The sequence below is a fragment of the Ranitomeya variabilis genome, chromosome 6, assembly GCF_051348905.1.
Source record: "Ranitomeya variabilis isolate aRanVar5 chromosome 6, aRanVar5.hap1, whole genome shotgun sequence".
NCBI classification, from domain to species: Eukaryota; Metazoa; Chordata; class Amphibia; order Anura; family Dendrobatidae; genus Ranitomeya; species Ranitomeya variabilis.
In genome coordinates, this window is record NC_135237.1 from 274174056 (window position 1) to 275327488 (window position 1153433).

General features: G+C 44.0%; 5 protein-coding genes and 1 long non-coding RNA gene across 6 annotated transcripts in view; 3 read left to right on the forward strand and 3 right to left on the reverse strand.

The window, feature by feature from the left end:
* Positions 1–1741: 1741 nt before the first annotated feature.
* Positions 1742–104623, reverse strand: NFX1 (nuclear transcription factor, X-box binding 1). Its single transcript, XM_077269679.1, has 24 exons — positions 104453–104623; positions 92624–93691; positions 79032–79193; positions 56824–56901; positions 56627–56732; positions 53286–53357; positions 50892–51031; positions 44368–44467; positions 40693–40910; positions 36353–36450; positions 34928–34958; positions 26731–26813; positions 25420–25528; positions 20261–20380; positions 19262–19341; positions 18630–18860; positions 15487–15560; positions 14589–14690; positions 12665–12706; positions 12238–12333; positions 11193–11259; positions 7962–8107; positions 2182–2286; positions 1742–1996 (listed from the first exon to the last, which is right to left on the reverse strand). The coding sequence occupies exons 1-24, from the start codon at positions 104472–104474 to the stop codon at positions 1921–1923; spliced, it is 3426 nt and encodes a 1141-aa protein (XP_077125794.1). The 5' UTR covers positions 104475–104623; the 3' UTR covers positions 1742–1920.
* A 19760-nt stretch (positions 104624–124383) lies between these two features.
* On the forward strand, positions 124384–734646 carry LOC143782325 (dynein axonemal heavy chain 5-like). Its single transcript, XM_077269680.1, has 77 exons — positions 124384–124488; positions 144806–144963; positions 151018–151118; positions 151225–151413; positions 152325–152399; positions 152500–152601; positions 170907–170978; positions 171193–171294; positions 179913–180099; positions 192441–192606; positions 193498–193591; positions 198424–198522; positions 198790–198971; positions 200782–200901; positions 206817–207018; positions 218338–218433; positions 226523–226696; positions 229390–229479; positions 232967–233122; positions 233774–233913; positions 257994–258145; positions 265402–265609; positions 271541–271628; positions 283470–283593; positions 284150–284316; positions 336059–336151; positions 338369–338566; positions 340862–340942; positions 342901–343305; positions 343399–343517; positions 343803–343939; positions 345221–345383; positions 347327–347438; positions 349185–349313; positions 362515–362714; positions 388941–389094; positions 393814–394080; positions 394788–394916; positions 396971–397186; positions 402611–402757; positions 404410–404582; positions 408652–408830; positions 416720–416907; positions 418402–418596; positions 419290–419424; positions 422319–422508; positions 430655–430872; positions 431464–431775; positions 441981–442070; positions 442256–442492; positions 444441–444608; positions 446580–446786; positions 449258–449587; positions 450267–450473; positions 451175–451417; positions 473505–473659; positions 546330–546994; positions 551289–551569; positions 553059–553274; positions 560495–560662; positions 571091–571309; positions 572714–572890; positions 614746–614940; positions 629969–630124; positions 630496–630678; positions 642938–643108; positions 644623–645001; positions 649827–650098; positions 651017–651181; positions 651483–651750; positions 659494–659615; positions 659859–660206; positions 660489–660677; positions 667814–667946; positions 702387–702595; positions 703248–703469; positions 733911–734646. Exons 2-77 carry the CDS (start codon positions 144816–144818, stop codon positions 734127–734129), a joined length of 13968 nt encoding a protein of 4655 aa, XP_077125795.1. The 5' UTR covers positions 124384–124488; positions 144806–144815; the 3' UTR covers positions 734130–734646.
* Positions 734647–829165: 94519 nt separating this feature from the next.
* On the reverse strand, positions 829166–854457 carry CAVIN4 (caveolae associated protein 4). Its single transcript, XM_077269681.1, has 2 exons — positions 853955–854457; positions 829166–832587 (listed from the first exon to the last, which is right to left on the reverse strand). The coding sequence occupies exons 1-2, from the start codon at positions 854357–854359 to the stop codon at positions 831934–831936; spliced, it is 1059 nt and encodes a 352-aa protein (XP_077125796.1). The 5' UTR covers positions 854360–854457; the 3' UTR covers positions 829166–831933.
* On the forward strand, positions 836245–839569 carry LOC143782327 (uncharacterized). Its single transcript, XR_013216932.1, has 3 exons — positions 836245–836389; positions 836771–837075; positions 837909–839569. It is a non-coding gene; the product is annotated as an uncharacterized LOC143782327 (long non-coding RNA).
* Positions 854458–854868: 411 nt separating the features above from the next.
* On the reverse strand, positions 854869–1130211 carry TMEFF1 (transmembrane protein with EGF like and two follistatin like domains 1). Its single transcript, XM_077269682.1, has 10 exons — positions 1129702–1130211; positions 1024617–1024729; positions 998835–998964; positions 968692–968718; positions 931087–931183; positions 880162–880310; positions 879640–879705; positions 876434–876557; positions 872243–872401; positions 854869–856248 (listed from the first exon to the last, which is right to left on the reverse strand). The coding sequence occupies exons 1-10, from the start codon at positions 1129856–1129858 to the stop codon at positions 856164–856166; spliced, it is 1107 nt and encodes a 368-aa protein (XP_077125797.1). The 5' UTR covers positions 1129859–1130211; the 3' UTR covers positions 854869–856163.
* Positions 1130212–1152817: 22606 nt separating this feature from the next.
* The window catches only part of LOC143782329 (uncharacterized), a 3240-nt gene continuing 2624 nt past the window's right edge, over positions 1152818–1153433 (forward strand). Inside the window, exon 1 of the mRNA XM_077269683.1 lies at positions 1152818–1153433. This exon is cut by the window's right edge and continues 6 nt beyond it. Within this exon, the coding sequence (XP_077125798.1) occupies positions 1153368–1153433 (66 nt within the window). The 5' untranslated portion in view covers positions 1152818–1153367.

A 1153433-nucleotide genomic window follows, 5' to 3' on the forward strand; every position in this document is an offset into this window, starting at 1 on the left:
AGTACTTGGCACCTAATGAGCCAACACCCACCTGGCCTTAAAAGTTATCAGTTTTCACTGGGGGCGTGCACTTCTTCCACCTGTATGATAATGACCAATGAAGCAGGAGAAAGAAGGACACGCCCCCTCAGTGACTGAGATGCATGCACACTTGTGCCTGCTCAACCGAAACAACTTGTAATAATCCTGCAGTGAGAGCGTATAAGGCTAGGTTCCCATTGCGTTAGTGGCATCCGTTTAACAGATCAGTTAAACGGATGCGCTAACGCTGATGCCCAAATTCCCTTTTTTTCTACGATTGGGCCAACGCATAGTAGCATTGCGTTGGCATGCATTAGTAATAGGTCTACGCACAGCGAACGCGTCCGTTCGCTGTGCGTTAGACCTAATGTACACGAAAGCGCGGTAGACCGCGTTCGAGGGTGCATCACAAAATAGCGCATCATCGCTGAGGCATGCCGATTTTGACATGCATCAGGATGCGTTACTTATGGATGGCAATGGGTGCATTAACAGATCTGTTACATTGCATTAATGCCGCTTAGTAACGGATCCGTTAAAAGGATGGCACTAACGCGATGTGAACCTAGCCTTAGGCTGTCATTACTTCTCACACAGGAGCAGTCTGTTCTGGGCTATTTCGGAGCAGTCTGTTCTGGGCTATTTCTGTTTGAGATGTGATGCTCCCTGCTCTGATCTCACTGCAGACTAAGAACAAATAGAGCACAGCAGACAAGCGTTATTTACTGACATACTTGGAAAGGGTGTTGGAGAGGGCCCGTACAGGAGAGGTGACCATGCTATGAGAGGAGAGCTGAAGAGTTTGTAATGAGACACAGCTAAACCTAGCTGTGCTGGCCCTCCCCCCACACTGACTCATGCAGGAGGTTAGGTCTCTACTAGAGAGGAGCGAATTTTGTCCCCAAATCTGATTTTGACATATTTGTGCCATATTCAAACACTATTCATGAGGAATGTTTGTCTTATGGTCGGTAATTTCTACCCTCATTGACTAATGACATTCGGCTGTGTTTGACGAATATTGCAAAAAGAAAATTCGATTCCGATCGTATTCGGAACTGAATCCGAACAAATTCGCTCATCTGTAGTCTCTACCATTACCTCACACACACACTGAGAAACCTGTTCTAACCCATGGTGAGGGTGTGTTCTTTTTCTACTGTGTAGCTGCTGGCTTGTGATTGGTCAGAATCATTCAGAGGGAAGTAATACATGTCCTCAGTGAAAACTCATAACTTTTGTTAAGTCCAAGTGGGAACTAACTTATTAGGTGCCAAATACTTTGATTGCCAAAATCTCTGCAATTAGCAAAACTTTATATTCTGCTCTGCCCACACTATATGATTGTGTGTCCAGTTCAACATGAATGGTCCTCTAATACAATGCAAGTACAACATCCATCCGGAAATGATGGCTCAGCCGGCATAGAGATTTCCATTTTTGTTCTGTCTTTATAAACAACATTATTGGAAATGTATGACTAAAGGCATAGAAAGAAACCAATCTGGGGATACAGAAAAGCTGCATGCTCACATAATGCATGTATTACTTTCCTATTATGTGATGGAAAATCAATTATGAAGTAATTACAAGGTTTGTCAGGTAGTTCTGGCAAGTGGAAAACTGGGGCAAAAGGCTACATTTTAATCTTACTGGAAAAAAAAAAATCAGGTTTCAAGCTCATAAATATGGCATTGTTGGAATATCCAATGCAAGGTAATTCAGAAGATAATCTATAATTTTATTGTGACAGTTTATTTTGGACCAGAAATCGATGTTTTGCGCAGGTATCCCAGCAGTGTTTAATGAATGTGTATTATACCGATGACTACTTGGTGTGACTGATGATTTCACTACTTAGTGGCCACATAAGTCCACAAAACCCTTCCAATATGCTCACTAGTCTTGCACATCAAAGTAATCTATTACAGGTTCTTCTCGCATGGTCTTCTGTGGGCCACTGCTTCCACCATTCCTGAAATAAAGATTAGCAAGCACAATGGTCAAGTCACATCCCACTGTAAGCAACACAGATCTATTTCTAACACATCATTTGCTACAGTCATTCTGCACAAAAGTTTATGTGAAGTGTAGTTTTTTTTCCTTCTGGTTTTAAAGAACTTTAAAATAATTAGGGGTAAATAACCAACACTGTCTCACCTGTCACCTGGATGTCTGTAGTGGGCAATGGGAGGAGGGGGTCTTGCCTGGATTTCTCTTTCAATTACAGACATAAGGGAAACACTTGGGCACATGGATTTGCCTCTGCAAAACATCGATGCATACATAGTCAAGAATGACAGGCTACACATCAATATCTGGCTGTGAAAGAACAGACTTTCCTTAAATGAGTTATGCTTTATTTTCAAACATTTTTAAAAATGTTTAAAAAAAAAAAACAAAACAAACAAAAAAAAAAAAAAACAACCCCAACAAATAACTGTCCTCTCTCCTGCAGGTCTAGTGCTGAAGCTTATTTTAAGCGACCTGCCTGTGGCTTTACAGTCAGTGGTCACCACTCCGTCATGGAAGCCATGATGCCAATAGTACCACACATGACCGACGAGCCACATTCTGGCCCTTGTAAAGATCAGGAGATCCGCTTCTGTGCTAGATCTGCAGGAGAAAGGATGAGTAATGTTTCCTTTTTTTTTTATTTCTAACTTTTGAAGCATTTTTAAACATTTTTATAAAGTTTGGTATGTCTATGCTTGCACATGTTCACATTTGATAGTGATTGTTTTACTTGTTTAGAAATGTTAGTGAGCATCAATATGAGCATACATACAAATGAATGAGAGGTTGGCAAACAGCAAATTTACTATGTGTTGTAAATTCTGCATACACAACACTCCTTTTATAAAGGGTCTAGGAAAAACGTGATGACCGACAGTCATAATATATATTCAATTTATTATACAGTAGATCACAAAAGTGAGTACACCCCTCACATTTTTGTAAATATTTTCTTATATCTTTTAATGGGACAACACTGAAGATATGATATTGACACAGTGTAAAGCAATCAGTGTACAGCTTGTATAACAGTACACCCCTAAGTGAAAATGGCAACATTGTGCCTAATTAGCCATTTTCCCTCCCCAGTGTCATGTGACTCATTAGTGCTATGTCTCAGGTGTGAATGGGGAGCAGGCGCCTACAATTTGGTGTTATCCCTCTCACACTCTCTCTTACTGGTCACTGGAAGTTCAACATGGCACCTCATGGCAAAGAACACTGAGGATCGGAAAAAAAAAAAAAAAAAGAATTGTTGCTCTACATAATGATGGCCCAGATATAAGAAGATTGCCAACACACTGTAACTGAAATGCAGCACGGTGGCCAAGACCATACAGCGGTTTAACAAGACAGGTTCCACATGGACTTGGCCTCGGCATAGTCAACCAAAGGAGTTGAGTGCACCTCCTCAACGTCATATCCGGAGGTTGTCTGTTCAAAATAGACTTAGGAGTGCTGCCAGCATTGCTGCAAAGGTTAAAGGGGTTGGGGGTGTGTGGGTGTCAACCTGTAAGTGCTCAGACCATACACCGCACACTGCCTCAAATTGGCCTGCATGGCTGTAATCCGAGATGGAAGCCCTTCTAAAAGATGATGCACAAGAAAGCCCACAAACACTTTGCTGAAGAAAAGCGGGCTAAGGACATGGATTACTGGAACCATGTCCTGTGGTCTGATGAGATCAAGATGAACTTATTTTGTTCAGATGGTGTCAAGTATGTGTGGTGGCAACCTGGTAAGGAGTACAAAGACAAGTGTGTCTCGCCTACAGTCAAGCATGATGGAGGGAGTGTCATGGTTTGAGGCTGCATGAGTGCTGGTGGCTGTGGGGAGCAGCAGTTCATTGAGGGAACCATGAATACCAACATGTACTGTGAATGCCAACATGTACTGTGACATACTGAAGCAGAGCATGATCCCCTCCCTATGAAAACTGGGTTGCAGGGCAGCATTTCAAAATGATAACAACCCCAAACAGACCTCCAAGGGCTGCGAAGTCGGAGAGTCCGAGTCCATTTTGGTGAAGTCCGAGTCGGTATAAAATTGAGACGCACAGACTCCTAAAATATATAATAAATTGTACAGTAGTACAATGCAGTATGTGCTGTAAAGTTTTTCATAAGAATTTGGAGAAGTTATGAAATGTCCTATAAATGTCTGTTCTGTTCCTGATCTAAGGCTCTGGGCTTTTAGATGAGCTGAATCTGTGCTGCACTTTATGTACACGCCGAGTAGTCAGAAGTCAGAGAAATTGAGGAGTCAGGAGATTTGGCTTACCAACTCCACAGCACAGTCCAAGACGACCACTGCCTTGCTAAAGAAACTGAGGGTAAAGGTGCTGGACTGGCAAAGCATGTCTTCAGACCTAAACCCTATTGAGCATCAGTAGACAGGATTGCCTCCAGGTTTTTAACACATACTATGTCCAGATATGGCAGAGAAATATAGATATAGTAAAATTACCAAATGTTTCACTTCTTACATTATATGGGCGATATCTATTGTAAATTATACAATAGCTCACAAACTGGTGAATCCTCTCAGCGCATGCCCTGGTGGTATTCAAAAGTTTTCATTTTAGACCGGACAGTATAGTCTTCCACACAGAGAACAATGGTCCCCGCCTAATGCTCCAGAGAGAACAATGGTCCCCGCCTAATGCTCCAGAGAGAACAATGGTCCCCGCCTAATGCTCCAGAGAGAACAATGGTCCCCGCCTAATGCTCCAGAGAGAACAATGGTCCCTGCCTAATGCTCCATAGAGAACAATGGTCCCCGCCTAATGCTCCATAGAGAACAATGGTTCCCGCCTAATGCTCCATAGAGAACAATGGTCCCCGCCTAATGCTCCATAGAGAATAATGGTCCCCACTTAATGCTCCATAGAGAATAATGGGCCCCACATAATGCTCCATACAGTATAATTGGCCCCATATATTGCTCCATACAGAATGGGCCCCATATAATGCTCCGTACAGTATGGACCCCATATATTGCTCCAATACAGTATGGGCTCCATATAATACTGCATAAAGAATGGGCCCCATATATTGCTTTATACATGAAAACAAACATACTTCTCCACTCTGGCCGCAGGTCCGGACTGCTCAGAATCGCAGTCTTCTGGTTCTCTGCATTGTGACTGCTCAGAGCAGAGGGTGCACAGTAGGTACATAATCACGCACTCTGCCCTGAGAGTCAGAAAACCCGGAAGACACCGAAGCTGCGGAGGAACAGGGAAAGGCAAGTATTGCAAGTGCCGGGGCCCTGAGCAAACGGGGGGAACCACTCGCAGGCACTGGAACCAGGCTCCCCCGACTCATGTGCCCCATAACGTGCCGGTACACCAGATGGCAAGTGGGCCCTCCCCACTTGCTCAGGGCCCCGACACTTGCCTGGGTGTGCTGGGCCTGTCTGTGGAGCATCCTAAAATGGAAAGTGGAGGAGAACAAGGTCTCTAACATCCACCAGCTCTGGGATGCTGTCATGGAGTAGTGGAATAGGATCCCGGTGACACCCTGTGAACCTCTAGTGAACTCCATGCCCAAGAGTTAAAGCAGTGCTTGAAAATAATGGTGGCCATACAAAATATTGACATTTTGGGCACAATTTGGCCACTAAGGGGTGTAGTCACTTTTCTTGCCAGTGGTTTAGAAATTAGTGGCTATGTGTTGAGCTATTTAAAGGGCACACCAAACAAACTGTACACGGACTACTTTATATTGTATCAAAGTGTCATATAGCCAGTGTCATTCCATGAAAATATATAATGAAAAGTGAATGAACATAAGAAATTAAATCAAATCAATATTTGGTGTGGCCACCCTTTGCCTTCAGAGTAGCATCAGACCATTAATTGTTCTAGGTACATTTGCAAAGTTTTTTTGAAGGTACTGAGCAACTAGGTTGTTCCAAACATCTTGGAGAACTAACCTTACTAACTAGATCTTCTGTGAATGTATGCTTGCACAAATCCTTCCATCTCTTCATGTGAACCCAGAAACACTCCATGTTGAGATCAGGTCATGTTGGGTCAGATCAACACTCCAGGATTCCTTGTTCTTTTTTAGGCTTAGCATAGTTCTGACATTTGCTCTGTGTTTGGAGTCATGTCCTGCTGCAGAAAAATGTGGATACTTTGTAATAGAAAACAGAAATTTGCAGCCTTTACCAAAGAGTTAAAGCATAACAAACTTTGGAATAAAGGCATAAAGACAAACAAAAAAAAGAGTGAGGAGAGGGGTAGTGGAATCCGAAACAGAAAACAGCAGTTTTACACCTAGCACATGCTTCATTCTGTACCAGGAAGAAGCGCTTACTAGGTGCGAAACGTTTGGGTCAAGAAGAAGCATGTGCTAGGCATGAAACCGCTGTTGTCTGTATGGAATTCTACTACCCCTCTCGTCTCCACTCTGTCTTTAGGACTGTGGAATAAAGTTTGATACAATTTCACACTTTGGTGAGAGATGCAAATTTCTTTCTTCTATTTACAAAGTATTTATGGACTATAATCACCTTTTTCAATATCCAAGCACTATTGCAGTGTATGAAAAATCTTGTCAATGTTGGGGTGCCGGTGTCATTTGTTAAATATTGGACAGAATAAATTTAGAGCCGATCAGCCGGCTCCATGATGGTGGTGCAAAATAGATAAGCATTTGTCTGTATTTCTCACAACTGAACTCCATTCATCTTTCTCTACTCCATTTACTGAAAGGCAACCCCAAGCTTGCACAGAACCTACACCAGGATTCTCTGCTGCTTGCACACACTCATTACTGTACTGCTCTCCATTCTTTGGCGAAGAAACAGACTTATGTATCAGGAAAATATTTCGCAGCATGACTCATGAGAAGAGATGAGTGAATATTGATAGCTCCCTCTTTATTCGGCAAGCTATAGCACTTACCGAATAGCTGCAGCGGAGGAGCGCTCCCGATAATCAGGTGTCCGGCGCTGCAGCTGCATGTGTCCACGGCTGTGTGACAGTCACAACACACCGGCTCTCCATGCAAGAGTTGTGAGTGTCACACAGCGGTGAACACATGCAGCTGCAGCGCCGGACACCTGATTATCGGGAGCGCTCCTCCGCTGCAGCTATTCGGTAAGTGCTATAGCTTGCCGAATAAGGAGGGAGCCATCAATATTCACTCATCTCTTCTCATGAGTCTTTGCAAAAGTCCCTGGCAGGGGGAGGTGGAGCTGCTGGGTCAGAAGTTTAAGAGGGGAATGTTTTTGGTAGGAAACAGACAGTTTCTGCATAGAGCAGAGAAAAGACAAGAATTTACTGGGTAGAAAAGCAAAATGAGCAATTGTAAGTAAGGTACACAGTGCCAAATATGATGACTGCAATATATTAAGAGGATAACTGTGATGCGAGTGCTTCTTTAAACAGCACATCTTAAAACCCCAGTCCACTGTGAAATCTTTTCCTTGGAGTGACCTTGTTGATGCAGTATACAATTCCTTGAGGTGTTGCTAATGCTCAGTTTTGCTATAGTGCATGACCTGTGACATAAATGTGTCTTCACCAACTTCACCTTTGTAGCAGAGTTTGGTAGCTTCGCACCCAGTTTTTAGCCTCCTACACTGCTGTTTCCGTTACAGTTAATGATCATAGGTTGAACCAGTCTCACCTGTTTCATATAATTGATTACTCTTACAAAATCCCAGAATTTCTGGAAGTGTACCTAGAATATTTTGAAGTAATAGGGTGGTCACACCAAATATTAATGCAATTTACATTTTTCTTTTGTTCACTTTGCATTTTGTTAATTGATAAAAACAAAACAATTAACACTTTTTTCTCAGCATTATTTGCAGAAAATGTTGCCACACCTGCCTAAATAACTTTTGCACAGTATTGCATGCATTAGTACTAATCATTTAAAAAATTTAACAAGATGAAAATGTGCGCTCACTTGATGGCAGTGATAACAACATTCCGTTTGGGCTCGTTGTCGTAGCTCACACTCTCTACGCAGTACACTTCAGCAAGGTCATGAATAACTTTTCGATGGTCTCGATTCATTGGCGGGAAGCAATGACTTTTTTTTGTTTGCTTTCCCTGAAAAAACCATTACAAAATAGAAGTGAGTACACAAGCTGCACACACGCTTTAGCAGCTTACTGAACACAACAATACAAAGACAGCATAGTGTTACTTTATTACTGCATGTATAAAAATGCCCTGTAAATCTGTAAGCAACATGGCCAGAATTTTTGAAATCACAAGTGATTCTTGGAACACCTCCACCATAAAGGATTCAGCCTTCACAAGAGACCACCAAAAATATATCGATAGGTGCCTAGCCCCTTAGTAACGAGCCAATTTTGACCTTAATGACCAGGCCAAAATTTTACAATTCTGACCAGTGTCACTTTATGAGGCAGTAACTCTGCAATGCTTCAATGGATCCCGGTGATTCTGAGATTGTTTTTTCATTTGCTGACCCCAAAGGTGCCAGAAAACCCCCAAAGTGACCCCCATTGTAGAAACAGCATATCTCATTGAATTCATCTACAGTGACCATTTTGTAATATCCACGTAAGGCTTATTCTTTCTGGAGAATTGCAAATTTGCCAGTCTAGTACCCATGCATTGGTATAACCATACAGTGTAGAGCTCCCATACATTGTCCCAGCTTGTGCTTCTGGTGATATGGACCCGTAAATTAAGAGCCGTCTCTCCATTACAATAATGGAAAACATGTGTACTGTGGTTTAGGCACAGAGGGGCTCAGGAGGAGGGGGTATTTGGGAGTGCAGAATTCACTGGATTTTGTTTAAAGGGGTGGGAGCCATGTCACTTTTCCAGTGTCTTTGTTCTACCAGTAACGTAAGAAGCCTCTATAGTTGCAGTGACAGATGGCGGACATGAGTGGGGGCTGTTTTTTTGCGGGATAAATTAGGTTTTTTTTTATTGGTATCATTTTGGGGTACATAACATTTTTTGATCACTTTCAGTATAAGGCTGGGATAACATTCTTGTGTTCTACACTGAGCACTTACGTCTGAGTTTCTGTATAAATCCCACAAAAATGCGATTCAGATTAAACCCCCAACAACCGCCCACCATGAGGCAGATGGAGACACTTTGGAGTCCGTTTGGCATCTGCTCCAGTGACCTCCATTGTTTTAGGAGTGCACAGATCTGTGGTCGTCCACACTTGTGCGCTAAAAAGACACCTAAACTGATGGGACACCACTCGAACACAGACCAGTCCAAAGTGACTCCATCTGCCTCATAGGTGAGGGATTCCGTCTGGGGTTTTTGGGAATTTACACAGAAACCCGACGTAAGCACTCAGCGGAGAGCGCAGGATAAATTTGAGCAGAGCCTTATTCCGATTTTTGGGAGGTAGAATGAACAGACAGCAATACAAGAATAGTTCTTTTTATTTTTGCACGGTTCGCCATGCGGTTTAAAGGGAATCGGTCACCCCAAAAATCGTATATGAGCTAAGGCCACCAGCATCAGGGGTTTATCTACAGCATTCTGTAATGCTGTAAATAAGCCCCCGATGTAACCTGAAAGGTAAGAAAAATAGGTTATATTATACTCACCCAGGGGCGGTCCCGGTCAGTTTCGGGTCTGATGGGCGTCAAAGTCCGGGTCCGACGCCTCCTAGCTTCATGGGATAACGTCCTCTTCTGGTCTTCCTGCCGCGGCTCCGGCGCAGGCGTACTTTTTCTGCCCTGTTGAGGGCAGAGCACAGTACTGCAGTGCACAGGTGCTGGGCGTCTCTGACCTTTCCCGGCGCCTGCGCACTGCACTACTTTGCTCTGCCCTCACTCAACAGGGCAGACAAAGTACGCCTGCGCCGGAGCCATGGCAGGAAGCAAAGAAGAGGACGTCATCGCATGAAGATGGGAGGCGCCGGACCCGGACCGCAACGCCCATCGGATTGGACCACACCGGGCCCGCATTTGGGTGAGTATAACCTGTTTTTCTTACCTTTCAGGTTACATCGGGGGCTTAACTACAGCATTACAGAAAGCTGTAGCTAAGTCCCTGATGCCGGTGGCCTTAGCTCATATACGATTTTTGGGGTGACAGATTCCCTTTAAGTGATAAGGCGGTATGAGACTGTCGGTGACTCACTGCCTGCCTGTGTGTGAGCCAGCTTATAGCTGGATCTTACAGGCTACCGTGCCCTGGGGTCAGCACATAACCTAAGGATACCATGGTAACCATTGTGCCCTGCGATTCTCATCGCGGGGGTCCGATGGTTACTAAGGGGGTCACAAAACCCTTTTGTAACAACTTAAATTCCGCTATCACGATTGACAACGGTATTTAAGGGGTTAATCAACTCTGATCGGTCGCAAAAATGGCGGTCAGGGCCGATACAGCATGGTGTCAGCTGTAATTTACAACCGACACCAGCAGGAATTGCCACCGCTCAGCGGCGCTATTCCCAATTTGAGGAAATAAGTACCCTTAACGACTGTAAGTACCCTTAACGACTGCCGTTTTAATGCGCAACGGCGGTCATTAAGGGGCTAGAACTCTAGAATGTTTTTCTTTTTTAACCAACTACTAAAGTAATAAATAGTGATGAGTGAGTATACACGTTGCTCGGGTGACCTCCGCGTAATTTTAACTGCTTGGAGATTTAGTTTTTGTTGATGCAGCTGCATGATTTAAGGCTGCCAGGCAGCCTGAGTACATGTGGGGGTTGCCTGGTTGCTAAGGAATCCCCACATGTAATCAAGCTGTCTATCAGCTGTAAATCATTCAGCTGAGGCAACGAAAACAATCTCCGAGCAGTTACAAATACTCGGAGGTCACCCAAGCGTGCTCAGGAATACACGATCAACAAGTACACTCGCTCATCACTATTCATAAACAAGTAAAAGTCAAGAGAATCGCAATGTAAATTGATAAAATAAAACATGGTGCGAAAAACAAAACAGACAACAAAAAGGAACAGGTAATGGTGGTAAAGTGCAGGTGGTAAAGTGTACGAGTTAATAAATTGCAGTAAACACTATGAAGGTCCAGAACAAGACTACTATATGAATAGCTGCTTTACACTATATGAAAATTGGTACATATTCCATGCGTCCTTCTAAGTTGCAGGTAATATGAATTGAACATATATGGAATTGCTTATGTAAAGGCTTGCTGAATGTAAAAACCAGCCTACCTTATTGACTGCATCCACTAGCGCTTTCACTTCCTTCTCAATTTCAGAGACAAACTTTAAGTCTTTTCTGCAGTTCAAGCGGAAAAAAAACATGAATATGCAGCATCATTCAATGGCTACTTACAATTTTTCTCAATTATTGACAGTTTTATTTAGGTCATATAATAGTAGTTTTTGTAACACAGGGTCACTCACCATGACAAATCCACAGACTGGCTACTTTAACATACTTGTCAAAATCACAGTGGTTCCTGAATACCTTTAGCATGTCTCATTTAAACAGGAAAATCCATAAAACAAACCCAAAACACTATCCCAGCAATGTGACCCTCCCACCTTGCTGTCCTCCAAGACAACTGGATGCTGCAGAAGCGTCCCTGCTGGCCCATGTGGATTTAAGCCCTGCCTCTACGCCAACATGGTAGGAGTGTAACCAGCCAGCGATGGAGCTGCTAAGCTGGAGACTATCCACATTGTTCTCAGCAGGATTTCTATAAGGGTGACTATCGGGAACATGGAGAAAATGCTGCAGATTAAAAACACCACATCATATGATGTGCCATCTGGATGCTGATCACCGAGATGAGTAGCGGGTATAGAGGTGTGGCCCCAGGCTGAGACATTAGCGGCTAGAGAGGAGTGGCCCCAGGCTGGGACATTAGCGGCTAGAGAGGAGTGGCCCCAGGCTGCGACATTAGCGGCTAGAGAGGAGTAGCCCCAGGCTGCGACATTAGCGGCTAGAGAGGAGTGGCCCCAGGCTGGGACATTAGCGGCTAGAGAGGAGTGGCCCCAGGCTGGGACATTAGCGGCTAGAGAGGAGTGGCCCCAGGCTGGGACATGAGTATAGCATTTTATAGCTAATTAATGCAAGTTCAAAGTTACTTCTAAAGAAGAGGAAACCACCTTTAAATATATGAATATTTGTAACATGCTGTAATAAATGACACTTTTTTTACAGACTGTTCTGTGCAAGTCTTTAAATACTGCTGCTTTATAATGCTAATTAATGTGAAGTCAACGAGTGCCATGTGAAAGAAGCACAAACCTTGCATCATCTTTCAAGCTGTCACTGAACTTGAATCCAGAACGAGTATTAAAAGGATCTGAGTTCTCAGTAATGTTCAAAGCCTCTGCCAGACGTCTGTGAAGGATTTATAAAATTAGCAAACAAGAAAATCTGGTCATATTAACCTACAATTTGCCTCATCCTTTGTCACCCGTCCCTGCTCCAGAACCAACACTTCTCAAATGTCTGCCCCTGCCATATTCTTCCGTCAGTGTCCAGTTTATAACTCTCCCAACCCCAAGGATTATTCCCACATGCAGGTAAACCTAGGAATATTTACCAGCACCGTGTGCCTCATCTCGTTGTCTGTATCGCTGCTGCGTCGCTTAGTGTGACGGTACCTTTAGAACATGTTAAGCCCACATAAAGCTCTTTCCTCAGAGATGTGGACCATGTGCCGACTTACCGGTTTCTTTCCAAAGCCAAGCATTCTTCATCACACTGCAGTCTGTAATCAGAGCCAAACAAAGGCACGTCAGTGGGGAGCTAGCCGCAGGAAGGAGAGTGCTCATTCACAAGCCCGGTAGCCAGCCTCTCTCTACACTGCTCATTGTATGCAGCTCGCCTACTTGTTCTGACCTTTCACAATTAGCCTAAACCCGTGCTTGCAGAATACCTTCTAGCGGTTCGCTGTGACAATCACATAAAATTGCTACGTTAGGAGTTGAAAGTAAAATTAAAGTGGCAGTCACCCACGCGCATTGTTTTTGCAGAAAGCATAGGCAAATATGGCATGGGAACTAGAACCTATCTGTGCTGACCCATTTGTGTAATGAGGAGGCTTGTAGCACTTACAAGGATAATCGCTCTTAACAAGCATCGCATAAGCAGCACAACAAATGCTTGTCAAGACGTATTCTACAGGGCAAAACCTCGAAGTCACACAGCCTCGGTTAATAAGACTCCTTCGTACAAAGCTGTGTGGCTACCACCTAATGCTTTGCAGTAAAAAACAATTAGGAGTGACTATGACGCTGCTTACCAGCCATTTCCTAGTAATACAGTGCAAAAGAGTACAATAAAGCAGGGTATAATAAAAAGAGCAACAAAGTACAGAAAGGACTACTGTGGACTATAAAAGGACTAACTGTTAAGGTGCATTTACACTAAAAGAGGATCATGAATGAGTGTTTCCCTCTAATCTTTCCATGTATAAAGGCTGCCGCTCACTGGGTGATCGGATCTGTTGCACTGTGCAAACGATCATTGTTCTCAGTGGTGCATCATCTTGTTTAACAGGTCTACACTGCTGAAAACAATGCGAGGTTAGCCATGTATTACAGATTGCTCAGTGCGCATTGTATACTGCGGTCTACCTGTGTTTACAGGCTAGTAAATGGGTGCCAAGTGGTTAATGTTTACTGAACTGTGTTTTTTCTCTCCTCCTTTTGGGGTCCGTTTACCCCGACCAACCTGTGGCACTAAACACCTTGATACCACCCAGATAATACCTGACAGAAAGGCAAAAATGCCAAATGAACTGTGGCTACAGTGATTACCCGCTTCCATAAAATGGCCAAATGCACAGTCTGTTTGTAGGGCAACTGGAAACTAATCCCACACATTTAGATGGCAAATGAACATGTGTTACGCAACTGCTCGAAAGAAACAAAACAGTCAAAGGCTTATGCCTTACTTACTGAACAAATGCCAGCTACCAAACCTAAAAAGGGAATCTACAGGTCATGTCCAGAAACACTATTTACCTGCAGATATACAGGGAATCTGCAGATAGCGTTGAGATCGTGTTTGGCTTATGTATTGGAGCAGAAGCTACAGCGAAAAAAAATGAACTTATATCTTCCCTGCAGCCGCTCTCTGCCAGTCCTTTTGTAACTGCAGAGAATGGTTAGTCACCACTTACTACACAATGAGAGCGTCTAATCACACCGGCACTTTGATTGACAGCACACTCTGCAGCATATGTGAAAGGCATGCTGTCAAGAGTGATGGTAAGTGATTACAGCTGCTATAACTGTGTAGTGAGCAGTGACTGCTCCCTGCAGTGCCATGAGGACTGGAAGCGAGCAGCAACAGGAATGATACAAGTTTATTTTCTCATTATAGCCACGCTTCCAATATGGCAGGCAAATTCCCTTTAAGCAATAGCACTGGCATATGTCATGTAAAAAAAAAAATCTTTATAGGCTCCGAAGGTTTGTGAGAGCCACAATGATGTGAGAGCAGAGACTGAGCTTCTACCTTCTCCTCACCCCCCACTAAAAGTCTAGGACTAGACGGTAAACAGCGGATAAAAGACATAATACCGTGTAATTGTAGAGGAGAATTCCATTCTCATGCTCTCAGCCCACTAAAGTCCATTGGTTTACCTGGTCTGCTTTATTTCTTTTTTGGTGACGAGTTTTCCAATATCCACTGAATCACCTAGTTGCATTTCTGTCAGCTTCGTGGCCATAGATATAGCAGATATTCTAGAAACAGCAGTGCAAAATATTGGCATTATTAAAGGGAAGCGGCAGCTAATACATGCTGCATGTATCAGACACTGGCTGTGTGGCTTCAGGACAGAGCTGTCAGTCACTGGAGGCAGGAGGGTAGAAGTCACTGGGGACTCGCCTGTCTGACTATTCAACTAGGTCTCTCTCAGCATTTTAGAGTTAAACATACATGGATGAAGTCATGCACCCAATGGCTGATACATGCTGTCAATCCAAGGGCAGCAATTCATTGTGAAAGTGTCCAAGGTTCAGCAGGAACACTCTGCCCCACATAAACGGGCAACTAGACAATCCCTACAGCTACAGGCTGCTGCAGAAAATAAAGTGCATACCTACCTCTCGGACCGGCACTCCACCACACTGTCTCCTGGCGGTCACATGACATTACCGTATGCGGAAAGTGTGCTTTAACACAATAGGGTGGCTGCAGCCGATCAGCGGATGCCGACTGGCTGCAGGAGTCATGGGAAGGGAGTATGCCTTATTTTTATTTTATGCAGCAGGCCGAAGCTATGAAGAAGGCTTTGTCAATTTTACACATGGCTCAGAGGCAGAATAAAGGAGTGAAAATGTTGAGAAACACTGGCCAAGACTGTTGGGTCTATATAACTAAATCAGCACCTGAACGTCTCATATTCAAGGGCGATTCACAGACCCATGCAAATTAGATTCATTTTCTGCCATTTGTATCCCCTAAGATGACTATATGCAATCATTAAGTAGCCCTCCATCTTCTAAGAACCATCAGGGAACAGTTTCATATACTAACCTTTGATAAGCAGAGGAAGCTGTGGCGCACACTACGCTCTCTTTCCTTCGCCCACAATCACACTGGAGATCTACCTGAAGATTACAGAAGAAATATTAGTTAGAAGCACTGATGTCTTCCTCCAGATACAGACAGGAATAAGGCTGGTGTCCAATCTTTGCGCCATGTAAACTGAAGGATAGGACATTCACAGCTTTTGTTTAAAGGCCTCAATATTTTCCAAGATGTCTGCTTACTGTCAGTGAATGGAAACAATATGATGAGAAAGATGTGGATTTATTACAATTCAACTGTACTAGAGTTCAACAAACAAAAAAAAAATAAAAACAGGACCCTGGTCCAGTGACCACACTGGTAGCCAAATGCCGCCAGCCCAGAGCCCTGCAAAGCTCCTGCCATAGTTGCCTGACCAGAGTGCTCAGAATCTTTTTGCTTCATTGCATCATTAAACTGTAATGTGATAGGCTACAGTAAACAATGTAAAAAATATAGTATTTCATGTTTACGAATCCATTTATCCAAAAACAAGTAATAACTGGAGTTAAAGGGAAGGTGCCGCGTTTTATTTTTTTGTATTTAAAATGGTTGTTTATATAAACAATTATTTTTAATACAAATTTAAATTTTTTAACTTTAACATTTTTTTTTTTTATTATTAATTTTTTTTTCAGCCACTGGGCACTGCTATTTTGCTTTGCAGGAGTGTAAGTGTAAGTGTAGCTGCACAACACTTACACTCTGCAAATACGGCAGGCCTGGGCATAGACTGCGGTCAGCATCCGACCCTATACTGTGCATTGAGCTGCTCCCTGCTGTGATCTGGCCACGCCCCCTGGGCTGTCCACATCACAGCAGAGGGAGGAGATCGGAGCCATCTTTCTGGAGCTCACAGTGCATCTGTGAGCTCCAGTTTCCCAGTATAATAGCAGGAGCCCTGCGGTTATAGGAGGAGGAGACCAAGGACGGCACAGGAGGGAGAAAGAAGCAGCGCTGGCAGCAGTAAAGTAATATCGGCGGGGGAGGGGGAGAGGTAATCTAATCCTATCCTTTGTGATGCTGACTGAGCAGTGTATCTCCTCCCATGTGTGTTACTGTGCTGAGCCATGTATCTAATCCTATCCTGTGCATCCAATCCTACCCTGTGTGATACTGTGCTGAGACGTGTATCTAATCCTCTCCTGTGGTATACCGACTGAGCTGTGTATCTAATCCTATTCTGTGTTACTGTATGCTGAGACGTGTATCTAATCCTCCCATGTTATCCTCACTGCTGAGCCGTGTATCTAATCCTATCCTGTGATACTGACTGAGCTGTGTATCTAATACTGTCCTGTGTGATACTGACTGCTGGGCCGTGTATCTAATCCTCTCCAATGCACTTCTTCCCCCCCCCCCCCGTTATGTGTGATTTATATGGCGGTATTATGTGAGAAGTATATGGAGGTATTATGTGAGATCTATATGGCGTCGTTATATGAGAAGTATATGGCGGTATTATGTGTGAAGTATATGGCGGTATTATGTGTGAAGTATATGGCGGTATTATGTGTGAAGTATATGGCGGTATTATGTGTGAAGTATATGGCGGTATTATGTGTGAAGTATATGGCGGTATTATGTGTGAAGTATATGGCGTTATTATGTGTGAATTATATGGCGGTATTATGTGTGAAGTATATGGCGGTATTATGTGTGAAGTATATGGCGGTATTATGTAAGATCTATATGGCGGTATTATGTGAGATCTATATGGCGTCGTTATGTGTGAAGTATATGGCGATATATGTGAAGTATATGGCGGTATTGTAGTCGTTATGTGTGAAGTATATGGCGATATATGTGAAGTATATGGCGGTATTATGTGAGATCTATATGGCGGTATTATGTGAGATCTATATGGCGGTATTATGTGAGATCTATATGTCGGTATTATGTGAGAACACTATGGCGTCGTTATTTGCAATCTATATGATGGTATTATGTGAGAATTATAGTACAGTATTATGTGTGATCTGTATGGCGGTATTATGTGAGAACACAATGGCAGTATTATCTTCAGAAAGGGGACCCATTCTAGGGTGGTTCTGGTTGAGCAGCTGCACGGGTCTGGGGTAATAGAGGGGGGCAGCATGACCTACATTTAGGTGCAGGCAGGGGAAGGCTGGTGAGGCAGCTGAAGAGAGGGGTCTCATTTTTATCATTACTATATGGCTACATTTCCTTCCCAGCGTCACCCCGTACTTCGCCTGTCACCTCGTTTTCACACATCGCCAGGACAGGATGGAGAAGACAGGAGCTGAGGAGGGGAATGGGGTCTGCATGCAAAGTCTGGATCAGAACAGGCCATCAATCTGCAGAAATGTTTCCTGGATATCGGTGGAGCAGACGGTCCATCCATGTGTATAAAAGACAGCGTCCATGTACAATCCCTGGCTGCTCCGTGCACCGAACATGGTACCATAGAGCTGTGCACTGCTCTCCTGAAATACTCTGTGCTGCTGTCACCCTGCTCCCTCCACCTTATACCTCCCATAATCCTTGCTGCCTGCCATCCTCGGTGACTGTCTACTTGTCAGTATAACTTTGCAGTCACCAACAAAATGGCTTCTCACTGTGTTCCTGAATATCATCCCCTCTTATCCCTTAGCAAACACCCAGGAGGGGAGGAGAGGAGTGACATCACACACGTCAGCAGACTCCGCCCATAATTACTGCAGTGCAGTCATGTGAGCTAGTTGTACACTAGGTTTTTGTCAAGTTTCAGTAGCTGCTCCCCCTAGTGTTTAAAAGTGGAAATGCCAAACTTTTTACAATTATTTTTGATATTTTACTAAATTATTAACAAATGATAATATTTAAGAAAATGTAAACATTAATTCTTTACATTTTTTCAATTGCTGGAAAAAAATTTTTGGGGATGGCACATTCCCTTTAAGATGATCTCTCTTCAGGTTTGTTTTCTTGTGATACAAAAAAAAAAAAAAAAAAGGTGGTGTATCGGGAGCAGCTGAAAAAACATTAGTCGGCGATCATAAAGGGGTTAATACAGATCTAGCCACTTGAGAATGTAAGAAAAATCTCCAGCATACGTATGATCCTATCAGAAACAATCATTATTCCTATAGTAGTAAACATACAATTACCATGGCACTGCAAATTGAAGGCGGGCAGGGTTGTGGAGGGTGGCAAGCAGCCAGGCATGGATGAGCACAGTCCGGCCGTGGAACGATGCACGGCTGTTTACAGTCTTCATCTATGAGGCATTCGCCTTTGTGGCAGATCCTTTTGCATTTGTGAATTGCACATTTTAACAGCTGGTTGCATCTCAGGCCACAAGAAATATCAGTAAGATGGCAGGGAATATTGTTCCTAAGCTGTAAGGAAAATAGGAGAATTGTGTGTAGCTCGGGTTAGAATACTCCATGTCATTATCTCCGCAAAGAACAATGGTGTCCCAATGGTATGGTGGTGATCAGCTAATGGCTATGGTCCTGCTTCACACCGTGGCACCCTCATCGGCTCTACACAGCTCTGCATTTACCACGCACAATGGCACCATGCACATGCGTTATTTCAGGATCCTCAGGGGCCTATAGCACAAAAAAAAAGCACCCCAAAAATCCAAAACCGTACAGTTCAGCAGTGCCTGACACAGTGGGCATGAATTATTTTTTTAACAATTAAATGCAGAAAAAAAAAACCCGTAGGGGAACTCCCTGTAGGATCACAATTTATTTTAGCAAAAAAAATAAAAAATAAAGTCAATAGCCCTTACCTCATGTTTTCCCATACACCACTTCTGAGTGAGATATGTACATGGGGGACATTTGTCCTCGCTGTGACATGAATGAAAAACTACAAAAGTAAAGAAAAAAAAAAGATATTAGCATTTAGACAGAATAATCATTCAGGTAACTGTAAATGTATTGATAAGATTTGTTGCTAAAGTGTCAAAATTGGCTGAAGACTGCTGGGAATAAGTAGATTATTGTCACTCCCCGATAAGTGCAGCTTTCTCCCGCGAGAACCCTGTAAAGGTTATGTACGCCAGTTACATCCACAGACAGGAACATTCATAGGGGAAAGGTCAACTCTCCCATTCACACAGCTGATATTTTACATACATTTTATTTTAGTGTGTTTTTTTTATGCTTTGAGCAAATAAACAAAAATATAAAATAAAAAAAGCTAAAACAAAACTGAAATCGTAAAATTAAAAAAGAAACAACTCCGGTAAAGTAAATAAAATATACCGTAGGATGCCGAACGTAACACTCCCACCTGCTTTGACTTTTTTTTAATCCTTTCTCATACGAATGCATTTTGAAAACTGAAACTAGAAATTAACAATTTTCCTTATGGCGCTGTCAAGGAATCTTTAACTCACAGTTGTTAATTACAGAGCTGGACAATTTCCAACGTTCCTACCAATTGTATACATCAAGCCTTCACATCTAGAAGATAATTACCACCATCACAGATCCAATTATGCATTTTCTATTTCTTTATGGCAACCAGGAGTAATAATATACCTTGCAATAAAAATGCATTGCAGCGTGGGAATTAGTAACCAGGGTATTGGCTCTGATGCCTTAGTGATGGTCTGGATGCGCTGCTATCTACATGACGCCAGAAACCAAATGTATGAAGACAAATAAAATAAATACATCTATATATCGAATGTGGTGCCTTTGTATATATTAGTGCATTACATAGAATTCTTAGATACATGTTCCATTACCATTATAAGGGTAAAATGTCATTGACGGTATACCTGGATGGTCACACTCGTGCTGTCTTGTACAAGAGTTTTTACACTCCGGGGGCCTGGTGCCACACGGCACAGGCGGGTAAATAATGGACTCTCCACAGTAGCAGGTAAGCTCGTCAAAACCTTCAATGAGAGAAGCATAGTCATGGATAAAACAGTGGCTAGTCTCTGACGCACTATCAAACCTTTCATCCTGGAACATAGACCACATTGGGCCATGTTCACACAAGACTAGGATGACATTTCTGAGCGCACGCCATAAAAACTACGCAGATAGCAAAACAGAGCTATAAAATCCAATCTCACACATCTTCATTCTACTAAAACCTCACCATCTATCCTATAGAATTAACCACTTGTTTCCAGTAGACTAATCTCTCCATCCAACCAAGAGTAGTGCCACTACTGACTGTTGCCCGACAGGCCCTCTCCCGACTCCTCCATATACATGCCGAGTGCTCCTAAGCTCTCTACTACGCTCCTCCTCTAGTGTCCCGACAACTTACGTGGAGCAGTAAGGAGGTATTGCTGGGTTTGACAACATTAATCTAATGTGTATGAGGACCTTAGGAGAACTTGTGCTCAGTAGTTGGTGAAATATGATGAATGGCAGATGAAAAGAGCAAAATGTAACTAAAAAAGTGTAACCGTCTTTTATTCTCCATAAAATGTTACTTTATCAACAACTTTTCGCACCAATTTTGCTGTTCATCACATTCATCTGCATAAATATGTCAGAATTCTGGCACAAATTGCGCCTGTGTAAAGTTACATTAGACAGTTTAAAGATGCAATAACCATCAACCAGCACGAGTCTCGGATAAATTTGATTTCAGCAGTCTAGTCTAAGTGCACACTCTCCAGAGATTAGACAGTTTTAGTATGTACATAAATTGAATATTTATTCAGCGTGTGTGAATTACTCATCCAATAACAATGCAGCTAATTAACATTCATCCAACTACGCATAATAAATGAGAAAACATCGTTTTCCACAGCGCTAAAGACATCACGAATCAATTACAACTTTGTAAGTAAAAGGGTTATCACATTATCTCTCCTGCCTCCCGGCTTTCTATAGGAGTAGGAGGCGGTGAGCGCCCAAAGACTGACAGTTCGGGCCAGCGGCATGGCTTCATAGCTGCACTTGCCAATTCTGTAGCAAGGAACTTGTAAGGACACTCCAACCGCCTAGGACACCGGCCACCGCTGATATACTGCAGTGGTGGCCAGTAGCCTAGTCAATGAGCAATAAACAAAAGAATTACTAAACATTTCAAGCTATTGTACTCATATATGGTGTGAAAACTGCATTAAAGGTGTACAAAATGCAGGAATGCCTGTGCCAACTCCACAGCAGTGTTCATTATTTAGAGAGTGCTACCAAACAGCATGCGTCACAGCGATTTATTCAATTTAAAGGGGTTGTCCACGACTAGGAAAACGCCTTCTTAAACTAAATGTTCAGTCCCGATAAATAGAGCCTATACTCCCCTCCCATGTTGGCGCTGTTCCCGTGGTATCGGACCTCGCTCTCCCTTGGGCTGTGACGCGATGTTGTGACACATGACGCCAGCAGCCAATCACTGCTGGTGGCACGGTCTCCATCGGACAAACTGAACATGATGAGGAAGCCAAGGCTGCAGCTCATTCCAAACTTCATGTTCAGTTTGCCTGAAGGCGGAGACAGTGAAGCCAGTGCTGATTGGGCGACGTTACGCGTCAACACCGGGGAGAGCCAGTGCCAACACTGTGGGAATGGTGTCGGCACAGGAAGGGTGTATAGGCTTTATTTTATCGGGGCTGAACATTTAGTTCAAGAAGTGGTTGTCCTAGTAGTGGACAACGCCTTTAAGGCTGGTTCAAGTTTATACTATCTAGAAATTAGCCAGTTTTAATACATTTGCCTCATTTTATGCAAACAAATTGAATATTTACCTAGCAAGTGTGAAATCACAGGCCAATAGTAATGCAGATATTAAAACTCAACCAACTAAACAAACTAGAATTCATTTTCCAGAGTGCTAAAGACATGAAGACTCAATTAAGCTTTACGGTATAATTAAGGTGCATATCATCGTACAACATGAAGGAATACCTCACAGTAATGCTCATCAAAATTTAAAAGGGAGTTATTAAATCTTCAAAAATTAATAGCCTATTCTTAGGACAGGCTATCAATACTATCATACTGGGAATTTGCACCTTAACACCCCTTCCAACCAACAGTTTGAAGAGAGTTATTCCCAGAACGGTTTGCTCAACCCCATCTCTGGAGGTCAGGAGCTAGAACCAACCATAGACATTTTGACCATGAAAGGAAAAAAAAGGAAGCAAAATGAATGACTCAAGGGGTCATTGGCCATTACTTTTTTATTTCATCATTATCTGTTCAGTTGGGGGGGTGACACCCGGCACCACCGCCGATCAGCTATTAATGGTTCCTGTGGAGGCTGTAAGATCCTGGATGCTGGTGGAACACGGCAGCTTTGTCATTTCCATAGTGGCTGCAGTCGGATAATGCGGATCATCCTCCTAGTGAAATGAATAGCGTTGGTTCTGCAGCACTCGGCTGCAGCCACCATAATTTTGATGGAGCTGCTTTGTTCTGGCACTATCGAGAACTTCTGGCTGCCACTGGTAACATATTATCGGCACCTGGTAACCCCACCTATCAAATATTGATGGCCTATCCCAGGGACAGGCCATCAATACAGTAGTGGACAACCTCTTTAAATTTGAGCAATGCTCCCAATACATATGGTGCAATGCTGGGATGTCCATATACCAGAAAATTAACTGCAAGTCAGTTTCTTGGTGTACACTATAGCAAAGGTTTGCATAGCGGAGAGCCAAGATGCTTTGTGCCAAACCCAACCTAAGCTTTAGAAAAATTGAGGCGACCGGAACAGTAGGGCACAAAGTTAAAATTTTTTGTAGGAATCATGGGTTGTACTAAATATAACACTTATTTGATGCCAGACTAAGGCTTCTTTCACACTTCAGTTGTTTGGCGTCAGTCTGCTCCGATATAGTGACAAAATTGTTGAGAAAACGGTTCAAACGGATCTGTTTTTTTGACGGATCCGTTACAAGGATGCGTAAAAAAAAAACAAAAACGGATCCGTTAGAACCGTTGCGACCGTTTTTTTACATCCGTTGGAACCATTTTTTGACAGATCCGTTTTTTAAAAACCGAGGATCTCAATGTGATTGGCTAATACAAAGTACTTGGAAATGTGACGGGCTACTGGAAACTGCTGGGAAACTATATATACAGTGTATTTACACCACATCTTTGAAAGGTTGTAGAGAAAGTGGCAGAGATGGAAGGAGTACTGGCGAATATTGTGAAGATATGTGCGGATTTCACTTTTGAGGCTAATCGGTTGGCAGTCATCGTTCGGGACAAGGAGGAATAAAGACTCTGCATCCTGCGGCAGCGGCGGAAGAGAAGGCTGTGGATCCATCCTATCACAGCTCAACGCATGACCCGTGGTGTTTATTCCACACTGTATATTGAATTGAGAGAAAATCCTGAAAAATTGCTGGCAGGATCTGTCTTGCTGGCTGGCACTGTGTTCTCTCTCTGCTTCTTCTCTGCTTGATGGCACATTAAAGAATGAAGCCCACCTGTCTTGTTTATATAGTTTTGGGGTTGTCTGGGAAAAGTATCTACTTTTTGGAGCATGCTCAATTGAAAAAGCGGATTGGGGCGACGGATCCGCCAAATGACGGATCGCGACGGATCCGTCGCCCATTCTAGGGAATGGCGGACGCGACGGATCCATTTCGGCGCAGACAAAAAACATTATAATGTCCGTCAATGTCTAGATGAAGTCTCGACGGAACCGTCACATGGCGGATGGAACGGACGACCATCCACCACAATCCGTCGCTAATGCAAGTCTATGGGAAAAATAGCGGATCCGTAAAAAAAAAATGGCGAATCCGCTATTTGACGAAAACGGCGGATTCAAACTGACGCTAAAAGACTGAAGTGTGAAAGAGGCCTAAGTAAAAGAGAAAGAAATTCTCCCCATGTGCCTAGTTTCGCTTCACCGAGTTTGTCGGTAGCAAAGTAGTTTTTGGTGATCACATATACTTCGTTTACAGTTTTAGTTGTAAATTATAGCTTGTTTTGCTCCAGAGTTTTTGTTATTGCAACATTTATAAGGAAATATATTACATTTGTGCCACTGAATTACCAAAGTAACTTCGCTATTAGCCTACAGCACTCTACTCCCAATAACAGCCCTGAAGCATGCCAATATCTGAGTATGATTGCTAATCCCAAGAGCAAAAGAGAAGCCCTCAAACATATCTCTAAGGACAAGGCTGACATGTGAATTTTTTTTTTTTTTTACAGCAGTAGCTAAAAGTTAAAGGGAATCTGTCATCTCATTTTTCGCATATAAGCTGCAGCCACCGCCATTAGGGGCTTATCTACAGCATTCTGGAATGCTGTAGCTAAGCCCCCAATGTAACCTGAAAGATGAGAAAAAGAGGTTAGATTATACTCACCCAGGGGCGGTCCGGGTCCGGCACTTCCCATTTTCATGCGATCACGTCCTCTTCTTGTCTTCACGCTGCGGCTCCGGGATACTTTGTCTGCTCTGTTGAGGGCAGAGCAAAGTACTGCAGTGCTCAGGCGCCGGGAAAGGTCAGAGAGGCCCGGCGCCTGCACACTGCAGTACTTTACGCTGCCCTCAACAGGGCAAATCAGTACGCCTGCGCAGGAGCCGCGACAGAAGCAAGGAAGAGGACGTGATCGTATGAAAATGGGAAGTGCTGGACCCGGACCGCACTAATGGCAGATAAGCCCTTAATGGTGGTGGCCGCAGCTTATATGCGAAAAATGAGGTGACCGATTCCCTTTAATTATTTCCAAGACCATTTACAGTTTCCCATGTTAAAGAGTTGCAATGTAAAAATACAGTGGCCCTGTATGGCATCTGATTTTTTTCTGTGCACCCATCAACTTGGATGAGCGAGTGTCATACGATTTAGAGAAGAAACTAGTGCATGCTGCCATTTCTTGCACACAGATTACATCAGTGAAAAAAATAAATTTGTGTGAACATGTTTGATACGAATCCATATCTCCCAATAATCTTTACCCACGTGTTACAATTATGATTTCAGAAATGAGAACAGCTTACTTGTTTGCCAACAGTTCTGACAGTTCCCCCGATGGCATGGTTGATCACATCTGTGAAGGCCACAGTTGAGTTTATGACCACAAATTAAGGAGCACTTATGTTCTTTGTCCTGTGAAGAAATACAGAACAGTGTGTTACAATCAGAATACAATGTCATTTCTATTCCTTCATAAACAGAAATAAAAGCACTTCGGACATTACTCTAACATTAAATCAGGTTATTTTCAACTACTGAAAACCATTGCTACATAAGCGTGCAACACCATTAGCCTAACCCTGCACTGTGGGACCAAGAACCGGTAGCCATCTTCCTCCGTGCAGTCTGTGGTGGCACTTCCCTTCACTGTGCCACCAGCCCTTCTGCTTATACTCGTCTACCAGACTCCGCTGTCTCTACAAGGGCTAGGAACAGCTGTAGGGATTATTGCTGGACAACCATCTACTGTCACTGTCCTCCAACCCACCAGTTACTCATATCTGCCCTAACAAAATGGCATTTATAAGCTTTGTAAAGAAACAGATTGGATTTCTAGGAGACTATTGAGGACATCTCCTTTGGTGTCCAAGTTGTCAACACGGCCATGGAGTTTCAATGCTCTTCATAAAGGCCCATTCGGAATATAATACTATGTCCTATCAGTATTTGGTAATCCATTGTTATTAGTGCTTAAAAGGGATATTCCCATTTTAGTAAGTGATGGCATAACATCTGTCTGTGTCATCACCTAGGATCGCATGCTTGAATAGGCTTGTTACCTGAAACATCATATGGATGATTAAACCGGTCACGTTTCTTATTGATTACATGCGAGTATCCCACAGATCACATCTCTTAGGGGCCTGAACCTTTGGCTTTTAATCCATTTTATCTTGCTTTATGAATGATCACTAGGTGGTCAAACCACTGGTTCCAAGCTGATTTGGATAAAGGATTTGCAGGTCTGATTCAACTTTTTCAGTTTTCCCTCTTCAAAGAGTGCTCTTCCCACTATACAGGGAACTACAGCAAAACTCAGTGAACAGGGACAGCTGCAGTTCCCTGCACATCTGCACCGCTGTGCAGAAAAAGCTGAAGTGGGCGCACGATGTGACAACCTAACTCCAAGAATTGGTTGGGTTTCCAGAAATTGGGGCACCGAGTGATCATTAATGGCAAAACCTAGTGATTTACCATTACTTACAGTGATAGGAATACCCCTTTAAACTAAAAAATGTTAATAGACATTATTACAGAAATGATTGAGAAGTTGACCCACTGTAGGTGCTGCACAGAACAGGCAGCAGACAGCTCCATGAAATACATCAACTCACCACACAGCAAATATCACTGCATTTATGTCGCCCGCACTGACGTTTCTTGTTACAGCGCTTATCACAAATGAACGTGATATCTTCTACAGTTTGAGAAGCAGGAAAAAGAAAAAGAAAACAAATGAAGGTTTTTAAAACATTTGATGCTAATGAAATCTGTTGAATTCCTGCTGCTCCTTGTTTCTGACAGGTATACGTTTAGTTTCTTGCATTGGGGACAGGGATTGTACAATAAAGTATCAGGTGAGTAATTATTTTTTTCTTTTCAACCACATTTCCCTTTTAAAACTTCAGTTTATGAAATCCAGGACAAAGTTTAAAGGGAACCTGTCAGCAGATTTTGCCGCTATAAAATGCGGGAAAGGTCAGAGGCCCAGCGCCTGCACACTGCAGTACTTTACTCTGCCCTCAATAGAGCAGAGAAGTACGCCTGTGCAGGAGCGATGAAGAAGCAGGAGGGCAGCATCGCAAGAAGATGGGAGTGCTGGACCCGGACCTGCGACACCCATTGGACAGGACCGCCCCCCAGAGTGAGTATAATCCATATATTATTTCTAAACACTCTTTTTAAGTGATTACTTTGTATCTCCATTCATACTGCGCCCACACACACAAATGATACACCATTTGAAAAGTAAACCTGCCCCCTTCAGCAAGAAAATAGCCAAACAAACCACTCATCCACGATGTGATCTTAAACATTAAATTTTCAGAAAACTGCAGTAAGCAAAAATGACCTGCAGGTGGCACCACACTACCCCAAAGCATACTACCGTGTTTCCCCGATAGTAAGACAGCGTCCTACATTCTTTTACCACTCAAAAGTCCCACTATGTCTTTCGGGGGGGTGTCTTACATTGGAAAAAAAACCTGTGTGGTCGCTGGAGAGCTGTCACACAGACAGCGTTCCAGCGACCAACTATGCGAAGTCCCCTGGTAACCAGGGCAAACATGGGGTTACTAAGCGCAGGGCCGCGCTTAGTAACCCGATGTTTACCCTGGTTACCAGTGTAAATGTAAAAAAAAAAAAAAGAAATAAAAGTGAGGTGTCATATCTTGTTTTTTCCAGAGGTGATTTTGGAGTTTTTGGGCTGTCGGGACAGAATACAGTGGCTCTTCCTTTGCCTTTTGGTGTTTTTAATCCTTCAGAAAGATACTGTTGACTTCCATCTCCAAGTTCTAATCGTCGCTTCGCCGGAGGGCGCCCCAGTGCAGGCTGCAGTAGGCCGGCTTTGGCGGCGGGTCCATGCGGGGTGGAGTAGATGAAGCTGGCCGCTGCTTGCTGCTCCGGAGCGCACAGTCCGTGCGGGGGATGATGCACCGGGCCGGGGGAGGACAGGATGTGCAGGTATCCGCCGCCTCCTGCGCCGCCCCCGGCCACAAACCTCCCGGAGAAGCTGGAGCATTTGTCGGGGAGCAGCAGCTGGTCGTGCCCGAGGTGGCTTCCCTTTCTCATGGTACGGAGCCGCTGCCTTCTCCACTCTCCTCCTTGTGAGGCGGATTGTACGGCTGTGTGTGCTCGGGGCCCCAGCTCCGACCTTCGCGCGTAAACCGCATCCCTTCATTCATTGTCAGCTTCCTGGAGCCATTTTTCAGCCGCGGCGGTGGCAGGGAGGTCGGAGCTGGGGCCCGAGCACACACAGCCGTACAATCCGCCTCCCCCGGTGCTCGATAGCCCTCCGACGAGCTCACCTCAGCACCGAGGGGACCTGCTCTAACTGCAGCCCCGGCTATTTGTAGGGTGCAGGCCGGGCAGTGCGGATTACTGGGGTCACAAGGAGGAGAGCGGAGAAGGCGGCGGCTCCGTACCATGAGAAAGGGAAGCCACCTCGGGCACGACCAGCTGCTGCTCCCTGACAAATGCTCCAGCTTCTCCGGGGGGTTCGTGGCCGGGGGCGGCGCTGTGGTTGGCGCAGGAGGCGGCGGCGGATACCTGCACGTCCTGTCCTCCCCCGGCCCGGTGCATCATCCCCCGCACGGACTGTGCGCTCCGGAGCAGCAAGCAGCGGCCAGCTTCATCTACTCTACCCCGCATGGACCCGCCGCCAGAGCCGGCCTACTGCAGCTTGCACTGGGGCACCCTCCGGCGAAGCGACCATTAGAACTTGGAGATGGAAGTCAACAGTATCTTTCTGAAGGATTAAAAACACCAAAAGGCAAAGGAAGAGCCACTGTATTCTGTCCCGACAGCCCAAAAACTCCAAAATCACCTCTGGAAAAAACAAGATATGACACCTCACTTTTTTTTCTTTTTTTTTTTACATTTACACTGGTAACCAGGGTAAACATCGGGTTACTAAGCGCGGCCCTGCGCTTAGTAACCCGATGTTTACCCTGGTTACCAGTGAAGCCTTCGCTGAATCGTCCGCATCCCGCAGTTAATGCAGCAAAAGGTACCGGTACGGCTTATATTTTTCCAACGTACAGTACTATATCTTACTTTCGGGGGTGCGTCTTACATTAGCCGACCCCGCTAAAACCCCCACTACGTCTTACTATCGGGGGTGTCTTACTATCGGGGAAACACGGTACTAGTGATGAGCGAATATACACGTTACTCGAGATTTCTCGAGCATGCTCGGGGGTCATCCGAGTATTTTTTAGTGCTCGGAGAATTCGTTTTTCTTGCCGCAGCTGAATAATTTACATCTGTTACCCAGTATAAGTACATGTGGGGGTTGCCTGGTTGCTAGGGAATCTCCACATGTAATCAAGCTGGCTAAGAGATGTAAATCATTCAGCTGCGGCAAGAAAATCTAAAATCTCCGAGCACTAAAAAATAAATACTCGGAGGACCCTTGAGCATGCTCGAGAAATCTCGAGTAACGAGTATATTTGCTCATTACTACATACTACCACAAAGCTGCTTACAGACATCACAAACAAATCCTAACATTTGCCTTGGGGGCTTTCCAGCTTGCCGAACTCCTTGCCCAGCCGATTTCAGGCAAATTTGAGGATTGCACACTTCACTGCAGGTGAGTCGCACAGGCAAACATATTTGTAAACATGCACTGCTTTTTCGGTTATTACTTCGCCCCACACACACAAATACACCATTTGAAAGGTAAACTTGTCCCCTTCAGCAAGAAAAGACACAAACAAACCGCACATTCACGATTTGATCAATAAATACAGTTTAAACATTCATTTTCAGAAACCTGCAGAAAAAAAGAAAACCTGCAGGTGGCACCACAACCTTAAGACATTTTTTTAGCCTCTACTTATCAAACCAATTTATTGTATTACCAATCTACATACATAAATACCTCTCTGTGTTCATCAGCTCATTAAATACATTAACATTTGACCAGCTTGATTTTCCTGAAATTGCCTGCGTCCCCGACAACCAATGTGCGAAAATTTTGCACGGGCCAACTAGTGTAACTTATTTTTCTTCACTTGCAGGTCAGACTGGGGGCTTATCTACAGCATTATAGAATGCTGTAGATAAGCCCTGAAAGGAAGTGGCCACACCTTATAGCGGCAAAATCTGCCGACAGGTTCCCTTTAAAGCTCTGCATAGTTAACCTGCTCTGTTTCCAACTGATAGCCATACAGAGACAATCCTAAAGTCACACACTAAAAATAACTACTTTTTGGCCCAAATCACTGCAGAAAGTTTGCCTCAAGCTAATTTCCTGCAAGCCATCTGTAAAACTGACCTACACAGACAAAAACTAAGCCAGGTCATTTTATTACCACAGCAGGGGAATCCAGTGAAAATTCAGCCAATTTCCAATCCCAGATCCACCTGCTCATCTTGAACCGAATGCTGCCGTATTTGGGGTGAAAGAAATTAGCTAATGTTTAAAGGTACATAACAGTTATTCAAAAGGAGCATTTCCGCCTACTATTAAAGAATCAGTGTTAAATCCATTCTCTTTGATAAAGTCCAACCATTCTATATGGTCATGTATTCCTTACAAGTTTCTGATTAGGATTAAAAGGTGCATCAATATGCCAAAACAGCATTCTTGGCCCTTTCCTAGACTATAGAGCAAAACATATTCAAGAAACAGTTATATAATCAATATTGGCTTAAAATACAGACTCTCCACTTTTTGGGTATTCACATACTAATTGGAGTAAGAGTTTAGGAATTACAGCTCTTTAATATGTAGCTGCCTCTTTTTAAATGGACTGAAAAGTAATTTGACAATTATCTCAAAAGCTCTTTAATGGGTTACATGGGCTAGACCCTCGTTAATTAAGGTCTGCAGCCGATTCAAGGTGTGTTATTTGAATTTGGAAGCTGTTGCTGTGAACCCACAACATACAGTCAAAGGAGGTCTCAATGGAAGAGAAAATAGACCATCATTAGGCTAAAAGAAATACATCAAGAGATAGAGATGTTAGGAGTGGCCAAATTACATTTTTGTACATTCTGCAAAAAAATCCAAAACCATCTTGATCATGGTTTCATTTGTCCATAGAATGCTTTTCCAGAACTGGGCTGGCATCTTTACGTGTTTTTTTTTGACAAAGTCTAATCTGACCTTTCTATTTTTAAGACAGATTAATGGGTTGCACCTTTTGGTAAATCCTCTGTATTGCTCCTCATGAAGTCTTCACTTTATGGTACACTTAGATACTGCAGATGCTCTAATTTGATGCGTGCCCGTCCACACTTCCAAATCAGATCCCTAAATAGTGTATTAATTCTAAACATTTGCTCTGTGCCAACCATACTGGAGCATTATGCAGTATATAGAGGAGCTGAGGCATTTTGATCAGATTGATTCTACCTGCCACAGACAGAAATAGCTTCTTCCAGGCCCCAATCTTCTGCTGAAATTTCCCAAGCAAAGGAGTCAGGTTGAGCCACACACAGTCCTCTATTTTGTCCGAAACCACGATACCCAAATATTTAAACTCATGTATCACCCTTAAGGGGATCCCAGGGTCAAGTGTCAGAGGAGCCGCCACGTCCAAGGGCAACAACACAGACTTGTCCCAGTTAGTAGATCGTCCCGAAGAGCCCCAAATTTAGTAATGCTAGGTATAGCCACCAGCAAAGACTCCTGCGCATCTTCCAGAAATAATAATACATCGTCCGCATACAGGGCTATCTTCTCTTCATGACTTCCATATCTATAACCCTTTATATACCCATCCCTCCATATCACCGCTGCCAGAGGCTCTACAGCAATCGCAAACAGCAGAGGAGACAAGGGGCACCCCTGCCGCGTTCCCCTATACAAGGGAAAATCCCCAGACAGAAGGCCATTCACCCGTACCCTAGCTCTCTGAGACACGTATAACAGCTGCACCCAACTTATAAATTTCTCGCCAAAACCCATAGACCTCAGGACCACCCACAAATTCCGCCACTCCACACTATCAAACACCTTAGCAGCGTCTAATGACACCACAACCCTCCGACCCATATTATCCGTCTTTACCTGAATATTAAGAAACAATCGCCTGAGGTTATGTGCTGTAGAACTATTGGGCATAGACCCGGATTGATCCCTATGTATTGTCGTTATTACTTTATTTAGGTTAGCCAACATCTTAGCCAAGACTTTAACATCTGTCGTTAACAGCGAGGCCAAGACTTTAACATCGGTGAGCGAGATTGGACGATAAGAGGCTGGATCTATCGGATCCTTACTCTACTTCGGCAGTACAACAATTATTGCCTCTCGCTTGGACCTTGACAGCTCCCCCTCCACCAAACCGGCACCGTACATCTCCAGAAAAGCAGGAAGAAGCGTCTCTCTCTCTTTTTTTTTTTTTATACACCTCCCCCGAGATCCCATCCACCCCTGGGGCTTTATCATTAGGCATAGAGGCCAGTGTGGCACCAAGCTCCTCCAAATTAAATGGCTCCTGAAGAAGCCCCTGGTCATCCACCGAGAGTCTGGGGAGCTGTATTTCTGCCAAATAACCATCCATCTCCTCCTTCGTTGGCCACACCTGTGATTTGTAAAGATCCAAATAATACTCCGTCATCACCTCCAAAACTGCCCTGCTACCAGTATGTTCACCCCCATCCCTCCCCCTCAGAGCAGCTATATGTGTGGAATCCCTCTGAGCTGCCACTATCCTACAAAGGAGATGGCCCGCCCTGTCCTCTTCCTAAAAATATTTAATGTTCTGAAACATTCTCTTACGTTCTGCCGCTTTCATTGCCATCTGACATACTCTATTCTGCACTTCTTTCAACCTTCCCTGTGCCTCCGGGGACTGATCATTGATTAATGGCTCCTCTGCTTCCTCCAATTCTCTAATCAACATCTGATCCTTCCTGCCAGTTTCTGCCTTGACTCGGGATATCTCCTTAATGCAGAGCCCTCTAAAATAAGCCTTCATAGCTTCCCAAACCATCAGAACCGATGCTGTCCCAGCATTAATTCTAAAGTACTCTGTAATATCGCCCCCTATACGTCCGTCCAGGTCAATAAGTTGTAACCAGAATGGGTTCAGCCTCCACATGCACCCTCTAGCAGGTAGAGATCCCACTCCCTCAAGTGTCACACTCATGGGGGAATGATCTGATATCGTTCTAGCCATGTATGTTACTTCCCCAAAAAGGCCCAGCATCTGAGTATTGCCCAGTGCCAGGTCAATCCTCGAAAAATATGCAAAGGAGGACGAGAAACAGGAATACCTATACACACCAGGATGTGAAATCCTCCAGACATCATGCAGAGCAGTTTCCTTCAGGAGTGCTCCAAATGGTGTCTCAACGGCTCCCACCTGTCCCTGTCTCAATGTGTGTCTTGAATGTTGTTAAAATCGCCCATCATCAGAAATGGTACCCCCAGGGTTTCATCCATTATCTCTAGAACTCTGTAGAGAAGCCTCCCACAATATGGCGGTGGAATAGTATTGAGACCAGCCACATCAAGGATCCATACAATTAACAAAGTAGGCATACATATCTACCCGTGTGGTCAATAATCACTTTGTGATACTCAAAAGGTACCCCAGCACAAATGAGAATACTGACCCCCTAGAATATGTTGAATGTGTGGCATGATATCCCGCCTGTACCCATCTCTTAGCAAGAAAATGTGTTCTCTCTTTAACCATGTGAGTTTCCTGCAAGCAAATCACTGGAACAACTGAGATACAATTGAAGCGTAGACTTTCATTTTAAATACCGTATTTTCCGGCATATAAGACGACTGGGCGTATAAGACGACCCCCCAAGTTTTCCAGTTAAAATATAAAATCTTCTTAAAAGTCAAGGGTCTTCTTATACGCCGTATGTCGTCTTATAGGGCCGGTGACTAATGTGCCTTTTGGGGGGAGTGGTCCTGATGACGAAGAGGGGGCATCTCACAGGAAAGTGTGAGTGGAGTATCCCCCATTACCTCATTGTAGCTGCAGTGTGGGGTGCTGGGGAGCAGTGCCGGCCACCGCCCCACAGCACAGCACCCATGCGGCACAAAGAGGAGCAGCAGCTGCCGCCTCTCCCCAGCACAGAGACCCCATGCTGCAGCTACAATGAGGTAATAGGGGATACTCCACTCACACTTTCCTGTGAGATGCCCCCTCTTCGTCATCGGGACCACTCCCCCCCACCCACCATATACACATTGGTGTCTGCACTCGGCGTACAAGACGGCACCCGGCGTATAAGACGACCCCCGACTTTTAAGAAGATTTTCAGGGGTTAAAAAGTAGTCTTATACGCCAGAAAATACAGTATTTAAAAAAATAATGGCATGCACATTTCTAGACATAAAAGTATATAACTTTAACATCCCACAACTAAAAAAAGGAATTTGAATGAGCAGCATTTGTATTATTATACCCCATGATGGGTCATGTGTTTGGTAGTTTTCAACAGCCTCACCAACTAGAAAATTGTGGGAAGTGTGGGATGAGCCGTTCAGTAGGTGCATCTTTACATTAGCAGGGCAGATGTGTGACGTTAGGAGGCTAACTTTGTAATTCTGAAATTCAAGTACTACATTGTACCCACTGAAATCAAACAGCCTGTCCATGCATTGTAGTCCAAAGCCTGAACCAGGTTCTCCAGAGAGATCCACTATCTGTAGTTGCTATCTGCTCCAGCTAATTCATAGATAGGGGACTCGGCACTATTAACTTAAAATGATGCAACCAGTTCAAATAACCCATTTCAGAATACCACAACCTCTTTAAATAGCAAAAAATAATGTATCTAAAATCCCGCTATATTGTTACATTCAGATACAGTGACAGCGTGGAACTGGCTTACCTTCACTTTGTATTATAGCACAGGGAACTTCCTATAGAAAATAAAAGAATGGAGAATGATTAGGTGATTAAAATAGAGAATACACAAGCAAAAATGAATCAATTGCTATATTAAAACATAAAAAAGCACTTTAAAAGGGTAAAATGTGAAAAATGTTGTAAACAATGATCAATACATAGAATGCGTATTCTATTCTAAAGTCTATCTTAGCTACATCTGATAGGTAGTTAAATGGAATCTATTTGCCTTGTAAGAGCCCACTTTAAGACACGGGGGGGTTACTGGGATTAGAAACTAGAAGTATACATTTATTGATCCTAAACATCACCAGTTCTTAAAATAACTCCATACTCATGATACAACTAAGAGCTTTACACTATTCGTTTCACTTCCGCTCTATAGTGCTGGGGAGAATGGTGCTAATTTTGTGTTCATACATTATCTTAAAAATATGTTTAAGAAGCACTCTGGGGAAAAGCTGGCTCTGTTCTTCTGTAATGCAGCTCCTGCGCACATTTAGGGTATGTTTCCATGTGGCGTATTTGCTGCAGATTGGACGCTGTGTACACCTGCAGCATCCAGATGTTACAGCAGATATTTTATGAAATCCCATCTCCACTATGCGTACAAAGAGGAAGGTGGCAGACCTAAGTATACGCACATGCGGCGCGTCTTTATAGACCGCAGCATGTCTATTTATCTTGCGGAGACGCTCAGTCTCCGCAAGATAAATAGCACCGTCCTATGTATAGGATGCGGTGATTCCGCATGTGTTCAATGAACACATGCTGAATCACCACGCTCACAAAAGCCAGCAGCGCTTTGGACGGGGCAGGTGTCCACTGTGTCCAAAGCGCTCGGAGTATGCCATGTGGAAACATACCCTTATGCTGTTTGTCCACTCAACAATCGCTACATTCGGCTCTTGTCCGGTAATCCGCTGTACCACTTGACCTTCACTGTGACTCTTTGGATCATAGCATGGAATGGAAGACACTTTATATATCAAGCCTATGAGAACCTTGTTAGGAGTCTTATGGAAATGTAACAATAAAAAGTGATCCATATAATGAAGTATTTCATATTTTCCATGGTGTGGTTCATAAAACATGATGCAAGCTACACCTGAGCAATCACCATGGTGCTGTCGCTAACCCAACGAGTCACACATCTCAGCCCATTTCTGACTTGAGTGACATTCCCCTAGCTGAGAAGTCATCACAAGTTGGCTCCAGTGGCATCTGGCACATGAGCAGTGAAGAGAGATGTCCTGGCCTCAACTTCATCTCAGAATACACTAGATGCGGCTGGGAGGCTGGTAATGGTCCACAAGAAAGCTACTACTGGTGAGGAGCTCTGTTGTATGGTTCCACAGTATGCACATAGCTATCCAACATCATTACAGCAAGTCTACAAACAGAATACCTTTGTTTTAAAGCCACATCGGCAGGATACGTTGGACGTACGAGAGCAAGGACCACATTCTCCTTCATGACAGAGATTCTCACAGGTATGAATGAAGTCTGAATGATACAGAAAATAGCTATTGTTTTACTACAATATTGTATTCAAACAAATAATTGATTTTATTAATGGACATTAAATATTAACCACTGTGTACAGTGCCGCATAGGTTCTGCTGTAATGACAGAACACAATGAACTTTGCCTCAATTGTAACTACTCCTTTTCTCATGAATAAACCATTTAAGTGAAGATAAACTTGCAGTATATCTTAAAAAATAAACATTTTCAGTCACTTTGTCCTCTGCTCTTATTATTCTCGCTGAAAACCTTCTCAAATCTGTCTATAAATGTGTCTGCGGTGAAGGATCAGAATACTAGTGCTGCCTATAAAACTGTATAGGAGACGGGATGGAGAAACTAGAGGGAGAGAAAAGCAGAAAGGCATCTAGTGCAGAGGAAATAACTTAAAAATGCAGGATGCGAGTCATTAGTGGTCAGAAATCGTGTTATTTCTCATGTACACACACACACACGGCAGCTTATTCTGGAGTTATCTGAAGGTGCAGTTATAAACTAAAGGGATTGTTCAGTACCAGGACGATCCCTTCTCAATTGCTATATTCCCACTTCTAAAATAACTACAGCCCGTATTCACCCAAGATGACGGTGCAAGGTCTCAAGGGTCGTTGAGTCACGTGAGCTCTGCATCCAATCAACCGCCGCCAATAGTCTGCTTCACTCAATTCTTTTGGATGAAACAAACATCCAAAGGAAGCAAGCACCGTTGCTGCTCTATGACTTCCTCCGAATGTCAGTTACGTCCGAAGGAAGTGAAAGGGAGGAAGCTCATCAGTGACTGCTGGGCTCACGTGACAATGTCATGTGAGCCCCGGGACATCAGGCACTGATCCTTCCCAAATGGCCGCGGCACCAGAGGCGAGTACAGGTTGTCATTTTAGAAGGTGGAATATAGCAATTGAGAAGGGGTTGTCAGAGTAGTGGACAACCCTTTTCACCTATACCTGCATAATTAGATGACTGCAGAATAAGCTGTCAAGCGTATGCACATGAGAAGTAACACCATTTATGTCCATTAAGGACCCCCGTATCCTATATTTTTTTGCAGTTTTTCCCCTGCACTAAACATTTTCGGATTAACAGAGAATATCTCCACAATTGGACAGCACAGTGGCTTACCAGTAAGCACAGAGACTTGCAGGGTGGGATCCTGGATTAAAATCCCACCAAGAACCACATCTGTAAGGAGTTTATTTTACATGGGTTCCACGCACAAGCCAAAGACATACTAGTAGGGAATTTAGATTGTAAGCCCAATGGGGACACTGAGGTTGAGGTCTGTAAAGTGCTATGGAATAGAATGGCACTATATAAAAGTGACTAAAATAAATACAGCATTTGCGGACTATAAGATGCACCCCAAATTTTGGGGTGGAAAATGGGAAAAACATTATTATTATTTTTTTTAAATGAAATGGTGGTGCGTCTTACATTCCCTTTTAATGGTTGCTCATCTGCGGTGCAGCTGTGGTGGAGTGGGGTCACAGGAGGCAAGGTTGCTGCTTCAGGAGGATGGCGAAGGAAGGAGTGGGGTGATGCTGCGGGCCCTCGTAAGATGTTGAGCAGAGTCCCCTTTCCTGTAATGATTTTCTTGTGGTGAGCCGCTGTTTCCCGAGACCTCAAAACGGCGCATGTGCATTTTCCCAAAGCACGTTGCAGAGAAATCTACAAGACAGGGGACTCTGCTCATCGATATCAACATCTTATGAGAGCCCAAGGCCTGGAGAATCGTCCCACTCCTGCCTCCTGTGACCCCCTCAGAACCACAGTAAGCTACCTTCAGATCATAAGACGCACCCCCATTTTCCTCCCAAATTTTGGGGAAAAAAATGCATCTTCTAATCCAAAAAATATGGTACATTTCTCAAAATGAAAATGGTTCAAAATGCTCTGTGTTAACAAAAGATCAATTATTTTACAATACATTTTGCACTGAGGGTTATTTTTCCAGTAACTTTCCTCAATGTCTTTTATGCATCTTAGTTTTTTCATTGATGCACAAATATCAGAACCTTCCCTCAGCACCTGTGCTGCATTGCAGAAAGAAGTAGATTACATCCTGACTTTCTTGTATATCCCTAACAAAAACCTTTTGAAGTGCCCCAGCGAGGTATGAAAATTTGAGCGGGGTGGTCCAATGGGCATCATTGCAGCGGTACTTGCCCCTCCTCTCCCCTGCTAAACGCCGCTCCTCTCGCTGCGATTGATGTGGATGACTAATCCTGCTTCACCCACATATCCAAACTAAATCTCACGCCTGCACAGGGACATTGCTGGCTCGCGCAGGAGCTCTTCGCTTGGCCCTACTGCGGGCAGAACCCAAAAGCGCATGAGCTACCACATCTTTTCAACTCCTGCCTACAGGAACCATTACGCCCATATTATTTTGTTCCCTGCTGCCAGAATAAAGTATATCCCCAAAAATAAAACACAGGGAAGTTAGGACATAATATACAAACTTTCTGGAATGCAGCACAGGCACTGAGGAAGGTGGAGGTATTGTTTCGTACATGAAAAAAAACTGGTGACAGGTTCCCTTTAATCATAGAATTTACCAGCTTGCTCCAACTGTCGAATCAGCCGTAAGTTGGCCTCATCTACACTACTAAAGATCAGTAAAGGCGATTGGCCAAAATGCTTACTAAATTACCATACCCATTTGTCTCGGTAAAGTTTATAAATATATGTTCAGACACTAAAAATGAGACGATTTTATCACATCCTCCCTAAGAGGATGTACTGTAAATCACTTTTTATATACACAGTGTCAATGCCAACCTATGGTAGAAAGAAGGGGCCAATGGCCAAGTATGAACTGTTAACTTATGAGAAACTAGAAGGTATATCCTAACATTTAGATAAAATGTGTGAGACAAGTGCTGAATACACTGCATTGCACATTATTATGCAAACTTGATTTAAGTGTCATAAAAATGTAATTTTTTTGTTTTTCAAACAAACTCCTGAATGGTATGGTGTCTCAGGGCTCTCCGGATCACCGAAATCAATCTCAAATACCTGTGATAATTAGTTTGCCAGGTGGGCCAATTAGAGGAAAATTTACTTTAGCAGGATGTTCTACATTATTAAGCAGGCCACAGGTTTCAGAAATATGGAAATGAAAAACAATAGATATTTCACGAAAACATAAGGTTTCTACTACACAAATTCATCAAAATTAAGAGAGCAGCTGCTAAAACCACAAACCTCAGGATGTAGGATCTTCCAGATGCTTGGAATTGTGCATAAACCTACTATTTGGCCACCCCTAATCAGTGATCATAAGCAAACTGTTGCAGTGGGTCCAGACACACATGAAGACTCATTTAGAAACCAGTCTTGTTTACTGTTGAGTGCAGTACAACCATGGATGGTCCTGATGGATGGAGAATTGACTGGTTGGTGGATGGCCCCATGTTCCTACAAGGCTGCAAAGTCAGAAAGTAGGTGGTGGAGTCATGTTTTGGGCTGGAATCATGGGGAGAGAACTGGTATGTATGCCCCTTTAGGGTCCCTGAAGGTGTGGAAATTACCTTGGCAAAGTATATAGAGTTTCTAACTGACCACTTTCTTCAATAGTGCAAAAAGATAAACTGTGCCATCCGTAATAAAATTATTCTCATGCGTGACAATGCACCATCTCATGCTGCAAAGAATACCTCTGAGTCATTGACTGCTATGGGCATAAAAGGAGATAAACTAATGGGTGGACAGTGGACACCATCTTCCCCTGACCTCAACCCTATGGAGAACCCTTCACGTATCCTCAAGTAAAAGATCTATGAGGGTGGGAGGCAGTTCACATCAAAAGAGCAGCTACGGGAGGCTATCCTGATATTCTGCAAAGAAATACAAGAGGAAAGTATCTAAAACCCACTAGTTCAATGTTAACATGTAACTTTGCCTTTTTAAGATGTTTTTGATTGAAAAAGCTTTAGATTTCAGTAAATGTGACCTATTCATGCTGCAAATTCAAAAACAGAGCATTTTGAGATCTCAGTTTTTTTTTTTTTAAATACTTATCATTAGGAGGTTTGTCCAATAAAATTTGATTCATACACTAATGGTTGATGATTAGAACCTTATTCATTGAATTCATTTGCATCGACCATTTAGGAAAATCAGAGAAAACTATCATTTGCATAATAATTTGGAACGAGTGTAAATGATATCTGTATGCTCCATTTGCCAGAGAACATACATAAAAGTGGGTTAGATTACCATGAGAACCACAAGGCAGAGGTTTTCCACAGGTCTTCCCACAGGATGGTATCGGATCAGTGCAGGTTTTTCTGTCGACACAACCCAACTCCAGTAATTTACTTAATGGAGTCTGTCCACAGGGGCAGAAACGCACAATCTGGGGAAGTCGCGGGCAAGGCTGGCAAGGCTGTGGATGGCAGACCTCCGTACAACCATGTTTTCCACAATTTAATTTCCTAGAAATAAAACACGTTATGAATTTTTTATCCTGTACAATCATTAAAACTCACACTATTTTATGCCCCTACATTTTAAAATGTGGCGAATAGCTTATAAATTCCCCACCCTACTATCTAATTTCAAATTATCGCCCCTTCTTAAATTTACATATTGTACCCTGTACATGAAATTCTACGAACGGATTCAATGAGAGATTCGTTATGAAAAATCTACTACTACATGGATATAGAACATTTGGCACTTGCTAGAGATGAAAGCGGTTAAGAGTTATCTAGAGAAAGCCCATATACTTTGTTTTTTCGATAGGAGTGCATTGCTCCTCTACCTCCCTTATTACTCCTTGCCGGGGTCGGTGCGCTCCGGAAGATTGACAGTTTGATGTTTGAGCCGGGTTTACCTGTATGTTCTCCCAGGCTACAAGCAGAGGCAGCTTTTCCTCTACAGCAGGGATGTCAAACTCTAATCCAGAGGGCCAAAATTAAAAGCTTGGACAAACTCGCGGGCCAACCTTGATATTTACCGTATTTAAAAAAAAAAGTCTACAATTGAGGATGTTTTTCCCTTATCAAATATGACTGAAACTTAAAGGTGTTGTCCCACGAATAAACTACATTTGAATAGGTTTTAGAATAAAATCTTGAAAAATAATATATATTATACAAGAAACAGTAAAAAGCATATGGCCCAATGGCCTACCGTATATACTCGTGTATAAGCCGAGTACTTCAGCACATTTTTTGTGCTGAAAACGCCCTCCTCTGCTTATACACGAGTCAATTGTCCCAGAGGGCCGGGCGGGGGAGCAGCGGAGCAGCGGGTCACAGTGGCAGGAGCCGGCGGCTGTGGCTAAAGCCTGTGCTGCTGCTGTAATAGCACAGTGCCAGCTGCGGCCACCGGCTTCCAGCACATATCCTACTCGGCTTCCGGCGCGCCCTCGGTGGCACTGCATCTCCTTTGTTCTGGTGCCAGCAGCTCTTCCTGTGCCGAGCGATCACATGGCCTCGCTCATTAAGGTAATGCATATGCACGTCTCTCCACTCCCAAAAGCGTGGAGTACATATTCATTACCTTAATGAGCGGGGTCACGTGATCGCTCAGCCAGACGACAGAGCTGATGGCGTCGGAACCAACAAGATGCAGTGCCACCGACGGCACAGGAATCATGCATACAATGACAGGGACGAGAGAGCCAAGCATACAATGACAGGGACGGGGGAGCCAAGCATACAATGACAGGGACGGGAGAGCCATGCATACAATGACAGGGACGGGAGAGCCATGCATACAATGACAGGGACGGGAGAGCCAAGCATACAATGACAGGGACGGGAGAGCCATGCATACAATGACAGGGACGGGAGAGCTAAGCATACAATGACAGGGACGAGAGAGCCAAGCATACGATGACAGGGACGGGAGAGCCATGCATACAATGACAGGGCGAGAGAGCCATGCATACAATAACAGGGACGGGAGAGCCATGCATACCATGACCGGGACAGGAGAGCAAGCATACAATGACAAGACGGGGGAGCCATGCATACCAGGATGGGGATGACGGGACAGTGCATACCCGGTTTATACTCAAGTCAATAAGCTTACCCAGTATTTCGTTGCAAAATTATGTGCCTCGGCTTATGCTCGAGTATATATGGTAATTTAAATATGTAATAACAAAGGCTAAAAAAACTTAAATAATACAGATAAAGTATGATGGCAACAATAGTGCCACCAAACTCAGTATGCTGCCATTACAATGAATTCTTAAACACGGACTGTATGATGACCCTACTGTAGCCCCCTCCCTCAATCCCTTCAAGAATGGTGACCTCACAGTATGATTCTCCAAATATAATCCCAACACAGCCCTCCATCCAGTATAATGGGCCCCACATAGTGCTCCATACAGTATAATGGGCCCCACATAGTGCTCCATACAGAATAATGGGCCCCACATAGTGCTCCATACAGAATAATGGGCCCCACATAGTGTTCCAAACAGAATAATGGGCCCCACATAGTGCTCCATACAGTATAATTGGCCCCACATAATGCTCTATACAGTATAATAGGGCCCTGCATTGCCTTCCACACAATATAATGGCAACACAGTGGTCCATGAAGCATAATGGCCCCATATAGCGCTCCATACAGTATAATGGGCACAAAAATTGCTTCATACAGTGTAAAGGGCCCACACAGTGCACCATACAGTATGACATGCCTCATATTACAAAACAAAATTCACCTCCGCCCGTTCCAACTGCTCCAGTCTCTTCATATCGTCTGCAAATCTCGGTACAGCAGGCACGTTGTAAGGACGTCATTACGCCCGCTGCGCTGAGATGTAAGACGCAGAGTGGGAATTATGGGAGATAGAACGTCAGATGACGCTCCATCATTGCTTTCAAATGTATCGGCATCCAGGATTCAGATATAGTTGAAAGTGCTATACCAGGTGAAAGTGTGATCACGGGCAGGGGGGACATATACTTACCCTGAGGGCCAGATTTGAGTTTGACGTGTACTCTACAGTATTGGAGGAGCAAACGGGGACTGAGACTGGCCAGATCCAGCAATCTAGCTAGCAAATAGCTTGCAAGCGTATGCTCCTTGCCTAGGAAACCAGTCATTGCAGAGGTTGGCGGTCACCTAGCTCACAAGCTGTAAGTTATAAAATGTAAAAAAAAACAAAAACAAATAACCCCTCAGTTTTTGAGATACTCTTTAAAGAGTGCAGGTTTGTCAGAAACAAAACTATTACAGATACAATGCCTAATTATGTGCAAAAAATAAAAAAAAAGAAAATACATGCATTAGAGCAAATCCGACCAAATCGGACAATTTCAGGAAGCCCCGCAGACTGTTGTATATGGGTGTGTTCAACCGATCAGATAAAAGTTGTCTGAACCTGCAAATTTAAGCAGCAGCAGGCAACTATATAATGTGTATGGGGGCTTCTAGACTTCTCTGCCCCCACCCAGACTGTGGGGGACATAAGGATCAGCAGCTGAAATTCAATTGCCTGCTCCTTTTGTTTAGCACAATATAATGTGTTTAAATAAAATGTTCCTGTGCTGAGATAATCTTATAAATGTGACACGGCCATTACACAGTACACAGCAAGGATATATTGATAAGATTATCTCAGCACAGGAATATTTGATTTAACACATCCAATTGTGGAAATTATTATTCCAAGACCTATTAAAATGTACTTTGTTCGTGGGAAAACTCCTTTAAGTATACTATCATATAGATCCAATAGTAAAATAAGGTTTGTAGGAACTAAAATAAGTGGACTGCAAATATACAGTAAGTTCGTGTTTTCAACTGTGGTGAAAAGCAATAAAAGTGATAACTAGACAGCGGTGATAGGTGTGATACATCATAACTAGTCTGTTAGTATTTTTAACATTAAGAACGATCAGTCCCATAAGCGATGACACTTACTTGCCACAGAGCTTCTGGCAGGAGAAGTTCCCAAAGCCATCATAGTTATCTTTGTCTGTTCCACATAACACATCACGAGAGTTGCCACCACAATAGCACGCTGAGCGGGAGCAAACAAAGAATGCATATCAGTGCCAGAAATCAATTACACATTTCATACAACACAACTTACATTAAAGAGAACCTGTCACCAGGCTTTTGCCACCTAAGAGACCCTGATTCCAGCGATGTATGAAATGACTGTCTTAACCAGCAGGAGAGCACCAATGGTAAATCTGTTGCCATTTAGTTCTAGATATTTATGAACTCTGAGTACACTGTGCATAGGCAGAAAGCTGTGAATCAGTGGTGTGGGGGGTTATACTGAGCTCACCATTTAGAGAACTGGTAGATCTTCAGGAGATGAAGCAGATTTTATCAAATTTGCAGCAAACAGCCTAGTACATTGCTGGAAGAAGTGTCTGTCCCTATATAATGCTGCTCTCAGATGGGGGTAGCAAAAGCCTGGTAAAGGATTCCTTATAAAATCTGCGGTTTTCAGAATTGCAAAATTATGTTAAAACATGATAAATTATAATTGCTGTCTTTCATATAGTTAAAATGCTGTATACTACATTTAACGCATCTGCAGAATGCTCAGATTAAGATAAAATTACCCCACATCTACTGTAGTTAGCTCAACCCCTTCGTTTGCATTGATAAAATTAATAAAAACAAAGGAAGCAGAAACTTTTTTGTCCTTTTATCACTGAGAGATGAATACTGCAGTCTGGAACCTGAGAAAGGCCCGCATGATTACCTTTATTTGTTAAATAAATATTGTATATCTAGCCTAGGGTGAAAAACTACACACAGACACTATACAGTTTGGTATACTGTTCTGTTATTTGCACACAATTGTAGCAAAAGGTTCAAGAGCTCCGTCACACACAAACATGAAGAAGATGGCAGAACTCCAGAAGAGAAAAAAATCATTTTATCCAGCTGAAAAACCTCAAGGCAATAACTGAATGTCACATACATATAGGCATGTTAATTTATTTTTCATCAATTAACAAAATGTGAAGTGAATGAACATAAGAGAAATCTAAATTGGACCATTCTCTGGTGTGACCACCCTTTGCCTTCAAAACAGCATCAATTCCCATGCACCCTTGGCTGAAGGAACTCAACAGTGAGGTTGCTCCAAACATTTTGGAGAAGGAACCACAGATCTTCTGTGAATGTAGGCTTACGTAAATCCTGTTTCTTCATGTAATCCCACACAGACTCGATGAGGAGATTAGGACTCTTTAGGGGCCATATTACTTCCAGAACGCTTTGTTCTTCTTCACACAATAGGTCATAATAAAATGGTCTGTGTTTCGGGTCATAGTCCTGCTGAAAAACACATTTCAGAATCTCCAAGATGGCATTGTCTGATGGCTTGTTGGTTGGTATTTCTCAAAATTGAGGGCACAAATAATATTCACTAAATACCCAACACTATTTGCTGAAGTGCAGCCAAAAACTCGCAAGGAACTTGCAACATGTTCCACTGCGGCCTAAAGCTGAACTGTTCCCTTGGTGAACAAGCTCTCTTCTGTTACAGCCAAATATATCACATTTTTCAGCTCAGAGCATCTACTCACAATTTTCGACAACCCAGTTCCTATGTTTTCATTCACAGTTGAATTGATTGGCCTCGTTTCCATGTCAAAAGTATGGCTTTTTGGCAGTAATCCTATGAAAACCACTACAGGCCTTACTTATCTGAACAGTAGATGGGTCTAGCTGGGTCCAACTGGTTGTGGGTAGTTGTGAGCTGATGGCACTGCTAGACATCTTTCGATTTCAAAGGCAAGTAAACATGACGTGCATCACATCTGCTGTAAAAAGCTTCGTTGGCCAACCACAGTGTTTGCAGTCATCAACATTGCCCATTTCTTGGTCCTTATTCCAATGCTCTTGGACAGCACATCTTTGCCTGGGATAGATTGCTGATGCAGTACAACTACCTTTTGCTTTGCCATGCTGTATGACATGTGGCATGAAACAGCCTTCCAAAACCAGATGATTATCACCTATTTTACTGACACACCTGACTATATATATCTATATATATATCTATATATATATCTATATATCTATATATATATATATCTATCTATATATATATATCTATCTATATCTATATATCTATATATCTATCTATCTATCTATATCTCTATCTATCTATATCTCTATCTATCTATATCTATCTATCTATAGATATCTATATATATATCTCTCTATATCTCTATATATATATATATATATATATCTCTCTATATCTCTCTATATCTCTCTATATATATATCTCTCTATATCTCTCTCTCTATATATATATATATATATATATCTCTCTATATCTCTCTCTCTATATATATATATATATATATATATATATATATATATATATATCTCATATATATATATATATCTCATATATATATATATATATATATATATATATATATATATATATATATACATATACATATACATATATATATATACATATACATATACATATATACACACACATACACACACACACACACGATGGAACAGCGCAAATCTTTTACTTATCTTCGGGTGCAGAGCCCCCAGACATCCTGTCCACTCATTGCTGACAGTCCATATACTTCACAAAAAAAGGCAGCACTCCATTTTCTTTGAGATAATGTGCAGGAATTTATTAAACCCACATCTCCGTGCGACATTTCGGCTCCGAATGAGCCTTTCTCAAGCCTTGAGAAAGGCTCATTCAGAGCCGAAACGTCGCACGGAGATGTGGGTTTAATAAATTCCTGCACATTATCTCAAAGAAAATGGAGTGCTGCCTTTTTTTGTGAAGTATATATGTATTATATATATATATACATATATATACACACACACACGTCTAAGAAATTGTCTATATCTCTATACAGGGAGAGGTAAATATGACTGCATAGCAAGAAATGTATGTAGTAAGATGCTATGTACTGTAGACACATCTTGTCCATATCCTGTCAGAGCAAATGATCAGCATCAATAGAGGTCCCCCATAAAGGCCCCCATCAATAAGCTACAATAGAGTCGCTTCGTTAGGCATGAGAAAAGTCCATTCAAAGTCAACTTTCCCCAATGACTGCAGTTGATCATAAGTTGCTAGAAGAGAAGCTAGACATGCAGTGGGCAGCTGATTGATGTACCAGCTTTTATCCAAAAAACAAAAATAAGGGCTACATCAAGCCAACCCTTTTTAAAGAGAATCAATCATAAGGTTATTTCTACGTCAGCTGAGAGCAGCATAACATGGGGCAAGACAGCCTGATTGCAGAGATGCATCACTTACTGGGCTGCTCGGTGTAGTTTTTATAGAATCCCTGTTTTGACTAATATAGATGTAGCAGTGCTGAGGCGTCTACTTTGGTTATACCCCCGCCCACACATCTGACTGGCAGCTGACTGAACACTGCACTGTGAGTAAGCTGCTAATCAGTGGCGATGGCGGGATACACAAATTAGCTGGTCTGCTCTCTGAATGCAAAAAAGACTGACAGGAAATCTGTCCATCTATCTCAACTGATGCCAACCCATCTGAGCGAAGCTTGATGTGTGGGCAAAGACCCTGATTCCAGTTATGAATCACTTAGTGTGATTGCATGCTGTCATTTTGAAAAAATCACTGGTTTATCTGCTGCAGATCTCCCAGTTCTCTGAATGCCAAGCTCTTTATACACTGCTCAAAAAATAAAAGGAGCACTTAAATGCAATGTAACTTCAAGTCAGTCACACTTCTGTGAAATCAACCTGACCAGTTACGAAGCAACATTGAATGTGAATCAATTTCTCCTGCTGTTGTGAAAATGGAACACACAACAGGTAGAAATGATAGGCAAATAGCATGACAACTACTATAAAGGAGTGGTTCTACAGGGGGGTGACCACAGACCATTTCTCTGTTCTCATCCTTTTTGGCTATGGTTTTAGTCCCTTTTGCATTTTGTCATTGCTCTCACCCCTAGAGGTACTGTACAGTAGCATGAGGTGGTGTCTACAACCCACAGATGTTGCTCAGGTAGTGCAGCTCATCCAGGATGGCACATCAATGCGAGCTGTGGGAAGAAGAGTAGCTGTGTCTGTCAGCACAGGTCTCCAGAGCATGTAGCAGATACCAGGAGACAGGCCAGTACACCAGGAGACATCGATGAGACCGTATGAGCGCAATAACCCAGAAGCTGGACCGCTACTTCTTCCTTCATGTAAAAAGGACCAGGAGGAGCAGTGACAGAGCCCTGCCAAATGACCTCCAGCAGGCCACTAACATCCCTGTGTCTGCTGAAACTGTCAGAAACAGACTCCATGAGGATGGTATGAGGGCTCGGCGTCCACAAATGGGTGTTGTGCTTACAGTCCAACACTGTGCAGCATGATTGACATTTGCCAGAAAACACCAAGATTCGTAAATTCGACATTGGCGCCTGTGCTCTTCACAGATGAGAGCAGGTTCACACTGAACACGTGACAGATGTGAGTCTTGAAACGCCGTGGAGAGCGATCTGCAGCCTGCAACATCCTCGGGCATGACTGGATTGGCAGTGGGTCAGTAATGATGTGGAGAGGCATTCCTTTGGAGGGCTGACAGCCCTCCATGTGCTCGCCAGAGGTAGCCTGACTGCCATTAAGTACAGAGATGAGATCCTCAGACCCCTTGTGATATCATATGCAGGTGCACTGGGCCTTGGGGTTCTTCTGATGCATGACAATACTAGGCCTCATGTGGCTGGAGTGTGTCAGAAGGTTCCTGCAAGATGAAGGAATTGATGCAATGGACTGGCCCGCCTGTTCCACAGACCTGAATTAATTCAAACACATCTGGGACATCATGTCACGCACCATACACCAATGCCATGTTGCACCACAGAATGTCCAGGAGTTGACTGATCCTTTTATCCAGGCCTGGGAGAAGATCCCTCAGGAGAACATGTGCCGCCTCATCAGGAGCATGCCCAGGGGCTGTAGGGAGTTCATACAGGCACGTGGAGGCCACACACACTACTGAGCATCATTTCCTTGTCTTCAGACATTTCCACTGAACTTAAATCAGCATGTAATTTGATATTCCACTTTGATTTTGAGTATCATTTCAAATAAAGACCTCCATGGGATATTCATTTTGATTTACATTGATTATTTTTATTGGGTAAAGTCTAAGATTCAGAATAGAGCGGCACCAGGTAAGGAATCTTCATTTGTCGTGCGATAGGGAAGCATATGAAACTCACAGCTGGACCAGTAGCAGTTAATGCATATAGGGAGGTGCTCAGCGTTTGTAAACGAGAGTAGAACTTTCAAATTGTAACCAAAATGTAACAGATGCGGCACTCACCCAAGAAATGCTGAGGTCAATGTCCTTTATTCTCTGTGTGCAGCTTTAGACATACATGGAGAGGCGGCAGGAAAGTGTGAGGGGTGCGGGGAGACAGAAGCGGACCCCTCACACTTTCCTGCCGCCTCTCCATGTATGTCTAAAGCTGCACAGAGCGAATAAAGGACATTGACCTCAGCATTTCTTGGGTGAGTGCCGCATCTGTTACATTTTGGTTACAATTTGATTATTTTTATGTTTAACTGTTCTCAATGCATTCCACTATGTAATGAATAAAGATTTGTAACTGGAATTTTTCAGTGATATCTAGGATGTGGTAGTTTAGTGTTCCCTTTATTTTATTTTTCTTTGAGTAGTGTAACCCCGCCCACATCACTGATTGACAGCTTTCCGTGTACACTCTGCATGGGCAGAAAGCTGTCAGTGGTGGGGATATACAGAGCTCATGAATATATTTGACTACCTGGCAGCAGGTTTAACTAGTCCTCTATTAGTTATCTCCTGCTGTTAAAACATTGATTTGTATCAAACCTACACCAAGTAGCCCAGTAAGTGACACATCGCAGGAATCAAGGTCTCGGTGTCTAAATGATGCTGCTCTCAGATTAGGAGGCAAACCTAGAATCTCCTGCTGATAAAACACTTTTTGTATTGAAACTGCAACACAGCCTAATACATTGTGCTACTCTCAGATTAAAAAGCAAAAATCTGCTGACGAATTCCCTTTAATAAGTAAATGTCTCTTAAGCAATGTAATATTCTCCATAGTGACTAAATGCTTTGAGAGCATGTGACATGATAAAGCCCAACAACAGATTCCACAGTCAATAGAGCTGCAATGAAGACCATCAAATGCTACTTTACGGATTAAATTTCCTTATTATAAATCAGATACAATAAGCCATGGAAAAAGGATTACACACAAAAACAAATGTTCTGCTACCGTAGTAACGCTTTTATAAAAATATAAAAATGGTTTCACTATCCAGAGGCGTTAAAACAATTACGTTTTATTTAATAGCACTTTCGATATTACATAAGATGAGACGGCATTTTCGATATAATGAATAAGTCTGGATATTACTGACGTGTATTTGTGATCGGTCACTATTTATACGGTTCCTACCTTGATGTATGACTTGCTGGCACGGCTGGCACTTCCCAGCATGGCACACCTGATTACAGTTGTGTTCCCCACAGTTCAATGGATTTCCACAAACATTTGCACAGTGCATAGTAGAGGACTGCCCACAGCGCACAGTCTGACTGCAAGAAGAGCCGGAGTCTTAGGAAATGACAAGTATAACCGAAAACTGCAAGACATTCATCGTGTTGGCAAGAATAAATACATTCCTGAAAAGATGTGTATCTCGGTACAGGTCAAAGAAAATGATGAGTCCACGGTGCACGTCTGCTCTGAACAGGATTACTACATTTCTCTGTAATCTGCGTTTCACTCACGACTTTCAGTAAAACAAGGCAAGGACATCTGATGTAATAAGAATACAATTCACAACCCGAACCAGTTCAATCATTGTATTAGCATTTTAGTTATTTTTACTAGTCCTTGTCACCAGGTCAGTTTTTGCTTCTGTTGTATTCCTGATGCTCTGGAGTATTCTTTTTTTTTTTTGCTTTTCAAAAACCCACCGCACAGTTCTAGAGATGGGAGCTTTTTTACTTTGTGTGCAAGTTTTATGGTCTTTACATGGGGGACATTGCTCACAGTAGTCTTCAGACCGCTTTGCATAATTACCGTGAGCCAAACCCCTTTGTTAAAGACCATAAAATATACCATATAGGGAGCACTTAATAAAAAGTCCTAGCATTATGTGCCTGCATGGCATATATAAAAAAAAAAAAAAGCGGATTAATTAGGCGAGCAGCAGGAAATAAGAGGAAAAATCTGGCCACTTTTGCTCTAGTGACTAGTGAGGGAGGGGGAGGGGGAGAGGGAGACACACACACCGGAATGGAAAAATGCAAAAATCAGTGCATGCTCTTAAAAAACGGAATCCACTGACGGATTCCATCATATGACGGATCTGGCGCCATAGGCTTCCATTCTAGCAAAAGACAGATGGTGCCGGATCCGTCGCTGTCCGTTTTTTGACCGACACAAAAAACATTACTGTGTCCATTTTCTCCGGCCGCTGGAAAGCAAATTTTCGACAGATCCGGCGAAAAACTGATGAAACGTGGGCCATCCCTCGCTAACACAAGTGTATGAGAAAAAACGGATCCGGCGGCAACTTTTGCCGGATCCGTTTTTTTTCAAAATTCGCTGGATTGTTCCTGACGGCAAAAAACTGATCTGAGAAAGCAGCCTAAGAAGTTCCTTACAAGCTCCATGTTTCTGATCTAGGTTCTTGTCTAATTGAAGGCACCTCAAACATTTTGGAGATTTAAATGTACAGAGCTTGCTAAGGGGGTGATTAGGAGAATAACGAGACATTTCACATAAAAAAAACACTTCTGTTCTAAGGATCAGCAACATAATGCTAATTACATTCCCATATTACTCATCGTGCTGTCATATGTCACTGCTCCGATGCCAAGGAAAACAAATGCACACAATCTCCATACGGTCATTATGGTGAACGCGCGGTTACCATAAACTGTTAACATTTCCAGGCTTCTACTGATGGCCGCTCCTTAGTGTGGGACAACCAATATCAGATCGGTGGGGCACAACACCCAGTCAGTGGATTCCAACAGAATGTAAAAGTGATCGGAGATGAACAGCACTGAGCTGCAGACCCCAGGAATGACCACTACAAGGTGAATGGAGACATTCTGTTTGGAACTGTTCACTGTTAACATTCTGCAACAGATGAAAATATAAAAAATAAACTAAAATGGAGTGGGTGCCAGGTGGGACCCCCAGTGATTTAATTTTGATGACCAATTCTAAAGCTGCATGTACACTACAAGATAATCTTGTGTTTTTCAAAATGCTTGTTTCATAATTATCTTGCTAAGGAAATAGGATGCCAATCACCCAATGAACGAGCAACATGCGCATTTGGGTGAAATGATGTTTTGGGCAGTGCAAAAGATTATTGTTCTTGGAGGTGCACCATCCTGTGTAAACAGGACTCTGATGAGAACAATGGTACCTATGCGTTCTCAGCGATCCATTACCGATCTCTTCATGTGCATCACTTACTTTCGTCGGCCTATGTAGACCGGCATTTAGCTTACCAATTGGTTTACCAGCCAATGATCATATTGTGCTGCCAGTCGGTGTAAGTAAACTGACCCTAAAGATTTGTTCGGAAATCCCAATAAACGCACCTTCAAAGCAACTGTGCAGTAGTTGTAAAGAATCTAAAACCGTAAAGCGTTCTGCACTTGTACGTACGGGGGTTGCAGGAGCGTGTAATGTTTTATATATGTGAATAAGGCATGGAGAAATCTAGGACCTCTTACCCAGTATTTAGGTGTGATACTGCCTTACAAAATTACTGCTTACAAGAACAAAATAATCCCCAACTAGAAACACAGTTTACAAAGTTACCTGGTTCTCCCACATTCACAGGTTTTTGTCACAAAGGCAGGACATGACGGGCAAGGTCCAGGGTGACACAGGCTAGGTGAAAAAGAAAAATCCAAGTTATAAAACAAACGTAGTACTGACGATATAACATAATAATAATAATAATAGTAAACTTTACAGGACTCCCACAGTCCGTCATAAGGCCCTTGTGTAATGTCAAGGTACTTCTGAGAACCCACTAGGCAGCGTTTTACAGCAGGGTCTGCATGTAGCACAGATTTACTACACTGATAATGTGTCTTAGGGTATGTGCACACGTCAGGATTTCTTGCAGAAATTTCCTGAAGAAAAACGGAAATTTTCTGCAAGAAATCCGCATGTTTCTTTTTGCGTTTTTTTCCCGTTTTTTTTCCGCTTTTTTTTAGCATTTTGCAAGCGTAATTAGCTTGCAGAATGCTAAAGTTTTCCAAGCGATCTGTAGCATCGCTTGGAAAACTGATTGACAGGTTGGTCACACTTGTCAAACATAGTGTTTGACAAGTGTGACCAACTTTTTACTATAGATGCAGCCTATGCAGCATCAATAGTAAAAGATAGAATGTTAAAAATAATAATAATAAAAAAAAATTAAAAAAATGGTTATACTCACCTGCAGACAGCCGATCTCCTCAGCGGCGTCCGTTCCTATAGCTGGTGTGTGTGCAGGACCTTCGATGACGTCGCGGTCACGTGACCGCAACGTCATCGCAGGTCCTTCACACACACCAGCTATAGGAACGGAAGCGGCAGCGTGCACCTGAGAGGCGGGAAGACTGCGGGGGCCATCGAAGGTGAGTATATGACTATTTTTTATTTTAATTCTTTCTTTTTTTTACCAATTATACGGTGCCCAGTCCGTGGAGGAGAGTCTCTCCTCCACGGACTGGGTACCAACCGCACATGATCTGCTTACTTCCCGCATGGTGGGCATAGCCACATGCGGAAAGTAAGCAGATCAATGCATTCCTAGGTGTGAGGAATCCCCGCAATTCCGCAAATTTAATGAACATGTTGCTTTTTTTTCCCGCGATGCGATTTTTTCGCGGAAAAAAAATGCAACATTTGCACAAGATTTGCGGAATACACTGAAAATAATGGGAGGCATATGTAAGCGTTTTTTTCGCGTTTTTATAGCGAAAAGACGCGAAAAAAAGGCGAAAAATACTGAACGTGTGCACATGGCCTCAGACAAAATCTGTCTGGCTTGACTGGGGAGGTGGCTTCGTAGAAAAAGGGCACGATTGTGTCTAAGGCCATGTGCACACGTTCAGTATTTTTCGCGTTTTTTCGCTATAAAAACGCAAAAAAAAAAAAACGCTTACATATGCCTCCCATTATTTTCAGTGTATTCCGCATATCTTGTGCAAATGGTGCATTTTTTTCCTCGAAAAAAATCGCATCGCGGAAAAAAAAGCAACATGTTCATTAAATTTGCGGAATTGCGTGGATTCCGCACACCTAGGAATGCACTGATCTGCTTACTTTCCGCATGCCCACCATGCGGGAAGTGAGCCGATCACGTGCGGTTGGGTACCCAGTCCATGGAGGAGAGACTCTCCTCCACGGACTGGGCACCGTATAATTGGTAAAAAAAAAAGAAGAAAGAATTAAAATAAAAAATAGTCTCATACTCACCTTCGATGGCCCCCGCAGTCTTCCCGCCTCTCAGGTGCACGCTGCCGCTTCCGTTCCTATAGCTGGTGTGTGTGAAGGACCTGCGATGACGTCACGTGACCGCGACGTCATCGAAGGTCCTGCATACACCTTCTATAGGAACGGAAGCCGATGAGGAGATCGGCTGTCTGCAGAAGGCGAGTATAACCATTTTTTTTTTATTATTTTTAACATTCTATCTTTTACTATTGATGCTGCAGATCTGTCTGTCCCGGATATTCATTGGTCGCGGCCTGTGTGTCATGGAATCCAAGTCGCTGATTGGTCGCCGCAAAACAGTCACGACCAACCAGCGATCACGTCACGTGGCCGTCGTAGCTACGCCATTTGCGCTGATCGTCATCGTGAATAGAGCACTTACGTTAGCAGCTATGTATCCGGCCAGCGCCGCTGCGCAACTTTCGTGACACCGGTTCTCCTCGGCGGGCCCTGTGTCGGACGGGTTGGAAAGCGGCCACCGGTGGCGCACCCTCGGCGTGAGGATGATGGCTTCTCCTCACCGAGGAGCTCCCCTGCTGCTCACATGTGAGCCGGACACTTAATAGGTACCGAGTACGGAGAGAAATACCGGGGGCCTGGAGAGCAGCCCCGAACCGGCGCCATTTTCTGGCAAAGGCGGCCCGGGGGGTGGGCCTATGTGTGGGTGAGATTACATGGAGAGATGGCACAGCGTGTGCACGGCGGTGTAAATAATGTGCGGACACTGCAGGGAGGAGGCGGTGTATACCGGCCATTATCTGTACTGTATAGGGGAGGGGTGTATATATGTATACATAGTGTGTGCATATAATATATTCCCGGTGTAATGTATAGCAGCCACATGGTATATACCACAGGCCACATAGTACTCCTATATACTACGTGGCCTGTGCTATATACTATGTGGCTGCTATATACATACATACATATTCTAGAATACCCAATGCGTTAGAATCGGGCCACCATCTAGTATATACATATATCTCTTTAGGACAGTGGTGCACTTTTCTTTTCCCTTAATTTGAGGGCCACAATGTCAGAAAGAAACCATTACCAAGTCTTTGAAGGGATAAACCTTGAAGGGATACCTCCATCTGAGACATTAATAGCGTGCAAAAGGTGTAAATATCTCATAAGTAGTCATCAGTGGAAACTATCAGTAAGATGGGGTTCCGTTTCTTTCCAGTTTAGCATTTCAGAAAGAAAGACCATGCATGTGGATCCCACAACGTAAAATAATGGTAGTTGCAAAAAGATTGCATTGTAAACTGCACTGGGGAGAGCTCCATGCACAGAGACCACCATATTAACTCCTTCTTAAAGTGCAAAATAAGGATCAAAAGAACTTTGTTCTCTTAATATGGTCTCCCAGTGGACCATTAGTAGCGATATTGTGAGCTACTTGATCTGGCATGGAAAAGGACAAAGGAGAGGACGCTTTTGAGAAGAACCCTGTAAGCTGTCCTTGATAAAAGAATCTACTCTAAACGTAAATGTGTACGGCAAAACTAATAAAAAAAAATAATTTCTGAAATAAGAACTGAGGGCTTAATGTAACATGTAAATGTTGCAATATACAGTAATAAAGGTGCATTTTAGTTGCATCTAATATCACAGGAAAGAATAGTGTGCCCATTATACAGAAACTGGAGGTCTTCAGCTGGCCTTACATGTTGCAGCTATGAGGACAATCGAGGCCGGAGCGCTTCTTTCCACAAAGTTCACCGCAGCTATGGGGAATCTCATTTCTATTCCATTCAGGGTTGTTGACTTTACCTTAAAAGATGTCAGAGACATAAAATGTCATTTTGGTATTCATTATTTAAAACCAACTCTTCATTTTCATGAGCATCCCAGACATTCATACCACAGAAGCAGGTGTAGATGTTCGGGGCCCGAGAGGAGACATTTTGACAAGCGGGGCATCTCCAACCGCTATTTCCATCTGAAAGAAAATATATTTACATTATAATGGGCTACATGTAATGACGTGTTCCAGACCCAACACCGCATTGTCCCAGGTGTACATAATACAGTACGATACCAACCGTATTCACAAATAAAATAGGTCTTCCTTAAAGGCAATCAGTCCATAGGATCAACAGTCCTAAGCCACAGAGGCAGATTCTCATGCCGATCAGCGTCCTTCCTGCGTATAGATCGTACCAGCTCATTTACATACAAGAAAAACATGGATACCTCTGGAAAAAGACATCAGATCACAGATATCAAGGTACCATTTTATTCAGCTTCCCGTGACCTACATGTTCACATATAACAGTAAACTCGGCACACACCAAAGCGTAAATGTAGTGAAAGGGGGGGATTTATTGATGAGGTAAAGTACATACAGTGACGTTTCGGTCTAATCACTAGACCTTCATCAATGTACTGAAAAATATAACAAAATATAATATAAACATAACTGAGATATTTACAAAGTGGGTCATTATACAATCGCTTACATAGAAATACTGACGATGTACATATGCAGTGAAACATCAGACTTTATAGCACTTATCAGTACGAGGAACAAGGCTATGAGGATCCATAGCGAACAATTAATCCCAGATGGAGATCATTAAACTGTTAAATATGTGGGTACATAAACAATAATTGTATTGTAATTGTATAACAAATATGAAGGAAGCGCACCTACCCTCACAATAACAGTGAAACGGGTACCCCCGAGTTACAGTATAGACAGTCTGTCCTAAAGGGGGGGGGTGTGGAAAAAGGCCATATGTTACTAAGTGTAACGGAGTGAGGCTGCAAACAGAGGGGTGAGTGCTCACATACCCTGTTGTTATAAATGGCTCCCGTGAGGTAAGAAGGAGCAGACCGCTGGAAGGAAAAAAGAGGCGGTATAATACGTCAGTTGGCTGGAGTGGTGAGATGCCGGTGTGGCCACGCAGAGATATAAGGAGGCTTACCGCAGTGCAGGTGGGCTGACGTGTGGACCATGGACGCGGTTCCACCGCTTGTCCAGTGTGTCCGTGTGCCCTGATAGTGTGTCCTTTATGCCTGTTGGCAGTGCGCGACCGGAAGTCATATTCCCGGAAGTGACGTCCGCGGTGCTGTAAGAGTTTGTGCGTTCCACTGTGGATAAAGGGGGTGGGACTAGGTCCGGGTGTGCGTTCCACCTGGTGGTCATGCGCTCTAGGAGGATGTGTTCGTGTATATCCTCAGAGCGCTGGTGCAAATTAGCGGTGAAGAAGTGGTCCTATAGACAGTTGGTGCACTTGCTTAGTAGAGGCGGTTCTGTGGAAGAAGACATACACACATTAGTAATTCTGCAAGCATCTCTATATTATAGTAGCCTATAATGCATTAAATATATAGGTGGTCCCGGTCCTTCTTGATGCAGGGCAAAAGAAGTTCCTGATTATGGTAGAAACGACTGGATATCGTATTCCTTGTTTAAGCCTTGTGGGGCTAAAGTCTGGAGTTCGTGAATCCAGTAGGCTTCTCGCCTCTTCAGAAGTCGAATCCTGTCCCCGCCCCTACGTGGTTGCGCCACTGAGTCGATCACTTGAAATTTAAGTTGTGCTATAGTGTGACCATGACTAATGAAGTGGTTAGGAATAGGTAGCAGAAGGTTTTTGCACCTAATAGTAGATTTATGTTTTGATATGCGGTCTCGTACCGGCTGTGTGGTTTCACCCACATAGCCGAGACCGCATGGACATTTTATCAAGTAGACCACAAAGGCCGAGTCACATGTATAATACCCCTTGACTGAGTATTCTTTGCCTGTGAGTGGGTGGTGAAATGTACCGCCCCGTTGTACATTATTACATTGTGTGCATCTCAGGCAGGGGAAGGTGCCAAATTTTGGATTCATTAAGAACCGTTGTTTCGGTATCTGTGAAGGACCTATGTCGGCCTTGACCAGTCTGTCTTTGATGTTCCGTGGTCTCCTGAAGCAGGGGAGGAAGGGGCTGTTGAATTCTTTTATATGTGGATGTGCTGTCCCTAGGAGATGCCAATGTCGCCTTATAGATTTGTGTAACAAGTACGCCATAGGGTGGTAATTATGGACGAAAGGGATGCGGTTTCCTGACTTAGGCTTTGGTTGAATGGCAGTGGTGGTTTCAATGGGGTCTAAGACATGGGGGGGATAACCCCTCTCTGCGAATTTAGAGCGCATCTCTTGTAGCCGTTGTATGCGTAGGTCTTGTTTGGAAACAATCCTTTCTACTCTCTTATATTGTGATTTGGGTATGGAGTCTTTCATCCTGGTTGGATGGAAGCTTTGGTAGTGTAACAGACTATTCCTGTCCGTAGGTTTAGAATAAATGTCTGTATACAATCTTCCTTTGTCATCCTTCACCACCAGAGTATCCAGAAAGTTAACCTGTTCTAGGCTGTGCGTCATTGTGAAGTCTAGACCCGGCCATGAAATTTTCAGAAGATTAAAGAATGTTCCTAGGGTATCAAATGGGCCGTCCCAGATACAGAAAATATCATCAATGTACCTCTTCCACAGTTTGACATGTTTGCGGAAGAGGTCATTGGTGTATATAATGCTGTCCTCATAGTCCGCCATATAGCTATTAGCGTACGGGGGCGCAGCGTTGGACCCCATCGCTGTGCCCCGTATCTGCATGTAGTATTTGTCCTCAAAAAGAAAGAAGTTCTGTGTGAGTATTATAGTGAGTAGGTCACACACTAAATCCACCTGTTCGGGGGTCCTGTTGGAAGTTACAAGTAGTTTCCTGACTGATGCTATCCCTTCTGTGTGAGGTATGGAAGTATATAGGTCTTTGACATCAAATGTCACTAGATACGCTTCCTTTGGAATTGTATTAATGGAATCTATATGGCATAGGAAGGCTCCTGTATCTAGTAAAAATGAAGTAGTTTGTTTAATGAGAGGTGTTAAAATTTTCTCTACATACATTGAAATGGGTGACAGGATGGATTGTGTGGAGGCGACAATGGGTCTCCCAGGTGGGTGATCCAAACGTTTGTGGACTTTGGGGAGTACATAAAAAACAGGAGTGATTGGATATTGTTTAGTTAGGTACTCACTCGTTTTTTGATCCAAGACCCCCAGGTTGATGTATTTGTTGAGTGTACTCTGGATTATCCCCTTCACCGTGTTGGTGGGGTCCCTCTGTAGAGGTGTGTATATGGAAGTATCACCTAATTGGCGAAGAACTTCGCTCCTATAGGATGTGCTATCCATTACGACAATGGATCCCCCCTTATCCGCTGGCTTTATGATAAGATCTTTTTCTGTCTCCAGTGATTTTAAAGCCTGTTGGTCTAGGGTGGTGAGGTTAGAGGGGACATGTAGTCTACCCCTATCCAAATCGTCCCTGAGCTTTTGAAATGAGCTATGAACAAATGAGATGAATGTCTCCAGTGCGTGTGACCCTGTGGGAGGTCTGTAGTTACTGGGAGACCATTTCAGAAGGGAACCTTATTACATCTAAAAGTCTGGGTTTGAGAACTCCCAGTAACTACAGACCTCCCACAGGGTCACACGCACTGGAGACATTCATCTCATTTGTTCATAGCTCATTTCAAAAGCTCAGGGACGATTTGGATAGGGGTAGACTACATGTCCCCTCTAACCTCACCACCCTAGACCAACAGGCTTTAAAATCACTGGAGACAGAAAAAGATCTTATCATAAAGCCAGCGGATAAGGGGGGATCCATTGTCGTAATGGATAGCACATCCTATAGGAGCGAAGTTCTTCGCCAATTAGGTGATACTTCCATATACACACCTCTACAGAGGGACCCCACCAACACGGTGAAGGGGATAATCCAGAGTACACTCAACAAATACATCAACCTGGGGGTCTTGGATCAAAAAACGAGTGAGTACCTAACTAAACAATATCCAATCACTCCTGTTTTTTATGTACTCCCCAAAGTCCACAAACGTTTGGATCACCCACCTGGGAGACCCATTGTCGCCTCCACACAATCCATCCTGTCACCCATTTCAATGTATGTAGAGAAAATTTTAACACCTCTCATTAAACAAACTACTTCATTTTTACTAGATACAGGAGCCTTCCTATGCCATATAGATTCCATTAATACAATTCCAAAGGAAGCGTATCTAGTGACATTTGATGTCAAAGACCTATATACTTCCATACCTCACACAGAAGGGATAGCATCAGTCAGGAAACTACTTGTAACTTCCAACAGGACCCCCGAACAGGTGGATTTAGTGTGTGACCTACTCACTATAATACTCACACAGAACTTCTTTCTTTTTGAGGACAAATACTACATGCAGATACGGGGCACAGCGATGGGGTCCAACGCTGCGCCCCCGTACGCTAATAGCTATATGGCGGACTATGAGGACAGCATTATATACACCAATGACCTCTTCCGCAAACATGTCAAACTGTGGAAGAGGTACATTGATGATATTTTCTGTATCTGGGACGGCCCATTTGATACCCTAGGAACATTCTTTAATCTTCTGAAAATTTCATGGCCGGGTCTAGACTTCACAATGACGCACAGCCTAGAACAGGTTAACTTTCTGGATACTCTGGTGGTGAAGGATGACAAAGGAAGATTGTATACAGACATTTATTCTAAACCTACGGACAGGAATAGTCTGTTACACTACCAAAGCTTCCATCCAACCAGGATGAAAGACTCCATACCCAAATCACAATATAAGAGAGTAGAAAGGATTGTTTCCAAACAAGACCTACGCATACAACGGCTACAAGAGATGCGCTCTAAATTCGCAGAGAGGGGTTATCCCCCCCATGTCTTAGACCCCATTGAAACCACCACTGCCATTCAACCAAAGCCTAAGTCAGGAAACCGCATCCCTTTCGTCCATAATTACCACCCTATGGCGTACTTGTTACACAAATCTATAAGGCGACATTGGCATCTCCTAGGGACAGCACATCCACATATAAAAGAATTCAACAGCCCCTTCCTCCCCTGCTTCAGGAGACCACGGAACATCAAAGACAGACTGGTCAAGGCCGACATAGGTCCTTCACAGATACCGAAACAACGGTTCTTAATGAATCCAAAATTTGGCACCTTCCCCTGCCTGAGATGCACACAATGTAATAATGTACAACGGGGCGGTACATTTCACCACCCACTCACAGGCAAAGAATACTCAGTCAAGGGGTATTATACATGTGACTCGGCCTTTGTGGTCTACTTGATAAAATGTCCATGCGGTCTCGGCTATGTGGGTGAAACCACACAGCCGGTACGAGACCGCATATCAAAACATAAATCTACTATTAGGTGCAAAAACCTTCTGCTACCTATTCCTAACCACTTCATTAGTCATGGTCACACTATAGCACAACTTAAATTTCAAGTGATCGACTCAGTGGCGCAACCACGTAGGGGCGGGGACAGGATTCGACTTCTGAAGAGGCGAGAAGCCTACTGGATTCACGAACTCCAGACTTTAGCCCCACAAGGCTTAAACAAGGAATACGATATCCAGTCGTTTCTACCATAATCAGGAACTTCTTTTGCCCTGCATCAAGAAGGACCGGGACCACCTATATATTTAATGCATTATAGGCTACTATAATATAGAGATGCTTGCAGAATTACTAATGTGTGTATGTCTTCTTCCACAGAACCGCCTCTACTAAGCAAGTGCACCAACTGTCTATAGGACCACTTCTTCACCGCTAATTTGCACCAGCGCTCTGAGGATATACACGAACACATCCTCCTAGAGCGCATGACCACCAGGTGGAACGCACACCCGGACCTAGTCCCACCCCCTTTATCCACAGTGGAACGCACAAACTCTTACAGCACCGCGGACGTCACTTCCGGGAATATGACTTCCGGTCGCGCACTGCCAACAGGCATAAAGGACACACTATCAGGGCACACGGACACACTGGACAAGCGGTGGAACCGCGTCCATGGTCCACACGTCAGCCCACCTGCACTGCGGTAAGCCTCCTTATATCTCTGCGTGGCCACACCGGCATCTCACCACTCCAGCCAACTGACGTATTATACCGCCTCTTTTTTCCTTCCAGCGGTCTGCTCCTTCTTACCTCACGGGAGCCATTTATAACAACAGGGTATGTGAGCACTCACCCCTCTGTTTGCAGCCTCACTCCGTTACACTTAGTAACATATGGCCTTTTTCCACACCCCCCCCCTTTAGGACAGACTGTCTATACTGTAACTCGGGGGTACCCGTTTCACTGTTATTGTGAGGGTAGGTGCGCTTCCTTCATATTTGTTATACAATTACAATACAATTATTGTTTATGTACCCACATATTTAACAGTTTAATGATCTCCATCTGGGATTAATTGTTCGCTATGGATCCTCATAGCCTTGTTCCTCGTACTGATAAGTGCTATAAAGTCTGATGTTTCACTGCATATGTACATCGTCAGTATTTCTATGTAAGCGATTGTATAATGACCCACTTTGTAAATATCTCAGTTATGTTTATATTATATTTTGTTATATTTTTCAGTACATTGATGAAGGTCTAGTGATTAGACCGAAACGTCACTGTATGTACTTTACCTCATCAATAAATCCCCCCCTTTCACTACATTTACGCTTTGGTGTGTGCCGAGTTTACTGTTATATACATTACGGCTTGGGTCCCTACTTGAGCACCACCTCCTTCTAGTAGTGCCTACGTCTATACCTTACTACATGTTCACATAGACGGCTTAGGAGGGTTGATCCTATTGACAGATTCCCTTTAAATCAAAGCTGATCTTTTATACTTCGGATAAGGGATGATATAAAAGCTAGGCTAGCAAACTTTGTTAAGTGTTTTGTTATTTTAACTAAAGGGGTTATCTGGATAAAACAAGTCATCATAGCTAATCAACAAGTGCTCTACTACTAGGACCTGCACAAATCGGCACGTCAGAAATTCCACAGAGGAGAACTTTTATCCCCAGGTACAAAATGGAGGCAGGTGTTCAGAAGCCCAACTATCGCTCCATTCATTCTCTATAGGGTCGGGAAGAAGAAGAAGAAGAAAAAAAAAAAAAAGCAGAGAGCAGCGCCCAGAAGCCTAATGAATGAAAGGCAGGTTGAGCACTCACTGCGCTACATTCTAATGGGGATAAAGGTTCCCTGTACTGATCCAGCAGTCGGACCCCCACCGATCAACAAGTTATCACCAACCCCTTTAAGTGTAAAATGTCCAGTAAATACTGATGTAAACCCTGAGCGAGTCGAGTACCCATTATATAAACATTACATCATACACTACTTTATTGCAGTCCAGCCAGCAGCAATCATCTGACCAGGGATACACCGAATTCTGGGGTTTGCACAAGTCAAAAATGTGGATCTTTCTTCTACAGATATTAGTTTCTTCATTTATTTTAGCTACCGGGTGTGTATGTCTAGTGGAATATTGCTTGAATCCAACAGGCGGACAAAAAGAAGAGGCGCCTGTGCAAGAACAGTATGTGAGCCCTTTTCAGTCCAATAGCTCATTATGAGGCACTCAACTATATGTCAGTGACAGAAGTTACTTGCTGCCTTGGAGGTGGAAGTGGGCTCCCTTACTTCTTTGGCTCCTGCGTAGTTGCACAGGTAATATGTACGCCCCTGCTTGAATCGCAACACTGCGCATTTTTTGTTATCATGATACTTAAGTGCTTTGACATAAAAAAAATGTGTGTGTATGTGTGTATATATATATATATATATATCTCACTGGCATAGTTTAAGAGATTCTTGCTCCACGGATTAAAGACGAAAATTAGCAGTGAAAACCGTTTTGAAGTCTATTCTAAAAACAAACAGATGAGATGCTACCCTGATGGCACAGATTATTTCTGTATTGTTGTCAAAATCATCCTTAAATGTTACCCATGCACAGGATGAAACCCATAAATGCCTCCCGTCCTATAATTACCAATGTACAAATGACATTTCACAGCAAGCCACAATAAATCATGTGTAAATGTAAAAGCCTTTATCCCGGTGTTCATCATGCTGAGAGCTGCTCCTCAGCCATGTTCTCCTAAGAATTCAGCAGATCCCCCGTGGTGTAAAGCGGAAGACAACAGCAGGTTTTTAAAGAAGAAAGACAGTGCTACTAAGAGAAGAGAAGTAACGACACAGGGAGGTTAGTGTCCTGCAATATCAACCACTAATCTACTATCTGGCTCCAGGAACAGTAGATGGTCCTTAACCACTACTCCAGCAGAACCGGTCCTCATTTCTGCCATTTTATCATGTCTTATATAAGTTACGCTGCAGTGTTCGAAGAACCATCTTTTAATCTCTATAGTTGCATATGCTAATGAGTCACGCCACGGCTCCTCTAATAACTCCTTCCTGAGCAGGACTGACAGCCAACATAAGTGTCCACCATTCCATGGATTGTCCCCAGGCTGTCAATAACATCCAGGACAGCGTGGACTAGAAGAGCTGAAAGAAAATACTTTCAGCTCCTGATTAAATGGAAAAGTTTATTGGAAGAGTTAAAGATAAAAATCCAAATTACTCACCAAAAACCAGCGGCGTATTTCTATATTTCTAACGCACTGATGCCCTTCGTCAGGTTGGATATCAGGGAGGGGGAGGGGGAGAGGGGGAGGGGGACTGACTTTCGAGAAAGTCGGGTTTCACGAGACCCGACTCGATCCTAAAAAAGCAAAAGTCGCTCAACCCTACTCCACATGTCCAGTAATCATCCAATTGAATTAGATCCAGCAGCAGCAAACTTAACAAGACAAAAAGAAAGCGGAGGACGACTGGACGCGCGAACTTAGCGGAGGACGACTGGACGCGCAAACTTAGCGGAGGACGACTGGACGTGTGAACATAGCGGATGACGACTGGACGTGTAAACTTAGCGGATGGTGACTCGACTTGTGAACTTAGCTTTCGGAAGTTACATAAAAGATATATTCAGGTTAGTGAACTCTGCACCCGTACTGCTATACTGGCTCAAGGGTATAGTCAGGGGACCTTACAAGTTCTCTTTAAGTTTTATGCTAGCTTTTATAGATTTCTTATTCCCTTCCATGTAAAACAATGAACATTTACACCGTTCCCCCAGCATTAAAGTCACCGTCATGCGCTGCAGTGCACTGTACTATTCGGTAGAAGATGGATTTGTGCAATACAGCAGTGCAGATGTCAAATAATGCATTGAATCTAAGGAAATCTTAGGGGAACTTTTTATAATGCATACAGCACAGCTAATCACTCTTCTCCATATCACAACCTGTCTTTTTCCATTGCCGACAATGGCTCAGCATGACAGTTCTACGCCAAGTTGCTATAACAACACTATAAAAGAGTAATAAAAACAGGAAGAAAATGCTTGCGCTTGGGCTAAGTAGTACATTACATTCCGAGGAAACAACATTTCATTTGTAGTACTTTACAGAGGTATACATTGCGCTTATTGTATGCGACGACCAGTGTGTTAAAAGACAGATCAATAAGGGTTATCGAGCGAGTGACTGCAGACAGCTTTGGGATTTTCTAGGTCTCCATTGTGAGAACAGCCCCAATCAGTTACCGTATATAGTCAATATGCTTGATGGATGGGTCTTTTATTCTCCCAAGTTCAACCAAGGGTTGGAAAAAGTTAGAAAAGCTTCTAGTGTAGCATAGGCACCATGGCCACAAGTTTTTGCTCAGGCATGCATCCAACGACCCCAACAGTTTGGGTAATTAGACCCGAGGTTGGGTCGGGACTAGAGGCAGTAAGGCTACGTTCCCATGAGGAGTATTTACCTATTACGTAAATTACATAGTGGGTTTTTGTTCAGTGTGTTTTTAATGCGTTGATTTTTTGTCTTTCTGACATATCAAGTTTTTAATACATTTTCTTAGTTTTTTCTACTCGCTGATATTTGGGTTATACAAAACTTCATTGATACATCCATGTGCAAACTAGGTGTTTTTAAGCTGGTTGGATTGTTCGTGTTGATACCATGGTACCAAAGGGACTAAATGAGCACCTAAGTTTCTCCTCTTTCCTCTAAGGATTCTTTTATCCATATGGGTGCATCTTGGCGGTGCCGTCTAGTTTTGTGCAAGTGTCCACCCCTTATTTTTTGACCCCTCCAAAAATAGATTGTAAATACATTATGGGTCTTCTGTTTTTGTTCACTCCTTTCCCTCCATGTTTTACACCTCCCCCGTTGAGTGGGTACCCATTTGGGATCCTTTTGTAATTATTGTTTTTATTGTATTTTAATTATCTCTTTTGTATGTTTTTTAGTCACACCATCATGTACTGAGGTATTGACGTCCCTTATTTTGTACAATTCGGTTTGCCGGAGTTGATCTTACTACTGACAACGATACTACCTTCTCCACAACAAACATCCGATGGACCAGTCTGTTATTTTTAATCTACGCCTAACTGCTCAGATTGTTACTGTGTTATTAGGACTTGGTTCATTTATATGTGATGATTGTGGTTTTTTTCTTATGATATATTACATATGACATAGTGCACATTAGTGGTTTTAACTTAACCTTCACCGCTCCCATCCTTTTACCTTTACATCCAGGGTTTAGGAGTGGGCGGTTGCCTTACTTGGGTAGGTTTTTCGCGGTGGAGCGCATGCGCTGCACGCCCTGTCCTGCCATCCGCTTCAGCGGCGTCTCCAGTGTCTTGCGCGTGCGCTCTGGGTCTTCTCCCCGGGCGCCCCCGCGATGCATGACGCGTGCTGTGGCGTCTGGCTCGGCTCGTGGTGCGCGCATGCGCTCATCCATTTCCGAGAATATTGGCTGATACCCACTTGGTACGCGGTAGTGCGCTTGCGCTGTGCGCTGTGCGCTTCGCCTTGTCTGCCGTCTCGGCGGCGTCTCTGCCTCGCGCGTGCGCTCTGGATCTGGTTTTCCCAGGCGCGCCCGCGATGTGTGATGCGGCTCGTGACGCCTGGCACAGCGTGGTGCGCGCGCATGCGCCGAATAATCCGCGACCATTGGCTTACATACATCAGATGACTAGCCACATGTGCATTTACCGGCTGCATTTAAGGGGCGTCATATACACTCTGTGCCATCTCCCCTTGAAAAAGCCATCTTTCTGCGGGCGAAACGCGCGTCGGGGGTTGCGTCTTGTGGACCCCATCCGGTGTGCCCTGTCTCGGTGCCTTTTTACTGGTAAGCGCTGCTTTTCAAATTTGTCACCTTATGCTACATGGCGTTCTTCTGCTATTACAGTTAGATTTGCATTTATAGCAGCAGACCTCGTATACTGAAGATATCCATGGTGGTCTCTTTGACAGCGCACACCGGGAGGTTTTTCCACTCTCTTTTAAACATCCTTGAGCACTGAATTTATCTATGTACGTTATTTTGTATTTTGCTACCAAGCATGTAAATTGAATGTTATTTAATAAAGTAATTCTTACTGTTCAATTACCTATACGCTCCTAGTTTTCTCCTTTTCTCTATGATTCTTATGGAGTTGGTTTTTCTTTTTGGTGGGGGGTTGCTTTGCACTACTTAGTGCTCTTACCCCCTCCTTGTATCCAATATGTTGCCTGATTTTGTTATTATCATGGTTTCTGTGTCTTTCACAGTTGTCTACAGGCCCACTATGGACTTCAGGGCACGAAACTCTACATGGCGTGCCCAAATTAATGATACATTCAAGGATGGTTTTAATGGGGGTTTGGAGGGATCAAATAGTGACTTACAGGAGACCATTGGCCATTTTAAAGATCTCTTGAAAAAAAGAACAAGGGTGTGGTGGAATCACGCCTTCCTTGAAAAGTACCTGGAAGGGGGGCTCATCCCTCGGGGATTGAGAATCCAGGTTTTTCCATCATTTCCTACCTTAGATGAGGACTTCAAAAATAGATGGGAGGAACTTTCAAACACCTGTTCGTTTGGCTTTATGTCATTACTTAAAGGCCTGGATTTATCTAAACTGGGCGAGATTGAGGCTGAGATTGAGACTGTTCAAACAAAGTTTAAGAAAGATATGTCGGGGGAAGCTATTAAAAAATTGAATGATGATATGGACATAGAATTACAGAAATGGGTTAATGAGATCCAAGGCCTGAAAGCAAAAAAATTTAAGCGTGATGTGCAGGATAAGCAAACCTCCAATGTGTATAGATGGCGGAGTTTGGGGGATCGGTCACGGTCCCGCTTTAGAAACTTTTCAAGTTCTAGATCACGATCCAGATCAACTAGATCCAATGCTTTTTCTGAGGATACAAATCCCTCACGTACTGAAGCGAAGGGAGAGCAGCCTGGACCTAGCACACACATCAAAAAGATCATCACACGACAGGCCTCTAAGACCATGACTGCGGCTGGCAAACAACTGGGGACAAACACTAATGGTGGTCTCCAGGTACTAAAGTTATCCACGCGGTCTTTCTCTGATGTTCAGATTGAGGTCTTGAGTAAGAGGTTAAATTTTTCACGAACTAATTCTTTCGATTATTTTTCAGCTATGAAGGACCTCCATCTTTTTTCTCGAAAACTTATTCTTAAAAAACTTCATCATAGGAGTCACCCAGCCCAGGGGCCTCTATCCGAGACGGAAAGGGAGGCTTTACAGGCCTTAGAGGATCTTCTGGATGCGCAATCAAGTAACCCTCAAGGTAGGTTTCCACCTGCTTGCATGCCCAGATCAACGAGGTTCCCCCCCTTATCTCTATGTCCTGCTGTAGATATTTTTACTCAGATGGTGCTAGAAGATTTTAAACAATTATCTTCAAGACGTAAATTTGACAACCTTACGTCGAGACAGAGAATGGCCATCAAGGAGTTACAGTCCTTTAAGGATATCGTGATCAAACCGGCAGACAAGGGGGGGGAACATCGTGATCTGGCCATGTGTTAAATATGAGAAAGAGGCGTTTTGTCAGCTGAGGGATGTAACTACATACATCAAGTTAACCTATAACCCTCTGCCCTCCTTTTCGTCTCAGCTACAAGCCATCCTGGGTGGGGCCTTTGAGAAAGGGATCATTGATAAGAAGGTTTTGGAGGGTCTGACGGTTAGGTCCCCAAAAATACCAACCTTCCACTTGCTTCCGAAGGTCCACAAGGACCCCGTCAACCCACCGGGACGTCCGATCGTGTCAGGCATTGATGGCCTTTGTGAGCCGATATGCAAATTTATTGATTTTTACCTAAAACCTCTGGTTGAAGTATTACCATCGTATGTTAAAGACACGACGGACGTCCTTACACGGGTGGACGGCGTCCTTGTGGATCCTGGTGTCCTCTTGGTCACCGCCGATGTGCAAACATTATATACGTGCATTGACCATGAGGATGGTCTTGCTGCAGTCCGCCTCTTCTTGGGGACCTCCGACCTGGGCAGCCTCATGTGTGATCTAATCCTCGAGCTGCTGCGCTTTATTCTTACCCATAATTTCTTTACCTTTAAGGACAAGTTCTTTTTGCAAAGACGCGGCACGGCCATGGGAGCGGCCTGTGCCCCCTCGTACGCCAATCTCTTCCTTGGCTCATGGGAGAGACATTTTTGGCGACGGGGGGGGTGCAGGGGGCGGACCATGTGCTGTGCTGGCTAAGATATATAGACGATGTTCTTTTTCTGTGGGAGGGTACCGCGCAGCAGCTCGGGGATTTTATGGGCCAACTTAATGACAATTCTCTTAATATCAAATTGACATACGATTGTGATTCGGAGCGTATTGACTTTCTGGACGTCAGGCTGGAGATTGACAGTACGCGTCGGGTCCAGACTGACGTTTTTAGAAAGTCTACGGCAGTTAATGCTTTATTGCATGCTGACTCCGCTCACAATCCAACTACCATTGGGGCCGTCCCGGTCGGACAGTTCCTAAGAGTGAGGCGGATATGCTCTACAGATGAAAAATTTTTTGCACAGGCGGTTGATCTCGAAGGGCGCTTCAGGGATCGTGGATACAGTGGTAGAAGTATTAGGCGGGGTTTCGATAGAGCGAGGAGGACACCTCGTAGGGACCTTTTTCACACCGGTAATAATGATCGGAGTAGGAGGACAGATGGAGGGAAAATTAGGTTTATTACAACTTTTAATCACGAATGATCCAACATGAGGGGTATATTGAAAAAGCACTGGCCGGTCCTGATGACTGAACCTTCGTTGGCTCAGGCTTTGGGTAAATTTCCGCTTATGACGGCCAAAAGATCCCCCAATTTGAGTAGTTTGCTCGTTCGCAGCCATTATATCCCATCTATAGTCAATCCGTTTAGCACCAGGGGTCCACTGCTTGGCTCTTACCAGTGCGGTCATTGTATGGCATGTAACAACATTATACGGGCTACCACCTTTAAATCTTCTGATGGTAGAAAAGAATTTTCCATCAGACAGCGCATCACATGTGGCACATCTAACGTTGTGTACTACGCCACATGCGGATGCTCTCTGATTTATATTGGATTGACATCCAGGGAGTTGCGCGTACATGTCCGTGAACATGTGAGGGACATATGTGCTGCTAAAACTATAGACGATCCCTCTGACCTGAAGACAATTCCACGCCATTTTAAACAATTTCATGGATGTGATGCGGGGACTCTTCAGGTCAGAGGCATCGAGAGTATCCATCTTGGGGTGCGAGGCGGCAATTATAAAAAAGTTCTTGCCCAGCGTGAAGCTGGTTGGATTGTTCGTGTTGATACTATGGTACCAAAGGGACTAAATGAGCACCTAAGTTTCTCCTCTTTCCTCTAAGGATTCTTTTATCCATATGGGTGCATCTTGGCGGTGCCGTCTAGTTTTGTGCAAGTGTCCCCCCTTATTTTTTGACCCCTCCAAAAATAGATTGTAAATACATTATGGGTCTTCTGTTTTTGTTCACTCCTTTCCCTCCATGTTTTACACCTCCCCCGTTGAGTGGGTACCCATTTGGGATCCTTTTGTAATTATTGTATTTTAATTATCTCTTTTGTATGTTTTTTAGTCACACCATCATGTACTGAGGTATTGACGTCCCTTATTTTGTACAATTCTGTTTGCCGGAGTTGATCTTACTACTGACAACGATACTACCTTCTCCACAACCAACATCCGATGGACCAGTCTGTTATTTTTAATCTACGCCTAACTGCTCAGATTGTTACTGTGTTATTAGGACTTGGTTCATTTATATGTGATGATTGTGGTTTTTTTCTTATGATATATTACATATGACATAAAACCACTAATGTGCACTAACTTAACCTTCACCGCTCCCATCCTTTTACCTTTACATCCAGGGTTTAGGAGTGGGCGGTTGCCTTACTTGGGTAGGTTTTTCGCGGTGGAGCGCATGCGCTGCACGCCCTGTCCTGCCATCCGCTTCAGCGGCGTCTCCAGTGTCTTGCGCGTGCGCTCTGGGTCTTCTCCCCGGGCGCCCCCGCGATGCATGACGCGTGCTGTGGCGTCTGGCTCGGCTCGTGGTGCGCGCATGCGCTCATCCATTTCCGCGACTATTGGCCGATACCCACTTGGTACGCGGTAGTGCGCTTGCACTGTGCGCTTCGCCTTGTCTGCCGTCTCGGCGGCGTCTCTTTGCCTCGCGCGTGCGCTCTGGGTCTGGTTTTCCCAGGCGCGCCCGCGATGTGTGACGCGGCACGTGACGCCTGGCACGGCGTGGTGCGCGCGCATGCGCCGAACAATCCGCGACCATTGGCTTACATACATCAGATGACTAGCCACATGTGCATTTACCGGCTGCATTTAAGGAGCGTCATATACACTCTGTGCCATCTCCTCTTGAAAAAGCCATCTTTCTGTGGGCGAAACGCGCGTCGGGGGTTGCGTCTTGTGGACCCCATCCGGTGTGCCCTGTCTCGGTGCCTTTTTACTGGTAAGCGCTGCTTTTCAAATTTGTCACCTTATGCCACATGGCGTTCCTCTGCTATTACAGTTAGATTTGCATTTATAGCAGCAGACCTCGTATACTGAAGGTATACATGGTGGTCTCTTTGACAGCGCACACCAGGGGGTTTTTAAACTCTCTTTTAAACATCCTTGAGCACTGAATTTATCTATGTACGTTATTTTGTATTTTGCTACCAAGCATGTAAATTGAATGTTATTTAATAAAGCATTTCTTACTGTTCAATTACCTATACGCTCCTAGTTTTCTCCTTTTCTTTATGATTCTTATGGAGTTGGTTTTTCTTTTTGGTGGGGGGTTGCTTTGCACTACTTAGTGCTCTTACCCCCTCCTTGTATCCAATATGTTGCCTGATTTTGTTATTATTATGCGTTTTTAAGTGCATATCCTGCAGCACAAATGCACTAAACACACATTTTTTTAGCCACAGATTTTCCACACAATGCAATTCTATGGGAGAAATCCGCACATAAAACTTCATGTACTCACAAAGGACATGGACATTAACGCCTTTCAAACACACATCAGTTTACGATGCTTGGAAAAAACAAACAAACAAACAAAAAACCAAGTACGCATGAGATTTCACTTTTCTGGAACTGTAAGATGCTGCGTTTTTTGTACATCGCAGATATGTAGCATCAAAAAGTAAAAGAAAAAAAAAAAAAAATCATAGTGAGAACTTAACCTAACATAATTAAAAGAAACTAGGACTGAAGACTCCATAGCTAGCTCCACATATTTATTTAGAAAGAACAGGACACCAAAGGGATCATTAAAATATTATTAAAACTACTACTTCTTACTATACCCCTAGGTCACTACCCTAAAGGCATTTCTGAGACATTTGAAAAGGCACACAAAGCTTAATGAAAGTGTGTCAAAGTGTATTCATTATGGTGAATGTATGAATGGTGGTCCTTCCCTTGACCCATGTATGGAGCCCAAACAGTTTATGTCCACATACCGTATTTTTCGGACTATAAGACGCACGTTTTTCCTGCAAAAATGTGGAAGAAAATGGGGGGTGTGACTTATAGTCCGGATGTACCTGCTCTAGCTGTGGATGGGGACGTGGGGAGCAGCAGCGGCGAAGCAGAGGGTCCAGGAGGCAGGAGCCAGCTACAGCGGCTAACTCCTGTGCCCGCTGCTAAAGTGAAATGAATATTCACTGCTCTCCACAACCATGGGCGTGGAGAGCAGAGAATATTCATTTATCTTTAATAGCGGACACGCTGTTAGCCGCAGGCTTCCTGCAGCTACCAGGTTGTCACATGTGCCCACTACTTAAGGGAATAAGTATTCACTGCTCTCCACTCCCATAGGTGTGGAGAGTAGTGATTATTCATTGATCTTTAAAGGGAACCTGTCACCCCCAAAATGGAAGGTGAGCTAAGCCCACCGGCATCAGGGGCTTATCTACAGCATTCTAGAATGCTGTAGATAAGCCCCCGATGTATCCTAAAAGATGAGAAAAAGGTTAGATTATACTCACCCAGGGGCGGTCCCGGTCTGGTCCGATGGGTGTCGCGGTCCGGCGCCTCCCATCTTCATCAGAGGACGTCCTCTTCTAGTCTTCATGCTGCAGCTCTGGCGTACTTTGTCTGCCCTGTTGAGGGGAAAGCAAAGTACTGTAGTGCGCAGGCGCTGGGCCTCTCAGACCCTTCCTGGCGCCTGCGCACTGCAGTACTTTGCTCTGCCCTCAACAGGGAAGATAAAGTACATAAAGTACACCGGAGCCGAAGCGTGAAGACAAGAAGAGGACGTCATCCTATGAAGATGGGAGGCCCCGGACCGGACCGCCCGTGGGTGAGTATAAGCTAACCTCTTTCTCTCATCTTTCAGGATACATCGGGGGCTTATCTACAGCATTCCAGAATGCTGTAGATAAGCCCCTGATGGCGGTGGGCTTAGCTCACCTTCCATTTTGGGGATGACAGGTTCCCTTTCATAGGGGGCACAGGAGTAGCAGCTGCCGACTCCTGCAGCTGCTGGGAGATAATGCGTGCTCGCTATTAAAGAGAATGAATATTCACTGCTCTCAGAGAATATTTCATTCTCTTTTGTAGTGGGCACACGTGAATGCCCAGCAGCTGCAGGAAGCTGGCGACTGTGGCTAACACTGTGCACCCTATTAAAGATCAATGAATATTCACAGGAATGGAGATATGATCACATATGGAATCTTGCCCAATTCTCCCATTACCCATTGAAATGGCCCTAAAGGGAACTGTTCATCAGTTTAATGCTAACCGAACCATGAGCAAGATGAGTTAGCGCCTGCATGATTACATAGTGAAAGGCTGGTCTGAGGCTGGGAGAAGCAGGACAGTAACGTAATTGGACTAGCGAGATCCCTCACTAAAGTCCCCGACCGACTTTTCAAATTGCACATTCTCTGAAATACTGCAGAGTTTCAGGGTAAAACATGGTAGCATTTGTGCAACCAGCGCAGATTGCTGCTGCCTGTGGTTCACAATTAAAAGCAAAAAAAGAGGAATAAAAATCCTGCAAAAATTCAAGAATTAACAGCAAAAAAGGGGCAGCGGTATTACCTGCCCAGGTCTCGTATAGGGCGCTAGTCACACACAGGTAATGCACAGTGTTTGGCTTACAGCCTACTAATTTGAGCTAAAGTTATATTTTACAGAAAAAATATTTTTTTATGATCGAAAGCTAATAAATTCTGCATATAGGGAAGAAATGGATACAGCTCATCAATCTAGCAGCTGTTTCTGTCTCAGTTCCTGGAAAGTCTCATCTCATTTTCCATGATACACAAGCCTTTGACCAGGGAGGGGTGATCATGAACCCATATGGTGAAAGTGTATGGGGTTACAACTAGACATGAGCGAACATCGTCGGCTCCCTCCTGATTCGGCAAGCTATAGCTCTTACCGAAGAAGCTGCAGAGGGAACCCAGATACCTGGAGCGCTCCTGATAATCAGCTGTCCAGCGCCACAGCTGCATGTGTCACGGCTGTGTGACAGTCACAACACATGCATGGAGAGCCAGTGTGTTGTGACAGACACAGCCGCGACACATGCAGCGACAGCTCCGGGTGCCTGATTATCGGGAGCGCTCCTCGCATCCGGGTTCCCTCTGCAGCTTGTTCGGTAAGAGCTGTCGATGTTCGCTCATGTCTACTCATCTCTAGTTACAACCTTACCCTTGATTCAGTCAGGGGCGAGTCAGCAAATACAGCTATGAACGCTGACTGTCGCACGTGGATAGGGACATTTTTAACCGTGACTTAATAAAAGATTAACTGTAAAGATAAAATACTTGTCAAACCCTTTGATGAATTTTCTGAGGTATTTCGTGTCCAGAATTGGGTCTTTTTAGCCATCTAAAATCCTGATACGGTGCCTTATGCAAAATCAGCACCTTCATTTCTGATGCCCATAGCGCACATTAGAGTAACAAATGGGATATAACAAAAAACTACAAGATGTGGGTAATACGTCATTTTATAAGCACTAGCTGGGTTATAGAAAAAACAAGAATTACAGCAGAGTCACCTGGTTAGGGTAGTTTATTACTAAATAGGCCCCTTAACGGGTGGTTCCTTAAAGGGAACCTGTCACCATGTTTTTGGAAGATGGGATAAAAATAGCGTTAAATAGGGGCAGAGGTGGGCGTTACATTAGTGTGTTTGTTATGCGTTTATTACCCACCTAAGTTGCCGAAATACCTTTGCAAAGTCTCCGTTTTCGCCTGTCAATCAGGCTGGTCTGGTCAGATGGGCGTTGTCTTCCCCCAGATTTTGCGTAGTTTTCCGTTGGTGGCGTAGTGGTGTGCGCATGCCCAAGGTCCCGAATCCTCTGCCAGGGGATTTCAAAGAGCGCGGTGTCCGTTATTGCATTGGTGATCGGTGGGCGCGGCCATCTTCCTTTGGCCGCGCGTGCGCAGAAGCGGCGCTCTGCTGGCCGCGGCATCAGGAAAATGGCCGCGGGATGCCGCGCGTGCGCAGATGGATATCGCGGCGGCCATTTTCCTGATGCCGCGGCAAGCAGAGCGCCGCTTCTGCGCACGCGCGGCCAAAGGAAGATGGCCGTGCCCACCGATCACCAATGCAATAACGGACACCGCGCTCTTTGAAATCCCCTGGCAGAGGTTTCGGGACCTTGGGCATGCGCACACCACTACGCCACCAACGGAAAACTAAACAAGATCTGGGGGAAGACACCACGCCCATCTGACCAGACCAGCCTGATTGACAGGCGAAAACGGAGACTTTGCAAAGGTATTTCGGCAACTTAGGTGGGTAATAAACGCATAACAAACACTCTAATGTAACGCCCACCTCTGCCCCTATTTAACGCTATTTTTATCCCATCTTCCAAAAACGTGGTGACAGGTTCCCTTTAAAGAAAAAAAAATGAAGAAAAAAGAAAATTACTTAACCGCTATCCTTAGAATAAGGCCATGCTCATACAATCAGTTTTGGAAGCCTAGAGGAAAAGTATAAGACTGTGTGCACACGTTCCAGATTGTTCGCGTTTTTTCGCTATAAAACTGAGATGAAACCGCGAAAAAAACGTTAAGCATCCTTTTAAAAGAATGCAATCTGCATTTTGTATGCACATGCTGAGTTTTTTTCCTGAGCGGAAACGCATTCTGGAAAAAAACGCAGCATGTCCATTAATTTTCGGAATCGCAGGGATGCCGCACACATAGGAATGCACATGATCCGCTTAATTCCCGCATGGGGCTATGCGTGTACCGCTGAGATCGGGGGACGCCGGAAGGTGAGAATAACCATCTTTTTTACTTTTTTTTAATTATTTTTAACATTAGATATTTTTACTATTGATGCTGCATAGGCAGTATCAATAGTAAAAAGTTGGTCACACTTGTCAAACACTATGTTTGGCAAGTGTGACCAACCTGTCACTCAGTTTTCCAAGCGATGCTACAGATCGCTTGGAAAACGCTAGCATTCTGCAAGCTAATTACACTTGCAAAACGCTAGTGTTTAGCGGGAATATGCATGCCAATGCGGCAGGAGTTGCGGAATTGCCGTGGAAATTCTGCAACGTGTGCACTTAGCCTTACTGAAACCTGTCACCACTTCTGTATTTATCACCCACTCCTGGTTTTGGCTTACACATACTGAGGGAAAAACCTCACCAAATACTGAAGGTGGCCACAGAGTAAAACTTGCTGATCGCCGGAGGTTCGACTACTGAGGGTCTGGAGCCCTGAGAACGGGGCTAGGCCACCCTCATCCTGAATGGAGCAGATGTCTGCATGCTCAGCATCTGATCTATTCATTGGCTATGGAGCATCAGAGTTTGGGCCATCCATCTAACCATGAAGCTGGTCCGAGTAGTCAAACATGTAAGAGCTCACTGTATCAAGCAGAACGTTAAGAGGCTGGGGAGTGCAGACAACTCCTATAATAGTTAACTATTTCATGGTGTAACTACATATTTTCCAAGCAAAAAAAATTTGGATTCTCGAAATGAATTTTTTTTTATCCAGAGATCACACAAAATGCATTACTTCAAACTTACATAACATACTAACATAAAAGTACAATTTACAGCCCACCCCCAAAAAACTCTGCATGGTGTGGATTCTCCGATGCTGATGGTCACGTGACCACAAGGATGCAATATGCATACTCCCGGCCACAATCTGACTAGATAGGCACGGCCTCACTCAATGCAACTGTGTGGGGCCGGAAACAGTGTAGCTGGATTGTGGACGGGTGTGTGCATAGCACATACTTGTGGTCACGTGACCACCATTCCCAGCGCTGACACCAGGGAATCTTCACAGCGCACGTGATGTGACAGTCACAGAATGACTGCAGACTTGTAGTTTTACACTGGGCAACCCCTTTAAGAAATATATAAAAAAATGTACATGTCAGATTTGAAAATCAGATCTGCGGTCATGTGCTGTAAAAGGTGTGGGCGAGCCTGCACCAAATAGGGGAGGCACCTTATGATGGACACTGCACGTCATTGGGTGTTAAGGGGTTAATGATCGCTTTCTGTGTACAGAAGAGATGGCTATTGTGATCGGTGGAAGAACCATTTGGCCAAGAATCATTTAATGTAATAAAGTATACGGCACAACATATCTCCTGTATGTACATATAAAGTGTCACCTTTCTATGCAAAATGATACACGCCAACAGTTTCCTGCCACAGTAATCTGTGTGAACAGAGCCTTACTGGTGCGTCTGCCTAAAAACCTGCAAACACAAACATACCCCACAGAAAATAAAACAAAAAGAAACTTCAACACACTACTGACCTTCAGCTTGTGAGGCAGGAGACCGGGCCCATTTTTTGATGCAATTAAGGTGGAAAACATGGTAGCAGCTCTGACAGCTCCACACTGGAGCCATAACGCGGACCACCTCACAGCAGACCATGCACTCGTATTTCTCTGCAGTAAGATGCTCAATCAGAGACCCTGGAAAGAGAAACACGCAGTATTACAGAAGAATGCTATAGATAATCAAGCAACATAAAGAGGACTTTTAAATACACTGCTCAAAAAAATAAAGGGAGCACTTAAACAACAGAATATAACTCCAAGTAAATCAAACTTCTGTGAAATCAAACTGTCCACTTAGGAAGCAACACTGACAATTAATTTCACATGCTGTTGTGCAAATGGAATAGACAACAGATGTAAATTATTGGTAATTATCAAGACACACTCAGTAAAGGAGTGGTTCTGCAGGTGGGGACCACAGACCACATCTCTGTACCAATGCTTTCTGGCTGATGTTTTGGTCACTTTTGAATGTTGGTTGTGCTTTCACACTCGTAGTAGCACGAGACGGACTCTACAACCCACACAAGTGGCTCAGGTAGTGCAGCACATCCAGGACGGCACATCAATGCAAGCTGTGGCAAGAATGTTTCCTGTGTCTGTCAGCGTAGTGTCCAGAGGCTGGAGGCGCTACCAGGAGACAGGCCAGTACACCAGGAGAGGTGGAGGGGGTAGTAGGAGGGCAACAACCCAGCAGCAGGACCGCTACCTCAGCCTTTATGGAAGGAGGAGCACTGCTAGAGCCCTGCAAAATGACCTCCAGCAGGCCACAAATGTGCATGTGTCTGCACAAACAGTTAGAAACCGACTCCATGAGGATGGTCTGAGTGCCCGACGTCCACAGATGGGGGTTGTGCTCACAGCCTAACACCGTGCAGGATGCTTGGCATTTGCCACAGAACATCAGGATTGGCAAATTTGCCACTGGCACCCTGTGCTCTTTACAGATGAAAGCAGGTTCACACTGAGCACATTGACAGTCTGGAGACGCCGTGGAGAGCGATCGGCTGCCTGCAACATCCTTCAGCATGACCGGTTTGGCAGTGGGTCAGTAATGGTATGGGGTGGCATTTCTTTGGAGGGCCGCACAGCCCTCCATGTGCTCACCAGAGGTAGCCTGACTGCCATTAGGTACCGAGATGAGATTCTCAGACCCCCTGTGAGCCATATGTTGCTGCGGTTGGCCCTGGGCTCCTCCTATTGCAGGACAATGCCAGACCTCATGTGGCTGGAGTGAATCATCAGTTCCTGCAAGAAATTGAAGCTATGGACTGGCCCACCCGTTCCCCAGACCTGAATAAGCTTGAACACATCTGGGACATCATGTCTCGCACCATCCACCAACGGCACGTTACATCACAGACTATCCAAGAGTTGGTGGATGCTTTAGTCCAGGTCTGGGAGGAGATTCCTCAGGAGACCATCCACCGCCTCATCAGGAGCATGCCCAGGCATTGTAGGGAGATCATACAGGCACGTGGAGGCCACACACACTACTGAGGATCATTTCCCTGTCTTGAGGCATTTCCACTGAAGTTGGATCAGCCTGTAACTTAATTTTCCACTGTGATTTTGAGCATCATTCCAACTCCAGATCTTAGTGGGATATTAGTTGTGATTTACGTTGATAATGTTTAGGTTTTATTGTTCTCAACACATTCCACTATGTAATGAATAAAGATTTACCAACTGGAATATTTCATTCAGTGATCTATCTAGGATGTGGGATTTTAGTGTTCCCTTTATTTTTTTGAGCAGTGTAGTAAAGAAGAAAATATCACAAAAAAGCCTATTTCATCACATTAGAACATCCTTAGTTTTACAGAGGCATGGTCTTCTGTCATGGAAAATATCAGATGGTCTTAGATTATTACAATTTCTGCATGATCAGTTTTAGGATTAATGGACTTCCTAATTCTTCCAACATGTTGTGAGACAGATGCCTACCAACCCAATTTCCACCCGTGGGTACATACACCCCTCAAATTCATCTATTGTGACAACCCTTCTTACCTTAGAAATATTACTCCAGTTAATGACTGGTGTAACATTTGTCAAGGCGTACGCCACTTATAAGATGCACCTAATTTAATTTAGTGTGTACCTCAATCAATTGAGTGCATTTTATTCCTGCATGCCCCTCATTAAGACTGGAGCATGAAACATCAGTCCTAATGAATCAAGGCCCTAATCTTATCAGAAATACCTTTTCGAACATTAGATGTATATAAGGACCTTTATCATAAAGCGCTATTGATAGTCTTATTACATGTAGAGATGCCTGTGATAAATGCCATGAAGTGGCAACTGACACCTATAAACTCCCATATAAAATGTATGCAGCGCAGTACACACTTGTTTAACCCCTGCATGACCGTGGGATTTTCAGTTTTTCCGTATTCGTTTTTCATTCCCCTCCTTCCCAGAGCCATAACTTTTTTATTTTTCCGTCAATATGGCCATGTGAGGGCTTGTTTTTTGCGGTACAAGTTGTACTTTTGAATGACACCATTGGTTTTAACATATCATGTCCTGGAATATCGGGAAAAAGATTCAAAGTGCGGTAAAATTGCAAAAACAAGCGCAATCCCACAGTTTTTTGTTTGGATTTTTTACTAGGTTCACGAAATGCTAAAACTGACCTGCCGTTATGATTTTCCAGGTCATTACGAATTCATAGACACCAAACATGTCTAGGTTCTTTTTTATCTAAGTGGTGAAAAAAAAGTTCCAAACTTTGCTAAAAAAAAATAAAAAATAATAAAATTGCACAATTTTCTGATACCCGTAAGGTTTCTATTTTTCGTGATCTCGGGTTGAGTGAGGGCTTATTTTTTGCATGCCGAGCTGACATTTTTAACGATACCATTTTGGTGCGCAGATACAATCTTTTGATCGCCCGTTATTGCATTTTAATACAATGTCGTGGTGACCAAAAAAACTAATTCTGGCATTTTGCCTCTTTTTTTTATAGATCGATTGGGCGATTTTGAACGAGGCGATACCATATATGTCTATGTTTATTGTTTTATTCTGAATGAGGCAAAAGGGGGGATGATTTGAACTTTTATTTATTTATTTTTTTCACTTTTGGTATGTTTCAATAGTCTCCATGGGAGACTAGAAGTTTCCATAACCCGATCGGCTTTGCTACATGCAGGCGATGATCAGATCACCTGCATGTATGAGAATACCTCACTTTTATGAGCCCCAGCCACCAGGTGGCGCTCATAGCTATCCAGCAGTGACGACCATAGAGGTCTCCAGATCTCTGGTTGTCATGCCAACCCATCAATTACCCACGATCACGTGACGGGGGTCACTGATGGGCGGAATTCCGGCGCAACTGCCGGAAATGCATGTTAAATGCCGCAGTCAGCATTTGACAGCGTCATTTAATGGGTTAATAGCCAAGGGTGCATCACTATTCCACCAGCGACTGCTCTGAACACGTCACATGTGCTGGGAAAGTTGTGGGCTTTCCGCCGGAGCCCACATCAAAAGGAGGGAGTCCGACATGGGTGTACTATGACGCCCAATGTCGGAAAGGGGTTAACATATACATTTTTGTTTTTGCAGAATTTCCTTTGTAATTGGGACTGGTATATTAGCCCCACCCAAAAGAATTTAACCTGCATATCAGAGCCCTCTATGTTTCCTAGGACACAGCCGCTTCTGTTTCTCCCCTACACTCAATCATCAAATGTTCACTGGGTCCTGAGGAGAAAGCAGGGTAAGGCTGTGTGCACACATTGCTGATTTTTCGCGATAAAAACCGCAAAAAAACCATACAATATGCATTCCATCTTGTGCACATGATGCGTTTTTTTCCGCAAAAAAAAAAACGCATCGCGGTAAAAAACGCAGCATGTTCATTAATTTTGCGGATTTCCCACTATTAAATGCATTGGGAAATGTCCAGGAAAAAAAAAAGCACAAAAAACGCTGCAAAAACGCATGCAGATTTTTTGCAGAAAATTTCAGGTTTTTCTCAGGAATTTTCTGCAAGAAATCCTGAATGTGTGCACATAGCCTTAGAGTTTCACAATCTTGCGAAAGCTGCTTAAAATGCACTGGCGTTTTAGAATATAAGTGCAAGAATAACAGAGGCTGCCTGTATGTTTAAAGGTTATGCGGAGTCCAGAAGTGGATAATGAAAAGATCTATCAAAGTCTGATCATCAAAAACACATTTATAGAAGTGTATCATGGCACAAACATGGGAGATTTCAGATGGCCTCGGAAGAAGAGTTGGTGATGTACATCGGGCTGGAAAAGGATACAAGACCATCTCTAATCAATCCACTGTCAAACAGATTGTGATAAACAGAGGAAATTAAAAACCATCATTACCCTACAGAGGAGTGGTTGACCAACAAAAATTACTCAAAGAGCAAAAAGTAGACTGACTGCAAGGTCACAAAGGAAATAAAGGTAACCTCGAAGCAACTAAAGAGCTCTCTCACATTAATGTTCACGAGTCCACAATCGGGACATTGAAGAACAATGGTAAGCATGGCAGGATAGTAATGAGAATGCCACTGCTCTTCTAACAGAACATTGCTGAGAACTGCAGTTACTATAGATCACCTGGACAAGCCAGAAGGCTACTGGAACAAGGTTATGTGGACAGATGAGACAAAATAAATAAAGCTTTATGGATTAAATAAGAAGTGTTTTAGAGAAAGAAAAAAAAAAGGAAAAGAGAAAGAAAGGAAAAAAAGAGTATAAAAAGTACTAGAGTACAAAAAGCCATCATCTGTGAAACAAGGCGGTATCATCGATTGAGCCTTCTTTGCAGCATCTGGGGCAGGACGTCTTGCCTGCCATCATTGATAGCACAATGAATTCTGAATTATAAATAGCAGACTTCAAAGGAAAATGTCAAGCCAGCTATCCAGGAGCTCAATCTCAGAGGACGCGGGTCATGCAGCAAGACAACGACCCAAAACACACAAGTTGTTCTATTAAACAATGGTTGAAGGGAATCGGCCATTGGATTCATGCAGCCCAAGGACAGCAGGAATCAGCCTGGCTGCACGTTGGCGGCCAGGAACATTTTCTCTGAAAAGCTCCAGAGTTTCAGAGAAAACAGTTTGAAGAGCCAGGTTGTTCAAGGTGATTGACATTTATGTACTTAGCTACAACCAAACTAACACGTAAAGCTCTGCTGCATGTCAGCGAGGAAAAAGAATTGGATGTATTAAAATGTTAGTACATATTACATCAATACACACTTTGACCCGCAAGTTCAAAACACATTTAAATAGAACCTGGTCATCAGTGCTAGGCATATTAAACTAAAAAGGTACAATGGCGCTGGTATATGGATTTAACGCATACATTCAGGCTGCGGATTTCTTCACTGAATGTACGCATGTATTAAATCAGTATACCAGCACCATTATGACAATACCTTTAGTTTAACTTTAGCTTAATATACATAACACTGAGGACAAGATCTCTTTAAAATATTTCATATCAAATAGACAATGCATGGAAATATAAGATGGTGAGTTGATCGGAGTACAAGCTTCCAAATATACTGCAAATTGTCTCTTCAGAGAGGAAGAGAGCTAGAACTCTAGTGCCACCTATTGGAAGTAGCAATCCTAACAGTCCATGTCGACCCCTTAACGAGCCTTGTCACATGACTTAGCATAATAGCCAAACCAGAATCTCAATTTGCAGACACTGTTTCGGGTAACTGCCCCTCGTCAGTGCAAAGTGGAGATCTGGTTTGGCTGTGTGAGAGGCGTCTGAGCGGGATCCAAGAAGTATCGTTTCTCCTTGCAGAGATTGACATGTTACGTTTCGGGGTACAGCAAAACCAGATCTCCACTTTGCACTGACGAGGGGCAGTTACCCGAAACAGACCTGCAAATTGAGATTCTGGTTTGGCTTTTATCCTAAGTCATGTGACAAGGCTCATTAAGGGGTCGACATTGACTGTTAGGATTGCTACTTCCAATAGGTGGCACTAGAGTTCTAGTCCTCTTCCTCTCTGAAGAGACAATTTGCATATTTCCCAGAGGAGCATTGCGGCTTTAAGTCTCCTCACCTCGACATGCTTAACATGTCAGAAACCATACTTCTTGGATTCCGAATATACTATAATTTGAATTAAAAGTACAGGTAGACATACATATGTCATTGTCCACTTACTGGACCTAATAACTAGTTTGCACCACATTGAGAAGAGCAGTATTTTACCATGGTTTGGCTCAAAGTAAACTTAAAAAGATTAAAGGCTAAGACAGTGGACAGTGAAAGACACTGAAGAGGAGACCTTTTTTGGAGCCAAATGATGGGAAAAGAAAAACAAGGAAGAGATAAAAGCAAGTAGAGCAGAACAGCTGAGTCAGGAGTTTAAGAGGAGGGGCGCTGGCTAGGGACTATGCAGCGACATAGGATTGCAGTTCTAATAATGACTCATGCAAAGAGAGACTCCTTGTTTCTACATAGAGCTTTGAAGGATTCGGCTAGCCTGTTTTTATTCACATGATGTTATAGACCTAATGGGTAACAGAAGAATTAGCTGGGTACAAAGGCAAAATGAACAATTGTGAGTATACAGTGCTATATAATATGATGACTACACTATATTAAGAGGAGAAAAACTGTGATGGGAGTGCTTCCAAGCCAAAGTCTGGACCTTAAATTCCCCCCCCCCCCCCCCTCAAGGACCACAATATTAACTGCAATATTTAAAAGGTTCAGTGACCTGTAATTTAAGTCCCAATGATGAAGAGGAGGCCAGAGCACCACATGAAGAGGAGGCCAGAGCACCACATGAAGACCCCCCACAGCACGAGAATCTCATTAAAGGGAACCTGTCACCCCCTCCAGCCGTTAGAGCCACCTTGTGCAGCAGTAATGCTGCATTCTGACAAGGTGGCTCTTTTAGTTATTGGTGCAGTCAAAGCAGAAATAAAGCGTTCTATAATTTTGCAAAAATACCTGTCTTTAGCCCTGGAGGCAGGTCTGAACCCCCCTGCTGCACACGCCACACTGCCGTCAATCAAGGCTTCTTCGGTGCCGGGCGCCGCCCCCTCCGTGCCATTTTCAAATCAAATTCGAGCCTGTGCTATTTTGTTCTGCCTGGGGCAGGCGCAGTGAGTGCTGCCCGTCTGACCTCCGATGCAGTCTCGCAGACTGCGCCTGTGCGGCAACCCAGCTTGTGAATCCCAGCCCCGCAGTGTGTTATGCATTATGCACAGTGCGGGGCTGGGATTCCTGGGCATGCGCACTGCGTGTGTCAGCCACTCACCCAAGTCCCCCACCTTACAGCATGTGTATCTTCAGCTGATCGACACTGCATCGGAGGTCAGACGGGCAGTGCTCACTGCGCCTGCCCCAGGCAGAACAAAACAGCGCAGGCGCTGGATTTGATTTGAAAACAGCACGGAGGGGGCGGCGCCCGGCGCCGAAGAAGCCTTGAGTGACGGCAGTGTGGCGTGTGCAGCAGGGGGGTTAAGACCTGCCTCCAGGGCTAAAGACAGGTATTTTTGCGAAATTATAAAACGCTTTATTTCTGCTTTGACTGCACCAATAACTAAAAGAGCCACCTTGTCAGAATGCAGCATTACTGCTGCACAAGGTGGCTCTTTTAGTTTCTAAAGGCTGGAGGGGGGTGACAGAGTCCCTTTAACTAAACATTTCTTCACCAAGGGTATCATTGTAAATCAGTGTATCAGAGCCAACCTGACAATGCCTGTAGTTTACAATCCTGATGACAGGTTCACTTTAAGCTCAGATGCCTGGGATACAACGCTCCAGCTCTTCAATAGCATGAAGGGACACGGTGAATGCAGGGTTCTCAGCTTGTTTAGGTCACACAAAACCTCTCAGGAGAGCACGCTGAGCCAGGCAGTAGCTGCAGCCTTCTCTGTGGAAGTTTACCTTTTTTTGGAGTGCTAATTGCTGGAGGTATTCAGTTTAAATAAGAAATACAGTGAAAGATTCGCTGTAAAAAGGGATTATCCAAGTAGCGATCAACCACTTTAAAAAGTATGGGCATCTACACTGCAGTGGAGACATTACCACAAGGAATAATCGGTCACCATCTAGAGCTATACAAATGTGGGGCACTGTATGGGTTCATTATACGGTGGGGCATTATATGGGTTCATTATACGGTGGGGCACTAACTGGGTTCACGATACAGCAGATCACTATATGGGTTCACGATACAGCGGGGCACTGTATGGGTTCATGATACAGAGGGGCACTATATGGGTTCATTAAACAGTGGGGCACTACAGTTGTGCTCAAAAGTTTACATACACCGGCAGAATTTTTGCTTTCTTGGCCTTTTTCAGAGAATATGAATGATAATACCAAAACTTTTTCTCCACTCATGGCTAGTGGTTGGGTGAAGCCATTTATTGTCAAACTACTGTTTTCTCTTTTTAAATCATAATGACAACACAAAACATCCAAATGACCCTGATCAAATTCACATACCCCATTTCTTAATACCATGTATTGCCCCCTCTAACATCAATGACAGCTTGAAGTCTTTTGAAGTATTTTCTCAGATGGTAAAGTCGCCCACTCTTCTTCGCAAAAAGCCCCCAGTTCCTGTAAATTCCTGGACTGTCTAGAATTGAAATGCACGCTTGAGATCTCCCCAGAGTGGCTCAAGTGGGAAGAGTGAGGCTAAGTGCCAGAATTGGCGCATCTTAGAGATGCACCTTTTCTGGGGCGGCTTAGAGATTATGTTTTTAGCCTGGGGAGGCCAGTATCCATGGCCCCTTCCTAGGCTATTAATATCAGAATCATCCAGGTGTTCTTTGGCAAACTTCAGACAGGCCTGCACATGTTCCTTCTTGAGCAGGGGGACCTTACAGGCACTGCAGGATTTTAAACCTTTATCTTGGTGACTGTGGTCCCAGCTGCCTTTGAGATCATTATCAAGTTCCCCCCCGTGTTGTTTTAGGCTGATATCTCACCTTTCTCATGATCAGGGATACCCCACGAGGTGAGATTTTGCATGGTGCCCCAGATCAATGTTGATTGACAATCATTTTGTATTTCTTCCATTTTCTTACTATTGCACCAACAGTTATCTCCTTCACACCCAGCTTCTTACTTATGGTTTTGGAGCCCATTCCAGCTTTGTGCAGGTCTAGGATCTTGTCCCTGACATCCTTATAAAGCTCTTTGGTCTTGCCCATGTTGTAGAGGTTAGAGTCTGTGGACAGGAGTTTTTTATAAGGTGACTATGTAAGACAGCTGCCTTTAATGCAGGTAGCGAGTTGATTATATAATTTATACAATGTGATTTTCTGGATTTTATTTTTGATATTCTCTCTGTCAATGTTAAAATTAGCCTATCCTTAAAATTATAGACTGTTCAGGTCTTTGTCAGTGGGCAAACTTACAAAATCAGCAAGGGATCAAATACTTCCCCCACTGTATGTGACACTGACATCTATATATCTATGTATTCTATGTGTATATATCTATTCTATCCTGTCACTGTGATTTTACTGTATGCGGTACATGAATTACGGCTTTTCAAAGGACACCGATGCGTAAATCGGACAGCACTCGCATGGTCCGGGTGCTGTGCAATTCTTTTCTCATACCCATATGCTTGCATTGGCGAGTCTCGGTGACAATAGCAGTATGCTGCGATTTTACAAGCACGCTGAATATGCCTGAGAAAATAAACAGTGATGTGAGCTGCCCCATAGACTAACACTGGTCCGAGTGCTATGCAATGTTTTCTCGTATAGCACTCGCCCATATTCTACAGTAGTGTGACCCCGGCCTTACAGTGACATACTGGCTCTGGCATTCCAATCTGCAGAAGGAGAAACATTAGCCCCTACATCTACACCTAGAAACACACGCACAGTGCAGGGGTAGGGAATAAAGGTCATAACCACAAGCACTTGCGATGACGACTGCACACTGTGTGTAATATAATGACGCGCCCTGGCACCTCTTCAATGTGCCGCTGATTGGGCAGATTTCTATAATTGTCTACCCTCCCTGTGTAAAACACACATACTTACCATGCAGGTCTTGGAAAACCTTAGTAAGAAGAAGTGTAATTACAAGTCAGATGTCACTACTTGTTGGCAATGAATCACTGGTTGCCACATCCGGCTCACTAACAGTAGTCCCATTCCTACAAAAGGCCTAAAAACTAGTGGTCAAGAGCTCAACCACCTATGGTGGGAAAAGGGGCAGGAAATGCATATAAATAGTAAATTTATTAGGACACAAAAAGCAGGGAATGTGGCAAATCACACTGACTACAATAAAATCTGGCACAACTTAGTACTGTATGACCAGATGTCTATCAATGAAAGTAAAAAGCATTCCGACTGCCAAATCCAACAATCTTCTCGCCCCAAATATCACACACAGGCTACCCCACCACCACCACCACCAGTGGGTTATAAACTAGGAGATCTAGCACATCTCCTAAAGGGGAGCCTAAAGGGAATAGGTCACCAGGCTTTATCTGACAGAAGCATAACATAAGAGACCCCTATTCCAGCAGTGTGTCACTTACTGGGTTGCTTGTGGTAGTTTTGATAAAATGGACTTTCATCTTCTGGGAATCACTGGCGGACTAGTAAACCTGCTACCATATAGCCCTCCATATACATATGCTCTGCATAACCTCATCCCCACCACTGATTGCCAGCTTTCCGTGTACACGGTGCATAGGCAGAAATCTGCCAATCAGTGGTGTGGGCAGAGTTCTAAAGAGCTCAGCATTAGAGAACTGGTAGATCTGCGGCACATATAACAGTGATTTTCTCTCAACTGCAGCAAGCAGCCCAGTAAGTGACATCACTGGAATCAGGGTCTCTGCCCCTACATCATGCTGTTCTCAGATGGGGTAGCACAAACCTGATGACTGATTCCCTTTTAAAATGTGACTGGCATGAGGTTCACATCAGAAGGCCATTTACTAATTCATTAACCGTGAAGTAAAGCGGCAATTATTCAGTAGAGCAAAGCTTGCAAGTCATTTCTCTTAGTGCCTTCAGGAGAAGGATTAGTATAACTAACACAGAGAGTCTTGGGACCTCACACATTTCCATAAGTCGTAACTGAACTGAATACTCTGCGTGCTGCGGCCTCAGAGCGTTTACCTGCTCACCTCGACAATGATGTGATAGAGACGGACAGCTGCAGATTCTGCTTTTACATCTAGAATTCTCTCTATTATACATATATACGGTAATTATAAATTCTATATATTTATGCAATAGGCATCACTGACATCCAGTTGTCAAGAAAATATTATATCCCTAAACTGATTGAAAGTGGATTCATTTTTTATTTAAAAGGCCATTTATAGACTTTGATACATTGTTACACCTCTATGCTAGCTTGTATTTTTCAGCCTAGTTTGATCTGCACGCATTACAGAAGATGAGAACGAATGAGGAATTGCAGGATTTACACACTAACATTATACAGATCTTGTAAAATTCCTCCGCTCAAATCGAGAGAAGTCACTCATGATGAAAGAGAAAGGCGCTGGGGTAACCATCTGGAAAAATGGCTGTCCTGAGGCAGTCGGTAGGAAAGTTGGCATAGTGAGGCTCGCACTCGCTGGCATTCTAGGTTTCGCTCTCTATTAAATAAACTTATTTCAATCTTTCCACTTGTTTGGAAGCTATAACTAGTACAGCAAAAGCAGCCTGCAAGATGAAGCAGTGCTCAATTTGCTATTGAAATTTTTTTTTTAATTAAAACTTCCAAAATTAGATTTTATTCCACAGTGCGGTCTCATCTAATTAGGTGGGTAAATTGCATGCAAAAAGACAACAAAACATCTTATTACAAATTCTCTGCTTTCTCAAGAATATGAAGCATGCTCTTTGCTTAGGTAACTGGCCACTCAGACTGCAAGGTGGCTGGTAACCTTGGCAACGAAATGTACATACTAGAATTAAAAATCCCTCTGTTCTTTGGAATGGAGAGGATTTTTAATAAGAGGTACTTTGCAAAGCTGCTTCCTTTTACAAGCACTCTGCAATATTCCCCACTTAAGAAGCCGACACATCCCCTTTAATTTATGCTGAAAAGTAAATGGCATTTAAAAAACAAACAAATGCCTCAAAAGTGGGAAAAAGTATGAAATAAGCCTGCAAAACTGCAGCGTAAATAACTAAAAAGCATCACTGTGTGGTTAACCTTTCATGAACAACAGAACTAATCTAGAACTGGGCAGCTGCAGGTTTCCAGTAGCAACCAAGCTTTTTCTCCTTTCTTGTAACTGCTTTATTCCCGCTGTAAGAGACCACTTTTAGAGGTCTGCTGACCACCTACAATCAGGAAATTGCTGCCGCCGTAGCATTGGAGTTAAATGGTAGCGCAAGGCGAGTGCGATCCAAGAAATGCATTGTGTAGGCTTAATAACGGCTTACTGAAAGCCAGGAGCGCATAATGGTGTGAATACGGGCAAAGTAAAGCTTAACACAATGCTATCCATCCATGTACAAAAGCTAAGTAAAAAGAAATAAGACTAATAAAAAAAATTATAGAATTCAAGATCGATGGAAAACATGTACGGTAAATATATACAACGCTCAAACTGACCAAGGGCAGATTTCGGGATATAGTTCCTTGCCTATCAAACCAGAAAATACACTCAGCTCATCAGCTACATTAGACATGGTCTCATTTCTTACCATATTATTATAGTTGTTTCCTGCCACGCCATCCTGGTAGTGAAATACCTGGGAAACCTAGGAAGTCGTGTTATTACTTACTATGGGTACGTGGGCAGTTATGCCTTACACACTAATCTAAGACCCCAACAGGCAGCAAGGAACGGTTACTACTTACTTACGTTACATTTTCAGCACTTACCCAACCTGAGGTGCCTTCTCCACCTACTCATTGTATATTGCCAAGAATTAAAGCAGCGGACAAATACTATGAAGTGAACCCTGCAGGTGGAAAAAACTAAAACCTTTACAGGTATTGCTGATAAGGCAACTGCCAAATATATTATTAGCTAGTTCAGGATCAAGCCATTTTCTCCCCATTCCTGACCAGGGGTTTTTCATACATGCGATTTTAACAGCTTTAAGTACAAGTCTCTCTCTTGCTTGTGCAGTGCGGTGCGGTGCGATCAGGAAGGCAGAGGTGGTAATAAACATCGCTGCCTTCTTTATGGAAACTCCAACTGGCAGCTTACTCTGCATTGACGTTAGAACATCAGAGCAGAGTAAAGTGAGGACCATCTGGATGCTTTTAGTCTATGGGCAGTCCACAACTAGTTAATAGGAGGTGACTTTTTGCCAGGGCTCACTCTGGATTCTAGTAAAAGGCTATTACAATAATTTTTAGGAGCAGTCTGGTTAGACACACAAGTCCAGAATGGCTGATAAAGCATCTCATTAAATGTCACTACATACACACACGTACTGACACAAGATCCCATTTAACACTCTGCATGCATAAGTTCAGCCAGTTTGTTTCTACACAGCAGGGAATATTACGAAAACATTTCTTACTAAAATTTTCACTTTTACAAAGAAAACTAAGCCACCAGGCATTTAACTGATATATTGGACTTTTTACCTGTATGTGTTTCCTTGCTCTTTGGTATATCATGTTGTTTCTTCCACTGTCTGCTAAACCCAGGCTGCACAGAGGACTTAGAAGCACGCTCTTGAGATGAATGCTTCCTTCCTGCCGCTTTGTCACCATCAGACACCCAGTGATGTCCCCGAGACTTTGGCTCCTGGTATGTATTAGAAGGATGAGGTTCTTTTCCCCGGTCAGTCTTCTTTTCCTTTGCTGGAAATGTTGCTGGTTGGCTTTTGTCATGTCGTGACAACTTGTTGCTTTGCGCTTCGTTCCGCTTAAACGTCTGCACATCATCCTGAGGCTTTTTCCAATCCAGCGGCTCTCGTGAAGGTCTATTACCGGACAATGAAAGCTTCGGCTTGTCTTCAGTTCCTCTATCACATCGATCAAGTCTAGTTTTAAAACGGTCCTCCTTAGGTGTCCCTGATTTCCCAAAATCTCGAGGTGGAATGTTTTCAAACAACTCGTCAGTTTTTTGCTTTGGAGTTACCCGTTTCTCCTTGTCATATGAATATTTCGCTCTGTCGCGAGGTCCTCTGAGAGAACCCCCAGACACATGTGTTAGTCTCTTTGGCTTGGCACCTCGACTGTCAGCACTGCCAACCTCTTTCTCACTTTCTGACGAGCCTTGATCAGCGGGATCTCTTGTCCTTACACGCCAGTCACCAAGTGGTGTGATCCCAACAAATGATGACCTTGCTGATGTATCAGAAAGCGGCTGCCTGGAACTCCTATTGTGAGATCTCTCACTTCTAGATCTTTGCCACCTTTGATTCTGAAAGCTGTGATTCTTCACGGGTTTGTTGGTGACTTCAGGTGATCCCTGCTGGCCTCTCACATTGTTACTTGTGGCAGAGGTGTTGTAGGAGTGCACTTTCTGAGTGGGGCTCTCATGATTGCTCTCCCTCTGTGAAGGATGCTGATGGGACGCGGGCAAGTTACAATTTCTGGACCAATTTCTATTACTTTCTGTTCTCCCATGATTTCGCCAGCTTGTGTGATGACTTAAGTGCTCTCTTGGGACAAAGTCAGCAGCCTCAGGGTTATACTTTGTTAGCCCTAAAACAAAGGACAAGCATGTGAGTACAATGGTGATACATTACAAAAAGCTAGGCATTCACTAGAGAACAGCATTTGCCTCTAAACAAATCATTTGCTTGCTGAAACGCGACTACTCATATGGCTCTTCATTTGCAATCCTAATTCAGAATGTGATTCAATAAGACGCAGGTGCTTCTCAAAAACTAGAATTTCATCAAAAAGTTTTTTTTTTCAGTTCTTCAATAAAAAAAAAAAAGTGAAACTCATTATGTAGAGTCATCACAAACAGAGTGATGTATTTCATGTGTTTATTTCTGTTAATGTTGATGATTATGGATTACAGCCAATGAAAACCTGAAAGTCATTACCTCAGTAAATTGAATACTTTATAACACCAGCTTCAAGAAAAATACTTTTATTCTGAAACAATTGATCCATGGTGTTACAGAAACAGCAATACATTTTAAATGCACACCACATTCTGTCAAATGTGTGTGTTCAAAACGCGTTGCTGTTTCTGTAACACCATTGATGCATTTTTTTTTAGTATAAAAATACTTTTTGAAGAAACTTGGAATTTTATGAAGCTGGATTTTCTTACTCCAGTGGACCAGATGTACACATTGAACAGAACCGCTGCCATCCCAAAAATAGATCATCAATATTAGTTGTGTGAACCACCACCCTTCACCCTTTTATAATATCTTGGCAGTATACTATTCTGGAAACCACACACATTTTACAGCCAATAGTGGCGGTGTTTTTACAGGACACTTATTGTGATTTTAATGCTTTAAAAACCCACACACATTTTTACAGCAAATTACCAACATTGTGTGTTGCAGTTCTGGCAATGTGGTTCTTACAGAAAAAAAACAAAAAACTATTATGTCCATGTTCACAAGTTGCGTTATCACTGCGTTTTTTTCTGCAACCAAAACCTCTTTTGGCAAAAAAAAAAAAAAACTGCACCCAAAACCGGTTTTGCTGTGTTTTCGTGTTTTCAGGGTCAGCCTTGCTTCCACCTTGCAAGCACAAAGAATACAATGCAAGACGTATGAGAAACCATGAAAAACACAGTTTGATCAAATTATTTAGGGAAAAAATGTTTTATATTTATTAGGGGCAGTTTACTTTTAAAAACATTCATTTCATTATCACTAATTCAAGTAAACTTTTGAGTGGGGAGAAAATAGGACAAAAAAAAAGTTTTTTATGTCTAAAAAAAACTAGTCTGTCTGAAAAACCTAAAAAAACAAAATTTCTGAACAAAAACACTGGATTCTTGTTTGAAGGGCAGCCATGAACTAAGGTTATATATGAATTCATGGAGAAAAAAAAAATACACAATTGCAAACATATATAGTGAGGGAAGTAGAATTGGTCAGCCATTGTTTACTTTACACATAGCAAAAAGGTAGAGGTTTTTCAATTCAGTCAGGAAAAAAGACAAGTGTGTGAATGAGATTTCCGAAATGTCATCGCTTTTGCTGGTACTGTAAAAATGACGGATTTTGATGCGGACTTGCCGTGTATGCTATGAAAAATTCACAGTGGAAAATGTGGACATGTGACTGCACACTTAATGCTTAGTAAACATATCCTTTTCGCTTTGAACGCCCTGTCTATATTTCTTTTCTGGCTCTCGGCTTTCCACTTTTATTTTCAGCTCAAACCAGCTGTATGAAACTCTGCATCAGGTTTTACTATTATTAGGAGCCATTATAGGATAGCTCAGTGATACAGCTCTGGTACCCAAAAATGAAAACAGTTTTGCTGAAGTTGGTATAGGCAGATCTAATATGTTTTGGATATAATCACAAAACTGGACTTGGTTTTTTTCTTATTGCCATAAGCTTAAGGATCCTGGCAGCGGATACATTACCCATTCTTATTTCAGTTTCCTACATGTTCAAGATTTCTGGTAGCAATTGGTAAATGAAATACCGCTTATGTTCATTCCTGCTGATTTATTCCTAGGGGCTTGCTACAATATTTCAGTGTAGGCAATGGCAACTATCCAGAAGTGTAGAATGGAGATTGATATGGCTGCAGTGTTTAATGGGAACCTGGCAGGAGTTTCATGCTATCTGAACCAGGGGACCTTTTTTCTTTTGTGGCATTAGTTGTTTTTTGCATTAAATTCTTCAAAATGGCATACATAGTTCTTGAATTTGGTGCAAAATAAAAATATTGTCTATTTTGGCCTTTAACTGTTTCATTTTTGCAACTTCAGCTCAAAAAGTTGCAAAATAATTTAAAAAGTCACAACTACACCAAAATGAACAATCCATCAGAAACCCTACTGTAGGCAGTGACTGGACTGAGACGTACCCAAATAGTAAGACATCTGAAAAAGTCACATTTCATGAATCTGTTTAAACATCTGGATAATCAAAACGGTATAAAACAAATCAATAAAAGAAAAGACAACTTTAAAATGTTACAAAAACACTGAAACAACTAATGTTGAGCAAATGATAGGCATCTTGGCTTACAAGGCTGTGTATACGGATAGACTCAGCGGGAACCTGCAACGGATTAGTGCCCCAAGACACAATCAACGTCCATCTTCTAAAAATGTGTTTTTTTTCTGAAAATCTGCAGCCTTAGGGTGTGTGTCCACGTTCAGGATTACATCCGGATTAGCTGCGGATTGAACGCTGCATACAGCTACAGCGTCCAGATGTTACAGCATTGTGGAGGGGATTTTATGAAATCCCGTCTCCACTATGCGTGCAGACATGCATCCGGCGGCCCTGTGTTTACGGACAGGCGGCGCGTCTTTTTAGAACGCAGCATGGTGAAGCTCCGTCGCCGCAAGGTAAATCACAAGGCCCTATGCATAGGGTGCGGAGATTCCGGATGTGTGCAATGAACACATCCGGAATCACCGCGTGTTCAGAAGGGGGCGGCCCTTTGGGCGGAGCGGGTTTTCCACTCCGTCATTACGGACCGTGGACACACACCCTTAGGCTTCTTTTACACTTACCGTGATTTTAGCGGCTCATTTTTGCGGGCCATAATTTTCCCAGTCTGCCACAAAAAGGGGCCGCAAAAATCTTGCAGATCGCCGTTTTTCTGTATTAGAATAGTAGGGAAAAAGTAGGCACCATAAAAAAAAAAAAAAGGCTATCCGCAAAAATAGAATTCACGGTGCACCGCAAAAACAAGCTTCCGTTGTTTTTTGTGGCCCCATTGATTGTCAATGGGGCTCGTGTCCGTAAGCCGTGAAATATATCGAGCAAGCTCAATATTTTTTTCAGGGCCATAAATACGGCCCTCAAGGTGTACAGCGCTCCTATGAATTTTTGCTGCCTGTCTTTGTGGCCCCATAGAAATGCATTGGGGCTGCAAAAACGGGCCAAAAAAACACGGCAAGTGTAAAACCAGCCTTAGAGTAAACCACGCATGGCTGGAATAACAGCACGTATCTGATTCATGCTGCCCGTGGTTCTGGCGGCATCAATCATGTCCGGTTCCTTTTAAGTGACAGAGCATTGCTTCTACCAAGGTTGAATAAAGGTCCCCATACATATTACCACAGGCCAGAGCAGAGATTTGTAGCGTTTATTGGGGGCCACCCAACTCTAAATGTAGTAGGAGAAACCTAGCTCAAAGGTATGACATCTTCAGCTATATTTATAGGATACAAACATCTCCATACACATTATTAGTCCAGAGATAAAAAACATCAAAGTGTTTCTGGTGCATACTGCACCCTTACTAGATGATGCTAGGAAATGGGGTCTGCAGAAATTGAGGTGTCTGGATGGATCCGGTCAATCGTGTATGCATCTGGTTGCTATGTGTAGATGCAACATCATTGGACAATCCCTTTAAGGCTATGTGCACACGTCTGGAATTGCCGCAGAGATTTCAGCGGCAATTCCCGAACTACCTGCCGTGGGAAATACGCATACGGAATGTGTTTGAAATAGTATTTGACAAGTGTGACCAACTTTTTACTATTGATGCCTATGCAGCATCAATAGTAAAAATATCTAATGTTAAAAATAATTTAACAAAAAAAAAAAAAAATGGTTATTCTCACCTTCCGACGGGAATTCTACATGGCAATGGTGGGTACAATTTATTAGCCTGACTTGGGGACTGCCCTTGTCAGGGCGGGAGCACTACAGGGTCACGACTGGGGTAGCATAGAAACTCTTTTCTCCCCTCCCCCCTCAACATACACAGATGCTCCTGTGAAGGAAACTACGTATTTGGTGAGATAAAACAATTTTTTTTTATTGAGCACTGGTTTACATGAGCACATTTTTGCACTTTATCACCTTTGTCTTCTTGAGTATTATCCATTGGTCTTTTAGATATTTACTGTTAAAATTTATGTTTTATCCTATGTAAGGTGTTTCTCTTGGCTATTTTGGATATTCACCTTCCGACAGCCCCCGATCTCCTCACCGGTGCTCCCGGTACGTTCCGTTCCCAGGGATGCTTTGAGCGAAGGACCTTTGTGACGTCACGGTCGCGTGACTGCGACGTCATCCCAGGTCCTTCACACAATGCATCCCTGGGAACAGAAGACACCACGTGCACCGCTGAGAGGTGTGAGAACTCCGGGGGCCATCAGAAGGTAAGTATATCCCTATTTTTTATTTTAATTTGTAGGTTTTTTTTGTTTTGTTTTTTTAACAGGTATATGGTTCCCAGGGGCAGGAGGAGAGTCTCCTCTCCTCCACCCTGGGTACCAACCGCACATGATCTGCTTACTTCCCGCATGGTGGGCATAGCCCCATGTGGAAAGTAAGTGGATCAATGCATTCTTATGTGTGCGGAATCGCCGCAATTCCGCAGAATGAGTTTCCATTCTGGAAAAAAAAAATGCAGCATGTGCACAAAAAATGCGGAATGCATTCTAATAATAGGATGCGTAATGTATGCGTTTTTTTAGTGGTTTTATCACGATTGTATAGCGGAAAACCACCGAAAAAAACTTGAAAAATCCTGAACGTGTGCACATAGCCTAAGGGTATGTTTCCACGTTCAGGAAACGCTGCTTGTTTGACGCTGCGCAGCGCTGCAGCGTCAAACAAGCAGCGTCCAGATGTTCCAGCATAGTGGAGGGGATTTTATGAAATCCCGTCTCCACTATGCGTGGAAACCCGCACGCGGCGGCCCTGCGACTACGGACATGCTGCGCGTCTTTTCAGATCGCAGCATGCCCGTACACCTTGCGGGGACGCAGCGTCCCCGCAAGGCATATCACAGGGCCCTATGGGAGCGAGCGATCATCCCGGATGTGAAGAGTTAACACATCCGGCATGATCGCGTCCCATTAAGGGGGCGGGGCTTAGCGCCGAGCGGCTTCGCCGCTGCGGCGATACCGCCGGCCATCCTGACAGTGGAGTCATACCCTTAGGCTATGTGCACACATTCAGGATTATTTGTGGTTGTTTTAGCCTTTTTCCGCGGAAAAAAAAAAACAAAAAAAAAAAAAACACCACGCAATAAAAACTAATGCTGATTTCCTGCGGAAAAAGTCCGGATTTGCTCACTTTGCTATAAAGTATCAGTGCAGGCTGAAGGAAACCCCCTTGTTAGCAGAACCTGCGTTACATCCAGCAGACTACAATGGGAAGAGGAGGATGCTCCAGAGGAGGAAGGAGGAGAAGGGCAGCAGGCAGTAAATCCATGTCACATATTGCTCATATCCCCTATAATAATGAACTACATTTATGACCCTGTGAGCCACACTAACTTGGAAAAACCACTAAATAACAGGGGCATCTCTCTACAAGTGAAGGTGGAGTACTCAGGAGCAGCAGGAAGAAAATAAGAGCCACAAATAGCCACCTTTGACCTGGGGACAGGTCCTCTATAAATGGAAATGTTCCAGGATTTCACAGAACACAGTTGAATGACTGGAGATTTTATACTGGCCGAGATTAGAGCAAACTAGCTGTACTGCCGGCGAGCCTGTACATGTAAGGGAGCAGCAGGCTAGGAGGGACCTGCCATTACCATAGTGGAGTCGCTGAGACAAGGTTCTGAGCGTATACTTATGAGATATAAAAAAGTCTATCAAAAAAAGTTACATCACAACTTCAGCATTTATAGGGCGAGACATAGTAAGGATGTAGGGCAGACTCCGCACAACCCTCCGCTAGGGAAACTGACAGTAAGAACCTTCCAGCAGACCTGTCCCTGAGCCCAGACACCCGCACAGCTCCGCCTGACACCAGGGGGGCAGGAACAAGGGATGGCAATACTGGGAAATAACCAGTAATGTCTGCACTTCTCATACATGGAAGCTTCACACTCACCGGTTACACAGGACTCCTGCAAGATCGGATCCCCACCCACATCACAGACACATGGTGGGGGGCCGTCTGTGGGGTCTGCACAGGTTATATACTATTCCCCACATCACAGACACATGGTGGTGGGCCGTCTGTGGGGTCTGCACAGGCTATATACTATTCCCCCACATCACAGACGCATGGTGGTGGGCCATCTGTGGGGTCTGCACAGGCTATATACTATTCCCCCACATCACAGACGAATGGTGGTGGGCCGTCTGTGGGGTCTGCACAGGCTATATACTATTCCCCACATCACAGACGAATGGTGGTGGGCCGTCTGTGGGGTCTGCACAGGCTATATACTATTCCCCACATCACAGACACATGGTGGGGGGCCGTCTGTGGGGTCTGCACAGGCTATATACTATTCCCCACATCACAGACGAATGGTGGTGGGCAGTCTGTGGGGTCCGCACAGGCTATATACTATTCCCCACATCACAGACGAATGGTGGTGGGCCGTCTGTGGGGTCTGCACAGGTTATATACTATTCCCCACATCACAGACACATGGTGGTGGGCCATCTGTGGGGTCTGCACAGGTTATATACTATTCCCCACATCACAGACGCATGGTGGTGGGCCGTCTGTGGGGTCCGCACAAGCTATATACTATTCCCCACATCACAGACACATGGTGGGGGGCCATCTGTGGGGTCCGCACAGGTTATATACTATTCCCCACATCACAGACACATGGTGGGGGGCCGTCTGTGGGGTCTGCACAGGCTATATACTATTCCCCACATCACAGACACATGGTGGGGGGCCGTCTGTGGGGTCTGCACAGGTTATATACTATTCCCCACATCACAGACACATGGTGGGGGGCCTATATAGTATACAGATTGGCCGACAGCACTCACTGTTTTTGAGGGGCGCTCGTTCCAGATCCAGGGAACCCACCAGGAAAAGCGTATATCAAAAAGTAGAAAGAACAGCGCTCCAACCGGGTGTAATTATCCAAGTAAGGCTACTTTCACACTAGCGTCGGGAACAACCCGTCGCTGTGCGTCGGGCCGACGTTCCCGACGCTAGCGTGGTCTCCGCCGCACAACGGGGGCAGCGGATGCATTTTTCCCACGCATCCACTGCCCCATTGTGAGGTGTGGGGAAGTGCGGGGAGGTGGGGGCGGAGTTCCGGCCGCGCATGCGCGGTCGGAAAAAGCGGACCGTCGGGAGCAAAAAACGTTACATGTAACGTTTTTTTCTCCCGACGGTCCGCTACCACACGCCCAAGCGTCGCAAAACGGACGCACCGTTTGGCAATGCGTCGCTAATGTTAGTCTATGACGAAAAAACGTATCCAGCAAGAACTTTTGCTGGATGCGTAGTTTCGGCAAAACGACGCATTCGCGACGTATTGCAGTTAACGCTAGTGTGAAAGTAGCCTAACAGAATCTTTATTCCAGCCATGGTAAAACAGCGACGTTTCGGCCGAACATCCGGCCTTTTTCAAGCATGGTGGGGGGCCGTCTGTGCCCAAGTTATATAGTATTCCAATGGCAGGTGGGCTGTCTGTGCCCAGGTTATATAGTATTCTGATGGCAGGCGGGCTGTGTGGGGTCTGTACACAGGTTATATAGTATTCTGATGGCAGTTGGGCTGTCTGTGGGGTCTGTACACAGGTTACATAGTATTCTGACGGCAGGTGGGCTGTCTGTGGGGTCTGTACACAGGTTACATAGTATTCTGATGGCAGGTGGGCTGTCTGTGGGGTCTGTACACAGGTTACATAGTATTCTGATGGCAGGTGGGCTGTCTGTGGGGTCTGTGCCCAGGTTATATAGTACTCTGACGGCAGGTGGGCTGTCTGTGCGGTCTGTACACAGGTTACATAGTATTCTGATGGCAGGTGGGCTGTCTGTGGGGTCTGTGCCCAGGTTATATAGTACTCTGACGGCAGGTGGGCTGTCTGTGGGGTCTGTACACAGGTTACATAGTATTCTGATGGCAGGTGGGCTGTCTGTGGGGTCTGTGCCCAGGTTATATAGTACTCTGACGGCAGGTGGGCTGTCTGTGGGGTCTGTGCCCAGGTTATATAGTACTCTGACGGCAGGTGGGCTGTCTGTGGGGTCTGTGCCCAGGTTATATAGTACTCTGACGGCAGGTGGGCTGTCTGTGCGGTCTGTACACAGGTTACATAGTATTCTGATGGCAGGTGGGCTGTCTGTGGGGTCTGTGCCCAGGTTATATAGTACTCTGACGGCAGGTGGGCTGTCTGTGGGGTCTGTACACAGGTTACATAGTATTCTGATGGCAGGGTGGCAGTGGGGTCTGTACACAGGTTATACAGTACTCTGATGGCAGTGGGGTCTGTGCCCAAGTTACCGTATATAGTATTCTGATGGCAGTGGGGTCTGTACACAGGTTATATAGTATTCTGATGGCAGGTGGGCTGTCTGTGGGGTCTGTGCCCAGGTTATATAGTATTCTGACGGCAGGGTGGCAGTGGGGTCTGTACACAGGTTATATAGTATTCTGACGGCAGGTGGGCTGTCTGTGGGGTCTGTGCCCAGGTTATATAGTATTCTGACGGCAGGGTGGCAGTGGGGTCTGTACACAGGTTATATAGTACTCTGATGGCAGGCAGGGTGGCAGTGGGGTCTGTACACAGGTTATATAGTACTCTGATGGCAGGCAGGATGGCAGTAGGGTCTGTAAACAGGTTATATAGTATTCTGACGGCAGGGTGGCAGTGGGGTCTGTACACAGGTTACATAGTATTCTGATGGCAGGTGGGCTGTCTGTGGGGTCTGTGCCCAGGTTATATAGTACTCTGACGGCAGGTGGGCTGTCTGTGGGGTCTGTACACAGGTTACATAGTATTCTGATGGCAGGTGGGCTGTCTGTGGGGTCTGTGCCCAGGTTATATAGTACTCTGACGGCAGGTGGGCTGTCTGTGGGGTCTGTACACAGGTTACATAGTATTCTGATGGCAGGTGGGCTGTCTGTGGGGTCTCTGCCCAGGTTATATAGTACTCTGACGGCAGGTGGGCTGTCTGTGGGGTCTGTACACAGGTTACATTGTATTCTGATGGCAGGTGGGCTGTCTGTGGGGTCTGTGCCCAGGTTATATAGTACTCTGACGGCAGGTGGGCTGTCTGTGGGGTCTGTACACAGGTTACATAGTATTCTGACGGCAGGGTGGTCTGTACACAGGTTATACAGTACTCTGATGGCAGTGGGGTCTGTGCCCAAGTTATATAGTATTCTGATGGCAGGATGGCAGTGGGGTCTGTACACAGGTTATATAGTATTCTGATGGCAGGTGGGCTGTCTGTGGGGTCTGTGCCCAGGTTATATAGTATTCTGACGGCAGGGTGGCAGTGGGGTCTCTACACAGGTTATATAGTACTCTGATGGCAGGCAGGGTGGCAGTGGGGTCTGTACACAGGTTATATAGGATTCTGACGGCAGGTGGGCTGTCTGTGGGGTCTGTGCCCAGGTTATATAGTATTCTGACGGCAGGGTGGCAGTGGGGTCTGTGCCCAGGTTATATAGTACTCTGATGGCAGGCAGGGTGGCAGTGGGGTCTGTACACAGGTTATATAGGATTCTGACGGCAGGTGGGCTGTCTGTGGGGTCTGTGCCCAGGTTATATAGTATTCTGACGGCAGGGTGGCAGTGGGGTCTGTGCCCAGGTTATATAGTACTCTGATGGCAGGCAGGGTGGCAGTGGGGTCTGTACACAGGTTATATAGTACTCTGATGGCAGGCAGGGTGGCAGTAGGGTCTGTAAACAGGTTATATAGTATTCTGACGGCAGGGTGGCAGTGGGGTCTGTACACAGGTTATATAGTATTCTGACGGCAGGGTGGCAGTGGGGTCTGTGCCCAGGTTATATAGTACTCTGATGGCAGGCAGGGTGGCAGTAGGGTCTGTAAACAGGTTATATAGTATTCTGACGGCAGGGTGGCAGTGGGGTCTGTACACAGGTTATATAGTATTCTGACGGCAGGGTGGCAGTGGGGTCTGTACACAGGTTATATAGTATTCTGACGGCAGGGTGGCAGTGGGGTCTGTACACAGGTTATATAGTATTCTGACGGCAGGGTGGCAGTGGGGTCTGTGCCCAGGTTATATAGTACTCTGATGGCAGGCAGGGTGGCAGTAGGGTCTGTGCCCAGGTCCCCCCTAATCAGACAGCCAGAGGGCGCCAGCACTTCTGCCCTGTGGCACAGCGCCCAGCAGAGGTGGTATCAAAGGGCGCCGTCCTAGAGGTCGTGGTCACCTGGCCCTCAGCACAGAGGTGACAGTGCAAGGTGTCTACAGCCCACCACACTATCACCCCCATCATCCATAGGGAGCGCGCCCCCCACGAGAAGTGTTCCCCGGTGGACACCAGTCCATGACTCCTGCAGCACAGCTGACATCTGCTCCACACGCACAACCCCACACACAGCCCGCCTGTCACATTCTACACAACTCATTCCCGGAAAGTGAACAGTACCTGAGGGCTGCGCCTCCGCCATTCCAGCCACGCAACCGGCGGACAGATCACGTGACGTTTTGTCCCCGGTGATTCTCCCGACCTGCAGCTCCACCGACACGGATCCGTGCTCGTGCCTCCTGCCGACGTCACGTTACCAGCCACCGCGCAAGCCCCGATAGGCTACGCCCCTTGGCATCGACCGAGTCTGTTATTTCTTTCTTTCTTTCTTTTTTTTTTCAATCAACTTTATTTTGATAACAGGCAGTTTCATGAACGCGCCTCACTTGCGCATGTCAAGTTGCCACTAACTAGTAGGCTGCTCCATGTCGGGGTGCATGGGGTGGCTGGCTGCCGCAGTGTGTGTGAGGGGATTGCGCGTCCCCGACGCCATGCTGACGGTCATTACTGCTCCTTTTCCTTCCCTGGTGAACGCTACACCCTCTGAGCACAAGTCCTCGGCTGCTGGCTGTGGAGGGGCTCTGTCTGTGGAGGGGCTCTGTCTGTGGAGGGGCTCTGGCTGTGGAGGGATGCTGTGGAGGGACTCTTGCTGTGGAGGGACCCTGGCTGTGGAGGGACTCTGGCTGTGGAGGGGCTCTGTCTGTGGAGGGGCTCTGTCTGTGGAGGGGCTCTGTCTGTGGAGGGGCTCTGTCTGTGGAGGGACTCGCTGTGGAGGGGCTCTGGCTGTGGAGGGGCTCTGGCTGTGGAGGGGCTCTGGCTGTGGAGGGGCTCTGGCTATGGAGGGGCTCTGGCTGTGGAGGGACTCTGGCTGTGGAGGGGCTCTGGCTGTGGAGAGACTCTGGAGGGGCTCTGGCTGTGGAGGGACTCTGGCTGTGGAGAGACTCTATGGAGGGACTCTGGCTGTGGAGAGACTCTGTGGAGGGACTCTGTCTGTGGAGGGACTCTGGCTGTGGAGAGCTGGGACCCCACAGCCTGGGCTTTGTAGGACACCCGTCACTTTACCAAACACTGCTGGAAACAGTGTAAATTCCGCCATTGCCTTGTTTTGGGGCTTTGTTTTCACAGGCGGGTCAGTACGCAGATTACTGCAGGTTTTTTTTTTTAATTGATTAAAAAATTAAACTTTAAAAAAAAAAATTTGGCGCATGTCACCATTTTCCCAGGGCTGTAATATGTTTATTATTAATGGCGCTGTTTGGGGGCTTATTCTGTGTCCTGAGCGGACGTTATTAATGCCATTTCAGGGAGACTAGATGTGATCAATTTGTATTGTACTTTTTATGGCAGGTGGGGGTCAATAAATAATGCAATTCTGGTGTTTTCATTTCAAATATGTATTTTTTCCCTTTAGTTCCTTTATTTTCAAAGGGGCAGACAGAGGCCATTTGTTTAATTTGAAAACCTGATTTTTTTACTTAATTTCTTCGTTTCCTTAGGGTACTTTATCATGCAATCATCCAGACGCTTATACTACTGTATATACTGTGCTGCAGTATGTAGTGTAAATCCCATCTATGAAGCTCAGCATATGGCTTTATGGTCGTGTGACACAAGCACTAGTTATCAAAATGAGACCATGCGCTAGCAAAAACCACCGAAAGCCAAGCGCAGAGCACGTATAGAGAAATATAGATCAAGAGGCATAATACCTTTAAGGCCCAAACTGTGAGTGTGGCATCCACCCCGATGCGCGTTTCCGTATATACCTTCATCAGCCAATGGGATTAAACCAGATGTATCATGAATCATCTGCCACCAGGTAAACCTGGAAGTCAGCCAGCACTATGTCCTTGGTGTAGAGACTGTCCTGTGGCTGCAGTCTTAACTACGGTATTTATTTTACTGATGTTATAGTTTCCCTTACAGTCACAACATTAAAACCACTGACCGGTAGAATTTATTAGTGGAAAATGATGAGATATACTGGGTAGAAAGTGAACAGTCAGTTTTGAAATTGATGTGTTAGGAGCAGAGAAATGGGCAAGCATAAAGATCTCAGATGGTTTGATAAGGGACAAATTCTGAAGTGTCAATAACTGGGTCACGGCATCTAAATGGCATGCTTATTGGGTGTTTGTACAGTAGTATGTAGGGATGAGTACTTGCTACTAGTAGCAGAATTTGTTGGGTGTTCCTACTATGCAGTTGTACCTACTAGAGGTGGACCAAGAAAAGACAACCATTCTGGTGAAAGGCTATTAGTCACCTAAGATTCATTGATGCATGTGGGAAGTGAAGCTAGACTATCTTGTCCAATCTCACAAAAGAGCCACTGCTGAGTATGATAAGAGGGTATTAGACTGCATGACACATAGCAGTTTGCTCATAATCAGTGTGTGTAAATTAACTGCACTGCAGATTGGAGAGTGGCATGTTGATCAATATTGCCATCAATGGTCATTTGGGCATTGGAAGTGGACAAAGGAGCAATAGAAGAAGGTGGCTTCATCTGTTGATTCACAATTTCTTGTTCAAGTGGGCAGCTACCAATGATACATGTGTGTCATTTATACTGAAAAAATGGAAAGGTGGCAACAGGATGTATTTGGTAAAAGGCAAAATGATGCTCAGGGCAATTTTCTTCAAGATCATTGATCCTTGCATTTGTGTAGGTATTTTGACACATACCACCAACCTAAACATGCTGGTGTACCTTATAATTCACGTTCCCGAGTTTTTCCATGATCTCTTTCGGGCCTTGCCACTCTGCCAAGAATTTGCTCTCCACCGTAGGGTAAGGCTTCTTGTATGGCTCGTCTTACCGTTTTCCGGATGTGCGCATCATCACCTGGAGATGGAGAGGAGACCGCCAGCCTTACACGAACCACCTCTGTGAGGAGCTCCATTTGCAGTGTTAGCGCCTCCTGCTGCTGAAGCAGTTGTTGAAGCTGCTGTGCTAACAGCCTATTCATCTCCTGTTGCGCAAAATTCTGTTGTTGACTGGCGAGTTGGTGTTGCTGCTGTACCCTGGATGAGATGTTTCACAAGCTCATCCATGCTGCCGGATGTATCGCTCTGAATGCTGGATTTCACACAAGCAGTTGTCCTTCGCCTCTATGAATGTTCCTGGAACGCTGTCCGCATTCTCCACCACATGTGAGGGGTTGACACGCTTAACTGCTGCTTCAGGTAGACACAGGAACACTTTGATAGCAAAATACCTGCTGGTTTATTAAAGTCAGCATAGACCAAGGCTTGGTTCAGGAAAACAAGCAGAGCCTTCCTGGCTTAAAGAAAAACAAAGGAAAGTGCAACAGAGTCCTTTTCCACCTGCAGACACCTGGCAATGTCCCCTGCTCCCCCTGGAGCCACGTGGGAGTGTTTCCTCTCCCAACACACCACACAGACTGTTTCTCATGTCCAAGTATTTAACCAGGATCATGTGATCACATGATCGTGACATCACCGGGCAGCACGGTGGCGCAGTGGATAGCACTGCAGCCTTGCAGCGCTGGAGTCCTGGGTTCAAATCCCACCAAGGACAACATCTGTAAAGAGTTTGTATGTTCTCCCCGTGTTTGCGTGGGTTTCCTCCAGGTACTCCGGTTTCCTCCCACATTCCAAAGACATACTGATAGGGAATTTAGATTATGAGCCCCATCGGGGACAGCGATGATAATGTGTGCAAACTGTAAAGCGCTATATAAAAATAAAGATTATTATTATCACCGCAGGTCCTGCTAGTACACATGCAGTGTTGGCTCTCGCAAGAGGGGATACGGTGAGCACCCTCCCACTGACTCTTAGGATGCTCACATAAAACCAGCCCATTGTAACTTTAACATTAACCCGCTCAGCACTTAGCGTGCTGGAGGCAAAAACAATCTGGTTGTACATCACTGACTGTAGTATATGCAGTGACACGTATCTCCCTTCATACACTGTGCCAGTGACTCTGTCAATACTGTATGGAGGACTATACTGTCCGGTCTAAAATGAAAAGTCTTTTGAATCCTCCCAGGGCACGCACTGTGCACAGCGAGGATTCGCCGGTTTCTGAGCTATTGTAGAATTTCCAATAGATAACACTCACGTATTGTAAGTAAGTGAAATCTTTGACATTGTACTATGCCTATATTTCTTATCTGTGCATCATGAATTGTGGTATGTGTTAAAGGGGCCCACTGAGACTCTTTCACCCATGACCCACAAAAACCTGGGGCTGGCACTGAGTTTGCACAATGTGAGGATTCACAGGTCTACAGTCATATGAGCAACTTGTAGTTTTGGGCCAGACAACCCCTTTAATAATTTCATAATAAGATACTAATTAATTGTGTAAAGTTCTTAAAGGAAACCTTTCACCAGATTTTCCCCTTATAAAGTACAGCCAGCATCTTTCCACCCTTCCAGAGACAGCATGGTCACAGTACAAGGGGATTAAGAGAAGCCGAAAGAGTGTAGTTGACACATGACCACAAGTTGCATACCTGTAGTTGCATGACCAGCTGCTCACATAACCGATGCTGGAGACTCATGGGCCATTATATTTGTACAGGTGGGGACTCAAAGGACATTATTAAATGTTAAGTGGACATTTAAGAAGCATTATTGGGGCACTCAGAGTAGTGTGACCGTCAAAGGTGCACAGGGGGTATTATCAATTTATGGACACTGTTTTCTAGGGCACTGGCACAGGGTATTAATAGATTCTAGGGGTCAATTTTACCATCTAGAGGGCACAAAGGAGACATTACTACTATCTAAGGGGCACAATGGTGGCATTACTGTGTGAAGCAATAAGAGGAGACTTGTTCTACACAGTTGGTGCTGTAATGGGGACACATACGGCAGCAACAGATCAGCATTGGGGTATCAGTAGGATAGGATTTTGTGCAGGTTGGGGAAGGGGCTGGAAATGTTTGACGTCAGATGTGTTTTTGTTGTAATCTCTGCAGACAAGTCGTAGCAGGAGAAGTTGTCATGTTGGTCTGGGCCAGATGGAAAAGAAAGGAGAAGTGAGTGACTCCATCAGAAAGAACATTATCTGTAAGTCGCCATCTAAAACTGTAATCACTTATATGGACTGATACCAGCACTATATGTCACCATATGGTGGTAATATCGGTGTTGGTCGTTGTGTAGAGATTTGTTTTTAGTAACAGCATGGTCATCTCCTGAAATTCCCATATACCTATTATTAAGGTCCGTCACCATAATTGGAAGCGGGGTTACCGGATAGGGGTCCACGCAGATGTTTCCGCCCCCCACCTGAGCTGAACCCCTAGCTACGCCTCTGATTCTGTACATTTATCTTTTACAATAGCACTATGCAAGTATTGCAAGTCTGGCAATGTTTTTCTATTAGTAATCATTTAGAAAGGTTACATTTTATTATTCTATCACTCTCTCTTATTATATTTTGTTTTTGTCTGTCTGCCATAATGAAAAAAGGCCTCCCACACAAAGTTTTTAAAATTGCATATTACAGCAATTCAATGTCACAGTGAGAAGGCTGTAATTATCAAAGGTTGGTGGCCTCCAAATGTAATGTATCATTTCCTGTAGTTACTGTATGTCTTTTTTTCTCCCAGAAGATTATTACATACTGTAATTTTGTTAGGGCCATTTTTTCTGTATAGATTAGTTTTTGTGTCCACCCAAAGTAGCATACAAAAGCAGTGATATACCACTTAAAGGAATCAGATTACATAGCAGGTTTTTGCTATGTGTAGTCTGAGATCAGCATGATGTAGCGTCTGAGAGCCCGATTCCAGTGATGTGTCACTTATGATGCTATGTGATGCTGTTTCAATAAAATCAGTGTTTAATCAGTAAGAGATTATCACTACAGGACTAGTTGTTCCATGCCATGTAGTTCTCCTCCCCTATATAACCCTGCCCCCACCAATGGTTAGAAGCTTTCTATCAATGCACAGTGTATACAGAACGCTGACAGTCAGTGGTGTGGGCATGGTTATACAGAACTCAGCATTCAGAGAACTGCTAGATCTGCAGTAGGAAAATCAGTGATTGTATCAAAATGACAGTATGCAGCCCAGCAAGTGACATATCACTTGTACCAGAGTCTTAGCCTCTACATCATGCTGCTCTCAGCTTACATAACAAAAACTTGGTGACAGATTGCCATTTATAAATGTGTGACTCATTTATGCCCAGTGATATACAGTTGTGCTCAAAAGTTTACATACCCTGGCAGAATTTTCGCTTTCTTGGCCTCTTTTTCAGAGACTATGAATGATAACACCAAAACTTTTTCTCCACCCATTTTTAAAACATAATGACAACCCAAAACATCCAAATAACCCTGATCAAAAGTTCACATACCCTGGTGATTTTGGCCTGATAACATGCAGAGAAGTTGACACAAATGGGTTTGAATGGCTACTAAAGGTAACATCCTCACCTGTGACCTGTTTGCTTTTAATCAGTGTGTGTACATAAAAGCTGAGTAAGTTTCTGGGATCCAGACAGACTCTTGCATCTTTCATCTAGCCACTGACGTTTCTGGATTGTGAGTCATGGGGAAAGCAAAAGAATTGTCAGCAGATCTATGGGAAAAAGTAGTTGAACTGTATAAAACAGGAAAGGATACTAAAAGATATCCAAGTGATTGATAATGCCAGTCAGCAGTGTTCAAACTGTTATTAACAAATGGAAAATCTGGGGCTCTGTGAAAACAAAACCACGATCAGGTAGACCAACAAAAATGTCGTCCATAACTGACAGGAAAATTGTTCAGGATGCAAAGAAAAACCCACAAATAACATCAGCTGAAATACAGGACTCTCTGAAAACTAGCAGTGTGGCTGCTTCAAGATGCACAATAGGGAGGCACTTGAAGAAAAATGGGCTGCATGGTTGAAAGCCAGAAGAAAGCCATTACTGCGCAAATGCCACAAAGTATCTCACCTACAATACGCAAAACAGCACAGAGACAAGCTTCAAAACTTCTGGAACAAGGTAATTTGGAGTGATGAGAACCAAAATTGAACTTTTTGGCCACAACCATAAACGTTACATTTGGAGAGAGGTCAACAAGGCCTATGATAAAAGGAACACCATTCCTACTATAAAGCATGGAGGGGGATCACTGATGTTTTGGGGATGTGTGAGCTACAAAGGCACAGGAAACTTTTTCAATGTTGAAGGAAAGATGAATGCAGCATGTTATCAGCAAATACTGAAGTAAAATTTGCACTCATCAGCCCGGTAGCTGCGCATGGGACGTACTTGGACGTTCCAACATGACAACGATCCAAAACACAAGGCCATGTTGACCTGTCATTGGTTACAGCAGAACAAAGTGAAGGTTCTGGAGTGGCCATCTCAGTCTCCTGACCTCAATATCATTGAGCCACTCTTGGGAGATCTCAAGCGCGCTGTTCATGCTAGACAGCCCTGGAATTTACAGGAACTGGAGGCTTTTTGCCAAAAAGAGTGGGCAGCTTTACCATCTGAGAAAATAAAGAACCTCATCCACAACTGCCACAAAAGACTTCAAGCTGTCATTGATGTTAGAGGGGGCAATACATGGTATTAAGAAATGGGGTATGTGAACTTTTGATCAGGGTTATTTGGATGTTTTGGGTTGTGATTATGGTTTAAAAAGAGAAAACACAGTAGTTTGACAACAAATGGCATCACCCAACCACTAACCATGAGTGGAGAAAAAGTTTTGGTGTTTATTCATATTCTCTGAAAAAAGGCCAAAAAAGCTAAAATTCTGCTGGGATATGTAAACTTTTGAGCACAACTGTACATGATATGCATACTCACTGACACATTCCAGCTTGACAATTTCCAGCCTCAATACACGTTGTGAGATAGCATTTACTGCATGTGTTGCGGGACACTCGCTTAGCACGGGATTCAGTCACACAGGCACAGGTTTCCACTGAAACAGTCTGTCCGGTTTATTTTATGCAGCATAAACCGGGTCATGCACAGTTCATTATATACATTTTATACAGCTTCAACTCATAGTCACTAAACACGCCGGACTTCTCACTTCGTCCAGTTACCATGGGTGACCATACGCCGAACAGTTCATCAATGTCCATGGAACACAACAAGCACCAACAGTCTGTTCCACTGGCAGATACTTCTCTGACATTATAATAGCCCCCTTGCCGGGTGTTACCGTTCTGGAGCTCCTCCACACGATGACCTCCTATCAGTCCTCTCTCCTGGGGAAGCTGCCGAACTGGGATCACCATCCTGGACAATGCCTTGCTCAACCAGGCCACCTGACAGTCCAGATCCTTAGACGGGCTGTAGCTCCCCCAATGCAGTGTCGTCACTGACTCTGCTCACACATGGCCTCTCCGTGTGCCCTTCAGGACGTCTGTCCCCAGCTGGGACCGTCCAACACACAGGCCACTCAGTGTGCTATTCAGGGATCTGATCCTACTCCCAGGATCTCCCAACACATAAGTCTTCAGGTCCATGACCTCTCAGCCCGCTATTCAGGGATCCGATCCTACTCCCAGGATCTCCCAACACACAAGCCACTCAGTGCCAAAGCCCCATCACGTGCTATTCAGGGAGATATCACTCCCAACACATAGGCTTCCAGGACCTTGCACATGGACCAAACAGATCCAAACACTCTCCAACTACAGAGACCATGTGACCACACCACGGTCACATTATGTACCTGTAACCACTCCCTCAGGTGGGAGGTGTGTGTGGTTAGCCAGACCCGCCCAACTCTCCGACTAACCCTGCAAGCCTCCCTTTTAAGTAAACAAACACAAATATTTGTGGGACTACAGGTCCCAGAGCAACCTTACTTCAGGCTTATAGCGCAGACTCCCTCTGAGACACATTCCAGCCATTTACAATTCTGCCGGTCACTGTTTCACCATCATAATCACAGATACGACTCCATGTGCATCCCGAGGAGCACTTACAGCACCCCCTAGCTGTAACAGGGGCCACTGCATCACAACATGCATTGATCAAGGATGTACCCACTCTGTCAATACATGACTAGGAGTATGTATAGTACATACTTGTAGTGCCCGCTCCCAGCAATGGCAAATCCTCATAGCATGAAGTACATGCGATGTGATGATTCACAAGTCTGCAGTTACATAGAACGACTTGTAGTTTTAGAGAGAAAAGCACCTTTAAATAAATTGCAACTCATGCCATAGTTATTGTATGGCAGCTTGTTATACTAACAGGCTGGGGATTATAATAAAACCTAAATTGTAAATATGTCTTCTCCTTTCTTCCCTGGAAGGGGGAAGAGTACAGACTGAGGGCGGATTCAGGAGCTAAGGCAAGGTACGTGGCCTTTGTGTCTTCACCATCAGAAGTAATCTGGGGAACAGGGCGAGCTAGGAGGCCCCTAGAGTTAGGGACAGGGAAGGAGCCTCTGGTACCGGGACACCCAACAACAGAGTCGTGATACACAGCCTCTGCCTGCTCCATGAAATGAAGTGTCGTTAGTGGAGCTGTGCCCCTGTGTGCTGTCACTGTGTGATGTGCACAATCACGATGCGCTCTGTAGTACCGGATCAGATGAGTAGTAATGAGACGGCAACACAGATGACAGTGCTATATCAGGGTACACTACTGCTCAGGGTACATTACTACTTATGTGGGCCTGCAATACAGAGCGTGCTGTGATTGTGCACATCGCACAATGACAGCGCATAGGGACTAGCCCCACCTCTGAAACGATCGCCACTGATTACACTTCAAAAATAATAAAGTAACAGTTAGATAGTGTAAATAGAGAACACTAGGGATTTTTTAATGCAAGTATATTAGAAAATAATTTAGATTACAGCACTAAATACCGTATTTTGCGGTTTATAAGACGCACCGGATTATAAGATGCACCCCAAATTTTGAGAAGAAAAATAGTAAAAAAATATTTTTGTAATAAAATTCGGATGCTCCTTACAATCTATGTGTCTTTTGGCTTACCGGGGGTGGTGGCTGCGGTGAAGTGGAGTCCCAGGGTCGCTGCTGGCAGAGGCAGGAGTGAAGCGATGCTGCAGACCTCAGACTGGGAGAAAGGGGTGTTCGGATGTGCGACACTGCAGGTGTTTGGTGGTACGGGGGCTTCGTCGACATTTTGTGAAAGCCCGGAGCCCTCGTTCTTCCATGGTTTACTTTGTGGTGGACTCTAGGAAAATGGCTGCCGGGGCTGCGCATCTGCAGATGGAGATATTTGCGCTGAGATCTCATCTACCGAGATCTTGGTGCTGAGATCTCCATCTGTGCATGCGCTGCCATTTTCCCGCTGCCACTCTTGCCTCCTCCAGCAGCGACCCTGGACCCTGCTCCACCGCGGCCAGTAAGGTATATTTGAATTATAAGACGGACCCCATTTTCCCCCCAAATTTGGGGGTGTGAGACAGTGACTGGTATTGATGTAAATGGCCAGTATGTGTTGCAGAGGGGCAGGTCCTTTGCGCTGTAAGCCGGAAATGTTGCTCTGGGACCTGTAGTTCTACGAGCTTTGTTCTTGTTTATAAAGGGGGGCTTACAGGGTTAGTCGGAGAGCTGGGTGGGACTGGCTAACCACACACACCTCCCACCTATAGGGATGGTTTCAGCTACACAATGTGACCTTGGTTTGGATCACATGTTAGAGGTTGTAAGGTCTTGTATGAAGTCAGGCCTGTGTGTTGGAAGGTCCTATGAGTGGATGGACTTCCTGAAGAGCACATGGTGAGGCTGTGTACCTGGAAGGTCTCTGTTTGGAAGGTCATGTGAGTGGACCAGATTCCTGAATAGCACATGGAGAGACCATGGACCTGGATGGTCGCTGTCTTGGAAGGTCCTGCGGGTGGACTGGATTCCTGAATAGCACAGGGTGAGACCATGTACTCACAGAGTCTCTGATGGCACTGTGTTGGGGAAGCTACGGACCTTCTGAGGGTCTGGACTGTCTGGAGTTCCCTTGTCCCAAGGCATCGGATGAAATGATGATCCCTTTAAGGCAGCTTCCCTAGAGGCCAGGACTGATGAGGAGTCATCATGCGGAGTAGGAGCTCCCGTAGGGTAACTCCAATCCATTGGAACAGACTGTTGTTGCTTGTTATGTTCCGTGGATATTAATGAACTGTGCGGTCACCCACACTAACTGGACGAAGTGAGGTCCAGCGTGTTTAGAGACTGCAAACTAATGTTCTATGTCATGGAGTAAAACTGTGAAAGAGACATTGGCACGACATGCAGTCGCCCATGGTAACTGGACAAAGAGAAGTCCGGCGTGTTTAGGGACTGCGAGTTAAAGCTGTGTACTATGAAGAGCTATGGACTATGTGACGTCTGTGATGTGTAACATAGCCTACAGTGTTTTTTTTTTAGTTGCATAATAAACCGCATAGACTGTTTAAGTGGAAAAACGTTCCTGTGTGCCTTAAATCCCGCTGCCAAGTGAGTGTTCCCCAATACATTCAGTAAGTGCTGCCTTACAGGGAAAAAAAAGGATGTCTTATAATCCGAAAAATACAGTAGATAGGGATTTAGATTCAAATTTCTTTTCTTTAACATCTTCATGACATGTGCCGTACATGTACGGTGCTGTGATCTTGGGGGTCACGTTGAGCGCCGCCACAATCGAGTGCGGGTGTCAGCTCTATCTGAGAGCTGACACCCTGCAGCAACGTCCATGATCGATACTAGCACCGATTGTGGCATGGAGGAGATCACATAGGGAAGCTTTCATCAGCACAAAAGGTAAAAAAAAAAAATATTTAACACTGTAAAATATATAAAGTTGCCAAATAACGAACAAAAAGAGAAAAACATATTATTCCAATAAATACATTTATTTATGTAAAAAAAATAAAAAAAAGTCCACATATTTGGTATTGTTGCATCCGGAACGACCCGCTCTATAAAACTGTCCCATTAGTTAACCCCTTCAGTGAACAGTGTTAACAAAAAAGGCAAAAAATAATGCTTTCTCATACCACAGAACAGAAAATGCAATAAAATGTGATAAAAAGGCAAATGTAAATTAAAAAGGAACCGCTGATAATCTTGTCCCACAAAAAACAAGCCATCACACAGCTCTATCAGTGGAAAAATAAAAAAGTTATAGCTCTCAGAATAAAACAATGCAAAAATAACTATTTTTTCTATAAAATAGTTTTTATTGTGTAAAAGTGGCAAAACATATAAAAAATATAAATGGGGTATTGCTGTAATTGTACTGACCTGAAGAATAAAGCTTCCTTATCAATTTTACCACATGCGTTACTGAATAAAAAAAAAGCTCCCAAAAAACAATTACTGAATTGTTTTTTTTGTTTATTCTGCATCCCAAAAATCGGAATAGAAAGCAATCAAAAAATGTCATGTACCTAAAAATGGTACCAATAAAAAAAGTCAACTCATCCTGCAAAAAAACAAGCCATCACATGACTTTTGTCAGATGAAATATGGAAAAATTATAGCTGTCTAAATATGGTGATGCAGAAACTAATTTTTGCAATAAAAAGCATCTTAGTGTGTGACAGAAGCCAAGCATGAAATCTGATATTGCTGTAATCGCACCAACCCGAACAATAAAGTCGCATTCTGACTCCAAGGATTGCAGTACGGCTCAACTCATATTTATCCTCCACTCTACGCTGAGCGTTTACACTGGGGTTTCCATGTACATCTCTGAAATACGTGATTCAGATGGAGCCCCCTGTGGAGGACTCCTTATAATGAGTCAGATGAAGGCACTGTGGACTTCGTCTGACTAGTGATCCAGCACTTCTGAAAAGGACAACGCTGAACAGAGGCCAGATGGAGTCCACTGTAATTGTGCTGCCTCACTATAGTGAATGGATCCCTTCAGGGGTGGATTAAGGGTAGCCAGGGCCCTGGGCTGTTCAGACACTGTGCCCCCCCCCCCGGTCATGTGACGGGGGTCATGTGACGGGGGTCATGTGACGGGGGTCATGTGACACCTGAACCAGATTATTCCAGAAAAATGGCCGGGCCCTACTCTACTGTAACCTATTAAATATTTGTTAAAATATGCAATACAATTTAGGTATATTTTGATTTATTTTTCAATTTTTAAAAGGATCAATATCACATACAAGGAACAAATACCACCGCACCATGACCAGACCACAAATTACAACCACAGTGATCGAATAATATCACATACAAGGAACAAATACAACCGCACCATGTCAAGACCACATATTACCACCACTTGGTGACCAAATAGCACATACAAGGGACAAATACCGCAACACCATTTCCAGACCACATATTACCACCACATAGTGACTGAATAATAAATAATAATAATCTTTATTTTTATATAGCGCTAACATATTCCGCAGCGCTTTACAGTTTGCACACATTATCATCGCTGTCCCCGTTGGGGCTCACAATCTAAATTCCCTATCAGTATGTCTTTGGAATGTGGGAGGAAACCGGAGTACCCGGAGGAAACCCACGCAAACACGGAGAGAACATACAAACTCTTCAATACTGATCAGTAATAAAAACAAAACAAAACAATACTATCACCATAAGTGCCAGTATTCACAGGAGATCTGTACTTAGTATGCAGTGTCTGTGTAGAGGTAATACAGAGATCACTGGTGGTATTATACACAGGAGCTCTGTATATAATGTATAGGTAATACAGTGATCACTGGTGACATTGTACACATGACCTCTGTATATAGTATACAGTGTATAGTGTCAGTGTATAGGCAACACTGACTCACCAGTGACGTCTCTAGGTGAAGTCCTTCATCTTTCATCCAGCACAGACCGCCATCATTTCATCCAGCCAGGACTCGTTTCTGCAGGAAATAACACAGTTGTCTGGAGCTCCGCTTGCAGAACACATTACTTAATTTTTCACAACTTCTACATTACGCCACATGAAGAAAACAAGCGACATAGTGTCACTCTGCACAATAACATGACCGCCCCCATTTAGAACAGTATACTCAAAAAATAAAATAAATACATCACTGCAGTAATAATATCCCTTAATTAGCCCCTATGGTGGTAATATTCCCAATCCTGGCCCCGTGTATCTCATTCCTAGCTCCTGCCATATGTTCTCGCATCCTGCCCTCATGAGTATCCATTCTACCCCATATGATTTCCCCATCCTGCCCCATGTCTTTCATTCTGCCCCGTGTCTCCAATCATGCCCCGTATCTACATTCTGCCCATGCCTCCAGTCCCGCCCCCAGTGTGTCCAGCAATCTGCCCCAGTGTGTCCAGCATATTACCCCCAGTGTGTTCAACAATCTGCCCCAGTATGTCCAGCATATTGCCCCAGAGTGTCCAGAATTGCCCCCAGACAGTGTGTCCAGCAATCTGCCCAGCAATCTGCCCCAGTGTGTCCAGCATATTACCCCCAGTGTGTCCAGCATATTACCCCCAGGTTGTCCAGCAATCTACCCCTGTGTGTCCAGCATATTAACCCCAGTGTGTCCTACATTGCCCCCAGACAGTGTGTTCAACAATCTGCCCCAGTATGTCCAGCTTATTGCCCCAGAGTGTCCAGCATTGCCCCCAGACAGTGTGTCCAGCATATTACCCCCAGTGTGTCCAGCATATTTCCCCCGGTGTGTCCAGCATATTACCCCCAGTGTGTCCAGCAATCTGCCCCAGTATGTCCAGCATATTGCCCCAGTGTGTCCAGCAATCTGCCCCAGTATGTCCAGCATTGCCCCAGACAGTGTGTTCAGCAATCTGCCCCAGTGTGTCCAGCATATTACCACCAGTGTGTCCAGCAATCTGCCCCAGTATGTCCAGCATTGCCCCAGTGTGTCCAGCAATCTGCCCCAGTATGTCCAATTGTCCAGCATTGCCCCCAGTGTGTCCAGCAATCTACCCCAGTGTGTCCAGCATATTACCCCCAGTGTGTTCAGCATTGCCCCCAGACAGTGTGTTCAACAATCTGCCCCAGTATGTCCAGCTTATTGCCCCAGAGTGTCCAGCATTGCCCCCAGACAGTGTGTCCAGCATATTACCCCCAGTGTGTCCAGCAATCTGCCCCAGTATGTCCAGCATATTGCCCCAGTGTGTCCAGCAATCTGCCCCAGTATGTCCAGCATTGCCCCAGACAGTATGTCCAGCAATCTGCCCCAGTGTGTCCAGCATATTACCACCAGTGTGTCCAGCAATCTGCCCCAGTATGTCCAGCATTGCCCCAGTGTGTCCAGCAATCTGCCCCAGTATGTCCAATTGTCCAGCATTGCCCCCAGTGTGTCCAGCAATCTGCCCCAGTATGTCCAATTGTCCAGCATTGCCCCCAGTGTGTCCAGCAATCTGCCCCAGTGTCTCCAGCAATCTGCCCCAGTGTCTCCAGCATTGCCCCAGTGTCTCCAGCATTGCCCCAGTGTCTCCAGCAATCATCTGCCCCAGTGTGTCCTCCAGCATTGCCCCAGTGTGTCCAGCAATCTGCCCCAGTGTCTCTCCAGCATTGCCCCAGTGTCTCCAGCATTGCCCCCAGTGTCCTCCAGCATTGCCCCAGTGTGTCCAGCAATCTGCCCCAGTGTCTCCAGCATTGCCCCAGTGTGTCCAGCAATCTGCCCCAGTGTCTCTCCAGCATTGCCCCAGTGTGTCCAGCAATCTGCCCCAGTGTCTCTCCAGCATTGCCCCAGTGTCTCCAGCATTGCCCCCAGTGTCCTCCAGCATTGCCCCAGTGTGTCCAGCAATCTGCCCCAGTGTCCTCCAGCATTGCCCCAGTGTGTCCAGCAATCTGCCCCAGTGTCTCTCCAGCATTGCCCCAGTGTCTCCAGCAATCTGCCCCAGTGTCTCCAGCAATCTGCCCCAGTGTCTCCAGCATTGCCCCAGTGTCTCCAGCATTGCCCCAGTGTCTCCAGCATTGCCCCAGTGTCTCCAGCAATCATCTGCCCCAGTGTGTCCTCCAGCATTGCCCCAGTGTGTCCAGCAATCTGCCCCAGTGTCTCTCCAGCATTGCCCCAGTGTCTCCAGCATTGCCCCCTGTGTCCTCCAGCATTGCCCCAGTGTGTCCAGCAATCTGCCCCAGTGTCTCCAGCATTGCCCCAGTGTGTCCAGCAATCTGCCCCAGTGTGTCCAGCAATCTGCCCCATTGTGTCCAGCTTATTGCCCCGGGCCCCCCGGATTGCCGTTCGCAAAACAAAAAAAAACAAAAAAACGAGTTCTCCTCACCTGACCGGCCCTCCAGCGGTGAGCTCCCTCTAGCAGCACACACTCGCCGGCGACTGACAATGAAGTCAGACGCCAGCGACGTGTGCACTGCGCCTGCGGCCGACTTCAGCTGCCAGCCTCCAATTGGCTGGCGGCTGTTAACTATTGACTTGCGGGCACGCGCCCGCACGTCAATAGGAAACCGCCGCAGCGCCGGTATGGGCCCGGTGAGCAGATGAGACGGGGCCCGATGCGGGCCCCCTCTCTCTGCCCACCGGGCCCATAAATGATACGCCAGTCAGGGCACAGGGGCACTCGGGCAGTAATGTCCTGAATGGCGGCGGGTAATCTGTGCGGTAGCCCAGGGCTCCCCCACACCACTGGGCCCTGGGCTACCGCCCAGATTGACCCTCTTATAATCCGCCCCTGGATCCATTGAGGGTTTTATCTGTCATGTCACTCAGAGATTTAGATGGAAACCCCAAAGTCAGTGGTCAGCATAGAGTGCTGGATAAATGTGATCCTAAATGTTATGTAAAATGTTCTCAGCTTCAACTGAATCCACAAAAAAGCAAGTTCTCACTCACGTTCATCATCTGTTAATGGAAATATAGCAGGCTTCCACTTTACTGGTAGCACAAAGGCTCTGGAAAAGCAAAATGGCTCCTTGCCCCCCAAAAGAAATTCAGCAAGTTCTGCACTCCCAAATCCAAATGCCCCCTCCTTCCTGAGCCCCAGTACACACATTTAGTGCCCACATGTTTGGCATTTCTGTAGTAATGAGAGCCCACCTAATTTACAGGTGCATGTCTCCAGAAGCATGAGCTGGGGATAATGTACTGGTCACTACAACGTACTGGTCACTATAGCGTACTGGTCACTACAACGGCAGTTTGCAATTTTCATTCAGCAAAATCCACTACTGCTTGTTTCTGGAAAACACCCATGGAGGAGTCACTAAACCTGTAGATAAATTCCCAAAGGGGTATAATTTCCAAAATGGGGTCACTTGAGGGGGAATTCTGCTTTTCTAGCACATAGGGGCTCTTTATATGGAGTCCGCAAACTATTCTAGGAGGCAAATAGCGCTCCGCCCCTCCCGAGTCTCCTCGTTTGGCTAAGCAGTACTGTACATTCACAAATGGTATATTTTTACATTCAGCAGAAATTGTGGGACAAATTTTGGTGCCATTTTTACCCATTTACAAGTGTGAAAATGTAAAACTTTGGGCTAACACACAATCTTGGTGGTAAAAAGGTAAATTATTTTTTCTTCCCTGCCTAGTTTGTTCACCACACTGTAACGAATGAAAGTGGAGGCACAGGTGTTGCAGTGCACATTCGTTTATTTCAATTTTGTGGAACCAAGGGACCACGTACCGAGATAACTGCAGGGGGCGTTACTATGCGAGCCCCAGACACCCGTAGTAAAACCCTCAAACAGGGTCAGAATGGAATGCCCAGGGAACGCAGGTGCTACTGGAGCGCCTGCCAGGGCCGTGGGGCACTCGCCACCAGGTCCTGTCTCTCTTAAAGGGGATGTCATGGTGGCAGCGACCCGGTCCGTGGCCCTGGGCGTCCAATAAAAGGGGAACGGACTTTAAAAGGATGTTGTAAATAAGTCTGTCGTGACGCCACCTGTGGTGTTCGGTCAATAGTGGGACCGATGCTGCTTTAAAGGGGTCCTCTGGGGGATGTTGTTGCAGCAAAGATGGTATCGCTTCCCACAGGTGAAGCAGGGTCCCCAGGGGTCCTATATTGTATGGCGATGATGGTGTACGCCGGGCAATGAGTAAAGGACACAAGTTATACAGTCTTTACCTGGTTTACTGTAGTTGGCCGGCCACAGTACAGGGTACCAGGCACGGATGGTAATGTGGCCCGGCCGGCTCAGAGACAATGGGAGAATCCCTTTTCCAGTAGAGGTCCGTGAGTCTTTCCAACTAGCGCCGTTCTATGTGAGGTCCCTGCTGCCTAAAGCTTACTGGCAAAGTCCTCTTTTCCCCTGTCCTGGGACATGTACCTGTATGACGGGCAGCTTGAGCCGTTTTACAGGGACTCTATCATGCCCTGGGCTCCTCAGGTGCTGCTGCGTCTCAGGTGTGGTGCGGGTTGTTCACTTAAAGTTCTGAACCCTCTGGTTTTGCCAAGTGTCCTACAGTTGCACTATAGCCTCAGGCTCCCGGTACCCGGTACTGCGCTTTGGCTCTGAGTGTGCCCGGTCACAGTTCCCCTCTGAGCTCTGTTCCTCTCCTCTGCTCCTTTCCTCTGAAGCTCCACCACATACAACCCTTTAGGTCTTTCTCCTTCCAGAGGCTGCAGCTCCCACATGGCTGCTGGGCCTCTCTGTCTGCTCTCTCAGACTTCCTTCTCCTTCTCTGTCTCTCCTAGACTGGCTAACTCCTCCCCCAGACCAGGACATATATCCATATTTGAGGGAAGCTCCCCTGAATCCGGGTCCTGAGCTCCCCCTCCTGGTCTGGATTTGGAATATGTTGCATGTGAGTGCCTTACCTGATAAAGGGAATTCCGTTGCCTCTGAGAATGATATCACCCTCCCCGAAAGGAAGGTAACATCACTGCAACAACCGGTTACCTGGGGTATTGCACTACCAACAGACAGAGCCCAGTCATGTGGAAGCTGGCCCAGCGGTGCAGATATTCAGGCAGGGATAACAGAGTGGTAGTAGTCAGATTACTGGTAGTGTAAGCAAGGGACGGAGCTGGCTCAAGCAATACTGTCGTGGTCCTGGGTCCGGGTTAGTAGAACGCCTGGACCGAGTAGCAGTAGTAGAGGCAGTGCAGGTATCATTCCAGGTTCCGAGAAAGGAGTCACCAGTAGTCTGAGGAGACAAACAGTATTAACCGTATGGAAGAAGGACTCAGGCAAGGCACAGCAGGGCTCAGCGCAAACGGAACACTAAACCGGAAATTAGCAACAGGAATCACTTGTCGCTGCGGCGCCCTCCCAATGGCAGACGGGCCAAAAATAACACACAGCATAACATGATTGGCTAATAGCATATTTTTAAAAATGTGCGCTGTCTCTTTAAGAGAACGGGAGCGCGTGTGCCCTCAGCACCATACCCGGGGAAGTGCTGGCCACGCACCAGAAAGAGACCGCGGCAGGGCACTGTGGAGCACAGAGAGAGCGGGAGCACCTACGGGGACCCCGCGGAGTTAGAATAAATAAGAAATAATAAAAAAGTTATTTCAAACCAGAGTTTGTTGCTCTCCGCTATATATTCTATAGACAAAAATAATTATAACAGACAAGGGAACACAAATTAAAATATCTGTGCTGCTAAAAAAAGTTATATAAAAATTCACAAATAAAAGACAAAAAATCTAATATGTGTATAAAATAAAAATACTTGAATAAGCAAACAAGAAAAAATCATCTGCATGTACAAGAAAACATCCAAAATTTGCCTGCTCTGAACATATAAAAATAGGCCTGTGATGAACTAGTAGGAAAGGAAAACATAAACATCAGCTAAGTGAGTATAATGAAACTATGGTAAATGTGCTACAAGTGGGTGTGTAAACTTATACAATAGCTGCAGAGGGTAGAGGTGTGCGCGGCCTGGAGCCATGTACTGGCATTGCTGGGATACAGGTCAGTAGCCATGCCCAGCCCCAGTGTGTACAGTTAGCCTTGCTCATGGCAACCAACGCTGCCTTGTGCATGCCTGGAGAATTACATACTGTCATCTGTAGCTAGCAATGTATCCATGAATTAGCACAGGTTCACACTGAATAATACATAATAACCAGTACACCAGGCTGGGACCCCAGAAGCCATTCATTGCTAATGCCTGCAAATAAAGCAGACTGCCAGTTGTAACCAATGAGGGAGATCAGATTACAGCGGTTGCTACGGCAGCAACTAACAATACTAACGAGAAAAGGAAACCAGGGGATACAAAGTAATAACATACAGCAAGTGTGAGAGTCGCAGTGGCCACGAACAAGACCTCTGCGTCCCACCACACAGAAGCCGTCAGAGAAAGGTATGTGTGATGGAAGGATCTTTGTATTAACATTTAATAATAATTCTATATAAAGATATGTGTGCTCATGTTAGTAGGACTGTGGTACCGCACGATTACCTGTCCCCAAATCAAGGCCAGTAATAGTAACCGGTTATGTAATAATATGATTATTTTACACAGCTTTTGACTTTTGAGCCATGACCCCTTAATAATTGTGGTGGCCTTTGTACATATACCATTCAGCCACCATGCAAATTTTTTTTCCATGTTTGAAGTTTTCTGCCATATTTGCATAGATGAATATTTGCCTGATTCATCTCTGCATGCCAGTGTTGGGCATACTGGAGGCACACGCCACTTAAAAAGAACCTGTTATGGGAACAAACACCATTAACCTGTTGATGAGGGATTAATATGCAGGTAATAGCGTCCTGAAGTCGTGCAGCCGATACACTGAAAGCCCGGCTACTGAATGCTGTAGATAAGCCCCCGATGTATCCTAAAAGGTGAGAAAAATAAGTTACATTATACTCACCTGGGGAGCGGTCCAGTGCAATCTGGTCCGACGGGCGTCACAGGTCCGGGTCTGGCGCCTCCCATCTTCATACGATGTCGTCTTCTTCCTTGCTTCTGTTGCGGCTCCTGCGTAGGCGTACTGATTTGCCCTGTTGAAGGCAGCGTAAAGTACTGCAGTGCACAAGCGCCGGGAAAGGTCAGAGGGGCCCAGTGCACTGCAGTACTTTACGCTGCCCTCAACAGGGCAAATCAGTACGTCTACGCAGGAGCCGCAACAGAAGCAAGGAAGAGGACAACATCGTATGAAGATGGGAGGCGCCGGACCCGGAGCTGCGACACCCATTGGACCGGACCGCCCCCCCCCAGGTGAGTATACTCTAACTTGTTTTTCTTAACTTTCAGGTTACATCGGGGGCCTATCTACAGCATTACAGAATGCTGTAGATAAGCCCCTGATGGCGGTGGCCAAAGCTTATAGGGCCAAAATTTCACATGGACACATGGTCCGTGTGAAAAACCTGACATGTTGTACACCACCTTTGAATATAAAGGGTGTGCATGTGTCCGTATTTGTGGTCCTTATAAAAACGACCGCGTACGGACATAAAAAATGGATGGCCTTAACCTAGTCGTTTTTTGATTCTGACATTGTTTTCTCATGACATATTTTACTTCATGATAGAGGTAAAATTTCTTTGATATTACCTGCGTTTATTTGTGAAAAAAACTGAAATTTGGCGAAAATTTAGAAAATTTCACAATTTTCCAACATTGAATTTTTATGCCCTTAAATCACAGACATATGTCACACAAAATACTTAATAAGTAACATTTCCCACATGTCTACTTTACATCAAAACAATTTTGGAACCAAAATTTTTTTTTGTTAGGGAGTTATAAGGGCTCGTTCACACTTTGCGGATTCTTCTGCGGATTTTTCCGCTGCGGAATTGGAAAATCCGCAGTGCAAAACCGCTGCGGTTTTCACTGCGGATTTTCCTGCGGTTTCTTCTGCGGATTCCTCTGCTGGTTTTTAACAGCACTTTCCTATTGGTGCATGTTGAAAACCGCTGCGGAATCCGCAGAATGAAGTGACATGCTCCTTTTTTTCCGCAGCAATTCCGCGCGTTTTTTTCCGGGATTTTCCGCAATGTGGGCACAGCGGTTTTTGTTTTCCATAGGGTAACATTGTACTGTACCCTGCATGGAAAACTGCTGCGGATCCGCAGCGTCAAATCCGCTGCGGATCCGCAGCAAAAACCGCAAAGTGTGAACATAGCCTAAGGGTTAAAAGTTGACCAGCAATTTCTCATTTTTATAACACCATTTTTTTTAGGGACCACATCACATTTGAAGTCACTTTGAGGGGTCTATATGATAGAAAATACCCAAGTGTGACACCATTCTGAAAACTGCACCCCTCAAGGTGCTCGAAACCACATTCAAGAAGTTTATTAACCCTTCAGGTGTTTCACAGGAATTTTTGGAATCTTTAAAAAAAAATGTTTAGAATTGAGAGTCCTCAGTGGTTGATACCTTTTAATGGCTAACTGAAAAGATGGTAACAAATTGCAAGCTTTCAAGACTACTCAGGCCTCTTCATCAGGCAAAGACTAAAACAAATTCTGGAGAATCACATATTTATGCACAAAACATCACAGAAAAAAAAAATGGATAAGACAGGTGACATGAAGCAGAATTACCATGGGTGATAAACAGTTATGTCCATAAACATTTTCTGTGATGTTTTGTGCATAAATATGTGATTCTCCAGAATTTCTTTTAGTCTATACCTGATGAAGAGGCCTGAGTAGTCTCGAAAGCTTGCAATTTGTTACCATCTTTTCAGTTAGGGCTCATTTCCACTTGTGAGGAAAACGGACGAGTGCAATCTGATATTATTCAATAGGTGTCTTTTCATTTGCGATTTTTTTTCTCAGCCGAAATCGGACTGAGAAAAAAATCGCAGCATGCTGCGTATTGCTGCGATTCTCGGACGAGACTCGCCAATGCAAGTCAATGGGTGCGAGAAAAAAATCGCACAGCACTCGCACCATGCGAGTTCTGTCCGATTTTTACGCACCGGTGTCCTTTGAAAAGCCGGTAATTCAGCGCGGTGTACAGTAAAATCACACTGACAGGTTAGAATAGAGTAGATATATACACATAGAATGTGTATATATACATATATATGTCAGTGAGACACCTATATATGTATATTTATATTTAATGCAGCACTAGATAGCATAAAAGCCGCTAATTCAATTGCCTGCTTTTGCTCTCTCCTTCCCAAACCCGACAGGATATGAGACATGGTTTACATACAGTAAACCATCTCATATCCCTTCTTTTATTACATATTCCTCTTCATTAATGTAAGAAGTGTCTGTGTGTCAAATTTGGGGGCTCTAACTATTAAATTAAAGGGTTAAATCACGGAAAAAATTGGCGTGGGCTCCCGCGCAATTTTCTCCGCCAGAGTGGTAAAGCCAGTGACAGAGCAGATATTAACCCCTTCATGACCCAGCCTATTTTGGCCTTAATGACCTTGCAGTTTTTTGCAATTCTGACCAGTGTCCCTTTATGAGGTAATAACTCAGGAACGCTTCAACGGATCCTAGCGTTTCTGAGATTGTTTTTTCGTGACATATTGGGCTTCATGTTAGTGGTAAATTTAGGTCGATAATTTCTGCGTTTATTTGTGAAAAAAACGGAAATTTGGCGAAAATTTTGAAAATTTCGCAATTTTCACATTTTGAATTTTTATTCTGTTAAACCAGAGAGTTATGTGACACAAAATAGTTAATAAATAACATTTCCCACATGTCTACTTTACATCAGCACAATTTTGGAAACAAATTTTTTTTTTTGCTAGGAAGTTATAAGGGTTAAAATTTGACCAGTGATTTCTCATTTTTACAACAAAATTTACAAAACCATTTTTTTTAGGGACCACCTCACATTTGAAGTCATTTTGAGGGTTCTATATGGCTGAAAATACCCAAAAGTGACACCATTCTAAAAACTGCACCCCTCAAGGTGCTCAAAACCACATTCAAGAAGTTTATTAACCCTTCAGGTGTTTCACAGCAGCAGAAGCAACATGGAAGTAAAAAATGAACATTTAACTTTTTAGTCACAAAAATGATCTTTTAGCAACAATTTTTTTATTTTCCCAAGGGTAAAAGGAGAAACTGGACCACGAAAGTTGTTGTCCAATTTGTTCTGAGTACGCTGATACCTCATATGTGGGGGTAAACCACTGTTTGGGCGCACGGCAGAACTCGGAAGGGAAGGAGCGCCATTTGACTTTTTGAATGAAAAATTGGCTCCAATCTTTAGCAGACACCATGTCATGTTTGGAGAGCCCCCGTGTGCCTAAACATTGGAGCTCCCCCACAAGTGACCCCATTTTGGAAACTAGACCCCCCAAGGAACTTATCTAGAAGCATAGTGAGCACTTTAAACCCCCAGGTGCTTCACAAATTGATCCGTAAAAATGAAAAAGTACTTTTTTTTTCACAAAAAAATTATTTTAGCCTCAATTTTTTAATTTTCACATGGGCAACAGGATAAAATGGATCCTAAAATTTGTTGGACAATTTCTCCTGAGTACACCGATACCTCATATGTGGGGGTAAACCACTGTTTGGGCACATGGTAAGGCTCGGAAGGGAAGGAGCGCCATTTGACTTTTTGAATGAAAAATTATCTCCATCGCTAGCGGACACCATGTCACGTTTGGAGAGCCCCTGTGTGCCTAAACATTGGAGCTCCCACACAAGTGACCCCATTTTGGAAACTAGACCCCCCAAGGAACTTATCTAGATGCATAGTGAGCACTTAAAACCCCCAGGTGCTTCACAGAAGTTTATAACGCAGAGCCGTGAAAATAAAAAAATAATTTTTCTTTCCTCAAAAATGATTTTTAGCCCAGAATTTTTTATTTTCCCAAGGGTAATAGGAGAAATTGGACCCCAAATGTTGTTGTCCAGTTTGTCCTGAGTACGATGATACCCCATATGTGGGGGTAAACCACTGTTTGGGCGCACGGCAGGGCTCGGAAGGGAAGGCACGCCATTTGGCTTTTTGAATGGAAAATTAGCTCCAATCATTAGCGGACACCATGTCGCGTTTGGAGAGCCCCTGTGTGCCTAAACATTGGAGCTCCCCCACAAGTGACCCCATTTTGGAAACTAGACGTCCCAAGGAACTAATCTAGATGTGTGGTGAGCACTTTGAACCCCCAAGTGCTTCACAGAAGTTTATAACGCAGAGCCGTGAAAATAAAAAATAATTGTTCTTTCCTCAAAAATTATGTTTTAGCAAGTAATTTTTTATTTTTGCAAGGGTAACAGGAGAAATTGGACCCCAATATTTGTTGTCCAGTTTGTCCTGAGTACGATGATACCCCATATGTGGGGGTAAACCACTGTTTGGGCGCACGGCAGGGCTCGGAAGGGAAGGCACGCCATTTGGCTTTTTGAATGGAAAATTAGCTCCAATCATTAGCGGACACCATGTCGCGTTTGGAGAGCCCCTGTGTGCCTAAACATTGGAGCTCCCCCACAAGTGACCCCATTTTGGAAACTAGACGTCCCAAGGAACTAATCTAGATGTGTGGTGAGCACTTTGAACCCCCAAGTGCTTCACAGAAGTTTATAACGCAGAGCCATGAAAATAAAAAATAATTTTTCTTTTCTCAAAAATGATTTTTTAGCCTACAAATTTTTATTTTCCCAAGGGTAACAGGAGAAATTGGACCCCAAAAGTTGTTGTCCAGTTTCTCCTGAGTATGCTGATACCCCATATGTGGGGGTAAACCACTGTTTTAGCACACGTCGGGGTTCGGAAAGGAAGTAGTGACATTTTGAAATGCAGACTTTGATGGAATGCTCTGCAGCCGTCAGGTTGCGGTTGCAGAGCCCCTGATGTGCCTAAACAGTAGGAACTCCCCACAAGTGACCCCATTTTGGAAACTAGACCCCCAAGGGAACTTATCTAGATATGTGGTGAGCACTTTGAACCCCCAAGTGCTTCAAAGAAGTTTACAACGCAGAGCCGTGAAAATACAAAATCATTTTTCTTTCCTCAAAAAGATGTTTTAGCAAGCAATTTTTTATTTTCACAAGGGTAACAGGAGAAATTGGACCCCAATATTTGTTGCCCAGTTTGTTGTGAGTACGCTGATACCCCATATGTGGGGATAAACCACTGTTTGGGCGCACATCAGGGCTCGGAAGGGAAGTAGTGACATTTGAAATGCAGACTTTGATGGAATGGTCTGCGGGCGTCACATTGCATTTGCAGAGCCCCTGATGTGCCTAAACAGTAGAAACACCCCACAAGTTACCCCATTTTGGAAACTAGACCCCCCCAAGGAACTTATCTAGATGTGTGGTGAGCACTTTCAACCCCCAAGTGCTTCACAGAACTTTATAACGCAGAGCCGTGAAAATAAAAAATAATTGTTCTTTCCTCAAAAATTATGTTTTAGCAAGTAATTTTTTATTTTTGCAAGGGTAACAGGAGAAATTGGACCCCAATATTTGTTGCCCAGTTTGTCCTGAGTACGCTGGTACCCCATATGTGGGGATAAACCACTGTTTGGGCGCACGTCGGGGCTTGGAAGGGAGGGAGCACCATTTGACTTTTTGAACGCAAGATTGGCTGGAATCAATGGTGGCGCCATGTTGCGTTTGGAGACCCCTGATGTGCCTAAACAGTGGAAACCCCTCAATTCTAACTTCATCACTAACCCCAACACACCCCTAACCCTAATCCCAACTGTAGCCATAACCCTAATCACAACCCTAACCCCAACACACCCCTAACCACAACCCTAACCCCAACACACCCGTATTCCTAATCCTAACCCTAATCCCAACCTTAACCCTAATCCCAACCCTAACCACAACTGTAACCCCAACACACCCCTAACTCTATCCGTAACCCTAACCACAAGCCTAATCTTAACCCTATTTCCAACCCTAGCCCTAATTCCAACCCTAAATCTAATTCCAACCCTAACCCTAAGGCTATGTGCCCACGTTGCGGATTCGTGTGAGATTTTTCTGCACGATTTTTGAAAAATCTGCAGGTAAAAGGCACTGCGTTTTACCTGCGGACTTACAGCGGATTTCCAGTGTTTTTTTGTGCGGATTTCACCTGCGGATTCCTATTGAGGAACAGGTGTAAAACGCTGCGGAATCCGCACAAAGAAATGACATGCAGTGTTTCCGCACGGAATTTTCCGCACCATGGGCACAGCGGATTTGGTTTTCCATAGGTTTACATGGTACTGTAAACCTGATGGAAAACTGCTACGAATTCGCAGCGGCCAATCTGCTGCGGATCCGTGGCCTATCCGCTGCGCATCCGCGGCCAATCCGCTGCGGATCCGCGGCCAAATCTGCACTGTGTGCACATGCCATAACCCTAACCCTACCCCTAACCCTAACCCTACCCCTAGTTTTAACCCTAGTTCTAACCCTAACCCTAGTGAAAAAAGAAAAAAAAATATTTTCTTTATTTTATTATTGTCCCTACCTATGGGGGTGATAAAGGGGGGGGGGTCATTTACTATTTTTTTTATTTTGATCACTGTGATAGGTTATATTACAGTGATCAAAATATACCTGGAACTCATCTGCCGGCCGGCAGATTCGGCGGGCGTACTGCGCATGCGCCCGCCATTTTGGAAGGTGGCGGCGCCCATGAAGAAGACAGACGGGCATCGGGAGGCCCGGTAAGTATGGGGGGGGAGATCTGAGTATGGGGGGTGGATCGGAGGACGGGGGGAGCCATCGAAGTACGGGGGGAGCGGGCAGGAGGAAGGGGGAGCCGACAGAAGGACGGAGGGGAGCGGAGAGGAGGACGGGGCAGAAAGGACAACTGGGGGGGCGATCGGTGGCAGTGGGGGGGTCAGATCGGGGTCTCCAGCCATGGCAGATGCTATTGCAGCATCGGCCATGGCTGGATTGTAATATTTCACCATTTTTATAGGTGAAATATTACAAATCGCTCTGATTGGCAGTTTCACTTTCAACAGCCAATCAGAGCGATCGTAGCCATGGGGGGTGAAGCCCCCCCCCCCTGGGCTGAAGTACCACTCCCCCTGTCCCTGCAGATCGGGTGAAATCGGAGTTAACCCTTTCACCCGCTCGGCAGGGACGCGATCATTCCATGACGCCACATAGGCGTCATGGGTCGGATTGGCACGGGTTTTCATGACGCCTACGTGGCGTCAAAGGTCGGGAAGGGGTTAATAGCCTAGAGAGGGTCCATGGTTATTGGCCCCCCCTGGCTACAAACATCTGCTCCCAGCCACCCGAGAAAAGGGAAATCTGGAAGATGCGCCTATTCTGGCACTTGGCCACTCTCTTCCCACTCCCGTGTATCGGTGGGATATGGGGTAATGAAGGGTTAATGTCACCTTGCTATTGTAAGGTGACATTAAGCCAGGTTAATAATGGAGAGACATCAATTATGACACCTATCCATTATTAATCCAAAAGTAGGAAATGGTTAATAAAACACACACACATTATTACAAAGTACTTTAATGAAATAAAGACACAGGGTGTTGTAATATTTTATTATTCTCTTAATCCAGCTGAAGACCCTCATTCTGTAAAAAAGTAAAAATAAAAAATCAACAATATCCCATACCTTCCGATGATCAGTCACGTCCCACGATGTAAATCCATCTGAAGGGGTTAAATCATTTTACAGCCAGGAGCTGTGCTAATGCAGTGCTCATAGATGTAAAACCCCAGGGAATGAATGGAGTGCAGGGGAATGTCCTGTAGTTACCTTGAGTTGCGGTGATGCGCCCCCTGCTGGATGTCCTCATATGAACTCGAGCGTGGGAACTTTTCCCAGGTTCGAGTTCATATGAGGACATCCAGCAGGGGGCGCATCAACGCGACTCAAGGTAACTACAGGACATTCCCCTGCACTCCATTCATTCCCCGGGGTTTTACAGCCATGAGCACTGCATTAGCACAGCTCCTGGCTGTAAAACGATTTAACCCCTTCAGATGGATTTACATCGTGAGACGTGACTGACCATCGGAAGGTATGGGATATTGTTGATTTTTTATTTTTACTTTTTTACAGAACGATGGTCTTCAGCTGGATTAAGAGAATAATAAAATATTACAACACCCTGTGTCTTTATTTCATTAAAGTACTTTGTAATAATGTGTGTGTTTTATTAACCATATCCTACTTTTGGATTAATAATGGATAGGTGTCATAATTGACGCCTCTCCATTATTAATCTGGTTTAATGTCATCTTACAATAGCAAGGTGACATTAACCCTTCATTACCCCATATCCCACCGCTACTCGGGAGTGGGAAGAGAGTGGCCAAGTGCCAGAATAGGCGCATCTTCCAGATGTGCCTTTTCTGGGGTGGCTGGGGGCAGATGTTTGTAGCCAGTGGGGGGCCAATAACCATGGACCCTCTCTAGGCTATTAATATCTGCTCTCAGTCACTGGCTTTACCACTCTGGCAGAGAAAATTGCACGGGAGCCCACGCCAATTTTTTCCGCGATTTAACCCTTTAATTTAATAGCTAGAGCCCCCAAATTTGACACACAGACACTTCTTACATTAATGAAGAGGAATATGTAATAAAAGAAGAGATATGAGATGGTTTACTGTATGTAAACCATGTCTCATATCCTGTCGGGTTTGTGAAAGAGAGAGCAAAAGCCGGCAATTGAATTAGCGGCTTTTATGCTATCTAGCGCTGCATTAAATATAAATCTACATATATAGGTGTCTCACTGACATATATATATATGTATATATACACATTCTATGTGTATATATCTATTCTATTCTAACCTGTCAGTGTGATTTTACTGTACACAGCACTGATTTGCCGGCTTTTCAAAGGACACCGGTGCGTAAAAATCGGACAGCAATACGGATGTCATACGGATGTCATACGGATGTTGCGATAAAAAATCGCATGACACTCGCATGACAATCGCATGATTTTCCTCCGTTTTTTCAGTCCGTAAATCGGACCGTTTTGTCTCTCGCATGTGGAAATGAGCCCTTAGCCATTAAAAGGTATCAACCAGTGAAGACTCTCAATTCTAAATATTTTTCTATCTACTGGCTAACACGGTACCAAGATATAAATAAATGATAAATGAACATTTAACTTTTTTTCACAAAAAATTTACTTCAGCTCCAATTTGTTTTATTTTACCAAGGGTAACAGGAGAAATTAGACCCCAAAAGTTGTTGTAAAATTTGTCCTGAGTACACTGATACCCCATATGTGGGGGTAAACCACTGTTTGGGCGCATGGCAGAGCTCAGAAGGGAAGGAGCGCCATTTGACTTGGCAAAATTGACTGGAATTGAGATGGGACGCCATGTCGTGTTTGGAGAGCCCCTGATGTGCCTAAACAGTGAAACCCCCCACAAGTGACACCATCTTGGAAAGTAGACCCCCTAAGGAACTTATCTAGATGTGTGGTGAGCACTTTGACCCACCAAGTGCTTCACAGAAGTTTATAATGCAGAGCCGTAAAAATAAAAAATCATATTTTTTCACAAAAATAATCTTTTTGCCCCCAATTTTTTATTTTCCCAAGGGTAACAGAAGAAATTGAGCCCCAAAAGTTGTAAAATTTGTCCTGAGTACGCTGATAACCCCATATGTGGGGGTAAACCACTGTTTGGGCGCATAGCAGAGCTCGGAAGGGAAGCAGCACCGTTTGACTTTTCAATGCAAAATTGACTGGACTTGAGATAGAATACCATGTTGCGTTTGGAGAGTCCCTGATGTGCCTACACATTGAAACCCCCCACAAGTGACACCATTTTGGAAAGAAGACTCCCTAAGGAACTTATCTAGATATGTTGTGAAAACTTTGAACCTCCAAGTGTTTCACTACAGTTTATAACGCAGAGCCGTGAAAATAAAAAATATTTTTTTTCTACAAAAATCATTTTTTAGCACCCAGTTTTGTATTTTCCCAAGGGTAACAGGAGAAATTGGACCCCAAAAGTTGGTGTCCAATTTGTCCTGAGTACGCTGATACCCCATATGTGGGGGGGGAAACCACCGTTTGGGCGCATGGCAGAGCTCGGATGGGAAGGAGCTCCATTTGGAATGCAGACTTAGATGGAATGGTCTGCAGGCGTCACATTGCGTTTGCATAGCACCTGATGTACCTAAACAGTAGAAACCCCCCACAGGTGACCCCATCTTGGAAACTAGACCCCCCCAAGGAACTTATCTAGATGTGTTGTGAGAACTTTGAACCCCCAAGTGTTTCACTACAGTTTATAATGCAGAGCCGTGAAAATAAAAAATCATTTTTTTTCCACGCAAATTATTTTTTAGCCCCCAGTTTTGTATTTTCCCAAGGGAAATAGGAGAAATTGGACCCCAAAAGTTGTTGTCCAATTTGTCCCGAGTACGCTGATACCCCATATGTGGGGAGAACCACCGTTTGGGCGCATGGCAGAGCTCGGAAGGGAAGGAGTGCTGTTTGGAATGCAGACTAAGATGGATTGGTCTGCACAGGCATCACGTTGCTTTTGCAGAGCCCCTGATGTACCTAAATAGTAGAAACCCCCCCACAAGTGACCCCATATTGGAAACTAGACACCCCAAGAAACTTATCTAGATGTGTTGTGAGAACTTTGAACCCCCAAGTGTTTCACTACAGTTTATAACACAGAGCCGTGAAAATAAAAAATATTTTTTTCTCCACAAAAATTATTTTTTAGCCCCTGGTTTTGTATTTTCCCAAGGGTAACAGGAGAAATTGGACCCCAAAAGTTGTTGTCCAATTTGTCCTGAGTACGCTGATACCCCATATGTTTGGGCAAACTCCTGTTTGGGCACACGGGAGAGCTCGGAAGGGAAGGAGCACTGTTTTACTTTTTCAACGCAGAATTGGCTGGAATTGAGATTGGACGCCATGTCGCGTTTAGAGATGTGCCTAAACAGTGGAAACCTCCCCAATTCTAACTGAAACCCTAACCCAAACACACCCCTAACCCTAATCCCAACCATAGCCCTAACCACACCCCTACCCTAATCCCAACCCCTAATCCCAACCGTAAATGTAATCCAAACCCTAACTTTAGCCCCAACCCTAACGCTAACTTTAGCCCCAACCCTAACTTTATTCCTAACCCTAACCCCAACCCTAACTTTAGCCCTAACCCTAACCCTAACTTTAGCCCCAACCCTAACCCTAACCCTAACGGGAAAATGGAAATAAATACATTTTTTTAAATTTAATTATTTTTCCCTAACAAAGGGGGTGATGAAAGGGGGGGTTTGATTTACTTTTATAGCGGGTTTTTTAGCGGATTTTTATGATTGGCAGCCGTCACACACTAAAAGACGCTTTTTATTGCAAAAAATAGTTTTTGCGTCTCCACATTTTGAGAGCTATAATTTTTCCATATTTTGGTCCTCAGAGTCATGTGAGGTCTTGTTTTTTGCGGGACGATTTGACGTTTTTATTTGGTACCATTTTCGGGCACGTGACATTTTTTGATCGCTTTTTATTCCGGTTTTTGTGAGGTAGAATGAACAAAAACCAGCTATTAATGAATTTCTTTTGGGGGGGCGCTTATACCGTTCCATGTTTGGTAAAATTGATAAAGCAGTTTTATTCTTTGGGTCAGAACGATTACAGCGATACCACATTTATATCATTTTTCATGTTTTGTCGCTTTTATACGATAAAACCTATATTATATAAAAATAATTACTTTTGCATCGGTTTATTCTGAGGACTATAACTTTTTTATTTTTTCGTTGATGACGCTGTATGGCAGCTCGTTTTTTTGTGGGACAAGATGACGTTTTCAGCGGTACCATGGTTATTTATATCCGTCTTTTTGATTGTGTGTTATTCCACTTTTTGTTTGGAGGTACGGTGTTCACTGAAGGGGTTAACTAGTGGGACAGTTTTATAGGTCGGGTCGTTATGGACGCGGCGATACTAAATGTGTGTACTTTTATTGTTTTTTTTATTTAGATAAAGAAATGTATTTATTGGAACAATATTTTTTTTTCTTTATTTAGGATTTTTTTTTTTTTTTTTTTACACATGTAAATATGTTTTTATTTTTTACTTGTTTACATTGCCTCGGGGAGGAGGACATCACATAGTAACAGATCGCTGATCTGACACTTTGCAGTGCACTGTGTCAGATCAGCGATCTGACAGGTACTGCAGGGAGGCTTCCCGGCGCCTGCTCTGAGCCGGCGCTTGAAAGCCACCTTCCTGCAGGACCCGGAAGGCCCCCTGTGGCCATTTTGGATCCAGGCCTGCAGGGAGAAGGAGGTAGAAGACCCTCTGAGCAACGCGATCACATTGCGTTGCTCCGAGCGTCTCAGGGAAGCACGCAGGGAGCCCCCTCCCTGCGCGATGCTTCCCTGTGCTGCCGGAACGCTGCGATCATGTTTGATCGCAGTGTTCCGGAGGTTAATGTGCCGGGAGTGGTCCGTGACTGCCAGACCAGATGTCAGCTGTAATAATCAGCTGACACCCGGCGGCGATTGGCCGTGCTCCCCCCCGTGAGCGCGGCCGATCACCTATGACGTACTATCCCGTCACTGGGAATTAAGTCCCAAGTCACCTCGACGGGATAGTACGTCATATGGGATAAAAGGGTTATAAAACGGACATGTCTCTGTGTGGTTTACATGGGTGGTTTACACGGACATGTGAGCAGCTCCACAGTTATAATGGGTGCGTGTGGTATCCGTGAACATAATGTACGCCACACTTGGTTTGTTTGACCTCTGTTTTTGGACGGAATAACAATTAGGTGACGTTACTGCAAATAACCAACTCTGCTATTCACTGGCCTTTCTTGCACTTTTTTTTTTGTTCTGCTGCTTCCTTTTCCTGGCAACTGGTAACTCTTCAGATTAACTTAGAACACTCACCCTTCCAGTCCTTCAAAAACAGCCAGTTATTTTTAACAAAGATTTGTTAGTCATGCAGGGTTTTTATAAGGCCGTATGAGCTCTTGCGTATTGTATATCTCATTCATGTAAACCAGGTTGGGAATGTTTTTTCTGCCAGGGGCCCACTGGCGTAGCTAGAGCTTTTGCCGCCCGGGGCTGTTTCCGAGTTTGGCGCCCCCCCCCATTGCCGTCACTCAACGCCGGGCACCGTCCCCTCAGCACTGTTTACCCATGAAATCCGGTGCCTGCGCTGTGTATCGCTGTTTGGTGCAGGCGCAGAGAGCTCTGGCCGTCTGACGTCACAGCCAGGCTTGCAGACTGCGCCTGTGCGGCCACCCACCTTGGTAATCCCAGCCCTGCAGTGTGTTATGCATTATGCAGAGTTCGGGGCTGGGATTCACAAGCAGGGCGGCCGCACAGGCGCAGTGTCCAGCATTGCCCCAGTGTGTCCAGCATTGCCCCCAGTGTGTCCAGCAATCTGCCCCAGTGTCCAGCATTGCCCCCAGTGTGTCCAGCAATCTGCCCCAGTGTCCAGCAATCTGCCCCAGTGTCCAGCATTGCCCCCAGTGTGTCCAGCAATCTGCCCCAGTGTCCAGCATTGCCCCCAGTGTGTCCAGCAATCTGCCCCAGTGTCCAGCATTGCCCCCAGTGTGTCCAGCAATCTGCCCCAGTGTCCAGCATTGCCCCCAGTGTGTCCAGCAATCTGCCCCAGTGTCCAGCATTGCCCCCAGTGTGTCCAGCAATCTCCCCCAGTGTCCAGCATTGCCCCCAGTGTGTTCAGCAATCTGCCCCAGTGTCCAGCATTGCCCCCGGTGTGTCCAGCAATCTGCCCCAGTGTCCAGCATTGCCCCCAGTGTGTCCAGCATTGCCCCCAGTGTGTCCAGCAATCTCCCCCAGTGTCCAGCATTGCCCCCAGTGTGTCCAGCAATCTCCCCCAGTGTCCAGCATTGCCCCCAGTGTGTCCAGCAATCTCCCCCAGTGTCCAGCATTGCCCCCAGTGTGTCCAGCAATCTGCCCCAGTGTCCAGCATTGCCCCCAGTGTGTCCAGCAATCTGCCCCAGTGTCCAGCATTGCCCCCAGTGTGTCCAGCAATCTGCCCCAGTGTCCAGCATTGCCCCCAGTGTGTCCAGCAATCTCCCCCAGTGTCCAGCAATCTCCCCCAGTGTCCAGCATTGCCCCCAGTGTGTCCAGCAATCTGCCCCAGTGTCCAGCATTGCCCCCAGTGTGTCCAGCAATCTGCCCCAGTGTCCAGCATTGCCCCCAGTGTGTCCAGCATTGCCCCCAGTGTGCCCAGCAATCTGCCCCAGTGTGCCCAGCAATCTGCCCCCAGTGTGTCTCCGGCAATCTGCCCCCAGTGTGTCTCCGGCAATCTGCCCCCAGTGTGTCTCCGGCAATCTGCCCCCAGTGTGTCTCCGGCAATCTGCCCCCAGTGTGTCTCCGGCAATCTGCCCCCAGTGTGTCTCCGGCAATCTGCCCCCAGTGTGTCTCAAGCAATCTGCCCCCAGTGTGTCTCCAGCAATCTGCCCCCAGTGTGTCTCAAGCAATCTGCCCCCAGTGTGTCTCCAGCAATCTGCCCCCAGTCTGTCTCCAGCAATCTGCCCCCAGTGTGTCTCCAGCAATCTGCCCCCAGTGTGTCTCCAGCAATCTGCCCCCAGTGTGTCTCCAGCAATCTGCCCCCAGTGTGTCTCCAGCAATCTGCCCCCAGTCTGTCTCCAGCAATCTGCCCCCAGTCTGTCTCCAGCAATCTGCCCCCAGTCTGTCTCCAGCAATCTGTCTGTCTGAGTCAGACATAAAGAAAAAAAAAAAAAGTAAAATCCTCACCTCTCCCGTTCCCAGCGCAGGTCCCGTGCACTCAGCGTCTCTCCGGCTCTGCAACGCTCAGGACAGAGAGGCTGAGCGCGCAGTGATGACGTCATCGCACCCTCTGCCCTGAGACGTCGCAGAGTCAGAGAGCGGTGAAGAAGCTGCAGCTGCCGCAGGAACCAGGAGAGGTGAGGATTAGAACGGGGGGCCCAATGCCAGCTGGTATGGCGGCCCTGGTTGTGGCGGTGGCGTCGGCGCCGCCCGAAGATTTAAAGGGCCCGCGTCTCAATTTTTTTTCTTTCTTCCTCCTCCTCCCTGGGTCGGAGCCGCCCCCGGCATTGTGCCGCCCGGGGCGGCCCGCCCCCCCCGCACCCCCCTTCCTACGCCACTGCAGGGGCCATTGGGATATTTACAGTGCCTTGCAAAAGTATTTGGCTCCCTGGAACTTTTCAACCTTTTCCCACATATCATGCTTCAAACATAAAGATACCAAATGTAAATTTTTGGTGAAGAATCAACAAGTGGAACACAATTGTGAAGTTGAACGAAATTTATTGGTTATTTAAAATTTTTGTGGAAATTAAAAAACTGAAGTGGGGCGTGCAATATTATTCGGCCCCTTTAACTTAATACTTTGTTGCACCACCTTTTGCTGCGATTACAGCTGCAAGTCGCTTAGGGTATGTCTATCAGTTTTGAACATCGAGAGACTGAAATCTTGCCCATTCTTTCTTCGCAAACAGTTCGATCTCAGTGAGGTTTGATGGAGATCGTTTGTGAACAGCAGTTTTCAGCTCTTTCCACAGATTATCGATTGGATTGAGGTCTGGACTTTGACTTGGCCATTCTAACACCTGGATTTGTTTATTTGTGAACCATTCCATTGTAGATTTTGCTTTATGTTTGGGATCATTGTCTTGTTGGAAGACAAATCTCCATCCCAGTCTCAGATCTTTTGCAGACTCCAACAGGTTTTCTTCAAGAATGGTCCTGTATTTGGCTCCATCCATCTTCCCATCAATTTTAACCATCTTCTAACATATCGTTTGGCTTTGTTGCCAAAAAGTTCGATTTTGGTTTCATCTGACCAGACCACCTTCTTCCACATGTTTGGTGTGTCTCCCAGGTGGCTTGTTGCAAACTTTAAACAACACCTTTTATGGATATCTTTGAGAAATGGCTTTCTTCTTGCCACTCTTCCATAAAGGTCAGATTTGTGCAGTGTACGACTGATTGTTGTCCTATGGACAGACTGTCCCACCTCAGCTGTAGATCTCTGCAGTTCATCCAGAGTGATCATGAGCCTCTTGGCTGCATCTCTGATCAGTCTTCTCCTTGTTTGAGATGAAAGTTTAGAGGGACGGCCGGATCTTGGTAGATTTGCAGTGGTATGATACTCCTTCCATTTCAATATGATCGCTTGCACAGTGCTCCTTGGGATGTTTAAAGTTTTGGAAATCATTTGGTATCCAATTCCGGCTTTAAACTTCTCCACAACAGTATCACGGACCTGCCTGTTGTGTTCCTTGGTCTTCATGATGCTCTCTGTGCTTCAAACAGAACCCTGAGACTATCACAGAGCAGTTGTTTTTATACGGAGACTTGATTGCACATAGGTGGATTATATTTATCATCATTAGGCATTTAGGACAATATTGGATCATTCAGAGATCCACAATGAACTTCTGGAGTGAGTTTGCTGCACTGAACGTAAAGGGGCAGAATAATATTGCACGCCCAAATTTCAGTTTTTGAATTTCCCAAAATTTTTAAAATAACCAATAAATTTCATTCAACTTCACAATTGTGTCCCACTTGTTGTTGGTTCTTCACCAAAATTTTACATATGGTATCTTTATGTTTGAAGCATGATATGTGGGAAAAGGTTGAAAAGTTCCAGGTTGCCAAATACTTTCGCAAGTCACTGTCTACCATCATTCGAGGGCAGTAAAAAATGATCAATTTGAAAATTATTCTGCTATGTTTAGTCAAACAATTATTTAACTCCTAACTCTCTAACCTGATAGCTGAAGCTGTTTCTCTTTGATGAGACGTATCATGTTAATTGGTATTGATGATGTTACTATTGCTTTTCCTGGTTTGCGTTGGTCTAAAGTCAACTCTTTGTGTGAATTTTGAAAAGAACTCGCAGCAGTAAGTTCTGAACACAGGAGACGCTGGGGACATATAAGCATCACTGGATGGGCTGGGGGCATATATACATCACAGAAGGGGCTGGGGGCATATACAGTACGCATCAGAGGATTGGACAACGCTGAACAGAGGCCAGATGGATTCCACTGTAACTCTGCTGTCTCATTATAGTGAATGGATCCCTCGGGGGTTTCATCTGAATCACGTCACTCAGAGATTTAGATGTAAACCCCAAAGTAAGTGGTCAGTGTAGAGCACCGGATAAATGTGATCCCAAACGTTATGTAAAATGTTCCCAATAAAAGCTTCAACTCAATCCACAAAAAAAGAAAGTCCCCACTCAGGTCTGCCATCTGTTAACGAAAATATGAGGGGCTTCCACGTTACTGGTAGTACAAGGCTCTAGAAAAGTGAAATGGCTCCTAGTCCCCAAAAGAAATTCAGCAAATTCTGCACTCCCAAATCCAAATGCCCCCTAATTTACAGGTGCGTGTCTCCAGAAGCATGAACTGGGCATAATGTACAGGTCACTACAATGGCAGTTTGCAATTTTCACTCGGCAACATCCTACTGCTTGTTTCTGGAAAACACCCATGGAGTCAAAATCGTCACTACATCTGTAGATAAATTCCCAAAGGGTTATAATTTCCAAAATGGGATCACTTGCGTGGGGGATTCTGCTTTTCTATCACTTAAGGGCTCTTTATATGGAATCCGCAAACTCTTCTCGGAAAATCTGCGCTCCAGGAGGCAAATAGCGCTCTGTCCCTCCCGAGTATCTTTGTGTGGCTAAGTAGTACTGTACAGCCACATAGGGTGTATTGCACGTTCAGTAGAAATTGTGGGACAAATTTTGGTGCCATTTTTACCCATTTCCCAGTATGAAAATGTAAAATTTGGGGCTCACACACAATCTTGGTGGTAAAAATGTAAATTATTTTATCTTTACTGCCCAATGGTATAAAAGTCTGTGACACACCTGTGGGGTCAATATAATCACTGCACCCCTAGATGAATTAATTTAGAGATTTAGTTTGTAAAATGGGGTCACTTATGGGGGGTTCTGCTGTTCTGGCACCTCAGGGGCTCTGCCAATATAACATGGCACCCTCAAACAAGTGCAGCAAAATCTGCACTATAATATGGCATTCCCTTCTTAGCTTTGCACTGTGTCTCAAAAGTAGCTTTTGATGACATATGGGGTATCGGTGAACCTTCCCTTCCCTTCGAAGCCCTGCTGTGTGCCCAAACAGTAGATTTCCCCCACATATGGGGTATCGCATGCTCAGGAGAAATTGCACAACAAATTGTATGGTCAATTTTCTCCTGTTACCCTTGCGAAAGTAAAAAAAATTAGGTCTAAAGGAAATTTTTTTGTGAAAGAAAAGTAAATGTTAATTTTTTTCCTTCCACATTCCAAAAATCACTGTGAAGCACCTGAAGTGTTAATAAACTGAATGTGGTTTTGAACACCTTGAGGGGTGCAATTTTTCAAATGGTGTCACTTTTGGGTATTTTCTGTCATATAAGCCCCTCAAAATCACTTCAAATGTGAGGTGATCCCTTAAAAAAAATGGTTTTGCAAATGTTGTTGTAAAAATTAGAAATTGCTCTTCAACTTTTAACCCTTATAACTTCCTAACAAAAATAAATTATGTTTCAAAAATTGTGTTGATGTAAAGTAGACATGTGGGAAATGTTATTTATGAACTATTTTGTACGATATGACTCTGACTTAAGGGCATAAAAATTAAAAGTTTGAAAATTTCGAAATGTTAACATTTTTTGCCAAATTTCCATTTTTTTCCACAAATAAAGGCACAGCAAAGAAATGTTACCACTATCATGAAGTACAATATGTCATGAGAAAACTTTTTCAGAATCAGTGGGATATGTTCAAGTGTTCCAGAGTTATGGTCCCATAAAGTGACAGTTTTCAGAATTGTAAAAATTGGCCTGGTCAGGAAGGTGACAACAGGCTTAGGGGTGAAGGGGTTAAAAGAAACCTCTCAAATCCACAATTGTTATTTACATGCAAATTTGTTGTAAATTTGCAGGTATATAGTGTTGAAATCATGTTAGGCTGTTTGAAACAGCAGCTATAGAGAGAGAATTAACTTTACCTCCCTGAAAATACAGGAAGCAGTTCCAGTCACTAAACAGTGAGTGCAATGTAATCACTCAACGGCACAATGATTGATAGGCCGCTCTGCACACACATGCTGCAGAGCAAGATGTCAATCAAAGTGGCTGGGCGTGTTATAGCCACTCTGAGTAGCGGAACGGCCACAGGGAAGATATAACTTACTTTTCTCCCTGTAGTCACTGGTCCAAAAAAGCACCCTAGGCTGATTTTACTGATATTTAGCTGCAGATTAACCCCTCATCTGCAGGTAAATAGCGTTTCTGGACACAACATGTTCTCTTTAAATTCTATGTTAATGTACGTGTGTTTTATGGTAAAAATATGTTACATCCCACAGGTTTTAAAATTAGGTCCTAATTAGTGATGAGCAAGTGTACTCGTTGCTCGGGTGGTCTCCGAGTATTTATGACTGCTCGGAGATTTAGTTTTCATCATGGCAGCTGAATGATTTCCAGCTACTAGCGAGATTGATTACATGTGGGGATTCCCTAGCAACCAGGCAACCCCCACATGTACTCAGCCTGGCTAATAGCTGTAAATCATTCAGCTGCCATGATGAAAACTAAATCTCCGAACACTAACAAATACTCGGAGGTCACCCGAGCGTGCTCAGGAAAACCCGAGCAACGAGTATACTCGCTCATCGCTAGTCCTAATGTTTATTTTCAACAATATTCTTTTGATTTGTTGGGATTTTTTAACAATTTCTAGGAAGGAGATCTAATGTTTATTTTCTAACCCGAAGGGTATACAGTATGGATGAAAGCATCAGAACTGATGTGGATGAAGACGATCCCATTCCTCCTATTGTAGAAGAGGAAACTGAAGTGGACCTTCCCAGCAGTGCATCGAAAGGAGACATAGACCACCCTTTAAATCCTCCTTTGATATCAGTTAACAAAGGTGAAATCCTTTATTTTCCACCTGTGGGATAGGAGAGATGAGCCGTAGAGGTATATGTGGATTATAATTGTTATGACTGCAAAAGCACATTAATACGGGTAGTGTACAAACCAGGGAGACAAATACCTGAACTGAACCTGATGGATCCCTGTTCAGACTATGAAAAGCCTTCCTCTGACCATGGTCTGTCTCTGCCTGATCGCCTTAGGCAATTTTGGTAGAGGGACCGAGTGAACCACTTTGATAAAACGGTCCTTCAGCACCCATACCACAGTGTTACATCCAGAATTAGACAACTCTGTGACAAAATCCATAGACAAATGGGTCCAAGGTCAACTCGGAAACTCATTAGGCAAAAGAACCCCATTGGGCCTTGGCGAGAGGTTTTAGGAGGTTGGTACCTTAAGATAATGCAGTGGCATCCCCACTCCATGGCAGCTTATCCTGAATGTCCTTAGCAGTTCCTAGTATCGCTAGACTAGGAATTCCCAAAAGAATAAAGGAATCACACACGAAACAGCTGCAACCAACATAAACTACAGCAAAGTGAATGAATTCAACAAAGACAATCACCAGCAGGTAACACCAGCAAGAGAAGGTATATAAAGCTGCACCCGAAAGGTGATAGAGCAGACAAACAGAGTGAATGAAAAACACCTGTTACCTAAAACAGACAGGAAAAAAGATGACAGAACTAAAACACCCAAAGAAAATGTATACAGTATCTGCTGTAGCTCAGCGGAAAGAGACACAAGACACATAATCAAGTGTTCAAATCCAGAAACATGACAATAATTTCTTACTCATACGTTGATAAAATTAATTAAAATGAAAATAAAACAACAAAAACAAATATATCAAAGGGTGCTCTCTGCTTATGCTCCTCTTTTTAGCCCCTTAATGACCACTGATATGCATTAAAATGGCAGCTGTTAAGGTGCCTTATTCCCTCATTGCCGTTTTAAAACAGCAATCAGGAATAAGCCTATAGTGCCCTCCAGAGTCTGAAAAGCTCCAGGGCCTCAGCTACCGGGGGTGCCTGAGACCCTGGAGAACATGATCAGAGCCACTCTTTCTGGTACCTGATCACGTGATAACTGTTATTCAATAAATAATCGTGATCACGCACAAAAAAAGATTTTCCGCTATTAAAATAATTTTTCTCTCCTCTGATATGATATACCATGTCAGATGAGAGAGAAATTATATCCCCAAGCTTACCTCAGTACTTCCGTCATTCCCTGGGCCCTCCTGCTCTGTTCCTTGACCCTCTGCCCTTCTTCATAAGGAAAAATGGTGGATGCACGCTCATTGTGCCTGGTGACATCTGCCGGCCAGCAGGGAATTTTCCTAATGGTTCCTGACTTTTGATCACTGCAATAAGGTCTATCACAGTGGTCAAAAGCCCAGTTAGTAAATCATCCCCCTCTGTGTCATCCCCTTAGTCAGATTAATTATTTTTATTTTTATATATTTTTTTATTTTTTGCCATTAGACTTAGGGTTAGGATTGGGCCCAGGGTTGGGCTTTTAGGGTTGGGGATGCGCTTAGGGTTGGGGTTAGGGTTTTTAAAAAGTAAAAAACCCCACAGATGACAATATGACGACTAGTGTTGAGCACAAGTGCTCGCTACTCGAGTTTGCATTGGGTACTCGGGTATGCAATGATTATTGCGGGTGCTCGGGTGACATGCTCGAGTCACCGCTCCGCATGTTTTGCTGCTTTTGGGCAACCCAAAAAATTGTGGGGAGTGCCTGGTATGGTGTTAAAAAATTAGAAATTGCTAACCCCTCTAACATCCTAACAAAATGAAATTATGTTTGAAAAATGATGCAGAAGTAAAGTAGACGTATGGGAAATGTTACTTATGAATTATTTTGTACAGCATGACTAACTGGTTTAAGGATATAAAGATTGAAAGTTTAAAATTACAATTCCCCCCCCCCCCCTGAAAATTTTCTCCAGAGTTGTGATATTTTCACAAATAAACGCAAATCATATCAAACAAATTTTGTTACTATCATGAAGTACAATATGTCAGAATTGTTCCAGAGCTGTAAATTCATAAAGTGACCGTGGTCAGAATTGTAAAAATTAGCCTGGTCATGAAGGTAAAAATTAGCTTGGTCACTAAGGGGCTGGAGCTCAATATTTTATTTTCTTTGCCAACCTACACAACCCTGGTTCCACAGGATTTAGGTCATTGGCTGGGTAGATTATGCTCTACTTGATGTACAATAGATATAAAAAGATGAGCTTACAGATGGCATCACACTGTCACACACATCGAGTCTCTGCTTTCTAGTGATGGCTCATAGTTACAGACCAAGCTGTAAATTATACTGAAGGTGGTCACGGTATTGTCAGCTTTGCAATTGTGACTGACTAAGGCACTGACTGTACCAGTCAACTCAAATGGCTTTTCTTCTCAAATAGTGGCAATGTCTCAGTTTCACAATATGTATTCTTTATAGGATCTCTCTCGTGACAGTGATTTAACATATTAACCCCTATAAAGCATTTATCTGTCATTGGTCGGATGCTTGTTAACCCTTCATGCCTGACATACCCTTCATTATATAATACACAGCCAGGTTCCAATTACAACTGCTGCAATTGGAGATCCTTCTGATAAATCCCAGTGACCTCCCTTTAATGCCATCATGGGGTTCAGATGGGTTACCATGGCCCAAGGTCTGGGTATCTGGTATGCATTTGGAATCTGTTTATCAGCCCATGCCAGAGGTTGCCGTTCAGAATATTGCTGGTTTAGAACCTAAGTGGGCAAAGGAGTAAAACAATATTCAATGGCCCTGATTCAACAAAACCGTCATTTTTTTTCGCTGATCTTGATGAGGGACTTGTTGGAGTCAGACACTCCTGATTCATTAGGAGATACGTGGCACCTCCATACATCACAACAGAGATCTTACTCCAGACACTGACTAGAGTAAGATTTCCCATGTATGGAATGCCAAAGCTTGTCATGAATTAGACAAAATGTGGTTCAAGCCCCTGCCGTGCCCCTTTCTCACCCAAGCCCTAACCATTTTGGGTGGAGCTGGAAGAAACTGGGGTGAAAATGCCAAAAGTTGCTAAAATTTTGCACAACTGTTAGTTATGCAGTTTTCACAGCAATTTACCCCATAATTCTGGTGAAATTGCTTTGATGAATCTCCTAACACATTAGTCTTCATTATCCAAATAACTTCTCTTTTCAGAAGTAAGTCATGGCGATTGCCTGCTGACTTAGGTACACAAAGTCGAGTCGCCAAAACACAGTATCTTACGATCACCTTAATGCTTCTCATATGTGCTCTAAGTCATGAAGAAACGTATCCAAAGAATATAGAGGTGAAATGTTCTCTGCATTTAACAAAAATGCAAAGTAATTGGCCCAGACCACATAGAATTCAAATTCAGACCTGCATGAGATGAATTGACCAACATTATGCATTCTTTATCCAATCTGGAGGAACCGCCAATTGAGTAGAAAACTGCACAAAAATTGCGCTGGTCACATTTCAAATCCCCTCTTGGGGTTAATATCTCAAGCTAGCTGTGGGTCTGAGAATCTCCTGACCAAAATGTCATTAAGATTTTCACTGGGTCTGAAGGTAATTAAAGGTTATTATGACCTCCAATGGTTGAGCTCTCTCAAGCATGTGCCAGGGTTTACTAATCCTGGCTCTTATAGGAGACGCCAACAAATTGCATTGCATTGTAATGAAAATGGAAAATCTTCTCTCCCTAGTCTTGCTTCTCTTTTAGCCCAGCAAATCAAAATGATTAAATGGAAACTATCAGAAATGTAACCTCCCTAAATTATTATTATGACTGTGTAGCCCTTTAAATGGAAAGCCAGTCATTCATTTTGTGATCACAGAGTCATGCTCCAGCCGTGAGAAATTGCGTTTTGAAGTTGAGACTGGAAGTGCATTGGGACAAGACATTGCACTTCTAGTTTCTCAACCTCACGCTATATTTCCTATCTAATAGCACCGTCCTGTGGCTGATTGACAGGTCAGTGACTGTGTACCACAGAAGATAACCTGTCACTCACTCAGGGGAGGGTAGGAAATTCAGCGTGGAGCTGAGAAGCTAGAAGTGCATCATCCCGCCCCAGTGCACTTTCAGTCACCACTTCAAACTGCTACACACCTAACAGGGCTGCACATTATTACCATGTAAGGCTGCCGTCACACTAGCAGTATTTGGTCAGTATTTTACCTCAGTATTTGTAAGCCAAAACCAGGAGTGGGTGATAAATACAGAAGTGGTGCATATGTTTCTATTATACTTTTCCTCTAATTGTTCCACTCCTGGTTTTGGCTCACAGATACTGATGTAAAATACTGACCAAATACTGCTAGACTGGCTTGAGAATCATTCCTAGGTAAGAGCAGACATGGTACTGCGATAAAAAAATAAAGAAATAAAGAAATAAATATATATAGACCACCCTGCGAACAACACATGGTCCTAAGAGAGGTATGTATATCAAACCAGTTGATGCAATGTCCAAAGTGGTCCGGATAAGTCCAGAAAAGAAACAACCTTAAGATAGAATCCAGGTGAATATGGCCGTCAGAGTAAAAATGAGATGTAGCTCCTCTCCATAGTAAGTGAGTATAATTCCATCACGGAACATCAGATACCAATGCCTGCTTGTCCAGAATGACCGGAAGGTAGCTCCATGATGATTTAACAAACATTGATGTCCAATGGTAAACAAATACCAAGGGTCAAAAACCTGAGAAAAGAAAATGAAATATAAATAGATAAATTGCCAAGGAAAAAAGCAAAAAAGAAATAGCAAAAAAATTTAGTGTGTGAAAAATCAATAAAAAAATTAAGTAATTAACAAGTAATTAACCATAGAACCCAGAGAACGAGAACTCCTCATCAGACCCCCAGGTGACATACTTTTTAGATTGAAGATCCAACGGGACTCCCGGAGAAGAAGTTCCTTGGTTGGATTCCCACCCCGAAAGCTGCCAACAACCTGATCCACCACCATTACACGTATTTTTTGATGTCTACTGCCATGATGTTCCAGGAAATGAGATGCAACTGAGGAGATGGGCTTACCATCCTTGTCAATCTTAGCCTTGCCGATATTCGAGATATGTGGCTGTATTCTGCGTCTAACTTCTTGACTGTATATAACGGTAATTTATTTAGTGCAATTCCCCCTCATTCTGGGCTGAACAGTCATGTGGGCGGTCCTAATAAGTGATTGACAGCTTTCCCTATATATGTGTGCATACAGAAATACAGATGGCGGATTAAGACGACTACTAATCTACAGTAGAAACCTATTAGCTGGCATCACAAGGAACATTTCATCATGACACGTTTCTTGCAAACCGATCTATTAGATTGCAGAATTAGCAAGGAACGTCATTTCCTATTGTTATATGTAAAGGTTTGTATACAAACTAATCGGAAGGAGCGAGCGGTAATTTCTTCCGTGACTTAAATCTTGAATATTAAACTGCGTAAATTCTAGTTTGAATCCAGTTGTTCATTATTGAACTAAATAAACCTCCTTGTTACCATGACAACTAAAAACATGCGAAAATCTCAGCAACACGGATTCAGTTAAGAGAAAACAAGTAATCCCTGTGATAATCAGATGAGTATTGCTATGTACAGGTGGGGGATATAATTATCTAACAAGAGATTTTACCTACAGACACAAAGACCCCCTCCTCAGGCCACGTTCACACTATCCGTATTTGATGAGGTTTTTACCTCAGTATTTATAAGCCAAAACCAGGAGTGGGTGATAAATACAGAAGTGGTGACGGGTTTCTATTATACTTCTCCTTTATTGTTCCTCTCCATATTTTTCTTTTCAAATGCTGAGGTAAAATACTGACCGAATACTGAACGTGGGACCGTGGCCTAAGCCTCATTGCCTTATTTGTGTGACGTCGTTGTCTCAGGTGCAGCAAATCTAAAGCAGACACCTTTAGTACATTTATTAGCCTCACATGTCCAATACTTTTTGATTTACTGCATTTTATCCATTTTACATGTGATTGACAGATGCAGACACCAAAGGTCAGAGACGTCGAGGGGCAGCAAAGAGAACGAGCTTGGCACCAGGATCCGCCAATACCGTGTCCTCTCCAACTGCACAGATTCCAGTAAGTAGCCGTTTATATTTTTACCTACTGTACAAAGAGTAACTACAGATCCCCCAAAAAATAATAGGTATAAAAAAAAGATTTTTTTTACGTTTTTATTTTACAGCCAACAGGGAAAAAGAACAATGTACTTTCTAATGAAGCCAGAAAAGAAATGGCAAAGCTAGCAAAAGTTACAAAGGATGAGAGAAGAGCTCAGTTGGATGCAAGACATAAATATTTGGTCTCCAAACTAGCTGATGGATTGGGGATAGGGGAAAATGAAGTGGAAGACTTTCTCATTTCTGATGACAAGGTAAACTCTTGGCCAATACTGACACCTGGTGGCGATGTGTAGTCTTACAGGTTACATCCAATACACATAATACAATTCATAATTATTATCTTTATAGAAGGCCAATAGTGCTTTTGGGAAAGTAACAAAATCACAAGTTACAATAAGACAAAAGAGGAGCAGAAAAAATATAAAGTAGGAATTAGTTAATCCATTTGCTTACTACCAAAACTTATGGAGGGTTCGGAGCTGAATGTATCTGTAAGATGTAAAAGATACCTGGGAAAAACAAGAGCAGTTATGGATATAAATCATGTACAAATGTAAGGCTCTGTCCACAGTTCTACTAAGAAACACTTAGATCTCTGTTTATCTGGTTTCTGTAGTTTATGCCCAGCAAAATAGTGAAAAAATAGACTTCATAGAGACTACGCAAATTGTTATGCCATAAATGCGTTTAGAAAACTCCCCCCAAAAATGAGAGAACAAAACCCATGCAGAAGCCCATATATTCACCTATATAATGCAAAATGTGTCATGCATGGATCTTATGCCCCCCGGTTTGGACTGCACTGCCCAGTCTATTGACTCTGGCTTTGGAATATGTCTGATGTCCTGACTTATAGCTCGCACTCAGTGCCATACTGTATGTCACCCATAGGCACAAGTGCTAAAAAGAATGTATACTATGCGAGACTATACACCACATTACTCAGATGGAGGCCACGCACTCATTGGCCTTCTTGTGGTGAATGCCGCCCTAAAGACACAGTTGAGTACAATGGGAGCCTTCCTGGTGCATATGGCAAAGATAAACTTATCTCCCCCCCCAAAAGTATCCGTATGCTAGGAACACCATTTATGGCATAGACTCATTTGTTATGCTAACTGAAATGATAACCCCGTGCTCAGGTGTGTCTTCTTCTTTACAGTTCAGCTTGATAGCTGATTTTTTTGCTGCTAATGGATCAAAAAAGCTTATCTTCTTTTACCAAGAAGTTTCTCAGGTATGTTCACTAATGTAATGTCTGCATATGTTCATGCTTTAGTACTAAGTTATCCTCACATTTCGTATCATAACCATATCCGCCTCATTCTGTTTTATAGCCAGGTAAGACAAATATTCCGATGTGGACGGACGGAGCAAATCTGAATGCCTCTTATACAAACGTACAGAAGAAGCTTTTTATCACCATGGGCTCCAGTGAGGTACATGTCCTTCTTATCAATATGGTGGAAATGTGTTATTGGATGGTGCAGAAGTTGGTATTCTCATCTCTACCAATTGTGGGAAAACCTGTCTACACTAAAGGTGGACAGCATCACCGAAAGAGCCGAACGTGCTGGGTTATACTGTTTTTGTAACTCACATAGAGGTGAATGGGAGATATGGAAGCTCAGGCTAACAGAACAGAAGTATAAGTTAATAATTTACCGGGACAATTGTTTTTAGCCATTTCTTCACATAGTTAACATTAGTCACCATTAGGGTTGAGCGACTTTCATTTTTTTAAGGTCGAGTCGGGTTTTGTGAAACCCGACTTTGTCCAGAGTCAAGTCGAGTGCAGTCGGCCGATTATCGCTAAAAGTCGGGGATCGACCGAAACACGAAACCCAATGCAAGTCAATGGGGAAGCATAGTCGGCAGTGAGTGGAGGCCAGGAAAACACCTACAGTGCCCATTTTAATGCCAAAAACATCCACTCTTGTTTCTGAAGCTTGTCAATCTTAATTAACTTTATAATAATAGTTGGGCATTGGAACTTGGGGGTCATTTTGCAAAAGTTGTGGAGGGTAGGGGTGGTTCAAGCTTTTAGTGGGCCCAGGAAACGTGGACTACGTCACGGCGGTGGAGCAGTGAGAGGTAAGTATGTCAAGTTTGCAAGTGCTGTGATCCTAAGCAAGCAGGGAGGCCCCCTCGTTGGCATTGGCACTGGCACAGGGCCCCTCAAAGTACAGCGGTGTGTTTGCACGGCGGGGGCGCCTCCCACCAGCAGCGACACTTTTGCGTACTCTAAGGGGCCATGTGCCAACGAGTATGCCCCCCCCACCTGATGAAGGAACCTGCACTTTCATCTGCACCTTCCTCTTTGTCCCTGTGTAAGGTGGTATAACATGCGGGAAGGGGAACCTTACTTTCAGCAGGGTCAGATTCTGGCTGTGTAGAGTGCAAGGGGAATGTAGTGGTCTAGGTCAATGTACCAGCAGACTCATCTAGCAGTGGCTGGGGAATGGGCAGGATGAGGAGGAAACAGATATAGGGCCAAAGAATAAAGTAGGCTAAATGCAGTTCAAAATTGGTAACAGGACTAAACAGGCGGCATTGCTTTGTTGAGTGGAGTAGCAAACCCAGGAGCAGCAGACACTGTTTTAAGTGCCCAAACACACTAATAGGCCAAATGCAGTTTAATATTTGCTACTGTAGGCCAAAAGCCAGAAGGTAGAAGCTCAGCTTTATTCAGTTGAGGACAACACCAGGCAGGGGCAGACACCGTTAGTAGGCCCATAACCACCTATTTTTAAAAACACAGCACTTAAAGAGAGCCAGAAGGTGGAAGCTCAGCTTTGTTCAGTTGAGGACAACACCAGGGAGGGGCAGACACCGTTAGTAGGGCCGGAACCACCAATTTTTTTAAAAACAGCACTTAATGAGAGCCAGAAGGTAGAAGCTCAGCTTTATTCAGTTGAGGACAACACCAGGCAGGGGCAGACACCGTTAGTAGGCCGGAACCACCAATCTTTTAAAAAACAGCACTTAAAGAGAGCCAGAAGGTGGAAGCTCAGCTTTGTTCAGTTGAGGACAACACCAGGGAGGGGCAGACACCGTTAGTAGGGCCGGAACCACCAATTTTTTAAAAAACAGCACTTAATGAGAGCCAGAAGGTAGAAGCTCAGCTTTATTCAGTTGAGGACAAACACCAGGGAGCAGCAAACAGAGGTATTAGGCCCCATCCAGCAATTAAAAAAAAAAAAAAAAAAAATTAATCAGAGCCAGAAGGTAGCTCAGCTTTATTCAGTTGAGGACAACACCAGGCAGGGGCAGACACCGTTAGTAGGCCGGAACCACCAATCTTTTAAAAAACAGCACTTAATGAGAGCCAGAAGGTGGAAGCTCAGATTTATTCATTTGAGGACAACTTGAATTAAGGACTGCAGACAGACTTACCAGGCTGTCCCCTGTGTGGACCATGCATCCAATACATTAACCCATTGCGCCACAAAGGACACGTAACCTTCCGTGGCCATGCCTACTGCTCCATGTGTCTGTTGTCAGGTGTACCTTTGGACTCACAGATTGACAGAATGAAAGGACAATGTGGTCTTTAACATGCTGGTGGAGGGGTGGGATGGCTTTTCTCGCAAAAGAATTGTCAACTGGGTAGCTCATAGCTTGGTACAGCGTAGTCCATCATGGCTTTATTAATATTAAATAAAATAAAAAAATAGGCTCTATGCACTGTAAAATAGGTTCAAGGGGTACACGGGCAGCAGTGGTCAGGTCAGTGGAGGCCTAGTGGAAGGAGGGACCGCAGACAGGCTTCGAAGGCCTAACATAATAAAATGAGCTGGCTGTAGGCACTGTAAAATAGGTTCCAGGGGTACACGGGCAGCAGTGGTCTGGTCAGTGGAGGCCTAGTGGAAGGAGGGACCGCAGACAGGCTTCCAAGGCCTAACATAACAAAATGGGCTGGCTGTAGGCACTGTAAAATAGGTTCCAGGGGTACACGGGCAGCAGTGGTCAGGTCAGTGGAGGCCTAGTGGAAGGAGGGACCGCAGACAGGCTTCCAAGGCCTAACATAATAAAATGGGCTGGCTGTAGGCACTTTATAATTGGTTCCAGGGGTACACGGGCAGCAGTGGTCTGGTCAGTGGAGGCCTAGTGGAAGGAGGGACCGCAGACAGGCTTCGAAGGCCTAACATAATAAAATGGGCTGGCTGTAGGCACTTTATAATTGGTTCCAGGGGTACACGGGCAGCAGTGGTCAGGTCAGTGGAGGCCTAGTGGAAGGAGGGACCGCAGACAGGCTTCGAAGGCCTAACATAATAAAATGGGCTGGCTGTAGGCACTGTAAAATAGGTTCCAGGGGTACACGGGCAGCAGTGGTCTGGTCAGTGGAGGCCTAGTGGAAGGAGGGACCGCAGACAGGCTTCCAAGGCCTAACATAACAAAATGGGCTGGCTGTAGGCACTGTAAAATAGGTTCCAGGGGTACACGGGCAGCAGTGGTCAGGTCAGTGGAGGCCTAGTGGAAGGAGGGACCGCAGACAGGCTTCCAAGGCCTAACATAATAAAATGGGCTGGCTGTAGGCACTTTATAATTGGTTCCAGGGGTACACGGGCAGCAGTGGTCTGGTCAGTGGAGGCCTAGTGGAAGGAGGGACCGCAGACAGGCTTCGAAGGCCTAACATAATAAAATGGGCTGGCTGTAGGCACTTTATAATTGGTTCCAGGGGTACACGGGCAGCAGTGGTCAGGTCAGTGGAGGCCTAGTGGAAGGAGGGACCGCAGACAGGCTTCGAAGGCCTAACATAATAAAATGGGCTGGCTGTAGGCACTGTAAAATAGGTTCCAGGGGTACACGGGCAGCAGTGGTCTGGTCAGTGGAGGCCTAGTGGAAGGAGGGACCGCAGACAGGCTTCCAAGGCCTAACATAATAAAATGGGCTGGCTGTAGGCACTTTATAATTGGTTCCAGGGGTACACGGGCAGCAGTGGTCTGGTCAACGGAGGCCGATTGTAATGAGTGTCTGCCAGTTAGTAGTCAAAAACAACAAATAAATGTGACTATGTTAAGTACCATCATACATGTCAACACAATGGTATTGTCAGTGGCAGGTATGGAAGGATGTCAGCGCATAGACTAAACATTGGTGGAAGTGTGAGAGATAACTGTGGAAGTGGTAGAGCAATGTTTGACCTGGGGGTGGGTGAACTCTCTTGTGGCCGGCGGTACAGGCCCAGGGTCCCTCATGTTACAACAGTGTGTCTGACGTTGGGTGCGCACCACCACCGCCAGAGACACTTTATTGTACTATGAGGGACCCAATAGCAATGCCGTCGACCAAAAGCGAGCACACCCACCTCTTCAGACAAACAGCAGTCTCACGGGTGCTTGCGCCAAGTCGCGATACCACGGCCCCGTGTGGGGAGTTTGGCCATTTAGGGAGGTGTAAACATGTCGTATGCTGGACAATCAGCTGCAGCAAATTAGACATTAGAAAAGTAATTCACAGTAGTCTACAGGCAAGAGCTTTTCATAGGAAAGCTAGGTGTCGGCCGGGCAAGGTGGGGCAAAAGATTTCGAAATCCAGTTGTGGTTCATTTTAATGAATGTTAGATCATCAACATTTTGGGTAGCCAGACGAGTCCTTTTTTCGGTTAATATTGAACCTGCAGCACTGAATACTCTTTCTGATAGGACACTTGCTGCCGGGCAAGCAAGCTCCTGCAATGCATATTCTGCCAATTCTGGCCAGGTGTCTAATTTTGATGCCCAGTAATCAAATGGGAATGACGGTTGAGGGAGAACATCGATAAGGGATGAAAAATAGTTAGTAACCATACTGGACAAATGTTGTCTCCTGTCACTTTCAATTGATGCAGCAGTACCTGTCCTGTCTGCGGTCATAGCAAAATCACTCCACAACCTGGTCAGAAAACCCCTCTGTCCAACACCACTTCTGATGTGTGCACCCCTAACACTCCTAGTCTGCTGCCCCCTGGAGCTCGTGTGAGAACGATCACGTGCGCTGTGTGCTGGGAATGCCTGAAGCAAACGGTCAACAAGAGTTGATTGTTTGGTTGCTAATATTAGTTCCAAGTTCTCATGTGGCATAATATTTTGCAATTTGCCTTTATAGCGTGGATCAAGGAGGCAGGCCAACCAGTAATCGTCATCGTTCATCATTTTCGTAATGCGTGTGTCCCTTTTTAGGATACGTAAGGCATAATCCGCCATGTGGGCCAAAGTTCCAGTTGTCAAATCTCCGGTTGTGATTGCTTGAGGGGCAGTTTCAGGCAAATCTACGTCACTTGTGTCCCTCAAAAAACCAGAACCCGGCCTTGCCACGCAACCAATTTCCAGTGCCCCCGGGAAAGCTTCCGCATTCAAAATATACTCATCCCCATCATCCTCCTCGTCCTCCACCTCCTCTTCGCCCGCTACCTCGTCCTGTACACTGCCCTGACCAGACAATGGCTGACTGTCATCAAGGCTTTCCTCTTCCTCTGGTGCAGACGCCTGATCCTTTATGTGCGTCAAACTTTGCATCAGCAGACACATTAGGGGGATGCTCATGCTTATTATGGCGTTGTCTGCACTAACCAGCCGTGTGCATTCCTCAAAACACTGAAGGACTTGACACATGTCTTGTATCTTCGACCACTGCACACCTGACAACTCCATGTCTGCCATCCTACTGCCTGCCCGTGTATGTGTATCCTCCCACAAAAACATAACAGCCCGCCTCTGTTGGCACAGTCTCTGAAGCATGTGCAGTGTTGAGTTCCACCTTGTTGCAACGTCTATGATTAGGCGATGCTGGGGAAGGTTCAAAGACCGCTGATAGGTCTGCATACGGCTGGAGTGTACAGGCGAACGTCGGATATGTGAGCAAAGTCCACGCACTTTGAGGAGCAGGTCGGAGAACCCAGGATAAGTTTTCAATAAGCACTGCACCACCAGGTTTAAGGTGTGAGCCAGGCAAGGAATGTGTTTCAGTTGGGAAAGGGAGATGGCAGCCATGAAATTCCTTCCGTTATCACTCACTACCTTGCCTGCCTCAAGATCTACTGTGCCCAGCCACGACTGCGTTTCTTGTTGCAAGAACTCGGACAGAACTTCCGCGGTGTGTCTGTTGTCGCCCAAACACTTCATAGCCAATACAGCCTGCTGACGCTTGCCAGTAGCTGGCCCATAATGGGACAACTGGTGTGCAACAGTGTCATCTGCCGATGGAGTGGTTGGCCGACTGCGGTCTGTGGAAGAGCTGTAGCTTCTGCAGGAGGACGAGGAGGAGGAGGAGGGGGTGCGAACGCCTACAGCCAACTGTTTCCTAGACCGTGGGCTAGGCACAACTGTCCCGAAATTGATGTCCCCTGTGGACCCTGCATCCACCACATTCACCCAGTGTGCCGTGATGGACACATAACGTCCCTGGCCATGCCTACTGGTCCATGCATCTGTAGTCAGGTGCACCTTTGTACTCACAGATTGCCTGAGTGCATGGACGATGCGCTGTTTAACATGTTGGTGCAGGGCTGGGATGGCTTTTCTGGAAAAAAAGTGTCGACTGGGTAGCTCGTATCATGGTTCAGCGTACTCCATCAGGGCTTTGAAAGCTTCGCTTTCAACTAACCGGTAAGGCATCATCTCTAACGAGATTAGTCTAGCTATGTGGGCATTAAAACCCTGTGTACGCGGATGCGAGGATAAGTACTTCCTTTTTCTAACCAGAGTCTCATGTAGTGTGAGCTGGACTGGAGAGCTGGAGATCGTGGAACTTTCGGGTGTGCCGGTGGACATGGCAGACTGAGAGACGGTTGGAGACGGTATTGTTTCCGCCGGTGCCCTATATGCAATATTTCCTCCTACAAAACTGGTGATTCCCTGACCCTGACTGCTTTTGGCTGGCAAAGAAACCTGCACAGATACTGCCGGTGGTGCGGAAAATGGTGGCCTTACAGTGACGGAAGGGATGTTGCGTTGCTGACTAGCTTCATTGGCCGAGGGTGCTACAACCTTAAGGGACGTTTGGTAGTTAGTCCAGGCTTGAAAATGCATGGTGGTTAAGTGTCTATGCATGCAACTAGTATTGAGACTTTTCAGATTCTGACCTCTGCTTAAGCTAGTTGAACATTTTTGACAGATGACTTTGCGCTGATCAATTGGATGTTGTTTTAAAAAATGCCAGACTGCACTCTTCCTAGCATCGGATCCCTTTTCAGGGATTGCAGACTGAGCTTTAACCGGATGGCCACGCTGTCCTCCAACAGGTTTTGGCTTTGACACGCGTTTTGGGCCAGATACGGGCCCGGCAGATGGAACCTGTTGCGATGTTGATGACTGCTGCGGCCCCTCCTCCACCTCCGCTTCTGAACTACTGCCGCCTGCACCCTGTTCCCCCAATGGCTGCCAATCGGGGTCAACAACTGGGTCATCTATTACCTCCTCTTCGAGCTCGTGTGCAACTTCGTCTGTGTCACCGTGTCGGTCGGTGGTATAGCGTTCGTGGCGGGGCAACATAGTCTCATCAGGGTCTGATTGTGGATCAGTACCCTGAGAGGGCAATGTTGTGGTCTGAGTCAAAGGAGCAGCATAGTACTCTGGCTGTGGCTGTGCATCAGTGCACTCCATGTCAAAATCTACTTGTAATGGGCATGGCCTGTTAAGTGTTTCACTTTCTAAGCCAGGGACGGTATGTGTAAAGAGCTCCATGGAGTAACCCGTTGTGTCGCCTGCTGCATCCTTCTCTTTTGTTGTAGTTTTTGCTGAAGAGGACAAGGAAGCGACTTGTCCCTGACCGTGAACATCCACAAGCGACGCGCTGCTTTTACATTTACCAGTTTCAGAAGAGGAGGCAAAAGAGCTAGAGGCTGAGTCTGCAATGTAAGCCAAAACTTGCTGTTGCTGCTCCGGCTTTAAAAGCGGTTTTCCTACTCCCAGAAAAGAGAGCGTTCGAGGCCTTGTGTAGCCAGAAGACGAAACTGGCTCCACAGCTCCAGACTTAGGTGGAATATTTTTATCCCCACGACCACCTGATGCTCCACTACCACTACCATCATTACCAGCTGACAATGAACGCCCACGGCCACGACCTCTTGCACCAGACTTCCTCATTGTTTTAAAAACTTAACCAAAGTAACTTTATTTGTTGCTGTCAAACAACTTACACGGTGAGCTATAACTTCAGTATGATTTCAATATCCCTTAACAGGTTGGTGAGACCACAAGGAAAATCAGGCACAATGTTACACACTCTGTTTTCTGTGGCACCAAATCACAGAGATGCCACACACGCAGGACTGTCACTCAAGCACAAATGTCAATAATAATCTCCCACCTACTTTTTTTTTTTTTTCTCAGGGAGACTTTAGAAACCGAATAAGATAAAATGATTTTTTCAGGGACAATTTAGAAACCAAATAATAAAAAAAAAAGAAGCCTTTTTATGGCCCACTGAGTGAGAGATGGCACACACAGGAGTCAGGAGTGGCACACAAGCCCTGAGGCCAATATTTTTCTCCCACTGATTGATGTAGTGATTTTTTTTCAGGTAGATTTTAGAACCCAAATCAAGCAAAAAAATAAATAGGCTTTCTATGGCCCACTGAGTGAGAGATGGCACACACAGGAGTCAGGAGTGGCACACAAGCCCTGAGGCCAATATTTTTCTCCCACTGATTGATGTAGTGATTTTTTTCAGGTAGATTTTAGAACCCAAATCAAGCAACAAAATACCTAGGCTTTCTATGGCCCACAATTTGAGAGAGAGAGATGGCACACCCAGGAGTCAAGACTGGCACACAAGCAGAAAGGGCAATATTAATCTCCCACTGTTTTCTTTTTTTTTTCTTTTTCAGGGAGACTTTAGAAACCAAATAATAAAAAAAAGGCTTTCTATGGCCCACTGAGTGAGAGATGGCACACACAGGAGTCAGGAGTGGCACACAAGCCCTGAGGCCAATATTTTTCTCCCACTGATTGATGTAGTGATTTTTTTTCAGGTAGATTTTAGAACCCAAATCAAGCAAAAAAATAAATAGGCTTTCTATGGCCCACTGAGTGAGATATGGCACACACAGGGATGGCACTCTAGCAGAAATGCCAATCTTAATCTCCCACAAAAAAAAAAAAAAAAAAACAGGGACTGTCCTACAATTACTATCTCCCTGCAGTAATCTCAGCCAGGTATGGCAGGCAGCAATAAGGAGTGGACTGATGCACAAATTAAATAAAAAGTGTGGACAAACAAAAAAGATAGCTGTGCAGAAAGGAAGGAACAAGAGGATTTGTGCTTTGAAAAAAGCAGTTGGTTTGCACAGTGGCGTACACACAGCAACGCAGCTATCAGGGAGCCTTCTAGGGCAGCCCAATGAGCTACAGCGCTGAGGAAAAAAAAAAAAAAGTAGCTTCCACTGTCCCTGCACACCGAAGGTGGTGTTGGACAGTGGAAATCGCTACAGCACAAGCGGTTTGGTGGTTAATGGACCCTGCCTAACGCTATCCCTGCTTCTGATGAAGCGGCAGCAACCTCTCCCTAAGCTCAGATCAGCAGCAGTGAGATGGCGGTCGGCGGGAACGCCCCTTTATAGCCCCTGTGACGCCGCAGACAGCAAGCCAATCACTGCAATGCCCTTCTCTAAGATGGTGGGGACCAGGACCTATGTCATCACGCTGCCCACACTCTGCGTTCACCTTCATTGGCTGAGAAATGGCGCTTTTCGCGTCATTGAAACGCGACTTTGGCGCGAAAGTCGCGTACCGCATGGCCGACCCCGCACAGGGGTCGGATCGGGTTTCATGAAACCCGATTTTGCCAAAAGTCGGCGACTTTTGAAAATGAACGACCCGTTTCGCTCAACCCTAGTCACCATATCTACTTATTCTTAATGAACAACTATTGCAACTAGCTGTATTATTCTTGTAAAAGTTATTTGTAATATTTCTCATACTAGTAATTAGAGATGAGTCAATCTTTGATATACAAATTTGCAAGATTCTCTGAATTTTCCTGGAAAATTTGATTAGTATGTTCATCACAAATCAAAAATATTTCAAAGCCCTGAAAAAAGTTTGACACTATTGTTGTTTTCTCACACAGTAATTTTCTTTACTGTTGTGCTGTCACACACTATCAGTACTGTTTCTTCAGTGTTTTATGACATTCTATTACTATTTTTATGGTTAAGATGTGAACTGTTACGTCCTCTCACTATCCTGATTCACTACAAAATGGCTGCTGCATTCCCTGCCTTTTCATTATATACAGACTATGTTAGTCCCTCTTAAACCCTTCACGACCATTGATGCAAGTTTACATCATGGTTGGATAGGGTTTCACGACCTATGACGTAAACTTAGGTCATGGCGATAGAGACACTGAAGGAGAAGGAAGTCTGAGAGAGCAGACAGAGAGGCCTGGCAGCAACGAGGGAGCTGCAGCCTCCGAAAGGACAGATAAGCCAAGGGGTTGTATGTGGTGGAGCTTCAGAGGAAAGAAGCAAAGGAGAGGAACAGGGCTCAGAGGGGAACTGTGACAGGGCACCCTCAGAGCCGAAGCGCAGCACCGGGTACCGGGAGCCCGAGTCCTTAGTGGAACTGTAGGACACTTGGCAGAACCGGTGGGCTGAGAACTTTATGGGATTGGCCCACACCACACCTGAGACGCAGCAGCACCTGAGGAGCCCGGGGCATGATAGAGTCCCTATAAAAAGGCTCAAGCTGCCCGTCATACAGGTACCTGTCTCAGGACAGGGGAATAGAGGACTCTGCAGAAAGCTTCAGGCAGCAGAGACCTCATATACTGCAAGCGCTAGTTGGAAAGGCTCACGGACCTTGACTGGAAAGAGGGAATCTTCCATTGCCTCTGAGCCGGCCGGGCCATACCATCACCCATGCCTGGTACCCTGGACTGTGGCCTGCTAACTACAGTAAACCAGGTAAAGACTTACAACTTGTGTCCTTTACTCATTTTACAGGCCTACACCATCATCGCCATACACTTCAGGACCACTGGGGACCCCGCTTCACCTGTGGGAAGCGTTTCCATCATTGCTGCGACAACATCCCCCAGAGGACTTCTTTAAAGCAGCGTCGGTCCCACTATTGACCGAACACCACAGTGGTGTCACGACAGACTTATTTACAATACCCCTTTAAAGTCTGTACCCCTTTTATTGGACGCCCAGGGCCACGGACCAGGTCGTAGCCGCCGTGACATCCCCTTTAAGAGAGACAGGACTCGGTGCCGAGTACCCCACCGGTACCTCCGGTACCTCCGCTTCTGACAGCTTAACACTAACAGGTATAATGTATTGCAATGCTAGTGCATTGCAATGCATTATACCAGCAATCAGAGTAATGAAAGTTAAAGTCCCATAGAGGGACTATGTAAAAAAAAAAAAAGTAAAAAAAATGTAAAAATGTAAAAAAAGAGCAAAAAAACCTTGAACATATATTTACATAAAAACAAAAATAAACAAAAAGTTTCATATTTCCTATCGCCTCATACGTAACGACCCAAATTATAAAACTGTCACACTAGCTAAACTCTTCAGTGAACACCTGCAAAATACAATGCTTTTTCATCATGCTGCCAAACAAAATGTCTAATAATATACAATCAAAAAGTAAAACAATTAATAAAAATAGTATAGCTGAAAACGTCATCTTGTCCAGAAAAAAATAAGCCATGATACAACTGCATCAGCAGAGAACTAACATTTTTATAGCTCTCAGAACATAGCAATTCAAAAACAATTCTTTTTTTCTAAAAAAATAGTTTTTATTATGTAAAAGAGCCAAAACGTAAAAAATAATATAAATGTGCTATCGCTTTAATCGCACTGACCCAAAGAATATAATTTGTACCACAAGGAAAACGGCATAAAAAAATAATTCAAAAAGCAATCCTTGAATGGCTGGATTTTGTTCATTCCGTCTCCCAAAAATTGGAACAAAAAGTGATAAAAAATGTTATATGCCTGAAAATGGTACCAATTCAAATGTCAACTTGTCCCACCAAAAAAAAGCCCTCATGTGACTCAGAAATATAGAAAAATTATAGCTCTCAAGATATGGCAATGCAAAAACATGTTTTTTGTAAAAGAAAAAAAAGTCTTTTAGTGTATGATAACAGCCAAACATAAAAACGATATAAATCTGGTATCGCTGTAATCACATCAACCTGAAGAATAAAGTCATCTACTCAATTATACCACACATGGAACGGTTTAAAGAAGAAATAAAGCCAATTCTTCAGCTACTGTTGATTTGTTCATTCTGCCTCCCAAAGATCACAGTAAGGCCGGGATCACACATATGCGAGATACGGCCGAGTCTCGCAGGTGAAAACCCAGCTCTGGCACCAGCACTCCAGAGCGGAGCGTGCAGCCGCACAGCAATACATGGAGCAGCACTCTCCGCTCTGGATTGCCGGCGCCAGAGCTGGGTTTTCACCTGTGAGACTCAGCCGTATCTTGCGTATGTGTGATCCCAGCCTAATGCTCGGCTCACATTTATCCTGTGCTCTACGCTGAGTGCTTACACCTGGGTTGCCGTGTAAATCCCAGAAATATGGGATTCAGACAGAACGTCCAGTAGAAGATTGCCTATAATGGGGTATATGGAGGCACTGTGGACACTGTCTGGTCTGTGATTCAGTGGTGTCTGTTTTTTTTAAAGCGTGGCCGACCACAGTTTTGTGCACCTGTGAAATGGACCTTGGTGAACAGACGCCAGACGGGGTTCAGAGTAACTCTGCTGCCTCATTATAGTGAATGGACCCATAAGGGGTTTAATCTGAATCACATCATTTGTGTAATAATTATAGGGGATAACTCAGGAGACTCTTTGCGTGGAACAAGACAACTACAGGACACAGTTTTATAAGTGGTAAAGTCTATATTATCACACGGTGATTCAAACAGGTGCAGAGAGAAACTCAAGTTCACAAAACTTGGAGTAAATATTAAATGCAGCTTAACAGTCTATAGGAAACTTCAGAGGAAAATGCAATCACGCAGAAAGTCTACGAAGCACAGTTATTCTTGAGGATACTTGACACGAATAAATCCTTGTCTTAGTCCAAACACAGATAGATAAGCTTATAAGGCAGTTCAAATAATATCTTAGCTCAACCAGGGAGGCCTGGTTAATAGTCTCAGGTTTTTGCAGAGCAGCAACAGCTTACATGTCCAGCAAATGCAGATGGAAGTAAATACGAGCAGCAGATGAAGGAGGATTACTGGAACTGGTGTATGCAGCAGGAACTCAGAGTAGAGTAGCAGGAAAACCCCACAGGTTCACAGGAGCAGGTATATGGCCAGGGAGTAATCAGAGGTCAGGAGCCGGATGCAAGGCAGAATACTCTAGCACAGACTGAAGGCTGGGATGGAGTTTTATAGCAGGAAGACACAGTGCACATGAGACCAAAGACGCCATCTTGGAAAAGGGCAGTAATGCACAAAAGGTAAAAAATGTTCAGAGTCCTGACAATTTGGAGATTTCGATGGAAACCCTCATGTAAATGTTCAGCGTAGAGTGCAGGATAAATGTTATCCAAAATATTATGTAAATGTTCCCAATGAAACCTTCAACTCAATCCACAAAAAGAAAAGCAAGTCCCCACTCAGGTCACTGGAACTAAATGGGCTTCTACCTTACTGGTAACACCAAGGCTCTTGAAAAGCAAAATGGCTCCTCACCCCTCAAAAGAAACCCAGTGAATTCTGCACTCCCAAATATTAATGCCCCCTTCCCCCTTTGTGAGCTCCACAGTGTGGCTAAAACCTCAGTTAGCATTCACGTCTGGCAGTCCTGTAGCGATAAGAGCCCGCCTAACTTATGGGATCCACGCCTCCAGAAGCACAAGCTGGACACAATGCATGGGTACTACAATGTATTGACACTACAATGTACTGGACACTACAATATACTGGACACTACAACTTATTGGCATTGCAGTGGCAGATTTGCAATTTTTACTCAGCAACATCCATTGCTGCTTGTTTCTGGAAAACACCCACGGAGTCAAAATTGTCAATACTACTGGAGATAAATTCCCAGAGCGGTGTAATTTCCAAAATGTAGTCACTTGAGGGGGGGGGGGGGATTCTGCTTGTGGCACTTAGGGGCTCTGTATAATGAGTTTACATAACCTATATCATTTTTTAAAGGGTCCCCCATTTTAATAGCCAGTAAAGGTTAAATGTGAGCTGTTATTAATAGCCTGGGAAGCTCCATGGGTATTACCCCCTTCCCAGGCTATAAACATCAGCCCCCATCCCCAATTTTTTTCAGAAAAATAATCTTTTATTAGTTAAATGCATGTACAGTAAGCTGCACACACACTGTACTAATTGTATTTGTCACAGACATCTGTATATGTATCTATTATATATGTATTTACTCTTCTATCCTGTCTGCTCCTGATGTGATTTTACAGTACATGGCAGATGAATTGCTGGCTTTTCTTCTATCTATCTATGTAATATATAAAAATATATATGTGTGTGCCACTGACATCTATATATCTATATATTCTATGTGTATATATCTATTCTATCAATTCTATTCTAACCTATCACTGTGATTTTACTGTATGCGGCACATGAATTGCCGGCTTTACAAAGGAAATCTGTGCGTAAAAATCGGACAGCACTCGCATGGTCCTAGCCCTGTGCGATTTTTATTTTATTTTTTTTGTCGCACCCTTAGGCTTGCATTGGCGAGTCTCGGATGATATACCAGTACAATCGCAGCATGCTGCGATTTTACACGCACATCAAATACGCCTGAGAAAATAATCTATGGGGCAACTCACATCATCGTTTAACACTGGTCTGAGTGTTTTCTCATGGAACTCCTGCCTAGGCCGTGGGGCACTCTGTACCAGGCGTCCATGTAATAGGAATATTAATTAAAGTTTATGTACGTGACGCCACCTGTGGTATTCGGTCAGTAGGGACCGATGCTGCTTAAATAGGTCCTCTGGAGTGATGGTATGGCAGCTAGATGGTATAACTTCCCACAGGTGAAGTATGTCCCCAGGGCTCCCGATGAGTAAGTGAAGATGGTGAGAAATGCAGAACGACGACACAGGTTTGCAGTCTCTTTACCTAGTTTACTAGGTAAACTAAGTAAACTAAGCTTCAGGCAACCGCAGTCCAGGGTACCAGACAGGGCCGGACTGGCCATCGGGCAGTTCTGGCAAATGCCAGAAGGGCCGGTGGCAGTAGTGGGCCGCTCGAGTGTGCCGCTGTCGGCACACTCTCCCCGCTGTCGGCGCACTCCCGGCCCTGCATTCAACTATACCGGCGTCATAGACGCCGGTACAGTTGAATGCAATGATGGAGGAGAGAGCGTCTGCTGACGCTTCCTCTCCCATCATTCCCCGCTCTGCCTGCCGCTGACACTGCGGGTGCGCGATGACGTCATATCATCGCGCACCTGCTGTGTGACCGGGCGGGCAGACTGCGACTTCTGAGACCAGAGCCAGAGCAGCGCGGGGCAGGAGGAAAGGTGAGTAGAGTGTTTTTTTGTTTTTTTTTTATCAATGAGTGATGACTGGATTGTGGAGCTATTGGGGGGGGGGGGCTGCCTGCCTGCATTCCATTCTATGGGCCTCTGCTGCATTATATTCTATGGGGCTGTGCTGCATTCCATTCTATGGGCCTCTGCTGCATTATATTCTATGGGGCTGGCTGCACTCCATTCTATGGGCCTCTGCTGCATTATATTCTATGGGGCTGGCTGCATTCCATTCTATGGGCCTCTGCTGCATTATATTCTATGGGGCTGTGCTGCATTCCATTCTATGGGCCTGTGCTGCATTATATTCTATGGGCCTGTGCTGCATTATATTCTATGGGCCTGTGCTGCATTTTATTCTATGGGGCTGTGCTGCATTATATTCTATGGGGCTGTGCTGCATTCCATTCTATGGGCCTGTGCTGCATTATATTCTATGGGCCTGTGCTGCATTGTATTCTATGGGCCTGTGCTGCATTCCATTCTATGGGCCTGTGCTGCATTCCATTCTATGTGCCTGTGCTGCATTATATTCTATGGGCCTGTGCTGCATTGTATTCTATGGGCCTGTGCTGCATTCCATTCTATGGGCCTGTGCTGCATTATATTCTATGGGCCTGTGCTGCATTATCTTCTATGGGGCTGTGCTGCATTCCATTCTATGGGCCTCTGCTGCATTATATTCTATGGGGCTGGCTGCATTCCATTCTTTGGGCCTCTGCTGCATTATATTCTATGGGGCTGGCTGCATTCCATTCTATGGGCCTCTGCTGCATTATATTCTATGGGGCTGTGCTGCATTCCATTCTATGGGCCTGTGCTGCATTATATTCTATGGGCCTGTGCTGCATTATATTCTATGGGCCTGTGCTGCATTATATTCTATGGGGCTGTGCTGCATTATATTCTATGGGGCTGTGCTGCATTCCATTCTATGGGCCTGTGCTGCATTATATTCTATGGGCCTGTGCTGCATTGTATTCTATGGGCCTGTGCTGCATTCCATTCTATGGGCCTGTGCTGCATTCCATTCTATGGGCCTGTGCTGCATTCCATTCTATGGGCCTGTGCTGCATTATATTCTATGGGGCTGGCTGCACTCCATTCTATGGGCCTCTGCTGCATTATATTCTATGGGGCTGGCTGCATTCCATTCTATGGGCCTCTGCTGCATTATATTCTATGGGGCTGTGCTGCATTCCATTCTATGGGCCTGTGCTGCATTATATTCTATGGGCCTGTGCTGCATTATATTCTATGGGCCTGTGCTGCATTTTATTCTATGGGGCTGTGCTGCATTATATTCTATGGGGCTGTGCTGCATTATATTCTATGGGGCTGTGCTGCATTCCATTCTATGGGCCTGTGCTGCATTATATTCTATGGGCCTGTGCTGCATTATATTCTATGGGGCTGTGCTGCATTATATTCTATGGGGCTGTGCTGCATTATATTCTATGGGGCTGTGCTGCATTCCATTCTATGGGCCTGTGCTGCATTATATTCTATGGGCCTGTGCTGCATTATATTCTATGGGCCTGTGCTGCATTATATTCTATGGGCCTGTGCTGCATTATATTCTATGGGCCTGTGCTGCATTATATTCTATGGGGCTGTGCTGCATTCCATTCTATGGGCCTGTGCTGCATTATATTGTATGGGGCTATGCTGCATTACATTCTATGGGGCTGTGCTGCATTACATTCTGTGGGGCTGTGCTGCATTATATTGTATGGGGGCTGTGCTGCATTACATTCTATGGGGCTGTGCTGCATTATATTGTATGGTGGCTGGCTGCATTACATCCTATGGTGGCTGGCTGCATTACATTCTATGGGGGCTGTGCTGCATTACATTCTATGGGGGCTGTGCTGCATTACATTCTATGGGGGCTGGCTGTATTACATTCTATGGGGGCTGGCTGTATTACATTCTATGGGGCTGTGCTGCATTACATTCTATGGGGGCTGTGCTGCATTACATTCTATGGGGGCTGTGCAGCATTACATTCTATGGGGCTGTGCTGTATTATAGTCTATGGGGGCTGGCTGTATTACATTCTATGGGGGCTGTGCTGTATTACATTCTATGGGGGCTGTGCAGCATTACATTCTATGGGGCTGTGCTGTATTATAGTCTATGGGGGCTGGCTGTATTACATTCTATGGGGGCTGGCTGCATTACATTCTATGGGGGCTGTGCTGCATTACATTCTATGGGGGCTGTGCTGCATTACATTCTATGGGGGCTGGCTGTATTACATTCTATGGGGGCTGGCTGTATTACATTCTATGGGGCTGTGCTGCATTACATTCTATGGGGGCTGTGCTGCATTACATTCTATGGGGGCTGTGCTGCATTACATTCTATGGGGGCTGTGCAGCATTACATTCTATGGGGCTGTGCTGTATTATAGTCTATGGGGGCTGGCTGTATTACATTCTATGGGGGCTGTGCTGTATTACATTCTATGGGGGCTGAGCTGTAATGCTGGATACAGCTGTAATTATATGTTATATAGTCGTGTTACACTACCCTCACTTCTTGTAGCCTACAAGTGTACAAAGATATTATACAGTCACCATGTGACAAGTGGGCCTGTGTGACTTCAAATGCCAGGGCTGAATTTTAGTCCCAGTCCGGCCCTGGTACCAGATCACAGGACAGGCAGGGTCCAACCGGCTTGGAAGCGAATCCAGAGTCCCCTTCACCAGGTGGAGATGAAAGCCTTCCTCAAAGCACGGTGGTTTTGTAGTCCCTTACTGCCTACGGCTTCTGATAAGCTCCTCACAGTTCCTCTCTGTCCCCCATAAAGGTTAGAACACAACCCACATGACAGGTGAAGCAGGCCTTTTTATAGGGTCTCTATCACGACCCGGCCCTATAAGTATCACTGTGTCTCCTGGGTGTAAAGGCAGACAGGAAAGAATGTATTTATAGGGGAGTTCACCCTAAACCAGGTTTAGAGCTCCCCCTTTTGGCCTGGAGTATGAACGTGTTGTGTGTATGTGATTACCTGGTGAAAGATACCCTTCATCGCCTCCAAGCGTGACATCACTCTCCCCATGAGGAGAGCAATGCCCCTGTGACGACCAGGACCCTGGGGCATCACACTCGCATAGCACTCGGCCGTATTCTATGGTAATGTAACGCCGAGGGTCTTGTGACCCTTCTCTAACTGATACAATGTGCTGCAATGTTTTCATTCCGAAACATAAGGGAAATAGGATGCAAATATAAAAGGTAATTGTCTTTAATTTCAGGGGTTAACCGGGACGTGCCTCTTCTTTTTGCGCACAACAGATAAAGCAATCACTACAGCCAATATTATCCAGGTGAGATATTATGCTATGACTTATTATAGTATTGATCAAGAAGACACATGGCTCCTCGTGCAATCTACAAGGACCCATATCTGCTACTAGGTGCAAAGTAACTCACATTAACATTCAGAAATAATAACTGAATATTTGGCATTTCTGAATAAATATGATACAGTGGTGACTGATATAAAAGTCAGAACTATAACGTCTATCACTTATATTTCAGGAGGTGAACTTCAGTATGTTTGAGTGTACAAATGGCAACATACTCCAAGGCCTGGAAATTTTACTTGCTCAGGTTTTGGTGCCAGCACTTAAATGTCAGGAGGTAAGATAATGTATTGGTCTGTCGGATCACACAGTTCAAGAACTGCATATTTTGTGTTAGTTTTAATGAAAAATTTGCCATTTTCTGAAGTGATATTCAGTGCAAGGCCGTGGAAACACTTGTGAGTGTGATGCGAGAAACTCGCATCAATACCTGGCACTGCCGCCGGCACTCGGGATTGGAGCGTGCAGCTGCATGTATTTCTATGCCACTACTCTGTTACACTGATTGCAGCTTTTTTTCTCTGGGGCTCAGTGAGACCCATGCTCACACTCTTACTACTTCAGTGGTCTCGTGAACTCTGGGCTTCTAACTCCAGTGGCATCTCTACTGGGTTTTTATCCACATGTTATTTGGGCTCAGAGCAGTCCTCTCATGGGTTCCTGTCCCCTACGAGCCTAAACTAAACTATTTAGTTCTCCTCTTCAAGGCTACCACTGCCCATCTCCTAGCTTACACTTGACTTTGCTTTTACTCCAGTCCAGGAGTCCCTGGTTTGGAACTAAAACACCTTTCACTATGGGGCGTTTGGCCCACTTCTCTGTACTGGCTTTATCTCAATATCCCTTTCGCCTGTGGGTGCAGCAGAGACTGACTTATCTACTTATTCTCATAAACAGACGCTTGTCCTACTACTATGGGTAAGGGTGCAATATTTAAATTATGCAGCTATGCACAAGCACTTTGGTTACAATGGTTTAGCAATTGGGTGATCATGACAATTTATATTTGTAATCGCAGAGCTGTAGGAGAGATCAGCGCAACATAGGGTCTTATCCGAGGAGTATGGCAGGTGATAAGATCAAATTTACACTCACCTTTTATGAGTATCTATAAAGCATGTAATGAAGCACATCAGCTGCAGCTGATCCACAAGTCATTTAGTGACCAAAAGATATCCAGGAAAGAAAGGAGAGGTTTGTGGATGATTTCCGCGCTTGCTGATCAATTGATGAGACATATATCCCAGATTGTCAAACGAAAGATATACGTCTCATCATTGATCAGCAAGCGTGGAAACCATCCACAAACCTCTCTTTTCGTTCCTGGATAATTTATATTTGTGGGATAGTCTTCCAGACACTCCAGACTAGCGTTACCATATCCGTGCCCAGCATCCCTGACTATTAATGTAGGATATAGTATTCATATTGTGCTATGCTCGATTATTGATTAAGGGACACCAGGGTACATAGTATGTGGTTACTGTTATACTTGTTTGTGTCTTGTCATTTATGTGTCATTTTACGATACCTTTTTTCAATATAATAAAATTATTGATGTTTTTGTCATAAGCTCCTAGTTTCTGATTGCATTATATTAGTAGCCTGTAGTCCACAATTGAGTGTTGGGGCAGGAAGAGTATGAAATAAAACAGAGTACTATAAAGTGCTAGTGCTTAGACAAATAAAAGCCTATACTAGTAGAGGCTGAATGCAGGTATACTGATTTAACAGGTAACAGTCTGTATATGACAGTCATAAGTACATGCCACTATTGACGAATAATAACAGTGCTTAGTGCACAACTGCATATGCATAGGGGCTGCTGGGGAGGTACTCCACATGGAGAAATATGGGTTAGGCCGGGTTCACATTAGCGCATGTGTGCGCAGCGTATACCTGCATACCGATCCGCATGCGTCTTGCATATACATATTTAACATTGTATACGCAGTGACAAGCGTTTGAATCAGTGCGCATGCTTTTGCATACACATGCGTCGTTTCGCGGTGTGCGGCAAACGCAACATGTTGCATTTTTTGAGGCGTCAAATATGCACAGGCTTGCGGATGAGTGCGTTAAAACAACGTATTACTGTCTATGGGAACGCATTGGTACGCATGGCCATGCATACGCATGCGTACTTCAGACTGCGCATGTCCAGGAAATGATTTAACCACCTCCACCATGCGCATAAACAACACAAACGCATGCCAAACGCATTTAAACGCATGCAAACGCAGCTTTTTCTTTTTGGCGTCATGCGTAAGATGATGCGAAGTAAAAACGCAGCGTAAGCATGCGTCTGCATGCGTTTTGACGTGCGTTTGTGCATGCAGATGATACGCTGCGCACAGAGACGCTAATGTGAACTTAGCCGTAGGGATGATTGTGTATTTTTTGTTAGATGCAGTTTTTACCTGTACATATGCAGTCCTGCACTTAGTACTGTTATTATTGTTTTTCCTATCGATATTGATGGACTATTGACTCAATGTTTTCAGTAGTCATGTTGGAAGTGTCCATGTCACGACCACAAGGGTCGGTCCAGCAGACGGCGCAACTACCAACACCAATGGGATGGGAAAAGAGGAAGGAAGGCCCTAATGGGTAGGGAATGAGGGATGGGGGCACCTCCTAACTCAGCCTGTGCCTATCCCTGAGCTCCCCTAATGCCCTATGTGGGTCCCCCCCCCCGCCATCATCATGAACCTGGTCCCTATCTGTCACCTCACTTAACCCTGGCTTGTGCACTGGCCAGCAAGGACATTAGCCTCACCACTACAGATAGTACAAACACAGGGGATTGTGACAAGCGTGAGACAGACAAGAAAATTACACAAGTAACTTAGCTCCAGACACCGGTGCCAAGCTCCACACCCCAGAGGACACGAAAACAGGACCCCGAACTCCACAGAAGTAGCAGATTCAGCACTAGAGAGCTGCAACTGCCAGGCTGGTCTACATAGAATAACTCTATCACCAACAGTCAGCTGATGTATCATGTGACTATTTAAAAGATGGTAGGAGTGGACATCAGCTAGCCTAGCAACTCGGCAGCTTGCACCAAAGAAAACTGACATTAACCCTTGCTGGCATGAAAGCAAAAAAACCAAAAACATTTAAATTAAAGTAGAGCCAGAGCTGTCACGAATCCAAAAATGGATTGTGACAGTCCACATTACTTTCTTCTATAGACCCCCTTATTTGAGGCATAGGACCCTACAGACATTTTGATTCTAATATGCTTTCTCTTCTGATGATACTGTTTCAATGTCTACCTTATTGTAGTTATTAGAGATGAGTAACACTTTAGAAATTCAAATTCGTCAGCTTCTCAGAATTTTCCCAGAAAATTCAATTTGCGATGAATCAATTCACCTCAAATGGAAAGTACTTCAATGCCTCCAATAACTCTGAAAAAACTGTATGGCACTATTATCTTTTCCTCACACATTGATATCGTTCACTGCTGTACTGTCACACACTATCTGGGCAGATGCCAGAAGTTTCAATAGCCCCAGTGTTTATTTTACTCATTTATATAGCGCCATTAATTCCGCAGCGCTTTACATACATTATCATCGTTGTCCCCATAGGGGATCACAATCTAAATTCCTTATCAATATGTCTTTGGAGTTTCATGCAAATGGATTGTCTGGTTTGGTTTCATAAGTCCTGTGCCAAGACTCATTAAAGGATCGATATTGATTTTTAGGATTGCTACCTGCAATAGGTGGCACTAGAGTTCCTGTCATCTTCCTTGCTGAAGAGGATATTTGCATAATTAAATTCCCAGAGGAGCACTGAATGACCTATAAGTCTCCCCATGCTGACTTGGCTCACTCAAGTAGAAACTTTGCCCATTAGAACCTCGGTCAGAAGCCTCTCACCCAAACAATCCAGTACTCTTAGAATAACTATAAATCACAATAGCGCTGAACACGTGTGCCTAAAAAGAACAGCAGCAGGCAAACCAACCAGTGTGGTGTGTATAACTGTCAGCAGATAAATAGAGTATATAAAAAAGGTTGCCGCGCTGAAAGGCACTCACAGAGTGAAGTGTAGTCCTGTGCAAGCGGATATTGCTTGCACAGGACTACACTTCACTCTTTGAGTGCCTTTCAGCGCGGCAACCTTTTTTATATACTCTATTAATCCAGTACTCTTGCTTTACACTGATGAAAGGCAACCACCCCCAAACACGTTTCTGCAAATTAAGTTTCTGGTTAGCCTTCTTATAATAAGTCATGTGACAAAATCCTTTAAATGGGTAAATATTGACTGTTAGTATTGCTACCTACCATAGGTGGCACTAGTGTTTCTGTCCTCTTCCTCTCTGAAGAGACTATTTGCTTGCTACACTCAACTTCAGTTGGTCCCATAGTTAACACCTTGTTACCACACAGTGAAGATCTGGCACCATTTTGCGAATATACAGTGCCTTGCTAAAGTATTCGGCCCCCTATAACTTTTCAACCTTTTCCCATATATCATGCTTCAAACATAAAGATACCAAATGTAAATTTTTGGCGAAGAATCAACAAGTTGAACACAATTGTGGAGTTGAACGAAATTTATTGGTTATTTTAAATTTTTGGGGAAATTCAAAAACTGAAAAGTGGGGCGTGCAATATTATTCGGCCCCTTTACTTTCAGTGCAGCAAACTCACTCCAGAAGTTCATTGTGAATCTCTGAATGATTCAATGTTGTCCTAAATGTCTAATGATGATAAATATAATCCTCCTGTGTGTAATCAAGTCTCCGTATAAATGTACCTGCTCTGTGATAGTCTCAGGGTTCTGTTTGAAGCACAGAGAGCATCATGAAGACTAAGGAACACAACAGGCAGGTCTGTGATACTTTTGTGGAGAAGTTTAAAGTTGGATTTGGATACCAAATGATTTCCAAAACTTTAAACATCCCAAGGAGCACTGTGCAAGCGATCATATTGAAATGTAAGGAGTATCATATCACTGCAAATCTACCAAGACCTGGCCATCCCTCTAAACTTTCATCTCAAACAAGGAGAAAACTGATCAGAGATGCAGCCAAGAGGCCCATGATCACTCTGGATGAACTGCAGAGATCTACAGCTGAGGTGGGACAGTCTGTCCATAGGACAACAATCAGTCGTACACTGCAGAAATCTGGCCTTTATGGAAGAGTGGCAAGAAGAAAGCCATTTCTCAAAGATATCCATAAAAAGTGTTGTTTAAAGTTTGCAACAAGCCACCTGGGAGACACACCAAACATGTGGAAGAAGGTGCTCTGGTCAGATGAAACAAAAATCACACTTTTTGGCAACAATGTCAAACGATATGTTTGGCGTAAAGGCAACAGAGCTCATCACCCTGAACACACCATCCCCACTGTCAAACATGGTGGTGGCAGCATCATGGTTTGGGCCTGCTTTTCTTCAGCAGGGACAGGGAAGATGGTTAAAATTGATGGGAAGATGGATGGAGCCAAATATAGGATTATTCCTGAAGAAAACCTGTTGAAGTCTGCAAAAGACCTGAGACTGGGACAGAGATTTGTCTTCCAACAAGACAATGATCCAAACATAAAGCAAAATCTACAATGATATGGTTCCCAAATAAACGTATCCAGGTGCTAGAATGGCCAAGTCAAAGTCCAGACCTCAATCCAATCGAGAATCTGTGGAAAGAGCTGAAAACTGCTGTTCACAAATGATCTCCATCAAACCTCACTGAGCTTGAGCTGTTTGCCAAGGAAGAATGGGCAAGAATTTCAGTCTCTCAATGTACAAAACTGATAGAGACATACCCCAATTGACTTACAGCTGTAATCGCAGCAAAAGGTGGCACAACAAAGTATTAAGTTACAGGGGCCGAATAATATTGCACGCCTCACTTTTCAGTTTTTGAATTTCCGCAAAAATTTTAAATAACCAATAAATTTTGTTCAACTTCACAATTGTGTTCCACTTGTTGTTGGTTCTTCACCAAAAATGTACATTTGGTATCTTTATGTTTGAAGCATGATATGTGGTAAAAGGTTGAAAAGTTACAGGGGGCCGAATACTTTTGCAAGGCACTGTATAACACATTTTACGCTCAACTTTCATTCGCTGTGCCAACATAGCAGATCAGGCTAAATTTTGGATAGATTTGGCTTGGTAAGACTTAAAAAACAGCGGTTTTTCATAAAGATTTGCATACAGTATGATTCCAACTCCCAACATTAGCAACTCGGCATAAAAGAAAGAGCTACACATCCCTTCCATACTCTTACTGGTAGTCTTAACCCCTGACTAGCATGCACCGTACTAGTACTGCTCTGCGGGAACTGAGTTCCCGCAAACCGCAGTACTAGTATGGCAGCATGATTGCGCGGTCTCACAATGAGCACCGTGGCGATCGCGTGCGGCTGTCAGCTGTAGGTGACAGCTGACACCCCGCAGCATTGGGCATTTAACCCCTCTGATGCCGCTGTCAGTAGTGACAGCGACATAGAGGGGCATCGCGCAGGGACGGGGGCTCCCTGCGCTCTCCCACCGGAACAACGCCATGCGATTGCGTTGTTCCTGTGTTCTGGAAGGAGTCCCCAGATCCAAAATGGCCGTGTGGCTCCTTCCGGGTCCTTCGCTGAGGTGGCATGCAGGAAAGCCTCCTGCACTCCCTGTTAGATCGCTGATCTGACACAGTGCTATGCAAAGTGTCAGATCAGCAATCTGATAAAATATAGTGATGTCCCACCCTGGTGACAATGTTATAAAGTGTAATAAAAAATAATAGAATGTATAAAAAAATAAAAAAAAATTCCCCAAATAAAGATAAAAATAAATTAATATTTTCCAATAAATCCATTTATTTATGTAAACAAAAAACCCCAATAAAAGTACACATATTTGGTGTCGCTGCGTCCCTAACGACCCAGTCTATAAAACTATCCCACTAGTCAACCCCTTCAGTGAACACCGCAAAAAAAAATAAATAAAAAACAAGGCAAAAAACGCTTTATTATCATACTGCCGAACAAAAAGTGCAATAAAATGTGATCAAAAAGACGGATATAAATAACCATGGTACCGCTGAAAACAACATACAGCATAATCAGCAGAAAAATAAAAAAGTTATAGCTCTCTGAATAAAGCGATGCAAAAACAATTATTTTTTATGTAAAATAGGTTTATTGTGTAAAAGCACCAAAACATAAAAAAGATATAAATGAGGTATCGCTGTTAATCGTACTAACCACGTACAATAAAGCTCCTTTATCAATTTTACCACACGCGGAATAGTATAAACGCCCCCCTAAAAGAAATTCAGGAATTGCTGGTTTTTGTTCATTCTGTCTCCCAAAAATCGGAATACTCACCACACGTCTAGATAAGTTCCTTAGGGGGTCTTCTTTCCAAAATGGGGTCACTTGTGGGGGTTTACACTGTTTAGGCACATCAGGGGCTCTCCAAACGTGACATGGATTCCGATCGCAATTCCAGCCAATTTTGCATTGAAAAGTCAAATGGCGCTCCTTCCCTTCCGAGCTCTGCCATGCGCCGAAACAGTGGTTTACCCCCTTATATGGTGAATCAGCGTACTCAGGGCAAATTGCACAACAACTTTTGTGGTTCAATTTGTCCTGTTACCCTTGGGAAAATAAAAAATTGGGGGCGAAAAAATCATTTTTGTGAAAAAAATATGATTTTTTTTTTGGCTCTACATTATAAACTTCTGTGAAGCACTTGGGGTTCAAAGTGCTCACCACACATCTAGATTAGTTCCTTAGAGGGTCTGCTTTCCAAAATGGTGTCACTTGTGGTGGTTTCCACTGTTTAGGCACATCAGGGGCTCTGCAAACGCGACATGGTGTCTGATCTCAATTCCAGCCAATTTTGCATTGAAAAGTCAAATGGCGCTCCTTCCCTTCCGAGCTCTGCCATGTGCCCAAACAGTGGTTTACCCCCACATATGGGGTATCGGCCTACTCAGGACAAATTATACAACAACTTTTGTGGTCCAATTTCTCCTGTTACCCTTGGTAAAATAAAACAATTTGGATCTGAAGTAAAAATTTTGTGAAAAAAAGATAAATGTTCAATTTTTTTAAAACATTCCTGTGAAGCACCTGAAGGGTTAATAAACTTTTTGAATGTGGTTTTGAGTACCTTGAGTGTTGCAGTTTTTAGAATGGTGTCACATTGGGGCATTTTCTGTCATATAGACCCCTCAAAGTGACTTCAAGTGTGAGGTGGTCCCTAAAAAAAGGTTTTGCAAATTTTGTTGTAAAAATGAGAAATCGCTGGTCAACTATTAACCCTTATAACTTCCTAACAAAAAAAATTATGTTTCCAAAATTGTGCTAATGTAAAGCAGACATGTGGGTAATGTTATTTAATAATTATTTTGTATGATATGACTCTCTAATTTAAGGGCATAAAAACTAAAAGTTTAAAAATTGCAAAATTTTCAAAATTTTCACCAACTTTCCGTTTTTTTTCACAAATAAACACAAGTCAAATCGAAGAAATGTTACCACTATCATAACATACAATATGTCACGAGAAATCAGTCTCAGAATCACGAGGATCAGTTGAAGCGTTTCAGAGTTATGACCTCATAAATTGACAGTGGTCAGAATTGAAAAAAATGGCCTGGTCAGGAAGTTGAAATCAGGCTTCGGGTGAAGGGGTTAAAAATGTATGAAGTAATTACACCTAAATGGATCCTCTTCGCTTTGAAGTAGAGGGAGTTCTGAGTTTCTTGACTGTCTATCCGAGATTGAAATGTCTTTCCTGTGGTTGTCATGCTTCAGAACGCTTCACAAGATCAGGTTACATACATATAAGCCTATAAGTGCTATGCACATAACTTTGTGTTGTTTTGTTCTTCTTTTAAATGGCTCTCATTTCTTATATATTTTTTTAGAACTGGGGGGCTGTGAAGGATGGACTCCAAAACTCCCAGATTCAAGAATTCTTAGACTCTTTGGACAAGTTTGTTGCTACACTGTCATCAGCAAAAAATAATCTTGATGGAAAAATTGAACTTAAAAAGGTGGACAGCAGCAATCTTCTGGAAAACCTACAAAGTCCATCGGACTTTATAGCTGCAGGTACATTTCTGTTTTATTTTGGATTTCAAGTATATGATAAGCTATATGAAGCAAAATCAAAAGGGGTCACATAATACATTTACCTGCAGGCACGACAATGATAAGAACCCGTATACTTTATATGGCTATAGACATGAGGTCTTGTTGGCATCATCCCTATTCAATGGGATCTGCCAAGAATGTAATAGCTATAAGACCTCATGTCTTGATCACATTGCTTGAGGACTGAAGGGGTTATAGAAGCAACCCCTATGTCTACCATACTTCTTAAATGTTGTGGCCAATAGTGACTGCAGTGTCTAAAGGAGTAAATTGCTTAGATCCAAGTTGCCTCCAATCCTGGTATCTACAGCTGCTACCCATCTGTATGTTACACCCATATGTTGCTCTGTATGGAGAAGGTTCGGCTCTTTTCATCACCTACAGGACATGTACAGCACTGTATACTGGACTGGATGTAGTTATGGAGCGCCCCCACGTTAAGGGCAATGGGGTACTCGGTGCCGGGTCTCTCTCTCGGTTCTGGGGATGTCACGGTGGCCCGACCCGGTCCGTGGCCCTTCTGAGGGGCACCCAATTAAAGGTGTAGTCTGTACGGTGTTCGTGACGCCACCTGTGGTATTCGGTCAGGGTGACCGACGCTGCTTAGGGGTCCGCTGGGGTGATGGAATGGCAGCTAGATGGTGTACCTTCCCACAGGTGAAGTATGTCCCCAGGGCTTCCCAGATGTGTAGGGTGGTGATGATGGACGATGTAAGGCGCAATGAATAACGAGGACTCAAAGGTTGCAGTCTCTTTACCTTTTACTGAAGACTTCAGTGTCCACAGTCCAGAGTACCGTTCACAGGGCAGGCAGAGTCCGGCTGGTCCGAAGGCATATCCAGAGTTCTCTTAACCAGGTGGAAATCCGTAGCCTTCCTACTAGCGCCTGTGTGTTGTAGTACCTCCCTGCTGAGCACCACGGGATAGTCCTCACAACTTTCGTAGATGTTTCTGATGTTCTCTCTCTCTCTGTCCCCCAGATGGTATGGATAGGACAACCAGTATGAATGGGATAGCCTGGGGCTTGTTTGTAGGGAACCTAGAGACGCCCCGACCCCACAATTTGCCACCGTGTCTTCTTAGGTATTAAGGTCGGGCAGCCAACTTGGAATTGACTGTCCTGCCGGTCTCTGAAGTAATGCGTAGAGTCAATTACTCCCTCGGTGTTCCGGCCACCGGCTACGCGCCTCAGAAGGAGGCTGCCGATCTTGGGGCAGAACTCCTCCCGGTATTGTCTCCTTGTGCTGTGACTTCGTTTCTCACTCTCCACAATACAATTCCTTTTTTGTCCTTTCTTAGGATGCTGCTGCACGTAGGGGCAGGCGCAGCTCCGTAGCTTTCTATCTCGTGCTAGGCCTCTGTCAGGATCCCACCCCTGACAGGGACCCTCTGTCTGCAGCTCAGATGTTCCTCCTTTTCCCCCTGTCTGCCTGACAGGTTCTCTCTGGGTCAAACCCAGGCAGCTTCTGACTAACTTTCTATCCAACCCACCAGTTTTACCCGTGTGTGAGGAGTGCCCTAATAGATAGAAGCAAGGCTCCCCCTGGTGGACTGGAGTGTGAAGTGTAGTGTGTGACTTGTGATACCTGGAAAGATGAACTCCTTTAGTACCATCAGACGTAATATCACTCCCCCAGGTGGAAGAGCGACATTGCTGCAACGACCAGGACTCTGGGGCGCTGCAGTTAACACTAAAGAGATTGTCCACTTTGGAAGACAAGAAGTGCCACTTGATAATAAGTTAGTCACAAGTTGTCTCCCTGCAGGGAACCTTAGCAATCAGCTGTCAGTAAGGGGAGAATTTATCCAAGCTTATTCAGCAATTTTTTGGTTTCTAAATATTGCATGTTTTTTGGCATGCCATTTTTGCTTTAAAAAAAGAGTGACTGTAACAATTCGAGGGTGTCTGCACATGTCGCGTTTTGCTGCTTTTTCCCACGACAAACGCAGCATTTTACTGTCCCACGATAGTGAATCAGATTTCTGAAATTGCTTAATTTTTGCTTGCATACTTGAAGCAGTTTCAAATCTTCAGCACGTCAGATCTCTCAGTGTTTTTACAGCATTTTTCACCCATTATTATAAATTGGAAAAAACAAACAAATAAACATAAAATTGCATAAAAAATGCCCGTTTTTATGCAGTGTGTTTCTTCCAAGAGAGTTTTTTAATGCAGAAATATTTGCAGCAAATGCTTAACATGTGCACATACCCTTATGCTGTTCTCACCACTTTTAAAATTTAGTCATGGTCAGCTGTTGAGCAAAAAATAAAAAAATTGCTACAGTAGGGATGTTGCTTAAAATGTCATTTCCAGACAGAAATGACATATTTTAAGATGCACCAAATTTATGATACATTGTGCAATACTTTGATAACTGTATCTGATTACTACATCCTGTAGCTGCACAGATTACCATCACAGGGAATGGTGCAATGGCGTTACCTCTCAACACTGTGTACAAATAGAATCAGCCCTCTCTCCTATCAACAACCTCATACCTCTACTTGTGCCTTTCCTGATTTGCCCCTCTTTACCTCATGGTTGCCTGCTATGCTTCTCCAACTTCTTATCTAAATGCATGTTTTTCTACTCTAATAAGGCCAGAATTCATCAAAGGGATTAAGACAGAAATCTGGCCACAAACTTCTTATCACTTTTGGCGTTTTTACTCCACTTTTAGCTAGCTTTGCCAAAATGGGTGGAGCTGGCGTGGAACGATGGCAGGACAAAGGAAGGTGACACGTGATTTCATTCATGATGAGCTGTGGCGAATACAGTCATGGTCAAAAGTGTTGGCACACTTGAAATTGTTCCAGAAAATGAAGTAGTTCTCCCAAAAAATTATTGCAGTTACATGTTTTGTTATACACATGTTTATTTTCTTTGTGTGTATTTGAACAACACAAAAAATAAACAGAGAAAAAAAGGCAAATTGGACATAATTTCACATAAAACCCCCAAAATGGGCTGGACAAAATTGTTGGCACCCTCAATTTAAAGGGAACCTGTCACCCCCAAAATCGAAGGTGAGCTAAGCCCACCAGCATCAGGGACTTAGCTACAGCAGGGGTGTCAAACTGCATTCCTCAAGGGCTGCAAACAGGTCATGTTTTCAGGATTTCCTTGTATTGCACAGGTGATCATTTAATCACCTGCACAGAATGATTCCAGCACCTTGTGCAATGAGAAGGAAATCTTGAAAACACGCATGGTTTGAGGCCCTCGAGGAATGCAGTTTGACACCCCTGATCTACAGCATTCTGGAATGCTGTAGATAAGCCCCTGATGTGTCCTGAAAGATGAGAAAAAGAGGTTAGATTATACTCACCCAGGGGCGGTCCCGGTCCGGTTCTGGTCTGATGGGTGTCATGGTCCGGTCCCGCGCCTCCCATCTTCTTACGATGACGTCCTCTTCTTGTCTTCACGCTGCAGCTCTGGCGCAGGCGTACTTTGTCTGCTCTGTTGAGGGCAGAGCAAAGTACTGCAGTGCGCAGGTACCGGGAAAGGTCAGAGAGGCCCGACGCCTGCGCACTGTAGTACTTTGCTCTGCCCTCAACAAATAGTCTGTATGTGGCGTGTTCACACAGGAATGCAAAGTATATGGCTCAAAGCCTATTAATGGTGCCATGTAGCGGGCTCACCATAATGCATCCTGTGTGAACAGAGGCCACAGTGTACAGAGCCATCTAGGGCCCAGCCGCACCCTTTTATTTATATTTATATTTTTCCAGGGTCTGGCTGGGCCCTAGATGGCTCTGTACACTGTGGCCTCTGTTCACACAGGATGCATTATGGTGAGCCCGCTACATGGCGCCATTAATAGGCTTTGAGCCATATACTTTGCATTCCTGTGTGAACACGCCACATACAGACTATTTGTTTGCACAGGTGCACCAAGTGGCCAATCCCTGATTGTAGGGTGGCTGCATTATCGGTATTATTGCACCTGTGTATTTGCCATCTTAACTTGGGTCCGCTGCACCTTAGTTAGTGCAATTGTTGGAGGCCTTGAACAGGTAAGCATCTCTGCCTGTATACCGGTGTTTTTTGTCTAGAATAGTGGAGGTCTTTCCTCATAGAGTATAATCTAACCTCTTTTTCTCATCTTTCAGGTTACATCGGGGGCTTATCTACAGCATTACAGAATGCTGTAGATAAGCCCCCGATGCCGGTGGGCTTAGCTAATCTTCGATTTTGGGGGTGACAGGTTCCCTTTAATAGTTGGTTGCACACCCTTTGAAATAAATAACTGCAATCAATCGCTTCATATAACCATTGTGGTATGGCAACTGGTCATGTGGTTTAAGGGCAGTATGTATCACAGAGGTGGGTGGCCCTGTGATGGAAGCCTGAGCTTGTTTTCTCAGCAGATCTACTGCTGAGGGTTTACTATACATTGGGAAGGCTTCTAGGTGACTTGGAGAGATTGGTGGGTCCAGTCACCTACATACCCCACCCAAGGGGGTGTGTCTAGAGACCCAAGATGGAGTCTGTGTGTTTGTGCTGGCAAGTGTGAGCCAGAGTGAGACGTATTGGAAGAATGCCTCTGAGAGTAAGAAGTATCCGGGCACCTGTGCGGACATCGCTGACAGTTAACGGACACTAATCCGTATCAGGCATACTAGGGCTCAGAGAGGACTGTGGGTTCTATGAAGCCGAATGGCTGCCGGATGGTGCACAGGTTGCTGTGTGTTACCAAGTTCCTGAAGAGAAGTTTATGCTGTGCACTAATAAACCGAATGGACTTTTTAACCCTGAGTGTTCCGGTACATTGCTCAACGACCAGCCAAGTGAGTACTCCCCGTCCACAGATAGCGGAGAAATACTACACCATCAACAAGCTTCTTACTCCTCTCAACTGGAATTTTGGACCACTCTTCTTTTGCAAACTGCTCCAGGTCTCTCATATTTGAAGGGTGCCTGCTCCCAACAACAATTTTAAAATCTCTCCATAGGTGTTCAATGGGATATAGATCCAGACTCATTGCTGCCCGCTTCAGAACTCTCCAGCACATTATTTCCATCCATTTTTGGGTGCTTGTTGAATATGTTTGGGGTCATTGTTCTGCTAGAAGTTCCATGACCTAGGACACAAATCCAGCATTCTGACACTAGGCACTACATTGCGATCCAAAATCCTTTAGTGATCTTCAAATTTCATGGTGGTTTGAACACAGTAAAGGCACCCAGTGCAAAACAGCCCCAAAACATCTTTGAACCACCACCACATTTAACTGTAGGTGCTGTGTTCTTTTATTTGTAGGCCTCATTTCGTTTTTGGTAATCAGTAAAATGATGTGCTTAGCCAAAAAGCTGTATCTTGGTCTCATCTGTCCACAAGATGCTTTCCCAGAAGGATTTTGGCTTACTCATGTACATTTTGACAAACTGCTGTATAACTTTTCTCTGTGTCAGAAGTGGGGTCCTCCTGGGTCTCCTGCCATAGTGTTTCATTTAATTCAAATGTCAACGGATAGTTCGCACTGACACTGATGCACCTTGAGACTGCAGGACAGTTTGAATTTCTGTGGAACTTAATTCAGGCTCCTTATCCACCATCCAGACTATCCTGTGCTCCAACATTTCAACAATTTTTCTTTGTCGTCTACATCCAGGGAGATTAGCTATAGTGCCATGGGTTGTAAACTTCTTGATTATGTTGCGCACAAAGGACAAAGGAACATCAAGCTCTCTGGAGATGATCTCTAACCTTGAGATTGTTGATATTTTTCAACAATTTTGGTTCTCATTTCTCTTCTCTATCTGTTCTCCATACTTAGTGTGGCACACATGGACACACAATGCAAAGATTGAGTCAACTTCTCCCTTTTTATCTGGCTTCAGGTGTGATTTTCCTATTGCCCACACCTGTTACTTGGCAGAGGTGAGTTTGAACGAGCATCACATGCTTGAAACAAAGTTGTTTGCTCACAATTTTGGAAAGGGGCCAACAATTTTGTCTGGCCCATTTTTGGGGTGTTGTGTGAATTTATGTCCAATTTGCCTTTTTTCTTAGTATTTTTGTATTGTTCCAATAAACACAAAGGAAATAAACGTGTGTAATTACAATCATTTTCTGGAAGAAATACTTCATTTTCTGGAACAATTTCAAGGGTGCCAACACTTTTCGCCATGACTGTATTGTCCATTGCAATAATTACATTTTAAACCCAAGAACTCCTGCTTCCAGATATTCTGCAGTTATGGAAGGAAAAGGGTTTGGTTCGAGTAAGTACACTGATGGAAAGGGCGATCTACAACAATTTGCTTATCTTCTTTAACCCCTTTCCCACATGCCCTGTACTAGTACGGCGCATGTTGGGTCCCCTGCGTTGATGTGGGCTCTGGCGGTGAACCCACATCAAAGCCAGGACACGTCAGCTGTTTTGTACAGTTGACATGTGCGCGCAATAGCGGCGGGTGAAATCGCGATTCACCCGCCGCTATTAACCTGTTAAATGCCGCTGTCAAACGCAGACAGTTCCGACTCCAGTCACATGATCGGAGGTCGGATATGCATCAGGATGGTAACCATAGAGGTCCTTGAGCCTGCATTTCAGCTACATAGCAGCGATCTGATGATCCCTGCTATGTAGCAGAGCCGATCAGGCTATGCCAGCTTCTAGCCTCCCATGGAGGCTATTGAAGCATGGCAAAAGTAAAAATAAATGTTTTTAAAAATTTGAAAAAAATAAAAAATATATAAAAGTTTAAATCACCCTCTTTTCGCCCCATCCAAAATAAAACATTAAAAAAAAATCAAACCTACACATATTTGGTATCGCTGCGTTCAGAATCGCCCTATCTATCAATAAAAAAAGCATTAACCTGATTGCTAAACCGCGTAGCCAGAAAAAAATTTGAAGCGCCAGAATTACGTTTTTTTTGGTCGCCGTGACATTGCATTAAAATGCAATAACGGGCGATCAAAAGAACATATCTGCACAAAAGTTGTATCAGTAAAAACGTCAGCTCGGCACACAAAAAATAAGCCCTCACCCGACCCCAGATCACGAAAAATGGAGACGCTACGGGTATCGGAAAATCGCGCATTTTTTATTTTTTTTTTAGCAAAGTTTTGAATTTTTTTCACCACTTAGATAAAAAATAACCTAGACATGTTATCAGGTCAGTTTTATCATTTAGTGAAGCTAGCAAAAAAAGCCAATAAAAAAATAAGTGTGGGACTGCACTTTTTTGCAATTTCACCGCACTTGGAATTTTTTTCCCGTTTTCTAGTACAAGACATGGTAAAACCAATGGTGTTGTTCAAAAGTACAACTCGTCCCACAAAAACTAAGCCCTCACTTGACCATATTGACGGAAAAATAAAAAAGTTATAGCTCTGGGAAGGAGGGGAGCGAAAAACGAAGAAGGGCCGCGGCAGGAAGGGGTTAAAGGGACTCTTTTGCCATGAAAATGCAGTCCAATCGGCACACCTCATGTTATAGAGCAGGGGGAGCGGAGTAGATTAATTTTATAGTTTTGTGAGAAAAACTTTCATATATCCTGTGTTTCATCATTTAATCCTCTGCACTTTCTGGGATTTTTGCACCTGTGGTCGGTCTTATCAGTGACTGACAGCTTTCTTTGTACATACTCTCATAGAAAGAAAGCAATTAGTCACTGAAAAGACCACCCACTGGACTGAAAATTCCAGAAAGAACATAGGTTTAAATAAAAAAAAACCCACGTTATACTGATTTTTTTTCATAAAACTGTACTGTATATCAATCTGCTTAGCTCCCCGTGCTCTATAGCATGATACATGCAACATGTATTGCATATTCATGGTGACAGGCTTCCTTTAAAGGGAATCTGTCAGTAGGATCAGCCCTCCTCAGCTGTCTATGACATGTAGGGCACAGGAAGCTGAATAAAATAATTCCTTCATATCTGCGATCCAATGTCTTTTTCCAGAGAAATCCATAAATTTGTTAATATCTAAATGAGTTGGTAAGATCTATGGGCCAGGCACTGATCTGTATGAGAATCTGCGTACAGAGCTCATTTTAAATGAAAGGTGGCGTTACCGCTGTAAAAAACAAAAGCACAGAAACATCAGCTCACCGGCTAGGGAAATATTTCAAAGTAGGGTGCAGTGCACGGCAGCCTCAGGCCGGTTCCTGAGTGTGTGAGACATGAAAAGGGAGAAGAGATGCCAGTGTCCACAAAAATGAATAGAGTAAAACATCACAATTTTATTGTAATACATAAAAATCCAAAAAGAAGTTTACAAATTCGTACAAAAGATGAGCACCGGGTCCACGCGTTTCGAGATGACATGTAATGACTGAGAGCCTGCTGTCCTGATCTTGCTGCAGAGCTGTGAGTGATTATAACTAACGCATTATTGCACAGCTGAACGTTGTCTCATTACAAACACATCTGCAGCTCTCCTCTCATAGTGCTTACCCCACACTGACTACTTGTGATTTGGAAGCTGAAAAGTTGTTAATCAGGCGCAGCTCTGCAGCATAGCTGACAGTATTGGATAGGTACCAAGATGGCAGTGATAGGGATCTTCAGCAGGGTAATGCATCGCTGCCCTAAAATCACGTCACGTAAGGGAGCTGCTGTATGTGAGCACCAACAATCGAGACATTTACAGATTTATAGCTGCATTTAAATGGTTAACAGCTCAGCTCTGGACGCTGCTGTTAGACACAGATGCCAGGTATGTAATATAGCATGCTCAGCTCCTGATCCAGCTCCACATACTGTCACCACATTGACATATCTGACTGTATAATCACTGTGTAAATGTGATAATAACATTTCCACGTTGCTTCTATTTTACTTGAGTTCCATATGGTTCTCTACAGTTTCATGTATAGTTTTCCTTTATTTGTACATACCTTCCTACCTACAGGTGCTTTCGGTACTGCAGGAAACCTTTGCTGGACAGGTCTCTTCTCACCATATATGAATACTTTTGTGTCTATAGCTTTGAGAAGTGTATATTGTTCTGTATGTAATTGTACTTTGAAAAATTTAAATAAAAATACATTTATTTAAGAAAAATAAAGAAAATCCAGCTCTAACACCGGAGAAATAAGTACGGTAATTGCATAATGCTTGTGCAAACAAAGGACTGATCGTGTGAATTAGAATAGGACAGTTCTTTCAGACTTAAAGGGAACCTATCATGTCCAGAAATGTTATTTACCTTCAAATACTGCATTCATCTGGAGGTAAAATCATGTTTGCCTGCCTTACCGCAACAGGACAGTGGCTCGGTGGCTCAGCATTGCAGCCTTGCAGCGCTGGGTTCCTGGGTTCAAATCCCGCAAAGGAGAACATCTGCATGGGTTTCCTCAGGGTACTTGGGTTTCCTCCGAAATTCCCTTTCAGTATGTCTTTGGAATGTAAGTTGTGAACCCCATTGGTGACAGGGATGACAATGTACAGTATGTATAGGATGCAGAATAAGATAGCACTATATAAGCAAAGCATAATAAATAGCAGCAGCTACAGCATATATCCTCCCGGCAGCTGCTCGTTTCCAGTCATGGGGACAGTGTAGTGAACAGTCATAGTCATTGCTCAGTGAGCGCAGCTGTTTTCGCTCCCCAACACTTTGATTGACAGCGTGCTCTGTGTAATGTATGTGCAGAGCCTTCCTCAGGAATAACATAAGTTAATTTTCTCCCTGTAGCCACTGCTCCAGTAAAGCAAGCAGGCATTATTTTTAGATTCTGAACAGAGAACTTACTCTATAAGCTCAAAGGGTTATTCTCTCAAAGCACAGTACATGCATACGTATTGTTAATATACAGGCTAAGACCAACATAACATTTCTTTCTTGTACCTTCACATAGCTGAATGAGCATTCTTATTCTGTCACTGTTAAAACTCCAATTCCCAGAAGCCCTTGCTTCTCCTCAGTCTTGCAGCCCCTCCCCCTCTCCTTTGTGCTCCGGACAAGCCCCACCTTTCTGACATATCATCAAACTAAACTAAGTGTAGAATTCACTTATGCCTATGCGCACTCTCTGTTCCTCTACAGTATTTCACCTGACCGATTTTCTTTCACTTTATACAGTACATCATAATAGTTGCCTGTGTAGATTTACATAATTTTTGGCCGCTTTATCTCTCAACTCAACTCTCCTGCACTCCTCCTAGTGGAGCTTGCTAGGCAGTACAGACTTGTGCTTGTTGCCTGCTGCTGGCAGATCAGTAATGTCAGTAATGTGAAACTGCAAATGTTGCTCTTTTTATGCATATAGCAGAAGATTATTTTTAGTCATATGCATCAACAGAGTACCATTTGGAGCCTCACATCACTTCTCTTTCAGCACCATACAACAAACACAGATTGACTCCTCTTAGCACCTAGAAATGGCCCCAATTTACAGTACATCACTCCTCTCTGCTCATTATAAACAGATATATCCTGCAGTATATTTCTTATCTTGGCCACTTATATACTGCACCATCCTGCAGTATATCAGTCCCCTCAGCTCCGTTATATACAGTACCATCCAAAAGTATATCCCTCCATTCAGCCCCATCTTGCAGTACATTACTTTTCTTAGCCCTTCTATATATAACCCCATGCTGCAGTACATCACTCCACTCAGCCCCGTCTATACAAAGCTCCATTTTACAGATTATCACTCCTCTTCACCCCTCTATAAACAGCTCCATCATACAGTACATCACTCTTCTCAACCCCTCTTTGTACAGCCACATCCTACAGTATATCACTCTTCTTAGTTACCAGCACACAGGTACACTGCTGCTTTCTGTTAAGAGCTATGTGTTGTAACGAATGAGACCTTGTCCCTTCTAATGATATAATCCCACATTGGTCCTTTTATATAGGCCAAATAAACTTTTGGGGCTCCCTAAGCTCCAGGGCAACCCTCGCACCTACTGTAGTTACGCCCCTGATCACTTGATCATGTTACCGCAAGTATGCGATTTGCATACATGTGGACACCTGCTAACTAGACGTGCACAGCCTCACACAGCACAAGTGAAATTAGTAAAGCTGAGTTCAATCAGTCAGAATGTACTGGACGTGTGGAAGTCACATACTTACAGTCACATGACGGCAGCTCCCAGCGCAGTCACCGGAGAATCCTCACAGTGCGCGTTATGAGGATTCAGAAGTCTGAAGTTACATAGACTTTAACCTCATCTCCTTTAGCAATAAGTATGGTGGTATTATCAATACTGTATATGCTGGTAATATTCGGTTATGCTTTGTTGGTGCTTGTCTGTAATATTGCAATTTTATTATTTCGATATTATAATTATTTAATCTTATATAACAATATTATTGGTATTATTAGAAATGTTGGTCTTTTAGTACATCTTGTTTTCTTCCAGGTAGGGTAATATTAGGAATATATCACCATCGGGTGCTCGGCTGTGCGGACAGCATGGGCCTGTGTGATTTCAAATGTCAGGGCTGAATTTCAGTCCCCGTCCGTCCCTGGTCAATACTGACTATGCCATATTACAGCGGATGCACACTGTTTCACAGTGTAATTGTATCAGCCATATGTAGATCGGACATGGCCGTTCACATATTGAGCACCTAGGTGCTGCTTGTCTCTCCTGTGGTTCGCTAGGAGTTGCATGGTGTCGGCATCTATTACAGCGGAGATGCATTATCCTATAGCTGCAGCATAGTTCATACTAGTGATGTGCAGATCTGATATTAATGGCCCAAGATATTACTCAGTCAATAATGTAATAATTGTTTACCTGTCTGGCAATGAATATCACCGAACAACTGATATATAATCAATGATTATTATATACTTGGAATTAATAAAAGCACAAGTCACTTCATATTATAAATAGCTATGCAACTAATCTTGTGGTTTAATATATTGAATTTGATATTATTTTACCTGGTCTTTAGTTTATTAGGGACACTGGCCAAGGACTTAATGAATAACGATAATTATAACTAACTGATCTAACTGGGAATTTAATGAGTTATAGCTTTAATGGAAACGCAATATATAATTAAGCAGTGACTCAATATACATCCCTATTTGGGTGTATGTGAATTGTTTTAATAATTTTTCTATCATTTTATACAATTATTAATACAAGTTATATTCACTTACTACCTTTCCATATTCCCTTTCCCAATTATCTACAGTTTGTTGGCGGTGCGCACTTAAGTGAATAATGTCTTATGAGATCTGACCATACTGTTATTCATATAAATAGTTACTTGTATAAAAGAGTTAAATGAATGTGATGCTTGGCTTTATACTGTGGAATGATGGCTTGAATGATATTTACATTGAATTGTGATCTTTTGCAGGAGGTAACAGTGAGGTAATAGAGAAGCTTGAAGGAATGCTTTCTGTTTGGATTAAGCAGATTGAGCAGGTTCTCGCAGAAAGTGAGCAGATGAGGAAAGAAGCTGATGACATTGGACCCTCTGCTGAGCTGGAACATTGGAAGTCACGGATGTCATCCTTCAACAGGTTTAAAACATTTTTAATAGAAATCTTTTAGGGGCAATTCATCAATCGTCACTTTTCTTTACTTGCCTTGTAATTTTCGTTGACAAATTCTTCAAAGTGGCACACGTGGTTCATGAATTTTTCTGCAGAATCAAAAAATATTGTTTATTTTTGCCTTCAACCTCTTTTGCACCTTTTTAGCATAAACAGTCACATGTTCTGCTAAAATGTTAAAAAATGTGCACAAAAATTCCTTGCGTACATAAAGTCACTCCAGGGGGAACTGGAATATATTTGTGCCAAAATTTGGCGACTTTTAAAAAGTAGCAATTGATGAATGAGCCAAAAACATCTGGAAATCCCAAACCCCACTCACAATGAAGAACATATAAAAAAACAGGCGAAAGCATAAAAAACATAATATAGACAAAAAAGGTGCAAATTTAAAGAAGATTAAAATGCAAATGAAAAACACCAAAAGCCAGACAAAATAAAGCACAAGTGTAATAAAAAATCGAGTCCTTCATGTTTTGAAAATTGTGACACATAACATGAGTAGTTTGGTATTACAAATCTAAAATAGGGTTTAATAGAATGTTTATGTAAGGTGCAATATTGTAAAGAATATTTATCCTTGTGTGTCTCCAAAATCACCTGTAAATGTAGACACTTCTGAGATGACTTGCCGTATTATGGACTTTGATAAAGACCTTTACATATTCGAGCATTCTTAGATGTTTTTAAATGTGTGTATCTAATTTGTTTTGCTTATTATAGAATATTGTTTTTTTATGTGTATTTAACTACATTTGAGGCTATATTGAAATTCACCAACAGGCACTTTTTTCTTATAACTGTGTGGTGTCCTGGGTAATTGCTTTTAACTGCTGACATATATTATTATTTCTCAAGTCTTTTAGATGAGATTAAAAGTCCTAAGGTCAAGAAGGTTCTCAGCATCCTACAAGCAGCTAAGTCCAGGATGTTAAAGCAATGGAAAGAACTGGTACTTCTTTTTTCTTTTACATTCTGTTTACATAATGGGCATTCATTTTACTCTAGAATTCTATCTTACTTTGTTTTCTCACTGTGCACGTAGATTGAATAATTTCTCTGGTTTAAAGAAAAATCATTTGAAAATTGCAAAATGGGAAATAGAAAGAGGTCCCCTATTCAGTAACTATTAGCCAGAGCAGTGGACAGTTACAAAGATTGTCTCCTATTGTACACTGGAGGGTTTAGCACATCCATGCAACTGAATAACTGGCCCCATGCAATTCCTCGTTTCCTCTGTGGCAGCACTGTAGGTAAATTGAATACTTGATGCTGGGTTGAGCAGATGTCTGAAAGTTCTGTCTGCAAGGCATTCTTTAATCAGCTCATTCTTTTAACCTATTGCTGACATATGACATACCAGTGCGTCATATGCTGGCTCCCTGTCTTGGATGATGGCTTGCACCTGGAGCCCACACCTTTCCCTGCATTTGATGGCTGATTTAATCAGCCATCATGTGCCTCTAACAGCCATGGGTGGAGCGAAGCTCTGCCCATGGCTGTTGACTTATTAAATCCCACTGTCAATCTCTCCGTGAGGTGATGGCGTGGCGCCAACGGGTTGCTATGACAGCCGGGGGTCTGTGTGGTGAGCCGATCCTCCTGTAAAAGCCAGTCCTTGGCCTGCGTTGTTGATTTTCACTGTACACAGTAGTACTGATGCATTGCTATGTATAGTACAAGAGATCAGATGATTGCAGCTTCAAGGCCCATAAGGGGAATAACAAGTGTGTATTTACAAGTGTGAATACAGTACAAATAAAATCAAAATGTTTTAAAAATATGAAAATGGAGTGCCCCCAGACGCAGGGCTGCGGGGTACTCGGTACCGGGCCTCTCTGTCTCGGTCCTGGGGTTGTCACGGTGGCTAGACCCGGTCTGTAACCCTGCTAAGGGGCGTCCAATGAGAGGTGTGATGATGGTGCATGGTGCAGGTCGCGATGAATAACGAGGACACAGGGTTGCAGTCTCTTTACCTCTTTACTGAAGGCTTCAGGATCCTCAATCCAGAGTACTGCTAACAGGGCTGGCTGAGACCGGCTGGTCCGAAGGCACATCCAGAGTTTCCTTTGCAGGTGGAAATCAGTGCCTACCTTCTAGCGCCTGTGTGTTGTAGTACCTCCCTGCTGAGCACCACGGGATAGTCCTCACAACTGTTGTGTCTGTTTTTGATGTTCTTCTTTCTCACAACTCGTATCTATTCTGATGTTCTTCTCCGTCCCCCAGATGATATGGATAGGACGCACCCGTATGACGGGTAGGCCTGGAGTTCTTCCGGGACCCTAGCGTCGCCCCTCTCTCACAATTGCCCCCTATGTCTGCTTAGGTGATTTAGGTGAGACAGCCAACCTAAAATTAACTGTCTTGCCGCTGTTTGAAGTATTGCTTGGAGCCTAATACTTCCTCGGCGTTCCGGCCACCGCCTACGCGCCTCAGTAGGATGTTGCCTCGATCTTACGGCACGACTCCTACTGGCTTTATCTCCTTTTTGCTGCGATCTTGTTTCTCACTTCTCCACAATAAACCTCGCTTCTTTTCCTTTCTTAGGATGCTGCCGCATTCGAGTGCAGGCGTGGCTCCGTAACGTTCTGTTCTGTTCGCTAGGACACAGTCAGGATCCCACCCCTGACAGAGACCCCCCTGAATCTTTCTCCTGCAACACCCTCTGCCACAGGATGTTGCCTGGTTCCAACCCAGTCAGCTTCTGACTAACTTCCTATCCAGCCCCCAGTTTTACCAGATTGTGAGGAGTGGCCTAATGCATAGAACCCTTTGCTCCCCCTGGTGGCCAGAATATGAAGTGTAAAGTGTGACTGTGATACCTGGTCAGGTGAACTTAAGTGCCATCAGACGTACGATCACTCCCCTTAGCGGCGGAGCGTCAGTACTGCAACGACCAGGACTCTGGGGCGCTGCAAAAAACCCCCATAAAAGTTCAAATCACCCACTTTTTTCCCCATTAAAAATAGAGCTAAATATAAAATAAATTTATCCAATCGTTAAATAATGTAGTGAGAAAAAATTAAAACATCAGAATTGCGTATTTTTCAGACTATATGACGCACCGGACTATAAGACGCACCTAGGTTTTAGAGGAGGAAATATGAGAAAAAATTGAAGCAAAAAATGTGGTCAATTCTGTACTTAATATTCCCTATCCTGGTATGTACGGTCCCCTCATCTCCATCCTTGTATACATGGCCCCCTCATCCCTATCCTGGTATACATGGGCCCCTCCTCCCCATCCTGGTGTGCATGGCCCCATAATCTCCATCCTGGTGTGCATGGCCCCCTCATCCCTATCCTGGTATGCTTAACCCCCTCATCCCCATCCTGGTATGCATGGCTCCCTCAACTCCATCCTAGTATGCATGGCCCCCTCATCCCTATCCTGGTAAGCATGCCCTCCTCATCCCTACTCTGGTATGCATGGCCCCTCATCCCTAGCCTGGCAGGCATGGTTCCGCTCATTCCCTATCCAGGTATGCATGGCCCCTCTCATCCCTATCCTGGTATTCAAGGCCCCCATCTCCGTCCTGGTATGCATGGCCCCATCCTTATGCTGGTATGATTGGCCTCCATTCTGGTATGCACTGCCTCCTCATCCCTATCCTGATATGCAGGGCCCCCATTCCTATCCTGGTATGCTTAGCCTCCTCATCCCCATGCCGGTATGCATGGCCCCCTCATCCCTATCCTGGTACGCAGGGACCCCGATCTCCATCTGTTGCATAGTTTGGTCGCAGAAGAAACTTGGGAGAGTAGAGTATACGGGGTAATTCAACTTTTATCTTCACAGAACATGAGGTACATGCATCAGCTTCTTAATACAGCATAACAGGAAGTCTGAAAGGACCTTTTACCAAAGAGAAAAATGGATCCAAAGTACAAGTATATACATTACATTCAGCTAAGCATATAACAGTAACAACATCGCCATCTACTGTCAGGAAAGTGTAAACTCCTCCTGCACACAAATAAATTTGTATCTGTTGCATATCCGCCAACACCATACTGGTATGAATGGCCCCATCCTTATCCTGGTATGCAGGGACCACCTCTCCGACCTGGTATGCATGGCCCCATCCTTATGATGGTATGATTGGCCCCCTTACCTATCCTGGTATGCATGGCCCCCATCAAAAATACATAGAAAACAAATAAACCATAAACCATTATACTTACCTTCCTAAACTCCCTCACAGCATCTTGCTCTGATCCCAGCAGCTGATTTATGCTTGTAAGCAGCGCATGGCAGGGACGAGGACAGCTGCTGGAAAACTCACTGCTCTCCACGCTGGGACTATGTGCATGGAGAGCAGTGAATATTCATTGCTCTTTAATAGCGAGCACAGTGTTAGTCGTGTCGGCCGGCTTCCTGCAGCTGCCGGGCTTTCACGTGTGCCGCTACTAAAGGAATGAATATTCACTGCATTCCACACCTATGGGAGCAGTGAATATTCATTGCCTTAAGTAGCGAGCACACGTGAACGTCTGGCAGCTGCAGGAAGCCGGCTACTGTAGCTAACGGCATATCTGCTATTCAAGAGAAATTAATATTCACTGCCCTCCACGCACATGGGCATGGAATGCAGTGAATTTCTATTAGCCACAGCCCCGGGTTCCTACCTCCTGTGACATGTTGCTCCGCTGCTACTGCTCCTCCACCTCCCCACCACAGCCAGAGAAGGTACATCTGGATTATAAGACACACCCCTCATTTTCCTACACATTTTAAGAAGAATAAATTGTGTCTTGTAGTCTGCAACATTGCAATAAAATGCTATAAGAGGCAATCAAAACATCATCTGTACCCCAAAATGATATCAGTAAAATGTCAGTTCGAGGAGCACAAAATAAGCTGTCACACAGGTCCATATCCTGAAAAGTGAAAACGTACGGGTCTCAAAAAATGGCGATTGCATGTAGAAAAGCCGCGGAGACACCATCACGTGTTTCAAAAATGGCGACACACAGTTTTTTTTTTACAAAATTCAGATTTTTTTTCACCACTTAAATAAAGAAAGTATGCATTTTTGATATCTGCGTAATCCTATTGCCAGGTCAGTTTTACTGTTAAGTGAGCATGGTAAATAAAAAAATACAAACAAAAAAAATAGTAGACTGCTTTTTTTTTTTTTTTTGCAATTTCAGCGCAATTGGAATTTTCTTCCCCTCCTTCCAGAACGCCATGCATTGCTGCTCTTCCCATTTAATCTATTTATTGATATTATTGCAGGTTGTACTATACGTATTGCCATAGTAAAAGGAAAGCTAACAATATATTAGAGTTGTGCAGTGATAGTAAAGTAGAGCACTTACTAAGGCTTTCCCTTACATCAGTTCATGAATACTTATCAAGTAGAAGAGCTTTTATTTTAGCTAAAACTAATATAAGTGTATGTACAGATGCCAATCAGGACTGAGAGACTAAAGAAAGTGGCGGGTTAGATGTCTGGTTATACAGCACAATTCTCAATAAAACCTTCCTAAGTTTATGGGACTTGAACCACTGCCAGTCTATAAAAGTGCAGTAGCCGGTGTCACGGATGAAATATGTTGTGAGCAAAGTCATTTATATCCCAGAGCTAAACTCAGACCAATTTATTCTTCTTGACGGGTAACTTTCGGCATTGCAGTGTCACACTTCTACGACTTTTCTAGAAAGTAAAGTTGTATATCACTAGGCATGAAAACCACAGTAATTCCTGTAATAATTATAATTTATTCCCCATTTGTCAATATGATTAACTTAATGTTGTTGTTCTTGTTACTTTTGGATAGGACTGCAATGTAACAAATGCAGCCAATGAAGCAAAGGACAATGTGAAATATTTGTACACCCTAGACAGATTCTTTGGACCTTTGGGCAAAGCCTCTCCTGTAAGTCTTTCTGGCTAAATTAGTATTAATTGCTGAAGTGTTTTTTTTTAGGTTTATGATATTATCTCATTGCGTTTGTAGTTTCTAAGTGAATGCACCTTCTTGTTACAAATTTGATCCTTTTATTGTTTTAATATTTTTTTAATAATCAGTATTTTTTTTAGTATGTTAGATTTTGTCTGGCCCGGTGATGGGTAAAGCTTTTGATAAATGAAGGACCCATTTGTCAGCGTACCTGTAATCTGATATATGCTATTATATGTGCAGGCTACAATGGTAGAACACATTCCAAGCTTAATGAACAGCATCCGAATGATCTATAGTACTTCCCAGTATTATAACACTTCAGAGCATATGACATCTCTCTTCTTAAAAGTCACCAATCAAATTGTGACCACATGCAAGAGTTACCTGCACCAGGGAGTTGTGAAGATCTGGGACCTGGAAAGGTACAGTATGGACAATTTTAATTAGCATTATATAGCAAATATGTTTTATGATTACTAATATTTTGTTAGTTCTTTTAATTTTAATTGTACCCATATATTTGCTATTCAGCAGAGGTGTAAAAATAGTTTTTCCCTACAAAATGGCTTGTGGTTTAGTAATTTTACATAGAAGTGCCTATATGCAATGGCGTATATAAAAATAGAGGCCTCGTAGAAAAGCGAAAACTAGATACACAGTGACATTTTTGGAATGCAGTTGTTCAGATGACGAGATGATTATATTTTTGTACATTCATTCATGGTTGTAACAGCCATACCTTTTTTATTTTATGTAAGCTTCACTTTATGAGGTCTTATTTTTTGCAAGATAAGCTGTAGTTTTTATATGCCAAATATGTCTGTATTATGTTAACTTTTTTTATGGAAGTAATGCAGAATAACAAGCAACCATGTTTTAAGCCATTTATCGATCACTGTAAATAAACTGTTCAATGCATTAGATGAGCTGTTACAAACTCATGGATGCCAAAAATGGTTTGTTACATTTATTTCTAAAAATTGTATAAATAATTTGATTAATGTAATTGATTGCTTTTCATTATTTCTTAGAATTTTGTACAGAAAAAAAAATCTGACTTGTAATTTAACCCTACATATAGAGATGTACTGGTATGCAAAGAATATCTCTATGTACCAGTACAATATGCCTGTAACAAAGAAGAATATCATTTAGAACTTTAGACTCAGACAATACTTCTATACTTAGCAGCGTAATCTGTGGCCCATTGCTCCTGTCTGGTATACTAGATGTTCTAAGTTTGAATCCCACGACAGACCACAAAACAGAAAAAGCAAATAATTTCAATCAACTATATTTGAAGGCATCTGTTGAGCACAGAAAAACGCAATGGGCCCTTCCTCCCAATATCCTGAGTCTGAGATAAGGAAAGAAAAGCGTGAATGATCACCATAGTATCTGAGATACATAGTGTTCACTGGGCTCCACCATGGGCCTTTGTGCAGCTGAACTAGCTGCATATGTCGTTTGTGTCTAGAAGTGTCTAGACAGCTTGGTTTGCTGTATTAACTACTGTTTAAGGATTTAGTTATCAAACCCCTGGAGTTAAAATGAGGAAATTGGTCACAATATATTGACATTCTATAGTTAAAATAATTTAACTCTTTACTGACATGACGTACAGTTGACGTCATATGGCGGCTGCCTGACTTTGATGTGAATTCAGGAACTGTGATACTCAGCAGAGCATCACTCACACTTGTTAACCTGTGAAATGCCGCTGTCAATCTACAACAGCGGCATTTGCAGCACACTGGCAGGGGGGATGTCATTCCATGCTCCCGTCCCACTCACACAGCTCCATTGACCAAAAATGGAAAATGTTACAAGTCTCAGAAAATAGCATCAAAGGCTAATTTTTTATTATTATTATTATTTTTTTTTTTACAAATTTCTAATTTTGCTTTTGCTACTTAAATGAAAAAAAAATGCAGGTTTGATATTTCCATAATAGTACAGACCTGGAGAATCATATTGCCAGGTCAATTGTGGAATTGCACTTTTCCTGCAATTTTGCAGCACTTGTGATTTTTATCCTGCTTCCATCGCATTATGTGATAAAAATGAGTGGGGACATTCAAAAGTTCAACTCGCCCCACAATCCTTGATATGCTTATGTCAGCAGAGAGATAAAAAGTTATGGCTCTTGGAAGAAAAAGAGGAAAAAAACACAACACAAAACACGGAAAATACTCATGTCAGGGGTTAAAGTATATATTGTTATTTTTTAAGGGAAGAGCTTCTGAAGAGAATCCGGGAATGTGTGTACCTAAACGAACAGTACCAATCTTCTTTCCACAAAGTTAAAGAGAGACTAAAGGAAACTCCAAATGAGAGGCAGTTTGAATTCAGGTAAATATTAATTTTATGTAATATTTTCTTGAAAGATTTATGCAATTATACTAAAAATATTAATCTGTTATGTCCATAGAACATCAAATTGTCCCAAATTTAATGTAATTTAACTGCCACAAGCTTGTAGCCTGACACTACTTGTATATGTTAACTGCTTGACTAGGATTAACTATGCCTAGTCTTTGCTCAATGCTTTTATTAATGATTTTAGTAGAGCAAAGTTTGCTTTGTGCTGATCCCTCTGCACATTGACATTCACATTAGAATTTAATTCCTTATCCCAAAAACAATATTTATCACCTCTCCAATGGATATGTGACAAACATTTGATTTGAGGGATATTACTGCTAGAACCCTTACCATTACCAGTCTTTACAACATGATTGGTGTAAGAGTGTACATACGTTACTTGGCTCTATTGACTTCTATAGGAAGAGTAATGCATTTGTCACCTTGACTCCCATTATCAGTGAATGAAGCTGTAGTGACACATTTTTACTGCTGATCTATTCACATGTGAGTTGACTTTCTCCTGTCTAAATCATGATTCAACCTGTAGAGGGCGCTGCCTGTTCTTTAAAAGTGTACAACCCCTGGCAAATATTATGGAATTACCGGCCTTGGAGGATGTTCATTCAGTTGTTTAATTTTGTAGAAAAAAAGCAGATCACAGACATGGCACAAAACTAAAGTAATTTCAAATGGCAACTTTCTGGCTTTAATAAACACTAAAAGAAATCAAGAACAAAAAATGTGGTAGTCGGTAATGGTTACTTTTTTTATCCAAGCATAGGGGAAAAATTATGGAATCACTCAATTCTGAGGAAAAAAGGAATCATGAAAAACAAACAAACAAAAACACTCCAAAACATCGCTAGTATTTTGTTGCACCACCTCTGGCTTTTATAACAGCTTGCAGTCTCTGAGGCATGGACTTATTGAGTACTCTTCATCAATCTGGCTCCAACTTTCTCTGATTGCTGTTGCCAGAGCAGCTTTGCAGGTTGGAGCCTTGCCATGGACCATTTTCTTCAACTTCCACCAAAGATTTTCAATTGGATTGAGATCCGGACTATTTGCAGGCCATGACATTGACCTTATGTGTCTTTTTTCAAGGAATGTTTGCACAGTTTTTGCTCTATGGCAGGATGCATTATCATTTTGAAAAATGATTTCATCATCCCCAAACATCCTTTCAATTGATGGGATAAGAAAAGTATCCAAAATATCAACATAAACTTGTGCATTTATTGAAGACTAGATGGTGGCTCGATTCTAACACATCGGGTATTCTATAATATGTATGCATAGTGTATAGCACAGCCCACGTAGTATATTGCGCAGCCCACGCAGTACATTGTGCAGTACATTGCGCAGCCCACGGAGTACATTGCGCAGCCCACGCAGTACATTGTGCAGCCAACGCAGTACATTGCACAGCCAACGCAGTACATTGCGCAGCCAAGACCGCTAAGTCTTCTGGGTAATTTCGCAATGCATCGCCGTGAACGGAAGATGGCGGCGCGCGAGCGGCTCGGCGGACTACGGAGTGTGAGTATAGCAGGTTTTTTGTTTTTTTATTATTTTTAACATTACATTTTTTTTTACTATTGATGCCGCATAGGCAGCATGAATAGTAAAAAATTGGGGACACACAGGGTTAATAGCAGCAGTTACAGAGTGCGTTACCCAAGGCATAACGCGGTCTGTTACCGCCGGCATTAACCCTGTGTGAGCGGTGACCGGAGGGGAGTATGCGGGCGCCGGGCACTGAGTGCAGGGAGTAGGGAGCGGCCATTATCTTCCGGACTGTGCACGTCGCTGATTGGTCGCGGCAATGGTCGTGGGCATTTTGCCACGACCAATCAGTGACTTAGATTCCATGACAGACAGAGGCCGCGACCAATGAATATCTGTGACAGAAAGAAAGACAGAAAGACAGAAGGACAGACAGATGGAAGTGACCCTTAGACAATTATATAGTAGATGTAATGACAGCCATCTCCCCAGTGCCTTTACCTGACATGCAGCCCCATATCATCAATGACTGTGGAAATTTGCATGTTCTCTTCAGGCAGTCATCTTTATAAATCTCATTGGAACGGCACCAAACAAAAGTTCCAGCATCCTTACCTTGCCCAATGCAGATTCGCGATTCATCACTGAATATGACTTTCATCCAGTCATCCACAGTCCACGATTGCTTTTCCTTAGCCCATTGTAACCTTGTTTTTTTCTGTTTAGGTGTTAATGGTGGCTTTTGTTTAGCTTTTCTGTATGTAAATCCCATTTCCTTTAGGCGGTTTCTTACAGTTCGGTCACAGATGTTGACTCCAGTTTCCACCCATTCGTTCCTCATTTATTTTGTTGTGCATTTCCTGTTTTAGAGACATATTGCTTTAAGTTTCTGGCCTTGATGCTTTGATGTCTTCTTTGGTCTACCAGTATGTTTGCCTTTAACAGCCTTCCCATGTTGTTTGTATTTAGTCCAGATTTTAGACGCAGCTGACTGTGTACAACCAACATCTTTTGCAATATAGCGTGATGATTTACCCTCTTTTTAGAGTTTAATAATCCTCTCCTTTGTTTCAATTGACATCTCTCATGTTGGAGCCATGATTCATGTCAGTCCACTTGGTGCAACAGTTCTCCAAGGTGTGATCACTTCTTTTTAGATGCAGACTAACGAGCAGATCTAATTTGATACAGGTGTTAGTTTTGGATATGAAAATTTACAGGGTGATTCCATAATTTTTTCCTCAGAATTGAGTGATTTCATAATTTTTTCCATATGCTTGTTTAACCCCTTCCCGACATGTGACGGTATAGTACGTCACATGTCGGGACCCCCGCTTTGATGTGCGCTCCGGCGGTGAGCGCACATCAAAGTCGCGACATGTCAGCTGTTTTTTACAGCTGACATGTGCGCGCAATAGCGGCGGGTGAAATCGCGATCACCCGCCGCTATTAACTAGTTAAATGCCGCTGTCAAACGCAGACAGCGGCATTTAACTACCGCATCCGGCCGTGCGGCCGGATATGAGCGCATCACCGACCCCCGTCACATGATCGGGGGTCGGCGATGCTCCTCCATTGTAACCATAGAGGTCCTTGAGACCTCTATGGTTACTGATTGCCGGTGGCTGTGAGCGCCCCCCTGTGGTCGGCGCTCACAGCACACCTGCAAATCTGCTGTGTAGCAGCGATCTTATGATCACTGCTGCATAGCAGAGCCGATCGGGCTGTGCCTGCTTCTAGCCTCCCATGGAGGCTATAGAAGCATGGCAAAAGTAAAAAAAAAAAGTTTTTAAAAATGTGAAAAAAATAAAAAAAATATAAAAGTTTAAATCACCCCCCTTTCGCCCCAATCAAAATAAATCAATAAAAAAAAACCCAACCTACACATATTTGGTATCGCCGCGTTCAGAATCGCCCGATCTATAAATAAAAAAAAAGCATTAACCTGATCGCTAAATGGCGTAATGAGAAAAAAAATTCGAAATGCCAGATTTACGTTTTTTTGGTCGCCACGACATTGCATTAAAATGCAATAACGGGCGATCAAAAGAATGTATCTACACCAAAATGCTATCATTAAAAACGCCAGCTCGGCATGCAAAAAATAAGGCCTCACCTGACCCCAGATCACGAAAAATGGAGACGCTACGAGTATCGGAAAATGGCGCAATTTTGTTTTGTTTTGTTTTTTGCAAAGTTTGGAATTTTTTTTCACCACTTAGGTGAAAAATAACCTAGTCATGTTAGGTGTCTATGAACTCGTAGTGACCTGGAGAATCATAATGGCAGGTCAGTTTTAGCATTTAGTGAACCTAGCAAAATAGGCAAGCAAAAAACAAGTGTGGGATTGCACTTTTTTTGCAATTTCACTGCACTTGGATTTTTTTTCCCGTTTTCTAGTACACGACATGCTAAAACCAATGATGTCGTTCAAAAGTACAACTCGTCCCGCAAAAAATAAGCCCTCACATGGCCAAATTGACGGAAAAATAAAAAAGTTATGGCTCTGGGAAGGAGGGTAGCGAAAAACGAAAACGGAAAAACGGAAAAAGCTCCGGGGGTGAAGGGGTTAAAAAAAGTAACCATTACCGATTACTACATTTTTTGTTCTTGATTTCTTTTAGTGTTTCTTAAAGCCAGAAAGTTGCCATTTGAAATTACTTTAGTTTTGTGCCATGTCTGTGATCTGCCTTTTTTTCTACAAAATTAAACAACTGAATGAACTTCCTCCAAGGCCGGTGATTCCTTAATTTTTGCCAGGGGTTGTACACTTTTTAAGAACAGGCAGCGCCCTCTACAGGTTGAAAAATGATTTAGACAGGAGAAAGTCAACTCACATGTGAATAGATCAGCAGTAAAAATGTGTCACTACAGCTTCATTCACTGATAATGGGAGTCAAGGTGACAAATGCATTACTCTTCCTATAGAAGTCAATAGAGCCAAGTAACGTATGTACACTCTTACACCAATCATGCTGTAAGGACTGATAAGGGTTCTAGCAGTAATATCCCTCCAATCAAATGTTTGTCACATATCCATTAGAGAGGTGATAAATATCAAATGAAGCAAAACTCTTGATTTACGCATTTGCATCTCTTCATCCTTTTTCTGTGTGGCACCCAAGATACATTCAGCTTTTTTCTGGTTTCCGCTGTCTGATTGTGTGATTTCTTGAGTTAACGAAAATTAGTGCAATCTTCTGTAAAAAAAAAAAAAAGATTCAGAATTGCTCTTAATCATCACTATGTTGTGCCCAATAACTGTTCATAATGTTGTGCCTACTTGCACAGCAAATTAGGGTTAGCATGTTTCGTGAAGTGCACTGTTGGAATAAGGGAGGATGAACCAGCTGTTTCACTGTAGTAGGATTGGAAAATATGGTCAAAACTAGTGATGAGCGAATGTGCTCATTACTTGAGTTTTCCAAGCATGCTCTGGTGTTCTCTGAGTATCTTGGGTGTGCTCGTAGATTATGTTTGAGTTGCCGCAGCTGCATGATTTGCGGCTGCTAGATAACCTGAACACATGCAGGGATTTCCTAACAAACAGGCAATCTCCACATGTATTCAGGCTGTCTAGCAGCCACAAATCATGCAGCTGTGGCGACTAAAACATAATCTACAAGCACGCCCAAGAAACTCTGAGAATAATAATTACAATCCAAACCCTTATTTAAAGTGAATCTTTCAACAGGTATTTTCCTAACTGATGGTGAAAAAATTATGAACATAGACCCCTGATTCCAACTCTGTCACTTATGGTGCTTCTTGTAGTAGTTTTGATTAAAACATGGTTTGTCTGCTGCAGCTCCAATAGTTCTCTCAATGATGAGGTGAATCTAAGCCTGCCTGCAGCATTGATTGACAGCTTCCTGCCTGCACGGTACATAGGAAGAAGGTTGCAATCCATGGTAGGGGAGGGGTTAAGCAGATCTCATGAATATTGATGACTACATTGGAGAAGCTGATCATTGAGAGCACTAGCAGAGCTGCAGCATATAATATTGCAGCAGGACACCCAATATGTGACCCAGAAAGAGAATCAGGAACTCTTCATCTATTTGATATCATTCTTAGATGGGACAGCATAAACTTGGTGTCAGATTCTCTTTGAGCAGTGTTTTCCACTAATTTATTGTATTACTTCAATTAGCGGAAATATAACTTTGTCCTTATATTGCTCAGAATTAAAAAGCAAATAAGAAAGATAAATGTAATTCTATAATTTCTTAAATTGCAGTCCAAATGACTAATCTAGGCTATCAAAGGAAAAAAGTATTAAATGAATTGCATTTCAATAATGCAGTTTCAGAACTGTAAAAGCGATTAAATTCCTCATTGTTCTGAATTATATTTTAATGTGCCTATAAATCGTCACTCTTCTGTAATTCCAGTGAAAATTATATATTTGGGAAATTGGACACATTCTGTAAGCGTCTTGAAAAGATATCGGACATGAGCAATGTCTTGGAAAGTTTGGCTGATCTTCAGAATATTAGAATTGAAGGAATTGAAAAGATCAATATTCGATATCAGACAATTGTTACTAACACTAAGTCTAAGACCTATGACGTTCTTGATCATCGGAAACAAGAAGTAAGTAAAACCATGATAAATTAAGTGCTGGATAGAATAAATGTTACTGCCTTATTAGGGTATGTTTCCACGTTCAGGATTGCATCAGTTTTTTATCAGGATTTGACGCAGGTAAAATCTGCACCTGAGGTCACCTGCGTTTTTCATGCATTTTTTGATGTGTTTTTCATGCGGATTTGTGTGTGTTTTTGTAAGCTCAGTAAAGATATACCAAAAAAAAAGGGTGATGTCATTTCTTGTCCAACCTCTTCATTTACATACTCCATTGAAGAATAATGTTTACACACACAGACAGATAGATGATAGATAACAGATAGATCGATAGATAGATGATAGATATGGGATAGTTAGATAGATAATAGATACGATAGATAGATCCGATAGATCCGATAGATAGATATGATAGATATGATAGAAGTATCTATTATCTATCTATCTATCTATCTATCTATCGTATCTATCGTATCTATCATATCTATCGTATCTATCGTATCTATTATCTATCTATAAATATATCTATCGATAGATATAGCTATAGATGGCTAGATAGATATATCGATAGATAGATAGATAGACAGATGATAGATAATAGATAGATACGATAGATAGATAGATAATACCAAGCCCGATGTTTAGTATATCTATGTATCTATCTATTATTTACTATATAATTGTCTAAGGGTCACTTCCGTCTGTCTGTCTGTCTGTCTGTCTGTCACTGAAATCCCGCGTCGCTGATTGGTTGCGGCCCGAGGCACAGTCCGGCCGTGAATTGGCCTCTCCCTCCTCCCCTGCAGTCAGTGCCCCCCTCCCTGCTCCCCCCTCCAGTCAGCGCCCACATAGCGTTAACTGGACTGCCTAACACCACGGCATAACGCGGTGTAAGGCAGTCCATTAACGCTGCCATTAACCCTCTGTGTAACCAACTTTTTACTATTGATGCTGCCTATGCAGCATCAATAGTAAAAACATATAATGTTAAAAATAATTAAAAAAATAGAGAAATCATTATATACTCACCCTCCGACGGCCCCCCGGATCCAGCCCAGGCCTTTCCCGCTCCTCGCGCGCCGCACTGGTCCCCAGAATGCATTGCGGCAATGACCGGAGATGACGTAGCGGTCTTGCGAGACCGCTACATCATCACGTGTTATTGCCGCTTGGGACCGGAGCGGCGCGCGAGGAGTGGGAAAGGCCTGGGTTGGATCCGGGGGCCGTCAGAGGGTGAGTATATAACTTTTTTATTTTAATTCTTTTTCAACAGGGATATGGTGCTCCCATTGCTATATACTGTGTGGGCAGTGTTATATACTGCGTGGGCTGTGTTAAATACTACATCGGCTGTGCAATATAATACGTGGCTGTGCTATATACTACGTGGGCTGTGTAATATAGTACGTGGCTGTGTAATGTACTACGTGGGCTGTGCTATATACTGCGTCGGCTGTGCAATATACCACGTGGCTGTGCTATATACTACGTGGCTGTGCTATATACTACGTGGGCTGTGCAATATACTACGTGGCTGTGCAATATACTACGTGGCTGTGCAATATATTACGTGGGCTGTGCAATATACTATGTGGGCTGTGCAATATACTAAGTGGGCTGTGCAATACTACGTGGCTGTGCACTATACTACGTGGGCTGTGTTATATACTACATGGCTGTGTTATACACTACGTGGGCTGTGTTATACACTACGTGGGCTGTGTTATACACTACGTGGACTGTGTTATACACTGCGTGGGCTGTTATATACTACGTGAGCTGTGTTATATACTACGTGGCTGTGTTATATGCTATGTGGGCTGCTATATACTACATGGCTGTGCTATATACTACATGGCTGTGCTATATACTACGTGGCCGGCCGCAAACAATCAGCGACAGGCGCACTCCGACCGCGATTTGAGCCCTGCAGCCACGTAGTATATTGCACAGTCCATGTAGTATATAGCACAGCCCACGTAGTATATAGCACAGCCACGTAGTATATTGCACAGCCGATGCAGTATATAACACAGCCACGTACTATATAGCACAGCCACATATTATATTGCACAGCCGACGTAGTATATAACACAGCCCACGCGGTATATAACACACCACATGCATTAATTACACAGCCACGTACTATATTACACAGCCCACGTAGTATATAGCACAGCCACGTATTATATTGCACAGCCAACTTAGCATATAACACTGCCCACGCAGTGTATAGCAATGTGGGCACCATATCCCTGTTAAAAAAAATTAAAATAAAAAATAGTTATATACTCACCCTCCGACGGCCCCCCGGATCCAGCCCAGGCCTTTTCCGCTCCTCGCATGCCGCTGCAGTCCCCAGAATGCATTGCGGCAATGACCGGAGATGACATAGCGGTCTCGCGAGACCACTACATCATCACGTGTTATTGCCGCTTGGGACTACGTGGGCTGTTTAATTTTTTTTATTATTTTTAACATTATATTTTTTTACTATTGATGTTGGTCACACAGAGGGTTAATGGCAGCGTTAACGGACTGCCTTACACCGCGTTATGCCGCAGTGTAAGGCAGTCCGATTATCGCTATGTGGGCGCTGACTGGGGGGGGAGTAGGGAGGGGGCACTGATTGCAGAGGAGGAGGGAGGGGCCAATTCGCGGCCGAACTGTGCCCGTTGCTGATTGCGACGCGGGATTTCTGTGACAGGCAAACAGACAGAAGTGACCCTTAGATAATTATATAGTAGATTTTTTATTTTAATTCTTTTTTTCACAGGGATATGTGTTGTGAACTATACTTCTTGGCTCCCTCTTGTGGTCACTAGTGGTTTGGCACTTGGATTGTCTTTTCCCAGGTTGGTTCTCACCTGGTTCGTTAGGCCTGGGGTGTTGCTATTTAAACTTCCTGGATTCTCAGTCCAGTGCCTGGCATCGTTGTAATCAGTTCATTTCTGTTTGCTCCTGTCTTCAGGTCCTGGTTCTTTGCAAGTTAAGCTAAGTCCTGCTTTCTTATTTTTGTTTATTTGCATTGTTCATATTTTTGTCCAGCTTGTACAAAATGTGATTCCTGATATCGCTGGAAGCTCTAGGGGGCTGATATTCTCCCCCCTCACCGTTAGTCGGTTCGGGGGTTCTTGGATATTCAGCGTGGATATTTTGCAGGGTTTTTTGCTGACCATATAAGTCATCTTACTATCTTCTGCTATTAGTCAGTGGGCCTCTCTTTGCTAAAATCTAGTTCATTCTTACGTTTGTCTTTTCTTCTTACCTCACCGTTATTATTTGTTGGGGGCTTATACTTTAACTTTGGGGTCTTTCTTCTTGAGGCAAGAGAGGTCTTATTTTCCCTGATAGGGTTAGTTAGTTCTCCGGCTGGCGCGAGACGTCTAGGATCAACGTAGGTACGTTCCCCGGCTACTGTTAGTTGGTTGTGCTAGGATCAGGTATATGGTCAGCCTAGTTACCACTTCCCTATGAGCTGGTATTTATGTTTGCAGACTTTGCTGTAATCTCTGAGATCCTCTGCCATTGGGATCATAACAGTATGCCAGGCCGAGTGAATAGTTAATGCATTGCAGAAGCGGGATTAAAAGAAAAGAAGTTCTGAGTTTGTTTTTTTTCTTTCTTCCTTCCCCTTTTTTCTCTGAGTGGCTTGAAGCTTTGCTGCAGACATGAATGTTCAGACCTTGATTACTAGTGTGGATCAGCTTGCTGCACTAGTGCAGGGCATTCAGGATTTTGTTGTTAGCAGTCCTATGTCAGAGCCTAAGATACCTATTCCTGAGCTGTTCTCTGGAGATCGATTTAAATTTAGGAATTTTAGGAATAATTGTAAATTGTTTCTATCTTTGAAACCTCGTTCGTCTGGAGATTCAGCTCAGCAAGTTAAAATTGTTATCTCCTTCTTGCGTGGCGACCCTCAGGATTGGGCTTTCTCGTTGGCGCCAGGAGATCCGGCATTGGCGGATGTTGATGCGTTTTTCTGGCGCTCGGATTGCTTTATGAGGAGCCTAATCTTGAAATTCAGGCAGAAAAAGCCCTACTGGCTATCTCTCAGGGCCAGGATGAAGCTGAAGTGTATTGCCAAAAATTTCGGAAATGGTCCGTGCTTACTCAATGGAATGAATGTGCTCTGGCCGCAAATTTCAGAAATGGCCTTTCTGAAGCCATTAAGAATGTGATGGTGGGTTTCACAATTCCTACAAGTCTGAATGATTCTATGGCGCTGGCTATTCAGATTGATTGGCGGTTGCGGGAGCGCAAATCCGCTAATCCTCTGGCAGTGTTGTCTGAACGGACACCTGTCTCAATGCAATGTGATAGAATCCTGACTAGAACCGAACGACAAAATCATAGACGTCAGAATGGGCTGTGTTTTTACTGTGGTGATTCTACACATGTTATATCAGCATGCTCTAAACGCCTAACCAAGGTTGTCAGTCCTGTCACCATTGGTAATTTGCAGCCTAAATTTATTTTGTCTGTGACTTTAATTTGCTCATTGTCTTCCTACCCTGTTATGGCGTTTGTGGATTCAGGTGCTGCCCTGAGTCTTATGGACTTGTCGTTTGCCAAGCGCTGTGGTTTTGTCCTGGAGCCTTTAAAAGTTCCTAGTCCTCTCAGAGGAATTGATGCTACGCCACTGGCGGAAAATAAACTGCAGTATTGGACACAAGTGACCATGTGCATGACTCCTGAACATCGGGAGGTGATTCGTTTTCTTGTTCTGCATAAAATGAATGATTTGGTCGTTTTGGGTCTGCCATGGTTACAGACCCATAATCCAGTTTTGGATTGGAAGGCTATGTCTGTGTCGAGTTGGGGTTGTCAGGGAATTCATTGCGATTCTCCGCCAGTGTCTATTGCTTCTTCTACTCCTTCAGAAGTTCCTGAGTATTTGTGTGATTATCAGGATGTATTCAGTGAGTCCAGGTCCAGTGCTCTTCCTCCTCATAGGGACTGTGACTGCGCTATAGATTTGATTCCTGGCAGTAAATTTCCTAAGGGATGATTATTTAATTTGTCTGTACCCGAGCATGCCGCGATGCGTTCTTATGTCAAGGAGTCTTTGGAGAAGGGGCATATTCGTCCATCCTCTTCCCCTCTTGGTGCGGGATTTTTTTTTGTGGCCAAGAAAGACGGGTCTTTGAGACCTTGTATAGACTATCGGCTTCTGAATAAAATCACTGTTAAGTTTCAGTATCCTTTGCCACTATTGTCAGACTTGTTTGCTCGGATTAAGGGTGCCAAGTGGTTCACCAAGATAGATCTTCGTGGTGCGTACAACCTTGTGCGCATTAGGCAGGGAGATGAATGGAAAACTGCATTTAATACGCCCGAAGGTCATTTTGAGTACTTGGTGATGCCCTTTGGGCTCTCTAATGCTCCTTCAGTGTTTCATTCCTTTATGCATGATATCTTCCGGAAGTATCTAGATAAATTTATGATTGTTTATCTGGATGATATTCTGTTTTTTTCTGATGATTGGGATTCTCATGTAAAGCAGGTCAGGATGGTGTTTCAGGTTTTGCGTGATAATGCTTTGTTTGTGAAGGGCTCAAAGTGTCTCTTTGGAGTGCAGAAGGTTTCCTTTTTGGGTTTTATTTTCTCCCCTTCTGCTGTGGAGATGGACCCAGTCAAGGTCCGAGCTATTCATGATTGGACTCAACCCACGTCTGTTAAGAGTCTTCAGAAGTTCTTGGGGTTTGCTAATTTCTACCGTCGTTTTATCGCTAACTTTTCTAGCGTTGTTAAACCTTTGACGGATATGACCAAGAAAGGTTCTGATGTGGCTAATTGGGCTCCTGCAGCCGTGGAGGCCTTCCAGGAGCTGAAGCGCCGGTTTACTTCGGCGCCTGTTTTGTGCCAGCCTGATGTCGCACTTCCCTTTCAGGTTGAAGTGGATGCTTCTGAGATCGGTGCTGGGGCTGTTTTGTCGCAGAGAGGCTCTGGTTGCTCTGTGATGAGACCATGTGCTTTTTTCTCTAGGAAGTTTTCGCCTGCTGAGCGGAACTATGATGTTGGTAATCGGGAGTTGTTGGCCATGAAGTGGGCATTTGAGGAGTGGCGTCATTGGCTCGAGGGTGCTAAGCATCGTGTGGTGGTCTTGACTGATCACAAAAATCTGATGTATCTCGAGTCTGCTAAGCGGCGCCTGAATCCTAGACAGGCTCGTTGGTCATTGTTTTTCTCTCGTTTTGACTTTGTGGACTCGTACCTGCCTGGTTCGAAGAATGTTAAGGCTGATGCTCTTTCTAGGAGCTTTGTGCCTGACTCTCCTGGAGTCTCGGAGCCAGCTGGTATTCTTAAAGAGGGAGTAATCGTGTCGCTATATCTCCTGATTTGCGACGTGTGTTGCAGAGATTTCAGGCTGGTAGACCTGACTCTTGTCCACCCGACAGACTGTTTGTTCCTGATAAGTGGACCAGCAGAGTTATTTCCGAGGTTCATTCCTCGGTGTTGGCAGGGCATCCGGGAATTTTTGGTACCCGAGATTTGGTGGCTAGGTCCTTTTGGTGGCCTTCCTTGTCACGGGATGTGCGGTCATTTGTGCAGTCCTGTGGGACTTGTGCTTGGGCTAAGCCTTGTTGTTCTCGTGCTAGCGGGTTGCTTTTGCCCTTGCCCATCCCGAAGAGACCTTGGACACACATTTCCATGGATTTCATTTCTGATCTTCCGGTGTCTCAAGGAATGTCTGTCATCTGGGTGGTGTGTGATCGTTTTTCCAAGATGGTCCATTTGGTGCCCTTGCCTAAGTTGCCTTCCTCTTCCGATCTGGTTCCTTTGTTTTTTCAGAATGTGGTTCGTTTACACGGCATTCCTGAGAATATCGTGTCCGACAGAGGATCCCAGTTTGTGTCCAGATTCTGGCGATCTTTTTGTGCTAAAATGGGCATTGATTTGTCGTTTTCATCTGCCTTTCATCCTCAGACTAATGGCCAAACGGAGCGAACTAATCAGACACTGGAGGCTTATTTGAGATGTTTTGTTTCTGCGGACCAGGATGATTGGGTGACCTTCTTGCCATTGGCTGAGTTTGCCCTTAATAATCGGGCTAGTTCCGCTACTTTGGTTTCGCTATTCTTCTGCAACTCTGGTTTTCATCCTCGTTTCTCCTCGGGTCATGTTGAGTCTTCTGACTGTCCTGGGGTGGATTCCGTGGTGGATAGGTTGCAGCGGATTTGGAATCATGTGGTGGACAACTTGAAGTTGTCACAGGAGAAGGCTCAGCGTTTTGCCAACCGCCGCCGCGGTGTGGGTCCCCGACTTCGTGTTGGGGAATTGGTTTGGTTGTCTTCTCGGTATGTCCCTCTGAAAGTTTCCTCTCCTAAGTTTAAGCCTCGCTTTATTGGTCCTTATAAAATTTTGGAAGTTCTTAACCCGGTTTCTTTTCGTTTGGATCTTCCGGTGTCGTTTGCCATTCACAACGTGTTCCATAGGTCTTTGTTGCGGCGATATGTTGTGCCTGTGGTTCCTGCTGTTGAGCCTCCTGCTCCGGTGTTGGTTGAGGGCGAGTTGGAGTACGTGGTGGAGAAGATCTTGGATTCTCGTCTCTCTAGACGGAGGCTTCAGTATTTGGTCAAATGGAAGGGCTATGGTCAGGAGGATAATTCCTGGGTGGTCGCCTCTGATGTTCATGCGGCCGATTTGGTTCGTGCCTTCCACGCTGCTCATCCTGATCGCCCTGTTGGTCTTGGTGAGGGTTCGGTGACCCCTCCTTAAAGGGAGGGTACTGTTGTGAACTATACTTCTTTGCTCCCTCTTGTGGTCACTAGTGGTTTGGCACTTGGATTGTCTTTTCCCAGGTTGGTTCTCACCTGGTTCGTTAGGCCTGGGGTGTTGCTATTTAAACTTCCTGGATTCTCAGTCCAGTGCCTGGCATCGTTGTAATCAGTTCATTTCTGTTTGCTCCTGTCTTCAGGTCCTGGTTCTTTGCAAGTTAAGCTAAGTCCTGCTTTCTTATTTTTGTTTATTTGCATTGTTCATATTTTTGTCCAGCTTGTACAAAATGTGATTCCTGATATCGCTGGAAGCTCTAGGGGGCTGATATTCTCCCCCCTCACCGTTAGTCGGTTCGGGGGTTCTTGGATATTCAGCGTGGATATTTTGCAGGGTTTTTTGCTGACCATATAAGTCATCTTACTATCTTCTGCTATTAGTCAGTGGGCCTCTCTTTGCTAAAATCTAGTTCATTCTTACGTTTGTCTTTTCTTCTTACCTCACCGTTATTATTTGTTGGGGGCTTATACTTTAACTTTGGGGTCTTTCTTCTTGAGGCAAGAGAGGTCTTATTTTCCCTGATAGGGTTAGTTAGTTCTCCGGCTGGCGCGAGACGTCTAGGATCAACGTAGGTACGTTCCCCGGCTACTGTTAGTTGGTTGTGCTAGGATCAGGTATATGGTCAGCCTAGTTACCACTTCCCTATGAGCTGGTATTTATGTTTGCAGACTTTGCTGTAATCTCTGAGATCCTCTGCCATTGGGATCATAACAGATATGGTGCCTACACTGCTGTATACTATGTGGGCTGTGCTATATACTATGTGGGCTGTGCTATATACTATGTGGCCTGTGCTATATACTACGTGGCCTGTGTTATATACTACGTGGGCTATGTTATATACTGCATGGCTGCTATATACTACGTTGCTGCTATATATTACGTGGCTGCTATATACTACGTGGCTGTGCTATCTACTGCATGGGCTGTGCTATCTACTGCGTGGGCTGTGCTATATACTACGTGGCTGTGTTATATACTATGTGGGCTGTGCTATATACTACATACATCACCGTGCTATATACTACGTGGCTGCTATATACTACGTGGCTTTGCTATCTACTGCATGGGCTCTGCTATATACTACGTGGCTGTGTTATATACTACGTGGGCTGTGCTATATACTACATCACTGTGCTATATACTATGTGGCTGTGCTATATACTACGTGGCTGCTATATACTATGTGGCTGCTATATAATACGTGGCTGTGCTACCTACTGCGTGGGCTGTGCTATATACTACGTGGCTGTGTTATATACTATGTGGGCTGTGCTATATACTACATCTCTGCTATATACTACGTGGATGTGCTATATACTACGTGGCTGCTATATACTACATGGCCAGCCGCGACCAATCAGCGATATTGGCGTGGAATTTAACCCCCACTCACAGCGCGACGTACATACATACGTACATACATATTCTAGAATACCGAATGCGTTAGAATCGAGCCACCATCTAGTACATATATAATCGTCTAAGGGTCTGTCTGTAACGGAAATCCCACGTCACTAATTGGTCGCGGGCGGCTGGCGCGACCAATCAGTGACAGGTGCAGTCCGGCCGTGAATTGGTGCAGGATTTAAACCACGCTTCTCTGACCAATCAGGGATATTGCAGCGGGATTTAAACACCACTTCATAAATAAACTACATACTGTACATATTAAATAACAACTTATACGGCTAGCGCACATGGTAATGGTATATTCATCAGAAATCTGTACCATTGATCTAAGGGACTTAAGGACCCATCATCAAATAGACATCGTAACACGAAGAAAGATGATTAAAGGTCAAGCAAATATCGTATCAAAAAACACTTTATTAACAATTATTAAAAACACAGACAGCAAGTGTAAGAAAGATAATGCACAAGGGCGACAAAAAATGTGGGCATTGTAAGGATCGCAGGAGGCACGTGCACAGGAGATGCAAGTCTAGTAAGAAATTCACAAACTACCTACAATTAGTAGCTAATTATTCCAAAAAGTTATACAGCATTAATTCAGAAAAATTGGTACTACAATATATTGGAAAGAATTACATCCGCAGGTGGAGGCAAGAAGGATTTATAGAATGCACATAATAACAATCCCACTCAGCACCGCCACAAGCAATATTGCCATAATATACAGCTGGTGGTACTGACTGGGGAAACCATAGTATATTAATGGTGACCGCCGAAAAAATTACCCACCGCAGATCAGACTGCCAATCCTGGGGACGCGCCTCCGCCCCTGTTTTTAATAATTGTTAATAAAGTGTTTTTTGATACGATATTTGCTTGACCTTTAATCATCTTTCTTCGTGTTACTATACTGCACATATTCTAGAATACCCGATGCGCTAAAATCAGGCCACCATCTAGTAGATCTGTAATAGCAATGCCGATGTTTATGAATGAACGTTTCATTTAAAAAAAAAACGGGAAAAATCGGGAAAGCCGACAGCCAGGGGCCAATATTTGTAGCCTGGGAAGGAGGTAATACCCATGGCCCCCTCCCAGGCTATGAATATCAGCCCGCAGCTGTCTGCGTAGCCTTTACTGGCTATAAAGATATGGGGACCCCCAAAAAAATGATGTGGGGTCTCCCTATATTTTATAGCAAGAAAGGCAACGAAGACAGCTGTGGGCTGATATTCATAGCCTAAAGAGGGGCCATGGTTATTGCCCCCCAGCTACAAATACCAGCCCCCAGCCACCCCAGAAATGGCGCATCTGTAAGATGCGCCAATTCCGGCACTTAGCCCCTCTATTCCCACTCCCCTTTAGCAGTGGGATATGGGGTAATAAGGGGTTAATGTCACCTTGCTATTGTAAGGTGACATTAAGCCTGGTTAATAATGGAGAGGCGTCAATAAGATGCCTATTCATTATTAATCCTAGAGTAGTGAAAAAAAAAAAAGACCCAGCCTGAAAAAAGTATTTTAATATTCTTAATTTAACCATACTTCAGGGTATCACTTTATGGCAAAAGCTGCGTGGGAATTTTCCCACGGGACAGGTGAGCCTGCAGACATGTGTAGTAAGCTGCATTTACGTCCGTTTACGCGGGTCTGCCGCCTGCGTGTTTTACCGCATAGTGGAGACGGGATTTCATGAAATCCCCTCCACTATGCTGTAACATCTGGACGCTGCGTGTTTGACACTGCGGCTCTGAACGTGGAAACATACCCTTATTCTTAATATTTTTATTACTAATGAAGCTTTTATTTGGGTCACACCATGTCATGTAAGATTTGCTGCCAAAGTGATCATACCATCATTACCACTATAATGCATTGTCCTAAAGATCATTTCTAAAAAAAAAATACATGGTATATTTTTTAATTTGAGTTTAATTTTCTGCTCCTTATAAGGGACATGTGAAGCAATACTGTTCGTCAAGAAATTACATAAAATTGATTTGAATGACTTGCTAACAAAGAATTAAAATAATTAGTTCCACTATGTATAGGAATCTCCTTTTTATGTGTGTTCACTAACAATACAATGTGCACTACCGTTTTCTGCTTGACTCTTATCTTTCTTTATTTTCAGTTTGATAAGGATTATGTGGAATTCAAGAACCAAATAGAAGGTCTTTACCAATCTCTTCAGGGATTTGTGGATTCCTGGTTTGAAAAGCCATTGACTGTAAGTGTACTGTGTTCTAAAACACAGAAATTGCAAGTCATAATCACTATACTTATAATATATAGTGAGGTACTTGGCACACAGTTTGGTCAAATTCTCCAGTGATTAACAGCCACTTTGAATACATATAGGTCAGCATATTATGGGAACTGATCCACTCTAAACAGGAAACTGCCTGTTTTTACACAGCTTTGTATGTAATCATCAACTTTGACTTATTGTACTTGGAAGCATGACACAAGTGAAGACATCACTTAAAGAGAAGTGGTTATCAGGTTTTTGCAATCCTGAGAGCAGCATGATGTAGGAGCAGGGCCGGACTGGGACTAAAATTCAGCCCTGGCATTTGAAGTTACACAGGCCCACTTGTCACATGGTGACTGTATAATATCTTTGTACACTTGTAGGCAGGGCCGGTTTTAGGCAAAGTGGGGCCCTAGGCAAAGTTTAAAATGGGTCCCCAAATGCTAACATATTGCACATCACACAGAAGCCTTTCTGTTGTATTTACGTGCGCTGAGTTCAGGCCGCTAAACGAGTTTGATCGACAATACTGAAGTTGTTCAACGCTTGTTTCCCGGCCTCTTTCCACCAGCTGAGGAATAATGATGAGACAGAACGATCACTAATAGATCACCATACAGTATCATGTTTTCAGCAGCACATCTACAGTTTACACTGGCAATGTGCTGCTGACAACAAGGCTTTTTGTTCCAGCAAAAACAATCCGAATATGCAGCATTTTACTTGTTTAGTAAAATACACCCCATAGTCCTCCATATATTATAATGTGCTCCATAGTCCTCCATATAGTATAATACACTCCCTATAGTCCTCCATATATTAAAATACACTGCTCAGTCCTCCACATAGTATAATACACTCCTCATAGTCCTCCATATAGCATAATACAATCCTCATAGTCCTCCATATAGCATAATACAATCCTCATAGTGCTCCATATAGTATAATGCACCGCCACAGTCATCCATGTAGTACAATTCACTTCCCATAGTATAATGCACCCCATAGTTCTTCATATAGTTTAACGTATTCCCCATAGTCCTCGATACAGTATAATGCAGCCCACATATAGTATAATGCAGCCACCCCAGAGTATAATGCAGCCACCCCAGAGTATAATGCAGCCACCCCAGAGTATAATGCAGCCACCCCACAGAGTATAATGCAGCCACCCCAGAGTATGTAACCCCCATAGAATATAATACAGCCCACCTCCCCATAATATATAATGTAGCCCCCCATAGAATATAATGCAGCCCCCCATAGTATATAACGCAGCCTCCCCCATAGAATATAATATACCCCCACAATAGTATATAACACAGCCACATAGTACATAACATGGCCTCCCCCATAGAATATAATATACTCCCCATAGTATATAGCAAAGCCCGCATATTATATAGCACAAACCGCATAGTATACAGCACAGCCTGCATACTATAGCACAGCTCGCGTAGTAGATAACACAGCCCACACAGCAGTATTCAGCACAGACCACACAGTAGTATACAGCACAGACCACACAGTAGTATACAGCACAGCCCACGTAGAAGTATACAGCACAGTCCACACAGTAGTATACAGCACAGCCCACAGAGTAATATATACAGCACAGCCCACAAAGTAATATATACAGCACAGCCCACAAAGTAATATATACAGCACAGCCCACAGAGAACTATATACAGCACAGCCCACAGAGAACTATATACAGCACAGCCCACAGAGAACTATATAAAGCACAGCCCAGAGTACTATATACAGCACAGCCCAGAGTACTATATAAAGCACAGCCCAGAGAGTACTATATACAGCACAGCCCAGAGAGTACTATATACAGCACAGCCCAGAGAGTACTATATACAGCACAGCCCACAGAGTACTATATACAGCACAGCCCACAGAGTACTATATACAGCACAGCCCACAGAGTACTATATACAGCACAGCCCACAGAGTACTATATACAGCACAGCCCACAGAGTACTATATACAGCACAGCCCACAGAGAACTATATACAGCACACAGTAGTATACAGCACAGAGCACAGCCCACAGAGAACTATATACAGCACACAGTAGTATACAGCACAGAGCACAGCCCACAGAGTACTATATACAGCACAGCCCACAGAGAACTATATACAGCACACAGTAGTATACAGCACAGAGCACAGCCCACAGATAACTATATACAGCCCACAGTAGTATACAGCACAGAGCACAGCCCACAGAGAACTATATGCAGCACAGAGCACAGCCCACAGAGAACTATATACAGCCCACAGTAGCATACAGCACAGAGCACAGCCCACAGATAACTATATACAGCCCACAGTAGTATACAGCACAGAGCACAGCCCACAGAGAACTATATACAGCACACAGTAGTATACAGCACAGAGCACAGCCCACAGAGTACTATATACAGCACAGCCCACAGAGAACTATATACAGCACACAGTAGTATACAGCACAGAGCACAGCCCACAGATAACTATATACAGCCCACAGTAGTATACAGCACAGAGCACAGCCCACAGAGAACTATATGCAGCACAGAGCACAGCCCACAGAGAACTATATACAGCCCACAGTAGCATACAGCACAGAGCACAGCCCACAGATAACTATATACAGCCCACAGCAGTATACAGCACAGAGCACAGCCCACAGAGAACTATATACAGCACACAGTAGTATACAGCACAGAGCACAGCCCACAGAGTACTATATACAGCACAGCCCACAGAGAACTATATACAGCACACAGTAGTATACAGCACAGAGCACAGCCCACAGATAACTATATACAGCCCACAGTAGTATACAGCACAGAGCACAGCCCACAGAGAACTATATGCAGCACAGAGCACAGCCCACAGAGAACTATATACAGCCCACAGTAGCATACAGCACAGAGCACAGCCCACAGATAACTATATACAGCCCACAGCAGTATACAGCACAGAGCACAGCCCACAGAGAACTATATACAGCCCACAGCAGTATACAGCACAGAGCACAGCCCACAGAGAACTATATATAGCACAGAGCACACAGTAGTATACAGCACAGAGCACAGCCCACAGAGAGCTATATACAGCCCACAGCAGTATACAGCACAGAGCACAGCCCACAGAGAACTATATATAGCACAGAGCACACAGTAGTATACAGCACAGAGCACAGCCCACAGAGAGCTATATACAGCCCACAGCAGTATACAGCACAGAGCACAGCCCACAGATAACTATATACAGCCCACAGTAGCATACAGCACAGAGCACAGCCCACAGATAACTATATACAGCCCACAGTAGTATACAGCACAGAGCACAGCCCACAGAGAACTATATACAGCACAGAGCACAGCCCACAGAGAACTATATACAGCCCACAGTAGTATACAGCACAGAGCACAGCCCACAGAGAACTATATACAGCACAGAGCACAGCCCACAGATAACTATATACAGCCCACAGTAGCATACAGCAGAGCACAGCCCACAGATAACTATATACAGCCCACAGTAGTATACAGCACAGAGCACAGCCCAGAGAGCTATATGCAGCCCACAGTAGTATACAGCACAGAGCACAGCCCACAGAGAACTATATACAGCCCACAGCAGTATACAGCACAGAGCACAGCCCACAGAGAACTATATACAGCCCACAGCAGTATACAGCACAGAGCACAGCCCACAGAGAACTATATACAGCCCACAGCAGTATACAGCACAGAGCACAGCCCACAGAGAACTATATACAGCCCACAGCAGTATACAGCACAGAGCACAGCCCACAGAGAACTATATACAGCCCACAGCAGTATACAGCACAGAGCACAGCCCACAGAGAACTATATACAGCCCACAGCAGTATACAGCACAGAGCACAGCCCACAGAGAACTATATATAGCACAGAGCACACAGTAGTATACAGCACAGAGCACAGCTCACAGAGAGCTATATACAGCCCACAGCAGTATACAGCACAGAGCACAGCCCACAGAGAACTATATACAGCCCACAGCAGTATACAGCACAGAGCACAGCCCACAGAGAACTATATATAGCACAGAGCACACAGTAGTATACAGCACAGAGCACAGCCCACAGAGAGCTATATATAGCCCACAGCAGTATACAGCACAGAGCACAGCCCACAGAGAACTATATACAGCCCACAGTAGTATACAGCACAGAGCACAGCCCACAGAGAGCTATATACAGCCCACAGTAGTATACAGCACAGAGCACAGCCCACAGAGAACTATATACAGCCCACAGCAGTATACAGCACAGAGCACAGCCCACAGAGAACTATATACAGCCCACAGCAGTATACAGCACAGAGCACAGCCCACAGAGAACTATATATAGCACAGAGCACACAGTAGTATACAGCACAGAGCACAGCCCACAGAGAGCTATATACAGCCCACAGCAGTATACAGCACAGAGCACAGCCCACAGAGAACTATATACAGCCCACAGCAGTATACAGCACAGAGCACAGCCCACAGAGAGCTATATACAGCCCACAGCAGTATACAGCACAGAGCACAGCCCACAGAGAACTATATACAGCCCACAGTAGTATACAGCACAGAGCACAGCCCACAGAGAACTATATACAGCACAGAGCACAGCCCACAGAGAACTATATACAGCCCACAGCAGTATACAGCACAGAGCACAGCCCACAGAGAGCTATATACAGCCCACAGCAGTATACAGCACAGAGCACAGCCCACAGAGAACTATATACAGCCCACAGCAGTATACAGCACAGAGCACAGCCCACAGAGAACTATATACAGCCCACAGCAGTATACAGCACAGAGCACAGCCCACAGAGAGCTATATACAGCCCACAGCAGTATACAGCACAGAGCACAGCCCACAGAGAACTATATACAGCCCACAGCAGTATACAGCACAGAGCACAGCCCACAGAGAACTATATACAGCCCACAGTAGTATACAGCACAGAGCAAAGCCCACAGAGTACTATATACAGCCCACAGCAGTATACAGCACAGAGCACAGCCCACAGAGAGCTATATACAGCCCACAGTAGTATACAGCACAGAGCACAGCCCACAGAGAACTATATACAGCCCACAGTAGTATACAGCACAGAGCACAGCCCACAGAGAACTATATACAGCCCACAGCAGTATACAGCACAGAGCACAGCCCACAGAGAACTATATACAGCCCACAGCAGTATACAGCACAGAGCACAGCCCACAGAGAACTATATATAGCACAGAGCACACAGTAGTATACAGCACAGAGCACAGCCCACAGAGAGCTATATACAGCCCACAGCAGTATACAGCACAGAGCACAGCCCACAGAGAACTATATACAGCCCACAGCAGTATACAGCACAGAGCACAGCCCACAGAGAACTATATACAGCCCACAGCAGTATACAGCACAGAGCACAGCCCACAGAGAACTATATACAGCCCACAGCAGTATACAGCACAGAGCACAGCCCACAGAGAACTATATACAGCCCACAGCAGTATACAGCACAGAGCACAGCCCACAGAGAACTATATACAGCCCACAGCAGTATACAGCACAGAGCACAGCCCACAGAGAACTATATACAGCCCACATCTCTTCTCTTCCTCCCCTCACCTCCTCCGAGAATGGCCCCACAGTCCAGAAAAAAAAAAAAACTCTCCTCACCTCTCCTCGTGCCCAGCGTTGCTTCCTGGTTCCTGCTCCTGTCTCAGCAGCTGCAGTCTGCCCGGGACACAGCAGGTGCGCGATGATATGACATCATCGCGCACCCGCAGTGTCAGAGGCAGAGCGGGGAATGATGGGAGAGGAGCGTCTGTAGACGCTCTCTCCTCCATCATTGCATTCAACTGTACCGGCGTCTATACGCCGGTATAGTTGAATGCGACGGCGGGGGCGGCGGATTGAGCGGCCCACCACTGGCACCGGCCCTTCTGGCATTTGCCAGAAGTGCCCTATGGCCAGTCCGGCCCTGTGTAGGAGTAGAAATCCTGATTTTAGAAATGTGTCACTTACTTTGCTGGTTTTTGTAGTTCTCATTAATAACTATGTTGTTTGCAGCAGATCTTGCAGTTCTCTGAATGCTGAGCTCTGTATAACTCCTCCCACATTACTGTGTACACTGTGCATAGGCATAGGCAGAAAGCTACCAATCGGTGGCAGATCTCATGACTATGAAAGACTACATAGCAGTAGGCCAACAAGTCCTCTAGTTATAATCTCCAGCTGATAAAACAGTGATTTTATCACAATTACAGAAAGTATTTGAGTAAGTGATACATCATAGGATTCAGGGTCTCTACACTATGCTGCTCTAAACTTAAGTGGCAAAAACATGGTAACAGACTTCCTTTAAAGAGGACCTGTCACCAGGTCAAAAGTTGGCAGTTTAGGTGCTAACTTTATTCCCCATACTTTCTTGAATATTCCGCTTTTTTTTTTCTTCAATCTGCTGTACGGTTCCAGAGATATATACCTTTTTATTTAGTGCTAATTATTGTGGTCCTTATCAAAGATGCATTGCTCACAGGGTAATGGAGACTGGACACTTTTGACCTGGTGACATTTTCTCATTAACTCCTTCACGACATAAACTTATGCCATATGATGACTCTCTGACTGAGCCGAGCCCACATTTTTACCCACACATGATGGCTGATTTAATCAGATGTCATGTACCTTTACAGCCGCGGGTGGAGTGGAGCTCCACCTGTGGCTGTTAACCTTTCAAATCCTGCTGTCAATCTCTGACAGCAGCATTTAACAAGCACCGACAGAGGCGTATGTTGTTCCATGCTCCCATCGCCGATGGGTTGTCTTAACAACTGAGGGTCTGCTGGAGACCCTTGTGTCTGTTATTATGATCTTCCTGTGAAAGCCAGCTCATGGCCGCCACTCATGCACTGTTATGTATAGCACAAGCGATTGGATGATTGCAGTTTTAAGTCCCCAAAAGGAATTATTAAATCCAGTAAAAAGTGAAGAAAAGTTTTTAAAAAATATACGGTAAATAAAAAAAAAAAGTTCAAATCACCCCTCATGTTTGGTATCACTGCGTTAGTAAAAATCTGATCTATCTAAATATAAAATAAATTAATCAGAACGCTAAATGGCATAATGAAAAAAAATAAAACTGCCAGAATTACAGCTTTTTGTCTGCCACAACATTGCAATAAAATGCAAAAAGAGGAGATCAGAACATCATATATACCTCCCCAAATGGTGTAAGTAAAAACGTCAGCTTAGGGCTCAAGAAATAAGCCCTCACAGAGCCCAATGTCCTGAAAAATTAAAACATTACTGGTCTCGGAAAATGGTGACAAAAGCTAATTTTTTTTTTTTACAAATTTCCAAATCAAATTAAAAAAACTATACATGTTTGGTATCTGGCTTCTCGTGCAGACCTGGAGAATCTTATTTCCAGGTCAGTTTTACCATATAGTGAACATGGTAGATAAAATCCCCCCCCCTAAAAAAAAAAAAAAAAAAAAAACATATTTTTTTTACAATTTCAACACAGATGGAATTTATTCACATTTTCCAGTATGATATTTGGTAAAATTAATGGTGTCATTCAAAAATACAACTACAAATATAAATACAAGCCCTCATGCGGCAATGTGGATAGAAAATTGTTATGGTTCTTGGAAGAAGGGGAGGAAAAAAACAAAATGAAAAGGCAGAAAATGGCCATTGTGTGAAGGGGTAAAAGGAGTATTCTCATCTTGGTAATTTATAAAATAATCAGCTCGCTGGGATTTGAGACCTATATGCCAATATTCTTTACGTTTTAGCCAGTGCACCATTTATTCATTATAGGACTGCCAGAGATAGCTGAATGCAGTCCGATAGAGAACGAATGAAGTGGTGGTGCATATGATTGCCAGAACACTGTTCTGACAGGGCCTATGCCTTTTGGATATATGATAACTCTAATATTGGGAATAACAATGTAATATAGATTTGTTTGCTTGGTATTCACGCTGCATTATTTTATTCTTCTTTGATACTTGAGACCGAGCAAATGGTGAATCTGTTGGTGAAATTTGAAAGAATTGGAAAGGATCATCTTGACTTTGGGGAAAAATATATGGTAGTTCTGCAGCGATACAGCCGCGATTTGGATATGGTCCGGAAACTGTACCAGAAGCATAAAGATAGTCCTCCAACACCTCGAAATGTTCCCCCGGTGAGTATACACATTCCTTATTTTCCAGTTTTCTAGTTTTTAAAAAATGAGCTACAAGCAGTATTCACATGTTATTAAATTGCTTTTGCTAGTTAGACATCATGAACATAAGCAAGTTTGTAATTTACTGCCTTTTTCATTCTCTTGCTGTGAGAGCATTTATCTTACATGGTGTACAGCTTGTTTTCCAGGAGCTCAGCCACTACAATAGCTCAATTCCAGGAGAGGTTTTAACTCCTAAGATCCCAGTCAACTCTCTCCAGCACATTGATTTTTGTACAACAGTTAGCTGCTCGCCTCTCCAATCCTAATCTCCCAGACCAAGCTTCTCTTATCACTCCAGTATAGTCATAATCCCCCCATCCTTTCCCCCAGGTCAACAGTTTCCACAGCAGCAGATCTAATCACAATCTCACTTTTCTGATCTCTGTGTTTGTTGAAATGCGCTGTTATCTCCAAATTATGGTGGAAAATAAGTATTTGGTCACCTAAAAGCATGCAAGATTTCTGGTTCTCACAGACCTGTAACTTCTTCTTTAAGGGTATGTGCACACGTCAGGATTTCTTGCAGAAATTTTCCTGACAAAAAACGGACATTTCTGCCAGAAATCCGCATGCATTTTTTTCCCGCGTTTTTTTTTCCGCATTTTTGACGCGTTTTGTGTGCATTTTTTTTTTGTGGTTTTTCCCAATGCATAGAATTGCGGGAAAAACTCGGAAAATCCGCAAAATTAATGAACATGCTGCTTTTTTTTACCGCGATGCGTTTTTTTTGCGGAAAAAAACGCATCATGTGCACAAAACATGCAGAATGCATTCTAAATGATAGGATGCATAATGTATTCTTTTTTAATGAGTTTTTATAGAGTTTTTATCACGAAAAACCATGAAAAAAACGCGAAAAAACCTGAACGTGTGCACATAGCCTAAGAGGCTCCTCTGTCCGCCACTCATTACCTGTAGTAATGGCATAATGGCACTTGTTTGAACTTGTTATCAGTACAAAAGACACCTATCCACAACCTCAAAACAGTCACGCTCCAAACTCCACAATGGTGAAGACCAAAGAGCTGTCGAAGGACACCAGAAACAAAAATATAGCCCTGCTCCAGCCTGGGAAGACAGAATCTGCAATAGGCAAGCAGCTTGGTGTGATTAAATCAACTGTGGGAGCAATAATAAGAAAATGGAAGACATACAAGACCACTGATAATCTCCCTTGATCTGGGGCTCCATGCAAGATCTCACCCTGTGGGGTCAAAATGATCACAAGAACAGTGATCAAAAATCCCAGAACCACAAGGAGGAACCTAGTGAATGACCTGCATAGAGCTGGAACCACCGTAACAAAGGCTACCATCAGTAACACACTACACCGCCAGGGACTCAGATCCTGCAGTGCCAGATGTGTCCCCCTGCTTAAGCCAGTACATGTCCGAGCCTGTCTGAAGTTTGCTAGAGACAATTTGGATTATCCAGAAGAGTATTGGGAGAATGTCATATGGTCTGATGAAACCAAAGCAGAACTGTTTGGTAGAAACAAAACTCGTCATGTTTGGAGGAGACAGAATGCTGAGTTGCATCCAAAGAACACCATACCTACTGTGAAGCATGGGGTGGCAACATCATGCTTTGGGGCTGTTTCTTCGCACAGGAACCCCGACAACTGATCCGTGTATATGAAAGAATGAATGGGGCCATGTATCTTGAGATTTTGAGTGCAACCTTCTTTCATCAGCAAGGACATTGAAGATGAAATGTGGATGGGTCTTTCAGCATAATAATGATCCCAAGCACACCGCCAGGGCAATGAAGGAGTGGCTTCGTAAGAGGTATATGAAGGTCCTGGAGTGGCCTAGCCAGTCTCCAGATCTCAACCCCATAGAAAACCTTTGTCGGGAGTTGAAAGTCCATCTTGTCCAGCGACAGGCCCAAAACATTACTTCTCTAGAGGAGATCTGCATGGAGGAATGGTCTAACATACCAACAACAGTGTGTGCCCACCTTGTGAAGACTTACAGACAACGTATGACCTCTGTCATTGCCAACAAAGGATATATAACAAAATATTGAGATGAACTTTTGTTAATGACCAAATACTTATTTTCCACCATAATTTGCAAAATAAATCTTGCCAAATCAGAGAAGGTGATTTTCTGGATTTGTTTTCTCATTTTGACTCTCATAATTGTGGTCTACCTATGACGTCAATTACAGGCGTCTCTCATCTTTTTAAGTGGGAGAACTTGCACAATTGGTGGCTGACTAAATACTTTTTTTCCCCACTGTATAGCAAACATAGTGTTAATAGTTTAATAGTGGAAACTTCAGAACAATGACAGACTGTTAATATGTTGTAGCAGGACAATGCTACTCACAGAACTGTCACTCAAGGAGGAGTAACCACGCCCCCAAGCATTTAGGAAGTAAGGAGACTGCAGAGCTCTGAGGTACTCAAGAGACAACTTGAGAATACCCCTTTAACCATGGCTTAACCAGGCTCCCAGATTGTGCATACACTTTATTGGGAGAATATGACAGTACTGAGACTTTGCCTATGTTTCACTGGTTGTTTTACATAAAAAAAACCCCAAATAGATGTGTTATTTGGTCTTATTTTACCTCCGGTAAATGTAGGTTTTGCTATATAGTATTTGCAAATTGGTTTAGATTTATCTTTATTGTTACTGCAGATAACAGGGAAAATTATGTGGTCCCGGCAGCTCTACAGAAAAATTGACCAGCCAATGAGATTTCTCAAATTGAAAATGGAGCTTTTACAGGTTAGTTGTCCATTATTTCCATCATTTTAAAGCTAACAATATAAAAACTATCTTTTCCATTTCTCCTACCATTCTAGATAAATACCTAATAAGGAAAAAGTGTCCATGTACAGTAAATAGAAGATATAAAATAGTCTATTTTTTACAAATGGTGTATAAATATTGTATTATAGATTTGTTTCATTGTACCATTTGCTTATAAACCTTTACTTAATTTTATTTCCTTTTTAATTTGAACAGACTAACAATTTATCTCTTGTATTTAAGTTATTTCAATATTAGCTTTTTTTGGTCGCTGAATATATTTACAAGGATTTTAAGATTAATGTCGTATCTTTAAGAGAGGTCCTCAAAATCAGATCGGTGGGGGTCTGGCTCATGGTTGCCCCACTAATCAGTTGTTTGCTGTTCCCAAGATGGCTGGATGTGCGAAGTGTTCATAGCTGGGACAACACAGCTCTGTACGGGGTATGGTGGTCTTTCCTGAGTACTTCTATTTGTTTGAGTGTTTGAGTAGGAGCTGAGCTATGGCACCTGAAAATGTCCACCACACAGTGTGCAAAAACATGCTGTTCTGTTTGCCAGAGATAAAAATGGCTGATTGATTGGGTGCCGCGGACTGGATTCCCCACTAATATGATATTGAGGATCAGTCCTATAGGCCCCAGGGCAAAATTTGGACCTTCTCCCATCCCCAACCATGTTTCTAAGATACATGGGCCCAATAGTGTGGCTAGATCTTATAAATCCAAAAGTGTTTGTAAATGAAAAAAAAATACAGATAAAGTATATAAATCTCAAAGAAAACGCAACAATATAATTTTCAAAGTAAGACTTCTAAATAATACGGTCATAAAGTTAGCAAATCACAGATATTATCACCATATTGTTACTGAACAAAGTCTACCAAACAATGACCAATGTAACAAATATTACCACAAGGGTAAAACAATGTGCCATGCCATTTTTGTTTATTTATTTATTTATTTTACTTGTTTATATATTGCCATTAATAAATGGTGAAAAAACACAAATAACACTTGTACGATAAAAACTGGCATGTGAATGAAGCCTTACCTGCAGACACTCAGACAGACATCAATGGCTTATCACTCCTAGAGCAGCCTGCTTACATTTTCCCCACAATTCTAGACTATGCTGGATAAAGAAAAAAGTGCCATAGTGTCACCCTGATGCCCTACAACAGTAATAGTACCTCCCTTTTGTTCCATTACAGTAACAATATACCCAAAATAAAAAAAAACTATTTTAGTGGTGATGTTCCCCTTTGTGACCTCTATACAGTAGAAATGTTCCCCTCTCTGCTACCCAAATAGCACAAGTGCTTATGTCCCCTATTGTGCCCAAATACAGCAGTAATGCACCATCCAGAATGACATCAGTACAGTAGTAACACACACTTTTTCTGCCCCCATACTGTAGTAGCGTCCAACTTTTGTGCTTTGATACAGTTGGGACCTCCAAAATTGTGGCTCCATAAATTAAAGGGTTTGTCCACTACCCGGACAACTCCTTCTCAATCATTTGTCCCAATCACTTTTGTCAATCATCATTTCCTTCTGGCAAAATAATAAAAGCTATACTCACCACTGACGTGTGCACTATTCCAATGTAAGCAACTGCTCTCCCAATGCTCACGTGCCATTGCTATTTCACGAGAGCCCTGCAGTAAGTCAGTAGACACATATTCTTTAGACAAAACTAACACTCGGAATAAGAGAGCATGGTGTTGCTCTCGGACTTCCCCCAAATCTGTTACGTCCAAAGGAGGCGAGAGTAAAGTGACTGCTTATTGGCTACAGGGCCTGCATGACTTAGCAATGTCACGCGAGCAACAGGAGAGCAGGTGCCAACATCGCTGGAAGGCCACCTGCTCCGGAGGTGCGTATCGCTGTTCTTATTTTACATGAGGGAAATACAGTGATTGAGAAGCGATTAACTGAGTAGTGAACAACCCCTTTAATTATTAATATTGTATGGGGCCAGAAGGGAGGGACATTACAGGTGTACGTGTCACAATGAGGGATATCGTTATTGTCCCTCACTTTCACCCCATACATAAATAATATTCCCATTTTGGCCCCTTACACAAATAATATTTCCCATTTTACTCCATACATCAATAGTATCTATAACTGTGGATCCTATACACTAGTAACATCCCCAGTTGTGGCACTAATAATGTCACTCATTGTGGCCCCCACAGTGGTCCTCTGAAAAAAAAAACCCCACACAAATAAACCAACAACGCTTGTCACGACTCCCACAATGGCCAGGTGCTTCTTCTTTCTCCATTGCTCTACGCGGGTGGCGCAACATCAGTGAGTGATGTTATTGTGCCGCCTGGTACTTGTCTCTGACTGGCCTGTGAATAGTATAGGTATTGTGGGGCAGGCAGCCAATGGCTCTCTGCTCTGAAGTTTTCTGAAGTCTGCTCTGAAGCTCTCTGCTCTGTAGTTTTCAACTACAATCTTTACTCCTCTGTTGATGACCTACCCTAAAAATCCATCATGAATATCATAAGCTTGGACATCCCCATTTATAGGCAGGTGGAAAGTAATTTTTGTAGAGTTGGAATTGCCCAGAATGTATGCTTTAGTGTACATTCCCATATATCTGAATGGGGTTATTTTTCAATCATGGACATGTAATTTTGCACACCCCATTCAGTTCAATTGGACAGTCATAAATTTCTGCAATAAATCTGCCGCATGGGAATCAACAGAAAGAGACGCTGCACCATTGAGTCTTAGGCTATGTGCACACTATGTCTTTTCCAGATGACCAAACCCACAGAGTTTTCAAGAGGAAGACATTTCAGGAAAAGTGTTTTTTTTTTCCTACCTGTTTTTTTTTTTATTTTTTGTCGTTTTGTGAATATTTTTCCATCTTTCCAGGATTTGTTTAGCGCCTTTCCAACATTTTTTTGTGGAGTCTTTCTTGCTGAAATTTTTCAGATTTTTTTTAACTCCATTTAATATTGAAAGAGCTGCTGAAGCTATCTTCCTATGATGAGTTTTTGATGTTGCAGATTTTCTGCACCCATCAAGTAAAATAGATAACTTGTATTTTTTCGAAAATACGCAGCGTCAAAAACTCGCAAAAAGCTCATCATGGGAATGTAGCCGAAATGCTGACAAAAATGCTGACAAAATGTTCAAAATAATGCCTGAGCATCTTTTGAGCCTTCCCACTTATTCTGTTATAAAGTGTAGAGCGTCTTCAGATCGGAGATCACCTGAAGTATGGTCAGGTCAGTTCTTTTAGCCTCTTGGCATCTTTGGAATCCTGAAGCTGTTAATAGGCACTAAAAATACTAAACATCTGAATAACTAGTTGCTTTCACATAGAAATGCATATATTCATTCTTGGGAGTCTGTAGGTAGCACTTTTTCAGTCAATTTTCAGAGTGGAGTCATGGCAAGTAAATTTTAAAAATAGAAACAAAACTGCTTACTTTTTTTAGGGCATTGAAATGAAAAAAATTATCCGGAGCTACAACAAAATGGCTGCCGTCCTAATGGAGTTTGAGCTGCTTTATTACAGAGGATGGTGTAGATGTGTGGAAATAGCTAAAACTGGCCTGCATGCTTCACTGCTGGTCCGACATCCAGACACAAAGGTATTTAGTGAAACACAATTTAATCTGTTTGCCTTTCAATATCAATGGAGCCGGGGTCAGACATTTTTTTTCTTTCAATGCGTTTTATTATTTGAATACTCTTGATAAAGAAGTAAAACTGTTCATTATCTAATCAAATATGAGGGCCATTATGCATGGAGGTATACGGAACCTGCTGGAGAGCATTGTAAGTACAGCCACGACTGTGGTTACAATGCAAAAGAAAAGTGAGTGAGGATTTGGTCAAACTACTTTTGGCCTTTATTTTTGGAGAGATCTCTAGGATGGTAGTGGGATGGATCTCTGCCTCCACTCCAGGTCTTGGGAGTCGCCCATGTCCACGAAACCCATTTAAACTTTCCGTTGAGGTATGGGTGTCAGTGTGTTTGCAAGCAGCAGAGCAGGAGGCTCTGTGCAGAACAAGTCTGTGTGAGTCTGAACACAGGCCAGAGAAAGCAAAGCTTCTGACTTATCCATGAGCGATACGGTGACTGATATGAATGTTCCAGCTGCGAACCAAAGGATAAAGTTCTGGATATTGTTTGTAACTTTGAAAATAAAGACGTTTATGTTGATCTTTTTTGGGTCACTGCCTTAATTACTGCACGAATGAGAAAGCCACTATCTAATACTTATTTTGCTCATATGTAGGAACTATATGTTAACCTGGATCCTTTAGTTTTGGAAGTTCTATATGAAACAAAATACCTTCATAAGATGGGTTTTGAAGTTCCCGATGTCATACATAGCATTGCCACTAGAGAGCAGCAGATTAAAATGCAACAAATCAAGTAAGTACTTGTTCTAAAAAAGAGTATTTATTACACTCTGATATACAGCAATTGTAAAAATGTTTCATAATATTCAATACATACCTGCAGTTTAGGAATGCATCTATTAAGCAATTACAAATTATCGAGAACTATACATGACCACATCCAGTCTTATTAGTCCTTTTGCTAGGTGGGACAGAATGTAATATATCAGGAGCAATTATTAAATAATGTCTGTGTGTGTGTGCGTGCGTGCGTGCGTGCGTGTGTGTGTGTGTGTGTGTGCGGCACATTTTAAGATGGGCTCAAAGCTTTGCCATAATGGAATTTCTCTTGTCTTGCTTTTATGCAGTCATCTAATGTGGCTTTATCACAAAATAACAAGCAAAACAAATAAAATAAAAAAAATCTAATATCGGATTTTGTGCTTATGCCGAAGTTATTAAAAACTGCAGACCATTTCAGAGTGTGGGGAATTGCAGTAAGCAGAGCAAAGATTGAAATGTGGTTGTCAGCAAAAACCCAGAGCTTCCAGTATGTGACTGCTAAGTGGTTAGGAACAGATACATTTACTGAATAAGAAACTTACAGAATGAATGTAATTAAATTATAACGGGAAATGTCATGAATATGTATAGGTTTTGTGAACGCTGCATATTCCACCTTTACATTTTACTCAGTAGTAAAAGATGTGCTGAAGTGACTGTTGACCGTTTTATATTGCCATGAGTTAAGTCATGCCGAATTTGCCTTTAAGTCCTGTGGACCTGGATTCTGAGAGCAATTGCTTCAAGGAAACTTTGCTTTGGGCCAAAGAAGTATGTAAAATATGTTGCCCTAATTTTGTGACATAAAGGGAACATGAGAAAGGAAACTACAGTAGTATATAACAGAATGCAACACACTATTTTGTTTTAAAAGGCTTTGGAATTACAAAACAAAGGATAACCTGTCGACATGGTGACTAAAGCAAATCTAAATATTATACACTCATCAACACTGAAATTGCAACACCGTCATGGAATTATGAAAAATCACAGGATGGATAGACATGGTAATAATATGCAAATGATGAAATGATGGAGAGGAAGTTTTCAAAACAACGTGATTTATTAAGCATCAAGTATGAGCTTCATGTTTAGAAATACTCGCACTTGCATGTCTCGGCATACCATCAATTAGATCATTTATGATTGTCTGAACAATGTTCTGCCACTCTGAATGCACATTTGGTACACAAATCATCAAGATCTTCTACTGGCAGCTCCCCTTATAATCGCTGTCCAAAGAAGTCCCAGATGTGCTCAATAGTAGGCAAGTCTGGAGACACTACAGGCCACAGTCGCACATGTAGAGCACACTGGCTGCTCACAGTAGCATGAGCAGCATATGGCCTGGTTTTGACATGTTGAAAAACGGCTTCTGGGACACTTTGGAAAATTGGCCATACCATTAGTTCCACGCTTGAACCTTTCTATACTGCAAGTGAAATAGAAATTCACTTATCACATTTAAGACGTTAAACAGTGTCTTCACAAACCATCAGGAGGCGTTTGCATAATTTTGGGCAACAAGTCAGATGTCCACCTACATCTGATTCATTAACCTCACACCAGCAAGACAGTAATGGAAATGGAGGTCTATCCTCTTCAGTGATGAATCCAGCTTTTGTCTTGAACGTAACCATAGCTGAAGATTGCTCTGGAGACCACATGAGCAAAGCCTTAGGCCTTCAAAAGGGAAAGTCACATTGGTCCTACTCCGAGGATAATGGTGTTGGATGGAATAATATAGGGAAATCAGACCTCTCTAGTCTTCATTCCACATATTCTAACAGCACAATGTTACTTTGCTTTGAATCTCTGACTTTGCTCTCTGACTCTATTCTACCACTGGCATCCATATCCTCACTCCACGACAGACTGTGCCACTGCTTTCTACAATGTCACTCTCGCATCAGATATTGACACGGTCACCCCTCCCGTTCATGGCAGAGTACGACGTATCAATAGACAACCCTGGCATAATAACATCTCTAAAAAGGTCCGGCAAGTGTCCAGGGTTGCAGAGCAACATTGGAAGAAAACAAATTTGCAAGATGATTTCACTACACTCAAACAAGCAACACTCGATTTTCAAATCTGCCCTCACCTCTGCTAAACAGGCCTACTTCACAACCCTCATATCTTCCTTATCCTTCAACCCCAAACAGTTATTCAAAACTTTTAACTCCCTCCTCCGCCCACCACTGCTCCCTCCAAACTCCCTCATCTCTGCTGAGGACTTTGCCACACACTTCAAAAATAAGATTGACCAAACAAGGCAAGTCTTTATTGTTCAACCACCACAAACCCTTTGTATATCTGTGAGCAGGTAGCGGGATGCAGTGACAGGCAGGAAACAGAGCAAGGGTTAATTGAGTTTTAATCAACAGTGGGATACTCCACGCAGGGAGGTAACTGGTTAAACGGAATAGAACAGTTCAATGGTGAAATTGTGGGTATGATTAAACAACAGCAAAAACAGTAAGGACAGTTCTTGTGGGGTTAGCTTATCCTATCTGCTGGTCCTAGGGCTGTGGGTGTAGTGCAGAGGTGATGGCGCCAACAACAGCTGGCGCGATACTTGTCCACATAGGTCCTGGGCTCTCTCAAGTGGCACCCGCGCTGTATTCACGGACCCGGAGCGCTCAGCTCCTTGCTTAGTCACGGTCAGCGGGCACACTACACATCTCTTCTCACAAGTTTCTCTGGCAGCAACAGGGAAGTTCCGGCGCTGGCCTGCATAGAACCGGTGCTTGCGGGGAGGAGCGCTCACTCCTGTATGCTGCGTGCTGTCTCTTCCTGCCAAGTCTGCTCCCTTTTGTGCACGCTCTGCTCTCCCTGAGCTATCCATGCCCCCTGCTGCTGAGTGCAAAGATCGGTCCGGTTGCTTAGGCTTTCCCCGGACAACAGAGGAGACAGCCCCAACAGTTCCAGACCCAGCGCAAGATAGGCACCCCAGCCTGGTCCCTCTGCTTACATATCAGACCAATGCCCTTCCTGGAGCGCCCGCTAGGACCTTGGGGTACTCGGGCCAGGGCCGGTGGTCGTTAGAGGGGTGGTCATGGTGGCAGTGACCTGGTCTGTGGCCTTGGATGTCCAAGTTAAAGGGAAGGTTTTTAAAGGGGTTGTTTTAAATAAGCAATGTTCGTGATGCCACCTGTGGTATTCTGTCAGGGATGACCGACTCTTCTTAAAGGGGTCCACTAGGGATGATGGTATTGCAGCAGGGATAGTATGTATGGCTTCCCACAAGTGAAGCTTGATCCCCAGGGCTCTCAGTGTAGTGGGTAAAAATGACAGACGGTGTAGTGCTGGGAAGAATTGGAGGGCACAAGGTTGCAGTCTTTTTACCTTTTACTGGAGGTATACAGCCACAGTCCAGGGTACGGATTACAGGTGATGGAGAGGTCCGGGCAGCCTGGAAGTGATTTGGAGCCCCTTTAACCAGGTGGGGTTGGAAGGCTTCCTTACTGCGCTGTAGTGTGCATCCCTTGTTGCTTGAGGCTTCTCATAAGGTCCCCTCTCTCTGTCCTAGGACAGTACCCGCATGGCAGACAACACGAGCCTTTTTACAGGTATCCCTAGTTGAGGCGATTCCAGGCTCTATATGCTGCTGTGCCTTCAGGTGTAGTTGTGGATAGGCAGCTTTAAATCTCCTGCCCTCGGGTATCTGCTGTGGGGCATACAGAACCACACAGCCTCGGACTCCCTGTGTCCAGTTCCTGCTTCAGCGTGGAGGGAGCTCAGTCACTGCTCCCCTCCAGCTCCTCACTTCTCCTGTGCTCCTCCCTCACACTCTCCACAGACTGATATAACTCCTCCCCCAAGCCAGAACCTATATAGGCAAGTTCCCCTCAAAATGGGTCTAGAGATCCCCCTTCTGGCCTGGAGTCAGAAAGTGTTGAATGTACAGGTTACCTGTTAAAGGGATCCTCCTCGCTTCCAGGCATGGCATCACCCTCCCCGAGAGGAAGGCGACACCACTGTGGTACCCAGACTCCTGGGGTGCCACATTCCCCCATAATCTCCCTCTCCAACATCACTGAAGGGGAGCTTAATTGTCTCCTCTCAAAATCACACCTCAGCACTTGTGCACTAGACCCCATCCCATCCCACCTCCTCCCAAACCTCATCACCATACTTATCCCATCTTTAACCCACCTCTTTAACCTATCACTAACTATTGGTACCTTCCCTTCTGCTTTCAAACATGCCACAATCACGCCTATCCTTAAAAAGCCAACCCTTGACCCAAACGCTATGTCCAGCTATCGCCCAATATCGCTGATCCCATTCACTTCCAAACTTCTGGAGCAGCACGTCCACGCTGAACTTTCCTCCCACCTCTCATCTTACTTGCTCTTTGACAATCTGCAATCTAGTTTCCATCCTCATAATTCCACCGAGACTGCTCTGACCAAAATTACTAATGACCTACTTGCAGCCAAAGCTAATGGACAATACGCTATACTCCTTCTAGACCTGTCCTGTTTTCGACACAGTTGACCACTGCCTCCTACTACAGATCCTCTTTTCCTTTGGCATGAAAGACCTCGCCCTATCCTGGATCTTCTCATACCTTTCCAACTGCACATTCAGTGTCTCCCACTCCCACACTACCTCCTCATCCCACCCTCTCTCTGTTAGAGTCCCCCAAGCCTCTGTTCTAGGACCCCTACTCTTCTCAATCTATACACTTGGCCTGGGACAACTCATAAAGTCCCATGGACTCCAGTACCACCTTTACGCTGATGACACTCAGATCTACCTCTCGGGCCCAGACGTCACCTCGTTGCTAAAAAAGCAATGAAGGACAGCATCCAATCCAGGTGAAATGTACAAAAGCGATTCCTTTATTTGCCAAATGTAACGTTTCAACCACAAGGGTCTTTTTCAAGCATGCTTGAAAAAGACCCTTGTGGTTGAAACGTTGCATTTGGCAAATAAAGGAATCGCTTTTGTACATTTCACCTGGATTGGATGCTGTCCTTTATTGCTTTTTTGGTATGTACAATTTCCATGGGGTCCAGTGGAATTAGGACTTGCATCTACGTGTCAGATGTGCTGTCGACTACTTGCTATTTTTGTCACCTCTTTGCTGTCCAGAATCCCGGAGTGTGGATCAGCCATTTTCTCCTTCTTCTCCTCTTGCTTCCTCAAACTCAGTGTGGACAAATTTGAACTCATCATCTTTCCCCCATCTCACAGATCTTCCTTACCTGATCTATCTATCACAATAAATGACATCATGCTTTTCCCCATACCGCAAGTCCGCTGCCTCCAGTAACCCTTGACTCTGCACTGTCCTTCAAATCCGTTCTTTCCTCAACCCTCAATCTACTAAAATGCTTGTGCATGCCCTCATCATCTCCCACCTCAACTACTGCAACATCCTTTTCTGTGGCCTCCCTGCTAACACTCTCTCACCTCTCCAGTCCATCCTTAAGTCTGCTGCCTGACTAATTCATCTCTTTCCTCGCTACTCCTCTGCTTCTCTCCTCTGCAAATCTCTTCACTGGCTCCCATTCCCTCAGCGTATCCAGTTTAAATTACTAATACTGACCTTCAAAGCCATCCATAACCTGTCTCCTCCATATATCTCTGAACTAATCTCCCGATATCTTCCCTCACGTAATCTCCGGTCCTCCCAAGACCTCCTTCTCTCCTCCACATTTATTGGCTCCTCACCTTATTGCCTCCAAGACTTCTCCTGAATATCCCCCATCCTCTGGAATTCTGTGCCCCAACACGTCCGACTATCAACCACATTTGGATCCTTCAGATGGAACCTGAAAATGCACCTCTTCAAGAAAGCTTACAGCCTGCAATGACCCTGCTGCCTCCTCGTCACTACCGGAGCTACCGCCTCACCAACACCAGAGCTGCTGCAACCCCCGACCTACTGTCTCCTACCCCACCATCCTGTAGAATGTAAGCCCGCAAGGGCTGGGTCCTCTCCCCTCTGTATTAGTCTGTCATTGTTAGTTTGTTTACCGTAAGCGATATCTGTAATTTGTATGTAACCCCTTCTCATGTACAGCACCATGGAATCAATGGTGCTATATAAATAAATAATAACAATAATAATGTAGAACCAATGATATGGTAATTTCTGCAAAGTGTCCAAAGAGAAGTTTTTCAACACGGCAACGCCAAGCCACTTGATGATTATGCTACTGTGAGCAACCTGTATGTCCTAAATGTTCTACTACAGTTTGCAGCCTCAAAACCTGTCTCCCACTGTACACATCTGAGAGATAATTGGTCCGTAATTGCAAAGGGAGCAGCCAGCAGTGGATCTTGATGATTACTCACAGAACCTTTAATAAACTCATTCATTGCATACCAAGGCATACGTATGTGTATGTACGTATGTGTATTTCTGCATATGGAGCTCATAGTTGATCATGAATAAATCAGCATGTTTTGAAAATTATTCTTTTAAAAATGTAATCATTTGCATATCATTATTATATCTATCTATCCTGATATTTCTATAATTCTATGACTTTTCCTTCTTGGTGTTGCAGGATCATTGTTGAGGAGTGTGTTCTGAAGCTATGATTTATAACGCTGCTTAGCCATTGTGCTTACATGATGCTGATTTTCCTCTCTCAGCTTGGAGATCTGACAAGGAGGTCACTGGACAATTTATATGCCCAATGAATAGAATAGTGACTCTCTTGGGGATGGTGACATTTTGATCAGCATATTTTTTTGTAATTATTAGGAACACTGAGCTTATAGTGCTCTTGATTGTATGAGGTTGGATCTACTTATCTACACTTATCTGACAGATTGCCTTTTGCAACCATTATAGGCACAGTTGTATATTGCAATGTCTCCTCACCATTATGTTACTAATATGCTTGAGATTTCTTCTCTTTATTCTTACAAAATAATGTTAATGAAGATGTAAGAATCAGCCATTTTATGCAGAATTTCTGCCCCCTATACCATTCCTCTTCATGTGGTCATATTTGGGATTTTGTTTTAACACAATGATAGTAACTCAAACTGTGCAGTTAAAACTGTCAGGCAGGAGAGCTACAAAATACTAACATTTCTTTTATCCTTGGGGCGTCATTAAATATTTACAGAATAGACTATGTTTCCTCTTGGTTGGAAACCTGCGTCATGCAATGGAAATTCATTTGTCGCCTCTATAAAAATCGAATACCAAAAATGACACTACATATTCGATCAAACTCATTTGTTTTCTTTTTTATTATCTTCTAGTTTATTTTTATAGCATTTTATCCAGTGGTTTTATATTCTTGTTAGAAAACAGATCAGTTTGCACATCAAACCAATACATTGGGAAGAGATTAAATCCATTTGAACTATGGGATTATCATGGCCTGGTTTGGGGACATTGTTTTACTTTGTTATGTTGGTTTTACAGCAGTGAGAGCTACAATGTGTCCCACTGATCCTTTTAGAGGATTGCAAGTGACCTGTTAATATAGCAAATAATCTATGATGAAAGTATTTACTCCCTCGTTTATGTCTCAAACTATCAATAATAAATGACATTTTAAATAAAATTCCTCCAAATTATTAGCATCAGCCAATAGCTGAAGAGCAGGAAGTCTTTGTTTGGAATCTTCAGCCAATAGCTGAAAAGCAGGAAGTCTATGTTTGGAAGCTTCATCCAATAGTTGAAGAGCAGGAAGTCTATGTTTGGAAGGTTTAACCAATTGCTGCAGAGTGTTGAGTAAGGTCAAAAGATGTTGTTTTGGTAACTTTTCCTGTATAGCCTAGTAACATGCATCCATTTTTGTTATTTTACTGTAGTGTTAAAGGGAATCCTATCAGCAGGATTTTTGCTTTGTAATCTTATAGCTGCATAATGGAGGGAAAAAGACCCTGATTCCCAACAATGTATCACGTAGTTTACTGGGTGCAGCAGTTTTCTCTGCTGCAGTTCTAGCAGAGCTTAGTTGTTGAGCTTTTTATAACCTGCACCAACATCACCGCTTTCTATGAACATTGTATAGTGACAGAAAACTGCTGATCAGTGTTGGGGGCGTAGTTGGACTAGGATGCACGAGGCAGCTGTCCTGTAGTGATAATATCCTGCTGATAAGACACTGATTTACTTTTTCAATACAAACACCTCCCAGGAAGTGACATATCAATGTAATCTGAGTATTTGCCCTTACATTATGGTGCTCTAGGATACATAGCATTATCCTGCTGAAAGATTCCATTTAAAGAGAGCCAGGGTGCTCCAGTTCATTGACAGGTCCCTCCCCGAGCACACACATTGGAGTGACCTGTCATTCAACTGGGGTGATGTGGTGAGAAGCTGGCCAGAGCTGGGGCCAGACGTGTCTCTTCTCTCCCTATAGTCCTGATCTGGCTTTTGAAAAAATGTGTTCTCTGAAACACTGTGGCACTCAGCGCCTTCACCATGCAAAACATTTTAAAGGGACAATGGGCAGCACAAATCAGAACCTGACTGCATGTCACCATACACATACTGTATGTGGAGTTCACATAGATGAATGTGTCATCTGCACAACATGATTAGCATACTGTATGTGTCACATCTCCAACAGAACCTGCTCCTGCGATGTCTGCTTCTCTCCCAATGTGCTGCCGTATTCACTCTGTGGGCGGCGCAGTTGATAGAAAAAAATGTCTTATTCAGAAGCTCTGGATGGTGCAGGAGCTACTAAGTTTAAGGTGGCTGGTATCTGCAGTGCTGTCCAGTCTGACAGTAAGAGTGTGTGCTGTCCAGCTGATATTATCAGCTCCTTACTTTGGCCCATTGGAAAGCACCACATGCTACTAAAGCTTTCAGCTTCCGGATATAGCTTTACGCTTTCCTGGTTAAGGTCTGTGTGTTTTGCTCCAGTTTCTTTTTTGTGTTTTCCAGTTTTGACCTTGGCTTGTTTATTGACGTTTCTTCTACCTGATGATTTTGTACCTTTGCGGCCCTCTTGGTTTTGACCCAGCTACCTGACTATCCTTCCTGCAAGCTTGCGCCACTAAACGGCAGGAGACTTGGTGGCCTTTGGCCAGGGACCTTTGTGTAAATCCAGAATCCTGTATATGGGTAAAAGGTTGAAGGACAGGGCATCCCCAGGACTCTTGGAAACGGAGTAGCTTGCTCCAAGTCTGTTCGGTATAGTCATTTTAGAGCTGCCAGGCGATCACTGACCCAGCCTCATTCCAATATGTGACCTGGCATTAAATGGCTTTGTTGAATGGAGCATCTTACATAAGTGAAAATCACAGAAATCAATATTTTTACACCGTCGTTATAAGCAGTGATGTTGTCCTCTTATGATTATTATAAACTTATTATAAGCCTGTAACAAAACTTGGTATGTCATCCAGCTTTTTTGAAAACTGAACTTTCCTATCTCAGCCTGTAGCAATACTTGGTATGCTTTTCAACTGAACACTGCAATATCCCTAATGTTATTTATGACTTTGTTTACTCTGCCTTGATCGTATACATCTGGCTCTCTTAATTATCTGACCCAAAAGGAGCACAGACCACTCCCCTCTGCTTCACACCTGAATGCACTTTATTGCACATATATTGTATAGTATAAGTCTGCCAAGACGTCAGTCTGCCCAGTGTATCACATAAGTGTATCATAGAAGTGTAATGCTCAGAATTAAGTGTATCATAGAACACTGTAAACAATGTATTTGTTTGTTTTCACTCTTACCCCTATAATCCTTCACTTTCTACTAACCCCCTAAGCCCTACACCTAGTAAGGAACTGGTCATCTCTTCTTCAGTCCTCCCCATCCATCTCACCTCCTCCTCTGAACTGTTCCTTAACATACAATCCTCTGTCTCTAAACACAGACAGTCCCCTCATGCTCTCTCCTGCTCCCACCTGCTAACACTTTCCCTGCTCCTCCTCACTGCCGGTGATATTGCTTCAAATCCTGGTCCTCCTCACCTCATTCCCACAGTCATTTCTACCTCCCATCCATGCTCTATCACAACTTACCGTAACCTCTCTTACCTTATACCCATTTGTCCAGCCCCCGCTTCCCCAGTCCCACTAACAGGAGCACTATGGAACGTTCGCTCTGCCTGATACAAACTTTCCTACATCCATGATCTTTTCATTACTCACACACTTTCCTTGCTCGCCATCACGGAAACCTGCCTCACCCTCTCTGACACAGCCTCTCCTGCTGTACTCTCGTATGGTGGATTCTACCTTTCCCACAACCCCCGCCCCAGCAGCAAGCATGGTGGAGGAGTTGGTTTTCTCCTGTCAGATAACTGCTCCTTCACCCCAATCCCACTGCCACCCTCTGTTACCCTCCCTTCCTTTGAGGTGCACTCTGTGCGCATCTATTCCCCCTCCAACCTCCAACTGGCTGTCATTTACCACCCCCCAGGGCCAGCCACCACCTTCTTTGACCACTTTACCACCTGGCTACTTCATTTCCTTTCCGCTGACATCCCCACTATCATCATGGGCAACTTCAACATTCCCATTGACACTTCCCTCTCAACTGCCACTAAGCTTCTACCTCTCACTTACTCCTTCAGCCCCGATAAATGGTCTTCTGCAGCCACTCACAAAGATGGCCACACATTGGACCTCATCTTCACCTGCCTTTGCTGCCTATCTAACCTCTCAACCTCTTTCGGACCTCAACCTACTCACATTCTCTTCCCTCTCCACTCCTTGTCCAAAATCCCAACCCCACAAACTTGCACACCCTCGCAGAAATCTTAAACACCTCAATCTACTCTCACTATCTGAATCCCTTCTCCCTCTTACAGGCATAAGTTCGCTACACAATGCTGCTGCCGCTTTGTATAACACCACAATAGCTGTAGCTCTAGAATCAGTTGCCCCTCTCACACATACCAAAGCTCACAAAATCAACAGACAGCCCTGGCACACCAGCCTGACCAAAGAACTGAGGCGAGCTTCCAGGGCTGCTGAGTGGAGATGGAAAAGATCCCACTCCAATGAGCACTTCATCGCATACAAACTGTCCCTCACTACTTTCAAGGCCTCACTCGCTGCAGCAAAACAAACCTACTTCTCATATCTCATTTCCACCCTGTCTCACAACACTAAACAATTATTCAACACTTTCAATTCTCTCCTCCATCCCCCAGCACCCCCTCCCTCTTCACTCATCTCAGCTGAAGACTTTGCCTAATTTTTCAAGCAGAAGATTGATAACATCAGAGACAGTTTTGGTCAACAACCCCCAGAGCCCTTTCTCCTAACTGCCCAGCCCACCTCCTCCAAAATCAACTTCTCCACCATTACAGAAGATCAACTCTCCACTCTGCTCTCAAGATCGCATCTCGCCACCTTTCCACTTGACCCAATTCCATCCCACTTCATCCCAAACCTCACCACAGTCTTCATCCCAACCCATCTCTTCAACCTATCACTAACAACTGGTGGCTTCCTCTCAAGCTTTAAACATGCCTCAATCACACCTATCCTCAAAAAGCCTTCTCTTGACCCATCCTCTGTATCTAGCTATTGCCCAATATCACTTCTCCCCTATGCCTCAAAACTACTGGAACAACACGTCCATCTTGAACTGTCCTCCCACCTCTCTTCTTGCTCCCTCTTCAACCGCTTACAATCTTTGCTTCCGGTCACACCACTCCACTGAAACTGCCCTAACTAAGGTTGCCAATGACCTATTAACCGCCAAGGCCAAGCGACACTACTCTGTCCTCCTCCTCCTGGACCTGTTCTCTGCCTTTGACACAGTGGACCATTCCCTATTATTATAGACCCTCTCATCCCTTGGCATCACAGACTTGGCCTTATTCTGGATCTTGTCATATCTAACAGACCAGACATTCAGCATCTCCTACTCACACACCACCTCCTCACATCGTCCCCTATCTGTCGGAGTCCCGAAGGGTTCAGTCCTAGGTCCCTGGTCTTCTCTATTTACACCTTCGGTCTGGGACAGCTCATAGAATCTCACAGCTTTCAGTATCATCTCTATGCCGATGACACACAGATCTACATCTCTGGACCAGATATCACCACCCTACTAACCAGAATCCCACAATTTCTTTCTGCTGTTTCATCCTTCTTCTCTGCTAGATTTCTAAAACTTAATATGGGCAAAACAGAATTCATCATCTTCCCCCATCTCACTTGACTCCCCCAACAGACATATCTGTTGTGTATTTGGATTCTGGGCTCCCCCGGTGGCCGCTTGTGGAATTGGACTTGTCATCCTCTTTCCTGTTTCACCTGATTCCATCAGTAGTGGGTGTCGCTATTTAAGCTCATTTCTCTGGTGGTTTCTTGCCGGTCAACAATGTTATCTGATGCCTCTCAGTGCTTGTTCCTGCTTCTAGACAACTACTGATAAGTTGGACTTTTGTCCATGTTTTGTTTTGCCTATTTGTTCCAGTTCGCAGCTGAAGTTTTGTTACTGTGTCTGGAAAGCTCTCGTCGATCAGGGATTGCTACTCTGGCGTTATGAGTTAATGCCAGAGTTTAAGGTAATCTCTGGATGGTGTTTTGTTAGTATTTTTCTGCTGACAGTGAAAGTATACTATCTGTCTTCTGCTATCTAGTAAGCGGACCTCAAATTTGCTAAGACTATTTTCCTGCTGCGTTTGTTGTTTCATCTGAACTCACCGTCATTATATGTGGGGGGCTACTGTCTTCTTTGGAATATTTCTCTAGAGGTGAGCCAGGTCTTATATTTCCCTCTGCTAGCTATTTAGGTCTTAGGCCAGAGCTGGGCATCTAGCTATAAATAGGAAATGCTACCTGGCTATTTCTAGTTGCGCGGCAGGCTTAGTTCATGGTCAGTATAGTTCCATCTTCCGAGAGCTTGTCCCTCTATAGGCTTGCTATGATCTCTGCCTGCAGAGATCATGACAGTTTGACCGGCCAGTTAAAGTGTTAAAGACCCAGGTTGTGAAAGGAGAGTTATAAGAAGTCTGCTGGAATTTTTTTTTTTTTTTTTTTTTTCCTCCAGTCTGCCTTGCTGCAGTCTTTTTTCTCTCTCTCCTCCTAATCTCTGTATGCTCTGTGTGCACCTGACAATAATGGATCTCCAGAGTGTAACTGCGGGTTTGAATAATCTCATCACGAAAGTACAAAATTTACAAGATTTTGTAGTACATGCTCCGGTATCTGAGCCGAGAATTCCTTTGCCGGAGTTCTTCACAGGGAATAGAGCTAGCTTCCAGAATTTCCGAAATAATTGTAAGCTTTATTTGTCCCTGAAGTCTCGTTCAGCTGGAGACCCTGCTCAGCAGGTTAGGATTGTGATTTCCTTGCTCAGGGGTGACCCTCAAGATTGGGCCTTCTCATTGCCAGCAGGGGATCCTGCGTTACGCGATGTGGATGCGTTTTTTCTGGCCTTGGGCTTGCTTTATGAGGAACCTCATTTGGAACTTCAGGCAGAAAAAACTTTGATGGCACTATCTCAGGGGCAAGACGAAGCTGAAGTTTTCTGCCAAAAATTCCGTAAATGGTCTGTGCTTACTCAGTGGAATGAGTGCGCCTTGGCGGCAACTTTCAGAGAAGGTCTCTCTGATGCCGTTAAGGATGTTATGGTGGGGTTCCCTTTGCCTGCAGGTCTGAATGAGTCCATGACAATGGCTATTCAGATTGATAGGCGTCTGCGGGAGCGCAAACCGATGCACCATCTGGCGGTGTCTATGGAAAAGACGCCAGAAAGTATGCAGTGTGATAGAATTCTGTCCAGGAGTGAGCGACAGAATTTTAGACGGAAGAATGGATTGTGTTTCTATTGTGGGGATTCTACTCATGTTATATCGGCATGCTCTAGGCGTACAAAGAAGCTTGATAAGTCTGTTTCCATTGGCACCATTCAGTCTAAGTTTATTTTGTCTGTAACCCTGATTTGCTCTTTGTCATCCATTGCCACGGACGCCTATATTGACTCTGGCGCCGCTCTGAGTCTTATGGATTGGTCCTTTGCCAATCGTTGTGGTTTTGATTTAGAGCCTTTGGAGACTCTTATTCCTCTGAAGGGGATTGACTCCACCCCATTGGCTAATAATAAACCACAATACTGGACACAAGTAACCATGCGTATCAATCCGGATCACCAGGAGATTATTCGTTTCCTGGTGCTGTATAATTTACATGACGATTTGGTACTGGGATTGCCATGGTTGCAGTCTCACAACCCAGTCTTGGACTGGAGAGCTATGTCTGTGTTGAGCTGGGGATGTAAGGGTATTCATGGGGACGTACCTTTGGTTTCTATTTCGTCGTCCATTCCCTCTGAAGTCCCTGAGTTCCTCTCTGATTATCAAGACGTCTTTGACGAACCCAAGCTTGGGTCGTTACCTCTGCACCGTGAGTGCGATTGTGCCATAGATTTGATACCGGGTTGTAAATATCCAAAGGGTCGTTTGTTTAATTTGTCTGTGCCGGAACATGCTGCTATGCGGGAATATATAAAGGAGTCTTTGGAAAAGGGACATATTCGTCCATCTTCTTCTCCCTTGGGAGCTGGGTTTTTCTTTGTCTCAAAAAAAGACGGCTCTTTGAGACCATGTATTGATTATCGGCTTCTGAATAAGATCACTGTTAAGTATCAATACCCATTGCCATTGCTTACTGATTTGTTTGCTCGTATAGAGGGTGCTAAGTGGTTCTCTAAAATTGATCTTCGTGGGGCGTATAATTTGGTGCGGATCAGGCAGGGGGATGAGTGGAAGACCGCATTTAATACGCCCGAGGGCCACTTTGAGTATTTGGTCATGCCTTTTGGTCTTTCTAATGCCCCTTCAGTTTTCCAGTCTTTTATGCATGATATTTTCCGCGATTTTCTGGATAAATTTATGATAATATATCTGGATGATATTCTGATTTTTTCTGATGACTGGGACTCTCATGTCCAGCAGGTCAGGAGAGTTTTTCAGGTTCTGCGGTCTAATTCTTTATGTGTGAAGGGGTCTAAGTGCGTTTTTGGGGTCCAGAAAATTTCCTTTTTGGGGTATATTTTTTCTCCCTCTTCCATTGAGATGGATCCCGTCAAGGTGCAAGCTATTTGTGACTGGACTCAGCCCTCCTCTCTTAAGGGTCTTCAGAGATTTTTGGGCTTTGCCAACTTTTACCGCCGATTTATTGCTGGTTTTTCGGATGTCGTTAAACCACTGACTGATTTGACCAGACAAGGCGCTGATGTTGCTAATTGGTCCCCTCATGCTGTAGAGGCCTTTCAGGAGCTTAAGCGCCGTTTTGCCTCTGCCCCTGTGTTGCGTCAGCCTGATGTGAATCTGCCTTTTCAGGTTGAGGTTGACGCTTCGGAGATCGGAGCTGGGGCAGTGTTGTCGCAGAAAGGTTCCGACTGCTCCGTCATTAGGCCTTGTGCCTTCTTTTCTCGCAAATTTTCGCCCGCAGAGCGGAATTATGATGTTGGGAATCGGGAGCTTTTGGCCATGAAGTGGGCGTTTGAGGAGTGGCGCCATTGGCTCGAGGGGGCTAGGCATCAGGTGGTGGTATTGACTGACCACAAAAATTTGATTTATCTTGAGACTGCCAGACGCCTGAATCCTAGACAGGCGCGCTGGTCTTTATTTTTTTCTCGCTTTAATTTTGTGGTGTCATACCTACCGGGTTCTAAGAATGTTAAGGCAGATGCCCTTTCTAGGAGTTTTGACCCGGACTCTCCTGGTAATTCTGAACCCACAGGTATCCTTAGGGAGGGAGTAATTTTGTCGGCCGTTTCTCCTGATCTGCGGCGGTCCTTGCAAGAGTTTCAGGCGGATAGACCGGATCGTTGTCCGCCTGATAGACTGTTTGTTCCGGATGATTGGACCAGCAGAGTCATCTCTGAGGTACATTCTTCTGCATTGGCAGGTCATCCCGGAATTTTTGGTACCAGGGATTTGGTGGCAAGATCCTTCTGGTGGCCTTCTCTGTCACGAGATGTGCGAGTCTTTGTGCAGTCATGTGACGTTTGTGCTCGGGCCAAGTCTTGTAGTTCTCGGGCTAGCGGACTGCTGTTGCCCTTGCCTATTCCTAAGAGGCCTTGGACACACATCTCGATGGATTTTATTTCAGATCTGCCTGTTTCCCAGAAGATGTCTGTCATCTGGGTGGTCTGTGACCGTTTCTCTAAAATGGTCCATTTGGTTCCTCTGCCCAAGTTGCCTTCTTCTTCTGAGTTGGTTCCTCTGTTTTTTCAGAATGTTGTCCGATTGCACGGTATTCCTGAGAATATTGTTTCTGACAGAGGTACCCAATTTGTGTCTAGATTTTGGCGGGCATTCTGTGCTAGGATGGGCATAGATTTGTCTTTTTCATCTGCTTTTCACCCTCAGACTAATGGCCAGACCGAGCGGACTAATCAGACCCTTGAGACATATCTGAGGTGTTTTGTCTCTGCTGACCAGGATGATTGGGTTGCTTTTTTGCCATTGGCAGAGTTCGCCCTCAATAATCGGGCCAGTTCTTCCACCTTGGTGTCCCCGTTTTTCTGTAATTCGGGGTTTCACCCTCGATTTTCCTCCGGTCAGGTGGAATCCTCGGATTGTCCTGGAGTGGATGCGGTGGTGGAGAGATTGCATCACATCTGGGGGCAGGTTATGGACAATTTGAAGTTGTCACAGGAGAAGACTCAGCGTTTTGCCAACCGTCATCGTCGTGTTGGTTCTCGGCTTTGTGTTGGAGATTTAGTGTGGTTGTCTTCTCGTTTTGTCCCTATGAGGGTCTCTTCTCCTAAGTTTAAACCTCGGTTCATCGGCCCTTATAGAATATTGGAGATTCTTAATCCTGTTTCTTTCCGTTTGGACCTCCCTGCGTCCTTTTCCATTCATAACGTTTTTCATCGGTCGTTATTGCGCAGGTATGAGGTACCTGTTGTACCTTCTCTTGAGCCTCCTGCTCCGGTGTTGGTTGAGGGTGAGTTGGAGTACGTTGTGGAGAAAATTTTGGACTCTCGTGTTTCCAGACGGAAACTCCAGTATCTGGTCAACTGGAAGGGTTACGGCCAGGAGGATAATTCTTGGGTCAATGCATCTGATGTTCATGCTTCTGATCTTGTTCGTGCCTTCCATAGGGCTCATCCTGGTCGCCCTAGTGGATCTGGTGAGGGTTCGGTGCCCCCTCCTTGAGGGGGGGGTACTGTTGTGTATTTGGATTCTGGGCTCCCCCGGTGGCCGCTTGTGGAATTGGACTTGTCATCCTCTTTCCTGTTTCACCTGATTCCATCAGTAGTGGGTGTCGCTATTTAAGCTCATTTCTCTGGTGGTTTCTTGCCGGTCAACAATGTTATCTGATGCCTCTCAGTGCTTGTTCCTGCTTCTAGACAACTACTGATAAGTTGGACTTTTGTCCATGTTTTGTTTTGCCTATTTGTTCCAGTTCGCAGCTGAAGTTTTGTTACTGTGTCTGGAAAGCTCTCGTCGATCAGGGATTGCTACTCTGGCGTTATGAGTTAATGCCAGAGTTTAAGGTAATCTCTGGATGGTGTTTTGTTAGTATTTTTCTGCTGACCATGAAAGTATACTATCTGTCTTCTGCTATCTAGTAAGCGGACCTCAAATTTGCTAAGACTATTTTCCTGCTGCGTTTGTTGTTTCATCTGAACTCACCGTCATTATATGTGGGGGGCTACTGTCTTCTTTGGAATATTTCTCTAGAGGTGAGCCAGGTCTTATATTTCCCTCTGCTAGCTATTTAGGTCTTAGGCCAGAGCTGGGCATCTAGCTATAAATAGGAAATGCTACCTGGCTATTTCTAGTTGCGCGGCAGGCTTAGTTCATGGTCAGTATAGTTCCATCTTCCGAGAGCTTGTCCCTCTATAGGCTTGCTATGATCTCTGCCTGCAGAGATCATGACACATATCCATTAAAGTAAATGGCTGCCCACTCTCCCCAGTCCCTCAAGCTCGCTGCCTCGGTGTAATCCTTGACTCTGATCTCTTCTTCAAACTACATATCCAAGCCCTTTCCACTTCCTGCCAACTTCAACTCAAAAGTATTTCCCGGATCAGTACATTCCTCAACCAAGAATCTGCAAACACACTAGTCCATGCCCTCATCATCTCCCGCCTTGACTACTGCAACCTCCTGCTCTGTGGCCTCCCCTCTAACACTCTCACATCCCTCCAATCTATTCTAAACTCTGCTGCCCAACTAATCCACCTGTCCCCCCGCTATTCCCCAGCCTCTCCCCTCTGTCAATCCCTGCACTGGCTCCCCATTACCCAAAGACTCCAGTTTAAAACCCTAACCATGGCATGCAAAGCCATCCACAACTATCTCCTCCATACATCTGTGACCTCGTCTCCCGGTACTTATCTGCACGCAACCTCCGATCCTCACAAGATCTTCTATATTCCCCTCTTATCTTGTCTTCCCACAATCACATACAAGATTTATCCCGCGCATCCCCCATACTCTGGAACGTTCTACACCAACATATCAGACTCTCACCTACCGTGGAAACCTTCAAAAAGAACCTGAAGACCTACCTCTTCCGACAAGCCTACAACCTGCAGTAACCACCGATAGACCAAACCGCTGCACAACTAGCTCTACCCTCGCCTACTGTATTCTCACCTATCCCTTGTAGATTGTGAGCTCTCGTGGGCAGGATCGTCTCTCCTCATGTACCAGTCGTGACTTGTACGATTAAGATTATTGTACTTGTTCGTATTATGTATACCCCTTCTCACATGTAAAGCGCTATGGATTAATTGGTGCTATAATAATAAATAATAATAATTAACTTTGAAAAAAGCTATATTGACTTTTTTCAGTGGATAGGTGTGGACATATCATATGTGTGACCCATCCATCTATACCTGAGTGATTTGAGATTACTGCCATCTTACATGCAGCTTACTGCTGTCTATTACATTGCAAGTAAAGGACTAATCTAATAGCTCACATATACTGGTGGATTGTAAAATGAGACACAAGTGAAGGCTTTGAGATGAGGTGTTTTAGAGCTAGGGGCCTGTGTACTGCTCTGGACAGATCTTTACTGTACGTTTGTGCCCCTGGCACTGAGGTACAGTGCAAATATGTCTGCTGGTTTCAGTGATGCAGACACCAGTTGAAGGAGATTACTGTTGACATGAGCAACCAAGTATAAGGAATCTGCGGATCTTCAGTGGTAACTGTGACCTGTGCTTACCAAACTTGCAAATAATAATGAAAAACAACCTATCTATATGTTGCATTTAATTGTAGGTCACTAGTCTGAACAGCTCCCTCATCATCTGTGTCCTCTACTGGGACTGAGCACACCGCTATCTTATCTGGGTAACTCTATTATTTGACAAGGCAGGCACGCAGCATCGTCTGTGAATCCGTCACATCCAATTGTAACTTTGGAAATTCTTGTCCGAGGAAGGTACAGGGAAAGCTACAAGTTCTTGCTCGGTTTTTCAAGTAGTACCTGTATTCTTAGCTGTGCTTAGGGCAATCATCACGAGAATCTGCTGAATGAATGCAAAACTAAGGTCAGCGCTTATAGGAACGTTGGCTAAAACTGACCTAGTTCCATTAGGCAAACCTATATGCAAAGCTGAATGTTGAGTGTGTGTGTGTGTGTATGTACAGTGCCTTGCGAAAGTATTCGGCTCCCTGGAACTTTTCAACCTTTTTCCACATATCATGCTTCAAGCATAAAGATACCAAATGTAAATTTTTGTTGAAGAATCAACAACAAGTGGAACACAATTGTGAAGTTGAACGAAATTTATTGGTTATTTAAAATTTTTGGGGAAATTCAAAAACTGAAAAGTGGGGTGTGCAATATTATTCTGCCTCTTTACTTTCAGTGCAGCAAACTCACTCCATAAGTTCATTGTGGATCTCTGAATGATCCAATGTTGTCCTAAATGCCTAATGATGATAAATATAATCCACCTGTGTGTAATCAAGTCTCCGTATAAATGCACCTGCTCTGTGATAGTCTCAGGGTTCAGTTTCATTCAGTATCATTCCACTGCAAATCTACCAAGACCCGGCTGTCCCTCTAAACTTTTATCTCAAACAAGGAGAAGACTGATCACAGATGCAGCCAAGAGGCCCATGATCACTCTGGAAGAACTGCAGAGATCTACAGCTGAGCTGGGACAGTCTGTCCATAGGACAACAATCAGTCGTACACTGCACAAATCTGACCTTTATGGAAGAGTGGCAAAAAGAAAACGATTTCTCAAAGATATCCATAAAAAGTGTTGTTTAAAGTTTGCAACAAGCCACCTGGGAGACACACCAAACATGTGGAAGAAGGTGCTCTGGTCAGATGAAACCAAAATCGAACTTTTTGGCAACAATGCCAAAAGATACAGTATGTTTGGCGTAAAGGCAACACAGCTCATCACCTTGAACACACCATCCCCACTGTCAAACATGGTGGTGGAAGCATCATAGTTTGGGCCTGCTTTTCTTCAGCAGGGACAGGGAAGATGGATAAATTGATGGGAAGATGGATGGTGCCAAATACAGGACCATTCTTGAAGAAAACCTGTTTGAGTCTGCAAAAGTCTTGAGATTGGGACGGAGATTTGTCTTCCATCAAGACAATGATCCCAAACATAAAGCAAAATCTACAATGGAATGGTTTACAAATAAACGTATCCAGGTGTTAGAATGGCCAAGTCAAAGTCCAGACCTCAATCCAATTGAGAATCTGTGGAAAGAGCTGAAAACTGCTGTTCACAAACGATCTCCATCAAACCTCACTGAGCTCGAGCTGTTTGCCAAGGAAGAATAGCCAAGAATTTCAGTCTCTCGATGTACAAAACTGATAGAGACATACCCCAAGCAAATTGCAGCTGTATTCGCAGCAAAAAATGGTGCAACAAAGTATTAAGTTGAAGGGGTCGAATAATATTGCACGCCCCTACTTTTCAGTTTTTGAATTTCCACAAAAATTTTAAATAACCAATAAATTTCGTTCAACTTCACAATTGTGTTCCACTTGTTGTTGATTCTTCACCAAAAATTTACATTTGGTATCTTTATGTTTGAAGCATGATATGTGAGAAAAGGTTGAAAAGTTCCAGGGGGCCGAATACTTTCGCAAGGCACTGTATATAGTGCCCGGCATAAGTGGGTACACCCACTTTGAAAAATGAAATTTCAATCACAATCTCACCAAAGACATGAAAGTTTTACAACATTTTGCTAAGACTGGGAGTCATAGGATATTTTTTTAACTCATAACATGAAAGTAAGGTTAATAATATAAATTTAATTGCAAAATCTTCAGTTTTACTCATGCACCCCACATAAGGAAACTGCCATCACCATGTTTCCTGTAGGCACCATGCATTTAGAAAAATGTACTTCTATTAAGGTGGAATTATGGGAGCATCCTCTCTTTCAATTTTTAATTCATGATACCATCAATGAAACTTAGCTCCCTAACATCAGCAGCACTCAGACATCCCCACATAGGGACATTGTCACCACCATGTTTCACTTTTGATATCATGCATTTTTGACATTCATTTTTCTAAATGCATGGTGTCTACAAGTCAGCTTGAATAATTGAATCACACATCATTTAATACTGTATTATCTGGCGTATAAGACTACTTTTTAACCCCTGAAAATCTTCTTAAAAGTCAGGGGTCGTCTTATACGCCGGGTGCCGTCTTGTACGCCGAGTGCAAACACCAATGTGTATATGGTGGGTGGGGGGGAGTGGTCCCGATGATGAAGAGGGGGCGTCTCACAGGAAAGTGTGAGTGGAGTATCCCCCATTACTTCATTGTAGCTGCAGCATGGGGTCTCTGTGCTGGGGAGAGGCGGCAGCAGCTGCTGCTCCTCTTTGTGCCGCATGGGTGCTGTGCTGTGGGGCGGTGGCCGCCGCCGCTCCCCAGCACCCCACAGTGCAGCTACAATGAGGTAATGGGGGATACTCCACTCACACTTTCCTGTGAGATGCCCCCTCTTCGTCATCAGGACCACTCCCCCCCAAAAGGCACATTAGTCACCGGCCCTATAAGACGACATACAGCGTATAAGAAGACCCCCGACTTTTAAGAAGATTTTATATTTTAACTGGAAAAGTTGGGGGGTCGTCTTATACGCCCAGTCGTCTTATATGCCGGAAAATACGGTAATTTTATGCTATTGCTGCTTAGGAAATCAGAGTGTTTTAGGGTGCAACATTTTGGGGACCAATAAGGATCAATATAATTTTTTGACTCTAAACCAAAATGTAAAACATTTCAAATGGAAATGTAAAGTAAAGCTTTACAAATGTAAATTTGAGATCTTTAATGTTTTCCCCATTGTCTGAAGCCATATTTTCTACAACAATGCAATATTGAAGCTCAGATTACACTTACAGCTAAGGTGTCTGTTTATTTGTGCAGCCGAAAGGCTTTTGAAAGCAGTTAGGGCTCACTCATATGAGCGTATAACATGGTCGAGTGCCATCCAATGTTTTAACGGATAGCACTCGGACCAATGTTATACTATGGGACAGCGCAGATCTGCTATTTTTTTCTCATACCCTCTCACAGCACCCTGCAAGTGGCTTCAAAATTCGGATTGCGAGCACCCATGCAAGTCTATGGTTGTGTGTTTAACATCAAACCGCATCCGGATGAGAGAATCTACGGCCGTCTGACTGCAGCCTTAGGCAGAGTGAAACCTCTTTGGGATTACTTCTATTTATTGCGTTAAAAACTAGTCTGCCAAAAAGGTGGACAGTGAAGCAATTACACCCAAAAGAGTGGTCCCATAAGCTTCATGTATCACCAGTTCATGAGATTGATGATAAATGTTTGGACATCCATCTGCTGAGATCTCCACCAATACCAAGAATGAGGTGGAGGTGGGGGTGAGCAAAATCCCCTGTGTAACTGGAGCCAGTGTGAGCACTTGTTTACTACTGCACTATTCATACAGAAAACTTTGTGACCCCTGTTCTCATAATCGGCTTTGGATCTCCAACAATCATATCACTAATCCATTGGTTGTCCCATAAATGTTGTTTATGGGACAACCAAATTAAAGAGGTTGGTCACTTTATCTTTATATTAACAAATGTGTTGGGAACATACATTAAAGGTTCTACTGCTTTTGCAAAGTGTCTAGTCTTGTTCATGCAGGAGGATTTGACCAGAACAGCCCATCAGCCTCTATGAATTGCAGAACTCTCTTCATGGAAAAACTGTTTTTCAATTGGAAGAGGATGGTCACATTTTCTCCCATCAACTGACTCTTTAAGAACAGAGGAACGATACAGTCTGTAAAGAAGGCTGCACTAACAAGCTGACTGCACTTCACAAAGTGATGTCCAGTAGTGATGGAATACTTGCATCAGTGCCATTACTTGCATACATAGTATTGGTCTTTTCATTTGGGCCATAGTTAGCTTTTGGGATCCTGGGCCCATGATCGAAGGCAACCCATGTACCCTGACATATTAAATGCAATAAAACTGTCTTCGTAACACGTCTTAAAATAATATTGCATAAAATGGCCAAACTCTCTAAGGAAAGATGAGCAGAGGGACAAATTGAATCTATCACTTATTTCTGAGAAATAAAATTAATAGTGCCCTTCTACAGTTCTTAAAGGGGTTGTCTACTACTAAGACAACCCTTTCTTGAACTAAACGTGCGGCCTGGATAAAATAATAAAGCCTGTACTCACCTCCCATGACGGGTTATCCTAGTAGTAGACAAAGAGCATCACGGGTCATTGGGTGCAGGGCATCATGTGTCATTCCACTGCATCACAACCACAGGACCACAGAAAGTCCTAATTTAATGTCGGATAGAGAAATATTTATTCATTTCTTCTTGTACTGAAGACAGGTGTTTTTCGTCATTTGTGGCGCCTACAGCATTCTCAGCTGCTTGGACTTGGCATTCAATGAGTTGTATAAATATATTTTTATGGCGGATTTTTTGGGGTTTGTAGTCTACAATAGTCCTATGGTGCCCCAAGCAGCAGCTTGTTCCTTGACTTAGGCAAGACAAAAATGAAGTGCATGAGTGCAGATAATAATTTTTTACTCTTTACATGAATTGTTTGTTCTACTTGATTACATTTTTCAGTACAAACTTATAACTCCGCTTTGTTTCTTTATATTTAAGGCTTCAAGATATGCTGATGGACTATCAGTCATTTACTAATAGAATTCCAGCTCTGCTCAAACCTCTTATGACTCCTTTCATCAGTCAGATTGAAGACGTCCTATCACCAGGCCTTACTCAGCTTTCGTGGACTTCCCTGAATATTGACAAATGTAAGTATATGATAAATGTATATACAGTGGTCCCTCAAGTTACAAAATAAATTTATTTCAAAGCTACGTTTGTGACTTGAAAAATTATAATTTACAATAATTAACAAATGGAAAACAATTGATTTGTTCTGAAATGCCCAACATGACATTTTGAAAATAAAAAAATTAACATTAAAGGTTTATTTATGCAACATATTTTTTCATAGACAACATCTGCAAGGAGTTTGTATGTTCTCCCTGTGTTTGTGTGCGTTTCCTTCGGGTTCTCCGGTTTCCTCCCACAATCCAAAGACATACTGTTAGGGAATCTAGATTGTGAGCCCCAGGGCCGGACTTAGCCCAAAAGGCGCCCTGTGCGAGACTGCAGGACGGCGCCCCCCCCCCCTCCAAACTTTGAAAGAAAACAATAACTCTTTAATATTCACAACAACACGTTTACTTAGAAAACTTGTGTTTCCCTGCAAAACACTTGAAGAAACACTAATATTGCAATAACGGGAATTATAAAGTGCTTTAAAGCGGACCAAAAGGAAAAAATGACGCTTGGTCCAAAGCCATATGGGCTGACAGCCAATCAGAGTGCAGAGCGGCGGCCTGCAAGGCCAAACACCGCCACACCATGACCAGATGACATATTACCACCACAGTGATCGAATAATATCAAATACAAGGAACGAATACCACAACATCATGACCAGACCACATATTACCACCACATAGTGACTGAATACTACAATACTGATCAATAATAAAAAAAAAACACAATACTATCACCATAAGTGCCATTATACACAGGAGATCTGTACTTAGTATGCAGCGTCTGTGTATAGGTAATACAGTGATCACCGGTGACATACACAGGACCTCAGTATATAGTATACAGTGTATAGTGTCAGTGTATAGGTAACACACTGACTCACCAGTGACATCTCTAGGTGAAGTCCTTCATCTTTCATCCCGCACAGACCGCCATCACTTCATCCAGCCAGGACTCGTCTCTGCAGGAAATAACACAGTTATCTCGAGTTCCACTTGCAGAACACATTACTTAATTTTCCCAACTTCTACATTACACCACATGAAGAAGGCGACATAGTGTCACTCTACACAGTAATAGGACTGCCCCTCCATTTAAAACAGTATACTCAAAAAATAAAATAAATACATCACTGCAGTAATAATATCCCTTAATTAGCCCCTATGGTAATAATATTCGCCATCCTGGCCCCCGTGTGTCTCATTCCTGGCGTCAGCCATATATTCTCCCATCCTGCCCTAATGAGTATCTATCCTGCCCCATATGATCTTCCCATCCTGCCCCATCTGTCTCCATCGTATCCATCCTGCCCCATCTGTCTCCAATCCTGCCTCCAGTGTCTCCAGTCATGACGCCATGTCTGTCATCCTGCCCCGTGTCTCCATTCTGCCCCTGTGTCAAGCATTCTGCCCGTGTCCAGCATTCTGCACCAGTGTCCAGCATTCTGCACCAGTGTCCAGCATTCTGCACCAGTGTCCAGCATTCTGCCCCTGTGTCCAGCTTTCTGCCCCCTGTGTCCAGCTTTCTGCCCCCTGTGTCCAGCTTTCTGCCCCAGTGTCCAGCTTTCTGCCCCAGTGTCCAGCTTTCTGCCCCAGTGTCCAGCTTTCTGCCCCAGTGTCCAGCTTTCTGCCCCAGTGTCCAGCTTTCTGCCCCAGTGTCCAGCTTTCTGCCCCAGTGTCCAGCTTTCTGCCCCCGTGTCCAGCGTTCTGCCCCCGTGTCCAGCGTTCTGCCCCCGTGTCCAGCGTTCTGCCCCCGTGTCCAGCGTTCTGCCCCCGTGTCCAGCGTTCTGCCCCAGTGTCCAGCGTTCTGCATCAGTGTCCAGCGTTCTGCCCCAGTGTCCAGCGTTCTGCCCCAGTGTCCAGCGTTCTGCCCCAGTGTCCAGCGTTCTGCCCCAGTGTCCAGCGTTCTGCCCCAGTGTCCAGCGTTCTGCCCCAGTGTCCAGCGTTCTGCCCCAGTGTCCAGCGTTCTGCCCCAGTGTCCAGCGTTCTGCCCCCGTGTCCAGCGTTCTGCCCCAGTGTCCAGCGTTCTGCCCGTGTCCAGCGTTCTGCCCTCGTGTGCAGCGTTCTGCCCCAATGTCCTTTCTGCCCCCCTGTGTCCAGCTTTCTGCCCCCCCCTGTGTCCAGCTTTCTGCCCCCCCTGTGTCCAGCGTTCTGCCCCAGTGTCCAGCTTTCTGCCGCCCAGTGTCCAGCTTTCTGCCCCCCCCTGTGTCCAGCGTTCTGCCCCAGTGTCCAGCTTTCTGCCCCCCTGTGTCCAGCTTTCTGCCCCCCTGTGTCCAGCTTTCTGCCCCCCAGTGTCCAGCTTTCTGCCCCCCAGTGTCCAGCTTTCTGCCCCCCAGTGTCCAGCTTTCTGCCCCAGTGTCCAGCTTTCTGCCCCAGTGTCCAGCTTTCTGCCCCAGTGTCCAGCGTTCTGCCCCAGTGTCCAGCGTTCTGCCCCAGTGTCCAGCGTTCTGCCCCAGTGTCCAGCGTTCTGCCCCCGTGTCCAGCGTTCTGCCCCAGTGTCCAGCGTTCTGCCCCAGTGTCCAGCGTTCTGCCCCCCGTGTCCAGCGTTCTGCCCTCGTGTGCAGCGTTCTGCCCCAATGTCCTTTCTGCCCCCCTGTGTCCAGCTTTCTGCCCCCCAGTGTCCAGCTTTCTGCCCCCCCCTGTGTCCAGCGTTCTGCCCCAGTGTCCAGCTTTCTGCCCCCGTGTCCAGCTTTCTGCCCCCGTGTCCAGCTTTCTGCCCCCCAGTGTCCAGCTTTCTGCCCCCCAGTGTCCAGCTTTCTGCCCCCCAGTGTCCAGCTTTCTGCCCCCCCCTGTGTCCAGCGTTCTGCCCCAGTGTCCAGCTTTCTGCCCCCCTGTGTCCAGCTTTCTGCCCCCCTGTGTCCAGCTTTCTGCCCCCCTGTGTCCAGCTTTCTGCCCCCCAGTGTCCAGCTTTCTGCCCCCCAGTGTCCAGCTTTCTGCCCCCCCAGTGTCCAGCTTTCTGCCCCCCCAGTGTCCAGCTTTCTGCCCCCCCAGTGTCCAGCTTTCTGCCCCAGTGTCCAGCTTTCTGCCCCAGTGTCCAGCTTTCTGCCCCAGTGTCCAGCTTTCTGCCCCAGTGTCCAGCTTTCTGCCCCAGTGTCCAGCTTTCTGCCCCAGTGTCCAGCGTTCTGCCCCAGTGTCCAGCGTTCTGCCCCAGTGTCCAGCGTTCTGCCCCCGTGTCCAGCGTTCTGCCCCCCGTGTCCAGCGTTCTGCCCTCGTGTGCAGCGTTCTGCCCCAATGTCCTTTCTGCCCCCCTGTGTCCAGCTTTCTGCCCCCCAGTGTCCAGCTTTCTGCCCCCCCCCTGTGTCCAGCGTTCTGCCCCCCTGTGTCCAGCTTTCTGCCCCCCAGTGTCCAGCTTTCTGCCCCCCAGTGTCCAGCTTTCTGCCCCCCAGTGTCCAGCGTTCTGCCCCCCAGTGTCCAGCGTTCTGCCCCAGTGTCCAGCTTTCTGCCCCAGTGTCCAGCGTTCTGCCCCAGTGTCCAGCGTTCTGCCCCAGTGTCCAGCGTTCTGCCCCAGTGTCCAGCGTTCTGCCCCAATGTCCTTTCTGCCCCCCTGTGTCCAGCTTTCTGCCCCAGTGTCCAGCGTTCTGCCCCAGTGTCCAGCGTTCTGCCCCCCGTGTGCAGCGTTCTGCCCCAATGTCCTTTCTGCCCCCCTGTGTCCAGCTTTCTGCCCCCCAGTGTCCAGCTTTCTGCCCCCCCCCTGTGTCCAGCGTTCTGCCCCAGTGTCCAGCTTTCTGCCCCCCTGTGTCCAGCTTTCTGCCCCCCTGTGTCCAGCTTTCTGCCCCCCAGTGTCCAGCTTTCTGCCCCCCAGTGTCCAGCTTTCTGCCCCCCAGTGTCCAGCTTTCTGCCCCCCAGTGTCCAGCTTTCTGCCCCCCTGTGTCCAGCTTTCTGCCCTGGGCCCCCCCCGATCGCCGCTCTCAATAAAAAAAAAAACAAAACAAGTTCTGCTTACCTGACCGCGATCCTGCTCTGTCTGGTTATCGGTGGGGGCGGCCATCTTCCTGAGGCCGCGCGTGCGCAGGTGGAGTGCTCTGCTGCCTGGGGCTTCAGGAAAATGGCCGCGGGATGCCGCGCATGCGCAGATGGAGATCGCGGCGGCCATTTTTCTGAAGCCGACATGCGAACAGGTAAATTCTGCGCCGCCGGCGACCCGCCCCCCGCATTGTGCCGCCCCCCGCATTGTGCCGCCCCCCGCATTGCGCCCCCCTTCCTACGCCACTGCTTGGCGCCCTGTGCGGCCGCACAGGTCGCACAGGGCAAAGGCCGGCCCTGGTGAGCCCCATTGGGGACCGTGATGATAATATCTATAAAGTGCTACAGAATATGATAGCACTATATAAGCAAAGCATAATAATTAATAATGTGAAAATATCTGCTGACAATTTGTGGCTTGAACTGCTGGGGGTCTGAATGAACATAAACTATGAAAAGTAAGCCGATAAAGCAAGTCCTACCATATAAAAGACAGGACGTACTGGAAACTGTAAGCAACTTTCTATATTGAAGACAAGAACACATATTGTACTAGAAAAATAAAATGTGTCTGAGCAGCTCTCACATGTCCAAAGAAGCAGCTTATCTAGGCACAGCTCAGAGCAGTACAGAATGGATACTATAGAGCAGTGTTCCCCAACTCCGGTCCTCAAGAGCCACCAACAGGTCATGTTTTCAGGATTTCTTTAGTATTGCACAGGTGATGGAATTCTTGCCTTTTATCACCTGGGCAATACTAAGGAAATCCTGAAAACATGACATGTTGGTGGCTCTTGAGGAACACTGCTATAGAGAGACACTACTAAGGCTGTGTTCACATGTCCAGTAATGATCTATTAGAACAGATCCAACAGCAATCCATTGGCAAAAAAGTTGTGCAGACACACCTTTTAAGGCCATTTTTTAAAAAAATGCTTTTTTAACATTAAAGTCTGTGGAAAACGATCTGTTTAATAGTCATCCGTTTTTCTTTCATTTGTAACGGATCTTCTTACTGGATCTGTTACAAATGGAAAAAAAAGAGGGCTAATTAACAAATCTGATTATATAGACTTCAATGTTAAAAAACCGGATCCAGCAGAGATCAGTTTTTTACAAATGGACTAAAAAGTTGTGTCTGCACAACTTTTTTGCAAACTGATTCTTGCTGGATCCATTTTAAAGGATCACTTCTGGACATATGAACATAGCCTAAGCAGTCAAAATACATTGTTGCATGTTAAAGGGTTATCCACAAGTTGTCTATTGAGCAGTTCTCCTCCTTTTGCTATCTCCTTACTGCCTGGTTGCTTGGGAGGAGGTCAGGTACTCTTCCTTGAGTGACTGTTCTGGTCCGTTCACTTCTGCTACTGTCATTGTTCTGAAGTCTATATTTTTATCACTAAATTTATAGATAGGGATAACAGTGCATTTGGGCAAGCACATGACTCGGGAAAGTGAACGCTGTGATTAAGAGAACTGCTCTTGAAACTGCAGATGCTGTGGGTCAGGGAATATGATTATGAAAGAATGATAAGAGCAGCTTGATTGGGATCTGAGGGAGCGGAGGGGAGAGGAAGGTGAACAGCTTACTGTTTAGAAATCAATGGGTTGGAGAGAGTTGACTGGTATCTTAAAAATTAACTCCTCAATCTGCAGTGTAATTACCGCTTACACTTGGCCAGATTCTGGTGGCTGATCTGCTTGGAAACAAGCTGTTCACTATGTAAGATAAAAGTTCTCATTGAATGAATGAATTCTTGTCGTTCGTTAAGTGCATGTGTAAAGAGAATGAGGGTGGTAGCTGTGGACAAGCTGCTGCTCCATAAAATCCTGGCACTTTACAGGAAAATCCTGTCTCAGTCCCAATGTACTACCAGGTGTGGGTTGCATCACACTCACTTGTAGGCTACATGCCTCCACATTCTCCAGGGCTCCATCTTTAGGAGCTGCCTCACATAGCTCTGGGGAAACAAAGTTAATTTTAATAAGCAAAAGTTTACTGGACAGTTCAAGTTCATTAGATTGGAACATGCAGTATTGGGCGCAACACTTCTTAGTTCCTGTTTCGTTATTAAAGTGCATATTCTGCATTACTCTCCGTTCTTCCTGGACTATCCCTATAGTTAATGTTCCTGTCAGCCCCAGGGATTTCCCGTCCAGTCCTGCAGTGCACCTGGTATCCGTTACCTTCACTTCATGAGGTTCCACGTTCATCATCCCCTGTACACCAAGGGTTAAGGCACTCTTCATAGTACCTGTACCGAGCCTTGAGCTCCGGATGTTGCAGGAATGTCCGCAACGGATTCCTGTAAGACTTCCCACTGGCTCGAATGATAGATGCTTGCCCACTGCCAATTGAACTTAACCTTGGTTTCCGTACTTCCCTATTTCATTAACTATAAGGAAACAGTCCCTTTTTACTGAGGTTTGCCACTTACACTATGTCCTAAATTTTAACCTATACCTGTTCCACACTATACATGAAAAATATATCTAAAACTGTATGACACTATTCCATTACAATATGCAGAGAATTGGTGTCTTCAGGGGTAGGAACACAATAGTACAGTCCACCACTCTTACACATGTTCAGCAATTGTTCTAAAGTGGATCCTTTTCTTGTTGCTCTTAGAGCCAGGATTCTCGCACGTCAGGGTGTCAAATGTTTTACTCTCCATATTCATGTACATGTGTTATTATAATCCAGGGGTATTCTCTGCAATGACAAAATCATATTCACTTCGCTTTTCTCTCTTAATTTACAATGCCTCCCAGGATTGTGATCATTGAACTCTGCATGCTGTTAATATAGAAGCAGCTGTTTGATCTTAACTCCATCGCTAAACTATTCCTATGGTAATTCACCCTGTACATCTACATGTGTTTCTCAAGTCAAGCACCCCATCGCAATAAAAAGGAAGGCAAGAGACAACTTTATTTCTACCTCTAAAACATTTATAGGTGCCAATATTTTCTTTCATTTATTTTTTAATGGATTTTCTTATGAGTACATAACTGTAAAAAGGAATGATCATAAAAAAAAGTATGAACACCAAAAATACAAAATGTTTAGTTGTTTTAGAGGGTGAAAGTATTGGGGATACAAGGATTTTGGTCACACCTGGGCTCTGGTGCTTGAAGTTATCTCTTTTGGTTGCCCTGCAATAAAACTTGTGTTTATCTGTTAAATATAATATGTGAAATATTTTATAATTTCACAAGAAATTAAATTATCCATTTTTCTAATATTTCAGATATAGCCAGTGTCTACAGCTCCTTAAGAGAGGTGGAACAGATTTGTAAGGAAGCCTCTGACATCCTGGAGTGCCGAATTGAGAAGTTACTTCTGGACATTTCTGACACACTGTTGGTGGATTTACCTGAAGAAGATACCATCACCGTTCCAGTTTTCTTGGAAAGAACAGAGAAGGTCATTGCTGCTGCTGCAGAGACTTTGTCCATGTAAGTTTTCTTTTAGTAGACAGATAAACTACTATGAGATCCGTTTAGTGAATGTTGTGAACTTATTATGACGTATTCGTTAAATGTCACCTGTGGGTGAGAGATGATAGTTAGAGATTCATTACAAGCATTCATCACCCATTGGTTATATTGGCATCCATTAAACAGATGAGACATGAAAAGATCATACTCACAGGCATTGGGGGGGGGGGGGGCAGGGGGTTGGTTCAAGGTGCTCACCACACATCTAAATAAATTCCTTGAGGGGTTTAGTTTCCAAAATGGGCTCACTTGTGGGGGGTTTCACTGTTTAGGCACATCAGGGGCTCTCCAAAAGTAACATGGTGTCCGCTATCAATTACAGCCACTTTTGCATTCTGAAAGCCAAACGGCGCTCCTTCCCTTCCGATCCGTGCCAGGTGCCCAAACAGTGGTTTTCCCCCACATATGGGGTATCTGCGTACTCAGGAGAAATTGCACAACAAATTTTATGATTTTGTCCTGTTACCCTTGTAAAAATGCAAAATTTAGGGCTAACGTAACATTTTTGTAATTTGCATGTTGTTTTGAGCTGTTTGAGGGGTGCATTTTTTAGAATGGTGTCACTTTTGGGTATTTTCTGTCATATAGGCCCCTGAAAGTCACTTCAAATGTGATGTAGTTCCTAAAAAAAAAAAAATGGTTTTGTAAACGTTGGAAAAATTAGATTACTGATCAACTTTTAACCCTTCTAACAAAAAAGGAATTATGTTTAAAAAATTGTCCTATCGAACAAATTTTAACACTATCATGAAGTACAATATGTCACAAAAAACAGTCTCAGAATTACTGGGTTCCTGAGTTATTACAACATAAAGTGATACTGCTCAGAATGATAAAAATTGGCCTGGTCACGAAGGCGAAAACAGGCACTGATGTGGGAAAGTTAAACAAGCCCAACTTTCCAACCTTTCATCATATGAGAGGCTTTCCATCCCTTGTAATAATCTAGTTGTCCTCCATTGAGCAAACTCTTAAGTTCCAAATATCCTTTAGGGGCCCAAAGCTGGATCCATATTGTAGATATGGCCTTACCAGTGATTTATAGAGGGGTAACAATTCATTGGTTTCACAGGAGTTTATCTCTCTTTTTATACACCCTAAAATCGTGTTTGCTTTTGCAGCTACTGCTGACTAATAGACCATACTTTTGCTGCTTCTGCTGATTTATAGACCCTATTGAGATTTTTGCATGTACAGTATGTAAAGAGTTTTTCATGCTATATATAGGAAAAACAAACTGTGAATTCAGCCTAAGCCCCGGCATGCCAACCGTATATCGTACTAATGTTATATGTCAGAGGACAAGCTTGATGAAGATTCAAATGCTTGTCTTAGTGGATTGTTCTAATGTTCTATCTTATGGAGCACAGTGCTTCCAGATTGCAGATTGACAGTGCGGACTATCGATATAGTTGTGATACTGATCTGAACTAAGCGCATTATTGAGTTGTTGGTAGAGACCCCTTTGCCGCTGCAACAATGGAGAAGCATAGAGGCACAGGAGACGATGGCTTCAATGGAATGGGCGTTAGGCAAGTATAACTGTGTTTCCTATTTTTAAATAAAAAAAAATGTTTTTTTATTTCAAATAAATAACTTTATACTTGCTGTGTGTTTATTTACAATACAACTATAGGATTAGTAATGGATAGTTGTTTTATAGACGCCTCTCTATTACTAAGCTGTGGGCTTGATGTCACCTGATAATACAAAGGTGACTCAACCCCACAAATATTAACCTCACTTGCCACTGCTACAGGGTAAGTGGGAAGAGTCGGGTAAAGTGCCAGAATTGGCTCATCTAATAGATGCACCTTCTCTGGAGCGGCAGCAAGCTGCTACTTTTAGGCTGGGGGCCTAATATCCATGACCCCTTACCAGTTTGAGAATACCAGCCCCCAGCTCTCGGAGATCGCAAACATCTGCTATTTCGCATGCGCGGGCAGCACCATCTTATTGAAGGACATTTTTTTCTTCTCCAGCAAGATGGCGTCTCTGGCGCCTGTGCAACAGCAGCTATCGGATCTCTATATAAACCGATAGCTGCTACTGTGCAGACACAGCGGGCGCCATTTTCAAAATTACTTTTTATTTTTTCCTCGCTCAAGGTATTAAGTGCACCACATACCCCAACCCCGCCTTAGGGCACGAGAATCTCATTAACACAAAACTGAAAATAAAGATTAAGAAACAGCCACAAGACGGATTTCATCAACTAAGGTATTTTATTCAGTATAACGGCGCCGACATGACACTGTGTGTAGGTTACTATGCACAATCCTGCTGACAGGTTCCCTTTAAGAATGAAGAGGATTTTTCATGGTTAAAATTTGCTTGTTTTAAAAAGCACTTTCTAATTCTACTTAGCCAATTTTGTACTTAATGACCAGGCCAATTTTTACAATTCTGACCACTGTCACTTGTCATGAGCTTATAGCTCTGGAACGCTTAAACGTATCCCACTGATTCTGAGTTTGTTTTTCGTGACATATTGTACTTCATGTTAATGGTAAAATTTATTCGATATAACTTACGTGTATTCATGAAAAAAATGGAAATTTTGCAAAAATTTAGAAAATTTAGCAATTTTCAAAATTTAGTTTTTGAACCCTTAAATCAGAGAGAGGTGTCACACAAAATAGTAAATTATTTATTTACTATTTTGTGTGACACCTCTCTCTGATTTAAGGGTTCAAAAATTTAATTCCCACATGTCAACTTTATATCAGCACAATTTTGGAAACTTTTTTTTGTTAGGATGTTATAAGGGTTAAAAGTTGACCAGCAATTTATCATTTTTCCAACAAAATTTACAAAACTTTTATTAACCCTTCAGGTGCTTCACGAGAACTAAAGCAATGAGGAAGGAAAAAATGAACAATTTTACTTTTTTCCAAAAAATGTACTTTGGAACCAATTTTTTTATTTTCACAAAGGTATCAGGAGAAAATGAACCACAAAATTTGTTGTGCAATTTCTCCTGAGTACAACGATACCCCGTATGTGGGGGAAAGTCACTGTTTGGGCACATGGCAGAGCTCAAAAGGGAGGGAGCACCGTTTGACTTTTTGAATGCAAATTGTCTGGAATCAATGGTGGGCGCCATGTTACCTTTGAAGACCCCCTTTATGTACCTAAACAGTGGAACCCTTCAATTCTAACTCCAACCCTAACATCAACACACCCCTAACCCTAATCCCAACCATAACCATAACCTTAACCACAACTCAACCCTAACCCTAATGGAAAAATGGAAATAAATGCATTTTTTTATTTTATTATTTTTTACCTAACTAAGGGGTTGATAAAGGGGGGGGGGGTTGATTTACTTTTCTTTTTAATTTTGATCACTGTGATAGGGTCTATTCAATTTCCTATTGTTGCCGGGTGCCGGCCAGCAGATCTCGGTGCACTACACATGCGCCATTTTCTTCTTGGAAGAAGACGCCAGCAGCTGGTTGACAGGACCGAGGTATGCGGAGGGTCCAGGGATGCTAGATCACATCAGAGGAGAGAGAAAATCAATGGGAAATCAGCCTTTTTTTTGCTGTCCCCTCTATTCCGTGAATAACGGTGATTGCAACACTGGGGTTGGTAAAAAACAACCCGAATCATGTTCTCTGGGGTCTCAGCTACCAGACGCCTGAGAATTTCCAAAGCTGGGGGGCGCTATACACTTATTTCTCAGCGCAATTAAAAAGTGGCGCTGAGGAATAAGTACCCTTAACTGCTGCCGTTAAAAGGTGTATCGGGAGTCGTTAAGGAATTAAAGATACACACTGAAAAATCTGTGATAGATTATTCAGTGCACATAAACTTTCATTGTTTACACAGGACGATGCACTATGGAGAATGACAATCAACACAAAAGGTCATTTCACCCGACAAACAAGCATTTTGCTTGTTCATCGGATGATTGGCTTTTTCTACTTACCTTCCCTGCACGCCCTCGCTACATCTTGTTCTGGTGCCAGCAGCTCCAGTGGCTGAGTGATCACGTGTCCCCGCTCATTAAGGTAATGAATATTTACTCCACTCCACGCCTATGAGAGTGGACAGAGGTGAATATTCATAACTTTTAAGTAGCACGCACCCATGACAGTCCAGCAGCTGCTGGATGCCGGCAGCTGACACTATGTGTGCTATAAGACAAATGAATATTCACTGCCAGCGCAGTGAGTATTCATTTCTTTTTAGCAGCGGGCACAGGACTTAGCCACAGCCACCGGCTCTTGCCTCCTGTGTCCCGCTGCTACACTGCTCCCCCTCCCCCACCATCTTCTGGGACAATGACTGGAGTATAAGCCGAGGGGGTATTTTCAGCACAAAAAAAGTGCTGAAAAATTCTGCTTAAACTCGAATATGTACGGTAGCCTATTTTGCTAAAGTATGGAGTAGTTTCATCACTGAAAATGCCTGAAGAATGGTCGGTTCACTTTAACCACTTGCTAAAAAGCTTAAACGTATGAAGAACAAAATCTTTCAAGTATTTTCTTAGCACTTTTCCAGGCATTCTTCAGCACAGGCCAGCTAACAGAAAGACATGAAAAAAAGTAATGTGAACTTACCATTTATAGAAGTAGAAACATGGAATTCATGTAGGAGAAGAATCCGTCACATGATGGACACAAATGGTATTAAGCAGAACCCATAGACCAGGGGTGGGAAATCTTTTTTTCTGTCAAGGGCCATTTGGATATTTATACCATCCTTTGGAGGCCGTACAAACTCCGCCCACAAAGTACATCCTGATGCAGGCACTGGTTCCAGGACTTAATCATTCATTGCATGCCCTTCAGTGTTCAGTAGTGAACACTGCATGTATTTGCTGACAGAGCAAGAAGAAATTAATGAGCTGGTTGTAATCAAAATACACCTCCCTGCCCAAGAATGCGGTCCCAGAGAATCTGCTCAGGGGCCTGATAAAAGGTCATCGAGGGCCATAAAAGGTCCTGGGGCCTGAGGTTCCCCACACCTGCCATAGACTATACTTGTGTTCTTTACGTCACTTTACTGAAAACAAAAATTGTGAGATCTTATGGTTTCTGTGGGTGTCTTTATTAGGTTCAATGGAGTTAAAGTGAACCTGACATCTCATAAATGCTGACCAATCCACAGGCAGCATGTATCAGGCACTAGATGCATGATGTCAGCCATCTGTGTTTGACTCTGAAATGCTGAGGTGCTTCAGAGAAAAACATACTGTAATAGCCACTAGGGACAGGGCTGCGCTGTAGAGTAACTGGACAGGCGGGTCCCTGACGAATTCTCCCTGTCCGCTGCCCTGGATAGACAGGTCTCTGACTATATCCACTTGAAGGAAGAGACCTGTCACTCCAGGTGGGGAGAAGCTGCCGGCACAGTGTTTCAAAGGCAAACATACCTTGCTGAGATCATACAGCCAATGCCTGATACCTGCTGCCCACAGACGAGACAGTATCAGCTGTCAAGTTCTCTTTCAATAATGGTGTGTTTTCGGAATGGTACATCTGATTTGCTGGCAATATTTGATAAAGCTGAAATAAATGCCGAGAATGAATTGATGTCAAAACAATTTTTCCCCTTTTATTATGACTATTAATCTATATTGCCAAGCCACACCAGACATTAAAGAGTCCTTTATATTCTTTGATATGTCTTTGTATGAATATGAGGTCTTCAATTTATGATGCTGCAAATAAGTTAAGTGCAACTGTAAGTTCATGTGTAATACTGTATATTGTATTAAACTAAGATCAAATGCATTCTTTAAAAGACTTTTTTACCAAAATGAAATTGTAAATCTGTAGCGCACAAACACTTTATTTTAGTCACTACACTACCAAACTCCAAGATGCACTTAAAAGATAATTTTTTGTACTTAAATAATCTTCTAATTTTATTCTCTAGGCAAAGCAAACAAGTGGAGCTTTGCTTGTATGAGATGATCGATGCCCTTAAAAGCAAATTGAAACCATCCGATAGGGACAATCTAAAGGTAATGAATTATTCTTTTTTTCTTTCTACCACATAAGATAAGTATTTTCTGAAAATACTTGAAATTCGCATTTCTTTGAATTTTTAGTGAAATTTTAATTTCATAAAGGTATCCCTATGGAGAGCAGAATTATCTTCTGTTTCCAACATACTGTAGTCCTACATAATCTGGGCTGGCCTTAGGCTCAATGGTGCCCTGTACAAAATTGCCCTTTGGTGCCCACACCCAATTATTTTTTTGTACTCATTTTTCCCCAATCACACACAATGATTTTATAATAATGTACACATATTAAAATCTGGCCCGTTTTGCCAGATCCTGAAGTAGCTCCATTGCTCCTGGTTGATCATTCACAGTCTAGTCTCTCTCAGCTGGCATCCTAACATCATAGCTTGACTCTGGGATAGGGCTAGAACAGACTTTCTAATGTAAGAGATGATGTCATAAAAAGCAAAGGACTCTCCCACATTACATTGCAGAGAGAGGTCATACTAGAAAGCAGTGATGTGCCAGTGTACTGGTAACTAAGAGGAGCAATGTTCTACAAGATGGAGCTATGTATAGGGGGCCAAGAGGTGTGATATACTGCAGGATGGGTCTGTACATAGAGGGGATAAGAAAAGTGATATACTACAGAAGGGGCTTTATACTAAGGACACAAAAGAGAGATATACTGCAGGATGGAGCTTTGTATAGAGGGGCTAAGAGGATATACTGCAGGATGGAGCTATATAAAGTAATTGATATTACTTGAGCTGTCTTTGTTGCCTGCTAACGAGAGACCAGTGATGTGAAACTGCAAATGTTGCTTTAATAGTGTCTATGGCAGAGGATTATCTTTTGTCCTATGGATCAGTAGTAGAATGGCATTTTCACAAAACTGATTTGTCAGCAGCAGGAAACAAACACAATTCTGCACTGCCTTGTTAGCGAGGAGCATCGCTAAACGCTTGGGCTGGATCCGAGGTCCATCGGAAGGTGAGTATATATCTATTTTTAATTTTAATTATTTTTTTAACAGGGATATGGTGCCCACATTGCTATATACTATGTGGGCTGTGTTATATACTGCATGGGCTGTGTTATATACTGCGTGGCCTGTGTTATATACTACGTCTCTGTGCTATATACTATGTGGGCTGTGCTATATACTATATGGCTGTGCAATATACTACGTGGCTGTGTTATATACTGCATGGGCTGTGTGATATACTGCGTGGCCTGTGTTATATACTACGTCTCTGTGTTACATACTACGTGGGCTGTGCTATATACTACATGAGCTGTGTTATATACTACGTGGGCTGTGTCATATACTACGTGGCTGTGCTATATAGTACATGGCTATGCAATATACTAAGTGGCTATGCAATATACTACGTGGCTGGGCAATATACTACGTGGCTGTGCTATATACTTCGTGGCCTGTGTTATATAGTACGTGGCCTGTGTTATATACAACATGGGCTGTGTTATATACTACATGGGCTGTGTTATATACTGCGTGGGCTGTGCTATATACTACTATACATATTCTAGAATACCCGATGCGTTAGAATCAAGCAACCCTCTAGAATGCCATAAATGTACAAGGTGGTAATATTTCTCTAGGTGAAGGTCTCATAATGAGTTTTTGGTGCTGTGCATTATCGACGTGCAGATAACAGTGTCCTACAGTATTCTAGCAAAGTGGATGGGATTTAAATCATGCCCACTATGTTTTTTGTTTACACAGTGTAAACTGTTTTGCGTTTAAAATCTGCAACATGCCAATTTCTCTTGTGAGTATACTGAGTTTTATATTTTACATTTTTTTCCCATAAAAAATTGGAAATGTAATAAAAACACATGTAATCTGCATAAGAACAGCTAGGGAGCCCTGATATTGGGAGGACAGACACCATGACAAGATGGAGGGTGGGAGTGAGCAGGTTAACATAAAGGTCAACAGGGGCACAGAAGTGTATTGTCTCCAGTGGGGTAGGGCCAAGGGATGTGATTGGTTAGGGGGTTGGGGAATGTGAGGATGGGTCAAAGGACCTTTTATAAGGTGTGGGGGGAGCAATTTACCTCCTCTTTGTTCTGGTCAACGAAACACACAGGACAGGACACGACATAGGAAGCTGTTGCAGCATCTGGAGTAATGGCAGATCTAGCAGAGCTGATGGAGCTAGTGCTGGTGGCGTTGGTGGTCCATGGATCAAACTTTGTGCAGAAGCTGCTACATGTGGCCTGCAGGGACCCTCCTGGAGCTGCGGTAACTTCTGGAGCACGCGTTCGTCGGTCAGGGCCACCAGTGGGCTATGCACCTGAGGGATCCCGGAGTAGCAGGAAAAGATCTAGGAGTCCCCTTGGGGACCCTCTGGGGATGGAGGAGATGGCCACATGCTCTGCCTCTCTCCCGGTCACCAGGAGGAATCCTCGCTGGAGACACGGCATTCCTGAAGTAGGCATGACCCAGATGCGGACTACATCTGGTTTGCGGACTACAGGGATCCGGAGCAGAGGCACGTTGGCCCCCAGTGATGGACAGGCAGGGGGGCACAGTCACGGTGAAAAAGTGGAGAAGAGCAGGGGATTATTGAGGTCAGCGTGCGTGCTGGAGATGGGCACGGTGACATGTGCGGCAGCAGGCTCAGTCCGGCCATGCAGAGCTCCATCTACAGGTGGGTCCTCCGATCAGAATGCAGCTATGGAAATTAAAGCTTGGGAGAGCGTGGATCAGGATGCAGCAGCATCAGCGGACGAGGAGCTGGAAGCAACCAGCATGGTGGGTGATCCAATCATTCCACTGAGTGAGCCTGATGAGCATGTTAATAATGTATTCAATTTGCCTTTTGTAGCGAATGTTGCTAGTGGTAGTGGTGTTTGTAATGTGGAAGGGGTGGTACATGGTAGGCAAGATCATAATGTTTGTTCATCTGATTTGTGGGGTCAATTGTTTGGTGTTTTGCAGGGATTAGTAGCAGAGCGCATAGGGTTGGGTAATATGCAGTCCCTGGTGGATGCTTGGGGCCTCCGCCGCAGACAGGGGTGGTGGCAGAGATGTCTGCAATGGTGAAAAAGGGGGTTCCAGGTGGGCAACAGCAGGCTGGTACATCAGGGACAGGTTTGGAAAAGATCTCAGAACAGAAAGAAATGGAGGATGAGGGTGCGTTTAGATGATTGTGCAAGAAGTGAGGTCTATGTATGTTTTGAAGACCCTTTGGGAGCGCATCTGAGGCAGGAGGTAAAGGATGAAATTTAGGGAGGGGAGTATGTAGAAATATTTTCACTGCTTCCTTTGGAAAAATTTAACTTGGATAAAGTAAAGCCTAGCGATACTAAGAAGGAAAGAGATGAGGAGGAAAAAAGGAGGTATCGGCTGATACCGAGGACGTTTGCAAACTGGTTACAGGCATTTGCTATTCTAGCAAGTGTGATAGGGGAGAAGGAGTCAGAGCATTGTTCGGCTCTTTTCGGATATATGGATGTGATAGGGGAGGCGTGCAGGGTATATGGGGGAGTAGCCTGGAGCTGAACAGCTCAGGAGCACCTGAATGCCCTGACAGTCCAGATGGGCTTAATGCCCAGGACAACACAGTGGCCACGCAACGTTGACAAGAACAAGGCCCAGCGGTGCACCACATACAGTGATGAGGCTGTGACCCAGCAAAGTTCAAAGCAAAATGTCTCTTTAATATTCAACTCAAAAAAACACAGCACACAATATCCTCTGGATTATAGTCACTAAACACGCTAGTCCACCTCTGACCAGTTACCGTGGGCGACTGCACCGCTGTGCACACTGTCGGTGCCAGGCGTCTCAGCTCCCCTGGCTGCTTGGCTCTGCTTGACTGTGTTGGCTCACACTTGGAGCTCTGCAGAGCTGACTGCTCTGCCCTCTAGCCAACACCAGACTGACTCTGACTGTGACCCTGACACACCCAAATCCTATACTGCAGGGTTTTTATCTAGCAACATGTGGCCTTCAACCACATGGAAAACCTGGCCAGGAATGAAATGGACGCACCACTACTGTCTTGTAGTCCGTTTCAAAACCCAAAAGCCCAGAGCAGGTTTTTCCTAAATCTGCCTTGGACAACCAGCATGTCCAAGACCAACACTCACTTTAGTCTGCATTGCAACCTCAGCTATGCCTGTGACTGCAATGCACTCTCATGTCCTCATTACGCCTCCGTGCGCATCCTGAGGAAAGCATACAGTGACCCTCACATGTAACGTCAGTCACTGCCTCACAGGTGGTGGAGCTTGATTCTGTAAACAGGTTGCAGTGATGCAAGGGAGGCAGAGCAAGGGTTAACAAATTAATTTAAATTTAATTGGAACAATAGAGTATCTCCTCCCAATGAGAAAACAGTTAAATTGAAAAGGAGAAATTGCAATGTAACAACGGTCCAGTAATGAAACTTATCGTGTCTTTAAGGTCTTTAGCCGCAGGTGATCCGTTGGGGGTTGTAGTACCGGCAATGGCCAGTGCAGTATCCTGAGATGGGGTTCCACAGATTACGGTCCAACTTCTGGCAGCAGCGGGCAGTCACCGGTTTTACCCGCTGAGCCCCTAGTCCATAAACCTGTGCAGCTAAAGCAAAGAGAGCTGCCGAAATCTCAGTGTCATGCAGGGGCTGCTGTGCTCTGGCCGGCAGATGGGAGTGCAATTTAATGTCCTGCAGCCATCTCTCGTTTCACTGCGCGAGCGCAGTCTCTTTCGGCCAAGTGCATAGTGCTCTCCAATCTCACCATCCCACCCAAGTGTCCAGGAGAAGTCGGTCGCAGCATGTCGCGGCACTGATGCTTGTGGTGCGGAGTGAGCGACGCACCCTACTGCACTCTCCCTGACAGCGGGAAACTAACTTTCGCTTTGTGTGCTTTTGGCTCTACTTCCAGTTTAAACATGCCCCCTTGTCCCAGGTCATGGGGCCTGTCCGGTCCCCTATTACTTCCCCCGGGCAACATGTGACGCAGCCTCAACAATTCCGGACCCGACTCAATGCAGGTACCCGCAGTCTGGTCCGCGTCCTTACACTTCTTCCATGTCTTCAGACAGGCACTGACACTGTGCCAGAGATAGAATCCGAGGCTGCTGGATGAAAGGGGGATCTATGGAAACGACTGGGCTAGCATGAGACGAAGCAACAAATCTTCTTCATGCCCCTACCTTCCCAGCGCAAATGAGGCTAAACACCTCCTAACACCTAACACCCTCTATCAAGCGCTGCCACTATGTGATTTATAAGAACTGTAAGTCATGTCAAGGTAAAAAAAACATTTCAGAATGCCGCTCAAGGTGCTTGCGACCTATGACACAGCCTATGACTAAAAAGGCATGAAGTCAATTATTCATGGTTCTGGCAACTTTTGCTTTTCGTTCAAATGGTTTGTAGGTGACACACCACTCTTGGTCAACCATATGTTCATCAGTGGACACTATGGACCAAATATTGTTATAGTCTTCTGCCAAAATCTTGTTAACTGTGTCATCATCAAAATGGGAATCAAGCGAGCTGATTTCACAGAAAAAGGCATTTTTTTTGTGCTAGAATGTTGAGGGGGGTCCTTAGAACCCATTAGAAGTGACTTAGCTGTAATCTTTTTACTGGGAATCGTAGCAGAAAGTTGACCCAAAAGTGTTTCAAGAGCATAAACTACACCCGCACCATCTCCTGACCCCAATCGTCAGAAAACTGGTACTCATATATACCTTGTGGAACAGATGGAACTGGAACTATGTGGGTCTGACCATGCTTTGAGTGACAATGAACTGGAGTGTTTCTGTAAGATCTGGTATGTCATCCAGTCCCACAACATGAATGCCTGTGGGACCTCACGATGCATCTGATAATTTTTCTGTGGATGAAGGAGAGCACCAACTTGAGGATCTAGAGCCATGGCTTCACCTGTAGTATCTGGAGCTGTGAGATTGATGTCCTGCTATGTCTTCTAGCAGATCGATGACGTTGATCAGGAAGTTGTGGAGAGGGAAGGGGTGGTGGCATAGATGTAATGTCATTTAGTAATTGAGAGGGGACATCATGTTGTGTTCATGGCAGTAAGAGACTCCTCTATAGAAGACCTACTACCCTGAGATCACATTAATAACACTGTGGCACTGTGGGGCAGGAGAGAGGGAATTTTAATTTTTATAAATCATGCTGCATTACCACTGGGGCACGGAAGGCTGGCAGCTGCTGCAGGAAAAATATGAAGGTGAGGGAGAATGGCTGTCAGGAATGCACCTGACATTGGCACGCTCACTCTGTGACATGATGAGTCCTGGTCTCCAGTAATCCAGCGGGCGGACATGTGTGGACCACTAGCCACCGGGGTAAAGTGTTTGACTTTCAAAAGGAGGAGCATCCTGCTCACTCATTATATGATTGAGCCAGGACTCTCCCTTCCTCCTGATACTGTATCTCACAGCCATGCTGTTGGCCATAGCATGCTACTCTTACCAGACCACAAACAACCTCCGGGACCCACAATGTGAGAGGAGACAGAAAAGGAGCCGGGATCACCTTTTAAGGGTTGCATAGAAGGGAAGGAGAAAAGGGCTTACTGGTCTCAAAAATAAGAGGAGGATGGGACAAAAGCAATTATTAACACTTTACCAGAGCAGAGCAGTTGTAACATCCCTGCCGGCATCTCTGTATGGCTTCCCATCTCCCATCTTACTCACCACTCCGGGCCATGCTGTGAGTTCTGTCCTCTGCCGGCTCCTTGCTGTGGGCCCCATGTCCTTGATTGCTGCATACTTCCTGGCTGTATGCTTAGGGCGGTGGCCCCGACACCTACTGATTCTTATAGAGACTTTGTGCACACTCCTAATATGTCTCCAGCCTATTGCTGAGAAGCATCAGATACTTAAGGCATCTCCACTCACTGGGAGATTCCTGATCAATGAACTTTCTCTGTTAGTGTCTTGCTGCTGAGTTACCAGGTCCTGTCCTGTCTCTGCCTCCCTGGGGGCTGCATTCCCAGGCACTTATCTGTGTTCTTGTGTCTCGTTTCTGCCACCCTGGGGGCTGTATACCCAGGCCTGAATACTTGTCCTGTACTTGTTCCCGTGTTTGTCCCTGTCTGAACTCTGGTATATACCTGTACCTGTTTATATCCTTGCCTGATGCCTTTCCCACTCAGCTGTGCGTATCCTTGTGTCCATTCCCTCTGATCGCCGCAACCTGCGGTTCCGCTCTGCTCCGCGCATTCTGCGGCTCTGCTCTACTCCCATTTTGTTTCCTGCGGCTCTGCCCTGCTCTCCACATCCTGCCTCTTTGCTCTGCTCCCGCTCTGTGCCCTGTGAGTCCTTGTCCTTCTAGTCTGAACTGGTCCCTTACAGTTCCTGTCCCTCCAGTCTGTACTGGTTCCTACCTGCTCAGTTATCCTACTTATACCTGCCTGTGTTCCTGTCCTACCCATTACTGTCCCTATTCCTCCAGAGTGCCAGCCGTGACTGCCTGCTTGCCAGAGTGCCAACCATGCCTGCCTGCCAGAGTGCCAGCCGTGCTTGCCTGCCTGCCAGAGTGCCAGCCGTGCCCGCCTGCCTGCCAGAGTGCCAGCCATGCCCACCTGCCTGCCAGAGTGCCAGCTGTGCCTGGCTGCTAGAGTGCCAGCCATGCCTGCTAGTGTACCAGTCATGCCCGTATGTACTTGCCCGAACCTGTCAATAGACTTCCGTTACCCAATGGGATCAGCTGCTACAGCCAGACACCGCCCTTGAGTGGTACCTGGCAGCTACCTGCTGCACAAGCCTGACCTCACCACTAGAGGCTCCAGTGAACACTAAGGTAGCTGCTTAGTCAAGGCCCTCCAGGGTTGTCTGGTTTGTGGCACAGTGGGGTGTGAGTGTTACAGCAGTCAGGGGCACTTTCTCTAACTACTGTGCCCTATATCCTATCCTTTGCAATGTCAACCACAGACAGAACACGGATTTCACACTAATATCATCTGTGTGCTGTCACTGATATAGACGGACCCGTATGTATGAAAGAGGCCTAATGCAATGCTGAGCATAATAGCCACGTAAATTGCTATAAATTAAATGATGAGTTTGCTGTAGTAAGATGTGCCCAACTCATTGACCCCTTCACGACATATGACGTACAGTTGCATAATATGTTGTGTCCCTGCCCTTGATGTGGGCTTGCATTTATTCAGCCATCATCTGCCTCTAACGGGTGGAACAGATCTCTGCCGGTGGCTGTTAACATGTTAAATGCTGCTGTCAATCTGTAACCGCAGCATTTACCAAGCGCCAATAGGGGGACATATCATTACATGTGCCTTTCTCTGTGCCCATGATGTAATTGCGGGATGCCGATGAGTTGCCATGACAGCCTGGGGCTGCTGAGGAACCCCATGCCTGTCATTGCGGTCCTCCTGTGAAAGCCATCGTTTAGCTGGCATTCATAGAAGATCATGAATCTGATATTAGCGATATGTATAGTACTAGCGATCAGATGACTGCAACTTCAAATCCCCTAAGGAAAATAGCAAATACAGTAAAAAGTGAGAAAGAAAATGTTTTTAAAAATATAAAAAAACAACAAAAAAATAAAATTCTAATCACCCACCTTTTTTTTCCCTATTGAAAAATAAATAGAATAGAAACACATATTTTGTATCGCCACGTTCAAAAAAGTCCCATATCCTGAAAATTGAAAGCATTATGGGGAAATGGTGAGAAAAGCAAAATTTACAGGTTGTAAATTATGCGTAAGATAAGTAGCGTGAAGGTAAATTACTTGTTTGGTGTACATAGAATTGTACATGTGATATATGTAGGCTCTTATATGCGTTCATACAATAGTGCATTTAGGGTTAAATGTTTGTGACCACTTCTGGTACTAGGTTAAACCCAAGCACGTGAATGAAGTTGTAGCATATAAATAGATAAATCACTGTACACCTGTGAAATGCTATTCACAATGTTTGTACTGATAACAGAAATGCAGTTGTCCATTAAGAGGACACAATGTCTATGAACACTCACTGCAGCTATAAAGATCCCGTAGGAGGAACGGTGCAGGGGTCCGTAAGCACTCACTGTGCTTGCGATGATCCCATGGAAGAGCGGTGCAGAGGTGTAACACTGAGGCATGAGATCTTGTGAAAGCTCCCAGGGAGTCCCGTCCCTTCTGCTGGACTGTATATGGAAGCAAGCAGCGTGTGACCCTACGCTTCTGGGTACGGTAATCTCAAGGGGTGGTACTTCCCTTATGCATTTCGGACATAGAGTAGTCTCCTTCGTCAGAGGGCATTCAGGATAGGCAGCTCCTTGCTAGTTAAATTAACTTTTTTCTTCTTTTTTATGTGTCTAATGCTATACAGTATATCCATCTAGCACTGTGTAAAAAGTACTACTTGTCTTGCAAAAAACATGCTCTCATATGCCTATGTGAACAGAAAAATAAAAAAGTTATGGCTCTTGCAAAAAGGGAGGAAGAAAACAAAAATGAAAAAATGGAAAATAGCCCGGTCATGGAGGGATTAAGAGCCATTTTCTTCTTAAAATGAATTTGGCACATTATGGAGCTGCAGTGTATTACCACAATAAATGCACACCAGTAATTACAAATGTGCGGAAAAATAAGATTGCGATCTTACAAGTAGTTTTAAGTCTGAAAACTGGCAAAAACTGCATAATGAATAGGAGTATAATAATGTAGAAAGTTGTTTATATCCTAACTAGATGGTGGCCCGATTCTAACGCATCGGGTATTCTAGAATATGTATGCGTAGTGTATAGCACAGCCCACGTAGTATATTGCACAGCCACGCAGTACATTGTGCAGCCCACGTTATACATTGCGTAGCCCACATTGTACATTGCGTAGCCCACGTTATACATTGCGCAGCCCACATTGTACATTGTGCAGCCCACGTTGTATATTGCGCAGCCCACGTAGTATATTGCCCAGCCACGTAGTATATAGCACAGCCCATGTAGTATATTGCCCAGCCACGTAGTATATTGCGCAGCCCACGTTGTATAGTCACGTAGTATATTGCCCAGCCACGTAGTATATAGCACAGCCCATGTAGTATATTGCCCAGCCACATAGTATATTGCCCAGCCACGTAGTATATAGCACAGCTCATGTAGTATATTGCCCAGCCCACGTAGTATATTGCCCAGCCCACGTAGTATATAGGAATGTGGGCATCATATCCCTGTTAAAAAAAAAGAAATAAAATAAAAAATAGTTATATACTCACCTTCCGGAGCCCCCGGATCCAAGCGAAGTGGTTCCCGACGCTGCTCGTGCGCTCCGGTCTCAAGAGTGTATTGCAGTCTCGCGAGATGATGACTTAGTGGTCTTGCGAGACCGCTACGTCATCATCTTGCGAGATCGCAGCATGGACCGGTTACTGTAGCGTCGCGAGCGGGAAAGGCCTGTTGTCGATCCGGGGGCCGACGGACGGTGAGTATATAACGATTTTTTATTTTATTTATTATTTTTAACATTAGATTTAACATAGGCAGCATGAATAGTAAAAAGTTGGTCACACAGGGTTAATAGCGGTGGTAACGGAGTACATTACACCGCGGCATAACGCGGTCCATTACCGCTGCCATTAACCCTGTGTGAGGGCAGACTGGAGGGGAGTACGGAGCGGGTACTGACTGCGGGGAGGAAGGAGCGGCCATTTTTCCACCAGACTGTGCCCGTCGCTGATTGGTCGTGGCTGTTTTGCCACGACCAATCAGCGACTTGGGTTCCATGACAGACAGAGGCCACGACCAATTAATATCCATGACAGAAAGAAAGACAGACAGACAGACAGAAGTACAGACAGAAAGACGAAAGTGACCCTTAGACAATTATATAGTAGATAACTTATTTTTTAATAAAAGTTTTGATACATCAAAAAAATTTAACTTTTTTGTGCTGAATATGGGAAAATATTCTTACCTCTACAGCATTCACTTAAGGTCATGTTCCCATGGAAGCACTAGTCTTTCTGTAAATTTTCTGCAAGTGTATGCAGCAACATAAGAAATGAAATCTGCTCTGTTTAGTGCATTTTTGTTGCTTTTTTATGTGATTCCCTTTTTTTGTGTAGATTTGATGTCATACTGTAATGCATTTTTTAGTGTAGAAATGCTGCAATTCCGCACTTTAAAAAAAAAAAAAAAAACGCAGTTGCATTTTTCTATTCATTGTTTAGTCTTCCCATAATAGTTTTTTGGGAAAATCACACCACATCATGGTTGCGCAGCATTTTTAAACTTACAGAGGCATGAGGTTTCATAAAATCATATCCACTTTGCTGGAACTAACAAATACAAGAGATTTTCCGCACAAAAACCGCAGCAAAAATACCAACTGCATTTACGCTATGTTGGAATGTGACCTAATTCTGTCAATCAGAGTTATAAGGGTTATGAACAAGCAGTGTCCCTGAAGGTGCACCATAAATGTAATGGGATCACTTGCCTTGACAAAGTTGCACATGTTCACTAGGAAAAAGTAACATTTTTCAAACTGCAAATGGTCTTGTACAGTGACTGGAAGACTTCACAGGCAAACATTTCATTTATCAGGGCATTAATTCTTGGACCAATCTTTCACGCAAGCCTGCATACAAGGACTTCTAGATTGAAGGTCAATCAATCAAACTAGACAACCATTATTAACTGACCAGTCTCCAACATTGGACAGTCATAATTCTTGGACTCTTCAAGGTCTACAGAGAATACGATTATTGATATCTGACGGCTAACACATTAGTTGGATGTAACAGGAATTTAGCTATTTTTTTCTTTTATGCTGTTTAGTTAGTATCATATGCTATGCCTTCTAATCCACTGATTTTGTTTTTACTTTTTTCTTCTTTTAGCCTTCTTTTGCCTGTTTGCACCTAGATGCTAAGCAGAAAACTCGCTGCCAAGAATGTCTGTCTTGTAGTTACTATAATGTGATGGGTCATTTGTGTCAGAAAAATACGGATTCTCTTGTCAAATGTAAGTTGTTGTTCTTTTTCTAATTACTTTTGATACTGTTTGACCATAATCTAAATTTTTATATGCATATTTTTTTCAATAGTTTTTGCCTCCCAGTGCTGTTTTATATTTTACCAGGCATAATTGCTTAAAAATTTGGCAATCGAATTAGTTCAGGGACACTAAAAACATGATATGGTGATCTTTTAATAGTTGTAGCTTGGATAAATGATAGTTCCTGGCCATTTGAAGTATGTTCATACAATCCATAAATGGTTATAAAAATTGCAAAAGAAGTGAAATAATATTAATTGAAAATGTAGCAGAATGTAGAGCCAAAAAATTATCCATCCATAGAATGTATGGTTTCTTATACAGTATAATTGATGTAAGTAAAAAAGAAAAGAAAAGGAAAGGAAATGGACAGTTAAGAGAGATTCCTGTGAGATGGATCTTAAAATCTCAAAGAATGTAAGATCCAAAGAAAGAATGTTAATAAAATTGTCTTATTTTCACACACCTGCAGAGCGTCCTCTGTTTTATTTTCCTACTAACTTTTTCCTTTTGAATGCTTTAGGTACAAAAGTGTCTTTAGATATCTTGAAACGACGATTACATACTGTCAGTTCCAAATACCAGACATCAAAGTTTGTGAAGGACCAAACCACAAATCCATTATTCAAGGCTGAGATTCACCTTGCTATCCCAAACGTTGTCATGCGACCTAGCCTGGAGGATATACAAGTAAGAAAAATTATTTTCTCCCCTGCTGTCTATTACAGGAATCTTGCAAGTCAACAAGGAGTGCTGTGAGCATACAAAAGCACAGGGCTTTGGCCAAGTGCATTTATATGGGTCATTGAATTTTCTTTCTAAGTCTTTTCTTATGTTACACTTACTAACTGCTACAAAACTTCTTGTTCAAAAGTTCACCTTAGACTAATGTCAGTCAAACCCGCCGATATCGTAATTCTAGTATGTATGGGGGGGATTCCGACTCTATCCAGACATCAACTGTTGGGAAACAGAGATATCTGGAACATCGGATTTTGAACAGCTGATTCTTTTGTTCTTTGGGTGATAATCTTCTACCACAGGAGTTTAGCAGCGGTTCTCACACTGAGCCAAGCGTTCTTGTTTATGGTGGGCTTGGGAGACTTGGCTGTCGGCCAAATGATCGGTTGGCAAGCAGCAATCTACTGTGTATGGGGGGTGTAAAATGTGGGGTGTGATTTATCCCAGGTGTGTATTGAGATATTTGTAATGTCTGAGTTATGTATTACGATTTATTATTATAGTGTGTATTATGATGCAAATCAGACTGCACACTAAACTATTACACTCAATGACCTTATTTACCGTAATCCCTTTCGAACATTAGTCATATTGGTAGACCCTATTTGCAAATGAGTTTTCACAAATGGCTTACCTTAGCTGACAGCCAAACTCTTGCACCAATCCTGGTTGTTTAAAGGGAATCTGTCACCCCAAAATTGGCCTATAAGCTAAGGCCGCCGGCATCAGGGCAGGGGCTTATCTACAGCATTCTGTAATGCTGTAGATAAGCCCCCAATGTAACCTGCAAGTGAAGAAAAATAAGTTATATTATACTCACCCAGGGGCGGTCCCGGTGTGGTCCGATCCGATGGGCGATGACGTCGTCTTCTTTGCTGCCCGCCGCGGCTCCTGCGCAGGCGTACTTTGTCTGCCCTGTTTAGGGCAGAGCAAACTACTGCAGTGCGCAGGTGCCGGGAAAGGTCAGAGAGGCATGGGCGGACACACCGAATGTGCTGCCTGTGCACAGGGGCCCAGGAGGACAGGGGGCCCGATCAGCTGCTCAAATATCTTACTCTCTCATAGAGCCAGTGGCTGCATCTACACTAAGAGGAGAGGAAGGGGCTGTACCTGAGTCTTTTGCTGTCAGAGAGGGGCCTCTTCCTCTCCTCTGAGTTGATGCTGCCGCTGGCTCTTTGATATAATGAAGAAGCCCGGGATCCCTGGACATGCCACCAGGAATCATTGGACACACCCCCAGCTTCTCTTCCTGGTGTAGGCAGGATCAGGCCTGGTAAGTATGGCTGATCTCAGCCAGTCCTGTCTCCTGCCTCCTCCTCTGACTGCTGATGGGAACAGCCTCAGAGCAGTCAGTACATCTGTCACCTCTCCTGCCTCCTGAGCAGTTCTGATAACTGAACTGCCTGATCAATGTTCACATGAGCTATCACATCAATCCTCCCTGCCCCCTGTAGCTACCTGCACCACCTGTACTGAGAGGGCATTATTGAAAAGCTGCGGCACTGGCCCATTCAGATGCAGGAGCTACAGTCTGAATGCTGCCTGAGTGGCCAGTGCAGCCATTCCTCAGTAAAGACCCCTCAGTACAGGGGTGGTAAGTGACTACGGGTGGGGGAGGGCAGGTTGATGTGGTGGTCGATGTTCACATGGGTCAGACACCTGACAGAACTTCTCAGGAGGAAGAAGTGTCAGATCCATTGACTGCGGGGAGTACACTCTGCAGCTATCAGAGGTAGTAAAGAGGCAGGAGGACTGGCGAGAGCTGGAGATCTGGCCAGTAAGTGCTGATGGAGGACTGAAGACCCCCAGGATGGAGCTGCTGGAGATGGAAGAATGCACCTGACAGAGGGACGACACGAGTAAGTAACAAAATGTGTACAGACTTACTATCACCTACTGTATGTGTATTATACTACTGTATACTTCTGTGCGCCTGTTTGTAAAAGTCTATATATAAATATCTATGTAATTGCCTAAGGGGTACTTCTGTCTGTTTGTCTGTAACTTCCGTAACGGAAATCCTGGGTCGCTGATTGGTCGCGGCCGGCCGGCGGGAGTTATTAAACACCGCTTCACTTTTTACTATTGATGCTGCCTATGCCGAATCAATAGTAAGAACAGATAATGTTAAAAATAATAATAATAATAACTTTATTTATATAGCACCAACATATTCCGCAGCGCTTAACAAATTATAGAGGGGACTTGTACAGACAATAGACATTACAACATAACAGAAATCACAGTTCAAAATAGATACCAGGAGGAATGAGGGCCCTGCTCGCAAGCTTACAAACTATGAGGAAAAGGGGAGACACGAGAGGTGGATGGTAACAATTGCTTTAGTTATTTGGACCAGCCATAGTGTAAGGCTCGGGTGTTCATGTAAAGCTGCATGAACCAGTTAACTGCCTAAGTATGTAACAGTACAGACACAGAGGGCTATTAACTGCATAAAGTGTATGAGAACATGATACGAGGAACCTGATTATGGGTTTTTTTTTATTTATTTTTTTTATGATAGGCCACACAGGGATCGTTAGGTTAATGCGTTGAGGCGGTAGGCCAATCTGAACAAATGAGTTTTTAGGGCACGCTTAAAACTGTGGGGATTGGGGATTAATCGTATTAACCTAGGTAGTGCATTCCAAAGAATCGGCGCAGCACGTGTAAAGTCTTGGAGACGGGAGTGGGAGGTTCTGATTATTGAGGATGCTAACCTGAGGTCATTAGCGGAGCGGAGGGCACTGGTAGGGTGGTAGACTGAGACCAGAGAGGAGATGTAGGGTGGTGCTGAGCCATGGAGTGCTTTGTGGATGAGGGTAGTAGTTTTGTACTGGATTCTGGAGTGGATGGGTAGCCAGTGTAATGACTGGCACAAGGTAGAGGCATCGGTGTAACGGTTGGTGAGGAATTTAATCCTGGCTGCAGCATTCAGGACAGATTAGAGTGGGGAGAGTTTGGTAAGAGGGAGGCCAATTAGTAGAGAGTTACAATAGTCCAGATGGGAATGAATAAGTGAAACAGTAAGAGTTTTTGCAGAGTCAAAAGTAAGAAAAGGGCGAGTTCTAGAAATGTTTTTGAGATGCAGATAAGAAGAGCGAGCCAGTGATCGGATGTGGGGGGTGAATGAAAGCTCGGAATCAAGGATGACCCCAAGGCAGCGGGCATGTTGCTTTGGAGTAATGGTGGAACCGCACACAGAGATGGCAATGTCAGGCAAAGGTAGGTTAGTAGAGGGAGAGAACACGAGGAGTACAGTTTTTGACAGGTTCAGTTTCAGATAGAGGGAGGACATGATGTTAGAGACAGCGGTAAGACAATCACTGGTGTTTTCTAAAAAGGTTGGCGTGATAACAGGAGAAGAGGTGTATAATTGGGTGTCGTCAGCATAGAGATGGTACTGGAAACCAAATCTACTGATTGTTGGTCCAATAGGGGCAGTATACAAAGAGAAGAGGAGGGGGCCTAGGACTGATCCTTGAGGAACCCCAACAGCATGGAGTAGTGACCATTAGATTTAGCTGTTAGTAGGTCATTAGAGACTTTAGTGAGGGCAGTTTCAGTAGAGTGTAAAGAGTGGAAGCCAGATTGAAGAGGGTCGAGAAGAGAGTTATCTGAGAGATAGTGGGTAAGACGGGAGTGGACCAGGCATTAGAGGAGTTTAGAGATGAAGGGAAGATTAGAGACAGGTCTATAATTAGCGGCACAGTTTTGGTCGAGGGATGGTTTTTTAAGTAATGGATGTCTGATGGCATGCTTAAATGAGGAGGGAAAAATACCGGAAGTGAGAGAAAGGTTGAATATTTTTATTAGGTGAGAGGTGACAGCCGGGGAAAGGGACTGGAGGAGATGTGATGGAATGGGGTCACTGGTGCAAGTGGTCGGGCGAGAAGATGCAAGGAGCCCGACTACTTCTTCTTCTGTAACTGGCTCAAAGTCAGAGAGTGAACTAGATGCAGTGGGGGAGGGAGGACAGTGCATGGTATGAAGAGATTGGGAGATGATTTCCTGTCGAATGTGGTCAATTTTTTCTTTGAAGTAATTGGCCAGATCGTCAGCGCGGAGATCCGTGGTTGGGGCCTGCTCTGTTGGGTTGAGTAGGGACTGGAAAGTGTCAAAGAGACATTTAGGGTTATTTGACAGTGAGGTGATCAGGGTGTTGAAATAGGTTTGTTTGGAGAGGTGAAGGGCAGAGTTGTATGTTTTTAGCATGAACTTATAATGGATGAAATCTTCGGGTAGATTAGATTTTCTCCACAGACGTTCGCTGCACCTGGAGCACCGCTGCAGGAAACGTGTTTGCAGCGTATGCCACGGTTGTCACCGTCTGTGCTGAGTTGTTCTATGTATAGGAGGTGCAGCTTTATCCAGGGCACTTTGCAGGGTTTCATTGTAATGCTTCAGAGCAGAATTAGGACATGAGATGGAGGAGATTGGGGCCAATGAGGACTGCAAGTTCTTCAGAAGTTTCTGGGTGTTAATGGCCTGTATGTTTCTATAAGTGTGGAAAGTGGGGGTGACCTGAGCGGGATTGCAGTTCTTGATAGAGAATGAAAGAAGGTTGTGGTCAGAGAGCGGGAGAGGGGAGTTTGTGAAATCGTCCACTGAAAAAAGCTGGGAGAAGACCAAGTCAAGGGAGTTTCCATCTTCATGTGTTGGAGAGTTAGTATGCTGCGAGAGCCCGAAAGAGGAGGTTAGAGATAAAAGGTGAGAAGCAGATGGGGAGTGGGGAGAAGCAATGGGGATGTTGAAATCACCCATGATAAGGGTGGGGGTGTCACAGGAGAGAAAGTGTGGAAGCCAGGTGGCAAAGTGATCCAGGAACTGATGAGAGGGGCCGGGAGGACGATACACCACCGCCACTCACATGGAGAAGGGGACGTAGAGTCTGACAGCATGGAACTCAAAGGAAGGGAATACAAGTGAGGGTACTTGGTGGATAATTTGGAAGGTACATTTGGGTGAAAGGAGCAGTAAAAAACCCCCAAAACATTATACTCTCACCTTCCGCCTTCTGCGCCAGCCTTTCCCGCTCCTCGCGCTCCGGTCCCAAGAATGCATTGCGGCAATGAGCAGAGATCACGTGGTGGTCTCGCGAGACTGCTACATGATCACGGGTTATTGCCGCAAGGCATTACTGGGAACGGAGTGTCGTGAGAAGCATCGCTAAAGCCCTGCGCTGGATCCGGTAGCCGCCAGAGGGTGAGTATATAACTATTTTTTATTTTAATAGTTTTTTTTAACAGGGATATGGTGCACACATTGCTATGTACTACATGGGCTGTGTTATATACTGCGTGGGCTGTGTTATATACTGCGTGGGCTGTGTTATATACTACATGGATGTGTTATATACTACATGGGCTGTTATATACTGCGTAGCTGTGCAATATACTACGTTGGCTGTGTTATATACTGTGTAGCTGTGCAATATACTACGTGGGCTGCTTTATATACTGTGGTACTGTGCTAATATACTGCATGGGCTGTGTTATATACTACATGGGCTGTGCTATATACTACGTCGCTGTGTTATATACTACGTGGGCTGTATTATATACTGCGTGGCTGTGCAATATACTGCGTCGGCTGTGTTATATACTGCGTAGGCTATGTTATTTACTGCATCGCTGTGCTAATATACTGCATGGGCTGTGTTATATACTACGTGGGCTGTGTTATATACTGCGTCGCTGTGCTAATATACTGCGTGGGCTGTGTTATATACTTTGTGGGCTGTGCTATATACTACGTTGCTGTGTTATATACTACGTGGGCTGTATTATATACTGCGTGGCTGTGCAATATACTACATGGGCTGTGTTATATACTGAGTGGGCTATGTTATATACTGCGTGGGCTGTGTTATATACTATGTCGCTGTGCTAATATACTGCGTAGGCTGTGTTATATAGTACATGGCTGTGCTATATACTACGTGGCTGTGCTATATACTGCATGGCCTGTGTTATATACTACGTCATACTACATACATATTCTAGAATACCCAATGCGTTAGAATCAGGCCACCATCTAGTGTATGTGTATGTACCTATGCACAGTGCTCATATGTATCTGTGGGACACACAAAGATAATCACAGTACACTATATATATATGTATATATATATACTGTATATGTATGTGTGTGTATTAGAACCTGAGTGTACAGTAGTTATCTGTGTGTGTGTATAATTATATATATACAGTATACTGTATATGCTACATATAATACACACACACATACACACAGTCATGGCCAAAAGTATTTTCATGTATCGATGTGTACTTTGGTTATCTATGCATGTATGTACAATATATATATACTAGCTGAAGAGCCCTGCATTGCCTGGGCATAGTAAATATCTGTGGTTAGTTATAGCACCTCACTTCTCTTATTTTCCCATCACACCTCTCATTTAGCACCTCACTTCTCTCATTTTCCCATCACGCCTCTCATTTTCCCCCTCACAGCTCTCATTTTCTCCCTCACACCTCTCATTTCCCCCCCCACTCTTCTTATTTTCCCCCTCCTCTCATTCCCCCCTCACTCCTCTCATTCCCCCCTCACTCCTCTCATTCCCCCCTAACACTTGTCATTTCGACCTCACATCTTTCATTTTCCAATCACTCCACTATTTTCCCTCATTCCTCTCATTTTGCACTCACACCTTTTCATTTTCACCTCACAACTCTCATTTCACCTCACACCTCTTATTTTCACCTCACACCTCTCATTTTCATAGTTACATAGTTACATAGTTATTAAGGTTGAAGGAAGACTTTAAGTCCATCTAGTTCAACCCATAGCCTAACATGCCCTAACATGTTGATCCAGGGGAAGGCAAAAAAACCCCATGTGGTAAGAGTAAGCTCCACCATGGGGAAAAAAATTCCTTCCCGACCCGATTTTCACCTCACACCTCTCATTTTCCCCTCGGTATATACACTCACTGGCCACTTTATTAGGTACACCTGTCCAACTTCTTGTTAACACTTAATTTCTAATCAGCCAATCACATGGCGGCAACTCAGTGCATTTAGGCATGTAGACATGGTCAAGACAATCTCCTGCAGTTCAAACCGAGCATCAGTATGGGGAAGAAAGGGGATTTGAGTGCCTTTGAACGTGGCATGGTTGTTGGTGCCAGAAGGGCTGGTCTGAGTATTTCAGAAACTGCTGATCTACTGGGATTTTCACACACAACCATCTCTAGGGTTTACAGAGAATGGTCCGAAAAAGAAAAAAAATCCAGTGAGCGGCAGTTCTGTGGGCGGAAATGCCTTGTTGATGCCAGAGGTCAGAGGAGAATGGGCAGACTGGTTCGAGCTGATAGAAAGGCAACAGTGACTCAAATCGCCACCCGTTACAACCAAGGTAGGCCTAAGAGCATCTCTGAACGCACAGTGCGATGAACTTTGAGGCAGATGGGCTACAGCAGCAGAAGACCACACCGGGTACCACTCCTTTCAGCTAAGAACAGGAAACTGAGGCTACAATTTGTACAAGCTCATCGAAATTGGACAGTAGAAGATTGGAAAAACGTTGCTTGGTCTGATGAGTCTCGATTTCTGCTGCGACATTCGGATGGTAGGGTCAGAATTTGGCGTAAACAACATGAAAGCATGGATCCATCCTGCCTTGTATGGAGCATCTTTGGGATGTGCAGCCGACAAATCTGCGGCAACTGTGTGATGCCATCATGTCAATATGGACCAAAATCTCTGAGGAATGCTTCCAGCACCTTGTTGAATCTATGCCACGAAGAATTGAGGCAGTTCTGAAGGCAAAAGGGGGTCCAACCCATTACTAGCATGGTGTACCTAATAAAGTGGCCGGTGAGTGTACATGTTTGTCATCTCCCTTATATATAGTCTACACCTGTATGTCATCTCCTGTATATAGCATATACCTGTATTTCATCTCCCCTTTATATAGTATATACCTGTATGTCATCTCCCCTGTAAATAGTATATACCTGCTGTATGTCATCTCCTCCTGTATATTGTATATACCTATGTGTCAACTCCTCCTGTATATAGTGTATACCTGTATGTCATCTCTTCTGTATATAGTATATACCTGTATGTCTTCTCCTCCTATATATAGTATATACCTGTATGTCATCTTCTGTATATAGTATATACCTGTATGTCATCTCCCCTGTATATAGTATGTACCTGCTGTATGTAATCTCCTCCTTTATATACCTATGTGTCATCTCCTCTTTTATATAGTATATACCTGTATGTCATCTCCTCCTGTATATAGTATATATCTGTATGTCATCTCCTCTTATATATAGTATATACCTGTATGTCATCTCCTTCTGCATATAGTATATACCTGTAAGTCATCTTCTCCTGTATATAGTATATACCTGTATGTCATCTCCTCTTATATATAGTATATACCTGTATGTCATCTCCTCCTGTATATAGTATATACCTGTAAGTCATCTCCTCCTGTATATAGTATATGCCTGTGTGTCATCTGCTCCTGTATATAATATATACCTGTGTGTCATCTCCCCTGTATATAGTATGTACCTGTATGTCATCTCCTCCTGTATATAGTATGTATGTGTGTGTCATCTCCTCCTGTATTAGACCTCGTTCACACGTTATTTGGTCAGTATTTTTACCTCAGTATTTGTGAGCTAAATTGGCAGCCTGGTAAATCCCCAGCCAACGGGAAGCTCTCCCCCCGGCAGTTTATATTAGCTCACACTTACACATAATAGACCGGCCATGTGACTGACAGCTGCCGTATTTCCTACTGTATATGGTACATTTGTTGCTCTTGTAGTTCATCTGCTTATTAATCAGATTTTTATTTTTGAAGGATAATACCAGACTTGTGTGTGTTTTAGGGCGAGTTTCATGTGTCAAGTTGTGTGTGTTGAGTTGCGTGTGGTGACATGCATGTAGCGACTTTTGTGAGATGAGTTTTGTGTGGCGACATGCGTGTAGCAACTTTTTGTGTGTCGAGTTGCATGTGACAGGTTAGTGTAGCAAGTTGTGCGCATGGTGAGTTTTGCGCATGGCGAGTTTTATGTGTGGTGCATTTTGAGTAGGTGCAAGTTTTGTGTGAGGCAACTTTTGCATGTGTTGCAACTTTTGTGCATGTGGCAATTTTTCCCCGTGTGCAAGTTTTGCTTGTGGCGAGTTTTCCATGTGGTGAATTTTGTGCATGGTGAGTTTTGAGTGGCGACTTTTGTGTTTCGACTTTTATGTGGTGAGGTTGGTGTATATGTGGTGAAATGTGTGGTGAGGGTAGTATATGTGTTCAAGCACGTGGTAGTGTGTGGTGCATTTTGTGTGTGTGTTCATATCCCCGTGTGTGGTGAGTATCCCATGTCGGGGCCCCACCTTAGTACGGTATATACTCTTTGGCGCCATCGCTCTCAATCTTTAAGTCCCCCTTGTTCACATCTGGCAGCTGTCAATTTGCCTCCAACACTTTTCCTTTCACTTCTTTCCAAATTATGTAGATAGTGGCAAAATTGTTTGGTGAATTGGAATGTGCGGGGTTAAAATTTCGCCTCACAACATAGCCTATGACACTCTCGGGGTCCAGACGTGTGACTGTGCAAAATTTTGTGGCTGTAGCTGCGTCGGTGCAGATGCCAATCCCGGATATACACACATACACACACACACACACACACACACACACACACACACACACACACACACACACACACACACACACACACACACACACACACACACACATTCAGCTTTATATATTAGATTAGTACCTGAGACACAGTAGGTAGTAAGTGTAAAGGTAAATATCACTTAAAGGGAACATGTCAGCAGTTTTGGCCGCTATAAGATACAGCCACCACCTTTCAGGGCTTATCTACAGAATTATGTAATGCTGTAGATAAGCCCCCGATCCAACCTGAAAGATAAGAAAAATAATTTTATTATACTCACCCAGGGGCAGTCCGTTCCGATGGGTGTCGCAGGTCAGGGTCCGGCGCCTCCCATCTTCTTGCGATGCCGTCCTCCCGTTGCTTCATGGCTCCCCGGCATCGCGCTCCTGCACAGGAGTACTTATCTGTCCTGTTGAGGGCAGGGCAAAGTCCTGCAGTGCACAGGCGCTGGGCCTCTCTGACCTTTCGTGGCATCTGCGCACTGCAGTACTATGCGCAAATAAGTACGACTGCGCAATGCCGAGGAGCCATCATGCAAGCAGGACGGCGGCGATCATAAGAAGATGGGAAGCGCCGGAGAAAGGTGGTGGCTGTATCTTATTTCTGCCAAACCTGGTGACAGGGTTCCCTTTAACGGGGCATTCCTGGGGCCAGACAAATCGCCAATGCAGCTGCATTGGGCCCAGAAGTGGAGTGCGGCCACTGACACCAGCGAATATTTCAGCTCGATCTGCTTCCTTGGACGCACATTCAGCTGAAATATATTGCAGCGCCGGTGATCCTCCCGTTCCGCTGCAGTACACGCCGCTGTCCAATTTGCATCCAGCATCTGACCTTGGTGTGTCCATGACTGGGGGGCATATGGCAGTGACGACAAGTCAGCTGGCGGCTCTTTAGCCGGTTGCAGAAGAGGACGCCGTGTGGCATGGGAGAGGAGAAAGGTGAGTAGAATCGTTTTTTTTTCATGTGTTGCAGAAGAACAAGACAAATTATCAGAGAAAGGGGCATGTAGCGCTATGCCTGACATGGTGTCCCCTCCTCCCTCCATGTAGGGACACCAGCTTACTCACCGGCCCATGTCACTGTCTCCAGCATGCTCCTGCCTTCTACCTCCACTATGCACGCTGCACTGTGTCCCAATAACGTGCCTAGGGTGCATGTGTGCGCACTTCCCTGTTCTAAAAGGGGCAGCATGTGCACTTGGTAAATGCTCAGCTGGGAGGCATTTAGTTAAATGTGTGTTCACTTGCAACGTGTCTCCCAGCCAAAAGCGTGGAGACATCCTGTATAAAAAGCATCCTCCCCAGTAGGGAGGTGCCTGAGCAATCCCTATGGTTACAGTATGTTAGGTGGTTGGTGTGAATGCAACTGTATGTTGCAAGGTCCCCCATCCCTAGTCTGATATAGTATCCCATATCCCATATCCTGTGTACTGTTATTAGTGCTCGCTTCCTGTGACTGCTTTGGCGGTGTCCGTATCCTGTATTTGCATCTACCCCCCCGTCCCTAATTACATAACATCCTCTCTATTTATGTATGGTGCCGTCCTTTATTATATAGCGTCTAGTGATGAGCGAATATACTCGTTACTCGAGATTTCTCGAGCATGCTCGGGGGTCCTCCAAGTATTTTTTAGTACTCTGAGTTTTAGTTTTTCTTGCCGCAGCTGAATGTTTTACATCTGTTAGCCAGCATAAGTACATGTGGGTTGCCTGGTTGCTAGGGAATCCCCACATGTACTTATGCTGGCTAAGGTCTCTTTCATACTTCCGTCTTTTTCTTCCCGTCGAAATCCGTCAAGTTTTGAAAAAACAGGATCTTTTCTGCAGGATCCTGTTTTTTCCCATAGACTTGAATTAGCTACGGATTGTGACGGATGGCCATCCAACGAGTATATTCACTCATCACTAATAGCATCCTGTTATGTGGAGCACCATCCATTATTACACAGTATCATCTCTTGTCATCTACAGCACCGTCCCTTACATTGAGTATTCTCATTATTTTTGTTATTCACAGCGTCTTCTCTTTATTGCATGGTGTCCTCTCCTGTAAAATGACTGCTGAGGGAGCAGCATCTGACCAGAAGACCAGTCCATCAGCCGCATCTATCACAAAAGAAGCTTTCCCATGCTCCATCAGCCATCATTTCAGTTGATATCTAACAGGAGTGGATGATATGTAATAAAGAACAGGGAGGTATAAATAACAAAAATAATGAGAATCTGATATGTAAGGGATGGTGCTGTACATAACAAGAGGGAACTATATGATAAGGGACGGTGCTATACATAAAGAGAGAGCACTGTGTAATAAGGGGCGGCAATATATATGAGAGGAGACTAAAAAAAATATGTATATCTGCAGCTTGGTCGCGATGAATGGAGGGGGGGCCCAGATACATTTCTTGCACAGGGGCCCTAAGCTGTCCGCCCCTGCAGAGAGGCATTAACTTCTATATCTTTCTGGGATACATGTATGTATATGGGTGTTTTTGTATATATTACCACCACTTGGTTTAAATATTTCTCATGAATTTTTTATACTTTTACAACTTGTTACTATTGCACCTGAGCTCTGTTTTAATGTATGTTTTCCCTGCGAGTGTCACTTCTGATTGATAATCCCCAGAATGGTTTTTCTGCATTACTAGATCATGAAACTATATATATATATATATATATATATATATATATATATATATATATATATATATATATATATACACATATACCGTATATATACAGTGGGGCAAAAAAGTATTTAGTCAGTCAGCAATAGTGCAAGTTCCACCACTTAAAAAGATGAAAGGCGTCTGTAATTTACATCATAGGTAGACCTCAACTATGCGAGACAAACTGAGAAAAAAAAATACAGAAAATCACATTGTCTGTTTTTTTATCATTTTATTTGCATATTCTGGTGGAAAATAAGTATTTGGTCAGAAACAAACAATCAAGATTTCTGGCTCTCACAGACCTGTAACTTCTTCTTTAAGAGTCTCCTCTTTCCTCCACTCATTACCTGTAGTAATGGCACCTGTTTAAACTTGTTATCAGTATAAAAAGACACCTGTGCACACCCTCAAACAGTCTGACTCCAAACTCCACTATGGTGAAGACCAAAGAGCTGTCAAAGGACACCAGAAACAAAATTGTAGCCCTGCACCAGGCTGGGAAGACTGAATCTGCAATAGCCAACCAGCTTGGAGTGAAGAAATCAACAGTGGGAGCAATAATTAGAAAATGGAAGACATTCAAGACCACTGATAATCTCCCTCGATCTGGGGCTCCACGCAAAATCCCACCCCGTGGGGTCAGAATGATCACAAGAACGGTGAGCAAAAATCCCAGAACCACGCGGGGGGACCTAGTGAATGAACTGCAGAGAGCTGGGACCAATGTAACAAGGCCTACCATAAGTAACACACTACGCCACCATGGACTCAGATCCTGCAGTGCCAGACGTGTCCCACTGCTTAAGCCAGTACATGTCCGGGCCCGTCTGAAGTTTGCTAGAGAGCATTTGGATGATCCAGAGGAGTTTTGGGAGAATGTCCTATGGTCTGATGAAACCAAACTGGAACTGTTTGGTAGAAACACAACTTGTCGTGTTTGGAGGAAAAAGAATACTGAGTTGCATCCATCAAACACCATACCTACTGTAAAGCATGGTGGTGGAAACATCATGCTTTGGGGCTGTTTCTCTGCAAAGGGGCCAGGACGACTGATCCGGGTACATGAAAGAATGAATGGGGCCATGTATCATGAGATTTTGAGTGCAAACCTCCTTCCATCAGCAAGGGCATTGAAGATGAAACGTGGCTGGGTCTTTCAACATGACAATGATCCAAAGCACACTGCCAGGGCAATGAAGGAGTGGCTTCGTCCTTGAAGCATTTCAAGGTCCTGGAGTGGCCTAGCCAGTCTCCAGATCTCAACCCTATAGAAAACCTTTGGAGGGAGTTGAAAGTCCGTGTTGCCAAGCGAAAAGCCAAAAACATCACTGCTCTAGAGGAGATCTGCATGGAGGAATGGGCCAACATACCAACAACAGTGTGTGGCAACCTTGTGAAGACTTACAGAAAACGTTTGACCTCTGTCATTGCCAACAAAGGATGTATTACAAAGTATTGAGATGAAATTTTGTTTCTGACCAAATACTTATTTTCCACCAGAATATGCAAATAAAATGATAAAAAAACAGACAATGTGATTTTCTGTATTTTTTTTTCTCAGTTTGTCTCCCATAGTTGAGGTCTACCTATGATGTAAATTACAGACGCCTCTCATCTTTTTAAGTGGTGGAACTTGCACTATTGCTGACTGACTAAATACTTTTTTGCCCCACTGTATATATATATATATATATTGTAATTTTTTTAATATTGACCTAATAAAAACTGTTTTAATATTCCTTGGTGGTTTGTAGCTACTGCAACAGTAGTCTTTTGTTCAAATTGTAGACTTCATCTAGCCTTCTTTCTGACTGTGTCCAACATTTATCCGACATTTCCGCAGCATTTCTGCAATGTGGGCACGTAGCCTGACAACTGTTTCTTTTTCTTGCTGGTTAAAAGACCCAGCTGTGCCAAAGGGCAGTCACATTTGACTTGCACTTTTTTGATCGATATATTGTTGGTCAACTAATAAATTAAATATGATGATCATTGGTGCTGTGAACACTTTATTACTACTGAAAGTAATGTCTACAGTATGTAGTGACACTCCTATCTATATAAATTTTAATCTGACATCATAATATAATATTTATACAAATGTTATGTATAGACATGTAAGTAATACATTTCTTCTTCCTTTCATTCTTCCTTGTTCTCATTCTTCTTCTGATTCTTCTTCTCCCTAATTGCTCTTTTCATTCTTATTAATTCTTCTTTTTCTTCTCATTCTTTTTCTTATTCTTATTTTTCTTCTCATTATTTTTCATCTTTCTTCTTACGCTCATTCTTCTCATTCTTCTCTTAATTCTTGTATCTTTTTTCTCATTTTTTTTATCCACTCATTCTTCAGTTTTGTTCTCATTCTTGTTTTCATTTGTCTTCTTCTCCTTCTTCTCCTTCCTCTTGTCCTCATTCCTCTGTCTCACCTCCTCCTCATTCTTCTACATGTTACATGTGAGGGCCAAAAGTCACAAAAATTTGCACCAAAATATTGGTATGCTTAAAGATACAATAGGGGGAGACTGGAGTGAAGATGCATCAAAATGTGCAACTTTTCAAAATATTGCAATTGATGAATTGACTGAAAATGTCTGAAATTGCTAAACCCCGTTCACAAAGCGGAAAACAACAAAAAACAAATAAACAGGTGAACACATATAAAACAGACTTTAAAAAACGTAAATATAATAATGAATTGGGTGCAAACAATGGGAGGAGCCAAGAGCAGTACATCATGATTCCTTCAAGCGTATACATCACTACTCCTCACGGCTTCTTCCAAAGTTAGACAACCCGGGAGAGCAGTGCGCACATCACTGATAACACTGAAGACACGCTCGCTTGCTGCAGACTGCGGCTCACTAGCTGTAAATAACTGTCACGGTGGATGAAGGATAAGTAAGTGCACAACAACGGGGAGAGGGGAGCCCAAACATTAGAGAAGTGGGGAGTGGAGGCCCCCTAGACAGATCTAAAATCACCATGTCTGCCCTAACCGTCCCTATATAGTTTCTGCACCTATCGCCGAGCAGGAACCTAATCCCTGCCTAGCCCTAGCGAAAGGCCCTGGTTAGAGAGGCATGGAGTGAAAAACTAGTCAGTCCCCACTACAACTAAAGACAGAGAGGGTACACGAATGAGGGGAATCCTTAGCTTGAGAAGACAACCAAGATGTCATGCCAGCAATCCTCCAAGAGTCCTCTGAGAAGGAACTAACTGACTGTTAGTACATCCAAATAGACAGAGACAAGTAAAAGCTAACACAACACCATACTGCCGCAATTGATTGTATTTAAACCTACAGCACAGGTGTGCAGTTAGCAGCAGAAGGTGAAGGTAACTGTTGGGTCCTAGAGGGAGAAGGATATCGCTCCATAACAGAGATGCAAAAATCAAGAAGATGCTTGATCTAATCGCAAAGACCTTCTACAGCCGGATCCAGGATGACTATCTGTCACACCTAACACACCTGTGACAGTACCAGAGCGCGGTTGCTCCATGATGACTTTTTATACATTGAACAAGCAGGGAGAGCTGTGCAGGTCTTGATAAGGCTAACACTGATTTGCCGCAGCACAGCCAATCTGTGTTAGCTGATGCACCCCCTTTACACTGTCATCCTTTACTGATCCCCATCCTCCTTTATCACCCCTAACTGCACACCCTCCGTGTTTCACCCCTGAGTGAGCCCTTCCCTCTATATCACCTGACCTCACCCTCTCCCTTGATCAACCCTGACTACACCACTCCCCCGTATCACCCCTGACTGAGCCTCATCCCCTATATCACCACTTACTGAACCTCCTCTCCTTGTATCACCATTGACTGACTGAGCATCTTCTCACTGTATCACCACTGACTGACTGAACACCCTTTCCTCCTGTATCACCCCTGACTGCACCTCTTCCCCATATCACCCCTGACTGCACTCCCTCCCCATATCCTTTCCCATATCACCCCTGACTGAGCAACTTCTGACTCTTAGACCCAGTGGCAACCTCCCCCCAGCTCTAATTGACACACCTGGACTGGGTGTTTATAGACTTTCTGTCTGCTTCTGGGAATTGCCGGTGATATTTCCATTTTCCCTTGTTGAGGCTTGGAGCTATAGCAGTCGGCTATCTTCCTCTTTGGTGCTGTTGGAAGACATATGTGTTAGGCTGGTTTCACATTTGCGTTTCAAAACGCAGCGTTTAAAAAAAAAAAACGCATGTGGTGAAAAAACGCATGTAAACGCGTGCAAACGCTGCGTTTTTTAGACGCATGCGTTTTTGCATGCAGAAAAAAAAGCAGCGTTTTGCCGCGTTTACATGCGTTTTTTCCTGCGTTTGCGTTTTTTAAACGCATGCTGAGAAGTGTGTGACAGCTGCCAATCATCAAAATCAACTAGAAAACCCACTATAAACAGAAATAGCTAGGGTTAGGGTTAGGGTTAGGGTTAGGATTCCTAGTAACCCTAGGGATAATAACCCTAACCCTAACCCTAGGGATCCTAATCCTAACCCTAACCCTAGGGATCCTAACCCTAACCCTAAGGGTTAGGATCCTAACCCTAACCCTAAGGGTTAGGGTTAGGATCCCTAGGGTTAGGGTTAGGATCCCTAGGGTTACTAGGGATCCTAACCCTAACCGTAACCCTAAGGATCCTAACCCTAACCCTAACTGTAACCCTAGGGATCCTAACCCTAACCCTAACCCTAAGGGTTAGGATCCTAAACCTAACCCTAAGGGTTAGGGTTAGGGTTAGGATCCCTAGGGTTAGGGTTAGGATCCCTAGGGTTACTAGGGATCCTAACCCTAACCGTAACCCTAGGGATCCTAACCCTAACCCTAAGGGTTAGGATCCTAACCCTAACCCTAAGGGTTAGGGTTAGGATCCCTAGGGTTAGGGTTAGGATCCCTAGGGTTACTAGGGATCCTAACCCTAACCGTAGCCCTAGGGATCCTAACTCTAACCCTAAGGGTTAGGATCCTAACCCTAACACTAAGGGTTAGGGTTAGGATCCCTAGGGTTAGGGTTAGGATCCCTAGGGTTACTAGGGATTCTAACCTTAGGGTTAGGGTTAGGATCCCTAGTAACCCTAGGGTTAGGGTTTTCTTGTTTTTTCTTGTTTTTTCTTGTGTTTTTCTCTAAAAGCGCATGCGTTTTTAACGCAAGCAAACGCATGTGCTTAAAAACGCATGCGTTTACATAGACAGCAATACATTTTTTTGCCGCAAAAAAACATGCGTTTTTTTCCGGCAAAAAAATGCAGCTAGAAATTACTACAGGTTGCATTTCTGCAACAAAACGCAAGCATAAAAAAACGCATGCGTTGCCAAAAACGCGTCAAAACGCATGCAAAAAAACGCATGCGTTTTTAATGTTAAGTATAGAAAAAAACGCATGCGTTTTTTAGCGCTAAAACGCAGCGGCAAAAAACGCAAGTGTGAAACCAGCCTTACCTCTCTGAGTCTACTCAAGATAACTGTTGCCCTTGTTTGTCTATCCCAGCTGTCTTTAGTTGTAGTGGAAATTGACTATGCACACCCCATCCTTCCCTAAGCAGGGCTTATTGGCAGGGTCAGGAAGGGATTAGGTTCCTGCTTGGCGATTGGTGCATCACCTATATAGGGATGTTTATGGCAGACAGGGTGACTTTAGATCTGCCTAGGGGTCCCCACTCCCCCTTCCCTAGTGTTGGCTTCCCTTCCCCTCATCCCTGACTAACTGAGCTCCCTCCCCTTATATCAACCCTGACTGAGTTTGAGCCCCATGTATTGCCCCTAACTGACTATGTGAAGAAGAGATAGAAGGTTTAGGGATGTAATCCAAATGTGGTTGTGTTCCTGAGAAAGAAGTCACTTGAACTTCAAAACTGACAACCACATGTATTGAACACAACCACATGTGGTTGTGTTCCTGAGGAAAAAGTGACTTGAAGTTTGAAATTCGTTGAAATGAAAACCACTTTCCTTCATTTGGATATATTTGGTCCTGCATTTTAATCGGCAGCGCTGATTACATCCACAAACCTTCTACCTCTTCACATCTGATACAGTTGCCTAGGGACCCATGGATCTGCTGCAGCTGATATTCTCAAAGAGATCTTTATGTCATTACATTCAATCTATCAGGTTAGTGCAATTTGAGTAGATTATTATTATTATTTATTATTATAGCGCCATTTATTCCATGACGCTTTACATGTGAAGAGGGGTATACATAATAAAACAAGTACAGTACAATACAAGTCACAATGGTACAGGAGGAGAGAAGATCCTGCTCAGGAGGGCTCACAATCTACAAAGCTTGGGTGAGGATAAAATAGGTGAGGGTAGAGCTGGTCGTGCAGTGGCTTGGTCAATCAGTGGTTACTGCAGGTTGTAGGCTTGTCTGAAGAGGTGGGTCTTCAAGTTCTTTTTGAAGATTTCGATGGTAGGCGAGAGTCTAATATGTTGTGGTAGAGAGTTCCAGAGTAGGGGATGCACGGGAGAAATCTAGTATGCGATTGTGGGAAGAAGAGATTAGAGGGGAGTAGAGAAGGAGATCTTGTGAGGATCAGAGGTTGCATGCAGGTAAGTACTGGGAGACGAGGTCACAGATGCATGGAGGGCACAGGTTGTGGATGGCTTTGTTTGTCATGGTTAGGGTCTTGAACTGGAGTCTTTGGGTGGTGGGGAGCCAGTGGAGGGATTGACAGAGGGGAGAGGCCGGGGAATAGCGGGGGGACAGGTGGATTAGTCAGGCAGAAGAGTTTAGAATAGATTGGATGGGGTGTGAGAGTGTTAGAGGGGAGGCCACAGAGCAGGAGGTTGCAGTAGTCAAGGCGGGAGATGATGAGGGCATGGACTAGCGTTTTTGCAGATTCTTGGTTGAGGAATGTACGGATCCATTAAATATTTTTGAGTTGAAGTCAGCAGGAAGTGGAAAGGGCTTGTATATGTGGTTTGAAAGAAAGGTTTGAAAGAAGGATAACCCTGAGGCAGCAAGCTTGTGGGACAGGGGAGAGTGGGCAGCCATTTACTTTAATGGATAGGTCCGTTGGGGGGATTGAGTGAGAGGGGGGAAAGATGATGAGTTCTGTTTTATCCATATTAAGTTTTAGAAATCTAGCGGAGAAGAAGGATAAAATAGTGGACAGACATTGTGGAATTCTGGTTAGTAGGGTGGTGATTAGTGTTGAGCGATACCGTCCGATACTTGAAAGTATCGGTATCGGAAAGTATCGGCCGATACCGGCAAAGTATCGGATCCAATCCGATACCGATACCCGATACCAATACAAGTCAATGGGACTCAAGTATCGGACGGTATTCCTGATGGTTCTCAGGGTCTGAAGGAGAGGAAACTCTCCTTCAGGCCCTGGGATCCATATTAATGTGTAAAAGAAAGAATTAAAATAAAAAATATTGCTATACTCACCTCTCCGACGCAGCCTGCACCTTACTGAGGGAAGTGGCAGCGTTCTTTGTTTAAAATTCGCGCTTTTCTTTCCTTACGTGAAGTCCCGGCTTGTGATTGGTCGCATGCCGCCCATGTGGCGGCGACGCAACCAATCACAACCCTAACCCTAGGGATCCTAACCCTAACCCTACGTCCCGGCTTTGTGATTGGTTGCGTCGCAGTCACATGGGCGCCGCAACCAATCACAAGCCGTGACGTCACGGGAGGCTGGACACGCGCGCATTTTAAAATGGGCGCGTGTCCAGCCTCCCGTGACGTCATGGCTTGTGATTGGTTGCGGCGCCCATGTGACTGCGACGCAACCAATCACAAAGCCGGGACATAAGTTTAAAATCCTTAAGGACCTGAAATTACGTCACGGCTTGCTGTGATTGGTTGCGTCGCCCATGTGACTGCGACGCAACCAATCACAAAGCCGGAGCGTAATTTTAAAATACTGAATGACCTGAAATTACGTCACGGCTTGCTGTGATTGGTTGCGTCGCCGCCACATGGGCGGCATGCGACCAATCACAAGCCGGGACTTCACGTAAGGAAAGAAAAGCGCAAATTTTAAACAAAGAACGCTGCCGCTTCCCTCGGTAAGGTGCAGGCTGCGTCGGAGAGGTGAGTATAGCAATATTTTTTATTTTAATTCTCTCTTTTACACATTTTTACATTAATGTTGTTTCGATACCGATACCCGATACCACAAAAGTATCGGATCTCGGTATCGGAATTCCGATACCCGCAAGTATCGGCCGATACCCGATACTTGCGGTATCGGAATGCTCAACACTAGTGGTGATATCTGGTCCAGATATGTAGATCTGTGTGTCATCAGCATAGAGGTGATACTGAAAGCCGTGAGATTCTATGAGCTGTCCCAGGCCAAAGGTATAGATGGAGAAGAGCAGGGGCCCTAGGACTGAACCTTGCGGGACTCCGACAGTCACCCTAGACACCTCGACACAGCTGGAGGACTAAATACCCCTATAGATGGAAATAGGAATACTACCTTGCCTCAGAGCAGAACCCCAAAGGAAAGGCAGCCCCCCACGAATATTGACTGCGAGTAGGAGAGGAAAGACACACGCAGGCAGAAAACAGGATTCAGCAAAAGAGGCCACTCTAGCTAAATAGGGAAAGATAGGACAGAATACTAAGCGGTCAGTATTAAAACCCTTCCAAAAATATCCACAGCAGATAATACAAAAAGTTCCACAATCTAAGTAAAGACATGGAATGTATATCTGCCACTCCAGAGAATCCAACAAGACTGAGAAAATACTGACAATCTAAGCTGGACAAAAAAACACTGAATAGCACAGAATTATTAAGCACACAGCATGTGTGCCACAGAAACAAAACCAGACACTTATCTTTGCTGATTTGGCAGAAGGCAGATGGAACCAAACCAGGACCGAAACCTCCCAACAACCATGGACAACTGTCAAGGACTAATGAATCCTGCACGCCTAAATACCCCAGTCAGAATTGCAATCAGCAGATACACCTGACCAGGACTGCAACTCAGGGACAACTGCATTACCACCTACAACCACCGGAGGGAGCCCAAAAGCAGAATTCACAACAGTACCCCCCCTTGAGGAGGGGTCACCGAACCCTCACCAGAGCCCCCAGGCCGATCAGGACGAGCCAGATGAAAAGCATGAACCAAATCAGCAGCATGGACATCAGAGGCAAAAACCCAAGAATTATCCTCCTGGCCATAACCCTTCCATTTGACAAGATACTGAAGCCTCCGCCTCGAAAAATGAGAATCCATAATCTTCTCAACCACATACTCCAATACCCCATCAACCAACACAGGGGCCGGAGGATCAACAGAGGGAACAACGGGTACCACATATTTCCGCAATAAAGATCTATGGAAGACATTATGGATAGCAAAAGAGTCCGGAAGCGCCAATCGAAAAGACACCGGATTAATAATCCCAGAAATCCTATAAGGACCAATAAACCGAGGCTTAAACTTAGGAGAAGAAACCTTCATAGGAACATGACGGGAAGACAACCACACCAGATCCCCAACCTGAAGCCGGGAACCAACACACCGACGACGGTTAGCAAAACGTTGAGCCTCCTCCTGAGACAACACCAATTTGTCCACCACATGAGCCCAAATCTGCTGCAACCTGTCGACCACCGAATCCACACCAGGACAGTCAGAAGGCTCAACCTGCCCAGAAGAAAAATGAGGATGAAAACCAAAATTACAAAAAAAAGGCGAAACCAAAGTAGCCGAACTAACCCGATTATTAAGGGCAAACTCGGCCAATGGCAAAAAGGCCACCCAATCATCCTGATCAGCAGACACAAAGCATCTCAAATAAGTCTCCAAGGTCTGATTAGTTCGCTCGGTTTGGCCATTTGACTGAGGATGAAATGCCGAGGAAAAAGATAAATCAATGCCCAGCCTAGCACAAAAGGCCCGCCAAAACCTAGAAACAAACTGGGAACCTCTGTCAGACACAATATTCTCCGGAATACCATGCAAACGAACCACATGCTGAAAAAACAACGAAACTAAATCTGAAGAGGAAGGCAATTTAGGCAAAGGCACCAAATGAACCATCTTAGAAAACCGGTCACAAACAACCCAGATAACCGACATCCTCTGGGAAACCGGAAGATCAGAAATAAAATCCATAGAAATATGCGTCCAGGGCCTCTCAGGGACCGGCAATGGCAAAAGCAACCCACTAGCATGGGAACAACAAGGCTTGGCCCGTGCACAAGTCCCACAGGACTGCACAAAAGAACGCACATCACGTGATAAAGAAGGCCACCAAAAAGACCTACCAACCAAGTCTCTGGTACCAAAAATACCAGGATGACCAGCCAACACAGAACAGTGAACCTCAGAAATCAGTCTACTAGTCCATCTGTCAGGAACAAACAGTTTCCCCACTGGACAACGATCAGGTCTGTCAGCCTGAAATTACTGAAGAACCCATCGTAAATCAGGGGAAATAGCAGAAAGAACCACCCCTTCTTTCAGAATGCCGACCGGTTCAAGGACCTCAGGAGAATCAGGCAAAAAACTCCTAGAAAGGGCATCAGCCTTAATATTCTTGGAACCCGGAAGATACGAGACCACAAAATCAAAACGGGAAAAAAACAAGGACCATCGAGCCTGTCTAGGATTCAGCCGCTTGGCAGACTCGAGGTAAATCAAATTCTTATGATCGGTCAAGACCACAATACGGTGCTTAGCTCCCTCAAGCCAATGTCGCCACTCCTCAAATGCCCACTTCATAGCCAACAACTCCCGATTGCCGACATCATAATTGCGTTCAGCAGGCGAAAATTTTATGGGAAAAGAATCCACACGGTTTCATCAAGGAACCAACATGATCCCTCTGGGACAAAACGGCCCCTGCGCCAATCTCAGAAGCGTCAATCTCAACCTGAAACAGAAGGGAAACATCCGGTTGGCGCAAGACCGGAGCAGAAGTAAATCGACGTTTAAGCTCCAGAAAGGCAGAAACAGCCGCAGAGGACCAATTCGCCACATCAGCGCCTTTCTTCGTCAAATCGGTCAAGGGTTTAACCGCGCTGGAAAAGTTAGCAATGAAACGGCGATAAAAATTTGCAAAACCCAAAAATTTCTGAAGGCTCTTTATGGACGTGGGTTGAATCCAATCATGAATGGCCTGAACCTTAACCGGATCCATTTCAATAGATGAAGGAGAAAAAATAAAACCCAAAAAAGAAACCTTCTGCACCCCAAAGAGACATTTAGACCCCTTCACAAACAAAGCATTGTCATGAAGGATCTGAAATACCATCCTGACCTGTTCCACATGAGACTCCCAATCATCAGAAAAAATCAAAATATCATCCAAATATACAATCAAGAATTTATCAATATAAGTCCGGAAGATATCATGCATGAAAGATTGAAAAACAGATGGAGCATTAGTGAGCCCGAACGGCATCACAAGGTATTCAAAATGGCTTTCGGGCGTATTGAACGCAGTTTTCCATTCATCACCCTGCTTAATACGAACAAGATTATACGCCCCCCGAAGGTCAATCTTCGTAAACCAACTAGCCCCTTTAATCCTAGCAAACAAATCGGAAAGCAAAGGTAAAGGGTATTGAAACTTGACCGTGATCTTATTCAAGAGGCGATAATCAATACAGGGTCTCAAGGAGCCATCCTTATTAGCAACAAAAAAAAATCCCGCTCCCATCGGTGAAGAAGATGGCCGAATATGCCCTTTCTCCAAAGACTCCTTAACATAACTCCGCATAGCGGTATGTTCAGGCACAGACAGGTTGAAGAGTCGGCCCTTAGGAAACTTACAGCCTGGAATCAAATCAATAGCACAATCACAGTCCCTGTGCGGTGGAAGAGAACTGGACTTGGGCTCATCGAATACATCCTGAAAATCAGACAAAAACTCTGGAATTTCGGAAGGGGAAGAAGAGGAGATGGACATTAAAGGAACATCATTATGAACCCCCTGACAACCCCAACTAGTCACAGACATAGACTTCCAATCCAACACAGGATTATGTACCTGTAACCACGGAAAACCCAACACGATAGCATCATGTAAATTATGCAATACCAGAAATCGACAATCTTCCTGATGGGCTGGCGCCATGCGCATGGTCACCTGTGTCCAAAACTGGGGATTATTTTTAGCCAAAGGTGTAGCATCAATGCCCCTTAAAGGAATAAGGTTCTGCAAAGGCTGCAAGGGGAAACCACAATGCCTGGCAAACTCAAGGTCCATTAAGTTCAAAGCGGCGCCTGAATCCACAAACGCCAAGACAGAAAATGATGACAATGAGCAGATCAAGGACACCGATAACAGAAATTTAGGTTGTACAGTACTGATGGTAAATGAACTAGTGATCCTCTTTGTCCGTTTAGGGCAGACTGAAATGACATGAGAAGCGTCGCCACAATAATAACACAACCTATTCTGACGCCTGAGTCCTTGTCGTTCTGTCCTAGACAGAATCCTATCACTCTGCATTGGCTCAGGACTCTGCTCTGAGGACAACGCCACAGCACGCACAGTTCTGCGCTCCCGCAAGCGCCGATCAATCTGAATGGCCAAAGACATAGAATCACTCAGACTGACAGGCGTGGGAAACCCCACCATAACATCTTTAACGGATTCAGAAAGACCCTTTCTGAAAATTGCAGCCAAAGCATCATCATTCCATTTAGTCAACACAGACCATTTTCTAAATTTCTGACAATACAATTCTGCCGCCTCTTGACCCTGAGATAGGGCCAACAAGATCTTCTCCGCTTGCTCCACAGAATTAGGTTCATCATATAATAGTCCTAAAGCCTGAAAAAAGGAATCTACATTAAGCAAAGCCGGGTTCCCAGATTCCAGGGAAAATGCCCAATCCTGTGGATCACAATTCAGCAGGGAAATGACGATTTTAACCTGCTGAATAGAATCCCCAGAGGATCGAGGTCTCAAAGCAAAAAACAGTTTACAGTTGTTTTTAAAACTCAAAAATTTGGACCTGTCACCAAAAAACAAATCAGGAGTAGGAATCTTCGGCTCTAAAACAGGAGTCTGAACAATATAATCAGAAATTCCCTGTACCCTAGCAGCAAGCTGGTCTACACGAGAAGCTAATTCCTGAACATCCATGCTAACACAAAACTCATTAGCCACCCAGAGAAAAAGAGGGAAGAAAAGGCAAAGCAAACTACAGAGAAAAAAAAATGGACTCAACACCTTTCTTCCCTTCTTCTGAGATGCATTTAACTCATAGTGGGCCAGTTGTACTGTTATGATCCGGTGACTTTGGAGCCGCATGAACTTTCTCTGGAGTAGGTGGAAACTGTACTGACCGCAAAACCTAAACTAACACCGCAACTAGAAGTAGCCGTGGGGTGTGCCTAACAAACCCTAGACACCTCGACACAGCCGGAGGACTAAATACCCCTATAGATGGAAATAGGAATACTACCTTGCCTCAGAGCAGAACCCCAAAGGATAGGCAGCCCCCCACGAATATTGACTGTGAGTAGGAGAGGAAAGACACACGCAGGCAGAAAACAGGATTCAGCAAAAGAGGCCACTCTAGCTAAATAGGGAAAGATAGGACAGAATACTAAGTGGTCAGTATTAAAACCCTTCCAAAAATATCCACAGCAGATAATACAAAAAGTTCCACAATCTAACTAAAGACATGGAATGTATATCTGCCAATCCAGAGAATCCAACAAGACTGAGAAAATACTGACAATCTAAGCTGGACAAAAAAACACTGAATAGCACAGAATTATTAAGCACACAGCATGTGTGCCACAGAAACAAAACCAGACACTTATCTTTGCTGATTTGGCAGAAGGCAGATGGAACCAAACCAGGACCAAAACCTCCCAACAACCATGGACAACTGGCAAGGACTAATGAATCCTGCACGCCTAAATACCCCAGTCAGAACTGCAATCAGCAGATACACCTGACCAGGACTGCAACTCAGGGACAACTGCATTACCAACTACAACCACCGGAGGGAGCCCAAAAGCAGAATTCACAACAGGGGGCATGGTGAGGAGGTGGTGTGCAAGTGGGAGACGCTGAATGTCCGGTCTGTTAGGTATGACATGATCCAAGATAGGGCCAAGTCTGTGATGCCAAGAGATGAGAGGGTCTGTAGTAATAGGGAATGGTCCACTGTGTCAAAGGCAGAGGGGAGGTCCAGGAGGAAGAGGACAGAGTAGTGTCACTTGACCTTGGCGATTAATAGGTCATTGGTGACCTTAGTTAGGGCAGTTTCAGTGGAGTGGTGTGACCAGAAGCCAGATTGTAAGCGGTCGAAGAGGGAGCAAGAAAAGAGGTGAGCGGACAGTTCAATATGGACGTATTGTTCCAGTAGTTTTGAGGCATAGGGGAGAAGTGATATGGGGCGATAGCTAGATGCAGAGGATGAGTCAAGACAGGGCTTTTTGAGGATAGGTGTGATTGAGGCATGTTTAAAGCTTGAGGAGAAAACACCAGTTTTTAGTGATAGGTTGAAGAGATGGGTTAGGATTGGTATGAAGAATGTGGTTAGGTTTGGGATGAAGTGGGATGGGATCGGGTCAAGTGTACACGTGGTTAGATGTGATCTTGACAGTAGAGTGGAGAATTGATCTTCTGTAATGGTGGAGAAGTTTGTTTTGGAGGTGGAGGGCTGGGCAGTTAGGAGGAAGGGCTCTGGGGGTTGTCAACCAAAACTGTCTCTGATGTTATCAATCTTCTGCTTGAAAAATGAGGCAAAGTCTTCAGCTGAGATGAGTAGAGAGGGAGGAGGTGCTGGGGGACTGAGGAGAGAATTGAAGGTGTTGAATAGCTATTTAGGGTTGTAAGACAGGGAGAATATGAGAGATGAGAAATAGGTTTGTTTAGCTGTGGCAAGTGTGGCCTTGAAAGTAGTGAGGGACTGTTTGAATGCGATGAAGTCCTTGTTGGAGTGGGATCTTTTCCATCTCCGCTCAGCAACCCTGGAATCCCGTATCAGTTCTTTGGTCAGGCTGGTGTGCCAGGGCTGTCTATTGATTTTGCGAGCTTTGGTATGTGTGATAGGGGCAACCAATTACAGAGCTGTAGCTATTGTGGTGTTATATAGAATGGCAGCGGCATCCGCATTGTGTAAAGAACTTATGTCTGTAAGAGGGAGAAATGAGGCCTTTCATTAAATGTTACAGCCTTAGATGTGGCAGAGAGATTTTGGTAAAAAGTGTATGGGGGGGATGTGAGTGAAAGCTCTTTCGATATCACTCCAGTGTCATACATAAGTCATTTAGGGCCCCCATCACTATTAGAGGGGACATTCGCATAATATATTTGCTGCAGAATTTTGACAATGGAAATCTCACAGCAAATTAACAGTGGTAATATCCACACAGATATTGCTGCGTTTACTACTACACAATGTTGCACCTTTACCAATGACTTGATCCTTGGAATTGCAAAGGATGAGATCGGAGGTGAATATCCGCAGCGTAAATTGACAAATTGTTCATGCCAAATCTGCAGCATGGGTCATTTCCTGCCATGGATTTTCTCAGCATATGGATGAGATGTCACAAAGATCTCATCTACTACACTGGTGCTTTAACACATTGGCTTAGTGGTTAATTATTATTATTATTGCTAGATGGTGGCCCGACTCTAACGCATCTGGTATTCTAGAATATGTATGTATATATATATAGCAGCCACATAGTATATAGCACAGCCCACGTAACACAGACAGCCACGTAGTATATAGCACAGCCACGTAGTATATAGGAGCCACATAGTATATAGCAGCCAAGTAGTATATAACACAGCCCACGTAGTATATAGCACAGCCACATAGTATATAACACAGCCCATGTAGTATATCACACAGCCACGTAGTATATAGCACAGCCACGTAGTATATAGCACAGCCACATAGTAAACAGCACAGCCATGTAGTATATATCAGCAATGTAGTATATAGCAACCTCGTAGTATATAACACAGCCACGTAGTATGTAACACAGCCACGTAGTATATAACACAGCACACGTAATATATAGCAGCCACGTAGTATATAACACAGCCATGTAGTATATAGGAGCCACATAGTATATAGCACAGCCACGTAGTATATAACACGGCCCACGCAGTATATAGCACAGCCCACGCAGTATATAACACAGCCCACGTAACACAGACAGCCACGTAGCATATAGCATAGCCACATAGTATATAGCAGCCACTTAGTATATAACACTGTCCATGTAGTATATAGCACAGCCGTGTAGTATATAACACAGCCCACGTAATATATAGCACAGCCCATGAAATATATAACACATCCCACGTAGTATATAACACTGCCCACGCAGTATATAACACTGCCCACATAGTATATGGCAGCCACACAGTATATAACACAGCCCAAGTACTATATAGCAGTGTGGGCACCATATCCCTGTTAAAAAGAAAAAAATAAAAATAAAAAATAGTTATATACTCACCCTCTGGTGGCCCTCGGATCCAGGCAAGGCGTTTAGCGATACTCCTCGCAACACTCTGGTCCCAAGAATGCATTGCGGTCTCCCGAGATGATGACATAGCGGTCTCGCGAGAGCGCTACGTCATCATCTCGCGAGACCGCAATGCATCGCCTGGAGCGTTGCAAGGAACGGGAAAGGAGCCGGAAGGTGTGAATAGCACGATTTAAAAAATATATATTTTTAACATTAGATCTTTTTACTGCATAGGCAGCATCAATAGTTAAAAGTTTGTCACATAGGGTTAATAGCAGCGTTAACAGACTGCATTACACCGTGTTATGCTGCGGTGTAACGCAGTCGGTTTAACGGTCTGCTACAACGCTATGTGGGTGGCGGGCGCTGACTGGGGGGGAGTAAGGAGGGGGCACTGACTTCAGGGGAGTAGGGAGCGGCCATTTCACGGCCTGACTGTGCTCGTCACTAATTGGTCGCGGCCAGCTGGCCGCGACCAATCAGCGACTTGGGATTTCTGTGACAGACAGAAAGACAGACAGAAAGACGGAAGTGACCCTTAGACAAGTATATAGTAGATTATTTATTTATATAGCACCATTGATTCCATGGTGCTGTACATGAGAAGGGGTTACATAGAAATTACAGATATCACTTACAGTAAACAAACAAGCAATGACAGACTGATACAGAGGGGAGAAGACCCTGCACTTGCGGGCTTACATTCTACTGGATGGTGGGGAAGGAGAAAGTAGGTTGGGTGTTGCAGCAGCTCCGGTGTTGGTGAAGTGGTAGCTCCGGTAGTGGTGAGGAGGCAGCGGGGTCATTGCAGGCTGTAAGCTTTCTTGAAGAGGTGGGTTTTCAGGTTCCATCTGAAGGATCCGAATGTGGTTGATAGTCGGGGCACAGAATTCTAGAGGATGGGGGATATTTGGGAGAAGTCTTGGAGGCGAATGGTAAGGAGCAAACAAGTGTGGAGCAGAGAAGGAGGTCTTGGGAAGACCGGAGATTACGTGAGGGAAGATATCGGGAGATTAGTTCAGAGATATATGGAGGAGACAGGTTATGGATGGTTTTGTAGGTCAGTATTAGTAATTTGAACTGGATAAATTGAGAGAATGGGAGTCAGTGAAGAGATTTGCAGAGGGGAGAAGCGGAGGAGTAGCGAGGGGAGAGATGAATTATTCGGGCAGCAGAGTTAAGGATGGACCGGAGTGGTTCGAGAGTGTTAGTAGGGAGGCCACAGAAAAATATGTTGCAGTAGTCGAGGTGGGAGATGATGTGGGCATGCACAAGCATTTTAGTAGATTGAGGGTTGAGGAAAAGATGGATTCTGGAGGTATTTTTGAGCTGGAGGCGACAGGAGGTGGAAAGAGCTTGGATGTGCGGTTTGAAGGACAGGGCGGAGGGGGAAAGCGTGATGTAATTTATTGTTAATAAACACCAGGGGGCATTTATCATTGAATTCGCACCAAAATGTGGGTGCCAACCCTTGCTATATCATTAAGATGTGTACTACCTTATAGTATACCCTGATATTAGTGTGCTTTACCCCACAATTGGTGGTCTTGTATTTATCTCTATGAAGCTACATAGTGGGCCCCAAGAATGATTTTCCCTGGTGGGCCCAAGAAACTCCAGTTCGACACTGATTGCAGGTGAATTTCCAGTGACACTACTATTTATTTCACTTCCCAGGGATACTGGCATTGCAATAAGCACATCAGTATATATATATATATATATATATATATATATATATATATATATATATATATATATATATGTACTAGCTGCACTACCCGGCTTCGCCCGGGTTAATGACTGCTGTTAGCAAAATAGAATGTGTTAACAAAAATTTATTCTGCACACAAAAACCACAAAACAAATAGATAGAAGTGTAATTATTAAAAGGCAAAAACTAAGCTAATAGAAGAATTTCACAACATATATTAGCTTTGTTATACTGAGAATGTCTTTGTTGCCTATATTAAACAATCAGAGCTCAGGTTAATTAACTGTAGCAAAATAGAAGCTGAGCTGTGATTGGTTGCTATTGGCAGCCTGATAAATCCCCAGCCAACAGGAAGCCCTCCCCCCTGGCAGTATATATTAGCTCACACATACACATAATAGACAGGTCATGTGACTGACAGCTGCCGTATTTCCTATATGGTACATTTGTTGCTCTTGTAGTTTGTCTGCTTATTAATCAGATTTTTATTTTTGAAGGACAATACCAGACTTGTGTGTGTTTTAGGGCGAGTTTCATGTGTCAAGTTGTGTGTGTTGAATTGCTTGTGGCGACATGCATGTAGCGACTTTTGTGAGATGAGTTTTGTGTGGTGACATGCGTGTAGCAACATTTTGTGTGTCGAGTTGCATGTGACAGGTTAGTGTAGCAAGTTGTGTGCAGCAAGATTTGTGCATGGCGAGTTTTGCGCGTGGCGAGTTTTATGTGTGGTGCGTTTTGAGTATGTACAAGTTTTGTGTGAGGCAACTTTTGCATGTGGTGCAACTTTTGTACATGTGGCAATTTTTCTGTGTGTGCAAGTTTTGCATGAGGTGAGTTTTCCATGAGGTGAGTTTTGCACGTGTGGCGAGTTTTGCGTGAGCCTAGTTTTGCATATGGCGAGTTTTGCATGTAGCGAGTTTTGCGCGTTGCGAGTTTTGAGTGGTGACTTTTGTGTTTCGACTTTTATGTGGCGAGGTTGGTGTGTGTGTGGTGAAATGTGTGCTGAGGGTCGTATATGTGTTCAAGCACGTGGTAGTGTGTGGCGCATTTTGTGTTTGTGTTCATATCCCCGTGTGTGGTGAGTATCCCATGTCGGGGCCCCACCTTAGCAACTGTACGGTATATACTCTTTGGCGCCATCGCTCTCATTCTTTAAGTCCTCATTGTTCACATCTGGCAGCTGTCAATTTTCCTCTAACACTTTTCCCTTCACTTTTTCCCCATTATGTAGATAGGGGCAAAATTGTTTGGTGAATTGGAACGCGCGGGGTTAAAATTTCACCTCACAACATAGCCTATGACACTCTCGGGGGCCAGACGTGTGACTGTGCAAAATTTTGTGGCTGTAGCTGCGACGGTGCAGATGCCAATCCCGGACATACACACATACATACATACACACATTCAGCTTTATATATTAGATATACCTCTATGTAATCTCCTGTATATAGTATATATCTGTGTGTCATCTCACCTATATATAGTATATATCTGTGTGTCATCTCCTCCTGTATATAGTATATACCTGTATGTCATCTCCTCCTATACATAGCATATACCTGTATGTCATCTCCTCCTGTATATACTATATACCTGTAGGTAATCTGCTCCTGTATATAGTATATACCTGTGTGTCATCTCCTCCTGTATATAGTATATACCTGTATGTCATCTCCTCCTGTATGTAGCATGTACCTGTGTTGTGAAATTGGATTTTGGGCTCCCCCGGTGGCCACTGGTGGAATTGAACTGGTGTGCATCATCCTCTCTGTTCACCTGTTTCCATCAGGATGTGGGAGTCGCTATTTAGCCTTGCTCCTCTGTCACTTCCATGCCGGTCAACATTGTAATCAGAAGCCTTTCTGTGCATGTTCCTGCTGCTAGACAACTCCCAGCTAAGTTGGACTTAGTCCTTGTTTGTTTTTGCATTTTGTTCCAGTTCACAGCTGTAGTTTCGTTTCTGTGTCTGGAAAGCTCTTGTGATCTGAAATTGCCACTCTGATGTTATGAGTTAATACTAGAGTCTTAAAGTAATTTCAGGATGGTATTTTGATAGGGTTTTCAGCTGACCATGAAAGTGCCCTTTCTGTCTTCCTGCTATCTAGTAAGCAGACCTCAATTTTGCTAAACCTATTTTCATACTACGTTTGTCATTTCATCTAAAATCACCGCCAATATTTGTGGGGGCCTCTGTCTGCCTTTCGGGGAAATTTCTCTAGAGGTGAGCCAGGACTATATTTTCCTCTGCCAGGATTAGTTAGTCCTCCGGCCGGCGCTGGGCGTCTAGGGATAAAACGCAGGCTACGCTACCCGGCTACTGTTAGTTGTGCAGCAGGTTTAGTTCATGGTCAGTTTAGTTTCCATCCTTCCAAGAGCTAGTTCGTATGTTTGCTGGGCTATGTTCTCTTGCCATTGAGAACCATAACAGTTTGACCGGCCAAAAAGGGTTAAATTAATTGACAGAGAAAGGAGAGAAAAGAGAAGTCTGCTGAAGATTTTTTTTTTTTTTTTTTTTTCTCAGTTCTGAGTGTGCTTGTAATTGAATCTCTTGCAAGTCTGCCTATATTGCAGCCTTTCTCTCTCTCTCTCCTTCTAATCCTGGAATGGCTCTGTGTTCACCTGTTTAAAATGGATATTCAGAGTTTAGCTGCAGGTTTGAATAATCTCACCACGAAAGTTCAAAACTTACAAGATTTTGTTGTTCATGTTCCTATATCTGAACCTAGAATTCCTTTGCCTGAATTTTTCTCAGGGAATAGATCTTGCTTTCAAAATTTCAAAAATAATTGCAAGTTGTTTTTGTCCCTGAAATCTCGCTCTGCTGGAGATCCTGCTCAGCAGGTCAGGATTGTGATTTCTTTGCTCCGGGGCGACCCTCAGGATTGGGCTTTTGCATTGGCTCCAGGGGATCCTGCGTTGCTCAATGTGGATGCGTTTTTTCTGGCCTTGGGGTTGCTTTATGAGGAACCTCAGTTAGAACTTCAGGCGGAAAAGGCCTTGATGTCCCTATCTCAGGGGCAAGACGAAGCTGAAATATACTGCCAGAAATTCCGTAAATGGGCTGTGCTTACTCAGTGGAATGAGTGCGCCCTGGCGGCGAATTTCAGAGAGGGTCTCTCTGATGCCATTAAGGATGTTATGGTGGGGTTCCCTGTGCCTGCGGGTCTGAATGAGTCCATGACAATGGCTATCCAGATCGATAGGCGTCTGCGGGAGCGCAAACCTGTGCACCATTTGGCGGTGTCTACTGAGAAGACGCCAGAGAATATGCAATGTGATAGAATTCTGTCCAGAAGTGAACGGCAGAATTTTAGACGAAAAAATGGGTTGTGCTTCTATTGCGGTGATTCAACTCATGTTATATCAGCATGCTCTAAGCGTACTAAGAAGCTTGATAAGTCTGTTTCAATTGGCACTTTACAGTCTAAGTTTATTCTATCTGTGACCCTGATTTGTTCTTTATCATCTATTCCCGCGGATGCCTATGTCGACTCTGGCGCCGCTTTGAGTCTTATGGATTGGTCCTTTGCCAAACGCTGTGGGTATGATTTGGAGCCTCTTGAAACTCCTATACCCCTGAAGGGGATTGACTCCACCCCATTGGCTAGCAATAAACCACAATACTGGACACAAGTAACTATGCGGATTAATCCGGATCACCAGGAGATTATTCGCTTTCTTGTGCTGTATAACCTACATGATGTGTTGGTGCTTGGATTGCCATGGCTGCAATCTCATAACCCAGTCCTTGACTGGAAAGCTATGTCTGTGTTAAGCTGGGGATGTAAGGGGACGCATGGGGACGTACCTGTGGTTTCCATTTCATCATCTATTCCCTCTGAGATTCCTGAATTCTTGACTGAATATCGTGACGTTTTTGAAGAACCTAAGCTTGGTTCATTACCTCCGCACCGGGAGTGCGATTGTGCCATAGATTTGATTCCGGGTAGTAAATACCCTAAGGGTCGTTTATTTAATCTGTCTGTGCCTGAACATGCTGCTATGCGAGAATATATAAAGGAGTCCTTGGAAAAGGGACATATTCGTCCTTCGTCATCTCCCTTAGGAGCCGTTTTTTTCTTTGTGGCTAAGAAAGATGGCTCTTTGAGGCCGTGCATTGATTATCGGTTTTTGAATAAAATCACGGTTAAATATCAATATCCGTTGCCACTGCTGACTGATTTGTTTGCTCGCATAAAGGGGGCCAAGTGGTTCTCTAAGATAGATCTTCGTGGGGCGTATAATTTGGTGAGAATTAAGCAGGGGGATGAGTGGAAAACCGCATTTAATACGCCCGAGGGCCACTTTGAGTATTTGGTGATGCCTTTTGGTCTTTCAAATGCCCCTTCAGTCTTTCAGTCCTTTATGCATGACATTTTCCGTGATTATTTGGATAAATTTATGATTGTGTATCTGGATGATATTTTGATTTTTTCGGATGACTGGGACTCTCATGTCCAGCAGGTCAGGAGGGTTTTTCAGGTTTTGCGGTCTAATTCCTTGTGTGTGAAGGGTTCTAAGTGCGTTTTTGGGGTTCAAAAGATTTCCTTTTTGGGATATATTTTTTCCCCCTCTTCCATCGAGATGGATCCTGTCAAGGTTCAGGCTATTTGTGATTGGACGCAACCCTCTTCTCTTAAGAGTCTTCAGAAATTTTTGGGCTTTGCTAACTTTTATCGTCGATTTATTGCTGGTTTTTCTGATGTTGTTAAACCATTGACTGATTTGACTAAGAAGGGTGCTGATGTTGCTGATTGGTCCCCTGCTGCTGTGGAGGCCTTTCGGGAGCTTAAGCGCCGCTTTTCTTCCGCCCCTGTGTTGCGTCAGCCTGATGTTGCTCTTCCTTTTCAGGTTGAGGTCGACGCTTCTGAAATCGGAGCTGGGGCGGTTTTGTCGCAGAGAAGTTCCGATTGCTCCGTGATGAGACCTTGTGCTTTTTTCTCGCGTAAATTTTCGCCCGCCGAGCGGAATTATGATGTTGGGAATCGGGAGCTTTTGGCCATGAAGTGGGCTTTTGAGGAGTGGCGTCATTGGCTTGAGGGGGCTAGACATCAGGTGGTGGTATTGACTGACCACAAAAATCTAATTTATCTTGAGTCCGCCAGACGCCTGAATCCTAGACAGGCGCGCTGGTCGTTGTTTTTCTCTCGGTTTAATTTTGTGGTGTCCTACCTGCCGGGTTCTAAGAATGTTAAGGCGGATGCCCTTTCTAGGAGTTTTGAGCCTGACTCCCCTGGTAATTCTGAACCTACAGGTATCCTTAAGGATGGAGTGATATTGTCTGCCGTTTCTCCAGACCTGCGGCGGGCCTTGCAGGAGTTTCAGGCGGATAGACCTGATCGTTGCCCACCTGGTAGACTGTTTGTTCCTGATGATTGGACCAGTAAAGTCATTTCTGAGGTTCATTCTTCTGCGTTGGCAGGTCATCCTGGAATCTTTGGTACCAGGGATTTGGTGGCAAGGTCCTTCTGGTGGCCTTCCCTGTCTCGAGATGTGCGAGGCTTCGTGCAGTCTTGTGACGTTTGTGCTCGGGCCAAGCCTTGTTGTTCTCGGGCTAGTGGATTGTTGTTGCCCTTGCCTATCCCGAAGAGGCCCTGGACGCACATCTCGATGGATTTTATTTCGGATCTTCCTGTTTCTCAGAAGATGTCTGTCATCTGGGTGGTGTGTGATCGTTTCTCTAAGATGGTCCATTTGGTTCCCCTGCCTAAGTTGCCTTCTTCTTCCGAGTTGGTTCCTCTGTTTTTTCAAAATGTGGTCCGTTTGCATGGTATTCCGGAGAATATCGTTTCTGACAGAGGTACCCAATTCGTGTCTAGATTTTGGCGAGCATTCTGTGCTAGGATGGGCATAGATTTGTCTTTCTCGTCTGCTTTCCATCCTCAGACTAATGGCCAGACCGAGCGGACGAATCAGACCTTGGAGACATATTTGAGGTGTTTTGTGTCTGCAGATCAGGATGATTGGGTTGCTTTTTTGCCTTTAGCGGAGTTTGCCCTCAATAATCGGGCCAGTTCTGCCACCTTGGTGTCTCCCTTTTTCTGTAATTCGGGGTTTCATCCTCGATTTTCTTCTGGTCAGGTGGAATCTTCGGATTGTCCTGGAGTGGATGCTGTGGTGGAGAGGTTGCATCAGATTTGGGGGCAGGTAGTGGACAATTTGAAGTTGTCCCAGGAGAAGACTCAGCTTTTTGCCAACCGCCGGCGTCGGGTTGGTCCTCGGCTTTGTGTTGGGGACTTGGTGTGGTTGTCTTCTCGTTTTGTCCCTATGAGGGTTTCTTCTCCCAAGTTTAAGCCTCGGTTCATCGGCCCGTACAAGATATTGGAGATTCTTAACCCTGTGTCCTTCCGTTTGGACCTCCCTGCATCTTTTTCTATTCATAATGTTTTTCATCGGTCATTATTGCGCAGGTATGAGGTACCGGTTGTGCCTTCCGTTGAGCCTCCTGCTCCGGTGTTGGTTGAGGGCGAGTTGGAGTACGTTGTGGAAAAAATCTTGGACTCCCGTGTTTCCAGACGGAAACTCCAGTATCTGGTCAAATGGAAGGGATACGGTCAGGAGGATAATTCTTGGGTGACTGCCTCTGATGTTCATGCCTCCGATTTGGTCCGTGCCTTTCATAGGGCTCATCCTGATCGCCCTGGTGGTTCTGGTGAGGGTTCGGTGCCCCCTCCTTGAGGGGGGGGTACTGTTGTGAAATTGGATTTTGGGCTCCCCCGGTGGCCACTGGTGGAATTGAACTGGTGTGCATCATCCTCTCTGTTCACCTGTTTCCATCAGGATGTGGGAGTCGCTATTTAGCCTTGCTCCTCTGTCACTTCCATGCCGGTCAACATTGTAATCAGAAGCCTTTCTGTGCATGTTCCTGCTGCTAGACAACTCCCAGCTAAGTTGGACTTAGTCCTTGTTTGTTTTTGCATTTTGTTCCAGTTCACAGCTGTAGTTTCGTTTCTGTGTCTGGAAAGCTCTTGTGATCTGAAATTGCCACTCTGATGTTATGAGTTAATACTAGAGTCTTAAAGTAATTTCAGGATGGTATTTTGATAGGGTTTTCAGCTGACCATGAAAGTGCCCTTTCTGTCTTCCTGCTATCTAGTAAGCGGACCTCAATTTTGCTAAACCTATTTTCATACTACGTTTGTCATTTCATCTAAAATCACCGCCAATATTTGTGGGGGCCTCTGTCTGCCTTTCGGGGAAATTTCTCTAGAGGTGAGCCAGGACTATATTTTCCTCTGCCAGGATTAGTTAGTCCTCCGGCCGGCGCTGGGCGTCTAGGGATAAAACGCAGGCTACGCTACCCGGCTACTGTTAGTTGTGCGGCAGGTTTAGTTCATGGTCAGTTTAGTTTCCATCCTTCCAAGAGCTAGTTTGTATGTTTGCTGGGCTATGTTCTCTTGCCATTGAGAACCATAACATACCTGTATGTCATCTCCTCCTCTATATAGTATATACCTGTGTGTCATCTCCCCTGTAAATAGTATATAGCTGTGTGTCATCTCCTCCTGTATATAGTATATATCTGTATGTCATCTTCTCCTGTATTAGCCCTCGTTCACACGTTATTTGGTCAGTATTTTTACCTCAGTATTTGTAAGCTAAAATGGCAGCCTGATAAATCCCCAGCCAACAGTAAGCCCACCCCCTGGCAGTATATATTAGCTCACACATACGCATAATAGACTGGTCATGTGACTGACAGCTGCCGGATTCCTATATGGTACATTTGTTGCTCTTGTAGTTTGTCTGCTTATTAATCAGATTTTTATTTTTGAAGGATAATACCAGACTTGTGTGTGTTTTAGGGCGAGTTTCGTGTGTCAAGTTGTATGTGTTGAGTTGCGTGTGGCGACATGCATGTAGCGACTTTTGTGAGATGAGTTTTGTGTGGCGACATGCGTGTAGCAACTTTTTGTGTGTCGAGTTGCATGTGACAGGTTAGTGTAGCTAGTTGTGTGCAGCAAGTTTTGCGCATGGCGAGTTTTGCGCGTGGCGAGTTTTATGTGTGGTGCCTTTTGAGTATGTGCAAGTTTTGTGTGAGGCAACTTTTGCATGTGTTGCAACTTTTGTGCATGTGGCAATAATTCTGCGTGTGGCAATTTTTCTGCGTGTGCAAGTTTTGCGTGTGGCGAGTTTTCCATGAGGTGAGTTTTGCACGTGTGGCGAGTTTTGCATGTGGAGAGTTTTGCGCGTGGTGAGTTTTGAGCGGCGACTTTTGTGTTTCTACTTTTATGTGGCGAGGTTGGTGTATGTGTGGTGAAATGTGCGCTGAGGGTGGTATATGTGTTCGAGCACGTGGTAGTATGTGGCGCATTTTGTGTGTGTGTTCATATCCCCGTGGTGGTGTGGTGATTATCCCATGTTGGGGCCCCACCTTAGCAACTGTACAGTATATACTCTTTGGCGCCATCGCTGTCATTCTTTAAGTCCCCCTTGTTCACATCTGGCAGCTGTTAATTTGGCTCCAACACTTTTCCTTTCATTTTTTCCCCATTATGTAGATAGGGGCAAAATTGCTTGGTGAATTGGAAAGCGCGGGGTTAAAATTTCACCTCACAACATAGCTTTGACGCTCTCGGGGTCCAGATGTGACTGTGCAAAATTTTGTGCCTGTAGCTGCGACGCCTCCAACACTTTTCCTTTCACTTTTTCCCCATTATGTAGATAGGGGCAAAATTGTTTGGTGAATTGGAAAGCGCGGGGTTAAAATTTCACCTCACAACATAGCCTATGACGCTCTCGGGGTCAAGACGTGTGACTGTGCAAAATTTTGTGCCTGTAGCTGCGATGCCTCCAACACTTTTCCTTTCACTTTTTCCCCATTATGCAGATAGGGGCAAAATTGTTTGGTGAATTGGAAAGCGCGGGGTTAAAATTTCACCTCACAACATAGCCTATGACGCTCTCGGGGTCCAGACGTGTGACTGTGCAAAATTTTGTGGCTGTAGTTGCGACGGTTCAGATGCCAATCCCGGACATACATACATACATACATACACACATACACACATTCAGCTTTATATATTAGATATAGTGTAAGTGAAACTCACGGGTACACTTTTTAATATGGGTTTGGGACAGTTTTGGAACAAAATCATAAAGGTGAATTTATTTGGTAAGAAATTCTTTTCAGAGTTTCTGTCGTAGAAATGTCATTCTCTTTCTATGTGAACTGTTTTAACCCCTTAATCCCATCTGACGTACTATCCCGTCGAGGTGGGGTGGGCCTTAATTCCCACCGACGGGATAGTACGTCATAGCGATCGGCCGCACTCACGGGGGGAGCGCGGCCGATCGCGGCCGGGTGTCAGCTGCCTATCGCAGCTGACATCCGGCACTATGTGCCAGGAGCGGTCACGGACCGCCCCTGGCACATTAACCCCCGGCACACCGCGATCAAACATGATCGCAGTGTACCGGCGGTATAGGGAAGCATCGCGCAGGGAGGGGGCTCCCTGCGGGCTTCCCTGAGACCCCCGGAGCAACGCGATGTGATCGCGTTGCTCCGAGGGTCTCCTACCTTCTTCCTCCCTGCAGGTCCCGGATCCAAGATGGCCGCGGCATCCGGGTCCTGCAGGGAGAAAGGTGGCTTACCGAGCGCCTGCTCAGAGCAGACGCTTGGTAAGCCTGCAGCCCTGCACAGCAGATCGCAGATCTGACAGAGTGCTGTGCACACTATCAGATCATCGATCTGTAATGTCCCCCCCTGGGACAAAGTAAAAAAGTAAAAAAAAAAATTTTCCACATGTGTAAAAAAAAAAAGAAAAAATCCTAAATAAATAATAATAAAAAAAATATATATTATTCCCATAAATTCATTTCTTTATCTAAATAAAAAAAACAAAACAATAAAAGTACACATATTTAGTATCGCCGCGTCCGTAACGACCCAACCTATAAAACTGCCCCACTAGTTAACCCCTTCAGTAAACACCGTAAGAGAAAAAAAAAAAAAACGAGGCAAAAAACAACACTTTATTACCATACCGCCGAACAAAAAGAGGAATAACACGCGATCAAAAAGACTGATATAAATAATCATGGTACCGTTGAAAACGTCATCTTGTCCCGCAAAAAACGAGCCGCCATATAGCATCATCAGCAAAAAAATAAAAAAGTTATAGTCCTGAGAATAAAGCGATACCAAAATAATTATTTTTTCTATAAAATAGTTTTTATCGTATAAAAGCGCCAAAACATAAAAAAATGATATAAATGAGGTATCGCTGTAATCGTACTGACCCGAAGAATAAATCTGCTTTATCAATTTTACCAAACGCGGAACAGTATAAACGCCTCTCCCAAAAGAAATTCATGAATAGCAGGTTTTTGGTCATTCTGCCTCACAAAAATCGGAATAAAAAGTGATCAAAAATGGTCACGTGTCCGAAAATGTTACCAATAAAAACGTCAACTCGTCCCGCAAAAAACAAGACCTCACATGACTCTGTGGAGCAAAATGTGGAAAAATTATAGGTCTCAAAATGTGGAGACGCAAAAACTTTTTTGCTATAAAAAGCGTTGCTGGTTTCACACTTGCGTTTTTATCTGCAGCGTTTTTTGCACAAAAAAACACATGCGTTTTTCCCTATATTTAACATTGAAAACGCATGCGTTTTTTTGTACGCGTTTGGTCGCGTTTTCAAACGCATGCGTTTTTTTTCTGCATGTGTTCATTTTCAGAAATACAGCCTGCAGTATTTTCTTGCGTTTTTAAGCACATGCGTTTGCGTTAAAAATGCATGCGTTTTTATCGAAAAAAAAACAGAAAACACACTGAAAAGCCACCCACCACCATCAAGGTGATAAAGGGATCCAAACCCTAACCCTAACTCTACCCCTAACCTCACCCCTAACCATTTAATGAACATTTTCTGACAGTCATAGTGCCACGTATTTCAGTGCCACGTATTTCAGTGCCACGTATTTCAGTGCCACGTATCACGTATTTCAGTGCCACGTGTTTCAGTGCCACGTATTTAAGTGTCACGTATTTCAGTGCCACGTATCACATATTTCAGTGCCACATATTTTAGTGCCACGTATTTAAGTACCACGTATTTCAGTGCCACGTATTTCAGTGCCACGTATTTCAGTGCCACGTATTTCAGTGCCACGTATCATGTATTTCAGTGCCACGTATTTCAGTGCCACGTATCATGTATTTCAGTGCCACGTATTTCAGTGCCACGTATTTCAGTGCCACGTATCACGTATTTCAGTGCCACGTATTTCAGTGCCACGTATTTCAGTGCCACGTATTTCAGTCACGTTTAGGGTTAGGGGTAGGGTTAGGGTTAGGGCTAGGGTTGGAGGTAAAGTTAGGGTTAAGGTTGGGGCTAAAGTTAGGGTTGGGGCTAAAGTTAGGTGTCATGGTTCCCAATGGCAAGGGAACGTCAGAGAACTTAAATAACAGACTAGCTCTTGGGTGATGGAATCTCGAGCTGACCATGAGCTAAACCTACCACACAACTAACAGTGGCCGGGTGACGTACCTACGTTTTATCCCTAGACGCCCAGCGCCAGCCGGAGAACTAACTAACCCTAATAGAGGAAAAAACAGACCTGGCTTACCTCTAGGGAAATTCCCCCAAAAAGGAGACAGAAGCCCCCCACATATATTGACGGTGAGTTCAGAGGAAAAGACATACGCAGTATGAACGTAGGTTCAGCAAAGCGAGGTCCGCTTACTAGATAGTAAGAAGATACAATAGGGAACTTCACGGTCAGCTGAAAACCCTATTAAAATACCATCCAGAAATTACTTTAAGACTCATGTGTCAACTCATGACACCGGAGTGGTAATTTCGGCCCACAAGAGCTTCCAGCTACAGAAACATAACATAACTGTGAACTGGAACAAAAATGCAAACAAACTTAGGACTAAGAGTCCAACTTAGCTGATAGTAGTCTAGAAGCAGGAACATGCAACAGAAAGGCTCTGGTTACATTGATGGCCGGCACTAGAATAACTGAGCAGCAAGGCTAAATAGGATACTCCCATATCCTGATGGAAACAGGTGAACAGAGAAAGTGAAGCACACAAGTCCAGTACCACCAGTGACCACCGGGGGAGCCCAAAAACCAAATTCACAACAGTACCCCCCCCTCAAGGAGGGGGCACCGAACCCTCACAAGAACCACCAGGGCGATCAGGATGAGCCCTATGAAAGGCACGGACCAAATCAGAGGCATGAACATCAGAGGCTGTCACCCAAGAATTATCCTCCTGACCGTAGCCCTTCCACTTGACCAGATACTGAAGTTTCCGTCTGGAAACACGGGAGTCCAAGATCTTCTCCACAACGTACTCCAATTCACCCTCAACCAACACCGGAGCGGGAGGCTCAACGGAAGGCACAACCGGTACCTCATACCTGCGCAATAATGACCGATGGAAGACATTATGGATAGAAAAAGATGCCGGGAGGTCCAATCGAAAGGACACAGGGTTAAGAATCTCCAAAATCTTATACGGGCCGATGAACCGAGGCTTAAACTTAGGAGAAGAAACCCTCATAGGGACAAAACGAGAAGACAACCACACCAAGTCCCCAACACGAAGACGAGGACCAACACGACGACGGCGGTTAGCAAAATGCCGAGTCTTCTCCTGGGACAACTCCAAATTGTCCACCACCTGTCCCCAAATCCGATGCAACCTATCCACCACAGTATCCACTCCAGGACAATCCGAAGACTCCACCTGACCAGAAGAAAAGCGAGGATGAAACCCCGAATTGCAAAAGAAAGGAGAAACCAAAGTGGCAGAACTAGCCCGATTATTGAGGGCAAACTCCGCCAACGGCAAAAAGGCAACCCAGTCATCCTGATCCGCAGACACAAAACACCTCAAATAAGTCTCCAAGGTCTGATTAGTTCGCTCAGTCTGGCCATTAGTCTGAGGATGGAACGCAGACGAAAAAGACAAATCAATGCCCATCCTAGCACAGAACGCCCGCCAAAATCTAGACACGAACTGGGTCCCCCTGTCAGAAACGATATTCTCCGGAATACCATGCAAGCGAACCACATTTTGAAAAAACAGAGGAACCAACTCGGAAGAGGACGGCAACTTAGGCAAGGGCACCAAATGAACCATCTTTGAAAAACGGTCACACACCACCCAGATGACAGACATTTTCTGAGAAACAGGGAGATCAGAAATAAAATCCATAGAGATGTGAGTCCAAGGCCTCTTTGGAATAGGCAAAGATAACAACAATCCGCTAGCCCGAGAACAACAAGGTTTGGCCCGAGCACAAACATCACAAGACTGCACAAAAACTCATACATCTCGAGACAGAGAAGGCCACCAGAAGGACCTAGCCACCAAATCCCTGGTACCAAAGATCCCGGGATGACCTGCCAACGCAGAAGAATGAACCTCCGAGATGACTCTACTGGTCCAATCATCAGGAACAAACAGTCTACCAGGCGGGCAACGATCAGGTCTATCCGCCTGAAACTCCTGCAAAGCCTGTCGCAGGTCTGGGGAAACAGCAGATAATATCACCCCATCCTTAAGGATACCTGTAGGTTCAGAATCACCAGGGAAATCAGGCTCAAAACTCCTAGAAAGGGCATCCGCCTTCACATTTTTAGAACCTGGTAAGTATGAGACCACAAAATTAAACCGAGAGAAAAACAACGACCAGCGCGCCTGTCTAGGATTCAGGCGCCTGGCAGACTCAAGATAAATCAAATTCTTGTGATCGGTCAATACCACCACCTGATGTCTAGCCCCCTCAAGCCAATGACGCCACTCCTCAAAAGCCCACTTCATAGCCAAAAGCTCCCGATTACCAATATCATAATTTCGCTCGGCGGGCGAAAATTTTCGAGAAAAGAACGCACAAGGTCTCATCACGGAGCAATCGGAACTTTTCTGCGACAAGACCGCCCCAGCTCCGATCTCGGAAGCATCGACCTCAACCTGAAAAGGAAGAGTAACATCAGGCTGACGCAACACAGGGGCGGAAGAAAAGCGGCGCTTAAGCTCCCGAAAGGCCTCCACAGCAGCAGGGGACCAATCAGCAACATCAGCACCCTTTTTGGTCAAATCAGTCAAAGGTTTAGCAACATCAGAAAAACCAGTTATAAATCGACGATAAAAATTAGCAAAGCCCAAAAATTTCTGAAGGCTCTTAAGCGAAGAAGGTTGCGTCCAATCACAAATAGCCCGAACCTTGACAGGATCCATCTCAATGGAAGAGGGGGAAAAAATGTACCCCAAAAAAGAAATCTTTTGAACCCCAAAAATACACTTAGAACCCTTCACACACAAGGAATTAACCCGCAAAACCTGAAAGACCCTCCTGACCTGTTGGACATGAGAATCCCAGTCATCCGAAAAAATCAAAATATCATCCAGATACACGATCATGAATTTATCCAAATATTCCCGGAAAATGTCATGCATAAAGGACTGAAAGACTGAAGGGGCATTTGAAAGACCAAAAGGCATTACTAAATACTCAAAATGGCCCTCGGGCGTATTAAATGCGGTTTTCCACTCATCCCCCTGCTTAATTCGCACCAAATTATACGCCCCACGGAGATCAATCTTAGAGAACCACTTAGCCCCTTTTATTCGAGCAAACAAATCAGTCAGCAGTGGCAGAGGATACTGATATCTGACTGTAATTTTATTCAAGAGTCGATAATCAATACACGGCCTCAAAGAGCCATCTTTTTTAGATACAAAGAAAAAACCGGCTCCTAAGGGAGATGAAGAAGGACGAATATGTCCCTTTTCCAGGGACTCCTTAATATATTCTCGCATAGCAGCATGTTCAGGTACAGATAGATTAAATAAACGACCCTTTGGAAATTTACTGCCCGGAATCAGATCTATGGTACAATCGCAATCTCTGTGAGGAGGTAGTGAACCAAGCTTAGGCTCCTCAAAAACATCACGATAATCAGATAAAAATTCCGGAATCTCAGAGGGAATAGATGACGAAATGGAAACCAAAGGTACGTCCCCATGAGCCCCCTGACATCCCCAGCTTAACACAGACATTGCTTTCCAGTCAAGAACTGGGTTATGAGATTGTAACCATGGCAATCCGAGCACCAAAACATCATGTAGATTGTACAACACAAGGAAGCGAATCGTCTCCTGATGGTCTGGATTCATACGCATAGTCACTTGTGTCCAGTATTGTGGTTTATTACTAGCCAATGGTGTAGAGTCAATACCCTTCAGAGGTATAGGAACTTCCAGAGGCTCTAGATCAAACCCACAGCGCCTGGCAAAGGACCAATCCATGAGACTCAAAGCGGCGCCAGAGTCGACATAGGCATCCGCGGTAATTGACGATAATGAACAAATCAAGGTCACAGACAAAATAAACTTAGACTGTAAAGTGCCAATTGAAATAGACTTATCAACCTTTTTTGTACGTTTAGAGCATGCTGATATAACATGAGTTGAATCACCACAATAGAAGCACAACCCATTTTTTCGCCTAAAATTGTGCCGTTCGCTTCTGGACAGAATTCTATCACATTGCATATTTTCTGGAGCCTTCTCAGAAGACACCGCCAAATGGTGCACAGGTTTGCGCTCCCGCAAACGCCGATCAATCTGAATAGCCATTGTCATGGACTCATTCAGACCTGTAGGTGCAGGGAACCCCACCATAACATCTTTAATGGCATCAGAGAGACCCTCTCTGAAATTCGCCGCCAGGGCGCACTCATTCCACTGAGTAAGCACAGACCATTTACGAAATTTTTGGCAGTATATTTCAGCTTCATCTTGCCCTTGAGATAGGGCCATCAAGGTTTTTTCAGCCTGAATCTCTAAATTAGGTTCCTCATAAAGCAACCCCAAAGCCAGAAAAAACGCATCCACATTGAGCAACGCAGGATCCCCGGGTACCAACGCAAATGCCCAATCCTGAGGGTCACCCCGCAGCAAGGAAATTACTATCCTAACCTGCTGTGCGGGATCTCCAGCGGAGCGAGATCTCAGGGAAAGAAATAATTTACAATTATATTTGAAATTCAGGAAACGAGATCTATCCCCGGAGAAAAATTCTGGTATAGGAATTCTAGGTTCAGATATAGGAGCATGAATAACAAAATCCTGTAAATTTTGAACCTTCGTAGCAAGATTATTCAAACCTGTAGCCAAACTCTGAGGATCCATTTTAATCAGGTGAGATCAGAGCCATTCAAGGATTAGAAGGAGAGAGAGAGGCAAAGGCTGCAATTAGAGCAGAAATGCAACTGAGTCAACTATAGAGCAAGCTCAGAAGAAAAAAAAAAAAATCTGCAGACTTCTTTTTCTCTCCTTTCTTCTGCCAACGGTTTTAACCCTTGGCCGGCCATACTGTCATGGTTCCCAATGGCAAGGGAACGTCAGAGAACTTGAATAACAGACTAGCTCTTGGGTGATGGAATCTCGAGCTGACCGTGAGCTAAACCTACCACACAACTAACAGTGGCCGGGTGACGTACCTACGTTTTATCCCTAGACGCCCAGCGCCAGCCGGAGAACTAACTAACCCTAATAGAGGAAAAAACAGACCTGGCTTACCTCTAGGGAAATTCCCCCAAAAAGGAGACAGAAGCCCCCCACATATATTGACGGTGAGTTCAGAGGAAAAGACATACGCAGTATGAACGTAGGTTCAGCAAAGCGAGGTCCGCTTACTAGATAGTAAGAAGATACAATAGGGAACTTCACGGTCAGCTGAAAACCCTATTAAAATACCATCCAGAAATTACTTTAAGACTCATGTGTCAACTCATGACACCGGAGTGGTAATTTCGGCCCACAAGAGCTTCCAGCTACAGAAACATAACATAACTGTGAACTGGAACAAAAATGCAAACAAACTTAGTTAGGACTAAGAGTCCAACTTAGCTGATAGTAGTCTAGAAGCAGGAACATGCAACAGAAAGGCTCTGGTTACATTGATGGCCGGCACTAGAATAACTGAGCAGCAAGGCTAAATAGGATACTCCCATATCCTGATGGAAACAGGTGAACAGAGAAAGTGAAGCACACAAGTCCAGTACCACCAGTGACCACCGGGGGAGCCCAAAAACCAAATTCACAACAGTTAGGGTTAGGGTTTGGATTACATTTACGGTTTGGATTAGGGTTGGGATTAGAATTATGGGTGTGTCAGGGCTAGGGGTGTGGTTAGGGTTACCGTTGGGATTAGGGTTAGGGGTGTGTTTGGGTTAGGGTTTCAGGTAGAATTGGGAAGTTTCCACTGTTCAGGCACATCAGGGGCTCTCCAAACGGGACATGGCGTCCAATCTCAATTCCAGCCAATTCTGCGTTGAAAACGTAAAACAGTGCTCCTTCCCTTCCGAGCTCTCCCGTGCGCCCAAAAAGGGGTTTACCCCAACATATGGGTTATCAGCGTACTCGGGACAAATTGAACAACAACTTCTGGGGTCCAAGTTCTCTTGTTATCCTTGGGAAAATAAAAATTTGGGGGGCTAAAAATCATTTTTGTGGGAAAAAAAAGATGTTTTATTTTCACGGCTCTGCGTTATAAACTATAGTGAAACACTTGGGGGTTCAAAGTTCTCACAACACATCTATATAAGTTCCTTGGGAGGTCTAGTTTCCAATATGGGGTCACTTGTGGGGGGTTTGTACTGTTTGGGTACATCAGGGGCTCTGCAAATACAACGTGACGCCTGCAGACCAATCCATTTAAGGCTGCATTCCAAATGGCGCTCCTTCCCTTCCGAGCTCTGTCATGCGCCCAAACAGTGGTTCCCCCCCACATATGGGGTATCAGCGTACTCAGGACAAATTGGACAACAACTTTTGGGGTCTAATTTATCCTGATACCCTTGTGAAAATACAAAACTGGGGGCTAAAAAATCATTTTTGTGAAAAAAAAAAGAATTTTTATTTTCACGGCTTTGCGCTATACACTTTAGTGAAACACTTAGGGGTTCAAAGTTCTCAAATCACATCTAGATAAGTTCCTTGGGAAGTCTAGTTTCCAATATGGGGTCACTTGTGGGGGGTTTGTACTGTTTGGGTACATCAGGGGCTCTGCAAATGCAACGTGACGGCTGCTGACCAATCCATTTAAGTCTGCATTCCAAATGGCGCTCCTTCCCTTTCGAGCTCTGTCATGCGCCCAAACAGTGGTTCCCCCCCACATATGGGGTATCAGCGTACTCAGGACAAATTGGAAAACAAATTTTGGGGTCCAATTTATTCTGTTACCCTTGTAAAAATACAAAGCTGGGGGCTAGAAAATAATTTTTGAGAAAAAAAAAATATATATTTTCACGGCTCTGCGTTATAATCTGTAGTGAAACACTTGGGGGTTCAAAGCTCTCAAAACACATCTAGATAAGTTCCTTAAGGGGTCTACTTTCCAAAATGGTGTCACTTGTGGGGGGTTTCAATGTTTAGGCACATCAGGGGCTCTCCAAACGCAACATGGCGTCCCATCTCAATTCCAGTCAATTTTGCATTGAAAAGTCAAATGGTGCTCCTTCCCTTCCAAGCTCTGCCATGCGCCCAAACAATGGTTTACACCCACATATGGGGTATCAGCGTACTCAGGACAAATTGCACAACATTTTTTGGGGTCCAATTTCTTCTCTTACCCTTGGGAAAATAAAAAATTGGGGGCAAAAAGATCATTTTTGTGAAAAAATATGATTTTTTATTTTTACGGCTCTGCATTATAAACTTCTGTGAAGCACTTGGTGGGTCAAAGTGCTCACCACACATCTAGATAAGTTCCTTAGGGGGTCTACTTTCCAAAATGGTGTCACTTGTAGGGAGTTTCAATGTTTAGCCACATCAGGGGCTCTCCAAACGCAACATGGCGTCCCATCTCAATTCCAGTCAATTTTGCATTGAAAAGTCAAATGGCGCTCCTTCCCTTCCAAGCTCTGCCATGCGCCCAAACAATGGTTTACACCCACATATGGGGTATCAGCGTATGCAGGACAAATTGCACAACATTTTTTGGGGTCCAATTTCTTCTCTTATCCTTGGGAAAATAAAAAATTGGGGGCGAAAAGATCATTTTTGTGAAAAAATATGATTTTTTATTTTTACGGCTCTGCATTATAAACTTCTGTGAAGCACTTGGTGGGTCAAAGTGCTCACCACACATCTAGATAAGTTCCTTAGGGGGTCTACTTTCCAAAATGGTGTCACTTGTAGGGAGTTTCAATGTTTAGGCACATCAGGGGCTCTCCAAACGCAACATGGCGTCCCATCTCAATTCCAGTCAATTTTGCATTGAAAAGTCAAATGGCGCTCCTTCCCTTCCAAGCTCTGCCATGTGCCCAAACAATGGTTTACACCCACATATGGGGTATCAGCGTACGCAGGACAAATTGCACAACATTTTTTGGGGTCCAATTTCTTCTCTTACCCTTGGGAAAATAAAAAATTGGGGGCGAAAAGATCATTTTTGTGAAAAAATATGATTTTTTATTTTTACGGCTCTGCATTATAAACTTCTGTGAAGCACTTGGTGGGTCAAAGTGCTCACCACACATCTAGATAAGTTCCTTAGGGGGTCTACTTTCCAAAATGGTGTCACTTGTAGGGAGTTTCAATGTTTAGGCACATCAGGGGCTCTCCAAACGCAACATGGCGTCCCATCTCAATTCCAGTCAATTTTGCATTGAAAAGTCAAATGGCGCTCCTTCCCTTCCAAGCTCTGCTATGCGCCCAAACAATGGTTTACACCCACATATGGGGTATCAGCGTACTCAGGACAAACTGCACAACATTTTTTGGGGTCCAATTTCTTCTCTTACCCTTGGGAAAATAAAAAATTGGGGGCGAAAAGATCATTTTTGTGAAAAAATATGATTTTTTATTTTTATGACTCTGCATTATAAACTTCTGTGAAGCACTTGGTGGGTCAAAGTGCTCACCACACATCTAGATAAGTTCCTTAGGGGGTCTACTTTCCAAAATGGTGTCACTTGTAGGGGGTTTCAATGTTTAGGCACATCAGGGGCTCTCCAAACGCAACATGGCGTCCCATCTCAATTCCAGTCAATTTTGCATTGAAAAGTCAAATGGCGCTCCTTTCCTTCCGAGCTCTGCCATGCGCCCAAACAGTGGTTTACCCCCACATATGGGGTATCAGCGTACTCAGGACAAATTGTACAACAACTTTGGGGGTCCATGTTCTCCTGTTACCCTTGGTAAAATAAAACAAATTGGAGCTGAAATAAATTTTGTGTGAAAAAAAGTTAAATGTTCATTTTTATTTAAACATTCCAAAAATTCCTGTGAAACACCTGAAGGGTTAATAAACTTCTTGAATGTGGTTTTGAGCACCTTGAGGGGTGCAGTTTTTAGAATGGTGTCACACTTGGGTATTTTCTATCATATAGACCCCTCAAAATGACTTCAAATGAGATGTGGTCCCTAAAAAAAAATGGTGTTGTAAAAATGAGAAATTGCTGGTCAACTTTTAACCCTTATAACTCCGTCACAAAAAAAAATTTTGGTTCCAAAATTGTACTGATGTAAAGTAGACGTGTGGGTAATGTTACTTATTAAGTATTTTGTGTGACATATGTCTGTGATTTAAGGGCATAAAAATTCAAAGTTGGAAAATTGCGAAATTTTCAACATTTTCGCCAAATTTCCATTTTTTTCACAAATAAACGCAAGTTATATCGAATAAATTTTACCACTAACATGAAGTACAATATGTCACGAGAAAACAATGTCAGAATTGCCAAGATCCGTCAAAGCGTTCCAGAGTTATAGCCTCATAAAGGGACAGTGGTCAGAATTGTAAAAATTGGCCCGGTCATTAACGTGCAAACCACCCTCGGGGCTTAAGGGGTTAATGTATTATATATAACTTTGATACAATGTAGTCAGCTTCTTTCCTTTTCAAAGAGCAGTTCAGAGCATAGCTTCAATCGTAGCATTCTTCTCGAGGGAAGTTGTTGGATCCGCTCATTTCAACTTCAATGGGTCATAAACTACTTATTAGTTGGGAAAAATATATATATATATTATCGCACGTATATGGATGAATGTTACTGCTTAGCAAATATGCAAAGGCATCTGCCGCCACTGCCTGCCTGAAGCCGATGGTTATGGAAAACTACAGTTTAAATGGCCGTTTCCTGTAATAGGGCAATCCACATCTAAACTCTATGTTCAGCTTTACCAATGCTATTTCATTCTGTTTCAGAGTGCTGTGAACAAAGCCATAAATATTGTATTGTCAGCAGCCAAGGACATTCCTCTGTGGAATTTTGCGGATCTACATCACAAACAGCAACAGGTAGTGTAGAGTGTATTTGAGCCATTGTGGATGTGTATTCAGGCTGATTGACTCTGACAGGCCGGCTGTTATGATTCGGGTTTTCTTATGCTCATGAGAGGTAAAATTAAATACAACAGAGCCCACAACGATGAGAACTTCCATGTAGTGATTTAACAAATTACCTATTAGACTTTGATGTTCTCTTATTTAAATCACTACGGACTGCCACTATCTGCCTTATCAAAAAATGTGGGGTGCTGTGTAAGAGGAGTAGAGCTAATGACAAATTTACTAGAATTTACACCAGAAATTAAGGGCATGATTTCAGCTTGTGACTCAAGGTCAACCAAAATATGTCTTAAAGTGACACTGTCAGCAGGTTTTTTGCACCTCATCTAAGAGCAGAGTAATTTTGGGTTAGAGGCCATGATACTTCTTTTGTGTCATTGGGTTGCTTGCCGTAGTTTTGATAAAAGTGTTTTTATTAACAGTAGATTATCACTAAGAGGATTATTATACCTGCAACAATGTAATTTTTGATATTTATGAGCTCTGTATATCCCCATCCCCACAACTGATTGGCAGATTTCTGCCTACGCACAGTGTACACAAAAAGCTGCCAATCAGTGATGTGGACTGGGTAATACAGGGCTCAGCATCCAGAGTACTACTAGATCGCAGCACATTTAACAGTGATTTTATCCAAACTACATCATGCAGTCCAGTAGGTGATACATCTCGGGAATCAGGGTCTCTGCCCCTATATTATGCTGCTCTCAGATAGGACAGAAAAACCTGGTGACAGATTCCCTTTGATAAATTCTGTTGGTGTTTGTTTTTTGTTATAAATTTGGTGTCTGCAGGCTTCCTAAGATTAGCATATGAAATGTCAGTTTTAGTACATTCCTCCCAATATATATTTTTAGATACATCTACCTTCAAAGGTTCCTGCACTAAACATAAGTTATCAATCTAGCTTTTTACAGTCCTGACCTTTTCACTATATAGTATGTACAACTATGCAATAAGTGGAGCAAATAATGGGACAGCAATTACTAGTGTACAGAGCTGCTGGAATGAGTGTTTCCCACTTTGGTGGACCTGACACAATAATCCAACACATAGTTGCCCATTGATCTAAATGGATGCCATGCTACATTACATTAATGTATTCGATAATATATAATATATAATGTATTTTTCGGACTATAAGATGCATCGGACCATAAGACGCACCTAGGTTTTAGAGGAGGAAAATAGAAAAAAAAAATAGAAGTAAGAAATGTAGTCAATTCTGTTCTAATATCCCCCATCCTGGTGTATATATATGTCCCCAATCCAGGTATAGATAGCCCCCTCATCCCTATCCTGGTATGACCCCCTCATCAATAATACTTCCCATGAAAAAGAAAAGAGTTGATTTTGTGCATTTGTAGATTTTTTTATTTTTACCACCTTGTTGTGTTTGTACCAATCAAACTTCATTCGAGTTTTTGCTATAGACTTTTTAGTATATTCTCAGTATTCCCAATCATGCGGCAATGAAGAGGCGCCCTGGTTTGGTCTTCTCAATCATATGCGTCCACGGAGCTTTTCTAGTTTGCCATTGTTAACACTTGTCCTGTCATGCTCACAGGTAAAGTAGGGGCCATTTCTTTCCTAGCAAGGACCTACTGCGTCTTTCCATTCTCATTACATCACGCTGCAGAGGATTCTGACTTGAAATACAAATTCTATTTTAATTGGTAAAGTAAAGAGAATGCTAAATATGTGAAAAAACAGAACTTAAATGACTATTCCATTAAGTCTACTTTACAAGAATTAATCTAAAATAATATTCAAAGGAATTACGCCACATGGTGATGGCTTTGCATAATCTATGGCAATTATTTCATTTTCTGTGCGGAAAAGAATTTATTCAGTCCGTAATTTAGCATTTTTCAATTAGTCATTTTGTTCAGCAAACTGTGTACTTCCCAATTAAGTTCTGATTTATTTCCTATCACGTTAATTTTCACTAGAAGGGCATTGACACAGCGTCGAGTATGTGTGCTGGTATTCCTATGATGAGCTGCACTTTATATGAAGAAAAAAGTAATTTCTGAATAATTTCAAGGAAAAGAGCAAAGAAAGGACATTTTTAGTATATTGGAGAATCAAATGCCTTGTTGATTTATTAGGATAGTGATTCCATGGATTGGGATGAACTGTTTTACTGTTTCACTCACTTTCTAGTTGGAGCAAAATGCTGCTAGAGAAATGGGCGATGAACTTACCAAGATGGTGGTGCTGAAACCATTGGATAAGCAAATCACTGAACATAAGGATGTGAGCAAAGTTGTAGCCAACCTCAGTTCTATTGTCCTGCTGCTTAAAACGGATGCTACTGATGTTCTGAACAGTTTTACTACATTTTCTGGGATCTGGAATCAGGTAAGACACTTCTACGTGAGGATATCTCGCCCCTTAAGAGTAACATCCACCTAAATCACATTATTTGCCTAGAAACTAGGATGTCATAAAGCAATTATACTGCTTGGTACTGACCTGTTGTCCAGTACAGTATTTTTCCAAGAAGTTGAACAAATTGCATTTACTTAAGTCCATTCCACAATATATTACTCAACACAATAATTTATTGTCAATTTACAATTCTGTTTTTACAATGTAGGCAAAAAACACATAGCCAAAAATAGTGATACCTAGATGAATAGTTCCTTAATACTGCACTCATAACAATCTAAGGGCTGATACATAGCTCATGAGGGAAAAATCATGGCTTTTTGGCCCCTTTTCATTTTTCATAGGCTTAGAGTCATTGTTTTCAAGGAACTATGGTTATGCAAGGTGGCACCATATGGCTGCAAGGTGGGGCCATATGGCTGCATGCAATGTGGGGTCATATGGCTGCATGCACGGTGGGGTCATATGGCTGCATGCACGGTGGGGCCATATGGCTGCATGCAAGGTGGCGCCATATGGCTGCATGCAAGGTGGGGCCATATGGCTGCATGCAAGGTGGGGCCATATGGCTGCATGCAATGTGGGGTCATATGGCTGCATGCACGGTGGGGCCATATGGCTGCATGCAAGGTGGGGCCATATGGCTGCATGCAAGGTGGGGCCATATGGCTGCATGCAAGGTGGGGCCATATGGCTGCATGCAAGGTGGGGCCATATGGCTGCATGCAAGGTGGGGCCATATGGCTGCATGCAAGGTGGCGCCATATGGCTGCATGCAAGGTGGGGCCATATGGCTGCATGCAAGGTGGCGCCATATGGCTGCATGCAAGGTGGCGCCATATGGCTGCATGCACGGTGGGGTCATATGGCTGCATGCACGGTGGGGCCATATGGTTGCATGCAAGGTGGCGCCATATGGCTGCATGCAATGTGGGGCCATATGGCTGCATGCAAGGTGGGGCCATATGGCTGCATGCAAGGTGGGGCCATATGGCTGCATGCAAGGTGGCGCCATATGGCTGCATGCAAGGTGGCGCCATATGGCTGCATGCAAGGTGGGGCCATATGGCTGCATGCAAGGTGGCGCCATATGGCTGCATGCAAGGTGGCGCCATATGGCTGCATGCAATGTGGGGTCATATGGCTGCATGCAAGGTGGGGCCATATGACTGCATGCAAGGTGGCTACAGGTCTGCTGTCTCTTGTCCTGTAGGTTCAATAACCATATGGATAATGAATCCTCTTTTTTTGTGAGGGTCTTCTCAATAGCGTATTGTCCTTTGGTTTTCATCACTTTCCCCTCTTCCTTAATGCTCAGACAGTTCACTCTGCTTTTTTTAACTGGAAACCGCTGTCATTCTTTATAATATTCTAGTAATTTGATTCTTGCTGAAGAGAACATCAAAAAGCATTAGCACTTTGGCTCTTTTTAAAGGGATTTCATCCCCCAAACTATTTATATGCACATGTAGTTCTTTTAAAGACAAGTCCAGTAATACCTTTACATGGCCAGTCCGTTCCTCCATTATTAAGAAATGAGTGTTTGATATGCAAATGACTTTGGTAATTCTGAAACCTCCGCCACTCCAGCTCTATTCCTCGCCCGATGCTGCCTCCTCCTGCTTTACTGGCAGCCTATATGCTGTGTGACTACAGGAACGGGACCATTACTCAAACAGTAGGTAAGTGTGGCACTGGACGGGGAATAGCACTGAAGTGATAGAGGCTTTAGATCTATAGCCAAATTTGTATATCAGTTCAAAGTCTGATTTCTCTGTAATGGAGAAACAGATTGGCTATGTAAAGATATTGCTGGACTTTGTCTTTGAACTTACTACATGCACATATAAATAGGCTGTGGTGTGAAATCCCGCTGACAGGTTCCCTTTAAAAACCACAATTACTTTTGATGATTTTAAAAGAAAAATACAGTGCCAGCTATAAGTGCCTCTTCTTGTATTGTACCATAACATGCCCAAATAATGTAATCATGGTGTCTAAATAATGCAAATACCATTGTCAAATTGATAAAATAAGAAATATTATTTGCATAAATCATGTGTTATACCAACTCAAGGTGCCAAGGCCATTAGCGCCAATGCCACTCCTTTCTGTAGATGCTTCCTATATGAACACACAAGTTGCACACCTCTAAGGATGTCCCGGGGACCTATATCTTCATTCATAGACGTTGTGATCACTGATCTACTACTAGTTTTTGTAAATCTCTCTGAGTGTCATAATAAATCCTTTTTCTTTTCGTAGGATGTTGATGAAAAAGTGAAGGAATTCCTAGACACCAATCCAGTAATGTCTGAATTTAGAAGTCAACTGAATTATTATTCGGTAAGCAAAATATGAGTTACTAGATGGAGGCCCGATGCTATCGCATTGGGAGGGCGGTAATGTCGCGATGGGGGCAGGCTTTGCAGCGTTGAGAATCTCTCCCCCCCCATGTGCTCACCCACCTATCCACTCTCTCTTTCCCCATGTGCTGACTTCTCCCATCTGTGCTCTCTTCTTTGACCTGTCTACCCCATGTGCTATCCCCCCTGTCTCTCTCCCATCCTGTGCTGTGTTCTCCCTTCAAAGACAATACTGACATTACAGCAGGAGATCGCAGAGGATACATTTTGTGAGGTAAAATATTTTTTAAAAACAGTCAGTAAAATATTTTACCTCACAAAATGAATCCACTGTGATCTCCTGCTGTAATGTCAGTATTGTCTTTTGCTTCCTCCCCTGCCCAGGAGATGTGGTATGCTCCGTACATGGTCAGACACAGCCAATTTTTAAAATGAACTTTCGTTCGTGGGAAAACCCCTTTAATGTGACCGGCTTCCTCTGCTTGTAGACACGTCGCGCATCTGCCACCGGGACCAGCCAAATGATTCACTGAACCTGTGCGTAATTTGCGCAGGGGCAGTAAATCAGACCGCCGCCTGTTATAATCTGTGGCCTAGGAGTAGCATTGGACGTACTCTGGAGAAGGTGGTATCTGTACTGACCGTGGACCCTGTACTTAACACCGCAACTAGAAGTAGCCGTGGGATGTACCTACTGATCCTAGACACCTCAACACAGCCGGAGGACTAATTAACCCTATAGATAGAAAAGGGAAAACTATCTCGCCTCAGAGAAAATTCCCAAAGGATAGGCAGCCCCCCACAAATATTGACTGTGAGAGGAGAGGAAAAAACATACACAGGCAGAAAACAGGATTTAGCAAAGGAGGCCAATCTAGCTAAATAGGAAAGATAGGACAGAGAACTATGCAGTCAGTATTAAAATACTAGGAAATATCCACCACAGAAAATACAAAAAACTCCACATCTAACTAAAGACATGGAGGGTATATCTGCCTCTCCAGAGATTCCAGCTTGACTGCATAAATCCTTACACAGATTAAGCTGGACAAGAAAAAACATGAAATGCACTGAACAATGAGGCCCACAAAATGTGGGCTGCAAAACAAGCAGAACTTATCTTGGTGAAAAGACCAGGAAGCAGGAGAAACCATGAAGGGATGTGAATCCTCCAGAAACAATGGACAACTGGCACTGACTAAAGGGTGAAGCCAGACTAAATAGCCCAGTCCAGAGTGGACACACCTGATAACTGCTGTGAAGGACAGACAGCAGCACTACCACTTATAACCACCGGAGGGAGCCCAAGAACAGATTTCACAACAGCCGCCATCTTTGTGCAGACAGATAGCAGCACTCCTCCTGTACAAAGATGGCGGCAGTCAGTGAATCATTCGGCTGATCCCGGCGGCGGCGTGTTCACGACGGTGTTCCGCTGCGTGAGTGTGAGTGTTTGCGTGTGGTGCGTACGGCGTATAGAGTGTGTGTGTTGTGATGGTGTTCCACTGGTGGTCCCGCGCAATAGGTTGGTACCAGCAGCAGTTTCCATATTGAGACACCCATCACTTGGGTGTCCCAATATGGTGGTCGGTGAACTTCCTCCGCTTGGAATTCTTGGATACGGTGACATCTGGACAGAACAGGAAATGAAAACATTACGAGGCAATTATATAAATAGATGTAGTCCATCTAGTGTAGGAATAAGCTAATATGAAGCATTGGAGTGAATCTAATTACATATTCCAGTGATCTGTGGCCACTGCATGGGAGCGGGAGTACCGCTTCTTACCCGTTGTTGTGGTATGATGCTTATGTGACACTGCGACAAGCCGGGTAATCAAAAGATGAACCACTGATGCTGTCAGGTAAAGGTGATCCTCCCGATCTCGTGCAGTGGCTTGGCTAGTGGAATTTTATATTTTATATTTTTTTTTACAGCAATTGGAAACCCAAATTAATGAACTCCCAGGGCACTGCATTGTAGGATCTGTTGACTTTTTCACTGATTGTCTGAAAATGGCATTAGTCCAAGAGTGCCGCAGGTGGAAGAGAGCTATCGGTTCAGCTCTAAATAAAAAAGCTGCCATGGACATGGATGAGATCTATTCATTTATTGATAATCTCAGTAAAAGACTGAACAGACCAATCAATGATCTTGATGATGTTCGTGGAGCAATGGATGCCTTAAAAGAAATCAGAGAGTCAGAAATTAAAATTGACATGATGATTGGACCAATTGAAGAGTCGCATAGCCTTCTGGTAAAATATGATCTCCTGTTTCAAGACGGTAATTCTGAGCGTGTAGACGGATTAGCATATGCTTGGAAGAACTTGAACACACAGGTCTGTACACCATGCTTTCTAAATGTGAGATAAAGTATAAAGCCAAGATTCCTTCTATTGGTCTTTTTAATTATTTAATGCCCTTTTTGTCAGGTTGTGCAAACCCAGAATTTACTTATTAAAGTGCAACCAGAGATGAAAACAGATTTACTGGACGGTGTCAAGAAATTCCAAGTTGATGCTGCAGAGTTTTACAAAGACTATGATTTTTCGTAAGTAAAGATGTAGATCATTGCCTCTTGGTTTGTTGAGCGTTACTGAAGCGCTGGTGGCCCGTTTTAAAACATATTTTGTCATTACATATGGCATCAGATTATTTGCTAGGTCTTCATTTAAACAACATGGTGTCTTTAAATTTTTAAATTCTCTGAAATTGAATGAGCTCTGCGGCTCTTTTATTGCTTTGGTAGAAATAGCTGTTCAAACAATGTTGGATGTATTTAATCCATAACTCATAGACTATTTTATTAATGTACTTGTACATTTTTTCTTCATAGCGGTCCCGGAGTAGAAGGGATTCCTCCTCGAGAAGCGAGTGACAGATTACAAGTATTTCAGGCCAAATTTGATGAATTATGGAGAAAATATATTACTTTTTCTGGAGGAGAAGAACTTTTTGGTCTCCCAGTAACAGGTAAACCGCACATTTAAAATAACATCATGTTTAGGTTTTAAAGAACTGCTAACCTTGAAGCTATAAGAAATCTGATAAATATTCCTGATCCTACATAGCACGATATATACAGTGGTTAATAGGTTCATAACCAAGATGCTCATAGGAACCAAGGGCCACATAAGCAACCTGGAATGGCTCTGAAAGTGGGTTGTCCTGCATTAATGTTTGCAGCAGCATAAGTAAAATTCAATTGACATGAGAAACAAGCAAAGGTTGAATAGAAGTGAATTGTAGTTAATTGATGCTCCAAAAATTGATTAAAAACACTTTACAAGTCCATGTAATCTTTAATGCTTCTAAAAATAATTGTTGTTGGCAGCATATCTCACCATGTTAATATGAGGTAGCATTCCAAAAATATAAAAACTGTCAGAAAATGACCTATTGTTTAAGTTTTTGTGTTACATGTATTTTAAAAAATGCCTAATTTTAAAATCATGATCTTTATAAAAAAAATAAAATTAGTAATCTTACAGCTTTCTTTGGCCACTGGGAATTTATTAGGCTCATACTTCCTGTCCTTTCAGGAAGAGTTTACAGTTTTCTGATCCGTAGAGGCAGGATTATAATAACTGGGTAGGTAATACCTCTTTACTGAGATAATAACACAGGATCCACCAGTCACAATAGGTGATTTCACAGCTGACCTCCCTTCACAAGGACCTTTCCATAGGCTCATTAGTTACTTTAATATAAACACAATAATTCTAATAACAATAATACATATATATTACGCATACACAATAATATATATTTAATACAAAATATAAAAACATATGATTGGGATCTGTTAACTGTGGCAATTTACATGTGTTGTTTCCTGAAAAACTCCAAAAAATTGTTGGGAACTGTTCATTGTGGCAATTTACATGTGTTGTTTCCTGAAACAACTTTAATAAATCCCTAGCGTTCAGTGTTAAAATGACAAGATTTCTGTTAATTATTTTAATACACCTTGCACTATGTATAAAAAAAAGCCCCCAAACCATTGCCAAAATAAAAAAAAAATACATTTGGCACAGAAAAACTGATTTGTTCAACAGGTTATTTTCTGATGATAGCGTCTTTAAGTCCCTATGCATCTTTTATGCACATTAGATTGTACACTCCATCGATGCATGAATCCATGTGGATAAATATATTATCCTTTCAGACTGTGGAGTATTTGCTGTTAGCGTTTTTTAAATTGTTTTAATAATTCTCAATACATGTTTTTTCCTGTTGCTTACTACTTTTTAGAATACTCCGAGCTGCAAAGAATTAAACGGGAGCTATCTTTGCTGCAGAAGCTGTATGGTCTTTACAATGCAGTTATAGAAAATATCAATGGATATTATGAGATCTTGTGGAGTGATTTGGATATTGAAAAAATCAACAGTGAACTTTTGGACTTCCAAAATCGGTGTGTGTTTTTGGTCACCGCTAGCGGCTTCTATTGATCTGAATTATTTTCAAAGTGGAAAAGTGAGGAATAAGTTCTAATGACAAAGCAGGCTATGGCGTGTCTGTTAGCATCATTGCCTTGGCGCCTGTGTTTTTGCCTAGTTTTGTGTGCTTTGTGCCTTTTCTTTGTTTGCAACCAAATTATTATTTTATCTGCGCCTTTTCTGAAGTCTATTTTATATGTGCTTGCCTGTGTTTTCTTTTTTTCTGCTTTGTGGGTGGAGTCTGGCAATTCCATAGGTTTTAGGGCTTATGCAGACAACCATATTTTCAGTCTGCGTGCAATGCGATGAAAATCTCGGACCAATGTTATTCTATGGGGCCGTGCACCTGTCCAATTGCAGCATGACCATGTTTGATTAGATTTGGCCATGCAAGTCAATGAGGCCATTGAAAAACATCGGATTGCACTGGGATGATATCTGAGTGCAGTCCGATATGCACGGAATGACAGAATGGAGAAGATGGAGACATTTTTTTTCCCCACCTTCTCCTCATCCGTGAAAATCTGATCACATTATGATCACTCTCTGACCGAACTCTGATTAGAGTTTTATGAAAGTGTGATAATCATATTCACCCTGGTTCTATTCAGTGGGAGAAATTACGATGGTGTGGCCCTAGCCGTAGCCTGATTAATCAATTGCGACATTTTAAAAAGCTGCAAAATTTGGCACAATTTTACCCCAATCTGCCCTGGTGTATTTTCAAGTATGTCAGTATTTTGACCCAATTTTGGAAACTTGTGGCTCCAAAGTGAGGAAGAACAGTTCAAGACCGGAAAAAAGCCCATTTATGACTTCGTCCCAAATTCATGAATTGAATGTGTCATTTTGACTAATTTGGTGCCAAAAATGGAAACTAATACAACAATATAAAACAGAAAGTGACTTAAAAAAAGCTGCAAATTTTGAAACGGGACTAGACGGTTTTACTACAGCCTTTGTCTGTTGGTCCATATACAGAATGCAGTGGAGGATTTACAGAGCACCTATGAGGAAACTGAATTCTCTGCATCATACCAAGTTTAGTGGAATACTGCTTCTAGTAGAAAAAAAAATTACTAAATTATTTTTTGAAACTTTATTTGGAGTAAATAGCTGATTCCACCCTAAGGGTTCATGAGCGTATAACTCGGACGAGTGCTATCCAAAGTTTCATCGGATATCACTTGCTCTCATTCTATTCTATGGAGCAGTGCCAAATAGCGTTTTTTTTTCTCATGCTGAGTTGGCATTAGAAAAAGATCACTGCATGCTGCGATTGGCAGCATTTATCGGATGGCGCTCACACATTCGAGTCTGTGGGAGCGTGCAAAATATTGGACTGCACTCTGATGTCATTTGAGTGCAGTCCAATATACAATGGCGAGGATGGAAAAATTATGCTTTCTATCTTCTCCACATCTGTGATCCTATTCTCGCATTAAAGAGAATCAGATCACAGTAAAACGACACTCAGCCCACCCTCACAGCAGAGTTTGAGCCGAGGGTCATTTGTATATAGCACCCGATACTATATGCTAGTGTGAGCGAACTCCAAGTCAGATGTACTTGTGCACTATTTCATTCTGTACAAACAACTCAGGATGTCTCAGGTTTTGTTAGAAAAATATCTTAAGTAATGTTGAATAATATGACATTGCCTTTGATCAGGTTATTAATTTTTTATTCTTGCCTCCAACTGTACAAGAACAAAGGATGTTTCCTTCATCATTTTCTTCTCCAAATAAAAAGCTTTTGTTGGAGGCGCTCTTTTATTTTAGCGCTCTTGTATTTTGTTGTTTTTAACAACTCCGTCTTTTACATGATTTTGCAAATAAACATGTTAACGCTGTGCTTGCTATAATTTACAGTTTTTGGTAAGCACAGTCATACATAATATTTTCCTCCTATATTTCAGAATTCGGAAGCTGCCAAAAGCATTGAAGGAATGGCAAGCATTTAATGACTTAAAGACCAAGATTGATGACTTCAGCGAGAGCTGCCCTCTACTTGAAATGATGTCAAACAAAGTACGAAACTCATTCTCCTTCCAAATTGTGCTAGAAAATGTAATAGGCGCAGAGAATTTTGGACAAACATGCTAATAATATTTTTTACCATAAGAAAACACCTTTATCTGCTCATTATTTACTGCCAGTCACTAATTGTATACTTATGTGTCTCACATGTGTCTCACATACTTTTGTGTCTCACAAAATTAGAATATCATCAAAAAGTTAATTTATTTCAGTTCTTCAATACAAAAAATGAAACTCATATATTATATAGAGTCATTACAAACAGAGTGATCTATTTCACGTGTTTATTTCTGTTAATGTTGATGATTATGGCTTACAGCCAATGAAAACACAAAAGTAATTATCTCAGTAAATTAGAGATAATTGAAGAATTGAAGAACTGAAATACATTAAGTTTTTGATGATATTCTAATTTTGTGGGAAGCACCTTTTTAACTAGTGGCGTAACTAGAGTCTGGTGGGCCCCAATGCAAGATTTGGACCTGTCCCCCCTACATCCTGATTATATGTTGAGATACACATGTCCTCCATCCTGGTATATACTGTATATCCCTCATCCATATGTATATTCATTCACCATTTGTCCCCCATACTGCCACTCTTCTTTAATGCATAGCAGAAAATAAACCATTATACTCACCAGAGGCTACATAGAAGTCATGAGGCCCCATAGCAGAAGTGGAAAGCACTATCCATAGTCTTCCATATAATATAATGCACAGCCCAAATCATCCATGTAGTATAATGCACAGCCCAAGTCATCCATGTAGTATAATGCACAGCCCATAGTCATCCATTTTGTATAATGCACAGCCCATTGTCATCCATTTTGTATAATGCACAGCCCAAATCATCCATGTAGTATAATGCACAGCCCATAGTCATCCATGTAGTATAATGCACAGCTCATAGTCATCCATTTTGTATAATGCACAGCCCATAGTCATCCATGTAGTATAATGCACAGCTCATAGTCATCCATTTTGTATAATGCACAGCCCAAGTCATCCATGTAGTATAATGCACAGCCCATAGTCATCCATTTTGTATAATGCACAGCCCATTGTCATCCATTTTGTATAATGCACAGCCCAAATCATCCATGTAGTATAATGCACAGCCCATAGTCATCCATGTAGTATAATGCACAGCCCATTGTCATCCATTTTGTATAATGCACAGCCCAAATCATCCATGTAGTATAATGCACAGCCCATAGTCATCCATGTAGTATAATGCACAGCTCATAGTCATCCATTTTGTATAATGCACAGCCCATAGTCATCCATTTCGTATAATGCACAGCCCTTAGGCATCCATGTTGTATAATGCATAGCATGCTTCTTTTTTTAAGTGTTACATTTTGTGCAGTTCACATGCATTATTATTTCATTTTTGTTCATTGTTTAGAAGCCATGACATTAAACGTTAAAAGTGTGCTGGGGTTTGTGTTTTATCCCTAAGTTGCAGAATTTTTGATACATTATCTCCATTGACTTGAATGGGACAAAGAAGAAAAACACTAGGAAAAACCATATGTGTAAACTGTGACCAAGCATTACATTGTCTCTTTCACTGGAGTTTTAAATGGTTTACTATGCCATGGGTTTTACAATGTAATGGCAAACTAGCAAAACGACATAGTAAACCAATTATCTCAAATGTGTGTTGTTCTGTGTAATATACCGTAATTCGCTACTGTATTTATGGAATTTCCTGCTGTTTTTCTTTCTCCAGGCAATGATGAAGAGACACTGGGACAGAATATCGCAACTTACTGGCCACACTTTTGATGTGGAGTCAGAAAGCTTTTCCTTAAAGAACATAATGGAAGCATCCTTGTTAAATTACAAAGAGGATATTGAGGTTAGTGCCAAGATTACACTTTACTAGCATAAGAAAATAGTTTACCAATAAACTTTAATTAAATTTTTACGTTTTCACTCTTAAAGGGGTTGTCCATGACTAGGGCAACCTCTTCTTGAATTAAATGTTTGGCCCCGATAAAATAAAAAAGCCTATACTCACCTCCTGTGCTGGTGCCATTCCATCGTTGTTAGCACTTGCGGTCCCGGAGCTCTCGTACGGTGTTGTGACATGTGGTGCCTAGAGCCCAATCAACGCTGGCGTCACTGACTTTGCTTTCGTAAGGATTGAACATGAAACCAATGTTATTCATTTAGATGGTTCAGATGACTGTTTTTTTTCACACAAACTAAATTTCTCAGTAAAAAAAATCGCAATGCACTAGTCTCTTCTGTATTTCAGTTGAGACTCACCCATTTTAAGTCTATGGGTTTGCAAAAAAATAAATCAAATCCCAAATGGATTAGTTGGGTAGCAGCCATCTTTTACGAATGCATTGCATTTCTAAAAACAGGAAATTATATTTGGTCTTGTAAATTTTTCTCAATTGCTGAAGCATACAAATGGATGCCATACACACTGCAATACCGATGAAAAATCATCCGTTTTTCTTCTGGATGAAAATCGTCTGATTTTTTTATACGCTCTTCTGAACTTAGCTTCATACTTCTAATTCATAACTCCTTATTAGGCTCTCAGGGGCCATCCATATCTATAGCACAGTTTCTAGAAATGTGTTATGATTAGACATTCCCTAATCATTTATGTGGCAGCAGGTATGCAAATTATTTTTCCAGTCTTTATATGCCCTCGACTTCAGCAAATTATTGCATCAGTCTCCAATCATTGAACAATTCATTGAGATAACCTATGGTTAATCATCATTTTTCAACGCTGTAGCATAAATATAAACTTTTCTTTCCAATCTTTTAGTTCCCAAAGGTTTGATTTGCTCTATTAAAGGAACCATTGTCATTAGTAATTACAAACATTATGTGTTTTACCATTGTGTACCCAGTATCATAGCTTGTTATGTAAGTTACACTCATTAGTAGCCTTAGTTCATTGCTTCTAAAACACTTGCCTCTAAGTATGCAACTTGGAGAGATTTAATGACCCTTATTTACTACATATTTGCTGTACACCAATTAGCTTGAAAGGTGGCAATAAGAACATTGATTATCTCATTACAATGGCACCTATCAAGGGCTGAAATCTCTAGATCTTACACCTCTCATACACAGTCATCTCTGTACTCCTTCTGTATTACTTCCCATCCCATGCAACGCTCAGCCTTTGGTATCGAATGAGCTATTGCCTAACCCACACTCTCATGATTGAATTCTCCTTCCAATTGGTCAGTATACAGTGTGCATGCTTCAAATCCACTGTTCAGCGCATGGGTCCTACAAATCCAATATAATCTAACATATAGATCCCTTTAAATGATCTGCTACTAAGTTCTGGAAGCCAAAAACCACAGAACACCTTCAGAGGCTTTGTTGGGTCTATAGTTTGGCAGGTTAGAGCTGTTTTGGTTGTATGAGTGAGACCTACACAAGGTAGATTATTTTAATGTTATGGCTAAGGTGTGTGTGTGTAATGGATAACAAAACAGCAACTTCTAGAGTGTTCCCGAGCAAGCTTGGTCCATTTCTCAATACCCTCCAGTTTACCAATATTCGTGGCTCATCAAAAGTATGGTCAAATAAGTTAAGAAGAGTGATAATTGCTATTTTTTGTAGCCTTTTCCTTCTTTGAGAAAAGTAAAATCATTGACTCTTTCTAGTGAAATATTTTAGTTGTAAGGATTCAGAAAAGGCAGAAGAGCAATAGATGTGATTGCTAACATTTGATGGATAATGGAAAAGACCTAAGAATACAACAAGGAGATCTGTTTTTGCTTCATTGACTATGACAATGCCTTTGACTATGTTGATCACCAGAAATTTTGGAATACCCTGAAGGTGTGCAGAACCATCTGATCAGCCTGATTTAAGAACCTTTACATAGACCAAGATGCAGCAGTCCGAACAAAACACATCAACACGGCATGGTTCAAAGTAGAGCAAGGCGTCAGAGAAGGCTGCATCCTGTCACCATTTCTCTTCACTTAATATGCAGAAGCTATTTTCAGGAAGACTGGACTTGCTGGAAAAGAAGAGAGAATCATAATTGCTGGTTGAATCGTCAACAATCTTAAATGCACAGACGATACAACATTGATAACAGCAAGCCCAGAAGTAATGAAGGACTTATTACGGAGTGTCAAGATAGAAAGCTCAAATATGGGTCTGCTACTCAACACAAAGAAAACAAGGATATTGACTAGTGCCAGGTACAACTGGGACACATTTGAGATGGAAGGTGACAAACTGGTAGTTGTAAAGGGCTTCAATCTACTTGCATCAATAATCACTGAAGATGCAGCGCCGACAGCAGAAGTCAATAGAAGGATAGTTATGGGCAAATCAACAATGAAGTCACTGGACAGGGTCTTCAAATCGAGAAACATTTCACTGGCGACAAACACTCGGATTGTACATAGTTTGGTCTTTTTCGTTGTATCATGCGGATGCGAAACCTGGACGATAAGGAAGCAAAACAGAAGAAGAATCGACAATTTGGAAATGTGGAGCTGGAGAAGGATGGTATGAATAACATGGATGGCAAGACGAACAAGCAAATTAATTTTGGAACAAACCAACAGTGTCATTCAAAGCAAGGATCACCAAGCTAAAACTTGTCTACTTTGGACACATCATAAGAAGAGAGCAATTGCTAGAGAAGGACATCATGTTTGGAAGAACACGATGCAATATCATTATAATGCTCCTGAATAAAAATATCTGCCCTATGCCGAGCCCCTGAATAAATAATTGTCCCTCACTATATTTCCTGCACAAAATATGACCCACACTGTGCCTCTTATGGTACATGCCCTCCACTCTGTCCTCTCCTTTCCATGAGTCCCCTCTTCACACTGTCCTCTCCCACTGTGTCACCCCTATAGAGCCCAATGTCTATACTGTGCCCCCTCACCACACTTCCCCTCCCTGGCTGTGACCTTATACTGTTCTCCCATGCTACACTTCCCCACACTACTCAGTCCTTATTCTGTACTCACGCATACGTTTCTCCCCCCATACCGTCTCCTCATTCCCTTCAATATTCTCCTCACACTTTTCCCCCTCCCTCCTCATACATTTACCCTCTCACTCTCAATACTATCTCCTCAAACACCTCACACTGTGTTCGCATACATTTTCCCCTCGGTCCTCATACTGTCTGCACCCATCCTCCATGCTGTTTCCTCAAGCATGCCGCCTATTCCCCCCATTGCTACTCATATTGTGTCCTCAAATCATCCCACCATTAAATCTCCTTTACCACAGTAAATCTCCCAATCCCCGTTACATTAAATCTCCCACACAGTTAATACCCCCACACACAGTAAGTCTCCCCCCACATTCAGTAAAGACCCCACACACAGTAAATCTCCCCCATCCCCGTTACACTAAATCTCCTCCACATAGTAAATACCCCCGCACACAGTCAGGGGCATACCCCCAAAAATAAAATAAATTAATAATTGTCGGGATCACTGAATAACATATCTCACAACTTTCCTGCCTTTACATAGCAATTTTCCTCGTGCTGAAGTTCTAGATTCTTTTCATTGCCCCCATAAACTATAATGCCAACAAAAGTTCCCCCCAAACACATATGATACCCCATGGTGTATTATTCAACATTAGCATCCCCATGCAAGTATAATGACCCTACTGTACCCCACCTCACCTCCCAAGGCAAAGTATGGTGACCCCAACACAGTATGATCCCTCAACTCTGACCCCCACACAGCCTTCCATACAGAATAATGGGCCTACATACAGTATAATGGCCCCCACATAGCTCTCCACTCCACACAGTATGATGGATCCTACAAAAACCTTCATACTGAATAATTACTTTCACACAATATAATGGCCCTACATAACCTTTCATATAGTATAATGGGCCCCATATAGTCCTCCATATAGTATTATTCCCCTATAATCCTCCTAAAATAGTATAATGCACTCCCCATGGTCCTACTTAGATTATAATGCACTCCCCATGGTCCTCCATACAATATAATGCACTCCCCTTGGTCCTCCATACAATATAATGCACTCTCCAGGTACTCTATTATTATTATTATTTTTTTAATTTATTTATTTATATATCACCATTAATTCCATGGAGCTGTACATGATAAAGGGGTTACATACAGAGTGATAGATATCTTTTACAGTAAACAAATTTACAATGACAGACTGGTACAGAGGGGAGATACAATATAATGCACCTGCCATGGTCCTTCATACAATATAATGCACCCCCATGGTCCTCCATACTCTAATATGGTCACCAGTCACTGATTTAAAAAAAATTACAATACTCATCTTTCCTCGTTCCACCTGATGCTCCAGTCTCCTAAGCATGTGGTGTTAAGTGCCAAACATCTCAGAACAGCAAATACCGCCACTTACAGTAAATCTCCCCCAGCCCTTTACACTAAATCTCCCCTATACACAGTAAAGCTCCCCTACACAGTAAATCTCCAGCACTGTTACGCTAAAACTCCCCCACACAGTAAATACTCCCAGGCCCATTATACTATATCTCCCACACACAGTTAATACCCCCACACAGTAAGTCTCCCACCACACAGTAAATACCCTACACACAGTAAATCTCCTCCAACCCTGTTAAACTAAATCTTCCGTCCACACACAGTAAATGCCCCCCAGCCCCTTTATGCTAAATCTCCCCCACACACAGGAAATCTCCCCCATACAGAAAATAACTTCACACGCAGTAAATACCCCCACACACAGTAAATACCTCCATTCGCAGTAAATCTCCCCCAGCCACATTACACTAAATCTCCTACACACAATAAGTCTCCCTGACACCGTAAATCACCACAACACATAGAAGTCTCCCCACCACCCAGTAAATACCCCCACACAATTCACAATCCAGTAAAAAAATGACCTGCCTCCATTGCCATTACATTCAATCTTCGGTGTCTTCAGCTCTGGAGCATTTACCACCAATCCGCACTGGTGAGTGACATCAGCAGCTTGATCACATGACTTGATCATTCTGCTGACGTTGCCTTGACCCGGTGATCAGAGCTTCAATTTTACTTGTGTCTGAAAGACGTAAATACAATTGATCACTGGGAGCTGGCGCTCTGCACATTCTGTGAGCCGGCTGTCAGCTTGACAGCCGGCTAGATAACTGCTGACTCCCAGTCCATGGGGAGGCAAAATCCAGCCACCGTGGGAGACACTTTGGACCGCCGCATTAGGCTGCCCGACTGCACCCCCTTGCTGGCTGCGCCCAGGGCACATGCCCTGGCTGCTTCTCCTAGATACACCGCTGTGTAACGGTATAGAGATAAAAAACACAATGATGTCGCAGTACAGGGATAATAAATAGAGGTGTCATTACAGAGATAATAAGAACGATGTCACAGTATATGGATAATGAGCACAGTGAAGGCACAGTACAGTGATAATATATGCAGTGATGTCACAGTACAGAGGTGATAAACACGGTGATATTACAGAATAGTGATAATAAGCACACTGATAGCACCAGAACTTACAAAAACAACCAAGTCTCCCAACTGTCACTGCTCCCACCCCCTCTTCCTCCAGGCTATGCATTGCAGTGATGTCATTGCGCGATCTGAGTTGGGACGCTGACATGTTCTGCAGGTGCCTACTTTTGATAGGCCGGTGGCTTGCAGGGTTTATGTCAGGGGTTCAGTGGCTCTATGCTCCTTAATAGTTTTCAGTTGCATGAAAGATGCACATGCAGTTGAAAATATAGAGGCCCTGGTGGGCTTCCCTCCTTTACGGGCTCAGACGCACCTCTTGTGACAGTGATCTTTACACCTCTCAATGTCAAAAGGTACCAGTGGACATCATAACATGCAAACAAGCTCAAAAAAAGATAAAACGATCAATCTTTGAATCTGGGGACCCACGTATGTGCGTAGGCTTGGAGAAGCAGTCTGGTCTGCAGGTGGCATTTCCTCTTCAATATCAATGAGTTCTGTTCCGAGGGAGGTGAACTATAGCTATCTGTAAATGGAAGCATGCGGAGATGTAATTGTTGTATGAATATTTATATAAAACAAATGAGAGTACATCAGCATCGGAGCCCTTCATTTGTGTGTAGGCTGCGTAGCTTGTCTTCTTAAGTACAGCATACTCATTTTTTTCTGCTTCAATTAGCCATGCAAATAGCCTTGTGCACTTAAAATAAATTACGCGATGGCTGTGACTTGAATGTATCAAACATATAATTAGAAGAATCTAGAACAATAAAAATGTTCTAGTCTTTTACAATATGACTGAATAGCATTGCAACCAAGAAAAATTGGACCTGTGAGTCAGTGTCAGTGACCCCATTCACATTCATGTATACTAAATGAAAGCTGAATTTTGGTTGTGATGGCAATAACAATTCATGAGGCCCAATTTTTTTTTTTTCTACGGTAAATCATTAAATACAAGTTACGTTGAGCCTGGCAGGTGCTTTAGGTCTCATTCAGATGTCTGTTTTTCATGGCTAGAACTCATGCCTATTATAATCTATGGAGATGTTCACATGTCCATGTTTTTTTGCAGACTGTGTGTCTTGTTGCCAAACTAATTGCATTGTTGGTAGGGTAATAAAAAATAAATTCCAACATATCATCTGGGCCTCAAATGAATATTCCATGGGTGAAAAAAAAAACCTAGCACAATGATTCAAAGTCTAAGGCCATGTTCACACTTTGCGTTTTTTACCGCGGAACCGCGGCGATTTTGATGCTGCGGGTCCGCAGCAGTTTCCATAGCGTTTCCGTTTACATGTAAACCCTATGGAAACCGCAAACCGCTGTGCACATGCTGCGGGAAAAACCGCGCAGAAACGCAGCGGTTTAAAACCCGCAGCATGTCACTTCTTTGTACAGAATCGCTGCGATTCTGCACCCATAGGAATGCATTGAACCGCTTACTTCCCGCATGGGGCTGTGCCCACGTTGCGGGAAGTAAGCGGTTAATGTGCAGGTGGTACCCGGGGTGGAGGAGACTCTCCTCCAGGCCCAGGGAACCATATTTGGGGTAAAAAAAAGAATAAAAATAAAAAATCATGTTATACTCACCTCTCAGCGCTGCACGCGGCAGGCCGGTCAGAGTTGTTGTGCGAACAGCACCTGCGGTGACGTCGCGGTCACATGACCGTGATGACGCCCGGGTCACATGACCGTGACGTCACGAAGGTCCTTCTCGGCACAGCATCTTTGGAACCGGACCGCCGCGTGCAGCGCCGAGGAGATCCGGACATCGGAGGGTGAGTATAACCAATTTTTATTATTTTTAACATTACTATTGATGCTGCATATTGCTGCATATGCAGCATCAATAGTATAGGAGTAATCCCGCAGCGGAAATTGCAAAACAAGCCGCGATAAATCTGCAGGGATAACCGCAGCAGTTTTGCCCTGCAGATTTATCAATTCCACTGCGGGAGAACCCGCAGAGGGACGCCGCAAAGTGTGAACATGGCCTGAGAGTGCACATTCGGTGAAACACTTGAAATGCTACCACCTAAGATAAAGCTTTTTGTCTACCATCTAGTATCTTGTCAGCAACTAAATAGAGTTTTGCAATTATTTACTATACAAGAATGAATAAACAGTCCCTAGACCATCACTGCAGCCAATTTATGACATGATTTCCACTAAAAGGAATTGTCGGAAGACAATTTACTGCTAGAGCACAATACTGTTTATTGGTTCCTTGGCAATGGACTTGGCACTTAATTTTTTTTGTTGGCCAAATTATATGGTTTCTGTTGTTTTTAGCATTCTCTGATGTTTAGATTTATTGAGCCTACCTATCAGTATGTCATAGTGTCTAACAACTATTAACAAATAAATAAATTGTGGAGTTTTAAGAAATGTATTTGCACACAAGTAATAATGCTAACACAAGCTAAGCTGACACTATTATGTATTTCTGCCTGCTCTGGATTATTCATCAAAATCTACTTTTCCGGAAAGATATTTGATGAGTAGAGTATATAATGTACTACTAAGTTAAAGACTTAGACATGGATAAAATTGTTGGTATTCTTCTGTTAAAGGAAGGAAAGCCCACAATGGTCACTGAAATAATTTGAAATTGACAAAAGTAATTTTCGATTTAAATGTACTGAAAATCATTCTAATGAAAATCAGACTTTGCTTTTGTATTATGGTTAAGCATAAAAAAAAATTAAAATGACCTGGAAAATTATTCTGGTACCCTTAACTTGGCATTTTGTTGCACAACCTTTTGAGTAAATTACTGCAGACAATTTCTGTAACTCTCAATGAGACATCTGCTCCTGCCCACAGGTATTTTGGCCCACTCCTTTGAGCAAACTGCTGCAGCTGTCTCAGGTGTAAAGGTTGCCTTCTCCAGACTGCATGTGGTTCTCCTTCCAAAGATGGTCAATAGGATATAGATCAGATGTCACCGGAGGCCATTTCAGTATAGTCCAATGCTTTGCTCTTAGCCATTCTTGCATGTTTTAGCTGTGTGTTTTGGGTCATTATCTTGTTGGTTGACTCATCACCTGCAACTCAGACCAAGCTTTCTAACACTGGTCAACACATTTCACTCCAGAACGCTTTGATAGTCTTGAGATTTTATTGTACCCTGCACAGATTTAAGACACCAAACCAAAGCAGCCCCAAAACATAGCCTTTTCCAAGTTTAGATATGGGCAAAACTGAACAGCAAATTTCGGGGTCCGGTCGGGGCACGGACCCTGAACACAGACTTCTCCAGGAAGTCTGTGTTACTGTTTGGGTTTGGCACCCTGATCATGGGGTGTTTTCCACTCTGTCAACTGCATGACAGTGCAAGAAACACCGGTGTCTCTGACTGGCAGTAGGATCATTACTGCCTATCAGAGAGCTGTAGTTCCCATGCTGTCAGGTGACAGCGTGAGCCAGCAGCTGCGACTGGCGGTAAAAAGGTTAACGATGGTCACAAGCATCAGCTGATAAGAGAGTACTACTCCTGTCAATCTACGCTTGATGTCAATGATAACAGCTAGAGCAGGTGCCACTAATAGTATTTATCAGCCAATGCCTGTGCCATAAATAAATTAAAAATAGTTTTTTTGATAACCAGCATAGGCAAAACTGACAGCTGCGGGCTGCAACCCTCAGCTGTCAGCTTTATCATGGCTGGTTATCAAGAATAGAAGGGTCCTGTGACAGGGTCCCTGATAATGTATCACAGGAGGAGATATGCATCACAGAAAGGTCTATTTTCTGTTATATGGGTTTGGAAGTTTTGTTCCAGTATTTCATGTTCGGAAGGGTTAATCCTCCATTTTCTGGGCCAAGCTTAGTGGGCGGAGCAGTGTGGGAGGGAACCACCCTCCATGTCTCCTCACTGGGTGTTGCCTGTATGTAGTCAGATGTGTTTGGCACATGGGTGTGTTTTGGGAGTCTGTCAGGGTGGACAGATTTCCATGTGTCCAGGCTGCACACTAGAGAGTGGTCTGTGTGCAGAGAGGGAGAAGCCCTCCTGTGTGTGTGGCTCCAGACCAAGCCTGCGTGCTGGAAATTTCCTGGCCTGTGTGCCCACAGGCCTGAGGGGGCAGAACCAGGCTAAGGACATGTTGGTTTTGTTTGGCCTGCTCTGAAGGATGTTTACTTTTTTGCTTTTTTTATGGGGTTATGAAGTAAATAAACCTGCACGGACTTTGTCCAGGAACACGCCTCCTGTTTTCATCCTGCCGCACCTTTATGAGTACAGACCCCTTACAGGTCCCCCCGCCATTTTTAAAAATTATTTAAATAAGAGTTAGAAACACGGCGTAGGTCCTCCCCATTTTTGACAACAAGCCAAGCTAAAGCAGAGAACTTCAGGCTGGTACTCTCAGGCTGGTAAGGGGCCATGGATATTGTCCACCCCATCATAAAAATAGCAGCCCACAGCCACCCCAGGTAGGTTGCAAAAAAGACACAGGCAAAATAAAATCCTTAATTTGAAAGAAAAACACATACTCCTTTATTTGAAATAAAAATTAAAAAGTTCTAAAGTTCTCACTCAGTGAGCTGTGCCGTAAGTTGAACTCGGGTGAACTTTCTCACAGGAGCTTAGCGCTAGTTTTTTTCTTTTGAACCACAATTTAAAAGCAATGTCTGATTTCATTAGTTGATAGTCAGTAAATTTAAATTGTAAATTACTTTTGTCATTTTCAAGTTATTTTAGTGACCATTATGTTTTTTTTTATCTTTTAACAGAAGAGTAGTAACAATTTCGTCCATGTGTGTAAAAGAGTTATTCTCAAATTGTAAATTGCATATTACTAGAATGTGGTACCACTTTATGAATAGTTTTTTCTAACTTTTATGAAAGAAGGGCATATTATATTGTTTTTTTCTGAATAGAAGTGTTCCCAGTTACCTGTTCCCTTGTGAAGGGGACACAGTGCTACCTCCACTGTGTACTTTATATTTTCAAGATTGGTAGGGGTCTCTAAGGTCAAAACCCTCCAGATCATAAGGACCCCACAGATCCTATTTTTGTTTGATATAATAATTTCATTACATATGATTTTTAGCATCATTGTAAATTACCATTATCCTCTCCCCAAATTTAGTTACTGACGTATTGGTCAGTTATTATTAGAATATCTGTCAAAACTTTGTTGTACATTACCCCCCTGTGCTAAATTTGGCTTCCTGTATCTGTGATAAATTGTTGCGTTCTTAAATTTTCCATGCACTTAAAGAAAAAAAGGACAAATATTGTCATGTTATATTTCATCAAATAAATACAAATTTCCATTTTTTTAAGCAGTAAGTTACAAGAAGTATAAGGCTATGTGTAGGGAATGGGATGCAGAATTTTCTGCACAAAATCCGCATCTCTTGGCAGAATCCACAGGTTTATATGCGGATTTTGTGCGGATTTGCTGCGGAATTGATGCGGATTTTGTGCGGATTTTCTGCAGTTTTTCCCACTGCGGATTTCTATAATGGAAGGGTGCAGAAACGCTGCAGATCCGCACAAAAGAAGTGACATGCACTTCTTTTAAAACCGCCGCATTTCCGCACTGATTTTTCTGCACCATCTGCACAGCTTTTTTTTTTACCCATTGATTTACATTGTACTGTAAATCACAGTGTGGATCTGCAGCGTTTCTGCGCGGAAAAATCCGCTGCGGATCCGCACTAAATCCGCATCGTGTGCACATAGCCTAAGAAAAAGTTTTATAGAGGCAATGATTTGATTTACATAATGCATTGTAGATTTTCTTTTCTATTTTTTGCTATGTCCTTCTCCAATTAAGGGGAATTTGTCTTTTTTTATGTACCATGCAATATGTATATGCAGTTTCTCATGTACATGTATGAGCATATTTATGTGCTGGTATTTCATCCATCCACTTAATGCAATATGAATTATTAAAATGACTAATAGCAAACCCCATGCTCTATATATGGCCTTCCCAATTGTAGTACAACATTAATAATAGGTAGTTGTCATTTATGTCATATGATTGGAAGATGTGTCTATGCCTTAAGAAACATTTCAGCATTATTTTAGAAAACTAGCAGTAACATTAGCTATAAAAATCGACTTTGTTTCCATGTTTTCTTTTTAAATTGAATGTTTTTCTTTCAAAAGTACAAAAGTGGAATATAGAAATAACTGCTACTTGCAAATAGCATCAGTTCCACTAACATGCAGTCATAAAATATTAAAAGTCTTTACACTATAATTGTGCACTTACCTTGTAGGAACAGTCATTTGTCACATTATTAAATGTGTCTCTACCGTAAGAAACACTCTTCTTCAATCTTTTTTTACGAAAAGCAGTAGTAATATTCACTATAAATATAGACTTTATTTTCCATTTTTAATTGAATGATTTTTTTTTACAAAAGTGTAATATAAAAGACAACTATATGCAAATAGCTTCAGATACACAAACATACAATTCGAAAAATACATCTTACATCTCCTCCCTCATTTCTCTCTATCGGCCTAGCCGACCGCTGCGCTCTGCAAACGACTCTCGACTAACCTCTGCACTAATCCGCACCTCCCACTCCCACCTCCAAGACTTCTCCCGTGCTGCACCAATCCTCTGGAATGCTATACCCCAAGATATTAGAACCATCCACAATTTGCATAGTTTTAGGCGCTCCCTCAAAACACATTTGTTCAGAGCGGCCTATCACGTTCCCTAATCAAACTCATTTTATGTTTGTGTGTGTGTAGCCCATTCGCTATCTCCATCTACCCCCCACCCCCTGAAGATGGCTGGACCATCATTGTAAATACATAATTGTAAATACACACCTGTACTTTGTATCTCCCCACCTCATTGTAGATTGTAAGCTCTCACGAGCAGGGTCGTCGTATTTTGTTTTATTCTGCTTTATTACTGTATTGTTAACATTGTTACCTATGACTGTTGTGTTTGAAACTGTTAAACTGTAAAGCGCTGCGGAATATGTTGGCGCAATATAAATAAAGATTATTATTATTATTATTATTAAAAATATTAAGAATCTTTACACCTTACTTGTGCACTTTCCTTGTAGGAACAGTTCTAATAAGCTTCAAAGTGGAAAGCTTTAGTAGGAAGAAAAAATTAAAGAGTAAGAAATAGAAAGGAAATCTAAAAGAACATCACTGTATGTGACTGCAGACTTCTGAATTGTTACAGAGTGTGCTACACTGTGACGATTCCATAGAAGTCCCCACGTAGGTGGGTGGTCATGTGACCACATTTACAACATTTGCATAATTGCCTAATACTCTCCTCCCTCCGCTATAACTTTGAGGCGTAAAGTGACTACAGACTTTTCTTCTTAGACTGGACAATCCCTTTAAATTATGTACTGTATAATTTGAAAAAGTATGACTACTTATATACAAGACTAGCTCTACCTAGACTTACTAAAAATGTGCACCTGCATACTATGGCAAGTCAATAGGCATTGGCCAATGTAGTGCCAGGTCACCCATGGGGGACACTATGTCAATATAGTAAAATCATCTGAAAATAACACTGTAAACTTTTGTGAAGTGTTTGGAATGCATTTGGATGACTTTCATTATTTTTGTTAAAGGACATTTGTATCAGTGCAGTCAAAGAGAAAGATATTGAAGCAAAGCTGAAGAATGTCATCAACGAATGGAGTGCCCATGTGTTTACTTTCGCCCAGTTCAAGTCAAGAGGAGAACTTCTACTCAAGGGGTCTGACACATCTGAGAAAATAGCACTGATGGAAGATAGTCTTATGGTATTGGGTTCTATAATGAGTAACAGGTAGCTGACACATTTTCTCTAGCTCACTGCTGTGTATGTTTTTATTAAACAGGCTACATATATTGGCCAAAACATAAGCCCATTCTCATGCTTGCAATACTTGTCATGGAGATTTGCTAGGCAGTCCCTTTTCTTCTTAAAAGATAAATTATCCTCTTATGTTTACATCACTTAATCATAAGAAGATTGGGTGTTTTGTAGTCCTGTAAATACATTTTTATATACAAGCAAATATATTTGGGCAATATTGGCTTTTACATGGTCAAAAAGGACCTTTCACCAAATTTGGCACATAATCTAAGTGCACCCCATGAGAACAGACACCTTAATTTACAAGGCCAAAAAATGCTGGGCTTGGCTGCACCCTGAAAAATGACGTGCAAAAAAATATACGGTACAAAATATATGATGTATTGGTCGATATTTTGGCCAAGATATGCAAAGCTTGTAACCAGTGTCAAGGGTCCTCACACTTGCGAGTCCTAAATTAAAAGTAAAGCCACAAAGAGGAATAAAAAACCCAACAATTTTGGCCTTGTAAAGTAGGGTGTCTGTTCTCATAGGGTGCACTTACTGCTGGGAATCCCGCCTAATCTAATAGTATGGGCGTAACTAATAGGCTATACTAAACCGAATAGCCACAAAAGTATGGAGGACCGTGATCAACCACAAAATCTATAGACTAGCAACAAAAGTCCCCCAACACAGCGTAAAGAATCAATAATGTCTTTATTGAAAATACTAATTTTAAAATGTTTTAAGGAGATAATAGCAAACTGAAAAAACAGGATGGAAAGAAACATACATTGGATGGAACATGTATGATGACAGTATCCTGGGTATAAATATACCATGTGTATTACATCCAAGATAAAGAATTTAATATCATCCGCTTGAGGCACTGTTCATTATTGCATATAGGTAAAATACAGAATAAATTACATAGTGCTCACAGCCAAAAGAGTCTCATGACAGATATAAAATACTTAATACATCACACACATGTATCTGGGAGTGCCTCTGACACTGTCCCTGATTGCCCTTAGGGGATTATGCCCTTTATACTTTATTACACATTTTTTCCTGAGGCTAATCAGGGAGAGAGTTAAGTTAACAGCCCAGTCATAGCTCTCGTCCAGCCATGTCTCAGATATCCCAACCATGTCATAATTATGCTCCAACAAAATTAATTCTAATTCGTCCATTTTGTTGGCGAGGCTTCTGGCATTAGTATACATACACTTTATGTATCTCTCTGTGCCTCTATTCTTTCTTAAATTATTAACTGTTCTAACCCCACCCCCGATGCCACCGCCACCCCCAACTTCCTTATTTGTGCCCAGGTCTCTATCTGCACTATCTTCCCCTACTATAAAATGAATACCCTCCCCCCAATCCCTAGTTTAATCACTCCTCCAACCTTCTAGCCATTTTCTCCCCCACCACAGCTGCACCCTCCCCATTGAGGTGCAGCCCATCCCTAGCGTAGAACCTGTAGCCAACTGAGAAGTAGGCCCAGTTCTCCAGGAACCCAAACCCCTCCTTCCTACGCCATTTCTTGAGCCACTTCTTTACCTCCCTAATCTCCCGTTGCCTCTCTTGCATGCCACGTGGTACAGGCAGTATTTTGGAAAATACCACCTTGGAGGTCCTTGCTTTAAGCTTGCAGCCTAATTCCCTGAAATCATTTTTAAGGACCTTCCACCTACCTTTCATTTTGTCATTTGTGCCAATGTGCACCATGACCACTGGGTCCTTGCCCGCCCCTCCCAGTAATCTGTCAACCTGATCAGCGATATGTCAGACTCAAGAGCCAGGTAGGCAGCACACCGTTTGACGATCCCTGTCTTTGTGACAGATTGCCCTATCTGTTCTCCTAATAATTGAGTCCCCCACTACCAGCACCTGTCTGGCCTGCCCTGCTCTCCTATTTCCCTCCTTACTGGAGCAGACACTCCTCTGGTTTTCAGAGGACATGTCTTGCTGCAGCAGTGCTACCCCTGTACTGGCACCTCCCTCATCTGCCAACTAAGCAAACATATTGGGTTGTGCCAGATCAGGACTAGCCTCCCTGGCACTCTTCCCTCTACACCACTTTCTAACTGCTTGCTGCCTCACTGTCCTGCAGCTCCATCCTTCCATCCCCCCTCATCTATCCCATTGAGCATCTGCTCAGTGAGCAGAAGACTCCTTTCCATATTGTCAATGGATCTCAGTGTTGCCAGCTGCACATTTAGATCCAGTATCTGGGTTTCAACCGGCTGTTTAAGGATGGCATACATGTGGCAAGATGTACACTGGATGGCATTAACAATAGTGGAGCACATTTCCTAATGGGGATTGCACCAGACAGAAAAGTTAAATAAAAATAAATACAAAGTATTGATAAAATACAGATAGCAATTCAGTAATTCCTCCCTTGGAAAGTCCCTGAATCCAAGGTCACTGAATCACAAGTCACACACTTACCACTGTTCGCAAAATTGTGACTGCAACGGTCACACTTTTAAGGGTATTTCTATCTCCGTGAGTGATGGCATTTCATTGGTACATAGCGTCACTTAATGATTACTTTAGGTTACACCTTTGTAACTCCACTGATCTTGTATTGGATATAAGGTGTCATGACACAGCTGTCGGGTGACCCTGGGACAAGGGGCTCCTTCCCTGTCCCTGACACTAGGGGGCATCCTAGCTTGCCCTATTCCCCGGGATACTTCTGAAGGTGAAAATGCCGGGGTTGCCACCCTTGCCTTAACTCCTGAGTTAGCCCTCGGTCTGTTTTCTTCCCCCCCCAGGGAAGAGGGGCACTACCATGCACCACAGTACACCAACTGGACAAACAAAGCAACACAAACAAGGGTTAACACAAAACACCAGGCATACAAAATATTTTCTCACATACAGTGGGTGCAGAAAGTATTCAACCCCTTTAAATATTTCACTCTTTGTTTCATTGCAGCCATTTGGTAAATTCAAAAAAGTTCATTTTTTCACATTCATGTACACTCTGCACCCCATCTTGACTGAAAAAAAACCCAGAAATGTAGCAATTTTTGCAAATTTATTAAAAAAGAAAAACTGAAATATCACATGGTCATAAGTATTCAGACTCTTTGCTCAGTATTGAGTAGAAGCACCCTTTTGAGCTAGTACAGCCATGAGCCTTCTTGGAAATGATGCAACAAGTTTTTCACACCTGGATTTGGGGATCCTCTGCCATTCTTCCTTGCAGATCCTCTCCAATTCCATCAGGTTGGATGGTGAACCTTGGTGGACAGCCATTTTTGCAGGTCTCTCCAGAGATGCTCAATTGGGTTTAGGTCAGTGCTCTGGCTGGGCCAGTCAAGAATAGTCACAGAGTTGTTCTGAAGTCACTCCTTTGTTATTTTAGCTGTGTGCTTAGGGTCATTGTCTTGTTGGATAGGGAACCTTCGGCCTAGTCTGAGGTTTAGAGCACTATGGAAGAGGTTTTCATCCAGGATATCTCTGTACTTGGCCTCATTCGTGTTTCCTTCAATGACAACTACTGTAGTTGTTCTGTCCCTGCAGCTGAAAAACACCCCATAGCATGAAGCTGCCACCAACATGTTTCACTGTTGGGATTGTATTGGGCAGGTGATGAGCAGTGCCTGGTTTTCTCCACACATACCACTTAGAATTATCACCAAAAAGGTCTATCTTCGCCTCATTAGACCAGAGAATCTTATTTCTTGTTAAGTAACAGAATAAGGAGAGAGAGAAACTCCTAGAGTGAACCCGCAGGAACGCGACAACGAACCTCCCTAGGGTAAGCTGGCCTGGTGGACCACCCCTTATACAGGGAGTGTCAGGGGCAGGCCCAGGGGAGACTATTGCCATGGAAGCTGATACCTGGGGACAGGAGGTAGGAGTCACAGGAGGAGACAGACGAAGAAGCGGATAGCGGTGACTATGAGACAGAGCTACTATTAGTCCAAGAGGAGGTATGGGAAGCAGGACATGATGAGGACACGAGACTGACAAGGGACAAATGGAAACACACGAATGGTGCTAGGTGGGCACACAGGAAGGTAACGGACAAAGAGAGCACAGGAAACAGGGCAGGACAAAATACAGGACTGAAAGGAAGATAGACAGAGAAAAGCAGGAAAGCGAGGGACCTAAATCAAGCGCAAAACACAATTGACAATCAGGCAAGGAACAGGGGGGAAGGCTACCTGATATATGGGAGGAGTATCGTAGAACTTCCCGGTCAGGATCCTCCAGGATCAAGGGACGGAGGAACGGAGGGTCCGAGAACCAGCCAGCGGAGATGTGCGTGTGCTGCAGAAGCCAGGAAGTGAAGTGCGCATGCGCAGCCAACGGGAGCCAGAAGACTGTGAAGAAACCGGAGACGAGGAGGACGATGGACGCGCACACACTCCGGGCGTGCGCAGAGAGGAACGCCAGGAGGAGAAGGAAGACCCGGAAGACGCGTCAGCAACAGCAGGAGTGCACATGGCTGGGTAAGTATGTCGGCGGTTAGGGAGAGAAGCGGCAGGCGCGACAGTACCCCCCTCCTTACGCCCCTTCTTTCTAAGATTAGACAGAAACCTGGCTAAAATTTGTGGAGCATTAATGTTCTCCCGATGTTCCCAAGATCTCTCTTTGGGGTCAAAACCTTTCCAATCAATTAAAAAGAGAGTCCGACCTCGAGATTTCTTCATGGCTAAAATGTCCTTAACTCCAAAAACATCCTGAGCGGAAACAGGTAGAGGCGATTGGCCAGTGGTGGCATGAAATTGGTTGAGAATGACTGGCTTAAATAGGCAAACGTGGAATAAATTGGGAATACGAAGCGAGGCAGGTAACTTTAACTTATAGGCGACATCGTTAATATGAGCAATAACCTCAAATTGGCCAATATATCGTGGACCAAGTTTATACGAAGGAATCTTTAGACGGACGAACTTAGAGGATATCCACACTTTATCTCCAGGTTGGAAAGGTGGAGAATCCAGATGCCTCTTGTTGGCATGTTTTTTAATTCTGTCTCCAGCTCGTTCAAGTGCGGTTTTGGTCTCCTGCCAGACCCTGGAGAACTCCGCAGACAGAAGATCGGCCGCCGGCACACCCGAGGCAGGGGGTACCGGCAGAGGAACACCAGGATGTTGTCCATAAATGATAAAGAAAGGCGACTTGGAGGAGGATTCACTATAGTGATTGTTGTATGCAAACTCGGCCCAAGAAAGTAAACTAGACCAATTGTTCTGGTGGGCGTTAGAGAAATGACGAAGATAGGAGACCAGGATTTGATTAGTGCGCTCTGCGTGACCATTGGTTTGCGGAAGGTAGGCGGAGGATAAATCTAGTGTCATGTTCATTAGTTTGCATAATGAACGCCAGAAGCGCGAGGTGCACTGTACTCCTCTATCCAAAACTATATGTTGAGGAAAGCCATGTTTCCGAAAAATATGAGCAATGAAGACTTTCGCCAATTCGGGAGCAGAAGGTAATCCAGAAAGAGGGACAAAATGAGCCATCTTGGAAAATCGGTCCACGACTACAAAAATAACAGTATGACCAGACGACCGAGGTAAATCAGTAATAAAGTCCATTGCAATATGTTGCCAAGGAGCCGATGGTATAGGAAGCGGATGCAAAAGACCAGAGGGAGGATGCCTAGGAACCTTGTTCTTGGTGCACGAGGGACAGGAAGCGACAAAATTTCGGACGTCGAGAGGAAGAGATGGTCACCAGTAGTATCGCGATACCAGAGTAAAGGTCTTCTTGAAGCCGACATGACCTGCCAGCCTGGAAGCATGACCCTAATGTAAAACTTGTCTTCTGTTGCTCTCTTGAACAAAAGTATTCCCCGGAGTCAACGAAGTCAAACTAACGGGAGCAACCAAGATGATCTTTTTCGGATCCACGATATGCGAAGGCCTCTCCTTGATATCGGTAGTAAGAAAGGATCTGGATAAGGCGTCAGCTTTAAAGTTCTTGTCGCCAGGACGGAAATGGAACTCAAAATCAAATCGGGCAAAGAACAACGACCACCTCGCCTGCCCAGGGTTAAGCCTTTGCGCTGAATGGATGTATGCCAGATTCTTGTGATCTGTGTAGATCTTGAATGGATGTACTGCTCCCTCCAACAAATACCACCATTCCTCCAATGCTAGTTTGATTGCCAGAAGTTCTCTGTCACCAATAGTATAGTTCCTCTCAGATGCGGAGAAGGTCTTAGAAAAGAAGCTGCAGGGAACTAGTCGACCGGAGAAGGACTTCTGAGAAAGAACCGATCCAGCTCTAATAGCAGAAGCATCCACCTCCAGAATGAAGGGCTTGTTAACCTCAGGCCGATGGAGAACGGGAGCTGTGGCAAAGGCTTGCTTCAAGGACCGGAAAGCTCTCTCGGCCTCAGGAGGCCAAGAGTGAGGGTTTGCCCCCTTGTGAATCAGTGCGGAGATAGAACCAGGGTGGAAAAGTGTGGAATGAACTGTCGTTAATAATTAGCGAATCCAAGGAACCGTTGGGTTGCCTTAATTCCCTGAGGACGCGGCCAGTTCAGTACAGTGGACACTTTTACTGGATCCATATGTAGACCAGAGTCAGATATGATATGCCCTAAGAACGGTAGGACGTAGAAGAACTTGACGGACGTCTCTTCTGTGGGTAGAGAGATCTGGAGAAAATATAAGAATATCATCTAAGTACACTACCACACAGGAATATAGTAGATCCTGGAACACATCATTCACAAACTCCTGGAATACTGTGGGAGCGTTGCACAAGCCGAAAGGCATAACCAAATACTCATAATGGCCGTCTCGAGTTTTGAATGCAGTCTTCCACTCGTCACCAGAACGGATACAGATGAGATTGTAGGCTCCACGTAGATCCAATTTTGTGAAGATTCTCACACCCCGGAGATGGTCGAACAACTGTGGAATGAGAGGAAGCGGGTACTTGTTCTTAATCATGATATTGTTGAGACCTCGGTAGTCGATGCAGGGACGAAGGGAACCATCTTTCTTCTTGACAAAAAAGAAACTTGCACCGGCGGGAGAAGAGGATTTATGAATAAAGCCCCTGGCTAAATTCTCCTGGACATATTCGGACATAGCTTGGGTCTCAGAAGTGGACAAGGGGTAAATCAGGAGACACCGAAGTTGGCCGCACCTGAATCGACATAAGCTACTTCAGAAGAACGCTTGGAACCCAAGAGCAAAAGAACAGAAAGAGTCAAGGGTAGAGAGGAATCAGAACCACATAGGGAGACCTCTCTTACCTGTCCTAGGCGGAGGCGTTTTCCGGTCTCAAGGGACAGGAAAGCAGAAAATGAGAAGCACTACCACAGTAGAAACAGAGACCCTGTGTGAGTCTTTCCTGTTGTGAATTTGGATTCTGGGCTCCCCCGGTGGCCGCTTGTGGAATTGGACTTGTCATCCTCTTTCCTGTTTCACCTGATTCCATCAGTAGTGGGTGTCGCTATTTAAGCTCATTTCTCTGGTGGTTTCTTGCCGGTCAACAATGTTATCTGATGCCTCTCAGTGCTTGTTCCTGCTTCTAGACAACTACTGATAAGTTGGACTTTTGTCCATGTTTTGTTTTGCCTATTTGTTCCAGTTCGCAGCTGAAGTTTTGTTACTGTGTCTGGAAAGCTCTCGTCGATCAGGGATTGCTACTCTGGCGTTATGAGTTAATGCCAGAGTTTAAGGTAATCTCAGGATGGTGTTTTGTTAGTATTTTTCTGCTGACCATGAAAGTATACTATCTGTCTTCTGCTATCTAGTAAGCGGACCTCAAATTTGCTAAGACTATTTTCCTGCTGCGTTTGTTGTTTCATCTGAACTCACCGTCATTATATGTGGGGGGCTACTGTCTTCTTTGGAATATTTCTCTAGAGGTGAGCCAGGTCTTATATTTCCCTCTGCTAGCTATTTAGGTCTTAGGCCAGAGCTGGGCATCTAGCTATAAATAGGAAATGCTACCTGGCTATTTCTAGTTGCGCGGCAGGCTTAGTTCATGGTCAGTATAGTTCCATCTTCCGAGAGCTTGTCCCTCTATAGGCTTGCTATGATCTCTGCCTGCAGAGATCATGACAGTTTGACCGGCCCACTAAAGTGTTAAAGACCCAGGTTGAGAAAGGAGAGTTATAAGAAGTCTGCTGGAATTTTTTTTTTTTTTTTTTTCCCTCCAGTCTGCCTTGCTGCAGTCTTTTTTCTCTCTCTCCTCTTAATCTCTGTATGCTCTGTGTGCACCTGACAATTATGGATCTCCAGAGTGTAACTGCGGGTTTGAATAATCTCATCACGAAAGTACAAAATTTACAAGATTTTGTAGTACATGCTCCGGTATCTGAGCCGAGAATTCCTTTGCCGGAGTTCTTCACAGGGAATAGAGCTAGCTTCCAGAATTTCCGAAATAATTGTAAGCTTTATTTGTCCCTGAAGTCTCGTTCAGCTGGAGACCCTGCTCAGCAGGTTAGGATTGTGATTTCCTTGCTCAGGGGTGACCCTCAAGATTGGGCCTTCTCATTGCCAGCAGGGGATCCTGCGTTACGCGATGTGGATGCGTTTTTTCTGGCCTTGGGCTTGCTTTATGAGGAACCTCATTTGGAACTTCAGGCAGAAAAAACTTTGATGGCACTATCTCAGGGGCAAGACGAAGCTGAAGTTTTCTGCCAAAAATTCCGTAAATGGTCTGTGCTTACTCAGTGGAATGAGTGCGCCTTGGCGGCAACTTTCAGAGAAGGTCTCTCTGATGCCGTTAAGGATGTTATGGTGGGGTTCCCTTTGCCTGCAGGTCTGAATGAGTCCATGACAATGGCTATTCAGATTGATAGGCGTCTGCGGGAGCGCAAACCGATGCACCATCTGGCGGTGTCTATGGAAAAGACGCCAGAAAGTATGCAGTGTGATAGAATTCTGTCCAGGAGTGAGCGACAGAATTTTAGACGGAAGAATGGATTGTGTTTCTATTGTGGGGATTCTACTCATGTTATATCGGCATGCTCTAGGCGTACTAAGAAGCTTGATAAGTCTGTTTCCATTGGCACCATTCAGTCTAAGTTTATTTTGTCTGTAACCCTGATTTGCTCTTTGTCATCCATTGCCACGGACGCCTATATTGACTCTGGCGCCGCTCTGAGTCTTATGGATTGGTCCTTTGCCAATCGTTGTGGTTTTGATTTAGAGCCTTTGGAGACTCTTATTCCTCTGAAGGGGATTGACTCCACCCCATTGGCTAATAATAAACCACAATACTGGACACAAGTAACCATGCGTATCAATCCGGATCACCAGGAGATTATTCGTTTCCTGGTGCTGTATAATTTACATGACGATTTGGTACTGGGATTGCCATGGTTGCAGTCTCACAACCCAGTCTTGGACTGGAGAGCTATGTCTGTGTTGAGCTGGGGATGTAAGGGTATTCATGGGGACGTACCTTTGGTTTCTATTTCGTCGTCCATTCCCTCTGAAGTCCCTGAGTTCCTCTCTGATTATCAAGACGTCTTTGACGAACCCAAGCTTGGGTCGTTACCTCCGCACCGTGAGTGCGATTGTGCCATAGATTTGATACCGGGTTGTAAATATCCAAAGGGTCGTTTGTTTAATTTGTCTGTGCCGGAACATGCTGCTATGCGGGAATATATAAAGGAGTCTTTGGAAAAGGGACATATTCGTCCATCTTCTTCTCCCTTGGGAGCTGGGTTTTTCTTTGTCTCAAAAAAAGACGGCTCTTTGAGACCATGTATTGATTATCGGCTTCTGAATAAGATCACTGTTAAGTATCAATACCCATTGCCATTGCTTACTGATTTGTTTGCTCGTATAGAGGGTGCTAAGTGGTTCTCTAAAATTGATCTTCGTGGGGCGTATAATTTGGTGCGGATCAGGCAGGGGGATGAGTGGAAGACCGCATTTAATACGCCCGAGGGCCACTTTGAGTATTTGGTCATGCCTTTTGGTCTTTCTAATGCCCCTTCAGTTTTCCAGTCTTTTATGCATGATATTTTCCGCGATTTTCTGGATAAATTTATGATAATATATCTGGATGATATTCTGATTTTTTCTGATGACTGGGACTCTCATGTCCAGCAGGTCAGGAGAGTTTTTCAGGTTCTGCGGTCTAATTCTTTATGTGTGAAGGGGTCTAAGTGCGTTTTTGGGGTCCAGAAAATTTCCTTTTTGGGGTATATTTTTTCTCCCTCTTCCATTGAGATGGATCCCGTCAAGGTGCAAGCTATTTGTGACTGGACTCAGCCCTCCTCTCTTAAGGGTCTTCAGAGATTTTTGGGCTTTGCCAACTTTTACCGCCGATTTATTGCTGGTTTTTCGGATGTCGTTAAACCACTGACTGATTTGACCAGACAAGGCGCTGATGTTGCTAATTGGTCCCCTCATGCTGTAGAGGCCTTTCAGGAGCTTAAGCGCCGTTTTGCCTCTGCCCCTGTGTTGCGTCAGCCTGATGTGAATCTGCCTTTTCAGGTTGAGGTTGACGCTTCGGAGATCGGAGCTGGGGCAGTGTTGTCGCAGAAAGGTTCCGACTGCTCCGTCATTAGGCCTTGTGCCTTCTTTTCTCGCAAATTTTCGCCCGCAGAGCGGAATTATGATGTTGGGAATCGGGAGCTTTTGGCCATGAAGTGGGCGTTTGAGGAGTGGCGCCATTGGCTCGAGGGGGCTAGGCATCAGGTGGTGGTATTGACTGACCACAAAAATTTGATTTATCTTGAGACTGCCAGACGCCTGAATCCTAGACAGGCGCGCTGGTCTTTATTTTTTTCTCGCTTTAATTTTGTGGTGTCATACCTACCGGGTTCTAAGAATGTTAAGGCAGATGCCCTTTCTAGGAGTTTTGACCCGGACTCTCCTGGTAATTCTGAACCCACAGGTATCCTTAGGGAGGGAGTAATTTTGTCGGCCGTTTCTCCTGATCTGCGGCGGTCCTTGCAAGAGTTTCAGGCGGATAGACCGGATCGTTGTCCGCCTGATAGACTGTTTGTTCCGGATGATTGGACCAGCAGAGTCATCTCTGAGGTACATTCTTCTGCATTGGCAGGTCATCCCGGAATTTTTGGTACCAGGGATTTGGTGGCAAGATCCTTCTGGTGGCCTTCTCTGTCACGAGATGTGCGAGTCTTTGTGCAGTCATGTGACGTTTGTGCTCGGGCCAAGTCTTGTAGTTCTCGGGCTAGCGGACTGCTGTTGCCCTTGCCTATTCCTAAGAGGCCTTGGACACACATCTCGATGGATTTTATTTCAGATCTGCCTGTTTCCCAGAAGATGTCTGTCATCTGGGTGGTCTGTGACCGTTTCTCTAAAATGGTCCATTTGGTTCCTCTGCCCAAGTTGCCTTCTTCTTCTGAGTTGGTTCCTCTGTTTTTTCAGAATGTTGTCCGATTGCACGGTATTCCTGAGAATATTGTTTCTGACAGAGGTACCCAATTTGTGTCTAGATTTTGGCGGGCATTCTGTGCTAGGATGGGCATAGATTTGTCTTTTTCATCTGCTTTTCACCCTCAGACTAATGGCCAGACCGAGCGGACTAATCAGACCCTTGAGACATATCTGAGGTGTTTTGTCTCTGCTGACCAGGATGATTGGGTTGCTTTTTTGCCATTGGCAGAGTTCGCCCTCAATAATCGGGCCAGTTCTTCCACCTTGGTGTCCCCGTTTTTCTGTAATTCGGGGTTTCACCCTCGATTTTCCTCCGGTCAGGTGGAATCCTCGGATTGTCCTGGAGTGGATGCGGTGGTGGAGAGATTGCATCACATCTGGGGGCAGGTTATGGACAATTTGAAGTTGTCACAGGAGAAGACTCAGCGTTTTGCCAACCGTCATCGTCGTGTTGGTTCTCGGCTTTGTGTTGGAGATTTAGTGTGGTTGTCTTCTCGTTTTGTCCCTATGAGGGTCTCTTCTCCTAAGTTTAAACCTCGGTTCATCGGCCCTTATAGAATATTGGAGATTCTTAATCCTGTTTCTTTCCGTTTGGACCTCCCTGCGTCCTTTTCCATTCATAACGTTTTTCATCGGTCGTTATTGCGCAGGTATGAGGTACCTGTTGTACCTTCTCTTGAGCCTCCTGCTCCGGTGTTGGTTGAGGGTGAGTTGGAGTACGTTGTGGAGAAAATTTTGGACTCTCGTGTTTCCAGACGGAAACTCCAGTATCTGGTCAACTGGAAGGGTTACGGCCAGGAGGATAATTCTTGGGTCAATGCATCTGATGTTCATGCTTCTGATCTTGTTCGTGCCTTCCATAGGGCTCATCCTGGTCGCCCTGGTGGATCTGGTGAGGGTTCGGTGCCCCCTCCTTGAGGGGGGGGTACTGTTGTGAATTTGGATTCTGGGCTCCCCCGGTGGCCGCTTGTGGAATTGGACTTGTCATCCTCTTTCCTGTTTCACCTGATTCCATCAGTAGTGGGTGTCGCTATTTAAGCTCATTTCTCTGGTGGTTTCTTGCCGGTCAACAATGTTATCTGATGCCTCTCAGTGCTTGTTCCTGCTTCTAGACAACTACTGATAAGTTGGACTTTTGTCCATGTTTTGTTTTGCCTATTTGTTCCAGTTCGCAGCTGAAGTTTTGTTACTGTGTCTGGAAAGCTCTCGTCGATCAGGGATTGCTACTCTGGCGTTATGAGTTAATGCCAGAGTTTAAGGTAATCTCTGGATGGTGTTTTGTTAGTATTTTTCTGCTGACCATGAAAGTATACTATCTGTCTTCTGCTATCTAGTAAGCGGACCTCAAATTTGCTAAGACTATTTTCCTGCTGCGTTTGTTGTTTCATCTGAACTCACCGTCATTATATGTGGGGGGCTACTGTCTTCTTTGGAATATTTCTCTAGAGGTGAGCCAGGTCTTATATTTCCCTCTGCTAGCTATTTAGGTCTTAGGCCAGAGCTGGGCATCTAGCTATAAATAGGAAATGCTACCTGGCTATTTCTAGTTGCGCGGCAGGCTTAGTTCATGGTCAGTATAGTTCCATCTTCCGAGAGCTTGTCCCTCTATAGGCTTGCTATGATCTCTGCCTGCAGAGATCATGACACTTTCCCTTTGGCGCTGCTCTACAGGCTTGAGTCGGTCCACTTGCATGGGCTCCGGGGCAGGAACAGCCGAACTTGACACAGGACTAGAGCGAGAAGGACTACGGGTAGCTGAAGGAACTCGAGGAAATCTTCTCTCCCTAGCGGCCTCATGGGAACGCTCCTGAAAGCGTAAATCAATGCGAGTTGCCAAGGAAATCAGATCCTCCAAAGATGTAGGAGTATCCCGACCCGCCAGCTCGTCTTTAATTTGAGCTGAAAGACCACGGCAAAAAGCTCCCACCAAGGCTTCATTGTTCCAACCTACCTCGGAAGATAAGGAGCGAAACCGAATGGCGTATTGACCCACAGAGAACGTACCCTGGTGGAGGTTAAAGAGCGCCTCAGTAACAGAGACCAAATGACCCGGCTCATCGAATACCTTACGGAAGGTGTCAAGAAAGGAGGAAAGTTGTGAGACTAAAGGATCACCACGCTCCCAAAGAGGGTTGACCCAGGCTAAAGCCTCTCCCTCCAGATGGGACGCCACAAAAGCCACTTTGGCTCGATCTGTGGGGTGTTGCTGTGGCAGCAACTCAAAATGTAGTTGACACTGGTTAAGAAACCCCCTACATAACTTGGGATCTCCGCTGTACCATGGTGGTTTCACCAGGCAGGGCGGCAGGTGGGGAACTGTGGCCTGTGTTGAGGCAGAGGCAGCGGTCTGAAGAGCGAGGAGACGGTCATCCACAGATGCCATATAGTTAAGGATATGGGCCTGGGTATCACGCTGCTGAGCAAGCTCCTGTTGGAGACTGGCCAGCTGGGATGCGCTCCCCTGATCGGTTGTCTGGAGGGCCGAGAGGCAGGACTCCATAGTTTTAAGAAAGGACATAATCCTAGTCTGATTCTCCCGTAGAAATAGAAGTTCCTTTTGGGTTGGGGACGGGGTGCCAGCGGGGTCCATGGCCTGATTGTACTGTAACGTAATGGAATAAGGAGAGAGAAACTCCTAGAGTCTACCCGCAGGACCGCGACAATGAACCTCCCTAGGGTGAGCTGGCCTGATGGACCACCCCCTATACAGGGAGCATCAGGGGCAGGCCCAGGGGAGACTATTGCTGATACCTGGGGACAGGAGGTAGGAGTCACAGGAGGAGACGAAGAAGCGAATAGCGGTGTCTGGAGACTGAGACAGAGCTACTATTAGTCCAAGAGGAGGTATGGGAAGCAGGACACGATGAGGACACGAGACGAACAAGGGACAAACGGAAACGCACGAATGGTGCTAGGTGGGCACACAGGAAGGTAACGGACAAAGAGAGCACAGGAAACAGGGCAGGACAAAATACAGGACTGAAAGGAAGATAGACAACAAAAACGCAGGACAACGAGGGACCTGAATCAAGTGCAAAACACAATGACAATCAGGCAAGGAACAGGGGGGAAGGCTACCTGATATATGGGAGGAGTACCGTAGAACTCCCGGGTCAGGATCCTCCAGGATCAAGGGAAGGAGGAACGGAGGGTCCAAGAACCAGCCAGTGGAAATGCGCATGCGCCGCAGAAGCCAGGAGGTGAAGGGCGCATGCGCAGCCGACGGGAGCCGGGAGACTGAGAAGAAACCGGAAGCGAGGAGGACGATGGACGCGCACACACACCGGGAGGAGAAGGAAGACGCGGCATCAGCAGCAGGAGCGCGCATGGCTGGGTAAGCATGTCGGCGGTTAGGGAGAGAAGCGGCAGGCACGACATTTCTTTTAGTCTGGGAGTTCCTCATGTGTTTTTATAGCAAACTCTATGTGGGCTTTCATATGTCTTGCACTGAGGAGAAGCTTCCGTCGGGCCACTCTGCCATAAAGTATGCTGAAAAAAGAGAGAGGACAGCACCTCCAAAAATCATGCAATGATCTAATGCCTCTTGGCAAAAATATATTTAACTGAACATGAGGTTTTTAGTTTAACATTCTGATCAGACTGTATGAAGCCCACTGCCACGTCACAGCAAACCTCGTAGTGGGTCTGGAGTCATGGGGACTCCGTCTTGCAGCATGGGTGCTGTGAGACACCAGGCCATCTGCCATGCTGTTGCATTGCCACTGTGGCTGTGGTCGGTGCACGGCTCCACTCCTTGGGGGCGATGGGGACTCCTTTCATTTGGTGTTGGTCCTGTTTGGTGGCCATTGTTGCTGTGGTTCTGTGCTTGGGGAGCACCGCGGTCTGGAGACTCCAGGCCATCTGCTCTGCCGGTGCATGGCTGCTGTGGTGGTGGTCGTCTCATTGCTCCCCTCCGTTAGGGCGGTAGGACCCACTGCGAGGTTTGCCGTGACGTGGCAGTGGGCAGTGTAGCTGTGAAGTTTTATATAGACAGGTGTGTGACTTTCCAAATCAAGTCCTATCAGTTTAATTAAACACAGCTGGCCTCCAATGAAGGAGTAGAACCATCTCAGGGAGGATCACAAGGAAATGGACAGCATGTGACTTAAATATGAGTGTCTGAGCAAAGGGTCTGAATACTTATGACCACATGGTATTTCAGTTTTTCTTCTTTAATAAATTTGCAAAAATTACTACATTTCTTTTTTTTCAGTCAAGATGGGGTGCAAAGTGTACATTAATGTTAAAAAAATGAACTTTTTGAATTTACCAAATGGCTGCAATGAAACAAAGAGTGAAACATTTAAAGGGATCTGAATACTTTCTGTACCAACTGTATAACAGAGGAATGTACCCGGGAGTGGAGGAGGGGGAATAAATCAAAATAGAGGAGGTAAGGGAATTATCACACTTACAGTGCCTTGCGAAAGTATTTGGCCCCCTTGAACTTTTCAACCTTTTTCCACATGTCATGCTTCAAACATAAAGATACCAACTGTAAATATTTGGTGAAGAATCAACAAGTGGAACACAATTGCGAAGTTGACCGAAATTTATTGGTTATTTTAAATTTTAGTGGAAATTCAAAAACTGAAAAGTGGGGTGTGCAATATTATTCGGCCCCTTTAACTTAATACTTTGTTGCGCCACCTTTTGCTGTGATTACAGCTGCAAATCGCTTGGGTTATGTCTCTATCAGTTTTGTACATTGAGACTGAAATTCTTGCCCATTCTTCCTTTGCAAACAGCTAGAGCTCAGTGAGGTTTGATGGAGATCATTTGTGAACAGCAGTTTTCAGCTCTTTCCACAGATTCTCGATTGGATTTGGGTCTGGACTTTGACTTGGCCATTCTAACACCTGGATACGTTTATTTGTGAACCATTCCATTGTAGATTTTCATTTATGTTTGTGATCATTGTCTTGTTGGAAGACAAATCTCCATCCCAGTCTCAGGTCTTTTGCAGACGCCAACAGGTTTTCTTCAAGAATGGTCCTGTATTTGGCACCATCCATCTTCCCATCAATTTTAACCATCTTCCCTGTCCCTGCTGAAGAAAAGCAGGCCCAAACCATGATGCTGCCACCACCATTTTTGACAGTGGGGATGGTGTGTTCAGGGTAATGAGCTGTGTTGCCTTTACGCCAAACATATCATTTGGCATTGTTGCCAAAAAGTTCGATTTTGGTTTCATCTGACCAGAGCACCTTCTTCCACATGTTTGGTGTGTCTCCCAGGTGGCTTGTTGCAAACCTTAAACAACACTTTTTTATAGATATCTTTGCGAAATGGCTTTCTTCTTGCCACTCTTCCATAAAGGCCAGATTTGTGCAGTGTACGACTGATTGTTGTCCTATGGACAGACTGTCCCACCTCAGCTGTAGATCTCTGCAGTTCAACCAGAGTGATCATGGCCATGGGCCTCTTGGCTGCATCTCTGATCAGTCTTCTCCTTGTTTGAGATGAAAGTTTAGAGGGACAGCCTGGTCTTGGTAGATTTTCAGTGGTATGATACTCCTTCCATTTCAATATGATCGCATGCACAGTGCTCCTTGGGATGTTTAAGGCTATGTGCACACTTTGCGGCGTGCTCTGCGGGTTCTCCTGCAGTGGAATTGATAAATCTGCAGGGCAAAACCGCTGCGGTTATCCCTGCAGATTTATCGCGGTTTGTTTTGCGATTTCCGCTGCGGGATTACTCCTGTACTATTGATGCTGCATATGCAGCATCAATAGTAATGTTAAAAATAATAAAAATTGGTTATACTCACCCTCTGATGTCCGAATCTCCTCGGCGCTGCACGCGGCGCTCCGGTTCCAAAGATGCTGTGCCGAGAAGGACCTTCGTGACGTCACGGTCATGTGACCACGGCGTCATCTCAGGCCCTGCTCGCACAGCAACTGAGACCGGACGGCCGCGTGCAGCGCTGAGAGGTGAGTATATCATCATTTTTTAGTTTAATTCTTTTTTTTACACTATTTATGCTTCCCAGGGCCTGGAGGAGAGTCTCCTCTCCTCCACCCCGGGTAGCAACCGCACATTATCTGCTTACTTCCCGCATCGTGGGCACAGCCCCATGCGGGAAGTAAGCGGATCAATGCATTTCTATGGGTGCAGAATCGCTGCGATTCTGCACAAAGAAGTGACATGCTGCGGGTTGTAAACCGCTGCTTTTCTGCGTGGTTTTTCCCGCAGCATGTGCACTGCGGTTTGCGGTTTCCATAGGGTTTGCATGTTAATGTAAACGCTATGGAAACTGCTGCGGACCCGCAGCATCAAAATCGCCGCGGATCCGCGGTAAAACCCGCAAAGTGTGAACATGGCCTAAAGGTTTGGAAATCATTTTGTATCCAAATCCAGCTTTAAACTTCTCCACAACAGTATCACGGACCTGCCTGTTGTGCTCCTTGGTTTCATGATGCTCTCTGTGCTTCAAAAAGAACCCTGAGACTATCACAGAGCAGATGCATTTATACGGAGACTTGATTACACATAGGTGGATTATATTTATCATCATTAGGCATTTAGGACAACATTGTTGAGAGATCCGCAATGAACTTCTGGAGTGAGTTTGCTTCACTGAAAGAAAAAGGGCCAAATAATATTGCACGCCCCACTTTTCAGTTTTTGAATTTCCACAAAAATTTAAAATAACCAATAAATTTCGTTCAACTTCACAATTGTGTTCCACTTGTTGTTGATTCTTCACCAAGTATTTACATTTGGTATCTTTATGTTTGAAGCATGATATGTGAGAAAAGGTTGAAAAGTTCAAGGGGGCCGAATACTTTCGCAAGGCACTGTACAAACTATGCAACAGTCACAGATAACTTATGATTCCTGGAGTGGACCTACTGGATCGCGGTGACGACCGTTCCCAGGTGAGCTGACCAGGTGGAACCGACCCCTATACAGGGATCGTTAGGGACAAGCCGAGGAGGTAGATACACTGCGATAGCCTGTGCAAGAGGGGCGGCTCGAGGATAACGAGGAGAATCAGGGTACTCATGGAGGACCAGATGGGCAGAGCAACCACAGAGAAAACCCGGGACTCAGGACACGGCAGGGTTTACACAGAGGGTACTGGATTCTGGACGGAGCAGAGCACGCACAGGAGGAATACTGGGACTGAGCAGAGCTGAGCACGCACTGGAAGCATACAGGGATGAAGCAGAGTATGTGTTATGACCCCAATGGCGAGGGTCTCAGAGGAACGTGGAAGTCTGCAGAATACAAAAATCCAGCTCATAGGGCAGTGGTAACTGGGTTGACCATATATCTACTCCTAACGCCAACACTAGAAGTAGCCGGGGATCATTCCTACGTTGATTCTAGATGACACGCGCCAGCCGGAGAATCTAGCTACCCCTAGTAGAGGAAAACAAAGACCTTTCTTGCCTCCAGAGAAGGGGACCCCAAAGCTGGATAGAAGCCCCCCACAAATAATGACGGTTAGGTAAGAGGAAATGACAAACACAGAAATGAACCAGGTTTAGCACAGAGAGGCCCGCTTACTGATAGCAGAATAAAGAAAGGTAACTTATATGGTCAACAAAAACCCTATCAAAATCCACACTGGAAATTCAAGAACCCCCGAACCGTCTAACGGTCCGGGGGGAGAACACCAGCCCCCTTGAGCTTCCAGCAAAGGTCAGGATATAGATTTGGAACAAGCTGGACAAAAATACAAAAACAAAACAAATAGCAAAAAGCAAAAGGCAGACTTAGCTGATATAACTGGAACCAGGATCAGTAGACAAGAGCACAGCAGACTAGCTCTGATAACTACGTTGCCAGGCATTGAACTGAAGGTCCAGGGAGCTTATATAGCAACACCCCAACTAACGACCCAGGTGCGGATAAAAGGAATGACAGAAAAACCAGAGTCAAAAAACTAGTAACCACTAGAGGGAGCAAAAAGCAAATTCACAACAGTACCCCCCCCTTAGTGAGGGGTCACCGAACCCTCACCACGACCACCAGGGCGATCAGGATGAGCGGCATGAAAGGCACGAACTAAATCGGCCGCATGAACATCAGAGGCGACCACCCAGGAATTATCCTCCTGACCATAGCCCTTCCACTTGACCAGGTACTGAAGCCTCCGCCTGGAGAGGCGAGAATCCAAGATCTTCTCCACCACGTACTCCAACTCGCCCTCAACCAACACCGGAGCAGGAGGCTCAGCAGAAGGAACTACAGGCACAATGTACCGCCGCAACAAGGACCTATGAAATACATTGTGAATAGCAAACGACACAGGAAGATCCAGACGAAAAGATACAGGATTAAGGATTTCCAATATCTTGTAAGGCCCAATAAAACGAGGTTTAAATTTGGGAGAGGAGACCTTCATAGGAACAAAGCGGGAAGAAAGCCATACCAAATCCCCAACGCGTAGTCGGGGACCCACACCGCGGCGGCGGTTGGCAAAGCGCTGAGCCTTCTCCTGTGACAACTTCAAGTTGTCCACCACATGATTCCAGATCTGCTGCAACCTATCCACCACAGAATCCACCCCAGGGCAGTCAGAAGGCTCCACATGACCCGAAGAAAAGCGAGGATGGAAACCAGAGTTGCAGAAAAAAGGCGAAACCAAGGTGGCGGAACTAGCCCGATTATTAAGGGCAAACTCAGCCAACGGCAAGAATGTCACCCAATCGTCCTGATCAGCAGAGACAAAACACCTCAAATAAGCCTCCAAAGTCTGATTGGTTCGCTCCGTCTGTCCATTAGTCTGAGGATGGAAAGCAGACGAAAACGACAAATCAATGCCCATCCTACTACAAAAGGATCGCCAGAACCTGGAAACGAACTGGGATCCTCTGTCTGACACAATATTCTCAGGGATGCCGTGCAAACGAACCACGTTCTGGAAAAACACAGGAACCAGATCGGAAGAGGAAGGCAGCTTAGGCAAAGGAACCAAATGGACCATCTTGGAGAAGCGATCACATATCACCCAGATAACGGACATGCCCTGAGATAGCGGAAGATCAGAAATGAAATCCATGGAGATATGTGTCCAAGGTCTCTTCGGGACAGGCAAGGGCAAGAGCAAACCGCTGGCACGAGAACAGCAAGGCTTAGCTCGAGCACAAGTCCCACAGGACTGCACAAATGACCGCACATCCCTTGACAAGGAAGGCCACCAAAAGGACCTGGCCACCAGATCTCTGGTGCCAAAAATTCCCGGGTGACCTGCCAACACCGAGGAATGAACCTCGGAAATGACTCTGCTGGTCCACTTATCCGGGACAAACAGTCTGTCAGGTGGACAAGACTCAGGCCTATCAGCCTGAAATCTCTGCAACACACGTCGCAGATCCGGAGAAATAGCTGACAAGATAACTCCATCTTTAAGAATACCAACAGGATCAGCGACTCCAGGAGCATCAGGCACAAAGCTCCTAGAAAGAGCATCGGCCTTCACATTCTTTGAACCTGGTAAATACGAGACAACAAAATCAAAGCGGGAGAAAAACAATGACCAGCGGGCCTGTCTCGGATTAAGGCGTTTAGCAGACTCGAGATACATCAGATTTTTGTGATCAGTCAAGACCACCACACGATGCTTAGCACCCTCGAGCCAATGACGCCACTCCTCAAATGCCCATTTCATGGCCAACAACTCCCGATTGCCCACATCATAATTTCGCTCGGCAGGCGAAAACTTCCTAGAGAAAAAGGCACAAGGTTTCATAACAGAGCAACCAGGGCCTCTCTGCGACAAAACGGCCCCTGCCCCAATCTCCGAAGCATCCACCTCAACCTGAAAGGGAAGTGAGACGTCAGGCTGGCACAAAACCGGCGCCGAAGTAAACCGGCGTTTCAACTCCTGGAAAGCCTCCACGGCAGCAGGAGCCCAGTTAGCTACATCGGAGCCCTTCTTGGTCATATCCGTCAAAGGTTTCACAATGCTAGAAAAATTAGCGATAAAACGACGGTAGAAGTTAGCGAAGCCCAAGAACTTCTGAAGACTCTTAACTGACGAGGGCTGAGTCCAATCAAGAATAGCTCGGACCTTGACTGGGTCCATCTCCACAGCAGAAGGGGAAAAAATGAACCCCAAAAAGGGAACCTTCTGTACACCAAAGAGACACTTTGAGCCCTTGACAAACAAAGAATTTTCACGCAAAATTTTAAAGACCAACCTGACCTGCTCCACATGCGAATCCCAATTATCAGAAAAAACCAAAATATCATCCAGATAAACAATCAAAAATTTATCCAGATACTTCCGGAAAATGTCATGCATAAAGGACTGAAAAACTGAAGGCGCATTGGAGAGCCCAAAAGGCATCACCAAGTACTCAAAATGACCTTCGGGCGTATTGAATGCGGTTTTCCATTCATCACCTTGCTTAATGCGCACAAGGTTGTACGCACCACGAAGGTCTATCTTGGTGAACCACTTGGCACCCTTAATCCGGGCAAACAAGTCAGACAACAGCGGTAAAGGATACTGAAATTTGACAGTGATCTTATTTAAAAGCCGATAATCAATACAAGGTCTCAAAGATCCGTCCTTTTTTGCCACAAAAAAGAATCCCGCACCAAGAGGGGAAGAAGACGGACGAATATGTCCTTTCTCCAGAGACTCCTTGATATATGAACGCATAGCAGCATGTTCAGGTACCGACAGATTAAACAGTCTTCCCTTAGGAAATTTACTGCCTGGGATCAAATCTATAGCACAGTCACAGTCCCTATGAGGAGGCAGTGCACTGGACTCAGACTCACTGAAGACATCCTGATAATCAGACAAATACTCCGGAACTTCCGAAGGCGTAGAAGAAGCAATAGACACAGGCAGGGAATCCCCATGAATACCACGACAGCCCCAACTTGAGACTGACATAGCCTTCCAGTCCAGGACTGGATTATGGGTCTGTAACCATGGCAGCCCTAAAACAACCAAATCATGCATTTTATGTAAAACCAGGAAACGTATCACCTCGCGGTGTTCAGGAGTCATGCACATGGTAACCTGTGTCCAATACTGCGGTTTATTTGCTGCCAATGGTGTAGCATCAATACCCCTAAGAGGAATAGGATTTTCTAATGGTTCAAGAGTAAAACCACAGCGCTTAGCAAATGAGAGATCCATGAGACTCAGGGCAGCACCTGAATCTACAAACGCCATGACAGGATAAGATGACAGTGAGCAAATCAAAGTTACAGACAAAATAAATTTAGGTTGCAAATTACCAACGGTGACAGGACTAACAACCTTAGCTATACGTTTAGAGCATGCTGAGATAACATGTGTAGAATCACCACAGTAGTAGCACAAGCCATTCCGGCGTCTATGAATTTTCCGCTCATTTCTAGTCAGGATTCTATCACATTGCATTAAATCAGGTGTCTGTTCAGACAACACCATGAGGGAATTTGCGGTTTTTCTATCACATTGCACCGAATTAGGTGTCTGTTCAGACAACACCATGAGGGAATTTGCGGTTTTGCGCTCCCGCAACCGCCGGTCAATTTGAATAGCCAGTGCCATAGTATCATTCAGACCTGTGGGAATGGGAAAACCCACCATAACATTCTTAATGGCTTCAGAAAGGCCATTTCTAAAATTAGCGGCCAGTGCACACTCGTTCCAATGTGTCAGCACGGACCATTTCCGAAATTTTTGGCAATACACTTCAGCCTCGTCCTGCCCCTGAGACATAGCCAGCAAGGCCTTTTCTGCCTGAATCTCAAGATTGGGTTCCTCATAAAGTAAACCGAGCGCCAGAAAAAACGCATCAAGATCAGCCAACGCCGGATCTCCTGGCGCCAGCGAAAAAGCCCAATCCTGAGGGTCGCCCCGTAAGAACGAAATAACAATCTTTACTTGCTGAGCAGAATCTCCAGATGAACAGGGTCTCAGGGACAAAAACAATTTACAATTATTCACGAAATTCCTAAACTTAAACCTGTCTCCGGAAAACAGTTCAGGAATCGGTATTTTAGGTTCTGACCTAGGATTTCTGATAACATAGTCTTGTATGCCCTGCACACGAGTAGCCAGCTGGTCCACACTTGTAATCAAGGTCTGGACATTCATGTCTGCAGCAAGCATAGCCACTCTGAGGTAAAGGGGAAGAAGAAAAAAAAAACTCAGAATCTTCTTTCTTATAATCCCTCTTCTGCAATGCATTAAACATTTAATACTGGCCTGGCAAACTGTTATGACCCCAATGGCGAGGGTCTCAGAGGAACGTGGAAGTCTGCAGAATACAAAAATCCAGCTCATAGGGCAGTGGTAACTGGGTTGACCATATATCTACTCCTAACGCCAACACTAGAAGTAGCCGGGGATCATTCCTACGTTGATTCTAGATGACACGCGCCAGCCGGAGAATCTAGCTACCCCTAGTAGAGGAAAACAAAGACCTTTCTTGCCTCCAGAGAAGGGGACCCCAAAGCTGGATAGAAGCCCCCCACAAATAATGACGGTTAGGTAAGAGGAAATGACAAACACAGAAATGAACCAGGTTTAGCACAGAGAGGCCCGCTTACTGATAGCAGAATAAAGAAAGGTAACTTATATGGTCAACAAAAACCCTATCAAAATCCACACTGGAAATTCAAGAACCCCCGAACCGTCTAACGGTCCGGGGGGAGAACACCAGCCCCCTTGAGCTTCCAGCAAAGGTCAGGATATAGATTTGGAACAAGCTGGACAAAAATACAAAAACAAAACAAATAGCAAAAAGCAAAAGGCAGACTTAGCTGATATAACTGGAACCAGGATCAGTAGACAAGAGCACAGCAGACTAGCTCTGATAACTACGTTGCCAGGCATTGAACTGAAGGTCCAGGGAGCTTATATAGCAACACCCCAACTAACGACCCAGGTGCGGATAAAAGGAATGACAGAAAAACCAGAGTCAAAAAACTAGTAACCACTAGAGGGAGCAAAAAGTAAATTCACAACAGTATGTATACACTGGAAGCGTACAGGGACAGAGCAGAGCACACACACACTGGAAGCTGACATACAGAAACCAAGGTGGACCTGGAGGGATCACGGAAAGGCACAATAACAATCAGGTGCTTCCTCTAGCAGGAAGCGACCTGATATACCCGGAGGCTGCTGCCCAGGCAGGACAGCGCTTCCGGGTCAGCGCAATCTGGCATCATAAAGAAGCCGGGATTGCGCGCGACCGCGACCTAAGCGGCCTAGCGTGCATGCGTGGGAAACGGGTTCCCCAGCACAGCTGAGGACCCAGAAGAGGAGGCAGGATGCAGCGAGGGACCTAGGAAGCAAGGTGAGTATCTCCGTGCACCGTAATAAAACTCCTCCAGAACTCTTTCTCATACGAACTCCTCTCCTCCTGTTCCAACATGGCTGATTAACTCCTATTCTGCCAAAAAGAAAAAAATATTTTTAAAATGAAGGTAAAGTGCTTCTTCTCTGTAAAGGAGTAGAAGCAATCAGATGCCGTGGTCTTCTGGCTCCTCTCTGTTGCGGAAACCCTGTGACAGTAGGTACATCTACTTACAGTCTTGAAAAGTATCCATTATAGATGGATTGAGTTGATTTTAAGTAGGCTGTGTTCCACAACAACTGATCAAAATTATTTCCCAATTTATTATTTTCCTTTTGAAATTGTCTGCAAATAAAAGAAGCTACCCAATCATATACATTGTTGTGATGTTCAGATTGAATAGCCATCAGTGTAATAACACAATATTTCATGAGTGTGGACATCTTCAAATGATGCCAAAATATATATACTGCATGTATAATATGTGTTTTGTCTTCACCATCTGTTACGCATTCCATCATCAACTCTTCCAAAAGTTGACAAGCATGTTTGATTATGGCATGCAATAGACAGATGGAAAAACAAAAGTGCAATAAGTAGTCCTTGGATTTGAGAAACATATTTTCTGACAGTAGAAAGTAAAATTCTGCATTATCTAATGATCTAGAATGTCCAGATGTTCTCACTCCTACCCGTTGTTTTACACCTAAGATAACTCCTACCCGTTGTTTTACACCTAAGATAGGTATTCTTATATAGTGTTTCCTTAATGATTTGCTGAAGTTTTCCTGCTGTAATTTGGATTTTCAAGATATTCTCCTGTTATTCCCATCTACTGTTCTATACCTGTTGGCTTTCGTTTCTGATAAATAAGATCACACGCTGTAGACTTTTGCACTAGCAAAAGGTTACGTCTTAAATGTGGATCTATTCTATTAAAGAAAAGTCACTTCAAAGCGGGCAGTCAGAGAAAGAAATTTGAGCGCTTTACAATTTTTCTAAGAGCTACTGAACAATGTGCTTTGATATTGGCAGCTAAGAAAATTCCCACACTGACATTTACGCCATGGCCTGTGTGACACCTGTGATTTCTATATACATATCTGATCGATGTTGTGAAGGGGCTTGAATATATGGATACAAACGTTCTAACCGTCAGCTTTTCAAATCCAACATTTTTTTTCTTCTACCTGAAAAGATTTTTTTTTTAAATAATTTGCAGTTACATTTATGTAGCTGTCTGTAACTTAGCATGTTGCCAAGCCGTTTATAAGATTTCCTTCTATTTCTTGCCAATCCAAATAGAGAAAATGACTGGCCTACGATAAAAGTAGCTATGTATATATATTTCTTTTAAAGCATAAATAAAAAAAAATATATATATCATTTTTTTTTAAATTATGATTTTATGTTTGTCACCGAAATTTGACAATAGAGATTTTAGAGTTCTATGGTTACAACTATTATGCCAATAAATTTTCTTTAATTTTTCTTTAAATAAATACTTTGTAATTATCTTTTCCCTATTATGGTATTATATGAAAAAGTCTTTAATATAACAGGGATTTTTATTTTTGATGTGTGTTTTAAACAGATATAATGCACCATTTAAACCAACCATACAGCAATGGGTACATAAACTATCCAACACCACAGAAATTATTGAGAACTGGCTTACGGTACAAAACCTTTGGATTTACCTGGAAGCTGTGTTTGTTGGTGGGGATATTGCAAAACAACTTCCACAGGTGGGTATCATTTTAGTTCTATAACCAATGAGAATGAGATCAGATAGCTACAAAAAATTAAGTAGTAGGAAAAAATACATTGCACCTCAGGTGAGCATACAGTGAGCTCAATGGATTAACTAACTTTATTGAGTGGATTTAGGCACTCTTTGGAATAAAGAGCCATAGGACCTCAAAGTACTGTAGATGTCCATCCTTAAGAGGGGTATTAAGAAAAAAAATGTTTAGTGTGTTTAAAGTAGAAATAGATTACATTTTCAAATGTACTTTAATTAAAGGGGTTGTCCAGGCTTGGGACAAAAGTTTGGAATCACTCTGATTCCCTGGTAATTCCAGGACAAGTGGATGGTCACATGACCACATACATGTGACTTGCATACTTGCTTTCATGTGCCAACTACTCTTACCCGCATCTCAATTTACTTCTGTAGAGAGATGCCAGATGTGGCTAGTTGCCATGTGTCTGCACATATGCAAATTGCTTACATGCAGCCACAAGACAGGCCACTCAAATCTGTGATATTAGAGAATAATGATAGTGTGTCCATTGCATGCTGTCACCATTCTGCCATCTCCAGATGCATAGAATGATTGCACACTTTTGTCATAGGCTTGGACAACCCCTTTAAAAATAGAGCGCAAATGTCAAGATATCAGAGCAATCCCAGCAGCTCCATTTTACAGAGATGTTATCTTTCAAAGTATTTGGCTCATAAACAGTAATTATTTTTTTTAAGTTCAAGTGTATATTGCCAGAGAGATTTCACTAGGGGTGTGTACTTTTTCCTCTTTCTGAATCTGGCGAATCATAAGCAAGCACAGCACATTGGTGAAAGAAGAGCACAACCCCACATTAGCTCTGATGAACAGTCTGCTCTCCTCACTGCAGAGTAATGACATGTGTTGGAGCACAGCAGACCTGAGTGTGATTAACTGACAGTTTTCTGCTCTTCTCACTGACATTAAGTGTGGGTGGAGGGTCAGCGCTGCAGAATTGAGACTCATTACAAACACTTCTAGTAGCTCTCCTCTAAAGTTTAAATGAGCTTTATTGGCATGACCAAATGCACATTATCATTGCCAAAGTGTAATACTGCCAACTCTGCTGTGCTACTCCCCCTATAGACACCAAATTCTGTGTCACTATGTCTCATACAGAGCCTTTTCTAAGGTACAGTACAAGTGTGTTCTTTTCCCCCTTGTATGTGGATACCTGCTTATGATTGGCAGAGCTTGCAGCTCTCTGAGCAGATAGCTACTAAAAGTGTTTGTAATGAGACTGCAAGAGATGAGAGATGAAAGCTGTAAGTTAATCACACTCAGGTCTGCTGTGCTCAAGGGAGGAGAGCAGACTGGTTGTCAATTCTACAATTCTATTGTGGGGGCGTGTTCTTTTTCCCCAGTGTATGATCATGATTGGTCAGCATCAGAAAGAGGAAGAAGTACACGCCCCCAGTGAAATCTCTCTGGTAATGCCCACTTGGACTTTTTTTTAAATTAACTGTTTGGGTGCCAAATACTTTGGTCATGTCTCTACAATGGAAAGGCAAAATAGAATAAAAAAAATGTTTTATTCTGCTTTGCATTGGCTATTATATTATGTATCTAGTTCAACATGAAAAATTTTGTAGATGGTCGTTTTTAAGAATAGCAAACTAAGTACAATGGCCCTATCTGAATGACAAGGAGATAGCCTAATGTTCCGTATGTTCTGGGCTCATTTGAAGAGCAATATTTTGCTGATAAGTGATAACATGATGGTAAGTTGAGCAAAAAGATTTGATTTGCCCTGTTCTTGACTCCAGTTTGATCATTCATGGCAGCTTGGCCATGGCAGTCTTCTTTTCTGCGCCTGGCATCCCGAGCGCTTCTTGCACTTACTAGGCCATATGATGTCAAGAACCAGGGCAGTGTGAAACTTTTTGCTTAACTCTAAATGTAGGTGCAAAGTGGCTGAAAGGATTTTCTAAAAGGATTTCAAACGGCCCTCCATAAATAGCTGGATCGGTTTTGTAAATGTAGTAGATAACTATTCAGCTGGTGACTGAAATGAGTATAACTAATTGCATATATTAATAAGGTATGTCGATAATCTTAAGGAATTGGCATTATGATTAATATATTTACAGCCCTCATAGGCAAAAATCGTAACGCGTAACTGTCGTTTTCATTTTTATTTCACAAAATCTTCTTTCTCTGCCAAAATTGGTCAGTCATTATCAAATTTCTCAATTCTGAGGTAAAATCTCTTTTCATTGAAGACTTTCCCATTACTGAGATAGATGATGGCGGCTGCTACTGATACAATTCTATGTACATAGGTGGGGAAGTGGGAGGAGCTCTGCCTCTAGCTCCTCCCCTCCTATCTACATAGAATTGTATCCATAGCAGCCGCCATCTTCAATCTCATTTAATGGGAAAGTCTTCAATGAAAAGAGATTTTACCTCAGTATTGAGAATTTTGATCAAGAGAGATCAGTTTTGGCAGAGAAAGAAGAAAATCTACCTGATAAGATATATTACATAGTTGCTTATTTTCATGTATGTTATTGATTTATGACATAAAAATTAAAACGACAATTACTCTCTAAATTATTTTCCAAATACAATATATACCTATAATTGTCATGGAAAACCATACTAGTAAATTATAAGTGTAAGGTACAGTACAGCAAAAAGCAGCCCTGGTTCTGCAGGTGGCTGAATGGCTTGTTGTCACTTGAAAAGCAAACCAATTTATAAGCACGAGGGAAGGCGGATCAATAGGGAAAATGACTGTGTGGTGACAGTAAATTGATAGATCTGTAGAAGAGTCCATAGGGAGAATGGTAAAAGACTGCAAAAGAAAAATCCATGGTAGGCTTGGTCACATATGTTCTCTCGGTAGGCACAATGCCGGACAAAGGCTAGATGTCCCTTGTGCCAGTGTGTGTCAGGCAAGATGTACCTTGCCTTGGTTACTGCATCTGTAATATATCTGTATGTACAGATGATAATACCTGAAACATGTAATGGCCTTTCGTTAATACATATTATTATTAGTTGCGTGTCTTCCTTTAGAAAATATTCATACTATCCAAAAACAAGTGTAGGATGTAGCAATGTGAATATTGCTCAGCGTCACTATTATTCTACCCGGAGACTGTAAATATAGTGAAATGGACATTGGAGAGGATGCGCCTTGTTCAGCGAAGAGAGCCGATTCTGACATCCACACTCATATCATGACTCACATGATTGATTTTGTTATAATGGCCTGACTTATCCAGCAGTGTCCTGTAAGATCAGAGTGACATGCCTTCTGGTGCAAGCTTTGCTTTTTTTTCTTTCAAAGCTCATATGTATATCCAAAGGGCTGGAGCGGAATCTACTGGGATAGTGCCTGACCTTTGCAATTTAATAAGCCTTTTTGATATTGATGAGAAATCTGTAACTGAAATACGCAGTCAAAATAAGAGACATTTAAAGGGAAAAAGGAATGGTCTAAGCTTTATCAAAATGTTTACTCTCAGTCATCACGTCGTTAGTGAAATTATTCTGAAATAATTTAACACTCTGAACATTTCAGGTATTTATACAGTATCTATATTGTCTGAGACTAGTAAAGATATTTTCAAAATCAGCACCACTCTTGTCCATTGACGGTATCTGGTAGAGTTTATTCCAGCTTATTCTAATCCTGGATGACTGATTTAATTAGCATTAATTAACTGATACTAATTATTATTTTAGTTAAAGTGAATCTGTCTATTCCATTTGATAGCAGGATAATGTAAGAAAAAGAGCCTGATTCCAGCAATGTATCAAGTATGTAGCACGTAGCAGATCTCAAAGTTAACCCTGCACACACCACAACTTTCTATATACATTGTAAATTGACAGTAAGCTGATAATTAGTGGTGGGGGTGGAGCTTGAACTGGATGCACGGGAACACCTAGTCCAACAGTAGTAATCTCCTGCTGATAAAATACTCATTGTATTAAAACAACAGCACACAGCCTAATAAGTGACACATCACTGAAATCAGTGTCCCAGACCCTACCACATGATACCCTCAGATTAAATAGCAAAAACCTGCTAACAGAATCCCTTTAATTAGGAGACATTGGAGCTGATTTCTTAGGAACATGATTACCTAAGTAGCTTAGATATTTTGAGTTTGGAAAAAGGACTAGGAGAAACACACACATTCAATGTGTAGCTATAGGGGTGTTCATGGACAGATCCTAGTTCCTAAGGCAAAGCAGACTTCTGACTCCTAGGAGGACAGTAAAAGAATAAGGTAATAGTGCAGTGTTGTTATCGCATAAAATAATTGCATATTATGAAGTAATACGAGATTAATCTACCTTACTGTCCAGATAGGGGGCGGTATATGTGTAGATTTTGCATTAGCCCAGGTGCATTGAGCTTCACCTCTGGGAACACCTAACATGATGCCCTGGACAGGTTTGATCTGTGGCTAGCGATGCAGTAAAATAGCAGTTTTGGCACCGTCCTCCTTCCCTAGTGTGTTTAGACACCTAGAAGAAGCAGAGGTGTTTCTAATTACTATCATTGAATCTCTAATTGTCATTTTCTTGGCAGGTTGCAAAATTAAAGTGTTCATGTTTAATTAAACTGCCACTTTAATTAGCTGTCCATCAGTATATTATCTGCTAATATTACAAATGACATCACCTTGAGAAGTCACTGACATTGTGACATTCTATTCTCAGGAAGCCAAGAGGTTCCAGAACATTGACAAGTCTTGGCAGAAAATCATGCAGAGGGCTCATGAGACCCCCAACATAGTCCAGTGCTGTGTCGGTGATGAAACATTGGCACAATTGCTACCACATTTATTGGAACAGCTGGAGATGTGTCAGAAGTCCCTTACTGGATACCTGGAAAAGAAGCGCTTAGTATTCCCCAGGTTTTTCTTTGTTTCTGATCCTGCCCTTCTGGAGATACTTGGACAAGCATCCGATTCACACACCATTCAGGTAACAGAAGTATCTCTATCAGCAATTGTCACTATTGTCTCTTGAACACATCTGAAAGACACAATTTCTAGTTTTTTTAAAAAAATATTATTATTTTAATTCTTGAAACAGCATATTATTTCATTTCAATTTTCCAGTAGATTCCAAAATGATAGTTATGATCAATTCAAAGCCTTTGACATGTGATATTGGTCACCGTGTATATCGCTCCATATGTCCATTTTCCTTTTTAATTCCTAATAAATGCAATCGTGTATGGACTGTAATATAGTGATGTAAGTTCATTATAAATTCATATAACTCCCATATTTTCTTGACATTAAAATCATGTATATTATGGAAACAAAATTTTGGCCAAATTGCAAATAGTAATACAAAAACTGTGTTAAGTCCAAGGGCGCTGTAGTCAAAATGCAATAAATAGATCAATTCTTATTAGGTTTTTCAGTACTATGTCCTGTGACGGGATGCAGAACTGGCCAATAAGGGCAAAAAGTTACAATATGCGTGTACCCACCCACTATCCCAGAATCAGTAGTAATTTCCTTATGTGGAAATATAATGGCAGTTAACATGTACATTTCTTCTGCTTTGCTGTGGTGTTATTTCTTTACTTTTTGCCAATCTAGAACCCTTATGGTGACACCGTGGTGCCATTTGATGAAAGTTAAAGTTTTTTTTCAGGTATTATTTTTTTGCCTTTTCAGGCTCATCTTCTAAGTTTATTTGACAATGTCAATAGAGTTGGATTTCATGAGAAGAACTATGATCAGATTTTATATTTTGAATCCCAAGAAGGAGAAAAAGTAAACTTGATTGAACCTGTGAATGCTCAGGTAAGCCTGGGTCAAAATTTTTTAGTAGAATCCATTGAAAAATAATAATAATAGTCTTTATTTTTATATAGCGCTAATATATTCCGCAGCGCTTTACAGTTTGCACGATGGGGCTCACAATCTAAATTCACTATCAGTATGTCTTTGGAATGTGGGAGGAAACCGGAGTGCCCGGAGGAAACCCACACAAACACAGGGAGAACATACAAACTCCTTGCAGATGTTGTCCTTGGTGGGATTAGGACCCAAGGCTGCAGAGCTAAATATTGGTACAAATCCAGTCTCCGCACATTCTTCATATGAAAATGAATAATGACCAGAACAGTTTTGCTGAGCCACTGTTTTCTTTTACTTGTGCTATTATTTATTATAGGGGTTATGCTAATCTTGTATTACTGTGTAAAGAAGCATTGACTTAACTTGCAACTTTTGTAATAACCATTTACAATTTGATATTTTGCTGATCAATGTGGGGATCCAACCACTGGGACCCTCGCCAATCCAGAGGATGGTACTCCGAATAGAGAGTACCAGTGGTCATACCCCCACCTTTCAGTAAGTTATCACCTTTGTGTGGATGGGTGATAACTTGCAATGTTGTGCATATAGACCTTAGCACAGCGTAAGCCTAAAATATCGTAAATTCTGATAAGTTTCAGTTAAAATAAATTTGTTGAAAACTTGAACTGGAGCGCTCTAACATACCTAAAAAGCTTTGTCCCAAATTGAATTTGAATTCAACTGAATATGTCTTCCAAGATTAAAGAATCGCTCCCAATAACTTTATTTTTCATAAAGCTGTGTAACTGTTAGTGTAGCGTAGTGTCAGTGTTCTAACATACTCCCTGATCACAGTCTTGTGCAGTATCCAGTGCTGTTCCACTTCTCTTCTGAATATGAAATTTGTCTCTTCAGAGAGGAAGAGGACTAGAACTCTAGTGCCACCTACTGGAAGTAGCAATCCTAACAGTCCATGTCGACCCTTTAACGAGCCTTGTCATATGACTTAGGATAAAAGTCTTCTCTTCTGAGTCACGTGATGCAAATTCGGGCTCCCTGGATCACACTGTGCTCTATGTGAGCCGGAAGTCTCTCTTACAAAGTAAGCATCTTGGGCCCTCGATCTGATGCTCCATTGACTTATATAGTAGAAGAAACTTCAGGGTCACGTAGGGCGTAGTTCAATTCGAAAGTCTGAATTGCCATGACTCAGAAAAGAAGTGGACTGGGCCTGGGAACCAGAGAAGATCAGTGAGTATTTTAACACACTTACACAACATTTACACAGGTTTATGGAAAATAAAGTTATCGGGGGTGTCTTTTAGTATAACAGAGTACTTATATACCATTATATACTCAAGCGTATGGTCTGATCTCTGATTCTGAAGTGGAGGTTCTGCAACTGCAATTTTGAATGAGGGCCTGTAGGACTCTAGTTACACCACAGACTGAAACAATAAATCTGTAAAGTGTGCAGCTAAAATAACAACATATGCACATCAATAGATCAAATTTGGATGTATTATAACTATGGCCCTGATTCATTATTACCTTCTGTGCCTGTTTTTTGTCTAGTATTGTACCTATTTTTTGGTTGCACCCAATTCATTATTCTATTTGCAACTTTTTTTGAAGTCTGTATGATATGTCCTGGCCTGTTTTTTTGTTTGTTTTACGGCTTTGTGAGCGTACTTTAGCAGATGTTTTCTCATGGTCTACCAAATGCAATTTTTTTTTTAAATGGCTAAATTTTCAACAACTCCACTTCAGTCCCCACCTGGTGTATTTTGAGTACTGCAGTATTTTGGAACAAGTTTTCCACCTCTTTGTGCAACGTGTGACTCTTGGCGCCAAAGTTATGCAAAGACAGTTCAAGGCATAAAGAGACAATTTTGACTTTGCGCCAAATTTATGAATCAATTTTAAAGAATTTACGCAGCAACTAATACCACACGAAAAGGAAAGTGACTTAAAAAACCCTGCAATTGATGAATTAGGGCTTTTGCGTACAAAATTAATTCTCATTGTTGACTGGTGTTAATATTTTTGCTTAGGGAAATGTGGAGACATGGTTGGGACTTCTCCTGAATGGAGTAAAAAAGACATTGCACACCATAATCAGGCAAGCGTCCATAGCAATAAGTGATTCTGGCTTCAAGTTGTATGACTTCCAGGCCATGTACCCAGCACAGATTGGTCTTCTTGGAATTCAAATGATCTGGACAAGAGATGCTGAAGATGCTCTAAATATTTCCAAGACTGATAAAAAGGTAATAGTTTGTTACTACAAAGTGTTTTAATACATGTATGAATACCATTTTTTAATCTAAGATATATATATATATATATGGAGAGCCCGCTAGGACCGTGGGGTACTCACTACCGGGCCGGTTCTGTTCTTAAAGGGGTGGTCACAGTGGCAGTGACCCGGTCCGTGGCCCTGGGCGTCCAGTAAAAGGGGTGAATGAAAATGGAAATAAAGTCTAATGTAGTAATGTTCGTGACGCCACCTGTGGTATTTGGCCAGGGGTGGCCGACACTGCTTAAAGGGGTCCTCTGGGGCTGATGGTTTTGTAGCTTAGATGGTATAGCTCCCCACAGGCACAGCTTAGATCCCAGGGCTCCCGGTGTAGTTGGTAAGAGAGATGATTGACAGTGGGGTGCAGGACTGAGGGTGCAGGAAATAATTGCAGGACACAGGGATAGCAGTTTCCTTTACCTTTTACTGGTAGAATTCAGATACAGACCAGGGTACAGATAACAGGTGATGGTGGGGTCCGGGCAGCCTGGAAACAGCTTGGGATCCACTTAGCCAAGTGGGTTCAGAGGCCTTCCTTCTGCGCTCTATATCTGACCCTGGCTCCCTGAAGCTCTGCACAAGTCCTCTCAGTGTCTGTATTCTCAACCTGTGTGACTGACAGCCTGAACCTTTCACGGGCACTGTCCTTACTCTGGCAGCCCCAGGCTCCTGACTTGCTGTGGTACCTGCAGGTGTTGGATGGGACAGGAGACTTGCAATCTCCTGCCCTGTGGGTTCAGTGGCTGAGTCTGCAATTTCCACACCACCACGGACCCCAGTGTCCAGTCTCTTGGCGCTTTCCTCTGGGGTGAGCCCACTCGCAGCTCCAGACCCCAGACTCCTCTCCTTTGCCTCTTCTCCTCTCACTGTCCTTAACAGACTGTCTAACCCCTTAAGGTACCTTCACACTAAACAATATCGCTAGCGATCCGTGACATTGCAGCGTCCTGGCTAGCGATATCGTTGAGTTTGACAGGCAGCAGCGATCAGGATCCTGCTGTGATATCGCTGGTCGTTGGTTAAAGTTCAGAACTTTATTTGGTCGTCAGATTGCCGTGTATCGTTGTGTTTGACAGCAAAAGCAACGATACCAGCGATGTTTTACAATGGTAACCAGGGTAAATATTGGGTTACTAAGCGCAGGGCCACGCTTAGTAACCCGATGTTTACCCTGGTTACCAGTGTAAAATGTAAAAAAACAAACAGTACATACTCACCTTCGCGTCCCCCGGCGTCCGCTTCCTGCACTGACTGAGCGCCGGCCGTAAAGTGAAAGCACAGCACAGTGGTGACGTCACCGCTCTGCTGTTAGGGCCGGCACTCACAGTCAGTGCAGGAAGCGGACGCCGGGGGACGCGAATGTAAGTATGTAGTGTTTGTTTTTTTACATTTTACACTGGTAACCAGGGTAAACATCGGGTTGCTAAGCGCGGCCCTGCGCTTAGCAACCCGATGTTTACCCTGGTTACCCGGGGACCTCGGCATCATTGGTCGCTGGAGAGCGGTCTGTGTGACAGCTCTCCAGCGACCAAACAGCGACGCTGCAGCGATCGGCATCGTTGTCTGTATCGCTGCAGCGTCGCTTAGTGTGAAGGTACCTTTACTAATTAAGGTATCCCTCCTTGTTTCCAGGCATGACATCACCTCCCCTGTGAGGTAGACAATACCATTGTGGCATCCGGGCTCCTGGGGTGCCACATATAAAGTACAATAGCGCCTACTATATTCTTAGAAACTTGCTTACATAACATTTTCTCTGGAAAAAAAAATTCCAGTGATCAGCTGATCACACTTTGTATGGATTAACAATATTAAATAATTTTATTTATATAGCGTCAACACATTCCGCAGCACTTTACAATTCTGTGGGCACATGTACAAACAACATCCGACATTACAGAGTAAAAAATAATTCTGCAATTTAAAGGGACTCTATCAGTAGGATCAACCCACCTAAGCCGACTATATGGACATGTAGGAAGCTGAATAAAATAATACCTTGATAGCTGCGATCTGATGTCTTATTCCAGAGAAATCCAAATTTTTCTTAATGTGTAAATGATCTGTTGAAATCTATGGGTTGGAACTAGATCTCCTTGAGAATCTGCCTCTATAACGAATTTTAAATAAAAGGAGGCATTACCAGCGTGAGACAAGTATATAAGGACAGCAGATTTTCCATCTGTGAGGCTTACCTTGTGAAGTGGACCCATAAAGCCCCAGGTCCGGATGCGTACATGGACCCTGGGCATTTGTGCAGCTGACAGGATGGCAAGTGGTAAGTGGGGAAGTGACACACTCAAGAATCTTGGGAGCAGCAGTACGGAGGCAGTGGACATCAGTAAAGAATGAAGAAAGTTATAGCACAGTGTGCACGGAAGGTGGAGTACACCATACTTAAGTCTTGAATCTCAATCCTAAGGTCTCTTTCACACTTCCATCTTTCTTTTTCCGTCACAATGCGTCATTTTGTGAAAAAATAGATCCAGCAAATGTTTCTGCTGGATCCGTTTTTTTCTCATAGACTTGTATTAGCGACGGATTGTGATGGATGGCCTTCTGTTTCATCCGTCATGCACTGGATCCGTCGTAAAATTGCTGTCCGTCAGGCGGAGACAACGCACAGATGAACGTTTTTTCTGTACGTCGGAAAATCACACAGCGATGGATCCTGCACTGTCCGTCGTTGGCTATAATGGAAGTCTATGGACGCAGGATCTGTCGCTGACTGTCAAAAGCAGGAATCTAGCAACAGATGCTGTCTTTTGAAACTGAGGAGCATGCACTGAAGAATTTCCCGTCAGGGAAATTCTCTCTCGCTCTCTCTCTCTTTTTACTATTGATGCTGCCTATGCAGCATCAATAGTAAAAATATATAATGTTAAAAATAATAAAAAAAATAAAAAAAATCGTGATATTCTTACCTTCCGGCGTCCCCCGCAGCCTTCCCGATGCTCGCGATGCTGCCGGCAGCTCCTGTTCCCAGTAATACCTTGCAAAATGACCCGATGACGTAGCGGTCTCGTGAGACCACTACGTCATCACAGGTCATTGCTCGCAAGGCATTACTGGGAACGGGACCTGCAGGCAGCATCGTGAGCATCGGGAAGGCAGCGGGAACGCTGCTGGGACGACGGAAGGTAAGAATATCACGATTTTTTAAAATTATTATTAATTAAAAAATTAGTTAATTATTTTAACCTGGGTTGTGTTAAGTATGCGTTTTCGCAAGGGAAAAATGCGGCAAAGACGCATACACAACATGTGCACATAGCCTCGACGGATCCGCCAAAAAAACGGACCCAGTGCACCCGTTTTTACAATCTGCACAGGATCCGTCTTTTCAACATTTTGATGGATTGTGACTGATTGTTAAAAACGGAAGTGTGAAAGAAGCCAAAGACACATGTGTGTCCTAATGGGTTTTAAATAGGATCATGGAGATGATGTCACTGAGCCATGCTGGGCGACCTGTAAAACCAGACGTGAAGCACAACAAAGGGCAGCTGACCAAGGTGAAGGAAGCTAACCTCTAGATACCTGGGACAGGTGTGTAACACAGTCCTTACATACCTCACACTGATAACACCCCATTTAATTTAAAATAAGCTCAAGAGGCAAATTCTTGGCGAGATCTCTGTCCGGCCCATGGCTCTTCACAGCTCCTTTACATAATAAGAGAAATTAGTCTGTGTATTACTCTGGGATCACAGATCACCGGTATCGTGGTGTCATTATATTAAACTTTCTGTGATCTACATGCTCATATTAACAATTCAGGAGGGTTGATCCTACTGACCGATTCCCTTCAAACGAGAGGCAAGTTTACAATCTATAAAGAAGTATGGATTACACAGAAGATGAAATGTTTGTATTGTATGGTCCAGCCATAATTATAATAATCAATAAAGGTATTCAAGTTGAAGTGAATGAACTAGTTATCAGCCAGTATCTTTACATAGCCAGATACAAAGTCTAATGATTGCATGGAGGGTGCAGGAACACCTGTTAGAAAGAATCAGATTCTGAGGAAAATGTAGGAAGGGAGAACAGGAGGAAGTTAGATTAGTGAAGTGAGGTATTAGGCCTATCTAAAAAGATGTTATTTTAGGGTATGCTTAAAACTGTGTATACTGGTAGTTAACCAGATTTTTTGGTGTAATCCATTTCAGAGAACGGGCACAGCATGGGAAAGTCTTGTAGACATAAGTGGAAGTTTGAGGTTATGGTAGATGTTAATCTTGCATATTAAGTAGAACAGAGAGCACTGATGGGGTGGTAGACAGAAAGAAGATGTAGGTCGGTGCAGAACTACGGACAGCGTTGTGGGTGAATGTGGTAAATTTATGTGGTATTCTATAGTGGATAGGCAACCAATGCAACGACTAATGCAGGGTGGAAGCATCGTTGCAGCGGTTTGGCAGAGATCAGACCCTGGCTGCTGTATTGTGTATAGATTGAAGAGGGAAGACTTTAGTAAGAGGAAGGTCAAATAGTTGCGAGTTTCAGTAGTCCAGATTAGTATGAATAAGAATGAGGGCTTGTGCACATGGCCATATTTTCCAAGTGTGATCTGACAAAATATCGGATTTCGCTTGGACCATTGTTAATCTTTGGGGCCGTGCATATGTTAGATGGTTCGAGGAAGAAATTGCTGCATGCCCGAGTTTGATCTGATATTCTGATTGCACTCGAACCATGCAAGTCAATGAGTCTGTGGAAACCATTGGACTCAATTCAGATAACATCTGAGTGCAGTTTGATTTCCACAGACTTATAGAATGGAAAGGATTGAGAATTTTTGGTCTCCATCTTCTCTTCTTCCGAGAGAATTAGATCACACTATGCTCACACTCTGATGTTAAAACTCTGATCAGAGTTTTAACAATGTGTCACGTGCATAACTGACATGATTCTCTCGGATGACAGAATATATACTTGCGTGACAGTAAGAGTTTTTGAATTTTCAAAGGTCAAAAAGCAATGAGTGAGTGGATGTAGGATATGAAGGAAAAATCACAATGAAATATAAACCCAAGAAAGTGGACCTGAATCTTGGAGGTTATGGCAGAACCACACGTACATGGAAATATCAGGTTTAGGTAGGTTAGCAGAGGAAGCAAACACAAGAATTTTGGTTTTGAAAATATTAATTTCAGATAGGTTTAAGAAATTCTACTGAATAAAGGAAGTCTGCATGGGATATGTCTAATGGTATGGTGACCATTACAGTGAGTGACCGTGTAGGGTCCACCGGAGAAAGGACCATTACAGTGAGTGGCTGTGCAGGGTCCACCGGAGAAAGAGAAGGTGATGCTGAGCAGTGGGGTTCAGCGACTTTGTGGAGCTTCAGAAAGTACTTATTTATGACCATCACATTGTCTCTTTGATAAAGGTAATGCAGACAACAAATCAGAAATTTCTTGATCTCCTGAATGATTTGATTGATATGACCACAAAGGACTTGACCAAGATTGAGAGAACTAAATATGAGACTCTGATCACCATCCATGTTCACCAGAAGGATATCTTTGATGACCTGGTAAGCTGAATTGTACAATCAATGGAATTAAACCTTACTTTTAGTTTCTGTACACAGTGTCCCATTTTTTCCAATTTTTTTCAGTTACCTTTCTGCATGCTCCATCTCGCAACTAGCTGCTATGATGTCACACCTGACCCCCAGCCCACATTTCTGCTCCTTCTAATAATTAACCAATTCAAGACCAGTCCATTTACGTCCATTCCAACCAGGCACATTTTCATTTTCATACTCTCATTTTATTTTTTTTTGCCACTATCGAGTGATATGCATCAGAAAATATAGGAAACAAGGTTCCTCCTTAACAATTATTTTTATATATCAGACTTGGTTTTCATGGGGATGGGGATAGTAACAGGATTTTGGATTGGCTTTTTTATTGTATTTATTTGTTTTCCATATACTTCACATATTGTGCATAAAAGACCTTTTGGGGCATTCCAAACTTTAAATACTTTTTTTTTTTTTTTTATTCTCATTTTCCCTGTAATTGGGGCTGGTATCGTAGTGCTAGTTACAATGAAAATGAAGCTTCCTGGATGCATTTAAGAACTGACTGGGTCTCCTAGGACCCAGCAACTTCTGCTCCCTCCCTACACCCAGCAATCACATGAATGTTGGGCCCAGAGGAGAAAGCTCTGTTAGCGTTCCCTATTACTGTGTACACCGTGCTTGTTCAGTGCTGTGTATATAGTGGTAGGAAAGTTAGAGTGCTTTCACATTGTGTTCCAGCACCCTTTTCCCCCATTGGGGCTCACATGCGAACCCCCCACAAACTGTGATTCCGACCATATGTGCTGATGGAGCCATAGACAATAATTGTGCCGACAGAGTGAACGTGGTCTCTGATGTGTATCATTTTCGATAGTATATGCCTACTGGAGGTGGACACTCAAACGCAGTCTACTACGTCTGAGTGTCCGCCTCCTTTAGCCATACACACTCATAATGGTGCATGGCAGAGCGCACGTTCACTCTGCCGGCATCATTATAGTCTATGGCCCCGTCTGCGCATAAGTTCGAATTCCTTTTTGCTGGGGGTTTGGATGTAAGCCCTGACGGAGACACTGATCGGGTGTCGGAACGCAATGTGGAAGCACACTTAGCAGTTGCACTATGCAGTGACATTTCTAAAACATCACTGCAGAGTAGACTGTGGACCACCCAGATTTTTATTGTCTATGGGTGGTCCGGAAGTAGTTCACCACAGATGATTGTGACAATTTTCCAGAGCGCCTTTAAGACTAGTGATCAGTCATGACATGTAGCAATCTGTCTGCAGATCTTTCCTTTACCAGTATATCAATATCATGACAAGTGGGGGAAATAATTCAGTATAGTCCAACACTCAGTCTGTTTCATAGTAAGTATGACTCTGATCTGATTGAAATAAATGAATAAGTGACTAGGATAGGTTATATAGGTTTTCTGTTACTTTTTGAAAATTAGAATGAGCGAAGAGATCTTTATATAATAAAGAAATGAGGTTTGCTTGCCTCTCTGAACCTATGTTGCTCAAGAGCTCTCCACTGGGAACTGGAAGTGATGATGTCTTGTCCATTCAGTCACTTGACGACTGATTTACTGCAAAGAAAAGTGACTGATGGACAGGACTTGATTTAATCTAATATGCTAATCCTTCTCTTTTATAGGTCCGAATGAACATTAGATCTGCTTCAGATTTTGAGTGGCAAAAACAATCTAGGTTTTATTTCATTGAGGACATAGATAAATGTATCATCCAGATTACAGATGTTGAATTCAGCTATTGCAATGAGTACTTGGGCTGCACGGACAGGCTGGTCATTACACCTTTGACTGACAGGTAAAATATGCTTGGCATGAGCTGGGAAGACATGTCAGAGAAATTTTTATATGGAAAATCGGTTACTTGCCACACAATGTTTATTTTAAGCATGTCTTTGGTATTGGGTATGTACCCATCTCTGACTCTGAAATAAAGGACTGAAATAATGCCCTGTAATGTTATACATTCTGTTCTCAAGGAACAATTGACACTGAGTTAAATTATGAATAACTGTGACTGCTTCATTTCTTGAAGTTCATCTGAATACCTCAAATAAGGGTGATAAAATCCTAAAATGAGATTACCGGTAATTACGCTCATACTCTTTCAAGTGTTTATGCACAAAATATCATAAGACATTAAATTGTGCAAAAAGGCCTAAAACAGAGGGGTAGCTTAGGGTCCCTAGAGCAAAGTTACATTTATAATACTAAACAATACAATGCTTGTCGTAATAAGGGGCACTTCAAAATACTGACACAACTATTCCTACATATATGTAGATGTGGAAAGAAGAAGAGAGCCCATATATAATAAAATCATATTTATTGATAATTAAACAATACATATTGAAAGGTAAAAAAGCAAAGAAATGCCATAGGGGACACCACAAGCTACCAGACCAAAGAACTCTATATATTCACAGCCTAAAAATAACGCAAAAAATGGCCTTAGCTAAGTAGATGTACAGACCATGATTATATGCACAAGCATGGAATACTGTTCTTGGAGAACATACATAGACCTGTTGTTTTTGGTTACGGAGGGTCCGCATTTAGTGGGAGTATTTTCATAAATTTACAGATGGTTTACCACTATGATTATTATAATGAATTTTACATACCCTCTGTACCTTTTCAATAGATAGATGTATGGAACCTTACGTTTCTTGTGCATATGATCATGGTCTGTACATCTACTTAGCTAAGGCCATTGTTTGTGTTATTTTTAGGCTGTGAATATATAGAGTTCTTTGGTCTGGTATCCCTATGGCATTTCTTTGTTTTTTTACCTTTCAATATGTATTTTTTAATTAATTATTAATAAGTATGATTTTATTATACATGGGGTCTCTTCTTCTTTCCACATCTACATATATGTGGGAATAGTTGTGTCATTTATAATACTAGTATATTTTTGTGTGAAAGGCGGCTTAAGACTTTACTTAAAGAGCACCTATCACCAAGTCAAGCCAGTTTTTTTCTTATTTTATTCCGGTTGTTCCTTTAAGTATGCATTTATTTTATTTTAATTTTTAGACTGCCAATAATTTCTATTTAGCACTCATTTTTTTGGTCTGTGTTAGGTGTCGAGTTCCCACCGCTGCACAGGGGGAATCTTGAACCATGTCTTCTGCGATCTCCCAATCTCCTCCAGCCACAGTGGAACCTGCTCAGCAGAGACGTCGATCTCAGCGTCTGGCTCAAACTGATTCTGTGTGCTTGGTTACTGCAGCCTTTCCAGGCTCAGCCTTTGTAGCCAGCACTGTTCAGCGGTGAGCAGACGTTCCAGGGACTAAGTCCTGCTTTTCTCCTACTGAGCATGCCCACGGGTCGACCTCATATGCTCAGGTCCTGTAGCAGCTCCTATTTGACCACTAGGAAGGTCCTGGAGAGCTACAGCTATAAAAGGTTCGCATGGCCGATCGGCCATGCGCTAGTATAAAACCTAAATTGTATGTGAGCTTGTATGATTGTATCTGGTGAATACTCCTTAATGATCCCCTTCCCTCTAGTTGTTGCTTGGGCATTAGGGTGAGTGGAGCTAAGATACAGCGCCAGTCAGTGGCTAAGCTGCCGCCACACACTAGGTCAGCGTCAGTAGCGGCATATGCAAGCGCGACACTGCACGCACTCCGTGCGCTATTGCTTTCCGTTAGCGGTTCACAGTCACGTCCGCATTAAAAATCTCAGCACAATACCTTTGTCAGAGTAGGGTGGGAATTCCTGCTTGAACCCAGCATCTGTCTCCGGGCGTCCTCAGGCGCAGGCTCAAAAGCCACTGAGTGGCAGAGCGGGTTCAACCACCAGTGTAGTGGGGGTGAGCGTTAGGGATCCCACTAGATCCCACTCTGCTGCACTCTGTGTCAGCTAACAGGGTACAGTGTTCTATTGTGCTCTGCGGCTCTGTGAAGTAACTGAGTTTGTGTCTGTTCACACCGGGTGACGTTAATCCGTGTGTAATACCACCATATAGTGTCCCCATTACCGAGCAGCAGGTGACATCTCTGCACGTTGGACTGCACGTTGGACCCCGGGCTGTGAACGCACCTTATTCCTTACTTATTATTTGGTGCTTCCACTAGCCCTAACAGTCTGTACCAAAGAAGCATGGCTCACATGATTCTCTGGGGTCGTCCTTAGGCTATTCTGCATTATTGCACTGCAAACAGCCCCTTGGTTGAGACCATAAAAATGAGCACTAAATAAAAAGTCCCATATCACTGGAACCATATACAGTAGCACAGTGGTGGGCAATTAATTTTCCCAAGAAGCCACATTAGAGACCATAACTGTTGTGGAGGACCGAACCAAATAGGCTGAAACTAATTCTGTTCAATATTGATATTAACATATTAATTATAATGATTTTATATTTATATTAATCATAATTGTAGAACTTAATAATGAGCAGAGTTATGTATACTGACACCCCCCATAAAATGTATGAGCCCATGCACAGTCCATGCAACCCCTATATACAGTATGAGCCACCATCTACAATTTGAGACCCTCAGATAGCCTTCTATATACAGAATTAGCCCCCAACACAAGTCCTCAATATACAGTTTGAGCCCCCTCATAGCCTCCTTATATACAGTGTGAGCCCCCAAATACCCCCTTTATACAAGTTGAGCGCTCACATAGCCACTATATATACAATGTGAGCCCCCACATAGCCTCCTATATACAGTATGATCCACCACACATCCCATACACATATATAAAAACAAACAAACAACACATACTCACCTCGATCGCGTTCCCCAGTGTTCTGTTCTGATCTCCGGTGCACGGACTCCCTGCACAGCAGATGCAATGTAGTAATTGTCATCGCATGTGCTCTCTCAGATGCACACGATGATTGGTGGAAGAAGGAGCTGGCGGCTCCATCCTCCACCAATGTATTCACAGCTATCTTGCATCCTGAGGATACAGATAGCGGTTATAGGTACGCAGACAGTGGATGGCAAAGGGCAGCTCGTGGGTCACTGTTGTCAGCCTTCAGTTGTCTTGGTCCGTTGGTTGGACTGGAACAGCCAGAGGTTCAGACATGGTCTAAGGGCCGCACTTTGCCCGGGTCTGCTACAGAAAATGTAAAACAAAACAAGTAAATGTATAATTAAGGGAACAACTGGAATAAAATAAGTACACAATCTAGCCACTTTTGATCTTGTGACAGGTCTTCTTTAGACATATCACAGGCTACAGAAAGTAGACCAAAGAGAGACTTATTTGAACCTCTAGCCAAAAAAATTGTAATATACCGTTGTACACATTTCTATATGTTAATAGATTGATTACTGTTATGAATACATTACTCACAAAAGAGGAAGTAGAGATTTTTTTCCCAAAAAATACAACACTTTCTCCAAGCAAAATTTAACATGCAAAGCTCCATGGAATAAATAGCGCTATAATAATAATGAAGTGACTTTTGAAAAGTTTTGTCACTGATTACGGTATATGATTTAAAGACAATTAGTCACCAAGTGAAAAGTGGTCAGTTTCCATTCTTATTTTATTCCCGCTGCTCCCCTGAGTATTCTTTTTTTTTTTTTTTAATCCACCATACAGTTCCACAGATTTTGGCCTTTTTGTTTAGTGCTAATTTTTATGGTCTTTAATGATGGGGAGTTACTCACAGGACCCTCTGTGATACCCTGTGAGCAATGCCCTCTTTGTAAAGTCCATGAAAAGTAGCATTAAATAAAAAAGCTAATATCTCTGGAATAGCATGGTGAATTTTTTTTTAAAACCTGAATACTTGGGAGCAGCGGTAATAAAATAACAACAAAAACTGACCACTGGCAACAGATCCTCTTTTGTTTTTGTTTTTATATCTTCACCATTCTTCAATCCTACAGATGCTACATCACCCTCTCGCAGGCTCTGGGGATGAGCATGGGTGGTGCACCGGCAGGACCTGCTGGCACCGGAAAGACTGAAACTACCAAAGACATGGGCAAGTGTCTCGGGAAGTATGTGGTGGTTTTCAACTGTTCTGACCAAATGGACTACAGAGGTCTGGGCCGTATCTACAAAGGTATATTTAAATTTTCAGCACACATGGGTTCACATAGTTATCGAATGAATTGCAGATGCTCCATCCTGGACTAATTGATTTCTGTGTCGGTATTGGTTTATTGAGAAATGATTTTACAGCTACCCCATTTTAAATGGATTGGTTGCCCATGGGATCTGTGTACCAATAATCGTATTGGGTTACACTGTGGACAATTTTTCAGTTGCTAATTTCACATTGAATTTAAACGTAGCTGAAACCGTGCTATCACCAGTAGATGGCAGAACAAAACAGGCTGAAGCATTCAGTTGCTAGTCATATAGGTTAAACTGATTTAATTATGTAAATGAAAAATATATTTTTTGCCAAATATAAAAATTAATGGTGCATTTAATTATAATACATTTACGTTGCTAAATGAAAGATAATTATAAAGTTTGTATTGCTGTTTTCACATATAAAATGTGAAAGAAATTGGAGGCAGTTATATACATGTCTTATGTAAGACTTTTCATGAGAACTTTTATTTTTCTTATGTGGTTGTTTAAGTTACTGCTGTAGATAATAAAATAAAACTACAGCAAAAGTTAGCAAGACAAACTCTGGATACAAAAAGGTCAAGCTTGGTGTAATAGATTAGATCAGATTTATTACAAAGAGGACTCTGCACTTTCTAGCTTCTCAGCATTGTCCTCTGGATCTTCTCATCATGGTAATAAAACTTTGTTAGCCTCTTGCTTTTCACATTTAAGTATTGTTAGAATAGGTCAAGTATCAAGCGAGCCGGACAAAGCCAAATCCAGATCATCCAGAGCTTGGCAATTCTAAAGAGTTGATCGCAATAATGACCGAGTTCTCCATCTTTTTTCTCCAGTAGTGGAAATTGATCCAGGCAGAGGAGACAAGTACACTCCAATAACAAGAAATGTGCAGAAAAATGTTATAATTAGTGGATTTTATTGGACTTATTGATTGTGAATGTTGTATCTGGTATATAATGAATAAAAACACAAGGCGAGAAGGCTACATAATAGCACAGTTATGGTTAAACTACTGTATGGATACAAAAGGTCATACATGCAGTGGCAGACTTTCCATTACTTCCCGCCAGTGTTCCTACAAACCACAACTTTATAGCGTACCTCCACTTGCAAAAGAAAAATGATTACAGTGCAGGACTTTACAGTGTAATGATTTTCCTCACTCCATGGGGGTATGTGCACACAAAGTCTTTTACAACCCGGTATGTTTTTCAGGGGGAAGACCCTTCAGGACATGCCGGTGTCTTCGCCATGATGCCTCTTTTTTTATATATTTTCAGTCATCTTTTGCTACGTCTTTGATCATTGTCTTTTTAAGGAAAAAAAAACTTTTAATGAATAAACTAATGAGCTGTTCCCAAGTGGCAACCACCTGAAGACGCTTTGTATCTTTAAAAATCTGAAATGGTTAAAATGAGCTGAAAATACTGAATATATAAACGTTGAGTCATTTTTACTTTGCAGCGCATATGTTTTTGTTTTTTTTAGTGATTCCCTACTTTTTCTGAGCTTTTTATGGAGCGTACCAACCTGAAAAACATGTCATGTACACATACCCTTAATGGATTTTTTGTCAATCCGCAGAATGGAGCATGTGAGGACTATGCTGATGGCAGAGTCCTGATTGCTGTTCTTGGCGGAGTGAGCACTGTAAGACCTAATGTCTTTTGCTCCTGCACTGATCCCTTCAGCTTAGCAGCAGGAGCAGGACAGAGCAGGAGCCTGGTTTAGTGCAACCCACAGTGAATCTGTCAGTAGGATAAACCCTCCTAAGCCGTCAAAATGGACAAGCAGGTCCTATTAAATTGAATAAAGTGACCTGTTGATATCTGACATCCAACATCTTATTCCAGAGAAAATCCACATTTGCTTATATGTAATTGAGCTGTTAAGACCTATGGGCCAGACATAGATGACCTACATGCCTATATAAATGGCTTAGGAGGGTTGATCCTACTGACTAATTGCCCTTAACATCAAAATTTTCTAATAGAAAGATCTAGAAAAACAATTATATTGCAAGTCCTGCACTATCATCATTTACCTTTTGAAGTATAGAATAAAATAGAAGTAATAACATAGCAAATTACAGTTTTCTCATTGACTTCCATTGGGGGTAGGCAATGCAGACACCCTCCAAACCTACTACTTAACCCCTTACTGACCTCAAGATAGTACGTCCGACGTCAGGTCCCCTGCTTTGATGCAGGGCTCCGCGGTGAGCCCGCATCAAAGCCGGGACATGTCAGCTGTTTTGAACAGCTGACATGTGCCCGCAATAGCGGCGGGTGAAATCGCGATTCACCCGCCGCTATTAACTAGTTAAATACCGCTGTCAAACGCAGACAGCGGCATTTAACTACCGCATCCGGCCGGGCAGCCGGAAATGACGTCATCGCCGACCCCCGTCACATGATCGGGGGTCGACGATGTGTCAGGACAGTAACCATAGAGGTCCTTGAGACCTCTATGGTTACTGATCGCCGGTAGCTGTGAGCGCCACCCTGTGGTCGGCGCTCACAGCACACCTGCAATTCTGCTGCATAGCAGCAAACATGAGATCGCTGCTATGTAGCAGAGGCGATCGGGTTGTGCCTGCTTCTAGCCTCCTATGGAGGCTACTGAAGCATGGCAAAAGTAAAAAAAAAAAGTAAAAAAAATGTGAAAAAAATAAAAAAATGTAAAAGTTTAAATCACCCCCCTTTCGCCCCATTCAAAATAAATCAATAAAAAAAAATCAAATCTACACATATTTGTTATCACCGCGTTCAGAATCGCCCGATCTATCAATAAAAAAAAGCATTAACCTGATCGCTAAACTGCGTAGCGGGAAAAAAAATTGAAACGCCAGAATTACGTTTTTTTGGTCACCGTGACATTGCATTAAAATGCAATAACGGGCGATCAAAAGAACGTATCTGCACCAAAATGCTATCATTAAAAACGCCAGCTCGGCTCGCAAAAAATAAGCCCTCAACCGACCCCAGATCATGAAAAATGGAGACGCTACGGGTATCGGAAAATGGCGCAATTTTTTTTTAAATTTTTTTTTATAGCAAAGTTTGAAATTTTTTTTCACCACTTAGGTAAAAAATAACCTAGTCATGTTAGGTGTCTATGAACTCGTACTGACCTGGAGAATCAAAATGGCAGGTCAGTTTTAGCATTTATTGAACCTAGCAAAAAAGCCAAGCAAAAAACAAGTGTGGGATTGCACTTTTTTTGCAATTTCACCGCATTTGGATTTTTTTTCCCATTTTCTAGTACACGACATGGTAAAACCAATAATGTCGTTCAAAAGTACAACTCGTCCCTCAAAAAATAAGCCCTCACATGGCCAAATTGATGGAAAAATAAAAAAAGTTATGGCTCTGGGAAGGAGGGGAGTGAAAAACGAACACGGAAAAATGAAAAATCCCAAGGTCATGAAGGGGTTAAAGGAGAAATCAACAGTAGCATAAGAACTGTGACATACATTAGCCAAAAGCAGTTGGTGTACTCTCTATAATGACTTGTTTTTTAAAGAATGTTTCTACTCTAGAAAATTGGTGTGGGTTAAAAGGGATTACCAATAAGCTGCACACAAAGTGTCCCTGCGGCTATCCTCACCAATATACTGTGATCTATGGACAAACATAGCAGTAAGTGTTTAATATTCCTGCAGCACCACTTCAGGGGAAATGTAGAATTACACAGGACCCATGTAACTGAATGGATTGTCTGTGTAATGCAACAAAGGACAAGTCCTCCAGAGACAGAATGAGACACTCAACACCTGATATTTTTGTCCAACCAACCAATGAAGTTCCTGAGCAAAGGACCCCATTTCTTACTGCTGACTTTCCAAATTGAATATTTGAAATTACCGTATTTTCCAGCGTATAAGACGACCCCCCAACTTTTCCAGTTAAAATATAAAATCTTCTTAAAAGTCGGGGGTCTTCTTATACGCCGTATGTCGTCTTATAGGGCCGGTGACTAATGTGCCTTTTGGGGGGGGAGTGGTCCTGATGACGAAGAGGGGGCGTCTCACAGGAAAGTGTGAGTGGAGCATCCCCCATTACCTCATTGTAACTGCAGCGTGGGTTGCTGGGAGGTGCGGCTGCTGCTCCTCTTTGTGCCTCTTCTGTGCTGTGGGGTGGCGGCGGCGTATCTTAGTGCAGAGTCGGGGCTCCTCCGGCATCTCCTCAAAGCCCGGAGGCACCGGCATCTCCATTGCTGCGATGCGGTGGCCTCCGGGAAAATGGCCGCAGGGGGCGGCGCATGCTCAGATTCAGATCTCGTCTCCCAAGATCTCGGGACGAGATCTGAATCTGAGCATGCGCCGCCCCCAGCGGCCATTTTCCCGGAGGCCACCGCATCGCAGCAATGGAGATGCCGGTGCCTCCGGGCTTTGAGGAAATGCCGGAGGAGCCCCGACTCTGCACGAAGAGGAGCCGCCACCCCACAGCACAGCACCCACGCGGCACAAAGAGGAGCAGCAGCCGCCGCCTCTCCCCAGCACAGAGACCCCACGCTGCAGCTACAATGAGGTAATGGGGGATACTCCACTCACAGTTTCCTGTGAGACGCCCCCTCTTCGTCATCGGGACCACTCCCCCCCACCCACCATATACACATTGGTGTCTGCACTCGGCGTACAAGACGACACCCGGCGTATAAGACGACCCTTGACTTTTAAGAAGATTTTCAGGGGTTAAAAAGTCGTTTTATACCCCGGAAAATACGGTAAGTGTTTTAAACAACACAAATTGTATCATTGTTAGTGACATCTTGTGCTTGGTCACTGGCAGACATTGATTAAGGTAGGATTTCTGCTTAAAATGTTAATCATGCAATTGCTTGGAAACCACCGCAGAGTATACATAGACTTTTCCAGTCTGCATTTTAAGTGCACACTACAGTGGCAGCAGCCCGCGGTTTAAGTGACTATAATATTGCTAAATAATTCAGTGGCCAGTGCCCCATTTAAATACGGAGTATAATATTCAAATGAATGCTCAATGTTCTGTGCAGATATATTGGACGTGATTAGCCAGTAGCACAGATAAATAATTGTACTATCTAATTCAGGTGTTGGTTCTTGTATTTTCTACTTCCAGCACTAACTCGCCTATATCCTGCTAAGATAGAATGGGTCTTCCCTAGTATCACAAGAGTTAACTCGTGTCTGCGATCGTTTGTTAATTCATTGCTATCTGAATCTTAATGTAAGAAAAGTAGAATGTGTCTGGATAAAAAGTATTTAAAAGCTTAAGTGAAGAACTGAATGGAAAAGCATTTCCACCTTATAAGAGAAAGCGGAGAATGTCCAAGGTCATGTTATCATGAAAATGCATCCCCAAGAGAAGTCTGTGCAAGGAACACCTCGCATTATGTGCTTTCCTATACAGACAAAATCTTGGTTGTTAAATGTGATGACGATAAGATTTGTCACACAGCACAGAATTAATGGACTTGACATTACTCAGAAATTGCTTTGTCTAGACATGTATGCAGTTAAATATAGAGAAAACTAGAATAAATTTAAGGACATATATATCCTAGTCACATTACCAGTTTTCAGTATAAAAATCCCTGATTTTACAGTGACCCACAATGTAATATTGACGATATGAATGTTGCATACATCACCAAGCTCGGACTGGCCCACAGGAGAACAAGAGAATTCTCCGGTGGGCCCCTGTGCAGGAGTTGGCCACCACCATCTTATATGAGCAGTACTTGGCACAATAAACTTGAATCGCTATGTACATACAAAGGCAACATCTCATTTATTTAACAATCAACCCATTTTATTGTTATACAAATTTGTGAATGATGGTAAAGTCATATTGGCATGTAGCTGAAAAGTGCGGCCCTGGAGTTGATGCTACTGGTGGGCCCTGGGCATCCCAGTCCAACATTGTATATCACTCTGTCGGAGATTATTACTCCATTACAAATTACTTTGCTCATTTTATTTGACTAGTTCATATACTTGAGTGTTATTGTGTTATAGATATACAATTTAAGGTACCAGTGTGAGGGCAATCTATTCCATAAAATACAAGGGATTCTACAATTCTCCTGTCCCATTTAAATTTTATAACATGCCTCTAGCTTTTATTTTTTATCTTAGGATTTTTTTAATACATTTTAATATATATAGCATACGGTATTTCCATGGTATACACTTTATAAGCTTTAATTAGTCATGATGTTTCTGTGCTGTATTTCAGACTTTATTCGGTAGTCAGCACAGTGTAAACTCTGCTCAGTTTGGTTGCTAAGGTCACACTGCCTAGCAACCAGTCTGATTTCACAGGTATTTGGTTCAAAGGTAATTGTTTTGTCTGCTGTACTGAAGTTTAGAATAGTACATATAATATCTTAAAGGGAACCTGTCATCAGGATTTTATACCCCAAACTAATGGAGTATATGTGAAGGTGCTTTAATGCGGATGGCATACTTACCTTGCTTGAATGAAAACCTTTTGACATTTTCGAGAAATGAAACGTGGGACAATGCACTCTGCTGCCTCTCTCCCTATTCCACACCCACCGCCTCCCTCCTGGCTCTGACAGGTCACTCTTATTTCACTGTAGATGAATAGTATTGTTAGATACAGCTCAGGGTTGCTTAATCTGCATGTGTTGATCCAGCCTGTAGATGATAAGTATCAGTAGATGAACCAAGCTCATGAGGCTCTAGACATATACGATAAAGTCCAATGATAATTTGACGTCCAGCACACAGTGGTTTAACATCCAGTAATATTTATTGTAGACCCAATAAAATATAGACAATAAAGTTTTTCTGACGCGTTTCAAGTTGTTTCGACCTTTAATCGTAGAAGATCTACGACTAAAAGCCGGATCAATTTGAAATGTATTAGAAAAACGCCTCTGTACCTTCTAAATGTTAATGGATTTACAACAAAGATAAGATTATAATTATTGGATCTTTTTTCAGTGACCTGCTTTTCCTACTGAGAACTCTCATCAGCGCCATCAGAGGTTTACTGGGCACTGATGGCCCTTATGAGAGATCTTGTTAGGGAAAGCAGGTCACTGAGATAAAAGTGAAATATATTCTTACATCTAACCAGCGGCAGACACTGCGTTAGAGGCGCAACACTACAGACACTTATGAGCACGTATATCCACTGAGTTCACCCTCCTTTATCCAAGTGACGTATTCTACTATAATCCGCTAACCTGCTTTTTGTCCTCCCTACTACAAATTTGAAGCCCTGGACCTTGATGCCTGATTAGACATATAGCCACACCGGCTCTGCCCACATCTAGTGACTTATAACAGCTATTGACACAATATAAATTTGGAACTTTTGGCCTTCACGTCACATTAGATGCATAACAACTACTGGGTGATTACTCTCCCTTTAGGTCACTTAGTGCTGTACCCCATATATTTGGACCCAATTGACGTACAGGGACACCTGCTATACTTACCACTTGAGCAGTCGGTTTACTGAAGAAGGTCTCGTGTTGACCGAAACGTTTTATTTTGGACTGCAATAAAAAAACTTTTTTCAAAGCTACAACCACGAATAAGTTGAGTGCCTAATTATTTACTATACTGAGATAAAAGTGACCTGTCAGTCAGATAATGGAGGCAGTTAGCTGGTGAGGACTAGGGAGAGACACAGAAGAGCTGCAAGTGCATTGTCCCCACACTGACACACTTGCATCTTATTATCAAACAATTTCAACATTGGATTTCTCTAAAAAGTCAAAACTGTTTTCTACAAACAAGGTAAGGATTTGGTTAGAATTGAAGCACCTTTTATATGTTTGTTTGTTTTGTTTGTTTTTTTTTTCAATTTAAGAATTAATCAGTTTCTTACACTTTTGTGTTTGGCACAGGCTTGGCACAGTCCGGAGCTTGGGGATGTTTCGATGAATTCAATCGCATTGAGCTCCCTGTACTGTCCGTGGCTGCACAACAAATTTATATAGTCTTACAATGTAAGAAGAACAAGAAAAGCCAATTCATATTTACAGATGGGGACGTCGTGGACATGGACCGAGAATTTGGAATATTTTTAACTATGGTAAATTCATCTTCACTTAAATTAAACTGTCTTATTTGGGGAATGATGAATACTATAAATGTATTAAAGCGGATTTCTCATGAACAACACACATCACCTGTCCATATGAGCGTTGAAAAAGATATATCGTAGCTGGAGGTTAAATCCCCGATCACCGTTCCCAAAGTCGTCTTTGTGAATGGAGTGGTAGTAGAGTGTGACCACCACTGTATTCACTGTCGATAGGAGTGGTGTTTGTACATGCACTGACCAATTAACGTGGGACTCTGGGACTCCCATTTTTGGGATCGGTGTAGGTCTGAGAACCTGGATTCTTCAGCATTCATACATTTATAATCCATCTTCTTGGGCATCCCCTTTTAAGGGTATTCTCTAATAATTATTTTAATAAAAAGGTTATTCTCATGTGATAGGGAATTACTACTCGATTTCTGTGGGGCCAACCACTGGGATCAGGTGCCCTGCTTCTCCACTCATCCTTATGGACCTGCCTGAGCTCAGGGCTTAGCTAACTCTTTCAGAATGGATGGAGTGGCAGTGTGCATGATCAACCACCGCTTCATTCACACAAGGCTCTTCAGAGCCTGTGTTCTCAGTATCGATGGGGCTCTCAGTGGTTGGACCCCAGTGATCAAGTAGTTATCCCAGTCCTATGAATAGGAGATAACTTCTAAACTTGAGGATACCCCTTTATTAATACACAAACCATTGCTTTTTATTTTTTTTCAATTGCAGACTGCTGTATGAACATATGCTCATTGGCAGCAGTAGATACCACAAAGGATAATGATTGGGAAGTCTAAATCATTTAGAAAGATTTACTGGTTCCTAGCAAGCTGGCCATCACATTTTATTGAATGCTATGCACAGAGATGGTGGTCACCTTGGATCACATAAGCTGGCATACAACTCTGTCCAGTTAATATAACTTTATTAACGCTTTTTATTGTGCTTGGAGCACGTTGACATGTTGGAAAGCTGAAAGTACATTTCCAGTGCTAGCTTTGAGAATGCTAATGTAAACTCCATACTTGGCTAAATGGTCTTTGAATTCTCATAAGATAACCTCATGATCTTTCAGCATGAAGAAGAGAGGAACTTGCACAGCTGCAGGTGCCCAAAAGCTACTGTTGGCCTGGCTCTGTAGTTAGTTATTTGTTAGCAGACAGCTACAGGGAAAAAGGCCTACAGTCCGACAGAATTGTTCTCTGGCATTACTTTGTGCCAGCTGTTTTGCAACCAACAGCGCCAGTGAGTGCCAGTAGAGGGAAGATACAATTATTATTACCAACAAGCTAAATTTTCCATGTTTCTTTTATTTTTTTTTTTGAAGAATGATTGCACACTGACAACTACCAGTATTATTTGTATTCTTTTGCTTGCATTATATAACTATGTCTTTAATAAGATACCTTATGGAAACAGTTGATGAAACATATATATTCTAAATCACTATAAATACTTGCTATTATATATCACCTTTACTTCCTTAAGAACCCAGGTTATGCGGGACGTCAAGAACTCCCTGAAAATCTGAAAGTTCAGTTCCGTACAGTGGCCATGATGGTACCAGACCGTGCTATTATTATGAGGGTAAAGCTTGCCAGTGCTGGCTTTCGAGACAACCAAATCCTCAGCCGCAAATTCTACACCTTGTACAAGTTGTGTGAGGAACAGTTATCTAAGCAGGTAGGTTGGTCAGTATGGGGACATGATGAGTTCTTTGAGCTTTGAGACTAGTTTGATCTGCAATGCTATCCAAACAGTTACAAATCTTCTTATCCTACATAACAATCCACATCTCTTAATTGATCGGACAACATAGAAATGGGTATCATGTACTTAAAGGCACACTGGTATACTTTTGTATGTTTTGGCATTTTCACACCGGTTTTAGCCAGCTCTGCCAAAGTGGGCTGATTAGGAGCAGGACGGGATATGGTAAAGCCCATCCAACAATTTCATGAAAAGTTGTAGTATACTTTACACCAGAAATGTTACTCCAGTTCCTAACTAGAGTAACAATTCTGAAGAAGGCACACCACCAGTTGTAATATGCACTAGTTCATAAGGCGGTATGGAACTGTTAATGAATTAAGTACATGTTACTCCAGCACATCCATCACTACGACTCTACGTACTCTACCGGAGTCTTAGTGAAGCTGGCCCATAGCGTTAATATTCATATAACTGAAAAATTTAGCTACCATCACAATGATTGTCATATATTGCTAATAAATAACTATTTGAGAAAACACTCAGAAACGTAGTCTCTGTGCATAATGATACGCACATGTAAAAGTGTTGTGTTACATATATGCATATATTTCCTCTTGCTCTTTTTCGGTCATGTATATACTGTATATATTTTCATGTTATTAGGTTCACTATGACTTTGGACTGAGGAATATTCTCTCTGTCCTTCGAACTCTGGGGGCAGTGAAAAGATCCAACCCTGATGAGCCAGAGAAGACTGTTGTAATGAGAGTTCTGCGTGACATGAACCTGTCAAAGCTGGTACGTTACAATTGGTTGGCTTATAGGTGCTTATAGAAATGGAGAACCAGCCATTTCAAATGGCGTTGACATAGCAGGTGGCAGATTTTCCTAGACATTTGATTTCCTATGACATTATTATTATTATTATTATTATACATTTCTATAGAGCCATTTATTCCATGGCACTTTACATGTGATTGTGAGCCCTCGCGGGCAGGGTCCTCTCTCCTCCTGTACCAGCTATGACTTGTATTGTTCAAGATTATTGTACTTGTTTTTATTATGTATACCCCTCCTCACATGTAAAGCGCCATGGAATAAATGGCGCTGCTATAATAATAATAATAATAATAATGTGAAGAGGGGGCAAATATAGACAACTACATTAAACATGAGCAAAAAGCAAGGCACACAGGTACATAAGGAGGGAGGACCCTGCCCGCGAGGGCTCACAGTCTGCAGGGGATGGGTGAGGATACACTAGGAGAGGGTAGAGCTGGTTGTGCGGCTGTTCAGTAGGTTGAAAATCACTGCAGGCTGTAGGCTTGTCGGAAGAGGTGAGTCTTCAGGTTCTTTTTGAAGGTTTCTATGGTAGGCGAGAGTCTGATGTGTTGCGGTAGAGAGTTCTAGAGTATGGGGGAAACATGGGAGAAGTCTTGGATGTGGTTATGGGAAGAAGAGATGAGAGGGGAGTAGAGAAGGAGATCTTGAGAGGATCGGAGGTTGCGTGTAGGTAAGTACCGGGAAACCATGTCACAGATGTATGGAGGAGACAGGTTGTGGATGGCTTAGTATGTCATTGTAAGGGTTTTGAACTGGAGTCTCTTCACGATAGGAAGCCAGTGAAGGGCTTGGCATAGGGGAGAGGCTGGGGAATAGCGGGGAGACAGGTAGATTAGTCGGACAGCAGAGTGTAGGATGGATTGGAGTGGTGCCAGAGTGCTAGAGTGGAGGCCAGAGAGTAGGAGGTTGCAGTAGTCAAGGCAGGAGATGATAAGGTCATGCACTAGTGTTTTTGTGGTGTCGCGGTCAAGGAATGCATGGAGCCGGGAAATATTTTTGAGTTTGAGATGGCAGGAGGAGGCAAGGGCTTGGATATGTGGCTTGAAAGAGAGGGCAGAGTCGAGGATCACCCCGAGGCACCAGGCGTGTGGGACTGGGGAAAGTGAGCAGCTGTTAACATTGATGGATAGGTTTGGTGGAGGGGTAGAGTGAGTAGGGGGAAAGATGATGAATTCTGTTTTGTCCATGTTCAGTTTTAGAAAGTGAGCAGAAAAGAAAGCTGAAATAGCAGACAGACATTGTGGGATTCTGGTGAGTAAGGAGGTGAGGTCAGGTCCAGATAGTAGGTAGATCTGCATGTCATCGGCATAGAGTTGATACTGCAAACTGTAGGATTCTATGAGCTGTCCCAGGCCGAAGGTGTAGATGGAGAAGAGCAGGGGTTCTAGAACTGAGCCTTGAGGAACACTGGCAGGTTAGGGATGAGGTAGGACGAGAGCAGGTCAAGTGTGCTATATCACAGAGAATCAAATTTAAGTGCCAGAAACCTAGCTAAATCACTGACATAAAGCACTATATTAACCAATAAAGTCAAATAACACAATAAAACTTAACATTTACTAGTATTACAGATAAAAAACACACCCATGACCTAAAAACGTCCTTTGTTTGGCTGAAAAAAGATACACAAAATCCCTGATATGCAGACTATCTGTGCCCTACCTTGCGCTCAGAGGTTGGCACCCTAAGTCCTGCGCAGTGGCGCCCCCACTCAACGTAGGCTCTCCCTGACTCACCATAATAGGCCCTCACGTGCAGAAAAAAAACAGCAAGACAAACAGCAGACCATACACTTCAGACAGACAGATACATAGAATCGTCACAATAAATAATGTGCTAAATATTGCAAATAAACTCTGTGCAAAATAGTGTGCTTATTGCTATTGGGAATATCGCACACTTATACATTATTGCACATATTCCCAAATAGCCTTTATAATATTAATAATTAGGGAATATACTCTGCACCTAAATATGCCCTGCCTGCCTGCGGGGGTTGGCACCCTACAATCCTGTGCAATTGGCGCCCCCGCTCTCGTCGTCTGGCCCTAATACACCCTAACAATACCAAATGGCAAAGATAGATATAAATATATACATATGGGCTACAGACAGTGCAAACCCTAATTTTGTGATGATTCAATACAATTAAACATCAAGCATGTTCATATTGGTGACAATTGAATACACCTAAACATTAAGTATCTTCATCTCAACGCGTTTCCCTGAGATCGGTTCATCAGGAGACATACTTAAATAATAATCCATGCACCACGTCTCTGAATAGAAAATAAGGAGGTGAATCACACTGGAGAAGCGTGCCTTGTATCGCAGTGGGGAACAATATCCATCCCAAACCCGCAGGTTACAATCAGCCTAATTTTCAGGGATTCCCTAGCAACCAGGCAACCCCCACATGTACTTATGCTGGCTAACAGATGTAAATTATTCAGCTGCGGCAAGAAAAACTAAATCTCCGAGCACTAAAAAATACTCGGAGGACCCCCGAGCATGCTCGAGAAATCTTGAGTAACGAGTATATTCGCTCATCACTAATTGGTATGTTTAGCTTTTTCAGCTTCATAACATTCTCCTGGCTGACCAAACTGCATGTTCAATGTGGCGGGTGGTCTGATGCCCAATAAAGCAGAACATGACAACACATGACATCTTTCTACTTCTTTAATCGTTACATTTATGTGACCGTGTGAACTATGCTCCGTACAGCTGAATATAAAAATAGATATGCAGATTGGATTAGTTCTAATAAACGGCCTTAATATTCAATGCTTCACCATTTTATCTTTGGCTACATTTTAAATATACTAATATTATTGATTACCTTCTAGGTGGATGAAGATGAGCCTTTGTTTATGAGCCTGATTAATGACTTGTTCCCTGGTATAACTCTGGATAAAGCTGGTTATCCAGAGCTGGAAGCTGCCATTCTGAAGCAGACAGAAGAAGCCGGGCTTATCCATCATCCTCCTTGGATTCTGAAACTTATCCAGCTGTATGAAACACAGCGCGTGAGGCATGGTAAGAGTGCTAATTGCGTTGTGGCTGGGGAGGAATAATTGAAACCGGGATCTGCTTTCTATTGGAACAGATATTATTCAGGATTACATTCTTTCATGTTTGATGTCATTTTTTAAAATGTTTAGTTGGTTATCATTTGGTTTAGCTTATGATGTTAAACAAACCTCAAAAATGTATTGTTGCATTGGAGTTCTTGGAGTTGGATGCAATCCTGATTTTGACTTAAAAAGCTGTCCCAAATCAGCACTGTTTCTTAAGACTCACACAGGTCCTAATCCCTAGAGGGTTTGTTAAAATGTGATGGTTAAATACCTTGTGCAGATTTTCATTAAGGCATGTGCGCACGTTGGTGTCTTTAAGATGCTGGCAGAACCATAGAGTTTTCCAAGGCAAAAATGCTTATGGAAAATGTTGGTGCACATTTCCCTGAAGCGTCTTCGCCGGCATCTTTTGAGTTATTTTTGTGGCAGCTCTGCCATGACTGCATTTGCTCTGTACTTTCAAGTAAAAAGAGTGGGTGGCTTCTTCCAGGGGGATTGTACAATCCAATCCAATTCACATACAATCGCCCTGGAAGAAGCTGACATGAAACGCACGTTGGGGTCCTTGCTACCGTCACTCAGGTTTCTATATGTTTTAATATTCATGTTACCATGCTTCATTACCTGGTGTTGTGTCAGTACATCTGATATATTTGGCTGTTTGAAATCTCTGCATTGCACTTTAATTATGATACTTATTTTGCTAAATGAATTTGTTATATTAGATGGATATATCTGATTATGTATAGTTACTATTCCCTGCATTGCACTTTGCTTAGTTCTAATGTTGCACTTTATATGACCTAATAACTGTGATTCACTTGAGGAACTTTATGTCTCATATCTTTTACAGACCATTTGGTCTTATTTTTCAAACACGTGATCAACTCCTGTGGACACATTAGTATTATTGTTGAATCTGTGTGATAAATTGATTATTTCATTTAATACTTTTTTGCAATGCATTCTACCTAGGGTATTTCATTTTTGCCATTTTTACACAGCATTTTTTGATTGCTTGGCATGGTGCTCTTTCCTTTACATAGAAATATTTTGTTTTTACATATCACTTTACTTGCAGTATATCTAGGAAAGATCTTTTCTCTTTTTATTATTTATTTATTATTTATGTGTGTCAATTGTTTTCTTTGTTGAAATTAATACAATTTATATTTTCTTCTATTGGGCATTGGCTTCCCTTTTCCTTGTAGGTTTATTGTATTTTTGGAAGTGCCTATATTACATTTGAGCCATATTTGGGATTTATAATATTTATGTGACCAAGACATTTGAGTAATTGAGTGTTTAGCAAGGATGTAATTGTGACACCTTGCATTGTATTGTTTAGGCCAACTTTCCAGAATGTAGAATGTATTACAGCTTGTATGGATAGGTTTGCTTCCAATGTAGATCCTAAATCTGTTATTTTTAGCATAGTTGTTTTGTTTTTCTACGGTGTATGACAAAATCATAGTCTCAATATACCTTACTGGCAGATTATGATTTTAAGTTATAAGAGTAAAACAATATGTTTTGCATTGTTTTCTTTGTAATCGAAAGAAAGAACATTCATAGCATAGAAGAAATAAGACTAGAAACAAAACCCTTCCACTTTATGTTACATTCAGAGGCTGACACATCTTCACCTGTCCAGGCCCCCCTCCTCGTCAGGCCCCAGGGGCAGTATATGGCCTTCCCTAATAACTGCACATGCGTCCTCACCGTTCTTGATTTAATGCCCTCCATTCTGGGCAACTTCTTGGTACAATGACTTCCATCCTGGTATAATGTCTCCCATCCTGGGTCACTTTCTCTTATAATGCTCCTCATTTTTGGTCCCATCATTGTATAGTGCCCCACTTCCTGGACCTTTTCCTTGTATAATGCCCCCCAATCCTAGGCCCATCCTTGTCCCCTTCATTGTGTAATAATCCCCATCTTGGACCCTTTTCTTGTATAATGCTTTTCATCCTGGACCCCTTCCTTGTATAATGCTCCCCATCCCATGTCATGATATAATGTTCTGCTGCTCTCTTCCCATACAGTAAATTTAAAAAGGTAAGCGATTCTTCTTACCCTTTCTACTCCCATGACATGCAATGTCCTTTTCTGTAGCTGAATTCTTTCAGCCAACATGAGCAGTGCATTACCTCACTGCCATGTGACACTCGTGACTGGCACGTCAACTTCAGCTGCCAGTGTCACGGGGTTGCGCCGACAAAGAGGAGCCAGAAGACCTCAGCGTCTGATTGCTCCTACTCTTGCGCTGAAAAGAAGCACTTCACCTTCTTTTTAAATGGTTGTAAATTTCTTTTGGCTCTAGAGGGGTTAATTGGCCATGTTTAGAGCTCTGGGATCTAGGGCTCTCAGCTGTACACGGTTAGCCACTCCTTTCCCCTATATAATCTGGGTCCTGAATGACACACATTGTCAGAGCTAGCTTTTGCTGCATGGCTGGGAGGATAGTAGTTGGTGGTTATATGAGAAGGCATATGGTGCGTTTATCTGTGACTTTTGCTTGGTTTAGTAAGTGTGATAAATAATTCTCTTTCCTTTTCCTATTTTGTTTTTTCCCCATCCTCCACTTCCCGGTGTATTCCTCAGTTATATGTGAGTGAATATTTGTGTGCCTGGTATTTTCCATTTCCCCCGTTTGTGTTACCTTGTTCATCTGGTTGGTGTATTACGGTGCACAACTACTCCCCTCTTCCCTGGGTGGGGGAAGGGTACAGATGGTGGGCTGGTTCGGTAGATAAGGGGGTCAGGGCGACTGACTCCCGGCCGGAAAGTAAGAGCAGATCACCGCTGTGATCTGCTGTGATCTGCTTTCACTTTACGGCGGCACTCAGTCAGAGCAGGAAGCAGACGGCAAGGGACCTGAAGGACACCGGAATGTGAGTATGTATGTTTTGTTTTTTTTTACTTTTACGCTGGTAACAAGGGTAAACATCGGGTTACTAAGCGCGGCCCTGCGCTTAGTAACCCGATGTTTACCCTGGTTACCCGGGACTTCGGCATAGTTGGTCGCTGGAGAGCGGTCTGTGTGACAGCTCCCCAGCGACCACACAACGACTTTCCAACGATCACGGCCAGGTCGTATCGCTGGTCGTGATCGTTGGAAAGTTGCAGAGTGTGACAGTACCCTAACTATACCTGGAGGGAAGCAGATCGTTTATGTTTATTCAAGGTGATCAATCTGCTCAAGCAAATGGGAGACTTTAGCTGCTCTCTTTTTTTTTTAGTCTGGGTCCATGATTTTTTAGTATCTCTCTGAGGACACATTTGAGTGATTCCCATTCAGACGGTAAGGCAGTTTCATCATGCTCATGGATATTTGTGAATGAGTCTATAGCCTCACGAAAGTCTGAGATACAGAGTGAATCTTTAAGCAGATTATCATTTAAGTTCCAACATCTGAGGCCTTGTTGGGAGTCCGGTATAGTCAGATTGCAATACACAGGCGCATGATCTGACCAAATAGCAATTACTGAGATGTAGCTATGCACACGGTGTGAAGGAGAATACTACGTATAATCCTTTGATGCATGAAGGATACTACATCCGGACACCCAGTTGGAGAGACTGGAGCACGTTTAGCAAAGCTTTAGTTTATTTTTTAAATTAGTGACTCATGTCCAGGGATGCGTCTAAAGAAGGATCCAAGATTAAAGTCACATCCAATGATAATAAGGCCCTCCGCAAAATTTGTGTTGAAGGCATGTCTTAATTTGAACATAATTAGAGAGATAGAAGTTTGCCAAAGTCAACATTTTGGTGTAGAGATCTGAACAAGCACATACCTCCCCTCTGTGTCAGACTGAGTTTTTAGTATGCGGCAGTAATCTTTCTATGCCTATACTCACCCCCTTAAGGTACCTTCACACTAAACGACTTTGCAACGAGAACGACAACGATCCGTGACGTTGCAGCATCCTGGATAGCGATATCGTTGTGTTTGACACGCAGCAGCGATCAGGATCCTGCTGTGATATCGCTGGTCGTTGCTGAAAGTCCAGAACTTTATTTGGTCGTCAGATCGGCGTGTATCGTCGTGTTTGACAGCAAAAGCAACGATGCCAGCAATGTTTTACAATGGTAACCAGGGTAAATATCGGGTTACTAAGCGCAGGGCCTCGCTTAGTAACCCGATATTTACCCTGGTTACCATTGTAAAAGTAAAAAAAACCCACTACATACTCACCCTCTGATGTCTGTCACGTCCCCCGGCGTCCGCGCTGCTGCTCAGAGCTTCCTGCACTGAATGTGTCAGTGCCGGCCGTAAAGCAAAGCACAGCGGTGACGTCACCGCTGTGCTTTAGGGCCGGCGCTTACACAGTGCAGGGAAGCTGAAGGCGAGGAACGCGGCAGACACCGGAATGTAAGTATGTAGTGTTTTTTTTTTTTTACATTTACACTGGTAACCAGGGTAAACATCGGGTTACTAAGTGCGGCCCTGCGCTTAGTAACCCGATGTTTACCCTGGTTACCCGGGGACTTCAGGATCGTTGGTCGCTGGAGAGCTGTCTGTGTGACAGCTCTCCAGCGACCACACAGCGACGCTGCAGCGATCAGCATCGTTGTCGATATCGCTGCAGCGTCGCTTAATGTGACGGTACCTTTAGACTTTGAGAAAGCATTTGTACTGTGGTGCCAAGATGAATAATATTTGTTAGTAAACTGACATTGAGGTATATGATTGCCTCTAAAGTTGGTTTTCTTAATAAAGAGAAAATATACGAATTGTTTATGCATATGATAAAACACTTGAGCTCTTTTCTCTGGAACATTAAGTCCTCTGACATTCAATGAGCCAATTTTGAGTTGTGCCATATAGTATGAAGAAAAAGGGAAAGGAAAAAAAGATAGAAAGATTTAGAGCAAGGAGGAAGTATAGACGTTAGATAGTAATGTATGTCTCTCATCGTCTAATCCAAGAGGTATAGAATATGAATAAATCGAACACTAGGAAACAGAAAGTCTATTCAAGTCCCTAACTGGGGGTTGTAGTTGCAGGCATAAGTAAACTTTCAGACCTAGGATTTGCATTAGGGGGAACCATGGAATATACAGCAACTAAAGTAATACAGCCTAATATTATAGTAATATAATATGAACTTGACTTAAATTCCGCTCTAAGATATAACATGCACTGAGCCATTCTATATAGTGGAAGAGTGGCACTTAAAACTCCATTAACTATGTCTAATTACAGTATATACTTAAAGAAAAAAGTAAACATAGGAAAACTGTCTCTCATCAGGGAAGACCAGATTAATTTCAGGAATTCATATGATTGTCAGGTTTCTTTCCGTCTAGGTGGATCACCCTCAAGTTCCTGATCCATTGAACACCTACTGCAACATGCTGGAACTCTCTGTGGCAATGGTAGAGCATATGGCCAGTCAGATATATGGATTCTGGGAATGTCCATGGCATCACAGAATAGCCTCATGCCACTTTGGACTTTCAAAGTATATTACGCATCATTTTTCCAGACCTGCAGCTGGAATGGGTACCCCCAGGGGTATGCCAGGCCATTTTCCTGGAGGGTATCCAGTAGTGGTTTCAATACTCTTCTTTAGCAAGTATGATTTGGTATAGAAGACCTGTGAGCAATTGTATGCGTTTTCCATTGAAATCAACAGGGCCTAAGTCCCTTTCTTCATAATAACCTCTTTCACATTGAAAAAATGTATGCAACATATCATGTCCACTGGGACACTCAGGATATGGGCCATGACGGCCTGGTGTACGGGTGCCCTGTCGATCTCCAGCTCCTTATCAATAGGATAATTGAATAATGTATGTAGTGCTGGCATAATTGCTTGTGCTTTGATGCTTTCAGGTAATCAAGAAATCCCATCTCCACTATGCGTGCACCTACGGCAGACTGCAGCATGTCTATTTATCTTGAGGAGACGCTCAGTCTCCACAAGGTAAATATCACCTGTCCAATGTATTGGACGCGGTGAATGTGCACGGTTCAGTGAACACATGCGGAATCACCTGCGTTCAAAAGCCGGCAGCGCTTTCGACGCAGCAGACGTGCTGCGTCCAAGGCGCTGCCAATTACTGACCATGGGGACATAGCTTAAGATGGCCCACAACTTGTATGACATCATCCTCTAATCTCTGTACCTTGTCAGTAATCTGTGACAGGCTAGAAGTAAGGGAATGTATTTCAGTTCTGTATGTGGCCTCCAGCCTCTGTATCTTTTTCTCCATAGCTTGTTTAGTAGGGATAGACTCTATATGATGTTTCAGATTAATTATGGTGTTCCCCATATCAGAATATGCTGTGGCTGGGGGAGGGGGTAAATTCCGATTTGAAGCAAGCACTGCTGACTATGTGGGAGTACAGTGAAACTTGTGAAGCTGTTCTCTTGTGAGGCTGACATTAAGAGAGGAGAAGTTGCTGAGGTACTTGCAGACTTGATCTGTCTGGCATCATGAGGGTTATGACTGCTTCTAGTTCCACGCTGAAATGAGGCAGTAATGGCGCCAGCTGCAGTGCGGGAAGATGAGTCCTCTGATAAAAACACTGCACTACAGACCTACTGACAGAGGTGTAGGACCTCAGATTAGCCTTTTATTTCTTGTCTTCCTTTCCCATAACGGACGGCATGTGGGAGGCTGTAAATTACTTATAATTCCACTAGGAACATGGTCTGAAGAGGGAGCTGTGTGTGTCCTCTAGGTGCCATGTCCAGGCCACGTCCCCTGCATTTAACAGGTTAACTGCTGCGGGCAGAACTCCACCTGCGGCTGTTATAGGCAGATGATGGATGAATATCACAGCCATCATCTGCCTGGAAAGATGTGGCCTTGGTTTGTGAGCCTGCATCAGGGCCAGGGAGCCAGTACATGATGCAACTGTACATAATATGTTGGTAAGAAGTTAATTAAGCTAAGCATTTTCTGCAACTTATATGTTAGAATAGCTGTATTGATTTTCTTTAGTTGTTTGCGAACCAAATTGAAAGCCAGGTTCGCATTGTTCAATCCTTTGTCAAATATGGCTTACTTAGAATGAAAAGACAGATCATGGGTATTATGAGTGTTACTCTTCATTAGAGCTCCATAAAAAGCTTGTCCCATCTCGGAAGTGTGCTCATCATGTTTAGGAACTCCTATACAAGTGAACTGTGAGAGGGTCAGCTTCACAGCCAAGTTTCTATTCCCATTGGCATGAGACATGGCCGTGTTCTTTGTTGGCATGAGACATGGCCGTGTTCTTTATATAAATGCAAGTTTTCGTTTTGAGACATGCACAATTCAGACATTTATGGCATATTCTGTGGTATCTCTGAGACAGGTAAACCACTTTAAGGGAGTAATTCGATCATTTTTCTTTTTTTCCCACTTACCACATATAAAAGCAGATCTCCCACATGAGATTACGTTAGTATTGCTTGGTTTGTCCTAAAAAGAATAAAGTGCATCTAAAATACAGATAGATTTTTGTTTCTGTAGTTATGAATGCAGATTTTGTGCTCAGACCTTTGGGACATTGGAACCTTGTTTCTAAAATATGTTCAAATTCTGCACAATGTGAGTTTTCTAAATGTTTCCAGAATGCTAAGTCTAGCACTATGATATTCATGTTAGGATGAATAGTGATGAATGAATGTTACTATAAATTGGTCAGTTGTTTGGAAAACAAATCCGCTGATTACAGCATTGGTGATTACGGTAAAGTTAGCATTTTATACACAATGCTGTAATAAATGTGTAAGAGAAGTAAATAGAGTTTGACGTATTACAAGAATACATTATTTGCTATTTTAAAGTTCTGTGCGAGAAGATAATTGGTTTGGATGTTCATGAATGCTTTTCAAACAAATTGGGTTCTAAGAGAAAATGCCACGTTTTGTGAAACAAACTCTTTGACTTAATAATTTAGGAACCTTCTAAAATAAATTAGAGCGTTATTGATTTTGCAGCCAGAATGGAGTCTAATACATTGGTTGATTTGTTAACATAATCTTGTTTTACAAGTTCTTTTTCTAAATACTATTGAACGTATCTATAAATCCACTTATGTTATCATTTATGAAAGCAACAACCTAAATCCCAATCTAAACAGTGCACTGTTTTTTTTTAAGGAATGATGACTTTGGGACCTAGTGGCGCAGGCAAAACAAAGTGCATTAATGTTCTAATGAAAGCAATGACGGACTGTGGGGCACCTCACAAGGAAATGCGAATGAACCCTAAAGCTATCACTGCTTCTCAGATGTTTGGCACACTTGATGTGGCCACAAATGATTGGACAGATGGTATATTTTCAACTTTGTGGAGAAAAACATTAAAAGCAAAGAAGGTAAACTCAGCAAATAAAACTGACAATAGCACATGTTTGACTTGCGTAAACCAGTGAATAGAAGAAAACAAAGTTAAGAGAGTTGTATAAAATAATATGGACGTGTCAAGCTTTATTATAACGGATGAGGAAAGTAGAATAGAGTCCATTATTGGATAAATTATCCTCACAGGTTAAAATACATTTTAGAGGATTTTTTTACTCAATTCTACCTAGAACACCTTATTAGTGATTCCTGGTGATCTCAAATATCCCCTCTGTGAATTGAGCAATAATGACCATGTCCAACCACCACTTCTATAGACAGTGAACGGAGCAATGATTTCACCTGCTCACTGCTACTTCATTCATACAGGAGACTTCGGAATCCCCATTTTTGTGACTGGTGGGGTCCAAGCAGCTGGACCCCCAGTAATCATATATTTAACTGCTGTACCTAAGTCACAATAAGTCTTATTCACACACTTTATTTCATTTGTGCAATTTTAAACAGAATTAAAATTAGTTTTTTTAAGTAAATTGTGTTCATTGCGTGTGATTATGTGTATGATGTATACAATGTTTATACAGTCTTATTGATTTCATTTCCAGGGAGAGCATATTTGGATAGTCTTGGATGGCCCTGTCGATGCCATATGGATTGAGAATTTGAATTCAGTTCTGGATGATAACAAAACTCTCACTTTGGCAAATGGGGACCGTATTCCAATGGCACCCAACTGCAAAATTGTGTTTGAACCTCACAACATTGATAATGCTTCTCCAGCCACTGTGTCTCGTAATGGAATGGTGTTCATGAGTTCTTCTGTGTTAGACTGGAGACCTGTGCTAAAGGCTTGGTTGCGCACCCTACCCGCAAATCAGCAAGATGTTCTATGGAATTGCTTTGACAGTATCTTCCAGGTATTTTCTATACCCTATTATAGCTTTACATACCACTAATTTGTATTAGGTTGTTTTCTAGTAAGCTTTAACTCTACTGATTGGATCACCACAAAAAATCTCTTACCATGAACATCGAATTCTTAAGTGAAGTTTAATTGACTCTTGCTCTTCACTTTGTATCTTTGGTAATGTGATTAGGTTTCAAATGTTCCGGTATGATTTTTACAATTTTTATATGCAGAAATCTAAGTTGATCTTGTGATAGATTAAGAAGAATATATAAGAAGCTATTCTTGTTAATAATTATACTTTACTCCTTTACCATATGCCAGGTGTTACGTCTTAGCCACATTCAGTCAAAGGGCACTATTTAAAAAACATGTTTGTTTCTAATTGTGTACATGCCTAAATTAATTAAGTATTCCAGTAACTACAATTAAGGGCACAGTCAGATGGCCATATAAATCGGACTGAGATCGGACCACAGTGCATGGACTTGATGGCGGGTCTCCTGGCCTGAGTGTGATAGCTGCATAAAAATTCATGGAGCTGTCAGGCTTGGGTCGGAAGACCTGCCGGCCAGTCTTTTTCTCTGCTGCCCGATTTATATGGCTGTCTGACTGTGCCCTAACTGTAACTATCCACAGGTGATAACCAGAACAGAAACATTGTTATAAATGCTCATATTGCATAAATTAGTAAACTAATTTTTCAATTTGTGTTTTTGCTTGGTCTCTGAGCTGAGATAATTAATAACAGATTTGATGATTTCACAAAGCGTTTTGCCAATGTGTAGGCTCAGTTCTGCTTTATTGACAATCTGGACATCTGTGTGAATCCGGTATAAGTTCAGTACTTCTGGAAAGCCCTTTATCCATTTTATACTAAAATGGTGTTTGACTAAATAGTCAGAGTTTTGAATATAGAAGTGTTGAAGAAATTGCAATTCACACTTTGCTTTCTCAAAAAAGTTAGAGTAGAACAAAGCTCTTCTAGTATTTGGTTTCAGTATATGCCTATTTGATCCTGCAATGCATAATGCAGGCTACAAATACATTATTCCATCTTTCTCACTTTAGCCACTTTCATCACCATTGGTCTTTATTCGGCAGTTGATCTGTAAACGTATAGACTGCATGTATACATTTTTGTATATAATACAGTATATTTACAGTAAAATTGTACTTAGGTGTGGAGAAAATAATAATAATAATAATCATAATAATAATAATAATTTTATTTATATAGCGCCAACATATTCCGCAGCACTTTACATTATAGAGTTAACTTGTACAGACAATAGACCTTACAGCATAACAAATGCTATAAAGTAAGAATGCTATCAGAAATAGAAATAGAAGTGTTATTTTACTTTTAGCAATTAAAAAAATACAAAGTGAACGAAATCTAAATTAAATCAATATTTGGTGTAACCAAACTTTGCCTTCAAAACAGCATCAATTCTTCTATATACACTTGCACACAGTTTTTTAAAGAAACTTGGCAGGAAGGATCTTTCAAACATCTTGGAGAACTAACCACAGATCGTCTGTAGATGTAGATGTACGCTTACACAAATCCTTGTGTTTTCATGTAACCTCAGGCAAATTTGATGATGTTGAGATCAGGGCTATTATGGTGTGAACTTTGTTTGAAGTGCCGTCCTGACACAGGAGACAGAGTTCCTGTGAGCTAATCCCATAACCTGTCACACACCAGGCACTTTTGATGCAACTGGCTGCAACCAGTCTTATTGGCTCTATATATAATTCAGATTCAGATCATAGGCCGTCTGGCAGCAAACTATACATGAGAATCATGACTGTAGAGAGCCAGGCCTAGTGCACAGCATCTCAAGCAAACAATTGCTTTACTCACACTGCATATACATAATTACACAGAATATTACATGTATGTACAGTACTGTGCACGCATATGTGTATGTAGGTATATATATATATATATATATATGTATATATATATATATATATATATATATATATATACTGTATATATATATACATAGCTATTACTGTGTTAGTAATGATTTTAAGAATTTATTGTTAGCTTTCTTGTGAAGGAAAACTCCTTTGTGTGTCTGTCTGCTGGTTGAGGAAAATAATTGCAGTAATCTTTCCCAGTGGGATTCTAATGGGAAAGGTCTGAAAATCCTCTTAATTTGAGAAGTGCCTGGGAATAATTCTACATAGGAGCATACAATACAGTACATATCAAAAGACAAGAGATTGTAAATCCAATGCTGCTTTAATACGTCTTCTTTCTTAGTTGGCGTAGGGTCTGACTTACATGGAACAAAGTTAATGGCGCCTTTATGTGCAAAATTATCAGCTTATATATGTATGTATTGTAGCATTAATAAAATGTATAGAAGTTAACTTGGGTTGTGTGTTACATGATATAAAACACATTGCTGCTATTCAGACACTGTCAGTTCCAGATAAGCATTTGGGGGAATGAGAGCTGAATCTCTTTAAGAAAGATAACACAACGATAGCATCAGTATTGGTCTGTGTGTTTAAATAGCCCCTGTGGCCAAAAAAAGTCAAAATAATTAAAAACTCATGACTTATAATTAATAAATAGTTCACAGAAGCAATATGTGTAATTGTCAAATACTAATATATGTAAGGAATAAATATCTGTACCCAAAGGAAGCTTTAAAAAGAACCTGTCACCACGATTTGTAATGTAAAGCAAAGACATGGATGTAATGGCACTGTAATACTGATTACAGCGATACCTTTGGTGACAAAATCTGCTTTGTGGTTATTCTTTATTTACCATTTGAAGTTTTCTGCTAGATAGATTTTGGTGCAAGGGGTGGACTGTGCACTGTGTATCCTCCTCCCTGTCTGAGATTCACCGACCCCTCCGCCTGCTTCCGGTCTGTGAATTATACGCCTCCTGCTGGCACTGCTGAGATTTCAAACAGGTGAGTCCGGTCATACACAGACTGGAGGCAGGCAGAGGGATCAGGGAATCTCAGACAAGAAGGAGAAGACCCAGTGCACAGTCTGGCTGCTGTGCACCTAAATACAATTAGCAGAAAACCTCAAATGGTGATTAAAGAAGAACAACAAAGCAGATTTCTTCACCAAAGGTATTGTCATGGCTCTATTGTTGGATGTCCCAGGACCTAATATTAGGGGACACCTAGCTCTCCCTGTTCCCAAGGTTACATCTGAAGGTGAAGATGCCAGGGTCATGTACCTTGCCTTAGCTCCTGAATGCGCACTCAGTCTGTACCCTTCCCCCACCCAGGGGAGAGGGGAGTAGTAGTACACCGTAGTACCCCAACCAGGCTAGCAAGGTAATAAGAACATGGGTAACGGAAAATACCAAACATACAAATATACACTCACATATAACAGAGGTATGCTCTGGGGAGTGAAGAATGAGGTTAAACTAAAGTAGGAGAAGGAAAGGAATTATCACACTCACAAAACCAAGCAACTGTCACAGATAAACCCACCAACCTCCTACTCAAATAACCAACAACTATCCTCCCATCCATGCAGCTGGCTCTGATGATGTGTGTTAGCCAGGACCCAGATTATATAGATGGGAGTGACTAACAGTGCACAGCTGAGAGCCTTAGCTCCAAGAGCTCTCAACAGAGCAGACTAACCCCTGCACTGCCAAAGAAATGTACACTGTTTAATAAGAAGATGGAGTGCTTCTATTCAGCGCAGGAGTAGGAGAACTCAGACATTGAGGTTTTCTGGCTCCTCTCTGTAATGGTAAACCTGTGACAGGTATCAATGTAATCTGTATACAGCGCCATTACATCCATGCCTTTACATTACAGGATCGTGCTGACAGGTTCTCTTTAACAATACCTGTATAGTTCATTAAAATACACTAATTAGAATAGTGTGTTAAATACAGTTGAGAGGGCCCACATTCATTTTTTAATGAGGCATGTACATTTTGCATTTTGGGTGACTTGCATTTTTCCTTGGCAAGATGTGGAAGTGATTTATTGTGCTTATGTGACCTATCGACATTCTTTCTGAAGATAACACAGTATAGGATCATTTTTTAAGCAATTTACAAGCTGTACCTGCTGTAATGCAATTATCTTACATTCCCATTGAAATACAACAGAATGCAGAAAGCACAGTGAATAAAATGTTTTACAACAGTATAAATGAAAAATCACATTCTTATGGTTGTATACAAATTTAACAGTTTAAATTCATATTTAGACGTTATCTACAGGTTAAGATGTAAAATTAGATCACCTACATAATACTGGGTAGATAGCCCTTTTTACTGACAAATCAGCTCTCACTCATTGAGGTAAAAACTGCATAATAGCTCTGAATGTACGTGGCACCAAGACGTTACCAGCTTATACTTTAAAATGAATTCTTCACCAGGTGTTTGCTACGCCAGATGAGAGCAGCATAATTTAGTGGCAAGGACTGTGATTCCAACAATGTATCACTTACCGGCAGGCTCGGACTGGCCCTCCGGGAAATAGGTGGATCCCCTGGTGGGCCCCTGACTCCGACAGTCCCTCTCTTCCAGCGTACAGCATATGTCTGATTTAAGCTCCACCCCTCCCTGTCCATCAGAAGAGGGCAGAAAAGCTGAGCATTTGTGTGAATAAGTGAATGTATGCAATATGTAAATAGAATATATCTGGATCAAAATGTGTATATATGTGACAATTTTAGTGCTAAAATTCAGGCATTAAAACCATAATTAATACTAAAGCACCACAAAAAATGCGATGATAATGTCTGTAAAGCGCTGCAGAATATGTTAGCGCTATATAAGAAAAGAAAAAAAAAAGATAATCTCATACTCGCATTGGAGCCGTGCCTGTGACGTGAGGCACTGGCAGTTGGAGGTGTGCTGATGACCCCCATGCCTCTCACTACAATACTCCTGTGAAAGCTAGCGTTATTTGACGTTCATGGATTATGATTTTTGCTACACACAGTTATACTATTGCTGCATATAGTAGAACAAAAATTACAATCACAGGTTCAAGTCCCTTAAGGTCCTAACAGGTACAGTAGAAAGTATAAAATGTTTTTAAAAATATTAAATAAAAAACAAAGTTCAAATCATACCCCTTTTTCCCCTATTAAAAATAATGAAATAAAAAGACAAATATTTGTTATTCTTGAGTTTGTAAATGTCTGATCAATCAAAATATAAAATTAATTATTCCAAATTGTAAACAGTGTAATGAGAAAAATATTGAAACACCCGAATTACGTTTTTATTGGCCACTGCAACATTGCAATAAAATACAATGAGATGCAATCAAAACATTGTATCTACCCAAAATGGTATCGTAAAACACATCAGCTCAGGGCACAAAACATAAGCCCTCACCCAGCCCCATCACTCTAAAATTAAAAGTGCTGCAGGTCACGTAAAATGGTGACACAAGCAGAAATTTTTTAGACAAATTTCAGATTTTTTTTTTTCACCACTGAAAGAAAACTAAAAAAACTATACAAGTTTAGTATCTGTGTAATTGTAGTGAACTGGAGAATCATATTGCCACGTCAGTTTTACTGTATACTAAATATTTTAGATAAACCCCCCCATCAAAAAAAATGTGGATTTGCACCTTTTTTGCAATTTCAATGCACTTGGAATTTACTGTACTTCCCTCTTTCCCGTGCATCATATAATAAAATGAATGATGTAATTCAAAAGTACAATTTGTCCCACAAAAAACAAGCTGTCATATGGTTATGTGGACGGAAAAATAAAAAAGCTATGGCTCTTGGAAGAAGGAGAGGAAAACATGCATAAACTGAAAATAGCCTTGGGTGAAGCGTACGTTGGGGCCAGTGGACCAGAGCACATGCACCTTTGTCCTTGTTGACACTACATATTTATGTAAGTGCCTTATGAATTTTCTCTTACTAAGAGTTAGGGGTAGCATCGTGCTTGTTTGACTTAGGGCATTTTTTGGTAAGGGTTTTCTTAGTTCAATTTTTTCTGCACATATCTTGCAGTTTGCTTTTAGAAATGTGTCTGTAATATATATTATGTGCTCTGGTGCCACTCCATAGGAATATTCAGTTTTTTTGTACAGTTCCTGTCTTTGATATACTTTTTTAATTGGTAGTAATAAAATATTTATTTTATGAGACCCCAGTAGCACTGTTTGCTTTAAGTTGATTTAATAAACGGAAAATAGCACGGTCATGAAGGGGTTAAATGATATGCACATGGCATTGTTTCATAGTATTGAAAAACATCAATCCTTTATATAAATGTAAAAAACATGGCACTGGGAAAATTAAAACAAAATACTGAATCCCGAAAGCCTAAAAATGGAAAGGTATGGCTAGGATCACGTCGGCTTTCAGGGTTCTTTTTTTTGTATTGTTATAGGAACAGAAAAGTTAAACTCCTAAAAGAAATGCATCTGTCACATGACAAAGACAAATGGTGATGGACAGAACCAATTGAATATAATCATATCTTTTTAGGTTCAGTTAGGGTGTCTATCTTTGTATCGGAGCATGTTGCATTTGTTCTTCCAGTAAATATAATAGAACTTGCAACTGAGTGAGTGTGAACGTATCCTGAGCATTGAACTTTAGAGTAGGCTCCTTGAGTCAGTTCTACTGGTGGACCCTAGGCACCCCAGTCCAACTGTTAGGGCTGGTGGATTGCACCAAATAAAATATAATAATAAAGTGCAATCGCAATCCGGGGTCCACTGTGCAGATATGAACCCTACTGCTAGTGTGAACAATGATGGAACAGAACAGCGAGCGTGACCTTGAACACACTGAGACAACGCCACTCAGTGTGAACGGAACACAGAGTACAAAGCTCAGTTACTTCACCGAGCGGTACAGCACAAGCATATAAAGTGCTATACCCTGTTAATGTGACAGGGATATTAGCACGTGGATTGGGCTAGTTCTGCAACAAAGCGGTGCTAATCGCACATACGAATGAAGCAGATGCTGAGCCAAGAGAAAGGGCTCTTTGACACTAGGTGCACCCCGCTTTCACTGAGAAGTATAGCATAAGGGTTGAGCTTGCTCTGTAACTGGACTATGCTAACCGCACACATGAGCGAAACAGATGCTAAGCCAAGCGGCTAGATACCCCAGTCCTCACGCAAACTTGTGTCTGACCGGCACCCTAAGCATGTAGCAGAGTAGAGACTCAGGCATTGAGCCAAGGGTAGGAAACCGCATAAGTGTGCAACCTGCCTGCCAACATGTACAGTCTCTGAGCAAAGACACACAGACGGGCAGACAGAGTGGTAGCGTATCCACCCACACACACAACCAAAATGTAAATGACACTAGCGCGCCCGCGTGCACCGCCAAGAGCCTTTTATATGCTGGGCTCCACCCAAACACTCATGCCCAGTCGGCTGAGACATCGCCCATGGGCCAATCCGGGGCTCGCACATCACCAGAGCAGCTAATGTCCGACCACCAATGAGAAGCCGCCACATAACTGACATGCTAAGAAAGGTGATCTCTTAGACTCCAGAGCTCAAGGCTGCACCCGCATATCACTGGTTACCATAGACTTGACTGGAGAGCCAGCAGTAACCAAACGTACACCATGAGCCTGAGCAAGGCGCTGGGACCGACGTCTGTGCTGAGCAGCAATCACAGTGGCCGGACCTGAATGGGCGACCACAGTACCAGATAATGCTTGGGATCTATCTCGTGCAGCGGGAGAATCCCAACGCCTAACATTACCCCCCCTAGCATCCCCCCGGCGACAGTCGTCACTCTCGAAGGCCTCAATAAGCCGAGGGGCATGAATATGCTCAATAGGCTCCCAGGTCCTATCCTCTGATGCATAAGAAGACAGTTGTGAATCAGTGGAAGGGGCGGGGGTATACAGAGATTATGAATATGAAAGACTACATAGCAGCTAGTTTACTAGTCCTCTAGTGATAATGTCCTGCTGATAAAAAGTTGAAGAAAGTTTGTTCCAGTTCTTCTTAATAACAAATTCTTGACTTTATTTCATAAGATTAAAATACAAACAGCCCCTTGGACATCACTATAACGCACAGGAGGACATGAGCTATGCGTTTCGATCGCTGAAACGCGTAGCTCATGTCCTCCTGTGCATTATAGTGATGTCCGAGGGGCTGTTTGTATTTTAATCTTATGAAATAAAGTCAAGAATTTTTCATTAAGAAGAGCTGGAACGAACCTTCTTGAATTTTCTATATGGTACGTCTCCGTTCCATGCACCTTCTGAAGATCGGTGAGCTGGCTTTTTCTTTCTTTTCCTGCTGATAAAACCAGTGATGTCATTAAAACTACAGCAAACATCCCAGTAAGTGATATTTAGCTGGAATCAGGGTCTCCATGTCTACATTACGCTGCTCTTAAATAAGCTGGCAAAATCTTGGTGACAGATTTCCTTTAAAGGGAATCTGTCACCAAGCTCATGTTGTCCTATATATGGACAGCAGTGACACACACTGACTGTCACTACTTCGTGCTGTAAGAAATGTTGTGTGCCCCTGCTCTAAACCATCCTGCATCCAGCAGGACAACAAGATGTCAAGACTTCAACTGTATCTGTGTTCTCAGGATTTGGCCTGAAGGACTTACAAGAACCTGAAAGTCACATTTTTTTATTCTCAGAGCAGACTGGGAGGCAGAGACAAGCTCAGTAGTAGAGGAGAATGTGACAGAACACACAGGCACCTGGGATGCTTATATGGAAACTACTGTTGGAACTTCTAACTGTGTGTGGAGACCACTGTAGGAAGCATGAAGCAGTGGTGGGCAGTATCAGACTATGAATATGGGGGAGGGACTGTGGGGACATAATGCTGTATGGACGTGAACTGAGGGGACATCATGCTGTGTGGAGAGGAGTTATATGGGCATCGTACTGTGTGGGGTGAAAAAGTGTAGAAGCGTCATATGGGAATATGCTGTGGGTACATTATACTGTGTGGGGGACTTTGCGGACATTATAATGGGTGTTGAATATTGTGGGGAAATCATACTGTGGGGGGAGGAATGTGGTAGTATTATACCGTGTGGGAATTGTGAGGGCATGTGTGGGTGAATGAACTATCTTATTGTAGGAGGGGGCTGTGGGAACATCAGGCTGTATGTGGAGGCAGTAGGGGCATGATACTATGTGAATGGAAACTGTGGGACTATCATACTGTGTGGAGGGGGTCTGTGAAGGAATCATACTATGTGGGTGAAGACTGCTAGGGCATCAAACTGTTTGTAGGGTAATGTACTGTGGGCATCACACTATGTGTATGGGTCACTGTGTGCTCCATGAAAGGGCTATCACACTCTGTGCACTGCTGTATGTGACCCTCTTTCTTATCTTTCAGAGTTAGGAGGTATGTCTAATTTATTAAACTGGCTCAACAATGTGATAAAGTTTGTGCCACTTTCTAGGCACTTTCCTTTTCCTTAGCCCACTTCTTGTCTGATTTAGACCAGCATTTTGCCCCACAATATGACACATGCTTAATTAGGCAGAAAAAGGCATCTAAAATACATAAATGTGGCAAATAGCTTGTATGCCATTTTTTAGTCACAATTCTGGTTTTACTCCTAGTGATTCTCGTATTGTCATATAGCAAGTAACAATGAACATTTTAATTTGCATTAAATTGAAATATTAAAATAAGAAATAACAGGCCACATGAAACTGCCACAAACAGATATAGAAGGGGCAAAAAATGTAGTGGTGTATAAATACCAGTATAAAGAAAAAGTAGCAATAGTCATAACTTAGGTTGTATCCGTAGTGCAGATTAGAAAATTGGATATGTATGCCTGGGTTGATGTGTGAAGTTATTATTTAGCTGTGCTGAGCTGGATGTCAGTCAAGGCTGGTTGGGCAAGCTCGCCTATGACTGGTCCCCACTGCAGTGCTGCCCTAATGATTGGTGCAACTGACAAATTTAACAGGAGGCCCTCTGCAAAGGTATTAATTGGCCCTATAGCATCCCGCTTGAAGACTAATAACCCCATTTTTTGCTGACAGGTTCCTTTTAAATAGTTAAAAAAACAATGATTGCTAATCTCTAGTGTTCCTCACCACAACTGAAAGCACAACCTTCATATAAGATGGGGTAACACAGCCCTTGATTCTCTTATGAGAGAGAATCGTCTTGGTTATGCTAATGTCACTCATATGCTCGTGTGAGCGAGCCCTAACAGTCATATTCAGTCTCATTTTGTTTTTTCCCATAGGATTTAATAAATTTTGTCTTCACCGCGGTGTCTCCAAAGATGCAGATATTGGAGTGCATGTATATTAGACAAGCTATTGATCTGCTTCAGGTAAGGACAAAGCTCTTAGAACACATCCATATATCTAGTAAAGGAATACTGTCCTCACAAAAGGAAATATCTTCCTCTTTAGTGAATGTGCAAGCATTTTCCAGATATCTCCTTTTATTATGTTCCTTTTCACCTTCTTTTTGTCCCAAGGTTAATGTCCTTTTCTATTTTATGTTGATTTCTAGGGTCTCCTCTCTGACAAGGAGGAGAAGCAGCCCAGTCAAGAACATTTGGCTCGGCTCTTTGTGTTTGCTGTTATGTGGTCAGTCGGAGCGTTGTTGGAACTCGAGGATCGTATGAAGATGGAAATTTTCCTGCGTGACCATTCTGCTCCACTTCAGCTTCCTACAGTTAAAGGGGATGAAACTATTTTTGAGTTTGTCATTAATGAAAGTGGACAGTGGGACCATTGGTCCAAAAAGGTTTGTCATTCCTAAAAAAGCAATCATGCAAATGTTTTACTAGCAATAGTGGGAGACTATCCAAATATTTGGTGTACCTTAAGGGCTCGTTCAGACATCCGATTTTCAAGTACGAGTGCTATCCGCATTCTCACAGATAGCATTCGTACCTGTGATAGTCTGTAGGCCATTCAGATGTCTGGAAAATCGCGGAGAGATGTCCAACAATAAACAGACTTAAAGGCAATGATTGGGGCCTATATTTAAGTCTGAAATCCTACATTTTTTCTGAGAAAACAAAATTTGCGATAGAGTCGGGAACCATCTCTTCTGTGCCTCTTCACTTTGACATCTCCCTAACAATGCCGGCTTGATTGATAGGTCTCTTCCTATTGTCATTGTCATGATTTCACCACTCACTTTTTCCTGGATGTAGTGAATGATAGTTCAGCCACCCTATAGAATCAGGGTTGTGCTGATCTGTCATTATTGTGAGTGACAGCTCAGCCATCCAATCTGGGGCAGAGACATCCCGAATAGTGATGAGCAAGTGTGCTTGGGTAAATTGTTTTCGAGCATGCCTGAGCACTTATTGAACATATTCGGCGTGCTCTAATAATATTGTCAAGTCACCGTGGCTGCATGTCTCGCATCTGTTTGACAGCCGCAACACTTGCAGGGATTGCCTAACAAACCGGCAGTCCCAGCATGGGTTACAGCTGTCGAACAGCAGCAAGACATGCAGCCACGGCGACTTGAAAATATTATTAAAGCACACCGAAGATACTCCTTACCCATGCACACTAATGCTGCAATACACGCCATCGGACATTCAGAGGCTGGTGGCTGGCGGTGGCTTGCAGCACCTGACGTCACTGCTTTGCGCTGCCCGTGCTGGTACACTGAAGTCAGCTGCTGGCTACAGAAGAGGAAGTCTCATGTCATGGGAACAGAGGAATATAATAAGAATCGTTAATTTTTTTATATATATTGGAAAACAGAAACGGACATATATTATACCAGTATATATTATACTCAGGATACATTATAACCTGAAGGGGTCCATGATGGAGGACATTATACCAGGAAGGGGACATTATACCAGGAAGAAGCCCAGGACAGGGGGTATTAGAGCAGCAAAAGACCTAGGATAAGAGACATTATTACAGGATTGGGGCCAGAACTGGGGATGTTATTACCAAAAGAGGCCAGGACGGGGGAAATTATTACAGGACGTTGTCATGATGAGGACACTATTACACATATGTCTTTATAGGATCTAGAATGCTACAAAGGCCATTATATCTGACCAGCATGGAGGTGAGGACCCAGCTCTAAATTTTCCCTTGGGGGGCTTATGGGACTCACTGACGAAAGGTATAATTTAAGGAAAGTTTTGTATAGCTCGATGGAATAATAATGAACTCCAGTGAAAAGCTTCTGAAACTAGAAGCAAAATGAAAATGATCCCCATTACTTTCTTGTGCAGCTGCCCTTGCGACAAATAAATCACAATGACATTAACACCATTAACACTGCATTTATTCCTGTAAAATTAGAGGTGAATAAATGAAGATTCAGCTAAGGTTATGTTTATTGCTGCAGTATGATTTATAAAGTGAGATTCCACTCTTGTGGAGAAAAAATTATTTGCTTGTAAAGTAGATCTCAAGAGCTTTTTTTTACAAGATGATGCCGCTGTTGGCAAGAATAGACATTTCCCTCTTTTCTGACATTAGCAAGGACTCTGCAGAGAAAGACCTGTTATGTAGTGTTTCATGACTGCATCTGTCATGAGAACCAGAGCAGTCAGTCAATAGTAGTACGTGTAAACTAAAAAATGCCTCTAATGGGCTTGACTTGACCAATATCCAAAAAGCCCACTAGTGACATAAATGGTCACAGTTATTAATAAATGAGTGACCACTTATTCATTTAAATAAATGTGTTTTTTTGCTTTATGTCCTAGGTTCCTGAGTATGTGTATCCAAAAGACACAATACCAGAATATGCCTCAATTCTTGTTCCAAATGTCGATAATGTCCGGACGGATTTTCTAATGCATACCATTATGAAGCAAGGAAAAGCCGTTTTACTGATTGGTGAACAGGGCACTGCAAAGACAGTCATGATCAAGGTAGATTCTATTGTTGTGTTATTGTTTTCCACCTCCATTTATTTTCTATGTTTGGTTTATGTGCATCGTATTCATCAAATGTTATGTGTGTGCCAAATACTCTGACAGTCTTCTTTAAACATTCTAGAAAAATACATTTTGTCCCCACTGGTACCTGTGCTCCCACCAAATATTTTCTCCAATTATTTTACTTTTTTATTTGATCTTGCAGCTGGATGCTCATTGTTCTTAGGGAAACTGATAATGTCGCTTTTTGATTAAGAAAATATAAGAGTTTCATTTCTTTAAACATATAAACAGCAATCACCTTGAGCTATTATTTTTCCATTTTCAGAGAACATTATGGCACATATCCAAATTACATACAATATGACTGTATTCATGCTCTATATTTAGGCACAGTGCGTTGCAAGAAACCTGACAGCTGATACATGCTCCCCAATCCTCGGTCAGCATGTATCAGGCACTGGCTGTGTGATTTCAACCATGTAAGTCTGACTTTCAAATGCTGAGGTGTTTCAGAGAAGAATGTGCTTTAAAAGACGCACAAGTGATTAGTCTAAAATGCCAGTCTCCATCGGCTTCTCCCTGCCCACTGCCAATGACCTACATGTGTCTCCCTATAAACAAACACAAGGAGAGATCCATCACTCAGCCCGCAGCTCTCAGCTTGGCTGCACTGGTTATCAAAAATAGACAAAACCCCATTTTTTTTTTTACACAGTGTGCCCGCCAATCGCAGCCATGCCAATACTTGACATTGCTGTGATTTATCTGGAAGTACCCACAGAGTAAAGCCTGTTGATTGCTAAGGTGTAGACTTTCAGCAAACTTTGCTCGGGCTACCGAACCCGAACAGTAACATGGACGTGCAGCAGAGGTCCGTGTTAGGGGTCGCCCATCTCTACTGCTCACATCTCAGTGGAGGGTTTTAAGCAATTAGTGCTTGTCTCAAGCCCAGACCTCCCTCCTTTGTTCTGCCTTCAATTAATAGGGCCTGCATATATAAATAAAGGTAATAAAGGCTTTATTGCACTTCAATCCATTATAAGTCTATTATCAGTGTTTCTCTCATTATGAGTGAGAGTGATTTTGATTATCGCTGGAAGAAGCCACAGGCAAATATCCAGTCATTTCCTTGCAGCCAATCAGAAGACACAGGCTGAGATGACTGCAGGCAATATTCAGTCCAGAGAGTGGACTATATTTTGCTGATGAGCGACATGTCAGCAGAGGGGAATTTACATGCTTGCTCTGACAAGCTGTGGGGAAGTTGCTGGGAATTTGGCAGAAAAGTTAAGAAATTGCTGTAAATGGAATTTTACTGGACGCCATCAAATCACTATTGTGCATTGATTTTGAACTTTTTGCATCAGAAAAAAAGTTGTTCCTGCAACTAAATAAAATTTGACAATGATGATGAAGTCACTAGAGTGTTATGCAATACAGTGCTTCCACTATCTTAATGATTTATTTCATAATAAATGAATATATTTCTGGTGACCTTTTAATTCCTGTGATGTTAGGTTAAACATTTTCTAAAGATCATATCAGTTTGTTTTACCATTTACTATAAATAACTTCTACTGATCCTTTAGCAGCAAAAGTTTTACTTGCGGCAAACTACTGTTGTCTGATCTGGGCACATACAGCACTTCTGGAAGCTTGTCTTGGCTTTGTGTTAATCCAAAAATATATCTTAAAGCCATCTGGCACAAATCTGTGTGTGTGGAGAAATAGACTTCAGTAAAGTAAACCTGTCGTGTTGTACATGCCAGCTGCCACCGTTCTCTTTGCTGGAGGCCATCCCAGGGCTTAAAAAGGGGGTGACATTATTCAGTCTTAGCTGCAGGCCTTTCAGGAGTGAAATGACTTTATATTAGCATTTTCAGATCATATAAGGAACCGAGGCACTCTATATACTGATCAATAGATTTTTTGTCCTAATTCCTCATCTGTGTTCTCTTTAAGGGCTACACAAGCAAATATGACCCAGAATATCACGTCACCAAGTCGCTGAACTTCTCTTCTGCCACTCTTCCAAACATGTTCCAGAGAAGCATTGAAAGTTACATAGATAAAAGAATGGGGACTACATACGGTCCTCCAGCTGGGAAGAAAATGACTGTTTTTGTTGATGACATTAATATGCCTGTGATCAATGAATGGGGTGATCAGGTAATAGTTTCATCACATGTGATACCTGGTAGAAGATGTCAGCCCATTATGTTCTGATAACTTCTTTGCTTGCCAATGCCATCTTAGTCGTGCTTGATCTAGCTACTTCTAGATATTCTAAAATAGCCTGTAAATATGCATAACACTAATTAAGGCACATCGATGAAGAATAATATGACCTGTTACTTGATAATAATTACTTGCACAAGCCTATCTATAATTGCATTGAAATTAAGTAAAAGAAAACACTAGTGTTTTCTTGTATAATTAAGCTTGGTGAGCTGTCTTTTATACACGATTGTAACATTGCTTACTAAATTAAGTTTTTACCTTGTCCTGTCTGTGTAAAAGAATAATGAGGAGATTAGAATACATAAGGTAAAGATATCAGTTATGTATATAAAACATCCATAATAGATGTCCCCCAATTTATAATGGGGATATGTTTGACTCAATGCTTCACTATAATCTAATTATATTTTTAGATGTCGGACGCCTCTCATACAGCCACACCAGATCTCCACTTTGCACTAACGAGGGGTAGTACCCCGAAACACAGTGTCTGCAAATTGAGATTCTGGTTTGGCTATTATCCTAAGTCATGTGACAAGCCTCGTTAAAGGGTCAGCATTGACTTGTAGGACTGCTACCTTCCAATAGGTGACACTAGAGTTCTAGTTTTCTTCCTCTCTGAAGAGACAATTTGCATAATTAGCATATTTCCCAGAGGAGCATTGCTGCTTCAAAGGGAACCTGTCACCCCCAAAATGGAAGGTGAGCTAAGCCCACCAGCATCAGGGGCTTATCTACAGCATTCTGGAATGCTGTAGATAAGCCCCCGATGTATCCTGAAAGATAAGAAAAAGAGGTTAGGTTATACTCACCCAGGGGCGTTCCCGATGCGGTCCGGTCCGAGGCCTCCCATCTTCTTACAATCACGTCCTCTTCTTGTCTTCACGCCGCAGGTCCGGCACAGGCATACTTTGTCTGCCCTGTTGAGGGCAGAGCAAAGTACTGCAGTGCGCAGGCGCCGGGAAAGGTCAGAGAAGCCCGGCGCCTGCGCACTGCAGAACTTTGCTCTGCCCTGAACAGGGCAGACAAAGCACGCCTGCGCCGGAGCCGCAGCATGAAGACAAGAAGAGGACGTCATCTGATGAAGATAGGAGGTGCCGGACCGGACAGCGACACCCATTGGACCGGGCCGCAGAGGGGAACGCCCCTGGGTGAGTATAATATAACCTCTTTTTTCATCTTTCAGGATACATCGGGGGCTTATCTACAGCTTTACAGAATGTTGTAGATAAGCCCCTGATGCCGGTGGGCTTAGCTCACCTTCCATTTTGGGGGTGACAGGCTCCCTTTAAGTCTCCTCATCTCGGCATGCTTAGCATGTCAATCTCCGCAAGGAGAAACTATACTTCTTGGATATGAGATGTACTGAAAAATTACATTTACTAGCCTTCCCATCGTTAGCAATTAATGCATTCAAACTTTAGCATGATACTTTTTCTGTTACATCAAATAATTATTTTGTCTAAAGTGAATGCCGTGATTCCATTAGCCAATCCATTCTCAGTGTGATGCTAGTCATTTCTCATGGCCAAGCCGTGAGTCAGAGTGGTCAAGTAGTCCAAGGTCAGAAGCCAGGAGGGTATATCATAAACAGAAGGAAGAGACAAAGGCGTAGTCAGGTATCATTCCGAGGTCAGAGTACCGGGAGGATAATGGATCAGAGCTGAAGGGGTTAAACAGGCGGGTAGTCAGAACAAAGTCCAAGGTCAGGCAACAGATCAAACATATAGAACTCAAGGCACAGATAGCACAGCAAAATATGAATGTACGTCTGGCAGTGTTCTGGGAAACTCAGCTCAGTTAAGAAGCATGGCCACTAAGTCGAATAATGAACACATGAGACAGCCGCCACCTTACAGTCTCAGACTGGATAGTCGAGCTGTCAATCAATGCACTGACAGCTCAGCACGCCCCTGTACCAGATTGGATGACCAAGCTGTCAATTACAGTACTGACAGCTTCAGCACACCACTATACCAGATTGGACGGTTGAACTGTCAGTAACTGCATACCAGACACTGAGGGGTTGAACCGTGACACTCAGCCATTTTATTGGAATTTATGAGGTCCACACTTATTACTGCTGTTATGCACATTGGCAGAAAACAACATCTTTTGCACAAATGAGACCAAACATATAATTGTCAGCAGTGATGTAACTTGAAGCTTTTGGGCTCCAATGAAAAATCTTCAACAGGGCCCCCAACTAAACATCTATTTTAGCACCTATTTTAGTTGCACCCTTGTTGTCGGATTATAGGCAATAATGACCTACTATTCATTCCTCAAAATGCCTAGTTATAATCTAAGTGTTTGTACCATAAAACATTTACTCTGGTCATGAGATCACACAGTACTTAACTGATTGTCATCTTTCTCTGTTTCTTCTGGGCTGATAGATCACTAATGAAATCGTAAGGCAACTCATGGAACAAAAAGGGTTTTACAATCTAGAAAAACCTGGCGAATTCACCAGCATCGTTGACATCCAGTTTGTGGCAGCCATGATTCACCCAGGAGGTGGCCGAAATGACATTCCTCAAAGATTGAAACGTCAGTTCACAGTGTTCAACTGCACTCTCCCGTCCAACTCATCTATCGATAAGATATTCCGGACAGTGGCTGAAGGCTACTTCTGTGAGCAGAGAAGATTTCCTCTAGAAGTTTGCAAACTGGCCTCCGCTCTAGTACCTACTACTCGCAAAGTATGGCAGGCTACTAAAATCAAGGTAACTATTTCGCCTTTATATTATAGGATATTTTCAACTTCCTACAGGAATATTAGATTAACTGAACATAACTGACAACTGGGCTATAACAGATTTTAATGTCTAAATTTGTTGTTTGAGCAGAGATGAATCCAATGAGCTTTCTCCCAGCCAACTTAAAATGAATAGCCAGTCTATTCTGTGTGTGTATAGGGATATACTCATCAATTACCTGGAGAGGGATGAGGAGAAGCCTCATTGGATTCATATTGTCTCCCTCAGATGTATCTTTAAACTATATTTTCTCTGAAACGTTGGAGCATTTAAGAGAAAAACATACCTGCCTGCAAACGTATAGCCGAGAGCTGATTCATGCTGCCTACAGTTTGGGCAACATGAACAATGACAGGTTCCCTTTAACAGAAGTCTTATGGAAGGCCCTCTCCTCAGATAGCCAACACCTTGGCCAGCCACATGGTTGGACATGGAGTGCGTTTGTATAAATATTTTACTGTAGTTCCTCGTCAGCAGTGAATGTGTCATTTACAATTACTATTATGCAACATGAGGACACTTTACGACAGCTTACAGAAGAAACAACCGTATTCTCCAAACTTGATAGATTGATGTTATCTTGCAGTACATATTGCTAATTATGGATAATTGTTCTTATAAGAGCTCTTCTTGATCTGTTCTGCAGATGCTGCCTACACCAGCAAAATTTCATTACATCTTTAACTTGCGAGATTTGAGTCGTATTTGGCAGGGGATATTAACAGTAACATCTGACATCTGTCGCCATTCTGACATCTTGGTAGCGCTATTCCAGCATGAATGCACACGTGTCATAGCAGACAGGTTCATTGACCAGAAAGACAAGGACTGGTTTGAAAACATGATGCAAAAGGTAATTATGTTTGATTTACCTAGTTCATCGCAGTATAACCTTCTTGGTATGTTGGTTTCTGACACAAGATCATTGTTTGATATCCATGTTCTATAATTAAACTGCTGGATGGGCATCATTTTGGCAGAATTTGCTGCCTTTCGATTCCAGAGTGCTCTTAATACATTATCCTCAGTGAGATCTCTAAATCAAGACTCTGAAAATCACAGATCAGGCGTATTCATAGGAAATAAAGGACTATTGATTTGATCATGTTTTTAAGTCCCAATTCTTCCATTACAGTACAACTTATAATGATAGGTATATAAAGAACTGTTCATTCTGAATGCTTTTTTTGCTGTTTGGGACTCTTATTATGTTGGAAACTGCAAAGCTCATGGTTTTGTGAGTCATCGTCAGTGATAAAATGTACCGAAAGGCCACTGATTTTTAGGTTTTCTTTTGACGTTTGCTCAAAAACAAAGTGCTTTAATAATACATAATTTTACTCCAATTTGCCACATTTCTAATAGTGGTTCCACTGCAAAAGGTTCACCTAGACCTAGCATCTATTACTTTATCATTACCATATATAGGATACATATCACACTCTTTAGGATCTATATACTGTATATCACGAAATTCCGTATTTGATTCTAAAGCCTGTTCTTGTGTTCTAAGAAATATTATATATAATATAAAAACTATTTATCTTGTTACAGGTTGCAATGGAGGATCATGGGCAAGAGTTAGTGCAAGTCATGGCGAGAGAGTCTTACTTTGTTGACTTTTTACGAGACGCTCCTGAAGCAACAGGAGAGGAGCCAGATGATGCTGATCTTGAAGCACCTAAAATCTATGAACCTATTCCTTCATTTGAACAGCTCTCAGACAGGCTCAATATGTTCATGCAGCAGTACAATGAAACAGTCAGAGGGGCTAGAATGGATTTGGTGTTTTTCAAGGTAAATAGATGACAGCATTTGTTCATAATTCATGTAAAGGTTAAAAATGCTGCTCTGTATTGAACAGATGTCCTCAAACTCACAATTTATTCTCTGAAAGAAGCGGAAAATATTTTCATTTGAGGCAAACTTGATGGACCCATGGACATAGAAGGCCAAAGAGCTATGGTGCCGATTACACAACCCTCTACAAATGGCAAGGTTGGAAGTTGGTGCACATTTCCCTGGAGTAGACCATGTGCCTCCTCTGGTCTTCAGTATAATATTGGAGGAATTGCATCACATACGGCATATGATTTTCCGTCTAATGCTATATGTTATTCCCTACATGTCCACAATCCACACTGCATAAAGGTTACATATTTTGAAGAGCTTTGGTAATATACCATTCGTCAGTGTTAAGCCAGTTAGAAAAGGGAGCAGTAGCACCACTGCTGCTCATGATTTTGAATTCCACAACCACGTGGGCTTGTCCTGGGGAACAATACCCCTTTTCTGAATTTCTACTGCTTCCTCTTCTGACCAGTTTTACCTGACTAAGGATATATTACCCCAAATGTTGCTACTTTTCAATATGTATCACCTTAATGCAATGTAGGTTTGTGGACATAAAAGAAAAATCAAATAAAGAGTATTTGAAGCATATTCTCATGCCTTAGGCTGTATTAACACTCTTCCACCAGGTTCTTATTTATCCATTAACTAGTATTTTTGAGTACTTTTAGCAATAAAAATAATCACAAATCCTTTAAAAGGCGACAAATTGAATGAGATACATTATAAAAATTCAACATTTGTTAAAAGTCGCATTGCATGAATCTGTGTTAAAGCATCTGGATAAGCAAAGTTGTCAACGAAAAATAAGGAAACGTTGGTGCCAGAAGCTAGTCAAGTGCTGACGAGCTTCCCTTCCTGATTCTCTCAGTGTTAAGTGATAAACTACAGCCTCTGCTTCACTGAGAGAAGTATGAAAATTGCATATGAGTGGTCACGTGATGACTGCTGGAACTGGCAAGCTGAGCCGAATCCTGACCGTGAGTATACTACATGCTGTTAAAGCTCGTGCAGACAACCGTTCTTTCAATCTGACTGCAATCCGACAAAACATCTGCCTCTTTGCCCCTGATGAAGCCACATTTTGAGTGGCAATGCATGTGGGGTATCATTTTTCTTCACCTATCGGTGCATTCTTTATGATCCAGGTTACCTTAGCAGGTCTTGTTTCATACATGAACAGACTCATGCATTCCATTTATTTGGTTGTGCTGGCAGTATGTACATTTGACCCATAGTTTATATTTATGATGTTTTCTCATATGGGGTATAGGGTGTATTATTGGTTTGGTTATTATACCTTCTGAGATTAGGTGATTTTTACCATATAATCACATGAGGTGATATATATATATCATTTATTTGCATACTGTACATTGTCTATAAGGGATTTTTATACACCCTCACCTTATTGTCCATCTACCATCTAACACATTGTATTTATCTGCGGGATGTACTTACTTTTTTACTAATCTGTATTGTTAGTTCCATTTTATCATTGAACAAAGTTTGTCTTCTTTGCTATAGTTTTGCATATCCACCACTAAGCAACTTATTTAGGTTGTTTAGGGTTTATGTGAGCAACAGCCATTTGGCTTTTTAATTTTTTTTTTATGTCGTCTTTGGTTTCATGTACAACAAACATTATTTTTTTTTTTACATTGTAATTTTTATTGAAATTGTTCAAATTTTACAGGAAAAGAAAAAATAATTAGGCATTTTAGATTTTTCCTATCATTTATAGGTTAACAACCAGTCTTATACTATAGTAATAGTTAAACATTTTCAAATAGATAAAGAGTAAAATTTTACAAACAAACATATACTCAGACAAAAGGAAAGGGGGAAATGATGTGGAATGTTATGACCTAGTTATAGCCATCTCACAGAGGTCATATATTTAACATGGACCAAAAGGAATCCCAAGGAGACCAAACAAGGTTAAATCTCTCTACAGTATTGTCATTAAGGACTGCCCGGTATTCAAAGTTCCCAATATCCTTGATGCGAGAATATAGATCTAGTTGGGAAGGTGGAGAGGTTTGCTTCCAATGGTAGGCAGTTAAACAGCGTGCTGCTGTTAACATAGGTAAAAGCAATCTAATGGATCACTTGGATATGGATTCAGAGAAAATATGTACTGTATATACTCGAGTATAAGCCGAGAATTTCAGCCCATTTTTTTAGGCTGAAATTGCTCCTCTCGGCTTATCCTCGAGTCATTCCCAAAGGTCGGCATGGGAGGGGGAACGGCAGCTGTGTAATCATACTCACCTGCTCCTGGCGCGGTCCCTGCACGTCCCTGGTTCTCCGGGCGCCGACAGCTTCTTCCTGTATTGAGCGGTCACATGGTACGGCTCATTACAGTAATGAATATGGACCCGACTCCACTCCCATAGGGGTGGAGCCGCATATTCATTACTGTAATGAGCGGTTCCATGTGACCGCTCAATACATGAAGAAGCTGCCGGCGCCCAGAGAACCAGGGACGTGCAGGAACCACGCCAGGAGCAGGTGAGTATAACAAGGGCATTGCGCTATATTCACCTTTCCGCATTCCACCGCTGGCGCCGCTCCGTCTTCCGCATCCTCTGCAGTGATGCTCAGGTCAGAGGGCACGATGACACGATTAGTGTGTGCACCGCCCTCTGCCTGAACTTCAGTGCAGAGGACGCGGAAGACACAGCGGCGCCCAGCGGTGGAACGCTTAAAGGTGAATATAGCAAGTGCCGGGGGCCTGAGCGACGAGAGGTGAGTATGTGATTTTTTTTTTAATCGCAGCTACAGCATATGGGGCATAATAGTCTATGGAGCATCTTATGGGGCCAAAATCAGCATTTGTGGAGCATTATACATGGCAAATGTGTCTATGTAGCATCTTATGGGGCCATAATCAGCATTTGTAGAGCATTATATGGGGCAAATGTCTGTATGGTGCATCATTTGGGGCCATAATTAGCATTTGTGCAGCATTATATGGGGCAAATGTCTGTATGAAGCATCTTATGGGGCCATAATCAGCATTTGTGCAGCATTGTATGGGGCAAATGTCTGTATGGAGCATCTTATGGGGCAATAATCAGCATTTGTGCAGCATTGTATGGGGCAAATGTCTGTATGGAGCATCTTATGGGGCCATAATCAGCATTTGTGCAGCATTGTATGGGGAAAATGTCTGTATGGAGCATCTTATGTGGCCATAATCAGCATTTGTGCAGCATTGTAAGGGGCAAATGTCTGTATGGAGCATCTTATGGGGCCATAATCAGCATTTGTGAAACATTGTACGGGGCAAATGTCTGTATGGAGCATCTTATGGGGCCCTGTGCAGCATTATATGAGGCAAATATCTCTATAGAGCATCTTATGGGGCCATAATCAGCATTTGTGCAGCAATATATGGGGCAAATGTGTCTATGGAGCATCTTATGGGGTCATAATCAACATTTGCGCAGCATTATATGGGGCATATTTTAATATGGAGCATCTTATGGGGCCCATCATGAACTCTATGGAGCATTATATGGGGCTTCTGATTCAATATGGATATTCAAAAACACTTAAAGGGAACCTGTCACCCCGTTTTTTCCGTATGAGATAAAAATACTGTTAAATAGGGCCTGAGCTGTGCATTACAATAGTGTATGTTGTGGACCCCGATTCCCCACCTATGCTGCCGAAATACGTTACCAAAGTAGCCGTTTTCGCCTGTCAATCAGGCTGGTCTGGTCAGATGGGCGTGGTGTCTTCCCCCAGATCTTGCTTTGTTTTCTGTTGGTAGCGTAGTGGTTTGCGCATGCCCAAGTCCAGAATCCACTGCACAGGGGAGGGAAAAGAGCGCGATCTGCGCTATTCCCCTGGTGATCGGTGGGGGTGGCCATCTTCCTGTGGCCGCGCGTGCGCAGATGGAGCGCTCTGCTGCCCGGGGCTTCAGGAAAATGGCCGCGGGATGCCGCACGTGCGCAGATGGAGATCGCGGCCGCCATTTTCCTGAAGCAGAGTTCGCATCTCTGCTTCAGGAAAATGGCCGCCACGATCTCCATCTGCGCACGCGCGGCATCCCTTGGCCATTTTCCTGAAGCCCCGGGCAGCAGAGCGCTCCATCTGCGCACGCGCGGCCACAGGAAGATGGCCGCCCCCACCGATCACCAGGGGAATAGCGCAGATCGCGCTCTTTTCCCTCCCCTGTGCAGTGGATTCTGGACTTGGGCATGCGCAAACCACTACGCCACCAACGGAAAAATAAGCAAGATCTGGGGGAAGACACCAAGCCCATCTGACCAGACCAGCCTGATTGACAGGCGAAAACGGCTACTTTGGTAACGTGTTTCGGCAGCATAGGTGGGGAATCGGGGTCCACAAAATACACTATTGTAATGCACAGCTCAGGCCCTATTTAACAGTATTTTTATCTCATACGGAAAAAACAGGGTGACAGGTTCCCTTTAACTTACTGATGTCTCAATTAATTTTACTTTTATTGGTATCTATTTTTATTTTTGACATTTACCGGTAGCTGCTGCATTTTCCACCCTAGGCTTATACTCGAGTCATTACGTTTTCCCAGTTTTTTGTGGCAAAATTAGGGGTCTCGGCTTATACTCGGGTCGGCTTATACTCAAGTATATATGGTAATAGAAAGAGTTGAGGACTTAATGGAGATCCACTCCAAAAACATGCTTAATGTGGAGTTGTACTTTCACCCAGAGCGGTTCAATCAGTGGACAGTCCCAAAAAATGTGAAATATAGAACCTCTTGACAGGACGCCATGCCAGCTAAGGGAAGAAATAGATGGGTCCATTTTATGTAAAAATTCAGGCGTATGGTACCAGAGATGAAGGATTTTGTACTGGTTTTCTTTGTATGAAATGCAAGACGCAAACACTAATTATTTTTGATGATCCTTTTTGCATACTTCTCTTTATTTTCATCCAACAAAACTTTGGAATGCACTTGGACTAAAGTTATTCTATGGGGCTGTGCACATGTCTATTTTTTTCCTGGGACAGAGTATGTCCAACGAAAAAAATCACAGCTTGCATGATTTGCACCCAATATTTAGATCGCCCTCAGCTATGCACGTCAATATGTCTGTGGAAAAAAATCGGACCGCACTCAGATGACATCAGAATGCTGTTCGATTTTCACAGACTGACAGAATGGAGAAGATGGAGACATTTTTTTCCCCATATTCTCCTCATTCAAGAAACTCGGATCACACTATAATCACACTCTGATCAGAGTGTGATTAGCATAATGATACTGGTTTTCTCAGAAGAGAGGAAATACGATAGTGTGACGCTAGTCTTAGGATTTGACAAGCTACATTGCTTAATTTTATAATTAATGCTTCTAGCATAAATGCAGACATAGTAATCCTTAACTTGTCAGATGACATGATACATTATTAACACAGCCTTGTATCCATTACCTGACAAATTATGGATTGCTACTTATGCACAGGATCAGAACCAATAACCATACAGGAATATTGCGGCGCCCCAGGGTCCTGGTTGTCGCAGTGGTATTGCTTTCCTCTCGGGGAGAGTGATGCTTCGTTTGGAAGCAAGAAAGGATAACTGCATCCAGGTATCACAAACATGCAACACATTTCATACTCCACGCCACCAGGGGGAGCTTTTGCTCCTATTTATTAGGTCACTCCCCACATATACAGTGGGGCAAAAAAGTATTTATTCAGTCAGCAATAGTGCAAGTTCCACCACTTAAAAAGATGAGAGGCGTCTGTAATTTACATCATAGGTAGACCTCAACTATGGGAGACAAACTGAGAAAAAAAAATCCAGAAAATCACATTGTCTGTTTTTTTATCATTTTATTTGCATATTATGGTGGAAAATAAGTATTTGGTCAGAAACAAACAATCAAGATTTCTGGCTCTCACAGACCTGTAACTTCTTCTTTAAGAGTCTCCTCTTTCCTCCACTCATTACCTGTAGTAATGGCACCTGTTTAAACTTGTTATCAGTATAAAAAGACACCTGTGCACACCCTCAAACAGTCTGACTCCAAACTCCACTATGGTGAAGACCAAAGAGCTGTCAAAGGACACCAGAAACAAAATTGTAGCCCTGCACCAGGCTGGGAAGACTGAATCTGCAATAGCCAACCAGCTTGGAGTGAAGAAATCAACAGTGGGAGCAATAATTAGAAAATGGAAGACATTCAAGACCACTGATAATCTCCCTCGATCTGGGGCTCCATGCAAAATCCCACCCCGTGGGGTCAGAATGATCACAAGAACGGTGAGCAAAAATCCCAGAACCACGCGGGGGGACCTAGTGAATGAACTGCAGAGAGCTGGGACCAATGTAACAAGGCCTACCATAAGTAACACACTACGCCACCATGGACTCAGATCCTGCAGTGCCAGACGTGTCCCACTGCTTAAGCCAGTACATGTCCGGGCCCGTCTGAAGTTTGCTAGAGAGCATTTGGATGATCCAGAGGAGTTTTGGGAGAATGTCCTATAGTCTGATGAAACCAAACTGGAACTGTTTGGTAGAAACACAACTTGTCATGTTTGGAGGAAAAAGAATACTGAGTTGCATCCATCAAACACCATACCTACTGTAAAGCATGGTGGTGGAAACATCATGCTTTGGGGCTGTTTCTCTGCAAAGGGGCCAGGACGACTGATCCGGGTACATGAAAGAAAGAATGGGGCCATGTATCGTGAGATTTTGAGTGCAAACCTCCTTCCATCAGCAAGGGCATTGAAGATGAAACGTGGCTGGGTCTTTCAACATGACAATGATCCAAAGCACACCGCCAGGGCAACGAAGGAGTGGCTTCGTAAGAAGCATTTCAAGGTCCTGGAGTGGCCTAGCCAGTCTCCAGATCTCAACCCTATAGAAAACCTTTGGAGGGAGTTGAAAGTCCGTGTTGCCAAGCGAAAAGCCAAAAACATCACTGCTCTAGAGGAGATCTGCATGGAGGAATGGGCCAACATACCAACAACAGTGTGTGGCAACCTTGTGAAGACTTACAGAAAATGTTTGACCTCTGTCATTGCCAACAAAGGATATATTACAAAGTATTGAGATGAAATTTTGTTTCTGACCAAATACTTATTTTCCACCATAATATGCAAATAAAATGATAAAAAAACAGACAATGTGATTTTCTGGATTTTTTTTTCTCAGTTTGTCTCCCATAGTTGAGGTCTACCTATGATGTAAATCACAGACGCCTCTCATCTTTTTAAGTGGTGGAACTTGCACTATTGCTGACTGACTAAATACTTTTTTGCCCCACTGTATATAACTGGTAGTCTGTAGGGAAAGTTAGTTAGTTGCTGGCTGAGCTCAGTTCAGTCAGTTCCAGACAGTGGTCTGAGGAGGAAAGAGGGTCAATGGAGATGTGCATGCCCACAGAGCTGCAGCTCCCAGAAAGAGACATTGAAAGGCAGAATTGTATTGCAGCGAGCATGATGGAAGTCGAAGCAAAGGAGAGGATACCAGAAGGGGACCAGCCCCGCTCAGGCTACCTCCTTCTGAGGCGCAAAATCCCATTAGTCGGAACGCCGAGGGAGTAAGGACCTCTACGCCTTATTTCAGAGACCGACAGGACAGCTAATTGCAGGTTACCTGTCCGCACCTACACCCAGGAGGCACGGTGACACCTACAGAGCTGGGTTATCTAAGAGACCCTATAAACACGCTCAAGTCACCAGTCATATGGGTTATGTCCTATCCTATACAGGGGACAGAGAGAACGAAACACCACATCTGTGAGACCCTTATGTCAAGTCATAGGCAGTAAGGGACTACACCACCGCAGCGCAAGGAAAGGCTACTGATTTCCACCTGGACAAGGGAACTCTGGACTTGCCTCCAAACTGGCCGGACTTTGCCTGCCCTGTGATCTGGTGCCCTGGACTGTGGATGCTGAAGTCTTCAGTAAAGGTAAAGAGACTGCAACCTTGTGTCCTTGTTCTTCTCTGCGCCTCTCACCATACCACCATCTACACACCGGGAAGCCCTGGGGACATACTTCACCTGTGGGAAAGTATACCATCTAGCTGCCATAACATCACTCCAGCGGACCCCTTAAAGCAGCGTCGGTCACCCTGACCGAATTCCACAGGTGGTGTCACGAACATAAACTTTATCCCTTTAAAGACCTTTCCCTTTTATACGGATGTCCCAGAGCCACGGACTGGGTCAGCCACTGTGACATGCCCCTGTGAACCACAGGACCCGATACAGAGTACCCCTTGCCCTGACGGGGCGCTCCAATATAGCATCAGAACCATGAACAGTACTGAAATACATCACCAGTATCAGTGAACAGAAATGCATTATCACTAGTGTTGAGCGATACCGTCCGATACTTGAAAGTATCGGTATCGGAAAGTATCGGCCGATGCCGGCAAAGTATCGGATCCAATCCGATACCGATACCCGATACCAATACAAGTCAATGGGACTCAAGTATCGGACGGTATTCCTGATGGTTCCCAGGGTCTGAAGGAGAGGAAACTCTCCTTCAGGCCCTGGGAACCATATTAATGTGTAAAAGAAAGAATTAAAATAAAAAATATTGCTATACTCACCTCTCCGAGGGAACCGGCAGCGTTGTTTGCTTAAAATTCGCGCTTTTCTTTCCTTACGTGAAGTCCCGGCTTTGTGATTGGTTGCGTCGCAGTCACATGGGCGACGCAACCAATCACAGCAAGCCGTGACGTAATTTCAGGTCCTTAAGGATTTTAAAATTACGTCCCGGCTTTGTGATTGGTTGCGTCGCAGTCACATGGGCGACGCAACCAATCACAGCAAGCCGTGACGTAATTTCAGGCCCTTAAGGATTTTAAAATTACGTCCCGGCTTTGTGATTGGTTGCGTCGCAGTCACATGGGCGACGCAACCAATCACAAGCCGTGACGTCACGGGAGGCTGGACACGCGCGCATTTTAAAATGCGCGCGTGTCCAGCCTCCCGGCTTGTGATTGGTTGACCGCGACGCAACCAATCACAAGCCGGGACGTCACGGGAGGCTGGACAAGCGCGCATTTTAAAATGCGTGCATGTCCAGCCTCCCGGCTTGTGATTGGTTGACCGCGATGCAACCAATCACAAGCCGGGACGTCACGGGAGGCTGGACAAGCGCGCATTTTAAAATGCGCGCGTGTTTAGCCTCCCGTGACGTCACGGCTTGTGATTGGTTGCGTCGCCCATGTGACTACGACGCAACCAATCACAAAGCCGGGACGTAATTTTAAAATCCTTAAGGACCTGAAATTACGTCACGGCTTGCTGTGATTGGTTGCGTCGCCCATGTGACTGCGACGCAACCAATCACAAGCCGGGACTTCACGTAAAGGAAAGAAAAGCGCGAATTTTAAACAAAGAACGCTGCCGCTTCCCTCGGTAAGGTGCAGGCTGCGTCGGAGAGGTGAGTATAGCAATATTTTTTATTTTAATTCTCTCTTTTACACATTTTTACATTAATGTTGTTTCGATACCGATACCCGATACCACAAAAGTATCGGATCTCGGTATCGGAATTCCGATACCCGCAAGTATCGGCCGATACCCGATACCCGATACTTGCGGTATCGGAATGCTCAACACTAATTATCACATCCACCATCGCTTCAGCAATAAATCACCAGAACCACCAACAATACAAAGATAGAGCACCGAAACCACGATCAGTAGAGCAATACATCACACACTACACCACTCTTCTTGCCCAAATAGTCTCCTCACATATTCTACCCTCTACACTCCTTACCATGCTGTTTTTGTACCCTCTCCCCTCCTGCCTATATTGTCATCTCACATATTCTCCCCTTTTGCTGACACAACTGACCTGACCATGTTGCTGAATAGGGTTGAGCGAAACATACCGGACATTTTCAAAAATTGCCGCCTTTCGGCAAAGTCGGGTTTCGTGAAACCCGACCCGATCACAGTGTGGGATCGGCCATGTTGTTGGCGATCTTCGCGCCAAAGTCGCGTTTCGTATGACGCTTTCAGCGCCATTTCTCAGCCAATGAAGGTGGACGCAGAGTGTGGGCAGCGTGATAACATAGGTCTCGGTCCCCACCATCTTAGCGAAGGGCATGACAGTGATTGGCTTGCTTTCTGCGGCGTCACAAGGGCTATAAAGGGGCGTGCACGCCGACCGCCATCTTACTTCTGCCGATCTGAGCATAGGGAGAGGTTGCTGCAGCTTCGTCAGAAGCAGGGATATTGTTAGGAAGGAAATATTAACCCCCAAACCGCTTGTGCTGTAGCGATTTCCACTCTCCAACACCACCTTTTCTTTGCAGGGACAGTGGAGGCTAGATTTCTGTGCATCAGCCCTGTAGCTTATAAGGCTCCCTGATAGCTGCATTGCTGTTTGTATGCCGCTGTGCAAACCAACTGCTTTTTTAAAAGCAAAAGTCCTGTTGCTCCTTTCTGCACAGTTCTATTGTTTATTTGTCCACACTTTTGTGTGCAGCAGTCCTTTTTATTGCTGCCATACTTGTCCTGAGATCATTGTAGGGAGATTGTTATTGTAGTACAGTCCCCTTTTTTATATATATCTACCAGCCACTTTCTGCCACTTGTTATACCTATACTATATGAGATCACCTATGTATGGAATAATTATTATAATCATTAGGGTTTCCCACCATGACATCTGATGTGGGGTTTATTCGTCTGTCGCCTGGCGCTGCGTGTCAACATTGGTAAATAGTGGGGGATATTGTTCCACTCCCCAAATCTGGCAGTATGGTTTTTAAATTTTGTAGTACTTTAATAAAATTCTGTGTTTGATATAAGAAACATTGCCTTATGATCATCTTTTTTGTGGTAATCTATGTAGTAGTTGATGATAGGCTATTATAGTCCTGTTGTTTGCATGGTAGTTAATGGTGGATATATTCATATTATACCATGCTTCACTGTCATTTGTGTTTATGGATAGTGTAATACAGTGGGCCTGATTTTTATTTGCAGCAGTGTCCCACACATAAAAAGGGAGATTTATATTGCCACTAAGTGCATCTGCGTCCGTTCTGTTTGGCGTATATCTGCCAGCCACTTTCTGCCACTTATACTGTGTAGTGTAATACAGTGGGCCTGTTTTTCATTTGCAACAGTCTCCCACACATAAAAAGGGAGATTTATATTGCCACTAAGTGCATCTGCGTCCGTTCTGTTTGACTTATATCTGCCAACCACTTTCTGCCACTTATACTGTGTAGTGTAATACAGTGGGCCTGAATTTTTCAGCAGTGTCCCACACATAAAAAGGGATATTTATATTGCCACTAAGTGCATCTGTGTCCGTTCTGTTTGGCGTATAGCTGCCAGCCACTTTCTGCCACGTACACTGTGTAGTGTAATACAGTGGGCCTGATTTTTGCAGCAGTCTCCCACACATATAGAAAGGGAGATTTAAATTCACAACAAGTTTACATACACCTTCTACCTTGTTTTACAGTACCATATAACTGTTGTTAGTTTGGTTACATTTTCCCAAGAATGAGGAAGTCTGGTGGAAGAGGTCATGGCCGTGGGCGGTCATTGCCAGCTGGTAATGATGGTGGTGGTGGTGGTGGAGCATCTGGTGGTAGTGGGAAAAGCAAAATAGCACCTAAGGCTCGAGTTGTTGAGCCAGCGTTATCGTCTGGCTACACAAGGCCTCGAACGCTCCCTTTACTGGGAGTAGGAAAACCGCTTTTAAACCTGGAGCAGCAGGAAAAAGTTTTGGCTTTCCTTGCTGACTAAGCCTCTAGCTCTTTCGCCTCCTCTTCGGAAAGTTCAAAATTTAAAAGCAGAGAGTCGTCAGTGGATGCTCCCGGTCAGGAACAAGTCACTTCCTTGTGTCCTTCGCCCAGAACAACAGTGAAGGATTCGTCAGGCGACACAACAGGTTACTCCATGGAGCTCTTTACACATACCGTGCCTGGGTTAGAAAGGGAAATTGTTAACAGGCCATTACAAGATGAATCGGACATGGAGTGCACAGATGCACAGCCACAGCTAGATTATTATGCTGTTCCATTGACTCAGATCACAACCTTGCCCTCGCAGTGTACTGAGCCAGAACTTGACCCTGATGAGACTATGGTGCCCCGTCCCAAACGCTATAGCACCTTACACGGTGACACAGAGGAAGGTGCACAGGACATTGAAGAGGAGATGATAGATGACACTGTTGTTGACCCCGATTGGCAGCCATTGGGGGAACAGGGTGCCGCTGGCAGTAGCTCTGAAGCGGAGGAGTATGAGCCGCAGCAGGCATCAACATCGCAACAGCTTTCATCTGGCAGGCCCGTATCTGGCCAACACCGTGTGTCAAAACCAAAAACAGTTTTAGGACAGTGTGGCCATCCGGTGAAAGTAGCACAGCGTGCAATGCCTGAAAAGGTATTCGATAGTAGGAAGAGTGCAGTCTGGCAATTTTTTAACCAAGATCCGAATGATCAGTGCAAAGTTATCTGTAAGAAATGCTCAAGGACCTTTAGCAGAGGGCAGAATGTCAAAAATTTAAATACAACGTGCATGCGTGGACATTTAACCAGCAAGCACTTGCAAGCCTGGACTAACTACCAAACGTCCCGTAACGTAGGTGCACCCGCTCTGCATGAAGCTAGTCAGCAACGCTACATTGCTTCCCTCACTGTAAGCCCACCGTTTAGGACACCACCTGCAGCAAATGTGGAGGTATCATCGCAAGGCCAAAGCAGTCAGGGAATCACCAGGTTGTTGGTAGGAAACACTGTATGTAGGCCAACAGCAAGAATACCCTCACCAACCCTCTCTCAATCTGCCATGTCCACCACCACCCCCGCTAGTTCCACCATATGCAGCTCTCCAGTTCAGCTCACCCTACAAGAGACTCTCGTTAGGAAAAGGAAGTACTCATCCTCTCATCCGCGTACACAGGGTTTGAACGCCCACATTGCTAGATTAATCTCATTAGAGATGATGCCCTACCAGTTGGTTGAAAGCGAAGCTTTCAAAGCCCTGATGGCCTATGCAGTACCATGCTATGACCTACCCAGTCGACACTTCTTTGCGAGAAAAGCCATCCCAGCCCTCCACCAGCATGTCAAAGACCGTATTGTCCATGCACTCGGGCAATCAGTCAGTAGAAAGGTGCACCTCACAACAGATGCATGGACCAGTAGGCATGGCCAGGAACATTACGTGTCCATCATGGCACACTGGGTTAATGTGGTGGATGCAGGGTCCACAGGGGACAGCCATAGTGGGACAGTTCTGCCTAGCCCACGGTCTAGGAAACAGTTGGCTGTAGGCATTCGCCACCCGTCCCCCTCCCCCTCCTCCTCCTCCTCCAGCAGAAGTGAAATCTCGTCCACAGTGCGCAGTCGCATGACCACTCCATCCGCAGCTGCCAGTGTTGCACACGAGGTGTCCCATTATGGAACAGCTAGTGGTAAGCTTCAGCAGGCTGTGTTGGAAATGAAGTGTTTGGGCGACAACAGACACATCGCAGAAGTTCTGGCCGAGTTCTTGCAGCAAGAAACTCATTCATGGCTGGGGAGTGTACATCTTGAGGCAGGCAAGGTAGTCAGTGATAACGGAAGGAATTTTATGGCTGCCATAGCCCTTTCAGAACTGAAACACATACCTTGCCTGGCTCACACCTTGAACCTGGTGGTGCAGTGCTTCCTGAAAAGTTATCCGGGGTTACCAGCCCTGCTCCTGAAGGTGCGAAGACTTTGCTCGCACATCCGCCGTTCGCCCATACACTCCAGCCGTATGCAGAACCATCAGCGATCTTTGCAGCTTCCCCAGCACCGCCTAATAATCGACGTTGCAACAAGGTGGAACTCCACACTGCACATGCATCAGAGGCTGTGCGAACAGAGGCGTGCTGTTATGTATTTGTGGGAGAATACACATACACGGGCAGGCAGTTGGATTGCAGACATGGAGTTGTCAGGTGTGCAGTGGTCGAAGCTACAAGACCTCTGTCAAGTCCTTCAGTGTTTTGAGGAATGCACATGGCTGGTAAGTGCAGACGACGCCATCATAAGCATGAGCATCCCACTAATGCAGGCGTCTGCAGCCGAGGATGAGGGAAGCCTTCATGACAGTCAGCCATTGTCTGCTCAGGGAACTCTCCTGGACGAGGTGGCGGACGAAGAGGAGGAGGAGGAGGAGGATGATGATGGGGATGAATATTTATGGGAGGAGGAAGCTTCTCAGGGGGCAATAGAAACTGGTGTCATTGCAAGGTCAGGTACTGGGTTTTTGCGGGAGACAAGTGATGTTGATTTGCCAGAAAGTGCTCCTCAACCCAGCACAAGCAGTGATTTGACACCTGGAACATTGGCCCACATGGCTGATTATGCCTTGCGTATCCTAAAAAGGGACCCCCGCATTATCAAAATGATGACCGATGACGATTACTGGTTGGCCTGCCTCCTGGATCCACGCTATAAAGGGAAATTGCAAAATATCATGCCACATGAGAACCTTGAGCAAATATTGGCTACCAAACAAGCAACTCTTGTAGACCGTTTTGGTTCAGGCATTCCGAGCACACAGCGGCGGTGATGGTTCTCACACGAGCTGCAGGGGGCAACATGACAGAGGTGTTAGAGGTGCACAAATCAGAAGTGGCGTTGGACAGAGGGGTTTTATGACCAGGTTGTGGAGTGATTTCGCAATGACCGCAGACACGACAGGTACTGCTGCATCAATTCAAAGTGACAGGAGACAACATTTGTCCAGTATGGTTACGAACTATTTTTCCTCCCTTATCGATGTTCTCCCTCACACGTCATTCCCCTTTGATTACTGGGCATCTAAAATAGACACCTGGCCTGAATTGGCAGAATATGCATTACAGGAGCTCGCTTGCCCAGCTGCTAGTGTGCTATCAGAAAGAGTATTCAGTGCTGCTGGTTCAATACTGACCGAAAAAAGGACTCATCTGGCTACCCAAAATGTTGATGATCTAACCTTCATTAAAATGAACCAATCATGGATTTCAAATTAATTTGCCCCACCTTCCCCTGCTGACACGTAGCTTTCCTGTAAAAAGGTCTTGCTTTTGGCCTCCTCTTACTGACTGCTCCAATGCCTCCATTTGCAGCTGCTGAATGTCCACCATAGGCCATTTTTACACCTCCCTAAATGGGCTGACTCCCCCCACGGGGCCGTGGTCACCACTTGGCGCAAGCACCCGTGCGAGTGCCGTTTGCCTGGACAGGTGGGTGTGCCCACTTTAGGCCGACGGCACTGGCACAGGGTCCTTCACAGTACAATGAAGTGTCTCTGGCGGTGGTGGTGCACACCCAACGTCAGACACACCGTCGTAATATGAGGGGCCCTGGGCCAGTACCGCCGCCCACGAGAAAGTGTTCCCCCCAGCTCAAACAGTGCTCTACCACTTGCAAAACTTACCTCTCACTGCTCCACCACTGTTTATTCTGTGCAGTTAAATCCTTCAATGGCACTGCCAATACAAATTTGTTGAAATGATAGATGATAGTAAAAATATACAGGGGCCCTGCCCTCCATTTTGACCTGTTGATACTGTGCGTGAACTACCACTGTCTGCTACTCAGCAGAGGAACCCACCCCTGTACCTAGGTATGCCACCTGTTTATTTATGAACATTTGTTTTGCAGACATTTAGCCCACTTTACTATTTTGGCCAACTTACTGTGTCAGCCACTTCTTCCAGTTGTCCTCCACCTAACAAAGCAGTGCCGCCAGTTTACTCCTGTTACCAGTTAAGAACTGCATTGAGCCTACTTTTTTATGTTAGGCCTACTAAGTCTGTCTGCGCCACTCCTTGCAATCGTCCTCCGCTGACTAAACCAATGCTGCCTGTGTACCCCTGTAACCAATTTTAACCTGCATAGAGCCTATTATTTTATTTTAGGCCTACTAATCTGCGCCACTCCTTGCAATCGTCCTCCGCTGACCAAACCAATGCTGCCTGTGTACCCCTGTAACCTATTTTAAACTGCATAGAGCCTACTTTTTTATTTTAGTCCTAGTAAGTCTGCGCCACTCCTTGCAGTCATCCTCCGCTGACCAAACCAATGCTGCCTGTGTACCCCTGTAACCTATTTTAAACTGCATTGAGCCTACTTTTTTATTTTAGGCCTACTAATCTGCGCCACTCCTTGCAATCGTCCTCCGCTGACCAAACCAATGCTGCCTGTGTACCCCTGTAACCTATTTTAAACTGCATAGAGCCTACTTTTTTATTTTAGGCCTAGTAAGTCTGCGCCACTCCTTTCAATCGTCCTCTGCCGACCAAACCAATGCTGCCTGTGTACCCCTGTAACCTATTTTAAACTGCATAGAGCCTACTTTTTTATTTTAGGCCTAGGAAGTCTGCGCCACTCCTTGCAATCGTCCTCCGCTGACCAAACCAATGCTGCCTGTGTACCCCTGTAACCTATTTTAAACTGCATTGAGCCTACTTTTTTATTTTCGGCCTAGTAAGTCTGCGCCACTCCTTGCAATCGTCCTCCGCTGACTAAACCAGAGCTGCCTGTGTACCCCTGTAACCTATTTTAAACTGCATAGAGCCTACTTTTTTATTTTAAGCCTAGTAAGTCTGCGCCACTCCTTGCAATCGTCCTCCGCTGACCAAACCAATGCTGCCTGTGTACCCCTGTAACCTATTTTAAACTGCATTGAGCCTAATTTTTTATTTTAGGCCTACTACATGTGTCTGTCTGCGCCACTCAATACCGCTGTCCTCCACTGAACAAAGCTGAGCTTCAGTCTTCAGGCTTTCGGCCTATATTTTGAATATGAAACTACATTTGGCCTACTAGTTTGGTTGGGCCCTACTAAAGGTGTCTGCCACTCCTTGCTTTTCTCCTCCACTGAACAAAGCTGAGCTTCAATTTTCAGGCTTTCAGCCTATATCAGATATTTAACTGCATTTGGCCTACTTGTTTGGTTGGGCCTACTAACGGTGTCTGCTGCTGCTTGTTGTTCTCTTCCACTGAATAAAGCAGTGCCGCCTGTTTACTCCTGTTACCAATTTTGAACTACATTTGGCCCACTTTATTATTTGGCCCTACTAACTGTGCCTGACACTCATTACAGTTGTCTTCCACTGAACAAAGCAATGCCGCCTGTTTAGTCCTGTTACCACATTTGAACTGCATTTAGCCTACTTTATTATTTGGGCCTACTAACTGTGTTTCCTTCTCATCCTGCCCATTGCCCAGCCACTGCTAGATGAGTCTGCTGGTACATTGACCCAGACCACTACATTCCCCTTGCACTCTACGCAGCCAGAATCTGACACTGCTGAAAGTCAGGTTCCCCTTCCCGCATACTATACCACCTTACACGGGGACAAAGAGGAAGGTGCAGATGAAAGTGCAGGTTCCTTCATCAGATGGGGGGGCATACTCGTTGGCGACGTCACTGGCACAGGGCCCCTCATAGTACGCAAAAGTGTCTCTGCCGGTGGGAGGCGCCCCCGTCGTCCAACACACCGCCGTACTTTGAGGGGCCCTGTGCCAGTGCCAGTGCCAATGCAAACGAGTGTGCTCTCCCTGCTCCACCGCCGTGACGTAGTCCGCGTTTCCTGGACCCACGGAAAACTTGAGCCAGCCCTACCCCCCCCACAACTTTAGCCAAATGACCCCCAATTTTCAATGCCTAACTATTATTATAAGGCAAATTAAGATTGACAAGCTTAAGTAACAATAATTGATGTTTTTGGCATTAAAATGGGCACTGTAGGTGTTTTCCTGTCCTCCACTCACTGCCGACTTTGCTTCCCCATTGACTTGCATTGGGTTTCGTGTTTCAGTCGGATCCCCGACTTTTTGCAATAATCGGCCGATTTCACCCGACCCGACTTTTGACAAAGTCAGGTTTCGCGAAACCCGACTCGATCCTAAAAAAGTAAAAGTCGCTCAACTCTATTGCTGAAGTCACCCCAAAACCAGGAGACTGTGATTTACATCTTCTCTGAGCCAATGCCACTCTGGGGTTGTGGGGGTGGCAGAATCTAGCTGCATGGGAGACATCTCAGACCGCTGCATCAGGCAGCCCGATGGTGCCCCCCTACCTTTCTGATTGCTCCCCACTTGCTCCCCCTGATATGCCTCTGGCCACAGCGATCAGCTGTTATTAGCTCCAGCTAAAAGAGGACCTGATCTGCAGTTCTCTGGAGATGCTGCTACACACTGAACAGTGCTGTGTACTGGAGCTCTGCACATTGCTACATACAGTTATCACCAGAGCCAATAACAGTTTAGTAAGAGTGCTAAGTTGTGGACGGCTCTATTCAAAGTTTACATTGCCACCACTAGATAATGGGGGCAGATGTGCAGCAACCACTACGCATTGAATGGAGCTGCACAACACATTCATTGTCTACATCCATCCACTCTCTGTGACTGTAAGAGATGATCTGTGATGGTGCCTGATGTGAGACCCCTCTGATATTGATGACTTATCCTGTGTTGCAGGATAGCTCTGGCAAAAATTAAGAGACCACTACATCAAAATCCTGTCATGGGCAGCCTAATCTCTAGACCTGAACCCCATTGCAAACCTCTGGAATGTAATCAAGATGATGATGGATAGTCACAAGCCATCAATCAAAGAAGAACTGCTTACATTTTTTGCGCCAGAAGCAGTGTGAAAGACTGGTGGAAAGCATGCCAAGACGCATGAAAGCTGTGATTAAAAATCATGGTTATTCCACAAAATATTGATTTCTGAACTCTTCCTGATTTAAAACATTAGTATTGTTGTTTCTAAATGATTATGAACTTGTTTTCTTTGCATTATTTGAGGTCTGAAAGCACTGTTTTTTAATTTTGACCATTTCTCCTTTTCAGAAAAAAAAAATTATTGCTTGGAAATTCTGAGACATGTTTTCAGAAGTTTATAGAATAAATGAGCAATTTACATTTTACTCAAAAATATACCAAATATACCTATAAAGAGAAAAATCAGACAAACTGAACATTTTGCAGTGGTTTCTTAATTTTTGCCAGATCTGTATTTGTAAAAATATCTGAAATTTGACAAACATTTTGAAAAATATGCAATTTTGAAACTCCAAATGTTTATACCATTAAACTGTTGCATAGTTTGGTCGCAGAAGAAACTTGTGAGAGTAGATTATATGGGGTAATTCAACTTTTATCTACACAGAACATGAGGTACATGCATCAGCTTCTTAATACAGCATAACAGGATGTCTAAAAAGATCTCTTTCCAGAGAGAAAGTGAAACCAAAATACAACAAGTATATGCATTACATTCAACTAAGCATATAACAGTAACAACATCGCCATCTACTGTCAGAAAAGTGTAAACTCCTCCTGCACACAAATAAGTCTGTATCTGTTGCATATCTGCCAACATAAACCACATAGTCACACTACAAAGAAAAAGTTTATAAATACTGTTTCCCTATTATCCACTTTACACCACCATCATTTTTCAAATGTCCTTTTGTCCTCTTCAGTTGTGGGCACGCAAGGGAATCAGATCAGCTGTAGGTTACATAATCAGAGAAATAATAAGTATACCTCAGACAAGCAGCAGACTGAATACAGCACTGCACTCACATCATTGTCAGTCACCTTATTTGACTTCTGTACTTTAGATTTTGCAGTTTTCTAACTAAAACTTAAACATATAGAATAAAAATATTATGTAATAATATACAAAATAAATTCCCTTCCATAGCCCAAAGCATGTTTAACCTTTGTAAATCTATATGCTTTATGTAGCTGAGATTGGCTCTCCTACGTCTTACAAAAAACGCTTGCAGCGGCTCTTAAATAATGCATGACACCGAGAACAACATACACACCAAAGTCAAGTGTATGTATCCAGTTCCCTAAAACTCTGCTTTCTGTTCTGGTAAATATCTTGTACAAGTCAAAATTGGGAAGTAACTGCTTTCCCTCATCTCGAAAGTGAACTGCGTTCTATACATTCTGTGATAATGGGATAACTGGGCTATTATTAAGGAGCCCCATGGTGCCAGATATTGTCAAATCATTATAGGAATATGTTTCATTCTGCTCCATAGAATTTATTTGCTGATTTTGTTTAATAAGGGTAAATATGATATTTCATTGTGTGCGATCTATTATAATGTGCAATGTCAATTAAGTACCGTAATTGTACTGTACCTTGTCATTATGTCTTGAGACGGTGAAAAGATATGTACCATCTAAGGAAAAACATAACATTTTTTGTATTAAACATATAAAGAAAAAATGTTGAAGTGATATTAAACAATCTTAATGTAATATATTATTAAAACCAATTAAAATGAAGCCTCATCATTGTTTTACCAATTACATAAAGATATGCGGAGACCTGCAAATGGAAAATGAAGGTGGTACAGACCTAACTGACTATATACTGTAGTAGTATTATATCTGTCAGATAGTTGCACCATCTTTGGCCTCATATGGTCAGCCTGTAATATACTATATGATTTTAAATTAGACTCAAAACCCTTCACGCTGCGGCCCTTGTTCTTTTTTGCGTTTTCATTTTCGCTCCCCTCCTTCCCAGAGCCATAACTTTTTTATTTTTCCGTCAATATGGTCATGTGAGGGCTTATTTTTTGCGAGATGAATTGTACTTTTGAACGACACCATTGGTTTTACCATGTCTTGTACTAGAAAACGGGAAAAAAATTCCAAGTGTTGTGAAATGGTGAAATTGCAAAAAAAGTGCAATCCCACACTTGTTTTTTGTTTGGCTTTTTTGCTCTGTTCACTAATTGCTAAAACTGACCTGCCATTATGATTCTCCCGGTCATTACAAGTTCATAGACACCTAACATGTCTAGGTTATTTTTTACCTAAGTGGTGAAAAAAAATTAAAAACTTTGCTAAAAAAAAATGTGCCATTTTCCGATACCCATAGAGTCTCCATTTTTCGTGATCTGGGGTCGGGTGGGGCTTATTTTTTGCGTGCCGAGCTGATGTTTTTAATGATACCACTTTTGTGCAGATACGTTCTTTTTATCGCCCGTTATTGCATTTTAATGCAATGTCACGGCAATCAAAATAACATAATTCTGGCGTTTCAAATTTTTTTTCTTGCTACGCTGTTTAGCGATCAGGTTAATGCTTTTTTTTATTGATTGATCGGGCGATTCTGAACGCAGCGATACCAAATATGTGTAGGTTTGATTTTTTTTATTGTTTTATTTTGGATGGGGCGAAAAGGGGGTGATTTAAACTTTTATATATTTTTTTTTTTTCATATTTTTTAAAACTTTTTTTTTAACTTTTGCCATCCTTCAATAATGGCCTCCATGGGAGGCTAGAAGCTGGCACAACTCGATCGGCTCAGCTACATAGCAGCGATCATCAGAGGTCTCAAGGACCTCTATGGTTACTATCCTGACGCATCGCTGACCCCCGATCATGTGACAGGGGTCGGCGATGCGCTCATGCGGCCGGGAGCGGTAGTTAAATACCGCTATCAGCTATTACGCGCACATGTCAGCTGTACAAAACAGCTGACATGTCGCGGCTTTGAGGTGGGCTCAGCGCTGGAGCCCACATCAAAGGGGGAGACACGACATGCGCCGTACTAGTACGGGGCATGTAGTGAAGGGAAGGGGTTAAAATATATAGCTTGAATGAAGATACAAAAAAGTAAAGATTAGAAAGAGAAACAATGGTGCAGTGGATCGAGTAATAAATGTTTGTGCTGAGACAAGAAAATATTGAATATAAGTTCCATTGAATGTAACCATCTCTAGTCCATATTAATCAGCTTTTATCACCATGAAAGGAAAATGCATTTTTTCACAGTTTTCTTTATCCGATCTTTGCTTAGTGTAAGATGGCGGAAATGACCAAGATATCAGGCAAATATTGTTCTGCCTTTCCTTAGTGAACTTACTAGTTAAAATTGTTTGAAAAGTATTTAATCTCCTTATTAGTAGACATACTCAACATGCTGGGGACTAATATCATAGATAATATCATAGATGTGTTTCATAGAGTTTTATAATAAACCCAATAATGACTAAAGATTGTTTTTGATTGTTCAGGATGCAATGATACACCTTATAAAAATATCCCGTATTATTCGGACTCCACAAGGAAATGCATTGCTGGTTGGTGTTGGAGGATCAGGAAAGCAGAGTTTGACTAGATTGGCTTCCTTTATAGCGGGTTACCAGAGCTTCCAGATTACTCTGTCCAGGTAAATATTTCAATTAATGAGTTGTAAGAACTTGGACTAGAAATGCTGACCAAAAACACTGGTATAACTTTTCTTCTTTTTTTCACAATTTTATGGGTTGAATGTCAATTTAAGAATAAACTGTACTCATGTTATCTATAATTGAACATGCGTGATACTAAACCTCATGCAAAAGTTTAGATAGAGACTGGACGATTTTTATTTTTACACTTTTACATGCAATCTAGGTAGAGTATATACCATATAAAGTATATGTAAATATTGGGCAGAAGAAAATATACTGTGCAATGCCACAGTTAGGAATGCCAACCGTCCAGAAATTCTTGGATAGTCTGTAAAAATAGCGCACTTTTTTGCCCTGACTGCAAAAAGTTTTGGAGGCGTCTGGTTTTTTTGAGGCTGTAGAAACAGCTATAAATTATTGAGAATAAAAGCATTACTTTACAGTTTACAGTAAGTACAGCTAATGTCTTCATATCGGAAGGTGGGAATCCCTTATAATCATAATGATTTGTTATGGTTTTCCAATGTGTCCATAAAACTGATTGTCTGATTTTTTGTTAAGCTGCCTTGAAAAAATAAGTCAAGATGACAACCCTGGTTGGGGGGGGGGGGGGGGGGGGGTTCAACAGCATATCATTTTACCTTACCCTCGTTCACAAATATATGTTTCTGTATAATAATAAATTGAGTAGTTTGTTAAATCAATAATGAGATGCTGCTTTGGTCTATCCATGTTACATTAAGTGTACTGTGCCAAACACTTCATATAGGGAGAGGGGTGCCTACTCAGGCACAAGGTCCACGTGGGGATGCACCTGTTCTCCAGTGGGCCAGTCTGATTCTCAAACCTCTTATAGTAAGTCTAGAGATAAATTTTCAATGTGAACAATTTAGTAATATATTAATTTTATACAGTACTCCTGTGAAAATCTCTTTTCTTGTTATGTTGTATAGGAAAAAATGTGTTCGCTGTGAAGAAATATAATTTTTATTCTTAAACTGCATTTACATCAAAAAATAGTTGTGAACTAGTATTCTTAAGAATGCTCATTTCACAATAATCTTCCAGTACAAACAGACTGACAGTCACCCGATGAATGAGCAAAACACTCGTACGTCGGGTGAAATGATCTTTTGTGCAATGCAAAAGATCATCGTTCTTGGCAGTGCATCATGCGGTGTAAACAGGACTCACACTCCCAGCATATGTGAACTGAGCAATCTATTACAGAACACTCCGTGTGCATCATTTACCATAATTTGCCTCTTCAAACAGGCTTTTAAACGAACACCGATTAGTAAAGGTTGTCAAAATTGGCAGTTGTTTAATTCCGCCAGTTTGTTTATGTAAACAGACTCTTTGTCACGACTCTGTTGTTGTGTGTCCCGGGACCAAGGGCTCCTATGTGTCCCTAATGCTAGGTGTGTCCTAGCTCGCCCTGTTCCCCTGATTACACCTGATTTTGAAGTCGCCGGGGCCATGTACCTTGCCTTAGCTCCTGAATCTTCCCTCAGTCTGTACCCTTCCCTCACCCAGGGAGGAGGGGAGTAGTAGTGTACCATAATACACCAACCAGACTAACAAGGTAATACGAACAGGGATAATGAAAAATATGAAACATACAAATATACTCACACAAACAACAGAGGTAAACACTGGGGAGTGGAGGATGGAGTAAAACAAAAAAAAAGGCAAATGAGGGGGATTAGCACACACCCAAAACCTAGCAAGAGTCTCAGATAAATCCACCAAACACCTTCTCAAACAACAACCACAAACCACCATCTCCTAACCAAGCACCATGAAGCTTTCTATGGCAATGAGTGCTTGCCAGGACCCAGAATATTTGAGAGGGGAGTGACTAACAGTGAACAGCTGAGAGTCTTAATGCATGAAAGCTTCCAAGAGCTCTGAACTGAGCAGATTAACCACTGCACTGCTGAAAGAAACCTCAATCTTTAATATGAAGGTGAAGTGCTTCTAATCAGTGCAGGAGTAGGAGAAATCAAACGCTGCGGTCTTCTGACTCCTCTCTGTCGCAGTAAACCTGTGACACTCTTAGTCTATCTTAGTACTGTTGTTTCATCATTTTTCTCATCCAGCATGCTCAATACTAAAATGCATGTTGTGTTATAGGACTGTAGACTGTAAGCCCGCAAGGGCAGGGCCCTCCACCTCCTCTACCAGTGTATCATTGTTAGTTTGTTCATTGTAATTTCTATTTGTATTTTGTATATAACCCTTTCTCATGTAGAGCACCATGGAATCAATAATCCTCTAGAAATATATACTACTACTAATAATAATAATAATATGGAACGTTGAACTGGCAATCTAGGGGACTTCAATAGATATCGTCCGGTATGCCCAAGATTTCTTATTATAATGGTGCTGCTATACAGGCTATGAAAACCAACAGACAACATCCCCATGTAAAGCTAACTTTGGAGTAGATAATTTGTTATCCTATTTTGGGTTAATTCAGGGATAACCACTTACACTTGATAAATTATTTAGGCTATGTTTGCAGTGATGTCTCACAAGTTTATGCTACATTTAGGCTTGCATGTTCTGTGTGGATGACGGGAATGTCCTCAGAATAATTTCCTCTGGTTGGCCATTTGTACTCGATTCCAACACTCTAAACTTATTTACTAAGTAGTGTGTGCTCAATGGGCATGTTACTTCTCCTATCTTTTCTAGTTTATTAAGTACTTTTGTTCAACATGAAACCATACCAGAGCATCTTTTCTTATAACTCATTATGTGTAGAGACGCACCCCTAACTGCTAACACCCATTTGTCAATTTATTCAGGTATTTCTAAGAGGAATAATAGAGGAATAGCACAAGGCAAAGCTGTAAGAACAGTGTTTCAACATTTTTTTTTCCTACCGTAGGATTAACATAACTCCTCAACACCATGAAAAGCATTATGTCAAATAAGTTTCAAGGTCTTTGCTTAGAAACCTGGAATCACTCATTTAGGTAGACTTTAGCTTGGCTGGTATAAAATATTCATCCTAAATTGTCATTGTTTGCAAGGCTCTTCTATCTTTCCTTGAGTTGAATCAATGACTTTAATAAAACCAGCAAGATTTAATTGTCAGTTAGCATCTGCAAGCAAGCGGTGTAATATACAATTGCATGTCTGTGCTTGAGCCTTCAGCTGTCTAATGCGTTCAGTGGCCCTTCAGCAGAATACAAGATAATAGCAGGTTTCTATATATGTCTTGCCGTGATGACAGATTTTATGTAAAGGGGGAAAGAAATACTCTTGACCGATAGCTGTTAACCATGCAGTGCAATGATTCAGCAGCTAATGAGTCTAACTCCTTCAAGACACTCATTAATGCAGACAGAAAATGGAGCAATTTTGTTTCTCGAAATAAGGACTCTTGAGCATTTTACCCCGTGACAAGGAGACAAAATGTGCTAGCAAAACAGATGTAGTATATTGACCTCATGTAGACTCGTGCATTCGCCTCTTTTTAATGTTGCAGCTACACATTTTGTGAAGGGAAGTTCAGTTCTTAATTTTGAACATTTCCCTATTGAAAAAAGCATACTGTCATGTGGATGGTTCTGTATTTGCATGATTTCCAATGATCTTAGCACATCCCTGAATGTAATACTGACATGGTATTTCTTCACTTGTATTAAAAGCTATAAAACACTATAAAAATGCTATATGATCAAGGAATTATATATATCAGAAATACCTGATGGGTATTAACCACAACCCCAGTCACCTTTTTGTGTTTTGGCATAAAGGAGATATATTTTGGTTTACCGTAAACAGAACTACATAGTTTGATTTTGTTCAGATTTTTTTTTTCCACTTTTTTTTCTCATGCAATTACTTTTTTATCTCAAAACACCACTCTAGCGTTTTTTTTTTTGCAGCTGGGGAGTTATCACTAATGTAAGTTCACTGCCTCTAGTAATATACCAGCCTCCGTCTTCATTTGTTATCGGAGGTGCTTTGGTCGACTTCTGCAGGTTGTGAATTTTTTGATTGTTTCAGTGTTGGGCGGGCAAGGTGGAAGTAACTACTAAATGTAAGTCTATGAGAGCCAGAACAAAGCTGTCATAGACTTACATTGAGAGCTTGACCATTACCTCTGACTTCTGTTCAGGCACAATATGGCAGATTGGGACTGGAGTGGCCCCAGGAAGAGCAGAAGACGGTGGTTGGTAAGTATAATCCTAGAGTCAGGGAACAGGAATTAGTGATACCACTCCAGTAAAATAAAAAAAAAATAACTCTGGAGTGGTGCACTACGTGGTGCATGGATGAGCACTGCAGCCTCTTTATTATTTATTTTGGGAATTAAAGGGAATCTGTCACCACATTTGACTTATATAAACTATTAATATGCACATACAGGTCATAGTATGCTGAAAAGAGTGATACCTATGTGCTTCATATCAGATACCTTGTTGGTGAGAAATCATATTTTATCACTTCATGTAAATGACCTCTTCCAGGCTATGGGGAGGACATAGCCCTGAAGATAACTCTGCCTCTGTACTTCATTATCCTATGTATCGTCTCCCACAGCGTCACTCTGTCCCTGTGATGTCAGGCACTCGTCTGGAAATTTTGCACCTGCCTCATTCAATCTCCTGGCATTCCTGATCAGTGTTCTGTTCTACCATGGGCATAACTTTCACGTTATTTTTGTGCAGGGCCAGGGAATAACTGGTATTTTCCTATCGCCACGACAGCACCCACAGAGAGAGGGGATCTGCCCAGCATTAGGACAGGAACCTACAGAATAAAAAGGGGGCAGTGCCCCTCGCCTCCTCAGTTGAGTTCCTGTTCTGAGCGGGAACCAGCAGAAGAAGTCTTACCCTGGTCCTGGAGCCTCTGCGCAGCATCTGTAGAGAGCGGCAGAGACAGGGCACCGGAAGAAGCATCGGGGGTGTTCTCTCGTAGACCCTCCCTCGTCTGGCCAGGATGTTGTGATCCCCAGGGTCTGGGTGAGGCGACCCTGGGTTGCCCTAGTGCAGCACAGGGGAGAAATGAGTCCCTGTGTCCATCCAGAAGACCCGGCTGGCGTCGCACGTGGAGCAGTAAGCTGCGGCAGCGTGGGGAGGAAGAAGTGCCTGTGACCCGGAAGTGATGGTGACAACTTCCAGGAGGGGCAAGGGAGGCGTGTTACAGGAGGCAGGGCCAGGCCTCCTTATGCCGGTGTTATGCAGCTGGAAGTGTGCTGCAAAGATGTCATAATATTAATAATAATAATCTTTATTTATATAGCGCCAACATATTCCGCAGCGCTTTACAGTTTAACAGCTTCAAACACAACAGTCATAAGAAACAATGTTAACAATACAATAATTACAGCAACACAAGATGACCCTGCTCGTGAGAGCTTACAATCTACATTGAGGTGGAGGAGATACAAAGCACAGGTGTGTATTTACAATGATGTATTTACAATGATGGTCCAGCCATCTTCAGGGAGTGGGGGATAGATGGAAGTAGTGAATGGGCTACACACAAACAAAATAACTGAGTAGGGAACATGATAGGCCGCTCTGAAAAAATGTGTTTTGAGGGAGCGCCTAAAACTATGCAAATTGTGGATGGTCCTAATTTCATGGGGTAGAGCATTCCAGAGGATTGGCGCAGCACGGGAGAAGTCTTGGAGTCAGGAGTGGGAGGTACCAATTAGTGCAGAGGTTAGTCGAAGGTCATTTGCAGAGCGCAGAGGTCGGTTGGGCCGATAGACAGAAATGAGGGAGGAGATGTAAGGGGGTGCCGCACTGTGAAGAGCTTTGTGGGTGAGAACAAGTACTTTGAATTGTATCCTGTAATGAATGGGCAGCCAGCATAATGACTGGCGAAGAGCGGACACGTTTAAGTAACGATTAGCTAGATAGACGACCCTGGCTGCTGCATTAAGGATAGACTGGAGAGGGGAAAGTCGAGTGAGGGGTAGGCCAATTAATAGAGCGTTGCAGTAGTCCAGGCAGGAGTGGATCAGGGCAACAGTGAGGGTTTTTGTTGTTTCTATAGTGAGAAAAGGGCGGATTCTAGAGATGTTCTTTAGATGTAAGCGGCATGAGCAGGCAAGAGATTGTATATGGGATGTGAAGGAGAGATCGGAGTCAAACATAACACCCAGACAGCGCGCCTGCTGCCGCGGTGTTATTATGGTGCCACCCACGGAGAGTGAAACGTCAGGTTTAGGTAGGTTAGTGGATGGTGGGAGCAGAAGAAGTTCAGTTTTGGAGAGGTTGAGTTTCAGATAAATAGCAGACATGATGTCGGAGACTGCGGACAGACAGTCAGTGGTGTTCTGCAGTACAGCAGGAGTAAGGCCAGGGGATGACGTGTATAGTTGTGTGTCGTCGGCATAAAGATGGTACTGAAAGCCAAATCTGCTGATGGTCTGTCCAATTGGGACCGTGTAGAGGGAGAAGAGAAGGGGGCCAAGGACTGAGCCCTGTGGTACCCTGACAGTGAGAGAAATAGGAGATGAAGTGGAACCAGAGAACAGAACACTGAATGAGCTGTCAGAAAGATAGGAGGAGAACCAGGAGAGAGCAGTGTCCTTAATGCCAAGTGACTGGAGCCTAGAGCGTAAGAGAGGGTGGTCAACAGTGTCAAAAGCTGCAGAAAGATCGAGAAGAATGAGCAGAGAGTGGTCACTGTTACATTTTGCTGTCAGAAGGTCGTTGGTCACTTTGATGAATGCAGTTTCTGTCGAGTGTAGGGGGCAGAAGCTGGACTGTGAAGGGTCTAGGAGGGAGTGAATGGAGAGGTAACGGGTAAGGCGGGAGTAAACTCGGGGCTCCAAGAGTTTAGAGATGAAGGGGAGATTGGAGACCGGTCTGTAGTTGTTTGTGCAGGATGGGTCGAGGGTGGGTTTCTTTAGTAATGGAGTAATGATAGTATTTGAAGGAGGACAGGAAAATACCTGAGGAGAGTGAGAGATTAAAGATTGTAGTTATGTGAGTAGTGACGACTGGAGAGAGAGGGAATGGGGTCAGTAGTGCATGTAGTCAGACGAGAAGAAGAGAGGAGCATGGAGACTTCTCCTTCTGCGATGGGATCAAATGCAGAGAGTGAGCCAGGGGAGATGCAGGGAGGGATTGGAGTCACTGAACTTGGTGATTGGGAGTGGATTTCCTGACGGATATAGTCTATTTTCTCTATAAAGTGGGAGGCCAGGTCATCAGCACAAATGTCTGTGATAGGGGCTTGAGCTTTTGTCCTGAGGAGGGAGTGAAAGGTGTCAAAAAGTTTCATGGGGTTGTTGGATAGTGAGGAGATCAGGGTGCTGTAGTAGGTCTGTTTGGTGATGTGAAGGGCAGAGTTATAGGTTTTTAACATAAATTTGAAGTGTATGAAGTCTTCTGGTGTGCGAGTTTTCCTCTATAAGCATTCAGCACTCCTAGAGCATCGCTGGAGAAATCGGGTTTGCGATGTGAGCCAGGAGGTTCTGAGGGTGAGGGGAGCCACTTGGTCTAGGGTGCTTCTAAGAGTGTCATTGTAGTGATGTACCGCCAGATCAGGACAGGAAAAAGAGGAGATTGGGGACAGTGATGAGTGTAAGGAGTCTGAAAGTGTATGAGGGTTAATGGCTTGTAGATTTCTGACTGAATGGTACAGTAGGTAGGAGGGTGCTGGGATGAGCGAGGATTTGGGAGCATGAAGGAGAGAATGTTGTGGTCAGAGAGGGGAAGCGGTGAGTTATTTAGGTAGGAAATTTGAACACACCCGGACAAAGACTAGGTCAAGGGTGTTACCATCCTTGTGTGTCTCAGAGGTTGAGAGCTGTGAGAGGCCGAGCTAAGTGGTTAGTGATAGAAGCTGGGATGCAGATGTAGAAGTGGGGCTGTTTATGGGGATGTTGAAGTCTCCCAGCATTAGGGTTGGAAGTTCTGAGGACATGAAGTGCGGCAGCCAGACAGAGAAATGGTCCAGGAAGTGGGTGGGTGAGTCTGGGGGCTGATATATGACCTCTATTCTGAGGGAGAGGGGACGGAAGAGCCTGATGGTGTGGACCTCAAAAAATGGGAATGAGAGTGATGGAACCAGGGGATGACCTGGAAGGTGCATTGTGGGGCGAGGAGTATGCCGACTCCACCACCAGGTCTGTTTGTGGGTCTCGGGGAATGGGAGAATTGTAGGCCACCATGGGAAATGGCAGCAGGGGAGACCGTGTCAGAATCCTTGATCCAGGTTTCAGTGAGGGCCAACAGATTCAGAGGGTTGTTCAGAAAGTAGTTGTGCAGGAAAGGAAGCTTGTTACATACAGATCGTGGATTCCAAAGGGCACAATTAAAAGAAGGAGATGAGGGAGTGCAAGTAATATTAATAAGGATAGAATAGTTTTGATGTGAGGTAGGGTAGCAGTTGAGGTTGTGGGATGGTGGGCCAGGGTTGGGGGAGATGTCTCCCGAAATCAGTAGGAGTAGGAAGATAAAAAGCAAGAAGTTTTTGGGATTGTAAGAAGTTTTTTTGTGCAGTGTGTTTTGGCAAGATGGGCTGAGGTTTTTCAGGAAGGTGAGAAGTGCATGGGAGCTGTACATGGGAGAGGGAAGGAGTGAGGAGCTGATGTATATGAGTTGTGATGGAGGGGGTATTGGGCGGTGAATGTGGATTGCAAGGGAACATAGGAGGATAGGAATAAAGCACATGGATAGAAGGGAGAGCAGAGTGTGGGTTACCTGACTCCTGCCCTGACTAACTGCCATGGAATAACTGCTATAACTTGATGCTTAGCTAATGCGATGCTTTGCTGAATGCGTGCAACCCCACACATGCGTGCACCCCTAAGAATGAATCTAAATTTTTAGGCCCGCAGTGCAGGGAGAGGACAGCGGGATTATGGGAGCTGGTTAGTTATAAATTAGGGACAGCTGCTCAACACATCCTGGTGTGGATAGATGATCAAAGATGCAGTCCTGATAACATCTCTATACTAACACCTCTTCTGTGATAAGCATCTACAGAGACCCCCCCTGGAGCTACAACAGTGAGTACTGAAAACCGTGTAACTGATGATGAACTCTAGCACAGGAGTTGAATGACATGAAATTACCATTCAGGGTGCTTGCTGACACACAGAAAATCACTGCAAAATAAAGACATTCAGGATCCAGGGAGAGCTGGGGATATTCACTGCATACCATTCAGGGTGCTTGCTGACACACACAAAATCATTGCAAAATAAAGACATTCAGGATCCAGGGAGAGCTGGGGATATTCACTGCATACCATTCAGGGTGCTTGCTGACACACAGAAAATCATTGCAAAATAAAGACATTCAGGATCTAGGGAGAGCTGGGGATATTCACTGCATACCTGTGTGAAGAAAGGAGAGTCATCTGTGGACGCCGTGGAGGAGCACTTGCCACCACTGGTGGTAGTGGCGCCAGAGCAATGGAAAAGAAGCAAGGGCAGCAGCGGTCGCTCCGGAGGGAGCGGAACCACTGACAGCCGCAGTGGAAGGGGGCATCAGCCATCAAGGACCCCATGTCGCACGTTGGATCACCACCTCCAGAGCTGGTACCTGCTAGGACAGCTACATTGGTGAGTGCTAATATGGTCACCTAAATGGCTGAATCCCCCCTTCTTTTGTGCTCTTTTCCCAGGTTAAGAGGTTAGCAAAAGCTAAGGACAGGCGGTGTGCCTTATGCACAGTATCCCTCCCTGACAGTTACCTAAGAGGCTATGTCAGTCATGTGTCTGCCAGACCCTGGAAGAAGAGGCCCCTGTACGTACGGCGGATCTGAGATCTTTGATCAGGGGAGAAGTTAGGAACTCCCTTAGAGGGAAGACCCGGAAAAGGAAAGCTAATATTATTGAGTCTAGCTCAGGCTCTAGTCCGTCGGCAAGAAGGCAGGGGTTTGAGTCCTCAGAATCCCCCTCGTCATCATCATCTTCGGACGAGGAAGGAAGGCCTTGCTTTTCAATTGAGAATGTGGACTTCTTAGTATGGTCGGTAGGAGCCACTATGGGGGTCGCAGACAGCAGGGAGCCCAGGTCCACTCAGGACCTAATGTTTGCAGGCTTGCCAGTGATAACTCTGTGAAAGACCTGGTTAAAAGGGAATGGGATAGACAGGATAACCGAACATTTCTACCATCCACTTCAAAACAGAGATACCCATTTGATGATGAAGTACTTATGGAATGGGTTAAAATCCCTAAGGTAGACGCAGCCATAGCCTCTTCATCTAAGATTTCGGCACCACCCCTAGAGGATGGAGGTCATCGCAAGGACCCATCGGATAGGAAGGCGGACATGCTCCTAAAGAGAGTTTGGAAATCGTTAGCGGGGGCATTTTAGCCAGCGATTGCAGGTACCTGTACTGCCAGGTCTACGTTAGTCTGGCTGGACCAGCTGGAAGATCAAATAAGAACGGGGTTACCTAGAGACAAGTTGCTGGACTCCTCTCAGATCTGTGAAGGGGCGGCTTACTTAGCAGACGCGTCGGTGGATTCTTTACGGTTAGCCGCTAGATCTGCTGGCCTGTCGAATGCTGTCCGCTGAGCACTCTGGTTAAAGGGCTGGGGGGGGATGCCCAGACTAATGCGAAATTATGTGCTATACCATGCCGGGGTGAGTGCTTGTTTGGCCCCGTGCTGGATGAAATCCTAATGAAGGCAGGCGACAGAAAGAAGGGGTTCCCTAAAATATTTACCCATACTTTTAGGAGTACCTTTAGGAAGTGGTTGTCATTCCTGAGAAGGTACAAGCACTGGGATTGGGAGCTGGGGGATCCGAAGCAGAAAGGTGCCTACTTCGGAGCAGCCTCGTCCTCTAAACTGGGGTGCAACTATCGCTAGTCCAGATCTTCCAGTGGGCGGTAGATTGTTATATTTCTGTAATAAATGGCTCCACATAACATCCAGCTCCTGGGTCCTCAGTATAGTGTCATCAGGGCTGACATTGGAGTTCTGCAATATGCCCCCAGACTTCTTCCAGTTAACGACTTTAAGAAGCTCCCCTGACCAGCAGCGGGCCCTGGAAATAGAAATTGGACATTTAAGGGAAAAACGGGTCCTGGTTGAGGTCCCCAGAAACCACGAGGGGAGGGGGTTTCATTCCCCTCTTTTCCTGATTTGCAAACCAGATGGGTCCTTCAGAACCATCATCAATTTAAAATGGAGTCTATCAAATCTGCAACCAAGCTTCTATTTCCCAGGTGTTTCATGACGGTCCTGGACCTGAAGGATGCCTATTATCATATACCAATACACCAAGACCACCAGCAATACCTCAGAGTACAACTAGGCAATCAGGTTAGACATTTTCAGTTTACCTCTATGCCGTTTGGTCTCTCCATGGCACCACAGGTATTTACCAAGGTGATCGCAGAAGTGATGGCCCATTTAAGAGAACGAGATATCTTGGTTATACCTTGTCTAGATGATTTCCTGATAGTGGGAGGGTCGGCTGCCCAATGTAGTACCAAACTGAACCATATAATATCATCCCTGCAGGATCTGGGTTGGCTGGTCAATCTGAAGAAGTCAAAACTAGTCCCCTCGACCTGTCAGAAGTTCCTGGGCATCCTCTTAGACTCAGTAAATCAACATTGTTTTCTCCCAGAAGCCAAAAAATTGTCTATCATCCGCAAAATCAGAAGGATAATGGTCAGTTCGCCCCTATACTTAAGAAACGCTATGTCCCTGCTGGGTTCTGTGACAGCTTGCATGCCAGCTGTAGAGTGGGCTCAGTCCCAGACCAGATTGCTGCAGAGGGAAGTGCTCGAGGCAGAGAGCAGGTTGCGAGGTCTCCTTGGAGGAAGATTAAGGTTGTCGGTCGCCACGGTCAGCAGCCTAACCTGGTGGCTGGACCCAGCGCATCTGTCCAAAGGGGTTCCATGGGGGGTGGTACCCGACAATGTGATTACGACCGATGCCAGCCCCTTGCAGTGGGGAGCTCACATGGGAGACAGAATAGCCCAAGGGAGGTGGACGGCCAGAGAGAAAGAGTGTTCCTCAAACCTAAAGGAGCTCATGGCAGTAAAGTACGCACCCCTGCTATTTCTACAGACATTGCGAAATTTACATGTGCAGATACACAATGACAACACCACCATGGTAGCTTATTTAAACCATCAAGGGGGGACCAGATCACAGTCGCTGATGTCCACGGTAGGCGACATTATGACATTGGCCGAGAATCACCTCCTCTCACTGTCAGCACTTCACATCAGAGGGGAAAACAACGTTCAGGCGGACTATCTCAGTCAACATTCCTTGTGGCAGGGTGAATGGTCCCTGGACCGGTAGGTTTTTAGGCAGATCATACAATTATGGGGCATCCCGCTGATAGACCCGTTTGCCACAAGAGACAACAGACAGGTCAGGAGGTTTGCATTGCTATGGGCATCAAACCAGCCAGAAATATTAGACTCTCTCTGGGTCCGGTGGGATTATGCTCTGGCCTATGCGTTTCCTCCGATGTGTCTGATACCGCTAGTCCTCAAGAAAGTCAGAGAGGAGAGTGCGAGAGTGATATTAATTGCCCCCTTCTGGCTCAGGAGGCCGTGGTTCTCCTAGCTGAAGAAAATGTCCATCATCGACCCAAGGGTGCTACCGTCGGGGCCGGGGCTTCTTTCTCAAGGGCCATTCCCTCATCCACAGATGCAAGGTCTCTACTTGATGGAATGGAACTTGTGGAATTTGAGAGGGAGCTGCTGAGGCGTAGAGGGTTTTCAGAGGTCCTAATAGCTACTTTACTAACAAGTAGAAAGGAAATAACCACAAAAATTTATTGTAAAACCTTGAATTTTTTTTGTTGTTTTTCTCAACTCCCCTATCAGACCAGATTCTGATTCCGGCGATCCTACAGTTCTTGCAGAAGGGCTGAGAATTGGGGTTACCTGTTAGTACCCTTAGGGTCCAGGTGTTGGCACTGGGGGTATTGTATAACTATAACATAGCGGGGAAAAGGTGGATCACTAGATTCATAAAAGCCTGTGAGCGTAGTAACCCAGGCATTATCAGTAGATGCTCCTTTTTTGAAGATCTTTCAGGATAAAATAGTTTTAAAGCCTGACCCAATGTATTTACCTAGAGTCAGGAGATCTATTTACCATCCTTCTATGATAACCCTACTACACCAGAGGAGCTAAAATTCCACACTCTAGATGCTAAAAGAGCGGTGCTAGAGTACTTGGGAAGGACGGAAGTGTGGAGACAGAGTAGGGCGCTGTTTGTCTCTTTTCAAGGTCAAAGAAAGGGGTTCAGTGTCACAAAGAACACTATCACCCAGTAAATAAAGGATGCGATCAACCTGGCATATACAACCAAAGGGGAATCTCCACCAGTGGAAGTGAAGGCACACTCAGCGTAAGCCATAGCGTCATCATGGGCCAAAAAGGAGGATGTCTCCATTGAATCGATTTGTAAGGCGGCAACGTGGTCATCACCTTCCACCTTTTATAGACATTACCGTCTTGTTCTTTCATCCACATCTAGTTTACAGTTAGGGCGATCAGTGCTTAGTGGTGTGGTCCCTCCCAGTGGTAGTCTCTGAAAGTCTCTCTGTGCCTGCTGTCATGGTGATAGGAAACCCGGTTATTAAGTACCGGTAATAGGATTTTACGGAGTCCATGAAAGCACCCTCACGTTCCCGCCCCCTTAATTAATTGCTGAATTTCCTGCACTCTTTGTGGAAGTGTGATTACACTTTTACTTTATATTGGTGGTATTATAATATGAACAAGAATTTTTTGTGTACTAATCCTTGGGCAGTTCCTCGCATACTCTGAAACACAACTGAGGAGTCGAGGGGGACCGACCCCCCTTTTTATTCTGTAGGTTCCTGTCCTGATGGTGGGCGGATCCCCTCTCTCCGTGGTGGCTATCATGGACTCCGTAAAATCCTATTTCCGGTACGTAATAACCGGTTTCCTCTCTGTGTTCTCTGGTGCACATAAACCTTGCAGTACAGAAGTACAGTAGGAACCTGAAGCATAGCTCATAGAAGGGCAGAACATTGAAGAGGAATGATGGCTGGAGCTCTGCTTGGCATTCCAGCTTTATCCCATTCACTTGAAACAATAGAGATGATGCAATGTGTGACAATGTCGTAAATTTACAAACAGATCTACACCAGTCTAATATTGATAATCTAAACTACAGAAACTCTATGCATTTTTAAAAACCTTTATAAGGCTGGTTTCACACTTGCGTTTTGATCTGCAGCGTTTTTTAAAAAAAACGCATGTGGTGAAAAAACGCATGTAAACGCGGCAAAACGCTGCGTTTTTTAGACGCATGCGTTTTTGCATGCAGAAAAAAAACGCGGCGTTTTGCCGCGTTTACATGCGTTTTTTCATGCGTTTGCGTTTTTTAAACGCATGCTGAGAAGTGTGTGACAGCTGCCAATCATCAAAATCAACTAGAAAACCCACTATAAATAGAAATAGCTAGGGTTAGGGTTAGGGTTATTGATAGGGTTAGGGTTAGGATCCCAAGGGTTAGGGTTAGGGGTAGCTTTTTATTAGAATGTCCTGGTCACCAGGTCACTGATAAGCCACCCCCCACCATCAAGGTGATAAAGGGATCCAAACCCTAACCCTAACCCTAACCCTGACAAGCCACCATCCACCATCAAGGTGATAAAGGGATACTAACCCTAACCCTACCCCTAACCCTAACCCTGACAAGCCACCCCTCACCATCAAGGTGATAAAGGGATCCAAACCCTAACTCTACCCCTAACCCTAACCCTGGCAAGCCACCCCCCACCATCAAGGTGGTAAAGGGATCCAAACCCTAACCCTAACCCTGACAAGCCACCATCCACCATCAAGGTGATAAAGGGATACTAACCCTAACCCTACCCCTAACCCTAACCCTGACAAGCCACCCCCCACCATCAAGGTGATAAAGGGATCTAAACCCTAACCCTGACAAGCCACCATCCACCATCAAGGTGATAAAGGGATACTAACCCTACCCCTAACCCTAACCCTAACCCTGACAAGCCACCATCCACCATCAAGTTGATAAAGGGATCCTAACCCTACCCCTAACCCTAACCCTAGGGATCCATAGGAATTGGCTATTATATTGACCTGGTGACCAGGACATTCTTCTAATAAAAAGCTTTGTTCAATGTGGACACCCCAAGATATACGGTATTGCTATAGAGTACTAAAAATATAAACTTGTAGAGTATGGACTGTCATATAGGGTTAGGGGTAGGGTTAGGGTTAGGGGTAGGGTTAGGGTTTGGATCCCTTTATCACCTTGATGGTGGGGGTGGCTTGTCAGGGTTAGGGTTAGGGGTAGGGGTAGGGTTAGGGTTAGGGTTTTCTTGTTTTTTCTTGTGTTTAGGGTTAGGGTTAGGGTTTTCTTGTTTTTTCTTGTGTTTTTCTATAAAAACGCATGCGTTTTTCTATAAAAACGCATGCGTTTTTAACGCAAGCAAACGCATGTGCTTAAAAACGCATGCGTTTACATAGACAGCAATGCATTTTTTTGCCGCGAATAAACGCATGCGTTTTTTTGCGGCAAAAAAAACGCCGCTAGAAATTACTACAGGTTGCATTTCTGCAAATGAACGCACGCGTCAAAAAACGCATGCGTTGCCGAAAACGCGTCAAAACGCATGCTTAAAAAATGCATGCGTTTTTAATGTTAAGTATAGGGAAAAAAACGCATGCGTTTTTTAGCTCTAAATCGCTGCGGATCAAAACGCAAGTGTGAAACCAGCCTAACCCCTTTAACCTGTAAGAGCAATATGATGCTTCTGTATATTCAAGTATGGTGGAACTGTACTGCATCAGGTCGTACATGTACTTCATCAGAATGGCATGGACATAGAAGTTGTCTCTATGCCATCCACAGTGGGAGCTGGCTGTAATATAGGGATGAGCTGGCTCTGCATCTGCTAACTCTGATCTCTGCAGATTAGCTCAGAAGCTGTGGTACATACAAAACACAGTTTGACAGAGGGAGAGTGCCCCTTGTGTCAGTCCATTCCACACCTCACAACCTGATCTCAGAGTGCCCATGGGTTGCTTCGGGCACCAGACTAATAATTGCCTCTGGGTCTACCATGTCTAGATCTTGCTAGAGGTAGGTATTATTATTACATTAAGCCAAATAATTGTGGTTTATCTTTTCATTCTGCCCAACTCTTCCCCAAAAGTGTAATAACAAGTACACAAAGTTGTATGTACCATGAAATGATACCAATATAAATTACAGCATGTCCCACAAAAAATAAGCCTGCACACTGCTCAGTTCATAGAAAAATGTAAAACATATGGCCACACAAAAACGAAAAACTTTTTTCAAATCCACCCCCCAAAAACTAGCATACCGCAGCAAAAAAATCAAATAAATGATGGGTCCCAGAAATGCAACAATTAATACATGAAAATAAGAAAAAAATGTTTTGATCATTAAGGCCGAAATAGGCCTAAATCCTAAAGGGGTTGCCAACTACTCCCACTGATTAGTGGGAATTTGACCCACGTTCGAATCCAACTGAATAGGAACTGTAGTTTGTGGAGCAGTTGTAAAGACTTGTGCTGTTACTTTGTTCTTTGACTTTAATCTGACCACTTCCAGAGCTGATAGCAACTGATTAGTGACAGATACATGCTGATATAATATTGATGATATCTCCTAGGGGAAGATTGTCAATATAAAAGTGGTGGACTTTAAGGGGTTAATATACTTTAGCTTATACAGTACAAACCAAAAGTTTGGACACACCTTCTCATTTAAAGATTTTTCATGACTATGAAAATTGTAAATTCACACTGAAGGCATCAAAACTATGAATTAACACATGTGGAATTATATACTTGACAAAAAAGTGTGAAACAACTGAAAATATGTCTTATATTCTAGGTTCTTCAAAGTAGCCACCTTTTGCTTTGATGACTGCTTTGCACACTCTTGGCATTCTCTTCATGAGCTTCAAGAGGTAGTCACCGGGAATGGTTTTCACTTCGCAGGTGTGCCCTGTCAGGTTTAATAAGTGGGATTTCTTGCCTTATAAATGGGGTTGGGACCATCAGTTGTGTTGAGCTGAAGTCTGGTGGATACACAACTGATAGTCCTACTGAATAGACTGTTAGAATTTGTATTATGGCAAGAAAAAAGCAGCTAAGTAAAGAAAAACGAGTGGCCATCATTACTTTAAGAAATTGAAGGTCAGTCAGTCTGAAAAATTGGGAAAACTTTGAAAGTGTCCCCAAGTGCAGTTGCAAAAACCATCAAACACTACAAAGAAACTGGCTTACATGAGGACCACCCCAGGAAAGGAAGACCAAGAGTCACCTCTGCTTCTGAGGATAAGTTTATCTGAGTCCCCAGCCTCAGAAATCGCAGGTTAACAGCAGCTCAGATTAGAGATCAGGTTAATACCACACAGAGTACTAGCAGCAGACACATCTCTACTACAACTGTTAAGAGGAGACTTTGTGCAGCAGGCCTTCATGGTAAATTAGCTGCTAGGAAACCACTGCTAAGGACAGGCAACAAGCAGAAGAGACTTGTTTGGGCTAAAGAACACAAGGAATGGACATTAGACCAGTGGAAATCTGGGCTTTGGTCTGATGAGTCCAAATTTGAGATCTTTGGTTCCAACCACCGTGTCTTTGTACGACGCAGAAAACGTGAAAGAATGGACTCTACATGCCTGGTTCCCACCGTGAAGCATGGAGGAGGAGGTGTGATGGTGTGGGGGTGCTTTGCTGGTGACACTGTTTGAGATTTATTCAAAATTGAAGGCATACTGAACCAGCATGGCTACCACAGCATCTTGCAGCGGCATGCTATTCCATCCAGTTTGCGTTTAGTTGGACCATCATTTATTTTTCAACAGGACAATGACTCCAAACACACCTCCAGGCTGTGTACGGGCTATTTGACTGAGAAGGAGAGTGATGGGGTGCTACGCCAGATGACCTGGCCTCCACAGTCACCAGACCTGTACCCAATCGAGATGGTTTGGGGTGAGCTGGACCGCAGAGTGTAGACAAAAGGGCCAACAAGTGCTAAGCATCTCTGGGAACTCTTTCAAGATAGTTGTAAGACCATTCCCGGTGACTAGCTCTTGAAGCTCATCAAGAGAATGCCAAGAGTGTGCAAAGCAGTCATCAAAGCAAAATGTGGCTACTTTGAAGAACCTAGTGTATAAGACATATTTTCAGTTGTTTCACACTTTTTTGTTAAGTATATAATTCCACATGTGTTAATTCATAGTTTTGATGCCTTCAGTGTGAATGTACAATTTTCATAGTCATGAAAATACAGAAAAATCTTTAAATGAGAAGGTGTGTCCAAACTTTTGGTCTGTACTGTATGTAGTAGAAATAATAATCATGGTACCATATGGAATATAGGAGACAATACATTGGCAAGAACAATGTTTTTTTGGCTATGCAACTGATCAATTCACCCAATGAATGAGCATTTTGCTCATTAATAGTGTGATCAGGAGCCTGTTTACACTGCAAGTTAATCATGAAACAAGAGATTTTAACAACGCTTTAAGGTACCGTCACATTAAGCGACGCTGCACCGATATAGACAACGATGCCGATCGCTGCAGCGTCGCTGTTTCGTCGTTGTGTGGTCGCTGGAGAGCTGTCACACAGACAGCTCTCCAGCGACCAACGATGCCGAAGTCCCCAGGTAACCAGGGTAAACATCGGGTTACTAAGCGCAGGGCCGCGCTTAGTAACCCAATGTTTACCCTGGTTACCAGTGTAAATGTAAAAAAAAAACAAACACTACATACTTACATTCCGGTGTCTGTCGCGTCCCCCGGCGTCCGCTTCCCTGCACTGTGTCAGCGCCGGCCCTAAAGCAGAGCGGTGACGTCACCACTGTGCTCTGCTTTACGGCCGGCCGGCACTGACACAGTGCAGGGAAGCGGACGCCGGGGGACGTGACAGACATCAGAAGGTGAGTATGTAGTGTTTGGGTTTTTTTACATTTACAATGGTAACCAGGGTAAATATCGGGTTACTAAGCGCGGCCCTGCGCTTAGTAACCCGATATTTACCCTGGTTACCAGTGAAGACATAGCTGAATCCGCGTCACACACGCCGATTCAGCGATGTCAGCGGGTGATCCAGCGACGAAATAAGGTGCTGGCCTTCTAGCTCCGACCAACGATGTCACAGCAGGATCCTGATCGCTGCTGCGTGTCAAACACAACGATATCGCTATCCAGGACGCTGCAACGTCACGGATCGCTATCGTTATCGTTGTTAAGTTGTTCAGTGTGAAGGTACCTTAAAGGGAACCTGTCACCCCGTTTTTTCCGTATGAGATAAAAATACTGTTAAATAGGGCCTGAGCTGTGCATTACAATAGTGTATTTTGTGGACCCCGATTCCCCACCTATGCTGCCGAAATACTTGACCAAAGTAGCCGGTTTTGCCTGTCAATCAGGCTGGTCTGGTCAGATGGGCGTGGTGTGTTCCCCCAGATCTTGCTTATTTTTCCATTGGTGGCGTAGTGGTTTGCGCATGCCCAAGTCCAGAATCCACTGCACAGGGGAGGGAAAAGAGTGCGATCTGTGCTATTCCCCTGGTGATTGGTGGGGGCGGCCATCTTCCTGTGGCCGCGCGTGCGCAGATGGAGCGCTCTGCTGCCCGGGGCTTCAGGAAAATGGCCGCGGGATGCCGCGCGTGCGCAGATGGAGATCGCGGCGGCCATTTTCCTGAAGCATAGTTCGCATCTCGGCTTCAGGAAAATGGCCGCCACGATCTCCATCTGCGCACGCGCGGCATCCCGCGACCATTTTCCTGAAGCCCCGGGCAGCAGAGCACTCCATCTGTGCACGCGCGGCCACAGGAAGATGGCCGCCCCCACCGATCACCAGGGGAATAGCGCATATCGCGCTCTTTTCCCTCCCCTGTGCAGTGGATTCTGGACTTGGGCATGCGCAAACCACTACGCCACCAACGGAAAAATAAGCAAAATCTGGGGGAACACACCACGCCCATCTGACCAGACCAGCCTGATTGACAGGCGAAAACGGCTACTTTGGTAACGTATTTCGGCAGCATAGGTGGGGAATCGGGGTCCACAAAATACACTATTGTAATGCACAGCTCAGGCCCTATTTAACAGTATTTTTATCTCATACGGAAAAAACGGGGTGACAGGTTCCCTTTAAGGCTCCATTCAGATTAGCATTATTTTATCTTTTAGAGGATTGTGTCATGCACTTTTAGTTTATTAACTAGACCAGTCTTTATAGGAGATTTTTGTAAAAAAATATTGACTGATTTTCCTGGTCATATTTGAGATAGCCGCTTCCTTTTTGTATTTCCAGTATGGCTAGATTAAGTATGATGTTTGCGCTTTTTGGCAGCTGTAATGTATCTGTGTTCATTGACAGAGAAATTACATAGAATATTAGAGATTCCAAAAAGTGATGGAGTATAGTTTCCTCCTTAAGAGACAGGAAAGAGGCATCCAAGGTCTTATCTGTATTCATGGTGAATAATGCTGCTCTTCTGCCTTATCTGGGAGTCCAACAGTTCCATAGAGTGTTTATTTACTGGTCCATTACTGTATCTAATAATAGAGATGACTGCTCGCCCTTCTTCACTATATAACAAGTCTCAAGTTAACTTTTCTAACTTTTCTAGTACCCAGTGTAAAGTCTGAAAGTTGTATTCTTTTCTGTGTATAGTCACATAAAGAATAAAAAAAACATTTTAAAATGTTTATAGTAAAAACTTGCTGTAAATAAAATAATCATACATTCTCTTTAACACAGCCATGATGGATCCCACTGAATTCTTCCTGTTGAATTCCATTGACTTACAATTTACTTAGGATTGTTTACTTAATCTATACAATAGTGTATTCTTCCTTCTGGAGTCTAATTTCCTTTTAGCTTGGTCTTTGATATTTCCAAGACTGCTGTTTTTTACATGAAACCTAGCCAGATATTATAAAAATTCTAGAAATTGGCCATGGTGTTTCTTTAGGAAAAGGCATATGTAGTAGTGAGGATTAGTCGGATTGGGGTACCTTGGGGCAAACAGAGGGCTTACATCTTAACTATACACTCCTGTTCACTTTTAAGAACATTACAAGCATGGTTATTAGTAGCTGTAGTAGGAAATCAAAATCATGTAACTTTGGACGACTTTATTTGATGCTAATTTTGACTGAACCTTTTGTTGCATTGGCCCATTATCCTATTATGTCATAAACTGAGACATCTGTGAGATTCTCAGGTGGTCCAGTGTTTGTAAGGAAATACTATAAATGGTATGTAAATATGCAATATTCTTAAAAGTCCTTAGAGGTTGTCCACCCTTTCGTTATTGACTGCCTATCATTAGTATAGGCCATCAATATCTGATCAATGGGTGTGTGATTTGCAGTACCCGGTCACAGTCATTATAATTTTCACAGAGCTGCTGTATTATGACACCATCTGAGAACTTTTGGCCACTGTCAGTAACAGTTGATCGGCGAGGTTGCCAGCTAAACACCCCCAACTACCAGGTACCGGTAGGCTATCCCGAGGATAGGTCATCCATTAAAAAGTAGTGTCCATCCTCTTTAAGTATTTTTTCTTTATGTTCTAACATATTGTTAATATGTAGCTACTGCTACAGTACTAGGGGCACTTACTGTTGTTTTCCCTAGCAGCCAGCCAGTCCGGCCAGCCATCGATTTGTGCTTCCTTTCCTGTGTTATTTTGCTGTAGTTCAACAAGGGATTGCAGAGCAATTATAACAAGAAACCTATTACATGAGAGCATAAATCAATGGCTAATTACATCAATATTTTATTATTCTGCTGTCATTAAGTGGCATGTCAAATTGTTTAATACTGTAATGGTAATGGCTGTTAATATTCTATTATTATGTAATGTTTTATTCTAGTGACTTTTAGTTTAAATATTAATTCCCTAATGTTCAATACTTAAGTCTATAGACAGGTGTTCAGAACTGCAAAAAGACATGTAAATTAGCGTTTTGAAAGATGTAATAGCCAAGTTTCTAAATATTGCCTTGCCTAGAGGTAGTTTATGTGGAAAGCAAATAATTTTGTTACCTTGTGGAGGTCTAAACTATTAAATCTCAGTCAAACTTCCAGATGGTGTTTTATAGAAATCCCATTTTGGAAATGTGGTGTAATAATGGCTTATTCACTTTCACTTACTGCCAAGTCAATTGCAATACCTTGACTTTCTTTTCTTAAGTTTAGTTTAGGTTTTTGAAAATACATCTTAATATGGCTTCACATGATACTAAAATATATGCAGAATTATTAGGCAATTACATATTTGACCATATAATTTTTATGCAGATTTTCCAACCCCAAGATGTATAAGTTTGAACGCTTATTTGATGAAGCAGATCAGTTAATGTGTATTTGTGTAATGAGGATTCGGCCTAAAGGCTGAGTCACACATAACGATATCGTTAACGATATCGTTGCAACGTCACGCTTTTGGTGACGTAGCAACGATCCCGCTAATGATCTCGTTATGTGTGACAGCGACCAACGATCAGGCCCCTGCTGGGAGATCGTTGGTCGTTGGGGAATGATCAGGACCATTTTTTGGTCGCTGATCACCCGCTGTCATCTCTGGATCGGCGTGTGTGACGCCGATCCAGCGATGTGTTCACTTGTAACCAGGGTAAATATCGGGTTACTAAGTGCAGGGCCTGTGTCAGCGCCGGCCGTAAAGCAGAGCACAGCGGTGACGTCACCGCTGTTACTGCCGGCGCTGACACATTCAGTGCAGGGAGCTCTCGGCAGCAGCACGTGCATTAGCAGCGCTCCTGCCGAAAGCAGTTTTAACCCTGTGGACGCCGGCGGGGGACGTGACAGACATCAGAATGTGAGTATGTAGTGTTTTTTTTTACTTTTACAATGGTAACCAGGGTAAATATCGGCTTACTAAGCGCGGCCCTGCACTTAGTAACCCGATGTTTACCCTGGTTACCCGGATGCTGCAGGGGGACTTCGGCATCGTTGAAGACAGTTTCAACGATGCCAAAGTCGTTCCCCTGATCGTTGGTCGCTGGAGAGACCTGTCTGTGTGACAGCTCCCCAGCGACCACACAACGACTTACCAATGATCACGGCCAGGTCGTATAGCTGGTCGTGATCGTTGGTAAGTCGTTTAGTGTGACTCCAGCTTTAGGATTCAACACCTTTTGATGGAATGGTGTGCAGGTGTCATGTTGTGTTTGTGTAGCCCCTGGTGTGCCTAAACAGTGGAAACTCCCCACAAGTGACCCCCCTTTGGAAACTAGACACCTCAAGGAATTTATATAAACATGTGGTGAGCACCTTGAGCCCCCAGGTGCTTCACAGAATTTTACAATGTTGATCTATGAAAATGGAAAAAAAATATTCCCACAAAACTGTTGTTTTAGTCCCAATTATTTTCACAAGGATTACAGGAGAAATTGGACCATAAAATTAGTTGTACAATTTCTCCTGAGTACACCGATATCCCATATGTGGTTAAAAACTACTTTTTGAGGCACAGAGCAAAGCTCAGAAGGGAAGAAGCGCCATATTGGAGTTCAGATTTTGCTGGAATTATTTGAGGGTGCCATGTCACATTGGCAGAGCCCCTGAGATGACAGAACAGCAGAAACTCCTCATATGGCCTCATTTTACAAACTACATTCCCAATTAATTCAGCTGGGGGTGCAGTGATCATATTGACACCACATGTGCCTTACAGACTTTTATACCATTGAGCGGTGAAGAAACAGTAATTACATTTTTACCACTAAAATATTGTTTTAGCGCCAAGTTTTTAATATTCCTAAGTGGTAATAGGAAAAATTGGACCTTAGTTTGTTCTAAAAATGACTCCTGACTACGTCAATACCCTACATATAATCAGGAAATACTTTTCAGGCACAGTCAGGGGCGTAGCTAGAGCTTTTGCCGCCCGGGGCTGTTCCCGAGTTTGGCGCCCCCCCCCCCCCCAGAACGTATGCGATTTTCACACTTAGTCATGTACCGACGAGCTCCTCTCCCTTAAGCTCCCAATGTTCAGTGAAAAACTGAGAGAAGCTCGTTGTTACAGGACCATGAGTATGAAAATCGCATATGAGTGACGTGTCCATGTGTCGACGACTGGAACCTGCAGAGCTGAATCCTGACATTGCAGCTTCTGAATTCTCAAAACTAATGCACTGCACACTTTTAGGATTCTCCCTGGCCGGTGGACAGTCATGTCAGCACAAGCATGCGATTTGTATACTTCTGACCACATTCCGACTAGACGTGCCTGGCCTCGCTCAGTTCATTTTCATAGAGTGAGGCCACACATGTCTAGTCAGCACGTGACCGCATGTATGTAAATCGCCAGCACCAGAGAATCCTGACAGTGTGCAGGGCGCACTGTGAGAAATCAGAAGTCTGCAGTCACAAAGAATGACTACAGACTCATTACAAACCTGGACATCCCCTTTAATGCTCCTAACATAAATAAAAACATGAGAGTTAGTCAGTATCACAAATAACATTTACATCCAGGTACCTTATAGATGACGTCGCCTCTGGAGTTGTTCTCCTTCATTTCTTCATCTTGTCCAGACCCCATGATGAGTTTTCTCATCCACAGCCGTCTCTGCAGACTTCCATCTTCTCCGTTCTTTTGCAGAAAATCTCCACATGATGCCCTTAAAGATACAAGTGTCATTATAATGCCCGAGTCCTGAATATAAAATTGCCCCTCACTATATTGTTCGCACAAAATATGACCCCCACACTGTCCCTCTTATGGTACATGCTCTTCACACTGACCTCTCCTTTCCATACCGGCCCCCTCTTCACACTGACCTCTCACACTGTGTCCCCCCTATAGGGCCCAGTATTTATACTGTACTCTCTCATCACACTCCCCCTCCTTTGTATACTATCCCCTCCTGGCTGTGCCCTTACACTGTCCCCCATGCTACGCATGCACACATCCCAACACCCTCACTCCCCGTACTCTGTCCACATACGTTTTTCACATCGCTACTCATACTGTGTCCGCATACATTCCCCCGTTTGACCCCAAGCTCTCTGCACCCATCCCCCATACTGTTTCCTCATATATGCCCCCCCATCTCCCCCTTTGCTCTTCATTTTGTGTCCTCAGATCTCCCCCACACATTAAATCCCCCCATCCCCATGACAAATCTCCCCCCACACACATTCAATCCCCCATCTCCACACACAATAAATCCCCCATCTCCACTCACATTAAATCTCCCCCCACAATAAATCCCCCCATCTCCACTCATATTAAATATCCCCAATCTAATAATATATCCCACTATCCCCACTCACATTAAATCCCCCCCACTCACATTAAATCCCCCCCACAATATATCCCCCATCCCCACTCACAGTAAATCCCCCCACAATATATGCCCCCCATCCCCACTCACAGTAAATCCCCCCCACAATATATGCCCCCATCCCCACTCACAGTAAATCCCCCCCACAATATATGCCCCCCATCCCCTCACATTAAATCCCCCCCACAATATATGCCCCCCATCCCCACTCACATTAAATCCCCCCCACAATATATGCCCCCCATCCCCACTCACAGTAAATCCCCCCCACAATATATGCCCCCATCCCCACTCACAGTAAATGCCCCCCACAATATATGCCCCCCATCCCCACTCACAGTAAATCCCCCCCACAATATATGCCCCCCATCCCCACTCACAGTAAATCCCCCCCACAATATATGCCCCCATTCCCACTCACAGTAAATCCCCCCCACAATATATGCCCCCCATCCCCACTCACATTAAATCCCCCCCACAATATTTTCCCCCATCCCCACTCACAGTAAATCCCCCCCTGCACCTTCGGTGTCTTCAGCTCCACTGGAGCACTTACCACCGCTCTGCATCTCCTGCTCTGCCGCGCAGGTGAGTGACGTCAGCAGCGTGATCACATGACCTGATCACGCTGCTGGCATCGCTCTGACCCGGAAGTCAGAGCTTCAATTGTACTCGCATCACAGATACGAGTACAATTGAACACTGGGAGCCGGCGCGCCGCAGCTTCTCTGTGCCGGCTGTCAGCTTGACAGTCGGCACAGAGAACAGCTGACTCCCAGTGCGGGGGGTGACAGAATGCAGCCGCCGGGGGAGACACTGCGGACCGCTGCTTTAGGCGGCCCGACTGCGCCCCCCTGCCGGCTGCTCCCCCCTAGATACGCCACTGACTCACCCCCGCATTGTGCCGCCCCCCCGCATTGTGCCGCCCGGGGCGGCCCGCCCCCCCCGCACCCCCCTTCCTACGCCACTGGGCACAGTGCAAAGCTTAGAACAGAAAGAGCTTCATATTATAGTGAAGATTTAATTGTTATAGTTTCCCTTGACCCACTGGGAAAGCCCCTGAGATGCCAGAACAGCAGAATCCTTTATAAGTGACCCCATTTTACAAACTAAACCTCTTGATGAATTAATATAAGGGTGCAGTGATCATATTGACACCACAGGCGTGCCACAGAATTTTATACCACTTGGCAGTGAAGAAAAAATAATTACATTTTTATCACCAAAAGTTTGTTTTAGCTCCAGATTTTACATCTTCGCACTGGGAAATGGGTAAAAATGGAACCAAAATTTGTCACACAATTTCTGCTGAATGTGAATATACCCAATATGTGTCTGTACAGAACTGCTTAGCCATATGGCGAGACTCTAGAGCGACAGAGAGCTATTTGCCTCCTAGAGCATAGATTTTCCTAGAATAGTTTGGGGACTCCATATACAGAGCCACTAAGCGATAGAAGAGCAGAATCCTCCCTTAAGTGACCCCATTTGGGAAATTATACTCCTTTAGGAATTTATCTACAAGATTTTGACTCCATGGGTGTTTTCCAGCAACAAGCAGCGGCCCAGTACATTGTAGTGATTCGTACAGTATATCGATCTGTATGTTGTAGTGATCAGTACGTTGTAGTGCACAGGTCATGCTTTTGGAGACATACACCCGTAAATTATGCAGGCTCTTATAGCTACAGAAATGGCAAACATATGGACGCTAATTGTGGTTTAGGTACACTGGAGTTTAGATGGCAGCGGTTTTTGTATTTGGGAGCACAGAATTTGTTGCATCTTTTTTGGTGGGTGAGGAGCCATTTTGCTTTTCCAGAGCTTTTGTGCAACGAGTTATGTGGAAGCCTCCGATATTTCCATTGACAAATGACAGACCTGATTGGGGACTTGATTTTTTGTGGATTGATGTGAAGCTTTTGTTAGGAACATTTTACAGAACATTTGGAATTACATTTATACTGTGCTGTACGCTGAGTACTTACATTGGGGTTTCTGGACTCCATCTGGTCTCTGTTCAGCAGTGTCCTTTTTTTTCAGAAGTGCACAAAACTAAGGCCAATGGCACTTTTATGCACGCCTTAAAAGATGGACACCGCCGGATCATAGGCCGGATGGCATCCACAGTGCCTCCATCTGCCTCATTATAGGGAATCTTCTGCTGGGGGTTCCGTCTGAATCACGTATTTCAGAGATTTACACAGAGACCCTGGTGTAAGTGCTCAGTGGATAAATTTATCCTGCGCTCTGCTGGATAAATTTGAGCCATGCTTTAATGCAATCTTTGGGAGGCAGAATGAACAAATCAACACCAGGTGAAGAGTTGCAATTACAGCGGTAAGAGATTTATATTTTTTTATGTTTGGTTGCTGTCACATGTTAAAAGAGGCTTTTTTTGCAAAAACTTATTTTTGCATTGTCATATTTTGATAGCTATAATTTTTCCATATTTCTGCCAACAGAGTCTTGTGAGGAATTGTTTTTTGCAAGACAAGTTGACATTTTTTATTATAACCATTTTCAGGCACATGACTGATTTTTTTTTATGCCATTCTGTGTGTGGCAAAATTGATAAGGCAGCTTTATTCATCAGGTCAGTATGATTACAGCGATACCACATTCATATGATTTTAAGTTTTTGTGCTTTTACACCATTAAAACTATTTTATAGAAAAAATAATTATGTTTGCATCGCTTTACTCTGAGAGTTATAATTCTTAAAATTTTTCCACTGATAGAGCTATATTGTGGCTTGTTTTTTGCGGGACAAGATGACGTACCATTTTAATTTACATTCATTTTTTTATCACGGTTTATTGCCCTTTTTGTTCAGCGATATGATGATAAAGCATCATTTTTTGCCTCAGTTTTATTTTTTTTACGGTGTTAACTGAAGGGGTTAACTAGTGTGACAGTTTTATAGGGTGGGTCATTTTTTTTTGTAAAAATATTTACTTATGGATACAGTATATACTATGTATATATATATATATATATATATATTATTTTGTGATTTTTTTTTAAAAACTACATTTTTACCACTTTTGTTTACTTTTTTTTTTACACTTTTTACTTAGTCCCACTATGAGACTCTTAGGGTATGTTTCCACATTCAGGAAACGCTGCGTGTTTGACGCTACGTAGAGCCGCAGCGTCAAACATGCAGCTTCCAGATGTTACAGCATAGTGGAGGGGATTTCATGAAATCCCGTCTCCACTATGCATTAAAAGACGCATGCGGCAGACCTGCGAAAACGGACATGCGGCGCGTCTTTTAAGAGCGCAGCATGTCCTTACAGTGAGCAAAACACGCAAGGACACCGCAGGTGACCTGCCAGTAACCTCAGGTGCAGATTTGGTCAGGATTTTACCTGCATAAATTCCTGACCAAATCCTGATGCAATCCTGAGCGTGGACACATACCCTAACTTTCAGCACTCTGATCGTGGTTATAAAGCATAGCAATGCAGAAGCGTTGCTATGCTTTGTAAGGCCTGTTTCACACGTCAGTGGCTCCGGTACGTGTGGTGACAGTTCTCTCATGTACCGGAGACACTGACTCACGTAGACACATTAAAATCAATGTGTCTCTGCACATGTCAGCGTGTTTTCACGGACCATGTGTCCATTTGAAAAACACGGAGACATGTCAGTGTTCGTGGGAGCGCACGGATCACACGAACCCAATAAAGTCAATGGGTCCATGTAAAACACGTACCGCACTCGGATGCTGTCCGTGTGCCGTCCGTGTGCCGTGCAGGAGACAGCGCTACAGTAAGCGCTGTCCCCCCAGCTTGTGGTGCTGAAGTCGCCATTCATCCCTTCTCTCCAGCAGCGTTCGCTGGAGAGAAGGAATGAAAAATCAATGTTTTTTTATTTGTTTTGTGGTTAAAATAAACTTCCCGGCAACCTCCCCCCTCCCACCCACTGTGCGCCCGCCCGCTGGAAATAAAATACTCACCCAGCTCCCTCGATGCTTCCTCTCAGCGCCCTATGGGAGGTGGAGTCGCATATTCATCACTATAATGAGCGGCACCACGTGACCGCTCACACAGGACAAGCTGCGGCGCTGAGAGGAAGCATCGAGGGAGCTGGGTAAGTATTTTATTTCCAGCGGGCAGGCATACAGGGGGTGGGAGGGGGGGGTTGCCAGGAAGTTTATTTTAACCACAAAACAAATAAAAAAAACATTGATTTTTCATTCCTTCTCTCCAGCGAACGCTGCTGGAGAGAAGGGATGAATGGCGGCTTCAGCACCACGCTGGGGACAGTGCTTACTGTAGCGCTGTCTCCTGCACGGTCAGTGTGGTACTCAGTCGGCACACGGCTGCCGCACAAGTGCCATACTGATGTGCCATGTGAGCTCACGGACACACGGACACAGATAACTCCGGTACCGATTTTTCCGGTACCGGAATTATCTGGACGTGTGAGACTGGCCTCACTATGAGTGTTTCACTGACAAGTTAGTTAGACCATGCACTGCACATGATCTTACTGACTTGCTAGAGCTTGCGACCCGGATGTCCTCATGACAAGAGACAGAGGGGGCTCCCTTACTCTGCCTGCCTTCTAAATGCTGTGATCGATATTGTGGTAGTAGTTCTTTTTGTAAAAAAAAATCAAACAACAAATTTCACAAGAAGACCAGCAACGGGATTCTAACATTTTGTTGTTTTTTTTCATTTACTGAAATTCATCAGATAATAACCATTGTGCTGAACATTGAATTTTATCGGGTAAATTCCAATAAATGAAGAATGTTTTAATCATGATTCTGCACATTGTATGAAATGTGTAATTCTATTATGTGTACCTAAATTTGGGGAACCAGTCTTTGCAGGGATTCACAAGTGAGAGCTTGCTACTAATTTTGGTATAAAATGGAATCTTAAAAATGGCATCATGATTCATGAACTCTCCCAGGAGAATAAACTATGGAATAAGTGTCTGAATGAACATGCTGGCAGATCCCATACCTGAATTTCTCAGATGAATACAGTGATGTATCAATTACAATAATGTCTGGCTGAATTACAAATCTGTTTGGGATATTTTATGGTCCAGCAAATACCCTTGTGCCCGATTCAGATCAGAAAGTCTAAAATCTAATATTTGCATTTGAAGTAAATAAATATATGTAAACATTGGCTATTTACTCTGGGGATAAAGCTCGATTAATTTTTGTAAGAGGTGTACATTTTCTGCATAAAACTTGCAACTCAAAGGTACTTTCATATTTTGATTTTCAGTAGGGTTGAGGGGAATAAAGAAGAACACCTCTGAAAATAGTTACAGTTTAATGCTGTTAGAGAGGACTGTAACCTTGAAGAAATAAGCTTGTGCTTTCTTATTCACCATCTTCATAGTAAATTCATGATCTTTGACTATTTCATTAAGAGAGTAGGAACTATTTCTCAGTTTCCCAGAAAAAGGTATTTTGCTTTCCATTGTTATGTTCTTCGAAGGTCAAGTAAGCACAGTTATCGTATGAAACATTAATGTACAGTATTTAAAGTGGTCCTGTCAGCTCTCCTGGCTTCTCTGTTGTAGCAAATACAATTCCCATCAGATATCAATTGTGGAACATCTTGACTTATAACTCTTTGTTATTTTGCTCCTTTATTATTTCTCCTAGAAATATACAAATATATTGACTGCTAATGTTTTAGCAGTCGGAGGTGTGTCATGAATGTTAGCACATTTAAAGAGTTATTACCTTTTAGAAAATCTCCGTCCTTGGGCACTGTTTGTTCTAAAAAAAACCCAAAAAACTTTTACTCACCATCCCCGGATTCAGTGTTGAGTCACCTGGTGTCTGAGATTGGGTGCAGCGCAGACATCACTGCAGTCAACCACTGAGCTCAGCTGCTCTGAGGCCAAGCTATACATTAGCGTATCTGTGCAAAGCGTATCATCTGCATGCGCAAACACATGCCAAAATGCATGGTTACGCTGCGTTTTTTATCCGCATCAGCTTACGCATGACGCCAAAAAAAGCTGCATGTTCATGCGTTTGTTTATGCGCATGCGTTCAATATTTCCAGGAGGTCTTGTCTCAATCAGTTCCTGGACTTGTCCGGTCCAGTCCGAAGTACACAAGTGCATCAAACGCATGCATATGCATGTCCTTGCGTACCAATGTGTTCCCATAGACAGTAATGCGTTGTTTATACGCACTCATCCGCATGCGTCTGCCTGTGCATATTTGACGTGTCAAAAAATGCAACATGTTGGGTTCGCTGGACACCGCAAAATGACGCATGTTGACGCATCCACATACAAACTGATGCAAATGCATGTCCCTGCATACACAATGTTAACCCCTTCGCGCCATGCGCCGTACTAGTACTGCGCTGCCGACACTGCATTTGTGCCAGCCGCTGTACTAGTACGGCGCACCGATCACCGCGGTCTCGCGCTGAGCGCCGCGGTGATCGGCTGCGGGTGTCAGCTGTATATGACATCTAACACCCCGCAGCAATGCCCACGATCGGCGCTAGCGCCGATCGCGGGCATTTAACCCCTCTGATGCCGCTGTCAGTAGTGACAGCGGCATAAAGGGGGATCGCGCAGGGACGGGGGCTCCCTGCGCTCTCCCACCGGAGCAACGTGATGAGATCGCGTTGCTCCGGTGATCTGGAAGGAGTCCAATATGGCCGCGGGACTCCTTCCGGGTCATGAAATGACCTGGCTAGCCGGTGCCTGCTGAGAGCTGCTGAGAGCAGGCGCCGGAAAGCCTCCTGAACTTGCCTGTCAGATCACTGATCTGACAGAGTGCTATGCACACTGTCAGATCAACGATCTGATCTAATACAGTGATGTCCCACCCTGGGACAATGGTAGAAAGTAAAAAAAAAAAAAATAGAATGTATAAAAAAATTAAAAAAAAATCCCCAAATAAAGAAAAAAAAAACATTTCCCAGTAAATCCATTTATTTATGTAAATTAAAAAAAACAATAAAAGTACACATATTTGGTATCGCCGCGTCCGTAACGACCCGCTCTATAAAACTATCCCACTAGTTAACCCCTTCAGTGAACACCGCAAAAAAATAAATAAAAAACAAGGCAAAAAACAACGCTTTATTATCATTCAGGCGAACAAAAAGTGGAATAACACGCGATCAAAAAGACGGACATAAATAACCGTGGTACCGCTGAAAACGTCATCTTGTCCCGCAAAAAAAAAGCTGCCATACAGCATCATCAGCAGAAAAATAAAAAAGTTATAGCTCTCAGAATAAAGCGATGCAAAAACAATTATTTTTTATATAAAATAGTTTTTATTGTGTAAAAGCGCCAAAACATAAAAAAATTATATAAATGAGGTATCGCTGTAATCGTACTGACCTGAAGAATAAAGCTGCTTTATGCTTTATTTTACCACACGTTGAACGGTATAAACGCCCCCCCTAAAAGAATTTCAGGAATTGCTGGTTTTTGTTCATTACGCCTCCCAAAAATCAGAATAGAAGCGATCAAAAAATGTCATGTGCCCAAAAATGGTACCAATAAAAACGTCAACTCATCCCACAAAAAACAAGATCTCACATGACTCTGTGGGCCAAAATATGGATAAATTTAAAGCTCTCAAAATGTGGTGATGCAAAAACTATTTTTTGCAATAAAAAGCATCAAAAAAATCCACCAAAAAAAACGCTATAAAAGTAAATCAAACCCCCCTTCATCACCCCCTTAGTTAGGTAAAAATAATACAATTTTTAAAAATGTATTTATTTCCATTTTCCCATTAGGGTTAGGGTTAGGGCTAGGGTTAGGACTAGGGTTAGGGCTAGGGTTAGGGTTGGGGTTAGGGCTAGGGTTAGGGCTGGGGTTAGGGTTGGGGTTAGGGTTTCAGTTAAAATTGGGGAGTTTCCACTGTTTAGGCACATCAGGGGCTCTCCAAACGCGACATGGCGTCCGATCTCAATTCCAGCCAATTCTGCTTTGAAAAACTAAAACAGTGATCCTTCCCTTCCGAGTTCTCCTGTGCGCCCAAACAGTGGTTCCCCCCAACATATGGGGTATCAGCGTTCTCAGGACAAGTTGGTCAACAACTTTTGGGGTCCAATTTGTCCTGTTACCCTTGGGAAAATAAAATGTGGGGGCTAAAATATCATTTTCGTGGAAAAAAAAATATTTTTTATTTTCACGGCTCTGCGTTATAAACTGTAGTGAAACACTTGTTGGTTCAAAGTTCTCACAACACATCTAGATAAGTTCCTTGGGTGGTCTAGTTTCCAATATGGGGTCACTTGTGGGGGGTTTCTACTGTTTAGGTACATCAGGGGCTCTGCAAATGCAACATGATGCCTGCAGACCAATCCATCTAAGTCTGCATTTCAAACGGCGCTCCCTCCCTTCCGAGCTATGCCGTGCGCCCAAACAGTGGTTCCCCCCATGTATGGGGTATCAGCGTACTCAGAACAAATTGGACAATAACTTTTGTGGTCCAATTTCTCCTGTTACCCTTGGGAAAAAAAATTGCGGGCTAAAACATCATTTTGTGGAAAGAAAAAATGATTTTTTAATTTTCACAGCGCTACATTCTAAACTTTAGTGAAACAATTGGGGGTTAAAAGTGCTCACCACACATCTAGATAAGTTCCTTAGGGGGTCTTCTTTCCAAAATGGGGTCACTTGTAGGGGGCTTCCACTGTTTAGGCACGTCAGGGGCTCTCCAAACGCGACATGCGTTCCGATCTCAATTCCAGCCAATTTTGCATTGAAAAGTCAAACGGCACTCCTTCCCTTCCGAGCTCTGCCATGCGCTCAAACAGTGGTTTATCCCCATATATGAAGTATCAGCGTACTCAGGACAAATTGCACAACAACTTTTGGGGTCCAATTTATCCTGTTACCCTTGGGAAAATAAAAAATTTGGGGCAAAAAGATCATTTTTTGTGAAAATTAGTATGAAATTTTTTTTACGGCTCTACATTATAAACTTCTGTGAAGCACTTGGAGGTTCAAAGTGCTCACCACACATCTAGATTAGTTCCTTGGAGGGTCTACTTTCCAAAATGGTGTCACTTGTGGGGGTTTCCACTATTTAGGCACGTCAGGGGCTCTCCAATCGCGACATGGGTTCTGATCTCAATTCCAGCAAATCTTGCATTGAAAAGTCAAATGGCGCTCCTTCCCTTCCGAGCTGCCATGTGCCCAATCAATGGTTTACTCCAACATGTGGGGTATCGGCGTACTCAGGACAAATTGTACAACGACTTTTGTGGTCCAATTTCTCCTGTTACCCTTGGTAAAATAAAACAAATTGGATCTGAAGTAAAAATTTTGTGAAAAAAAAGTTAAATGTTCAATTTTTTTTAAACATTCCAAAAATTCCTGTGAAGCACCTGAAGGGTTAATAAACTTTTTGAATGTGGTTTTGAGTACCTTGAGGGGTGCAGTTTTTAGAGTGGTGTCACTTTTGGGCATTTTCTGTCATATAGACCCCTCAAAGTCACTTCAAGTGTGAGGTGGTCCGTAAAAAAAATGGTTTTGCAAATTTTGTTGCAAAAATGAGAAATCGCTGGTCAACTTTTAACCCTTATAACTCCCTAACAAAAAAGATTATGTTTCCAAAATTGTGCTGATGTAAACAGACATGTGGGAAATGTTGTTTATTAACTATATTATGTGATATAACTCTCTAATTTAAGGGCATAAAAACTAAAAGTTTGAAAATTGCTAAATTTTCATAATTTTCAACAAATTTTTGTTTTTTTCATAAATAAATGCAAGTCATATCGAAGAAGTTTTATCACTATCATGAAGTACAATATGTCACGAGAAAACAATGTCAGAATCACCAGGATCCGTTGAAGCGTTTCAGAGTTATGACCTCATAAAGTGACAGTGGTCAGAATTGTAAAAATTGGCCCTGTCACTTAGGTGAAAACAGGCTTCGGGGTCAAGGGGTTAAATATATGTACACAAGACGCATGCGGATCTATGCGGATCTGTACGCAGACATACGCTGTGCACAGATACACTAATGTGAACCCGGCCTGATCGAGGTGCGTTCCATCGACACTGGCAGAGCTGCTGAACTCAGCTCTGCAGCCAATACCAGACATTGGGAGAAGCTTTGCCGACTCCACAGTGGAGCAGGGAACAATTGTTGTTGTTTTTTGTTTTCTTCATATTACAAACTGAGTCCCTGGAACAGGGATTTTCTGAAAGGGAAAAAACGCTTTAAGTATCTGTATTATGGCAAAACACTGAAATGCCACGTAGCTGAATTACCATGGGAATTACCATAGGATTCTATGTTATTGTACAATACAGTGGAACAATTGAAGATCGAGATGTGATGTCTCTAATGTAGCGGTCTGAAAATAATAGTAAATAATTGCATATTTTGGTTTAAAGGTGTATTTTACCATTCCTAAACTTCCTTGCATTATATACAGAAATATTGTTTTGCTATATCCTTTACTGTTCATCATGTACCGTATATAAAAAATAAGCTCTTACACAGCCCCAGAACCCGAAAAATGAAAACACTTCTAGATCTCGGAAATTGGTGACAAAAGCAAACATTTTTTTCATACAAATGTTTTACATTTTTTTTCACCACTTAAAACAAAAAACAAAACTATACATGTTTAGTATAAGTGTACTCGTACTAACCTGGAGAATTCTATTGCCAGGTCAGTTTAACCATATAGTGAACATGATAAATAAAACACCCAAAAAACAATTGTGGAATTGCAATTTTTTTTTGCACTTTCACTCCGCTTCACTGCACTTAGAAATGTTTCACATTTTTTTCCAGCACACTATATGGTAAAATAAATTACGTCATTCAAAAGTACAACTCGTCCTTCAAAAAACATGCCCTCATATGGCCATATTGATGGAGATATTTAAAAGTTATAGCTCTTGGGAGAAGGGGAGGGAAAAATGAAAATAAAAAAAGGGGTTCATTGCAAAAAATTTATTTTATTTGTTGTAGGAATATACTATACAGTATATTAGTCAGCTACCTTCTTTACTGTATTTCTAGTGTGATCCTTCTTTTTGGAAAAACTCAACAAGAAATTAATTCTTTTGTTGAGTACTTCACCATATGTAACCAATAGTTAGTCTCTTATCTTCCTCATTCATTCAGCATTTCTTCCACGTAGTCATGAAGATCTTCACAAAATAATAATTGTGACTCACTGAATATACACTGGTCAAAAAATAAAGGAAACACTAAAATACCACATCCTAGATATCACTGACATAAATATTTCTGTTATAAATCTTTATTCAATACGTAGTGGAATGAGTTGAGAACAATAAAACAGAAAAATGATCAGTGTAAAACCAAATGAATATCTCTGGAGGTCAGGATTTGGAATGATACTCAAAATCAAAGTGGAAAATCAAATTCCAGGCTGATCCAACTTCAGTGGAAATGCCTCAAAACAAGGAAATGATGCTGAGTAGTGTGTGTGGCCTCCATGTGCCTGTATGACCTCCCTAGAGCGCCTGGGCATGCACCTGATAAGGCGGGGGGTGTTCTCCTGAGGGTAAACTCCTAGACAGTCTGTGGTGTAACCAACCGCCACGCTGGTTGATGGAACGAGACATGATGTCCCAGATGTGCTCGTTTGGATTCAGGTCTGGAGAACAGGCAGGCCAGTCCATAGCATCAATGCCTTCATCATGCAGAAATTGCTGACAGCCACATGAGGCGTAGCATTGTCATGAATCAGAAGCAATCCAGGGCCCACTGCAGCTGCATATGGTCTCACTATGGGTCTGAGGATCTCATTCAGTAGCCTAATGGCAGTCGGGGTACTTCTGGCTAGCACATGGAGGGCTTTGCGGCCCTCCAAAGAAATGCCACCCCACACCATTACTGACCCATTGCCAAAAATATTCAGAGAATTGATTAGAATGAAACAAAATTGTTTGGATCAAAAAACATTCATGTCAGAGAAAACGTGCCAAAGATTATCTCAAAGAGGGTACCCTAAATGGTCCCTTACAAAAGCACATAAAATAGTATTCAATATAGATCGCAAAAATCTATTGGGCACAAAACAAAGAAACAAAAAATAAGAATTCTATTGTTACATTTGCTACGGATTACAGCCCACAATATAGCAATATCGTTTCAATTGTGAAAAAATATGTGCCCATGCTTAACCAGGACGATAAATTAAAATAAATATTAAATAATAATATACTTTTTGTCGCTAAAAAAGCATCCACTTTGGGCTCTATACCATCTCCTAGCCTTTTTAACAGTATTATTGACAATCTTCATAAACAGAATACATGGCTTAACATAAAAGGTTTTTTTTTAATGTGGAGCGAATCGTTGCAAGGCATGTGATGTTGTACAAAAATCATACAGATTTCAATCAAATCATAATTCATCTTGTTTCCCAATACATGACTTTATTAACTGCAATACAACAAATGTCATTTACTTAATAGAATGCAAAAAGTGTAAAATTCAATATATGAGCTGTACCACTGGTCCAGTGAAAGTCCGCATAAGACGGCATCTTTCTGATGCAATTAACCCTATGGCAATATCAGCATCTGAGGTCTCTAAACATTTTGCCTATGCCCATAAGGGAGATTTAACTAGCTTTAGGTTCTCTGGAATAGAAAAGGTATACAGGCCTTAACGTGGGGGACGTGACTACAAACTTAAGTTGCTAAACTGAGAATCTTACTGAATCTTCATGCTGGACACCAGGGCCGGCTTCAGGTTTTTGAGGGCCCCGGGCGAAAGAGTCTCAGTGGGCCTCCCCCCCTTTAACACATACCACGATTCATGATGCCCAGATACAGCAGAGAAATATAGGTATAGTGTAATGCCAGATTTCACTTCTTACATGAGTGATAGCTATTGTAAATTCTGCAGTGTATATATACAGGACAGGAGGAGTGGTACTGTACAGTGTATATATACAGGGGAGTGGTACTGTGCAGTGTATATATACAGGGGAGTGGTACTGTGCAGTGTATATATAAAGGGGAGTGGTACTGTGCAGTGTATATATACAGGGGAGTGGTACTGTGCAGTTTATATATACAGGGGAGAGGTACTGTGCGGTGTATATATACAGGGGAGAGGTACTGTGCAGTGTATATATAGAGGGGAGTGGTACTGTGCAGTGTATATATACAGGGGAGAGCTACTGTGCGGTGTATATATACAGGAGGAGTGGTACTGTGCAGTGTATATATACAGGGGAGTGGTACTGTGCAGTGTATATATACAGGGGAGTGGTACTGTGCAGTGTATATATAGAGGGGAGAGGTACTGTGCAGTGTATATATACAGGGGAGAGCTACTGTGCGGTGTATATATACAGGAGGAGTGGTACTGTGCAGTGTATATATACAGGGGAGAGGTGCTGTGCAGTGTATATATACAGGGGAGAGGTACTGTGCAGTGTATATATACAGGGGAGTGGTATTGTGCAGTGTATATATACAGGGGAGAGGTACTGTGCGGTGTATATATACAGGGGAGAGGTACTGTGCGGTGTATATATACAGGGGAGAGGTACTGTGCGGTGTATATATACAGGGGAGAGGTACTGTGCGGTGTATATATACAGGGGAGTGGTACTGTGCAGTGTATATACTTCAACAGCCACCCAGCCCAGGCCCCCAGCACCTGTCCTGTATATATATTATATACACTGTATCTATACAGGCTGTGCTGGGGGCCTGGGCTGGGCGGCTGCTGTAGTATATATATATGTATATATATGTCAGCTGCAGCCGCCCAGCCCATGGCTGTCCCAGGTCACCCAGACTGTCAGAATATACAGCGATAGCATGGCACTCACTCAGGCGCCGGTAGGAGCTCCTCCGGAATCTTCCTGTGACTGATAAGTTCAGCACTGCACGCAGCCAGGGGCGGGAGAGCAGAGCAGGAGAACGTGCTCTCTCCGCCCACAATGTCACTCTGGCTGTGTCCTTAACCCCTATGTGCCTGGCCCTGCACTGACTGAGAAGATGCTTGTGCCAACGCAAATTGAAAGGGTAAGCGGCCAGATAGATCTATGACTGCGTGAGTGGGCCCCCCCCGTCTCGTCAGGGCCCCGGCACTTGCCCGGGTGCGCCGGGTGCTGACGCCGGCCCTGCTGGACACTCAAGTACCACATGACCTGAATTCAAGACATGATCTAATCTTACAGTATTAAATCTATTTGCTAGTTTTGGATTTTTCAGTTGCCATCTCACATGTTTTAATCTAATCACTCAGTCTGTTTAAAATATATGTTAATTATTTCTACTGTGTAGCCAATCAAACGTTCAAGACACTATATCCAATTAGATATATAATCGCGTTACCCAGTCGTCAGGTCAGATCACGACTAATACGCAAGTCGAAACGCGTTGATCTTTCCTTCTAGTGTGTTAGTGCTTGACACAGCATGTATTAACTATCTTGATTAAAAGATATATTTTATATAAAGTATTCTTAACCTCTTCGCTGGATCAAACCTTTTTCTTTGTTCGTCTTGTTATACTATTTCTGATGGAAAGACTAGTGATGATGAGCCAACGTGCTTGGATAAGATGTTATCGGGCGCTATAATATTCGAGTCCCCGCGCCTCCATGTTTCGCGTCTGTTCAACAGTGCAACACATGCAGGGATTGTTCAACAAACAGGCAATCCCTGCATGTGTTGCTCCCGTCAAACAGCTGCGAGACATGCAGCTGCGGAGACTTAAACATACATTGCTCAAAAAAATAAAGGGAACACTAAAATACCACATCTTAGATATCACTGAATGAAATATTCCAGTTGTAAATCTTTATTTATTACATAGTGGAATGTGTTGAGACCAATAAAACCTAAAAATGATCAATGTAAATCACAACTAATATCCCACAGAGGTCTGGAGTTGGAATGATGCTCAAAATCAAAGTGGAAAATGAAGTTACAGGCTGATCCAACTTCAGTGGAAATGCCTCAAGACAAGGAAATGATGCTCAATAGTGTGTGTGGCCTCCACATGCCTGTATGACCTCCCTACAATGCCTGGGCATGCTCCTGATGAGGCGGTGGATGGTCTCCTGAGGGATCTCCCAGACCTGGACTAAAGCATCCGTCAACTCCTGGACAGTCTGTGACGTTGGTGGATGGTGTGAGACATGATGTCCCAGATGTGTTCAATCGGATTCAGGTCTGGGGAACGGGTGGGCCAGTCCATAGCTTCAATGCCTTCATCTTGCAGGAACTGCTGACACACTCCAGCCATATGAGGTCTAGAATTGTCCTGCATTAGGAGGAACCAAGGGCCAACCGCACCAGCATATGGTCTCACAAGGGTTCTGAGGATCTCATCTCGGTACCTAATAGCAGTCAGGCTACCTCTGGCAAGCACATGGAGGGCTGAGCGGCCCTCCAAAGAAATGCCACCCCACACCCTTACTGACCCACTGCCAAACCGGTCATGCTGAAGGATGTTGAAGGCAGAAGATTGCTCTCCACGGTGTCTCCAGACTCTGTCACGTCTGTCACATGTGCTCAGTGTGAACCTGCTTTCATCTGTGAAGAGCACAGGGCGCCAGTGGCAAATTTGCCAATCCTGGTGTTCTGTGGCAAATGCCAAACGTCCTGCATGGTGTTGGGCTGTGAGCACAACCCCCATCTGTAGATGTTGGGCACTCAGACCATCCTCATGGAGTCGGTTTCTAAACATTTGTGCAGACACAAACACATTTGTGGCCTGCTGGAGGTCATTTTGAAGGGCTCTGGCAGTGCTCCTCCTGTTCCTCCTTGCACAAAGGCTGAGGTAGCAATCCTGCTGCTGGGTTGTTGCCCTCCTATGGCCCCATCCACATCTCCTGGTGTACTGGCCTGTCTCCTGGTAGCGCCTCCAACCCCTGGACACTACGCTGACAGACACAGCAAACCTTCTGGCCACAGCTCGCATTGATGTAGCATCCTGGATGAGCTGCACTACCTGAGCCACTTGTGTGGGTTGTGGAGTCCGTCTCATGCTACCACGAATGTGAAAGCACAACCAACATTCAAATGTGACCAAAACATCAGCCAGAAAGCATTGGTACTGAGATGTGGTCTGTGGTCCCCACCTGCAGAACCACTCCTTTACTGAGTGTGTCTTGATAATTGCCAATAATTTCCATCTGTTGTCTATTCCATTTGCACAACAGCATGTGAAATTGATTGTCAAACAGTGTTGCTTCTGAAGTGGACAGTTTGATTTCACCGAAGTTTGATTTACTTGGATGTCATGATTCTCAATGGCGAGAGAACATAGCCCAGCATATATGAGAACTAGCTCTTGGAAGATGGAAACTATACTGACCATGAACTAAACCTGCCGCACAACTAGAAGTGGCCGGGTAGCATGCCTACGTTTTTTAACCCTAGATGCCCAGCGCCAGCCGGAGAACTACCTAATCCTAGCAGAGGAAAAGACAGTCCTGGCTCACCTCTAGAGAAATTTTCCCAAAAGGCAGACAGAGGCCCCCACATATATTGGCGGTGATTTTAGATGAAATGACAAACGTAGTATGAAAATAGGTTTAGCAAAATCGAGGTCCGCTTTCTAGATAGCAGGAAGACAGAAAGGACACTTTCATGGTCAGCAGAAAACCCTATCAAAACACCATCCAGAAATTCCTTTAAGACTCTAGCATTAACTCATAACACCAGAGTGGCAATTTCCGATCACAAGAGCTTTCCAGACACAGTAACGAAACAGCAGCTGTGAACAGGAACAAAATGCAAAAACACACAAGGACAAAAGTCCAACTTAGCTGGGAGTTGTCTAGTAGCAGGAACAAGCACAGAAGGCTTCTGATTACATTGTTGACCGGCAAGAAACTGACAGAGGAGCAAGGTTATATAGCGACTCCCACATCCTGATAGGAGCAGGTGAACAGAGGGAATGATGCACACAAGTTCAATTCCACAAGTGGCCACCGGGGGAGCCCAGAATCCAATTTCACAACAGTACCCCCCCCTCAAGGAGGGGGCACCGAACCCTCACCAGAACCACCAGGGCGATCAGGATGAGCCCTATGAAAGGCACGGACAAGATCGGAGGCATGAACATCAGAGGCAGTGACCCAAGAATTATCCTCCTGACCGTATCCCTTCCATTTGACCAGATACTGGAGTCTCCGTCTGGAAACACGAGAGTCTAAGATCTTTTCCACAACGTACTCCAACTCACCCTCAACCAACACCGGAGCAGGAGGCTCAACGGAAGGCACAACCGGTACCTCATACCTGCGCAACAATGACCGATGAAAAACATTATGAATCGAAAAGGATGCAGGGAGGTCCAAACGGAAGGACACAGGGTTAAGAATCTCCAATATCTTGTACGGGCCGATGAACCGAGGCTTAAACTTAGGAGAAGAAACCCTCATAGGGACAAAACGAGAAGACAACCACACCAAGTCCCCAACACAAAGCCGAGGACCAACACGACGACGGCGGTTGGCAAAAAGCTGAGTCTTCTCCTGGGACAACTTCAAATTGTCCACCACCTGCCCCCAAATCTGATGCAACCTCTCCACCACAGCATCCACTCCAGGACAATCCGAAGATTCCACTTGACCGGAGGAAAATCGAGGATGAAACCCCAAATTACAGAAAAACGGGGACACCAAGGTGGCAGAGCTGGCCCGATTATTGAGGGCGAACTCCGCCAAAGGCAAAAAAGCAACCCAATCATCCTGATCCGCAGACACAAAACACCTCAAATATGTCTCCAAGGTCTGATTAGTCCGCTCGGTCTGGCCATTAGTCTGAGGATGGAAAGCAGACGAAAAAGACAAATCTATGCCCATCCTAGCACAGAATGCCCGCCAAAATCTAGACACGAATTGGGTCCCTCTGTCAGAAACGATATTCTCAGGAATACCATGCAAACGAACAACATTTTGAAAAAACAGAGGAACCAACTCGGAAGAAGAAGGCAACTTAGGCAAGGGAACCAGATGGACCATCTTAGAGAAACGGTCACACACCACCCAGATGACAGACATCTTCTGAGAAACAGGCAGATCCGAAATAAAATCCATCGAGATGTGCGTCCAAGGCCTCTTCGGGATAGGCAAGGGCAACAACAATCCACTAGCCCGAGAACAACAAGGCTTGGCCCGAGCACAAACGTCACAAGACTGCACAAAGCCTCGCACATCTCGTGACAGGGAAGGCCACCAGAAGGACCTTGCCACCAAATCCCTGGTACCAAAGATTCCAGGATGACCTGCCAACGCAGAAGAATGAACCTCAGAGATGACTCTGCTGGTCCAATCATCAGGAACAAACAGTCTACCAGGTGGGCAACGATCAGGTCTATCCGCCTGAAACTCCTGCAAGGCCCGCCGCAGGTCTGGAGAAACGGCAGACAATATCACTCCATCTTTAAGGATACCTGTGGGCTCAGAATTACCAGGGGAGTCAGGCTCAAAACTCCTAGAAAGGGCATCCGCCTTAACATTCTTAGAACCCGGTAGGTACGACACCACAAAATTAAACCGAGAGAAAAACAACGACCAGCGCGCCTGTCTAGGATTCAGGCGCCTGGCAGACTCAAGGTAAATTAAATTTTTGTGGTCAGTCAATACCACCACCTGATGTCTGGCCCCCTCAAGCCAGTGACGCCACTCCTCAAAAGCCCACTTCATGGCCAAAAGCTCCCGATTCCCAATATCATAATTCCGCTCGGCGGGTGAAAATTTACGGGAAAAAAAAGCACAAGGTCTCATCACGGAGCAATCGGAACTTCTCTGCGACAACACCGCCCCAGCTCCGATTTCAGAAGCGTCGACCTCAACCTGAAAAGGAAGAGCAACATCAGGCTGACGCAACACTGGGGCGGAAGAAAAGCGGCGCTTGAGCTCCCGAAAGGCCTCCACAGCATCAGGGGACCAATCAGCAACATCAGCACCCTTCTTAGTCAAATCAGTCAATGGTTTTACAACATCAGAAAAACCAGCAATAAATCGACGATAAAAGTTAGCAAAGCCCAAAAATTTCTGAAGACTCTTAAGAGAAGAGGGTTGCGTCCAATCACCAATAGCCTGAACCTTGACAGGATCCATCTCGATGGAAGAGGGGGAAAAAATGTATCCCAAGAAAGAAATCTTTTGAACCCCAAAAACACACTTAGAACCCTTCACACACAAGGAATTAGACCGCAAAACCTGAAAAACCCTCCTGACCTGCTGGACATGAGAGTCCCAGTCATCCGAAAAAATCAGAATATCATCCAGATACACAATCATAAATTTATCCAAATAATCGCGGAAAATGTCATGCATAAAGGACTGGAAGACTGAAGGGGCATTTCAAAGACCAAAAGGCATCACCAAATACTCAAAATGGCCCTCGGGCGTATTAAATGCGGTTTTCCACTCATCCCCCTGCTTGATTCGCACCAAATTATACGCCCCACGGAGATCAATCTTAGAGAACCACTTGGCCCCCTTTATACGAGCAAACAAATCAGTAAGCAGTGGTAACGGATATTGATATTTAACCGTGATTTTATTCAAAAGTCGATAATCAATACACGGCCTCAAAGAGCCGTCTTTCTTAGACACAAAGAAAAAACCGGCTCCTAAGGGAGATGACGAAGGACGAATATGTCCCTTTTCCAAGGACTCCTTTATATATTCTCGCATAGCAGTGTGTTCAGGCACAGACAGATTAAATAAACGACCCTTAGGGTATTTACTACCCGAAATCAAGTCTATGGCACAATCGCACTCCCGGTGCGGAGGTAGTGAACCAACCTTGGGTTCTTCAAAAACGTCACGAAAGTCAGACAAGAATTCAGGAATCTCAGAGGGAATAGATGATGAAATGGAAACCAAAGGTACGTCCCCATGAGTTCCTTTACATCCCCAGCTTAACACAGACATAGCTCTCCAGTCGAGGACTGGGTTATGAGATTGCAGCCATGGCAATCCCAGCACCAAAACATCATGTAGATTATACAGCACCAGAAAGCGAATAACCTCCTGGTGATCCGGATTAACACGCATAGTCACTTGTGTCCAGTATTGTGGTTTATTACTAGCCAATGGGGTGGAGTCAATCCCTTTCAGAGGTATCGGAGCCTCCAGTGGCTCCAAATCATACCCACAGCGTTTGGCAAAGGACCAATCCATAAGACTCAAAGCAGCGCCAGAGTCGACATAGGCGTCCGCGGTAATAGATGACAAAGAACAAATCAGGGTCACAGATAGAATAAACTTAGACTGTAAAGTGCTAATTGAAACAGACTTGTCAGGCTTCTTAGTACGCTTAAAGCATGCTGATATAACATGAGTTGAATCACCACAATAGAAGCACAACCCATTTTTTCGTCTAAAATTCTGCCGCTCGCTTCTGGACAGAATTCTATCACATTGCATATTTTCTGGCGTTTTCTCAGTAGACACCGCCAAATGGTGCACAGGTTTGCGCTCCCGCAGACGCCTATCGATCTGAATAGCCATCGTCATGGACTCATTCAGACTCGCAGGCACAGGGAACCCCACCATAACATCCTTAATGGCATCAGAGAGACCTTCTCTGAAAATCGCCGCCAGGGCGCACTCATTCCACTGAGTAAGCACAGACCATTTGCGGAATTTTTGGCAGTATATTTCAGCTTCATCTTGCCCCTGAGACAAGGACATCAAGGCCTTTTCCGCCTGAAGCTCTAAATGAGGTTCCTCATAAAGCAACCCCAAGGCCAGAAAAAACGCATCCACATTGAGCAACGCAGGATCCCCTGGTGCCAATGCAAAAGCCCAGTCTTGAGGGTCGCCCCGGAGCAAGGAAATTACAATCCTGACCTGCTGTGCAGGGTCTCCGGCAGAGCGAGACTTCAGGGACAAAAACAATTTGCAATTATTTTTAAAATTTTGAAAGTGAGATCTATTCCCCGAGAAGAATTCAGGCAAAGGAATTCTAGGCTCAGACATAGGTGCATGAACAACAAAATCTTGCAAATTTTGTACCTTTGTGGCGAGATTATTCAAACCTGTAGCTACACTCTGAAGATCCATTTGAAACAGGTGAACACAGAGCCATTCAAGGATTAGAAGGAGAGAAAGAGAGGAAGGCTGCAGTATAGGCAGACTAGCAAGTGATTCAATTAAGAGCACACTCAGAACTAGAGGAAAAAAAAAAAAAAAATTGTAGCAGACTTCTTTTTTCTCTCCTTTCTCAGCCAGTAATTTAACCCTTTTTTGGGCCGGTCAAACTGTCATGATTCTCAATGGCGAGAGAACATAGCCCAGCATATATGAGAACTAGCTCTTGGAAGATGGAAACTATACTGACCATGAACTAAACCTGCCGCACAACTAGAAGTGGCCGGGTAGCATGCCTACGTTTTTTAACCCTAGATGCCCAGCGCCAGCCGGAGAACTACCTAATCCTAGCAGAGGAAAAGACAGTCCTGGCTCACCTCTAGAGAAATTTTCCCAAAAGGCAGACAGAGGCCCCCACATATATTGGCGGTGATTTTAGATGAAATGACAAACGTAGTATGAAAATAGGTTTAGCAAAATCGAGGTCCGCTTTCTAGATAGCAGGAAGACAGAAAGGACACTTTCATGGTCAGCAGAAAACCCTATCAAAACACCATCCAGAAATTCCTTTAAGACTCTAGCATTAACTCATAACACCAGAGTGGCAATTTCCGATCACAAGAGCTTTCCAGACACAGTAACGAAACAGCAGCTGTGAACAGGAACAAAATGCAAAAACACACAAGGACAAAAGTCCAACTTAGCTGGGAGTTGTCTAGTAGCAGGAACAAGCACAGAAGGCTTCTGATTACATTGTTGACCGGCAAGAAACTGACAGAGGAGCAAGGTTATATAGCGACTCCCACATCCTGATAGGAGCAGGTGAACAGAGGGAATGATGCACACAAGTTCAATTCCACAAGTGGCCACCGGGGGAGCCCAGAATCCAATTTCACAACACTTGGAGTTATATTCTGTTGTTTAAGGCCATGTGCACAAGTTCAGTATTTTTCACGCTATAAAAACGTGATAAAAACGCAAAAAAAACGCGAAAAAAACGCTTACATATGCCTCCCATTATTTTCAGTGTATTCCGCATTTCTTGTGCAAATGTTGCATTTTTTTCCACGAAAAAATCGCATCGCGGAAAAAAAAGCAACATGTTCATTAAATTTGCGGAATCGCGGGGATTCCGCACACCTAGGAATGCATTGATCTGCTTACTTCCCGCACGGGGCTATGCCCGCCATGCGGGAAGTAAGCGGATCATGTGCTGTTGGTACCCAGGGTGGAGGAGAAGAGACTTTCCTCCACGGACTGGGCACCGTATAATTGGTAAAAAAAAAAAAGAATTAAAATAAAAAATAGTGATATACTCACCTTTGATGGCCCCCACAGTCTTCCCGCCTCTCATCGGTGCATGCTCTCTCTTCCATTCCTATAGATGCTCTGTGTGTAGGACCTGCGATGACGTCGCAGTCTTGTGACCGTGACGTCGCGGTCATGTGACCGTGACGTCATCGCAGGTCCTACACACAGAGCAACAGCTGAGGAGATCGGGGCCATCAATCTGAGGGTGAGTATAACCTTTTTTTTATTTTTTTATTTTTTTTTAACATGATATCTTTTTACTATTGATGCTGCATAGGCAGCATCTATAGTAAAAAGTTGGTCACACTTGTCAAACACTGTGTTTGACAAGTGTGACCAACCTGTCAATCAGTTTTCCAAGTGATGCTACAGATCGCTTGGAAAACTCTAGCATTCTGCAAGCTAATTACGCTTGAAAATACTAAAAAAAAAGCGAAAAAAACGGGAAAAAAACGCAAAAAGAAACATGCGGATTTCTTGCAGAAAATTTCCGGTTTTCTTCAGGAAATTTCTGCAAGAAATCCTGACGTGTGCACATACCCTTAGTGTTCCCTTTATTTGAGCAGTGTATTTTTTAAATACGTCAAAGACTCGGTTAGCGCCCGATAACATCTTATCCAAGCACATCCACTAGTCAGTAGAAAAGACCTAAGTAGTCTGGAAAGCTTGCTTTGTAACATCACTTTTTTATTTTTGTTAGCTATTAAAAGGTATCATAACAACAAGAATAGTATTTGTTTTTTCCTGCTGAGAACAATCAATCTTTTTTCAACTGGCTAACATGCTACCAAAACCTTTCTTTTCTTTTAACTATGTATGGGGGAGTGATAGGAAGCAGTGTGAACTGAGCCACTATAAAAAAAAATTCTAGAACAGGGCCCCTTAATTATGATATGCCTTGTATGTTGCAAGTCGTTTCTTACCTAGAACTTTATCTGGTTGGCCTTTTTAATCACCAGGGTTTAAATGAAATGATAACCTCTGAACATGATTTTGGCATTCTTGTATATGACCCTACATTAAAATTTATGGATCAGGAGTATTTCCACCAATACAAATCAAATACAATTTCCACACCACATTTATTTAGCCTGAGTGATGCTTGAAAAATCCAATTCTTCCTGTCACTGAAATGCCAAAATGTATTAATCAGTGTACTGTGTTCTAGCTTCCAGACTTTTTGTACACCATAGGAGGGGTTATACTCAAGGACGTATACTTACTCTATGTGCTACAAACAACAGGTTTGGAATAAGATGTTTTTGCTAGGTTGAAATATTGAAACTTGAAGTTTAGCAAAAATGTTATGTCTTTTTGCATTTTTATGCCAGTCCTAGACAGCTTCACCAAAGTAAGCATAACTTGTGCAGCGCAAGCCGTGGCTGGGAAATTCATCAAAATTGATGCCATAATTTACTCTAAAATGTACTTCAGTCCTCAACTGGAGTAACATTTCTGGTGGAGGTGTAAGGCAGTTGTAAGATGTGCCTCTTAAAGGAAATCTGTCACCAGGTTTTTGTTATGTAATCTGAGAGCAGGATGAGGTACGGACTGAGACACTGATTTCAGTGCGGTGTCACTTGTTAGGCTGTGTGTTGTAGTTTCAATACAGTCAGGGTTTTGTTTGCAGGAATAAGGATATTAGCACTGTCAAACTAGCTGTCAGCCTTGGTCCAACCATCTCCCAGCACTGATTAGCAGCTTACCGGCAATATACAATGTACTTAAAAGCTGCTAATTAGTGGTGTGGGAAGGATCAGCTTTCTGAGAACTGCTATATTTACACCAGAGCAGATAAAACTCTGATTGTGTCATAACTGCTGAACCCAATAAACTAAGTGATACATCACTGGAATCAGGTTCTCTTTCCCTAAATTATATAGCTCTCAGATGAGGTAGCAAAAATCTGGTGACAGATTCCCTTTAAAAGGAACCTGTCACCCCCAAAATCGATGGTGATGTAAGCTCACCGTCATCAGGGGCTTATCTACAGCATTCTGTAATGCTGTAGATAAGCCGCCGATGTTACCTAAAAGAGGAGAAAAAGACATTAGATTATACTCACTCAGGGGCGGTCCAATCCGATGGGCGTCTCAGGTCCGGTACAGCGCCTCCCATCTTTATTCCATGATGTCCTCTTCTGGTCTTCACGCCGCGGCTCCAGCGCAGGCGTACTTTGTCTGCCCTGTTGAGGGCAGAGCAAAGTACTGCAGTACGCAGGCGCCGGAAAGGTCAGAGATGCCCGACGCCTGCGCACTGCAGTACTTTGCTCTGCCCTCAACAGGGCAGACAAAGTACGCCTGCGCCGGAGCCGTGGCATGAAGACCAGAAGAGGACATCATGGAATGAAGATAGGAGGCGCCGGAGCGGACCTGAGACACCCATCGGACCGGACCGCAGCGGGGACCGCCCCTGGGGGAGTGTAATATAACCTCTTTTTCTCCTCTTTCAGGTACCATTGGGGGCTTATCTACAGCATTACAGAATGCTGTAGATAAGCCCCTGATGACTGTGAGCTTACCTCACCATCGATTTTGGGGGTGACAGGTTCCCTTTAATGAATAAAGGCTGTCCCACACGTCCAGATAATTCCGGTACCGGAAAAAATCCGTACCGGAGTTATCCGTGTCCGTGTGCCCATGAGCTCACGTAGGCCATACGTGCGGCACACGTGTGCCGCCCGTGTGGCGAGTGGGTACCACACGGAGCGTGCAGGAGACAGCGCTAAAGTTTAGCGCTGTCCCCTGCATCGTGCTGAAGCCGCGATTCATATCTTCTGTGCAGCAGCGTTTGCTGCATAGAAGATATGAATAATAGTGTTTAAATGAAAGATCGATGTGTCCGCCGCCCCCCCACCCCCTGTGCCCCCCCCGCTGTTCAGAAAATACTCACCCGCATCCCTCGTTGGCTGTCGCTCCTTCCTGGTCTGGACGCGGCTTCCACTGTATGCGGTCACGTGGGGCCCATAGGGGCGGAGCCGACTATTCATGATTGTAAATGAGCGGCCCCACGTGACCGCATACAGTAGAAGCCGCGGCCAGACCAGGAAGCAGCGACAGCCAACGTGGGAGCGGGTGAGTATTTTCTGAACAGCGGTGGGGCGCACAGGGGGTGGGGGGGCGGCGGACAGGTAGATCTTTCATTTAAACACTATTATTCATATCTTCTATGCAGCAAACGCTGCTGCACAGAAGATATGAATTGCGGCTTCAGCACCATGTGGGGGGGACAGCGCTTACTGTAGCGCTGTCTCCTGCACGCCACGGGGACTGCACACGGAGACCGTCCGTGTGTGGTCCGTGTTTTACACGGACCCATTGACTTTAATGAGTCCGTGTAATACGTGCGCTCCCACGAACACTGACATGTCTCCGTGTTTGGCACACGGAGACACGGTCCGCAAAAAATCAATGACATCTGCACAGATGCATTGATTTTTATGGGTCTATGTGTGTCAGTGTCTCCGGTACGTGAGGAAACTGTCACCTCACGTACCGGAGCCACTGACGTGTGAAACCGGCCTAAGGCACATTTTACTCCAGCTCTGCCTTCATTAAGTTTGGAGTGCAAAACATCATTCTTAATGAATCAGGCCCAAAATCTTTGTCTAATTAGTTTTGTCTAATTTGACAGTAATTCGGTGGACTACTTGTCCATGATCTCACTATGTTATTTTATTTTTATTATAAAATTCTGCTAACATTTTTCCAACTAAAATATCCTCAACAGTATGGAAAGTTGCAATGAAAATGGCAGTTTTATAAATTTTTGCCTAATACAATTTGCGCACTAAGTTTATGTGCAAATACTGTAGTAAGTGTTGTTCTAAAACTACTATGAATTTCTTTTCTTCAGTATATAGTGCTGAAGGGAATATGGTAGCTTTTATGGTTAAAGCTCATAATACATGTGAAAATGTTGGCATACATTAGGGGAAGTGCTACATTTAAATTGAGTAACACAATTTTTACAGGAATTCCCCTTTTTAGAAATGATTTACTTGACTTCTTTCGAATGTTTTACTGTGCCGTCTTTTTGGCTTGGTTTTCATGTGTGTCTAACAAGTGTTTTTAGATGAAAATGCAATTGACTTCAAAATAGAGTTAAAATCATCCCCTAAAAAGTGCTTTTTATATTCCAGCTTGCATCTGCCACAGGATGTTTCGGGGGTTATAAAACAGAGAAAAAACTCCATAAAATACACATTGAGGCAATTCATTAAGAATATAGTGGTACACGTTATATTTTCTGTCCTTTCTGAGACAAGTACAGTCTACTGGCCACAACTTTGGTGTGTACTGGCCTGGGCTTACTTCCAGTTCTCTAGTTTCCCTTGTGTTTTTCTACAAATCCCATGGTTCCTTACTCTAGCTTATAATCCAGCAGTGAAGAAAATATGCAGCGCCCCAGAGTCCTGGTCGTTGCAGTACTGTGGCTCCGCCACTATGGGGAGCTATGGTGCGTCTGATGGCACTGAAGGAGTTCATCTGATCAGGTATCACAGACACCAATACATTTCACAGCCGGGCCTCCGGGGGGAGCTAAGGGTTCTATTCACTAGGCCACTCCCCACCATAGTGGGTAAACTGGGGGTCAGGCAGGAAGTTAGATCAGAAAGCTGACTGGGTTGGAACCAGGCAACACCTTGTGGCAGAGGGTGTTGTGGGGGAAGATACAGTAGGGTCTCTGTCAGGGGTGGGATCCTGACAGAGGCTTGGCAACTTGAACGAACGTAACGGGACCGTGCCTGCTCAGGATAGCGGCGGTGCCCAAGGAAGGATTAGAAGCGAGATAGATTGTGCTGAGTGAGAAACGAGATCAAGCAAAAGGAGAAATACCAGTAGGAGTCGTGCTGTAAGACCGAAGCAACATCCTACTGAGGCGCACTACCGGTGGCCGGAACGCCGAGGGAGTATCATAACATTCAGCTTCAAGCAATACTCCAAACAGCGGCAGGACAGTCAGTCTAAGGCGGGCTGTCTAACTTTAATCACCTATGCAGTCTTGGGGGGCAACTTGTGGAGAGGGGCGACTCTAGGGTCCCGGAAGAGCTCCGAGCCTACCCGTCAAACGGGTGCCGTCCCAACCAGAACACCAGGGAGGGACGGAGGATTAGCAGAACATCATCTAATCGAGTTGTGAGGGAACTTAAGAAACAGACACAACAGTTGTGGGGACTTTCTGTAAGCACAGCAGGGAAGGACCACAACACCTAGCGCTAGCAGGAAGGCACAGATTTCCACCTGCTAAGAGAACTCTGGAAGTGCCATTGGGCCGGCCGGACTTGCGCAGCCTGGTTATCCGGATTCCGGACTGAGGACCCAGAAATCTTCAGTAAAGAGGTAAAGAGACTGCAACCTGGTGTCCTTGTTATTTACTGCACCGCACCACCACAGCCTCACCACCACTACCATCATCCATCATATCTATCACTGTACGCCCCTCGGCAGGGTCACGGACCGGGCCTAGCCACCGTGACAACCCCAGAGCAGAGACTCAGAGGCCCGGTACCGGGTACCCCTCGGCCCTGCGGCAGTGGGGGCGCTACAACTTGGCGTCACGAACAGGATCTACTTAAGCCTGAAGAATCAGGTCATGTGTGCCTTGGGACTGTGATTTGTTGTGCTTGGACTGTACTTTATTGCAAAGACTGTGTGCTGCGCCATTTACCGCCAAAATCCGCCGCCATTACAGCGCTGAGGAGAGCGCAGGAGAAGAAGAGGGGCGTGGAGTGGGCGTAGGCAAGCTGAAGAGCGCGAAGAACAATGGCCGCCCAGTCTAAATATTTCTGCACCGTGAGGACGTGTCCGTCAGCAGCAGAGATCCGCCTCCTAATCCTCAATGGAGGGCGGAGACCGAGAAAACGACACCGCCCACGAAGGAGAGAGCGGGAAAAGGACCAGGAAGAAGAAGTGAGCGACATGGAGGACGCCATGGCGAGCCGCCCGGAGCCGGAACGTGGGGTCGGAGCAGAGGACTCCCCCAGCCACCCGGAGGGGCACCGCAACCAGGCCTCCACCGCTGATGCTGAATTCCTGCAGGCCGGAGTGGACGAGCTCAGCAACCGACCCCGGCGGACGCAGCTGAGCACTGAGGCCGGGTGGAAGAAGGCCATCATCAGGAGCCTCACCAGACGTCTGTCGGCAGCCTCATCTGGTCCGGAGAAGGAAAGAAGTCCCAGCGCTCCGAAGCTGGAAAGCAAGGCCCTGCCGGAAAGCGAGATGCTGCGAACAGAGATGACAACGTTGCAGCACGAGGCCCTGCAGCCAGCGTTCCAGACCCCAGCGGAGGCAGAGCAGACCGGCTCCGGAGGGGCCGCATCTGAAGCAGGTATGAAGGACGACCCTGCCCTGACAACTGACACCACTCCCGCGACTGCTAGTGCCACAGCTGCTGACTCCGTTCCAGTGACTGATCTTGCAGCAGCCGCTACCTCTGCTGCAGCAAATGTCCATACTCAAGCTGCGCAGATCTCCATCGCTGCGCATGATTTAACAGTACATGCAAGACGGATTAACGGCGTTTGTCCGGCACTGGGTGCAACCCTGGACCTCACTTTTCCCAGGCCAGGAAGGGTTAAGTGCCAGGTGCAGCCCTGGAAGCCGTCCAACTAAACCTCGGAAACCTGAAACTGTACATAGTTAACTGTTTGTTTCCCTGCTTTTTGCTACTTTAAACCCGACCTGGGTTATTCTTAAAGGGATCCCTTTGTTTACCCGGGATCCCTTCTTCTGCTTTTTGTTTTGTTTCCTGTTTTTTCATTACGGAAAGAACTGCTGGAATCATGAACAGTGCATGATACAAACTTTTTGTAAATAGTTTGCACCTTATTAAAGGTGCTCCCTACTGGTTTTACTTCAAAAAGGACTCTTTGTGAAGATACCGCACCGGAGCCTTTGCTGAGTATGGACTGGTAGCTTGAGAAGATGTGCTACCTCATAAAGACTTGGTCCCCTCTTAAAGGGGATGTTCACTTGTTGCACTTAAAAGAATGGCATTGCTTTAAGACTGAGAGATAGCAATGATGTTTTGATAAAGAGAACGTGATGATAATGTTTATGTGAGAAAGTTATACGTACCCAACTAGTTAATTGTAAAGAAATGCTGATGACGTTCCCAGAAAGAAAGTGAAAGCTAGAAGAAGGATGCAGTGGGCCCGTAGGGGTAGACGTGGTGTCCAGCATGCATGTTAGTGAGAAAGATAATGAGAAGGTTTAATGTTTGATAGAAACTGTTTTTGATAATGTTGATAGATAATGGGGATAGAAGGTGAACCCTGAGTCCTCAGAGGAGTCATGTAAAAATGGCTCGGTGCTCTTAAACTGAAAGTAATGTTATGCTCTATACTGTGTATAGTAGTTGAAAAGGCAGTAGGCCCGGGCTGAACGGGGCGGTCCTGCATAGAAAGGAGAGGCAGTAGGTCTGGTGCCGTTAGGACAGGCGGTCCTGCAGATTTAAAGAAGGAGAATGAAAAAGTTAAATTGCCTTATAATGTGATTATAAGAAGGTCTTTAGTGGATTCAGAGTGTATGTCCTTAAAGGCAATGTTAAATTATTGTTCAACAATTTTGCACTTAGTAGAATACCCGGTTGGGTAAGAAAAGTTAATTATAGCATGTTGCTATGATATCTAACCATGTTTGTAACGTTCAAGTGTCCTCACCTCCCATAAAGGGAAGCTCTGTTTAAGTATACTTATTGTTATTGCACTCAACAAAACTGTATGTCTTTTTGCTAACTTGTATTGTTGTTTTCTTCTCAGTCCCGGAGTACTGTGTTTAACCAGGGGGGAGTGCAGCGCCCCAGAGTCCTGGTCGTTGCAGTACTGTGGCTCCGCCACTATGGGGAGCTATGGTGCGTCTGATGGCACTGAAGGAGTTCATCTGATCAGGTATCACAGACACCAATACATTTCACAGCCGGGCCTCCGGGGGGAGCTAAGGGTTCTATTCACTAGGCCACTCCCCACCATAGTGGGTAAACTGGGGGTCAGGCAGGAAGTTAGATCAGAAAGCTGACTGGGTTGGAACCAGGCAACACCTTGTGGCAGAGGGTGTTGTGGGGGAAGATACAGTAGGGTCTCTGTCAGGGGTGGGATCCTGACAGAGGCTTGGCAACTTGAACGAACGTAACGGGACTGTGCCTGCTCAGGATAGCGGCGGTGCCCAAGGAAGGATTAGAAGCGAGATAGATTGTGCTGAGTGAGAAACGAGATCAAGCAAAAGGAGAAATACCAGTAGGAGTCGTGCTGTAAGACCGAAGCAACATCCTACTGAGGCGCACTACCGGTGGCCGGAACGCCGAGGGAGTATCATAACATTCAGCTTCAAGCAATACTCCAAACAGCGGCAGGACAGTCAGTCTAAGGTGGGCTGTCTAACTTTAATCACCTATGCAGTCTTGGGGGGCAACTTGTGGAGAGGGGCGACTCTAGGGTCCCGGAAGAGCTCCGAGCCTACCCGTCAAACGGGTGCCGTCCCAACCAGAACACCAGAGAGGGACGGAGGATTAGCAGAACATCATCTAATCGAGTTGTGAGGGAACTTAAGAAACAGACACAACAGTTGTGGGGACTTTCTGTAAGCACAGCAGGGAAGGACCACAACACCTAGCGCTAGCAGGAAGGCACAGATTTCCACCTGCTAAGAGAACTCTGGAAGTGCCATTGGGCCAGCCGGACTTGCGCAGCCTGGTTATCCGGATTCCGGACTGAGGACCCAGAAATCTTCAGTAAAGAGGTAAAGAGACTGCAACCTGGTGTCCTTGTTATTTACTGCACCGCACCACCACAGCCTCACCACCACTACCATCATCCATCATATCTATCACTGTACGCCCCTCGGCAGGGTCACGGACCGGGCCTAGCCACCGTGACAACCCCAGAGCAGAGACTCAGAGGCCCGGTACCGGGTACCCCTCGGCCCTGCGGCAGTGGGGGCGCTACAACTACACCCAGGGTCATGCCTCTTAATCTTCTCTCACTTATTGGTGCTACATAGATAAATAATTGAATATTGGTGCTACATAGTTAAATAGTTGAATATTGGTGCTACATAGTATGAGGGGTTGCTTTACTTGGCTGCTTGCACAGGTAGACTCTTGAGGTAAATCGCTTGCTGGTTTATTAAAAGACAACATAAAGCATAGTAGCGCTGTTCAGACGCTCCCCCGGTCCCCCGCCTTCCAGCGTTGCCGGAATATACAGGTTTCCTTGCCAGCGTTTGGAATGAAGCAGCCGCAAATAACAACGCTGGAAGGCGGGGGAGCTGGGGGAGCGTCTGAGCTGGGGGAGCGTCTGAACAGCGCAGTGCGCATGCCCAGGAACCCCAGCCCCGCACTGTGCATAATGAATAACACAGTGCGGGGCGGGGATTCAGCAACAGGGTGGCCGCACTTCCCGCACAGGCGCAGTCAGGCACCCTGCATCTGACCTATGACGGACAATGAAGACTGCGCCTGTCACAGGCAGGCACGCACAGCGCAGGCGCCGGATTTCAGAAAAACAGCGCGAAGGGGGCGGCGACCACATCCCCAGAAGAGAAGAGTGACGGCCGTTGGGAGATTCACAGAGGAGGCTTCGGACCTGCCTCCAGGTCTGCAGACAGGTAGTTAGGGCAAATTTTAAAACGCTTTATTGAGGGAATAACTGAATCAAAAACTAAAAGAGCCACCTTGTTAGACTGCAGCATTACTGCTGCACAAGGTGGCTCTTTTAGTTTATAACTGCTGGAGGGGGTGACAGTGGCCCTTTAAGTTTTGTAAAATAATCACAAAGTACAATTACAGTTTATATCTACAATGTGAGCCTCATTATAAACTGACTACAGGTTAAATACCTTTTTTTTCTACTTATAGAATCCTTGCTGGGTAGGCAGATGTATTTTCTGACCTGCTTACCCAAAAGCAACGTTAATGTGGATGTGTTGATGGTATAAATCCATGATAATAATCCTGTGGGACTAGGTCGTATGTCCTCAGCTCACAGTACCCTCCTGTCATCTGTTTAGATCTCCATGGCTGCTGGTGTTAAAGAACAATTAGGCATTAGAATATTGAGAATTAATTGAGAGAATAACTTTCAGCTTTTATAATGTTGCTTCTTCTTGATGTATCTATAGATTGAAATCAGGTCAGTGTAACTATCTGAAATCCGTTCTTATATTGGATTGCTGTGCTTTGTGTTTGTGCATCACATTGTGCAAAAGTGCAGGATCGATTCAGTCCTGTCCCTACAGTCCTCTGCAGTTCATCTTTCGAAATGTTCTAGTCACGCTGTGCCAGGGATGGAAAGCATTTAATTCTCAGCCTGCACAATCACCATTGCTCCAAACCTGAACCCTGCAGGACCAATCATTCACATTCATAAGGCGGACAGAGCATTGTACATCCTCCTAACAGGGTGCTTAATGTTCCACTTCTGTCTCTACGATCAATATCTCCTATGAGTTCTAAAGAAAAATAAATGAATTGGGTCTTAATTTTCAATTCATTCAAAGAAATGATTTCTAACGAATTTAAAAACTGAAGCATCTTATAGAAAGAGGAGCATTTTACATCTTGTATTGTGAATGGATGTAATAATCTACCATTAATGTGCATGCCTAAAGATTTGAGCAAAAATTGAAGAGATCATATATCTCACAGCGTGCAATAAAACCAAAATGAGCAGAAATAATCCATCAATTCCTCCTTTTAAAGGGGTCATTGCCAACATATACCATGCTGTTAAAACCACAGAACTAAGGAAAATAAATAATTTTGCAATTTAATTAAATTAAAATGTGTTCCCCCATTCAAAAGATAACTGCCTTTGCTGATCTGGAAGGTGTCTCCTGAGGATAGTACTTCTGAAAGCCTTGTATGTCCACTAAATCACCCTTCTGGTGGCAGAGCATGCACATCTTCCATAGATCTACTGAAATTGCACCGCTGACATAGGCATGCAGTATGATCCATCTGTCTTCATCTGATGCACATGCAGATGCTCCAGCACTTACATAGTGTAAGCTTATGAAATAAAAATATGCATTTATGACCATTTTTCTGATTGCAACCCTTCCCCCTACGTCCACAACCCAACCCCGACTGTAAAATGGTTCAGGAGGATTCGGTGAGCTAACTGAATCCATAAAACATCCATGATCTCATTTATCTTCTGCAGGGCAGGCAGCACTTATGCGGAACACAGCAGTTGAGGACATTTTGTCATCTGCTGCTGCTCTTTGCATTAGCAAAACTTACTTCTGATACTAACAGCTTTTTCATCTTAGATGCTGCCCATGCAGAGCGCAGCAAGCGATGACAAACTCATCTGAAATCCTGCACTTAGCATAGGCACTGCCTATAAAGAAGGAGATGATCTAGACCAGTGTTCCCCAACTCCGGTCCTCAAGAGCCACCAACAGGTCATGTTTTCAAGATTTCCTTAGTATTACCACTACCCATAGGTAGGGACAACAATAAAATAAAGAAAATATTTATTTTTATTTTTTTTCACTAGGGTTAGAACTAGGGTTAGGGTTAGGGCTAGGGTTAGGGTTAGGCTATGGCTATGCACATGTATTCTGGTCCTCTGCTGATTTTTCCGCAAAACCGCTGCGGATTTATCGCGGATTCACCGTGGTTTTTCTGCGGATTTCACTGTGGTTTTACAACTGCGGTTTTCTATTGGAGCAGATGTAAAACTGCTGCGGAATCCGCAGAAAGAAGTGACATGCTGCGGAATGTAAACCGCTGCGTTTCCGCACAGTTTTTTCCGCAGCATGTGCACAGCGTTTTTTGTTTCCCATAGGTTTACATTGAACTATAAACTCATGGGAAACTGCTGCGGACCCGCAGCTGCGGAACCGCTGCGGATCTGCAGCATTTTCCGCAGCGTGTGCACATGGCCTTAGAATTAGGCTATGTGCACATGGTGCGGATTTGGCTGCGGATCCACAGCGGATTGGCCGCTGCGGATTCGTAGCAGTTTTCCAACAGGTTTACAGTTCCATGTAAACCTATGGAAAACCAAATCCGCTGTGCCCATGGTGCGGAAAATACCGTGCGGAAACGCTGCGTTGTATTTTCCGCAGCATGTCAATTCTTTGTGCGGATTCCGCAGCGTTTTACACCTGTTCCTCAATAGGAATCCGCAGGTGAAATCCGCACAAAAACCACTGGAAATCCATGGTAAATCCGCAGGTAAAACGCAGTGCCTTTTACCTGTGGATTTTTCAAAAATGGTGGGGAAAAATCTCACACAAATCCGCAACGTGGGCACATAGCCTTAGGGTTAGGGTTGGAATTAGAGTTAGGGTTGGATTTAGGGCTAGGGTTGGAAATAGCGTTAAGATTAGGCTTGTTGTTAGGGTTATGGTTAGGGGTGTGTTGGGGTTAGGGTTGGGATTAGGGTTAGGGGTGTGTTGGGTTAGGGTTGTGGTTAGGGTTATGGCTAGAGTTGGGATTAGGGTTAGGGGTGTGTTGCGGTTAGTGTTGGAGTAAGAATTGAGGGGTTTCCACTGTTTAGGCACATCAGGGGTCTCCAAACGCAACATGTTGCCACCATTGATTCCAGCCAATCTTGCGTTCAAAAAGTCAAATGGTGCTCCCTCCCTTCTGAGCCCCGACGTGCGCCCAAACAGTGGTTAACCCCCACATATGGGGTACCAGCATACTTGGGACAAACTGGGCAACAACAATTGGGATCCAATTTCATCTGTTACCCTTGTGAAAATAAAAAATTGCTTGCTAAAACATCATTTTTGAGGAAAGACAAATGATTTTTTATTTTCACAGCTCTGTGTTGTAAACTTCTGTGAAGCACTTGGGGGTTCAAAGTGCTCACCACATATCTAGATAAGTTCCTTTTGGGGTCTAGTTTCCAAAATAGGGTCACTTGTGGGGGGTTTCTACTGTTTAGGCACATCAGGGGCTCTGCAAATGCAACGTGATGCCCACAGACCATTCCATCAAAGTCTGCATTTCAAAACGTCACTACTTCCCTTCCGAGCCCCGACGTGTGCCCAAACAGTGGTTTACCCCCACATATGGGGTACCAGCATACTCGGAACAAACTAGGCAACAACTATTGGGGTCAAATTTCTCCTTTTACCCTTGTGAACATAAAAAATTGCTTGCTAAAAAATCATTTTTGAGGAAAGAAAAATGATTTTTTTATTTTCACGGCTCTGCATTGTAAACTTCTGTGAAGCACTTGGGGGTTCAAAGTGCTCACCACATATCTAGATAAGTTCCTTGGGTGATCTAGTTTCCAAAATGGGGTCACTTGTGGGGAGTTTCTACTGTTTAGGCACATCAGGGTCTCTGCAAATGCAACGTGACGCCCGCAGACCATTCCATCAAAGTCTGCATTTCAAAACGTCACTACTTCCCTTCCGAGCCCCGACGTGTGCCCAAACAGTGGTTTACCCCCACATATGGGGTACCAGCATACTCGGGACAAACTGGGCAACAACTTTTGGGGTCCAATTTCTCCTGTTACTCTAGTGAAAATAAAAAATTGCAGGTTAAAAAATAATTTTTGAGGAAAGAAAAATGATTTTCTATTTTCACGGCTCTGCGTTATAAACTTTTGTGAAACACTTGGGGGTTTAAAGTGGTCACCGCACATCTAGATTAGTTCCATGGGAGGTCTAGTTTCCAAAATGGGGTCATATGTGGGGGCTCTAGAAAGTTTAGGCACACGGGGTCTCTCCAAACGCGACATGGTGTCCGCTAACAATTGGAGCTAATTTTTCATTCAAGAAGTCAAATGGCACTCCTTCCCTTCCGAGCCCTGCTGTGTGCCCAAACAGTGGTTTACCCCCACATGTGAGGTATCATTGTACTCAGGAGAAATTGCCCAATAAATTTTAGGATCCAATTTATCCTGTTGCCCATGTGGAAATGAACAAATTGGGGCTAAAAGAAATTTTTTGTGAAAAAAAATTACTTTTTCATTTTTAGGGATCAATTTGTGAAGCACCTGGGGGTTCAAAGTGCTCACTATGCATCTAGATAAGTTCCTTTGGGGGTCTAGTTTCCAAAATGGGGTCCCTTGTGGGGGAGCTCCAATGTTTAGGCACACAGGGGCTCTCCAAACGCGACATGGTGTCTGCTAACAATTGGAGCTAATTTTTCATTCAAAAAGTCAAATGGCACTCCCTCTCTTCCGAGCCCTGCCGTGTGCCCAAACAGTGGTTTACCCCCACATGTGAGGTATAAGTGTACTCAGGAGAAATTGCCCAATAAATGTTAGGATCCATTTTATCCTGTTGCCCATGTGGAAATGAAAAAATTGAGGCTAAAATAAATTTTTGGTGAAAAACAAAAGTACTTTTTCATTTTTACAGATCAATTTGTGAAGCACCTGGGGGTTCAAAGTGCTCACTATGCATCTAGATAAGTTCCTTGGGGGGTCTAGTTTGCAAAATGGGGTCACATGTGGGGGAGCTCCAATGTTTAGGCACACAGGGGCTCTCCAAACGCGACATGGTGTCCGCTAACGATTGGAGCTAATTTTTCATTCAAAAGTCAAATGGCGCTCCTTCCCTTCCGAGCCTTGCCGTGTGCACAAACAGTGGTTTGTGACCACATATGAGGTAACGGTGTACTCAGGAGAAATTGCCCAACACATTTTAGGATCCATTTTATCCTGTTGCCCATGTGGAAATGAACAAATTAAGGCTAAAATATTTTTTTTGTGAAAAAAAAGTACTTTTTCATTTTTACGGATCAATTTGTGAAGCACTTGGGGGTTCAAAGTGCTCACTATGCATCTAGATAAGTTTCTTAGGGGGTCTAGTTTCCACAATGGGGTCATTTGTGGGGGAGCTCCAATGTTTAGGCACACAGGGGCTCTCCAAACGCGACATGGTGTCCGCTAATGATTGGAGCTAATTTTTCATTCAAAAAGTCAAATGGCACACTTTCCCTTCCGAGCCCTGTCGTGCGCCCAAACAGTGGTTCCCCCCCACATATGGGATATCAGCTTACGCAGGACAAATTGTACAATAACTTTTGGGGTCCAGTTTCTCTTTTTACCCTTGGGAAAATAAAAAAATTGTTGCTAAAAGATCATTTTTGTGACTAAAAAGTTAAATGTTCATTTTTTCCTTCCATGTTGCTTCTGCTGCTGTGAAGCACCTGAAGGGTTAATAAACTTCTTGAATGTGGTTTTGAGCACCTTGAGGAGTGCAGTTTTTAGAATGTTGTCACTTTTGGGTATTTTCAGCCATATAGACCCCTCAAACTGACTTCAAATGTGAGGTGGTCCCTAAAAAAAATGATTTTGTAAATTTTGCTGTAAAAATTAGAAATCGCTGGTCAAATTTTAACCCTTATAACTTCCTAGCAAAAAAAATGTGGTTTCCAAAATTGTGCTGATGTAAAGTAGATATGTGGGTAATGTTATTTATTAACTATTTTGTGTCACATAACTCTCTCGTTTAACAGAATAAAAATTCAAAATTTGAAAATTGCGAAATTTTCAAAATTTTAGCCAAATTTCCATTTTTTCACAAATAAATGCAAAAATTATCGACCTAAATTTAACACTAACGTGAAGCCCAATATGTCACGAAAAAACAAACTCAGAACCGCTAGGATCCGTTGAAGCGTTCCTGAGTTATTACCTCATAAAGGGACACTGGTCAGAATTGCAAAAAACGGCCAGGTCATTAAGGTCAAAATAGGCTGGGTCATGAAGGAGTTAACCACCCCTAACACCAGCTTGGTGCACCTGTGAAGCCGTTCGTCATTTCCTTTTTTCTACAAATATTTGTGCAGTTGTCTCAGAACGGTAGAACAGTGTACCACAACTCAAGTCTGCTAAATCTTTCTGAAGGTCTTTTGCAGTCAAGCGGGGGTTCTGATGCTCCTCTCTAGCAATCCTATGAGCAGCTTTCACTGAAATTTTGTTTGGTCTTCCAAGCCTTATCTTGACTTCCATTGTTCCTGTTACCAGCCATTTCTTAATTACATTTCAAACTGAGGAAAGAGCAACTTGAAAACATTTTGCTGTCTTTTTATAGCCTTCTCCTTCTTTGTGGACCTATACCATTTTCATTTTCAGAGTGCTAGGCAGCTGCTTAGAAGAACCCATGGCTGCTGTTTTTGGCACTAGGTTAGAGGAAGCTGGGTATTTTTAACCCCTTTCTGACATCGGACATACTATCCCGTCAAGGTGACCTTGGCCCGTATGAACATCAAAGGGATAGTACATCATATGCGATCAGCCGCACTCACGGGTGGAGTCCGGCCGATTGCAGCCGGGTGTCAGCTGATTATCACAGCTGACATCCGGCACTATGTGCCAGAAGCAGTCACGGACCACTCTCGGCAATTTAACTCCTGAAACACTGCGATCAAACAAGATCACAGTGTTCCGGTGACATAGGGAACCATTGCGCTGGGAGGGGGCTCCCTGCGTGCTTCCATGAGATCCTCAGAACAACACGATGTGATCGCGTTCCTCTGAGGATCTCCTCCTGTCTCCTCCCTGCAGTCCCCAGGATCCAAGATGGCCACGGCGTTCTTCCGGGTCCTGCAGGGAGGTGGCTTGTCAGTGCCTGCTGAGAGCAGGCGATGGCAAGCCTCCTGCACTGCCTGTCAGGTCGCTGATCTGACACAGTGCTGTGCAAAGTGTTAGATCAGCGATCTGACAATATAGTGATGTCACACCCTGGGACAATGTAAAAAAGTACAAAAAAAAATATTACACTGTGTAAAAATATATTTTTTTAAAATCCTAAGTAAAGAAAAAAAAATTGTTCCAATAAATACATTTCTTTATGTAAATAAAAAAAAACAATAAAAGTACACATATTTAGTATCGACGCGCCCATAACGACCCGACCTATAAAACTGTCCAACTTGTTAACCCCTTCAGTGAACACTGTAAAAAAAAAAAACGGGGCAAAAAACAATGCTTTATCATCATACCGCCGAACAAAAAGTGGACTAACACGCGATCAAAAAGATGGATATAAATAAACATGGCACCACTGAAAATGTCATCTTGTCCCACAAAAAATGAGCAGCCACATAGTGTCATCAGCAAAAAATTTAAAAAGTTATAGCCCTCAGAATAAAGTGATGCAAAAATAATTAGTTTTTATATAAAAGTTTTTATTGTATAAAAGCGCCAAAACATAAAAAATTATATAAGTGAGGTATCGCTGTAATCGTACTAACCTGAAGAATAAAACTACTCTATCAATTTTACCAAACGCGGAATGGTATAAACACCCCCCCAAAATAAATTCATGAATTGCTGGTTTTTGTTCATTCTGCCTAACAAAAATCAGAATAAAAAGCGATAAAAAAAAGTCATGTGCCCAAAAATGGTACAAATAAAAACGTCAACTCGTCCTCCAAAAAACAAGACCTCACATGACTCTGTGGACCAAAATATGGAAAAATTATAGCTCTCAAAATGGGGTAACGCAAAAACTATTTTTTGCAATAAAAAGCGTCTTTCAGTGTGTGACAGCTGCCAAACATAAAAAACCACTATAAAAACCCACTATAAATAGCAAATCAAACCCCCATTTATCCCCGCCTTAGTTAAGGACAAATAGTAAAATAAAAAAATGTATTTCTTTCCATTTTCCGGTTAGGGTTGGGGCTAAAGTTAGGGTTAGGGTTGGGGCTAAAGTTAGGGTTGGGGCTAAAGTTGGGGCTAAAGTTAGGGTTGGGGCTAAAGTTCGGGTTAGGGTTGGGGCTAAGGTTAGGGTTAGGGTTGGGGCTAGAGTTGGGCTAGGATTTGGATTATGATTATGTTTGGGTTAGGGGTGTGTCAGGGTTAAGGGTGTGGTTAGGGTTATGGTTAGGGTTGGGATTAGGGTTAGGGGTGTGTTGGGGTTAGGGGTGTGTTGGGGTTGGGATTAGGGGTGTGTTCGGGTTAGGGGTGTGGTTAGGGTTAGGATTAGGGTTAGGGGTGTGTTGGGGTTAGGGGTGTATTGAGGTTAGGGGTGTGGTTAGTGTTGGGATTAGTGTTAGGGGTGTATTGGGGTTAGGGTTGGAGTTAGAATTGAGGGATTTCCACTGTTTAGGCACATCAAGGGCTCTACAAACGCAACATGACGTCCAATCTCAATTCCATCCAATTCTGCGTTGAAAAAGTAAAACAGTGCCCCTTCCCTTCTGAGCTCTGCCGTGCACCCAAACAATGGTTTACCCCCACATATAGAGTATCAGCGTACACAGGACAAATTGGAGAACAACTATTGCTGTCCAATTTGTCCTGTTACCCTTGGGAAAATAAAAATTTGGGGGCTAAAAAATCATTTTTGTGGGAAAAAATGATTTTTTATTTTCACGGCTCTGCATTATAAACCTTAGTGAAACACTTGGGAGTTCAAAGTTCTCACAACACATCTAGATAAGTTCCTTGGGGGGTATAGTTTGCAATATGGGGTCATTTGTGGGGGGTTTCTACTGTTTAGGTACATCAGGGACTCTGCAAACGCAACATGATGCCGACAGAATATTCCATCAAAGTCTGCATTCCAAAACACCACTTCTTCCCTTCCTAGCCCCGACGTGTGCCCAAACAGTAGTTTTATCTCACATATGGAGTATGAGTGTACTCAGGACAAATTTGACAACAACTTTTGGGGTCCAATTTCTCCTGTTACCCTTGGTAAAATAAAACAAATTGGATCTGAAGTAATTTTTATGTGAAAAAAAGTCAAATGTTCATTTTTTTTAAACTTTACAAAAATTCCTGTAAAGCACCTGAAGGGTTAATACATTTCTTAAATGTGGTTTTGAGCACCTTGAGGGGTGCAGTTTTTAGAATGTTGTCACTTTTTGGTATTTTCCATCATATTTTCTATTTCTCCTGTTACCCTTGGGAAAATAAAAAATTGGGGCGAAAAGATCATTTTTGTGAAAAAAAAAATGATTTTTTATTTTTACGGCTCTACATTATAAACTTTTGTGATGCACTTGGGGGTTCAAAGTGCTCACCACACATCTAGAAAAGTTCCTTAGAGGGTCTACTTTCCAAAATGGTGTCACTTGTGGGGGTTTCCACTGTTTAGGCACATCTGGGGCTCTCCAAACGCGACATGGCTTCCTATCTCATTGAAAAGTCAAATGGCGCTCCTTCCCTTCCGAGGTTTGCCATGGGCCCAAACAGAGGTTTACCCCCATATGGGGTATCGATGTGCTCAGGACAAATTGCACAACAACTTGTGGGCTCCAATTTCTCCTGTTACCCTTGGTAAAATAAAACAAATTGGATCTAAAGTAATTTTTATGTGAAAAAAGTCAAATGTTCATTTTTTTTAAACATTACAAAAATTCCTGTGAAGCACCTGAAGGGTTAATAAACTTCTTAAATGTGGTTTTGAGCACCTTGAGGGGTGCAGTTTTTAGAATGTTGTCACTTTTTGGTATTTTCTATCATATAGACCCCTCAAAGTGACTTCAAATGTGATATGGTCCCTAAAATAAATGGTGTTGTAAAAATGAGAAATCGCTGGTCAACTTTTAAACCTTATAACTCCCTAACAAAAAAAAGAAAATATTCCAAAATTGTGCTGATGTAAAGTAGACATGTGGAAAATGTTACTTATTAAGTATTTTGTATGACATATCTGTAAGATTTAAGGGCAGGAAAATTAAAAGTTGGAAAATTGCAAAATTTTAAAAATTTTCACCAAATTTTCATTTTTTTCACAAATAAACCCAAGTAGTATCAAAGAAATTTTACCACTATCATGAAGTACAATATGTCACGAGAAAACAGTGTCAGAATCACTAGGATCCGTTGAAGCGTTCCAGAGTTATAACCTCATAAAGGGACAGTGGTCAGAATTGTAAAAATTGGCCCGGTCATTAACGTGCAAACCACCCTTGGGGGTAAAGGGGTTAAATCTGGGAAATTTGCATCACCTGCTCTTTCCTTCCATTATGATGGTAAAGAAGCCATAACCCCAACAGGCTAATTAAGGTCTCAAACCTTGGTCAAAGTTATCAGAGCACACAAATCTCCACGAGTCCACAAACTTTTACTTTGGCCCATTTCCTTTTTGCAATTTTTAAATGCAAAAAAAGTGACAATATAGTATATATATATATATATATATATATAATATATATAATTGTCTAAGGGTCACTTCCGTCTGTCTGTCTGTCTGTCTGTCTGTCTGTCACGGATATTCATTGGTCGCGGCCTCTGTCTGTCATGTAATCCAAGTCGCTGATTGGTCGTGGCAAAACAGCCACGACCAATCAGCGACGGGCACAGTCCGGTGGAAAAATGGCCGCTCCTTCCTCCCCGCAGTCAGTGCCCGCTCCGTACTCCCCTCCAGTCAGCGCTCACACAGGGTTAATGGCAGCGTTGACCGCGGTGTAACACACTTGGTTAACGCTGCTATTAACCCTGTGTGACCAAATTTTTACTATTCATGCTGCCTATGCAGCATGAATAGTAAAAAGATCTAATGTTAAAAATAATTAAAAAAATAAAAAATAGTTACATACTCACCCTCCTTTGGCCCCCGGATCGAAACGGCCGGTTACCAATGCTCCTCGCGATGCCCCGGTGACCGCTCCATGCATTGCGGTCTCGCGAGATGATGACGTGCGGTCTCGCGAGACCGCTACATCATCATCTCGCGAGACCGCAATGCACTCTTCAGACCGGAGCGCGCGCGGAGCATCGGTAACCGGCTGCTTCAATCCGGGGGCCAACGGAGGGTGAGTATGTAACTATTTTTTATTTTAATAATTTTTTTTAACAGGGATATGGTGCATACTATGTGACTGGGCAATATACTATGTGGCTTGGCAATATACTATGTGGCTGGGCAATATACTATGTGGCTGGGCAATATACTATGTGGCTGGGCAATATACTGCGTGGCTGGGCAATATACTGTGTGGCTGGGCAATATACTGCGTGGATGGGCAATATACTGCGTGGCTGGGCAATATACTGCGTGGTTGGGCAATATACTGCGTGGTTGGGCAATATACTGCGTGGCTGGGCAATATACTACGTGGCTGGGCAATATACTACGTGGGCTGTGCAATATACTACGTGGACATGCATAATCTAGAATACCCGATGCGTTAGAATCGGGCCACCATCTAGTATATATATATATATATATATATATATATATATATATATATATATATATATATATATATATTTTTTTTTTTTTTTTTTTTTGCTTAAAATACAAAGGGAGAGTATCATCTTCAACTTGCTTAACTGTTCACAATAACAGTAATTTTGTCCAGGCGTGCCTAAACTTTTACATGCCACTTTATATATAAACTAGCTGTACTACCTGACTTCGCCCGGGTTAATGACTGCTGTTAGCAAAATAGAATGTGTTAACAAACATTTATTCTGCACACAAAAACCACAAAACAAATAGATAGAAATGTAATTATTAAAAGGCAAAAACTAAGCTAATAGAAGAATTTCACAACATATATTAGCTTTGTTATACTGAGAATGTCTTTGTTGCCTATATTAACCAATCAGAGCTCAGGTTAATTAACTGTAGCAAAATAGAAGCTGAGCTGTGATTGGTTGCTATTGGCAGCCTGATAAATCCCCAGCCAACAGGAAGCCCTCCCCCCTGGCAGTATATATTAGCTCACACATACACATAATAGACAGGTCATGTGACTGACAGCTGCCGTATTTCCTATATGGTACATTTGTTGCTCTTGTAGTTTGTCTGCTTATTAATCAGATTTTTATTTTTGAAGGATAATACCAGACTTGTGTGTGTTTTAGGGCGAGTTTCATGTGTCAAGTTGTGTGTGTTGAGTTGCGTGTGGCGACATGCATGTAGCGACTTTTGTGAGATGAGTTTTGTGTGGCGACATGCGTGTAGCAACATTTTGTGTGTCGAGTTGCATGTGACAGGTTAGTGTAGCAAGTTGTGTGCAGCAAGATTTGTGCATGGCGAGTTTTGCGCATGGCGAGTTTTATGTGTGGTGCCTTTTGAGTATGTGCAAGTTTTGTGTGAGGCAACTTTTGCATGTGGTGCAACTTTTGTACATGTGACAATTTTTCTGTGTGTGCAAGTTTTGCATGAGGTGAGTTTTCCATGAGGTGAGTTTTGCACGTGTGGCGAGTTTTGTGTGAGCCTAGTTTTGCATATGGCAAGTTTTGCATGTAGCGAGTTTTGCGCGTTGCGAGTTTTGAGTGGTGACTTTTGTGCTTCGACTTTTATGTGGCGAGGTTGGTGTGTGTGTGTGGTGAAATGTGTGCTGAGGGTCGTATATGTGTTCAAGCACGTGGTAGTGTGTGGCGCATTTTGTGTGTGTGTTCATATCCCCGTGTGTGGTGAGTATCCCATGTCGGGGCCCCACCTTAGCAACTGTACGGTATATACTCTTTGGCGCCATCGCTCTCATTCTTTAAGTCCTCATTGTTCACATCTGGCAGCTGTCAATTTTCCTCCAACACTTTTCCCTTCACTTTTTCCCCATTATGTAGATAGGGGCAAAATTGTTTGGTGAATTGGAACGCGCGGGGTTAAAATTTCACCTCACAACATAGCCTATGACGCTCTCGGGGTCCAGACGTGTGACTGTGCAAAATTTTGTGGCTGTAGCTGCGACGGTGCAGTTGCCAATCCCGGACATACACACATACATACATACACACATTCAGCTTTATATATTAGATATACCTGTATGTAATCTCCTGTATATAGTATATACCTGTGTGTCATCTCACCTATATATAGTATATATCTGTGTGTCATCTCCTCCTGTATATAGTATATACCTGTATGTCATCTCCTCCTATACATAGCATATACCTGTATGTCATCTCCTCCTGTATATACTATATACCTGTAGGTAATCTGCTCCTGTATATAGTATATACCTGTGTGTCATCTCCTCCTGTATATAGTATATACCTGTATGTCATCTCCTCCTGTATGTAGTATGTACCTGTATGTCATCTCCTCCTCTATATAGTATATACCTGTGTGTCATCTCTCCTGTATATAGTATATATATGTGTGTCATCTCCTCCTGTATATAGTATATACCTGTGTGTCATCTCCCCTGTAAATAGTATATACCTGTGTGTCATCTCCTCCTGTATATAGTATTTATCTGTATGTCATCTCCTCCTGTATTAGCCCTCGTTCACACGTTATTTGGTCAGTATTTTTACCTCAGTATTTGTAAGCTAAAATGGCAGCCTGATAAATCCCCAGCCAACAGTAAGCCCACCCCCTGGCAGTATATATTAGCTCACACATACACATAATAGACTTGTCATGTGACTGACAGCTGCCGGATTCCTATATGGTACATTTGTTGCTCTTGTAGCTTGTCTGCTTATTAATCAGATTTTTATTTTTGAAGGATAATACCAGACTTGTGTGTGTTTTAGGGCGAGTTTCGTGTGTCAAGTTGTGTGTGTTGAGTTGCGTGTGGCGACATGCATGTAGGGACTTTTGTGAGATGAGTTTTGTGTGGTGACATGCGTGTAGCAACTTTTTGTGTGTCGAGTTGCATGTGACAGGTTAGTGTAGCAAGTTGTGTGCAGCAAGTTTTGCGCATGGCAAGTTTTGCACGTGGCGAGTTTTATGTGTGGTGCCTTTTGAGTATGTGCAAGTTTTGTGTGAGGCAACTTTTGCATGTGTTGCAACTTTTGTGCATGTGGCAATTTTTCTGCGTGTGGCAATTTTTCTGCATGTGCAAGTTTTGCGTGTGGTGAGTTTTCCATGAGGTGAGTTTTGCACGTGTGGCGAGTTTTGCATGTGAAGAGTTTTGCGCGTGGCGAGTTTTGAGCGGCGACTTTTGTGTTTCTACTTTTATGTGGCGAGGTTGGTGTATGTGTGGTGAAATGTGCGCTGAGGGTGGTATATGTGTTCGAGCACGTGGTAGTGTGTGGCGCATTTTGTGTGTGTGTTCATATCCCCGTGGTGGTGTGGTGATTATCCCATGTCGGGGCCCCACCTTAGCAACTGTACAGTATATACTCTTTGGCGCCATCGCTGTCATTCTTTAAGTCCCCCTTGTTCACATCTGGCAGCTGTTAATTTGCCTCCAACACTTGTCCTTTCATTTTTTCCCCATTATGTAGATAGGGGCAAAATTGTTTGGTGAATTGGAAAGTGCGGGGTTAAAATTTCACCTCACAACATAGCTTTGACGCTCTCGGGGTCCAGACGTGTGACTGTGCAAAATTTTGTGCCTGTAGCTGCGACGCCTCCAACACTTTTCCTTTCACTTTTTCCCCATTATGTAGATAGGGGCAAAATTGTTTGGTGAATTGGAAAGCGCGGGGTTAAAATTTCACCTCACAACATAGCCTATGACGCTCTCGGGGTCCAGACGTGTGACTGTGCAAAATTTTGTGGCTGTAGCTGCGACGGTTCAGATGCCAATCCCGGACATACATACATACATACATACACACATACACACATTCAGCTTTATATATTAGATAAATTAAGATATAAATATACATTTATGCAGACAAATTTAGTTATTTAGCAAAGATCTAATTAAATAAATATTTTTCATTTTTAAAAACCTGCTTGTGCATAAAAGAGGGATCTCAAACTATATTAATGATCAATGTTTTTGGTGGACAGCTATCTAATTCGTATGGCCAGCTTAAGAGGTATACAAATTGCTTGCTTCTTCTCCTTGAGGAGAATTGAACAATGTGTTTTATGTTAGATAACTATTAAAGTGCAGTTATCAAAGAGCAGAATATAAACATCTACTTCAGATGCCACTGATGTTATGGTTAACAGCAGGCAAAGTCACACATAAAATGCCCTTATTGCTATGACCACAACTAGTGACATATTCTGCACTGTTGCCAAAGCTTAATAAAGCGGTCTAAAAATGTTTTTACATGTTTCAATTTTTGTAATGATTCTTAAGACACCAAGTATGGTGTTGAGAGAGAAAAGAACTTTCTATACTTCAAGACATTACATTTTTGTGCATTTTGTGAAATATTTAAGACTTTGTATGGCTGTGTTCTTACTCCTCTTTTTATTGCAGAACATATGGTACAAATAATCTTCTGGATGATCTGAAGCTGTTATACCGTACCGCAGGCCAGAAGGGAAAAGGAATTACCTTCATATTTACCGACAATGAAATTAAGGATGAATCCTTTTTAGAGTATATGAATAATGTACTGGCTTCTGGAGAAGTGTCCAACTTGTTTGCAAGGGATGAAATTGATGAAATCACCCAAGATTTAATCCCTGTCATGAAGAAAGAATATCCAAGGCGAGCTCCAACTGCTGAAAACCTTTATGATTACTTCCTGTCTAGGGTGCGCAGCAATTTACACGTGGTTCTGTGCTTCTCCCCTGTTGGAGAAAAGTTTAGAACAAGAGCTCTGAAGTTTCCTGGCTTGATTTCTGGATGTACAATGGACTGGTTCCAACGTTGGCCTCGGGATGCCTTGGTCGCTGTGGCCCATCACTTCTTGGCTTCCTATAAAATAGAATGTACAGATGAGGTTAAGAGGAACATAGTGAACACAATGGGTACATTTCAAGATATTGTGGCAGAAAAGTGTGTTGAATATTTTGAAAGATACAGGCGTCAAACATATGTCACTCCAAAATCATATCTTTCATTCATTGGTGGATATAAAGCAATATATGGAGAAAAGTTTGAATATGTTGGAAATCTGTCCAATCGCATGAAAACAGGTACATTTCCATTTTTAGAAATATATATATATATTTTTTCCACACATTGAACATTTGGGAAAATGTTATATTTGCACTTAATTTCTTGTTTTAAACTCCAATTTTCTTAGGACATGACAATGCAAATACCTATCAGCATGGCAAAATATATATATAAAAAAAGTCGAGAAACTGGTTAAGAAATGTGTGTTTTCTTGGCAGTAATATAGACGAAAAAGGCTTTCAAGCTTCTTGTTTTAACATGTCTTGGTGTAAATGGCTGACTAGTTATGTCATTTTATCATAATGAAGACAGCAGGTCTATTATCACTTTTGGGTGAAGACGAGATTAAAAAAGAAACATGATTGTCTTACAGACAATAATTGTTGACCTGCCTTATCTCAGACCAAGCTTGTATGCTAAGTTAAAGCAATTCTCTCACATTTAAACATGATGTCTTATCGGCCTCATGCTATACAGCAGAAGATGGGGAAATAAATATATAGATATAGATATCTATATATTTGACATATTTGCAATTTATTTAATTTATTTCTTGCCTCTAGTCTGGAGATTAAGAACGCCATTATAATTATCATCTATATACAGTATAGGTGACCATAAGGCAAAAAAAACGAAAGAAAACGCCAAAAGAATAGCTTTACACATGGCATGGTTGAAATTTAAAATATAAATAATTTTATTGAGAACATAATGTAAAACCAAGGTAAAAAATGAGAGAAAATTCCACTAGTACAAATAGGTGGGTACACCCAGATAATAATTACCCATTAAATCAGGGATCTCCTTGATATAGGTAGACTCTGCCAATGGAGACCATTAATGACAATACATTACCAAAGTACATATGTATACATGTAATCCTTATATCAGTACAGTACTATGCATACATTCAATTGTGCAAATATTGCAATTCAAAATCCATATCAAGGGAAAAAAATCCTGTCAATGTATAACAGTGTAAAACAAGTGTAGGTAATTGAGAGAGCCACAGCCAAAACACTGTGTATTATACAGACAAAGTTGCTACAGTAAACTAGTATTTAAATATAAATAGATTGAGATGATCAGAAGTATGGCCCAGTCAAGTGCCTACTATGTGAGCCGAGAGCATGGATAGGTATAATTACCTGAAGATAAGTAACCGGGGACCCACCATACCGAAGCATTTCATACCAGCTCCAAAACGCCCTTCAGTATTCTGGTCAGCCACCGCACATAACTGAAGAATGGGCATGGATGTCTGACATTTTTTTGGTTCTCCAAGACTTTGAGGACTCCATAAAGATGATGAGCAATGATGACGCCATAGAAAGCGGAACTATCCCGCTCCTGTGCCTACTTAAACAGTCAATGCTCACAAACATGAAGCTCGGCATGCAGACCAGGTGGGGATGGAGGATGACATAACACAGAGAGATTGTAGCCAGCCCAGCCTTGTCTCACCTGTTCAGCACAGATTGGGTAACAATGAGGAGGTGGAAGCTGAGGAGGACGAACAGGAGGTGGCGGCTAGCGAAACAGAGGCAAGTAGCCATACAACCTTTGTCCTGTCTTTCCAATGTTGATGGGCTGAAGATGGGAATGAGGAGGAAGAAAGGGAGGAGGAGATGGAGAGTCCTCATCATGGTGGAGACAGGGAAGTGTTGGCTGTAGAGAGCTTGGCACATATGGCCAATTTTATGTACCAGTGCCTTTCCCGTTACCCTTGCGTTACATTCATCTTGGCCAAAAAAAGAGTACAAGGAGAACTTTGCATCTCTTCTTCCTGAGGTGGATAGGCCTTCTAAAATAGTGCTATAACAGAAGGTGTGGGACAATTGAAGGGAGGGGGATGAGGTCATGCATCGCAAGATTTTGGCCAACAACCTCCTTCCCCCAGAAAGAGAATTGAAGATGGGTCGTGTCTGGGTCTTCCAGCATGACAATGACCAGAAACACACAGCCAGGGCAATTAAGTTGTGATTTCGTAATAAGGTCCTGGAATGGCTGACCCAGTCTCCAGACCTGAACTCAAAAGAAAATCTTTGAAACTCAATATTGCACAGCGACAGCCCCAGAACCTGGAAGATCTGGAGAACATCTGTCTGGAGGAGTGGGCCAAAATCCTTTCTGCAGTTGGTTGAAACTTGGTCAAGAACTACAGGAAACGTCTGACCTCTGTAATTGTAAACAAAGGTTTCTGGACCAATTATTAAGTTCTGTTTTTCTATTGTATCAAATACTTATTTCATGCAATAAAATGCAAATTATTTATGTAATAATCATAAAATGGGAATTTCTGGATGTTTGTAAGATTCCGTCTCTCACAGTTGAAGTGTACCTGTGATAAAAATTACAGACCTCTACATTCTTTCTAGGTGGGAAAACTTGCAAAATCAGCAGTGCATCAAATACTTATTTTCCCCACTGTACATGCAACTAATATTTACCCAATATTAACCTAGTATTGAGTAAGTGCTATAAATTATTGCTCAGGGTTAAATGCCCTGCAATCTTGTAGGTCTAGGTCAAGTCTCTGGCTTTCAGATAAAGTTGCTGACTCTGGGGTGAGGAGAGTTTATAAATTTTCTGTTTTCTGTTTATTTCTACTTAGTGCCTAAACAGTGCTATGTGGTGAACATGTGGCTTTGGCATTGTGAATGCCTCTGTAGGACCTAGAGATCATGTGATCACCAGGGGTCTGACTGACATAGCAGAGTTGTTGGGTCATAGGAGGCCCAGATCAGCTCTGCCAGTGATGTGCGGCACATCTGGAGCGCCCCCACACCGCCGCAGGGCCGAGGGGTACCCGGAGCCGGGCCTCTAGGTCTCAGTCCTGGGGTTGTCACGGTGGCTAGACCCGGTCCTTGGCCCTGTCTGTCAGTGGGGGACGTCCAGTGCAATAAGTGGTGTAGTAACGGTGTAGCGGTGCAGTTGTGGGGTGCAGGTCGCGGTAAATAACGAGGACACCAGGTTGCAGTCTCTTTACCTCTTTACTGAAGCTCTCTGGGTCCTCAGTCCAGAATACGGCTCACCAGGCTGCGCAAGTCCGGCCGGTCCAATGGCACTTCCAGAGCTCTCCTTGCAGGTGGAAATCGGTGCCTTCCTTCTAGCGCTATGTGTTGCAGTCCTTCCCTGCTGTGCTTACGGAAAGTACCCCACAACTGTTGTGTCTGTTTCTCGTGTTCCCTCACAACAACTTAATTCGCAATGATCTTCCTCGTCCCTCCAGATACTATGGTAGGAACGCACCCGTATGACGGGGAGGCTCGGAGATCTTCCGGGACTCTATCTGCGCCCCTCTCCTGTTGGTACCCCCCTTTGCCTTCCTGGGTGATGCGTGAGACAGTCCGCCTAAAGCTAACTGCCCTGCCGTAGGTCTGAGGTATGGCTTGAAACTCTTTACCTCCTCGGCGTTCCGGCCACCGGTAGTGCGCCTCAGTAAGGTGCTGCCTCTTTCAGCACAACCCTCACTGGTATCTCCTTTCGCTTGACTTCGTTTCTCACTCAGCACAATCTATCTCGCTTCTAGTCCTTTCTTGAGTCCCGCCGCTTCCAGGAGCCTGCGCGGACCCGTTACGTTCTTTCAATGCCAAGCCTCTGCCAGGATCCCACCCCTGGCAGAGACCCTACAGTCTCTCTCTTCACAACACCCCCTGCCACAGGGTGTTGCTCCATTCAATCCCGTCAGCGTTCTCCCTAACTTCCTGCCTGACCCCCAGTTTACCCACTATGGTGGGGAGTGGCCTAATGAATAGCACCCTTAGCTCCCCCCGGAGGCCCAGCTGTGAAATGAATTGGTGACTGTGATACCTGCTCAGAGAACTCCTTCAGTGCCATCGAACGCACCATGGCCCCCCTTAGTGGCTGAGCCATGATACTGCAACGACCAGGACTCTGGGGCGCTGCACATCAATGTAGATGAAAACTCTTATGAAAGCCCAAGTTACAAGTATAGTGGGAAAAAAGCACAATTGGTTAAAAAAAAGGTTCCCTAGAGATGTTTAATGACTTCTTGGTGACAAATTATATAAATATATGTAACATATTTAAAAAAAATAAAAAAAAGAAAATGTCCCTATCATAAAAAAAAAAAACATCATTTTTTTCATATAAAATATTTTATTTCATGGTTCTACAAAAACAATCACAAATACTTGGTTATTCACATAATAATAACTATAATAACCAGGACAATTCATTAATACAAAAGTAAACCAAAAATAGCTTTTATCGATCTTTGTAAAATCATATTTTATATATATTTTAGGTTCTGTATTTTTTTTATCCTGTATGATTTTTTTTGCCCAGGTCTGGCTAAACTGATGGAAGCTGAAGTGTCTGTCAATCAGTTGTCAAAAGAGCTTGCAGTTAAAGAAAAAGACCTTGCTGTTGCATCCAAAAAAGCAGATGAGGTTCTGCAGGAAGTGACTCTGAAGGCACAAGCTGCTGAGAAAGTAAAGATGCAGGTGCAAAAGGTGAAGGACAAAGCACAGGCTATTGTTGATGAAATTGCAATAGCTAAAGCATCCGCTGAGGAAAAGCTGGAAGTGGCAAGACCAGCCTTGGAAGAAGCTGAAGCAGCTCTGCAGGTAAATTACTTTTATTTGCTTTTACGGTTTCTAATTGTCCACCTTTATTAAGGTAACTTATCCACCAAACTTTCCAATAACCATAACTGGCGCCAAGTGGTGTAAGCCAGAAGCATAGACGTAGGTAGAAATAGTTGCGCTTTTAAAGTTTGGTAAAGGTGGGATTATTTCAGGGTTGCCCACTTTTCTTTCTTCACAATGTGTTTGAAGTCCCCTCTTTTCACATTTTAATTGTAATAGTAAGTCCTAAATAAATGAGTTACTTCTTTGTTGTTGTACAAGATAATTTATTCTTCCGCACAAGTAATATAACCTTCTTGGTACAAAACAATGATCAAGAACTGTGTTCTGTATAACCAACTAAATGACTCCAATGCACTCAAAATAAAGAAATAGTCATGTTTAAAATGGTGATACTTTTTTTGTATGCAACATAAAATGCTTGGCTCTATGCTCCCGGTACTTATCTGCATGCAACCTCCGATCCTCACAAGATCTCCTTCTCTAGTCCCCTCTTATCTCCTCTTTCCACAATCGCATACAAGCTTTCTCCCACGCATCCCCCCTACTCTGGAACTCTGCCCCAACATATCAGACTCTCACCTACCGTGGAAACCTTCAAAAGGAACCTGAAGACCTACCTCTTCCAACAAGCCTACAACCTGCAGTGACCACCGATCCACCAAACCACATAAAAATAAATAATAATAATGTGTTGTCATGGTTACTGAATAAAAACTTTTGATGATCTTGCAGCCATGTATAATGGTGTGCATACACCATGGGTATCTGATAGTTGAATGATTGTTTGACAAATACCTCTCTCCTGACCCACCACGCTCTACATACACACAGCACTTGGCTTGGTTTAGTATTTATGCTCTCCCAAAGGGAGAAGGGCTGAAAACCAAGGCTACCAGACAATTTGGTAGTTTGACATGATGTGGTGCTTGACTTTGAATTGCCTGATCTTTCCTTCATCCAAATTTGCAACACTGTCTGCCTAGCACAAATGTGAATAGAACTACATAGTGGGATGTTTTTAATCAAGATCATTTGTAAAGTTGGGTCACCTTTTCATTTTCGATTCATTGTAACAATAAATAATAAAAAAACACATTATTTGTAAAAGTGGACATTCCTTTAAAGTACCGTAGTTTCTTCTCTCTATGCACAAAGCAGTGACTGAAGCCGTGTCAGTACCACCCCTATAACTGGAACGCTGCTGGGGGAATAAAGTTAATTTCCACTTGGGAGTGGGGCTTTCAGAGCGGGCACTGGGCAGGTTCAGAATGCTATTAACCTACAGACTAACCCTACATCTGCAGGTTAATAGTATTATTTTACATAACAGGTTCCCTTTAAGAACATGTAGACATGCAGTAGAAGAGAAGAATATGCATGCACATTTTTTATGTGGATATGTAACTAATTTCACTAATATAATATGAACTCTTAGATGGTAAATAACTTGTGCAATGTTTTTCAGACTATCAAACCCGCTGACATCTCAACTGTTCGTAAACTGGGAAGACCCCCTCATTTAATTATGAGAATTATGGACTGTGTCTTGTTGCTGTTCCAAAGAAGGATTGATACAGTGACTGCTGACCCAGAGAGACCATGTGTGAAACCTTCCTGGGCAGAAGCCCTGAAACTAATGAACAATGCCGGATTTCTGAACTCATTACTAGAGTTCCGAAAGGTTTGTGCATCAAGATTTCCTTATGATACTCATTGAGTGCTTTATATTCTTGTTCCAGCAGTCATGAAAATTACAGTTGATTCCACAATAAATACAGTATGTGGTATCCTCACTATTTAAAACAAATGTTTGGTCCATTTAACTGTAAGGGCACATGCATGACTTGTACAGATTAAAGAAATACTCCTCCCATCAACATTTGTACTCTCTTTATATATTGCAGTCATTATATTATCCTTCTAAGCTCTATGTAGAAACAGGAGGTCATTTTTCTCCACACAAGTCATGAGTCACTGCAAGAGTCTATGGCCCTGGGGGGCAGGGAACAGAGCAGCTGGATCAGAAGTTTAAGACAGGAATGAGTCTTGCAGGGATATGAGACTATGTGCAAAAAGAAAAAAAAGAGCATGAACCGCACATCCCAAAATATGAGACTTCCTGTTTCTACAAAGAGAAGAGAAAAGAGAAGAATTAGCTGGGTAGAAAGGCAAAATGAGCAATTGTAAGTACAAAGTGCTATATAATATGATGACTGCAATATATTAAGAGGATAAAAACTTTGATGGGAGGAGGAGTGCTACTTTAAAGATTTTCTAAATTTTGCCATTTGTTCTTTACTTATTATATGTACCACATTGACTCTTTATTTAATGGATAGGAGAAAGGCTTTATTGCCCCACTATTGGCACCAGTGGACCAGTGGACAAATGATTAACATTTGGTTTATTGTTGATGTTTTCACAATAACATATTTATCTCCTGCAAAGAACAGGAAGGAAAAAATGATGATCTGAAGGCGCTGTCTTGCTTTTTAAAGGGAACCTGTCACCATTTTTGTGTCATACCACCTAAAAATATCATCCTACTCAGCATCTATTATGCATTCCTTACATATTCTTGTAACCCCTTGACTCTCCCTGTATAGCCCTGAATAATGTTTTGGATTTCTCCAGCACTGTATTCTAATCGGGTCTGTTCAGTCTGATGGGCGTGGCTTCGGGCCACTCCACCCCTTCCCCCGATTGCTGCTCGCCATCCTGAACGTGGATGACACTTCCTGTATCATTCTCATCACCTTGAGAAGTTTTGCGCCTGCGCAGACAAATCATGTCTCATGCTTGCGCAGTATTCTTTGCCCAACTGCAGGCAAAGCCAAAAAGCAGAAGTGTGTATCCGCCGGTAAACGTATCTCTGGTACATGGAAGAAGTTCCAGTACATGAACCGGAAATGCATTTATCGGCGCATGCACAGTTCTGCTTTTCAGCTTTGCCCACAGTTGGGCAAAGCATACTGCAGAAGCGCAAGATACAATTTGTCTGTGTTGCCTGTGCAGGCACAACATTTCTCAAGATGATGCAGGATGGCAAGCAGTAGTTTGGGGGAGGGGTGGAGTGGAGTGACTCAAAACCATGCCCATTGGACCGGACGGACCTGATTAGAATACAGTGCTGGAGAAATAAAAAAAGGTTTTTCAGGGCTATACAGGGGGAGTCAGGGGGTTACATAAGTATTTAGGGAACGCATAGCAGACTCTGAGTAAGATGATATTTTTAGCTGGTAGGACACAAAAATGGTGACAGGTTCCCTTAAATAATAAAACAACCATTTTTAGAGTGGACCGCTCTCTTAATCAGGTACAAGTAAAGCTAAAAACATACATACAGAGTGAATTGCATTCTTATAAGCACTTAGACCAGGTGAATGTATTTAGATTCATTAATTATGTAACCCTTATCATGTAATCACATATCAATATAAACATATACCCCCAGACACTAAACAGAGTGATTAGCAATAACAAACAGATATCAATATATCCCTATTCAGCCTATACGGTCCATATATTCATTCAATCCTTCAGGAACTAATGTGGGCAATTTGAAAATCCCAAATCTTTTCCTATTCCCCAGTCTTTGAAATCTATTAGTATGACTAGCCGGTATTTATTATATTGTAATACGTTCTAGATTGACATGTTTTTTTTCATGCATATGAAAAAATGCCTCAAACAAACTATAGTTCATAATCCCATATTTTATATTACACCAGTGTATGTAAGAACTGTAAATGGATACATTCAGGCAGAAAGCGATTTGTATCAGTTGCTATGGGGGAAAGTTTTTTTTGGTAAAAAGTTTTTTAAATTGTAACAGTTCGTATGTCATTTATGTATTGCAGTGTCAATGTAAATTTCAATATGTGGGATGGACCACTTTGCCAATACATCTCAGGATAAATAAACACAGGTCTAATATAAAAAATGAGATTATGAACCATAATTTGTAGAGGCATTTTTTTCATGTGCATGAGAAAAACCTCACCAATCTAGCACTTATTATAATAGAACAAATATTAGAGATACCAATGATTGGTGAATAGGGAAAGTTTATGGATTTTCAAATTGTCCACATTAGTTCGTGAAGGATTGAATGGTCCATACAGGCTGAATAGGGATACGTTGATATCTGGTTGTTACTGCTGATCGCTGTGTTTAGTATCTGGGGTTATATGTTTATATTGATATGTGATTACATGGTAAGGATTAAATAATTAATTAATTAAATCCCAACTCCTGGCCTATGTGCTTAAAAGAATACAATTCCCTGTAGTCCACTCTAGAAACGTGTTGTCTTATTAATAAAACCAGAATTTTATACTATATCCGATGAGACAGCGCCTTCAGATCGTAATTTTTCCCTTCCTGTCTTTGAATTTTTGTTATCCCTGTTGGGATTTGCCGACGAGTGCTGAAGTCTGCCTTTACCAGAGTTGTGCCTGCTGCAGTCTGCCTTTACCAGAGTTGTGCCTGCTGCAGTCTGCCTTTACCAGAGTGATGCCTGCTGCGGTCTGCCTTTACCAGGGTTGTGCCTGCTGCAGTCTTCCTTTACCAGTGATGTGCCTGCTGCAGTCTGCCTTTACCAGAGTTGTGCCTGCTGCAGTCTGCCTTTACCAGGGTTGTGCCTGCTGCAGTCTTCCTTTACCAGTGATGTGCCTGCTGCAGTCTGCCTTTACCAGAGTTGTGCCTGCTGCGGTCTGCCTTTACCAGAGTTGTGCCTGCTGCAGTCTGCCTTTACCAGAGTTGTGCCTGCTGCAGTCTTCCTTTACCAGAGTTGTGCCTGCTGCGGTCTGCCTTTACCAGAGTTGTGCCTGCTGCGGTCTGCCTTTACCAGAGTTGTGCCTGCTGCGGTCTGCCTTTACCAGAGTTGTGCCTGCTGCGGTCTGCCTTTACCAGAGTTGTGCCTGCTGCGGTCTGCCTTTACCAGAGTTGTGCCTGCTGCGGTCTGCCTTTACCAGAGTTGTGCCTGCTGCGGTCTGCCTATACTAGAGTTGTGCCTGCTGTGGTCTGCCTTTACCAGAGTTGTGTCTGCTGCGGTCTGCCTTTACCAGAGTTGTGCCTGCTGCAGTCTGCCTTTACCAGAGTTGTGCCTGCTGCAGTCTTCCTTTACCAGAGTTGTGCCTGCTGCAGTCTGCCTTTACCAGAGTTGTGCCTGCTGCGGTCTGCCTTTACCAGAGTTGTGCCTGCTGCGGTCTGCCTTTACCAGAGTTGTGCCTGCTGCGGTCTGCCTTTACCAGAGTTGTGCCTGCTGCGGTCTGCCTATACTAGAGTTGTGCCTGCTGTGGTCTGCCTTTACCAGAGTTGTGTCTGCTGCAGTGTGCCTTTACCAGAGTTGTGCCTGCTGCAGTCTGCCTTTACCAGAGTTGTGCCTGCTGCAGTGTTCCTTTACCAGAGTTGTGCCTGCTGCAATGTTCCTTTACCAGAGTTGTGCCTGCTGCAGTCTGCCTTTACCAGAGTTGTGCCTGCTGCGGTCTGCCTTTACCAGAGTTGTGCCTGCTGCGGTCTGCCTTTACCAGAGATGTGCCTGCTGCAGTCTGCCTTTACCAGAGATGTGCCTGCAGCAGTCTGCCTTTACCAGAGATGTGCCTGCTGCAATGTTCCTTTAGCAGAGTTGTGCCTGCTGCGGTCTGCCTTTACCAGAGTTGTGCCTGCTGCGGTCTGCCTTTACCAGAGTTGTGCCTGCTGCGGTCTGCCTTTACCAGAGTTGTGCCTGCTGCGGTCTGCCTTTACCAGAGTTGTGCCTGCTGCGGTCTGCCTATACTAGAGTTGTGCCTGCTGTGGTCTGCCTTTACCAGAGTTGTGTCTGCTGCAGTGTGCCTTTACCAGAGTTGTGCCTGCTGCAGTCTGCCTTTACCAGAGTTGTGCCTGCTGCAGTGTTCCTTTACCAGAGTTGTGCCTGCTGCAATGTTCCTTTACCAGAGTTGTGCCTGCTGCAGTCTGCCTTTACCAGAGTTGTGCCTGCTGCGGTCTGCCTTTACCAGAGTTGTGCCTGCTGCGGTCTGCCTTTACCAGAGATGTGCCTGCTGCAGTCTGCCTTTACCAGAGATGTGCCTGCAGCAGTCTGCCTTTACCAGAGATGTGCCTGCTGCAATGTTCCTTTAGCAGAGTTGTGCCTGCTGCGGTCTGCCTTTACCAGAGTTGTGCCTGCTGCGGTCTGCCTTTACCAGAGTTGTGCCTGCTGCGGTCTGCCTTTACCAGAGTTGTGCCTGCTGCGGTCTGCCTTTACCAGAGATGTGCCTGCTGCAGTCTGCCTTTACCAGAGATGTGCCTGCAGCAGTCTGCCTTTACCAGAGATGTGCCTGCTGCAATGTTCCTTTAGCAGAGTTGTGCCTGCTGCGGTCTGCCTTTACCAGAGTTGTGCCTGCTGCGGTCTGCCTTTACCAGAGTTGTGCCTGCTGCGGTCTGCCTATACTAGAGTTGTGCCTGCTGTGGTCTGCCTTTACCAGAGTTGTGTCTGCTGCAGTCTGCCTTTACCAGAGTTGTGCCTGCTGCAGTCTGCCTTTACCAGAGATGTGCCTGCTGCAATGTTCCTTTAGCAGAGTTGTGCCTGCTGCGGTCTGCCTTTACCAGAGTTGTGCCTGCTGCGGTCTGCCTATACTAGAGTTGTGCCTGCTGTGGTCTGCCTTTACCAGAGTTGTGTCTGCTGCAGTCTGCCTTTACCAGAGTTGTGCCTGCTGCAGTCTGCCTTTACCAGAGATGTGCCTGCTGCAATGTTCCTTTAGCAGAGTTGTGCCTGCTGCGGTCTGCCTTTACCAGAGTTGTGCCTGCTGCGGTCTGCCTATACTAGAGTTGTGCCTGCTGTGGTCTGCCTTTACCAGAGTTGTGTCTGCTGCAGTGTGCCTTTACCAGAGTTGTGCCTGCTGCAGTCTGCCTTTACCAGAGTTGTGCCTGCTGCAGTCTGCCTTTACCAGAGTTGTGCCTGCTGCAATGTTCCTTTAGCAGAGTTGTGCCTGCTGCAGTCTGCTTTTACCAGAGTTGTGCCTGCTGCAGTGTTCCTTTACCAGAGTTGTGTCTGCTGCAGTCTGCCTTTACCAGAGTTGTGCCTGCTGCAGTGTTCCTTTACCAGAGTTGTGTCTGCTGCAGTCTGCCTTTACCAGAGTTGTGCCTGCTGCAGTCTGCCTTTACCAGAGTTGTGCCTGCTGCAATGTTCCTTTAGCAGAGTTGTGCCTGCTGCAGTCTGCTTTTACCAGAGTTGTGCCTGCTGCAGTGTTCCTTTACCAGAGTTGTGTCTGCTGCAGTCTGCCTTTACCAGAGTTGTGCCTGCTGCAGTGTTCCTTTACCAGAGTTGTGTCTGCTGCAGTCTGCCTTTACCAGAGTTGTGACTGCTGCAGTCTGCCTTTACCAGAGTTGTGCCTGCTGCAGTCTGCCTTTACCAGAGTTGTGCCTGTGATTGCGCAACTCGTTCAGGTGAGCCTGTCCATCATTTGGCTCCATTATGTCAGTCTGAGCGGGCCAACACAAGGAAGCACCTCTGTTTTTTGTTTTTTTCATGTTTATCTCTCACATCCTGATTATTTTGGTGCAAAGATGAATCTACTTCCAAAATAAAGCTTGCTACCATAACACTGTCACTCCTGTCCACAGATTGCATTTGGCCAAACACCTTTATGCTTAGATTTGAAAGCTTTTTGAAAGGTGCATGGTAAAAAATATTTAAATATCACAACAGGATCGATTTTTTGAAGTTTATTTTATTTTTAGCATATTAGTTTAGAAATAATGTAAGTTCATGACATTAGAACAGTGTTTCTCACCATCAGTCCTTAGATATCTCAAACAGATCATGTCTTAAGGATATTCTTTCCTAACAAGAACTTTTTTATGCAATACCAAGGAAATTGAGAAAATGTATTTGAGGTCTTTGAGAACAAGGACTGAGGAACGCTCTTAGACAATGATGGATGAAAAATTTAATTGAAAAATGAAAATAGAAAGCTACAACAAAAAGGGTATAAAACAGTGGGCAGCCCTAAAACTCAAGCATTTATCAGTTATAGAAAATATTTTTCTGCCAAATACTAATTTACTTGATAGAATAGAAGATGAAATCCATTCTTGCAACTCATATAGCAATACCTTAAAAACCAACCATCCACACAATTGCTAATCTACGCTTACAAATGTCACAGGACTGCATGTAAATTAACTTAGTTATACAGAATACATGTATGCAGTAAAACTGAATAAAATAATTTCTCCCCCATATCCTTGCACACGAATGTTGATTTGCATTATATTAGACGCCAAACTAATGTGGCGGATGATGCAGAGCTTATTGTTGCTCAGCATTGTATTTTTGGAGATAGCGCAAAAATTTACTACTGCTTAAATTAGTGTTGGATCAGATCCTTGCCCCGGGCAGCTTTTCAGAAGGATTGATTGAGTAATCAGATTATTGGAAATATTGAATTTCATACCAAAACGCAATTAGGAACAGACATATGTTTGATGTCCATCAAAGAGGAAATAATTTATCAGCCATTGAAGGTCAACAATACTGATCTTGTTGTTTTCTAAAATGCATAGAATGATCTGCTTTATCTTACTATGTTTTAAACTCTTTTGTGAAGGAGCTAAAATATATAGATTTTTTTTCTCCAATGCAGCTTCTAATTGCGTAAAAGGATTCTATAACATTCTTGAAATTATCTAAAATTAAGTTCTATAGTCCACATCCATAAGTGGTGGTCATTGTCACAAGGGTAGATAGGACTGAGTGGGCGGTTTCACCGTCCCATATAATCTGTAGTCTTATGGGATATGGAGGGAAGAGAAAAATCGAGAAAACGTAATAATATTCTTTATCTAAGTCATTTTTTCTCTTATGTTATGAATGAGGATGATCTGTATCTAAAACCATTTTCTTTAATTGTACACTTGTAGGACACAATCACTGAGGAAATGGTAGAACTTTTACAGCCATATCTGGATATGGAAGACTATAATTTAGACTCTGCTAAAAAAGTATGTGGAAATGTGGCAGGACTATGTTCGTGGACGCAAGCCATGGCATACTTCTTTGGAATTAATAAAGAGGTTCTTCCCCTGAAGGTATGGTTTACATTTCTCGAATCTTACAAGCGAGACTTTTCAAGGTTATTTGAAGGTCATCCATCAAATGTATTTTATTTTAAAAGTACATGGTTTATTATAAGGCAGTTGTTAGGTTTGGACTGGCCATCAAGATTGCCCAATGACTTTAGCGATCATCAGGTTCTTGGAAAGTTTGATGCTGAGCAAAATAACTTTATTTTCTGTTCATGTTCTAAAAATATTCCTCAAACATCCGTAGGTTTTATAATACTGCAAACTCAGAATACAAATGGATTGCATTACAAACAATATACTTTCATTTATGCTGTGAAATAATCCCTAGCAAATAGATTCCCTGGTGGGTCCTTCATACCTCAGACGCTGATTGTATTACAAAGTAGCAGAGACAATAACAAAGAGGTTAGAGCAAAAAAAAAATTATATATATATAATCCTCAAGAAACTTTAAAGTACTGTATGTCTTCACTGGTGCTATAAATATCATGTTGTCTAGCTAATTAGTATTCTGCGTTTTATTACTGTTACTTTTTTCTTGGCTGATTTGCAGCATTGTGTTATGTGTCATTTCATTATATATTTATGCCGCTCCATCTCCCCCCTGCCAGCTTTTAGGCATATTCTCCTGATTAGCTGGAGTTATGCTGTGCACACTAAGAATAATTGGCCCTTGATGGAGTTTATACTCGAAACTACTGTATAAAGAATTTCCAGCAAAGTTCAGAATAGCTCCGTTTTTTAGGCTGCGACTAGATGACAACTTTGGTGGCAACGCCGATAACTTTGTGTCACTGCTCTGTGACTCTGTGTCACTGCTACATCGCAGCAAACTGCAGGTCAATGACGTTGCTTTGTCACATCTAATGTTCTTCAACTGCGATAAGGGAGTCAGAAGAAATCCGAAGTCAATTAACCTTTATCTCAACTTGCTTATAGCAGTTGTACAACCTGCGGGGTCACAGTGTGACCCCAAGCGCCTTCATTATGCTGCAGTCCAGCGGCACAGAGCGATCTTTGGTTGCGAGACATGTGTCGCAATCAGTCTCCGTTACACCCCAGACTTAGGATTACATCGACAATTAGTGTTGTAATTTGTGGGTGCCACCTTGGATGTTCTAATCTATTACGGCATAAAGGATCAACCATTGAAAATCAAATCTACATTCTGTATCACAACTTTATTTCCAGGTTTGTTGGATAATAATCCGTTATTATTGTAAAGGTCGTAAAGGTGAAGATTTACACTGTGTAACAAGAGCAGACATTTAAAATTGTATGGCCATAGTGAAAGATCTTTTGATTCATTCTTGTGTTTTTAAGAGGAACCTCCTGCTGTTGCTCATAGTGGTCTAATAACAGCAAGACAGCAGGCTTTTGCTTGGGCAATAAGAAAAGCTGGGCATATCTCGTGACTTCAGAGTGTACCGAATGCGCACTTTGAAATATTCATGGCTTCCTTCAGAGTATGGACATGTGTACATATACATTACTGAATAATGCATGATGAACTGGGACAAGATAATGTATTTAAATCCAAACTTTCGGCAGTCTCCCATAGTCCATAGAGACCAGCAGAATGCAGTGTAACTTAGGATGATCGCTATAAAAGGTAGAGTTAAAACATACAGAAACCATCATCTGTGATGATTTGGTCTGCCTATATATTCCCATTTGTCCCTTGCCTTCCTTGCCCCCAGTTCTTGCTATTCTATACTATTGGCACCAGTGACACCATTGCATTACTATAACGTGTTGCTGGTGTCAAATTATATCACCCACAGATATATAGCACTGGGGAAGAAACCTGTCACTGGGTCATATATTTAATAGTTTTTACTTTTTAACCTTTGTTGCAGCTCTTCTCTATAAAATAGCATATGGATTTTTGACCACGTTGTAATATTGGCTCCATGAACACAATTGAAAACTCAATCTGAAATTTACAAGGTCAATATTGAGTGTAAACCAAATCTAAATATATGCTTTAATTTTTTTTATTTTTACTGTATTGAAGGAATAATTGTAAATTGACACTATATCCTTCACACACATAACATATTTATTGGAGTTGTCCCACTGGAAGCAAAAAAAGCCTAAAGCATAGATATGAAAAGACCATGTAATACAAAGGCAACCATGCTAGTGACTGAGCAGTGCAGGAAATAATGGCATAATGTAGTCTTATCCTGAAGTCAATGGTCTTGTGAATGGTTTCATGTGTCTGCTACAAAGTGTCCTCCTTGCTGACTGCTGCCTCAGCTGTTGTAAAATGTGTTTCTAATTGATTATTGATGTGTATTACACATCATTATTCATTCTGGTAATGTAAAAGGATGCGGAAAGTCACTTCCATCAGGCCTTTGAAACTTCTGCTGACTTCTAACATCAATGAAATGAAAAATGTCTTTCATGTCATCACTGGTAGAAGAAGAAATGCTTTGAGCATGGAACAATTGGCAACATATTACAATGGCATGAAAATAAAGTTTCTACATTCGGTATTAGAAAATTCTGCAATGGTTCTACGAGGCTCCCTGATGGTTGCAAGGGTGAACTTAGCCTATACAACCTCTTTTCTATAGGTGAATTGGAGGCGAGCAGCATGGTTGCATTCTCATTTAACAGTATACATATTACAGTATTATACTGTATATTTCGGGGTAACGTTTTGCTGTCAGTTTCTGATTTAGAGTTCATCTTATGCTCCCAATCTCACAATTCTGCTGCTGACCTTTGAAAATAGTAACTTGGTTTTATTCTGCTGTTTAACATGTAACCTGACAAGTGTGTAATCATCTGATATCCCACATGTATTGCTCCCTGGTAGCAGCAGAATTCTGTTTGGCTCTAGACGAAAACTAACTCAAAATTGGTACATAATAAAGTATAGTACAGAAAATGTTATCTTCTTTATATATAGATTCATTCTGTATAATGTTGTAAATTGAGATTACAAAAGTGTATGGAAACACATTACCATGATTACCATGATTTTTTATGCTTAATAATTAGACCTGGTGTCAAACCTGTTTCAATATTGTGTTCTAGGTATTAACAGCAATTAGCTGGAATCCATAATTCAAGGTATTTTCATAAAACAGAAGCTGAACTTTGATTGCTAAGTCATAAAGCTATTAGGGTTGAACAATTAATATAAATGTTCAATTCTCTAGTTGCCTACTCCTGGCCTAATGGATATTGATCATGTGCACTAAAGAAATACACCAGACACAGTCAGCTGTAACTCTCCTTGATCAATGTGTGGCACAGCTCCAAGAAGGGCTTTTATTAGTGAAAACACAATGTTATATATCTCCTGTAAGGGGGCTCGGTTAGCTCTAAAATGGGAGTGATCGGATGTATTCCATTGGTTAGTGGGTTGGGCATGAGCAAGTCCATGGGCGGATCCATGAGGTCATCAAGGTGGGTTGGTCCGTGAGGTCATCAGAGTGGGCGTCGCTGTGGGTGGATCCATGAGGTCATCAGTGTGGGCGTCGTCTTGGATACCAGACCGCATGGTCTGCTAAAACAGGAAATGGCAGCCATCTTCAGTGTCTTCATTGTTCATCTTGGATACCAGAGCACATGGCTCTGGTATAGGAGATGGCAGCCATCTTAAGTGTCTCACTTTGTCTGAGAAAAACTTATGTAAGGTTAAACAATACATGTTATGGGTTACTTCTCTCAATTACCTTATGTGTTGAGGTTAATTAAGTATTTGATCTTATGGCTCTCCTCAACAGTCCCCCCTAAATACTTTATTAACCTTTTCTTTTATCTTGATCCCACCGTGGTTCCCTAACCCATCGATGTTAAGTGTTATTATGACATCAGAGGCTTCATGACAATATGGATGCTATAGACACCAGAGAATGTGTGACCGATTATGGGTATACTGCGGAGGTATATCGGAGCGTGTTACCAGTGTCCTCGGGACTTCCCAACCTGCTGGATCTATTACTCTCCAATCTCCCATCTCCATGGTTACTTAGAGTAAAATACACATGTGCGACTAACCCTGTTGTACACATCCTAGATCTGACCGTCTTGCCCGGGAGGGGGAATTGGAGTTTTCACCAGTTTGAGACAAGTTTTCCCTTGTGGAAAACCTCCCTTTGTAGCTGGACTTTGACAAGCAGGTCAGATCCTACTCTGTCCCTAACTGTCTAAGAAGTTTACAGTGTGAGAGATGGATCCAGGAGGCGCTCAGCAATCCTGACCGAAGTAGGAGTAGTCAGGAGCACTTGGTAGGGACCCTTAAATCTCGACTCCAGGAATGTCTTTTCTGATGAACTTCTTTACAAGCACGTAGTCACCAGGTTGGAAAGCATGGGTACCGTCACTGGAATCTGGAACTGGAATGGATGATAAAACTCGTACATGTGTTATTGACAGTCCTTTAGTAACAACAATTACATAATTTACAAGAGTATCACTTCCTAAGGCTAGCTGTTGTGGAAAATATTGACCCAATCTTGGAGGCCCCCCAAAAAGAATCTCGTATGGTGTGAGTTTAGTGGGACCCCTTGGAGTGTTTCTGACTGAGTATAAGGCAACGTGCAAAATGTCTGTCCAAGTCTGACCTCCTAACTGGCTTTCAGTATTTTATTTTTGAAGGTGCCATTCAGTGTTTCTACTTTCCCACTGCTGTGTAGGTGATATGGAGTATGTAAACCCAAATCCGCTCCCACCAGTGCCCATAGTTCCTTAGTCAGTGCTGCAGTGAACGCAGGTCCTTGGTCACTCTCAATTACCTCTGGGACCCCATCTCTGCAGACTACTTCAGTCATCAGTCTCTTAACAGTCACTCTGGCAGTCATGTTTGTTACTGGATAGGCTTCGGGCCATCCTGAGAACATGTCAGTCACTACCAGTACATACTCGTACTTCCCTACTTTTGGCATTTGAATGTGATCGATCTGAACTCTCTGAAAGGGATAGAGTGGTTTAGCCAAATGTTTCTGAGTAACTTTCTGAGGCGGTGCTGGATTGCATGCTGCACACACAAGGCAGGACTTGAAATATTTTTGGTTGACAGTAGAGATCCCAGGTGCCATATAAATCTTCCAAATCATGTCATTCATCCGATTCTTGCCTCTGTGGGTGATACCGTGTGCCCATTCTGTCACTGAGGGGTACAGATTACGGGGTAGACCTTTGTGTTCACCCTCCAGACTCCATCTTCATCCTTTTTTAGTTCCTCCTTCTTGCCATGACTTCTTTTCATCATCTGATGTCTTGTCTTGATGTAGATGGATGATCCTCTTAAGAGAGCCTTTAGTCCCTTCTTCAGTGTCTTGTGACACGTACACCGCTGCTTTTTCTTTCCCAAATGGATCCACAGCATAGGTTTTTTCTGTTTTGTCAGCAAAGAAGTTCCCCCTTGCTTCTGGAGAATCCAGTCTCCCGTGAGCTTTGATCTCGATCACTGCAACCTTTGAAGGTAGATTCAGAGTGACTACAAGTTCTTGCATGGTAGCAGCATGTTTTACAGGAGTTCCACTGGACGTTAGGTATCCTCTGGCTGCCCAGATACTGCCGAAGTCATGAGCCACTCCCAAAGCGTATCTTGAATCTGTGTAGATGTTGACCACCTTCTCCGTCGCTTCCTGACAAGCCAGCGTCAAAGCTTTAAGTTCCGCTTCTTGTGCAGACATGTGCGGTGGTAGCGATCCAGCTGAGATGACCTGGTCATGTGTAACCACGGCATATCCCATGTGGAATCTTCCTGTTTCATCTGCAAATCTGGAACCATCAGTGAAGAACGTCAGGTCAGCATGTGGGAGTGGGTCTTCAGACACGTTTTTCTTGGAGGCTGCTTCTTCCTGCATTTGTTCGAGACAGTCATGATCCTCTGAGTGTGTAGAGGCATCTTCTCCGAGAGCATCAGTATCATCCACATCCCCCCTGGAAAGAGGAAGCAGCGTGGACAGTTTGAAGATGCTGCAGCGGACAAGAGTGACATTATCCGGAACCAAGAGCGAACATTGGAGTCTCATATGATGCTGCACCAACAGATGTTTAGGTTCCAACAAAGCAATTATGTCGTGTGGAGCCATTAAGAGAACTGGATGTCCTCAGATGATATCAGAAGTTTTGTCCAGAAGCATATGTGCAGCATGAACAGCTCTGAGGCAAGTCGGGGAAGCTTGAGACACAGAGTCCAGGCGGGCAGAGTAGTAGCCGATTGGTCTTGTTCTTCCCCCATGTTTTTGTGCTAGGACTCCGAAAGCATGTCCTGCTACTTCATTGACAAACAAGTAAAAAGGTAGTTGATAATTTGGGATTCCAAGAGCTGGTGCAGACTGTATGGCCTGTTTAAGAGCTTAGAAAGCTTCCACGGATTTAGTACATAGTGGAAACGCTGACGTCTTGAGGTCATCGTACAATGGCTGCATCAGCTTTGAGGCATCTGGAAACCTTTGGCAACAATAATAATTGATAGGTCAGCCAACTCATCCGAGGCCCTTGTCTTAGGTTCTTGGCAGAACTCAACACCAGAGTCCCATGTCTCGTCATGCTCCTGTAGAAAGGCATCGGCTGTTTTTCTGGATCTAGAACTTGGTTCAACAGAGTAGCAGCGTGCCGGGGTGTAAACTTGACACAGATGGTGGGCTCCTCAGACATGAGCATTGGCACTGTTGGCGGTGGCACCTGAAGCGGGAGTAGAGATGTAGTCCCTTGTGTATGAGGAGCCGGAGGAGGTAACAGTCCTGGAATGAAGGGCTCTATTTGGGCAGCTCCAGTATCATGGTATGGGCTCCAGGTGACGCAGGCAGTCTTAAAAGCTTTAACAGTCCTGTCCTCATTAATGCGAGTTATTGCTGCACGAAGTTGTTGAGCACTAACGTCTGGATGAATAGGGTCATAAGTAGGGGTCACAGTGTGTATGATCATTCTACATGGAAGATTGCCAGCTTTAGTCACCGCTATGTCCCCAACAGCTATCTGACCACGTGACTCAACAATGATTTGACTGTCAGCTTGAATAGTCGCCCCTCCTGCTTCCACTATAGCTCTAGCTACACCTCCATTGTGCTCTAACCGAGAATTGGCAGCATTAACAATAGCGTCTGTCTCCATTGTTGTTATGTCACCCTTTCCCACCACTAACAAGGGTCCCTCAGGAAGTTCTTTTTCAAAAATAGGTTGCCAACATTCCCTCCCCTTTGTGCTTCCTGTGCTATTGGTATCCCCCTCCCACATTGGGCCCCCCCCTTGATACAGTCGCCACCGTCCCATACAGGTGTGCGCTTGGCTGCGAGACAGCCTGTGAGGTACTGGGCATAGGGTTATGTAGGCTGCGTGAGAGTGCTGTTACTGTTGTGGAAGCATTGGGAGGAGAGGCCGCTGCTTGGAGCATCTCATGTGGGTGTGCGGCTAAATTGGCAGTGGAAGTGACAGTAGAAAGGGTAGGTGCTGGGGACGATCCAGGTGGGAGGACTGCTGGATTCACAACAGGAGTGATAGAGGAAAGGGTTGGTGCCCCATTGGAAACAACAGAGATAGGAAACATGGGTAAAGCCTGTTCACTTCCCGAAGGAATATAGTATTGGCCGTTAGTGGTCATTACTGGGTAACAAGGATTTGGTGATGTGGCGTGTAGCCTTAATCTGAGATGTTCACCACCAGGAGCAGCACATTCGCCATCCACAACATGGCTGCCGTCAGAATTAACACCTTTGCCATTCACAAGATGGCCGCCGTCAGCATTAACACCTTTTCCATCCACAAGATGGCCGCCGTCAGAATTATATTTACCACCACCAAGATGGCCGCTATCAGAATTATATTTACCACCACCAAGATGGCCGCCATTAGAATTATATTTACCACCACCAAGATGGCCGCCATTACTTTTAGCACCTGGCTCTGGGCCACCATTTTGGCTGCTATCACATTTAACACATTGGCCATTAACAAAATGGCCACCATTACATTTACCACATGGCTCTGAGCCACCATTTTGGCTGCTATCACATTCAACACATTGGCCATTAACAAAATGGCAACCATTACATTTACCACATGGCTCTGAGCCACCATTTTGGCTGCTATCACATTCAACACATTGGCCATTAACAAAATGGCAACCATTACATTTACCACATGGCTCTGAGCCACCATTTTGGCTGCTATTACATTTAACACATTGGCCATTAACAAAATGGCGACCATTACATTTACCACATGGCTCTGAGCCACCATTTTGGCTGCTATTACATTTAACACATTGGCCATTAACAAAATGGCGACCATTACATTTACCACATGGCTCTGAGCCACCATTTTACGGTGGTGGCCGCTCACAAGATATATTTTTGTAATACACAACTCAAAACTCTATTCTTTCTATTCCTTTTCTCTTCTACCCAATTTCCAATTTTTCCTCTTTTTTTTTTTTTTTTTTATATAGACTTTCAGAGACTCTTTCTCCTGCCCTAGCAATAGACAACAATCCATTATCTTCTAGGGTACCTTTTCTTTCTTTCAAGACAAGCTTCCACTCCAGGGGCTGTAACCATCCCCCCTCTGGCATTCCACACAATTTCCACTAATTTGCATGAGTCTAACTTGCCATCTGAATTTGGCTTAGTGCCCATACGGCAGAACTGCATTACTTTCTCCATCTTTCTATAGATATACAGTATATATATCTATCTATCAAGATAACAAACACCAAACAAACAATAAGACGGGGGAGATGACTCAAACCTGAGATTCTAAAGGGAACTGAGTCTGCAGTACCCAGTTCCTATTGCTTCTTGTCACGTGGTCCCTGTCTGACTTCCGTGCTCCGTACTTTACAAACCAATTATTCCCTACTTTGTCAAAATTGCTCCCTAACTTACCGGTCCCCGTGCAGAGTCAATTACTCGATGTCACGGGGCAAAAAAAGAAAAACTATAAATTTAATTGGCCCAAACTGAGCCAATTGCTCCAAGTTTCAATGAGCCGCTACACAATTTCTTATGCCCGAACTGAGCCAATTGCTCCAAGATTTACCGGGTCCCCCTAGGCCGAGTCAATTACTCCAGGTCCTAGTCCTCATGTACAGAACTGAAAATCTTATCACAGGCGACAACCGTATACCACAGACAAAAATTATTATTATTCTACACTTGCTTGCTTTCCTTCTTTAAAAACAAACCTGCCCTGTTCCAAACACAATGCTTCTCTTTCTGTAAACACTTGCTTTGTCTTTCCTAGAAACCTTCTTTGTTCCAAACACAATGCTTTTCTTTAACTACCAGTACATACCCTGTTTTTCCTGTTTTATCACTTGCCTGTAGCCCTCTGTAAACACTTGCCTTATTTTTTCCTTTCTTTCCTAGTAACCTGCTTTGTTCCAAACACAATGCTTTTCTTCTTTACTACCAATCATCTCCCCTCTTCACAACATGTAACAGGCAGTAGGCAACTAAAACGTGACGGTTCTTGCAATTAAATGACCAGCAGCGGAGATACCCTTTCTGCCGTCTTACAGATACCAAGAAAACCGGACACGGTCAGGCAATCTGCACAGGATACCCCGAAGGACACAGGTAAAGACTACAGATTATAAAAATCAGCAGACTTACCGTGTTCTGTTAAGGAGTTGATCAGTCTCCAGATTCGGGGTACTCAGTGCATCCAGCCGTTCCACTCGCCGGTTTTACAGGGTTCAGGGCTCTTCCTCTGCTGGCCCCCCGTTGGGCGGCCAAATATTAGGGTTGAACAATTAATATAAATGTTCAATTCTCTAGTTGCCTACTCCTGGCCTAATGGATATTGATCATGTGCACTAAAGAAATACACCAGACACAGTCAGCTGTAACTCTCCTTGATCAATGTGTGGCACAGCTCCAAGAAGGGCTTTTATTAGTGAAAACACAATGTTATATATCTCCTGTAAGGGGGCTCGGTTAGCTCTAAAATGGGAGTGATCGGATGTATTCCATTGGTTAGTGGGTTGGGCATGAGCAAGTCCATGGGCGGATCCATGAGGTCATCAAGGTGGGTTGGTCCGTGAGGTCATCAGAGTGGGCGTCGCTGTGGGTGGATCCATGAGGTCATCAGTGTGGGCGTCGTCTTGGATACCAGACCGCATGGTCTGCTAAAACAGGAAATGGCAGCCATCTTCAGTGTCTTCATTGTTCATCTTGGATACCAGAGCACATGGCTCTGGTATAGGAGATGGCAGCCATCTTAAGTGTCTCACTTTGTCTGAGAAAAACTTATGTAAGGTTAAACAATACATGTTATGGGTTACTTCTCTCAATTACCTTATGTGTTGAGGTTAATTAAGTATTTGATCTTATGGCTCTCCTCAACAAAGCCACTTTAACTTTGAGACTGTGTTGATACTTAAGGCTCATAGACGTTGAGAGGACTAAATGCACTCATCAGTACAACTGCATTAATTGAATTCCATTATCCCTTTCGTAGGCTAACTTGGCGCTACAGGGAGCCAAACTTGCTGTTGCCGAGGCAGAACTGAATAATGCACAGAACCAACTTGATGCTAAGCAGAAAGAACTGGACGATGTGCAAGCCATGTATGATGCGGCAATGAGGGAAAAACAAATGCTATTAGATGATGCAGAAGCTTGTAGAAGGAAAATGGTCAATGCAACGGCACTGATTGAGGGGCTTGGAGGGGAAAAAGTAAGAAACATATCCTTGACTATCACTTTACATATCTTGTATCTGATTATTTATTATTTTCTTTTTAGAATAATTGGTGATGATGAGTGCTGGTGCATAACATTTAAAGACTGGGGTTTGTCCTGCAAAATTTGATTTATAAATCTTAGATGTAAAGACTAAATATTGCAATGTACTTGGGACTAAACCCGAGAAGCTCGTCCATTTTGGGCCATTTGGCATTTTCTCACATTTGTTCATACCTTAACCCCTTCCTACAAATGGATATAAACTAAATGGATGGATCTAATCTACACTGTATGTTTAGATTGTGGCACGTGCAACAGGAGCCAGATGTTATACATAGCTGAGCTTTTCCTGTATGTCTGGGGCCATAACTAGCTCCGATGTCAGCACTTTAAAACATCACATGTTACTGTCAATACTGACAGCAGCATGTGAAGAGTTTTACAGTGGGCGATCGCTCCTTTTATCAGCCTATTGGCACCCCGCACTGGGTGTCGATGGGTTGTTATGGCAACCGGAGGTCTAACAGTGGCCTCCATATTATTCATATCATTCCGCCTATCAGATCTTTCTGGAGGCGGGGCCTGGTAAGCAAACTGTCAGTCAATCACTGACATGTTGGATAATGCACTAAACAGCATAAGATTACATGTTGAAGTATCCTTGTAGGACTAGTAAGCACTGCAAACAAATAATAAATAATACTGTCAGTATGAATTGTTGTTTCTAGCCATGTCTGCATGGAACTGGGATCGCAATTTAAACTGTTTTTTGTGGTCTTAAAAAAACAATTTGAAAAACAGACATGTATTTCCTATTTTTATTAACATTTACCCTTGATATTAGCAAAAAAGGAATATAAAAATGACATAAAATTAAGCCCCATGAATCATGAAAAAAGAGGCAAAAATTATTTGAATATTCAAACATGAAAAATTTTAGATCAAACATGAAATAAAACCCAAAAATGTGCCTAGTCCGGTAGGGGAAAATTAACTGGTTAACGATTTACCCATGAGATAGGGCATGCTACAGCACATTGCATTGCAATGGGACATATCTTTATGTAGTAGAAATGCTGTTTGATTTGTACAGTTACTAGTAGCTCCAAGTTGCTTGCTCTGACTTTTTGACTGGCAGCACTTGACTGTAGACCAATCATGTTTGGCATCGTTTTTTTTCTAATGCACTCATATTGATCAGATTGTCGATGGAAACCTAGCATGTACTGTACCTAACATGGCACTATAATATTAAGTGAATAAGTGCCAGGCTTCTTGCTTAATGTTTTCAAAATGGATGCGATATCTCAAAATATGTCCCAAAAAAACAAAGTAAACACTGGTAAAATGTTAGACATTTGTTAAATAAATTATTCCCTTTTTCACTTGCTTCTAGATAAGATGGACAGAAAGCAGCAAAAACTTCCAGAATCAAATCATTCGGCTAGTAGGCGATGTTCTTTTGGCCACCGGATTTCTCTCTTATAGTGGTCCATTTAACCAGGAGTATCGGGCTCTTCTGCTTCAGTTATGGAAAAAGGAAATGAACCATAATAGAATACCGTACAGTGATGTAAGCATTGTATCCTTTGTACTTTTCTTATTGAGCATGTTAATTGTTTTAATTTACATACATATATCCATCTACCCCCTCATCAGAAGCATGCCCAGGCATTGTAGGGAGATCATACAGGCCCATGGAGGCCACACACACTACTGAGCATCATTTCCTTGTCTTGAGGCATTTCATTCATTCATGTCTTGGAATACTTCAATTAGTGATATCTAGGATAAGGGATTTTAGTGTTCCCTTTATTTTTTTGAACAGTATATATATATATATATATATATATATATATATATATATATATATAGTGACTGCAGATTTGTAGCCTAAGGCCAGACAACTCCTTATATAGTGTTGGAACTATTTTTGCTCACACTCACACGGACCCACTTTAACAATTGAGGGTGTGTGGGTGAGTCAGTGAAATAACTGTGCTGTGACTCGCACTGTGCACTTGTATAGCTTATACTTTTAGTCTTTTGATAGCTGAATTAACACTAACGAGTGATAAAGTGGAACAGAAGCTGTCACACACCCTCAATATGAGTCATGGGTTGGGTAAGGTCATTTTAGGTAAAATCACAGACCATATCATTACACTGTATATGTGAAGATGCGAAGCTCTGCACTGTATTGTTATTGGCAAGCACAGCTTTGCAATTGTCTAATGAAATATGTATCTTATACCAGTATTCAAAGTGTTCCAGCTCACCATCTGATTTATATAAGGTTATATTAAAATGGAGTGTAAATATTTGAGATGTTTTTCAATGTGCCCATGAGAGATTGAAAGTCCTAATCTATGTACTCAGTAGAAAATGATTTCTATTTCACTTTACAATGTGCTGCAATATCTTATTCTTCAGTAAGCGGATTCAAGCTGTTGTTCTTGCTTTGTCTGTAAGGCTAGGTTCACATTGCGTTAGGGCAATCCGTTTAGCGCTAGCGCTTGCGGATTGCGCTAACGCAATGTTTTTGTAGGGGCCGCGTTCAGGGGTCGCGCTAACGTCCCCGCTCTTGCAGATCCCTGATCTGCGAGAGCGGGGAACGGACCTCGGGCGCGCCGCGGACGCTGCAAGCAGCGTCCGAGGCGCGCTGCAAAAGAACGGCACATCGCTAGCGCGAGCCGAAAAAGGCACGCGCTAGTGATGCGCTACAGGCAAAATTTACATTGCTGTCAATGGGTGCGCTAACGGACCCGTTGCACGGCGTTAATTGCGACATTTTCGCCGTGCAACGCTGTCCGTTAGCGATCACCCACTAACGCAATGTGAACCTAGCCTTAGGCTATGTTCACATGATGAGTACTTGGTGAGTTTCTGATGTTGAAGATTTTCCTGCACCTATTATTTAAATCAGGTTGCTAACATTTTCATTGTGTTTTGAGAGTGTTTTTTCACATGTGTTTTTATTCGATTTTTGACGCTACATTTTTTCTTCTTTTTGCTATGTCATATGTTAAATAAAGCTACTGTTTTTGATACTTCCTGGTATTTGGATTTGGTAAAACTTTATTGATCCAGTCAGGGCCGGACTGGGACTAAAATTCAGCCCTGGCATTTGAAGTTACACAGGCCCACTTGTCACATGGTGACTGTATAATATCTTTGTACACTTGTAGGCAGGGCCGGTTTTAGGCAAAGTGGGGCCCTAGGCAAAGTTTAAAATGGGTCCCCAAATGCTAACATATTGCACATCACACAGAAGCCTTTCTGTTGTATTTACGTGCGCTGAGTTCAGGCCGCTAAACGAGTTTGATCGACAATACTGAAGTTGTTCAACGCTTGTTTCCCGGCCTCTTTCCACCAGCTGAGGAATAATGATGAGACAGAACGATCACTAATAGATCACTAACAGATCACCATACAGTATCATGTTTTCAGCAGCACATCTACAGTTTACACTGGCAATGTGCTGCTGACAACAAGGCTTTTTGTTCCAGCAAAAACAATCCGAATATGCAGCATTTTACTTGTTTAGTAAAATACACCCCATAGTCCTCCATATATTATAATGTGCTCCATAGTCCTCCATATATTAAAATACACTGCTCAGTCCTCCACATAGTATAATACACTCCTCATAGTCCTCCATATAGCATAATACAATCCTCATAGTCCTCCATATAGCATAATACAATCCTCATAGTGCTCCATATAGTATAATGCACCGCCACAGTCATCCATGTAGTACAATTCACTTCCCATAGTATAATGCACCCCATAGTTCTTCATATAGTATAACGTATTCCCCATAGTCCTCGATACAGTATAATGCAGCCCACATATAGTATAATGCAGCCACCCCAGAGTATAATGCAGCCACCCCAGAGTATAATGCAGCCACCCCAGAGTATAATGCAGCCACCCCAGAGTATAATGCAGCCACCCCACAGAGTATAATGCAGCCACCCCAGAGTATGTAACCCCCATAGAATATAATACAGCCCACCTCCCCATAATATATAATGTAGCCCCCCATAGAATATAATGCAGCCCCCCATAGTATATAACGCAGCCTCCCCCATAGAATATAATATACCCCCACAATAGTATATAACACAGCCACATAGTACATAACATGGCCTCCCCCATAGAATATAATATACTCCCCATAGTATATAGCAAAGCCCGCATATTATATAGCACAAACCGCATAGTATACAGCACAGCCTGCATACTATAGCACAGCTCGCGTAGTAGATAACACAGCCCACACAGCAGTATTCAGCACAGACCACACAGTAGTATACAGCACAGCCCACGTAGAAGTATACAGCACAGTCCACACAGTAGTATACAGCACAGCCCACAGAGTAATATATACAGCACAGCCCACAAAGTAATATATACAGCACAGCCCACAAAGTAATATATACAGCACAGCCCACAGAGAACTATATACAGCACAGCCCACAGAGAACTATATACAGCACAGCCCACAGAGAACTATATAAAGCACAGCCCAGAGTACTATATACAGCACAGCCCAGAGTACTATATAAAGCACAGCCCAGAGAGTACTATATACAGCACAGCCCAGAGAGTACTATATACAGCACAGCCCAGAGAGTACTATATACAGCACAGCCCACAGAGTACTATATACAGCACAGCCCACAGAGTACTATACACAGCACAGCCCAGAGTACTATATACAGCACAGCCCACAGAGTACTATATACAGCACAGCCCACAGAGTACTATATACAGCACAGCCCACAGAGTACTATATACAGCACACAGTAGTATACAGCACAGAGCACAGCCCACAGAGAACTATATACAGCCCACAGTAGTATACAGCACAGAGCACAGCCCACAGAGAACTATATACAGCCCACAGTAGTATACAGCACAGAGCACAGCCCACAGAGAACTATATACAGCACAGAGCACAGCCCACAGAGAACTATATACAGCACAGCCCACAGAGAACTATATACAGCACAGCCCACAGAGTACTATATACAGCACAGCCCACAGAGAACTATATACAGCACACAGTAGTATACAGCACAGAGCACAGCCCACAGAGAACTATATACAGCCCACAGTAGTATACAGCACAGAGCACAGCCCACAGAGAACTATATACAGCCCACAGTAGTATACAGCACAGAGCACAGCCCACAGAGAACTATATACAGCCCACAGTAGTATACAGCACAGAGCACAGCCCACAGAGAACTATATACAGCCCACAGTAGTATACAGCACAGAGCACAGCCCACAGAGAACTATATACAGCCCACAGTAGTATACAGCACAGAGCACAGCCCAGAGAACTATATATAGCACACAGTAGTATACAGCACAGAGCACAGCCCACAGAGTACTATATATAGCACAGAGCACACAGTAGTATACAGCACAGAGCACAGCCCACAGAGAGCTATATACAGCCCACAGCAGTATACAGCACAGAGCACAGCCCACAGAGTACTATATACAGCCCACAGTAGTATACAGCACAGAGCACAGCCCACAGAGTACTATATACAGCCCACAGTAGTATACAGCACAGAGCACAGCCCACAGAGTACTATATACAGCCCACAGTAGTATACAGCACAGAGCACAGCCCACAGAGTACTATATACAGCCCACAGTAGTATACAGCACAGAGCACAGCCCACAGAGTACTATATACAGCCCACAGTAGTATACAGCACAGAGCACAGCCCACAGAGTACTATATACAGCCCACAGTAGTATACAGCACAGAGCACAGCCCAGAGAACTATATATAGCACACAGTAGTATACAGCACAGAGCACAGCCCACAGAGTACTATATATAGCACAGAGCACACAGTAGTATACAGCACAGAGCACAGCCCAGAGAACTATATATAGCACACAGTAGTATACAGCACAGAGCACAGCCCACAGAGTACTATATATAGCACAGAGCACACAGTAGTATACAGCACAGAGCACAGCCCACAGAGAACTATATATAGCACACAGTAGTATACAGCACAGAGCACAGCCCACAGAGTACTATATATAGCACAGAGCACACAGCAGTATACAGCACAGAGCACAGCCCACAGAGAGCTATATACAGCCCACAGTAGTATACAGCACAGAGCACAGCCCACAGAGAGTTATATACAGCCCACAGTAGTATACAGCACAGAGCACAGCCCACAGAGAGCTATATATAGCACACAGTAGTATACAGCACAGAGCACAGCCCACAGAGTACTATATATAGCAGAGCACACAGCAGTATACAGCACAGAGCACAGCCCACAGAGAGCTATATACAGCCCACAGTAGTATACAGCACAGAGCACAGCCCACAGAGAACTATATACAGCCCACAGTAGTATACAGCACAGAGCACAGCCCACAGAGAACTATATACAGCCCACAGTAGTATACAGCACAGAGCACAGCCCACAGAGAACTATATACAGCCCACAGTAGTATACAGCACAGAGCACAGCCCACAGAGAACTATATACAGCCCACAGCAGTATACAGCACAGAGCACAGCCCACAGATAACTATATACAGCCCACAGTAGTATACAGCACAGAGCACAGCCCACAGAGAACTATATACAGCCCACAGCAGTATACAGCACAGAGCACAGCCCACAGAGAACTATATACAGCCCACAGTAGTATACAGCACAGAGCACAGCCCACAGAGAACTATATACAGCCCACAGCAGTATACAGCACAGAGCACAGCCCACAGATAACTATATACAGCCCACAGTAGTATACAGCACAGAGCACAGCCCACAGAGAACTATATACAGCCCACAGCAGTATACAGCACAGAGCACAGCCCACAGAGAACGATATACAGCCCACAGTAGTATACAGCACAGAGCACAGCCCACAGAGAACTATATACAGCCCACAGCAGTATACAGCACAGAGCACAGCCCACAGAGAACTATATACAGCCCACAGTAGCATACAGCACAGAGCACAGCCCACAGAGAACTATATACAGCCCACAGCAGTATACAGCACAGCCCACAGAGAACTATATACAGCCCACATCTCTTCTCTTCCTCCCCTCCCCTCCTCCGAGAATGGCCCCACAGTCCAGAAAAAAAAAAAAACTCTCCTCACCTCTCCTCGTGCCCAGCGTTGCTTCCTGGTTCCTGCTCCTGTCTCAGCAGCTGCAGTCTGCCCGGGACACAGCAGGTGCGCAATTATATGACATCATCGCGCACCCGCAGTGTCAGAGGCAGAGCGGGGAATGATGGGAGAGGAGCGTCTGTAGACGCTCTCTCCTCCATCATTGCATTCAACTGTACCGGCGTCTATACGCCGGTATAGTTGAATGCGACGGCGGGGGCGGCGGATTGAGCGGCCCACCACTGGCACCGGCCCTTCTGGCATTTGCCAGAAGTGCCCTATGGCCAGTCCGGCCCTGGATCCAGTCATGTGACATGTTTTTAGTGCGTTTCCACAGCAGAAATGCACTAAAAGACATATGTGTTTTTTACCTATTGATTTTCAACATCTAATGGAATTCGCTGATGAAAATCTGTACATAATACTTAGCGTACCGCAAGAAAAATTAAAATTTTGTGACTTTCAAACGCTCACCGCAAGCCAGTTTACTATGCGCAAAAAAAACAAAACACTATGGGCATGAGATTTCTATAAATTCCTTCCACTTTGCCGGAACTGTAAGATGCTGTGTTCTTTGTGCAGCGAAAATAAGCAGCATCAAAATCGCACCAAAAAACTCAGCTTGGGAATTTAACCTAAGGCCGGGGTCACTCTACCATAGAATACAGACAAGTGCTATGTGAGAAAATATTGCATAGCACTCAGACCAGTGTTAATCTATGGGGCAGCTCACATCACCGTATCTTTTCTCAGGTGTATTCGACATGCGTGTGAAATTGCAGCAAGAAGTGAGAAGGTTGATCGGAGTTCATACCCAATGAACTCCGCATACCTCACTGACGTCAGCGCGAGCATGTGAATTTTCTCACATCTCTTGCACTGATGTCAATGAGGTGAAAGCAGTTCATTGGGTATGAACTCTCACTCAACTTTCTCACATCACCGCGAGGCACTGAGCTGCACTAGCATGCGCAGCTTAGTTTCTCTCTTGGCTAGTAGGCTGATCGTTCGCATTATGCAAGCGTTCAGCTTGCAAAGTAGATGTCTAGACTCATCAATGGACAAATGGATTATTATCTTGTTGGAGAAGTGAGGAATATGGTTGTTTATTCATTTTAAACTTCTACAGGGGACATGGTATTCAGTGGATTAGGCATCAAGGTGAGTATATATATACTTTTGTTTAATTTAAAATAAAGGTGTCAGTATCTTTATTTCAGTTAAAGGTTTTTTTATTTACACTATGACTAAGGTGTTAGTAATGGGAGCAAGTGGGAAAAGCGGAGGCTAATTGCCAGAATTGGCGCATATTAAAGATGCACCTTATCTGAGGCAGCTGAGAGCTGATGTTTAGTCTGGGAGGGAGCCAATATCCATGGCCCCTTCCTTAGCTACTAATATCAGCCCGCAGCTGTCTGCCTAGCCTTTGCTGTTTATTAATTATAGGGGGACCCTACACAATTTTTTTGGAGGGTCCCCCATTTTAGTAACCAGTGAAGGCTAAGTATACAGCTGTGAGCTGATATTAATAGCCTGGGAAGCTCCATTTGAGTTAACCCCTTCCCAGGCTATAAACTGTTGTGAATTCCGTTCTCGAACTCCCTCCTGTGGTCATGAATGGTACTTCGGCGAGTTCTGTCCGTGGACTCCCTCTGGTGGCTGTGAGTGGAACTGCTGGTTCTTGAGGTTACTTCCTCAGCTGCCCTCGTTTGCGGCTAGGCTGGCTTCTCTATTTAACTCCACTCAGATTGTTACTTCATGCCAGCTGTCAATGTATCAGTACTGGTTCAGATCTCTCTTGGATCTTTCTGATGACCTGTCTACTCCAGCAGAAGGTAAGTCCCTGCTAGTTCATTTGTTGTTCACTGTGTACTGAATATATTTCTTAGTACTTGCTAAGTTCTGTCCAGCTTGCTAACATGATATTGCCTTGCTAGCTGGAAGCTCTGGGGTGCAGAGTGGCACCTCCGCACCGTGAGTCGGTGCGGGGGTCTTTTTGCACACTCTGCGTGGCTTTTTGTAGTTTTTTTGTGCTGACCGCATAGATCCCTTTCCTATCCTCTGTCTATTTAGTGAAGACTGGCCTCCTTTGCTGAAACCTGTTTCATTCCTGTGTTTGTGACTTTCCTCTTAACTCACAGTCAATATTTGTGGGGGGCTGCCTTTACCTTTGGGGAATTTTCTCTGAGTCAAGGTAAGGCTTAATTTCCTATCTTTAGGGGTAGTTAGCTCTTAGGCTGTGAAGAGGTGTCTAGGGAGAGTTAGGTACGCTCCACGGCTATTTCTAGTGTGTGTGATAGGATTAGAATTTGCGGTCAGCAGAAATCCCACTTCCCAGAGCTTGTCCTGTCGTCTAGTTTAACCATCAGGTCATTCCAGGTGCTCCTAACCACCAGGTCCATAACAGTACAGCTGGCCAGCAAAGTGTTAATGCATCTCAATAGAAGGATAAGAGAAGTTCTGAGACCATTTTTTTTTCTCTGCAGTGTGTTTTGTCTTTCTTTTCCCCTTAACCTCTGGGTGGTTCAGGACTCAGGTGTAGATATGGACATTCAAGGTCTGTCCTCTTGTGTTGATCAACTCACTGCAAGGGTACAAAGCATTCAAGATTATGTAGTTCAGAATCCGATGTTAGAGCCTAGAATTCCAATTCCTGATTTGTTTTCTGGGGATAGATCTAAATTTCTGAATTTCAAAAATAATTGTAGACTGTTTCTTGCTTTGAAACCCCGCTCCTCTGGTGACCCTATTCAGCAAGTAAAAATCATTATTTCTTTGTTACGTGGCGACCCTCAAGACTGGACATTCTCCCTTGCGCCAGGAGATCCTGCATTGCTTAATGTGGATGTGTTTTTTCTGGCGCTTGGATTGCTTTATGACGAACCTAACTCTGTGGATCAGGCAGAGAAAATCTTGCTGGCTTTGTGTCAGGGTCAGGATGAGGCGGAGGTATATTGCCAGAAGTTTAGAAAGTGGTCTGTGCTTACTCAGTGGAATGAGTGTGCCCTTGCAGCAATTTTCAGAAAGGGTCTTTCTGAAGCCCTTAAGGATGTTATGGTGGGGTTCCCCACGCCTGCTGGTCTGAATGAATCAATGTCCTTGGCCATTCAGATCGATCGGCGCTTGCGTGAGCGCAAGGTTGTGCCCTATTTGGCGGTATCCTCTGAGCAGAGGCCTGAGCCTATGCAATGTGATAGGACTTTGACCAGAGCTGAACGGCAAGAACACAGACATCAGAATGGGCTGTGTTTTTACTGTGGTGACTCCACTCATGCTATCTCTGATTGTCCTAAGCGCACTAAGCGGTTCGCTAGGTCTGTCACCATTGGTACGGTACAGCCTAAATTTCTTTTGTCCGTTACTCTGATTTGCTCTTTGTCGTCCTACTCTGTTATGGCATTTGTGGATTCAGGCGCTGCCCTGAATTTGATGGACTTGGAGTTTGCCAGGCGCTGTGGTTTTTTCTTGGAGCCCTTGCAGTATCCTATTCCATTAAGGGGAATTGATGCTACGCCTTTGGCCAAGAATAAACCTCAGTACTGGACTCAGTTGACCATGTGCATGGCTCCTGCACATCAGGAAGATATTCGCTTTTTGGTGTTGCATAATTTGCATGATGTGGTCGTGTTGGGTTTGCCATGGCTACAGGTCCATAATCCAGTATTGGATTGGAAGTCAATGTCTGTGTCCAGTTGGGGTTGTCAAGGGGTACATGGTGATGTTCCGTTGTTGTCAATCTCTTCTTCTACTCCTTCTGAAGTCCCTGAGTTTTTGTCGGATTACCAAGATGTATTTGATGAGCCCAAATCCAGTGCCCTACCTCCTCATAGGGATTGTGATTGTGCTATTAATTTGATTCCTGGTAGTAAATTTCCTAAGGGACGACTTTTCAATTTATCTGTGCCGGAACACGCCGCTATGCGGAGTTATATAAAGGAGTCCTTGGAGAAAGGGCATATTCGCCCGTCGTCGTCACCGTTGGGAGCAGGGTTCTTTTTTGTGGCCAAGAAGGATGGTTCTCTGAGACCTTGTATAGATTACCGCCTTCTCAATAAAATCACGGTCATATTTCAGTAACCTTTGCATCTACTGTCTGATTTGTTTGCTCGGATTAAGGGGGCTAGTTGGTTCACCAAGATAGATCTTCGAGGGGCGTATAATCTTGTGCGTATTAAACAGGGCGATGAATGGAAAACAGCATTTAATACGCCCGAGGGCCATTTTGAGTACCTGGTGATGCCATTCAGGCTTTCTAATGCTCCATCTGTGTTTCAGTCCTTTATGCATGACATCTTCCGAAAGTATTTGGATAGATTCATGATTGTGTATTTGGATGATATTTTGGTCTTTTCGGATGATTGGGAGTCTCATGTGAAGCAGGTCAGAATGGTGTTCCAGGTCCTTCGTGCTAATTCTTTGTTTGTGAAGGGGTCTAAATGTCTCTTCGGAGTTCAGAAGGTTTCCTTTTTGGGCTTCATTTTTTCCCCTTCTACTATCGAGATGGATCCTGTTAAAGTTCAGGCCTTTTATGATTGGACTCAGCCTACATCTGTGAAGAGCCTTCAGAAATTCCTGGGCTTTGCTAATTTTTACCGTCGCTTCATCGCTAATTTTTCTAGTGTTGTTAAACCGTTGACTGATTTGACCAAGAAAGGTGCTGATGTGGTTAATTGGTCCTCTGCGGCCGTTGAGGCTTTTCGGGAGTTGAAACATCGTTTCTCTTCGGCCCCTGTGTTGTGTCAGCCAGATGTTTTGCTCCCTTTTGAGGTCGAGGTTGATGCTTCTGAGATTGGAGCAGGGGCTGTTTTGTCTCAAAGAAGTTCTGATGGCTCTGTGATGAAGCCATATGCTTTCGTTTCCAGAAAGTTTTCGCCTGCTGAGCGCAATTATGATGTTGGCAATCGGGAGTTGTTGGCTATGAAGTGGGCATTCGAGGAGTGGCGACATTGACTTGAGGGAGCCAAGCACCACGTGGTGGTCTTAACGGATCACAAGAATCTGACTTATCTCGAGTCTGCCAAGCGGTTGAATCCTAGACAGGCTCGATGGTCGCTGTTTTTCTCCCGTTTCGATTTTGTGGTTTCATACCTTCCGGGTTCTAAGAATGTGAAGGCCGATGCCCTTTCAAGGAATTTTGTGCCTGATTCTCCGGGAGTTCCTGAGCTGGCTGGTATTCTCAAAGAGGGGGTAATTCTGTCTGCCATCTCACCTGATTTGCGGCGGGCGCTGCAGGAGTTTCAGGCTGATAGACCTGACCGTTGTCCAGTGGAGAAACTGTTTGTCCCTGATAGATGGACTAGTAGAGTTATCTCTGAGGTTCATTGTTCGGTGTTGGCTGGTCATCCTGGGATTTTTTGTACCAGAGATTTGGTGGCTAGGTCCTTTTGGTGGCCTTCCTTGTCACGGGATGTGCGTTCTTTTGTGCAGTCCTGTGGGACTTGTGCTCGGGCTAAGCCCTGCTGTTCTCGTGCCAGTGGGTTGCTTTTGCCCTTGCCAGTCCCGAAAAGGCCTTGGACGCATGTTTCCATGGATTTTATTTCAGATCTCCCTGTCTCTCAAAGGATGTCGGTCATCTGGGTGGTTTGTGATCGCTTCTCTAAGATGGTCCATTTGGTACCCTTGCCTAAATTACCTTCCTCCTCTGATTTGGTTCCATTATTTTTCCAGCATGTGGTTCGTTTGAATGGCATTCCGGAGAACATCGTGTCGGGCAGAGGTTCCCAGTTTGTTTCAAGGTTTTGGCGGTCCTTTTGTGCTAAGATGGGCATTGATTTGTCTTTTTCTTCGGCTTTCCATCCTCAGACAAATGGCCAAACCGAACGAACTAATCAGACTTTGGAGACCTAGCTGAGATGCTTTGTTTCTGCTGATCAGGATGATTGGGTGACCTTTTTGCCATTGGCTGAGTTCGCCCTTAATAATCGGGCCAGTTCGGCTACTTTGGTTTCGCCTTTTTTTTGTAATTCTGGTTTTCATCCTCGTTTTTCTTCAGGGCAGGTTGAGCTTTCGGACTGTCCTGGTGTAGATTCTGTGGTGGACAGGTTGCAGCAAATTTGGACTCATGTAGTGGACAATTTGACATTGTCCCAGGAGAAGGCTCAACGTTTCGCCAACCGCCGTCGTTGTGTTGGTCCCCGACTTCGTGTTGGGGATTTGGTTTGGTTGTCGTCTCGTTATGTCCCTATGAAGGTTTCTTCTCCTAAGTTTAAACCTCGTTTCATTGGTCCTTATAAGATTTCTGAAATTCTCAATCCTGTGTCGTTTCGTTTGGCCCTTCCAGCTTCTTTTGCCATCCATAATGTGTTCCATAGGTCTTTGTTGCGGAGATATGTGGCGCCTATGGTTTCCTCCGTTGACCCTCCTGCTCCGGTGTTGGTCGAGGGGGAGTTGGAGTATGTGGTGGAAAAGATTTTAGATTCTCGTATTTCGAGACGGAAACTTCAGTACCTGGTCAAATGGAAGGGCTATGGTCAGGAGGATAATTCCTGGGTTGTTGCCTCCGATGTCCATGCTGCCGTTTTGGTTCATGCCTTTCATTTGGCTCGTCCTGATCGGCCTGGGGGCTCTGGTGAGGGTTCGGTGACCCCTCCTCAAGGGGGGGTACTGTTGTGAATTCCGTTCTCGAACTCCCTCCTGTGGTCATGAATGGTACTTCGGCGAGTTCTGTTCGTGGACTCCCTCTGGTGGCTGTGAGTGGAACTGCTGGTTCTTGAGGTTGCTTCCTCAGCTGCCCTCGTTTGCGGCTAGGCTGGCTTCTCTATTTAACTCCACTCAGATCGTTACTTCATGCCAGCTGTCAATGTATCAGTACTGGTTCAGATCTCTCTCGGATCTTTCTGATGACCTGTCTACTCCAGCAGAAGTCCCTGCTAGTTCATTTGTTGTTCATTGTGTACTGAATATATTTCTTAGTACTTGCTAAGTTCTGTCCAGCTTGCTAACATGATATTGCCTTGCTAGCTGGAAGCTCTGGGGTGCACCGTGAGTCAGTGCGGGGGTCTTTTTGCACACTCTGCGTGGCTTTTTGTAGTTTTTTGTGCTGACCGCATAGATCCCTTTCCTATCCTCTGACTATTTAGTGAAGACTGGCCTCCTTTGCTGAAACCTGTTTCATTCCTGTGTTTGTGACTTTCCTCTTAACTCACAGTCAATATTTGTGGGGGGCTGCCTTTACCTTTGGGGAATTTTCTCTGAGGCAAGGTAAGGCTTAATTTCCTATCTTTAGGGGTAGTTAGCTCTTAGGCTGTGAAGAGGCGTCTAGGGAGAGTTAGGTACGCTCCACGGCTATTTCTAGTGTGTGTGATAGGATTAGAATTTGCGGTCAGCAGAGATCCCACTTCCCAGAGTTTGTCCTGTCGTCTAGTTTAACCATCAGGTCATTCCAGGTGCTCCTAACCACCAGGTCCATAACAATAAACATCAGCCCCAAGCAGTCCTTTCCCTCTGCTGATTAATAAAATTTCTGGGGATCCCACACCATTTTTTCAGATATTTATTTAATAATTAATTAAATACATGTACAGTAAGCTGCACGTACACTGTACTAATTATATATGTCACAAACATCTTTCTAACTATCATCTATTCTATGTATATACAGGTGCTTCTCACAAAATTAGAATTTCATCAAAAAGTTAATTTATTTCAGTTCTTCAATACAAAAAGTGAAACTCATATTATATAGCGTCATTAGAAACAGAGCGATCTATTTCAAGTGTTTATTTCTGTTTATGTTGAAAATTTGGGGTGCGTCTTATGGTCCGGCGCTTCTTATAGTCCGAAAAATACGGTAATATTTGAGTTTCACGTTTTGTATTGAAATAAATTAACTTTTTGATGATATTCTAATTTTGTGAGAAGCACCTGTATATCTATCTATTCTGACTTGTCACCCTGTGATTTTACTGTACACGGCTGATGAAATGTCGGGTTTTCAAGGAGATGGGTGTGGAACAATCGGACGGCACACGCATGGTCCATGTGCTGTACGATTATTTTTCTCGCATCTATTGACTTGCATTGGCGAGTCTCGCCCAATATATGAGAACAATCGCAGCATATTGAGATTTTTTCTCAGTCCAATCTGAGCTGAGAATAAAAATCCGATTTTTTTTGGGGGGGATTGCTGTCGTCCGTTTTTCTCGCAAATGAGTATGAGGCCTAGTACTGTTCTCAGTGTGGGTTTACACTTAGTAGTGTACATTACCATATAGCTATACATTCCTTCACTCTGAGCAATAATTTGGGTCAATATCCTAGTCCTATACCTAAACTCCCTGGCCAAGCCAGAGTGGCCTCTTGAAGCCCCTTCCGTCCACTACTGTATTATATATGATAAATGTATAACTCGTAGCTGCTTCAATTCAATTTTCTTTCCCTGAAAGATGTGTTAAAGAGTTAAAGTGGAGGACACTCATTATAGGGCTCTCTGGATCTCAGCTGAAGGGCAGCACAATCATTCATGGGTTAGTTTATTATTAGGGAATAGCTGTGCCTTGTTCTATATTTTGTGACACTACAAGTGCAAGAGGGCTGATGTGATTTCTGATTTTATAGTTGGGGGCACAGGGCACTGCCTAAATGATTAGTCCAGAGTGGAGATTGAAGGGTACGTGTTTGTAGTGTTTTAACACTGCAAAGACATCTTTTATCGAATTATTTCTGCTGACTAATGAAGTGATCTTTTCTTTTTTTTTTTTTCTTACAGCCAATGGAAAGTATAAAAAAATATATAGAGTAGTTTGTATTCCCTTCCTTTGTGAAGCTTACCTTGTGAAGTCTCTGGAATCTGACTTCTGCACATTACTTATTGATTTTACTGTCAGTCATCCAGGATCTTGTACTTTATTACTTGGTGGGACATAGAATTTCAAGTTCCATTTATAAAATATTTTAGAATGCTTTTTGACTGTTTCTAAATCAGATTACATACTTGTGTCAGAAAGCATTAAAGTCAAGATGGCGAGGATTGGACATTTGTAAATTTCTTTACCTACTCTCACTAGTTCATTACAGAGCACTTGTGGCCAAAATCAATAGTAAATGTAAATATTATAAAAGCTCTTCATGTTTGTAATGTTTTATGGGGGGGTTCAAATCTTTTCAGCAGTTTTTATTTCCATAATTGCTATTCCGTATCACTATTCTTGCTTTAGCCCTGGAATGGAACATCTGCCTGGTTAAGGACAGGCCGGAACGAGCCGCCCCCCTCCCCCCCGCGGCCTAAGTGAAGGCCATCATGACATGGATTAGGAGAGGAGGAGGTGGGCGTTTTGTAGGGAAATTAATGGGGGGTGGCCTGTCTCAAGGGGGGTAGTGTAGAGGGCAGGGGGTGGGGGCTGGCAGTTTCCCGCTCACCTCTCCTTGAAGCGTCCCTCCCTCCCGCCCTTAATATCTTGGTTATTTGGTTTGACATGATGAGTGGGGAATGGTTAGTTTTATTTAGTTTTGGTAATGTTGAGTCATTGCGGCCTAGGCGGCTGGGGGGAGTCCTTGGAGTTGGTTAAAATTGGTTTGGGGGGGTCCATTGGCATAGGGCTCCCCTGTTTTTGGTGTTTAATATTTTTCGGATCTGGTGAATGGTGGTGGGGAGTTCCGGCAGGGGGGCTCGGATCTCCAGATTATTAACGTGAACAGTGAACCCACTTGTGGGTTTTTTGGTGCTCCCGGGCCAGGTTTACAACGGCTGGGAGTAAAAAATCATTGGTTTTAGTTATGTTCACGTTATGGGTTTTAAATCACCAGATTCGTGTGGGGCTCCAAGGACTTCTCCTAGTTTTAAATAAAAGGAATGTAATGCTTTTACATTTACTGTTAATTGTTGTTATGTTAATAAAAGAGGCTGCTGTGGCGTATATTATTCCAACTAAAATTTGGTCTCTGTCGTTAATCGGGGTACGGGGTGGGGTGGGGGGGAATAATGGTCGGTTGTCATTTGCTAGTTCACGGATCGTCTTCGACTATACCAGTGTCATGTATTAATATTCTGTATTTTTCTATATTATTGTATTGCAATACAGATTTTCCATTAACCCCTTAACCCCCTGCCATTTTCCGTTTTCGTTTTTTGCTCCCCTTCTTCCCAGAGCCATAACTTTTTAATTTTTAGGTCAAAATTTCCACGTGAGGGCTAGTTTTTTGCTGCACAAGATGTGCTTTTGAACGACACCCTTGGTTTTAACATATTGTGTACTGGAAAATGGGAAAAAAAATTCCAAGTGCGGTGAAATTGCAAAAAAGTGTAATTCCACAGTTGTGTTTTTTTTTCTTACCATGTTCACTAAATGCTATAACTGACCTGCAAATATGATTGTCCAGGTCATTACAAGTTCGCGGACACTAAACATGTCTAGGGTCTTTTTTTATTTATTTAGGTGGTGAAAAAAAAATCCAAACTTTGGTAAAAAAAAAAGGCATCATTTTCCGAGACCTGTAGCATCTCCAATTTTCGTGATTTGGGGCTGGGTCAGGGCTTATTTTTTGTGTGCCAAAATTACATTTCTATTGATACCATTTTGATGTAGATACGATCTTTTATCGTCCATTATTGCATTTTATTGCAATGTAGCAGCGACCAAAAAAAAATGCAATTCTGGTGTTTTTACTTTTTCTCTCGTTACGCCGCTTAGCGATCAGGTTAATTGTTTTTTATGCTGATAGATCGAGCGATTCTAAAAGCGGCGATACCAAATATGTGTATGTCTGATTTTTTTAGTGTTTTATTTTGAATGGGGCAAAAGGGTGGTGAACTTTTATTTTTTTATATATTTTTAAAAACATTTTTTTTTACTGTTTGCATGCTTCAATAGTCTCCATGGGAGACTAGAAGCTGGAGTTGTCCAATTGGCTCTGCTACATACAGGAGATGATCAGATCACCTGTATGTAGCAGAAATGCTCACTTGCTATGAGCACCAACGGGCGACGCTCATAGCAATCTGGCTATGACAACCATAGAGGTCTGCTGGAGACCTCTGGTTGTCATGCCAACCCATTGATGGCCTGCGATCACATGATGGGGTCACCAATGCCTGAGATTTCTGGCGCACTCCCTGAAGCGCAGAGTTTGACAGTGGCATTTAATGGGTTAACAGCTGCTGGTGGATCGCTATTCCACCCGCGGCTGTTAGAGGCACAAGTCAGCTATCCAAAACAGCTGACATATGCCTGGAAAGATGTGAGCTCAGCGCCAAAGCCCACATCAAAGGGAGGGAGTGCGACATGGGCGTATTATTACACACGTCGGAAACGGGTTAACCCGTTTACCCCAAAGGTGGTTTGCACGTTAATGACAGGCCAATTTTTACAATTCTGACCACTGTCACTTTATGAAGTAATAACTCTGGAACCCTTCAATGGATCCTGGTGATTCTAGTGTTTCTTCGTGACATATTATACTTTATGATAGTGGTAACATTTCTTTGATATGACTTGCATTTATTTGTGAAACACAAAAGGAAATTTTGGGAAAATCTTGAAAATGTTGCAATTCTCAAAAATTGAATTTTTATGCCCTTAAATCGCAGAGATATGTCACACAAAATACTTAGTAAGTAACATTTCTAACATGTCTACTCTACATTAGCACAATTTTGTTTTTTTAAGTTATAAGGGTTAAAAGTTGACCATCAATTTCTAATTTTTACAACAAAATTTACAAAACCCTTTTTTTGGGACCACATCACATTTGAAGTCACTTTGAGGAGTCTATATGATAGAAGACATCCCAAAATGACACCATTCTAAAAACTGCACCCCTCAAGGTGCTCAAAACCACATTCAAGAAGAGCATTATTCCTTCAGGTGCTTCACAAGATTTTTTGGAATATGTAAAAAAAAATGAACATTTAACTTTTTTCACAAAAAAATTACTACAGATACAATTCTTTTTATTTTTACAAGGTTAACAGGAAAAAATGGACCCCAAAATTAGTTGTGTAATTTCTTTTGAGCATGCCGATACCCCATATGAGGGAGAAAACCACTATTTGGGCACACGGCAGAGCTCGGAAGGGACTTTTTGAATGCGAAATTTGCTGGAACAATTGGCGGATGTCATCTCGTGTTTGGAGAGCCACTGATGTGCCTAAACAGTCAAAATCCCCACAAGGGACACCATTTTGGAAACTAGATCCCTCAGGGAACTGAGTTAGATGTGTGGTGAGCACATTGAACCATCAGGTGCTTCACAGAAGTTTATAACATTGAGCCGTAAAAATAAAAAAAATCAAATTTTCCCCACAAACATGTTTTTTAGCCCAAAATTTTGCATTTTCATAAGGGTAACAGGAAGAATTGCACCATACAGTTTGTTGTGCAATTTCTCCTGAGTATGCCAATACCCCATATGAGGGAGAAAACTACTGTTTGGGCACACGGCAGTGCTCAGAAGGGAAGGAGCATCATTTGACTTTTTGAATGTAAAATTTTCTGGAATCATTAGCGGACGTCATGTCTCATTTGGAGAGCCCCTGATGTGCCTAAACAGTGGAAACGCCTCACAAGTTACACCATTTTGTAAACTAGAACACTCAAGGAATGTATTTGGATACGTGGTGAGCTCCTTGAACCCCCAGGTGCTTCACAGAAGTTTATAATGTTGAGCCATGAAAATAATAAAATAACATTTTCCTCAACTATACACTTAGGGGAATTTATCTACAGGTGTAGTGATGATGTTGACTCAATGGGTATTTTCCAGAAGCATGTAACATTGAATGTTGCCAAGTGAAAATTGCAAACTGCTGTTGTAGTGACCAGTATGCTGTAATCACCAATATGTTTTGCCCAGCCCGTCCTCATGGAGGCATGCTCCCATAAGTTAGGCAGGCTCTCATCACTTTGGAAATGTCAAACGTGGATGCAATATGTGGTTTAGGTACACTGTGGGGCTCAGAAAGGAGGGGGCATATTGGTATTTGAGAGCGTAGAATTTGTTGAATTTCTTTTGGTGGGTGAGGAGCCATTTTGCTTTTCCAGAGCCTTTGTACTACCAGTAACGTGGAAGCCTCCTACATTTCCGTTAACAGATGACAAACCTGAGTGAGGGCTTCCTTTTTTTGTGGATTGAGTTGAAGCTTTTAGTGGGAACATTTTACATAACGTTAGAGCTCACAGTTATCCGTCACTTTACACTGACCACTTACTGTGGGGTTTACATCTAAATCTCTGAGTGACTTCATTCAGATAAAACCCCCGAGGGATCCATTCACTATAATGAGGCAGCAGAGTTACTCTGGACTACATCTGGCCTTTGTTCAGCGATGTCCTTCTTTTCAGAAGTGCACTAAACTGTCACTGATGGCACTTTTATGCAATCCTAAAAAGATGAACACCAGCGGATGAGTCCTATGGCGTCCACAGTGCATCCATCTGCCTCATTATAGGGAATCTTCCGCCAAAGGTTCTGTCTGAATCACATATTTCAGAGATTTACATGGAAACCCCGATGCAAGTGCTCAGCGCAGAGCGCAGGATAATTGTGCGCCAAGCCTTACTGTGTTCTTAGGGAGGCAGAATGAAAAAAAAACAACAGCAGGCGAAGATTTGGTTTTATTTATTTTTTCCACCATTCATCGTGCGGTATAAGTGATTAGGCGACTTTATTCTTCGGGTTGGTGTGATTACAACGATACAAGATTCATATTGGGTTTTTATGTTTGACAGCTGTCACACACTAAAAGACGCTTTTTATTGCATAAACTTGTTTTTGCATCACCATATTTTGAGATCTATAGTTTTTCCATATTGTAGCCCACAGAGTCATGTTATGGCTTGTTTTTTTCAGTACTAGTTGACACTTATATTGGTACCATTTTCGGGCACATGATATTTTTTTTTAATCCCTTTCTATTCCAATTTCTGGGAGGTAGAATGAACATAAACCAGCAATTCAGGATTTTTTTTTTGGGGGGGGAGTTTGTGCCGTTCCGTGTGTGGTAAAATTTATAAGACAGTTTTATTCTTTGGGTCAGTACGATTCTTTAGATTTTTTTAATTACTATTTTTTATTATTTTATTTTTTTTAAATATATTTTTGCAATTATTTTAAAAAAAGTTGTACTTTTTTAAAAGTTCTTTTTACTTTGTCCCACTTTGGAACTATCATTTTTTGCAGGCTGATCGCTTGTACAGCATGGGGATGCAGCAGCATCCCCATACTATGTAAACTCTCTGCTCTGCACTGACAGAGAAGGTTGCTGATCATGCACTACGCATGATCAGCAAGTTTGTTGGCTCTGGTGACCCAGAAGTTGTCACGTCGCGGGGTCTCTAATCCAAAGGCAGAGGGGCTGTCAGATAGACCCAGGTCACATGGACAGATTATTATGTCAGACATCAGAAAGAGGTTAAAGGTTCTGGACTATACAACACTGGATGTAGGAAAAGTTTCAGACACATACACCACAGGATACAGGGATTTGGCAACATGCTAGTTGCACAACAATACTGAATGAAGAATGTTGCTCAAGCACCTACATACTGGGAAGTGTGCCTCAAATTCTTGATGCCTCCCAGCTATTGGCTAGGGGCATTTCCAGAGTGCGCTTGCTGGCGCTTTAAGAAATTCGATCACAGCATTTCGGGGGTTAAAGTTCCGGGAGCAGTGCGTGACCGCTCCTGTCACATAATGCCGGGTGTCAGCTGTCAGAATCAGCTGACACTCAGTGGCGATTGCCTGCACACCACGTGTGTGCGCGGGCGATCGAAATGACGTCATAATCCATCCCTGGTCAAATAGGTCCAGGACACATGGACAGATTATTATGGCTGATGTCAGAAAGGGGTTAAAGAATATGTACACACATGCATGTATTTTGGGCTAAAAATTGTGTATCATTAAAAATGACCATCAATCATTTCCTTTCTATAGCCTTTTTGATGCATTGTCTAATGCTGGATAATAATAATAATAATCTTTATTTATATAGCGCCAACATATTCCGCAGCACTTTACAGTTTAACAGTTTCAAACAACAATCATAGGTTGTTAGCAATACAATAATAAAGCAAAATAAGACGACCCTGCTCGTGAGAGCTTACAATCTACAGTTATCAAAGTTATCAAAGAATTAGAGTTATCAAAGAATCTGTCAGTAAGTTTGCTCTGTTGGGACAGTTTATAACTGCTTTCCCTGTCATTTTCTGAGTTCCTCTGTGCTGATTTATGACTACAGACAGCATAAAAGTTTAGATAAACTTTGTTGTTATAAATGATAGATTAAAAATGTTACAAGTTTGCTAACTCGCTGATCCTCACTTACCTAATGCAGCCAGAAAATGTGCAGTGAAATTCAGAACCTGACTAGCCAGAATATGAATATTTTTATATGTAATAAAACATATATACACACACATGTACAGAAGCATATATACTGTATTTATATTTTGTAGGGATTCAGCTCATTGGTAGTTCGTAGCATTCACACTGGCATGCAGTTTATTGTCCAAACAGGAAGGTTTATTAACTCCATAAACTTCCAGCAGAAAGTAATAACAAAGCAAAAAGTCCATACAACAGTATGAGAAACAGAGCGGTTCAGCGGCTCAGTATTCTAATACTTGGTCTCTTGCAGAGTCTATGCTACTTACTCAGGTCCTCCCCACCTTGCATACAAACACCCCAAATACCAGAAGTGTTTGCACCTCTACTGTCATGATCTCTGCAAGCAGAGATCATAGCAAGCCTATAGAGGGACAAGCTCTCGGAAGATGGAACTATACTGACCATGAACTAAGCCTGCCGCGCAACTAGAAATAGCCAGGTAGCATTTCCTATTTATTGCTAGATGCCCAGCTCTGGCCTAAGACCTAAATAGCTAGCAGAGGGAAATATAAGACCTGGCTCACCTCTAGAGAAATATTCCAAAGAAGACAGTAGCCCCCCACATATAATGACGGTGAGTTCAGATGAAACAACAAACGCAGCAGGAAAATAGTCTTAGCAAATTTGAGGTCCGCTTACTAGATAGCAGAAGACAGATAGTATACTTTCATGGTCAGCAGAAAAACACTAACAAAACACCATCCAGAGATTACCTTAAACTCTGGCATTAACTCATAACACCAGAGTAGCAATCCCTGATCAACGAGAGCTTTCCAGACACAGTAACAAAACTTCAGCTGTGAACTGGAACAAATAGGCAAACGAAACATGGACAAAAGTCCAACTTATCTAGTAGTTGTCAGAAGCAGGAACAAGCACTGAGAGGCATCAGATAACATTGTTGACCGGCAAGAAACCACCAGAGAAATGAGCTTAAATAGCGACACCCACTACTGATGGAACCAGGTGAAACAGGAAAGAGGATGACAAGTCCAATTCCACAAGCGGCCACCGGGGGAGCCCAGAATCCAAATTCACAACAGTACCCCCCCCTCAAGGAGGGGGCACCGAACCCTCACCAGATCCACCAGGGCGACCAGGATGAGCCCTATGGAAGGCACGAACAAGATCAGAAGCATGAACATCAGATGCATTGACCCAAGAATTATCCTCCTGGCCGTAACCCTTCCAGTTGACCAGATACTGGAGTCTCCGTCTGGAAACACGAGAGTCCAAAATTTTCTCCACAACGTACTCCAACTCACCCTCAACCAACACCGGAGCAGGAGGCTCAACTGAAGGTACAACAGGCACCTCATACCTGCGCAATAACGACCGATGAAAAACGTTATGAATGGAAAAGGACGCAGGGAGGTCCAAACGGAAAGAAACAGGATTAAGAATCTCCAATATTCTATAAGGGCCGATGAACCGAGGTTTAAACTTAGGAGAAGAGACCCTCATAGGGACAAAACGAGAAGACAACCAGACCAAATCTCCAACACAAAGCCGAGAACCAACACGACGATGACGGTTGGCAAAACGCTGAGTCTTCTCCTGGGACAACTTCAAATTGTCCATAACCTGCCCCCAGATGTGATGCAATCTCTCCACCACCGCATCCACTCCAGGACAATCCGAGGATTCCACCTGACCGGAGGAAAATCGAGGGTGAAACCCCGAATTACAGAAAAACGGGGACACCAAGGTGGAAGAGCTGGCCCGATTATTGAGGGCGAACTCTGCCAATGGCAAAAAAGCAACCCAATCATCCTGGTCAGCAGAGACAAAACACCTCAGATATGTCTCCAGGGTCTGATTAGTCCGCTCGGTCTGGCCATTAGTCTGAGGGTGAAAAGCAGATGAAAAAGACAAATCTATGCCCATCCTAGCACAGAATGCCCGCCAAAATCTAGACACAAATTGGGTACCTCTGTCAGAAACAATATTCTCAGGAATACCGTGCAATCGGACAACATTCTGAAAAAACAGAGGAACCAACTCAGAAGAAGAAGGCAACTTGGGCAGAGGAACCAAATGGACCATTTTAGAGAAACGGTCACAGACCACCCAGATGACAGACATCTTCTGAGAAACAGGCAGATCTGAAATAAAATCCATCGAGATGTGTGTCCAAGGCCTCTTAGGAATAGGCAAGGGCAACAGCAGTCCGCTAGCCCGAGAACTACAAGACTTGGCCCGAGCACAAATGTCACATGACTGCACAAAGACTCGCACATCTCGTGACAGGGAAGGCCACCAGAAGGATCTTGCCACCAAATCCCTGGTACCAAAAATTCCGGGATGACCTGCCAATGCAGAAGAATGTACCTCAGAGATGACTCTACTGGTCCAATCATCCGGAACAAACAGTCTATCAGGCGGACAACGATCCGGTCTATCCGCCTGAAACTCTTGCAAGGACCGCCGCAGATCAGGAGAAACGGCCGACAAAATTACTCCCTCCCTAAGGATACCTGTGGGTTCAGTATTACCAGGAGAGTCCGGGTCAAAACTCCTAGAAAGGGCATCTGCCTTAACATTCTTAGAACCCGGTAGGTATGACACCACAAAATTAAAGCGAGAAAAAAATAAAGACCAGCGCGCCTGTCTAGGATTCAGGCGCCTGGCAGTCTCAAGATAAATCAAATTTTTGTGGTCAGTCAATACCACCACCTGATGCTTAGCCCCCTCTAGCCAATGGCGCCACTCCTCAAACGCCCACTTCATGGCCAAAAGCTCCCTATTCCCAACATCATAATTCCGCTCTGCGGGCGAAAATTTGCGAGAAAAGAAGGCACAAGGCCTAATGACGGAGCAGTCGGAACCTTTCTGCGACAACACTGCCCCAGCTCCGATCTCCGAAGCGTCAACCTCAACCTGAAAAGGCAGATTCACATCAGGCTGACGTAACACAGGGGCAGAGGCAAAACGGTGCTTAAGCTCCTGAAAGGCCTCTACAGCATGAGGGGACCAATTAGCAACATCAGCGCCATGTCTGGTCAAATCAGTCAGTGGTTTAACGACATCCGAAAAACCAGCAATAAATCGGCGGTAAAAGTTGGCAAAGCCCAAAAATCTCTGAAGACCCTTAAGAGAGGAGGGCTGAGTCCAGTCACAAATAGCTTGCACCTTGACGGGATCCATCTCAATGGAAGAGGGAGAAAAAATATACCCCAAAAAGGAAATTTTCTGGACCCCAAAAACGCACTTAGACCCCTTCACACATAAAGAATTAGACCGCAGAACCTGAAAAACTCTCCTGACCTGCTGGACATGAGAGTCCCAGTCATCAGAAAAAATCAGAATATCATCCAGATATATTATCATAAATTTATCCAGAAAATCGCGGAAAATATCATGCATAAAAGACTGGAAAACTGAAGGGGCATTAGAAAGACCAAAAGGCATGACCAAATACTCAAAGTGGCCCTCGGGCGTATTAAATGCGGTCTTCCACTCATCCCCCTGCCTGATCCGCACCAAATTATACGCCCCACGAAGATCAATTTTAGAGAACCACTTAGCACCCTCTATACGAGCAAACAAATCAGTAAGCAATGGCAATGGGTATTGGTACTTAACAGTGATCTTATTCAGAAGCCGATAATCAATACATGGTCTCAAAGAGCCGTCCTTTTTTGAGACAAAGAAAAACCCAGCTCCCAAGGGAGAAGAAGATGGACGAATATGTCCCTTTTCCAAAGACTCCTTTATATATTCCCGCATAGCAGCATGTTCCGGCACGGACAGATTAAACAAACGACCCTTTGGATATTTGCAACCCGGTATCAAATCTATGGCACAATCGCACTCACGGTGCGGAGGTAACGACCCAAGCTTGGGTTCGTCAAAGACGTCTTGATAATCTGAGAGGAACTCAGGGACTTCAGAGGGAATGGACGACGAAATAGAAACCAAAGGTAAGTCCCCATGAATACCCTTACATCCCCAGCTCAACACAGACATTGCTCTCCAGTCCAAGACTGGATTGTGAGACTGCAACCATGGCAATCCCAGTACCAAATCGTCATGTAAATTATACAGCACCAGGAAACGAATAATCTCCTGGTGATCCGGATTGATACGCATGGTTACTTGTGTCCAGTATTGTGGTTTATTATTAGCCAATGGGGTGGAGTCAATCCCCTTCAGAGGAATAAGAGTCTCCAAAGGCTCTAAATCAAAACCACAACGATTGGCAAAGGACCAATCCATAAGACTCAGAGCGGCGCCAGAGTCAACATAGGCGTCCGTGGCAATGGATGACAAAGAGCAAATCAGGGTTACAGACAAAATAAACTTAGACTGAATGGTGCCAATGGAAACAGACTTATCAAGCTTCTTTGTACGCCTAGAGCATGCTGATATAACATGAGTAGAATCCCCACAATAGAAGCACAATCCATTCTTCCGTCTAAAATTCTGTCGCTCGCTCCTGGACAGAATTCTATCACACTGCATACTTTCTGGCGTCTTTTCCATAGACACCGCCAGATGGTGCACCGGTTTGCGCTCCCGCAGACGCCTATCAATCTGAATAGCCATTGTCATGGACTCATTCAGACCTGCAGGCACAGGGAACCCCACCATAACATCCTTAACGGCATCAGAGAGACCTTCTCTGAAAGTTGCCGCCAAGGCGCACTCATTCCACTGAGTAAGCACAGACCATTTACGGAATTTTTGGCAGTAAACCTCAGCTTCGTCTTGCCCCTGAGATAGTGCCATCAAAGTTTTTTCTGCCTGAAGTTCCAAATGAGGTTCCTCATAAAGCAAGCCCAAGGCCAGAAAAAACGCATCCACATCGCGCAACGCAGGATCCCCTGCTGGCAATGAGAAGGCCCAATCTTGAGGGTCACCCCTGAGCAAGGAAATCACAATCCTAACCTGCTGAGCAGGGTCTCCAGCTGAACGAGACTTCAGGGACAAATAAAGCTTACAATTATTTCGGAAATTCTGGAAGCTAGCTCTATTCCCTGTGAAGAACTCCGGCAAAGGAATTCTCGGCTCAGATACTGGAGCATGTACCACAAAATCTTGTAAATTTTGTACTTTCGTGATGAGATTATTCAAACCCGCAGTTACACTCTGAAGATCCATTATTGTCAGGTGCACACAGAGCCATACAGAGATGAGGAGGAGAGAGAGAAAAAAGACTGCAGCAAGGCAAACTGGAGGGAAAAAAAAAAAAAAAAAATTCCAGCAGACTTCTTATAACTCTCCTTTCTCAACCTGGGTCTTTAACACTTTATTGGCCGGTCAAACTGTCATGATCTCTGCAAGCAGAGATCATAGCAAGCCTATAGAGGGACAAGCTCTCGGAAGATGGAACTATACTGACCATGAACTAAGCCTGCCGCGCAACTAGAAATAGCCAGGTAGCATTTCCTATTTATTGCTAGATGCCCAGCTCTGGCCTAAGACCTAAATAGCTAGCAGAGGGAAATATAAGACCTGGCTCACCTCTAGAGAAATATTCCAAAGAAGACAGTAGCCCCCCACATATAATGACGGTGAGTTCAGATGAAACAACAAACGCAGCAGGAAAATAGTCTTAGCAAATTTGAGGTCCGCTTACTAGATAGCAGAAGACAGATAGTATACTTTCATGGTCAGCAGAAAAACACTAACAAAACACCATCCAGAGATTACCTTAAACTCTGGCATTAACTCATAACACCAGAGTAGCAATCCCTGATCAACGAGAGCTTTCCAGACACAGTAACAAAACTTCAGCTGTGAACTGGAACAAATAGGCAAACGAAACATGGACAAAAGTCCAACTTATCTAGTAGTTGTCAGAAGCAGGAACAAGCACTGAGAGGCATCAGATAACATTGTTGACCGGCAAGAAACCACCAGAGAAATGAGCTTAAATAGCGACACCCACTACTGATGGAACCAGGTGAAACAGGAAAGAGGATGACAAGTCCAATTCCACAAGCGGCCACCGGGGGAGCCCAGAATCCAAATTCACAACACTCTACTCCCAGACAGGGAACGAACAGCTCAGCTGCCCTTTAAACCAGCTGCATCTCCTGGATTGGAGGGTGGGAATGACTACTTTTGCCCATCTCATTTAATCATTCCCAACAAACCTGGACCCATGTATTGGTCTTATTAACTGTTATGATCCTTAGTGGTTGAGGATCACAAATTACTCCAGCTAAGTAACAAACATAGGACAAGCTCTAGGGAGGTGGCAAACTGAACTGACCGCAAATCTGAACCTATCCAAACACACTAGAAGTAGCCGGTGAACGTGCCTAAATATCCTAGACGTCTCGAGCCAGCCTGAGGAACTAACTACCCCTAGAGAGAAAGAAAGACCTCTCTTGCCTCCAGAGAAATAATCCCCAAAGATATAGAAGCCCCCAACAGATAATAACGGTGAGGTAAGAGGAAGGCACATACACAGGGGTGAAAGCAGATTCAGCAAATGAGGCCCACTAATACTAGATAGCAGAAAATAGAAAAGAGAATCTATGCGGTCAGTAAAAAACCCTTACAAAATATCCACTCTGAGATTTCAAGAACCCCCACACCAACTAACGGTGTGGGGGGAGAAACTCAGTCCCCTAGAGCAACCAGCAAGCGAGGAAATCACATTTTAGCGAGCTGGACAAAAAACATAATGAACGCTGATAATCAAAAAATGATCAAACAAAAACTTAGCTTGTCTTGGAGAGACTGGGAGCAAGGTAGACACAAGGAATCTGAAGAGCATTGAATACATTGATAGCAGGCAAGGAACTGAGTCTCCAGGTGAGCTAAATAGGAAACCAACCAAGGATAACGAACCAGCTGATGCAGCCAACCTGCAGAAAGACAACACTACACAGTACCGGTTGTGACCACTAGAGGGAGCCCAAAAATAGAATTCACAACAATTAACCCTCTCAGTGCCTCCTATCCACAGATTTTGACAGCTGTTTGTTTAGCAATATACATGCAAAGTGTTCAGTATAAATAAGTACACTGCCATTGAAAAGTAAGATTTTAATCAATAATTCACTGAGCACAAGAACAATTTCTTAAATATTGACAAGGCTGAGCTTCACAGAACAGTTTTTAACCCATAACTTGAAAGTAAGGTTAATAATAGTTAATGCAAAAATGAGTACACCCCACATCAAAAACAACTACATTTAGTATTTTGTATAAACTTTGTGAGCTTTAAGGACAGCAAGTCTTCTAGACATAGAATGAACAAGTTGGCAACATACTACAACATCAATTTTTTTTCGATTCTTCAATTACTTGTTTTAGAGCCTGAATGCTGGATGAAGAGTGTTGTCTCTTCTCAGAATTCCCTATAGGTGTTTGAGTTCACATCAGGAGACATGCATGGCCACTTAATCACTTACACTTTGTTCTTCAGAAATGCAGCAGTGTCCTTATATCTGTGTTTTGGATTATTATCATGTTGGAAAAGTGCATGTCTACCAAGAGCACGACATGATGTTAGCATCTTCTCTTTAGATATAGAGCAGTACATCTGTGAAATAATGAAACCATCAATGATATGTAGCTCCCCGACACCACATAAGGGCCTTCCACCACCATGCAGCCCCACATAAGGACACTGGCACTACCAAGTTCCTTTCAATGTAGACGGGATGCATTTTTCTTTGTACTCTTCCATATACAGTGTGTATATACTGTATATATATATATATATATATATATATATATATATATATTTATATTTACAGTACTTAAAATTCATTCAGGACAAAATCACCCACAATGAAAGTCTTAGGGGCAAAACTAAAGATTAGACTACAAAATTGAAATGAACAAAAATTCAGCCACAGGTAAGTCTAATTATTCATTAAAGTGGTGCTCAGCACACAGACAGTTGACTGTAAAAGGGTGCTATTTAACAAAGAATAGTCCTTCCCATTTCATACTGTCAATAATGGCACGCAGGGAAAAGAAATGTCACAAGACGTGAGAATAAAAATAATTTCTTTACTCAAGAAATGTGAAGGCCACAAGAAGATCAGCAAAACCTTACTTACCTGTCAGAATACTGTAGTAAAAGCGATGCAAAAATGTAACAAAGATGGAAATGCAGCCATCTCACAGAGATGTTCAAGCCAACCACAGAAGGTAACACCTAAACAGAATTGTCTACTTATGAGAAGTGTTGAAGAGAACCGACATGCAAGGTTCACTGCAGTTAGCTAAAGAAATAGTGAGCCAAACCGGGTTGAGTGTTCCCTGCGACGCAATACGACATACACTGCAGAGGAAAGGTATGTATGGGTCTTATCCACGAAGGAAGCTTCTCCTAAAACACATGCGAAAAAAAGCCAGCCTACAATTTTCCCTGGCTCATGCTGAAAAATATAAAGACAACTGAGACTTTATACTCTGGAGTTATGAGACCAAGACAGTTAAGTCCAGAAATATTTGGGCGGTTACCGAATTTTCAGGATTTTGGCTCTGCATGCTATTATTCTTTTATTTCAAATGAAACAACTGAGATACAATTGAAATGTAGAATTTCAGGGTTGAACAAAAATATCCTGTGAAATTAATAGGAATTGCAATTTTTCTACCATTTTTCTACAAAGCCTCCTCATTTCAGGGGCTTAAAATTAATTAGACAAATTAACTTTACCATAAATAAAATGTTTCTTTTTAATACTTTGTAGAAAATCTTTTGCAGAAAATGACTGCCTGGAGTCTGGAGGCTATGGACATCACCAAATGCTCGGTTTCCTCCTCTGTGGGCCTTTCTGCCTTAAGTTTTATCTTAATCCTTTCACGACCTTGCGATTTTTCATGTTTGTGTTTTTGATTTTTGCTCCCCTTCTTCCCAGACCAAAAGCTTTTTTTTTATTTTTCTGTCAATATGGCCATATGAGGGCTTGTTTTTTTGTGGGATAAGTAGTACTTTTGAACTATACCATTGACTTTACCATATCGTGTACTGGAAAACAGGAAAAAATCAAAGTGTGTTGAAAGAGCAAAAAAGTGAAATTCCACAATTGTTTTTTTTTACCATGTTCACTAAATGCTGAAACTGACCTGCCATTATGATTCTCCAGGTTATTACACGTACGCAGCTACCAAACATGTATAAGTTCTTTTTCATTTAAGTAGTGACAAAAAAATCCAAAAGTTTGTAAGGGAAAAAATGGTGCTATATCCAAGACCCGTATCCTCTCTATTTTTTGAGATCTGGGGCAGGGTGAGTGTTTTTTGCGTGCCTAGCTGACATTTTTATAGATAGCATTTTGGGGTAGATACAATATTTTGATCGCTTGTTATTGCATTTTACTGCAATGTTGCAGCGACCTCAAAAACTTAATTCTGACAGTTAGATTTTTTTTTCTTGTTACGTCATTTACAGATTGGATTAATTTATTTTATATTTTGATGGATGGGACATTCTTAAAGCAGCGAGACCAAATTTGTGTATTTTTTTCTTTATTTTATTTTGAATGGAGCAAAAGGCTGGTGATTTGAACTATTATATATTTTAATATTTTTTAAAACTTTTTTTTTAAACTTTTTATTTGCTTCAATAATCCCCTTAGGAGACTTGAAGCTGGGATGAACTGATCGCTTGTGCTACACATTGCAGGGCTTCAGCCCTGCATTGAGTAGCAGAAATCTTCATCTCCTATGAACCGCCAGTGTTCATAAGAGATCTGCAATAACAACCACAAGGGTCTTCTGCAGACCCCTGGCTATCATGCCAGCATATCGTCATCCCACTGTCACGTGACAGAGGTGGCAATGGGCAGGACTTATGACTTGCTCTAGTTAAATGTTGCTGTTAGTTATTGACAACGGCATTTAACATGTTAACAGATGCGGTTAGATCGCGCTTCCACCCAAGGCTGTTAGAGGCACGTGACAGCTGATCAAATCAGCTGTCATGTGCTGGTAAAGATGCGGTACAGTACTTGACTATCTGGGATGTACTTACACATCTAGGGTCATAATGGGATTAAGTATGTGAAATGCATGCTCGATAAGGTTGAGATCTGAGGATTGACTCCGCCATTGCAGAACATTTTACTTCTTTGCCTTTTCATACCTTTTATCTGCAGAACTGATTATGGATAAACGAGCCAATACAGGCCATTAAAGAGCTTTTGAGGTAATCGTCCAATTATTTTTGGTCCCTATAAAAAGAGGCAGCTACATATTAAAGAGTTGTAATTTCTAAGCTCTTACTCCAATTAGTATGTACAGTAAATACCCTCAAATTAAAGCTGAGAGTCTGCACTTTAAGCCCATATTGATTTTATAACATTATCTTAAATTTATTTTGGTAAACAGCTAAAATGCCAAAACTCAAAACTTGTGTCAGTGTCCAAATATTTCTGGACCTAACTGTATAGGTATTTGGAACTGTTGGCTTCAAAACTATATTGCATCACAAAGGTGAGGAGTACAAAGAAAAATGCATTGTGCCTACGGTGAAACATGTTGGTGTCCGTGTCCTTATGTGAGACACATAAGGTCCTTACATACCTTTGATAGACATGCACTTTTTCACCATGACAATGATTTAAAAACACTCACCAAAGCCCATTGTTTCAAGAACTACAGGGTGAAAATGATTCAATGCCCAAGTATGGGCATCCTAGACTGTGACCTAGGAACACTTTGAGTGACAACTCAGCCACTCCATGGAATCTGGAGTGTGTGGGATTGTTGGTGGTGTGAGTGACAGTCCAGTCATCCAATCTGATCCTGGGGTGTGCTGGGCTGTTAGCATTTTGATTCTCAGCCCTGCTGCTCTATCTGGTAAAATCTGCTGGCGTTTCCTCGGGTGCCTCCTGTCTTTAATTATTTGCAAGCTATTTAGCTGGCTTGCTGTTATTAGTCAGTGTCAGTGGTAGCTTTGCCTAAGCTGGATGTGTTTGCTTATCTCTGTGCGTCTTTCCTCTGACCGTGTCAGCGGACCTTGAATTTGTTGTGACTTCTCTTGTGCATTCCCCCTTCTGCTGTCTGACTTTAGGTATCTGACCCTGGAATTAGCCTGGAACCCTGGAACTATCCGTTTCTTGTACTCCTTGATTTTGACGTACTTTCCTGACATTTGACTCTGGACTGTTTACTGACCACGCTTTTGACTTACCCTTCTGTCCTCCTGGTATCTGACCTCGGACCCCCTAAGTAACCTGTCTCACAGCTTGCCTGTGAGTAGTGAGTCAGGGTCACAGTATGTCTCCTGATCTTAACCCAATCGAACACCTATGGGGAATTCTGAAGAGACTTGTTGAGCATCCCTCTCCATCCAGCATCCAAGCTCTAAAAGAGGTCATTCTTCAATAATGGAAATAGATGTTACAATTTATCTAAAACGTGTTCATTCCATGCCTACACAGCTTGGTACTGTCCTTAATAATCATGGAGGTCATACAAAATACTAGATATAGTTGTTTTTGATGTAAGGTGTATTTATTTTTGCTTTAATGAATTTGAGTAAACCTAAAGATTTTTGTAATGAAAGTTATATCATTAACCTTACTTTAATGTTATAGGTTGAAAAAATGAAAAAAATGTTCTATGAAACTCTGGTGAAAACGTTAGAAATTGTTCTTGTGTTTAGTCAGATTAAAATCTTACTTTTCAGAGAGAGTATACTGATTTATGCTGAACACTGTATATGTATGCATTTATACACCTTGGCATTCAATCAGTGAGGGTATTAATGGTTGTCTGATGATGGTTCTGCTATACTGAATGCAGTTGGGCAGATAAATCACCTAAATCTGCTGTTAATAGCTCCCTTTGCTATGATATCCAAGATATGTTCGATAAGAGACAAATTCCCTGCATGCTGCAGGCCATGGTAGCGCATTTAAACCTCGCAGGCTGATCACAATAGCAGGACCAACATTTGGCCTAGTGTTGTGTGGATAAATGGCTCCTAGGAAACTTTGAATAAATGGCTGACATGACCTTGGGTGCCTGCTTCTTCACAATGTCTTCTAACTATCATATCACATGGTATAGTGCAGTTAATCAGGAAAAATTGATGCATAATGCAAGTAGCAGGCTTAGGCAGGGAATGCAGCAGCCATTGGAGGGTGATTTTAGAGTTGATGTCAGAGCTCACAGCACAGCATTAAAGGCAGAAAGTGTATGCCCTAAAATATTAGACAAATTCTCCTGACAGAAATGTGTTGGATCTAATAAAGAAATTCAATTGATAAAGGGGGGAGAGAGATAGCAAAGGTGCAAGAAGCAGTGACAGATCTAGTGTGGTTCATCAATTATATGGTTTAGTGTATCTGTCATCAACATTTCAATTACAATAGCTTTTTTTTTTCTTCATTCACAATGCACTAGAAAGCCGAAACAAAGCAGGACAATATTTTTGAGAGAAAAAAAAATTAAAACCAATCTCCGTCAGACGGTATGTTTGCTTGTCACAAGTGACCCTACTGAAATTTTTAATTTCTTGTGCAGCCTTTTTTTGTAAAGAGGAAAGTTAGTTTTTTATATCACAAAGCAAAATTCCCCCAAATCCAGACATTTAACTGTATCTTTCTACTATACAAAGTGTGCCTGTTGCAATCAATTTTGTTTTTGCACATCTGTTTTACTAGTTCAATTTTACATCTGTACATACCCCACAAATAATGCGCCCTACTGCTGGTGCTGCCATTTTAATAATAATAATAATAATAATAATAATAATTTTATTTATATAGCGCCAACATATTCCGCAGCGCTTTACAACTTATAGAGGGGACTTATACAGACAACAGACATTACAGCATAACAGAAATCACAGTTCAAAACAGATACCAGGAGGAATGAGGGCCCTGCTGCTCGCAAGCTTACAATCTATGAGGAAAAGGGGAGACACAAGAGGTGGATGGTAACAATTGCTTTAGTTATTTGGACCAGCCATAGTGTAAGGCTCGGGTGTTCATGTAAAGCTGCATGAACCAGTTAACTGCCTAAGTATGTAACAGTACAGACACAGAGGCTATTAACTGCATAAAGTGTATGAGAACATGATGGAGGAACGTGATTATGTTGTTGTTTTTTATTAATAGGCCACACAGGGATAATTAGGTTAATGCGTTGAGGCGGTAGGCCAATCTGAACAAATGAGTTAATTTTAGACATGTACCTACCTAACTTTTGTTATCATGTCATTTTTGAGAAGGGGATTGAATATTATTAAAAAGTATATTTAAAATGTCGTTTAACTGTGCATGTATGTTTTTGCAGCAATTTTAGGTTACTGTAAGATGACTGAAGCTAGATCAGGTTGTCATGATGTAGTAACCTGCTCATAACTTACCATATATACTCGAGTATAAGCTGACCCGAGTATGAGCCGAGGCACCTAATTTTGCCACGGAAAACTAGGTAAGCTTATTGACTCAAGTATAAGGCTGCCATCACACTAGCAGTATTTGGTCAGTATTTTACATCAGTATTTGTAAGCCTAAACCAGGAGTGGGTGATAAATGCAGAAGTGGTGCATATATTTCTATTATACTTTTCCTCTGACTGTTCCACTCCTGGTTTGGGCTTACAAATACTGATGTAAAATACTGACCAAATACTGCTAGTGTGATGGCAGCCTAAGCCTGGTATTGTCCCCTCATCCCTGTCCTGCTATGTGTGGCTCCCCCTGTTGTATGCATGGCTTCCCCGTCCTCCCCCTTGTATGCATGGCTTAGTGTCCTCCCCCTTGTATGCATGTCTCCCCCGTACTCCCCCATGTATGCATGGCTCCCCCATCCTCCTCCGTCATATTCACCCCCTCCTGGTGCAGTCTCTGCACTCCCCTGCATCTCCGTTGTCCCGGGGCCGGCAGCTATTCCTGTAGTGAGCGGTCACGTGGTTCCACTCATTAAGGTATTGAATATGCGCTCCACGCCTATGGAGTGGAGATGCGTACATATTCATTACCTTAATGAGCAGTACCACGTGACTGCTCTGCACAGGAAGAAGCTGCCGGCGCCCAGACAACGGAGATGCAGGGAAGGAGATCCAGTGACAGAGGGTGAGTATTGATGTCTGACTCGTGTATAAGCCGAGGGGGGGGGACGTTTTCAGCACAAAAAAATGTGCTGAGAATCTCGGCTTATACACAAGTATATACGGTATTAACCCCTTTCTGACATCTGACGTACTATCCCGTCGAGGTGGGGTGGGCCCGTATGACCACCGACGGGATAGTACATCATCACCAATCAGCGGCGCTCACGGGGGGAGGGAGCGCGGCCGATCGCGGCCGGGTGTTAGCTGCATATCGCAGCTGACATCCGGCACTATGTGCCAGGAGCGGTCACGGACCGCCCCCGGCACATTAACCCCTCTGTGACCTTAGACGTACTATCCCGTCGAGGTGACCTGGGCCTATCTGACCCTCGACGGGATAGTACGTCATAGCCGATCGGCCGCGCTCACGGGGGGAGCGCGGCCGATGGCGGCCGGGTGTCAGCTGCATATCGCAGCTGACATCCGGCACTATGTGCCAGGAGCGGTCACGGACCGCCCCCGGCACATTAACCCCCGGCACACCGCGATCAAACATGATCGCGGTGTACCGGCGGTATAGGGAAGCATCGCGCAGGGAGGGGGCTCCCTGCGGGCTTCCCTGAGACCCCCGGAGCAACGCGATGTGATCGCGTTGCTCCGAGGGTCTCCTACCTCCCTCCTCGCCGCAGGTCCCGGATCCAAGATGGCCGCGGCATCCGGGTCCTGCAGGGAGGGAGGTGGCTTACCGAGTGTCTGCTCAGAGCAGACACTTGGTAAGCCTGCAGCCCTGCACAGCAGATCGCAGATCTGGCAGAGTGCTGTGCACACTGCCAGATCAATGATCTTTGATGTCTCCCCCCGGGGACAAAGTAAAAAAGTAAAAAAAAAATTCCCCACATGTGTAAAAAAAAAAATAAAAAAAAATATCCTAAATAAAGAAAAAAAAAATATATATTATTCCCATAAATACATTTCTTTAGCTAAATAAAATAAAAAAAAACAATAAAAGTACACATATTTAGTATCGCCGCGTCCGTAACAACCCAACCTATAAAACTGCCCCACTAGTTAACCCCTTCAGTAAACGTAAGAAAAAAAAAAAAAAACGAGGCAAAAAACAACGCTTTATTATCATACTGCCAAACAAAAAGTGGAATAACACGCGATCAAAAAGACTGATATAAATAACCATGGTACCGCTGAAAACGTCATCTTGTCCCGCAAAAAACGAGCCGCCACACAGCATCATCAGCAAAAAAATAAAAAAGTTATAGTCCTGAGAATAAAGCGATACCAAAATAATTATTTTTTCTATAAAATAGTTTTTATCGTATAAAAGCGCCAAAACATAAAAAAATGATATAAATGAGGTATCGCTGTAATCGTACTGACCCGATGAATAAAACTGCTTTATCAATTTTACCAAACGCGGAACGGTATAAACGCCTCCCCCAAAAGAAATTCATGAATAGCTGGTTTTTGATCACTCTGCCTCACAAAAATCGGAATAAAAAGCGACCAAAAAATGTCATGTGTCCGAAAATGGTACCAGTAAAAACGTCAACTCGTCCCGCAAAAAACAAGATCTCACATGACTCTGTGGATTCAAAAATGGCAAAATTACAGCTCTCAAAATGTGGTAACGCAAAAAATATTTTTTGCAATGAAAAGCGTCTTTCAGTGTGTGATGGCTGCCAATCATAAAAATCCGCTAAAAAACCCACTATAAAAGTAAATCAAACCCCCCTTCAAAAAATGTATTTATTTCCATTTTCCCATTAGGGTTAGGGTTAGGGCTAGAGTTAGGACTAGAGTTAGGGCTAGGGTTAGGGTTAGAGCAAGGGTTAGGGCTAGGGTTAGGGCTAGGGTTGGGGCTAGGGTTAGGGTTAGGGCTAGGGTTGGGGCTAGGGTTAGGGTTAGGGCTAGGGTTAGGGCTAGGGTTGGGGCTAGGGTTAGGGCTAGGGTTAGGGCTAGTGTTACAGCTAGTGTTAGGGCTAGTGATAGGGCTAGGGTTATTGCTAGGGTTAGGGCTAGGGTTAGGGCTAGGGTTAGGGCTAGTGTTACGGCTAGTGTTACGGCTAGTGTTAGGGCTAGTGATAGGGCTAGTGATAGGGCTTAGGTTAGGGCTAGGGTTGGGGCTAGGGTTGGGGCTACAGTTAGGGTTGGGGCTAAAGATAGGGTTAGGGTTTGGATTACATTTACGGTTGGGAATAGGGTTGGGTGTGTCTGGGTTAGAGGAGTGGTTAGGGTTACTGTTGGGATTAGGGTTAGGGGTGTGTTTGGATTAGGGTTTCAGTTATAATTGGGGGGGTTTCCACTGTTTAGGCACATCAGGGGCTCTCCAAACGGGACATGGCATCCGATCTGAATTCCAGCCAATTCTGCGTTGAAAAAGGAAAACAGTGCTCCTTCCCTTCAGAGCTCTCCCGTGTGCCCAAACAGGGGTTTACCCCAACATATGGGGTATCAGCGTACTCAGGACAAATTGGACATCATCTTTTGCGGTCCAATTTCTCCTGCTACCCTTGGGAAAATACAAAACTGGGGGCCAAAAAATAAGTTTTGTGGGAAAAAAAGGATTTTTTATTTTCACGGCTCTGCGTTGTAAACTGTAGTGAAACACTTGGGGGTTCAAAGTTCTCACAACACATCTAGATAAGTTCCTTGGGGGGTCTAGTTTCCAATATGGGGTCACTTGTGGGGGGTTTGTACTGTTTGGGTACATCAGGGGCTCTGCAAATGCAACGTGACGCCTGCAGACCAATCCATTTAAGTCTGCATTCCAAATGGCGCTCCTTCCATTCCAAGCTCTGTCATGCGCCGCCCAAACAGTGGTTCCCCCCCACATATGGGGTATCAGTGTACTCAGGACAAATTGGACAACAACTTTTTGGGTCCAATTTATCCTGATACCCTTGTGAAAATACAAAACTGGGGGCTAAAAATCATTTTTGTGAAAAAAAAAAGAATTTTTATTTTCACGGCTCTGCGTTATAAACTGTAGTGAAACACTTGGGGGTTCAAAGCTCTCAAAACACATCTAGATAAGTTCCTTAGGGGGTCTACTTTCCAAAATGGTGTCACTTGTGGGGGGTTTTAATGTTTAGGCACATCAGGGGCTCTCCAAACGCAACATGGCATCCCATCTTAATTCCAGTCAATTTTGCATTGAAAAGTAAAATAGCGCTCCTTCCCTTCCGAGCTCTGCTATGCGCCCAAACAGTGCTTTACCCCCACATATGGGGTATCGTCGTACTCAGGACAAATTGCACAACAACTTTAGTGGTCTAATTTCTTCTCTTACCCTTGGGGAAATAAAAAAATGGGGGCGAAAAAATCATTTTTGTGAAAAAATATGATTTTTTATTTTTACGGCTCTGCATTATAAACTTCTGTGAAGCACTTGTTGGGTCAAAGTGCTCAACACACATCTAGATAAGTTCCTTAAGGGGTCTACTTTCCAAAATGGTGTAACTTGTGGGGGTTTCAATGTTTAGGCACATCAGGGGCTCTCCAAATGCCACATGGCGTCCCATCTCAATTCCAGTCAATTTTGCATTGAAAAGTCAAATGGCGCTCCTTCCCTTCCGAGCTCTGCCCTGCGCCCAAACAATGGTTTACACCCACATATGGGGTATCAGCGTACTCAAGACAAATTGCACAACAATTTTAGGGGTCCAATTTCTTCTCTTACCCTTGGGAAAATAAAAAATTGGGGGCGAAAAGATCATTTTTATGAAAAAATATGATTTTTTATTTTTACGGCTCTGCATTATAAACTTCTGTGAAGCACTTGTTAGGTCAAAGTGCTCACCACACATCTAGATAAGTTCCTTAGGAGGTCTACTTTCCAAAATGGTGTCACTTGTAGGGGGTTTCAATGTTTAGGCACATCAGGGGCTCTCCAAATGCAACATGGCGTCCCATCTCAATTCCAGTCAATTTTGCATTGAAAAGTCAAATGGCGCTCCTTTCCTTCCGAGCTCTGCCATGCGCCCAAACAGTGGTTTACCCCCACATATGGGGTATCAGCGTACTCAGGACAAATTGTACAACAAATTTTGGGGTCTATTTTCTCCTGTTACCCTTGGTAAAATAAAACAAATTGGAGCTGAAATAAATTTTGTGTGAAAAAAAGTTAAATGTTCATTTTTATTTAAACATTCCAAAAATTCCTGTGAAACACCTGAAGGGTTAATAAACTTCTTGAAAGTGGTTTTGAGTACCTTGAGGGGTGCAGTTTTTAGAATGGTGTCACACTTGGGTATTTTCTATCATATAGACCCCTCAAAATGACTTCAAATGAGATCTGGTCCCTAAAAAAAAATGGTGTTGTAAAAATGAGAAATTGCTGGTCAACTTTTAACCCTTATAACTCCGTCAAAAAAAAAAATTTTGGTTCCAAAATTGTGCTGATGTAAAGTAGACATGTGGGAAATGTTACTTATTAAGTATTTTGCGTGACATATGTCTGTGATTTAAGGGCATAAAAATTCAAAGTTGGAAAATTGCGAAATTTTCAAAATTTTTGCCAAATATTCATTTTTTTCACAAATAAACGCAAGTTATATTGAAGAAATTTTACCACTATCATGAAGTACAATATGTCACGAGAAAACTATGTCAGAATCGCCAAGATCCGTTGAAGCGTTCCAGAGTTATAACCTCATAAAGAGACAGTAGTCAGAGTTACAAAAATTGGCCCGGTCATTAACGTGCAAACCACCATTGGGGGTGAAGGGGTTAAAGCACCATTTTACCATTACCATTTTTTATCCCTGTATTCCAGCTGTACTATTATGTATTTATTTTTTATGCTTACTGAATTAGCGCCATTAATTCCACAGCGCTTTACAGACATGAGCATCACTGTCCCCATTGGGGCTCACATAAAAGAACATACAATCTCCTTGCAATCTCCAGTGCTGCAAAGCTACAGTCTAATCACTGAGCCACTGTGTTGGCCATGTGTTATTGTTAAGGATAAATATGACACAAAAACATGGTAACCATAGCAACCTAAGTTTAACTAATAAATATATAATATGACACTATACCATGTTACAATAATAGGACAAAAACGCCTATCACCAACTACCACATAGAAGTTCAAAAAAGCGATGATCAAAAGGCCATATTACGTTTAAAAGTTATAAATTTGGGCAACCGCACGCGTCACTTCCGGGGGTTCCGGAACGTCACTTCCGGTTGCGCGATTTACTCGCAGCAGCCGGTAACTATATAAACTGAGGACATGGTATGTATGGTGCGGCCCCTTGAAAAAGGAGACCGAAACGCGCGTCGGGGCGCACGTGGCACTACGGGTATTGGCAGTACCTCCACCGCACCTTTCATAGGTACTTACCGGGCAAATTGCAATATGTTATGGGGTTCTCCAGGTAACTGGGTACCGAGTGTGTGGGGTATAATGCAATATGTCCAGTGTTTATCCGGGGTGATAGCATTATTATAGTGATATGTATGTATTCTGTTTATTGGTTGTATCCACCCCCGGATATACTCTGGTGATAAATATGGACATATATTTTCTACTCTATTGCCATATAAATCCTGTACTGTGCACCTGTATGGGTGATAGTGTGTAGTGGATATGTTTCAGTCACTCTTGTTGCACCATGGTTATATGCTTGTTATTTTTTTATCTATGAATAAAATTTATAACTTTTAAACGTAATATGGCCTTTTGATCATCGCTTTTTTGAACTTCCATGTGTTATTGTTGTATAAGTTGGCAGTATGAGTGGGCTGCAGTTCATTCTCTCACTTCGTAAGTGTCTATTCTGCTTTGCACTTTCTCCTCCGACAGGTGAATAAATAAATCAAAGAGTCTCGTATGTATAAAGAGGATTATTCTGAATTCCCCAACAAGCCTAAACATCCCCAATCTTCTTTTGTTGTCATTTTAGATTGGAAGAAAGTGATTGAACGTTTCAAACCTCTGTTGTCACTTTTGGTTTTGTCTAAGAGCAGGACATTTTAATTAATTTTCTCTGTCAGTTCTATATTTCTTGGTTGCAAAAGCATAGAGTAGCTGTCATGGTTCAAAGACTCAAATAAATGACATTTGAGGTTTATGGACCAAAAAAATGACATTGTAATGGAAAAGTTCTGACTTGTAAGATTGAGTTCTTGTTGAAGAATTTTAGTCCAGTACCTCTCAAAGTGCCATAAAACTGTCAGGCTTTCGGTGGCACCTTAAAAAATAACAGAACAACAAGGATGTTACTTTTTACACCTGTTTTAACAGCGATGATCGACATCTCCTGCAATATGACTGCAGTATATGATTGTACCTATGTGCCCACCCTTTGCCTCCAAAAGATGTAGACAGAATTTCTTATTTAACCTTTCCAACTACTACCGAAAGTATTGAAATTTTTATTTGTCCTCCCTTGATATCTTTTTAAAAATTCTTCTGTTAGCCACACACAAAGCAATTTTTCGCATGATAGAGAGAATGATTATTGTGCACAATAATTCATATGTTACAAAGATAAAAAAAATAGTGGAAATAATTCAAGTCTATTGAGTCTCAAAAGTCTTACAGAAAAGAACATTGTACATTTTGTTGCCTTTGTGTCAGTCAGAAGCATGGCTGGGGGATGGGGGAGGCTTTAGTGTATTACATAGCCAGGGTGTTGAATATTTATAATGTTCTTATATAATTTTGGTAATGATTTTCTTCACTTGCACCAGTGTACTTTTTTATATAAAGTGGATTATTTGCAAAACATGACAAATTTACCAAACTTTACAGCACAATGGCAATTTTCATGTAATACATAATATGAAAAAGTAGTAGGACAAACCTCAGACTGATGTTTCATGATGTCTCTGTTTCCAGACCAAACTCTCGTATTTATAAAATCTGATTTTGTTTTCCTCATTGTAAACCTAACAATATGAAGCTTTCATTTATTCTTTAGGACCTGAATCTCATCTCTATGCTGGTGGACAATGCTACGATTGGTGAATGGAATCTTCAAGGACTTCCCAGTGATGACCTCTCTATTCAGAATGGAATCATTGTTACCAAAGCATCTCGCTTCCCCCTTCTTATAGACCCACAAGGTCAGGGTAAAATCTGGATTAAGAATAAAGAAAAGAACAATGAGTTACAGGTAAGATTAAGAAAACTTTATTGCCATATACCAATTGTGCATGACTCTGCATGTACCAGAAGAATAACTTCAACCTTGGGCTTGCCTAATCGTATCTCACTTATAACACTGGTATTCTCTTGTGTGTACGAGTGGTTATAGGGTACCCTGAGATACCAAAGCTTAAAGAGAACTTGTCACCGGCTCAAAAGTGGCCAGTTTTTACTATTATTCTATTCCTACTGCTCCCCTGAGTATGCCATTTTTTAAATCTGTGAGATATGGTCCTTTATATTTAGAGTGAATTTTATGATCTTTACCACAAGGGCTGTTTTTTTTTAGTGCGTATCTTAGCGTTACTCTGCATTAGTGATGAGCTAGTATACTTGTTACTTTAGATTTTCCGAGCGTGCTCGGGTGGTCTCCGAGTATTTCGGCCTGCTCGGAGATTTAGTTTATGTCGACGCAGCGGCATGATTTGTGGTTGCTAGACAGCCTGAATACATGTGGGGGTTGCCTGTTTGTTATTGAATCCCCACATGTATTCAAGCTGTCTAGCAGCCGAAAATCATGCAGCTGCGTCGACATAAACTAAATCTCGGAGCACGCCGAAATACTCGGAGATCACTCGAGCATGCTCGGGAAATCTCAAGTAACGAGCATACTCGCTCATCACTAGGGTTGAGCGAAACGGGTCGATCATTTTCAAAAGTCGCCGACTTTTGGCTAAGTCGGCGTCTCATGAAACCCGATCCGACCCCTGTGCTTGTCGGCCATGCGGTACGCGACTTTCGCGCCAAAGTCGCGTTTCAATGACGCGAAAAGCGCCATTTCTCAGCCAATGAAGGTGAACGCAGAGTGTGGGCAGCGTGATGACATAGATCCTGGTCCCCACCATCTTAGAGAAGGGCATTGCAGTGATTGGCTTGCTGTCTGCGGCGTCACAGGGGCTATAAAGGGGCGTTCCCGCCGACCGCCATCTTACTGCTGCTGATCTGAGCTTAGGGACAGGTTGCTGCCGCTTCGTCAGAAGCAGGGAGAGCGTTAGGCAGGGTCCACTAACCACCAAACCGCTTGTGCTGCAGCGATTTCCACTGTCCAACACCACCTTCGGTGTGCAGGGACTGTGGAAGCTATTTTTTTTTTTTTTCCCCTCAGCGCTGTAGCTCATTGGGCTGCCCTAGAAGGCTCCGTGATAGCTGTATTGCTGTGTGTACGCCACTGTGGAAACCAACTGCTTTTTTCAAAGCACATATCCTCTTGTTCCTTCCTTTCTGCACAGCTATCTTTTTTGTTTGTCCACACTTTTTATTTAATTTGTGCATCAGTCCACTCCTATTGCTGCCTGCCATACCTGGCTTACATTACTGCAGGGAGATAGTAATTGTAGGACAGTTTTTTTTTTTTTTTTGTTTTTTTTTGTGGGAGATTAAGATTGGCATTTCTGCTACAGTGCCATCCCTGTGTGTGCCATCTCTCACTGAGTGGGCCATAGAAAGCCTATTTATTTTTTCCGTGATTTGTGTTCTAAAATATACCTCAACACAAAAACACTACATCAATCAGTGGGAGAAAAATATTGGCCTCAGTCAGGGCTTGTGTGCCACTGCTGTGTGTGCTATCTCTCATTCAGTGGGCTATAGCAAGCCTATTTTTTTATTTTTTTTTTTAATATTATTTGGTTTCTAAAGTCTCCCTGAAAAAAAAAAAAAAAACTAAAAAAACAGTGGGAGAGTAATATTGCCCTTTCAGCTTGTGTGCCAGTCTTGACTCCTGGGTGTGCCACCTCTCTCCCTCTCATTCAGTGGGCCATAGAAAGCCTATTTATTTTTTTTTTTAAATATTATTGGGTTTCTAAAGTCTCCCTTAAAAAACAAAAAATACATAAAAAAACAGTGGGAGAGTAATATTGCCCTTTCAGCTTGTGTGCCAGTCTTGACTCCTGGGTGTGCCACCTCTCTCCCTTTCATTCAGTGGGCCATAGAAAGCCTATTTATTTTTTCCGTGATTTGTGTTCTAAATTCTACCTCAACACAAAAACACTACATCAATCAGTGGGAGAAAAATATTGGCCTCAGTCAGGGCTTGTGTGCCACTGCTGTGTGTGCTATCTCTCATTCAGTGGGCTATAGCAAGCCTATTTTTTTTTTTTTTTTTTTAATATTATTTGGTTTCTAAAGTCTCCCTGAAAAAAAAAAAAAACCCTAAAAAAACAGTGGGAGAGTAATATTGCCCTTTCAGCTTGTGTGCCAGTCTTGACTCCTGGGTGTGCCACCTCTCTCCCTCTCATTCAGTGGGCCATAGAAAGCCTATTTATTTTTTTTTTTAAATATTATTGGGTTTCTAAAGTCTCCCTGAAAAAACAAAAAATACATAAAAAAACAGTGGGAGAGTAATATTGCCCTTTCAGCTTGTGTGCCAGTCTTGACTCCTGGGTGTGCCACCTCTCTCCCTTTCATTCAGTGGGCCATAGAAAGCCTATTTATTTTTTCCGTGATTTGTGTTCTAAATTCTACCTCAACACAAAAACACTACATCAATCAGTGGGAGAAAAATATTGGCCTCAGTCAGGGCTTGTGTGCCACTGCTGTGTGTGCTATCTCTCATTCAGTGGGCTATAGCAAGCCTATTTTTTTTTTTTTTTTTTTTTTTAATATTATTTGGTTTCTAAAGTCTCCCTGAAAAAAAAAAAAAAACCTAAAAAAACAGTGGGAGAGTAATATTGCCCTTTCAGCTTGTGTGCCAGTCTTGACTCCTGGGTGTGCCACCTCTCTCCCTCTCATTCAGTGGGCCATAGAAAGCCTATTTATTTATTTTTTTAAATATTATTGGGTTTCTAAAGTCTCCCTTAAAAAAAAAAAAAAACCTAAAAAAACAGTGGGAGAGTAATATTGCCCTTTCAGCTTGTGTGCCAGTCTTGACTCCTGGGTGTGCCACCTCTCTCCCTCTCATTCAGTGGGCCATAGAAAGCCTATTTATTTTTTTTTTTAAATATTATTGGGTTTCTAAAGTCTCCCTTAAAAAAAAAAAAAAACCTAAAAAAACAGTGGGAGAGTAATATTGCCCTTTCAGCTTGTGTGCCAGTCTTGACTCCTGGGTGTGCCACCTCTCTCCCTTTCATTCAGTGGGCCATAGAAAGCCTATTTATTCTTTCCGTGATTTGTGTTCTAAATTCTACCTCAACACAAAAACACTACATCAATCAGTGGGAGAAAAATATTGGCCTCAGTCAGGGCTTGTGTGCCACTGCTGTGTGTGCTATCTCTCATTCAGTGGGCTATAGCAAGCCTATTTTTTTTTTTTTTTTTTTAATATTATTTGGTTTCTAAAGTCTCCCTGAAAAAAAAAAAAAAAAACTAAAAAAACAGTGGGAGAGTAATATTGCCCTTTCAGCTTGTGTGCCAGTCTTGACTCCTGGGTGTGCCACCTCTCTCCCTCTCATTCAGTGGGCCATAGAAAGCCTATTTATTTATTTTTTTTAAATATTATTGGGTTTCTAAAGTCTCCCTGAAAAAACAAAAAATACATAAAAAAACAGTGGGAGAGTAATATTGCCCTTTCAGCTTGTGTGCCAGTCTTGACTCCTGGGTGTGCCACCTCTCTCCCTTTCATTCAGTGGGCCATAGAAAGCCTATTTATTTTTTCCGTGATTTGTGTTCTAAATTCTACCTCAACACAAAAACACTACATCAATCAGTGGGAGAAAAATATTGGCCTCAGTCAGGGCTTGTGTGCCACTGCTGTGTGTGCTATCTCTCATTCAGTGGGCTATAGCAAGCCTATTTTTTTTTTTTTTTTTTTAATATTATTTGGTTTCTAAAGTCTCCCTGAAAAAAAAAAAAAAACCTAAAAAAACAGTGGGAGAGTAATATTGCCCTTTCAGCTTGTGTGCCAGTCTTGACTCCTGGGTGTGCCACCTCTCTCCCTCTCATTCAGTGGGCCATAGAAAGCCTATTTATTTTTTTTTTTAAATATTATTGGGTTTCTAAAGTCTCCCTGAAAAAACAAAAAATACATAAAAAAACAGTGGGAGAGTAATATTGCCCTTTCAGCTTGTGTGCCAGTCTTGACTCCTGGGTGTGCCACCTCTCTCCCTTTCATTCAGTGGGCCATAGAAAGCCTATTTATTTTTTCCGTGATTTGTGTTCTAAATTCTACCTCAACACAAAAACACTACATCAATCAGTGGGAGAAAAATATTGGCCTCAGTCAGGGCTTGTGTGCCACTGCTGTGTGTGCTATCTCTCATTCAGTGGGCTATAGCAAGCCTATTTTTTTTTTTTTTTTTTAATATTATTTGGTTTCTAAAGTCTCCCTGAAAAAAAAAAAAACATAAATTAGGTGGGAGATTAATATTGACATTAGTGCTTGAGTGACAGTCCTGCGTGTGTGTCATCTCTGTGATTTTGTGCCACAGAAAACAGAGTGTGTAACATTGTGCCTGATTTTCCTTGTGGTCTCACCAACCTGTTAAGGGATATTGAAATCATACTGAAGTTATAGCTCACCGTGTAAGTTGTTTGACAGCAACAAATAAAGTTACTTTGGTTAAGATTTTAAAACAATGAGGAAGTCTGGTGCAAGAGGTCGTCGTGGGCGTTCATTGTCAGCTGGTAATGATGGTAGTGGTAGTGGAGCATCAGGTGGTCGTGGGGATAAAAATATTCCACCTAAGTCTGGAGCTGTGGAGCCAGTTTCGTCGTCAGGCTACACAAGGCCTCGAACGCTCTCTTTTCTGGGAGTAGGAAAACCGCTTTTAAAGGCGGAGCAGCAACAGCAAGTTTTGGCTTACATTGCAGACTCAGCCTCTAGCTCTTTTGCCTCCTCTTCCGAAACTGGTAAATGTAAAAGCAGCGCGTCGCTTGTGGATGTTCACGGTCAGGGACAAGTCGCTTCCTTGTCCTCCTCAGCAAAAACTACAACAAGAGAGAAGGATGCAGCAGGCGACACAACGGGTCACTCCATGGAGCTCTTTACACATACCGTCCCTGGCTTAGAAAGTGAAACATTTAACAGGCCATGCCCATTACAAGTATATTCTGACATGGAGTGCACTGATGCACAGCCACAGCCAGAGTACTATGCTGCTCCTTTGACTCAGACCACCACATTGCCCTCTCAGGGTACAGATCCACAATCAGACCCTGATGAGACTATGTTGCCCCGCCACGAACGCTATACCACCGACCGACACAGTGACACAGACGAAGTTGCACACGAGCTCGAAGAGGAGGTAATAGATGACCCAGTTATTGACCCCGATTGGCAGCCATTGGGGGAACAGGGTGCAGGCGGCAGTAGTTCAGAAGCGGAGGTGGAGGAGGGGCCGCAGCAGGCATCAACATCGCAACAGGTTCCATCTGCCGGGCCCGTATCTGGCCCAAAACGCGTGTCAAAGCCAAAACCTGTTGGAGCACAGTGTTGCCATCCGGTTAAAGCTCAGTCTGCAATCCCTGAAAAGGGATCCGAGTCTAGGAAGAGTGCAGTCTGGCATTTTTTTAAACAACACCCAACTGATCAGCGCAAAGTCATCTGTCAAAAATGTTCAACTAGCTTAAGCAGAGGTCAGAATCTGAAAAGTCTAAATACTAGTTGCATGCATAGACACTTAACCACCATGCATTTTCAAGCCTGGACTAACTACCAAACGTCCCTCAAGGTTGTAGCACCCTCGGCCAATGAAGCTAGTCAGCAACGCAACATCCCTTCCGTCACTGTAAGGCCACCATTTTCCGCACCACCGGCAGTATCTGTGCAGGTTTCTTTGCCAGCCAAAAGCAGTCAGGGTCAGGGAATCACCAGTTTTGTAGGAGGAAATATTGCATCTAGGGCACCGGCGGAAACAATACCGTCTCCAACCGTCTCTCAGTCTGCCATGTACACCGGCACACCCGAAAGTTCCACGATCTCCAGCTCTCCAGTCCAGCTCACCCTACATGAGACTCTGGTTAGAAAAAGGAAGTACTTATCCTCGCATCCGCGTACACAGGGTTTTAACGCCCACATAGCTAGACTAATCTCGTTAGAGATGATGCCCTACCGGTTAGTTGAAAGCGAAGCTTTCAAAGCCCTGATGGAGTACGCTGAACCACGATACGAGCTACCCAGTCGACACTTTTTTTCCAGAAAAGCCATCCCAGCCCTGCACCAGCATGTTAAACAGCGCATCGTCCATGCACTCAGGCAATCTGTGAGTACAAAGGTGCACCTGACTACAGATGCATGGACCAGTAGGCATGGCCAGGGACGTTATGTGTCCATCACGGCACACTGGGTGAATGTGGTGGATGCAGGGTCCACAGGCGACATCAATTTAGGGACAGTTGTGCCTAGCCCACGGTCTAGGAAACAGTTGGCTGTAGGCGTTCGCACCCCCTCCTCCTCCTCCTCCTCGTCCTCCTGCAGAAGCTACAGCTCTTCCACAGAACGCAGTCTGCCAACCACTCCATCGGCAGATGACACTGTTGCACACCAGTTGTCCCATTATGGGCCAGCTACTGCCAAGCGTCAGCAGGCTGTATTGGCTATGAAGTGCTTGGGCGACAACAGACACACCGCGGAAGTTCTGTCCGAGTTCTTGCAACAAGAAACGCAGTCGTGGCTGGGCACAGTAGATCTTGAGGCAGGCAAGGTAGTGAGTGATAACGGAAGGAATTTCATGGCTGCCATCTCCCTTTCCCAACTGAAACACATTCCTTGCCTGGCTCACACCTTAAACCTGGTGGTGCAGTGCTTATTGAAAACTTATCCTGGGTTCTCCGACCTGCTCCTCAAAGTGCGTGCACTTTGCTCACATATCCGACGTTCGCCTGTACACGCCAGCCGTATGCAGACCTATCAGCGGTCTTTGAACCTTCCCCAGCATCGCCTAATCATAGACGTTGCAACAAGGTGGAACTCAACACTGCACATGCTTCAGAGACTGTGCGAACAGAGGCGTGCTGTTATTTATTTGTGGGAGGATACACGGGCAGGCAGTAGGATGGCAGACATGGAGTTGTCAGGTGTGCAGTGGTCTAAGATACAAGACATGTGTCAAGTCCTTCAGTGTTTTGAGGAATGCACACGGCTGGTTAGTGCAGACAACGCCGTAATAAGCATGAGCATCCCCCTAATGCGTCTGCTGATGCAAAGTTTGACGCACATAAAGGAGCAGGCGTCTGCACCAGAGGAAGAGGAAAGCCTTGATGACAGTCAGCCATTGTCTGGTCAGGGCAGTGTACAGGACGAGGTAGCGGGCGAAGAGGAGGTGGAGGACGAGGAGGATGATGGGGATGAGTATATTTTTAATGCCGAACCTTTCCCGGGGGCACAGGAATTTGGTTGCGTGTCACGGCCGGGTTCTGGTTTTTTGAGGGACACAAGTGACGTAGATTTGCCTGCAACTGCCCCTCAACCAATCACAACCGGAGATTTGACAACTGGAACTTTGGCCCACATGGCGGATTATGCCTTACGTATCCTAAAAAGGGACACACGCATTACGAAAATGATGAACGATGACGATTACTGGTTGGCCTGCCTCCTTGATCCACGCTATAAAGGCAAATTGCAAAATATTATGCCACATGAGAACTTGGAACTAATATTAGCAACCAAACAATCAACTCTTGTTGACCGTTTGCTTCAGGCATTCCCAGCACACAGCGCACGTGATCGTTCTCACACGAGCTCCAGGGGGCAGCAGACTAGGAGTGTTAGGGGTGCACACATCAGAAGTGGCGTTGGACAGAGGGGTTTTCTGACCAGGTTGTGGAGTGATTTTGCTATGACCGCAGACAGGACAGGTACTGCTGCATCAATTGAAAGTGACAGGAGACAACATTTGTCCAGTATGGTTACTAACTATTTTTCATCCCTTATCGATGTTCTCCCTCAACCGTCATTCCCATTTGATTACTGGGCCTCCAAATTAGACACCTGGCCAGAATTGGCAGAATATGCATTGCAGGAGCTTGCTTGCCCGGCAGCAAGTGTCCTATCAGAAAGAGTATTCAGTGCTGCAGGTTCAATATTAACCGAAAAAAGGACTCGTCTGGCTACCCAAAATGTTGACGATCTAACATTCATTAAAATGAACCACAACTGGATTTCGAAATCTTTTGCCCCACCTTGCCCGGCCGACACCTAGCTTTCCTATGAAAAGCTCTTGCCTGTGAATTACTTTTCTAATGTCTAATTTGCTGCAGCTGATTGTACAGCATACGACATGTTTACACCTCCCTAAATGGCAAAACTCCCCACACGGGGCCGTGGTATCGCGACTTGGCGCAAGCACCCGTGAGACTGCTGTTTGTCTGAAGAGGTGGGTGTGCTCGCTTTTGGTTGACGGCATTGCTACTGGGTCCCTCATAGTACAATGTAGTGTCTCTGGCGGTGGTGGTGCGCACCCAACGTCAGACACACCGTTGTAACATGAGGGGCCCTGGGGCGGTCCCGCCGGCCTCAAGAGAGTTCCCCCCTACCCCAGCTCAAAATGTGCTCTACCACGTGCAAAATTATGTCGCACAGCTCCACCAATCTTTAGTCTATTCGCTGACATCATTCAATGTCTGGCACTGACAATACAAATTTGTAGACATCTATGATGCAACTTAAAGTAGTCTGTGTCTGTGTCCTATATTGGCACCATTAAATAGTTACTGCCAAATTACTATGTCAGAAACTCAGTAGATGAGCCCACCCCTGTACCTAAGTATGCCACCTTTTTTTTTGTTTTGGTTGTTTTGCGAGACATTAACATCTATTTATATTTTGGGAGTACTGGGACAGACACTCCTTGCACTACTCCTCCACTCACCACCAAGCTGCCTGTGTATCCATGTAACCGCTGTAAAGCTGCCATGAGCCTATTGTTTGTTATTTTAGGCCTTTGATAGCCTGTCTGCGGTCCCTACTTTAAATACTCCTCCACTCACCACCAAGCTGCCTGTGTATCCATGTAACCGCTGTAAAGCTGCCATGAGCCTATTGTTTGTTATTTTAGGCCTTTGATAGCCTGTCTGCGGTCCCTACTTTAAATACTCCTCCACTCACCACCAAGCTGCCTGTGTATCCATGTAACCGCTGTAAAGCTGCCATGAGCCTATTGTTTGTTATTTTAGGCCTTTGATAGCCTGTCTGCGGTCCCTACTTTAAATACTCCTCCACTCACCACCAAGCTGCCTGTGTATCCATGTAACCGCTGTAAAGCTGCCATGAGCCTATTGTTTGTTATTTTAGGCCTTTGATAGCCTGTCTGCGGTCCCTACTTTAAATACTCCTCCACTGACCAGACCACTGCTGCCCGTGTACCCCTGGAACCAATTATAAAGTGCCTACAGCCAGCCCATTTTCTTATGTTAGGCCTTTGAAGCCTGTCTGCGGTCCCTACTTTAAATACTCCTCCACTCACCACCACCAAGCTGCCTGCCCGTGTATCCATGTAACCGCTGTAAAACTGCCATAAGCCTATTGTTTGTTATTTTAGGCCTTTGATAGCCTGTCTGCGGTCCCTACTTTAAATACTCCTCCACTCACCACCACCAAGCTGCCTGCCCGTGTATCCATGTAACCGCTGTAAAACTGCCATAAGCCTATTGTTTGTTATTTTAGGCCTTTGATAGCCTGTCTGCGGTCCCTACTTTAAATACTCCTCCACTGACCAGACCACTGCTGCCCGTGTACCCCTGGAACCAATTATAAAGTGCCTACAGCCAGCCCATTTTCTTATGTTAGGCCTTTGAAGCCTGTCTGCGGTCCCTACTTTAAATACTCCTCCACTGACCACCAAGCTGCCTGCCCGTGTATCCATGTAACCGCTGTAAAGCTGCCATGAGCCTATTGTTTGTTATTTTAGGCCTTTGATAGCCTGTCTGCGGTCCCTACTTTAAATACTCCTCCACTCACCACCAAGCTGCCTGTGTATCCATGTAACCGCTGTAAAGCTGCCATGAGCCTATTGTTTGTTATTTTAGGCCTTTGATAGCCTGTCTGCGGTCCCTACTTTAAATACTCCTCCACTGACCAGACCACTGCTGCCCGTGTACCCCTGGAACCAATTATAAAGTGCCTACAGCCAGCCCATTTTCTTATGTTAGGCCTTTGAAGCCTGTCTGCGGTCCCTACTTTAAATACTCCTCCACTCACCACCACCAAGCTGCCTGCCCGTGTATCCATGTAACCGCTGTAAAACTGCCATAAGCCTATTGTTTGTTATTTTAGGCCTTTGATAGCCTGTCTGCGGTCCCTACTTTAAATACTCCTCCACTCACCACCACCAAGCTGCCTGCCCGTGTATCCATGTAACCGCTGTAAAACTGCCATAAGCCTATTGTTTGTTATTTTAGGCCTTTGATAGCCTGTCTGCGGTCCCTACTTTAAATACTCCTCCACTGACCAGACCACTGCTGCCCGTGTACCCCTGGAACCAATTATAAAGTGCCTACAGCCAGCCCATTTTCTTATGTTAGGCCTTTGAAGCCTGTCTGCGGTCCCTACTTTAAATACTCCTCCACTGACCACCAAGCTGCCTGCCCGTGTATCCATGTAACCGCTGTAAAGCTGCCATGAGCCTATTGTTTGTTATTTTAGGCCTTTGATAGCCTGTCTGCGGTCCCTACTTTAAATACTCCTCCACTCACCACCAAGCTGCCTGTGTATCCATGTAACCGCTGTAAAGCTGCCATGAGCCTATTGTTTGTTATTTTAGGCCTTTGATAGCCTGTCTGCGGTCCCTACTTTAAATACTCCTCCACTGACCAGACCACTGCTGCCCGTGTACCCCTGGAACCAATTATAAAGTGCCTACAGCCAGCCCATTTTCTTATGTTAGGCCTTTGAAGCCTGTCTGCGGTCCCTACTTTAAATACTCCTCCACTCACCACCACCAAGCTGCCTGCCCGTGTATCCATGTAACCGCTGTGAAACTGCCATGAGCCTATTGTTTGTTATGTTAGGCCTTTGATAGCCTGTCTGCGGTCCCTACTTTAAATACTCCTCCACTGACCAGACCACTGCTGCCCGTGTACCCCTGGAACCAATTATAAAGTGCCTACAGCCAGCCCATTTTCTTATGTTAGGCCTTTGAAGCCTGTCTGCGGTCCCTACTTTAAATACTCCTCCACTGACCACCAAGCTGCCTGCCCGTGTATCCATGTAACCGCTGTAAAACTGCCATGAGCCTATTGTTTGTTATTTTAGGCCTTTGATAGCCTGTCTGCGGTCCCTACTTTAAATACTCCTCCACTCACCACCACCAAGCTGCCTGCCCGTGTATCCATGTAACCGCTGTGAAACTGCCATGAGCCTATTGTTTGTTATGTTAGGCCTTTGATAGCCTGTCTGCGGTCCCTACTTTAAATACTCCTCCACTGACCACCAAGCTGCCTGCCCGTGTATCCATGTAACCGCTGTAAAACTGCCATAAGCCTATTGTTTGTTATTTTAGGCCTTTGATAGCCTGTCTGCGGTCCCTACTTTAAATACTCCTCCACTCACCACCACCAAGTTGCCTGCCCGTGTATCCATGTAACCGCTGTAAAACTGCCATGAGCCTATTGTTTGTTATTTTAGGCCTTTGATAGCCTGTCTGCGGCCCCTACTTGCAATACTCCTCCACTGACCACAATGCTGCCTGGAGTGCCTGCCTGTGTATCCATGTAACCGATGTAAAACTGCCATGACTGCCTACTGTTTGTTATTTTAGGCCTTTGATAGCCTGTCTGCAGCCCCTACTTGCAATACTCCTCCACTGACCACACCAATGCTGCCCGTGTACCCCTGGAACCTATTTAAAAGTTCATAGAGCCTAGTTATATATTTTATTTACTATTAATAAGGCCATGATGGACTACGCTGTACCACGCTACAAGCTAACCAGTCGACACTTCTTTTGCGAGAAAAGCCATCCCAACCCTCCACCAGCATGTAGAAGACCGCATTGTCCATGCACTCTGGCAATCTGTGAGTACAAAGGTGCACCTGACAACAGACGCATGGACCTGTAGGCATGGCCACGGAAGATTACGTGTCCATTACGGCGCAATGGGTTAATGTGGTGGATGCATGGTCCACAGGGGACAGCCTACTAAGTCTGTCTGCAGTCCCTAATTCAAATTGTCCTCCACTGTCTAAATCGGAACTTCCACCTTCTGGCTTTCGGCCTATAGTATCAGAAATTAAACTGCATTTGGCCTTCAACTTTGGTTAGGGCCTACTAACGGCTTCTGCCCCTCCCTGGTGTTGCCCTCAACTAAATAAAGCTGAGCTTCAACCTTCTGCTCCAAATTACCATTTTGAAAAATGCAATAGGCTTTTCCGGCCTACTAAAGGTGTCTGTCTGTGTGCCCCTGCCTGGTGTTGTCCTCAACTAAATAAAGCTGAGCTTCAACCTTCCGGCTCTCATTAAGTGGTTTTAAAAAAAAAAAATGGTGGTTAGGGCCTACTAACGGCTTCTGCCCCTCCCTGGTGTTGCCCTCAACTAAATAAAGCTGAGCTTCAACCTTCTGCTCCAAATTACCATTTTGAAAAATGCAATAGGCTTTTCCGGCCTACTAAAGGTGTCTGTCTGTGTGCCCCTCTCTGGTGTTGTCCTCAACTAAATAAAGCTGAGCTTCAACCTTCCGGCTCTCATTATGTGGTTTTAAAAAAAAAAATGGTGGTTAGGGCCTACTAACGGCTTCTGCCCCTCCCTGGTGTTGTCCTCAACTAAATAAAGCTGAGCTTCAACCTTCCGGCTCTCATTAAGTGGTTTAAAAAAAAAAAAATGGTGGTTAGGGCCTACTAACGGCTTCTGCCCCTCCCTGGTGTTGTCCTCAACTAAATAAAGCTGAGCTTCAACCTTCCGGCTCTCATTATGTGGTTTTAAAAAAAAAAATGGTGGTTAGGGCCTACTAACGGCTTCTGCCCCTCCCTGGTGTTGCCCTCAACTAAATAAAGCTGAGCTTCAACCTTCTGCTCCAAATTACCATTTTGAAAAATGCAATAGGCTTTTCCGGCCTACTAAAGGTGTCTGTCTGTGTGCCCCTGCCTGGTGTTGCCCTCAACTAAATAAAGCTGAGCTTCAACCTTCTGCTCCAAATTACCATTTTAAAAAATGCAATAGGCTTTTCCGGCCTACTAAAGGTGTCTGCCCCTCCCTGGTGTTGTCCTCAACTGAACAAAGCTGAGCTTCCACATTCTGGCTTTCGCCCTATACTATCAGATATTAAACTGCATTTGGCCTACTAGTGTGGTTAGGCCCTTGAAACAGTGTCTGCTGCTCTTGGGTTTGCTACTCCACTGAACAAAGCAATGCCGCCTGTTTAGTCCTGTTACCAATTTTGAACTGCATGTAGCCTACTTTATTCTTTGGCCCTATATCTGTTTCCTCCTCATCCTGCCCATTGCCCAGCCACTGCTAAATGAGTCTGCTGGTACATTGACCTAGACCACTACATTCCCCTTGTACTCTACACAGCCAGAATCTGTCCCTGCTGAAAGTAAGGTTCCCCTTCCCGCATGTTATACCACCTTACACAGGGACAAAGAGGAAGGTGCAGATGAAAGTGCAGGTTCCTTCATCAGGTGGGGGGGCATACTCGTTGGCGACGTCACTGGCACAGGGCCCCTCAGAGTACGCAAAAGTGTCGCTGCTGGTGGGAGGCGCCCCCGCCATGCAAACACACCGCCGTACTTTGAGGGGCCCTGTGCCAGTGGCAATGCGAACGAGTGGGCCCCCCCTGCTTGCTCAGGATCACAGCACTTGCAACTTTTAAATACTTACCTTTCCCTGCAACACCGCCGTGACGTAGTCCGCATTTCCTGGGCCCACGAAAAACTTGAGCCAGCCCTACTCCCCCCACAACTTTCCCCCAATTCCCTATGCCCAACTATTATTATACAGTTAATTAAGATTGGCAAGCTTCAGAAACAAGAATGGATGTTTTTGGCATTAAAATGGGCACTGTAGGTGTTTTCCTGGCCTCCACTCACTGCCGACTATGCTTCCCCATTGACTTGCATTGGGTTTCGTGTTTCGGTCGATCCCCGACTTTTAGCGATAATCGGCCGACTGCACTCGACTCGACTCTGGACAAAATCGGGTTTCCCAAAACCCTACTCGATCTTAAAAAAATGAAAGTCGCTCAACCCTACTCATCACTACTCTGCATTATTGCACTATATTCAATGCCCCCTTGGTAAAGACCATAGAAATGAGCATTTTATAAAAAAGCCCGTATCTCTGGAACAGTTTGGTTTAAAAGAAAGAATTCTCAAGCAAGCAGTGATAATAAACTAAGTGCAAAAGTGGTCAGTTTTAATCAGGTCCACTATAAGTGCAACCACAAACCTCTACATCTTCTATGGTTTTGTTCCATTATATGTAGTAGATTAAGACTATTGTTTTAAATCTGTACAAAAATCTATGACAAAGGCATTCTTTTTAATGTGCATCCTATTATTTTAGTTTGATCCCCATTGTCAGTGGCTTTATGATGATAATAACCACCCTTCCCTCTTTCCTGTGTGTCTCCGTTTCACTTAACAAAGTTGTGCCTGCAGCTTGGTAATTAACACTGAATTCTGATGGCCCATATGTTGTTAATAAATCTATCGGGAAGCCATAAACATGAATTCCCAATTATAATTTTATTTATCTTATTCTTTGTTACAGAACATAAAACCCAGCCACATGCTGTAAAGTGCTAGGTATAGTTCTGAATATCAGATTAGGCTTGGCAAAGGCTCTTGTATTTTTTTTTGCACATCTTATTTTATCCTGTACTTTCTCTATCATTATTACATTTATATTACATTATCATTGTATAATTTCTTATGAGGACTCCATTAACTGAGTCAGAGGTCAATGCTATTATTATAGAACATTCTGGAACAGTATTGTAATATACATCATCTGCAAATATATGTATTTACAGTGTAATATATGGTTATATTAAGGATACAATATAGCTTTTACACATACTTTGGAGTAGTAAATATGAAGACACAAAGTAACTTAATGAAAACGAAAAATAGAAGAGATATAGAAAAGGCTATTTGATTTCTTCCATTTGTTCTCTAATCCCAGGTGACATCCCTGAATCACAAATATTTCAGGACCCACTTGGAGGACAGCCTTTCTCTGGGAAGACCACTCATGATAGAAGATGTTGGAGAAGAACTTGACCCGGCACTTGATAATGTTCTGGAGAAAAATTTCATTAAATCTGGCTCTACCTTCAAAGTAAGATGATAATATATTTTTACGTATAATTATGTTCAGAATTCTGTGTTTTTCAGCTAGAACCATTTATAGACAGATGCAACCCAACTTTGCTAACATCTGCGTAAAAGTTTGGGTTAAAAATGGAAATCAGGACCTGTGGCCAGACACAATCGACACCAACAGTGCTCAGTACTCCTCAGTGACTTATAGTGATGTCCAAAAATTTCTGTCAAGTGTAATATAATCTGTGACCGAGGCTTTAAATGGAGGCACAGACACATTCTTAGTTGAGCTCCAATAATACAATAATCTTTACAAGGTGCAAATCACCTTCAAATGCTGAACAAGAGGCTACAACTGATAAATATAAATTGTCTGATTTCTTGTAGGTAAAAGTTGGTGATAAAGAAGTTGATGTTATGAAAGGATTTACCCTTTATATTACAACTAAACTGGCCAACCCGGCCTATACCCCTGAAATCAGTGCCAAGACAGCAGTCATTGACTTTACTGTTACCATGAAAGGCTTAGAAGATCAGCTCCTTGGACGTGTGATATTGACCGAAAAGCAGGTATGGAAACTGTTAAACTTAGGTAATCTATAATCGTATTTTATTATGTATTGTTTTTGAACGTACCTGCACATGTCCAATATCTTTTAGTCATATCAACTTTTGCAATGGGTGTTAAAAAAGTTTTGGACAAATAATTTATTAGGGAAAGGATGTAAAAAAAGCATTTTTTTTCTTTTTTCACTTCCTTTCTTGTGACACCAGAATAAGGTGATACTAAAATTGCTACAGTAATATCCTTAAAATATGAAATCCTTTTATAATTGGATTAACTTTGTGATATAAATGGTAAAGAGCTTCCTCGCAGCACATCATATTATATATGATTATTTTCTACAAAAAATGGATTGAAAACAAACAAGTAATGACTGTACAAACATCAGCTATCTACCGTAAAATTGAAATCTGTTGAAAGAAAATAAAATATTCAATTAGCTGTAAAGTTAGAGGCGTTTTTGTATTAACATTCATGTATTCATTTATCACTGAAAAAATACATTACATGGCCAAAATGTATGTTGATCTAGTACTCCCAGTGGAGTTTTACTGAAGTCCTAAATGACTTTCAATATAGAACAGTTAGGCAGCTTCCTCTCTAATAACTATATTGATACACTTCATACCCTGCTATGCCTAAAGGGGTTGTTCCCTTTCAGGCAATGTTTTGCCCCGGCTAAAGTTTGTTAAAGGGAACTTGTCACCTTTGAAATCTCTTATTTTATGTCCTGGGGGAGGACAAATAGTACAGATGACCCAGAAGTAAAACCCGAAAGTAAAGTCCTCAGCGGGACATAGTCATCCACATCAAGCGGTGCAGGAAGACAGCGCTTGGGATAGTGTTGGTGTCGAGCACTACCAGTGAAGCCTTTTGAACCAGACCGTTCAGCACTGGGAGATTATAAAAGGTATTTTTTTTAATAAGCAGAGGGGGCTGGGGACTTATATACAGGTGGCTAGACAACTGTAAAAGAGGCGTTAAGGTGGTTGCCTTCAGTTATATTGGGAAAACCTGGTGATGGGTTCCCTTTAAAACAGAACAAACTACCTTGTATTAACCTTCCACGGGTTTACCGGTAAGTCTCTGCCAGTACTTCATTCTGGAGTCTGATATTGGCTGCGGCGCTAACATCACATTGATAGCATAGCAGTCAATCAGTGAGCTCGTTCATAGAAGTGGGGCTCTCTGATTGGCTGCCACACTGTCTGTGACCTCAGCAATGCAGCCAATGTCAGACACTAGGAGAAATAGTGCAGACTCACCAGTGAACCCAGGGAAAGTGAGTTCAGCACAGTTTGTTATTTGTTAACACACTGGAACTTGGACAGGACATTGTTTGGAAGGGAAAAACCTCTTTAATTATAATGACAAGAGGTCATACTTAATAGCATTAAAGGGAACTTTCACCAGGTTTGTCCTATGTGAGATAAGGGCACCACCTTTCAGCCCTGATATACAGCACTCTAATATGCTATATATACACCCCAATCCTGCCTGCAAGACAAGAAAAATACCTTTTATAATATTCACCAGTCCAATGGACGTTGCTGGTCTTGGTCCGGTGCGTCCTCTCTTCTTGCGATACTGTCCACCTTCTGTGCTTCATGTGGATGATGCATACTATGTCATCCACACAGTGTCCCCAGCATCGCGCTCTTGCATAGTCATACTTTTCTGCCCTGACCAAGGCATAGTCAAGTACAGCAGTGCGCATGTGTCGGGGCTCTTTGACCTTTCCCTGCCTGCGCACTGCAGTACTTTGCTCTGCCCTTGACAGGGCAGAGAAAAGTATGCCTGTGCAGGAGCGGTATGCTGGGGACACTGTGTGGATGACATAGAACATGTCATCCACACAAAGCAAAAAGAAAGAAGGCATCGCAGAAAGAGAGGAGACACCGGACCAAGACAGCAATGCCCATCGACCAGTGATGAGTGAACTTGCTCTGATAATGTCTTATCCGAGCATGCTAGGGTGTGATCTAAACAACATTTCGAGCGCAAGCAGACGAGAAATGTGTGAATTTAGTACTGTGGCCTGTGGGGCGTTGGATGTGTACTTCCACTTGCGTTCCAATGACTGTGGTATGGACAACTGAAGGCTGCGCTGGGACAAGGAAGTGGATGTGCTTGATGATGGTGCTAGTTGACTGTGAGTAACGACAGGTGCAGGGCAGCAGGCATCTTCACATGCACCGTGGGCAGGAGATTAGCTTTCACGCACAACAGTGGAAGAAGCAGTGGTGTTACCCGCAGACACTGTTCCTGGTGCCTGTGGTTTGGCCCACAAAGTTGGGTGCTATGCTGCCATGTGCCTGATCATTCTGGTGGTGGTCAGACTGGTAGTTTTGCTACCCCTGCTGATGCGGGCATGGCAGGTGTTGCAAATGGCCTGTTTGGGGTTATCAGCAGGGTCTTTAAAAAATAACCAGACTTGGGAAGACCTTACAGTTGGACTGGCAACTTCTGTTATGTTGGTGTTGTGGGGAACGGTTGCCCGCCTTATGCCTGTGGCCACCACACTGCTTCCTCCTGCCTGTTGGGGTGCTACACCTCCCTCCCCATGTGTTCTGCTGTCCTCTTCCTGCCAGGTTGGGTCATTTACTATATCATCCACCACCTCTTCCACTTCCGCACCCTGGTCCTCCTCCTGAGTTTCTGGCAATTGCATCTCATCACCATCCACCTCTTGTGACACGTTCCCACCATTGCCTTCGTGTGACCGTGGCTGCTCAAATATTTGGGCATCGCTACATAAAATCTCACCTTGCCCCGCTTCAAGTGGACCAGGCGAGAGGCCCAAATCAATAAATGTAAAAGTGAACAGCTCTTCAGAGTGTCCAAGTGTTGGATCAGTTGTCTCAGGGCACTCAGCATGGTGGGAGGTATATGCGGTCCAGACTCACGGCTACTCAGACTTGACCGTGTGGAAGACAGGGTGCTGGTGGTGGTGTCAAAGTAAGGGAAATATTATCCGCTATCCAACCAACAACCTTTTCAACCTGCTCTAGCGTCAATAGTGGTGTGCTGCTGTGGTCCCCTAGTAATTGGGACATGAAGGTTGAGCGTTAAGATGTTGGTGTTTGTTGTGGCCCACTTTCAGCTTGCCCATGGCCTCTACCTCTGCATGCACCGTCACCTTCACGTCCACTTCCCCATCGCTTGCCACGTGCCTTGTCCATTTTAAAAAAAATGGTGAATGCAAGCCTCTAATCTACTGCCACAATTTGTAGCGCACAGATAGACCAGGCGTCTGACGGAGATAACAAACTGTTCAATATGTGGCCTATATTTATTTATTTTTTACCCCAAAATAGTGTATGGACCCAGGGTAGCAGACAGCAAAAAAAGTGGAATGTAGGCCTGAAAATCAACTATTTGTAGAACACAGATAGATCAGGCATGTGACGGAGATACCAGACTGTTCAATATGTGGCCTGCATTTTTTTATTTTATTACCCCAAAATAGTGTATAGACCTAGGATAGCAGACAGCAAAAAAAGTGGAAAGTAGGCCTGAAAATCAACTATTTGTAGAGCACAGAGAGACCAGGTGTCTGACGAAGATAACAGACTGTTCAATATGTGTGGAGAACTAGGGTAACAGACAGCAAATACAGTGGAATGTAGGCCTGAGTTGCCACAATTTGTAGGCCACAAATAGATCAGGTGTTTGACAGCAAAACCAGACTGTTCAATATGTGGCCTGTATTTTTTAATTTTTTACCCCAAAATAGTGTTTAGAGCTAGGGTAACACACAGCAAAAAAGGTAAATGGAAGCCTCAAAAGCACACTTTGGAGACCACAGATAGATGAGGCGTGTCACAGAGATACCAGAGTGTTCAATATGTGGACTGTATTTTTTTAATTTTTACCCCAAAATAGTGCATAGACATAGGGTAGCAGACAGCAAAACAGTGGAATATAGGCCGGAAATGCCACAATTTGTAGACCACAGATAGGTCTGGCACCTGATGGAGATAGAACACTGGTAAATATGTGGCCTGGATTTTTTTGGGTCCACCAAAATTGTCTCAATAAGTAGGCTATGACAAAATTGTTGGAGTACTAAAATTGTAAAATATTTAGTGCAATGATATGCGATGCGTGTGGTGTACAAAACACAGTGATAAATATATGAACTGTAGCAAAATATTTTTTGGCCAGCTAAATATTTTTTGGTCAGCAAAATGGTGTCAAAAAATGTTGTAAGACACTCCAAAAAATACTACAGTACCACAAACAAGGCCAGAATTTTCTGTGCACTCAAATGTGATGCCTGGGACAGACAAAGCCATTTTAAATTGCTGGATTTTCACGCTGTTGTATTAAAATGATCTGGCTGAAGTCTGCAGTGTGAACAAGCAAATAAATGTAGAAAAAAAGGAGGCTCTGGATTGCTTTGCAATAAAATTAGCAGGATTCAGGTGCAAAAAAAAATACTCCTAGCCACAGATACCTGCAGCTGGGTATATATATAATAGGCAGCACCAGACACTAATGGACTTTTTTTTATGTATACAGTGAAATCTATATACCCACATACATTGCCTACAGGCCTTGCACTGATGTGGATATGCGCACATAGACTCCCCTGCGGATCTGCAGCAGTTTTCCATGCGTTGTACAGTACCATGTAAACATATGGAAAACCAAATCCGCAGTGCACATGCTGCGGAAAATTCCACGCAGCTCATTTTCCGCAGCATGTCAATTCTTTGTGCGGATTCTGCAGCGTTTTACACCTGTTCCATAATTGGAATCTGCAGGTGTGAAAACGCAGGCGAAATCCACATGAAAACCACATGAAAACCACATGAAAACCACATGAAAACCACAGAAAATCCACAGTAAACCCATGGTGGATCCTGTGGATTCTGCAGAATCATTGAGGAATAATCCGCAATGGAATCCGCAACGTGTGCACATACCCTTACTTTTCTCATTCCTTTCATTCAAAATCCATAACGTTTTAAAAAAATTACTGTAATTGACAAGACCGGATGATGGTTTGTTTGTATCTACACCAATAGTAGTTTGAATGCGAGGTAACACAAGATAGAAATAAAAAAAAAATAGGAGTGCTCACACCCACAAAGCTTACTGACAGAATGGAAGATGAAAATAAAAAAATAAATCATATATAAAAAACTAAAGCAATTAATCTATGTGAGTGGCTGGTTACCACCACTCACAAATATTCCAAGATGATCACTCCTCATTTTCTAGGTATTTACTTCAATCCACACCAGTTTCAGGATCCCTCAATATGGGAGCAAAGAAAAAACAATAAAATGTTTCTGATAAAATCGAAAGCATACACAGCCACTGATTGTATTATTTATCTTATTACTCACTCACCTGAGTTAGGATAATTAATTCCACCAATGGGTGTATATTTTGCTTCTATGTCTCCTCTCCATTTTTTCATTAAAACTTTTTTTTTTATGCTCCTATGAGTGACAGTGTACTGGAAAATGGGAAAAAAATTCCCAGTGCAGTGAAATAAAAAAACCCACAACAAATCCACCATTGTTTTTGAGTTTTGTTTATACAGTGTTCATTGCCTGGTAAAAATGACCAAGTAACATGATTTTTTAAGTCAGTATGATTACACTAGTACCATACTTGTTTAGTTGTTTTTTAGCTACCAGTAAGTTGTATAAAAAATTCAGAAATTAAAAAAATAATAATTTGTAAAAATAGAGAAAGTATGCGGCACTTGCCAGTAGCATTCGTGAAAAAAGTCATTTAATCAATCAGACAATCACAGGACATTAGAAGTGGATTGCTAGGTGCTCTCTCCCCGCATGCCTCCGCACCTAGCAATCCACTTCTAATGTCCTGTGATTGTCTGATGGATTAAAGGACTTTTTTCACGAACGCTACTGTTGAGTGCCGCATACTTTCTTTATTTTTATGAATACATCTTGATAAATGCAGAGCACCTAGAATCCAAGCGTCTAAAGCTGGAAAGCTCACGTATAGGGGAATCACCCTCTGCACAAGGATTGAAGTTCAGTACACTGGTGCCGCTTTTCACTTATCTACTGGAGTTTTATAATAATAATTTGGTTTCTCTTGTCTGACTTTATTTTTCATGGTGAGCTAATGTTTCTATTGATATCATTGCATACAATTTTTTGTTGCATTTTGTTTTTAAAAACCAAAATTCTGGCATAATGATTTTTCCCCTCTTTACACTGTTTACCTTAAGGAGTAATTTGTTTTATACTTTGATAGATATGACTTTTTATGTTTTACCAAGTTTTTGTTTTATTTTTTTAATGAAGGAAAAGTAGGCAATTTGAATTTTTTGATTTTTTTAATATTTTTTATATTTTAAGTGTTTTTTATATGCTTTATCCTTCAGTCACCTTAGGGGACTTGAAACTGTAGTCATTTAACCACTTGTTCGAAATATACTGGCTTCAAAGAAGGACTAAGGTGGCAAATATGTGAACCTTCAACAAGCCCCTTGCTGCCATGACAACTCCTGTGATCACGTGATTGAGGCAATAAGAGGACATGTGCACTGGCATTTAAATGGTTAAACAGCAGTGAATGGATCTATCTATGGTTGCCGCTATTGCAGGAAAATTCCTGATGTGTAATATACTTGAGTCTGCTCTTAAGCCCAGTTTCTACACCAGCACTCAACGTCCAGTGTACAAGTACATCCCATCGCACTCTAATTGCACATCTGACACACCAGTACGTCCCAAGTTGGGTAAAGGCTAATGTCTGATGGTTGGGGTTGCACTTGTGATTATGTTATGATTCCAATCTGTTTCATGCTTGTGGCTCTCATCGTTTAATCATTCATGCAATTTGCATTCTCTTCCGCTTTTCTTGAGATCATTGAGGCAAGTAACAGAGACAGTAGTCAGTACATGAATGTAAGTATGCAAATCACATTTGCGGTTATGTGACGAGCAGTGGAGACCTCGCAATGTATACACTACATTCTGTTAGAATTCATCATGTTGTAGTTACTTGCAAGTTTTGTCCCCGAAAAACCCTTTTAGCTACTTCTGGACTATAAACGTTCAGGCAGTCCACTCTTATCTCTGCACTGAGGCAGTCCACTCTTATCTCTGCACTGATGTCTTAAAAGGTCAGTGCATTCTAAGCAACTTTCACTAGATTGTGATGCTCTGGGGAAGGGAAGCTGCTGTCCCACTCAGCCAGACTCCCCAAAGAGAAGACAGACATTGTTTCTTCGCATGTTTACCTTCTGGATCTCTGTATATGAAGGGCTGTACAGGGCCAGTTTACTGTGGCCAGAACTGAGTTATCTTTGCCCTGAAACCCCTCTTCTAAACAAGAGTCAGACAGGCATGTAGAGTTGTATTGTGAGGTACTTTCTTTACACATTTGTAGTCTGAGAGTCCATGTGAAAAACAGACAAGTATATCCTATTATTCTTTATATCTTCCCCTGGTATCCGCAAAAGAAGGAATATAAAAATAACATAAAAATGAATCCCCATGTGTTGCGGAAAAAAAAGAAACCAAAATTATTTGAATATCCGAACAAGGAACAAGGGGGGGGGGGTAAATGGCACAGTCATGAACTGGTTAAAGCTCTTGCGGTTGAATGAAGGCAATTTCTTATAGTAGGTCATTGGGGTATGTGCATATGGCTGCCTAAACTGCCTGAAAAACCCATCAGAAAATGCTCAAAAGAATGAGCATGTGCTTTTCTTTGTAAAAATGACTTCATTTGCTAAGGCTCTTGAACGTTTTTTTTTATAGGGAATGTGTCAGCATGTTGTTACTACAGTATGTAATCTGACAGCAGCATAAGGTAGAGACTGAGCCCCTGATTCCAGAGATGTATCAATTACTTTACTGGGTACAGGAGTTATGATAGTCACTGTTTTGTCTTCAGCAGATCTAGCAGAGCTCAGATGTTGATCTGTGCATAATCCCCCACATCACAGTTCTCTATGTACACCACTGTATAGTGATAGCTGCTAATCAGTGCTGGGAGGCATGGTTGGACTAGGATGCACGAGGCCAATTGTCCTGTTGTTATAAATAAAGATAATTGGAGTGCTGACTTCAAAAATTAAACATGACTTTATTGATACAATGATAAGTAACATACATAATCTTATACACAAAAATTATTGAGGAAGGAAAAGGTAGGATCCACAATAGAAGCCCTGGGAATAAGGGGTTAGGGTAAGAGGCAGTTCCACAAATTACATAAGCATACAGTATTGGAAGATCATGTAAACATATACTCTCCAAGTGCAAATGTAGTAATATTGCAACAATCATAAAGTTCCTGTGCTGAGAGGATCTACCATTAATTATACATTGATAATGTGGAAAGCAGCCCCCCCCCCCCCCCGTGAGTACAATAAAACGTATTTTTCTTATCATTAAGGTCAGATCGGATTCTTATATACAGCATTATAGAATGCTGTAGATAAGCCCTGAAAGGCGGTGGCCGTATCTTATGTCGGCCAAACCTGTTGACCGGTTCACTTTAAATTGTTAGCAAAAACATGTGTGAACATAGCCTGAATCAAGTGCCAGTCCTTTATATTGACCACATTATGTAATGAAGATAAAAAAAATGACCGTAAAAATGATGTCATAAAACCATGGAAAATCCCTCCCGGAAAACAAGGGTAGCCGAAACTGTAGGAAAAACACCCAGGAAACGTCCAAAAAAAACCCAATGACAGAAAAGATATTTCAGGAAAAAATGCCAGTTTCCTGGAGTGTCTCCTGCTTTGTCTGAGTTTAAAAGAAGTAATGTGCGTAATTTTCCGGTATCCAATGGAAAGCTTTCCCAAAGTGGAGGCTTTTATAGCAGCACAGTGACCAGAACCATTTATGGATGGGATGTTTCACCACTGGCCGTTTGGTTGACGTTTACACCTATTTCTATCACTTTTAGTATCCTGTTATAACATGATTTTCCCATTGTTTCAGCATTGCTCTGGCATATCTCCTCCGCAGTGTATTTAGTGCTATTCAAAGATAATGAAAAAATGGTCCATCAGGCATTGGCATGTACACCCACATATGTGATATCCATAGAAACTTCGGGAATAGATCAAAGTGTGGTGTAATTGAAGATCTGAGAAAATCGATTTCTCAAACACTTCATAATATTTTACATGTTAGCAAAGCTTTACACAATATCTTTGCGTATTTATTCCCATCACTCATTCCACGATGCCTCTGCAGTGCAATAAAGATCTTTCTCTGTAACAAAACAATTGGAAAGGATGAAAGTGTACCATGGTGCTCCATCTGGCCACTTATTTCTTTATTGTAATGTTCAATGCTTCTGGCAATGCAATCCATATTCCCTATACAGTCCTGTGAATGCTGCTGCTGCTATGGGCATTTTAATAAATGCACTTATGTGCTGTATTTATACAAGTTTCACAGTTATTCTTTTGAGAGTAAGCTGAAACATTTACAATATAATTGAAGCACAAATCAAAGCTTTGGTGCAAGAAAAATTCCAGAGTTTCACTGTATTCACACAATGTTAGGTGTCTTGTTCACTAGTGTTCTTTTATGGTGTTGTTAACCTGGAAAATAATTAATAAGTCCCTGACTTACATACATAGAAATCATGGGGTCCCATAGCAAAAGCCCTGATTGGGCCCACCCCCCTAAAAAAATAGTAATATTCAGCAGGGTCACAGAAGAACATATCAAACAACTTGAGGGTTTTTATCACCAGGACATTATCATTGCTAGGGCTAGCTGCCATGTGCTAGGTTGTCTGACTCTGCCCCCTCCTGTGATAAGCACCTCACTGTCTATAGCTACGTGCACAGAGACCCTGAAGTGGGCGGGGTTAGCTGTGGTGTGGGCGGGGTTAGCTGTGGTGTGGGCGTGGTTAGCTTTCTTAGCTAAGCTGGATTGCTAAATCTAAGAACTCTGATTGCCTCATAACCCATTCAACTTAGACAACTTTCACACTTGTGTACTGGAGGGCTGCGGATGGCAGCGTACTTCCTCCCTTCTTCCTCCATGAAACCTCGCCTACGCTCCGCCTACTTCTCCTTGCGTCCTGCGTTGCCCTGCATACCTATCTTTATCATTGGGTACGCAGGCCATGCGAATGTATGCAGATGCCTCCACATGCGCCGTATTGAACTGCGCAGAACGTAACATGTTGCATTTTGTTGCGGTCAGCACAGCGTCAAAATGGCGCATGCAGAGGCATCTGCATACATTCGTATGGCCTGCATACCCAATGATAAAGATAGGTACGCAGAGCAACGCAGGACGCAAGGAGAAGTAGGCAGAGCATAGGCATGGTTTCATGGGGGAGGAAGTACGCTGCCATCCGCAGCCCTCCTGTACACAAGTGTGAAACCAGCCTAAGTGATACATTATTGGATTCAGCTTCTCTTTGCGAACATCGGGCTGCTCTCAGATGATAAAGCAAAAAATTGTTATGGATTTCCTTTTTATAGACCATACACATGTAAGAACTGCCAAACATAAGCATCGATAACATAGTTTGCAGGTGCAAAGATTATTGCTTTCCTTTACTGCCATAAAGGAATTACACTGGATAGCTTTTCCGACTGTTACATATGTATTAATGTAATTAATAATATTTGCATGAGTCTCAGTTGTTCCATTTTTGTGCCACAGGTGTAGGGTATGTGCACACAACGTGTTTTTCAGGTCGCTTCGGCTCAATAAACAATAAAAATAATGAACACTTGATGAATACTTTTAGCAAAATAACATAAAATTATATCTTTTGTATTTTAACCTTGTCATACAAAGAGGTGGAAGGGTCTGTTTAAAACATAACATTTTTCCATCCATGCCCTAGTAGGTACTTTTGCCAAACCTTTTCTGTTTTTTTTCCTCCATGGCAAGTTTGAAGTTTGGCTGCTAAGTACAGGACAAAGGCTGAACTAGAGAATTGGCACTTGAAAAAAGTTTGGAGGTGCCGTTCTTCCTCAGCATATTTGTTATTTTGATAAAATATGAATAATTGCATAAAAAAACTTGTCCTTTTTTTATATATAATTAAAGCACCACTCTGTTTTTTATTTCACTGCCGAAATGGTATCACCAAAGTTTTATCCCTGTCCATAGTAAAATACTTACATGGCTAAGACCATGACTAAGGCTATCTAGTCCAAACACGTCAGTCCTGTGCCCCCTTGGATCCCCCTTGTGTCTTTTTTTAAAACAAGAACAGAATAAACTTGAAGTTTTACCTTTCTACGCTGGAGAACATTCCTTTCTATTTCTCTCTCAAGAAACGCCCATGACCAGGGCTACTCTATGGGCGGATTCCTTTCACTACTGTAGTGCTGCGGTGTTCACACTGTGCAGTAATGAGGCAGTAACCCAGGAGAGTTCAAAGCAAACGTGTTGAATGTCCAAAAAACTCACACAAAATTAAAAGCACACAGTGTCCTCCGGATCGTAGCCAGGCGTCAAAACAGTCCATATCCAAGACCAGTTGCCATGGGTGACTGCACCACTGTGTCACACTGAGGGGTGCCAGGCATTTGCTTCTCTTGGCTCTGTGTTACCTCACACAAGCCGGCTGTTGCAGAGCCACCTGCTCTGCCTCTTGCAAGCAAACACTGACACACCCAACCCTTTGCTGCAGGGTTTTTAAAATGGAATCTGTGGCCATGGGCCACTTGTAAGACCCGGCCTGGAGGGAGTGTACTGCCCCACTACCATCCTGTAGTTTGCTCCAAAAATAAAAGCCCATGCCAGGTTTTCTTAAATCCGCCTTGGGCAAGTAGCTTGCCCAAGACCAAACTTACTTTTATTTTGCACTGCAATCACAGCTATATCTGTGACTGCAATGCATTCCAGCGGTCAAAATATGCTTCTATGCACATCCTGGGGGACACATAGTGATCCTCGCATATAACACCTGTCACTGCTTCACACTACCAAGTTCCAGATATATGGTGAGCTGACTCTTTGTCCCTCTCTATATTAGTGATACCACTCCAGCGGTGAAATAAAGAAAAAACATTGGACTGGTGCTTTATATGATATCTAAATGTTATAAATGTTATCATTTATTAAACAAAAATGTACTATACAACTCCTTTTTCCTGACCCGGTATATTCTAAATATACTGGTATTAGTAAATGTTTCAAAAACAGGATAGGAATGCATACTCTGCAAAGAAAAATCTGAAAATTATACATGAAAATTAACTGCTGTCCATGAAATTGCCTTATTCTGTGTTGTGCTGATAAGCCCAAATTTCCGTACACTTGTCTTTAGGAGCTAGAGGCTGAGAGGGTCAAGCTAATGGAAGAAGTGACTTCAAACAAGAGGAAGATGCAGGAGCTCGAGGACAATCTCCTATTCCGACTCACCAGCACGCAAGGTTCTCTTGTAGAAGATGAGTCTCTAATTGAGGTTCTCAGGATCACAAAAACCACAGCAGAGGAGGTACAGCGTATCATATATCTATGTTACCGAATTTATGTGCTTGGTGTAATGTGATAATACAACCTAACAGCTTAAGAAAAATATATCTGGCTCTGGTTTAATAGTGCTAAATAATGATGCTGTGTTGCCAATGGGCCTAGAGGATAAATATATATACTGTATATCTTAGCACAATTTGGCTTTACCTTATTAGCCACATGCAATTCATTATTAATGCTTGTGAAGCATTTGCCAAGACACAGTACAAAACATAAAAAATTATTGTACCCATGTCCCAGATGCGATTAGAAATGTAGTAATAATAAATGCATTACCATTAAAGTTGTTCCAAGAAAATTAAACATTTATAACAGACAGAAATATAATTCTGCCTGCTGTGGAAAGACTTACACGGCTGATATAATCTTCTTTTGTGAGAATAATTTGCTTTCTCTAAGCCGTGGACTCGTTTTGTGGGTGTCATTTAACAGTAAATATTGCTCAACCTTTAAATGTCATCTCCTTTTTATTTTCCAGTGTGGATTGCAAAATTACAATCAAAAGGATAGCAAAATTGTCTTGTCACAAAGCTTTATTGTGTTGAAATGGGAATCAATCTTTGATCAGTCAAACCTAGCTTTTATGCAATGAAGCCTGTAGATTTGCTCTTTTTGACATCATTTCTGACTTCCTAATCCATTCAGCCCAGTTCACTTTACATTTTTGCATGCTATTAAAGGGAATTTGTCATCTGATTCCTGCTGTCCCCACCACAAGACTGGTCTGGTGCCGTTCCAAGTGATTGACAGGTCTTTCCTTATGAAAGAGACCTGTCAATCACGCCTAAGGTTTTTGTCCTGAAGAAGGGGGTCCTGTGTGACCTTGAAACACGTTGACTGTTAAACCTGTTCAGAATAAACTTTTGAAAGAATTAAGTTGACATCCTGGATCCTTCAGCAGCGCAGGTTTGACACGCATTTTCCTTCCACTGGTTGAATCACGTCTAGCATGGTTGGATGCTGCACCAGACTAGTCTCATCTTTGGCTATGGTCCCCAGTTGGATTTCCTAAATATATTTTCTGAGAAACTTTCTGGCTTTGATTCAAGCCTCTGTTGCTTGGGCAGCTTGAATCAGCTGGCAGGTTCCCTTTAAGATATATAACGGCTACTGATCATTTATAATTAAATGAGTGATATTACTGCACCCATAAAACTCCATAAACCTCAAATATCATACAGTGGCATACCAAGCTTGTGTTACTGCAACGTTATACTGCCCTAGAAACTTTAAAGGCTCCTTACGGCTGCACACAGAATGCCTATGGTACTGTACTGCTGCTTGCAAATGAATGCTCAGCTGAAATTATGGATAATTTTTAATAAACATTAGTATGCAAAGGGAATATGCAACTTTTTTTCACTGTCATAAGATACAAGATAGCCCTAGATTTGTAAACGTCTGAGAACAAAACTATGCTTTCTTGTCATTCATGTATATGAATTATGAATGTGCTGTGGGTTTTGGTTTTTCAAGGTCAGTGAGAAGCTGACGATTGCAGCAGAAACAGAGTTGAAGATTAATACAGCTCGTGAGGAATATCGCCCTGTAGCAACACGCGGCAGCATCCTCTACTTTCTTATCGTGGAAATGAGTTTGGTGAATGTAATGTATCAGACATCACTCCGCCAGTTCCTGGGCATCTTCGACTTATCGATGGAACGATCGGTGAAATCCCAACTGACCGCCAAGAGAATTGCAAACATCATTGAGTACCTTACTTTCGAGGTGTTTAAGTACACTGCTCGGGGCCTGTATGAAAACCACAAGTTTCTGTTCACGTTGCTCATGGCATTAAAGATAGATCTGCAAGCTAAGAAAATCTCTCATAATGAATTCCAGACTTTCATTAAAGGTACAATATGAAAACGTTCTCAGTCAGCATTTTCTCCCCAGTTTTATATTTTATTGGCCAACAGCTAATCCCAAAACAGTTAACTAAGATCCTAGAATTGTTACTAAACAACATTTTAAGCTAATCTTATATTAGTTCAAGTATTAATAATATATTAATATTTAACCATATACTGTTCACAGATTTAACTCTTTGCTTTCCTCTCTAGCAGTCTAGTCTTAATGTAGATATAACCACCTATACAATATGCCTTCATTTTCTCATACAATATACCAAATTTGATGCTTGTCCTGTTTAGGTTATTTTATGTCTATAGCAACTTAAACCACCAATCAAAGGGATTTTACCGATTCAAACTAATGAAAGGCCATCAGTATCTGGCGGTGGTCCAACTCTCAGTATCCCAACTGATCAGCTGTTTGAAGGGCTATGGTACTACCTACACACCATAGCCATGCATATATAGAAGGTGTGCTGTGCATTCAAACACTGTTTCTTTAACCCCTTAGCCACCGCCAATACACCTTTTAATGGCAGTCTTTAGGGGGCCTTATTTCTCAGCGCCGCTTTTTACTGGCACTAAGGAATAAGGGAATAGCGCCGCCCGGCAGTGGCAATTCCCACGAGTGTCAGTTGTACATGACAGCTGACTTCTTGCTGTATCAACCTGGTTTTGAAAGACGATGAATCCCTTAAATACAGCTGTCAATCGTGACAGCAGTGTTTAATTGGTTGCAAGAGAGCCACTGGACCCCCATGCTAACCATCAGACCCCTACAATAAGAATTGAGGGTGCCGGTGGTTACAATGGTACCCGGAGGTCATGTGATGATGACCCCAGGGTACTGTGGTCTATGAGATCCAGCTGTAAGCTGGATCTCACAGGCTGTGTCAGTGAGACACTGACAGTATCATGCACTGCAGTATATGAGTACTGCAGTGCATGAGACCAGCAATCAAAATCAAAATTATACAAATCCCACGATGGGACTAAGTGAAAAAGTAAAAAAGTAAAATAAAATTAGTAAAATAAAAAAGTAAAGAAAACACAAAAAACAGCACGCAAATCACGAAAAGCCATTTCGCCACACAAAACGCAGTGTTTGTGATAAAACAAAAATAAACAAAACATAGTGCACAGAATTTGTATCGCTACGTCCTGAACAACCCACTCTGTAAAACTGACACTTTATTTATTCCATATGGCTAACACTGTTAAAAATAAAATTAAAAAATGGCAAATATTTTGCTTTTTCATCATACGGACTCACAAAAAAGTGAATAAAAATTGATTAAAAAGTCGTATGTAAGCAAAAAATGGCAAAAATTTAAATGACAGCCGTCCAACAAAAAAGCAAGATCTAATATGGCTCATTCAGCAAGAAAATAAAAAAGTTACAGCTCTCAGAATATTGACGATGCAAAAACAAATTCATTTTTTGTAAAATATTGTTTTTATTGTGTAAAAATAGAAATCATAAAAAAAGTATAAATCTGGTATCGCTGTAATCGTACCAAACTGACGAACCAATCTGTTTTATCACTTTAACCGCACGGTGAAGGGCTCAAAAAATAAAAAATAAAAAATAAAACTGAATTGCTGGGTTTTGTTCATTCTGTGTATGAAAAACTAAATAAAAAACAAACAAAAATTACTATCTGCCCCAAAATGGTACCAAAAAAATTGCAACTTGTCCCACAAAAAATAAGCCCTCATACAGCTTTGTTCGCCAAAAAGTAAAAAAGTTACAGCTCTCAGAATGTGGCGACAAAAAAACCTACTTTTTATAAAAAAGCATTTTTACTGTATGATACCACACCGCCAACTCAGACTAAATGTACACAAGACAGAGTGTTGAAGAGATCCATAATATTAAAATTATCTTTATTATGTTCTACAGGGGACGCTGATGTGACTAATAGAGAAATAGTATACACTATCCAAAAATGAAGGATATAGAAATATAGATTGGGTACTGAAATAATTAAAATACTGTGACCCCCCACCAAAGACCTATATAATGAACCTAGGATATCATATATCTAGAGCAAAGCACCAATGAAGAAAATCAGAGAGAGACATTAACAGTATATAGCACTTGATGAGTAAAATATACAGCCCATAAGCTATCTAATATCAAAATGAAAGTCCTATAATTCACATATGACATTCAAGTGAAAGAAAAACGAAGGTAATAACATGTGCTTCGAAAGGTATAGGACCAACAGATGAGCGATTATATATCAGGATAAGGGAAGATGAGTGCAAAAGTAGGTACCAGAATCACCCATATATCCATTTGACCCTCATAGCAATACTCATATTGGAACCCCTCTAAACAGTAAACAATACCTGTGTATGTGGATAATGATGAATACCCAGGGATCAAAGATGACCAGCTCAGTGCCCACTCAACCCGATGTGTGTTTCGCTGCCAGCTTCTTCAGGGTGCGTGTCAGTGTGAGGGTGATCATTTTTTAAGTGATGCGCCATCCAATCCGCGTTGTAGGGAGCCAAAGTTACTCATGACATGTGCGGCGCCTGTTGCGACCTCCCTCCTCCTATAAACAGGATCTTTCTGGAAACGCTGCTTAGCACGCAAGCGTGGAACGCAAGCAGTTGGTGTGTGAGCGTCACTGAAGTACCAGAGGTTAGAGAGGCAGCTTATGCGCACTGTCCAGGTAAAAGAAGTCCATATTGGGATCGAAGGAAGACAAATGACCCTCATGATAACATGGATATATGAGACAGAGGAGCTACTTAGTCATGGAAAGAAACTAAGTGTAATGATGTGATAGAACTAATATCCTAGAGTTTCAGCATATTATAACTTTTAATTATTACCATGAAAGGTTAGTAGCCAAAATATAGATCATAGGCAACCAAGATGACATGTATAAAGTGCTAGAGCTCAAATTAATCAGTGCTCATATAAAAAAAATCAGTTTGACATCACCAATTTAGTTTATTTCTCTGCCACAGGTTCACAGAATAGGAGCAGAAGAGGAACACTAGTGATGAGAGGGGGGGGGGGGCGGAGGAAGAAATTGCTCTTATCCACTAAAGCTCCTTGTCATGCCCCTACATTGCTCCTGCCCTCATAAGGGTAGCCCCAAGTGTAGACCTGCTCACAATTTACCCATAAGGATTGTGTAGCCTCCCCTCCGTTCGGGGGGTTCATCAGGGGGGATTAAGCATAAGATATAGGAAAACAGCAATAGTTTGGACTCTTGCAGTGGCAAGTAGTGCCAAATCAAGTCTGACTGGTTGGTCCCAAGCATTACGCTGCAGATGCCCCCAACTCATCAGTAATTGGAAAAAAGAAGCCACCAGTAGCTCCTTGAGATTAATGCAACTCGAAACATCTGACACTGACACTGGACAAAAAAACTTCTAGAGGGCGACAAAGAGATAGAAATAGGAGCTTTATCAGAGGGGAAAGATTTATCCCACCTTCACCTAGGTCAGATTTTTTAGATCGAGCATACCCCTTACGAAACCGCAACCCCTACAACAAGGATTAGAGTTAAAAGTCATAAATCTATCTGAGACCCATCACTAACATAGAAATGTCAGGCTAAAGCAAAGGTCTTTCCTTTATATCTACTACGGACCTATCAGTCTTTGATAGTATCAAGGATATTAACCTCTTTGTCAGAAAGCTGAGATGGCACAAGTTCTTCATACAAAAGGACAGGAAGACTTGTGCCGATCTCAACATCCCACTTGATCTTCTCTCAGATGTCCAATTCTTGGCTAACCTGGACGAGGTAACATCAACATCCCGGGGACAAGGTCCCTTTACTTCCCTCTGAAATCCTAGCTCTAAGATGCCACCACCAGGGGGAGATCTGTCAGCAATTGATATCTTTCTAAACTTGGTTACAGATGAAATAAAAGAAAAAAAATACACAAGGACCACATAATCTGTGAAAAGAACAACTGAAGGCTCCTCAGGCGCTCAGCTAATGGAGCCCACAATCTATTCAATCAAAATCTGCATTCTAAAAGTCAAGTAGTGCTCCTTCCCATCCGATATCTGCCGTGTGCTCAAACAGTAGTATACAACCGCATAGTGGGTACTGCCACATTCGGGAGAAATTGCATAATTGTGGGGTCCAATTTATCCCATTACCCCTTGTTTAAATCATAAATTTGGTGCTAAAACAGTATTTTTGTGGGAAAATTTAAATTTTCCATTCTCACAGCTAAATGTTATAAAGTTTTTGAGTCACTTGTAGGTTAAAATGTTCAGTACACAACTAGATGACTTCCTTAGGCAGTGAAATTTGCAATATAGGGTCACCTGGTGGGTTTCTACTGTTTTGGCACCTCAGGGGCTCAACTAATAGAGCCCCCAATCTATTCAAATGAAATCTGCCTTCTAATAGCCAAGTAGTGCTCCTACCTATCCGATCCCCACCATGTGCTCAAACAGTAGTGTATAACCCCACATGAGGTACTGCAACATTCAGGAGAAATTGCATAACAAATTGTGGGGTCCAATTTCTCCCATTTCCCCTCATATAAGTTATAAATGTGGTGCTAAAACAGTATTTTAGTGGAATTATATTTTTCTTCTCACATCTACAGTAAATGTTATTAAGGTTTGTGAATCACTTGTAGGCTAAAAATGCTCAGTACTCCCCTAGATGAATTCCGTGAGGAGTCTAGTTTAGAAAATGATTGGATATCGATGGCCTACTCAAACTTACATAACCCCTGGGTGAATAAGCTTGCACAAATAAACAAAACGATGTTTACCAGATGACAATATGCTTTTATAACTTAAATCTAAGAAATTTTCTTCTCCACCCCTTCCAGGTGGTGCGACATTAGATCTGAATTCTGTGGAGCCAAAACCAAAAAAATGGATACTTGATATGACCTGGCTCAATCTAGTCCAGTTATCCAATCTACCACCTTTCAACAATCTCCTTGGACAGGTGGCGAGGAATGAGAAATCATGGAAGATCTGGTTTGATGAGGAAGCACCAGAAGAGGCATCATTACCTGATGGATATGATGGCCTACTGGATACTTTTAGAAAACTACTCCTTATTCGAAGCTGGTGTCCTGATCGTACTATTGCACAGGTACAGTTGCATCTACATTTGAGATCTGTATTAGGCTTTTCATGGAATAATGGCGCAGTTATTGGAGCCAATAACATAAAAAATACTGAACATGTACAATTAACTGGTCATGTGGCAAAATTGTATGCGAAGCGCTTATACGAGGATTTTTTTATATTGAAGCATTAATATGTCACTGTAAATAATACTAATACAGCTGTTATATTTTCAAATGACAAGGCTCACATCTTGAAGGGAACCTGTTGCACAATTCAGGCTGTCCAAACCACAGCCAGCATGAATCAAAGCCTGGCTGTACAATTGTAGTCATGTTTATATTTCTCTGAAATCCTCCGATATTTCAGAGACAATATGTATGAACCATAGCTTGAGATTAGGTTATTCTGGCACCACCCACAAACGGCTTCTCCCAGTGCTAAACCAGGTGATTGACTTGTCTCTTCCATATAGAAGACCTGTGAGAGACCTGTCAATCACCTGGCACAGCACTGGAAGAAGCTGACCAGGAGTGATGCAATACTAATGTAATGAATGCAGGTGATCACTAGCTGGATATTCAAATTATAAACTCTCTGAAATATCAGAGCGTATCATAGCGAAGTATACCAAGATGCAATCATAAAGCTCTGATTCATGCCATCTATGGATTGGAATCATGTGACAGTGTTCCTGTAAGTGACATTCTTCAGTCAAAATTAGATACTGACATTGTTTTTGATGTCCATGCTTCATTTTTTCATTTCGTTGGAATCTTCAGCTATCTTCAAGATTTTCCTACCATTTATGATGTAGAATAAAGTTATCAAACCTCAGCCTTGATTTTTTTTTCTAATTGTATTATAATCAGTGGGCTACACATTTTGCGTTATAAACATGATGCACTTCAATATTGTATTGTGATTTTCTGCTTATCTGTAGGCTAGACATTACATAGCAGAATCTCTTGGAGTAAAATATGCTGAAGGATTTATTCTTGATATGGAGTCTATGTGGGCTGAAAGTGATTGCAGAACCCCTATGATCTGCTTCCTATCCATGGGCTCAGATCCCACAGAAAATATTGAGCGCCTGGCCAAATCTAAGGTACTGTATAAATTACCATAGGGTCCTGTATGTGTACTTTGTATACTGACCACCAATGAAGAGATATTTGTTATAGTTTATTGGATACTACCTACCAAAATTGCTTCATTATGGGTGTTAATCCTATCTATAGTATACACATCTTGCAGTCATAAACATGCAGATTTTATTCTGTACTCAGACTAGTGTGGAAAAACCAAGCTGTTGTATTCATAAAATGTCTATGAACGATAAGTTTTGGCATATTCTAGAATGAGTGAAAAAACTTGTTTCATACTAATGTTCTTTATTCATTTCACAGAATGCACCTTGTCGTGCAATTTCTATGGGCCAGGGGCAAGAGGTTCATGCTAGACGTCTTCTCAGTCAATCCATGCAAGATGGTGGGTGGTTACTCCTTCAAAACTGTCATTTAGGATTGGACTTCATGGACGAGTTACTGGATACAATTACCATCACAGAAACTGTGCATGATGGTTTCAGAACTTGGATCACCACAGAAGTCCACCCCAAGTTCCCTATAAATTTGCTACAGTCATCAATAAAATTTACTAATGAGCCACCGCAAGGTATGTTCCTTATCTTTGTTTGAGAGTATATTTTTAAACAATGGAGTCAGACTGGTGTAGTATGAAGCGTATAAGGAGCTGTCCCACAGACACATGATAGATGATAAATTTATGATGGGTGTCCCAATGCTGGGATGCTGAATGTTGATAATAGGGTCCCAAGTCTCCCATTGTAATTAAGTGACTGTTGCACAAGTGCAATGTCGCTCCATTATAATCTATGAAATGATGCAATTATGCCCTATCTTGTGAGTAAGTGAAAAATGTTGCATGTGGGCCAATCTCTCCAATTCCAGCCTTTCATTTATTTGTGTGCTACAATTCTTACTATAATGCTGTTCCTTGCCATTTTAAAGTTGAACTAGATTTTACTTTTTGGCATGTTATTATTAGTGATGAGCGAGTGTACTCGTTGCTCGAGTTTTGACCTCCGAGTATTTATGACTGCTCGGAGATTTAGTTTTCATCCCAGCAGCTGAATGATTTACAGCTATTAACCTGCTTGATTACTTGTGGGGATTCCCTAGCAACCAGGCAACGCCCACATGTACTTAGGCTGGCTACTAGCTGTAAATCATTCAGCTGCCACAATGAAAACTAAATCTTTGAGCAGTCATAAAATAGGGTTGAGTGAAACGGATCGGACAAATTCAAAAATCGCCGACTTTCGGCAAAGTCGGGTTTCATGAAACCCGACCCGATCCTAGTGTGTGATCGGCCATGAGGTCGCCGATCTGCACGCAAAAGTCGCGTTTCATATGACGCTTTCAGCGCCATTTTTCAGCCAATGAAGGAGGACGCAGAGTGTGGGCAGCGTGATGACATAGGTCTCGGTCCCCACCATCTTAGAGAAGGGCATGACAGTGATTGGCTTGCTTTCTGCGGCGTCACAGGGGCTATATAGGGGCGTGCACGCCGACCGCCATCTTACTTCTGCCGATCTTAGCATAGGGAGAGGTTGCTGCAGCTTCATCAGAAGAAGGGATATAGTTAGGGAGGGAAGATTAACCCCCAAACTGCTTGTGCTGTAGCGATTTCCACTGTCCAACACCACCTTTTTTTTGCAGGGACAGTGGAGGCTATATTTTTGTGCATCAGCTCTGTAGCTTATTAGGCTGCCTTATAAGGCTCCCTGATAGCTGCATTGCTGTTTGCACGCTGCTGTGCAAACCAACTGCTTTTTTAAAAGCAAAAATCCTGTTGCTCCTTTCTGCACAGTTATCTTGTTTATTTGTTGATTGAAATTGTACTACAGTCCTTGTATTTTTTCATATATCTTCCAGCCACTTTCTGCCACTTACATTGTGTTGTTTTATACACTGGGCCTGAGTTTTGGTTCAGTCTCCAAAAAAAAAGTGAGATTCAAATTCTCACAAAGTGGATATACTTCAGTCCTGTTAGTTTGTCGTATATCAGCCAGCCACTTTCTGCCACTTACATTGTGTTGTTTTATGCACAGGGCCTGAGTTTTTGTTCAGTCTCCCAAAAAAAAGGGAGATTTAAATTCTCCACAAGTTTATATACACCTTCTACCTTGTTTTACAGTACCATATAACGGTTGTTATTTTGGTTAGATTTTCCAAAACATGAAGTCTGGTGGAAGAGCCCGTGGGCGGTGGTTGCCAGCTGGTACTGATGGTGGTGGTGCACAACCAACGTCAGACACACCATCGTAATATGAGGGGCCCTGTGCCAGTACCGCCACCCACGAGAGTGTTCCCACCCAGCTCGAACAGTGCTCTACCACTTGCAATACTTACCTCTCCCTGCTCCACCACTGTGTAGTCTGTGCTGTTAAATCCTTCATTGGCACTGCCAATACAAATTTGTTGAAATGATAGATGATAATTAAAATATACAGGGGCCCTGGCCTCCGTTTAGACCAGTTAATACTTTGCGCCTACTACCACTGTCTGCTACTCAGCAGAGGAGCCCACCCCTGTACCTAACTATGCCACCTCTTTATTTATGAACAATTTTTTGGCAGACATTTAGCCCGCTTTATTATTTGGGCCTACTAACTTAGTCTGCTACTCAATACAATTTTCCGACACTGAGCAAAGCAATGTCGCCTGTTTATTTATGAACAATTTTTTGGCAGACATGTAGCCCACTTTATTATTTGGGCCTACTAACTGTGTCTGCCACTCATTACAGTTTTCCTCCACTGAACAAAGTAATGCCACCTGTTTAGTCCTGTTACCACATTTGAACTGCATTTAGCCTACTTTATTATTTGGGCCTACTAACTGTGTCTGCCACTCATTACAGTTTTCCTCCACTGAACAAAGCAATGCCGCCTGTTTAGTCCTGTTACCACATTTGAACTGCATTTAGCCTACTTTATTATTTGGGCCTATATCTGTGTTTCCTCCTCATCCTGCCCATTGCCCAGCCACTGCTAGATGAGTCTGCTGGTACATTGACCCAGACCACTACATTCCCCTTGCACTCTACACAGCCAGAATCTGACCCTGCTGAAAGTCAGGTTCCCCTTCCCGCATACTATACCACCTTACACGGGGACAAAGAGGAACGTGCAGATGAAAGTGCAGGTTCCTTCATCAGGTGGGGGGGGCATACTCATTGGCGACGTCACTGGCACAGGGCCCCTCATAGTACACAAAAGTGTCTCTGCCAGTGGGAGGTGCCACCCGCCGTCAAATACACCGCTGTACTATGAGGGGACCTGTGCCAGTGCCAAGGAGTGGGCCCCCCTGCTTGCTCAGGATCACAGCACTTGCAAAGTTGAAATACTTACCTCTCCCTGCTCCACCGCCGTGACGTATTCCGCGTTTCCAGGGCCCACGAAAATCTTGAGCCAGCCCTACCCCCCACAACTTTAGCCAAATGACCCCCAGTTTTCAATGCCTAACTATTATTATAAAGTAAATTAAGATTGACAAGCTTAAGTAATAAGAATTGATGTTTTGGCATTAAAATGGGCACTGTAGGTGTTTTCCTGTCCTCCACTCACTGCCGACTTTGATTCCCCATTGACTTGCATTGGGTTTCGTGTTTCAGTTGGCCCCCGACTTTTCGCAATAATCGGCCGATTTCACCCGACCCGACTTTTGACAAAGTCGGGTTTCTCGAAACCCGACTCGATCCTAAAAGAGTAAAAGTCGCTCAACTCTAGTCATAAATACTCGGAGGTCACCCGAGCATGCTCGGGAAAACCCGAGCAACGAGTACACTCGCTCATCACTAGTTATTATCAGTCAAATCTTTCAGTTTTTCATTGATCTTGCAAGAGTGCTCATCTGGTAAAGGATACCTCTTGTTAAATTCTTAAGATCCTTCATGAAAATAGAAGCATATTTGTTATATTGTACCATTTTCTATGTTTGTGTATAAAACCATTATCTTACTATTTTGAAAATGTCTTCTTTACTGAGAGTGCATATAATAATGACTTCAGTTCTCTAAACATCAGATTAATGCATTTTTCACATATCTCTAATATGTATTATGGATTACATGTAATTAATGTTAAATGTAAAAGATGACTAATATTATACAAGTAGCTAAAAAATTTTGAAGAATTGTGGCTGCAGAGAGAAATATTTTTTTATTATTTCTCCCATTTGTTTTGGAGATATTTGCAATGAAAGAATTTGCACATAATGAGTTAACTTTTTTAAGTCCAAGTGGGTGTTATCAGATAGTTTTCACTAAGGGCGTGTACTTCTTCTCCCTGTATGATGCTAATGAATCATAAGCATTCAGCAACTCTCACAGGAAAAAAGAACATGACCCAACAATTGCTTACAGCTTGTTTCTCAGTGTGTGAGATGTAAAGATACAGCCTTGATCTACCGATCTAACCTCCTGCATGATTAGAAATCAGAGATAGTGTCCCTCTGTAGGGAGGGACAGGACAGCTGAGTTTAGCTGTGTCACATTATATACCCTGCTATCAGCTCTCCTAGCTCTGTCAGCTCTGCTGTACTGCCCCTCCACCCACTCTACTTTTCTGTAGATATGTAATAATCACACTAATGTCTGGTGTGCTCAAGTTGTAATGGCTGTGCAGTGAGACTAGAGCAGGGTGTCATTATATCTCAAACAGGAGTAGTCCAAAACAGCCAGGTTACTACTGTGTGAGATATAATGACAGACCTGACCACACTGCAATGCCTTTCCAAGTTGCTTGTGCACAGCAGACAAGCATGATTACTAATACACTTAGTAATCAGGAGAGCTGATAGAAGGGTTTGTAATATGACACAGCTAAGCCCATACGCACTGTCTCATGCTGGAGTTTAGACCAGGAGATCAGAGCTGTATCATTACATTTCATACACTGAGAAATCTGTTCTAATCTATGGTGGGCGTGTGTACATTCACCATGAAGGAACATTTTTTTGCAGCATCTTTTCTTGCTTAGCTTTGCATTGTACCATTCCTTTTCAATTAACACCTGTTTTCTATATCACTTGTTGATGGGCATGACAATGCATATCCCAACACTATCCAGTGCACACTTCTTTGACAAAGTAGATGGTCACACCCTTTTTTTAGTTTATTCTTATATTTCCTGGAGAAATACCAGAGTACAAAGCTGAGTGGAATAAAAAACACAGAGTTTTGAGATAAAGTGCTCAAGTATGGTTATTTATACAAGTATTACTAAAATATCAGGAAAGTTGACAGGTCTAGTGAAAGTGATTGTCTGGCACTTTTACATTGATGACCTATCCTTAGCATAGGTTAATATCTGATTGGTGGGGTGCTACACCCTGCACCCCTGCCAATAAGCTGTTTCCAGTGCCAGTAGCGTCCATAAATGCTCAGTTATTCAAATCAAAAGGAGGTGAATGTGCAGTACCATGAGCACTATACTATTGACAAAGTTGTGCTGTGCTCCTACATAACTGAGCACCCCAGATGCCGCCCGAACTGGGAACAGCTGATAAGCGGGGTGCATGTAAATGTCCACTGCACCTATTTTAAGTACCATGTGAAAGTGTTTAAACAGTGGTTAGACTGACATAATAATGTTTTATTTCTTAAAGGAGTTTTCCATCTTGACTTTTTTTGCTGTCATAAATGTAATTCATTACATATAGATAGATCCTCCGTCATTTAGGTCTATTTTTACTCCATTTTCCTTACTAGCCAAGTGATCATGGTTTACCCCCCTGGTTCATTGGTAGTGTTACCAGCCAACTGTTCTCTACGCCTCTGTGCTTGACTCGCTCCCGGTGTTTGGCTATTTATAGAATCATGTGACTTAGCTATAACCACCCTCTTTGTCTATTCCTCTCTCTGTCCTTCTGTGAATCGGCTCTTTATTTTTGTAGGTTTTGTTAATATTGCCAGACATATGAAACTTAAAAAGTGTTTTAATTGTTGTAGTTGTATCTGAAATCCCTTTTAATATGGTTGGTTTGATTTTTTTATCTTTAGTCTTAAATATTTCCCAAAATGTAGCTTACAGTAGCCAGGAGAAAATGACAAGTGGAATTCACTGCCCAATTTTTTTGTTCCCAGGAAAATAAGCTGCCACCAGAGCTGTCAGACAGCTGGGTACTCCCTCTCCCCACTGAAAACACATGGACACTCATTCTAACCAAGCATGTATGTGTATTTAGAGTTTGGTGGGGTGAACAGGTGTTTAGCAATCAACTATTGAAGTTGTATGGACATCTATAGAAATGCAACATGGTCAACTTGGCTATTTACTATATTGACTGCACACCAAATACCATTTAGATCAGGGGTTGCCGACCTTTTTGGGTCCAAGGGCCGCATTGTCAGATCAAACCAACCCCAAGGGCTGCAATTGTAGTATTATTGCCTATTTTAAGTATGTACTGTAAATATCTAATAGGTGTTGGTTCAATTTTAGAGCTCCCACCTATAATGAAGGTAGAGTTATCCTTCTCAGTGGTTTGCAGTCCAGAATGGAGAAGAAATTGCATTCAGCTCTCCTCTTTGTAGTATATGCCAGATGCTGAAACAGTCAAGTGTTTCCCTTCTCCCATAGACTACAATGAATAAAGTAGCACTCATGCACTGTCACTTTTTCTCCTCTTTTTGGGCTACAGGAGTCAGGACTCACTCAATATGCCAAAATATGGGTACCCCAGAAATGACCACACAGCACTCCATTCGTAGAATACCCATTACTATCGTGCTACACACCACTGGTCTTCTCCGTGTCGTATGTGGCCAGACACTATCATGTATGTGAGTAGATGGTTGAGGGCTTCACAGAAGGGCATTGCGGGCCGCAAGTGGACCCTGGGCCACAGGTTGTGCACCCCTGATTTTTCTAGATAAAGCTAAACAATAGTATGATTATTTGGCACTGAAAGAGCAGCATATGTATTTTTTAACAAATATATAAAGTGGCATTTTTTGTGCAAACACATAGAACTTAAATAAGTTTAAATGAGAATAGAGTGAGAACTTTCATGCCGCCCTTTTCGCTGCTGCCCACTGTGTCACATTCAAAAGGCCACACAATGGCTTTTGAGTTCTCGAATAACTTGAGAAAATGTTGCGGCAGGAATTATAAGACTCGACCACGGGAGGTTCCTCCAACATTAGCAGTCCTGCAGAAACCAGCAGTTACAATGGCCCTCGAGGAGCAATTATTATTGAATAAAGAATTGATGATTTTAGATGCTTAATTGAATGCAGTACAGTGTGACCAGTGGCGTGCCCATTCAGGGGCTCGTCAACACGGTTTCCAAGTGAGGAAAATAGTCTGGAGTGGTACGCCAATGGGGAGCTAATTTCTGATAAATGTACAGTATTTTTTCTGCTATGAATTAATGACTACAAAACTAGGTCTCAGGTACAGAAAGTTGTGTGCGTAGAGGTACTTCACGTTAATTGGGCTATTTGCTGTACTTTTACATTGTCTACAATACAACTGACTTTTTGTACTTCAACTAATCAATTTGCTTCATATATAAATGTTATAATGAATTTTATTTGCTAATCAGATATTTCTACCATTTCCTTATATACAATTGACTAGTTACTAGTGTCCACTGATCCATAATCCATGATGGCTACTCACTAAGCTTGCATTCTTCTATCCTAACTGCGGATATGCGGTTTCTTCCCTGATTTTTATAATATGTAAGGTGCACACAAACAGAGTGATCTATTTCAAGTGTTTCTTTCTGTTAATGTTGATGATTATGGCTTGCAGCCAATGAAAACCCAAAAGTCATTATTGCAGTAAATTAGAATAATTAACAAAAAAACACCTACAAAGCCTTCCTAAGAGTTTAAAAAAGTCTTCAGACTCTACCGTATATTGTTTCCCAATGGGTATATCCAAATAGTATATTGGACAACCAGTGGCCAAATAAAAAGTGGGCATGCCTTTCATTGTGTTTTTAAGTTTAATTAGTCGATTTTATAATACTCTTGTCTTGCCATTGTCAGGATGAGAATGCAGATGATAAAAGCCATTTCCTGCAAGCTATCCTATGCAGAAAAGTCTTAAAAGATATGGTGCTGTTGCTAACCTTACCTATTGTGCTACTCTCCAAAATTCAGAGCAGACCCTTCAATGGCACATACATCTCATATGTCATACTTTTCAGAACTGGGGTGCCCCATTTGTCCATTAAGATGCATTTTGCTGAAAATAAACTGTTTCCAAGTGACAGTCACAAAGCATTACCATTTGCTGTTATTGGAAAGCTGCCATCCATGTTCATAGTGCTGGTAATAGAGGCTACACACACTATGATTATTTTTTATTTATATCAATAGGAGTGAAAGCCGGATTGAAGAGGACGTATTCTGGAGTTTCTCAGGAGCTTCTGGATGTAACCAATGTTCCACAGTGGAAACCATTGCTCTACGCAGTTGCTTTTCTACATACAACAGTGCAGGTAAAAACTATAAAATGAGCTAAAATATACTAAAGAATTTATTTTTACAATATAGTCGTATACTATGTATTCATTAAGCCTGTGTTAATTACAAATGTCCCCAATTTATTTGGAAAAATAATGATAAAGTCCTTTAAATAATGATTATGGACTGTTTTACAGTACCAAACAAATAATTTTTTGGCTATAACATTTTTAGATTTCATGTTCACATTTCAAATCTCTTGCTTTATTCTCCTTTAGGAGAGAAGAAAGTTTGGACCCCTAGGTTGGAATATCCCCTACGAATTTAACCAAGCTGACTTTGCTGCCAGTGTGCAGTTTGTCCAAAATCATTTGGATGATGTCGGCACCAAACGTCCAGTGAACTGGAACTGTCTGCGCTACATGCTGGGAGAAGTGCAGTACGGTGGCCGTGTAACCGACGATCTCGATAAGACATTACTGAACACATTTGCTAGAGTCTGGTTTGGAGAGCACATGTTTTCTGACAAATTTTGCTTCTATAAAGGCTATGGCATCCCTAAGGGTAAAACAGTAGATGAGTATATCCAGCACATAGAGCAGCTGCCAATGGTGGACACACCACAGGTAAAAACAGCCTCATACTTGTATAAGTCATATACCTTCGAATTACCATAGGCCCACCATCTCTGGAGGTCTTTGGCAATAGGTCAGGAATTATATCTTCTAGACATACAAAATTTGATAAATTAGATTTACTATATCCCAAGATAATGTTTGATCATTTAAGGTATCTATTGTACCTTTCTTCTGTAACAGCACATGTATATGTTTTCTTCTCAAGCCTTTCTTGTTGTGTTTGCTCAAGCATTAAACATATAATGAATATTTCATGTGTTTTTGTTAAAGGTGTTTGGATTACATCCAAATGCAGATATAACCTACCAAACTAACATGGCAAATGAGACTCTAAGCACAATAGTCAATATTCAGCCGAAGGACAGTGGGGGAGGATCAGGAGAGACTAGAGAAACTATTGTCCAACGTCTTGCAGATGAGATGTTGGAGAAATTGCCAGAGGACTACATTCCACATGAGGTACCATCTTGTTCTTCACTTTGGGTTTGTGTGAGTGAGTATGGGTGGACACATATTCATCATTCAGTACATATAAGCAAGAGTGGAGCTATGTTTAGATTTGGGTTTAATAATTCATACTATATAAGGTGCAACACTGTAAAATACCAGGTGTGCAAGCTTGTCCACGTGTCCAAGTTGATTTAATAACCCCACAGTAAATGTCTTCATGCATCTGCTGCTGACATCAATCTGCTTATTGATCTTTTATTTTACTAACATTACAACATATTGCTTAAGTACGCTAAACCTAGAAGACTTGACGTTGCTACATTTTACATCCAAGGCCGGAATTCAAGATGTTGCCTTGAGACATCCAATCATATAGAGATATTGATTGGGTCTACCAGAAAGAATTCAAGAAATAATTGCTTGTGCATGTTTTTCATATTGATTAATTCACAGGTCTCTAATGTGATACTTGAAAAAAAAAATACTGCCTGCCCATCATTAACGTAGTGGTTAATTTTCAAGCTGAAACAAATGTAATAAACCGTTACTTTAGTCAGTGAAGGTTCACTATTGTTTATTGTACAGCTTATTATACATTTATATTGCATTTATAGTAGTTGTTGACCTCTCATCTACAGGAGCAACCGAGAGGTCTGTGATGATGTCACCATTGTAGGACTCATGCATGCCATCACACACTTGTATGTTGTGGTCAGCATCACTGCCAGTCACAGTTTTACCACAGGGCCGCACTCACACGTTCAGTATTTGGTCAGTATTTTACCTTGGTATTTGTAAGCCAAAACCAGGAGTGGGTGATAACTGCAGAAGTGGTGCATATGTTTCTATTATACTTTTCCTCTATTTGTTCCACTCCTGGTTTTGGCTTACACATACTGAGGTAAAATACTGACCAAATACTCAATGTATGGACATGGCCTAACAGTTCCAGCCATGGTGCCTACCTAGCATCCACAGTCTAAATAAGAGTGAGAGCTGCAGTGTTCCCCTTACATTAGCAGCCACAGTGTCCCCATGAGTATTCCAATCTATATAGCCAAATCTCTTTGCTCTCATAAACTTTCTAGCCACAGTTCCACCATATCATTTCCAGTCACCAAATCCCTACTACATCCATTTATTTTAATTTTTTCTCTAATGCTATTTTACCAGCCATACAAAGAGACCACTATCCAGCTTGCACAGTAGACAACATGGTGTCACACTGCTGGGTGGTTGATGCTCGGATGTATCAGACCTGTCACATTTTGCTCCCTGGAAGACCAAAGCTAATTTGCACATACAGTATAAAGTAATTGATTAATGTATTTGTATCAAACTTTAGAGGAACGGTGTTTCCCTAATTTCCAGACTATAGCCTTGGTTTTAAAAATTGGTATCTTTCTTAATGAGTACGCAGCTTTATTCTATATTGAAATGATGCAATAAATGTGAATGATTGCGGCAGGATTAGATGTCTAACTAATTATTGCTGGCAATTAGGAGTATTCTGTTTATTTTACTTTCAAGGCGCCTAGCTAAATATTAACTTTGTATTCTTATACAATAAGTGCGCTTTTCATGCATGCGAGCAGAGACAAATTGTCTGTCTTTATCTCCTTTGGGCCGCATTTCAGCACATTTTAAGAGTATGAATGTATTAGTGTGAGGGAAAAGTCTGTTGTCTGTCATATTGAAATGCAGAGGAGAATTAGGTGCTGAAAATGTAGATGAGCAAATTGTATGAAGGTAGGTTGAAAAGAATATATTAAAATCAAGTTTCATTATGAAACCTCCAAAAAAAAAACCTGTTCATCACAGACGGGAATAATCAGGCTCAAGTAAAGGAACACTTACAGTGGGAATTTCATTACATATTGGCAGAGCTATAAACACAACATATTGGCCTTCACCCAGATGCACATAAACCGCCTTAACACGTACGCATATAAAATAATGCTTTTTAAGTACACTTACCATTTGCTATCAAAAGATAACTTCTAAGTACCAAAAACAGTTGTTCCCCAGTCATATTATTTCATCCTTACGGCAGATTAAGTAACACTGTGGTGAAACGGGCTAAAGTGATTGCCTTTTACTGCTGTATATGTCCAAATTATGTATTTGCTACTTAATTCTAGAATATTACCATTTAATTGTATAACATCCAGATAGTTTTTTGTTAAATAGAACATTTCACCAGTTTGAGTATGTTAAAGTCATCACAACATGGAATAGTAGCTGCAAAGCTGGGTAAAATGTAGTTTTTATTTTTCAACTTCTCCTCTCTGTTGCAGAAATTTTAGATTGCAAAGTTTAGATTATAATTTAACTTAATTTAAGGGCCATTACCAGAGATTTTTTGCTGGAATCATGTACTTCTTCATAAGCAAACAACAAAATAAATGGTAAAAATAATACAGCCCCAAAATAGCTTACAACAGGTTTCTCAGTGTAAGACATGCAATTACAGATAGTCTTCTCTCCTCACTGGTCTCACTGCAGTTGTTACATGTGTGGAGTGTAAAACAGAGATTACTAACCCTCTTCAGCTCTCCTTTCACTGCAGTGTGTGTGTGGGGGGGATAGGGCTGGAAGCATTGTGAAAAGAGAACTGCAGCTTTAGAAATGTTTGTTATGAGACAAAGATCAGCTCTGCTGTACTACCTCTCCCTCCATACTGACTGCTGTGGGGGAAAGAAGTGTTCATAATCACACTCATCTCTGCTCTACTTCCCGCAGTAATCACTCTATAGTGAGAACAGAGAGCAGGTCAGACTGTCTGTCATGAATGTCATTACATTTTACTCAGTTCTGCAGCCACTATTTCATGATGTGGCCAGTTTGACATACTAAAGCTGGTGAAAAGCCCTTTAAGATATGGTATAGTATGTGAATGTAAATGGAGTTGCCATTAAAAAGTGATACTTAATTACCCTAATGAGAATCTCAACTTAGTCACGCTTATATAGGGCTGCTGAAAAATATCATAAAAAGACAACCAATATTTGAATAAATTGTTCACATGTTTATTCACTGTCTCCTGTGAGTGACTATATTTACTTTGCATCTTGATATTTTATCAGATATTTAGATTTTAAGGCACAACATACAGTACAGACCAAAAGTTTGGACACCTTCTCCTTTAAAGATTTTTCTGTATTTTCATGACTATGAAAATTGTACATTCACACTGAAGGCCTCAAAACTATGAATTAACACATGGGGAATTATATACTTAACAAAAAAGTGTGAAACAACTGAAAATATGTCTTATATTCTAGGTTCTTCAAAGTAGCCACATTTTGCTTTGATGACTGCTTTGCAGACTCTTGACATTCTCTTGATGAGCTTCAAGAGGTAGTCACCGGAAATGGTCTTCCAACAATCTTGAAGGAGTTCCCAGAGATGCTTAGCACTTGTTGGCCCTTTTGCCTTCACTCTGCGGTCCAGCTCACCCCAAACCATCTCGATTGGGTTCAGGTCTGGTGACAGTGGAGGCCAGGTCATCTGGAGTAGCACCCTATCACTCTCCTTCTTGGTCAAATAGCCCTTACACAGCCTGGAGGTGTGTTTGGGGTCATTGTCCTGTTAAAAAATAAATGATGGTCCAACTAAACGCAAATCGGATGGAATAGCATGCCGCTGCAAGATGCTGTGGTAGCCATGCTGGTTCAGTATGCCTTCAATTTTGAATAAATCCCCAACAGTGTCACCAGCAAAGCATCCCCACACCATCACACCTCCTCCTCCATGCTTCACGGTGGGAATCAGGCATGTAGAGTCCATCCGTTCACCTTTTCTGCGTTGCACAAAGACACGGTGGTTGGAACCAAAGATCTCAAATTTGGACTCATCAGACCAAAGCACAGATTTCCACTGGTCTAATGTCCATTCCTTCTGTTCTTTAGCCCAAACAAGTCTCTTCTGCTTGTTGCCTGTCCTTAGCAGTTGTTTCCTAGCAGCTATTTTACCATGAAGGCCTGCTTCACAAAATCTCCTCTTAACAGTTGTTGTAGAGATGTGTCTGCTGCTAGAACTCTGTGTGGCATTGACCTCGTCTCTAATCTAAGCTGCTGTTAACCTGCGATTTCTGAGGCTGGTGACTCGGATAAACTTATTCTCAGAAGCAGAGGTGACTCTTGGTCTTCCTTTCCAGGGCCGGCCCTCATGTGAGCCAGTTTCATTGTAGCACTTGATGGTTTTTGCAACTGCACTTGGGGACACTTTCAAAGTTTTCCCAATTTTTTGGACTGACTGACCTTCTTTTCTTAAAGTATTTATGGCCACTCGTTCTTCTTTACCTAGCTGCTTTTTTCTAGCCATAATACATATTCTAACAGTCTATTCAGTAGGACTGAAGTAGGTATTCAGCTGTGTATCCACCAGAATTCTGCACAACACAACTGATGGTCCCAACACCATTTATAAGGCATGAAATCCCACTTATTAAACCTGACAGGGCACACCTGTGAAGTGAAAACCATTCCCGGTTACTACCTCTTGAAGCTCATGAGGAGAATGCCAAGAGTGTGCAAAGCAGTCATCAAAGCAAAAGGTGGCTACTTCGAAGAACCTAGAATATAAGACATATTTTCAGTTGTTTCACACTTTTTTGTTAAGTATATAATTCCACATGTGTTAATTCATAGTTTTGATGCCTTCAGTGTGAATGTACAATTTTCATAGTCATGAAAATACAGAAAAATCTTTAAATGAGAAGATGTGTCCAAACTTTTGGTCTGTACTGTATGTATACTGTTTCTCTACATCAGAGAGTGGGTGGCACATTTAAAACAAAGCTGAGTAAAATGGAGCTATCTGCTATCAGGGCTGATTGCATATGGCTACGGAGTTATATGACATAAATCTATGAAGGTAATAAGAACATGCTATTAGTTATACGGGACAGGTACAGATGGGAGAAACTCATCAGGTAGTGTTAGGTGCACACTCCAGGGGTGTGCAATCGTCTTAATTGTCTGCTGCCAAATCTGATATCAAATGGATGTACGTGTACGCAGAGAATTACCTCATTCAAGCTTCAATAGCAGTCAAAAGCAGTAGTTCTCTTTATTAAGGATGTTACGCAGGTTTATCTAGACAATTGCTTATCTTCATGATCATTGCTAAAATCTGTAATTATTACCTTCTTGGTTTAAGCAATAGTCGTTGCCTTTTATGATTCTGTTATTTGTAGCTGCGCAATAACCTTAATTAGCGAAAGCAGAACAAACAGATCATTGTCCACAAAAGCACAAGAGACTTATGAGGTCTCTAACTGTAACATAGGTGTGGTACAGGATGCCAGCTCCATTTTTATATATCTTCATTAATTCTTTACCTCCTTATCAGTAGGAGCAAGAAGTTATAATACTAAATTCGTACAAGGTATACAGCATGCAAAAAAATGGTACAATATAGGGTGAGATTTTATATGATAAGAGTCAAGAAATTAAAAGAAAGAGGCTCAGGGTGCAAAGTGGGCACAACATCAGTGTAGGTATGATGGGTGATAGGACGGAGATGCTGCCAGATTAGATTAGAAGGGACATGAAACGAATAGCTTCAAACTCTAGGACTGATGTGGGTACAAAAGCATTCCATGGAAGTGATTAAGTAGATGAAATTTTATTAAGGAACTCCAAAAAATGCGCGTTACAGGACATACAGGCCGCTTTATCAAGTTAGAAATCCTTAATAAAACTTAATTAACTTCTATTGAATATTTTTTCGGCCTCATCTGTCCTGGAGTTTGAGAGCACTCTTTCCACATCCCTCCTATCCTGATATATCTAAATATGGCTATTTCTGTGGAATGTGCATAGATTTGGAAAGCCTTCTGTTGTGAAAATTCCTGACTGGCTGTGTGAAAAATTTTTACATTTGAGAGTCCTTGGTGGTTGATACCTTTTAATGGCTAACTGAAAAGATGGTAAGAAATTGCAAGCTTTCGAGACTACTCAGGTCTCTTCATCAGGCATAGACTAAAACAAAATCTGAAGGATCACATATTTATACACAACACAGCACAGAAATAATGCAATAGATAGGACAAATGAAGTGAAGCAGAACTATCATTTGGGAGAGGGATAAACAGTTGTGGCTGTAAATATTGGAACAGTTCATAGATAAGACTGGCTGTGTGATACACCAGCAAAAATGATCTGTTAGCTAAGGGTATACTATATATATAAAAAAATGCACTCTATCACACTAAAGCTGTAATTAAAATCACCACTTGGTGAAGGGCAGAGTGCTCGGTCAGTAAGCTAACATTACAAAAGACAAAAAAAAAAACTGACTGGCACATCCAGACTAGTGTGAATAGGTGCATACCAGGAGGAACTACCTCCATATACAATATACAAAAAAAGTTTACTCTATCATGCTAAAGCATGTCAATTTGGAATATGTGAAATTAGAATAGCAATACGGCTTTGGAGGATTAGGAAAAAATATTAGACGCTTAGCATAAAATTATGAATTATTTGTATATGGAGGTAGCTCTTCACCAGGTGGTGATTTTAATTACAGCAGGTCCCTACTTACCCATAAATGCAGGCATTTCTGACAGAGGTGTCCACATTCACCAAGGAATTCAGTCATCAGCCTTAGAGAGGTATTCACCACAGGTCAGGGACCCATCAGGCTGAGACCACCTTGACGATGGTTGATGGGCACATAATATTTGGCCAAATTTTATGCTAAGCGTCTCATATTTTGTCCTAATCCTCCAAAGCCGTATTACTATTCTAATTTCACATATTCCAAATTGACATGCTTTAGCATGATAGAGAGCAACTTTTTTGTATATTGTATATGGAGGTAGCTCCTCCTGGTATGCACCTATTCACACTAGTCTAGATGTGCCAGTCAGTTTTGTCTTTTGTTAGCTAAGGGTGCCAGGAGTGGGACCTGGTGGCTGCATTTTGGAAGAGATATCTTCTGATGAGATAATCTCTTTAACTTGTAACTTGTGGCTCTTGCTCCAAAAGTCTTAAGAAAAAGATATTATCAAAATATATGGTTTCCTACCCTGTCCTGTAGATCGTCACCTTGAAATCTTTTGAATACAGATATCTTTGTACTCTTTTGTACTCTTATATTTTTAACATATCTTCTCTGACGTCTTTGTCCTGTAGGTTAAAGCTCGCCTTCAGAAGATGGGCCCTATTCAACCAATGAATATATTCTTGAGGCAAGAGATTGATCGTATGCAGCGTGTGATTGCAAGAGTTAGGAGTACACTTACTGACCTTAAACTGGCAATTGATGGTAAGATTATTTCATTTCTGATATACTTCCATCTACACAATAAGCCTGGTTAACTTTTTGTCTTAAAAATCTTTTTAGAAGAGTTAATTTAACATGAAAAAATTATCATAGCAGTAAATTATAGGGTATGAAATGAGTATATGTGGAAATTCTAAATAGACTGGAAGACATTCCAAGCTTTCTTCAAAACATGACCTGCCTGATGAATGGGGAAAAGCCTGTAGAGTTGTATTATTTTGCATTAATTTTTAATCAATACATCTACCAGTTTGTCATTTTCTATTAGTAGAATAGAGTCTGCAGTCAAGGCTCCAATGGAGTTGTGAACCTTGCCATATTGGACACTTGGCCTAAAGGTTATCCAATTCAGCCTCTCATATGAATGAGTGGGAAAATTATACCTTGATCCTTGAATTTTCTGTATAGGTATTCTTATAGAGATTTCCAGGAATAAGTTTCTTAAACGCATCTGCTTGCACTGGGTTAAACTAATAAAAAGAACTGTTACTGACTCTCCCCATGTGCAGCGCCTGCTATCTGCTACCACGCCAGTCATTTTTTTACAGGTTGCAGTGGAGATGTCATAAATGCTTTTTATTATTTTAAACCAGCTCAAACCAATAGGTGGAACAAACTTGTCCACAGAAACCTCTTTACACTAAAATATTTTCTATGATTAAAAAATACAACTTCTTCTTAGATGTCAAAAATTGTTAAAATGATATATATTAAAAAAATTTTAATTTTGTTTCTCGTATCTATTGAATTTACTGGTTTAACAAATGTCATCTGGATGTGAAAAATCATCCACCAGAAAACTTTTTTAGTAATATTCTTTATATGCAACATATCCAACAAAACCTCAACTTTAGCTTTTAGTACTTTTGATAAAAAAAGGTTTGTAGATTTTAGGTTGTAAATAAATTGTACTGTATGTCATCAAAATCACACCAAATGTTCAGTGTGTGTGTTGTATATGGATTTTCTGAATTGTTCTTCCAATTTTTATGTATTTTGAGTAACAGTGTGTAAAGCCTTCCATATTTTACAAGTGATTTAGACAGACTTAAAGGACTTCTGTGGGAAATTAAAACAAATATAATTAAAAAATCAATTATTGGCAATAAATTGATAACTACTTTTATATATTTATGCTTACCATGTCTAGAGTGCAATTATGAAGTGTTTTATTAAATGGCTGCCTTCATATTATCAAACGCAAAATCAGTCGTAGCAACAAAGGAGGATAGGTTGTGGGGGTGGAGAAAGCTTTCCTGCCTTCTCTGGCCATTACAGTGCCTTGCGAAAGTATTCGGCCCCCTGTAACTTTTCAACCTTTTCCCACATATCATGCTTCAAACATAAAGATACCAAATGTAAATTTTTGGTGAGGAACCAACAACAAGTGGAACACAATTGTGAAGTTGAACAAAATTTATTGGTTATTTTAAATTTTTGTGGAAATTCAAAAACTGAAAAGTGGGGCGTGCAATATTATTCGGCCCCTTTAACTTAAAGGGACTCTGTCACCTGAATTTGGAGGGAACAATTTTCAGCCATAGGGGCGGGGGTTTTGGGTGTTTGATTCACCTTTTCCTTACCCGCTGGCTGCATGCTGGCTGCAATATTGGATTGAAGTTAATTCTCTGTCCTCCATAGTACACGCCTGCACAAGGCAATCTTGCCTTACGCAGGCGTGTACTATGGAGGACAGAGAATGAACTTCAATCCAATATTGCAGCCAGCATGCAGCCAGCGGGTAAGGAAAGGGTGAATCAAACACCTGAAAACCCCGCCCCTATGGCTGAAAATTGTTCCTTCCAAATTCAGGTGGCAGAGTCCCTTTAATACTTTGTTGAACCACATTTTGCTGTGATTACAGCTGCAAGTCGCTTGGGGTATGTCTCTATCAGTTTTGTACATCGAGAGACTGAAATTCTTGCCCATTCTTCCTGGCAAACAGCTCGAGCTCAGTGAGGTTTGATGGAGATCGTTTGTGAACAGCAGTTTTCAGCTCTTTCCATAGATTCTCGATTGGATTGAGGTCTGGACTTTGACTTGGCCATTCTAACACCTGGATACGTTTATTTGTGAAACATTCCATTGTAGATTTTGCTTTATGTTTGGGATCATTGTCTTGTTGGAAGACAAATCTCCGTCCCAGCCTCAAAAATTTACATTTGGTATCTTTGTGTTTGAAGCATAATATGTGGGAAAAGGTTGAAAAGTTCCAGGGGGCCGAATACTTTCGCAAGGCACTGTATCTATGAGGAAAGACAGGAGCAATGTGTGTATATCAAAACTGAGATAACATCTCAGCTGAAGCACAGGCAGGATGTTCTGTTGAGAGAAGGACAACTGGGTCAATGTGAAAGCTGTGGAAGACATAATTTTCTAACAGAATGAGCGGCAACATTTACACTGTTAGAAAATGACATCTCCCAAAGCTTATCATTTTGTCCCTTCCCTCCATTCTACTCACAACTTCTTAACTAGATGCATGTGCATCAGCTGATATATTATTTCAGCTTTGATATACACGCATTCCTCCGGCCTCTTCCATAGCTAATATCTAAAGAAGGCAGGAGAGCTCTCTCTGCTCACTTAAAGGGAACCTGACTGTTCCTCCATGCCCTCTAACCCACCAGAATTAGACTATTTGTTGCTAAATACTCTGCCTAACTATCCCTTTATAATGTTTAGCACCTAGACCAATGTTTTAAAAAAGGCTTTATAAATTTAGCATTTCATATGCTAACTAGGCCTTTGACTAGTGCATGGGGCGTTGCTTTCCCCAGACTAGTCAGCCATTAAAGCATGTTCACTTGCCTCTGTGGGTTTAATAACATGATTTGCAAGAGCTGGCATCATCGCCAGCTCTCAGCAAAACTTACTCATGCATGCACCCTTCTTGACCCACATCATTCCTCCTCTGAAATTTGGTGCACACTTTCCTACTTCAGAGGCACACTGTGAATGCCCACAAGTGAGGAAAACACACTCAGGGGCATAATAACATGCTGTGAGGGTCAACTTGTCTAGGGAAAACCACGCCCCTTTGCCTAGTCAAAACAATTAGTATATGAAAGTCAAAGTTTTTAACGCCTTTTTGAAAACCTGTGTCTAGGTGTTAAAACTATAGAAGGCTAGTTAGGTAGGGTATTTAGCAACAAATAGTTGTAATGCTAATCCTGGCTCCACTATGTTGTTCCATTTCCCTCCTCTTTTCCCCAGGGCCTGCACACCAGGTGCAGGTCTCCCAGTGGCATGCCTGGAGTGTGTGCGCTCCCTATTTCTTAAAATGCCAGCAAGCGCACTTTGGAAATGCCCCCAACCAAAAGCTGGGAGGCATCAAGTATTTGAGGCACGCTTCCCAGTATGGAGGTGCTTCAGCAACGTTCTCCAATCAGTATTGTTGTGCAACTAGTGTATTGCCAAGTCCCTGTATCCTGTGTTGTATATATCTGAAGCTTTTCCTATATCCAATGTTGTATAGTCCAGAACCCTTAAGCTGCCTTGGCGTGACCACAGTCTTGAAGTCGCACCTGTCGCACCTGAAACCTGAAGCTTCACCCATGGTTCCTGAACCCTGACACCACTGCAGTGATACCTGAGCCTGAGACCGTGGTACCTGAAGCCGCACCCATGGTACCTGGGTCTCACATTGCTCCAGCATTAACTGAGCCTGAAGCCACACCCATCTACCTGAACACTGACACCCCTCCTGTGGTACCGGACTCTGAGTCTGTGTTCATTCAACCCAGTGACCCAGAATCTGTGCTGTCTGAACAGTGCCAGAATTCTGTCCTGCCAGTAACTCTAAGCCTATGTCTGTGTCTGCAATCCTGACCCATAGGGTCAGCATCTGCAATACCGAGGACTGCCTAGGAATGGTACCTGCCGGCTACCTAGACGTCAAGTCTAACTCCACAACCAGAAGCTCCAGCGAATGCCAGGTAGCCAATTAGCTGTGCCCCTCCTAGGTAAGACAGGATTGTGGCACAGTGGGTCCATGATCCACAGCTATGACAATAGTCTAAGAGTTTTTGCAGTTTCAAAAAGGTTGAAAGGTGAGAAAAGGTTGAATTCTAGAGATTTTTTTAAGATGCAGGTGAAATGAGTGAGTAACTGCATGTAGGGAGAAAAGGAAAGTTGTGTGTCAAATATGACCCCAAAACAGCAAGCATGCTCCTTGGGAGTTGTGGATGAAACACCCAAGGAAATTGCAATATCTGGTATAGGTACAGTTGTGCTGAAAAGTTTATATACCCCGTCAGAATTTTTGCTTTCTCTGCCTTTTTTCAGATAATATGAATGATAACACCAAAACGTTTTCTCCACTCATGGTTAGTGGCTGGGTGAAGTAATTTATTGTCAAACTACTGTGGTTTCTCTTTTTAAATCATAATGACAACCCAAAACATCCAAATTACCCTGATTAAAAGTTTATATACCCCATTTCTTAATACCATGTATTGCCCCTTCTAACATCAATGACAGCTTGAAGTTTTTTTGTGGATGAGGTTCTTTATTATCTCAGATAATAAAGCAGCCCACTCTTCTTGGCAAAAAGCCTCCAGTTCCTGTAAATTTCTGAGCTGTCTAGAATGATCTGTGCACTTCAGTTCTCCCCAGAGTGGCTCAATAATATTGAGGTCAAGAGACTGAGATGACAACTCCAGAATCTTTACTTTGTTCTGTTGTAGCCAAAGACAGGTCAACTTGGCCTTGTGTTGTGGATCGTTGTCATGTTGGAACGCCCAAGTACATCCCATGGGCAGCTTCCGGGCTGACGAGTGCAAATTTGCCACCAGTATTTGCTGATAGCATGCTATATTCATCTTTCCTTCAAGTTTGACCAAGTTTCCTGTGCCTTTGTAGCTCACACATCCCCAAAATATCAGCGATCTACCTCCGTGCTTTACAGTAGATATGGTGTTCCTTTCATCATAGGCCTTGTTGACCTCTCTCCAAATGTGACGTTTATGGTTGTGGCCAAAAAGTTAAATTTTGGTCTCATCACTCCAAATTACCTTGTTCCAGAAGTTTTGAGGCTTGTCTCTGTGCTGTTTTGCGTATTGTAGGCGACATACTTTGTGGCATTTGCGCAGTAATGGCTTTCTTCTTGCGACTCGACCATGCAGCCCATTTTTCTTCTATTGCCTTCTTATTGTGCATCTTGAAACAGCCACACCTATTTGTGGGGGTTTTTTGCATCTCGAACAATTTTCCTGGCAGTTGTGGACGAAATTTTTGTTGGTTTGTTTGTTTTTACAGAGCCCCTGATTTTCCATTTGTTAATCACAGTTTGAATGCTGCAGACTGGCATTATCAATTCCATGGATATCTTTTTGTATCCCTTTCCTGTTTACAGTTCAACTACCTTTTCCTCTAGATCCGTTGACAATTCTTTTGCTTTCCCCATGACTCACAATCCAGAAATGTCAGTAGCTCGATGAAAGATGCAAGAGTCTGTCTGGATCGCACAAACTCACTCAACTTTTATGCACACACTGATTAAAAGCAAACAGGTCACAGGTGATGAAGTTACCTTTAGTAGCCATTCAAACCCATTTGTGTCAACTTCTGTGCATGTTATCAGGCCAAAATCACCGGGTATGTAAACTTTTGATCAGGGTCATTTGGATGTTTTGGGTTGTCATTATGATTTAAAAGAGAAAACACAGTAGTTTGACAATAAATGGCTTCAGGCAAACACTAACCATGAGTGGAGAAAACGTTTTGGTGTGATCATTCATATTCTCTGAAAAAAAGGCCAAGAAAGCAAAAATTCTGCCGGGGTATGTAAACTTTTGACCACAACTATAGGTTAGCAGTAGAAGAAAACACAAGTTCAGTTTTAAAGAGATTCAGTTTCAGATAGAGGGAGAACATGATGTTAGAGACAGCAGACAAACAATCCTTGGTATTTTGTATTAGGGTGGTGGTGATGTCAGGAGATGTGTAGAATTGGGTGTCTTTAGCATAGAGATGGTACTGGAAACCAAATCTGCTGATAGCTTGTCCAGCTGGGGTTGTGGATAGAGAGAAGAGGAGGGTGTCATGGACTGATCCCTTAGGACCCCCAACAGCAAGGTGAAGATTAGAAGAATAAGAGCCGGTAAATAATCCTAAGATGAAAAGCCATGTGGAATAATACCATCATTGACTATGTTCTGTATATTTTGATTGACCATCAGACATATTAGGGTAAATTATGTATATTAATTGTATGGTGAGAATAATACTTAACACTGGTGGCGCAAGTACTTAATCTGGCTCAAGTCAATTAAATGTATTAAAATGATGTACACTAGATAATGGATTTGATGTAACCCAGTAAATTTGGATTTCCATAACCTACATATGAAGTTTTAGACTATGCGTCTTTAAAAGAGTCCAATTCAGAATCTTTGTAATTGTGAGTTGTTATTTTGACACATCCTAATATAATACGTAAAGTGGCCTTTGGCCAGAGCTTGGCTTTAACCTTATTTCAAATGCACAATAGTACTATAACCATTTCTACTTTTTCAACTATAGACATTGAGAGCCACTGCATACATCACAGTGTAAACTGAAAAAGAGGGATTGTGGTTATGTTTCCTAAATGAATTTTAGAAAAAAATAATTCAGACATATATCTGCCTAGTAATGAAATGTAGAAATGATGCTGTGATTGATGTTCTTTGCTATAAGAAATCTAATTGTGGCAATTATAATGGAAGTAAATGATAGCAATAACAGTTTGACAAATGTGTGTGCTTCTCTGATCGGTGTTTTGTGGATGAACCTGTCAAGCTCAGTACCGTCAATATTTCCTTTGTTCTCAGGGAAACAAGTCACTATGTTGCATATGATTGTTTGCTAACTTACATATTACTTATTCTGGTTACTGTAGGAGAAGCCCTATGTTCTGAAGAAAATGAAGATTTCATAATGGAAATATATGTTTTTTTAGTTGATGATGATATTTAATTTTGTTGCAATTATTATTATTAATAATAATAATAATAATAATAATAATAATTTTTATTTATATAGCGCCAACATATTCCGCAGCGCTTTACAACTTATAGAGGGGACTTGTACAGACAATAGACATTACAGCATAACAGAAATCACAGTTCAAAATAGATACCAGGAGGAATGAGGGCCCTGCTCGCAAGCTTACAAACTATGAGGAAAAGGGGAGACACGAGAGGTGGATGGTAACAATTGCTTTAGTTATTTGGACCAGCCATAGTGTAAGGCTCGGGTGTTCATGTAAAGCTGCATGAACCAGTTAACAGCCTAAGTATGTAGCAGTACAGACACAGAGGGCTATTAACTGCATAAAGTGTATGAGAACACGATGCAAGGAACCTGATTATGTGTTTTTTTTTCTATTTTTAATAGGCCACACAGGGATAGTTAGATTAATGCGTTGAGGCGGTAGGCCAGTCTGAACAAATGCGTTTTTAGGGCACGCTTAAAACTGTGGGGATTGGGGATTAATCGTATTAACCTAGGTAGTGCATTCCAAAGAATCGGCGCAGCACGTGTAAAGTCTTGGAGACGGGAGTGGGAGGTTCTGATTATTGAGGATGCTAACCTGAGGTCATTAGCGGAGCGGAGGGCACGGGTAGGGTGGTAGACTGAGACCAGAGAGGAGATGTAGGGTGGTGCTGAGCCATGGAGTGCTTTGTGGATGAGGGTAGTAGTTTTGTACTGGATTCTGGAGCGGATGGGTAGCCAGTGTAATGACTGGCACAAGGTAGAGGCATCGGTGTAACGGTTGGTGAGGAATATGATCCTGGCAGCAGCATTCAGGACAGATTGGAGCGGGGAGAGTTTGGTAAGAGGGAGGCCGATTAGTAGAGAGTTACAATAGTCCAGACGGGAATGAATAAGAGAAACAGTAAGAGTTTTTGCAGAGTCGAAAGTAAGAAAAGGGCGAATTCTAGAAATGTTTTTGAGATGCAGATAAGAAGAGCGAGCCAGTGATCGGATGTGGGGGTGAATGAAAGCTCGGAATCAAGGATGACCCCAAGGCAGCGGGCATGTTGCTTTGGAGTAATGATTAAACCGCACACGGAGATGGCAATGTCAGGCAAAGGTAGGTTAGTAGAGGGAGAGAACACGAGGAGTTCAGTTTTTGACAGGTTCAGTTTCAGATAGAGGGAGGACATGATGTTAGAGACAGCAGTAAGACAATCACTGGTGTTTTCTAAGAAGGTCGGAGTGAAAGCAGGAGAAGAGGTGTATAATTGGGTGTCATCAGCATAGAGATGGTACTGGAAACCAAATCTACTGATTGTTTGTCCAATAGGGGCAGTATACAAAGAGAAGAGGAGGGGGCCTAGGACTGATCCTTGAGGAACCCCAACAGTAAGGGGAAGGTGAGAGGAGGAGAAACCAGCAAAACATACAGTGAAGGATCGGTCAGAGAGATAGGAGGAGAACCAAGAGAGAACGGTATCCTTGATGCCAATGGAGCGGAGCATAGTGAGGAGGAGCTGATGATCCACAGTATCGAATGCTGCGGAAAGATCCAATAGAATTAGCATGGAGTAGTGACCATTAGATTTAGCTGTTAGTAGGTCATTAGAGACTTTAGTGAGGGCAGTTTCAGTAGAGTGTAAAGAGCGGAAGCCAGATTGAAGAGGGTCGAGAAGAGAGTTATCTGAGAGATAGCGGGTAAGACGGGAGTGGACCAGGCATTCCAGGAGTTTAGAGATGAAGGGAAGATTAGAGACAGGTCTATAATTAGCGGCACAGTTTTGGTTGGGGGAGGGTTTTTTAAGTAATGGATGTATGATGGCATGCTTAAATGAGGAGGGAAAAATACCGGAAGTGAGGGAAAGGTTGAATATTTTTGTTAGGCGAGAGGTGACAGCCGGGGAAAGGGACTGGAGGAGATGTGACGGAATGGGGTCACTGGTGCAAGTGGTCGGGCGAGAAGATGCAAGGAGCCTGCTTACTTCTTCTTCCGTAACTGGTTCAAAGTCAGAGAGTGAACTAGATGCAGTGGGGGAGGGAGGACAGTGCCTGGTATGAAGAGATTGGGAGATGATTTCCTGTCGAATGTGGTCAATTTTTTCTTTGAAGTAATTGGCCAGATCGTCAGCGTGGAGATCTGTGGTTGGGGCCTGCTCTCTTGGGTTGAGTAGGGACTGGAAGGTGTCGAAGAGACGTTTAGGGTTATTGGACAGTGAGGTGATGAGGGTGTTGAAATAGGTTTGTTTGGAGAGGTGAAGGGCAGAGTTGTATGTTTTTAGCATGAACTTATAATGGATGAAATCTTCGGGTAGATTAGATTTTCTCCACAGACGTTCGGCGCACCTGGAGCATCGCTGCAGGAAGCGTGTTTGCAGCGTGTGCCACGGTTGTCGCCGTCTGTGTCGAGTTGCTCTATGTATAGGAGGTGCAGCTTCATCCAGGGCACTTTGCAGGGTTTCATTGTAATGTTTCAGAGCAGAATCAGGACATGAGATGGAGGAGATTGGGGCCAATGAGGAATGCAAGTTCTTCATAAGTTTCTGGGTGTTAATGGCCTGTATGTTTCTATAAGTGTGGAAAGTGGGGGTGACCTGAGCGGGATGGCAGTTCTTGATAGAGACTGAAAGAAGGTTGTGGTCAGAGAGCGGGAGAGGGGTGTTTGTGAAATCATCCACTGAGCAGAGTCGGGAGAAGACCAAGTCAAGGGAGTTTCCATCTTCATGCGTTGGAGAGTTAGTATGCTGCAAGAGGCCGAAAGAGGAGGTTAGAGATAAAAGGTGAGAAGCAGACGGGGAAAGGGGAGAAGCAATGGGGATGTTGAAATCACCCATGATAAGGGTGGGGGTGTCACAGGAGAGAAAGTGTGGAAGCCAGGTGGCAAAGTGATGCAGGAACTGATGAGAGGGGCCAGGAGGACGATACACCACCGCCACTCGCATGGAGAAGGGGACGTAGAGTCTGACAGCATGGACCTCAAAGGAAGGGAATACAAGTGAGGGTACTTGGGGGATAACTTGGAAGGTACATTTGGGTGAAAGGAGCAGCCCAACGCCTCCACCTGCTCTGTTGTCTGATCTTAGGGTATGAGAAAAGTGTAGTCCACCATATGAAAGAGCAGCAGCAGCGGTGGTGTCTGACTGCTGGATCCAGGTTTCAGTAAGAGCCAGGAGATTAAGAGCCTTAGAAAGGAAGTAATCATGGGTGAAGGAGAGTTTATTACACACAGAGCGAGAATTCCAAAGAGCACAATTGAAAGAGACAGAAGGCATGCATGGAATATTAATAAGGTTAGAGGGGTTTCTGGGTGTAGCAGTTGGGAGGTTTGACTTGCTATAACATGGGGGGCCGGGGTTTGGAGAGATGTCTCCAGCGACCAGGAGAAGGAGGATAGAAAGAGTGAGCAGATGGTTAAGTGATTTGTGAGAGCGTCTTTTGTGTTGGATGGTGGGACTGAATGGATCTGCGCTGTTAAGCAATGTGAACAGAGCATGAGTGCTATACATAGGAGAGGTAAGGACAGAGGGGCCGATATGGATGGAGTTTAAAGAGTTTATGCAAGGGCGGTGAATGTGAGTGAATGCAGCAGCCAGGATATAGATTATACAGATACATATGGTGAATATTTGTTCTGTTTCAAGTGAATAGGGAGTAGGCTTAGATTGTCTTACCTGTCTCCTGCCCTGTCTAACTGCCATGTTATAACTGCGTCATACTTAGAAAAAAAATATACTTTGAAAAAAAGTACACGAATAATAGTGCACGAATGCACCCCTGCATGAATGCATCCCCAAGTTATGTCCACATTTATAGAAGGCTAGCTCTTAGATCTCACTTTTTTTTTTTTTGGAAAAGGGTGTTTCTCCCCCTCTTGTTACCAATCAATCTAACTCAATTGAGACAGCAGGACACAATAAATGTACTGATCAGATAAACAAATGTCCAGGTCTGCATGGATCATAAACCCCTTTGAAAAAGTTATGTGATCTCTCTACATAGGGACAAGCAAAAGTGAGTTAAATATCTATAAACACAAACAAATGCATAATAAGATGACTAACATATATAGCTGTATGCAGGATTCAATGCCGAAGATAGAATGAATCAGATACCATCCAAGCCGCTTGCTGTCAGGGAATGGAGCAATAGACATGCAGGATAGTTCAGTTCAGGGAATGAATGATATGTTTACCATCCAAGCCGCTTGCTGTCAGGGAATGGAAAAGGGAATCAGATAATAAATGAAAATTGTATATTGCTAGACAAGACAAATTGTAGAACTTTGTGTGTATGTGTTAGGTTCTGTTCATATTGGAGTTTTTTTTTTCTATTTTGGTGGTCTGCTCCATAATAGTAGCACAACATCTAAATTAAAAAAAACCTGCCAGACCTTTAGCATTATGTGCCAGTGATCACATTGATTATAATGGGGTTCATTGGGTTTCCATTATAGTGCCATAAATGTTGCCTCCAAAACAGATGTGAATAGAGCGCTATCAGCAATATGACAAACGCTATATTTGATTCATTTTCATCCTGTCAAATAATTGCTACTGATAATAAGTATTATTATATACATGTTATCTTTACATGTAAATACCTCTAGTTCCTGCAATTGATAAACAATATCTAGAGATGAGCAGAACAATCGTCTGAAAATTGATTTTGACTTGAATTCCCTGAAATTTGAAGGCCATGGTGAAATCAAACAATAGTCGATTTGTGTGGATCGCAAAATAGAAATGCCTACCACCATTTCGCACATACTAAGGATTGCATCATCTAGAGATCATGCTCATGACATCAGACGCAGATATGCAGGCTTCCCCTTAATGCACTGCAGCTATCACATCACATGATCTAGTGCAACCAGTTAAGTGGACAATCACTATAAAAAGATGACGCAGCTACCATTTTAGGATTTTACAATCTTGGGATAGCCATTCAGAGCGTACAGTTCATCAATACTGATAGGGATTAAAAGGCCAAAATCTGACTGCAGCACTAAGGAACTTAAAATTTAAATTTAATTTAAAATTATTGAATCTGTCCAATTACTTTTGGTCTCTTTAAAAAAAGGGTGGCACATGTTAAGGAGCTGAAACTCCTAAACCCTTCATCCAATTTTAATGTGGATACCCTCAAATGAAAGCTGAAAGTCTGAACTTCAACTGCATATGAATTGTTTTGTTTAAAATTCATTGTGGTAATGTCTATAACAAAAATTAGAAAAATGTTGTCTCTGTCCAAATATATATGGACCTAACTGTATATGGTCAAAGGCACATTAATTTAAAACCAATAAAAAATCCTAAATAAAATGCAAAATAGGTTAACATTTTGAAACCGTTTTTTTTCCAAGTTAACAACTGTACATGTCCAAACAATACTGGAGACTGAATCTTCATTTCACTGCATGTACCTACCTAGTAATGTAGCTTTCTAGGTTTATGGAATTTTTGCTAAGGGAAAGAAAACTCAAAACCAAAAAGATTTTTAAATTTTGAATTTAACAACCATACGCTCCACAACAATACTGCTAGGTGTTGCCATAACTTACTTTTTGTGCGTATACCTAACTAGCAACAGTTTTTTAGGGTTACATAATTTTTATATATCAGGGGGAGTATTTAAATAAAAAAAGTTAAAATAAAAAAATCACCCCAAAAATTTATTGTCTCACCAGCACGATTGTACAAGTGTATGCACAAAAAAATACTGTTTAATGTTGACACAACTTCCTTTCAGTGCGTGTACCTACTGAGCAATGTAGAATTTTTGGTTATTTTTCTGTTTTTATTTAATATATGTCTATATAAATATATATATAGACATATAGATTTGGAATGATACTCAAAATCAAAGTGGAAAATCCAATTACAGGCTGGTCCAGCTTCAATGGAAATGCCTCAAGACAATGAAGCGATGCTCAGTAGTGTGTGTGACCTCCACGTACCTGTATGACCTTCCATCAATGCCTGGGCATGCTCCTCATGAGGAGGCGGATGTTCTCCTGAAGACTCTCCTCCCAGTCCTAGATTAAAGCATTAGTCAACTCCTGGACTCTGTGGTGCAACGTGGCATTGGTGGATGGAACAAGACTAGTGATCAGTGACTGTGCTTGGATAAGGTGTTATACGAGCATGCTCAGGTGCTAACCGAATGTCTTTCTGTGTATTCAAATAATATGTTCAAGTCCCCACGCCTTCATGTCTCATGGTTGTTAGACAGCCACAACATATGCAGGGATGCCTAACAAATAGGCAATCCCTGCATGAGATGCGGCTGTCTAACAGCCGCAAAACATGCAGCCGCAGGGACTCAAACATTTTATCCGAGCACGCCCAAGATACTCAGATAACACCCGAACATGCTCGAATAACATGTTATCCGAGCATGTTTGCACATCACTAAATGAAAAATGCGCCAGATGTGCTTGATTGGATTCAGTTGTGGGGAGCGGGCGGGCCAGTCCATAGCATCAATGCCTTCATCATGCAGGAACTGCTGACACACTTCAGCCACATGAGACCTAGTATTGTCATGCATATGGTCTCACAATGGATCTGAGGATCTCATACCGGTACCTAATGGCAGTCGGGGTACCTCTGTCTAGCACATGGAGGGCTATATGGCTCTCCAAAAAGCTATGTGGCTCTCCTTCAGACACCGGCACAGTAGTCCTTACACTATATAATGGCCCCCACATTAGCTCCCATACTCTATAATGGCCCCTACAGTAGCCATCACACTGACAAAACCCTCAGTTGTCCCGATACTTTGAGGTCCCTCACTCTGTATGATCACCACAGTAGACCCCAAACTGTATAATGGCCCTCATATTAGCTCATACACTATATAATTGCTCTCACAATCTATGATGGCCCCATCAGTAGTCCCCACACTTTATGATAGCCCCACAGTAGTCCCCACACTTTGAGGCTCCCCACATTACCTCCCATATCTTATGAAGGCCCTTCCCAGTAGTTCCCACACTGCATGATGGCCCCCACATTAGCCTCCATACTGTATGGTGACCCTCGCATTAGCTCCCTCACTGTATAATGGCCCCCACTCTTTCAGGGTCCCCACAGTAGCCCCTACAATGTATGAGGAACCCATCCCACAATATTAGGGTCCCCTACACTGTAAGATGCTTCCACAGTCACACCAAAAGTTTGAGGTAAATTAAAAAACATCATATACTCAACTAATCCAGAAGTCCACAAGGCAGAGTAACGCTATTATGTCATTGCACTGGTGCAAGCAAAGGACATCAGAGTATTGATGCAGCAAGTGATGTCACTGCACTGAGACTCTGATGTTCTGTGCATGTGCTGGCGCTTTGGTCGTTGCACCATCCTGCCATTCTGTAGACTGCTTAAAGCAATCTCTGGTCTACAGAGCAGAGAGTGGTAGTACAGGAAGATCATGTCTTCCAGCTCTACCGCAAAGCAGTCACAAGATTTCACTACACAAAAGTGCATGCATTACTATTCTTTACATTCTAAAGGGACTGGTGAGCTTACTTTAAAATTCCATATCACACTGGCAACCTAATGCTTTTTGAAACTCTTTATATCTCATATTAATGGGAACCTGATGTTAAATTTATTCTGCCTGAACCATGGGCAGCATAAATCAGACACTGACTACATTATTGCAGTTGTATATGTTTTGCATTGCATTGAAATCATAATTTGAAAAGCCATCCAACAACAAGGTGCTTCAGATGGCTGGTCCGAGGCATGTCCTTGATGGGTTCTACCTACAGTGGGTACAGAAAGTATTCAGACCCCTTTAAATTTTTCACTGTTTGCTTCACTGCAGCCATTGATAAAATAAAAAAGTTCATTTTTTTTCTTATTAATGTACACTCTGTACCTCATTGTGCTTGAAAACCCACCCAGAAATGTTGAAATTTTTGCATATTTATAAAAACTGAAATATGACATGGTCATAAGTATTCAGACCATTTGCTCATTTTGCTCAGACACTCATATTTAAGTCACATGCTGTCCATTTCCTTGTGATCCTCCTTGAGATGGTTCTACTCCTTCATTGGAGTCCAGCTGTGTTTAACTAAACTGATAGGACTTGATTTGGAAAGGCACACACCTGTCTATATAAGACCTCAAAGCTCACAGTGCATGTCAGACCAAATGAGAATCATGAGGTCAAAGGAATTGGCCAAGGAGCTCAGAGACAGAATTGTGCCAAGGCACAGATCTGGCCAAGGTTACAAAAGAATTTCTGCAGTATTCAAGGTTCCTAAGCGCACAGTGGCCTCCATAATCCTTAAATGGAAGATGTTTGGGACCACCAGAAGTCTTCCTAGACATGGCCATCTGGCCAAACTGAGCAATCGTGGGAGAAGAGCCTTGGTGAGAGAGGTAAAGAAGAACCCCAAGATCATTGTGTCTGAGATCCAGAGATGCAGTAGGGAGATGGGAGAAAGTTCCACAAAGTCAATTATCACTGCAGCCCTCCACCAGTTGGGTCTTTATAGCAGAGTGGCCCGACGGAAGCCTCTCCTCAGTGCAAGACATATGAAAGCCTGCACAGAGTTTGCTAAAAAACACATGAAGGACTCCCAGACTATGAGAAATAAGATTCTCTGGTCTGATGAGATGAAGATAGACCTTTTTCTTGATAATTCTAAGCGGTATGTGTGGAGAAAACCAGGGCCTCTTCATCATCTGCCCAATACAATCACAACAGTGAAACATGGTGGTGGCAGCATCATGTTATGGGGGTGCTTTTCAGCTGCAGGGACAGGACGACTGGTTGCTATTGAAGGAAACATGAATGCGGCCAAGTACAGAGTTATCCTGGATGAAAACCTCTTCCAGAGTGCTCTGGACCTCAGACTTGGCGGAAGGTTCACCTTCCAACAAGACAACGACCCTAAGCACACAGCTAAAATAACAAAGGAGTGGCTTCAGAACAACTCTTTGACCATTCTTGACTGGACCAGCCAGATCCCTGACCTAAACCCAATTGAGCATCTCTGGAGAGACCTGAAAATGGCTGTCCACCAATGTTCACCATCCAACCTGACAGAACTGGAGAGGATCTGCAAGGAAGAATGGCAGAGCATCCCCAAATCCAGGTGTGAAAACTTGCTGCATCATTCCCAAGAAGACTCATGGCTGTACTAGCTCAAAAGGGTGCTTCTACTCAATACTGAGCAAAGGGTCTGAATACTTATGACCATGTGATATTTCAGTTTTTCTTTTTTAAGAAATTTTCAAAAATTTCTACATTTCTGGGGTTTTTTCAGCCAAGATGGGGTGCAGAGTGTACATTAAAGGAAACCTGTCACCCCCAAAATCGAAGATGAACTAAGCCCACCAGCATCAGGGGCTTATCTACAGCATTCTGTAATGCTGTATATAAGCCCCCGATGTATCCTGAAAGATGAGAAAAAGAGGTTAGATTATACTGACCTGGGGGGGCGGTCCGATCCAATAGGCATCGCAGTCCGGTCCGTGGCCTCCCATTTTACGATGACGTTCTCTTCTTGTCTTCACGCTGTGGCTCCGGCGCAGGCGTACTTTGTCTGCCCTATTAAGGGCAGAGCAAAGTACTGCAGTGCGCAGGCGCCGGGTCTCTCTGACCTCTCTGGATTTTGGTCATTCTGCCTCACAAAAAGCGGAATAGAAAGCGATCAAAAAATGTCACGTGCCCGGAAATGGTATCAATACAAACGTCAACTCGTCCCACACAAAACAAGACCTCACATGACACTGTGGACCAAAAAGTGTAAAAATTATAGCTCTCAAAATGTGGAGATGCAAAAACTATTTTTTGCAATAAAAAGCATCTTTTAGTGTGTGCCAGCTGCCAATCATAAAAATCCACTAAAAAACCCACTACAAATAGTAAATCAAACCCCCCTTCATCACCCCCTTAGTTAGGGAAAAATAATAAAATTAAAAAAATGTGTTTATTTCAATTTTCCCATTAGGGTTAGGGTTAGGGTTGGGGCTAAAGTTAGGGTTAGGGCTACAGTTAGGGTTAGGGTTGGGGCTAAAGTTAGGGTTAAGGATGGGACTAAAGTTAGGGTTAGGATTGGGACTAAAGTTAGGGTTGGGGCTAAAGTTAGGGTTAGGGCTACAGTTAGGGTTGGAGCTACAGTTAAGGTTGGGGCTAAAGTTAGGGTTGGGGCTAAAGTTAGGGTTAGGATTGGGGCTAAAGTTGGGGTTAGGGCTACAGTTAGGGTTGGGGCTAAAGTTAGGATTAGGGTTGGGGCTAAAGTTAGGGTTAGGGTTGGGGCTAAAGTTAGGGTTTAGATTACATTTACGGATGGGATTAGGGTTGAGATTAGGGTTAGGGGTGTGTCAGGGTTAGGGGTATGGCTAGGGTTATGGTTGGGATTAGGGTTAGGGGTGTGTTGGAGTTAGGGGTGTGGTTAGGGTTGGGAATAGGGTTAGGGGTGTGTTGGGGTTAGGGGTGTGGTTAGGGATATGGTTAGGGTTGGGATTAGGGTTAGGGGTGTGTTCGGGTTAGGGGTGTGGTTAGGGATATGGTTAGGGTTGGGATTAGGGTTAGGGGTGTGTTCGGGTTAGGGTCGGAGTTAGAATTGAGGGGTTTCCAGTGTTTAGGTTTAGGCACATCAGGGGCTCTCCAAATGTGACTTGGTGTCCGATCTCAATACCAGCCAATTCTGTGTTGAAAAAGTAAAGCAGTGCTCCTTCCTTTCTGAGCTCTCCCGTGCGCCCAAACAGGGGTTTACCCCAACTTTTGGGGTACAATTTCTCTTAGTACCCTTGGGAAAATAAAAAATTTGTGAGCTAAAAAATCATTTTTGTGGGATTTTTTTTTTTTTTTTTCACGGCTCTGCATTATAAACTGTAGTGAAACACTTGGGGGTTCAAAGTTCTCACAACACATCTAGATAAGTTCCATGGGGGGGTCTAGTTTCCAATATGGAGTCACTTGTGGGGGTTTCTTCTGTTTAGGTGCATCAGGGGCTCTGCAAATGCCATGTGACACCAATAGACCAATCCATCTAAGTCTGCATTCTAAACGGCGCTTGTTGTGAATTTGGATTCTGGGCTCCCCCGGTGGCTACTGGTGGAATTGAACTGGTGTTTTCATCTTCTCTGTTCACCTGTTCCCATCAAGATGTGGGAGTCGCTATATAACCTTGCTGCTCTGTTAGTTGCTTGCCGGTCAACAATGTTATCAGAAGCCTCTCTGTGCTTGTTCCTGCTCCTAGACAACTACTAGATAAGTTGGACTCTTGTCCATGTTTGTTTTTGCATTTTTGTTCCAGTTCACAGCTGTAGTTTTGTTACTGTGTCTGGAAAGCTCTTGTGAACAGTAATTGCCACTCTGGTGTTATGAGTTAATGCCAGAGTTTTAAAGTAATTTCTGGATGGTGTTTTGATAGGGTTTTCAGCTGACCATGAAAGTGTCCTTTCTGTCTTCTGCTATGTAGTAAGTGGACCTCAAATTTGCTAAACCTATTTTCATACTACGTTTGTTATTTCATCTTTATTCACCGCCAATACATGTGGGGGGCCTCTGTCTCCTTTCGGGGTATTTCTCTAGAGGTGAGCTAGGACTGATATTTTCCTCTGCTAGCTTTATTTAGTCCTCCGGCTGGTGCTGGGCATCTAGAATCAACGTAGGCATGCTACCCGGCCACTGCTAGTTGTGCGTTAGGTTTAGTTCATGGTCAGCTCAGTTCCCATCTTCCAAGAGCTAGTTCCTATATATGCTTATGCTATGTTCTCTTGCCATTGAGATCATGACAGTTTGACCGGCCCACTAAAGGGTTAAAATCCTTGGCTGAGAAAGGAGAGAAATAAGAAGTCTGCTGAGAATTTTTTTTTTTTTTTTCTCCTTCTAACCTTTGAATGGCTCTGTGTCCACCTGTTTGTAATGGATCTTCAGAGTGTAACTGCAGGTTTGAATAATCTCGCCACGAAGGTACAAAATTTGCAAGACTTTGTTTGTCATGCACCTGTATCTGAGCCGAGAATTCCTTTGCCGGAATTTTTCTCGGGGAATAGATCTGGGTTTCAGAATTTTCGAAATAATTGCAAATTATTTTTGTCCCTGAAATTTCGCTCTGCCGGAGACCCTGCACAGCAGGTCAGGATTGTGATTTCCTTGCTCCGGGGCGACCCTCAAGACTAGGCTTTTTCATTGACACCAGGGGATCCTGCGTTGCTCAATGTGGATGCGTTTTTTCTGGCCTTGGGGTTGCTTTATGACGAACCTCATTTGGAGCTTCAGGCAGAAAAAACTTTGATGTCCCTATCTCAGGGGCAAGATGAAGCGGAAATTTACTGTCAAAGATTCCGTAAATGGTCTGTGCTTACTCAGTGGAATGAGTGCGCCCTGGCGGCGACTTTCAGAGAGGGTCTCTCTGATGCCATTAAGGATGTTATGGTGGGGTTCCCTGTGCCTGCGGGTCTGAATGAGTCCATGACAATGGCTATTCAGATCGATAGGCGTTTGCGGGAGCGCAAACCAGTGCACCATCTGGCGGTGTCCACTGAGAAGTCGCCAGAGAGTATGCAGTGTGATAGAATTCTGTCCCGAAGCGAGCTGCAGAATTTTAGACGGAAAAATGGGTTGTGTTTCTATTGTGGTGATTCTACTCATGTTATATCAGCATGCTCTAAGCGCACTAAAAAGCTTGATAAATCTGTTTCCATTTGCACCTTACCGTCTAAGTTTATTCTATCTGTGACCCTGATTTGCTCTTTGTCATCTATTACCACGGACGCCTATGTCGACTCTGGCGCCGCTTTGAGTCTTATGGATTGGTCCTTTGCCAAACGCTGTGGGTATGATTTAGAGCCTTTGGAGACTCTTATTCCTCTGAAGGGGATTGACTCCACCCCATTGGCTAATAATAAACCACAATACTGGACACAAGTAACTATGCGTATTAATCCGGATCACCAGGAGATTATTCGCTTTCTGGTGCTGTATAATCTACATGATGATTTGGTGCTAGGATTGCCTTGGCTGCAATCTCACAACCCAGTCCTCGACTGGAGAGCTATGTCTGTGTTGAGCTGGGGATGTAAGGGGGCTCATGGGGATGTACCTGTGGTTTCCATTTCATCATCTACTCCCTCTGAAATTCCTGAGTTCCTGTCTGACTATCGTGACGTCTTTGAAGAATCCAAGCTTGGTTCATTACCTCCGCACCGAGAGTGCGATTGTGCCATAGATTTAATCCCGGGTAGTAAATACCCAAAGGGTCGTTTATTTAATCTGTCTGTGCCTGAACATGCTGCTATGCGAGAATATATAAAGGAGTCCTTGGAAAAGGGACATATTCGTCCATCGTCATCTCCCTTAGGAGCCGGTTTTTTCTTTGTGTTAAAAAAAGACGGCTCTTTGAGACCATGTATCGATTATCGGCTTTTGAATAAAATCACTGTAAAATATCAATACCCATTGCCGTTGCTTACTGATTTGTTTGCTCGCATAAAGGGGGCCAAGTGGTTCTCTAAGATTGACCTTCGTGGGGCGTATAATTTGGTGCGAATCAGGCAGGGGGATGAGTGGAAAACCGCATTTAATACGCCCGAGGGCCACTTTGAGTATTTAGTGATGCCTTTTGGTCTTTCAAATGCTCCGTCAGTTTTCCAGTCCTTTATGCATGATATTTTTCGCGATTATTTGGATAAATTTATGATTGTGTATCTGGATGATATTCTGATTTTTTCGGATGACTGGGACTCTCATGTCCAGCAAGTCAGGAGGGTTTTCCAGGTTTTGCGGTCTAATTCTTTGTGTGTGAAGGGTTCTAAGTGTGTTTTTGGGGTACAGAGGATTTCCTTTTTGGGATATATTTTTTCTCCCTCTTCCATTGAAATGGATCCTGTCAAGGTTCAAGCTATTTGTGATTGGACGCAGCCCTCTTCTCTTAAGAGTCTTCAGAAATTTTTGGGCTTTGCTAACTTTTATCGTCGATTTATTGCTGGTTTTTCGGATATTGCTAAGCCATTGACCGATTTGACTAAGAAGGGTGCTGATGTTGCTGATTGGTCCCCTGACGCTGTGGAGGCCTTTCGGGAGCTTAAGCGCCGTTTTTCCTCTGCCCCTGTGTTGCGTCAGCCTGATGTTGCTCTACCTTTTCAGGTTGAGGTCGACGCTTCTGAGATCGGAGCTGGGGCAGTGTTGTCGCAGAGAAGTTCTGACTGCTCCGTGATGAGGCCTTGTGCCTTCTTTTCCCGTAAATTTTCGCCCGCTGAGCGGAATTATGATGTTGGGAATCGGGAGCTTTTGGCCATGAAGTGGGCTTTTGAGGAGTGGCGCCATTGGCTTGAGGGGGCCAGACATCAGGTGGTGGTATTGACTGACCACAAAAACTTGATTTATCTTGAGACCGCCAGGCGCCTGAATCCTAGACAGGCGCGCTGGTCATTATTTTTCTCTCGGTTTAATTTTGTGGTGTCATACCTACCGGGTTCTAAGAATGTTAAGGCGGATGCCCTTTCTAGGAGTTTTGAGCCTGACTCGCCTGGTAACTCTGAGCCCACAGGTATCCTTAAGGATGGAGTGGTATTGTCAGCCGTTTCTCCAGACCTGCGGCGGGCCTTGCAGGAGTTTCAGGCAGATAGACCGGATCGTTGCCCACCTGATAGACTGTTTGTTCCTGATGATTGGACCAGTAGAGTCATCTCTGAGGTTCATTCTTCTGCGTTGGCAGGTCATCCTGGCATTTTTGGTACCAGGGATTTGGTGGCAAGGTCCTTCTGGTGGCCTTCCCTGTCACGAGATGTGCGAGGCTTTGTGCAGTCTTGTGACGTTTGTGCTCGGGCCAAGCCTTGTTGCTCTCGGGCTAGTGGATTATTGTTGCCCTTGCCTATTCCTAAGAGGCCTTGGACGCACATCTCGATGGATTTTATTTCAGATCTGCCTGTTTCTCAGAAGATGTCTGTCATCTGGGTGGTGTGTGACCGTTTCTCTAAGATGGTCCATTTGGTTCCTCTGCCCAAGTTGCCTTCTTCTTCCGAGTTGGTTCCTCTGTTTTTTCAAAATGTTGTTCGTTTGCATGGTATTCCTGAGAATATCATTTCTGACAGAGGGACCCAATTCGTGTCTAGATTTTGGCGGGCATTCTGTGCTAGGATGGGCATAGATTTATCTTTTTCGTCCGCTTTCCATCCTCAGACGAATGGCCAGACCGAGCGGACTAATCAGACCCTGGAGACATATCTGAGGTGTTTTGTGTCTGCTGACCAGGATGATTGGGTTGCTTTTTTGCCATTGGCAGAGTTCGCTCTCAATAATCGGGCCAGCTCTGCCACTTTGGTGTCCCCGTTTTTCTGTAATTCGGGGTTTCATCCTCGATTTTCCTCTGGTCAGGTGGAATCTTCGGATTGTCCTGGAGTGGATGCTGTGGTGGAGAGATTGCATCAGATCTGGGGGCAGGTGGTGGACAATTTGAGGTTGTCCCAGGAGAAGACTCAGCTTTTTGCCAACCGCCACCGTCGTGTTGGTCCTCGGCTTTGTGTTGGGGATTTGGTGTGGTTGTCTTCTCGTTTTGTCCCTATGAGGGTCTCTTCTCCTAAGTTTAAGCCTCGGTTCATCGGCCCGTATAAGATATTGGAGATTCTTAACCCTGTTTCCTTCCGTTTGGACCTCCCTGCATCCTTTTCTATTCATAACGTTTTTCATCGGTCATTATTGCGCAGGTATGAGGTACCGGTTGTGCCTTCCGTTGAGCCTCCTGCTCCGGTGTTGGTTGAGGGTGAGTTGGAGTACGTTGTGGAGAAAATCTTAGACTCTCGTGTTTCCAGACGGAGACTCCAGTATCTGGTCAAGTGGAAGGGATACGGCCAGGAGGATAATTCTTGGGTTAATGCATCTGATGTTCATGCCTCTGATCTGGTTCGTGCCTTTCATAGGGCCCATCCTGATCGCCCTGGTGGTTCTGGTGAGGGTTCGGTGCCCCCTCCTTGAGGGGGGGGTACTGTTGTGAATTTGGATTCTGGGCTCCCCCGGTGGCTACTGGTGGAATTGAACTGGTGTTTTCATCTTCTCTGTTCACCTGTTCCCATCAAGATGTGGGAGTCGCTATATAACCTTGCTGCTCTGTTAGTTGCTTGCCGGTCAACAATGTTATCAGAAGCCTCTCTGTGCTTGTTCCTGCTCCTAGACAACTACTAGATAAGTTGAACTCTTGTCCATGTTTGTTTTTGCATTTTTGTTCCAGTTCACAGCTGTAGTTTTGTTACTGTGTCTGGAAAGCTCTTGTGAACAGTAATTGCCACTCTGGTGTTATGAGTTAATGCCAGAGTTTTAAAGTAATTTCTGGATGGTGTTTTGATAGGGTTTTCAGCTGACCATGAAAGTGTCCTTTCTGTCTTCTGCTATGTAGTAAGTGGACCTCAAATTTGCTAAACCTATTTTCATACTACGTTTGTTATTTCATCTTTATTCACCGCCAATACATGTGGGGGGCCTCTGTCTCCTTTCGGGGTATTTCTCTAGAGGTGAGCTAGGACTGATATTTTCCTCTGCTAGCTTTATTTAGTCCTCCGGCTGGTGCTGGGCATCTAGAATCAACGTAGGCATGCTACCCGGCCACTGCTAGTTGTGCGTTAGGTTTAGTTCATGGTCAGCTCAGTTCCCATCTTCCAAGAGCTAGTTCCTATATATGCTTATGCTATGTTCTCTTGCCATTGAGATCATGACAGGCGCTCCTTCCCTTCTGAGCTCTGCAATGCGCCTAAACGGTGGTTCCCCCCACATATGGGGTATCAGTGTACTCAGGAGTAATTGGACAACTGTAGGGATCCAATTTCTCCTGTTACCCTTGGGAAAATACAAAACTGGGGGCTAAAAAATAGTTTTTGTGGAAAAAACAAAGAATTTTTATTTTCACGGCTCAACGTTATAAACTGTAGTGAAACACTTGGGGGTTCAAAGTTCTCACAACACATCTAGATGAATTCCTTGGGGGGTCTAGTTTCCAGTATGCGGTCACTTGTGGAGGTTTCTACTATTCAGGTACATCAGGGGCTCTGCAAATACAACATGACTCTTGTAGACCAATCCATCTAAGTCTGCATTCCAAATGGCGCTCCTTCCCTTCCGAGCTCTGCCATGCACCCAAACGGTGGTTCTTCCCCACATATGGGGTATCATCATACTCAGGACAAATTGGACAACAGCTTTTAAGGTCCAATTGCTCCTGTTACCCATGGCAAAATACAAAACTGGGGGCCAAAAAATAGTTTTTGTGGAAAAAAAAAGAATTTTGATTTTCCCGGCTCTGCGTTATAAACTGTAGTGAAATACTTGGGGGTTCAAAGGTCTCAAAACACATCTAGATAAGTTCCGTAAGGGGTCTGCTTTCCAAAATGATGTCACTTGTGGGGGTTTCCACTGTTTAGGCACATCAGGGGCTCTCCAAACGCAACATGGTGTCCTATTTCAATTCCATTCAATTTTGCATTGAAAAGTCATACGGCGCTCCTTCTCTTCTGAGCTCTGCCATGCGCCCAAACAGTGGTTTACCCCCCTCATATGGGGTATCCGCATACTCAGAACAAATTGTACAACAACTTTTGGGGTCCAATTTCTCCTGTTACCCTTGGTAAAATAAAACAAATTGGAGTTGATGTAAATTTTTTGTGAAAAAAGGTTAAATGTTCATTTTTTTTTTAAACATTCCAAAAATTCCTGTGAAACACCTGAAGGGTTAATAAACTTCCTGAATGTGGTTTTGAGCACCTTCAGTTTTTAGAATGGTGTCACACTTGGTTATTTTCTATCATATAGACCCCTCAAAGTTACTTCAAATGTGATGTAGTCCCTAAAAAAAAATGGTGTAAAAATGAGAAATTGCTGGTCAACTTTTAACCCTTATAACTCCCTAACAAAAAAATTTGGTTCCAAAATTGTGCTGATGTAAAGTAAACATGTGGGAAATGTTACTTATTAGGTATTTTGTGTGACATATCTCTCTGATTTAAGGGCATAAAAATTCAAAGTTAGAAAATTGCGAAATTTTCAAAATTTTCGCCAAATTTCCATTTTTTTCACAAATAAACTCAGGTAATATCAAAGAAATTTTATGACTATCATGAAGTACAATATGTCACAAGAAAACAATGTCAGAATCACCAGGATCCGTTGAAGCGTTCCAGAGTTATAACCTCATAAAGGGACAGTGGTCAGAATTGTAAAAATTAGCCCGGTCATTAACATGCAAACCACCCTTGGGGGTTAAGGGGCTAAACATGAGTCCAGTTGTTCCTTTTAGAAGAGCAGATCTAACTCATTTTACTATCAGGAAGAAAAAATATTTTAAAATGGAATAAACAAATATACAGCCACTGTAACTAGGAATTCAAAGTAAGCAAATGTCGCATTTAAATATATATTTAATTTACATATAATTTATATACTGAACATTATTTTTTTTATCTCACTGTTAGGGTAAAGTACAATAATAACTGGAGTTTTGAAGTAAAGTGGAAATGAGATATTTTCGGATCCTCCATGCATAATTCCATGCTCAGTACTGTTGATTTGTTGTCACTTGGCAGATGTAGGAGTCAAAGGTGTTTTCATGTCAGTGCACACTGCTTCTTCATTCAGAGCAAGCAGGGTTACAAATCGTATAAATTGGAGCCCCTGTCACTGCCGGGGACATTCTATTGACATGTCCGGTTGTGCCGGAGCAGTTAAACTGTCAATATCCTGCCCACTTCGCGTCAGATTGTTTCCTCGCTTCCAAGTCAGTAATATAAATAAACATCGCACATTAGATCCAAACTAATTGTATAATTAACCACAAATCCCCTAAAATTACAATGACTCTGACATCAATCTAAAACCACACTGTTAATATTGAAACCTGGAGATCCTGACATACCCATAGTCACCTACCCTACAGAATATGCTGAATATACAGTATGACGTCTACTCCCTAATGCAGTGTATGCTGAAAATCTCACGGGCGTAATGATTTCAATTGTATGGTCTCTTCTGTATGTGTGACAATTCGTTAATAATTTACTCTCTCAAAAAATGAAAAGTTCTTCAAGTTGGCAGAAAATTACTAAGGCTCAGATTCAAAACTGCTGGCCCCAGAATGAATGAAGGCCGATGGCTGCTGGACCCGACACTGGCTAACTCAGAAACTGAAGAGCTCTATTGGAAAGGATCTGCTCATTCCTCTGCCTCCTACGCTGAAAGCTTAGAGGGATTAGATGGAGCTGGGTAGGGAAAGAGTGACTAGAGGACAGCTGGAGCATATGGTAATCTGTTGATTTTCTTAGTAATCTAAAAAGCTGCCAGCATACAGACAACAGGGCTGCTAAGAGGCAGATGGCAACTTTCTCTTACAAGTTTTACAAAGTTTACAGCAAAGCATAGTAAAGTTTACTTATTTAGAGATTGCAAGAGATCCAAGACTTAACACCAAGCAATCACATTAGGTGACCATTAGTGGGTCACATTTATTGCTGTTCTGAGGTGACTCGGTGCTTAGTGCCAACATCTGGAGGGTCTGGTTATTCTTGAAGCAGTATGAAATCTTTAATCTATTAAGGTAGATATTATATTTTATAGATAATTATGTCAGTGAATTTTCTCAACTATTAAAGGAATTGAGACATGCCCAGGATGTGCTGATTCTGCAGCATCTCACATACATTTATTTTTGTCTTTCTGAGGGTGCAGCTTTCTGGTCTACCCTTTCTTTAGACTTAATGGCATTGAGCTGTTCCATTCCATAGCCTTGAGTCAGGCTGCAAGCATTTACAGATAGCGGCACAGAATACACACATGCTCCAACCATGGCTCAGCTGCTGACAGATGAACCTTTATGCAGAAAGCTTTATTTCTATGGATGATTATGAAGGTCACACTATGAAAGAGGCTTTAAAACAAATCTGCATTAGTCGAGTTCAGTCACATTCACTTTTATCCTTTGGCACAGTTATTGTTCCCGGCTACTATCATGGTGTACATAAATGCTCTAATTTCTGTGATCAGGGCTTTTCTCGCCATACTCCTTCATTTCTATATGACTGACTAGCAGAATCGCAGGCAGAAAAGCTGCAAGTGTATATTTTATAGTGATGAGCTGCCTGTCACCATGAATACTAATGGCCAGAAACCATCATTGCTAATTACCAAATAACTCATCATTCTCATGCTGGTCTTAGCTCAAGCATTTTTCAGCCTGACTATTGAAAGGCAGACAATCACCTTAGAGGATGTGGAAGAAATAGTTTTCCCTGTTGGTATGATTTTTGGCAAGGTGAAATTATGGAGGAATGTAGATTGCCGAGACTCCAGAGCAAAAGCTATAATGTTATATTTATTCTTGTAATTTTATTAAACATAGTTTTGGGATAATATTGTAGCATACAATAAGGGCAATGATGGCAAATACATTGCTGAATATTTTGATGTATGTTTACTATGTTTACATGGGTTTAAAGAGTGGTATCCATATTTTTCCCTTCGCATTTTCACCATTCACCTGTAGAGAACAAGTTTCTAATGGTTGTAGTAGTGGTATTCCTAACTGGAAATCATTAGGAGCAATAGAAAGCTTGCAGAAGTACATGTAGACTGCCCCTTCCCACTCAGCGTGGTGGACTGGAATGAACTAGTCATGTTCCATGTGCTCCCAGATTGATATTTTCAGATTGCTAAGAGTCTCCTTCTGCTTAATTTAAGCAATCCTTAGCTATAACTCATAGTGGTCTGCTAGGATATTTGGCATTGGACAACTGCCCAAATAGTCATATCTACTCTATTTATTTTTATCAAGGTATTTCTTTGCGCAAAGCATGTATCAACACCCACAGATGATATATGATCTTCACTGGTGTGGAAAGTGACTTATGGACTTGTCCCAAATATCTTTGCCGTAACACTTGTGCCTATATATCTGACTGAATAGTATGTACCGTAGTTCACTGCTGTTTCTTCTTATTTTGACACATTTTGGAAAATTACAGTACATCCCAATGTTAGAATATTAATAAATTAATCTCCATTTAAGGGAAGAGCTTTGTACAATAGGTTTTACCTTTTAGTGTTCCAAAATGTTTTTTATAAAATAAGCCTGTAGATATAAGGCCAGATTCTTTAGGAATGATGTGTTGTATGCCGGTCTTATTGAAGGCACTGCTGAAGTAAAGTGTGCCTAATTCATTAGTAGGCATACCTCTTAATGATTTAGGCATATCTTACAATTACTGTGCTCCTTTGCCAAAGTGGCGTAATTTTGGATGAATTTACCAGGCAGGCTTTGCCGCACCTCATTCCATACAAGCGCTGCGAATGTTGGTGGAGGTGCCCAGGACTGGCATAAAATGCAAAGTCGCAACATTTTTGCACAACTTAAAAGTATTTTACACCATAAAACTGGCGAAATCACATTGATAAATCAGGCTTATTGTTGTGAATTCTGCTCTTGGGCTCCCTCCGGTGGTTGTAAGTGGTAGCGCTGCTGTCTCTGAGTCGCAGCATTTGTCCGGTGTGTTCGCTTTTTGCAAATCTGCCTGGGCTATTTAGTCTTGCTTCACCCTTTAGTCAGTGCCAGTTGTCCATTGTTCCTGGAGGATTCACATCTCTGCCTAGTCTCTCCTGCTTTGCAGTGCTTTTCATCAAAGATAAGTTCTGGCCTTGATTTTTTGGCTGTCTACATGCTGTGGCCTTATTGTTCAGTTCTTGCCCATGTTTTTTGTCTTGTCCAGCTTGGTCTGTATAAGGATTTGTTTAGCCAAGCTGGTATCTCTGGAGATGCAGATATACCCTCCATATCTTTAGTTAGCTGTGGAGTTTTTGTATTTTCTGTGGTGGATATTTTCTAGTGTTTTTTACTGACCGCATAGTACTCTGTCCTATCCTTTCTATTTAGCTAGAAGTGGCCTCCTTTGCTAAATTCTGATTTCAGTCTGTGTATGTTTTTTCCCTCTCCTCTCACAGTCAATATTTGTAGGGGGCTTCCTATCCTTTGGGAATTTTCTCTGAGGCAAGATAGTTTTCCCTTTTTCTATCTTTAGGGGTAATTAGTCCTCTGGCTGTGTCGAGATGTCCAGGGAGTGCTAGGTACATTCCACGGCTACTTCTAGTTGCGGTGTTAAGTTCAGGGTCTGCGGTCAGTACAGGTACCACCTTCTCCAGAGTACGTCTCATGCTGCTCTTAGGCTACCAGATCATAACAGTACAATTGGCCAACAATGAGTTAACCACATCTCAGAAGAAGGGAAGGAAAGTGCTGAGCCATTTTTTTTTCTGTAGTCTGTTGTGTTTTTTTTTCTTCCCTCTTTACCTCTGGGTGGCTCAAGAGTTCGGCGCTGGTATGGATGTTCAGGCATTGGCTTCTCGTGTGGATCAACTTGCTGCTAGAGTACAGGGTATTTCCGATTATATCGTTCAGACTTCGGTTTTAGAGCCTAGAATTCCAACTCCTGATTTGTTTTTTGGGGATAGGTCCAAATTTCTGAGCTTTAAAAATAACTGTAAACTGTTTTTTGCTCTGAAACCCCGTTCCTCTGGTGATCCCATCCAGCAGGTTAAAATTGTTATATCTCTGCTGCGTGGTGACCCCCAGGATTGGGCATTTGCCCTGGAACCTGGGAATCCGGCGTTGCTTAATGTAGACACCTTTTTTCAGGCGCTTGGGTTATTGTATGACGAACCTAATTCAGTGGATCATGCTGAGAAGACCTTATTGGCCCTGTCTCAGGGTCAAGAAACGGCAGAATCATATTGCCAGAAGTTTAGAAAATGGTCTGTACTGACTAAATGGAATGAGGATGCCTTGGCAGCAATCTTCAGAAAGGGTCTTTCTGAATCCGTTAAAGATGTTATGGTGGGGTTCCCCACGCCTGCTGGTCTGAGTGATTCTATGTCTCTGGCCATTCAGATTGATCGGCGCTTGCACAAGCGCAGAGTTGTGCACACTATGGCATTGTCTTCCGAGCGGAGTCCTGAGCCTATGCAGTGTGATAGGATTGTGTCTAGAGCTGAACGACAAGGATTCAGACGTCAGAATAGGTTGTGTTTTTACTGCGGCGATCCTGCTCATGTTATTTCTGATTGCCCTAAGCGTACCAAGAGAATCGCTAGTTCTGTTACCATCAGTACTGTACAAACTAAATTTCTGTTATCTGTGACCCTGATCTGCTCATTATCGTCATTTTCTGTCATGGCATTTGTGGATTCAGGCGCCGCTCTAAACTTAATAGACTTGGAATTTGCCAGACGTTGTGGTTTCCCCTTGCAGCCTTTGCAGAGTCCTATTCCTTAGAGGGGCATTGATGCTACACCATTGGCTAAAAATAAACCTCAGTTTTGGACACAGCTGACCATGTGCATGGTGCCAGCCCATCAGGAAGTTTGTAGTTTTCTGGTGTTGCATAATTTGCATGATGCTATTGTGCTGGGTTTCCCATGGTTACAGGTGCATAATCTGGTATTAGATTGGACATCTATGTCTGTGACTAGTTGGGGTTGTCAGGGGGTTCATGGTAACGTTCCTTTGATGTCAATTGCCTCCTCCCCCTCTTCTGAAATTCCTGAGTTTTTGTCAGATTTCCAGGATGTATTCAATGAGCCCAAGTCCAGTTCCCTTCCACCGCATAGGGACTGTGATTGTGCTATTGACTTGATTCCAGGCTGTAAGTTCCCTAAGGGACGACTTTTCAACCTGTCTGTGCCAGAACATACCGCCATGCAGAGCTATGTTAAGGAGTCCTTGGAGAAGGGGCATATTCGGCCATCTTCTTCACCATTGGGAGCAGGTTTTTTTTTGTTGCCAAAAAAGATGGCTCCTTGAGACCCTGTATTGATTATCGCCTCTTGAATAAGATCACGGTCAAATTCGAATACCCTTTGCCTTTGCTTTCTGATCTGTTTGCTAGGATTAAGGGGGCTAGTTGGTTTACTAAGATTGACCTTCGAGGGGCATATAATCTTATTCGTATTAAGCAGGGTTACGAATGGAATACTGCGTTTAATACGCCCAAGGGCCATTTTTAATACCTTGTGATGCCCTTCGGGCTCTCTAATGCTCCATCTGTGTTTCAGTCCTTCATGCATGATATATTTCGGAATTATCTTGATAAATTCATGATTGTATATTTGGATGATATTTTGATTTTTTCAGATGATTGGGAGTCTCATGTGAATCAAGTCAGGATGGTATTTCAGATCCTTCGTGATAATGCCTTGTTTGTGAAGGGGTCTAAGTGCCTCTTTGGAGTACAGAAGATTTCTTTTTTGGGCTTCATTTTTTCTCCCTCATCTATAGAAATGGATCCGGTTAAGGTTCAGGCCATTCATGATTGGATCCAGCCCACATCCGTGAAGAGCCTTCAGAAATTTTTGGGCTTTGCTAATTTTTATCGCCGTTTCATTGCCAACTTCTCCAGTGTGGTTAAACCCCTGACCGATTTGACGAAGAAAGGCGCTGATGTGGCGAATTGGTCCTCTGCGGCTGTTTCTGCCTTTCAGGAGCTTAAACGCCGATTTACTTCTGCCCCTGTGTTGCGTCAGCCGGATGTTTCTCTTCCTTTTCATTTTGAGGTTGACGCTTCTGAGATTGGGGCAGGGGCCGTTTTGTCTCAGAGGAATTCTGATGGTTCCTTGATGAAACCGTGTGCCTTCTTTTCTCGAAAGTTTTCACCTGCGGAACGCAATTATGATGTCGGCAATCGGGAGTTGTTGGTTATGAAGTGGGCATTTGAGGAGTGGCGACATTGGCTTGAGGGGGCCAAGCACCGTATTGTGGTCTTGACCGATCATAAGATCCTGACTTAACTCGAGTCTGCCAAACGGCTGAATCCTAGACAGGCCCGATGGTCCTTGTTTTTCTCCCGTTTTGATTTTGTGGTCTCATATCTTCCGGGTTGTAAGAATGTTAAGGCTGATGCCCTCTCTAGGAGCTTTTTGCCTGATTCTCCTGGGGTCCTTGAGCCGGTCGGTATTCTGAAGGAAGGAGTGATTCTTTCTGCCATCTCCCCTGATTTACGACGGGTTCTTCAGGAATTTCAGGCTGATAAACCTGACCGCTGTCCAGTGGGGAAATTGTTTGTTCCTGACAGATGGACTAGTAAAGTGATTTCGGAGGTTCATTGTTCTGTGTTAGCTGGTCATCCGGGGATTTTTGGTACCAGAGATTTGGTTGGTAGGTCCTTTTGGTGGCCTTCTTTGTCATAGGATGTGCATTCTTTTGTGCAGTCCTGTGGGACTTGTGCGCGGGCCAAGCCTTGCTGTTCCTGTGCTAGTGGGTTGCTTTTGCCTTTGCCGGTCCCTGAGAGGCCTTGGACGCATATTTCTATGGATTTTATTTCGGATCTTCCGGTTTCCCAGAGGATGTCAGTTATCTGGGTGGTTTGTGACCGGTTTTCTAAGATGGTTCATTTGGTACCTTTGCCTAAGTTGCCTTCCTCTTCTGATTTGGTTCCGTTGTTTTTTCAGCATGTGGTTCATTTGCATGGCATTCCGGAGAATATTGTGTCCAATAGAGGTTCCCAGTTTGTTTCTAGGTTTTGGTGGGCCTTTTGTGCTAGGCTGGGCATTGATTTGTCTTTTTCTTCTGCATTTCATCCTCAGACAAATGGCCAAACCAAGCGAACTAATAAGACTTTGGAAACTTATTTGAGATGCTTTGTGTCTGCTGATCAGGATGATTGGGTGGCTTTCTTGCCATTGGCCGAGTTTGCCCTTAATAATCGGGCTAGTTCTCCTACCTTGGTTTCACCCTTCTTTTGTAACTCTAGTTTTCATCCTCGTTTTTCTTCGGGGCAGGTTGAGCCTTCTGATTGTCCTGGGGTGGACTCTGTGGTTTACAGGTTGCAGCAAATTTGGGCTCATGTTGTTGACAATTTGGTGTTGTCTCAGGAGGGGGCTCAGAGTTTTGCTAACCGTCGTCGGTGTGTTGGTTCCCGGCTTCGGGTTGGAGATTTGGATTGGTTGTCTTCCCGTCATGTCCCTATGAAGGTTCCTTCCCCTAAGTTTAAGCCTCGGTTTATTGGCCCTTATAGGATTTCTGAGATTATCAATCCAGTGTCTTTTCGTTTGGCCCTTCCAGTCTCTTTTTCCATCCATAATGTTTTTCATAGATCTTTGTTGCGGAAATATGTGGTGCCCGTTGTTCCCTCTGTTGATCCTCCTGCCCCGTTGTTGGTTGATGGGGAGTTGGAGTATGTGGTTGAGAAGATTTTGGATTCTCGTTTTTCGAGGCGGAAGCTCCAGTATCTTGTCAAATGGAAGGGTTATGGCCAGGATGATAATTCTTGGGTTGTTGCCTCCGATGTTCATGCTGATGATTTGGTTCGTGCCTTTCATTTGGCTCGTCCGGATCGGCCTGGGGGCTCTGGTGAGGGTTCGGTGACCCCTCCTCAAGGGGGGGGTACTGTTGTGAATTCTGCTGTTGGGCTCCCTCCGGTGGTTGTAAGTGGTAGCGCTGCTGTCTCTGAGTCGCAGCATTTGTCAGGTGTGTTCACTTTTTGCAAATCTGACTGGGCTATTTAGTCTTGCTTCACCCTTTAGTCAGTGCCAGTTGTCCATTGTTCCTGGAGGATTCACATCTCTGCCTGGTCTCTCCTGCTTTGCAGTACTTTTCATCAAAGATAAGTTCTGGCCTTGATTTTTTGGCTGTCTACATGCTGTGGCCTTATTTTTCAGTTCTTGCCCATGTTTTTTGTCTTGTCCAGCTTGGTCTGTATAAGGATTTGTTTAGCCAAGCTGGTATCTCTGGAGATGCAGATATACCCTCCATATCTTTAGTTAGCTGTGGAGTTTTTGTATTTTCTGTGGTGGATATTTTCTAGTGTTTTTTACTGACCGCATAGTACTCTGTCCTATCCTTTCTATTTAGCTAGAAGTGGCCTCCTTTGCTAAATTCTGATTTCAGTCTGTGTATGTTTTTTCCCTCTCCTCTCACAGTCAATATTTGTGGGGGGCTTCCTATCCTTTGGGAATTTTCTCTGAGGCAAGATAGTTTTCCCTTTTCTATCTTTAGGGGTAATTAGTCCTCCGGCTGTGTCGAGATGTCCAGGGAGTGCTAGGTACATTCCACGGCTACTTCTAGTTGCGGTGTTAAGTTCAGGGTCTGCGGTCAGTACAGGTACCACCTTCTCCAGAGTACGTCTCATGCTGCTCTTAGGCCACCAGATCATAACAGCTTATATTGTTCCATGAAACATGTCATGGTATTTTCCATAAAAGAACTCCCTATGACTTTCTATTAAAATTTGAAACATACAGAGGTACTGTAACTGTAAGTTAACGATGACTGACATTGTGGATACACATAAATAATGCCAAAAAGCAGAACTAGCTGTTCAGGAAGAAGAGCAGATCCTAAACATAATATATTCCTACAAAGAAATGGAGCAATACGCCCTCAATACATAAATATAGTGATATATTGTTCTAATGTTTTGATATTTTTTAATTATAGAATGTAATTAAAAATCAAGTCTAAATTGTTTTTTACAGGAACTATAATTATGTCAGAAGACTTGAGAGATGCTTTAGACAATATGTATGATGCCAGGATTCCTAAACTTTGGTACAAGATTTCCTGGGATTCTGCCACCCTTGGCTTTTGGTTTACAGAGCTGTTGGAAAGAAATCAGCAGTTTCGAAGCTGGCTATTCGATGGCCGTCCAAATCAATTCTGGATGACAGGGTTCTTTAATCCACAGGTAAGTGGATTCAAAGCACCAGTTTAGGGGGTTTCCGCACCTTTCTTTTACTTTACATGTGGTCCAGGTGTGTTATAAAATAACAAATGCAATGAAGGAGGAATATGCTGGTTCAGAGTCCGTTCTGCCCAAGGTTCAAAGATGCGATCACACACGAAGGTGAAGCATGAATCCGGTTTATTGTCAAGGCATTCAAGATTTCCAGACCTCTTCATCAGGACAAAACCACAATGATAGAATACAACTCAAAAAGTGCAGGAATAATGGAGAATGTATTAAAAAAAAGGGAGCGAAGTAACCTTTGCAGTCATATGATATCATGTCATTGTAGCATATACTTGGTGAAAGAAAAATACAAAAACATAAAATTATGTAATTGTGATAGATGCAGATGAGAAATTAAATAACAGAATTATAATTATTATTATTTTATTACTTAATTTGTCTTCTGCTCACTTTTCATTTGGACTTGATCCAGTCCAGACACAGTAGAGTAACATAGTGCTGACCAAGCTGGAAGCAAGGCTTGTTTCAAACTGTGTAGAGTGATAATTTGAAGATCATACATACTTCCAATTTTTATGTTACTGATGGCAGAAGTAAATGAACCTTTTATATCTCTCTTATCTAATCAAAAGCATTTTTCCACTAGGGTTTTCTGACAGCTATGAGACAGGAAACAACCCGAATGAATTTATCAAAAGGCTGGGCTTTAGACAGTGTGATTTTACATAATGATGTCACCAAAATGATGAAAGAAGATGTCAACGCGCCGCCTCCAGCTGACATTGGGGGTGTATACATTTATGGATTGTTTCTTGATGGTGCTGGCTGGGACCGCAGAAACACTAAGCTGATGGAAGCTCAACCTAAGGTATAGTTCAATTTATAAATGGTGGTTTTAGAATCTTTAGTCCTGACCATTGACAAGATAAACAGGAAAGATACATTCAGGGCCGGCATCAGCACCCGATGCACCCGGGCAAGTGGTGGACTATACTGTATAGAGGACTATACTGTCAGAAGTAAGTGAAATCTTTGACATTGTACTATACCTATATTACTCTGCCGGGGCCCTGAGCAGGCGGTGGACCCACTCCCTGTTGGGGACACAGGTGTGCTAAGGGAGCCCGGTGCCATCGCTCATGAGTGGTGTCCCCCCCCCCCCCCCGGCCTGCTCAGGGCTCCAGTACTTGCAATACCTACTGTACCTCTTCTGGTCCAGTGCTGTGGCGTCTTCCGTGTCTTCTGATTCTGATGTTTCTAGTGTACTAGTGTGTGCCCTCTGCCTGAACAGTCAGTGCAGAGAGTCGGAGCATGGCGACGCTGAGGAGTCCGGAGCAGAGCAGCAGCCAGCGAGAAGAGATATTTCATAACTTTTTTTAATGTTTGAAGCATTATATGGGGCCCATCATATATGGAGCGTCATATGAGGCCCATTATATACTGGAGTATCATATGGAGCTCATATGTTGAGCAATATATGGGGCCCATTCTGTATGGAGCATTATATGCTGACCATCGTATACTGGAGCATTACATGGGGCCCATCGTATACTGTATGGAGAATTATATGGGGCTCATTATTCTGTATGGAGCACTATATGGGGTCCGTTATCCTGTATGAAGCAATATATGGGGCTCATTATTCTACATGGAGCATTATATTGGACTCATTATTCTGTATGGAGCAATATATGGGGCTCATTATTCTGTATGGAGCACTATGTGGTGCTCATAATACTGTATGGAGGACTATACTGTAAGATGTATGTGAAATCTTTGGCATTGTACTATACCTATATTAGGCTGGTTTCATACTTGGTATGGGGGGCTGCGGATGGCAGCGTACTTCCTCCCTTCTTCTTCCATGAAACCACATCTATGCTCCGCCTACTTCTCCTTGCGTCCTGTGTTGACCTGCGTAAATATCTTTAGCATTGGGTACGTGACTGGGGTATGTCTTAAAGTTAGAATGTACCGTACTTACAATTAGCGAGGTGGCAGCATGAGTCGGACGATTCTTCCGGCGGTCCGACGCTGCCCCATCCCGGTGCGGCAGGTTCAGCAGGTTTGGCTGTGCTTGGTGGTGCTGGGGCTCTGGCAACATTTTGTGAAAGCCAAGAGCCCCGCACTTCCATTGCCTTGATGCTGTGGCCTCCAGGAAAAAGGCTGCCGGACGGAGGCGGCGCATGCGCAGATTGAGATCTCGTTGCCGAAATCTCAATCTGCGCATGCACCGCCTCTGTCTGGCGGCCATTTTCCAGGAAATTGAGATCTCAGCAATGAGATCTCGGGACCTTGGGAGATGAAACTTCGTTGCCAAGATCTCAATCAGTGCATGCACTGCCTCCGTCCGGCGGCCATTTTCATGGAGGCCACAGCATCGAGGCAATGGAAGTGCAGGGCTTCAGACTTTCACAAAATGTCACCGGAGTCCCCGCACCACCGAGCACCGCCTAACCTGCAGCACCAGCCTTGAGATGGGATTTCCAGGAGACCACTGCATCGCATCAATGGATGTGCGGGGGCTCCGAGCTCTCACAAAATGTTGCCGGAGCCCCTGCACCACAGAGAACGCCGCACCAGTCTGGGTCATATCATTGCCAGACCACCAAACACCCCCTGGACTCCGCTCCAGCAGCACTTCAGATCCCCCCAGAGTGAGCAGAATTCAGGACTGTAAGATGGACCCCCATTTGACACATTAATTTTTTTTCAACATTTTCCTTCTGAAAATTTAGGGTGCGTTTTATGGTCCGGTGCGTCTTATAGTGTGAAACACTATATACACTAAATACACTAAATACAGTAAATTTGACTTGCAACTATTTAGCATATGATCAGTTATGCAGATTCTTCTCCTGGTGGTGTAAAAATATTTTTCTCCCTAAATACAACAAAATACAACCTGTTCCCTAATAACTCAGTGTATTATTAGGTTGATTCCAATTAAAAGGTCATTGGTTTGAATCGAGGAGCAGCCATGAAGACGATTTCCCAAGAAAAGAGAAACCGCATCATTCATCTCATCAATAGCAGTCTCTTGGCCAAGAAAATTTCCAAACTGCATCATGTGAGTGCCATGACAGTTAGAAGAATGTGAAATTAAGTCCATCCATTCAGAAGCCAAAAGGTGGACATCCAGGCAAAATATTGGAGTCAACAAGTTGGCTCATGCCAAGGTCTATCACTACTGGTGCGACAAACACGGCAGGGGAGGTGGCTCATATGTTTCATAATAGTGAGATCACAGATGTTGATGCAAGCAACATCAACACAAGTTATACAAGCCTGGAATGGTGGCCCTTAAAAAGGTGAAGAAACCAGAGGCGTAGCTAGGGTTTTAGCTTGGGGGGGGGGGACATCTGAGTGGGCCCTAACCAGGTAACCATGATTACAGCTACAGTGGTGCCCCCTAATTATTGGCATAGATGTACTTCAGCAGGTGATCACGCTGTTATTGAAAATAAATCTATATACAAAAGCGAGCACCGATATTACCATCATATGGTGGCCCTGTAAGATTACAGTATAGTTACAGATCGTGACTTACTGCTGATGTTCTTTCTTATGAAATCGTTCATTTTTGCGGTCGTTTCCATCTGGCCCTAACCATCATGACAACTTCTCCAGCCAGGACTCATCTGCAGATAATACAGCACAGACACATCAGACCTCTCACATTTCCAGCCCCGTCTCTATCTCTTCCCAACCTGCACAAACTCCTCATCCTGCTGATACCCCAATACGGAGCCGCTGCTGTATGTGTCCCTATTACTGCACCTACTGCATGGTACAATAACAGCTCCACTTATTGCCCCACATAGTAATAATGTCACCACTGTGCTCCTTACTTAATAATAATGACTCCTTTGTGCTCTCTAGATGGTAAAATTTCCCCCTAGTCAATATTAATGCCCTGTGCTAGTCCCTCCACATTTTGTCCCTATAAAGTAATAATGCCCCATATGCAACTTTGATGGTCACAATACTCTGAGTCCCAATAACAATAATGCTTAAGTGCCAACTTAACAATTAATAATGTCTCCTAAGTTCCTTCATGTACAGTTCCACTATACACAGTATGGTGGGCCCACAGCTTCTCTGTACACAGGATAATGCCCCCACATCTTCCCTATACACAGTATGATGATCCCACAACTTCTCTATAAACCGTATGATGTCTGCACTGCTCCCTTGTACACAGTATGATGAGCCCACAGCTCCTCTCAAGACAGTATGATAGGCCCACAACTCACTCCCCTATACACAGTATGATGAGCTGACTGCTCCCCTATAGATAGTATGAGGAGCTCACAGCTCCCCTCTACACAGTATGATAGGCCCACAGCTCCCTCCCCTATACACAGTATGATAAGCCCACAGCTCCCCTATACACAGTATGATGATCCCACAGCTCCCCTATTCATTGTTTGATGTCCCCAATGCTCCCCTATACACAGTATGATGAGTCCACAGCTCCCCTATACACAGTATGATAGGCCCACAGCTCCCCTATACATTGTTTGATGTCCCCAATGCTCCCCTATACACAGTATGATGAGTCCACAGCTCCCCTATACACAGTATGATAGGCCCACAGCTCCCCTATACACAGTATTGTGGGCCTACAGCTCACCTCTACACAGTATGATGATCCCACAGCTCCCCTATACACCATATAATGTTCCCCTGCTCCCCTATATACCATATGATGTTCCCCCTGCTCCCCTATATACAGTATGATGAGCTCACAGCTCCCCTCTACACAGTATAATGCTGACAGAGCTCCACTATAGAAAGTATAATGCCCCACAGATCTCCTCTATACAGGGCCGGCGTCAGCACCCGGCGCACCCGGGCAAGTGCCGGGGCCCTGGCGAGATGGGGGGGCCCACTCACGCTATCATAGATACAGCACAAGCATCTTCTCACTCGGTCAGTGCAGCCAGGCAGGCACATAGGGGTTAAGAAAGCAGCCAGCGTGACTGTTAGTGGGCGGAGAGCACGTTCTCCTGCTCTGCTCTTGGCCCCTGGCTGCACTGCTAAACTGCAGATTCTGGAGGAGCTCTTACCGGCGCCTGAGTGAGTGCAATGATATCCCTGTATTCTGGGTTTCTGGGTGAGCTGGGTGGCTGCAGGTTGCAGCTGAGATGGATGCTGAAGTATACACACTGCACTGTACCACTCCCCCTGTATATATATATATATATATATATATATATATATATATATATATATATATAAAAGAAAACACCAAATAATATCCCTTACAGGGTCATGAAGGATAACATATAACAAAACCGAAAGAAAGAACCTTCACTCAGAGACCAACAAATTATTAGAAAATATACGAATGTTTATTGAAGACAAACATATACAGAAGTAAAAACATAATGAATGCCACCAGTGCAGAAACAACGGTGGGACCAACATGGGCCTGACCTCAATACAAATATACACAGCAATGATGAAAGATAATAATAAAATACAGCCTCAGAAAGTGTATATAAATACATATAACATAGGTAAGTACCATAAAAAACATAAGATAAGTACAATAAAGTGCTAATATGCAAAAGTGCAATAAATATTACTATATTGTGCTAATATGCACTAGTGCAGAAAATACTGCTGCACAAGATGGGCTCAAAAAACTAAGCAACTAGGCTGAAATAAGTAATAAAACAGACATATTATAAGTGTATATTTGGCACAAGTGTGCCATGTAATATGTAGGTATATTTACCAAGAGGATGAGACCCGGGGACCCACCACACCCGACGCGCGTTTCGCACGGAAATGCTTCATCCAGGGGTAGTTGGGTACTGGCCAGATAGGGGTTTTATGTTGGTCATGACCAATGGGAGAGGAGAGGTAGTGAGGAGTAAAATACCGACACCTGAGATGAGGACGGAGCACCATATGGAAAGCGAAACAAAAAAGAAGAAGACCGGAAGTAAAGACCGAAATATCGTGAGAAGAGCGCGCAAGTGCAGAGATGAGAGAGCAACAGTTGCTACAACAATAAACTTGGAAAAGCCAAATGAGGCAATAATGATGCAACACGGAAAAACAATAGCGCATGATGTTAACATGACGGACCATAAAAATATAGTGCAATAAATAAAGGCGATGACCAAAGGAACCAGGAGTAAAAGTTGCATACAGAGAAATACAGGTTGCGCAGGCGCACATGTAATTGCAGACAGAGGTGAAAGTGTGCTGCATTAACGGCGCATGCTCAATAAAAAACGTAGACATAGCAACAATTGCTACAACAATAAACTTGGTGAGGCCAGATGAGGCAATAGTAATACAAAACAGAAAGACAATTGCGTATGGTGTTGCTGTGACAAACCATAAAAGATATAGTGCAGTGTAATCCATAAAAACGAGAGTAAAGGATACGTGCGGAAAAATCCAAAGTGCGCATGCGCACATGTGATTACAGACAGAAGTGAAGGTATGCAGCACTGACGGCGCATGCTCAATAGAAAACATAGGCATAGCCGTGTCTTGCGTGAGTCGCGCGTGCGCAGATTAAAGAAAGGTGCTGTTCCTATCACAAAGAAAACAAAGCGGTAAGATATTTGTAGGCAATCAATATCTGCAAGAAGTGCAAAAAGGCGGCTGTGTACACATATTATATCGAAATGCTAATAGTGAAAAAACGGGATGACATAAAGAGACGCTAGGTGGAATGGTAAGCAAATTACACATGGGCACCTATAAAGACAAAATACAGTTATAGAAATGGCATTTAGAGCGAAAAATTATAATACCAAAAATAACAGTGATTTGGCAAATATAAATATATGATAATAAGGAGGGAACCGGCAAAAGGTTGCCAGATACTAAAATGTTTCCCAAAAAAGGGGGAACCACTAAATTAATTACCTCAAATGTAATATACTGGGAAGAGAGTCACCAAACAAGAATACAGAATGGCAGTATAAAAGTGTGAATGAGAAAGAAGGAATAATATAGTGAAGGGTGACAACCATGACAAGAATTAATAATAGTAGATAGTATATAATAAATAAATAGTAAATAGTATATAATATATATATATATATAATATATAAAAGTTAAGAATGGTAAATAATCAACACTAAAAACAATGGTGACGCTGTAAATGCCAGTAGAACACAAAACAATACTATAGGGAATGGTATGAAGCGCATCAAGAAGAAGAGTTCCTGCAGACTTGGCACTTTGAAGAACACTCGATATGAAAAAAAGAAGAATGTTTAATGACCACATAAATTGACATAAACTCGGACTGCCATTGCACAGAGGACCCCCTGAAAAAGTAAAAGTAAAAAAGAAAAGTAAGAAACAAATAAAATAAAACCAACTTTATTAAAAACAGCCAGAATAAAAACAGCAGAAGACAGTGAATAAATCTACATAGGTAAAAATGGAACAAAACTATTGTGGTCATTGAGACCATGCGGTGAGATAGTATCGAGTCTATATATCCATCTTGTTTCTTTTTGGGCTAAAAGCCTCTTCCAATTGCCTCCACGGGGTCCAATAAAAACGCGATCAATGCCTTTGACCACCAACCCAGTCGCATCACAATCATGTGAGGCCTTAAAATGGCGTGGTATTGGTTTTAGTTTTTGAGGATCGTTCTCAGTGGAGGCATTCTCGATGTCCAAGACATGTTCACGCACTCTGCGGCGAAGCTCCCGTGATGTCATGCCCACATAAATCAGGCCACATGGGCAAGTGGCGTGGTATACAACCGCCTTAGTGGTGCATGTGATTGTGAGGGTGATCTTGAAATTTCTATCATTGCTGAGGTACCGTCACACATTGAAATTTCCATCGCTACGACGTTACGATTCGTGACGTTCTAGCGATATCGTTACGATATCGCTGTGTCTGACACGCTACTGCGATCAGACACCCTGCTGAGAATCGTACGTCGTAGCAGATCGTTTGGAACTTTCTTTCGTCGCTTGATCACCCGCTGACATCGCTGGATCGTTGTGTGTGACAGCGATCCAGCGATGTGTTCGCTTGTAACCAGGGTAAACATCGGGTAACTAAGCGCAGGGCCGCGCTTAGTAACCCGATGTTTACCCTGGTTACAAGCGTAAACGTAAAAAAACAAACCGTACATACTCACCCGTCGGTGTCCTTCAGGTCCCTTGCCGTCTGCTTCCTGCTCTGAGTGCCGGCCGGAAAGTGAGAGCAGAGCGCAGCGGTGCTGTGATCTGCTCTCACTGTACGGCTACACTCAGAGCAGGAAGCAGACGGCAAGGAACCTGAAGGACACCGACGGGTGAGTATGTACTGTTTGTTTTTTTACGTTTACGCTGGTAACCAGGGTAAACATCGGGTTACTAAGCGCGGCCCTGCGCTTAGTTACCCGATGTTTACCCTGGTTACCCGGGGACTTCGGCATCGCTCCAGCGCCGTGATTGCAACGTGTGACCGCAGTCTACGACGCTGGAGCGATGATTATACGACACTGCGACGTCACGAATCGTGCCGTCGCAGCGATGAAAATTTCAATGTGTGACGGTACCCTTACTGTTAGAAAATTCGGTGGTTTCACAGATGTTTTTACACACCACACACTTACCGCATCTAGTGCAACCCCATTTTGGTCCTTTTGAGCCAAAAATATATTTTTGATTTGAACCTGTATACTGCACAGTACCACTCCCCCTGTATATATACACTGCACAGTACCACTCCCCCTGTATATATATACTGTATAGCACCTCTCCCCCTGTATATATACACTGCACAGCACCTCTCCCCCTGTATATATGCACTGCACAGCACCTCTCCCCCTGTATATATATACTGCACAGCACCTCTCCCCCTGTATATATGCACTGCACAGCACCTCTCCCCCTGTATATATATACTGCACAGCACCTCTCCCCCTGTATATATACTGCACAGCACCTCTCCTCCTGTATATATATACTGCACAGCACCTCTCCCCCTGTATATATATACTGCACAGCACCTCTCCCCCTGTATATGTACACTGCACAGCACCTCTCCCCCTGTATATTTATACTGCACAGTACCTCTCCCCCTGTATATATACACTGTAGAGCACCTCTCCCCCTGTATATATATACTGCACAGCACCTCTCCCCCTGTATATATATACTGCACAGTACCTCTCCCCCTGTATATATACACTGCACAGCACCTCTCCCCCTGTATATTTATACTGCACAGCACCTCTCCCCCTGTATATATACACTGCACAGCACCTCTCCCCCTGTATATATATACTGCACAGCACCTCTCCCCCTGTATATATATACTGCACAGTACCACTCCTCCTGTCCTGTGTATATACACTGGACAGTACCACTCCTCCTGTCCTGTATATATACGCTGCACAGTACCACTTCTCCTGTCTTGTATATATACGCTGCACAGTACCACTCCTCCTGTCCTGTATATATACGCTGCACAGTACCACTTCTCCTGTCCTGTATATATGCACTGCACAGTACCACTTCTCCTGTCCTGTATATATACACTGCACAGTACCACTCCTCCTGTATATATACACTGCAGAATTTACAATAGCTATCACTCATGTAAGAAGTGAAATCTGGCATTGTACTATAACAATATTTCTCTGTCGTATCTGTGCATCATAAATCATGGTATGTGTTAAAGGGGCCCACTGAGACTCTTTCGCCCGGGGCCCTCAAAAACCTGGAGCCGGCCCTGCCTCTATATACAGTATAATGAGCCACCAGCTCCCCTATGCACATTATAATGCCTTCACAGTTCCCCTATACAAAGTATGGTGGGCTCACAGCTTCATTATACACAGTATGATGGGCCTACAGCTCCTGTACATACCCAGTTCCCCTATACATAGAATAATATCCCCACTGCTCCCCCAAAACACAGTATAATTGTTAATAGTGTTGTAACACAGTGCATCACCCGCACGGAGAGCCCCTCTGATGAGAGGAAATTAACTTTATTTCTCCCGGCAGCCTCGCTCTTCCAGTCATGGTGGCGCTGGCACGGTTTCAGTCACCGCTCTGTGCATAGAGAGCGGCAGCTGTAACCGTGCCCCAGCACTGACTAACAGCCGGCTCAGCAGCCTTTACCACCCAGTATTTGCGCTACTGGTGCCCTATAAACAATAATGCTTCTTAAGTCACCACTTAACATTTAATAATGTCCCCTAAGTCCCCCCATGTACAGTAACAATGGCCCCAGTATCACAGATTCGAGCAGGCGGTCATGTGACGACCCTTTCGGCTTCTCTCAATTCCCTTCTATTGAGAGAAACCAAATCTTTCTAGTCGACACATGCGCATAGCAAAAATGTGTCGCATGACCGCCTGATAACGCCAGTGATATTGGGGACTCATTACACCAGGCGCTTCCTGTCATGATTTTGTAGTTTGCAGTCACATAAAGTGCAGACATTTATTCCAAGCCTTTATAAATGTTATATAATAAATTACTTATTATGAAGTTATTAAAGCACCACTCCAGAAGGGTTTTTTTCACAGCTGGAGTGGTGCTTTAAGCGCAAGTCACCTGCCCCTGGTCATATACTCATCCTTTGGCGTATTTACCATTTTTGGCACCACTGCAATTCCGTGGCTCCATCTTGTGAGCACAGCTTCTGACTGGCCAGAAGTTAGAACCTATGTCACAAGCTCTCAATGCAAGTCTATAAGAGCCAAAACAAGGCCAGGACAAGGCTCTCATACACTTACATTGAAAATGTCAGAAGGTTGAGTATCAGACAGGGGGCAGGGAACTTGTATTTTAAGCACCACTTATGCAGTGAAATAAATGCTGAAGTGGTGCTTTAAATGTGATGCAGCTCAAGGTTACTGAATGGGGGTTTGTTATACTAATACTGGTAAAAGAGCCAGGTTTTAAGTATTAAAAGCCCCCGACCGCCCCATCTCCATCCTCCCCAGACAGCAACTATTACTTCAGCCCTCACAATACCCCCATGGTCTCACATTCACCCCAAGTGCCCTGTCCCTCCTCCCCCACTTCAGCCCCCACCATACCCCATGGTCTCCCATTCACCCCCAGTGCCCTGCCCCTTCTCCCCTACTTCAGCCATTACAATACCCCCTTGGTCTCACATTCACCCCCAGATCCCTGTCCCTCCTCCCCCACTTCAACCGTCTCAATACCCCCATGGTCTCACATTCACCCCAAGTGCCCTGCCCCTCCTCCCACACTTCAACCCCCACAATACCCCCACGGTCTTACATTCACCCCAGAGCCCTGCCCCTCCTCCCCCACTTCAGCCCTCATAATACCCCCATGGTCTCACATTCATCCCCAGTGCCCTGCCCCTCCTCCCCCACTTCAGCCCTCATAGTACCCCCATGGTCTCACATTCACCCCCAGTGCTCTGCCCCTCCCCCCCACTTCAGCCCCACAATACCCATATGGTCTCACATTCACTCCAAGTACCCTGCCCCTCCTCCCCCAATTCAGCTTTCACAATACCCCCGTGGTCTCTCATTCACCCCAAGTGCCCTGACCCTCCTCCCCCAATTCAGCTTTCACAATACCCCCTTGGTCTCACATTCACCCCCAGTGCCCTGCCCCTCCTCCTTCAATTCAGCTTTCACAATACCCCCATGGTCTCTCATTCACCCCAAGTGCCCTGCCCCTCCTCCCCCAATTTAGCTTTCACAATACCCCCATGGTCTCTCATTCACCCCAGGTGCCCTGCCCCTCCTCCCCCAATTCAGCCCACACAATACCTTCATGGTCTCACATTCACCCCCAGGCCCTGCCCCTCCTCCCCCACTTCAGCCCCACAATACCCATATGGTCAACAAACAAACAACAATCAATCAAGCAAATCAAATCAACGGAAATCAAGTACTAGTTTTTAGAAGCATTAGTATTTAGATGCATGTGTGGCAAAAAGTGACACTTTTTGTGTGTTCTTTGCAGAGGTATTTTTTGCAGGCGAAGCACGATGTGTTTGTCTTTCTGTCCTTATTGCTAGGGCAGACCTGACACCTCTTTCTTTTAGAATCAGGTGGTCTCACTGGGGTTGTGGCTGTTGTGGTTGATGTTGAGGCAGGGCTGGTTGAGGAGGATGCTGGTGATGATGCTCTTTGTGTTGCTGTGGGTGTGGACGAAGCACTTGTTGAGCTCTGGAGTTGTCGGACCAAGGCTGCAGCGGCTGGGTCTCGGGTCACTCGTTCCCTTTGGTCAATGTGTGCCTTGACAAGGGATCTTCCTAGTTCAAGAAACATCCTCCGCTTGTTTTTTTTTCTTTGAATTCCATCCTTGGTGAATGTGGGTCCACAACACAAATGAATTGCATGCTGACACATCAAGGATGTTGTAAAATACAACCATTGGCCATCTCCTAGTCATTCACTGGCAAGTGTAGGTGGCAGTCAGCTTGTCCAGGTTGTCCACTCCTCCTTTGTTTTTGTTATAGTCCAGGATGATTCTGGGCTTTTTGTCACTTCCTGATGACACAGCTGCATCTTTGTGAAGTGTGGACATCAGTACCACATTCCGTCGTTTTTTGCGGCAGTATGAAACAGCAGTGGTGGTGTCTGTAAAAACAAACTTTGAGGAAAGTGGAGCCCTGTCCTTCATCTGCAACAATTCAGCGGGCAGCTCAGGTTTGTTTTTTTTCACTGTGCCCACCATGGTGATTTTCCTCCTGAGAAGTTCTTATCCAAGGTCATGGCTGGTAAAAAAATTTGTCACAAGTAATGTTGTGACCCTGCAGTCCAGTAGTCATATCGAGGACTACACGTTTTCCTTGTTTTTTTTCAGGGATGCCGCTTGCAGACTTGCCTGTGTAAATCTGTAGATTCCATGCATAGCTAGTTTTTGCATCACAGGCTGCCCAGATTTTTATGCCGTATTTGACTGGCTTACTTGGCATGTAATGCCGGAAGGGGCGTTTTCCGCGAAAAGGGAGAAAACGTTCGTCTACTGTCACCTCTGGCCCTGGGTTGAACATCAGTGGAAGGACTGCACCCATTTCTCCCAAACATCCCTGATGGGAGCAAGTTTGTCAGATTTTGTTCTGGTGTCTCTGTTGTCAAATCTGAGGACTCTTGATATCATTTGAAACTTTTGAAGTGACATTGTTGCCCGGAAAATATTCCTGCCTGTCGATGCGTCCCAGAGACTATCAGTGGCCTCATTGCAGGATTTGTACAGTCCAGCAAAGAGAAGAACACCAATGTATTCATCCAGGAAATCATCATGAAGGTCATTCCATATGTCGCTGTGGATTTTTTTTCCTTCAAGGTTTGTCATAGCAATAATGACTTTTTTATTGACAATGGCATAAACAGATCAAAACATGTCTTGATGTCACTTACTCTTGTCACAGCAAACCTTGTGATCCCAGGGGTCATTTTTATGACATTTGCAGCATCTGCCCTGCCATGTACATCTGGAGGTACTGAGCTCCAACTGATCTTGCCACTTTTGGATGTGAATCTTTCAGTGGGAGCAGCTTCAGCACCAGTGACCTCCTCATCAGACTGCTCAGAACTGTCTGTGTCTTCCGGTTGATACTCCACATCATCTTCCTCCTCAGAAACCTGTTCATCTGTATCAGTTTGCTGCTGTGTGTCCTCTGATTCATTATCATCTAAGATATAATCCAGAATTTGGCTTACATCAAATCTTCTCCTCATTGTTGCATGTGTAAACTGGAGATGTATACTCTGCAAAGTACCAACTCTAAGCTGATTTGGCCATACATGCCTGGACATGTTCCTAAAGGTACCTTCACACTAAGCGACGCTGCAGCGATACAGACAACGATGCCGATCGCTGCAGCGTCGCTGTTTCGTCGCTGTGTGGTCGCTGGAGAGCTGTCACACAGACAGCTCTCCAGCGACCAATGATGCCGAAGTCCCCTGGTAACCAGGGTAAACATCGGGTTACTAAGCGCAGATGTTTACCCTGGTTACCAGCGTAAACGTAAAAAAAAAAAACAGTACATACCCACATTCCGGTCATCTCCCTGCTGCGTGGCGATCCTCAGGATTGGGCATTTTCCCTGGAATCTGGGAATCCGGCCTTGCTTAATGTAGACGCCTTTTTTCAGGCTCTAGGATTATTATATGATGAACCAAATTCTGTGGATCAAGAGAAGACCTTGTTGGCCCTGTCTCAGGGTCAAGAAGCGGCAGAATTGTATTGTCAGAAATTTAGAAAATGGTCTGTGCTGATTAAATGGAATGAGGATGCTTTGGCGGCAATTTTCAGAAAGGGTCTTTCTGAATCCGTTAAAGATGTTATGGTGGGGTTTCCCACGCCTGTCGGTCTGAGTGATTCTATGTCTCTGGCCATTCAGATTGATCGGCGCTTGTGGGAGCGTAGAACTGTGTGCGCTGTGGCGTTGTCCTCAGAGCAGATGCCTGAGCCAATGCAGTGTGATAGGATTCTGTCTAGAACGGAACAACAAGGATTCAGACGTCTGAATAGGTTGTGCTTTTATTGTGGCGATGCTTCTCATGTCATTTCAGTCTGCCCTAAGCGTACAAAGAGAATCGCTAGTTCAGTTACCATCAGTACTGTACAACCTAAATTTCTGTTATCTGTGACCTTGATCTGCTCATTGTCGTCATTTTCTGTCATGGCGTTTGTGGATTCAGGCGCCGCTTTGAACTTAATGGACTTTGAATTTGCCAGGCGTTGTGGTTTCCCCTTGCAGTCTTTGCAGAACCCTATTCCTTTAAGGGGCATTGATGCTACACTTTTGGCTAAAAATAAATCCCAGTTTTGGACACAGGTGACCATGTGCATGGTGCCAGCCCATCAGGAAGATTGTCGTTTTCTGGTGTTGCATAATTTGCATGATGCTATTGTGCTGGGTTTTCCATGGTTGCAGGTACATAATCCTGTGTTGGATTTGAAGTCTATGTCTGTGATTAGTTGGGGTTGTCAGGGGGTTCATAATGACGTTCCTTTGATGTCAATCTCCTCTTCCTCCTCTTCTGAAATTCCAGAATTTTTGTCTGATTTTCAGGATGTATTCGATGAGCCCAAGTCCAGTTCCCTTCCACCGCATAGGGACTGTGATTGTGCTATTGACTTGATTCCAGGCTGTAAGTTTCCTAAGGGCCGACTTTTCAACCTGTCTGTGCCTGAACATACCGCCATGCGGAGTTATGTTAAGGAGTCTTTGGAGAAAGGGCATATTTGGCCATCTTCTTCACCGTTGGGAGCGGGATTTTTTTTTGTTGCTAAGAAGGATGGCTCCTTGAGACCCTGTATTGATTATCGCCTTTTGAATAAGATCACGGTCAAGTTTTAATACCCTTTACCTTTGCTTTCCGATTTGTTTGTTAGGATTAAGGGGGCTAGTTGGTTTACTAAGATTGACCTTCGGGGGGCATATAATCTTGTTCGTATTAAGCAGGGTGATGAATGGAAAACTGCGTTTAATACGCCCGAAGGCCATTTTGAATACCTTGTGATGCCATTCGGGCTCTCTAATGCTCCATCTGTTTTTCAGTCCTTCATGCATGATATCTTCCGGAATTATCTTGATAAATTCATGATTGTATATTTGGATGACATTTAAATTTTTTCCGATGATTGGGAGTCTCATGTGAAACAGGTCAGGATGGTATTTCAGATCCTTTGTGATAATGCTTTGTTTGTGAAGGGGTCTAAGTGTCTCTTTGGAGTGCAGAAGGTTTCTTTTTTGGGCTTCATTTTTTCTCCCTCATCTATAGAGATGGATCCGGTTAAGGTTCAGGCCATTCATGATTGGATTCAGCCCACATCCGTGAAGAGCCTTCAGAAATTTTTGGGCTTTGCTAATTTTTATTGCCGTTTCATTGCTAACTTCTCCAGTGTGGTTAAACCCCTGACCGATTTGACGAAGAAAGGCGCTGATGTGACGAATTGGTCCTCAGCGGCTGTCTCTGCCTTTCAGGAGCTTAAACGCCGATTTACTTCTGCCCCGGTGCTGCGTCAGCCGGATGTTTCTCTTCCGTTTCAGGTTGAGGTTGACGCTTCTGAGATTGGGGCAGGGGCCGTTTTGTCTCAGAGGAATTCTGTTGGTTCCTTGATGAAACCGTGTGCCTTCTTTTCCCGTAAGTTTTCGCCTGCTGAACGCAATTATGATGTCGGCAATCGGGAGTTGTTGGCTATGAAGTGGGCCTTTGAGGAATTGCGACATTGGCTTGAGGGAGCCAAGCACCATATTGTGGTCTTGACCGATCATAAAAATCTGATTTACCTCGAGTCTGCCAAACGGCTGAATCCTAGACAGGCTCGATGGTCCCTGTTTTTCTCCCGTTTTGATTTTGTGGTCTCGTATCTTCCGGGTTCTAAGAATATTAAGGCTGATGCCCTCTCTAGGAGTTTTTTGCCTGATTCTCCTGAGGTCCTTGAACCGGTCGGCATTCTGAAGGAAGGGGTGGTCCTTTCTGCCATTTCCCCTGATTTACTACGGGCTCTGTTATGATCCGGTGACCCTGGAGCCGCATGAGACTATCTCTGGAGTAGGTGGTACCTGTACTGACCGCAATCCTAATACTGACACCGCAACTAGAAGTAGCCGTGGGATGTACCTAACCAGGCCTAGACACCTCGACACAGCCGGAGGACTAAATACCCCTAAAGGTGGAAATGGGAAATCCCATCTTGCCTCAGAGCAGAGCCCCAAAGGATAGGCAGCCCCCCACAAATATTGACTGTGAGTTTAAGAGGAAACACGTACACAGGCAGAAAAAACAGAGTTTAGCAAAAGAGGCACTTCTAGCTAAATAGAAAAGGATAGGACAGAGTTCTAAGCGGTCAGTATTAAAACACTAGAAAAATCCACAGCAGAATATACTATACACTACATCTAACTAAAGACATAGGATGTATATCTGCATCTCCAGAGAAACCAGCATGACAGAAAAATCCAAACAAAGTCTAAGCTGGACAAAAACACAATAGATTGCACTGCACATAAAAGCACACTGCATGCGTGCTACAGAGAACCAAAACTAGACACTTATCTTAGCTGAAATGACAGCAGGGCAAGTGGAGCCAGACAGAGATGCAATCCCTCCAAGATACAATGGTCAACTGGCAGGGATTGATGGATCCTACAAACCTAAATACATAATAAAGCTGCAATAAGCAGAAACACCTGCCCTGGCTATAATCCAGAGACCACTGCACTACCGCTAACAACCACCGGAGGAAGCCCAAGAGCAGAATTCACAACAGTACCCCCCCCCTTGAAGAGGGGTCACCGAACCCTCACCAGAGCCCCCAGGCCGATCAGGACGAGCCAGATGAAAGGCCCGAACCAAATCAGCAGCATGGACATCAGAGGCAAAAACCCAAGAATTATCCTCCTGGCCGTAACCCTTCCGTTTAACAAGGTACTGAAGCTTCCGTCTCGAAAAACGAGAATCCAAAATCTTCTCAACCACATACTCCAACTCCCCATCAACCAACACAGGAGCCGGAGGATCAACAGAGGGAAGAACGGGCACCACATATTTCCGCAATAAAGATCTAAGGAAAACATTATGGATAGCAAAAGATGCCGGAAGGGCCAAACGAAAAGACACCGGATTGATAATCTCAGAAATCCTATAAGGACTAATAAACCGAGGCTTAAACTTAGGGGAAGAAACCTTCATAGGAACATGACGGGAAGACAACCAGACCAAATCCCCAACACGAAGCCGGGAACCAACACACCGACGACGATTAGCAAAACGTTGCGCCTCCTCCTGAGACAACACCAAATTGTCCACCACATGAGCCCAAATTTGCTGCAACCTGTCAACCACAGAATCCACACCAGGACAATCAGAAGGCTCAACCTGCCCTGAAGAAAAACAAGGATGAAAACTAAAATTACAAAAGAAGGGCGAAACCAAGGTAGCCGAACTAGCCCGATTATTAAGGGCAAACTCGGCCAATGGCAAGAAAGCCACCCAATCATCCTGATCAGCAGACACGAAGCATCTCAAATAAGTTTCCAAAGTCTGATTAGTTCGCTCGGTTTGGCCATTTGTCTGAGGATGAAATGCGGAAGAAAAAGACAAATCAATGCCCAGCCTAGCGCAAAAGGCTCGCCAAAACCTAGAAACAAACTGGGAACCTCTGTCGGACACTATATTCTCCGGAATACCATGCAAACGAACCACATGCTGAAAAAACAATGGAACCAAATCAGAAGAGGAAGGCAACTTAGGCAAAGGCACCAAATGAACCATCTTAGAAAACCGGTCACAAACCACCCAGATAACCGACATCCTCTGGGAAACCGGAAGGTCTGAAATAAAATTCATAGAAATATGCGTCCAAGGCCTCTCAGGGACCGGCAAAGGCAAAAGCAACCCACTAGCGCGGGAACAACAAGGCTTAGCCCGCGCACAAGTCCCACAGGACTGCACAAAAGAACGCACATCCCGCGACAAAGAAGGCCACCAAAAAGACCTACCAACCAAATCTCTGGTACCAAAAATACCAGGATGACCAGCCAACACAGAACAATGAACCTCCGAAATCACCCTACTAGTCCATTTATCAGGAACGAACAGTTTCCCCACTGGACAGCGGTCAGGTTTGTCAGCCTGAAATTCCTGAAGAACCCGTCGCAGATCAGGGGAGATGGCAGAAAGGACCACCCCTTCCTTTAGAATGCAGACCGGTTCAAGGACCTCCGGAGAATCAGTCAAAAAGCTCCTAGAGAGGGCATCAGCTTTAATATTCTTAGAACGCGGAAGATACGAGACCACGAAATCAAAACGGGAGAAAAACAAAGACCATCGAGCCTGTCTAGGATTCAGCCGTTTGGCAGACTCGAGGTAAATCAGATTTTTATGATCGGTCAAGACCACAATACGATGCTTGGCTCCCTCAAGCCAATGTCGCCATTCCTCGAACGCCCACTTCATAGCCAACAATTCCCGATTGCCGACATCATAATTACGTTCAGCAGGCGAAAACGTTCGGGAAAAGAAGGCACATGGTCTCATCAAGGAACCATCAGAATTCCTCTGAGATAAAACGGCCCCTGCCCCAATCACAGAAGCGTCAACCTCAACCTGAAATGGAAGAGAAACTTCTGGCTGACGCAACACCGGGGCAGAAGTAAATCGGCGTTTAAGCTCCTGAAAGGCAGAGACAGCCGCAGAGGACCAATTCGTCACATCAGCGCCCTTTTTCGTCAAATCGGTCAGGGGTTTAACCACACTGGAGAAGTTAGCAATGAAACGGCGATAAAAATTAGCAAAGCCCAAAAATTTCTGGAGACTCTTCATGGACGTGGGCTGAATCCAATCATGAATGGCCTGAACCTTAACCGGATCCATCTCTATAGATGAGGGAGAAAAAATGAAGCCCAAAAAAGAAACCTTCTGCACTCCAAAAAAGACACTTAGACCCCTTCACAAATAAAGCATTGTCACGAAGGATCTGAAAAACCATCCTGACCTGTTTCACATGAGACTCCCAATCATCGGAAAATATCAAAATGTCATCCAAATATACAATCATGAATTTATCAAGATAATTCTGGAAGATATCATGCATGAAGGACTGAAAAACAGATGGAGCATTAGAGAGCCCGAAGGGCATCACAAGGTATTCAAAATGGCCCTTGGGCGTATTAAACGCAGTTTTCCATTCATAACCCTGCTTAATACGAATAAGATTATATTCCCCTCGAAGGTCAATCTTAGTAAACCAACTAGCCCCCTTAATCCTAGCAAACAAATCGGAAAGCAAAGGCAAAGGGTATTGAAATTTGACCGTGATCTTATTCAAGAGGCGATAATCAATACAGGGTCTCAAGGAGCCATCCTTCTTGGCAACAAAAAAAAATCCCGCTCCCAATGGTGAAGAAGATGGCCGAATATGCCCTTCCTCCAAAGACTCCTTAATATACAGTAACTCCGCATGGCGGTATGTTCAGGCACAGACAGGTTAAAAAGTCGACCCTTAGGAAACTTACAACCTGGAATTAAGTCAATAGCACAATCACAGTCCCTATGTGGTGGAAGGGAACTGGACTTGGGCTCATTGAACACATCCTGAAAATCAGACAAGAATTTCAGAAGGGGGGAAGAGGAGATTGACATTAAAGGAATGTCACCATGAACTCCCTGACAACCCCAACTAGTCACAGACATAGATTTCCAATCCAACACCGGATTATGTACCTGCAACCATGGAAAACCCAGCACAATAGCATCATGCAAATTATGCAACACCAAAAAGCGACAATCCTCCAGATGGGCTGGCGCCATGCACATGGTCACCTGTGTCCAAAACTGGGGTTTATTTTTAGCCAAAGGTGTAGCATCAATGCCCCTTAGAGGAATAGGGTTCTCCAAAGACTGCAAGGGGAAACCACAACATCTAGCGAATTCAAAGTCCATTAAATTCAAAGCGGCGCCAGAATCTACAAACGCCATGACAGAAAATGAAGACAATGAGCAGATCAATGTCACAGATAACAGAAATTTAGGTTGTACGGTACCAATGGTAACTGAACTAGCGATTCTCTTAGTACGCTTAGGGCAGACCGAAATGACATGAGAAGCATCGCCACAGTAAAAACACAACCCATTCTGACATCTGAATTCCCGTCGTTCAGCTCCAGACAGAATCCTATCGCACTGCATAGGCTCAGGTATCTGCTCTGAGGACAACGCCACAGCGCACACAGCTCTGCGCTCATGCAGGCGCCGATCAATCTGAATGGCCAGAGACATAGAATCGCTCAGACCAATAGGCATGGGAAACCCCAGCATAACATCTTTAACAGATTCAGAAAGACCCTTTCTGAAAATTGCCGCCAAAGCATCCTCATTCCATTTAGTCAGCACAGACCATTTTCTAAATTTCTGACAATACAATTCTGCCGCTTCTTGACCCTGAAACAGGGTCAATAGGTCTTCTCAGCATGATCCACAGAATTTGGTTCATCATATAATAACCCTAGAGCCTGAAAAAAGGCTTCTACATTAAGCAAGGCAGGATTCCCAGATTCCAGGGAAAATGCCCAATCCTGAGGATCGCCACGCAGCAGGGAGATGACAATTTTAACCTGCTGAATGGGATCACCAAAAGAACGAGGTTTCAGAGCAAAAAACAGTTTACAGTTATTTTTAAAACTCAAAAATTTAGACCTGTCCCCAAAAAATAAATCAGGAGTAGGAATCCTAGGCTCTAAAACCGGAGTCTGAACAATATAATCGGAAATACCCTGTACCCTAGCAGCTAGTTGGTCTACACGAGAAGCTAATCCCTGAACATCCATGCTAGCACACAGCTCTTCAGTCACCCAGAGGAAAAGAGGGAAGGAAAGACAAAACAGACTGCAGAAAAAAAAATGGCTCAGCACTTTTCTTCCCTTCTTCTGAGATGCATTTAACTCATTGTTGGCCAGAAACACCAAAAAGAAAACCCTAACAGGGCCATGAAGGTATAACCATAACAAAATCCCAAAAAAGAACCCTCACGCAAGAGCCAAAACATAAAAGAATATATAATCTTTATTAATACATAAAAACAATAACGAAATATAAGGCAGTAACCACTAGTGCAGCAGCAGCAGTGGGTCACGCACAGGAAACACCCTCAATATGAAATAAGAACCCACAAATGGGAACTGAAAGCAGCTAGATATACATAAATGTAAACATACATGGGATGCACAATGGGTGCACATATAGCATAAGAAACATAGAAGTAGTATGTGATCCTAAAATATGACATATGTCTATTTCCAAGAAACTAACATAGCCCCCATGCAGAGGTAAAGCGGTCAGCTAAACAACCTAACCAAAAAGTCCTATAGGCATAGCATAAGTATAAGTATAGTTACCAAGAGGGAGAACCCGGAGACCCACCACACCCAATTGTTGGCCAGTTGTACTGGTATGATCCGGTGGTTGTTGGTGGTAGTGCAGTTGTCTCTGGGTTGTAATCCAGGGCAGGTGTTTCTGCTGATTGCAGCTCTACTAGGTATTTAGGTGTGCAGGATCCATTAGTCCCTGCCAGTTGTCCATTGTTCTTGGAGGGATTGCATCTCTGTCTGGTTCCTCATGCCCTGCTGTCAATTCAGCTAAGATAAGTGTCTGGTTTTTGTCTCTGCAGCACACATGCAGTGTGCTTTACAACTCAGTGCAATTCATTGTGTTTTTGTCCAGCTTAGACTTTGTTTGGATTTTTCAGTCATGCTGGATTCTCAGGAGATGCAGATATACATTCTATGTCTTTAGTTAGATGTAGAATATTTGTATGATCTGCTGTGGATATTTTTAGGTTTTAATACTGACCGCTTAGAATTCTGTCCTATCCTTTTCTATTTAGCTAGAAGTGCCTCTTTTGCTAAATCCTGTTTTCTGCCTGCGTGTGTCTTTCCTCTTATACTCACAGTCAATATTTGTGGGGGGCTGCCTATCCTTTGGGGTTCTGCTCTGAGGCAAGATAGAATTTCCATTTCCATCTATAGGGGTATTTATTCCTCCGGCTGTGTCGAGGTGTCTAGGACGTGTTAGGTACACCCCACGGCTACTTCTAGTTGCGGTGTCAGTTTAGGGATTGCGGTCAGTACAGGTACCACCTACTCCAGAGAAAGTCTCATGCGGCTCCAAGGTCACCGGATCATAACAGGGCGCCACACAAGTGCCCTGCCCCTCCTTCCCCATTTCAGCCCTCACAATACCCCCATGGTCTCACATTCACCACCCAGTGCCCTGCCCCTCCTCCCCCCCTTCAGCCCCCACAATACCCACATCCTCTCACAGTCACCTTCCCATTGCCCTGTCCCCCTCTCCCACTTTAGCCCCCCAATACCCAATCCTCTGACATTCACCCCCCAGTGCCCTGTCCCCCTCTCATACTTTAGCATCCACAATAGCCCCATCCTCTCATATTTACCCCGCAGTGACATACCTGAATTTAGCAAATCTAATAAATTCCATCCCCACTTACTGATGAAGATTGCAGGCAGTGAGGCTGGACCAGGAAGTGTCTGAGTGAAATGCAATGTGGGCACTAGGACCCAGCGTGCCTGAGACAATCTGAGCATGCACAGAATGAAAAATAAAAACTGCAGCCTGGGAGAAGCTCCATCATCAGGTCAGACAGCACCGTGCACTGCAGGAGTGAGACTCTGCAACTGGCCACTGCTACCAGCGTGCAGAGTCTCCATCAGACAGGAGCAGGCTTTATACTGCTTTCCTCATGTGCTGTGTTCTGCCTCATTATGGAAGTGGCCGTGTCTCCCAGTGAGCGCCCTTCATGTGATGGGGCCCGGGCAACGGCCCTCTCTGGCCCCCCAGTAGCTACGCTACTGGAAGAAACCTAAACTTCAATATTGTCATAAGAAATGTCAGTTCGAGTTTGCAAACAAGTACAAAAAGTGGATATTTAAAAATTTAAAACAGATGATTTGGAGCGATGACACGAAAGTCAATAGACTAGGCTCTTATAGGTACAAATAGGTCTGAAAGAAACGGGAAAAAGGGGCTAACAGATTGAGAAATTGAAGGAAATGTCAAGTTCGGTGGAGGAAGCCTGATGATATGGGGTTGTTTCACAGCCAAAGGCATTGGATACTTGACCTGGATCGATGGTTGTTTCAATGCTGAGCTCTACGTGAGTTTCCTACCAGATGATTTACTTTGTACACTCAAGTACTATGGATATGAAAAACATGACATAGTTTTCCAACAGGACAACAACACGAAGCATTGGTGAAGAACTGGTTCAATGACAATAAAGTTGAGGTGCTAGAATGGCCCCTACAGTCCCCAGACCACACCCCAATCAAACACTCGTGGGTAGAATTGAAGAAAACACTACATACATGCATAAGTGAGTCGACCAGTATGCACCAACTTTAGGAACCTGTAGAAGAGACCTGAGATCAAATTTCAGTTGACACGTGTGAATCTCATCGAGAGCATGCCCAGAAGGATTCAGGCAGTGTTGAAAGCCAAAGGTGGATTTACAAAATACTAGCAAAATAATAATAATTAAAATTTTAATCTTTAGGAGCAACACAGTAACCATGCAGTGACATGACAAGAATCTGCATAACTAATCATATAATAAATAGTTGCAAGTCAAATTTAAGTATGAGATATCCAAGATGACTGTCTATACAATGATGGTACTCTCAAGATCAAAGTAGAAGCGAATAATGAGATATAGAGCCTGAAAGTTAAAAGTTCATAAAATTGTTACCCTTTTGCTTTTCACTGTATTACTAAAAAGTACAGCTTTGGGCTGCCAGGTAATGCTGGTATTTGTAGTTTAGACATATTTATTTATATAATTGCCTTGTAATATTTTAATTTCCTGTTCTGTCCAGATGTCATCGTATCCCAGAATTCCAAGCGGAGGAAGTTCACCGACCACCATATTGGGACACCCAAGTGATGGGTGTCTCAGTATGGAAACTGGTACCAACCTACTGCGTGGTACCACCAGCGGAACACGGTCACACCACACACACACACCCTCTATAGGCCGTACGCATCACACTCACACACTCTCACAGTCACACACTCACACATTCACGCAGCGTCTTGCACGGTACCACCAGCAGAACACCGTCATGAACTCGCCACTGCCGGTATCAGACGAATGATTCACTGACTGCCGCCATCCTTGTACAGGGGGAGCGCATGCGCAATTTTAATGTTACCGCTACTATCTGTCTGCAGAAAAATGGCGGGGGTCTGATTTACTGCGTCTGCGCGAAATACGCACAGGTGCAGTGAATCATTATGCTGATCCCAGCGGCAGATGTGCGACGTGTCTATAGGCAGAGGAAGCCGGTCACATTAAAAGGGTTTTCCCACGAATGAAAGTTCATTTTAAAAATTGACTGTGTCTGACCGTGTATGGAGCATACCACATCTCCTGGGCAGGGGAGGAAGCAAAAGACTATACTGACATTACAGCAAGGGATCACAGTGGATTCAAATATTTCACTGACTGTTTTTAAAAAATATTTTACCTCACAAAATGTATCCTATGTGATCTCCTGCTGTAATGTCAGTATTGTGTTTTGCTTCCTCCCCTGCCCAAGAGCTGTGGTATGTTCGGTACACGGTCAGACACAGACAATTTTTAAAATGAACTTTTGTGTTTCTGAAAACCCCTTTAAAAAGCAAATTTCAACGCCAACATGGCTGCTCCTAAAAAGTACGTCAATGACAATGAAAGGAAAGCAGCAAAGGCACAATGTCGAAGACAACAAAGGGCAAATGAGTCTCTTGAAGAGCAACAGCATCGCTGGGACAAAAACAATGCATATACTGTAAGCGTAAGCGTCAAGCACATGAGTCCCCTGATGCAAAAGTCATTAGATTATCACAGGATGCCATTAGGCAACAACAGCGTTGCATACCTGCCCCCATCGTGACATTACCGGCCTCCATCTAGTTATATTATAAGTTATCACAAGAGATGAGTGAACCCAAACTCTATAGTTTGGGGTTCATACCAGACACCCAGTGATGAAATCTGAACATGGACTCCTCTTGGTGGTCAGTTTCACAGTTCGGGGAGGAGTGAGAAGTTGAAATTTTGCAGCTCCGAAGTTCGGGTTCCCATTGATTTCTACGAGGTTCAGGTTAAAGTTTTGGTACAATTCTGGTACCCAAACCAAACTTTGGACCAAAGTTTGGTCGAACTTGACGGACTTAACCTTCCATGCTTATCCCTAGTTATCACTGCTAGACATTTGTATCATTGTATTAAGGTTTGCTAAAAGTAAGGCTAGGTTCACACTAATATAGTACTTTCTGTTGAGCACTATGTTGGGGTTTCTCTCAAATCCCCTAAAAGACTGGATTCCGAGAGGAACCCCAACAGGGTCATTCAGTTCAATCACGCCAATGGAATCACTGTAGACACTGTTTGGCCTCCACATCCTGGCAGTATTCGTCTTTTTAAAATATGCACTAAAACGTGCTTCATTGGAGGAAATAGCTCCTTTGGATCTTTGTTAGAGTTCCTGTTAGAATACTGTTTTTTGTGGATATAGACAGGAACCGACACGTAGTGTTCAATGAAGAGCACTGCATTAGTGTAAACCTAGCCTGAACAGTAAAGAAATAACATCCATTGTAGCTATGCAAATAATTGTAGGATGCCATTTATTTTTTGTGTATATCTATTGTGCCACTAGCCACTGACCTATGAGAAATTAGCCAGTGTATGGTCTCTGTAATAATAATCATGGTCTGGAATCCTTCACAAACAGTCACTAATGTCCTCATAGACTTTTGTAATTTTAGTTTGATTTTCTTTCATTCACTGAAAATGAAACCTGCCGCTAATAACAGTTTTATCAGTTATGATGAGCCTTTTAATACAGTCCAGCACTTGTGACAACCGATGTTTTAAGAATCAATGTAGGTTGTGATAGTAAAATGTCAGTGTGTTCAGATTTTGGGATAGCAGCCAGCAATGACTTACTCACAATCCCCTAATCCTTACATATAGCAGACATGTATTAAAGTTAGAAATGGCTGTACCAGCTGTGCAGAGACTGACGCGTGTACTTTCATCATAATACAAAGAACTGTCCATCATATAAAATGTAACTTTACTATTAAACTGCATGACCCTTGAACTGAATGAAATTATTTTATAAGCACAATTCATATTCAAGAAAATATACTACATGGCAGCGTCGGACTGGAGCACCTTGGGCCCAACAGAGTAAATCATTCTTGGGGCCCACTATGTGGCTACATAGAAATAAATATAAGACCACCAATTGTGCTGTAAAACACACTAATATCAGGGTATAATATATGGTAGTATAAGTCTTAATTATGTAGCAGGGGTTGGGGTACCACTTCATAGAATATAAAGTAGCCCCCTTATAGAATATAATACAACCCTCGTATAGTTTAATGCAGCCCACCCATAGAATATAATGTAGCCCCCTTATAGAATATAATATAGCACCCCTCATAGAATATAATGCAGCTCCCCCATAGAATATAATGTAGTTCCTCATAGGCTATAATGCAGCCCCCCCTACAGAATATAATGTAGCCCCCTCAGAGTATAATGCAACCCCCTCAGAGGTATAATGCAGCCCCCATAGAATATAATGTAGCTCCCTCATAGGGTATAATGCAGCCCCCCACAGAATATAATGCAACCCCCTCAAAAGGTATAATGCAGCCCCTCGTAGAATATAATGTAGCCCTCTCATAGGGTATAATCAGCCACCCTCATATAGTATAATTTAGCCCCCCCACAGAAAACAAAGTAACCCCTTCATAGGGTATAATGCAGTCCCCTCATAGGGTATAAAGCAGTCCCCTCATAGAGTATAATGCTGCCCCCCTCATAGGGTATAATGCTGCCCCCTCATAGGGTATAATGCTGCTGCCCTCATAGGGTATAATGCTGCTGCCCTCATAGGGTATAATGCAGCCCCCCTTCCACAGAATATAATGTAGCCCCTCCCATAAAATATAATCCAACCTCGCAGTATAAAAAAACCCACAATACTCACCTCTCCTCCTCATTCCCACACTGATTCTGGCTCTGCTCCAGTGTCAGGAGCTGCACTGTTTCTGCCCAGCACACACAGCAAGGTGCACGATGAAGTAACGCTGATACAGTTGAATGCGGAGTGCATTGGGGAGCGGTGCTGGTGCTGGGCCCCCCTGACTTATGGGACACGTGGGCTGGGGGAGCAGGGGCCCTGGTATGCTGGTCCTAATAGTAAGCCTGCAGCTAACACTGCCCGCTATTAAAGTGAAATGAACATTCACTCCTCTCCATGCCCATGGGGGGTGTGGGGAAGAGTGAATATTAATTTGTCTTTAGCAGCGGGGACAGCCTCCTGTCACCGGCTGCTGCTCCGCTGGCATAGGGCGGGCCCCCCTGACTCACTGGCCCCATAGCAGCTACGTGGTGTGCTGCTATTAGCAACACACCCCTGGAGCAGCAGGGGCTCTAGGCAGCTGCTGGCCCTGTATGCCAGCACGTGTCAGTGCACGTGTCAGTGCCCGGGCCCACCGGAGAATCCTCCATTTCTCCGGTGAGACAGTCCGACCTTGCTGCATGGTGTTCTGCTCATTTACCCTTAGGCCATGTTCACATGTTCAGTATCTTACCTCAGTATTTGTAAGCCAAAACCAGGAGTGAATGATAAATACAGACGTGGTGAGTGACGTGTTTCTACTATACTTTTCCTCTGATTGTTCCCCTCCTGATTTTGGCTTAGAAATGCTGAGGTAAAATACTGACCAAATACTGAACGCGTGAATGCAACCTTAGAGATAAAAACACTACTCTGATCGATACGCCTTACACATCCAAATATATCCGGTTGAATATTTTGGGTCTTCTAAACCTTCATTAACCTTGGAATAAAACAGCATGCACAAAAATCAAACTATGAAACTAAAATAGTTTGTCCAGTTCCGGCAACCCCGCTCCGATATAAAGGACACACCACAGTCAGGTGCTATCACCAGAGCGAGTGTGCCGCCTCCATGTTGATGCAACCCCAGTGGGAACAGATCAATTGGCCACACAGGAAGCAGTTCTACATTGTGCCATAGCTCTCTTCTAGTGATGACAGAGAGTAGTTTTTCCTTGGTCGAATAATGGGAATAATTGAAGGACTTGGCATTTTTAATGCCCCTTGTGGGCACATATTATCTATCTTTTATTTTTGCCCGGAGTCCCACTTTAATAATCGCTGAGTGCTTTTGGACTGTGGGATGTTAAACTGATGGCATTACTCCGGTGTATACAGGCAGCTCTTGTTACATTTCTTTAGCCTAACCAGAAAATAAGATTAGTGTGACGGCCCTGACAGCGCTGTCAGTGGAATAGCACTCTGGTTTCTGCACACAGTGTATTCAGTACAATTTGGGAAATGTAACTCTTATCACTGAAGCTGGCAATGAAAAGCGTTTTTTTCATGAAGGATTATGGACTACCAGTCTCACTGATTAAACTCTGTCATTTTTAGTTTTTTATTCATTTGCAACTGTCACAGTCGGTTTGATATGACAAGTTGAAACAGGAGCAGGACGAGGATTTCATTTAGTGGCAATCTGTGTTTGTACCAGGCGCGGTGCTCTGACACCTATAGGTGACGTACCGCTGTTTGTTTTCCATGTCTAGTACATATTGTTCTGCGGAAAGATGATCTCTAATCTAAAAATAAAGCACTCGTTGCTTTTCTTTTTAATATTTTGCTCTTGACAAGACAGCAAAGTATAAGGGAAAGGTAAAATGACGCAGCATATAACTTTCGTTTACACATTGTATCATGTCATGTCATCTAATTCTACACGAATTTAAGTGTCAATTGAATTTGTAGCCCTTAAATTATTCTCTTTTATGAATCTATTGCAAAATATTTTAGGCCCTTTCTTAAGGGTGCATATACATTATTTCCATCCTTGGAGAACAGTGAAGGTGACAGCTATGATGAATTCACCATATAATGGGCCACAAAGCCGATATGAGCACAAAGTAAGATAGCTGCCTTCTCCCCAGTCACCACAAAGGACCAGGTTACAAATTAATTTTGTATGTAGATGTAGGATGCCACCTATTTATGTTGTTTTTTTCCTGTTAGAACTTTATATGAATACAATAAAACAGAAAATTGTACCAGTATTACATGGGCACTGTACGTGGAAGCCTGGCTGGTATTAAAGGGAATCTGTCATCTGGTTTTGGAAATTATAATCTGAGCTAGGACCCTGATTCCAGCACTGTGTTACTTACTTGGCTGCATGTTGTCTTTTCCATAACATCACTTTTTCAGCTGCAGATCTAGCAGTTCTCTGAACGCTGAGCTCTGCATAACCCCGCCCACATCGCTGATTGGTCGCATTCTGTGAATACCGTAAATCTGCAGAAAGCTGCTACTCAGCAGTGGGGGCAGGCTTACATAGAGCAGGATGAATACCTGGCACGAGACAACTTGTCCTCTACTGATAATCTCCTGCTGATAAATCACTGCATTTATAGAAACAACACACAGCCCAGTAAGTGACACATCCCTGGAATCAGGGAATCTGGCTCTGCATCGTGCTGATCTAATGTTACTTTCCAGTGGAACAGCTAAGAAAAGAGGTAAACTCATTACTCATACTTAATATTCTCCCCCAAAACTCACAAGGTGGATTTAGCAATTGTCATAACACAAATATGTTTTTTATATAAATACAATGTTAACCACTCCATGCTTATCTAAAAATAGACAATCTCTTTTGTCAGAAGTCACCAGGCCTTTTAGCTTCTGAAGACCCTCAGTAAAACCAGTGTTCCAGTTTACATTAACGTTGCCCTGACCATGCCTTCTAATCTGTATTCTCCGAAATCTGTTTCATCTAACGTGATGGAGCGGAGCAACCATCGATTTGTGTTCTGATTCATATATCTCATTACTGATGCTGATCGCAGCCCCAGATTTCCTTATGCAGCACGGACCACCTTCTGGAGATACAGTGATATCTTAAGCTGTAGAGGCGTTGTGATAAATAAGGTCAATTATGTTGTAATTAGCAGCTGTCCCAGGACACACAAACAGCCTGAGAACTTGAAGTTTCAGGAGCTTGTGCCATAAATAACGTCTTGCTTCTTCCTAGATCTTTAGCATCGCAGCCAGTAAATTAAGCATATCCAATGCCATCAATATATTATGGTATATAAAATACCACATAAAGCCAGTTATGTCAGCAAAGCTTGTCCATTACCTATGAGCCATACATAACACATAGGCATGTTAACTGCAGTCTTCATATATATAATGAACATCAACTGATTACAGAATTGTACCTTTACCGATTCAATCAGTGCAGTATTTCGGCAGACTATGCCAATTATAGTCATGTGGACATGAACTGTAATCGACCACTAATGAGTAAACTGGCAATGGAGTAGCCTACTCCTTGTGCTGCTGACAGTTCACTCTGCCATCTTATCATTTCAACCCAGCTGCTGCAGATCCTCTTTGAGAAAAATGTGTACCCCCTATGTCAACCCACTTGTACAGTATATAGCCGCAGAATACTCATACTGTAGCTTTCGGGATGGTGTAGATTTATGATATATGGAAACTAGCGCAGAAAAAACAAAAGGTACCAGAAATAATTAGGAATAACTGAAAATTCACATCTGAATGATTTGCATAATATTAGACTGGAAATTTCAAAGCTATAATTGTTAATATTGTCTCTGCCATCTGGCTTGTAATGTAAATGTGCACCTATAAGGATTATAATATATTATTTTCCCATTTATTATTCTGCTTAGGTTTAATAGCTGTTCCTTTTATTTCCAGGTCCTCTTTACCAATCTGCCTGTTGTTCACGTCTATGCAATAAGTACCACTGGCCCTTTGGATCCTAAGAAACAGCTGAGTAGTCTGTACTCCTGCCCAGTGTACAAGAAGCCACGTAGGACGGACCTGACATATGTCTTCTCCCTGTACCTAAGAACCGTGTTTGTGCCAGACCACTGGACAATGAGAGGTGTCGCCCTTCTTTGTGACAACAAATAAATAGATTGGCTTCCATGACTTTCATGGATGGTTAGGAGCAAAGATTCTGAAGATCTCAAAATTCCACTGTTATCACTTACACTTTTACAGGTTATTACTGTTATTATTAACACTATCATTACTTACAATATTGCTATTTTGAGCACATCTATGCTGAAATCACATATATATGGCACATTTTACACATTATGAATGTCCCTGCACTATAGCACTTCTAAAAAAATCATATTTGTCATCATCAATCTACCATCATATCATAAGACAAGCAGATTGTTAACCTTACACCAAATGAAGATTTATTCTGCATGCATGTCTTCGTGTTTTTTTTAATTTTTAATCTGTGTCTTCTAAAACGTAACAGAAAATTATGTATGGATTTGTTCATTATTCTACATATATTTCATAATAATTTAGCATTGTTTAATTATTTTCAGAAAATATAGTTCTTAATCTTGGACTTGTGTACAATGCAATGTATACATTTGATATGATATTCAATAAATATTGGTTATATGAACACCAAGTGATACAGATCCTCTTTATACAGTGAGTCCGTACACGGTAAAAGATCAAAGCTCTTATGCCAGAAAAGTGATGTGAAAGCTTTGAAAAGGCACAACATCTTTTCAAAACACAGAGTTGCGCAAACATTTTTGGGACAGGATAGGGCCGATACTATGGCCCCCATTGAATTTATCAAATCTGCTGGTGTTTTCCATGCCAGAAATGATACTTCAGTATGGACTGGAGTAGCATTTCTGGCACTGTGCACTGAGGCACATGAGACTTATTAGAGTCACCGTATTAATTAAGTGGGATGTGCTTCTTAATAGATTTGGTGGCGTGTACTCTGTCAAGACTGGCATATCGCGAACTTGTGCTACCCTTGTCTTGATGAATCGGCCCCCTAGTTGTTTTAATATTGTACTAATAATATAATGCAAGAGGTGTCTCTGCACATTTAGATTCATTCAATTCATCTCTTTGAGTAGGGCGAGTCTGTAGTATTTCCAGGTAATTGATACCATTAGTATCACAACAAAGCTGTCGGGTGACTCGGGACTAGGGGCTCCTTCCCTGTCCCTAACACCAGGGGGCGCCCTAACTTGTCCTGCTCCCCGGGATATTTCAGATGGCAAAGACGCCGGGGCCTCCGCCTTGCCTTATCTCCTAAGTTAGCCCTCTGTCTGTTCTCTTCCCCCACCCACGGAAGAGGGGGCGCTACTGTGCACCGTAGTACATTGACCCGACAAACAAGGCAACACAGACAAGGGTTAACCGAAAACTCCAGGCATACAAAATATTCACTCATATATAACAGAGGAATGCACCGGTGTGTGAAGGTAGGGGAATAAACCATAACAGAGAAGGATACGGAATTACCACACATACAAACCAAGCATCTGTCATTAATAACCCCTTCAAGTCTCCTTCTCATAAGTACTCCTTTCCCTCTGTTAGCCATGCAGCAAATGCTAGCTCTGACAAGGACTAGTAACAGAGCCCAGATTATAAATGGAAAAGGAATGGCTAACCGAGCATGGCTGTGAGCACATGGATTTCCAACATTGCCATTTAACCCATGTTCTGCCAAAATAAATAAACACATTTAAAATGAAGGAGAAGTGCTTCTTCTCAACGCTGAAGTAGGAGCAAACAGACGCTGCAGTCTTCTGGCTCCACACTGTCACAGTAACCCCGTGAGAGTACACCCTCTTCTACGACCTCCGGAACCTCAGGACCAGACTTATCAGGGTGTGCCACGTGAATAGCCAGGACCAGTCTGGCCACATGAACATCAGATGCTGGTACTCACATCCTCTCCCCCTCCAATGTACCAGATACTGAAACGACCGACGAACAAGACGACAAACTGCACCCCCCCATTTAGAAACAATATACCATGTAATCTAATTATTTCCCTGACGAAAACTTGTGCCAAGGATTTGGCATTCGGTAAAGCTAGTAATGCGATGAAATGAAACATTTTACAATTACAGTATTCCCCATTGACACCAGTAGATCGATGATAAAATCGACCAACAAATTAGTCCAATGTCTGCTGGGAATCTCCAATGGTTGAAAAGCCCCCGGACGAGTATGAGAGGTCATAGAACGAGCGCAGATACTGCAGGCGGCTACACACTCCTGGACATCCTGATAAGCACCTAGTCACCAAAACTGCTGAGTAAGCAGATGAGCGGTGGCTTTATTACCAGGATATCTGGCCAATACTGAATAGTGATATTCGCTGAGGACTCTAAGAACAGAGATTTACCGGAGCAAACAGTTTACCAAGTGGACAGGCAGCAGGAGCATAGAGACACCATGACGACCCCTCTTTGAAGAATAGGTACTGGTTCACACTTATTTCCTCCCCCAGAAAAGCAAGGGTATAAGGCATCTGCCTTAATGTTTTTGTTCCCCTGCCTGTAAGTGACTAAAAAGTTAAACCTGGTAAAAAACAATGCCCATCTTGCCTGTCGAGATGTTAGATATTTCATCGATTCCAAGTATACCAGATTCTTATGATCCGTGACTGACATCACTGGGTGAACCGCTCCCTCCAAAAAATAACGCCACTCCTCAAAAGCCCATTTGATATCTAAGAGTTCCCTATTACCAATGTCATAATTTTTCTCAGCCAGTGACAGTTTTTTTAGAAAAAAAAAAGCACATGGTTGCCATTTACCAGGAGACACACCCTGCGACAATACAGCCCCCACTCCCACCTCAGATGCATCAACCTCAACTATAAAAGGCCGAGAGACATCAGAATGAATAACAATCGGAGCAGAAGAAAAACACCTTTACAACGTATCAAATGCCTCCCTGGCAGGACTGGACCACTTGGAGAAGTCCGTCCCCTTTCTGGTCATATCCGTGAGGGGTTTGGCTACTACCAAAAGTTTTTTATGAACTTATGGTAGTACTTGGTGAAACCTAAAAATCTTTGTAACGCCTTCAAATCCTCCGGACGATCCCAATCCTATACCGCCTGGACTTTTGCTGGATCCATGTGAAAACCGGTGGAAGACAACACATATCCTAAGAATGGGATCTCCTCAATCGAGAACATACACTTCTCAAGTTTGTTATATAATCTATTGTCTTGGAGTATATGTAAGACCTGGACCCGTAGAAGCGCTATCCACACGAAACGGCCTTCGTCCTCTCCTCACTCTCCGTACCCTCACGCTCACCTGCCGCTTCCAAGCGAATGTCTGTAACCGGAGTATGGTAAATAAAAGACATTGATTTTATTGCAAACTGGGTGAGTGCCTCATCTTTTTTCTTTATTACCAATGGACACTCTCTTGGCTGTTTTGTGCTGTGCACCTTTTCCCTGTGGCAACTAGCAGCCATTAGGGTTGAGCGACTTATACTTTTTCAGGATCGAATCGGGTTTCGCGAAACCCGACTTTGTCAAAAGTCGGGTCGGGTGAAATCGGCCGATTATTGCGAAAAGTCGGGGATCCGACCGAAGCACGAAATCCAATGCAAGTCAATGGAGAATCAAAGTCGGCAGTGAGTGGAGGACAGGAAAACACCAACAGAGCCCATTTTAATGCCAAAAACATCAATTCTTGTTACTTAAGCTTGTCAGTGTTAATTTACCTTATAATAATAGTTAGCCATTGAAAATTTGGGGGTCATTTGGCAACAGTTGTGGGGGGAGTAGGGCTGGCTCAAGTTTTTCGTGGGCCCAGGAAACGCGGACTACGTCACGGCGGTGGAGCAGGGAGAGGTAAGTATTTCAACTTTGCAAGTGCTGTGATCCTGAGCAAGCAGGGGGGCACACTCGTTCGCATTGCCACTGGCACAGGGCCCCTCAAAGTACGGCATTGTGATTGACACTTTTGCGTACTATGAGGGGCCCTGTGCCAGTGACGTCGCCAACGAGTATGCCCCCCCTGTTGTGAATTCTGTTGTGGGTTCTGCTCTTGGGCTCCCTCCGGTGGTTATAAGTGGTAGTGCTGCTGTTTGTCCTTCACAGCAGTCATCAGGTGCTTCCACTTTGGACGGGGCTATTTAGTCTGGCTTCACCCTTTAGTGAGTGCCAGTTGTCCATTGTTTTTCTGGAGGATTCACATCTCTGCTTGGTTTCTCCTGCTGAATTGTCCAAATCATCAAAGATAAGTCCTGGCCTTGTTTTTGCAGTCCACATGCGGTGGACTTTATAGTTCAGTGAATTGCTATGTTTTTTCTTGTCCAGCTTTGTCTGTGTAAAGATTTATTCAGCCAAGTTGGAAGCTCTGGAGTCGCAGAGTTACCCTCCATGCCTTTAGTTAGGTGTGGAGATTTTTGTATTCTCTGTGGTGGATTTTTGTAGTATTTTAATACTGACCGCACAGTACTCTGTCCTGTCTTTTCTTTCTAGGTAGCGTGGCCTCCTTTGCTAAATTCTGTTTTCAGTCTGCGTTTGTAATTTCCCTCTCCTCTCACAGTCAATATTTGTGGGGGGCTGTCTTTCCTTTGGGGATTTTCTCTGAGGCAAGATAGTTTTCCTGTTTCTTTCTTTAGGGGTAATTAGTCCTCCGGCTGTGACGAGGTGTCGAGGGATTGACAGGAACATCCCACGGCTACTTATAGTTGCGGTGTTAAGTTTAGGGTCTGCGGTCAGTATAGAGGCCACCTACTCCAGAGCTCGTCCATGCTGCTCCTAGGCCACCAGATCATAACAGTACAACTGGCCAACAATGAGTTAACCGCATCTCAAAAGAAGGGAAAGAAAGTGCTGAGCCATTTTTTTTCTGTACTCTGTTGTGTTTTTTTTTTTTCCCTCTTCACCTCTGGGTGGCTCAAGAGTTAGGCGCTGACATGGATGTTCAGGGACTTGCTTCTCGGGTGGATCAACTTGCTGCTAGAGTACAGGGTATTTCTAATTATATCGTGCAGACTCCTGTTTTAGAGCCTAGAATTCCTACCCCCGATCTGTTTTTTGGGGACAGGTCCAAATTTTTGAGCTTTAAAAATAACTGTAAACTGTTTTTTGCTCTGAAGCCCCGTTCCTCTGGTGATCCCATCCAGCAGGTAAAAATTGTCATTTCTCTGTTGCGTGGCGACCCGCAGGATTGGGCATTTTCCCTGGAATCTGGGAATCCGGCCTTGCTTAATGTAGACACCTTTTTTCAGGCGCTTGGGTTATTGTATGATGAACCTAATTCTGTGGATCATGCTGAGAAAACCTTGTTGGCCCTGTGTCAGGGTCAAGAAGCGGCAGAATCATATTGCCAGAAATGTAGAAAATGGTCTGTGCTTACTAAGTGGAATGAGGATGCTTTGGCGGCAATTTTCAGAAAGGGTCTTTCTGAATCTGTTAAAGATGTTATGGTGGGCTTCCCCACGCCTGCAGGTCTGAGTGATTCTATGTCTCTGGCCATTCAAATTGATCGGCGCTTGCGTGAGCGCAAAGTTGTGCACACTATGGCATTGTCTTCCGAGCGGAGTCCTGAGCCAATGCAGTGTGATAGGATTGTGTCTAGAGCTGAACGCCAAGGATTCAGACGTCAGAATAGGTTGTGCTTTTACTGCGGCGATTCTGCTCATGTTATTTCTGATTGCCGTAAGCGTGCCAAGAGAATCGCTAATTCCGTTACCATCAGTACTGTACAACCTAAATTTCTGTTATCTGTGACCCTGATCTGCTCATTATCGTCATTCTCTGTCATGGCATTTGAGGATTCAGGCGCCGCTTTAAATTTGATGGACTTAGAATTTGCCAGACGTTGTGGTTTTCCCTTACAGCCTTTGCGGAGTCCTATCCCTTTGAGGGGTATTGATGCTACACCATTAGCTAAAAATAAACCTCAGTTGTGGACACAGTTAACCATGTGCATGGCGCCAGCCCATCAGGAAGATTGTCGTTTCCTGGTGTTGCATAATTTGCATGATGCTATTGTGCTGGGGTTTCCATGGTTACAGGTACATAATCCGGTGTTGGATTGGAAATCTATGTCTGTGACTAGTTGGGGTTGTCAGGGGGTTCATGATGACGTTCCTCTGATGTCAATTTCCTCCTCCCCCTCTTCTGAAATTCCTGAGTTTCTGTCAGAGTTCCAGGATGTTTTCGTTGAGCCCAAGTCCAGTTCCCTTCCACCGCATAGGGACTGTGATTGTGCTATTGACTTGATTCCAGGCTGTAAGTTTCCTAAGGTCCGACTTTTCAACCTGTCTGTGCCTGAACATGCCGCCATGCGGAGCTATGTAAAGGAGTCTTTGGAGAAGGGGCATATTCGGCCATCTTCTTCTCCATTGGGAGCAGTTTTTTTTTTTGTTGCCAAGAAGGATGGCTCCTTGAGACCCTGTATTGATTATCGCCTCTTGAATAAGATCACGGTCAAAGTCCAATAACTTTGCCTTTGCTTTCTGATTTGTTTGCCAGGATTAAGGGGGCTAGTTGGTTTACTAAGATTGACCTTCGAGGGGCATATAATCTTGTTCATATTAAGCAGGGTGACGAATGGAAAACTGCGTTTAATACGCCCGAGGGCCATTTTGAATATCTTATGATGCCATTCGGACTCTCTAATGCTCCATTTGTGTTTCAGTCCTTCATGCATGATATTTTTCGGAATTATCTTGATAAATTCATGATTGTATATTTGGATGATATTTTGATTTTTTCAGATGATTGGGAGTCTCATGTGAAACAAGTCAGGATGGTATTTCAGGTCCTTCGTGATAATGCCTTGTTTGTGAAGGGGTCTAAGTGCCTCTTTGGAGTACAGAAGGTTTCTTTTTTGGGCTTCATTTTTTCTCCATCATCTATAGAAATGGATCCGGTTAAGGTTCAGGCCATTCATGATTGGATCCAGCCCACATCCGTGAAGAGCCTTCAGAAATTTTTGGGCTTTGCTAATTTTTATCGCCGTTTCATTGCCAACTTCTCCAGTGTGGTTAACAGGTTGCAGCAGATTTGGGCTCATGTTGTGGACAATTTGGTGTTGTCTCAGGAGGAGGCTCAGTGTTTTGCCAACCGTCGTCGGCGTGTGGGTTCCCGGCTTCGGGTTGGGGATTTGGTCTGGTTGTCTTCTCGTCATGTTCCTATGAAGGTTTCTTCCCCGAAGTTCAAGCCTCGGTTTATTGGTCCTTATAGGATTTCTGAGATTATCAATCCAGTGTCTTTTCGTTTGGCCCTTCCAGCCTCTTTTTCCATCCATAATGTTTTTCATAGATCTTTGTTGCGGAAATATGTGGTGCCCGTGGTTCCCTCTGTTGATCCTCCTGCCCCGGTGTTGATTGATGGGGAGTTGGAGTATGTTGTGGAGAAGATCTTGGATTCTCGTTTTTCAAGACGGAGGCTTCAGTATCTTGTCAAGTGGAAGGGTTATGGCCAGGAGGATAATTCTTGGGTTGTTGCCTCCGATGTTCATGCTGACAATTTGGTTCGTGCCTTCCATTTGGCTCGTCCGGATCGGCCTGGGGGCTCTGGTGAGGGTTCGGTGACCCCTCCTCAAGGGGGGGTACTGTTGTGAATTCTGTTGTGGGTTCTGCTCTTGGGCTTCCTCCGGTGGTTATAAGTGGTAGTGCTGCTGTTTGTCCTTCACAGCAGTCATCAGGTGCTTCCACTTTGGACGGGGCTATTTAGTCTGGCTTCACCCTTTAGTGAGTGCCAGTTGTCCATTGTTTTTCTGGAGGATTCACATCTCTGCTTGGTTTCTCCTGCTGGATTGTCCAAATCATCAAAGATAAGTCCTGGCCTTGTTTTTGCAGTCCACATGCGGTGGACTTTATAGTTCAGTGAATTGCTATGTTTTTTCTTGTCCAGCTTTGTCTGTGTAAAGATTTATTCAGCCAAGTTGGAAGCTCTGGAGTCGCAGAGTTACCCTCCATGCCTTTAGTTAGGTGTGGAGATTTTTGTATTCTCTGTGGTGGATTTTTGTAGTATTTTAATACTGACCGCACAGTACTCTGTCCTGTCTTTTCTTTCTAGGTAGCGTGGCCTCCTTTGCTAAATTCTGTTTTCAGTCTGCGTTTGTAATTTCCCTCTCCTCTCACAGTCAATATTTGTGGGGGGCTGTCTTTCCTTTGGGGATTTTCTCTGAGGCAAGATAGTTTTCCTGTTTCTTTCTTTAGGGGTAATTAGTCCTCCGGCTGTGACGAGGTGTCGAGGGAGTGACAGGAACATCCCATGGCTACTTATAGTTGCGGTGTTAAGTTCAGGGTCTGCGGTCAGTATAGAAGCCACCTACTCCAGAGCTCGTCCATGCTGCTCCTAGGCCACCAGATCATAACACCCCCCCACCTGTTGAAGGAACCTGCACTTTCATCTGCACCTTCCTCTTTGTCCCCATGTAAGGTGGTATAGTATGCGGGAAGGGGAACCAGACTTTCTGCAGGGTCAGATACTGGCTATGTAGAGTGCAAGGGGAATGTAGTGGTCTGGGTCAATGTACCGGCAGACTCATCTAGCAGTGGCTGGGCAATGGGCAGGATGAGGAGGAAACACAGATATAGGCCCAAAGAATAAAGTAGGCTAAATGCAGTTCAAAATTGGTAACAGGAGTAAACAGGCAGCACTGCTTTGTTCAGTGGAGAACAGCAAGGAGCGGCAGACACCGTTAGTAGGCCCAACGAAACCAGTAGGCCAAATGCAGTTTTAAAATTCCTATAGGCCGAAAGCCTGAAGATTGAAGCTCATGATAAAAACACAGAAGAATACCAAGGAGCGGCAGACACTGTTAGTAGGCCCAACTAACTAGTAGGCCAAATGCACTTTAATATGTGATATCGGCTGCAAATTGAGGCTCTGCTTTGTGCAGTGAAGGACAGCTGTATTGTGTGGCGCAGACAGACACAGGTAGTAGGCCTAAATTTAAAAAGTTGGCTCAATGCAGTTTAAAATTGGTTACAGGGGTACACAGGCGGCAGAGTGTTGTTAAGCGGAGGATGATTGTCAGGACTGGAGTGGCCCAGACAGACTTAGTAGGCCTAAAATAAAAAAGTTGGCTCAATGCAGTTTAAAATGGGTAACAGGGGTACACAGGCAGCACTGGTTTGGTCAGCAGAGGACGATTGCTAGGAGTGGCGCAGACAGACTTACTAGGCCTAAAATTAAAAATAGGCTCAATGCAGTTCAAAATGGGTAACGGGTACACAGGCAGCATTGTTTTGGTCAGCGGAGGACGATTAGTAGGAGTGGCACAGACAGACTTACTAGGCCTAAAATAAAAAAGTTGGCTCAATGCAGTTTAAAATGGGTAACAGGGGTACACAGGCAGCACTGGTTTGGTCAGCGGAGGACGATTGCTAGGAGTGGCGCAGACAGACTTACTAGGCCTAAAATAAAAAATAGGCTCAATGCAGTTCAAAATGGGTAACGGGTACACAGGCAGCATTGTTTTGGTCAGCGGAGGACGATTAGTAGGAGTGGCGCAGACAGACTTACTAGGCCTAAAATAAAAAAGTTGGCTCAATGCAGTTCTAAACTGGTAACAGAAGTAAACTGGTGGCACTGCTTTGTTCGGTGGAGGACAACTGGAATAAGTGGCTGACACAGTACGTTGGCCTAAATAGTAAAGCGGGCTAAATGTCTGCAAAAAAAATGTTCGTAAATAAACAGGTGGCAAAGCAACGTACAGGGGTGGGTTCCTCTGCTGAGTACCAGACAGTGGTAGTTCGCGCACAGTATTCACAGGTCAAAATGGAGGGCATGGTCCCTGTATATATTTACTATCATCTCTCAATTTGTATTGGCAGTGCCATTGAAGGATTTAACAGCACCGACGAAATAGCGGTGGAGCACTGTTTGAGCTGGGGGGGGAACACTCTCTCATGGGCGGCGGTACTGGCCCAGGGCCCCTCATATTACGACGGTGTGTCTGACGTTGGGTGTGCACCCCCACCACCAGAGACACTTAATTGTACGATGAGGGACCCTGTGCCAGTGCCGTCGGCCAAAAGTGGGCACACCCACCTGTCCAGGCAAACGGCACTTGCACGGGTGCTTGCGCCAAGTGGTGACCACGGGCCCATGGGGGGAGTCAGCCCATTTAGGGAGGTGTTAAAAATGGCCTATGGTGGACATTCAGCAGCAGCAAATGGAGGAATTGGAGCAGTCAGTAAGAGGAGTCCAAAAGCAAGACCTTTTTAAAGGAAAACTACGTGTCAGCAGGGGAAGGTGGGGCAAAAGATTGTGAAATCCATGATTGGTTCATTTTAATGAAGGTTAGATCATCAACATTTTGGGTAGCCAGACGTGTCCTTTTTTCGGTCAGTATTGAACCAGCAGCACTGAAGACTCTTTCTGATAGCACACTGGCAGCAGGGCAAGCGAGCTCCTGCAATGCATATTCTGCCAATTCAGGCCAGGTGTCTAGTTTAGATGCCCAGTAATCAAAGGGGAATGACCTGTGAGGGAGAACATCGATAAGGGAGGAAAAGTAGTTTGTAACCATACTGGACAAATGCTGTCTCCTGACACTTTGAATCAATGCAGCAGTCCCTGTCGTGTCAGCGGTCATTGAAAAATCACTCCACAACCTTGTCATAAAACCCCTCTGTCCAACGCCACTTCGGATTTCTGCACCGCTAGCAACTCTGCCATGTTGCCCCCTACGGCTCGTGTGAGAACCAGCACCGCCGCTGTGTGCTGGGAATGCCAGAACCAAACAGTCTACAAGAGTTGCTTGTTTGGTAGCCAATATTTGCTCTAGGTTCTCATGTGGCATGATATTTTGCAATTTCCCTTTGTAGCGTGGATCCATTAGGCAGGCCAACCAGTAATCGTCATCGGTCATCATTTTGACAATGCGGGGGTCCCTTTTTAGGATACGCAAGGCATACTCAGCCATGTGGGCCAATGTTCCAGGTGTCAATTCACTGCTTCTGCTGGGTTGAGGAGCACTTTCTTGCAAATCTACATCACAAGTAGTGTTGAGCATTCCGATACCGCAAGTATCGGGTATCGGCCGATACTTAGCGGTATCGGAATTCCGATACCGAGATCCGATACTTGCCGCGTATCGGATACCGGAATCGGAAGTTCCCAGGATTCAAACTGCACAAATTTGCACGAAATCAGCCAATGAGAATGATTCCAAGTGTGGACATATCCTGTTCAGCATGGAGGGCATGAAACTACTGGCAAGGCTGTGATTGGCTGCTGAAATGATGTCATGATGCAGTTTAAAAGTCGTTGGCGCCATTTTACGCTCACTCTGCTGTGAATTCAGTTAGTGACAGGACGCTGTTTGCTGACTGAGGGCCAGTTTAGAGATAGCGATTTGCTTCTTTGTGCTTTTCCAAGGCTAATTTAGCAACCGCTGTGTTCACCTACTAATCACCTTGCTTTTGCCTTGTAGCGCTGTTTTCACAGCGATCTGCAAGGTCTGTGTGTGTGTGTGTGTGAGTGCAGCCCAATCTCTAGTCTGAGTGCAGCCATAGGCCATCCATAGCTGGTTGTATTCAGTTCAGGGAGGGTGGTTCATTGCCTCATACTGTTCTTTTTTTTTTTTTTTTTCAAGTAGTAGTCTGCTGCTCATTTTTTCAAAAAAATCCTATTAGTGTCTTTCCACCCGTCTCCAGCTAACTTGTGGAAAAACACTACATAGGATAACGTAGAGGAGGGTTTTTGGGCCTTGCAGCGCCGTTTACGGCTGTCTGCACGGTCTCCGTGTGACTGCAGCTCGCCCTGTAGTCTGTGAGCAGCCATAGCCTGGTTGTCTCCAGCTCAGGGTTCTTCACTGCGTCATACCGTAAAAACAATTTTCCTTTTGTTTTAAGTAGTGCAGGCTGCTGCACATTTTTTCAAAAAATTCCTATTAGTGTCTTTCCACCCGTCTCCAGCTAACTTGTGGAAAAACACTACATAGGATAACGTAGAGGAGGGTTTTTGGGCCTTGCAGCGCCGTTTACGGCTGTCTGCACGGTCTCCGTGTGACTGCAGCTCGCCCTGTAGTCTGTTAGCAGCCATAGCCTGGTTGTCTCCAGCTCAGGGTTCTTCACTGCGTCATACCGTAAAAACAATTTTCCTTTTGTTTTAAGTAGTGCAGGCTGCTGCACATTTTTTCAAAAAATTCCTATTAGTGTCTTTCCACCCGTCTCCAGCTAACTTGTGGAAAAACACTACATAGGATAACGTAGAGGAGGGTTTTTGGGCCTTGCAGCGCCGTTTACGGCTGTCTGCACGGTCTCCGTGTGACTGCAGCTCGCCCTGTAGTCTGTGAGCAGCCATAGCCTGGTTGTCTCCAGCTCAGGGTTCTTCACTGCGTCATACCGTAAAATCAATTTTCCTTTTGTTTTAAGTAGTGCAGGTTGCTGCACATTTTTTCAAAAAATTCCTATTAGTGTCTTTCCACCTGTCTCCAGCTAACTTGTGGAAAAACACTACATAGGATAACGTAGAGGAGGGTTTTTGGGCCTTGCAGCGCCGTTTACGGCTGTCTGCACGGTCTCCGTGTGACTGCAGCTCTCTCTGTTGTCAGTTCAGCCCCAAAAAAATAAATAAATAATAAAGTTCACCAAACACACCAGTGACACCACTTTACATTTGTGTAGGCCACATTAGTTCATATTAAAGTCTAGTCCACACTTTAGAAAATTAGTGTTTCTTATACCTGTTAAGAGTTGTTCAGGAATAAGCACACAAAGCCGTTAGTACTTTTCTGCTTATCTTTATCAGTCAACCAAGATGAAGAAGGCAGTGAGTAAGGCACGTGGGCGTGGGCGCGGAGCAGGGAGAGGACGTGGGGATTCTGTGCCTGCTGCGGGCACCGGTGACTCATCAGCACCCACTTTCACCAGGGAACAGTCCTTCATGCGCAGCTTTGTCGCAGAGCGCCGTACACCGCTGCTGCGTGAAGAACAAATTGAAGCCGTTGTCGGATGGATGGCAGCTAATGCATCAACTTCAATTAGTGCCACATCCTCTCAGACACAGAGCACTGGAGAGCAGCCATCTGTCTCTTCACCACCTGCCAAATTGCCCAGGCAGACAGAGATCCCAGGACAGGAGCCGTCTCTACTTCTGTTCTCTGAATCTCTTGGCTTGGAAACAGGGGGCCAGCCAAGCAGCATTGGAGAAATGGAAGAAGAGGCAGGGTGCAGTGATGCCCAACCGCTTTTTCTCTCTTCCTCTGAAGAGGCGGGTGGGCCAGTGCCTCCGGTCACCACATCACAGGACGCATCCGCTGATGACACTCAGGTGCCACTTTCTGGTGCGTGCTCTGCTGCTGAGACTACCCAGGAGGAGCAGTTGGGGGCAGAGGGTAGTGTAGATGATGAGGTCCTTGACCCATCTTGGCATGAGGGACAGGAAGGTGGTGGGAGCAGCTCTGAGGAAGAGATTCCCCGTACGGCCCAAAGAGGGAGAGGGAGGGGGAAGACTGCGGATTCTGCAGCCTCCGCTTTGGCACCCGTTAGGAGCATGTCTCTTCCAAAAGCCAAAAAGGGCGCTCCCAAGACTTGCAGTGCCTGGTCCTTTTTTGACACAGTTGCAGATGACATTTGCTATGTCAAATGCAAGGTGTGTCATCACAAAGTCAAAAGAGGTCGAAATGTCAGCAACCTCAATACCTCCAACATGTGGAAACATGTGCGCACCAGGCACGCGGCGGAGTTAGAAAAACACACTGAAGAGCTAGGCCAACCAACAGCGGCAGCTACCACCTCTTCAGCTCGTGTTGCCTCTTCCTCCAGCTCACACGCAGCTGGTTCGGCTTCCTCCCAGGATCGCCGTGGAAGAACCTCTTGCCCTGTTGTCCAGAGACCCGCTGTAATTCCACCCGCAGCACCACTTTCCCAGTCATCCACACACTCCCAGCCCAGTGTACAGCCATCGGTAGTACAGGCATGGGAGAAAAGGCGGCCTTTCTCGTCAAACCACCCACGAGCACAGGCTCTGACTGCAGGCGTTGCCAAACTTCTGTCACCGGAAATGCTGTCATTCAGGCTGGTGGAGACTGACAGCTTCCGTGACTTGATGTCATTGGCAGTCCCACAGTACAATGTGCCCAGCCGCTTTTACTTCAGCAGGCAAGCCGTCCCTGCCCTGCACAAGCATGTGGAGGGACACATAAAACACGCGCTACTGAATGCCGTCAGTAGCAAGGTCCACCTCACCACCGATGCGTGGACCAGTCAACATGGACAGGGGCGATACCTTTCCCTCACTGCCCATTGGGTTAATGTCGTTGAGCCGGGTACAGATCGTGCGAGTGGCGCAGGACGTGTCCTGCCCACTCCAAGGATTGCAGGAATCCATTCTGTACGCATTGACTCCTCCTCTTACACCAGTTCCTCAGAATCATCGCTGCAGGAGCCGCCACAGTCCACCTCCACATGGACCCGTGATGAACGTTTACCTGTTACGACCAACATGAGCACAGCCATGGCCAAACGTCAACAGGCCGTCTTGAAATTAATTTCTTTGGGGAATCGAAGCCACACAGCGCAGGAGCTCTGGAATGCCATCAAGCAGGAGAGCGATGTGTGGTTTGTGCCAGCGAATCTCCAGCCAGGCATGGTAGTGTGTGATAATGGCTGAAATCTGGTGGCAGCTCTGGGCCTCGGCAACCTCACTCACATCCCATGTCTGGTACATGTGCTCAATTTGGTCGTGCAGAGTTTTTTGAGGGACTATCCGGATCTTGATGCACTGCTGCACAAGGTCCGCCTAGAGTGTGCTCACTTGCGGCGTTCCAGCACGGCAAAAGCGCGCATTGCGGCTCTGCAGCGCCGACACCACCTGCCAGAACATCGCATCATATGTGACCTACCTACCAGGTGGAATTCCACGTTACATATGTTGGAGCGGTTGTGTGAGCAGCAGCAAGCTGTAATGGAGTACCAGCTGCATCAGGCGCAAAGAAGTCCCACTCCGCGCCGTTCAGACTTCACAACCACAGAGTGGGCCACTATGAATGACGTCTGCCAGATTTTGCGTCCCTTCGATTATTCCACGCGGATGGCGAGTGCAGATGATGCACTAGTCAGCATGACTGTCCCCCTTATCTGCCTGCTTGAAAAATCACTGCAAGCGCTAAGGGATGATGTTGTGGAAGAGGTGGAGGATGAGGATTCACCATTTCCATCTTCTGGACAGTCAGCACCACGTGGTTCCTCACAAATGCGTAGGCAGGGGACAGTTTGTGAGGAGGATGAGGAGGAGTCAATGGAGGAGGAAGACATCCGTCCAGAGGAGGGAGTTACACAATTGTCCAGTACTCAGTGTGTACAGCGAGGGTGGGGTGATGACGAGCGGGCAGAGATCACGCCTCCAGCAGGGGACAGCGTTTCTTGGTCAGTTGGCAGTCTGCAGCACATGGTGGATTACATGCTGCAGTGCCTGAGAAACGACTGCCGCATCGCCCACATTCTCAACATGTCTGATTATTGGGTGTTCACCCTCCTCGATCCTCGCTACTGGGACAACGTAGAAAGCCTCATCACTAGTGTTGAGCATTCCGATACCGCAAGTATCGGGTATCGGCCGATACTAGCGGTATCGGAATTCCGATACCGGGATTCCGATACTTGGCGCGTATCGGATACCGGAATCGGAAGTTCAATGATTCAAAATTCAGAAATTCAGCCAATGAGAAAGATTCCAAGTGTGGGCACATCCTGTTTAGCATGGAGGGCATGAAACTACTGGCAAGGCTGTGATTGGCTGCTGAAATGATGTCATGATGCAGTTTAAAAGTCGCTGGCGCCATTTTGCGATCACTCTGCTGTGAATTCAGTTAGTGACAGGACGCTGTTTGCTGACTGAGGGACAGTTTAGAGATAGCGATTTGCTTCTTTGTGCTTTCCAAAGGCTAATTTAGCAACCGCTGTGTTCACCTACTATTCACCTTCCTTTTGCCTTGTAGCGCTGTTTTCACAGCGATCTGCAAGGTCTCTCTGTGTGTGTGTGTGAGTGCAGCCCACTCTCTAGTCTGAGTGCAGCCACATAGGCCATCCATAGCTGGTTGTATTCAGTTCAGGGAGGGTGGTTCATTGCCTCATACTGTCCTTTTTTTTTTTTTTTTTGAAGTAGTGCAGGCTGCTGCACATTTTTTCCAAAAATTCCTATTAGTGTCTTTCCACCCGTCTCCAGCTAATTTGTGGAAAAACACTACATAGGATAAAGTAGAGGAGGGTTTTTGGGCCTTGCAGCGCCGTTTACGGCTGTCTGCACGGTCTCCGTGTGACTGCAGCTCGCCCTGTAATCTGTGAGCAGCTATAGCCTGGTTGTCTCCAGCTCAGGGTTTTTCACTGCGTCATACCGCCAAATCAATTTTCTTTTTTTTCAAAGTAGTGTAGTCTGCTGCTAATTTATTTTAAAAAATCCTATTAGTGTCTTTCCACCCGTCTCCAGCTAATTTGTGGAAAAACACTACATAGGATAAAGTAGAGGAGGGTTTTTGGGCCTTGCAGCGCCGTTTACGGCTGTCTGCACGGTCTCCGTGTGACTGCAGCTCGCCCTGTAGTCTGTGAGCAGCCGTAGCCTGGTTGTCTGCAGCTCAGGGTTTTTCACTGCGTCATACCGCCAAATCAATTTTCTTTTTTTTCAAAGTAGTGTAGTCTGCTGCTAATTTATTTTAAAAAATCCTATTAGTGTCTTTCCACCCGTCTCCAGCTAATTTGTGGAAAAACACTACATAGGATAAAGTAGAGGAGGGTTTTTGGGCCTTGCAGCGCCGTTTACGGCTGTCTGCACGGTCTCCGTGTGATTGCAGCTCTATCCGTTGTCAGTTCATCCCCAAAAAAATAAATAAATAATAAAGTTCACCAAACACACCAGTTACACCACTTTACATTTGTGTAGGCCACATTAGCTCATATTCAAGTCTAGTCCACACTTTAGAAAATTAGTGTGTCTTATACCTGTTAGGAGGAGTTGCTCAGGAATAAGCACACAAAGCCGTTAGTACTTTTCTGCTTATCTTTATCAGTCAACCAAGATGAAGAAGGCAGTGAGTAAGGCACGTGGGCGTGGGCGTGGGCGCGGAGCAGGGAGGGGACGTGGGGATTCTGTGCCTGCTGCGGGCACCGGTGAGTCATCAGCACCCACTTTCACAAGGGAACAGTCGTTCATGCGCAGCTTTGTCGCCGAGCGCCGTACACCGCTGCTGCGTGAAGACCAAATTGAAGCCGTTGTGGGATGGATGGCAGCTAATGCATCAACTTCCATTAGTGCCACATCCTCTCAGACACAGAGCACTGGAGAGCAGCCATCTGTCTCTTCACCACCTGCAAAATTGCCCAGGCAGACAGAGATCCCAGGACAGGAGCAGTCTCTACTTCTGTTCTCTGAATCATCTCTTGGCTTGGAAACAGGGGGCCAGCCAAGCAGCATTGGAGAAATGGAAGAAGAGGCAGGGTGCAGTGATGCCCAACAGCTTTTTCTGTCTTCCTCTGAAGAGGCGGGTGGGCCAGTGGCTCCGGTCACCACCTCGCAGGCCGCATCAGCTGATGATGACACTCAGGTGCCACTTACTGGTGCGTGCTCTGCTGCTGAGACTACCCAGGAGGAGCAGTTGGGGGCAGAGGGTAGTGTAGATGATGAGGTCCTTGACCCATCTTGGCGTCAGGGACAGGAAGGTGGTGGGAGCAGCTCTGAGGAAGAGATTCCCCGTACGGCCCAAAGAGGGAGAGGGAGGGGGAAGACTGCGGATCCTGCAGCCTCCGCTTTGGCACCCGTAAGGAGCATGTCTCTTCCAAAAGTCAAAAGGGGGGCTCCCAAGACTTGCAGTGCCTGGTCCTTTTTTGACACAGTTGCAGATGACATTTGCTATGTCAGATGCAAGGTGTGTCATCAAAAAATCAAAAGAGGTCAAAAAGTCGCCAACCTCAATACCTCCAACATGTGGAAACATGTGCGCAACAGGCACCCGGCGGAGTTAGACAAACACACTGAAGAGCTAGGCCAACCAACAGCGGCAGCTACCACCTCTTCAGCTCGTGTTGCCTCTTCCTCTAGCTCACACGCAGCTGGTTCGGCTTCCTCCCAGGATCGCCGTGGAAGAACCTCTGGCCCTGTTGTCCAGAGACCCGCTGTCATTCCACCCGCAGCACCACTTTCCCAGTCAACCACACACTCCCAGCCCAGTCTACAGCCATCGGTAGTACAGGCATGGGAGAAAAGGCGGCCTTTCTCGTCAAACCACCCACGAGCACAGGCTCTGACTGCAGGCATTGCCAAACTTCTGTCACTGGAAATGCTGTCATTCAGGCTGGTGGAGACTGACAGCTTCCGTGACTTGATGTCATTGGCAGTCCCACAGTACAGTGTGCCCAGCCGCTTTTACTTCAGCAGGCAAGCCGTCCCTGCCCTGCACAAGCATGTGGAGGGACACATAAAACACGCGCTACTGAACGCCGTCAGTAGCAAGGTCCACCTCACCACCGATGCGTGGACCAGTCAACATGGACAGGGGCGATACCTTTCCCTCACTGCCCATTGGGTTAATGTCGTTGAGCCGGGTACAGACCGTGCGAGTGGCGCAGGACGTGTCCTGCCCACTCCAAGGATTGCAGGAATCCATTCTGTACGCATTGACTCCTCCTCTTACACCAGTTCCTCAGAATCATCGCTGCAGGAGCCGTCACAGTCCACCTCCACATGGACCCGTGATGAACGTGTACCTGTTACGACCGACATGAGCACAGCCGTGGCCAAACGTCAACAGGCCGTCTTGAAATTAATTTTTTGGGGGAATCGTAGCCACACAGCGCAGGAGCTCTGGAATGCCATCAAGCAGGAGAGCGATGTGTGGTTTGAGCCAGCGAATCTCCAGCCAGGCATGGTAGTGTGTGATAATGGCCGAAATCTGGTGGCAGCCCTGGGCCTCGGCAACCTCACTCACATCCCTTGTCTGGCACATGTGCTCAATTTGGTCGTGCAGAGTTTTTTGAGGGACTATCCGGATCTTGATGCACTGCTGCACAAGGTCCGCCTAGAGTGTGCTCACTTGCGGCGTTCCAGCACGGCAAAAGCGCGCATTGCGGCTCTGCAGCGCCGACACCGCCTGCCGGAACATCGCATCATATGTGACCTACCTACCAGGTGGAATTCCACGTTACATATGTTGGAGCGGTTGTGTGAGCAGCAGCAAGCTGTAATGGAGTACCAGCTGTATCAGGCGCAAAAAAGTCGCAGTCAGCGCCGTACAGACTTCACAACCACAGAGTGGGCCACTATGAAGGATGTCTGCCAGGTTTTGCGTCCCTTTGATTATTCCACGCGGATGGCGAGTGCAGATGATGCACTAGTCAGCATGACTGTCCCCCTTATCTGCCTGCTTGAAAAATCACTGCAAGCGCTAAGGGATGATGTTGTGGAAGAGGTGGAGGATGAGGATTCACCACTTCCATCATCTTCTGGACAGTCAGCGCCACGTGGTTCCTCACAAACGCGTAGGCAGGGGACAGTTTGTGAGGAGGATGAGGAGGAGTCAATGGAGGAGGAAGACATCCGTCCAGAGGAGGGAGTTCCCGAATTGTCCAGTACTCAGTGTGTACAGCGAGGGTGGGGTGATGACGAGCGGGCAGAGATCACGCCTCCAGCTGGGGACAGCGTTTCTTGGGCAGTTGGCAGTCTGCAGCACATGGTGGATTACATGCTGCAGTGCCTGAGAAACGACCGCCGCATCGACCACATTCTCAACATGTCTGATTATTGGGTGTTCACCCTCCTCGATCCTCGCTACCGGGACAACGTAGAAAGCCTCATCACACCGTTGAACCGGGAGCGAAAAATGCGGGAGTACCAAGACACACTGGTCAGTTCCATCATCTTCTCCATTCCAACTGAGAGAAGTGCTGCTAGTGCATTCCAAAGCAGCTCAGTGCGTCCAGGCAGTGGTGGAGGCTCTGCACAAAGAGGGAGCAGAAGCAGTGCCTCTGCCCAAGGCAAGACCAGTATGGCCGAACTGTGGCACAGTTTTCTGTGCCCGCCACAAAAGTCTACACCATCACAGACGGCTCCAGTCAGCAGGAGGCAACGGTTCCGTCAGATGGTGACAGACTACATGTCTTGCCCTCTTGCTGTACTCCCAGACGGCTCTTCCCCTTTCAAGTTTTGGGTCTCAAAGCTGGATACATGGCCAGAGCTAAGCCAGTATGCATTGGAGGTGCTGTCTTGCCCTGCGGCCAGTGTATTATCGGAACGTGTCTTTAGTGCTGCAGGTGGTGTACTAACTGACCGTCGCATGCGACTATCCTCCGATAACGTTGACCGGCTTACTTTCCTGAAAATGAACAAGGCCTGGATCTCGCAGGAATTTGCCACTCCTCCTCCTGATTAAATAATTAGGTCACTGTATACGTTATCCAGGTCTCCTGTTGTGTTCATCTTTCTACCACCTGAACTTAAATTCCTGGGCTCCAACACCGCCAGTTGAGGCTCAGATGTGCCGTCTGCACAGTCAAAACATACGACCCAGTGTTATTGGGTTTCAGTAACGTCAGCTGATCCCCAGCTGTGTAGCCGGCAATGTGTCATGCGACCGCCACGCTGACACAACAACTGAAATGTAAGGGAATCTGTCCCCCCCCCCCCAAGGCGTTTGTTACTGAAAGAGCCACCTTGTGCAGCAGTAATGCTGCACAAGGAAAAAGGTAGCTATTTTGGTTTTGCTCCTTGCACACGCAAAACTTAACACTTATAAAATGTGTCCACTGATACCGTAAAACCGTCCCGGAGGTGGGACTTTCCTTCGTAATATGACGCAGCACAGCCGTCATTCCTACCCCCCCGGCGCCGCGCCCCGGCTCCTCAGCGTTGTTTGATTCCGTCCCGGAGCCTGCGCTGTTATGTTATCCCGTGGCCAGGCACACTTAGCGCTGCCCGTCTTCTGGCATCATTTGGTGTCAGGCTGGCTGCGCCTGTGCGGCCACGCTGGCCGAGAGCCCGCCTCGCAGTGTCTTCTGATTTAATCCCACTGGGGGCCTGGGATCTATGGACATGCGCAGTGCATATCTGAACCTCCACCTCTCACTCATCTCCCTATGGCTTCTTCAGACTGTTCGGTGTCAGCTGGTCCCTAATAGCATGCCACGGCCGTGACACCGCACAGTCTGAAAAAGAAGCCGTAGGGAGGGGAGTGAGAGGCGAGGATATGCACTGCGCATGGCCATGGATCCCAGGCCCCCAGTGGGATTACATCAGAAGACACTGCGAGGCGGGCTCTCGGCCAGCGCGGCCGCACAGGCGCAGCCAGCCTGACACCAAATGATGTCAGAAGATGGGCAGCGCTAAGTGTGCCTGGCCACGGGATAACATAACAGCGCAGGCTCCGGGACGGAATCAAACAACGCTGAGGAGCCGGGGCACGGCGGCGGGGGGGTAGTAATGATGGCTGTGCTGCGTCATATTACGAAGGAAAGTCCCACCTCCGGGACGGTTTCACGGCTTCAGGGAACACATTTTAAAAGTGTTTAGTTCTGTGTTTGCAAGGAGCATGATGAAAAGAGCCACCTTTTCCTTTTGCATCTTTTGTGCTGCACAAGCTGGCTCTTTCAGCTACAAACGCCTTGGGGGGGGGGGTTAAAGGTTCCCTTTCGACTTTCTCAGGCTTCGGCCTACATTGTGTTCCTCTGCTTTTCCACCTGCCCCTGGGCTCCAACACCGCTAGTTGCCGTCCAGAAGTGCTGTACGCACAGTCAACAGTCGCTCCTCTGTTATTGGGGTTCAGTAACGTCAGCTGTTCCCCTGCTGTGTGTGTGGCAATCCCTCCTACCTCCTCCAACCTCCTCCAACCTCCTCCTCCTCCACCTGTCCCTGGGCTCCAACACCGCCAGTTGCCGTCCAGAAGTGCTGTACGCACAGTCAACAGTCCCTCCTCTGTTATTGGGGTTCAGTAACGTCAGCTGTTCCCCTGCTGTGTGTGTGGCAATCCCTCCTACCTCCTCCAACCTCCTCCAACCTCCTCCTCCTCCACCTGTCCCTGGGCTCCAACACCGCCAGTTGCCGTCCAGAAGTGCTGTACGCACAGTCAACAGTCCCTCCTCTGTTATTGGGGTTCAGTAACGTCAGCTGTTCCCCTGCTGTGTGTGTGGCAATCCCTCCAACCTCCTCCAACCTCCTCCTCCTCCACCTGTCCCTGGGCTCCAACACCGCCAGTTGCCGTCCAGAAGTGCTGTACGCACAGTCAACAGTCCCTCCTCTGTTATTGGGGTTCAGTAACGTCAGCTGTTCCCCTGCTGTGTGTGTGGCAATCCCTCCTACCTCCTCCAACCTCCTCCAACCTCCTCCTCCTCCACCTGTCCCTGGGCTCCAACACCGCCAGTTGCCGTCCAGAAGTGCTGTACGCACAGTCAACAGTCCCTCCTCTGTTACTGGGGTTCAGTAACGTCAGCTGTTCCCCTGCTGTGTGTGTGGCAATCCCTCCTACCTCCTCCAACCTCCTCCAACCTCCTCCTCCTCCACCTGTCCCTGGGCTCCAACACCGCCAGTTGCCGTCCAGAAGTGCTGTACGCACAGTCAACAGTCCCTCCTCTGTTATTGGGGTTCAGTAACGTCAGCTGTTCCCCTGCTGTGTGTGTGGCAATCCCTCCTACCTCCTCCAACCTCCTCCAACCTCCTCCTCCTCCACCTGTCCCTGGGCTCCAACACCGCCAGTTGCCGTCCAGAAGTGCTGTACGCACAGTCAACAGTCCCTCCTCTGTTATTGGGGTTCAGTAACGTCAGCTGTTCCCCTGCTGTGTGTGTGGCAATCCCTCCTACCTCCTCCAACCTCCTCCAACCTCCTCCTCCTCCACCTGTCCCTGGGCTCCAACACCGCCAGTTGCCGTCCAGAAGTGCTGTACGCACAGTCAACAGTCCCTCCTCTGTTATTGGGGTTCAGTAACGTCAGCTGTTCCCCTGCTGTGTGTGTGGCAATCCCTCCTACCTCCTCCAACCTCCTCCAACCTCCTCCTCCTCCACCTGTCCCTGGGCTCCAACACCGCCAGTTGCCGTCCAGAAGTGCTGTACGCACAGTCAACAGTCCCTCCTCTGTTATTGGGGTTCAGTAACGTCAGCTGTTCCCCTGCTGTGTGTGTGGCAATCCCTCCTACCTCCTCCAACCTCCTCCAACCTCCTCCTCCTCCACCTGTCCCTGGGCTCCAACACCGCCAGTTGCCGTCCAGAAGTGCTGTACGCACAGTCAACAGTCCCTCCTCTGTTATTGGGGTTCAGTAACGTCAGCTGTTCCCCTGCTGTGTGTGTGGCAATCCCTCCTACCTCCTCCAACCTCCTCCTCCTCCACCTGTCCCTGGGCTCCAACACCGCCAGTTGCCGTCCAGAAGTGCTGTACGCACAGTCAACAGTCCCTCCTCTGTTATTGGGGTTCAGTAACGTCAGCTGTTCCCCTGCTGTGTGTGTGGCAATCCCTCCTACCTCCTCCAACCTCCTCCAACCTCCTCCTCCTCCACCTGTCCCTGGGCTCCAACACCGCCAGTTGCCGTCCAGAAGTGCTGTACGCACAGTCAACAGTCCCTCCTCTGTTATTGGGGTTCAGTAACGTCAGCTGTTCCCCTGCTGTGTGTGTGGCAATCCCTCCTACCTCCTCCAACCTCCTCCAACCTCCTGCTCCTCCACCTGTCCCTGGGCTCCAACACCGCCAGTTGCCGTCCAGAAGTGCTGTACGCACAGTCAACAGTCCCTCCTCTGTTATTGGGGTTCAGTAACGTCAGCTGTTCCCCTGCTGTGTGTGTGGCAATCCCTCCAACCTCCTCCAACCTCCTCCTCCTCCACCTGTCCCTGGGCTCCAACACCGCCAGTTGCCGTCCAGAAGTGCTGTACGCACAGTCAACAGTCCCTCCTCTGTTATTGGGGTTCAGTAACGTCAGCTGTTCCCCTGCTGTGTGTGTGGCAATCCCTCCTACCTCCTCCAACCTCCTCCAACCTCCTCCTCCTCCACCTGTCCCTGGGCTCCAACACCGCCAGTTGCCGTCCAGAAGTGCTGTACGCACAGTCAACAGTCCCTCCTCTGTTATTGGGGTTCAGTAACGTCAGCTGTTCCCCTGCTGTGTGTGTGGCAATCCCTCCTACCTCCTCCAACCTCCTCCAACCTCCTCCTCCTCCACCTGTCCCTGGGCTCCAACACCGCCAGTTGCCGTCCAGAAGTGCTGTACGCACAGTCAACAGTCCCTCCTCTGTTATTGGGGTTCAGTAACGTCAGCTGTTCCCCTGCTGTGTGTGTGGCAATCCCTCCTACCTCCTCCAACCTCCTCCAACCTCCTCCTCCTCCACCTGTCCCTGGGCTCCAACACCGCCAGTTGCCGTCCAGAAGTGCTGTACGCACAGTCAACAGTCCCTCCTCTGTTATTGGGGTTCAGTAACGTCAGCTGTTCCCCTGCTGTGTGTGTGGCAATCCCTCCTACCTCCTCCAACCTCCTCCTCCTCCACCTGTCCCTGGGCTCCAACACCGCCAGTTGCCGTCCAGAAGTGCTGTACGCACAGTCAACAGTCCCTCCTCTGTTATTGGGGTTCAGTAACGTCAGCTGTTCCCCTGCTGTGTGTGTGGCAATCCCTCCTACCTCCTCCAACCTCCTCCAACCTCCTCCTCCTCCACCTGTCCCTGGGCTCCAACACCGCCAGTTGCCGTCCAGAAGTGCTGTACGCACAGTCAACAGTCCCTCCTCTGTTATTGGGGTTCAGTAACGTCAGCTGTTCCCCTGCTGTGTGTGTGGCAATCCCTCCTACCTCCTCCAACCTCCTCCAACCTCCTCCTCCTCCACCTGTCCCTGGGCTCCAACACCGCCAGTTGCCGTCCAGAAGTGCTGTACGCACAGTCAACAGTCCCTCCTCTGTTATTGGGGTTCAGTAACGTCAGCTGTTCCCCTGCTGTGTGTGTGGCAATCCCTCCTACCTCCTCCAACCTCCTCCAACCTCCTCCTCCTCCACCTGTCCCTGGGCTCCAACACCGCCAGTTGCCATCCAGAAGTGCTGTACGCACAGTCAACAGTCCCTCCTCTGTTATTGGGGTTCAGTAACGTCAGCTGTTCCCCTGCTGTGTGTGTGGCAATCCCTCCTACCTCCTCCAACCTCCTCCTCCTCCACCTGTCCCTGGGCTCCAACACCGCCAGTTGCCGTCCAGAAGTGCTGTACGCACAGTCAACAGTCCCTCCTCTGTTATTGGGGTTCAGTAACGTCAGCTGTTCCCCTGCTGTGTGTGTGGCAATCCCTCCTACCTCCTCCAACCTCCTCCAACCTCCTCCTCCTCCACCTGTCCCTGGGCTCCAACACCGCCAGTTGCCATCCAGAAGTGCTGTACGCACAGTCAACAGTCCCTCCTCTGTTATTGGGGTTCAGTAACGTCAGCTGTTCCCCTGCTGTGTGTGTGGCAATCCCTCCTACCTCCTCCAACCTCCTCCAACCTCCTCCTCCTCCACCTGTCCCTGGGCTCCAACACCGCCAGTTGCCGTCCAGAAGTGCTGTACGCACAGTCAACAGTCCCTCCTCTGTTATTGGGGTTCAGTAACGTCAGCTGTTCCCCTGCTGTGTGTGTGGCAATCCCTCCAACCTCCTCCAACCTCCTCCTCCTCCACCTGTCCCTGGGCTCCAACACCGCCAGTTGCCGTCCAGAAGTGCTGTACGCACAGTCAACAGTCCCTCCTCTGTTATTGGGGTTCAGTAACGTCAGCTGTTCCCCTGCTGTGTGTGTGGCAATCCCTCCTACCTCCTCCAACCTCCTCCAACCTCCTCCTCCTCCACCTGTCCCTGGGCTCCAACACCGCCAGTTGCCGTCCAGAAGTGCTGTACGCACAGTCAACAGTCCCTCCTCTGTTATTGGGGTTCAGTAACGTCAGCTGTTCCCCTGCTGTGTGTGTGGCAATCCCTCCTACCTCCTCCAACCTCCTCCAACCTCCTCCTCCTCCACCTGTCCCTGGGCTCCAACACCGCCAGTTGCCGTCCAGAAGTGCTGTATGCACAGTCAACAGTCCCTCCTCTGTTATTGGGGTTCAGTAACGTCAGCTGTTCCCCTGCTGTGTGTGTGGCAATCCCTCCTACCTCCTCCAACCTCCTCCAACCTCCTCCTCCTCCACCTGTCCCTGGGCTCCAACACCGCCAGTTGCCGTCCAGAAGTGCTGTACGCACAGTCAACAGTCCCTCCTCTGTTATTGGGGTTCAGTAACGTCAGCTGTTCCCCTGCTGTGTGTGTGGCAATCCCTCCTACCTCCTCCAACCTCCTCCAACCTCCTCCTCCTCCACCTGTCCCTGGGCTCCAACACCGCCAGTTGCCGTCCAGAAGTGCTGTACGCACAGTCAACAGTCCCTCCTCTGTTATTGGGGTTCAGTAACGTCAGCTGTTCCCCTGCTGTGTGTGTGGCAATCCCTCCTACCTCCTCCAACCTCCTCCAACCTCCTCCTCCTCCACCTGTCCCTGGGCTCCAACACCGCCAGTTGCCGTCCAGAAGTGCTGTACGCACAGTCAACAGTCCCTCCTCTGTTATTGGGGTTCAGTAACGTCAGCTGTTCCCCTGCTGTGTGTGTGGCAATCCCTCCTACCTCCTCCAACCTCCTCCAACCTCCTCCTCCTCCACCTGTCCCTGGGCTCCAACACCGCCAGTTGCCGTCCAGAAGTGCTGTACGCACAGTCAACAGTCCCTCCTCTGTTATTGGGGTTCAGTAACGTCAGCTGTTCCCCTGCTGTGTGTGTGGCAATCCCTCCTACCTCCTCCAACCTCCTCCAACCTCCTCCTCCTCCACCTGTCCCTGGGCTCCAACACCGCCAGTTGCCGTCCAGAAGTGCTGTACGCACAGTCAACAGTCCCTCCTCTGTTATTGGGGTTCAGTAACGTCAGCTGTTCCCCTGCTGTGTGTGTGGCAATCCCTCCTACCTCCTCCAACCTCCTCCAACCTCCTCCTCCTCCACCTGTCCCTGGGCTCCAACACCGCCAGTTGCCGTCCAGAAGTGCTGTACGCACAGTCAACAGTCCCTCCTCTGTTATTGGGGTTCAGTAACGTCAGCTGTTCCCCTGCTGTGTGTGTGGCAATCCCTCCTACCTCCTCCAACCTCCTCCAACCTCCTCCTCCTCCACCTGTCCCTGGGCTCCAACACCGCCAGTTGCCGTCCAGAAGTGCTGTACGCACAGTCAACAGTCCCTCCTCTGTTATTGGGGTTCAGTAACGTCAGCTGTTCCCCTGCTGTGTGTGTGGCAATCCCTCCTACCTCCTCCAACCTCCTCCAACCTCCTTCTCCTCCACCTGTCCCTGGGCTCCAACACCGCCAGTTGCCGTCCAGAAGTGCTGTACGCACAGTCAACAGTCCCTCCTCTGTTATTGGGGTTCAGTAACGTCAGCTGTTCCCCTGCTGTGTGTGTGGCAATCCCTCCTACCTCCTCCAACCTCCTCCTCCACCTGTCCCTGGGCTCCAACACCGCCAGTTGCCGTCCAGAAGTGCTGTACGCACAGTCAACAGTCCCTCCTCTGTTATTGGGGTTCAGTAACGTCAGCTGTTCCCCTGCTGTGTGTGTGGCAATCCCTCCTACCTCCTCCAACCTCCTCCAACCTCCTCCTCCTCCACCTGTCCCTGGGCTCCAACACCGCCAGTTGCCGTCCAGAAGTGCTGTACGCACAGTCAACAGTCCCTCCTCTGTTATTGGGGTTCAGTAACGTCAGCTGTTCCCCTGCTGTGTGTGTGGCAATCCCTCCTACCTCCTCCAACCTCCTCCAACCTCCTCCTCCTCCACCTGTCCCTGGGCTCCAACACCGCCAGTTGCCGTCCAGAAGTGCTGTACGCACAGTCAACAGTCCCTCCTCTGTTATTGGGGTTCAGTAACGTCAGCTGTTCCCCTGCTGTGTGTGTGGCAATCCCTCCTACCTCCTCCAACCTCCTCCAACCTCCTCCTCCTCCACCTGTCCCTGGGCTCCAACACCGCCAGTTGCCGTCCAGAAGTGCTGTACGCACAGTCAACAGTCCCTCCTCTGTTATTGGGGTTCAGTAACGTCAGCTGTTCCCCTGCTGTGTGTGTGGCAATCCCTCCTACCTCCTCCAACCTCCTCCAACCTCCTCCTCCTCCACCTGTCCCTGGGCTCCAACACCGCCAGTTGCCGTCCAGAAGTGCTGTACGCACAGTCAACAGTCCCTCCTCTGTTATTGGGGTTCAGTAACGTCAGCTGTTCCCCTGCTGTGTGTGTGGCAATCCCTCCTACCTCCTCCAACCTCCTCCAACCTCCTCCTCCTCCACCTGTCCCTGGGCTCCAACACCGCCAGTTGCCGTCCAGAAGTGCTGTACGCACAGTCAACAGTCCCTCCTCTGTTATTGGGGTTCAGTAACGTCAGCTGTTCCCCTGCTGTGTGTGTGGCAATCCCTCCTACCTCCTCCATCCTCCTCCAACCTCCTCCTCCTCCACCTGTCCCTGGGCTCCAACACCGCCAGTTGCCGTCCAGAAGTGCTGTACGCACAGTCAACAGTCCCTCCTCTGTTATTGGGGTTCAGTAACGTCAGCTGTTCCCCTGCTGTGTGTGTGGCAATCCCTCCTACCTCCTCCAACCTCCTCCAACCTCCTCCTCCTCCACCTGTCCCTGGGCTCCAACACCGCCAGTTGCCATCCAGAAGTGCTGTACGCACAGTCAACAGTCCCTCCTCTGTTATTGGGGTTCAGTAACGTCAGCTGTTCCCCTGCTGTGTGTGTGGCAATCCCTCCTACCTCCTCCAACCTCCTCCTCCTCCACCTGTCCCTGGGCTCCAACACCGCCAGTTGCCGTCCAGAAGTGCTGTACGCACAGTCAACAGTCCCTCCTCTGTTATTGGGGTTCAGTAACGTCAGCTGTTCCCCTGCTGTGTGTGTGGCAATCCCTCCTACCTCCTCCAACCTCCTCCAACCTCCTCCTCCTCCACCTGTCCCTGGGCTCCAACACCGCCAGTTGCCATCCAGAAGTGCTGTACGCACAGTCAACAGTCCCTCCTCTGTTATTGGGGTTCAGTAACGTCAGCTGTTCCCCTGCTGTGTGTGTGGCAATCCCTCCTACCTCCTCCAACCTCCTCCAACCTCCTCCTCCTCCACCTGTCCCTGGGCTCCAACACCGCCAGTTGCCGTCCAGAAGTGCTGTACGCACAGTCAACAGTCCCTCCTCTGTTATTGGGGTTCAGTAACGTCAGCTGTTCCCCTGCTGTGTGTGTGGCAATCCCTCCAACCTCCTCCAACCTCCTCCTCCTCCACCTGTCCCTGGGCTCCAACACCGCCAGTTGCCGTCCAGAAGTGCTGTACGCACAGTCAACAGTCCCTCCTCTGTTATTGGGGTTCAGTAACGTCAGCTGTTCCCCTGCTGTGTGTGTGGCAATCCCTCCTACCTCCTCCAACCTCCTCCAACCTCCTCCTCCTCCACCTGTCCCTGGGCTCCAACACCGCCAGTTGCCGTCCAGAAGTGCTGTACGCACAGTCAACAGTCCCTCCTCTGTTATTGGGGTTCAGTAACGTCAGCTGTTCCCCTGCTGTGTGTGTGGCAATCCCTCCTACCTCCTCCAACCTCCTCCAACCTCCTCCTCCTCCACCTGTCCCTGGGCTCCAACACCGCCAGTTGCCGTCCAGAAGTGCTGTATGCACAGTCAACAGTCCCTCCTCTGTTATTGGGGTTCAGTAACGTCAGCTGTTCCCCTGCTGTGTGTGTGGCAATCCCTCCTACCTCCTCCAACCTCCTCCAACCTCCTCCTCCTCCACCTGTCCCTGGGCTCCAACACCGCCAGTTGCCGTCCAGAAGTGCTGTACGCACAGTCAACAGTCCCTCCTCTGTTATTGGGGTTCAGTAACGTCAGCTGTTCCCCTGCTGTGTGTGTGGCAATCCCTCCTACCTCCTCCAACCTCCTCCAACCTCCTCCTCCTCCACCTGTCCCTGGGCTCCAACACCGCCAGTTGCCGTCCAGAAGTGCTGTACGCACAGTCAACAGTCCCTCCTCTGTTATTGGGGTTCAGTAACGTCAGCTGTTCCCCTGCTGTGTGTGTGGCAATCCCTCCTACCTCCTCCAACCTCCTCCAACCTCCTCCTCCTCCACCTGTCCCTGGGCTCCAACACCGCCAGTTGCCGTCCAGAAGTGCTGTACGCACAGTCAACAGTCCCTCCTCTGTTATTGGGGTTCAGTAACGTCAGCTGTTCCCCTGCTGTGTGTGTGGCAATCCCTCCTACCTCCTCCAACCTCCTCCAACCTCCTCCTCCTCCACCTGTCCCTGGGCTCCAACACCGCCAGTTGCCGTCCAGAAGTGCTGTACGCACAGTCAACAGTCCCTCCTCTGTTATTGGGGTTCAGTAACGTCAGCTGTTCCCCTGCTGTGTGTGTGGCAATCCCTCCTACCTCCTCCAACCTCCTCCAACCTCCTCCTCCTCCACCTGTCCCTGGGCTCCAACACCGCCAGTTGCCGTCCAGAAGTGCTGTACGCACAGTCAACAGTCCCTCCTCTGTTATTGGGGTTCAGTAACGTCAGCTGTTCCCCTGCTGTGTGTGTGGCAATCCCTCCTACCTCCTCCAACCTCCTCCAACCTCCTCCTCCTCCACCTGTCCCTGGGCTCCAACACCGCCAGTTGCCGTCCAGAAGTGCTGTACGCACAGTCAACAGTCCCTCCTCTGTTATTGGGGTTCAGTAACGTCAGCTGTTCCCCTGCTGTGTGTGTGGCAATCCCTCCTACCTCCTCCAACCTCCTCCAACCTCCTCCTCCTCCACCTGTCCCTGGGCTCCAACACCGCCAGTTGCCGTCCAGAAGTGCTGTACGCACAGTCAACAGTCCCTCCTCTGTTATTGGGGTTCAGTAACGTCAGCTGTTCCCCTGCTGTGTGTGTGGCAATCCCTCCTACCTCCTCCAACCTCCTCCAACCTCCTTCTCCTCCACCTGTCCCTGGGCTCCAACACCGCCAGTTGCCGTCCAGAAGTGCTGTACGCACAGTCAACAGTCCCTCCTCTGTTATTGGGGTTCAGTAACGTCAGCTGTTCCCCTGCTGTGTGTGTGGCAATCCCTCCTACCTCCTCCAACCTCCTCCTCCACCTGTCCCTGGGCTCCAACACCGCCAGTTGCCGTCCAGAAGTGCTGTACGCACAGTCAACAGTCCCTCCTCTGTTATTGGGGTTCAGTAACGTCAGCTGTTCCCCTGCTGTGTGTGTGGCAATCCCTCCTACCTCCTCCAACCTCCTCCAACCTCCTCCTCCTCCACCTGTCCCTGGGCTCCAACACCGCCAGTTGCCGTCCAGAAGTGCTGTACGCACAGTCAACAGTCCCTCCTCTGTTATTGGGGTTCAGTAACGTCAGCTGTTCCCCTGCTGTGTGTGTGGCAATCCCTCCTACCTCCTCCAACCTCCTCCAACCTCCTCCTCCTCCACCTGTCCCTGGGCTCCAACACCGCCAGTTGCCGTCCAGAAGTGCTGTACGCACAGTCAACAGTCCCTCCTCTGTTATTGGGGTTCAGTAACGTCAGCTGTTCCCCTGCTGTGTGTGTGGCAATCCCTCCAACCTCCTCCAACCTCCTCCTCCTCCACCTGTCCCTGGGCTCCAACACCGCCAGTTGCCGTCCAGAAGTGCTGTACGCACAGTCAACAGTCCCTCCTCTGTTATTGGGGTTCAGTAACGTCAGCTGTTCCCCTGCTGTGTGTGTGGCAATCCCTCCTACCTCCTCCAACCTCCTCCAACCTCCTCCTCCTCCACCTGTCCCTGGGCTCCAACACCGCCAGTTGCCGTCCAGAAGTGCTGTACGCACAGTCAACAGTCCCTCCTCTGTTATTGGGGTTCAGTAACGTCAGCTGTTCCCCTGCTGTGTGTGTGGCAATCCCTCCTACCTCCTCCAACCTCCTCCAACCTCCTCCTCCTCCACCTGTCCCTGGGCTCCAACACCGCCAGTTGCCGTCCAGAAGTGCTGTACGCACAGTCAACAGTCCCTCCTCTGTTATTGGGGTTCAGTAACGTCAGCTGTTCCCCTGCTGTGTGTGTGGCAATCCCTCCTACCTCCTCCAACCTCCTCCAACCTCCTCCTCCTCCACCTGTCCCTGGGCTCCAACACCGCCAGTTGCCGTCCAGAAGTGCTGTACGCACAGTCAACAGTCCCTCCTCTGTTATTGGGGTTCAGTAACGTCAGCTGTTCCCCTGCTGTGTGTGTGGCAATCCCTCCTACCTCCTCCAACCTCCTCCAACCTCCTCCTCCTCCACCTGTCCCTGGGCTCCAACACCGCCAGTTGCCGTCCAGAAGTGCTGTACGCACAGTCAACAGTCCCTCCTCTGTTATTGGGGTTCAGTAACGTCAGCTGTTCCCCTGCTGTGTGTGTGGCAATCCCTCCTACCTCCTCCAACCTCCTCCAACCTCCTCCTCCTCCACCTGTCCCTGGGCTCCAACACCGCCAGTTGCCGTCCAGAAGTGCTGTACGCACAGTCAACAGTCCCTCCTCTGTTATTGGGGTTCAGTAACGTCAGCTGTTCCCCTGCTGTGTGTGTGGCAATCCCTCCTACCTCCTCCAACCTCCTCCAACCTCCTCCTCCTCCACCTGTTCCTGGGCTCCAACACCGCCAGTTGCCGTCCAGAAGTGCTGTACGCACAGTCAACAGTCCCTCCTCTGTTATTGGGGTTCAGTAACGTCAGCTGTTCCCCTGCTGTGTGTGTGGCAATCCCTCCTACCTCCTCCAACCTCCTCCAACCTCCTCCTCCTCCACCTGTCCCTGGGCTCCAACACCGCCAGTTGCCGTCCAGAAGTGCTGTACGCACAGTCAACAGTCCCTCCTCTGTTATTGGGGTTCAGTAACGTCAGCTGTTCCCCTGCTGTGTGTGTGGCAATCCCTCCTACCTCCTCCAACCTCCTCCTCCTCCACCTGTCCCTGGGCTCCAACACCGCTAGTTGCCGTCCAGAAGTGCTGTACGCACAGAGCCAAACACCTCGCCAATGTGTTAGTGGGGTTCAGCACCGCCAGCTGTTCCCCTGCTGTGTATACGGCAACGTGTACTGCGACCGCCACGCAGGCACAACAAGTTAAATGTAAGGGAACCTGACCCCCCCCCCCCCCCAGGCGTTTGTTACTGAAGGAGCCACCTTGTGCAGCAGTAATGATGCAAAGGGAAAAAGTGCCTCTTTTCGTGATGCTCCTTGCACATGCTGAACCAAACACTTATGAAATGTGTCCCCACACAGCGTTAAACCGTCCGGTAGGTGGAACTTTCCTTTGTCGTGTGACGCAGCACAGCCATCATTTTTACCCCCTTGGCGCCGTGCGCCCCCTCCTCAGCGTTGTTTGAATCTGTCCCGGAGCCTGCGCTGTTAGGTTAGCCCTTGGCCATGCACACATGTTGCGCTGCCCGTCTTCTGACCTCATTTGGTGTCAGGCTGGCTGCGCCTGTGCGGGTGCGCTGGCCGAGATCCCGCCTCGCAGTGTCGTCTAATGTAATCCCACCGCGGGCCTGTGATCCGTGCCCGTGCGCAGTGCATATCCTCTCCTCTCACTCCCCTCCCTACGGCTTCTTCAGACTGTGCGATGTCAGCTGGTCCCTAATAGCATGCCACGGCCGTGACACCGCACAGTCTGAAAAAGCCGTAGGGAGGGGAGTGAGAGGAGAGGATATGCACTGCGCACGGGCACGGATCACAGGCCCGCGGTGGGATTACATTAGACGACACTGCGAGGCGGGATCTCGGCCAGCGCACCCGCACAGGCGCAGCCAGCCTGACACCAAATGAGGTCAGAAGACGGGCAGCGCAACATGTGTGCATGGCCAAGGGCTAACCTAACAGCGCAGGCTCCGGGACAGATTCAAACAACGCTGAGGAGGCGGCGCACGGCGCCAAGGGGGTAAAAATGATGGCTGTGCTGCGTCACACGACAAAGGAAAGTTCCACCTACCGGACGGTTTAACGCTGTGAGGAGACACATTTCATAAATGTTAGGTTCCGCATGTACAAGGACCATAATTAAAAGAGCTAAGTTTACCTTTTCCAGCATTAGTGCTGTACACAATGGCTCTTTCAGCTACAAACGCCTGGGGGGGGGGGGGGGGGGGTTAAAGGTTTCCTTTCAACTTGCTCGAGTGCAGGCTTCGGCCTACACTCCGCTCCCCCTGCTCCTCCTGCTGACCCTGGGCTCTAACACCGCCAGTTTTTGCCCAGATGTGCTAGCTGCACAGAGAAAAACACCAGCCAATGTGTCAGTGGGGTTCAGCACCGCCAGCTGTTCCCCTGCTGTGTAGCCGGCAACGTGTCCTGCGACCGCCACGCAGACACAAGAACTGAAATTGAAGGGAACCTGTCCCCCCTCCCCCAGGTGTTTCTATGTTTTACAGCTACCTTGAACAGCAGTAATGCTGCATGTGTTCAAGGTGGCTCAGAAACTTATTCTCCTTGCCCATGTTGAAGTGAACACGTCTAAAATGTGTCCTCTGTGACCATTAAAACGTCCCTCAGGTGTGATTTGACTTTGTATTGACACACGCAACAAGCTCCTTGGTAACGCTGCCCGTCTTCTGGCATCATTGTTTGGCTGGCTGCGCCTCTGCGGCCGCCCTGACCCACACAACAGCCCTCGTTGTCTTATTTAATGGGACTGCGAGGGTGTGATTGATGGGCAGGATCAGTGCATCAGTTCGCCTGTCCCTCCTCTCCTTCCGCCTTCTTCGGACTGTGCGGCTTCATGGCCGTGGCATGCGATAAGGGATCAGATGACGCCGCACAGTCTGAAGCGGGTGTAAGGACCCGAGTGTGAGAGGCGAACATATGTGCTGCGCCAGGCCCTGAATCCCAGCCCCGCAGTGTTTTAACAATGTTAAGACACTGCGGGGCTGGGATTCATGGTCATCGCGAACCGCACCGGCCGACATTACATGATGCCAGAAGATGGGCAGCGCTAACGGCGCTAGGCCAGGGGATAACACGACAGCGCAGACTCCTGTACAGCAAATAACAACGCTCGGGAGGCTGCACCCAGCACCAAGGTGGGATTCTTGACACCTGTGCTGCGTCTCATTACAAAGGGAACTCTCGCCTCCATTACACAGTTTGACTGTATAAAGGGCTAAATGTTATACGTGTTCCATTCAGCGTGTGCAAGGAGAAAAATTACAAGAGCAACCTTTGACTTGCGCAGCACTGCTGCTGCATAAGCTGTGGCTCTTCTACTTTGTAACCCCTGAGGGGGGGTTAAAGGTGACTTTTGAAATCGGTTCAATTAGGCTTCGGCCTACACTCTGCTCCACCTGCAGAGCCCGGGCTCCAACAACGCTAGTTGCTGTCCGGAAGTGCTGGCTGCACAGAGCCAAACACCTCGCCAATGTGTCAGTGGGGTCCAGCACCGCCAGCTGTTCCCCTGCTGTGTAGCCGGCAACGTGTCCTGCAAAAGCCACGCAGACACAACACACCCAAAGCTGCCGCCTGTGCAGGCTTCGGCCTACACTCCCCTCCCCCTGCTCCTCCTCCTCCTCCTGTTCCTCCTCCTGCTGTCCCTGGGCTCTAACACACCGCCAGTTGGGGCCCAGATGTGCTAGCTGCACAGAGAAAAACACCAGCCAATGTGTCAGTGGGGTCCAGCACCGCCAGCTGTTCCCCTGCTGTGCAGCCGGCAACGTGTCCTGCAAAAGCCACGCAGACACAAGAACTGAAATTGAAGGGAACCTGTCCCCCCTCCCCCAGGCGTTTTTACGTTATCCAGCCACCTTGTACAGCGGTAATGCTGCATGTGTGCAAGGTGGCTCAGAAACGTATTCTCCTCGCACATGTGGAACTGAAAACACGTCTGAAATGTGTCCTCTGTGTGACCATTTAACCGTCCCGGTGGTGTGACTTTCCTTTGTAATGACACGCTGCAACCCCCTTGGTAGCGCTGCCCGTCTTCTGGCATCATTGTTTGGCTGGCTGCGCCTCTGCGGCCGCCCTGACCCACACAACGCCCCTCGGTGTCTTATTTATTGGGACTGCGAGGGTGTGATTGATGGGCAGGATCAGTGCATCAGTTCGCCTGTCCCTCCTCTCCTTCCGCCTTCTTCGGACTGTGCGGCTTCATGGCCGTGGCATGCGATAAGGGATCAGATGACGCCGCACAGTCTGAAGCGGGTGTAAGGACCCGAGTGTGAGAGGCGAACATATGTGCTGCGCCAGGCCCTGAATCCCAGCCCCACAGTGTTTTAACAATGTTAAGACACTGCGGGGCTGGGATTCATGGTCATCGCGAACCGCACCGGCCGACATTACATGATGGCAGAAGATGGGCAGCGCTAACGGCGCTAGGCCAGGGGATAACACGACAGCGCAGACTCCTGTACAGCAAATAACAACGCTCGGGAGGCTGCACCCAGCACCAAGGTGGGATTCTTGACACCTGTGCTGCGTCTCATTACAAAGGGAACTCTCGCCTCCATTACACAGTTTGACTGTATAAAGGGCTAAATGTTATACGTGTTCCATTCAGCGTGTGCAAGGAGAAAAATTACAAGAGCAACCTTTGACTTGCGCAGCACTGCTGCTGCATAAGCTGTGGCTCTTCTACTTTGTAACCCCTGAGGGGGGGTTAAAGGTGACTTTTGAAATCGGTTCAATTAGGCTTCGGCCTACACTCTGCTCCACCTGCAGAGCCCGGGCTCCAACAACGCTAGTTGCTGTCCGGAAGTGCTGGCTGCACAGAGCCAAACACCTCGCCAATGTGTCAGTGGGGTCCAGCACCGCCAGCTGTTCCCCTGCTGTGTAGCCGGCAACGTGTCCTGCAAAAGCCACGCAGACACAACACACCCAAAGCTGCCGCCTGTGCAGGCTTCGGCCTACACTCCCCTCCCCCTGCTCCTCCTCCTCCTCCTGCTCCTCCTCCTGCTGTCCCTGGGCTCTAACACACCGCCAGTTGGGGCCCAGATGTGCTAGCTGCACAGAGAAAAACACCAGCCAATGTGTCAGTGGGGTCCAGCACCGCCAGCTGTTCCCCTGCTGTGCAGCCGGCAACGTGTCCTGCAAAAGCCACGCAGACACAAGAACTGAAATTGAAGGGAACCTGTCCCCCCTCCCCCAGGCGTTTTTACGTTATCCAGCCACCTTGTACAGCGGTAATGCTGCATGTGTGCAAGGTGGCTCAGAAACGTATTCTCCTCGCACATGTGGAACTGAAAACACGTCTGAAATGTGTCCTCTGTGTGACCATTTAACCGTCCCGGTGGTGTGACTTTCCTTTGTAATGACACGCTGCAACCCCCTTGGTAGCGCTGCCCGTCTTCTGGCATCATTGTTTGGCTGGCTGCGCCTCTGCGGCCGCCCTGACCCACACAACGCCCCTCGGTGTCTTATTTATTGGGACTGCGAGGGTGTGATTGATGGGCAGGATCAGTGCATCAGTTCGCCTGTCCCTCCTCTCCTTCCGCCTTCTTCGGACTGTGCGGCTTCATGGCCGTGGCATGCGATAAGGGATCAGATGACGCCGCACAGTCTGAAGCGGGTGTAAGGACCCGAGTGTGAGAGGCGAACATATGTGCTGCGCCAGGCCCTGAATCCCAGCCCCGCAGTGTTTTAACAATGTTAAGACACTGCGGGGCTGGGATTCATGGTCATCGCGAACCGCACCGGCCGACATTACATGATGCCAGAAGATGGGCAGCGCTAACGGCGCTAGGCCAGGGGATAACACGACAGCGCAGACTCCTGTACAGCAAATAACAACGCTCGGGAGGCTGCACCCAGCACCAAGGTGGGATTCTTGACACCTGTGCTGCGTCTCATTACAAAGGGAACTCTCGCCTCCATTACACAGTTTGACTGTATAAAGGGCTAAATGTTATACGTGTTCCATTCAGCGTGTGCAAGGAGAAAAATTACAAGAGCAACCTTTGACTTGCGCAGCACTGCTGCTGCATAAGCTGTGGCTCTTCTACTTTGTAACCCCTGAGGGGGGGTTAAAGGTGACTTTTGAAATCGGTTCAATTAGGCTTCGGCCTACACTCTGCTCCACCTGCAGAGCCCGGGCTCCAACAACGCTAGTTGCTGTCCGGAAGTGCTGGCTGCACAGAGCCAAACACCTCGCCAATGTGTCAGTGGGGTCCAGCACCGCCAGCTGTTCCCCTGCTGTGTAGCCGGCAACGTGTCCTGCAAAAGCCACGCAGACACAACACACCCAAAGCTGCCGCCTGTGCAGGCTTCGGCCTACACTCCCCTCCCCCTGCTCCTCCTCCTCCTCCTGCTCCTCCTCCTGCTGTCCCTGGGCTCTAACACACCGCCAGTTGGGGCCCAGATGTGCTAGCTGCACAGAGAAAAACACCAGCCAATGTGTCAGTGGGGTCCAGCACCGCCAGCTGTTCCCCTGCTGTGCAGCCGGCAACGTGTCCTGCAAAAGCCACGCAGACACAAGAACTGAAATTGAAGGGAACCTGTCCCCCCTCCCCCAGGCGTTTTTACGTTATCCAGCCACCTTGTACAGCGGTAATGCTGCATGTGTGCAAGGTGGCTCAGAAACGTATTCTCCTCGCACATGTGGAACTGAAAACACGTCTGAAATGTGTCCTCTGTGTGACCATTTAACCGTCCCGGTGGTGTGACTTTCCTTTGTAATGACACGCTGCAACCCCCTTGGTAGCGCTGCCCGTCTTCTGGCATCATTGTTTGGCTGGCTGCGCCTCTGCGGCCGCCCTGACCCACACAACGCCCCTCGGTGTCTTATTTATTGGGACTGCGAGGGTGTGATTGATGGGCAGGATCAGTGCATCAGTTCGCCTGTCCCTCCTCTCCTTCCGCCTTCTTCGGACTGTGCGGCTTCATGGCCGTGGCATGCGATAAGGGATCAGATGACGCCGCACAGTCTGAAGCGGGTGTAAGGACCCGAGTGTGAGAGGCGAACATATGTGCTGCGCCAGGCCCTGAATCCCAGCCCCGCAGTGTTTTAACAATGTTAAGACACTGCGGGGCTGGGATTCATGGTCATCGCGAACCGCACCGGCCGACATTACATGATGCCAGAAGATGGGCAGCGCTAACGGCGCTAGGCCAGGGGATAACACGACAGCGCAGACTCCTGTACAGCAAATAACAACGCTCGGGAGGCTGCACCCAGCACCAAGGTGGGATTCTTGACACCTGTGCTGCGTCTCATTACAAAGGGAACTCTCGCCTCCATTACACAGTTTGACTGTATAAAGGGCTAAATGTTATACGTGTTCCATTCAGCGTGTGCAAGGAGAAAAATTACAAGAGCAACCTTTGACTTGCGCAGCACTGCTGCTGCATAAGCTGTGGCTCTTCTACTTTGTAACCCCTGAGGGGGGGTTAAAGGTGACTTTTGAAATCGGTTCAATTAGGCTTCGGCCTACACTCTGCTCCACCTGCAGAGCCCGGGCTCCAACAACGCTAGTTGCTGTCCGGAAGTGCTGGCTGCACAGAGCCAAACACCTCGCCAATGTGTCAGTGGGGTCCAGCACCGCCAGCTGTTCCCCTGCTGTGTAGCCGGCAACGTGTCCTGCAAAAGCCACGCAGACACAACACACCCAAAGCTGCCGCCTGTGCAGGCTTCGGCCTACACTCCCCTCCCCCTGCTCCTCCTCCTGCTGTCCCTGGGCTCTAACACACCGCCAGTTGGGGCCCTAGGAAGACAAGCTTGAATAGGTCCCCATCCGGGTTCCAGTACCGTCAGCTGGTTCTCGGCAGTGTCTTTTGCTCTTGTACCTTCTGCTCCCCATCCTGGTTCCAGTACCGTCAGCTGGTTCCGGGCAGAGCCTTTGGCTTAGGTGCCTCCCTCTGGGTATCCGAGTTCCACCAACGTCAGGTGGTCCTTGGTAGTGCTTTCAGGCACGGGTACCTCCTGCTTAGTAACCGGGTTCCAGTAACGTCAGCTGGTCCTCGGTAGTTCCATTGGCTCTTGGACCTTCGGCTACCCATCCGGGTTCCAGTACCGTCAGCTGGTTCTCGGCAGTGTCTTTTGCTCTTGTACCTTCTGCTCCCCATCCTGGTTCCAGTACCGTCAGCTGGTTCCGGGCAGAGCCTTTGGCTTAGGTGCCTCCCTCTGGGTATCCGAGTTCCACCAACGTCAGGTGGTCCTTGGTAGTGCTTTCAGGCACGGGTACCTCCTGCTTAGTAACCGGGTTCCAGTAACGTCAGCTGGTCCTCGGTAGTTCCATTGGCTCTTGGACCTTCGGGTAGCCATCCGAGTTCCAGTTCCATCAGCTGTTTCTCGGCATTTTCTCAGCCTTCTTGTACCTTCTGCTACATTTCCAAGTTCAAGACCCGAAAGACGATGACCCGGAAGACCACCCCTAAGATGATGACGACACCAGAGACGACAACCACCGAGATGACGACGACCCTGGAGACGATGACCCTGAAGACGACCCCGATGACGACGACCCCGATGACGACGACCCCGATGACGACGACCCTGGAGATGACGACCCTGGAGATGACGACGACAACCTGGAAGACCGAGAAGCAGAAGAACAAGAGGCTGCAGAACAAAGAGCAGAAGAACATTAAGCATAAGACTAAATATCAGAGCAAAAGATATTATCTAAATTATAAGCAGAAGAAGACTAAGCAGTGTATGGGGGTGAGTCCGTTCCTCCTCGTGGTGCCCCTGGATAAAGCCTGATGCTGCAGGCCAAACTGAACGCGGACAAATGTAACTGTTTTGTGACAGGCAGAACGGAAGGTGTAATCTTCAAACTTTTATAGATAACAACTACGGGAATGCCTGTCACAAATAAGAATATGATGAAGAAGTTGAATATAAAAAAGATAATAGTTAAATAAAAAGAATATGAACAATGTAAAAAAAAAAATATATATATACGTAGAAAAGAAGAAGATGAATAAGGTGAAGAAGTTGATGTCACAGAAGCTGATGATGAGGATAATGAAGAAGAAAGTGTGGGAGAAGTAAAAAATAGGGTGAAGGGCGTGGAAGTAGTGAAACATCAATATCTGACAAAATAAATAAAAAATTAACATAGTCAAATTCTTTCTAACGCCGAACGTCATAAAAAAATTAAAAATACTGCTATTCTATTTGATTGGGATAAACCCCTGTGCCTTTAATGTCTCCGCCACCTCCCCCAATACATCCTACATTATTCTTAGTTGTTTTCCTTCATGTAGAATTAACCTACAAGGAAAGAAAGGGTTTATTTTAATTCCGATATTTTCGTCCCATTGACTTGCATTGGGATCGGGTATCGGTATCGGATTGGATTCCGATACTGTGACGGTATCGGCCGATACTTTCCGATACCGATACTTTCCGATATCGGAAAGTATCGCTCAACACTACTCATCACACCGTTGAACCGGGAGCGAAAAATGCGGGAGTACCAAGACACACTGGTGAATTCCATCATCTTCTCCATTCCAAGTGAGAGAAGTGCTGCTAGTGCATTACAAAGCAGCTCAGTGCGTCCAGGCAGTGGTGGAGGCTCTGCACAAAGAGGGAGCAGAAGCAGTGCCTCTGCCCAAGGCAAGACCAGTATGGCCCAACTGTGGCACAGTTTTCTGTGCCCGCCACAAAAGTCTACACCATCACAGACGGCTGCAGTCAGCAGGAGGCAACGGTTCCGTCAGATGGTGACAGACTACATGTCTTGCCCTCTTGCTGTACTCCCAGACGGCTCTTCACCTTTCAAGTTTTGGGTCTCCAAGCTGGATACATGGCCAGAGCTAAGCCAGTATGCATTGGAGGTGCTGGCTTGCCCTGCGGCTAGTGTATTATCGGAACGCGTCTTTAGTGCTGCAGGTGGTGTACTAACTGACCGTCGCATGCGACTATCCTCCGATAACGTTGACCGGCTTAATTTCCTGAAAATGAACAAGGCCTGGATCTCGCAGGAATTTGCCACTCCTCTTCCTGATTAAATAATTAGGTGACTGTCTACGTTATCCAGGTCTCCTGTTGTGTTCATCTTTCTACCACCTGAACTTAAATTCCTGGGCTCCAACACCGCCAGTTGAGGCTCAGAAGTGCCGTCTGCACAGTCAAAACATACGACCCAGTGTTATTGGGTTTCAGTAACGTCAGCTGATCCCCAGCTGTGTAGCCGGCAATGTGTCCTGCGACCGCCACGCTGACACAACAACTGAAATGTAAGGGATCCTGTCCCCCCCCCCCCCCAAGGCGTTTGTTACTGAAAGAGCCACCTTGTGCAGCAGTAATGCTGCACAAGGAAAAGGTAGCTATTTTTGTTTAGCTCCTTGCACACGCAGAACTTAACACTTATAAAATGTGTCCACTGATACCGTAAAACCGTCCCGGAGGTGGGACTTTCCTTCGTAATATGACGCAGCACAGCTGTCATTCCTACCCCCTTGGCACCGTGCCCCGGCTCCTCAGCGTTGTTTGATTCCGTCACGGAGCCTGCGCTGTTATGTTATCCCTTGGCCAGGCACACTTAGCGCTGCCCATCTTCTGACATCATTTGGTGTCAGGCTGGCTGCGCCTGTGCGGCCGCGCTGGCCGAGAGCCCGCCTCGCATTGTCTTCTGATTTAATCCCACTGGGGGCCTGAGATCCATGGACATGCGCAGTGCATATCTGAACCTCCGCCTCTCACTCATCTCCCTATGCCTTCTTCAGACTCTGCGCCGTCAGCTGATCCCTAATAGCATGCCATGGCCGTGACGCCGCACAGTCTGAAGAAGCCGTAGGGAGGGGAGTGAGAGGCGAGGATATGCACTGCGCATGGCTACGGATCCCAGGCCCGCGGTAGGATTACACTAGACGACACTGCGAGGCGGGCTCTCGGCCAGCGCGGCCGCACAGGCGCAGCCAGCCTGACACCAAATGATGTCAGAAGATGGGCAGCGCTAAGTGTGCCTGGCCAAGGGATAACATAACAGGCTCCGGTCTACATTGTGTTCCTCTGCTTCTCCTGCTGTCCCTGGGCTCCAACACCGCTAGTTGTTCCTGCTAGTGCTGTACGCACAGTCAACAGTCGCTCCTCTGCTATTGGGGTTCAGTAACAGCTGTTCCCCAGCTGTGTGTGTGGCAATCCCTCCTATCTCCTCCACCTCCTCCTCCTCCTGTCCCTGGGCACCAACACCGCTAGTTGTTGTCCAGAAGTGCTGTCCGCACAGAGCCAAACACCTCGCCAATGTGTTAGTGGGGTTCAGTAATGCCTGCTGCTACCCTGCTGTGTGTGTGGCAATCCCTCCTATCTCCTCCACCTCCTCCTCCTCCTGTCCCTGGGCTCCAACACCGCTAGTTGTTGTCCAGAAGTGCTGTCCGCACAGAGCCAAACACCTCGCCAATGTGTTAGTGGGGTTCAGTAATGCCTGCTGCTCCCCTGCTGTGTGTGTGGCAATCCCTCCTATCTCCTCCACCTCCTCCTCCTCCTGTCCCTGGGCTCCAACACCGCTAGTTGTTGTCCAGAAGTGCTGTCCGCACAGTCCCAACAGTCGCTCCTCTGTTATTGGGGTTCAGTAACGTCAGCTGTTCCCCAGCTGTGTGTGTGGCAATCCCTCCTATCTCCTCCACCTCCTCCTCCTCCTGTCCCTGGGCTCCAACACCGCTAGTTGTTGTCCAGAAGTGCTGTCCGCACAGTCCCAACAGTCGCTCCTCTGTTATTGGGGTTCAGTAACGTCAGCTGTTCCCCAGCTGTGTGTGGCAATCCCTCCTATCTCCTCCACCTCCTCCTCCTCCTGTCCCTGGGCACCAACACCGCTAGTTGTTGTCCAGAAGTGCTGTCCGCACAGAGCCAAACACCTCGCCAATGTGTTAGTGGGGTTCAGTAATGCCTGCTGCTACCCTGCTGTGTGTGTGGCAATCCCTCCTATCTCCTCCACCTCCTCCTCCTCCTGTCCCTGGGCTCCAACACCGCTAGTTGTTGTCCAGAAGTGCTGTCCGCACAGAGCCAAACACCTCGCCAATGTGTTAGTGGGGTTCAGTAATGCCTGCTGCTTCCCTGCTGTGTGTGTGTGGCACTCCCTCCTATCTCCTCCACCTCCTCCTCCTCCTGTCCCTGGGCTCCAACACCGCTAGTTGTTGTCCAGAAGTGCTGTCCGCACAGTCCCAACAGTCGCTCCTCTGTTATTGGGGATCAGTAACGTCAGCTGTTCCCCAGCTGTGTGTGTGGCAATCCCTCCTATCTCCTCCACCTCCTCCTCCTCCTGTCCCTGGGCTCCAACACCGCTAGTTGTTGTCCAGAAGTGCTGTCCGCACAGAGCCAAACACCTCGCCAATGTGTTAGTGGGGTTCAGTAATGCCTGCTGCTTACCTGCTGTGTGTGTGTGGCACTCCCTCCTATCTCCTCCACCTCCTCCTCCTCCTGTCCCTGGGCTCCAACACCGCTAGTTGTTGTCCAGAAGTGCTGTCCGCACAGTCCCAACAGTCGCTCCTCTGTTATTGGGGTTCAGTAACGTCAGCTGTTCCCCAGCTGTGTGTGTGGCAATCCCTCCTATCTCCTCCACCTCCTCCTCCTCCTGTCCCTGGGCACCAACACCGCTAGTTGTTGTCCAGAAGTGCTGTCCGCACAGAGCCAAACACCTCGCTAATGTGTTAGTGGGGTTCAGTAATGCCTGCTGCTACCCTGCTGTGTGTGTGTGGCAATCCCTCCTATCTCCTCCACCTCCTCCTCCTCCTGTCCCTGGGCTCCAACACCGCTAGTTGTTGTCCAGAAGTGCTGTCCTCACAGTCCCAACAGTTGCTCCTCTGTTATTGGGGTTCAGTAACGTCAGCTGTTCCCAGCTGTGTGTGTGGCAATCCCTCCTATCTCCTCCACCTCCTCCTCCTCCTGTCCCTGGGCTCCAACACCGCTAGTTGCTGTCCAGAAGTGCTGTCCGCACAGAGCCAAACACCTCGCCAATGTGTTAGTGGGGTTCAGCACCGCCAGCTGTTCCCCTGCTGTGTGTACGGCAACGTGTCATGCGACCGCCACGCAGGGACAACAACTTAAATTTAAGGGAACCTGTCCCCCCCCCCAAGGCGTTTGTTACTGAAAGAGCCACCTTGTGCAGCAGTAATGCTGCACAAGGAAAAGGTAGCTATTTTTGTTTAGCTCCTTGCACACGCAGAACTTAACACTTATAAAATGTGTCCACTGATACCGTAAAACCGTCCCGGAGGTGGGACTTTCCTTCGTAATATGACGCAGCACAGCTGTCATTCCTACCCCCTTGGCACCGTGCCCCGGCTCCTCAGCGTTGTTTGATTCCGTCACGGAGCCTGCGCTGTTATGTTATCCCTTGGCCAGGCACACTTAGCGCTGCCGATCTTCTGACATCATTTGGTGTCAGGCTGGCTGCACCTGTGCGGCCGCGCTGGCCGAGAGCCCGCCTCGCATTGTCTTCTGATTTAATCCCACTGTGGGCCTGAGATCCATGGACATGCGCAGTGCATATCTGAACCTCCGCCTCTCACTCATCTCCCTACGCCTTCTTCAGACTCTGCGCCGTCAGCTGATCCCTAATAGCATGCCACGGCCGTGACGCCGCACAGTCTGAAGAAGCCGTAGGGAGGGGAGTGAGAGGCGAGGATATGCACTGCGCATGGCCACGGATCCCAGGCCCGCGGTGGGATTACATTAGACGACACTGCGAGGCGGGCTCTCGGCCAGCGCGGCCGCACAGGCGCAGCCAGCCTGACACCAAATGATGTCAGAAGATGGGCAGCGCTAAGTGTGCCTGGCCAAGGGATAACATAACAGCGCAGGCTCCGGGACGGAATCAAACAACGCTGAGGAGCCGGGGCACGGCGCTGTCACGATATGGTATGAAATATCATAAGTTTAGTGCTCTTGTCAGCCCAGGATGTGGGCTAGGAGGCCCCCCTTGTCTTTTGCTTCAGAGTTGAGCTTGCTTGCCAATGTAGATGGGGGAAGTGAGTTTTATTGACGAAAGGCATTTACGACCCCCAGTTCCTGTAGTAGTAAGTGCTCAGCTTTAACAGTTAGAGAAACTTCTAGAACCATGCGGTCCTTTGTTCGGTTATTGTGAGATATTAGACAAACTATTTAGGATAGTGGAATGATAAATACATATTCTTTATCTCCGTCGAAGCATCTACCCATCACTCTAAACACAGTCGCCTAACTCCATCGGGGGAAGAAGTAGGGATTGCTCTGTAAATAATAGGACATATTTGGTCTCCTTAGAAAGCTCATGTTAATACAAGCTCTATGCTGGGTGTGATATGACTCTGATATGTACGGGGACGGAGTTATAAGCATTAGACCAATTTGTATCCAAGTTACTCAGACTGAAAGGTAGGAGGATCTGAAAAGCCAGCCCTTTCTGTGAGGTCACAGACTGTAGATTATAAAGTTGTGGCCAGATCTCCCGGCTCAGTCTTCTTCTTCTCTTTTCCTGTGAGCCCTGAGCAGCACATCCAATGAGCTGGGATGTCTGGCTGACTGCCATGCAATGATCTGAGAAATGTGAGTGTTATCGTTTCTTCCTTTAATCCTTTTATTTTCATAATTACCTTGTACATATTTGCAATTGTCTCATTTGTAACATCTTTGTAAAATATTTTATAAACACTGCCTAAAAATCATTTATGGGGTATATTATTTAATACTAGTTCGTTCTTCCTGCCCTAAACCGTACCCTGTCTCTGAAGGGAATTACGCTACTGTTTTTGGGGGTTTGCTCCAGACCCCTTCAATTGGAGCTGGTGGCAGCGACCGTGTGCCGGCTTTTGGGGGTCCCTGTAGCGACTGCGGCTTGATAATTATTGTTCCTGCCTGAGTGGGAGTAGTTATCGCATCGCTGCAGTGTTCCCAATAGCCAGTACATAGCAGGCAGCGTTTCTGGCGACTAATTACCCCAGGTGCAGTACCTAATCTGACCTGAGAGTAAGGGGGGCGCCAGAGAGCTGCAAGTGTTAAGTGGAACTGTAAGCGGGATAGACACAGATCCCTGCAGTTCATGGTATATTGAAGAGCAGTGGGATACCTAGAATAAGCCCCTGCTGTAAACTAAGAGGTCAATAGCCTCGTGTGTGTTTTTCCATCACATTGTGGCAGTGGAGGGATACCTGGGATAAGCCCCCTGCACATGTGATAGCCGTCTGTTGGTTTAAAGTCACCCCAATCCGTGACATATTGTGGGCAGCGGCTGAGGGATCTTGACAGTCACGGTGTGAATCGTGACATATTGGTGGCAAGGCGGTGGGATATTAGAGCATTAGTGATTTGGTTTGAGCAATCATTCCTTTCACTAAAAACTTGCAGAAAGTTCTTGCGAGAACTCTGCGCAAATAAGTTTGGAGAACGAACTCAGTGTTTATTAGTTGTGAGACAATTGTGTACTGGTAATTATCCCTTCCCTTTCTCTTCGTTTTTCTATTCTATCTTTTATTTGGCAACCATGGCTGCGAAAGGAGAAGCCTGGTACACCCAGCAGAAGAAAGACACTCTTGCTGGGATATGCATGTACCATGGCCTGAACCCCCAGAACAAGACCAAGACTCAAATGGTCGCTGAACTGGTGCAATGGGAAGCCGCTCTAGACCACTCGCAGAGCCCAGAGGCCGCAGATGCCAGCACCAGCGAACGTGGTGCTGCAGCAGAGGTTCAACCACTGAATACGGGCCCTACTGGCAACCAGGGGGGTGCAGACCACCTCCTGCAACTGGCTCTGCAACAATGCTCCGCAGATGACCTGGACCGACGTCTGCAGCTGATCCAGCAATACCAAGAGAGAGCCGAGCGAGAGGCCCAGGCCCAGCGAGCCGAGCGAGAGGCCCAAGCGCAGCGGGAGTACCAGCTGCAGATGGCCCAACTGCAAATGCAGGGGTCGTCCCAGAGCCGTGAGCCCAGCAGCGCTCAGACACCAAAGCCCCGGCCCGACCACTTTCCGGTTATGGAAAAGGATGGGGACTTGGACACTTTTCTGCGGGCCTTTGAGAAAGCCTGCAGACAGTACCAGCTGCCTACACAAGAATGGGCACGGTACCTGACACCAGGGCTGAGAGGAAAAGCTCTGGAGGCGTTTGCTGCCCTCCCTCAAGAACAAGATGGTGACTATGAGGCCATCAAGCAGGCTCTGATAGCCAAGTACCAGCTTACACCCGAGGTGTACCGTAAAAAGTTTCGGACCCTCCAACGTGGCCCACACGACAGTTACAGTGATGTGGTGCATGGACTGGGGACCCACTTTGACCAGTGGACCCAAGGACTGTCAGTGACCACCTTTGTACAGCTGCGAGACCTGATGATCAAAGACCAGTTCTTCCGTCTTTGCCCAACTGAGGTGCGACAGTTCGTGATGGACAGAGAACCCAAAGACGTGACAAAAGCAGCGCAGATTGCCGATGCCTATGAGGCCAACCGTAGATCGGAAGTGCGGAAGCCAGTCACCTCCAGCTGGAGAGGGGGTAAGCCTGCATCCAACGCCAGTACCCCTGCCAGCCAACACACCAGAGGTCCTGTCCCCGTGGCCAACAGCACCAGACCTACCACCGAACTTCGCCAGTGTTACCACTGCAGGCAGACTGGACACCTCAGTCACCAATGTCAAGCCAAGCAGAAGAACCCCTCATCCCAGGCCCCAGGGCCTAATGCAGCTGTTCTTTTGGTGGGTGGTGTGGTTGGGAGGGTGTGTGACAACGTACAGCCCGTCACTGTGGGAGGTCGTGTTGCTACCGGCCTCAAGGACACCGGGGCTGAACGAACCCTCATCCGACCCGAACTGGCGGCCCCTGAAGAAATCATTCCGGGGAAAACCCTAACTGTCACTGGGATTGGGGGCATCAGCTGTCCCTTACCGATGGCCCGGGTTTTTATTGATTGGGGTGCCGGGAGCGGGGTGAAAGAAGTGGGGCTGTCTGATAATTTGCCCACTGATGTTTTGTTGGGGACTGATTTGGGGAGGTTGTTTGCATACTACGTCCCTGACACCCCTCCCCAATCTGCTAATAAGGGTAACGTTAACCCTGATGATGATGATGATGATGGGAAATCGCATGTGTTACCTGACCATGCTTTATCTTGTAATGATGCATCTGTTAACCATTTTTTCCCTAGGATTGATGGTGGAAATGTTGTACCTGTGCCAACTGTATCTGATAATGATGTTTCTGTGAAAGTTGATGTGTCCGTAGGTACAGGAGTGCTCAGCCACGTCGCTCTGCGGAGTGAGACGGCTGAGGAACCCCTAGCAGGGGCAAGTGTCGGTGCTACCGGAAATGGGGAGATACATGGGAACCGTGAGCAAGGTGATGCCATGCAATTGACCAGTGCCACTGAGGAAGGTAACTGGCCCATAAGTAGCAATGCTCCTGAGGTAATGGGGGTGGATGGGGAGGTAGAGCCCATAGCAGCATCGGCTGATGGGTCTGTAGAAACCCCCGGGGAGACAGCCTACGTAGCTGCTGTCACCCGCAGTCAGAGTGCCCGGAACGCAGATACCTGTCTGCCTTCCGGACCCTCCTCAGTCATCAGTGTGACTGAACCAGAGGTGGACCCAGTGCAGGTCCCAGAGGGCTCCCGTGGGGAAGGGACCCTGACGTCGCTTCTGGCTTCCCCTAGCCAGGAGTTTCAGGCCGCTCTGCACACAGATGCGAGCCTAGAGAGTTTGAGACAACTCGCCGGGACGCGCTTCTCCGAGACTGATAAGGAGAAGGTGTTCTGGGAAGGAGGAAGGTTGTACCGGGAGACAGTACCCGGAGAATCACAAACGGAGTGGTTGAGGGAAAGACAGCTGGTCGTCCCACAGCAATTCCGGGGTGAGTTGTTGCGGATTGCCCATGAGATCCCGCTAGCTGGACACTTGGGGATCAGCAAAACTAAGGCCCGGCTGTCTCAACACTTCTATTGGCCTAAGATGGGGACAGATGTGTCAAACTACTGCCGCTCCTGTGTCACCTGTCAAAGAGTGGGGAAGGCGGGGCCTGCTCTTAAGGCTCCCCTGATCCCTTTGCCAGTGATAGAGGAGCCTTTCCAGAGGATTGCGGTGGACATTGTGGGCCCGCTGGCCGTCTCCAGCAGCTCTGGAAAGCGATTTATTCTTACTGTGGTAGACTACGCTTCCCGGTACCCAGAGGCAGTAGCTCTGTCGTCAACTAGGGCAGATAAGGTGGCGGATGCCCTGTTGGCCATCTTTTCACGTGTAGGATTTCCCAGGGAAATGCTTACTGATCGAGGGACCCAATTTATGTCTCACCTAATGGAGGCTCTCTGTAAGAAAATGCAGGTGAAGCACCTGGTATCGAGTGCGTATCACCCACAGACCAATGGCTTGTGTGAACGCTTCAATGGTACCCTCAAACAGATGCTACGCATGCTGGTTGAGACACAAGGGCGCGACTGGGAGCGGTACCTCCCACACCTGCTATTCGCTTACAGAGAGGTTCCGCAGGCCTCGACGGGGTTCTCCCCCTTCGAGCTCCTGTACGGCAGGCGAGTCCGGGGACCCCTTGGGTTGGTAAGAGAATCCTGGGAAGAGGAGCCGAACCCTTCTGAAGTGTCCATAGTGGAGTATGTCATGCGCTTCCGTGACAAGATGCAGACCTTGACGCAGTTGGTGCATGACAACATGACGCAGGCTCAGGCTGATCAGAAGCACTGGTACGACCAAAACGCCCGGGAGCGGACCTACCACGTGGGTCAAAAGGTTTGGGTGCTGGTTCCTGTACCAACAGATAAGCTTCAGGCAGCCTGGGAGGGCCCGTACGTCGTCCACCAACAGCTCAACCCGGTCACCTATGTGGTCACGCTTGACCACACTCGGGGTAGGCGAAAGGCCTTTCACGTCAACATGATGAAAGCTCATCACGAACGTGAACCTTTCGTCCTACCGGTCTGCAGCGCACCCGAAGACGGGGAGGAGGACACCCTCCTGGACATGCTGGCCCAAGCCAAGGCCCGTGGGTCCATTGAGGACGTGGAGGTAAGCGCCTCGCTAGATGAACCACAGCGGTTGCAGTTGCAAACCACCCTGGAACCCTTCCGGGTCGTGTTCTCCAACCGGCCTGGAAGGACTGAGTTAGCGGTCCACGAGGTGGACACCGGGAATCACGCCCCACTACGGCGAACACCCTATCGAATCTCTGACCAGGTGCAGCAGATTATGCGCCAGGAGATCGATGAGATGTTACAGCTGGGGGTGATTCGACGGTCAAAGAGCGCGTGGGCCTCACCTGTAGTTCTCGTGCCAAAGAAGGACCGGACCACCCGGTTCTGCGTGGACTACAGGGGGCTCAACGCCATTACAGCCTCTGACGCGCACCCAATGCCGCGCATCGAGGAGCTGCTTGAGAAGTTAGCTGGCGCAGAATACCTGACAATAATGGATCTGAGTCGCGGATACTGGCAGATTCCCCTGAGCCCCGAGGCGCAGGAGAAGTCCGCCTTTATCACACCCTTTGGACTGTACGAGTCCACGGTCATGCCCTTTGGCATGAAGAATGCCCCTGCCACTTTCCAGCGGATGGTCAATCTCCTGCTTCAGGGACTGGAGAAGTACGCCGTGGCGTACTTAGATGACATTGCCATCTTCAGTCCCTCCTGGGATGAACACCTGCAGCATCTTGAGGAGGTGCTCGGGCGAATTCACCGAGCAGGACTGACTATCAAGCCGGGAAAGTGCCAGATGGGCATGAGGGAGGTTCACTACCTGGGGCACCGGGTAGGTGGAAACACCCTAAAGCCAGAGCCTGACAAAGTGGGCGTGATCGTGAACTGGCCCACTCCCAGGAACAAGAAACAGGTGATGTCCTTCCTGGGCACTGCAGGGTACTATAGGCGCTTCGTGCAGCACTATAGTAGCCTGGCAAAACCTTTGACGGACCTCACCAGGAAGAAGCTACCCCACATCGTCAACTGGACAGATGGCTGTGAGGGGGCCTTCCAGGCGTTGAAAACAGCACTGTGCAACGCCCCTGTGTTGAAAGCCGTCGACAGCAGTCGACCGTTCTTGGTACAGACTGACGCCAGTGAGTTTGGCCTTGGTGCTGTGATCAGCCAGGTTGACTCGGAGGACCAAGAGCACCCCGTGTTGTACCTGAGCCGGAAACTTTTGCTGAGGGAAGTGGCCTACTCCACCATTGAGAAGGAGTGCCTGGCCATAGTCTGGGCCCTGCAGCGCTTGCAGCCCTACTTGTACGGTCGCACCTTCACCGTGGTGACCGACCACAACCCTCTGCGCTGGCTAAGCACCATGTGTGGAACCAATGGCAGGTTGCTACGCTGGAGCCTTGCCCTTCAGCAATTTGACTTCACCGTTAAACACAAAGCGGGCAAAGAGCATGGTAATGCAGATGGACTCTCCCGCCAGGGTGAACCCACGGAGGTGCGCATGGAGGCATACCGAGAGGTCCTGCCACCGTAGCGCACGCCAAAAGGGGGAGGTGTCACGATATGGTATGAAATATCATAAGTTTAGTGCTCTTGTCAGCCCAGGATGTGGGCTAGGAGGCCCCCCTTGTCTTTTGCTTCAGAGTTGAGCTTGCTTGCCAATGTAGATGGGGGAAGTGAGTTTTATTGACGAAAGGCATTTACGACCCCCAGTTCCTGTAGTAGTAAGTGCTCAGCTTTAACAGTTAGAGAAACTTCTAGAACCATGCGGTCCTTTGTTCGGTTATTGTGAGATATTAGACAAACTATTTAGGATAGTGGAATGATAAATACATATTCTTTATCTCCGTCGAAGCATCTACCCATCACTCTAAACACAGTCGCCTAACTCCATCGGGGGAAGAAGTAGGGATTGCTCTGTAAATAATAGGACATATTTGGTCTCCTTAGAAAGCTCATGTTAATACAAGCTCTATGCTGGGTGTGATATGACTCTGATATGTACGGGGACGGAGTTATAAGCATTAGACCAATTTGTATCCAAGTTACTCAGACTGAAAGGTAGGAGGATCTGAAAAGCCAGCCCTTTCTGTGAGGTCACAGACTGTAGATTATAAAGTTGTGGCCAGATCTCCCGGCTCAGTCTTCTTCTTCTCTTTTCCTGTGAGCCCTGAGCAGCACATCCAATGAGCTGGGATGTCTGGCTGACTGCCATGCAATGATCTGAGAAATGTGAGTGTTATCGTTTCTTCCTTTAATCCTTTTATTTTCATAATTACCTTGTACATATTTGCAATTGTCTCATTTGTAACATCTTTGTAAAATATTTTATAAACACTGCCTAAAAATCATTTATGGGGTATATTATTTAATACTAGTTCGTTCTTCCTGCCCTAAACCGTACCCTGTCTCTGAAGGGAATTACGCTACTGTTTTTGGGGGTTTGCTCCAGACCCCTTCAATTGGAGCTGGTGGCAGCGACCGTGTGCCGGCTTTTGGGGGTCCCTGTAGCGACTGCGGCTTGATAATTATTGTTCCTGCCTGAGTGGGAGTAGTTATCGCATCGCTGCAGTGTTCCCAATAGCCAGTACATAGCAGGAAGCGTTTCTGGCGACTAATTACCCCAGGTGCAGTACCTAATCTGACCTGAGAGTAAGGGGGGCGCCAGAGAGCTGCAAGTGTTAAGTGGAACTGTAAGCGGGATAGACACAGATCCCTGCAGTTCATGGTATATTGAAGAGCAGTGGGATACCTAGAATAAGCCCCTGCTGTAAACTAAGAGGTCAATAGCCTCGTGTGTGTTTTTCCATCACATTGTGGCAGTGGAGGGATACCTGGGATAAGCCCCCTGCACATGTGATAGCCGTCTGTTGGTTTAAAGTCACCCCAATCCGTGACATATTGTGGGCAGCGGCTGAGGGATCTTGACAGTCACGGTGTGAATCGTGACAGGCGCCAAGGGGGTAGGAATGACAGCTGTGCTGCGTCATATTACGAAGGAAAGTCCCTCCTCCGGGACGGTCTCACGGTTTCAGGGGACACATTTTATAAGTGTTTAGTTCTGTGTTTGCAAGGAGCATAATGAAAAGAGCCACCTTTTCCTTTTGCATCTTTTGTGCTGCACAAGCTGGCTCTTTCAGCTTCAAACGCCTTGGGGGGGGGGGGTTAAAGGTTCCCTTTCGACTTTCTCCAATCAGGCTCCGGTCTACATTGTGTTCCTCTGCTTCTCCTGCTGTCCCTGGGCTCCAACACCGCTAGTTGTTGCCTGGTAGTGCTGTACGCACAGTCAACAGTCGCTCCTCTGTTATTGGGGTTCAGTAACGTCAGCTGTTCCCCAGCTGTGTGTGTGGCAATCCCTCCTATCTCCTCCACCTCCTCCTCCTCCTGTCCCTGGGCACCAACACTGCTAGTTGTTGTCCAGAAGTGCTGTCCGTACAGAGCCAAACACCTCGCCAATGTGTTAGTGGGGTTCAGTAATGCCTGCTGCTCCCCTGCTGTGTGTGTGGCAATCCCTCCTATCTCCTCCACCTCCTCCTCCTCCTGTCCCTGGGCTCCAACACCGCTAGTTGTTGTCCAGAAGTGCTGTCCGCACAGAGCCAAACACCTCCCCAATGTGTTAGTGGGGTTCAGTAATGCCTGCTGCTCCCCTGCTGTGTGTGTGGCAATCCCTCCTATCTCCTCCACCTCCTCCTCCTCCTGTCCCTGGGCTCCAACACCGCTAGTTGTTGTCCAGAAGTGCTGTCCGCACAGTCCCAACAGTCGCTCCTCTGTTATTGGGGTTCAGTAACGTCAGCTGTTCCCCAGCTGTGTGTGTGGCAATCCCTCCTATCTCCTCCACCTCCTCCTCCTCCTGTCCCTGGGCACCAACACCGCTAGTTGTTGTCCAGAAGTGCTGTCCGCACAGAGCCAAACACCTCGCCAATGTGTTAGTGGGGTTCAGTAATGCCTGCTGCTCCCCTGCTGTGTGTGTGGCAATCCCTCCTATCTCCTCCACCTCCTCCTCCTCCTGTCCCTGGGCTCAAACACCGCTAGTTGTTGTCCAGAAGTGCTGTCCGCACAGAGCCAAACACCTCGCCAATGTGTTAGTGGGGTTCAGTAATGCCTGCTGCTCCCCTGCTGTGTGTGTGGCACTCCCTCCTATCTCCTCCACCTCCTCCTCCTCCTGTCCCTGGGCTCCAACACCGCTAGTTGTTGTCCAGTAGTGCTGTCCGCACAGTCCCAACAGTCGCTCCTCTGTTATTGGGGTTCAGTAACGTCAGCTGTTCCCCAGCTGTGTGTGTGGCAATCCCTCCTATCTCCTCCACCTCCTCCTCCTCCTGTCCCTGGGCTCCAACACCGCTAGTTGTTGTCCAGAAGTGCTGTCTGCACAGTCCCAACAGTCGCTCCTCTGTTATTGGGGTTCAGTAACGTCAGCTGTTCCCCAGCTGTGTGTGTGGCAATCCCTCCTATCTCCTCCACCTCCTCCTCCTCCTGTCCCTGGGCACCAACACCGCTAGTTGTTGTCCAGAAGTGCTGTCCGCACAGAGCCAAACACCTCGCCAATGTGTTAGTGGGGTTCAGTAATGCCTGCTGCTACCCTGCTGTGTGTGTGGAAATCCCTCCTATCTCCTCCACCTCCTCCTCCTCCTGTCCCTGGGCTCCAACACCGCTAGTTGTTGTCCAGAAGTGCTGTCCGCACAGAGCCAAACACCTCGCCAATGTGTTAGTGGGGTTCAGTAATGCCTGCTGCTTCCCTGCTGTGTGTGTGGCACTCCCTCCTATCTCCTCCACCTCCTCCTCCTCCTGTCCCTGGGCTCCAACACCGCTAGTTGTTGTCCAGAAGTGCTGTCCGCACAGTCCCAACAGTCGCTCCTCTGTTATTGGGGTTCAGTAACGTCAGCTGTTCCCCAGCTGTGTGTGTGGCAATCCCTCCTATCTCCTCCACCTCCTCCTCCTCCTGTCCCTGGGCTCCAACACCGCTAGTTGTTGTCCAGAAGTGCTGTCCACACAGTCCCAACAGTCGCTCCTCTGTTATTGGGGTTCAGTAACGTCAGCTGTTCCCCAGCTGTGTGTGTGGCAATCCCTCCTATCTCCTCCACCTCCTCCTCCTCCTGTCCCTGGGCACCAACACCGCTAGTTGTTGTCCAGAAGTGCTGTCCGCACAGAGCCAAACACCTCGCCAATGTGTTAGTGGGGTTCAGTAATGCCTGCTGCTACCCTGCTGTGTGTGTGGCAATCCCTCCTATCTCCTCCACCTCCTCCTCCTCCTGTCCCTGGGCTCCAACACCGCTAGTTGTTGTCCAGAAGTGCTGTCCGCACAGAGCCAAACACCTCGCCAATGTGTTAGTGGGGTTCAGTAATGCCTGCTGCTCCCCTGCTGTGTGTGTGGCAATCCCTCCTATCTCCTCCACCTCCTCCTCCTCCTGTCCCTGGGCTCCAACACCGCTAGTTGTTGTCCAGAAGTGCTGTCCGCACAGTCCCAACAGTCGCTCCTCTGTTATTGGGGTTCAGTAACGTCAGCTGTTCCCCAGCTGTGTGTGTGGCAATCCCTCCTATCTCCTCCACCTCCTCCTCCTCCTGTCCCTGGGCTCCAACACCGCTAGTTGTTGTCCAGAAGTGCTGTCCGCACAGTCCCAACAGTCGCTCCTCTGTTATTGGGGTTCAGTAACGTCAGCTGTTCCCCAGCTGTGTGTGGCAATCCCTCCTATCTCCTCCACCTCCTCCTCCTCCTGTCCCTGGGCACCAACACCGCTAGTTGTTGTCCAGAAGTGCTGTCCGCACAGAGCCAAACACCTCGCCAATGTGTTAGTGGGGTTCAGTAATGCCTGCTGCTACCCTGCTGTGTGTGTGGCAATCCCTCCTATCTCCTCCACCTCCTCCTCCTCCTGTCCCTGGGCTCCAACACCGCTAGTTGTTGTCCAGAAGTGCTGTCCGCACAGAGCCAAACACCTCGCCAATGTGTTAGTGGGGTTCAGTAATGCCTGCTGCTTCCCTGCTGTGTGTGTGTGGCACTCCCTCCTATCTCCTCCACCTCCTCCTCCTCCTGTCCCTGGGCTCCAACACCGCTAGTTGTTGTCCAGAAGTGCTGTCCGCACAGTCCCAACAGTCGCTCCTCTGTTATTGGGGATCAGTAACGTCAGCTGTTCCCCAGCTGTGTGTGTGGCAATCCCTCCTATCTCCTCCACCTCCTCCTCCTCCTGTCCCTGGGCTCCAACACCGCTAGTTGTTGTCCAGAAGTGCTGTCCGCACAGAGCCAAACACCTCGCCAATGTGTTAGTGGGGTTCAGTAATGCCTGCTGCTTACCTGCTGTGTGTGTGTGGCACTCCCTCCTATCTCCTCCACCTCCTCCTCCTCCTGTCCCTGGGCTCCAACACCGCTAGTTGTTGTCCAGAAGTGCTGTCCGCACAGTCCCAACAGTCGCTCCTCTGTTATTGGGGTTCAGTAACGTCAGCTGTTCCCCAGCTGTGTGTGTGGCAATCCCTCCTATCTCCTCCACCTCCTCCTCCTCCTGTCCCTGGGCACCAACACCGCTAGTTGTTGTCCAGAAGTGCTGTCCGCACAGAGCCAAACACCTCGCTAATGTGTTAGTGGGGTTCAGTAATGCCTGCTGCTACCCTGCTGTGTGTGTGTGGCAATCCCTCCTATCTCCTCCACCTCCTCCTCCTCCTGTCCCTGGGCTCCAACACCGCTAGTTGTTGTCCAGAAGTGCTGTCCTCACAGTCCCAACAGTTGCTCCTCTGTTATTGGGGTTCAGTAACGTCAGCTGTTCCCAGCTGTGTGTGTGGCAATCCCTCCTATCTCCTCCACCTCCTCCTCCTCCTGTCCCTGGGCTCCAACACCGCTAGTTGCTGTCCAGAAGTGCTGTCCGCACAGAGCCAAACACCTCGCCAATGTGTTAGTGGGGTTCAGCACCGCCAGCTGTTCCCCTGCTGTGTGTACGGCAACGTGTCATGCGACCGCCACGCAGGGACAACAACTTAAATTTAAGGGAACCTGTCCCCCCCCCAAGGCGTTTGTTACTGAAAGAGCCACCTTGTGCAGCAGTAATGCTGCACAAGGAAAAGGTAGCTATTTTTGTTTAGCTCCTTGCACACGCAGAACTTAACACTTATAAAATGTGTCCACTGATACCGTAAAACCGTCCCGGAGGTGGGACTTTCCTTCGTAATATGACGCAGCACAGCTGTCATTCCTACCCCCTTGGCACCGTGCCCCGGCTCCTCAGCGTTGTTTGATTCCGTCACGGAGCCTGCGCTGTTATGTTATCCCTTGGCCAGGCACACTTAGCGCTGCCGATCTTCTGACATCATTTGGTGTCAGGCTGGCTGCACCTGTGCGGCCGCGCTGGCCGAGAGCCCGCCTCGCATTGTCTTCTGATTTAATCCCACTGTGGGCCTGAGATCCATGGACATGCGCAGTGCATATCTGAACCTCCGCCTCTCACTCATCTCCCTACGCCTTCTTCAGACTCTGCGCCGTCAGCTGATCCCTAATAGCATGCCACGGCCGTGACGCCGCACAGTCTGAAGAAGCCGTAGGGAGGGGAGTGAGAGGCGAGGATATGCACTGCGCATGGCCACGGATCCCAGGCCCGCGGTGGGATTACATTAGACGACACTGCGAGGCGGGCTCTCGGCCAGCGCGGCCGCACAGGCGCAGCCAGCCTGACACCAAATGATGTCAGAAGATGGGCAGCGCTAAGTGTGCCTGGCCAAGGGATAACATAACAGCGCAGGCTCCGGGACGGAATCAAACAACGCTGAGGAGCCGGGGCACGGCGCCAAGGGGGTAGGAATGACAGCTGTGCTGCGTCATATTACGAAGGAAAGTCCCTCCTCCGGGACGGTCTCACGGTTTCAGGGGACACATTTTATAAGTGTTTAGTTCTGTGTTTGCAAGGAGCATAATGAAAAGAGCCACCTTTTCCTTTTGCATCTTTTGTGCTGCACAAGCTGGCTCTTTCAGCTTCAAACGCCTTGGGGGGGGGGGGGTTAAAGGTTCCCTTTCGACTTTCTCCAATCAGGCTCCGGTCTACATTGTGTTCCTCTGCTTCTCCTGCTGTCCCTGGGCTCCAACACCGCTAGTTGTTGCCTGGTAGTGCTGTACGCACAGTCAACAGTCGCTCCTCTGTTATTGGGGTTCAGTAACGTCAGCTGTTCCCCAGCTGTGTGTGTGGCAATCCCTCCTATCTCCTCCACCTCCTCCTCCTCCTGTCCCTGGGCACGAACACCGCTAGTTGTTGTCCAGAAGTGCTGTCCGCACAGAGCCAAACACCTCGCCAATGTGTTAGTGGGGTTCAGTAATGCCTGCTGCTCCCCTGCTGTGTGTGTGGCAATCCCTCCTATCTCCTCCACCTCCTCCTCCTCCTGTCCCTGGGCTCAAACACCGCTAGTTGTTGTCCAGAAGTGCTGTCCGCACAGAGCCAAACACCTCGCCAATGTGTTAGTGGGGTTCAGTAATGCCTGCTGCTCCCCTGCTGTGTGTGTGGCACTCCCTCCTATCTCCTCCACCTCCTCCTCCTCCTGTCCCTGGGCTCCAACACCGCTAGTTGTTGTCCAGTAGTGCTGTCCGCACAGTCCCAACAGTCGCTCCTCTGTTTTTGGGGTTCAGTAACGTCAGCTGTTCCCCAGCTGTGTGTGTGGCAATCCCTCCTATCTCCTCCACCTCCTCCTCCTCCTGTCCCTGGGCTCCAACACCGCTAGTTGTTGTCCAGAAGTGCTGTCTGCACAGTCCCAACAGTCGCTCCTCTGTTATTGGGGTTCAGTAACGTCAGCTGTTCCCCAGCTGTGTGTGTGGCAATCCCTCCTATCTCCTCCACCTCCTCCTCCTCCTGTCCCTGGGCACCAACACCGCTAGTTGTTGTCCAGAAGTGCTGTCCGCACAGAGCCAAACACCTCGCCAATGTGTTAGTGGGGTTCAGTAATGCCTGCTGCTACCCTGCTGTGTGTGTGGAAATCCCTCCTATCTCCTCCACCTCCTCCTCCTCCTGTCCCTGGGCTCCAACACCGCTAGTTGTTGTCCAGAAGTGCTGTCCGCACAGAGCCAAACACCTCGCCAATGTGTTAGTGGGGTTCAGTAATGCCTGCTGCTTCCCTGCTGTGTGTGTGGCACTCCCTCCTATCTCCTCCACCTCCTCCTCCTCCTGTCCCTGGGCTCCAACACCGCTAGTTGTTGTCCAGAAGTGCTGTCCGCACAGTCCCAACAGTCGCTCCTCTGTTATTGGGGTTCAGTAACGTCAGCTGTTCCCCAGCTGTGTGTGTGGCAATCCCTCCTATCTCCTCCACCTCCTCCTCCTCCTGTCCCTGGGCTCCAACACCGCTAGTTGTTGTCCAGAAGTGCTGTCCGCACAGTCCCAACAGTCGCTCCTCTGTTATTGGGGTTCAGTAACGTCAGCTGTTCCCCAGCTGTGTGTGTGGCAATCCCTCCTATCTCCTCCACCTCCTCCTCCTCCTGTCCCTGGGCACCAACACCGCTAGTTGTTGTCCAGAAGTGCTGTCCGCACAGAGCCAAACACCTCGCCAATGTGTTAGTGGGGTTCAGTAATGCCTGCTGCTCCCCTGCTGTGTGTGTGGCAATCCCTCCTATCTCCTCCTCCTCCTGTCCCTGGGCTCCAACACCGCTAGTTGTTGTCCAGAAGTGCTGTCCGCACAGAGCCAAACACCTCACCAATGTGTTAGTGGGGTTCAGTAATGCCTGCTGCTCCCCTGCTGTGTGTGTGGCAATCCCTCCTATCTCCTCCACCTCCTCCTCCTCCTGTCCCTGGGCTCCAACACCGCTAGTTGTTGTCCAGAAGTGCTGTCCGCACAGAGCCAAACACCTCGCCAATGTGTTAGTGGGGTTCAGTAGTGCCTGCTGCTCCCCTGCTGTGTGTGTGGCACTCCCTCCTATCTCCTCCACCTCCTCCTCCTCCTGTCCCTGGGCTCCAACACCGCTAGTTGTTGTCCAGAAGTGCTGTCCGCACAGTCCCAACAGTCGCTCCTCTGTTATTGGGGTTCAGTAACGTCAGCTGTTCCCCAGCTGTGTGTGTGGCAATCCCTCCTATCTCCTCCACCTCCTCCTCCTCCTGTCCCTGGGCTCCAACACCGCTAGTTGTTGTCCAGAAGTGCTGTCCGCACAGTCCCAACAGTCGCTCCTCTGTTATTGGGGTTCAGTAACGTCAGCTGTTCCCCAGCTGTGTGTGTGGCAATCCCTCCTATCTCCTCCACCTCCTCCTCCTCCTGTCCCTGGGCACCAACACCGCTAGTTGTTGTCCAGAAGTGCTGTCCGCACAGAGCCAAACACCTCGCCAATGTGTTAGTGGGGTTCAGTAATGCCTGCTGCTACCCTGCTGTGTGTGTGGCAATCCCTCCTATCTCCTCCACCTCCTCCTCCTCCTGTCCCTGGGCTCCAACACCGCTAGTTGTTGTCCAGAAGTGCTGTCTGCACAGAGCCAAACACCTCGCCAATGTGTTAGTGGGGTTCAGTAATGCCTGCTGCTTCCCTGCTGTGTGTGTGGCACTCCCTCCTATCTCCTCCACCTCCTCCTCCTCCTGTCCCTGGGCTCCAACACCGCTAGTTGTTGTCCAGAAGTGCTGTCCTCACAGTCCCAACAGTTGCTCCACTGTTATTGGGGTTCAGTAACGTCAGCTGTTCCCAGCTGTGTGTGTGGCAATCCCTCCTATCTCCTCCACCTCCTCCTCCTCCTGTCCCTGGGCTCCAACACCGCTAGTTGCTGTCCAGAAGTGCTGTCCGCACAGAGCCAAACACCTCGCCAATGTGTTAGTGGGGTTCAGCACCGCCAGCTGTTCCCCTGCTGTGTGTACGGCAACGTGTCATGCGACTGCCACGCAGGGACAACAACTTAAATTTAAGGGAACCTGTCCCCTCCCAAGGCGTTTGTTACTGAAAGAGCCACCTTGTGCAGCAGTAATGCTGCACAAGGAAAAGGTAGCTATTTTTGTTTAGCTCCTTGCAGACGCAGAACTTAACACTTATAAAATGTGTCCACTGATACCGTAAAACCGTCCCGGAGGTGGGACTTTCCTTCGTAATATGACGCAGCACAGCTGTCATTCCTACCCCCTTGGCACCGTGCCCCGGCTCCTCAGCGTTGTTTGATTCCGTCACGGAGCCTGCGCTGTTATGTTATCCCTTGGCCAGGCACACTTAGCGCTGCCCATCTTCTGACATCATTTGGTGTCAGGCTGGCTGCGCCTGTGCGGCCGCGCTGGCCGAGAGCCCGCCTCGCATTGTCTTCTGATTTAATCCCACTGTGGGCCTGAGATCCATGGACATGCGCAGTGCATATCTGAACCTCCGCCTCTCACTCATCTCCCTACGCCTTCTTCAGACTCTGCGCCGTCAGCTGATCCCTAATAGCATGCCACGGCCGTGACGCCGCACAGTCTGAAGAAGCCGTAGGGAGGGGAGTGAGAGGCGAGGATATGCACTGCGCATGGCCACGGATCCCAGGCCCGCGGTGGGATTACATTAGACGACACTGCGAGGCGGGCTCTCGGCCAGCGCGGCCGCACAGGCGCAGCCAGCCTGACACCAAATGATGTCAGAAGATGGGAAGCGCTAAGTGTGCCTGGCCAAGGGATAACATAACAGCGCAGGCTCCGGGACGGAATCAAACAACGCTGAGGAGCCGGGGCACGGCGCCAAGGGGGTAGGAATGACAGCTGTGCTGCGTCATATTACGAAGGAAAGTCCCTCCTCCGGGACGGTCTCACGGTTTCAGGGGACACATTTTATAAGTGTTTAGTTCTGTGTTTGCAAGGAGCATAATGAAAAGAGCCACCTTTTCCTTTTGCATCTTTTGTGCTGCACAAGCTGGCTCTTTCAGCTACAAACGCCTTGGGGGGGGGTTAAAGGTTCCCTTTCGACTTTCTCCAATCAGGCTCCGGTCTACATTGTGTTCCTCTGCTTCTCCTGCTGTCCCTGGGCTCCAACACCGCTAGTTGTTGCCTGGTAGTGCTGTACGCACAGTCAACAGTCGCTCCCCTGTTATTGGGGTTCAGTAACGTCAGCTGTTCCCCAGCTGTGTGTGTGGCAATCCCTCCTATCTCCTCCACCTCCTCCTCCTCCTGTCCCTGGGCACCAACACTGCTAGTTGTTGTCCAGAAGTGCTGTCCGCACAGAGCCAAACACCTCGCCAATGTGTTAGTGGGGTTCAGTAATGCCTGCTGCTCCCCTGCTGTGTGTGTGGCAATCCCTCCTATCTCCTCCACCTCCTCCTCCTCCTGTCCCTGGGCTCCAACACCGCTAGTTGTTGTCCAGAAGTGCTGTCCGCACAGAGCCAAACACCTCGCCAATGTGTTAGTGGGGTTCAGTAATGCCTGCTGCTCCCCTGCTGTGTGTGTGGCAATCCCTCCTATCTCCTCCACCTCCTCCTCCTCCTGTCCCTGGGCTCCAACACCGCTAGTTGTTGTCCAGAAGTGCTGTCCGCACAGTCCCAACAGTCGCTCCTCTGTTATTGGGGTTCAGTAACGTCAGCTGTTCCCCAGCTGTGTGTGTGGCAATCCCTCCTATCTCCTCCACCTCCTCCTCCTCCTGTCCCTGGGCACCAACACCGCTAGTTGTTGTCCAGAAGTGCTGTCCGCACAGAGCCAAACACCTCGCCAATGTGTTAGTGGGGTTCAGTAATGCCTGCTGCTCCCCTGCTGTGTGTGTGGCAATCCCTCCTATCTCCTCCACCTCCTCCTCCTCCTGTCCCTGGGCTCCAACACCGCTAGTTGTTGTCCAGAAGTGCTGTCCGCACAGAGCCAAACACCTCGCCAATGTGTTAGTGGGGTTCAGTAATGCCTGCTGCTTCCCTGCTGTGTGTGTGGCACTCCCTCCTATCTCCTCCACCTCCTCCTCCTCCTGTCCCTGGGCTCCAACACCGCTAGTTGTTGTCCAGAAGTGCTGTCCGCACAGTCCCAACAGTCGCTCCTCTGTTATTGGGGTTCAGTAACGTCAGCTGTTCCCCAGCTGTGTGTGTGGCAATCCCTCCTATCTCCTCCACCTCCTCCTCCTCCTGTCCCTGGGCTCCAACACCGCTAGTTGTTGTCCAGAAGTGCTGTCCGCACAGTCCCAACAGTCGCTCCTCTGTTATTGGGGTTCAGTAACGTCAGCTGTTCCCCAGCTGTGTGTGTGGCAATCCCTCCTATCTCCTCCACCTCCTCCTCCTCCTGTCCCTGGGCTCCAACACCGCTAGTTGTTGTCCAGAAGTGCTGTCCGCACAGAGCCAAACACCTCGCCAATGTGTTAGTGGGGTTCAGTAATGCCTGCTGCTCCCCTGCTGTGTGTGTGGCAATCCCTCCTATCTCCTCCTCCTCCTGTCCCTGGGCTCCAACACCGCTAGTTGTTGTCCAGAAGTGCTGTCCGCACAGAGCCAAACACCTCACCAATGTGTTAGTGGGGTTCAGTAATGCCTGCTGCTCCCCTGCTGTGTGTGTGGCAATCCCTCCTATCTCCTCCACCTCCTCCTCCTCCTGTCCCTGGGCTCCAACACCACTAGTTGTTGTCCAGAAGTGCTGTCCGCACAGTCCCAACAGTCGCTCCTCTGTTATTGGGGTTCAGTAACGTCAGCTGTTCCCCAGCTGTGTGTGTGGCAATCCCTCCTATCTCCTCCACCTCCTCCTCCTCCTGTCCCTGGGCTCCAACACCGCTAGTTGTTGTCCAGAAGTGCTGTCCGCACAGTCCCAACAGTCGCTCCTCTGTTATTGGGGTTCAGTAACGTCAGCTGTTCCCCAGCTGTGTGTGTGGCAATCCCTCCTATCTCCTCCACCTCCTCCTCCTCCTGTCCCTGGGCACCAACACCGCTAGTTGTTGTCCAGAAGTGCTGTCCGCACAGAGCCAAACACCTCGCCAATGTGTTAGTGGGGTTCAGTAATGCCTGCTGCTACCCTGCTGTGTGTGTGGCAATCCCTCCTATCTCCTCCACCTCCTCCTCCTCCTGTCCCTGGGCTCCAACACCGCTAGTTGTTGTCCAGAAGTGCTGTCTGCACAGAGCCAAACACCTCGCCAATGTGTTAGTGGGGTTCAGTAATGCCTGCTGCTTCCCTGCTGTGTGTGTGTCACTCCCTCCTATCTCCTCCACCTCCTCCTCCTCCTGTCCCTGGGCTCCAACACCGCTAGTTGTTGTCCAGAAGTGCTGTCCGCACAGTCCCAACAGTCGCTCCTCTGTTATTGGGGTTCAGTAACGTCAGCTGTTCCCCAGCTGTGTGTGTGGCAATCCCTCCTATCTCCTCCACCTCCTCCTCCTCCTGTCCCTGGGCTCCAACACCGCTAGTTGTTGTCCAGAAGTGCTGTCCGCACAGTCCCAACAGTCGCTCCTCTGTTATTGGGGTTCAGTAACGTCAGCTGTTCCCCAGCTGTGTGTGTGGCAATCCCTCCTATCTCCTCCACCTCCTCCTCCTCCTGTCCCTGGGCTCCAACACCGCTAGTTGCTGTCCAGAAGTGCTGTCCGCACAGAGCCAAACACCTCGCCAATGTGTTAGTGGGGTTCAGCACCGCCAGCTGTTCCCCTGCTGTGTGTACGGCAACGTGTCATGCGACCGCCACGCAGGGACAACAACTTAAATTTAAGGGAACCTGTCCCCCCCCCAAGGCGTTTGTTACTGAAAGAGCCACCTTGTGCAGCAGTAATGATGCAAATGGAAAAAGTGCCTCTTTTCGTGGTGCTCCTTGCACATGCTGAACCTAACACTTATGAAATGTGTCCCCTCACACCGTTAAACCGTCCGGTAGGTGGAACTTTCCTTTGTCATGTGACGCAGCACAGCCGTCATTCTTACCCTCTTGGCACCGTGCGCCGCCTCCTCAGCGTTGTTTGAATCTGTCCCGGAGCCTGCGCTGTTAGGTTAGCCCTTGGCCATGCACACATTTTGCGCTGCCCGTCTTCTGACATCATTTGGTGTCAGGCTGGCTGCGCCTGTGCGGCCGCGCTGGCCAAGATCCCGCCTCGCAGTGTCTTCTGATTTAATCCCACAGGGGGTCTGAGATCCATGGACATGCGCAGTGCATATCTGAACCTCCACCTCTCACTCATCTCCCTACGGCTTCTTCAGACTGTGCGGTGTCAGCTGATCCCTAATAGCATGCCACGGCCGTGACGCCGCACAGTCTGAAGAAGCCGTAGGGAGGGGAGTGAGAGGCGAGGATATGCACTGCGCATGGCCACGGATCCCAGGCCCGCGGTGGGATTACATTAGACGACACTGCGAGGCGGGATCTCGGCCAGCGCGGCCGCACAGGCGCAGCCAGCCTGACACCAAATGATGTCAGAAGACGGGCAGCGCAAAATGTGTGCATGGCCCAGGGCTAACCTAACAGCGCAGGCTCCGGGACAGATTCAAACAACGCTGAGGAGGCGGCACACAGCGCCAAGGGGGTAAGAATGACGGCTGTGCTGCGTCACATGACAAAGGAAAGTTCCACCTACCGGACGGTTTAACGGTGTGAGGGGACACATTTCATAAGTGTTAGGTTCAGCATGTGCAAGGACCATAATTAAAAGAGCTAAGTTTACCTTTTCCAGCATTACTGCTGTACACGATGGCTCTTTCAGCTACAAACGCCTGGGGGGGGTTAAAGGTTCCCTTTCAACTTGCTCCAGTGCAGGCTTCGGCCTACACTCCGCTCCCCCTGCTCCTCCTGCTGACCCTGGGCTCCAACACCGCCAGTTGGGGCCCAGATGTGCTAGCTGCACAGAGAAAAACACCAGCCAATGTGTCAGTGGGGTTCAGCACCGCCAGCTGTTCCCCTGCTGTGTAGCCGGCAACGTGTCCTGCAACAGCCACGCAGACACAACAGACCCAAAGCTGCCGCCAGTGCAGGCTTCGGCCTACACTCTGCTCCCTCTGCTCCTCCTGCTGACCCCGGGCTCCAACACCGCCAGTTGGGGCCCAGATGTGCTAGCTGCACAGAGAAAAACACCAGCCAATGTGTCAGTGGGGTTCAGCACCGCCAGCTGTTCCCCTGCTGTGTAGCCGGCAACGTAGCCTGCAACAGCCACGCAGACACAACAGACCCAAAGCTGCCGCCAGTGCAGGCTTCGGCCTACACTCTGCTCCCTCTGCTCCTCCTGCTGACCCTGGGCTCCAACACCGCCAGTTGGGGCCCAGATGTGCTAGCTGCACAGAGAAAAACACCAGCCAATGTGTCAGTGGGGTTCAGCACCGCCAGCTGTTCCCCTGCTGTGTAGCCGGCAACGTGTCCTGCAACAGCCACGCAGACACAACAGACCCAAAGCTGCCACCAGTGCAGGCTTCAGCCTACACTCTGCTCCCTCTGCTCCTCCTGCTGACCCTGGGCTCCAACACCGCCAGTTGGGGCCCAGATGTGCTAGCTGCACAGAGAAAAACACCAGCCAATGTGTCAGTGGGGTTCAGCACCGCCAGCTGTTCCCCTGCTGTGTAGCCGGCAACGTGTCCTGCAACAGCCACGCAGACACAAGAACTGAAATTGAAGGGAACCTGTCCCCCCTCCCCCAGGCGTTTGTATGTTTTCCAGCCACCTTGTACAGCAGTAATGCTGCATGTGTGCAAGGTGGCTCATAAACTTATTCTCCTCGCACATGTGGAACTGAACACGTCTAAAATGTGTCCTCTGTGACCATTTAACCATCCCGGAGGTGTGACTTTCCTTTGTAATGACACGCTGCAACCCCCTTGGTAGCGCTGCCCGTCTTCTGGCATCATTGTTTGGCTGCCTGCGCCTCTGCGGCCGCCCTGACCCACACAACGCCCCTCGGTGTCTTATTTATTTGGACTGCGAGGGTGTGATTGATGGGCATGAGCAGTGCATATGTTCGCCTGTCCCTCATCTCCTTCCGCCTTCTTCAGACTGTGCGGCTTCATGGCCGTGGCATGCGATAAGGGATCAGCTGACGCCGCACAGTCTGAAGCGGGTGTAAGGACCCGAGTGTGAGAGGCGAACATATGTACTGCGCCAGGCCATGAATCCCAGCCCCGCAGTGTTTTAACTATGTAAAGACACTGCGGGGCTGGGATTCATGGTCATCGCAAACCGCAACGGCCGACATTAAATGATGTCAGAAGATGGGCAGCGCTAACAGCGCAAGGCCAAGGGATAAAACGACAGCGCAGACTCCTGTACAGCAAATAACAACGCTCAGGAGGCTGCGCCCAGCACCAAGGTGGGATTCTTGACATCTGTGCTGCATCTCATTACGAAGGGAACTCTCGCCTCCAACACAGTTTGACTGTATAAAGGGCTAAATGTTATACGTGTTTCATTCAGCGTGTGCAAGGAGAAAAATTAAAAGAGCAACCTTTGACTTGTGCAGCACTACTGCTGCATAAGCTGTGGCTCTTCTAGTTTGTAACACCTGAGGGGGGGTTAAAGGTTACCTTTGAAATTGGTTCAATTAGGCTTCGGCCTACACTCTGCTCCCTCTGCTCCCCCTGCTGACCCTGGGCTCTAACACCGCCAGTTGGGGCCCAGATGTGCTAGCTGCACAGAGAAAAACACCAGCCAATGTGTCAGTGGGGTTCAGCACCGCCAGCTGTTCCCCTGCTGTGTAGCCAGCAACGTGTCCTGCAACAGCCACGCAGACACAACAGACCCAAAGCTGCCGCCAGTGCAGGCTTCGGCCTACACTCTGCTCCCTCTGCTCCTCCTGCTGACCCTGGGCTCCAACACCGCCAGTTGGGGCCCAGATGTGCTAACTGCACAGAGAAAAACACCAGCCAATGTGTCAGTGGGGTTCAGCACCGCCAGCTGTTCCCCTGCTATGTAGCCGGCAACGTGTCCTGCAACAGCCACGCAGACACAACAGACCCAACGCTGCCGCCAGTGCAGGCTTCGGCCTACACTCTGCTCCCTCTGCTCCTCCTGCTGACCCTGGGCTCCAACACCGCCAGTTGGGGCCCAGATGTGCTAGCTGCACAGAGAAAAACACCAGCCAATGTGTCAGTGGGGTCCAGCACCGCCAGCTGTTCCCCTGCTGTGTAGCCGGCAACGTGTCCTGCAACAGCCACGCAGACACAACAGACCCAAAGCTGCCGCCAGTGCAGGCTTCGGCCTACACTCTGCTCCCTCTGCTCCTCCTGCTGACCCTGGGCTCCAACACCGCCAGTTGGGGCCCAGATATGCTAGCTGCACAGAGTAAAACACCAGCCAATGTGTCAGTGGGGTTCAGCACCGCCAGCTGTTCCCCTGCTGTGTAGCCGGCAACGTGTCCTGCAACAGCCACGCAGACACAAGAACTGAAATTGAAGGGAACCTGTCCCCCCTCCCCCAGGCGTTTGTATGTTTTCCAGCCACCTTGTACAGCAGTAATGCTGCATGTGTGCAAGGTGGCTCATAAACTTATTCTCCTCGCACATGTGGAACTGAACACGTCTAAAATGTGTCCTCTGTGACCATTTAACCGTCCCGGAGGTGTGACTTTCCTTTGTAATGACACGTTGCAACCCCCTTGGTAGCGCTGCCCGTCTTCTGGCATCATTGTTTGGCTGCCTGCGCCTCTGCGGCCGCCCTGACCCACACAACGCCCCTCGGTGTCTTATTTATTTGGACTGCGAGGGTGTGATTGATGGGCATGAGCAGTGCATATGTTCGCCTGTCCCTCATCTCCTTCCGCCTTCTTCAGACTGTGCGGCTTCATGGCCGTGGCATGCGATAAGGGATCAGCTGACGCCGCACAGTCTGAAGCGGGTGTAAGGACCCGAGTGTGAGAGGCGAACATATGTACTGCGCCAGGCCATGAATCCCAGCCCCGCAGTGTTTTAACTATGTAAAGACACTGCGGGGCTGGGATTCATGGTCATCGCAAACCGCAACGGCCGACATTAAATGATGTCAGAAGATGGGCAGCGCTAACAGCGCAAGGCCAAGGGATAAAACGACAGCGCAGACTCCTGTACAGCAAATAACAACGCTCAGGAGGCTGCGCCCAGCACCAAGGTGGGATTCTTGACATCTGTGCTGCATCTCATTACGAAGGGAACTCTCGCCTCCAACACAGTTTGACTGTATAAAGGGCTAAATGTTATACGTGTTTCATTCAGCGTGTGCAAGGAGAAAAATTAAAAGAGCAACCTTTGACTTGTGCAGCACTACTGCTGCATAAGCTGTGGCTCTTCTAGTTTGTAACACCTGAGGGGGGGTTAAAGGTTACCTTTGAAATTGGTTCAATTAGGCTTCGGCCTACACTCTGCTCCCTCTGCTCCTCCTGCTGACCCTGGGCTCTAACACCGCCAGTTGGGGCCCAGATGTGCTAGCTGCACAGAGAAAAACACCAGCCAATGTGTCAGTGGGGTTCAGCACCGCCAGCTGTTCCCCTGCTGTGTAGCCGGCAACGTGTCCTGCAACAGCCACGCAGACACAACAGACCCAAAGCTGCCGCCAGTGCAGGCTTCGGCCTACACTCTGCTCCCTCTGCTCCTCCTGCTGACCCTGGGCTCCAACACCGCCAGTTGGGGCCCAGATGTGCTAGCTGCACAGAGAAAAACACCAGCCAATGTGTCAGTGGGGTTCAACACCGCCAGCTGTTCCCCTGCTGTGTAGCCGGCAACGTGTCCTGCAACAGCCACGCAGACACAAGAACTGAAATTGAAGGGAACCTGTCCCCCCTCCCCCAGGCGTTTGTATGTTTTCCAGCCACCTTGTACAGCAGTAATGCTGCATGTGTGCAAGGTGGCTCATAAACTTATTCTCCTCGCACATGTGAAACTGAACACATCTAAAATGTGTCCTCTGTGACCATTTAACCGTCCCGGAGGTGTGACTTTCCTTTGTAATGACACGCTGCAACCCCCTTGGTAGCGCTGCCCGTCTTCTGGCATCATTGTTTGGCTGCCTGCGCCTCTGCGGCCGCCCTGACCCACACAATGCCCCTCGGTGTCTTATTTATTTGGACTGCGAGGGTGTGATTGATGGGCATGAGCAGTGCATATGTTCGCCTGTCCCTCATCTCCTTCCGCCTTCTTCAGACTGTGCGGCTTCATGGCTGTGGCATGCGATAAGGGATCAGCTGACGCCACACAGTCTGAAGCGGGTGTAAGGACCCGAGTGTGAGAGGCGAACATATGTACTGCGCCAGGCCATGAATCCCAGCCCCGCAGTGTTTTAACTATGTAAAGACACTGCGGGGCTGGGATTCATGGTCATCGCAAACCGCAACGGCCGACATTAAATGATGTCAGAAGATGGGCAGCGCTAACTGTTGTGAATTTGGATTCTGGGCTCCCCCGGTGGCCGCTTGTGGAATTGGACTTGTCATCCTCTTTCCTGTTTCACCTGTTTCCATCAGTAGTGGGTGTCGCTATTTAAGCTCATTTCTCTGGTGGTTTCTTGCCGGTCAACAATGTTATCTGATGCCTCTCAGTGCTTGTTCCTGCTTCTGACAACTACTAGATAAGTTGGACTTTTGTCCATGTTTCGTTTTGCCTATTTGTTCCAGTTCACAGCTGAAGTTTTGTTACTGTGTCTGGAAAGCTCTCGTTGATCAGGGATTGCTACTCTGGTGTTATGAGTTAATGCCAGAGTTTAAGGTAATCTCTGGATGGTGTTTTGTTAGTGTTTTTCTGCTGACCATGAAAGTATACTATCTGTCTTCTGCTATCTAGTAAGCGGACCTCAAATTTGCTAAGACTATTTTCCTGCTGCGTTTGTTGTTTCATCTGAACTCACCGTCATTATATGTGGGGGGCTACTGTCTTCTTTGGAATATTTCTCTAGAGGTGAGCCAGGTCTTATATTTCCCTCTGCTAGCTATTTAGGTCTTAGGCCAGAGCTGGGCATCTAGCAATAAATAGGAAATGCTACCTGGCTATTTCTAGTTGCGCGGCAGGCTTAGTTCATGGTCAGTATAGTTCCATCTTCCGAGAGCTTGTCCCTCTATAGGCTTGCTATGATCTCTGCCTGCAGAGATCATGACAGTTTGACCGGCCAGTAAAGTGTTAAAGACCCAGGTTGAGAAAGGAGAGTTATAAGAAGTCTGCTGGAATTTTTTTTTTTTTTTTTTTTTTTCTCCTCCAGTTTGCCTTGCTGCAGTCTTTTTTCTCTCTCTCCTCCTAATCTCTGTATGGCTCTGTGTGCACCTGACAATAATGGATCTTCAGAGTGTAACTGCGGGTTTGAATAATCTCATCACGAAAGTACAAAATTTACAAGATTTTGTGGTACATGCTCCAGTATCTGAGCCGAGAATTCCTTTGCCGGAGTTCTTCACAGGGAATAGAGCTAGCTTCCAGAATTTCCGAAATAATTGTAAGCTTTATTTGTCCCTGAAGTCTCGTTCAGCTGGAGACCCTGCTCAGCAGGTTAGGATTGTGATTTCCTTGCTCAGGGGTGACCCTCAAGATTGGGCCTTCTCATTGCCAGCAGGGGATCCTGCGTTGCGCGATGTGGATGCGTTTTTTCTGGCCTTGGGCTTGCTTTATGAGGAACCTCATTTGGAACTTCAGGCAGAAAAAACTTTGATGGCACTATCTCAGGGGCAAGACGAAGCTGAGGTTTACTGCCAAAAATTCCGTAAATGGTCTGTGCTTACTCAGTGGAATGAGTGCGCCTTGGCGGCAACTTTCAGAGAAGGTCTCTCTGATGCCGTTAAGGATGTTATGGTGGGGTTCCCTGTGCCTGCAGGTCTGAATGAGTCCATGACAATGGCTATTCAGATTGATAGGCGTCTGCGGGAGCGCAAACCGGTGCACCATCTGGCGGTGTCTATGGAAAAGACGCCAGAAAGTATGCAGTGTGATAGAATTCTGTCCAGGAGCGAGCGACAGAATTTTAGACGGAAGAATGGATTGTGCTTCTATTGTGGGGATTCTACTCATGTTATATCAGCATGCTCTAAGCGTACAAAGAAGCTTGATAAGTCTGTTTCCATTGGCACCATTCAGTCTAAGTTTATTTTGTCTGTAACCCTGATTTGCTCTTTGTCATCCATTGCCACGGACGCCTATGTTGACTCTGGCGCCGCTCTGAGTCTTATGGATTGGTCCTTTGCCAATCGTTGTGGTTTTGATTTAGAGCCTTTGGAGACTCTTATTCCTCTGAAGGGGATTGACTCCACCCCATTGGCTAATAATAAACCACAATACTGGACACAAGTAACCATGCGTATCAATCCGGATCACCAGGAGATTATTCGTTTCCTGGTGCTGTATAATTTACATGACGATTTGGTACTGGGATTGCCATGGTTGCAGTCTCACAATCCAGTCTTGGACTGGAGAGCAATGTCTGTGTTGAGCTGGGGATGTAAGGGTATTCATGGGGACTTACCTTTGGTTTCTATTTCGTCGTCCATTCCCTCTGAAGTCCCTGAGTTCCTCTCAGATTATCAAGACGTCTTTGACGAACCCAAGCTTGGGTCGTTACCTCCGCACCGTGAGTGCGATTGTGCCATAGATTTGATACCGGGTTGCAAATATCCAAAGGGTCGTTTGTTTAATCTGTCTGTGCCGGAACATGCTGCTATGCGGGAATATATAAAGGAGTCTTTGGAAAAGGGACATATTCGTCCATCTTCTTCTCCCTTGGGAGCTGGGTTTTTCTTTGTCTCAAAAAAGGACGGCTCTTTGAGACCATGTATTGATTATCGGCTTCTGAATAAGATCACTGTTAAGTACCAATACCCATTGCCATTGCTTACTGATTTGTTTGCTCGTATAGAGGGTGCTAAGTGGTTCTCTAAAATTGATCTTCGTGGGGCGTATAATTTGGTGCGGATCAGGCAGGGGGATGAGTGGAAGACCGCATTTAATACGCCCGAGGGCCACTTTGAGTATTTGGTCATGCCTTTTGGTCTTTCTAATGCCCCTTCAGTTTTCCAGTCTTTTATGCATGATATTTTCCGCGATTTTCTGGATAAATTTATGATAATATATCTGGATGATATTCTGATTTTTTCTGATGACTGGGACTCTCATGTCCAGCAGGTCAGGAGAGTTTTTCAGGTTCTGCGGTCTAATTCTTTATGTGTGAAGGGGTCTAAGTGCGTTTTTGGGGTCCAGAAAATTTCCTTTTTGGGGTATATTTTTTCTCCCTCTTCCATTGAGATGGATCCCGTCAAGGTGCAAGCTATTTGTGACTGGACTCAGCCCTCCTCTCTTAAGGGTCTTCAGAGATTTTTGGGCTTTGCCAACTTTTACCGCCGATTTATTGCTGGTTTTTCGGATGTCGTTAAACCACTGACTGATTTGACCAGACATGGCGCTGATGTTGCTAATTGGTCCCCTCATGCTGTAGAGGCCTTTCAGGAGCTTAAGCACCGTTTTGCCTCTGCCCCTGTGTTACGTCAGCCTGATGTGAATCTGCCTTTTCAGGTTGAGGTTGACGCTTCGGAGATCGGAGCTGGGGCAGTGTTGTCGCAGAAAGGTTCCGACTGCTCCGTCATTAGGCCTTGTGCCTTCTTTTCTCGCAAATTTTCGCCCGCAGAGCGGAATTATGATGTTGGGAATAGGGAGCTTTTGGCCATGAAGTGGGCGTTTGAGGAGTGGCGCCATTGGCTAGAGGGGGCTAAGCATCGGGTGGTGGTATTGACTGACCACAAAAATTTGATTTATCTTGAGACTGCCAGGCGCCTGAATCCTAGACAGGCGCGCTGGTCTTTATTTTTTTCTCGCTTTAATTTTGTGGTGTCATACCTACCGGGTTCTAAGAATGTTAAGGCAGATGCCCTTTCTAGGAGTTTTGACCCGGACTCTCCTGGTAATGCTGAACCCACAGGTATCCTTAGGGAGGGAGTAATTTTGTCGGCCGTTTCTCCTGATCTGCGGCGGTCCTTGCAAGAGTTTCAGGCGGATAGACCGGATCGTTGTCCGCCTGATAGACTGTTTGTTCCGGATGATTGGACCAGTAGAGTCATCTCTGAGGTACATTCTTCTGCATTGGCAGGTCATCCCGGAATTTTTGGTACCAGGGATTTGGTGGCAAGATCCTTCTGGTGGCCTTCCCTGTCACGCGATGTGCGAGTCTTTGTGCAGTCATGTGACATTTGTGCTCGGGCCAAGTCTTGTAGTTCTCGGGCTGGCGGTCTGCTGTTGCCCTTGCCTATTCCTAAGAGGCCTTGGACACACATCTCGATGGATTTTATTTCAGATCTGCCTGTTTCCCAGAAGATGTCTGTCATCTGGGTGGTCTGTGACCGTTTCTCTAAAATGGTCCATTTGGTTCCTCTGCCCAAGTTGCCTTCTTCTTCTGAGTTGGTTCCTCTGTTTTTTCAGAATGTTGTCCGATTGCACGGTATTCCTGAGAATATTGTTTCTGACAGAGGTACCCAATTTGTGTCTAGATTTTGGCGGGCATTCTGTGCTAGGATGGGCATAGATTTGTCTTTTTCATCTGCTTTTCACCCTCAGACTAATGGCCAGACCGAGCGGACTAATCAGACCCTGGAGACATATCTGAGGTGTTTTGTCTCTGCTGACCAGGATGATTGGGTTGCTTTTTTGCCATTGGCAGAGTTCGCCCTCAATAATCGGGCCAGCTCTTCCACCTTGGTGTCCCCGTTTTTCTGTAATTCGGGGTTTCACCCTCGATTTTCCTCCGGTCAGGTGGAATCCTCGGATTGTCCTGGAGTGGATGCGGTGGTGGAGAGATTGCATCACATCTGGGGGCAGGTTATGGACAATTTGAAGTTGTCCCAGGAGAAGACTCAGCGTTTTGCCAACCGTCATCGTCGTGTTGGTTCTCGGCTTTGTGTTGGAGATTTGGTGTGGTTGTCTTCTCGTTTTGTCCCTATGAGGGTCTCTTCTCCTAAGTTTAAACCTCGGTTCATCGGCCCTTATAGAATATTGGAGATTCTTAATCCTGTTTCTTTCCGTTTGGACCTCCCTGCGTCCTTTTCCATTCATAACGTTTTTCATCGGTCGTTATTGCGCAGGTATGAGGTACCTGTTGTACCTTCAGTTGAGCCTCCTGCTCCGGTGTTGGTTGAGGGTGAGTTGGAGTACGTTGTGGAGAAAATTTTGGACTCTCGTGTTTCCAGACGGAGACTCCAGTATCTGGTCAATTGGAAGGGTTACGGCCAGGAGGATAATTCTTGGGTCAATGCATCTGATGTTCATGCTTCTGATCTTGTTCGTGCCTTCCATAGGGCTCATCCTGGTCGCCCTGGTGGATCTGGTGAGGGTTCGGTGCCCCCTCCTTGAGGGGGGGGTACTGTTGTGAATTTGGATTCTGGGCTCCCCCGGTGGCCGCTTGTGGAATTGGACTTGTCATCCTCTTTCCTGTTTCACCTGTTTCCATCAGTAGTGGGTGTCGCTATTTAAGCTCATTTCTCTGGTGGTTTCTTGCCGGTCAACAATGTTATCTGATGCCTCTCAGTGCTTGTTCCTGCTTCTGACAACTACTAGATAAGTTGGACTTTTGTCCATGTTTCGTTTTGCCTATTTGTTCCAGTTCACAGCTGAAGTTTTGTTACTGTGTCTGGAAAGCTCTCGTTGATCAGGGATTGCTACTCTGGTGTTATGAGTTAATGCCAGAGTTTAAGGTAATCTCTGGATGGTGTTTTGTTAGTGTTTTTCTGCTGACCATGAAAGTATACTATCTGTCTTCTGCTATCTAGTAAGCGGACCTCAAATTTGCTAAGACTATTTTCCTGCTGCGTTTGTTGTTTCATCTGAACTCACCGTCATTATATGTGGGGGGCTACTGTCTTCTTTGGAATATTTCTCTAGAGGTGAGCCAGGTCTTATATTTCCCTCTGCTAGCTATTTAGGTCTTAGGCCAGAGCTGGGCATCTAGCAATAAATAGGAAATGCTACCTGGCTATTTCTAGTTGCGCGGCAGGCTTAGTTCATGGTCAGTATAGTTCCATCTTCCGAGAGCTTGTCCCTCTATAGGCTTGCTATGATCTCTGCCTGCAGAGATCATGACAGCTAACAGCGCAAGGCCAAGGGATAAAACGACAGCGCAGACTCCTGTTCAGCAAATAACAATGCTCAGGAGGCTGCGCCCAGCACCAAGGTGGGATTCTTGACATCTGTGCTGCATCTCATTATGAAGGGAACTCTCGCCTCCAACACAGTTTGACTGTATAAAGGGCTAAATGTTATACGTGTTTCATTCAGCGTGTGCAAGGAGAAAAATTAAAAGAGCAACCTTTGACTTGTGCAGCACTACTGCTGCATAAGCTGTGGCTCTTCTACTTTGTAACACCTGAGGGGGGGTTAAAGGTTACCTTTAAAATTGGTTCAATTAGGCTTCCGCCTACACTCTGCTCCCCCTGCAGAGCCTGGGCTCTAACACCGCCAGTTGGTGCCCGGTACTGCTAGCTGCACAGAGAAAAACACCAGCCAATGTGTCAGTGGGGTTCAGCACCACCAGCTGTTCCCCTGCTGTGTAGCCGGCATCGTGTCCAGCAAATGCCACGCAGACACAACAACTGAAATTGAAGGGAACCTGTCCCCCCCAGGCGTTTGTATGTATAACAGCCACCTTGTACAGCAGTAATGCTGCATTTGTACAAGGTGGCTCATTCAGTTATTGTCCTTGCACACGTCAAACTCAACACGTATAAAATGTGTCCCCTGAGACCATTAAACCATCCCTGAGGTGTGACTTTCCTTTGTAATGACACGCAGCAACCCCCTTGGTAGCGCTGCCCGTCTTCTGACATCATTGGTTGGCTGGCTGCGCCTCTGTGGCCGCCCTGCCTGACACAACGCCCCTCGGTGTCTTATTTATTTTGACTGCGAGGGTGTGATTGATGGGCATGAGCAGTGCATATGTTCGCCTGTCACTCATCTCCTTCCGCCTTCTTCAGACTGTGCGGCTTCATGGCCGTGGCATGCGATAAGGGATCAGCTGACGCCGCACAGTCTGAAGCAGGTGTAAGGACATGAGTGAGAGGTGAACATATTTACTGCGCAATGCCATGAATCCCAGCCCCGCAGTGTGAATTAATGAAAAGACACTGCGGGGCTGGGATTCATGGGCATCGCGAACTGCACCGGCCGACATGAAATGATGTCAGAAGACGGGCAGCGCTAACAGCGCAGGGCCAAGGGATAACACAACAGCGCAGACTCCTGTACAGCAAAATGCGACGCTCAGGAGGCCGCGCCAAGCACCAAGGTGGTTTTTTTGACAGCTGTGCTGCGTCTCATTAAGAAGGGAACTCACGCCTCCAAGACAGTTTTGATTGCATAAGGGGCTAAATTTTATACATGTTTCATTCAGCGTGTGCAAGGAACAAAATTAAAAGAGCAACCTTTGACTTGTGCAGCATTACTGCTGCACAAGGTGGCTCTTCTAGTTTGTAACACCTGAGGGAAGGTTAAAGGTTACCTTTAAAATTGGTTCAATTAGGCTTCGGCCTACACTCTGCTCCTCCTGCAGACCCTGGGCTCTAACACCACCAGTTGGTGCCCGGAAGTGCTGGCTGCACAGAGAAAAACACCCGCCAATGTGTCAGAGGGGTTCAGCAACGCCAGTTGTTCCCCTGCTGTGTGGCCGGCATCGTGTCCTGCAAACGCCATGCAGACACAAAGCTGCCTCCAGTGCAGGCTTCGGCCTACACTCTGCTCCCCCTGCTGACCCTTTGCTCCAACACCGCTAGTTGGGGCTCTAGGAAGACAATCTTGAATAGGTCCCCATCCTGGTTCCAGTACTGTCAGCTGGTTCCGGGTAGAGCCTTTGGCTTAGGTGCCTCCTTCTGGGTATCCGAGTTCCACCAACGTCAGGTGGTCCTTGGTAGTGCTTTCAGGCACTGGTACCTCCTGCTTAGTAACCGGGTTCCAGTAACGTCAGCTGGTCCTCGGTAGTTCCATTGGCTCTTGGACCTTCGGCTACCCATCCGGGTTCCAGTACCGTCAGCTGGTTCTCGGCAGTGTCTTTTGCTCTTGTATCTTCTGCTCCCCATCCTGGTTCCAGTACCGTCAGCTGGTTCTGGGCAGGGCCTTTGGCTTAGGTGCCTCCTTCTGGGTATCCGAGTTCCACCAACGTCAGGTGGTCCTTGGTAGTGCTTTCAGGCACTGGTACCTCCTGCTTAGTAACCGGGTTCCAGTAATGTCAGCTGGTCCTCGGTAGTTCCATTGGCTCTTGGACCTTCGGCTACCCATCCGGGTTCCAGTACCGTCAGCTGGTTCTCGGCAGTGTCATTTGCTCTTGTACCTTCTGCTCCCCATCCTGGTTCCAGTACCGTCAGCTGGTTCCGGGCAGAGCCTATGGCTTAGGTGCCTCCTTCTGGGTATCCGAGTTCCACCAACGTCAGGTGGTCCTTGGTAGTGCTTTCTGGCACGGGTACCTCCTGCTTAGTAACTGGGTTCCAGTAACGTCTGCTGGTCCTCGGTAGTTCCATTGGCTCTTGGACCTTCGGGTAGCCATCCGAGTTCCAGTTCCATCAGCTGGTTCTCGCCATTTTCTCAGCCTTCTTGTACCTTCTGCTACATTTCCAAGTTCAAGACCCTAAAGACGACGACCCGGAAGACCACCCCTAAGATGACGACACCAGAGACGACAACCACTGAGATGACGACGACCCTGGAGACGATGACCCTGAAGACCACCCCGATGACGACGACGACCCTGGAGACGACGACATGGAAGACCGAGAAGCAGAAGAACAAGAGGCTGCAGAACAAAGAGCAGAAGAACATTAAGCATAACACTAAATATCAGAGCAAAAGATATTATCTAAATTATAAGCAGAAGAAGACTAAGCAGTGTATGGGGGTGAGTCCGTTCCTCCTCGTGGTGCCCCTGGATAAAGCCTGCAGGCCAAACTGAACGCGGACAAATGTAACTCTTTTGTGACAGGCAGGACTGAAGGTGTAATCTTCAAACTTTTATAGATAGCAACTACAGGAATGCCTGTCACAAATAAGAATATGATGAAGAAGTAGAATATGCAGAAGAAAAATAGTTGAATAAAAAGAATATGAAGAATGTAACAAAAAAAATAATAGGTAGAAGATGAAGAAGAAGATGTATAAGGTGAAGAAGAAGAAGTTGATGTCAAAGATGCTGATGATGATGAAGAACAAAGTGTGGGAGAAGTAAAAAAAAAGGTGAAGGGCGTGGAAGTTGTGAAACATCAATATCTGACAAAATAAAAAAATTCTTAACATAGTCAATATCTTTGTAACTCCGAACATCTTAAAAAAATAAAATTCCTGCTATTCTATTTGATTGGGCTAAACCTCTATGCCTTTAATGTCTCCGCCACCTCCCCCAATACATCATACATTATTCTTAGTTGTTTTCCGTCATGTAGAATGAACCTACAAGGAAAGAAAGGGTTTATTTTAATTCCGATATTTTCGTCCCATTGACTTGCATTGGTATCGGGTATCGGTATCGGCGAGATCCGATATTTCGCCGGTATCGGCCGATCCAATCCGATACCGATACTTTCCGATATCGGAAGGTATCGCTCAACACTATTTGTAACTCTTACATTTGGCTCTTTATTTTATAATGTAAGGACCATGTGTGAGATTGAGCTGCAGAGATGTACGGAGCTGCTGTGTCTCGCCCTGCACATTGATTATATCCGACAACTGCCGCAGCTGTTAATAGAATGCTGGGTGTAGATAATGATACTGACTGATATTACATAACTATCTAACACACAGGTTATCAATATGTAAATATGCTACTCCTCCGCTTCTCCCCTCTGCAAATCTCTTCATCGGCTCCCATTCCCTCAGCATATCCAGTTCAAATTACTAATAATGACCTACAAAGCCATCCATAACCTGTCTCCTCCATATATCTCTGACCTAATCTCCCGATATCTTCCCTCACGTATTCTCCGGTCATCCCAAGACCCCCTTCTCTCCTCCTCACTTATTCGTTCCTCACCTAATTGCCTCCAAGACTTCTCCAGAATATCCTACATCCTCTGGAATTCTGTGCCCCAACATGTCTGACTATCAGGGCTGCCACTAGAAATTTCGGGGCAACATACTGGCAAGATTTTCGGGGCCCCCTTGAGACTCCGCCCAGGCTCCACCCCAGCCCCGCCTCCACGCTCCACCCCTCAAACTGTCCACAGTCCCACCGCTCTCTCTTGGAAAATCTCCACTTCTCACCTATCACACATTGACAGTTCCCATCACCAGATCACACATATAGCCGGCAGCTTTTGCTTTGGCCAAAAGATTTTTTAAGCCACCAAAATGACAAGGTAGACACTTTTGGCCAGGCCCTACTCTACTGTAACCTATTAAATATTTGTTAAAATATGCAATACAATATAGGTATATTTTTATTTATTTTTCAATTTTTAAAATGACCTATAATACCACATACAAGGAACAAATACCACAGCACCATGACCAGATGACATATTACCACCACAGTGATTGAATAATATCAAATACAAGGAACAAATACCACAACATCATGACCAGACCACATATTACCACCACATAGTGACTGAATACTACAATACTGATCAATAATAAAAAAAACCCACAATACTATCACCATCAGTGTCATTATACACAGGAGATCTGTACTTAGTATGCAGTGTCTGTGTAGAGGTAATGCAGTGATCACCAGTGACATTATACACAGGAGCTCTGTATATAGTGTATAGGTAAGGCTACGTTCACATTTGCGTTGTTGGGCGCAGCGTCGTCGACGCAACGCACAACGCATGTCAAACGCATACACAATGCAGCGTTTTTTGACACATGCGTTGTCCTATACAATTGAAGATCCAAAACGCCCCCAAAAAATACATTTAGTCAAAAGGCGCATGCGTCAAAAAACGCGACTCAACGCAGGCAACTGCGCCCTATGCGTTTTTCATAGACACTAATGTGTTTTTTTGGCGCATTTACGACGCAGGTGCGTTGCATGCGGTTTTTTTTCGGAAATGTGACGCATCAAAACTGCAACCTGTAGCGTCGTCCACGCCCTGTCTGGTGCGCCAAAAAAACACATGCGTCATACAACGCATGACAACGCATACCGGCGCATGTCCATGCGCCCCCATGTTAAAGATAGGGGCGCATGACTCATGCGTCGGTATGCGTCGACGACGCTGCGCCCAACAACGCAAGTGGGAACGTAGCCTAATACAGTGATCACTGGTGACATTATACACAGGACCGGTGTATATAGTATACAGTGTATAGTGTCAGTGTATAGGTAACACACTGACTCACCAGTGACGTCTCTAGCTGAAGTCCTTCATCTTTCATCCAGCACAGATCGCCATCACTTCATCCAGCCAGGACTCCTCTCTGCAGGAAATAACACCGTTATCTCGAGTTCCACTTGCAGAACACATTACTTGATTTTCCCAACTTCTACATTACACCACATGAAGAAGGCAACATAGTATCACTCTGCACAGTAATAGGACCGCCCCTCCATTTAAAACAGTATACTCAAAAAATAAAATAAATACATCACTGCAGTAATAATATCCCTTAATTAGCCCCTATGATAATAATATTCGCCATCCTAGCCCCCGTGTGTCTCATTCCTGGCGTCAGCCATATGTTCTCCCATCCTGCCCTGATGAGTATCCATTCTGCCCCATATGATCTCCCCATCCTGCCCCATCTGTCTCCATCGTATCCATCCTCCCCCATGATCCTGCCCCATCTGTCTCCAATCCTGCCTCCAGTGTCTCCAATCATGCCTTTATCACCATTCTGCCCAGTCTCCAATCATGCCCCATGTCTGCAATCTGCCCCCTGTGTCTCCATTCTGCCCCATCTGTTTCCAATCCTGCCCCATCTGTCTCCAGTCATGCCCCAGTGTCTCCAGTCATGCCACCGTGTCTGTCATCCTGCCCCCTGTGTCTCCAGTCATGCCCCGTTTCTCCATTCTGCCCCATGTCCAGCATTCTGCACCAGTGTCCAGCAATCTGCCAGTGTCCAGCTTTCTGCCCCTGTGTCCAGCTTTCTGCCCCTGTGTCCAGCATTCTGCCCGTTTCCAGCATTCTGCCCCTGTGTCCAGCGTTCTGCCTATGTCCAGCGTTCTGCCCCTGTGTCAAGCTTTCTGCCCCTGTGTCCAGCTTTCTGCCCCTGTATCCAGCTTTCTGCCCCTGTGTCCAGCATTCTGCCCATGTCCAGCGTTCTGCCCTTGTGTCCAGCTTTCTGCCCCTGTGTCCAGCATTCTGCCCCTGTGTCCAGCATTCTGCCCCTGTGTCCAGCATTCTGCCCGTGTCCAGCTTTCTGCCCCAATGTCCAGCGTTCTGCCTCTGTGTCCAGCTTTGTGCCCCTGTGTCCAGCATTCTGCCTCTGTGTCCAGCGTTCTGCCTCTGTGTCCAGCTTTGTGCCCCTGTGTCCAGCGTTCTGCACCTGTGTCCAGCGTTCTGCCCCGTGTCCAGCGTTCTGCCCCTGTATCCAGCGTTCTGACTCTGTGTCCAGCTTTCTGCCCGTGTCCAGCGTTCTGCCCATGTGTCCAGCATTCTGCCTCTGTCAGCTTTGTGCCCCTGTGTCCAGCGTTCTGCCTCTGTGTCCAGCATTGTGCCCCTGTGTCCAGCGTTCTGTTCGTGTCCAGCGTTCTGCCTCTGTGTCCAGCATTGTGCCCCTGTGTCCAGCGTTCTGCCCGTGTCCAGCGTTCTGTCTCTGTGTCCAGCTTTGTGTCTCTGTGTCCAGCTTTGTGCCCCTGTGTCCAGCTTTGTGCCCCTGTGTCCAGCTTTGTGCCCCTGTGTCCAGCGTTCTGCCTCTGTGTCCAGATTTGTGCCCCTGTGTCCAGCGTTCTGTTCGTGTCCAGCGTTCTGCCTCTGTGTCCAGCTTTGTGCCCCTGTGTCCAGCGTTCTGCCCGTGTCCAGCGTTCTGCCTCTGTGTCCAGCTTTGTGTCTCTGTGTCCAGCTTTGTGCCCCTGTGTCCAGCTTTGTGCCCCTGTGTCCAGCTTTGTGCCCCTGTGTCCAGCTTTGTGCCCGTGTCCAGCTTTGTGCCCCTGTGTCCAGCGTTCTGCCCGTGTCCAGCGTTCTGCCCCTGTGTCCAGCGTTCTGCCCCTGTGTCCAGCATTCTGCCCCTGTGTCCAGCATTCTGCCTCTGTGTCCAGCGTTCTGCCTCTGTGTCCAGCTTTGTGCCCCGGTGTCCAGCGTCCTGCCCCTGTGTCCAGCGTTCTGCCCCTGTGTCCAGCGTTCTGCCCCTGTGTCCAGTGTTCTGCCCTGTGTCCAGCTTTCTGCCCCTGTATCCAGCGTTCTGCCTCTGTGTCCAGCTTTCTGCCTGTGTCCAGCGTTCTGCCCCTGTGTCCAGCGTTCTGCTTCTGTGTCCAGCTTTCTGCCCGTGTCCAGCATTCTGCCCCTTTGTCCAGCGTTCTGCCTGTGTCCAGCTTTGTGCCCTTGTGTCCAGCTTTCTGCCCCTGTGTCCAGAATTCTGCCCGTTTCCAGCATTCTGCCCGTGTCCAGCGTTCTGCCCATGTCCAGCATTCTGCCCTTGTGTCCAGCTTTCTGCCCCTGTGTCCAGCTTTCTTCCCCTGCATCCTAGCCCCTGTGTGTCTCATTCCTGGCATCAGCCATATGTTCTCCCATCCTGCCCTAATCATATGACCTCCCCATCCTGCCCCATCTGTCTCCATCGTATCCATCCTCCCCCATGATCCTGCCCCATCTGTCTCCAGTCATGCCCCCTGTGTCTCCATTCTGCCCCATCTGTTTCCAATCCTGCCCCATCTGTCTCCAGTCATGCCCCAGTGTCTCCAGTCATGCCGCCATGTCTGTCATCCTGCCCCTTGTGTCTCCAATCATGCCCCGTTTCTCCATTCTGCCCCATGTCCAGCATCCTGCACCAGTGTCCAGCAATCTGCCAGTGTCCAGCTTTCTGCCCCTTTGTCCAGCTTTCTGCCCCATGTCCAGCATCCTGCACCAGTGTCCAGCAATCTGCCAGTGTCCAGCGTTCTGCCCCTGTGTCAAGCTTTCTGCCCCTGTGTCCAGCTTTCTGCCCCTGTATCCAGCTTTCTGCCCCTGTGTCCAGCATTCTGCCCATGTCCAGCGTTCTGCCCTTGTGTCCAGCTTTCTGCCCCTGTGTCCAGCATTCTGCCCCTGTGTCCAGCATTCTGCCCCTGTGTCCAGCATTCTGCCCGTGTCCAGCTTTCTGCCCCAATGTCCAGCGTTCTGCCTCTGTGTCCAGCTTTGTGCCCCTGTGTCCAGCATTCTGCCTCTGTGTCCAGCGTTCTGCCTCTGTGTCCAGCTTTGTGCCCCTGTGTCCAGCGTTCTGCACCTGTGTCCAGCGTTCTGCCCCGTGTCCAGCGTTCTGCCCCTGTATCCAGCGTTCTGACTCTGTGTCCAGCTTTCTGCCCGTGTCCAGCGTTCTGCCCATGTGTCCAGCATTCTGCCTCTGTGTCCAGCATTGTGCCCCTGTGTCCAGCGTTCTGTTCGTGTCCAGCGTTCTGCCTCTGTGTCCAGCATTGTGCCCCTGTGTCCAGCGTTCTGCCCGTGTCCAGCGTTCTGTCTCTGTGTCCAGCTTTGTGTCTCTGTGTCCAGCTTTGTGCCCCTGTGTCCAGCTTTGTGCCCCTGTGTCCAGCTTTGTGCCCCTGTGTCCAGCGTTCTGCCTCTGTGTCCAGATTTGTGCCCCTGTGTCCAGCGTTCTGTTCGTGTCCAGCGTTCTGCCTCTGTGTCCAGCTTTGTGCCCCTGTGTCCAGCGTTCTGCCCGTGTCCAGCGTTCTGCCTCTGTGTCCAGCTTTGTGTCTCTGTGTCCAGCTTTGTGCCCCTGTGTCCAGCTTTGTGCCCCTGTGTCCAGCTTTGTGCCCCTGTGTCCAGCTTTGTGCCCGTGTCCAGCTTTGTGCCCCTGTGTCCAGCGTTCTGCCCGTGTCCAGCGTTCTGCCCCTGTGTCCAGCGTTCTGCCCCTGTGTCCAGCATTCTGCCCCTGTGTCCAGCATTCTGCCTCTGTGTCCAGCGTTCTGCCTCTGTGTCCAGCTTTGTGCCCCGGTGTCCAGCGTCCTGCCCCTGTGTCCAGCGTTCTGCCCCTGTGTCCAGCGTTCTGCCCCTGTGTCCAGTGTTCTGCCCTGTGTCCAGCTTTCTGCCCCTGTATCCAGCGTTCTGCCTCTGTGTCCAGCTTTCTGCCTGTGTCCAGCGTTCTGCCCCTGTGTCCAGCGTTCTGCTTCTGTGTCCAGCTTTCTGCCCGTGTCCAGCATTCTGCCCCTTTGTCCAGCGTTCTGCCTGTGTCCAGCTTTGTGCCCTTGTGTCCAGCTTTCTGCCCCTGTGTCCAGAATTCTGCCCGTTTCCAGCATTCTGCCCGTGTCCAGCGTTCTGCCCATGTCCAGCATTCTGCCCTTGTGTCCAGCTTTCTGCCCCTGTGTCCAGCTTTCTTCCCCTGCATCCTAGCCCCTGTGTGTCTCATTCCTGGCATCAGCCATATGTTCTCCCATCCTGCCCTAATCATATGACCTCCCCATCCTGCCCCATCTGTCTCCATCGTATCCATCCTCCCCCATGATCCTGCCCCATCTGTCTCCAGTCATGCCCCCTGTGTCTCCATTCTGCCCCATCTGTTTCCAATCCTGCCCCATCTGTCTCCAGTCATGCCCCAGTGTCTCCAGTCATGCCGCCATGTCTGTCATCCTGCCCCTTGTGTCTCCAATCATGCCCCGTTTCTCCATTCTGCCCCATGTCCAGCATCCTGCACCAGTGTCCAGCAATCTGCCAGTGTCCAGCTTTCTGCCCCTTTGTCCAGCTTTCTGCCCCTGTGTCCAGCATTCTGCCCGTTTCCAGCATTCTGCCCCTGTGTCCAGCGTTCTTCCCATGTCCAGCGTTCTGCCCTTTTGTCCAGCTTTCTGCCCCTGTGTCCAGCTTTCTGCCCCTGTATCCAGCTTTCTGCCCCTGTGTCCAGCATTCTGCCCGTGTCCAGCGTTCTGCCCTTGTGTCCAGCTTTCTGCCCCTGTGTCCAGCATTCTGCCCCTGTGTCCAGCATTCTGCCCCTGTGTCCAGCATTCTGCCCGTGTCCAGCTTTCTGCCTCAATGTCCAGCTTTCTGCCCGTGTCCAGCATTCGGTCCCAATGTCCAGCTTTCTGCATCAGTGTCCAGCATTCTGCCCCAATGTCCAGCTTTCTGCCCCTGTGTCCAGCGTTCTGCCCCTGTGTCCAGCATTCTGCCCCTGTGTCCAGCATTCTGCCCCTGTGTCCAGCATTCTGCCCCTGCATCCTAGCCCCCGTGTGTCTCATTCCTGGCATCAGCCATATGTTCTCCCATCCTGCCCTAATGAGTATCCATTCTGCCCCATTTGATCTCCCCATCCTGCCCCATCTGTCTCCATTGTATCCATCCTCCCCCATGATCCTGTCCCATCTGTCTCCAATCCTGCCTCCAGTGTCTCCAAAAATGCCTGTATCACCATTCTGCCCAGTCTCCAATCATGCCCCCATGTCTGCAATCATACCCCCTGTGTCTTCATTCTGCCCCATCTGTTTCCAATCCAGCCCCATCTGTCTCCAGTCATGCCCCAGTGTCTCCAGTCATGCCTCCATGTCTGTCATCCTGCCCCCTGTGTCTCCAATCATGCCCCGTTTCTCCATTCTGCCCCATGTCCAGCATTCTGCACCAGTGTCCAGCAATCTGCCAGTGTCCAGCTTTCTGCCCCTTTGTCCAGCTTTCTGCCCCTGTGTCCAGCATTCTGCCCGTTTCCAGCATTCTGCCCCTGTGTCCAGCGTTCTGCCCATGTCCAGCATTCTGCCCTTGTGTCCAGCTTTCTGCCCCTGTGTCCAGCTTTCTGCCCCTGTATCCAGCTTTCTGCCCCTGTGTCCAGCATTCTGCCCGTGTCCAGCGTTCTGCCCTTGTGTCCAGCTTTCTGCCCCTGTGTCCAGCATTCTGCCCCTGTGTCCAGCATTCTGCCCCTGTGTACAGCATTCTGCCCGTGTCCAGCTTTCTGCCCCAATGTCCAGCTTTCTGCCCGTGTCCAGCATTCAGTCCCAATGTCCAGCTTTCTGCATCAGTGTCCAGCATTCTGCCCCAATGTCCAGCTTTCTGCCCCTGTGTCCAGCGTTCTGCCCCTGTGTCAAGCATTCTGCCCCTGTGTCCAGCATTCTGCCCCTATGTCCAGCGGTCTGCCTCTGTGTCCAGAGTTCTGCCTCTGTGTCCAGCTTTGTGCCCCTGTGTCCAGCATTCTGCCCCTGTGTCCAGCGTTCTGCTCCTGTGTCCAGCGTTCTGCCCCGTGTCCAGCGTTCTGCCCCTGTATCCAGCGTTCTGCCTCTGTGTCCAGCTTTCTGCCCGTGTCCAGCGTTCTGCCCCTGTGTCCAGCGTTCTGCTTCTGTGTCCAGCTTTCTGCCCGTGTCCAGCGTTCTGCCTCTGTGTCCAGCTTTGTGCCCGTGTCCAGCGTTCTGTTCGTGTCCAGCGTTCTGCCTCTGTGTCCAGCTTTGTGCCCCTGTGTCCAGCTTTGTGCCCCTGTGTCCAGCTTTGTGCCCCTGTGTCCAGCTTTGTGCCCGTGTCCAGCTTTTGTGCCCCTGGGTCCAGCTTTGTGTCCCTGTGTCCAGATTTGTGCCCCTGTGTCCAGCGTTCTGCCCCTGTGTCCAGCGTTCTGCCCCTGTGTCCAGCATTCTGCCCCTGTGTCCCGCTTTGTGCCCCTATGTCCAGCGTTCTGCCCCTGTGTCCAGCATTCTGCCCCTGTGTCCAGCATTCTGCCCCTGTGTCCAGCGTTGTGCCCCTGTGTCCAGCGCTCTGCCCCTGTGTCCAGCGTTCTGCCCCTGTGTCCAGTATTCTGCCCCTGTGTCCAGCGTTCTGCCCCTGTATCCAGCGTTCTGCCTCTGTGTCCAGCTTTCTACCTGTGTCCAGCGTTCTGCCCCTGTGTCCAGCGTTCTGCTTCTGTGTCCAGCTTTCTGCCCGTGTCCAGCGTTCTGCCCCTGTGTCCAGCGTTCTGCCTCTGTGTCCAGCTTTGTGCCCCTGTGTCCTGCGTTCTGCCTCTGTGTCCAGCGTTCTGCCTCTGTGTCCAGCTTTGTGCCCCTGTGTCCTGCGTTCTGCCTCTGTGTCCAGCGTTCTGCCTCTGTGTCCAGCTTTGTGCCCCTGTGTCCAGCGTTCTGCCCCTGTGTCCAGCGTTCTGCCCCTGTGTCCAGCGTTCTGCCTCTGTGTCCAGCTTTGTGTCTCTGTGTCCAGCTTTGTGCCCCTGTGTCCAGCTTTCTGCCCCTGTGTCCAGCTTTGTGCCCGAGTCCAGCTTTTGTGCCCCTGTGTCCAGCTTTGTGTCCCTGTGTCCAGCTTTGTGCCCCTGTATCCAGCGTTCTGCCTCTGTGTCCAGCTGTCTACCTGTGTCCAGCGTTCTGCCCCTGCGTCCAGCGTTCTGCTTCTGTGTCCAGCGTTCTGCCCCTGTGTCCAGCGTTCTGCCCCTGTGTCCAGCGTTCTGCCTCTGTGTCCAGCTTTGTGCCCCTGTTTCCAGCGTTCTGCCTCTGTGTCCAGCGTTCTGCCTCTGTGTCCAGCTTTGTGCCCCTGTGTCCAGTGTTCTGCCCCTGTGTCCAGCGTTATTCCCCTGTGTCCAGCGTTCTGCCCCGTGTCCAGCGTCCAGCGTTCTGCCCCTGTATCCAGCGTTCTGCCTCTGTGTCCAGCTTTCTGCCCGTGTCCAGCGTTCTGCCCCTGTGTCCAGCGTTCTGCCTCTGTGTCCAGCGTTCTGCCTCTGTGTCCAGCTCTGTGCCCCTGTGTCCAGCGTTCTGCCCCTGTGTCCAGCGTTCTGCCCCTGTGTCCAGCGTTCTGCCCCGTGTCCAGCGTTCTGCCCCTGTGTCCAGCGTTCTGCCTCTGTGTCCAGCTTTGTGTCTCTGTGTCCAGCTTTGTGCCCCTGTGTCCAGCTTTGTGTTCCCCTGTGTCCAGCTTTGTGCCCGTGTCCAGCTTTTGTGCCCCTGTGTCCAGCTTTGTGTCCCTGTGTCCAGCTTTGTGCCCCTGTATCCAGCTTTCTGCCCGTGTCCAGCGTTCTGCCCCTGTGTCCCGCTTTGTGCCCCTATGTCCAGCATTCTGCCCCTGTGTCCAGCATTCTGCCCGTGTCCAGCATTCTGCCTCTGTGTCCAGCGTTCTGCCTCTGTGTCCAGCTTTGTGCCCCTGTGTCCAGCGTTCTGCCCCTGTGTCCAGCGTTCTGCCCCTGTGTCCAGCGTTCTGCCCCTGTGTCCAGCGTTCTGCCCTGTGTCCAGCGTTCTGTCCCTGTATTCAGCATTCTGCCTCTGTGTCCAGCTTTCTACCTGTGTCCAGCGTTCTGCCCCTGCATCCAGCGTTCTGCTTGTGTCCAGCTTTCTGCCCGTGTCCAGCGTTCTGCCCCTGTGTCCAGCGTTCTGCCTCTGTGTCAAGCTTTGTGCCCCTGTGTCCAGCGTTCTGCCCCTGTGTCCAGCGTTCTGCCCCTGTGTCCAGCATTCTGCCCCATGTCCAGCGTTCTGCCCCTGTATCCAGCGTTCTGCCTCTGTTTCCAGCTTTCTGCCCGTGTCCAGCGTTCTGCCCATGTGTCCATGGTTCTGCTTCTGTGTCCAGCTTTCTGCCCGTGTCCAGCATTCTGCCTCTGTGTCCATCTTTGTGCCCCTGTGTCCAGCGTTCTGCCTCTGTGTCCAGCATTGTGCCCCTGTGTCCAGCGTTCTGTTCGTGTCCAGCGTTCTGCTTGTGTCCAGCATTGTGCCCCTGTGTCCAGCGTTCTGCCCGTGTCCAGCGTTCTGCCTCTGTGTCCAACTTTGTGTCTCTGTGTCCAGCTTTGTGCCCCTGTGTCCAGCTTTGTGCCCCTGTGTCCAGCTTTGTGCCCTTGTGTCCAGCGTTCTGCCTCTGTGTCCAGCTTTGTGTCTCTGTGTCCAGCTTTGTGCCCCTGTGTCCAGCTTTGTGCCCCTGTGTCCAGCTTTGTGCCCTTGTGTCCAGCGTTCTGCCTCTGTGTCCAGCTTTGTGCCCCTGTGTCCAGCGTTCTGTTCGTGTCCAACGTTCTGCCTCTGTGTCCAGCTTTGTGCCCCTGTATCCAGCGTTCTGCCCGTGTCCAGCGTTCTGCCTCTGTGTCCAGCTTTGTGTCTCTGTGTCCAGCTTTGTGCCCCTGTGTCCAGCGTTCTGCCCCTGTGTCCAGCGTTCTGCCCCTGTGTCCAGCGTTCTGCCTCTGTGTCCAGCTTTGTGTCTCTGTGTCCAGCTTTGTGCCCCTGTGTCCAGCTTTCTGCCCCTGTGTCCAGCTTTGTGCCCGAGTCCAGCTTTTGTGCCCCTGTGTCCAGCTTTGTGTCCCTGTGTCCAGCTTTGTGCCCCTGTATCCAGCGTTCTGCCTCTGTGTCCAGCTGTCTACCTGTGTCCAGCGTTCTGCCCCTGCGTCCAGCGTTCTGCTTCTGTGTCCAGCGTTCTGCCCCTGTGTCCAGCGTTCTGCCCCTGTGTCCAGCGTTCTGCCTCTGTGTCCAGCTTTGTGCCCCTGTTTCCAGCGTTCTGCCTCTGTGTCCAGCGTTCTGCCTCTGTGTCCAGCTTTGTGCCCCTGTGTCCAGTGTTCTGCCCCTGTGTCCAGCGTTATTCCCCTGTGTCCAGCGTTCTGCCCCGTGTCCAGCGTCCAGCGTTCTGCCCCTGTATCCAGCGTTCTGCCTCTGTGTCCAGCTTTCTGCCCGTGTCCAGCGTTCTGCCCCTGTGTCCAGCGTTCTGCCTCTGTGTCCAGCGTTCTGCCTCTGTGTCCAGCTCTGTGCCCCTGTGTCCAGCGTTCTGCCCCTGTGTCCAGCGTTCTGCCCCTGTGTCCAGCGTTCTGCCCCGTGTCCAGCGTTCTGCCCCTGTGTCCAGCGTTCTGCCTCTGTGTCCAGCTTTGTGTCTCTGTGTCCAGCTTTGTGCCCCTGTGTCCAGCTTTGTGTTCCCCTGTGTCCAGCTTTGTGCCCGTGTCCAGCTTTTGTGCCCCTGTGTCCAGCTTTGTGTCCCTGTGTCCAGCTTTGTGCCCCTGTATCCAGCTTTCTGCCCGTGTCCAGCGTTCTGCCCCTGTGTCCCGCTTTGTGCCCCTATGTCCAGAATTCTGCCCCTGTGTCCAGCATTCTGCCCGTGTCCAGCATTCTGCCTCTGTGTCCAGCGTTCTGCCTCTGTGTCCAGCTTTGTGCCCCTGTGTCCAGCGTTCTGCCCCTGTGTCCAGCGTTCTGCCCCTGTGTCCAGCGTTCTGCCCCTGTGTCCAGCGTTCTGCCCCTGTGTCCAGCGTTCTGCCCTGTGTCCAGCGTTCTGTCCCTGTATTCAGCATTCTGCCTCTGTGTCCAGCTTTCTACCTGTGTCCAGCGTTCTGCCCCTGCATCCAGCGTTCTGCTTGTGTCCAGCTTTCTGCCCGTGTCCAGCGTTCTGCCCCTGTGTCCAGCGTTCTGCCTCTGTGTCAAGCTTTGTGCCCCTGTGTCCAGCGTTCTGCCCCTGTGTCCAGCGTTCTGCCCCTGTGTCCAGCATTCTGCCCCATGTCCAGCGTTCTGCCCCTGTATCCAGCGTTCTGCCTCTGTTTCCAGCTTTCTGCCCGTGTCCAGCGTTCTGCCCATGTGTCCATGGTTCTGCTTCTGTGTCCAGCTTTCTGCCCGTGTCCAGCATTCTGCCTCTGTGTCCATCTTTGTGCCCCTGTGTCCAGCGTTCTGCCTCTGTGTCCAGCATTGTGCCCCTGTGTCCAGCGTTCTGTTCGTGTCCAGCGTTCTGCTTGTGTCCAGCATTGTGCCCCTGTGTCCAGCGTTCTGCCCGTGTCCAGCGTTCTGCCTCTGTGTCCAACTTTGTGTCTCTGTGTCCAGCTTTGTGCCCCTGTGTCCAGCTTTGTGCCCCTGTGTCCAGCTTTGTGCCCTTGTGTCCAGCGTTCTGCCTCTGTGTCCAGCTTTGTGTCTCTGTGTCCAGCTTTGTGCCCGTGTCCAGCTTTGTGCCCCTGTGTCCAAGCTTTGTGCCCTTGTGTCCAGCGTTCTGCCTCTGTGTCCAGCTTTGTGCCCCTGTGTCCAGCGTTCTGTTCGTGTCCAGCGTTCTGCCTCTGTGTCCAGCTTTGTGCCCCTGTATCCAGCGTTCTGCCCGTGTCCAGCGTTCTGCCTCTGTGTCCAGCTTTGTGTCTCTGTGTCCAGCTTTGTGCCCCTGTGTCCAGCTTTGTGCCTCTGTGTCCAGCTTTGTGCCCCTGTGTCCATCTTTGTGCCCCTCTGTCCAGCTTTGTGCCCCTGTGTCCAGCTTTGTGCCCCTGTGTCCAGCGTTCTGCCCGTGTCCAGCGTTCTGCCCCTGTGTCCAGCGTTCTGCCCCTGTGTCCCGCTTTGTGCCCCTATGTCCAGCGTTCTGCCCGTGTCCAGCATTCTGCCCCCTGTGTCCAGCATTCTGCCCCTGTGTCCAGCATTCTGCCCCTGTTTCCAGCATTCTGCCCCTGTGTCTAGCATTCTGCCTGTGTCCAGCGTTCTGCCTCTGTGTCCAGCTTTGTGCCCCTGTGTCCAGCGTTCTGCCTCTGTGTCCAGCTTTGTGTCTCTGTGTCCAGCTTTGTGCCCGTGTCCAGCTTTGTGCCCCTGTGTCCAGCTTTGTGCCCCTGTGTCCAGCTTTGTGCCCGTGTCCAGCTTTGTGCCCCTGTGTCCAGCTTTGTGCCCCTGTGTCCAGCTTTGTGCCCCTGTGTCCAGCGTTCTGCCCCTGTGTCCAGCGTTCTGCCCCTGTGTCCAGCGTTCTGCCCCTGTGTCCAGCTTTGTTCCCCTATGTCCAGCGTTCTGCCCCTGTGTCCAGCATTCTGCTCCTGTGTCCAGCATTCTGCCCCTGTGTCCAGCTTTCTGCCCCTGTGTCCAGCATTCTGCCCTGGGTCCCCCGGATCGCTGCTCTCAATAAAAAAACAAAACAAAACAAGTTCTGCTTACCTGCCGCTCTCCTGCTGTCTCCACGCAGCTGAAGCATGCACTCGCCGGCGACTGACAATGACATCAGACGCCGGCGACATGCACGCTGCGACTGACGTCAGCTGCCAGCCTCAGATTGGCTGGCGGCTGTTAACTATTGCGTTAAATAGCTGCAGCGCCGCTAAGGGCCCGGTTTAGCCTGCGGATGCCGGTAAGGGCCCGGTGAGCAGATGATACGGGGCCCGATGTGGGCCCCCTCTGCCCACCGGGCCCCATACGCCAGTCATGGCTGTAATGCCCTGATGGCGGCCCTGCTGACTATCAACCACATTCGGATCCTTCAGACAGAACCTGAAAATCCACCTCTTCAAGAAAGCTTACAGCCTGCACTGACTCCGCTGCCTCCTCACCAACACCGGAGCTGCCACAACTCCCAACCTATTGTCTCCTTCCCCACCGTCCTGTAGAATGTAAGCTCCCAAGGGCAGGGTCCTCGCCCCGCTATATCAGTCTGTAATTGTTAGTTTGCTTACTGTAAGTGATGTCTGTAATTTGTATGTAACCTCTCCTGATGTATAGGACCATGGAATCAATGGTGCTATGTAAATAAATAATAATAATAATAATAATCAATGCTACATGTCAAGGTGGTCATACATATACAATTGCTGATTCTAATAACAGTTTCCAATTCTCCCATATACATAGAAGCTCACATTGACTGTTTATGTGTTTTCAGTAGGGAAAGAGAAGTAAGTCTGTGCTAGACAGCTCTGGCAACGGCTTATCTCATGAAGTACAAAAGGGTAGAGTGATTGATTGAATTTGAATTGCCAACATTGGTGGATTTGGCTCTCTTTATTGTGCACGGTACCTTTATAGAAAAAGTTCAATTTGGCACCTGAGACTCAGTGAGATTATTCATATACTGTAGTTAAATCTGGTAAAACATTTCAAAACTTATGCAGAATGTGAAACTGAAAAAATACCAGAATATGACATTAAAAGGCCTGGATCTTACATTGCTAAACATACTATGCAATAAATCATATGTCTCAAATGTCAAATGGTCATGAGGGCAAAGCCTGCCATGCACAATAACGGGCCGTCAATGGAACAATGGTTCAGATGGTAAACGGCTCTACCATACAAAGAAGCGCTTGTTTGGCTGAGTACTCCTGTGTCCTCTATGAGTGAGCCGATGCCAGACATGTCTGGCGGCAGCAAATTTTCGGGAGTCAGTATGATCGGCAGTCTGAAATCAGACATGGCACATCAATATTTCTCCCAACAATAAATTGCTCAGGGCTCCCATACACAGACTGTCAGCTGAACCAGTTGATATCAGATGTTCGGCTGACAGTCTAACGTTTATTGGAGGATTTAGACATATAACATATGCAACTGCTGAATTTTGAAACAATGTCTTGCCGTACCTTACTGTACACAGTGTGCGTGCCATGGGGAAATTTTCTACAGCTAGGGCAATTGTAGCAGCCATATTGTAATGTACACAATCCAGTGCTGGGTCTTTCTGTCCTGTTCTGGTTTTTGTGTTAATGACATAATGACAGAGGTTGTAGATTGCGAACCCCATGGGAACACAACTGATATCAGTAAAGTGCTGTGAAATATGTTAGAGGTATATCAGAACTAAAGAAATATAAGGAAGAGGGAAGCCACTTGCAAAAAGTTGTATGCTAAACACATATCAGATTCATTGGGACTCCGCAGGCAGATGTGTAACTAGATTGTAGCAGCCCTTGTTTTCCAGTCAGTAATAAATATGTGGAATCTAATGACTGTCATCCAGGCACTGAGGGCTTTTGGGTTAATTTATTAGCACAATGATGAAATAAATCATTCATAGCGTTTAACATTTAACACAATGTATGTCTCGTAGAATGAAATATGTAAGTGTATGATTTACAGGCAACATTTCAGTGAATTTTGAGAAATGATTCATTCCAAAAGAAGGAAATTTATTAAATATATGTTACAAATAATCAGATCCTGTCACATAACATCATTGTTCAGCAATTCAAATAAAGCCTTTTCCAGTAGCATGCTGTAAAAAAGACAAATTATCAATGGCCTTATTAAATAATCATATTACAAGTTGAGATGCAAACAATTATTTTTCATGTCCTAATCCAAAAGATCTATAAATCAACACTAGTAAATGGTACTCAAATACAGAAATCTAACTTGAGATTTGATATGTGCCCAAATATGAAATACATAATTTGTTGGATATATCAAATTAGTGCAAGAAAAAGGTATTTAGGAAAGCCAATGACATTTACATAGGACCAATGAAAGATTAGAGCTCTAGTTGACTGCTCCCGCTAATTCGACAAAGCTCTCCTGTTCAGTATTGAAGTCGTAAGAAGAGCATTTGGCGCCATTTTGCCCTACACAAATAATTCTCATACCTTGAACAGACAATTCGAGTCTATAATCTTTTATGCCAGACTGAATATACCAATGATATGACAAACAATAATAAAGTAGTATACTTATCCTATATCGTATAGCTGCCAAGATCATCCTTTATGTGGATACTATATTTTCATCAACAGTTAGCCAAACAGTGGACAAAACAACCTATCCATAAAGCAATTAATGTATTTCGAACGTCATTTGTAGTTATCTTATTCTGCTGTCTATATAACAGGTGGTATTATATATCGTTAATATGAGCAGCTTTATGTGGAATATGGAGGCAGTCCCATTTAGTCCCAATGAAGTATCTACTGTACAGACCTAAGTGTGTTGTACAAAACAAAAAGACATGGCCGCTTTCTTCCACCAACAGTGTGACTCCATGTATTTCTACTCTTAAAACTATTCAATATTTTGTATCCATTGAGAACTTCCTGATACTTCTAGTTCCTACTAAATATGGAAACATTCGGTAGACATCTACTGTATCCTGTTCCTCATGATTATCACCTTCTATTGCATCATATTACAATAAAAAAAAGTCTGCCATTGTTATAAGAATGTCAGTTTACATATTGCACACACTGTTCACATTCATTTAACTGTTACTCTGCGCTGTAAGCAATTGTACTCAGGATTAGTCGTTGATTGTATTCACTTAGTGTTTTTCTTAACATGAATGGTTTGTGCATTTTCGGCTTTCCGTCAGAGAATGTGGTATTTTTATGATGAGAATAGTGCAGTCTGCAGTTCTAACCTTGACATCAAAAATAATTGCCAACAGCCATGATTTTGCTGGATCTAAGTAAAAGCACATTAAAAATTAGGTGCATCTTACATAAAGCTACTGAGTGAGGTTTACATGACCCAAATTTTTTATGTCAAATAAATATAAAATACTAGAACCCCTAACAAAACCAGAAAGACCCCATTGCAGTCAGGTGAGTCCAACAAGATTTGAAGGGATATGTTTAGAAAAATATTCTGACATACTGTTCATGTCTTCATTATGATTGGAAGCCCTTACACTAGTGTGACCAGAGCCTAAAACAATGGCAGTAAAAACTGCCAATAAGGCATCATTCATACTTAAAGGGGTTGTCTACTACTAGGACAACCCCATCTTAAATTAAATGTTTGGCCCTGATAACATAATAAAGCCTATACTCACCTCTCATGCAGGCTCTGTTCCCAGCGGTGTCAGCACTCGGAGTCCTGGGGTTGTGATGCAGTGGATTGACATGTGACGCCTAGCACCTAATCAGCGTTGGCGTCACTGTCTCCACCTTCAGACAAACTGAACATGAAGAGGAAGTACAATATGAGCTGCAGCCCTGGCTTCCTCTTCATGATTAGTTTGTCCAAAGGTAGATTGATTGAGCACTGGGCGTCATGTGTCACAACACCGCATCACAGCCCTGGGGCCGCGAGTGTCGACACAACTGAAATGGAGCCAGCACGGGAAGTGAGTATAGGCTTCATTATGTTATCGGGGCATAACACTTAGCTTAAGAAGGGATTGCCCTAGTAGTGGACAGCCCCTTTATTATGACCACATGTCTATTTATCCACAGCTACAGTCAAAGAAATTTACAATTAACAAACTGAACACATTTCACACCATTCTGATCCATTTGGTAACTTACTTCAATCAGACTTTTACATATTAGCTTATGTCCATGATATTGACATGTTTTGTGTTTTCTAGAAGGAAGAATATACTGTACTCACTCTATTTTATTCATACACAACCACACATCTGTATGTATATAATTCACACATATAATAAAATAACATTTCATTCTTTAAAAAAACCCTCAAACAACCCAAGACATCGCCATGCTAATAGAAAAGGGTTTGGTTCCTTTCAGCTATCCTATCCCAACCACATGTAGAGCACCATAGCCAATATCATGCTATTTATTCATTACCATTAATCACATTCAAACTTGTGTGATTTCATAATTTATTTGCCTAAATAAATTATTTGTAGAACACATCATAGAAATAGACTTAGTAACTTATCATGTCTATATTAAATCAATTCAGCCCCCTTAAATTCTTTAAATTGCTTAGAAATCTTTTCACACTTTGATAAAACATTATCAGTTAAAATTATTATGATGTACGGATTCATCCATGCTGGTATAATGAATAGTATTACAATATTTGGGCAGGATGAACATTTTTGGAGCTCCACTGTTCTTTAAGTGCTTGAAGGCGCATGCGGGCATAGTATGGCATGTTACATATGCAATGTCATGTATTCCTCCCAAGTCTCAATCTATGATAACTTGATGTTTACAAGTGGGGTCTCTTCCGCATCTAGTTTTGTTTCCAGTTTAAGAACAGGTTTTTCTGAGACTGGGGCAGTTTTCTCTTCTTCCTGGTCTGGGAAAAGTTCAGTTTTATCATCATTCTTTTTCTTCTTCTTCTTAACAGTGACCACTTCAGTGTAGGTGACTTCTGAGATAGGCTCCACTAAGGGACCTTCTGAGATGGATTCAACATCTTCCTTCTCCCCTTCTTGACCTTCCGCAGTGGTGCGCTGTTTTTCCTTCTTCTTAATTTTAAATGTTTCTTTATTAGGTGCTGCTTTCACAATGGTCTGCTTGAACCTTTCTCCAGACTGTTTGAGTCTCTCACCAGACTGCCTTATTCTTTCTCTCCTTTCTGGAGTGACTATTCTTGTGCGGATCCGATTTACTTTTTTTCCAAAATTCTGTTTTGTTTTTTGCATACTCTCCTTAGAAAATGCTTTTTTGATATTATCAATTCGTTGCTTTCCAGATTTTTTCAGCCTTGAGGATCTGGATTCTTGAATTTCGTATTCTTCATCAGAGGAAAGGTCATTTGGTGGGTAAAGTTTATCCCTTAGAAGACCATCCAGTGACGATTCTTTAGCAACACTCACTTTTGTAGGGCACTCAATATCTTCCTGTTGCAAAATAAAAATGTGAGAGTTTACAATCAGTTCTGGAAGTTAATTAAGCATAATAGATTAATAAGGCATGGGAAGCATAGAAAATAAATACTTGTGGAAAAAAATGTAACATTGTCGTAGCCCAGGTTTCGGCTACGACAATGGAGTGCATAATGGAGAAGGAAAAAGAATCTAGTGGTGTGTCAAAGAACCGACCTGTCCAGAATTCACAACATAATTGACTGTTTGATCTGGGGACTCAAGGTTCCTATGTGTACTCTTAGGACATGTGGGGTCCATCTACATATACATCGGATATATATATATGTATGTGTATGTATATGTATCTATATGTATGGCTCTTTAATCCCAAATGAAGATTTTTACCGTGTCAACTGTACGCATTTTTGGGGGACTATATAGTGGTTTTTTCATCCAGGTCTAATGTTGGATTTCTCTGCCCGACCTTATTTTAGGTGGCACTAAACAATATTGGACAGACTATTATAATACAGCAGGTCCGGAGCAGTCACTAATTCTTGTGCATAATTTATTATTATATAAATGCTCCCGTATAGGGATATTTAGAGTGCATAAGTATATTTCAAATGCTAGAATCCACACTATGTTTAATTAATCAGTGGGTATTTCTCTCCAAATCGGGGGTTGCTCCCACAGTTTTCCGGAGTCCGGATCATGTGAGGGTCAAACTTAAATGAATGTACATAGATGAACCTGCAAGCATATTTTAAAAATGAGCTTTGATTCTAATTAATATTTCATCACTCCGATACCGTGGGCTTTGCTTACATCTCCATGCGTTTTGCGCAGTGATCGTTATTATGTGGGGCGCGACAGCTGTATGGTTTGGCTCGTGGATTGATAGGTGCGGAGTTTGCGCCTTTATAAGTACGCATAGCGTACAATGTGAGTACAAATAATTACTGCGCACGCGCATATGAGGAGAAGGGGAACTCATGCAGAGCGGACCAGGCAGAGCAGTAATGGCACTCTGCGCACGCGCAAGAGTACAATTGACCCGAGAGCTCCACTTCCGGGTTAATCTCGGACATGTTTATTCTTCTGGCCGCAAGCCGCGTCTCACAGCTGAGACAGAACCGCAATTAAAGGTATTTATAAATTGACACAAATGCACACCACAGGCACTACCACCTTGAGAAAGACACAGTTAGTGTCGGAACGCGTGGGTCCCTAATCTTGCCCGGACTATACCTCTGCACTTAGGACTATGAGGACGGTAGTGGACTATGAGACGGTGTAGGGTGAAGTATTAACAGCAACTAAGCTAGACATTTCTCTGCATGGCCTGACCGGCCTGCTACCTCCAGGATATAGGGGAGTACTTGCCAGGTGGCCTGCATCCCTAGGGACACTATATGGGAACATTCTAATGCTTATATAATATATATGTGGGCATCTATGGCCAGTACCATTGTCCATTAGGCTACCTATGCTATGTCTTGGGTTAAAAATAAATTTTTTTCCCTAGGTTGAACTCTGGCTGTGCTCTCCTCTTTTGACTACTCCAGTCCCTATCCAATGGTTTATATATATACCAGATGTATTGAATAACAAGGAGTATATTGTTGGTCTCCTCTTTGTGCAGTGGTAATTCATATTCGGGCATCATCACTATATGTAATTATATTTTTGCATGTTGCATTTAAATATGATACTATTTGGATCTAACAAGAATGTTCCAGTGTGGAATAAGTTTTAAATGTTTTTAACAGTGTGTTTTGTCTGTTTTTGGTGTGCAAAATAAAAATTTGTATATTTTTGGAAACTATTTGGAATCTGTGTGGTGATCCTACATCTATATGCATGTACCTGTTTCTATATATGGTCTTCATGAGTTTGCTTTACATGCATGGTGGTGATCCCAGACAAGTATTGATACAATAGTATGTGATGGTGCCCACTTAAATATATATTTCAGTTCTAGTGTTTGGCCCCTCTAAAGGGCTTTTCCTAAGTGGAGGCACATCGGGTAGAAATATTTATAATGGATTTAAAAGCAAGGGAGGCGGCTTGGCAGGTGCAGATGAGAGATATTTTTGGTTCGGTAGAGGGTGTAGCAGCCACAGGTGGTGGCAAAAATGTTGATGAATTTCAGAACTTGACTACAGAACTTATTGATTTGCATAAAAGATTAACCAAAACTTGGTGGAATATTACCAGCTTGGTTGAATATAAGAAGTTGGGCCTGGTGCCCCGGGGGCTCAGAGTGCAGATATTCCCAGCCTGGGAGGTGGATCAGGAATTTAGAGTCACATGGGAGCAGGGCCTGCAGAAATGTTCCTATATCCTTATTGACATGCTGATAGAGCAAGATAATATAGTACTATCTAAAATCCGTGAGGAAATCAACAAGAAGGAAGGTGATCTAGCTAAATTTGACCCTAAAGTCCAGGTGGAACCATTCCAAATACACCTAAAAGAACTGATAGACAAATTTGAGCGTGATATAATCAGAGGCAAGAAAAACAAATTTCAGCGGGACAAACTAGATCTGGATAAACAGAGGGTGTATAGATGGACACATCAAGGTAACAGGAGGAGATATGATATCAGAGCAAGGACAAATGAGAGAAAAGAAGGAGGTGAGAGCAACAGTGGGGCAGGCCCCAATATGAGTAGTGATTTTTTATCAACAGACACAAGCGACCGCGAAAGCGGTGCAGAAGGGGGCGAAGAAAACCCAAAAAATCGTACCAAGAGAACACGCAACTTCAGGGCCTGGTCCCCGAGCTCAGGGCGAACAACACGCTTCAGCAGTCGGAAACATTACTAAATTCCAATATGAACTATCCCACTGAAAATCACCCCATTGTAGAAGCCAGTAATGAAGACAACAAATTACGTATTATCAACCTGTCTACATATCAACTATCAGAAATAGAAACAAATCTGTTAACCAAGGGGTTATCCTTCTCACCCATGAGTGGTTTGGACAAATTTGAGGTAACTAAGGACCTTTACTTATTTTGTCGACAATTAATGTTTAAAATTTTGTATCACCAGCCCTCTCTAATTGATGAGTTACCAGATCAGGACAGACAAACATTCAGAGACCTGCTAGATTTACTGACAGAAAATGAGAATGTACAGGGAAGGAAAAGGTTTATGGGCAGACTACCATCCCAGGCAACCCCTAAATTTGCACTATGTCCAGCTATCCAGGTATTTTTTGAAACAACATGCCTGGATATAAAGAGATTACAACTGGACAAAAATAGCCAAAATAATCTAACTATGGAAGAAAAAATAGCATTATCCAACCTAAAAAATAATGACACACTGGAAATCAAGGAGGCGGACAAAGGTGGAAACATAGTGTTGTGGCCTAAAGATATGTACTGCCAGGAAGCCAGACGCCAACTGGACAATACGCAGCACTACCTAAAACTACCGACGGACCCCACATCTATTTTCAAAACACAACTTGATAAACTACTGGGGAGGGCCTTTTCCTGTGGTATCATAAATAAAAGAGAACGGGATTTTTTAACTACAATTCACCCAGTGACTCCAACCCTGTATTTGGTACCCAAAATACACAAGTCCATCAATGTACCCCCAGGTAGACCTATTATATCGGGGGTGGGGGGTTTGTATGAAAAGCCTTGTTCATATCTTGATTATTTTCTACAGCCGTTGGTGAAAACTTTGGATTCCCATATAAAGGATTCGTCACACCTCATAGAACTATGCGCAACCCTGGTAGTGCCGGACAATGCAATCTTGGTGACTCTGGATGTGGAGGCGCTTTATACGAATATTGAACACAAACAAGGTATGATAACAACTTCCTACTTCCTGGATAAACAATCTACAGGGGACAGGGGCCACGATGCATTTATCCTTGAGTTACTCCGGTTCATACTGGAAAAAAATTATTTCATATTCGATAGAACCTTCTACAAGCAAGTCTCGGGCACTGCCATGGGGGCAAAATGCGCGCCCTCCTATGCCAACTTATTTATGGGGTGGTGGGAGGAGACCCATGTACAGAAACTTAGTAATTTCTCTAGTCATGTAGTAAAGTGGCTACGCTTTATAGATGACATTATCATGATTTGGTCTGGTTCATGTGAAGAGTTGAGTGCCTTCATTGAAGAGCTCAACAATAATTGCTGGAACATTAAGCTTACATCATTTTTTTCTACTGTTTCAGTTGATTTTCTGGACTTGAAGGTATCAATAGACCGGAATCGAATTGTAACAACACTGTTTCGTAAACAGACAGCAACAAACAATCTGTTGCATTTCGAAAGTTTCCACCCGGCACATTTGAGAAGAGGTATCCCAAAGGGGCAATTCCTCAGAGCAAGAAGGAACTGCACACGCACAGAGGATTTCCGGACTGAGTCTCGACAGTTGACTAATCGGTTCCGTGAACGTGGATACCCCAAGAAAATCATCTCAGGAGCCTTTCAATTTTCAAGAGAAAAGACAAGGGAGGAGGCCCTCCAGCCCAGGGTAAGAACAGAAATGAATAAAATCAATTTGATTACCAAATTTAATAATCAATGGAATGACATCTACCATATACTACAGGCCAATTGGGGAATCCTAAGGAGTGAGCCGAAACTCAGACCATTCATTGGAGACAGACCAAAAATGGTGGCTAGGAGGGCAAGAAATTTAAAAGATCATTTAACGAATAGTCATTTTAGACGCCCCACCACCAAAATAAGAACTGGTAATCTGAATAAGGGCTCCTTTCCCTGTGGAAATTGCTCCATTTGTCCACGGATGATTGCAAGCAGGGGGGTCATGGTCCATAATTTACCTACACAGGTACAGTCGAGGGCGTACTTCAATTGCCGTACGCGGAATTTGATTTACGCCCTGATTTGTGGCTGTGAAAAAGTCTATGTAGGACAGACCACGCAGGAACTCCGACGCCGGACCCAGCAACATTTATCCAATATTGCCACCGCCAGGACGGATAGGTCCAAAGGCAAGGTGATTACATCAGTGGCAAAACATTTCTTGGAAACACATGCGGGGTCAGGAGATTCCCTTAGAGTAATGGGTCTGGAAAAGGTCAATACCAACATCAGAGGGGGGGATCCAGTGGAGGATCTCCTTTGCCGTGAGGCAAGGTGGATCTATGAACTGGATTGCCTAGTACCACAAGGCCTCAATGAGGAGCTGTTGTACTCCGGTTTTTATAAAAAGAAATAGCTATGAGAGTAGAATGCCATATATGAGATAAGATGGGGGGGTTTGCTACATGATATTCATGTACCCTTTTTTTTTTTTTTCCTTTTTTCTTCCTCTCTCTTTTTCTTCTTCCCCCTCTATAGTTTCGGCTACGACAATGGAGTGCATAATGGAGAAGGAAAAAGAATCTAGTGGTGTGTCAAAGAACCGACCTGTCCAGAATTCACAACATAATTGACTGTTTGATCTGGGGACTCAAGGTTCCTATGTGTACTCTTAGGACATGTGGGGTCCATCTACATATACATCGGATATATATATATGTATGTGTATGTATATGTATCTATATGTATGGCTCTTTAATCCCAAATGAAGATTTTTACCGTGTCAACTGTACGCATTTTTGGGGGACTATATAGTGGTTTTTTCATCCAGGTCTAATGTTGGATTTCTCTGCCCGACCTTATTTTAGGTGGCACTAAACAATATTGGACAGACTATTATAATACAGCAGGTCCGGAGCAGTCACTAATTCTTGTGCATAATTTATTATTATATAAATGCTCCCGTATAGGGATATTTAGAGTGCATAAGTATATTTCAAATGCTAGAATCCACACTATGTTTAATTAATCAGTGGGTATTTCTCTCCAAATCGGGGGTTGCTCCCACAGTTTTCCGGAGTCCGGATCATGTGAGGGTCAAACTTAAATGAATGTACATAGATGAACCTGCAAGCATATTTTAAAAATGAGCTTTGATTCTAATTAATATTTCATCACTCCGATACCGTGGGCTTTGCTTACATCTCCATGCGTTTTGCGCAGTGATCGTTATTATGTGGGGCGCGACAGCTGTATGGTTTGGCTCGTGGATTGATAGGTGCGGAGTTTGCGCCTTTATAAGTACGCATAGCGTACAATGTGAGTACAAATAATTACTGCGCACGCGCATATGAGGAGAAGGGGAACTCATGCAGAGCGGACCAGGCAGAGCAGTAATGGCACTCTGCGCACGCGCAAGAGTACAATTGACCCGAGAGCTCCACTTCCGGGTTAATCTCGGACATGTTTATTCTTCTGGCCGCAAGCCGCGTCTCACAGCTGAGACAGAACCGCAATTAAAGGTATTTATAAATTGACACAAATGCACACCACAGGCACTACCACCTTGAGAAAGACACAGTTAGTGTCGGAACGCGTGGGTCCCTAATCTTGCCCGGACTATACCTCTGCACTTAGGACTATGAGGACGGTAGTGGACTATGAGACGGTGTAGGGTGAAGTATTAACAGCAACTAAGCTAGACATTTCTCTGCATGGCCTGACCGGCCTGCTACCTCCAGGATATAGGGGAGTACTTGCCAGGTGGCCTGCATCCCTAGGGACACTATATGGGAACATTCTAATGCTTATATAATATATATGTGGGCATCTATGGCCAGTACCATTGTCCATTAGGCTACCTATGCTATGTCTTGGGTTAAAAATAAATTTTTTTCCCTAGGTTGAACTCTGGCTGTGCTCTCCTCTTTTGACTACTCCAGTCCCTATCCAATGGTTTATATATATACCAGATGTATTGAATAACAAGGAGTATATTGTTGGTCTCCTCTTTGTGCAGTGGTAATTCATATTCGGGCATCATCACTATATGTAATTATATTTTTGCATGTTGCATTTAAATATGATACTATTTGGATCTAACAAGAATGTTCCAGTGTGGAATAAGTTTTAAATGTTTTTAACAGTGTGTTTTGTCTGTTTTTGGTGTGCAAAATAAAAATTTGTATATTTTTGGAAACTATTTGGAATCTGTGTGGTGATCCTACATCTATATGCATGTACCTGTTTCTATATATGGTCTTCATTTGTATATTTTGTTTTGTTTTTTTGAATTTTAAACCAACATGCAATTTTCTAATTAAGAATAAAAATGTACAGAAACATCTGATGAGATGCTTTATTACTGCATCGGTTTTATACCAGTAGCCAGAAAAAAATGATTCAATACATACAAAAATAAAATCATATATGAATAGTGACTGTAAAGGGAGAAGTGCACAGTAGGGTAAAACCCTAATATAAGAGACAGTAAAAACAATAGGTTTGCTCATCTTGGGTGGTTGTGTGAAGATATAACCGCTATAAAGGTTTAGATAGCTAGATGCAGCTGACCCGTGACGGGGGAAAAATCCAACAGATGGAAATGACCAAAACAGGATAAAAACATTTAAAAATTGTCTGCGCTGCTGGAAAGAAGTCTCTTGCTGCAATATTCTTAGAAGGTTCTTTATTATCCACTACACGATCAATGCCATACTGACTTGTTTATCAAGTGTGAAAAAAGCAACAGGTTATACACACTGGTACATTGAGATAGTCAAAGACCGAAATAGGCGCCAAAAAGCCTGAGTAACGAACCACGGAGGGGTTGGGATTCAAATTCTAAAAGAGTCCTGGAAGACGGGAAGGAGGAAAAAAGTGCGAAGAGTACAAGAAATAATCAATCAAAGAGTTGATGGGAAACATAAGAAAAAAGAGGGAGAGGGTCTAACCATATAAAATTAACCATTAAACATACCAGCAATGGAAAATTCCTCAAAGATGATTAAGAATTAATAAAAATAATATGTGAAGGAAGCGGCATTAGAACATAGGATAACATATAAAATAAAAAAGAGAAAGGGAAGACTAATACAGCTCTGCCAAAAATTAAGAGACCACTGCAAAATGTTCAGTTTGTCTGATTTTTCTCTTGATAGGTATATTTTTGAGTAAAATGTAAATTGTTCTTTTATTCTATAAACTACTGACAACATGTCTCCGAATATCCAAGCAATAAATTTTTATTTTTTTTCTGAAAAGGAGAAATGGTCAAAATAAAAAAAGCAACAGGGCTTTCAGACCTCAAATAATGCAAAGAAAACAAGTTTATAATCATTTAGCAACAACAATACTAATGTTTTAACTCAGGAAGAGTTCAGAAATCAATATTTTGTGGAATAACCATGATTTTTAATCACAGCATTCATGCGTCTTGGCTGCTTTCCACCAGTCTTTCACACTGCTTCTGGCGCAAAAATTAAGCAGTTCTTCTTTGTTTGATGGCTTGTGACTATCCATCATCCTCTTGATTACATTCCAGAGGTTTTCAATGGGGTTCAGGTCTGGAGATTGGGCTGCCCATGACAGGGTATTGATGTGGTGGTCTCTTAATTTTTGCCATAGTTGTACATAGAGCTATGGTATGTTAGCAATTGAATGGAGAGAGGGGGAAAATATAAGGCAAGGATTGGTGAAGAGATGGAGGAAACAAAAAGGACATGGACAGGACAAAAGGAGAGTCAGTCAGTGAGGAGAGAGCACAGTGCTACAGGTGGCTGACCAGGAAGAAGGCTGAACTGATAGAAGTGTAAAATGGGAGTGTGAGTTCAACAAAAGAGTTCAAACTACCAAATGGACAATTCCAGCTTGGATGCAAGGTTGTATTTGAAGTCTCCAATGAGAAAGAAGTTTTGATAAAGTAGTAGGTAGGAAGACAAAAAAATGTTGGGAGTGAAACAAATAAGGAAAATAGTGGTATAGAATGAAAGGGATAAGGAGGAAGTTCTGATTTGAAACAGCAAAGTGAGCCATAGGGGGAGACTGTGATTGAGGAATAGGAAGAAATAAGCTAGGTTTTTTTAATGATTTAGTTTGAAATAAATACGTAAGTGATGTAGAAAGTAAAATATGGGGTTTTAAGTAGAAATAGCGGTAGGGAGCGTAAGACGGCAGAAGCCGTGAATTAACGAGAAAACTCATTTTTGAAGGTGTGAAACTAAATAAAAACAGAAATTTATATAAGAGAAATATACATGGGCAGTAGTACAAATAAGTAATGTTGTCTTCTGATAATAACCTGAGTTGTGCAACATGAAAATAAAGTTGTCATGAATATTATACTGTTTCCAAAGCTTCTCCTTTCAGCAGAATGTATATGTGGGTACCCCTCAGAGAACATTCAAGGCAGACATCAGGTTAAAGGATAATGCACATTGAACTTCAATATGCGGGACCCTTTGTTCCCTTGGGAGATAAATTGCTGCCATAGTGGTCTGGCTGCTTTGGGAACTCAGGAAAGAACAAGTGTTTGGCTGAAGGTAATCTAATGTACCTGTTTGGATAAATCTAGTTTGACAGACTGCAGTTCTTCTAAAGGGGCATTTACAGTGCAATATAATCGTGAATGAACGTTGTTAAAAACCCTTGCTTAACGATTATTTTGGTGTGCAAATAGGCTGTCGAACACTCTAATAATGAGCAATATGCTCGTTCATTGGGTGAAATGATGTTTTGTGAAGCATAAAAGATCATCGTTCTTGGTAATGCATGATCCTGTGTAAACAGGACTTGAGCTGCATATGTGCACTGAGTGATCTAGTATAGCTGGCTCAGTGCGCATTGTTTACTTTGGTTTGCCTGTATAATAATCCATTCAAACAACCGCAGATTGGTAAAAGTTTACTGAATCAGACGTATCTTGTCGCCGATCAGTCCATGCAAATGAACCTTTATAACAAGCCACAAATCCACAAGGCAACAAAACAGAAATGAATGGTATATTGAAAGCTAAATTGTAACATTTACACTCATCCTCTGAAAGGAACCAAAATGAATAGCTCACATTACCAGTGGCCTCCAGTGTAGATCTTTCCTTCCTTTTTGTTCTCTCTGAATGCTTTCTCTTACAAAAGATTTATATATATATCCATGCTCTAAAACTCACTGAATATCACAGGTGGGCAGAGAAACTTAATGCTGCATCTACAGCGCAGCAGAAGCCAATGACCCACAGTAAACCTGGGCAAAGTGCAGCCCGCAGGCCACATCTGGCCCTTTTGGCTGATTCAGTCTGGTCCACAGACTGAGACACCCGAAGTGCTGAAACAGTGGGCCACACATGGGCCCCACCTTGCCCTCCCCTTCTTGCTGTCCTTCCATCGCCGCTGCTCGCTGTCACCGATCTCCGCACCCTCTGGATGCAGACAGCCGTGAATACATTGGTGGAGGGTGATGCCACTGGTTCCATCTTCCACCAATCAGGAAGTGAGCTAGCAGTTACAATGATGTCATCTTGTCACTGTGCACAGAGGAGAGTCAGTAGTGCACCAGAGAGAGCAGACGCAGAACACCGGTGAAACGGGAGCAAGGTGAGTATGTGTTGCTTTTTTTCATGTGTATGGGATATTTGTCTGTATACAGGGGGCTGTATGAGGCTCATACCATATATAGGGGGCTCATCCTGTACATAAGAGACTTTAAGGGCTTCATGCTGTATATTAGACACTATGTGGGGCTCATGCTCTTTCTAGGGAGGTTATGTAAGGGTCATGCTATATTTAAGAGGCAATGTGGGGCTCATACTGTAAATAAGGGGCTATGTGTGGCTCATACTGTGTATAGAGGTTTATATGGGGCCCATGCTATATACAAGTGACTATATAGGGTACATGCTATATATAAGAGGCTATTTGAGCCTTATGCTGTATAAAGGAAGGTTCATGCTGAATTTAAGAGGCTATGTGGGGCTCATACGTTATGCAAAAGGCTATGTGGGGCTCATACTGTACTTGAGGGCTATGTAGGGCACATGCTATGTATAAGAGACTGTGGGGGCTCATGGTGTATATATGGGGGCTACTTGGGCACATCCTGTATGTCAGAGGCTATGGGGGGCACATGCCGTACATAGGAGGCTATGTGGCACATACTGTACATGGGAGGCTATTTGGGGGCTCACACTGTACATAGGGGTGGATAAGTGGGGCTCATACTATATATAGGGGGCTATGTGGAGCACATGCTGTATAAAAGAGACTGTGGGGATGTGGGGCTCATGCTATATATGAGGCTATGTGGGGCTTATACTGTATATAAGAGGCTAATAATGTACATAGGGAACTATATGTATATAGAGGGCTGTGTGTGGGCTCATATGGTTTATAGGCGAGCTGTGTGTGAGCTCATGCAGTCTATAAGGGGGATGAGTAAGGATTCATACGGTATATAGGGGGATGTCAGCATACTTAATTCTAATCCATATTAACTTATACAATTATTGTATATACTTGAGTATAAGCCGAGATTTTCAGCCCATTTTTGTAGGCTGAAAGTGCCCCTCTCGGCTTATACTTGAGTCATTGTCCCAGGGGTTCAGCGGGGGAGGGGGAGCAGCAGGAGTGGCGGCTGTCACATCATACTCACCTCGCCCTGACGCGTCTCTTCTGCATGTCTCTGCTTCTCAGATGGTCTCTGGCGCCTGCAGTTCTTCCTGTGTTCTGGGTTCACGTGGTACCGCTCATTAAAGTAATGAATATGGACATGCCTCCACTCCCATAGGCGTGGAGCGCATATTCATTACTTTAATGAGCGGTACCATGTGACCGCTGAACACATTAACAAGCTGCCGTCATGCGCCAGAGACCATCGGAGAAGCAGGGACTTGCAGAGACCGTGCCAGGAGGGGGTGAGTATGACGGGGAGGGTGAGGCATGCGATATTCACCTGTCCCCGTTCCACTGCCACACTGTGTCTTCCATGTCCTCTGGCTGTGACGTTCAGGTCAGAGGGCGCGATGTCGTGTTTAGTGCGCGCCCTCTGCCTGAACAGTCACTGCAGAGAGCCGGAAGACACAGCGGCGAGCGGCGGTGGAATGGGGACAGGTGAATATTGCAAGTGCCGGGGCCTGAGCCAGTGGTAACTCAGGCACCTGGCCCCCATAGTGCGCTGGTGACCCCACCTGCTCAGGACACCAGCAGTTGGTGCCCAGTGACTAGAGGTATGTTTTTTTTTTATCGCAGCAGCAGCATATGGGCATATTATTCTATCGAGCATCTTATGGGACCATCAACCTTTATGGAGCAGCATATGGGCCATATTATTCTATGGAGCATCTTATGGGGCCATCAACCTTTATGGAGCATTATATGGCATATTATTCTATGGAGCATCTTATGGGACCATCAACCTTTATGGAGCAGCATATGGGTCATAATATTCTATGGAGCATCTTATGGGGCTATGCATACCAGGATGGAGATGGGAGTGGGGGCCAATTATAAGGATGGGTCCATGTATACCAGAGCCAGGGGTTGGGGGAAATCAAACCAGAATAGGGATGGGGCCCTAAATACTAGCATAGTGGTGGGGCCATGCATACTAGGATGAGATGGGGGCCCTGCATACCAGGATATGGATGGGGCCATGCATACCAGGGTAGGGATGATCGGGCCATGTGTTTTAGGATGGGGATGAGGGGACCAAATATACCAGGATAGGGGATATTAAGTACAGATTTGACAACATTTTTTGCTTCAATTTTATTTTCCTAATTTACACCTCTAAAACCTAAGTGTGTCTTATGGTCCGGTGCATCTTATAGTCTGAAAAATAAGGTACAAAATGAAGTCCATCCATCAATTAAAAAGCCAAGAGGTGGATGTACAGGCAAAATATCCAAGTCAACAAGTCGGCTCATCACAAGGTCTATCAGTTCTGGCATGACACACATGGCAGTGAAGGTGGCTTGTATGTTTCGTAATAGATTACACATGTCCATGCAAGCACAGGGTGACGCACATTACACAAGACTGGAATGGTGGCCCATTCGTCGCCTCGAGTTTGCAGAAAAGTACAAAAATAAAAGTAGAAGATTTGAAATGGGTGATTTGGAGACATTACTTGAAAGTCAATAGACTAGGCTCTGAGGGATGCAAATGGGTCTTGAAGAAACAAGGAAAAAAGGGCTAACGTATCATGAAATTGAAGGAACCGTCAAGTTCAGTGGAGGAAGCCTGATGATATGTGGTTGTTTCCCAGCCAAAGGCATTGGATACTTGATCAGGATTGATGGTGGTAGCAATGCTGGGCTATATGTGAGTACAAGACAAGTTACTTTGTACACATGAGTAGTATGGGTATGAAAAGGACAACATAGTGTTCTAGCAGGACAATGACCCAAAGCATAAGTTGAGACTGGCAAAGAAATGGTTAAATGACAATGAAGTAGAGGTGCTGTATTGGCCCCCACTGTTCCCATATCTCAATCCAATCAAACACTTGTGGGTAGAGTTGAAAAAAAAGCATGATGCATACCTAAGTGAGTCAACCACTTTTTACCAACTTTGGGAACGTGTAGAACCTGGGATCAGATTTCGGTCAAGACATACTTGAATCTGATGGAGAGCTTTTCCAGAAGGATTCAGGCAAAGGTAGAATTAAAAAGTAATAAAATTTAGATTTTTAGGTGCAAAACAATGCAGTGACATGACAAAAATCTGCATAACTAATTATATGCTAAATAATAATATTAAGGAGAACCGAGAGTCAAAACTGGCCAATATGGGTTCACAAAAAGTTAAATTTTATTTAAAAAAATCACATACATAAAAATGTACCATGAAGTGATAAATAGTTAATTAAGACAACTAGCAACTGTATCCTAAGAACATCAAAGCAGCGATCCAGGAAAAAACAGGACCTGTTTTTTCCTGGATCGCTGCTTTGATGTACTTAGGATACAGTTGCTAGTTGTCTTAATTAACTATTTATCACTTCATGGTACATTTTTATGTATGTGATTTTTTTAAATAAAATTTAACTTTTTGTGAACCCATATTGGCCAGTTTTGACTCTCGGTTCTCCTTAATATTATTATCTGTATTAAGAGTCGCCATAGTTATGTGATATTTACAACTGACGCTTCATCTTGCTTATATGCTAAATAGTTGCAAATGAAATTCATGTATGAGATAGCCAAGATGATGCTAGTGTCATGTTCGAAGCAGTTGTGGATGGTGAGATATGGAGCCTGAAAATTTCAAAACGTTGTTATCCTTTAGCTCATTAGTGTAACTGGCTTGGTCATCACACACTCAGTCGTTTAGATGACTCTAAAATTGTATGCCCCAAATGATGCACATCATACATACTGCCACTGCGAAAGTAAACCAAACTTCTGATCTGGCTCTTTCTGTAATAATATTGTTCCAATACTGTTGTTTGGTCCTGGGATACACATAAAATAAATAAAACCTGTTGTGTATTATTTTTCTACCCTTTCAAGGTTGAAGAGATAGTTAATTATTTGAAAAACGTGGAAGCTTTCTTCCAAACAATTTGCCAGTTTCAGTATTTTGCGATCTACTGTTATTTATTACAGGAGGCTTGAAACAGTAACACAATTTGACATATCTGACCAAATAGCTCTCCCACTTATGAAAGAGCCAAGTATGAAGTCCAAGGAAGTATAACTGCAAAATGATATACAGGTCCTTCTCAAAAAATTAGCATATAGTGTTAAATTTCATTATTTACCATAATGTAATGATTACAATTAAACTTTCATATACTATAGATTCATTATCCACCAACTGAAATTTGTCAGGTCTTTTATTGTTTTAATACTGATGATTTTGGCATACAACTCCTGATAACCCAAAAAACCTGTCTCAATAAATTAGCATATCAAGAAAAGGTTCTCTAAATGACCTATTACCCTAATCTTCTGAATCAACTAATTAACTCTAAACACATGTAAAAGATACCTGAGGCTTTTAAAAACTCCCTGCCTGGTTCATTACTCAAAACCCCCATCATGGGTAAGACTAGCGACCTGACAGATGTCAAGAAGGCCATCATTGACACCCTCAAGCAAGAGGGTAAGACCCAGAAAGAAATTTCTCAACAAATAGGCTGTTCCCAGAGTGCTGTATCAAGGCACCTCAATGGTAAGTCTGTTGGAAGGAAACAATGTGGCAGAAAACGCTGTACAACGAGAAGAGGTGACCGGACCCTGAGGAAGATTGTGGAGAAGGACCGATTCCAGACCTTGGGGAACCTGAGGAAGCAGTGGACTGAGTCTGGTGTGGAAACATCCAGAGCCACCGTGCACAGGCGTGTGCAGGAAATGGGCTACAGGTGCCGCATTCCCCAGGTAAAGCCACTTTTGAACCATAAACAGCGGCAGAAGCGCCTGACCTGGGCTACAGAGAAGCAGCACTGGACTGTTGCTAAGTGGTCCCAAGTACTTTTTTCTGATGAAAACAAATTTTGCATGTCATTCGGAAATCAAGGTGCCAGAGTCTGGAGGAAGACTGGGGAGAAGGAAATGCCAAAATGCCTGAAGTCCAGTGTCAAGTACCCACAGTCAGTGATGGTGTGGGGTGCCATGTCAGCTGCTGGTGTTGGTCCACTGTGTTTCATCAAGGGCAGGGTCAATGCAGCTAGCTATCAGGAGATTTTGGAGCACTTCATGCTTCCATCGGCTGAAATGCTTTATGGAGATGAAGATTTCATTTTTCAGCACGACCTGGCACCTGCTCACAGTGCCAAAACCACTGGTAAATGGTTTACTGACCATGGTATTACTGTGCTCAATTGGCCTGCCAACTCTCCTGACCTGAACCCCATAGAGAATCTGTGGGATATTGTGAAGAGAAAGTTGAGAGACGCAAGACCCAACACTCTGGATGAGCTTAAGGCCGCTATTGAAGCATCCTGGGCCTCCATAACATCTCAGCAGTGTCACAGGCTGATTGCCTCCATGCCACGCCGCATTGAAGCAGTCATTTCTGCCAAAGGATTCCCGACCAAGTATTGTGTGCATAACTGAACATTATTATTTGATGGTTTTTTTGTTTGGTATTAAAAAACACTTTTATTTGATTGGTCGGGTGAAATATGCTAATTTATTGAGACAGGTTTTTTGGGTTATCAGGAGTTGTATGCCAAAATCATCAGTATTAAAACAATAAAAGACCTGACAAATTTCAGTTGGTGGATAATGAATCTATAGTATATGAAAGTTTAATTGTAATCATTACATTATGGTAAATAATGAAATTTAACACTATATGCTAATTTTTTGAGAAGGACCTGTAGCTTGGTGACCTGAGTGAATGAATGATATAATGTATAGAAGGGAGTGTGCCATCAGAAGATTATCTATTCTTTCAATTTATATAAAAAAATAATTTTTTTTTTTCCTTAAATTTTTCATATTATTACTTTTATAAAAAATATAGTGAAATTGTGCAATTTCCATTCAGGCTACTAAGGGTAGGCTCAATTTGTTCTATAGAGATCACTTTTTAGAAGTAACGGTAATTTCATTAACGTCACAGGCAAAATTACAAAGAAGGGTATTGCCTATATGCAGACAATGGAAGATCACACTATCCACAGCCGGTGATGGTCACAGCTCACTTTGTCCTCCATGTATTTATAGTGCTTTTGTATGTATTTTGTTGTTTTTTGTTACCTGATGAAGGCTGCACTGTAAAATTAGCAGCCGAAATGCATTGTACCGTATTTTTAAAATTTTTGAAAAAATATTTTCTTCTTTTTTTTTGAGAAAATAAATGGACTTTTATTAATATTTTTTCACTGGAAGTGGATGTATTAAAAAAATCCTAAAGTGATTAGCGCCACATTCGTTTGGAGTTTATTTCCCCTTTGCTGCACTTGTCCCTGAACCAGGGTATTTCTAAAGGCTGTAATACAGAATGCTATGTATATTGCCAATATGAAGATGTGCATTGTCGTGCCGCTGAGTATTTTTCCTCTATATGCTAAAATAGCACAGGGTCCATGAAACCAAAATTCTCAGCATCTTCTGTATTGGTGTGGGAAGACGTGTATTCCATGTAGTTATGGGAGAATCTGGATGGCAGTTGTAGAGTAGGGTTGAAGCTGAAAATTATGGGGACATGTAGAAGGGAGTTATGAGGAGTTGTTGTCGGCAGTAATAAGGGGGGCACTGGCTAGGTGGGTCTGGCAAAAATGAGTGGATGACTGTCAGCAACAGTGGATGCAGTAGACGACTGTTATCGGAGATGATTATTGGGGGGCTGTGGCTGGTACTTAGTAGGGTGGATTTGGCTAGAAGTTATGGAGTGTGCCAGTGGACGGCAACTATGAAGAGAAATGTGGCTGATAATTATAGGGGTAGCTAACGATTTGACAAGTAAACGAAATAAAGGAATTTAGAATTTTGGGCTTCTGTCACATGATGGAAAACAGATATTGCTGATGAGCTACACTGACTTTAATCAGGACTTTTGGGTTTCTGTCATGGTGTCAACTATTTTACTCAAAATAGAGCATTAAGCTGTGCTATTTTTTCCGACATATTTGACAGTTCTGTACAATTTACTGTACTGTCAAATGTCAGAGTTGATCACTGCTAGAAATAATGCTTCTAGAGAAACATAGCTCCAGCATTAGATGGAGTATGCCACATTATTTTTCTCTTTGTTAAAAGTTGTATGGAATCTGTCAGAAAAATCCCCTATACAAAACTGGAAGTATCTGGAAATACAGTAAGATACTATACATGGCCATGTGCTTGAATATTTTTTTTTGGTGTGAGGGTGAAGGTAATTTATGCTTAGGGCATCAGTCAGACATTTGTCCATTTCTTGTACATGGAAAAAATTGAGTGATTTTTTTTATCAGTGCTAGGTCAGGGATAGGTCCGTTTCTTCAATCAAGGTTTCATCAGTTTTTCTCAAATGCAAACAAAATAATAAAAAATCTAAGCTTGTCCAACCCATTAAAAGGTAAAGAAATGTACATCCAAGGGCTTTCCAATTTGACTTCAATCAAAAATGGAAAAATGTTCCATTTTGTTTCAATTTTTAGAGACACTTAGGCCGGATTCATCAAAGGGATCATATGTCACTTTTGGCATTCTCAGGCCAGTTTCGCCAAGCTTTGCCAAAATTTGGCAGAGCTCAAGAAGGATAGAGGTATACTGCTATAGCTAGTCTAATTCACAGCAAGCTGTGGTGCGTTTTATACCAGAAATCTTATTACAGGCTTTGACTGGAGTAAGGTTTGTGGCAAGGCGTACGTCATTCATCAGATTTTCCTAATATATTAAGAGCATCTGACTCCAACATGTCCACTTATAAACACTAATATGAACAGCGATAGTCTTGTTGAATCAGGGCCTAAGGTACCTTCACATTAAGCGACGCTGCAGCGATAGCGACAACGATGCCGATCGCTGCAGCGTCGCTGTTTGATCGCTGGAGAGCTGTCACACAGACCGCTCTCCAGTGACCAACGATGCCGAGGTCCCCAGGTAACCAGGGTAAACATCGGGTTACTAAGCGCAGGGCCGCGCTTAGTAACCCGATGTTTACCCTGGTTACCAGCGTAAAATGTAAAAAAACCAAACAGTACATACTTACATTCGCGTCCCCCGGCGTCCGCTTCCTGCACTGACTGAGCGCCGGCCCTAACAGCAGAGCGGTGATGTCACCGCTGTGCTGTACTTTCACTTTCACTTTACGACGCTCAGTCAGTGTGGGAAGCGGACGCCGGGGGACGCGAAGGTGAGTATGTACTGTTTGTTTTTTTTACATTTTACACTGGTAACCAGGGTAAACATCGGGTTACTAAGCGCGGCCCTGCGCTTAGTAACCCGATGTTTACCCTGGTTACCAGTGTAAAACATCGCTGGTATCGTTGCTTTTGGTGTCAAACACGACGATACACGCCGGTCTGACGACCAAATAAAGTTCTGAACTTTGTTCAACGACCAGCGATATCACAGCAGGATCCTGATCGCTGCTGCATGTCAAACTAAACGATATCGCTATCCAGGACGCTGCAACGTCACGGATCGCTAGCGATATCGTTTAGTATGAAGGTACCTTTAGTCTTCAAAAAACCACAGACATGTGAACAGCCCCACAGACTATAATGAGTACGTATTCTATACATATTCCACATGGGTAGAACATGTAAATGAATGTCTGAATGAGGCCTAATTTGGTTAAAGGCTAAACTGTAACAAGTATAAAAGCAACAATTGAACCACAACAATTTATGTATACTTTATTTGCATGTTAGTCCAGAATCAGAAACAGCACTAAATTTATTGCTTTCTTAATATTATTACACACACTAGAACTTACCAAAATGCTTTAGAAAGAAATCAAACTAGACTTTTGTAAGTCCTCTACACTCCTAAAATGAATGATGAACTAGGATTCCCTAGTGAGGCTAAGTGCTATAAAGCTGCCACTATTTCCCAGCGAGCCATGTTATGCAACTATTCACATATGTCTATGTGGCCATGACTATTCCAGAAATGCACCCCTTCTGACTCATCCATACTGTGTCTCCATACCTACCTTCGGTGTCAGACTACATCATTCCCTTAAGATTCCAACTTTCAGTTGGCTGTGGACAAACAAATTCCACAAAATGTGTCAGTTACTCACGTTATTCCACACATGGATGCTTTTTTGAGGAGATACAAGAAACTAAAAATGACCCGAGGCAAAACATTTCAGCAATCTACTGCTTAAAAATGGGATCTCCTTTTTGTATTACTACAGAAACATTCTCCATACACTCTCTACTTTTGAGATGACTAGTTATTCTAGTCCAAATGCAAAAACCTAATTTCCCTCCTTTATAAATAAATTATAGCCCACCCTAAGTCTCGCTACAAGCTTATATCAATAAATGTCATCAAGACCTTGGAATAACCACTTATAATGCTAATCATCAATCCATATGGAATTCAGTCTCCTATTGCACTGTGAATATTACTGCCATGGAAACAGCATATAAAGCCCCTATGTAATGGTACCTAGGCCCCAGTTGCACAGCACATGCAGTGCCACATAAACCTGCTTCATGTTTTAGAGGATGTTCATTAGAATATGTTCTACATACATACATACATGGTGGTTCTGCCCCAAGCTGACCAGATTCTGGAGCTTAGTCTTTGGTCTCTTATAATATGCGAAAACCCAAAAGTGTCCTTTATACATTTAAAAGCTGCCCTCCTTAACTCATCGCAATGTAAACTCTTCACTTTTGCTTTACTAGCTGCCAGACAAATGCACCTTCTTGGAAAAGGTCAGCTTGATAATTTCTGCCCTAATGAGTATCCTACGAGTAGCCTCCCCAACTCCAGATACTAATGAATGTGAGTTACGCAGACAGTGTAGCAAAGCGAGCTATGCTGTTAGTGGAAATCTTGAGTTGCAGAAACAGTGTAGTTCGCTGTGCTATCTTGTTTTCTTAATTCACATTCATTTCTATAAAAGTTATGCAAACAGGATAGTGAAGCTGTGTTCGACTGTTTTTGTACCTAGAAGCAATTATTCCTGTCTCCGCCATGAATGGTAATGATGGGACACACCCTTTAACTTCTTCCTTATGAATATATCAATTTTATTCTTTGACTGTAAATTGTTCTGCACAAACTGCCTTAACGTAAGTCTTCTTGAGTTCGACTTGACCATCACTTTATGATTAGCTAAACTTGACTGTATGTTTCACAATTTAATACTCAATATGCAAAAGTTAATGTTAATATGAATATCAGTTTTTTTTCCTTATCTGTGCTAAAATGTTACTATAAAAATTATTTATCAGAAAATTAAAAAAAAGTTGTAGATATTTTTTAAAGTTCAGATGATGTATAGCAGTGATACCATCAAATCATATAGATTGGAAATAATGGAAGCCTAAATATGGTCACCCGAAAGACAGGCTCAGCTTGTCACATCATACATCAGAGTTGCATCATAGCTTTTATATTACATAAAAACTATATCAAATGTATGTGTTTTTTTAACACACAAAAAAGTACTAAAATATATTATTTCTTAGTAAGGCCCCTACCAAATATGGTGGAAAGATAACTGCATTTTTCTCTCTGTGTTGTATATATGCATATTTGTATTTATATGGCTTTAACTGTCTCATGTTACCATTCATCACGGCAACAAATAGGGCAAGCTGGTCAGCAGTTTATTCTTCTCAGCCTGGTGATGAAAATGAACGCATCTAAATATAGAATACATGATCAGAACCTTTCCCCTATATACTGACTGCAAAACAGTCACATGCCATTAGTCCCAAGTTACAAGTTGCTTAAAGTTATATTTTTTATAGGCTTTATTGTAGCCTAAAATATGTTTTATACTTGCAAAAAAAGTGTGAAAAGATGTAAGAATTGCAAGCTAATAAATAAAAATGTAGAATATCATAATATAATATAAAAAAGATAGAAATACTCTTTAAAACTGAATTCTCTGAACAGTTTTTTGCAAGATGAGATATAATCCTCACAAAGCATTCAACTTCAACCCCTGACAATTGAGTTGGTTCATTACCTGGAAAATGACAACTCTAAATTTGTTCTTTCTCAGCATCTCCTCCTGCTTGGATTCTACTTTTAGGACCTGATCACTCTGTTTATCGACCCGAGATCTTACATCTTTCACATTGGAGCTTACTTTACGGGTCTTCTCAAGTAATTTGTTAACAGTGTAGGTGGTATTGCTGTGCGCCTGTGCAAGCTTCAGTAGGTCAATCTGGATAGTCTTGATGGCATTCTCCATTTCTCTGTGACGTTCTTCAATTCTTTTCTGGCTGGCTTGCACAGTCTCCACAATGGTAGCTACTTTGTCAAGAACAGTAACAATCGTTAAGGCAGAATCGTGGTCTTCATCATCTTCAGATACAACTGACAAACGGTTGAGGTTAATGCTATCAGGAGTCGTTTCACGATGATCCATGATGAGATGTTTGCAGGAGCTGAAGTCCTCAGGGTACTGTTTGGGACTTGAGAAGCAATTCTGGCATCGGAGCAGAGAGACAGCTGCTTCAGTAGACCTTCAAAATGAAATGGAAAGCTCCACCCCAGGAGGCTGGGAAGACATTTATAACTACTCATCGTTCAAGCACTGTGGTGAACATGCCTCATGAAATAGCAAACCACTAAAATTAGGAAGCATGCTCAGAGTAATAAATCCATGAAAGAAAATACTGTGGACTAGTTAACTGAAATATCCAGACCATCTGTTGAATGAGGGTGAATGAATAAGGTACTAGAACTGGTTAGCGTGGTGTACAAAATCACTATCTTACTGCGACCTGTAACCAAATCAAGTTGTTATGTCTTCCGGTATATATTTTAACATGTTCCCTATCTACTATTCAGTGCAGCATACACATCCATTGATATAAAGCTGGCAAGCTATTTAGGGTAGGCATCATTACTATTTATTAAAAAAACATTCTGCACTGAGGGGAAAACATTTTTTTTTTATTAAAGCAGCCTTTTATTTTTGTAATGGTGTTCAAATAAACATATGTATGCTGATCAACAGTTTCAAATTTTATTTTACATGAATTTTAACATTTATCTAAATGTAACAAAAGTATTGTGCGGACCTTAATGTAAGAGCCAAGGAAATATTTTCTCCCAGTAGTATTAAATGCTATATTTTGTATTAAAAAAGGAAGGAGTTCTTTTTCAAGGGTCTGTGATGGCATGGGAGCAATGGGGATTGTTTGTGTGGTGCCTATTTTTTGGTGCCCAATTATCGTGTTTTACTTCAATGGTGTAGAAAATACAGATAGTCACAGACACAATCAACTAAAAATAAATAAAAAGATAATACAAAACAGTTACAGGTAATGACACCACAGAACAATGCACCTACTGCAATCCCTGGCCCCTGAAGATAGACCCCCTGATTTCAGGATTAGAAACCATAGAACATATTTAACGTGTTACCACTACTCACAGAATACAATTCACATATCATGCGATAGCCAGTGTTTTAAAAAAAATGTCCATAACTAATTCTATAAAACATTGAAATATCTATTAAACACAGTGTCTTCTATGAAGCTTGGTAAGAAAAAAAACTGTAAACATTGTTACCTTTAGCTCATGCCTGGTTTGTAGGGTATTTCTTACATAGTTTTCAGGTTTGTTCATTATCTACAACCACAGGAGGCCTGAGCCTGTGTTCCATAGGAGCAACCAATCTTGGGGATGTAGTGAACATTTCATCCGCCATTTTTTTTCAAGACATTGGAGGTTCACGTCGATTTACAGTCTTATCTCACACTAAAGTATCACATATCAGTTTACAAAATGTATCCCGAAATAATTTTTATTATACTTTATCGACCTTTGACCTATCCTCAGTTAACACATTTTTGCCCAATTTGTGGCTGGAACCCAAATGCTATTAAAAGTTGAGATGTTGTTAGAACAAAATATGGGTGATTAACCACCATGCGAAAGCACACACAGAAAAATACTAAAATGCATTTGTTGGAAAAAGAATATAAAAACAAAAAAAATAACAAGAAACATAATGAAAGCTGTATCAGTCCATTGCTGCCAGAGCTGATGTTTTGCAAGTACAACAGACAACCAACAAAGCTAAACTATAAAATGTCCAAAAATAAGGCCTCTGAAATAAATATTTCCATTCTTTAAAAAAAGATATAATAAAAATGTACAGCACATGGTCAATGTAAGTATAAAAAATAAACAAGAAGAATACAGAAAAAACACTGAGGCTACACCATCCGGGATGAAGCATCTGAAGTGAAGTGACCAAGATTTTGCTTCTGTCGACGTCCTCTGTTGTTTTTCGGACATTTCCTGTAAGTGAAAACAGTCTTTTAAGTAACATTATTGTATTAAAAACAGTCTTCAGAAGTAACAAAAATAATACTGAGCAATCACATAGCTAAAGCAGTGCATACATCTGTCCTAGTATCACGGCACAAGGAGCTCTAGAGCTTTTCTACACCTAGGCTGTTTGCTTGATATCAACCAAGGGTCCCAAACATGTGGTCCGCGAGCACCAGAGATCCAGAGACAATCGCAGCCCGTTCCAGTGGGCGGCCACTGCTTCTATTCAGCTGAATAAGCATGCTAGGACACACATTCAATTGAAATGTATTGCGGCACAGAAATCAGCTGACTGCCTCACAAGACCAGCCACCGGCAATTCAAAGGCTTGCAGCTGACATCGGCGGGCACAGTGCGGGCAGGGTATGACGTCACTGCCGTGCGCCGCCTTGGCTGTGGAGCAGAAGAGAATGTGGTTCACCGTGGTAGCAGGGACAGGTAAGAAGAATCCTTTTCCTTATTTTTCTTATTAATGTGTATGTGAAGAGCAGCATAATTGGGGACTTTATTACAAGATGGGGACTGGGATGGGGTCATTAATATAAGATGGGGACCAGGATGAAACATGACTACAAGATGGAGATAAGAATATGGGACATTACTTCAAAATTGAGACCAGGATGGAGACATTGCTACAAGATGGAGACCATGATACAGGACACTACTACAAGATGGGGTCCACAATGAAGGACATTACTATAAGATGGGAACCAGGATGGGGATAAGAATAGGAGACATTACAACAAAATGGAGACCAGGATGGAGACAATGCTACAAGATGGGGACCAGGATGGGGGACATTGCTACAAGATGGGGACCAGGATGGGAACATTACTACATAAAAATGTTAAAAAAAAGTTAGTCAAAAGTCATAAAGAAAAATTGGTATAACTGAAAACATCATCTCATAAGGCAAAGAATGCGGCCTGTCAAATTCAAAATATTTCGATGTGCGACCCATATACCCAGCTGAGTTTGAGACACCTGATTTAAACCAACCATAACTAACGCAAACAGCGAATATGAGGGTACGATACTTGCTGGAAAGACACTCTACCATCTAAACGTGTGTGTAAATTAGTAAAGAATATGAAAAATATTTAGAATTTAGAGTCCTCAGTGGTTGATACCTTTTAATGGCTAACTGAAAAGATGGTAACAAATTGCAAGCTTTCGAGACTACATACGTGTCTTCATCAGGCAAAGACTAAAACAAATTCTGAAGAATCACATATTTATGCACAACATAGTATAGAGAAAGGAAAAAAAAAAAAGAGGGGAAAAAAACCATGGATAAGCCAGGTGACATGAAGCAGAATTACCATGGGTGAAAAACATTTTTCTATCTACTGGCTAACACGGTACCAAGATATACCGTATTTTTTGGACTATAGGACGCACCGGACTATAAGGCGCACCCAGGTTTTAGAGGTGGAAAATAGGGAAAAAAATATTTGAACCAAAAAAATGTGGTAAAATATTTAATAACATAAATAACATACTATTATATGTGGTGTTATTATATATAATAGTACGTTATTATGTTGGAAGCTGCGGGACCAGTGTGGTGTCTGTACAGTACTATAGGAAGACACTGGAGGGTGAGTATAATAATGGGGCACAGGGCTTATAGTGAAAGCACCACTCCAGCACTGCAAAATAACACTGGAGTGCTGCTTTAAAATCCCATGGGAGAACTATAACTCCCAGCATGTCCTGCAGATCCTATGACATGCTGGGGACTAACCTCTTAATTGTGGGAGCCAGCCTGTGGTGAGGTAAAAGCTGGAGCATCCCATGGCTGCACACACAGAGCCCTCTCTCTCTTGTTGCCTTTCCACAGCGCACGCGCAGGACATAAGAGGAAGCTGCAGATTCTAGGTGGGAGTCTGAAGGACCTGTGATGATGTCAGAAGAGGGAGGGCTCTGAGCTGCCATGTGATGCTCCAGCCCGCCCACTTCTGACATCACACAGGTCCTCCTTGTGCACCACAGACAGCTCAGCGTCCAGCACAGGCAGGTATGCAGCGATCTCCTGGCCCCTGCTGCTGCTGCCTCCTCCCCCGGACACACAGATTCTCCCCAGAATCAGTGCTGGGGAAACTGTGTGTCGCTGCTTAAGTGCAGTATTCATTTGCTGCTCCCCGCTCAGCTGATCGGTGGGCGGGGAGCCGCTAATGAATATTCACTGCACTTAATCAGCGGAGCCATGTGGTTTCCCCAGCAGCTGATTCCGGCAGGTGGGACATCCTGAAGTGGGATATCATTGCGATACCACTCGCTGCTGCCCCCCTCCCCACATGCTATATCCGTACTATAAGACGCACCCACACTTTCCTCCCAAATTTGGAGGAAAAAAGTGCGTCTTATAGTCGGAAAAATACGGTATTTCTTTCCTGTAAAGAATATGACACATGGTTGTGGCACACCTATGTTAGGCTATTCACTTGAGTTTGTGGCAGAATGTAGCTGTGGTTTGGGGGGGGCATGTTTATTTTATACTGCATAGTATTATATGACAATACAGGACACATGATTATGCAATAATTTAATTTCCAAATTTTATTTTAGGCACTCATTTTACATAACGTCCATGATTTCTACAAGGTCCAATAGTAAGATAACCCTAATAATGTAACACTGTTCTCACTCTAGTCTTTTCAGCTCATCCTGTCCAAAATTACACTGACATTTTTTAATGTTCACTTTATTTAAGGCAAAATTAAAGAGGTTCTCTTGGGAGCCGAACCCTTTAATGAACACATTTTTCATTTTTGCTCTTTCGTGTTTTCCTCCCCTTGTTTTAAGAATCATAACTTTTCTCTCCACAAAGCTATATGATGGCATGTTGTTTTACAGGATGAGATGTAGTTTGAATGACAGCTTTCATTTTACCAGTGTACAGGAAAACAGGAAAAAAAATGCAATGAAATTGTGGCAAACAACTCGCAATTCCGACATTGTTTTTTTTACTTTGCTTTTATGGCTTCATTGTATGGTAATTATGACCTGTCAAAATGATTTTCCAGGTCATCACAATAACAGTGATGCCAAACATGTCCTGTTTTTATTATTATTTTACAGGTGAAAAAAAAAAATTCTGAGATTTGGAAAAAAATGTTGTTTGTGTTGTCATTTTCTGAGACCCCAAACTTTTTATTTTTCTGTTAATGGAGCTGTGTGAGAGCTTGCTTTTTGTGCCCTGAACTGACATTTTTATTGATAATATTTTGGGGTAGAGAAGACATCTTAATAACTTTTTATTGCTTTTTGGGGGGTGGAAATGCAATGACCAAGCAATAGCAATGTTTGCCTTATGTTTTTTTTCTTTTAATGTATGGTTTCAATCATTAAAACTTTTCATAGATCTGACCTTTTTTGGACATTATGATACCATACACGTGAGATATGTGTCCAAAGATATTGGCATATTTAGCATCTGTGTGTATATATATATATATATATATATATATATATATATATATATATATATATATATATATACTGTGTATAGCAACAGTCACCCTCAGCTACAAAGGTGAGGTTGTGGAAGACAATCATTTCATGTCACTAGTCATACACATTGCAAGACTGAGACACATGGTAGTTAAACTGCATTAGCAAGGACTTCTCTGGCAAAGATTTCAAAGACCAGGGTTTTAAGATGTGCTGTTCAAGTTCATTTGAAAAAGCACGAAGAAATGGGCAACATTGAGAACCATAGACGCAGAGGTCGGTAAAGGAAACTTTGTCCAGCAGTGCAATCAGCTCAAAATTTTCAGCAACAAATGGGACAAGGAATAATGTATGACAAAAAGCCATACCTTTGACGTGAAAACAAGGCAATCCCATACCTCCCAACTTTTGAACAAGGCAAAGAGGGACAAAGATAGCAGCGCGCGCAGCGCTCTGCGGCAAATTTTAGACCACGCCCCTGACCACACCCATTCACAGCTAGTCACACCCATATCCATGCCCCACTCACACCCATTTAGCACTGTTGATCACACTGTTTCATAAACAATAATTATAAGCTGAAAAAAAATATGGCCACAGTGCTCCATACTGTATAATGGCCCCACATGATGCTCAATACTGTATAATGGCCCCACATGATGCTCAATATTGTATAATGGCCCCACAGTGCTCCATACTGTATAATGGCCACACATGATGCTCAATACTGTATAATGGCCACACAGTGCTCATACTGTATAATGGCCACACAGTGCTCATACTGTATAATGGCCCCAGATGATGCTCAATACTGTATAATGGTGACACATGATGCTCAATACTGTATAATGGCCACACAGTGCTCCATACTGTATAATGGCCCCACATGATGCTGCGTACAGTATAATGGCCACACAATGGTCAATACTGTATAATGGCCACACAGTGCTCCATACTGTATAATGGCCCCACATGATGCTGCGTACAGTATAATGGCCACACAGTGCTCCATACTGTAAAATTGCCCCACATGATGCTGCGTACAGTATAATGGCCACACAGTGCTCCATACTGTATAATGGCCCCACATGATGCTATGTGCAGGATAATGGCCACACATGATGCTCAATACTGTATAATGGCCACACAGTGCTCCATACTGTATAATGGCCCCACATGATGCTCCATACTGTATAATGGCCACACATGATGCTCCATACTGTGTAATGGCCACACATGATGCTCAATACTGTATAATGGCCCCACATGATGCTCCATACTGTATAATGGCCACACAGTGCTCCATACTGTTTAATGGCCCCACAGTGATCCATACTGTATAATGGCCCCACATGATGCTGCATACTGTATAACGGCCACACAGTGCTCCATACTGTTTAATGGCCCCACATGATGCTCAATACTGTATAATGGCCACATATGACGATGACTGTGTACAGTCGGGGCTGTAGATGTGTCCCAGCAGCTCTGCTTACAATGCAGGCAAAGATTTCACCACCTGTTGCTGTCCACACTGCTGCCTCACAGGTCCTGCATATTGCAATGCAGCTCAGCTCTGCAAACTCTGCATGCACTCAGACACCACTATCTACTGGCTCCACTCCATAACTGCTGTAGTATATAAAGGATATATATATACTGTGCCTATGACTAACAGGCTGAACTGGATTGCTCAAACTGCTGCCACTACTCCTGGTTATAATGCCTTGTACTGTACGCACAGCAGGGCCAGCAGCATGTATGTGATGTATGTGTGCAACAAACACACACAAGTACCTCAGAATGTCCTCTCTCCCTCTCTGAACCACCACCCCGGAAGGAGAAGATATGGAGGGGCCGTGGCCTAATACAAGGGGGCGTGGCAGCTGCTTCTCCTGCTGGCTGTGTGGAAGAAGTAGAGTCATATGCGGGACTGCGGGGCACAGCCTCAAAATCAGGACAGTCCCACAGTATGAGGGACAGTTGGGAGCTATATGTGACATAAATTCCCCTTAAAATTCTTAAATATTTTATTAGAGTATATAATAAAAATACCACTTCCCAGTGTAAAACAGAAAAAAGGAAAAATGTTGCAAAAAAAGACTCAAAAAAACTCTACTACTAGGTGCACCTACCCTAATAATATCCCTTCACTCTCCTGCTATCCCTGCCTGGCAGTGGAGGTTGGCACCCTGATAGAGTATTTGGCGCCCCCACTCCACGGCGGCTGTAACCTGCTGACCCTATTATATATCTAGCCAGCTGCAGGTAAGAAAACAATAAGCAAATAAAAGTGATGAAGAAAGCAGGAGTGAAACAAATTAGGTGCACACTAGGAGAAAAAAAAAAGCTAATAATCCTTCATATCAAACAACCCCACTCAGGACAAGAACACTAAGGATGTAAGGCCAAACTGGCTAATAAACATTAGGTACTAGTCCTCCGCACCATCCAACAAGCACATATAGGCTGGTGTGTACGAAGGTAGTGGGTAAATTGAAGGATAATTAAATATAGTTTAAATGACCTGGTTAGGTCCAAATGGAAAACTGTACATGCCCACGCTAGCTGACATATATTATTTAATACTCCTCAAAGTAATTGCATGTAAAGATAAATAATATTACAGGAGCGCCTGCATTAAGGAACATCAGATAGGTGCAGCAGGCAGTATTAGCAGGTAGTCAGCATCTACGTTTAGACACAGTACAGTGGACCCATACACATAATTGATACACAAGACAACCAAGAAAGGCAAAGATGTTGTCCCCAAAACAGGACACTTAGCTGTCGGTGGAACGCCCCGACGCGTTTCCCCGTCATACGGTTCCTCAGGGGGCAAAGAATGGATACAAAACAACCAGAGGTCAATGATGCAGGTGCCCTGATAACGGGACAGACCTGATTGAATCCCTAGAGAGGGGACTTATATAGTGAAAAACAACTCCCACTCACAAATCACCATAGGTGTTAAAAGTCCCTCCTCTCCCCAAGTTTCCGTAAGGCACTAAGTGTGGTACCGCCCATAGATGTGGCCACATGATGTGTGCCAAATGATAGACACATGTCCTATTTAGTCAGGGGGCTCCCACCCCCCCCATATCACAAACGGATCATAAATGACACAAGCAGATGACATACCGTACTAGGCATTAAATGCCGCATGGATACAATTCCACGTGAGACACGCTGGACGCCGCCATTACAGACATCAGGACGCCAGATAGCACATAAGCGCATGCGTGCAATCTCTCTACAGATCCGGGGAAGCGGTATCCCACTAATGATAGAGCAAAAAGGTCAGCGCCGGAATGCGAGCTGGACGCCGCCATGTTTGGTGTGATAGACAACACCGCGCATGCGCCCAGTCTCAGAAGCACTACAGAGAGTCCTGAAACAATATAGAGTAAACCAGTGCGCGTGCGCCATCCGTAAATACAAAAGATCGGCGCAAACACATAGGGATAAAGAAATAAGACCCCACTGGCGGACACAAAGGAGGATAAATCATATAAATATAAATATAAGGCAAAGATACCTATACGGTAATGGCGATAGGGAGAAGGATTCAATTGGATGTTGGTCCAGATGGACAACTACAGACAAGCTGTAGAAAAATATAGTATAGCGGTTCAGAGTCCGATAGTCCCATGGTTCACACACCATGGGTCACGCGCAGACAAATAAAATTATTAGTGTATGGTGAAATAGAGGGAAGTTGCTGTCCTACAGGAAACACGTATAGGAAAGGGACTCATGCAAGCCTCTCGGTGACATTGACTGCATACGGAAAATCCATTCCGCCTCCCGTTTGAGAAGTGCTTGATCAAAGTTACCTCCTCGAACCCTCGGTTTCAACAATTCAATCATGCATAGAGTGATCCCCTTAGGGGTTCCCCCATGTACCTGATTAACATGTCGGGCAAGCGGAGTGTCCCTATTATGTCTAATGTCACCGAGATGCTCCCCAAACCTAATTCTTAGCTCCCTTTTGGTCTTGCCGATATAATCCAGTGGGCAAGGGCAAGTGATCTTATATACTACACCCATGGATCTACAGTTGCCAAAATCTCTTATGTCGAAACACCTGCCATTAGCCGCACTGGTAAAACGTTTGGTCTGTCTGACATATTGGCACTTAGAACATTTACCACACTTAAAAAAGCCCAGCGGTCTCCTTTCAAGCCACGTACCCGCACCCCGCGGTTTCTGATACAGGCTGTGTACTAAGCGGTCCCCAATTGATTTCCCCCTTCTGTATGTAATACTAGGTATGGGGGGAATAAGATTCTCAAGATGGGGATCAGCTAGGAGTACACCCCAGTGCCTTTTGATGATCTGATAGACTCTGTCAGACTGATTGTCAAATGTCCCAATAAGCCTGACCAGGTCTGAGGCCTCCCCAGGTTTCTCCCGAGTTCTCAGTAGGGTTGACCTATCACTGCCAAGCGCTTCTCTATAAGATTTTATGAGAACCTCAGAGGGATACCCTCTCTCCCTGAATCTGCGGTGCAACTCACCAGCTTGGTTTTTAAACGAATCTATCTCGGAGCAGTTCCTGCGAATCCGCAGAAACTGTCCCTTGGGTATACCACGTTTAAGGGGTGTCGGGTGGTGGCTATGCCACTGCAAGAGACTATTTGTTGCGGTCGGTTTTCGATAGGTGTTAGTGCTTATGCCCCCATCTTTATTCTTTAAGATGTTGAGGTCCAAGAAAGCAATAGTATGCTCGTGATGCTCAGACGTGAATCTCATCCCAATCCTGTTGATGTTTATCTCTCTCACAAACCTTTCAAAGTCAGCCCCTGGGCCAGACCAAAGAACAAAAATATCGTCAATGTATCTGGCCCAGAGGCCGATAAAGGGCTGCCACCACCTATCCTCATCCGGAAAAATAAAGGTTTCCTCCCACCAGCCCAGGAACAGATTAGCATACGTGGGGGCACAAGGGCTCCCCATTGCTGTACCCCTGAGCTGGTGGAAGTACTTACCATTAAAGATGAAGAAATTCCGGGTGAGGGTAAAAAGAAGAAGCTGCTGAACAAAATGATTGTGCTCAGTACATTCAATGGCACGTGTCCTTAAATAATGATCAACAGCCTCAATGCCAATGTCATGGGGGATGCTGCTATACAGCGCCTCCACATCAATGGAGGCCAATATCATGTGTGGTTCTACAACAACATCCTCCAATAAGCCAAGTAGGTGCAGTGTATCCCTCACATATGAGGGAAGTGACTGAACAAAGGGTCTTAGGATCTGGTCTATATAAATACCAATGTTCTGAGATATGGAGTCGATACCTGCCACAATTGGACGGCCTTTAAGTGGGTCAAGGCCCTTGTGCACCTTCGGGAGGGCATAGAAGGTCGGGACACTTGGGAAAGAAGGAGCAAGGAAAGAGTATTCGTTTTTGGATATCAACTTTCTATCCATGGCGCGATCAAGTATAGCCATTAGCTCTTCTGAGTAGTTTTTCGTGGGATCACCCGGTAGAATTTCATAGGTTTGATGGTCATTAAGGAGTGTATAACACATCTGAAGATATTTAGAGTGATCAAGAATAACAAGGTTTCCACCTTTGTCAGATGCTTTAAAAATATGGGGGCGCCAAATACTCTATCAGGGTGCCAACCTCCACTGCCAGGCAGGGATAGCAGGAGAGTGAAGGGATATTATTAGGGTAGGTGCACCTAGTAGTAGAGTTTTTTTGAGTCTTTTTTTGCAACATTTTTCCTTTTTTCTGTTTTACACTGGGAAGTGGTATTTTTATTATATACTCTAATAAAATATTTAAGAATTTTAAGGGGAATTTATGTCACATGTTCATTTTGATTTCCCTTGTGTATAAAATTTGTTTTTCTTTATGCTTTACTAAATTTATGGTATGGCGGGGTTCCTCTCAGGTCCAATTGACACTAATACATGGGCTCAGGACGCAGACATAGTCTTTTCTATTAGTGATACTACCCCTGTTAATACAGCAAATTTCTCTCTCCAGAACCTGTTTAAGGATGTGTACCTATGTTATAGAGATAATATAAGATCGTGGTGGGAGATAAAGGGGTTGGAAAATTATATTAAAAATAAGATTGTGCCTAAGGGATTACGTATTCCAATTAGACCTTCCCCCCGAACCACCAACCCCACTGTATTGGCCGCCTGGACAAAGGAGTCTATTGATTCCTCCATCCGCTTTATGCAGATATTACTCACAGAGGAGAGAAGACTCTTTGAGGAATCTAATAGCAAATTGAATCTATTAATTGAGCAAGTTCAAAAGCATAAAGCTGATTCTGATTATACCAGAAGAGAGAACTTTCTACAAACTTCTATTGAAAAGTTTCAGAACAGGCTTAAAGAGAGGAAGCACCTGCAGTTTTCAAGGGACCTAAACGAGTTTAGGGATAACAAGGCCTACGACTATCAGTCCCAGAACACTGTGGATGCTTCCTCCTCTGATATAGATACATCAGATACAGAACGGTCAGAACAAGGGGCTACCTCATTTCATAGATGGCGGTCAACCAAGAATCAATACAGACAAAGGGGAAGAGGGGGGAGGGGCAGGGGCATAAGAGGACCATCGGGGAATCCGGGACCGGTACCCCAGGCGTCCTCCTCCTCATCTTCTGCAACATCGTCTTTTTTAGACAACAGATTTACAGCGAAATACGATCTGAGGAGACGACCCCAGTAGTACAGGGACAGATTATCAATTTGACCTCTTTTTCTTTTTCGAGGGAGGAGTATGCTGTCCTGCAGAGGGGCTTGAATTTTGTCCCCACAAATGCCTACAATTGTTTCAATTGGGTTAAAGACATTAATTTATTCGGCCGTAATCTCAAGTGGAAATTATTTTTTCAAAAAAATGATTGGGAAAAGTGCAGGGAATTGGGCCTTAATGAGGAGGACCTTGAAGGGTATCATGCCCTTGTGGGCCTTCTACAGGAGAACGAGAGAGGGAGAGGGGAAGGACCCTTTACATCTTTGAGGAAGAGGAGCAAGAGAATGCCACCTATAAATGATCTCACCAGTGTGGACATCTTTGTCAAACTTGTTGAGGCAGATCTTTGCAAGATCTCTAATAACCATGGATATGGGGATCAAAATCTATCAACAAATGAGTCCATTGCCTTAAAGAGGCTGGAAAAAAATAATAATTTGATTTTTAAAGCATCTGACAAAGGTGGAAACCTTGTTATTCTTGATCACTCTAAATATCTTCAGATGTGTTATACACTCCTTAATGACCATCAAACCTATGAAATTCTACCGGGTGATCCCACGAAAAACTACTCAGAAGAGCTAATGGCTATACTTGATCGCGCCATGGATAGAAAGTTGATATCCAAAAACGAATACTCTTTCCTTGCTCCTTCTTTCCCAAGTGTCCCGACCTTCTATGCCCTCCCGAAGGTGCACAAGGGCCTTGACCCGCTTAAAGGCCGTCCAATTGTGGCAGGTATCGACTCCATATCTCAGAACATTGGTATTTATATAGACCAGATCCTAAGACCCTTTGTTCAGTCACTTCCCTCATATGTGAGGGATACACTGCACCTACTTGGCTTATTGGAGGATGTTGTTGTAGAACCACACATGATATTGGCCTCCATTGATGTGGAGGCGCTGTATAGCAGCATCCCCCATGACATTGGCATTGAGGCTGTTGATCATTATTTAAGGACACGTGCCATTGAATGTACTGAGCACAATCATTTTGTTCAGCAGCTTCTTCTTTTTACCCTCACCCGGAATTTCTTCATCTTTAATGGTAAGTACTTCCACCAGCTCAGGGGTACAGCAATGGGGAGCCCTTGTGCCCCCACGTATGCTAATCTGTTCCTGGGCTGGTGGGAGGAAACCTTTATTTTTCCGGATGAGGATAGGTGGTGGCAGCCCTTTATCGGCCTCTGGGCCAGATACATTGACGATATTTTTGTTCTTTGGTCTGGCCCAGGGGCTGACTTTGAAAGGTTTGTGAGAGAGATAAACATCAACAGGATTGGGATGAGATTCACGTCTGAGCATCACGAGCATACTATTGCTTTCTTGGACCTCAACATCTTAAAGAATAAAGATGGGGGCATAAGCACTAACACCTATCGAAAACCGACCGCAACAAATAGTCTCTTGCAGTGGCATAGCCACCACCCGACACCCCTTAAACGTGGTATACCCAAGGGACAGTTTCTGCGGATTCGCAGGAACTGCTCCGAGATAGATTCGTTTAAAAACCAAGCTGGTGAGTTGCACCGCAGATTCAGGGAGAGAGGGTATCCCTCTGAGGTTCTCATAAAATCTTATAGAGAAGCGCTTGGCAGTGATAGGTCAACCCTACTGAGAACTCGGGAGAAACCTGGGGAGGCCTCAGACCTGGTCAGGCTTATTGGGACATTTGACAATCAGTCTGACAGAGTCTATCAGATCATCAAAAGGCACTGGGGTGTACTCCTAGCTGATCCCCATCTTGAGAATCTTATTCCCCCCATACCTAGTATTACATACAGAAGGGGGAAATCAATTGGGGACCGCTTAGTACACAGCCTGTATCAGAAACCGCAGGGTGCGGGTACGTGGCTTGAAAGGAGACCGCTGGGCTTTTTTAAGTGTGGTAAATGTTCTAAGTGCCAATATGTCAGACAGACCAAACGTTTTACCAGTGCGGCTAATGGCAGGTGTTTCGACATAAGAGATTTTGGCAACTGTAGATCCATGGGTGTAGTATATAAGATCACTTGCCCTTGCCCACTGGATTATATCGGCAAGACCAAAAGGGAGCTAAGAATTAGGTTTGGGGAGCATCTCGGTGACATTAGACATAATAGGGACACTCCGCTTGCCCGACATGTTAATCAGGTACATGGGGGAACCCCTAAGGGGATCACTCTATGCATGATTGAATTGTTGAAACCGAGGGTTCGAGGAGGTAACTTTGATCAAGCACTTCTCAAACGGGAGGCGGAATGGATTTTCCGTATGCAGTCAATGTCACCGAGAGGCTTGAATGAGTCCCTTTCCTATACGTGTTTCCTGTAGGACAGCAACTTCCCTCTATTTCACCATACACTAATAATTTTATTTGTCTGCGCGTGACCCATGGTGTGTGAACCATGGGACTATCGGACTCTGAACCGCTATACTATATTTTTCTACAGCTTGTCTGTAGTTGTCCATCTGGACCAACATCCAATTGAATCCTTCTCCCTATCGCCATTACCGTATAGGTATCTTTGCCTTATATTTATATTTATATGATTTATCCTCCTTTGTGTCCGCCAGTGGGGTCTTATTTCTTTATCCCTATGTGTTTGCGCCGATCTTTTGTATTTACGGATGGCGCACGCGCACTGGTTTACTCTATATTGTTTCAGGACTCTCTGTAGTGCTTCTGAGACTGGGCGCATGCGCGGTGTTGTCTATCACACCAAACATGGCGGCGTCCAGCTCGCATTCCGGCGCTGACCTTTTTGCTCTATCATTAGTGGGATACCGCTTCCCCGGATCTGTAGAGAGATTGCACGCATGCGCTTATGTGCTATCTGGCGTCCTGATGTCTGTAATGGCGGCGTCCAGCGTGTCTCACGTGGAATTGTATCCATGCGGCATTTAATGCCTAGTACGGTATGTCATCTGCTTGTGTCATTTATGATCCGTTTGTGATATGGGGGGGGTGGGAGCCCCCTGACTAAATAGGACATGTGTCTATCATTTGGCACACATCATGTGGCCACATCTATGGGCGGTACCACACTTAGTGCCTTACGGAAACTTGGGGAGAGGAGGGACTTTTAACACCTATGGTGATTTGTGAGTGGGAGTTGTTTTTCACTATATAAGTCCCCTCTCTAGGGATTCAATCAGGTCTGTCCCGTTATCAGGGCACCTGCATCATTGACCTCTGGTTGTTTTGTATCCATTCTTTGCCCCCTGAGGAACCGTATGACGGGGAAACGCGTCGGGGCGTTCCACCGACAGCTAAGTGTCCTGTTTTGGGGACAACATCTTTGCCTTTCTTGGTTGTCTTGTGTATTAATTATGTGTATGGGTCCACTGTACTGTGTCTAAACGTAGATGCTGACTACCTGCTAATACTGCCTGCTGCACCTATCTGATGTTCTTTAATGCAGGCGCTCCTGTAATATTATTTATCTTTACATGCAATTACTTTGAGGAGTATTAAATAATATATGTCAGCTAGCGTGGGCATGTACAGTTTTCCATTTGGACCTAACCAGGTCATTTAAACTATATTTAATTATCCTTCAATTTACCCACTACCTTCGTACACACCAGCCTATATGTGCTTGTTGGATGGTGCGGAGGACTAGTACCTAATGTTTATTAGCCAGTTTGGCCTTACATCCTTAGTGTTCTTGTCCTGAGTGGGGTTGTTTGATATGAAGGATTATTAGCTTTTTTTTCTCCTAGTGTGCACCTAATTTGTTTCACTCCTGCTTTCTTCATCACTTTTATTTGCTTATTGTTTTCTTACCTGCAGCTGGCTAGATATATAATAGGGTCAGCAGGTTACAGCCGCCGTGGAGTGGGGGCGCCAAATACTCTATCAGGGTGCCAACCTCCACTGCCAGGCAGGGATAGCAGGAGAGTGAAGGGATATTATTAGGGTAGGTGCACCTAGTAGTAGAGTTTTTTTGAGTCTTTTTTTGCAACATTTTTCCTTTTTTCTGTTTTACACTGGGAAGTGGTATTTTTATTATATACTCTAATAAAATATTTAAGAATTTTAAGGGGAATTTATGTCACATGTTCATTTTGATTTCCCTTGTGTATAAAATTTGTTTTTCTTTATGCTTTACAGTTGGGAGCTATGCAATCCATATCAACTATTTGAGAAAAAATAGGATGTGGGGTGCAGAAAAATGGCAGTAGTATCTGGACTAATGTGTCAAAATGTGAAATATCTGTCTGTAACGATAATGAGTGCAAGCAACAGTGAAGCCTGGTGGAGATTCCAAACAAGCAAGTTTGAGGCTGCATGTCAGCAAATGGAGTTGGGGATTTGGCCAAGATTTATGGTGTCTTCAATGCTAAGAAATACAGGCAGATACTTATCCATCATACTATAACCTCAGGAGAGAATCTACTTGGCTCCAAATTTATTCTGCGGCAAGACAACAAGCTAATGTCATTAGGAACTATATTCAGTGTGAAGAACAAGGAGGAAGTGATTATATGACCCCCACAGAGTCCTAGTCTTAACATCATCAAAGCTGTCTGGGATTGCAAGGAGAGACAGATGGCTTTGCACAAGCCTTGCATCCATAGAAGATCTGAGGTTAGCTGTACAAGATGTTTGGAACAACCTCTGTTCTGAGTTCTTTCAAAAACTGTGCGCAAGTATACCTTGAAGAATGGATACTGTTTTAAGGCATAGGATGGTCACATCAAATATTGATTTGATTTAGTTTTCATTTGATCGGTCACTTTACATTTTGTTATTTGATAAGGATATACTATACTCACTTCCATTTCTGAAAGCATTCTTACTTTGTAGCATTTTTCCACACCTGCCTAAAACTTGTGCACATTGCTCTTAGCTGTGTAAGCTCTCTCTGACTTCCTTCCCTTTATCAGGGATACCAGCAAACAAAGAAATATGTACATAGCAATTTAAAAAGTGGGAAAGCCTCCAAGTTATTAGGGAGGGCAGATTGCAAAGGTTGTATTGTATCAGAGTATAGATAGAAGGTAGAGCACACATGACAATCTGCACAAGGAGGGTGAAATCACACATTCTGCTTGTCATTATGGAGAGAGGAGACCAAAGCACTCTCCAAGGAAGAGAGGGGAGAATCATGAACTCTTCAGCATGAATGTCTGTCAGCAGAAAGGAGAAGTGCCTCGTCATGAGCTGCAATGGGAGAAAGAAGTACAGGAATGAAACTGTACTAGTATATGAGAGCTAGTGAAGACTGCGGTATACTGGACACACAGACCTCACATCCAGTATGTGTTACTGGTTTGGCTATTATCCTAAGTCATGTGGCATGGCTCGTTAAAGGGTCGACATTGAGTTGTAGGATTGCTACCTTCCAATAGGTGGCACTAGAGTTCTAGTTCTCTTCCTCTCTGAAGAGACAATTTGCATAATTAGCATATTTCCCAGAGGAGCATTGCAGCTTTAAGTCTCCTCATCTTGGCATCCTTAGCATGTCAATCTCCGCAAGGAGAAACGATACTTCTTGGCTTACTGGTAGAAATATGTTCACATGGTAATAGCTGGAAAATAGGAAAGGAAGGATGCAAACTGCATATTGAGGGGATCTGAAAATGAATGACGGAATTACATACTGCAACTAGCCTAACAAAACCACTAACATACTTCTATCAAAGATAGCCCTATTTTATGCTTCCATGTCCAGTAGCTTTATGAACAATCATATATAGAGGAATTGAAATCAGTGCTAAAACATCTTCATTTAGACTAAGCATACACAGTAAAACAAAAAAATATAGGAACCCCCCCATAAATATGTACCTTGTTATGCACATAACAATAGCAACTATAATGGCGATCTGTACGGCTCCAATGATGGCTGCAATGAGGACGTGGGTGAGCTTTTGTCTGCTTGGCACCACGTAAAGTATGTTGAAATCTGTCTTGTCACAGTATTGACCTGTGTATCCTGATTCACACCTGGTGAGGAAAAACAGATTTATTAATCACTTTATGGTGTCATCACACTACATATACTTGTGATTTGTTGCTTCATCTATCTATCTATCTATCTATCTATCTATCTATCTATCTATCTATCACATATCTATCTATCTATTTATCACATATCTATCTATCTATCTCTATCTATCACATATCTATCTATTTATCACATATCTATCTATCTATCTATCTATCTATCACATATCTATCTATCTATCTATCTATCTATCTATCTATCTATCAATCACATATCTATCTATTTATCACATATATATCTATTATATAATCTATGTATCTATCTATGACATATCTATCTGACTATTATATCATCTATCTATCTATAAATCTATTTATCCCATATCTATCTATCTATCTATCTATCTATCACATATCTATCTATCTATCTATCTATCTATCTATCTATCTATCTATCTATCTATCTATCTATCTATCATATATCTATCTATCTATCACAAATTCATCTATGTATGTATCTATCTATCTATCTATCTATCTATCTATCTATCTATCTATCTATCTATCTATCTATCCCATATCTATCTATTTATCCTATATCTATCTATCTATTATCTATCTATCTCTCTATCTATCTATCTATCTATCTATCTATCTATCTATCTATCTATCTATCTATCATGTATTTTATGTTACCATTTAATATACACTATTCCTTAAGCTAAAGATGAAAGGATTCTTAGGTAAACCAATAAACTAAAGTGAAGGACAAAAACCATGACTGATTCACGCTCATGTTTATTTCAAGTGTATGTTTATTGGAAACAGTATACACTGAATTATTGATGCCCACTGCCAGCGCTATTACCGTATATTTATTCGGATATTTCATCTGTGTATTAAATGTAATTTTTTTACATCTTAATCATAAAAGACCCAGTAGAAATAAAATTTAAGACTTAGCAGGTTTGAGCTATTTCGCCTGGCAGGCATCTTTTCTGCTAAAGGAATTCAAACACATCTATTTTAGAGGTTTATATTAAAATGACAATATCATACAGTGCTAGTTTAACGGCGATAAGATTAAGAGATTACAAAAGATGCAAAATGGAAATGTGTCAGCAGCTTTAATGCTAGAAAACATTTCACAATTTTCATCTTAGAGGGGATCTCATGAAATTTATAACGAGGTCTTAAATAACTAAATCCAAAGCATGACTTAACTTTCTAATATATTCACCACAAACATTTTTACTACAAGCCTTAGATTTGGCGGCTGAGAACAAATTTGAAAAGTAACCATAGCTGTACTTTTAGTACGTCTGGTGTTTTTGAAAACACGGCTTATACTTTTACAAAGTATACTATTAAATTTCAATATTGCCAAACTAAACATGTTGGAACGTATGTACTAATACTTGGAAAAATACAGATTTAATATTCTAAAATGCAGGTTTTTATTTTTTAAATTAAAAACATCACATTTTACTAGTACAAACAGCTCATTTGACCTTTCTATATATTTTCTTTATCCATCTCTCACCATAATAAATGAATAAATAAATGAATGCACTTCTCTTTATAAATCCTGGCTCCTAATATGATGTGGCTTTTCTTTACTATGATGGACTGTTCTCAGCGAATAAGATGTGAGCAGTATTTACTTCAAAAGAAGCAACCAGTGCACATTATTTCATCCAAAATCCATAGTTGCAGGTACAGATATCAAACCTGACAACCATGAAACCTGAACTAGACATCCGAGCAAGGAGCGAGGTGGAGGGAGCACTGGTGCATGAAGAAGCTCAGAGTGTCCATACTATGCGTAAATGAAGGACTTCAGAGTAGACGTGATTGTTTAGAAGAAACATTGGAACCTGTCCTATCCACATAAAAAAAGTTAATGTTAAAACTAAAGAAAAAAAAAATAACAAAGGAAGGAATTGGATCCTTCAGGTCTGAGAATAACTCAACAAACAGAAAGAAAACTGTGTTAGAATAGTTACTGGTGTGAAAGAGTATTCTTACATATGATATTGAAGATGATTCAAAATATTTAAAAGGGATTCTACTGTTTTACACATTGCTGAAACTAAACAGATAAATGTATTTGCTTCTCTGCACTTTGGCCTTAAGTCCGAGTTCAGATGAGTCTGATTTACATCCAGAAACTTAGGATTATTTTCTTGCGTATAGTCATCTTTTGTCCTTATTTTATATTTGTGTTATATACGCATTTAAATATCACACTATATGTACAGTTTAACGCCTCATTCACACCTATGTTTAATCATGTACAAAATGGTACCAGTGTCTTCGGTGTTTTCCACCAGTGTGTGATCAGTGTGTCGTTTTTACCATCGGTGTGTGATCAGTGTGTCGTTTTTACCATCGGTGTGTGATCAGTGTGTCGTTTTTACCATCGGTGTGTGATCAGTGTGTCGTTTTTACCATCGGTGTGTCATCATTGTGTCAATTTTTACCATCGGTGTGTTATCCGTGTGTCTGTTTTTGACATCAGTGTGTTAAAAGTGTTTTTCACGGATGGATAAATAAAGTACAAAGCTTCTCCTATCCTGTGCTATGTTAAATTTGGACATCATATGGATGTCATCCATATGCTGTACGTGTTTTTCACAGACCCATAGACTTGTATTGGCCCTTTTCATCCACGATACTGGAAAGAACATACGCCTCCGTGAGTTTTGCATGGACACAGAGACAGTGAAATACACGGACAATTTTTTTGCGCACCTATAGACTTGAATGGGGGAGTCTAATTCGAAATAATGAAAAGACTAGTGCATGCTGCTATTTTTTTACACTGACTGATTGTCATCTGAGCAGCCCTCTAGAATTACATTGGTCAATGGTGTGCGATTTTTACATGGACAGTACACATCGTGTAAACGAGTCCTAAAACATATAAAATATCACTGTTGTCCAAAAGCAATCAAATTTATTTCAAATAGATCTTTTTCCACTGTGCAGGTTAAAAATGCTTTTCAAGCTTTTGTAATATATTTTAAAACTAGTTAGTGTTCCAAAGTTAAAATACAGATGCGCTAGAATAGGAAACTCTCATGACATAATCATTTTTATGGCATGATTAAAAATGGAGATTCCATTAGAAATGAGTCAGCGTTTTCATTATAGAATACCAACTGGATTTTATGATGCATTAATAAAGCTTGAAAATAGTTTTTAAGGTTGTTAATTAGCTGATATTCATCTAACGGGATCAGAGGGGGGTCCCGGACATGCAGTGGAGGAGCTGGTTTCAAATTTATTTGTGACTAATAAAATAAGCTTTTTTAAGGCATACAGCAGCCTGTAACTCTATATGGGTGGATGGAGTGAAATATCATCCTGTTTTACGTACATGTATAAACCACTAAAGATCCATTAAGGCTACGTTCACATTTGCGTTGTGCGCCGCAGCGTCGGCGCCGCAGCGCACAACGCAAACAAAAACGCGGCAAAACGCACGCTAAAACGCTAAAAATGCAACTTGAAGCGTTTCTTGCGTCCAACGCTTGCGGCCATGCGGCGCAAAACGCAGCACAACGCATGTCCATGCGTCCCCATGTTAAATATAGGGGCGCATGACGCATGCGGCGCCGCTGTGGCGCCCGACGCTGCGGCGCTGACCGCAAATGTGAACGTAGCCTAACATACACATGATGTAAGCCAACATTTGGAATCTCACTGATGGACTACAAGTTGGATAGTAGTCTACTACATAATAAAGTGAATTATTAAAAACATACAATTAACCTTGGATTTCTATATTGACAGAGTTTGCTTGGTTCCAAACATAAAGATACAATACATTTTTATGAAACTGTGACTTTAAGCAATTCTGTCACATGTGATATATGGAAGGCAGGTGTTGACCCTGTGGGACCCCATCTATCCACCACACATATACAAACTCTTTGTGATGACACACAACACCATCAGAGCAGAGAAGATATCTAGCACAATTATAAGATGGAAATCCTACTCTACCTATCAATTATTTTTACTCACCGGCATGATGCTTTCTGTGTTGGGTAGCTTAATTCGCATGTTCCATGCACACAATATCCATTATAGTTTTCCGAACATGGCATATAATTGCCCATATAGTCATCTTCCCTTTGATCACTGGAGTCTAACAAGAAAATAATGTTCCATATATCACTGTATATAAAAATCATTACATAAACAGTTTGTTCACACATCTCAATGAGCGAAGGTAGAAGAATAAAGCTTTCTTAGGGTCTGGTCACATGGAGTTTGATCATTTCAACAAACATAAATTCAGAAGGATTTCCATTTACAAAAGCTCCAAATTCTGCCACTCTATAAGATATACAAGGAATGAGAGATTACGGGGCAGAATTGTGGAAGCAACAGTGATAGGAAAGATCCATATGTATGTGCACAGCTATATGGAACAAAATGGCCATATAATGGGGACTTCTGAGTTAAAATGCAGTGGATAACGTGAACTTTGCTAACGCGCAGAAGGTACACGGAATACTGTTTTTGATTTAAGAAACCTCCTATTAACTTTTTTTCCACTAACACTGTGTATATGTGTGTACCGCTGTCATCTCTGGTATCCAGAGAAGTTCCGCTCCTTTTCTAAGTGATGTCCTGGGTCACGTTGTGTTCTACATGACCCAGGAGAGGTGTTTACAGTGTAAGTCTATAGGGCGTCAGAATGAAGCTCAGAATGGGGCTCTATAGGCTTATATTGGAAAAGAGACTTCCAGGTCACACATTGATCAGGAAAGTCTGAAGAGAGATGATGTCACTGAGAAGAGGAAAAGAACGGTGCTGCATCCCGGAGAAGATGGCTGTAGGTAAGCATATTAATACACTCCCACTATACTACATATACACAGATTTAGAGAACAGTTAAAGTTCACGGGAGCGCCACTTTAAACGAGAAGACAAAATGTTACCCTGACCTCTTCAGACAGAAAAACAGACAAGGTTTTATCCCTAATTTACTTCTTTAACTCACTATCCCTCCCGTTTTCATTCTCTTCTCTCATGCAATCTCATGTTACTTTCTGTTGTATAAATCAATATTTCTCAATAAGGAGACCAGTTCTGATTTAATTTAGAGTAAAGCAATGTATTTGTACTAAACTTTAATTCCTAAAGAAGATGTTTCTGTGTTATAACCTTGTGGAAAAATAGAAGTTTATAGTAGCTCAGTGTTTATTTTGTATTTACAAAGTTTCCTACCAGAAATTCATTCATCAGAGAAGACCGTATGTCACTAGGTCAAAAGTGGACTGTTTTTGCATTGATTTTATTAGAATTGCTCCCAATTAGAATTGCGCCAAACGGTCACAGAGATATGACCTTTTATTTAGTGTTAATTTTTATGGTATTTACCAAGAGGGTGTGGTTCACAGGGTAATTGCACAGAGCAGTGTAAAGACACCTCCCAGGGAATCCTGTGAGCAACACCCTCTTGTAAAGACTTTCCCCCAAAAAAGCAATTACTAAAAAGCCCATATCTTTAGAATCGCATTGCGGATTTACAAAAAAAACAAAACAGCATACAGAAAACAGCAGCAGGAATACAATAATAGCACAAACTGGCCCCTTTTGACCCAGTGACAGGTCCGCAAGGCCTTAGGAACAATTTAGTTATTTTATTATTTCATTACATGGATGAGCGCGGTACTAAGAGAGATTAAACCTGTAGCTATTTCTTGTGGACAGGGAGTCTGCTATCATGTACACAGGCAATATAAAATATCCCCTCTGCTGAATGATATTTGAGGACATCACGTTTGCAAACTTGGATTTTTATCATTATGGCTTAAAATAACAAAAAGCACTAGATTATCAAATAGAATGTAATAGTAATATGAGTTTATCCTTTATATATTGACCCATGATAAAATCCTAAGGGGCCGATTTATTCAAGTATTTACTCAAGAATTCTAGAAAAACACTTTGAAAAGCCTCAACATTTTTTAGCAACATGAATTTGAACAACATTTTTTAGACTTTTGACGCTTTAACATCAGTCTCAAGTAAATCTGCCAAAATGAGCAAATCTGGGGAGGAGCTGGATCAAATTTCTGAAAAGTAGCGGTATTCCTTAAGCCAGAATGTTACTACCGTCCCAGACTAGAGTAACTATTCTGACGAGGCACACACCACTGAGAAGATGTGCCGAATTCATTAACTGGCTCGCGACTCTAAGAAATTTGTAGCATCTTCTTCATGCATGCCCCTCATTAAGAGTGGAGCACAAAATAAATGAGTCTAAGTGAATCGAGGGCTAAAATCACCAAAAGCCAAAAAAAGGGGCAAACGTAATAATGAATCAGGGCCCAATTTTTAAAATCTGCTAAAGTTAATCAAACTAAAATCTGCAAGTACAATTGGCTTCTTGCTCTGGCGGTAGAAATAAACATGGACTGCACATCCAAAACTCATATATTGATCTATTGTGGGATAAAAAATTACAGGACTGAACACAAGGTTGTTAGTGAACAATCTGATCAGATTGCATGAAGCCCACAGCCACGTCACATCGAAACTCTTAGTGGATCCCTAACCTTGAAGTGATCAGCAGAGGTAGTGACCGAGATGCCCCACAGCACCCATGCTGCAAGGTAAAGACCCCACAACTCTGGGTCACACCAACCCAAGGGACATAACCAACACAACAATGGCCATCACAGTGGGCTTCATACAATCTGATCAGAACTAAGAACCTTGTGTTTAGTTTTGTACATTTTACTTAGACGCAATAGATCATTAATCCATGAGTTTTAGATGTGTGTTGCACGTTTTTTCCTACAAGTACATTATCAGCTTCATGTTTATATCTGCCATTACGTTTCATGTAAGAAGGCTATATCTGCAGCCGGTGAAGTGGTGTTTGTTTTCAGCTCACAGTATTTTATTCTGCTCTTCAGTATTCTAGAACACGACTTGTCCAAATATACTATATGTTTCTAAAGTAATTGCAGCTCAGTGACAGCCGGAGACATGTCTGTGTTTTGAACTACAAATATCCTTTGTCCAATAAAATGAATGTGCATCATAAAATTCTGCAGCAGTACCGGCTGTTGTCAAAATGTGACTCTAACATTTACATTAGGATGATGCTCTCAAGCAGGAGTCTTGAGCAGTGAGTTCTGGATGCAGAAATGAAGCAGAGAAAAAGTATACATAGTTAAAACAATAGCGGAACGAGTCTGGTGCGGACCTACCTTTCACCTCTGGGCGGTACTGTAAGCCGTCATCTTTCTTTCCAACTGGATTAGTGTCATCTGTGACTTAATATATAAAAAATAAAAAGACTTAGACCCATTGAGGAGGTTATTGTACAAGAGCCTCCATATACTAAAGTGGCAAGAAATCCAAATACTTCAACACTTGAATTCTTTAGTGTTCAATGATATGATGTTAATATACTACATGATTTGAAAATACCATAAATTTAATAAACGTAGGGCAAAAAGGCTGAAACCCACCAAAATTAAAATGTAGGTGCCTAGATCCCTTTTCCTGGCAGAAAGGTGTGGTCATTTTCTATTATTTGGTGTATACAGGACAAATATGAGATATCTAACCAATATTCCATGTCTGAGATGAATAAACACGGATATCTGAATGAAAAGGGGAAAAAGCAGCAGAAGAGGCCAGATTTGAACCGTCTATATTGCCATACCATAAAATACTACATTTTGGGCATTATTCAATTTTCTAGAAACCATGTTTTGGTTTCGTACCTGTACAGCTTCCCAGGTGTTTTACATCAATCTGCTCCTGCTTGATGCATGAGGCCTCTCTCACCATACAAGGATTAGAATAGGAGTTTCCATCTGACGCACAGACTGGGTTGAAATTATGTCCACTGCAATCTATGTTACACACACACCTGTTAGGAAAAAGAATGAATGATTAAATAACAAAGGAATGTTCAAGTTGCTATATCAGTTCATCAATATTATTATAATCAAACAACAATGACTAATTATTTTTAGATTTACTGTCCTAGCTGAATTGTCTCTAAAGGACCAAATGCCAGAGCAGCCATAGAAATAGGCCATGTTGTTACTGCGGGACAAGTCAATGTGTGGGTCACTAACTTCAAATTCTTTCACAGGCAGCAAGAATCAGGCTTTTGACAGGTACTTTACTCAGCACAGCAGCTCCCTGGTTTGTACCTCTATTCATACACGTGCCCTTCCATACATTATTGATAACACTCATGGCCTCCATCACAGGCCATTTACTGACAAGATGTGTTTACCCTCTTAAAGTTTTTCACTTCCACCAATACTAATATGAGCCTGCCACTTTACACTCTGCCTTCCCATACTTTTAGGTTGTAATACTTCTATTTGCCTTTACCTCCATACCCTCTATTTGTATGGGTCTGTACAATACTGCCATTTTTTGGACTGTTTGCAGACCTTTAATGACATAGACTATGTGAATATGAATGCATATACTTTGTGTTATCATTACCATCTGAAAAAGTAAAGAACCTCATCCACAACTACCACAAACGACTTCAAGCTGTCATTAATGTTAGGGGGACAATACAAGGTATTAAGAAATGGAGTATGTGAACTTTTGATCAGGGTCATTTGGATGTTTTGGATTGTCATTATGATTTAAAAAGAGAAAACACAGTAGTCTGACAATAAATGGCTTCACCCAACCACTAACCATGAGCGGAGAAAAAGTTTTGGTGTTATCATTCATATTCTCTGAAAAAAAAGGCCAAGAATGCAAAAATTCTGCCGGGGTATGTAAATTTATGAGCACAACTGTATTCCTAAATTATAACCAACACAGTATAGCAGAGTTGAACCTTGTCTCATTACAAACACAACAAGAAAATTTGCAGTTGCCATCTCACATTGCTGTCAGCTCTGCTGTACTGTCCTTCCCTCACACTGGTTGTCTGTGGGATGGAACCCAAAGCCCTGTGAAAAGGACAAGTGCTGCTACAGATGTTTTTGTCCGGCCCCTTAACAGTTCATTTTCATATAAGAAAAATATGTATTTCTCTGGAATAAGACATCAGATCGATGATATCAAGGTATCAATTTATTCAGCTTCCTATGACCTACATACCCATATTGACAGAGTTTTAAAGGAAATCTGTCAGTAGGATCAACCTTTCGAAGCTGTCTCATGGTAAGAACATCACTAGTAAAAGACATCTGATTTACCTGTGGGCTATATTCTTCTATGTCTACATATCTGTTTGCTTCCAAAAAGATATATGGCTAAGTAAAGCAACTTCTGAGAACATACTAGAAGTTTGACTATTTGTACAAGAGCCTATCTCAGAAATCACTATTATGAAATAATATTATGAAATGAAGCTATGTAATAGATATCTTCAACTATACAACTTATTTTGTAGTCCAACATACCAAAACAAACCCAACCGTAGCCAGTAGTGCAAATAATTTTGCAACACCAATTAATACAAATGTCCATTTATAAATACAAAAAGTAGCTATCTGCACTAGCACTGGGTTTCCTTCACTAAACACTGTCAGCACTAAGATTCTACTAATGAAGTCACTGGAAGAAACAAAGACAATTGTTGCTGCAGGGAAGATATGCCCATAGAGGATAAAATACAAATGGTATATAATACAGATAAGAAATTACAGACATGTAGGCTTTGGATGGAATTACAATCTTCAGTTTTATATGCCTAAAATATCTTTAAAATGTTAACAGAATTAAACCCACACAAAAACAGAACATCACATTTTTCATTAAGGGATCAATCAGGCGTCCATGCACATCGATTCGAGATCAGACCATAATTCACGGACTGGCAGTGGCTCTCCGAACCCGAGCGTGACAACTTCATGTATTTCTATGAGGTTGTCATGCTCGTGTCAGGAGAGCTGTGGCTAGTTCATGCATTGCAGTTCAACCTTGGACCAATTTGCACACATGTCTGAAAAGTCTTTAGAAGATTATATTTGATAACCACCAGCTCATATTTCATATTAACCCCTTAATGACAGCCAATACGTCTTTTAACTGACCTGAGATATAAGAGAATATCCTCCCCATACAGGTGATAATCCCGCAGCTGTCAGCTGTACACTATAGCTGATAACTTGCTGCATCAGCCACGATCAGTGCTTGCACCGTCCAAATCTGTTTAACCCCTTAGATGCTGCTGTCAATAGTGACTACATCATTATAAATGGTTAACAGACTGTGGGGGCTTCCTCCTAATCCCAATTAGTGCCCTTAGATCATGATTTTGTGGTCCTGATGTTTGCGATTGGCAATTCATGACCAAATTCTGGCCTAAGAGTCTGACTGCTGTAGTAATCTGTACAGAAGTTAGAGACATTCATCTGTTCAGAGGCATTTAGGTGGTAAAAATGCACATTGTCATTTCTGTCATGTGACTTTGCATTAATTCCTGAAAAGCAACTGAAGGGTTAATAAACTACCTGACAACAGTTTTCAATATGTCAGGGGGTGCTGTTTTTAAAATGGTATCACTTTTGGGGGTTTCCCAATATATGGGACCCCTAAAGGCACTTCAAATATGGCTAAGTCCCTAAAAAAATAAATTTTGTAAATTTTCTTGAAAAAATGAAAAATTACTGCTACATTTTTAAACCTCCTAAAATGCTAACAAAATAAAAGAACATTTTACAAATGGTGCTGATGTAAAGCAAACACGAGAGAAATGTTATTTATTAATGTTTTGCTGTGGTATGACTATCTGGATTAAAGGGATAATCATTCAAAGTTTGAAAATTGCTAATTTTTTAACATTTTTCTCAATTTCCTGATATTTTTTATAAATGAACACAAAACATATCGACCTAAATTTACCATTATCATAAAGTATAATGTGTCACGAAAAAACAATATCAAAATCACTGGGATTTGTTGAAGCGTTCCAGAGTTATTACCACATAAAGTGACACTGGTCAAATTTCAAAAAATTGGCTCCGTCACTAAGGGGTTAATAATTTTTATTTCTATACCTCCAACATATTCCTCATCCCTTCACAATACAGAGGGTACATGTACAGACAATAAAGTCTGTAAAGATATAACAGAGTCAACACAGAATTAAACAGATGCCAAAAGGAGTGAGGGTCCTGCTCGCAAGCTTACAGTCTATGAGATAATAGGGGAGGCACAAAAGGTAAATGGTAAAAAGTGCTTGTATTGTATGGTTCAGCCATCAATATATTATTTTTAAAAGGTAACTCTGATCAAACACTGTCATTGTGGTATGGTATGGGGAACCTTACACTTACCAACCAAAAGAATAGTCTGTGTTTTTGTAGATAGTTTATAGTAAGCTAATGGAAATAAGAACAGGTCTTCCCCATAAGAAGAAGGTAGTTCACCTTCAATTCAAATCTGACACAAGTTTCTAGTATTCAGGTACGCAAGACTGATGTAGCATTGCCAAATGTTAACTCAATAAGAATATTACCAGCAGTGAAATTCTTATGAGATCTGTAAAATAAGTATTGATAACGTCACCAATTTTCTAAGTAAATCTATTTCTAAAGGTGATATTGTCATGAAATTCTCACCAGATTTTGGTCGAACCCATCTAATCTATGCAGGCAAAGATGTCCATAAATTAAGATATGTGTAATAATGGGAAATGACACAGGGAAAAAGTATTGAATACATGAAGAAAGAGAGGGGCAAAAAGCCATGGAAAGTCATGACATTAGCTGAAATTTATCAGTAATTAGAAAGCAATCCTGACACTTAGTGAAAAACAATATCAAATGGTTCAACTGATGGCCTATAAAAAGGTGTCTCATTAAAACAAGTGACCTGTCTCAAGTCCTTTGCAACCCTTAGTGTTGTAGAACATACTGATGGCATTGATTATAGAATAATTTTTAATCTACTGAAGGTTTCAGTGAGCACTGTTGGTGCCATAATCTGGAATTGGAAAGAACATCATTTCACCATTAACTGGCCACAACCAGGTGCTCCCCTCAAGATTTCAGACAGATGAGTGTAAATAGCTATCAGAAGAGTTGTCTGAGAGCCAAGGACCACCTGTGTAGAGTAGGGATGGGCAAACCCGAACTGTAAAGTTCGGGACCCGTACCGAACACATAGTGCTTGGTACGGGTCCCAACGTCACCGCACGAACACTGCCGGAAAAAGCCGAAGACGGCCGAGTGCAGTGAATATCACCGGAAGGTAATGAGCGGCAGCGGGAGCACATGCGGCCGGGAGAAAGCGGGACGGGGGGACGTGTCGCTGGACAGGTAAGTATAATTATAATGTTTATTATTAATTTTTTTTTTTTTTTACAAGCTGCCCCATCCCATATCTGTAAAGTCCAAGTTCGGAGTTTGGATGCAGGCTCGCGTCATCTCCGGCCCCGAACTCGAACTTTACAAAAAACTCAGGCGAACGCGCGGATCCCAAACATCAGGGGGTTCGCCCATCACTAGTGGAGAGCTAAAGAAAAACCTGGAATCAGCAGATACAATTGTTTAAAAGAAAACGATAAATAGTGCACTAAACCTTAAAGGGAACTTGTGAGGTTCCCAAGCCCTCAAACCCAGCAACATTCACTTATTTCATAAAATCATACAATGTTAGGGTTGGAAGGGACCTCCAAGATCATGGTGTCCAACCCCCTGCTCAATGCAGGGCAGGATTCACTAAACCATCTTAGACAGATATGTGTCCAGCCTCTGTTTGAAAATTGAAGGAGAACTCACCACCTCTTGTGGCAGTCTGTTCCACAAATTGATCACCCTCACTGTCAAAAAGTTTTTTCTAATATCTAACCTGTATCTTCACCCCCTTTCAGTTTCATTCCAAGCTTGCAGTGTTTCCACATTATTTATGAGTAAATTCCATGCCTAACCATCCCTGTATAAGGTTTTCTGTAAAAGTGAGGTTTAAAAAAATAATTTATATTGTCCCAGTTTTCTATGTTAATATAAGACACACCAATATTCATGATTTTCATCCAGGAATAAAATCGAGACATGAGCAGCACAACAAAAACAATTTTGTTCCTCAACCATAAGCCACTTTTTAGTAAAAATAGTACAAATGCTCAGCAATAATTTATTCTGTGACAGGGCTGTTTTGTGTAAGACTGCACTGTTGGAGTGATAGCTGAGAAAGACCTACATGGGGTCGAAACGTCGTTCCTTTGATGGCGGAACAAACAACATTTTGGAATTTAACATTGGATTGATGCTGTTTTTTTCTTTGTTTGCACTGTGTGACTGGTCTGAACCTCCTATTATCTTGGGTCTCAGGCTTCAGTTTTCCACACAGAGCTGGCTCACTGAAGACACGGAGCATCAGAACACCTCTTATCGGAGATGCGACAGCATATTCAGTTATGAGGACACTGCAGCTGGCATATTTAAAGACACTATGGTAGGACTATGTCAGTCACTAATAAGTACACTGGCTGAATCTTCGTGAATAAAAAAAGCTATTAGGTGAAATAAGCCTGGGCAATGGGCACTGGCTGATTCTTATTGGGGCACCGTAGGAGCACACATGCAGGATTGCGTGTATGATATAATGCTCGCAGTTGCAGGGGACAAAGGAATTAGGAGTGCAACCTTCCCACAGCCTGCTTCCTCTACTGACCCTCTTGCCCGTCAAAGCTCTAATGCTCCCTTTTCTAACTAGACTGCATGCAAACTGCATGCAATGTTATCCTTCAATTTATGTCCCGGTCTCCAGAGTACCTGTCTGTTTATTCCTTTGGCTGATCAATCCATCCCAAATGCTGGAGGAGTTTCATAGCTTCAGGAACAAGGACCTCCCACAGCCTCTCTCTACTTCGAACCTAGTTCACCCATTGGCTGAAATCTATGTTAAAGCTTCTTCCTGAATCCATAGTCATTGAGTCACCACAGGGCACTTCTTCATAGCTCACATTTTGGGTACACCAACAGTCAGCAATGTTTCATTGCCAGACACTTATAAGAGCAGGGGTAATTATTTTGTTTCAGCCATAATGTGCATCACCTGAGGCTATGGGGGGGGGGGGGGTAACTCCTGGAGTATACTTACTGCAAGTTGGAAACCACTGAGAGAGAGCACTGGCACTAAACAACCAAAATGCTTAGTCTTTGCAGGATGTGCATCATCAACTTTGGACAAAAAAACAAACAATCCTGACTGCAAAAGTGTTATTACGTATAATGAAAATTAAAGGATAACCGTTGTCTTAATTTTTATTTCAGAAACCAATAGTATACATAAAAAGCAACTTTGTAATATATCTTATTAGACAGATCTGCTTTTTTCTCTGCCACGAAGGATCAGTCATTCTCAAAATTCTCAATTTACAGGTAAAATCTGTATTCAATGCATTACTGAGGTAGGAGATGGCAGTTGCTACTGATTAGATTCTAGGTAGATGGGAGGTATTTAGTCAGAGCTCCTCCTCCCATCTAAACAGAATTTTATCAGTAGTTACTATTATCTCCTATCTCAGTAATGTAACAATCTGTCTGCACTGAATGTAGATTTTACCTGTGAACTGAGAATTTTGTGACTGAAAAATAAGTCCTGGTGGGGAAAGGGTACTGTCACACAGTGCAATTTTGATCGCTACGACGGCACGATCCGTGACGTCGCAGCGTCGTATGATTATCGCTCCAGCGTCGTAGACTGCGGTCACACGTTGCAATCACGGCGCTGGAGCGATGCCAAAGTCCCCGTGTAACCAGGGTAAACATCGGGTTACTAAGCGCAGGGCCGCGCTTAGTAACCCGATGTTTACCCTGGTTACCAGTGTAAACGTAAAAAAAACAAACAGTACATACTTACATTCCGGTGTCTGTCCCCCGGCGTTCTGCTTCTCTCCACTGTGTAAGCACCATAGCCGGAAAGCAGAGCGGTGACGTCACCGCGTCACCGCTGTGCTCGCTTTCCGGCCGGCAGGCGCTCACAGTGCAGAGAAGCTGAGACGCCGGAGGACAGACACCGGAATGTGAGTATGTACTGTTTGGTTTTTTTACGTTTACGCTGGTAACCAGGGTAAACATCGGGTTACTAAGCGCGGCCCTGCGCTTAGTTACCCGATGTTTACCCTGGTTACAAGCGAACACATCGCTGGATCGGTGTCACACACAACGATCCAGCGATGTCAGCGGGTGATCAAGCGACGAAAGAAAGTTCCAAACGATCTGCTACGACGTACGATTCTCAGCAGGGTCCCTGATCGCTGCTGCGTGTCAGACACAGCGATATCGTATGGATATCGCTAGAACGTCACGAATCGTACCGTCGTAGCGATCAAAATTGCACTGTGTGACAGTACCCAAAGAAGCAGATTTATCTGATAAGACATATTAAAAGTTTCTTATTTTCATGTGAACTATTTATTTATGAAATAAAAATTGGAATGACCGTTACTCTTTAGCAAAATCACTTAGGGTGAATGGTAATACTATATAATATAGGCTTGGATATGTGCATGTGCACAATGTTGTCAAACAAGTACAAATGCAGACAAACTAACATAACAGGGAAATTTGGTAATTACCGTATAAACTCGAGTATAAGCTGACCCGAGTATAAGCCGAGACCCCTAATTTTGCCACAAAAAACTGGGAAAACTTAATGACTCAAGTATAAGCCCAGGGTGGGAAATGCAGCAGCTACCAGTAAGTTTTAAAAATAAAAATAGATACCAATAAAATAAAAAATTAATTGAGACATCAGTAGGTTAAGTATTTTTGAATATCCATATTGAATCAGGAGCCCCATATAATGCTCCATACAGTTCATGATGGCCCCATAAAATGCTCCATATTAAAATATGCCCCATATAATGCTGCAGAAAGGTTAATAATGGCCCCATAAGATGCTCCATAGAAACATTTGCCCCATACAATGCTGTATAAAATGTTCATTATGGCCCCATAAGATGCTCAATAGATTATGCCCCATACAATGCTGTATAAAGGTTGATGGTCCCATAAGATGCTCCATAGATTATGGCCCATACAATTCGGCATAACGGTTGATGGCCCCATAAGATGCTCCATAGATTATGCCCTATAAAATGCTCCATAGATTATGCCCCATAAAATGCTCCATAGATTATGCCCCATAAGATGCTCCATAGATTAAGCCCCATAAAATGCTCCATAGATTATGCCCCATAAGATGCTCCATAGATTATGCCCCATATGCTGAGATTAAAATAAAAAAATCACATGCTCACCTCTCGTCGCTCAGGCACCGGGCACTTGCGATATTCACCTGTCCTCATTCTACCGCTGCACGCCGCTCTGTCTTCCGGCTCTCTGACTGTTCATGCAGAGGGCGCACACTAAAAACATCATCGCGCTTTCTGACCTGAACAGTCACAGGTAGAGGACGCGGAAGACGAAGCGGTGCCCGGTGGTGGAACGGGGTCAGGTGAATATCGCGCAATGCTCACCCTCCCCGTTATACTCACCTGCTCCCGGCGCGGTCACTGGCAGCTTCTCACTGTCAGATGGTCTCTGGGAGCCGGCAGCTTCTTCCTATGTTCAGCGGTCACGTACCGCTCATTAAAGTAATGAATATGTGTCCATATTCATTACTTTAATGAGCGGTACCACGTGACTGCTTGTCAGGACTCTGAACATTTTTTACCTTTTGTGCATTACTGCCCTTTTCCAAGATGGTGTCTTTGGTCTCATGTGCACTGTGTCTTCCTGCTATAAAACTCCACCTCAGACTTCAGTGTGTGCTAGAGTATTCTGCCTTGCATCCAGCTCCTGACCTCTAATTACTCCCTGGCTATACACCTGCTCCTGTGAACCTGTGTGGTGATCCTGCTACTCTGCTCTGAGTTCCTGCTGCATACACAAGTTTCCAGTATCCTCCTTCATCTGCTGCTCGTGTTTACTTCATCTGCATTTGCTGGGCATGTAAGCTGTGCTGCTCTGCAATAACCTGAGACTATTGACCAGGCCTCCCTGGTTGAGCTAAAGATATGATTTGAACTGCCTTATAAGCATATCTATCTGTGTTTGGACTAAGACAAGGATTTATTCGTGTCAAGTTTCCTCAAGAATAATTATGCTTCATAGACTTTCTGCTTGATTGCATTTTCCTCTGAAGTTTCCTATAGACTGCTAAGCTGCGTTTAATATTTACACCAAGTGTTGTGGACTTGAGTTTCTCTCTGCACCTGTTTGAATCACCGTGTGATAATATACTTTACCACTTATAAAACTGTGTCCTGTAGTTGTCTTGTTCCACGTAAAGAGTCTCCTGAGTTATCCCCTATAATTATTACACCACTGAACACAGGAAGAGCTGCCCGGAGACCATCGGACATGCAGGAACCGCGCCAGGAGCAGGTGAGTATGTGACAGCCGCCACTTCCCTCCCCCGTTGACCCCCCCACCAACAATGACTCGAGTATAAGCTGAGAGGGGCACTTTCAGCCTAAAAAAATGGGCTGAAAATCTCAGCTTATACTCGAGTATATACGGTATTTATAGAAAAAATTGTTGCATATGTCATGATTTTGAAGCTGGAAAGACATCTGTAGTTTATTAATTATCTGTATCACAGATCACTATAAATGCTTTTAATTCTTCATATTAGTATTCAAAACTATGAACAAACATTACTTAAAATTTTCACAATTCAGTTTTGCTTTTCTAATTTGTCCATTATAAAATTGGCTGTTTGTGATTTTGGCAAAATTTTTCAGAAAAAACTGCAGTTCTGCAAATGCAGCAAATGGAGACTACGGAGGTATCAAAATATGTAATTGGAAAGGCACTCATGTGGAATCAAGCTGCCAGAACACCTGCACCGTTGGCAACCCAACATAAAAAAAAATAAGATTTCACAGAAACATCAGGGAAAAAAACAAACAAAAAAAAATGAAGCCTCTTGAAAGGCGATGAGGCAAAAACATAAAAATATGTAGCAATTCTGAAGGTTGAAATTAGTTGTGTATTGACATCTCAATAAGTGAAGGCAGATCACTAGGATATCATCACTTTGTGAGTGCTGGCAAAGCAGATTTTTAGAACTGACACCAAACCTGAAAATGTAAAATCTGCAATGTTGCTAAAGCACTGTTCTGTTCCTCAGCGATTTAATGCTAAATGGCTATTTCTTTAATATAAAAATCTAATCACGTTTCTAATACAGTGGGGAAAATAGTAAAGAAGGAAAGATCCTGTAACAGATCTATCAGTCAAAAATTATTTAAAAACAAAAATCTTTAATGTATAACATTGATAAAATTATGGTAAAACCATTGACTTAGAAAAAAGGTAAGTAACCCGGGAAACTCATGGCCTTACGCGTTTCAAACCGACTGGTTCTTAATCATGGTTCAGGTCCTGGAGTGGCCTAGCCAGTCTTCAGACCTGAATCAAACAGAAAATCTTTGTAGGGAGCTGAAACTCAATGTTGCCAAGCGTTAGACCTGAAACCTGAAATCCCTGCTGCAGTGTTTGCAGTGGTCAAGAACTATATGAAACGTCTGAACTTTGTAAATGCAAACAAAGGTTTCTGTACCAAATATTAATTCTGTTTTTCTATTATATCAAATACTTATTTCATGCAATAAAATGCCAATTATTTTTGTAAAAATCATACAATGTGATTTTCTGGATTTTTTTTAAGATTCTGTCTCTCACAGTTGAAGTGTACTTATGATACAAATTACAGACCTCTCCATTCTTTGTAGGTGGGAAAACTTGCAAAATCGGCAGAGTGTATCAAATACTTATTTTCCCCTCTGTATACTTCAATTAAAAAGTCCCTATCATTCCCTCTCTACTCTTTATAACAACTTTAATTTTTTTCATCTACTTTGGGTTAGATGACTATTCCTTTGAGAATTCTCAGTGCATTTGATGTCACTGCCTCAGCCTCTGTCCCCCCTGAAATGAACTCTCTCTAGCAGTTAGAGAAGAGAGGAGGTAGATAAAGGAGGTAGAGAAATTATATTAAAAAATCTATTATACTATTACATTAAAGAGATAGACATTTAGGATTAAATCAATGTTAGTGTTGGACCACCCCTTTTACCCCTTAGTGATCGAGCTAATTTTTACTTTATTGACCAGGCCAAATGTAACAATTCTGACCAGTGTCAGGAGAGATAACATAAGTCACTTATGATAAGTGAGTATACAGATGAAACAGCAGGGGCTTGCAGTTGCTGTTTTCTGAGGTAACATAGTTCCTTGCCTGAAGTAACACAATTCTTTGCCTGGTTCATCACAGAAGTCTTTCTACCACAATTCCAGCCATCTTATCATAAATCAAGTCAGTGACACAGGAGCTCCAGCAGCCGCTGAGTTTACAGTATATTCCTCTGACTGATTTATGATGAGCTCACAGAACTAGTGAGAATTCAGAAACACTCATTCCCTTTATAAAACATTCAAGGAAATGTGTTATCTCAGGTAGGAAAATGTGTTATCTCAGAAAGCAGCAACTGCGAGCCCTTGATGTTTCATTTGTATACTCACTTACCATACCTGACTTATACTATCTCAGCTGGCCGAGCAGGTATGGTTGGCGACACCCATGAACTGGAGCAGCTCTGCATAGCCAGACACATCCATTACACAGTACACAGCAGGAACACATTTAAAAGATTATCTCAGCACAAGGGCATTTTAAATATCTTTAAACATTTTTTTTGACATCTTAAAATGGGTCAGCGACACAGCCCCTTCATTTTAAAGGGAACCTGTCATGAGAAAAAATGTTATTAACCTACAGATATTGGGTTAATCTGCATGTTAATAGCATTATTAAGGCTACGTTCACATTTGCGTTGTGCGCCGCAGCATCGGCGACGCAACGCACAACGCAAACAAAACCGCAACAAAACGCACGCTAAAACGCTGCGTTTTGCGACGCATGCGTCCTTTTTGGCCGAAAGTTGGACGCAAAAAAAATGCAACTTGTTGCGTTCTCTGCGCCCTACGCTTGCGGCCATGCGTCGCAAAACGCAGCACAATGCATGTCCATGCGCCCCCATGTTAAATATAGGGGCGCATGACGCATGCGGCGACGCTGCGGCGCCCTACGCTGCGGCGCCGAACGCTAATGTGAACGTAGACTAACAAGCCCGGACACACTTAGCGAAACACTTTGGGGAAAAAATTAACCCTATTCTCTGCGGCAGCGTTTGGGTTCCAGACATAGGGGTGATGCTGGTTCAGTTACCACTCTGAGCCAGTGTCAGTCAGGGCCAGGGGGCACTAATACAACCGCCACTCTGTATACCCAGAGTAGTAACTAAACTAGTGTAGGTGCCACTCCTGTGACTCAAACCGGAATGCTGCAGGGGAGAATAAAGTTCATTTTCTCCGCTCAGTGTTCGGCTAAGTGTGGGTGCTGGGCAAGTTAACCCCTTATCTGCAGGTTAATAGCATATTTTTTTCTGGTGCAAGGTTCCCTTTAAGCATTTATAAGGGTCCCCGAGGTTATTTTGAAAAAAGATCAAAATTGTTAAGTTCACAGAAATTGAAAATAAGAAAAAACATGAATATATTAAAATACATGACTGTACAGATATAAATATACTAAGTAACATGCAAACAAAAGAAACATTGTCTACAGTAAAGCTATATAAAAATAATACCGTTGCACAGCATTACCTGACACTTAAAGAAGCGCTCCCATCAAAGAATTATTCTATTAATATATTGCAATCATCATAGCTCAACTTTAATAAGTCAAATGCTGACAATCATGTCTCTCTGCTCATTGAGGAAATTTCAAAGCTTCCTTTCTGAACATTTATGTCAGAGTGAGATCCTTCAAAGACTCAGCCCTCCAAGCAAACTCAACACTGCAAAACCATTACTAAAGGGAGCACATCAAGCTAACACATTATTCCATTTGAGGAGCTTGACGTAATCACGGTCAATTAAAATCTAACCAGTTAAATATAGATGGAGGGGCAATCTGAACATTTCTTCATTGTCATCTTCACTTATTGCACAGCGACCAAACTTGCAATGATTGGATTTAGTTGTCATTATTAAAATACAAAACATGTTTTAACAAGATGAAATTGATTCTATAGGAATATTTGGATTTTCAAGTTTGTTCTATTTTTAGATATTAGAGGACTCTAACAACCACTTAGCCATTTGATCTCCATAGGCACTAAAATGTATGCATACTCATACATATTAATTGGTGGATTACTGAAATTATTTTGCCAAAAGAAATGTGGGTGGATATGCCTACATTAATTATCAGGAGGGAATTAATCTAGCAGAAACTTCACACTAGTCTGTAAAAATACAACCAAATGTTAGAGAAAAGCACTGAAAATATGTTTTTTGCATAGTTAAAAGCATTACATGCTCAAGAAAAAGTCCACAAAACGCCAATACGCTTCTGACATATCAAATTCTTCATGCCATGACAGTGCCAGGATATTCTATGGTTGTCTACAAACTAAAACAATTCCAAGTAGGACAATATAAAACCATATGAAGACAAAACAGCTAATTTAGTTGTGTCCTAATATTTTGGTAAATGAACATCTTCTTTGGCTTGATGGTAAATGGGTTCACATAAAACAAGCATGAAGAGAACACTATGGTGTCTAACAGCCCTGTACAAACAACCAGATCATTTTTCCTAAGGACAATCAATCATTACAAACCTGCTGTTTATATCATGGGAACTCATTCTTTATACACTGATGATTGGGAAAACCTTTGAGTGAAGCAATTTAGAATTGATGATCAGGTGTTTCCATGTAAATATTACGTCTGAGCCCTTGTGTAGAAACTAGGTCTTTAATTAAAGACCCTAAACAGGTCATAAGTTTAAGTGTCACTATAAGCAGGGCATTGTAGGACACTTAAAGCACCACTTCAGCGCTGTTTGTTGCATTTCAGTGCTGAATGGCGTCTCTAATGTACAGTGACATGCAAAAGTATTCACCCCCTTGGCATTTTACTTATTTTGTTACCTTACAACTTGAGTTTAGGTATTTTTGAAATCCCATTTGTGTGTGATGCATCAGCACTGAATAGTCTCAATTGGTGAAGTGAAGTTAGAAAAATATAGGCATAAATTAAATTTATGGAATCAAATTATAAAAATTGTCATGTGCATATGTACTCACCCCTTTGGTGGTGAAGCCACTAAAAATTTCTGGTGCAACTAATTACCTTCATAAGTCACATGCTTAGTGAAAGGGAGTACACCTGTGTGCAATCTAAGTGTCAGATGGTCTGTTAGTATATGGACACCTTTTCTAAAAGGTTACAGGGGCTGCAACACCATTAAGCAAAAGGTACCACTAACCAAACAGCACCAGGAAAACCAAGGAGATCTTCAAACAAGTCAGGGACAAAGTTGTTGAAAAGTACAAGTCAGGGATGGGTTATAAAAAATATCCCAACCTCTGATGATCCCCCGATTGTCACCATCAAATCCATCATCATCATCAAAAGGAAAGGTACTACAGCAAACCTGCCAAGAGAGGACCCCCCACCAAAACTCTAAGCTAAGGCAAGTAGGACATTAATCAGAGAGGCAGCACAGAGACCTAAGGTAACCCTGAAGGAGCTGCAGAGTTCCCAAGCAGAGACTGGAGTATCTCTCCATAAGACCACAATAAGCCATATACTATACAGAGGTGGCCTTTATGGAAGAGTGTCCAGAAAAAAGCATTTACGTACAGACAAAAATTGTAAGGCTTGTTTTGAGTTTTTAAAAAGATATGTGCGAGTCCCCAAATGTATGGAGGAAGGAGCTAAGATTTGAAGATTGCTTTTCACCAGAGGCAACCACCTAACTTGACGTTGCTGGAGCAGTTCTGCCTTGAGGAATGGGCAAAAATGCCAGTGGCAAGATGTAGAAAGCTCATAGAGACTTATCCAAAGCGACTTGCAGTTGTAATTGATGCAAAAGGAGGATCTACAAAGTACTGACTTTAGGGGTGTGAACAGCTATGCACACTAAAGTTTTCAGTCATTCTGTCCTATTTGTTTTTTGCTTCAAAATAAAAATAAAACCAAATGTTCACAGTTGTAGGAATATTATTTACGTGAACGGATGCAAACAGTGAAATTCCAGGTTGTGAGGTAGCAAAACACGAAAAATGCCGAGGGGAATGCTCCTACACTTATCAGCCGCCGTCTTCTGTCTTTAGCTGTTAGCGGCGCAGCTCTGGTCCTGATTTGTCAACTTGTGACTGCAACCTCTGACTGACCGTAAGTAAGAGGTAACAGTCACAAGCTCTCAGTGTAAGTCTATGAGATCCTTGGCTCTCATCAACTTATATTGAATTGTGACTTCTGGCTCCCCCAACAAATACTGGAGTGATCTAGCAGGTCACAAACTGCAGAAGATTGAAGCGGTGCCAAAGAACAGATGAAGACAGTAGATGTGTCACGACACCCGGGTATTGCTGCTGCAGGGGAAACTGCACCCAGCAGCAACGGAGCTGGACTAGACTCCGGGTTACTAACCTGATCACCAACGGGACCTTACACATGTGACAGAGGGATCAGGTAAAACAACAGGACCTTAGACCATGTGACAGAGTGGGAGGTGGTCAGGGGGCGGAACCAGACACCAGGGAAACAGCAGAGAAGGGACAAGCATAAAAAAATAGTGAAACAAGCAGAGGTCCTAGCCAGGAGATTACGAGATACCAACAGGGAGAGTCAGGCAGTAGTCAGAAGCCAAGCCAGAGGTCAGTAATCTAGGAAAACGAATAAAGCACGTGACAGCAAGACACTATGCAAGCCAGCACACTCTTCAGAATTCAAGCATACAGACTGAAGTAAACCTATAGCTGACAAGGAAAACAGGTTAGGAAGGAGTATAAATAGCCCTCCCATCTTGAAAGAGAGGCTAACAACATTAACCCTGAGAGAATAGGACACTAACCATGTCCTAAACATGACAAGATGGTAAGTTTAAGACTAGGGGCAGAGATAGGACACCACTCTAATGCTAAAATAAAAAAACGGTGGAGTGGTGCTTTAACAAATGAATTAGCATCGTCCAAACTGCAGTTGTATAACAGTTTGTACAATCAGTAGGATATTATGGGGAAAACAAAAAAACATCTATTGTACCCATAAAGATAAAACTATGCTCAGTATTTTTTAGGAAATATTGACAAATCTTAGCAAATAAGTAACATCATGACTGGAAACAAAGGAAATGTTACATGTCACAGAGTTTTAAGATGTTTTATAATCCTCTGTGAAGATCCATATAAATCTGATACCTCATTCACATAAATTCTACTGCACTTTATTGCAAATTTCAAGTGAGTAAAATCTGCCACATGGCCTAATAGGGAGGAAAAAGATTACACTCAAAGGAACTGGAAATGGAAACTGCAAACTTGACAATTACTTCCAGCTTAGCTCTTATTAATAATAAGATGATCTAATATTTTGCAGATTTTAATACTGTTTTTGCTATTGCTAGCTGTGATATGCTAGATGGTCTTGGACTTGTCCACTGTCGTTATAGAGAATTCTAAGTTTGAATCTCTTACCGTGAAAAACTCTCGACTGATGATGAGAACCACACATGAACATACAGTAGAAACTATGCATTGTAAATAACTGTAGAAACTGTGTAATGCATTATTAATGCATTAATAGATCACAATATAGTAGGGATTACTTCCTAGCAAAAACATAAAATAAAGTTGTCTGTGTCCCTAAAGTAGTGAGATGTTTAAAGGAGGTGTGGACCTTAAGGGACTTTTTTCTTTATACTTAAATGTATACAGTTGTGGCTAAAATAATTTTTTGCTTTTGGATGTAATTAAAAATAATGTACTATTTGGCTTCGGCAGACTACTCTTCTTGCACATTTGACTTTGAAGTTGACATACAACAGGCATTAGACAGTGGAACACAGAGGCTAGAGAAGACAAAAAGTGCAACATTTTTAATGAACCCAATTACAAAAATTATTTTTAGACAAAAATACAATCATGTAAGAAAAGAAAATGTCCTCAAAGGTGTTTTCTCTTTTTTTCTAATGCAATTATTGCACAAGTGCATTAGTATATCTTCCCCAGTAAGACTTAGGGTTAAGTAAGGATTACTATTAATAATAAGAACGATAAAAACTGCATATTTGCTTTCCTCTAGACTTTTAGATGATAATAGAGGCAAAAATGGCTTGTCTTTATAAGAACAGGAACATTGGTTAAATATTATAGTAGCAGAAGGATAGAATAGATTTGATTATTTGCAAAAAAACATCAGACAAAGCAGAGTAGAAGAGCAAGCCTTGCTTTGGATTTTGTGAATGTTTACATAATGCGCGGACTGAAGCAGCCGGCCCGGCTCAAGCAGAGAATGTTAATAAGACCGGCGGATATAAACAAAGCTGAGGGTTGAGAGTCTAGCCATAGTCTCAAGATAACTCTCCTTAAAAAAAGCTGACAGTTTGAATTATATATAACAATGAAAAGGCTAACAGGGTTACTTAGGAAAACTGAGAGAGGAGTAATCTAACAGAAAAGCCAAATGTCTGTCCAATTGAAGCAAGTTTGTTTTGATTTTACAGGAAGCCTCACACAAGGGAGATAAATGAATAGGAATTTAATGAATGTATCAAGTTGTGCAGAGACAAGAGGAATTAACGCCGACTAGGATGACCTAAAATGCTCAGTCAATGGTGACAAGACAATGAACAAATGAGAGTTTGTCACTGTCCTGTTTTCGTTCTTGACAGTGTTATGTGGCCATATAATAATCTTTAAAGTCTCATAAAACGTGTAAAATTTTAAAAATTTTAAACTTGTAGATATGTGTAAATAATAACTCTACCCAGATGCTCTCTTTGAATTTCTAGGTGTCTTTAACATTCTTTTTCTAACTCATTCCGCACCTTTTTTATTATACTTGTCTCCCAATAATCCTTCCTTCAAATGTTATAATAGATCAAAAATAATTATGGCTAAAGCTCTGGCCCATTGTATTTCATTATATAGGCAATCAGTGAGATACATTGGTCACTTGATTTTCTACTATACACCTTTGTATAATCTACAAGGCATAGAAAATACACAAAAAACGTGAACACTTCCTTGCTTAATCTCCTCATCCTAACTATCCTACATCTGGCTGTATGGCAACTATCTGCAGCAGGAGTCACCCCTCTATGCCCTGTCGAGAGCGGGATCCTAACATTAGTAAACTCCACCAACTCAACCATCAACGGCTCAAAAATGAAACATGCTAGAAGGTTATTTCACTATCAATGGAGAAAATCCTCCATACTGACACACCTGTTCACTTCTGTAATCTTTTAAAAAATCATGACATTAAAATAAATGAATATTCCAATGCTGAGGACTTGCAGGAATCTTGCAATCTTTGGTGTTGGGACTCCAAATTCTTGACTAACCTCAATGAGCCTTGCTATGCATTGGGTTATGGATTAGATAAATAAATCCAACTAGCATAGAGGTGCTAATAAATGAAAGGTGAAAATACTGTAATTGCCCCTAAGAAGTCTGGACATCTCCATACCAGTTACATCACATCACATGGCAATGGAAATGCAATACTTCCATGCCATTGCCATACTAATCTGATATCCACGCAATCCTCAGTTATATGGTGTCCATGATCAGAGGGACAACTTAGTTTTTGAGGGTTCAAGCATCAGGATTTTAGGCCTTGAGAAATCACAAAAAGGTAATATCAACTCGAATTATGGATATATCATACTCATGTTTGGTCAGTCTAGGATGATGAAAACATGCCCTGGAATATGGCATATGTCACATTATTCCACTAGGAAGTTTGTTGGAAAATACTACATAAATTAGAATTACCGTATGTCTTTTCACCCATCTTCCTGTGCATACAATTAGCCATCTTCCTCTCAGCTGAGCAGTAGAATGGGTGAGGAGTAGGAGATGGGACTTTTATAACATCTCTTTTAGAGAAATTCATGGTCAGATCCAGGAGAGACAACATGAATTATAGATCTGCCAAAAATCACATGCGTGTATGCTGGTGTTTCCCAGGGCAGGTCAGGTGTCTTGCTGGCCCATCAAAACGGTCAGGTTTGGCAGTGAAAAGTGTGGTATGGATGTGTGAACTGGCTGTGGGGTGCACTTAGCTCATTGTCAGCCTGTTGGGATAGGTGAGTGGATGAGTGAGTGTAAGGATACGGTCACATTTGCGTTGTTGGTCCCAGCGTCGTCGATGCAACGCACAACGCATGTCAAACGCATACACAACGCAGCGCTTTTTGACGCATGCGTTGTCCTATACAATTGAAGATCCAAAACGCCCCCCAAAAAATACATTTAGTCAAAAGGCGCATGCGTCAAAAAATGCGGCTCAACGCAGGCAACTGCGCCCTATGCGTTTTTCATAGACAGTAATGTGTTTTTTTGGCGCATTTACAACGCAGGTGCGTTGCATGCGTTTTTCTTCGGAAATGTGACGCATCAAAACTGCAACCTGTAGCGTCGTCCGCGCCCTGTCTGGTGTGTCAAAAAAATGCATGCGTCATACAACGCATGACAATGCATACCGGCGCATGTCCATACGCCCCCCATGTTCCATGTAAAGATGGGGCGCATGACGCATGCGTCGGTATCCGTCGACGACGCTGTGCCCAAAGATGCAAATGTGAACGTAGCCTAAGTCATGTGTCCTAGAATTTGGCAGTGTTTCTGACAAGCCCTTTTTCTACACAGCAATTAGTATCAAAAAGAGCACAGCGATCTGTGAGCAACGGTGTCAGTTCATAACCAGCGGCTATAACAGTTTTAGGTCAGCAAAAAGCAGCAACAAAGACAATTATTCATTAGGGAATCTGAAGGCTGCCCTAATAAATATTTACAATGGTAGACTTTTCTTTTAACACTGTGTTCCACTTTCTCCCTAGCAACATCAGCGCCAAGCACTTTGTATCTTACTTGCACATTACGCATAGATCAGCCTACAGTCTACAAGTTATAATCTTCAACATTGTACAAACCTCAAACAGTCCTCCATAGCAAGGGCACCATTCATGATAAACAGCATCTGCCAGCAGTGCCGACCATGCATTTCAGAGTGGCAACCCTCCGGCACACCATCTTGCACTTCCCAGTCCATGCCACATTGTTTTCTGGTATCCCAGCCCTTGAGTTCTCATATTTTAGCAGCTTTGCACAAATTGTAAATGCCATGTTCCCCAATGCACTACTGAAGAATCTGTATGATAACTTTGCCACATTGTTGTCATTCCAATGACTGCCCAACTACTGTTTAGTTGCAAACTCTTGATGTGGATCCTTTGCTTTAATCAATATACCAAATTCACTAATACTGTTATACACTTACTTTTTATCTATGTAAGTTAATTTGTCATTAATGAATATCCTGTGATATTCTTTGGGTGTGTACTGTAGGCATTGGGATGCTTCTTCTAGGTCTCAATTTCTATACAGTATATTGACGTTTTCTTTGTATACATTGGCAGCCATTACACAGTTGAGACTAGTTCGCTCTCCACCCACCTTTTCTCTCCATTGTTTTCTGGAGCACATTCTCACCTCATGGCTCCTATATGCTCTTGCTGTGCCTTTCAATAGACAATGGATGTACTCTGCATCTATCTGACAAAAGCCTGAGGCAAGGAAGATGCCTTTTCCATTATGGCAGTGGGGCCTTGATCAGGTTCCTTGTTCTCCATTATAATGAACAGCTCATGCCATGAGCTTGGGCTGCCATGACAACTGTGTGGGTATGCTATGACCAGTGCAATAGTTCACAATGAAACTGACTTAAGAAATTCACCGCACGGACATTAAACTAAACAATAAATATAAATAAGTACCATCAATTAAATACCTTAGAATATGTTGATATTATGAAATTGTTCTTACAAAAACATAGAGTACAGAAACAGTTTGAAAAATACTAGAGTACTAAAATACAAACCCATAGTAGAATTAAAATGGCCGCTACCTTATTACACTGATAGGGAGACCTGTCTTAAAATACTAAAAGGACAGGTGCTTGTCAGTACGCCCAGTAGGAAGTTCTGCTGATGTGACCTAGAGATAACTTACACCATGTACTAAGATCAGAAAGACAAGATGGACAGCAGAGTGTGAGCAGCTTCTCCTTACCTCAGCACCCCTTGTGTCTCCAGTATTAGATCAAAGAGACAGAAAATACAGCAGTGTGAGCAGCCTCTCATTACCTTAGCACTTCTAGTGTCTACAATGTTAGATCAGATACACAGTGTGGACAGCAGTGTGAGCAGCTTCTTCTTACCTCAGAACCCCTGGTATGTCCAGTATTAAATCAGATAGACAGAATAGACAGCAGTGTGAGCAGTTTCTCCTAATTTCAGGACCCCTGGTATTAGATTTGATAAACAGGGTCAGGGACAGCATTGTGAGCAGCCTCTTACCTTTCATGCAACAAAATGCAAATTAATTATGTAAAAATCATACAGTGATTTTCTGGATTTTTTTTTAAGATTTTGTCTCTCACAGTTGAAGTGTACCTATGATAAAAATTACAGAACTCTCCATTCTTTGTAGATGGGAAAACTTGCAAAATGTTCAGTGTATCAATGCTTATTTTCTGCACTGTATAATGACATTTCCTTTAGCTGTGTATTTCTTTCCACTCCTGGAGAACCTCTTTAAAAGGTGGCACACTTTAACATCATAGCTATAGATAGTTAGGAAGTGTACCAGCACCGCCAAAGAAATAGGGAAATTGTCACAGGTGTGTCAGAGGCTGCAGACAGTCGCACTGCATCTGGCTGCAGAAGGTCTCTGTGGTTGTCTTTGCAAACGTCTTCCTAGTCCTTCTGACTCTTGGACCCAGTGGCAACCTCCCTGCGGCTCTAATTGACACATCTTCTGGGTATTTATAGACTTCATGTTCGCTTCTGGGAATCGCCGATGATATTTCCATTTCCCCTTGTTGAGGCTTGGAGCTATAGCAGGCAGCTATCTTCCTCTTTGGTGCTGTTGGAGGACATCTGTGTTATCTCTCTTGAGTCTACTCAAGATAAATGTTCGTTCCCCTTGTTTGTCTATCCCAGCTGTCTTTAGTTGTAGTGGGGATTGACTAGTGCTAAACCCCATTATTCCCTAAGCAGGGCTTATTGCCAGGGTCAGGCAGGGATTAGGTGCTTGCTCGGCGATAGGTGCAGAACCTTTATATGGACTTTTAGGGCAGACAGGGTGACTTTAGATCTGCCTAGGAGTCCTCACTCCCCTCTTCCCTAGTGTTGGGCTCCCTTCCCCTTATCCCTTCGAGTTGCACTTAGTCTTCCCACACTGTGCGTGACAGATATATGTCATATATTGAAAAAAAGGACATATGCAAAGGACAAGAAAGGAAGAGGATATGAAGTAGAAACTATTCCACAACCTCTTCCTTCCTTGACATTTACAGTTTAAAATCATCTAGCACTCAGAATACATGTATTTATTAATACATAATTGAACTATAAGAAAAGAGGATACGTTAAAAGTTTTGTAATTGTCCGCGATGTAAAAGCAATCTGTAATACTTGCACATGTACACCACACCTGGCTAATATGAGAGTGTGATGTACAGTTAGGTCCAGAAGATTTGGACAGCGACACAAGTTTTAGCATTTTAGCTGTTTAACAAAACATTCAAAATATAGTTCCATAATCAATATGCACTTAATGTGAAGACTCTCAGCTTTAACTTGAGAGTTAACCCATAACAAAAAAAACTTTCAATTGAAGAGAAGCAGATTATCATTAGGCTGAAAAATAAGAAATCCATCAGAGAGATAGCAGAAATGTTAGGAGTGGACAAATTTCATACATTCTGCAAAAAAAAAAAAGAGTGCACTGGTGAGCTTGGGAACTCAAAACGGCCTTGACATCCACAGACGACAACAATGGTGGATGATCGCAGAATCCTTTCCATGGTGAAGAAAAACCCCTTTGCAACATCCACCCAAGTAAGGAAAACAATCCCGGAAGTAGGACTTTCAGTATTTAAGTTTAACATAAAGAGAAGACTTCATGCGAGCAAGGTGCAAACCAAACAATCAGCCTTAAAAATAGAAAGAAAACCATACTTATCATGTGGCAATTAAGCAGCATATAGATCAAGAAGTGTGAACATTCACAGATTAAAATTAAAATACTTTTTTTCAACAATATAAAATTAAAATTAAATAGAAAAAAAACAAACAATTGATGTTAAAAAGGGGAGCCTCAAATCGTGCAACACAAAGAGGAGAGACAACTGCTGTAATGGAACACCATTGCAAAATATCTATGCCCTATCATATAACTAAGGCTGGTTTCATATTTGCGGATGAGGGCTTTGCGGACTGCGTAGTTCCTCCGTTAAGCCCGCCCCACTACCGCACCTCTTCCTTCAGCTCCGCCTACGTCTGCATGCATCCTACGTACCTTTATCTTTAACATTGGGTACGCAGGCCATGCGGATATATGCGGATGCCTCCGCATGCGTCGTTTTGATGCTGCGCCGAACGCAACATGTTGCATTTTGTTGCGGCAAAGCAGCATAAAAATGACGCATGCAGAGGCATCTGCATACATCCGCTTGGCCTACATAACCAATGTTAAAGATAGGGTACGCAGGATGCATGCCGACGTGGGCGGAGCTGAAGGAAGAGGTGCGGCAGTGGGCGGGGCTTAAAGGAGGAACTACGCAGTCCTCCACAGCCCCGCCGAACGCTGGTGTGAAACTAGCCTAAGACAGGTATCCTGACTTATACACTCAGATTGCAGAGCAAAAATGTTCTGACTTTAAGGCTATGTTTCCACGTGGCGTACCAGCAGCGCTTTGAACGCAGCGGATCCCCGCTCTGTCCAAAGCACTGCCGGCTTTTGTACACGTGGTGATTCTGCATGTGTTCATTGAACACATGCGGAATCATCACATCCTATACATAGAACGGTGCTATTTATCTTGTGGAGACTGGGTGTCAAGTTTTAACCCCTTAGTGACAGAGCCAAATTTTTGAAATCTGACCAGTGTCACTTTATGTGGTAATAACTCTGCAATGCTTCAACAAATCCAAGTGATTTTGAGATTGTTTTTTCGTGACACATTATACTTTATGATAATGGTAAATTTAGGTCAATATGTTTTGTGTTTATTTATAAAAAATATCAAGAATTTGAGAAAAATGTTAAAAAATTAGCAATTTTCTAAATTTTAATGATTATCCCTTTAATCCAGATGGTCATACCACAGCAAACCATTAATAAATAACATTTCCCTCATGCCTGCTTTACATCAGCACCATTTGTAAAATGTTCTTTTATTTTGTTAGCATTTTAGGAGGTTTAAAAATGTAGCAGCAATTTTTCATTTTTTCAAGGAAATTTACAAAATTTATTTTTTTAGGGACTTATCCATGTTTGAAGTGACTTTAGGGGTCCCATATATTGGGAAACCCCAAACGTGAACCATTTTAAAAACAGCACCCCTAGACATATTGAAAATTGCTGTCAGGTAGTTTATTAACCCTTCAGGTGCTTTACAGGAATTAATGCAAAGTTGCATGACAGAAATGCAAATGTGTATTTTTACCACCTATATGCCTCTAACTTCTGAACAGGTTACAACAGCCGTCAGACTCTAAGGCCGCTATTTGGACGTGAATTGCCATGGCAATCATCAGGACCCCAAAATCATGATCTGAGGGCACCAGTTTGGATAAAGAGGAAGCCCTCACACTCTGTTAACCATTTATAATGATGTAGTCATGTAGTCACTATTGACAGCAGCATCTAAGGGGTTAAACAGATTTGGAAGGTGCAAATACTGATCGTGGCTGATAAAACAAGTTGTCAGCTATAGTGCACAACGGACAGCTGCAGGATTGTCACCTGTATGGGGATGCTATTCTATTATATCTCAGGTCAGTTAAAAGACGTATTGGCTGTCATTAAGGGGTTAATAAGACAACAATATTTCTAAGTCAAACCATACTAAGGTAATATGTATCAAAACATGCTTAAGTCCAGAGAAATATATATTCATAATATCATACCATGATCAAGCAAGCAGGATATGTATAGATACTATTGCTATGCACATTCAAAGATTAAAACAGGCTGCGCCATATACATGTCACCTGTGTTCATACTACAGAGAGCGTGGAAGCCGAGTGACACGTTGTCTCCCCTTACCCCAAGGGGCTGTGAAGTGTTGAGGAAAATGGGCTTGGGTAGTATGCTTATTAAAAATAGAAAGGCCAGATTAGACTTTGCCAAAAACCATCTAAAGAAGCCAGCCCAGTTCTGGAAAACCATTTTTGGACAGATTAAACTAAGGTCAACCTGTACCAGAATGATGGGAAGAAGAAAGTATGGAGAAGGCGTGGAACAGCTCATGATCCAAAGCACAGCACATTCTCTGTAAGACATGGCATGGGTATTCTTGGCTTCCAATGGCAATGGGTCATTAGTGTTTATTGAGGATGTGACTGAAGACAGAAGCAGCCAGATGAATTCTGAAGTGTACAGGGCGATACTTTCTGCTCAGATTGTACCAAATGCAGCAAGGATGATTGGAAGGTCCTTCACAGTACAGATGGACAATGACCCAAAACAAACTGCAAAGGCAACCCAGGAGTTTTTTAAGGCAGAGAAGTTAAATATTCTGCATTGGCACCAGATCTCAATCCCACTGAGGATGCATTTCACATGCTTAAGACAAAACTTAAGGCAGAAATACCCACAAACAAGCATCAACTGAAGTCAATTACAGTAAAGGCCTGGTAAAGCATCAGAAAGGAGGAAACCAAGCGTTTGGCGACGTCCATAGCTTCCAGATTTCAGGCACTTGTTGCCAGTAAAGGACATTTTTTTCTAAATATAAATGTTGGCCCGTGACTTAGTCCAAGCTTTTAATTTTGGCCCCATTTGTATTTGAGTTTGACATTACTGATTTAGTGTATACAGCTCCTAAGCCGACATATGACTATAAAATCCATGTATTTCATTAATTCCTCTGTCCTTGCTAACCTACTGACAGAAGGAGAAGATTTAGATGGAAAAGAGGTTCAGACTACACACAGGGCTCGTAGTCTGTCTCCATGAGAACACACAGGTCTATGGTCACACTATTATATATGGATTTGGGCTGCTTACATAACAATGTCATGTTAATATTCTGTTCGGTACTTTGAGATTAGATTCCAGCATAATAATAAGACATTTATTTCTCTGTCTTTCTCCTTCTGGGATAAAATCATGTTTTATGAACATAATATATATGTATAATAAAAATAGGGAAAAAATAATACTAAAGAATAGAAGCGAAGAACATCTTTCCTTTGTGTGTCATTTCTGAATACAATCTCCTCACAACTTTTTTAATTGCCACCTCTCCCTTAATATGTAATTGCTTGGCACCATTGCAAGGTATCTCTGAATAAACCTCCAATACACAAAGGCCTGGCTGAGCCTACACCAGAAGTTGCGCCAGTATGAAAGGCGTGTGCTGTCATCTTCACACAAAAGCCAGCAAGAGACTGTCAGTGGCACATGAAGTGAGCAATTAGGACTGCTCTACAAAGGAGGAGCATGTTAAATATTCACCAGAACACAAAAGAGGCGAGATACAGCAAGCTTCACAGACATGAAGGGCTGTGCAGATCAACGGCTTTAAACAATTGGACAGACGCATCAGTGATCAGAAGAAAGAGGGAATATGAATAATGAGTATTAATAAATTACCAGGCTTACTTAACTACGTTGGCACAAATAAGATTAGAGCGTACAGTGTCTCTTTAAATGTGTAGTAACCTCCAAATATCTATGCCACATATAAAAAATACACAAATAATTATTTTTGCTTTAATAAGGGACATATGATCTATTAATTTTATGTATGCTAAGGACATGCAAATTATGTAGAATTAAAATCAGTTTTGTGCCATTCTATATACCTTCTGCATAGAAAGTAAAATCTTGGGACTTCAGCTTTAGAGTTCAGGGTCAGATCAGCAAACAAAACTGCTATCTATATATATCTTATGGATGCTCCTATGCATGTGTCTTATTCTCAAAACAGTGCCACAACTATCTACAGGTTGTGCGTGGTACTGCAGCTCAGCCTCATTCACCTCAATAGCGAGAGCTGTCATGTCAGCCACAACCTCTGCACATGTGCGTCACTCTTTTAGTAGGAAATCATCCATGTTGTTTAAGCCTATACAATCCCTTACATGTAAAATAAACCATGTAACCTATTTAATATTACTTCGTGCTATGATTTAGTTTCCCATTCCATTTTATATCACACTAATGGCTTACAATGCCCAGCACAGGCCTGATATATACATGCACATAATCTCATTGCGTTCAGCTGTTGTGACTTCATACTGATAAGACTGGAGGAGATAGAAACATCGGTTCTAGAGGAAGTTCTTCTGCAGCACTTTCTAAGCTGCATCTAGCGATTAGATAAAACATGAAGCAGTGATACACATTTTATATGCATTAAGTAAAGTCATACTGGTAACCACTTCTCACAATGTGGTTCTCCTGACAATTACATGGTAAATAATGGTGCTGGCATGGCTATTATAGGGAATATGGAACATAGTAAAAAGTCTATTGTAGGAATATTGCAATAAAGTAATACCTATGAATTAATACAGAGTGTATTAAAAACTATAGCCTTCTAAAATCACATACAGTAATCCCTAAATTGCACAGCTCTATCAAACACATTGTCCATGTGCTGTGCCTAAAATTGCAGCTCACCCCTAGTCAAACTGGTGATAAGTTGTTTTCACCAGTCATACAGAGATCAGCCACTTTATCTTTATGTTAACAAATGTATTGGTGACAGGATTTTGTGGCGTATAGCAATTGAAAAACAGATTTTGTTTGTGCAAGGTTTTTCAATTGGAGGAGACTGATAGACAGGACTTTTCTCATGTTCCTCCATGCGTATTCACGTATCCGCGTATTCTGAGAACAAGAATAATGTGCAGCCCGTGGGGAAGATTTCACTTAGAGTGCTTTCACATTGCGTTATGGCACCTGTCTGGTGGCTCTGTCATGGCTTAAGTCCGAACCCCCCTCAAAACGGGATGCGGACGTATGCGGCGATAGGGCCAAAGACTATAATGGTGTCAGAAGAGTGAACGTGCTCAATTTCCCAGTAGCTGAAATGTAGCACTTTTAACTAGAGTTGAGCGACTTTTACTTTTTTCGGATCGAGTCGGGTTTCGCGAAACCCGACTTCGTCAAAAGTCGGGTCGGGTGAAATCGGCAGATTATTGCATAAAGTCGGGGACTGACTGAAACACGAAACCCAATGCAAGTCAATGGGGAATCAAAGTCGGCAGTGAGTGGAGGACAGGAAAACACCTACAGTGCCCATTTTAATGCCAAAAACATCAATTCTTATTACTGAAGCTTGTCAATCTTAATTTACTTTATAATAGTTAGGCATTGAAAACTGGGGGTCGTTTGGCTAAAGTTGTGGGGGGGTAGGGCTGGCTCAAGATTTTCGTGGGCCCAGGAAACGCAGAATACGTCACGGCGGTGGAGCAGGAAGAGGTAAGTATTTCAACTTTGCAAGTGCTGTGATCCTGAGCAAGCAGGGGGGCCCACTCTTTGGCATTGGCACTGGCACAGGGCCCCTCATAGTATGGCGGTGTTTGACGGCGGGTGGCGCCTCCCACCGGCAGAGACACTTTTGCGTACTATGAGGGGCCCTGTGCCAGTGACGTCGCCAACGAATATGCCCCCCCACCTGATGAAGGAACCTGCACTTTCATCTGCACCTTCCTCTTTGTCCCCGTGTAAGGTGGCATAGTATGCGGGAAGGGGAACCTGACTTTCAGCAGGGTCAGATTCTGGCTGTGTAGAGTGCAAGGGGAATGTAGTGGTCTGGGTCAATGTACCAGCAGACTCATCTAGCAGTGGCTGGGCAATGGGCAGGATGAGGAGGAACCACAGATATAGGCCCAAATAATAAAGTAGGATAAATGCAGTTCAAAATTGGTAACAGGACTAAACAAGCGGCATTGCTTTGTTCAGTGGAGGAAAACTGTAATGAGTGGCAGACACAGTTAGTAGGCCCAAATAATAAAGTAGGCTAAATACAGTTCAAATGTGGTAACAGGACTAAACTGGCGGTATTGCTTTGTTCAGCGGAGGACAACTGTAAGGAGTGGCAGACACAGTTAGTAGGCCCAAATAATAAAGTGGGCTAAATGCAGTTCAAAATTGGTAACAGGACTAACCAGGCGGCATTGCTTTGTTCAGCGGAGGACAACTGTAATCAGCAGCAGACACAGTTTGTAGGCCCAAATAATTAAGTAGGCTTAATGCAGTTCAAAATTGGTAACAGGACTAAACAGGCGGCATTGCTTTGTTCAGTGGAGGACAACTGTAAGGAGTGGCAGATAGTTAGTAGGCCCAAATAATAAAGTGGGCTAAATGCAGTTCAAAATTGGTAACAGAACTAAACAGGCGGAATGGCTTTGTTCAGCGGAGGACAACTGTAATGAGCGGCAGACAGTTAGTAGGCCCTAATAATAAAGTAGGCTAAATGTCTGCCAAAAAATTGTTCATAAATAAACAGGTGGCATAGCTAGGTACAGGGGTGGGCTCCTCTGCTGAGTAGCAGACAGTGGTAGTAGGCGCAAAGTATTAACTGGTCTAAATGGAGGCCAGGGCCCCTGTATATTTTAACTATCATCTATCATTTCAACAAATTTGTATTGGCAGTGCCATTGAAGGATTTAACAGCACAGACTACACAGTGGTGGAGCAGGGAGAGGTAAGTATTGCAAGTGGTAGAGCACTGTTCGAGCCGGGGGGAACACTCTCTCGTGGGTGGCGGTACTGGCACAGGGCCCCTCATATTATGACGGTGTGTCTGACGTTGGTTGTGCACCACCCCTGTCAGAGACACTTCATTGTACTATGAGGGACCCTGTGCCAGTGCCGTCGCCCAAGAGTGGGCACACCCACCTGTCCAGGCAAACGGCACTCGCACGGGTGCTTGAGCCAGGTGGTGACCACGGCCCTGTGGGGGGAGTCAGCCCATTTAGGGAGGTATAAAAATGGCCTATGGTGGACATTCAGCAGCTTCAAATGGAGGAATTGAAGCAGTCAGTAAGAGGAGGCCAAAAGCAAGACATTTTTCAGGCAAGCTACGTGTCAGCAGGGGAAGGTGGGGCCAAGTAATTTGAAATCCATGATTGGTTAATTTTAATGAAGGTTAGATCATCGACATTTCGGGTAGCCAGACGTGTCCTTTTTTCGGTCAGTATTGAACCAGCAGCACTGAAGACTCTTTCAGATAGCACACTAGCAGCAGGGCAAGCGAGCTCCTGTAATGCATATTCTGCCAATTCAGGCCATGTGTCTATTTTAGATGCCCAGTAATCAAAGGGGAATGACCTGTGAGGGAGAACATCGATGAGGGAGGAAAAGTAGTTTGTAACCATACTGGAAAAATGCTGTCTCCTGTCACATTGAATCGATGCAGTAGTACCTGTCGTGTCAGCGGTCATTGCGAAATCACTTCACAACCTGGCCATAAAACCCCTCTGTCCAACGCCACTTTGGATTTGTGCACCTCTAACACCTCTGCCATGTTGCCCCCTACGGCTTGTGTGAGAACCATCACCGCTGCTGTGTGCTGGGAATGCCTGAACCAAATGGTCTACAAGAGTTGCTTGTTTGGTAGCCAATATTTGCTCAAGGTTCTCATGATATTTTGTAATTTTCCTTTATATCGTGGATCCAGGAGGCAGGCCAACCAGTAATCGTCATCGGTCATCATTTTGATAATGCGGGGGTCCCTTTTTAGGATACGCAAGGCATACTCAGCCATGTGGGCCAATGTTCCAGGTGTCAATTCACTGTTTGTGCTGGGTTGAGGAGCACTTTCTTGCAAATCAGCATCACTTGTGTCACAAAAACCCTGTACCTGACCTTGCAACACCACCAGTTTCTATTGCCCCCTGAGAAGCATCCTCCTCCCATAAATATTCATCCCCATCATCCTCCTCCTCCTCCTCTTCGTCCGCCACCTCGTCCAGGAGAGTTCCCTGAGCAGACAATGGCTGACTGACATTAAGGCTTCCCTCCTCCTCGGCTGCAGACACCTGCTCCTTAATGTGTGTCAAACTTTGCATCAGCAGACGCATTAGTGGGATGCTCATGCTTATGATGGCGTCGTCTGCACTTACCAGCCGTGTGCATTCCTCAAAACACTGAAGGACTTGACAGAGGTCTTGTAGCTTCGACCACTGCACACCAGACAACTCCATGTCTGCCATCCAACTGCCTGCCCGTGTATGTGTATCCTCCCACAAATGAACTACAGCACACCTCTGTTCGCACAGCCTCTGAAGCATGTACAGTGTGGAGTTCCACCTTGTTGCAAAGTCGATTATTAGGCGGTGCTGGGGAAGATTCAGCGATCGCAGATGGTTCAGCATACGGCTGGAGTGTATGGGCGACCGGCGGATGTGCGAGCAAAGTCTTCGCACCTTCAGGAGCAGGGCCGGTAACCCCGGATAATTTTTCAGGAAGCACTGCACCACCAGGTTCAAGGTGTGAGCCAGGCAAGGTATGTGTTTCAGTTCTGAAAGGGCTATGGCAGCCATAAAATTACTTCTGTTATCACTGACTACCTTACCTGCCTCAAGATGTACACTGCCCCGCCATGACTGAGTTTCTTGCTGCAAGTACTCGGCCAGTACTTTCGCAGTGTGTCTGTTGTCGCCCAAACACTTCATTTGTAACACAGCCTGCTGACGCTTACCACTAGCTGTTCAATAATGGGACACCTCGTGTGCAACACTGGCAGCTGCGGATGGAGTGGTCGTGCGACTGTGCTCTGTGGACGAGCTTTCGCTTCTGGAGGAGGAGGGGTGGCGAACGCCTACAGCCAACTGTTTCCTAGACCGTGGGCTAGGCAGAACTGTCCCACTATGGCTGTCCCCTGTGGACCCTGCATCCACAACATTAACCCAGTGCGCCGTGATGGACACATAACGTCCCTGGCCATGCCGACAGGTCCATGCATCTGTTGTGAGGTGCACCTTTCCACTGACTGATTGCCTCAGTGCATGGACAATGCGGTCTTTGACATGCTGGTGGAGGGCTGGGATGGCTTTTCTCGCAAAGAAGTGCCGACTGGGTAGGTCATAGCGTGGTACTGCGGGGGCATTCAGGTCTTTGAAAGCTTCGCTTTCAACCAACCGGTAGGACATCATCTCTAACGAGATTAGTATAGCAATGTGGGTGTTCAAACCCTGTGTACGCGGATGAGAGGATGAGTACTTTCTTTTCCTAACGAGAGTCTATTGTAAAGTGAGCTGGACTGGAGAGCTGCATATGGTGGAACTAGCGGTGGTGGTGGTGGTGGACATGGCGGATCGAGAGAGCGTTGGTGATGGTATTCTTCATGTTGGCCTACATACAGTGTTTCCTACCAATAACCTTGTGATTCCCTGACTGCTTTGGCCTTCCAACGATACCTCCACATTTGCTGCTGGTAGTGTCCTAACCGGCGGGCTGACAGTTAGGGAAGCAATGTAGCGTTGCTGACTACCTTCATTCTGAGCAGGTGCACCAACGGTACGTGACGTTTGGTAGTTAGTCTGTCATGATTCTCAATGGCGAGAGAACATAGCCCAGCATATATGAGAACTAGCTCTTGGAAGATGGAAACTATACTGACCATGAACTAAACCTGCCGCACAACTAGAAGTGGCCGGGTAGCATGCCTACGTTTTTTTATCCCTAGATGCCCAGCGCCAGCCGGAGAACTACCTAATCCTAGCAGAGGAAAAGACAGTCCTGGCTCACCTCTAGAGAAATTTTCCCAAAAGGCAGACAGAGGCCCCCACATATATTGGCGGTGATTTTAGATGAAATGACAAACGTAGTAGGAAAATAGGTTTAGCAAAAATCGAGGTCCGCTTACTAGATAGCAAGAAGACAGAAAGGGCACTTTCATGGTCAGCAGAAAACCCTATCAAAACACCATCCAGAAATTACTTTAAGACTCTAGCATTAACTCATAACACCAGAGTGGCAATTTCCGCTCACAAGAGCTTTCCAGACACAGTAACGAAACAGCAGCTGTGAACAGGAACAAAATGCAAAAACACACAAGGACAAAAGTCCAACTTAGCTGGGAGTAGTCTAGTAGCAGGAACATGCACAGAAAGGCTTCTGATTACATTGTTGACCGGCATGAAACTGACAGAGGAGCAAGGTTATATAGCGACTCCCACATCCTGATAGGAGCAGGTGAACAGAGGGGATGATGCACACAAGTACAATTCCACAAGTGGCCACCGGGGGAGCCCAGAATCCAATTTCACAACAGTACCCCCCCCTCAAGGAGGGGGCACCGAACCCTCACCAGAACCACCAGGGCGATCAGGATGAGCCCTATGAAAGGCACGGACAAGATCGGAGGCATGAACATCAGAGGCAGTGACCCAAGAATTATCCTCCTGACCGTATCCCTTCCATTTGACCAGATACTGGAGTTTCCGTCTGGAAACACGAGAGTCCAAGATCTTTTCCACAACGTACTCCAACTCACCCTCAACCAACACCGGAGCAGGAGGCTCAACGGAAGGCACAGCCGGTACCTCATACCTGCGCAACAACGACCGATGAAAAACATTATGAATCGAAAAGGATGCAGGGAGGTCCAAACGGAAGGACACAGGGTTAAGAATCTCCAATATCTTGTACGGGCCGATGAACCGAGGCTTAAACTTAGGAGAAGAAACCCTCACAGGGACAAAACGAGAAGACAACCACACCAAGTCCCCAACACAAAGCCGAGGACCAACACGACGACGGCGGTTGGCAAAAAGCTGAGTCTTCTCCTGGGACAACTTCAAATTGTCCACCACCTGCCCCCAAATCTGATGCAACCTCTCCACCACAGCATCCACTCCAGGACAATCCGAAGATTCCACTTGACCGGAGGAAAATCGAGGATGAAACCCCGAATTACAGAAAAACGGGGACACCAAGGTGGCAGAGCTGGCCCGATTATTGAGGGCGAACTCCGCCAAAGGCAAAAAAGCAACCCAATCATCCTGATCCGCAGACACAAAACACCTCAAATATGTCTCCAAGGTCTGATTAGTCCGCTCGGTCTGGCCATTAGTCTGAGGATGGAAAGCAGACGAAAAAGACAAATCTATGCCCATCCTAGCACAGAATGCCCGCCAAAATCTAGACACGAATTGGGTCCCTCTGTCAGAAACGATATTCTCCGGAATACCATGCAAACGAACAACATTTTGAAAAAACAGAGGAACCAACTCGGAAGAAGAAGGCAACTTAGGCAAGGGAACCAGATGGACCATCTTAGAGAAACGGTCACACACCACCCAGATGACAGACATCTTATGAGAAACAGGCAGATCCGAAATAAAATCCATCGAGATGTGCGTCCAAGGCCTCTTCGGGATAGGCAAGGGTAACAACAATCCACTAGCCCGAGAACAACAAGGCTTGGCCCGAGCACAAACGTCACAAGACTGCACAAAGCCTCGCACATCTCGTGACAGGGAAGGCCACCAGAAGGACCTTGCCACCAAATCCCTGGTACCAAAGATTCCAGGATGACCTGTCAACGCAGAAGAATGAACCTCAGAGATGACTCTACTGGTCCAATCATCAGGAACAAACAGTCTACCAGGTGGGCAACGATCAGGTCTATCCGCCTGAAACTCCTGCAAGGCCCGCCGCAGGTCTGGAGAAACGGCAGACAATATCACTCCATCTTTAAGGATACCTGTGGGCTCAGAATTACCAGGGGAGTCAGGCTCAAAACTCCTAGAAAGGGCATCCGCCTTAACATTCTTAGAACCCGGTAGGTAAGACACCACAAAATTAAACCGAGAGAAAAACAACGACCAGCGCGCCTGTCTAGGATTCAGGCGCCTGGCAGACTCAAGGTAAATTAAATTTTTGTGGTCAGTCAATACCACCACCTGATGTCTGGCCCCCTCAAGCCAGTGACGCCACTCCTCAAAAGCCCACTTCATGGCCAAAAGCTCCCGATTCCCAATATCATAATTCCGCTCGGCGGGCGAAAATTTACGGGAAAAAAAAGCACAAGGTCTCATCACGGAGCAGTCGGAACTTCTCTGCGACAACACCGCCCCAGCTCCGATTTCAGAAGCGTCGACCTCAACCTGAAAAGGAAGAGCAACATCAGGCTGACGCAACACTGGGGCGGAAGAAAAGCGGCGCTTGAGCTCCCGAAAGGCCTCCACAGCATCAGGGGACCAATCAGCAACATCAGCACCCTTCTTAGTCAAATCAGTCAATGGTTTTACAACATCAGAAAAACCAGCAATAAATCGACGATAAAAGTTAGCAAAGCCCAAAAATTTCTGAAGACTCTTAAGAGAAGAGGGTTGCGTCCAATCACCAATAGCCTGAACCTTGACAGGATCCATCTCGATGGAAGAGGGGGAAAAAATGTATCCCAAGAAGGAAATCTTTTGAACCCCAAAAACACACTTAGAACCCTTCACACACAAGGAATTAGACCGCAAAACCTGAAAAACCCTCCTGACCTGCTGGACATGAGAGTCCCAGTCATCCGAAAAAATCAGAATATCATCCAGATACACAATCATAAATTTGTCCAAATAATCGCGGAAAATGTCATGCATAAAGGACTGGAAGACTGAAGGGGCATTTGAAAGACCAAAAGGCATCACCAAATACTCAAAATGGCCCTCGGGCGTATTAAATGCGGTTTTCCACTCATCCCCCTGCTTGATTCGCACCAAATTATACGCCCCACGGAGATCAATCTTAGAGAACCACTTGGCCCCCTTTATACGAGCAAACAAATCAGTAAGCAGTGGTAACGGATATTGATATTTAACCGTGATTTTATTCAAAAGTCGATAATCAATACACGGCCTCAAAGAGCCGTCTTTCTTAGACACAAAGAAAAAACCGGCTCCTAAGGGAGATGACGAAGGACGAATATGTCCCTTTTCCAAGGACTCCTTTATATATTCTCGCATAGCCGCGTGTTCAGGCACAGACAGATTAAATAAACGACCCTTAGGGTATTTACTACCCGGGATCAAGTCTATGGCACAATCGCACTCCCGGTGCGGAGGTAGTGAACCAACCTTGGGTTCTTCAAAAACGTCACGAAAGTCAGACAAGAATTCAGGAATCTCAGAGGGAATAGATGATGAAATGGAAACCAAAGGTACGTCCCCATGAGTTCCTTTACATCCCCAGCTTAACACAGACATAGCTCTCCAGTCGAGGACTGGGTTATGAGATTGCAGCCATGGCAATCCCAGCACCAAAACATCATGTAGATTATACAGCACCAGAAAGCGAATAACCTCCTGGTGATCCGGATTAACACGCATAGTCACTTGTGTCCAGTATTGTGGTTTATTACTAGCCAATGGGGTGGAGTCAATCCCTTTCAGAGGTATCGGAGCCTCCAATGGCTCCAAATCATACCCACAGCGTTTGGCAAAGGACCAATCCATAAGACTCAAAGCAGCGCCAGAGTCGACATAGGCGTCCGCGGTAATAGATGACAAAGAACAAATCAGGGTCACAGATAGAATAAACTTAGACTGTAAAGTGCTAATTGAAACAGACTTGTCAGGCTTCTTAGTACGCTTAAAGCATGCTGATATAACATGAGTTGAATCACCACAATAGAAGCACAACCCATTTTTTCGTCTAAAATTCTGCCGCTCGCTTCTGGACAGAATTCTATCACATTGCATATTTTCTGGCGTTTTCTCAGTAGACACCGCCAAATGGTGCACAGGTTTGCGCTCCCGCAGACGCCTATCGATCTGAATAGCCATCGTCATGGACTCATTCAGACTCGCAGGCACAGGGAACCCCACCATAACATCCTTAATGGCATCAGAGAGACCTTCTCTGAAAATCGCCGCCAGGGCGCACTCATTCCACTGAGTAAGCACAGACCATTTGCGGAATTTTTGGCAGTATATTTCAGCTTCATCTTGCCCCTGAGACAAGGAAATCAAGGCCTTTTCCGCCTGAAGCTCTAAATGAGGTTCCTCATAAAGCAACCCCAAGGCCAGAAAAAACGCATCCACATTGAGCAACGCAGGATCCCCTGGTGCCAATGCAAAAGCCCAGTCTTGAGGGTCGCCCCGGAGCAAGGAAATTACAATCCTGACCTGCTGTGCAGGGTCTCCGGCAGAGCGAGACTTCAGGGACAAAAACAATTTGCAATTATTTTTAAAATTTTGAAAGTGAGATCTATTCCCCGAGAAGAATTCAGGCAAAGGAATTCTAGGCTCAGACATAGGTGCATGAACAACAAAATCTTGCAAATTTTGTACCTTTGTGGCGAGATTATTCAAACCTGTAGCTACACTCTGAAGATCCATTTGAAACAGGTGAACACAGAGCCATTCAAGGACAAGAAGGAGAGAAAGAGAGGAAGGCCGCAGCACAGGCAGACCAGCAAGTGATTCAATCAAGAGCACACTCAGAACTAGAGGAAAAAAAAAAAAAAAAAATTGTAGCAGACTTCTTTTTTCTCTCCTTTCTCAGCCAGTAATTTAACCCTTTTTTTTGGGCCGGTCAAACTGTCATGATTCTCAATGGCGAGAGAACATAGCCCAGCATATATGAGAACTAGCTCTTGGAAGATGGAAACTATACTGACCATGAACTAAACCTGCCGCACAACTAGAAGTGGCCGGGTAGCATGCCTACGTTTTTTTATCCCTAGATGCCCAGCGCCAGCCGGAGAACTACCTAATCCTAGCAGAGGAAAAGACAGTCCTGGCTCACCTCTAGAGAAATTTTCCCAAAAGGCAGACAGAGGCCCCCACATATATTGGCGGTGATTTTAGATGAAATGACAAACGTAGTAGGAAAATAGGTTTAGCAAAAATCGAGGTCCGCTTACTAGATAGCAAGAAGACAGAAAGGGCACTTTCATGGTCAGCAGAAAACCCTATCAAAACACCATCCAGAAATTACTTTAAGACTCTAGCATTAACTCATAACACCAGAGTGGCAATTTCCGCTCACAAGAGCTTTCCAGACACAGTAACGAAACAGCAGCTGTGAACAGGAACAAAATGCAAAAACACACAAGGACAAAAGTCCAACTTAGCTGGGAGTAGTCTAGTAGCAGGAACATGCACAGAAAGGCTTCTGATTACATTGTTGACCGGCATGAAACTGACAGAGGAGCAAGGTTATATAGCGACTCCCACATCCTGATAGGAGCAGGTGAACAGAGGGGATGATGCACACAAGTACAATTCCACAAGTGGCCACCGGGGGAGCCCAGAATCCAATTTCACAACATTAGTCCAGGCTTGCAAGTGCATGCTGGTTAAATGTCTACGCATGCACGTTGTATTTAAATTTTGAAGATTCTTCCCTCTGCTAAAGGTCTTTGAGCATTTCTTACAGATAACTTTGCACTGATCATTCGGATCTTGGTTAAAAAATTGCCACACTGCACTCTTCCTACTATGGAATACCTTTTCAGGCATTGCACGCTGTGCTACTTTCACCAGATGGCCACACTGTCCTAAAACTGTTTTTGTTTTTGACAAACGTTTTTGGCCTGATACGGGCCTGCCAGATGACAGCTGTTGCGATGTAGATGGCTGCTGCGGATCATCCTCCTCCGCTTCTGAGCTACTGGCAGTGGCACCCTCTTCCCCCAATGGCTGCCAATCTGGGTCAACAACTGGGTCATCTATCACCTCCTCTTCAATGTCATGTGCACCTTCCTCTGTGTCACCGTGTAAGATGCTATAGCGTTCAGGACGGGGCACCATAGTCTCATCAGGGTCAGATTCTGGCTGAGTACACTGCGAGGGCAATGTAGTGATCTGAGTCAATGGAACAGCATAATAATCTAGCTGTGGCTGTGCATCAGTGCTCTCCATGTCCGATTCATCTTGTAGTGAGCAGTTAACAATTTCCCTTTCTAACCCAGGCATGGTATGTGTTAAGAGCACCATGGAGTAACCTGTATTGTCGCCTGACACATCCTTCACTTTTGGTTTGGGTGAAGGACACAAGGAAATGTCTTGTTCCTGACCGGGAGCATCCACTGACGACTCGCTGCTTTTATATTTTGAACTTTCTGAAGAGGAGGCGAAAGAGCTAGAGGCCGAGTCAACAAGGAAAGCCAAAACTTTTTCCTGCTGCTCCGGCTTTAAAAGCGGTTTTCCTACTCCAAGATAAGGGAGCCTTACAGGCCTTGTGTAGCAAGAAGATGATGCTGGCTCAACACCTCCAGCCTTAGGTGCTATTTTGCTTTTCCCACTACCACCAGATGCTCCACCACCACCATCAGTACCAGTTGGCAATGACCGTCCACGGCCTCTTCCACCAGACTTCCTCATTTTTGGGAAAATCTAACCAAAATAACAACCGTTATATGGTACTGTAAAACAAGGTAGAAGGTGTATATAAACTTGCTGAGAATTTAAATCTCCCTTTTTTGGGGGGGAGACTGCATCAAAACTCAGGCCCAGTGTATAACACAACACAATGTAAGTGGCAGAACGTGGCTGGAAGATATATGAAAAAATACAAGGACTGTAGTACAATTTCAATCTCCCTACAATGATCTCAGGACAAGTATGGCAGCAATAAAAAGGACTGCTGCACACAAAAGTGTGGACAAATAAACAAGATAACTGTGCAGAAAGGAGCAACAGGATTTTTGCTTTTAAAAAAAGCAGTTGGTTTGCACAGCAGCGGTGCAAACAGCAATGCAGCTATCAGGGAGCCTTATAAGGCAGCCTAATAAGCTACAGAGCTGATGCACAAAAATATAGCCTCCGATGTCCCTGCAAAAATAGGTGGTGTTGGACAGTGGAAATCTCTACAGCACAAGCAGTTTGGGGGTTAATCTTCCCTCCCTAACTATATCCCTTCTTCTGACGAAGCTGCAGCAATCTCTCCCTATGCTACGATCGGCAGAAGTAAGATGGCGGTCGGCGTGCATGCCCCTTTATAGCCCCTGTGATGCCGCAGAAAGCAAGCCAATCAGTGTCCTGCACTTCTCTAAGATGGTGGGGACCGAGACCTATGTCATCACGCTGCCCACACTCTGCATCCTCCTTCATTGGCTGAGAAATGGTGCTGAACACGTCATATGAAACGCGACTTTGGCGCGAAGATCGCCGACCTCATGGCCGATCCCACACTAGGATCGGGTCAGGTTTCATGAAACCCGACTTTGCCGAAAGTCGGCGATTTTTGAATTTGTCTGATCCGTTTCGCTCAACCCTACTTTTAACTGATCAGCCAAATGGCTCAATAATCCGGGTTCACCAAAATTTGCTCACCGAAAGTGAAGTCTAATGGATAATAGACACAACGAAAGATTATGCCGACTCACCATATGTTTATCCACTTTTTCATGCATGGGGCCTCACCTCTGGCTAGATGCAAAAAGGAATCTTCAAGTAACAATTAGGTAATGGCAGTAAAGTTTTATTAACCCCTTAGTGACCGAGTTAATTTTGACCTTAATGATCAAACCAAATTTTAAAATTCTATCCACTGTCACTTTATGAGGTAATAACTGTGAAATGCTTCAACGGATCACACTGATTTTGAGATTGTATTTTTGTGACATATTGTACTTCATGACAGTGGTAATATTTGTTCGATATGACTTGTGTTTATTTGTGAAAAAAAAAGAAATTTGGCAAAAATGTGGAGAATTTTAAACTTTTAATTTTTATGTCCGTAAACCAGTGAATTATGTCACACAAAATAGTTCATAAATAACATTTACTTTACATCAGCATAATATTTAAAACATAATTTTTTGTCAGGAAGTAGAAATCAATAGTACAAGAGAATATAAAAAATGTTGTGATATATCGTAGAGAAATCCGCTTCCTTTCCTACTTATCAGCAACTTCTCTCCACCCCCCCCCCCCCCTTAACTCACCATCCACTTTAAAAAAAAAAGCTCAACTCCTTTTTTGCTCAGATAAGTTGGATTTCAGGCTCTCTATGGTGCCATCTGTCAGAGCCCAATTTCCTCTATGGAATTTGAAGTGGTAGAGGAGTGAGAAGAGTGAGAAAACAGGCAGGAATTTTATGTTGAGCTTTCTAACAAGTTTTTTACCTCACCCCAGTGCTGGTTCACTTCCACACAGCTCAGTCCTGCTGCATGACTTCATCCATGCTGCTGTTATCCTATGTGTGCTAACTAAGGAATGAAGAGCAGGAATCCCTCTCTGTGTTGTGTGCATATGAGAAATCATAGCAGCTAACTTCCTCACAGTAGCTCAGATGCAATTGAAAATTAAAAGAGAGCCTGCAAGGGGAAAACTTATTACAATTTAGGATACAAGTCATATAATGGCTAGAAATATTGTTATTTCTCAGGGCCTGATTCATCATTTGCAGGATTTTTAAAGTCAATTTTTCTTTTTGGACTTGTGGTTTTCAATGACGTCTTTTGTGTCAAATTAGTGAAAAAGGCACAAGTGATTCATGAATTTTGTGCAAAGGCCAAGATTGCCATTCTTTTTGTGGAGCTAAATTGTGTGACTTTTTTTTGTTTAAAGTCGTGTTTCAGAAATCTGTCTAAAACATTTGGAAAAGTCAATTTGATAATAAAAATCAGAAAATTAAGTAAACCAGAAAAGACAAATTGAAAAAAAGGCGCAAATCGTTTAATGACTTTGTTGCAATCAAAAAGTCATTAATTAAAAGGTATTCATTCCAAAATACACATAGAAATGCAATGATGAATCGGGTCCTTCATGTTTACTATGTGTAGGCGTTTCAAAGCTGCAGCATTAATCCTCAAATTACCGTACATTTCTAATAATGCCTTGAGTCTTCTGTGTGAGGATCTGTACGTCTAAATGAACAATCTGCTGTCCATAGCTTTGTGAGTATGCCATACACGACCCCCAAAAATCACTTAACCTGTTGTGTATATATCATGCATGTGCTGTTCAGACGCAGCGCTAGAGCCAGAGTACTAGAAAAAATAGTTCAGACATTAATGCCATGAATATTAAACAATGCCTCCCATAAATACAGGCAGACACGTAGGTATAGATGTAGGTGAAAATGACAGTGATATTTGTCCCCTCAATCCATTTCCTTTAGGTAAACCCATCTGAATGTTGCTACTTTACAATAGAAGGCATTCAGTGTTTTGTTTGCGTTTGCCAAGAAATCCTGTATTCTAATTTTCTGATCCAAACATTTAATTGCACATACCAGTTAGCATACGCTGGTACATTAATTTTCCCTGCTGGTATCCTCTTTATGACAACCATCTGTTCAAGTTTTAGCCTGCTTTCTCTAGCGCAATCCAGCAGAAATTAAAAACCAACAAGACTTATTTCTGGTGGGACCATATAGTGTCAGGGAGAAGATTGAACATACATTTTCCTGCAAAACCCTCTGTACTATATAGACAAGAGTCTAAATTCACATATGCTCAGATACCGTATAGGGTACATCTATCTCTAGGCAGCAAAATTCTCTTCCAGGGATATAAAGGATTTACGCAGCTTTCCACCCTTGACTGGAAGCACGTTTTGTGCCAGGGGCATTATATGCGGCTGTCTCTTCCTGACTGTGTACTTTTTATAATAGAAAGATACCAGTAAAAAGGCCTAAATATCCAAGAAAGAATTTAATCAAGAAATGTATAATAGCTACATTAAAGGATGTTTGCAGCATTTATATTTGTCTATAATGAATCCTTCTAGGCTCATCTGGTGTGTAACGCAGCATCTTTATTGCAGGGACGATCCTGGTTCTAAGAAAGAACTGTCATTAATTTGAGAGATGCCTGGGACATATCCTTTCACATTTCTCATGTCATGTCTACAACACAAATGACTGATCTAAAGTAAGAGAAAACAGCAAAATTCTTACATAGCTATAGATATCAAGCCACAAAACGCACAAAGTGCCAATAGGTGCTTGTCTCAGCTGTTTGACACATATGGAGTAAGAACTTTGGGGTGGTTTCTTGGACCCACTGCTCCAGATCTAAAGCTGAGGCAACGGCATGCAGAATATCTGCTTCTGGGTCAAATCCTGACTGATGGTACCTAAGCAGTGCTTAGAGTTTACCACTATTTGTCCACCCACTTTTTGAACATTGACCACTGGTTCTCAATGGGATTGAGATCATGGGAGTTTCCTAGCCATGGCCTCCAAAATTTAATTTTGTTCACCGAGCCACTTAGTTATCACTTTTGTCTTGTGACTTGATGCTCCATCATGCTGGAAAAAGCATTTGTTCATTCCCAAATTGCTCCTGGTTCTTTGGGAGATGTTTCTTTTGGTCATGACTGTACTATTATGTATAAAAATATGTGAACCACAGTTCTGTGTTATTATCATAGATTTACCTCTAGATGGCTCAACATTTAGGTAGTAGAAACACATAGGAGAAAATAAAATGATATTGAGGGTGTATTTGGATTTTTGTATAATTTGAGCATGTTAAGAACATACTTACTTTTGGTAGTGCATCATGGGTACAGGCATGATGTGAGGCAGTTACTTCCAGCGCCACTTTCTAAGGGGGAGCAAAATTTCTCCCTGCACTCTTCCCCATGCCGCATACTTTGTGAATTGATTTGCTCCTGCAAACACACAGTACGTGCCTGCCTGGAACTGCTTATACAGAGTGGTGCAAATGGGATGAGTTTTTCATCAGCTGCTGCGCTCTGGATAGGCAGAGACCGAAATAATAAGGCTCAGAATAATGAAATTGCTGAATATGCAGAGCGCAGCAGCTAATTACAAACTAATCTCCACTGCTGAGCTCTGCATAAGCAGCAAAACGTAATGAATGAAGGCAGTATTGAATCAAGGGCTCTGCACATGATTCAAATCTGACTTCCCTCATTGTAAAGAGCTGCATTTCTGTTTTTACAATTTTTCTAACTCTAACTAGGGCTAGGGCTAAGGATTGTTTTAGGGTTAGGCTTAGGCATAGGGCTAGAGTCAGGTTTAGAGATTGGTTTAGGGTAAGACTTAACGGAAAGGGTTAGGCTTAGGACAAGGGTTTGGAATAGAGATAGGGTAATAAAGCTTACATAAAAATGTAATAAAAGAAAAAAATATAATGTCTATACTTTTAAAATTTAAGAAAATAAGCTGAAAAAACTAAGCCGTCAAAGCACAAACTATAATTACATTAGTATTTTTTACTCAAATTACAATACATGAGCTTGAGCTAGACTATAAGAAGTTCAATACTGGACTGGTGGAAGGAACTTGCCTTGCCTGAGCACTGGTAACCTACACTGCGTTACTGTCTACACATCTATTTTTAGTAATTAAATACCACTAGCATTTACCTATTTTAGTGTTTCTAGCGTAAATGCTCCCTTATAGCAGCCTATACATTGCTGAAGGACTAGAAGGGAACATGAAACTCTCCGCAGCCTTGTATGTTATTAATGGAAAGATCCCACTGCTGTCAGAGGTTATTCCAATAACTATGGCACATTATATATTTGTGTTGGTACACCTACACGTCTTCTGATAATTATATAGGACACCCTGCATATGTGACTAAAATATGTAAGCAAATGTCAAGCTTTTGGCAAATTTATACATGATTTTTGTTCTATACCATCCCTCAAGACAGAACGACTAGGCACATGCAGATAAATATGGCTGACCTGAGCTAACAAGGTTACATTAGGTCACATAGTTATGTATAGCTGAAGGCTCATGTTTCAGAGATGGTGACTACTTGCGTTCTTCCAGTATGACATCTTAAGACACTGATGACTATGTATTTTGATCGCTTGTGAAGAAAGGAGTCTCATGCAGTAGAAGAAGCAGGCATGCTCTGTCGATTGTCTCCGTACACGGCCTGCTGGAATATGAGATAAATGCATGCAGATGGCATTGTCCTCCATTTTCTGCCAATTAGATGCATTTTACACACCTTTATATGGCTGACTGTTTCTCTCGATGTGACATAATAAATGATTTGTGAGTGCAGAGAATAACTCAGTTACAGATCTCATTTTTCACACACAATGTGAACACAATTTGATTACATTCAGTGCAGTCAGAGGATGGGTTGACAGTCCCACAGGCCTCAAGGCGGTTTAAAGCCAAGTGAACTGAAATTGTTCGTTATTACCAACATTGTTACTGTCCATCATGTTATCCTGTAACTCTGCCATACACAGCATCAATAATAATCTTGGCCCTAGAATCTGACAAGATTGTATTTCTATCATTATAGCAAGGCCAACGTAAGTTAGTGATAATGTTCTGCCACTCAAATGTGAGGTTAAGATGGTGTTCATGGAAAAGCAGGTCTCAAGACTATAAATCCCTCATTCAACACCAACATACAGGTGTGTCTCACAAAATTAGAATATCATCAAAAAGTTAATTTATTTCAGTTCTTCAATACAAAAAAGTGAAACTCATATATTATATAGAGTCATTACAAACAGAGTAATCTATTTCAAGCATCTATTTCTGTTAATGTTGATGATTATGGTTTACAGCCAATGAAAACCCAATAGTCATTATCTCAGTAAATGAGAATAATTAACAAAAACACCTTCAAACCTTCAAAGGCTTCCTAAGCGTTAAAACATAACTTTTATTGCGGCATTAAAACAAAAAAAAATAAGTTAAAAAGGAAAGGGGTGGGGTTAAAGAATCCTGGGGGAAGCAGGTCTACGGGTTTCAAGCACATGCTCTTAGTCCTGACAATGCTCAAAACGTGTAGATCCTTTAATCCCGCCCCCTTTCCTTCCTCCCTTTTTTGACATTTTTTTAAACTATTTTTTTTTTAATGTTGCATTTAAAGTCATGTTTTAACTTTACTAAACCTTGCTGCGGATTCTGGATTTTTTCCTGCTCATTACCTCATTACAATGTAGTTCCAAATATAAGAATAATTCAGCACTCGGTTCGCTATTTATAAACTTTTCATACTGTATTCCAGACTTCGCGTAACAAATTCTGAGCAGCAATTCCTGGAAAAATCTATATGTTTCGAGAGGCACAGTTTGACTCAAAGCATGATGCTTACCCATTTTCACATTTTTCAAAAGTAAAAATGGTGGCATAACCCTGTTTACCTATCTGTTCCTACCTCTTTTTATTATAGTACCTTTTGAGATTTGAGCTAGGTTCCCACTGTCTGTAAATAAGACGCATAGTATATTCATACTGACCAATGATAAATTATATAGATCAAACCAGTGATGGAACACAAACGCAGCCTCAATGGCTGGCCAAGGTTATGTTGATAACTTTTCGTAAGTGAAACAGATGTCAGTGTTATCACAACTGTCTCATATAATAATGGTAACAATAATGGTAACTGTATCATCACTCTATGCTATAAGTTAGAGTTCAGCTATATTGCAGTCTATGCATGAGTCACTTTTTTATGGTGCCAAAACAGGAGTTGATCCAGTTCTTGGAGATGAATATTTTATCAAAGTAAGCAAGAAAAGTAGCCCTGCTCATGAGATATTACTGTCCCTTCATTAACATGTAATCAAATAAACTTTTTTTTCTATATTTATTTCCTTCAAAAGCTTTAGAAGGGGCAGTGTTGTTGGGTCTTATGTAATGAAAAATGATATTACAGACATACAAAGACAGAAAAAATCATGGAAATATTTCTCCAGTATTAAAGGGCATCAGGCACAAACAGACCCCTTCAGTTGATGGCCTCCACGAAACATCCTATTCAAGTGAAATAATGCTTATATAACCATTCAGAGTACTTGCCAAAGATTTTATCACCTCTGTTATCAAAATTATGGAAACCTCAATTAAACACCAATGGACTCCATTATAAGTCAATGGGGTCCAACTTTCGCCATACATTGTCCTAGGATCTGGCTTAGGGTCACGGCAAATTACAAATAGAAGATGCAGTTAGAATAAATTCTAAGTTTTTAGTGAGTGAACATACTTTGGCTGAGAAGGCTCTGTCAATCCATTGACCTTCTGTCCTACGTGAGACATTACATGACCTAACATTTTACCTTACCACAGGACAAAGCACAGATACACAACCATTGCTGTAAGAAGCAGTTACTGAAGTTGGTTCCTAGTTGGTAAGATGGACTAAATCCTCCCACTTCACCCCAGTACTGATCAAAAGTTTGAATGCCTTTCATGCAATTTCCAGCCTTGTTTTTTTTTTTTTTTAAATGTGCACATTGTAGATTCAGCCTGAAGGCACCAACACAAAGGTACACATATGAAAACAAGGACTAAAGTAACATGTAAGATACAAACGAAAATATATGTTAAACCTTAAATTCCTCAAAGTATCCCCTTTTCACTCTGATGACAGCTTTACTTTCTCTTAAGCAGCTTCATTAGGTACTCACCAGGAATGGCGTCTCAACAGTCTTGAAGGAGTTCCCAGAGTTGCTGAGCAGTTGCTGGCTTATTTGCCTGCACTCTGCAGTCCAACTCATTCCAAACCATCAGTATGAATCTACAATATGCACGTTCCAGTAAAAGCAAGGACAACCATTGGACGAGCCAGTGTGTTCAAACTTTTGAATGTACTATATTAGAATAACATCAGCTGAATTCATCGAATTGGCCAGTTTGGCTAGTCATCTAATTTGTATCGGGGCCCACCAGATGATGTTGTAGGAGTAACGGCTTTCTTACAACACCTGATACCTTTGTTCCTGTGGTAAGATAAGGTCCCACCAGTGGTGTCTGTCATTAGCTTTCTCCACTGAAAAGACATGCACGCTTGGTCTAGCTTTACCCGTATGTGTATGGCGAGTCGGGAAAGAAAGATATAGAGTTGACTGCTAGCCGTGATTTATGGGTACCTTAAGCTGATACTGTGCTTGAACTAGTAGATTTACATTCTATGATATTTTGGAGCAAAAACAGAGAAATGATCAGTATATGTAAACCACACACAGATGTTCTACTGGCAACCCTGGCCAGTTAATTAGCCAGGCCAGGATAATTAGTGCCTGTTATTCACAAGTTCTATGTGTCCATTTTTTATTAATACATGTCCAACAGTGCATTTACTACCTTCTTAAAATAAAATTATGGCCAACATATATTAGATGAAGCAAGGTATGTGGAGCACTAAATGTTCACAGAACATGAATAAATAATTTACTGAACTTTATTTTTTAACGCGTCGTTAGTAAAATACATGGCTCCATTTCCTACACTGCATTACAAGAGAACCTCTTTGAAGTTGTCCTTGCATGTACTTGCTGACCCTCATTGGGGCAAATAATAGGTTTTAACCTTGCAATGTATAGAAAAGCTAATAAAATTTTGTGTTAAATATATTTCACCAAGACAAGAAATTATGTGAGAAATGACATTTGATAGTCGTTTTCTCCAACGCATTTAATCTACAGCCTTTATAGAGAATAAAAGCTTTTCCTGTAGATCTGATAGTGGCTCATCTAACAGCCAAAAAGTCATTACACCTATCATAACCCAGACACCATTTATGTAATGGTCACTGGGGAGTCTGTATGTCGCACGGACCAGAATTATAGATTTTCCAGTGTTAGAAGATGTCTATAAACATAATATGAAGAAACGTAAATGGCACTGTGCACATGCTCTTTTCTTAAAAAGCATTTCCTAATCCTGTCTTTACCAAAATGATCTAGTACATTACTATCATTGTAAATTAAAGGGAAAAAAACACACTACGGTGAAAAAAATCTCAAGCACATTAAAGCCTTAGTCTGGACTGAATAACTATATTCAACCCAGGGTTAGTCATAATGACAATTGTGACTACCAGGACTAACTGACTACATGTGGCTGCAATGGTAATGCTATGAATGTGCCGCACTCTGCTGGCACCTGTGGTACATCTAACATAAGAAGATCCCCTGAATTAGCTGAGCACAGGTCCACTTTAAATCTACACGGCCATTCATGAATTAACAGGTTTCTTCTGGCATGTAAAGGGTTTAAAGTTCTGTGTTGTCTATTGGCTATGCTGCTTATTGGAACAATACACTTACATTATATAAACCTGTGCCTGGCTTCCCTCCATGTAAGCAATAGAATCTTCATTCTGTTCCTGGCTTCACTGGAGAAAGTAGTCTGGAGAGTCACTCTTAGTCATTCTGAGATTGTTGCATTTGGTTTGAATACCTCTGTCTTTACCCTTTTGGTGTTTTTCGTGTTGCTTTTCTGCCTCTTTACTGTGCACCCATTTCCCCTTCATATTTTACCCTGTGTGTCTTCTGTTTGATTGTGCCTTGGTTTCCCCCCTGTCTGTCTAGCCAGTGTTTACTCTTTCACTCCTGCCCCTTTCCTCACTGGGGGGAGGGTGGGAGAAGCTTAGGATTTTGTATGAACATAGAGGGGTACGAGACCCAGGCATCTCCACCTTCAGGGGTAACCCAGGGGATAGGGATAGACTAGGACTCCCCTAGATTAAAGAACAGTATTGGGTCCCTCTGACTTGTTACAGTCACAGTTTAACAGGTAATATGGCAAATCTGCATTCAGAGATGCTTCATACTATGCAGATGTCACACCTCCTAAAAGGGAATCTGTCACCAGGTTTTTGCGATGTAATCCGAGAGCACCATAATGAAGTAGCAGAGACCCTTGTTCCAGCAATGTGATCATTTTTTTATTGGATTATCACTACAGGACAACTGGCCTCGTGCCTCTTAGTCCAACCACGCCCCCAACATGATCAGCTTCTTTCTGGCACTATACAATGTACATAGAGAGCTGTGGTGTGAGGGTTTATACACAGATCAACATTTGAGCTTTGCTAGATCTGCAACAAAGAAAAATGTGACTTTATCATAACTGCTGCACCCAGTAAACTATGTGATACATCGCTGGAATCAGGGGCTCTGTCCCTAACTTATGCTGTTGTCAGATTACATAGCAAAAACCTTCACACAGATTCCGGTTAGGTATGTTGCCAGGTGTCACAATTGGTGACGTCACTCACAAGTCCTGTTCGCTAAGCCCAAAGGGGAGCACAGGGGAACAAAAGGAGAGATGAGAATATACTTTACTTTTTTCTTATGTCCATACAATTGAGGAATGGGTAAATGTTGGAACAAGAGCTGCAAGAAATGGCAAGGAATAGGATTGGTATCTTTAATTTTAACTGGTTAGAGCCCTTTTCAGAATAATTTATGTTGACTGGAAAACCTCGCTAAACTTGACACTTAAGTGAAAAGGATTTGTACAAATTAGGATTAATCATAATTCTTCAATGAGAAAAATACTACTAGAAAATCACAGAAATATCACATCTCTATAATAGCTCAATGGGATTTTCTATCTCTATGTAGAGTAAATTAAGATGGTTTGATACCTATTGAATGCAACTTTCTAGCATGCTTTGCATTTAAATTCCATGCTGTTTTCATTATCTCTGCTTGCAGTCAGGGACTGGAATCATTCTTCTTTAAACTGAGTCTGTATACCTGTCTTAACCTAGTATCCCACATATATGCATGGCTTCTCATCATTTATGAGTTTACTTCTCCTGGAACCAGAAATTACCTTGTTATTGCACCACCAATAAAACCAGGAAAAGAACCTAAAATGTTTAATGATTCACACATTCAAAGGAACTTCCTTGTCTTAATTCCGAATGCCATGAAGAAAGAACAATTGTGCTCACCCCACATCTTCTGCATCTTCATCACACTCGGCACCATACTTGCAAGCACCACATTTAGGATGTTTCCTATGAACCTCAGTCCCAGATCCTTCGTATTCTGCAAAACAAAAAGGATGAAGTCATTTCATGAAGCTTCAGATAATAGTACCAATATCTATAACTATGATCTGCTTATATATCTGCTCAGTCCCAGCTGGCTTTTAAAGTATGTTTTTCTCTGAAATGCCGCATCGTTTCAGAGTCAAACATACATGGCTGAGTTCATACAGACAGTGGCTGATACATGGTGCCCGTGGATTTGGCTTACAAATACTGATTGAAACACTGATCAAATACTGAACGTGTGAACGTGGCCTTAGTGACGACGTGCTTCTAATTGTGTATTAGCCAGGACAGACAGAAAGGTATGTGCTTCCAACTAAACACCACCAAATAAAGGCAATCATTATGTTACACTCACTAGAAATTATGTAATAATTGGACCTTTTATTACATAAATAGCATTAAATTAAAAGCAAAATAAATACATTGAGATGTAAGTGACGCTCCGGAGGCACACAGCAAGCAGGGAATGGCCCATATATTAGAGAATAATTTCATCGCTATTACGGCTTAGTGACCTGCATTATATAATAGTTTAGCCCCTGGAATTGTTTTGTGTTGCCATGAATACAAAATGAGCACTGCATGCAGCTCAGGGGAGAAAGAGGATTTAATTACTTGAACAAAACCATCACAAATCAAATGGACGTGTGAAGGAATTTACATCATGTCACATATATGTCACTGATGGACTTGGAACATCACAAAACTATGATTTCAAGCTCTTGGTTTGCATTACAATATATATACAGTGGGGCAAAAAAGTATTTAGTCAGTCAGCAATAGTGCAAGTTCCACCACTTAAAAAGATGAGAAGCGTCTGTAATTTACATCATAGGTAGACCTCAACTATGGGAGACAAACTGAGAAAAAAAAATCCAGAAAATCACATTGTCTGTTTTTTTATCATTTTATTTGCATTTTATGGTGGAAAATAAGTATTTGGTCAGAAACAAACAATCAAGATTTCTGGCTCTCACAGACCTGTAACTTCTTCTTTAAGAGTCTCCTCTTTCCTCCACTCATTACCTGTAGTAATGGCACCTGTTTAAACTTGTTATCAGTATAAAAAGACACCTGTGCACACCCTCAAACAGTCTGACTCCAAACTCCACTATGGTGAAGACCAAAGAGCTGTCAAAGGACACCAGAAACAAAATTGTAGCCCTGCACCAGGCTGGGAAGACTGAATCTGCAATAGCCAACCAGCTTGGAGTGAAGGAATCAACAGTGGGAGCAATAATTAGAAAATGGAAGACATACAAGACCACTGATAATCTCCCTCGATCTGGGGCTCCACGCAAAATCCCACCCCGTGGGGTCAGAATGATCACAAGAACGGTGAGCAAAAATCCCAGAACCACGTGGGGGGACCTAGTGAATGAACTGCAGAGAGCTGGGACCAATGTAACAAGGCCTACCATAAGTAACACACTACGCCACCATGGACTCAGATCCTGCAGTGCCAGACGTGTCCCACTGCTTAAGCCAGTACATGTCCGGGCCCGTCTGAAGTTTGCTAGAGAGCATTTGGATGATCCAGAGGAGTTTTGGGAGAATGTCCTATGGTCTGATGAAACCAAACTGGAACTGTTTGGTAGAAACACAACTTGTCGTGTTTGGAGGAAAAAGAATACTGAGATGCATCCATCAAACACCATACCTACTGTAAAGCATGGTGGTGGAAACATCATGCTTTGGGGCTGTTTCTCTGCAAAGGGGCCAGGACGACTGATCCGGGTACATGAAAGAATGAATGGGGCCATGTTTCGTGAGATTTTGAGTGCAAACCTCCTTCCATCAGCAAGGGCATTGAAGATGAAACGTGGCTGGGTCTTTCAACATGACAATGATCCAAAGCACACCGCCAGGGCAATGAAGGAGTGGCTTCGTAAGAAGCATTTCAAGGTCCTGGAGTGGCCTAGCCAGTCTCCAGATCTCAACCCTATAGAAAACCTTTGGAGGGAGTTGAAAGTCCATGTTGCCAAGCGAAAAGCCAAAAACATCACTGCTCTAGAGGAGATCTGCATGGAGGAATAGGCCAACATACCAACAACAGTGTGTGGCAACCTTGTGAAGACTTACAGAAAACGTTTGACCTCTGTCATTGCCAACAAAGGATAGATTACAAAGTATTGAGATGAAATTTTGTTTCTGACCAAATACTTATTTTCCACCATAAAATGCAAATAAAATGATAAAAAAACAGACAATGTGATTTTCTGGATTTTTTTTTCTCAGTTTGTCTCCCATAGTTGAGGTCTACCTATGATGTAAATTACAGACGCCTCTCATCTTTTTAAGTGGTGGAACTTGCACTATTGCTGACTGACTAAATACTTTTTTGCCCCACTGTATACAGTATATATATATAGTACAGACCAAACGTTTGGACACACTTTCTCATTTAAAGATTTTTCTGTATTTTCATGACTATGAAAATTGTACATCAAAACTATGAATTAACACATGTGGAATTATATACTTAACAACAAAGTGCGAAAGAACTGAAAATATGTCTTATATTCTAGGTTCTTCAAAGTAGCCACCTTTTGCTTTGATGACTGCTTTGCACACTCTTGGCACTCTCTTGATGAGCTTCAAGAGGTAGTCACCGGGAATGGTTTTCCCTTCACAGGTGTGCCCTGTCAGGTTTAATAAGTGGGATTTATTGTCTTATAAATGGGGTTGGGACCATCAGTTGTGTTGTGCAGAAGTCTGGTGGATATACAGCTGATAGTGCTACTGAATAGACTGTTAGAATTTGTATTATGGCAAGAAAAAAGCAGCTAAGTAAAGAAAAACGAGTGGCCATCATTACTTTAAGAAATGAAGGTCAGTCAGTCCGAAAAATTGGGCAAACTTTGAAAGTGTCCCCAAGTGCAGTGGCAAAAACCATCAAGCGCTACAAAAAAACTGGCTCACATGAGGACCGCCCCAGGAAAGGAAGACCAAGAGTCACATCTTCTTCTGAGGATAAGTTTATCCGAGTCACCAGCCTCAGAAATCACAGGTTAACAGCAGCTCAGATTAGAGACCAGGTCAATGCCACAAAGAGTTCTAGCAGCAGCAGACACATCTCTACAACAACTGTTAAGAGGAGACTTTGTGCAGCAGGCCTTGATGGTAAAATAGCCGCTAGGAAACCACTGCTAAGGACAGGCAACAAGCAGAAGAGACTTGTTTGGGCTAAAGAACACAAGGAATGGACATTAGACCAGTGAAAATCAGTGCTTTGGTCTGATGAGTCCAAATTTGAGATTTTTGGTTCCAACCACCGTGTCTTCGTGCGACACAGAAAAGGTGAACGGATGGACTCTACATGCCTGGTTCCCACCGTGAAGCATGGAAAAGGAGGTGTGATGGTGTGGGGATGCTTTGCTGGTGACACTGTTGGGAATTTATTCAAAACTGAAGGCATACTGAACCAGCATGGCTACCAGAGCATCTTGCAGCGGCATGCTATTCCATCTGGTTTGCGTTTAGTTGAACCATCATTTATTTTTCAACAGGACAATGACCCCAAACACACCTCCAGGCTGTGTAAGGGCTATTTGACCAAGAAGGAGAGTGATGGGGTGCTACGCCAGATGACCTGGTGTCCACACTCACCAGACCAGAACCCAATCGAGATGGTTTGGGGTGAGCTGGACCGCAGAGTGAAGGAAAAAGGGCCAACAAGTGCTAAGCATCTCTGGGAACTCCTTCAAGATTGTTGTAGGACCATTTCCGGTGACTACCTCTTGAAGCTCATCAAGAGAATACCAAGAGTGTGCAAAGCAGTCATCAAAGCAAAAGGTGGCTACTTTGAAGAACCTAGAATATGACATATTTTCAGTTGTTTCACACTTTTTTGTTAAGTATATAATTTCACATTTGTTAATTCACAGTTTTGATGCCTTCAGTGTGAATGTACAATTTTCATAGTCATGAAAATACAGAAAAATCTTTAAATGAGGGGGTGTTTCCAAACTTTTGGTCTGTACTGTATATATATATATATATATATATATATATATATATATATATATATACAGTCATATAAAAAAGTTTGGGCACCACTATTAATCTTAAGCTTAATGTTTTATAAAAATGGTTTATTTTGCAACAGCTATTTCAGTTTCATATATCTAATAACTGTTGGACACAGTAATGTTTCTGCCTTGAAATGAGGTTTATTGTACTAACAGAAAATGTGCAATCTGCATTCAAACAAAATTTGACAGGTGCATAAGTATGGGCACCCTTATCATTTTCTTGTTTTAAATACTCCTACCTACTTTTTACTGACTTACTAAAGCACTTTTTTTGGTTTTGTAACCTCATTGAATTTTGAACTTCATAGCTAGGTGTATGCAATCATGAGAAAAGCTACTTAAAGTGGCCACTTGCAAGTTGTTCTCCTGTTTGAATCTCCTCTGAAGAGTGGCATCATGGGCTCCTCAAAACAACTGTCAAATGATCTGAAAACAAAGATTATTTAACATAGTTGTTCAGGGGAAGGATACAAAAAGCTGTCTCAGAGATTTAATCTGTCATTTTCCACTGTGAGGAACATAGTAAGGAAATGGAAGAACACAGGTACAGTTCTTGTTAAGGCCAGAAGTGGCAGGCCAAGAAAAATATCAGAAAGGCAGAGAAGAAGAATGGTGAGATCAGTCAAGGACAGTCCTCAGACCATCTCCAGAGAGCTGCAGCATCAACTTGCTGCAGATGGTGTCACTGTGCATCGGTCAACTATACAACGCACTGTGTTTTTTTGCCACCATGCATAACGCCTTTTTGTATTACCAAACAACTCAATCTTGGTTTCATGAGTCCACAAGACCTTCTTCCAAAAAGAAATTGGCTTCTCCAAATGTGCTTTTGCATACCTCAGCCGACTCTGTTTGTGGCGTGCTTGCAGAAACGGCTTCTTTCGCATCACTCTCCCATACAGCTTCTCCTTGTGCAAAGTGCGTTATACAGTTGACCGATGCACAGTGACACCATCTGCAGCAAGTTGATGTTGCAGATCTCTGGAGGTGGCCTGAGGATTGTCCTTGACTGATCTCACCATTCTTCTTCTCTGCCTTTCTGATGTTTTTCTTGGCCTGCCACTTCTGACCTTTACAAGAACTGTACCTGTGTTCTTCCATTTCCTTACTATGTTCCTCACAGTGGAAATTGACAGGTTAAATCTCTGAGACAGCTTTTTGTATCCTTCCCCTGAACAACTATGTTGAATAATCTTTGTTTTCAGATTATTTGACAGTTGTTTTGAGGAGCCCATGATGCCACTCTTCGGAGGAGATTCAAATAGGAGAACAACTTCCAGGTGGCCACTTTAAGTAGCTTTTCTCATTATTGCATACACCTAGCTATGAAGTTCAAAGCTCAATGAGGTTACAAAACCAAAAAAAGTGCTTTAGTAAGTCAGTAAAAAGTAGGTAGGAGTATTTAAAACAAGAAAATGATAAGGGTGCCCATACTTATACACGTGTCAAATTTTGTTTGAATGCAGATTGCACATTTTCTGTTAGTACAATAAAGCTCATTTAAAGGCAGAAGCATTACTGTGTCCAACAGTTATTAGATATATGAAACTGAAATAGCTGTTGCAAAAAAAAACATTTTTATAAAACATTAAGCTTACGATTAATGGGGGTGCCCAAACTTTTTCATATGACTGTATATATATATATATATATATATATATATATATATATATATATATATGTAAAGTACTGTCCAAAAGTTGAAGGCAGGTGTGGAAATACTTGCAATTATTTTCTCATGTCAAATCAGCAAGTGAGAACAATCGCAGTATGCTGTGAATGGCACCAAGACTTGGCCGAGTCTTGGCTCACTCGAATCCATATAAGTCTGTGGGTGAGTGGCAACGCACAGTGCTTGGATTTCATCAGAGTGTGTGCGATATACGCCATCACCAGCTGCTGGGCTTCGATCCTCTCATGTGAGAGCATTGGAGCACAACAGCATGACATTCGGCTCCCACTCGCAGCAGAGCAGAAGCCGAGGGTCATTAGAATAGCCTTACAAAGAACCTCCACCAGTCTTCACTGTAGCCTGCAGACTTTCATTATTGTACTGCTCTCCAACCTATCACCAAACAATCTGACTTCTGTTGCATCCTAATATCTCAAATTGTGACTTATAAGATCGCACTGCTGTCATTTTTCTGCAAACCAGGTCCTATGTTTTCATGCATAATTGAGTCATGTCATAGGTGGCTTTTTTTCCATGACAAAGGTATGATTTTAGGTGAACTTCTCCCATGAAGACCACTTCTGTCCAGACTTCTCTGACCTATAGATGGGCGTAGTTGGTTCCCACTCATTGTGATGCCAGTTCTGAGCTGCTGGCGCTGCTGGACATCTTCCAATTTCAAAGAGAACTAAGCATGATGTGTCTTTCATCTGCTGCACTAAGACTCATTGGCTGAACAGCATTGGCTGAACACTGTGTTTTTTTGTTAATTTCCAAAACATAAACTGTTAATACTTCAATCTTTGAAAGCATTCTTGCTCTGCTGCATTTTCTGCATACTATATATATATATATATATATATATATATATATATATATATATATATATATATAATAATAGATCATTCCGTTTTAGTGTGTTTTTCATGCATGACTTCTGCTATTTAAGAGTGAAAATAATAGAAAAACTGAAGGATGAACAAGATGCAAAGAGATAAGAAAAATGAATGGGTCAAATTATTCTCAAGACCTTTGTTTAATCAGCAGAACAGTATCTGTGGCAAGCTACAAACCTGATATGCTGCCAACAGGTGTATACCAGCCAGAAGCATCCGATGCAAACATTGCATGTTTTTACCCATAGCAAACATGCAAATATATAATTCAACTAACCCCAAGGAAAGAAAACAGTGTTTTCTGACCTTCTCCTAAAATATGACCCTATCAAGTTTCACAGTAAGAATTGGCAATTGTGATGCTTCTTAGCTCCACAAATGTGTTTGTGCCAAGGGGTATTGCCTGGGAAGTTAAGGAGACCTAACAGACTTCATACTAACGGCAGGCAGTTTTAGACAGAAATAATATGTTATACCCAAGACTTATTAATACACAGAACTCAGTCCCCAAAAAATGACAATCTAAAATATCAACCACAACTGTTTTATGAGCTATGTCAGTGCCACCTGGGAGCTTACAATGCCACTCAAGAGCCCTTTTCTTTTAAAGGTTCACCCAGTGTTGTGACCAATCCAGTTACTTGGATTATTATATTTCAGACCGGCCAATTACTGTCAAAATTTCCATATGTCTAGCAGCAAGGGCTATCATTTTTGTGGTGACACTTGACTGCGCTTATTCCAACACTGATAATTTAGTGGCTGTTCTGACTGCAGATGGTGCGGCGGCTCCATTAGTCAATTGTTTGGGAAGAACCTGACAAAAAATACTCACTAAAAATACAATTATGCATTTTACGTCCTTTGGACCCCTTGGAATCTTTCCTGAACTGTAATAATTTGTGAAGTTACTTGTCTGCTTGAAGTGGCACCATATATTTTGCGATGTCTTATCTGTTTTTGATTGATACCACAGCAGTTGGAGAATAAATGTTATTTTGTATTTGTATCATTTTATGCATTCAGATGATTTAAAAATTAGAAACCTGAAATATCTACTAAATTACTGTACAGTACCCGACAGTTGTAGTTTTTCTCTTTTGCTATACAGGAAAACTTTATGTATGGAAATGTGTTTGTGTAATACCTTAATGGATAACAAGGAAAAAAAACACAGCAAAACAGCAAGAGAATATTTTAGGCATAGAATATTATTTTGTGGTTAGGATGGACCACCGACTAAGCAAATTTCATCCTCATTGTTTCTTTAAGTGATGTTATGTTTAATTACTAATGTAGTAGATGCTAAGGCTAAATGTATAATAAAAAGTCTTCCCTTTTCAGATTATGACCTGTCCTAATGATAGGCCATCAATAAAAATGTAGCAGCCAATCTCTTTAAGGGGATGCTGATATTAATCAAATGCTACATATCTATATTATTTACAATGAACAGGGGGTGGATCTGCAGTACACATCGCGGTCCCTATAGGTTTCACAGAGCAGCTGTTTTCTGGCCACATGAGAGAACTTAAAGCCGGTAACAACTGATCAGTCGGGGTTAGATGCCGGGTGTCACAAACTCACTAATCAGATAGTCATGGCCATCAAAAGAAAGGCCATAAAAAGATAAACCATGAATAAAAAAGTAGTGGCCAAACTCTTTAAGGGGATACCGATATTAATTAGTTGGTATAGATTTTTTTTTAAATGTAAGTCAATGATCTAAAAAAGTCAACGTAGTGAAAATGTCTGTAAAATTTTAGTTGGGACCAAAACCTATTAAAGGCCTGGCGCCTGGTTTACTTTTGAAACGGCCTCAATGTGCCAAGCTGAGCGTCATTGCGCAAGCGCCGAGTGTGATGGGAAATTGCAGAGACGTAGGGAGCAGTGACGGGAAGGAATGCTAATACGATGGGCGTGGAGAATTTCAAAATGCAGTTGATTGACCGTGACAGAAAAGCTAGAGCTGCCCACCCCTATGGCTGTAACAGAAGGTAAGAGAGGCAATCAAAGTATAAAAAGTGAAATTTACACTAAATATTGGGATGTTTTGCTTGAGGCAAACATGTTAGTGATACAGTGTGCATCACTAACATGACATTGGGAGCAGTTTAATAGCAATAAAGGAAGTTAAAGGTTCCCTTTAATGCTTTATTCTATTATGACTATGTAATTACTGAATAAACTTATTGTCTTTTTTACATCATAATATTTGTGTGCCCCTACTTTTTCTTCTGGGAGCATCTTGGTATTACTGGCATTGGTCTCATTTGAACCTTATTATTTGGGTTGGTATCTATTTACTAGGGTATCTATTACACTTTGGAGATTATATGTAGGTTTTAAGATTGGACAGTATACCTGGACTGTCTGTGAAACTGTGATTTCCCAAGGCACACTACATGTGCAAATGTTATCATGATGATATCTGAAAACAATTGGAACATAAATCCATAATGACCCCTGTAGACCATCCAATCCAGGCAAAAAACGAAAAGTCGATTGGCTATATAGAAGTTTACAGGCCATTTTATACAGGTTGTCGAAATTTTTACGTTTTCTGACGTTACAGTAAGGCTAGCACATATGACATGTAAGTAAAGATTATTGTATATGGAGGAAAAAGCACATAAATCCTGAATAAACAGGGCTAGAGACAATAGGCAGATTATGGATAATACACCCAAATATCTTTTTGTTTCTCTAATGAATTATCAATAAATGTATATAATAAGAAACCACTGCAAAAGACACGAGAGGTGTTTAACCCAAAATGCAATATTCATAATAATATAAATATCCCTGATGCTTTTATGGTATAGACACACATGAAAAATTCTAATACACATCCAATGCTAATAGAGCTGATTCATGACTGAGGTATCAAATCAGTGGATAAAGTATCCGCTGGACACGCATGCAAAATAGGGGAAAGCGGACATGACACTGGAAGAGAGTGAGTGGTTAAAAAAAAAGACAGGGAGGTGAAGGGGATAGAGGGGGGTGGGTCGGAGAGGAGCTGGGGGGGCCTTGGTTAAAGGGATAGCAGGGAGGAAATGATATGGGACAATGGGAGGTGGGGTCTCAGGGAAGGGTTAAAAGGACTGGACGGGACGTAGGTGTTCTCTTTGACTGCAGATGGACAGCTGGACAACATGTCCCACCCACCCGAGAAGAAGGAGGAATTCCGGGTAACAGTGGCGATGTTCGGCAGCGACAACATGGCAATAATATGATAGTGTAATGTTAATCTGGCATGTTTCCTTCTAGGCCCAGGGGAAGGGCAATACGTCGACCATGGTTCCCCGGAGGTTTTTCCCCCACAGGGGGTTTGTTTTCCTCTCCTCAGTGCTGGCGGATGACTCCTTGTGAGTCGAAGGGTCTTGCTACAAAGAATTTGGCAATATCTTGAGGCATTGGTGGGTCCTCGAAGTCGGTAAAAAATTTGAAGTGGGGATTCTTGAAAAGGCCACGAACCCCCTTCATTGGTTGGTTACCTGGTGGTGGTCTGGTGGTAATGGGGTGATACCCAGCAGTAGTAATGTCGGGGTCACACTAACACGAAAATGGGTGGCACCCGGCGATGGTATGTCGGGGTCACATGGTCGTGAGTTTTTTGGGTGATACCTGGTGATGGAACGCTAACAGAATGGAGGCAACCTCTTCCCCAGGGCTCACAGTGCTCCTGAGCTAAAATTAAAATGCGGCTAGGATTAAAAGCGGGGGATGGGGCAATGCCATGGGAAAAAAGACCACCAGACTTCAGAATTTTTACGACTTCGAGGACCCTACCAAGAGTCTTTTAATTACTAATAAATTGGCTGCTGTGGCCGTTTAATATCCAAAGAAAAATGTGTCTGTCACTTGTTTATGGGAGTGAGGTAACGGGGGGGGGGGGGAATCACGGATAATCGATCTGTCCAGGGTCATGGTAATAATAGTAACATAAGAAAAGGAGCAGATGGAAACAAATGACAAAGTAACAAACACAGTTGTCTTCAAAAGTTTATATATCCCAGCAGAATTTTTGCTTTCTTTTCAGAGAATATGAATGATAACACCAAAACTTCTTCTTCACTCATGGTTAGTGGTTGGGTGAAGCCATTTATTGTCAAACTACTGTGTTTTCTCTAATTAAATCATAATGACAACCTAAAATATCCAAATGACCCTGATCAAAAGTTCACATAACCTGGTGATTTTGGCCTGATAACATGCACAGAAGTTGACACAAATGGATTTGACTAGCTACTAAAGGTAACATCCTCACCTGTGACCTGTTTGCCTGTAATAAGAGTGTGTGCATAAAAGCTGAGTGAGTTTCTGGGATCCAGACAGACTCTTGCATCTTTCATCCAGCCACTGATGCTTCTGGATTGTGAGTCATGAAGAAAACAAAAGAATTGTCAGCAGATCTAAGGGGAAAGGTAGTTGAACTGTAAAACAGGAAAGAGATACAAAAAGATATCCAAGGAATTGATAATGCCAGTCAGCAGCATTCAAACTGTGATTAACAAAAGGAAAATCAGGCGCTCTGTAAAAACAAAACCACAGTCAGGTAGACCAACAAAAATGTCGTCTACAACTGCAAAATTGTTCGGGATGCAAAGAAAAACATCAGCTGAAATACTGGACTCTCTGAAAACTAGCGGTGTGGCTGTTTCAAGACGCGCAATAAGGAGGCAATTGAAGAAAATGGGCTGCATGGTCGAGTCGCCAGAAGAAAGCCATTACTGCACAAATGCCACAAAGTATTTCACCTACAATACACAAAACAGCACAGAGACAAGCCTCAAAACTTCTGGAACAAGGTAATTTGGAGTGATGAGACCAAAATTGAACTTTTTGGCCACAACCATAAACATTACATTTGGAGAGAGTTCAACAAGCCCTATGACGAAAGGAACACCATTCTTACTGTAAAGCACGGAAGTGGATCACTGATGTTTTGGGAATGTGTGAGCTATAAAGGCACAGGAAACGTGGTCAAAGTTGAAGAAAAGATGAATGTAGCACTTTATCAGCAAATACTGGAGGCAAATTTGCACTCATCAGCCCGGAAGCTGCGCATGGGACGTACTTGGACATTCCAACATGACGACGATCCAAAACACAAGGCCAAGTCGACCTGTCGTTGGTTACAGCAGAACAAAGTGAAGGTTCTGGAGTGGCCATCTCAGTTTCCTGATCTCAATATCATTGAGCCATTCTGGGGAGATCTCAAGCACGCAGTTCATGCTAGACAGCCCAGGACTTTACAGGAACTGGAGGCCTTTTGCCAAGAAGAGTGGGCAGCTTTACCATCTGAGAAACTAAAAAACCTCATCCACAACTACTGCAAAAGACTTCAAGCTGTCATTGATGTTACAGGGGGCAATACACGGTATTAAGAAATTGGGTATGTGAACTTTTGATCATGGTCATTTGGATGTTTTGGGTTGTCATTATGATTTAAAAAGAGAAAAACACAATAGTTTGACAATAAATGGCTTCACCCAACAACTAACCATGAGTGGAGAAAAAGATTTGGTGTTATCATTCATATTCTCTGAAAAATGGCCAAGAAAGCAAAAATTCTGCAGGGGTATGTAAACTTTTGAGCACAACTGTATACTATACCTGCAGTGGAGCCTTAACCTTGCCTGGACCCAACGCATATCGCTATCAGGTATAGCTTTGTCAGGGAAAGTCATTCCCCTGACAAAGATTATATTTGATAGCGATAAGTAGTGTTGAGCATTCCGATACCGCAAGTATCGGGTATCGGCTGATATTTGCGGTATCGGAATTCCGATACCGAGATCCGATACTTGCCGCATATCGGATACTGGAATCGGAAGTTCTCAATTCAAACAGCATGAATTCAGCCAATGAGGACTGATTACAAGTGTGGGCACATCCTGTTCAGCATGGTGGGCATGAAACTACTGGCAATGCTGTGATTGGCTGCTGAAATGATGTCATGTTTAAAAGTCGCTGGCGCCATTTTGGGCTCACTCTGCTGTGAATTCAGTTAGGCATAGGACGCTGTGTTCTGACTGAGGGCCAGTTGAGATAGCGATTTGCTTCTTTGTGCTTTTCCCAGGCTAATTTAGCAACCGCTGTGTGTTCACCTTGCTTTTGCCTTGCAGCGCTGTTTTCACAGCGATCTGCAAGGTCTCTGTGTGTGTGTGTGTGTGTGAGTGAGTGCAGCCCACTCTGTAGTCTGTGTGCAGCCATAGCTGGTTGTATCCAGCTCAGGGTGGTTCACTGACTCATACAGTTCTATCCATTCCATTGTCCTTTTTTGCAAATAGTGCAGGCTGCTGCACATTTTTTCAAATAATTCCTATTAGTGGCTTTCCACCCGTATCCAGCTAAATTGTGGAAAAACACTACATAGGATAACGTAGAGGAGGTTTTTGGGGCCTTGCAGCGCCGTTTACGGCTGTCTGCACGGTCTCCGTGTGAGTGCAGCTCGCCCTGTAGTCTGTGTGCAGCCACAGCCGGTTGTATCCAGCTCAGGGTGGTTCACTGACTCATACAGTTCTATCCATTCCATTGTCCTTTTTTGCAAATAGTGCAGCCCGCTGAACATTTTTTCAAATAATTCCTATTAGTGGCTTTCCACCAGTATCCAGCTAAATTGTGGAAAAACACTACATAGGATAACGTAGAGGAGGTTTTTGGGGCCTTGCAGCGCCGCTTACAGCTGTCTGCACGGTCTCCGTGTGAGTGCAGCTCGCCCTGTAGTCTGTGTGCAGCCACAGCCGGTTGTATCCAGCTCAGGGTGTTTCACTGACTCATACAGTTCTATTCATTCCATTGTCCTTTTTTGCAAATAGTGCAGCCCGCTGCACATTTTTTCAAATAATTCCTATTAGTGGCTTTCCACCCGTATCCAGCTAAATTGTGGAAAAACACTACATAGGATAACGTAGATTGATCCTATAAACAAACAGGAGCATAATGCCCCATAAATATTCATGACAACACCACGTTTGTATAAAATGTATAAATTTTATTAATGCAACTACAAACACAGTAAAAAAATACAAATGATGGGGAACAGGTGAATGACTGAGAGACGCCAACCGCACATAACCACCCACATAACAAATGTGAGAGTGCCAACAAAAGCAGCATAGAAGTGTTTCTTTACATAGGGCAAAAAAATGACAACACCAGCCATGCCAAAAAGAGGAGGGGTGATGTAAATAGCTTAGGCTCTGTAGCCAATACCAGTGAATCCGGATATGCCGTGTCCCTATTTAAGCTACCCATATTGTATGGTGCCCATACAGCACAGCCGTGACTAATTAAAATGCCGCATGTTGTGCTTACCCATGTGTGTGGTCATCTGCTGGAGGTGTCAGTCAAGGAGCCCCGACGCGCGTTTTGCGTCTTATGCTTCCTCGGACACTACACAGGATAACGTAGAGGAGGTTTTTGGGGCCTTGCAGCGCCGTTTACGGCTGTCTGCATGGTCTCCGTGTGAGTGCAGCTCGCCCTGTAGTCTGTGTGCAGCCACAGCCGGTTGTATCCAGCTCAGGGTGGTTCACTGACTCATACAGTTCTATCCATTCCATTGTCCTTTTTTGCAAATAGTGCAGCCTGCTGCACATTTTTTCAAATAATTCCTATTAGTGGCTTTCCACCCGTATCCAGCTAAATTGTGGAAAAACACTACATAGGATAACGTAGATTGATCCTATAAACAAACAGGAGCATAATGCCCCATAAATATTCATGACAACACCACGTTTGTATAAAATGTATAAATTTTATTAATGCAACTACAAACACAGTAAAAAAATACAAATGATGGGGAACAGGTGAATGACTGAGAGACGCCAACCGCACATAACCACCCACATAACAAATGTGAGAGTGCCAACAAAAGCAGCATAGAAGTGTTTCTTTACATAGGGCAAAAAAATGACAACACCAGCCATGCCAAAAAGAGGAGGGGTGATGTAAATAGCTTAGGCTCTGTAGCCAATACCAGTGAATCCGGATATGCCGTGTCCCTATTTAAGCTACCCATATTGCATGGTGCCCATACAGCACAGCCGTGACTAATTAAAATGCCGCATGTTGTGCTTACCCATGTGTGTGGTCATCTGCTGGAGGTGTCAGTCAAGGAGCCCCGACGCGCGTTTTGCGTCTTATGCTTCCTCGGACACTACACAGGATAACGTAGAGGAGGTTTTTGGGGCCTTGCAGCGCCGTTTACGGCTGTCTGCATGGTCTCCGTGTGAGTGCAGCTCGCCCTGTAGTCTGTGTGCAGCCACAGCCGGTTGTATCCAGCTCAGGGTGGTTCACTGACTCATACAGTTCTATCCATTCCATTGTCCTTTTTTGCAAATAGTGCAGCCTGCTGCACATTTTTTCAAATAATTCCTATTAGTGGCTTTCCACCCGTATCCAGCTAAATTGTGGAAAAACACTACATAGGATAACGTAGAGGAGGTTTTTGGGGCCTTGCAGCGCCGTTTACGGCTGTCTGCACGGTCTCCGTGTGAGTGCAGCTCGCCCAGTTGTCAGTTCATCCCTCAAAAAATAAATAAATAATAAAGTTCACCAAACACACCACTTTACAGTTGTGTAGGCCACATTAGCTCATATTAAAGTCTAGTCCACACTTTAGAAAATTAGTGTTTCTTATACCTGTTAGGAGCTGTTCAGGAATAAGCACACTAAGCCGTTAGTACTTTTCTGCTTATCTTTATCAGTCAACCAGATGAAGAAGGCAGGGAGTAAGGGGCGTGGGCGCGGAGCAGGGAGAGGACATGGGGATTTTGTGCCTGCTGCGGGCACCGGTGACTCATCATCACCCAGTTTCAGCAGGGAACAGTCCTTTATGCGCAGCTTTGTCGGAGAGCGCCGTACACCGCTGCTGCGTGAAGACCAAATTGAAGCCGTTGTCGGATGGATGGCAGCTAACGCATCGACTTCAATTAGTGCCACATCCTCTCAGACACAGAGCACTGGAGAGCACCCATCTGTCTCTTCGCCACCTGCCAAATTGCCCAGGCAGACAGAAAGCCCAGGACAGGAGCCGTCTCTACTTCTGTTCTCTGAATCTCTTGGCTTGGAAACAGGGGGCCAGCCAAGCAGCATTGGAGAAATGGAAGAAGAGGCAGTGTGCAGTGATGCCCAACAGCTTTTTCTTTCTGAGTCTGAAGAGGCGGAATGCATCCGCTGATGACACTCAGGTGCCACTTTCTGGTGCGTGCTGTGCTGCTGAGACTACCCAGGAGGAGCAGTTGATGGCAGAGGGTAGTGTAGATGATGAGGTCCTTGACCCATCATGGCGTGAGGGACAGGAAGGTGGTGGGAGCAGCTCTGAGGAAGAGATTCCCCGAATGGGCCAAAGAGGGAGAGGGAGGGGGAAGACTGCGGATCCTGTAGCCTCCACTTTGGCACCCGTTAGGAGCATGTCTCTTCCAAAAGCCAAAAAGGGCGCTCCCAAGACTTGCAGTGCCTGGTCCTTTTTTGACACAGTTGCAGATGACATTTGCTATGTCAAATGCAAGGTGTGTCATCATAAAATCAAAAGAGGGAAAAATGTCAGCAACCTCAATACCTCCAACATGTGGAAACATGTGCGGACCAGGCACGCGGCGGAGTTACAAAAACACACTGAAGACCTAGGCCAACCAACAGCGGCAGCTACCACCTCTTCAGCTCATGTGGAGGACCAGCTCACACACAGCTGGTTCGGCTTACTCCCAGGATCGCCATGGAAGAACCTCTGGCACTGTTGTCCAGAGACCCACTGTAAATCCACCCGCAGCACCACGTTCCCAGTCATCCTCACACTCCCAGCCCAGTCTACAGCCATCGGTAGTACAGGCATGGGAGAAAAGGCGGCCTTTCTCGGCAAACCACCCACGAGCACAGGCTCTGACTGCAGGCATTGCCAAACTTCTGTCACTGGAAATGCTGTCATTCAGGCTGGTGGAGACTGACAGCTTCCGTGACTTGATGTCATTGGCAGTCCCACAGTACAATGTGCCCAGCCGTTTTATTTCAGCAGGCAAGCCGTCCCTGCCCTGCACAAGCATGTGGAGGGACACATAAAACACGCGCTACTGAACGCCGTCAGTAGCAAGGTCCACCTCACCACCGATGCGTGGACCAGTCACCATGGACAGGGGCGATACCTTTCCCTCACTGCCCATTGGGTTAATGTTGCTGAGCCGGGTACAGATCGTGCGAGTGGCGCAGGACGTGTCCTGCCCACTCCAAGGATTGCAGGAATCCAGTCTGTACGCATTGACTCCTCCTCTTACACAAGTTCCTCAGAATCATCGCTGCAGGAGCCGTCACAGTCCACCTCCACATGGACCCGTGAACGTTTACCTGTTACGACCGACATGAGCACAGCCGTGGCCAAACGTCAACAGGCCGTCTTGAAATTAATTTATTTGGGGAATCGAAGCCACAGCGCAGGAGCTCTGGAATGCCATCAAGCAGGAGAGCAATGTGTGGTTTTTGGCAGCGAATCTCCAGCCAGGCATGGTAGTGTGTGATAATGGCCGAAATCTGGTGGCACCTCTGGGCCTCGGCAACCTCACTCACATCCCATGTCTGGCACATGTGCTCAACTTGGTCGTGCAGAGTTTTTTGAGGGACTATCCGGATCTTGATGCACTGCTGCACAAGGTCCGCCTAGAGTGTGCTCACTTGCGGCGTTCCAGCACGGCAAAATCGAGCATTGCGGCTCTGCAGCGTCGATTCCGCCTTCCGGAACATCGCATCATATGTGACCTACCTACCAGGTGGAATTCCACGTTACATATGTTGGAGCGGTTGTGTGAGCAGCAGCAAGCAGTAATGGAGTACCAGCTGCATCAGGCGCAAAGAAGTCGCACTCCGCGCCGTTCAGACTTCACAACCACAGAGTGGGCCACTATGAAGGACGTCTGCCAGGTTTTGCGTCCCTTCGATTATTCCACGCGGATGGCGAGTGCAGATGATGCACTAGTCAGCATGACTGTCCCCCTTATCTGCCTGCTTGAAAAATCACTGCAAGCGCTAAGGGATGATGTTGTGGAAGAGGTGGAGGATGAGGATTCACCATTTCCATCATCTTCTGGACAGTCAGCGCCACGTGGTTCCTCACAAATGCGTAGGCAGGGGACACTTTGTGAGGAGGATGAGGAGGAGTCAATGGAGGAGGAAGACATCGTTCCAGAGGAGTGAGTTACACAATTGTCCAGTAGTCAGTATGTACAGCAAGGGTGGGGTGATGATGAGCGGGCAGAGATCACGCCTCAAGCAGGGGACAGCGTTTCTTGGCCAGTTGGCAGTCTGCAGCACATGGTTGATTACATGTTGCAGTGCCTGAGAAACGACCGCCGCATCGCCCACATTCTCAACATGTCTGATTATTGGGTGTTCACCCTCCTCGATCCTCGCTACCGGGACAACGTACAAAGCCTCATCACACCGTTGAACCGGGAGCGTAAAATGCGGGAGTACCAAGACACACTGGTGAATTCCATCATCTTCTCCAGTCCAACTGAGAGAAGTGCTGCTAGTGCTTTACAAAGCAGCTCAGTGCGTCCATGCAGTGGAGGAGGCTCTGCACAAAGAGGGAGCAGAAGCAGTGCCTCTGCCCAAGGCAAGACCAGTATGGCCCAACTGTGGCACAGTTTTTTGTGCCCGCCACAAATGTCTACACCATCACAGATGACTCCAGTCAGCAGGAGGCAACGGTTCCGTCAGATGGTGACAGACTACATGTCTTGCCCTCTTGCTGTACTCCCAGACGGCTCTTCCCCTTTCAAGTTTTGGGTCTCTAAGCTGGATACATGGCCAGAGCTAAGCCAGTATGCATTGGAGGTGCTGGCTTGCCCTGCGGCTAGTGTATTATCGGAACGCGTCTTTAGTGCTGCAGGTGGTGTACTAACAGACCGTCGCATGCGACTATCCTCCGATAAAGTTGACTGGCTTACTTTCCTGAAAATGAACCAGGCCTGGATCTCGCAGGAATTTGCCACTCCTCTTCCTGATTAAATAATTGGGTGACTGTCTACAGTATCCAGGTCTCCTGTTGTGTTCATCTTTCTACCACCTGAACTGTAATTCCTGGGCTCCAACACCGCCAGTTGAGGCTCAGAAGTGCCGTCTGCACAGTCAAAACACACGACCCAGTGTTATTGGGTGTCAGTAACGTCAGCTGATCCCCAGCTGTGTAGCCGGCAATGTGTCCTGCGACCGCCACGCTGACACAACAACTGAAATGTAAGGGAACCTGCCCCCCCCCCCCCAGGTGTTTGTTACCGAAATAGCCACCTTGTGCAGCAGTAATGCTGAACAAGGAAAAGGTAACTATTTTTGTTTAGCTCCTTGCACACGCAGAACTTAACACTTTTAAAGTGTGTCCACTGATACCGTAAAACCATCCCGGAGGTGGGACTTTCCTTTGTAATGTGACGCAGCACACCCGTCATTCCTACCCCCTTAGCGCCGTGCGCCGCCTCCTCCGTGTTGTTTAATTCTGTCCTGGAGCCAGCGCTGTTATGTTATCCCTTGGGCAGGCACACTTTGCGGTGCCCGTCTTCTGACATCATTTGGTGTCAGGCTGGCTGCGCCTGTGCGGCCACGCTGGCCGAGATCCCGCCTCGCAGTGTCTTCTGATTTAATCACACTGCGGGCCTGGGATCCATGGGCATGCGCAGTGCATATCTTCACCTCAGGCTGTCACTCATCTCCCTCCACCTTCTTCAGACTGTGCGCCGTCAGCTGATCCCTAATAGCATGCCACGGCCGTGACACCGCACAGTCTGAAGAAGCCGGAGGGAGGGGAGTGAGAGGCGAGGATATGCACTGCGCATGGCCACGGATCCCAGGCCCGCGGTGGGATTACATTAGACGACACTGCGAGGCGGGATCTAGGCCAGCGCGGCCGCACAGGCGCAGCCAGCCTGACACCAAATGATGTCAGAAGATGGGCAGCGCTAAGTGTGCCTGGCCAAGGGATAACATAACAGCGCAGGCTCCGGGACAGAATCAAACAACGCTGAGGAGGTGGCGCACGGCGCCAAGGGGGTAGGAATGATGGCTGTGCTGCGTCACATTACAAAGGAAAGTCCCACCTCCGGGACGGTTTAACGGTGTGAGGGGACACATTTTATAAGTGTTTAGTTCTGTGTTTGCAAGGAGCATAATGAAAAGAGCTACCTTTTCCTTTGGCATCCTTCGTGATGCAAAAGCTGGCTCTTTCAGATACAAACGCCTTTTGGGGGGGTTAAAGGTCCCCTTTCGACTTGCTCCAATCAGGCTTCGGCCTAAACGATGTTCCTCTGCTCCTCCTGCTGTCCCTGGGATCTAACACCGCTAGTTGGTTCCTGGAAGTGCTGTCCGCACAGTCAACAGTCGCTCCTCTGTTATTGGGGTTCAGTAACGTCAGCTGCTCCCCTGCTGTGTGTGCTGCAATACCTCCTATCTGATCCTCCTGCTGTCCCTGGGCTCCAACACCGCTGGTTGCTGCCCGGAAGTGCTGTTTGCACAGAGCCAAACACCTCGCCAATGTGTTAGTGGCGTTCAGTAACGTCAGCTGCTCCCCTGCTGTGTATCCGGCAACGTGTCATGTGACCGCCACGCTGGCACAACTAAAACTTAAGGTAACCTGCCCACCCCCACCCCCCCAAGCGTTTGTTACTGAAAGAGCCACCTTGTGCAGCAGTAATGCTGCAGAAGGAAAATGTGGCTCTTTTAATTATGCTCCTTTCAAAGGCTGAACTACACACTTATGAAATGTGTCCCCTCACACCGTTAAACCGTCCCGGAGGTGGGACTTTCCTTTGTAATGTGACGCAGCACAGCCGTCATTCCTACCCCCTTGACGCCGTGCGCCGCCTCCTCATCGTTGTTTGATTCTGTCCCGGAGCCTGCGCTGTTATGTTATCCCTTGGCCAGGCACACTTAGCGCTGCCCATCTTCTGACATCATTTGGTGTCAGGCTGGCTGCGTCTGTGCAGCCGCGCTGGCCGAGATCCCGCCTCGCAGTGTCTTCTGATTTAATCACACTGCGGGCCTGGGATCCATGGGCATGCGCAGTGCATATCTTCACCTCAGGCTGTCACTCATTTCCCTCCGCCTTCTTCAGACTGTGCGCCGTCAGCTGATCCCTAATAGCATGCCACGGCCGTGACAACGCACAGTCTGAAGAAGCCGGAGGGAGGGGAGTGAGAGGCGAGGATATGCACTGCGCATGGCCACGGATCCCAGGCCCGTGGTGGGATTACATTAGACGACACTGCAAGGCGGGATCTAGGCCAGCGCGGCCGCACAGGCGCAGCCAGCCTGACACCAAATGATGTCAGAAGATGGGCAGCGCTAAGTGTGCCTGGCCAAAGGATAAGATAACAGCGCAGGCTCCGGGACAGAATCAAACAACGCTGAGGAGGCGGCGCACGGCGCCAAGGGGGTAGGAATGATGGCTGTGCTGCGTCACATTACAAAGGAAAGTCCCACCTCCGGGACGGTTTAACGGTGTGAGGGGACACATTTCATAAGTGTGTAGTTCAGCCTTTGAAAGGAGCATAATTAAAAGAGCCACCTTTTCCTTTTGCATCATTAGTGCTGTACAAGATGGCTCTTTAAGCAACAAACGCCTGGGGTGGGGGTTAAAGGTTCCCTTTCAACTTGCTCCAGTGCAGGCTTCGGCCTACACTCTGCTCCTCCTGCTGACCCTGGGCTCTAACACCGCCAGTTGGCAGCCGGAAGTGCTAGCTGCACAGAGAAAAACACCAGCCAATGTGTCAGTGGGGTTCAGAAACGCCAGCTGCTCCCCTGCTGTGTAGCCGGCATCGTGTCCTGCAAATGCCACGCAGACACAACAGACCTAAAACTGCCTCCAGTGCAGGCTTCGGCCTACACTCTGCTCCCTCTGCTCCTCCTGCTGACCCTGGGCTCTAACACCGCCAGTTGGCGCCCGGAAGTGCTAGCTGCACAGAGAAAAACACCAGCCAATGTGTCAGTGGGGTTCAGAAACGCCAGCTGCTCCCCTGCTGTGTAGCCGGCAACGTGTCCTGCAAACGCCACGCAGACACAACAGACCTAAAACTGCCTCCAGTGCAGGCTTCGGCCTACACTCTGCTCCCTCTGCTGACCCTGGGCTCTAACACCGCCAGTTGGCGCCCGGAAGTGCTAGCTGCACAGAGAAAAACACCAGCCAATGTGTCAATGGGGTTCAGCAACGCCAGCTGCTCCCCTGCTGTGTAGCCGTCAACATGTCCTGCAAACGCCACGCAGACACAACAGACCTAAAACTGCCTCCAGTGCAGGCTTCGGCCTACCCTCTGCTCCTCCTGCTGACCCTGGGCTCTAACACCGCCAGTTGGCGCCCGGAAGTGCTAGCTGCACAGAGAAAAACACCAGCCAATGTGTCAGTGGGGTTCAGCAACGCCAGCTGCTCCCCTGCTGTGTAGCCGGCAACGTGTCCTGCAAACGCCACGCAGACACAAGAACTGAAATTGAAGGGAACCTGTCCCCCCCAGGTGTTTGTATGTATAACAGCCACCTTGTACAGCAGTAATGCTGCATTTGTACAAGGTGGCTCATTCAGTTATTGTCCTTGGACACGTCGAACTCAACACGTATAAAATGTGTCCTCTGAGACCATTAAACCGTCCCTGAGGTGTGACTTTCCTTTGTAATGGCACGCAGCAGCCCCCTTGGTAGCGCTGCCCGTCTTCTGACATCATTGGTTGGCTGGCTGCGCCTCTGCGGCCTTCCTGCCCGACACAACGCCCCTCGGTGTCTTATTTATTTTGACTGCGAGGGTGTGATTGATGGGCATGAGCAGTGCATATGTTCGCCTGTCACTCATCTCCTTCCACCTTCTTCAGACTGTGCGGCTTCATGGCCGTGGCATGCGATAAGGGATCAGCTGACGCCGCACAGTCTGAAGCAGGAGAAAGGACCCGAGCGAGAGGCGAACATATGTACTGCGCAAGGCCATGAATCCCAGCCCCACAGTGTGAATTAAGGAAAAGACACTGCGGGGCTGGGATTCATGGGCATCGCGAAATGCACCGGCCGACATGAAATGATGTCAGAAGACGGGCAGTGCTAACAGCGCAGGGCCAAGGGATAACACAACAGCGCAGACTCCTGTACAGCAAAATGCGACGCTCAAGAGTCCGCGCCAAGCACCAAGGTGGTTTTTTTGACAGCTGTGCTGCGTCTCATTAAGAAGGGAACTCACGCCCCCAAGACAGTTTTGACTGTATAAGGGGCTAAATTTTATACGTGTTTCATTCAGCGTGTGCAAGGAACAAAATTAAAAGAGCAACCTTTGACTTGTGCAGCATTACTGCTGCACAAGGTGGCTTTTCTAGTTTGTAACACCTGAGGGGGGGTTAAAGGTTACCTTTAAAATTGGTTCAATTAGGCTTCGGCCTACACTCTGCTCTCTCTCCTCCTGCTGACCCTGGGCTCTAACACCGCCAGCTGGCGCCCGGAAGTGCTAGCTGCACAGAGAAAAACACCCGCCAATGTGTCAGTGGGGTTCAGCAACGCCAGCTGTTCCCCTTCTCTGTAGCCGGCAACGTGTCCTGCAAACGCCACGCAGACACAAAGCTGCCGCCAGTGCAGGCTTCGGCCTACACTCTGCTCCCTCTCCTCCTGCTGTCCCTGGGCTCTAACACCGTCAGTTGGTGCCCGGAAGTGCTGGCTGCACAGAGAAAAACACCAGCCAATGTGTCAGTGGGGTTCAGTAACGCCAGCTGTTTCCCTGCTGTGTAGCCGGCATCGTGTCCTGCAAACGCCACGCAGACACAAGAACTGAAATTGAAGGGAACCTGTTCCCCCCCCCCCCAGGTGTTTGTATGTATAACAGCCACCTTGTACAGCAGTAATGCTGCATTTGTACAAGGTGGCTCATTCAGTTATTGTCCTTGCACACGTCGAACGCAACACGTCTAAAATGTGTCTCCTGAGACCATTAAACCGTCCCTGAGGTGTGACTTTCCTTTGTAATGACACGTAGCAACCCCCTTGATAGCACTGCCCATCTTCTGACATCATTGTTTGGCTGGCTGCGCCTCTGCGGCCGCCCTGCCCGACACAACGCCCCTCGTTGTCTTATTTATTTTGACTGCGAGGGTGTCATTGACGGGCATGAGCAGTGCATATCTTCGCCTGTCACTCATCTCCTTCCGCCTTCTTCAGACTGTACGGCTTCATGGCCGTGGCATGCGATAAGGGATCAGCTGACGCCGCACAGTCTGTAGCAGGTGTAAGGACACGAGTGAGAGGCGAACATATTTACTGCGCAAGGCCATGAATCCCAGCCCCAGAGTGTGAATTAAGGAAAAGACACTGCAGGGCTGGGATTCATGGTCAACGCGAACCGCACCGGCCGGCATGAAATGATGTCAGAAGACGGGCAGCGCTAACAGCGCATGGCCAAGGGATAACACGACAGCGCAGACTCCTGTACAGCTAATAACGATGCTCAGGAGGCTGCGCCCAGCACCAAGGTGGGATTTTTGACAGCTGTACTGCGTCTCATTAAGAAGGAAAGTCACGCCTCCAAGACAGTTTGACTGTATAAGGGGCTAAATGTTATACGTGTTTCATTCAGCGTCTGCAAGATTCAAAACTTAAAGAGCAACCTTTGACTTGTGCAGCATTACAGCTGCACAAGTTGTGGCTCTTCTAGTTTGTAACACCTGAGGGGGGGTTAATGGTTACCTTTAAAATTGGTTCAATTAGGCTTCGGCCTACACTCTGCTCCCTCTCCTCCTGCTGTCCCTGGGCTCTAACACCGCCAGTTGGCGCCCGGAAGTGCTAGCTGCACAGAGAAAAACACCCGCCAATGTGTCAGTGGGGTTCAGCAACGCCAGTTGTTCCCCTGCTGTGTAGCCGGCATCGTGTCCTGCAAACGCCACGCAGACACAAAGCTGCCGCCAGTGCAGGCTTCGGCCTACACTCTGCTCCCTCTCCTCCTGCTGACCCTGGGCTCTAACACCGCCAGTTGGCGCCCGGAAGTGCTAGCTGCACAGAGAAAAACACCCGCCAAGGTGTCAGTGGGGTTCAGCAACGCCAGCTGTTCCCCTGCTGTGTAGCCGGCAATGTGTCCTGCAAACGCCACGCAGACACAAAGCTGCCACCAGTGCAGGCTTCGGCCTACACTCTGCTCCCTCTCCTCCTGCTGTCCCTGGGCTCTAACACCGTCAGTTGGTGCCCGGAAGTGCTGGCTGCACAGAGAAAAACACCAGCCAATGTGTCAGTGGGGTTCAGTAACGCCAGCTGTTCCCCTGCTGTGTAGCCGGCATCGTGTCCTGCAAACGCCACGCAGACACAAAAACTGAAATTGAAGGGAACCTGTCCCCCCCAGGTGTTTGTATGTATAACAGCCACCTTGTACAGCAGTAATGCTGCATTTGTACAAGGTGACTCATTCAGTTATTGTCCTTGCACACGTCGAACTCAACACGTATAAAATGTGTCCTCTGAGACCATTAAACCGTCCCTGAGGTGTGACTTTCCTTTGTAATGACCCGCTGCAACCCCCTTGGTAGCGCTGCCCGTCTTCTGACATCATTGTTTGGCTGGCTGCGCCTCTGTGGCCGCCCTGCCCGACACATTGCCCCTCGTTGTCTTATTTATTTTGACTGCGAGGGTGTGATTGACGGGCATGAGCAGTGCATATCTTCGCCTGTCACTCATCTCCTTCCGCCTTCTTCAGACTGTACAGCTTCATGGCCCTGGCATGCGATAAGGGATCAGCTGACGCCGCACAGTCTGTAGCAGGTGTAAGGACACGAGTGAGAGGCGAACATATTTACTGCGCAAGGCCATGAATCCCAGCCCCACAGTGTGAATTAAGGAAAAGACACTGCAGGGCTGGGATTCATGGTCAACGCGAACCGCACCGGCCGACATGAAATGATGTCAGAAGACGGGCAGCGCTAACAGCGCATGGCCAAGGGATAACACGACAGCACAGACTCTTGTACAGCTAATAACAACGCTCAGGAGGCTGCGCCCAGCACCAAGGTGGGATTTTTGACAGCTGTGCTGCGTCTCATTAAGAAGGAAAGTCACGCCTCCAAGACAGTTTGACTGTATAAGGGGCTAAATGTTATACGTGTTTCATTCAGCGTCTGCAAGATTCAAAACTTAAAGAGCAACCTTTGACTTGTGCAGCATTACAGCTGCACAAGGTGTGGCTCTTCTAGTTTGTAACGCCTGAGGGGGGGTTAAAGGTTACCTATAAAATTGGTTCAATTAGGCTTCGGCCTACACTTTGCTCCCTCTCCTGCTGTCCCTGGGCTCTAACACCGCCAGTTGGCGCCCGGAAGTGCTAGCTGCACAGAGAAAAACACCCGCCAATGTGTCAGTGGGGTTCAGCAACGCCAGCTGTTCCCCTGCTGTGTAGCCGGCATCGTGTCCTGCAAATGCCACGCAGACACAACAGACCTCCAAATGCCTCCAGTGCAGGCTTCGGCCTACACTCTGCTCCCCCTGCTGACCCTTTCCTCCAACCCCACTAGTTGGGGCTCTAAGAAGACAAGCTTGAATAGGTCCCCATCCTGGTTCCAGTACCATCAGCTGGTTCCGGGCAGAGCCTTTGGCTTAGGTGCCTCCCTCTGGGTATCCGAGTTCCACCAACGTCAGGTGGTCCTTGGTAGTGCTTTCAGGCACGGGTACCTCCTGCTTAGTAACCGGGTTCCAGTAACGTCAGCTGGTCCTCGGTAGTTCCATTGGCTCTTGGACCTTCGGCTACCCATCCGGGTTCCAGTACCGTCAGCTGGTTCTCGGCAGTGTCTTTTGCTCTTGTACCTTCTGCTCCCCATCCTGGTTCCAGTACCGTCAGCTGGTTCCGGGCAGAGCCTTTGGCTTAGGTGCCTCCCTCTGGGTATCCGAGTTCCACCAACATCAGGTGGTCCTTGGTAGTGCTTTCAGGCACGGGTACCTCCTGCTTAGTAACCGGGTTCCAGTAACATCAGCTGGTCCTCGGTAGTTCCATTGGCTCTTGGACCTTCGGGTAGCCATCCGAGTTCCAGTTCCATCAGCTGTTTCTCGGCATTTTCTCAGCCTTTTTGTACCTTCTGCTACATTTCCAAGTTCAAGACCCTAAAGACGATGACCTGGAAGACCACCCCTAAGATGACGACGACACCAGAGACGACAACCACTGAGATGACGACGACCCTGGAGACGACGACGACATGGGAGACCGAGAAGCAGAAGAACAAGAGGCTGCAGAACAAAGAGCAGAAGAACATTAAGCATAACACTAAATATCAGAGCAAAAGATATTATCTAAATTATAAGCAGAAGAAGACTAAGCAGTGTATGGGGGTGAGTCCGTTCCTCCTCGTGGTGCCCCTGGATAAAGCCTGATGCTGCAGGCCAAACTGAACGCGGACAAATGTAACTCTTTTGTGACAGGCAGAACGGAAGGTGTAATCTTCAAACTTTTAGAGATAACAACTACGGGAATGCCTGTCACAAATAAGAATATGATGAAGATGTTGAATATGAAGAAGAATAATAGTTAAATAAAAAGAATATGAACAATGTAACAAAAAAAAATAATAGGTAGAAGATGAAGAAGAAGATGAATAAGGTGAAGAAGAAGTTGATGTCAAAGATGCTGATGATGATGAAGAAGAAAGTGTGGGAGAAGTAAAAAAGAGGGTGAAGGGCGTGGAAGTAGTGAAACATCAATATCTGACAAAATTAAAAAAAATTAACATAGTCAATATCTTTGTAACTCCGAACGTCTTAAATTTTTTTTTAAATTCCTGCTATAATATTTGATTGGGCTAAACCTCTATGCCTTTAATGTCTCCGCCACCTCCCCCAATACATCCTACATTATTCTTAGTTGTTTTCCTTCATGTAGAATGAACCTACAAGGAAAGAAAGGGTTTATTTTAATTCCGATATTTTCGTCCCATTGACTTGCATTGGTATCGGGTATCGGTATCGGCGAGATCCGATATTTTGCCGGTATTGGCCGATACTTTCCGATACCGATACTTTCCGATATCGGAAGGTATCGCTCAACACTAGCGATAAGTTATTTTTGGTTTTTGCAGTGGTTTTTTTAATATATACATCATGTATCAATAATCCAAGAGTGACAAAATATATGCTGTCTATATTATCCATTCTTTGCATATTATCTCTAGTCCTGTTTATCAGAATTTAAGTGCTTTTTCCTTCAAATACTATAATCTTTACTTACCCGTCATGTCTAGTAGTCTTACTATAATGAATTTGTATCATAATTATTTTTATGTACTATTTTGTTATTCATGGTCTATATTTTGGCATTATTCTGACCTGCCTATTGTTATTGTGTTGGTGTTTTTGTGTGTTTTTTGTAATGTTTTTAACCTGTCTTGCCATTCTTTGCTTCAATAAAGCCATTTTTATTGTCATTCATGTGTGGGTGTGCACCATGATTCTGCGTAGCTCTTCTTTGCATAAATACTTCATCAAGTGATTGCCGCATTAAGATGAGCGTTCCTACAAATGTTCATTCCCTGATTGGCTTATTTACATGGTCCAGAGGTCCATACAACCCATTTAGTTTAATCTTAAAATGCTTGATAGGGCTGAGAAATTGTGCCCTGAAGGCTAATCATGTGATCATGTTGGCTCCATGTCATGGTAAAACAACTATTGTGACATAATAAGCGCTGTGCCCACCAGATGTTATTCAATGCGGCAATAAGTCAAAGATCTCTTCTTTCCTACACTTTAGCTTCTATGATTTTAATGCATCGCTCAAAATCTTATTATGCTATGGAGATAATTGGCGTTATATTTAATCCAACGATCCAGCAGGTATTTCGCTAACGTGGCAGTATACGGTAAGTGAATAATTACATTTGTGTCTCCCATACTAATATAGTGCAATACTTTCCTGGTGGATAAACCAATTATGCTCTCAATTCATAAGACATGATTCTTACCTCCCGGCCGTCTTTGCTACAGCGTTCACCCCAAAAAGGCGAGACAGAATCATAGATTTGAAAACTGTTCCATCGCTTACAGATAAAGTATAAAAGAAATGAATGGAACAAATACAACTCCTGTACACAATCTATCACTGATATAAGCAACTGAGGCCATAAATCACACATCGCACCAACGTAACTCATTTAGCGCTACGATACTTTGGAAAAGCTTGGTTGACAAGTAAAAGACAAGCGCTTTCAGCAATCGATGAGCAGGAGGCAATGGACGCTATTGGTGAAAAGCAGATTTCTGCAGTTCTATGCCAATGACCGATACATTCTGATTTCTATTAGGATTTATGATCGTCTTTGCCAGCCATCATTTATCTAATCCCACACGTTTACACATAATGTTTACTTTCTGCCTCAGCAACTGAAAGTAGCCAAGAAGACGATGAAGCAGCAAATTGGGTTCTGACAAAATCCTCTTAAACAATGTTTGTGGAAAATCAAATGCTTCCTAAACAATCATCTCAGCCAGTGTTTATCTGCTGTGCTATCCTAATACGAGCTGTCCGGGAAAGCGCAGCGGCAGCCGCTTACGCGCATGTGGCAAGACTAATTACCATACACCTGCCGAATGCAGATCTGAAAGTGCTGCACACGCATGCTAGCCGAGCAGAAGAAATGGATCCACATCCAGACAACTTCAAAATAAAATTGAAAAAAAAAATTTCTTTCTGCTATTATGTAAATTATAGGTCACATCGTCTGCCTTAAAGTAGTTGTCCGTTGAACACAAGTTATCGCCTTGAATAACTATTGCTAGGGTGATGTACAAATTTCACTGGAGAATACCGTATCATGATGGTGCAGTCATCGGTCAGGACTAGTGATGAGCGAACGTGCTCGGAAAACGTCTTATCCAAGCATTCTTGGGGGTTATCCGGGTATCTCTGGAGTGCTCGTATATTATGTTCGAGTCTCTGCGACTGCATGATTTGCGGCTGTTAGACAAACACAACACATGCAGGGATTGCCTGTGTGTTAGGGAATCCTCACATGTGTAAGCTGCAAATCATGCCACCGCAGGGACTCGAACATAATATATGAGCACGCCCAAGAAACTCGGATAACCCCCGAGCTTGGATAAAATGTTATCCGAGCATGTTTGCTAATCACTAATCAGGATGAAATGGGAGGCGTTTGGTTGGGGCTAGTGTGGAGAGCTGGGAATTCCTGGGATGGGACAACCCTCAGGATTCTAATTTATGGTACTTATTATGCTTGCTTGTATTTCACCAACATATTCCGAAGCACTTTCACTCACAGTCTCCAGTGGGGTTCACAATCATAATTCCCTTTCAGTATGTATTTGGCATGTGGAAAGAAACCAGAGTATTTGAGGGATATCCATTAAAACATGGGAAGGGCATAAAAACCCCCATACAGATACTTACATGGTACCTTTCCTTGGATTTTTTTTATTTAACAGGAATCTGTCAGCAGTTTTTTTGCTATGGAATCTGAGAGCAGAAAGAGAGCCTGATTCCAGCGATGTATCACTTAATGGGCTGCTTCATTCCATTTTGATAGAATCTATGATTTCTCTGTTGTAGATGTAGCAGAGTTAAGACTTCTGGGCTGTGTATAACCTTGCCCACACCCCTGACTGGCAGCTGATTGTGTACAATGTGCGCAAGCTGCTACTCAGTGGTGGGGGTGGGGTTACACAGATTAGCTTGACTGCTTGGCACGTGAGATGTAGTCCTTTAGTGATAATCTCCTGCTGATAAAATACTGATGGTATTGAAACTGCAGCAGGCAGATTAATAAGTGACAAATCCCTGTAATCAGGCTTTCAGATCCTACATTATGCTGCTCCCAGATTAAATACAAAAAAACTGCTTACAGATTCCCTTTAAACCAAGTATCTCCTACAATTTCTCCATTGATTCTGGAAGAGTTTTTCTTTTTATTATGTGCCCTTCTGTCCCAAAGCTATGCCCCCAGAAAAAAAGACATACATTTTCCCTTCCACTAACTGGGCGTGTACCATAGAACTTAACCGTAGGCGTTTGCTTTCTCAGCTCTGGCGCTGGCCAATCAAAATACGGCCATGCTTCATGTACATTCTGTAGGACCTGCCCAGTTATTTGAAGGGGAAAATTTGCATCTTTATTGCCGGGAGAATAACTTTGAAATAGAGGGGCACAGAAGAAAAAGAAAAACTGTTCCAGGATCAGTGGAGCAGCACTAATTGGAGGAGTTCAATGAAAGGTCCTCTATAAACAAAGATGACTTTCTCTACGGCCATACAGGTATGTTTCAACCCGTATCTGACACTTTGCATAGAGGGCATAAATAATTCATTATATTACGTTAATACGAGTAACACTAATAATCTTGATTGTACCTTGGCTTATAAAAAACTCCAGTTCTTTTCGGGGTGGAATATTTATGACTCTCTTCATAAGCGCTGTGCTTTACTTTGGTTTTGCCATGGTTTTAGCTTGATAATGGTTGAACAAAAATCAGAAGTGAATGTGCATTCATTTGTTCCTTTGTTAACCCCTTCATGACCTTGGGATTTTCCATTTTTCCGTGTTCGTTTTTCGCTCACCTCCTTCCCAGAGCCATAACTTTTTTATTTTTCCGTCAATTTGGCCATGTGAGGGCTTATTTTTTGTGGGACGAGTTGTACTTTTGAACGACATCATTGGTTTTACCATGTCATGTACTAGAAAACGGGAAAAAAAATTCCAAGTGCGGTAAAATTGCAAAAAAAGTGCAATCCCACACTTGTTTTTTGTTTGGCTTTTTTGCTAGGTTCACTAAATGCTAAAACTGTCCTTCCATTATGATTCCCCAGGTCAGTACGAGTTCATAGACACTAAAAATGTCTAGGTTATTTTTTATCTAAGTGGTGAAAAAAAATACCAAACTTTGCTTAAAAAAAAAAAAAAAAAAAAAAAAGTGCCATTTTCCGATACTCGTAGCGTCTCTAATTTTCATGATCTGGGGTCGGATGAGGGCTTATTTTTTTGTGCGCTGAGCTGGCATTTTTAATGATACCATTTCTATGCAGATACCTTCTTTTGATCGCCCGTTATTGCATTTTAATGCAATGTCGCGGCAACCTAAAAACGTAATTCTGGCGTTTCGAATTTTTTTCTCGCTACACCGTTTAGCGATCAGGTTAATGCTTTTTTTTATTGATAGATCGGGCGATTCTGAACGCGGCGATACCAAATATGTTTAGGTTTGATTTTTTTATTGATTTATTTTGATTGGGGCGAAAGGGGGGTGATTTAAACTTTTATATTTTTTTTATTTTTTTCACATTTTTTTTTTACTTTTGCCATGCTTCAATAGCCTTCATGGGAGGCTAGAAGCTGGCACAACGCGATCGGATCTGCTACATAGCAGCGATCAGCTACCGGCGATCAGTAACCATAGAGGTCTCAAGGACCTCTATGGTTACAATGCGCTCATTTCCGGTCGCCCGGCCGGAAGCGCCGGTTAAATGCCGCTGTCTGCATTTGACAGTGGCATTTAACTAGTTAATAGCGGCGGGTGAATCGCGATTTCACCCGCCACTATTGCGGGCACATGTCAGCTGTTCAAAACAGCTGACATGTCCCGGCTTTGATGCGGGCTCACCGCCGAAGCCCTGCATCAAAGCGGGGGATCTGACCTCGGACGTACTATCCCATCCGAGGACAGAAAGAGGTTAAATCCATCTGAAAAACAACCCTTATGGCTTCCATCACTGGCCTCACACAGGTTTATCGCTCAATTCTTCTTGACAACCAAGTGACAAATGTGCCTCGACGTGGAGTTATATAGAAGTGGTGGATGCACTATTGCATCAAGGATTTGTAGCACCTCTGAGCAGTAATGGAGCCAAAGTTTGCTGTCCTTTGGGTTTCTTAGAAAATTCTTTCAGTAAAAAACAGCTGAATGTTATTTCTAACAATGTGAAACCAAACTTTTTACTTAATTTGGGAAAAGGGAATGCTTCTTCGGGTATGCCCACTACCATGGCGCTTTACTTGACACAATGTTATATATTCCATCCAGAGTCTTTCAATAGCTCACTGGACAGTTTTGGAAGCCAATGCACATCTGACATCAATAGGGTACACCTTATAATAAACACTCTTTTCACATTCCATGCAAGAGAAGGCATTACATGTGAGTAAATGTACCCCATATAGTAATTATATGGATATTAGTCACCAATGAGTTCAGTGATCAGAGAAAAGCATGAGGCTCCATTGGAAATGACTATTATGCTGTGGAGGCAGGGGAATATCCGTTGACCTATAACGTGCATTGTGTTCGGCAGAGGAGGCTGTACATTGAGATCAAAAGCCCAAAGTCAACATTCAGAATTGACATTGATCTTGTGGCCATGAAGACATGGACAGGGCAACACTAACAAGGTTGACTCCAACCGGTGACCATGTTTTCCTTTTTTGGCGATTTTTTTAATCAAATATGAATTAGACTGTGAGACAATAAAGGTGTCGGCTCTTTTTTTCACACTTTCCTTGTAACCTTTGGGCTGTAATTATAATTGGAGAAGTGACTTTCGGTGAGGGACACAGTTGCCCTTATAAGATGAGCTGCCCACGAGATGATAGGAAGCCAATTGACTCATGGTGTGTGATTTATTGTGGACTTTAAAACATGAGGATCAAACACTCATGGTGTATATTAACTTTGACACGGTGCTAAATCTGCTTGTCATGGGACACAGCGGGGAGCATTTTTCAAACTTAAAGGCATCTGCTTTTTTAAAGCTCTGTTCCCGGCTCCTCTATTTCATGGTATTAATAGAGAAGCTAAATGTCAAGTTTTTCGTACTTACCAGCACAGATTATGCTGAAGGGGAAACAGCCAATCATGAATATTTCGAGTAGCTCAAGCTGTGCTGTCGGGACTGTGTTTGTACATTACATTCAGAGAGTGTTTATTCAATATCACTAATTGCGGATAAACTCATTTTGCTGATTAATAATTTGGTAGACTAAACAAAAGCCAAATTCATTCCACATCATTAATGTGCGCACGTCGTAACTTTGGAAAACTTTTAGTTCACTTTTGCTTTTAATGCTGCCGGGTACCTTACACTGCACCGCATACTGGGTAGACGGCATTAATTCTGTCTTTTTAACTATTACATACTTAGATCTTCCAAAGCACCATATGATAATGTCAACACAAAATTCAGATTTCTCCTTTTCTTTTCTCAGTCATAAAGAAGCACCCCAATAAATATTGTAATCTTCTTATCTGATATTAATAGACATCTGGTATATATCACTGGCATTAATTCTCTGATGGGACGCTTTATTCCTAATTTCTGGGCATCCGATACGCTTCACTATATGCTGGCAAGCTTCTTTTTTGGACCTTTAGAAGGATTTATTTGAATTCTAGTTATGGTTTGCGTGACTATTGAAGACTGCCTGGTACGTGATCTAGACAGACTTAAAGGGATATTCCCATCTCCAAGATCCTATCCCAATATATGTTAGGTGTAGTATGAGCAAATACCTAAACTTAGCCAATATCTAAAATTAGAAATGTAGTATAGCTTTTCTGATTTGTTATGTATCTTTCCTCAATTGTAAGCATAGCAGGACCTTAGGTGTCCATAGTTACGACCACCAATATAGTGACAGTTTGTTAACTAGTTACTAGTGGTTCTAACCATGGACACCCAAGGTCCTGCAATGAATGCACATGAGGAAAGAGACATAATAAATCAGAAGAACTATGCTACATTTCTAATTGGAGTTATTTGATAATATTATTATTATTATTACACCTACTACATATTGTGATAGGATCTTGAAGATGGGAATACCCCTTTAAGTCCATATACACATTTTTAACGTTCAGCCCGCAACTGTTTTGCCCAACTATCCCATACAAAGGAGAACTCGCTGTGCCGAGCACTCTTGTGTCGATCCTTATTTCCCCAGACAATAATTTTTCAGGGGTTCCAGTACATATTAGACGGTCGCCTGAACCCGTCGATATTGGCACGTTCGGCAGATGTTAGTGTAATACGTATGGGGGCTTTTAATTGTTGATGTAGAGTCTGTGAACCTCCTTCACTTTACTGCTGCTTGTAAGACAGCCCCATTTTCCATCATGACTGTTCCAGAACTTTTTTGCCATTGAACATCACACATCAGGCTGTTTGTCTGCCATTTGTACTCTACTGCACTGTTATGTGAAGTACTGCATAATTTCTGAACAAGATATCAGTATTTTTGTTTTCTCCTATTAAATACTTGAGACTTCATTAAACATACTGTTGTATAACTGCGGAGTTTATGTTAGCTTGTAAAACAGAAAATCAGGCTGTAATTTAGTGGATGACATAAACCACATGAATATGATACTCTATAACAAACCAAGATTAGATACTACAGCAGTTTCCATTATTCTAGGCTTTGTTACAAATGCAAGCATCAGAACTTATTACTTATTGCTTATATGGTGCCAACATATTCCACAGCACTGTTGAGATGACTATTCATATCAGTGTTTGCTCCCAGTGGCGTTTACAAGGTAATTTCTCTATATTATGCACACACACTAACGATGCATTCAGACGAGTCAATAATTGATGAACGATCTTATCGCCCTGTGTAAACTTGCCAGTTATCACTCAATGAGCAAACCAAATTCTGATTTATTGGGTGATCGGATCCTTTATGGCATCAGAAAAATCATTGTTATCGGCATTGCTCTGTGTAAACAAGTGATGTGCTGCCGATAACAAGATACTGTATGAGGACAGAGGGATCGTATTAATAGTCAAGCTGTCCCCATCATTAGTGCTCCATTGGCTCCCGATAAAGGGAATCTGTCAGCTCCCCTGACTGTCCCCAACCTCAACTACAGGAGCATGCAAGGGTATTCTGCTAAGGCATTAATTATGTGTAATACTAATGTTGCTGTCTTTTTAAAAAATATACTTATTTTCTGCTGCGATCCATAGACTAATGAGGCATGACTAGTATGGCTTGAGGTCTCTTGCCCCAGACTAAGTCCTGTCTCAGATACCCTACTCACGTCTCCTTGGCATGATTGACAGTCTCCATACCTGCTCATGGTAGGACTATTGAAAATCATGCACATACACGCAATGAAGCAGTAGTAACATAACCTGGTCTGCACTTTTAAAGCAAAAATGTTCTTAATCATGTATGAAACGCGTAGACCAGAAGTCTGGACGCCTACTGCCATGATTTTAATTGTTCCCAGTTTTTAATGTTTATATTAATTAATGTGAGGATTTAGACTTTTTTCGTTCTGATGTAGTGGCTGCTGGATGAATACCATTTTTTCCTGTATATTCAACCCAAGAACAAACCTGGAACTATCCATGCACCGTGCCCTATCTGGCGTTCCTCCTTCACTGTTGAGTTTATCTTTTTTCCTTTTTCCTTTTCCTCGCATTATTTTGAGAATCTAAGCAAATTTACCCACAGTGAAATTAGTATAGCACAAAAAATACCATATCAGAATAAAGGAATCATCCTGCACATTGCTACAGAAATGGTTGGGGACAATCAGGAAACCTGGCAAGTTCCCTTATGGCCAATTGTATGGCACTGTGTGCCATTATTGTAACCCACTGTCACATCTCTTTTGTCATACACGATACATCTGAATAATCAAGAGACCACAAATACCCCGTGGTAGAATGTTATTACAAGGATATGAGTCAAAGAACAGACGCTTCATTTTCATATAATTCGAAAGTCGTTTTAAGTATACTGCACAGCTCTGGCAAAAATTAAGAGACCACCACATCAAAACCCTGTCATGGGCAGCCCAATCTCCAGACCTGAACCCCACTGAAAACCTCTGGAATGTAATCAAGAGGATGATGGAAAGTCACAAGCCATCAAACAAAGAAGAACTGCTTATATTTTTGCCCCAGAAGCAGTATGAAAGACTGGTGGAAAGCATGCCAAGATGCATGAAAGCTGTGATTAAAAATCATGGTTATTCCACAAAATATTGATTTCGGAACTCTTCCTGAGTTAACCCATTAGTTTAGTATTGTTGTTTCTAAATTATTATGAACTTGTTTTCTTTACATTATTTGAGGTCTAAAAGCACTTTTTTCAATTTTGTCCATTTCTCCTTTTCTGAAAAAAAAATACCAAATTTATTGCTTGGAAATTCGGAGACATGTTGTCAGAAGTTTATAGAATAAAAGAACAATTTACATTTTACTCAAAAATATACCTATAAGGAGAAAAATCAGACAAACTGAACATTTTGCAGTGGTCTTTTAATTTTTGCCAGAGCTGTACATTTAAATGGACCCTGCCAACAGGTTTCCCAGATCTAAACTGCTGCCACTGCCTACTGTGTGAATATTAACAATCCATTCATCACAGCTCTTCTGCCTAGCCCATCTGGAGAAATTAACTTTATACATTGCTCTCCCTACATGATATTTAGTGCCATGTGACCTAATGGGTGAGTACGGACCAACATGAGCATCTGCTGTGAGCGGGCTGAGGGCAGAGTCAGAGGGGCTAGGTAAGCAGGCTCACAGCATGAGCTAAGGTTAGTCCATATCCCCCCATCGGACCGCTCAATGCTGATTACCACAAAGGGAGAGAGATGTATAAAGTTCATTTCTCCCGGTATGCAAAACTGTAATGAACAGATCGTTAGGATCTTAATAAAAGGACACAGAAGGTGGTGGCAGCAGTTTAGATCCTAGAAACTTAAACTTTAAGTTCCTGTTAAATTTAAAAAAAAATAACCCATCATCAATTTACTTCCCATTGGATAGTCAGTGATCATCCTGGACCTAAAGGAGACTAAATTAAGCCTCTTTACATCCCATTTACTGAGTTGGGTTGTGCACAATAAAACGGTCTTTCTTACTTTAAGATACTTATAATCTGGAATGTAAAACAACTTACCACCTTCTCCAGATCCAGATGCTGCATCTAAGGATCAAAAGAGAAACAAATCAAACATTAATTAAACAGATTTTTTTTGCTGTTTGTTATCTCTGCATTGATGTGTAAATCTACATTTTATGGTCATCATACTCCAGCTGTTAGGCATTCTGTCTTCTCACAGTCATAAAATAAATCTGGTGTTATACTGGAAGATAAACCTGGCGCAATGCTAACTAGAAAGCAATACATGAACATTTTAAGAAAACTCATGCATACTTATGTAGCAATGGCAAGACATGAATAAGTAAATGTATCCCCCGCCTGCACCAAATATGCACAAATAACAACAAATACAAGCTCACATTTGTTGGATTGACAACCATTATTCCAGCAATCCTAAGTCTGGTCAGGTAAAGAATTTGGGCCTGATTCATCATGACCGGCAATTTTCATGTCCTCTTGAAGAGGGGGCAGGTGGATTCAGGATACTGATGTGTGGTGTGTGTCTCGCCAAGGACTAGAGTAAGATTTCTGGCATAAGAAATGCCTCAGCTTGTCATGAAAAAGATACTCTTGCCAAGCCCCATACCATTCCAAAATGGACTGAGCTGGGAAAAACTAGTGTGGAAACAGTAAAAGAACCAAAATCTTTTCACTTTAATGAATCAGAACTGTTATCTTGAAGAAAAACTACAAATTGTCTAGCAATTTTGACCGGAGTATACTGTACAGCTGTAATCAAAATTATTCATCTTTCCTTGCAAATTAGTCTTATTAGCAAAATTTACAAACTTTTGCTGTATGTAGTTAATTAGTTAAAAACAATTTCACTATCTCTACAACCAATATAAAAAGTAATTTCTCCAAATTCATCAACAGTTTTAGTGGAGTCAAATTCTTTACCACATTGAATACCTAACAAAAGCACACATTTTTAAATCAGGTTTTGTCTCAAACATTTCTGATGTAATAATCCAGGGCTAGATTAGTTGCTTAATGTTTTCTTGAGAGAAAACATCAGATACATAGACTGGCTAGAGGTCTATTCACTGTGACATTTGATTGCATGTTAGAAATATGGCTAAGTCAAAAAGTTAAGAAAATAGATCATTGCCTTGCACAAACAAGGATAAAGATAAAAATAAATAGCAAAGGCAATGAAAGTTCCTAGTGATACAGCTGCTAGCACTGTTCCCAAGTTCAAAGAACACTTGTTACCTACCAGGACATAGTAGAAAGAGAAAGCTATCAGCAGGGACCACCAAATTCCTGATTAGGCATGTGGTCAAAAACTCTCAAATAACTGCAAAAGACCTACAGCAAGATTTGGTGGCAACAGGCACTGAGGTTTCAGTTTACACATAAAGGAGTATATCAAATTCTGAAGGTCTTCATGCTTGAAAACCAAGATGTACACTTCTACTAACCCTAAGATCACAGTCAAATAAAGGTCAGTTCCAAAGTGCTCGAAGCCATACAGATACGTCACAGAAGGTTTTGGATTCTGTTCTGTACAGTGATTAAACAAAACTAGAACTTTTCAGGAGTGTGTATCAGGGGTATGCCTGGAGGATGAAGAATGGCCCATCTGCTCTAAACAACACTCTGCATACAGTGAAGCACAGCGGTGGCCTAAGGAAAAAACATCATGCCTTCTATGAGGAAGTTGAAACTTCCCTTAGGGTAAGTTCACACAGGGCATTTTTACTGCATTTTTTATGCTAATTTTCAGCTGCTTTTTACAATACCAGCAAAGCCTATGAGATTTCAGAAATCTCATGCACACACATTGATGTTTTTTTTTATCAGTCTTTTGTGCTTTGCTGTGTTTTTTGGACATAGAGCATGTCACTTCTTTCAGCGTTTTTGCTGCGTTTTTTCGCCCATTGACTTGAATGGGTGTTGAAAAAACGCAGCAAAAAAACAGGTATTATTATTTGCTGCATTTTTGCTGCTGAAAATCCCAGGACATTAGCATGGACAAAGAGAAAAAAAACCCGCACCAAATACGCAACAAAAAATGCACCTAAACCTGCGTTTTTGACACAGCTTCTTTCCTGCCAAGAAGATCAGGTTTTGCTGCAGAAAAAAAAAAGCAGCAAAAACGCCCTCTGTGAATTTACCCTTATTGTGGATATTACAACATGACAGTGATCACATGCATACCTCAGAGTCATCAAAAGCTTGATTTCAGAAGACGTCCTGGATGACTCTGGAGTGGACATCACGGTCTCCTGATGGAAACTCCACAGAAAATATATGGTGGGATTTGAAAAAGGTGGTTGCAGCACACACTGAAGAAAATTAGTTAACTGGAGGCCACTGCCCATAAGGAATGGGCTAAGATTGCTCAGGAAATCTTCCTGAAGCTGGTGTATGGCCATGCATTATATTTGGAGCAGGTTATAACAACCAATGGTACGCTACATGGTACTAAAGGTGCTTGTCATGAAGGGATGGAATAATTCTAAGACTGCAGTAGGCATTTTGTTTTGTATTTTAAAAATCTATTTATTATACTGTATGAGTTGAGTTGAATATAATTATTCTTGTTTGATTGTATTATATAAAACGACAGAAAGTTTGCACATTTTGCTAATAAACCTAATTGCAATAGGGAAGGGGGAAGAGGGGTTCATCACTTTGATAGAAAAAGCAAAAAAATAAGCTGATAAATGTATGATGTATATGGGCACCTATATGTGAAAGGGCTTGTATCTGCAGCATGTGCATTAATTAAAAGTAATAATTATTATAATTATGAAAAATTATAACAATTATAATAATTATTGCAAATCCCATTCAGGTGAAAGGGACTGTCACAGAAATGTACCAATCAAATCTGCAGTATGTGATCATACCCTCAGGGTATGTGCACATGAACTTACTTCAGGTGGTCAAAAATGAAAAGTTTTCTAATGTAAAAAGCTTCAAGAAACCCTCCATCTCTGCAAAGTTTTTGAGGAGTATTACTTTTGCTTAAGTAGTTTTTAAAAGTTTTCACAAACATTTTGCAGAATTTTTTTCTTAAGTTTTTTTTACAGCCTTCTGATAGGACAATCTCTAATTTTTTTCCTGATTGTTTTTTTTGCCGCCTTCTGATTGGCCAGTCCCTAGTTTGGAGCCAATGCCATCAGGAGACGCTTCACAGAATTGATATGCACTTTCTTTTCTCCCAACCCAACAGGCGTTTTTCCAACCCTGAAGTGTAAAAAATGATCAAAAGACTAAACATTTGAACACCAAGTGGTTTTACTATAAAAATGATTAGGAAGTCTCTTTCAAGTGTTTGTTGAGAATTTTTTTTAAGGAGTTTTTGACAATTCAAAAATCTCAATGTGCACATACCTTTATAGCGAAATCTTCATTTACTCTATTAATTGCAACCCCCTGTAAACAAATACGTATTTGTCTGATGTCTGAAACCCCTGAGAAACACTGCAGACATTTCTTTATACACTCAGCATTTCAGAAATTCATGAATTGTTCTTATAGTTTATTATTTCTGTTGTGATAGTTTCTATCATATGAAATCTCATCTTGGTGGATTGTGGAAAAAGGAGAAAAACAAGGTATGAACTCAACAATCCTCGTGCGTAAATGAGTTTGCAGCTCCTAGTGCTCACTGCTAAAATAATAGCAAGTTTCAATTCAATTTCATATAGCCATTTCTAAAAGAGCAATACAGCGATTACAAGTCCTAGGACAAATAGGGCATTGTACGCTCCGCCAACAAAGCTGTCTGCTCTGTTTTTAGGTGATGGGTGCAGTATAAACAAAAAGCTGGATATCCTCAAACCTCACTGCTTCTTATAACTTCCTAACAAAAAAATGTTGTTTCCAAAATTATTAACTATTTTGTGTGACATATCTCTCTGATTTAAGGGCATAAAAATTAAGTTTGAAAATTGCAAAATTTGAAATTTTTTTACCATATTTCTGTTTTTTTTGTTTATAGATAAACGCAAGTAATATCGAATACATTTTACCACTAACATGAAGTACAATATGTCATGAAAAAACAGTCTCAGAATCAGTTGGATCCGTTAAAGCGTTCCAGAGTTATAACCTCTTAGGGTGTGTGCAGACGTAGCAGATTTTTCGCGTTTTTTTCGCGGTTTTTCGCTATAAAAACGCTATAAAACCGTGAAAAAAACGCTCACATTAAGCATCCTATTTAATGGAATGCAATCCGCATTTTTTGTGCACATGCTGCATTGTTTTCCTGAGCGGAATCGCATTCCAGAAAAAAATGCAGCATGTTCATTAATTTGCGGAATCACGGGGATTCCGCACACCTAGGAATGCACTGATCTGCTTACTTCCCGCATGAGGCTATGCCCACCATGTGGGAAATAAGCAGATCATGTGCGATTGGTACCCAGGGTGGAGAAGAGGAGACTCTCCTCCACGGACTGGGCACCATATGATTGTTAAAAAAAATAATTAAAATAAAAAATAGTGATATACTCACCTTCTGATGGCCCCGAAGTCTTCCCGCCTCTCAGCGGTGCACGCGGCCGCTTCGGTTCCTATAGATGCTGTGTGTGAAGGACCTGCGATGACATCACGGTCACGTGACCGTGACGTCATCGCAGGTCCTGCACACAAAGCATCTATAGGAACGGAAGCCGCTGAGGAGATCGTCTGCCTTCGGAAGGTGAGAATAACCATTTTTTTTTTTTTATTATTATTTTTAACATTCTATCTTTTACTTTGATGATGCATAGGCAGCATCAATAGTAAAAAGTTGGTCACACTTGTCAAACACTATGTTTGACAAGTGTGACCAACCTGTCAATCAGTTTTCCAAGCGATCCTACAGATCGCTTGGAAAACGCTAGCATTCTGCAAGCTAATTATGCTTGCAAAACGCTGATTTTTAGCAGGAATATGCATGCCAATTCTGCGGCAGGAGTTGCAGAATTGCTGCGGAAATTTCAGCGGCAATTCTGCGATGTGTGCACTTAGCCTTAACGTGACAGTTGTCAGAATTGTACAAATTGGCCTGGTCGTTAAGCTGCAAATCGGCTCCGTCACTAAGGGGTTAAACCAGTGAATGATCTCACACAAAATAGTTACTAAATAACATTTCCCGTAGTTTTCACTAGCAGAATTTATGAAACATAATTTTTTGTAAGGAAGTTAGAAGGGTTAAATGTTAACCTGAAATTTCTCATTTTTCCAACAAAGTTTATAAAACTATTTTTTTAGGGACCATGTCACATCTGAAGTGACTATGTGGGGACTATATGACAGAAAATATCCAAAAGTGACACCATTCTAAAAACTGTACCTCTCAAGGCGCTCAAACCCACATTCAAGCAGTTTATTAACCCTTCATGTGCGTCACAGGAATTTATGAAATGTGAAAGCAAAAACTGAACATTTAACTTTGCTTCGCAAAATTTTTATTTAAGACCTAAATTTGTTATTTTCACAAGGTTAACAGGAGAAAATGGATCCTAAAATGTGTTTTGCAATTTCCCTTGAGTACGCCAATACCCCATATGTGAGGGAAAACTACTGCTTGGGTGCACGGCACGGCACAGAAAGGAAGGAGTAACGTTTTGGTATGCAGACTTTGATGGAATGGTCTGCAGGTGTCATGTTGCATTTGGAAAGCCCCTAATGTGCATACACAGTGGAAACCCCCCACGAGTGACCCCATTTTTTAAAGAAGACCCTTCAAAGATTTTACCTAGATGTGTGGTGAGCACCTTGAATCCACAGATGCTTCATAGACGTTTACAAAGTTGATCTGTAAAAATGATACAAAAAATCCCACAAAAATTTTGTTTTAGACCCATTTTTTAATCTTTTCACAAGGATAGCAGGAGAAAATGAAGCCCAAAATTTGTTGTGCCATTTCTCCAGAGTACTCTGATACCCCATAAGTGGTCAAAAACTACTTCTGAGGCCGGTTTCACACGTCAGTGGCTCCGGTACGTGAGGTGACAGTTTCCTCACGTACCGGAGACACTGACACACGTAGACCCATAAAAATCAATGCATCTGTTCAGATGTCATTGATTTTTTGCGGACCGTGTCTCCGTGTGCCAAACACAGAGACATGTCAGTGTTCGTGGGAGCGCACGGATTACACGGACCCAATAGAGTCAATGGGTCCGTGTAAAACACGGACCTCACACGGACATTCTCCGTCTGGGGTCCGTGTGGCGTGCCGGAGACAGCGCTACAGTAAGCGCTGTCCCCCCCACTGGTGCTGAAGCCGCGATTCATATCTTCTCTCCAGCAGCGTTTGCTGCAGAGAAAATATGAAGAATAGTGTTTAAAATAAAGATCTATCTGTCCGCAGGCACCCCACCCCCTGTGCGCCCCCCCGCTGTTCAGAAAATACTCACCCGCTCCCACGTTGGCTGTCACTCCTTCCTCTCTGCCCCGCGCCTCCTACTGTATGCGGTCACGTGGGGCCGATCATTTACAATCATGAATAGTCGGCTCCGCCCCTATGGGAGGTGGAGCCACATATTCATGACTGTAAATGATCGGCCCCACGTGACCGCATACACTAGAAGCCGCGGCCAGACCAGGAAGCAGCGAGGGAGGCGGGTAAGTATTTTCAGACCAGCGGGGGGGGGGCGCACAGGGGGTGGGGGGGCGTCGGACACATAGATCTTTATTTTAAACACTATTCTTCATATTTTCTCTGCAGCAAACGCTGCTGCAGGGAACATATGAATCGCAGCTTCAGCGCGATGCAGGGTACCACACGCGTGGGTACCACACGCTCCGTGTGGTACCCACTCGCCATACGGGCGGCACACGTGTGCCGCACGTATGGCCTACGTGAGTTCCCAGGCACACGGACACGGATAACTCCGGTACCGATTTATTCCGGTACCGGAATTATCTGGACGTGTGGGACAGCCCTGAGGCACACTGCAAAGCTTGGAAGGGAAGAAGCGCCATATTGGAGTTCAGATTTTGCTGCGGGCACAACTCTTGGCAGTGAGAGCCGGTTATCAGATGTGATATCAGCTGAACATTCAGCGGCGATCACACATGCACAGCTCCCGTGCACACAAAATTGCCAGGAAGCACTTCCCAACCATGATACACTGTGTACATCCAAGGTTGTCAAGGGGTAGATCTAAGTTCCATGCCCTTAGTATTATACTTACCAGCTGCCTCTTCACCTTTTTCGGTGCTGCCCCAGTCAGTCTTCAGCAGTTTCTGACCTTCAGTGCTTGCTGGAGTGATCCAAAAGTCATAACTCAATGTATTTCTAGAAGAACCAGAACGAGGCCAGAACAAGGATCTCATAGACTTATATTGAGAGCTTGTGACAGCTACCTCTGACTTCCAGTCAGTCAGAAGTTACAGTCACAAGATGAAAGTGTGGAGATAGAGCAGCATCGGGCAGAGCTGAAGACGGTGGATGGTAAGTGTAAAACTGGGGTCAGCGAACTTAGATTAGTAGCATCATTGCAGCATTGAAATAAAAAAATCCCACTAAAATGGTGCTTCAAGCTGTATTTACACTCAAAGAGAATAGTGAATGAGCATTCTAATGAATAGTATTTCAGTGAAAATAGCTGCTGATCACCCCATGAATGAACAAAATGCTCATTCACTGGGTGGAATGATTTTTTGTGCAGTGCAAAAGATTATCGATCTGTGCTGGGCATCGCCCTTAAGCTACTTTCACACATCCGTCGTTACGGGGCCGTCGCAAACCGTCGGCCCGACGGACTTTGTGCTAAATGTAGCACAAAGTGGGCAGCAGATGCAGTTTTACAACGCATCCGCTGCCCATTGTGAGTTCCGGGGAGGAGGGGGCAGAGTTTTGGCCGCGCAAGCGTGGTCGAAAATGGCGGACCCGTCGCACAAAAAAAGTTACATTGAACTTTTTTGTGCGTCACGGCCGCCAAAACACAACGCATCCATTGCACGACGGATGCGACGTGTGGCCATAAGTCGCAATGTGTCGCTAATGCAAGTCTATGGAGAAAAAACGCATCCTGCGGGCAACTTTGCAGGATGCGTTTTTTCTCCAAAACGACGCATTGCGACGTAGGCCATATAGACAGAAGTGTGAAAGTAGCCTTAGTAATCCGCACTGCCAAGAACCATGGCAGCCTATGTGCACTGGACAGTCTACTGTAGATCGCTGTGTGCTCATTGCTTACTGCTGCTGATTGGTAAAGGTTTACTGACCGAGGGTCACTTGTTGCTGCTGGTTTATCTGTGGAAATAGATTTTTAGCTTCAGAGATGTTGCATATCCGTGTATCAATTTACATTTGTTGGCTGTTGTTTCTTACTTTCTCAAGGGTGCACAAGTTTTACAGCACAATGTCAGCAACTACTTTGGAACCGAGACAGCACAACTCTTGTAGGCCAAGCTTTTTGGTTGCTCTTTTTATGAGAAATGACCACTGCTCATCCAGACTTAACATACTTGTAAGTGACTGAAAAGCACTTTAACAATTTTGGATTTTCCTCAAGTGATTTTATTGAAATATTTTCTACGAGATTAAAACTGAAACAGTGCCTGTGGTTGTCGCCTATGTATCAGCTTTGGAAATTGTGCTAGCCAGAACCCTTTATCGGCCATAATTCAAACAGAAATAATAATAATAATAATCTTTATTTTTATATAGTGCTAACATATTCCACAGCACTTTACAGTTTGCACACATTATCATTGCTGTCCCCGATGGGGCTCACAATCTAAATTCCCTATCTTTGGAATGTGGGAGGAAACCAGAATACCTGGAGGAAACCCATGCAAACACGGGGACAACATACAAACGTCTTGCAGATGTTATCCTTGGTGGGATTTGAACCAAGGACTCCAGGGCTGCAGTGCTAACCACTGAGCCACCGTGCTGCCCTTGCTTCAGAGGTGTTATCCGCTGTACGAAGACCAGACAGTGGTCTGAAAGAAGGGGGCAGGCAGCGGTGTAGCTAGGTAAAGATGCAACTAAGAATAAATAGAATGAAGATAAATGTGTCAAGTACTGTATGAGGTGGAAAATAAGGAAGATATGCACTAGTTTTCTGGCATAAAAGGGATAATTGGGTGAGGTTTATGAGGAGAGACCAACGAATTTACAACAACTGACACCAGAAAACTCATAAAATTATGGTGCAAATCTACGACTGCACATGACCAGTGAGCAAGTATAAATTAGCTTTTCTCGCACATAGACAGCCCAAATATGTCTTCGTGAATTCCTGCAATCCAGTCCAGACTATACTAGCAGATCTCACTACAGCTGTATTGTAATTCTAAATACTGCTACACCCCAAAACCTCAAGAAAAAAAGGTTAATTACATATTTATCTGTTTTCTGAAGCCTGAAATTTTAATTGCAAGAAACAACCTACAAGATAATTAATTTATAGTTTATAGCATTAAATGATCAGATAGTTTTCTAGTAAATTAAATTTCCACTCATCAGTTGCACTATTAATACAGCGTGGCTGTCTAAAATAATGTTCAATGCGTGTAATGTTACTTATATGAATAGAATTATAGAATTGGTAGCAGGTTTTCATGTTTATTATTTATTTTTTCATTTATTGTATTCATTTATATAGCGCCATTGTTTCCATAGGGCTTCATAAACATCAGGAATGCTATCTCCACAATCTAAATTCCCTATCAGTATATTTATTAAGCTAAATAAGGGGTTTCATACACAGATTTGTTGTTTTTTTTTAATAAGGAGTTTTCGTGGCAGTCATTTTGGCTATTTTTGGTAATTTTTTTTACAGCAAAGTTATAAGTGAATCCAGCAATGAAAAGTAGTATAAGTCCCTCTTTGATATTTCCCATTCTTCTGGCTTTGACTGAGAAAAAGAAAATTAACCCCTTCACCCCCAAGGGTGGTTTGCACGTTAATGACCGGGCCAATTTTTACAATTCTGACCACTGTCCCTTTATGAGGTTATAACTCTGGAACGCTTCAACGGATCTTGGCGATTCTGACATTGTTTTCTCGTGACATATTGTACTTCATGTTAGTGGTAAAATTTCTTCGATATAACTTGCGTTTATTTGTGAAAAAAACGAATATTTGGCGAAAATTTTGAAAATTTCGCAATTTTCCAACTTTGAATTTTTATGCCCTTAAATCACAGACATATGTCACACAAAATACTTAATAAATAACATTTCCCACATGTCTACTTTACATCAGCACAATTTTGGAACCAAAATTTTTTTTTGTGACGGAGTTATAAGGGTTAAAAGTTGACCAGCAATTTCTCATTTTTACAACACCATTTTTTTGTAGGGACCACATCTCATTTGAAGTCATTTTGACGGGTCTATATGATAGAAAATACCCAAGTGTGACACCATTCTAAAAACTGCACCCCTCAAGGTACTCAAAACCACTTTCAAAAAGTTTATTAACCCTTCAGGTGTTTCACAGGAATTTTTGGAATGTTTAAATAAAAATGAACATTTAACTTTTTTTCACACAAAATTTATTTCAGCTCCAATTTGTTTTATTTTACCAAGGGTAACAGGAGAAAATAGACCCCAAAAGTTGTTGTACAATTTGTCCTGAGTAGGCTGATACCCCATATGTGGGGGTAAACCACAGTTTGGGCGCATGGCAGAGCTTGGAAGCAAAGGAGCGCCATTTGACTTTTCAATGCAAAATTGACTGGAATTGAGATGGGACGCCATGTTGCATTTGGAGAGCCCCTGATGTGCCTAAACATTGAAACCCCTAACAAGTGACACCATTTTGGAAAGTAGACCCCCTAAGGAACTTATCTAGATGTGTGGTGAGCACTTTGACCCAACAAGTGCTTTACAGAAGTTTATAATGCAGAGCCGTAAAAATAAAAAATCATATTTTTTCACAAAAATGATCTTTTCACCCCCAATTTTTTAATTTTCCCAAGGGTGAGAGAAGAAATTGGACCCCAAAAATTGTTGTGCAATTTGTCCTGAGTACGCTGATACCCCATATGTGGGTGTAAACCATTGTTTGGGCGCAGGGCAGAGCTCGGAAGGGAAGGAGCGCCATTTGACTTTTCAATGCAAAATTGACTGGAATTGAGATGGGACGCCATGTTGCATTTAGAGAGCCCTTGATGTGCCTAAACATTGAAACCCCTAACAAGTGACACCATTTTGGAAAGTAGACCCCCTAAGGAACTTATCTAGATGTGTGGTGAGCACTTTGACCCACCAAGTGCTTCACAGAAGTTTATAATGCAGAGCCGTAAAAATAAAAAATCATATTTTTTCACAAAAATGATCTTTTCACCCCCAATTTTTTATTTTCCCAAGGGTAAGAGAAGAAATTGGACCCCAAAAATTGTTGTGCAATTTGTCCTGAGTACACTGATACCCTATATGTGGGTGTAAACCATTGTTTGGGCGCAGGGCAGAGCTCAGAAGGGAAGGAGCGCCATTTGACTTTTCAATGCAAAATTGACTGGAATTGAGATGGGACGCCATGTTGCGTTTGGAGAGCCCCTAATGTGCCTAAACATTGAAACCCCCCACGAGTGACACCATTTTGGAAAGTAGACCCCTTAAGGAACTTATCTAGATGTGTGTTGAGCACTTTGACCCAACAAGTGCTTCACAGAAGTTTATAATGCAGAGCCGTAAAAATAAAAAATCATATTTTTTCACAAAAATGATCTTTTAACCCCCATTTTTTTATTTCCCCAAGGGTAAGAGAAGAAATTAGACCACAAAAGTTGTTGTGCAATTTGTCCTGAGTACGACGATACCCCATATGTGGGGGTAAACCACTGTTTGGGCGCATAGCAGAGCTCAGAAGGGAAGAAGCGCTATTTTACTTTTCAATGCAAAATTGACTGGAATTAAGATGGGATGCCATGTTGCGTTTGGAGAGCCCCTGATGTGCCTAAACATTAAACCCCACCACAAGTGACACCATTTTGGAAAGTAGACCCCCTAAGGAACTTATCTAGATGTGTTTTGAGAGCTTTGAACCCCCAAGTGTTTCACTACAGTTTATAACGCAGAGCCGTGAAAATAAAAATTTTTTTTTTTTTCACAAAAATGAAATTTAGCCCCCAGTTTTGTATTTTCACAAGGGTATCAGGATAAATTGGACCCTAAAAGTTGTTGTCCAATTTGTCCTGAGTACGCTGATACCCCCTATGTGGGGGGGAACCACTGTTTGGGCGCATGACAGAGCTCGGAAGGGAAGGAGCGCCATTTGGAATGCAGACTTAAATGGATTGGTCTGCAGGCGTCACGTTGCATTTGCAGAGCCCCTGATGTACCCAAACAGTACAAACCCCCCACAAGTGACCCCATATTGGAAACTAGACCCCCCAAGGAACTTATCTAGATGTGTTGTGAGAACTTTGAACCCCCAAGTGTTTCACTACAGTTTATAACGCAGAGCCGTGAAAATAAAAATTATTTTTTTTTTTCACAAAAATGATTTTTTTAGCCCCCAGTTTTGTATTTTCACAAGGGTATCAGGATAAATTGGACCCTAAACGTTGTTGTCCAATTTGTCCTGAGTACGCTGATACCCCCTATGTGGGGGGGAACCACTGTTTGGGCGCATGACAGAGCTCGGAAGGGAAGGAGCGCCATTTGGAATGCAGACTTAAATGGATTGGTCTGCAGGCGTCACGTTGCATTTGCAGAGCCCCTGATGTACCCAAACAGTACAAACCCCCCACAAGTGACCCCATATTGGAAACTAGACCCCCCAAGGAACTTATCTAGATGTGTTGTGAGAACTTTGAACCCCCAAGTGTTTCACTACAGTTTATAACGCAGAGCCGTGAAAATAAAAATTATTTTTTTTTTCACAAAAATGATTTTTTAGCCCCCAGTTTTGTATTTTCACAAGGGTATCAGGATAAATTGGACCCTAAACGTTGTTGTCCAATTTGTCCTGAGTACGCTGATACCCCCTATGTGGGGGGGAACCACTGTTTGGGCGCATGACAGAGCTCGGAAGGGAAGGAGCGCCATTTGGAATGCAGACTTAAATGGATTGGTCTGCAGGCGTCACGTTGCATTTGCAGAGCCCCTGATGTACCCAAATAGTACAAACCCCCCACAAGTGACCCCATATTGGAAACTAGACCTCCCAAGGAACTTATCTAGATGTGTTGTGAGAACTTTGAACCCCCAAGTGTTTCACTACAGTTTACAACGCAGAGCCGTGAAAATAAAACATATTTTTTTTCCCACAAAAATGATTTTTAGCCCCCCAAATTTTTATTTTCCCAAGGATAACAAGAGAACTTGGACCCCAGAAGTTGTTGTTCAATTTGTCCCTAGTACGCTGATACCCCATATGTTGGGGTAAACCCCTTTTTGGACGCACGGGAGAGCTCGGAAGGGAAGGAGCACTGTTTTACTTTTTCAACGCAGAATTGGCTGGAATTGAGATTGGACGCCATGTTGCGTTTGGAGAGCCCCTGATGTGCCTGAACAGTGGAATCTCCCCAATTCTACCTGAAACCCTACCCCTAACCGTTTACTGAACATTTTCTGACAGTCATAAGTGCCACGTATATAAGTGCCACGTATATAAGTGCCACGTATTTAAGAGCCACGTATTTAAGAGCCACGTATTTAAGAGCCACGTATTTAAGTGCCACGTATTTAAGTGCCACGTATTTAAGTGCCACGTATTTCAGTGCCACGATATTTCAGTGCCACGTATTTCAGTGCCACGTATTTCAGGCACTGAAAAATACGTGGCACGTAAATACTTCAGTGCCACGATATTTCAGTGCCACGATATTTCAGTGCCACGTATTTCAGTGCCACGTATTTCAGTGCCACGTATTTCAGGCACTGAAAAATACGTGGCACGTAAATACTTCAGTGCCACGATATTTCAGTGCCACGATATTTCAGTGCCACGTATTTCAGTGCCACGTATTTCAGTGCCACGTATTTCAGGCACTGAAAAATACGTGGCACGTAAATACGTGGCACGTAAATACGTGGCACGTAAATACGTGGCACTGAAATACGTGGCACTGAAATACGTGGCACTGAAATACGTATATACGTATATAAACGTATATTTCAGTGCCACGTATTTCAGTGCCACGTATTTCAGGTTAGGGGTAGGGTTAGGGGTAGGGTTAGGGTTTTTTGTTTTTTTCTTGTTTTCTTGTGTTTTTCTATAAAAACGCATGCGTTTTACCGCGTTTACATGCATTTTTTCACACATGTGGTTTTTTTAAAAAACGCATGCAGATAAAAACGCAAGTGTGAAACCAGACTAAAAGACGCTTTTTATAGCAAAAAAGTTTTTGCGTCTCCACATTTTGAGACCTATAATTTTTCCACATTTTGGTCCACAGAGTCATGTGAGGTTTTTTTTTTTTTGCGGGACGAGTTGACGTTTTTATTTGTAACATTTTCGGACACGTGACCATTTTTTATCACTTTTTATTCCGATTTTTGTGAGGCAGAATAACCAAAAACCAGCTATTCATTAATTTCTTTTGGGAGAGGCGTTTATACTGTTCTGCGTTTGGTAAAATTGATAAAGCAGTTTTATTCGTCGGGTCAGTACGATTACAGCGATATCTCATTTATATCATTTTTTTATGTTTTGACGCTTTTATACGATAAAAACTATTTTATAGAAAAAATAATTATTTTGGCATCGCTTTATTCTGAGGACTATAACTTTTTTATTTTTTTGCTGATGATGCTGTATGGCGGCTCGTTTTTTGCGGGACAAGATGACGTTTTCAGCGGTAACATGGTTATTTATATCCGTCTTTTTGATCGCGTGTTATTCCACTTTTTGTTCGGCGGTATGGTAATAAAGCGTTGTTTTTTGCCTCGTTTTTTTTTTTTTTTTCTTACGGTGTTTACTGACGGGGTTAACTAGTGGGCCAGTTTTATAGGTTGGGTCATTACGGACGCGGCGATACTAAATATGTGTACTTTTATTGTTTTTGTTTGGTTTTTTTAGATAAAGAAATGTATTTATGGGAATAATATTTTTTTTTTTATTATTATTTATTTAGGAATTTTTTTTTATTTTTTTTACACATGTGGAAATTTTTTTTTTTACTTTTTTACTTTGTCCCAGGGGGGGACATCACAGATCGCAGATCTGATAGTGTGCACAGCACTCTATGAGATCCGCGATCATCCTTTCATCGGAGCAGGCTGCAGCTTTCATCTGCAGCCTGCTCCGACCCGGAAGTGCTCCCTGCAGGACCCGGATACAGCCCCTCGGCCATTTTGGATCCGGGGCCTGCAGGGAGAAGACGTTCGGTACGAGGTGAGTACATCACCTTGTACCGATCGTCTCAGGGAAGCCCGCAGGGAGCCCCCTCCCTGCGCGATGCTTCCCTGTACCGCCGGTACACCGCGATCATGTTTGATCGCGGTGTGCCGGGGGTTAATGTGCCGGGGGCGGTCCGTGACCGCTCCTGGCACATAGTGCCGGATGTCAGCTGCGATATGCAGCCGACACCCGGCCGCGATCGGCCGCGCTCCCCCCGTGAGCGCGGCCGATCGCGTATGACGTACTATCCCGTCGGCGGTCATGGGGGCCCACCCCACCTCGACGGGATAGTATGTCAAATGTCGGGAAGGGGTTAAAAACTACACTGCTAAAAAAAACACCAAACCAAGAGTTGCCCCAAAATGGGTGACTTTCACATATTATTGATTGTTCAAATGCGTGTGCCACAGATAGCACATGGAGATCACATGCACCTATTATTATAGGCAATGTGCCAGTGCACATGGCTGATTTTCCAACATATTGTCAGTTCATGACACCCTCAGATGCCACTGTATAAATATGTGTCTATACAGATGATGGAGTGATTCTTGATATTTCTTGGAGAAGCCGAAAGTGTCATATACTGTCAGAACAGCAGATACCTAAAGAGTGCAAGACCTGAGATTGTTAAGTGTTAAAAAGTTACTATGCTTTGAGCAGGAGCAGAATTTTTTTTTTTTTTTACTCAAATAAATTTTTATTAAGAATAACATTACAATTGACATGTTACATTCTTGTTTTCAGTACAAAGTTTTCCCCCCAAACGAATCCCGCAATCCCAACTTATCCCGCCCCCCCAATAAGACAGCCCACCTTGTTTAATAGCTCCACACTCAAATCTATAGGATGACTATCCCCTCAGTTAGGACCATAGGCCACGTGTTATGTTTTTACCAATTCAGGGTCTTGATTCACCCGGTCTCTATAACAAACCTATCCCATGGCAAGCCACGGCGACCACAGCTCATCGAACATTTTAATTTTCCCTCTTTTCTGATAAAACCCCTTTTCCAGTTTCAGGCCCTGCTTCACATAATGGAGGAATTCTCTTCTTGAAGGTGGCTCGTCCTTAATCCAATTTCGCGCTATTACCTTCCGGGCCATATACAGCAATCTGGCAATAGCTGTCTTCAGGTTGTTATCCACTCCAATCTCATCCACGCACCCCAACAAGCACACCATCGGGTCCCTTGGCACCGTGCATCTGTATGCTCCTTCCACACGACTCAAAACTACCAACCAAAATGCAGCCAGTCTCGGACACTTCCACATCATATGAAATATATCTGCATCTGTAGATTTACACCTCGGGCACTCAGAATCATCACGCAAGCCTGCCTTATATAACACCTTCAGAGATTTGTAAACTCTGTGTATTACATAAAGCTGTGACAGCCTATACGGTTCGCTCAGAGACAGCCGTGGAACCCACTCCAGCACCGACTCCCAAGTTTCATAGGAGCAGAATTTTTTTAATGGTGTGCAAATAAACAGGGTTCCTTGTTTATCTCTGGTGCTTCCATCAAGGCTCACCCTTGAGAATGATCATAGGGAAAGAGAAGATATATTTCTTGAATAAAAACATTATTCCAATATTCAAGCCTGAATTCAAAGTCTGAGTAGTCCGACTCCTCGTAAAAAAGCACTGCTGTATGGCTGAGATGGTAGCAGTACTTGTGAAACCCATACCACTTGTTGTGGGCTGTATACAAGTAAACTGGTGCAAGAGAGTACAGAAGTTAGGAAGAATGGGTGGCTGCCAAAAATGGAGTACAGCACTGATGCCAAGGTGATTCTGACAACCACTGCTGCCACCTCAAAAGCATGCAGCAGAACTTCTTTCTCCTTAGTCTTTATATATGCAACATATTAAGGGTAAGGCCCAACTCTGGAATACCAGAAGTCATGCTGAAGTCTGGTGGGGCAAATGGCAATAAGCAGGAGAGAAAACTATTAAACATTCAAGCTCAAGCTAATAATATCTTATTCATAATGATAAGATCCATTACAGCAAAGTATTTGAGAAATATGATATACACAGGGTGAAATAAGTATTGAACATGTCACCAATTTTATAGGTTGATATCTTTGCCTGTGTGGATTTGTTGGCTTGTTAGTTGTTACCAATATCTGGTGAGAATTTCATGTGAATACCACCTTTAGAAATATATTTATTAAGAAAATTGATGACGTGTTCAATACTTATTTCACCCGCTGTGACTGAAAATTAAAAAGGTATATAACTGTTATGTGCAGGAATAACTACTGTGTAACGACTCGCATGGGACCAGCAAAAGCACTGTCACAGATGCACTTTGCGCAAGCCACCACTGCTAGGCAAGTCCTTGAGGGCTTGGATACTCTTTACCCACTCCCAAAGGGCAGTGGGGCTTACAGAGTCATTTCCAGACTGCTGTCGCAGGGTAGCTGGCGTCTAGTGACAGATGCGAAGTGGAGTCAGGTACAAGAGTAAATCCAAATCCAAAAACCAAAGGGAAACTACGGGACAATAGCTAATAAAAAAGAACCAATAACGACTGTCACCAATTACTGAGAAGCAACCAGAGCGTAACCAGGATGAATTTACTATATACCTTCGCAAAGGAACTGAATAAACAGCACTGAACTGAATTAGAAGTACTCTTTAAATAGGCAGCTCAAATCCAAACACAACAATCAGGTGATGCATTCCTCGCAGTCATGTCCAGGGAGTCACTCCCTGCGCACCTGTACAGCAGGGTGGCACATATTCCCACCACTGGTTAACACCAGGCAACACAGCATCCTGCGTTGCCTGGCAACCGGGAGACACAGCATCCCATGTCTCCCGAGTTGCAAAACCAAAGGGAAGCATGGCATCCTGTATTCCCACATCACTCACCACTTCCACACACGAGGTACCACCATGTACAGTCGCACCACCTAAGTGCGCTCTAGCTCCATCCCCAGTGCGGACAGGCAGACGGAGCAGTCTGGAAGGTATTTCTAACAGTACCACCCTATCTAGGACAGGCCTCTGGACTCTCACCACACACTATTTGGAAATCTCTTATGAAATTCATTGATAAGTCAATCAGCAAATGAATGCTGTTTCATGGGACACAGGAGCTTCGGAACGTACGTCTTCCAGTGGATTAAATATTAGACAGAGTTCTGAATCTTCCGAGAGTCCTCAATACTTTCTACCTAATACTCCAAGGCATTGTCTACCACGATACCACGATAGGAAGAGGGGATCCTAGGTCACCAACAGAATTACTACCTTCTTAAGCAACCCCTTATGAAGCACATTGGGAAGGTAGGAAGATCGACCCTAAAGGCCACGCCATTGATTCTTTCAATAATGTGCAAAGGTCCAATAAACCTGGGTGTCAGCTTGTGGGAAGGCACTTTAATCTTAAGGTTCTTGGTCGATACCCATACCCTGAGCTCAAGCCCTTGTTGTCAACGTTTATCGGCCTGCCTCTTCATGCTCTCCCCTGCAATCCTAAGATGCCACCAAGCCTTCCCCCAGACGTTCCTGAGATGGTGGCTGTCCACCAACGTTCACCATCCAACCTGATGGAAATGGCGAGGATCTATAAGGAAGAATGGCAGAGGATCCCCAAATCCAGGTGTGAAAAACTTGTTGCATCATTCCCAAGAATACCCATGGCTGTACTAGCTCAAAAGGGTGCTTCTACTCAATACTGAGCAAAGGGTCTGAATACTTATGACCATGTAATATTTCAGTTTTTCTTTTTTAATAAATTTGCAAAAATGTCTACATTTCTGTTTTTTTCAGTCAAGATGGGGTGCAGAGTGTACATTAATGAGAAAAAAATGTGTATATATAAACATATATATATTCACATATGTTTATATGTGCACACACAGTACATACATATATTTTGCTATCTGTAGAATTACACTAAATTGCAAGTTTTACTCAAGTTCCATTTAATATTTTTCAATTGCATACAATAAAATACATGAAAAACATTGTTATCTTACACACAACTAGACTTCAGCGCTACTAAGATGAATTTAATTATTGTCAGAAGAACTGAAATGAACATTTCCGACTTTTCACAACGGATAAATGTGAGTAAGAACATTAACTTGTTAAATTGATAATGAAACTTTGTCAATTTAGTAACTAGCGCAGCAAAATACTCTAAGAAAAGTCCATCTGTCTAGAAATGAAATAAACTGATCTCACTTTGATATTTCATTAAAAAGTGATCTCTGTGTATTGAGACTAATAGAAACACTAAGGATGTATGTGGGATGCTATGCAGACATATCTACCTGACTGCACGAAAACCTTCCCTCGGGTACCAACACAAAAGTGCAAAAAACAGAGGGGAGGCAGCAGGAAAGTGGTTGTGTTCAGAGGACAGCTCATTACACTTTGTATAGTTACACTAGAAAAACAACACAGGTGAGTAGTCCAACCGTGGAGATGCTACTATAATATGAATAGTCGTGAAGGATTTCCAAAAGAATGACCCCTAGATCACAAACTTCACTAATAAAATGCTATCGGCCTCTTTGTAATAAGAAATCGTGAAATCTCTGAAGAACTCTTGTAGGATGTGCCATTAATGAGGAGAGACTGCCATCTGCTGGCGAGCCGAAGTCTAGTAGCACCAAATTGTGCTGCAAGATTTGCAGGGGGAGTGACCTTGTGTACTAGACTGGATCAGGTGACCCAATGACTTCCCTGATATAAAAGCCCTGTTCGCCAAACCACGAGGAGATTTGGTGCCAGGGAAGAGAGCAGAGCAGACGTGCTTCAGAGACACCACTGAGGCCAGGCCTCAGTGGGAAGTCTGTGCCACCCAGGTGCCGGTCACCACCTGGCAAGGTCCGGATTCCCTGCAGGAGACCTCCAAGTACCACATATGCTGGTCAGAACCAGGATCTGCGCCTGCAATGGTCAAGCCTCCGAGGCCCAATGTCGCCTGTCAAAAGCTGAGGCCTAGTCCTCTCCGCTGACAGTCAGGCTGAGAAGATTTGTGGAGACTGCGACACGTGAGGCCCGCCAGCGAATGTGGAGAAACAGAGCGAGAGGTCGGCTGGGATTAGGATTACAAGTTGGGAGGGGGCCGGTTGGTGCATGGAAGCTCAACGAGATTTGATAGACAATGTCAGAAAGAGACATGAGGCCTAGCCGGTGACCCCGCTAGGGCCACAGCTTCAGCGAGAACTTACATGGTGGCTCCCATGACTGGGTGCACCAAGTTTTGTGAAAAAAACATTAACATTAAATAGTGAAATACCTTCTTGGTTATTCTAAACGTATTGTTATTCTTTCTACTGTTGATTTGCATAGTTACACTAATTGTTTAAGGCTTCTGCTGTATTTAAATTGAATTATGTCAATCCCTGACTGTTTCAAGCCTCATGATCTCTGTTCGTTGAATACAGACACCTGCATTACACCTTCAGAGAGAAGAGGACTTGAACTTGAGTGCCATCTATTGTAAATGGCAATCGTAAAAGTCAATATCGACTCTTTATTGAGCCTTGACTTTTGACATGGGATAATAAGTCAAATCAGACCCTCCATTTGCAAACAAGTATTGAGGTGTTTGCCCATCTCTGCAAAACATGAGGTCTGATATCGTTGGGTCTTCTATTATGGCACTGGGACATTCCTAGATGCCTCTTCTTAAAAGGATGTACTGTAACACTGTTCCATCAGCCCAGACACTGTGACAGAGTCTTCTCCTAGCAAGATACTGTAGCATTTAGAAAACAGCAAGACTTAGCTTATAACATTGCTCATGCTGAATAGAAAGTGTTAGAGCCATGTAGGGATTTGCCCTATTGGCATATAAAAGCTCTGGCAAAAATTAAGAGACCACAGCAAAATGTTCATTTTGTCTGATTTTTATAGGTATATTTTTGAGTTAAATCTAAATTGTTCTTTTATTCTATAAACTACTGACAACATGTCTCTGAATTTCCAAGCAATAAATTTTGTATTTTTTTTCTGAAAAGAATAAATGGTCAAAATTAAAAAACAAACAAACAGTGCTTTCGGACCTCAAATAAGGCAAAGAAAACAAGTTAATAATAATTTAGAAATAACAATACTAATGTTTTATCTCAGGAAGAGTTCATAAATCAATATTTTGTGGAATAACCATGATTTTTAATCACAGCTTTCATGCTTTCCACCACTCTTTCACACTGCTCCTGGCGCAAAAATGTAAGCAGTTCTTCTTTGTATGATGGCTTGTGACTATCCATCATCCTCTTGATTACATTCCAGAGGTTTTCAATGGAGTTCAGGTCTGGAGATGAGGCTGCCCATGACAGGGTTTTGATGTGGTGGTCTCTAAACTTTTGCCAGAGCTGTATATGGTATGGACTGAATGAATGATTGGAGATGACATGACAGGTTCTTTTTCAACAGTCTTCTTAGACTATAATGGAACCGAACACAAAATGTTAGAGATGGCCAGGTCAAAAAACGTCATGAGGCCAAAAGTGGCCAGTTTTTGCCTTTAGTATTCTGGGCTTTTTTTGTCTTTTTTAAACCATCCATATGGTTCCAGAAATTAGGGCCTTTTACTTAACGTATCCAAAATGAAAATGTTATGGTCTTTATCAACAGGGCATTGCTCACAGGGTAATTGGTATGCAGAGCAGCCTAAAGACATGGCCCCATAGACTCCTGTGAGCATCCTCCCCTTGGTAAAGACAAAACAAAAAAGCATTAAATTGCATGGCCCATGTCTCTGGAATAATATGGTGGATTTGAAAAACAAAAATAACCAGAAACAAAATGTGCTAACAGGTTCTCTTTAGAGGGTAGACCTGTGTGACATCTTCATAGTGTGCCTCCAGCGATACTCTCCTGCCTGATAATCTATCAGCAAGCTAGACAGTGCAGATGCTAAGTCCATAGTATTAGTATTGTGCGCTGGCCATACTCATTAGAAACTGATCAGTACAGGGTATTACATTTTTTAGGTAAAATAATCATTTCTAAGGGAAATCAGAGTACCCAAAAACGGCTTTTAGAAACAAAGATAAGTAAGCAAACAAGGTAATATAGAAAAGTAAAGAAGTGATCAGTGTGATCAATTAACCCAGAAGGCTGATGGTGTACATAGTAACAACTAAAGCATTGATTACAGGAACATGAACGAATAGTAATAAAAAAGTCAACTAGGAGCAGCCCTGACTATAAAGCTGTAATGGTTCCCCCAGAACATAGAAGTGGTTGGCATTTTTGGCCTGCCCTTGTAGAAGCTTTTTCTTTTGTCTACCTTCTTCCTGTGGCAGCTAATCTGTAAATAAGTGAATCATGTGGAGAATAACAATGCGCAGAAATCAAAGGGCAAACACAGAGTGAGCAGTGTGCAGAATTGGGAAGGAGATTGCTATAAATCCATTCAGCGCAGCACTTGCGACCTCATCGAGCTTTCTCCCTCTCTTATCTCGGCTATTGTTTGGTGAGTCACATCAGTGAAATCTCCTTCACACTTAATACAATTTGCAGCTTAGGGTTCTTATAATTTGCAGCCACATCTCAGACTTTCCTGTGTGCTTCTATTCTCCCCACATTGCTTGGCAGTAACAAAGATTAACATTCTTCTTGCAATATTTCATCTAGCACTTTAGGATATATGCCCAATGTCAGATTAAATTCTATAGAGGACCCTAAAATAGTTGAATTATATTACATTTTCTACCAACAATTTGAATACACCAACTAAAAATTATTAAACTGAACACAAAATAAGTTATTCAAACTTCATTTTAACCCAGAAAAGGTCATTTAACCTGGGGTGTAGGCCTATATCATCTCATCTGTGGTCCCAAAGCTTGAATGTTCTATTCTCCGCGAGCACTCACAGCCACTTACCTCTCCTCCACTTCCCCTCCCCATTCTAGCCAATCAAACTACCTAACGCATAGATCCCCCTCCTCTACTGCTCCTTAATTCTTGAATATACCCCATAACATAATTTCACTGCCGCTTGCTGTAATGTTCACATTGGACATCCCTTGCTTCAGCTGGCCTCCAATGCCAGTTGACCAGGCCAGCACACTGATTGCAAATTTCTTTCAATAGGAAATCAATATTATTTTATATCCATTGTGCAGGGCCCCCAAAAGTAGTGGAGCCCATAAACCAATGCCTACTATGTCTAACTGTTATTCCAGCTCTGTATTCCTTTCATTCTTTGAACCGGAAACTTCACAAATGGCAGCATCTCATAAAATCTGTAAACCATACAATATCCCTTCCAGGTTTTGCTTTATACTTTAGTGTATATCTAACATCTCTGGCTGATTCATTTTACTACAGTATTCTGGGACAAAAAGCTGTTTCAAAAGTCTGCAACTTCATTAAAATTATGAAACTTATGGCATACTCATGCCATTTTCGCCCAGCTTCGTAGGCAGTGCTGGGGCGGACATGGCGACTACCACCCATCAAATTAATGGCAAGCAGCGGTATTCACTACACAACAAAAATCTTACTCCAGGGACACACAGAGGTGTGCACCATCCCTCCAGCTATCCTGATTCATGAAGAGGCGTAGGCTGGTCTTCATGTCTCTGTCTTAGACTCTTGAAATTAGACAAATTTATCAAACTGCCTGAACCAGTTTGATAAATTTGGCACATTTTAGGACCGTGAAGTCTAAGTTTGCACTATCTAATTTGACAGTTTTGATAGATGTGCCCCTCTTTGTCAGGTCTATCAGTAGTGTCCTTTAATAAACAGTGTATCTTCTAAGTGAAACATTTTTCAGTGAAATGTGCTTAGCTTACTCCCCATGGATTTACCCTGCAGTTTAGGACATTGTCCACTAAGCAGGTGCTGGAAGGACACTGTATTCCCTGCATATAGAAAAAGCTGTGGTGAATGGTGGCTGACGGACAGCTGCTGCAGTCTCTCCCATCCATCTTTCAGCAATGTGTTTGTGGAATAAAAATAGTAGCGGCAAGTAGTCAAATTCCTGCCGTCCTGTTTAGTCACCACTGGCAACGCCGGTGGTTTGTTTTTTGCACTAATTTTTATGTCGCTGAGTTTTCGGGTTATTCTTTGTTCATATAAAATGTATTTTGTGCACCAAGCATTGCAGGTTACTGCAGTAATAAGGTTATGGTTAGGCCTGGCAATTATCACTGCTATGCAAGCAGCCAACACCACTTATTGTTTCCGTTCTTCTTTGTAAAAAATGAATGATACATGTGATTAATGTATGTTTGCATAACAATGAGATTCAATAATTGTCCTGGCTGCAATACCCAGTAAAGCCATTGCTAAGTAGATGTCAGCCAGGTAGACACATGTAAAGAAACATTTAATAAAGCATAAATTCACATTTTCTGAATTATCTCCTGGATGTAGATATACAAGTGCTTCTCACTAAATTATAATATCATCAAAAAGTTAATTTATTTCAGTTTTTCAAGCCATAATCATCAAGATTAACAGAAATAAACACTTGAAATAGATCACTCTTTTTGTAATGACTCTATATAATATATGAGTTTCACTTTTTGTATTGTAGAACAGAAAAAAATTAACTTTGTGATGATATTCTAATTTTGTGAGAAGCACTTGTATGTATGTGCATATGTGTGTTAATTGTTCTTGACCTAACAAAAATGGTTAAAATAAATACATAAATTATACATTGAAGATGCTGTCCTGTGAGAATGAGTATTAAGACCCCTCCAAATTCTTGACATGGTGCTGAGACCTAAGGATAGTTAGTAATAGTGTTATTCAAGAAAACTTTTTGTCATTTACAGTTTATGTCATTTCATGTAATAATGGATCATACCAGTTTCCATAAGGATATGAAATGACAGTTTATCTTCACCCTATCATCGTATCCCAGGGCACATGGCAATGTAGAGTGTGCGCTATTAGTGTTCTGCAGAAGCTTAAACCTTATGTCTGCAGCAGGTAAAGAGTATGACAGAGGGAGATCGCTCTGGGGGATGGGCCGAACCCAGCTATACTATACTATAAAAAGACAAATTGGACAAAATTCCTCATTCCACATAAAATCCCAATAGTGGTCTGGAGAAAACTGTTGGCACCCTCAGCTTAATATTTGGTTGCACACCCTTTGTAATAAATAACTGCAATCAATCGCTTCCAATATCCATCAACAAGCTTGTTACACCTCTCAACTGGAATTTTGGACCACTCTTCTTTTCCGAACTGCTCCAGGTCTTTCATATTTGAAGGGCGCCTTCTCCCAACAGCAATTTTAAGAACTGTCCATGGGTGTTCAATGGGATTTAGATACGGACTCATTGCTGGCCACTTCAGAACTCCTCAATGCTTTGTTTCCATTCATTTCTGGGTGCTTCTTACAGTATGTTTGGGGTCATTGTCCTACTGGAAGACCCATGACCTAGAACGCAAACCCGGCTTTTTTTCACTGGGCACTAAATTGCGACCCAAAAATCCTTTTGTAATCTGCAGGTTTCGTGATACCTTGCACACAGTCAAGGCACCCAGTGCCAAAACAGCCCTAAACATATTAAAAGCTCCACCATCTTTGACTGTAGACACTGTGTTCTTTTCTTTGTAGGCCTCATTCCATTTTCAGTAAACACAAAAGTTCTATCTTGGTCTGCTGAAAAGAAGCTTTCCGGGAAAGGTTTTGACTTACATACATTTTGGAAAAAAGCATTCTAGATTTCACAGATGTCTCTGTGTTAGCATTGGGGTCATCTAGGGTCTCCTGCCATAGCATTTCATTTCATTCAAATGATGACGGATAGTTCACACTGACACTAAAGTACCTTGATACTGCAGGACAGCTTGAATTTCTTTGGAACTTGATTGGGCTGCTTATCCACCATCCACCATCCAGACTATCCTGCATTGCAACCTTTCATCAATTTTTCTCTGCCGTCCACATCCAGAGAGACTAGCTGCAGTGCCAAAGGTTGTAAACTTCTTGATTATGTTGTACACCGTGGTCAAAGGAACATCTTGATCTCTGGAGATGGACTTGTAAGTTTGAGATGGTTGATATCTTTCAACAATTTTGGTTGCACACCCTTTGTAATAAATAACTGCAATCAATCGATTGGTTCAAGTCCTCAGACAGTTCTCTTCTCCTCTTCCTGTTCTCCATGCTTAGTGTGGTATACACAGACACACAAAGATTGAGTCAACTTATTTCCTTTTTATCTGGTTTCAGGTGTGATTTTCATATTGCCCACACCTGTTGCTTGCCACAGTTGAGTTTGAAAGAGCATCCCATGCCTAAAGCCAACTTAAAATGGACCGACTCCGAATCCTAAAATATATAACAATTTGGGAACAGTAGTTCAATGCAGAATGTGCAGTAAATTTTTTCATAAGAATTTGGGAAAGTTATGAAATGTCCTATAAATGTCTGTTCTGTTCCTGATCTAGGCTTTTAGTAGAGATTAAGCCACAGTCGGAGTTATGGAGTCGGAAGTCAGGAAAATTGAGGAGGAGGAGTTGGAGGTTTGGCTTATAAACATCATAGGCCTGCTTGAAACAAAGTTGGTTACCTACAATTCTGGTAAGGTGCAAACAATATTGTCAGGCCCATTTTCAAGGTTTTGTGTGAAACTGTCATGCTGTGCCAGTCATCGGTAAGGGAGAGGGGCATCAAACTGTCCCTGGAACTGAGACTCCAGCTCGGGTTTCCGAACTTGCTATACCTCTGTTAAACGCTAATCTGTCCCCTCCCCTACCCCATGAGGAATGGGACAGAAAGGTAAGATAAACAAGACACAATGACAAAACAGGGATAACAGAAAACCTCTATCGTACAAAAACACAAACCAACATTAGGGAGGAGGATTGTGACAGGGAGGAAGAAACTAAATGGGAATAGGGACCTGGAGATAAACATACGCGTACTACTGCAAACTACAGATCACTACTACAACAACTCCACTCCAACCATTTAGCTTTAGCACTCAGCACAGGAAGACAAATCTTTCACCGGCAATGACTAAACACCCAGAGCCAGTATATATACAAGGAGTAAATGATAAGCAGTTGCAGCTGAGAATAACCAAGCTGTATGGTCTCAGCCAGCATGGAAAGAGTCATTCACCCTCTCAGCACTGAAAGAAAGGAAATCCATTTAAAATAGGACAAGAATTACACCATTTTCTAAAGAACACCCATGATTCATTACCCAACGTGACCGTTTAACTCCACGTCTTCCAGGGGGACATGATACTCTCGTGACAGAAATTATGTCCAATTTGGCTTGTTTTCTCAGTTTTTTTTGTGTTGTTGCTATACACACAAAGGAAATAAACATTTATAACAAAATGTGTATTTTCCATAATTTTCTGGGAGAAATATTTCATTTTCATGAACAATTTCAAGGGTGCCAACACTTTCGGCCATGACTGTATGTATGTACCCCAAAATGGTATCAGTGAAAACTACAAAAAATAAGCCCTCACACAACTCTGTCTTTATAAATATAAAAACATATTGGGTCTAAAAATATGGGAATCAAAAAATATTTTTTTAGCACGAGGAATAAAACATGATAGTACGTCCAAGGTCAGAACCCCCGAGGTGAGCCCGCATCAAAGCCGGGACATGTCAGCTGTTTTGAGCAGCTGACATGTGCCCGCAATAGCAAAGGGTGGAATCGCGATCCACCCGCCGCTATTAACTAGTTAAATGCCGCTGTCAAACGCTGACAGCGGCATTTAACCGTTGCTTCCATCCATCGGGCCAGAAATGAGCGCATCGCCGACCCCCGTCACATGATCGGGGGTCAGCGATGTGTCTGCATAGTAACCATAGAGGTCCTTAAGACCTCTATGGTTACTGATGCCGGTTTGCTGTGAGCGCCACCCTGTGGAAGGCGCTCATAGCAAGCCTGCAATTCAGCTACACAGCAGCGATCTGATGATCGCTGCTATGTAGCTGAGCCGATCCAGTTGTGGCAGCTTCTAGCCTCCCATGGAGGCTATTGAAGCATGGCAAAAGTTTTTAAAAAAGTAAAAAAAAAATGTGAAAAAAAATAAAAAATATAAAAGTTTAAATCACCCCCCTTTCGCCCCATTCAAAATAAAACAATAAAAAAAAATCAAACCTACACATATTTAGTATCGCCGCGTTCAGAATCGCCCGATCTATCAATAACAAAAAAAAGCATTAACCTGATCGCTAAACAGCGTAGCGAGAAAAAAATTAGAAACGCCAGAATAAATTTTTTTGGTCGCCGCGACATTGCATTAAAATGCAATAACGGGCGATCAAAAGAACGTATGTGCACCAAAATGGTATCATTAAAAATGTCAGCTCAGCACGCAAAAAATAAGCACTCACCCGACCCCAGATCACGAAAAATGGAGACGCTACGGGTATCGGAAAATGGCACAATTTTTTTTTTTTTTTATTTTAGCAAAGTTTGGAAAAAATTTTTCACCACTGAGATAAAAGACAACCTAGACATGTTTGGTGTCTTTGAACTCGTAATAACCTGGAGAATCATAATGACAGGTTAGTTTTAGCATTTAGTGAACCTAGTAAAAAAGCCAAACAAAAACAAGTGTGGGATTGCACTTTTTTGCAATTTCACCGCACTTGGAATTTTTTTCCTCTTTTCTAGTACATGACATGGTAAACCAATGATATCGTTCAAAAGTACAACTCATCCCGCAAAAAATAAGCAATCGCATGGCCATATTGACGGAAAAATAAAAAAAGTTATGGCTCTGGGAAGGAGGGGAGCGAAAAACGAACACGGAAAAACGGAAAATCCCAAGGTCATGAAGGGGTTAAAAATCCAAAATTGCTGTTCTTTTTGTTCAAGCCATCTAATAAGCCCTCATACGGCTTAGTCGTTGGAAAAATGATTCATGTACGGCTCTCAAAATATGGCAACAAACACAAGTAATCATTTCTTTCCAGAGTATTGTAACAAACTAATAAAACATAAAAAAACTTTAGACATTTAGTATCACCATAATTATTCTGACTCACAGAATAAAATTAACAATTTATTTGTGCATCAAATGAAAATATAAATATATAAATGTAAATAATACAGCAGAATTGCTATTATTTTATATTTCTTTGAATAAAAAGTTAATAAAAGTTTGGCATCAGGTTGTATATGCACAAAAATGGTACTACCAATAAATGCAAAGCCCTCATTCAGCTTAAGGTACCGTCACACTAAGCGACGCTGCAGCGATAGCGACAGCAATGCCGATCGCTGCAGCGTCGCTGTGTGGTCGCTGGAGAGCTGTCACACAGACCGCTCTCCAGCGACCAGCGATGCCGAGGTCCCCGGGTAACCAGGGTAAACATCGGGTTGCTAAGCGCAGGGCCGCGCTTAGTAACCCGATGTTTACCCTGGTTACCAGCGTAAAAGTTAAAAAAACAAACAGTACATGCTCACCTGCGCGTCCCCCAGCCTCTGCATCCTGACGCTGACTGAGCTCCGGCCCTAACAGCAGAGCGGTGACGTCACCGCTGTTGCTTTCACTTTCAGTTTAGGGCCGGCGCTTTAGTGTCAGGAAGCAGAGGCTGGGGGACGCGCAGGTGAGTATGTACTGTTTGTTTTTTTAACTTTTACGCTGGTAACCAGGGTAAACATCGGGTTACTAAGCGCGGCCTCTTGGAATAGCTATTAAAATACGCCATTAGCATTACATCCCTATATGCAGGCAGAAAGCTGGTATATTGTGGTCATACACAATTATTATACTTCTGCACAGACCACAGAAGGATAAAATCAGAGGGTGAATTGATTTTCATCCTCTAAATTCGTCGAGTAAATCAAACCTGTGATGCCAGGAGACATACCAGTGCAAAGTCTGTGATGTCCAATTTCTGGAGGCCTTAGTTATACCTAACATAAGCTTTACAGACAGGTTTATGGGGATGATAGACTGTTCTTACCAGAAAAGCACGGTCCTTTTGATATCACACTTAAATCTTTTTGTTGTTTGCAGGCAGATCTTCTTAGGAAGCATTCATTTTGATAAGTGTCTCCATTTGATCCACACACTGGCACGTAGTTAGTGTGACACTACAAAATAAAGTGGCATTTGTTAAATGGTGAAGAAAAGATTGTGAAGATACAGCAGGAACGTGGTGTAGTGGTACCCAGTGATATAACGTTCAGATAATACTATCCGCGGGAGGCGTTATACCTGGAAAATCCTATTTTTGTAGCCCGCAAGACAAACTATTGTTAGCTACCTTCCAATTCATTTATTGCATGCTTTAGACATTTCAAAATAATTCAACCTAAACAAAAGTTTAGAAATAACTAATAGTAGTGGGTGGATATTATTTTAAAGAGAACCTGTCAGGTCCCCTGACTATCCTCCTTGACTACTAGAACCGTATGGATGCAGAGTTCTTTAATTTGATTATGTATTTTATATAACTTACAAATGCTACAATCTTTGAAAAATTAACTTTAATTCTGCAGTGTTGCTTAATCCAGAGGGATGTCTTCTAACCCTGACTAGTCCAGAAGGATGTCTCCTAATCCCGACTAGTCCACAGGGATGTCTCCTAACCATGACTAGTCTACAGGGATGTCTTCAAACCCTGACTAGTCCAGAGGGATGTCTCCTAAACCTGACTAGTCCACAGGGATGTCTTCATACCCTAACTAGTCCAGAGTGATATCTCCTAACCCTGACTAGTATAGAGGGATGTCTCCTAACCCTTACTAGTCTAGAGGGATGTCTCCTAACCCTGACTAGTCTAGAGGGATGTCTGCTAATCCTGACTAGTCAAGAGGGATGTCTGCTAATCCTGACTAGTCCAGAAGGATGTCTCCTAACCCTGACTAGTCCACAGGGATGTCTTCTAACTAGTGTTGAGCATTCCGATACTGCAAGTATCGGGTATCGGCCGATATTTGCTGTATCGGAATTTCCGATACCGAGATCCGATACTTTTGTGGTATCGGGTATCGGGTATCGCAACAACATTAATGTAATAATGTGTAAAAGAGAGAATTAAAATAAAAAATATTGCTATACTCACCTCTCCGACACAGCCTGGACCTCAGCGAGGGAACCGGCAGCGTTGTTTGTTTAAATTTCGCGCTTTTACTTGGTTACGTGAAGTCCCGGCTTGTGATTGGTCAGGGCGGCCATGTTGCCGGGACGCGGACCAATCACAGCAAGCCGTGACGAAATTACGTCACGGCTTGCTGTGATTGGTCCGCGTCCCGGCAACATGGCCGCCATTAACCAATCACAAGCCGTGACGTCACGGGAGGCTGGACATGCGCGTATTTTAAAAAGCGCGCGTGTCCAGCCTCCAGTGACGTCCCGGCTTATGATTGGTCACGGCGCCATGTTGCCGGGACGCGGACCAATCACAGCAAGCCGTGACGAAATTACGTCACGGCTTGCTGTGATTGGTCCGCGTCCCGGCAACATGGCCGCCATTAACCAATCACAAGCCGTGACGTCACGGGAGGCTGGACATGCGCGTATTTTAAAAAGCGCGCGTGTCCAGCCTCCCGTGACGTCACGGCTTGTGATTGGTTAATGGCGGCCATGTTGCCGGGACGCGGACCAATCACAGCAAGCCGTGACGTAATTTCGTCACGGCTTGCTGTGATTGGTCCGCGTCCCGGCAACATGGCCGCCCTGACCAATCACAAGCCGGGACTTCACGTAACCAAGTAAAAGCGCGAATTTTAAACAAACAACGCTGCCGGTTCCCTCGCTGAGGTCCAGGCTGCGTCGGACAGGTGAGTATAGCAATATTTTTTATTTTAATTCTTTATTTTACACATTTATATGGATCCCAGGGTCTGAAGGAGAGTTTCCTCTCCTTCAGACCCTGGGAACCATCAGGAATACCGTCCGATACTTGAGTCCCATTGACTTGTATTGGTATCGGGTATCGGTATCGGATTGGATCCGATACTTTGCCGGTATCGGCCGATACTTTCCGATACCGATACTTTCAAGTATCGGACGGTATCGCTCAACACTACTTCTAACCCTTTCTAGTCCAGAGGGATGTCTGCTAATCCTGACTAGTCCAGGAGGATGTCTCCTAACCCTGATCAGTCCACAGGGATGTCTCCTAACCCTGACTAGTCAAGAGGGATGTCTGCTAATCCTGACTAGTCCAGATGGATGTCTCCTAACCCTAACTAGTCCAGAAGGATGTCTCCTAACCCTAACTAGTCCACAGGGATGTCTCCTAATCCTGACTAGTCCAGAATGATGTCTCCTAACCCTAACTAGTCCACAGGGATGTCTCCTAACCCTGACTAGTCCACAGGGATGTCTCCTAACCATGACTAGTCCACAGGGATGCGTCCTAAACCTGACTAGTCAAGAGTAATATCTCCTAACCCTGAATAGTCTAGAGGGATGTCTCCTAACCCTGACTAGTCTAGAGGGATATAATAGTCACACAATTGATCTCCATAAAAAATTCATATAAAATTCATATAATATTAAAACTTTATTGAAGCTGATAATTTTAAAACAATTTATTTCTATAAAACAATGTGCAAAAATGCAGATATCAATAAATTGATTCAAAAAACTATATATGCGCAGGATCCTAATCCTGACTAGTCCACAGGGATGTTTCCTAACCCTGACTAGTCCAGAGGGACATCTCCTAAGCCTGACTAGTTCAGAGGGATGGATCCTAATCCTGACTAGTCCAGAAGGATGTCTCCTAACCCTAACTAGTCCACAGAGATGTCTCCTAACCCTGTCTAGTCCACAGGGATGTCTCCTAACCATGACTAGTCCACAGGGATGCCTCCTAACTCTGACTAGTCCAGAGTGATGTCTCCTAATCCAGACTAGTCCACAGGGATGTCTCTTAACCCTGACTAGTCCAGAGGGACATCTCCCAATCCTGACTAGTCCAGACGGATGTCTTCTAATCCTGACTAGTCCAGAAGGATGTCTCCTAACCCTGACAAGTCTACAGGGATGCCTCCTTACCCTGATTAGTCCAGAGAGATGTCTCCTAATCCAGACTAGTCCAGAAGGATCTCTCCTAACCCTGACTAGTCCACAGAGATGTCTCCTAACCATGACTAGTCCACAGGAATGTCTTCAAACCCTGACTAGTCCAGACAGACGTCTCCTAATCCTGACTTGTCCAGAGGGATATCTGCTAATCCTAACTAGTACAGACGGATGTCTCCTAATCCTGACTAGTCCACAGGGATGTCTCCTAACCCTGACAAGTCCAGAGGGACATCTCCTAAGCCCGACTAGTTCAGAGGGATGGCTCCTAGTCCTGACCAGTCCAGAAGGATGTCTTTTAACCCTGACTAGTCCACAGGGATGTCTCCTAACCCTGACTAGTCCAGAGGGATGTCTCCTAATCCTGACTAGTCCAGAAGGATGTCTCCTAACCCTAACTAGTCCACAGGGATGTCTCCTAACCATGACTAGTCTATAGGGATGCCTCCTAGGATGTCTCCTAATCCAGACTAGTCCAGAAGGATGTCTCCTAACCCTGACTAGTCCACAGGAATGTCTCCTAACCATGACTAGTCCACAGGAATGTCTTCAAACCATGACTAGTCTAGACGGTTGTCTCCTAACTCTGACTATTCCACAGGGATGTCTTCATACCCAGACTAGTCCAGAGGCATGTATCCTAACCCTGACTAGTCCACAGGGATGTCTTCATACCCTGACTAGTCAACAGGGATGTCTCCTAACCATTACTAGACCACAGGGATGCCTCCTAAACCCGACTAGTCCAGAGGGATGTCTCCTAATCCAGACTAGTCCAGAAGGATGTCTCCTAACTCTGACTAGTCAACAGGGATGTCTACTAACCATGACTAGTCCACAGAGATGTCTTCAAACTCTGACTAGTCCAGAGGGATGTCTCCTAATCCAGACTAGTCCACAGGGATGTCTCCTAACCCTAACTAGTCCACAGGGAAGTCTCCTTGCCCTGACTAGTCCACAGGGATGTCTTCATACCCTGACTAGTCCAGAGTGATATCTCCTAACCCTGACTAGTCTAGAGGGATGTCTCCTAACCCTGACTAGTCCAGAGTGATGTCTCCTAACCCTGACTAGTCTAGAGGGATTTCTCCTAACCCTGACTAGTCCACAGGGATGCTTCCTAATCCTGACTAGTCCACAGGGATGTCTCCTAACCATGACTAGCCCACAGGGATGTCTTCAAACCCTGACTAGTCCAGAGGGATGTCTCCTAATCCAGACTAGTACAGAAGGATGTCTCCTAACCCTGACTAGTCCACAGGGATGTCTCCTAACCCTGACTAGTCCACAGGGATGTCTTCATACCCTGACTAGTCCAGAGTGATATCTCCTAACCCTGACTAGTCTAGAGGGATGTCTCCTAACCCTGACTAGTCCAGAGTGATGTCTCCTAACCCTGACTAGTCTAGGGGGATTTCTACTAACCCTGACTAGTCCACATGGATGCCTCCTAATCCTGACTAGTCCACAGGGATGTCTCCTAGTCCAGACTAGTCAAGAAGGATGTTTCCTAACTGTAACTAGTCCACAGGGATGTCTCCTTACCATGACTAGTCCACAGGGATGTCTCCTAATCCAGACTAGTACAGAAAGATATAACACCAAACCCATACCAGATCTCAAAGGCACAAAAAACTGATTGTTATATCAACCAACAAAAGAGAGGAAAACAGTATAAAGTGCCAATATACCAAAATTTAACAGAAAGTACAGTACAGAAAGATGTATCCTAACCCTGACTAGTCCACAGGGATGTCTCCTAACCCTGACTAGTCCACAGGGATGTCTCCTAACCCTGACCAGTCCACACGGGTATCTTCAAACCCTGACTAGTTCAGAGGGATGTCTCTTAAACCTGACTAGTCCAGAGAGATGTCTCCTAACCCTGACTAGTCCACAGGGATGTCTTCATACCCTGACTAGTCCAGAGGGATGTCTCCTAAACCCAACTAGTCTAGAAGGATGTCTCCGAACCCTTACTACATGTAAGATAGCTGCGGAGACACCATCACGTGTTTCTCAACGCAAGCAGTGAATAGCCAGACCTTTCCCCGGGAAGGAACAACCACGGGAAGGGCAGCATCCAATAAAGGAAAACATCCAATACAGGAAAACCACCTATGCCAAGCATGGTATCCATCCACAGACAGCTGTTTCGGGGTGTTTGCCCCTCATCAGTGTGGAGTAGGAATCTGGCTATTAGGAGCAGTGCCTAGTAAAAGGCTGTGAAGGAACAGATGATTGGCCTCGGGGAGACCAAAACATCCAACACCGCGTCTGGCTATTCACTGCTTGCGTTGAGAAACACGTGATGGTGTCTCCGCAGCTATCCTACATGCATTTGCATATTTCCCATAAGGGATGGGGGCTGTTATGACCCCAATGGCGAGGGTCTCAGAGGAACGTGGAAGTCTGTAGAATACAAAAATCCAGCTCATAGGGCAGTGGTAACTGGGTTGACCATATATCTACTCCTAACGCCAACACTAGAAGTAGCCGGGGATCATTCCTACGTTGATTCTAGATGACACGCGCCAGCCGGAGAATCTAGCTACCCCTAGTAGAGGAAAACAAAGACCTTTCTTGCCTCCAGAGAAGGGGACCCCAAAGCTGGATAGAAGCCCCCCACAAATAATGACGGTGAGGTAAGAGGAAATGACAAACACAGAAATGAACCAGGTTTAGCACAGAGAGGCCCGCTTACTGATAGCAGAATAAAGAAAGGTAACTTATATGGTCAACAAAAACCCTATCAAAATCCACACTGGAAATTCAAGAACCCCCGAACCGTCTAACGGTCCGGGGGGAGAACACCAGCCCCCCTAGAGCTTCCAGCAAAGGTCAGGATATAGATTTGGAACAAGCTGGACAAAAATACAAAACCAAAACAAATAGCAAAAAGCAAAAGGCAGACTTAGCTGATATAACTGGAACCAGGATCAGTAGACAAGAGCACAGCAGACTAGCTCTGATAACTACGTTGCCAGGCATAGAACTGAAGGTCCAGGGAGCTTATATAGCAACACCCCTAACTAACGACCCAGGTGCGGATAAAAGGAATGACAGAAAAACCAGAGTCAAAAAACTAGTAACCACTAGAGGGAGCAAAAAGCAAATTCACAACAGGGGGCAGTGTTCTGGATCACTGCGTTGAGAAACACGTGATGGTGTCTCCGCGGTGTTGGATGTTTTGGTCTCCCCGAGGCCAATCATCTGTTCCTTCACATCCGAACCCTTACTAGACCACAGGGATGTCTTCATACCCTGATTAGTCCAGAGGGATGTCTCCTAAACCTGACTAGTCCAGAGTGATGTCTCCTAACCCTGACTAGTCCAGAGTGATGCCTCCTAACCCTGACTAGTCCAAAGGGAAGTCTCCTAACCCTGACTAGTCCTGCCTCAGATCTTCTACTCTGCCTCCATTAGCAGGACTAACAGCCTGCATAATGTTCCTACCATAATGAGTACTGTATGTAGACTGTCAATTACACCTAGGGAGGCATGATTAGAAGGTCCAAGGCAGAACTAACCTGGAGAGAAGATACTTTGCCAGACTAGTTCTGCTTCATTAGCACATGCGATGGAATAAAAGTTAATTTTTTCAAAGATTGCCTTAGTATGCATGATCAGTTAATTAAATCTGCATCCATACTTGTCATGGTTCCCAATGGCAAGGGAACGTCAGAGAACTTAAATAACAGACTAGCTCTTGGGTGATGGAATCTCGAGCTGACCGTGAGCTAAACCTATCACACAACTAACAGTGGCCGGGTGACGTACCTACGTTTTATCCCTAGACGCCCAGCGCCAGCCGGAGAACTAACTAACCCTAATAGAGGAAAAAACAGACCTGGCTTACCTCTAGGGAAATTCCCCCAAAAAGGAGACAGAAGCCCCCCACATATATTGACGGTGAGTTCAGAGGAAAAGACATACGCAGTATGAAGGTAGGTTCAGCAAAGCGAGGTCCGCTTACTAAATAGTAAGAAGATACAATAGGGAACTTCACGGTCAGCTGAAAACCCTATTAAAATACCATCCAGAAATTACTTTAAGACTCATGTGTCAACTCATGACACCGGAGTGGTAATTTCGGCCCACAAGAGCTTCCAGCTACAGAAACATAACATAACTGTGAACTGGAACAAAAATGCAAACAAACTTAGGACTAAGAGTCCAACTTAGCTGATAGTAGTCTAGAAGCAGGAACATGCAACAGAAAGGCTCTGGTTACATTGATGGCCGGCACTAGAATAACTGAGCAGCAAGGCTAAATAGGATACTCCCATATCCTGATGGAAACAGGTGAACAGAGAAAGTGAAGCACACAAGTCCAGTACCACCAGTGACCACCGGGGGAGCCCAAAAACCAAATTCACAACAGTACCCCCCCCTCAAGGAGGGGGCACCGAACCCTCACAAGAACCACCAGGGCGATCAGGATGAGCCCTATGAAAGGCACGGACCAAATCAGAGGCATGAACATCAGAGGCTGTCACCCAAGAATTATCCTCCTGACCGTAGCCCTTCCACTTGACCAGATACTGAAGTTTCCGTCTGGAAACACGGGAGTCCAAGATCTTCTCCACAACGTACTCCAATTCACCCTCAACCAACACCGGAGCGGGAGGCTCAACGGAAGGCACAACCGGTACCTCATACCTGCGCAATAATGACCGATGGAAGACATTATGGATAGAAAAAGATGCCGGGAGGTCCAATCGAAAGGACACAGGGTTAAGAATCTCCAAAATCTTATACGGGCCGATGAACCGAGGCTTAAACTTAGGAGAAGAAACCCTCATAGGGACAAAACGAGAAGACAACCACACCAAGTCCCCAACACGAAGACGAGGACCAACATGACGACGGCGGTTAGCAAAATGCCGAGTCTTCTCCTGGGACAACTCCAAATTGTCCACCACCTGTCCCCAAATCCGATGCAACCTATCCACCACAGTATCCACTCCAGGACAATCCGAAGACTCCACCTGACCAGAAGAAAAGCGAGGATGAAACCCCGAATTGCAAAAGAAAGGAGAAACCAAAGTGGCAGAACTAGCCCGATTATTGAGGGCAAACTCCGCCAACGGCAAAAAGGCAACCCAGTCATCCTGATCCGCAGACACAAAACACCTCAAATAAGTCTCCAAGGTCTGATTAGTTCGCTCAGTCTGGCCATTAGTCTGAGGATGGAACGCAGACGAAAAAGACAAATCAATGCCCATCCTAGCACAGAACGCCCGCCAAAATCTAGACACGAACTGGGTCCCCCTGTCAGAAACGATATTCTCCGGAATACCATGCAAGAGAACCACATTTTGAAAAAACAGAGGAACCAACTCAGAAGAGGACGGCAACTTAGGCAAGGGCACCAAATGAACCATCTTTGAAAAACGGTCACACACCACCCAGATGACAGACATTTTCTGAGAAACAGGGAGATCAGAAATAAAATCCATAGAGATGTGAGTCCAAGGCCTCTTTGGAATAGGCAAAGATAACAACAATCCGCTAGCCCGAGAACAACAAGGTTTGGCCCGAGCACAAACATCACAAGACTGCACAAAAACTCGTACATCTCGAGACAGAGAAGGCCACCAGAAGGACCTAGCCACCAAATCCCTGGTACCAAAGATCCCGGGATGACCTGCCAACGCAGAAGAATGAACCTCCGAGATGACTCTACTGGTCCAATCATCAGGAACAAACAGTCTACCAGGCGGGCAACGATCAGGTCTATCCGCCTGAAACTCCTGCAAAGCCCGTCGCAGGTCTGGGGAAACAGCAGATAATATCACCCCATCCTTAAGGATACCTGTAGGTTCAGAATCACCAGGGAAATCAGGCTCAAAACTCCTAGAAAGGGCATCCGCCTTCACATTTTTAGAACCTGGTAAGTATGAGACCACAAAATTAAACCGAGAGAAAAACAACGACCAGCGCGCCTGTCTAGGATTCAGGCGCCTGGCGGACTCAAGATAAATCAAATTCTTGTGATCGGTCAATACCACCACCTGATGTCTAGCCCCCTCAAGCCAATGACGCCACTCCTCAAAAGCCCACTTCATAGCCAAAAGCTCCCGATTACCAATATCATAATTTCGCTCGGCGGACGAAAATTTTCGAGAAAAGAACGCACAAGGTCTCATCACGGAGCAATCGGAACTTTTCTGCGACAAGACCGCCCCAGCTCCGATCTCGGAAGCATCGACCTCAACCTGAAAAGGAAGAGTAACATCAGGCTGACGCAACACAGGGGCGGAAGAAAAGCGGCGCTTAAGCTCCCGAAAGGCCTCCACAGCAGCAGGGGACCAATCAGCAACATCAGCACCCTTTTTGGTCAAATCAGTCAAAGGTTTAGCAACATCAGAAAAACCAGTTATAAATCGACGATAAAAATTAGCAAAGCCCAAAAATTTCTGAAGGCTCTTAAGCGAAGAAGGTTGCGTCCAATCACAAATAGCCCGAACCTTGACAGGATCCATCTCAATGGAAGAGGGGGAAAAAATGTACCCCAAAAAAGAAATCTTTTGAACCCCAAAAATACACTTAGAACCCTTCACACACAAGGAATTAGCCCGCAAAACCTGAAAAACCCTCCTGACCTGTTGGACATGAGAATCCCAGTCATCCGAAAAAATCAAAATATCATCCAGATACACGATCATGAATTTATCCAAATATTCCCGGAAAATGTCATGCATAAAGGACTGAAAGACTGAAGGGGCATTTGAAAGACCAAAAGGCATTACTAAATACTCAAAATGGCCCTCGGACGTATTAAATGCGGTTTTCCACTCATCCCCCTGCTTAATTCGCACCAAATTATACGCCCCACGGAGATCAATCTTAGAGAACCACTTAGCCCCTTTTATTCGAGCAAACAAATCAGTCAGCAGTGGCAGAGGATACTGATATCTGACTGTAATTTTATTCAAGAGTCGATAATCAATACACGGCCTCAAAGAGCCATCTTTTTTAGATACAAAGAAAAAACCGACTCCTAAGGGAGATGAAGAAGGACGAATATGTCCCTTTTCCAGGGACTCCTTAATATATTCTCGCATAGCAGCATGTTCAGGTACAGATAGATTAAATAAACGACCCTTTGGAAATTTATGGTACAATCGCAATCTCTGTGAGGAGGTAGTGAACCAAGCTTATGCTCCTCAAAAACATCACGATAATCAGATAAAAATTCCGGAATCTCAGAGGGAATAGATGACAAAATGGAAACCAAAGGTACGTCCCCATGAGCCCCCTGACATCCCCAGCTTAACACAGACATTGCTTTCCAGTCAAGAACTGGGTTATGAGATTGTAACCATGGCAATCCAAGCACCAAAACATCATGTAGATTGTACAACACAAGGAAGCGAATCGTCTCCTGATGGTCTGGATTCATACGCATAGTCACTTGTGTCCAGTATTGTGGTTTATTACTAGCCAATGGTGTAGAGTCAATACCCTTCAGAGGTATAGGAACTTCCAGAGGCTCTAGATTAAACCCACAGCGCCTGGCAAAGGACCAATCCATGAGACTCAAAGCGGCGCCAGAGTCGACATAGGCATCCGCGGTAATTGACGATAATGAACAAATCAAGGTCACAGACAAAATAAACTTAGACTGTAAAGTGCCAATTGAGATAGACTTATCAACCTTTTTTGTACGTTTAGAGCATGCTGATATAACATGAGTTGAATCACCACAATAGAAGCACAACCCATTTTTTCGCCTAAAATTCTGCCGTTCGCTTCTGGACAGAATTCTATCACATTGCATATTTTCTGGAGCCTTCTCAGAAGACACCGCCAAATGGTGCACAGGTTTGCGCTCCCGCAAACGCCGATCAATCTGAATAGCCATTGTCATGGACTCATTCAGACCTGTAGGTGCAGGGAACCCCACCATAACATCTTTAATGGCATCAGAGAGACCCTCTCTGAAATTCGCCGCCAGGGCGCACTCATTCCACTGAGTAAGCACAGACCATTTACGAAATTTTTGGCAGTATATTTCAGCTTCATCTTGCCCTTGAGATAGGGCCATCAAGGTTTTTTCAGCCTGAATCTCTAAATTAGGTTCCTCATAAAGCAACCCCAAAGCCAGAAAAAACGCATCCACATTGAGCAACGCAGGATCCCCGGGTACCAACGCAAATGCCCAGTCTTGAGGGTCACCCCGCAGCAAGGAAATTACTATCCTAACCTGCTGTGCGGGATCTCCAGCGGAGCGAGATCTCAGGGAAAGAAATAATTTACAATTAAATTTGAAATTCAGGAAACGAGATCTATCCCCAGAGAAAAATTCTGGTATAGGAATTCTAGGTTCAGACATAGGAGCATGAATAACAAAATCCTGTAAATTTTGAACCTTCGTAGCAAGATTATTCAAACCTGTAGCCAAACTCTGAGGATCCATTTTAATCAGGTGAGATCAGAGCCATTCAAGGATTAGAAGGAGAGAGAGAGGCAAAGGCTGCAATTAGAGCAGAAATGCAACTGAGTAAACTATAGAGCAAGCTCAGAAGAAAAAAAAAAAAAAAATCTGCAGACTTCTTTTTCTCTCCTTTCTTCTGCCAATGGTTTTAACCCTTGGCCAGCCATACTGTCATGGTTCCCAATGGCAAGGGAACGTCAGAGAACTTAAATAACAGACTAGCTCTTGGGTGATGGAATCTCGAGCTGACCGTGAGCTAAACCTATCACACAACTAACAGTGGCCGGGTGACGTACCTACGTTTTATCCCTAGACGCCCAGCGCCAGCCGGAGAACTAACTAACCCTAATAGAGGAAAAAACAGACCTGGCTTACCTCTAGGGAAATTCCCCCAAAAAGGAGACAGAAGCCCCCCACATATATTGACGGTGAGTTCAGAGGAAAAGACATACGCAGTATGAAGGTAGGTTCAGCAAAGCGAGGTCCGCTTACTAAATAGTAAGAAGATACAATAGGGAACTTCACGGTCAGCTGAAAACCCTATTAAAATACCATCCAGAAATTACTTTAAGACTCATGTGTCAACTCATGACACCGGAGTGGTAATTTCGGCCCACAAGAGCTTCCAGCTACAGAAACATAACATAACTGTGAACTGGAACAAAAATGCAAACAAACTTAGGACTAAGAGTCCAACTTAGCTGATAGTAGTCTAGAAGCAGGAACATGCAACAGAAAGGCTCTGGTTACATTGATGGCCGGCACTAGAATAACTGAGCAGCAAGGCTAAATAGGATACTCCCATATCCTGATGGAAACAGGTGAACAGAGAAAGTGAAGCACACAAGTCCAGTACCACCAGTGACCACCGGGGGAGCCCAAAAACCAAATTCACAACACATACTACTATAGTAGTGTTTTGGGGACAGTAAAGTGATCCTACAGGTTCCTTTTAACACTGCCACATCTCCTACTTATCCTACACTAAGTATGAACTAATTTGGAATTGAGATGCTAATGTGGGAGATGCTAAGGGGATGCTTGAAATCATCACGATTGGCGGTGGCAGTCTAATAGTGAGTGTGTCCTTATGACCTGCCTGTCTCACATGGTTCAGCTTAAGCTAGATTGGTGGTGGTGGCAGAGAGTAGGAACAGCAGATTGGCAGCGAATCACCTGCTCTTTCCTAGAGTGACCTGTTTATTGAGCCCCTCATGAACACACACTTGCATGTTCTGGACTTTTTACCTTTTCTTAAATGTGTGTCTATTTTATTTTTCTTTATCAGATATTTTTATTGAACATTTTCATTTGACAAAGACAAGCAGAAACAGAAACTCTCACAAATCCCCCACCTCCCCTGACAACAATGCTACCAATATGGTGCATGTAGACTGGCCGATGGCAGATGTCTAATCCACCCTTGATAGTTGTCAAATGGTCAACCAATGTCATTGCAGTATAAGTTAATTTCCATGTGACACTCAATCTGCAAATTGGAGAATTAGTGTAGTTTCCTTTAATTACACATATTTATAGTGAATTATAAGTGTCTTACACCTCCAACATAGAAATATACAAAAATGTACTCAATCAAATACCGCTCCCCATAATACCCCTTACCTATTACAGTACATGCAATACTTCATTGTAAAATACTGTAAAATCAATGTCTCGATAATATTAAGGAAGCTACACCTGGTGTATCTAACCAGGGGGACCAGATTTTCTCAAAAGGATGAGGCCTACTTCAGTTTGTATACCACCTTTATCCATAAGAATAAAGTTGTTCAGTACTTTTCCAATAACCAATGCACAGCAACCAATTTTCTGGGGACACAGTAATAGTCATTTTTCTATTTGAGTCCTTATATACAGCGCATGTATATGAGTTATGGGGCAGATTATATACTGAGTTAGTGGAATTAGGAATGATAAAGTAATACAAATGCATCAGCTATTCTGAATGCAAAAAACACCCAAGACAAAACAAAATATGGAGGTCCCTTTGCATGATGCCCCACTGGCCTACTCAGTCAAAGCGCAGTTCAGTGTAGCAGGAGGTGCCATCTGCCATACTGCTGAGTGCAGTGCGATTGGATGACGTGGCCTTCTTCTCCACCTTCTTCCTCCGGGACTTGGGTGTATGAGCTGAATGTAGCAGGATCCGCTGGGCATTGGAGCCACTAATCTGAAATAGGAGCGTCCTACACTCCTCACACCACCGAGCTAGAACAGCAGGAACCGCTAAGCATGGACCCCCATGTGCTTGTTATCGCCATATCATGCTATACATTCCTGTACTGCACTTTGACGTAGGAGCTGAATGCAGCAGGAAATGGTGTGGACAGAAGCCGATGCTTTCCCTCTCCCGCCCAGCTTCTACCACCTACATCACTCTGTACATTCCTATACAGAGATTTTATAAGGGCATTAACTATAAGGGTAGCAGGAGCCACTCTCCACTACACTGGTAATTGGGTGGCACTGTATTGTTTCCCCTCGGTTAGTGAGTGTGGGCCACAATGTCCTTGCATAGTGTCAGACTGGGGTACCAAGTGACCACCAGTAACATCAACTCCAGCTACATGCCAATATGACTTTACCATCACTCACAAATTTCTATAGCAATAAAATGGGTTGATTTTGGAATAAAAAAATGCTGCATTTGTCTGTACATAGTGATTCAAGTATACTGTGCCAACTACTGCTCATATAAGAGGGTGGTGGCCTACTCCTGCACAGGGGCCCACCGGAGAATTCTCTTTTGGGCCTGTCCGAGCCTGTATAAACAATTAGGTGTCAGATCCCCCTCTATTGGCCTACATATGTAAATGCCTTGTCATCCAACCACATGGCGGCAGTATTTCGGTTACAAACCCACACAGGACACGCTATAGGCATACTGTATATATATTGGATACTTGTTTGTCACTATTGATTTACGTGCTGTTAAACAATTTATACATTGGGTAATATTTATGTCCGGCTGTCAGTTTACACTTAATATTTATGTCAGCCTCACTTTGCAGGGTGGAACACTAGGTATTTGGCCATAATGTTTCAATTGCTTTTTATAAATTTGTGTCAGAAAACCCTCAATCATTCATAAATGTATTCTTCTATTGTAGAACCTATATGGTAAATGCCATGCAATTTCACGTCTATGTAAGGGATATGTGACTCCATTCCAAAGTCTATGAGTAAAGCAAAATCTTTTCTTATGACTTCTTAGGCTATGTGCACACGTTGCGGACTGTATGCGTCTTTGACGTGGCTTTTCGCTGCAAAAACGCTGTGAAAACGCATACACAACACAACCCATTGAATTCAATGGGATTTTGCAATGCTGTGCTAATGCTGCATATTTTTCCACGGTGGAATCGCATCGCGGAAAAATACGCAGCATGCTCATTCTTTGTGCGGAATCGCAACGATTCCGCACACATAGGAATGCATTGATCCGCTTACTTCCCGAATGGGGCTATGCCCACCATGCGCAAAGTAAGCGGATCATGTGCAGATGGTACCCAGGGTGAAGGAAAGGAGACTCTCCTCCAGGCCCTAAAAAAAGAATTAAAATAAAAAATAGTTATACACTCACCTTCCGGTGGCCCCCGAATCCAGCCCAGGCCTTAGCGATGCTCCTGGCAGCTCCCGTTCCCAGTAATGCCTTGCGACAATGACCTGTGATGACGTAGTGGTCCCACATGATGCTATGTCATCTGGGGTCATTGCTGTGAGGCATCACTGGGAACGGGAGTTGCCGGGAGCATCGCGAGCATCAGGAATGCTGCGGGGGCCGCCGGAAGGTGAGAATATCATGATTTTTTATTTTTTTATTATTTTTAACATTGTATCTTTTTACTATTGATGCTGCATAGGTAGCATCAATAGTAAAAAGTTGGTCACACTTGTCAAACACTATGTTTGGCAAGTGTGACCAACCTGTCAATCATTTTTCCAAGCGATGCTACAGATTGCTTGGAAAACGCAAGCATTCTGCAAGCTAATTATGTTTGCAAAATGCTAGTATTTAGCGGGAATACGCATGCCAATTCCGCATGCATATTTCCCGCGGCAAGGAGTTGCGGAGTTGCTGCGGAAATTTCCGCTGCAATTCCGCAACGTGTGCACATAGCCTTAAGATTTCCCCTCTTATTCCGAGGTAATCCATATAAGTGTGTAAAAGCTCATCAATATGTAATCTGCAAACAGTCAATACTTAGACACTTAAGGTACCGTTACACTAAACGATTTACCAACGATCACGACCAGCAATACGACCTGGCCGTGATCGTTGGTAAGTCGTTGTGTGGTCGCTGGAGAGCTGTCACACAGACAGCTCTCCAGTGACCAACGATGCCGAAGTCCCCGGGTAACCAGGGTAAACATCGGGTTACTAAGCGCAGGGCCGCGCTTAGTAACCCGATGTTTACCCTGGTTACCATTGTAAATGTAAAAAAAAAAAAAACAGTACATACTTACATTCTGGTGTCTGTCACGTCACTCGCCGTCAGCTTCCCGCACTGACTGTGTCAGTGCCGGCCGTAAAGCACAGCACAGCGGTGACGTCACCGCTGTGCTCTGCTTTTACTTTACGGCCGGCGCTCACAGTCAGTGCGGGAAGCTGACGGCGAGGGACGTGACAGACACCGGAATGTAAGTATGTACTGTTTTTTTTTTTTACATTTACAATGGTAACCAGTAGGGTTGAGCGACTTTTACTTTTTTAGGATCGAGTCGGGTTTCGTGAAACCCGACTGTCTCGAAAGTCGGATCGTGTGAAATCGGCCGATTATTGTGAAAAGTCGGGGGGCCGACCGAAACACGAAACCCAATGCAAGTCAATGGGGATTGATTTTTTTTTTTTTTTTTTTTCCTCTCTCTCTCTCTCTCTCTCTCTCTCTCTCTCACTGTCCCTGCAAAATTTGTGTTTCACTGTGGGAATCGCTATATCCCAAACGTTAAGATGGCGCTTTTACCCCTTGTGACGCCGTACAAAGCGAGCCGAAACCCATGTCATCACGCTGCACACACTCCTTCATTGGTTCATTGGCTGAAAAAAATGGCGGGGAAAGCGTCATACGAAACGCGACTTTGGCGTGAAAATCGCCAACCGTGTGGCCGATCCCACGCTGGGGTCGGGTCGGGTTTCACGAAACCTGACTTTGCCAAAAGTCGGCGACTTTTGAAAATGACCGATCCGTTTCGCTCAACCCTAGTAACCAGGGTAAACATCGGGTTACTAGGTGCGGCCCTGCGCTTAGTAACCCGATGTTTACCCTGGTTACAAGTGAACACATCGCTGGATCGGTGTCACACACACCGATCCAGCGATGACAGCAGGTGATCCAGCGACAAACTAAAGTTCTGGACTTCTAGCTCCGACCAGCGATGTCACAGCAGGATCCTGATCGCTGCTGGGTGTCAAACACAACGAGATCGCTATTCAGGACGCTGCAACGTCACGGATCGCTGTCGTTCTCTTTCAAAAGTTGCTCAGTGTGACGGTACCCTTAGACATTGTTCTAGATTGTGCTTGTGGCATTGATCAGTCACGGCTCTACACAATGAAAGTACTGGAGTATACAAATAGTGTGTTATATGACTACTGTATATTGGCAAACATTACCCTTTGAGCTTTGGCCTCTGAGTTTAACAATGCCAGCAACATTACCAGTATCCTCTGTGTGCTACATTACACACATTGCGGAGGCATTCGGTCATCTATCACTGCTAACTGTATTACATTTAACCACTCTTCAGGGTACATTCCCGGGGATGATTATCTCCCCATAATCGTGCAGTGTAAACAGGCTACCAATCTTCATGCTCAAAATATACGAAGCGGGGACCGTGACACCAGCGCTGATTGGGCACCAGCATCACATGACGTGCCCCAACACCGCATGACAGCCCCAGGGAGAGCGACTTCTGACACCACGGGAACAGCGCCGGCACAGGAGGTGAGTTTAGGCTTTATAAGGTTATCGGGGCCAAACATTTTGATTAAGAAGGGCACCCCAATGAATTATTTCCCCCCGCGTCATGACTCTCCAACTGCCCAACTAAATGTAGGGAACCACAGATAGGGGAGTCTGCAAAGCTGTTTGCACATTCTATTCCATGGCCATCAGAGGTCTGCTCCAAAGATTAACAAAATCAAGAGGAGGAAAGCATTTGCACCTATACCCACAATTTTTTTCAGTTGGATCAGGGGCGCAACGAAGTAGGGTCCGAGCAGAACTAAGACCCTCGTCACCAGACGTTCACCCTTGGGGGTGGAGGTGATCCCGATGAGACTCAGATACAGTGGGTACGGAAAGCATTCATACCCCTTTAAATTTTTCACTCTTTGTTTCAGAACCACCAGAAGTCTTCCTAGACCTGGCCGTCCAGCCAAACTGAGCAATTGTTGGAGAAGAGCCTTGGTGAGAGAGGTAAAGAAGAACCCCAAGATCATTGTGGCTGAGCTCCAGAGATGCAGTAGGGAGATGGGAGAAAGTTCCACAAAAGTCAACTATCACTGCAGCCCTCCACCAGTAGGGCCTTTATGGCAGAGTGGCCCAACGGAAGCCTCTCCTCAGTGCAAGATATATGAAAGCCTGCATAGAGTTTGCTAAAAAACACATGGAGGACTCCCAGACTATGAGAAATAAGATTCTCTGGTCTGATGAGACAAAGATAGACCTTTTTGGTGATAATTCTAAGCGGTATGTGTGGAGAAAACCAGGCACTGCTCATCAACTGCCCAATATAATCCCAACAGTGAAACATGGTGGTGGCAGCATCATGCTATGGGCTTGGTTTTCAACTGCAAGGACAGGACGACTGGTTGCCATTGAAGGAAACATGAATGTGGCCAAGTACAAAGATATCCTGGATGAAAACCTCTTCCAGAGTGCACTGGACCTCAGACTTGGCCGAAGGTTCACCTTCCAACAAGACAATGACCCTAAGCACACAGCTAAAATAACAAATGAGTGGCTTCAGAACAACTCTGTGACCGTTCTTGACTGGCCCAGCCAGAGCCCTGACCAATTGAGCATCTCTGGAGAGACCTCAAAATGGCTGTTCACCATTCAACCTGGGAGAGGATCTGCAAGGAAGAATGGCAGAGGATCCCCAAATCCAGGTGTGAAAAACTTGTTGCATCAATCCCAAGAAGACTCATGGCTGTACTAGCTCAAAAGGGTGAATCTACTCAATACTGAGCAAAGGGTCTGAATAGTTATGACCATGTGATATTTCAGTTTTTCTTTTTTATTAAATTTGCAAAAATTGCTACATTTCTATTTTTGTTCAGTCAAGATGGGGTGCAGAGTGTACATTGATGAGAAAAAAAATGAATGTTTTTGAATTTACCAAATGGCGGAAATGAAACAAAGAGTGAAAAATTTAAAGGGGTATGAATACTTTCCGTACCCACTTGTTATGATCTGGTGGCCTAAGAGCAGCATGAGACGTACTCCGGAGAAGGTGGTACCTGTACTGACCGCAGACCCTGAACTTAACACCGCAACTAGAAGTAGCCGTGGAATGTACCTATCACTCCCTAGACATCTCGACACAGCCGGAGGACTAATTACCCCTAGAGATAGAAAAGGGAAAACTATCTTGCCTCAGAGAAAATCCCAAAAGGATAGACAGCCCCCCACAAATATTGACTGTGAGAGGAGAGGGAAAAAACATACACAGACTAAAATCAGAATTTAGCAAAGGAGGCCACTTCTAGCTAAATAGAAAGGATAGGACAGAGTACTATGCGGTCAGTATTAAAACACTAGAAAATATCCACCACAAAAATACAAAATCTCCAAGTCTAACTAAAGATATGGAGGGTATATCTTCATCTCCAGAGATACCAGCTTGGCTAAACAAATCCTTATACAGACCAAGCTGGACAAGACAAAAACATGGAAAAGAACTGAACAATAAGGCCACAGCATGTGGACAGCAAAAATCAAGGCCAGAACTTATCTTTGTTGAAATGAACAGCAAAGCAGGAGAGACCAGGCAGGGATGTGAATCCTCCAGGAACAATGGACAACTGGCACTGACTAAAGGGTCAAGCAAGACTAAATAGCCCAGTCAGAATTGCAAAAAGTGAACACACCTGATAAATGCTGCGATCCAGAGACAGCAGTGCTACCACTTATAACCACCGGAGGGAGCACAAGAGCAGAATTCACAACACCCACTGTACTTGAAGCGAATGCGGACAGTACGGTGCTTCCACGGCAGGAAGAGGAGGAGGGTGACTCTCAGGGTGAGGAGTGGGAGAACAGTGAGGATGACGATGTGAACTAAGAGGGATGCATGTTGTGAACTAAGAGGCATGCAGCTGAGTAGATCAGCAAAGCAGGTGGAGGAGGAGGAAGACGAGGAGGTTACACTGCTGCTTCCAGCACAGACACGAAGTGATGCAACCACGACAAGCACTGCATCCTCAGCAACAACTTTGGCTGTGGCCAGCAGCTGTCGTGAGTCTGCCGTTTGTAGGGGTGGTAAGGGTTGCCTAGCTTGGGCCTTTATTGAGACCACAAAGGATGACCCAACTCACGTTATCTGCCAACTGTGTAAACAACAACTCAGTACAGGCAAAAATTGTAATAATTTGAGTACTACATGCATGAACCGGCACATGTGTGATCAGCATGCATTAGTCTGGGAATCTCCATGTGCTAAAATGTGGCCTAGCGGGCCTCGCCAACCACTGGCCTCCCCCATGAACTGCAACTGCTGCTTCCTCCTCCGTAACTGTGACAAGTGCTCTCAAACAGGTTTCCGGCCTCAGAACCTTCACTTGTTTACCCGCTACAGTCGGGGTGAGTGAAAAACTGTCAGCTGTTATTTTTTAGACCAGCCTGTGCACCAGCAGAAAAGGTACAAGTCTGACACAAAGTGAACGATTGGAGAGGATGGTGCAGGAGTATCTCAAGCTCAATATTGATGCCATCATGGGGTGTTTGGACCCTTTTGTATTCTGGTCTTCAAAAATGGAAGAGTGGTCTGAGCTTGCCAGTTACGCCTTGAAGGTTTTGACATGCCCAGCTGCCAGCGTTCTCTCAGAACGTGTCTTGGTGTTGTCCTGACAGATAAGCACATTTGTCTGTCCCCTGAAAGCGTGGACCACCTAACTTTCATCAAAATGAACAAGTCATGGTTCTCCAATGACTTTTGCACCCTAGTCGCAGACTGGGCGATGGCGTAGTTTTCAGTATGATCTCGCATTATTACAGTCTGTGACACCTTTGTCATGGCTTTTGTGGCTGCTGTTGCTACTGCTACTGATGTTACTAACAAATGCCTTGGTGGCGCAACAATCAGAAGGTGTCTCCAGCATTGTCACTTTTACAATTTGCTTTTTTTTTCTTTTTTTGTTAAGCAATATTCCTCCTCCTTTTTGCTTCCTCTTGAGTCACAACAAACCAAATATTTGGTACATGGAGACTCTTATTTTCTTATTTGGGTCTCCTTTGTGTGTGTTGCCTGAATTTGGCAGGGTTACCAGTACAGCAGGCTTACAGCGGTCCCTCACCCACCTCCTAATTTCAAAGCTGTAAATGCTGGCCAAGACCCTGTCTCATGAATGGCCCATTCCTGACTGCTGCACCATTATAAAATTTTTACTGTGGGTCAGTTGGTACCACTTTTCCTGGTGTCCGACCCTAATTTTTGGAAACATTTTGACTGAAAGTTGGGTCTTCTTCCTGTACGTTGCCTGTCACTTATCCACCTGTTAATGATCAATGTTTAAGCTAGAAATGCTGGTCCAAGACCTGTCCCAGGCCCTGTCCCATGCATTCATGCTGCACAATTATATTATTTGTACTCTGGGTCAATTGATGCCACTTTTCTTGGTGTGTGCCACTAATTTGAGCTGTTTTGGCAGCTTTTGGGCTCCCCTGAAGGTGTTGTCTATGCGTTTGGTTTTGCCTCCCATTGAATTCAATGGGGTTTGGATAAATTTGGCAAATTGATCAGCAAACTGTTCGGTGAACATCAGGAAGTTCGCCGATCCAAGCTGAACTGAACCTTAAAAGGTTCGCTCATCTCTACTCATGAGGTCACTTCTGGAGCCATGTCATCAAAGACGGGGCACTGATGGATAAGCAATGGTAGAGCTGGGGAAGAGGAGGGGGAGTAATAAAAGCTAATTTTATTATATTTAAACAGTGCAAGCTGATGGAATAATAAAATGGTGAACCCCTTTATTGTATTTAGTGCTGGTAGAAAGAAAATGCTAATAATAAGTAATATGACCACTGTATTCATTGGTACGGCACAATAGTGTACAGAAACAGGAAGCCTTAACAGGGGTCAGATGAGAGATAGAGCTCTCCACTATAAATATTGTCAATATATATGATACACTAAGGCAATAAATGTGGATAAAGCAAATATAGGTGATATATCCCGCTAACAGTTTATTCCAGTGTGCCAAAGTACGTGGACATAAAGCCAGACACTCGCAGGTTTATTTACTGCTGCACAAATGGAGTGTTTCTAAGACATTGCAGGTGACCATAAGTCATATTCCTGTCCAACACAGCGGCTATTTCTGTAACTAAACCATGGTTTGTCATGGAAAGTGAGAAGTGTTTACTTACAATGACAACGACCAAATATTGGAAGAATAACAATGCACTAAATTAATAGGAAGAGCAATATGTGTGGAAATGGGGAAATGGGAAGGAAAAAGAAATGTGTAGAAGGAATGCTGATGCTTTATGGTTTTCATGGCAGGTAACTGTTTTACTGTTACACTGTTTTGAATGAAAGTTAATCAAATTATTTTGATTGTTCTTTTTTAAAATTTTTAACTGAATTTTATTTTTCCTTGAATTTTGGTTTTCTGGACAAGTTGTGATTTTTTTTAGCACCATTCTATAAATTAAATTCGAGATTTTTTATATTGACAGGATGCATGACAAGAAACTATTTCTGTTTTTTAAAGATTAACAAATTTCCATTTACCGCAATATATGCCTATTTGCCATATCATTAAAACCACTGACAAGTAAAGTGAATAACACTGATTACCTTGTATGTATGGCACCTATCAAGTTGTAGGATATATTATCCAGCAAATGCACAACTGTTTTTTCAAGAAAGCAGGATATTTTGGGCAAGTGTAAAGATCTGAATGACTTTTACAAGGGCCAAACTGTCATTGCTGGACAAGTGAATCCAAACATCTCTGTGGTGTGGGGGTATACTTGCTATGCAGTGGCTGGTAACTGATAAAAGTGGTCCAAAGAAGGAGAACCGATGCCGTGGTTATGACTCATGAGTTCCTAAGGATCACTGATGCGTGAGAAACCTAGGTATCCTAGTTTGATCCTACAAGAGCCACTGGACCACAAATAGTGAAGAAGTTAAGGATGAAAGACAACACAAAAGATTTCAGAATTAAGAGTACCTTCCAATTTGCTGTTTACAGGGCTATGTGTTATGGACTGGTAATTTAGGAGCGACATGCGACTAGCTCTGGGCAGGTGGTAACTATACAGACCGCAGTTCCTGATCTTAACACAACACTAGCAGTAGCCGTGGGATGTTCCTGTCACTCCCTGGACACCTCGTCACAGCCGGAGAACTAGCTACCCCTAAAGGTAGAAACAGGAAAGCTATCTTACATCAGGGAAAATCCCCAAAGGATAGGACAGCCCCCCACAAATATTGACTGTGAGAGGAGAAGGAAATGACATACATAGTATGAAACAAGATTTAGCAAAGGAGGCCAATTCTAGCTAGATAGACAGTAAGGAAAGAAACACTGTGCGGTCAGTAATAAAAACTAGAAAAAGTCCACCGCAGAGATATGCAAAAATCTCCACACCTGACTAAAGGTGTGGAGGGCAAAAACTGCAGCCCAGAGCTTCCAGCTTAGCTGAATAGACCCATACTGATAAGCTGGACAAATGAGCAAAACACAGAATGTGCTGAACAATAAAGTCCACAACAAGTGGACTGCAAAAGGACAAGCAAGGACTTATCTTTGCTGAACTGGACAGAGTGTCAGGGAAATCCAAAAGAGCAGTGGCTCCAAGCAGGAACAATTGACAACTGGCATTGATTGAGGAATAAGGCCAGACTAAAATAGCCGAGCCAGAAAGACGATCAGTGGGAGCAGCTGCTGATGCTAAATCCAAGAAGCAGCTATACCACTCAAAACCACAGGAGGGAGCCCAAGAGCAGAATTCACAAAAGTGCTACTTACAACCACCGGAGGGAGCCCAAGAGCGGAATTCACAACAGCTATGTAATTTATACAGAACCCAGCCACTGCCAAAAGCATTTATTGTATAATGGATACGTGAGCATCAGAAACAGACTATGGAGCAATGAAACATGGTGGCTTGGTCTAAAGTTTGTTGAGATTCAAAAAGACAAGCGGACGTATGTGAGCTACTTATCTGTAGAAGAGAGAGTAAGATGATGAAGGAGTGTGATGGTCTGGGCAATGTTCTGCTTGGAAGCTCCTTCGTTTCATGTAGATGTTGCTTTGACATGCACCACCTACCTAAACACTGTAGGATCATGTACACCCCTTCATGGCCTCATTTTTCACTGCTGGCATTGGCTGTTGCCAGCAGGATAATGCACACTGCTAAAATTGTTCAAGAATGGTTTACAAGACATGACATAAGTTCAACATTTTGGCTTGGCCTCCAATTTCTCCAGACCCTCGAAACATCATAGCCTTTTCAGGCAATACTATTACAACCTATGCAATATTAGGCAGTTGGCTATAATGGCATGAATGAAAAGTGTAAGTTATTAAAACCATTTCTTTGAAGTTGTGGTGATCTTTATATATCATATATTTCTTGTCCAATGAAGAGTACCGTACTTTTACCTTTAAACTAAAAGAAAAAACACTAATGCATAATGTCCTAAACGAATATATAGTACAGTACAATACTGCCTGCGCATATAAAAAGCACAGGCATTAGTACTAATCAGCAACGGAGGCCTTTCTTAAGACCCAGGATACCAATATAAAACTGCTAGCCTCTGTGATTGCAGCGGATGTCAGTGAGCTGACAAAGCTCCATCTGTCAGCAGTGTGAACAACACAGATAGAGGTACAAAACAACAAATACACCCACTGGTATTTTTGCACCCTTCCCTCCCTGTTACGTGTGATGGTACCCTATAAATGGTGCCTTTGGAACACTCTGATGTGTCAGTGACCATAAGGCCAGGTTCACACGAGCATATAAAAACAATCGTGCAGTTACATCCAGAAACAAGGGGCAATTTTTTTCTCACTTGTCATCCGCATACAATTCCTTTTTTACAGAAGCAGCTATTAAATATTTACACGACCATTTACAGTTTCCTATGGTACATTATTACAATGAGTATTTTACCTCAGTATTTATAAGACAAAGCCAGGAGTCGGTGATAAATACAGAAGTGGTGACGTGATACCATTACACTTTTCCTCTGATTGTTCCACTACTGATTTTGACTTACAAATACTGAGGTAAAATACTCACCAAATACTGAACGTGTAACCGTGGCCTAAGACTGAAGTTCATATGAGTGCAATTTGTGTCACAACGGAGCGCACACGGACAGCACATGTTCGCCTATGTGCTAGTACATGTAGCTCCTGCTCCTGTCCAGTATGTGGAAGAGCACACGGATCTGCACACGGAGCCAGTCACGTACAACGCGCGTCTCCATTTAACCTTAGAGATTGGCATTTTTCTTATTTAGTGAGTAAGAAAATATCTCTTTTGCCAGCTATGGCTTTTTTTCTGTTGGCAAAAAGGCAGCAAATAATTCTAATTATTATAATTATGCACCTGCAGGATTTTCTTCCAGACATCTGGATGGGTTAAAAGATTTGAAAGCAGCAGAAAAAAAGTCTTTTGAAAATATATTAACTACATCTGACATTAAACGATTCATTTCTTATGAAAATACTAAAAGACCAAAACTCTACATAATTACAAAGCAGGTGCAGAACATTCATAGCACTTATTTCACATCATAGACATAAAGCCCTAAAGTGCTCACATGAATAGAATTTGAAAGTTATTTTCCTGATACCTAAGTACATTGTGCAGAAGTTTCTCAAGGATTTGGTTACGGGTTCCTTCCACTTTTTAATTGCTTATATGACTACCTTCAGACACACTTTTTGGCCTAAAAACATGTATAAAATCTCGCAGAATTTCCGCAGTGAAAAAGCCGCAGAATATCCGTCTCATGTGAACACTTTCATACTGTGGTAGTCTTTACCTGAAACTGGCAGGCACATTTCATTCCATCCCCATCTTCTTTGCAGACGCCTCCATATTTACAGACTGTTTCATCACATACTCGTCGTGCTTCCGACTCCCTCATGTTCAATTCTGTAATATAAAAAGTTATGAGTTAACAGTAATTATGTTACAAGAATTGTATAATCCAATATTACTTGCCATCCATATGAGCATTCTATCACAATAAATCCCATAAAAATATATATTTTTTTAGAATACTTGAACAGTCTGCCTTGTAAACTATTATTTGACTGGTATACATCGATTTTTTAGCTTGTTCACACAACACAAAGCACTGGAGTTTACAGCAGTTAACAGCTGAAAAAGCACAAGCTTAATCCCATTTTTCCGTAGTTGCCTATCATGGATCAATAATGTAAAAGTTGGTTTGAGTCCAGAATTTCACTTGGGTTATGTGGTGCTTTCATCACTAGCAATCCTTCTTCTAAGCTGATTATTTGCTGCAATGTGCTAGAGCAGATAAAATAATTGACCAAGGCTGTTTACCCCACACAGCCCTACCTAGGCTGAGTACCATGGCAACAAGTTCTAAATTGTACTAAATTGTTCTAATTCAACACTTTTTATAGATTAAATTATATGCTTATTAGTTGCACATGGATGGTATAGGAAGCGAAAACCAAATGTGAGAGGATAAGCAAAAACATGCAAACCAACTCCACGCAGCAATCTCCAGAAAAACTCTCCAACCGCCAACTCCATGAACTTTCTCCTTCATCACCAAACCAGGAAGAATAGCTATCACTTGCAACTCCCAAGTGCCAGTGATGAGCAAATACACTAGAGGGGAGTGGCCAACATAGAACAGCTGAGACAATTTAGAGAGCTCCAGTAGATCAACTGAACTGATTAATCTTTGCTATGACAGAGCAAGGAAATCCCGCACTGTTTAATAGGATGGTGAAGCAGTTCTAATAAGTGCAGGAGTGCGAGTAAACTAGACGCTGCGGTCTTCTAGTACCTCTCTCTCGCAGTATTCCCATGACAGCTTGGCTACCAAGAGAAAATGAACTTTATTCCTCCAGGGAACCAACAGATTTCACTCATAGAGTTGCGTATGATACAGGTAATAGTGTTTGAGGACATGACAGGGTCCCTTTAGGCTGCTTTCACACATCAGGCTTTTTGTTTCAGGCTAAATCCGGCAAATTTGCTAAAAAAACGGATCCGGTGTGAAAAACGGATCCGGTTTGAAAAACTGATGCACCGGATCCATTTTTTAGGCGGATCCGGCATTCTTTACTGCGCATGTATGAACCGGCAGTCTGAGGAGAGAGAGAGAGAGAGAGAGAGAGGGGGAGAGGGAGAGAGAGAGAGAGAGAGAAAAAAGATTTTCCGCATACCAGAATCGAAATCATAGCTTCTGGGCATGCTCAATGTGTAAAAACGGATTCGTTAGCCGGAATCATCCATTCACACATCCGTTTGATGCGTTTATTGACGGAAACGTCCCTTCAGGCTTTTTCGCCGGACAGAAAAAACGTTGCATGGGACGTTTTTTGTGTCCGGCAAAAAAGCCTGAAGGGACGGATCCAGCACAAAACGGATGAAACGCATGTCCTTCAGGCACAATCCGGCGCTAATACAACTCTATGGGAAAAAAACGGATCCGGCGTGTAAAAAAAACGGATCCGTTTTTTTTCCGGATTTGCCGGATTGTGCCTGAAACAAAAAACCTGATGTGTGAAAGCAGCCTTAACGTTGCATTTAGGAAACAAATTATCAAAAAGAAAAAAAATCGGTATTAGTCTTACCGGTAATTATGTTTCCAGGAGTCCATACTGACAGCACATTGGAGGATGTCCTCCTCCTCCTTCCAGGGACAGGAAACACACGAGAGTTTAAATATCCGGCTCCACCCTCTAATCCTCAGTGTTGTAGCAAGAACCAATCATGGAATCATGCAAATAAAATATCTTTAATGACAGAATTATAATACAAACAGTATATAGGCAAAATCCAAATATATATGAGAATATTACATGTATGGGGGGGAACTACCGGTGCTGTCAGTATGGACTCCTGGAAACATAATTACCGGTAAGACTAATACCGATTTTCCAGGACGTCCCTACTGACAGCACATTGGAGAGTACCAAAGGACCTCCTCAGGGTGGGATTACTGCTTGGAGGACTTTCCTCCCAAAAGCCGTGTGCTGACCGGATGTAACATCAAGTTTATAGTGTTTACAAAATGTGTCAGCCCTGGACCATGTTGCGGCGTTACAGATCTGCTCTACAGAAGCCCCTGCACGCTCCGCCCAGGAGGCGGACACCCCACGGGTAGAGTGGGCTTTTAAGCCTATAGGAGGGGGCATACCTTCAGACTGATAGGCGTCTGTGATCACTTCGGTGATCCAACGAGAAATTGAGGCCTTAGAAGCCTTCTTCCCCTTATTTTTGCCCCCAAACAGAACAAAGAGGTTTGGATCAGTACGCCATGAATCTGTAGCACTTAGGTAATCTAGAACCCCTTGCCTAACGTCTAGTGAGTGGAGAGCCCTCTCTTTCTCGTTAGCAGGGTTATTACAAAATGAAGGGAGAATTACTTCCTGATTCCTATTTTTACTGGAGGCTACTTTTGGGATAAAGGCTGGATCTAATCTCAGAATTAGACTGTCATCCCTGATCTGCAGATAAGGATCTCTGATACATAGAGCCTGAATCTCTCCCACCCTCTTGGCTGTAGTAATCGCCACTAAGAAAGCGGTTTTACGAGTGAGAGTAGAAATAGGCATACTATCCCCGGAAGAATAAAGTGCCCTAAGAACCAAGTTAAGGTCCCAGGATGGTGATAGTTGCCTAATGGTGGGGCGCATTCTCTGAGTGGCCCGAATAAACCTTATTATCCATGGGTGAGATGCCAAAGGGTAGTCCAGAAATGAGCTTAGCGCAGACACCTGGACTTTCAATGTGCTGGGTCGGAGGCCCAGGTTAAATCCTTTTTGCAAGAAGTCCAAGATACCAGGGATGTCCAGGGAACCTGATACCACATTGGACCTGCCACCTTCTAAACAAAAACGCTTCCAGATCTTCTGGTAGATGGCTGAGGTAACGGGTTTTCTACTACCCTGGATGGTAGAGATTACTTGGTCTGACAATCCTTTTGACTTCAGGATGTCCCTTTCAGGATCCAGGCTGAAAGACGGAGTCTGCTTGGGTCTGGGTGATACACTGGACCTTGATGGATGACTTTCCCCTTGATGGGTAATTCGACTGGGTTGTCGGCTGCTAACGACCTTAGCACCGGAAACCAGCTTCGTCTCGGCCAAAACAGGGACGATTAAGATGACCATAGCCCGATCTTCCTTGATCTTCCGAAGTACGGCTGGAATTAGTGCCAGGGGTGGGAATGCATATGACAGTGGTTGGTTCCACTGCTGACTCAGGGCATCTACCCCTTCTGGTAGATCCGAGGGGTTCAGGGAGAAGAACCTTGGGGTTTTGGCGTTCCTCCTGTTTGCGAATAGGTCGATGTTGGGGGTTCCCCATCGGCGACATAATCTCTGGAAGATGCTTTGTTCCAGTTCCCACTCTGTTGGGCACAGATTTCGTCTGCTTAGGTAATCTGCAATCACGTTTTGGGATCCTTCTAGATGGATAGCTGTAATGGATAGCACGTTGTCCTCTGCCCACCTGAAGATCATCTCTGCTAGATTCTGCAGTGGTTGATAATTGGTACCTCCTTGATGGTTCAGGAATGAAACTGTTGTTACGTTGTCGGAGAATATTCTTACGTGCTGGTTTGAGAGTATGGACTGATTGTGCTTTAGTGCTTGCCATACAGCGTAGAGCTCTCTGAAATTGGATGATCTGCTTTTTATGCTTTCTGGCCACTTGCCTTGCAAGATTCTGCCCTGCAGATGAGCTCCCCAGCCCCAGGCGCTGGCGTCCGTAGTGATAACTACGTAAGGGTGGGTGACCCATAGGACTCCCACCTCTAAGTTCTCTGAATGTGTCCACCAGACAAGAGATCTTCTCGTTAGATTGTTCAATCTCAGTGGAGCTTCTAGGGAAGACTGGCGGCGATCCCAAGCTGATAAGATCTGGTTCTGTAGATGTCTTGTGTGAGACTGCGCCCACCTGACGGATGGTATGCAGGCCGTCATAAGGCCTAAAACCTTCATAGCCGTTCTTATGGTAACTCGATGTTCCAATAGATACCGAACCTGAGTCTGAATTATCTTCCTCTTGACACCGGGTAGTAACGATATTCTGCGTCTGGAATCTAGTTGCACACCCAGGAAGGTTTTCCTCCGTTCTGGTATAAGATCGGATTTCTGCCAGTTCAGTACCCAGCCGAGATGCTCCATCAGTGTGATAGTCCGCTCTCGGTGATCTTCCAGTAGCTTTACAGAATCTGCCACAAGCAGGAAATCGTCCAGGTACGGGATAATTATGATGCCTTGTTTCCTTAGGAAGGCTACCATTTCTGATACAAGCTTGGTAAAAACGCGAGGAGCGGAAGCCAGACCGAAAGGAAGGCCTTGAAACTGATAGTGGCAGGTCCGGGTTGGCAGAGTTACAGCAAATCTCAGCAGGTTCTGAGATGAGGGATGTACTGGGACCTGGTAGTAGGCCCTTTTTAGGTCGATAGTGCACATGACCGCGTTTTGGTTTATAAGCGGGATTGCTGACCGAATGGATTCCATGCGGAACCTTCTGTATCTCACCCATGCATTCAAAGGCTTTAGATTTATTATTGTGCGGGTGTCGCCTGATGGCCGCGTGACCGTGAACAGGGAAGAGTAGTGACCTTTCCCCAACTCTGACTGAGGGACAGGAATTATTACTTCTGTCCTGAGCATGTCCTGTAAGTCCTTTAGTATAGCCGAATCTGGTTTGACTGCCGTAGGTGTAATGTATCTTTCTGGGGGAGGTGAATATAGTTCTATGTTGTAACCTTCGGAAACAGTACTGAGAATCCACTGATTCTGAGTAATCAGGGCCCAATTTCCTGCGAACATACGGAGCCTCCCTCCAATGTGAGTGGCGTCATAGGGATTTATTTTTATAGGATGGGCTAAAGAAGGATGCCCTGTTCTTATTATTCTGTCCACGGGAGCCTCTGTAGGATCCCCTGCTGGACCGACCCTGATTTTTAGGATCGAACTGCTTTCTGGAGAAGAAACCTCTCCGAAAGGGCTGTGGACGTTTAGGTTTGTCCTCCGGAAAACCTTTCTTTTTATCGGACGCTGACTCGAGGATAGAGTCCAAAGCCGGTCCGAACACCCTTTGACCAGAAAATGGAATAGAGCAGAGTTTGGATTTGGAAGCATTGTCACCAGACCATGACCTAAGCCAGACCGCCCTCCTAGCTGCATTAGATAGTGAGCTATTACGGGCTGAAAATCTGACAGATTCAGCCGTCATATCGGATAAGAAGGCCATTGCGGACTTCATTATAGGAAAGGAGTGCAGGATATCAGCTCTGGGTGTCTTATTGGATAACTGCTCTTCTAACTTCCCCATCCATAAGTACATAGACCTGGCCACCGAAGTGGCTGCTATGTTCGTTCTAATCAAAGCTGCAGAGGATTCCAAGGCCCTTTTAAGGAGGATGTCGGCCTTCCTATCCATAGGGTCACGAAGACTGGAGGAGTCTTCGAAGGGTATAGCAGTCTTTTTAGTGACCTTTGCTACGGGAACGTCAATTTTTGGGATCTCTTCTCATAGCTTGACTTCCTCCGAATCGAACGGCAGGCGACTTTTGAAGTCGCGAGAAAGCACTAATCGGCGCTCGGCCTCCTTCCATTCTTCTATGATCATAGCTTTGATATGATCACTAATGGGAAACACAGTCAGGTTTCGTGCCACGAGTCCTCCGAACATCAGGTCCTGCCTGGACTGTGGTTTAGCAGTCTCTTCGATCTGCATCGTATTCCTAACAGCCTGGACAAGTTCGTCTGTCTCCTCGGACTGGAAGAGATACTTCCTGGCTCTGTCCTGGTTTTCCACGGGAATTTCACCTTCCTCTTCTGATAGTGAATCCCTAAGCTCGGAACCTTCATCAGAAGAATATTCTGGCTCCCCCTGGACCTCCTCCTTCCTGGCGCGCTTGCGACCGGTTATGGGACTGGCAGGCCGAGAATGCGAAAGGCTGGATATAGAAGCCTGCACCTCTTCCCGTATAAGGGATCTCATCTCGGAGAACATTGATGACTGCTCGTCGTTCATCACTTTAGACGTACAGGTGGCACAGAGCGTCTTGCCATGTGAGTCTGGGAGTTTAATATGGCATACAGGACATCTGATGCTCTTCATTGTGGCCTTCCCAGATTTTTTGGTCGTGGCAGGGGGAGCAGCGGGGTTTCCCTTATCCTAAACGGTATAAGATAGGGAAAAATAGGCTAGAGGGAGCGAGGAGCTTAGATAGTACAAAGGGTATACTGCCCAGGGCAGGCTTACCCCTTCCTCGTCGTTTCTGTCCTCCATAGCCGGTTCCAGATGCAGACGATACTACTCCTGATGCAGGTGCTGGACGCTAACACAGAAGCGACCGCTCTGACAGCGTTTCTCCAGTCTGGAGCGTCTGTTCCCCATTCATAGAACGCCACCGGAAGTGACGTTTCGCCGGCTCCTGAGACCGGAAGTGACGCGGCTCCCCAGAACCCGGAAGTGCCGACAGGCTGTAGCGTCTCCTGACCGCGCTGCCGGATGGAGGCTGCCTGGATCGCCGCCGCGTCCTGAACCGAGAGCCCCCCAACGGGGGGAGCGGTTCACTCCCGGAGCATCGTCCGCTCCGGGCCTCTGGGGTAGAGGGACTCCCCTCCGGGGAGTTTCGACCCTGAGCCGCTTGACAGGGGGAAGGATTGGAGGACCGCTCGATCCCCCTGAGCTCGGTAAGCTGCTGCTTCTCTACGTGTGTCCCTCCATGCAGGGACAGGAAAAAACACTGAGGATTAGAGGGTGGAGCCGGATATTTAAACTCTCGTGTGTTTCCTGTCCCTGGAAGGAGGAGGAGGACATCCTCCAATGTGCTGTCAGTAGGGACGTCCTGGAAATATGATCTATATAGATGTAAAATAAACTAAACTTCCAACATAAATTAACTTTGATCAGCTCAGGTTAATTTAATTTAGAGAAGAATAGGAAAATGTGAGTTCAGCATTTCATATGAAAGAAGTCAAGTTTGAAGTATTTATCTCCTGTCAGCAGCGGTCTCAAGTCCTCAAATAAGCAAAGGCTGGGATTACTTTGCCTGTGCGAGACAAGGTGCTATTAAACAGGGCGGTAGTGCTCCCATGACAGCTGCCTGGCCTCCATCTCAGGCCATGCACATGGAGAACATTCCTTACCTATCTCAGTTTAGCTTCTGTCTGCATAACTAAGCTGATGTTACATTAGATGGATATATATATATAAATATGGGGTGCATAGATATGGGATAGATATAGGAAAGCCTAAAATACAATACACAACGGAAAAGAACTGCCAGAAACACAATGGAGCTGGAGAAAGCTACAAGTCTCAGTTTAACAGCCTCCTAATGTGTTCTGGAACATGCTGTAAATGTTCTGTAAGATACATATCTCTAAGTGAATTAGCGGCAATTATGACACAGCTGTGCCAATTGATTGCTTTGATGTGTTCCTAATTATTTCAAAATGGAAGGCAGATTACACAGGATAAATTAGAGACGTCACCGCCAGTATGTGTTTAGAATTAGCTTCTGCCATCACACATCAGATACTATTACTTCCAACATGTGATATTTTAATCAAGCATGCTTCATAATATCAACACAATGTTATGCCAATGTTCTATGGTTAATAAAGTACATTAGTTTTTAAAGGGGTATTCTCAAGTTTGAACGTTATCCCCATCCCACGAATAGCTTTTCAATGGAAGTCCAACTGTCATGGCCCACAATAATAATAAGGAAATGGGTCTTAGAGCCCCGGATGAATGAAGCAGTGGTTGATTATGCTCTGTGACCACCCTTCAATCGGATATATATACTGTATGTTGCATATATTTGTGTGTATACACAGCACAGACAAAACCCAAGATAGAGACATAATAGGCAAATACCCTGCAGTAAATAAACAGCAATAGTGCATGAAAGTAATATAGGGGTGCTTGGTTAACATAATTTTTTATCAAAATAATGCAAAAGCCATCCCACCACTAATCGGTGACCCTAATCAGGACGGTCTCAACTTCAAATATTAAAACCTTACAATGTGTCAAGTGACATATATACAGTGTTCGAAACGCGTTCAGTGATACAACGGCATCTTCCTCCGGCATACACCGGTCTATGTCCAACAACTGAATCTCTCTTCTTTTAATATTATGGAATAAAGTTTTTTTACTTTATATCCGGAGCTGGAAACCCACTTGTCTCTTTGCACCAGTTTACAGCGTGAAGCAGAAACGCCCTTCCGTGCTTGGATTCCTTTCATGGACTATGAAAGTACTCATAGGGGTGAGCTGATTTTTTCTTTTTTCTATACATAAATACAGTGCAGCACCAGTCAAAATATTGATCACACCTGTTCATAAAATAGTTTTTCTTGCTAATATTGGAATGTGCACAATGTAGATTCAGACTGAAACCATGAAGGAATGCATGGAAACAAGGAGTAAGGAAACAGGTGAGACACAGAACACAATATATGTTAAACATTAGCTTCCTCAAAGTACCCCCCTTTTAACTCTGATGGCAATTTTCTGCATCCTTGGCATTCTGTCAAGCAGCTTCACAGTTTCATTAGGTATCACCTAAAATAGCTTCCCAACAGTCATGAAGGAGTTTACCCACACACATACTGTACATACGCACATACACACGCACACATACAAATACATATTCACACACACAAACATATATACACACACGCACAAATACACTCACACATACATAAGCACATGCATACATACATACACACATGCACATACACATAGACATGCACACATACACATGCACACAGAAACACGCACACATAGAGATACACACGCACACATACACACCTTCCACTCCACTGCAGCTGATCAGGGCTTCTGCAGATCCTGCACGGCTAGTCCTGCACTGGCAGTTTCAGCTCTTTCCCTGAAATAGTCTCCGTCTGTCTGGCATCCTGGGCACCCAACAGTCCCTGACCCCAAAAAGGTTCCTATGTCTGCTATGCTATTCTGAAACGCACCTTTACAATTTATTAAGTCACCTGGGAGTGGAATATGATGGTGCGAACAGTGGCTCAGACACATTTTGATTGTCTTCTTGTGTTTTTAGCTATCACTTTGTGCTTGCTTACTTTCCCACTTGCACAGTGAACTGTTGCATTACATCGACTGTAAAATCGCATGACATTTTTTATAACATACTCTTTCATCATTTAAAGCCAAAAAATTGCTCTAAGGCAAAAAAAAAGTCAAGACCTCAGTTAATGTTACAGTTTTGCTCTTAAACAGCATGCGTCTTGACCCAGAACAGATGAAATCATTGAAAAGGGATGCGGTAGGTTTCCAATCCAAGCATGCAGCATGAGACAATGCCGGGCTAAATGAAAGAAGCAGACGGCTTTAAAGATCTGGGCTTTTGTTGAAGGATGAGACGCTGAGGGATGCAAGTAAAAACATTTAATGAAAGAATGGGGTGTGCCCTCCGTTCTAGTCAGAAGAAAGAGGTAAAGAGGTTACAGAAAGGATGTGCAGCCATTAGCAGAATTAAATGTGTTGCTCTCCAGGACGTAGACAACTTTCAGGACTCTTGATGCTCACACAACAGATTTTAAATACTTTAGACCATTAGCAGAAGATGTACATTGCAGACGGAGACAATATTCCGACACATATACCCATTTACCAGAAGACACAGCCATAATGTTTCTTCATATGAATGAATAAACAATGAAAACAAGATGTAATATTAATATACACTGATGCTTTTTAACCCAATATGTTTGGTAAATACTGGGATTCAGATAACTGACCAGGAATTATTAATCATGATAACTTAAGTTTACAGGAAAAGCCATCCACCCACCTGTACAGAGGTGGACTGTAGCACCGGGCCACAGGACAATTCTCCGGTGGGCCTAGGTCTTCAGCGGGCTCCCGAGCAGGAAGTAGACGGGGCCAGCTGGTTTCAACTGAATGTGTGTCTGAGGATGCACATTCAGTTGAATGTATTGCAATGCAGAAAGTCTGCATCACAATATTTAACATGGCCGCCGGCCTATCAGAGGTGGAGCATGAAAGTGACCTCGACGGGCGCACTAACATTAGCGGCTGGCCTCTGAAAGGTCGGCGGACATTTTATCACGACTGCACCGGATCTGAAGGGTGACACCGCCCGATGCTGGGATCGTAGGAAGGTAAGAAGAAACAAAAAAAAAATCATACATGTGCACAACCCCATAGAATAATATTGGTTTGAGTGCCATCTGGTGATTTGTTGGATTACACCCAGACCGAAAATATGTTAGTCTGCCTGAGCCATTATAGTGCAGCAGTGCCTCCCCTGTGTGCTAATCCCAGCAGGAGCAGAAGACACCAGCAAGGGGCTAGAGAATAAATATGAAAGTTATTCAAAGGAGACAGTAGAGAAGAGTGTTGGAAAAAATAAGGAAGCGTCTGTACTGTATACTTGTATGTAGCTTCTGTGAACATGCGGACTGTGGTGCCACTTAGGGCATGTGCACATTTTATTCACTTTATATAGCACATTAATTTCTACAGCACTTCATATACTGTAGCATGTAATAGAATTCATCATCTAAGCTCTCTAACAGTATGTCTTTGGAGTGTTGGAAGAGACCCACACAAGGGGCTTGCCTTGCAGGTATTGTCCTTAGTGAGATTTGAACCCAGGTACCCAAGGCTACAGTGCTAACATCTGAATCACTGTGCTGCTTTGAAGTCTTTTAAGATGCCGTTGCAGTAGACAAAGTTTTGCTAAGAAAATTCACTTAAGGAAATAGTTGATGGTCTTTTTCCTGAAGTGGCTTCGCTGACAGCTTTGCCATCCTTTTTGCTGTGGAGTGTCTTTTTTCTAAAATGTAAACTAGGAGATGGCTTCCTAGTGGATAACATGTGAACAGGCTACTTCTTTTTCCGAACCCTGAAGCGCTGGAAAAAAAAGTACAATGGACTGATCATGTGCACAGCAATGCCCTTTTTACATTGCTGTGCACTATGTTCATTTTTTTTGCCTCGGTTTCGCATCACTTTGTCAGGTGAAACTTGCCTGAAAAAGAGGATAGATGCACATACCATTTAGACAACTGTGGGCCAAGTGCTCCTTTAGCCAGTAGCTTTTTAGTCAGTCTCCTCCATACACATGTATGCATGCTTTGACCGTGAGGACAATAGGGGTGAATGGAGTAAGCTGATGCCAGATTCCTCTGGTGGCCACTTTTCCCATGGGAGGACAAACAAATTGGGCACTGAAATTGTGACATTCGTTGCCAGCTCTTTCTTTTACTGCATCATCATCCGAAATCACCATTTTCATTCAACTTTCTACTGTGTGTGGTGGCCTCTACAGTCCTTACTTAGAGTTAAAGTATCTCCAGAACACAGTTTGCTAGTAGTCGTCCACTATGCCGGTTGAGAGAAGAGCAACATTTATGAGCACGAGCTCCTGCTTTTTATTAGCATACATATTTTTAAAAGAAATCATCAAAGGGAGAATCAGTAATAAAATAGCTTATTGGTTTCGGAAATTGATTTAAGGTTCAAGAAGTCTATATTCACGTCTTTTCATGTTCTTTCATCATATAATAGCACATTCTTAAAGAAGCGGCTGTTCGCTTTCTTACTGAAAACTAAAAAAACATAAGAGAAGATTTCTGCACAGAATATTTTGTGCTGGCTGGATAGTCACAATGCAGCTGTCCTAAAAGCCAACGCATCGCCTTGCCTTTAACCCAGATCATCTTTCACAAGCATTACCTTGATAATCTGGCAAAACTGTGCAACATACGTGTACCTGGATACTTTTCAATACTGATGCAGTCAGCATTAGGCCCTATATGATAAATGAGACAACCTCCAATAACTCATTCTAAAACCATTAGCCAAGGGGCATTGAGAAGAGAAAACAAGTGGTGCGAGGACAGTAAATACAATTTGGGGTAATAATGTCCAATGACACAAATGTGAAATTCTTCAAGTATAAACCTGGAGGCAACATCTTTACTTCTCTGCACAATTCAGGCCCTTTATCACCAAGAGTTTTCTTAAAAATACGTTATGTCACCACGTAAAGGAACTACAGTATGCTTCTTATAAAAGACATTTATATCAATTAAAGCAGAGTGTGGCAGTTTTGTGAGCCCTTTGACTAAAGACAAGTTTTTATAACAAATATATGTTTGTTTGTTGTGATTGGGTTTTTTTTTAGCATCTTTCCATCACTATCTAAACAAAAACTCTTTAAATTTTCACATTGGCCACTGGGACTAATATTAGACTCACACTTCCTATTATGTACCAATGACTTTCCAGCAGCATTGCTATCAACACAGCCAGGATTATAATGACAAATAAAACCTCTATTTAAAAAAAAAAAAAAAATTAGATAGTGATATGGACAATTAGCCATTGCCATTGTATTTTTTTACGGTTTTAATAGATTTAATCATTATAAACAATAGATCATTTTCTGATAACACATTCCATTTAGGATCTCCTGACTGGGCAGAGGGATTAGTAGGAGAGCAACTCACCCCATTTGCTCTTTTTGAAATGTAGATTACTATATTTTTTGTCACCTGACCAGCATGGCAAGGTCTGTTTTATAGGTGGAATTGCTGATATGGTACCATTGGGTTCATCAGAAATGTTGCAATTTAAATTTTTCATAAAATCCATCTCCTGGTTGCAGGTTGGACCCTCCCTGGGTTCAGCTTCGAGTCTGTGACACCGCTTCTGTTGTCTGCAGTGCTGACGTCACATTAACAGTGCTGCAGCCAATGGCCAATTAGTGGCTGCAGCGCTGTTGATGTGACGTCAGCACAATAACCAACAAGAGCAGCGTCAGAGACTCAGTGCTGGACCTGAGAAGAGTGAGTGCAGGACAGAATGTTTTTTGTTTTGTTTTTTAAACAACAATGGATATGAATGACGCTCCGAAAAGTAACGTCATCCATATATTTATTTTATGCAGTCCAGAGCACCATTACTGAAAAATCCACATTTTAGTCTGACTCTATTCCTTGCCTAGCACCTTTGCATAAAAAGATTGGATGACATTACCACATAGATAGTTTAGAAGGTTGGATCGTGCTGACAGATTCCTTGTAAAATCCATTCACTTTGGAGACAATAAATCAATGCATTTCAAATTTCACATTAATGAGAGGTTTAATGGTAACATGATACATATATGTAACCACTGCTATGAATAAAGTGTGTGGTGCTAGTGATTCTAATACCAATGAGTTTTGCAATTATCATACTAGACATATTTCTGAGGATAAGCAAAGCAGAAGTTTTGCTGTCCATAGAAAAACGTGAAAAGCAACTTATTTAAAAAGAATCAAGAATGAGCAGAGAGGGGATTGTGGCGCTGCTGACAGACGGCAAGGCAGGAGGGCACAACAACAAACAAAGAGGTGCCGGCAGGGCAGCTGCAAGAAGGGATTACATGTAACAGATACAGCAAAGGCAGTGCATGGTGGAATAATGATCAGATAAATAGGGCAAGGCTGCCCTGGTGTAATCAACCTCTTACCAGTCCTACAATGCTGGTAATGCCCGCAGTCTAAACATAGAGGCAGTGCAGAAAGGTAATGATGCCTGCTTCGTGTTCACCAAAGGAAATGTGATCATGATCGTTTCTTTTCACGTTTCAACAGAGTCTGCATTTCTATGAACAGGTTTAAAAGTAAATGTAAATTTTGCTTGTTTGTGATGATTCTGTGATTGCTAGGTCTCTGCCAATTAGGCCAGACATCTGGCTCATGAAGGGCACAATCAGAGCGGTTCTTCCATATGCTGTAAGCAACTGATTGCACTTGCTAGCATGCTGCATGTGCCCCGAGGACCAGGCTTTGCTGACATGGATCTAAAGTAGCCTAAGGGTTTCCAACTGATCTTATCTTCAGTTGCGTTAAGTTATATAATTTGTCATGAATGATGCTAAGTCAATATAATTTTGAGCCATGCAGAAAAAAACATACAAATGAACATATATGGCATAATAAATGGCATCCGTCAACATGTACCGTTTTTCTTGTTTATTTAACACCTCTCATCATACATCTTGGGAAATATTGGGTTTATCAGTACACCCTCAATATGTTGAATATTAATAGTTTGGAATTTCCCTTTATGAGTAATGTTCTAAATGAATGAATGAATGAATGAATGAATATCAGAGGATAGAAAGTCATTTTCAGTAGTGTTAGAACTACTAAACACATAGAACTACTAAACACATGGGACACTGATCAGAATGGGGTAAAATAATAGAAAATATGTATTAATCAGAAGTGCGGCCCTCTGGGTCCCCGCCAGTCTCTACATTACCTACTCCAGCTGATCTGTGACAGGTATGGTTTCTCACATATTTAAAGGTCCTGCCTGACACAGCTATTGGCTTAGTGGGTAGGAATCTCCTGACAGACTCTCTTTAAGAGCTTATACAATCACCAGAGGATTTCGGACCTCACTTATTATAAGCACAGCAAAGCTCAGAGTGCAAATATTCTTTTATGTTTCCTGTATCCCGTCTCAATTTACACAAATATGACTCCAATGCCCGCTAAGCGTATAGGTTTATGGAGCAATATAAATCTCAATTGTTTCCAAAAGATGGCAGTATTTGGATAGATCAATGCATTCTGTGAGGCATAATGCTCTAAAGTGGCGTATTTATTAGAGCATGAGACATAAGCAATGCATACACAAGTGATGTTTTGGGAGAAGCTTTCCTCTATGTCAAGTGCATATCTGATTAATCACACCGTGAATCTAGTACATAATATGAATCCTAATAAGACACCAGCATAAAATGGGGCACTCATCCCAAAGTCTCTCTCATCTAATGACGGTGGTGCAGATAAACCAATATACAGGAGAAGTCTTCTGCGGGTGGGGTGATACAAACTGCAGTGCTACTGGAAGGGACTACTGATAGGCAGGCCCCCAAAGTACCATCACTATTTACATATTATATTCTTACTTTGATATTATTAACAGCTCTTTTTTCTATGCCTAAGCATCAAACCATTTTTTACAGTCATCTAGTAAGAAACAGAACAAGGCCGGGGTCACATCACCTCACATTTTTGTCCCAGGGAGTCACTGACTTTATTGAAGCAGACGTAGTCACTTGACTTACCTCCTTTTCGGCAATGTCTGTTTTTTTCAGGTGAGCACAAAAGCGCAGTCGACCATGTTTTTGTGCCCGCTTCAAAAAAATCAGATACTGCCGAAAAGGAGTTCAGACAGGGGAAAAAGTGATTCCATCAGCTTCACTAAATTCAAATGCCCCATTGGAAAATGCACCTGAATCCTGTCTTTTAGGACCTCAGAAGGAAATGCAATGAAGCCACTGAAGTGTGGAAAAACGAGATGAGAACTCTGCCTTACAGGTCTTCATATATTATTGGGCAGATTGGAATGGAAAGATTCCTTAGATGATCAGACATGGACAGGTGCCCTGAGAAGGACCAGTAGTACAGCCTGTTAAAATTGAAGGCTTATTCCTTGGATAGGCCACCACATTAGATCGGTGGAAGTCTGACTATCGGCACTGCTACTGATCAGTTGCTTGAGGAGGCTGCAAAATTGGTGCACTTCTAATTTTCAACTTCTGATCTGTGTTCTATGGTCTGTTGGCAATAAAATATGGCTATAAGAGATTTCCAAATCATTGCATTATTGTCTCTTTACAATTCGCACAATGTCCCAATTTTTTTTAATTGGCATTGTATAAACAGCACATACATACTATGAATGCGGTTGACAGTATCTTTTTAGTATACGCCAGGCCAGTATGCATCCGCAGTTCCATATGGAGTAGTATAATAGACAATGCTATTGAATGCAAGTATACCTGTACATACAAGCATATACCGTGTGCTCTTAGTGTTATGAGAACCAAATTATCAGTGGACTATTACAATCAACTCCTATTTCAAAGTCATCAGCCAAATAGAGCAACAAAACAATTCTGTGTTAGATAACTTAAAATGGTTGTCCCTTTTCACTTTTTTGGCACACAGGTGTAAAATAACAATGATGTACTCACTTTCCCTGTGTCCAGCGCTGCCTCCCTCTGTTGTTTAGCTCAGTGATTAGCTGCAGTGGTGGTGTTGAATGTATACATGATGCTGAACAAGGATCTATCCAACAGTTATCATATTGAATTTTGGGACTGATTGCCTAATCATTCCTGAAAGAGCCTTGCTAACAGAACCTTGTGTGCCTGTATGGCATCCTTTGTCACTAAATATTAGATTGTTGGTATGTCCTTGCCAAATTAGTGAGAATCACCAACCGAGAGTGATTCATCAACACAATTTGGCCAATTTTTGACTTCATACAATAGTGTCAGAGCACTGTGAAATCAACACCTTCAGCAGGAACTCCTAGGTTCCTATGAATTTTCTGCACTGTATACTAACATACTGAAGATATCACCAATGCCCCATAGCTCCATACAGTTATTTATCCATGTCCATTACTTGGTAAACAGCATAGCATACATACAAATATTGTTCTAGAGAAATGTGAATGAAAATTAGAGCGTGTTTGGATTTGACTCCATCTTGGCACCATTCTTCAAGGATAAATTGTATTTTTTATTGTGGTCAAAAGTCAAAAGATTAATGGCTTATGGACCTTACTTTTTTAAGACTTAGCAAAAAAAAACATAAAACTGCTTCTGAAATATACATAGACCTTAGATGTAGTTAGAAACATCCATTATCCCGTAAGGCATACCTCTAAGACGCTTTGATAGATTTGCTTTACGGTGCTGTTCTTCATTGCAGAGAGCTTTACAAATCAAAGGCTCAAGGTGCAAAATGTCGCTGCCCTTTATATATAATTCACTGCACTCAAGAGACATGTGCGAGAGGAGTTAATGGTCCAGTTATCAGTGTGCAGATAGTAGCCTCAAAGAGGCAATTCTGGGATAAAAAAAAATGAATGAGATGTAGAAAGGTAAATAATTAATTATTATGTAGCATGTCCTTCATCAGGGGAATGTGCAGGTCCTACAGTCAGGTACGACAGGTATGACAGTCAGGTGCAATACTGCTGAGAATGTAGGCATCACCAAATAATAATCTACGGTACTAACATGTAACTCCATGTAAAACAGCAGCTGATGTAACATATGATGAATTCTATTATTGAAGATTATATTTCCATCTGAAATCAAACCCTCACTTGCACTTATAAATCCTTTCACTTTTCCTTTTGACTAAAGTACTTTTTACTTATCTTTTTCTTCACATTTTTGAAAACTGGCCTCATTGTTTATAGCTAGTGTTGAGCGATACCGTCCGATACTTGAAAGTATCGGTATCGGATAGTATCGGCCGATACCCGAAAAGTATCGGATATCGCCGATACCGATACCCGATACCAATACAAGTCAATGGGACACCAAGTATCGGAAGGTATCCTGATGGTTCCCAGGGTCTGAAGGAGAGGAAACTCCCCTTCAGGCCCTGGGATCCATATTAATGTGTAAAATAAAGAATAAAAATAAAAAATATTGATATACTCACCCTCTGACGCACCCTGGTTGTAACCGCCAGCCTCCGTTCATAAGAATGAGCGCTTGAAAGACCTTAGATGACGTCACGGCTTGTGATTGGTTGCGTTGCGGTCACGTGACCGCTCCGCGACCAATCACAGGCCGCGACGTCATCTAAGGACTTTCAAGCGCTCATTCTTATGAACGGAGGCTGGCGGTTACATCGGTAAGGTCCAGGATGCGTCGGAGAAGTGAGTATATCAATATATTTTTTTTTAATTCTTTATTTTACACATTAATATCGATCCTGATACCGATTCCCGATATCACAAAAGTATCGGATCTCGGTATCGGAATTCCGATACAGCAAATATCGGCCGATACCCGATACTTGCGGTATCGGAATGCTCAACACTATTTATAGCACATAATTGTCTCTATACTGCATAGACGTTTGAGGATTTAAAGGTAAGGTCTTCTGTGGACAATTTGCATTTCACGTGCTGCACCTACGTTCAGGTTAAAGTACCATGTTCAATATGTTTTTTCATCTTTCTATGGGAATCTAACTTCACATTTCATTTGGATTACCAGTGCCTCTGACACATAATTTATGAATTTGTTGTAAAAAAATTTTTAATAACAACTGAATGTTTCATTCCATTCTAATAAAATATAATAATGTATTTATGGTTAATAATTCATTATAAATGTTGACATTTTTTGTGTGTGCAATTATACATTTTTAATCAAATACCAATTTAAAGAAATGAAAAACCCCTCTGTCTTACATGCTCATTTTTATTTGATCATATCTACCGGTATCTATCTATCTATCTATCTATCTATCTATCTATCTATCTATCTATCTATCTATCTATCTATCTCTGCATCTAACCATCTAAAACCCCAATTCTGAAAGAAAACAAGAATGCAATGATTTAGAAATCTCTAATAGTCATATTTTAGTCACAACATAACATACAGTACAACACATATTAGAAGTTGCAAGTTAAACATTTTTCCCTTTCATAAAAAAAAGATAGAAATTGATGACACCAACAAATCTCAAAAAAATTGCTACAAAGTTAACAAAAGTAAGTAGTACTAATGAAAAACAAGTGGAATGTCATTTTTCAACTAAGTCACATGACTGTGTATAAAAAGAGTATGTCACAGAGGCAGAGTCTCTCACAGCCAAAGAAGGTTAGATAATCTGTGAACAACTGTGTCTAAAAATTATTCAACAAATTCAGAAAAATTATCAACATAAAATTATAAAGAGCTTGAATATCCCACCATCTACAGTACACAATATCATCATAATATAAGCCGTTGGCTTATATTAGATTTTACTCATCTACGGGCCCTCAGACACATTATGAAATGAAAAATCAGACAAAGACGACCCAGTACTGTTGCAACAGGAACAGAATAGCCGGTCTCAGGAGCGCAGAAGGAGAACACAGACACCAGTTAGGGTAAAACCACAAGGTTAGGTTTTACCCTAACTGGTGTCTGTGTTCTCCTTCTGCGCTCCTGAGACTGGCTATTCTGTTCCTGTTGCAAGTCTTTCTCCCCCGTTGTGGGGTATCCGTCTGGAGCTGCGGGGACCTGCGCACTTATTCCCTCCTCATTGGGACAGCCGCTAGCGCTCCTTCTACAAACCGCCATTTTTTGTTCTAGACCCAGTACTGTTGAGCATCTAGAATCCTAAATCACACAAGAATGGTATAACATGCCTCTCCTAACACTCCAACAACTGGTCTCCCCATTTTCCAGGTGTTTACAAACTATTGTAAAAAGAATAGGCGATGCTACACAATGGTTTACATGGTTCTGTACCAACTTTTTTAAGATGTGTTGTTGCCATTGCCAATAATCTCTAAATGAGTTAATGTTTTCAAACTGAATGGAAAAATGTCTAATTTTCAACTTCTGAGATGTGTTTTATGTCCTGTTGTGAAAAATACAGTGGGGAAAAAAGTATTTAATCAGCCACCAATAGTGCAAGTTCTCCCACTTAAAAAGATGAGAGAGCCCTGTAATTGACATCATAGGTAGACCCCAACTATGAGAGTTAAAATGAGAAAACAAATCCAGAAAAAAACCACCCTGTCTGATTTGCCAAGATTTATTTTGCAAATTATGGTGGAAAATAAGTATTTGGTCATTAACAAAAGTTCATCTCAATAGTTTGTTATCCTTTGTTGGCAACGACAGAGGTCAAACGTTTTCTGTAAGTCTTCAAAAGGTTGGCACACACTGTTGGTGGTATGTTGGCCCATTCCTCCATGCAGATCTCCTCTAGAGCAGTGATGTTTTGGACCTGTCGCTGGGCAACACGGACTGTCAACTCCCTCCAAAGGTTTTCTTTGGGGCTGAGATCTGGAAACTGGCTAGGCCACTTCAGGACCTTCATATGCTTCTTACAAAGCCACTCCTTCATTGCCCTGGTGGTGTGCTTGGGATCATTATCATGCTGAAATCCACATTTCATATTCAATGCCCTTGCTGATGGAAGGAGGTTTGCACTCAAAATCTCACGACACATGGCCCCATTCAAATACTTATTTTCCACCATAATTTGCTAAATAAATCTTGCCAAATCAGACAAGGTGATTTTCTGGATTTGTTTTCTCATTTTGACTCTCACAGTTGTGGTCTACCTACGAAGTCAATTACAGTCCTCTCTCATCTTTTTAAGTGGGAGAACTTGCACAATTGGTGGCTGACTAAATACTTTTTTCCCCACTGTATATGGCTAGATGTTACCAAATCATTTCATTTTTGTTTTCTTTACACTTTACCACAGAGGCCAAATTTATGGGAATTTGGTTTGTACTTTCTATTTATCTACCTGTCTATGTCCATCTGTGCTATTTTTATTCACACATCTATCTATCTATTCTACCCATCTGTATTGTTAGTTTTCTCATATCCATTTACTATTTATCTGTCTGTCCCCGCTCCTGTGGGGGTCTTCTCCGCTATCATACACCATTGCTCTGTTTCTGGCCAGTCATTACTTCTTGTGGTGATTCAGTATGGGGAGTGGGTTACTCTCCTAGTGAGCACCACCCAATCTATGAATTAAACATTAGGAATCTTGCATTCCATGGTCCTAATCGGCAGCTAATCACTGAGGCCAGCCAGGAGGCAAGCAGGTAGTCGGGTTCAGCAGGCAAATGAGTGCATTAGACGACTATTTACCGAAAATCCCCACTAGTGACTCTGTCAGGGATTGTATCTGTAACTCTTCTCTTGTGCACTTTCTATTGGACTGACCTGGTATTGTCTCCTGTTTGTTTTTGCTTTTCTGATGCCTCATGAATACTTTTCTGGATTTTGCCCCACCAGACTACTTCTTTTATGTGACTGCCTTGTATATCTCCAGACTGCACGCTTGGGGCACAATTCCATATTGCATTTATTTATATTGTTTTTTTTGTCTAGTTTTTGATGTTTTTGGACTAATTCTTGTTTTAGTTTTCTCCCTTTTTAAAGACAATTCTTATGTAGTTGCCTATTTTTTTCTTATGTTTTCCATTTTGGGCAGACCTTGGCGTTTCCTGATGTTTTTAAATAATTAATCAATTGCAAGTTTTGAAAAAGTCACATTTCGTTTTTGCAAATGTACTCCAATCTTCCCCTAAAAGTAATCGTATGTACATCAGACCATTCTGGCGCAATGTTTGCAAACTTTTTTTTTTTTTTCAGCTAAAAAAATTTGTAAAAGAGGTCAAAGACAAAAATAAAGACCATTTTTTACTTTGTGCAAAATTCATGACCCATGTGCGCCTTTTTGTAGACTGTGGTACAAAAAACAACAATGAATATTACAAGATAAAGAAAGAAAAGTGACTTTAAAAAATCTGCAAATGTTTATTGGGGCCTCGGATTTCAATAGTCGCTGATTCTTTCCTTCACTTGCTCTCCCATGTCTCTCTAGCGATATAATTACAACAGGAACTACTACTAGAAAAGCATTTTTGGAAACATAAGACAATTAGTAAGATATATACAATTTTCTAGGAAATACAGTCTTTAGGGTGTCATATAGCATGATGGCAGGCAGTAATGCTGTATCTGGCAGGACTTCTTCCATCTGTCATTCCATCACTGTCCTTTAGGATAGCATTGATTGTTCCAGACCTCTAATTGGCTTCCAGTAAGTCTACATTAATTACTACGCTAAGTGTTGCAGAATCTGCTCTCATGACTGGAACTACTAAAATCATCCAGAAAAGGAGTCTGCTTTTCCCAGTAAAAGATTACTTTTTGTAGCAATTAAGTGAAGTCTCCTCTGCGGCGGAGTTTCTGGTGACACCATACAAAGCAGTCTCATAATCAACGAGTGCTGGTTCCAGCGACTATTCCACTTCTTGAAGTGCTTTTTGATGTGCTTTCTGCACCTCCTTGACAGAGTCTTCTAGCGTTCACACAGTGTCTCTCTGCTTGATTCTTTGTTCCCCCGTAACGATACTTATTTGAAAAGCTAAGATAGAACTTCTATCCGATCAGAAAAAAGTCTAGAGCTTGTCAACATGCGGTGCCTTCTGTGCTGGCAATAAGATGCAGAGGACTATGATAAATGATAGTGGATGGGAATTGCCTTTCAGATGTGTTGTGATCTGCCTTGTGTATGCATAATATGACCAAAGATAACAAGGGAACACTGGTGGCAAGTGTTATCATATCAATCATTGCGATCGTGTGTTTTATAGAGAAGGGTATATGGAATGTGGAGTCCACATGTTATTGAAGCTAATTATGATCAGGAGGTGTATGATTGAAGACATTTTTGCATATTCACTATCAGCAGATAATAGGGAGGTTAGAATTGACCACAGATTATCATTGTCATCAATGTCATAGCTTTACCATAGTAAGACTGGGTTCACACCTGCATATGGGAGTTCTGTATTTAGGAACGAATAGACTAATTGTCCAAAATGGATCCCTTACACAATGTGATGTAAAAGGAAGCAGATGTACACCATTGGCTATTATGGGTTTCATCTGTGTTTCGTTAAGTTCAGCATGATGACCTTTATTTTTCTGTTCCAAAGACGGACACATAACATAGACCAGACGGATCTCTTAATAACTAATGGGGTCACTTTATTTCTATTATGCAACAAATCCGTTTTGGACATGAATTACGATTTTCTGTTCATAAACAAACTTTCATTCACAGGAGTGAACACAGGTTCAAGGTAATCCGGACATAGATGAACTAAAACCAGGTTATACTTAAAAAAAGTAGTGAATAAATCGCTCACCGTGCAGTGAATGACCAAATTTATCCTTTGTATGCAATGTGGCGCTGTTTTAAATACAGTTGACCACCAGGAAATTTGTCCAAGAGAAGTAAAGTTGATTGACACATCCAATAATAGATAAAATATTCATGTTTTATTCCATAAGTATCAAACTATTAAAATCCACATGCTGGTGATAGAAAAAATACTCTGATGCGTTTCTGGCACTGTGTGCTCACACAGAAAAAAAATTATATATAAAGCAAAATTATGTATCTATTTCATTTGTGAATGCCTCCACAACATCTAAAAAACCTATTAAACCCATGGAGATTGCACAACTGACCAAAAGCCCGTCATCCGAGAGTAATGAAGATTGCCGTCTTAGAGAGTTGTCTCTGAAATGGTCAGCAAGCAATTAAGATGTGTTCATTGGTGCTTTTCTAATGGCAGCGTGTTCATCACCTTATTTATAAGGTGCAGCTATTTATATGTAAGTAATTAGACATTATGAAATGCTCCATAGATGAAATATACGCTGAGAGGTACAAGGCCAACATGACTAATGAAACTGAGACTACACGGCAGACACTTCATAATAATTGGAAAAGGGATATTGTCTTCAAAGAGGATGGATTCATAGTCCCCAGTAATGACTCTAGTGTGTGGTATAATGGGGGAGGATGTCAAATTCAGCACTAAGCAGTCTTTTCATGGTATAGAACGAAAAATATAAATAATCCAAAATGAATGTAAAACACTGAGAGCATTAGAAGCCCACACATCAATATGTGGGCAAGGGAATCTTAACTATAAAAAAAGAAATAATAATATAGGAGTCACATGTTCTTGGGTTGCTGTCTCCGAAATGTGATGTATTAAAATCATTAAAGCACTACTCCAGAGTTTTTTTCAGGACTAGAGTGGTGCTTAAACCTAAGGTCCCTGCCCCTAGTCTTATACTCACCCTCCAGTGTCTTCATCTTTTTTCGGAGCCACTCCAGTCCCGCGGCACCATCTTGTGACAGCAGCTTCTGACTGGTTGGAAGTCAGAAGCTACGTCACAAGCTCTCAATATTAGCCAGAATGAGATTATTTTATACTTGTATTGAGTTATGATCTCTGGCTCGCTCCATGAAACCTTGGAGCAAGCCGACAAAGTGCTGTAGACTGAAGGGAGCAGTGGTGCTAACAGATGAAGGCTCCGGTAGGAGAATATAAGACATGGGACAAGAGACTTACATTTGAAACATGACTTCAGCAAAAGAATAAAAAGAAACGCTGGTGTGATGCTTTGAGAAGATTATTACCAACAGGATTCCCGTTCAGACTCTTAGCAGTTCATTGGCAAACATTCGAAACCTGTTACTGGCACAGAAAATGTATGATTTCTAGAGAATAACTAGGGGACATTGGAGAGTGTGAGCAGATGTCAGGGCATGAATGGAGTTAAAGAAACACTTCCATGTATATTGTTTTTATTAAATCTGTGTATATGTTGTAGCATGGCTAAAGGTTGTATAGTCGACGGGAGGTATGTATCACAGAGAAGGCTTGTCGCTGTGATGTAACCCGGAGTGTTTTCTGTTTGCACATAAAGCAATAAGGAGTTGCTTAGTATATTTGGGTCCAGGTTACGGGTAGCTATGAGAGATGGGAGGGTCTGGCTACCCATATACCTCACCCCTAGGAAAGGGGCATAACCATGCCTGTCTATGTTTGTTTCAGGACCTATGGTGATGTCAGAACCATATGTCTAATCATGTGATGGGTTCCTGGGTGTGGTTTCAGGCTACATAATGGAGGTGTGAGTGTGTGGAAGCCTGTCAGGGTGGACACGCTTCCGTGTGTCCTGGCTGGACACTGCAGAGTGGCGTGTGTGTTGGACGGTTCCATGTAGGGACAGACGTCCTGAACAACACAGAGAGATCATTTAGGCTGGAGAGCCTGCGTGCTGGACATAGCACGACCTGTGTGCCCACAGACGTGAGAGAGAGCGGAGCTCTACTATGGACATTGAGGAATCTTCTGTCTGACGTAAGACTGTTTACCTGTTGTTCCTGTTGCAATGTGGTTTATGGAGCAATAAACCCTGTGAACTTTTAAGGAAACGTGTCTCCTGAGTGTCATCCGCTGCACCTAAGCGAGTGTCCCCAAGACCCGTAGCGGGTGAAATGCTACAATGTGTATGGTGTGAGTTTACAAATATACTCACCTTCCGCCACTTTCTCCAGGATCTAGCGCCGTTCTGCTACTCTTCTCAGTGACCTCACTGCTCTTCAGACTAGCTGGCTCACTCTATACATATAATGCACTCAACTTTTCAGAGTCCTTCCCACTTCTTAGGGGTAAGGGCTCCATGGAAGGTTGACATCTTCAGCTCTCTTAAAGGGGATCTTTAAGACAGCAAAACAGTAGAGAGACGTAACCTTACATGTGTGCTCATCATACTGGCAAACAAAAGGTGGTCCTGAGCAGGGGATCAGAGGATGTCAGAGGATGTTTGCATGCCCTGATCATGTGGCCTGCTCAAAGAGTAACCATGTGAATGCAACACTTGAATTCTTTGAAGACTAGATCATTAATACTAAAAAATAAAATAATTAAATATGTTTAAATAATGTGAATTATTAATTAGATAAAAGGGTTGTCCAGTCCCCAAAAATGTTTTACAGGAACTGTTCAGCAAGATGTATATGGAAAAAGGACAACATACTCATCAGTGCTCCTCTTCCTGTGCTGCCCAATTTCCCCACTGGTCTCCTCTACTTCCTCCTGCTACGATGACATGTGACTCAGGTAGCCAATCACTGCATGGTGACTGACTGTGCAGGTCGCAAACAGGATGGTCAGAACGCGATGTACAGAGAGATAATGGACTCATGCAGTGTTAGAAGACCATTATCAGGTGTCAGTGATACAAGCATCCAGTATTTTTTATTTTACGTCAATGTCGGAAGGTCTATGTAAAAACGTCACGGATGGCTAACCTTTTTAACTTGTAAGATACATCAAATGCAAATGTCAAGTTATTACATTGTAAATCTTTTTCTTAGTGAAAAAATTAGCCTAAATTTTCATAAAATTTTGGTGCGATTCCTGTAAGCTGGTATATTTTATTCTAAGTGAAGCAAAAATGAAATAAAATCTAGTTCATCAGCAAGGTTTTTGATCCAGGAACATTTTTTGCATTAACCATTGAACTCTATTCAATGCTACAGCATTAGTAACATACTGCTAGTCACAAGATCAATAGGTGAAACCACTGATTGGTAATAGGCGGAAGTTTAAAATCCTTCTGGGACTTAACAGAGATTTCTGCTGAGTCTGTTACTGTTCACCAAGATCCTTAAGAAAATGATCTAGTGTTGAGTGGATAAAATAAGGAGGTGTTTGCTCTGTAGTCTGATATGCGTTCTAATTTCCATTAAGAACCTGTGTCTGTAGGTCTTAAAGTTGTATGTACGGTAATTACATATGTGAACACAGCTATGAAATGCCGAGTGTTCTAGGTCTCATCCATAATAAATGGAAAGCAAGGGAGCTTGTGGAGTGGTTTTATCTCCAGTTCCTTCATGTGGGGCAAGAGGTAAAGGACAGCTCCAGGCGCGTCAAATCATGACTTACAGACAAAATTCCATCTATGTAAAAATAACAACGTGAAAACTAACAAATCTGTCATATAATAATAAGAGAATGACATCAAAGACAAGGGCTTTTAACAAATCACGGCTTCTGAGTAATGGCAACATCAAATTTCATCAGGCAGGATGTGCTCCGACATAAAATGTATACAGGCTTGATGTGCGATATGTGATCATGATGAAAGCTACTAAACAGCCTAATTTAAGCAGCAATTCCAAGAGGACCATCTAAATTACAGCTATAGATGTAGCATTACCCACTAATAAAATTCTATTTAAAGGGAGTCTGTCACTTACATTCCACCCATTGCTCCTATAATTGTGCTAGGTAGTAAACTGCAATAGATACAGAAACCATAGCCTTTGGAAACATGCTGGCCTCCGGGAGAGGTCGCTGAAAAAATTAACTTTGGTTAAATATGCTAAAAAACACACAATGAAACAAATAATATCTGCCCATAGGATGTTATAATGGTCATGGTATAGTTCACAACCAAAAATAATGATTGATAAAACTGATCAGTATATTTTTGGTTATTTATTTCATGCCCTACCTATATAAAACCAGGTATGAAGGCTCCAGGAAAACCAGCTTAAAGGGAACCTGTCACCCCCCCCCCCCAGTCGTTTCAAACTAAAAGAGCCACCTTGTGCAGCAGTAATGCTGCATTCTGACAAGGTGGCTCTTTTAGTTCTGGGTGCTGTAACTTGAGAAATAATCCATTTTATAATTTGTCTGAAGTACCTGGTCCTCAGTCAAGTGGGCCGGCGTTTCCCCCCTGCTTCAGACAGCACACAGCTGTCACTCACATCTTCTTGGCGCCGCCTCCTCCTCACCGCTGTTTTCAAAAGTAGCCGGCGCCTGCGCTCTTATCCCCTGCCTGGTGCAGGCACAGTGAGCGCTGGCTGTCTTTCCTCATATGCAGCCCAGCTGACTGCGCCTGTGCGGCCGCCCTGCTTGTGATTCCCAGCCCCGCAGTGACTTATGATTTATTCACATTGATCAAGGAGAATAGAAAGGAAAAATGGTGACAGGTCCACTTTAATTAATCAGGTTAATAATGCAGCATATAAAGATGTTTTTGGATTTCAGATGAATACTCCTTCAGATGCTGCGTTATGGACTGGACTTTACTACCGCCATTACTTGCTTACAACTCGGGAAATAACTTCATTTATTCACCAATTTCTTTTATTTTACTACTCTGAGTGCGCTCTTTCTATCATTATCCCCATAATAGGTTTGCGACTAGGTCTGTTACAATCTGTACTCTTAGTAAGATGAGATACTGGTTTTCCCTATCACTAGCATGTGAAACCCAGCAGTATTCTATGCATCCATTCACATACTTTACTAGCCAGATGCTTTGTTTTGGATGACAAAAAGATGTAAAGTCAGGACAAATATCTTATTTTGCTGAATGCATATAATCAGTTAATAGCGATATATTTATTATAATAAGGTCTTCTCTAACAGACACAATTGATTATAAGTAATAGTTTGAATTTGTATTAATTCTGCACTACTTATGCACTTTATACTTGTGACCTCTCTATAGCATATATTGTTAATGATATATTACGCAATCATGTCCTGAAGATATGCCAATGCATAATTACTGAAGTTTACATTAATTACCTATGTCTTGCAAATTCTACTTTTGAGTCTCCGTCCCTCCTTCTTATCCTGTACCTTTCTTATTTTAATAATATTTTTACTAATTATTAATAAAAATAATATTTTAAAAAATAGATATATATTGTAACATTCCTTTCTAACCTTGGTTAACATGTACCTGGGTTGTTGCTTTATAAGAATTACCTTTGAGAAGTGTTTACCCATTAATATGGGATGATTTGAATTACTAGAACATTGTGTTAAGCAGCAAGGTACAGCAGACCATATACACATGGCGCATGGAGCTGCCAGGATTTAGCGGAGACAGACCTGCCATGTGCATAAGGCCTATGTGCTGTACTGATGTATTTTTTTATCTTACTTATTGGATTTTTTAATAAAACAGACAAATATCCTGCAGATCATTACATATTTATAAGAGTCACAGCATGTCATGATAAAACACTGCATAAATGGGGCAATGCATTCACACCTAGTTATCGGCCTAAAACAGGATACATATTGCTTCATGTTCGTAGGTCTTATGTGCTAGTTCTCAGTTGTTATCAATTGCATTATCTGAGATTTTCTATCAGCCTCATGCAAAACTGTTTGCCAAAAGCAAGGTTATCAGCCTGCGAGCAGTGCACAGCCGCTCTTTGTAGTGCTTGGTCGCCAAGGAAATGGCTCTTTAACGGCGCTTTCGCAATAACCTAATTACATCAGCAGAGATTAAATCAAGTTAGGGTATCTTTGTAAAATGAATGTCATATAGTTAGCCACATATCTGCAAGGTACACATGCAGCATTATTATATAATCGTACAGCCCATGAATGCTGTCCGGCCTAATTGCTGCAATAAGTAAATGTTAGCATTGTTTTTCTAACTGGAATGGGATGTAGTCATATCCAGGAGAACCCAGCGGTGTTTTAGGATAAACAGAAGCTTTACTTTTTTTTTTTTAAACAGAACTATCCCCGGTCTGGAGATGCCCTCTAAGAAAATAAAAGGGCAGCCTCAGTCTGGTTGATTTTTCTAAATAACACTTATTAGCAAAAATGGTCACCATGTTAAGACACCTCTAGCGGACCTGATCTTGTAGTAAATGTAAGGTTTGAATTTCCAGTTTGTGGGATCACGGCATTAAGAGCAGTCCTGCTCAGTGTGAGTGAGATCTCAGGTAGTGTCCCGCACCCCCCGGCACTACCACCCCCCGCCACTGTCACTCCATGACCGCCCCCTGACGAAGCCGACGCGAAACGCGCGTTGGGGCAACGGTGTGGATCCCTACCTGACGCCGGCACTTGGGTAAGAACCTGGTGGATAATTTACAATGCATACGACACTTTAGAGCTTGTGTACAGGGCTCATTGTAATGTGTTTAATACGCCTGTACTATACCCCAGGAGAATATGCCCATAGTTGATTGCACTATGCACTTTACGATAATAGAGGACGTCTGGGATGTTCCACACTAGTTTTCTTGGTCTGTGCTTTCCGGCCCTTTTCAGCTGAATGAATTTGTCATTATATGTTTATTTGACTTTAATTTATTGGTTTCTGTAATCTTGTGACTTAATAAATTTATATTTAATTAGTTATGGACGTGTACTCCATTTTGTTTGGTTATCTCTAGTCGGCAGGAGTGTCCTGGTACTTGTATTGGTACCTATTTCTCCCTTACATGCTCCTCCCAGTGTGGTTTGGAGCATGGTGGTGTATTCTATGAATGTACCCTCCATTTTGTGCTTATTTTACTGGGATGCTTACTGTAGTTTTCATAAAATCACGTTTATTAGCAGGAGTTATCACTAGATGACTGGTAAACTTGCTGCCAATTAGTCCTCCATTTTTGTGAGCTCTCTATAACCCAGTCACCACCAGCTTTCTCCCTATGCACAGTGTACACAGAAAGCTGTCAATCAATGATTTGGGCGGGGTTATTCAGAGCTCAGCATTCAGAGAACTGCTAGATCTGCAACAGATAAAACAGTGATTTTGTCAATAGTACAGCAATCAGCCCAGTAAGAGACATATCTCTGGAATCAGGGTCTCTTCCCCTATATAATGCTGCTCTCAGATGGGGTAGCAAATATCGGATGACAGATTTTATTTATTGTGAACAAACATGAGACCTGTCTTATATATATGACTTCAGACACATAGGTACTAGTGATGAGCGAATATACTCGTTACTCGAGATTTCTCGAGCATGCTCGGGGGTCCTCTGAGTATTTTTTAGTGCTTGGAGTTTTAGTTTTTTCTTGCCGCAGCTGAATGATTTACATCTGTCAGCCAGCATAAGTACATGTGGGGGTTGCCTGGTTGCTAGGGAATCCCCACATGTAGTTATGCTGGCTAACAGATGTAAATCACTCAGCTGCGGCAAGAAAAACTAAAACTCCGAGCACTAAAAATACTCAGAGGACCCCTGAGCATGCTCGAAAAATCTCGAGTAATGAGTATATTCGCTCATCACTAATAGGTACCAATCGTGCATTGAGGTCCAGAAGCTATAGGTGACAGAGAACTCCATTTTTCCATTAAACAGTCCAGCAAACAACAGCAATTTCCTTTCCCATAGGGGGATGTCACCCAGCTTCCTAGAATAAGACAAGAATTGAGGCTCTGTTCTTAAAAAAGACCCATCCCATCCATCATTGGCCCTTGAAGAAAGCTCTGACAGATATGACATCCATTCTGATCTTCATTTGTAATGGATTTTTTTTTACCAGGCGGATAACTGAGCAGACTATGCCATGGCGGCAGAGTCTAAGAAAAAGCTGAATAGAATTTTTAGCAATTTGACAAGAGATGACAACTCAAACAGATATTGTTTTATTTCGTATATATATGTATGTATGTATGTATGTCGTATGTATATGCTATGATCCAAGAGCTGTCAGGATAATAAAGAGAATGAAAAGAAGAAGGGCCCAGTATGGTCAGTATGGCAGGCGCAATCTCCAATCTGTAGTCGATTCGTGTAGTAATGAGCGGCTCGTTATCTGCACAGTCTCAGCAGGACGGCTGCTCTAGAAACACCTTCTCCCCTACTGATGACTGGCCACCTCCACAAACCCTAGGGATTTCAGCCAGCTGAGCGGCCATATTGATTTTTCTGGCAGGAAAGATATCCAGCAGCAATTAAACAGAAACCCGAAGCAGTGTAGGCACCGTGTTAGCTAAAAATGTATGTGAAATATGTAGAATAAGGCATTTATCAAGTCTAAAATCAAAACATCATTTTTCAGAAATTGTATACTGATTATATGATAAAGAAATGGGCAGAAGGTAGATAGTAGATTCTATAATGAATTAACATATTTTTCTATTATTTTTTCATAGTCTTCAGTATTGTCAATATAATTATATTTAGGTTTATCCATTTTATTTTAGTAGTATTTTTTTTATCAAGCATAGTATCTTAGCAGAAGTCAAAGACTGAACAAATCACCTAGCTCTATACTGGATTTGCATGGATGGAAAGTGATTGCATTGAGCTGGTATTGGGCTCCATGACAGCAGGTTACTCTTCCCGTACTACAATGGAAATGAGCAATGAGCCTAATAACTGAGCCAGCACCACAAAGCAGGACAGGAGCCGCTGACATCAGTGCAGGAAGGAGCTGCCATCATGTCTTCTCATTCTGCCACTGGCCTCACAATCTAATATATTCACGTGTTGGGGAAAACAGCTTGTTATTTTATATTATTGTTCGAATGAAGGTAACTTGCAGAAAAATGATGAATATCACCCCAATAATCAATAATGATGGAAACATGGAAATCTTTTGTATTGTCTAATTGGAAAAAAAATAATGATTATTTACCAAGAATTATAATATTTTAATTGATGTGCTGTTAATGCATTTTTCCACTTACAAATTAGTAAATTTTCTGAGTAATTGGCCCTTTGCCCTATGTTGATATGGCATTAATTTGAATACCAGAATTAGAAGAGACACACTGGGGCCCAGGGGAAGTGATCCTGACAACTGAATAATGAAGGCTGTAGCTAGGATGTGTATCACCAGCAACCAGTCTGATTCATGTTACCCAGATAAAAAGTGCAACTATGGCAGAAAAAAATGCCATACCACTCCCCTCTCAGCCAGGTCAAGAACCACTTAAAGGGAATCTGTCACCAGGTTTTTGCTACCTCATCTGAGAGCTGCATGATGTAGGGAAAGAGTCCCTGATTCCAGCAATGCATCACTTACTCGACTTCCTGCTGTAATTTTAATAAAATCATTGTTTTACTTGCTGCAGTTCTCTAATGCTGAGCCCTTTATAACCCCGCCCACCGCACTAATTCACAGATTCAAAGCTGCCAATTTGTGATGAGCTAAGGTTATATAAAGCTCATGGATATAGAGGACTACATGGCAGCAAGTTTACTAGACCTCTAGTGATAAGCTCCTGCTGGTAAGAAAAAAAGGGATTTTATCAAAACTACAGCAAGCAGCCCAGTAAGGACACATCACTGGAATCAGGGTCTATCTCTGTATTATAATGCTCTAAGAGGACGTGGCTAAGACCTGGAGACAGGTTCCCTTTACAGTAAGTACTGAAATATTGTTGAAATCTTGCAACTGAAAATAAGGCGACTCTACAAAGTACTACGCCACTCTTGTGTTTTCTATGAGAGACAATGGGAGTCAGGAGGCCCCACACATAATAAAGAACGTGCTAAACTGAATAAAAATGATAATAGTCAAATCATTATCCCTAAGTAAAGAGTCTTTGAAGAGGCTGCCCAACCGCCAACATGCAGGATGAAGATTTGCAGGAGATTATACAGGTTACTACACATCTGTTAGTCTGGTAAAGGATGAAAATCATTTAATCCAATTGGCCTTGAGTACATAAGTCTTGTAAACTGGTTTTAACATTAAATGATGTACCACTGAATAATATGCTACAATAACAACAAACAGATTGGAATGATAAATTCAATTATTTTGTGCAGAAGTACGGCAACAAACGTTCACTGCAACTTCAGGAAAAGAACGGAAACATCAGCAAATGCCTGCTATAAAAGTACTGGTAATACTCGGGTTATCACTAGTACTAAGGTGCCCTTATGTAGAAACTAGCCCCCAGGAATAATGCTATCATTTCAGTAGTGAAGAGACATGTATTGTCCCAAGTGTTACATGCTTACATTCCACCACTGATAAAAATGATAGTCCAGCAGCTTGGGGCCCACAAGGAAGGAGGATCAGCTCATTCTCAAGGGTACCTACTAACATACAGAACTTGTCCACGGTGGACAACCCAATTCTGTTTGCGGATCTGCAACGTTTCTGCACCCATTGACTTCCATTGAGTCACTCAAATCCGCAGCAAACCGCAGGTATAAAAAGGTCTGCGGATTTGCTGCGGATGTGCTGGCAAAAACGGTGCAGAAAGGAAATCATGTCAGAAGGAGGAATGTGTGTGTGGGCGTAGAATATGTGCGGGTCTGTCTACGGGTGTCTGTGTGTGTGTGGCAGTATGCGGGTGACGTGTCTGTGTGTGCGGGTGTCTGCGGCAATGTGTGGTAACGCTACCATCGGTACAGTTGGTCATAGTGCTGCAGGATCATGCTGGCAGATGTCAGCGTGATTCCACAGCTGACTGTGACCCGCAGCGATGACCTTCGGTAAAAAAGCAGGCGTGGACCCATGAGACTACTGCTCCCATCGGACTATGTCTGCCGTCACTGATAACAGTGACAGCAGATGCCGCTGATGGGAGATGTAGTCTCATCTGCCGGTGCCTCTGCTTACAGTTTTAAAAAAGTAAAATTAAATACATATTCACATAAAAATAAAAAAAACATTATACTCACCTCACACCAAATCCCGGACGCCTTCTCTTCTAGAAATAATGTAAAATAATAAACCAACATATACTCCCTGTCCGCCGTAGTCCAGGTAATCCAAGTGTCCCACGGATGTGTAGAACAGTCACATCAGGAGATGTGACCGCTCTACCCAACCGCCGGCGATACACTGACTGGAGGTAATATTGGGGGGGCTTCCATTCTAGGGATGTAATTTCTGTTGTGGAGGCTCGCGTCTCTGCAAGAGAAATCAACATGTGGGTTTGATGCAACATAAATATGCAGCGTTAAACCCACAGCAACTTTGGGTCATGGGCACGTACCCTAAGTGATCAAAAATGTGTAGTGGTTGCGTTTGATTGAAAAAACAAACCACCCTTTATCACCCTCCTGGAGTCCAGTGATGAGTCTCTGCCGCTTCTCCCGATGTGTGTGTGTGTGTGTGTGTGGGGGGGGGGGTGACAGGGGTTTCCAAAACTGGAAAAACTCCTTAAAAGATTTCAGCTGCACAAATAAATTCAAATTCAGAAATTATAATGGTGAAATACAACGTTCCCATAGGGTCACAGTAATAAGCCATGTATGTTCACTTGGCCCCACTGATTTTAGAAGAACAGTTTCTTCAGACAAGTAGAAACTTTCCCTAATATCCTACAATCAATTGCAGTCATTGAAGGCTTAGTGGCTTCTTAGCATGGGTGAGCTTGTAATGACATAATCATTAATTAACCTTTACCATACACACATTGATACTTTAAGTAGCAGACAGCTCAGATTTGTTCTACCTAGCACAGCTCTAATGGAGGAGGGGAGAGGCTCTGCGGGTCATGTACACGCTATCAGAGTCAGCAATTGTCTTCCAGATAGATTAATAGCACCTATTATTTTATTATCTCTAGCAAAGTATTTTGGAAGAAAATGGGAAATGTCATTTAGGTATAGCAATAAATTTGAAATAAGTATTGTCAATGGTGAAGATTCAGAATAATCATTTTGTAACCAAAATCACAGCTAAAACGTAGTCAATAGGTACGTCTGTTATATGCCGTATATTGTTACACTGTAGAATGAATCCAACTGGCTTTGCAGAACGTCTACACGGAAAAGAGTTTCCAAAACCCAGATTCAAATACAACTTCTAATCCGCTTTGAATAAGCTTTCTGTTGATTTTGATAAGAAAACACAGCATGGTGCTTTTATTTTTCAGTGTGGAAAAAAGCAACATGTTGATTATTGAGTTGTGTCTGCCTTAAAGGGAACCAGTCACCAGGCTTTTGCCACCAAATCTGAGAGGAGCATAATATACACACAGAGACCCTGATCCCAGCGATGTGTCACTTACTAGGCTGCTCGCTATAGTTTTGATAAAATCACTTCTTTATCAGCAGATTATCAATGGAGGACTAGTAAATATTCTGCCATGTAGTCCTCCACATCACGAGCACTGTATGACCCCGTCGCCACCTCTGATTGGTAGCTTTCTGCCACACAGAAAGATGCCAATTAGCAGTGTGAGCCGGGTTATACAGAGCTCAGAGAACTGGTGGACCCGTAGAAGCGCCTGTGTGCGTGAAACGGCCGTTGTCCGTCATCCTCCACACCCCTCCCTGCTAAGTTTGTCCATGTTCGAATAAAGGATCAGAATTATCAGACTGGTAAGTGCGTTCCATTTTTTCTTTTGCTGCCTTGGATATTTCATGTTTGAACTTTCACTGGATACTGCACCAGACCATCTGTCATACAGGGTCCATTACATCACTGCAGCACTGTTTGGCAATTGGACATGGTGGTCTAGGTAACGCAGCTGTGCGGAGGTGCCACTCCTGTACATTGAACTGGTAGATCTGCAGCCAGTGACGTAACTAGAGTCCGGTTGGCCGCGGTGCAAGATTTGGACCGGGGCCCAGCCATATCCTGGTATATATATATGGCCTCCATCCTGATATACTGTATATACCACCTACCCTGGTATATATGCCCCTTATCATGCCTGGGCCCCATCCTAGTACATATATCCCCCATCCTAGTACATATATTCCCATTCCTGATATATAGCCCTCATCCTGATACATGTCCCTTGTCCTGGGTCCCATCCTGATATACCGTATTTTTCGGACTATAAGACGCACCGCACCATAAGACGCACCCCAAATTTGGGGTGAAAATTGCAGAAAAAAATATTTTTTTATAAGATGGGGGTCCGTCTTATTGTCCAAATTTAAGATCTCTTACCTGAGGGCAGGCAGTGGCAGAGCAGGGTCACAGGAGGCATGGTGGTGGCAGAGGTGAGGTGATGCTGAGGTGCGGTGGGCGACGCCATGGCCTGGTGTCCATGGGGAGGTTGCGGCAGTGCTGTGGCAGCGGCAGATGTGCGGTCACTTCCTCAGGTGGCGGCGGCCAGGATCCCTTCCACATTTGAGGTGATGCCAAGGCAGTATTGAAGGAGAGCAGCAGAGCTGGGTGAGTCACGGTTTTCCCGGTGGCGGCGGGCTTACCGGCATTGTGGCGGCGACAGAGGTGCGGGGATGATGTGGCGCAGTGAGCGGTATGGTGTGAGCAGGGTCCCGTCCACATTTGAGGTGAATCCGCGGCCCAGTATTGAAGGAGAGCAGCAGAGCTGGGTGAGTTACGGTTTTCCCGGTGGCGGCGGCCATCTTTCTGAGGCCGCGCATGCGCAGATTCAGTACTCTGCTTCCCAGGGCTTCAGGAAAATGGCCACGGGAGGCCGACCGTGCACAGATGGAGATTGCGGCGGCCATTTTCCTGAAGCCGAGATCTCAATCTGGGAACTCGGCTTCAGGAAAATGGCCGCTGCGATCTCTATCGGCGCACGCGCGGCCTCCCGCGGCCATTTTCCTGAAGCCCCAGGAAGCAGAAAACTCAATCTGCGCACACGCGGCCTCAGGAAGATGGCCGCCGCCACTGGAAAAACCGTAACTCACCCAGCTCTGCTGCTCTCCTTCAATACCGGACCGCGGATTCACCTCAAATGTGGACGGGACCCTGCTCACGCCATACCGTACACCGCGCCACATCATCCCCGCACCTCTGTCGCCGCCACAATGCCGGTAAGCCTGCGTTCCAACTATAAGACGCACCTCCCATTTTCATCACAATTTTTTTGGGGAAAAAGTGCGTCTTATAGTCGGAAAAATATGGTTTATATACATATATACTGTATATACATATACAGTGTATATATATATATATATATATATATATATATATATATATATATATATATATATATATATATATATACACACACACACAGGTACATATGTACCTTATTCTAGGCCCCACCTGGTATATATATCCCCCTGCCTGGTAATATGTACCTTATCCTGGGCCCCACGCTGGTATTCTGTCCCTTATATCTGGTATATGTCCCTTATCCTGGGCCCAATTAAGGTATTATGTCTCTAGTCCTGGTATACATCCCTTCTCCTGTTACCCATCCTGATAATAGGTCCTTTATCCTGGGACAAATCGTAGTAATATATCCCTTAACCTGGGCCCCATGCTGGTAATATGTCCCTTATCCAGGGCCTCATGCTGGTTTATGTCCCCCACTCTGCCACTGTTCTTTAATACATAGAAAAAATAGAAACCATCAAACTCAACTTCCTTCTGCCACCCTGCCAAGCGGTGTCCTCTTCTTAGGCCTTCAACTGACTTCAGCGTGGAAGCAACTTTAGCTGCTCGCCTCTGATTGGCCGGCAGCGTGTATTGCGGCGCACAGACCTGACGGGTCTGTGTGCTGCAATACACTTCAACTGAATGTGCATCTGAAGACACAAATCCAGTTAAAGCTTCTGCTGGCATTGGTGGACTGCTCATCCGCACGGGTCCTAACACACTTGGGCCAGGTTGTGGTCGAGACCTTTGTGACCACGAACGTTACTTGCCTGTCTGCAGCAGATAAAACAATGATTGTATCAAAAATACAACATGTCCAGTAAGTGAGACATCACTGGAATGAGGGTAGCTCCAACTTTGGCTACTTGAATAAAAGAAGCAGGAAAAAACATCCCATGCATAAAAAAACATTCCAAAAACAAGGCAAAAACTATTTTTTCCACTTTTACATTTCTGTAGATTTTTTTTAGCCAGGATACTCTATGTGAACATTGAATTCCTTTTTTGGGTTATTTAATGTTGACAGCACCAGTTTATTTGGGTGGAGGGGGTTTATTTTTCCTATTGGGGTAAGAGGGCAAAAGTCAGGCTCAAAATACAAATTTTTTGGTGGGCTTCGTTATTAGAAATGAGTATATTTAGTAGCCTCGACAGCAGACCCTTGTAGGAATGTGCTGACTGTAGCAAGCACAGAGTCTGGATAAGTCCTTAATAACCATATTTATGCATCTTTACTTTCCGTTCTATAAATGAGCTAAGCAGAGTGGTAAAAGGCGAAGCATTTAGTGCTGTTTCACTTCAAAAGCTGTTATTATGTATGTTCTCCGCATCCACCCAGCTATAACCAGGATGAAATTGTGGTATTATCCTCTGGAGGTTAGTACAGGATATAATTTTTATGGTAAATTGCAGGATAAAGATAATACAATTTTTCCTATAATCCCTTACCTGAATGCATTTGAGGGAATTAAACACAATATACTGGCTCTTGGGCAGCAGTCCTGACTGCTATTAATTGGGGCCCCTGCTCTAAATGTCCAGAGTTTTATGACTGAAGGCGCATTATGTAAGGGACGAAGAAGAAAAGGGTAAGGGGGTCATCTGTGATTTTCTAGAAACCACCTAGGAACATTGTTAGCTGTGAAATATGACAACACTTTTACTGTAAATGACTGAGCTGTGCTTGACCACATTTTACGGTAATAAAAAGTACTATTTAAGACTGTGTTTCAAAATGCTGAGACCTATGGTAGCCCAAAGCATGAAAGAAAGAGATCGTGTCCACAAACTATATAGATTGCTTCAGAACCAAATATTCTTTATTCCAAAAGTGGAGTAGTAGTGGAATCTTTATATTTCACTTGTAAACAGATTTATATATACTTATAGTGTATCAAAGATATAGGGGTTCAGGCACAGATCAAATTGCTGAATGGTTAAAGGGAACCTGTTGCGAGGTTTTCCCAATATAAACTATAGCCACCACCTTTAAGGCCTCTTTCACAGCATTCTAGAAAGCTGTATACAAGTCCCCATATGGCATGGTGCAATCCAATGGGTGACGCTGGTCTGGTTTTAGCACCTCCTCTCTCGTCACAATCACTGTCCTCCTGCTTGGTTCATGTGAATGACGCATCTTACGTCATCCACAGTGTCCCTCAATCGCACTCCTGCGTAGGCGAACATCTCTGTGCCCTGCTAAGGTCAGACCAAAGGACTGCAATGTGAATACCAGAATGGGGACATTATACCAAAATGGTGACATTCTACCAGGATAGGGGACATACCAGAATGGGCATATTATACCAGCATGGATAATATTATTCCAGAACTGGGGACATTATACCAGTTTGGGGGACATAATATACAGAATGGGGACATTATACCAAGTTGGGCACATTATACCAGAAGGGGGACATTATATCAGAATGGGGGACATTACAGGAAGATGGGGACAAAAACCTCAGTATTCAGGTTAAATTGCCATGTTGGCACTTTGTGATAAATAATTTGGTTTTGGATTGCACTCAGTCTCTAAAAGGTTCACCATCACTGTCCTAGCCTGTCATTTACTTACACTTACGATAAAGTACCCTCTTCCTATGCTTCTTAAATTCAGTCACAAGACCCCTCCAGTAATTTTGTGATCCAGCTGATGATGCCAACTCAGTTGGTTACATGTTATACAGTCCCTTAACATTGCCATGTTAAAGGAATGTCAGCAGTGAAGTCCCTTTTTTGGGAGGAATATAAGGATGCACCAGTATTACTCACCCACTACTCCTCTTAGCCTAGCTAAAGTACTACGCACCCACTACACCTCCTAGCTTAGCTCCTGTATTACTCACCCACTACTAAACCTACATACCACAGGTTCCTATACAGACTAGGTAAATCCCTAACTTGTCCCTGATTTGTCCCTGCATGACTGTGGAGGTTTGCACCCAACAGAATGAAGTACACACAGAGGGTGAAACACAGGCCCTAGCATGTGTTTAGCCATCATTTATGAAAGACGGAAGAAAAAGAAAAGAATCCAAAAAGACCTTGGGTATACTTGAAAACCCCCAGACCTTAAATGTAACAAAGTGGGAAAAGTGCTGGGAAGGGAAACACATAAACAAACCGCAGGAGAGACATTAGAAAAAACCTCAGCAATATAATCCATGACTGGGGAGCTGGAACTCCAAACATCCATGTACCTGGGATAGCCAGCAAGGACTGCATGTACATGGTGAGTATAAATAGCCCCTCCCAAGATGTAATAGGACAAACCAAACAAGGAAGTGAAAACATCTGCATAGAAGCAACTCAAAAAAGAAAAGACGAACATTATTAGCACTTGGACAGAGACAACACAGGTTGTGGTCCAACAGAGACGGAACCTGACCACAGCCAGAGGTCACTAGATCAAGCCCTGGAGTCGAGCCATGACATATGCTATAGGTATAAGGGAAAATGTAAAGTAAGCACACCTGGTAAATATATTAAGGCTATTTATTAATATTAATAAAAAAAAGTTTTTCACATTAAAAAATATGGCCCCAAAGGCTTGTATACTTATAAAATAGCAAACAAAGCCAGTCCATCCTTGGGGTGACTGCTTTTGGGATTTATTGATTTATTGATCGAGGTCATGACTACAGTGCACATCACAGCTGCATCTAATCATCAAACTCAGTGGCTTGTTCTGCCTACACGAACAACTGTAGTAAACGAGGGCAACTGTGAAGACCTGGAGCTGGACCTGGGGAAAGTGAGTACATGCTGCATTTGGTACTTTATCTGTATGCAAGCAATTGGGGTCATATTTTTGGAAAGTGGAAAACACCTGTAATGTGATTTTTTTTAAATAATGGAACCTCTTTTAAACCAGTCAAACCAAATAGCAAAAACAATCAGGTCAGCTGAAGTCCACCACTTATAAAAAATACTTTACTGAATGCTAAATTTGTAATAATGTTGGTATAAAACATAGTATTTAATTCCTGTGCATGTTCTGAACAAATTTCATTAGTGCCCCATTAGTACCAAGCTTGATGCTGATTTACTTTGCATAATAAGTGGCAATGCAGATTTGACAGCGTACAGTAAAAATAAATTTAATTTGCATTTCATTAACAGTAGCATGTGTTTATTAATACACAAGTAAGGTTCATTGACAGTGACCAGAAAATGTTTTAGATTTGTACATTTTATTACATTGATACAGAGAGGAATTCAAATAATTTCTTTATTTTCATGGGTCAACCATTGAAAAGCTTCAGTAAAATTTACAGACCCTGCAACTGCTATCGTTTATCAGGGTTACGTGTAACCAAAAGATAATATTCCTGGACTAAATAATTAAAATTATACTGTATTCATAATTAATAGGAAGGGGACCTGCAATGACAACACAGGGATGATAAAGAAACACAAAGATCTACTAGGTAGTCGGGACAGAAGGAGGTTTCAGCAGCTCTCTAGTTCATCCAGCCAAACATGGTGACATTTGATATGGAAAACTGAAATGAGTGGCACTGAGTTTGAAGTATTTAAAGGGAATTTGTCAGTAGGTTTTTGCTACCCCATCTGAGAGTAGCATAATGGGAAAGAGACCCGGATTACAACGATGTATCACTTAGATTACTGGGAGCAGCAGCTGTGACACAATCAGAGTTCTTATGGTACATGCCCCCAAGGTCAGTAAATGCTGCGGGTTGGACGCTGCGTGCCTCTGCAGCGTCCAACAAACAGTGTCCAGATGTTACAGCATAGTGGATGGGATTTCAAGAAATCCCATGCTCCCTATGCGTGCATTAAATGAATATCACAGTATACCCACAGTTGATCATACATCCCCCATATCACATATCAATACATAGAAAAGTATATATAGAAATAATAAAAAATAGACCACCAGGGTGTGCTGTGCAAGACTGCAGTGGAAACCACTGCATAAGAAGAGTTAGAACCAATGCAATACAGTGCGGACCAAAATCCAGAAAAAAATATAAGCATGGGAATGTTAAAATATAGCTTTATTATTAGGAATGGCAATGATTACAAAATCAAAAAAATAAAAAAAAAATTGTATAAAAACATACAAATTTTGCGCAAAAACAGGACGAAGGATCCCATGACGAAGGATAATTACTTTCCGAAACGCACGTTGGGTGTACGCAGGCACAGGATTTAGCCCCCCCAGGTATATATCTAACGTATTTTTGCTGTACTATCTTACACTGAGTTATATGTTTTCAGCATGTGCTGACACACTATCCAATAACCCCTTGGTAGGTTTCTGCACTTTTGCACTTTATATTTCGAGTGGTATATATTAAAATCAGTTATTATCTGATATTGTGCACTTGGTCACTTTATTGTGTGATATGGTTATATTTGTGCACTAAATTATTTGCTTTTTACATATATTTTTGCACTGTAACACCTCCTCTCCCTTTTTAATTTTGTAATACAGTTTTTTACGTACAGCATAAACTTGAAAATCCTGGTATTGTGGTGGGGATTTTGCTGGGAATTATATACTATTTTATAATCCTGTTTTTGCGCAAAATTTGTATGTTTTTATACAATTTTTTGTTATTTTGTAATCATTGCCATTCCTAATAATAAAGCTATATTTTAACATTCCCATGCTTATATTTTTTTCTGGATTTTGGTCCGTACTGTATTGCATTGGTTCTATCCCTATGCGTGCACAGACGCAGCATGTCTATTTATCTTGTGGAGACTCGAGTCTCCGCAAGATAAATTTCACCAGTAAATGCATTGGAAGCGTTCAATGAACACATGGGGAATCACTTGTGTTCAAAAGCCGGCAGCGGACATGTGCCACGTCGAAAGCACTGTCGATTACTGATCGTGGGCACGTACCCTTAGTGCACATGCCCAACCATCGACTGAAGTAGCCATGCATTGTACTTAGCAGTAGTGCACATGCCCAACACCTGACTGATATAGCCAAGCATTGTACTTGGCAGTAGAGTACATGCCCAAACACTGACTGACATAGCCAAGCATTGTACTCAGCAGTAGTGCACATGCCCAATCACTGACTGACATAGCCAAGCATTATATTTGGCAATAGAGGACATGCCCAACCACTGACTGACATAGCCAAGCATTGTACTCGGCAGTAGAGCACATGCCCAACAGCTGACTGACATAGCCAAGCATTGTACTCGGCAGTAGAGCACATGCCCAACAGCTGACTGACATAGCCAAGCATTGTACTCGGCAGTAGAGCACATGCCCAATCACTGATTGACATAGCCAATAATTGTACTCGGCAGTAGAGCACATGCCCAACAGCTGACTGACATAGCCAATAATTGTACTCGGCAGTAGAGCACATGCCCAACAGCTGACTGACATAGCCAAGCATTGTACTCGGCAGTAGAGCACATGCCCAACAGCTGACTGACATAGCCAAGCATTGTACTCGGCAGTAGAGCACATGACCAACCACTGACTGACATAGCCAAGCATTGTACTCGGCAGTAGAGCACATGACCAACCACTGACTGACATAGCCAAGCATTGTACTCAGCAGAAGTGCACATGCCCAACCACTGACTTAAGTAGCCAAGCATAGTACTGGGGTACATCAGTGAGTCCCATAGACACTGAATAAAGAAGTAATGCAAATGTTCAACCACTGACTGAAGCAAACATGCATTGTACTCGGATACTTCAGTGAGTCTCGGCACATGTCTATGGGACAGTGAATGAAGCAGTTGTGCACATGTCACCACTGCACCATTAAATTGGAAGACATGGGACCCGTGTTCTCACGATTGGTGGTGGTCCAAGTAGTGGGACCCACAGTAATTATGCATTATAAATGATGGTTGTGTGCCAAGAACATGGAGCTTGTCATGCTGCTGCCTCTACCAGAAGTTTAGCTAATGGAAATGTAGAACACTTAGTCAGGTAGAAGATACTTGGAGGCTGAAGACTGTTTAGACTCTTATCATAGTATATAGCATACAACCAGTAGCGTAGCTACTGGGGGGGCAGAGGGGGTCATCGCCCCGGGCCCTGTCACATGAAGGGGCCCACTGGGAACCAGGGCCACTAATGTGACGAGGCAGAACACCGCATAGGAGCAGAGCAGTATAATGTCTGCTCCTGTCTGACGGAGACTCTGCACGCTGCTAGCACAGTGGCCGGCTGCACTGCAGACGTGCAGTCTCCCCCCTGCAGTGAATGGTTTCGCGCCTCTGACCTGATCATGAAGCTTTTCCCCGGCTGGCGGCTGCAGTTTTCTTCACTCTGTGCACACTGGGATTGGCTCAGGCACGCTGGGTCCTAGTGCCCACAGCTTGCATTTCACTTACACTTCCTGGTCCTGCCTGCAGTGCAAACTTTATCAGTAAGTGGGGATGGAACTTGTAAGGTTTATTAAATTCAGGTATGTCACTGTGAGACCGTTGGGGTATTGTGGGGGCGGAAAGTGAGTGAGGGGGGACAGGGCACTGGGGGGTGGATGTGAGACCATTTGTGGGTTGTGAGGGCAGAAGGTGGGTGAGGGGGACAGGGCACTGAGGGGTGGATGTGAGATGATGGGGGTATTGGGGCTGAAGTGGGGGAAGGGAGACAGGTCACTGGGGGCTGAATATTATAATGTTTTGTTATGATATTATATGTGCTCCATCATGTAATATTTGCTGTCTGGGGAGGCTGGAGATGGGGGGGGGGGGGGGTAGGGGGCTTTTGATACGTACCACCTGGGTCTTTTATGAGTATTAGTATAAGAAGCCCCCATACAGTAACCAAGAGCTGCATCACATTTACAGCACCACTCCAGCATTATTATTTATTTCATTGCTGGAGCGGTGCTGAAAATCCACGTCCCCTGCCCCTGTCTGATACTCACCTTCTGGCATTTTCATCTGTTTTAGTCTCCGCTCGGCTCCGTCTCCTGCAGTTTGTGACCTGTCCGAGGCTCCAGTGTTTCATGGAGCAGCGCAGAGGTCACTAATCAGTGTGAGTCTGTGGGAGCCTCGTTCTGGCCTCTTTCTCACTCTCAGGCTATGTGCACACAGTGCGGATTAGCCGCTGCAGATTTGCAGCAGTTTTCCATCTGGTTTACAGTGCCATGTAAACCTATGGAAAACCAAATCCGCAGTGCCCATGGTGCGGAAAATCCCGCTCGGAAACGCTGCGTTGTATTTTCCGTAGCATGTCAATTCTTTTTGAGGATTCCGCAGCGTTTTACACCTGCTCCTGTATAGGATTCCGCAGGTAAAATCTGCACAAAAAATACAGGAAATCCGCGGTAAATCCGCACACGAATCCGCAACAAGTGCACATAGCCTCATAGTCTTACATTGAGCGCTTGTGACATAGCTTCTAACTTCTGGCCTGTCAGAAGCTGCGCTCACAAGTTTGAGCCGCGGCACTGCAGCAGTGCCACAAAATAGTGATTACGCTGGAGGATGAGTAAATGACCGGGGCATCCAAATCATGACAGGGAGCTGTGAGTCCACCATACTGTGTATATGGGAGGTGCGGGCCAATCATACTATGTATAAGGGAGCTGCAGGCCCATCATACTGTGTATACGGGAGCTGCGGGTCCATCATAGTGTGTATAAGGGAGCTGCGGGCCCACCATACTGTGTATATGGGAGCTGCAAGCCCATCATACTGTGTATACGGGAGCTGTAAGTCCATCATATTGTGTATATGGGAGCTGCGGGACCATCATACTGTGTATAAGGGAGCTGCGGGCCCATCATACTGTGTATAAGGGAGCTGCGGGTCCATCATACTGTGTATAAGGGAGCTGCGGGCCCATCATACTATGTATAAGGGAGCTGCGGGTCCATCATACTGTGTATAAGGGAGCTGCGGGCCAATCATACTGTGTATAAGGGAGCTGCGGGCCAGTCATACTGTGTATAAGGGAGCTGTGCACGCATCATACTGTGTATATGGCAGCTGCGGGCCCATCACACTGTGTATAAGGGAGCTGCGGGCCCATCACACTGTGTATAAGGGAGCTGTGCACACATCATACTGTGTATATGGGAGCTGCGGGCCCATCATACTGTGTATAAGGGAGCTGCAAGCCCATCATACTGTGTATAAGGGAGCTGCAAGCCCATCTTACTGTGTATAAGGGAGCTGCGGGCCCATCATACTGTGTATAAGGGAGCTGCGGGCCAATCACACTGTGTATAAGGGAGCTGCGGGCCCATCATACTGTGTATAAGGGAGCTGCGGGCCCATCATACTGTGTATAAAGGAGCTGCGGGCCCATCATACTGTGTATAAGGGAGCTGCGGGCCCATCATACTGTGTATAAGGGAGCTGCGGGCCCATCATACTGTGTATAAAGGAGCTGCGGGTCCATCATACTGTGTATAAGGGAGCTGTGGGCCCATCATACTGTGTATAAGGGAGCTGTGAGTCCATCATACTGTGTATAAGGAGCTGCAAGCCCATCATACTGTGTGTAAGGGAGCTGCGGGCCCATCATACTGTGTATAAGGGAGCTGCGGGCCCATCATACTGTGTATAAGGGAGCTGCGGGCCCATCATACTGTGTATAAGGGAGCTGCGGGCCCATCATACTGTGTATAAAGGAGCTGCGGGTCCATCATACTGTGTATAAGGGAGCTGTGGGCCCATCATACTGTGTATAAGGGAGCTGCGGGCCCATCATACTGTGTATAGGGAGCTGCAAGCCCATCATACTGTGTGTAAGGGAGCTGCGGGCCCATCATACTGTGTATAAGGGAGCTGTGGGCCCATCATACTGTGTATAGGGAGCTGCAAGCCCATCATACTGTGTATAAGGGAGCTGTGAAGGCATATTGTGCATATGGGAGCTGTTGTCCCATTACACTGTATATAGGGGAGCTCTGGGGGGCATTATAATTTCTATAGTGAAGTTCTGTCAGCATTATACTGCGTATAGGGGAGCATTGGGCTCATACTGTGTAGAGGGGAGTAGTGGGAACATCATACTGTGTAAAGGGCAGCAGTGAGAACATCATACGGTGTATAGGGGAGCTGTGGGGGCCTTATACTGTGTATAGGGAAGCTTTAAGCTCACCATACTGTGTATAATGGAGGAGTACATGGGGGAACTTAGGGGACATTATTAAATGTTAAGTGGGCACTTAAGCATCGTTGTTATAGGGGCACTCAGAGTATTGTGACCATCAAAGTTGCATATGGTCACAATATGGCGGTAAAGTCAATGTTCGTTTTTGTGTATAGATTTATTTTCAATAACAGTGCAGTCTCATATTCTGAGGTTCCCCTATATTCACAATTAGAGTCCGCAACCGTAGCTGTAATCAGGGTAAGCTGGTTAGGGGCCCACTCAGATGTTTCGCCCCCCCTAAGTTGAAACCCTAGCTACGCCTCTGCATACAACAAATGCATTTAAAAGGGTGGGGGGCAAGGTGCAAGGTGCAAAAAGATAATGTCTCTTTTGTTTGGGGCCAGACAAGCAAATGAGAGGAATAAAAGGTACCTTCACACTGAACAACTTAACAACGATAACGATAGCGATCCGTGATGTTGCAGCATCCTGGATAGCGATATCGTTGTGTTTGACACGCAGCAGCGATCAGGATCCTGCTGTGACATCGTTGGTCGGAGCTAGAAGGCCAGCACCTTATTTCGTCGCTGGATCTCCCGCTGACATCGCTGAATCGGTGTGTGTGACGCGGATTCAGCGATGTCTTCACTGGTAACCAGGGTAAACATCGGGTTACTAAGCGCAGGGCCGCGCTTAGTAATCCGATATTTACCCTGGTTACCATTGTAAATGTAAAAAAACCCAAACACTACATACTTACATTCCGGTGTCTGTCGGGTCCCCCGGCCTCTGCTTCCCTGCACTGTGTCAGCGCCGGCCGGCCGTAAAGCAAAGCACAGCGGTGACGTCACCGCTCTGCTTTAGGGCCGGCGCTTACACAGTGCAGGGAAGCGGATGCCGGGGGATGCGACAGACACCGGAATGTAAGTATGTAGTGTTTGTTTTTTTTACATTTACACTGGTAACCAGGGTAAACATCGGGTTACTAAGCGCGGCCCTGCACTTAGTAACCCGATGTTTACCCTGGTTACCCGGGGACTTCGGCATCGTTGGTCGCTGGAGAGCTGTCTGTGTGACAGCTCTCCAGCGACCACACAACAACGAAACAGCGACGCTGCAGCGATCGGCATCATTGTCTATATCGCTGCAGCATCGCTTAATGTGACGGTACCTTAATGGATACTCATCTAGACCCCAGGCTAAGCTGAAAATCCTCCCTCTGGCACATAATAGGGGCCATGAGGACCACTAGAAGAAAACCCATTACTGTAGTTAGCTTTCAAAAAGATTAGATGAATGCTTTCGGGTATAGCTCACAATCTCTTATTTACAATGTAATTAAAAGTGTAATTGCCTTATTCTGTATAATGGACATTTTTCATAATTTTCTCTGGTTGGTGTAAAGTGTGCAAGACCATCACTGCACATATTTCTACAAAGCTTTACCAAGTGCAGTCCTCTATGTGTATTATTTTCTGGAAATCAGTACTTTTGGAACAAAGACTCTTCTGGCACAGATCTGAATTAACCTGTTTTTTTTTTTTAGTAAAGGGAACCCATCAACCTCAGAAAATGCTACTTACCTGCTAATATAGGGTTAATTGGCAATTAAATAGCTTCACAATTCTGCCTGGCCGCCTTACTGAAAGTGTGGCTACTGGAAGAAAATTAATTTATTTCTTCTTGGGAGCCGTCGGCTTTCAGTCATGAGGCTGCGCACAGAGAAATTTCAGCCATTGCTCACAGCCTTGCTGACTATACTGTGAGTGGCGACTGTATGCATCCCCCTGCACTTTGATTGACATCTTGCTCTTCAGTGTTTCTGTGCAGAGTGAGTTGTATGTCCAAGTGCATACTTACAGTCGTCACTCCCAGTATAGTCAGCTGTGCTGTGAGCAGTGATTGTAAGCGCTCTGTGACTGAAAGCCACCGGCTGCCAGGAAGAAATAAGTTAATTTTCCCACGGTAGCTGCACTTTCAGTAATGTGATCGGGCAACATTGCAATGCTATTTGCAGATTTACTCTAAATCAGCAAGTAAATAGTGTTCTCTGAGGCGACAGTTCTCTTTAAACATATATACTGCTTGAGGCACCTAAATTAATTAACTAGAACTAGATTTATTGGAGGAATAAGAGGAAGGTCTATGCTTACAAAAAGACGACAATTAAGCTAGATGACTTTGTAATAATTCAATTTCAGTAATTTTTCATCTTGAAAAGTACAATAAACAGAACTTCAATGAGACACTGAATGAAGATGTATTTTAAAATGAATGAACTTCATCTGCAAGCAAAAATCCATAAATTTGCTCTTCAATATGGCCTGTTCAGCAACCAAAATGATAATCAGGTTCAGAACATTCATTGCTGACTTGCACACTGAATCGATCAGAGACACAGTATTTAATAGGCCCAATGAGAAAGAATACTCTAGTACTTAAAGGGAATGTGTTATCAGGGATGTACTTGCAATCTGAGGGCAGTACAAAACAGGGATAGAGACATATCTTGTGGTTGTTTGTTGTATTTCCTTGATTTGTCAAAAAAAATTCCAATAAAAATTTTGAATTTGAAAAAAAAAACTGCAGCAAGAAGCTCAAAAAAGTGACACTGTGTTGTAATCATCTGCTCCTACTCTAAGCCGCTCCCAGATCGGGCAGCATAAACCTAATGACAGTCTCTTTAAGAGATTGATCATGTCTTTCCTGCTACATTTTTGCCACTTCTCGGCCTTCGGTAACTTGGTCAACATAGAGGAGGATGTCAGCATATAGAAAAAAGGTGCACAGAGAACTTATGGATTTAAACATAATGACATTTTTATTATGTTTATTAAAAGTTAACAAAAGATAAGTGCACTCCCCAGAAGAAGGCACGCCTGAAGAAACGCGCGTTGGGGTAGTGGTACCACTGCAAAGCAAAGCTCGAGTATACTGATAATTCTCTGTGTTGTTTCAGCCTGCAGTAAGATCTCCTTTAATAAGTCCAAGTATCTATTGTGATTGGACTTGGCATTCAGACATCTGTCAGTATTTTGTGATACACTATAGTATTTTGATACTCATTTTAGCTTGATCTTTCAACTGTACGTTAATACTTCATATTATCATGAATTTACCTTATGTATTTTCCAAGTCTCTTATTACATTATATTGACCTGTCAGTGATGTGGTGCCATCATTTGATCAGCTTGCTACAGTGACTCATGTTCATTTTTTATCCCTTATATTTTGTTAACTTTTAATAAATATAATAACAATTTCATTAAATTCATTTGTTCTCTGTGCATTTTTTCTGTGTGTTCTCATATTCCCATTTAGTGCCCTATATATGGATATTAGTTATATCTATCATTTGATTTTTGCTTGTTGTATGTACCATAGATGCCAGTTTTATTTTTCCAACATAGAGAAGAGCGTTAATGGGAAAAAAAAAATCAACCTCATTACTAGTGTTGAGCATTCCGATACCGCAAGTATCGGGTATCGGCCGATACTTGCGGTATCGGAATTCCGATACCGGGATTCCGATACTTGCCGCGTATCGGATACCGGAATCGGAAGTTCCCAGATTCAAAATTCCGAAATTCAGCCAATGAGAATGATTCCAAGTGTGGGCACATCCTGTTTAGCATGGAGGGCATGAAACTACTGGCAAGGCTGTGATTGGCTGCTGAAATGATGTCATGATGCAGTTTAAAAGTCGCTGGCGCCATTTTGCGATCACTCTGCTGTGAATTCAGTTAGTGACAGGACGCTGTTTGCTGACTGAGGGACAGTTTAGAGATAGCGATTTGCTTCTTTGTGCTTTCCAAAGGCTAATTTAGCAACCGCTGTGTTCACCTACTATTCACCTTGCTTTTGCCTTGTAGCGCTGTTTTCACAGCGATCTGCAAGGTCTGTGTGTGTGTGTGTGTGAGTGCAGCCCACTCTCTAGTCTGAGTGCAGCCACATAGGCCATCCATAGCTGGTTGTATTCAGTTCAGGGAGGGTGGTTCATTGCCTCATACTGTTCTTTTTTTTTTTTTTTTTTTTTCAAGTAGTGTAGTCTGCTGCTAATTTATTCAAAAAAATCCTATTAGTGTCTTTCCACCCGTCTCCAGCTAATTTGTGGAAAAACACTACATAGGATAAAGTAGAGGAGGGTTTTTGGGCTTTGCAGCGCCGTTTACGGCTGTCTGCACGGTCTCCGTGTGACTGCAGCTCGCCCTGTAGTCTGTGAGCAGCCGTAGCCTGGTTGTCTCCAGCTCAGGGTTGTTCACTGCGTCATACCGCCAAATCAATTTTAATTTTTTTTCAAGTAGTGTAGTCTGCTGCTAATTAATTTAAAAAAATCCTATTAGTGTCTTTCCACCCGTCTCCAGCTAATTTGTGGAAAAACACTACATAGGATAAAGTAGAGGAGGGTTTTTGGGCCTTGCAGCGCCGTTTACGGCTGTCTGCACGGTCTCCGTGTGACTGCAGCTCGCCCTGTAGTCTGTGAGCAGCCGTAGCCTGGTTGTCTCCAGCTCAGGGTTGTTCACTGCGTCATACCGCCAAATCAATTTTAATTTTTTTTCAAGTTGTGTAGTCTGCTGCTAATTAATTTAAAAAAATCCTATTAGTGTCTTTCCACCCGTCTCCAGCTAATTTGTGGAAAAACACTACATAGGATAAAGTAGAGGAGGGTTTTTGGGCCTTGCAGCGCCGTTTACGGCTGTCTGCACGGTCTCCGTGTGACTGCAGCTCGCCCTGTAGTCTGTGAGCAGCCGTAGCCTGGTTGTCTCCAGCTCAGGGTTGTTCACTGCGTCATACCGCCAAATCAATTTTAATTTTTTTTCAAGTAGTGTAGTCTGCTGCTAATTAATTTAAAAAAATCCTATTAGTGTCTTTCCACCCGTCTCCAGCTAATTTGTGGAAAAACACTACATAGGATAAAGTAGAGGAGGGTTTTTGGGCCTTGCAGCGCCGTTTACGTCTGTCTGCACGGTCTCTGTGTGACTGCAGCTCTATCTGTTGTCAGTTCAGCCCCCAAAAAAGAAATAAATAATAAAGTTCACCAAACACACCAGTTACACCACTTTACATTTCTGTAGGCCACATTAGCTCATATTAAAGTCTAGTCCACACTTTAGAAAATTAGTGTTTCTTATACCTGTTAGGAGGAGTTGCTCAGGAATAAGCACACAAATCCGTTAGTACTTTTCTGCTTATCTTTATCAGTCAACCAAGATGAAGAAGGCAGTGAGTAAGGCACGTGGGCGTGGGCGTGGGCGCGGAGCAGGGAGGGGACGTGGGGATTCTGTGCCTGCTGCGGGCACCGGTGACTCATCAGCACCCACTTTCACCAGGCAACAGTCGTTCATGCGCAGCTTTGTGTCAGAGCGCCGTACACCGCTGCTGCGTCAAGACCAAATTGAAGCTGTTGTCGGATGGATGGCAGCTGATGCATCAACTTCCATTAGTGCCACATCCTCTCAGACACAGAGCACTGGAGAGCAGCCATCTGTCTCTTCACCACCTGCCAAATTGCCCAGGCAGACAGAGAGCCCAGGACAGGAGCCGTCTCTACTTCTGTTCTCTGAATCTCTTGGCTTGGAAACAGGGGGCCAGCCAAGCAGCATTGGAGAAATGGAAGAAGAGGCAGGGTGCAGTGATGCCCAACAGCTTTTTCTGTCTTCCTCTGAAGAGGCGGGTGGGCCAGTGGCTCCGGTCACCACATCGCAGGCCGCATCAGCTGATGATGACACTCAGGTGCCACTTACTGGTGCGTGCTCTGCTGCTGAGACTACCCAGGAGGAGCAGTTGGGGGCAGAGGGTAGTGTAGATGATGAGGTCCTCGACCCATCTTGGCGTGAGGGACAGGAAGGTGGTGGGAGCAGCTCTGAGGAAGAGATTCCCCGTACGGCCCAAAGAGGGAGAGGGAGGGGGAAGACTGCGGATCCTGCAGCCTCCGCTTTGGCACCCGTTAGGAGCATGTCTCTTCCAAAAGCCAAAAAGGGCGCTCCCAAGACTTGCAGTGCCTGGTCCTTTTTTGACACAGTTGCAGATGACATTTGCTATGTCAGATGCAACGTGTGTCATCAAAAAGTCAAAAGAGGTCGAAATGTCAGCAACCTCAATACCTCCAACATGTGGAAACATGTGCGCAACAGGCACCCGGCGGAGTTAGAAAAACACACTGAAGAGGTAGGGCAACCAACAGCGGCAGCTACCACCTCTTCAGCTCGTGTTGCCTCTTCCTCTAGCTCACACGCAGCTGGTTCGGCTTCCTCCCAGGATCGCCGTGGAAGAACCTCTGGCCCTGTTGTCCAGAGACCCGCTGTAATTCCACCCGCAGCACCACTTTCCCAGTCATCCACACACTCCCAGCCCAGTCTACAGCCATCGGTAGTACAGGCATGGGAGAAAAGGCGGCCTTTCTCGTCAAACCACCCACGAGCACAGGCTCTGACTGCAGGCATTGCCAAACTGCTGTCACTGGAAATGCTGTCATTCAGGCTGGTGGAGACTGACAGCTTCCGTGACTTGATGTCATTGGCAGTCCCACAGTACAATGTGCCCAGCCGCTTTTACTTCAGCAGGCAAGCCGTCCCTGCCCTGCACAAGCATGTGGAGGGACACATAAAACACGCGCTTCTGAACGCCGTCAGTAGCAAGGTCCACCTCACCACCGATGCGTGGACCAGTCAACATGGACAGGGGCGATACCTTTCCCTCACTGCCCATTGGGTTAATGTCGTTGAGCCAGGTACAGACCGTGCGAGTGGCGCAGGACGTGTCCTGCCCACTCCAAGGATTGCAGGAATCCATTCTGTACGCATTGACTCCTCCTCTTACACCAGTTCCTCAGAATCATCGCTGCAGGAGCCGTCACAGTCCACCTCCACATGGACCCGTGATGAACGTGTACCTGTTACGACCGACATGAGCACAGCCGTGGCCAAACGTCAACAGGCCGTGTTGAAATTAATTTTTTTGGGGAATCGTAGCCACACAGCGCAGGAGCTCTGGAATGCCATCAAGCAGGAGAGCGATGTGTGGTTTGTGCCAGCGAATCTCCAGCCAGGCATGGTAGTGTGTGATAATGGCCGAAATCTGGTGGCAGCTCTGGGCCTCGGCAACCTCACTCACATCCCATGTCTGGCACATGTGCTCAATTTGGTCGTGCAGAGCTTTTTGAGGGACTATCCGGATCTTGATGCACTGCTGCACAAGGTCCGCCTAGAGTGTGCTCACTTGCGGCGTTCCAGCACGGCAAAAGCGCGCATTGCGGCTCTGCAGCGCCGACACCGCCTGCCGGAACATCGCATCATATGTGACCTACCTACCAGGTGGAATTCCACGTTACATATGTTGGAGCGGTTGTGTGAGCAGCAGCAAGCTGTAATGGAGTACCAGCTGCTTCAGGCGCAAAAAAGTCGCAGTCAGCGCCGTACAGACTTCACAACCACAGAGTGGGCCACTATGAATGACGTCTGCCAGGTTTTGCGTCCCTTTGATTATTCCACGCGGATGGCGAGTGCAGATGATGCACTAGTCAGCATGACTGTCCCCCTTATCTGCCTGCTTGAAAAATCACTGCAAGCGCTAAGGGATGATGTTGTGGAAGAGGTGGAGGATGAGGATTCACCATTTCCATCATCTTCTGGACAGTCAGCGCCACGTGGTTCCTCACAAACGCGTAGGCAGGGGACAGTTTGTGAGGAGGATGAGGAGGAGTCAATGGAGGAGGAAGACGTCCGTCCAGAGGAGGAAGTTACCGAATTGTCCAGTACTCAGTGTGTACAGCGAGGGTGGGGTGATGACGAGCAGGCAGAGATAACGCCTCCAGCAGGGGACAGCGTTTCTTGGGCAGTTGGCAGTCTGCAGCACATGGTGGATTACATGCTGCAGTGCCTGAGAAACGACCGCCGCATCGCCCACATTCTCAACATGTCTGATTATTGGGTGTTCACCCTCCTCGATCCTCGCTACCGGGACAACGTAGAAAGCCTCATCACACCGTTGAACCGGGAGCGAAAAATGCGGGAGTACCAAGACACACTGGTCAATTCCATCATCTTCTCCATTCCAACTGAGAGAAGTGCTGCTAGTGCATTACAAAGCAGCTCAGTGCGTCCAGGCAGTGGAGGAGGCTCTGCACAAAGAGGGAGCAGAAGCAGTGCCTCTGCCCAAGGCAAGACCAGTATGGCCCAACTGTGGCACAGTTTTCTGTGCCCCCCACAAAAGTCTACACCATCACAGACGGCTCCAGTCAGCAGGAGGCAACGGTTCCGTCAGATGGTGACAGACTACATGTCTTGCCCTCTTGCTGTACTCCCAGACGGCTCTTCCCCTTTCAAGTTTTGGGTCTCAAAGCTGGATACATGGCCAGAGCTAAGCCAGTATGCATTGGAGGTGCTGTCTTGCCCTGCGGCCAGTGTATTATCGGAACGTGTCTTTAGTGCTGCAGGTGGTGTACTAACTGACCGTCGCATGCGACTATCCTCCGATAACGTTGACCGGCTTACTTTCCTGAAAATGAACAAGGCCTGGATCTCGCAGGAATTTGCCACTCCTCCTCCTGATTAAATAATTAGGTCACTGTATACGTTATCCAGGTCTCCTGTTGTGTTCATCTTTCTACCACCTGAACTTAAATTCCTGGGCTCCAACACCGCCAGTTGAGGCTCAGAAGTGCCGTCTGCACAGTCAAAACATACGACCCAGTGTTATTGGGTTTCAGTAACGTCAGCTGATCCCCAGCTGTGTAGCCGGCAATGTGTCATGCGACCGCCACGCTGACACAACAACTGAAATGTAAGGGAATCTGTCCCCCCCCCCCAAGGCGTTTGTTACTGAAAGAGCCACCTTGTGCAGCAGTAATGCTGCACAAGGAAAAGGTAGCTATTTTTGTTTAGCTCCTTGCACACGCAGAACTTAACACTTATAAAATGTGTCCACTGATACCGTAAAACCGTCCCGGAGGTGGGACTTTCCTTCGTAATGTGACGCAGCACAGCCGTCATTCCTACCCCCACGGCGCCGCGCACCGGCTCCTCAGCGTTGTTTTATTCCGTCCCGGAGCCTGCGCTGTTATGTTATCCCGTGGCCAGGCACACTTAGCGCTGCCCGTCTTCTGGCATCATTTGGTGTCAGGATGGCTGCGCCTGTGCGGCCGCGCTGGCAGAGAGCCCGCCTCGCAGTGTCTTCTGATTTAATCCCACTGGGGGCCTGGGATCCATGGACATGCGCAGTGCATATCTGAACCTCCACCTCTCACTCATTTCCCTATGGCTTCTTCAGACTGTTCGGTGTCAGCTGGTCCCTAATAGCATGCCACGGCCGTGACACCGCACAGTCTTAAGAAGCCGTAGGGAGGGGAGTGAGAGGCGAGGATATGCACTGCGCATGTCCATGGATCCCAGGCCCCCAGTGTGATTAAATGTAAGTGAGTCATTACTTGTATCCATGACAAAAATAAAAGTGCACCCCTGTCGAACTTTTGGCTCACAGCAGACACAAGAGTGTGGCAAAACTTTCTATTCCAATAAGAACATGGTTTATTACATGCTCTTATCACCTCTTTATAAGCTTAAAAGCTCAGTAAAGAGAACCATCTTTCTGATTCTATCCATTTAGTTGTGTGCGACCATGGATACTTTATAGGCCGTTTCTTGTTGGGCTTTCTTGTTTTCACGGCCTTTCAATTGCTTGATGTTCATTCCACTGTAATCTTGATGGTATTCAGCCACCGGCCTTTGGTCTCCCTTGTTTCCTTTTAACACTGACCATTCCGAGTAGCATTTCCCTTCCTATTTGCCTTCATCACATGTCCAAAATGGATCATCTCTATGACCACCTTTATCAATTAAAAAAGTGAAAAAAATCTAGCATTGCAAAATGTACTTCCCAATACATCAATACATATTACTACAAATAAATGATCCTTTCTACACTACTGCATATACGAGTACTACACATCAAAATGGAACATCAGATCATAGTGCTAGAGATCTGCTTGGATGACTCATACACTCAAAGACTTGTTGACAAGTCTGAAAATTGACTACTAAGGGGGAGTTAGAATAACATCAATTTATCAAAGTATTGTACTTTGTTTTCATTTGCTTGCCCTACTTGTGTCAGCGTAAGAAGAATGGATCAAAAGCAGAAGACATTTGATGTTCATGTAACTACACACGCATCTTGATGTTAAAACCATTTATAAAAAAAAGTATAATCTTGGATCAACGTTATATAAAAGTATCCTTAAGATATAGCCATTATGGCTCCATAAATTATACCAAGGGAAATTGTTTTTGGCACGACAAAAGAAAGGACTGTAGAAACAAGAATGTCACTTCCAGATGATGTCATATGAAGTTGCGTCTCTTAACTAACTACTTCTAATGCAAGATGCTCAAAAAGCATTTCCAGTCTGATAAATTATTCATTGCTGAATGAATAATAAATGAGCGTTAATAAATTCAATATTAAAGCTAAATTACACACATATGAAGAATAATATCACAGCTTTGGCTAATCAGTTCTTCTTTCCATCTTAATGAACTCTCGAGCAGATTCTAGAAAAGTTAAGTTGGAAACTGTTTCTTATTGGAATTATTTAAGAAAAAAGATATGCTGAATACATCAAATATAGGAGACCGTTTTATACTAAGGATAGTAAACTTAAAAGTCCTTTTTAAGTGTTTCCCCATGTCATGGTCACCTGCTGATGGACTAAGGACTATGGAAACTAGATGTAACAATGAATATACAACATTCATTGACTTGATTATGAGGATCTGACAAGATTATGGACACTCTCCAAAAATAATAACTTATTACCTTCTTTAATTAGTAAAGGAGTATAAACCATACTTTAAATTATGTTGATTTTGCTTCACCCTAAATGCAGAATGCTCAGTGACTTAGAACAAGCTGACATGAATTAATCCTGGAAGCCCAATTCACATCAACAATGGATCAACAAGCAGGTGATAAATGTCCTGGCCGGTCTTGCTTCATTTGTGCAGTATATCCTTAAAAATTCAGAATGCAGTGAACCATGAAAGATAATTGGGATCAGAATTTATATTCTTTGGGAGGTGAAGACAACATGCATATACATATTTAAACACACTGTGCCAATAATAATGCCGGAAGGAACAAGCTGTGTCAGGTTACAAAGCCATGTGGAGAATACTTATGAGTTGCTATTCTAGCAACGAACGTGAACGCACAAGTTTTTTGTATACTGTAGTATTCATGAAATGTATGTTTTCCTTGGTTATTGCCAAATATCTAACACTGAAAGAGGGTCTTTTTATTTGTTTTCATTTGTAACATTAAGTCCAGCCATCCTACATCAACTAAAAGAAACACATAGTAGCCAGCTATAAAAAAAAAATGGTCTCTAATATGTGACATTTTTCCACTGTATAGGACAATGGATAATTTATTGGAAAGGATACTATGATTCCAGTCATTCTTCTCTAGAGACCTGTAGGCACAAAGACCATATAGCATCAATTAAATATGGTGCATGATTTGTATCCGGGTTTCTTTAGTATAGATGTAATAAAGAAAATTTTCACAAAAAGATCACACACAGTGAACAGATTTACTAATTCTGTCTCAATGTAGACAGTGTAAATTCAGACTAGACAGTCTTAAAATGGACCAAATGTGTCACAGTAGTTCATGTTAGATGGTAGTTTTGGTGAAACTTTAGCCATTTTTGTTTAACTGTATACCAAGTTTTATTTGATTTACTAAGTTTTGGTGCTATCTGGTGCTGCAGTTCAGGTAATGCACCGTTCAGTTAAGCCACCCCTGTTACTCCGTTGCCAACTTTTAGGGCCCGATCCATCAAAGCTTTTAAGCCAGTATTCTAATGTAAAAAGCTTTGAAAGGTTGCATAATTTGGAAGAAGTCGAGACTGCAAAAAAATATTGCAAATTTTGGTGTTGTATGCCATTTTCACTCAGCTCTGACAACGTGGGTGCATTAGGTCAGGACAGGGGGAATTAGTGAAAGCTGGTCCTCAATTTCATGACGAGCAATGGAATTTACTATGCCAGAAATCCTACTCCAGCTTAGACTGGAGTAGGATTTGTGGTGACTCACACAGAGGTCCTGCACTCCTCTTCATGAATCAGGAACATCTAACTCCAGAACATACTGTAAGTCACATGCTGTCCATTTCCTTGTGATCCTCCTTGAGATGGTTCTACTCCTTCATTGGAGCTGAGCTGTGTTTAGTTAAACTGATAGGACTTGATTTGGAAAGGCACACACCTGTCTATATAAGACCTCACAGCTCACAGTGCATGTCAGGCCAAATGAGAATTATGAGGTCAAAGGAACTGGCCAAGGAGCTCATTGTCAGAATTGTGGCAAGGCACAGATCTGGCCAAGGTTACAACAGAATTTCTGCAGTACTCAAGGTTCCTAAGAGCACAGTGGCCTCCATAATCTTTAAATGGAAGAAGTTTGGGACCACCAGAAGTCTTCCTAGACCTGGCCGTCCAGCCAAACTGAGCAATTGTGGGAGAAGAGCCTTGGTGAGAGAGGTAAAGAAGAACCCCAAGATCACTGTGGCTGAGCTCCAGAGATGCAGTAGGGAGATGGGAGAAAGTTCCACAAAGTCAACTATCACTACAGCCCTCCACCAGTTGGGCCTTTATGGCAGAGTGGCCCGACGGAAGCCTCTCCTCAGTGGAAGACATATGAAAGCCTGCATAGAGATTGCTAAAAAACACATGAAGGACTCCCAGACTATGAGAAATAAGATTCTCTGGTCTGATGAGACGAAGATGACTGACTTAAATTTGAGTGGTCTGAATACTTATGACCAGTGGCGTAACTTGAAACTCATGGGCCCCGATGCGAAAGCTCCAACAGGGCCCCCAAATATTTTAAATCTTTAATAGCAATGGTCTTTTTCTATAGGCTAAAGGAACTTTTAGGGCCCCCTAGGCTCCAGGGCTCGGGTGTGGCTGCAACCCCTGCACCTGTTGTAGTTACTCCCCTGCTTATGACCATGTGATATTTCAGTTTTTCTTTTTTATTACACTTGCAAAAATTACTGCATTTCAGTTTTATTCAGCCAGGATGGGGTGCAGAGTGTACATTAGGCTTCTTTTACACTTACTGTGGTTTTGCGTCCCAAATACATTTCTTTGGGGCCGCAATAATTCCACGGCGAGGACTGTATTTACAGCCGTGAAAAAATATCGAGCCTTTTCACGGCTTACAGACACGGCCCCTATTGAAAATCAGTGGAGCCGCAAAAACAAAGGAAGGTTGTTTTTGTGGTGCACCGTGACTTCCGATTTTGTGGAACGCCGCTTTTTTTTCCAATACTTTTTCAATAGTATTGGAAACCCAAAAATGGCGACCCTCAAGTTTTTTGCGGTCCGTTATTGTGGCAGACCGTGAAAATTGCGACGATACGGCCCGCAAAAAAGGCCTGCAATAACGGGCCGCAAAAAACCCGGTAAGTATAAAAGAAGCCTAAATGAGAAAAAAATGAACTTTATTTGAATTTACCAAATGGCAGTAATAAAACAAAGAGTGAAAAATATAAAGGGGTCTGAATACTTTCCGTACCCACTGCATATCTATACATACACATGCACACACTCTTTTGGGAAGCGGGGTGTTATGACCCCAGTGGACAGGGTCTCAGAGGTACGTGTAAGTCCGCGAGATACAAAAATCCAGCTCATAGGGCAGTGGTAACTGGGTCGACCAAATATCTACTCCTAACACCAACACTAGAAGTAGCCGGGGATCATGCCTACGGTGATCGCTAGATGACTCGCGCCAGCCGGAGAATCTAACTACCCCTAGGAGAAGAAAACAAAGACCTCTCTTGCCTCCAGAGAAAGGGACCCCAAAGCAAGATACAAGCCCCCCACAAATAATAACGGTGAGGTAAGAGGAAATGACAAACACAGAAATGAACCAGGTTCAGCAAAGAGAGGCCAGCTTACTAATAGCAGAATAAAGCAAGATAACTTATTTGGTCAACAAAAACCCTATAAAAATCCACGCTGGAGATTCAAGAACCCCCGAACCGTCTAACGGTCCGGGGGGAGAACACCAGCCCCCTAGAGCTTCCAGCAAAGGTCAGGATACAGATTGGAACAAGCTGGACAAAAATACAAAACAAAACAAAAGCAAAAAGCAAGGAAGAGACCCAGCCCTAACAAGCAGGAACCAGGATCAGCACACAAGAGCACAACAGATTAGCTCTGACCCCAACGATGCCAGGCATAGAACTGAAGGTCCAGAGAGCTTATATAGCAACGCCCCTGAACTAACGGCCCAGGTGAGCATATAGGAGAAGACAGAAGCTCCAGTGTCAAATCACTAATGACCACTAGAGGGAGCAAAACGCAAATTCACAACAGTACCCCCCCCTTAGTGAGGGGTCACCGAACCCTCACCACGACCACCAGGGCAATCAGGATGAGCGGCGTGAAAGGCACGAACTAAATCGGCCGCATGAACATCAGAGGCGACCACCCAGGAATTATCTTCCTGACCATAGCCCTTCCACTTGACCAGGTACTGAAGCCTCCGCCTGGAGAGACGAGAATCCAAGATCTTCTCCACCACGTACTCCAACTCGCCCTCAACCAACACCGGAGCAGGAGGCTCAGCAGAAGGAACTACAGGCACAACGTACCGCCGCAACAAGGACCTATGAAACACGTTGTGGATAGTAAACGACACAGGAAGATCCAGACGAAAGGATACAGGATTAAGGATTTCCAATATCTTGTAAGGACCAATAAAACGAGGTTTAAATTTGGGAGAGGAAACCTTCATAGGAACAAAGCGGGAAGAAAGCCACACCAAATCCCCAACACGTAGTCGGGGACCCACACCGCGGCGGCGGTTGGCAAAGCGCTGAGCCCTCTCCTGTGACAACTTCAAGTTGTCCACCACAAGATTCCAGATCCGCTGCAACCTATCCACCACAGAATCCACCCCAGGACAGTCAGAAGGTTCCACATGACCCGAAGAAAAACGAGGGTGGAAACCAGAGTTGCAGAAAAACGGCGAAACCAAAGTGGCGGAACTAGCCCGATTATTAAGGGCAAACTCAGCCAACGGCAAGAAGGTCACCCAATCGTCCTGATCAGCAGAGACAAAACACCTCAAATAAGCCTCCAAAGTCTGATTAGTTAGCTCCGTCTGTCCATTAGTCTGAGGATGGAAAGCAGACGAAAACGACAAATCAATGCCCATCCTACTACAAAAGGATCGCCAGAATCTGGAAACGAACTGGGATCCTCTGTCTGACACAATATTCTCAGGGATGCCGTGCAAACGAACCACGTTCTGGAAAAACACAGGAACCAGATCGGAAGAGGAAGGCAGCTTAGGCAAAGGAACCAAATGGACCATCTTGGAGAAGCGATCACATATCACCCAGATAATAGACATGCCTTGAGACACCGGAAGATCAGAAATGAAATCCATGGAGATATGTGTCCAAGGTCTCTTAGGGACAGGCAAGGGCAAGAGCAACCCGCTGGCACGAGAACAGCAAGGCTTAGCTCGAGCACAAGTCCCACAGGACTGTACAAATGACCGCACATCCCTTGACAAGGAAGGCCACCAAAAGGATCTGGCCACCAGATCTCTGGTGCCAAAAATTCCTGGGTGACCTGCCAACACCGAGGAATGAACCTCGGAAATGACTCTGCTGGTCCACTTATCAGGCACAAACAGTCGGTCAGGTGGACAAGAATCAGGCCTATCAGCCTGAAATCTCTGCAACACACGTCGCAGATCTGGAGAAATAGCTGACAAGATAACTCCATCCTTAAGAATACCAACAGGTTCAGCGACTCCAGGAGCATCAGGCACAAAGCTCCTGGAAAGAGCATCGGCCTTCACATTCTTTGAACCTGGTAAATACGAGACAATGAAGTCAAAACGGGAGAAAAACAATGACCAGCGGGCCTGTCTAGGATTCAGGCGTTTAGCAGACTCGAGATACATCAGATTTTTGTGATCAGTCAAGACCACCACACGATGCTTAGCACCCTCGAGCCAATGACGCCACTCCTCAAATGCCCATTTCATGGCCAACAACTCCCGATTGCCCACATCATAATTTCGCTCAGCAGGCGAAAACTTCCTAGAGAAAAAGGCGCAAGGTCTCATAACAGAGCAACCAGGGCCTCTCTGCGACAAAACGGCCCCTGCTCCAATCTCTGAAGCATCCACCTCAACCTGAAAGGGAAGCGAGACATCAGGCTGGCACAAAACAGGCGCCGAAGTAAACCGACGTTTCAACTCCTGGAAAGCCTCCACGGCAGCAGGAGCCCAATTAGCCACATCGGAGCCCTTCTTGGTCATATCCGTCAAAGGTTTCACAATGCTAGAAAAATTAGCGATAAAACGACGGTAGAAGTTAGCGAAACCTAAGAACTTCTGAAGACTCTTAACTGACGAGGGCTAAGTCCAATCAAGAATAGCTCGGACCTTGACTGGGTCCATCTCCACAGCAGAAGGGGAAAAAATGAACCCCAAAAAGGGAACCTTCTGTACACCAAAAAGACACTTTGAGCCCTTGACAAACAAAGAATTTTCACGCAAAATTTTAAAGACCATCCTGACCTGCTCCACATGTGAGTCCCAATTATCAGAAAAAACCAGAGTATCATCCAGATAAATGATCAAAAATTTATCCAGATAGTTCCGAAAAATGTCATGCATAAAGGACTGAAAAACTGAAGGGGCATTAGAGAGCCCAAAAGGCATTACCAAGTACTCAAAATGACCTTCGGGCGTATTGAATGCGGTTTTCCATTCATCACCTTGCTTAATGCGCACAAGGTTGTACGCACCACGAAGGTCTATCTTGGTGAACCACTTGGCACCTTTAATCCGGGCAAACAAGTCAGACAACAGCGGCAAAGGATACTGAAATTTGACAGTGATCTTATTTAAAAGCCGATAGTCAATACAAGGCCTCAAAGATCCGTCCTTTTTAGCCACAAAAAAGAATCCCGCACCAAGAGGGGAAGAAGACGGACGGATGTGTCCTTTCTCCAGAGACTCCTTGATATATGAACGCATAGCGGTATGTTCAGGTACCGACAGATTAAACAGTCTTCCCTTAGGAAATTTACTGCCTGGAATCAAATCTATTGCACAGTCACATTCCCTATGAGGAGGCAATGCACTGGACCTGGACTCGCTAAAGACATCCTGATAATCAGACAAATACTCCGGAACTTCCGAAGGCGTAGAAGAAGCAATAGACACAGGCAGGGAATCCTCATGAATACCACGACAGCCCCAACTTGACACTGACATAGCCTTCCAGTCCAGGACTGGATTATGGGTCTGTAACCATGGCAGCCCCAAAACAACCACATCATGCATTTTATGCAAAACAAGAAAACGTATCACCTCGCGGTGTTCAGGAGTCATGCACATGGTAACCTGTGTCCAATACTGCGGTTTATTTTCTGCCAATGGCGTAGCATCAATACCCCTAAGAGGTATAGGATTTTCTAATGGTTCAAGAATAAAACCACAGCGCTTAGCAAATGAGAGATCCATAAGACTCAGGGCAGCACCTGAATCTACAAACGCCATGACAGGATAAGATGACAGTGAGCAAATCAAAGTTACAGACAGAATAAACTTAGGATGCAAATTACCAACGGTGACAGGACTAACAACCTTAGTTATACGTTTAGAGCATGCTGAGATAACATGTGTAGAATCACCACAGTAGTAGCACAAGCCATTCTGGCGTCTATGAATTTTCCTCTCATTTCTAGTCAGGATTCTATCACATTGCATCAAATCAGGTGTCCGTTCAGACAACACCATGAGGGAATTTGCGGTTTTTCTATCACATTGCATCAAATCAGGTGTCCGTTCAGACAACACCATGAGGGAATTTGCGGTTTTGCGCTCCCGCAACCGCCGGTCAATTTGAATAGCCAGGGCCATGGTATCATTCAGACCTGTGGGAATAGGAAAACCCACCATAACATTCTTAATGGCTTCAGAAAGGCCATTTCTAAAATTAGCAGCCAGTGCACACTCGTTCCAATGTGTCAGCACGGACCATTTCCGAAATTTTTGGCAATACACTTCAGCCTCGTCCTGGCCCTGAGACATAGCCAGCAAGGCTTTTTCAGCCTGAATCTCAAGATTGGGTTCCTCATAAAGTAAACCGAGCGCCAGAAAAAACACATCAATATCAGCCAATGCTGGATCTCCTGGCGCCAACGAAAAAGCCCAATCTTGAGGGTCACCCCGTAAGAATGAAATAACAATTTTTACTTGTTGAGCAGAGTCTCCAGACGAACAGGGTCTCAGGGACAAAAACAATTTACAATTATCCCTGAAATTCCTAAACTTAAATCGGTCTCCTGAAAACGGTTCAGGAATCGGTATCTTGGGTTCAGACCTAGGATTTCTGATAACATAATCTTGTATACCCTGCACACGAGCAGCAAGCTGGTCCACACTTGTAATCAAGGTCTGGACATTCATGTCTGCAGCAAGCTTAAGCCACTCTGAGGTAAAGGGGAAAAGAAAAAAAAAAAAAAAATGAGAGAGAAAAAAAAAACCTCAAAATTTTCTTTCTTATAATCCCACTTCTGCAATGCATCAAACGTTCAATACTGGCCTGGCATACTGTTATGACCCCAGTGGACAGGGTCTCAGAGGTACGTGTAAGTCCGCGAGATACAAAAATCCAGCTCATAGGGCAGTGGTAACTGGGTCGACCAAATATCTACTCCTAACACCAACACTAGAAGTAGCCGGGGATCATGCCTACGGTGATCGCTAGATGACTCGCGCCAGCCGGAGAATCTAACTACCCCTAGGAGAAGAAAACAAAGACCTCTCTTGCCTCCAGAGAAAGGGACCCCAAAGCAAGATACAAGCCCCCACAAATAATAACGGTGAGGTAAGAGGAAATGACAAACACAGAAATGAACCAGGTTCAGCAAAGAGAGGCCAGCTTACTAATAGCAGAATAAAGCAAGATAACTTATTTGGTCAACAAAAACCCTATAAAAATCCACGCTGGAGATTCAAGAACCCCCGAACCGTCTAACGGTCCGGGGGGAGAACACCAGCCCCCTAGAGCTTCCAGCAAAGGTCAGGATACAGATTGGAACAAGCTGGACAAAAATACAAAACAAAACAAAAGCAAAAAGCAAGGAAGAGACCCAGCCCTAACAAGCAGGAACCAGGATCAGCACACAAGAGCACAACAGATTAGCTCTGACCCCAACGATGCCAGGCATAGAACTGAAGGTCCAGAGAGCTTATATAGCAACGCCCCTGAACTAACGGCCCAGGTGAGCATATAGGAGAAGACAGAAGCTCCAGTGTCAAATCACTAATGACCACTAGAGGGAGCAAAACGCAAATTCACAACAGCGGGGCCCCGATTAGAGCTTTTGCTTTGGGGGCTCTGTTGTGATTTCTATGTACACCACTGCTTACAAGGCTGTGGAGCAACCCTTTTAACAAAAAATGGAACCACAATTGCTATCTTAAAAACCTTTCTTATCATGTTCTCTTTGTTTTTAGCCTAGCTTCAGACACATCAAAACATGAAGGCTGAATGACACTAATAGAGTTTGGTTCTCATGCAGGGTCACCTACAAGGGAAAAGTAACAAAAACAGTATCCACAGTGAGCTTGAGAAGCTTTGTTGTCATTGTCCGGATGATCAACAACGTTCCTTCTGTTTCTGACATTTCTGCTCTATCTCATGTGAATCTTTTAAACCAGTTTTGTTATCTGACCAGGTTACTGATGTCCAACTGGGCGTGATTCTACCTCATCTTATTACTTTGTCTTGGTCCGTTTTTCTCCTACTGTACATGAAAATATCGGATGCGTGAATGAGTCGTAAGACTGAGCAATCCAGCATAGCCCAAAACCAATTCACACCAGAAAAAGGTTATATACTAAAAACCTTCATCCAACCTAAACGTCCTTTATTAAAAAATGTCATTATTGGTTTTATTTCATGAACACACTGAAGTATATAAGTGCCAAGGTGAGATACAAGAGAGGTATAAATTTACCATCAGCTTCACAGCCTAGACAGTCTACAATACATTCTTCACAAATAAAAAACATTAAATATTACTAACTTCAAATCAAGCCAAGGAATGTAAAATTATACTTGTGTGCAATACAAATCATTCTGAATTTAAAGCAGAGGGTTGTATTTTCTCCCAGAGGGGTGGAGGGACAATAGGGTACATAATCCAGCATAACATGACAATAATCCAGGAGCAACATGCACAGCATATTACAGAAGTAGCAATGTATTCACAGCATGACAGTCTAACCATAGTGTAAAATCTGATGCAAATCCACATATAACTTCTACAAAATGATCCAAGAACACAAGGATTTTCTGCAACTGATTTTTTTTCCTGTTTAATTTACATCTAATTTATATTTATGTTTACAAAAATAAAATCAGTGTAAGAATAAATTTAACAACTCCCCATATTTCTGCTTCCAGTCCATTTAAGATACTTAGATTAACTGCAGTCACAGCTATGTTTTCAGGTTTTAACCCCTTGCCAACATAGCTATTTTCCGCTTTTGCGTTTTTATTTTTTTCTCTTCTTCTTCCAGGAGCCATAATGTTTTTTTTATTTTTACATCAGCATAGTTCAGTGAGTGCTTGTTTTTTGCAGGACAATTTGAATGTACGGTACTTTAAAGCAGGGAAGAAATTCCCAATTTAGTAAAGCGCAATGCCCCAATAGTTTTATGGGTTTTTATTTAGAGTGTTCACTATACGGTAAAAATTGCCTCGAAATATGATTCTCCAGGTCAGTACGATAACCGAGATACCAAACACATGCATTTTTTTTTTTGTAATTTAAGTAGTGAAGAAAAAATCAGAAATGTGTAAAAAAAATACTTTTTTTTTTGCTAGTGTCACCATTTTTGCTAGTGTCACCATTTTCCAAGACCTGACATGTTTTCCATTTTCTGTCAATGGGGTTGTGTGAGAGCTTGATCTTTGCACCCTGAACTGACGTTTTTATTTATACCATTTTTGGATACATACAATATTTTTATCTCCTCTAATTACAATTTTTAGAACTCTGAAGTTAACCGAAACATGTAATTCTGGTGTTTAGATTTTTTTTCTGCTGTCGTGCAAACTCATTGGCACTCCGCAATTGTGTCATATAGGTGCCAATGAACACATAGAATGACCTGCCTCACCCAACAGCAATATGTAAATATCACTGTCAGAGCTCAAAAGTGGCATTTAATAGGTGAAGAGCCACAGGCAGATCTCCGCTACACGTGCGGCTGTTAGATGCAGATGATGGCTGAATATCACAGCCATCATCTGCCGGCAAAGATGTGGGCTCAGTTCCTGAACCGGCATCAGTCAGAGAGCCAGCATATGACACAACTATATGTCATATAATAGTAGAGGGTTAAGAGTTATGATGTAATTTGATTGATACAATAATGATTACACTTAATATATCAATAAAAGGGGTATTTTCAAGTTTGGAAAGATATCTGCATTATGAAGTGTCCTGTAGTTTTATTTCATTAAGTATTATAAAAATGAATGGAGTGGCAGTGCGCATGATGGACCTCTACTCCATTCCATTCACTTGGGGCTTTTTAGTGCCCTGGTTCTCAGGATCAGTGGGGTTCCAGCAGTCGGACCTGCGGCAATTGGGATGTTATCGCCTATCCCATAGACTTCTAAACATGAAAATATTGCTTTAACGTTCAATACGCTATAAAAAGTGTGCTTATTATTGAAATGCTAAGCATATATTCTCCAAGTAAGGATTTTTATTTTTCTCAAGAGGAAGTTATCTCCAAACCTTGTGAAGTGTAATGTGACTGGGAGGCAATCAGCTGGAACCGAGTTGCTTATCCCAGCAAACATGCAGCATGTGGAAGCGAATCGTGAATGCAGTCACTAGCTGTGATACAATAAGTGTCACTAGTATGTACAGATCTTGTTTAGAGCAATAAGAAGTGTCACCACCATCAAATGCGAGATAGATTGTAAATAATATCTAGTAAGTTCTGCACAATGCGGAGCGTCTCCAGGGTCCATTATCAATACTTTATGTGCTATGATACAGATTTGACTGGAATTGAATGGATCAGTGTTTTTAAGAGTTGAACTTGCTTACAGTAAAGTTGTGATTTAGAGCTATTATATCAGACAATAGAAGCAGGTCAGAAGCTTGTATTGGTGGGGGTCCGTGAGCTGGGACCCGACTGATGCAGGAATACAGTTTCCATCAAGGTTCTATTGCAGTTTCTGGCAAACTAGCTCACTCAGGTTATCTCCGGGAGGCCAGGCTTACAGATTTTGTGCATATATCCGTGACTCTTGACGGAAGTATAAGGTGACAATTAAGGGGCCTATACACATGAGACTAACCTCAGCTTAATCCGCATATACCCCTGGTATCAGATGTGTTCTTGGAAGCCGGACAACTGATTATCAGGAACGAGCATATCCAGTTTGGGCTGCCAATCGCATTGTTCTCCCAGAAATAAGCTACCACCATACATCTAAAGATAACGCTCTCATAGAGAACACGGGAGCACTCAGCCAAACAAGCGCTCCTGTGTATGGGTGAGCAGGGCCTAATGGCTGCCAGCTGGTCGATCTGCCGAAGAACCGTTCAGCCAACAGCCATCTAATGAGTATGGTGGGCTTTGCTCTTAATATCAGACCTTGGGAGCTCATAATGAATGTGATTACACTGTTAAACAATGCAAAGGTTTTACACTTATTCATACACAACACAAAGGCCTTAATTCCTCAAGACTGGTGTTTTTTTTATTCCAGGCTTGATGAGCAGAGCATTGGAGTAAAATATGCCAAATTCATGCCTTTTAATGAATTTGCACATTTTTCGCTACCATGCGCCACCGCACAAAGTATACTACAGTCATGGACTGGAAGGCACTTACTTCTGTAACTTACAAGTTCTGCAAAAACATTATACCATTTCTAAATGATTATGCCAGAATTCTAGTGACAACTATTAGCAGAACCTGCCCCAAAGAGTCCATGAATGAATGCTAATTGACTGTAGACAAAAAGTTTAACATTGCAAGTCTGTCCCTTAGGCCAGGCTTATAGGAGGGCATAAAAAATCATCAGAAAAGTGGGACAATTTGTTTCTCACTTGTTATCCATATACAATCTAATTTTACAGCAGCTATTAACCCCTTCATGACCCAGCCTATTTTGGCCTTAATGACCTTGCCGTTTTTTGCAATTCTGACCAGTGTCCCTTTATGAGGTAATAACTCAGGAACGCTTCAACGGATCCTAGCGATTCTGAGATTGTTTTTTCGTGACATATTGGGCTTCATGTTAGTGGTAAATTTAGGTCGATAATTTCTGAGTTTATTTGTGAAAAAAACGGAAATTTGGCGAAAATTTTGAAAATTTCGCAATTTTCACATTTTTAATTTTTATTCTGTTAAACCAGAGAGTTATGTGACACAAAATAGTTAATAAATAACATTTCCCACATGTCTACTTTACATCAGCACAATTTTGGAAACAAATTTTTTTTTTGCTAGGAAGTTATAAGGGTTAAAATTTGACCAGTGATTTCTCATTTTTACAACAAAATTTACAAAACCATTTTTTTTAGGGAGCACCTCACATTTGAAGTCAGTTTGAGGGTTCTATATGGCTGAAAATACCCCAAAGTGACACCATTCTAAAAACTGCACCCCTCAAGGTGCTCAAAACCACATTCAAGAAGTTTATTAACCCTTCAGGTGTTTCACAGCAGCAGAAGCAACATGGAAGGAAAAAATGAACATTTAACTTTTTAGTCACAAAAATGATCTTTTAGCAACAATTTTTTTATTTTCCCAAGGGTAAAAGGAAAAACTGGACCACGAACGATGTTGTCCAATTTGTCCTGAGTACGCTGATACCTCATATGTGGGGGTAAACCACTGTTTGGGCATACGGCAGGGCTTGGAAGGAAAGGAGCGCCATTTGACTTTTTGAATGAAAAATTGGCTCCAATCTTTAGCGGACACCATGTCGCGTTTGGAGAGCCCCCGTGTGCCTAAACATTGGAGCTCCCCCACAAGTGACCCCATTTTGGAAACTAGACCCCCCAAGGAACTTATCTAGAAGCATAGTGAGCACTTTAAACCCCCAGGTGCTTCACAAATTGATCCGTAAAAATTAAACAGTACTTTTTTTTCACAAAAAAATTATTTTAGCCTCAATTTTTTCATTTTCACATGGGCAACAGGATAAAATGGATCCTAAAATTTGTTGGACAATTTCTCCTGAGTACACTGATACCTCACATGTGGGGGTAAACCACTGTTTGGGCACATGGTAAGGCTCGGAAGGGAAGGAGCGCCATTTGACTTTTTGAATGAAAAATGATCTCCATCGCTAGCAGAGACCATGTCACGTTTGGAGAGCCCCCGTGTGCCTAAACATTGGAGCGCTCCCACAAGTGACCCCATTTTGGAAAGTAGACCCCCCAAGGAACTTATCTAGAAGCATAGTGAGCACTTTAAACTCTCAGGTGCTTCACAAATTGATCCGTAAAAATTAAAAAGTACTTTTTTTTCACACAAAATTTCTTTTAGCCTCAATTTTTTCATTTTCACATGGGCAACAGGATAAAATGGATCCTAAAATTTGTTGGGCAATTTCTGCTGAGTATGTTGATACCTCATATGTGGGGGTAAACCACTGTTTGGGTGCACGGCAAGGCTCGGAAGGGGAGGCGTGCCATTTGACTTTTTGAATGGAAAATTAGCTCCAATCGTTAGCGAACACCATGTCGCGTTTGGAGAGCCCCTGTGTGCCTAAACATTGGAGCTCCCCTACACGTGACCCCATTTTGGAAACTAGACCCCCCAAGGAACTTATCTAGATGCATAGTGAGCACTTATAACCCCCAGGTGCTTCACAGAAGTTTATAACGCAGAGCCGTGAAAATAAAAAATAATTTTTCTTTCCTCAAAAATGAGTTTTAGCCCAGGATTTTTTAATTTTCCAAGGGTAATAGGAGAAATTGGACCCCAAATGTTGTTGTCCAGTTTGTCCTGAGTACGATGATACCCCATATGTGGGGGTAAACCACTGTTTGGGTGCACGGCAAGGCTCGGAAGGGGAGGCGTGCCATTTGACTTTTTGAATGGAAAATTAGCTCCAATCATTAGCGGACACCATGTCACGTTTGGAGAGCCCCTGTGTGCCTAAACATTGGAGCTCCCTAACAAGTGACCCCATTTTGGAAACTAGACCTCCCAAGGAACTAATCTAGATGTGTGGTGAGCACTTTGAACCCCCAAGTGCTTCGCAGAAGTTTATAACGCAGAGCCGTGAAAATAATAAATGTGTTTCCTTTCCTCAAAAATATTTTTTTAGCCCAGAATTTTTTATTTTTGCAAGGGTAACAGGAGAAATTGGACCCCAAAAGTTGTTGTCCAGTTTCTCCTGAGTACGCTGATACCCCATATGTGGGGGTAAACCACTGTTTGGGCACATGCCGGGGCTCGGAAGGGAAGTAGTGACGTTTTGGAATGCAGACTTTGATGGAATGGTCTGCTGGCGTCACGTTGCATTTGCAGAGCCCCTGATGTGCCTAAACAGTAGAAACACCCCACAAGTGACCCCATTTTGGAAACTAGACCCCCCAAGGAACTTATCTAGATGTGTGATGAGCACATTCAACCCCCAAGTGCTTCACAGAAGTTTACAACACAGAGCCGTGAAAATAAAAAAACATTTTTCTTTCCTCAAAAAAGATGTTTTAGCAAGCAATTTTTTATTTTCACAAGGGTAACAGGAGAAATTGGGCCCCAATGTTTGTTGCCCAGTTTGTTGTGAGTACAGTGATACCCCATATGTGGGGGTAAACCACTGTTTGGGCGCACGTCAGGGCTCGGAAGGGAAGTAGTGACATTTGAAATGCAGACTTTGATGGAATGGTCTGCGGGCGTCACGTTGCATTTGCAGAGCCCCTGATGTGCCTAAACAGTAGAAACACCCCACAAGTGACCCCATTTTGGAAACTAGACCCCCCAAGGAACTTATCTAGATGTGTGATGAGCACATTCAACCCCCAAGTGCTTCACAGAAGTTTACAACGCAGAGCCGTGAAAATAAAAAATCATTTTTCTTTCCTCAAAAAAGATGTTTTAGCAAGCAATTTTTTATTTTCACAAGGGTAACAGGAGAAATTGGGCCCCAATGTTTGTTGCCCAGTTTGTTGTGAGTACAGTGATACCCCATATGTGGGGGTAAACCACTGTTTGGGCGCACGTCAGGGCTCGGAAGGGAAGTAGTGACATTTGAAATGCAGACTTTGATGGAATGGTCTGCGGGCGTCACGTTGCATTTGCAGAGCCCCTGATGTGCCTAAACAGTAGAAACACCCCACAAGTGACCCCATTTTGGAAACTAGACCCCCCAAGGAACTTATCTAGATGTGTGATGAGCACATTCAACCCCCAAGTGCTTCACAGAAGTTTACAACGCAGAGCCGTGAAAATAATAAATGTGTTTCCTTTCCTCAAAAATATTTTTTTAGCCCAGAATTTTTTATTTTTGCAAGGGTAACAGGAGAAATTGGACCCCAAAAGTTGTTGTCCAGTTTCTCCTGAGTACGCTGATACCCCATATGTGGGGGTAAACCACTGTTTGGGCACATGCCGGGGCTCGGAAGGGAAGTAGTGATGTTTTGGAATGCAGACTTTGATGGAATGGTCTGCTGGCGTCACGTTGCATTTGCAGAGCCCCTGATGTGCCTAAACAGTAGAAACACCCCACAAGTGACCCCATTTTGGAAACTAGACCCCCCAAGGAACTTATCTAGATGTGTGATGAGCACATTCAACCCCCAAGTGCTTCACAGAAGTTTACAACACAGAGCCGTGAAAATAAAAAAACATTTTTCTTTCCTCAAAAAAGATGTTTTAGCAAGCAATTTTTTATTTTCACAAGGGTAACAGGAGAAATTGGGCCCCAATGTTTGTTGCCCAGTTTGTTGTGAGTACAGTGATACCCCATATGTGGGGGTAAACCACTGTTTGGGCGCACGTCAGGGCTCGGAAGGGAAGTAGTGACATTTGAAATGCAGACTTTGATGGAATGGTCTGCGGGCGTCACGTTGCATTTGCAGAGCCCCTGATGTGCCTAAACAGTAGAAACACCCCACAAGTGACCCCATTTTGGAAACTAGACCCCCCAAGGAACTTATCTAGATGTGTGATGAGCACATTCAACCCCCAAGTGCTTCACAGAAGTTTACAACGCAGAGCCGTGAAAATAAAAAATCATTTTTCTTTCCTCAAAAAAGATGTTTTAGCAAGCAATTTTTTATTTTCACAAGGGTAACAGGAGAAATTGGGCCCCAATGTTTGTTGCCCAGTTTGTTGTGAGTACAGTGATACCCCATATGTGGGGGTAAACCACTGTTTGGGCGCACGTCAGGGCTCGGAAGGGAAGTAGTGACATTTGAAATGCAGACTTTGATGGAATGGTCTGCGGGCGTCACGTTGCATTTGCAGAGCCCCTGATGTGCCTAAACAGTAGAAACACCCCACAAGTGACCCCATTTTGGAAACTAGACCCCCCAAGGAACTTATCTAGATGTGTGATGAGCACGTTCAACCTCCAAGTGCTTCACAGAAGTTTACAACGCAGAGCCGTGAAAATAAAAAATAATTCTTCTTTCCTCAAAAATTATGTCTTAGCAAGTAATTTTTTATTTTTGCAAGGGTAACAGGAGAAATTGGACCCCAACAGTTGTTGCCCAGTTTGTCCTGAGTACGCTGGTACCCCAAATGTGGGGGTAAACCACTGTTTGGGCACACGTCGGGGCTTGGAAGGGAGGGAGCACCATTTGACTTTTTGAATGCAAGATTGGCTGGAATCAATGGTGGCGCCATGTTGCGTTTGGAGACCCCTGATGTGCCCTAACAGTGGAAACCCCTCATTTCTAACTTCAACACTAACCCCAACACACCCCTAATCCTAATCCCAACTGTAGCCATAACCCTAATCCCAACCCTAACCCCAACACACCCCTAACCACAACCCTAACCCCAACACACCCGTAACCCTAATTCCAACCCTAGCCCTAATTCCAACCCTAACCCTAAGGGTATGTGCCCACGTAGCGGATTCGTGTGAGATTTTTCCGCACGACTTTTGAAAAATCTGCAAGTAAAAGGCACTGCGTTTTACCTGCGGATTTACAGCAGATTTCCAGTGTTTTTTTGTGCGGATTTCACCTGCGGATTCCTATTGAGGAACAGGTGTAAAACGCTGCGGAATCCGCACAAAGAATTGACATGCTGTGGAAAATACAACGCAGCGTTTCTGCACGGAATTTTCCGCACCATGGGCACAGCGGATTTGGTTTTCCATAGGTGTACACGGTACTGTAAACCTGATGGAAAACTGCTACGAATTCGCAGCGGCCAATCCGCTGCGGATCCGCGGCCGATCCGCTGCGGATCCGCGGCCGATCCGCTGCGGATCCGCGGCCGATCCGCTGCGGATCCGCGGCCGATCCGCCGCCGATCCGCTGCGGATCCGCGGCCGATCCGCTGCGGATCCGCTGCCAAATCCGCACATGCCATAACCCTAACCCTACCCGTAACCCTAACCCTAGTTCTAACCCTAACCCTAGTTCTAACCCTAACCCTAGTTCTAACCCTAACCACAGTGGGAAAAAAAAAAAATATATTTTCTTTATTTTATTATTGTCCCTATCTATGGGGGTGATAAAGGGGGGGGTTTATTTATTATTTTTTTTATTTTGATCGCTGTGGTAGAACCTACCACAGCGATCAAAATGTACCTGTAAGGAATCTGCCGGCCGGCGGGCGTACTGAGCATGCGCCCGCCATTTTGGAAGATGGCGGCGCCCAGCGAGGAGACGGCCGGACACCGTGAGGATCGGTAAGTATGAAGGGGTGGTGGGGGGGTGGATCTGAGCACAGGGGGGGTGATCGGAGGACGGGGGGAGCGGACAGCAGGACGGGGGAGCGGGCAGGAGCACGGGGCAGCGGAGCACAGGACGGAGGGGACCGGACCCCATAACGGAGCGGTGGGGGGGCGATCGGTGGGGTGGGGGGTGGTCACTTCAGGTTTTCCAGCCATGGCCGATGATATTGCAGCATCGGCCATGGCTGGATTGTAATATTTCACCTGTTTTTTAGGTGAAATATTACAAATCGCTCTGATTGGCAGTTTCACTTTCAACAGCCAATCAGAGCGATCGTAGCCACGGGGGGGTGAAGCCACCCCCCCTGGGCTGAAGCACCACTCCCCCTCTCCCTGCAGATCGGGTAAAATAGGAGTTAACCCTTTCACCCGATCTGCAGGGACGCGATCATTCCATGACGCCACATAGGCGTCATGGGTCGGATTGGCACGGGTTTTCATGACGCCTATGTGGCGTCATGGGTCGGGAAGGGGTTAATCATTCCCAATTCCATGTACAGTTTCCCAAGTTACAGAACTGCAATGTATCCATAAAAATTGGATGCTATACTGTAGCTCTGTATGGCATCTTTATTTTTTTTTCATGCACCCATAGATTTGAATGGGTGAAACTCATCTGATTTATGAAAGAAACTAGTGCACGCAGATTCAATCAGTGAAAAAAATCCGTTATCTGCACTGCTCCATTGAATTCGTCTTTTTCATGGACTGCACTTGGACTGAAAATACGGCCGGGTGAACGAGCCATAACATGAATGTACAGAACCAAACATTAGTGAGACTGATGCCCTGTGCTGTGCTTGGCGCAGGACTTATGGGGGTGGTGCAGGCATAGGGAATATTGCTTTTACATTCTTGGCCATGCACTGCCTCCTTGTGTCACAGCCAGCTATTTGCCATGCCGGCAACATACTGTACAAGGTACAAGAAATCCTAATCTGCTGGCCTTTTGGCAATGTGTGTTGTGGCAACTTGCTGCCACACTCCCTTTCATTATGGTGCGAAGTGGCATCAGCTGAATGTCGGCGTGCATCCCCAGCCTTAAAGGGAATCTGCACATTTTATACCTTTAGGATTCAATATCGTCAAAGGGATTGTCCAGTCTTCTGCTGAAAGTCTGCTGTCTCCTACACTATGTTACTGCAGACTTCGGGATACTGCTGTCAAGAGCAGACAGTATTGTAATCGCAAGTATGAAATCCCCATACCCCCTGCCATATTCCAACTAGATGTGCTCTGCCTCGCTCAATAAAAGTGAAATGATCGAGGCCGAGCATATCTAGTCAGAACATGGCTGGAAGTATGCAAATTGCATACCTAAGGTTCACGTGGCCGCCTGCTCTTGGCAGCAATATCGCAGGATCCTGACAGTGTGCGGTGTGCACGCTGTAAGGAATCAGAAGCTTGCAGTCATATAGAGTATGTGACTGCAGACTTTTAGCAGAAGACCGGACAACCCCTTTAAGCTATATTATGACAATGCACATTTCACTGGAACTGTATGCATCAGTTTTTCCTGGCGTTTTCCTACAAGCAATGTATTGCCATAGTCATGTAATTATCTTATATATAAATTATGCTGAAAAGATCACCAGCCTGTAGCTAAGCTGCGGCCCTCTGTGTTTTGGCTCTGACCTGTATGGCAGACAGCACGGACCTATCAAGGGCACTGCTTGTTCACTGGCAGCCCACTGCCCTCCAGATTTGGCTGTTGGGGCGTGCAGCACCCGCACAGCCAAGGACTCTGGCGTCCTTCTTGTCAGCGCTCCGCTCCGGGGTTAGCGCTGATGCAGCTGCAATTCCCCAGAGCCCTTGTCTCCGCTCCTCTCTCTCCCCCTCCTCTGACTAACTCCCTAACAGACTACACTGACTCCTCCTTCCGACCAAAGAGAGCAGCTCCCCAGAAGTTGGGTTTAGAGCTTCCCCTTCTGGCCTGGAGCAGGAATTGTGATGCATGCCGTGTATTACCTGGCATGGGGACCTTTTCCTGCTTCCAGGCATGACATCACCCTACAGAGGGAGGCAATGTCACCGTGGCAACTGGACTCTGGGGTGCCACATAGGCACAAGGCCGGCCGTCCTGTCGGTGCACTGTCGCTGCGGCGGTGGCTAGCGCACGACGCCACTCCTTTAAGGCGATAGGGACCAACTGAGAAGTTCGCTGTGACATGGCAGTGGGCTTCATACAGTCTGATCAGAATGTCAGATATATTTTTACCTAGCAGCATTAGATCAATGTATAATTTGTGGAGGTGCTGCCAATTCACTTTTTCAGCATATTAGAATAGGCTGACTTGTCACAAACTACAGAAAACATCTCATGTCATTTTCTTAACCGGTTCAGTATGAGATGGTCACAAGAAAGCAATGATTAATCCGTTACAAAACACCTACTATCTTTGCTGGAACATCCACCAGATGTAACCATTAGCATGCAGGCAATTGCTTTCTATAGGTCCCTTGAGATGGGTATGTGATGGGAGGTATACAATAGCGTTTTCCTCCTGGCTGGGTTGAGTGACATTGACAGAAAAAATAACAGCAGAATCCTTCAAAGCTGATGAGCAGCTCGTTCGATAGTAAGCAACGCGTCTGGCCTGGGAATGTCTGCAGCAAGCTGCTACATCAGTAACATATTTCACGTACAGTATGTGGTGTGTAGATTACATGGTCAGTCCAAATGTCTCCGACAGATCGGTCTTTAGTGGGCAACCCTTTTACCAGATGAGGGTCACGCATTTAGGACCCTCATTTATAAGGAAAAATGGAAAGCAGCTACAAAAATGTATTATGTTTCGACCAAGAAGACTTCGTATGTCTGTGCATTACATGGGCAGCCACTGATTTCCGTGGGAATTGTGCAATACCTCATTTGACTGAGATGGCGCTGCAGGAAAATACATGTTCTAAAGAACAAAAAACTTAAAGGGAACCTTTCACTAAATTTTACATATTGAACTGGACACATGATATAATAGTGGCTACAGAGCAGAAAAAAATGTTTTAACTTGTTTTTGTAATAGCGCCTCTCCCTTGCGGAGATATTAGCAATGAAAGTATTGTCACCTAATGAGTTAACTTTTGTTAAGTCCAAGTGGGTGCTATCATATTGGGAGAAGAGGTACAGCATCCAGTGAAAGCTATCTGATAACACCCACTTGGACGTAACGAAAGTTAACTCATTAGGTGACAATAATTTGATTACGGTACTAATATCTCCAGAACGGAGAGGTGAAATTTAAAAAAAAGTTTTATTATGCCCTGCAACCACTATTACATCGTGTTTCCAGCTCATAATGAAAAAAAATCTGAAAGGTCCTCTTTAAAGGGCTATTCCTAAAATTACAATTTGGTCTTAAAGTAGTGTACTGATAAATTTAATCATTTCTGCCATATAAACCAATTTTAAATCAGCCCTATTTTGCACATAAAACCTTTCTAAGGATGCCCTCCAGAGGCTATTTACCCTCTAGCTGCCATAGGCGCTGTCCTGCTGTAGTTTCATTTCAGTCTTTCTCAGCAAACATCCTGTCAGCATAACTTGGCACTGCCTACACCTCTGACACAAAGTGTATTTGAGAATTATTTATAACACAATATATAACCCTATATGAGCTCTGCTCCTGTGCAGTACCCTTCCTGCCAGATTTTATGTTCTGCCATCTGCATTGGTATACCTGCCTGTTTGTTTTTACATAATTGTTAGCTCATCTCCCCAGCACGCCTGCAAAACAAAGCTTGTAATACTAGGCATTACAGAGCCGAGCAAAGCTGTGTTTGTTGGCTGTTGCTGACAGACCAGTAATGTGAAACTGCAAATGCTGCTCTGTTGATACATATGGCAGAAGATAAAATAGTTGAATGAAAAACCTTAGGCACAAAGTAGAAATCTTTGCAGAACTCATGCATTTATTAAAGTCAGTGATCAGTAAAACAGAACCGACATTTCGGCCAGGGTAGGCCTTTACCTAGAACATATAAATCTGATCATATATCAAGAAATGAGAACAAAAAGTGAAAAAAACAGATATACCACATTAAACAAATCAGACAAACTAACATGAAACACAACATATGATAAGTATGAGGATTTCATCAAATCACTTGAAAAGAAAAGTGTCATGTGGTGATTCTGCAACTTGATCCTTTATCCTATGATCGCAGTAGTTACATTTCACATTGCCAACAATGTTTTCATACTAAATGGAACTTCTTGACACAGCCATACAGTAGTACAGTGTTCCCCAACTCCGGTCCTCAAGAGCCACCAACAGGTCGTGTTTTAAGGATTTCCTTAGTATTGCACATGTCATTGAATGCTTGCCTGTCCAGGTGATGCAATTATCACTTGTGCAATACTAAGGAAATCCTGAAAACATGACCTGTTGGTGGCTCTTGAGGACCGGAGTTGGGGAACACTGCAGTAGTATATGGAGACCTTAGAAGGGTAACAGTATGATGGTAAAAAAAAGGGTCTACTCCTATTTTCCACTTTCAGGGCATCACTTAGCTCAGCCGTTTTTTGCTGCCTGATTTAACAGCTCCGCATATACTAGACAGTGTCATACAGTTTCAATCTCATGGCCACACAAGGCCCATTCATACAATAAAAACACCTGAGACAAATTAGTGGAAATAATGGCCGTGTCATTTATTTTGAGTTACCATTAAAATCGTAAAACACATTACCCAATTTTGTTTTAAACTTAACTCTTGAAACACCGGAAATTTTGTAAACCAATCTAAAGACCAATCCACCCAAAGGGCGATTTTCCTCACGAAATAAATGAACACGACATAGGAATATATAAATAAAGGGAGGGTGGGCGGGATCTTCGGTTTCTTCAGACAAACCGTCGAATGAGGAGAAATTCAAACTGCTGGGCTTTTTATAAACTCTCAAAAAGCCCGCCAAAGCTCACTCCAACCAATAGAAAGCCGTTATTTTTGGCAGCCAAAACCTACAAAGAAAACCAGTTTAAACCTGCTCCTGGCTACTCAGCCAGAGCTTACCTCATAAAAAATATTAACCCTGCAGATACCAATAAAAAGACATAACTTTGTTCTCAGGACCTGTGAGGCCATGAGACCCCCCCTATAATTTCAGTATTATGGACGGGGGAGGGCTGACATGGCCACACAAGGCCCATTCATACAATAAAAACACCTGAGACAAATTAGTGGAAATAATGGCCGTGTCATTTATTTTGAGTTACCATTAAAATCATAAAACACATTACCCAATTTTGTTTTAAACTTAACTCTTGAAACACCGGAAATTTTGCAAACCAATCTAAAGACCAATCCACCCAAAGGGCGATTTTCCAATAGCCAGGGATCATAGTGACCTGGCCCCCCCAAAACAGAACAGCCATTTTTCCACCATTGTCTGCAGGTCCAAGTTAAAAATATCTAAACCTATATCAGAAAGGTGAATCAAATCGTTCTTGTAAAATCCGGGTAAAAAACCTTCCAAATCTTCATGTCTAAAAGAAAATCCGCTAATCATCAGAAGAAACTTAAACATCTCTCTGTTGACCCTTTTTCGTATTTTCTCCAGAAAAGAAAGTTCTTTTTGAGCCCAAAGAAGCCTAGGGATGATCTCTGAAAACACAAAACAAGTACAAGGAAAAGATTGTTTGAAGTAAACGAAGTCTGATCTCAAAACGGATAGAAATTCTAAGGTTTTGGTTTTCCCGAGATCATTACCACCTAGGTGTACCACTACGAGATCCGGAGAGGGGAATTTGACAAAACATTTCTTGAGTTCAGATGATAAACTAAACCAGGACATGCCTCTCAAGCTATGCCATAACACCTGAACTGAATCGGGACTGAAACAAAGGTTCTCTGAATAATATCATTGGTTGGCTCGCTTCTGAGCCCAAAAAATATATGAATGTCCCACGATCCATACAATTTTGGCACCTGAAATTAAATCAAAGTTTAGTTATCATACAGGTCATGCCTAACATAAAGTTTGAATCTACCAGATTCCCATCTGCCTAACTGCATGATCTGAGAGTCAAGAAGACCAGCTCTTGCTGCTTCTGTTGCTACACCTATACGAAATGAATGCGACGTGAATTTTAAATGATCCTTCTTCAAAAAACGTAAACACTTTTTAAAAACTGAATTGAACTGAAAAATCGTCGCTGGAAAACCATCCGAATGCACGAATAAAGGACCAGGAATAGGCGGTCGAACTCGAAGCCAATTTCTGGTATTGGCTACTGGGCAAAAGTTTGAATCGTGTTTCGCTTCGATTTTCAATGTAACACCTCTGCCCAACTGATCAGTCTTAGATCTCCTGACAAATAAAAATAAGTGGGATTCAAAAACGGAGACATCTGAAACCATAATACCCGACGGAATAGATTTCTTCCCGGAAACTAATTCTCCCACCCGTAAAGCCCCGAAAAACGCTAAAGAAAAGGCTGAGGAGAACAAAGCTGACTCAAAGGAGTTAGTACAAACTGACTGGAGGGATGAACAAAGATCACTCAAAAAGGAAAGGGAAATCGGACGTCTGGAGTCAGGCTTGAAACTGGTTCTTTTAAAACCTTTCAAAAATTGTTTGACTGGAAACAAACCTGTCAACGGAGTTTTGCCAAGTAACTTCAGAAAAAACTATACTCCCGCAAGAGATTTTGCAACAGCAGAATATGAAAGACCTTTGCTACATAGAAACTCTAAAAACCTCAAACCAGAAATAGGACTAGAAATACTAAAGTTAAAGTTATTTGATTTGCAGAAGTTAATCCATTGTTGCCATGCGGCCGAGTAATCGGCCCATGATCGAGCAGACAATGAATTCGCAATGAAATGAGGAATCAAGTCAGCACCGCTTCCCAAATCTCCTGGAGACAAGACGTTGGATCCAAGTCCGCAGAAGGAACCTGTTGGCGAAAAATTTGCCATTGTTCATTGCACAGTGAATCTGTCATTAAGGCTAAGCTACTTGTTCCAGCTTTGGCTTTCAACCAAATGTTCGACTTCAAACAGAGCAAAACCAAACGTCTCAAAATTTTCATGGCCCACCGATTTTTGGAAGTCAATGTGTTAATACCAAGAATAACACCCTTATTGTTAGACAAAATTAAAATCCTATTGTCCTTCATAAGGTGTCCCCACAAAAAGATGCCAAGAAAAATAGAAAAAAGCTCCAGAACCAAAGAATCATTTACTAATTTGTTCTGGAACCAAAAATCGGGCCATTTGTGAGAAAACCAATGAGAGGAAAATAGGATGCCACATCCAGAAATTGGATTGAAGGAGAAGGCAAAATTCAAAGTATCAGCAAGGACAAAGGCCGATTGCCAACACGATTTACCGTTGTAATCAGATAAAAAAGATCGCCAAACCTTCATGTCCTCCTTGAGGTCTGCAGACACTCTGATATGGGACCCAGAAGAAGAAACACCTATAGTAGAATCATAAAGCCGTCTGGAAAAAGTTCTACCCATAGGGATCACACGCAGGGCAAAATTCAATAAGCCGAGAAGAGATTGCATCTCTTTCAATGTAACCTTTTTACTGGACAAGAATTTGTCCAACACGTTGGACAATTTAACAATTTTCTCATTCGGGAGTCTGCATTCCATTCTCACCGAATCCAGGGTAATACCCAAGAATTCGATTACATTTGTGGGATGACATGTTTTGTCATGAGCCAACGGGACACCGAACTTCTCACACATAGAAATGAAGCTATTCAACGTAACTAGGCAGGAGTTAGAATAAGGAGGACCAACAAAGAGGAAGTCGTCCAGATAATGCAAAATTCCGACGTCAACAGAGCTACTCTCTAAAACCCAGTGCAAAAAACACGAAAAGCTCTCAAAATAAAAACACGATAACGCGAAGCCCATAGGCAAACACTTGTCGAAAAAAAATTGATCTTCAAAATGAAAACCCAAAGAATTGAAGCCAACTGGGTTAAACGGGAGCAACCTAAAAGCGGACTTGATGTCAGATTTAGCCATTAGGCAAAATCTACCATATTTTCTGAGCAAATCAATGGCAAGGTCAAACGACGAATAAGACACAGAACATGCGGCTTTGTCAACTTCGTCGTTTAAAGAAGAACCTAAAGGATACGATAAGTGATGTATCATGCGAAAACTACCAATCTCTTTTTTAGGGACAATACCAAGGGGAGAAACCCGAAAATTCGCAAACGGGGGGCTAGAAAAGGGGCCGGCAATCCTGCCTAAACTTAATTCCTCTAAAATCTTCTTCCTAGCCACCTCGTGATGAAGATTCAAAGATGACAAGTTCTTAACTAAAGTACACCCCGGGCCTGAAAAATGAGGAACATCAAAACCAAAACAAAAGCCCTTAAATAAAAGATTACTAATCTCCTGCTTTGGGTACTTGCTTAGCCACCAAAGCATTTCTAGCACTTTCACTGGTGTCTGAGCCCTTAGAAATGGATCCCTTGGAGGCTGGGTGAGCTGCCTGCTTGCGAAAGCACTTGAACAAAGGGTGTGAATTACCGCAGTAGGAGCACTCGTGACGAAATCTGCACGAATTGCCCCATTTGCATGCTGATTCGTTAAACGCAAAGCATACACCCTGCCTCGAGAGCCCAGACAGCGGTTGTTTGTTAACATGATGCCTTTGCGGAAGCATCAGGTTGATCCACAATCCTACATCTTTGACACCCCATTTAACGTCCGGGTGTACTGCTAATTTCTGCCGAAAAGCCTCATCATAGTGGAGCCATGCCACTCCACCAAAATTGCGGTAGGCTTCTAAAATGATATCTATGTGCTGGAAAAGTTTCGCACATATATTGGGAAATTTTTCCCCAAGGACCGAAGAATAAATACAAAATGCTTGGATCCAATTATTAAAAGTTTTCAACGAGCCACGTTTAGACTCATCATTCTCTGTTTTAGGATCCTTATCTGATCTAATAGATAGGTCCTTACGCGGGAGTAAAGAAAATAAATCCACATAGGAGTTATTCCAAATAAGCTCCTTCACTGAAGAGCTCAAATGAAAACCTAGAGGTGACAGATCACAAGTCAGGGCCTCTTTAAAAATGTTTTGCTGTGTTGGGTTAACCTCCGTAGCAGGGGATGTTTCAGAAGCAACATGTGTGCTAAAAACATCCCCCAAAGATTCTGCTAGAACACTCTTAATAATGTCCCTAAGCTGATTAGGGTGGACAGACAGGGGTACATCAATTCTCTCACCCCTTCTGGACGCGTTGCCTCTGGGTGCCTGTGTTGAAGCGCAGCCAGTGCTCAAGCCTTGAGAGGGAGGCGAACACTGCTGCAGATGTCCTGAAGTTGAAGGAATTCCATCGCTGTCCGAGTCCTCCGTTTGAATCCTAACGGTCGATGCTGTTGGTTGTAGGCTGTGGTCCCGGGATGATACCGCCGTTCTCACCTGACCGGCAGATGACGCTGCAGCGCTTTTACGGCCGCGAGCGGAATACATCATGCCGGGAACCTGAGGTGACGCTGCCTGTACACCTTCGTGCCGGGCCACCAGTTCTCGCGCTGGGCTGCGGGCTTTGCTAGAGGCAGCACGGCGTCTCCTCTTACCCGCATCCGCCGTCCGGCTGGAAGGACCTGGCAGCGGAAGTGACGGTGATAACGACCTCCGGGGCGTTCTCTTCCTGGCGCGACTCAGGGCAATCACTGCAGCGGCTGATTCTTCCTCCAGGGACTGCGTCTGAGGGCTCGGCTCCAACGGAGAGGGAACAGCAACGGGGGCTTTAGGTAAGGACTCAAGAGCTAAACAGCTTCTAAGCCAGCTCTCCCCATCCTCCTTGCCGGCTCTTGACATGAACTGTTGCATCAGGTTCTCCATGCTCAGATCTTCGGTTTCTTCAGACAAACCGTCGAATGAGGAGAAATTCAAACTGCTGGGCTTTTTATAAACTCTCAAAAAGCCCGCCAAAGCTCACTCCAACCAATAGAAAGCCGTTATTTTTGGCCGCCAAAACCTACAAAGAAAACCAGTTTAAACCTGCTCCTGGCTACTCAGCCAGAGCTTACCTCATAAAAAATATTAACCCTGCAGATACCAATAAAAAGACATAACTTTGTTCTCAGGACCTGTGAGGCCATGAGACCCCCCCGTATAATTTCAGTATTATGGACGGGGGAGGGCTGACATTCTCTACATATTAGACCTGTCAGTTGTTAAACTTTCTAGGTTTTCCTAAAAAAAGGAATTACTATAGCTTTTTACATTTCTTGAGAATCTGTGCTAGGCTTATACAGAATACATTGCTTAGATGTTCTGAGGTGATGGCCTGAATTGACTTTTTAGTCTTAAAGTCTTAAAGATTTTTAGGCCCATAAAAGCTATTGTTACAACAGGATGCAGTCCATTTCATGGATATCAGTGCGATAGAAAACATTATGGTTTTGTTTCACTACCACATAATAGGCATAGTTTATATAACTGTCCCTATAAGAAAAATGTGGGAAAATAGAATAAAATGTGTTTCAAAATATAAATATTTTTTTCATTTTGATGTTAAATATATAACTGTAAAATAATCACCAAAATTTTGTTACGCGTCACTTAGATAACATCCCTGTGTGTCACCAGTGTACACATATGCATGACGTTTTGTGGCCGGGCTGTTGTAAAAACGGACATGTCAGCGTAATTTGCCCACAGACACAGGGTCCTTGGAAATCCACTGACATGTGCACAGACCCATTCATTTAAATGGGTCTATGTATTAGGTGTGTCCAGTACCTGTGAAAACTGTCACCACACATACTGGACACACTGACCTGTGAAAAAGGCCTTAGTAATATCAAAGTGACCTCATTCTAGAAACAGATTGTAGCCTGGCAGTAACCAACATTCCATTTACTAACAATGCAATGAAAGACCATTCAAGTTTGCACCTCTTAGGGTACTGTCACACAGTGCAATTTTGATCGCTACGACGGTACGATTTGTGACGTTCTAGCGATATCGTTACGATATCGCAGTGTCTGACACGCAGCAGCGATCAGGGATCCTGCTGAGAATCGTACGTCGTAGCAGATCGTTTGGAACTTTCTTTCGTCGCTTGATCACCCGCTGACATCGCTGGATCGTTGTGTGTGACAGCGATCCAGCGATGTGTTCGCTTGTAACCAGGGTAAACATCGGGTAACTAAGCGCAGGGCCGCGCTTAGTAACCCGATGTTTACCGTGGTTACCAGCGTAAACGTAAAAAAAACAAACAGTACATACTTACATTCCGGTGTCTGTCCCCGGCGTCTCAGCTTCTCTGCACTGTGAGCGCCGGCCAGCCGGAAAGCGAGCACAGCGGTGACGTCTGACGTCACCGCTCTGCTTTCCGGCCGCTGTGCTTACACAGTGCAGAGAAGCTGAGACGCCGGGGGACAGACACCGGAATGTAAGTATGTACTGTTTGGTTTTTTTACGTTTACGCTGGTAACCAGGGTAAACATCGGGTTACTAAGCGCGGCCCTGCGCTTAGTAACCCGATGTTTACCCTGGTTACCCGGGGACTTCGGCATCGCTCCAGCGCCGTGATTGCAACGTGTGACCGCAGTCTACGACGCTGGAGCGATAATCATACGATCGCTGCGACGTCACGGATCGTGCCGTCGTAGCGATCAAAATTGCTCTGTGTGACAGTACCCTTAGTCTTTTGTAATCAGGCAAACTGCTCTGTGAAGAACACAGACTCAAACTGATGGGGTCACTGACAGCAATAACATCAGCCTGCTATGATTAAGACAAATGATGTGCTATATATTCCATAACTTTCTCCACTTCCCACAAATATGCTTACATTTCCTGGAGGCAAATTAGGTCAATTGGGCTCTGTTTGGGTATTAATAGTATTAATACTGCCCAGACAACTGGCAGTGGTAATTCTTCTGTTAGCAACTCCAACATTCTTAGGGCTCTTTCACACGTCCATGTCTCCGGTACATGTGGTGACAGTTTTTGCATGTACCAGAGACACTAACACACGTAAACCCATTCAAGTGAATGGCTCTGTGCACATGTCAGTATGTTTCCACGGACCGTGTGTCCGTGGGCAAAACACGCTGACATGTCCATTTTATACCGTCAGCAAGGGCCACAAAATGTCCCACACACATGCACACGGATAACACAAATTGATGTCATCCGTGTGACACGCACCGGTGTCAGGGAAAAAGCGCTACAGTAAGCGCTGTTCCCCGAAGCTGTTTGCTGAAGACGCTCTCACTTTTCTCCCCTGCTTTGCAGGCGATCAGTGCAAGAAGGGGAGAATGATGAGAGTTGTATTCAAGAGAAAACAATGACAGCAGGCGGCGGCTGAAGGGACTATTACTCCCATATCAACCTACACCTGCTGCAGCTAATAACAGTGACAGCAGGAGCGGCTGATGGGAGTATTCAGACAGCCGCCACTTGATCTATAAATGAATGAAAAACCTGGACTGGGTATTTTCTATAAGCAGTCAGGCAAAACTGACAGCTGGGGGCTGCAACCCTCACCTGTCAGCTTCAGCAAGGCTAGTTATCAAGAATAGAGTGGTCCACACACTTTTTTTAATTATTTAAATAAATAACTTTAAAAAACCGCATGGGGTCCCATTTTTTACAAACAGCCTTGTTAAAGCTGACAGCTGGGGGGCTGGTATTCTCAGCCTGGTAAGGGGCCATTGATATAGGCCCCCAGCCTAAAAATAGCACCCCACAGCTGCCCAGAAAAGGCACATCTATTAGATGCGCCAATTTTGGCGCTTTTCCCGGATCTTCCCACTTGCCCTGTAGCAGTGGCAGTGGGGTTCATATTTGTGGGGTTGATGTCACCTTTGACATCAAACCCATGGCTTAGTAATGGAGAGATGTCTATGCAGCAGTTCATTCACCAGTGGTTTTCAGCCTGGACTGTCGCATCTTGGCACCGTCCAGGATTAAAACTATTTATCCCCCCGACATCGATTACGGCGTGGGACAGAATGACTGAGGGGTGAGGGATATTGTTGTTTTTTATTTTAGTTTTATTACAGGAGACGAGGGCTTCGGTGGAAATAGGTGTTAAGTGAGTATAACTGTGTTTATTATTTTTAAAACTGTGTTTTATTTTATTTCTAATAAAATACTTTATTCTGGCTGTGTCTTTATTTACAATGCAACTATAGGATTAGTAATGAATAGGTGTCTTATAGACACCTCTCCATTACTAAGCCGTGGGTTTGATGTCACCTTACAATACAAAGGTGACATCAACGCCACAAATATGAACCCCACTTGCCACCGCTACAGGGCAAGTGGGAAGAGCTGGGCAAAACGCCAGACTAGGCGCCTTTTCTGGGCAGCTTCAGGCTGCTATTTTTAGGCTGCGGGGGCCTATATCAATGGCCCCTTACCAGCCTGAGAATACCAGCCCCCAGCTATCAGATTTAGCAAGGCTGGTTGTCAAAAATGTGGGGACTCCACGCAGTTTTAATTTTTTATTTAAATAATTAAAAAAACAGCATGGGGATCCCTCTATTCTTGATAACTAGCCTTGCTGAGGGTTGCAGCCCCAGCTGCTAGTTTTGCCTGGCTGGTTATAGAAAAAAGAGGGGAATCCATGCCGGTTTTTCATTCATTTATTTATTTATAGTGCAAGCGACAGCTGATGAATACTCCCATCAGCCGCTCCTGCTGTCACTGATAGTCCTATCAGCCGCTGACTGCTGTCATTGTTATCTTTTGAATACAACTCGCCGGCAGAGAAGAGGAAAATGATGAGAGCCATCTTCAGCCCCTTCGCACTGGGGAACATCGCTTACTGTAGCACTTCTTCCCTGGAGCCCGTCCGTGTCATACTGATTTGACACAGGCGCGGCACACGGTTACCGCAAGTATTACACACACGGACACTGCCATCTCCGGTACAACTTTTTTCCAGTACCGGAAATAAACAGACGTGTGAAACTGGCCGTAGCCAGCATATTTTTTTTCTTTTACACTAACCCATCCATTAACATTACCACGTCTTCTTTTACCATACATTTTGTATAGGAGTATAATTTACTTTGGACAGTATTTTCAACCCCAAGTTAATCAACCCTTTCCAAAAATGACATAACAAGAAATGCTAGATAGGTAGATATCAGTGCAGAAAGCAAAATGTGGCAGCAGTCTGTAATATAGATGTGGCACATATTGTTGTCAAACTGGACTAATAAAACGTGTGCAAAGACAGACATGCACAGCTGTATACATTTTTTTTTCTATTTTTCTAACAAAATGTACCGTAACTCCCCTTCCCCTATATGTGCAGTAATAATTGCTAGGTTAGTACACATTCAAAAAGCCAGCACCTGCAAGACCTTGCTTCATTGGTGTGGTGTAGATGGATATAAAATTTGACAAGTAAAATAATAACAGTAGTTAAAAAAATGTTTGTAATATATACTTTGTGAGGTTGACAATCACAGTCAGATATCTGGATTTTGGGGAATTTCTATTTTGCATTAAAAAATTATTCCCCATTTCACAAAAAGGATTGCACAAGAAATGCAAAAACTCAGAACAATCGCTTGTGACAATGGTTTCAGAGTTTTTTCGGAAAACTTTATTCTGCAGCTTTCTAGTGCATGAAGTAAAAAATGTGTAACTCAAATGCAGCAGGACAAATGCCAGCTACACTAAATCACTGATCAATTACACTGTGACAGCTGCCAATATCTATCCTAATTCTATCCTTATCGATTGAATCTTTGTATTATTTGCAAACTACTTCACTCATCGTCTTCACGCTGCCATTGTACAACACATTATTGTTTGGAGTATTTGCCCAATGTTTTAGGACTTTCCCTTCCTAACTCTATTTCTGCGAGCTCTGATGTCCTCTCACTATCATATATCACCCTAAAATTGCTGCTGCATTCCCTGCTTAGGCATTTATATAAGATCTTGTATTCCCTACTGATTAGCTGCACTATGCCATGTGACGTAATAGTTGGATTGCATTATCTGGCAGCCGAGACGGTCGTGAATGAAGTTACGGTATGTTATCCAACTGTGGCTAATGAAATCTTATGCAATGTGAAGATGGCTTTGCCCATTTATTTTGGTAACTCACATGAATAAAAAAGCAACTTGTCCAAATTTGTTAGGACCTTTGAGTTGCATAAAATTCAACACAAATTTGATTTACAGAGAATGAATTCACTCATTTCTATCATGTATGGCCACCACCTGCCTGTATGCACTCTAGGTAACAGTCTGGGCATAGTTCTGATCAGAAGATGAATGGTGTACTGGAAGTCATGCTTGTTGAACTTTAAATGGCCTGCTGAATTTAAATGCCAGATTCTTTTGTTCTTCCAGGAAATATGTTGTCACCAAGTCGCGATGTCTGGCAGTGCTTTATTCCACCTTTCTCCATTGAAAACACAAGTACGCCTGGTTGAGCTGAGTGTGCATGTGTATGGGAGAGCCCGTCAAAACAGCAGTCAGTTAAAGGGTTGATTGTGACTTGTAGGATCACTACTTCCAATAGGTGGCGCAATAGAGTTCAAGTCCTCTTTTTCTCTGAAGAGGCGATTTGCATATTATATTTCCCAGAGGAGCATTGCACGGCGAATAAGCCTCCTTACCTTGACATGCCAGACCTGGTATGTCACTCTCCACAAGGAGAAACCTTACCCCTTAGACCTCTGTTCGGCTGATAATGATCTAAGGTAGGTGGGCACTTTTAGGTGAGAGCTGAAAATTTGACAATCAGCGGCTTTTTCCTGCTATGTCTATAATACTTGGGTGTGCCAAGTTCAGTAAATATGGGGACCCTCTGTGAGGGCAAAGGTATAAATTAAAGCTCTTGGACCTCAATGTTAATGCTATTTAAAAAAAAATGTGTCTTATGCGGTACAAAGGCCTAGACCTTCCTAAGACAAGGGCCTGATTGACACTGCCATAAGGAAGTAAAAAACCCTCTACTGTTAATGCGAGAGGCTTTGCAATAACTAAACTGAAATAAATTGTATAAGACTATTTAGTGGTGTAAGTGAGAACCAACATGGTAGATATTTATTGTGCACTATTTTAATGACTCCTGGGCTCATCACATCTATGTATTGGAGATAATCAGAATATGAGGCAAATGCAAATTCACTTTCCTGTACTCACTGACAAGAAGACACAATGTTCACTGCGTGCAGAATCGGGAAACAGTGTCATTACTGTGGGACTTTTAGTTATAGATAAAAGTTACTGTAAATAATTGAAGACGTAGGGTGAATCTGTGCTCCAGCCGGCACGTCGCTCTCGCCCCCGAGGCTCAGGAAGCGCTACCTACTGAAGCTACCATCGTTACATGATTATTGTAGAAGCGAGAACAAATCAAGCGCTCATTTGGAGAAGTCACAATGGTACAAGGAGGATGGGACTCTGATGGACAAAAGCGGCAGGTAAATCCTAATGGCTACACAAATCGCACTCTTAAAATCATAACGGAGGAAGAAAGCGGCAGAAGTATTTGGATGTAATACTATCTTCATACAGAAAACTGGAATTGATGACCTACATGGCATTAAAACACTGTTCTGTCCTATTGAGGTACTTATCCGAATCTCCAGCTCAGCCATTTAGCCTGACAGAGAGGACGGGGCCATTCTGTTCCTGAGATGTCTGCTTCTTGGTGACGGGAGCCAAATGGCTGAGAGAAGGTATATTTCCAATGTCCGATCAGCATCCCATATTTATGGAACTAGTCACTGCTAGGTTATAGAAGCCCCCGTTTTCCGGCCATAGACATCACAGTTCATCATTTTATAGGGTGATTGCTTTGTATTTCTATTCTGAATATATTCTGTTTATGTAAGGAACATAGCCTTCCTAAATTATTCAGTGCCACTGGCAGTATATGAGTTACGTGCCATACATTTGTATGAAGGTTCATCTAGTGAGTTTATTTCATCCAGGATTATTATTATGTCACGGCTTTGCTGACCTTAGCATATTACACCACCATATTTGAAATAAAATATTACTTCATAAGCAACATTTCTTTATTATACACCAAGTTACAGACTTGCTTGTCCATAAATATGCATGCTCAGAACATATGAGCATGCATGTATACACCTTTACACAAAGTAGGGGAAGTGGCTACTGTCAACCTTCATCCTGCCCTATGCTTGTTTCCCATGATAATAAATGGGCTGCCCTCATACACATGGGTAGGTCCAGCAAATGCTGGTATTATCTCTGAAAACCATACATAGAGTTGTATATTTGAACTACTAATATAATGTCAAGTGAAAAATATACAACAAAGCATCCGAAAGAGAAAATTGAATACAAAAAACTTACCCTGATTAATTAACTACAGCTACTGTAATCAACTCTGTATACAACAATAGAGAGTAACAGCGTTTTCTCATACACATCATAGATCTGATAATCACAGAATAGTTACTAAATATATTATGGGGTCTGGCTACTGATACCCCACTGATTCCAAGAGCATCAAGCCCAAAATATCCTGCTTGAAAACAGAGGTAATGGGTGCACATACTCATGCTCACATGCTCACTACTGCTCACACCAGTGATTTCACATGCTCACTACTGCTCAGGCAAGTGATTTCGCATGCTCACTTTTGCTCACACCACTGGCTGCACATGCTCACTACTTTCTGACCAGTGGTTTAACATGCTCACTACTGCTCACATCACTGGCTGCACATGCTCTCTACTTTCTGACCAGTGGTTTAACATGCTCACTACTGCTCACAACAGTGGTTGCACATGCTCACTACTGCTCACACCAGTGGTTGCACGTGCTCACTACTGCTCACACCAATGGTTGCACATGCTCACTACTGCTCACACCAGTGGTTGCACATGCTCGCTACTGCTCAGACCAGTGGTTTCACATGCTCACTATTGCTCACACCACTGGCTGCACATGCTTACTACTTTCTGACCAGTGGTTTCACATGCTCACTACTGCTCACACCAGTGGTTGCACATGCTCACTACTGCTCAGACCAGTGCTTTCACATGCTCACTACTGCTCACACCACTGGCTGCACATGCTCACTACTGCTCACACCACTGGCTGCACATGCTCACTGCTGCTCACACCAGCGGATGCACATGCTCACTACTGGTCCATTAACACAAGGGACTCCTAGACCCCTAGGGATCATGTATTTATCATATCTTTCTGTGGATATATGTTGCTTATGGGACAACCGTTCTAAAGATATATTTTTCTACATAATAATTTTACTCTAGTCTTCACACATTTTATATTTTAGTTTTTTAGTTTAACATCACAGGATAGGGCCTTCGGCAGAACCCATCAGGCTGAATTTAGAAATTGACATGTGACAGATCCTACATAGAAAATAAAACATATTATTAGAAGGCGACGGCTGGCAGCAACATCAATCAGCAAGTGATCTCACCTAATGACCTAAAGTAAAAAGCGGGCCTGGTCTCCCGCCTAACAAAGGACCCCAGCCTGCTTCAGCTTTCTTAGCTGGCTGATAAAAAAAGATCTGACATAAAGCTTCACTGGAGCAGAGAATCAATAATTGCTCACTGCTCCAAGCAAGTTGTCCCTCAAAACAATCTTCTCAGGGAAAACACAGAAAATCTAAGCATCTGAGTAAATTTCCCTTTCAATTCGCCTAAGAAGTGATTAAAAAGCCATTTACCCAGACAAGTCTCTTACTTCCATGGGGGGTAACAGCATCATTTTCTTTCTTGTCAGCTAAAACAAATACAGTACAAGCTGAGTGTACCGAGAAGCAGAAAACATATAATAGCAGTCACAGAAAGCTGCGGCGGATGTGAAATACCGCAGAATATCGCACATTATACCTACGTGGTATAGGCTCCATATAATTAGGGGCTGAGTGACGAAATTACAGCAGACAAGCAAACCGCTATTTAATAGATGTCAAATCAGCACTGGTGGAAATAGTGTTCTGCATAGTATCCTACATAAATCCAGCACTATAATGGTCTTCACAAAGTTATGTCATCACACGCAGACCACTCTGCCAAGGAAGAGACCCTCATCACTGTCCATGCTACATACAGACAAGGGGAGGCCAATTAATTTTCCCAATGGGCTCCATCAGAAACTGGTAATGGTGTGGAAGGCTGAACAAACAGGTGAAATTAAAGGGGTTGTCCACCAGTAGAAAACCCACTAAATAAAAAAAATGCTTATTTATCTCCAGCACCGACAACGCTGATGCGTCAGCCAGAAGTCACATGACGTTGGTATGCCACATTGGTGGCAAATCAGCCACCCAGGAAGTAAGCATTTCTCTATTTTGTGTAGCTAATGAAAATGAGTTGTCCAGTAGTGGACCACCCTTTAAATAATTCTGCTCAATATTAATTCTAGGAGATACCATTTACCCCTAATCTCCAGTCTAATATTGCAGTAATGATCATTTTCAGCAGTAATCATCCCTTAATTGCTGTCCTCCCTCAGATCCATGCCAGTAGCCCAGTAGTTTATATTCTTGGTGCTCCTTGCAGATTAGAAGCAGTGCAACACTCAGGATATGGCTGCTGTCAGACAGCCGTATGTTCTCTCATGAGACTCGGCTCAAACTCTGGCTCATCACTAAGATAAAGATAAATATACAGGGCCCAATTCATTAAGAGTTGTCACACAAGTTTTGATGAGAGGCGTGGTGGGGTCAGAGGCCCCTGATTCATTAAGAGGCACCCAGTGCACCTCGCTACATATCACAGACTGGAGTAATGTGTGGTGTAAAGTGCATCACTACTCGCCACGCTCTGTTCAACCCAGCTCCACCGATTTTTCTACAGCAAACACTTCTCCAATAAGCATATCAAACAGGGTTGTCAAGATGAGACCCCTTTAAAAAAAAACATACAAAACAAATGACAGCTCTTCTTAAAAGTAACCTTTCACCTTGGAAATGCTGTGCAACAATGGGCTGCTTGTTATAGTGTCGGAGAAGCTGAGTGGATTGACATACAGTTAGGTGAGAAATGGTTCGATATGCCCTGTATTTTATTCACTGACATTCACTATGCATAGTGAGGTAGCTGTCAGTCATCGTTTAGGACCACCCACTGGACTCCGAAGTCCAAACTGCGCAGAGATTTAAATGAAGAAAAGAATTTTCCCTGTTCTGATTGCATTATACAATTCTGCCAGTTGAAGCAGACATATCTACTCTCAATTCGTTGGGCACACTTGCTCATGGTGTCGCAATCTCTTTGGTTAAAAGGTGGACACAATAAGATCTTTTTATGCAACACACTAGGATCAGGACTACAATCAGTTCATTATATCTTAATTCTCTACAATACAAAAGATAATAAGTCCTGGACCTTGGGGGTCACTATCAGGAGGTCTCACCACTTATTTAGTAACGGACGTGATTTACTTGTCTTCACAAATCCGTGTTTTTTACAGACCGAGTGTTTGCACATCAAAATCATACATTGAAGTCTATAAGACTGTGGAAAAATAGAGGGTACATGGCTGACTTCCATTTGTCATCTGAGCGCTGTCTGCTTTTTATTGTGTAATGCATAGGAGAAGCTTGGAATTTGCACACTGATGGTAAACACAGACACATTTACCAACAATGGATGAAAATCGGCTGGTCGACATCAATCTATTCTCCACATGTGCAGAAAAAAAAGATATCTGGAAGTGGTCTTACAATATCACCTTCAAAGCTGTTACATCTGCAAGACCGCATGACCTACCATAATGACAGCACAGTTTTGAGGGTGACATAACAGTTTACCAAAAACTACTTTTGCTGTGAAACCCTTTCCTGGATTCCTTTGTCTTGTTCAGATTTCCTGGGTGATATACCATTAGGGTACAGCTAAACGGTAGGTCTGGATCTCTACTCACCTCCATAGCTAATGGCCACACAATTTTGCTTCACAATTGCACAGCTATTGGCCCGGCACAAATGGATGCAGCTTCAGTCACACTACCACCGCACCACCACCACACAGTCTAGCCATTCCTTTACTCCAGTACCTCTCTTGCTTCAGGCTCCCAATGTCTGCTGGTTATGTTCACCTGCTATTTCTTTTCCTCGCATACAGCTAGGATCAACATCTTGCTGAAACTATAAGGCCAGTTCTAGGTGGACATATTTAATAGTATATACATATCGAAATGCATGAACTGACTAAGGGTTTCCCGAATCAAACTTACAAACTCATAAGCATAAATGAGGCTGTAAGCTCAGGTTGGGAGACCCTCGGTCAGTCCGTGTATTGCGGTTCATACACACCATAAAATAAGCTTGTGTGAGGCCTACTTTATACTGCAGCTCTGCCTATTCAGATTGGCTGCTGAATATACACAAGCCCACCACCATGAAGACAATGCCCACACTGGGCCCGGGAAGCTATAGGGAAGCCGTTTAGTGGGGTCCCAGTAACTACGGTACTATAGCTATTTAAGTTTCTGTGTGGGCGATACAGTGGCCAGTGATTTTCTCCGCCTAATAAAATAGCTCCTCAGCAAAAATTTACATGTTTTTTTTACCCCCATTTTGTTACTCAAGTGGCCTCCATTTCTCCAGTGTGACCTTCAAGCCAAGGTTTTGTTCACACAGGACTGATATTCTGTAGACTTTCCACACTGAAAATTCCACAATGAAATCCACTGAAGCAAAATCCACACCAAAATGAGCGGATTTTATTATGGTTTTCATTTTAGATGTGCTGCTGATTTCACTCTGAAATGTATTCTTCCCCTTAATTTTGTATACTTTACATCCTGAATCTGCATGAAGTTATCTATAATCCTCATAGTCCCTGAAGTCAGGGTAGAATGGACCTAACGAAGCCTGAGCAGGAAAAGAGAAATTTTGTTCTCCACCTTCTCCTCTCCTGTGCTAGAATTCTGAGAGAATCGGATCACACTAAGCTGACACTCGGTTCAGACTCCGATCAGGGTTAGGCGAGTGTCATTTACATAGTCGATCAGATTCTCTTGCACGAGAGAATCAACGGCCTTATGAAAAATGAAATGAAATGAAAAATACAGATGTAGCCAAGATTAACACCCTTAATACGGCACTATGGTGTCACAGCAGCAAAAAGGGAATTTGAAACCTTACATGACATCGGTCAATGGCTTGTGTAATGTTAAGTCGTCTTAATCCTATTAAATGAGATAACCTTCTGTGACAAGTTATCAAGATGGTGTGTCAAGCTAAACTTGGCTTCTTCTGTCATTGTAGCCAGAGTTGAACTGGCCCACCAAAGCACCACCAAATCCAGGTAATTATACAAAATGTACGTGAGTTATTTATTTGCTGCTGGTGCTGAATAACATCTAACATAATGAAAAATATGACAATTTGCCATTTATCATACTGATGTCTTGTTGTAAGACACAGGGGCTTTAGGCCCACTCAGGCACCAGGGCCTACGGGGGACTGCTACCACTGCAGCCCCTACATCTACACGTCTGCTAGACTTAAAAGGGGATGTGCATATATCCTGCATGAACTGATGGTGTGGGTGGTTCGGTGGGAGACCTAGAATCATGTATGTTAGGCAGGCCTAAAGTTGCATCCTGAAGTATGGAATAATTAGGCTGGAGCTGTAGGTGGACTTAGGCCAAGAACCGAGACTAGAGAATGAGGTTGCATTGTTATACCTTGTTTACTGCCACCGCAAAAAGAATGTCACTTACATAGAGCAGCAATGTCGCAAAGTTGCAGTGTAGCCCTAAACTTAAAGGTGATGTCCACTGCTCAGATAACCATTTCTTTAAAATTGCATTTCCGACATCCCATACCGACACTGTTTCAGCAATGTTGGCGCTGAGTCTTCCAAATCTCACGTGACATTGTTATGATATGACAGCCCTGCAGCCAATGGGCTAAAGGACTCACAATTCCCTTGCACGTCCAAGGGTCATCCGAAAAAAGTGAGAGCGCACCAGCTCAATAGCGGTCACTGATTGGGTGCAGGGCTCATGTGGCATACCAATGTCATGGAAGCCTCATGAAACTTAAAAAGCCACACAGCTAAAAAGGGCAGCAGTATTTAAGGTACCTGCCCAGGTCACAGAACTAATGCAGCAAACCCATGTAATAAAGATGGCGTCAACACAGGTGCAAAACACTGATGAGACAACCACTCACAGCCTACCAGTTCATGGAGGGGGTGGTTGTTTAGCATTAAAATTGCAAAGAAAAAAGGCTTGTATAGGGCGCTGGTCACACGCAGGTAGTGCTAAGCAATCACCAAAACCATGAACTGGTAGGCTGTGAGTGGTTGTCTCATCAGTACTTTGCACCTGTATTGATGCCATCTTTATTACATGGGTTTGCTCCATTATTTCTGAGACCTGAGCAGGTAAATACTGCTGTCCCCTATTTAAGCTGTGTGAACTTTTGAATTTTAGGGGGAATTCTAATTCCTCTTATTGTGGCTTTGTTTTAATTTTACCTCAGGAAACTCAGGGCCGACATCGCTGAGCGTAGTGGTATGGAAACTGAGGATAGGATATTTTTATTTTTCAAGTGGGAATATAGCACTTAAGAAGGGGGTGGACTAGAAGTGCAAAAACTCTTTAATTGTATTTATCACTGCAGTTGGAATAATATTAATTTCCTACAATTTCTGTAACTGAAAGCTTCTTTCAATTAAAAGAACAATTACAATCAGAAGTATAAGAAATCTCCCTTTATAAGACTGTGGTAACTTGTAGCATATCCTGAGGGAAGGAGAATCCCTTTTCCATTCACCCAGCGGTATCTGCAAGGGGTACCAAACCGCGTACCTAATTATGACCTTCTACGGCACAATAATCAATGGAGAATGAATGCAGCAATGCTCACAGAAGGTTAATGCCTGAAAACAAAGGAAAAGGATGCTAATTACAAGGAAATCTCATTTTGCTTACAATACCATAGCTATAGGGAGTGACGGGATAGCAGTTACACCTGGGCCCATGTGCCTCAGTGGGCATATATGAGGACACCAGTATTATACATGGTCCTTGATACAGATTTTGCATTGATACCCGGGGACACTTCTTGGATACAATGCATACTTTTATTCTAGCGATATATTGTCCCATATTGTATCACAACTATAATACAAGATCAGGATAACACTGATTAGTACATTATGCCCATACACGCTCCAGAGTTGTAGGGTGTTCTGCGCGGCATTCTTCACACTTCAATATGCTCGGCATGGGATGACTGTCAACGCTCTAATTGAAAGCATGTAACTGCCATTTAACAAAAGCTGGTAAAATGAAACCGGGCTGAATTCAGACCTATAGGAAGGATATTATTTAGCTACAGAACAGGTGGCAAAACAGACTGTAAGTGATATGTCTGTCTAGAGCTGATCAAGCGCAAGGAACATTTCCACCACACATTGGGATCTTGGAAGCGTTCTGCCCTTAAACTGCGCTTATGTAAGAAACAATGGGATTGTTTTACACTCTGTAGCCAAGAGAAAATAACCTAGAAATACCGATAGTGCCGCCACCTATAGTGCCCACATCTCCTCTACAACATGCTTGTCCTGGGGGCCATAGCACACGAAATGTGTGCCCCATCTCAGCCAATAATCATTTTTATTCTCTTCTAACCACAGTCATGTTTTCAATTTAGAGCGCAGTACATATTGTTTCTGCCATCTGAAACTATTAGAAAACTGAACCTTTTGGGATAAGATCGTGGGACCATAGAAGTCCATCTGAAAACCACCATGAGTTGTGCCGTAAACATTGGTGCAAACTGAATTTGTCATTTCAATCACATATTCCTGCACAATGGAGGACATTACAAGGAGTGTCATTTCGCCAACAGATTTTATTTAAGACCAAAAGATCACATTGTTTATGTCCTGTTCACCAAATTTACACAATGGGACCAAGGTCTATTACAATGAAGAACTGATCATATATAGTATAGGCTGGACCCCAGTTATTTTTTTATTGTACCCTAAAACTAAAAACTGTTGCGGAAAATATGCAGAAAATGTCAACCAGATGTTCTGTGGTGTATATATAGCAAAATATATACATACATATGAAAAAATATGTATGTACATGCCGTTTACAGATGTGCTGTTTCCATTGACCTAACTATAGGTTTGATTCTAAAAGTATGTTCACACACCCTGTTTTGTGGATTTTTCAAGATGAAAAAAACACAAGATTTTTGGAGAATTTTTGTAAGAACGTGCAAATGTTGGCGCTGTTATGATACAATTTCAATTTCATCATTCTTTTTATCATACTATGTATATGGCAAAAGGATATGTCTTTTTGACACATTTCAGACAAAAGCCATAGAAACATACAGAAAACAGGAGAAAAATCACAAGACTGTGAAAAACTCCCATGTTGCTGGCATGTTGCTCTACCACGTGTAGGCAAAATAGTGTGAATTTGCCACATTTCCAACTTGAATGAACGGTAAGCTTGTTGAAAGGTTTGACGTGATCTTTTTCCCATGTGATATTTGGCATAGAATCTGGGTCAAAGCCCTTTCACAAAAAAAGGAATTCCATTCCTTACATTTCTGATACCTGGTATAGAAAATTATATGGCATCCCTACCATTCAAATTGTAGATAGGAAAGTTATCGGATGATACACCCAAGAAGAAGGGTCGTCTAAGGTGAACTTCTCCCATAGACTGATGAATAAGACAAACCTACAATACCGACCATCGGTGTTACTGAAAGTGCAGTGCTGAGCTGTACAGAGGTGTATAAGCAATGGTGGGCAAGCTGTAGGTGCTAGGGGTCCACCAATCTAGTACTCATGGCCTACGCTTAAGATATACCATCATTATAGAACTGGATAAAACCTTTAACCAAAATGTTCCCTTATTCTTACATACTTTCATTTATCTTACACAATCACTCTAAGGAATTGTTTCCATTTGTGAGAAACACGTCCGTGTCTCGCATGTGGAAACCAAGCTCTGGCGCCGGCACTCCAGAGCGGAGCGTGCGGCTCCATGTGTTGCTATGCGGCCGCATGCTCCGCTCCCAAGTGCCGGCACCAGAGCTTGGTTTCCACATGTGAGACACGGACATGTTTCTCGCAAATGGAAACGAGCCCTAAGGCCGGTTTCACACATCCGTGTTTTGCGGTCCATAGTCTGGCTGTGGGTTACCTCACAAGAATTCGGCATCATCTTAAGTATATATGATGCTGCCATGTTCATAAAATGTGTGAACATGGCATAATTCCCTACATAATGACGCTGTCCAGTCAAGGCTGGCAGTGTAGGCGCACATCCTACTGGCAAGGAAATGGTCATGCTCAGCTGTGAAATAATTGCTATATTTCCAGGAGTGTTAACAGAGGAACAATAGAGAACTATAAGGAAAGATGTCCAGAATTGTTAATCCATGGGGAAAACAAGCATTTACGACATCTTACCCGTCTGACGTGCTATCAGGTCATTATCAGACATGAGCTTGTAATGTTTATCAGATGGAAAAATGCATAAAAAGTGCATGCTGTTCCCCGTCCTCTGTAAATGTACTTGGGTTTCATGCTTAAACAATGGTGAAGCCATTTCCCTTTATTCTTGTATTGAAATCACCTTTCATTAAGAAGAATTTCATCCAGTTCTTTGAACTTTAAAGACATTTTTTAGAGATTGATTTTCTAACCGCGGATCATGAGGTCAGCTCACGCTGAGACTATCCTCCACTACCCCAGCCAAGTGCCAATCTCTGAATTAAAGAGGCTTCTCTCACTGTGGGAAGAAGGATGAATGTCCCTGGAGTAGTCATTCACATTTTAATAGTGACCTACATACTATGGTAAAGCAAGCTGCTAATAGGGCGAACCTGCTATCAATTCTGTGCGGAAAACTAATTGCGTCACAAGAGAAATGGGGGCATCACAGGACGCCCCTGAACTTCACCACCGCTAGCCCACCATTCTCACCTCGGGTCTGCTGCCCTAGGCTTGCATTTAAATAGCCTGGGCAATGCAAGAGTGGCGCCCCCTATGGCACCCTCAGCAGAGGCACATGCCCTACGAGCCCTCCCTTGTTGTCACACAGCTTTCCCATATACTTTAATGAAAAGATGGAACTGAAATTTTTATTTTTGCAATTTGAGATTTCTGTTACTGCTTTTTTGTCATTTTCTAACATTCATGGAAATGTTTGTTCATGTCATTACCTACAAAACAGACCCGCACCACAATGCAGAGCTACTGATCCATAGCATTTTACACTCTAGCAAAGCTAACAAAGGGTTATTTTTCAGCCAACAACCATGACATGCTCCTAGAACTGGGGCGTTCTGCGTAATATCCAGGCCAACAGATGAGTCCTAGATTTATTCTCTGGCTCCATTCAATTCCAATGCTTCTATGTGCTTGTACTAATACGTATTAGGTTACGCCTTGTCTCCAGGAGACTTTGATAAAGAAATCCACCATTATTATGAGCGATTAGCATACGTTGCCATTATTATGCCATTGTTAAGCGCCCCTCAGGGGCTGAAAACAAATTAACCCAACAGGAATAAATGAGCATGACCCAAACTTCATATCAAGTGAAGTACACAGCAGTGCAGCGTGCAGGAGGGCATCCTAAACGGGGGATGGAACAGCTCTGCGATGCACTGGCACCCTGGCACTGGGGCAGAGGAGTTGTGCTGGGACCCAGCAGAAGTCGATGCCCAGGATACATTTATTAAGCCCACGACAATCAGCTTTCTGGGTCACTTCCAGCCCTAAGGGTCATGTCACGTGGTCAATTCTGGGCTCCTACCGAAAGTGACAGAAAGAGCCCAGCAATATCCAGCGAGGGGTGCGGCTTGCTTATTAATGACTCCTGCCAAGCACCTGCCAGCGACCAAGCTCTGATGGATCATCTGCCGACACACTGTACCAGCACACAGGGAGCTGCACGTCCTATTGTTCCCACAGACAGGACTATACTAAAACAATAGTGCTGCTCCGATACACGCCGACCGGGGGTCTTTGTCTTATACAATGCGAGGTCCTATCAGCACAAATACATATACAATAGTCCTTCTATCCGGAAATCCCACAGACGGTGCCAGGACCGAGACCCCGACAATGCTAACGTCACCGCTCAATAACCTCATCATATATATGTAGATTGCTGTATAAATTTATGTGTAGGTATATAGTACAACCCAATTGTACAGTATGTGAGACATGCTCTAGGTCTAGGTAATTGGGACACAACTAGAAACACGTTTACATATTTATAAATATTTATATCACACATATATAACACATACATATTATAGTGTGGAGTCCATTATGAGAATTGTAATAAGTGCTTCTGTGTATGTATATATATATATATATATATATATATATATATATACTGTATATACACACAGTATATATGAATGTTTACCTATGTACAGCATATATAAATGTATGCCTATATTCAGCATATATAAATGTATACCTATATTCAGCATATATAAATTTATACATATTCAGCATATATAAATGTAAACCTATATGCAGCATGTATACCTATACACAGCATCTATACATGTATACCTATATACAGCATCTATACCTATATACAGCATCTATACCTATACACAGCATCTATACGTATACACAGCATCTATACATGTATACCTATATACAGCATCTATACGTATACACAGCATCTATACGTATACACAGCATCTATACATGTATACCTATATACAGCATCTATACCTATACACAGCATCTATACCTATACACAGCCTCTATACATGCATACATAGACAGTGTGCTCCCGATGCCGGCCAGGTGCTGGCAGGTCCCATCCCAGTCAGTGGCACAGGAGGCGGGCACGGTACCTGAGCAGTTGGTGCCTTTGCCCTTGCCGTTCTGGCACTCGCTGGGCAGCTGGTTGGACGCCTGGACCCCAGAGAAGGCGAGGAAGAAGAGCAGCACAGAGGAGCAGGACCACAGGGGAGGCATCCGCCCGCAGGCAGCGGCAGACGGTCCGTCCATGGCGAGGGGCAGCGGGATGCTGGGGCTACGCGCGGCTTTGGCGAGGAAGGTACCGGCTGCTAGGGCAGGCCAAGAGCATCAATGATGGCACACAGCACGGGGCAGCAGCGGGCACTGCCTCCTCATTCCCTGCAGCCAGTGACGGCCAGTGTCTTCATACAGGGCAGCAGCACCTCACAGGAGGCTGTCACCCATCCTCAGGACCATGCTAGAGACCCCCGGCGGGCGCTGCCTGCTCTGCCCCTCCTTCCCCTGATTGCCCCGTCACTTTCCGCCCGGTTATTGTTCCCAGCAGCAGAGGCAATGTCACCAGCCGCTAGATGGGCGCAATACGTGTGGCTGCTGCTCACAACAAAGGGACTGAGTGGAGGAGGAGGAGAAGATGAAGGGGCCCACGTGACGGCAGCCCCCATGCCTCTCCTTGTAGCCAGTAGTAAACCCCACATGATGCTCATCATCAGGGCTGACTGCTGGGAGAGCTGAGCTCCGCACACTGACACTGTGCATGGGAGAAATGGATCTACAGTACTGTAGTCTAATACAATAGTGTCATATCACACATATAGCACATAGCAGACATAGCGGTCACGTGATCAGTGGAGCCTTTTAGACAAAGAGGGGCCCTGGGAAAAACTTTGAAGTGGGGCCCCAAATGCTCACATAGTGCACCATCACACAGAAACATTTCGGCTGTATTTACATGCGCTGAGTTCAGGCCGTCAAACGAGCATGATCGACAATAATGAATTTGTCCGACGCTTGTTTCCCGACCTCTTTACCGCGGCTAAGGAAGAGTGACGGGCTCAAAACGATCACTATACGATCACCCATGTATGGCCACCTCAAAGTAAAGCACTATATTAAACGATGTGCTTACCCATGGTGAATCAGGACCGGCAAGGATCTCCCCACAACCCCTGACGCGCGTTTCGCGTGCCCGCTTTCTCAAAAGGGGAAGTAGCATGCTTTGAGGTCTACTTTGAGGTGGCCGTACATGGGTGTTCACTAAGGAACGATATGTGGTTGGTGACTGAAACTATTATGCGGATGTGAGTCTGCACCTGTGTGCTGCTGCCCTTCTTTGCCCATGCTATACTGTTGATCGGCAGGATCCCCTCTGGGTACTGGCATTGTTTCCTCCTTATCCTACTTGTGATCCTTTGTATTTAAAGGTTACATCTGTTTGTTTTTTTAATTATTTAATAAAATAATTTTCTTTTATTCCTGTTGGTAATGTGTTTGTTTACTTCTTCCTTTTGTATTTATATGTATATTGGAGTACTACATTGGGGTTATCATTGTTGTATGAGTTGGGGAGAGCTGGAGATTAAAATATGCTCTTGGCCCATATGATTACTACGTGCTGCTTGATTTTGTTAATCGTCAGAACGATCACTAGTAGATCAATCTGTCCCCATACCTTATCATGTTATCAGCAGCATATCTGCAGTTTTCAATAAACTGGCATTTTACTTGTTTGTTATAATGCACCCTATAATCCCCCATATAGTATAATGAGCCCCATAGTCCTCCATATAGTATAATGTGCGCCCTAATCCTCCATATATTATAATGTTGTTGAGGGAGGATCTAAATTGATCCTTCACGGTTAACTCAGTGATTTCCGAATTAATATACAAGGTGTTGCCGGCAACTGAAAATGACCAGACGGAGACGTGTGCCTCTGTATGGGGGATCGAGCAGATCTCTGGCCCCCATTTATTCTGTATGACTTTTCATAGTCATAGAAATTATACTTCAACCAATCAGCATAAGAACACGCTCACAGTTCTTAACCTATAAGAATACAGGAACAGTCTGTGCGTCAAAGTTTTGTAGAACAATACACCCTCAGTCTCATGTTCTGTTTAGATTGCAACAATCAAGGTCTCATAACAGCTGTAAACTTTAGCCTACTAACAAAATTTATATCAAAACAACAAAATGGAGTCGAAAAGCACAAAATGGAGAATCTTTCTTAATTTCTTCCTTCACATTCCCCCCTAGATAAATTTTGTTAACTAATGTCCAGCATCAGAGGTACTATCCCAAGCTATAAGCTCGAGGGGTACTGGTCTTCACATGGCTGGTGCCATGTTACCAGCCATGGCTGTTGCGGCGTACCCGTCCCCCCTGTATACTAGAATTTACGAATAACAATTATTGATAACAGTAGTGCGGATCTTTTGAAGATAGCCATGCGCTTGGCTTCAACATCTTCATCAGGTAACTTTGTGAAATCGGTGTAGAGAAGAGCAGGGGTGGCAACGCTTTTGGTTTCATCACTAGTTGTCTTAGTGCAGAATTTCCTAATACACACAGAAATACACCAAAAAACAAGTTTTAGTATTACATACATAACAAGGATAAAGGCAACAATATATAGCAAACTTTGCAAGATTCCAGCTGTCCAGCCCCCAAATCCCTTAAACCAATTTGCTGGATTAAGAAAGGAGAAGGTGTCTGCCCACCAACTGTCCTTATTACGGTCATTGTCTTTATTATATTGAGCTCTGAGTCTTGGAATATCCTCTGTTATGATTTTCCCAATGGCAGGGAAATCAAAAATAACAAACGGACTAGCTCTCGGGTGATGGAAACTAAAGTGACCGTGACCTGAACCTGACACAACACTGGAAGTAGCCGGGGAGTGTTTCCTACGATGCCCTAGACACCACGCGCCAGCCGGAGATCTAACTACCCCTATCAGAGGAATATACAGGCCTGCCTTACCTCCAGAGATGAACCCCAAAAGGAGATAGCAGGCCCCCACAAATATTGACGGTGAGTCAAGAGGAAAAGACATACGTAGGATGAACAGCAGATTTAGCACAGTGAGGTCCGCTTACTAGATAGCAGAAGTACAGGAAAGAGTTACTTCACGGTCAACTTCAAAACACTACTCAAAAACACCATCCTGAAATTACTTTAAAACTCCAGTGACAACTCATGCCACTGGAGTGGCAATTTCAGTCCACGAGAGCTTCCAGCTGCAGAGAGTCACATTGCAGATAGCTGGACAAAAAATAACATTAACTAGGAACAAAATTCAACTTAGCTGAACTGGAACTTGAGGCAGGAGAATGCAACAGAATGCTACTGATACATTGTTGGCCGGCATCGGACCAGCAGCCAAGAAGCCTTAAATAGGAAACTCCCCTAATGGGTGTCAACAGGTGTTCAAGGATAGAAGAAGGCAAATAAGTGGCAATACCATAAAACACCACCGGGGGAGCCCACAAACAGAATACACAACAGTACCCCCCCCTTAAGGAGGGGGCACCGAACCCTCACCAGAACCACCAGGGCGATCTGGATGAGCACTATGGAATGCACGAACCAAATCAGGAGCATGAACATCAGATGCTGTCACCCAAGAATTATCCTCCTGACCATAGCCTTTCCACTTAACCAGATACTGAAGTTTCCGTCTGGAAACACGGGAGTCCAAGATCTTTTCTACCACATACTCCAACTCACCCTCAACCAGCACAGGAGCAGGAGGATCAGCAGACGGAACAACCGGCACCTCATACCTCCGCAATAATGACCGATGAAAAACATTATGAATAGTAAAAGATGCTGGGAGGTCCAAACGAAAGGACACAGGATTGAGAACCTCCAGAATCCTATAAGGGCCGATAAACCGAGGCTTAAACTTAGGAGACGAGACCTTCATAGGAACAAATCGAGAAGACAACCAAACCAGGTCCCCAACACAAAGACGAGGACCGACACGCCGATGACGATTAGTGAACTGTTGAGTCTTCTCCTGGGACAACTTCAGATTGTCCACAACCTGTCCCCAAATCTGATGCATTCTATCAACCACAGCATCTACTCCAGGACAATCCGAAGATTCCAATTGACCGGACGAAAAGCGAGGGTGAAACCCTGAATTACAAAAAAATGGAGAAACCAAAGTGGCAGAACTGGCCCGATTGTTAAGGGCAAACTCTGCCAATGGCAAAAAATCAAGCCAATCGTCCTGATCAGCGGACACAAAACACCTCAAGTAAGTCTCCAAGGTCTGATTAGTACGCTCAGTCTGGCCATTAGTCTGAGGATGGAATGCAGACGAAAACGACAAGTCGATGCCCATCCTGGCACAGAACGCCCGCCAAAATCTAGACACAAACTGAGTACCCCTGTCAGAAACTATATTCTCAGGAATACCATGCAAACGCACAACATTCTGAAAAAATAGAGGGACCAGCTCAGAGGAGGAGGGCAATTTGGGCAAAGGTACCAAGTGAACCATCTTGGAAAAACGGTCACACACCACCCAGATGACGGACATCCTACGAGAAACAGGAAGGTCAGAAATAAAGTCCATAGAGATGTGCGTCCAAGGCCTCTTAGGAATAGGCAAGGGCAACAACAACCCGCTGGCCCGGGAACAGCAGGGCTTAGCCCGAGCACAAACATCACAAGACTGCACAAAAATACGTACATCTCGAGACAAGGAAGGCCACCAGAAGGACCTAGACACCAGATCCCTGGTGCCAAAAATTCCAGGATGACCTGCCAACGCGGAAGAGTGAACCTCCGAAATAACTCTACTGGTCCAGTCATCAGGGACAAACAGTCTACCAGGCGGACAGCGATCAGGCCTATCCACCTGAAACTCCTGCAAAGAGCGCCGCAGGTCTGGGGAGACAGCTGACAATATCACCCCATCCTTCAGGATGCCAGTAGGTTCGGAATCACCAGGCGAGTCAGGCTCAAAACTCCTAGAGAGGGCATCCGCCCTCACATTCTTAGACCCAGGCAGATATGAGACCACAAAGTTAAATCGAGAGAAAAACAACGACCAGCGCGCCTGTCTAGGATTCAGACGCCTGGCTGACTCAAGATAAATTAGATTTTTGTGGTCAGTCAAGACCACCACCTGGTGTCTAGCACCCTCAAGCCAATGACGCCACTCCTCAAATGCCCACTTCATGGCCAAGAGCTCCCGATTTCCAACATCATAATTTCGCTCAGCGGGCGAAAACTTTCGAGAGAAAAACGCACATGGTCTCATCACTGAGCAGTCAGGACCTTTCTGCGACAAAACTGCACCTGCTCCGATCTCGGAAGCATCTACTTCAACCTGGAACGGGAGCGAAACATCAGGCTGGCGCAACACAGGAGCAGAAGAAAAGCGGCGCTTAAGCTCCCGAAAGGCCTCCACAGCCGCAGAGGACCAATTAGCAACATCAGCACCCTTCTTGGTCAAATCAGTCAAAGGTTTAGCAATGGCAGAAAAACCCGCTATGAATCGGCGATAGAAATTAGCAAATCCCAAGAATTTCTGAAGACTCTTTAGAGAAGTAGGTTGTATCCAATCACAAATAGCCTGAACCTTAACAGGGTCCATCTCCATAGATGAAGGGGAAAAAATATATCCCAGAAAGGAAATTCTCTGAACCCCAAAAATACACTTTGAGCCCTTCACAAATAGAGAATTAGCTCGTAAAACCTGAAAAACTCTCCTGACCTGTTGAACATGAGATTCCCAGTCCTCCGAAAAAATCAAAATATCATCCAAATACACAATCATAAATTTATCCAGATATTCACGGAAAATATCGTGCATAAAGGACTGAAAAACGGAAGGGGCATTCGCGAGACCGAAAGGCATTACCAAATACTCAAAATGGCCTTCAGGCGTATTAAATGCGGTCTTCCACTCATCCCCCTGCTTAATCCGCACCAAATTATACGCACCACGTAGATCGATCTTAGTGAACCACTTCGCCCCCTTTATGCGAGCAAAAAGATCAGTCAGTAAAGGTAACGGGTACTGGTATTTAACAGTAATCTTATTCAGAAGTCGATAGTCGATACAAGGTCTCAATGAACCATCCTTTTTACCCACAAAGAAAAACCCTGCCCCCAATGGAGACAAAGAGGGGCGAATATGACCCTTTTCTAAAGATTCTCTGATATACTCCCGCATAGCAGTATGTTCAGGTACAGACAAATTAAACAAGCGACCCTTAGGAAATTTACTACCGGGAATCAACTCAATAGCGCAGTCACACTCTCTGTGAGGGGGGAGAGAATCAGTTTTAGGCTCCTGAAAGACATCATAAAAATCTGACAGAAATGCTGGGATCTCAGAGGGAGTAGATGAAGAAATGGGAACCAAAGGTGCATCCCCATGAATCCCCCGACATCCCCAACTCAGCACAGACATTGATCTCCAGTCCAAGACTGGATTATGAATTTGTAACCATGGTAATCCAAGTACTAATACGTCATGTAGATTATATAACACAAGGAAACGAATAATCTCCTGATGGTCTGGGGAAAGATGCATAGTCACTTGTGTCCAATATTGTGGTTTATTGCTAGCCAAAGGTGTAGAATCAATACCCCTTAAGGGAATAGAAACCTCCAGAGGCTCTAAATCAAACCCACAATGCTTGGCAAAGGACCAATCCATGAGACTCAGAGCGGCGCCAGAATCCACATAAGCATCCACAGTAACAGATGATAAAGTACAAATCAATGTCACGGACAAAAGAAATTTAGACTGCAAGGTACCCATAGAAAAAGATTTATCAACCTTTTTATCAACCTTCTTTATGCGTTTAGAGCATGCTGATATAACATGAGCTGGATCTCCACAATAGAAGCACAACCCATTTTTGCGCCTGTAATTCTGTCGTTCGCCTCTAGACAATACACTATCGCATTGCATATGCTCTGGTGCCTTTTCAGAGGTCACCGCCAAATGATGCACAGGTTTTTGCTCAGAAGATACCGCCATATGGTGCACAGGTTTTTGCTCAGAAGATACCGCCATATGGTGCACAGGTTTTTGCTCAAAAGATACCGCCATATGGTGCACAGATTTGCGCTCCCGTAAACGCCGATCAATCTGGATAGCCAATTTCATGGCATCATTCAGACCTGTAGGCACAGGGAACCCCACCATGACATCCTTCACGGCATCAGAGAGACCTTCTCTGAAATTAGCTGCTAGAGCGCACTCATTCCATTTAGTAAGTACCGACCATTTACGAAATTTCTGGCAGTATATCTCAGCTTCATCTTGCCCTTGGGAAAGAGCTATCAAGGCTTTCTCAGCCAAAATCTCTAAATTAGGTTCTTCATAAAGCAACCCCAAAGCCAGAAAAAACGCATCTACATTTAATAACGCAGGATCCCCTGGCGACAATGCAAATGCCCAACTTTGTGGGTCACCCCGCAATAGAGAAATAACAATTTTAACCTGTTGCGCAGGATCACCAGCAGAGTGAGATTTCAGAGACAAAAACAATTTACAATTCTCTCTGAAATTCAAAAAACGGGATCTGTCTCCGGTAAAAAATTCAGGTATAGGGATCTTAGGTTCAGACATTGGAGCACGTATAACAAAATCTTGTAAGTTCTGGACCTTTGAAGCCAGGTTATTCAGACCTGCAACCAAACTCTGTGGATCCATGATTCAAACAGGTGTAACCAAAGCCATTCAAAGATTAAGAGGAGAGGAGAAAAAAAAAAGGCTGAAGACTGCAGTTTAAGCAAGGAGTACAAATAAGCACTAAGGTGCACTTTCCAAACACAGAAGGAAAAAAAAACCTTTTCATATCCTTTCCTGCTTTAGTGCATAGTTTTAACACATGGGCCGGCCAAACTGTTATGATTTTCCCAATGGCAGGGAAATCAAAAATAACAAACGGACTAGCTCTCGGGTGATGGAAACTAAAGTGACCGTGACCTGAACCTGACACAACACTGGAAGTAGCCGGGGAGTGTTTCCTACGATGCCCTAGACACCACGCGCCAGCCGGAGATCTAACTACCCCTATCAGAGGAATATACAGGCCTGCCTTACCTCCAGAGATGAACCCCAAAAGGAGATAGCAGGCCCCCACAAATATTGACGGTGAGTCAAGAGGAAAAGACATACGTAGGATGAACAGCAGATTTAGCACAGTGAGGTCCGCTTACTAGATAGCAGAAGTACAGGAAAGAGTTACTTCACGGTCAACTTCAAAACACTACTCAAAAACACCATCCTGAAATTACTTTAAAACTCCAGTGACAACTCATGCCACTGGAGTGGCAATTTCAGTCCACGAGAGCTTCCAGCTGCAGAGAGTCACATTGCAGATAGCTGGACAAAAAATAACATTAACTAGGAACAAAATTCAACTTAGCTGAACTGGAACTTGAGGCAGGAGAATGCAACAGAATGCTACTGATACATTGTTGGCCGGCATCGGACCAGCAGCCAAGCAGCCTTAAATAGGAAACTCCCCTAATGGGTGTCAACAGGTGATCAAGGATAGAAGAAGGCAAATAAGTGGCAATACCATAAAACACCACCGGGGGAGCCCACAAACAGAATACACAACAATCCTCTAACTTTAACTTTAACTTCATAGTACTATTGGGATCTATATAATGACAGCAGGCAGGTCCAATAACCTGACACGTACCACCCTGTGCTGCTGTTAAGTAATCCAGTACTACAGTGTATTGATTAGTAACTATGATAAGTTGGTTTTGGACAGCAACAGTAGTATTAAGTATATCCAATGTATCCCAAATTTGATCATCTAGAAAATCTGTGGCCCTAACCAATTTATCCCACATTTGTGTAATCATAGGGTAAATGAAAATAGAACTGACAATTTTATTGGCTATACCCATCTGTACTACTAATCTTTCATGATATTGTACAAACTTATTATTCAAGGATATTGGGGAAATTAGGCTATCCCATGTGGTTACCAATATTATTATATGGCAATACGAAAAAACAAAACATTATGTCCCCTTATTTGCTACTAGTCTGTTTGACCAGCGTGCATCACGATACGTGGATCCACGTCGACCTTCCTTCCAGCTTTACTGACAAAGGAGTGATACTGAGGACTTGGTAGGGACCGTCATACAAGGGTTCTAGTCCGTATTTTCTGAGATGGCTTTTCACGACCACAAAATCACCAGACTTCAAGTTGTGACAAGTATCGGTTTCTGCTGAATCTGGAAGGGAAGAAGAAACTAAAACATGGGTGTTAGCAAGATTTTTCCAAAAAATCAGAAAAAAATAAGCCGCACTGCCTCAAAATTAGAGCCTATAATCACCGTGACATATATCCATTAGGAATCTGACATTGGATTGGAGGTGCTTGCGTGGAAACAAAGTCTGTAGTAATAAATAACGGTAAGAAAAGAACGCCACAGCACTCACCAGGTATGCAGTTCGGGTCTTCTTTATTGAATGACACACAAAAACATCTTCACGGCACGTCTGTTAGGTGTCTGCACTCTCTCACACCTCCCGTGCCGTGAAGATGTTTTTGTGTGTCATTCAATAAAGAAGACCCGAACTGCATACCTGGTGAGTGCTGTGGCGTTCTTTTCTTACCGTTATTTATTAGCAAGATTTTTACTAAGCTGAATAACATATTGAACAGCACGGTTAGTTTCTTCTGACAACTACTGAGGCTGGAAATTTGCAACTGGGGGCCTAGCACCAAACAATATCTCATATGGGGACAGGCCATGTTTTGCCTTAGGGGTAGTACGAATGTGGTACAGTACAATGGGTAGGAGCTCTGGCCATGGAGCCATAGTCTCCTGCATCATTTTGGTCAATTGTCCCTTCAGTGTGCCGTTCAGCCTCTCAACTTTCCCACTGGATTGTGGATGGTACAGAGTATGGAGGGCTACAGTGGATCCAAGCATTATCAAAACCTCCTGATATACATGAGACGACTTCTGGAACACTATATCTGCATATGACTTCCATCACCAGTTTCTTCGCTGTGGTTTTTGCAGTCATATTGGTAACGGAAAATGCTTCTGGCCAACTGGAGAACATGTCGACAACCACCAGACAATATTCATACCTTCCAGACTTAGGCAACGTGATGTGGTCCACTTGGAGCCTTTGGAAAGGATAGTCGGGCTTAGCAAGGTGCTTTGGGGGTACATGTTGAAGTTGACAGGGATTGCAGGTCTGACACATATTACATGCACGGTTGAGTGCTGTCAGGACTGTAGAAATACCTGGAGCCCAGTAGAATTTTTGTACCAGGGCTAGGGCCTGGTTTTTTCCTCGATGTGTGGGCCCATGTGCCTACATGGCAATAGCAGGGTACATCCGCTTAGGGAGACACACAAGTTGGTCCTTTTTCCAGAGACCATGTCCATACATGCTCCATCAGCCTTCCACTGCTTCACTTCTTCCTTTGGGGACATTCTCTGCATCGTCATTAAGCGGTCTCGCGGGGTCCGACAGAAAACCTCAGACTGGCATAGATCATCATGGTTCCTGTAGAGATAGATACAACCAAAGCCAATATATGGATAAAAGTAAGATACAACACCAGACAGGAATTATATTTGAAAAAACGCCTTTATTAAATATAGTGGCAAATTAATATATATTTTACATAAAACGTGCGCACAAGGACGATGAAAAAAATAATAAAATATCTAAAGAGACATATATATATAAATGAAAATCACGGCTGTCCCTGTTGTGAAATTGGATTTTGGGCTCCCCCGGTGGCCACTGGTGGAATTGAACTTGTGTGCATCATCCCCTCTGTTCACCTGTTCCCATCAGGATGTGGGAGTCGCTATTTAACCTTGCTCCTCTGTCACTTCCATGCCGGTCAACATTGTAATCAGAAGCCTTTCTGTGCATGTTCCTGCTACCAGACAACTTCCAGCTAAGTCGGACTTTTGTCCTTGTTTGTTTTTTGCATTTTGTTCCAGTTCACAGCTGCAGTTTCGTTTCTGTGTCTGGAAAGCTCTTGTGATCTGAAATTGCCACTCTGATGTTATGAGTTAATACTAGAGTCTTAAAGTAATTTCAGGATGGTGTATTGATAGGGTTTTCAGCTGACCATGAAAGTACCCTTTCTGTCTTCCTGCTATCTAGTAAGCGGACCTCGATTTTGCTAAACCTATTTTCATACTACGTTTGTCATTTTCATCTTAAATCACCGCCAATATATGTGGGGGCCTCTGTCTGCCTTTCGGGGAAATTTCTCTAGAGGTGAGCCAGGACTATATTTTCCTCTGCCAGGATTAGTTAGTCCTCCGGCCGGCGCTGGGCGTCTAGGGATAAAACGCAGGCTACGCTACCCGGCTACTGTTAGTTGTGCGGCAGGTTTAGTTCATGGTCAGTTTAAGTTTCCATCCTTCCAAGAGCTAGTTCCTATGTATGCTGGGCTATGTTCTCTTGCCATTGAGAACCAAAACAGTTTGACCGGCCCACAAAGGGTTAAATTAATTGGCAGAGAAAGGAGAGAAAAAAGAAGTCTGCTGAAAAATTTTTTTTTTTTTTTTTTTTCCTTCAGTTCTGAGTGTGCTTTCAATTGAATCACTTGCAAGTCTGCCTATATTGCAGCCTTCCTCTCTCTCTCTCCTTCTAATCCTGGAATGGCTCTGTGTTCACCTGTTTAAAATGGATATTCAGAGTTTAGCTGCAGGTTTGAATAATCTCACCACGAAAGTTCAAAATTTACAAGATTTTGTTGTTCGTGTTCCTATATCTGAACCTAGAATTCCTTTGCCTGAATTTTTCTCGGGGAATAGATCTTGCTTTCAAAATTTCAAAAATAATTGCAAGTTGTTTTTGTCCCTGAAATCTCGCTCTGCTGGAGATCCTGCTCAGCAGGTCAGGATTGTGATTTCCTTGCTCCGGGGCGACCCTCAAGATTGGGCTTTTGCATTGGCTCCAGGGGATCCTGCGTTGCTCAATGTGGATGCGTTTTTTCTGGCCTTGGGGTTGCTTTATGAGGAACCTCATTTAGAGCTTCAGGCGGAAAAAGCCTTGATGTCCCTATCTCAGGGGCAAGATGAAGTTGAAATATACTGCCAAAAATTCCGTAAATGGTCTGTGCTTACTCAGTGGAATGAGTGCGCCCTGGCGGCGAATTTCAGAGAGGGTCTCTCGGATGCCGTTAAGGATGTTATGGTGGGGTTCCCTGTGCCTGCGGGTCTGAATGAATCCATGACAATGGCTATCCAGATCGATAGACGTCTGCGGGAGCGCAAACCTGTGCACCATTTGGCGGTGTCTACTGAGAAGACGCCAGAGAATATGCAATGTGATAGAATTCTGTCCAGAAGCGAACGGCAGAATTTTAGACGAAAAAATGGGTTGTGCTTTTATTGTGGTGATTCAACTCATGTTATATCAGCATGCTCTAAGCGTACTAAGAAGCTTGATAAGTCAGTTTCAATTGGCACTTTTCAGTCTAAGTTTATTCTATCTGTGACCCTGATTTGTTCTTTATCATCTATTACCGCGGATGCCTATGTCGACTCTGGCGCCGCTTTGAGTCTTATGGATTGGTCCTTTGCCAAACGCTGTGGGTATGATTTAGAGCCTCTTGAAACTCCTATACCTCTGAAGGGGATTGACTCCACCCCATTGGCTAGTAATAAACCACAATACTGGACACAAGTAACTATGCGAATTAATCCGGATCATCAGGAGATTATTCGCTTTCTTGTGCTGTATAATCTACATGATGTGTTGGTGCTTGGATTGCCATGGCTGCAATCTCATAACCCAGTCCTCGACTGGAACGCTATGTCTGTGTTAAGCTGGGGATGTAAGGGGATGCATGGGGACGTACCTTTGGTTTCCATTTCGTCATCTATTCCCTCTGAGATTCCTGAATTCTTGTCTGACTATCGTGACGTTTTTGAAGAACCTAAGCTTGGTTCATTACCTCCGCACCGGGAGTGCGATTGTGCCATAGATTTGATTCCGGGTAGTAAATACCCTAAGGGTCGTTTATTTAATCTGTCTGTGCCTGAACATGCTGCTATGCGAGAATATATAAAGGAGTCCTTGGAAAAGGGACATATTCGTCCTTCGTCATCTCCCTTAGGAGCCGGTTTTTTCTTTGTGTCTAAGAAAGATGGCTCTTTGAGGCCGTGTATTGATTATCGGCTTTTGAATAAAATCACGGTTAAATATCAATATCCGTTGCCACTGCTGACTGATTTGTTTGCTCGCATAAAGGGGGCCAAGTGGTTCTCTAAGATAGATCTCCGTGGGGCGTATAATTTGGTGCGAATTAAGCAGGGGGTTGAGTGGAAAACCGCATTTAATACGCCCGAGGGCCACTTTGAGTATTTGGTGATGCCTTTTGGCCTTTCAAATGCCCCTTCAGTCTTTCAGTCCTTTATGCATGACATTTTCCGTGATTATTTGGATAAATTTATGATCGTGTATCTGGATGATATTCTGATTTTTTCGGATGACTGGGACTCTCATGTCCAGCAGGTCAGGAGGGTTTTTCAGGTTTTGCGGTCTAATTCCTTGTGTGTGAAGGGTTCTAAGTGCGTTTTTGGGGTTCAAAAGATTTCCTTCTTGGGATACATTTTTTCCCCCTCTTCCATCAAGATGGATCCTGTCAAGGTTCGGGCTATTTGTGATTGGACGCAACCCTCTTCTCTTAAGAGTCTTCAGAAATTTTTGGGCTTTGCTAACTTTTATCGTCGATTTATTGCTGGTTTTTCTGATGTTGTTAAACCATTGACTGATTTGACTAAGAAGGGTGCTGATGTTGCTGATTGGTCCCCTGCTGCTGTGGAGGCCTTTCGGGAGCTTAAGCGCCGCTTTTCTTCCGCCCCTGTGTTGCGTCAGCCTGATGTTGCTCTTCCTTTTCAGGTTGAGGTCGACGCTTCTGAAATCGGAGCTGGGGCGGTTTTGTCGCAAAGAAGTTCCGACTGCTCCGTGATGAAACCTTGTGCTTTTTTTTCTCGTAAATTTTCGCCCGCCGAGCGGAATTATGATATTGGGAATCGGGAGCTTTTGGCCATGAAGTGGGCTTTTGAGGAGTGGCGTCATTGGCTTGAGGGGGCTAGACATCAGGTGGTGGTATTGACCGACCACAAAAATTTAATTTATCTTGAGTCCGCCAGACGCCTGAATCCTAGACAGGCGCGCTGGTCGTTGTTTTTCTCTCGGTTTAATTTTGTGGTGTCATACCTACCGGGTTCTAAGAATGTTAAGGCGGATGCCCTTTCTAGGAGTTTTGAGCCTGACTCCCCTGGTAATTCTGAACCTACAGGTATCCTTAAGGATGGAGTGATATTGTCTGCCGTTTCTCCAGACCTGCGGCGGGCCTTGCAGGATTTTCAGGCGGATAGACCTGATCGTTGCCCACCTGGTAGACTGTTTGTTTCTGATGATTGGACCAGTAAAGTCATTTCTGAGGTTCATTCTTCTGCATTGGCAGGTCATCCTGGAATCTTTGGTACCAGGGATTTGGTGGCAAGGTCCTTCTGGTGGCCTTCCCTGTCACGAGATGTACGAGGCTTTGTGCAGTCTTGTGACGTTTGTGCTCGGGCCAAGCCTTGTTGTTCTCGGGCTAGTGGATTGTTGTTGCCCTTGCCTATCCCGAAGAGGCCTTGGACGCACATCTCGATGGATTTTATTTCGGATCTTCCTGTTTCTCAGAAGATGTCTGTCATCTGGGTGGTGTGTGACCGTTTCTCTAAGATGGTCCATTTGGTTCCCCTGCCTAAGTTGCCTTCTTCTTCCGAGTTGGTTCCTCTATTTTTTCAAAATGTGGTTCGTTTGCATGGTATTCCGGAGAATATCGTTTCTGACAGAGGAACCCAATTCGTGTCTAGATTTTGGCGGGCATTCTGTGCTAGGATGGGCATAGATTTGTCTTTCTCGTCTGCTTTCCATCCTCAGACTAATGGCCAGACCGAGCGGACGAATCAGACTTTGGAGACATATTTGAGGTGTTTTGTGTCTGCAGATCAGGATGATTGGGTTGCTTTTTTGCCTTTAGCGGAGTTTGCCCTCAATAATCGGGCCAGCTCTGCCACCTTGGTGTCTCCTTTTTTCTGTAATTCGGGGTTTCATCCTCGATTTTCCTCCGGTCAGGTGGAATCTTCGGATTGTCCTGGAGTGGATGCTGTGGTGGAGAGGTTGCATCAGATTTGGGGGCAGGTGGTGGACAATTTGAAGTTGTCCCAGGAGAAGACTCAGCTTTTTGCCAACCGCCGGCGTCGGGTTGGTCCTCGGCTTTGTGTCGGGGACTTGGTGTGGTTGTCTTCTCGTTTTGTCCCTATGAGGGTTTCTTCTCCTAAGTTTAAGCCTCGGTTCATCGGCCCGTACAAGATATTGGAGATTCTTAACCCTGTGTCCTTCCGTTTGGACCTCCCTGCATCTTTTTCTATTCATAATGTTTTTCATCGGTCATTGTTGCGCAGGTATTAGGTACCGGTTGTGCCTTCCGTTGAGCCTCCTGCTCCGGTGTTGGTTGAGGGCGAGTTGGAGTACGTTGTGGAAAAAATCTTGGACTCCCGTGTTTCCAGACGGAAACTCCAGTATCTGGTCAAATGGAAGGGATACGGTCAGGAGGATAATTCTTGGGTGACTGCCTCTGATGTTCATGCCTCCGATCTGGTCCGTGCCTTTCATAGGGCTCATCCTGATCGCCCTGGTGGTTCTGGTGAGGGTTCGGTGCCCCCTCCTTGAGGGGGGGGTACTGTTGTGAAATTGGATTTTGGGCTCCCCCGGTGGCCACTGGTGGAATTGAACTTGTGTGCATCATCCCCTCTGTTCACCTGTTCCCATCAGGATGTGGGAGTCGCTATTTAACCTTGCTCCTCTGTCACTTCCATGCCGGTCAACATTGTAATCAGAAGCCTTTCTGTGCATGTTCCTGCTACCAGACAACTTCCAGCTAAGTCGGACTTTTGTCCTTGTTTGTTTTTTGCATTTTGTTCCAGTTCACAGCTGCAGTTTCGTTTCTGTGTCTGGAAAGCTCTTGTGATCTGAAATTGCCACTCTGATGTTATGAGTTAATACTAGAGTCTTAAAGTAATTTCAGGATGGTGTATTGATAGGGTTTTCAGCTGACCATGAAAGTGTCCTTTCTGTCTTCCTGCTATCTAGTAAGCGGACCTCGATTTTGCTAAACCTATTTTCATACTACGTTTGTCATTTTCATCTTAAATCACCGCCAATATATGTGGGGGCCTCTGTCTGCCTTTCGGGGAAATTTCTCTAGAGGTGAGCCAGGACTATATTTTCCTCTGCCAGGATTAGTTAGTCCTCCGGCCGGCGCTGGGCGTCTAGGGATAAAACGCAGGCTACGCTACCCGGCTACTGTTAGTTGTGCGGCAGGTTTAGTTCATGGTCAGTTTAAGTTTCCATCCTTCCAAGAGCTAGTTCCTATGTATGCTGGGCTATGTTCTCTTGCCATTGAGAACCAAAACATGTCCCCAGCAATATACACATAAACCAGGGGTGTGGCTCTCTACCTATGTATATTAAAATCTCAAAAACGATCGTGTGTATATATATCAAAAACTGCACAGACAAAGTGCAACGTGCCAATTGATATAAAATTACAATATAATTATATATGGATACAACACCAATTTATCACACACTGTGAAGTGCTAAAGTGCAATTGTGCAAAATATTTTCCATGTGTATTATATTAAATAAACAAGCAAAAAGGTGATTAATCTGGTCTGATACTCAATGCAGTGAAAAAGAAAAAAACACAACAAGTGATGACACGTTGCAGCAGAGACTACACGGTGAAGGTGGTGCACAGAAGACTATCTGTAATGGACACAACCATTTGCTGCCGCCACTCCATTAAATCAAAGCGGAGAAAAATCCGCAAATAATAAAGAGAGCCATGGCAGCCAAACTATGATTTGAGCTCTTATATACTGAGGGGGAGCACACAATACCTGAATAACCAAATCAGCGGGGTCAGCTATGTCCTCATGCGAACGCGCCCCACATATAGACTTTCTGCTTGATTGCATTTTCCTCTGAAGTTTCCTATAGACTGCTAAGCTGCGTTTAATATTTACACCAAGTGTTGTGGACTTGAGTTTCTCTCTGCACCTGTGTGAATCACGGTGTGATAATATAGACTTTACCACTTATAAAACTGTGTCCTGTAGTTGTCTTCTTCCACGCAAAGAGTCTCCTGAGTTATCCCCAGTGGCGTAGGAAGGGGGGTGCGGGGGGGGCGGGCCGCCCCGGGCGGCACAATGCGGGGGGGCGGCACAAAGCGGGGGTGAGTCAGTGGCGTATCTAGGGGGGAGCAGCCGGCAAGGGGGTGCAGTTGGGCCGCCTAAAGCGGCGGTCCGCAGTGTCTCCCCCGGCGGCTGCATTCTGTAAACCCCCGCACTGGGAGTCAGCTGTTCTCTGTGCCGACTGTCAAGCTGACAGCCGGCACAGAGAAGCTGCGGCGCGCCGGCTCCCAGTGTTTAATTGTACTCGTATCTGTGATGCGAGTACAATTGAAGCTCTGACTGCCGGGTCAGAGCGACGCCAGCAGCGTGATCAGGTCATGTGATCACGCTGCTGACGTCACTCACCCGCGCGGCAGAGCAGGAGATGCAGAGCGGTGGTAAGTGCTCCAGTGGAGCTGAAGACACCGAAGGTGCAGGGGGGGATTTACTGTGAGTGGGGATGGGGGAAAATATTGTGGGGGGGATTTAATGTGAGTGGGGATGGGGGGCATATATTGTGGGGGGAATTTAATGTGAGGGGATGGGGGGCATATATTGTGGGGGGGATTTACTGTGAGTGGGGATGGGGGGCATATATTGTGGGGGGGATTTAATGTGAGTGGGGATGGGGGGCATATATTGTGGGGGGAATTTAATGTGAGGGGATGGGGGGCATATATTGTGGGGGGGATTTACTGTGAGTGGGGATGGGGGGCATATATTGTGGGGGGGATTTACTGTGAGTGGGGATGGGGGGCATATATTGTGGGGGGGATTTAATGTGAGTGGGGATGGGGGGCATATATTATGGGGGGGATTTACTGTGAGTGGGGATGGGGGGCATATATTATGGGGGGGGATTTACTGTGAGTGGGGATGGGGGCATATATTGTGGGGGGGATTTACTGTGAGTGGGGATGGGGGATATATTGTGGGGGGGATTTAATGTGAGTGGGGATAGTGGGATATATTATTGGATTGGGGATATTTAATATGAGTGGAGATGGGGGGATTTATTGTGGGGGGAGATTTAATGTGAGTGGAGATGGGGGATTTATTGTGTGTGGAGATGGGGGATTGAATGTGTGTGGGGGGGAGATTTGTCATGGGGATGGGGGGATTTAATGTGTGGGGGAGATCTGAGGACACAAAATGAAGAGCAAAGGGGGAGATGGGGGGGCATATATGAGGAAACAGTATGGGGGATGGGTGCAGAGAGCTTGGGGTCAAACGGGGGAATGTATGCGGACACAGTATGAGTAGCGATGTGAAAAACGTATGTGGACAGAGTACGGGGAGTGAGGGTGTTGGGATGTGTGCATGCGTAGCATGGGGGACAGTGTAAGGGCACAGCCAGGAGGGGATAGTATACAAAGGAGGGGGAGTGTGATGAGAGAGTGCAGTATAAATACTGGGCCCTATAGGGGGGACACAGTGTGAGAGGTCAGTGTGAAGAGGGGGCCGGTATGGAAAGGAGAGGTCAGTGTGAAGAGCATGTACCATAAGAGGGACAGTGTTGGGGTCATATTTTGTGCAAACAATATAGTGAGGGGCAATTTTATATTCAGGACTCGGGCATTGTAATGACACTTGTATCTTTAAGGGCATCATGTGGAGATTTTCTGCAAAAGAACGGAGAAGATGGAAGTCTGCAGAGACGGCTGTGGATGAGAAAACTCATCATGGGGTCTGGACAAGATGAAGAAATGAAGGAGAACGACTCCAGAGGCGACGTCATCTATAAGGTACCTGGATGTAAATGTTATTTGTGATACTGACTAACTCTCATGTTTTTATTTATGTTAGGAGCATTAAAGGGGATGTCCAGGTTTGTAATGAGTCTGCAGTCATTCTTTGTGACTGCAGACTTCTGACTTCTCACAGTGCACCCTGCACACTGTCAGGATTCTCTGGTGCTGGCGATTTACATACATGCGGTCACGTGCTGACTAGACATGTGTGGCCTCACTCTATGAAAATGAACTGAGCGAGGCCAGGCACGTCTAGTCGGAATGTGGTCAGAAGTATACAAATCGCATGCTTGTGCTGACATGACTGTCCACCGGCCAGGGAGAATCCTAAAAGTGTGCAGTGCATTAGTTGTGAGAATTCAGAAGCTGCGATGTCAGGATTCAGCTCTGCAGGTTCCAGTCGTCGACACATGGACACGTCACTCATATGCGATTTTCATACTCATGGTCCTGTAACAACGAGCTTCTCTCAGTTTTTCACTGAACATTGGGAGCTTAAGGGAGAGGAGCTCGTCGGTACATGACTAAGTGTGAAAATCGCATACGTTCTGGGGGGGGGGGGCGCCAAACTCGGGAACAGCCCCGGGCGGCAAAAGCTCTAGCTACGCCCCTGGTTATCCCCTATAATTATTACAGTTCTCTATACAGTATAATGCACCCCAAAGTCCACCATATGGTATAATATACTCTCCATAGTCCTCTATATAGTATACTATGCTCCCCATAGTCCCCATAGTCCTCATTATAATATTATACACTCCCCATAATCCTCTATATAATAGAATGCACCCCCATAGTTCTCAATATAGTCTTATGCACACCCCATAATTATTCATATAGTACCATGCACTCCCCATAGTGTAATGCACCCCATAGTCCTTCATATAGTATAATGCAATCCCCATTGTCCTCAATAGTCATCCCCCCATATACTACATATAATATAATACACACCCCATAGTCCTCAACAGAGTATAATGCAGTTCCATAGGGTACATATAGTATAATTCGGTCCCCATAGTCCTATATAGAGTATGATGCAGATCCATAGAGTATGATAAAGCCCCCACTGAGTATAATGCAGCCCCCATTGAGTATAATTCAGCCCCATAGAGTGCATATAGTATAATGCAGCTCCATATAGTATAATGCAACCCCTTAGAGTGCATATATTATAATGCCGCCTCATAGAGTGCATAATGCAACCTCACATAGAGTATAATGCAGCACCCTATACAGTATGATGCAGCCCCATAAGGTACACAGAGGGGGAATGATGGTAGAGGGAGTGTCACCTAACGCTTTGTCCTCCACGCTCCACTCTCCTCCTAACTCTTTCAACGGTATTGATATCTATGATGCTGGTACAGTTGAATGCGCAATACCGGCCCCATAGTGTTTGTGTGGTGTGCCGCTATTCGCGGCATGCCACTGGCTAGGGGCCTCTGGGTGAGTGGGGGCCCTAGGCAAAAGCCCAGTTTGCCTGCCTGACATCCATATACCATTATTAATTTTTATCTTTAACTAGTGATGAGCGAGTGTTCTCGTTGCTAGGGTTTTCCCGAGCACGCTTGGGTGGTCTCCGAGTATTTCTGATTGCTCAGAGATTAAGTTTTCATCGCCTCAGCAGCATGATTTACAGCTATTAGCCAGCTTGATTACATGTGGGGATTATCTAGCAACCATGCAACCCCCACATGTACTCAGCCTGGCTAATAGCTGTAAATCATTGCAATTTGCTTCATTATAAAGTTGTGCTATCTTGCTATTGTTTTTATGTTGTCTTTACTTCCTGTGATGTTTAGTTTGAGGGGAGTCTCGGGAATGTCACTGGAGGAGGGCTCTGTAGGCATTTCTTCACAGTCTCTACCACCCCCCCTACACTCACCCGACATAGGTTTCATGGACCGGCACTGTTGTCATTTACCCTGTAGACTCTAAGCCCATAAGAGCAGGGCCTTCTCCCTTCTGTATTAGTCGGTCATTGTTAGTTTGTTCATTGTAATTATATTTGTATTTTGTATGTAACCCCTTCTCATGTACAGCACCATGGAATTGACCACAGTTTCTGTCACCGCCGTGCCCTGATGATGTCCTGGTTCAGTAGCTGTGATGGAGAAGTGACCACAGCTTCAGTGGCCGCCCCAAAGTTTCTTCTGTTTCTGCTGCCGACATTTTCATTGTATCACGGCTCCCGGGTATTAATGCTGCTGGGAGAGCTGCATACAGCAGCAAAAGAGCTGAGCTAAATGCCAGGCTACTAACCTGGTAACCAATAGGACCTTAGACATGTGACAGAGTGGGAGGAGGTCAGGGGCAGAGCCAGACGCCGGGGAACAGAGAAGGGTTAAACACTAGAGAGTTATCAAACAAGCAAAGATCGGAGCGAGGAGATCACGAGGTACCAAAAGGGAAAGACCCTGTCAGAAGCAAAGTCAGAGTTCACTAATCCAGAGGAACAAACAGAGTAACGCACGGAGAGCAAGATAAACACAATGCAAACTGAGCACACACTTCCAGGGGTCAAGCACACAGACTAAAGGAAAACGTATAGCTGACAGAGAAACCCAGCTAGGAGTGAGTATAAATACCCCTCCCATCTTGAAAGAGAGGCCAACAAAATTAACCCTGAGAAAACAGGACATTAACCATGTCCTAACCATGACACATTGGCTGTCACAGTCCCTGCATAAAAACACTGCCCTCAAACAATTAAGGACCCAGCGGTCATGGTGCACATTGGCACAAATGACAAAGTTAGGGGTAGGTGGAAGATCCTTAAAGATGATTTCAGGGAATTAGGCTGCAAGCTGAAAGCAAGGACCTCCAACATCGTATTTTCCGAAATACTGCCTGCACCATGTGCCATGCCAGAGAGGCAGCGGGAGATTAGGGAGGTTAATAAGTGGCTCAAGAATTGGTGTAGGAAGGAGGGGTTCCTGGAAAACTGGGCCGACTTCTTAGTTGGCTACAGGTTCTACGGTAGGGATGGGCTCAGTGGGCAAGGTGTAGCTGTGCTGGTGAAGAAAATGGCTAGAAGGTTGGAGGAGTGTTTAAACTAGGGATTGGGAGGAGGGTATTCATTTTATAGGAGGGGAAGATAGTGCAGGTAGAGACCTGGGCACAAATAAGGAAGTTGGGGGTGGCGGTGGCATGGGGGGGTGGGGTTAGAATAATTAATAATTTAAGAAAGAATAGAGGTACAGAGAGATACATAGAGTGCATGTATAGTATACTAATGCCAGAAGCCTCGCCAGCAAAATGGACGAATTAGAATGAATGTTGTTGGAGCATAATTATGACATGGTGGGGATATCTGAAACATGGCTGTTAACTTGCAGGGCTAAAGTCTGTTCAGAAATGACCGAATGGATAAGCGAGGGGGAGGGGTGTGTCCATATGTAAAATCATCCTTAAAACCCATCCTGCGTGATAATATAGGTGAATCTAATGAAAATGTAGAGTCCCTGTGGGTGGAGATAAGGGGAGGGGGAAAAATAATAAATTACCGATAGGGGTTAGTTATAAGTCTCAAAATAATGGAAGCAATGGAGAATATCCTCATAAAGCAAATAGATAAAGCAGGCGACTCAAGGAGAAGTCATTATTATGGGGGACTTCAACTACCCTGAAATATTTTGGGGAGCAGAAACCTGCAGTTCCAGCAAAGGTAATCGGTTTTTGACAACTAGGAGAGAATTACCTTTCACAACTGGTTCAGGACCCAACAAGAAGGGGGGCACTGCTAGACCTAATATTAACCAACAGGCCAGACCGCATGGCAAATATAAGGGTTGGGGGTCACTTGGGGAATAGTGATCACAAAATAATAAGTTTTCATGTATCCTTTAATAAGATGTGAAAGATGTACACAATAAAAGACTAACCCACCATAAATAAATAGAAAAAGATTACTTCAATTACATAAGTGATGCAATAATAAAAATAAAGTGGGAGAGGGGTTACTGATACACAAAAGGTGAGTGGCAGACCACTCGGAGTACTATCAAAAAGAAACAGCAAACAAACCGGGATCGGGAATAAATGGCGGTGAAGTAATATATTATATTATATATAAATAAGGCCAAAGAGATATATCTAATATATAAAGCTGAATGTGTGTATGTGTGTATGTATGTATGTATGTCCGGGATTGGCATCTGAACCGTCGCAGCTACGGCTGCTTTCACACTTGCGTTTTTGAACGCTGCGTTTTTTACAAAAAAAACGCATGCGTTTTTTTCCCCTATATTTAACATTGAAAACGCATGCGTTTTTTGGTGTACGCGTTTGCACGCGTTTGTGAACGCATGCGTTTTTTAACTGCATGCGTTCATTTTATAAAATGCAACTTGTAGTATTTTGAGGGGCGTTTTTTTTTCCTAAAAAAACGCATGCGTTTACATGCGTTTTTTTTGGACAAAAAAATGCATTGGAGTCAATGGAGACGCATGCGTTTTTTTTGACATGCGTTTGCATGCGTTTGCATGCGTTTTTTTGACGCATGCGTTTTTTTTGGCACCACTGAATTAACTGTAGATAAAGATGTCTAGACACTGATAAGACTCCCCCATAGCAGCAAGGTTATAAAGGGAAGGTGGGGGGAAGTTTCTGGTCACTTCTCATCAGACTCCAAAGAAGACAGCACCCTGCCCGGACGCATTCTTGGACAAGACACAGAGCAATGTGAGTATATCCTAGCCAATGCATTCATTTTCAATTTTTTGGATCTACATCTCCTAATTTCTTCTATTTTTTTTCTTTCAACACGCATCAGAATGTCTTCTCCGGTTTCCTCGTCTGATGAGGAGTTCCAGCCACGTCAATCAGAAGTGGATCACGTG

What these genes read in the sequence shown, in the direction of transcription:
- NFX1 (XM_077269679.1), bottom strand. Translation starts at nt 104,474, where the DNA reads ATGGCGGAGGCGCAGCCCTCAG. An exon ending in TGCTATAATACAAAGTGAAG is followed by an intron (nt 26,814 to 34,927) that starts GTAAGCCAGTTC and finishes CTCAAACTGTAG; the next exon opens with AAGATATCACGTTCATTTGT. An exon ending in GCTTCCTCTGCTTATCAAAG is followed by an intron (nt 14,691 to 15,486) that starts GTTAGTATATGA and finishes TGCTGTTTCTAG; the next exon opens with AATATCTGCTATATCTATGG.
- CAVIN4 (XM_077269681.1), bottom strand. Translation starts at nt 854,359, where the DNA reads ATGGATCATCGTGAAACGACTCCTGATAGCATTAACCTCAACCGTTTG. An exon ending in TTAGAGTTGTCATTTTCCAG is followed by an intron (nt 832,588 to 853,954) that starts GTAATGAACCAA and finishes ATTTTGCAACAG; the next exon opens with GAAGATATTGAGTGCCCTAC.
- LOC143782325 (XM_077269680.1), top strand. Translation starts at nt 144,816, where the DNA reads ATGGATGAAAGCATCAGAACTGATGTGGATGAAGACGATCCCATTCCT. An exon ending in TACTAATGAGCCACCGCAAG is followed by an intron (nt 651,751 to 659,493) that starts GTATGTTCCTTA and finishes TTATATCAATAG; the next exon opens with GAGTGAAAGCCGGATTGAAG. An exon ending in TGATGGAAGCTCAACCTAAG is followed by an intron (nt 703,470 to 733,910) that starts GTATAGTTCAAT and finishes TTTTATTTCCAG; the next exon opens with GTCCTCTTTACCAATCTGCC.
- TMEFF1 (XM_077269682.1), bottom strand. Translation starts at nt 1,129,858, where the DNA reads ATGGACGGACCGTCTGCCGCTGCCTGCGGGCGGATGCCTCCCCTGTGG. An exon ending in CAAAGGCACCAACTGCTCAG is followed by an intron (nt 1,024,730 to 1,129,701) that starts GTACCGTGCCCG and finishes TTTATATTACAG; the next exon opens with AATTGAACATGAGGGAGTCG. An exon ending in ACACAGAAAGCATCATGCCG is followed by an intron (nt 872,402 to 876,433) that starts GTGAGTAAAAAT and finishes TTTCCTCACCAG; the next exon opens with GTGTGAATCAGGATACACAG.